At 32.1% G+C, this 1,129,727-nt stretch overlaps 5 protein-coding genes across 6 annotated transcripts; 2 read left to right on the top strand and 3 right to left on the bottom strand.

Annotated features, from left to right (window-relative positions):
- Nucleotides 1–23,422: 23,422 nt before the first annotated feature.
- On the bottom strand, nt 23,423–58,705 carry LOC147069960 (cytochrome P450 6j1-like). 2 transcript variants are annotated; one of them, XM_085949622.1, is made up of 12 exons: nt 58,573–58,703; nt 48,889–49,086; nt 42,383–42,613; nt 40,910–41,074; nt 39,952–40,100; nt 38,633–38,757; nt 35,951–36,191; nt 34,817–34,935; nt 33,688–33,790; nt 31,323–31,441; nt 25,257–25,389; nt 23,423–23,808 (listed from the first exon to the last, which is right to left on the bottom strand). In XM_085949622.1, exons 3-12 carry the CDS (start codon nt 42,568–42,570, stop codon nt 23,642–23,644), a joined length of 1,509 nt encoding a protein of 502 aa, XP_085805748.1. In that variant the 5' UTR covers nt 42,571–42,613; nt 48,889–49,086; nt 58,573–58,703; the 3' UTR covers nt 23,423–23,641. The 2 variants fall into 2 exon arrangements, with proteins under 2 accessions (XP_085805748.1, XP_085805747.1); XM_085949621.1 differs by lacking the exon at nt 48,889–49,086 and having other exon boundaries at nt 58,573–58,705.
- A 26,695-nt stretch (nt 58,706–85,400) lies between these two features.
- LOC147069959 (cytochrome P450 6j1-like) lies at nt 85,401–106,567 on the bottom strand. Its single transcript, XM_085949620.1, has 11 exons — nt 106,434–106,567; nt 103,388–103,594; nt 98,763–98,927; nt 96,413–96,561; nt 95,176–95,300; nt 92,973–93,213; nt 92,170–92,288; nt 90,728–90,830; nt 89,525–89,643; nt 87,387–87,519; nt 85,401–86,289 (listed from the first exon to the last, which is right to left on the bottom strand). The coding sequence occupies exons 2-11, from the start codon at nt 103,573–103,575 to the stop codon at nt 86,117–86,119; spliced, it is 1,515 nt and encodes a 504-aa protein (XP_085805746.1). The 5' UTR covers nt 103,576–103,594; nt 106,434–106,567; the 3' UTR covers nt 85,401–86,116.
- A 5,119-nt stretch (nt 106,568–111,686) lies between these two features.
- Nucleotides 111,687–133,365, bottom strand: LOC147069958 (cytochrome P450 6j1-like). The gene is made up of 11 exons (XM_085949623.1): nt 133,273–133,365; nt 127,791–128,003; nt 123,653–123,817; nt 122,916–123,064; nt 121,357–121,481; nt 120,190–120,430; nt 118,899–119,017; nt 116,769–116,871; nt 114,894–115,012; nt 113,972–114,104; nt 111,687–111,996 (listed from the first exon to the last, which is right to left on the bottom strand). The coding sequence occupies exons 2-11, from the start codon at nt 127,976–127,978 to the stop codon at nt 111,833–111,835; spliced, it is 1,506 nt and encodes a 501-aa protein (XP_085805749.1). The 5' UTR covers nt 127,979–128,003; nt 133,273–133,365; the 3' UTR covers nt 111,687–111,832.
- Nucleotides 133,366–216,612: 83,247 nt separating this feature from the next.
- On the top strand, nt 216,613–221,603 carry LOC147069957 (uncharacterized). Its single transcript, XM_085949869.1, has 4 exons — nt 216,613–216,728; nt 216,981–217,116; nt 220,027–220,045; nt 221,575–221,603. Exons 1-4 carry the CDS (start codon nt 216,613–216,615, stop codon nt 221,601–221,603), a joined length of 300 nt encoding a protein of 99 aa, XP_085805995.1.
- A 4,077-nt stretch (nt 221,604–225,680) lies between these two features.
- On the top strand, nt 225,681–1,029,797 carry IRSp53 (Insulin receptor substrate 53 kDa). Its single transcript, XM_085949618.1, has 15 exons — nt 225,681–226,172; nt 523,884–524,118; nt 690,620–690,695; nt 790,771–790,863; nt 946,076–946,137; nt 954,938–955,009; nt 981,211–981,351; nt 982,480–982,545; nt 986,214–986,405; nt 991,247–991,484; nt 992,216–992,531; nt 1,010,611–1,010,878; nt 1,024,696–1,025,150; nt 1,026,651–1,028,384; nt 1,029,666–1,029,797. The coding sequence occupies exons 2-14, from the start codon at nt 524,074–524,076 to the stop codon at nt 1,028,371–1,028,373; spliced, it is 3,747 nt and encodes a 1,248-aa protein (XP_085805744.1). The 5' UTR covers nt 225,681–226,172; nt 523,884–524,073; the 3' UTR covers nt 1,028,374–1,028,384; nt 1,029,666–1,029,797.
- Nucleotides 1,029,798–1,129,727: the final 99,930 nt, after the last annotated feature.

Here is a 1,129,727-nt window from a genome sequence, read left to right as displayed (position 1 = left end):
TGCCAATCTTGCTTACCGCGTCCCTTAATGTAAACGAATAGAAAATATAAAGAAATAATTTTGACAAAATTGTCACATTGTAGGTTTTAACAGCTCAATGACAGTATGCAAAAAGTAATTACTTCAACCAATTTTGTCAAAAATGTTTTATTCAGCATTTATTTTATTTTTGTACCTGCTATTTTGATTTTTGTTATGATAAAACACTAGATAGCCTGAATTAAAGTATGAGAAATTGATCATGCTGTATATAAAATACCTTCAAACTTTTGGAGAATCGCTGTTATGATAATTACACAAATATGTTTGAGATTTCTAAATTAAAATTTTCTTTTATTGTTAACAATGGGCAGATATCATTTGTTTATAATAATAACGTCTTATCAATATGGGTAGCTTTGCTAAACTTTGTACCACAGCTAAAGGGTCATATGGAGCAATATAGATTATTTAGTTTGCGTTATGTAGCAAACACTTCACTTGTTCAACTAAAACACAAATTACAACAGTATTGCGTCTGGTATTTCACAGAAAAATGTTCCTTTCCGCGGTGCTGCGGTTAGGACAAAGTTACCCCCTTTGATATTATCAAAAAATGAATCGTCAGTAATTCACTGTGGTTATAATGTGATAGAATTATTAAAAAAAACACGACTGGTATGAGTGGTTTAAGTTAACATATATATATGAGGTAGGTAAATGATATACTATTGTAAAAAAATGTCAAATGTGAGAAAAAACTGTGCGCTGAGGTATTTAGCCTTTTGTAAACTAATCAACTACTATTAGCATTATAACTAGTCTTGTGTATTTTTATTAATTATATATTACGATGATTGTAAATGTATATTTACATTATAATATTATGTTAATGAGCTTTTTTCTATTGAATTGCTAATTTTATAATCTTCCTTTAAGTCCAAAAAATTGTCTAAGAGTGTTAACATCCCGATTGTGTCTTTAATGAGTTTTGGGCTTTAGAACACTGCACTTTAATGTTTCCACGTAACAGTATAGCTTTACAGATTTTAAATGAATTTATGAGTGTGCGTTTAATATTTTATATTTAGTAACAGTAATTTTGTACAAATTCATTATTATATATTTTTATTTATAGATAGATGAAAAATCTAGATAAAAAAAAACTTCAAATAGATATGGGTTAGCCGTGTAATAAAAGTATTGCTTTTGATATAGGGCACAGTAATGTTATTGATATTAAAATGTAATGGCCAAAAATAAAACAAAGATAATTTTAATGAATCCGGGTTAAATTCCATTACTTACACATTGACAAAGGTTAAGAAAGTCGAGAATCTTATATTTAATTTGTTTCTGTCTATTTTATTTCAATATTATTGTTAATTTTAACGCCTTTGAGACATATATAACTTTTCTGCATTTTTGTTGTCACTTAGCGAGTTTTACAATCTGTCACTGTTTGAGTTTTGTCAGATGTAACTTAGTAAGTTTTTCTGTTAATGGCAAATTGATATAAGTACATATAACTATGATTTTTTAACCGATAATGACTTTTCCCAGCTGTCTGTATAATATATTATATAAAATTAATATTAAAATATTTCGCACGTTCTAAGTCTGATGAAAATGAACTAGGTATATAGATTCTATTATATTATAAAATAAATCTTGACCATATAAAAGAAAATCATTGAAATGTAGTACATAATAAAACCTATATTAGATTTAAATCTCTCATGTGCCCTAAACTTATGATATCTATTAATTCTGTGTTTTACTTCAGTAAAGAATGATTATTTTTGAATTTCATCCAAATATATAATTAAATATTGAATAATTTGTTTTTAAAATGTGTATATATGTATGTTTATTCAACATTATTTCGTGTAAAATTCATTTTATGTTCGTTTAAGATGTCATTAAAAATAATAAAAATGTGATACATAATGAGTTTAGTGGATGAAAATGATTATTATTTACTAAACCCATTATGTCTATAATAATGCTTAAATTACCTATTGATAAGAATTATGTAAGAATATAATCATTAAAATAAAATAATTATATATATTATGTACAAAAACTGAAAATGTGTTTTATTTTTTGGCAATACCTGTATATTTATTTTTTAACGTTACATAATATATATTATGTAACATTCTCTCTTAATTCCTCTTTTCCCACACCCTAAACAGCGGTTCAAGCAATAAGGTTTGTAATTTTTCACTGTGCTCATGGTGATGCCCTTACAAACGAAAATTGTAAAAAGTCCATACTTATTCATTTTGAGCACAGCGATATAAAATCACAGTATCTGAAAACTGCTGGAATACTAATCAACCGACATTTCATTGACTGTATACTGCCTAATACCAATAGGCCGACTAATGAATAGCCTCGGGTCACCTTACGAACTGTCAGAAATTATCTAACAAACCTATGCAAATTTACCTAAAAGCGTAATATCGTATATGGTTAATTAATGAGTAAGTTCATAGTTGCTAGTTAAAATAGGTGTTCACAACATAATATAATATATTTTTTTAAACATTACGAATCATGATCGAATTATGAATTTTATTTTAGGTATGGTCCCGGTATTGAAGCAACTTGATTTGATATACATAAAAAGGATTTCAAGTTATACACATTTATATTTTTTATAAAAATCGATGTTTTTTAAAATAAATATAAAACATTAAAACTATGAATTAGTCAAAAATCTAAACCGTAAAAAATTGAAAACTTGAACTAAACTAATAATAAATATGACCACAAATATAATGTAATAATAATGTTAGAGGTTACATAAATATGTAACAAATTCACATTTTTTTTTACAATTGTAAGTTTATCTTTGACACGGAAAAAAATCTTTTTGATGTTTACAGATACATATTTATTAATTAATACAGTTGAAATTGTAAATTATCAAAAAAAAAATCTCAAATTGCAAGCTTCGTATTTTTCCGCTAGGTTCTATGTTGGCATAATATAGGATCCCCTTAACAATAAAAGACTATTTATTTGAGAAACTAACGCTTATTCAATCCAATGCCAATTGTTAGATAATATGACTGTCTCCCATCTATTAATCAATTTATTTATCCCATCCCTATAAAAAAAAAAAATCGGATTTTAGGGCATAAAACTTATCAAGGGACGTTTTGACCTGCTCTGTTCAACAAATTTTTTTACTAATAATAAAATTGTGCAGAGATAGGAATAGGTAAGTAAATGGTGGTGCCAAGTCCGGGGAGTATGGGAGATGCTGTAAAGTTTCCTATTTCAGGTCAATTAATTTTCTTTGGATGATTGATTCAGCATGTGGTATGGCATGCAAAATAACGCCTTTTCTGTTTTATCCGTAACTTGTGTTGTGTTCAAGCCGATACTGTGACAGCTGCAGATACAGTAATCAGTATGGACGTCAAATAATTAGTTCGCGAGCCAATAAATAATTATTTTGCATCTAGAATTGGTTACAGTATCCGGAACGGTTATCAATCATATTAATTATAAATACTTTATTTTATATACAACGTTTTTAAATTTTCTGTTGAATCATATAAACTTGACTTAAAAAAATGTACTTGATAGAAATAATACTGAAATTTCATATTGATTACCATAGTAACGCACGTATAATAATTGCTAGGACCCCAGAACTAGCAACCAATAATAGTGAATTGGATTACGGATTTCTTCCGAAATAACTTTTCATACAAAACAGAATTAACTGAAAATTAATTCAATTATACTTAAAGATGGCTAAAAGTATTAAAAGAATGCATTGGCATCGTGTTCTGATATATTCTAAAAGTTTCAAATGTCTAGCTAGTCGGGAAGTTAGTTAAAAATCGATTGCAAGATTAGTACTGGATAAACAACCACCGGACAAATAAGAATATAACCTAATTTGTTAAAACGTAAATAGGAATCATATTATCCAATATCATTTTTTTGTCATCATACATTCTCGAAAATATGCAGTGACGTCCCGTGGGGGTAGGCAGATTGAGCTTCGCTTGGGGGCGGCAGTTACTCGAAGGGCGGCAAATCGAGGAGAATCATTTGGTATATAGTAATAGCTACCTAAACTGGGTACCTACTTAATAACGAAAATATCTTTCCTATAAAAAATCAGCCCACTAGTTGGAAACAAAATGTATCTATTAATTAACACAAAAGGTTTAACAGGACTATAATTTTTTGTCTGGTTCGCGATGTCTAGTTTACGTCCGTTGCTCTTTGACGTCCTTGGTGACCAGAAACGACACAAGCACGGATGATAAAAAATATTGTATACAAAATGGGCGGCATGATTGCGCTGCTCAGTGGCGGCATTTTGTCTAGTGACGTCACTGTTTCTTTCTTCTTTCGACCATTTCCGATCCTAATACTATCATATTATGGGCCTCCACAGAGTGGAAGTTTGTATTAACAGATTTTTATTTTTACGAGAAATGGATGTCAGCCACTTGCTCAACCTATTAGGTCCAGACTCTGACTCATACATAAATTGAAAAACAATATGTGTACCTACTTGCCAGACCCAGGATTCGAACCTGGGACCCTCGACACGAGAGGCCAGCGCTTAAGCCACGCGGCCATCGTGGGTGTCACTTTATAATATTGTAAATGATTCTAATATTATTCAACTCGTATCATTCAACTGTTCAAACTTAAGGGGGGACATGCTCGTCGTAGGTCAACGTTTAAGGAGTGTCCAGGATCATGGTTTGAAAATACAATAAAAACTCAATTTTGACCTACGACGAGCATGTGGGCCGTTAACTCAGCTCTGCTCACCGAGTTGTTTCTCACATTCATGTAAGTACCGAAATATGACTATATTCTAAAACATTAGAGCGAGAGGTTTAAAAGAATACTATTTTATGTAACAAAAATACTTTATGCAGTCATCAAATGTTTAAAATAAATATAAAGGATAATAAGGCTTCAAAATTATATAAATAGATTATCTAGAACGTTTAAGGAGTGTCCAGGATCATGGTTTGAAAATACAATAAAAACTCAATTTTGACCTACGACGAGCATGTGGGCCGTTAACTCAGCTCTGCTCACCGAGTTGTTTCACTGCGGAACGAACTATTCTGAGTTCTTTCCCTTTTATTTACGACATGTAACTGTAAATTGAGACATGGTGAATAAACATCTTTGAAGATTAACATCCATCGAGTCTTATTACTGACATACACCTTCCACTGGATCACGTGAATTATCGGGGCCCGTTGGTAAGGATTTCGTTGCCGAAAACATAACAATGGCAAGAACTTATCCATCAACCTCATATTTGGCAGTCGCGCGCTTTTATTTCTTTTTTATTCGCTGTTTCTTTTGAGAAACCTATAATGGTAAGTAAATTTTGGAATATCGAATAATGAAAAAAAGGGCATAGTTAATTATCTCGAAAAATAAATCGACAAGCCCACTTTTTGAATTAGAGTTGCTTTTTTTGCTTTGCAAAATGCCGCCCGATTTTTTTATACAGTATTTTTAACATCCTTTCATGACTCCAATATCTAAGTAATGTGTTGTATGGATACATTACTAGCAAAATATATACCACTGAATCTAATTTAAACGCCATTTCTATTTCAATAGACAATATTGCGATATCAGATGCATTTAAAAATACACCTGACAACTTTCAAAAGTCGCCAGTAACTAGCAAAAATATATTTAGATAAATTAATTAGGTACTTAAACATGTAACTACCTATAATTCAAATATAATTCATAAATCTGCAGGTGTCATTGCTGGTCATCAAGGACGTGACGTCCAAGGAAAACGGAAGTAAACTAGACATCGCGAACCCAACAAAATATTACAGTCATGTTAAACCTTTTATGTTAATTAATACTTTGGACGCGGAAGACGCACCCGGCGCGTAATGACCAGGCGACCGATCGATGTAATTAACGTGCATTTTAAAGGTGCTAATTTAAAAATCATTATCTACTCAGCAGCGAATGAGTTAATACATTTTATATCCAACCGGTGAGCTGAATTTTTTTAATGGAAAGATATTTCCGTTATTACTAAGTTTAGGTACCTACCTATTTATATATATATTTAATGATTCTCCTCAATTTGGCGCCCTTCAAGTAACTGCCGCCCGCATGCGATGCTCAATCTGCCTACCCCCATGGGACGTCATTGTTTATCCCCCTCAATAATATTATAATACGATGGAAAAATGCAGCACGTGAAGACTGGGCTAACGCTTGAGTTTATAATGCCAACAAAATATGGCACACGGCATTGCCCATCTTTTTCCAGATCACGCGCCCTTGTCAAATTGCCGAACGACGTGCGGGCCTTGCCGGTGCGGGTGCCATCTTGTTAGCAGTAGGAGAGTGTATAAATAATGTAAGAAAAAAGAAATATCGCAAAAAGTGCACCTGAATATCAAGTGGATAAGACGTGTAATAGTAGCCATCAACTACGTCACACTAACTAGGGATTGGAATACCGAATGAAAATACTAATACCGGTATTTCGGTATTTCCAATTGAATACCGGTATTAAAACCGGTATATTATAATTAAATATGAAATAATAAAGCCTAAATCGTCCTCCTCCTTCTCGTGTAGTTATCTACTTGTTCTCGGTTGGTACATAATTAATATCTCCTGTTTATTAAGACATAATGTACTACGTTAATCTCTTGTTTGCTATTAAAGCATTTTTTTATGTAATAATAAATTATTATCCAACCGTTAATTTGTATAATAATCCATCTTTTATAAGAGATGGGTAACAACTTCTTTACTGAAAGGATACGACACGAGCTGGTGAGATGAACCGGAAATAAGGAAAACTTTTTTTTATAAGAAAGCTCCTGTCGGTTACTGATTCAGGCCTGGAAAAGCTTTTAAACATTTTAATGGCGTGTGGACGAGGAAAAATAAATTATTATATTTTAAGTTATCGCGTTATTACGATAAATAAATAATTAGTTCTAGATATCACGATTTTATTTCGAATATATTATAAATTATAATATAACATCCATGGATCATTTTTATTCATTTGCATGCATTGTTATTATGTCAAATTAAATGAGTTTCGTGTACTGTAGACACGTTGAAGCTCAATTATTAAATGCGTCCATTTTGCAATGATAAACATTAAATGTTTGAGCAAATTAAAAAGAAACTTAATTAATTAAACCGTTGTCAGCTATTTTTTTTGTGTTGCTGTAAACACATAATATGGTCAACAGGTCGTTTTACTTAAGTATGTACTTGGTCCATGTCCTTTCATTACTTGGAGCAGGGTTTCCCAAACTTTTTCTGCAATGGAACACTTTGCAAACCCGGAACACTTAGTTGATTTTGTAGGTTATTTATTAGCGCAGCTAACCATTATGCCAATTTTTACAACTGTCGTTAAACTGACAAGACTTGTCAACCACATTTATCAAATGTTAGTATGCTTGAAGTGAAATAGCGCCGCAGGCGACATTTTTTTACGTTTAGTGCATGTTTGTGATGTGTGTTTATCTCACTTGGCTGGTCGATCTCTCGAGCCGGGCCCCCCGCAAGCCCAGGCCCCCAGGCTAGAGGCCTGTCAGCCCTCCTCCCTTGTGGGAGCCATGACCTATCTAGATAGTTGACGTCATAAACATCAGTGGAGATTGATCATCACTCGCCTTTCAATATGAAGTAGTTTCTTTAATTATTTTAGTTTTACTTATTTTACTTCTACTTAATAGAAGATCTTTAAATGTGTTGCAGTCAATGACATTAATATGGACGAAGCATCTGGAAAAAATAATGACACTCACTTTTTTGTCGGGTCTGCCGACTGGTTCGGTTCAAACGGGTTCGCTCAAATGAAATGAAACACTGTTCTAACGCTATTACAATAAAGGTGATATTGCTATAAATTTCCGTTGCGTGATATCGCATAATGGAAATTGCGTGACGTCTACTTATACACGTGCGAATATCGCTTGAGCGAATTCACTTGCTAGCTACTGTATTGAATGCGTTGTCCATTAATAATGTCATTGGTTGCAGTGTATAAAACCTTTCCAAATGATCGCGGAACACCTATTCAGGTTCGGCGGAACATAGTTTGGGAAACCCTGACTTGGAGCATATTATGGACATCACACAACGCCTACAAGAATCTGCAACGTTTGCATTAATTGTGGGTTCTTTTCCAAAACTGGCTATATCCATTTTTTCACTTTTTCAGGAATTACGATTTTATGAAATATGGATAATAAAGTATAAAATATTTAAATCAATTAATGAACACAAATAGTCACCTGTCATTGCTGACTGATTCCAATACTGAATACAGGCCGTCCCCAACTTCCGTATGTTCTACTTGAATACAAGTCGCTGTTTCTTAAAATTTAGATTTTTGTTGATACTGCAATATAACTGTGCGCTTCCATGCAGTTGCTACTCTCTCTTCTGCTTCCCACCACCTTCTCAAATTCGAAAGATTAAGGAATAAGGGTGGTAGGTACTGATATTCAACTCACTGTTTCTAAAGTTTATAACAGTCGGAAGCCAACAGCGGTGGAGTGAGGTTGTACAACTTCGCTTGCGTATTCGGGACGCTACTCGCCTGGTTACTCGCGAACGGTTATAAATACGGGATACAACAAAAATAATATTGTTTGTAAATGAATTTGACAATAAACTCAACATGTGTGGTCCCATGTGATTTTGACAATCAGTGCCAGTGCTTGAGAAAAAGTGAAAAATATTTATTGTTGCACGGATAGTGCACTTTGTGCGGGGAGTGCGTCAAACGCGGTGAAGCGAGGGGTTGTCCACACTGTTTTTTGTTCACACTGTTGCGCGAATTCCAAGACCGCGTGAACGGCAAAAGCAATAAAATGGAAAACACCACGATGGAAGTGAATGAAACCAAAAAAACGAAGAAGAAAAGAAACGATGATGAAGAGGAAGTGGTTGGAGAAAAAGAAGAAGAATGGCAAACGGTGACCTCTGGAAAAAAACCCAGAAGAGACTCTGGGGTCACTCCAAAGGGAAACCAAAACATCGTCATGATAGCGACGGGAAGTAAAATTCCATTAAAATTGAAAATAGCGCAGATGCTGCATAAGGCAGGAGTAAAAGTACAGAAAATTTACAATAAAAATTTAAAGACGTACATCCAAGTAGAAGACGAAAAAGAAGCAGATAAAGTGAAACAAGCTGGAGAACTCAAAGATCTCGGTTTTGTGACCAAAGAGAATGACTCCTGCTCTTATGGAGTAATAAGAAAAGTCGATATTGATATGGACCTCCAAGAACTGCAAATGGAAATCAAAAGTGATGCAAAAGTAATCAACCTTAAGAGGTTGACAAGAAAAGGTGATACAGGAGAGCTGACAAAGACCTCGTCAGTCAGTATTAAATTTGGGGAGAAAATATTGCCGAGAACAATTTACATATATGGAGTCTCTTTTGCTGTAGAACCGTATGTATTCAGGGTTATGCAATGCTACAAATGCTGGCGATATGGGCATATCGCGAACAATTGCGGACGTACAGTAGAAACGTGCCCTAAGTGTGGTGAAAACCACAAAACCTGCGAAAAAAATGAGGAAATTACGTGCATCAATTGCAAAGGTAACCACGCGGCAAACAGCCAAAAATGCCCAAAGTGGCAAGAGGAAAAGAATTGCAAAGAAGCAATGAAAAAAATGAACATACCTTTCAAGGAAGCAAAAAAAAATATGTTAAATAATAGCTATGCTGACATATTAAAACAAAAAAAAATCGTAGGAAGAGATGAAAGCGAAACAATTCAAAAAACTAAGGAAAACAAAAAGAAAGAAGAAGCGGTGGTAGAAGCTTCAGGCTCAACAATAATATCTACAGGTAGTAGCGTAAAGCCTACAAAAAATAAGAAAAATTCAAAGGGGAAGACAGAGGTTAACGCGATGGGAGAAATTATGAAAGTCTTGCTGAAAGGGGGAGACTGGCAGCAGATCATTAAACAACTAATAATTAAAGCAGTGGACTGGGTATGCAAACAATTCAAAGAAGGACACTTAAAGGAAATTCTAGGGGAGGTTCTGGAGCAAAATGGATAATAAAAAACAAATTAGGATTTTACAATGGAATGCCAGAAGTATGAAGCAAAAAAAGGATGATATAGAACTCTACTTAATAAGACAAAAAATTTCAATAGCATTAATCTCAGAGACTTGGCTGAGGTCTGAATTAGACTATCTGAAATTCAATGATTACACGATGTATCGAAAATACAGAAGGGATGGATACGGAGGAGAGCGATTCTGGTGCATAAAACACTGGCGTCTAAAGAAGAAAGAAAGAAAGACGGAAGAGCTAGACAAAATAATTATAAAGCCATTTAACAGAATAGGAGTGAGGACCTGATCGAAGGATCCCCTTCTAGAAGAGAAGAGGCGATATGACAGCGAGTCGCAGTCAAAGCCTCGGTAAAATCACAAAAAAAAAAAAAAAAAGTTTATAAAGAAAATATCTGATTGCTAATACGCCGCTTTATTATCTCTGTAGGTCTTTATTATTTTTATTATCTTTATTGTCTCAGGAAATAAAAACTAGAATTATTGTGACCGCAAGGAGTGCATTTCTCAAAATGAGACACCTCCTTAGCCATTTTCCGACCATATCCGATCTTAATAAGGTTTGTATTAACAGATTTTGTTTTTACGAGAAATGGATGTCAGCTACTTGCTCAACCTATTAGGTCCGTACTCTGACTTATACACATATTGAAAAACAATATGTGTACTTTACAAACCCAGGATTCGAACCTGGGACCCACGACGCTATAGACCGTGGGTGTTAGCGGGTCCTTAGCATTCGAGACCTTAACCTAGGTCTGAGACTGCGTATGGTACGTTGTTATGTACCTTCAATTCTTTTATATGGTATGGAAGTATGGACACTAAATCAAAAGATGTCACGGAGAGTTGGAAGCTTTCGAGATGTGGCTGTATAGACGCATCCTAAAAATACCTTGGACTAACCGTGTGACAAATATTGAGTTCTCAATCGAATGGAAAAGGACCGAGAACTTCTGCGTAGTATCAACACCAGGAAACTACAGTACCTCGGCCATAATATTATTATGGGAGGAAAAAAGTGCAGCATTCCCCAATTATTGGTAATGGAAAGATCAATGGTAAGCGTAGCAGAGGACGATTAATTTCGTGGCTTAGGAACCTCTGTGATTGGTATGAGTGCAGAATCCACTGAACTGTTCCGGGTAGCAGATAACCAAACTAAGATCGCCTTGATGGTGGCCTACCTCCGCTAGGTGATGGCACAATAGAAGATTTTTATTATACCCATTAATAAATAAATATTTTGAAGTACACTGTTTTACATTGTTCTAATTTCGTATGTGGTGTTCGATGTGTGGTTTATGGTGTTGAAGATGATGATGAAGAAGTCGAAGATGTATGCAGAAGCGAGTTTTATTTGCAGCCTAACGGTCGGTACGATAGTATAAATACAATGACAGTACATTATTATGTACTGAGATAGTTACGAGCCAGGTATTTAGATTCGAGTGACATTTTGATAAATCTTCTTCTTCTTCTTCCACGGCGCTACATCCTGGGGTGGGATTTGGCCTCCTCCACAACCGCTCTCCACTCACTCCGGTCTCTCGCCACACTTCTCCAGTTACCGGGTCTTCCTATATGAAGCCAGTCCACCTGGTCCTTCCACGTCCTTCTTGGACGGCCTCTGGGTCTCTTCCGTTGGGGTAGCCACTTCGTCATGATCCTTGGCGCTCTAACTTCAGGCATTCTCTCCACATGTCCCGCCCATCGTAGTCTTTGGGACTTACAGTATCTTATGATTGTTTGCTGTTCAATTTGCTCTTCCAACTCGTGGTTCATTTTTATTCTGTAGTTCCCATTTTCCATCGTGGGTCCAAAGATTTTGCGGAGTATTTTGCGCTCGAAGACAGCTAATTTGTTTTCCTCGTTTTGAGTTAAGCACCAAGTCTCACAGCCATAAGTGACCACTGGCCTTATAATTCTTTTATAAATTAGAAGTTTACTTCTTCGGCCTAGAATTTTCGACCCCACCAGTCGCTTGCAGGCATGCCAGCATTTATTCCCGGAGATAAGGCGGATTTTTTATCTCCTCTGCTGTCTTATTTTGGGTATTTAGGCTGGATCCGAGATACGTGAACTAGTCCACCCCTTCATATGCATGCTGTCCTATGTCTATATTCTGCAGCGGTACCTGATCGCGTGTGCTGACCATATACTTAGTTTTTGACTGGTTTATTTGCAGCCCAGCGTTTTCTGCTTTTATTTTCATAGTGCCACCATGGTCGATCATCCTCTGTTTGGATCTGCTTGTAATTACTATGTGATAAATCAGTATTCGTAATTTATACAGGCAAAAGAAATACCTAAACATTATATTCCAGTACATAATTATATTGAACGAGTCAGCGGTTTAAATACGAGTAGCTGTGAATTTTATTTATTATTACAGTCATAATATACTATGATACTATGAGAATGGATATTAGACTAATTTTCCATTGCGATACCGTATTTAATATCGCCAATCAATTTGCTGATACAGGTAAACAGTTGTTTACCGATATATGAGACCCTGGGAATTTATTATTGCGGTCGAATAATTTGATACATTAAAAATAGATATTTGATCAATAATATACTGACAGCTACACGTATATATTCAACATTCAAACACTTTTTCAGGAACCAATTACATACGAAAGTCAAATGCCGCCTATATTATCCTTGTTGGCATAGATACCCCTTTATGAATACTTCGCAGAAATTAATATCAAGGTACGGACTAAACAAAAACATAATTTCGCGAATTTAGTTATTATTTTGAGTATAAAGTCGACCGCAACAACAAACAAGTTGGCTACCCCTGTTATAAACGACCACAAAAGCTTTTAAAACGTTTCAAAAAATAATTAGTTTAATAATAAAAGACGGCCGATAATTAATCATAATAATATCTCAACAGAGCCTCAAGTCTTTTCGGTCACCTAATGATATTCAAAACACCTTTTAGAACGTTTTAAAAGTAATTAGGACGCGTAAAAGTTTCATAATGAGAACTTTTTAAAGGAAGATTATATTGAAAAGAAATTTGAAAACCGTTTCAATTTCTTTCATGATGTTAATTTCGTGTTTATAATTGCGTTTATGTTAATAATTAGCATTATTTGTGAATGTTAGAACGGTTGACTCTTGATGTTTTGGTCGCGGATTCGAATCCCGGATTAAATTTAAATTCATGATAATTGAATACGTGTATTAAATTAAGGCTCTAGTACCAAAAAAAAGTATTGCCTGTGGTTACAAAATACTAAGTCATTGCAGTAAAATTGCATGAAGCAGATCTTTTGAAAAATATGGTTTCACAGTGTGAAGCAATCTCGGCAGCTTCCATAATTTTAGGAATTAAAAACTCACGAGTGTCAACACACCGTCGTCAGTCATTTTATATTGAATGCCGTTGACCACTGCAGTGATACTTACACCATTATAAATAAAACACGCCAACGGACTTACAACGTCGCCAGATTTAAATATTTTGACTTGCTTGAGGCACTTAGACCATACTTGACATTATTGGCGTTGGTATGTAGAACATTTTTCTATAAAAATATCAGTTTTTTTTTTTTTTTGGTACTTAGTGCTCGTATTCAATATGTTTATTTTCCAGTCGTCATATATTATATATAATATATTATGGTTCATCAAGAGCGTGGCTCCTGTGGGTTAAGTGATTAGACTGATTAGGTAACATCACGGAACAGATTAATAAATACAATTCCGATTGGCGATATCCCAATACACTAAATTTTGACGAAGGGTTTTCAGGGCCATACGAAAATTAACCACACATTATATAGTGCAATAGTGTGTGTTATAGACTAATATTGCATGAGCGTCAGTGCATAAAACGAGAACAGTAAAGTTGTCAGAACGAACGCGAACGCGTATTCTTGACACGTGTTTAAGTTTATCCCATATTTTTCCACACTCGAGATCGGTTGCCTGTTTCTCCACACCCGTTAGGTATTTCATTTCCCATTATTTCTGAGTTCCCTGGGTAACATCATAGTACATTATTAAAAATTCTGCACAGTGTGAAGTTCGTGGAACGTAAATATTGGGCAAATTTAATTATGATAATCGATGGGTATTGTGGCTGTTTGGGTAGAACGCATTTACGCCCCAAAAAGTCTCACCTTGGCCAGCCCTTTCTTAAAGCCAACCAGATTTTGGTATCATGGAATGCTGCTATGTAGCATAGTGTATACCTATCAGTGGCGAAGGGTGGATGTAGGCTGTTAAGATCCGCCATAAATGTGCACACTAAACTGTGTCAGGTATACGTGTTTGTTTTAATTGAAATAAGACTATAATTTACAGGTGATGTTGGTTAGTTTTTTTAAATTCAATTAAACCCTGCGAAAACCAAACCATATTAGCTAATATTAAAAAAATACACGTCTATTTATAAAATATCTAAAATTATGCAATTAAATCATACATAACTTTGGATATTATTTTTATAGATAGAATAATATTATCTTAACAAAAATAAACCGCCAATAGGTATATTGTGTAATGTGTATTTTCAATCCAACGAAAACAAATAAGTATGAATGAAAAACTGTGCGCAATTTTTTCGTATCGCCCATAGTATTAGGGTTTGGTTTAGGTAGGGTTTAATTGATTTTTAAAAATTAACCAATACCATACTGTAAATTATTCTATTCTTAGTTCAATAAAAACAAATACGTATGACTAACAAAGTTTAATGTTCATTATTTATGGTGGATCTGAACAGTCTACCTCCACTCTTCGCTACTGATACCTATACTACAAAAGTGTAAAGCTACGGATGCTGACGTGACCTGGAAACATAGAAACAGCCTGGCTATAGCGACAGGGATTCTTGAATGCATCATGTCGTGACCATTTGCTCTCAATAAGTACACCGAGACGTGGACGTGGAGTCATGAAAACCTTCCCCGAAGGAGATTCAGCCGCCAATCGGAAACTATTGCGTGAGTTGGTGCCTTGGCGTTTGCAGTGTGAACAGTAGAATGCTTTGAGTCGTGGAGGCCCGACGCACTGATTGAAAACTTGCGGTGTCTTATTGCGGACGTGAAAGACATAGTTTTGTCCGTATTGTTTCAGCTTTTTTTGAACTAAAAAATATTTATAATATTAATAATACTATCGACCGAAGGTAACGAAAGGCGAAAACCGGGTCGCAAAAAACGACTTAAATGGAATAGTACAGAGCTTGAATCCATTAGAATTTTAAAAATATTTAATAATGAGAACATCTGCTGTTTCAATCGACAAGTTGCATGCTTCCCGGCGTTATGTGATTTTTTTTCTTTTTACTATCACCACATGATTATAATATATTATAATATAATGACAATTTAAATGATCTTTAAGATATAACTGTGTCAATGATTAAATGGAAATATTCAAATTAATAAAAGTAAATAATGGATACCGGTAATAATATGCAAAACCTTTGGTCAATTGCTGGTCTGGCTTTTACGTGGTAAAATCTGTCACTGTCACCCGATTCCTGTGACCCAGATCTCAATAATTGTAATATCATTTATTAAATATTCATTTTTCACGTACAATCAGTCAGTGCCTATTATATATAATATAATTTCGTAGTGTTATAAGATAGCGGACCCGCAATTTTATAACATTACGAATTAATATTATTTCATAATCATTTCAACATATTATTCCATAGTGCGCCGGTCAATAAATAGCGGGTCAGAATCGATTGGATATGTCACTCGGTTACAAGTTTCCGTTAAAGACACATCGCACCGAAGTACCGTTATATTTATTGTATTGCATCGATTGTACCCTTGTAGTTGTTTGAAACAGTAAATAAATTCTCGCCTCCTCCATCATCACAAACAACTTACTACTACCGTCTTTTATCTACAATACCTATCCTCCCCCGAATCAGAATACTATAAATCTTCATTAAAATGGTTTTGAAACATTTTTTTTAAAGTTATACTTCTTTTGGCGCGTTTGGGAAAACAGATCAGAGTGTATTTTTGGCGTGTGACGAAGTTTCGCGCGCCGATGTAACACATATGGCGTGTGACGGAAGTTGCGTGTGCCGATGCAACACATAATTTATTATTATGATTATATTCATTTCGGTCTCAAGGGTACATGCGCCTGCATTATATTGGAGTGTATATTTATTTTTCATTGTAAAGATTGTGTATCATGATTTGAGGCTATATTTATGTAAGTATTATTTATGAGTAAAATTATATATCAATAAATAAATAAATGAATTTTGTGAATGTTGAGTTGGTAAATAATTCAAAAAATATATTAAAATTTGATTTTTTATTAATTCATCATGGGCACTTCTGAATTGATTATAACCGCTGTATGGCAAAGATGAGTTTTGGTCCAATACAATAATTAAATTACAATAATTATCATGTTCACAGATGAATCGCGTACGTTTTCATCAACCTAATCCACTGTAATATTAATAGACTCAGGTAACGGCTTATTTTGTTTTGTTACGCCAAAGACGTATAACTTCTAACGCGCGTACATAAGTACACACACCGATTTTTTTTTATACAAACAACAAAAAAAAAACGTTGTTTGAAAACCTTCTGTACCACTGGTTAAATACTTACGTTCTTCTGACTTTTAAAGAAATCATGATTAATTCACGAGATAAAAAAAATACTTATACAATATCACAATGCCAAATTTGGGGGGAATTTCTCATAACATAACGCTATTGTCGCTAGTGTCGTTGCAATGTCGGGGAAATATCCGCATTGTCAACTGGCAATAAATCAAGTATCATGCAGCAGTAATATGCAAACCCCACCAACCCATCTCATCCACCCCCAAGCAATAAGAATGCACTTAATCGGAAAATTATTCTTCTCGGAGGGGTGGAATTTTTCCGCGCGAATTCAATTTTTCCGTTCAGGCTTGAAGTTTGCCATTATGATAGACTCGCGAAAGGGAACTTTTTAAATGTTATGAGATGGGACTGATACCTACCTACTAAAATGTCATTTAGTTTCAGGAATATCAGGGTCTTACAGTTAAATATAGTTAGGTATTTTTCAATTTGATATAATATGCTTATTAAACATACATAATTTTGAAAGCACTGCTGAGAAAATATGTTATAACCAGTGACGTCCCGTGGGGGTGGGCAGATTGGGCGTCGCTTGGGGGCGGCCGTTATTCAAAGGGCGGCAAATCGAGGAGAATCATTAGGTATATGTAGAAATAGCTACCCAAACTTAGTAACGGAAATATTTTTCATTAAAAAATCAGCCCACTGGTTGGAAACAAAATAATAAGTAAGTATTTATATTAATTAACATAAAAGATTTAATACGACTGTAATTTTTTTGTCGGGTTCGCGATGTTTAGTTTACTTCCATTGTCCTTGGAGGTCAATGACACGTGTAGATTTTCGAATTATATTTGATTTATAGATAGGTACATATTACTTACCTAATTTAAAATTTACCCAAAAATATTTTTGCACGTCACTCTCGGGTTTTGGAAGTTATCAGGTGTATTTTAAATGCTTCTGAAACCGTGGACTCGCAATACCGTCTATTAAAGCAGAGATGGCATTTAAATAAATTAGATTTAGTGGCAATTATATTTTGTTAGTAATGTATTCATACAACACATTTCTTAAATATCGGAGTTATGAAAGGATGATAAAAAATACTGTATAAAAAATGGGGCGGCATTTTGGCCCTGCTTAGGGGCATTTTGTCTAGGGACGTCACTGATTATAACCAATAGAAAAAATCTTTTTGAAAAAAGTATGACACCCCGCAGGATCGAACCTGCATCTCTCGGGTATCGCACCCACGCACATATACCACTATGCTAATAGTTTAACAAATTTTAACTAATGGCTTTTAATACTCTCTGAAGCGTTTTCTAATTGAGCGAACGGCTTCTGTATTTTAAATCAAAGTACGTACATATTACTTTAATTTCCTAACCGACGTCACGGATCACACCAAGATTTTTTGTTGTAACTTACTTGAACTTGCTAATAATACGACTCGATTAAATTATAATTATAATATTAAATTATGGACTAAATTACAAAACATACATAACTTGAAAACACCTCAGAACCCACTGGAAAAAATCATATTTGAAAAAAAATACAATGCTCGACGGGATTTGACCCCGTGTGCATTAACCAATTATGCTACAAGCCTCAAATCTAATTGCGACAATTTAAACTAGTAGGTCCTACATAAAATGCTTATCAAATTGCGTTATTATTGACTATCGGTTTCTGTGTATTAAATCAAGGAATATTAATTACCTTAATTATTAACCGACAACGGCTCTCCCCAAATATTTTAGTTATAACGTCTACTTGAACGTGCTGATAATTTTTAATTAACTATGTTTTTTATTCAATGAATAATTCACAGGATTTAAGAATGTAACATTCTAATTATTGAACATACATAATTTTGAAAACATTTCTGAGAAACTATATTTATTATACCCAATGGTTGAATAAAAAAATAGTTAATAATTATGCTTATTAATTGAATTGTCGTCAATGTGATAGACATCTGTTATAATATTGTACATTATATATTAGCAAGGACAACTGTCGAATTAACATAAACAGTGTTTAATTGAGAAATATCACATCCCGTTTTCAGAACTGTATGACATACTCAGTGGAAACAATTTAAAAATAGTATGTTGTGACTTATTATTTATTTAGATATACATAATATGTACATAATAATTTCTGCGTACATATATTTAAGTACAAACTACTTATTAAAGTACATAATGGTCAAGTATTGTTTGCCTTTTAGTCCTTTTCTTTATAAAATCATAGTTCAACATGCAATAGAATCATTCACTGCTTTTGAAAGTCTCGCAAATCATCCTAGAGCAGTGTTTCCCAACATGGGCGTACGCCCCACCGGGGGGCAATTTGAATATTATGGGGGGCAATGTGCAAATCATTAATATTCGGTACATTTTTTTGTTGTTAAAAAGAACATTTTCGATAATATTTTTTTGATATTGCAACCATGACTTTCCGAAAAAAATACTGTTGCCATTCCCATAATAATAATATTTAGTTGAATGCGGATTTAGCGCTGTAATTGATTTGTTACTGAAAAAAAAAGAAATCGTTTTGACATCATAAACTGTGGAGATTTAAGATTAAAATTGACCAAATTAGTACCTCATATAAAAGCTCTTTGCAGCTCACAACTATCGCAATAATTTTCTTCCTAGTTGTAGATAAAATATATATTATTTACTTAAAAATAGTATTGCCTATGTGCATTCTTTATTTGAAGCATTTCAATTTTTTTCAGAATTTGTTAGTTAACTATGAAATTTTTGAAGCGTTGGTGTGGGGCATGGCACAAATAAGGTTGGGAAACACTGCTAGAGTCTTGAGACTCGAAGCCAGTTAATTCATTCTCGATCATATTTAAATATTTAGCCAATCAAATTGCTTCGGTTGTTCATATTCTTGCTGTTCTTCTTCCAAAAATTGTCTTCTTTTCTCAGGTCCACGAGTTCTAACAAAATAATATTATATTAAAACACAAGTGCAGAGAAACAAAGTGCAGCCAAATAAATAACACCTAACCAGCCATTTTTTTTTTTAATTGCACAAGTCGAGGACTTACTTTACTTTGAAAATGCACATGTAAATAAAATACTAAATAATTCAGTTACTATGGAGACAGTAAAGCGGAAAGCTCAGCAGGTTTCATAATATGTAATATATTTTCAGTGTTGTCATATAAAACGAAACGAAGACAATCTACACTTCCACGTTGGCCCGTTCACATAAATAATCACTCTTATTCACCCCTTGTGTCTACCCTCGCCATACCAACAAATTGAAAATTATTTTTCCAGAGCAATCGAGGAGCAATTTTCTATTCTAGTAATGTTTCTGATAGTCTGATGGAAAAATATTTAGGAACCTTTTTTGTTTACATAATTCCGTCTTTCATGTGTGAAAAAATATGGGATTACCTTAAACACGTGTTAAAGATTTTTATATTATTTTCAATAGTTGTCAGCCAGTCAATATTTGCGGACAGACAGCTCGCTTTGTGTTTCTTGGTTTTATAGCTGACTAGATAATTACTTTTTAATTACCACATTTAAATAGCATGCTAATTATATCGAATGGCCACCTAATCGTTACGCGCTGGGCGCGTCTTTAGCGTCCAATGTATTAATATTATAATACTTTAATACTTCAAAACTGCGAATACGCCTTGTAGGGTAAGCCATTTCCCATTCATTTTGTGTCCCCTGGTAAATCCCACTAAGCGAGGTTGTCGAAAAAAAAAACATATTTTATAATCATCATCATCAGCCGGGGTTGATTCACTGTTAGATGAAGGCCTTCCCCGGCGTTCCCCACTCTTCTCAGTCCCTAGTTCTTTGATACCACGTACATCCACCGAACTATATGTACTCGTCTATCCAGCCGGTTTTAGGGTGTTTCTTGGTACCACTGTATGACGGCATTTACCCAGCGGTTGTCTACTCGCCGAGCGTTATGTCCAGCCCATTGCTATTTAATATGCTTAGCAAACTCTATCACACCAAAAAGTCATATTTTCTTACACCGTTGTTCCATAGACGGTAAAAAAGTCGCACGTAGTTAAATACTTAAATTTAAATATTTTGTTTGCTTGACACTACATATTTTATAGTTTTTAAGCTTTTTAATTGACATAAAAACTAAGTGCTTTCGGTGGTTTTCAAATTTTCTTTTGCACCCCTCCCCGGAAAAAAGGCTGTCGACCTCTGGACTGTCGAGAATTCGTTTCCTGGTAGTGTCTAGGCTAGATTCACTGCATTTTGCGGAAACAGCAGCTTATAAAATGTATCCAATTAGAAAAGTTCCTCTTTACTACCGTCGTATTCATGCACAAAATAAAATGAGAAAATTCGTCAACCTCCCTGATTGGCCTGTAAATATTTTAGCAAATAGCTTTGAAGGTAAATATTATGTGATATTTGCATTATAAATAATAAAGAAATTCATTACAGGAAAGGTCAAAAATTATTCCCCCGGCGGAGCTACACATTCGTTATAAATTCTGACTAAATATGACGGGGCTTATTAATTAATTAACTGGCAATACTAATTTGTAGTTATACTTAACCCTTGTAATGCATTTATAAGGGAAAACAGGTTTCTGACGAATGGAAAATTTCATGTTTAGATTACACATATAGTCAGTCGTGTATTTTGTTTGTACAATCCTAGATCAAGGTAATTTTGTTAACGAATCGCTGTTTATTTAAACATTTCCTGTATAATAAATAGCGATCGAGGTGACTTTTTTTAAAAGCAAATCGTCGCTAATTTTCTACAAACACGTATATCAAAAAACACAACTTTTCAGGAGACGCAAATAACAACTTTATTATCTCAGTTTTTAATTCAGAAATAAATTTTCTTCTATGTAATATCCATTTAGTATAGTTACACATAATTTAATGAAAAAATGTTATAGTTCTTCAATCTATCGCACTATACTTTCGACCGATCAGTCATATTGTCGGAGATAAAAGAATGCGTTGCAACTTTACCGTGAATCATTCCACAATATTACTACAGTAAACACGTTTCTTGACTTACGAGAAAGAGCTTCGCTATAATTATCTGTCGGAGTTCAGTATTCTGTATACTTACAAACACGTAACTCAAGATACGAGTTTATAATATTTATAAAAGTATTTTATTGTGATACGAGTTTTTTCTCATTGCTTAAATCTATTATGTTGTAAAGTATGTTTTGAGATACGTGTTAGTGGAATATGTGCGTATTCAAATTCTCAATTCATTACATCAAACAACTCAAAACTGACAAAAATTGAGATACGTGTTTGTAGAAAATTAACGACGAAATGACGCAATCGTTTTATCAAAAAATTTGAAGAGTGGACTTCGAAAAATTTCAAATCCGTTTTACAATTTATTGCATTACATATACTTACTGAAATATTAAAAATAGATTGTATTTTTTCAAATATTGCCCAAAGCATAACAAAATCTCTGCAACTAACACAAAATCTTTAACATTGCTATTCAGATAGATACATACGTACCTGTATACAAAAAATAAACCACCGATTATTATGTGTCATCATTGCAGTGGCGAATGGTGGAGGTAGGCTGTTAAGATCCGACATAAACATTGCTCACTAAACTTTGTCAGTCAAACGTATTTGTGTTCATTGTTCACCTATTAATTAATATTTAATTACCACATTTAAATATCATGTTAATTATATCTAATGGCCAACTAATCCAAACGCGCCAGTCGTGGTGTCAGCACTAAATGAGTTAATCAAACAAACTTTTTAAAAATAACATTCTTTTATTTATTTTTTATTGTTCCTGTGAAAAGTCATTTTTCCTAACTTATAATACACAAATATACTGTTTGTATAATATAATATCAATATATTTAATAAATATAGTCTATAGTCTACTGCAAGAATAGTATTCATTATTATAAATAAAAAACTTAATATTTATCTAAGGTCTAATATACGATATCGTAATATAGGTACCAACCGACATTTCTAAACGGACCACATAAGCTTAATATACATTTTTTACAATTTTTTCCCCACTATGTTTGTTTAAAGAGGAACGTAATATGGGCCTCCACATGGTTGAGGTTGTATTAACAGATTTTTTTTCTTGTTTTTTAGGGCTTTAAATGGATCAGAGTGGACCGGATAAGGATGAGAGAAAGATGGATATCTTCTATAAATCTACCCGCTGCATGTACATAGCGGGAGGTGCGAGACGCGGCGATGCTCCGATGGATTTGTCGCTACCTTGTGCTTGCCACCGTGTCCGGAAACGTTTACGTATGCAGTTAGCCGTATCACACTTCACCGTGAAATGTTGTATCGTAAATATATGGCCGTATATTAAAGACCGTCCAACCTCTTTTGGTCGTATAGTAATATAAAATTCATGTCCAAATAAAACACGGTTCTTGTCAGTTTACACTTTACAGGAAGCCAGCAGCAAACAATTTTTGAAAATAGCCAATATACTGGATTATTTGTTAGGTTAGGTTATGTTTTTATTCTTTAATTCCTGAATTTTGCCAAAATCAGCCATGAAAACTGAATTAATGTTCATATTGAATTTAATAAAATTGGTGGCCGTATAGTATGCAGTCATCTCTTTCCGATAGAAAGCTCACGGCGAACTGTGCCACGGTGAAAATGTTTTACGTACAATTTACATGTAACCGCTTGCCACATGCTTCAATGTTAGGGCATGGTAGGATGAAGTAAATAAGTAGTAAAATCACACCAAAGTTTTTAATACCAGAGATGATGATGATTTTGAAACTAAAACACAGTGAAAACACATGCTGCTTTGTAAAAAAAAATCACAGTATATCTACACTTTTTCTAGGAGAAAAGCAGTGTTGGGATTATTAATGATGTAGTCATAATTTAATATCTATCAGAAAATTACTTTTAAACATTATAATCCTATTGGGTTGATAACAATACATTCATTTCAATGATTTCAATTTCAGGAATATTCCTCCCTTCAATAAAAATGTAAAAGACTTGGTTTCGATGGGTAAGTCTCTCTTCATTCCTGGAGCCAGCTCCACGGAGAAGTTATTGATCACGTGCACTATTCCCATCTTCACCTGCAGGTGTCCAAATCGCAAGCCTGAAAGAAAATATTATACAAATTTAAATATTACATTTGCTGCAATGGTCAGCCCATCAGCGTTAAAAAAAATGCATAACATCTAAGCATTACAAAAATATCTTTTGGTCTCATCTTATATTGAAGATTGGCGACCAAATTGCAGTGTACTTTCCTATCCTTGGTCATTCATATCAGATCCCTAATTTCTTGGATATTGAGCCACTCACGAAGGTTGTATAGCCAAGATAATCTCCTTCAATCGACGAATTTTCGTCGCTTGATAATGTGTAGCTATCATCGGCGAAGGACGGAGGTAGGTTGTTAAGATCCAACATAAAATAGTGCACACTAAACTTTGTCAGTCATACATGTGTATTTTATTGAACTAAGAATATAAAGTGCAGATGGTGCTGGTTAGCTTTTAAAAATCAATTAAACTATTACTTTAAAATATAGTGCCAAGTACATAATATTATGTAATTTAAAGTTTGCATTAGGCCCACATGCATAGAAGTCGACTTTACGTTAAATCAAAATAATCACGAAAGGCTACGCTGACAAAATGCAGAGATTATAATAAAATTAGCAAAGTACTCGTAATACTGCATTCCGCGGGTAAAATAGTTGTCGATTTTTAAATTTAGATTGCCGGATAAATAAAAAAATATTTTTTAATTGACATACATTCGTAAACATATGGAAAATGCTCAATATAAATAGATTTATGGTAAATTATTAAGAATGCATAATTTAACGATTGCTTAATTGAATAAACGGTACACATCGCGGATACAGTATAATAATTATCTACAGTATCTTCTCATTTATATATTTTTTATTGTCATGGCGATGAAATTCATATATTAATAGGATGGCGTCTGTTTACATTGTTCATTAAACATTAAACGCTATATGCAAGTTATTTACTGCTTAGTAATTAATAGTATTCTATGCATATATAAGTATTACTGTATTGCGTGGTATGGAAGTTATTATATAAAAAATAATTGCAAGATAAAAAGAACTTTTTATATACAACGTTTTTAAATTTTCTGTTTAATTAAACTTGTACTTGATATAAAGTAAATAAAAAACAAACAAACAAACAAAATATAGAATACTGAAATGTCGTTTTGACATTTCATTTTGATTTCCATAGTAACGCACGTATATATAAATAATTTAGTTGCTAGGACCACCCCCTTAGTAACCAATAATTGTCTTTTACTTTTTACGGATTTTTCTGAAATACTTTTCCATACAAAACAGAATTTAATTCTGCTTAAAGATGGCTAAAAGTATTAAAAGAATGCATTGGCATCGTGTTCTGATATATTCTAAAAGTTTCAAATGTCTAGCTAGTCGGGTAGTTAGTTAAAAATTGATTGGAAGATTTGTACTGGACAAACAACCACCGGAAAAACAAGAATACGAGCTAATAAAAACGTTGTAGATTACAATCGTACCAACGCAAATCCGTTTTCCTTCACCGAATGGAATGTACGCCATCTTTGGTATATTGTGCACGTTTTCAGGGCTGAATCTTTCTGGGTCATACCGATCTGGATCTGGAAAGTAGGCTGGATCACGTTGCAAGCCCTGAAAACAAAATGAAGCGTTAAAAACTGCATTTATTGAATGAATAAAATTTTTATTACTATACGAACAACATCTAAGAATACTGTTTTCAGAAATTGTGCCTATAATAAAGTACTTAATAGCGCCTGTACACATGGATGGAATTACTGTCGACAATTTATTGTACACGTAAAAGTGCCGACTGTCTCTCCAATCTCATTCTTCAAGAGTAAGCGAGACGCGAGGTTGTCATTTTATACTACTATCCGACAGATCGTATTGAAATTCGGCTCATTGAAATGTTCAAAATGAGTAGTTCGTTTTTTTACCGGCATGTTCGCCCCTATCGCTCTACTGCGCAGACGCAGATCGAAAATAATTTTATTGTCGCATTGGAAATTTGGAGCCTTCCAATCTTGTTTGATTTAAAGCGCTTTGACACGGTCCAAGTACGATCCAAGTACACTTGGACCGAGTGCCATCCAAGTGACAGCTTCATACCAATTATTTCTATCCAAGCTACTTGGACCGCGTCCTACTCATCCAAGTCAGCTTGGATAGGAATAATTAGTATGAAGCTGTCACTTGGATGGCACTCGGTCCAAGTGTACTTGGATCGTACTTGGACCGTGTCAACGCGGCTTTATTATGCACGCAATCTTGCCAACTGCAGGACGATACATGTTTCCCCATACATTTTCTTACTATGCACAATACATCCGTGCACGTGTAAACGGGGTATTATACATTTAAAATGACTTGACCGTTGGCTCTTTGGCCATTTGGCTCGGCCGCCCGCTTGCGACGCACTCATTGGGTATACGGATAGCGCCTCTGTGTGATTCAATTGTAATTTATCAATGTATGAATAATATCTACTATTTTAATTTTGATTTATGAATTGATTTATACAGTTACCTGGATTTTGTATATTTAAAGTATTAAAATAAAACACTGAACGTAAGAGTTGGATTATACAACACGTAAATCATTCAAGATGTTATCCAAATCGAATTTTGCGTTTTCCAAAGTTCAACCACTATACAAAGATAATATTTCGAGTATTTTTTTTTTTGATAAACAATACTTATATTGTTATATTAGTTAAACTATTACAATATAGCGCGTGGCGACTAGGGATTGCAATACCGAATTAATATATAAATACCGGTATTTCGGAATTTCTTATTGAATACCGGTATCAATACCAGTATTCGTCAAAACATATTATAGAAAAAAAAATAAGTACCTATCAATGAATAGAACTAGTATTATCTATTTGAAATACTATTTTATAGCAACCAAAAGTACCTACCTACATTTACTATATTGACTTTGTATAGATCATACTGGCATACATACATCGCTGCGAGACGTGGACCCTAGACACGAGAGATGTCCAAAAGCTAAGAGTCGCACAGCGAGGCATAGAGAGGTGTATGTTGTGCATCACGCGAAAGGACCGTAAGAGAAACGAATGGGTTAGGAAGCAGACAGGAGTACGCGATGTAATAGACGTTGCCAAACAGCTGAAATGGAGATGGGCAGGGCACATTGCTCGCCGAAAGGACGGCCGCTGGACAACTGCCGTCATCCAGTGGTACCCAAGGGGCACAAAACGGCCACAGGGTCGCCCTAAAAACCGCTGGATTGACGAACTGGTAAAGTTCGGCGGAAATACGTGGCAGCGAACGACACAGGATCGAGAGAGTTGGAAGAAGCTTGGGGAGGCCTTCATCCAGCAGTGGATTGACCCCGGGTGATGATGATGATGATAGATCATACTATATTAGAAATGCTAATTTTTTACAAATACAATAAGTTTGGGTGCAGGAAAATCTCTCTCAAATTCAACGTTTGTTGGATGTACTATCAATTTTGGATCAATAGTAAGTTAGAGAAAAATTGGAAATATTTACTACGAATATTTTCTTTTTCGAAATGTCAATTCATCGCGGCAAGTAAGTATATATTTTAAGGAATTTTATTTAAATATTATTTAACTTTTGTTGGTTTCAGTCAGTGTATTTGGATTTGTCCGCGTAAAACTTAGTACAATAATTAATAGTAGTAAGTACCTAATGAAAAAAATAACATTAAATTCATTTTTGAAAAACATAAACGTGCAATCTTAATAGCGAAAATACCGGTTTTTTGGATTTTTGAAACCGGTATTACGGTATTGAAAAATAATTTAATACCGGTTTTGAAATACCGGTATTGCAATCACTAGTGGCGACAAATAATAATATTAGATATGCAAGTTGCATATATTATTATATAGACCAAAAGTTAAATTTAATTTCAATTTCATTATTTTTAACATATTGTGTACATTACAAATTATAAGTTTAAGACGTTCACAACATGACATTTAGAAACAAAGAAATATAAAATACGAGGGTGGGTCAATAAGTCCTTAGAAAAGCCGACAGGTGGCGCGACTAGTACTGCAAGCGGTTTGTTTTCATGCAGCGGCACTACCGATTCAGTATGCTGCGAAGTTTCAATCAGATTGGTCGGGTTGTTGTGTGTTTCTCGTACATTTAAAAAAAAAATTGCTTGTGGAAAATGGAAAAATGGAAAATGGAGAAAATTGAGTTTAGAGTTGTTATTAAACATTTTAATATAAAAGGGTTAACATCAAAGGAAATAAAAAATGAGTTGGATTTAGTTCACGGCATATCTGCTCCTTCACTTGCAACTATTTATAACTGGTTAAATGAATTTAAACGTGGTCGTACATCAACAAAGGATGAACCACGCTCAGGACGTCCTGTAGAGGTGACTACACCAGAAATGATCAATAAAATCCACGATATGGTGTTAAGTGACCGAAGATTAAAGTTAAGTGAGATAATTGAGGTTACAGGGATCTCAAAAGGTAGCGTCATTTCTATTTTACATGACAAATTGGGCATGAAAAATATTTCTGCAAGATGGGTGCCGCGTTTGCTCACAGTCGACAATAAACGCAATAGGGTGGTGGCCTCTAAAGCCCTGTTGTCGCTCATGCAACGCAATCCGGATGAATTTTTTCGTCGCTTTGTGACTGTAGATGAAACATGGATACACCACTATACTCCCGAGACGAAAGAACAGTCAAAGCAGTGGATTGCGAAGGCAAACCATGTCCAAAGAAGGCGAAAACCGTAAAATCAGCTGGTAAGGTTATGGCTACTGTATTCTGGGATGCACGTGAAATTATTTTCGTTGACTATTTGGAAAAAGGAAAAACAATAACAGGGGATTATTATGCATCTTTATTGGACCAGCTAAAAAACGAAATTGAAGAAAAACGGCCTCATTTAAACAGGAAAAAAATCCTCTTTCATCAGGACAATGCCCGTGTTCACACATGTTTACGATCAATGGCTAAAATTGAAGAATTAAAGTTCGAATTGGTCGACCACCCACCGTATTCGCCAGATTTAGCCCCCAGTGACTTTTTCCTTTTCCCAAACTTAAAAAAATGGCTAAGTGGACAACGTTTTTTTTCAAATGAAGAAGTCATCGATCGGACAAATGCTTATTTTGAGGACCTTCCGAAAACTTATTTTTCTGACGGTTTAAAAAAAATTGAGAAACGTCTAACCAAGTGTATTGAGCTCCAAGGAAATTATGTTGAGAAATAAAAAAAAAATACAAAAATAAAACCTGTTTTAATGCTTTTTTCTAAGGAATTATTGACCCACCCTCGTAGTATGACATAAAAAAGAGATAGATCAGTATAGAGATAGATAGTATGTTATTAAACAGTAGAAATGTATAAATACAAAAAATATAAATTAGATAGGTACAAGGAAGTACACCGGATGAGTTAAGCAGACCCTATTTTAAGAATTTATGAAACAACGTCCACCTATACTCATCCTCACGTAGGTGGAATATATCAACACCCGAAGCAATTTCGTTGAACATAGTTATCGCCCTCCCAATTGGTATTACCAGTGGCAGGTTGGTTCTGCATCTTGGGAGAATAAACAATTGATGGTCTCTATTATTTCTAAGATAGTTATCAGGGACACGAGGGAAAGTTAATTCATATTATACGTCAGCTTGTTGAAAGTCATTAGTCCATAGCATAATGTTCATTTAGATCATTAAGTGACGTCCCGAAGGGTAAACAGATTATGCTTGGGGTGACATAAATGACGGAAAGAGAATAATATGACCTTGGTCAAAATGTAATTGTAAGATATTTTTGGCCCGCGGCGCTAACGTAGTGTACCTGCTTTCAGCTTCATTAAATAGGCAAGTAATTAAAAAAATATATCGCGTTTGTCAATTCAAGAGAATACAGAAGACATAATAAAATGCACTAGGTATGTATGTAATGAAATTACATACAATTCGACACTAATAAAAGAGGTCAGCATTTCAATTCTCGACTTCGCTTGGAGACGTCACTTAATTTGTCCAACATTTAACATTTCTACCCAATACAACTTTGTTTTAATTACAAACAATTAAAAAAATATATGGTTTGGATTATGTATATCTCGAAATATTTTTTATTGTAAACACTTAAGTAGGTAATATTTTTTTAACTTTTAAAATTAAGGTTTATTTTGAAGTTTTAAAATTTATTTAACTGCCATTTTTTTTCTGGAAAAAGTATAATATACTATCGTTACCTCAATACTACAACTAGATAACGTGATTGAAATGTTTTTGAGAAAGCTATTGAATATTATGATTCTACATTTCGTTCTCTACAAAATGATAAAACTAGGTAAGTCAGAAGTTAATGGGAACTGTATTAATTTTATGTTTGAAGATATTAGATAAATTTAAACCATTAATGCATTAGAATCATTAGATAAATAAAAAATATATCTGCAATATTTTTTCATACAATTGAACATTATTTAATTGTTCCCAATTAAACAAGTACAATTTTCAATTTTTATTTGAAATAATAAAGTTTAAATTAAAGAATAACCAAATCAGAGTTATCTAGTTGCAGTATTGAGGTGACGATATGCAATAAACCCACCCTAGTCTTTGATAACGATCAATACCAGTTGTGTTCGTTTCTGATCAGTTTAGTTCTAATGGATTTAAATTCAAATTCCATCAAGTACCTTCGGTCGATAGTATTAATAAATCTTTCAATTCAATCTCATTTTCAATTCAGTTCAATCAGAATCAGATGAGAAAAATATTAAACTGTTCCTGGTCGTTATTAACCCACTGGTATATAAAATAATGATTTTTGATCAATCTACTTTCATCGGCTTTCACTTAAAAGTCGCCCAATTAATATTCTTTACGCATAGCGTTTAGATAAAATAACTTTGGTTTGTGCCGTTTATACTAGACTATGTGCATCATGGCCCCCATATCCGGAAGCTCCAGGCCAGGATTTTTGGATGCCCCCCCTACCTATCGCTAAGGTGAAGGGCAGTGTGATTTTTTACATTAGTGTTCCCCAAATGATATTCCGCGGAGTCCCAAGGTTCTTTGAGGTCAAATTAAGGGTTGTGTATTTATAGCGATTTTTGTATTTTTAAATTTGATTTATTGAGTTGTCGCCACTCAGCATCATATTATGAAGCACTAATCGCCACCCTATTTATGGTGGTCAAGTAACATGCGACCCTTTGACATACCTATTGGATAAACGGCCATTTTTATGGTGAGGAAACACATTAAAAATAATTATAAAATAAAATTCTACACATGAATTATCATTTAACTATATCAATCTTCATATCAAATCAAATTGCATCGCACATCATGTAAATATTTTTTAAATTATAATAGCGCCGCAGGCGACTTTTTTTATTATTACAGCAAATTTGTGGTGTATATATACCTCACTTAACTAGCCACGCCGGGCACCCAGGCTAGTGCCCTGTCAGCCCCCCCCGTTGTGGGGGCCATGATGTGCATAAAAGAATACATGGAACGCTAACGGAATACAATAATATAATAATGTAAAAAATTACCAATAAAGGAATGTATACATTAGTTCCTTTCTCAATTACAATATCTGTTCCAGGCAATTTGTAGTTTTGATTACATCTCCTGTCTAAAAATGGCAGCGCTGGATATTTGCGAATAGTTTCTGGAAAAAAAAGATTGCAAATACATGGGTAAATGAACAGTATAAGTCGAAAAGTACCTACTGTTGATTTTTGAGGATTCAAATGGATGTAAGGATTGCAGAAACCGTGCATGCCATTGGAAAAGACTAATGCTTGAAATATCATTGGTGAAGAAGACACTGTATTTAGATATTATTATATAATACTATGTAGGGGATCGTCACTGTATATCGGTGATTCCAAACCAGGTGTCGCGGGCACCGTTGCCAATTTAGCGCGTTTCTTGCCATATTTAGCATTTTTCAATAGGCATCTAGCTTTCAAAAAATGCCTCTGGTTTGTGGCGTTTTTACTAGCGTTTTTTGATGCCTCAAACCGATTTAAATATGTTAAAAAAACGCTAGATATTTAGTTTATTTGTTTTCATACGCATAACATTTCTGACTATCAGATACTTAATGCAGGTAGGTCGGTACCTATTTTAGTGAGATATAAAGCACGATGAAACAATTTCATGCATTACATATTTAAGGCTATACTTCAGTTGAGGCATGGTCTAAAAAGATCGTGACTAGGCGATGCGTGGATTGTGCAAATGACGCGAGCCGAACGAAATATAATTTGTCATAAAAATTCAACATGCGTCCTTTTAATGTTATGTTTATTATTATATTCGTAATAATAATAATAATACATTCATTGACATGTTTTCTTTTTCAAGTACATGCGGAACGTTTTTTAGTCATCTTTACACGATTTAAGAATATATTCCTCCGACGCCATCACAAAACAAATTGACGTGCTCACACCTCACTGTCAGTCTCCGATTGTCGACGACTGCGAAATTTCGTTCCACATACTGTTGAAAATTATTTTCCGTTTCACTTATGTACGCTCTTAATGTTTTTGTATATTATTCCAAATTTCTGTGTAAGTATATAAAATAATAATTTAACAATTATTCATCTAAAAGGTATGTCTGTCTTACAAGAAAGAAGCTCTCGTCTTCAAACATAAAACCAAACTTGAATGCCGTTGACACAATATAGGTAGGTATATGTTGTTAATTTTGTGGTTTTTACACGTATCAGCATTTTTTCGATTTTTGCATTTTTTTCGATACGCGAAATCAAAGGTATTAGCTTCGTTCTTAGCAGAATAAGTAACTAGATAGTCTAACGAAACTAGCGTTTTTCATGCCAAAAAGCTTGTCTTCATACCCCGCCTGGCATGTTTTTGTCAACTACAGTTGACAGTACTGGTCGAGGGGAAGGGGACCAAACCAGGATGTAACGACGTTTTTCCGACTTATACGCGGCGTAAATATGAACTCTGCCATTCTTGGTGATGTTGGCTTGTGTGTCTCTGATAATTACCTTAGGAATTGAGGGCATCCGTTGTTTCTTCTCCAATATGCAGAACTAACCTGCCATTAGTGATGCCAATTGGGAGGGCAATAGTCATGTTTAATAAAATCGCTTCGGATATTGATATATTCCATCTACGTGAGAATGAGCATAGGTGGACGTTGTTTTATAAATTCTTAAAATAGTCTGTCTGTGTCTAAGTGTCTGCTTAACACATCCGGTGTACTTTCTTGTACTTATCTAATTAATATTTTTGTATTCACACTTTTTAACTGATTAATAACTTAATACTGATCAATGCTTTTTTTTACAACGTTTTTCATAGCTCGTATACTTATTTGTCCGGTGGTTCTTTGTCCGGTACAAATCTTGCGATCGATTTTTAACTAACTTCCCGACTAGCTTGACATTTGAAACTTTTAGAATATATCAGAACACGATGCCAATGCATTTTTTTAATACTTTTAGCCATCTTTAAATAGAATTGAATTCATTTTCAGTTAATTCTGTTTTGTATGAAAAGTTATTTCGACACCATTATTGGTTGATAGAGGTCTGGGGTCCTAACAACTAAATTATTGATATATACGTGCGTTACTAAGGAAATCAATATGACGTCATGTCAAGGAATCATTTTTTTGATCGTTTAAGCTAGTCAAGTCAAGTTTATATGGTTCAACAGAAAATTTAAAAACGTTGTAAGTATATAAAAAGTTCTTTTTATCTTGTAATTATTATGTAATACTGTTTTAATAATATTTCTTTGTTTCTAAATGTCATGTTGTGAACGTCGTAAATAAATAATTTGTAATGTTCACTTTATGTAAAAATAAATAAAATTTGAAAAATTTGAAAATTTGCCAATAATATTAATAATTATAATAATTGTTGTTTATTACCTGAAAATATCATATCAAGATATTTCATATCGTTGATGGCGTCATACGTAATTTTTCCATCATGTTTTTGTAATGTTTCTGTAATATCCTTACGAAGACGAGTCTGTAAACAAACATAAAAAACAGCAATAATAATTCATTGGTTAATAATGTACATAAGTATTTGTATTTGTTATAATATATATATTTTTATAACTTATTCTAAACTTAGAATAAATTGAATGATGTAATAAATTGTTACTTTTGCAACAAGCTGAATAAATTTGCATTTTGAAAATAAGTAATAATAAAATAAATTGTTATCGGATAAATTAAGAAATTTAATTTGCTAAGGTAAAAGGGCGTAAGCGCCGCAGTACGTGAAACATGAGTTCGTGTAACATTTAATCAAATGACGAGTTCTTCGTTGAACATTTCACCGTGGAGTATATTTGTACGTAAAAATATTATTTATACAGTACTTTTTGGTTTATTCATTCAGCAGATATTACATTGCAGTTTGATTGCAAATATAACAAATATTACATATATTTTCTATTGTTAATAAACAGAAAACAATCAGTAACGCTTTTGTAGCACCGCTGCAGGGTGAGTAAGGGTTGGTCACGGCGGCAGATCCCTTGAGGCTGTACCACAAGGGTACAAAGTTTTAATATATAAACCTCTATAATGCTATAATACATTATTATGATTATTGGCATTACGTCGCTGTAGGATTGGTTTGTCGAACAGACCAAATGTCAAATGTTCAGGAGACGAAAAACAAATTTGATTATCCCATATTTAAATACATGAAGGTACTTAAATTATCGTTTTTACAGCATATGAATGCTGTATTTATTGCAAATCAATTCAAAGAAAAGGATGGTTCTGGTCCATTTAGCTACAAAAAATCATTCTGCATTAAAAGGTCAATTTCGACAAAAACGGATGTTCGACAAACCAATCCTATAGCGACGATTAGGCAATAAATTATAACTGGAAGGAAACTTATTTGGACAGACGTGCATAGAGGCAGATGCTGGAAGACGCCAAGAGCCACGGTTGTAGCTTCAGGAAGAAGAAACATATTATCATATTTTATGATAGTTGGTTAAAATATCTTATTATGACAGTAACGATTCGGTACCTGCAATTCCTGATTTTTCGCCAACTCATACATCGTAAGACTGAGAGATGTTGAAGATGTCTCGAAACCAGCAACCATAAACACGTAGCAGTGGGCTACAAAGTCATCTCCATCCAGAACTAAAATCCAATAAAATGTAAACAGGTAAATATTATATTAATTTTTATAATTATTATGTCAATCAAATTATTATTTTTCTTTTGGTTTTCTTTGTTTAACTGTCAACACTTCCTCTCACCAATGTTCCACGCGTGCATACTTTGATAAATAAATTTATTGTTTTCAACCTCCACCCAGAAATTTTGTAGAAAGTAGTAAGCCATATTGATTCGGATCAGATAATAATATTGTGTTGTGAATTCATAGTAAGACTGTATGATTACGTTGAAATCGTCAAAGATACGCAAGATGAAACATGGGATTGGGAATTTCTTTACAAGGCCTGAAAAAAACTAACTATTAATGTGAATGAGAAAATATTTGTCACGCGTGTAATCTCCGCAATATGCGTGATAGTAAGATAAAAGACATGATTAAAGGAGTTAGGTTTTAAGACGTGAAGCCGGTAAATTTTAGTTTGACGGTTGCTTTTAAAGAAAACACTACAAGTATGTATAGGTAAATCATTCTACAGTGGCACCATAGGCGATTCGCGCGTGTATTGAATTGCTTGTGACAATGCCTGTTTCAATGCTAGCAAACAATACCACTACAACTGCAAGCCGCATTTGCCGTACCCATGGTGCCACTGTAAAACGATTTACCTATACGTATTTCTGAAATATATAGTTTTTGCATGAAATATAAAGTTATTGGTCGATATGTTTAGTTAATTTAGTAGAAAAGATTGTTAACTGTATTGTGTTTAAATTTGGTAGCGATACTGAAAAGCAAGATGACAGTATGACGTTTCATAGGTAAGTTAATAACACTATTGAGGTTCTTCTGTGGGTTGTACGTAAAAAAAACGGCCGCATATAGTCGGACAATACCCTTTCTCTTTAGTATTATTTCTCTGAGGTTACATATATGTCAAAAGACATGGACAGCATGCACCATTTAGTTATAATTATGGATAGAAATACTTAATCTACATAATTATTCATTTTAATAATTTATCCATTAGATACTTACCAAACTTCTTATCGGTGTCCTCGTCTAGCCCTCCATTCTTCCTGATCTCCATAGCCAGGTCGATGTAGTCGTGTCGGATCAACCCTGACTTCTCTCGCGCGTGCACCGTCGCCCAGATGATTTTCCTGATCATGTCATAGCTGCTCTCCGATGCATACTTCAAAGCTATCACTTTGACCACTTCTGGGGCAAAGAACAGAAGGATGTTTTTCAGAGCTGTCTTCTTGCTTATGTCAAAAGCCTGGAATTGAGAAAATTATATAAATTGGTTATTTATCTAGTGTAGCCAACATTTTCCTGAAGTGAGTAGTCAACATGATGAAGACTTCCTTGCATTACCAAAAAACTGGTCATGCCCTCACCGAAGCTCACAAGCGCCACGTTCCAGAAGAATCCTGATTTATTCATGTTAATTCATGTCCGTTGGAGAGATCCATGGTAACCAAAAAAATGTGTACACTTTGACAATCATACTTACGGGACTAGTAGTCGGATTTTGTTGTATCTTCAGTATTGTATTGACAGCATAATATTAATAAGTAACTACCAGTGACGTCCTGTGAGGGTAGGGAGGGTATGCGTTGCATAAGGTGGCACATTATAAAAGGTGGCGGATGAAGGAACAAATACAAATATTACAACTTTTGAGAGTAGTGGCGGTTTTTCATGAAGCATACGATGCGGTCGCGTAATGTATCGAAATTTTGGTTTAAAAATTGATCGATGCATAAAAATACTAACTATTGTTGTATTGTAATACCAATTGTAATAGATTTTATAATAGTGGTTTATTGCACTGGCAATATTCTCACAAGAGTATCTCTAAACCTGACACGCCACAGACCTCCACGTATCTTAAACCACCACTGTTTGAGAGTATGTTCGTGGAAATGCTCTAACTTTCAGTAAATGTTGTGAATGGCAATTTAAAAATTGTTGGTGTATTTGTCTGTTTAAGATAACCGAAAATAAATAATAAAATATGTACTTAAATTGGTAGGTACCTAAAAAAATTGCTGACAATTTGAAACTAAAAATGACAGGGGTGGAATACTAAGTCTGCTTAAGGGCGGCACTTTGCCTAGAGACGTCACTGGTAACTACTTAACTAGACTGCGGCTTCTATATCGAGACATACACGTCTCCGCGGTCGTTTCTGGAAGTAAAACTGTTGCAATACCGCATGCTAAAGGCGCGTGGCCTAATACTGTAATCGCATACAGCGCCATGACGTAATCTCAATATAATATATTGCCTCCACTGGAGGGGATGGTTAGTTCACAGTTTTAACGTGTGAACTAGAAGCTCTTGTTTGACAGTAGAAAGCGCACTGTACAATATGTATTTTTTAACGCGAGTAGGTTTTCATTAAATAATGAATTTATAATTTATAATACGACCGATCAAAGAGCAACACATCCATGGACCCAATTTAGTAAAAGTTATCCAATACATTTTGTGTCTACCAGGAAAGTCCGCAGCAGTTTTGGAGCGTGTTTGCTCGATCATTTGAATATTTTACATTTGAACGGATCACTACTGTACTTGCGCTACTATACTGCAAATTGAACTTCTGCATTACGTGCAACTTTTTAAAGAGAAACTTAAAAAAATTCATTACAGCGAGAAATACGACTGGCACAATAAAAAAATAAAAAATTTTAATCTCTGCTGCAGCAGACCTTCTGCATTCTTCTTTTGTACATACCTACTTTTAATAATAAAACAATTTTTGGTGGTTAAATTTGTTTCTTTGTCCTATCTCCCATTCCTGTCCTGATTTAGAGTTTCTAATTATGACAAACCTATAATTGGTAACATATTTATTTAAGTATTCATATTTCATTTTATTCAAATATATAAACAATGATTTTAAATGTGACCTTCGAAGCTTGTAACGATGTCTTTTTTCCCGGTTTTTTTCTGGTTTTCGCGGTATCCAGCCTTCAATTAATAGAGAAACGTCGAATAGTAAATATTTTTGATGGTGCCCTCTTAAAAAGGAGATTTGATCGAATGTCGAATAACACATAACTGTTTGAATACTTCGATATCCAGCCAGGGCGATACACAATTTTATTGTTGTTTTTATTTAATAAAACGCAATTTTTTTGTAGTACTTATTCCACTTTTAATCAATAGATTAGGACCGGCTTCGTCCGCCTCAGAGGGACATTTTCAACTGAATACATTTTTTTAAAACGATATAGGTACATAAATAATTATCCGCCCAATAATACCTTCCCAATAACAGATTAATTTAAAACTAATGAGGTTGGACATTAATATTTCATACTACGTCAGGGGCATTAAACAAATTATTTTAAATATTAACAAACCACAAAATATGAAACAATCTACACTTACAATAACATTAATATCAACAAATAATTTTGATTAGTCAAAATTTACTTAAAAAATGTATTCAGTTGAAAATGTCCCTCTGAGGCGGACGAAACCGGCCCTAATCTATTGATTAAAAGTATAATAAGTACTACAAACAAATTGCAATTTATTAAATAAAAATAACAATACAATGCAGTTCCACCATGAATTGACAGTTAACAAACTAAAAGACAATTTTACTTAGTGTTGGTACATTTAAGAAACGGTTCTTAAACTTTTAAAATAATATTAAACCTTCAAAAATATAAAATATCGATTAAAAAAATGCTTGCTTACTGCTTTGTTTATATGGACAATATCTGAATCTTCGGTTAAAGCCTTTGCGTCTAGTCCAAAGGCACAAGATGCTATTGAATTGGATGTCAGTTTGACCATCTCTGTCTTCATTTCGATGGGATCACCTGCAAACAATGACATGATAAATTTTAAGGATCTTATTTTTAAAGTTTAAGGTAATTACTATTTATTATTTTGACACTCATATTGATTTCCATAGTAACGCACGTATATATTAATAATTTAGTTGCTAGGACCCCAGACCTAGCAACCAATAATAGTGGATTGGATTACGGATTTCTTCCGAATTAACTTTTCATACAAAACAGAATTAACTGAAAATGAATTAAATTCTACTTAAAGATGGCTAAAAGAATTTAAAAAAATGCATTGGCATCGTGTTCTGATATATTCTAAAAGTTTCAAAGCTAGTCGGGAAGTTAGTTATAAATCGATTGCAAAATTTGTACTGGACAAACAACCACCGGACAATTAAGAATAGGAGTTAATAAAAACGTTGTAATAAAATAGTCAGTAAGTAAGTACTCATGTTTAAATTTAAAAAGAGAATATATAGACTATAAAAATTATTTATCCGATTTACTCAAATAACATATTATGAACAAATTTACCATTTTATATGATGAATTTAATTAAAAACGTTAATATTTTAATATTAATATTAATACTAGGAACTTGGTGGAATTTGAATTTAAATTTTAATGGATTTAACTTTTGTACTATTCCATTTGAGTCGATTTTTGCGACCCGGGTTTCGCCTTTTGGCATCTTCAGGCACTATGTACGTACACTCACCAAGAGGCAAATATACACTGACAACGAATACAATTAACTCTAACTTATATAGGAAATCAATATAATAAAGTAGGTAAAAACTTTATTACGTACTTTTAAGTCAAAGATCGCAATATTTTTTTTTTACAAACAAATTATGAATAGTTGAAGTGTTTGTAAAAAACCTCCTACCTAATCAATAATAATACACTCGATAAGCATATTTAAACCGTCAAAACCTAATAGTAGATCATTAGTAATTTAAACATTTAAAAAACATCGATACTCATATAGCTGTAAAGCGTAGAGGTTGGTTATTTATTATGAAATAAAAATGATAGATTTTTACGATTGTCTTGTTTATTTATATGACAAAAAATATCCAAATTTGAAATAATACAAATTTAAAAACACGATTATGCATGGAGTGTAGTAAAATGAAACGCAGCTCTAAGAGACTTTAACACCCACGTATTTTATGTTAAATCGAATGGAGGTTTTGTACATAATATATTATAAATTACCACTGTTTGCCAATATTTTGAGATTTTCAATGCTCATTTTGCAGCAATCGTTGACGATGTCTGCCATTTTCTTAATCCTGAATCCGGAAAATGTCGGATTTAGCTTGGTGCGGTAGTGCCACCATCCGGGATTTTTTAAACCAAACAACCTGAAATGAATACCGAGTAGAAATAAAGTAACAAATCAATTATCATTATTAAGGCGAATGCTCGAGCTTAAGTCTAGAATTTTTAAGTGATATTTTAAAAAAATGTTATTTTAATTTCTGTCTGAAATATTTTATTCATCAGAGATAGAATTTCTAAGTAAACCAGGAAACGTAATAGGTGTAGGTATAAAGAGTTTATTATTATTACTATAAGGTAGTTAGTTACTAGTAGGTAAGTGTAAAAATATATCATCACCATTTCATTTATTCAAATTTCAACAGACATTTTTAATATTTAGATTTTATGATAAGAGTTTTAAAATTTTAACGTTTTATAATTATTGAATGAAAATCGAAAAAATATTTATTTTTAAAATATAAAAATATACCAATCTATCTTTTCAAAAAAATCATATCCATTAGACGTTTTATATTCCAAAAAAGTACTCAAAAACCGCCGATATTTTTATATTTACTGTAGTTTCCATTAAGTGCCTCATTACCTCATTATGATCAGAAGATTAAGGCTAATTTGCACTCGTACAAGTGTTTTCATTTAAGTTACCGGACAAGAACCGAAAAAGTTGTGTGAAAACAGTTTCCAATAATTCGGTAAGTATACATGTGTATACTTAAATAAATAGTAAGTATTATTATTTTATTTAAATAGTGGTAACTATTTAATATTAAGAACAAGTTAAAAATGACCACTGGGAAGTAATAAAAAACTTAACGGTAAGTATAAAAATCAGTGTCAGTATAATTTATATGAAAATGTTTAAGTATATCAATTCTATGTGACTACTCACCCTTTTGCGGCCAGAGGATCCTTATCTATATTTGGGGCAAACACCCTGTCTGTAAAATTGTTGAAGTCCTTTATTAGTACGCTCTTGATGAGGTCTAAGTCTCTTATCAGTATTGAGGGTTTGTCAAATGAGTAAAAACCCACATACGGCTGATCTGGATTGTCCCTACATTACAAAAAAGATCTAAGTATGTAATATGGTTAGGTTAGATAATGATGTAAATATTACACTTTCGTGTCATGGTCGATGCCATAAAATGACAGCTTTAGATGGTCATTTTACAGCTATAGTTACATTCTAGTTACAGTTAGACTCTTATGCTGTTCATCTATCTATCACAAATGCCTGCAATCTCATTTTGGATCGTTCCCTGGAGTCGTTGTCAAAATATTTTAATTCATATTTTTCACGGACATCAAAACTTTCACCGATCTTCGACTGAGTCATTTGTTGACACTGTTTGTTAACCGGGTCTCACATACAAACTCGTCTCGACTCTAACGTGTTGAATTTGTCGATGTGATTTTAATAGCATTTACAAAGCTCATGTAACTAAATGTACCGCCGCACACCGCATGATTGCAACTTTTTAGTTTGAAAATAAACAGCTGGTTTCACATGAAACAAATTTCATCTCAAAATATCGCACTTTGTCATTAATTTTGCCTTGCCGTGTGACGTCACTATGAATGTCGCAGGTGGCGCCCAGTTTTGATTTATGACTATATCTCAGTCGGACGATTTTTAATGTGCGACTGGGCTAAGATATCGTCTCAATGGCAATGAGCCGGACATGTCGTTCGGGAAACTTTATCGCAAAAAAATCAAAATCTACTTAGTGTAACATGGCAAGGAAATGTGCATGTTGGGCATACCGCGGAAAGATCACGTAAGAAATTAATGGATAAGGAGGCTGAAAAAAGAACATGGTGTCACAGAGGTTGCCAATCTGATGAGATGGCAATGAGCAGGATAACTGGACAACCGCTGACAAACTGCTGTTATACAGTGGTAACGAACGGGTACTAGGTGACCACATGATCGATCTAAAACCATCTGGATCAATGAACAAGTTCGGCAGAAATTCATGAAAATTAAGAACTAGGGACCATGAATGGTGGAAGAAGTTATGAGGGGCTTATTCAGTAGTGGATCAAGCCCACTTGATGATAATGACGATGCTCATGACATAATAATTCAAAGCGAGGACACAATGCAATAAATAAATAAAATGTGATTTTCTCAAAGCCTGGATATTTCTCTAATTGTTTTCACTGCTACTACAATATACTACTGCCATTGGGATTCATGGCATGTAATTGTGTTAAAAATTAAAATTAAATGAAAGAAAGAGAGTTTTATCATCTTGTGGAGTATTGATATTGGAGAAATCTTGGTTTTGATATAAATCGTAAGGAATATAATGATAAGCTAATTCAAGGTTGTTACGACGAGAATAAAAAGACAACATACTTGTACATATTTGCGAGGTACTGCCCGATAGAATTCTTCATGGTGACAGCATTGTACAAATTACCAAAGAATACTCTCGGCTTGATGAAGTAGACACCTTTCTTCTCCCAATAGTTGAAGTTCCTCGTCAGGTAGAGGTAAACAGACAGCAAGGCCGATGCCAGCAGAATTACAAACTCAACAATCATTTTCACTGCGGTCAAGTATGTATTATCTCAGCGCAATGGGTACCTGAAAAAAAATATAAACACTCACTTAGGAATTACTCTAGTAGAAAAAAATGCTCACTGAACCAATAGATGCGATTATGACTATATAAAAAATATTTACTGAGGTGTGATTATGATCACACCACAAATTAATTGAAACTGATTAGGTTACTGATAATGTCGCGAGGAAAAAACCGGTATTGGTATGTTTTATAAATTAATGTTGTCGAAAAGTTACGACAAATAAAAATATTTAAGAAACATACATTTATCATTTAAAATATAAATAATAAAAATAAAAATATCGACAGTAGAAAAGCAAAAGGAATTAACCCGCAGTTTTTTCAAAATAGGTTTATTTGATAATAACGTTGTACACTACTAAATACGGTAATCGGAAAAAAACAGAATATGATATAACAGCACACGAATAAACAGAACATGAAGAAACGGAACAGTGACAAAACAGAATAGCCAGTGAAAAAATAAATCATTCATTTTTGTCGGATCTATTTATTAAATAAATTCTTATAAAACTTCAGTTTACAAAAAATATTTAATTTAATATATATAATCACTGCATGTTGGACACTTGATGTGAAAACCTCAATTTATCCACTCGATTTTAATAATCATGCACAACTCCACAGAATCAATTATTAAACTCATTATTTCGTTGCACCTAGTTACCCAAATATTTTAAATATATTTGATTAATTAAGACGAGACCTAGCTTGCCAGCAACACCGAGTTGAGTCCCGTTTAATTGAGGCTTTCCATCGATAACGAATGCAGAAATTATATTTGATTTTTTACGGCGTATTGAAAACCTGTGATATTAAAAATCTATATCTATATTTACATAATATAGAGATACGACAATTTCAATAGTAGTTATTGTTATATTTTTCCTGAATTGTCATAGTTGTGTCGCTAGATTTCAAAATCAGCCAAGTCCATAATAGATGAATAGGAGAAATACAGCTTTTTGTTTTCTCAAATACACAGTCACAAGGGTGAAAGTTTATATTATTTCGAGTATGGAATTTTTAAAATTAATAAATTCCACATTTTGATAATGCAGAAATGTTAGAAAGCAGTATTTCTTCAACAATTCACAAACAAGTTAAAAATACCTAAAGGTGGACTTGGCTGATTTTGAAATGTAGCGACACAGTTCTGTTTATCGGTGTCCAGTTTTGTCACCGTTCTGTTTCTTCATGTTCTGTTTATTCATGGAACCACTACAACACGTTGTGTCCAAATGGTTATTTTGAATTATTATTTAAATTTAGCTTGTATTTCATAAAAAAAACAAGTAAAGTTGGAAAAAAAAGACTTCACCATCATTTTTATGGGTTTTTATTTAATTATCTCAATAATTAATATCAGATTAGGAAAATGACACACTACATTATTAATCATCGTGCACTTCAAGTTTATGTCTATTTCATATTTTGATATTTCGTCGCCGTAGATGTCAAGGGAGCTAAGCCACAAATTTGGCGAAAATGAGTAAAGTACAAAAAAGCATTTTAAAATCATCAAAGATGCAGTGGTCAATGGATTTAAGCCACAAAACTGTTTTGACTACAGGTTTTGTACATTTCAATATTCAGTGGTCAAGAGATATAACACACATAACTTCTAAGATACTATTTTTTTTAGTTATTTGTACAAAATAATAAAAAGATAACACCACAAAATATATTCTATGTTGAAAGTTTCACCGTTATATCTTTAAAAACAAAAAAGTTCTATAAAAAAATGTTACTTTTCTTTGTCACACAAAATCTTTGAGTGCCTGTTTCTCAACAATATGATTTTGTGGACTGGCTCCCTTGACATCTACGGCGACGATTTGAGAATTTCATCTCGTTTCATCTTTTGAGAATGGCCTCTGCAATAAGGCCGAAACGCCGAGGAGAGAAAGAAGAAGAACATGCGGCGAGAATCTGAAAATCTTTGACCAAAAATCATAAAAACGAATGTTTTTGTGCCTCATGTAAAAAATATTTGTGTGGGTTAAGTCCTTTTGCCTTTTAACAGTCGATATTATGTAGGTATAAATATCAGTGTTTCTGAAAACGATAGTTTGTGATGAAAATTTTCACAAAGATTTTTTCTAGTAGGTATACATATATCTGAGATGTTTTCAATTTTTTTTTGTTCAATAAAGAATGATACATTTTCAAATCGCGTGAATTATTCGTTGAATAAAAAAATACTTTACAAATAATTGATAATCTCAGTTAAAAGCAAACATGTTGAATAGTACCTTCTTTTATAGAGATTGAGTTTAATAATGTATGGAAGTGAAGAAAAAAAGGACCCTTGGTCTACAAATTATGGTACAAACTATAGAGAGTTAGACATATTTGTGGTTGATGTGGCTAAGAAAAATGGAACTTATTACTAATTTAAACTTACTTCAGTGATTGTGATAGGAAAACCATAGAAGGTTTACATGCCGCTTTAACTTCTCATGATGAATTGATGTAATATTTTCGAGAAGTTCTATCTTATAACTTTGAAACCTTTTGATATATCGAGATAAACCTTAAAAAAATCGATACCAGCAATTCTATAATCTAGTTTAAGTTGTTTATACCTACGTGACAACAAAGAAATATGGAACAAAGGATAATGAAACGAGCTAAATGAGTCCTTCATTTAGCAGTCGATAAAACCTGGTTGATGATCATGATAATAAATAATAGTTTTATAGTCGACATGTTTCATTTAGGGATTCCAATACCGAATGAAAATCCTATTGAAAACCAATAAATATATAAATCTATTTAAAATATTAATATTATAGCACGTGCCATTGGTTGTATCCAATGACGTTGAAGGGCAACGGAAGTAAACCAGACATCGCGTAACCCGACAAAATATAGTAATGTTAAACCTTTTACGTTAATTAATACATTTTGTTTCCACTTTCAATACCGAATATATCGGTATTATCTGATTTTTAAAACCGATTTTTCGGTATCGAAAAATAGCATGGCATTACAATCCTAGTTTCAATGCGTCAGCGTATAAATTTTTTTCTTATTACGAATTCAACCACACTAAAAACTTTGCAGAATCGCGTTATAATATAAGGCCCGTTTCAGACGGGACACCGGTTTCGCGCTGTCAACGCGTGTAACGCGTGCCCGGTACACTTTTCCGTCGGCCGCTACATTCTTAAGCCGCCGATACACTTGTTTTTATTACCGCAGCCAGTTTTATGTTCTAATTTATAACACGAAATTATGCGTTGAATCATTAGCTCTGGGGCGTTCAAAACATAATACAAAGGCCCCTTTATTCGAATACAAAGGCCTCCTATATTATATACGAGCGCAACACCGGTGTCCCGTCTTAAACGGGCCTAATATAAAGTTCATAAGACTCTTTTTGTAGTGCAAACCGTTTGACAAGCGCCGGATTATTAGATTACATTCACACTTGACACTGTTGGATTTTTTAACGCTAAATATTTGCCGATTAGCTCTGACTTGATATATTAATTGAAGTGGCACTGATTGATTAATTATTTTGTCATCTAGTATAATATTATGTTGGGTAAATAAAGACCACTTTTTCATGATAAGTTCCTTGGTAACTAGGGCCCTGGTGTATAGAATTTCGGCGTTATGTAACTAACGACGAAAGCTATACATACCTATATGAAAATTTCTTGCTCGCTTAGGTTATAATAAATTATCCTAAATGTCAATGCGAAAGCGTCATGAAGATATAAATCACGCTGTTTGGCAATGTCAGCTTTATGATGGTCAAAGACTAAAGCTCCTTGAAAATGTAAGAAGTCAAAATAATCAATTATCACAATCACTGCTGACCTGCTAATTAATATTTAATTCTTCTTTCTTTTTTCCTTAGACCATGTCCGATCCTAATAGGATCATATGGGCCTCCACAGAGTAGAGATTTGTATTAACAGATTTTGTTTTTTACGAGAAATGGATGTCAGCCACTTGCTCAACCTATTAGGTCCATCACACAAAAAAACAATATGTGTACTTGCCAAACCCAGGATTCGAACTTGGGACCCACGGCGTCATAGTCAAATGCTTAAGCCACGCGGTCACCGTGGGCGCTAATTACCACATTTAAATATCATGTTAATTATATCTAATGGTCAGGTAATGCAAACGCGCTAGTCACGTTGTCAGCACTAAATGAGTTATAACTAATCTTGAGAAGTTTATAGCTCAGCCAAACATCAAATGTATTCCAAAGTTTCTGAAACAATGTAACCTACAAGTATAATTAATAATACCATACGTTTGAAGCTAACGTGTACCTAATATTATATAGGTACCTACCAGTGAGGAAGGGTGGAGGTAGGCTATTAAGATTTGACATAAACAGTGCACACTAAACTTTGTCAGTCACACGTATTTGTACTAAGAATACAATTTGAAGATGGTGATGGTTAGTTTTTTAAATTAAATTAAACCTTGCTTAAACTATACCATACTGGTTTAGGTATGCTATGGGCGATCTGACAAAAATAGTGGACACTTTTTCAGTCATACTTATTTGTTTTCGTTGAATTAAGAATACATATTAATATTATTACAGATGTTGTTGGTTAGATGTTTTTTAAATTCATTGATTCATGCCTAAACCAAACCATAATCAATAAAAAATACTCTTATATCTATAAAATATCAAAAGTTAAATTTATGGTTTAATGGCATAGTTTTAGATATTTTATTGATAAACGAATAATTTTGACTATTATCTACTATGGCATGGTTTAGCAGTCTTAAAAACTAACAAACACTATATTCACATTGTAGTCTTAGTTGAATGAAAACAAATATGTTTGACTGATACATCGTACTAGATTTTTGGGTTTCCACCGTGTGTCCTTCTTCCTTCTTTACTCGACGTTTCGGGCTCGTTGCAGAGGCCATTATCAAGAGATGATATGATAATAGCCTCTGCAACGAGCCCGAAACGTCGAGTAAAGAATGAAGAAGGACACACGGTGGAAACCCAAAAATCTACTACGATAAAAAACAACCGTGAAAGCCTCAAACATTATATTTGACTGACAAAGTTTAGTGTGCACTATTTATGTCGGATCTTAACTCTTAGGGCAAAACATGTAATTTTACCACGTTTTTATTAGCTCGTATTCTTGTTTGTCCGGTACAGATTTTTTCTTGTGCAGTACAATTTACATACACAATAACAAAATACCGACTAGCTAGACATATGAAACTTTTAGAATATATCAGAACACGACGACAATGCATTAATACTTTCGGCCATCTTTAAGCAGAATTCAATTAATTTTCAGTTAATTATGTTTTGTATGTTTCGGAAAAAAATCGTTAAAAGTAATATTTACTACTCATTATTATTGGTGGCTAAGTGGGTCCTAGCAACTAAATTATTAATATAATATACGTGCGTTACTATGGAAATCAATATGAAATGTAAAAATGAGATTTCTTTATTCTATAATATTTATTCAGTATTTCTATCAAGTACAATAAAAAGTTTTTATTAATAAGTACATAGAATTGTCAAGTTTATATCATTCAACAGAAAAATTTAAAAACGTGGTATATAAAAAGTTCTTTTTATCTTGTAATTATTTATGTTTATAAACATTTTATCACCAATGTTGTATGGAAATGGTGTATACAATTTCATTATTATTTTCATAGTAACCAAAATGTATAATTTAAATATTTTCGCTTGACCTATTCTTCTTCAAACACTAATGCGGTGAACACATTACGATCACATCACGTGCTGGCACGGTAAGCTCACGCATAGGGAAAAAAGTGTCATTTTTCTTGGTATCTAAAATATTATCAGACTGATGCTCCCATCCCGTAGCACATTGAACCAAAAATGAATATTGTAAGGCAGAAAAATCTGCCTAAATGACCAGAACAATAATGAGGTATGAATACTATTTCTTTGTTTTTAAATGCCGTGTTGTGAACATATTAAATTCATTATTTGTAAAGTTTACTGTATGTATGTGTCGTCTATTCTACTCGTGTAATTTATTTTATCTACCATTTATGAGCACCGATCCTACGAATTTGAGTTTGAGATGGGCGACATTGCCGTTACAAATCGATTCAACGCGTCTATTGTACGTGATATATCACTGTTGTTTTTGTCACCTAATCAGTAGAATAATTTTGTTTGAGAATGGATTTTTTTATCAAAATGACGAAAAATTAACTGGCTGTAATAGGACGGGAATGATTCGGATACTGGGGGGTTATACAAAGGATGTCAGGCACTGACCTTTAATAACGATGAGGCTGGCTCCGTGGTCTGGTTCTCACTCACTAGCACTACCACTCTCACGCGATAACTGTTTATTGAGTCACCCTGTTTTCGGCGATTGACGGTCAAAACCAGTGCAATGACGTCTTAATGTTTTACAGGTAATAGGTGTTTACATTCACAAGGTTGAAGAATGACTGCCTGTTAATGGTAGGCCTGGCAAAGATAATGGTGTTAAGTGGGTAAGACATTTATATATTATGACGGCCACCATAATTGGCCCAACAATTAACTAAGGCAATTGTGTCGGCTAAAAGTTAGAATTTTATAACAATGGGATAGCAAGTGACAATATATGGAAATGTAATAGATATAATGTTGCTAGTATAAAATAAAACTATTAATCCCTATTGACACTTTTTGTACCATACAATTAAATGCCAATTTTCCTCGTCTGGTAGTACAGTTCCAATTTAGTAACACCATCACTGTAGCAATAGATAATAGCATACAATAGGTCAATTCACATTTATCTGTCGTATATTGTGAGCTGATCCAAATAAGATCGATGTCGCATGCCCCTGTCGCGTGTAGTTCAAAAGTGTTGCTGTCAACAACAATTGGTATTATTTATTTATTTTTTAGATATGTAAATTATTTAATATTTATTATTGAACATTAGCTGAACATAAATACACAAAATAAAAACATTCAGAGGTTGGTAGGTAATCAAATATTAATGAGCTGCCTATACATAGCATACCTATCATAGAGCAGATGTCAGTAACCATATTGCCACGAAAGGCACAACACGTTTTTTTTATTATGCTGAATTTTAGAAGTTTAGACTAGTAGTACATTATCTCAATAATCGTACTAGGTAACTATTTTAAAATAAATACTACATTTTGATTACCTGAATTGGGTTCAATTGGGAAATACGAGAGAATTTTTTATTTTATTTGGAAAACAATTTATGTTGCAAATTAAGTAAGACATTATCTATTTTATTCAGAGCGTTGGAGCGGAGCTTGGAGCAGGAGTACGGAGCAGTGGAACAATGGGTTTTTACCCGGAGCTAGAATGGTGCCGGAGCACCGAAAATTTGTAGTGCTCCGGATATTTTTTTTTTATTATTACATTTTCGTCCTAAAATCCAATGAAAATATTATTATAATTGATACTTGCAACACTGCCGAGTGATAAATAACCTCATTTTTTGACAGAAGAGGCAGATAATGACAAATGATTTGCTGTCGAAAATTTTTGTTTAATATAATTTATTAATAATGAAAATGACGAATAATAAACTTTATTTAGAAACTATTTTTTTTTAATTTTTAATATTTGTAGAGGTACATATTATAATACCTATTAAAACTTTGCTGACCCTGGAGTGAAACTGGAGCAAGTACTATTAGATCCCGGAGTGGAGCTGGAGCGGAGCAACTCAAAAAAGGGTCCGCTCTAACCATCTGATTTTATTTATTATTTCGCGGTTCGATTCGTTATTCTTTTAGATTTAATTTGACATATTACAACGTTTTTATTAGCACGTATTCTTGTTTGTCCGGTGGGTCAAAATGGAGCTTTTATTCTATTTTCAAAGCATGATCCTGGACATTCATTAAACGTTGTAGATAATCTATTTATATAATTTTGAAGCCTTATTATCCGTTATATTTATTTGATGACTGCATAAAGTATTTTTATTACATAAAATAGTATTCTTTTAAACCTCTTGCTCTAATGTTTTAGAATATAGTCATATTTCAGTACAATGTGCAGTGGTGTTAAGATTTTTTACGTTTATTAATTTTTAAACGCATTTATAAAATCATCAGTATAATTTATGTCGACATTTTAAAAGTGAAATATTTACGATAAAAAATTATATTGATAATCTCTGTGATCCCAAATTTGACAAGAATTAGGCATTTTATTATTCAAAAAATGCGCAAGATTAACACATTTGAAGATAATTCTAAAGAAACTAATTATAAGCTATGTCTTTGACCATTCAAGTGTAATAAACATCCTACGAATAATGATTGCTTTATAATAATTATTGACCTAAGAATAAGGTAGTGTTTTTTTGAAATACGCCATTTCTTTTGGCATTCCCCAGTGGTTAAGCTACAACATACGGCCGTAGCCATAAATTGACAAACTAAAACTGAAGTAGGGAGTAAGATTATGATAACGCGCATGTTTGAACATGTACCTACCGTTTAAAAAAAAAGATTTTTTTTCGGTTATTTCGGTTGTAAAATTTAGTAAACATCGAAACAAGGACCTGCACTGCCCCATAAAAACGCCCTGTGTCACTGGGATAAATACAGATTATTAGTCAATACGTAGGTTGAGGACTACATTTCTGCCACATTGCAGTTCCCTATTTCAGAGGTTTACCACGCCCATTACTTTTTGTTAAGCTTGACTTGACTAAATATGCCTTCAATTATCAGTAATAATAATATTATGTAAATATGTATCAATCATTTCGCAACCGCATAAGGAAGAGGAAATAATATAATTCACAGTTCATTGATACCTCAGATTAATATTTCGCAATTAATTATTTATTTCTTTTTATACAAAATAAACATTTGGCGTATCAAGTTACTTGCTTATTCACAAGATGGACAATTTGCACTGCTGAATTTATGAAAAGTCGTAGTGGTTATAATATTTAGTTACAGACAGGGCTTGCCCCAGTGAAAGGTGACCTGGACAATCAACAAGGGCCCAAATTTTGAAACATAGTTTTTTACATTCCACTGCGTTGAACACAGCGATTTTTATATTATTTTTATTCTTGTTTTCGTTCGTTATTTATTATTTTTGTTTTAGTCTAAATAATAATAATTACAAGATAAAAATAACTTTTTATATACCATGTTTTCAAATTTTCTGTTGAATCATATAAACTTGACAATTCTATGTAATAATAAATACTTTTTTTTTGTACTGATAGAAATACTGTATAAATATAGAATACTGAAATGTCATTTCGATATTTCATATTGATTTCCATAGTGACGCACGTATATATTAATAATTTAGTTGCTAAGACTGGACACACAAGAAAAAAATTGTACTGGACAAACAAGAATACGGGATAATAAAAACGTGGTAAAAATTAAGCAAAATTTTTTTTTCTACAAGTAACAGTCACATACTGTACCCTGTTACGCTCCAGCATCGGAGCATAGGGAGAGCATAACATCGCGTCATTTCTTTAGATATTTTTTAAAACCTGTTCGCGGTGACCGCCAGAAGTTCGACAGCAGGGAGCACAGAATTAATGGGAACTGAAATATCTAACGGATATGGAGTAATAGGCAACCGATATTGAGTGTGGAAAATATGGGATAAATAAAACACGTCCTTCGTTCTGACAACTGCTCTTGGTTTATGCACTGACACACATTCTATATTGGTGTATTTGGAGGTTGCAACATACACTATTGCATGTCTATAATGTGTGTTTCATTTTCGTAGGACACTCACACATTCAAAACCCTGCTTCAAAATGTAGTGTATTGGGGTATAGCCTGTATGAATTTTATTTATTAATCTGTTCTGTGTTCGATAGCCAAGTCAAGAATAAATGTGTCGGGTTAGGTCGGTTAGGATAAAGCAGTCACAAAAGGTTAATTAAAGAGGTTCCTTAGTTAACTTTAAAATAAACAAAACAAATCACCGATACGTAAGCAACGAAAAAAGTTTATGTATTTATTGGTCTTAAACGTAATAACAATATTATTTTTTCCCCTTTTATTCTAGTAGATTTAAAATTAACGGCCCACATGCTCAGCGTAGGTCAAAATGGAGCTTTTATTGTATATTCAGAGCATAACCCTGGACATTCCTTAAACGTTTTAGATAATCTATATAATTTTGAAGCCTTATTATCCTTTATATTTATTTTAAACATTTGATGACTGCATAAAGTATTTTTATTACATAAAATAGTATTCTTTTAAACCTCTCGCTCTAATGTTTTAGAATATAGTCATATTTCAGTACATCCATGTGCAGTGGTGTTAAGATTTTTTAGATTTATTAATTTTTAAATGTTTTTACAAAACCATCAGTAAAATTAATGTTTATAATCTTTGTGATCCCAAATTTGACAAGAATTAGGCATTTTCTTATTCAAAAAATTGGCACGATTAACACATTTGAAGATAATTCTAAAGATACTGATTATAAGCTATGTCTTTGACCATTCAAATGTGATAAACATCCTGCGAATAGTGATTGCTTTATAATAATTATTGACCTAAGAATAAGGTAGTATTTTTTTAAAATACGCACATTTCTATTGGCATTTCCCAGTGGTTAAGCTAAAACATACGGCCGTAGCCATAAATTGACAAACGATAAATGAAGTAGGGAGTAAGATCATGGTAACGCGCGTGTTTGAAAATGTACCGTTTTTAAAAAAATATATTTTTTTCGGTTAGGTGCATGTTCAAACACGCTTCCTTAATGTACAGTTTGTAGTGCTTTTAATTAGAGTTTTTTTTAAATGCGGCCTTTCAACATGGAAATGTTTCTCACCCACAAACTAACCTAAAACTCTTCAGGACTGGGCGAGAGGTAATTGTAAACGGACCCCCAATTATTAGAATGGTTGATTAGAAATATTATTAACCTAGGGCGCCAAATTGCCTATGGCCAGCCCTGTATAGACATCATATTTTTATGATGCTATAAATAAACTATACTTAATCAAGAATAATTAATCGTAATTCGGAATTAATAGACGACAATTATTCATCTCACGCAATGTAACTTTATGTTATGTTATGATGTATCTTTTTTGCATACATAACTATATGAAGCTCAATTATTTAACCTTCAAATTTATTTACTGGGCACATAATCCATAGAACAATACCGGCATTTTTGTTTCATCAATTTATTCTAATTAGTCAGTGACAGTTAACAGTGATTTCATATTTATTTGACATAATTAGCATAATATGTATTTGAATTGAAAACAAAAAAAAAATAAAAATATTTTTTTTTTAAACTGAATGATAAGTATGTTGACTGTTGTAGATAATATTATTTTTTGAGAACATCTTTGATAAGATATTTTTGTCTGATGTTATTAACATTTTTACTTATCTATGGTAAGATGAGATAGTAATTTATTGTTATATTAAATAATGATGATCAACTATTAAAAAAAATCACTAAACAAAATATTATTTATTTTTTTGTGATGTAAATGGTGAATGATTTTAATTTGGGTGTGATCTAATCGCACATCGCGTTAATTAAAATTCACACCGATAAAAAATATTCAGACATTTAGAAAACAGTTGTCACATAAACTAAATAATACCAAACAAAAGTAAGTAAGTAAATTAAGTACCACATTTTAAAAATATAAGTAAACTAAGTTTTAACAACTAGTCACATACAAAAATGAGGAAATTCACAAAGCCTAATGATATTTCAGAGCTGTCAAATTAAGTATGATATTAATGTAAAAATTGTCGTTATAATACCCCATATCAATAAAATAGAATATAACAGAATATGGATAGATAGGAATATATTTTTGCGGTAAACGGTAAAAATTCTATAACCACGGAAATATCTATTAAAACATGCTTTATTAGAATTATTAAAATATTGTGATTATGCAATGTTGATTTAATATTAGAAAAAGACATCATAATGACATAATATACAACTGTCCTACAATATATACAGATTATATACACTTCGCTCCCAAATATATCTCAAATTCTTTATTTTTAAAATTTTTATTTATTACAACGTTTTTCTTAGCTCGTATTATTATTTGTCCGGTACAAATCTTGCAATCGATTTTTTACTAACTTCCCGACTAGCTAGACATTTGAAACTTTTAGAATATATCAAAACACGATGCCAATGCATTTTTTTAAAAAACTTTTTGACATCTTTAAGTAGAATTGATTTCATTTTCAGTTAATTCTGTTTTGTATCAAAAATTATTTCGGAAGAAATCCGTAAAAAGTAAAACTATTATTGGTTGCTAAGTGAGTCCTAGCAACTAAATTATTATTATTAATATATAGTGCGTTACTATGGAAATCATTATGACATTTCAGTATTATTTCTGTCAAGTACAAATTTTTTTGATCGTTTAAACTAGTTAAGTCAAGTTTCTATGATTCAACAGTAAATTTAAAAACGTTGTATATAAAAAGTTCTTTTTATCTTGCAATTATTTTCTAATAACTTTTGATTGTGAGCGTAGTTAACTTTTTAAAATTCGGTACACGTATTCAACGATACAAGACATCAACAATTACATACTTAATTACATTTTTTGTTTATTGTTGAAGATTTCAAACAAAATAGTCTCTCAGGAGAGGAGTTATGATTGATTGGAGTCAAGACATCACATGTATAGGTATATCATTCGACAGTGGAACCATATGCGATTCGCGAGTGTATTGAATTGCTTGCGACAATGCCTGTTTCAATGCTAGCAAACAATACCACTACAACTGCAAGCCGCCTTTGCCGTATCCATGGTGCCACTGTAAAACGATGAGTGTATTTCAGGTAGCCATTCAATATCCCATTGACTATTTATTATTTGATTACATGAGTCCCTGGACTATTGCGTATGCTGTGAACATTTTATAATTTGAAAAGTGTACCGTGACACGGTTGGGAAGTACTGTACTAGACTATAATGTTTTGTTGTTGCAGTATTTTAATTTATTATCTCTAAAATTAAGAACACGTATGAGGCTTAATTCATTCAAAACACAACTCATTGTATAAATATGTTAATATGTATATAAACAACTCTAACTAGGCGACACCGTATAAATTAGAGTATTATTTAATATGAATATATATATATATATAACAATATATTTATATAGGTATATTCAAATTTATTAATTTATCCCATTGGCAAAAATCTGTAATAATTGTTAATTGCTAAAAGTACATTAAAATTAAATTTAACATTTTCAAAATTTTAAATTTAATGTGAAAAATAAATGCATATTATTTCACTTAGAATATTATATAATTATGTAGATCCAAGTCCAGTGTGTCCAAACTAAAGAGGAATTGTCGAGGCCATATGTCTAGAGTTGGGTATTTCCCGAGAAAATCTCAATCTCGAGATTCGGGATTTTCCGAAATGATGAAATTTTGAATTCTCGAGATTCGGGATTTCCAGAAAATAATTCTCGAGAATTCTCGAAATAGCGGGAAATTTAAAAAAAAACCTTTACAAATCTTAAAATCAGTGTAAAAACAGACAAATTCTAATAAAATATATATTTTTTTTATTTATGTAAGAAGACAAACAAAATAGAAGTTGGAAAACAAAACTAATTCAAAACATTACTTCTTAAAATAGAATTTTAAAAAACTCAGACTGTCAATCGCATACGTTTTTGAGATACTGATGTTGCAAAAATTGCGCTCATTTTGAGTCGACGTTGGCTTAATTATGTTAAATGACCCGATCAGTCTTTGAACGTTTTGTGTTTTCTGTCTTTTACTTTCCATATAGAAAATCGTTTTTCAATTAATATTTGATAATAAAGAAATCCCGAATCCCGAGAAAAGATTCTCGAGAACCGGAATTTCCCGAAGTGCTAAAAATTTCAATTCTCGAGATTCGGGATGGAAAATCTCTAAAATTTCTCGGGAATTCCCGTCGGGAAATTCCCGAAACCCAACTCTACATGTGTCTACAAGATTATTTCTGTTTTTATAGTTGAAAATAGTAGCTAACATAGTAATATTAAAAAGTCATAAACATCGTTTCATTTCATTCATATATTTTATATGATTTTGATTTAATTTTTTATGTTATTTTATCATCGTCAAGTTTGTAGGACTTGACCATTAATTGTCCAGGACTACAAGCGGCACCCGGGTCATAATTTGAACACGTCTGATGTAGATATAAAAAAAAAATTGTTTTATATTCTTATAACAATTAATTACTTGCTTATTATAAAAACAACTTAAAATTATGAATTTATACCTAAGTATAATATGAAAAGAATATTGCACAAAAAATTTTTTTTTGAGAATTATTCGTTGTGAGGTAAACTTATCCTAATAAAATTGAAAGAATTTTTTATCGTTTACAAAAAGGTACTCTGTATGCAACAGAGAGAATCAATTAAACCGGTTAAATCTTGTAACCATTTAAGGCAGAGTTTAACGTCTTTTTAAATAGAGATGAAGCAATGCAAGCCCAAGAATAAATCAAAATAAACGGATAAAAAACAGTCGTATTCCTTAATAACAACAGCTGCAATTCATAATCGGAAATATAAAACCTCCAAATAATTTGGAAAAAGAAAGTGGTAAACAGTGACAGGGATTGTTTGTTTTAATAAAAACAATACTCTCATAATGGCAGAATGCTTCCAGTGCGGTAATAGCACATCGAGAATCTAATTAAAGTATCGAGGAATTAGTGTATTTTCCAAGAGATTGAAGGGTAATTATAATAGGGATAGGGTGCAGTAACCTACTGTAACCGCATGTCCCGAAATTTGTACGTATGCAGTTCGCCGTATCATACTTCACCGTGAAATTTTTTAATTACACCGGTTTTATTAAAAACCGTCCAACCTCTTTGGGTCAATTAGTACTTAGGTAAAATTCATGTAAAAATAAAACACGGTTCTTGTTGGTTTACGGGAAGCCAGTTTTGAAACAAATTTTGAAAATAGCCGATATACTGGATTATTTGTTAGGTTAGGTTAGGTTACGTTAAGTTAAATTAGGTTAGGTTAGGTTTTCATTCTTAAATTCATGAATTTTGCGAAAAATGAAATTCAGGAAAAAATAGAAACGTTATGGACGAGGAAGAATGTCACCGCTTGAAAAATGAGCGAGCTCGACAATGGCGTTCTCGGTAAAGTCAGAAGACTCTACAAAGACTCCGCCAAGCCGATGCAGCAGCTCACAGACTCATAAACACCAGAATAAAGACAGTAAGACAGAACCTACACGTAAACCTGTGAGCTGGAGACAGGGAGAAGATATTTGAGAATGTTGACAGGTGGTACTGCCACCCGGTAATATTTGCTAGTTTTATATTATAAATAAAAGAAAACAGTTCTTCCAATGTGATTAATGGTTTGTTACTTTATAATAAATTCCTTACATTCACAGATATTAATATGTATCAGTGGCGAAGGGTGAATGTAGGCTGCTAAGATCCGCCGTAAAACTTATTTGTTTTCATTGAAATAAAACAACAATTTACAGATGGTGTTAGTTAGTTTGTAAAATTCATTTATATTAAACCATAATAGATAAAAGTCAAAAAATACTCGTCTATCTATAAAATATCTAAAATAATGCAATTAAATCATACATAACTTTGGATATTTTATAGGTAGAATAATATTTTGTCATATCGCCTAAAATGTACGAAAACTTTTGTTTGGTTTAGGCAGGGTTAAATTTTTAAAAACTAACCGACACTATTTGTAAATAAGTTGTAGTCTTAGTTCAATAAAAACAAATACGTATGACTAACAAAGTTTATTGTGCACTGTTTATGGCGGATCTTAACAGTCTACCTCCACCTTTCGATACTGTTATGTATGCATTATTGTATGTGCTATAATTGGATAGTTTTTGGAAAAAAATGTGTAGGCAATGAATAATAAATAAACGAAAACACTGACTCACCAGCTAAAAAATATCTAACGAAGATGTTTTCCGATTCTTGTCAACAAACAATTCAATAGCACACTGTGTGGTGTACCTATTCTTTATAAATACACAATATTATTTTTATAAAAAACACTAAAATTTAAATATAATTATTATTATTTATTGATGGTAAGTTATTATGCAACTGATTATTTTATTATATAACTTTACTATAAGAAAACACGTCAGTCGAGAATGAGTATTTCAAAGCAACTAGCAGATACAACTCAGTGTACTATCGCAACACTACACACGTCAGTGCTGACAAACGTGCCGTTAGTGCGTGTACCAAAATTTTCCAAATATTATTTTTCGACTGTCTGAAGTGCAGAGCAGTTTTTCATGGGGAAAAAAATGAAAATACAAAACTTTTAAGCATTCTATAATTGTAATAAATACAATTGAACATACAGAAGCTCGACGGGATTCGAACTCGTATAACCACTGGTATCCGCCGATCAGGTCCTCACTCCAATTATGTTTGAAGAACTACTTCCGTCAAACCCACCGCCAGGACACCTTTCAATTCGTCGACATTCATGATCTTATTCGTATTCTTCATGATAACCCATCGCAGGACGGGTGTGATGTTTCATGATGCTGTGTATAGTGCGATTAACTTATTTGATGGCACCCTAAAGGTTTATTTATTTTTTTATTAACTATATCAGGGATGGCGAACCTCTTTACGTACGCGTGCCAAAATTTCCCAAATAATATTTTTCGACTGTGACGTACCTACCGAGCAATTTTTTTTATGGCGAATTTTTTTTTAGTTTTCTAAAAAAATAGTTTTTAAGAGTTCTATTAAAAAGGTTTCAAAATTACAATTGAGTTATTAATATTTTATCTTTTACCGTATTTCTAGCCGAAAGCATATCTTTTATTCTTTGAATATTTTTTTCCTTGTTTTCAAATTACTTAGAGATCGGTGGAAGCATTTAAACCACTCTTCTTTCATATTATATTCTCCATCACTTTTTCACGGTTTTCCATTTTTAGCGATTATGTTTGAGGTAAAATAACAAGCAGTTATTATATTTGAGTGACTGCCGATAATTAATTTCATAAGGTTTGTTGATTGAATATTTTTATTTTTAATTCCCCAATCCTAAGGACCGACCTATGCAGTAGTATTTTAACATTAAACGTAGTGTATATTCTTTAAAATGATTTGCCTGCAATTTTTTATACAATGCGATTTGTCATTATTTTATGCATGTATTTCGTCGTTTCCGTTTCCGCATCGATTGGTACATAAACATAATATGAAAAACCGAAGAAAATACGCATGGATATGTTGTCAATATTTTTTAATAGTATATATAAGTACAAGTACTTAAGAATAATTATTATATTTATTTGTAATACTTTTATATAAAAATAAACATTTTCAAATATGTATAAAATAGTAATATTTCTTTTCTCTTCAAAGTGAAACATTCGCGTGCCATATAAAATCATCTCGCGTGCCATAGGTTCGCCATTCCTGAACTATATCATGTGTGTGGGCGTGTTAAATAGGTTAAATTTGTAATTATATTTATCATTTTACTTTAATATCTACATAAGCACATACTATCTTGTTATATCGATTGTTATTTGTAATTAAGTCATTTTTATAATTTGTATTTATTATGTATTATGGCGCATTGGCCAATCGCCGTAATGCCAGAATACTCTTTTCTAAATAAATAAATAAATAAATATCCGCAATTCGCAGCTGTACTTTGTGTCATTCATATTTAGGCCATTGTACTGCTATATATACAATGTCCTCCAAAACATGACATTCATCGCAGAGCTGCGAATTGCTTCTACTCATGAGGACATCAAATCTTTTACGCATTATGTGATCTATTATTAACCTCAGTATCAACTTAAGCTCATTCCTCGTCAAATAAGACTCTACAAACTAGGGCACCTCTCGTGGTGATGGTAGAATAGACTTCTCCATTTCCCATTTTCTGATGATGCATATGGTGAAAATCTATCCACATACTCTGGCCCATTTTCTTCATAGCCTTATTTCCTTCTTAATAACATCATATTATTATAAGTAGCTTGTTACATAGTGTGTAATATGACAAAGTAGGTAGGTATGCATATTTAATAATTAATAGCTAAATCCTACCACCTAGAAAGTAGTCGAGTAGTAGCTTATATCTCTTCAAAGGAGCAATTGAGTTGTTAGGATTCTATCTTTCATCGTGTTTCTAGCCGAAGGCATAATTTTTATTCTTTGAATTTTTTTCCTTGTTTTAAAAATTTTCAAAGAGATCGTGGGATAATAATATTATATTCGATATCACTGAAGGGTTTTCCAATTTTAGTGATTATTTTTGAGACTTAATAACAAGCAGCTGTTATATTTGAATGACTGTCGTTTCGTTTCTAGTGATAAGTGTGGTATTTAGTTTTCAAATGTGATCTCTATCTGAACTTAATAATTCTTTGGCAAGTTCATCTGGTTATTTAGTCGAGCGAGTCGTCTTATATTGTTAATCTATTTTCGTGTACCGTTTAAGTATTCTCTATTATTGTTGATTAATCTCTGTGAACTCTGAATAAATACTAAAACTGGAAGTGTTTCTTTTTTATAATTAAAACATCTTATAACTGGCGTCCAGCGTGGCTCCAAAGTATTGTTGTTATGAATAAAAGCATCCTATACTCATGATTTGATTTTAATTGTGTCGTTATGCTAAAATTCAGTCAATGCCGTATTTACCATATAGCTAAAAAGGCTAAAGTTCCAAGCTCCCTAGTTGGTAGGGGGGCGAAAGAGCTACCCTCGCGCGTTAGGAATTTGCAGGATTTAAAAGCTTGATAAAAATATGTAGGTAACTGTAAAAACTACCTCCGGAAGAAATGTTTACTATGGACAAATTTGTATTTCAGAAGCCATCGTAGGGTTCGGACTAGGGATTCCAATCCCGGGATCCCGAGCTATTTTCGATACCTATGAATCCCGGGATTGATAAACATAATCCCGAAACTCACGGGATTGATTTTTTTATCAATTTTTATGGAAAATAAAATAAAACCGAAAATATAACAGGAAACATACTTTTAATACCAAATAACTACATTAGAAATAAACTGAGTTTGAATGAAATTTGATTTATACCCATGTGTAAGTTGCCGATTCATTTTATTTTTTCACATAAATTAATAAAAATGAGAAAGTTTGGAAAAAACAATGCCTTGCACTTTTAACAAAGTAATTCCACCATGATCTCATACGTTTTACGGCAGTTTCATATTTGGCTGACTAATTAGATTCATAAAGCGGAAAGGCCATAAGTACACCATGATTATTTGCTTTATTATTTTAAATGTCGCTAATCCATTCATTAAGTCTTTACTATCAGAAAATTTACTCCATAAAACTTATGTATTTCCAAGATTGAATGCAGATATACAATATTAACAATAAATGTCTTAAATAGTATAAATTTTACTAGATTTATTTTTGACCGATTTTATCAATGTTATTTGTAAATATAAATTTTTTATATTAACAATGGAAAAAAATGCCAATCCCGGGATTGTCAAATTGTAATCCCGAAATCCCGGAATCAGAATTTTGCCTCGGGATTGGATTCCCTAGTAATCAGTATGGACGCCAAATAATTATATATTTTGTATGAATCAGCCTAAATACTCTCAATATTCGTGGTTGAAATTAATGCAATATCATTCAGCATAAGGGAAAAGGACTATTTATTATTACTAGACAACACAAGCATGACACTTCTGAAGTTCGAGTGAGTTCACAAGTTTTCGGTCAGTTATGAAAACGGTTAGCCGTATTACACGTAGTAGATTGTTAAAATTACTTTCAATATAAATTATTAGGTACATTAGGTACTTACAATATAAATCGCGCGGTACTATGAAATCTCATCTATTTCACTGTTCTGTTCTGAAAATAATTATCATCGCTGTCATCCGACTCCACGCCAATGTTTATTACCAAGTTTTCCATAATGTGTGTCTATTCCTAAATTGCCCTATAACAGGGATGGCGAACCTATGTCACGTGTGCCACCAGTACGCGAGATGATTTTGCATGGCACGCGAATGTTTCATTTTGAAGAGAAAAGAAACATTACTATTAAATGTCATATGTATTTAAAAATATTTTTTTTTATAAAAAAGTTTTATAAATAAATTCATATATACTTACTTAAGTATGTACTTGCTTATATAATATAATATTAAAAACTAATGAGGACATGGCCATGCGTATTTCCGTCGATTTTTCATAATATGTTTAGGTACCAATCGATGCGCAAACGGGAACGATGAAATTCATAATGACAAATCGCATTGTATAAAATATTGCAGGGAAATCATTACGTTTAATGTAATCATACGATTGCATAGGTCGGTCCTTAGGACCTGGGAATTAAACATAAAAATATACAATCAACAAACCTTATGAAATTGATTATCGGCAGTCATTCAAATATAATAACTGCTTGTTATTTTACCTCCAACATAATTTCTAAAATGGAAAACCACTCAGTGATGGAGAATATTTTGTTCTTTTTTCTTTGGGCCATGTCCGATCCTGATAGGATCATATGGGCCTCCATAGAGTGGAGGTTTGTATTAACAGATTTTATTTTTACGAGAAATGGATGTCAGCCACTTGCTCAACCTATTAGGTCCATACTCTGACTCATACGCAAATTGAAAAACAATATTTGTACTTGCCAGACCCAGGATTCGAACCTGGGACCCTCGACTCTATAGGCCGGCGTTTAAGCCACCCGGCCATCGTGGGTAGGGGATGGAGAATATACCTAATATGAAAGAAGAGTGGTTTAAATGCTTACACGAGTTACACTTTGAGTAATTTGAAAACAAGGAAAAAAATATTCAATGAAAAAAAGATATGCCTTCGGCTAGAAATACGATGAAAGATAAAATATCAATAACTCAATTGTAATTTTTAAACCTTTTTCATAGAATTATTAAGTATTTTTTTATAAAACTTTAAAAAAATCGCCATAAAAAAACTGCTTGGCACGTCGGAGAGTTGAAAAATATTTTTTTGGGAAATTTTGGCACGCGTACGTAAAAAGGTTCGCCATCCCTGCCCTATAAGAATCTTCGATTGTTATATCGTGCTCACAGCATTTTTTTCTATTAGTGTAATTAAGGAATAACCGATCAAAATTTTTATTTCACGTCATATTCGCATTATTCTCTGAATGGTGCTAATAGGTTCGCCTGTTGTTTCGTTTGCTGATTTAACAATAATATATTTCAAATTGTACTGTTTTCTATCACTTTTAAATATTCAATTACATTAAAAACAATAATATCTCGTGCATTCGTTGTAAAACTGTAAAAAATATGGGGGCTTACAGGGCTCTAGCCTGGGGGCCCGGGCTCAGGAAGGGCCCGGCGTGGCATCACAAATTCTCTCTAATAGTAAAAAAATATTTAAAAGCCATTTTTCTTCAATTATTTCACCTATTTAAAATTATGTGATTGTACGATACAATTTTAATTGTTTATCGATACTCGACAACTCCATAATTCAAATGGATGTATGTATTAAAATATACAAAAAAACACTAAATTTACACATTCATTTTATCGCGAACAGTGTAGGTACACCATTTGGAAAACGCTACTGTAGAGCATCACACTGCCTTTATCTTAAGCGATAGGTAGGGGGGGGGCACCAAAAATCCTAGCCTGGGGGCCCGCTTCAGGATGTGGGGGCCATGATTGTATCGAGTAAAACAGAATTTTCACACATAAACGCAGCGTTTACACTCACAGACGCAGCATTTACACACCTACTCTATGCGCACAAAAGTAAGGGTGCTTCTGCGCAGGTCCGTGCTTAAGTCATTTAACTATATTTTTTTAATGAGTTGTTTTTCTGGGGTCCCAAAATGTATTAGCCCTGGTCTCCTTCAAGTGTAAATACAGGTATATCTGTGATCATTGACCTCGAATGCAAGGAACTGTGAGAAAGATTTTCGAAAGCGAATCGATCAATTGACGTCAATTGTATCATGTCCTGATTGACGAAGGCCCAAGTGTAATTTCATACTTGACGTTGTACATATTATATAATATAATGTGCAACATGCAGTGGCGATGACTCTCTGTTAAAAAGAGGTAAGTAAACGAAAAGAATAATAATACATTGACACTTATATAAAAAAACATTGTTATAATATATGGCATTGCTATGTATATTATACGAGTACATAGCAATGCCACATAACCAAAACCGACTTAAGGCATTGTATTGGCCAGGGAACTCAGAAATAATGGGAACTGAAATACACAACGGGTAAGGCGATAGCAGGTAACCGAGTCGAGTAAGGATCAAGCCGGGTTAAACTTACACACGTGTCTAGAATACGTTTAATGTCGAATGCTAAAAATTGCTCTCGGTTTATGCATTTACGCTCCTTTAATGTTGGTGTATTACACACCCTATTGCACGTGCATAATGCGTGCTTCATTTTCGTAGGACACTCACACATTCAAAAGCCTGCTTCATCATGCGGCGTATTGAATATAGCCTATTGGTATTCTATTTATTATCTGTTCTGTGGTATTGGCATAGGGAATGGTTTGATTAACATAATATAAACATTAAAACAATATCTTCCACAAACGTAATGAATAGCTCAATGCATGGCCCCCACAAAGGGGGGGCTGGCAGGGCTCTAGCCTGGGGGCCCGGGCTCAGGAGGCCCGGCGTGGCGAGTCGACCAGATAAGTGATATAAATACACATAACAAATTCTCTCTAATAGTAAAAAAAGTCACCTGCGGCGCTATTGTTCTTCAATACTATTATTATTTAAAATTATGTGGTTGTACGATTTAATTTTTAATTGTGTATCGATACTTGACAACTCCATAATTCAAATGGATGTATTAAAATATACAAAAAACACTAAATATGAACGTTAATTTTATCGCGTACACCATTTGGAAAACGCTACTGTAGAGCGTCACACTGTCATCTTTAGCGATAGGTAGGGGGGCCCGCCAAAAATCCTAGCCTGGGGCCCGCTTCAGGATGTGGGGGCCATGGCTCAATGTTACATAAGACATTTTTTAAAAAACGATATTATCACCGGTTTTTTATATGAAGGAATAGTTTGACTTTGACATCTGATGAATAACAGGAATGTACGTTTATAAATAACACTGATAGGTGATACATTTGATTTGCGATTTTTTTATAATTCAAATCGAAATGAGAAAGAGTTTATTATGTGGTTTTGCAAATCAATATGGTGGAAAATCTGGAATCTGATTTTGACAGCAGCTGGGACCACTCGTTTGTGAAATTTGCTTGTGCAAAAAGATATTATGCTCAGGCTTTGTATCTTAATATGGCGCTACATATAACGCATTACATTGTAAGACAACAATTACCGGTCATTAATGCAATCAATTCTTCTATAATAAATCTAAATTGATAGTATGTAAGCTCCTACACCAGCCATTCACCAATACAATAAATATTTCTCCATATTCGTGCAATTAAATTGGTGTCATAATATAAAATGCACTCAACTAAAAATACTATTTTATAGCTGACAAGCAGAATCGTAACTTTATTATATTGTTTATAAAACAGTAGTATTTTGTTTAGTATCTTCATTTTAGATCTATTACGATTGGATAGTTAATCACTATGGTTTAAATTCTGTTGTTTATAGGTCAGTAGGACACGTGTCAAAATATTTGAATATTTTTTTATTTAAATATTGTTTTTCTTCCATTCTATTATTAATATTATTATTTATTCAAGGGCATTTTCTAATATACTAGTTAGCTAATGTTGGCCATTATTAGACATTCGAGTTGCTTAGAGTCATAACTCACATATTCCTAATATCGAGTTTTGAGATAATCACAAAAAAACCATAAGAGCTCGATTTACATTATTTTATACTTATTATATACTCATAAGGCTGCAGACAAACAACACACTATTTGAAATAGTACTCCCTGATTGTTTAGAAAGGCCTTGATGACAGAACTCCATTATTCATTGAAAAATGTGAGTTATGACACCAACAGTCGATTTTGTTTAAAATGATTTTTGGTAGCCAAATATTTTTATTTACAACGTTTTTATTAGGTCGTATTCTTATTTGTCCGATGGTTGTTTATCCGGTACAAATATTGCAATCGATTTTGAACTAACTTCCCGACTAGCTAGACATTTGAAACTTTTATAATATATCAGAACACGATGCTAATGCATTTTTTTAATACTTTTAGCCATATTTAAGTAGAATTGAATTCATTTTCAGTTAATTCTGTTTTGTATGAAAAATTATTTCGGAAGAAATCCGTAATCCAATCCACTATTATTGTTTTTTTTTTTCATTTCCTTTATTTTGTTAACTGTCAATTCATGGTGGAACTGCATTGTATTGTTGTTTTTATTTAATAAAACGCAATTTTTTATAGTACTTATTCCACTTTTAATTAATATATTAGGACCGGTTTCGTCCGCTTCAGTGGGACATTTTCGACTGAATACATTTTTTTTTAAAACAATATTTATCAAACAAAATTCAAAGCGATAGAAATAATATAACAATAGGTACATAATAATTATCCGTCCAATAATACCTTCCCAATAACAGACTAATTTAAAACTAATGAGGTTGGACATTAATATTTCATACTACGTCAGGGGCATTAAACAAGTTATTTAAAATATTAACAAACCACAAAATATGAAACAATCTACACTTACAATAACATTAATATCAACAAATAATTATAATTAGTCAAAATTAACAATATTTTTTTTTTTTTTTATAAAAAAATAAAATAAAATTATCAATTGAAGTGAGATGGAATAAAAAACAAATACAACCAAAATATGAGTCAGAATTCAATAAAAATAATAAATAATGTACAATATATAAAGTTATGTTATGACAATCCCAAATATTAAATAGGGTACAATAATGGAGAAGACACAAAATATAATTGATCATTTAACAAATTAGAATTGGGCAAAAATTTATACCTATTAATTTCTAGGATTTCCTGTTTATCCAATTTTATAGATTTCTCATTCAAATGCAGGATTTTAAAATTTTTACTGATATTAAAAGAGTGATTATTTAAACTTAAATGATTTCCAAAAGCTGAAGATTCATTACCATTTTTGGCACAGGCTAAATGTTCTTTGATCCTAGTATTAAAGGATCGTCCCGTTTGTCCAACATATTTGGCATCACAAGAGTCACAACTTAATAGATAAATTCCACTTCCACACTCTTCCTAGGAAACATAATTTAACCCAGTGTTTATTAACACTGGCTTCATCTATCACTAAGCCAGAAGTCACATTTAATAAAGCTATTTTTTTAGATTTGTTGGCCAGAATGCGATCAATCAAACGTGAGTCATAACCGTTATTAAAAGCGATTTGTTTAATCGTCAGCAAGCAAAACTATTTTCGGACATAGGAACCATTAATAAACGATGTATAAAAGCATGGAAAACTGATAATTTATGTGAGATATGGTGTCTAGAAGAGTTATTAATAATGTTATCACTGAAGGTATCCTTTCTAAAAATGCTAAATGTATGTTTGTTATTTGTAATATTGATTGTTAAATCCAAGAAGTTAATTGTACTGTTCCCTAGTTCCATTGTGAATTGAATTGACTTATTAATACTATTTATGTCTTTTAAAAAAATATCTAATTGTCTTTCCGTGCCTGACCACAAAGCTAAGATATCATCAACATATCTATACCAGTAAATGATATTTCTAAATGAATTTAAATTGCTTATCTTAGATTCGACTATATCCATGAAGAAATCTGCCAAAATAGGAGATAAGGGACTACCCATTGCCAAGCCATTAATTTGTCGATATATGCTTCCATTGAATTTAAAGTAATTCTGATCTATGCAACATTCAATCACAGACTTTATATCTTTAGTCAACAATGGATTAAGATTCTTCATATCTATAAAGTCCAAGATTGCTGATTTCAAATCCACTATTGGGACACTTGTGAATAAACTCACGACATCAAATGACACGAGTTTCGCATTCACAGGTACCACAACATTTTTGATTTTATCAACTAAATCTAAAGAATTCTTTATTGTAAATTTTGGTATAAAATCTAATTTATGTTTGAATAAATTATTACCCAATTTAGCTAATTTGTATGAAGGCGCAGAATTAAAGGAAACGACTGGTCTCAGTGGTAAATTTACTTTATGGATTTTTGGTAAACCATACAATCTAGGACACTGCGGATTCATTTATTTTGTTTATATGCTCTTTTCAACCTTTCAGTTGGTAGGCATGCATTACAATCATTTATTAATGATTTTACTGTTTCTGCACTAACCATAGTGGGATCACGTTTCAAGACAACAAATGATGAGCCCGACAAAAGATCTTCCATTTTTTCCACATAAGTACTCTTATTCATAATCACTGTGGCGTTGCCTTTATCTGCTTTTGAAATCACTAAATTACAAGATTTAATTTTATTTTTAATCGATTTTACAGCACTAATTTCTGGATGATTATAATTATTATTGTTATTTAATTCCTTCTTTAAAACAGTAGAACACAAGTATCGCGTCGCCATGTCCGACTTTAAAGAGATGTCAACATCAATGGCCAAGTTTTCTAAATCTTTATTGGTTACCTGAAGATTAGGACAATATTTAAGACCTTTATCCAATAAAGTCTTTTCATCTTCATTAAAATCCACAGTTGTTGTGTTCACCAATCGTTCAGAAAATTTTATTTTTTCCTCAATTATATTAACATTCACCTTTAACGTAGTTTTTACATTCACCAATCGGTCAATTTTACTCTTTTGAGCTATAAAGGTTTTATGTACTACATTTTTAATATGTGATCTAATTTTAAAATCCAGGGTATCAAATTCGATTGGATGTAATCGGCTAGTCAATAAATTATGAATAAAGAACACATATTTCAAGAAAAATAGATAAAAAACTTTTCAATGTAACATTTTACAACATACAAAATTTGAATTCAATACTGGTGAATACTAAAGATAGATTAGATAAACTTAACCAAAGTGGAATTTATCTATTAAGTTGTGACTCTTGTGATGCCAAATATGTTGGACAAACGGGACGATCCTTTAATACTAGGATCAAAGAACATTTAGCCTGTGCCAAAAATGGTAATGAATCTTCAGCTTTTGGAAATCATTTAAGTTTAAATAATCACTCTTTTAATATCAGTAAAAATTTTAAAATCCTGCATTTGAATGAGAAATCTATAAAATTGGATAAACAGGAAATCATAGAAATTAATAGGTATAAATTTTTGCCCAATTCTAATTTGTTAAATGATCAATTATATTTTGTGTCTTCTCCATTATTGTACCCTATTTAATATTTGGGATTATCATAACATAACTTTATATATTGTACATTATTTATTATTTTTATTGAATTCTGACTCATATTTTGGTTGTATTTGTTTTTTATTCCATCTCACTTCAATTGATAATTTAATTTAATTTTTTTATAAAAAAAAAAAAAAATATTGTTAATTTTGACTAATTATAATTATTTGTTGATATTAATGTTATTGTAAGTGTAGATTGTTTCATATTTTGTGGTTTGTTAATATTTTAAATAATTTGTTTAATGCCCCTGACGTAGTATGAAATATTAATGTCCAACCTCATTAGTTTTAAATTAGTCTGTTATTGGGAAGGTATTATTGGACGGATAATTATTATGTACCTATTGTTATATTATTTCTATCGATTTGAATTTTGTTTGATAAATATTGTTTTAAAAAAAATGTATTCAGTCGAAAATGTCCCACTGAAGCGGACGAAACCGGTCCTAATATATTAATTAAAAGTGGAATAAGTACTATAAAAAATTGCGTTTTATTAAATAAAAACAACAATACCACTATTATTGGTTGTTGAGTGGGTGGTCCTAGCAACTAAATTATTAATATATACGTGCGTTACTATGGAAATCAATATGGAATGTCAAAATGACATTTCGGTGTTATTTCTATCAAGTACAATTTTTTTTGATCGTTTAAGCTAGTCAAGTCAAGTTTATATGATTCAACAGAAAATTTAAAAACGTTGTATATGAAAAGTTATTTTTATCTTGTAATTATTCTTTACATAGATTAATGCTTTTAAAATCACTTACATTTAACTCAAAAATGACAAAATTGGCTCTAGGCGACTCATTTCTAGTAGACGTATAACATTCATGTTCAAGCGATTACAACTTTATGAGAGATACGCTTCCCAATTAATCAGTCGTACACCATCTTCTATGCACATGCATCATGAACGATTATATCATGGCTAAAGAGTTACAGACCTACAAACTTATCTGAAGAATGGGATGGGGGAGCCACTGTCGAAAACTACCAAATCAAGACTCGAAACTGGGCAGAATCTGACATTCGAATGACGTTTTCAGAATGGCGTCCATATGGTAGTTCGTAGTTCCATTTTTGACCGTTCTTTAGATAAGTGTTTGTAGGACAGTAGTGCTACGTTATCTTCCAGCGGACATGATTCGTGAACGTTTTTAAATGGACGCGTTCGAAGAGAAAAATGTAGTCATTCTTCGTGTCTCGAATGACTCAATCAATCAGAAAGGGACGTGAAATGTAATTGACGCGAATGCCTTACGTTCGTATTTATGTAACTCATTTTTCATGTTAACTTTGCAGGTAGAACTGGATTAAAACTTTATAATATGCCCTTTGGGGACAAGTACTGTCAATTGCCTCAGAAACGATTTAAAAGAATTAAAGGAAATTAAAAAAAAAATCGGTGTTCGATTATTTTATGAATTGTAAGTATTTAAAAAAATAGTATTGTGAAATCCCTATGGACATACATATAATATATTATACATTATACGACTTCTTCTCGTGCGCAGAAATAGAAATATTATCATCAACGTTCCCTCTAATTTTTCTATTGTGTGTGCGGATCATCAATACATCTGAGCAGTGGCATAACTAGGGTTGGTATCACCCGGTGCGGTAAATTTACACCCCCCACCCTCAAAAATACCCCCACACTATTTGGCACGAACACTTTCTCCGTTTAAAAATATTGTAAGAACTGTGATGTTTTCATAATAAGGACTACTATGAGATTGTACTGATAATGTTTCTTGCAATTTGAAACATGTCAAAGACTAAGAAATGTAGAAGACCCGGTACATAGGTTGTCGTTGATAAACACTAAAATAGGTATATATCTTCTTTTCGTATACGTAATGAGTCGAAGAATTGTGCATGTAATGGTTACGTGCATTCGAGCATAACTAAAATCTGGCAATGGAAGCTTTCTTTTACAATATTTTTGTGTGAGGACTGTGCGGGGGCTGAAAACATATGTGCGGACACATTTTGGTAGGCACGCGCACACCTTACAGGGAACATTGATTATCATGGCCTCCCATTGATATACTTCTGGATGAATCATATGCTTCTTAAAATGACGCCCGATTTTCAGCGACTCGGCCAATGTTAAAACTTACTGTTTATTATGAATAAGCCCGATCTAGCTTGCATCTTACTCTAACTAATAGTCAGCGCATGACGACTTGCTCTGTCTGCTTTGGGTTGCAGCACCCTTAGGTTCACTATTCCAAGAACGCAAATTTAGTTTTACAGCCACGGCAATACGGGTGAAATTCGGGAATCCATGTCAACGGTCTTAACGCATTATACCTACAAGGAAATATTATAAGACGATATTCGTAATATCTTTTGTGGTACATTTTTAAAATGACACTTGTATGGGAACTCCTCATCTAGTAGTATATAAATGTGGCCTCCACATCCTGAAGCGGGCCCCCACGCCAATATATTTGCCCCCCCCTACCTATCGCTAAGGTTAAGGGCAGTTACCCTAAGATTCCGCGAGATAAAATTAGGGTTATTTCGTCTATTTTTAGCTATAAGTACTTTGTATTTTTAAATAAATCTAGAACCAAGTAGATAATAATAATAATAAGATAAAGAACCAAATAGAATCAAGTAATATGCGACCCTTCGCCATTTGGATAAAAAGCCCATTTTCATTAGTCAGGAATAACACTAAAAATAATCATAAAACAAAAATTTACACCTAAATTGTCATTTAATTATATTACACTTATTTTCATTGCACAGTCACATTTTTTTTGAATGTTACTATTCTTTAAGTATAATAGCACCATAGGCGATTTTTTTAAAAGTATTACAGCAAATTTGTGTTGTGTGTTTATCTCACTTAACTGGTCGAATCACTACGCCGGGCCCTCTTTAAGCCCGGGCCCCCAAGCTAGGCCATGTATATTATTATGGTTGCTATCTCCGATTGCGTTTAGATGGCGCATGTTTCATTGGTTTGTCTCGCTTGGTGCCCCGCCGATGATTCCTTGATTCTTGTTAAAACTATTCGAAAATGTTTGTGGACGTATTAAATAGGTTAAATTTATAATTGTATATATTATCATATTTCTTTAATATTTACACATGCTGTCTTTCCCACTTTCTTTATATATTAGTTGTTATTTGTAATTGAGATATTTTTATATATTTGTATTTATTATGTATTATGGCGCATTGGCCAATAGCTGTAATGCCGTAATACTCTTTTTATAAATAAATAAATAATTTATTACTTATTTATTGCATACCGTTTCGTTTCAGCATTATAATCACAAAGAAAGCCTCTGAATATCACTACGTCTCACTATGTAAGAACAGCAGCGTGTAGATCGCTTTTGTAGTACCACTGCAGGGTAAGAGTGAGCCACCAATGGAATCAGCTGTGCCATACGGATACAGATGACATACTCTTTAACGGCATTGAGAACACATTGTGAAGTGTCTATAAGCGATTCCACATGTAAGTATCAGGGCATGGTCTTGAATGGTTATATCGCGGTCGTATCGGTGTATAATTCGGCGAAGACATTGATGATCAAAGCTCAAAAGTTGAATTCTTGGGCCTTGATAAAATGTCACGTCTCACAGTAATACAAGGCAGGTGCATAAGTAACACGCATACGTTGAAAAAAAATATGTTCAAAATAAGTCGTAGATAAAAATTCCATTCGGCTTGACAGCTTTTCCGCAGTTTATGAAACGGTATCATGATTTCGGCCAATTTTTCTCCGTACGTAAGTGTTGTAAATTAAATGTAAGCCACTAAAGCGGGGGTGCCCAACTTTTTATTTTCTCCGCACTCTAGAGCAGTGCTCCGCAACCTTTTCTCACCCATGGCACACCAAAGGTATTCCCAAAATTCCGCGGCACACCACATGTAAAACAATTTAAATATCAAAATATGGACCCCACATGCTGAAGCGGGCCCCCTACCTATCGCTAAGGTTAAAGACAGTGTGATAATCTAAAGTAGGTAGTGTTTTTCAATTAGTGTTCGAGGTAAAATCAAAGGTATTCATTGTGTGTTTAGCTATTTTTGTATTTATTAATACAAATATTTCCCAATCGGATATTTAAAAATATTAATACCGGTGCAGTAATATAGACTTTTTTTTAACCATAAGAGAAAAATTGTTATTTGAGTTTATCTCACTTATCTGGTTGGCCCCCCAGACTAGAGCTCTGACGAAAGAGAAACCCGAAGTTCTTATCACTCGTCAAGTATGACTGCATATCATTTTTAATTATAGCTTGAGTTGAAAAAAGTTGCTCACATGGGTATATGTCGTATAAAATGGGAGCTGAACTGCGATAGCCTTGTCCGAAATCTGAGGATCCGAAGCACACCTAGCATCGTCTCGCGGCACACCGGTTGCGGAGCACTGCTCTAGAGAATGGTTGATAAATATTTGCACACCATATAGAAGTAATATCACATAAATTTATTTGCATATTGAACCACATAACCATGACATAATGTATAGTACCTAGGGATTGCAATACCGAATAAAAATACCAATGCCGGTATTTCGGTATTTCCTATTGAATACCGGTATTTGTGAAATATATGAAAAAATAGAAGTATCTATCCATAAATATAGATATAAAAATCTCTTTAAAATATGAATATTTTATATCTAAACATGTATCTACATAATAATATATTATGTAAACCTATACAAATGGTAAAATACGGTAGAGATACTAATGTTAAAAAATACCTAGTAGTTGAACTATTGGTACTTTCTTCTTCGAATGATCTTTCAATAAATTTATATAATGATGTATAAGCTCCTCTCTAGTTGATAAACATAAAAAAATAGTCACATGCAATTATAGTCTATAATTATTATTCCATCATTCAATATTCGCCACTAGAGCTGAGGTTACTAATGATTTTAAAAACGAACGACGTAACCAGACAAAAAATTACAGTCCTCTTAACATGTTCATGTTAATTAGTACATTTTGTTTTCACTCAATACCGAATATAACGATATTGTCTTTTTTTTAAAACCGGTATTCCGGTATCGAAAAATACTGGAATACCGGTTTTAAAATACCGGTATTGCAATCCCTACTAGTACCGTGAGTAAATAAATTGAAATAGCAAAATTAGCGGTTCTTGTCGGTTTAAGGCAGGGGTCGGCAAACTTTTGGACCAATGGAGCCAAAAATGAGTGGCACAATGGTTAAAAAAAATTCGAAAGCCATCCATACCGACATATATTTTTAAAAATATGATTTATTTAAATGAATTAATTAAATTTTATAATTGTTGATTTATTAAATGAAGAAGATTTTCCGAATAAAACTAATGTAAATATATGTTTTTATTGATGAAATATCAAACGGAGAAAAATTTTATTTGTCGACTTTTGCAATGGGCGGATTTAAAACAACAACAATTATACCTTTTTGCATCAACCATCACGGAGGAAAAATTATTTTCGCGATAATGTAATTATATATAATATAATAAGTATATATCCACGGTGGCTGCGCGGCTTAAGCGTTGGACTATCAGGTTCGAATCCTGGATCTGGCAAGTACACATATTGTTTTTCAATATGTGTGTGAGTCAGGGTATGGACCTAATAGGTTGAGCAAGTGGCTGACATCCATTTCTCGTAAAAAAACAAAAATCTGTTAATACAAACTTCTACTCTGCAGAGGCCCATATGATCCTATTAGGATCGGAAATGGTCGGAAAAAAATATATAAATCAATGATAAAAAATAAAAATTTTGATTTTTTGCAAAAGTTTTTGTATGGGAATGTGAATTGGGAAAGAGCCGCACGCCAATACCCAAAGAGCCGCACGTGGCTCGCGAGCCGCGGTTTCCGACACCTGGTTTAAGGGAAGCCAACGGCAAACAAATTTTGTAAATAGCCGATATACTGCATTAATTGTAAGGTTAGGTTAGGTTAGTTTTCTTTCTTGAATTCATGAATTTTTCCAAAATCGCCTATGAAAATTAGGTCCCCCCTGGCTTCCCGTAAACCAACTTGTACCAAATAAGCTTTTATGACTAAATATAAAATGAAAAAAAAAGTATATTATAAACAGTAAAACAATCCAAGTTGTTAACATAACATTCAATGAATGTTCTTTGCCTGTAGAATCAGGGGATTTGTCATCAAAAGAAAACTGAATTCTAGAAAGGATATTATACGGTGCAGAGAGCTCAATTTGTCGTCTGAAAATAGAGAATAATACTTCCTATTAGCACAGGACGAACCAGTCAATCATCCAGAGACTGAAGATAAAGGAACGGCTCTCGACGATATGTCTGAGAAGAATTCTGCAGTTTTTTGGACATATTGTCAGGCGCGGACCAGACAACCTGGAGAGACTGGTAGTTTTGGGTAAAGTCTTGGTCGCTCAAAGGATGGCGAAATTTAAATGTGGTCACGATCCTCAGCCATGAGTGCACGACCAAGAAGAGAGACTTCCTACAACTCCTCGTACCCTAGGTTGGGAACCTTTGCACTACAGCTAGTGTCCTCCCGTTTCTTTAGTGATAACAAGCCTCCCAAAATAATAAAATAATACATGCCATGTCATTTTACATGAGGTACCTACCTATTTAATTATTTCACAAACAAAATAATTAAATTGGTACCATTTTATAACATGTACTTACAACTTTATTCATAACAATGTTATTACTAGCATGACTTGTATTTTACACGTATTCTTAGATCCATAGTGATGCAAATCACGATTTCTCTATTCATAGTTTGCGTGTAGTTTTTTTTAAATGTGTCTAATCAAAATATATGTGTTTTTTTAACCGGACAGTTTGACACGTGAGTACAGTTTGATTAAAATGATATAAAATAACAGGTTTTAAAAATACATATCTCTTACGGTTACGATGAACATTTTCCCTTGAATAGTGTATCAAAATATACGCACAATTTATAAAATCGGAATAGGATAATTTGGCGCCGCTGACTTGACAATGATATCTTGATGATTACCATCTCGGCGCCGGAATAGATTAATTATTCATTGTGTGAAAGAATATATTATACGTTATGATTTAACACAGTAGGTAGTCAATATTCATGTCGAATATAGAGTTCCTCCTCATATTTAATAGGAAATAATTACAAGATAAAAAGAACTTTGTATATACAACGTTTTTAAAATTTTCTTTTCAACCATATAAACTTGACTTGGCTAGCTTAAACGATCAAAAAAATTTGTACTTGATAGAAACAATACTGAAATGTCATTTTGACATGTCATATTGATTTCCATAGTAACGCACGTATATATTAATAATTTAGTTGTTAGGACCATCAGATTAGCAACCAATAATTGTGTCGAAATAACTTTTCATACAAAACAGAATTAACTGAAAATGAATTCAATTCTACTTAACGATGGCTAAAAGTATTAAAAAAATACATTGGCATCTTGTTATGATATATTCTAAAAGTTTCAAATGTCTAGCTAGTCGGAAAGTTAGTTAAAAATCGATTGCAAGATTTGTACCGGACAAATAAGAATACGAGTTAAGTTGCAAAACATAAAATATTTAGTTTTTAGTGGTACATTAGTTTTATTGTCTAAACTGTTATTTATCATGTTTGCTCCAGAATCTAGACTCTTGACGAATGATTCTCAAGCTATTATTTGGCAGAACCTTTTAAAGACTTTTAAAAATCACAGTGAACCCCTCCGATAGATATATAAATCGGTCGGTACTACTAGGTAGTGATATATTATCGAGGCAAAGTAACCTTTTAAAATAGTTTCAAAATTCCGTCGATTAATATTTTTTAAGTCTCCACATGTTATGGAAATTTGTTACTTTAATTATATTTTATTGTCTCTGTGTAGCCACCATAAACTGGCGAATGGAAAAATTGTACTTTAAATGTTGTATTATTCTCATTCCTTCCTTAATTTGCTGCGTGAGATGTGCTGCCTCTAAACAATGCATGACGTGTCTACCTGCAAAATTCTCAACGAAACCCTCGTTGGTGTTTAGAAAATCCAACATTAAGTCTCAAATTGTGAAATAATTTAGTTTTTATACGCACTTATTTTGATATTCATTTGGTTAATATTATTATGATTTCACAGTCGAATATAAACTCTAGAAATATTGCAGAATATAAATTTATAGAAAATCCGTATTTTGCAAGTTGTGAAATATATTTCAACAAACTTCTGTAGGCCGTTATATGTATTATAATATTATACAAACCTAACATACAACCACTGAGAAACGACTTTAATTTTTATTATCTGTCATCAAGAAAAGCCCAAAGTTAGTGTGTTGAGTTCCGACGAGTGTATACGATTCTATCCACGCGCCACTAACATATAAATCACTTACATTAAATCTCCGGTAAAATTATGGTAAATATATTAGATTGATTTTGAAACTTAGCTATCAATACCTACATTTTTTGCGCCCTTTGGAAACAAGACAGAACCAGCGTTTGACGTCCAACAAAAATGAGATAGTCAAAAATTCCTAGAATAAATTTCATGGTTGTGTGTAAATATTGCTTTAAAGATTCACATTGATTACCTGTATAGAGCGAGGCTGCCCAGTTTCGGAAAGGCGAGCCATAGTTACCAGGCCATGCTATCCTACGCAGGGATCAATAAAATTAATAGGTATGTTCTAAAAACACATCCATACTCGGACCTGATTTGTGTTGCCGTGGACACTCAGGCTCTCCGCAATACTTATTGTACACTAACTTGTACATGCAGTAATTATTGTACTTTTATAAAAATTTGTTCGCCAGACTTGAAATATATCACATCTAAGTAACAAACAGACGCCGGCTCATGGCCTTGTTTTTAACCTTATCGTTGGACTATAAAGCCGTGGGTCCCAGGTTCGAATCCTGGGTCTGGCAAGTACACATATTGTTTTTCAATTTGTGTGTCAGGGTATGGACCTAATAGGTTGAGCAAGTGGCTGACATCCATTTCTCGTAAAAAACAAAATCTGTCAATACAAACCTCCACTCTGTGGAGGCCCATATGATCCTATCAGGATCGGACATGGTCAAAAAAAAAAAAAAACTTATGTTTTATTATTTATTTTGAAGATTAAAATTATCATGTCACTTAGAATTTTAAGAAAAGATTGCTTACTTCTGACATATAAGTGAATATATGGTTGCATATAAATTATATAAAATCATACCTTTAATTTATTAACATATCTGACCTGTGTTTTCAAAAAGGTCACAGTAGTAAAATAACATTGAATGATTTCATCAGTACCTACCTCATAGGTATCAGCGATTATAAAGTTTTGATTTTTTGAATTTAGCAAATCGTAGACAGTTATTGCTGGTCTGTGATTTTATTTGAAGCTTTGTGAAGTGACAGATATATATAAATGGCATGCGATGATTTTTAGTTGTAGGGATGCCGTTGAAAAGATATCATATTATATATTATATAGTTACCTGATAGTTACTAAACATTATATATTATTTAGTCCTGGATAGGGAATCCAATCCCGAGCCAAAATTCTGATCCCGGGATTTCGGGATTACAATTTGACAATCCCGGGATCCCGGGACTGGTCCCGGGATTAGCATTTTTTTCCATTGTTAATATAAAATTCTTATATTTACAAATAACATTGATAAAATCGGTCAAAAATAAATCTAGTATAATTTATACTATTTAAGACATTTATTGTTAATATTGTATACGTTCAATCTTGGAAATACACAAGTTTAATGGAGTAAATAATATTGTAATATAAATAATAATGTGAATTTAATATGAGATTGCTGTTTCTGATAGTAAAGACATAATGAATGGATTAGCGAGATTTCAAATAGTAAAGCAAATAATCATGGCGTACTTATGGCCTTTCCGCATCATAAATCTAATTAGTCAGCCAAATATGAAACTGCCGTAAAACGTATGATATCATGGTAGAATAATTACTTTGTTAAAAGTGCGAAGCATTGTTTTTTCCCAACCTTTCTCATTTTTAATAATTCATGTGAAAAAATAAAATGAATCGGCAACCTACACATGGGTACAAATCAAACTTCATTCAAACTCAGTTTATTTCTAATGTAGTTATTTTTTATTAAAAGTATTTTTTCTGTTTAATTTTATTTTCCATAAAAATTGATAAAAAAATCAATCCCGAAATCCCGGGATTATGTTTATCAATCCCGGGATTCATAGGTATCGAAAATAGCTCGGGATCCCGGGATTGGAATCCCTAGTCCTGGATGCATATAATGTAGGAGATAAGTTAAATATAAATTCGACAGTAAGTTGTTATACTCTCAATTCGTGACGTCACATCGCGTATCATCATAGCTATTGTGACAATGTCTTAAATTTTGATTTCCCAAAAAAAAATGACAAGAACGGTAAAATTATGGAAACGGAAATTATAAATAATTAATATATGGCTTGGAATCTTCAAGCTCAGATTACATTGGCAGATTCTCAGGCCGATCGTCTGCCAATCCCCCCGATCGTGAAAAGTCACTTTCGATTCGTTCTCTGGAGTCGTGACCAAATTGGAACAATTCCTATTTTTGGACACGATTCAAACGACAATAGAAGTGTCGAAGACTAGGTACCGAGAATGTACTACGAAAAAATCGGATTAACCTCAATTAACCTCTTGCGTTTTATATAATATTACAAAATTGACGTTTACATAATAAAGGCTGCGTGACTTTATTCATTATTTTAACATATAATTATAATACAAAACAATACCAATAATCTAGTAAATACAATCAGCAACTCGTTACTTGTCTAAATGTCATCTCAAATAATAATTTCTATTAGCATTTAGTGCTCGGCCGTAGTGGATTGGCGGGCGCGGCGCGGCGGCGTCTTGCGAAACTCAAACGTATAACCGTGTGTATTATGCCCCAAAAAAGACACTGTCTACGAACATTTCACACACGGTTATACGTATGAGTTTCGCAAGACGCCGCCGCGCCGCGCCCGCCAAACCACTACGGCTGAGCACTTAAAGTAACAATATAATATAAGGGAAGACCAGCTGGCCAATAAATATTTTTTGGTTGACTTATATTTGTTAGCACTAGTAATATTGATAGTATAATATTATGAACCAATCAAATCAAGCGTCAACATGATGGTTATCTACATGTAAATTGTACGTAAAACATTTCACCGTAGCACCGTTCGCCGTGAGCTTTCTATCGGAAAGAGATGGCCGTATACTATACGGTCTCAAATTTTATCAGATTTAATGTGAACATTATTTCAATTTCAATAGCTGATTTTGGCAAAATTCATGAATTAAAGAATAACAATCTAACCTAACCTAACCTAACCTGACAGATAATCCAATATTTTTAGGCTATTTTCAAAATTTCTTTGGTGCTGGCTTCCTGTAAGGTGTAAACCGACAAGAACCGTGTTTTACTTAGACATGAATTTTATGTCAGTACTATACGACCCAAAGAGGTTGGACTGTCTTTAATAATATCCGGCCATATATTTCCGATACAACATTTCACAGTGAAGTTGTAATACGGCGAACTGTACACGTACAAGTTTCCGGATACGCAACATGATATAGTGAAGATCGCTGTAATCGTGGTTGACCTTTAATATGTTTTGGCATAAAAATGATCATTTTTTTCATAAATAAAAGGAGTAATATTCGATGTTATACGTCGTTTAACTATTAAGCGATTTTCAAAATCTCAATTGTTTTTTGTAGAGGCGAAATTATTGATATAACACGGTGTATTAAGATTACATCGGAATTTACCAAGGTTATTTGTATCCAATTATTGAAGATAAATATTATGTCTAAATGAAAATTTATGTAAGTACCTATACTTATTTTATTATACATGTCATTAACGACATGCAATTCTAACGATTTTATGAATGTGTTTATCAATTTCAATAATAAAAAAATAATTTTATGATGAAACTCTTAAAACAACATACCGTCGCTAATTTTCTACAAACGTGTATCTCAATTTTTGTCAGTTTCGAGTTGCTTGATGTAATGAATTCAGAATTTGAATACGCACATATTCCACTCACAGGTATCTCAAAACATACTTTATAACATAATAGATAATAAGCAAATACATAAAACTCGTATCACAATAAAAAACTTAATTTTATAAACTCGTATCTTGAGTTACGTGTTTGTAAGTATACAGAATCCTGAACTCCGACAGATGATTATACTGAAGCTCTTTCTCTTAATTCAAGATACATGTTTGCTGCAGTAATATTCACAGTAAAGTTGCAACGCATTCTCGTATCTTCCACAATATGACAGATCGGTCGAAAGTATAGTGTGATAAATTGAAGAAATATAACATTTTTTTATGAAAATATATTTACCTATACTAAATGGATATTTCATAGAAGAAAATTTATTTCTAAATTAAAAACTGAGAGAATCAAGTTGTTATTTGCCTCTCCTGAAAAGTTGTGTTTTTTGAGATACGTGTTTGTAGAAAATTAGCGATACGTGGAAGTCAATATTATTATTTAAAAAACAGAAGTAAAATGTTGATAAATTTAATAAATCTTGCTAATATAATATTATTGATATGTCTGTCACAAAATAATTAATTGACCTTATGACACTAATTAATAAATTGTAGTATTTATTTTATTAATCATTTCATCGTGATTACGTATATACTTCAAATACATAATACATGATTAAAATTTGAATATCTACAATGCAGTTATTGATTTTATCACTTGAATTATGCGTGAACTGTACCGCGACCGTGTAATTTATTAATAAAATAGTTTCAACACCTTCTGATAGATGGCGGTAGGTCACTTATTGTAATATTAATTTGAATGCCGTATCGGGATTGTAAATAATTGGTACTACCTATCATAGATATAATAATTGCTAATTTAACTTATTTTATGATGTAAACTGTAATTTTCATGGTGGAAATTGCATTGTTTTATTCATTTAAATAAAATGCAGTTTTATCGTAATAATTCCACTTTTATTAAATATTAACTGGACCGGTTTCGTCCGCTCAAAGGGACATTTCGACAGCTCAATCTGGAAACCGGTTCCATTTTGGAAAATTAAATTGTTCAGGAAGGAGAAAAAACTTAATGAGTTAACTATCGAGCGGAATTAAACAATTCAAAAAATACACTTTGGATTTTTTTTACAAATAAGCTGCACGATGAATTAATACACTATTGTAGCTTACCTTTCGTATATAAAGAGCGGAGTTGTTTCATTTAGAATATAGGAAGTTTGGTACCTGCAGTTGGCTGTTTTGTGTGATTAACGATATCGCATTTATTTTTTTATAGGTTAAGGAGTTTGAAATTTTGTGTGAGTATAGAAAACTTGCTTATAACAAAATGTTTTGTTATTTGTTAAATTGTTAAAAAAATAAATGAAGAAATCTATCATAAGGAAAATATCATAAAAAAGTAATACATCAAACAATTTCCCTTTGCAGGTTTGCCCTGTGACCTAGCGTTGATGTTTTATTTAAGTATAGGTATTTCAATATTTCCTAATTTTAAATCATTTGAGGGTAGTTGGCGGCCCAGACTTGATTTTTTTGCGGACCATAAACTTGGGAATACTGCCAAAAGTTGACAAGTCTCGAAATCATGTTATAGAGTAATTGTAATTTTCAGTTTGACCTGCCCTCTAAAATTAGGTATAATGGTTATTATTTATTTGTGCGTATTTGTGTGTATATCGGATGACCTAGATTTTTTTTTCTAGCATACATGTTACTTATAATATGTAGACACATAATCTGTTAACTCTAAATACCGAAATTATTATCGACTTACCAACTTTTGGCAGCATCCCCACGAAATGATGGATCATGTTACTTAACATGCGACCTGTACGTTGAATTATTTCAATAATATTTTTTATGAGTTCATAAGACGTTCTCTTTATGAGGTTATATAATATTTAGAATACGCCAATTATTAATGTTCTGAATCTTGACCAATATGTTTGCCATGCACGTTGAGAGGTTAAGGGCGCATGATACGCCTACCGACGTCATCAGTTAGTTTCAGGGTCACTGGTTTGCGGAACCTTGAGGTTCCTGTGCTCCACAAAATTATACGTTTGTGGGAAGAAGTCCTGAAACAACGTCTATCAGCTCTTATCATTCGTGCTGTAGGCTGGGTCCAATAATCAAAATTGTAGCGGAAAGCGGAAATGTTTCTACATGTAATCATCATCATCAGCCTGAATCTATCCACCGCTGGATGAAGGCCTCTCCATGCTGATTCCACTTATCTCGGTCATGTGCGTTGCGTTGCCACGTACTTCTGCAGAACTTTATCATTTCATCGATCCAGCGGCCTCTAGGTCTACCTTGCGGACGTTTTGTACCTCTTGGATTTTTGGATACCACTGGATGACTAAATTTGTCGAACGATTGTCCCTTCTTCGAGCTATGTGTCCAGCTCAACTTAGAGTAGCACACCGTGGTATGGAGACGGCATGCTGGGCATAACGCAAAATGACAAAAAGAGGAATGAGTGGATAAGGGAACAGACAAGGGTTTGCGATGTATTAGAGTTTGTTAAAAACCTTAAATGGAAATGCGTAGGACACATAGCCACATATAATATAAAACTAAAATTCAAGATGACTTTATGTTAAATAAAAATTAATAAACTGAAGCAAAATATTCACATGATCTCATATAAAAGATGGTCAATAAATTATACATAATTAAGGGCCCCCATGCTCAGCGTAGGTCAAAATTGAGCTTTTATGGTATTTTCAGAGCATAACCCTGGACATTTATACGTTGTAGATAATCTATCTATATAATTTTGAAGCCTTATTATCCTTTATATTTATTTTAAACATTTGATGACTGCATAAAGTATTTTTATTACATAAAATAGTATTCTTTTAAACCTCTCGATCTAATGTTTTAGAATATAGTCATATTTCAGTACATCAAGTACAAAAATGCTTTATGCAGTCATCAAATATTTAAAATAATTATAGATCCTAATAAGGCTTCAAAATTATATAAATAGATTATCTACAACGTTTAAGGAATGTCCAGGGTTATGCTCTGAAAATACCATAAAAGCTCCATTTTGACCTACGTTGAGCATGTGGGCCGTTAACAATTATAAATATATTTGTACAAGTTAATCAAAGTAAAAAAAAATGTTATTGTAATAGGTATTATAAAGCGTTAGAATGTAAAATTTCTTAACTCTGTTTTCTAATTTATAATGAATGTAGTTAAAAAATGAATTTTATTATAAATGTAGCTCTTTGGTTACCTTTGTAGTGACAGCAGATAATAATTAAGTAAGATTTCAATATTGGTTTAAGTGTATTTAAAAACTGAAATTACCACATGGTCACCATATTTATTGTATCTAAATACAAAAAAAATGCATTATACATTGAACGTCAGGAATATCCTTTAACATAGCGTCGCTGTAGGATTGGTTTGTTGAATAGACCAAATGTCAAATGGTCAAGAGATGAAAAACAAATTTCATTATCCTATATTGAAATATATGGAGGTATTTAAATTGTTATTTTTACAGCATATGAATGCTGTATTCATTACAAAGTAATTTAAAGAAAAGGATGGTTCTGGTCCATTTAGATACAAAAAATCATTCTGCATTAAAAGGACGACTTCAACAAAAACGGATATTCGACAAACCAATCTACAGCGAAGATAGTAAGTTATAACAATTTTAAAGTTATACCTACAAAAAATGGCTTGGTTGGATTTTTTTACTTATATAAATTTACATTTTAATGGAGGGCCAGATATATTTATGGATGCGTTGTTCATCGTCCACTCTTTATTGACGTATATAAAAGAAGGTTCTCGGGTGGATTGGAATGGCATCTATTGGTATTTTTAAAATTCTTGTCTGTCCGAACAACGGGATTTTTTTTTGACTAATCTACCAAATATCCCATATGCCCTGACGATGGACTGTTGTGATGGTAACATTACATTGCAATAGAGGTGGTTATTGCAATACAGATTTGATGTCTTTAAAGCATTCAGTCTATTGACATTGTAATTCCTTAGCAATGACATAGATTCCTCCTTTCATAGAGACTGTGAAAGATTTTGGTTCAATTGCAGCATTTCTGTCCATACCTGGAGCCAGCACGAATGTGAAGTTTTTAAGAAGGTGGACAAGGGCCATTCTGGTCTGCAACTGACCAAACCGAACTCCTGAAATTTGAAAGTTAGATTTAAATATTTGATGGAGATGCCTTGAAATATCAAGAATCGTTATACGCTATTTGTTTGTTTAACAGATATCGAAAAATGTAAGCAAATGTGGTATTTACGTGTAAGAGCATGTGCATAGGACTAGCGACAAGATACGTTCTGTCAGTCACGACTTAAGACTATTCACAGCAAACAACAACCGAATAGATGTGGTTACCTTGCATGCATATTAATCAATATTCATAATATCGTTTAAATGTGTAAATACGTTACCAACAACATTGATATTTACTTTTGTAAACACACGGAACCTCAGCACGATATATGAATTTCTGGCCATTTCAATAAAAGATAAACGTATTTAGTATACCTTATTTTAAGTAAATAAACTATATTATACATAATGCTCAGATAGATTTAGTTACCCACTGATAAAGCAACGATTAAATTATTTAAAGACTATATCAACTACATATAAATTAACTATAAATGCATAGTTTCACCATTGTATAACAAATAAAAAATATCCAGGGGTCGAAATAGACCGGAACGCACCGGAGCGCCGTTCCGGTTCGAGAAATCTGTAAAGTTATCGCTCCGTCTCGTGTACAAAATAATTTGACCGTCTGAGCTAGATATGCCATATAACAAAAAAGTCTAGCACATTTATGTTTATAAAATACACATAAAATTTGATAACCATGTTAATTTTCGAGCGCTCCGGTTCGTAATCTTTTCCATTTCGAGCGCTGAACATATCCTAATAATTATCGGGAAATCGAAATTTAAAAAATAGGCAAGAAATCTGACTTCGTATGCGATGTTGTGTCAGTACAGATTTTCGCAGTTGTCATTATTTATTTTGATCTATGAAAATTGTATTGATGTTATTTCAATTTAACGTGACTCACCATTCCATGCATAGCAAACATAGTTATTGATAATAGAATGTTATGCATAACACGGTTATAGATACCTAGATATACAAGCTTATAGCTTAGCTAAATTATGCCTTCTTTCACAAATTTTAGTTTATTAGTCGTGCTTGACTTGCCCGTTCTGTGTACGCTTACCATAGACATAGCTCTTAAACTTACCAATACAAGCCCTTTTTCCTTCACCAAAAGGTAAATACGCCATCTTTGGAAAATTGTTTATGTGTTCCTGGGTATATCTGTCAGGGTTGAAGCGGTGAGGGTCTTCGAAGTAGTTCGGATCGTAGTGGAGCCCCTAACGAAGAAGTGATATTTTTTTAATCTAACAAAATACTTATTAGGTGATTGAGTTGGTACTGTATAAAAAATCTATTATATTCATTTGAAAAGCTATTGTCGAACAAAAACTTTTTGTCCACATGTTAGAGCTGTGAACTAACAATCCCATCCAGCGCAGCTAATCCCACTTCCGTTTTAAAATAAGGAAGGCCCCTAAATTTATCATTTTATTTTACGATCCCGTCGTGTACGGATCTATCAATTTACGTAATTTTAAGCTTTTTATAATAAAATATGTCCAAAACGATCAGGAGTGATGTTAGAATTATTATTAGTAAACTTTTGGTTTACTGCAAAGAAGAAAAAGAGTCCCAACTAAAAGGAGAGCCGATACATTATTTAAATACGCCTCTAACACGTGTTGCTGCTATTACAAGTACGTCACTGAGAAGTCTTCTATATGTGACTATACCGACTTCCTGTTGTCGCCGATTTATTGTTGTCGGACAGTAGTGGTATTTGAACTGTGTAAAATGCGGCACCCCGGGAAAACGAAATCTACTTGATTTTCCCCCTATAAATCCAGATAATCTTAATAGATTGCGATGATTATGAATGAATTACACTGATATATTGTATTGTTGCATCTTTTTGTAATTTCCAATGTTCCAATGCGTATAATGCTTATGAAATGAAGAGCATTTTTCACATATTTGAAACTGTTTAAAAATACTTTCAGGACAATAACATGGAGCAGTTTACAAGTTTTCATAATCTGATATAGAGATTCGAATTGCAGTGATGCTCTGTCTAGCTGGAAGGCAATACGATTCTTAGGGTTGGCATATTAAAGAAGGAATTCGAAAACTACAACTTTTTAGAGAAGATTCTCGTGTAATCGACAAATCGTAAATTGTAGGATTGGTTTGTCGAATAGACCAAATGTCAAATGTTCAGGAGACGAAAAACAAATTTCATTATCCTATATTGAAATACATGGAGGTATTTAAATTGATATTTTTACAGCATATGAATGCTGTATTCATTACAAAGTAATTTAAAGAAAAGGATGGTTCTGATCCATTTAGATACAAAAAAATATTTTGCATTAAAAGGTCGATTTTGACAAAAAGGGATATTCGACAAACCAATCCTACAGCGACGAAATGTGAGACAAAAAATATAACGGGGCGATTTCAAGATTTGAGAAACTACCTGAAGAGCACTAATTTACCCGCCCAACTAAATAGTATTTTTCAGGACGCAGTAAAAAACTGTGAGACTAAAAAGTTTGACATCCAATGATCTAACTGACTAAAGTTAAATTTATACAATAGCACTTGTACGAACAAACAATAGCCGACACCGTCATGCCGATCCACACATGGTAGAAAAACATTAGTCAGCACCAGGGAACTCAGAAATAATGGGAACTGAAATACATAACGGGCAAGGCGAAGCAGGTAACCGACTCGAGTAAGGAAGAATCCGGGTTAAACTTACACACGTGTTAAGAATACGTTTTACGTCGAATACTAAAAACTGCTCTTGGTTTATGCATTTACGCTCATTTAATGTTGGTGTATTACACACACTATTGCACGTGCATAATGCGTGCTTCATTTTCGTAGGACACTCACACATTCAAAACCCTGCATCAAGATGCGGCGTATTGAATATAGCTATCGGTATTCTATTTATTATCTGTTCTGTGGTCAGCACCTTACCGAACCGGTAATGCAAAGTAAAGAAAGGAAAATCTCATAATGACTGCAGCTTGAAAATTACCCATGTAGCAGCCTGCTTAGTATAACACATATATTAAATTTTGATGAACATTCAAAACTAATTATTAAAAGCTACTACATAACAACAATATAAAATATATTTAATTGATTTCTCTCTGATATTATATTATTTTATTAATCTTTGTTTCGCTAAATCAAAACTATTACCCTAATCTGGTCCACGAACAATGACAGAATTATTTATACTCATATGAACTAAGGAATATTACCTACCATCAATGGTATATATACTTTGGTTCCCTTTTCCAGTGTAACATTTGTACCAGGTATCTTATACTTTTTCGTGCAAATTCTGTCCAAGAACGGAAGAGATGGGTATTTTCTCATCGTTTCTAAAAATTAAAAAAATCTATTAAAGGTTTATACATAAATACCGTATCTTATAAATATGTTCTAACTTTTTTTGGGGTAGTGTAGGCAGGGAATGGGACAACTGGACGCCAGGACAATTGGACGCCGCACTGTCGTAGACACGTAAACAGAACGTAGACGATGAATTTTAATCAGTTTCACTTCTACTATTTAGTAGTTTTAATTTATTTTACTCTTAACATAATATTTTTTTTATTGCAGATTGAGAATTACCATGCCCAAGGCTTTATATAAAAATAAAAACTCTTTTTTCGTTTGAACTTAAACATATGCACAATTAAATCATCATTTACGTGTGCATTTTTAAACTCTCACCAACTAATCATAATATAATAATAATTTAAATATAAATAATAATATTATATAAGTATATATAAGTACCTAACGTCTATTTATTTTCGAATTGCGTGGCGTCCAGTTGACCCGACGTCAAATCGTCCTAGACCCGGGTAGGCATATACAATGGATCAAATAATGGAGGGAAAGCTCTTTTATGTAGATGAAATATCTTAATCTAGTGACAATTCTAGATTTATCGAGAATCTTATTGATCATTTATCGACAAATGAAAATTCTCGAAATTTCGGAAAATTAATTTCTCTAGTTTCGAGAATGGTCTTTTCAAATTATTTTCTCGATCATAATCTCTATTTATACCAGCCTTACCAGCCTAACCAGTGCTCACATATGCAAAATATTATGCACCCTTTCTAAATTGTAAAGGCCATATAAGAACTTGGAATAGAGCAACGTGGAATAGAGAATTGATTAATTAACTTAGAAAGCCTACGGAATAAAATTAATGGTAATGAAGTAGATGAGAGTACGCGTTGTGATTAGAGATCATCAGGTTGATGAAATGGCAATGGGCCGGTCGCTCGGCGAAATGAAGTTATACCCAAGGGGCGGCATTCAAATTCGTTAGATGGATGAACTCCCCAGGTCGGCTGTTGACAGCAGAGAACTAGGGTTGAATAATATAATAATATGTGAGAAAAATATATACCTACAGGTGTATGTATAAGATGAAAAGAATATTTTTACCAGACAGTATTCTGTCGACGTATTTCATTTCATTAAGACTGTCGTACGAAATTTGACCATTGAATTTTTCCAGGACCTCGTCGATCTCTTTACGAGCACGATCCTAGGAAAAATCATATTACCATGAATACTCTTTATATTATTATTATTAGTGGCGAGGGGTGGGGGTAGACTATAAAGATCAGACTTAAATAGTGCACACAAAACTATGTCAGTCATACGTATTAATTTTCATTGAACTGAGAATATAAATTGTAGATGGTGCTGATTAGTTTTTAAAAATAGTTACAAGATAAAAATAACTTTTTATATATCAGGTTTTTAAATTTTCTGTTGAATCATATAAATTTGACAATTCTATGTATTAATAAAAACTTTTTATTATACTTGATAGAAATACTGAATAAATATTATAGAATACAGAAATGTCATTTTGACATTTCATATTGATTTCCATAGTAACGCACGTATATATTAATAATTTAGTTGCTAGGACCCACTTAGCAACAAATAATAGTGAGTAGTCAATATTACCTTTAACGATTTTTTTCCGAAACATACAAAACAGAATTAACTGAAAATGAATTCAATTCTGCTTAAAGATGGCCAAAAGTATTAAAAGAATGCATTGTCGTCATGTTCTGATATATTCTAAAAGTTTCAAATGTCTAACTAGTCGGGAAGTTAGTTAAAAATCTTGGACAAACAAGAAAAAATTTGTACTGCACAAGAAAACATGTGTACCGGACAAACAAGAATACGAGCTATAAAAACGTGGTAAAATAAATCAAACCCTGCGAAAGCCAAAACATAATAGTTTAGGTACGATATGGATATGGGCGATCTGCCAAAATATTGCTTACTTTTTCAGTATTCATACTTATTTGTTTTTGGTGAGTTAAAAATACATATTATCACAGACGGTGGGGGTCTTTCTTAAAATTCATTAAGACCTGCCTAAGTCTCACCATTATTAATCAACAATATGTATTTATATATATTTAATGGCATAATTTTAGAAATTTTATATATAAACAAATATCTTTTGACTATTATCTACCATGGCTTGGATTAGGCAGGGTTTAATTCAATTTCAAAAACTAACAATTACTAGGAATCTATACATTCTAGTCTTAGTTCAATTAAAACAAATACGTATTACTGACAAAGTTTAGTGTGCACTATTTATATCAGACGTCAACAGCCTACCTCCACCCTTCGCCACTGATTATTATTATAGAATCAAGGATAAAAGTTTAAAAAACCCTAAAATACCGCATCTGCAAATATTTTTAACGACTTCAAAAACATAACAAAAAACATTAAACAATTAGTTTCAATTTAGTCGACGAAATATAAAGATTTAAAAAACAACTATATTTTTACATTTCATGACTAATGTACAGTTTTAAGTGAGATATACAGTAAGAAAAATTTTCTACCTGAACATCTGTATGCCTTGCTAACTCATATATTGTGAAACTCATAACAGTGGAAGACGTTTCGTACCCAGCAATCATAAATAGGTAGCAATGTGCAATGAAATCATCTCCATCTAGAACTGTGAACAAAGGTTACTATTAAAATGGCAAAATATAATACTATATATAATTATGTAACTTATTTCTAGTTTATTTAATTTATATAATCTGAATTATTGTACATTTTTTACGAACCTGCGATCCCAATAACATCACACTCAGAGCTCCCTTAATATAAAATATTTAACATTCTGAATAATAATATATGCAAGTAGTAATTTAAAATAATCAAATCGAGCACAATTTATAAAAAAAACTAATGACTTATTTTAAAATTTTCTGGCAGGCAAATTTTTTTACTATAAAACAAACATGCCCCGTGGTAGGCGCCCCCTTTGGCGGTAGGCAACATAATATATATGTATTTCATAATATATCTCACTGTAAGATTTAGTTTATGTGCTTGAATAAAATGTATTTTTTTTAAAAAATGTTTCACATCCCAACACCTCCACTTGCCGTGTCCTTGATTATAATAATTATATCAAGATATAATAACAATGAGCTTTTTTAAAGATATTTGAAGGCTATCGTTTCTATTATTTTAGCGTCCTGTCATGCAGATATTCATTTGGTCTTCGAGGATGCCTACATTTGTTTTTTTTTTATGTATTATAATATTATATAGTATACGGTACGGTAAAATGGTGTGGATATTAGGGTATTAAATATTTTAATTATTATATCATAGCAACGATTATTACCTAACTTTTCTTCGGAATCTCCTTCAAGTCCACCTTTTTTTCTGATCTCCATCGCCAAGTCTAAGAAATCATTTCTGTTAATCCCAGTTTTCTCTCTCATATTGACTGCACCCCAGATAATTTTCCTCGTCATCTCGTAGCTGTCTTTAGATGCAAAACTGATGCGGAGGATTTTCGCCAATGCTGGTCTGAAGAAAAGTATTATCTTCTTCAACGACAGCCATGCCTCCACGTGGAAAGCCTGCGATGAAACAAGTCAGTGGGGTAAGATATCATAGTAATATGTATGTAGTATTACACCCACGGTGGCCGCGCGTCTTAAGTGTTGGACTATCATGCTGTGGGTCCCAGGTTCGAATCCTGGGTCTGGCAAGTACACATGTTGTTTTTTCAATTTGTGTGAGTCAGGGTATGGACCTAATAATTTGAGCAAGTGGCTGACATCCATTTCTCGTAAAAACAAAATCTGTTAATACAAACCTCTACTCTGTGGAGGCCCATATGATCCTATTAGGATCGGACATGGTCGGGGGGGGGGGGGGGGGAATATGTAGTATTTGGGTTAATTAAAATCTGACTAATTTTCTTGCCCTGTCCTACTCTATTGTGAGCAAACAGTAATCATTCATTCATCAATTATTGACGTCTTGGTATTTGGGCTAAGAGTTGTGAAAAATAAAATGACCACCTGTCCCTATCCAGTGTGGCCGCTTTCCAATTCGGTACACCAAAATACGGCAGTCACTGGCAGCTCCATCCAACCAGCGAATCTTTGGCCTGCCTCTTCTTCTAAGCCCTTATTGGATTGCTAGACATCACTCTCTTTGCCGGTTCATTGTCATTCATACGGTGCACATGACCTAGCCAACGCAGTCTCCCAATCTTAATTAATTGAACTGCGCTGCAATATTCGTACAACCCGTAGAGCTCAGCATTATATCTTCTCCTCCAATTGGTGCCGTCTCTGATCGGTCCATATATACGGCGGAGAATTTTTATTTCAAAAATGTTCAGGGATCGTTCATTTCGCAGAGTTAATGTCCAGATTTCCGATGCGTAGGTGAGCACTGGCTTTACAAGTGTCTTGTATATATTATGTATAGTATATTTATATTGATATTTGTACCTACAATGAATTATTGGTGTCTTTTTACCTAGTACAATTCATAACAGATCATAATAATAATAATAATAATATGTTGAATTCTTTTTTTCAAAAAAACACCCCCTGTGTAGACTAATATTATTGAATGTCTCATAGTTCATGCCATTATACACTTCTATACTTTTACCTACTATTATATTATTATTCATTGATAGAATCGATAAGGCGATACTTCAGTGAAACGGCAAATAATTTTCAACTATAGGCGCGACAAAATTTTGGACTCGCTGGCACTCGCTGCCAATCGGAGACCGAACGTCGGGGTATGAATACGTCAATTTGTTTCGTGATGGCGACGGGGGTATTAATTCTTAAATCGTGTAAAAATGACTAAAAATGTTACCCATTTAGGTACTTTAAAAAGAAAACATGTCAATGAATATATTATTATTGTTACTAATAGAACATACGTTAAAGTGCCCACCACCACCCGTCATATATGCACAGCCGTGGATATGCATGGCCGCTTTCTATGACGCTTTAAACGTGTCTGAAAGAAGTGATTTTAAGTGCCCATTCCGTCCCGAGACGGAGCCGCACGGGACTGATGCTGCAACCATGCACCGTAGTGCTTAAAGAAGAAAGTTAAGAAAGATTTTTTTTTGTTTTTTGGACTGGCTCTGCTGTCCGCTGACGTTAAGCGCTTTGTGTACCCGCATACTGAGTGTCACGAATTGAAATGGATGAGTCTACAGAAGAGTCGGGACTATCCCGCTCCCCATACGACGCTGCAAATTTCTCAAATGCCGCAAAGTTGGCCTCGGTTGCTATCAGATCTCCATGACCAATTGGGCCCGTGTGAGGACGGACCCTGGCAAAAAGCTCCGCTCGTTCGAGTTCCATAAGCGGGAAATCCCAGAAGATGTGTTCAACATCTTGGTGGTCATGCCCGCAGGTACAACCCGGCCCATCTACTATCAAGCCAAACTCGTGGAGTCTGGCGGCGAAGTTGCCATGGCCGGTGAGTTATTATTAACTATTAATGGCCGGTGATTATTGATTAGTGATTGTTAATTATAATGTTTTCTATCTACTTACAGCAATATTTATGTCCAAGATGTCGGATTCTGCGCTAAGGGATTGGGCATCCAAACCGAACGCGCAGGTGGAGATTGAATTTGTCATACATCTTGCCATCTCATCCTTCATTTCAATTGGTCTGCCTGCAATATGTAATTAGGTATTGCAATGCCGAATGAAAATACCAGTACCAGTATTTTCTATTGGACACTGGTATTAACGGAATGGGACAACTGGACGCCAGGACAATTGGACGCCGCACTGTCGTAGACACGTATACAGAACGTAGACAAGAAAGTTTAATCAGTTTCTATCTACTACTTAGTAGTTTTAATTCATTTTACTCTTAACATAATATTTTTTTTATTGCGGATTGAGAATTACCATGCCGAAGGCTTTATATAAAATAAAAAACTCTTTTTTCGTTGGAACTTATGCACGATTAAATCATTATTTACGTGTGCGTATTAGAAGTTAGTTAAAAATCGATTGCAAGGTTTGTACCGGACAAAGAACCACCGGACAAATAAGAATACGAGCTAAGAAAAACGTTGTAAAATATATTATAAAAAGTAAAACAATCCAAATTGTTAACATAACATTCAATGGATGTTCTTTGCATGTTGAATCAGGGGATTTGTCATCTACGTCTACCTCTAGTTTTTCTTAGGCCGTATTCTTATTTGTCCGGTACAAATCTTGCAATCAATTTTTAACTAACTTACCGACTAGCTAGACATTTGAAACTTTTAGAATATATCAGAACACGATGCCAATGCATTTTTTAAATACTTTTAGGCATCTTTAAGTAGAATTGAATTCATTTTCAGTTAATTCTGTTTTGTATGAAAAGTTATTTCAACACGATTATTGGTTGCTAGGGGTCTGGGATCCTAGCAACTAAATTATTAATATATACATGCGTACTATGGAAATCAATATGATATGTCAAGTACATTTTTTTTGATCGTTTAAGCTAGTCAAGTCAAGTTTATATGATTCAACAGAAAATTTAAAAACTTTGTATATAAATAGTTTTTTTTTATCTTGTTATTATTTTTTAATACACTGCAGTATTGCACGATTTTATACAAATTGTCACAGAACAATCAAAGCTTGAAAAAATCAAATATATAATTATTGTTAATTGAGCTCGAAAACTCCAGTATAAGAAACTAGTGCATTGAGCATTGGGCATTGAGCCACGCGATGGCCAACATGCTAATGATATAAATGTTGAAATTAAAAAAAATACCAGCTTTAGCAAATTTTCTCATGTTTTCCACAGTCATCTTACAGCATTGGTCGACAAGGGCGGACATTTTCTTAACGCGGGCTCCCGTGAAAGTTGTCGTCAACTTACTGCGAAATATCCCCCATTTTGGATTCTTTAAACCAAATAAACTGAAACGAATAATGCATTTTTGAACATCCATAATTTTGAAGACACTTCTGAAAAAATGTATTATAACCAATAGAAAAGATCTTTTTGAAAAAAGTAAGACACCCCGCAGGAATCGAACCGGCATCTCTTGGGTTTCGTGCCCGTGCACATTGACCACGATGCTTTTCAAGCGCTGTCTTTTTCATTATATAATATTATAATATTAGGTCGTATACAGTGATACCAAATACAACCCCTCGCGAAGAGACGTCGCCGATCCCATATCAGGAACCTTACATAAAACAACGCCTGCCGTTCCGTAAAATAATCAGCCCTGCAAATGTTCGCAACCTCTGTAAATACTAAATAATACTATAACTAAAATAACATTTCACAAACGATCTTGCTAGAGGCAAATTTCGAAGACCGACGGTCACAAATGAAATTACCCGAAACCGAAGGTATTTATTCGTCTTTCTATCCTTCGGCCTAAGCAAATTTTCTTTTGAATTTTTTTTTCAATTTCAAATTCAGATTTCTAAAAAGTTGAAATATCTACCCCTCTCCCCGCACCTTACGAGGGGGTAGACATCTTGAAAATAATTCAGCAGTACGAAGTCGCCCGCGAAGATAGGAGATGCATCTCCAGCGCTCCTCTGTCCTTGCGGGCAGTCGCCTAGTAAAAAGCAAACTCCACCCGTCTCGATATTATAAAAGTGTACCTCCGTAGTGTTCTCGTGTTAAAAATTAATCGATCGAAAGTTCTTCTTCTTCTTCTTTCACCCTGTCACGTCCCAACATTGGGGCATAGGGCAAGCACAAGTTGGCGCCACTTCCCTCGGTCCATCGCCAACTCCTGTGCCTCCCGCCATGTCAGACCTGCAGCACGTAGGTCGCTTTTGTAGCATCGCTGCAGGGTGAGGGAGGGCCGGCCACGGCGACGGAACCCTTGAGGCTGTGCCACAAGGGTACGAAGTGCCGCACTCTTTGGCGGCATCCGGAATACATGTCCCAGCCACGTGAATCGTCTCTTCGTGATAACTTCAATCACCGAAGGCTGTTGTGTCTGCTCACGAACTCGGATATTTGTAACGCGGTCGTACCAATGTACCCCTAAGATTCTGCGGAGACATCGATTCTCAAAGCTCAAAAGCCGTGACTCTTGAAGCTTAGTAAGATGCCATGTCTCACAGCCATACAGGAGCACAGGTAGCACGCACGCGTTAAACAAACGACATTTGGTCCTCACAGAGTACAGCCTTGACCTCCATGCGACTCCAAGTTGGTTGAACGCAGAGCCCGCCACACCCATGCGGATTCCAAGCTCACTAGAAATACCACCATCATCGGCAACCGTGGCACCCAAGTACTTGAATCTGGACACCAGCTCGACGGGCAGACCAGAAACCCGCAGAGGAGTGTCGGCGTCGATGCAAGCAGCACTGCACATGGATTTGGTCTTAGAGGCATTCAGATGAAGACCCACACGCATCAAGTTCGCGGCTAGCCTGTTCACGGTCACCTCCAACCTCTCGATCGAAAGTTAGCCAACCTTAATAAAAGTGAATACCTACCGTGAGATCAACCCCTAAAATAACGTCAGTGTCGTGCCTAATCTAAGATCCCTTTAAATGAAACCAATGTAATGAGACCAATGGTTGTCCATACCCAATTGTAATAAAATAGAGTTCTGCGCGGAATTATAAAATAAACTTCTGTGTTATACTAATTGTGCCCGTTATAATGTCCCTCACTCCCCAAACATCAAAAATGCCCGAAAGAAGAACTCCACAATACACACGTGAGTTCTTAAAATTAACAGTCACTTAAACACAATACAATATTGATAGAAAATCAAACAAAATAAAAAAGTATACATAGTTACAATGTGAAACCGATAGTTATAATGGCTAGGTGTCAGAGCTTGCCGAAGGTTGAAGAAAACCCTAACGACATAAATGACATTCTAAAATAAAATTTCGGCAAATGTTTGAGGTGATAAAGAATACCTAAGCTGCAGGCACATCTTTAGTATTTACCAACGCTGAACTTTTTGAGCAATTTTAGATAGGTAGTTGATATTATTTTGAGTGCAAAAAGAAACAGATATGTCGCCAGGGTGTTAGATGGAATTGCAATAAATCTCTCCATTATGCTTATAGATTAAATCCGCTGTATGTAATAGTATATTAAAATCTATAATATTATTGTGTGTTCATACCTTTTTGCAGGTAGCGGGTCCATGATAGGGTCTGGTGCAAATCCTCTGTCTTCAAAATGGTTGAAATCTTTTACCAGAATGTGTTTGATGAGTTCTGTATCTCTGACAAGTAAACATGGTTGATCGAAGCCAAAGAACCCAATGAAAGGTTCACCCTTGTGATCGCTAAAACATTTGAAAGTATGTAAGAAATAATATGATGTTTATTATATTTTAAATAAAATGGCATTGCATTTTTTTTTACTAATATCATTATTATTAACAATTATTTAAAAAAAAAATAGTTCTGATAATTCAGAAATAACATTTTATGATAGAAACTTAAGGTAAATGAGACAAAATCGATGGGCTTCGAGTCACCCTTTTGCATAGCAAACATCGAACGACTAAAACAAAATAATATTAATCTTTTAATAAACCTATGTTTGTATTATAATTAATATTATTTTTAGGGATTCCCCTAAATTTCGTTTAGTTAGGTAGGTATAGGGATTGCAATACCGGTATTCCATTATTAATCGATATCGATACACCGGTTTCAAAAATCAAGAATTATTTTCGGTATTAAGAATTTATTATCGAAGAAGCATACAGTTTTTCGAAAATGAATCTATATGTTATTTTTTCATTACTTACTACTATATTGTATATTAAATTTAGTGAATAAGTTGTATTCTGCCAAAAATTTTATATATGACTGAAACCAACAAAAGTGAAATAATATTAAAACAAAATCGCTCAAATGTACAGAACTGTCGTTATGAATTAAAACATTTAGAAATAAAAAAATATTTGTGGCAAATATTTAAAATTATTCTATAACTATTGATCCAGCGTTGATCGTCGGTACATCCAACAAAAACGTTGAATTTGAGAGAGATTATCCTGTACCCAGACTTAAAGTATTAGTACAAATTAGCAGTTCTAAAATAAGTATTATGATCTATACATAATATTACATATAAAGGTCAACATAATAAATGTAGGTAGGTACTTTAAGATGCTATAAAATAGTATTTTAAATAGATTTCAATAGTTATATTTATTGATCGGTACTTCTTTTTTTATAATATGCTTTGATGAATATCGGTATTCAATAAGAAATACCGGTATTAATATATTCATCTGGTATTGCAATTTCTATGTAGGAAGTTCATGTCAAACCACATATCAATACTTTACATCGAAATATTGAAGAAATAAACTCGATAATCGTGAAGTGATCAAAATTGTAATATCAGCACATTAAGATTTACACGAAACCAAACTTTGTACCATATCAGTCGTAGCGGTTCTAATTATGCACAAAACTCTTTTATTCGGCGCTCTTCTTTAAATTATACCTATGTATTTCTCCACCGTTGACCCTTTTAATAATTCACCTGTTTCACTTAAACATGCTATCTCAAAAATTTTGTATAAATAGATATATAATGTATTTACTTATACATATATATATATATATTCTTTTATTTTTTATGTTACTTTTTTATTTTTCTCTTTTATCTTTTGCATATCATTTAATTATTCATTATTCTTCCTCAATTTCCTCAACTTTGAACTTACTTCGGTCCACATCTAAGCACGATACCAAATAAATGTATCAATGATGTCATGGAAAATGTGAAACAAATTATTATTTACAACTTTACTGCTTCATAAGGTGGATAAAGGTAAACCAGATAGAGGATATAGGAACCGTGGTAGATCACTGTCATTTGCATGGCCCCCACAAGGGTGGGGCTGACAGGGCTCTAGTCTAGGGGCCCGGGCTCAGGACGGGCCCGGCGTGACGAGTCGACCGATAAGTGAGGTAAACACAGACCACAAATTTGCTCTTATAGTAAAAAAAGTCATTTCAGTTTAATAATTATTAATTAATAATTAAAATATTTGATTGTACGGTGCAATTTTTAACTGTGTGGCGATACTCGACAACTCCATAATTAAAATGGATGTACATATTAAAAATACAAAAAATCGCTAAAAATACACCTTAATTTTACCGCGTACACCATGGAAATCGCTACTGTAGCGCGTCACAATGCCTTTACCCTTAGCGATGGGTAGGGGGCCCGCTTCGGGATGTGGGGGCCATGGTCATTTGTTATACTGGATAAGAAGATTTAATAATTTTTATAAGGCAATGTATGACCTAACATCACGTGACTTGGGATCAATCAAAAATGGCCGACAATGAAGTTTCTGCAGTATATTATATTATCGTCCTGGATATGCTGCACAAAAAACATCGGCCTCACTTGGCCGACACTGGTGTCGGGTCATATTGCCCAGCAACCGGGTAATAGTTTTATCATTTTTTCTGGCAATAATGCCGGTAATCTATCTGCAATTTTTGATGCTTGTTTACGGTCCCTTTAAAAAAACACAGGTTATAAAATCTATAAACATGCATTGATGAGATTGGCGTTTTGCATTTAGTAGATTATTACTTATTATTATGGCTATTAAATTTACGATAAATCTTTTACGTATTTGTTGTAAAGTATGAATATATAAACCTCCAATGACCATTAATACATTATTTGCATTTTATGATCTACATAAAATCACAATTATTATCATAAATAGAATATTAATTATTGATCGCTAAGATAATATACATTTATCAAATAATGAAGGTAAAGGTTTTATTGAGAATTTATTGTGACAAGTGATATTTTATTACATGAATATATCGTAGTAGTTTGGTCACCAGGCCATAAACACGTAGCATGACCTAGTAATGTCGGAGAACTAAGATTTTTTTATTGATTTTCATTGCATTCATGGCATTCTTATGCAAATACTGCAATCTTGGTAAAAATACGATCAAAAATATTATCCGGTACTATTACTTTCAATAATTCGTCAAACGATTACTTTCCAACTATCTTTCTACAAGGCATGCTCACTTTTCACTCTCATGAATCTCGTAAGTCACTTATGACCTTGAGACATTTTCTCCTGCTATCCTAAGGGACGGTTTGCAATCTTTTCGTCCTGAAGAATTAAAATTTATATGCGCCTGTCAATTACCTATGTAGACCTATTCTGGGTCAAAACTAGTTCCTCGAGTCAAGCCTATCAGGTACCATTAGCAAGGGCTCCGTTCTCAAATGAAGAACGCCCCTAAATTTAACACTTAATTTTACGCTCCCGTGGTTCACGGATCTATTAATTTACGTAATTTGAAGCTTTTTATAACAAAAATATGTATAAAATTATCAGGAGTAATATTAGAATTATTATTAGTAAACTTTTGGTTTAATGCAAAGAAGAATAGAAGTAGAATCTAAAAAGAGACCCGACATATTATGTCGAAGAGGCCGTGCTTGCCGCCATGACAGGTAGGTATGTCACTGAAAAGTTTTCTATATGCGACTACAGCGACTTCCTTTTATCGCCGATTTCTTGATGTTGGACTATTATATTATAATGTTATTAAAAAAAATAAAATAAAGGTAAAATGAATTCATATAGGTATTAAGTAAATAATATTAAAATTGTTATAATCACGGACATGTATGTGGGTACCAATATATGACTTTATTCTCAATTTAAAAGGAATGCGTTTACCTTTTATACTTTATAGTAATATTATTTATAAGAATATTATGCTGAATATAAATTCTAATATTATATTCAGGCCGCGGCATGGAATACTAATTAATTTACACCGTTGTGCTGGTTATCTCTCATTCTGCAAATGCAATATGGTAAACTACTTGTAGAAAACGATGATTATCTCCTATTGTGTCATGACATAAGCAGGTGAAAATCTTTATTTATTACGAACAGGTTACTATATTGCATTCAAAGTTACGCAATAACTAGCACTACAAGCGTGACAAGCTACGAGTATTTAGTGCCAGGGCCTTAGACAGATCATAGAAAAACAGAATGGTGAAAATAAAACATAAATTATATTATAATTAACTATTTCTTTTATTCAACGAATAATTCACAAGATTTAAGAATGTACCATCCTAATTATTGAACATACATAATTTTGAAAAACACTTTCTGAGAAAATATATTATAACCAATAAAAAAAATCTATTATGAAAATGTAAGCCACCCCGGCAGGGAATTAAACCCTGCATCTCCCGGGTTTACGCCCCATCCGTGCATTACCTCTATGCTACGCGGTGACATACTAATTGCAGCAGATTTTATCTATTGGCCACTTTTAATACCCACTCATCAGCGCTCTTCTAAATCAAGCTACTTTGGGCAATCGATTTTTGTTTTATTAAATCAAAGTAGATACCTATTACTGCAATTACTAACCAACGTCGTGGATTTCTCCAATATTTTTTTATGATGTAACTTACTTGAACTTGCTAATAAGTTATAATTAACTATTTCTTTTATTCAACGAATAATTCACAAGATTTGAGATGCGCGTTTAAATGGCAATGGCGCGTTTAAATGAACTGGGTGAGTTATATATTAAATTGTATTCATCATCACAATACTATTGCAGTACCTAGCGCCAAATGCTTGAAGTTTCAGATCATTATCCTATTACAACGTTGCTTATCTTCAGTGTTCGAACGGGGAGCGGCTTGGTTAATATAATTTTGCGGGCTTATATATTTATATAAATAACAATTACTTACTTGTACATGTTGGCAAAGTGTTCACATGGAGAAATCTTCATAAGAACAAGGTCACTAAGATTGCCGAAGAGAAATGTCGGTTTGATATACTTGATACCTTTATTTTTCCAGTAGTTGTAATTTCTTGAGAGGTAAAAGTATACAGACAGCGTAACTCCAAAAATCAGTAATAGTAGTTCCACGATCATGATGATAAGAGAATAGTTTCTGAGGAAATATCAATACAATAATTATTAATACATGCGAAGGGAATGGGACGACTGGCCTCCGGACAATTTCACGCCGCACTGTCGTAGACACGCGTAGACGAGGTATTTTAATCAGTTTCCATCGACTACTTGTAGTTTGAATTCATTTTACTCTTAACACAATGTATTCTTTATCGCGGATTGAGAATTACCATGCCTAAGGCTTTATATAAAATAAAAAAAACTCTTTTTTCGTTGGAACTTAAACATATGCACGATTAAATCATTGTTTATGTCTGCATATTTACATTCTCGCCAACTATTAAATCATAATATAATCATTGAAATATAAAAATTAATATTAAATATTTTTTTTAAAGTACCTATAAGTACCTAACGTCTATTTATTTTCGAATTCCGTGGCGTCCAGTTGTCTGGTGCCAAATCGTCCTAGACCCCATTTGAAGGCTTGGTGTAAGGCAGAAAGCCTACGGAAGATGGAGTGGCGAGGAGTAGAATTTGTGATGATTTTACGAGGAAATTCTCAACGTACACAGATACCAAACGCTCATCGCACTGTTCATGTAAAGATATTATCAAATATTTGTCTTTAGATATCTAAGAAAGTAGTTCAACGGAATATTTGTTTTACATTTCCATCTGAAAACCATGGAAAATCGATTATTGAAAATTTCAGATTCACATAACTAAGAAGACCGTCTGCCTCTGAATCCATTGGTCATGGGTTTGAATTCCTCCTCTAACAAAATCACAATAATGTTATTTGGTGTAATGTATGTTAACTTCACAGTAATTACGTAATGGGCTTGGCAAATAGGTAATAAACATTTATTATATAAAGTCTATTACGAGTACATTATAGTAACTTCCACTCTGTCGCGGCCCATATTCTCTACATAGGAGAGAATATAGTACCTATGTATATATTTTGTATTTTTCAAGTTAATTTAATTTATTATTTCAGTTTATAATGTCTTCAGAATCTCACACTTTTTATCGTAAGAATTTATCAAATTATCGGGATTTTCATTGATGATTTATGGAGAAATGAGAATCTCGAAATTTCTAAAAATAATTTCTAGAGAAACGGTAATAGATTTCTATCATTGTTTCTCGAGAAATATTGATCACAACTTTTATGTGTACCTATACATTTTTTGATTAATCGTTTGTTGGGTCGCCAAATCAACAAAGTAAAATTACTTTCATCTAGGCTGATAAAAGGTAAGAAATCTTATATTATAATGATCTTGTTAACAAAGATGTACTCAACGAGAAGCCATATCATTTTGAATTATTGTTATTTATAATGTAAAATATTGTAAGCCATTTAAATATCTATTTAACTACTTTTCTTAGCAGGCAAGCTTTTGTTTACTGTTTGATTTGAATTTATTTATGTTAAATATGATTAGTTATTGAATAGCATACATATATTATAGAAATAGCTTAAATAACTCAGAAACATATATATTAGAAAAAATCTCGAAAAGAAGACTCTAATCTGTATATGAATACAGATTAGAGTTAGACGGTTTCCGGCCAATGTAATTTACGAGTTTAGTTTCCTAGATCCTACTAATTACGACGAAAATAACTGATAGCCATGTAACTGAAGCGCTTCTTATATTTTTTAAATATTAGCGACTCGCTGTTGTGGTTCGAATGGTAAAAATAATTATCTTGTTTTTGAGACAGCGTCAGGAGCTCTTCAAAATTTACACTTACTAATAAATTATTTAATATAATGTAGGTAGGTACTATTTTCTATTTAATGAATAAATCACAAGATATAAAAATATAATATTAAAATAAAAAATATATAATAATATAGCAATTCAAACTGTATGTTTTTGCCACATCAAAGAATTTAAAAAAAGTTATCTGTATTAGTTTCTCTATAGTTGAAACTGAAGTTTACAGAACATTATGAGTATTTACTCAAAAAAAGACATCAAAACTGTATCTATATTTATTAAAGGCAGTATAAATAGGTAGGTATTCAAATATATGAATTATGAATTGGGTATATAATACAATTCACAAAACATAATATTTACATTAAGGGGGTACATGCTCAGCGTTGGTCAAGATGGAGCTTTTGTTATATTTTCAAAGCATGTAGATAATAAACGTTGTAGATAATCTATTTATATAATTTTGAAGCCTTACTGTCCTTTATATTTATTTTAAACATTTGATGACTGTATAAAGTATTTTTATTACATAAAATAGTATTCTTTTAAACCTCTCACTCTAATGTTTTGGAATAATTTTATTATAGTAATATTTCAGTACATAAATGTGCAGTGGTGTTAAGATTAAGAAGAGTTTGCAGATGGTGCTAGTTTGTTTATAAATTCAATGAATCCCTGCCTAAACCAAACCATAATAGTTTAGGATACTATAGGCGATTCTTCAAAAATAGTGCACACTTTTTGTGTTATACTTATTGGTTTTCATTGAATTAAGAATACATATTGCAGATGGTGTCGGTTAGTTTTTTTAAATTTCATTAAGCACTGCCCACAGACACCATGATTGGTAAAAAATATTCTTAAATCTATAAAATATCTAAAATTATATATAGATTAATGGAACAATTTCAGATATTTTATAGATAAACGAATATTTTTTTACTGTTATCTACAATGATTTAGATTTAGCAGAGTTTAATTGAATTAAAAAACTAACAAACACTATCTACGCATTGTAGTCTTAAATACGTTTAATTGATAAAGTTTAGTGTGCAATATTTATTTTGTATCGTAACAGCCTATCTTCACCCCTACAAATAATTCGTTGTTAACTAAATATCTAAATTATTATCGACTTACCATCTAACAGCAACCCCTCGATAAATACTTAAGAACCACTTTCACTTAAAATGTATTTTTCAAAGTTAACCCTTTTTTTAAATTACGATAATATTTCTGTCTTTATTTGATCACGTGCTTCTTGGACGACTGACAAGTTTGCACTTACCATCGTAGATAAACTATCTGATCCTATTGGTACTAACGTCCATATAAAATAATACACATACCTGCAATTAATTTCCTAATGTCATATAATTTACTAAAAAAATACATTCAGCACAGTTTATAACAATTTAATATGTACATATTAAACGTGTTATTATAAATAAATACTTGGTACTACGTATTATAATATTTTCAAGATGATTAAACGTATAACTGGCAATCAAACTTATGCCATACAATGTATATTATATGTTATTGTATATTATTGTAAAACGTTAGTTGGTCATAAGTTGCGATCCGTTTTTAAACATATAACATATTTAAGTTAAGAGTTTTTTTTTTCAAATAATTTGAAAACCTTTGGTTGGGCCAAATATGGTGGCCATCATCCCTTATTTCCCCACCAACCTCACATCCTTAATTATTATTAACACAAGACAAGGCAACGAGCAATTATGGGTCATGAGACGACCGTGATTGCGAATAACATACAGCCACTCTAAGACAGCCGAGCGCGTAGGCTTGTTAGAGTTATCGCACTCTATCTGATACGATGCGAACGATGCCGTGTTAACTACATAGTGATTCATACAAAACGTATCTGTTCAACCTTCGTTTCACTAAATCTGTTACGGTTTGAGTGAACGTCGCGTCTATATCAACCATCCTGAACTTATCCTCATAATTCATCAACCTCATATATCCGTACGTTTACCGAACCGGCCCCAGCGCGCGCCAACCCTCTCAACATAAAGGTCAGTATCTGGCATCCTGTGTAAACACCCCCCTTAGATACGTAATCCACCAACCAGCAACACCTTCAAATTAAATTCCACTGCTGAAAGCGACACCAACCTCCTTTAAAATATATAATTTTATTCATTAAAAACCACAGAAAGGTACCTATTCGAAAAAATCCTAGAAAAAGAGTTCGAACGACTGCCAGTCAAACACATATCTTTTACTCTTCAAGTAATTGTTCTTACCCTTTGAGCTATCAATCCTCCTATGATACAACCAATAATATTTATTCAATAATCAGTAATTATTATTTTTACCATGTATTGGTTAATAAATTAAGCTTGGTAGGTAGATCGCCACTAATTTCTTACAAAGTCGATCGCAAAAACAAACAAGTTGACCACTCATGATGTTTAGCAAAACATGAAAGTCAATTATGCCAGCGTTTTCCAACATTTTTCACATCACGGCACAGTATTTAAAATATAAAATTTTTGTTGCACATTGTACAATAATACGTCTTACTCTACACATTTTTTCTCTAGTATACCTACACCCAAAATCAAACATGAGACTTATTTAAGTCTTTTTTCCCTTTTTTCCATTCGAATCCTAGCTTGCGGTTCACCAGTTGAGAATCTCTGATTTACGTAACATAGCACTTTTACACATATTATTTTTTAAAATGAATAATACTCAAGATTCAAGAATGTAGCATTCTTTATTAAATATCTATATTTATATAACAACATATATATACGTTTTAATTAAATATTTTTTTATTCAACGAATAATTCACAAGATTTAAGAATGTAACATTCTAATTATTGAACATACATAATTTTGAAAACACTTCTGAGTATATTAAAACCACTAGAAAAAAATCTTTTTGAAAAAAGTAAGATACTCCGCAGGTATTGAACCTGCATCTCTCGGGTATCGCGCCCACCCACATTAGTCCACTATGCTGAAGAGGGCAAACTTAATTACGACAAGTTTTAACCAATAGTAGCTCAATTTGGAAAGCACGTCAGTGAGTATTAAAGGGCCAATAGTTAAAATGTGTTGTACTTAAGTATGACTCCGTTAGCATAGTGGGCTATGTGCGTGTGCGGGATACCCTAGAGATACAGGCTCGATTCCTGCGGGGTCTCTTACCTTTTTCAAAAAGATTTTTTCTATTGGTTTTAATATATTTTCTCAGAAGTGTTTTCAAAATTATGTATTTATACAATTATTATTCGTAACAGCGGGAACGCAACGGTTGTAGACTTACGTCTGATTCGGTGTACATATTTTCCTGGTACATTACGATAAAATCGGTATATTTCACATTTAATTAAAAAATTTTCATCAAATTTGATATTACAATCAATTTTTTCCTTTTAAATATATTTACACTGGATCATGACTTACGGATCATTCTGTATGCGATCAAGGTCAACTTTTAACATCACCGATGACATAACACAATAATTAAAAAATGACATGAAATCGCAAAAAAATAATAAGACGTGGGATCTCGAGTGTGGAAAAATATGGGATAAATAATATGTAAGTTTTCAACATTGATGACTTACGTGATTTACTGTTTACTTTGTGATATTTCTCCCAAAATTTTACTTGGTTTGGAAGTTTAATATTAATAATGCGGCCCTCGTATTCCTTTCATCCGGGGGCTCCAGGTTAGACCTCGGTGAGGGCACAATATACTCGTAGTTATATGATTTTCTCAAAGCCTGAATATTTGTGATTTATTACCAACTACACTACTGTTATTGGCGCCTTATGGCCTATTGTAGTATTAATACAAAGAATATATAGAATTTGAATTTAATTTGTACTTGATAGATTTAAGTTAAGTATTTTTCCATTTTTTTGCGTCCCGGGTTTCGCTTTTCGGCATGTACAGACACTTGCACTCTTATCGATGGTAAAAGTACAACTGACGAATAATAATATAGTAGCTTACCTATATAATATAGTATATTTTTTGTTTGTTGTACGTTATAACCATTTATTTATTTCTTTAATTGTGTTATCTGTCAATCCATAGTGAAAATGCATTGTATTCAGAAAATTCATTGTTGAAAATGTCCCTCAGAGGTGGACGAAACCGGTACTTAGAATTATTTAATTAATCAGTGTTTCTCAAACTATCGACATCTGTGTAAGTACCCCTTCTATAATTTTCGTAACACTGAGTACCCTCGTCAAAAAGAATGTAAATACTTTAATAACAATCAAAATAGATTTATTTTTTCCATTTTTAGTACATACATAAACAAACTAATAATAAACGAAAAATAAAATTCATTCATAAGTAATAAAATATAGATAAAATAAATACAAGTAATATTATAAATAACATTCATTAATAGAATAATAAAATTGTTTATGTTGAGACAGATCATCATAATTTTCGTTCCCCGATTGTTAATTTTAATCTGAGATGCGGTTCCACATCCAAAAGCTTGTTCTTTTTTTTCTCTTAATGTCTACAAATGATGAAAAAGCAATTTTACATAGATACGAAGTTGGAAAAGGCAAGATGTATTTCAGGACTTTGTCTGTTAACTCTGGATACACAAGATGCATTATTTGCAACCAGTTTATGTTCACTCCTTTCCAAGTCGGTTAGAGTCATAACTCACATATTCCAAAAATCAAGTTTTGAGATAATCGCAAAAAACCACCAGAGCACGGTTTTTTGTTATTAGAAGACAAGTTTTGAACTCCATTGAATATAGATGAGTGAGTGAGTCGATTTAAATTATTTAAAAAAATATATATACAATATTTCTAACGGTGCAGATATACAGCATACTATGAGAAATAGGGCTCCCTGATTGGTTAGAAAGGCTTTGGTGACAAAACTCACATTATTCTTTGAAATATGTGACTTATGACACCAACAATCTAACTTTGTGAACGATTTTTCTTTAAGTATATATTAATGCCTTTATGTATTCTCATTGCTTAGTTACATACCTAATTTGATATCATTAATTCTTGTTTAGTGTTATTTTTTTTGCTTACACCCGTTTAGATAATATCAGTTTAAGACAAAAGGAACATTCTCTAAAAGACAAAAGAACACGTTTATATAGGCACTAAACCAATTTACTTACTTAATATGTTTTTTTAATCAAAATAATTTTTACTTTTCAATATTCTGAATTAACGTTATTCCTATATTTACATTTTTGTAAAATCTGGGTTTCACTGTAATATTATTTCTCTTAACGGCCCACGTGCTCGTCGTAGGTCAAAATTGAGTTTTTATTGTATTTTAAAACCATGATCCTGGACACTCCTCAAACGTTGTAGATAATATATTTATATAATTTTGAAGCTTTATTATCCTTTATATTTATTTTAAATATTTGATGACTGCATAAAGTATTTTTGTTTCATAAAATAGTATTCTTTTAAACCTCTCGCTCTAATGTTTTAGAATATAGTCATATTTCGGTACATAACTGTGCAGTGGTGTTAAGATTTTTTACGTTTATTAATTTTTAAACGCATTTATAAAACCATTAGTATAATTTATTACGAGATAATTTTTGTAAAATATTCACGATAAAAAATTATATTGATAATCTCTGTGATCCCAAATTTGACAAGAATTAGGCATTTTATTATTCAAAAAATCGGCAAAATTAACACATTTGAAGATGATTCTAAAGATACTTATTATAAGCTATGTATTTGACCATTCAAGTGTGATAAACATCTTATGAATAATGATTGCTTTATAATAATTATTGACCTAAGAATAAGGTAGTGTTTTTTTGAAATACGCCATTTCTTTTGTCATTCCCCAGTGGTTAAGCTACAACATACGGCCGTAGTCATAAATTGACAAACTATAATTGAAGTAGGGAGTACGCCACGCAAACGCTCATTCATTCTACTGCTCGATTTCAACAACTACAAGATTGCGAAATCTCAAAAAAATGTATGGACTAGCGCTGAGGTCCTCGTCGAATTAATACACACCAGTTGAAACATAGCCATACTCGCTACAATTAGTCTTAATCGATTGGCTTGGAAATTCAAGCTCCCCCAGTTATTCATGATGTAAATTAACAATAAGTATACAAAACTCTCTATATATTATGTCGAACGGCAGCGCAAATTTCAACATACGCTCGCTAGGTTTGACAGCTCAGTTTTTTTGACGTAAAATTTCGCGGGAATACGTTTAGTGTAGCCACCAATCTAAGAAATAAATATCTAGTTTTCGATCAACCTATATTTTTAATATTAATTAAAATTAATATAAAGGACCAATGCGATTGAATCGTTGCGTGTAATTGCAAATAGTGTTAAAACGTTGGCCACGATGGTTGTTGGATCGGGTTGGGTCTGCGCGTTTGCCAATGTAATTAAGCCTTTACGGTAGAAAGTTATAAAATAACTCATTTTGATTCATAAATCACTTCAGGATTATTCAAAATTAATACTTATATAATAAAAAGATTTAAATTAAATAACTAAAATAATTAGAGTGGTTTCAGCGTAATGTGAATACCACTGTTCATTGTAATTGTGAATGAAGTAGGACTTATTTTAATATTTCTATTCATTTCTGGTGACAGTTCAAATGAAAAATTGTTGACTAGGTGTGCAATTCCCATGCGCGTTTGCAATTGTCCGAAACGGAGACCTGAAACAAAACGATATAATAATATGTACATACTCAAATTGTATTTAAATATAGGCACGCACAGAAAGTTACATAATATTATATTGTGTAGTAACAAATAATTACGAGATAAAAAGAACTTTTTATATACCACGTTTTTAAATTTTCTGTTAGACTGTATGACAATCGGGCACATATATGCTAAGAGCGATTTAGTGTATATGATCATATCTATGCCATTCCGACATATTATACATATTATACATACTTCATTCACATTTTTCGGCATTTATATGACCGATCGTCATAGTCTATTTGAGCCATTAATAAATACTTTTTTTTTGTACTTGATAGAAATACTGAATAAATATAGAATACTGAAATGTCAAAATGACATTTCATATTTATTTCCATAGTAACGCGCGTATATATTAATAATTTAGTTGCTAGGACCCCCTTAGCAACCAACAATAATAAATTTCCATACAAAACAGAATTAACCGAAAATGAATTCAATTCTGCTTAAAAATGGCTAAAAGTATTAAAAGAATGCATTGTCGTCGTGTTCATATATTCTAAAAGTTTCAAATGTCTAGCTAGTCGGAAAGTTAGTTAAAAATCTTCAATCGTCCAATACAAATCTTGGACAAACAAGAAAAAAATTGTACTGGACAAACAAGAATACGAGCTAATAAAAACGTGGTAAAATAGGACTGAAGTTGGTCGACCTACTTATATAATATGAGATCATCGACACAACGTCGATGGCCTTCTGGCGTTCGTTAAGCAACAGTTTACAACCTCATACATATAATACTTTCGATAAATTACTGTAAATATTCCAATATTGAATTGAAGCACCTATAATAGATTAATACGATTTAAAATGACTTTAACCTAGAAAAAGTTCTATCACGTAAAGAGTAACTTTAAATAATAATAAAAGTTACTTGTGTTGTGATTAATAATTTGGAAATCAATTATTAATACGAGTAAATCCCTAGCTAATATTATTTGTCTTTTAATCTTTAACCATTTATTTCCGAAACAAATAGTTTTTGTGTTCATTTTTACGTGACATTATTGTTTTATAATAACCTGTTTTTCTTTACCATGTCTGATTCTAATTATATTAATATTATGCAGTGACATCCCTAGACAAAATGCCGCCCCTAGGCAGCGCCAAAACGCCACCCCATTTTTTAATAAGTGCAGTATTTTTTATCATCCTTCCATGACTCCAATATCTGAGAAATGTGCTGTATGGATACATTACTAACAAAATATATACTTACCATTAAATCTAATTTAAATGCCATCTCTACTTTTCAATAGACAATATTGTAAGTCCACGGTTTTCAGATACATTTAAATATACACCTGACAACTTTCAAAACTCTCGAGTGCCTGGCAAAAATATTTTGATAAATTAATTAAGTAAGTATGTACCTATCTATAATTCAAATATAATTCTCAAATCTGCACGTGACATTGCTGGTCATCAAGGATGTGACGGCTAAAGATAACGGAAGTAAACTAGACTCTAATATGTTAATTAATACATTATTTCCAACCAGTTTTTAATGGAGACATATTTCCGTGATTACTAAGTTTAGGTTTAGGTTTAGCCACCCCTAAGCGACGCTCAATCTGCCTACCCCCACGGAACGTCACTGATATTATGGGTCTCCAAAGAGTGAAGGTTTGTATTAACATATTTGTGTTTTTAGAACTATACTGGCGAACCTGACGAAAAAAAAACGAACAACACCGCGCAAAATATTTTTGACGTTTACAATTTTCACAACCGGTAAAATAGCACCATACAATGACAATATGGCGTCTCGCTCACACTTGAAGTATGAGATTGGCGAGACAGTCAGTACTTTTAAGTGTTAACAGTTTTACACGATTGGTGCCAGTAAATCCATGCACGTCTACAGGTGCTATAAGCAACTTAAACTTAAAATTAGAAAAATAAATTTGTGTAACATACCAATGCACACTCGTTTTCCTTCTCCAAATGGAAGATAAGCCATTTTGGGAAAACTTGAAATATTTTCAGGACTGAATCTGTCCGGATCGAAAACATCTGGATTTTCAAAATAATTTGGATCATTGTGTAATCCCTGTAAAGTCAATAATAAGATTTATTATATAATATGTTACACCGAATGTGTGAAATTGCGTATTACATGAAATCGGCAAAATTTTGCCTAATTCATGAAAAATGCAAGCCCGTTGACTTATTCATGAATTAGGCAAATTATCTGTCGAATGCGTCGTTGTAGTTATTGATTGTTATATTTTTATTTATAATCAATGACATTTGACACATTTGGTTAGTTTGATAAGTTGCAAAAAGCACCACCGGAGCGCCACCATCTATTTTGACCAATGCATGAGCATTTGACACATTTGGTTTAGTTGCAAAAACACCACCGGAGCGCCACTATCTAATTTGCCCAATCCATGAACTAGGCAGAAAAATTACTGCCAAATTCACGCACTCGGCAGATATTTTGCCTAATTCATGAATAAGGCAACGGGCTTGCATTTTTCATGAAATATGCAAAATTTTGCCGATTTCACGTAATACGCAATTTCACACATTCGGCGTAACATATACATATATAAGTACTCTAGCTTGCCAGGAATAGCATGTTTATATATCGCTGAAAACAACGCTGCGATGGCAACATTGGTCATGCGCCCGAACATCAAACAACGCGCATCGCCATCTTGAATCACTTCTTTCAATATAGGTAGGTAAGGTAGGTACGTCACTATAATATTATGCAATTCTTATGTCCAGCCGTCATTTTGAATGTGTTTCGATTCAAATTAAATAAAACTTTTTGTTTCAAGCTACCGATAAGGTATAATATAATTTGATTTCGATGTATTATATTTCTCACCATTAATGGTATGTAAATCATAGTTCCTTTATCAATGGTAACGTCGGTTCCAGGGACTTTATAACCTTGCGTGCATATACGATCCAGAAATGGCAATGAAGGATATTTTCGCATTGTTTCTAAAAGGAAGAAAAAACATTATTTAATTTCTATAAATAATTTATATGCGTTTATTTTGAATAAAGTTATATATTATGTTGCTAGTGAGTATTGTAATCTGGAAGAGAACTTTAAATCCCAGGATTTGATAAGATTTAGTAACGTTTGGCATATTTTTTACTGTCTGTTATATTAACATAGTATAAATTTATATGAAAAACAAACAAACACGGAATTTCGCTTTCAGGCACTACTGTTTTTTTTTTTTTTTTTAGAAAGTATGACTTTTTTATGTTTTTGGTTTAAATTATCGCACCCCCAGACCTACACTGACGTAAGTCTTAATTTTTCTGTTTTGAGTTATGAATGCAGTTCAATTACATTTATTTTTCTCCATCTCAGGAGAACACTGGCCTATCTCTAAAAAAATATTTAACGAGATATACCCCTAACTCCAGTGTTATTTTAAATAAAATGAGTCAAATATCGAGAAGAACACTCCAGTAACTCTGATACTCTGAAATGATTGCCAATAGAAAGATATATTTTTTTTCCAATTCTACAAAAAAATGGTCATTGTAAAACCATTAGACATTAAATTAAGTACCATAAACATGGTTCAAAAAGTTTGTTTCGGCTCTCCTGGAAAATGGCTGATTTGACTTACGTCAGTGTAGGGGAGTGCGCTATATATAATTTTATCCTCGCGAATCCTCTGAAATAAACATCGAATAGCAGTTTCTTAATTGGTAATTTAGCAGATACCAATAAGTTTAATTATAATGTAATTTTATAATCTCATAAAAGTTATTCTCGATTATGGTAAGTATTTACGAGTATATTAGATAAAAATGTATCTATTTATAAAGTATGTAAGTAACCATTTTCTTTGAATCATACACTAATTCACAAAAACTTATATTTTTTTCTATATACTACACTTTCGAAAGGTATCAAAAAATCTAGTGGGATCCCAGGATTGAAAATATTTTTTATAACCCTTTTAAGACATTGAATAGATTTAATAAAACATATATCAAGCTTTGGTATACATTATTTTACTGTATACACGAATTCTCTGTTCTCAATCTAAATTGTATATTTGTCTTAATTTATCTGTTTACCAGAATATCTGTACAGCACATACACACACAACACCTATAGTCATGCCCCCCCCCCCATAAGAGGGGGCTGACAGGGCTCTAGCCTAGGGCCTGGCGTGACGGGTCGATTACATATGTGAGATAAAAACACACATCACAAATTTGCTCTAATATGCAGTAAAAAAAAGTCGCCTGTGGTGCTATTTCATGCGGGGATTAGTAACATTTAAAAAATGAGGTTATACCTAAGATGCATTTTTTTATTGTTTTGTGTTAATACTCTACAACCTCAACTACAAACTGAATGCCCCATTAATTTTACCTCCAACACAATTTTGAAAACGCTTTTGTTGTGCGTCACACATGCCATTAAACATATCGATAGGTAGGGGGGCCTGTTTTAGGATGTGGGGGCCACGCCTATAATAGTATTGTATTGGATTGCATAATAATAATAATGATGGCGTAATCGGGCCCGCGTGGTAGCTCTCTTATTCGATTGTTACTCAGGATGTAACTCACGTAAAATACACCGGCTTTATCAAAATAGATAGATACCTCCAAATCTGTTTATAGTATTATTGTTAGCAAGAATGTTGACAGGTAGCACTGATATCTGATATTTGTTTCTAGTAGATAATACTTACCATTATTGTGAATCATCTTTACTTACCAGAAAGTACCATATTAAGATATTTCATATCATTGATACTGTCATAGAAAATTTCACCATCATGTTGAGCCATACTTTCTCGGACACTTTCCCTTAATCGGTTCTATAATAAAAAAAGTATACTTATTAATTATCTGATGTTGAGTGTGAGTTTCAAAATTTGAATATTAAAATATAGCAGTAATTATTATTGTTTAACATCGATATCAAACTACCAATGTCCGACATGAACGATTAAAGTAATATTAAATATCCGTTATGTCCAAGTCTCACAAACTGACTCACCTGCGCGGCGTCACAGTGATAAAAATGTATTTTTTGTAAAACATCTTTTACGCCCTTTTAGTTTTATCACATCTATTGAATGCGTAACTCCAAAACTATATTCAAAAAGTCCTAAATTAAGATTAAAAAGTTCTGCGTCGAAATGATAAAAACATTTTTTTTTACCAAAATGTATTTTACGCCCTTTTCGATTATCAATATCGATTGCACGCATGACTTTACTGAAAAACGATATAATATTAAAAAAGTCGTAATATACACTATTTTTAGCCAAAACGTCTTTTATTCTTTTTTTGGATACTTAAGCTCGTGCAATTCATATCTCAAAAACGAACTGTATTATATAATAATATGGTTCCATGACAAAACAGAATAGTAACAAAACAGAACAACGATATATTATATTATAACTATGACCTTTAAGGAAAAATATAAATTTAATATTGAAATTGTCTTATCTCTATTATGTTGATAGATTTTTAATAGCACAGATTTTCAATACGCCATAATTTTTGCATTCCTAATCGCTAGAAAGCCTCAAATAAACGGAACTTTGCCGGCAAGATATCCTTATATCTAATCTTAATCAATATAATATGTTCAACCTAACCTAACCTAACCTAGCCTAACCTAACTTATAGATTCTACAAAAATTAATGTTTCATTTTTCCAATGACTGTTCTGTTTTGTCATTTTGTGATTAACATCTTTTTGCGGTTCGTGGTTTAAGAGTGTCCTCGAATATTTCCTTAATTTTTAAAAATTTATTCAAGTAATCCATTCGGTTGTATGTCATGACATATTTAATTTCTTCAATTGCAAACCGCCAACTGTTCATTTAATAAAAAAAAAAACTGAACGGATTTTCAAGAAGTACTATTCACGCGGAAACATACTCATATTAGGAAATGGCGATGAGATACAATATGCTTTTTGTCGTATTATATACCGTAGTGACCGATGACTGTGGGTTTTCACTATTATAACATGTATCGTAAAGTTCATTTTGAATTAATCCGGTTTGCAACTAATGCATAGATATTTAAGAAAAATCAAAACCCGAATATCTCCGATTAAAAAAAAATCTGAAGCACATAGAAAATCATCTCGAATAAGTCATGTTTAGTATTAAAAAAATATAGGAAATTTGCAACTCTCTTTTGCGCACACAAGCGGGACAGTGACGTCACGTGGCTAGTCGAATCTAATAAAAATAATTACAAGATAAAAAGAACCTTTCAAATACAATGTTTTTAAATTTTCTGTTGAATTATTATGCTCAATATGCTCAAACTTGTACTTGATATAAAGTGAATATAAAACAAACAAATATAGAATACTGAAATGTATAACCATGCCCTTAGCAACCAATAAGAGTCTTTTACTTTTTACGGATTTTTCTAAAATAACTTTCCATACAAAACAGAATTAACTGAACATGAATTCAATTTTTCTTAAAGATGGCTAAAAGTATTAAAATAATGCATTGGCATTACATTCTGATATATTCTAAAAGTTTCAAAAGTCGGGAAGTTAGTTAAAAATCGATTGCAAGATTTGTACTGGACAAACAACCACCGGACAAACAAGAATACGAGCTAATAAAAACGTTGTAATAGCATTTATACATGCGTTGATGCAACATATTGTTATTCAATCTGCGGCTCATGTCGAGTTACATTTGTTACATGCGATAAGCAGTTGTTTTTTCTACCAAAAATGTCACACCGAGACTGAGTTATATGTTTTGTGAATGACCACAAAATCACTTCGAGAAATTTGATATGTTGCAGTCGAGACGAGTTTCTATGTGCGACAGGGCTAACGTATTTTTGACGTAATTACCTGAATATCAAGATTCTTTGCCAATTCGTAAATGCATAAACTCATCGTCGTAGATGATGTTTCGTATCCCGCTGTCAAAAAGACGAAGCAGTGGGCAACAAAGTCATCTCCTTCAAGTGCTGCACAATGAGATTACAAAGTTATGTTTTTATGTTATAATAATAATAAGAGAAATTTAATATTATAAAATGTGGATTATTTCATTAGATTGCGCACATCATGAGACACAACAAGTAGAACTCGTATAACATAGTCCTGGATTGTTGGATATGTTCGGAGATCGGAAATCTTCGGGATTTACCACAGAACAGATGAGGCGTCTAATTCCAAAAAGCGATAAGTCCACATTTCGTCAAAATCGAGAAAAAAATACGCACGTATTCTTTGTATAATTTTACACAACATGTATTGATCTATAAATTCCAAAACGCGACATAACCCTTCAAAAAAAAGTATTTTGTTTCGATTTATTACAAAAAGTGCCAAGTCCTGAAATATGTGCCTTAGGCAGAGTAAATTAAAAAGAGAAGTACAAACAGCGCTACGTCCAATTTTATTTTTCCTGTATTTATTACATTTAAGAGTTTATCGGCTGAAACAAATTGCCATTTGGTTCTAATTTTGACATATAATACAACTTAAAAAATAATCTCACGTTAAAATAAATAATTGAAGCTTGAAACATAAAAACGTTATTTCCCGAAAATATTGAATTGCGGACTTGTCGCTTTTTGTAATTAGACGCCTCAGATAATAAATATAATTCCTATAGACAATATTCAATACATTACATTTTGATGCAGGGATTCGAATGTGTGAGTGTCCTACGAAAATGAAACACGCATTATGCATGTGCAATAGTGTGTGTCATACACAAATATTAAATGAGCATCAATGCATAAACGGAGAGCAGTTGTCAGTATTCGACGTATGCCGTATTCTTGACAGGTGTTTAAGTTTATCCCGGATTATTCCTTACTCGAGATCGGTTACCTGGGTAAGGAGACCCTTTAGGTATTTCAGGTCTCATTATTTCTGATATGGACAAGAGGGGTGATACTGTAATGACTTTTAGTTTAATGGTTTGATTGAATAATAATGAAAGTAGCTTTGTTACTCTGGGTTTCCATAGATTTAATGTAAGTAGGTAGCTATTAATAAATTCTTGTTGACTGATTTTATTATAATTGATACGTTAAATTACTTGATTATCTCATTTTCATTCACAAGCAAATCTCATCATGAATGAGGTGACGAAAAAACAAATGAAAAAATAAGAATAATTGTTTACCGATTCTATTCTCAACATCCCCGTCCAAACCTCCCTTCTTTCTTATCTCCATAGCGAGATCAAGAAAATCTTGTCGATTAACACCGGTTTCCTCCCTCAACTTAACAGTATCCCAGATGACTTTCCTCATGATTTCATAGCTTTCTTTTGGCGCGTAGCTCATAGAGAACATCTTCACAATATTTGGCGCAAAAAACATGAGTAGTTTTTGAATTGCCACGGCTCTGGATACTTTGAATGTCTGTAAATATGAAAATAAATATATAAATACATTTCATTTAAAAACATACATTTTAGTATGAATCTATGCAATTTGATTTTAACAGTCAGTTAGTTCCGAGTGATTAGACGACTCTAGCGGCTTATCGCGTGAATCATTTGTCCATATTTGCAATATTGATAATTATGTCAACTTATAGTATCTTTATTTCTCACGGTTACCATCTACCCATTGATACGGAAAGCAATGAAAGTAAATGAAATGTCAATAAAAATGTGGATTTAAAATATTATTATTTATATTTATGATAAATTAGGTTAAAAATAATATAATTGTTAAAAAAGTTCATTATCGTACATCGCAAATATACAAAATGATTTCAAACTGACATTAGTATATTTCGCATACTATTTTCCAAGTCAGGTCCATCAGTCCAAATGGCCGTATTGTATCGGGATTGTTTACCAAAAAGGGCGTAAGTGAAAGTTTGCAACTTTCCAAGAAATCAATTTATTTGAAAAAAAAATATTCGTTTTGACCAAAGATGTTGAATCTTCTTACAAATGGAACCGTCTGTGGTTTCTCTGTAAAAATCACTTATCATTTTGACGTAAATGCAATTTTTGTATAGGGGAAAGAAACCCTAAACTGCACAATACTGGAAGTTTGTAAGAACAATTAGTGCAGTATTCACAGGTGTAGTGTATTTTTTGACTCTATCTCTATTATTCATGACGGCTTTGTTAAACATTCTCGATTTTTCATAAACATCTTTCACTAACTACTCTAAACTCTAACTAAAAATGGTTATGACTTCGTTACGGAACAACTATTTTTTTAAGACGTTGTTTTCGTACAAAATTTCTTTTACGCCCTTTTGTCTTAGCAATCGTGTTAGTTATTAATATATTATGATATTATGTTGTATTGTCCGGAAGATTACTTACGGCATTATTGACATCGTTCATGTTAGATTCTGCAGTAAGCGCCTTACCTTCAAGTCCAAAAGCGCAAGCTGATATCGCATTTGTTGTCAATTTACCCATCTCTATTTTCATTTCGACCGACTTACCTAAAGAATAAATTAATAAAATTAGGTTTGGGTAAGAAAAGTGAATTCGATTTTTAAATTTTCCGGCCAGAAAATTAAAATTTAAGCTTAAAAGTTGACATCGTTCAAAATGAATATTAAGAGCTTTTGTTATTTATTTTTGTTCTTCCTCCGAAAATAATTTTAACCGAGAAATTTAAGAAATCCCGTTTTTCTTAAAAAAAAATCATTTAGTTTTTTAATCCCAGTTGCAGTCGGTAGCTTAGCTTTATGACGATATCTCGATTTCCCGTGAATCTCATTGACGATTTCTTGAGAAATGAGGATTGTGGAAATTTAGGAAAATTAATTTCTCGGTAGTCGAGATTGGGGTTTTCTGATTATTATTCGAGGATTCTCGAGACGAAATTTCTCGATCATAAGTAAGTACCTACTACTTAATACAATATTATAATTATTATTGTGTTTTAATAAATCATCACGATAACAGTGACATCTATACCTAATTTAGCTGTTACCAATCGTAATTTTTGTAATGGAATTAAAATATTTTACGTAAATTGATAGCGCTATCTACCCAGCAACTACCGCAGCAGTAAATTAAATAATTATATTATCAAGATCTATGACATTACGACTTCCATCTCGTATATTATATTATGAAGTAGTCGTACCTACGATAAATTAAATTATACTATTTTCAAAGCTATTGTTTGAGCATAATATTATGGTATAGGGTGTATGTACATATTTATTTATTTATTATGTTAATATTATTAATCGTAAGTATGAGTGTTGTGATCGAGAATTCTCGAGAAATAATCAGAGCAGGCCAGACCAATCATGAGAAAATAGTTTTCCGAAATTTCGAGAATTCTCGTTTCTCGAGAAATCATTTTGTTGGCTAAGTTGTTGTGGCACAAAATTGTTACTAGGCTAAGTTGCCTAAGAAAATCTTATATTTCGGTTGTATTGGCCGAAAAAACTAAAAAAAGCTCTCGTTTTTGATAGTGAACAGAATTTTCAAAATATCAACGTCAAAAAAACATTGACCGAAGGAGCTATAAAAATGCTCTCGACATTCCAAGTAAAAACAATATTGGCGGAAAAAGCTAAAAAAGGGTACTTATTTGACTTTCATTGTGAACGGGATTTGATAAATTGTTCGAGAATCTCGAAATCAAAAAACCAATTTATAATTAATTCTCGAAAAATATTGTTGATTTAGAGAATTATTGAATTTCGAGAAATCAAATTGTTGAGAAATCGCAGGCTTCAAATATGAGTGTTTAAATTTTCAGTATTATTTTCAATAACCAATTCATCGATTACGTCCTTCTAATAAGCACTCTGCCACTGATAAACCATATGAGTGGACCTTATCAAGGCTGCGTGACTTAAGTGTAAGGTGGACTTATTATTAAAAATATGTTGTATTGAGTCCTGTTAACTTACCATCAATGGCCATAGTCCTTATATGTTCCATGGTCATCTGGCAACACTCGTTTACATATGTCGACATGTTCTTTATTCGGAGACTCGTGAAACTTGGATTGAATTTACTCCGAAGGATGCCCCATCGGGGATTTTGCATAGCAAATAACCTGTAAACACAATAAATTAAAAAATATTCATTCTATCTACCTATGATAGTCAACTATTTATTTTATTCAACAAATAACTCACAAGGTTTGAGAATGTAACATTCTATATATCGAACATACATAATTTGAAAACATCTCACTAGAAAAAATCTTTTTTAGAAAAAAAAAAAATACGACACCCTACTGAACTTCAACCTGTAACCGCTGGATGCAGGGTCAAAAAGCTCGGCAACAACAGGTCAACAAAATATACTATTATTGAAGTAAAATTGTAAAAAATATTCCATTGAAAGAAATATTTACTATGCACAAAAAATGTGTAGGTATATTCATCAGAAGACAACGTAGTATACAGACCACAGAACATTGAAGTTAATGGCCTCACTGAACTGCACCGCAACCGTGACCGCACCACACCTGGTTTTAATCAGTATCATGGTACCGTATGTTTGTTTGTGAAGCATTTTTTTTTAAATCTGGGAATATCTCAGGAGATATTCCCAAAAGAAAAAGGGAGAGAAGAGCACGTAGAGGAAAAATTAAGAATTTTTATAAATTTAAAAAACAATGGTATTTTTCTTAATTTACCCTTTTGCCATTAATGGGTCGTTCTCCTCGTCGAGACCAAACGCTCTGTCCTGAAAGTGGTTGAAGTCTCTGATCAATACATTCTTGATGAGTTCTGTGTCCCTCAAGAGTAAAGCTGGTTTGTCGAATGCAAAGAAACCGACGTAGGGCACATTTAGGAACTTCCTGGAAGTATTATTTAAAAAATTAGTCATTAGTATATAACATATCGTGTGAGTTACCATGGTTATATAATGCGATGACAACCTTGCCAGAGGTCGAAAGCAAAAGGGACTCTCAGTCACGCACATCTTGAGATATGGACATAAAAATAATGATACAATTTTGAAGGGATTTTAGGTATAGATAGTATAATATTATATAAAATGAGCATACTGAGCTACTTTGAGCATTTTTTGTCATCTGCCCATCTATTTATACACAAGTTTTTCATATTTATATATTGAGGTATTATAATTGTTACAATAAGTTAGCCGTCTAAAATGTTAAAACTGTCTATCTCGCACTAAAAGTTAACACAGCCAAGAGAGGTGCTGTTAAAACATAGTACTTTTTGCAAGTTCAGACGGTTAACTTATTGTAACAATTAACTGCCTTAATACATAAATATGATAAACTACCCTCGACAGCCCCTGATAGCCGCCGATAGCAGCCTTGTGTATTGAATAGATGCGCAGGTCTAATATGAACATTTCCGAGACTGACTGTTGTGCATTTAAGGAGAGTAGCCCTCTCTCTTCTTATCTAATCGATTTTAATTTGAACTAATTAAAAAATGAGATTATGAAATATGGGATATATTATTTGGGAGCTTATTCTAAATTATCTGTAGACTTTGTAGTATATGAGCAGCATGCACAATCTAAGATTTCGTTCCTAAGGATAAGTCGCCGAAAAGCATGACTTAACTATAAACAATCCTGAGTATAGAGTTAAGGAATCTTTAACCATAGACTACTTTTGTTATGAACACGCCCCCTTCTGTATTACCATTTACCACTGACAGCTACTGTCAAAATAAATTCGCATGTCTATAACACAGTCCATACATTCAAATTCATTTAACAATGTATCTCAATATGGATATTGATAGTGTTAATTCGTTTGGCATGTACTTGCAGAATATTATTTTACTTTTATACGCCAACCCGCAGAAATACAAAATGCCAGGTGAAGAATGACACTTGACGCTAGTGTTACCATGTTAAAAAAATATCTTGCGGTGCCTGTGGAATCACGTATAATGACTTATAACGGAAACATAAGAATATTATAATTAAATTTTAATATGTATTTATAGTTATTGCATTTATAAAATAAAGTTGTCATATTTTTGTCATCGTTTAACAATTATAAAATAATTTACCTAATTTACCTAACGAGAATTTTTAAATATGGTATTATTTTCAATAGAAATGATCTTAACTAAGGACAATGTTTCTGCATAGTGTTTTCTGCTAAGGAAGTTTTAGTTATGACAAATGTTTCTGCATTCCGCTCTATGACTGTAATAGATTTTCTGATAGAAAGAAATCAACGTTTATTTTTATGTTCATATAAAATGTATGTTTAATAACATAAAAAGTGTTATTGTAAACATCCTAATTTTAAATTAAGTATATTGGTAGTGAAATATATATTTACCAAAATTTCCATTCGACTTTGTAATTGATGCATAATTAGAAATTAAATCGTTAAATGTTACTATCTGTACTGTCAAAGATGTGAGTTAAAGTCCGATTTAGTATTTTCCGAAGTTTTTTTTTCTAAATTGTGTTAAATAAAGAAATTTGCATTCTTAATTCTGTGTAAATATATAAAAATATATTTATCTTACATTACCACATAAAATTAGCTTGAAATAGTTGGTATATTAATAATAATAAATTAATTTATATCATTGAATGTTTTATAATATATAAAAGGTAGGGATATTTTTATCAGTTTTATAGAAAGAGCAAGCGATGAACCGTGATTGATTAAAATTCCATAGGTACGACTTGTTTTTTAATATTACGAACATAATATTATTATTAATTTTAAATATAATTATATACAATAAAAACGTAAATAGTATTGTCTTTTGTCGTTTAAACCTACTCGGATCGTAAATGTTATACTGATTAATACACCATTGTTAAAAACAAATCATAACTAACTCGTTGACGTATTCTTGAGTTAAAGTTTGTAATAGTTCGAAATATTTCTTTGTTCATTACAACGTTTTTATTAGCTCGTATTCTTGTTTATCCGGTGGTTGTTTGTCCAGTACAAATCTTGCAATCAATTTTTAACTAACTTCCCGACTAGCTAGACATTTGAAACTTTTAGAATATATCAGAACACGATGCCAGTGCATTCTTTTAATACTTTTTGCCATATTTAAGCAGAATTAAATTAATTTTCAGTTAATTCTGTTTTGTATGGAAAGTTATTTCAGAAAAATCCGTAAAAAGTAAAAGACTGGTTGCTAAACGGGTGGTCCTAGCGACTAAATATATACATGCGTTACTATGGAAATCAAAATGAAATTTCAGTATTCTATGTTTGTTTGTTTTTTATTTACTTCATACCAAGTACAAGTTTGAGCTTATCGAGCATAATAATTCAAGAGAAAATTTAAAAACATTGTATATATTTTTTTAATCTTGTAACTATTTTACTATAAGTTCAGTTTTTGTGGTTCATATTATTTTGTATTTAAACTAAAACCTTCACACAAGATAACAAACAAAAAGTTTCTAAAATAAAAATATTTGATTATTAAATCAATAATAAACACTGATTTTGTTAACTCATTAGGGCGTAATAACAAAATTGAAAAACGACATTAGTTTCTTAGTTTCACATATAGCTATATTTTCTCAGTCGCCTTCAAGTTGGAACTTCGTCACGGAATATCTCCTGCTGATGGAACTTTTGGGACGTACTATTATGAATAATTTAACGCCGCACGTAATTGATATGCAAATGTCTTTTTCGCTCTTTTGGCTTAGCAACGTCGTAAATTTTGAGTTTCTTCCAGACATCTTTAAAATGAAAACTTTAATTATTATTATACCCCGTTTACACGTACATGGATTTACTATTAATTGATGGTGCGTATTATCGCGGCCATAACAAGAAAATGCACGTGTAAACATGTATTATCATGCAAGTTGCATGCATGAATCAAAAAAGTTCAGGAGCTTATGAATTTTCGCGCGAGAAATGAGATTTGCTCTATATCTGCGCCTGCGCAGTAGAAAGATAGTGGCAAACCTGCCGGTAAAAAAACGAACCACACTCCGCCCCGTTTTGAGGTTACAAATATATACTATAATTTCGAAATAATATTTGGATGTTTGTATGTAACGTCGCTTTTTCTTTATGCAAATCCACACGCGCAGTCGGATTTCGACAACATTTGGACAGTGGACGGAGGCCGATGAGCCGGAGTGCGTGGTGGGTGTCTCGAATTTCAGATTTAACCCGTTGCATACCGGGGACAGTTTTACGGTTTTTGAAACGCGGAATTTAATGCTGCAACCCCCAATTGAAAATGTCGCTGTTCGTGTACATTTAAAAAATATGGGTGTTTATTTTAGCTCGATCGGAGGTCAAATGGCAAAGTTAGATGCAAATAATTGTGTTATTAGAATTGCTAATTTTGTTGCTAATGATTTTGACAAAATTTGGAGAGTAGACGGAGACCGACGAGCCGAAGTGCATGGTCGGGGTCTCGAATTTCTATTATATTTTTTACTTTTTTAAAGTCAATCCTTTGCACTTTACGTATTAAATTTAGAATTTTTATTTAAAAAAATTAAACCATTACAATCCTGGGCAGCGCCGGGTGATACTGCTAGTAGTACTATAAAATGACAACACGCGTCTCGCTTACTCTTGAAGAATGAGATTGGCGAGACAATCAGCACTTTTACGTGTACACAGTTATTACCGAGATAGTTTAAAATACACACTATTGCTGCAAGTAAATTCTTGCACGTGTACAAGTGTTCATCTAGGTACTTTAAATATGTAACCGTCTTAATGAGGATCGTTTCTTGCTCACTGTCAGTGACCTCGTGAGATTCTAACAGTTTTATTCGATTAATCAATATAGGATAAAACATTATAGATTTAGATTATGTATTACTTGTACATGTCTCCCAAGTGTTCTCCAATGGAAGTCTTCATCATCACAACCTCGTACAGGTTACCGAATAAGACTATCGGCTTGTCATAAGGAACTCCCTTATTTTTCCAATATCCAAAATTCCTGGTCATGTATAAGTAAATAGACACAAGGGCACTTACGAATACTATTAGAAACTCGACAAACATTTTTCAGAGTGATTTCTTCGGATATCTGCAAATGTAAACGGTATCTAGTTATTAATTATGTACTTTATTAAGCCAAGGTCCTGTGCTACTGTAGTTCTACTAGGGACATTTTAGCGATGGAATAAAGAGTATGAAATTTAATAGAATTTTCTGATAATTTAGATTAAAAAATATTTTATCTAAAACACTAAAAAATGTATGCTAATTAAATTTAAAAAAAAAACTACTGTAAAATGTGAATTCATTATTGGTTTTTATACTATTACTAGCTGACCCGGCAAACGTTGTTCTGCCATATAAATTATTTCTAGTGAATATTTTGGTTGTTAAATAAAAAATAACGAATGTATCGTAAGTGTTTGGAGATGGGATCTATGACAGAAAGAGAAATGGAGCGCTGTAGACGATGACCGCCGATAAAAACAAAAAAACATCAACCATTCATTTTCTCAATTCAAAATGAGTAATGATGTTCATAATGAATGAATTACCTGTGACAGGATCTCGTTGTTTACTGTTTATGCAATATCCGTCTTGTCCCTTCCAGAAAATTAGCGGATATTGGAGAGCGTCGTATGAACGGTGTGTGTCAGCGATGAACTCCAGATTATTGTTTCTTCTTCGAATCACGATTTCTCGCGTCGATGTGCGGTCGCCAACCATGATTCCAGCAATGTCGCATTGAATCGACGTACGTGCTCTCCAGCTGGTGTTTTATCAGGATTGATGACAATAGCGTGATTGTCACTTTGCAATTCGTGCATGTGTGCTTTGAAGAATTTCAATAATTCATTGTGCACATTCAACAGGGCGTCCAGTTCGCCGACGATGCGCCTGGCATTAGGCGAATTGAGGCTATTGTAGCCGCAACGTGCATCCACATGATTGATGTCCTCACCGCCGCGCCCATGAAGAAGATTTGTAAAAATGTATGTGGTTCGTTTGGCATTGGCAGCAATGAGCCTACTTTGTGGTATACTTGGCCTTTGATTTTGAACGTAGAATGGAATTGTTGACCATTTGCCGCAGTATTGTGAACTATTTCTGTTGCTCCGGACGAAGTCATTTGGAAGCATGAATTGAATGTGCGAATGGACTTCAGGAACAGGTTTGAATCTGGAACCGTGCCGATGAGCAAGCCGTTCAATGGTTCTGGTGGTATCTCAATTTCTGGTAGTTGCACTTTTCCTGATGCGCAACACATCCCGGCTGACTCATGTTTGAATTTGAGCGCATGACAATGGGGACATTCTTTGTCCATAGCACCAATCAGCACTTTCGGATGAGCGGAATATTCAATATCTGGCTCGTACTCGAATGCGAGACGAAGGAACGAAGCGGATGTAAATGTTCGATGTACTTGTTGGCGTTGTCGGTCATTTGCTCTGCGTGTGTTAACTACGAACCGGCGCGCTTGGCTCCGTTCCAATTGTCGTTGTTGATTTCGTTCAGCTCGTGCCTCTTGTAATTGAGATGCACGCAATTGCGACATGCTTACACGCACGTTTTTGTTATCTTGTTGGATTTGTTCGTCTGTTCTTTCTGCTCTACTATTTCGCATGTTTGTTGCTTTATTCGTTCGATGGCCCAAATGGCCCCCCTTGCGTCTTGCTAGCATTGTGTACTGTAATACACGCACATAAAAATAGATAAATTAAAATAAATCGTACAAAATTTTGCACGCACTGCGTTGTGATATGCCGAATGAAATGTCAAAATGACGCGACGCTTCTCTTGAATTCTTCTCGCACGTAGCGCCATCTGTCATTCAACAACATAAATAATTTCGTTCTGTTTGAAATACGAACGACGGTTAAATTTGTTCATACAAAAATAATAAAATCGCGATTAAAAAATGGGAGGGTGGGGGTAGGAGGGTGAAAATTTGGGGTTATAGGTATTTTTTATGCCAAATAATAAAAAAAAATACAAAAAAAAAATTGTCAAAAAAATAAAAGAAAATTTTCTGGATAGAGATACCCTTATCACCTAGCGGCATGAAATATACTTGTTGACCTATTCTCATACCTAACAAATATACATAAAAAAATTCATAAAAATCGGTCGATCCATTTCGGAGGAGTTCAACCACAAACATCGTGACACGAGATTTTTATATATATAGAGATAACATATTTTTCTTTAAGTAGTTCTTAAGTAGTTAATTAGATCTTTAGAATGTATTAAAAAGATTTCTAAATAACTCTTAGTTTGACTGTGTTTTGATTTAAATAAAAAAATGATTTTTCTAAAAATATTAAAAATGTATATAGGTTGAAATCTATTTTATTTATATCGAATCGAGTTTGGTACTCTTACAGCACTACATATTATTATGATTTACTCTTGTATGATGTCAATGTTTGATATAGTATAGCAATTATTCTAATATTCTAACAGGCATCTTTTTCTATAGAAAATTCTATTCCTTCTTCCAATTCTTTTCCTATATTGTGTTGTTCACCCTGCTGCCATATGGATAATGAATAAACCTAACCAATAAACACCATGGCCGCGCTGCTTAAGCGTCGGCCTATAACGTCGTGGGTCCCAGATTTGAGTCCTGGGTGTGGCAAGTACACATATTGTTTTTCATTTTGTTTATGAGTCAGAGTATGGACCTAATAGGCTGAGCAAGTGTCTGACATCCATTAACCTCCACTCTGTGGACGCCCATATGATCTTATTAGTATCGGACATGGTCGAAAAAAAATAAACATGAATCAACTCTTCATGATTGTGTCCACGAGGGGGGGGGGGGGGGGGGGAGAAATTTCAGGTATTATTAAAATGAATGTAATATTACTTCTTATTCCTCTTTGCCAGGACCGGAACCTCATGACTTAGGATCGTGATCCTGATGAGGCTAGTCTAAGATACAAAACAAACGGACATTCGATTCCAATAGTTATGACCGTGAGGTCAGGTGTTTATACCTAGGCTCAAAGTTAAAGAGTCTGGGTATGAAGAATGTACCCGGGGAAGTGCAGGGTGTCCGCGGTAGAAGCAACAAGAAGCTATAAGTTGTCGGCGGGGTACCTCAATGTGGAAATAAAAATTAATAATTTAATAATTATTATGGATATTTTTTCGAAATGGATCCCCAAACCGTTTTCTGTGTGCCTAGTCATGTCCATTACTAAAGACAGACTGTGTATGATTATAAATTTGGTACGATTTTCAACTACGTAATGTCAAAATTATACGATCAGTAAAGTCAAAATATAACCAATTCTATAATATCGTGTATTATATTTTAAATAACCGTACCTATGTTTGTGTCAGTGGCGAAGGGTGACTTTTTGAAAGAGGTAAGCTGTAGGAGTAACCATGCTTGTCAGATATATTTACGGGAAATAAGAAGATAACCCAATAGGACTACTGATGAATAGGAACGCTAAATCGATGAATTTTGAAAAGCTTAATTGGTTTGTTATAATAAATTTATAAAAATATGTAATTGGTTTGAATTACTTATCTATTTTCCTAAACATTTATAAACGTAACATACGCTCAAAACCTATCATCTTTGAAAATATCCGTTTTGTGTATATATTATGTTCACAATTTATAATTTAACCCGTAAAACTAGACATTTTAAAATACTTCTATATTTAAAACACAGACTTGTGTACAATATCAGATATATAAATTATCTAATGCGTGAACTAATAGATAAATATATTAGTTAGAAATTATTTTTAAATTATCTTCTTATTAATTGTTTTGAATAAATGTGCTCTAGCGATGTAAGCGCTAACTAAACAACTTGCACATTTGTTTGCGGGACACCAGACATCTTGAAATTATGAGAAAAAACTTCATATTGAAAAACCCGACGATTCACGCCAAAATAATCCTATACAATATGTGAAGCGAATATTTTTTTTTAAACTTTCGAGAGATACCATAGATGGTGCTTATTGAAATATGGAAAAAGATCGTAAAATTATGAAAATTATACGATAGATGTCTTTGGGCATATTGAATATATTATTATTTGTGATTATATAAATACGTTAATATGAAAATAAAAATTATTTTTCTTAAGAAGGTAGACTTTAAATAATCGCCTAGTATGGAGTCTTCGCCATTGGTTTGTGTACATGAATCATTTCGCGACTAAAACATTTCATCCAATAATTATTGCTGTGCATATTGCGTTTATCAGGAGCGAAAGGTGGAGTTAGAGATGAGTAGATTTGACATAAATATTGCACACTAAACTTTGTCAGTCGTACATCTGTTTTCATTGAACCAACACTAAATAGGTAGTGTTGATTTGGTTTTAAAATATTCAATTATACCCTGCATAAACCGAGCCATAATAGCTAACAGTCAAACATATTCGTCTATCTATTATGGTTATCCAATAAATATGACTGAAAAAGTGTGCACTATTTTTGTTGGATTGTCCATAGCATACCTATACTGCAATGGATTGTTTTAGGCAATATTTAATTGATGTTGAAAAACTAACCAGCCCCTCTGTAGCTTGTATTCTTATTTAAATGAATAAAATATGTAAGTATGACTGGTAAATTTTAGTGTGCACTACACAGAACAGATTAATAAATATAATTCTGATAGGATAACCCAATAGTTACATGTAAGTTGTACGTATGCAGTTCATCGTGGGACACTTATTCGTGCGCCGCAGTACGTGAATCATGAGTTCGTATATCATTTTATCAAATGACGAGTTCTTCGTTGAACATTTCACCGTGGAATACATTTGTACGTATCTTACAAAATGCGGTGATAGTTTGGAAATAGTACTGTTCCAATTAGATTAAGTCTAACCTAACCTAACATAACCTACTAAAGACATCTCATAATATTCGCCGCATGTTGTAGCATACGTACAAATATACTCCACGGTGAACACGTCGTGTTTAAGTTTATCCCATAATCTTCCACACTCGAGATCGGTTGCCTGTTTCTCCACACCCGTTAAGTATTTAAGTTACTATAATTTCTGAGTTCCCTGGTGCACTATTTATGACGGATCTTAACAGCCTACCTCCACCCTTCGCCACTGGCATTTATGGATGAAAGATAAAATAATTAATTTTGGATGAATATTGTTAGTAAAACATTTAAATTAATTAATTATTAAGAGAAAATTTGACAATTATAAATTTATTAAAAATAAATGTTAATTGAAATTATCCGATAACCTTCTGAGAAGAAGATCGTGTCTAATGTACTTAATATTTTTCTTGTCTAGATTTTTTTTGAAACAAATAATATTCATTTCATAATATTATGGGAATAAACTAGTAGGTACTCACGATCTGTAGCATCGGTAATATTAACTCTATTAATAATGAGGCAGATGGAATTTGTATATACGTCTGTCTGCTAACAACAATAAATTGATCTATATTAACCGTTTGTCCACTAAGGCCACGAAATTGAAACTGCCGATGTCACTAAGGATGTCAAAAAAGTATCTATATTTTGAAGTATAAACTTCGATATTATATCATCGATATTTTTTTGCAATACAATACTTTCTTTACATACAATACCGGATATCGCTGGATTTTTCTATTGATAACATAAGTGCTGTTTTTATTTCTAATATCACTCCCGTTACTCTAATGCAGTGGCGAAAGGTAGAGGTAGGCTGTTTCGATTCGTCATAAATAGTGCACCACTACACTTTGTCAGGCAAACGTATTTGTTTTCGTTGAACTATGACTACAATGTGTAGACAGTGTTTGTTAGTTTTTAATATTCAATTAAACCCTGCCTAATCCAAACTATAGTAGATAATAGTGAAAGAATATTCGTTTAGATATTATCTATAAAATATCTAAAACTGTGCCATTAAACCGTTCATCATTTTAGATATTTCATAGATAGAAGTGTGCAATATTTTGTCGAATCGCCCATAGCATATCTAAATACTATGGTTTGGTTTAGGCAGGAGTTAATTTATTGTATTTAAAAAACTAACATCCACCATCTGGAAATTGTATCTTTAGTTCAAGTGTGACTGACAGAGCTTAGTCTGCACTATTTATGTCGAACCGTAACAGCCTACCTCCACCCTTCACCACTGCTGTAATGTCCTTAGGTTACCCAGCCTAATGAAATGAAAATATTTTAGATAATAATATTATGCACTTCGTCATCTTCATATTTCAGCTATTCCTAGAATCTTCAATATAACATTTAATTAAAATATTATTATTTTCAAAATAATTGATAGATTTCTGTCAGATTTTATATATTCGTCATAAATTATAAATGCACATTGAAAACCGAGCATCGCATTCCATTACGAACAAAAAAGATATATCTAAAAGTAAATGCGACAAAGAGAGGGGTGCCGGACGAAATCCCGAAGGCCGAAATCCCGAAAAATAAAAAAATACGAACAGTAATGATTGCGCAATCTTAACACTTATCTTGAATTACGCAAATTTTACAAGAGAGACAAAAACCCATTTTCCACAAAAAACTGTTTTTTTGTTTCTGTCAAGTGTCAAGATTGCGCAATTATTTATTACTGTTTGTATTTTTTTTATTTTTCGGGATTTCAGTCTTCGGGATTCCGGCCATTCGGGATTTCGGCCATTCGGGATTTCAGCGTTCGGGATTTCGGTATTCGGGATTTCGGCCTTCAGGATTTCGGCTTTCAGGATTTAGGCTTACGGGATTTCGGCCTTCGGGATTTCGACCCAAACCCCAAAGAGAGACATACTCAATTGTGAGAAAGACATATTATGAACGTAAGAGCTGAGATCAAGATAGTATTATGACTTGTAGGCTGTAATAATGTAATTATAGAAATACTGTATGATTATAATTAAGTTTTGATGCCTTTTTGTACATTTTATTGATAAAACAAATCGCAAATAATAATGATGAAACCTTATTAGACTTATTAATGTTGCCAACATAATATCTGTACCTCAGAGGCAGACGGATGCAACTCCATTTTTGGGGAAAATGATTTTTTTTAAGAATCGACAGGCTAAAGGCTTTATTTATTAGAGGGAGAGAGATGAAAGTCCTAGTCCAAGATATGCATAGAATAAAGATGCAAGTGCCATACCTACCTTAGAGGCAGAAGGATGCAAATCCAATAATCCACTAAGATAAAATTCTCTCAAACCGTCTGCAATATGTACTACGCGAGAACCAGCTACGAGAACGAGCTTTAGAAGAGGATACAGCACTATAGACCATATCCAAGTCATCAGAAAAATCAGAGCGGTAACAAGAATACAAGCTGCCACTATCCATGGGTTTTATAGACTATGAGAAAGGGCTCGATTCCATAAAGAAATTTTCAATACTCGATGCACTCAGAAATCAAGGAATCCCCGGGCGCTATATAAATATTTTCAATAATATATACAGTAGCGCAACAACATCTCCATAAACCATTGCGCATTTCTTATCAGAAAAGGAGTCCGACAAGGTGATACAATCTCACCTAAACTATCTACAGCTACACTTGAAGACTTATTTAGAGAACTTGACTGGAATGACGCGGGCCCCCATAAATGGAGAATACGTGAGTGATCTGCGCTTTCCCGATGACAATAAATAGTAGTTTGCAAGACTCAGAAGACTTCCAAAGCAGAATGCAGGAACTCGCTGGAGTAAGCAACAAAGTAGGCTTGAAAATAAATGTGTCAAAGAATAAAGTCATGTTCAACTGCTTTGCGGGCCAAAAAGAGATCCTCATCAATGGCATTCAGCTCGAACAGGTGAAAAACTACATCTATCTGGCACAACAAATGTCTATAAATGGATGTATATTTGATGAAATTGTTCGCTGAGTAAAGCTAGGCTGGAGTGCTTTTGGCCGCCTGAATAATTTCTTCAAAAATGACCTCCCACTGTGCCTAAAGTGCAAAGTGTTCAACCAGTGTGTACTTTCCGTAATCACATGCGTGTGAAACATGGACCCTAAGCAAAAGAGAGTTCCAGAAACTTATAGTAGCATAACGTGGAATGGAAAGGTGCATGCTGGGCATAACGCAAACGGACAAAAAGAAGAATGAGTGGATATGGGAACAGACAAGGATTAATGATGTGATAGAGTTTGCTAAAAACCTCAAATGGAAATGGGCTGGACACATAGGTCGAAGAAAGAACAATCGTTAGAAGTGGAAGACGTTAGAAGACGAGAGAAGTGGAATCAACTTGGAGATTGGCGAGGCCTTCATCCAGCAGTGAATAGATTCAGGCTGGTGATGATGATGAATACATAATAAAATTTAAAAAAAAAATGTGTTTTGGTTTGTTATATTTATACCTATAAATTTTTTTAACTTATAAATTGTTTTATTGTGGCTAGGTAAATAAGATACAAATCCACATTTAACAAAACTTTAGAGGCAGAAGGATGCAAATCCACACTACGTTTTTTATTTTATTTTTTTTAGATATAAAATTGTATTATATTTACTCCTTTCTTACATATTCCAGAAGTACTTTAATTGAATTAGAATAAAAAAAATAATGATCATTATATGTATATTTTCTTAGAAGTTATGAATATTCGTTTAAAATAAAAATTGTTTTTTGGCTCTCATGAACAATTAGGTATTTGGCATTTGCATCCGTCTGCCTCTGAGGTACAGATATTATGCTTTTACCTTTTAGCTACTGTAATATTGCCAATCTCATACGGTAACCCAAGGTCACGTGACCGGGACGGACAGAATTTATTAGCATCGTAAAGTGAATCAACCTTTCAATATCGCGACTTTTTCAATCGTTTGCATTTTTTTTTCAAAAAAAAAAAAACTCCCACGGACGAAGTTCATTTGACACCGATACTTGTAGGCAAGCGTCTGAAATTTTATTCGATACTAGTATCAATATTTTCATTCTTTACAGTACCAGTGACGATTATTAATTTTTCCATATCACATCCCTGAATGTCACTGTGATGTTTTTAATCAATATAATATGGAATAGTAATAGATAGGTGTTTTAGAACATTTATGCTAAAATAATAAATATATCATATAACTTTTATTAAGACGATACATCGGAGAAACGGCATATAATTTTCAACTATAGGCGCGACGAAATCTTGGACTCGCTGGCATTCGGAGAGTGAACGTCGAGGCGTAAATACGTCAATTTGTTTCGTGATGGCGACGGGAGTATTAATTCTTAAATCGTGTAAAGATGACTAAAAACGTTACCCATTTACTTGAAAAAGAAAACATGTCAATGAATACATTATTATTGTTACTAATAGAACATACGTTAAAGTGCCCACCACCACCCGTTATATATGCACAACCGTGGATATGTACGGCCGCTTTCTATGACGCTTTAAACGTGTCTGAAAGAAGTGATTTTAAGTGCTCATTCCGTCCCGAGACGGAGCCGCACGGGACTGATGCTGCAACCATGCACCGTAGTGCTTAAAGAAGAAAGTTAAGAAAGAAAATTTTTGGTACTAATAGAACATACGTTAAAGTGCCCACCACCACCCGTCATATATGCATAACCGTGGATATGCACGGCCGCTTTCTATGACGCTTTAAACGTGTCTGAAAGAAGTGATTTTAAGTGCTCATTCCGTCCCGAGACGGAGCCGCACGGGACTGATGCTGCAACCATGCACCGTAGTGCTGAAAGAAGAAAGTTAAGAAAGAAAATGTTTGTTTTTGGACTGGCTCTGCTGTCCGCTGACGTTAAGCGCTTTGTGTACCCGCATACTGAGTGTCACGAATTGAAATGGATGAGTCTACAGAAGAGTCGGGACTATCCCGCTCCCCATACGACGCTGCAAATTTCTCAAATGCCGCAAAGTTGGCCTCGGTTGCTACCAGATCTCCATGACCAATTGGGCCTAGAACAATAAACAGAACATTAAATGGACGCATGTTGGATTTATATGACAAATTATATTTCGTTCGGCATGCGTTATTTGCACCCAGGACCCGCAATCCGCGCATCGCCTAGCCACGATCTTTTTAGACCGTGCCTCAACTGAGGTATAGCCTTAAGACATGTGGATGATATTATAGGGATTGCAATCTAGGTTAGAATTATTCTCGATCCCAGGATTGGTGAAAAAAATATTTAAATATTATTATAATTTTCATGTTTGGACATATTATTTTAATTGTTTATAATTTTGTAAAAAATGCTGATTCCGTGATTTAATGCCACTACGTTAAAGACATTTTCTGAATTTTCATCAAGAAAACGTCGTACCTATCGTAAAATTTGTATGTATACAATTGGCCGTATCACAGTTCACCTCGAGATGTTGTATCAGAAATAGATGGCCGTATAGCATTGTGATAAATTCATGTCTCAAAAAACATAATATAAATTGTGATTTTGATACAAGGGAAACAATAGAAACTAGGCAGTTAAGTAAATTAGAAATAGAATAATATCGTAATTTATTATATTTATATAAAATTCTGTTAGGTGTTCGTCAGTATCAAGTCGTACCTACTTATCAAATATCTGATAATAATGACGAAATGAATGATGAGCATAATTATGAGATATTTCATACAAAGTCAAATTATGTTCTAATTGAATCTAATAAAATGTGAAAATTACTCTCTGCAATGATTCGCAAACAACGTGTATTTTTTGGATCTCAATGCTAGACGGCCACCGCTTTCCAGTAAGACGGCTCACGATGAACTGTGTGATGGCGAGATATAATACTTACAATAATTTGTATTGATTTTTATTTTAAATATTATTTCGATAATCTGCTTATACAGTTCTGTCGCTACCATAAAAAAGGTTGAGATCCTCTATATTAAACCATAATTATTGGCAGCCAACCAGCGACTCGCTTTATCAATCTACAATGGATGCATGTACGATAAAAAATATTATTCAAATTTTTGACGTTCTTTGTATTTTAATCGAAACATTTCATTTTTTGATACTTTTAGCCGTTAGGTACTGAGCTGAAAACCTTAAATTCTTTCACTATTTTCCAAGATGGCAGCCGAGGCACGGCATGCACGAGTGTTTTTTTGTATTTTATTGCTAGGTTTTAGTTAGCTCCATCCGTATTATAAAAGCCTCTCTGTTATCGGAATTATTTCCGGGTAAAATCACAGCATTAAATATTTAACATAAAAATAACTATTGCCATCTATTGTTAATTGTGGTAGATATAATCATAGAACAGTAATCTTCTTTATTTTTTTTTAACGATAAATTTAATAGATGCTGCTAAATATAATTTATTATATACATCGACATATTCGAATGAATAACAATCAATGAAAAATATAATATGAACAAAGTTTCATGCAGTACACGCATAGATGGCAGGTATATTATGAATTAATAATAAAAAAATTATAATAATTTGTGAACACAGAATGCATTGTTGCTTATTGTATTCAATTTGAGTGTGTTATTATTTCACTAACGAAGCTCCAAATCACTGTGGTACTGTTACAAATAAGGTGAATTGACAGTATGTCAATTTGATTTTTTAATGGCGCTATGGCAGGGCTCGAAATGGATCGGAACGCACCGGAGCGCCGTTCCGGCTCGTGAAATTTGTAAAATTATCGCTTTGTCTCGTGGAAAAAATATGTTGACCGTCTGAGCTAGATAGGCCATAGAATAGAAAATCTGACACTTATTTTTATAAAATACACATACGATTTGATGACTATGTAAATATCGTCAGAAAATTTGTCGAGCGCTCCGGTTCGTAAACTTTTCCATTTCGAGCGCTGCGCTATGGCAAATGGATTGAAATTTATAATGTATGGGCAGACATAGGTACTAACTCGTATATTTTATGTTGGGTTCGGAAGAATAATAAATTGTTATTTTATTTTAAGCTGTATATAATAAGAATTAAATTTATTTTATTTATTTTACACATTGTGGAAATTACAAATTAAAAATTTAAGACGTTCACAACATGACATGAAATATTATTATAAAGAAGAAAGAAAAATAGTATGTCGCCATGTATTTATTAACCATATAAACACTTTTTAGAGTAAATAGTAGGTATTCAACACAGGGCTCGAAATGGACCGGAACGCACCGGAGCGCCGTTCCTGTCCGTGAAATCGGTAAAATTATCGCTCCGTCTAGTGGAATAAATAATTTTACCGACTGAGCTGGATAGGCCATATAATCAAAAATCTAACACACTTATTTTTATGAAAAAAAAACACATACACTTTGATAACTTTACTGTCGAGCGCTCCGGTTCGTAAATTTTTCCATTTCGACCGCTGATTCAACAAATAAGTATGGTAAGGCAAAATTTTTATTTCTAATCTGATAGAATGTAAATCTGATAGATAGGTACATAATATTATTTACTATGAAATGCCGAATATTAATTAGGTACTTTACTTGTATGAATAGTAAATTTATTTTAATTGGACCCCTTGGGAGCTGGGTGTATTGTCAAAAACGAGTGCCTCATCCAGAGATACTGTATTGTCTCTAATAAATGGACCGAAGATACTTAGTTTTTCCGATATTGGCTATTGTAAGTACTTTTAACAATAATTGTATTACACATTTAAATAATATTCTAAATTTGAAATAATAGAAAAGTCGACTGAATTAAATATTGGAGCTATTTGATTTCATTTAAGTAAAATAAAACATTTGTATTTTAACTTTTGTGTTATAACTACCTATCTTTATATTCTTATCAAGTATTAATAAGTATGCATAATGAATGGCTGGCAATGTATTTGATAAAGATTTGCTTTATCGCACCATTGTTATTATCAATATAAGCATCTGAAATGCAATGCATCTTTATCGTTCATTGTTTCAAACTTCATTCTAACGGATATTATTTTATAAGTACCCATTCACTTTCCTTATCAAACTAAATAATATATTATGCGAAATGTTTGTTTTATATAGAATTGAAATAGCTTTTCAGTTCAGTTTTAATTCAACCTTAAAGAAAGACGCATCGACTGCATTTATTCACTGCATCAAATTAGACTGTTAACAAATTGTTGTCTAAAACTTAATCTACTATACAACAGAAAGTGAGTAAGTATAGATAATAATAATTAAAAGATAAAAAGAACTTTTTATATACCACGTTTTTAAATTTTCTGTTGAATCATATAAACTTGACAATTCTATGTATTAATAATTTAGGATAAATAAGGCAACAACAATCAACAAATCATTTTTTTGGTATTTTGCAACAAACAAATATAGAATACTGAAATGTCATCTTGATTTCCATAGTAAAGCATATCAACATCATGATCAGAGGCGCGACAACCCGGTGTGGGTCCTGGCCTCCTCCAACAGCTCCCTCCACCTGTCCCTATCCAGTGTGGCCGCTTTCCAATTCGGTACCCCCAGAATAAGGCAGTCACTGGTAGCTCCATCCAACCAGCGAATCTTTGGCCTGCCTCTTCTTCTACGCCCTATTGGATTGCTGGACATCACTCTCTTTGCCGGTTCATTGTCATATAGTAACGCATGTATATATTAATAATTTTGTTGCTAGGACCACCCCCTTAGCAACCAATAATAGTGGATTGGATTACGGATTTCTTCCGAAATAAATTTTCATACAAAACAGGATTAACTGAAAATGAATTCAATTCTACTTAAAGATGGCTAAAAGTATTAAAAATGAATTGGCATCGTGTTCTGATATATTCTAAAAGTTTCAAATGTCTAGCTAGTTGGGAAGTTAGTTAAAAATCGATTGCAAATTTTGTACTGGACAAAGAACCACTGGACAAATAAGAATACGAGCTAAGAAAAATGTTGTAAAAATACCTCACTCTGCCCGAGTATTATACAAAATACCGTATCAATCATTTGGTTCATAACACAATACAATCCAAAACAATAATATACAGAATAATCATACATGCTTTGCAGCAATAATAATAAAATACTTGTCAGTAAAAAAAAAATTGTTGCATAGTAATAATATTATCTTCCACAAAAGGGATAGTAAGCTAGGAGGGTAGTTTTCCAATAGAACTCATCCGTTACACGTTTTAGTGCAGCGGTAAACCGCCATGTCATAAACAATGACATGTAAGGGTGAGTCGTATGTCACAACCCTGCGGTCAGCTGCAATAAAATTGTGGTATATTTAGAGCAATGGTCTCTAAAGTTGGGGGCGCAATTTTGTAAAAAATAATTAAAATGATTTATTGTTCGTGAAACTTTTCTGTACCCTTCAGAGTATTCCAACCCTTCAAAAGTAGAGGTTGTAGAATTGTTTGATGAACTCAATGTAATTTATTTTTTGATTTTTCTTTGATTTCAGTGAATTTGACGATATTTATAATATGTTTTGCACCAAATAAAGTTAGCCCACGATGGCCGTGAGATCGTGACTAGGCGATGCTCGGATTGTGCAAATGACGCGTGCCTAACAAAATATAATTTGTCATATAAATCCAACATGCGTCCATTTAATGTTCTTCTATTGTTCTATTAGTACCAATAATAATATATTCATTGACATGTTTTCTTTTTCAAGCAAATGGGTAACGTTTTTTAGTCATCTTTACACGATTTAAGAATTAATACCCCCGTCGCCATCACGAAACAAATTGACATGTTCACAGCTCGACGTTCGCTCTCCGATTGCCAGCAAGTCCAAAATTTTGTCGCGCCTATAGTTGAAAATTATTTGCCGTTTCACTGAAGTACCGTCCTAAGGTGAAGTCTTTACTAAGCCTTTACCTACTACCAGAAGCACCTAGCGGAGAAATATGAAGCTTTAAATTTGAGACATTTTTTTGATAATTTATAATTTCAACTGATTTAATTAATATGTATCTGAAAGCATTAAAAAGATTTTTTATTTTTATTTTAAGTCAAAGATAAACTTACAATTTAAGAAAAATATTATAAAATGTGAATTTTGTTTACGTCCCCATCTTATTATAACATATATTTTATGGCCATATTTATTATTAAAATTTAGTTTATTAAGTTTTCTAAGCATCGTCTAAGAGATTTTTGACTAATTTATAGTTTTAATATTTTTTATAATAATTTAAAAAAACATAGATTTCTATAAAAATATAAATTTGAATAGTTTGAAATTCTTTTCATTTATATCAAATATTATTAAGGTATGGTCACAATATTGAAGCGAGATTTGATATAAATAAAAAGAATTTCAAGTTATACACATTTATATTGTTTTCTCTTAGACGATGCTTAGAAAACTTAATTAACTAAATTTTAATAATAGTACAGCTCGTAAACCGATCCATTATTATATAAGGAAATTTAACCAGGATTATGGTGTATGGGAGGGAAGCAATGTTCCCTCTAAGGTGTGCGGGTGTGCGCGCGCACACATACCAACATGTGTCCGCACACACGTTTTCATCCCCCGCACAGTCCTCACATAAACATATTATAAAGGAAAGTTTCCTTTGCCAGATTTTAGTTTTGCTCGAATGCACGAAACCATCACATGCACAAACCTATACATACCACATAACACATGCACCTTAAAAATATAAGTTTTAATGAAAAATTGTATGTGTGTGTTTGTAGAGAGGAGACGGGTGGAAATTTACCATACCGGATGACGACCCGTCACTGATGGGTGACGCCAACCCTAGTTACGCCACTGCTCAGATGCGTTGATGATACGCACACACAATATAAAAATTAGAGGGAACGTTGATGGGAAGGTGTATTGGGCATAAAATGGAATGATCACAAAATGAACTATCCACTGAATCCACAAGTGTATGCGATATGATAGAGGTTGCCAAGTTTAGCGAATGTTCAGGTAAATTAGTAACTGAGAAGATTGGAACGAATTAAGGGTGGTCTTAAAGTCAGCAGTTTATCGACCCTGGCCGATGATGATGATGATGATTATGAAATATAAAAAAAATAATATACTTAAATTATTTAATGCTATAAAAAGACTAAAATATTCACAATTATGTAGATGTTAATCGATTTAAAAAACCGTTATGGCAATTAATTAACTAAAAATTGATGTAAAATAAAACTGTCCCCACGCATTGAGTGCAGTATAACCGGAAAATGCTTCGCTTCTTTGGCCAAGTTCAAAGTAGAAATTGACATTCATCAGATGTTTCCTGGCTAACGTAAATGTACCGTAGATTTTGAACGCAACACGAGCAAAATACCGCTTCAATGCCAACTAATATCTGTAGCCGACGGAGTCGATTAGTCTAATAATGTAACATTTATTTTCTATACAACTAAGCGATTTTATATTAATTATACAACATGGTATCATGTAATAAATTACCATCATAGGTACAGCGAAATATATAATTGGGCAACAAATACAATGATAGAATTTGGTTAAATTGGGTACAGTTTTATTATTACCACGTTTTACTTAGCTCGTATTCTTGTTTGTCCGGTGGTTGTTTATCCAGTACAAATCTTTCAATCGATTTTTAACTAACATCCCGACTAGCTAGACATTTGAAACTTTTAGATAATACGATGCCAATGCATTTTTTTAATACTTTTAGCCATCTTTAAGTAGAATTGAATTCATTTTCAGTTAATTCGGTTTTGTATGAACAGTTATTTTGGAAGAAATCCGTAATCCAATCCACTATTATTGGTTACTAAGGGATGATCCTAGCAACTAAATTATTAATATATACGTGCGTTACTATGGAAATCAAAATGACATTTCAGTATTCTATATTTGTTTGTTTGTTTATTGCAAAATACCAAAAAAATGATTTGTTGACAATTGCCTTATTTGTCCTTAATTATGAATACATAGAATTGTCAAGTTTATATGATTCAACAGAAAAGTTAAAAACGTGGTATATATTTTTTTTTTAATCTTGTAATTATTGTAATATGTTCAGAATTTAAAGACAGCTGATATCGCTATTTATAGTTTAATGTAGTACATGTACAACTAGAATAGTACATGTATATACAATTAAATGTGAAAATTATCATACAAATATTTGATCGAGAAGAGATTAAAATAAGTGTGTGATCTACAACTTTTTAATAAAAATAAAATCCAGCGACCCTCATTCGATAAATTTTGTTTATGATCAGGTAGGTCAATTTTCAGTGTGCTTATTGTGAAGAGATCCGTCAGGTGGTCGCCAATGTTAGTTATTTAACTAATCCAGTATCAAGAATATACCCACGAATAAGAAGTATATTTCAAAGTTGTGATGGAAGATCCTGGTTTTGAATGAGATTAACTTGGGTCTAGATTTGACTAAAAACTAAAATATGGAGAACTCCTGAAGCCGCATAGGAAAAATTTTAGTACCATCACAAAGGTGGTCAATATTAAACAAAATTTAATAAACTCATTGGACGCAGTTAATTGGTAATTTCGTCGTGATTAGATCTGGTGCAGGTGGGTAAATTGTTGAAGTACATTGGCCGGTCTATGGACGCAGGTTCGAGTTTCGTCCGGCACCTATATTTTTGAGATGTTACGTAGGTAAATCGTAGAAAAGACAACCTTATCCTTCGCCACGACGTCGAATATTTACTAAATAATAGTAGGTACCATAAAATGCGTGTTAAATCTACTCCGTTATATAAATAATTACAAGATAAAAAGAACTTTTTTCTGTTGAATCATATAAACTTGACTTGACTAGCTTAAACGATCAAAAAAAAATGTACTTGATAGTAATAATACTGAAATGTCATATTGATTTCCATAGTATCGCACGTATATATTATTATTTATAATTTAGTTGCTAGGACCCACTTAGCAACCAATAATAGTTTTAATTTTTACGGATTTCTTCCGAAATAACTTTTCATACAAAACAGAATTAACTGAAAATGAAATCAATTCTACTTAAGGATGGCTACAAGTATTAAAAAAATACTTTGGCATCGTGTTCTGATATATTTTAAAAGTTTAAAATGTCTAGCTAGTCGGGAAGTTAGTTAAAAATTGATTGCAAGATTTGTACCGTACAAACAACCACCGGACAAATAAGAATACGAGCTAAGAAAAACGTTGTAAAATAGCTAAAATCTGTAACGTTTTCTGTCTCGCTCAAAAATTGTTTTCGTCTAGAGACCCCCACGTTGTTAAAAAAGGCAATATTTTTTTTTATTCTAAAACTTTCACTCAAGGTCAGTTTTCAGATAGAAATTATTATTTTTTAAGATAATGGAAGTTACATATTTCAGTAGTTAGTACGTATTACGGTTTTGCGCAAGTAGGGAAGGGATGATATGTGGCTCTGGCGAGGTACACTCGTAAAATATATAACTTTGACGTTGCTTAAACAGAATTAAATACTATGTATAGAACATCTACATTTTGATTTAAATGAATCTGTAGGTAAGATTGTTATTATCACAAAAACTTTAAATGGTATTTTGAGTCTTAACTCACTATTACTAGACAACTTTGTATGTCTACAATTTTTCTGACAAACGGCAAATTTAGACTGTAACCGGCCGAGTAGCCAAAACCACCAGCAACCTAAATGGTAATAAGGCACTGGAAATTACCATCAGTTTATTGCGGTGTTTGTATCAACTAGAAATGTACAAGAGTTTTATAGTAAACGGGGAAATGCGGACGGACGTTAGTGCAACGGGCATAAAAGCAATCTCCCAAGTTTCAGAGTAGGTACGTACCAAACTTTGCAAGTTTATAAGGGTTAATAAACAATAGCCATATAATAAGATGCAGTACTACATCATATTCTAAAGTGATAAACACAAATGTAGGGCATCAGACAGACGGTCATTGGACTATGTAGCTACGCCGGATATCACACACAAGAGTAGAGAATCCAATCCCGAGCCAAAATTCTGATCCCGGGATTTCGGGATTACAATTTGACAATCCTGTGATTGGCATTTTTTCCATAGTGAATATAAAATTTTTATATTTACAAATAATCGGTCAAAAACAAGTCTAGTATAATTTATACTATTTAAGACATTTATTGTTAATATTGTGTACGTACAATCTTGGAAATACATAAGTTTAATCGAGTAAATATTATTGTAATATAAGTAATAATGTGAATTTAATATGAGATTGCTGTTTCTGATAGTAAAGACCTAATTAATGGGTTAGCGAGATTTAAAATAGTAAAGCAAATGGCGGTGTATGTCCTTTCCGCTTCATAAATCTAATTAGTCAGCCAAATATGAAACTGCCGTAAAACGTATGAGATCATGGTGGAATTACATTGTTAAAAGTGCAAAGCATTGTTTTTTTCCAATCTTTCTCATTTTTATTAATTTATGTGAAAAAATAAAATGAATCGGCAACTTACACATGGGTATAAATCAAACTTCATTCACACTCAGTTTATTTCTAATGTTGTTATTTTGTTATTAAAAGTATTTTTTCTGTTATATTTTCGTTTTTACTTTATTTTCCATAAAAATTGATAAAAAAATCAATCCCGAAAGTTTCGGGATTATGTTTACCAATCCCGGGATTCATAGGTATCGAAAATAGCTCGGGATCCCGGGATTGGAGTTCCTACACAAGACGTCAATAAACTAATTAAAATTATATCACAAACAATGTATGAAAAGAGACACGCACCTGGTGCAATTAGTCTATTATTTTTAATTCTTTGTAACGCGTATATCTTGTCCGCTGTATATGTACTCGCATTTTCGTTGAATAAACTTTACTGTTTTAACTTTTGTGAAAGCTTATTGTTTCCCGATCATCTTCTTGCCATTTAGTCTAAATACATCCTTGGAGGTAAATCACCTGACAATTATTACCTTCAAGACGACGGTATTAAAACGTAACAGCTTTGAATACTACTTAGGAGTTGCGTAGACGTCCAGTCTTTGGTAAGGAGATGAAGGAAGGATAACACCATCAAACCACATCAGGTTCCTGCCAAACCAAGCTACCTGTTTCCTTTGCCTTCCTCCCTGAGGGACATAACGGCACGATGACATTAGCGCACACCAACAAAAGCTAGTAGTTTAGCAGGACAACAGTAAAATTACATTATTATGTAGGTTGGTTAACCAGTGGCTAAGGGTGTAGGTAGGGTGTTAAGATCAGATATTTGGGGATGATGATGACGTGGAGAAGATAAAGATTATTGTTGTTTGGGTGTTGTGAAAGGAGAGTTTATTTAACGTTACAAGAATAAATAAATACGATAGTAAAGATGACAGCGTGAGGTTAATAATCGCGGGTACGGATGTACCGGTAAGATTGATTATATTAATGAACTGAGACTGTACTCCAGTGGAATGACAGTTGACTATATTAGACTGGGATCAGTGACGATAGTAGTGCGTCGCGTGACGGACTCGATGAGTGAGTAAAGATTTATGGATTGTCATTTTTATTTATACTAATGTAGTCCATATTACAAGAGACTTTACTAATAGACCCTACTGCGCATCTATTCTATACACATCACTGCTATCGGCCGCTATCGGCAGCTATCGAGGGTAGTTTTAATTTTTTTGTATCGAAGTGTTAGCACTTTAACCCACAGTGGCCGCGCGGCTTAAGCATTGGACTATCACGCCGTGGGTCTCAGGTTCGAATCCTGGATCTGCTGAGTACACATATTATTTTTCAATTTTTGTGTGAGTCAGGGTATGGACATATGGACCTAATAGGTTGAGCAAGTGGCTCACATCCATTTCTCGTAAAAAACAAAATCTGTTAATACAAACTTCTACTCTGTGGAGGTCCATATGATCCTATTAGGATCGGACATGGTCGAAGAAGAAGATATTACAACTAGCTTATTGTAATTGTTACAATAAGTGCTATGTTTTAATAGCACCTCTCTTGTTTGTGTTAAATTTTAGAGCGAGATAGACAGTGTTGATTGTTTAGATGGCTAACTTATTTTCATTATTACAATAAGTGCTAATACTTCGATATAAAACATGAAAAACTACCCCCGAAAGCCGCCGATAGCAGTCTTGTGTATAGAATAGATGCGCTGATTTAGTTATGATTGAGAAAATGCTGATAATAATTTTCGCTCTATTGTTTTGTTTTGACAACAAAACATACATATTACAGTGTGTCACCTATGTACTGCTGAGCGGTATGATTGCTACAGATATAAATAGTGCACATCAAACTCTGTCAGTTTTACGTACCTATTTGTTTTCACAGTTCAAGTAATCACAATTCTTAGATTGGCTGTGGAAGATGGCAATTTTGAAGTTATTATGAGGTTGATGTGAAAAGAGCTATTTTAAAAAGTACATTACAGTAACGCATAAAAAGCTGAATTATTGACTCGCTGAAAAACGATCTGTAATGGTGGCTGGGGAGGTGAAGTGATATTGAAAATTCACCGCACAAAATAATATTAAATCCAATTTGAAATGTAGACTAATCGACTGTGAAACTCGGCAAGTGGCAAGATTTTATGGCCGTTTAAAGTGTTCATCTTACGTAGTAAAGAAAATGCATTTTTTTTTCATTTCACGTGAATTGATTTTAAGTGGGTACTAAAAAGATTTTCGAAGAAAGAAAAATGCATTTTTATATGATAATAAAAAATAATGTAAAAATATACAGTTATAACAAACTATAAAGAGTCTAATGAGATTTCTGTGTTTATTACACTTGTTTAAATTACAATAATTAAAGTTTATAGTAATATAATCTTCTCCTTCGGTTGTATTTACACCGGCCGTGGTTAGAAAAATCAGCAGGTCACTGTGGAGGGGAATTCACGTCCAGGAGTTTACCATCCAGTGCTCCAAGTCCTCGTAGTCCAGTGCATAAGGCATTGGGTTCTGATGCAGGAGCCCTGTGTCCGATTTAATTTTCTTACCTACCTGCTATCTTCTGTCTTTCCCTTATATGTTTTGTTTTATTTAGGAATGAAATTGATCTCAATGCAATACGGCAGTGATGCATAATCCGCAGTCCCCAAAATCGTTATCCGAGGCGTCTAATTACAAAAAGCGACAGGTCCACAATTCGATATTTGCGGGAAACAACGTTTTTATGTTTGAAGCTTCAATTATTAATTGTTTTCACGTGAGATTATTTTTCCGTTGTATTATATATCGAAATAAGAACCAAATGGCAATTTGTTTCAGCCGATAAACTCTTAAATGTAATAAATATAGGCAAAATAAAATTGGACGTAGCGCTACTTGTACCTCACTTTTTAATCTATTCCGCATAAGGCACATATTTCCGTGGCACTGTTATGAGTTTACCGGATGCTACAGCATGGGAGACGCCATTTCCTATATTAAACGTTCCCTTATTGGTTGTCTTAAAGACGTGCGAAATCAACCATGATTTAAATAATATGAAAAACGGACTAGGCGGTTTTTGTAATAAATCGAGACTTCACATATATTTTTTCGTAGGGTTTTGTCGCGTTTTGGAATTTATAGATCAATACATATTGTGTAAAATTATACAAAAGAATACGTGCGTATTTTTTTCTCGATTTTGACCAAATGTGGACTTATCGCTTTTTGGAATTAGACGCCTCATCTGATCTGAATGTTATATTAATCTGTTATGTTACTATTAACACAATCACTGCTGACCTTTTAATGACCACATTTAAATAACACGTTAATTATATCTAATGACCAATTACTCCAAATGCGCCAGTCGCGGTGTTGAGCACTAAATGAGTTAAAATAAAATTAATTAAAATGTATGTCTAGTGTAACATATCATTATTTTTTTCAAAACTTGCACCCACCGCGACTATTCTGTCAAATAGGTTGCGCACCACTGCTATACGGCCATCGGTTTCCGATACAACAGCTCACGGTGAACTACGATACGGCTAACTGCATTCCTACACACTATTTTTCTGGACACGTATTTTGACAGTAAAGTTGTCACTTACGTTTTGCAATTCTGCCACTATTTACTAGGTCAAAGTAAATTTACTTTGGCCTAATGCTTCGACCCTAACTGGTTAGCTAGCTTAATTAAAAGGTGACAACTCTTGCATCTGACCCTATGTCATGAAAAATTGGTTTTTATACTTAGCATTACATACTTTACGGATTTCTTCCCCCAGTCGGATGTCTATGTACTTTTGGTTTCCGAAATTCCAGGTGTCAATTTTTATGAATAGACTAAAATTGTGAATTATCTCTGTAATACTTTAGATACACAATAAAATTATTGTTACTTCATCCAGTTTTCTGCAAAATCATAAATACGACACACTATTCTGTCATGTACAGATATAGGTACAAAAGCTTAAGAGAACTTATGAAATATTTCCACAAATACTAAACTTACATGCAATAAAATAATTATCAAGAGAATAATTAATTATTAGATAGAGTATAATATTATAGTGTATATTTATACAAAAGAAAAAATGTTAAAATGCCTTAATAATTACGTTTCGTTCATTATTCATTTCCACTAATGATACAGATCACCGAATAACTGCATTTGAAATGTTGCCTTGCAGCAAGTTTGATAATAATATTCTAATGTCCGATGTGTGTAACACTGTAGTATCTGAAAAAATAATATTTGACCCAAAACTGAGTTTTTTTAGAATAACTATTGACGAATTTATTGCACTGTTTCATCATATAATTAAATAAGATATGCCGAATGGGTGTGTTCACATTTTTATTGCCTATATGTTTGGATATAATTAAATTTTCACAATTTTTATTGAATATATTATACAGAGCACAATATAATTTGTAAAATACTATAACGGTTTGATAATTAAATATAATATGTAATATTAATATAATATTTTACTGATTATCATTAATAGATTTATTTATTGAATGAGTTTATGTGGCATAATATCATACATGTCATCATCAGCTGGGATCCATCAACTTCTGGATGAAGGCTTTTGCTAGCTCTTTTCACATTTCTAGGTCCTTAGTTCTGGACTATTTCAAGTGGTGGATTTAGGGACTTGGTGCACTGACTGATTTTGAGCCCCTCGCACGATAAAAAATAAGATATAAACCATAAATTAGACAGTACCTTATACGAATATATGAATGTATCAATTATCTTTTTCAGTTATAGGCCTCTTTGATATTAATTGTAGGGATTTTGTTATGCTTTGGTTAATATGCAATACCTATGAACTCTTTTACTTAGAAATATGCATACTTTTCGTATTTCGTCATAATTTATTAGTTGACTGGTTTTGACTGTTTCAAGTTTATTTTAAAATTTTTGTTAATAATATAATATTAATTGTTTTAAATTTTGTGTGGAATTGGTTGCATCATATACGTCAAAAAAACCTGCTAAATGTCACGGATGTACATCCACCGAACTTTATGAATATAGTTTTAGAGTCCTATGGATGGATCAAAGTGTCACACGGGTTTTCCACTGGCACAGGTTCCAGATTCCGTTTGATGCCAAGAAGGGGAGAATAGTAAAGGTATGCTGAAGATATGGCTGCCTATCGACGCCCAAATCATCCAGGTCACAATCCTTCAGTCAAGAGTTTCCGACGAAAAAAAAACAATGATGCTATCAGACAATAATGTGTACCTCTTTGTAACATAACAGAAGACAGTGTGCATGAATCGCAATATTACTCATATGTATGAGGGTGAGAAGTGGGATCTACAATCATTTATGGGGCTGGCACCATGACCTGTCACGTGTACTATCGCCTCAAGTAGTCGAATTAAAGAAGAAACTGCGTCTATCATATTATAGCCTTTGAAGTACCAAGTTATGGACGTGAAGAGTGGAAGCAACGACCACTTCCAGGACTTGTATCAATACTTTTTGCGTATACTATTGTCGAAGGTGGACGAATCTAAAAGCAAGCTCAATACTCCACTACCCTTATCACACAGTTTTAAATGTTTCTTACCTACGTTCTGGTTGTACTTAAAATTCCATCGGGATAATTTGCTTTGTGATCTATCAAGGTAAATGGCATTGGTACTCGTAATTTAACCGTAACAGATATCCGGCGCGAGCCAAATTTTTATTATTGACGTACTTGTAAATACGTACAACTTATTAAATTTCTGGTCAGGAGATCTATGCCTTCAATGGATCCCATCGCACATGGGCATTGAGGGCAATGAAAGGGCAGATGATCTGGCAAAGGAAGCTGGCCATTCAGGGGTACCATGTCAGTGGATACCAGAAAACCTGGACTGGAATGAGGCTATAAAGAAAATGGGCCAAAGTATGTGGATAGATTTTCACCATAGGGCATCATTAGAAAAGGGGAAATGGAGTAAGTCTATTCTACCATCACCATGAGAGGTTTGTAGAGTCTTCTTTGACGAGGAATGAGCTTAAGTTAATACTGAGGCTAAGAACAGGGCATACCATGGGCAAAAGATTTGATGTCCTCATGGGAAGAAGCGAATCGCAGCTCTGCGATGAATGTCATGTTTTAGAGGACATTGTACATATAGCACTACAATGCCCTAAATATGAACTTCACAGAGTACAGCTGCGAATTGCGGATATCTATGAGAATGTCGACGAATTGAAGAGTGTCCTGGCGGTGGGTAAGACGGAAGAGCTAGGCAAAATTGTAAAGTTATTTAACAGAATAAGAGTGAGGACCTGATCGACGGATCCCCTTCTAGAAGGGAAGAGGCGATATGACATCGAGTCGCAGTCAAAGCCTCGGTAAAATCACAAAAAAAAAATTCTGGTCTACCTTTTTTTAAAATTATGTTTTTTGTATAATAAATAATAATCCAACAATACTAAGCCTCGTGTATATTCAGTATTGAATAAAAATATCATTACTCATAATTATTATGTATGTATACTAAATTAATTCAAAATATATTTGATGCGCATATTTCAAATTGTATATTTATTCAAACATCGTGAAGCACACAAAACTAAACTGACACAAATAAGAAGATAAATAATTATGAGCGAGCATAGAAAATAGAACCAGTTTGTAGATAGACCATACGCAGGTGACCAGCTATGCAGAGCTAGCAGCATTTTTGCGATCCTGAAGGACGTACTCTGACTCCCGCGTGACCTTTTGCTGGGATTAGAAAGGTGACTTGAGTCACGGTACTAGTGATCTACAGTTGAGAAGCATTTGATTCTAATGAACACATTGTATTGTTATTATAGTTATATTACAAGCGTTTTACAGTAGGACTTTGATAGCGTTATTGGCTTTAGGTTTTATTAAATATATAATATGAAATTCGTGATATCGGGTATTTAAATGTTAAGGGTCTTTGCGCGTTTTCTAATGCATCCACCACGAATGAAATGTATCACATCGAGATTATATTTAGTTGTTATTACCTGATACTCGCATATAGGTAGAGTGTATGTTTTATAACTTTGCACTTTTTATTACACTGATACGCCTCTTTGCTTGATTACCTCGCATAAAATTGGGAATGGGACGATTTGACACCGCGAACTGGCCTCCGCCGATTGGCCTCCGGTAATTGGCCGCCGGTACAATCGGACGCCGGCCCAATTGGACGCCGACCCAATTCGACGCCGACCCAATTGGCCTCCGGGAGGATTGGACGCCGCATAGTTGAATTAAATGCGCAAAGGAATAGACGTACGTTACGATTTGTTGGAGTAAGTAAGCAAGTCAGTTTATTATGCTTCTATCTTCTCAGTAGTTGTACCTTATACATTTCGCGCTTGACACATTTTTAATATAGATTGAAAATAATTATTATGCCTTAATATGATGTTTATTAAAAGAAAATAAGTCTTCCCTCGCTAAAACTTAAAGATGTGCATAATCAATTAATTTATTGTCTATACACGGGTACTTATTTATATTTACAACAAATATTAAATATAATGTTAGATGTTAGAATGAAAATTACATTATATTTCAGCGTTTTATCGACTTAATATTATAATAAAGCTTAAACATGTATATTATTATGCATAAATGCGTATTTTAAGATAGTATGAAATTAAAAACAAAATATTAAGTAAGTTATCTGCTAAGTATAAATGTTTCAGTAGTTTGATTGATAAACTACTTAGGTACTGGGTGCTGGACGAAATCCCGAAGGCCGAAATCCCGAATGCTGAAATCCCGAATGGCCTAAATCCCGAAAAATAAAAAAATACAAACATCAATAATTGCGCAATTTTTGCAAGAGAGACAAAAACCCATTTTTTGTGGAAATATAAAAAAAATGTAAAATACACACATCAATAATTGCGCAATCGTGCGCGCAATTTTTGTAAGAGAGACAAATCCCATTTTTGCGGAAAATGGGTTTTCCGATTGCGCAATTTTTTTTCAGGAGAGACCATTTTATAGAACGAATGGATTTTGTGTCTCTTGCAAAAATTGCGCAATTCACGATTGTGCAATTATTGGTGTTTGTATTATTTTTATTTTTCGGGATTTCGGCCATTCGGGATTTCAGCATTCGGGATTTCGGCCTTCGGGATTTTGTCCCAGTACCTTCCCATGTCTTCAAAAGTGACCTTCCACTGTGCCTAAAGCGCAAAGTGTTCAACCAGTGTGTGCTTCCCGTGATGACATATGCGTGTGAAACATGGACCCTAAGTAAAAGAGAGATCCAGAAACTTAGAGTAGCACAACGTGGTATGGAGAGGTGCATGCTGGGCATAACGCGAAAGGACAAAAAGAGGAATGAGTGGATAAGGAAGCAGACAAGGGTTTGCGATGTAATAGAGTTTATTAAAAGCCTTAAATGGAGATGGGCTGGACACATAGCTCGAAGAAGAGACAATCGTTGGACAAATCTAGTCATCCAGTGGTATCCAAGAAGTACAAAACGTCCACAAGGTAGACCTAGAGGCCGCTGGATCGATGAAATGATAAAGTTCTGCGGAAGTACGTGGCAACGCAATGCACAGGACCGAGAGAAGTGGAAGCAACTTGAAGAGGCCTTCATCCAGCAGTGGATAGATTCAGGCTGATGATGATGATGATGATGATGATGACCTTCCCAGTACCTAAGTAGTTTATCAATCAAACTACTGAAACATTTATACTTAGCAGATAACTTACTTAATATTTTGTTTTTAATTTCATACTATCTTAAAATACGCATGTATGCATAATAATATACATGTTTATGCTTTATTATAATATTAAGTCGATAAAACGCTGAAATATAATGTAATTTTCATTCCAACATCTAACATTATATTTAATATTTGTTGTAAATATAAATAAGTACCCGTGTATAGACAATAAATTAAGTGATTATGCACATCTTTAAGTTTTAGCGAGGGAAGACTTATTTTCTTTTAATAAACATCATAAGGCATAATAATTATTCTCAATCTATATTAAAAATGTGTCAAGTGCGAAATGTATAAGGTACAACTACTGAGAAGATAGAAGCATATTAAACTGACTTGCTTACTTACTCCAACAAATCGTAACGTACGTCTATTCCTTTGCGCATTTAATTCAACTGTGTGGCGTCCAATCCTCCCGGAGGCCAATTGGGTCGGCATCGAATTGGGTCGGCGTCCAATTGGGCCGGCGTCCGATTGTACCGGCGGCCAATTACCGGAGGCCAATCGGCGGAGGCCAGTTCGCGGTGCCAAATCGTCCTAGACCCCATAAAATTAGATCAAATGATATTCACTTGTATCACCTATATCTAGTAATATTTCTAGCAAATTTGTAATAAATAGATAAACTGGAGTGCAAAGTTATAAAGCATATACTCTACATTCGAATAAAATGCAAGACTAATACATAATAAATAATAAGTAGATACTCTCTTACAATTATTTAAATAAAAAAATCACATAACATTGCAAATAGCCGTACCACCAAAGTAAGAAATCAGACAAACTGCAATACAGGAAAGGTTCTGCATTTCTTTTTTTATTTACTGTTTCGTTAGGTAAACTGAACAGCGTGGCGCTGGCGACACAAATAATAATTATACGATACGATAACTACTTGTGGGTATGACAAGTCACAGTGACTCACAAGTGTTTATAACTATGTCAGCGTTGCCAGATATTTATTTTACCAAATCGGGATTTTTATGATGTAAAATTAAAAAAATCAAGATTTTGGAGCAAAATATACATTAGTAGTACACTATTTATAATGTTTATTTCTATAATATCAGTCATAAATGACACAACTTTCTTTGACCATGTTCGATCTAATAAGATCATATATACGAGAAATGGATGTCAGCCACTTGCTCGACCTATTAGGTCTATACTCTGACTCATACATAAATTGAAAAACAATATGTGTACTTGCCAAACCCTGGATTCGAACCTAGGACCCACAACGCTCTAGGCCGACGCTTAAACCGCGCGGCCATCGTGACTGTCAACAATATTTTTACTTGATACTCGCTTATTTATATTTCACTGAAAATTTTCCTTCCTGAAGAGTTTCTTTCTGCTGCTTAATATATTGGTAAAATTCAGCACATGAGTATATTATCATGTTGAATTGAACAAGTAATTCTGATTTTATCAATTCAATAGAACATCTGTTTCCTGCATCTGACCATTTAAATTCATCGGAGAGTATTTTTGTTGAATATTCGTGAAGTTAGCTGTCCCGCGCAGGACAATCTGTTTTTACTTAAAAAGCGGGATGTCTGGCAATGCTGAGCTATGTGTTCTCATTGGTAGTAATTCATACTAAAATCGTTATATTAGGTAAGTATTGTTTTATAAAGTTCATACGATTTTCTCAATTATATATAATCCAAACAACAATATTTTTGCATAATTTAATTTCAAATAGATATTATAATAATATATGATTTGAAATTTCTTTTTTTTTCTTGCATGTAAGGAATAAAATTCTTAGTTCCTGTGTTGTTTTCTAGATTTATTATCGTAAACAAACAAAAACTGCATCGTGCTAACTGAACCGTGAATTCTTCGCAAACATGTATCATCGTACGTAAAAGGTTAAATTCATTGACATATCATCACGGAAAGGTTAACAACTCTTGTAAAAAAGGAAACAAATCGAGTTATCGCTAAATGTCAAAAATATGAGCGAAATTTCGTTTCATAAAATTGCATAAATAATTCATTAATAATTGTATAATAAAATACATATGAAAACGCATAAATTAATAAAATTAGTAACAACACGACGATTCTGACACATTTTGTTTGAAATAACTTGATAAATTTCATATAATTAGATAATGTAAAATGAATCGTTAAACGAATACCAAAAAAACTATATTAATTAGCTATTTTTTTAATTCAACGAATAATTCACAAGATTTAAGAATGTAACGTTCTTTTTATTTAACATGCATAATTTTTTAAACACTTGAGATGAGAAAATATATAAGTACCTTCTTTGATTGAAAATACAAAAGGCGATTGCCAATAGTAGCTCTATTTGGAAAGCGCTTCAGAGAGAATTGTAAGAGTAAAATTTGTCGCAATTAGATATGATACCCATAGCATTGTGGTCGAGGTGCGTGGGCGCGAATCCCGAGAGACGTAGGTTCGATTCCTGCTGGGTGTCGTATTTTTTTCAAAAAAGATTTTTTCTATTGGTAATATTTTTTTTTAGAAGTGTTTTCAAAATTATGTATGTTCAATATCAATACTATATTATATTACAACGTTTTTATTAGCTCGTATTCTTGTTTGTCCGGTGGTTCTTTGTCCAGCACAGATCTTGCAATTGATTTTTAACTAACTTCCCGACTAGCTAGACATTTGAAACTTTTAGAATATAACAGAACACGATGCCAATGTATTCTTTTAATACTTTTAGCCATCTTTAAGCGGAATTGAATTCATTTTCAGTTAATTCTGTTTTGTATGGAAAGTTATTTCAGAAAAATCCGTAAAAAGTAAAAGACTGTTATTGGTTGGAAAGGGGGTGGTCCTAGCAACTAAACTATTAATATATACGTGCTTTACTATGGAAATTAAAATGAAATGTCAAAATGACATTTCCGTTTTCTATATTTTTTGTTTGTTTGTTTTTTATTTACTTCATATCGAATACAAGTTTGAGCATATTGAGCATAATAATTCAACAGAAAATTTAAAAACGTTGTATATAAAAAGTTCTTTTTATCTTGTAATTATTTTTATAATAGGTTGCTGTTATTTATAGACAATTTATTTCAATGTCCGATTGCAAAACCGTCCTCTAAGAATCCCTACCTCTCACCCCTTTTCTTTCTCCAACCCATCTCCCCCAGGAGTGGTCCAAGGACAAAGGGTGTATTGCTAAAAATAATAATTTATACACTTTGTAGATATATAAATCGATTGAATACATCACTGAGTCTTCGTGATCTGAACGTATTGAGGATAAATTATTATTCTTCGTATAGATGTGTTTTTTTAGTTTTCTGTCATTCGGAGAGTTTTATTTACAACTGCTTAGTTATATATATTTTTCTCGTTTTCCGTTAGACTACAACTGGTTTCACACCCATGCAGATCTTTTGGTTATAAATACAGTCACGTTGTATTCCCAGAAGTTTGTTGAAATCAATAGATACTGTCACGGTAATTATTATTATTTGTATTATGTAGAGACTAATAGAGACACTAAACACAAACGTAAATTTTGTTATGAACAGCGGACCATTTGAATGTGTGACACATTGAAAATATTTTGGAACATATTGTGTCAATGAGAAATGGGACCCGTCTCAGGAATTGAGATCGCAAGGAGGGCCTTTCTCAAAATGAGATGTCTCTTTAGCAATCAAGACCTTAACCAAGGTCTGTGACTAGGGATTCCAATCCCGGGATCCCGAATCCCGGGATCCCGGGATCCCGAGCTATTTTCGATACCTATGAATCCCGGGATTGATAAACATAATCCCGGGATTTCGGGGTTGATTTTTTTTATCAATTTGTATGGAAAATAAAATAAAAGCGAAAATATAACGGAAATAATACTTTTAATAAAAAATAACTACATTAGAAATAAACTGAGTTTGAATGAAGTTTGATTTATACCCATGTGTAGGTAGCCGATTCATTTTATTTTTTCACATAAATTATTAAAAATGAGAAAGATTGGAAAAAACAATGCTTCGCACTTTTAACAAAGTAATTCCACCATGATATCATACGTTTTATGGCAATTTCATATTTGGCTGACTAATTAGATTTATGAAGCGGAAAGGCCATGATTATTTGCTTTACTATTTTAAATCTCGCTAATCCATTCATTATGTCTTTACTATCAGAAACAGCAATCTCATATTAAATTCACATTATTATTTATATTACAATATTATTTACTCCATTAAACTTGTGTATTTCCAAGATTGAACGTATACAATATTAACAATAAATTTCTTAAATAGAATGAATTATACTAGATTTATTTTTGGTCGATTTTATCAGTGTTATTTGTAAATATAAATTTTTTATATAAACAATGGAAAAAAATGCCAATCCCGGGACCAGTCCCGGGATCCCGGGATTGTCAAATTGTAATCCCGAAATCCCGGGATCAGAATTTTGGCTCGGGATTGGATTCCCTATCTGTGACTGCGTATGGTACATTGTTATGTCCTTTTAATTTTTTTCTATTGTATGGAAGTATAGAAATGGTATGCCAAGAGATCTGACGGAGAGTTGATGCTATCGAGATGTGGCTGTCAGCTACCCTTTGTGGGGCCCATGATCAAAGATTCTACTAATTATAATGTTATTTTGTTTTTTATAGTTTTTTGCATAATATGACGTTCATGTATATTTTTATTAATAAAAAATATTATAACATATTTCTAATTACCTGGGGGGACATGCTCGTCGTAGGTCAAAATTGAGTTTTTTTTGTATTTTCAAACCATGATCCTGGACATTCCTTAAACGTTGTAGATAATCTATTTATATAATTTTGAAGCCTTATTATCCTTTATATTTATTTTAAATATTTGATGACTGCATAAAGTATTTTTATTACATAAAATAGTATTCTTTTAAACCTCTCGCTCTAATGTTTTAGAATATAGTCATATTTCGGTACATGAATGTGCAGTGGCGTTAAGATTTTTAACATTTATTAATTTTTAAACGCATTTATAAAACCATTAGTATAATTAATGACGAGATAATTTTAGATAATAAGGCTTCAAAATTATATACATAGATTATCTACAACGTTTAAAGAATGTCCAGGATCATGGTTTGAAATTACAAAAAAAACTCAATTTTGACCTACGACGAGCATGTTCCCCCTTAACAATATTTTAAATATAACTAACATTAAAATTTATTCGTTAAATATATAATAAGTATATAGTACCTACCTATTATCTGTCTAAATCGTCTAAGATTGATTGAAAGTGCCCGCCAACCTTTTTTGGCTATAAATTTGCTCCTGATGAAAATAAGGTTAACCGGTTTTATGCCTTTAGCGAGTTATCTCGCTCTATGAAGCCGTGATCGACATGCCGTACATACAAATTTCGCGAATTATCTCGTCCAAATTTAAACTAAAATTACTAGCCACTGTTGATTGATTTGCATAATCTAAAAAAATAAACACACAGTGACATCTGTTTGAATGATTATGAAATACTAAGCCACAAATTATCGGTATTACAGCGATTGTAGTAAGTCCTTCGCTCTACATTCAACGTTTGTCGTTAATAAAAATCTGCGGCCTATCAGATAGTGCCATAGTAATATCGTGAGGCATAGAAAAGATTAAGAACCCCTGATTTGAACTATTAATTAACACTTATCGGTTTTTGGAAATATACCTTGATTATGAATTTTGCATTTTAAAATTACCCCTCTCCCCGGACTGCACGGTCTTGTAGTTCTGCCACTGCATCTAGTTTTTTGTTTATGGCAATACCAAAAATTAAAACTCTGGTAATATTTAATTACTCACCTATATTAATATAACATTATAACCCAATCTATAATCGACATTCCATGTGTGATCGTAAATCACTGCAAGAAAAAAATGTTAAATTTTTTAAACCGATTAAAAAATTGTTGCGTAAATTGATAAAACAGCAATAAATTATGTGGCTTATGTACAGTAAAATTTATTGTTTTGTACAAATAAATAAAATTATACTATAGATAAATCAGAGAGCAACGTGTTTATCCGATGGTTGGTAGGTATATTGTTTATGGTCTGAACTCTGAATTAAGCCGTGTGTCACCGTATAAGTATTATTATCACTACTTTCGCGTGTAATAAAAATAATGCACCGTCAATTTATGACAGGTGTATTAAAATGATTTTAGTGCCATGCAACTATTTAAATAAATACAATTTATTGAAAATGTTACGTCAAAGATGTTTTCCACTTCTTGTAAAACAATAAAATTATAATGGAAAACGACTGGTTTTAATCACAGCCTATCATCCTGTTCCATAAAAAGCTACCATAAGAGGAATTTAACCGAGATTTAGCAAGACTGAAATACCGTTTTTTATTTAAAAAAAAAATGGATTAATCTTTACCAACCATAAGTAGTTCGTACACTTGTTCAACTTAATGTATTACCAAATGACCAGGGGCGGCATCGTTATTATGTCAAAAATACACAAAAATCTTTGTCATAGTACACTTAATCACATGATTAAATGAACTATATAATTTATTGTATCCATCTAAGCAATTTTATAGAGGTAAGTATTAATTTTTATTATACAAAAAATAACGCAATGATTGTAAATTATGTAATATAAAATATTGATGATTACGCGGAATTAAAATAATTCATTATATTAAATACGGTCTATTTCACGGTGACTTCATCTTCTTCTTCCACCCTGTCACGTCCCAACATTGGGGTATAGGGCAAGCACAAGTTGGCGCCACTTCCCTCGATCCATCGCCAACTCTTGCGCCTCCCGCCATGTCAGACCTGCAGCACGTAGCTCTTGTAGCACCGCTGCAGGGTGAGGGAGGGCCGGCAACGGCGACGGAACCCTTGAGGCTGTGCCACAAGGGTACGAAGTGCCGCACTCTTTGGCGGCATCCGGAATACGTGTCCCAGCCACGTAAAGCGTCTCTTCGTGATAACTTCAATCACCGAAGGCTGTTGTGTCTGCTCACGAACTCGGGTGTTTGTAACGCGGTCGTACCAATGTACCCCTAAGATTCGGCGGAGACATCGAAGACTTGAAGCTTAGTAAGATGCCATGTCTCACAGCCATACAGGAGCACAGGTAGTACGCACGCGTTAAACAAACGACATTTGGTCCTCACAGAATACAGCTTTGACTTCCATGTGACTCCAAGTTGGTTGAACGCAGAGCCCACCACACCCATGCGGATTCAAAGCTGTGACACACGGTGACACAGAATATGTACAAATTAAGAAAGCTATGGCGTGTATTTTTCGCTGACCGGGGTCACTCAGTCCCAGCCCGTCACCACGTTACAAATCTCATTCTCCAAAGGATGTGAATGTATTTGCGTTAGTATACGCATATTGGGGAGCGAATCAAATAACCCCTAGGTGAGTAAAAACGCTAGCTGTATATTGTCTTTGTTCAATACTGATAATGGTAAGTCTATAATAATTATTATTATTAATTAAGTTAAAATTTTTAGCACGTTTTTTAGATGACGTCATTAAGTAACAACTCAGATAATCATATTATTTATTCTGAAAAATTACTTATTTCCTTATTTTTTTTAAATTTTTTTTTTTGTGATTTTACCGAGGCTTTGACTGAGACTCGCTGTCATAACGCCTCTTCTCTTCTAGAAGGGGATCCGTCGATCAGGTCCTCACTCCTATTGTGTTAAATAACTTTACAATTTTGCATAGCTCTTCCAGCTTACCCACCGCCAGGACACCTTTTAATTCGTCGACATTCTCATAGATATCCGCAATTCGCAGCTGTACTCTGTGAAGTTCATATTTAGGGCATTGTAGTGCTATATGTACAATGTCCTCTAAAACACGACATTCATCGCAGAGCTGCGATTTGCTTCTTCCCATGAGGACATCAAATCTTTTGCCCATAGTGTGCCCTGTTCTTAGCCTCAGTATTAACTTAAGCTCATTCCTCGTCAAAGAAGACTCCACAAACCAGGGCACCTCTCATGGTGATGGTAGAATAGACTTACTCCATTTCCCCTTTTCTAATGATGCCCTATGGTGAAAATCTATCCACATACTTTGGCCCATTTTCTTTATAGCCTTATTTCCTTATTAATAACATCATATTATTATAAGTAGCTTGTTACATAGTGTGTAATATGACAAAGTAGGTAGGTATGCATATTTAATAATTAATGGCTAAATCCTACCATCTGGAAAGTAGTCGAGCCGCCACTGCAAATGACAATACAAACATTACAGCACATTCCATTAATTATTTATTTCAGAATTACGATTCCTACATATTTTTTTAGAATATCAATATATTTTGTATCAGGCGATTCGCCTCTTGAGAACACCTGTGTAGTAGAGTGTAGAAGATCTTTCTGCAAGTCGTCCAAACGGCAGTCGGCTTTTTACAAATAGCGCAAGTTGGTATAAGAAAATAAAGTTTATATCTAATAAAAAGTTTCTAAAAGTTATGTTTCCTCAATTTAAGAGATAACATACGATCAACTGACATACTTCGCTTAAATTCACTGACCACTTGCACTCAATAACTTGCATTACTAAAAAAAACATATATACCTACTCATAAATCGTTTTCATCATCATAATCAACTCGAATAGGGGTCGACAAGATATAATATAATTATATATTGGTTGTACGGTTAATTTAAAATTAATGTTGATTGATACCTACATTATAATATATTATTTGGCTTGATTTATCTGTCTATCACCATGCATAATCTATATCTCTCTGACTCACGTCAATTAGTATGCGAAGAGTTTGCGTCTTTGTTTCGCGATCGTATTAATAGAACATCTGCGTTGCATCATTCTCATCCTTTGTCACATATATGCATTTTGCTTGCAAACTTCTAAACCAATACCGATGAAATTCACGTAAAATACACCAGCTGTATCGAAATATCACGATACAGCTGGTGTATTTGACATGATAATTACAGTACCAATCTATATCGGTGTGCCCGAAATGGCTGAGTGGTAACATGTTCTGTTGGTAAGTCGAGGGTCTCTGGTTCGAATCTCAGGCTTGAAAAAAATCTTATGTTATTTTTCAATGTTTGGACCCAGAGTATGGAACCTAATAGATCGAGAAAGTGGCTGATATCCATTTTTTTCTACTGTTCGTGAAGCGGCCGAGATCCACACCGGATTGTAGAACCAATGAAAAAAATGGTAGGTATTCAAATTGACGCAATATTAAATTAAGCTATACATATTGTTACTCTAGATAAATTTGCGTGTGATATAAAAAATAGTATCACTGTTGGCTAAATAGTACTATGTAGCGCATCGACAAGAATGTTGACAGGTGATACTGCCAGCTGGTATTTTATTATACATACGAGACGAGAAGTCACACGATGCAGTTTAAAATTTATTTTACCATATTTTTTACTTCTGCGTATACCTACCTAGTATAATAAATTGGGGCTTTGACATTTCGTTGTCTTAGTTACATAAATGTTCAACATACTTCATAGATGACTTCGTTCCCGTGCCAATAAAATAACAGCAATTGTATTAATATAGCCATCATATAGTCAATTAGAAAAAACAGTCTTAGGCTGAATCCATACTAAAATAAGAAACAAAAATTAGTTGCTATTAACATGAATAATATTGATATTGTAAACTACCACGTAACTCAATATATTTTTTTATAAATATCACACAGATGTAGGTACCAGTGAGGCCTGGAATCCGATAGCACACAGCATTAATGAACACACCAAGAAGTAGAACATCATTAGAGGACTGATTATGGTATTCACATCTTTAGTATAACTGGAATCAAAATCGGGAAAATCGATCTAAATATTATTAACATGTATATGTTTTACCGCTCGCCATCATATTGGCATTAAAATAAAATTCTGTGCACAACATTCAAATGTAACGCAGAATGTTATTAACCGAGCGGCTGAAGGTTCTCGTCCGATCACCGAAGTTAAGCAACGTTGCGCGCGGATAGTACTTGGATGGGTTACCGGTTTTGTTATATGCAATATATCTGGTTAGTATAAATGGCATTAAAACCTGGTGTGGACTCTGACAAACTCAACAATCGTTATCTCTCCTTCTTTGCATTGGGCCAAAAATTGGACATGCCAAAAGTCAGGAGGCCCTTTTCGACTCCATCCAGCAGTAGTGATCTCTCGGTAAGTCCTCGTTACGCACTTCACCGATACACGATGCATGGTTCATTCATTCTACATGTTCCTCCCACCGGAGTATTCCAAATGAAGTTGTACCTACCTAATGTTATTTATTTTCAGATGATTTGATCAATTTCGATTGATGACTTTGACCATTGGCACTCTTTTTACTGGGTATTTGCCCAATTAAAAAAATAATTTGATTCAACGAAATCGGCAATGTCTGTGAACTAAGCCAATGGATTGATTAATCATTAATTTGAAATTTCTATAAATATTAATGGTCTTCGTGACTAAAAAGTTAATTTTTTTGTAAACTTTTCTGGGCTAAACTGTTATCTGAAGCAATTAATTAGCTATTGGTTTATAATATTATGCGAATGAATATGTCGAAATTAGCAATTATTTACGTATTCATACATGGGTGTTAAGAGTATGAAAATGGATATGGTATGAAAGAGTGGTTCAGACTAGAGGTTGTGATTTCTAAATTTTTTAGCTTCTTAAAATACGAGAATTCTTGAATCCAATAAAAATTTATTTTCTCGAGAATTCAAGATTGGTTTATACAGTTTGCAAACCCGTTTGAGAAACCTTTTCAGGGTTTATTCAGGAATTACTTCTAGAAATTCCGTTCCGGTCCAAAGACGGGGGGATATTTTAGGTTCTTTTATACCATTTTTTTTACCGGCGAATTTTAAAACCAGCTTTTTTTCGTTTCAACTTTTATTTATTATTTTTGACCAGTAACAAATCCTCGAATTTTTAAGATCATCATTGAAAATTTCTCGAGAAATGAGAATTGTCGAATATCAGAAAATTATTTTTTCATCTTTTCTGATTATTTCTCGAGAATTCTCAAGATTATTTTTTACTTCCTAATAATTCATATTAAATTTTATTGTTTGTCAACTATTTGAAGACTGTTCGTCAACATTGTAAAAACTTAACTTGAAACAATCTGAAATAATGCTTATTAGAAAAATCTTGAAACCAATATGGTGCCGGGCGGGACTCGAATCCGCATCCATCGAGTTTGCAAAACATTATTATATGGAAAATATAACTGAAGTATATAAATTTAAATCTCTACTATATGGATTTGAATTAAGTTTATTTAAATAGTATAACTCGAATTATATATCAGATCCAGATGAAGAAGACCATACATCATCAATGATTTTGAATACTTTGTCTATCGACGGAAGTCATTGCAGTAAATGTAATCAAATCACTCAATAATTAGTGTTTCTTTTTTAATGTTTTCTCTAGTGTTTAAAATTTTTACGTCTATGTATATTATTTTAATTTGTGTATTAATTAATGTCATTGTAAGGTGTACGCGTAGAAAAAAAATATGTTTCAATGAATTAATTAATTAATAAAAAATATTCAGTTTAACATTAAATATCCCCATCTTCAATATTATTCACACAGCATCCATCATGCGTTTTAAAACAAACAAACAAACACATTGGAGAACATACACACACATGCGAAGCTGTCTCACGTTCAGGATACGAAAATTCGTGACTTAAGTGACCATGGAGTAACCTCGATTCATTATTGTTTAGTAACAGAAGTATGGACTTATTTATTCTTTCGTTTACAAATCAATAATACTATTACTACATGATACAAATTCCTATTGACGGCAGGTAGTCGCAACGCAATTAGGCTACACTGATAAACGTAGCGATACTTTTTAAACTGACAAGAACATTTTGGGTCCCCATTCGCCAGAGTTGTAATAAGGTGAAACGGTAGTCACGCATTTTTATTGTGGCAACATTAAAATTGAGTCAAGATATGTATTTTGTAGATATTTTCCATAGTATCAAAAATAATCATTTTAATAACTATTTTTTTTATTTTTTAAGATTAAAATTTAAAAATGTAACTTTCTAATTATTGAATATTCATCATTTAATTAAAAGCGCTTCAAAGAGTATAAAGTGCCATAAAATTTATCCAATAATTAAGGATGGCGCCTTTAACATAGTGGTCTATATGCGTGGGCGCGAAACCCGAGAGATGCAGATTCGATTCCTGCGGGGTGTCTTACTTTTTGAAAAAAGATTGTTTCTATTGGTTATAATATATTTTCTCATTTTCAAAATTATATATATTCAATAATCATTTTAGTTTTCAATTAATTCCCAAAAAACCCAAACAACAGTAATTCGTTACGTTGATTCACAATAACAATACTTAGTCGAGAGGTTTGTATATTTTGGTGGCTATTTTCTACAGGTGATACAATATGCATACTGTTTTTTTCTTTACCACTACGGTGACTACTCGTAATTTCTTTAAGAAGAAAGTCTTTTATTTTATTACAGGAATTCTTTAGATTTAATTGACCCAAATTTGTATTTAATTTTAAAATCTGTACTGATGTACTTACTGCATTTTTTGAACACTTTAATAATCAAAGATTGATCTACTCTAATTAAATGTTTGAGATGTTCACGGTTGTATGTCATCGTAATTGATTTTTGGATTTTCACCACGTGTACTTCTTACTTCTTTCCTTGACGTTTTGGTCTCGTTGCAGAAACCATTATCAAAAATCAATTACTATCTAATGAACAGTTTCGAATATAGTTCTAAAGAGAATATTGTCAATTGACTGCTTTAAACGCAGGTACAAGTTTTAAGATTATACTTTTTTATCGAAAGTTGGCGACTTGCACTACACGAATAAAGCCACTTACGGAGGTTGTATAGCTAAGTCCTTCTACCCACGCTTCTGGTGCCCTCTATCTTCCTCTGCATTATGAGAATAAATTATACTTCTCATTATGGAAAATATGGCCGAAGTATGCAGCTTTTCTGCGATTGATAGTAGCTATAAGTTATCTTGTCTTAAAACCTCAAAATTAACATTATGATCAGCTCAGGATATCTTCAGAGTACACCGATACAGCCACACCTCGAAAAATTCCAGTCTTCTTATTGTTCGTTTATTTAATGTCTAACTTTTGGCTTCGTAGACCAGTACGAGTTTGATGGAGTACCTGATCGCCCACCATAGATTACCCAGGTCTGTCTCTCGATTGCAGAAGAGATATTTAATTTTTCCAGAAGTGACTCTTGCCATCTCAATCCTAAATCGTTACTGTAATTGAACGTATTGATACATACACAACTATATATATTATTAACTTCAAGATATGCTCGCCTTCCATTCTCTTGAAGCTCGTAGGTCACTTTTCTGCTCTTAAAGCATTTTTCCCTGTTCTCACGTGGTATACATTTCAATCCCGATATTCTGGAAAATTTGAATTTTTATGCACCCGTCTATTACATGCATGATCGGAGCCATGACCTATTTTGGGTGAAAGCTGTTCCCTCATATTAGGCTCACCAGGCTGGTCAATACACTCCCTAGAGATGTAGACATTTTTAGCGTTGCGTTATGTATTCTGTATTTAAAATTCTTTATTGTTTAGTTTGTATTTTTTTTTTTAATTATTGTTGTTTTTTTATTTTCTTTCTTTTCTATAAAATTATTTTTTGCTTTGATTTTTTTCTCTACCTTGTTTTTACTCTAGTTGATTCACTTGTACTTTTTATTCTAAATGTCATGTTGTGAACGTTTTGAATTAATATTTTTTTATGTGCTCAATGTGTCTTTTTTTTAAATAAATAAAAATATATATTTCAGATACGGTCCTGCTTACATAATAACGTATGCTACCAAAATACTACGTTATTTGAATGATCTATTATGTCTATGGAAACTAAAGTATGCTGTTGTAGGAACATGATAGAATCGAATTCTTTTCTGACAGGTAATGGAACGAAAATCGCTGCCAGGTGAGATAATTATTGTTGCCAGACTAAAAATATCACTGTGTTATGTAAAAAATGTATTTGAAAATACGTATATTTATTTCTTATTTCATAAGCAATTATTAAAATAAACAGCATGGTATTTTATATTTTCTACGCTGTTTCCTAACGATAGCAGAGTGTTTTTGAAGATCTACTTAATTCGATTTCTTTATATAGTTTTAGATTGTTTCTGCTCTAGACGGATGAATCGATTCTGTCATAATAGTATGATAGATAATTTTACGGGAATAGGTTTTAAATCACGGAAAAAGAGCACATATTATGCACTAGGCCGAAAGACAATAATTAGACATTAAACAAAATACAGCACGAATCACTTAGAACTGGGATTCAAATCGTTCAATAAGACTGGTATTATACTTTGACAATAATAATATCTTTTATGAAGAAGATTTTATGTAATCTATATTATTATATATACAATTCATAATTTTATTAAATTTGATTGATTTCGTTTTTGTAAAAAAATTGTTTGTTCAAATTACCTTTCCTGCCAAATTCCATTTTTGAATTTTCACGACAGATCAAGATAAAGTTTTAATATTTTGGATTCGATTTTTATTATTAAAACGTTTTTCTTAGCTCGTATTCTTATTTGTCCGGTACAAATCTTGCAATCGATTTTTAACTAACTTCCCGACTAGCAAGACATTTGAAACTTTTAGAATATATCAGTATGCGATGCCAATGCATTTTTTTAATAATTTTAGCCATCTTTAAGTAGAATTGAATTCTGTTTTGTATGAAGAGTTATTTCGGAAGAAATCCGTAATCCAATCCACTATTATTGGTTGCTAGGGGTCTGGGGTCCTAGCAACTAAATTGTTAATATATACGTGCGTTACTATGGAAATCAATATGAATGTAAAAATGACATTTCAGTATTATTTCTATCAAATACAATTTTTACAAGTCAAGTTTATATGATTCAACAGAAAATTTAAAAACGTTGTAAGTATATAAAAAGTTCTTTTTATCTTGTAATTATTTGACATTCTTTTATTTGACTTAGCTGTCAGAATTATTTTTATTTTTACTGTTATATGTCTAATTATATCAGTAGCGAAGGGTGGAGGTGGGCTGTTAAGATTCGCCATACATAGTGCACACTAAGCTTTGTCAGTAATTCGTATTCGTTTTCGTTCATTTTTAAAATTCAACTGAACCCTGCGAAACGAAGCCATGTTTCACACGCATACGTGAACGTTGGTAGCATACATTGGTTGAACACTTTACGCTTCAAACACAATGAGAGGTTATCTTTGAAGATACTGTTCAGGTGCCCAAACACACGTCATACTCTATTGGTATTAAGTGTTTGAAGAAATTTACAAAATTGAGTGGCTCGACAAAAATGTACAAAAATTAACGATTTTACTAAAATTTACAGCTGAAATTGGTTTATAAATCACATAGACAATGAAACATTTAAATATAACGTTTTTGAAAACATCTCATGCATTTAATACGCGTAAGATGCCCGTAGCTTAATTGCAACAGCATACTGTCGCGAATTCAGCAGATACAGGTTCAAGTTCCGTCGGGTGTGGTATTTTTTCTTCTTCTACAAAATGATTTTTTCTAGTGCGTACATGCACGAGATATTTTCAAATTGTGTATATTTAGTATATAGAATGTTACATTCTCAAATCTTGTGTCTTATTCGTTGAATAAATAGAAATAGTTTATTAAAAATATAACGTTGTCTGCCAGATGTTCTTTTTAGTAATATTATTTTTTTACCTAACAAAATAGTACTGCTTCACATTTTTTTACTACTATATCTTCAAAATCACGTACCTGGCCAAACTAAATTAGTTGCATATTATTTTCTGCATACCACTTACATACTACTTACTCACTTACTTTAGTAATAACGTTTAAGTATATTATATTCCTTGACATTATTGTTATAGAAAGTTTGGTGTAGATTGTACCTGAAGTATATTATATTTAACCAAAATATGTACTTAGTTTTATTATTCTAGACAAAATAATTCCACAGACACGCGATTCTGTGATCAGATTCACTTTCTGGTTTTTGGAAACATCGTACAAACATGGAAAACGTAATGACTGATCTTGCAAAAGACCTTGCATGTATGTTTTATATATTAACACCGTGAGAGCATGTTTTGTATATTATAATGTCGTTATTTTAGGGCAACCTCAATTATTTAGTGCAGAGATTCTCAAATTTTTCGCCTCAAACATCGCATGATATTAGTATTATTTACAGGTATAAACTCTATAATAGGACTCACGATTGTACTCGATCAAAACCAAATGCCGCCTATTCGACGCTTGCATTCTGACGGTGCTGTTTTACGGTAGCGAATCATGGCACATTACGAAGGCTCAGAGCAACCGTATACTGAGCTTCGAAAACAGATATTTGCGACGAATACTGGGTGTGCGGTGGTAAGACTTTCGGAGCAACGAGGAGATAATAATATAATGCACCAAGCAGCCTCTCATTACGCTGAAAGTGAAGAGGCGACGTTGTACCTGGCTCGGCCACGTGCTGCGGATGCCAGAAGAGAACGTCAACTTGGCTTGCCTGTTGTTCAAGCCGACCGGATTCCGGCGTCCTGGGAGGCCGCTAAATACAATCTACAGAGTGTATACGGCTGAGCTACGGGATGCTGGTTTGACCTGCAACGAAGCAAGGGCGAGCGACAGGGATTCTTGGAGGCGCCGCGTGGTGTCCATATGCTTCAGTTAAGGGGTGGATATGGCCAAAAGAAAAGAAGAAAAAAGAAATAAACAAACCACGTTAATGGGACGTTCGATTGTTTAAGTATGAAAAAAGGAATACATACTCAGGGAGGAGCTGAGAGGGAAAGCGAAGAAATATGCTTGCACTAGCACAACACTAGCAATGTCGTTTGTTTAACGCGTGCGTGCTACCTGTGCTCCTGTATGGCTGTGAGATATGGCATCTTACTAAGCTTCAAGAGTCTCGGCTTTTGAGCTTTGAGAATCGATGTCTCCGCAGAATCTTAGGGGTACATTGGTACGACTGCGTTACAAACACCCGAGTTCGTGAGCAGACACAAAAGCTTTCGGTGATTGAAGTTATCACGAAGAGACGAATTACGTGGCTGGGACATGTATTCCGGATGCCGCCAAAGAGTGCGGCACTTCGTACCCTTGTGGCACAGCCTCAAAGGTTCCGTCGCCGTGGCCGGCCCTCCCTCACCCTGCAGCGATGCTACAAAAGCGACCTACGTGCTGCAGGTCTGACATGGCGGGAGGCACAGGAGTTGGCGATGGACCGAGGGAAGTGGCGCCAACTTGTGCTTGCCCTATGCCCCAATGTTTGGACGTGACAGGGTGAAAGAAGAAGAAAGAAGCATTTGGAGTCTACACCACGAGAGATGGTATTTTGCAAAGAGAGTTCGCTATCCACATTTGAATGGTTGGAGCAACATTTAACTCAATGCGACGTGTCGGAGACTCACGACTTTATTTGGTTAAAAACACATGATGTTTATTCGACAACGCATATTTTCCAATCAGGAGGAGATGCTCAGGTCGGTCCAACCAGCCGTTGGGCCCACTAAGGCCCAAGTTGGTTGCTACGAAGGCCAATTATCTTGCATTTAAAAAAATTGCGGCGTCTTACTGCGGGCGTGAAGATCTCTTCACATAATCTTTGCTGTCCGTATGATTAGACATACGATTGTTATATATACCTTAAATTCATTTGAATACGTGTATTAAATAAGGCTCTAAGTACCAAAAAGTAGTATTGCCTGTAGTTACAAAATACCGAGTCATTGCAGTAAAATTTCATGAAGCAGACTTTTTGAAAAATGTAGTTTTACAGTGTGAAGCAATCACGGCAGTTTCTATAATTTTAGGTATTAATAACTCGCAAGTGTCAACACACCGTCGTCAGCTATTTTATATTGAATGCCATTGACCACTGCAGTGCTATTTACACCATTATAAATAAAACACGCCAACGGACTTACAACGTCGACAGGTTTAATTATTTTGCTGTATTTTTTTGACATCAATACACATATTCATTTTATTTTTCGTAATTTCCATGTGGTTTTCTCTCCCTGGTACCTTGCATTAGAGTAAATTCTTTAAACTCAGTCAGAGCTCACTTTGAGCGTAGTAACCTCAGTCTTGGGTATTTTCTTCCAGGGTATTCTTAGGCAAAATTGAAATATAGCTTCACATCGCCGCAGTGTGGTGCGGGGCGGATTTTTGTTTGGAGGGATTAACTTTAATGTTTATTCGACGCTTGTGTTTTAAGGTAGCGAATCATGGCACCCTACAAAGGTTCAGAATAACCGTATAGGTACTAAGCTTCTAGAATAGATATTTTCGACGAATACTGGGTGTGCGGTGTTATGAATTTGGGAGTAACGAGGAGATAAGAGAGCCTGTCATAACGCTGAGAGCGAAGAGGTCACATTGGACCTGGCTCGATTATTTGCTGCGGACGCCTGAAGAGAATTACAACCTAGCTTGCCTATTATTCAAGCCAACTAGATTCAGGCATCTTGAAACGCTGCTAAATACTATCTACTTCTACAGAGTGTATACTATAGAGGTATTAAATAAAAAGAGGGGCAAGCAATTGGCTTTCTCATACAACTGAATGAAGCAGGCCAACAAAAGCCGACAACTTACGAGAAATAGTGACGAGATAAAAAAAATGCAGGGCATCACGAAGGATTTACTTTGGTCATTATAACGTACCCATATAATATAAAGTTAACGTGGAAAATTTGCCACAAATTGATTACCAGCCTGCCTCACCATACTTTTTCACCATACTTGCCGGCTTCACCATACTTTCATATAACATAACATTAATATCAACAAATAATTATGATTGGTCAAAATTTACAATAAAAATTATAAAAAATAATAAAATAAACAATATTATCAATTGAAATGAGATCGAATTTATTTATTGAGTTGTGACTCTTGTGATGCCAAATATGTTGGACAAACGGGACGTTCTTTTAATACTAGGATCAAAAAACATTTAGCCTGTGCCAAAAATGGTAATGAATCTTCATCTTTTGGAAATCATTTAAGTTTAAATAATCACTCTTTTAATATCAGTAAAAATTTAAAAATCCGTTTAAAAAATAGAGATAATAATATAATTTCAATGTAATAGACTGCTCTTTTCTAATCGGAAACATTGCACACGTTCTAAATCGACTATTAAATTAAATTTTGTCAATTCTGTTTGACTTTTGCATGTCATAATTTAGGACAAACTTAGAAAGATTTAATTCCGTTTCCGATGACACACCACTGTGAGGCAGGGTATTCGGTGGAGCTGTAAAAGAACCACTTAGTTTAATTAATATTTTAAAAACTTATAATCCCATTAATAATTACCTTTTGCCCATGGTACGAGCACACTGTGAAGTTGTGTGTGCTCACATGACGTGATACCAATATGTTTTTGCCTTTAAAATTCACCGATTTTAAGATACACTTCGATTTCAAAGACATTAGAATTAGGCTTCAGCGTCGGCTTATAGCGTCGTGTATCTCAAGTTTGAATCCTGGGGGTGGCAAGTAAACATTTTGTTTTTCAATTTGTGTATGAACCAGAGTATGGATCTAATAGGTTGAGCAAGTGGCTGACATCCATTTCTCGTAAACACAAAAATACAAACCTTAACTCTGTGGAGGCCTATATTATGATCCTATTAGGATCGGACATGGTCAGAAGAAAGAATATATTGAACATACATAATTTGAAAATATCTCATGCATATACCTACCTATTATAATATAATATATATATATATATATTTTATATAAGAGATTTTTTCTAGTGGGTATATGCATCTATGAGAGATCCAGAAACTGGAATACCAGAGTAGCATAGCGTGGTATGGAGAGATGCATTCTGGGCATAACACGAAAGGACAAAAGGCATAATGAACAGATACAGGGTTTGCGATGTAATAGAGTTCGCTAATAACCTCAAATGGAAATGGGCTGGACACATAGCTTGACGAAAGGACAATATCTGTAACTCTGTGGATGGGCCTTGGACATGGTCGAAAAAAAAGATATTTTTTAGGATGGTATGAACAAATCTTGACACAGTAAAGAGCTTAGAAAAAAAAAGTTTGAATATCACTGATTTAGTTAATGTTTTCAGATAACTTCCTTCGACTTAAGTTCAAATTGCCTTTTAGTGTGTCGGTAATACTTATTCACACCAGTCTGGAGTGATAAGGCTTTACTAGATTCTGGTCACACGTGTTGTCGATTCCAAACTCTCTTCTGCTAGGTTAAAAGCATTCATATATGGCTGCAAAACTCTCACCAATTTATTTGTCCATAATGTTATATTGTTATAATTTCGTTTACACGTATTTTATATTGAGAATCAAGTGATTATATCTTGTATTAATTTGTCTACGTAGAACTTAAAAAGCAGTCTCTAATATCACTTAGAATTATTTCATCCTTGAAAACATTATAAACTATTCAACATAATGTATAGGTACAATATAGGAATAATTGGTTGCGCTTTTGTGGACTGTAATTTTGAAGGATGCTTGTTAGTCTGCTTGATAGTTTTGGAGTGTCACTCTCACTGTTACACTTGGGTTAATATGGATGATGATGACGTTTGTATGAATGATCAAACACCCTGTGCCCGTAACACGGCTTGAATAGATGTTCTGATTTACTGAGCTCGTACGGAGTCTCGTATTGAGTTCTTGCTTAAACGACGGCCACACTGTAGCAAGTTGACTATTTCGTTGTCTACTAATTCTTTTTTCTTTCGACCATGTCCGATCCTAATAGGATCATATGGGCCTCCACAGGGTGGAGGTTTGTATTAACAGATTTTTTTATTTTTACGAGAAATGGATGTCAGCCACTTGCTCAACCTATTAGGTCCATACTCCGACTCATACACAGATTGAAAAACAATATGTGTACTTGCCAGACCCAGGATTCGAACCTGGGACCCTCGACTCTATAGGCCGGCATTTAAGCCACGCGGCCATCGTGGCTTAAATGCCGTCATTAAATCACGGTCTTCTTATGACGTACCTGGATGACAATAATAATTAGGATGGTAGGTGTGACATATTTTTGCGGGTTTAAGTAAGGGTTGGGATCATAATCGGCTCAACTAGGAATATTAAGCTCCATAAGTAGTATTTTTATTAACAAGGGGTCCGACAAGGTGACACTATCATACCCAAATTATTCATAGTTAGTCTGGAAGATTAAATCAGGTGATTTGACTGGAAGAAAAAGGGAATTACTATTAACAGCGAATACCTCAGTCATATTATTGTCTGTGCGTTTAAAAGGATGTGAAGACATGTCGGATTGTAAACAGAAGAATGAAAAGGGTTTACTAAAGTCACAAACAATCAATATATTGAGATAACTACATAATTAAAGGCTTCCATCTGTTTCATCTAAAGGGAAAACAAAGTGGTTGGGCTGATTAGGATCCCAATTCTATCATTAAGCCCGCAAAAATATGTCACACATACTCTATACTTTATTATTATTGTGATACAGGTTCTTAACAATCACGGATAATCAGCAGACCATGATTTAATGACAGTCAGTTATTCGTAGACAGCGACAGCGTCAAATTGCTACAGTGTTTTAAGCAAGAACTCTGAGCTCAGTAAATCAGAACATATATTCAAGCCGTGATACCGATACAGTGTGTCTGATCATTCATACAAACATCATCATCCACACTCCAAAACTATTAACCTACTAGTGCGTGAGTGCATGCGCCGGGACCAGTTCTAACGCGCGCCAGCCCTCTCAACATCGAAGGTCAGTGCCTGGCATCCTGTGCAAATCGCCCCCCTCCGAGATCCGTAATCTACAAGCATCTTTTAAAATTACAGTCCACAAAAGCTCAACCACAAAGACATTAGTATATCTTTTTACACATTCATTACGGAAATCATTTGAGTCGTGACGTGTTTCAACATTTAATTTAAAAAATAATTATTGTTTAATGACTGTAGGTATGTATTTAATTTTAAGATCATTTCTATGAATTAATTTTGAAGCCATATACCTCTGATATAATTGATTATTAATAAATGGAAAGCATGACGAAACGCCTACTGTTTTGACGGATATTAAAAATATTTTAAGTGATTGGTTATGTGGGCCGGAAGTATTGAATTAAATACAAAAAAAAACAAGTCTTAGCGCTTTGCTAACAGGAATATCGTGATTAAAATCAAATTAGCTTATGATACGATTAATATTATGTGTTTTTTTTTTTAAATCTTTTTTGAATCCAGCGTTGAAACCTTATTGTTACTGGAAATTTAAACCTTCTGCTTGATTAATGATACTGCATAAATGAACTAAATGGAGAACATTGCAATGTTTTCGCTCCAAACTAAATGGTATTTTTCTTCGTTCTTATTTACTTCCCAAGTTAAGCTTATATACACCACGTCGTGTTTCCATGAATCTCTTTTGCTGTCCAATCCATTCAATATTATAAGAAATCTAGTTTGATAATATTATGTCACTTTAATAAATGCATGAAACGTAGTTTTATCAATCGCTGTCACTTTTTAGGTTGCGCCTCCATTGTTTACGATATGTTAGTAAACCGATATGCTATGACTGATGTCGAATAAACAACAGTGTTATATAAAAGAATTTTAACGCTTGATAGAAACAGTCTTCAATGCATTCTGTATAAAGAATTTTGAAGGCAGTGTTCGATTTTCGAATCTTACAATAATTAATTGTACGTGTGGTTGCATTGGTAACAGGTTCACTATTTTTCTTCTTCTATTGCCAGACCTGAAAACAAAATGGCGACTAGCGTCTGTTTACATAACCTGCTAACGCATTTCTTGGTTTCGTGATTATTCATTATAAAAAAACAATGATTAATATATTATCATAGCTTTTGATTGCCTACGTAAAACCGAAGAGAGTATCAAATTCTTTCCTCAAGTATTTATAGCTAAATTTTATATTGAAAGATCTGTTTTGATACGGCAATATGTCACATACATGAAATGTCAGATTAAAATCGTCGAAAGCTTATTTTGGCAATGTATTCACATAATATAAACATTTGTTTAACATTGTTTAATTGTTTAATTCAAAGGATTTAAACTAGAGTCTCGTATTAGGAATTTTGAAGGCAGTTCGATTTTCGAATCAGACGGTTATAATATGTTTGATTATATTAGTAATAAATTCACTATTTTCTCCTTCTATTGGCAGCTTCAAAGACTAAATGGCGGCCTGCGTTTTAGTTTGATGTCTCATGCTTTGTTTACATAACCTACGTACGAATTTATCAGTAATTTACGTGATTATTCATCTTTAATTTATTGATATTGGCTGCCTATATAAAATTGACGACAAAGTATCTAATAAAACGCAATTTTTTTGTAGTACTTATTCCACTTTTAATCAATAGATTAGGACCGGTTTCGTCCGCCACAGAGGAACATCTTCAACTGAGTTTCAGTTTCAGTTTCAGTTGAAAATGTCCCTCTGTGGCGGACGAAACCGGTCCTAATCTATTGATTAAAAGTGGAATAAGTACTACAAAAAAAATGCGTTTTAATAAATTAAAACAACAATACAATGCAGTTCCACCATGAATTGACAGTTAACAAAATAAAAGAAATTAAAGACAAAGTATCTTTTCACATGTATTTATGGCTAAATTTAATATTAAAACGTCTGCTTTATACGCCAATATAGCACATGCATGAAGTGTTAAATTAAAACCAAATTTAATTATATATTATCGAATCATAGGAATTTACCTATTCAAAGCTTATTAAATTTTGGCAATGTCTTCAAGAATTATAATCATGTATAATCAAATATAACCGATAATGAATGCGAGTTGCGTTTACGTGATAAACTTAAATGCACACAGACGTAAGTATTGAAAATAATCTAAAACACTTGCTTAAGTTTATCGATACTCATACCTTTTTACAACCACACCTAAAGGGTAATGTACTTACCAATTTGATGCAGGTAATTATTTAATAATCGTATGTCAGACAAAAAATAAACTTAATTCCGCTCAAACTTGTCTATAATATAAACATGAAAGATGTCATTTATCTACCGGTTCTATAATAATAATTGAAATAATGAAACAAGTATTTTAATTTATACTAATCCATGTTATTTTAAATATACGCTTTAATGTCTAAAAGTGATGCCCTACGGATGCAGTGATAAGATACGCAAGTAATACGTAAACTGGATTCTGGAATGCAATTTATTCATTAAGGGCCACACCTTAAACTTGCTCAAGTAAACTCAGGTATTTATTTTATATACTTGCAATAATTTATTCAATAACGTTGAAAGTATGCGATATTATTGGAATAATACTATTATGGGGTTATTGCTATGATTTTATAGAAAATTTATTCAACATTTTGCCAATAGGTTTTAAAACACTTTTAGCTGTTTTTGTAAAATAGAAAAAATATGTAATATATCTTAAGTCTAATTTATTGATCGATGGTTTAGTGCAGGGGTAGTCAACCTTTTTCTACCTATTACCTACTTTTGTGTCTCTGTTGGTAGTAAAAATTTCTAACCGCCAACCGGTCCCACAGTAATGGTGATTTATAAAGTAGGGAAGTAACTTTATTTTATAATTAAAAATAGCTGCCAAATAAAAGGTGTCATTTTTTACTGGTTTTAACAACTGTTGACACAGATTGGTCTAATTATTACTTTACAAAAGTTGTATGACACTATCATAAATATAATGCTACAAAACGAGCAAAAGATGTACCCTTTGACAGCCACCGAACTTATGTGTGCAAAAGTAACCTAATAAAATCGTCATTATTGTCCTGGAAAAGCTGTCGAAACATTCTATCACTATTGAATTGGATTTGATATTGTTTACGGCTCGAATTAGTATAGTTAATGATAAATGAAGACTTCTGCTTCGATGATTCAACATAATGAAAATGTTTTTAAAACCCCTGCCGCCCACCATATAAGCTGACACGCCAACTAGTAGGCGGTAGGGACCATGTTGACTACCCCTGGTTTAGTGCAAAGATATTGTTTGTCTAGTTTTGTACATTTTGAGAAAATCGGATTTTAAGATGTGCATGAGAAATGGACGTATTATTAGGTATAAGGTAAATCATTCTACAGTGGCACCATAGGCGATTCGCGCGTGTATTAAATTGCTTGCGACAATGCCTGTTTCAATGCTAGCAAACAATACCACTACAACTGCAAGCCGCATTTACCGTACCCATGGTGCCACTGTAAAACGATTTGCCTATATGTATTTGAAAGGTACACTATCTTATCAATTCATTCAATTTCAACCAAAACTGGATAATTTTTTTTCCGACCATGTCCGATCCTAATAGGGTGGAGGTTTTGTATTAACAGATTTTGTTTTTACGAGAAATGGATGTCAGCCACTTGCTCAACCTATTAGGACCATACCCTGACTCACACACAAATTAAAAACAATATGTGTACTTGCCAGACCCAGGATTAGAACCTGGGACCCACGGCGTGATAGTCCAACGCTTAAGCCGCGCGGCCACCGTGGGTGTAAACAATTAGGACAATTTGGACATTAAGGCAACATTATATTTTGTATCTATTCATACATTGAAACCCGAAATTCCTAAAACAATAATGTCCAAACAACATTAATGAGTTCAAAAAATTAATTTGATTTTCTCGAAAGTGTTCTTTTTGGAGATAATATAGCATGGTTCACTTTTAGAGCGTGATAGACAGTTTTGACTGTTTACACGGCTAATTTATTCTAACAATTATAATGCCTCAACACAAAAATATAATAAACTACCCTCGATAAGCGCCGATAGTAGTCTTGTGTATAGAATATACCGGAAAAAAACAAGAAAAAAATAGACATAGTGAAAGACACAGTCTACTAACGTACTATGTGTTAATCAATAAAAAGTAGATGCAATAGTTGGCCGCTCAGCCATCGATGTTTGAAAATACTCAGTGCAATAATATTAGCTATTCAAACTCTTTAGAGTTTAATAGTTTGCAAAGTGTTCGTTATAATGCGATAGAAAAATGAAGGTACACATTGACTATGTTGTACTTAGGCAAACTTGTTTTTTTAATTAGATAGGTGTCATGAGGCTCGATTAACACATTACTTTTAATATCATGGAATGCCCTACATTCTAGATAGTACTTGTGAGAAATTAATATAATCTTGTAAATACGCTTGTCTGTGGTACGTATCTAAGGCCCGTTTCAGACGGGACACCGGTGTCGCGCTCGTATATAATAAGGAGGTTTTTGAATTCGAATAAAAGGGCCTTTTTATTATGTTTATGAACGCCCTAGAGCTAATGAGTCAACGCGTGTCCGGTACACTTTTCCGTCGGCCGCTACATTCTCAAGCCGCCGATACACTTGTTTTTATTACCGCAACCATTTTTATGTTCTAATTTATAACGCGAAATTATGCGTTGACTCATTAGCTCTGGGGCGTTTATAAACATAATACAAATGCCCGTTTATTCGAATACAATGGCCTCCTATATTATATCGAGCGCGATACCGGTGTCCCATCTGAAACGAGCCTAAGCGATGGTGCCCACAGAACGCGTCGGGCGCGCGAAGTCCGCGTATGCAGTGTTTATTCATAACCATAATCACACGTCTCTCGCCGCGCATTACCCTTCACCTATGTAGTAAGCGGCCCAAGCAGCACAAAATAAATATTATTACAGCGCCTCTCATAACAAAGCAATAAAAATATTATATTATTTCGGGGCTTGTAATTAAAATTTACGACGACATTATTCAACCAGCGATAAACTGAACACGCAATAAAATAAAACAATGACTTCTCTGTAATTAAATAATTGCTTTCCGCCCGTCGATCAACGATGCCTCGCGCAGCGTGTTTTTGCTCGCTGTGTTCAATGAATGGACTCCATTGTATTTTCTTTCATTCGTATCGCCGAGAAGCGGTGATTCGCGAAAAAACGATGATTCATGCGTGGCATGGCGTATTTGATTACGTTGTATTTTCAATGATTTATGCGCCACTTGTAGAAATTTTGCGCGAGTGCGGCGCCCGACGCGTTCTGTGGGCACCATCGCTAAGACATGTACATATTTTTCCTCCTGATATTGGACAAATAGCGTTATATTAAATATTGACATAAACATAAAAGATAATTCTAAATATAATATTCAGTACAATTTAACAGTATAATAATAAAATGATTATATGATTATGATTAAAATAATATGGAAATTACAATATTTTTATACACGTTTTATTTATTCCCAATGACAAGCTAGATATCCACAATAGGTAGAATACCTTCCCCAACTTCCTTGCGGCATCCAGCGTACACAAGTAAGTAGCTGCATACCTTCTTCGAATTTCAAAACTAATCTGCTGTACATACTTTAACATCTTCTTCTTTTTTATTTTGCCATATCCGCCCCTTAACTGGAGCATATGGACACCACGCGGCGCCTCCAAGAATCCCTGTCACTCGCCAGTCTTTTTGCTTCGTTCCAGGTCAAAAAAACATCCCGTAGCTCCGCCGTATACACTAAATGTAGATTGTATTTAGCGGCCTTCCAGGACGCCGGAATCCGGTCGGCTTGAAGAACAGGCAAGCCAGGTTGAAGTTCTCTTTTGGCATCCGCAGCAAGTGGCCGAGGCAGGTCCAACGTCGCTTCTTCACTTTCAGCGTGATGAGAGGCTGCTTGGTGCGTTCTCTTATCTCCTCGTTGCTCCTAAAGTCATACCACCGCACACTCAGTATTCGTCGCAAACATCTGTTTTCAAAGCTCAGTATACGGTTGCTCTGAGCCTTCGTAACGTGCCATGATTCGCCACCGTAAAGCAGCACCGTCAGAATGCAAGCGTCGAATAGGCGGCATTTGGTTTTGACCGAGTACAATCGTGAGTCCCAGACATTCCGCATCGAGTTGAATGTTGCTCCAGCCACATCTATCAACATAAAATATAACTAACGATATCAGACGATAATTAAGTACTCGCCACTCATACTTATTATATTGTATTATATATTATAATGATTAGTCTATAGCAAACTTTTCAATCAAGCAGTTCACTAATATACTCTTAATTGAATAATCATTCCTCACATACCGTATCGGTCCACAATAGACATTAAACTATCAAAATAATAAAGCCATACTTTCATAAAATATTAATATATATATATATATATATACATTTAAATGAAACAATAAATAACCATTCAAACAGTAAATTTTGTGTATATTAATCAAATGTATCCATATAAAATCAAATTTAGTAGTTGGACAACATACCAAATAAAAATACCAAAGAACTACAAATGTTGACCCCAAAGGAAATTATGAAGAAATGTATAGGTACACAACACACCTGAACCGCGTTACTTTGAATCATTGACAAAGGGAACTAGACGAAAATAAGTAATTCGTCATTATTTAGACTCAAATGCGAAGATCATTGTACTATTACCAGTATTTATAGTCAATAGTGGTACATATTTTAAAATAATTAATATTTTGCATTATTTATTAATAATTTGGTGAATTATCGATCATTAATGATGATAAATGTCATGATAATTGAAAATTAAGACGTGAGTATTTAAAGTAACTGTGAAATTGTCCACGGTTTGAATATTAAAAAAAATGTTTAAATACTTTTTTACCAAGTTTGATCATAAGAATATTGAAGGATGGAAATATATATTGAAGGCCACCATAGAGTGGAGATTGTATTACAGACATGTTATTTTTTAAAATGTGTCTTTGGAATTAGTTTATGTTAGATCTAAAAGGATGAGAAAGTGACTTAACTTCCATTTGGCGTAAAAACTAAATCACATACATTTGGGATATAATACTTATTATCCGAAAGAATGTAAGCCATTCTAAAAACGCTTGTTTTTTTTATTAATTCAATCAAATTGTTGCCAGTGGCAATCAAGGTCATTATGATAGCACCTTGAAGCAAGTTAATTGGGCGTATTCAGATGAGTGTTCATATGAGATATAGTCCTAATAGGTTCATGCACACAATTAAGCTGGATCGAGTCCACAATAGATTTCTTAGATTTCTCTACTTAAGAACATACGGGTTCTTTCCTTATGATAATGACAATAAAATGAATTTCCCGACTCGTTTTCTTCTGGGTATGCTATCAATGCAATCCCTGTCTACCCGAAGAGTGATTGTTCTTTTAAAGCATTTCTTTTTACTTCTTCGTGGGTTCATTTACAATCCGCATATACTGGCAAATATTAATTTTCATGTTCCCACCAATATCACTCGCAGCTCCACGGTCTTCAAGATACCTCGTCGCAGGACAGATGTTATGTTTCATGATGCTGTGTATCGTGCAATTAGCTTATTTGATGGCACCATAAAGGTTGATTTGTTTTTTATTAATTATATAATGTTTGTAGACGTTTTAAATAGGATAAATTTATAATTGTATATATTATCATATTTCTTTAATATTTACACATGCCGTCTTTTCCACTTTCTTGTCATATTAGTTGTTATTTGTAATTAAGATATTTTTATATATTTGTATGTATTATGTATTATGGCGCATTGGCCAAAAGCTGTAATGCCGTAATACTCTTTTTTATAAATAAATAAATAAATAAAATAAATAAATAAATAAATTATGTTTTGTCTGGTTTCCGTGACCAGTTTTCTTCGAAAAACAATTTTTCCGGCTAGAACCAAACTCAAGATGTTTTTTCAGGTCGATTAAAGTAGGAATATCTTTAGTAATGGGGTTTTAGAGATAAGATCACAACTAACGTTTAGGTTAAGGGTTCTCGACGGCTGGAAAAGTGGCTTTGAACCCGTGACCCATGGCTTTGTATTCGGGCGCACGCAAAGAAAAACAGTTAGGGGGGTCTGTTTTGAAAAAATATTTATTTTTCAATCATTTTTAAGGTGGCAGGGGAGGGTGGCATTATAAAAATCTAGCAAGCGTCACTGACATCCCCTATTTGCCCCGCTTGTTCACGGTTTTTTGTTTCTTCAACCGCGGAATACCGCACTTTTCCGAGTATATTCCTTATACATAAACACTCTCCTCTTTGAGTAAGGTCATAAACACCCGGACTGCATGTATAACACGGGTGTGCGAGTTGACGCAATAACTTGTAAGGAAGAATAAGAAGACATAATATTCCATTTATTTTAATAATTTGTATTTTCTCTGTTCCTGAGGGTGGTCCGAACTTGAAACCTCCCATCTTGTGTGCGCGCCTGTTCGTAATTATATAAAAAACGACTTCTCTACCAAACTACATAAATATGATAAACTACCCTCGATAGCCGCCGATAGCAGCCTTGTGTATGGAATAGATGCGCAGTATCAAATTAATAAAAGTGTTATTTATGTCCACAAACAAAACAATTCAGTTACCGGTAGAAACGAGAAAAAGATAATAGACAAAGTGAAAGAGAGAGCCTATTGACGTACTATGTGCTAATCTGAATAAAAAAGTGGATGCAATATTTGGCCGCTCAGCCATCGATGTTTGAAAATACTTAGTGCAATAATAGCAAAACGAAAATTTAATCACTATACAAATTGATAATGATAAACTCTTTCACAACATATGAGTGAATGACTTCATATCGGTTTCTCTCTAAGTAAACAGCCACAATACTAAAATTATTACCTACCTATACGGTTCAAATGCCCCATATAAAAACGACCATAAAAAGCGTTGTCTTTCATTATAAACTGCCACCAGACATTTTTCCAGCTTGGCAACTTTCGTTCTTCATTGCTACCAACTGTCAACGGGTAGAAAAAAATACTTAATTTGAAAATCGAATGGACAATCATCGTGGTGTCTGTGGGGTATTTTACACATCATGAGCGCCACGTGATATACAAGTTTATAATAGGTATTAATTAAAGGAACTTTGTTATTCAAATACCGATATATTATGCTTATCAAATTAGTACTATAGATTTTTAAAACGTCATAGCAGCCATTTTTTCTGATTCCCACCAAGATTGAAATTTGTGTTCAGTATTATTAAAAAAATAATCATGGAAATATACATAGCTGTATAGAGTATAACAATTGTTGAAATATATTACAACTATAATTAATCTATTCAAGATAGTTTCGGGCATTACGTGAAATTTATGGTCAAAATAATCGACCTACAGAGCTTACTTACTATTCGTAATTTAATTGAAAAATTAGAATCAAATGTTAATATTATTAGTAATGTTAAAATTGCAAGCAGTCAAAAACGCAAACGCATTGCTGAAAATATCGACGTTATGAATCAATGTGTGGATGAAAATCTAAAATAATCGATTCCTAATATAATATTATAAATCTAGAGAAAATATTATCGAAATTCAACAATTAAAAATAAGCATCAGCTATGCAATTTAAATCGAAATACAATTATATACCTACTTGTCTAGTATTTACAAATAACTCTTCAGCATTGTTATAGTGATCTGCGCATCTATTTTATACACAAGACTGCTACCGAGGATAGTTTTTCACATGTTTGTATCGAATGTTACAATAAGTTAACCGTCTAAACAGTCAAAACTGTCTATCTCGCTCTAAAATTAACCGCAGTCAAAAGAGGTACTGTTAAAACATAGCACTTATCGTAACAATAAGGGCGAATACTTCGATACAAACCTACCCTAGATAGCTGCCGAAGCGGCCGAAGCAGTATTGTGTATAGAATAGATGCGCAGATAAACATAATGATAGACAGACGGCGCTATTCTTTCCGTAGAATCACAATAATAACCAAAGACAATAATTAATGTTAAATAACTGTCTCTATTATCAATGTTTCAAAGTAATATTATAGATAACCAAAAATCGATTTCATTATTTTGTTCTCGGAATCAACTTCTCATGAACTTTTATAACCTATTAATGTTTTCTTCGTAAATAAACCAAAGTAGTAACTCGGTATTTGGGATTCAAAAAATAAAAGTTGCTGGCTTAGACTATAGATACACCTAGACGCCACATATTGCATTGCTAAATGAAACTGCGTGCCGTGCGTTTGGTTTGTTGGCGAGAAAACACATTCGTATACAAATGTTCGAGACAATAGACCATTTCGCTAGTACTCGCCCAAAGTGCTCGCACTAGACGCTCAGAATTAAAATATATTTTTCTATTTTTTTACGTTATACCTATAGTATTTTTAAGCGGTCAAAATGCAACCATTAGGTAAAAATATTCATAATTTAAGTTACTTTAAAGAAACACGGTCACTTGATATTAAAATATATAATAATACACAAATAAATTATCACGAACATGTATCAACTTACCTATGAAACGTAATACCATCTTCTTGCTTATCAGTACGGCTACCACATTTTAATACAGCACACAGAACCATATTTTCTACTTAATTAACTAAAAATATTTACCACTGAATTTATATTTAACACAAAAAAATTTAGCAATGCGCTCGCAGATTATCGACACTTCGTTAAGCAATAAACTAAGATTTGGCAGCTACACCGACAACAAAATCTTCTCCACATCTGTAAACCTTTTATCTTACTCTTACGCGTCTCGCAGAGATTATAAGGGTGCCGAATACTTTCTCACTCGCACATATGCATCGTTTTTGTTCAGGCCTTGGTTGCTGGACCCCAGAGTTCCACAAAACCCTTAATAATATATGGAACATTTTAAAAGAATTATTTAATTGTAAAACTATAAATTCGCAGTGATATATCTGCGCTCAAATGCAGACACCCGGCCTTTAATAACGTTACAGTTTCGCTCTAAGCTTCGAATAATATGTCCGGCAAACAAGTCGGCCTTTCACTTGCTCGAATGCTTGGGGCGATCACTCGTTTTTTACCGTCCATTACGATAGCCATGTACCTACTACAAAGATCATTGGTATTGTTATCATTTTCTTTCGAGTCATATTGCTAAAACATTTTGACAGCTAGGTACCAGTCTGGCAGTCCGGTATGTTATATTCGTGAAAAGAGTGAAGACATGATTGATATCATCGGCCAGTGGCGATGACCCGGCACTAAACGATTATATATCGTTAACGTTGACTTAAAAAATACTTGCATGTTAATTATTAATTCTTCAGAATGAAAATGAGGAATAGCGCTAAAATAATAATCAAATAATTTGGACTACACCTGGAGGGAACTGCGTGAACTTTTTGTGTTCCAAAATTTGATTCTAGAATGAATTTAGTATGGTTGAATTTAAAATTGAGTTAAAGATTTGAGACTGAAGAAATTCATGTGTGTTTGGGTCAAGAACTTGGACCTAATAAATTGAACAAGTGGCTAATATACATGTGGCGGTCGACAACCTCAGGCCTTGTGAGCGTAATTGCGATAACGCGATAATAAGCGAATTAAACACGTATCGGATAATCGCCTCATCTACGGTCAGCACATTTTGCAGGTGTGACTTACTTTGATGAAGGTCGATAATCCCAGGCCTGGTTAGCAAAACGCTGCGAAGTTGCAACTTCCTCCAGTACAACATCTTCAAAACATTCATCCCTTTTCTCTCGTATTCATGTTTCCATATTATAATGGAATACGGAGGTCATTAGCGATTGTACTAGGGTGTTTACTCATAATATATTACCATTACAAAATGTTGTAAAGACATATCAGTCGTCGGCAAATCTATCGTTTTGGGGTAAAAGTATTTAAGTCAGTTTGGTTTCAGCTGTGATAATCAGTTTTGAAATAAATCACAGTTTTCAAAATACTCTTGCTTAGAAGTTAATTGTTGTATCTTTTTTATTAATTTCTTTTACATTATTTCTGTATAATTAAGTTTTTGATTATATGTTATATTCAATGTTTAGAATAAGTAATTTTAGTTAACTAAAAATTATTTTTACAATTTAAACTACATATTTCTACAAATTAAAATATCCATTTATTTTGCTTCATGTGTGACAAAATCTATGATACACAAAAAAGTACGATTTTATTATTCATTACACACAATGGCATTACAATCTTAATTTCCTAAAAAAAGAACTTTTACCATGCAACCAAAATAATATTACTATGCGGACATTTCCCCGAACTTAAGTTATAATACGAGTATTCAGCATTATAGAAATTTATATAAGTATTATATTATATTATAAACGGCAATTTTAATCACAACTTAATTTCACGCAAACCTTTTGCAGTTTATTTAGTGGCAGTGCTCGAAATGGGAAATCTTACAAAACGGAGCGTTCAATATTTTTTTCCGAAACCATGTTTTTATTTAAGAATTAAAAAATTGAAGTGAAGTGATCAAATGTTAACATACCTAGCTATAGATGAACAAGGACATACAAAAAGCCTTTCACGTTTAAGTGTTCAATCGAAGTAGAAGGATAATCTTGAATTTAATATTAAATTCAGTCGGTAGACAATAATTTAATCTGTAAGTTGTAATTCTTCTATTCCAAATTCTGTCTTGCAGAATTCCATTCTCTATCTCTATACGCCAATGTATAACTAAATAGATAATGATGTATCTACAAATTTTGCATGTCATCATTTTTTTTTGTAATTAATCGATAGTCTTTTTCAGATAAAAATCGAATTATTACAGAGTTACAGAAGAATTACGTAATATTGGCATGTATCGTGAGTGTAGCATTAAAGTTATTTCGTAAAAGCGCATAAGAAAGTTCTGTTGATCGAAATTTGCATTCTAATTTTGCATGACCAATTTAAGCAATAAAAATGATTTTATATATTCCCCGTCAGAATTCTTATTTTATATTTGATACAATTTAATAATACGTATATTGGATAATTTCGTGAAAAATATTAATGTGGTTAACTCCGCTACCGTCAAATTTTAAATTATTTTTTATCATTCATATAGATATTTATTTCAATAAAAAAAAAAACATTTCAAATTTAATAACATTGAAATCGTCTAAAAAATAATATTTGAAATCATTTATGAAAAAAAAACTTAAGGAGGACGAAGCAGTAAGTTGCTACCGTGGATCATCAGAGTAACTTCTTTCACATTTTACGGTTTTGCACGTACGGAAAAAAATTGAACGGTAATTCGAATCGGCAACAAGTTTACGCTCTTTTCTCACTATACGGTTTATGCACGTTTTTTTTTTCACTTGCTCAGTTTATGGTTGAGTGTTGTGTTGTTTGTACGATTTAAAACCGTCTAATATAAAAGCGTGCATTAGGTCACGCACATCACTGAGTCATCAGTGACCATTCGGCCGCCGTGTATACAGTGGAAATAGACGGATGCTATACAGCGCCGTTTTGGTTTTTAACCGTCGTCGTGTAACATGAAAACGGCCATGCTCTCCGTCACGCCACACCACGGTATGGTGACAAATTTAGTCTATCGTTTGTCATAACGCAGAATTTTCACTATCTCTATAAATTCATTTATGGATAGTGCCAACTCTAACTTATTAGTATTTTGAATTATTATTCATTGTAATTCCAATTAATTTTAACATTTTCTACGTGCGTGTACGTTAAAATTACTTGCAATATTGCATCCATAGATAATATTTTGAACAGAACCCAACCAAGAGATCACAGATAATAGACGTAACCACGATATATAGTTATTTGTTACGAGATATATTCGAAAATGTGTAGTTATGCTGAAAATAATAAAAAACGCTCATTGAGTCATGCAGTTGCCGATGTAGCGTGGTACGCGTGAGGTGACCTTACTGTGGATTTGGCGATTTTTCTAACTGACAATGTTCTTTTAAAGGTTACAAATATGCTATGGGATGGGAGCGTCTCCCCGTAACATTTTAAATAACAAGAAAAACGTCTTTACACACTTATCCCCATAGCGGTAGTTTACTGTGACAGCACGTAACAGCATATAACGTGATGATAATGTATTTGACGCATAAATTTGCAGGGAGCAAAAGCTTGACAAAATTAGGTGACTGCTCTAAATTGAAATCAATTTAAAAATGCCACCAGAGGAAAGGATTACTATACAAAATTTTGTATATTATACTTACTATAAAATTAATAAAGATAAAAAAAGATTTTTAGTGTAACATATTCGCACTGCTGAGGGAATGCGCCCTGCACTTGAGGGCATTTCGCTTGCTAGGACCAGCATTGAATCTATTTATTGTTGTATAGGTTGGCTTAGTGCGACTAAAATCTTTAGATTCGATTATCTCAACTAAGATTTTTTTAGATGCAAAATAATATTATAATATACACTTTAGAGCAGCGATTTACAAACTGGAAGGCGCGGAGTGTTGCAAACGGAGGTGCGAAAAGTTTAACACAAATGTAGCCACAGGTTTGCAGTTTGCAAATGCATAGTTTATAAAGAATCTGGAGGCCCGGGCATAACAGACATCACAAATTTACTCTAATAGTTAAAAAAAGACTTTCAGAGAGTTTCAAGACTAATAAATATTTGAAATATGTGGTTGTGCTTTGCAATTTGATGTGATACCTATGATGATTTTTATATGTACTTAAATGATAATTTAGGAAACACTACTTTAGAGTACCACACTGCCCTTAACCTCAGCGATAGGTAGGTGGGCCCGCCAAAGATCCCGGCCTGGGGCCCCACTTCAGGATGTGGTGCCCATGATAGAATCCATTTGTCAATGAATGATGATGAATTTGGATTGACCACTATTGAAAAGGAAAAAAAATGGTAGAATTATCATGCGATAATTCATTGAAACAAAAATCTTAGTTCAATTTTCATTGAATCGAAGTAAAGGATAATATCTTTGCCAAGAAAAGCAATGCAAGTTGTAAGTAAAGTACTGCTACCATTTGTAACATCATATTTATGCGAAACGGGATTTTCTGCATTAGCTACAATGAAATCCAAATATCGGGCCCGTTTAGTAGAAAAAGAGCACTTTGTGCTAATGAATGGACAAGCTCTTCCATCGCATGAAAAACAAATTAATTATTTAAAAATGGATATAGTAAAAGTAGTAAAATCCTGTTTATTTTTATAATTAAGTTTTTTTCATTGTTGTATTAAGTAGTACATTTTTGGCTATTTAAAAAGGTGTCTGTTTTATTTCATGAAATAAAGGGTGGGGAGGCGCCAAGATTAGATTTTTTTAAAAGGGAGGCGTAGTAATATAAAGCTTGGAAACCACTGCTACAGTGTGATTCTAGCACGGCGATATATTGTAATAATTTATTTAATGTCTGATCCTAGAAATACGACGCAATAACAAGTATACACACTCAATATCTTGTATTCGAAAATAATAATATAAGATAAAAGCAAAGATAATCCTGGCGGGATGTCATAAAACTCATAAAACAGATGAAATCTTTTACACAAAAATAATTTAAAATCTCTCTCTCGTGTCTAAGCAAACAGGTTATTTAACATTCCGGGCGTGCGAGCCCGTTTGACATAGGAAAAGAAATGACGCTTTATATCGTCAGTATCTTTTCTATGGGGGCATCTTCGGATTATTCAGAAAAATTGGAAAATTATTCAAATTTTATGCAGGAATGCGGAGGAGTGCTTATACAACGGGAACTCGATGACAAGGTTACGTAAAATTTTACACGCCTTCAATTATTGTTATTAGGTAAAAGTAGCGGTTATTTGGAACGGGATTTATTGAAAATGTATTTAGATACTGAACATACATACCTTGAAAACACCTCAGAAAAAAATACGACGCCTGACGTGATTTGAGCCCTTATATCCACTGGTATCGTGCCAATATGCCTTAACCAATTAAGCTACATATAACTAAATATTTGGCAAGAGCTAGGGATCGGTTTGTAATTAAGACAGTTATTAATATTCCTTGATTTACAACACAAAAACCAATCGTCAATAATAACGCGATTTGACAGCATATTTCATATTGGAGCATGGCCCCCACAAAGGGGGGCTGACAGGGCTCTAGCCTAGGGGCCGGGGCTCAGGAAGGGCCCGGCGTGGCGAGTCGACCAGATAAGTGATATAAATACACATCACAAATTCTCTGTAATGATATATTTGTACAATACAATTTTTATTTGTGTATCGATACTCGATAACTCCATAATTCAAATGGATGTATTTAAATATTAAAAAAAAAACACTAAAAATATACACATTAATTGTATTGCGTACATCATTTGGAAAACGTTACTGTGGAGCGTTACACTGTCTTTATCCTTAGCGATAGGTAGGGGGGCCCGCCAAAGATCCTAGCCTGGGGGCCCGCTTCAGGATGTGGGGGCCATGTATAGGACCTACTAGTTTAATTTATCGGTTTTAAGTAGGAGGCCTGTTAGTAGCTTAATTGGTTAAAGAATATTGGCGCGATGCCAGTGGATATACGGGTTGAAATCCCGCCAGGCGTCGTATTTTTTTCATGTACTTAGGTGTTTTCAAGTTATGTATGTTCAATGTATGGAATGTTACATTCTCAAATCTTGTGAATTATTCATTGGGTATGTAGATACGTTAGCAAAAGTCAGTATACGAAGTTCAAGTCAGTATAGATGAAAATCCATTCTGATAATTTGTTAAATTCGTTACAATGTAAGTTATAGTAATGGTTCCAATACACGTTTCATAGCACGTCCAGTGTTTCTCATATTATTTTAGTCACAGAACCCTTATATTATAATGTTCAACAGCATAATAAAACTTTCTGATGCATACATCTAACTAACAATGAACAACGTGTATAATAGGTAAAAATAGAATGACAGACATCAAAACTTTGACCAACGTGACAATGTTACTTCCTGTCATCAATATTACTGACATTTGAGCCTTATGAATATGTGAATTGCCCGCGGAGTCAAATCTAATCCATACCATTATAAATGTGCCCGCAAACAAAGTACACACTCAATGGTTTGTAAACTTTTGAAACTACACAAATGCACATGCAAATAACTATTTCGAAACTCAACATATGACTACATTTCCAAATATTGCTGTCAAATTAAATAAGGTATATTTATATACAATCAACATGGTAAAAATTTTCGCGCTTTAATTAAAGTAACATTGCACGAGGCCGCGCGTCGCTACTTCCGATGGAGAACAAAAAAAAATACCACAAACATGGTCACACTTGATTGTTTGTTAGCACATTTACACATTGTTTCTATCCGCAGTGGAATATATATAGGTATATGTATAGGTATATTATATAAAACGACTGTTATTTGTTTATACAATGTTTATTTTGTTTACTGACATGCTATGTATATCGATCAGGACTATTGTCTGACAATAAGACATCGGCGATAACAGGAAGTCGCTGTAGTCGCATGTAGAAGATTTCTTAGTGACGTACCTGTCATGGCATGCTTGAGGCGTGTTTAAATAACATATCGACATTCTTTTTAGTGGCGACTTCTTTTCGCGATAAATCAAAAGTTTACTAATAATAATTCTAACATTACTCCTGATCGTTTTAGACATATTTTTAATATAAAAAGCTTCACATTATGTAAATTGATAGATCCGTATACCCTGGGAGCGTAAATTGAAATGATAAGTTTGGGGGCGTTCCTCATTTGAAATTGTGATTAGCTGCACTGGAGGAGATTGTTAGTTCACATTTTTAACAGGTGAACAAGAAGTTCTTGTTCGACCGTAGTATTCAGTTATGTATTATAAATGTTGAGAACTGCTTTGTTTTTTTAAAAAAAGAATATTACTCGCACGTGATTTTTGAATCGTTCGAATTATAATTCCCTCCAAAGTATCCCTGATAATGTCTTCAAAATCATTTTAGTGGTAGCATTAAAAAACACGTGATTATGAGAATATACTCTACACGTTTTGCTACAATATATTATTGAAAAGTGTTTCGCATATTTCTAGCTAAATATGTACAAAGAAAACGATTCGTCGCCGTATAAAAAAATTTTAAATTTTAAACCTAAAAATAATATGATTTTATCTTCAGACTTATCAATAACACAACACAGTCAGGGTATAATAATACAGTGAAAAAAAATAATTACAAGATAAAAAAAAAACTTTTTAAATACAACGTTTTTAAATTATCTGTTGAATCATATAAACTTGACTTAACTAGCTTAAACGATCAAAAAAATTTGTACTTGATAGAAATAATATGAAATGTCACATTGATTTCCATAGTAACGCACGTATATATTAATAATTTAGTTGCTAGGACCCCAAAACCCTCCCTAGCAACAAATAATGGTGTCGAAATAACTTTTCATACAAAACAAAATTAACTGAAAGTGAATTCAATTCTACTTAAAGATGGCTAAAAGTATTAAAAGAATGCATTGGCATCGTGTTCTGATGTATTCTAAAAGTTTCAAATGTCTAGCTAGTCGGAAAGTTAGTTAAAAATCGATTGCAAGATTTGTACTGGATAAACAAGCTCCGGACAAACAAGAATACGAGCTAAGAAAAACGTGGTAAAAATAAGAGTCTACTTGACGAGTATAAGCAAAAAACGACTCAAATGGAAAAGTATAAAACTTTAATCCATTAGATATTAGAATTTGAATAATATTTTAATAAATTAAAAAAAAAAATTAATCTAAATTCAATCTTAAATGAGGAAAATTTAAATATGCGAAGTGATTTGCTTTAACATCGCAAAAATGCACTTTGATTTGCCATCACGACAGACCAGTTAGTTTTACACCCGAGGCCCACTGTACTGCCCTTCAAAGGAAGAAGGCAGTAACTGACTACATCATATGGAGTAAACACTGATTTTAAAGTGAACAGAATATAATATAATTTCAAAATTACCTGACGAATGGCATTAATAACTCAATTTCACAAATTTTTCTAGTTACAGCACTTTAGCAGTTACTGCCTTCTTCATTAGAAGGGCAGTATAGTCAGAGCGTCACACGAAGATATACATTTTGATGGTAGTATTAGAATTCTATTTTACCACGTTTTTCTTAGCTCGTATTCTTGTTTGTCCGGTGGTTGTTTATCCAGTACAAATCTTGCAATCAATTTTTAAGTAGCTTCCCGACTAGCTAGACACTTTAAACTTATAGAATATATCAGAAGACGATGCCAATGCATTCTTTTAATACTTTTAGCCATCTTTAAGTAGAATTGAATTTATTTTCAGTTAATTCTGTTTTGCATGAAAAGTTATTTCGGAAGAAATCCGTAATCCAATCCACTATTGTTGGTTGCCGAGAGGGTGGTCCTAGCAACTAAATTATTAATATATACGTGCGTTACTATCGAAATCAAAATGACATTTCAGTTTTCTATATTTGTTTGTTTGTTGCAAAATAGCAAAAAAATGATTTGTTGACAATTGCCTTATTTGTCCTAAATTATTAATACATAGAATTGTCAAGTTTACATGATTCAACAGAAAATTTTAAAACGTGGTATATAAAAAGTTCTTTTTATCTTGTAATTATTATTGTTTAATTTGTATTTTAATTTTTTTTTTGATATAATTATTTTAATTATTTTTTTCTCTACTAATTTGATTTCCCTGTACTTTTTATTCTAAATGTCATTTTGTGAATGTCTTTGTTATATACTCAATGTGTCTTTTTTAAATAAATAAATAAATACTTCGAATGCAATTATGGGAAACTGTTTGTAAATAAAAAGATGATTTTTCCACATTGAAATAAATGCTAAATAACGATTTGAACGAATTGAAAATCTGAATTTATTGCAAACAGGGTAACATGAGCTTTAAAAAATCAGTAATTAGTACTATAATCATAATTCGAAATTCAGTGCCACGGCTTGAACATAGTCAGCCTTGAAGCTATTCTCTTTATACTGTAGCCCGCACGTCGAATAGTCTTTCAAATTGAGACACCTTATATTGCTGGGCCATGTACACATTATGTACGAGACTCGCATGACAAAGTAACTGACATTAACGGACTGGAAGATACTTAATTATCTGGTCGATCTTGTACAAGATAGAGGGATACCGTCGAGTTTGATGGCTTTTGATAGACCTGGATGAAGACAGATGATGAAGGAGGCCAAGACCCGTATATAGTTGTAACGTCAAAAAACGGTAAACAAATCAAATAAATAAATCGCCATAATAGTGATTTTTACTTGTAAATATGTGAATATGTTAAAAAATGATTTTAGAAGCATGTGTACAGTGTATGCATTTCTACACAAAATTAAGGCTATACCTCAGTTGAGGCATGGTCTAAAAAGATCGTGGCTAGGCGATGCGCGGATTGCGGGTGCAAATGACGCATGCCGAACAAAATATAATTTGTCATTTGTCAACATGCGTCCATGTAATGTTATGTTTATTGTTCTATTAGTAACAATAATAATATATTCATTGACATCTTTTCTTTTTCAAGTAAATGGGTAACGTTTTTAATCATCTTTACACGATTTAAGAATTAATACCCTCGTCGCCATCACGAAACAAATTGACGTATTCACACCTCGACGTTCGCTCTCCGAATGCCGCGAGTCCAAAATTTCGACGCGCCTATAGTTGAAAATTATTTGCCGTTTCACTGAAGTATCGTTTTAAACATAGTCATAGATAAATTAAAATCAATAGATTGCGCTTCTTTCAAAATATTACTTTTATGGGAACATATTCATGGGCTGGACTGCACTCGCCTCAGTACAAACTGGAGTAGGTATCTGGGCCGCATTGAGATTATAGGCGGCCTTTACGAGGGCTGTAATGGGGGATACGTGATTTTGTTGCCAAAATACAACGGTAACGGGCCATCGAATTCGATATTTGCTATTCCAAGAAGTGCGGGCCTAACCGTGTTGCGTGGCGAATCGTTTCATTTTCATGAAATTTTAATGCCGGGGGAGACTTATGTTTTTGCGGAGAGCCTTTAGAAAAATGTACATTTATTTAAATATATATTAAACTGTTGCTTTAGATACAAATGTATTTTTTATTTATTGCAATTACATAAAAAAAATCGAGAACGTCATTAAATATTATTACATGATAATGTTATCTTTTTTTGTATATTTGTCTATCTGTAACGCAGCGCACATAGCACACACACACCACACATACACACACACTTTCGTTTGTATAACGTGACCTATGCATACATAGTGTATGCAGCACAATACCGTGTCCGGAAACTTGTACGTATGCAGTTCGCCGTATCACACTTCACCGTGAAATGTTGTATCGGAAATATATGGCCGTATATTAAAGACAGTCCAACCTCTTTGGTTCATAACATAACGTTCAAGTCTAAATAAAACATGGTTCTTGTCAGTTTACACTTTACAGGAAGCCAGCAGCAAACAAATTTTTGAAAATAACCGATGGATTAAATGTTAGGTTAGGTTAGGTTTTCATTCTTGAATTCATGAATTTTGAATATAATATTGAATCTAATTAAATTGGAGATTTGGAGAATTGAAGAAAACCAAGCCATAATAGATAATAGTAAAAAAAATATTTGTCTCTCTATAAAATATTTATACCTAGGTTAGGTTTTCATTCTTGAATTCATGAATTTTGAATATAATATTGAATCTAATTAAATTGGAGATTTGGAGAATTGAAGAAAACCAAGCCATAATAGATAATAGTAAAAAAAATATTTGTCTCTCTATAAAATATTTATACCTAGGTATATCATTTAGATAATTTAGAAATACAATAATATTTTTTATGTACGAGTATTATGGTTTGGTTTGGGGTAATATGAATTTTAAAAAACTAACCAAAATCATTTGTAATTTATACCTACTCTCAATTCAATGAAAACAATTAGGTATGAACGAGTAATAAAGTGTACACTGCTTATGTCAGATCTCCACAGCATACCTTCACTATGACGGGTTGGTTTAGGTAAGGCGTAATATTTTTTTGAAACTAACCAACGCCATTTGCAATTTGTATTATTATATTAGTTCAATACGCACCCACAGAAATAGCGAAAGAAGAAGAAATTGATACTTTTTATACGAACGTAAACAAAGTTATTAACCAAGCACATTAAACTGTTATACTGATGGGCGACCTAAATGCAAGAATAGGCCAACCCAGACAAGACGAATAGTTAGCTACGGAATCAAACGGGTATGGAGAAAGAAACCAGAGAGGCCAGTGATTAACACTTTGAAGGAGGCCTTCACCCGAAGAGGGGTTCTTACAAACCAAACAAACTAATCACATATCATTGTTCAATTTATAAACATTATCTAATAGTACCTATTATATACAAAAATAAAAAATCTTAATATATATATATATATATGTATTATACAAAAATATAACAAATAATAATAACTAATATTATATAAACTAGAAAAGAAGTAGATAATACAACCATAGATAGATATATATTCATAGGTTATATATATTCATTAGATATAGCCATTTAACTGTCATTTGCTTTTGTTTGTAAGAAATAAAAAGGCTTTTCTATTTTATTAACTAGTTCAATTAAAACAAATAAATAAGACTGACAAAGTTTAGTGTGCAATATTGATATCGGATCTTAACAGCCTACCTTCGCCACTGCTTTTACTTGAGAGGAGCTACTTTTCTTAAACGGCTACTATATACGGCCCATCGTTCCTTTAAACTGGTTGCTTTCCTACCACCCAAAAGAGATTTCTTGATATAAAAAGAGCATTCAACTCATTTTTGACGGATTAAGTAATTATTAACTTATTAGTTATTAGTAAGTTTTAATCAAGAGCAATTTTACGACTTTTATAATGTAAACCAAACAGTTTTCAGCATATTTTCGATATCTTGATAATAACTGGTTTCATACCTTACCTGCAGGTGTCCGCTTGAGCAAGTTCTGAAATACAGCTCAGTTATTACACTCATTAAGCTTAGTGATATGATCAATTTAATAAAAACAGAAACGCTGTGGTTTATTGGTGAACGTAAATCACTTTTTTAATAAACACGATATAGTGAATATCTATTCGAAATTACATAATCTTTAGGAGATTACTAAATTCTACGGTGGCGAAGACTCTATGGTGAATGATTATTATTTGTTGTTTATCATGATTTATTTCTTCGTATGACTTTTAGAGCAACGAATATATATGAAGGTGGATCATTGAAGTTATACGCTCTCCACCGAAACCCGCCCCGCACCACACTCGGTCTCAATCGAGCGTATCGCGGGATCCTACAATTGCTGATGTGAAGCATCTGAAACAGTTGGACTGGGAGTGTCCTGGGAGAAGATGCCCAAGACTTAGGTTGCTACGCTCAAAGTGAGTTTAGTGAGTTTATTTTAATGCAAAGTGCCAGGAAGAGACAAGCACATGGAAATTACGAAAAGAAAATGAAGTTGCGTTGTGTATACAGCAAACAAAGCGAAGCTAATCATACGGACGGTGGACCATTCAATTTATTTATCAATGAGCTTGAAAAGACAGTTCCAACCTGACCTGCCATTTTTTCAAGCTAATCGGATTGTCATTCTAAAACGCTGCTAAATACTATTAAAAACAAGGCATAGTCACAAAACGAACCATATGTGCGAGTAAGAAAGCATTCGAGTAATTCGGCTGAATTAAATATTTTTTACACGTCGCCGGTAAATATTGATTTAGATGACTCACAGGCATTTAAAAATTGCGAGCACGTGTTGCTGAAATTTATTGTTTTTATGCTAAATAAGTGGTAATTGTTTTTAGTTAATTTAGGAGAAAAGATGGTTAACAATGTTGTGTTTAAATTTTGTAGCCGTTCTGAGAAGCAACATGATGGAATGACGTTTCATAGTTAAGTTAATAATAATAAAGTTGCAGTTCTACTGTAAAGAAACATGGCTTTATTTTACTAAACAATACCCACTCTCTTTAATATACTGTGAGATACAAAACGTGTAGGTATATACAGAGCTACTGAATGGGGAAAACGAAGGAAGACTGGCGTTTATTACAAAATTAGACAAATTAATATAAAATTATATACATATGTCATGAACCGTTGATTAGCAATACATAGAACGTAATAATATATTTATTAAATTTCATGATTGATTTTACTGAGCATGAAAAATCATTTGTTTTATTTTTCGATTAACATAGTGACATCATATTACTATATTTTATGCATCCTATTGTATTCATCATTGTCATCAGCCAGGATCGATTCACTGTTAGTTGAACCACTCTCCAAGCATTTTACACTTTTTTCAGACCCCAGTTATTCGCTTGCACGCACATGCATCAAACCTGGTGAGTACTTTGATAAAGCTAATTTAACGTTTAACTTCCCACTGGTACTTTTGTATGGCGGTCTTTGCCCGGCACTTGTCCACTTGCCAAGTGAGACATCCGGCTAATTGTCATTTCATCAACTTGGCGACTTCGCGTATTCTTGTGGTAATGGCGATTGGAGGGTCAATAACTCTGTTTAACCAGATCGCTTCGAATATTGAAATTTTCCACCTGTGTGAGAATGAGTATAGGTGGACGTTTTTTTATAAATTCTAAAATAGGAGTACTCCCATATACATATTTATTTTATATTACTGCTTATATTTATTTCATATACCTAGTGAATGTCTTGAATTTGAAATTTGTGAAGTTCACTATAAATATGTAAATAAATATAATATTCTGCCATTGTTTTGTGGTCTTTTTGCGTAATGCCGAACCTGAATCTTTCCATTCCAGGGTACGTTAGTTGTTTTTGAATTTCTCTCTCATACTAAGAGATCATAATACCTATTCTGTAACATGCGTACGTGCAGAGGCGGCTCTACCTTAAGGGGTCATAAAGACCATCCCCACATCGTTATGTCAAAAATACACGTTCGATATTTGTATCACGGTCACAATATACCTACTTAATTAGTTGATTAAATGAACTATTTAATTTATTTTATCATACTGGGAAGCGAATCGAATGACCCCATGGTGAGTAAAAACGCTCGCTGCATGCGTTGTTCAAAATTGAAAAATGGTAAGTCTATAATAATTGTTAATAAGTAGATATTACATAATAAAGTTAATATTTTTAAGCACGCTTTTTAGATGTAATTAAGTGTCGACTAAGGTAATCATATTATTTATTCTGAAAAATTACTCATTTCCTCAATAATAACATCATTTTTATTATAAGTATCTTGGTATTTAATGTATAATATGAGAAAGTAGGTACATGGGTAGCAGGTACATAATTAATGACTAAACCCCACCACCTAGAAAGTCGTCGAACCGCCACTGCATACGTGAATACTGGTAATAACTGGGAACACAAAATGGATTGGAACTAGCCTACTTTATTGAGTGTGGCATAACAGGCTACGGATCTCGAGTGTGGAAACATATGGGATAAGCTTAATCACACGTTAAAAAATATGGTATTTTCAATAGTTACATCTGTATTATAATAAATTGCATAAAATTTGTTACGTAAGTGTAACGCACACTTGGGTTTAGCGGGTTTAGCCTGACGCAGACCGCCATAAAGTAATTTGGCTCAAAACTTTGGATCATGATGATGGCTTTTACATTTATATCTTAGTAATATATCTTATGACTAACACACATTCATTAAAGTGGTAGGTCACCTTTGAAGCTATTTATTTGGATAGGTACCTACCTGCTATACTATAAAGTTTATTTTATACATATATAAATAATAATTATTCATTTATGTCGAAAAAAGTTTGTTTACTCTAATAAACGTAGACATTTATCCACGGGATCATTATCCGATTGAATGTGGTGATATTTATACATCACACTTTAAAAAATCCAGTTTTTTATATCGATTCAGTAAGGGGCATAAGGTCGCAAAGAAATATTCCGATAAAGGCTAGTTAGCAGAACCAGAATATTGAAATATCCACTTTACGCAAAAGAAGTAAGTATTAGAATGTTATTTTCATAGACATACAAATAGAAGACTTTATCAACGAATTTCTTGAAAATATTTTAATTGCAATGTAGTAAAATTGGACGTCAGGGAAAGATACTATTAAAAAGTGATCTTTCACGATCTTTGATACAATAAGAGTTTGTAACCAATTTCCTTTTCCGTTACTGGAATAAAATATAAGTCTTGTCTGCCCAGTAATACTATTCTGAGTCTTTCAGCGCATCTATTCTATACACAAGGCTGCTATCGGTGGCTATCGAGAGTTGTTAATCATATTTATATATTGAGGTAATATAATTGTTACAATAAGTTATACGTCTAAACTGTCAAAATTGTCTATCTCGCTCAAAAAGTTAATACAGCCAAGGTAGGTGTTGTTAAAATATAGCACGTTTTGACAGTTCAGACGGTTAACTAATTATAACAATTAACCACTTCAATACATACAAATGATAAAATACTCTCGATAGCCACTGATAGTCACCAATAGTAGCCTTGAGTATTGAATAGATATGAAGGTATGTAATAGCCACCATAATAGCTTATTTGTTGCCACCGTCCAACCATTGATGTTTGGACTTGTCAGGCGAACTACGACTGTTTGCCCTGATATCTATAGTATATCTCAGTTCATAAGCACTGTTAATTTATTGAAATATGGACTGTCCATCTGATGTAATTACTCTATAATATAATATATATTATATTATAATCCTTTCGTTGTGACATATTTTTGTTAATTTACATAAACGAAAAAATATCCACAACGTCACATGGTGTTTCAAATCGACTTAAGTCCAAATACAAAGAAAATTTTTCGTCGACTAAGTAAATTATCATTTTTATTCCTTTTGACAGCATCTAGATTCAATTCACCCAACTCATTGGGATACGCGATTACAGCAATATGCATGATTGAATCCGCACCCACGTTTTAACTAACAGATACTCTATCCCTGATAGAAGATATTAGTATTTGGCCACGTGTTTTTTCGACTTACACGTGGTGTAAATGAGAATTCTGCCATACTTGGCGGTATTGAATTGTGTGTACTTGATAAATCGGAAGCATTAGTTGTTTGTTCTCCCAATGAGCGGAACTAACTTGTCATTGGTTATGCCAATTGGGAGAGCAATAACTCTGTTCAACCAAATCGATTCGGATGTTGATATATTCCACCTACATGAGGATGGGTATATAGGTGGGCATTGTTTTTAAAATTCTTAAAGTAAGGTCCACTTAACGTATTCGGTTTGCTTACATGCTTTATAATTTTTGTACCTTTTACTTTACTTTGCATACTGTTTTTTGATACTGCATATACGAGTATATATTTCTTCTTTACACTGTTTAATACTATTTCTTTGTTTTTAAATGTCTTGTTGTGAACGACTTCGATTTATAATTTGTAATGTTGACCGTATGGAAAAATAATTAAATTTTAATTTGAAATTTGTTCTACCATGAGAACCCAGTATTTACAGCGACGTCCCGTGGGAGTAGGCAGATTGAGCGTCACTTGGGGAAGGAAGTTGTATGGAAATAGCTTTGTTTATATGTTGTATAATAATAGCATAGTAAAAATGGTGTGAAAATAATAAATCTGTGTATTGCTAAATGGTACAAACCAAATGTGTCAGAAGTATCAATTAATTAAGACCTCAGACTGGTGATTTGGGCAAGTGTCTAACATAATTACCTTATTTATTCGAATCTAAATTTAATTTGGTATGTTTTAGTGGTATATAATATTTTGTTAGTAATGTCTCTATACAACACATTTATTAGATATAAAAGGATGTTAAAACATACTGTATAAAAAATGGGACGGCATTTCGGTGCTGTCTAGGGGCGGCATTTTGTCTAGGGACGTCACTGAGTATTTACGATCAACCAATCATCGATTTACATAGTCAACGTATCTTAGTTTTTCTTCAATATAACAATCAACATATTGATTAACTCTGATACAAGGGTTTAAATAATATGAACTTATTTTATATTCCGATTGGTTATTTGTTGAAAAGTAGATTTTTTAATGTTTGACGTCTAAGTGTACGTATCTATGAATATTTACGTTTTGAAACAAGTGTATTATATTACCAATCTATTCACTTCGAAAAAAGAATATTTCGAATATTTGACGTCACACATTCCAATATATTTTTAGATACCAATTATTTCGTTATTACTTCTCATAAAACTACGATTTAGGAATGTTTTCAAACAGGTGAGCCTTTAATTTTAATATGATATTAATATATGGCTCGTGATTGGGGGTTGCGTTCAATCAACTCAGGGTCAAGTCGCTGAGATACTGTTCATTACTTTTGACTTATTAGAGATTCAAATCTAAATTCAAAAAAAAATGTATTTTTTTTTATCATGTCCGATCCTAAGGAGATCATATGGAGCTCCACAGGGTGGAGGTTTGTATTAACAAATTTTTGTTTTTCACGAGAAATTTATGTAAGCCACTTGCTCAACCTGTGAGATTTATACTCCAACATACATTGAAATATATAATGTGTTTTCTAGAACCAGGATTTGAACCTGAGACCCACAATATTATAAGCCGACGCGTTAGCCGTTTGGCCTTAGTAGCGTAATCAATTTATTATTATTGATAAAAGTAATAATATAGATAAATGAATTTTAAAGCCGAATAACTCTTAACTCATCAAACTTACACACCAGAGACTAATCTTTGACGAACGGTTATGTCGTGATATATTTTATAAACGATATTTTACATAATACATATTTGTGTGTTACGGGTTCGATATCCTGTGAGGACAGCATTTAATATGTTTATGTGATTTTCTCAAAGTTTTGGTGTTTGCAAATGTTTCACTTCTATTATTAAAATACACTACTGTCTTTTTTCTTCTTCTTTGTTTTGTTAACTGTCAATTCATGGTGGAACTGCATTGTATTGTTGTTTAATTTAATAAAAAGCATTTTTTTGTAGTACTTATTCCACTTTTAATCAATAAATTAGGACCGGTTTCGTCCGCCTCAGAGGGACATTTTCAATTTATTTTGTTTCATATTTTATTAATTTTATTTCATATTTTGTGTTTTGTTAATATTTAAAAATAATTTGTTTAGTGCCCCTGATGTAGTATGAATTATTAATGTCCAACCTCATTAATTTTAAATTAATTTGTTATTGGGAAGGTATTATTGGACGAATAATTTGTGTACCTATTGTTATATTATTTCTGTCGCTTTGGATTTTGTTTGATAAACATTGTTTTTAAAAAAATGTATTCAGTTGAAAATGTCCCTCTGAGGCGGACGAAACTGGTCCCAATTTATTGATTAAAAGTGGGATAAGTACTACACAAAAAATGCGTTTTATTAAATTAAACAACACTACACTACTGTCATTGGGTCTCTAAGCCTGTTGTAGTGTTAAAAAGAATATATATGTATAATATATACTATTATAATTATTTTAGAATATATAAACCACATAACTGAGTTCCTTGATATAAACTTTCACAGTCTATAAGATTTTCTAAAATATTCTTCATAAAAGCTATTTGTCAAGGATCTTTGGTGGTCTAATACTCGTAGGTACTCAGTGGCGGCTCGACGACTTTCTAGGTGGTGGGGTTTAGCGATTAATTTATTAAATATACATACTTTCTCATATTATACATTATGTACCAAGCTATTTACAATAATATAATTTTACTAATGCATTCATATCGTTTTTTATAACGAGATTTTTGTACCGCGGCGACGGGATGGGACCGAGTGACCCCATCCCGTTCATCGAAAAATAAACGCCATTGGTTTCTTAATTTGTGCATAGGTGTCACCGTGAAATAGGGCGTATTTAATTTAATTAATTATTATAATACCGCGTAATCATTATTATGTTATTATATAATTTACAATCATCGCTTTTTTATTTGTATAATGTCTAATAATAAATATAGGTATATTACGGCAATGATAAAAATATCGGACGTGTATTTTTGACATGTTGACGATGTGGGGATGGTCCCTACGAACCCTTAAGGTAGAGCCGCCCCTGTAGGTACTGATCTAAGCCAAGCGGTTTCCGCTAAATAACTTCTACAGAGTGTACATAATAGATCGACAGGATGCGCCGTGTGGTGTGTGGTGTCCATATGCTCCACCAAAAATTTAGACGTGTACTAAGAAGAATGAAGAATGATCTTAATAAATTTGATTCATGTATTATTATTGCAACAGGACTGCTCTAAATTTTAGTTGTGCGTCATTGTATTTGATAAAATACGTTTTAAAATGAAGGATTTTAAGTAATTTACTTATTTTCATTTTAAAAATTCTATATATTTAAATGATAATATATATACCGTCATTCGGTATTGAATAAATAAAAAAATAATCTACAATATCAGTGCAGACTAACATTAAAATATCCGAGTGAAGTTTAATAGTACGAAATAGTTGTCAAAACGATTTCAATAGGTACTGAATTTGGAACAAGCAATGCAAATTTGGTTCAATTGGTTAAATCCAATATAATTGTTTCTACTTTTTTCAGATCGCTCTAATATAGGTAGGTACCTAGTAAAATACAATGCAAAAGTTGTATGTCAAAAAAATGGTTATCATTATCAATGGCCGAACAAAATGGCTACTTGAACTAAACCACAAGCGTTCAAAATATTTTTATAATAATTGAGCTAAAGCAAAAAATGAATTGAGATGGAATCGATATTTGAATATGGAACACTTTTTTCTCGGGGAACATGAATGATGGTTCCATTTTTGAAAAACGAAAACAAAACATAGTTAAACAAAGGAAAGTTGAGATTATCCAAAAACTTTTAAATTATAACTACTTATATTCATATAAAAACTTTTTTTATATAAAACTTGATGGTGATTCTACAGAAAAAATAATATTATATACGTTGGCGCATATTTGGCGGCCTCTTTTAATATTTTATATATAATGTGTATTTGGCAAACTGTTTGCATTTTTTTGTGATAGTTCTTCTAAATATCCCATAATATAATCAATTCTAATTTACTTCAACCTGTCACGCCCCAGTATTGGAGAATAAGGCACGCACAAGTTAGCACCACTTCCCTCGGTCCATCGCAAACTCTCGAGTCATGCCAGATCTGCAGTACGTAGATCGCTTTTGTAGCACCACTGCAAGATGAGAGAGGGACGGCCACGGGCTGGGTATAATAATGGTGTATTATATAAAATACTTGTTTGACAATTTTATTGGTAAATGAATACAAGGCGATTTTCATCTCAATTTGCATTGTTTATTTAAAATCTACTTATTAACAGTTTCTTCAATTGTACATGATTGTCAGCATATTCAAGTTTTAGAGATGGTCTTGAAAATGTTTGCACATTTAGTAATATAAAGAATTCAATGTTTGAATGCATCTTAAATTTAGTTGAACATTGGCTATACTTTATTAAAATTTGCAGCTTATTTGATCAATACCATTAATAACTTTTTTCGAGCTTCACTTTTATTTATATACTCGTAGGTTACTTCTTCGATATAAGATTTTTTAAATATATTTACTTGTCCAGTAAAAATGTTGCAAGTAATAGATCGAATTAAGACTTTATTATAGCGCAAACTAATATTTTGTATGTTCATAACTCCACCCCAGTGGTAAAGGGTGGAGGTAGGTTGTTAAGTTCCAAGATAAATGCTGCATACTAAACATTGTCAGTAAAATGTATTTGTGTTTATTGAACTAATACTACAGCGTGAAGATAGTATTTAAAATTCAATTAAACCTTGCCTAATCCAAGCCATGGCCAAAAATATTCGTTTATCTATAACATATCTAAACTTATGCCATTAAACCATACATAAGTTAAGATATTTTAGAGATAGAAGAATATTTTTTATCTATTATGGTTTCGTTAGGCTGAGCTTAATGAATTTAAAAAAAACTAACCAACCAACTAAACACCATTTGTAATAATATGTATTCTTAATTCAACGAAAACAAATAAGTATCACTAAAAAAGTGTGCACTATATTTGTCAGATCGCCCATTATAGCATATCTAAACTATTAGAACTTGGTTTAGGCAGGGCTTAATTGAATTTTAAAAACTAACCCGCACCATCTGCAAATTGTGTTCTTAGTTCAATGAAAACAAATAATTAGTATGACTGACAAAGTTTAGTATGTATAATTTATGTTGAATCTTAACAGCTTACCTCCACCCTTCGTTACTGTAGTCACCCTCACCAGAAGGTGACAGCCTGAATGTACGTATTTATTAGTGAGAGACATATTGATATGAATAATTGTGATTATGTACTAATTCTCTTAATATAACATTTTTTCACAGTCATAGCTCATTTTCATTTAACCAAACAACACTATTGTATATTCTTACCGCAGAATAGTGAGGGCTACAAAACATAATAATTATTATTATGGAATTCAAACAAAAGAACCGCGTTACTATTGTGGTTATCGTGGCCTACTGATCCTGTGATATACATTTTTTTTATTCAAATTTCCAAAATGTCTTCTTATGAGCATTAGAAGATGTTTGTCTAATATTACACTCGGTATATATTACTTTGCCCCTGATACGTGATTTAAAAAAAATGTACATAGATTCACCAAATATAATATTGACTAATACCTTTACATTTTCATACCAAGTAAAAACTACATTTTAAACCATATCTAACGAATTTCCTATTCAAAATTCCTTGAAATTCTTTCTACTCATTTATAATTTGGAATTTTATCAGCTATCCTGTTTTCACATTATACCGGTCTTTTTTATATCCACCAAATAGTATTGAAATTAAGTTAATGCAATATTACTTTTTAAATGTGGTGAATACTTAGTAATAAATAAATAACTATTTATATTTAATTTAATAAAAGTAATAAAACTGTGACTTTGGACATTCTTTCATTCACCATTAATCTTATTATTAATATCAAATCCAAAGACTAAGATAAGTACTTCAACATGACTGAGGTAAGTCGCTCAGAGTAATAATATAAAGAGAATGGGTATTGTTCGCCAAAATGAAGCCGTGTTTTTAGCGTATAACGCAAAGTAGAACCTCAATTTTATTAAGTATTATTATCAACTATGAAATGTTACACCATCATGTTGGTTCTCAGTACGGCTAAAAATGTAATCATAACATAGTTAACCATATTTTTTACTAGACTAACTAAAAATAATTACCACTAACTTTATATTTAACAAAAAAACTATAAATTTTAATTGTAACGTGCTCACAGTTTTAAATTACTGTAGTACCTAATCCAAATCAATATTTAGGTATCGGTGACGTATACAAAAAATATTTTTTTCAAACGTAGAAGTTTAAGTAAGCTTTCTCATTCGCACTTATGGTTCGTTTTTGTTCAGGCCTTGGTAACTCGCTTAATTTTTACATTACGTTTATGGGTATAAGTCTGTTTACTGGAAGCCAGGCGGGAACAGCGGCAATTTTCATAGCCGATTTCAGCAAAATTTATAAATTCAAGAATGATAACTTAACCTAACCTAACCCATAATCCAGTTTATCGGCAATTTTCAAATTTTTTTTGCCGCTGTCTTCCACCAAACAAACAAGAACCAATTTATGCACATGTATATTTTATGAGGCATAGCATAAATCTTTCATTAAATACATGAAAAAATGTACATATTATATGTGAGTAATTTGCTAATTTAAAAAATATTGTTCATGGCTATTGACGTTTTTTCTCGATAGATCGCCTGCAACACTTTGAAAACCACTAGTTTTGTAAGCGGAGAAATGAAAATGGCACGATCGTTATGAAATAAATTATGTGCAATGAATGCCTTTAAACTTTTACTGACGAGAAGAAATAAACAGAATCATATTATATACACGAGTAAAACATATAATATTTCTCAATATAATATTCATAAAGTTATTAGATGTAACATGTCAGTAATATTAAACCGTGTCATGTAGTATAAGCAAACGTTTTAGAGATTTACGTTTTGATTATATTAAAATGTTTTGGAATTTAGATCATCATAAGCGATGTCAGCCAATGTAATTTTGAAGGCATTCGTGAGAAAGTCCACAGGAACTGGCATGACGAGGTATTAACTTGGCATTGGTCATCACATACTGCTAGTCGTACTGGCCATGTATTAACGAATTAGTGAAATATTTGCTTTTTATTATCTCGGAAAATAAATCGATGGCATATATTTTGTACAATATATCCAGAAACCGTTCAAAAAAATCGATAGACAATAACGAAATAGATAGGTTAGATGCGTAATAGGTGTAGTATTAGCCCATCATGTGCATCATAGACAGATCGATAACTGAAAGGTTAAAGCACTCATTCGGAAAGTGAAAGACGTGAGTTTGAGTCCCATATGGTCAAATTTTTTTTCTAGAATTTTTTTATGTAATATGTTTCTGAAGTTTGGAAAATTGTGTTTTTTAAAACTATTCTAATAATAGAATACTGAAATGTCATTTTGATTTCCATAGTAACGCACATATATATTAATAATTTAGTTGCAAGGACCACCCCCTTAGCAACCAATACTAGTGGGTTGGATTACGGATTTCTTCCGAAATAACTTTTCATACAAAACAGAATTAACTGAAAATGAATTCAATTCTACTTAAAGATGGCTAAAAGTATTAAAAGAATGCATTGGCATCGTGTTCTGATATATTATAAAAGTTTCAAATGTCTAGCTAGTCGGGAAGTTAGTAAAAAATCGATTGCAAGATTTGTACTGGATAAATAACCACCGGACAAACAAGAATACGAGCCAAGAAAAACGTGGTAAAATACATTTATACTGTACTTGCTTATAATCAAACGCATGACAAAATGTGACATGAAGTTAATGTTTTGTATCTGAACTTAGGTATTGGATAACTACGAACGCATATGACAGTTGGTAGTTAAAAAACATAGTTAATTAATATGACATTATAAACAAATTATTTTAATGCTTATATTAACTGCCCACTACTGAAAATACATAATCTATCAGTCTTTTAATGTCACATCAGTTTCAAAACGTCTGCTAGATGAAATTTGTCAAAAAAACTCGATTTTTAATATTAAATTTTCGTGATACATCAAAAAATGTGGCACAATAGTTTAAAACTAATTTGTTACTGTGCAAAATCTCATATCGTCAATTTTTTTCAAGTAGCAATGACTTCATTTCGACAGCTTGGCGGTTTTTTTTTTTGTTGTTTTTTTAAATAAAAATATTTTGACAATGCAATTTATCTTCGTTTCAACTCTTTCTTTTACCAAAATGGTGTTGAATAAAAAATAATTGGAATTTAGTCTTGCTATCAAGCTAGTTTTATTTCTTATACAGTGGTTTAATAGACACAAACTATATAAATTCATCAATTTTATATGAAAGCTCATAGAACGTGTGTGCCAATTTATTTTTAACGTAGTAATAAGCCATTCACGAATGTACGAAATAATAATATATAAATTCAGCGTAATTAATAGTAAATTTATGGCGGCAACTATAACTGAGGAACGTGTTCATCTAAATCTAAAATAACAGAACAAATTCTAATGGATTTAAGTTTTGTAGTATTCCATTTGAGTCGTTTTTTTGCATTGGTTTATTTGTGGATTTGTTATATTCATATTAAATAATATTATAAAAAAGTAGAATATAATTGAATATTAATTGTATAACTTATAACTAATTTAAACACTGATATCATAGATATAATATCTCATTAGTTAACTCCATTAATTCCCAATACGTTACCATTGTTCCCAGAATGGAAGATTTTACACCTTTTGAGTATAGTAGTTTTATTGTTTATAATTACTAATGATCTATTATTAGGTTTTGACGATTTATTATACGCTTATCGAGTGTATTATAATTAATAAGTTGGGGAGTTTTCTACAAACACTTCAACTATTCATTGTTTGTTATATTTTTTTTATTGTGATCCTTGACTTAATAGGTATGTGATAAAGTTTTTACCTTCTTTATCGTATTGATTTGTTATATAAGTTAGAGTTAATAGTATTCGTTGTCAGTGTGTATTTGCTTTTTGGTGAGTGTACACAGTGCTTGAAGATGCCGAAAGGCGAAACCGGGGTCGCAAAAAACGACTCAAATGGAATAGTACAAAACTTAAATGCATTATAATTTAAATTAAAATTTCATCAAGTACCTTCGGTCGATAGTATTCATATGTGAATGACGTTGGAATAATTAGATTAGATTTGGTGTTCACACAATAGATAAATTTATTGACTAGCTTGAATAGTTCCATAGTCTTTTATATATTATTTAGAATGGTTCGTCAATGAACAAGCAAGAATAATGAATAATTAGTGATTGATAGATCGATTTAATTCATGTTTTACGTCGTAGGAAATACGTCCAAATTCTAAAAGGTGCAACTTTAGGCAGAGAAAAATAATATTATGTTGGTCATAGGTACTCTTTCTTTCATGTCCGATCCTAATAATATCATACCTGTTATATAATATCATACCTGTTAAACTTCCACTCTGTGGAAGTTTGTATTAACAGATTTTTGTTTTTACAAGAAATGGATGTTAGCTAGTTGCTCAACCTATTAGATCCATACTTTGACTCAATCACAAATTGAAAAACAGTATGTGTACTTGCCAGACCCAGGATTTGAACTTGGCACCCACGATGTTATAGGTCGACGCTTGAGCCGCTCGCCATCGTGAGCTCAAGTGTAAAAATAATTTGTTATTGATGTAGATATGACAAAAAACTCAGCAAATGAATTGGAGAGTTTATTGAACACAGATAATTCTGAAAACCATCATGAGAAGATATAGCCAATAGAAAAAATCTTTTTACGAAAAAAGTAAGACACCCGACTGAAATCGAACCAGCATGAGTGTTTTCAAAATTATGTATGTTCAATAATTAGAATGGTACATTCTTAAATCTTGTGAACTATTCATTGAATAAAAGAAATGGAGAGTTTATGTATGTATAACTACGTTTGTCATTGAGAACCGTTCTGGGCGAAATTATTGAAAGAAATGTTTTGGTAATCGAATTAATTGTTTGTGTATAAAAATAGAGATTTCACGGAGTTATGTGTATAAAATGGCTGCCGACCTAAGTGGCAAGTTTAGGTAGATAAAAAAATGTCTTTATTATAAATGAAGGCTTAAAAAACGAGAACGCTATGGGTAGTTTCATATCATATTATAATTACTCAGTATAGGTAACTCATTTTTCTCACATAATTAAATTTTAAATGTTATATTCTATCTATCAAATTCAAATTTATAGATTTTCATTTCGATTTTACCTTAACCTTACCCAACTTTACCGATTAAAAATTCAAAAAGTTTGCAATAAATGACATGTAAAAACACAGAAATAGGTATAATCACTACATAATATTATTAAAACAACAGTTTAAAAATAAAGCGTAAATGCAACAGTTATAAAGTACACGACATGTCATATACGTTACAAGCGGCTGTTCGTGAGACATATTTATTTAAAAATTGCGATTATACCAAACTCAAAAAGGATCTCTCCGCAATATCTTGGGAAACTATTATGTTACCAAACATGAATATGGAATATGCCTCGGCTTGTTTCTATGCTAAACTTTGGGAGTTAATTGATACTAACGTACCGAAAAAATGCATAACTCCAATTCATCGTTATCCTCCCTGGTTTTCCAAACCCCTAATAAAAGTTATAAATGAAAAACTAAAGTATCATAAGAAATGGAAAAAGTACAGTAGGCCCCATAGATTATGATACATTTGTCATTTTAAAAAAAAGGCAAAAACGACTTGCTAAAAAATGTTATAAAGACTTCATCTTACGGGCAGAAAAATCCATTAAGCGAAACTCAAAATGTTTTTGGTCATTCGTTAAATCCAAATCCAATGGGTCCAATATTCCCGGTGAAATGCTCCTCGATGAAAAAATTGTTTCAGATGGCAAATCTATATGTAATTTATTCAATGACTATTTTAAATCTGTATTTATTCCGTCATCCTTACAAACACCTGTTTTGCAAGATGTTAGCACTATGGTAATTAATTCAATAATATTCACTCCGTCATCAGTTCTTTCATACATTAAAAACATAGACATAAATAAAGGCGCCGGTTCTGATTGTATTCCTCCCATTTTGATTGCTTCTTGTGGAGAAGAATTGGCCTCCCCATTATCAATTTTATTTAACTTTTCTGTTAAAAGCGGATGTTTCCTGATGTATGGAAAAAAGCATTAATTACTCCAATATTTAAAAGTGGGGACAAAAGCGTCATTACTAATTACAGGCCGATATCCAAACTTCCTATTTTCGGAAAATTGTTAGAAAAGATCATTTCCGACCATATTTTTGCAGCTCTGCGTAACTTCATCACACCAAATCAACATGGTTTTTTTAGGAGACGCTCCGTAGAAACTAACCTACTCGAATTCACTGATTTCATACTTAATTCTATGGGCAGTAAAACACAAGTGGACGCTATATATACAGACTTTTCTAAAGCTTTCGACAAAATCAATCACTGCTTCTTACTTAAAAAACCTTGGGCCCTGGGGATTCACGGGGATTTATTCCGTTGGATTTCTTCATACATCTCAAATCGGTCGCAAGCTGTTGCAATTAAAGGATTCGTCTCCAGTTTTATACACATTCCATCTGGAGTACCACAGGGGTCCCACCTTGGTCCCTTATTATTCATCTTATATATTAATGATATGAGCACCTGTTTTCTTAACTCACAATTTTCCATCTATGCAGATGACACAAAAATATATAAAAATATCTCTTCAGTCGATGATTGTATTGAGTTACAATCTGACTTAGATAGACTGTATAGATACTGTCAACGGAATCACATTTATCTAAACGTCAACAAATGCTCGTCAATAACATTCTCCAGAAGTATGAACCCCATCAACACAGAATACAAACTAGGAGTCGAACCCTTGAAACGCAGCTCAAAAATACGTGACCTGGGCGTTATAATGGATAATAAAATGAATTTTAACGCTCATATCAATGAAACCATAAATAAAGCTTTAAAATTACTAGGTTTTATCCTTGGTATCTCTAAACCATTCAGATCGCCTGATGTTCTGAAGGTTCTTTACTTCTCTTATGTTAGATCCTTATTAGAGTATGCCTCCGTCGTGTGGAATCCACAGTACGTTACTTATATAAATAGGCTCGAAGCGGTGCAAAAGCGATTTCGCAAGCACGTTAATTTTAAAACATACTGTTATGATTTATCTAATTCTACTTCAACCGCTGCAACTTTTATGGTACCATCTTTGGAAAGTCGACGTTCTATATCTGATCAGTATTTTCTTTTTAAAATTATCAATGGTTTTGTTGACTCGCCAAACCTACTCGAAAGGGTAGGTTTACATTGTCCATTAAGATTTACACGAAACCAAACTTTGTACCATATCAGTCGTAGCGGTTCTAATTATGCACAAAACTCCTTTATTCGGCGCTCTTGTTTAAATTATAATATGTATTTCTCCACCGTTGATCCTTTTAATAATTCACCTGTTTCATTTAAACATGCTATCTCAAAAATTTTGTATAAATAGATATATAATGTATTTACTTATACATATATATATATTCTTTTATTTTTTATGTTACTTTTTTATTTTTCTTTTTTATTTTTCTTTTTTATCTTTTGTATATCATTTAATTATTCATTATTCTTCCTCATTTTTTCTCATTTTTCTCATGTAATCTTCTTATGTAATTTCTTTATATTTATGTTATTTTACTCTCTATCTTGTTAGGATTAACTATATTATAATGTATATATGGAAACTTTGCTGGTTGCAATTAACTTTTTAATATTATATTTTAAATTTCTGTAATCAATATGTAACTGTTTGTTTTCCTAAATAAAATAAAATAAAAAATAAAAAAAAATATGGATGCCGTATGAGCGATAAGACCGTCTAACTAAACTTATCATCATGTAGGTGGAATATATCAATATCGAAAGTGATTTGTTCGAATACAGTTATTGCCCGCACAATTGATATTACCAATGGAAGGTTAGTTATACACAGGGAACTCAGAAATAATGGGAACTGAAATACACAACGGGTAAGGCGATAGCAGGTAACCGACTCGAGTAAGGAAGAATCCGGGTTAAACTTACACACGTGTCTAGAATACGTTTTACCTCGAATACTGAAAACTGCTCTCGGTTTATGCATTTACGCTCATTTAATGTTGGTGTATTACACACACTATTGCACGTGCATAATGCGTGCTTTATTTTCGTAGGACACTCACACATTCAACAGCCTGCTTCACCATGCGGCGTACTGAATATAGCCTGTCGGTATTCTATTTATTATCTGTTCTGTGGTTCTACACTTTAGGTCAGTGTTTCCCAAAGTGTGGTACGCGTACCCCCTGGGGTACGGGAAGAGTTTGATGGGATTAAGCGTTTCACCGGGAGTTGGTAATAGAGAAATGGACTCGTTTTTCCCTTTTCATGAGTTTATAACAAGTTCGGCTTGTAAAAGTGATACTGATACTCTGAAATGTAAACACAGCATTTAGAGAATTTACAAGTGGGCCTGAAAAACTATTTTCCTGATATGAACAAAAATATTGAATGGATAAGATATCCATTCAACATTAATACAACATCCATGTTAGAAGGTTTATCGCATGCGGAAGAAGAGCAATTGTTGGAATTAGCTTCAGACGGATTCTTGAAAAATAAATATAAAGAGTGTACTTTAACATCATCCTGGTTGCAAATGCAACATGTGTATCCAGTTTTAACAGAGAAAGTCCTGAAATACATCGTGCCTTTTCCAACTTCATATCTATGTGAAGTTACTTTTTCAGCATTTGTAGACATTAAGTAAAAAAGGAAGAGGCTTTTGGATGTGGAAATCTTAGATTAAAATTAACAACCAGGGAACCAAATTATGATGATCTGTCATCTCAACATAAACAATTTCATTCTTATAATTGATTATAACGAATGTTATCTGTAAAATAACTTTTATTTATTGTATTTATATTTTAATAAAAATGAATTTTATTTTTCGTTAATATTATTTTGCTTATGTACCTACTTACTAAAAAAGGAAAAAATAAATATATTTTGATTGTTTATTAAAGAATACTTATAATTTTTTTTTTGATGAGATGTACTCAGTGTTACGAAAATTATAGAAGAGGTACACAGATGTCGAAAGTTTGGGTCCTAGTAGGACGTCAAAAAATAGTATTTATTACTGACGTTCCTGATTGTTAACACAGTTACCTATCAGCGACAAACAGGTTAGCCTTACCAATAATGGCAGGTCACCTTTCTAAGAATGATTTCGAAAGTGTGGTAATCACCCATTTTCATAAAAATATTAATTAAAGTCTGACTCAATAATTTTATATTGTTCATGGGCATTACTAATTTCTCTCATTGTAATTGCTCAATTTGCCTACCCCAACGGGACGTCACTGCACACAATACCTAGGGGGAGATGATATTATTATCATATTCGTATTGTATGTTAAATTATATTGAATGGATATATATATATGTCACATAGTTCTAACATACGTTGAAGTATATTTTGCAGAACGCACGTATTACTGTATTTTTCTAACGACATTTTTATTTCTGGAAAGATATTCTTCAAAAATATACAAAATTCTACGGAAAACGTCTTCAATCAATTTTGAAAATTGAATTTGGAATGCGAATGTGAGAAACAAAAATGTTTTTTTCTTCTTTCCTTTCGTTGCTTATTTTTGTCTTGTCTTGGATAAAATGGAAAGCATACTTATGCGTTTTCCCAAATTGAAAAATACTTATGAAAAAAAAACGCCATGCGATAAGGGATCGATAGGTATATTATGTATAGATTAGATACCCACCTATATTATATTCGCTATTGGATTATTCGCTATTAGACTCTTTTGTTTATTTTGAGATAGGTACCTACCCAAGTTTTTTGAGTAGGTATAAGACATTTTTTTGAAGAGAAAATACTTCACAATATAATCTAACAATTACCTGAAAATTGTAGGTATTACATTTCGCCGTAGCATATTTCACTGTTAGCTGTCTTATCGGAAAGAGATGGCCGTATAACATTAAGATAAATAATTACAAGGAAAATTTTAAAATTTTCTGTTGAATCATATAAACTTGACTTGACTAGCTTGAACGATAAAAAAAATGTACTTGATAGAAATAATAATGAAATGTCATTTTAACATATCATATTGATTTCCATAGTAACGCACTTATATATTAATAATTTAGTTGCTAGGACCCCAGACCCCTAACAACCAATAATGGTGTCGAAATAACTTTTCATACAATAGAGAATTAACTGAAAATGAATTCAATTCTAATTAAAGATGGCTAAAAGTATTAAAAAATGCATTGGAATCATGTTCTGGTATGTTCTAAAAGTTTCAAATGTCTAGCTAGGAAGTTAGTTAAAAATCGATTGCAAGATTTGTACCGGACAAAGAACCACCGGACAAATAAGAATGCGAGCTAAGAAAAACGTTGTAAAAATACACATTGTTTATGGAGTGTTGACAGTAATGATGCAGTTTTATTAGATTCAATAAACACATTTTGCCATTATTATCAGGTGTTTGCTAGGTAAATTATAAAATATGATTTCAATGTATTTCTAATTTATTTATCTATATATTTTCTTGTCTTTCCCTTATGTATATTTTAAGTTTTTTTTTATTTAGACATGAATTTAATCTCAATATTATACCACGTACAACAATCTGTTTCTCATCTCACGGTAATACGGCCAACTGTATACGTACAAATTTTTAGGTACCTACGTAAGTTTTCATCTTTCATCTCATAGTCTGAATGGTACAGTTTGCATTATAATAAGAAAGAATACTTTAAACGTTTGATTACTTTTAGTATCTATAGCTGAATAAATAAAATTGGTAGACATGAAACATATTATTCTGTAAGTAGGCGCATTGAGCTTTGATTTGTTATCAATGTTATCATCCTGGAGCCAGTAATTCTAAAAAATGTTCACACAATCTAGATTCTAACGCTTTACATTGTTTTATTATTGCTTTTTTGAGTTTTGGACTTAAATGAATTGTAAATCGGTAATTAATTAAACTGCCGTTTACGTGATAGAATTCTATTATAATGGTTTTAAAATAAAGTAATTTTTGTTAATTATTCTACTTTTTTATGATTTTACCGAGGCTTTGACTGCGACTCGCTGTCATATCGCCTTTTTTCATCTAGAGGAGGACCCGTCGATCAAGTCTTTACTCCAATTCTGTTAAAGACCTTTACAATTTTGTCAAGCTCTTCCGTCTTGCCCGCCGCCAGGGCACCTTTTAATTCGTCGACATTTTCAAAGATATCTGCAATTCGCAGCTGTACTTTGTGTCGTTCATATCTAGGGCATTATACTGCTGCATGTACAATATCCTCCAAAACATCATATTCATCGCAAAGCTGTGAATCGCTTCTTATTGTATTGTGTGTCCTGTTCTTAGCTTCAGTATCAACTTAAGCTCATTTCTCTTCAAAGGAGACTCTACAAAACAGGGCAACAAACGTGAGGATGGTAGAAATGACTAATTATTATTCCACTTTAAATGAGTAATTCACATTGACGGCGGCTTTGGACTATAAATTCAAATTCGGAATGGTCGAATATTACGTGTGACTTTACTTTAAAAAATGGTGGTTCTAAAAGCTCTGGTTTAAGTTTACCTTAGTAGACAGTGACGTCCCGTGGGGGTAGGCTGATTGAGCGTTGCTTGGGGGCGGCAAATCAAAGAGAATCTTTTGGTATATCGCTCATGAGAAAGCAATACCTCGTATGCCACATGACACTTTTTGTGGATGAGATGAAAAAATATGTATATTCTCTGTGATTCCATCAAATTTATTACGTATTTTTCGTATTCAACTATTATTCTTAATAGTGATTTACAAAAAATTAAGAATTTTTACGCCTTGATAGTAGCTAGAAAGAGTTTTTTTCATCTCGTGTTTTGTGGCATACGACGTATTGTTTTCTCATGAGCGAAAACGAAAATATCTTTCATTCAAAAAAATCAGCTCACTGGTTGGAAACAACATGCATTAATTAACACAAAACGTTTAACAGGGCTGTATTGGTTCGTGATGTCTAGTTTACTACCGTTTCCCTTCGACGTCCTTGGTGACCAGAAACGAAACGAACACGGATGATAAAAAATATTTTATACAATAATGGGGCGGCATTTTGTCTAGGAACGTCACTGTTAGTAGATTATGTACTTATTATATTAAATGGATTATTCAACAATAATAAGGCTTCAGTGTACGTTATTTAAGCGCATCTTAGTTGTATTACAGGTCTCACATATGTACTCTATCATTAAAACCTTGTGTAGGAATCGTAACAACTGACTATTACGATGTCAATTACGTAAATGGCTGGCTATGAAAGAAAGATTACATAGGTCAAGCTCATAAATAGCGCAAGTTGCTGGTAATAAATACATACGGCCATTATTTTCAGTATATATGTAGGTAAGTTTCGAAATATTAACAATAAAGATAATAAAAAAACAGCATTCCTTTCACTACTTGTGCAAGATTGGGTAGAGTCGAAGAAAAGTACTCACCGGCGTTGTTATGTTGGTCAGGTAGCTTTATCTGCCCAATTATCACTTTTGTATGACTGCGTTCATAATGATACTGGATGCATGTGCCGCATACAATCTTTGGCTGAAATGGTGCGTGTAATGCCGGTAACTATCAAAGATCTTTGATAAATATCTTTTATAAAACATAGTGTATAAAATATGTCTTTTATAAAAAGAAATACTACGACATTACATTTTATATCAGTTTAGCCTGTTGTAACTAAATAGTTTTTAATTTATTAAAACCATCGACTGAAGATACTTGAATTTTAATTATAATGTATTTACGTTTTGTATGGGTAAATCGTTTTACAGTGGCACCATGGGTATGGCAAATGCGGATTGCAGTTGTAGTGGTATTGTTTGCTAGCATTGAAACAGGCATTGTCGCAAGCAATTCAATACACGCGCGAATCGCTTATGGTGCCACTGAGTCATTTTTTGCGACCCGGGTTTCGCCTTTCGGCATCTTCAGTTACTATGTGCAAAATATAGTATCTCATTAGTTAACTTCATTAAATTTCTAGTATTAATTAACAATTTTAGACCTGTTGAATGTAGTATTTATTGATTATTATTTCATTATCTATTATTAGGGTTTGACGATGTATATGCGTATTGATTGTATTATTAGGTGTTTTTTACAAACAATTCAACTATTCATAATTTGTTGACTTACTTACATAATAGGTGGGTGATAAAGTTTTTACCTACTTTATTGTATAAATTTATTATGTGACTTGGAATTAATACTTTGGACGCGGAAGACGCACACGGTGCGTAATGACCAGGCGGCCGATCGATGTAATTAACGTGCATTTTAAAGGGGGCAATTAAAATCTCATTATCTATTCAGCAGCGAAAGCGTTAATTGTATTTGTTGTCAGTGTGTATTTACCTTTTGGTTAGTGCACATAGTGCCTGAAGATGCCAAAAGGCAAAATCCGGGTCGCAAAAAAACGACTCAAATGGGATTTGAAATTTAAATAGTTTTTTTACAGTGCTATAATTTCCAAATTTAGTAAATCTATAAAAATCAACGATTTTACTTTGATGAAAGATAGATTTGTACCCTTCAAAACGTGCTACTAATAATTATATTAAAAATACGTAATTATAATCGTCAATCTAATATATTTTTAAAAGTATGAAAAGAAACAAAGTAACTCTGGATATACTGTTGTTTTCACAGCTCATTATAAAAATACGAAACGGAAGAAATTAACCAAAAAATAAATTAATAAAATAAAACACACTAGTTCCACTTATTACAACGTTTTTATTAGGTCGTATTCTTATTTGTCCGGTGGATGCTTGTCCGGTACAAATCTTGCAATCGATTTTTAACTAACTTCCCGACTAGCTAGACATTTGAAACTTTTAGAATATATCAGAACACGATGCCAATGCATTTTAGCCATTATTAAGTAGAATTGAATTCATTTTCAGTTAATTCTGTTTGTATGAAAAGTTATTTCGGAAGAAATCCGCAATCCAATCCACTATTATTGGTTGCTAGGTCCTAACAACTACATTATTAATATATACGTGCGTTACTATGGAAATCAATATGAGTGTCAAAATGACATTTCAGTATTATTTCTATCAAATACAATTTTTTTGATCGTTTAAACTAGTCAAGTCAAGTTTATATGATTCAACAGGAAATTTAAAAACGTTGTATATAAAAAGCTCTTTTTATCTTGTTTTATTTTAATATTAGTCAGGACCGGTTTCGTTCGCTTCAAAGGCTCACTGTCTACTTGTAAAGAATATACATAGGTACATGGTGTGTTTTATTTTATGAATACAATGTAGTCCCACTATAAATTGACAGTAGTAAACACCATTAAGGAAAAAGCAGAATTATTATTTGTAAGATAAATACGAAAAATATGAAACACTCGCCATCTTTTAAGGTTATACCTCAGTTGAGGCATGGTCTAAAAAGATCGTGACTAGGCGATGCGTGGATTGTGCAAATGACGCGAGCGGAACGAAATTTAATTTGTCATAAAAATTCAACATGCGTGCATTTAATGTTCTGTTTATTGTTCTATTAGTAACAATAATAACATATTCATTGAAATGTTTTCTTTTTCAAATAAATGGGTAACGTTTTTTAGTCATCTTTACACGATTTAAGAATTAATACCCCCGTCGCCATCACGAAACAAATTGACTTGTTCACAGGTCGACTTTCGCTCTCCGATTGCCAGCGATTCCAAATTTTCGTCGCACCTATAGTTGAAAATTATTTGCTGTTTCACTGAAGTATGCTCTTAAAAACAAAACACTAGAAATATAAATATACAAGCCAACATATTATATATTCATCGTACATTTTACTTTAATCTTATAAATTAATATGTAAACAGTGCAATTTTATACCCTCTCATGTTTTACAAAAGAATAATCTTAAAAGAAATGCTGTAAAACATTTTAGAAAATAACTTTGAAAGTCCAAATACTGAATAAATTATTTGAGATAATAATTACTTATTTCAATTAAGAAAGTATACGTTGAATTAAGTAAGTTAAACGGTGAATATATGCGTAATTGAAGATCTAGGGATCGGGAAGAGTGGAAGGAGCTAGGGGAGGCATTCATCCAGCAGTGGATCGCCTCCGGCTGATGATGACGATACATAAGCTTTAAGAATGTAGCATTATTTATTGAAAATAGAAAACATGAAAATATGTGTTGAAATAACAAGACGTCTAATAAGTAGATATGTATATATGTTTTAGAGACTTTCCCAAGTTAAGAGGAAATTACTAAAATTGTATCGCTTAGAAATATTTTTTTTTCAAATTTAAATTTGTTTTATGATAAGGATTTATTTACGCTCAACCGATATGCATGCGAAATACCATCGATTTGTAAGTAGGGGGCGTCGTAATTGGAAAACTTTTATACGGAAGGGCATTAAAAAGGCATCGTTAGGCTTCGAGGTTTACTTAGATAAGGCAAACTTATCATCGCATAAGAGGCAGGTTGATACACCTTAACCGATATAAAGGTAAAATTAGCCACTTCGTAAGTAAACTTTGTGCAATGGTGGTCGTGTTTTAGAAAGTTGGCCCGCACTGCCTTGCTAGCCGGGATTTCGAAGTCAGTCTACGCCCAGCGTCGCTTGCAGACGGACGTGCGTCACGAGAAGCTGCAAAAGCGCAACGTAAATATTTTCCGCGCCGCCTTACGAACTTCCGAAACTTTCCGATATACACTTCCGTATTAGCCGGAAGCTTCCGGTAAAAATAAAGCCTTACAGAAAAAGCTTTTGAAAGTGTTTTGTGTGTAGAGCTCAACGAGAAATTTGTCGTCAACAATAAATCAAAACAAGTCCGTGTTTGCTATACAGTAAAATAATAAAAAAAAAACATCGCTAATGTCATTATAACTACAGTGAAAAAAATATATCTACGTCTTTGTATTATATTAAACTATAATACAGTCATTATAAATTGTGTATTGTTTATGTTGTATTAGTGTTAATAAAAAATTGATTACTATTATTATATTATTAGTGTTTTAATAGTGGTCTTACATTTGAACTGGAAAACTTAATAGTTGGATTCGTATTTGGATACCTTCATTTGAATGTAAGTATTTTTATATTATTACATGTTTGATTTTCTATCACGTAAGTCTCTAATAAGTTCTTTAAGAAACTCTATGTATATGTACCAACGCCCTTTTTTATCAATAGTACCTACATAATATTGACGTTTTAATTTATAATCAATCAGAAATATCTTTTTATTATTAAAAAGTAAATATAAAATATTTATAAGTTTAATTATAAGGAAGTAAGTATTTAAATTTAGAATATAGACTATATCGATAATTCAGTTTCAAAGTATTACAAGTCAAAAATTTGCAGTTTTGAGTTAAGTATGAGAAAATGCTTTAAATACTAGTGATAATCTGTGATTATTTTAAAATGACAGTGGTTATTATTCTCGGTAATTTAAACCTCTAAAAGCTCATATTATTAATATTAGAAAAACATAAAATTATGTTTATAATAATATAACAATTAATATATTTTTTTAGATAATCCTAGAATTTCATTAAAATATACAAAAATTAGGTATACAGTAGAAGATTAAACGTACCCACAATCTTGTTTCCTAATTATCTCAAAACTATGCTTTTTGAGTTGTTACAATAATTTAAAACTGAGGTATCGATATCTTAAGCTGTTTGAGAAGATGGATTTTCAAATGGTACCTACTCAATAAATTAATTTTTAGCTGTTTGATGCCTTTAATAGGTAATTAGTTAGATACTTTTACAACCACAAAAATAATAGATTGCAGAAAAAAATCGTCAAATAATTAAATAAATTCTGTTTTTTTATTCATAAATATTTTGTTTTATTTTTGGATTAATTTAACTTGAAATAAGCTTTATAGGCAGGATTTGTTTTATTTTTTTAATCAACGTATCTGTAAGAAGTCAAAATTAACTTCGGTATACAAAGTTAGAAAAAGTGTTTTAAACTTAACAAAATTAATTCTTAAGTAAATTCTTAATGTTAACCGAAATAACCAAAAAAAAAATGATACCAATAAAGTGACATAATTCAAAAATTAATTAGTAGGTAATCATTATAGTTTAATTATATTGTTATTATAGCAAATACAATTTCTAATTGAATCATTCTCATGGTATTAAAATTGTATTTATATAATGAAACCTAATGTACTCAAATGCCTACTTCTTACATATATAAGTATTAGGCTTTATTCAATTATGTAAAACAAATAGATTTATTTAACAATACAGAAGCCATAATTGCTATTAGCTACTTAGTAAGACGTCTCCGTTATATCTCATCGAGCAGATTGATAATCAAATTTGTATGTTTAATGTTAAAATAATTAATCGAATCCTCCATTACTTAATGGCGTTGATACATTATTATTATTTAATTTTAAATTAAGACAGTATGAAGTTTACGTATAGAATTGCATGAACATGTAATTAAAACAAGAAAGCACAAAGATAATTCCAAATTCAAACGTAAGTATAAAACTTTTTAATCGAAAACTCTTTTGGTTCTGCAGTATGAAAGATAATTGTATTTAGATCTTTATTATAATAATATTGCTAAATACTCTTAGTAAAATTAATATTATGAACGTAGATATGATATTAGCAAATAAGAAAGTATAGAAATATTCAATTATGTATTATATTATTTAATATAATGAAATAATAATAAAAAAATGCTTCTTAATTTGATTGCTGGCTCATTAATTCTATACACCGTTGCATTTTATTGTATTGAAATGCTTTCTTGTTAAAATTATATAGCAAATAGGTATATTAATAATAGAACAACAGTGGATACATAATTATATAATTATCAGCCTGTTTAATTCCACTGCTGCACATTTATTTTATACACAAGACTGCTGTAGGCAGCTATTGAGGGTAGTGTTTTATTTTTTGTATTATTAATAGCACTTATTGTAACAATTACAATAAGTTACTTGTAATTGTTACAATAAGTGTTATGTTTCAAAATCACCTCCATTGGCTGTGTTAAATTTTAGAGTGAGATAGACAGTTTTGACTGTTTAGACGGCCGATAGCGGTCTATAATAGTAGTCTTGTGTGAGCATGGATGAGCTGGATTGCAATGCCTTCTCAATCACCACAAAAGAAATTTTCAAACTGTCTCAACACTTTTGGATTCCTATGTAATGCCACCTAACTTAAATATTGTGACAATACAACTTACATTGGAGTGAGTTTTCGGACGTCTTATATCCTTCAGCGCACCTATTCTGTACGCAAGAGTGCTATCGGCGGCTATCGAGGGTTGTTTATCATATTTATGTAATGGAGCAGTTAATTGTTACAATAAGTTAACAATATGAACTGTCAAAAAGTGCTATGTTTGAATAGCATCTCTCTGTGTTAACTTTTAGAGCGGGATAAACAGTTTTGACAGTTTAGTTTAGACGGCTAACTTATTGTAACAATTATAATGCCTAAATACATACATTTGATAAACTACTCTCAATAGCCACCGATAGCAGCCTTGTGTATGGAATATATGCGAACGTACCACTAAAAACCCGCATTCATTCATGAGTCGGTTCATCTACATTAATTAAAGTTTATGGCAAACTAAATCATATCGAATTATCTCGTTTGATTTCTTATTAATTTGATTATTTTTCTGTGTTCATGCGTGATGCCCAACATACACCTTCCATGCCAAAGCAACAAAGACAATAATTAAATATTTCAAAGACAAAAGAGCAATAACAGCCACCAAGTATATTTAAAAATAACTATCTTGAAGACAAAAATCATGACAAAATACTCGGTTAATCTGAAGATAATAATTGTAGTAATTAATCCTGTCCAATCAGTTTGCAATAAAATCTATCTTGTGTGTATGTATGTGACACATAGTCTCCTAATAAAAATATTACAAAATAACAACACTATTTTAGTTACATTTTAAAACCAATCTAATGTATTGATTAGGAAGTTTTTTATGTTTAGGAATGTTAATTAGGTAGGTACTATAAAATGAATTACTTCGAAAAAAGAGAATTTGAATATTTAGGTCATGCGGTGGGAAGTAGGCAATATGACATCATACAGGTCGTAGTGTGGAGGAACATTCGAGGAAATACAAGAACCGGAAGACTTTATAAGAAGTATCTTATGGCTAAGTATTTTTTGTATTCAATTCATTTATTTTTTTAACATATTGTGGACATTACAAATTATAAGTTTAAGACGTTCACAACATGACATTTAGAAACAAAGATATATAAATATAACAGTATTACATAAAAAAAGAGATATATCAGTAGATGAATTAGATAGGTACAAGGAAGTACACCGGATGAGCTAAGCAGACCCTATTTTAAGATTTTATAAAACAACATCCACCTAAACTCATTCTCACGTAGGTGGAATATATCAACACCCGAAGCAATTTCGTTGAACATAGTTATCACTCTCCCAATTGGCATTACCAGTGGCAGGTTGGTTCTGCACCTTGGGAGAATAAACAACTGGTGGTCTCTATTTCTAAGATAGTTATCAGGGACACACAGGTCAACACTGCCCAGAATGGCAGAGTTCTCATTTATACCTTGTATAAGTCGAAAAAAATACGTAGCTAAATAAAGATTTCTTCTAAATTGCAGACTGCAGTATGTAAGCATGCCTAAGAGAAAGTCAGTTGGATAAAGCCACGGATAGTATCCATACAACCTCAAGTAAAGGAGTCTCAAGAATTTCTTCTGTACCCTCTCCACCATAAGGCCACACTTCAACTGGTGCGGTGCCCAAACAATAGACCCACTCTCAAGTCTGCTTCGAACTAAAGAATTAAATAAAAGTTTTAATACCGTAACATCGGAAAAGACCCGGGAAGTACGCATGACGAAGCCCAACATTTTAAGCGCTTTGTTACAAATGGTAACTATATGGCTAATAAATGTCAGTTTACTCTCAAATGTAATGCTAAGATCCCTTACAGATGATATTCGTGACAGAACTCTGCCATGCATCGATATAAGTTCTACACGATTGTGATTCAGAAACTCTCTTTAAGATAGCCATAGACAGAGTGAAATTATGCTTTTTTTATACATATAATAATGAAGAAACAAAAGAATTTGTTCAAAATTTATTTAAAAAAAAAACAATATAAGATCAATATTAGAATTAGAATTTAAACCCCTTTATGTACATACATTCTTTCAGTTTATAGTATTATTAAATTGTATAAATCGTTTATTGCTATGAATATCGATTGCGTTAACCGTTTACAGAATTGGACCGGTTTATGTAATTTTATTGCAGATTAAGATAAGAGTTTCAAAACTGAAGCAATTAATTGGATTTAATGTCTTAACCTTTCTTAAATATGTAAACAATCGGCGTAATCACGCTAAATCAAAGATTTCTAAAGAAAATACGAATATTATATTTTGCTTTAAACAGATTTTTGTATTTACACATTTAGATAAGTCGAATTGTCAACAAATGAAAAAATGTGTAAAATTTAATATTAATCGTGGATTAAGTTAAAGAAAACACAAGTGAGAAAGTAGTGCTTATTCCATATTATTATTTCTAAAGCGTTAGGACCAGTTTCATCTGCTCTAATCCGACATTATTAACTAGATACCTGCTAGGCTACTGTCAAGGGGTGTTTAACAATATTTTTAAAACTTTTTTTATTATTACCCTTCAGATTATCTACGCCGTTTTTTTGAATACATATCAGTGGCAAAGAGTGGAAGTAGGCTATTAAAATTCGACAAAAATTGTACACAATAAACTTTGTCAGTTATACGTATTTGTTTTCATTGAACTAAGACTACCAATAATTATTGTAGATATAGTTAGTTAGTTTTTTAGAGGATCAAGTAACTGATATTTCTGATTTTCAAGGTAACTGAGGTTGGTAGTATCGTACATATTTTTCCACGGTTATTACCTGTTAGAAAGACAATGAAAAAACTTTTTTCTAAAATTATATTCATAACAAGGCCGATTTTAGAAAATAAAAATGCAAATATTAAAATTGTATTTCTGCTATAAAAAAATAGTTTGACTATGGAACGTGATTTAACATAATATTATCTGAAAAGATTTTTCAAAGACAATTTCTCAAAGACTACCGATGAATAACAATGATACCTATTATAAAAACCATATTTTGGAATGAAAATTATTTCTGTAAAATTATATATAAAACTGTCTATATAATGAAATATAATTAATAAGTATATTATAATTATTATTACGCCAAAATTTATTTTTGCAATTTCTCCAAAATTACAAGTCGATTAAAAACTCTATTGAATAATTTACCGTACATATTTGACAACAACCTGTTAAATTTGATGAAAATTTAAAAAAAAATTGCGTATGTTGACAAAATAATAATTTGAAAAAGTTAACCACGGATATCTGACGTTCCAAATATGGTTTTATTCTCAACTTTAACACGACAATATTTACAACGATGCTCTTTTATGGTATTAATATATTTTGTATGGTCAATAAATGTTATTTTTACCACGTTTTTATTAGCTCGTATTTTTGTTTGTACCAGTACAATTTTTTTCTTGTTTGTCCAAGATTTGTATTTGACGATTGAAGATTTTTAACTAACTTCCCGATAAGCTAGCTGCTAGACATTTGAAACTTTTAGAATATATCAGAACACGACGACAATGAATTCTTTTAATACTTTTAGCCATCTTTAAGTAGGATTGAATTCACTTTCAGTTAATTCAGTTTTGTATGAAAAGTTATTTCGACACCATTATTGGTTGCTAGGGGTCTGAGATCCTAGCAACTAAATTATTAATACATACGTGCGTTACTATGGAAATCAATATGAAATGTCAAAATGACATTTCAGTATTCTATATTTATTCCGTATTTCTATCAAGTACAAAAAAAGTATTTGTTAATACATAGAATTGTCAAGTTTATAATATGATTATAAATTTAAAAACGTGGTATATTAAAAGTTCTTTTTATATTGTAATTATTTAATATAAGTTATCAAGATGTCATATAAATTTATTTTTCCTACAAATCTCACGAAGATACCCCAAATTCTTTATTTTCAACTTTCAGCACTCAAGCCCTTAAGTTAAAATATTACTAGTAGAGTGATTACACTGATTATACAACTGTTTACTAAATAACATTTCCATATTAGGAAGCAGAGTAAGGTATTGTTCAATTAATACTGTGGAAACTATGACAATAATATTATAGTTTGCGTATATGGTTACTGTTATTTCAAGAAACAACGTTTTTCCGAGATATACGAAACGATACTTGTGTGCGTATAATATATTATAAAGACATTTAATTAACGCTTCGTTTAAGTGGGCGAAAGATAGTGTTACTTATAAACAGCACTGTGAACAATCTCATAACGAGATCTCCAAAAGCAATTACCAGAACATCTGAAAATAAAACACCGAACCAAGTATAGTGAATATTTAAATACAACCATCCCATTTTGTCGTAGGCATAGCGTTTTATTGTTATTCTGACTAATCATACAAACGAAATAATGTACTTATTGAAAAATTAATAATATTTACACAACTGTTTTCATTAATTATTACTTTCTTACGTATTTAAACTGTAAAATATGGCAATGTTGATACAATGAGTAATTATTTGTTACTGATAATATTTATTCAATAAATTTGCTTACTCTTGATACAATGCAAGCTGTTATGATAGGTAATATAAATACAAATTTTTGGGTAATATAGTATAATATATAATTTTTGAATATCACCAGAAAACATGCTGACCAAGTGAAACTTTAAACCTCACATTTTTTTACTGTTTTGGCGATGCCTCTTCCAATTATTGAGCTACCGATAAAAGTATATTATAATAATGAAAAATAATTACAAGATAAAAAGAACTTTTTATATACAACGTTTTTAAATTTTCTGTTGAATTATTATGCTCAATATGCTCAAACTTGTACTTCATAATTATGAAGTACATAAAAAACAAACAAACATAGAATACTGAAATGTCATTTTGATTTCCATAGTAACGCACGTATATATTAATAATTTAGTTGCTAGGACCACCCCCTCTTTTCAATAGCGATAGTCTTTTACGAATTTTTCTGAAATAACTTTCCATACAAAACAGAATTAATTGAAAATGAATTCAATTCTGCTTAAAGATAGCTAAAAGTATTAAAAGAGCTAATAAAAACGTTGTAAATAAATCGATTGTAATACATTGACAAAATTTTGATGAAGTCTACATGTATGAAAAAACTTTTCATTGCCGGTTTAATTGAAAAGAACTTCACACTTATTCCACTATGGAATTTAACTATAATTTAATATTCGTTCAATTAGTTAAGTACTTACATAATTATACGTGCAGATATTGTCAATATAGTACGTTTAGAATACCATAATTCTTAAACCTGCGTATTTTATTACTGCATCCGTAGGCATCACATTTAGACAAGCGATTATTTAAAAATAATATTAATAAAAATTAAAACGCTTGTACATTGTGTAATTCAATTATTATTAATTATACAACTGGAAGATAAATTACATCATTCATGTTTATATCATAAACAAGTTTAATTGGAAGTATATTTTTTGTCGTACACGGGTTTTTTAAATAATTATCTGCATCAAAATTAGCAAGCGCGTTACCCTTTGGGTGTGGTTGTAATAAGGAACGAGTGTGGAAAAAATTTAGAACGTGTTAAAGAATATTAAGTTATTTTCAATATTAACGTAAGTGTGCATTAAAGTTTGTCACGCAACGCGTATTCATTATCGGTTATATTTGAAGATATACATGATTATAATTCTTGCAGACATTGACAAAATCATCTAATAATAGTTAAATTCTTATGATTGTATAATGTATTATACAATTTGGTTTTAATTTTACATAGAAAGCATGTTACTTTTGCCGCATCAAAATACCTGTGGTAAGATATTTCGTCATCAATGTTATATTGGCAGCCAAAATCAATACATTAACACGTTGATCGCCATGGGGGTCACCGGTGACCGGCATTGGATTACGTTCAGGGGGCCATGGGGGTCACCGGTGACCGGCAAAGAAGACCTGCCTTAGAGTTGTTCTACAGCGCCGGCGGGCACGCTCGCAGTGCATTTTTCGATACGCGGTGACCGGCATGGCCCTTCTGTATATTACTGCCACTTGGCCTGAAAATATGTCTTCCCAGTCACAAAATATAGGCTCACTAATGTAAAGAATGTACATAATGAAAAAAAAGTTTTCCTTTTAAATTTTAAATGTGTTTTTATTGATATAAAAATAAAAATTAAATAGATTATAAAAATGTAAGTTATAAAAAATATGTAAATAATAAAAAAATAGAATAACAAAAATGATTATAAGGTATGTATACGTATATTTCCAGTTTATGTGTATCCAGGTATGATACTACCCAATTTGAAAACTTTTATTCCGTATTTGTGCCTTTTGTGTTTATTATACTATCTAAATCTAAATATAATTCGACCGCGAAATGGCACCATGCTCTCGTCAACACATATGGACAGGTGACCGGCGAAATGGCCGGCACGGCGCAATAGAATAAATTAACTTGTTGGCGCCGCGACGGACACATGTGGCCGGCACATCATAAAAACCAATATTTACGTAGAAAAATCATCAAAATGAAAAAAAAAACATTATATTCTTTCATAACCTATCAAATAATACCTTAAAAACAAATAATCATTTTTTAACTATTTTATGTAAAACTAGTTGGCGATCAATGTGTTAATCAATATTTTTAAGATGAATAATCACTTAAAACACTGAAAAATGTGGAAGTAGGTTATGTAATCAAATCAAAAGATTTAAAACAAGAATTCGAGATGCCATTTAATTTTTGGAGCTGCCAATTGAAGAAGAAAATAAAGAACACTTATAATTGTACGATTTGAAAATCGAACTGCCTTTAAAATTCTTAATATGACTAGAGTCTACATACTTTGAATTATACTATTAGACAATGTCCATTAAATAACACTTAGAGTGATTTGGTTCAACACAGTCAGTGACGTCCCGTGGGGGTGGGCAGATTGAGCGTCGCTTGGGGGCGGCAGTTACCCAAAGGGCGGGAAATCAAGGAATATCATTAGGTATATATATATATAGAAATAGCTATCTTAACTTGGTAATAACGGAAATATCTTTCCATTAAAAAAATCAACTCACTGGTTGGAAACGTTTTAACAGGACTTTTTTTTTTTTTGTCGGGTTCGTGATGCCTAGTTTACTTCCGTTGTCATTGGATGTCACGTTCTTTGTAAACAGCAATGACATGTGCATACCTAATTTAAATTGTAAGTTTCCAAATATGTCATTCGCGAGTTTTGGAAGTTGTCAGGTGTATTTTTAAATGTACATACCTATCTGAAACCGTAGACTCCGCAATATTGTCTATTAAAGCAGAGATGCCACTTAAATTCGATTTAGTGGTATATTTCTTGTTAGTAATGTATCCATATAACACATTTCTTAGATATTGGATTCATGAAAGGATGATAAAAAGTACTGGACATATTTAAAAAAAAATGTGGCGGCATTTTGGCGCTGCCTGGGGGCGGCATTTTGTCTAGGGACGTCACTGAACACAGTAATTGTCGTCCTATTCGGCACTGGCAAAGGGAGGAGGTAGGCTGTTAAGAACGGACATAAATAGTTCACATTCAACTTTGTCCGTCATATATATTTGTTTTAATTGAACTAAAACTATAATAATATACAGATAGCATTGATTTGTTTTTAAAATTAATTAAAACCTGCGTAGACCAAGCTATTATTAGATAATACCTAGTCATAAAATACTCGTTTATCTATAAAATATCTTAAACTATGCAATTAATTCATACATCATGTTGGATATTATATAGATTTAATAATATTTTTATCTATTACGGTTTGGTTTAGGCAGAGTTTAATGAATTTAAAAAATGAACCGAAATATATTATGTGTATGTATTTTTAATCCAATGAAAACAAATAAGTATGAATGAAAAAGTGTGCACAATTTTGTCGTATTGCCCTAAGTATACGAAAACTATTATGGTTTGGTGAAGGCAGAGTTTAATTGATTTTTAAAAACTAACCACCATCATTTGTTAATTGTAGTCTAAGTTCAATAAAAACAAATACGTGTGGCTGACAAAATTTAGTGTGCACTATTTATATCGGATCTTAACAGCTTACCTCCACCCTTCGCTACTGATTATTCGGAATCACACAATGACAGGTTACTTCTGAATTTTGGGAAAACATAACTGATGCTTCTAATTTTTAGATATTATATACTTACGCATAAACACTAGCAAACATAGCCGAGTTATCATTTACATCATAAAGTATGTACCTAAGTAGTTTAAATAATATTGGAAATCCTTACTTATTGTCATATTGAATTTAGTTATATGGTTATCATAATACAGTGGCGAAAGGTGAAGGTAGGCTGTTAAGATCCGCCATAAATAGTGCACACTTAGCTTTGTCAGTCATACCCATTTGTCTTAATTGAAATAAGACTATAATTTACAGATGGCGTTGGTTAACTTTTACAATTGAATTAAACCCTGCGAAACCAAGTCAAAATAAATAATTGTTAAAAAATACTCGTCTATCTATAAAATATTTAAAATTATACAATGAAATCATACATATATTTGGATATTTATAGATAAAATACTGTTTTAATCTATTATAGTTTGATTGAGGCAGGGCTTAATGATTTTTTAAAAATGAACCAACAATATAATATTGTGTAATATGTATTCTTAATCCAACGAAACCAAAATATAAGTATAAATGAAAAAGTGTGCACAATTTTTCGTAACGACCAAAGTATACCAAAACTAATATGGTTTGGTTAGGCAGGGTTTAATTGATTTTTGAAAACTAACCAATACCATGTGTAAATTGTAGTTTTAGTTCAATAAAAACAACTACGTATGACTAACAAAATTCAATGTGCACTATTTATCTCGGATTTTAACAGATTACCTCCACCCTTCGCTACTGAGTATTCGGAATCACATAATGACAGGTTATTTCTGCATTTTGGGAAAACTTAACTGATGCTTCTAATTTTTAGATATTATATACGCATAAACACTAGCAAACACAGTCGAGTTATCATTTACATCATAAAGTGTATACCTAAGTAGTTTAAATAATATTGGAAATCCTTACTTATTGTCTTATTGAATTTAGCAGTGGCGAAGGCTCCATACTAGGCGATTATTTAAAGCCTACCTTCTAAGAAAAATATATCTTCAAGTATTTGATTTATATTAAAATAGGTAAATAAAAAATATGTATGCAAAATATAAAACAATTAAGTCATCTATCGTCAGAATTAAGAATACCGTTTAATTTAGTTGAGTTTTTAATAAAAAAATAACTGGCCACAAGCGCCATCTATTTTCAACTGAATTAGCTTCGGATTCCGATCGACAGAATCCAAACTACATTTTGTATCGCTATGACGTCACATAACATCAAGCATGTCTGTAAATTTGAACCGAATCCATAAGCGCTACAGAATACGCTTACTGTAGGCCCTACACTCTTTAGGAATATGTTTATTGTCGATGTCTGTCGCTTTAAGCATATACAACTGTGTACGATGATTTAAAAAAATAATTTCTATTGGATTCAATGAGATATAATTAAAAATTGATTTTAAAAATAAAAAAATAATTGTATCTTGTGATGTGTGTCATTGTGTTGTGTACATATTCATCAGTAGTAATATCGGATTATCTCCTTATTACCCGTAAGTATATCTGACAAGTATATTTTTTTTCTCATATCTCCACAGCCTCCCTCTTTCCAAAAGTCACCCTTCGCCACTGGAATTTAGTTATATGGTTATCATAATATGATTAATTATTACAAGTTATCTAGCTAGATAATAGTATATCTAATAATATAATATTGTATTGATTCCACGTTTGGCACTTGCGGTATTTCCTCTAGTATTATTTGGCTTCGCTTCGGTGTATTCCCCTCTCAAGAATCAGATTGTGAGCAACTTTACTCACGATTTCAATTCGATTTCATATTATTATGAGAGAGCCACTCCTTCTAGCGTAGACAATGCAAATAATAAAAAAGATAGTAGGTATCGATTGGAATTTGTATCCGTGGATAGTGTCTAATTAAATGCATGATCGGAATGTTTAATCGTTTGAAACATTCGCAAGAAGTTTTTATAATGGAATTAGAGGTGTTGATAGTCTATAAGACATAATAATAAACACAATTTGAAAATCACCAAACTATGCGAAAAAAATGATTTAACTGTGGTATTCGTAGCATTGACGTACGTTCAACAAAAACTGTGTATAACATAATAATATCAATGATTTCATAGTAACGATTTTAAATTATAATAATCTATTTTTATTCAATTACTAATTCACAAAAAATTAGAATGTATCATTTTTATTAAACATAAATAAAATATGGTAGGTACCAGATAGGACTCGAACCTATATCCATCTGATATTGGCCAATGTGCTTTACCAATTCATTGTGCCCTACTTAATTACGATGATACTAACTTATACTCATTCAACTGAAGCACTCTACAAATTTTGTTAATATTGGTGGCTAGTTTTTGTGGTTTAAATTAAAGTACTAATAATAGATACCCAGGATCTCTCCAAATTTTAGTTTTAACGTACTTGAACTTGCTAATAAGTTTAATATTTACCAGGCTATTAGTTTCAAATTTAGTTATTGTTGACTGTTCCAAAGACGGGTGTATAGCTTTAAACAGCTATCAACATAAATGCCTTAATGAAAGAAAAATTATTAAATAAGTAATTTTGTTTTAAAACCATTATAATTTAGCACGTTTTATCATGATTGAAAAACATTTATTATATTCGAACTTTTCTAATATTAACTTAATTGTGTTAAATAAAATCGCTTTAGATATTTATATATTCCACTGATGTGAGAGTGAGTTTAGGTAGACGTTTTTTATGAAATTTTAAGATACGGTTTACTTGGTTTACTAGGTGTGCTTTTTATATTTTTTTTTTACTCCTATCACCTACCCTGTATTTTTATTTATATATTGTTAACACTTAATAAATTTTAATTTGAAGTTTCGAATAATACTACAATAGCTCTGAAATCGCATTCAATTAATGATGTAAATACAAATTATTTATTATTTTTGAATAAAAAAAGTTACAAAATAGTGCGTAAAGTCAATAACGTAAAGAAGTATGCAGCTATCATAAAGCATATTACACACACCACCACGTTATCGTTTCATTCGCATCACACGCCAGACGATGCGCAACTTTCTCGATGAGCCGTTATGAGTAGAAGTGTGGAGAAAAAAATGAATTATCACAAGGCAGTTAGTTATCTTTGGCGGATTATCAGCTCAGTCAGTGAGAGTGAAATTGGCGGGCGTGCGTTCACCTCCATGAGAACTGGAACAATTCAAAGTAATTTACAAGCAGAGTAAATAAATAAAATAAACTATTTCCTATTAGTAATACAATATAAATGCGATATTAGTATTTTATCAGGTGATGTAATTAATTAGACGAAAATCTCATTTTTACGTTATATTAAATTTATATAAGCGTAAGTCCGTGTAAATTAAGATTATTCAATCAAAAACTTAGGAAAATAAATACAGTAGCTTTTATAATATGTAATTTTTTACTATAATATAAGTGTATATTTTGTTTTATAAAAGCAGTGCACCCACGATGGCCTATAATAGCGTTGGCCTATAGCTTCGTGGGTCCCAGGTTCGAATCTTGGCTCTGGCAAGTGCATATATTGTTTTTCAATTTGTGTTTGAGTCAGAGTATGGACCTAATAGGTTGAGCAAGTGGCCAACATCCATTTCTCGTAAAACAAAATCTGTTTTGTTAATACAAAATTCCACTCTGTGGAGGCCCATATGATCTTATTAAGATTGGAAGTCGGAAAAAAGCAATGCAAGCCTAATTCTAAAATAGGTTGTTTAATGAATCCAAGAGGACAAAAAGTACAATGAGTTTTCCGTGAAAAAAATGGGCGTTACCACATGAAAATTGACATACTTTAATATTTTGAAATCTCATAACTAAAATTTTACTTTAAAACTTTAAAATTTTTTGTGCGTTCCTAAGAAAATTATAATATGGGTCTCCACAGGGTGGATAGTGTAATAACAGATTTCTGTTTTTGCGAGAAATGGATGTGAGCGATTTGCTCAATCTATTAGGTCCATACTCTGGGTCTAAAAACACACACCGAAAAACAATATGTGAATTATTTTCCACATACTCAAACCTGGGACCCACAACTTACAGGATAGGCCGATACGTATCCCGCTCGGAAGTCGTAAATATATTATAATATAATATTATTATAAAGGTTTATTCCATACAGGCTGGTTATGCTATACTTTGATTACTAATTTATAACAAATAATATGTATATGTATAAAATCGACTGCATATCGGGTTATTACGGAAATAATCAAAAAACCTTGTTCTATGATAATGACGTTTGAAATTTTTTTCACAAATTTAAATAAAAAATTTAGAAAACCTTGATTACGTGCATTTAATATTGCTCAATGAAATACTGTGCAATAAGGAATCAAGTTAGATTTTTCCGTTATACATGAATAATAATTATTATAAGTCTCAGAAAGGCTTATCTGATTTTATAATAATATAATACTCTTGAATTGTATGACCTGTTTTTTTTTAAAGAATTATGAAAAAAACTTTCTACATCGAAAGACATCATTAACTTTGAAATTTTTCGTTGTTTCCCTATAAAATTATGATATTGAAATGCAGTCACTTAGTGGTAAACAAGATACATGAAATTTTCATGCAAAAAATACGTAACATAGTAGTTAAGAGTTTTACAATAAATTTAATGTTTTATTCAAAAAAATAGAATATGAACGATTTCCGGTTGAAAAAACTTCCGTTGTTATGGAAATCTTACGTTATAAAAATTGTAAGGAAGTATAATATTTTAATATATCATCTGCCAATCAAACTGTGTAGGTATTAATATTCTTTTTAAAAAAACCGCCCATTGATTTCCTTTTAATAAATTGGGAATCTTTTAAAAATATTGTAAACGGATGTGATAAACGATATCCGCGAAAAAATATCATTTTTCAGGTTTGATTGATTTCTAAAGATACGCCCGCACAACGCGCAATATATCATGATTATGGTAAGTAAACAATATTTTGACACCACATAAGGAAAGGTTATAAAATATTCTAAAGAAAAAAATGGGGAGTAAATCACTCTAGTAACGTACCTAAACTATCAATCAATTTATAAAATATATAACCAGTATAATATTGTTATGGATTTAAAAAAAATGTGTATTGTTAATCCAGTAATAAGTATTTTAGATATATACCTAATTATGTACCATTCAGAATAATCATAAGACCGTATTCTTCAGATGGCTTTATGGCCGGAAACAACTAACAGAATAACTAACTCAAATATCGTAAAATTAACAAGAAAGTTTCCATTGAACACCATTATAATCACGAAAACGTCAAATCATTTGATACAGTATATTAAAATACACAATATTACTATCCAATGACGATCATTGGGTCTATTCTATACACAAGACGGCTATCGACGGCTAAAGTGATAAATTTAATATTATCATTTTATCATATTTATGTCTTAAGGTATTATAATTGTTCAGGGCTTGAAATGGACCGAAACGCACCGTAGCGCCGTTCCGGTTCACAAAATTTCCAAAATTATCATTGAAAAAATAATTTGACCATCTGAGTTAGATATAGTCCATGTAAAAAAAAAATCTAACACTTATTTTTATAAATTATACATAACATTAGATAGGAATGTAATTTTTTTCGGAAAAAAGTATTTAGAGTTGCGGTTCGTAAAATTTTCCAATTCAAGCGCTGTAATTTTATTGTTACAATAACATAGCCGTATAAACTGTCAAAACTGTATATCTCGCTCTAAAAGTTAATACAGCCAAGAAAGGGGGTGTTAAAACATAGCACTTTTTATTAGCTAGACAGTTAACTTATTGTAATAATTTACCTCTTCAATACACAAATAATATAAACTATCGTCGATAGCCGTTTTGTGTATCAAATACGTTTGCATGCGTGGTTATCAATTCAAAAAAACTTATTTGAAAATTGTGGAACTGCACCCACGTCCATCACAATCCGGGCTAACTGTGTTATCAAATTAGCTACTAGGGCACTCCCCAATATTGGTCACCACCATTTTTAATATTTATAAATCAAGATAATAATATGAACAAGACTAATATTGATTTATAGACGGCATCAGAATCTCTTAAAAATTTTGTGTTGTTGTATTTGAGCTTGCTAAAATTTTTTATTAATTATTCAAGAGAGATTGAAGAATCTGGAATAGGTTTAAAAAAAATACTAATAACGTTATTAATATAAATATTTTTAGTAATCTGTAACCAATATTTTAAAACTCAACCATAGTAGATCAAATGGTTAACTTCGTATCGGGGATTCCGAGTTTGATTCTTGGTGAAATCACAATACATTAAAATTATATGATTCTCTAAAAGTCTAAAACCTGCTGCTACTACTACAACACAATTTAATTTTGTAATTAGACCTCGAAGCCTCATCTAGTGTTCAAATAGATTTTTTTAAATATTAATTAAATAAATCAATTAACATCTTTTTAATTTATATACAGTTAATGACATCATTAAATACCTTAATTATTTTATAAGAGTTTTATACTTAAGAGTAATATTTCAATCAATGCGGACGCACTTTTGTTTATCAATGATACAGCATAACTCGCCTCAACTTTCTCGAGAGGCTATTTTTTATGCCGAATAAAAAATACCAAGGTTATTATTAATGCCAATATTGTGAGAGTGAGGCTTATCATACTTTTTATTCTGCGAGCAGTAATAATAAATATCAAATAAAAGCATGATAATTCATAATAACCGACCAATGGGATAGTGCCCAATGCTTTATTGTGCTTAGACGAAATGCTTTGTTGTTCACTGCTGGTCAGTTAGATACGTTGTATTTTCTCAAGGCCTTTTGATACTTGATGTAAATTCTGAACGGTTTTTGATAATAGTGCATGATAAGCCAATTCATTATCTTAAACATGCTGTCGTCATATTGGAGTACTCCATTTTGTTATTTCCATAAAAGGTATTTTCTGATATATTATTATGTTTATATTATGTAAACATTCCAAATTCAAAACGTATTGCTCATTTTATATAAGTACTATTTAAAAAAAGAAACAAATGAATGTCGCTTTTTATGTCACAAAATTAAGAAAAAATAAACGAACATTCAATCTAATGTCACTTCCATACAAACTACCTTTATAATATGATAATTTATTCGCTAATGGTAGAAACGGTAATTTTTTAAATGTATTCATTTTTTATTTATTGACAGTTACTACGAATTTAAAAACCGATCAGACGAATTTTGGTGCCGTGAGAATTTTTAAAATACATTTTCTGTCTATGATAATATTTATTACGTATTTAATAAGATTGCATCTGGAGAGGGTAAGGTAGACAAACTACTTTAAAGAAATTCAAATGCCACGTAGCAGTATAATATGCAATTAATCGAAGTGATTGGGCCTACCTGCAAGAATGTAATGGTATTATTGGTTCATCAGAATAATTTGGTATATTGTCTCTGTTGACTTACGATACCTACCTACATTTATATTCAGTTTCTTGGACAGTATATACCTTAGAATTGCTATCTAACAAAAATATGTTTGAGGTGGGCAAGCTAAAAGCAGTACTATTCAATTATCTTTTTCTTCCACGGCGCTAAATCCCGAGGTGGGATTTGGCCTCCTCCACAACCGCTCTCCACTCACTCCGGTCTCTCGCCACACTTCTTCAGTTACCGGGTCTTCCTATATGAAGCCAGTCCACTTCTACGGCGTCAGCCCATCTCCTTCTTGGACGGCCTCTGGGTCTCTTCCGTTGGGGTAGCCACTTCGTCATGATCCTTGGCGTTATAACTTCAGGCATTCTCTCCACATGTCCCGCCCATCGTAGTCTTTGGGACTTACAGTATCTTATGATTGTTTGCTGTTTAATCAGCTCTTCCAACTCGTGGTTCATTTTTATTCTGTAGTTCCCATTTTCCAACGTGGGTCCAAAGATTTTGCGGAGTATTTTGCGCTCAAAGACAGCTAATTTGTTTTCCTCGTTTTGAGTTAAGCACCAAGTCTCACAGCCATAAGTGACCACTGGCCTTATAATTGTTTTATAAATTAGAAGTTACTATTCAATTATACCATTTTTATTTTTAATCACCAAATAACAAATCTGATACCACACCACATTATTTCTTCTCATAGGAAGTTGTTCCGGGTAGCCAGTATTATATTAATTGTATAAAAATATATATTATTGTATATTTTGTATCACTTGATAATAAATTGCACATTGAAGTGGACGAAGTCGGTTCTGATTATTATTAAAATATGTGAAACATTACGACATATTTTGTTTTATTTTAATTCATACTCGTATGTTCTAAAATGATAATTTAAATTGTGTTTCATTCAACTGTCTGCAGAATTTAATATGATTTATATTATTATCATTCCTCTTGAGGGTTTCATATATCCTAAAAATTTCTTGGGCTGAAAGCGTGATAAATGTTATTGTTTTCAAATGAATGGAAAAGGACCGAGAATTTTTGCATATAATCAAAACCAGAAAACTACAGTACGTCGTTAACATTATCGGAGAACAAAGGTACCTACAGACTCTCCAACTCGTTATTCTCCAAATTTCAACGGTAAACGCAGCAGAGGACGTTGCCGAATTTTTTGATTTGAGCATCTCCGTGATTGGTACGAGTGTAGCTCTAAAAGTGGCGAGGGGTGGAAGTAGGCTGTTAAGATTCGACATACAAACTGCACACTAAACATTGTCACTTACTTACAATACGTCACAATACTTATTTTTTGTTTTCATTGAACTAAGAATATAATTTGCAGATAGCGTTGGTTGGTTTTTTAAATTCAATTAAACGTTGTCTCAACCAAATAATAATAGTTTATCCGACAAAAATAGTTAACACTTCTTCGGTCATACTTATTTGTTATCGTTGAATTAAGAATACATATTACAAATGGTGTTGGTTAGTTTTTTAAATTCATTAAAATTGCTTAAACCAAACAACAATCGTTAAATAAATATTTATCTATCAATAAAATATCTAAAATTATGTATGGTTTAATAGCATAATTTTAGATGTTTTATAGATGAACTAATAGAATTTTAAAAAACTATCAAAAACCATCTTGAAACTATCAATGAAAACAAATACGTTATTTAAATAAATTAATACATAAAGCCTTATTTTTATTGTGTCGTCATTATGAGTGTTATTAAATACATGAAATAAAATAGACACTAAGTGCCCGAAAATCGAAAAAAAGTGAGTATGCAGAAATTTTCTATGTGCCGTCGCTAATATCATAAATACATGTCTTAGTGCCAAAAATATATATTAGGGCTTTTATTGATATTCAAAGATGGGTTTGTGTGTAAGAGGCAACGTAATTATTTTTAAAATAGGCACTGAGTGCTGTTTAGTAATTAGTTAATATGTGTCATGATACTTATAGGCACTAAGTACCGTTTGCTTAACATTTGTATCCTGAGACTTAGTTCTTCATTTTCGATCTAAAGCTTGGCACTTTGTCCTTTTTTTATTTAAAAAAAAAAAATATTAGTATTGCGACATAGTGCTTTTCTAAAATAATATCGTTCTTAAAACGTGTTTATCTTGTAATGTTTAATTATAAATTATATTTTTTTTCTTCTTAGGATATTAAAATTGTATGTTAAATCTATTGAGAATCTTATAAAATGGTGCTTTTATATTATAAAAAAAAAGAATTATTCATTAAAACTCTTATATCTCAGATTCAGTTTTTTGGTGCTTAGTGCGTATTTTATTTCGTGTATAAAATTTAAGACTGAAAAGGATAACATATAAAAATAGATCATCATTTATAATATTCTATAGTTCTATGTCAGAGCGCTGCTTGCGATGACACTGTTATATTGTCATCCTCTCTATTTGTCTATTATTGTGTAGGTATTATTAATTGACATCAAAGATATACGAACTTGTACATAAAAAATAAACCACATATATTATATTATGTGATCACTCATCACTGTTAGCTTCAATAATAATTAGATATGGAATAAATACATGTTTATTTTTACTATATTACATTGGTAGTTGGAATTTCTGATTTTTTTATAATGGGGTGGATCAAAATCAGTCAGTATATTTCTATAGTAAGTAAGTCTCTAAAACCCGCCACTGAAAATAGTAGTCTGTTTTCAAAGTGTCATGTTAGTAACAAATTTAATAATATATAGGTACTACAAATATTCAAACGATACGGTAAAAGTACGTAGATATTTCTAAATTCAAACGCTTCCTCATTGCATTATAAATTTGATTCTAGTCAATATTGAAAGAGATAGACATATACGTAAGTAAGACGAGAGATGGAGAAAGAACGATAGAAACTTTACGAAATAAATCCCATTGTTGATAAAGCTAAGCAAAAAAGGTTGTCTTCACTTCTGGCATTTTTGCATTTTTTTTTGTCTTGTCGTTAAGAATAAAAAGTATTCATCTCGTTTCCCCTTTGGCACTTTTCATGTTACTATCTCTTTTTAATAGCTATTAAAATAGGAATTTTCTTATTTTTATTCGGGCGTAGAGTGCTCGTCGGCGTGTCGCGTAAATTTCTTTTATGGCAAGTGTATTTGCAGATTTTTTACTATTGAATGAGCAATAGAAATAAATAATATAACCATAGAGTAAGAAATACGACTAGATAGAGGGTATCGTAATACGTACATGATACATAGTAGACAGTGTTTCCCAAAGTACGCGTACCCCTTGGGGTACGAGAAGAGTTTGGTGGGGGTACGCGCTGTACTAGATTTTAGCTGCGACTGGTGCAACAAGCATTAATACGACATCAATACAACCAGTGACGTCCCTAGATAAAATGCCGCCCCTAGCCAGCGCCAAAATGCCGCCTATTTTTTTTAACAGTATTTTTATCATCCTTGCATGAGTCCAATATCTAAAAAATGTCTTGTATGAATACATTACCAACAAAATATCAGAATAACTATTCGCAAATCTGCACGTGTCGTTTCTGGTCACCAAGGAAGTGGAAAGGCAACGGAAGTAAACTAGATATCGCAGACCCGATAAAACCGGTGAGCTGATTTTTTAAACTTTAAATTTAGGTACCTAGCTATTTCTATATATTCCAAATGACTCCTCGATTTGCCGCCCTTCGTTTAACTGCCGCCCCCAAGCCACGCTCAATATGCCTACCCCCACGGGACGTCACTGAATACAACATCCATGATAGAAGGTTTATCGCATGCGGAAGAAGAGCAATTGTTGGAATTAGCTTCAGACGGATTCTTGAAAATATATAAGGAGTGTAATTTAACATCATTCTGGTTACAGATGCAGCATGTGTATCCAGTTTTAACAGGAAAAGTCCTGAAAGACATCTTGCCTTTTCTAACTTCATATCTATGTGAAGTTGCTTTTTCAGAAATTGAAAAAAAAATGAACAGGCTTTTAGATGTAGAACCGCAACAAAGATTAAAATTAACAACCAGGGAACCAAATTATGATGATCTGTCTATCATAAATAATTTCATCCTTCTCATTAATTATAATGACTGTTATTTATAATATAACTTTTATGTATTTTATTATGAATGAATTTTATTTTTCGTTTATAACTATTTTGTTAATATACTAAAAAATGAAAAAAATAAATATATTTTGATTGTTATTAAAGTAAATGCATTTTTTTTGACGAGGGGTACTCAGTGTTACGAAAATTATTATAGAAGGGGTACAAAGATGTCGAAATTTGGGAAACACTGAGATAGAGGGTATTGCAATACGTATATGATACATAGTAGAGTATCAATTGTTGGGATGAAACTATTTATCATGTGCCCTCTGTAACACAGAGGGATGAAGAAACTTCACCCCTTACTATTTTAGTCTCAAATCTAAATTCACTGCCTACTGCAATTTATGTGTTGCTATCTTAAGAAGGTAAGTAGTGGTTAGAAAATATTTACAATTATTATGATTTATACCGAAAGCAATTATTTTGCAACCTTCACGTAACTTACCGTCAAAAGTAAGTTGTATTATTCTGTAGGCTTTCGGAAAATTCTTTTCCCTAGTAGAATAATTCGCTCTGTTAAATAATAATTATTCCGATGCGTTATCATGTACGTTGGTTACATATTGTAAATTGTACTTAAACTGTTCACTGTATCACAGTTCACCATGAGCGGTTGTACCATAAACAGACAGCCATATCATTAAGAGCGCGTTGTTTTTAAATACTAAAAAAATTATAGATTTTTAATTTCTTTTTTGATTTCTACATCTAATATTTTGTACTATTAAAGTGCATATTGTCATCAATTACTTAGGTGTACAAAATATTTTGTTAAGGGTTTTGAAAAATACGTACAACTTGCATCACTGTGTATTCTGTGCATCTGAGGTTGCAATACCGAATGAAAATGCCAATATCGGTATTTCGGAATTTCCGATTGAATACCGGTATTCGTGAAAAATATGAAAAAAAGTATCTACCAATAAATATATGCATATAAAAATTTCTTTAAAATATTTATATTTTAAAGCTGACATGCCTAAATAGGTACATATTTTATATGTAAACTTTTAAAAGTACGAGTAGGTAAAGGTAAAATATGTATGAGATGCTGATGTTTACGAATACCTAAAACTATTGGAACTTTCATTGTGGTTATATAAACGAACAGTCCGGGATTTTAAATATATCTACTTAAAAACACACCTGAACTTCTAAAATCCGCAAGCGACTGGCGAAAATATTTGGATAAATTTAAAATTACGGAAAGTAGGCACCTACTTTCCTTTATTGCAAACGTATTTTGCAAATCTTCAACGGAAGTAAACCAGACATCACGTAACCCGACAAAAAAATATAGTCTAGTTAAAATTTTAATGTTAATTAATAGATACATTTTGTTTTCACTTTTAATACCGAATAAATCGGCATTGTCTGATTTTTAATACCGGTATTTCAGTATTGCAATCCATAGGTAAAATGCTCCACAAACAACGTGATCTTAATGCTATTCGGTTATCTGTTTCCGGTACAACGGCTCACACCGAACTGTAATCCGACAAACTGCATGCGTACACGATGTATGGTACTGCTGTATGTGTAAGGTATAGCCACTTTTATAACATCATGTAAGTGTAATCGATCGGTTATTTTTTACGTAAAGATAACCTTAAAATAAATAGGCGTACTATGTTATCACCGATTTCATCACAGAAATGTGTGTTGAGTTTTTGCCTACGTACGAAGGTATAGCCGATTCGATCAAAAAGCAGAAAAGAAAAGTGTCGGCCCACTCATCCGTGGGGACTTTATCAAGCGAAAACAGTTTTTTCTCATTCTGCGCTTTTTTCATCACAAATTCGTCCCGTCACGCGTCATTTGTCACTTGTAGTGCCGCGGCTAGTGCCGGGGCGCAGCGGCAACAGATTCCGGCTTCAATTCGATTTGGACGTGTCCGAATGGCCGACGCTGGGGGCGAAAAAAATAATATCCGAAGGGCGGCAATCTGGACGCTAATGGAAAAACGATAAACAATTCAAGTGTTGAAATATTGCGTTATCGCTAAGGAAAAAGATGACGAAATGTTGGAATTCTCTTTAACGTCATCAGCTGACGAAATTGCATCATGTAGGTGTGTAAGTAGGGATTGCAATACCGATATTATTTTATTTATCGATAACGAAATACCGATTTTAAAAATAAAAAATACCGGTATTTTTGGTATTAAATAAACATACACGTAAATATATGTTTTTCAAAAATTAATTAAAATTGTATACGTTTTATGGTGCCAAGACTCAAATACATTGACTGAAATCAATAAAAATTAAATAAAAATAAAACAAAATCTCTCAAATATACTTATAGAGTTATCGCGATGAATTAATGTATTTCGTAAAAGAAAAAATTCATGGCAAATATTTCCAATTACCTATTCTATAATTATTAATTCAACGTTTATAGCACATCCAACAGAAGTTGGATTGAGAGTTTTTTCTGTACTCAGAGTTAAAAAAAAAATCTCAGTTCTAAAATATTATGATTTCTGGATATTTACAAGTTGCTATAAAATATTGTTTTAAATAGATTTTAATAGTTATATTTATTGAAAAGTACTTCTTTGTTTATATATGTTTTGACGAATACCGGTATTAATACCGGTATTCAATAAGAAATACCGAAATACCGGTATTTATATATTCATTCGGTATTGCAATCCTTATGTGTAAGTATATATAAAGAGAAAACGTCTACACGAACATATTATATCATTGGCGAAAGGTGGAAGAAGGCTGTTAAGATTCAACATAAATAGTTAAATCTAAACTTTGTCAGTCATACTTATTTGTTTTCATTGAACTAAGAATACAATTTGCAGATGGTGCTAATCAGTTTGTCAAATTCAATTAATCCCTGCCTAAACCAAACCATAATGGCTAAGATATACTATGGGCGATCTGACACAATTAGTGCACACTTTTTCAGACATGTTTTCGTTGAATTAAGAATACATATCACGGATGGTGTTGATTAGTTTTTTTTAATTCAAAGCCCCTATAACAAACTATAATAGATAAAAATATTCTTCTGTCTATAAAATTATGTATGGTTTAATGGCCAGGTCGCACATCCAAGTTTGTATCGACTGCAACATTATTAATATTTAAATTTACTAAATTTGTTATTATTTAATAATAGTACTGTGAAAATTATAATGTTTTGATTATCTTAACACTGAATTTAATATTTTATTTAGAATTATTGTTTTTTATGATTATGTACATATTAAAGATGTTTGAATTCAATATTTTTTAATATAACGCTACCTGTCTAATACCCGGCAAAACATAATTACATAAATGTCTTGTGGTGCAGACTGGCGTGTGTATTTAAAACTTCATATATATTTCTTACAAGTATTGATAACGTAGGTAGGGCATTCCTTAATATTAAAAGTAATGTGTTTATTGAGCTAAGTTTAACTAAGAAAATAAGTTTGTAGTAAGTATAAAATATTCAATGAGTATTATTATTTTTCTATTGCATTGTCACAAACACTTCGCAACCTATCTACTCTAAGCCCGGTCGTACAGATGCTGCTTATTTGTTTCGATTAGCCGCATGACGTCGCTGTCCTGGCATGGTCACGTCATGCGTCAGTATGCGCGGAAGAGAGTTGCAATATTTTCGATGTTTTGATTTATGACCTAGTCCCAGTCGAGACGATTTTGTATGTGCGACCGGGCTTGGAATAATATGCCCATTTTTATTAGCCATTTTTTTAAAATTACAATAGTTAAAATTAAACTTACTAGCATTTATTTGAATAATTGTATTAATCGATTTTTATAAGATGTCTAGGTGTGCATAACCTGCTTATGAAAATTATAGATAATCACTTATCACTTCATTATGTATGTATGGAATTACACATATGACGTAATGTGTACACGTATTATAATATATTGATATATGTCATCATCATCATCATCAGGGGCGCGACAACCGTGTGGGTTTTGGCCTCCTCCAACAGCTCCCTCCACCTGTCCCTATCCAGTGTGGCCGCTTTCCAATTCGGTATCCCCAGAATACGGCAGTCACTGGCAGCTCCATCCAACCATCGAATCTTTGGCCTGCCTCTTCTTCTACGCCCTGTTGGACTGCTGGACATCACTCTCTTTGTCGGTTCATTGTCATTCATACGGTGCATATGACCTAGCCAACGCAGTCTCCCAATCTTAATTAATTGAACTGCGTTGCAATCTTCGTACAGCCCGTAGAACTCAGCATTATATCTTCTCCTCCAATTGGTGCCGTCTCTGATCGGTCCATATATACGGCGGAGAATTTTTCTTTCAAAAATGTTCAGATTTCCGATGCGTAGGTGAGCACTGGCTTTACAAGTGTCTTGTATATATTATGTTTAATATATATATATATATTGATATATGTACCTACAATGAATTATTGTTGTCTTTTTAGCTAGTACAATTCATAACAGATCATAATAATAATAATATTTTGAAGTCTTTTTTCAAAAAACCACCCCCTGTGTCATGGCCCCCACAAGGGAGGGGTGACAGGGCTCAAGAGAGGCCCGGCGTGACGGGTCGATCAGATATGTGAGATATTATTTTGTGTTGATACTCGACAACTTCATAATTCAAGTACCTACTTAGATGTATTAAAATAACAAAAAAATCGCTAAAAATACACTGAAGGTCCCTTACTTTTACCCAATTTATTTACTTACACAATTTTGAAAACGCTTTTGCGTCACGCATGCCATTATACATAGGTAGGGGGGCCCGCCAAATATCTTGGCCAGGGGGCCCGCTTTAGGATGTGGGGGCCATGCCCTGTGTAGACTAATATTATTGACTATGTCTCATAGTTCATGCCATTATACACTTCTATACATTATCGAATCGTTAAAATATTGCCAATACACTTCAGTCAGAGATATAACTTACGATAAACGGTACTTAGAAGTCGCACAGATAGTTTTTTGTCTTTGGAAAAAGTCGTAAAACCTTTTTGTGTTGACACAATAAGTAACAGAAGATCTTATTGAAAATGTCGGCCAAGGAAAAAGTGGACACACAGGCGAGACAAATTCCTGCACTAGACAGTATCAGACACTACAGTACCGTTTCTAATTCGCAGCGTCAATATAACTGGAAAATATCAACGTTTAATACTCGCTTAGCGGTAAATCGACAATATAACAATGGTTATTATTTATTAATAACCTGATATTAATATGATAATATAATATTAGAGATAATAAGAATCATTTCAATATTTGGTTATATTAGATGATTTTGTATATAATGCGGTAAATAATTCACAAGAGAATGTAACATTATTTTTATTGACCATAATTAATTAGAAAACACAACAGACTCGATCTCACATCCATCGGATTCTGACCAATGTGCTTTATCAATAAAGTCTTTTAAAATATTTTTTTTATAGTTAATATTGCCCAGTATTTTTTTTTTTCTATTATTGTTTTTAAATTTAATTCCTTAGCGGAAATATAAATAAAACTCTATCTTGATATCATTTTACAACGTTTTTTTAGCTCGTATTCTTATTTGTCCGGTGGTTCTTTGTCCAGTACAAATCTTGCAATCGATTTTTAACTAACTTCCCGACTAGCTCGATATTTGAAACTTTTAGAATATATCAGAACACGATGCCAATCCATTTTTTAATACTTTTAGCCATCTTTAAGAAGTAGAATTGAATTCATTTTCATTTAATTCTGTTTTGTATGAAAAGTTATTTCGACACCATTATTGGTTGCTAGGGGAGGGGTTTGGGTCCTAGCAACTAAATTATTAATATATTTGTGCGTTACTATGGAAATCAATATGAATGTCAAAATGACATTTCAGTATGATTTCAATCAAGTACAAATTTTTTTGATCGTTTAAGCTAGTCAAAGTCAAGTTTATATGATTCAATAGAAAATTTAAAAACGTTGTACTTATATAGAAAGTTCTTTTTATCTTGTAATTATTTTGTAATAAATTGTTTCCCAGTAATATTAAGGTTTTGTAGACTGAGAAAAGATTATAATCCTATGGTGTCAGCAGTGGCGAAGGGTGGAGGTAGGCTGTAAAGATCCCACATAAATAGTGCATTTAATTATTGTCAGTCAAACGTATTTGTTTTCATTGAATTAAGACTACAATACCTATGTAGATAGTGTTTTTTAGTTTTTAAAATTCATTAAAATCTGCTTAATTGAAACCATAGTAGATAGTAGTAAAAAAAATATCGTAAAATATCTAAAACTATACTATTAAACCATACACAATTTTATTTTAGATACCTACTTGATAGATAGAATAATATTAATTTTTGTCGATAATGGTTTAGTTAGGGATGGCCTAACGACTTTTAAAAAACTTACCAACACCATCTGTAATAGAATGAATTAAGTAAGTATATACTTACTTAATTGAACGGAAACAAAATACGTTTGCCTGTAAAAGTGTGCACTATTTTGGTCGGATCACCCATAATATATCTTGGACTATTATGGTTTGTTTTAGGTAGGGGTATTAATTAAATTTTAAGAACTAACCATCACCAAATTCTTTTTTATTCATCTTCAAATTGTATTTTTAAATAAATGAAAACAAATAAGTATAACTAAGAAAGTTTAGTATGCACTATTTATGTTGAATCTTAACAGCCTACCTCCACCCCTCGCCACTGAGTGTCAAATTATTAGAATATTATGTTGAATGTGCCATAAATTCCCATTTCAATTACCAAAGTTTTCGAGGGTTTTTAGTGCCGTATGAGGTCTGGTATATTATCTATCCTGAAGGTAAATGATACTTTTTGTATTGTGTATTTATTATTATAATATCATCATCATCAGCCGGGGTCAATCCACTGCTGGATGAAGGCCTCCCCAAGCTTTCTCCAACTCTCTCGGTCTTGTGTCGTTCGCTGCCACGTATTTCCGCCGAACTTTATTATTATAATATAATACAATCAATTGACAGTCTTTAATAATGGATTCAAAAAACATTATAATTTTACTTACAATAATAATTAACGTAGAAAAAAAACACGAATAAAAGTATTTTTTACGGTGTAAATTAGCTCTGAATAAATTATTGAATTGTCTGTCACACACATTAAATCCGAAAATGAATTTAAAATGCAGTTTTAATTCCGTAATACCTTATAGAATGTTGATTTTTTTTTTATCAAATATTAAAATTTCCATAATATGGGAGCGTGCCAAAATGCTCTCACCAGGCTTTTCGGTCAAAAACGAAGCTCTATGAATAATTATTTAATATTGAAGTGTAAAGAAAACTGAAGTGAAAATGTATAGGAATATAGCTGATAATATTATGATTATATAATAATATATTGTATTCATCACCAAAATCTTTGCTGCATGAAAGTCTCCCTAAGTTTCGTTAATCGATTCGTCAGAAGATTTAAAAAGGAGCTTCGAAACAATTATTAACTATCATACAGTTATTAAATTATACAACGATCTTAAAAAAGATGCGCAATTCTTAATTTCTTTTCGATCATTTCGATTCTAATTATCCTTATTCTGATAATCCACAGAGTGGAGGTTTGTATTAACAGATTTTGTTTTTACGAGAAATGGATGTTAGCCACTTGCTCAACCTATTATGTCCAAACCCTGACTCACACACAAATTGAAAAACAATATGTGTACTTGCCAGACCCAGGATTCTAACCTGGGACCCACGGCACGGTAGTCCAACGCTTAAGCCGCGCGGCCACCGTGGGCGTTTTTTCACAATTTATAATTAAACATTACAAGATAAACATGTTTGAAGAACAATAATATTTCAGAAAAGCACTACGTCGCAATACTATCAATTAAAAAAAAAGTCAAAGTGCCAAGCTTTAGATCGAAAATGAAGAACTAAGTCTCAGGACACAAATGTTAACCAAACGGCACTTAGTGCCTATAAGTCTCATGATGACACATATTAATTAATTACTAAACAGCACTCAATGCCTATTTAAAAAATAATCACGTTGCCTCTTACACACAAAGCCATCTTTGAATATCCATAAAAGCTATAGTATATATTTTTTGGCACTTAGACATGTATTTATGATATTAGCGACGGCACATAGAAAATTTCTGCATACTCACGTTCGTTTCTCGGGCACGTAGTGCCTATTTTATTTCGTGTATTTAATAACACTCATAATGACGACACAATAAAAATAAGGCTTTATGTATTAATTTATTTAAATAACGTATTTGTTTTCATTGAACTAAGACTACAATGTGTAGATAGTGTTTGATAGTTTTTAAAATTCTATTAGTTCATCTATAAAATATCTAAAATTATGCTATTAAACCATACATGATTTTAGATATTTTATTGATAGATAAATATATTTTTAACGATTGTTGTTTGGTTTAAGCAGTTTTTAATGAATTTAAAAAACTAACCAACACCATCTGTAATATGTATTCTTAATTCAACGATAACAAATAAGTATGACTGAAGAAGTGTAAGTTATTTTTGTCGGATCGTCCATAGCATACCTAAACTATTATTATTTGGTTGAGACGTTTAATTGAATTTAAAAAAACCAACCAACGCTATCTGCAAATTATATTCTTAGTTCAATGAAAACAAATAAGTATTGTGACGTATTGTAAGTAAGTGACAATGTTTATTGTGCAGTCTTTATGTCGAATCTTAACAGCCTACCTCCACCCCTCGCCACTCTTGGAGCTACACTCGTACCAATCACGGAGATCATCAATCAAATTGATAAACAATATGTGTACTCGCCAGACCGAGGATTTGAAACCTTATAGCAAAATTATAAACTGACGCATAGACCGCTTAGCCATCGTGGGTTCACAAATTATGTATCAAATATTTCCCAAACAAATAGTACTTATACAAAAAAAAAAAATAAACCACTAATATGAATGGATATTATTACTGTCATATTCGATAATAAATATGTTTAGTTGACGTGACTCTAGAAAAGAGATGTGTTGATATATATATATATTTTTTAATTTTTATCATAGGGAGGGGGGGACTCAACATCATTCATAGCCTCGAGCTTCCAACTCCATAAACCCGCTAAAATTGTTAATAAATAATTTTGGCCGTTGAATCTTCCGCTGAAAGTTAAAAAATAAATTAAATTATGATACCCTACACAAAGCATACTGAATAGGTTTTTGGAGTATCCACTCAACGAATTGCATTTCGTACTCAAAAACCGAAAACGAAAATGGCGGTTTTGTTGCGTGCGTTTCTTTTAAAAATCGAATTAAAAAACGTCCATTACTGCGGTTTAATAAGTGGGGCGTGAGATAAATAAAGAAACCGAACACTTTGATAAATAATTTTCTATCAATTATTATTTTATGTGACAATAGAAAATGGACGATAAAATAAGTAAATACACGGTATTTGTTTTAAACAAAGTATACAATGATTAATCATTCACGACTTGCATCTGCGCCCAATCTATGTCACTGCGATCCATGTTGCACACAACTTTCAGAATTATCTAACTAATTTGTCTTTTCATATCACTGGTTCATGGACATCACTGAGAGCTTCGCCATTCTAGCGAACTCACTCAGTGTACATTTTATATTTTTCATGCTGTAAACATTTTAATTGAATAAGTTGTTTACTATGTTTTTATTTATAAACATACCATCAACAATAACGGACCATACTTCAAACGGTACACGAAAACAGATTATCAAGATAAGATGACTCGCTTGACCTAATAACCAGATGAACTTGCCAAAGAATTATTTCAGTTAAGGTTGGTATCACATTTGACAACTAGAAACCACACTTATCACTAGAAACTAGTCACGATAGTGTTAGGTGCTTAGTTTTTAAATAAAGGACCTGTATCATCAAAAGAGTCAGAGATAATCAGACTAAGCTGACTGCCTGTAAGACTGCGAGAGATAAAGATTACGGAGTAAACATAGTAATCTGTCTACATAGCGCTTACGGCATCCAGTCAATGAGCCGCAACATCTATGGGTCTCTTTTCGAAGTCACGCCGCTACAGTTGTAATATTTTATAAAATCAATTTGTTTTTTTTAATGAACAACGTTGTATTTTATTTATAGCAATGGAATAAACTACAGTACCTCGGCCACATTATGAGAGGACAAAAATACAGCATTACCCAACTTGTCATTCAAAGAAAGATCAATGGTAAGCGTAGCAGAGGACGGCGCCGCATTTCGTGGCTTAAGAACCTCCGTGATTGGTACGAGTGCAGCTCCACTGAACTGTTCCGGGTAGCAGACGAAAAATCCAAGATCGTCTTGATGGTGCCTGACCTCCGCTAGGGGATGGCACAGTAAGAAGAAGAATGAAATAAATGGTCTTTTGGTGACCAGATAGGACGCCCAACAACTGATAGGGCCCCAACTTGAGCAGTTTTTCTTTTACACTGCACATTTTTGGATATTCCCAGAGGATGTGGTTTGCATCCTATAAATCTTTGGCACATATATATGAATGTAGGTCCAGCAACAACACCAAGCTCATATACTTTGCTAGTGTCGCCACTACGGTCAGTTAAGAATTGACTGGTATTATGATGGTCGGGAGTTAAATCATTTTTAATTGTGTGTCCCGGATTTTTGTGTCCAAAATTGGGAGCTAACCTTACATTGGCACTGCTAATTGGGAAGGCTATAACTGTGTTCTTTCGTGTATTTTTACGATATACCTACGTAGTTACTATTCTTATTATGTTGGTTTTATTTTAATATAGTTACTTTATACCTACCATCTTGAATTTGTCATTTTAAATATTAAATACGCCCTAGATAGCCAAGCGGATAATATGTCGGCCTGTAATATTGTATGTCCCGGGTTTGAATCATGGATTTGGCAAAAAAAACACATGTTGTTTGGACATAATAGGTTGAGAAAAATGGTTAACATCAATATCTTCTAAAAAATATGAATACAACCTCCACTCTGTGGAGGTTCCTATGATCTTCTTAGGGTCGGACATGGTTTAAAAAATGGACTATACGTAAAATAAATCAATTATAACTTATTCTTTCTTCTTCGATGGCGCCACAGCTCAAGTCGAGCCCTGGCCTCCTCCGCTGCCATCATCCAGCCGGAACGGTCCTCCGCACGTCTTTTCCAGTTCATGATTTTTAGCAGCTGGTTGGCATCTTTTGTAATGTTGTTACCCCATCGTGTGCGTGGCTTTTCCACTGGCCTTTTCCCCCCTGGATTTCCCTAGAGGATCTTCTTCGATATCCGTGACTCAGGCATGCGCTGGACATGGCCTGCCCAGTTCAGCCTCTGGAGTTTTATAAAGGTGGAGAGTTTTGAATATTGGTATAAGCGGTACAGTTCCGTGCTGTACCTAATTCTCCACTCCCTACCATCATTCATGGGTCCGTATTATAACTTATAAAATATATAATTTAAAAAATATTGATGTGACACGAATCGGTCGGATTTCGGTGTTATGAAATTTCTTTTATATTGGCAATTATCTTTTGTCATATTCTGAATAAAAATTTTAAATTTAAATTCACACTTTTGGGTTATCTGTTTATTTCCTGACATAATTGTGATATATATTGCGTATTCACAGAATCCACTGAGTTATCACACCAATCAATATAAATTAAGACGTGATATTTGATGATGTAGTGGCATATTATTAAGACGCGATATCTAACTGCATCAACAACAAAACACTCGGTGGCTAGAAAGTAACGTAACTTTCTAATCTGTTTTTCGATCGCAGTGAATTTATATCGAATACAAAAAGCGACTTTGTGGTTTGATTATATATTTTGTAAATCGAAATATCTCAAAGGCTGCCTCGTTAACAAATAATACATTTCCAATATGTAAATCGATAGACTTGCGCAACAAAGCCGATCAGTCTACTTGCTCAGTTTAATTATTGAGAAATAAAAGACATTTTTAAAGCCTTTATTTGTTCCGGGTTGAATGAAACATAGAATTCATTTGTTTATTTTGTCTTATTATTTTGTTGCTTACGGAACCGTAGCTTCTTTGATAAATTTAATATTATTTGCTCTCAGCGTACGTCAAAATGAAGATTTTATGCTATGTACCGTTTTTAAAAAAATATATGTTTTTTGGTTTGGTACATGTTCAAACACACGCGTTACATGATCTTACTCCCTACTTCATTTATCGTTTGTCAATTTATATGTTACGGCTGTATGTTGTAGCTTAACCACTGGGGAATGCCAATAGAAATGGCGTATTTCAAAAAAAAATACTACCTTATTCTTAGATCAATAATTATAAAGCAAACATTATTCATAGAATGTTTATCACATTTGAATGTTCTAAAACATAGCTTAAAATAGTATCTTTAGAATTATTTTCAAATGTGTAAATCTTGCCCATTTTTTGAATAATAAAATGCCTAATTCTTGTCAAATTTGGGATCACAGAAATAATCGATATAATTTTTTATCGTAAATATTTCATTATAATTATGTCGACATAAATTTTACTAATGGTTTTATAAATGCTTTTAAAAATTAATAAATAAAAAAATCTTAACACCACTTCACATGTACTGAAATGTGACTATACTCTAAAACATTAGATCGAGAGGTTTAAAATAATACTATTTTATGTAATAAAAATAGTTTATGCAGTCATCAAATGTTTAAAATAAATATAAAGGATAATAAGGCTTTAAAATTATATACATAATTATATTATCTACAACGTTTAAGGAATGTCCAGGGTTATGCTCTGAAAATAGCATAAAATCTTCATTTTGACGTACGCTGAGCATGTGGGCCGTTAATTCATTTTGTTTACAAACGTATTGCATAATAAACAATCGGTGTGTGTGCGTTGGCGTAACAAAACAAAAGCAAAACTAGCCCTTAATTACCTTGTTAAATTACACACTCAAGTAAATGGACCGCTTATTGGAACGCTGTTGGTTTATTTCTATACACTTTAACTTATATTACTAAATTATATACCTAATAATTATTTATCGTTGTTTTTAGTTTTAAAGTAACAACTGTCACTATGACGTTTAATAGTTTGTTTACGTAAGGAATTGCAAATGACCGATAATAATAAATTCGCTGCCTAGGCAACAAAACAATTCTAAACTATAATATTATACTGTATAATCATCACGATTGGAGTATCATAGTGAGGCGTAATGATAGTGCGTTCGGCTGATAACCGAACAATCGGTGGTTCGAATCCAATCAAGTGCGTTCATTTTTGTGTGAAAAAATAAATTATGTGTTACATGTCACACGCCAAAAATACACTCTGATATGATTTTCCAAACGCGCATATAGAAATATAGCTTCAAAAAATTCTCCTAAAATTTTGAACTACCAGTCTAACTTTGACCCATTTAATTTTTATGTTTTTCGATTTAAAACTGTATCACAAGTATCGTATTATTTTATAACTTTGATGTAACAATCAAAATAGATAAAGTGAGCTAAAGTTAGACTGTTAAATAAACTTTTTTGTGATTTTTTTATCGAAATAAGTATATTAAAATATAACGGTCAGTGGTATAAAAAGCTTGTTTTCTCTTCTTTACATTTTGACCATGATCGATCCAAATATAATTATATGAGTTTCCACATAGTGAAGTTTTGTATTGATTGAATGTTGGTCTGAAGTCTTAAAATAATGTTATGGAGTAATAATTGCATATCTTCCTCTAAAATCTTGTATAATGGTATTTTTTATGTACTTTATGTACATATTCTATATATCTGATGACCTTCTATTATTTTTCTAGCATACATATTTATATATAGACACATGATCCGTTGATAACTCTAAATACCTACCTTAATTATCGATTTACCAACTTTTGGCAACAAGAAGTTGAGGTACATAAAACAAAGTTTTTTTATTGCAGTGCTTCATGTCAATAGAAGGTGTTAGTTCGAATGAATTCTTGGTATGAAAGAATGACAAGAATAGTAATTGTATGTTTAAGGTTTTAAAAAATCAGCATATTATACCACTATTGCATATATTTGAATTAAATCTTTAAATTAAATAATTGAATACTATTAAATCATACATAAAGCAAGTCATAACTAAGATGACAATAATATTATGTACAGGTAAAATACAATTAAAATTTGGTTACCAACAAGCTTGTTTTAATATAATTATTATAAGTATGTAATTAATTGAGTTAGTTAAGTTGTTAACCTGTAGAATTTAATATTATTTATATTTTAATTTCTTATAAGTATGTAACACTTTTGTAATAGTTTTTTCTGCAGATTTATGCAGCAGGCAACACCGTTTGCGTTGCCGAAGATTTCGTTAAATATTCATGCGCTTAAATGGGGTGCAACCACCATCGCCACCCCCACCGCGGCGCTGGGTGCGAGATGTATTCAAATTGAGTCAAGTCCAACGCGGTCGGACTTGCGGCCTTTCTGACTTTTCCACCAGCTTAGCGGTTCAAAGATAATTCCATGCAAATTGTAAAATTCTCCCTACCACGTAATATTATCGGCTCTTCGATTTTGCGTTTTTTACGCCATGTCGTCGATATTTTCGCGGGGAATTTTAAAAGACCCTTCAAATAACGAATGTTGTAGATATTTAAATGAATTTGGAAGAATTTTTATTTAAAAAAAATGTTATTCTGCCCTCGTAACCGTAAGTGCGGTAGCATATGCGCATACAATATAAATTGACTTGTTGATATTTTAAGTAGATATATTATATTCTCTATAAGCAATATTTCCGTATATATATATAATATGCTAATAAAAACAATTTCTACTTTATACTAAATACTAAAGGAGGCTTTCATCCAACAATGATTTTTTTTTCTTATTTTGTTGCAAATTAAATTAGGTCCACTTTTGTTTTTGTGTTTCATATCAGTTAAAATTACTATACTTTTCTGCCATTGAATAGTTCATTAACTACCAAATCCAGCTCAACTCACTATTTTATGTTCTCGTTAAATAGTAAGTTATTTTCTGTGTGGGTAATATCCAACAACCAATATTGATACATTACTTAAACAGCACACCTTCTTAATAAGTTTATAGTTAAGTCATTTTAGAGTAAAATTTTATGGAGATAACTCATTTTGTTTAATCAGTGATCAAGTATCTTGAAAGACTCAGTTTAAATGCAAAGTGGCCATTTTGTGTAAATATACAAAAATGTTTTAAAGACGATAGAGTAATATTTTATTCATTTTGAAAATTTAAATTGAATGCATTAAGAACAAAAAAGATTTACATCTTTAATTATATATAAAATCAGGCGATTTTTTTTACATTGCCTGTCTATAAAAAGCTCTCCATATCTCAAAGCAGTTCATTATAAAAAGCTCAACGAAGAAAAAATACTAATTACCAGAGCTAATGAAAGAAAAAAAACCTGCAACCAAAGTAACTAAGTAAGTACGTACAGCGTTGGTTTAGTTTGTACATTTTTAAACGCTCTTGAAAATTAAGATTCTTAATTAAGTAAATATTAAACTAGTACTTATGATACAAGTTATAATGTTGTACACTAAATCAGTAATTATACTAATAAAAGATATACTATTTAAAGATACCTAGATAGAGTGTTTTTGTATGTACGAGAATTAAGTAGTCCTTTATAAAATTATAAAGCTTTCTTTATATTGTTTTGAAAAACAAACAATTGAAAAATAGAGATATTGAATGAATCAGACATCAGTAATTATCAGGAAATGTAACATAATATTTGAAATACGATGGTTATTGATTCAAATCCCATTCGTGTAATATTAACTTCAGTTATGTACGAAAAATTATGCACATATATTAAATACACTCATAAATCTTGGATACTATTAAAGATTTAATTAAACAAATAGTTTCAAGGATCAGAGATATTAATTGAAGTGAGTTGTATGAATTAATAAATCAAGTCAGATATATTTTTTCTTTAATTTGTACGTCCTTGATAACATCAGTTGTGTTTTTTTCCAAAGCGTAAAATTAACCTATCATAGTTATCTTAAATAAAATAAATGAATTTTTTTAAAAATGACTACATTTATAATATAATGATGTATATTATATTATTATAATTAATTATCGCAGGGTCATAAGTAATTCCTACGTTATCAAATTTATTAGGATTAGAAACTGTTCTTAACATCGTTATCCGATTGGCAGTTTTTGTTTTCCTCTCCGTAGATAATTGTGGTATCTCGCAATAACTCTATCTAAGTGCGCCCTCGAGTATTCTTTATGGGTGAAATATCTTCCTCGAAGCGGTATCAAGTCGAGTTATGTCTTTTCTCACAGGGCGATATAAGATATATCCTTGTCCGGCGCGAATTTATTTAGCAGTTTCGAATAAACATGTCGGTTGCACAACGGACAGAAAATCATAAAAATGATTTATTTGTATTTCTTTATTTGCGATGTGAAACGTCTTGAATTGGCGTTAAAATCACCTGTCGCGTCAGAAAAAATGTCATTGAGAGACGCTTCAAATAGTTGATTTGTAGTTATATAATATATAATAATTTACGACAAGCTACAAATATTATTTGTATTACAATATATCTAAAAATAATGAGTATTTTCTACTTTATAGATGTTAACTGTGCATTATTGGGGGAAATACGTGATATTCATTTTCTTCTACGGCGACAAATTGAGAACATTTTTACTTTATTGATCACTGTCTAGAGCAGTTTGGCAAAGGTGGTTTGGCGGCTTGGCGGCTCTCGTGGTGTAGGTGCGTAAAGCGCTGGCCTTCCATCTACCATCCGAGAGCTCCGGGCTTGATCCCGGTGAGGTCAAAATATATATTTTTTTCCGACCTTGTCCGATCCTAATAGGATCATATGGGCATCCACAGAGTAGAGGTTTGTATTAACAGATTTTGTTTTTTACGAGAAATGGATGTCAGCCACTTGCTCAACCTATTAGGTATATACCCTGACTCACACACAAATTGAAAAATAATATGTGTACTTGCCAGAACCAGGATTCGAATCTAAGACCCACGGCGTGATAGTCCAACGCTTAAACCGCGCGGCCACCGTGGGTGTCTTAAAATATATTTACATAATCTTAAATGTAAATTTCTCAAGCCTGGGAGTTTTGCCACTGTAATCATTGAGCTTCACAGCCTATTTTGGTGCTTAACAAAGAACACTGATGGCTAAAATTATTAAACATGCTTTGTCTACTGATTCTCCGAATGCTGGTTGTCCAAATTCGAAAGAAAATTTATTTGTCAAAGTAACCGAATCCAAAATATTCAAACAATTTTACTTTTCTGAAAATTATGTACCTAATTGCAATAATAAAACTAAATAAATAATAATAACAGACGAACAATACGTCGCACAGAATGTAGACTACCGAACGTGAAATGAAAATAATTGGCGCGCGTAAGTAACCGAGGCGGGCTGTCGTCTATAGTTATTAAACGTATATTTTTCGAAACGCCTTTACGTCGGAGATCATGAGTAAAACATGTTCCATGTTAATAAATAAATAAAAAATAAATTAAAAACCCTTTTTGATCTATTATGAAGATTTATAAGCTTCGGAATACGGTGACTTCCCTGTCATAATAATATTATATGCTTTATCGTTGATCCTTTCTTTGGATGATGGGATTATCTTATCATAATATATCTGACGTAAATGTAGTTGTCTAGTTTGAATATTATTAAATTGAGCTTTTCCTTTCATTTGAGGATGTAAATATTAGTCACCCTGTTGGTCCAAGAAGTTTGTTTATATCCACACTCCCAAATCAAGAAATACCATGTACAAGAAATACATTTTTAAACATCACTCAGGTAGATTTGGTCAACATTTAGATTTCATAAAAATATAATATAGATCACTAGTGAATCATTTTTCCGGCTTACTGTCTTAGTAAAAAGATTTTATATTTGGCTATGATGGGAAATCCTTTGTAAATGGTAGGACATGAGTTAGTTCAATGGTGCGATCAACCTAGAACAGTTTGACACCATGAATAGCAAACACTTGGCATTTAGATTTCTCATTTGATTATAAACATTCCAAGTATGCAGCTTCTTCAGAAATACAACTTAGAATGCATATAAATTCAAACTAGGGATTCCAATCCCGGGATCCGGAACTATTTTAGATACCTATGAGTCCCGGGATTGGTAAACATAATCCCGAAACTTGGATTGATTTTTTTATCAATTTTTATCGAAAATAAAATAAAAACGAAAAATAACAGAAAAAATACTTTTAATAACATACAACTATATTAGAAATAAACTGAGTTGGAATGAAGTTTGATTTATTACCCATGTGTTACCAATTCATTTTATTTTTTTACATAAATTAATAAAAATGAGAAAGATTCGAAAAAAACAATTTTTCGCACTTTCGTGACATAAATTTGAGAAATAAAATAAATAAAACAAGAAACATTTAGTTAGACGTTTCTACCAGAAAATGCTATTCTGGAGACCCACTAATCACAGGGGGAATCACCGGATAATAAATAATATTTTTTTGCTGCCTTAGGCAATCGTAACAACATCAGAAAAAACTAAAAAAAGTAACACTTTATGTTAGCTTGTATTTATTGTCAACATAATATGTTATTTTTTATTTTAATTGAACTTGTATTTGTTATCTTTTCATAAATAAATAGAACTGTGTTACTCTCACATTATTATTTACATTACAATATCATTTACTCCATTACATATATGCAGTGACGTCCCGTGGGGGTGGGCAGATTGAGCGTCGCTTGGGGGCGGCAGTTACACGAAGGGCGGCAAATCGAGGAGAATCATTGGGTATATAGAAATAACTGTACCTAAGCTTAGTTAAAACGGAAAATTTCCATTAAACATTCAACTCACTGGTTGGACAATTACAATAAAAGTTTTAATATGACTATAATTTTTGTCGAGTTCGCGATGTCTAGTTTACTTCTGTTGTCCTTGGACGTCACGTCCTTAGTGAACAGCAATGACACGTGTAGATTTGCGAATTATATTTGAATTAGGTGTAGGTAGGTACTAAGTACCTACATACTTACTTAATTTTGTGTAAAATGTTTGCTAGTCCCTCGCTAGTTTTGGAAGTTGTTTTTAAATGTATCTGAAACCGTGGACTCTCAATATAGTCGATTGAAGCAGAAATTGCATTAAAATTAAATTTAGTGGTATATATCTACTTGTTAGTAATGTATCTATACAACACATTTCTTAGATATTGAAGTCATGAAAGGATGATAAAAATATTCTGTAAAAAATGTGGCGGCATTTTGGCGCTGCCTAGGGGCGGCATTTTGTCTAGGGACGTCACTGCATCTATGTATTTCCAAGATTTAACATGCACAATATTAACAATAAATGTCTTAAATAGTATAAATTATTTATTTATTAATTTTTGATCGATTTTATCAGTGTTTTTTGTATATATAAAAATTTAATATTAACTATCGAAAAAATGCGAATCCCGAAATTGTAATCCCAAAATCCCGGGATCAAAAATTTGGCTCGGGATTGGATTCCCTAATTCAAACTACTAAGTATATAGTTGGAGTCTGCGCCCTCAATTTTTTCTCTGGTTAAGTTGAGAATTATTTATAATATTGTGCCTATGTGTTGGGGTCTTTTGTTTTATTTCTATGTTGTTTCTGTTATTCTGTGGCCATAAGAGTGAATGTATGAAACAAACGAATGCAAAATATGGATATAATATATTTTAATTGACCGACATTTACAAGAATTAGTTGGTAGCTGTTTGCTCAAGCCATTGGTTCCATGCCCTGGATTAGGTGAATAATTGGTTTTATTTATCTCTGTAATCTATCTATACGTCTCTCGATGAAATAAATAATTGAGGCTAGCCTGTAAAAATTATTCATTCTACAATGTGAAATGATTAATAATTAAAATGCATTAAAATTATTGCTACCTTATAATAGCGAAATGATTTTGATTAAATATAGTCACGATTTTGAAACACGTTTGTTTCATTCACATGTTGTATTATGTGGTTGAGGATAGGTAAATAAAGTTATGGTAAATCAGAGTTCCTCAAACTCTGAATTGGTACAGTCCTGACCGATTTGAGTTGGAACTTTCGTATAAATATTTAATAATGTATATTTATATTATACGCCTTCAAAAAACTATATTTTACCGGTTTTATAAAAGCAATTGCATGTTTTATAATATGTTATCATTCATATATATTTTAAAAATACATTTTGCTAAAGATATTATTGGTTTATTTAATGCTATTGCCAATACATTGTGTATAACTAGTACCGATACATACAGTATCATATGAAGGCTTGTTAAAACATTGAGTAAACGTTTATGCCACATGTAGGTTTATTGCACCGACTATCGCCTATACGAGAGGCCTGTGTGGATCACTGAGAGAAAAAATGCAATGGCTATACGTTATAGTGGGCGTCCTTATTATTTCTCTACTCTCATTGAAAAATCTCTTCAGATTTTTTATTTCAAAACAGAGCTAGACATTAGTAATTAGCATTAGCAAATAGTTCTTATAGTTAAGCAGCATTGTCGTACGATATTGATTGTATCAGTGGCCTCTTAAACTTTACAGCGTGCCATTGGTTTTGGTGTAAGGACAGCTGCTAACATTACTGGAATAAAACAAAATAACCACATATAACGGGATTGTCTTGATATCACATATTCATATGTAGGATTAGAACGGTGCATTGTTGAAAAACATTGGAAAACAACTTGATCAAAAAAATCCTGTTTTAATAATTAACTGCAAATATCTGATGATGAATAATCACCGGAGAAGGCGCCTAAAAAAGGATAAGATGGGAAAATAAATTAGTAGGTACATAAATTATAATGCATCGGTGAGGGAAACTAATTAATCCGTTTCATTCTATAAGTTTTATACTTAAGCGTAGACAAGTCGTTTATTTTTGTAGAATTGATAATGGTGTTAGGTACAACCGAAATAGCTATCGACTTAAAACATTCTGTAGTATGATTTATATTATAATTTTGTAAAATGGATTACTATAATGTATAATTAATATGATATATCTGTTTCTTAAAGTTTGTATTAGCATTCAAAGCAGTTTGAAGAACCATCAATTTCAGACATTGATGAAGAATGTCTAAGCCAATTAATTTCATTTCGGGTTAGTGCGTTGCGGTACCTTCTATGTACATCAACTACATCGCTGATACGGATGCTCCAGTACCTAATTTTCAAATGTTTTCTGTATATTTGTATGCCTACAGCTGTAGTTTTTACACTAAGAATATGTTATTTCATATTTAAAAATCATGTGTCTTTGAGGGGTCCGTCGCACCCGCGGTCTAACCCACCGATTGACAAACGCTGCGTCAGATGATTAAGACAAGACAACAATCATGCTGTTTTAATGGTCGTTATATGAAATGATTTTGTTTTAAAATAAGGCTTTTAAAAACCAAAAAACTGATTCGTGATTTGAGAAATGAGACTTTTACGCTTGGTTAACGAAGATTACTATCAGTTGTATTATTTTTATCAGACTTAGCGGTGTTTTGACCCTAATTTTTAAACGAAATTGTGTGGTTATTACCGTGAAAGAATTGGTGTGTATTTAACAAATAAGTAACTATTCAAGACATAGAGTGAACATACAATCTTATTCAATAATCGTGTTTTCGGTATGTAATAATTGTTTCTGCAAAACCTACTATGTACACATTAAAGTGGTTTAAATCGCTGGGTAAGTTATTTTTATCTTCGTTAGTTATCGTCTTTATCAGTCATCAAAATATTATATATTATATTAAATAAAATCACCTGCCATCACGTCGTTGAGTTGTTAAAACCACTTATGTCACAATTTTGTCAAAATATATATTTTAAATATTTATTGTATACTTACTTTATATATTAGACACTATAGTTTAGTATAAATTTCAACATTCTATAATATTATACCACAAACAATAAAACATACATTATTGCAGAAACCTTAGATGTAACATTTCTCATTTCGACCACACTGTAATAACTCCAAATACGTAGTCACTCGAAATTATTAAAAGTTATCGCTTATGATGAGGGAGCAAAGGTAACACTAGATATTATTTAGATACATCAAAGTATTCCTTTAATTTCAAAAGAATAAAATTACACCTTCATTTTTGTATTTGCAAAGCTGTTTTTTTTTCTTGTTTTCATATAGATTTTAAGAACAATATAATTATACACCAAATGTGGTGGCAGTATGTACTACATATCAACATTCTAATACATCTTCTCCTTATTGTCTTCCTCTCTCTCATACATTTACGTGTATTGTCTTCGCTATGGTGTTTCAGACTAAATAGACTCAATTATTTGTCTGTGAGATGCTGCATCAGCCTGGCAAAGTCTTTGTAGTATCCTGAAATTGTCGAGCCCGCCACCACTGAACTCGTTAATTTGTCAAGCGGAGACTTTTTCCTCGTTTCTATGTTTTGGTTGATTGTGTATATTGCCTGAGCTTACAATAGGTTACAGCATCATTTTTTTTTAAATTATTATTATTTGTTTCTTTATTAAACACCACAACAGGCCGTGAAGCCCAATAATAGTGGTATAACTCCCAGGCTTGAGGAATTTACATATTAGATTATGTAAATATATTTTGACCTCACTGGGAATCGAACCCAGAACTCCGTGATGGAAGGCCGGCGCCTTGCGCACTGCACCACGAGAGCCCGCCAAATATCCTATTATAATAATTAGCGTTAACACACTAATTTATCGATATTCTATTACTGCACTGTAAGCATTCTGTTAAAATATTAGGAGAGTATTATTTATGGTGTTTTCTTTCATTACCCGATTAAAATAAAGGATTTTTTAAATTTTTCAAATTCAGAATTTGTGTTTATACATATATGCTTAATACGTTTTCTCCCTGTTTTGTTTTCTTTCACACATTTTTATACGTTTTCTCTCAAGCGTTACAAATAATTCGAGACAAATATACTTAATATATAAAGTAATACTAATCATAATTAACTTCGTTAATAGAAAATTTTAAATTATAAAATTACACAGTTAACTTTAGTTAAACGATCAATACTTATTTTTTTCACTTTTAACATAAAATTATCATACTTACATACACGAGAATTATTATAAAACCATATTTTGTTATTGATTGATAAAAAAATGAAGTCGGCTGATAGGTGCCACTGTTTTTACAAACTAATATCCGATTTCAACTTAATTATTTTACTACCTAAAAGAGCTTTATTTTTGACAATCGAAAAACTAACGATTTGTATAAAAAAAAATGAAAGACCGAAATTCTTCACAAATATTTATCAAAAATAAATTGTTGTTTAATTTAATAAAACGCATTTTTTTGTAGTACTTATTCCACTTTTAATCAATAAATTAGGACCGGTTTTGTCGGCCTCAGAGGGACATTTTCATTTTCCCTCCTAGGCGGACGAAACCGGTCCTAATTTATTGATTAAAAGTAGAATAAGTACTATAAAAAATGCGTTTTATTAAATTAAACAACAATACAATGCAGTTCCACCATGAATTGACAGTTAACAAAATAAAAGAAATTCAAAAATAAATAGTATAGGAAATAAATTTTACAACTAGGTAATAGGTACCTTCAGTTATCAATTGATTTTCACAATTATTGACGGTTTTTGCGTAGGTATCCATTCAATTAATAAAATAATAATAAATAACAACACTTTTTACGAAACGACGTATTACATTATATTACACGAATTGTTGTCATGTCAAGGAAGTGATATATTGATAAATTGTATTCTTTGTACATTCAACACTGTATCAGTAAAATCAGGTCACGATGCGGTATTCAGTTAACGACCTCTATGCCTTTTCAGCTCCAGTACAAATGACACCTGAGATTTACTTTCGAATCTCATCGATTGTAAAGGGAATTGTCCGTAAATGAAGTCGATTGTGCTACCTGAATTTTGTATTGTAAAAAATATACCTTACAATTTGCCAGACTTATTGCTTTGAGCCGTTTTCATTGGCCATACTACTAATAATAAAATATCATTTATCAAAACGGAGTTATTTAACAGATTTTTTTAACTAATTAAAATCAAAACCTTCTGCTCCTTCTGTAGTATATTTATTATATATTATATCGCACACTGAGACCTATAGGGTCATAACTGCAAATAACATGATCTTGAGTAATTTGAGTTTGAATGTTAAATAATTAACTACAATTTAATTAATTGCAGTAGACTGCTAAAAAATACGGCGGTCTAGCACAATAAATATTGTACCAAAGATGACATATTTTTTAGGCAAAAAGGCCGTAAAATAACCACAGACACAATTGTGTAGGAGGCCACTGCTTCTAAGTGGCAGTTAATGCCATATAGCATTAAAAATAGATTTTTTTCTCTATCGAACTGCATTCATAAGTAATTTTTTTTTTTTGCAGTTATGACCCTATAGACCTTAGTGTGCGATATATTTTATCCGACCATGTCCGATCGTAATAAGATCATTTATGCGCCTCCACAGAGTGAAGGTTTGCATTAACATATTTTGTTTTTACGAGAAATGGATGTCAGCCACTTGCTCAACTTATTAGGTCCATACTCTGGCTCATACACAAATTGAAAAAAAATATGTGTAATTGTCAGACCCAGCACATCCATTATATACACAAAACTGTTTTAGGCCGCTACGATAACTATCTAGGTTAGGTTCTTATCGAAGTAATAACACTTATTGTTCTTAAGTTAGCCATCTAAACTAAACAGGCAAAATTGTCTATATCACTCTAAAATTTAGCATATCCAAGAGAGGTGCTGTTAAAACATAGCACTTATTGTAACATTTACAACTAACTTATTGTAATAGTTACAATAAGTGCTAATACTTCGATAAAAACCTACCCTAAAAAGCTGTCGTAGCGGCCGAAAGCAGTATTGTGTATAGAATAGATGCGCACGCTTCGAACCTGGGCGCACTACGTTATTGGCCGAGCTTAAGCCGCGCGGCCATCGTGGGACTGTCGAAATGGCTGTAATATAACATAATGATGAATTATTGTGTAAAAAACCGTTATTGGGTTTGCACCAATCCAATAAATTTTTAATTTTAAAGCATACTAAGTTTCTGAATATTAACTACACTTGATATAGTTCATTGTTATGTTCTCTCAATTCTTCTCTAACGTATGAAAGTATGGACGCTAATCTAAGAAATGTCACGGAGAGTTCCTCCTCTACCCTCAAATTTCCATGGACGAACCGGATCACAAATGTTGTAAATCGAATGGGAAAGGACCGAGAAGTTCTATATAGTGTCAAAACCAGAAAACTTCAGTACCTCGAGCACAATATTATGAGAGGACCAAAGTACTACATTAAGAATAAGAAGAAGGACATTTATTGGGAAACGAAACGAGTTGTTGTAAAGAATATAATCTTAAAACTGCAAAATCTGTTGGAAACGGAACTGGAACCAAATTCTGAAAGAAGAAGATAAGTTTTTTTAATGGGTATATATCGGAGGTATTTTCAATTTGTTCATTAAAGAATGTGACATTCTCAAAACTTTATTTGTTGTTAAAAAATTATTCGTTGAATAAAAAAATAGTTTATTAAAATACAATCAAGCGCAATTAAATTATATCCAAAATTTGGAAATATTCTGACACCTGTTAGTAATAATTAATTAATGTATGTACCGAATCACAAAAGCCGATTACCAAAATAAACGCAATTTGTTAAACGCTTGAAGAAGTTGTTAATTTCGTCGTATTTAGATAGGATCACGTGACGTCTTCAAAATTAAAAAAATTTTTTTTTTGAAGTTTCAGTGTTTTCAAATTACCTATGTAAGGAACTAAACCCCATTCAATTTTTTCACTGAAACCGAACATTGGCAAAATGGTGGGTATAACCGTGTCCTAAAACTTGTACGTATGCAGTTCAGCGTATCACACATCCCCGTGAAATGTTGTATCGGAAATATATGGCCGTATATTAAAGTCCAAATAACTTCTTTGGGTCGTATGGCACTGACATAAAACTCATGTCTAAATAAAACACGGTTCTCGTCGGCTTACACTTTACAGGAAGCTGGCAGCAAACAAATTTTGAAAATAGCCGATATTCTGGATTATTTGTTAGGTTAGGTTATGTTAGGTTGTCATTCCTGAATTCATGAGTTTTCCCAAAATCAGCTATGAAAAATGAATTAATGTTTATATTGAATCGAATAAAATTGGAGACCGTATAGTAACTGTCCCACGGTGAAATGTGTTACGTACAATTTACACGTAACCGGGTATAACAGCTCTGCATTTCATACATTAGCAAATATAATTGAAGTAAAACGATCAAATGCTTTGTATAATTCTAAAATTACATAGTAAAAAAAATCTAATTACATATTGAATAACAAAAAAATCACTGTTTAAAACGAAATGATTTGACAACATGTAATTAAAATGTCCGTTTCTCCAAATAAAATGATATACTTGCGAATAACGCTATGATTAAACGGATAAAAGAAATGTGTTAAAGGCAGAACAGACTATAAACGATTATTCTTTTAGAATACGTAGCTCGGAATCCATCATAATATTATCTGAACAACATTTTTCGAATATAATTCAATTGTTTCCGGTCACGTTCTTATTATTAAGAAAACGATTTCAAGATTAAAAGCGTGACGACAGAAAACGAAAACAAAATTTTATATTGTTGGAAAATTAAAAAAAATGTCTACGATTTGATATCTCAATGGTTTTTGATTGCAAAACCGAAATTTGTTCAGTAAAATGCCGTATATAGTGAGAAAAAAGCAATGAAGAGTTTGTCGTTATTATGTTAATATAATTCGTTATTATGCTGTTCGAGCTTTATAATTTTATCTATAAAAAGCATTATACACAAAGATTTTGGACTATCGATGTTGTAATATAGTGATAGAGTTTGCTAAGCAGATGATTATTATATGCAATTGGCTAGATATATCATATTGACTGGACAACCGCTGGACAAATACCGTCATACAGTGGTTTCCAAGGAGGACTAAAAATCCACAGGGACTCCCTAAAACCGGCTAGATAGACTAATTAATTAAATTCAGTGAATGTAGGTACGTGGCAGCATAGAACTAGGGACCAAGAAGAGTGGTGGAAACTCGGGGAGGCCTTCATTCAGCAGTGGATCGACCCATTATTACACATCAAATCTGCACTATATTATAATTAATAATTGAGTGAATCTGAAATTATAGTTCAATAGTCTAGTTCTAGTAGAATATTGTGAAGTTATCTTCAAATGAACCTGCAATTTTAAGTCACTTGTAGCTAACTTAATCAGTAAACCAAGGTTCTTATATTTGCTTAAATTTTATAAAACTAGACTTCATCCATATTTATATATGGATGAAGGATATAACATAATATATTATCGTGTATCTATATAGTTTTATATCTTTTGAGGAAATCGATAGTTTGTATCGAAATTAGGAGTCCTTTTTAGGGTCATTGCAATATATTTAGGCTCCAGACAAGAAGATTTCTACAATATATTTGTTTTCTGTTAATTTTAGGTAGACTAAGATCTTTATTTTTACTATAATAATAAATTTAACGTGATAATAAAATAATCATAAACATGATTCTTGATTGCACATGACGTGACAAAGTCCAAAAGTCAATGACAAATGGAATTAGTCAAACAAGTTTGATAATTTTATGTATAAATTGTTAACCATTTATGATTAGGAGACTATCTTGACGTTTTTTTAATAGTACAGTTTTGTTAAATTTGGTTTATGGTTTTAAAAATAGCTATATATCTGAGTTTAAGGAAACGTTGCTTAGTTTATAAAATCACGTGAAACTTTGTTATTTTTTATTAATCACATGACAAAAATTCACAAAAAAGTATAAAAAAAACTGTAAAGCCACAGTAATTAAGCACGTATCTAAATAAAATTTTGGTGATGTAAAAACGCTTCAAGATTCTGTACAACCGTTACTTAAAATTAATAAAAATGCAAATGACACAAACCTGTTTCTTTAAAAATGTTGACATTTCGTGACTTTTATCAAGAATAAACTCCAGCATTGGCCGAAGAAAATTATGAAATTTATATAAACACTCCTTCAAACTCCAATAAGTTACTAATTTATTTGATAAATATGATAATACTGTGACGGTATTACAGAGTCAATGGCTTTAAGCCTACATAATCGTGTATCACATAATACAAGAACATTTAAATATCTGAAGACGAAAAGATGACTCAATAGTGAAGTTGGTTGACCTTTGTGAAGGTATGTGTATTTTATAATATAAATACATATTTTATAGTTTGATTTAAAAGCGTAAATATTTAACGTTAATGTTATATTGCAAAAATACCGTTAAGTATATTTTCCTAGAGCAAAATACATGATTTTATTCAAGCGGATGTTAGCTGTTGCCAAGGAACTCTACAGACTTGAAACAAATTAAGTGTTGCATTTTTGTTTATCTAAAAACTTATCCAGCGTGTGTATTTATTTATAAACTACCGATCAAATCCAGCTCAATTTGTAAGTAAAATAGTATTAAACCAGACGTTGATTACAAAGCCGGTTATATTCACCAGCCGTCATTATGTGCATTAAGCATGGATTATTTATTAGAAGATGGAATAAGGAACCGGAGCGTAGGTTGACTCCAATGAATAACTCAGAATTTGTGTGCGTGAAAGAAATGAACCCTGGTTTTATTATCTCCTTCCAAATAAATATTACTTTAATTATTACAGATAAGTTTACAGATTATAATTTAGCTGAGTGAAATCGCGAGTATGCGTTCTGATGGATTACGAGATCCGATCGGGCGAAGCGTACGATAACCTTAAGGTTCAACCTTTGATGACTGAAAGACGATGTTGCTTTCTTCCACTGAGTGTTTTATAGTGATTCAATACAATAGAAAATGTTGCGATCAACTACTTGAATATTTTTCATAATCATGCTTATGAGGTTTATTGTGCAATGCATGATTGTTTCGTACATTATAAACAATTGATTTTAGTGTGAACAATTATGCAGTTTTTAATAATTGAGCAAGATTGATTTTATACTAATAACTTTTGTACATATCATAGCAAACTTACGTAGTATTATTTCTTTATTTGCGATATTATTGATTCATTAAATTATTATATTATTTTGCTACATTAGCTTTCTGTTGAAATTTGATTGATTCACATAAATCGCTTGTTTTGCAATTTTAACAATATTATGTTGCAAGATACATTGTAATTATAAATTAATGGTTTTCTGCCAAGTCATGCTGGACGATAGGGTATTGACCCTACAATTTTATTAATTTAAAGGAATAATTCACGTATGTCTAGATAATTTAACGTTGCAAAAATACTTTTTAAGCCTTTTCCAGTTCACTCGAAACCTCGAGGCGCACCGTACCGACTTGCTTAGCTATTATTATTCTCAATTGAAAAACTTCAAAATTCAATCATCAGTATACCAAAGAATTTTCTCTGATCTTAAACTCCCAAATAACCACATAGATTGCCCCGAATTAAATGAATTTAATCATCTTTAGAGTACAAATTTTCACTAACATTTTTACATTGGGTACTACACACTCAAACAGATAAAATTAATCTCAAGTAGGTACTGTATAGTGGCTAGAACAGACTGCATAATAAGTATAATATACGAATGATCATAGTGATCAAACGGACCATTTTGTTATCTTGCTTCTTTTAAAACTAGGCTTCTTTGATTGTTAGTAATTGATCATCACGATTACTTTTTCAGCGATTCTTACATTACTCCATCCGCACTTAATAAACCTTCCACACCACATCTGCCCTACACTACATCCAGTCTTAATCGGGCGTAATACGAAATCCTACGTTTGAATGTATCAGTAAATATCAGGAGCAGTTATCCAAAAATAAAGTCGCCATGTACGCTATCCATGTAGAGCCAAAATTTAAAATATTGTAATAAGTAACGTTAATACAAAACTGGCAAATAAGGTAAGTATATCTTTACGCTGCCAAAATAATGCCACGTTTTTTTTGAGAATCCAACAAAATTTACATTTGTGGTGACCAGGTCGGACAGTCTGATGGATTTAATAGTTAGTTGGATCGACTTGAGCAGGTTTTCTCTTTCGGTACACATTTTAAGACATTCCCAGAGAGTGTAGTTTGTATTCTGTAATTCTCTGCTACAAGGATATGTTGAACAGCTAACACGGCCACAGTTATATATAGAGCTTGCCAGAAAGCCTACCATGTCCAGTCAAAAATTAATGGGTGTAATTTTAATTAATACCTCTATGGGTGAATGCTTAATGAGCCAAAGCCGTCATTTTCATTTGTCATTTATGTAATATGGTGAAGAAATATAATATGTGTGCTTGCCTTTGGTGGAGGCATCCCATTTTTCTACCAAGTTCTCATTGGGCGAATTCAATGGGTTTTTTTCAAAGATTTTTTCAAGTATGTATATAATTATCTGAGGTATTTTAAAATTGTTTATGTATGTTCAATAAATTGTGAATTATTCGTTGAATAAAAAAATAGTTTATTAAATCGTATGAAGTTTATACATTTATTTTGATAATAATTGTGGAGTATAATAAAATTTACATATGTTTTCCGATTGATGGCGTGGGTGATTATTATTCTCTTTCATTACTCCATTTACTATTTATTATTTACTACCCACTTTGTGATAGCTTGTAAGAATGACTTATAAACAAATTAAGAAAGATGATCTTTAGAGCTATTTCCGCATTGCGAATACTCAATAAAATATAAAGGTCCAATAATGATCGAATACTGTTTCAGTAAAATATAGTACACATTTCAGAAACATAAAATCGGAGAAAAAACAAACACATAACACTTTTTTTCGGTACAGTTCGGTTATGAGGAATACAGCGGAAAACACATTTTGAAAATACCAGATATACTGGATTATTTGTTAGTTTAGGTTAGGTTAGGTTGGGTTAGGTAAGGTTAGGTTAGATTTGGTTAGGTTAACCTCATAACCGAACTGTATATTTTTTCTTATAAAATCCTTTGGAACCTATCTACCGCGTAAATTGAGGGATGTCTGTACATAAATTTATTTGTATGTTTCTTAGCCCATAGCTTACGGGCCGCACAAAATTGTGTTTTTGCTAATTACTTTTCAAATGCAAATTAACACGTTAATTACAAAATTAATTAAAAGGGCCCGTAAGCATTGTGTTAAATACGGCCTTATTTGATTTAAGATAAATGAATGTGGCCTTCCGATAGGAAAAGGTTTGTAACCCCTGGTTTAAACTGTTTAAAGAATTTACGTGTTGCCAAGCAGTTTATCGGTCACGCTGAATATGTAAATACGTATTAACATCATACTATAAAGATCCTCATTTAAACACTCAGACCCACCGTCCATCTGGTCTATTATAAAGTAATTTGATCTTTTAGCAAGAGCTATTTATTCTCGATAAATTCACCACTTAATTCACTCCATTCATTGAGTAATAACAATTTAATAACGTTTAAATTTAATTTAATTTTCACCACAAAATGGTAATACGGTTTCACATATTATGCTACACAAAGTGAAATTTATACTTTATAAGATGAATACTTATTCGCGATAATAATATAATATTACACACTGTTCAACTTGATTGTATAAAGAGTGAAACAAAATTAGTTATATTATAATGATATCAATTCCCCATGTGATTACAAAGCATAAAAAACCAATTACTTACGTAAATTTCGTCAGTACGTGCTAAAAGTGAATAGTGTTATTCATATTACCATAAATTTGTCGGTGTTTAGCCCGCTTTAATATGATAATGAAACTCAGAAAGTCAAGGCTTCTAAAAATTTAAATTCAGTAAGCACTTACTTATAAATGGAATAACCAGTTTTTTATGCCAATAAATACACGTTAAATGTAGAAAAAAAAGTAACACTATATTTCTTAGTTTGTTTTTATCATAATACAGCTAAGTATTATAAAGTTTTTTTTCTTGTTTAAATTACTGTATAAAAATAACGGTGTTTTATTTATCAGGCATAATATTTGGTAATTTATTGAAAAAGGCCAAACACAAAGTGACACTTAATTTGTAGCAATATAATTTTATTCAAACCGATGTCGATCTTCATTTCCACATAAAGACTTTTCTTAAAAGTTACAAGAAGAAGAAGAAGAAGATAACATATAAATTTCCCCGAGTCAGAGTATGAGTAGTAACATAGTCGAGGGGTAGAGGTAGGCTGTTAAATTCGACATAAATAGTGCATACTAAACTTTCTCAGTCATACTTATATATTTTCATTGAACTAATAATATCATTTGCAGATGTTGCTGGTCAGTTTTTAAAATTCAATTAAACCCTGCTTCAACCAAACCATAACAGCTTAGGTATGCGATGGGCGATACTTGATACTTATTATTGTTAATTAAAAATACACACTACTGATGGTGTTGGTGAGTTATTTTTTTAATTCATTGAGCCCTACCTAACGAAACCATAATCGATAAAAAATATTCTTCTATCTATAAAATATCTAAAATTATGTATAGTTTAATGCCATAATTTTAGAAATTTTTAAATAAATGTTTTTTTTACTATTATCTACTATGGCTTGAATAAGCAGGGTTTAATTGAATTTTAAAAACTAACAAACACTATTTACACATTGTAGTCTTAGTTTAATGAGAACAGATACGTTTGACTGAGAGAGTTTATTGTGCACTGTTTATGACGGATGTTTACATCCACCCTCCACTCTTCGCGTTGGTGTATTATATTATATAAATAGAATAGTAAGATAATAGAAAACAGTGACAACTATATTACGGAAATGGTAACAAGTTGTCAATAGTAGGTACCTATCTACTTCTTAAAAATCTATGGAATCCAGTAGCACTGTGCAGCGTATAATAACATATACTATATGCAAATGACTGAGATAAAGTTGGACATTGTCTATTTGTCAGTGATTTTCAGGTTAATTCAAATAATCTCGAACAAAATGGTCACGCTTACCACTTAAGGCCGAAATGCTTAGACTAATTTCAATCACTAATTACTAATTAGTCGTTGGGTGATTAGCGATTGATATTTAGAGTATGCACTCACAATTTGTGTACAGAGATAGGTATTACGCGCACGCGACGAATAGCTTGTAAATCTGACAGCTACCATGTTTAAACAGTAAAAATGTTTAAAATATAGAAAAAGAAGGATTGTAGGTATAATGTATCTACAATGTGTCAATTTATTATATTAAACACTGATAAAGCAATAATTAAGTTATTATCAAGTACGTTATAACTAAAATTTGGAGAGATCCTGACACCCGTTTTTTTTCCTAGATGCCTTTATGGGTACCTCGTATTTATTATCAAGGTTTCACACGCTAACTACTCTACTTAATGCTAAGTCAAAGGGAATTTGCGCCGAGTGAAAGAATTGCCTTATTGAAAACAATTCATCTTCCCTCATCGGGTATTGCTAATTAGGATTCGTCCAGGATATATGTGTCGCTACATTTCAAAATCAGCCAAGTCCACCTCTAGGTATTTTTGACTTTTTTTATGAATTGCTGAAGAACTACTGCTTTCTAACATTTCTGCATTATCAAAATGTGGAATTTATTAATTTTAAATATTCTATACTCAAAATAATATAAACTTTCACCCTTTGTGTATTTGAGAAAACAAAAAGCTGTTTTTCTCCTATTCATCTATTATGAACATGGCTGATTTTGAAATCTAGCGACACATATGAAACCACCTTACAAAAACCCTGGAAAATTCTTTATAGTGCAAGGTGGCGGTGGTAATTCTGATGAATATTTTGTCGTACCTATTCATTGGAAAATGAGCACTGAGATTTATAGCCGCATTTTTATTTGTAGTTTTCCCATGAAAAAATAAATGTCACATAGGACTAACTTCTGAATATACGATGCTGCAGAATTAAAGTTTAGTATACATATATGACTGGAATCACTGGATCTGAAAGGCATGAATCATTGTTATTTGTCACCATTTATTATTTTGATTCTTTTTATTATATCAATGCAGAAATTAAAAAACGCATCGTTTCCCATGGTTTCCGGTAGGTCTCAGATATCCGCGTCTGCCTTCTGTAATAGAAAGTTCTGGTTGTGCCGTACCTTGCTGAAAAATTGACAATCAAGGAGTAGATGTAGGACGTTGACACGGCCCCAAAATGTAGGCCCTCAGCCGGCATTTTTCCTTAATAAATTAGTGACGTCACAACTTTTCGACCCGATCGTGAATGTCGATTTTACTTGAAAAATACGTGCCCAATCTCTAAACAAAGCTATAGTTATTGTGTATTGAGTCCCGTAGTACAGTCTGAGTGACATATAGCCCCTCAGAATGAACTACGGATGAATTTTTTTCAAGGGGACCAAATGGTCTTATAAGGTGGAATGTAAGTAATTGAAATGTATAGGATTAAGGTTAAAAATAGATAATAAATTGTAAACGACTTATGAGATATCATTTGCTAAACATTGTAAATAAATGTCCATTTCTATTTAATCTGATTTTGAATTATATAAAAATAAATTTTATTTTTCTAAATTAAGTCGCGATGTTTTCGCCGCGGCCAAAGTCAAATGCCTTAAATAAATAAATTATGATATCAAATATTGTCGTAATTAAAATCTAATGATTACGTTTTGTAAGTACTGATTACGCACACTTAATTTAAATAATAAATTAATATTTCGAATCATAATAAAAAGGGTACCAATTTAAGTACCTACTTTTGTAAAAGTTAAATGAAGGAATTTCGAAAATGGAAATTCTGATAATGTAAGTCTAAGGACTCGGTTGCTCTCTTAATTTACGAATAAAAATTATTCTTTAGATCTGTCAATTAACCTCGACAGATCAATATTAAATTACCCAAAATAGGTAATTTTCAAACTCAATAAATGAAGACTTGTCATAGAAATTTTGATGAAACTAATGTTATACCTTTAAGTTGAAGTGTTCTATAAATATAATTGAATAAATTTTAATCGCAACCCTTTCCGGCTATCCGTAATTAGCCCGCAAAAGTTCTGCATAAAAGAAACGAACAACTGCGATTTCCGTCAGTCTTATTATATCTACGCTCTTGGACGGTGATTTTAATGACTCCCGCCTCTGTTGCGTATTATTTTTAGCGAAAATATTTTCATTTTTCCTTTCCGTTAGCTCGATAAACGAACTAACAGATATTTGGACAATTTGTGTCAAAAGCCCTATAAGGACTTTCGCGATTGTTATTAAACTTGTACCGCCTATAGGTATTAATTAATTATATATTTTTATTCTATTGAATGATCATAATTTTCCGGAAAAGCCGGGAAATAAACAGCTTTTCTATGATTGGTATAGCTCCTTAAAGTTTACGATCGGCGACTCTTAGTTATAAGTGTGTAATCGTACATTAATTAAACATAAAATAATTATAATTGATTAACTTTATTTAATAATTAATTTAAATAAGAGTATAAAATAATTATGTAATTATTCGAAATTAAACTAAAGTGTATAATTGTCGATTATAATTAATTAAGAAAAGAAATTAAATTTGTTATCGAGAATAATTTAATAAATAATTTGAATTGAATTACCAAAAGGAGTTTTCATTTTCATTTTGAAAAACAACCAATGAAACATTTCGTGAAAAACATCTAATACTAAGGGAAGTGACAGATAGTCAGCTGTCTTTGACGTTTACGTAAATATTTACGAAAATAAGTTCGATCTGAAAGACAATCGGATAATTAATGATCTAGGTGCTAACCTATCACTAGGTAGTGGTCCTAAATAATATAAAGTTAAATAATAATGATCAAGTGTATTCCAAAAGTGTCAATCGAGAACTTTAGTTGATCACCCTCTCCCCGAATAGTATCGAGCTAGCCAAACAAAGGTTCTTAATCGGTCCGAGGGCAGGACCGGTTGTAGATAAAGTACCTTTGAGACTATTCCCGGACCGGGGTGAACGTCAACTTGGCGCCCGCAACGCGGGACTTTTCGACGTTATATGGAGTCGAACGAACCCGCAGAAATATTGGAATTGTCCCAGTATACAAAAGAGTGAGTAACATGAAATATGAACAGTGAAAACTTATTATCAAGTCTTGAACCGACATCGGAATATATGCGCGATAATATTAAATCAAAATATTATCGAAAATGAAATATATAGTAATTACTAAGTAAATATAGTTTTACTTTTATGGAAATAAAGTAAAGAAATAGTGTCTAGGTATGATACCTGACGATACTAGATAAGAAAAATTAATAAAAATTATACTTAGTAAATTACTAAGTAAATTTTATTTTAATATTTTTAAGAAAAAAATATAGAAATAGTATCTAGACATGATACCGGGAGGTATGGAATGAGAAAAATTGAAAAAACACTTATATAGTTTTTACAAAGTTTTTTTTATTTTCGCTTTTTATGGAAAAAAGTCATTAGTTGGATGTCTAGAATAGATATTAATATGATTGGGGCGGTTCGGAACCCCGAAAAGTGGATTTAAAGTAATAAAACTGAAAATGATGATTCACCATTTCAGAATTTTTTAAATTAAGAATATTTTACGAAAATTTTTGGAATTGAAAAATTTGTGAATTTTTTTTAAATTTTCGAAATTTAAGTTTTGAACTATATACCTGGAGGTATCTATAGTCGATAACAAGAAAAAAATTTTCGAAAATAAAATTTTTTATGACTTTTGAAAATTTTTCTTTAATGTTGGTTATGATTACCGCGACATCGTATACTGCAAGATACTCGTAAGCTGGTCTATAAACATGTTCACTTTGCGCGGCGAAGATCGGACGGTCTTTCACTAATATAGAGATTAAAACTGTTAAATCACTTAGCTGGATGATATGTTCAAACGACGATTGCAGCCGAACGGTTTGAGGTAGAAGATCCAAACAAAAGCCAATCGGAGGCTGGAATTTTTTTATGAATTTACGGTCGAGTGTTCGCTACTTTCAACTTCGAGGAACGGAGGAATTCGAAGAAATAATGCCGAACCCCATTCCTGGTCCTAGTGTTGAAGAGGACTTCGTATTGGAAGAAGGTTTGCAAAACGCGCAAGTTTTCTCAGAGGATAGCCCTCGCACAGACGAAAGTGCCATACATATAAGACGCCCGACGGTGACCCCGGATAAAAAGATGGACGTACATTGCAGTTTCAAACCTGAACTCTTCGCTACATATGATGGAAACTTAAGGCAACGTGCCGATGTTTTTCTGAAACACTGTCAGGATTACTTTGAAGCGGTTAATTACCCACGAGAAAATTGGACAGAAAGAGCTTTAAAACAATTGACAGGTGAAGCCAAAGCCTGGGGAAGGAATATTAGTCCTTCGGACAGCTGGAAATCATTTAGTCTAGCTTTGACAGCATACTTCGAATCGTCCACTCGGAGACGTTGTCAAAGGATAGATTTGCAGGAGAGGCCACAGAGACAAGATGAAGAGGCGTACTACTTCTTAGTACAAAAAGCTGAATTGGCGGAAATTCTTTTACCAGGAATGCAGTCAGAGACGTTGGCTGCTACTTTCTTCGATTTGTTGACGGAGAGAGATCAATTTCGGATTGATCAGGGAACGTGGCGTACGTTGCCCGAACTCTTGAAGAAAGCATCGATGTTACATCCCTTGAAACAAACCCAACCTCCAGTAATGACGTCTTGGGGTGATCATGGAAAAGCATACGATAATAATTATAGGAATAACGACAGAAGAGTCGTTGAACCGAATAGGTGGCAAGGAAGGCCACGTGTGGAACAAAGGCCTGAAGAACGTTTTGAAAGGATACAAAATGTTGTGCAAGAGAGACCTCAATATGGGGGTAATAATAGGACGCAAAATGTTGCCCAAGGGAGACCTCAATATGGGGGTAATAATATGAACCAACGTGGTGGTTCGGTTAATGGAGCTAGAGGTGGACGTGGAGGTATGCAGCCGGGAGGCGCCCGACAATTCAGTGACAATCGTAAATGTCACTATTGTTCAGGACCACATGACAACAGAGATTGTCCAAACCAACAGCGCCCTCAACGGAATGGTAATCCCCGAACGTGAGGATGGTCAGCGGCCCCGGTGTCTCGTCGACGACTCTTTAATGGCAAACGCCGGCTTACCGCCGGTAAGAAGACTAGTGTGAAATCAGCGGACTCTCTTCAAGCGACTACTGGTGCTACTAGTGCTTCGATGCGGACTCCCTTTTGGCGCCGTTCAAAATTAGTTTTAAGTGATGTGAACGCTCTTCCGGCGAGAAATTTTAGTGATAATAATAAAGTTAAAATGAACACTCTTCCAGTGAAGACATTTAATACTAATGTTTATTTTAAAGCCGAAGCTGGCATTGATAAGTCTGCTATTAATAGTGTTGTCGCTCTTGAGAAGAGCATTGATGACGTAAGACCGGTAGAATATTGTAATGAAAATGTGGTAGAAACTACCAATGATTCGGTAGAAATACCGAATGTAAATATTAATAATGGGATATTGATTAATGCACCATCTGTGCAAAGTAAAGTAACTTCTAATTGTGGTAAGGTGAAAGGGGAAGAATTGCGAGGTATAAAATTTGCTTTGAAAATTGCCTCTTGTAATAAGAAAGTTGTTCATTCTAAAGGTAAAAATAAAACAAATCCCTTACACCATACGACATCTCAAATTAAACAACCGGCAGCCGAATTAGCCACAAAACAAGTTTTATTAGGGATAAGTTCCCAATTGAATTATTTAATATGTATGTTAACAAAACCAAAGTTAAAGGTTTATAAAAATAAACTTCGAAAGGTAGTTACCTGTGCCTTCGGTAGTTCCAGTTGTGTGGATGCCGCCCTTGCAGAGCCGAGAACTTCATTAAAGGTAGGTGCCAGTAATATCACTGAATCTAGTGACAGACATTGTGCATCCACTAACCATTTAATTAATCCTTATGCTCTTGCTAATTTGAATATGAATACTAACTCCATTAATAAATTTAATGTTGATTTAAATAAAGCTAATAATAGTATTGGCGTATGTAAACGGGAAGTAAAGCCCGCGTCGAATTTGAACTTCAATGGTTTTCTGAAGTGTTTAAATTCAAGGATAGTGACAGGCCCTGAAGAGGTCGGGCCAAAAAGCGGTCCTGAAGATTATAATGTTGATAACTTTAATAAACGTGAACAGGAAATGGATCCTGAATTGGAATTTGAACCTGAAGGTTCTATTGGGCGTTTGGCCCCAAAAGGAAGGAGCAAGGTTGCGTTTAAGTTAAATAAAAGTAATGTTAAAACTATCGGTCGACTTAATCCAAGGAAGGTTAAAGAAGATCTGTTGCTATGTCAAGTGGAATATAACTACCTGAAGAAATTGAGTAAGGATAAGCCGGATACTATTAAGTGTGTTAGACGTAAATTGTGTAATCTTAGTGTTATTCTAAAAAATATTAATAGTAATAAATATAGATTGCTTAATAATAAATATAACTTTAAGTATAGGTTATTGGGCGCGACTTCGGTTGCTCATAACTTACTACCCTCTTATGCAGGGAAAGGCGGTGTGAAAACCGGCTTAAAAACAGAAATAAATGATTCTACGGATTTTTCTTGGCTTGTAAATATTTTAGATCCTAGGGACAGGTGTGGTCGGGGACGGAATTTTTCGGCGTGCCAAAAGGCCCTACCATCCGTAACGGCTGCAGACCGTCCAAATAGTGTACCTAGAGATACGTCGGTAATCGTAGGTAGTACGTTGGATGCGCCGGGCGACGAGAAATTGCCAACTACTGCGATTACGCGTAATAATAATAAGTTAATTCGTAAGAAATTAGATAATAAGCTTGATATAAATAGTGATAAGTGTGAATTATATAATAGTGTTAAAGGTGTGAAATATGATAGTGGTAAGTGTAAATTAAATGATAATCTTACATCATGTAAATTAAATAGCGACCTCGGAATACCGGGTTCCTTTACACCCAAAAATATTCCTCTCGCTTTTGCTTATGGAGCACAAGAGGGAGGTACCTCGGAAAGGATGCCGAGGTACCTTCTTACTATACCCCTTCGTATCCAAGGGATCGAAGGAGAATATGAAGCCGTTGTTGATACTGGCGCGACTCATACCCTGGTTCGTGGCGGTCTGGTCCCCTCGTCGTCTGAGTCGTACGGCGAGGCGGTGACTTTGATTACTGCCGGTGGTGGGTCACTGTATACTAGCGGGGCTATTACTGTGAGAGGCTTTCTTCGAGATAGCCCTGTGGCGATACAAGTCTACGTCGCCAGAGATCTCCATATAGATTTACTTTTGGGGCTGGACTGGCTGGAAGTACAAGAGACTGTTGTAGACTTGAAGCGTCGTTGTTTACATTATGGAAGTGGGTTAAGACAAACCTTGTATTGTAAAACATTGCAAGCACCGTTACCTTGTGGGCCGGTGAAATTGGCTGAATTGGCTCCTGGGATTCCAGAACCGGCACGGAGAGCCTTAACGAAAGTTATGGAAGACTTTCGCGATCGTTTTGCTGAAACCGGGCCACCATGCCGAACTACCGAATTCCGTATCTTTTTAAAGAACGAGAGCCCATTCCGACTTGGGCCATATCGGCAGTCGGAACAGAAACGCAAGCAGATACAAGAAGATATTGAACAAATGATGGCCGATGGCATAATTGAGCCTAGCTCAAGCCCTTACTCATCGCCTGTTGTTTTGGTCCCTAAGAAGGATGGGACGTCAAGATTTTGTGTTGATTATCGAAAACTCAACACGTTGACTATGGATGAGGTGACTACGTTGCCCTTGATCCTGGAAACTTTGAAGGATTTGGGGACGGCTAAGATCTTCAGTTCATTGGATCTTAAAAATGGATACTGGCAAGTGGGGTTGCATCCAAGCACCAAACCACTTACTGCATTTACGACCGCTGATGGTGGATGTTACCAGTTCCGTGTTTTGCCTTTTGGATTGAAGGGAGCAGTCGGGTCTTTTCAAAGACTGATGTCGCAAGAAGTACTTATCGGCCTCGTTAATAAAATATGTCTCGTTTATCTCGATGACATCATTATTTATAGTGATACGTGGGAAGAACACGCCGAACACTTAAGGATCGTGTTCGAAAGGCTTCAAAGCCATGAACTACGTGTCTCGCCTAAGAAATGTCAAATTGGAAGACAAGAAGTAGACTATTTGGGGCATCATATTACTGCGGCTGGGAATGAGCCGCAGATACACCATTTGGCCGAAGTGGAGTCGGCAGCGCCGCCGCGAACGCGAAGAGAGGTGCGTGCTTTTCTTGGCCTGTGTAACTGGCTGAGGGAGTACGTCCCTCGCTTTGCTGAAATGGCGGTGCCCCTGACTCAACTACTCCGGACCACGGTGTGCTTCCAATGGAGCAACGAAGCCGAAGATGCCTTTTGCCGAATAAAGAATGCCCTGTCGCAACCTTTGAGATTGGCACGGCCGGATTTTAATAGGTCCTTTTGTCTCCAAACTGATGCGAGCGGGCATGGTATAGCCGCTGTTTTGTTTCAGCCCAAAGAAGACGGTGGTCGTGATATTATTTCATATGCTAGTAAGCGCATTAACGAAGTCGAGGCGCGCTATCATATAAACGAGTTAGAAACAATGGCTGCGGTTTGGGGGATCACAAAATATCGAGGATATTTGGAGGATAAGAAATTTAAGTTAATAACTGATAATCGAGCCTTGACGTGGCTAAATACCGCAAAGAACCAGAAGGGGAAATTGGCGAGGTGGGCAATGCTTCTGTCGGAATTTGACTTTGACATAGAGCATTGTGCCGGTAAGGAGAATTACCTCGCTGACCATCTCTCCCGATTCCCTCAGAATCCTGCTGGTGTAACTCTTCATCAAGAAGTGGAGTGTGCTCGTATGGCCGCCCCTACGAGACGAACCGAAGCGGTAGTTATGCTTTCGGAGATGGTTAATATTCGTGAAGAGGTGATCAAAGGACAGAGAGAGGATCCTTGGTCCATTCAATTAATAGCCCAGCTCGATTCTCCCGCTAACACGAGGAGGAACCTCGTCGGTTTAGCCGTACGGGATGGGATGTTGGTACAGGTTAGCCCAGGGGTAGCTCCTCGACTAATCGTACCAACGAAATTAAAGGAAAATGTAATACAAGTCTATCACGATCAATGTGGACATCCTGGTGCTAAGGAAACGGACCATTCGATACGAGGATCGTATCATTGGCGGAGGAGACGTCGGGATGTTGAGAAGTATGTGCGTGCATGTAAGATTTGCGCGACACGTAAGAGGGGAGCACCTCAGACACAGGCTCCGCAGACTTCACATATTGAAGCCGTAAGGCCCTGGGAAATACTTACATTAGATCTGATGGGTCCTTCCTTACCCCTTTACTAAGAAACGTAATAAATTTTTACTTGTTATGGCTGATATGTTTTCGCGCTGGGTCGAGGCTTTCCCCATGCGTTATGCAAATGTATCGGCGATTTTGCCACTTATTGAGGAACAGATACTTAAAAGGTACGGATATCCCCGGGTGATCCTTACCGATAATGGTACGCAGTTTGATCACCCAGATTGGATAGCAGCTTTAGAAGCTTGGGGTATTAAACATTGGACGACGGCTATTTACCACCCTCGTGCCAACCCCACTGAGCGCCGTAATCAAGAAATTAAGAAAGGCCTCCGTATTCGTCTAGAGAGTGACGCTCATGACCGATGGGATGTTCATTTGAGCGACATTCTGTACGACTTACGATGTAGAAGAAACGCCGCGTCGGGTTTCTCTCCCGCCGAAGTCCTATGGGGATTCCCCATTTGTCGGCCGGGATATTTTAATAATCCCTTGCGATCAGAAAAAGACGATGAAGTCGTAAGGGATCGTGAAGAAATGAATGCTGCAGTGATAGCTAATCAAAAGGCGTATTTTAGGAAGATGGGCACCAATTCAGGTGTTGAGCCATTAACCTATGAAATAGGGTGTAAGGTGTATACGAAGGAACACCCTAAAAAGAGACCCTGTGCATGTGCTGGATTAGATGCCCGATGGTCGGGGCCTCATACGGTCATTATGAAGGTGGGTAAGACCCAATATTACATTGATCGTCGTGGAAGGCCATATAAATTCCACGTCGACCAGATTTGACGATACGTCCCAACTACGGACGAAGAAAGAATTATAGATGAAGAGGGGAGGGACGACTCTGCAGACGTTTCTGCGCCGTCCGCGACAACCCTCAACGGTACAAATGAAAATCGTGAGTTAACTGAAGCACCGGAAACTAGAAAATAGAACTAGAATTTCGGAACCACCGACGTCAACCGTGATAGTGGAGACGTACCTTTGAAACACGGTGATGACCGTGACCCAGGGCCGTCAAGGCGCCCAATTAAAGTCGCGAAAGCTCGGAGGAGGCGCCGTGTGCCCGTAAAAAGGCGGAAGCAAAGGAAGCTTCCAATTAGTCAGAATATAAACGAAGGAAACGGTGAAAATATGGTTAAAATAGGACCAATGACCCTTAGAGAGAGGCAAGATGCGTTGGACGCAGTTTTACGAAACGCCCCCATCAAGACGAGGCCCCCTCAGAGGAGATATCTACGTGCAGGTCGGACGGGAAGGAGACGCATGGGTCGGTCTCTTCCTCCGGAGCTTGCGGAATAAAGAAAGTGTTGCTAAATGACGGCATGGGAAAGTACGTTTACTTCCACGCTAAGTCCTCATTAGTATTCGGAGCTGCGAAATGAAGAAAGTGTTGCTAAATGATGGCTTGGGGAAGCGTTTGCTTCCACGCTAAGTCCACATTAGTATTCGGAGCTGCGGAATGAAGAAAGTGTTGCTAAGTGATGGCATGGGGGAGTACGTTTACTTCCACGCTAAGTCCTCATTAGTATTCGGAGCTGCGTATAAGGATAAAAAGGAAGAGGATGAAGAAATGAATACTACGTTAATAATTTGTCATAAAGATCGTGGAGCGTGGGGAAGAGGACCCCTCTGGTCTTCTTATCCTACGTAAACGCTCACGAAGGGGAGGTTTAACAGTCTTCGCGTTAAGCTCTGTTGTTCTTAAATATTAAATTGGAAAATAATTAAGTTTACTAAGCGAAAGTTTTATTAGTTATTGATGGTTTATGGGGCAGTTACCCCTTTAAAATGTTAGGATACTATGATTGTTCCTTAGCAAGGAGAGTGCAGCTTACAACGAAGAGGCCGGTTGTACTTCCTCTCTGATGACGAAGACAGCTTCGCGTTATGCAGCTTTCCATTTTGAAGAAATGAAATATATAAAATCAAATTTTGTTTTGTATCAAAATTTTATTACTTTCTTTTAAGACTCGATGCTGGGTCGACTATGAATAAATGTAAATAAAGCGATCTATGTACATCCACCCATTTGTAGTGTGTACTTTATTATAGAAATTTATACTAACTGCTTTTAACGGCTTTATATATAGTGAAGTTTAGAGGTGGGACGGACGTTATCGAGATCGGACACTCACAGTTGTGACTCTTTGAAGTAGGGACGTTTGACACGGCCCCAAAATGTAGGCCCTCAGCCGGCATTTTTCCTTAATAAATTAGTGACGTCACAACTTTTCGATCCGATCGTGAATGTCGATTTTACTTGAAAAATACGTGCCCAATCTCTAAACAAAGCTATAGTTATTGTGTATTGAGTCCCGTAGTACAGTCTGAGTGACATATAGCCCCTCAGAATGAACTACGGATGAATTTTTTTCAAGGGGACCAAATGGTCTTATAAGGTGGAATGTAAGTAATTGAAATGTATAGGATTAAGGTTAAAAATAGATAATAAATTGTAAACGACTTATGAGATATCATTTGCTAAACATTGTACATAAATGTCCATTTCTATTTAATCTGATTTTGAATTATATAAAAATAAATTTTATTTTTCTAAATTAAGTCGCGATGTTTTCGCCGCGGCCAAAGTCAAATGCCTTAAATAAATAAATTATGATATCAAATATTGTCGTAATTAAAATCTAATGATTACGTTTTGTAAGTACTAATTACGCACACTTAATTTAAATAATAAATTAATATTTCGAATCATAATAAAAAGGGTAACAATTTAAGTACCTACTTTTGTAAAAGTTAAATGAAGGAATTTCGAAAATGGAAATTCTGATAATGTAAGTCTAAGGACTCGGTTGCTCTCTTAATTTACGAATAAAAATTATTCTTTAGATCTGTCAATTAACCTCGACAGATCAATATTAAATTACCCAAAATAGGTAATTTTCAAACTCAATAAATGAAGACTTGTCATAGAAATTTTGATTGAAACTAATGTTATACCTTTAAGTTGAAGTGTTCTATAAATATAATTGAATAAATTTTAATCGCAACCCTTTCCGGCTATCCGTAATTAGCCCGCAAAAGTTCTGCATAAAAGAAACGAACAACTGCGATTTCCGTCAGTCTTATTATATCTACGCTCTTGGACGGTGATTTTAATGACTCCCGCCTCTGTTGCGTATTATTTTTAGCGAAAATATTTTCATTTTTCCTTTCCGTTAGCTCGATAAACGAACTAACAGATATTTGGACAATTTGTGTCAAAAGCCCTATAAGGACTTTCGCGATTGTTATTAAACTTGTACCGCCTATAGGTATTAATTAATTATATATTTTTATTCTATTGAATGATCATAATTTTTCGGAAAAGCCGGGAAATAAACAGCTTTTCTATGATTGGTCCGAAACTTTGGCCATTAGCTCTGTGGAGGAGGTAGAACGATCTCCTATTGGTCCATATTTCGAATGACGTCAAAATCTCGGGTTTTTCCCGCTGTGAGTCTATATAACGGTCTGCATTTTATGTACCGTCAGTCGTCGGTTTTTCAGTATTCCCGGAAGGTTGTGCCCGGAGGCGATCCGAATTCGCTTAGTTTTGGATATTTCTCCGATATTCATTCGGGAGATATTTCGGTCGCGTCGTAGTCTGACGTCACGGCGGATGACGTGTGTGATTCGAGTTGTCAATCGATAACGTAATAATACTGCGTCGTATTATCGTTAGCGAGGTTATCTCCGCGATATATTTTTTTTGAAAGAGCATAGCTCCTTAAAGTTTACGATCGGCGACTCTTAGTTATAAGTGTGTAATCGTACATTAATTAAACATAAAATAATTATAATTGATTAACTTTATTTAATAATTAATTTAAATAAGAGTATAAAATAATTATGTAATTATTCGAAATTAAACTAAAGTGTATAATTGTCGATTATAATTAATTAAGAAAAGAAATTAAATTTGTTATCGAGAATAATTTAATAAATAATTTGAATTGAATTACCAAAAGGAGTTTTCATTTTCATTTTGAAAAACAACCAATGAAACATTTCGTGAAAAACATCTAATACTAAGGGAAGTGACAGATAGTCAGCTGTCTTTGACGTTTACGTAAATATTTACGAAAATAAGTTCGATCTGAAAGACAATCGGATAATTAATGATCTAGGTGCTAACCTATCACTAGGTAGTGGTCCTAAATAATATAAAGTTAAATAATAATGATCAAGTGTATTCCAAAAGTGTCAATCGAGAACTTTAGTTGATCACCCTCTCCCCGAATAGCATCGAGCTAGCCAAACAAAGGTTCTTAATCGGTCCGAGGGCAGGACCGGTTGTAGATAAAGTACCTTTGAGACTATTCCCGGACCGGGGTGAACGTCAACGTCCTGGTCGCTTTCATCGTGGTATGATCCAGCGGCCTCCAAGTCTACCTTGCGGACATTGTGTACCTTATGTACCACTGGACGACTAGATTTGTCCAGCAATTATCTTTTCTTCGAGCTATGTTTCCAGCCCATTTATATTTGAGGTTTTTAACGAACTCGATTACATCGCAAACTATTATTTATAAAAAAATCAATTTGTATTTAGCAGCTTTCAAACTTTTACTATTGTATGTGAATGAAAAAAATGGTTAATAATTATCGAGATAATTGAAATAAAAAAAATAGTAGGACTTTAAATTTAGGAATGCAATGTTGCCACGTTAATTAAGCTTTTCGTAGACGTTATTCTATTTTGATATAAGTATGGATTGTGACATTACTTAGAACTAACATATTAACTCCACATTCTATGAATCTCACTCTAAAGCTGTATAATTTTTATTAACTTAGTAAAAACTTAACTCAGCAACAAAATAATCTTTACCTGTTAGCAACGTTATGTATGTAGTCATATATTATTCGTACCTATAATAATATACCATTAAATAGTGAAATTGTAAAGCCACTCTCACTAAACATTTTGTTATATAAGTTATTACCGCCTATATTATTGTAATATAACGTAACAAAGAAAAGGTAATAGACCAGGGAAATGCAAATTAAATTGTATCTGCGCTAAGAGTTGTGTTGCCAGTGTGAGAGATATTTAATTCATTCTATTACACCAAGTAAAAAATATCTTATTTACATATTATCAAGACGAATACATAGATAGGTGTGATATAATTAAATATAAATAATTTTTATGTATGCATACGTTTAATTTGAACGTAGTTAAACACGAATATATTTTATATGTGCATTAGAGGTAGGTAGATACGTATTTTTTGTCAGAGAACTTTTTGATCAGATTTTTATTTTATGCAACCTGTGGTGGGTATGGCTCATGTTTTTTGTATTAATTAATAAATATATCAGGTATTAATGTGAGATTTTATATTAAATAAAATCAATCATTTCCGACTGACAACCATTTATTATTTCCATTCATTGTTGCGACATTGTTCTATTCTCAGAAACTGTGCTGATTTTAAATCATTAATAAATAATTTCAAATTTCGAATCTTAATTCCAGAACGATAAAGATTTGTATGTATTAGTGTGGTAGAAAGAACATCTGCTTCAAAATCTATAAGTCATTATTGTAATCTGGATAGATCCAATCGTTTGAAATAATATACAGTCGAACTTGGTTATTACGATCACGGAAATAACGAGATCTGGGGTGTAATAAGGAAACATTTGTTGACATTTTAGATTATGATTTTTTCCATACATTTATTCACTTTTAGAACGAGCTACTTCTCGGGTAAACCGAAACTGTTAATGTATCAATCGTTTAAAAACAACATTTTTGACTCTAAGCAATAAAATCCGACAGGTGAACTAGAAGGATGCCGCCGGGATCGGATTACGTTTATGACACTAGTTAAGTTTCTAAGTAGGTACGTAATTGATGTTTTTGCTGACAACAATGAAAAAGTATCCACGCACATGGTTGAAATTGCGTGTAAAAAATCTAAGATATTTGAAGTCAGTAGGTACCTACCAGCGCCGGCAGCTCAGCGCTTCATTACAATAAACAATTTCATTTGTAGTTTATGAATGCCTTGGTTTTTTCGGGGATTTTTACGAAGGTTTTCAGATTTTTTAATATTATATACTTAAATAGAATGTGGCGCATAAATGTTATATAACGAGTAATGCTTATAACGAGAAAATTTAGTCGGTCCCATCTTCCTCGTAATAACCAAGTTCGACTGTACTTCTAGTCAAACCAAATGAATATCAGTTGCCAAATTTGAGCAGGATATAGCTAAGGTACCAGATAATCTATCGGTACATGACCTTCAGGGTCTTATAGTAATAAGTAGGACATTTCCGAAAGTCTAATGTAAGATCAGAAATTTCCACCAACACGCAGACTACACATATTTAACTATTCCAGAAAAAAATGTCAAAGCTATGAAAGTTGTAGAGGGACGAGTGGAATGCATTAACCTTGATCGATATCTTTCAAATATATTATTAATGAATATGTAGAGGTTTTGTATACAGCTCTACAACTCTCATGTTGTTGTCTATGGTCGTTGATAGACCATAGACAAAAACGCAACACGTAAATGTAAACAGTATAAGTTCCTTTATCTATAATATTAAAAGGGTTCTGCGCATATATTCTATACATAAGGTGGCTATAGGCTCCTATAGAGTATAGAGGGTAGTTTGTCATATTTCTGTATTGAGGCGGTTAATTTTTACAATAAGTTAACCATCTGAACAGCCAAAAAGTGCTATGTTTAACAGCACCAGCTCTCTTGGGTGTGTTAACTTTCAAAGCGAGGCAGTTTAGACAGCTCAATTATTGTAACATTAATTGTAATACCTCAATACATAAATATGATAAACTAACCTCGATAACCGTCTATAGCCACCTCGTACATAGAATAGATGCGCTGATTGATGTTAAAAAAAGAATACTTTATAATGAAAAAAAATACCTTTAGTTTACAAAATAGACAAATTGAGTTATTATTTGACGAGTTTGGAAGGTTTTTGTGTAAAAATTGGGCTTTTCTTAAAATAAAGTTTACTTATAACAAACTGAACTAAACTTTTTCACATAATTATATACAACATTATTTTGGATCTGTGTTTAAATTTAATTGGGAAACGCTATAATAAGGGCACTGTGAATAAAACTGTTTGAAAAGCTGTAGGTCGTTATCATTGCTGTATATTTCATTACACTTATCCTATAGCATTTCTTGTCGTGTTATATTATATAGGTGTGTCGAGTGGTATTCTTTTGTAACTGATATTACGCATACAAAATAGATACAATCACAATAAAGTTATATAAAATGTACGCGAGAAGGCTACGGTCCAATGGAAAACAAACAGGCGACAATTGAATGTCTCACTCAGAAAGAATTTGTTTATTTCTCTTTTATTTGACATTCTTTTATTCTCCTTAATGTCTAGTTTATGTGTCGTAACAGTGGCATGTCGCCAATACTCCACGTTTTATACGCAGCCATGAAAAATTGATTGTATTGCCTTAGTGAACGAAGGAAACTACTTACATTAGTGTTGCTGTATACTTGAACGAAATATTACCTAATACAGTGAGTTTAAAACTTTTTTCTCTCACTTTTGGCACCCTTCACATCGACCAGTGGTGAGGTAAACTGTTAAGAATCGATATAAATAGTGCACACTAAACTTTGACAGTCATACTTATTTGTTTTCTTACTAACTTTAAAGAAGAGTATCAAGTCATCAGCGAACAACAAAAACATACCATTTTTAATTACCAATGCTGTCATTAATTATAAAAAAAATGTGAACAGCAATGGCCTCAAGTTTAAGCCCTGAGACACACCTGGAAATGTGTCAAATAACTGTGACCGATAGAAGCCTTACCATACGTATTGTTGGTGATCATTAAAATAACTCCCGAATAACCTGAGAAATCGATCAGACAATTAAATTAGTTGGAGTTTTTCCATCAGAATATCGTGATCGATACTTTTGAGAAATCATTGTAAGAACAGTCAACATGACTGCCTCTCTATATAGTGCTGACGACACATACTCAGTAAATACCATCAGGTTTGTTTCTCTTGTGCGCTTTCATTATAATTGACTCAATTCTTGAAGAAATCATGCTGTGCATGATCATCTCAAGAACATTTTCTGGTGCAGAGAGAACAGCTACCGGCCTATAATTTTCCACTGATGACTCCGTATCATTCTTATGAATTGGAGTAACCTTCAACATCTTCCATAGTTTCGAAAACATACCCATTTTCATTATCAGGTTAACTACATATGAAAGTGGGCTTTTTGACAGTCAATACAGTCCTTTAAAAATAATGTTGGGACATTATCCGGTCAAATAGAGCGAGTATTCTTAAGTTTTTTTTAAACCAAAACACGTCAATCTCATCAATTGGAAAGATGTTAACGGAATGGGCACCGCATGATCGTTTTCTTGACGTTGAGGCGTCAAACTTGATGCAAGTATTGAGTGACATACCTAAAAAAAATGCCCCAGCCCATACTATTTTCTCGAAGTCTCTCCATTGCCCGTAACGTAGAATATATTATACTGTGATGTTGAAGTCCAAGCCTGCAATTTTCCAGGATCTTCTTTGGTTGTTGTGTGTCTTGAGACAATGCCTGTTTAATGGAGTCAATTTCCACTTCCCATCTCTTATACGTTCAAAGATATTCAGTTGTCTCTGATTTCAACCATTGATTTTTATTTCACGCTTTTCATAATAACCAGCAATAGTACCAAGGTTTGTATATAAAATAATTGATTTTACAAACCCATTATTATATAATTAAAAATGCGAATAGTATAACGAAATGATACAATAATACATCAGTTAAGGTTAAAGAAATGTTACCCAATTTGCAATAATTGAATTTTAACTCAATTCAACTAGCGGGAAGAATTGAATTTGGTAGAAAAGTGCTCATAGAATAAAATTCTTAATAAAAGCATAAAAAACAACCGATATAACCGATTTTAATTGCAAGTATATAATACTATTATTCAATTTTAATTTATAATATGTATTGTATCATTTAAAGAACATCAGATAAATGAAATATGAAAACTTAGCAAAAGCATTTTAGCTACATTTCAATTGATCATTAAAATTAAATAAAATATTCTTTTATAATGTTAACCGGATGACCTTTGTAATAGAGTAATAAACAATGCATTATTTTTTTCTTAAATTCTAGGTGAGTTAATAACACGTAACATTATCCAAAGCGAATTCAAGACAATGGACAGTTCACACTGTGAAATCGACCAATTAATGCCATGTAATAAATAAGTACGGCAATTCATGAATAGATTCATCTTTTTGTAGATGTTACTTTGTTATTTTCTTAAACAACGTTTTAAGCAACAATTTAATTTGTATTATACATGTATTATAATGTTATAATTTATATTCTATGACTAGAATACCACGGCTAGTATACAATTAATACTACAGACTTTTCAAATTACTTTACTTATACTTGTACTTAAAAATACTACCCGATTGGCGGTATTTTTGCGTATAACAAACCGGTTAACCGCTTTAATTGGTCAAATTTAAAAAAATATATTTGTACTATTATGCTTAGTTATTCATATTATTCAAATTTGGCAACTGATATCCATTTGATTTGAGTATATATGTATTTCTAATGAAATGATCCGTCCAGATTACAGTAGAGTATCAAATTGACCTCAAGAAAAAGACTACGTGGTTAACGGTTTTTTCAGAACAATTAACCGGTTAACCGGTTTAAACCGTTTTTTAAAACTATAACTATTAATACTTCCAACTATTAATTATGTAGGTATCTTCATAATAATTAATGCTACCGATATCATTTTTCTAGGAAAGTTAACTAGGTAGGTATTCATTTTGTATGCAGTGAATAAATACACTGATAATAACATAAATTTAATTATTTAACTAGTAATTATGTAATTTCTGGATCTTATTTTATTGTGATGTAAATATTCTGCGATGCGCTATTTTAGACACTTTAAATAATTTTGTTTATTTTGTTGTGTAATTATCGTTGTCCCGTACCTAAGTTTAGAGTTTAATCTGTTAACCGAGGCGAAATACCCGGTTTTCAGTTATTTTAGACACATGAGGTTACCTGGTTTCGACCATTTACGACTTTAAACTATTTTGGAAATTGAGAGTCAGTTGTTTGGTCCCGAGGGTCTTATTGCAAGTAGGAGTGAAATAATTTCGATGAATAAAATCGCTTTAGATTTCAATATATTCCACTTGCGTGAGATGAATTCAGTTATGAGTTTTTATAAGTAACTTCTATTTAGCTCACTTTATGTGCTTCCTTGCATTTATCTATAGATTTTTTGATATTTTGTAAAACCGTTTTAAAGAGAAAAGATTAAAAACATCGTGTGATGTAGGTACCTTAATTTAATGTATTAAAATTTATTTTATATAAACAATTGGGCTACGCAGATGATTTGGTGGTGCTCGGAGAATCTGAAGAAGAAGTCAGAGATATTTTCACTCCTCTGGAGGACACAGCGAAAAGGTTGAATCTACGAGTAAATGTGGGAAAGACCAAGTATTTGAAAATGACAAGAGGCATTGAACCCTCTGGAAACATTGGAATAAGAAACTCCTCGTTCGAGAGAACCTCTCTCTTCAAGTACTTGGGCTCCAACATTACCTCTAAAAATGAAATGTCCCTAGAGCTCTCTGACCGACTGAGAAGTGGAAATGCAGCGTACTTCGCGCTGAGTCGTCTGTTCAGGTCCAAAATGCTGTCCATCAAAACGAAATTCCGGGTGTATAACGTGGTCATCAAGCCAATCGTCATGTATGGATGTGAAACGTGGGGTTTAACAGAAAAACAAGAAAAGGCGCTCCAAGTGTTTGAAAACAGAATCCTCCGGAGAATACTTGGACCCGTCAATGAGAACCACCGGTGGCGCATCCGCACAAACGCTGAGCTCTTCGACCGATACCAACCTAGAATCACTAATATTCTGAGGTCAAGAAGGCTCAGATGGGCGGGCCACGTTGTACGATCTGAACGATCTAGAACTCTATATAGGATTTACAAAGGCACACCAGCTGGCACTCGACCTCTTGGCCGCCCTCGACGGAGATGGGCGGACAACATTCAAAGGGATGCGGAAAGGCTGGGGATAGTCAACTGGGAAGAGAGAGCGCTGGACAGAGATGCCTGGAAAAACGTTGTGCAGTCGGCCATGGACCTGAACGGCCCCTAGCGCCAGTTTAATAATAATAATAATAAACAAATGCTACAAATAGATAGTTATTTTATAGAGATCATTGGATTGTTATCGGTTAGAATGTATTTTTTTAATCAGATGTATTTTTTATATATAATATGCAATTGTTATTTTATTTTGAATTAGGAACTATATAATAATAATACGTTTTAATATTATTTTAATTATACATTGCCATTCCACCAATAATTGGCAGCGAACGAACAAAAAAGTAACTTACATATTTCATTATTATTTGTTGGCATCGAATACAATTTTTCAATTCATCTCTATCCGCAGCTACGTACTTAGATCTTATCGCTAATCTCCTGTTTAATAAAATGTATTGTCATCCATATCGGCTATAAGCTATATACAATACAATAGCCACGATATAAAATATTTTTTAAATCATAAGACATAGATGATGTCAACATTTTTACAAACATGGTCGCAGGAGAAATTTGCATATTATTATATCTTCAAGTTTGATACTGAGTATATTTTATTTCACTGTCAAGGCGATACTCCGCCTATTCTATATTTCCGGACCATATGGTTTGTTATACAGGATTATTAAATTATTACTATTGATTTTTAAAACGTCATAGTAACCATTTTTTTCTGATTTCTAACAAAACTGAAATTCGTGTTCAGTATTGTTTGGCAAATTACCATGAAAAGATACACAGTTGTACAGCATATACAAATAATTGTTAAAATTTATTACAAAAATAATGAATTTATTCGAACTACTTTTCGGGTATTACCTACGTGAAATTTATGTAAAACCTAATCAGCAGAATTTCGACGCATAAAATGGTTATTCAGTTTAAGTTCTTGTGTAAACTGTATTTTTTACGCCTTTAAATGCAAATATTTATGATGAATGCGGTGCCATAAGAAAGTGCAAGTTCTTGAGAATGACGTGCAATTGATAGTTCTGGATTTTCATTCACGGAGTACGCTACAGAATCATGATTACTGATTTTTTCGTGAATTAGGTTTAGGTATTTTAATCTGGACGATATGTGGTTTTGACAAGATGGCGCAACATACCATACATTTCATAATACAATCAACCTATTGAGAGTTGAATTAATAATACATATTTATTATTTGATAAACCTATATAAAGTATTCTAATAATAGATAATGTAATTTAAAAATATACTTTATTATTCTTGAAGGTTGTAGGCTACAGCCTTATGGTAAAAATATACTAAAAACCTCCGTCATTGGCACAAATGGAGTTCTACCAAACTAACCCAGGTAGAAAACAATAATGTAAAAATCAAAACTAATAATATTGTAGGTAAATAGTGCTTTTTGCAAAAAACATATATTTATATCAGCTAGAACAGTGGTTCTTATATGCGGCCACCAGAAGATTTTGATGCGGCCACCAATATCACTTTCAGTATTTAATTTAATTAACTGAAGTTATACGTTGACCAAGAATCAAGTCAATTCAAAAAATTGGCAACAATTGCTTTATTAATATTGTCGATTTTTCGTACTACTGTATAGTGTGAAAGATCATTCAGTGTAATACACTTCATAAAAAACAAACATCGAAGCCAGTTGAGAGATGTAAACTTAGAAGCAGCCATGCGGCTCGCATTGGAAAAAAGGAGTACATGTTGAGGAATTTCCATTTGCATTATTTTTAAATAAATAGATACGTACTAAAATGTTAAATGTCTTTAATTAAATGGACTTGTCTATAAATAAATTGTACCATTTTTTTTAGTAAATAAAAACATTAATTTTCTCAATCACAACAACAGTGAAATTTGGTGCGTCCACCAGACGTTTCCATAGAATTGTCAATGTCAATTATTGTGCGGCCACAGTTAAATTTCACGTGAAAACCACTAGTTAATATAGGCTCGACTTCAAATATGTTGAAAAATCCTGTTTTGTCGAGACGGAGCCTAAATGAATGAAATTTAAGAAATTAATGGTAACACTACTGCTATGACATTAATTATTCGCCAATTTACATAGCGTGTAAATAATAGAAAATCCTTTGCAATAGGTACGTTGAAAAATAATACAAAATTTGTGTAAAACCGTTTATAATATTGCACTCGAGTAAGTTAGTAGGTACTTGATCATAATGGACGTAAAGGAATTGTCACAATTAAGTGAGTAAGAAAATCGGAGTGGCAATTGAGCGATCTTAATATTTATGAATTTTACCAACTTGACAATGCTTTATGAATTTGCAAAATAATTTGAAATTTCATAACAGAAATAACGTATAAGACTCCTTCTATAGTCCAAATTCTTTAACATACACAATTCTGAAAACACTCATGAGAAAATATAGCCAATTCGTAAGACACCCGGCAGGAATCGAACCTGCGTCTCTTGTGTATCGCGCCCTGTGCATTACCACTATGCTGCGACTGCCATGCTTAATTGCGACAAATTTTAACTATTTTAATTATTTTCTATTGGCTATATTTTCTCAAGAATGTTTTTAGAATTATGTAATATGTTCAATAATTAGAATGGTACATTCTACATATACATGTACATTCAAAAGAAATAGTTAATTACAAATTCTTTGTTCGAGCCCAAATGCAATTGCTAATTTAAGATATTTCAGTAGTCTAGATTCAATTTCAAAAACGCATTTGACGAATGTTTAACTCTGCTAAATAAACTTGGAATGTCAACATAATTTATCATTATTTATCCACTTTCGAGAATACACGATGAAAATAAATTCTCACGTGAAGATTGGATTTCATCCTCACTTACTCTCACTGTGCAGGCCGTTGCTAAGCGACCGTCTCTTAGTAGGAAACAAACAAAACGAAACGTATAAACAGGAAACAATAACACGGTCGCATCCGGGACTCGATGAAGAGCGTACCGAGGCGTGCGATGGTGGGCGGACGCCATGGGCCGTAGGCGATACCCACGCAGCCATTCATCTTGGCGCACTGGGTCACTTATCTACTCGCTTGGCAGAGGGAACGACAACATGATACTCTTCAATAATATGGCGAGCGAGAGGATGTTGTCGCTTAGTCAGGTCGATTGATTTTCTTTAGCTTTCTTTATTATGGAAAATACCATTCAAAATCATTCGCGGCCCTTACTAATAAAAACACGCACATAAATATTAAAAAACAAAATAAAAAAAAATCAATGGTTCAGGTGGGATTCGAGACCGAGGTAGTCCAGCGCGTCTAGTACCCCGAGTTTGATCTTCGGTGAGGTCACAAATCGTCCGCTGAATGCAGTACAATTCTAACTTACAATTGAAATTTTTGAGAGTTTTTTGAAACAACTTACTGAAATTATTTATTATCTTTATGGACGCATCATATTTTAGTAAGATTATTGATGAAAAAAATGATACATACACTTGTTTATATAAAAATACTAAATAACTGAAGTAGGCTGTGTCAAAGATCTCTTCTGAAAAACATTTCAAATGTGAGTTCTGCATTAAGCTGACGAAATTATTTATATGTGATTTTATTGAAGGCTGGGTGTTTGTTTCAATTACTAAATAGGTTTCACTAAATTACAGTCATTTGGGCCTCATTGTATGTTGTAGTTTTAAAAACAATGTATATTTACTTGATATTGATATAATATAGTAGTACCTATAGTAGCGTGACGTGGTATGGAAATGTGTATGTTGCGCATAACGCGTAAAGATTACAAAATAAACCAATGGATAAGAAAGAAGACAAGAGTATGCGATATGATAGAGGTCGCTAAGCAGATGAAATGGCAATGTGCTGGACATATTTCTCGGCGATTAGGCAACCGCTGGACAAAATGTCGTCATAGAGTGGTATCCAAGAAGCACTAAACGCCCACAAGAACACCCTACAATCCGATGGATAGACGAGTTCATAAAGTTTGGTGGATGTACGTGGCAGCAAAGAACTTAGGACCGAGAAGAGTGGAGAGCGCTACGGGAGGCCTTCATCCAGGAGTGGATTGACCCCGGCTGATGATCATTATGATTTATTGTGAATGATTCATACTAATTAATATTAATACCTAAAACGCTTTCTGGAATGCTTCCAATTTCGCTAAGGCAAGGCTACAAGCTTTGTGATTCGGTACCTGAAAGCGACATTATCTTAATTTAAAAAATAACACTTAGCAAACGCAGCTTAAGAATTTTCATGCCCTTAATGGTAATGTAATTACGGTTGTATTTCCTTTTAAAATTTTGGATTTCTGTTATGATAAGACTGACATTTTAACTTGGACCTGACAGAAATGATAATTTAAATATAAAATCTGTACTTAACTCATTTTTGGCAAAATTGAATTTTTACACTAGCTCTGAGGGTAAGTACATTATTTCATCAGATTTCTAGTTTTTCTACCATTGTCTTTACTCTCATTCATAACCATTTTTAAAAATTCTATAATGTCAGTCAATGTACACTTGAATGCGCGGTGACCTCAGTTATAGGCAACTGCTCCCGAGACATTACTACCCCTAAACTACCGTAAACTTACCACGCCATCTCTTTTCATCTCGTGATATGCCTGATTAATGCTGGGTGTAGTTTGGTGTGGATTGGATGATGTGCTTTATTATGTTGGTCAATAAAACTTCAGTAAAAGCAGTCCGTGATAAATTTTGGGCAGTTGCGCTGGAGATATTCCTAACTACTGCAAATGCCTCCGATAACCTCCGACGATTCTATTATTATACTATGGAATAAGTCCGGTTATACAATAGTAATATTGTTCTGCAGTGGCAAGGGGTGGAGGTAGGCTGTTAAGTTTCGACATAAATAGTGCACGTTAAACCTTATCAGTCATACGCATTTGTTTTCATTGATATAAGACTAAAATTTGCAGATGGTGCTGGTTAGTTTTGAAAATTCGGTTAAACCCTGCCAAACCAAACCATAATAAGTTAGGTATGCTATGGGCGATCTGACAAAAATAGTGCAAACTTTTCAGTCATACTTATTTGTTTTGTTAAATTAAGAATACATAATTATTACATAATATGGTTTTGGCTAGTTAAATTCATAAAGTCATGCCTAAACTTAACCACAATAGATAAAAAATATATTCTATCTATAAACTAGGTATCTAAATAAAAAGGCATAATATTATATATTTTATAGGTAGATAAACGAATATTTTTTGACTATATTGTCTACTGTGGGTTAGGATTAAGCAGGGTTTAATTAAATTTTAAAAACTGACATACACTATTCAAGTATCATTTAGGTGAATGTATTTCAATTGCTCTGAAATAATATGCTTACAATGCTTGAAAACAGTTAATGTTGTTTCTTTTAGAACTGCGGAACTAGGGCAAAAATATAACAAATACGCCATGATAATATACTTCTCTAGGTAGGTACTGTATTGCGAACACTAGCTATTTGACATGAAAAAATGGTATACTTACACATTTCCTAAAAGACAAACAAAATCGCAGCTATCATTTGTCGTCCTTGGAAAAAAATCTCTGAAGCAAAAAGATTAGATCGATTTTTTGCCCTGCCCATGAAAAATCGTCGGTGAATTAGATTGTATTTCTTCTATGGGTATCTGCTGTGAAATATATTATCGGGGATCAAGGTCTGGAAATATTTTTTTGTAGCAGCGGTTTGTTTTGACGCATTTGACGCAATAAATTCGTCAGAAGATTTAAATGAGGACCTCAAACTAGTTCAAACATATCGTAAATATAAAATACCTACTCGCTTATCATAAATTGAGTGTAACATATTAGATGTCATTGCAAAATCGCTACAACTAACATCAAATAGGTCTATAACATAAACACTCAAACAGATACGTTGTATACGAAAAAATAAGCCATTTGTATCATTATGTATGATCTTTAATAATAATTACTTAGGTATAGTTACAGGATTTGATTCTAGGAAAGTGATGGATTTATATTTTTACTAGATGGAATTTATAGTTTTTATTTAACTTGTATCGTGGGGGGCTCAAAAATCAGTCAGTGCCTCGGGCCTCTACGTCTCTAAATGCACAACTAGGGAATTAAATCCCGAGCCAAAATTCTGATCCCGGGATTTCGGGATTACAATTTGTCAATGCTGGGATCCCGGGACTGATCCCGGGATTGGCATTTTTTCCATTGTTAATATAAAATTTTTATATTTACAAATAACATTGATAAAATCGGTCAAAAATAAATCTAGTAAAATTTATACTATTTAAGACATTTATTGTTAATATTGTATATCTACGTTCAATCTTGGAAATATATAAGTTTAATGGAGTAAAGTTTCTGATAGTAAAGACTTAATGAATGGATTAGCGAGATTTAAAATAGTAAAGCAAATAATCATAGTGTACTTATGGCCTTTCCGCTTCATAAATCTAATTAGCCAGCCAAATATGAAACTGTCGAAAGACGTATGAGATCATGGTGGAATTACTTTGTTAAAAGTGCGAAGCATTGTTTTTTCCCAATCTTTCCCATTTTTATTAATTTATGTGAAAAAATAAAATGAATCGGCAACTTACACATGGGTATAAATCAAACTTCATTCAAACTCAGTTTATTTCTAATGTAGTTATTTGTTATTAAAAATATTTTTTCTGTTATATTTTCGTTTTTATTTTATTTTCCATAAAAATTGATAAAAATATCAATCCCGAAAGTTTCGGGATTATGTTTATCAATCCCGGGATTCATAGGTATCGAAAACAGCTCGGGATCCTGGGATTGGAATCCCTATGCACTACTATATTATTTATGGAAGGGTTAAAAAATAATCTTCTCTTATTTCAATTGTTTTTATATAGCAATTTTAAAATATTATGTAGTCGCGATATAAAAAATGCTAGATTTAACGCCGCATACCAGATGTAATTTTTGCAAACTAGAGTACTTCTAGCAAAGGGTGCTAGATATAGCAATAAAAAGATGATAGTACGAAATTTTTTCGACGGATGGTTGGATATTTTAAAAACTCAAATGAAAAAAAAAACTAGGTACTTTACAAAATGAAGGACTGCTAATATCAACAGTAATTATGCTTCACCAACTACATCGGTAAATGTCGATTCACTGTAGGATGAAATCATCCATACTTACTCTTCATCAAAACAGTCTTCGCGCATAGACCTCGCTGTACCTACCCCTTGGATCAGTAGGTAGTGACACCCCTTTTTATGACGGGAACGTTTGGACGACTTCAGTCCGCTCTGGCTAGCAAAACTGATTCACCATACATGTTGAATATTATACTATGCACCATGGATGCACAGAATTTACTCTTTAATGTGTTTTTTTAAATTCATTATCTGCCTTCCAGTCACTGGATCAACCCGACTTTTTTAAATATAACAACCAAATAAATATATCTATAGATATACTTACAGTCTTTAACGCTACAATATGTTACGAAACCTAATGGCAGTGGTGTAGTGAAAAACACATAAACTTTGAGAAAATCATATCAATATATTGTGACCTGACCCCACTTAGAATGGAACTCGAAGCCCCCGGATGAAAGGTCAGCGCCAGATGCACTAGGGCCGCGCTAATTTCGATCAAAAAGTACACCTCTTCTTTACACGTGTACTATAAAGATATAAATAATATAGTGCACTACATTGTACCAGCGCACGACGTTGTGAGTCTCAAAGAGTACCAACCTCCATGTCGAGTCAGTTAGACCCGTTACAAAACTATTTTCCAGAACACTCGTTATATAAACAAAATATTACATACTTACTTATTTTTATAATTAATACTGAGGCTCAATACATCGGTTATGCATAATGTTCACCCTGAAGCAATCTCCACCAACAAAATCATTTCATTCATCCACCACAGTCGTCCGTAGCCATTGAGGTGGCTTCTTAATAAATGCCTTAGTATTACAGCAATTTTTGAATCACTGAACGACAAATTCCATCACATTTCGTATTCTCGTCTGTATTTTGTTCGTTAGATTTATCTTATGGTCTTTCTGAGTTATATCATAAATACACATTTAAACGCCACGTTATATTGTTATTTAGAATATTTTGAATCGCATGTATATGTGAGCATTGGTAGCACACAAAACGAAAGTATAAAAGTTTTACAAACTTTTTACCACAATCTTGATATATTATATACGCCTCTATAATAATATTTTAAGGAAACTCTTTATACTGCTTTACGCTTATGTGTATGTATGAACTGTGTACTAGGGAATCCAATCCCGAGCCAAGATTTTGATCCCGGGATTGGCATTTTTTTCGATGGTCAATGTTAAATGAGGCGTCTATTTAAAAAAAGCGATGTGTGGAAATATATGTGAAGTCTCAATTCTTTACAAAAAGCGCCAAGTCCGTGTTTCATATTATTTAAAGCTTGGTTGATTTCGCGCTTCAATGTTGAAAAGGGCGTCTCCCATGCTGTAGCATCTGGTAAACTCTTGAGAGTACCACGGAAATATGTGCCTTATGCGGAATAAATAAAAAAGTGAGGTACAAATAGCGCTACGTCTAATTTTATTTTGCCTATATTTATTACATTTAAGAGTTTATCGGCTGAAAAAAATTGCCATTTAGTTCTAATTCCGAGATTAAATACAACGGAAAAATAATCTCACGTTAAAACAAATAATTGAAGCTTGAAACATAAAAACGTTGTTTCCCGAAAATATTGAATTGTGGACTTGTCGCTTTTTGTAATTAGACGCATCAAATGTTTATAATATAATATAAAAATCTGTCAAAAATGTAAAGTATAAATTATACTATTTATGATATTTATTGCTAATATTGTATTTATTCAATCTTAGAAATATATAGGTTTAATGGAGTAAATAATATTGTAATATAAATAATAATGTGAGTGTTAATGTAACAGTTTTATTTCTTTACAGGGGGTCCTCTTTATCCGAGGGTAATATGCAGGTTCCGGACAAATACCTCATGAAACGAATCACCTGAAAACGGGGACCAAAATTACTTAGTAAATGGGTTTTAATTGGGACACCTTTAGAAAAGAAAAATACACGTGAGCAAGACAGAAATAGCGTAGGAGTACGGGATTGAAAGTGTCGGTTGACGACTGTGCGCTATTGTTTTGTATTTGTATGTGTTTTTATAGTTTTCCTGCAAATTCGTAACTGCGGGAACTCGCATAATGAATATTCGGATAACGAGGCCCCCTTTATTTAAGACAAGAAAACAAATACAAAATATACAAGTTCAATTAAAATAAAAAATAACATATTATTGTCTAGACAATAAATACAATACGTATAATAAAATTCTCAAACATTCCGAGATTCTAACAATTGATTTTCATTCGTGGATATGTTTGTATAAAATTCAATGACAAAATTAAAACATACATTCATAAAAAGTATACCAGAACGCCAGTGGCGTCCTGGTTAAAATAAACGGATTTATTATTTTTCTGATGTTGTTACGATCGCGTATGGTAGCAAACAAATGTTATTGTTTATATGATTCCGCCTGTCACATGTGCAGGTACATACACGTCACTAGAGTGCGAAAAGTTTAAGTTAATATGCGGTAGCTTGAAGAACTAGAGTCCCCTCCTCTCGAGTTTCAGTATTCATTCCCCTCACCTTGAAATCATTTGACGTTTCTTATAAGTGCGTGGTATCAGTCATTTAGGCGTGTTAATAATGGCAAAAGTTTTGAAAAATGACAGCAAGAAGATTATAAGTCATCTTATCTCCTACTATGAAGATGAAAAATGAAAAAATAAGCTCATTTGGCCCTTCAACAACGTTATTGAAAGAGTTGTCGCGATGACAGGTACAAAACACACTTGATATTTTAATGTTGCCATATAAAATTAACCTTAGTTATTGGGACAAAATGTATATCATTGTATTTTGCGAAAATATATACATATTTAAGGAAGTGGGAAATAATATCTTCCAATCGTGGCAATACTCTCACAATACTTCGAAATCGAAAACAATACGAGCGCCGCCGCCAAGCCTCACGTTAAACTTTTAGGTCTCTAACATAATGATTTCGTACACCTATCAATTGATTGTGATTGATAAAAAAATTCAGAAGTATGTTTACTAATCCCGGGTTTCGAGATCCCGGGATCGGATTCCCTACTGCGTAATTGAGTAGGCTACTTATTTAAATCATATTTCATTGTTTTACTAAATCCGGTTAAAAGATTTTAAAATTCTGATGCGCGTATCGATAATAATATTTGCACATAGATAATAAATGAATCATTCTTCTGAGTTATTTATTGTTTCTTTTGTTCTACTTCTGTGGTAATTTACAATGCTTTCTAAGTCACGATTGAGATTCAATAAGTCAAATATAATTGTCTCCTTATAAGACTAGTTTCTTTGTATGGTGAATGAACGAGTCGAAAAATGAGAACCGGAACTTTCGACGAATAGTTCCATCATCAATCAGTCAGTGGTGTGTATACCTACGCAAACTGAAGTCGTTCGAGATTAATAAGTAATAACACAATGATGATGCAGTTAATCGAGATTGATTAGTTCAATTGAGTATTAAGCACTTATATGTTACTGTTCATAATAATTATTGTGTACGATTTCTGTATAATATAACAGCGCATTAGCCTATCGCAATTAAGCTATTTTTGTAAATAAATATATACATAATGTGACATATTTTAAATTTGAATTTGATAACTTAAATACTGTCAGATGGGTCACGAGCCTAGTCATAAATGATCTGACGAAGTACACAAAAATATGACACGCAGGGCAACATATTAAAATGCTGTTTATTTCTCATTAAATAAATAAATAATGTGATATCAGATGCGTTTACGTGTGTGTTTTGTTTCATCTTACCCTTTTAATACGTCTTCTCCATCTCTCGCTCTCTCTTACACAATAATATAAATATATTATTTCCACTGATGAGTTAGATAGAATATAATCAAGAGTCAAGACAATATAATTCGTGGGGTTGCTTCCAAAGTGAGTGAGTCGATAATTTAGATATATAGAGTTAACAACGGATTATGTGTCTAGAGCTTCCTATACATATTATGTGTCGCTACATTTCAAAATCAGCCAAGTCCACCTTAAGGTATTTTTGACTTTTTTTGTGAATTGCTGAAGAACTACTGCTTACTAACATTTCTGCATTATCAAAATGTGGAATTTATTAAATTTAAACATTCTATACTCGAAATAATATAAACTTTCACCCTTGTGACTGTGTATTTGAGAAAACAAAAAGCTGTTTTTCTCATATTCATATATTATGGACTTGGCTGATTTTGAAATCATACGACACATAAATAACATGCACATAAGCGATGGTGCCCATAGAACGCGTCGAGCGGGTGAAGTCGGCGTATTACGTGTTTATTCATAACCATAATCACACGTCTCTCGCCGCGCATTACCCTTCACCTATGTAATAAGCAGCCCAAGCAGCACAAAACAATTATTTTTACAGCGTCTCTCATAACAAAGCAATAAAAATATTATATTATTTCGGGGCTTGTAATAAATATTTACGACGACATTATACATTCACGGAACAAAGAGTTCCCTGTTATTAAATAATTGCTTTTCGCCCGTCGATCGACGACGCCTCGAGCAGCGTAATTTTGGTAGCCGTGTTCAATGAATGGACTTCTTTGTATTTTCATTAAATTGTATCGCCGAGAAGCGAAAAACGGTGACTCATGCGGCAAGCGGGGCGCAAGGCATCGTCAAGTCCAATGGGCGCTGGCGTATTTGATTACGTTGTATTTTTGATGATTTACGCGCCACTTGTAGAAATTTTGCGCGAGCGCCGCACTCGCTGCGTCAATGGGCTTTATGCCTAAAGCACAAAGAAATTAGTATAATACTTACCTGGTTTTAGAGGGTATGTCAAACTACGAATTGCACTTACTACATAACATAATTTCCGAGACTTAATACATAGTATATTTTAATTAAAAAAATACTCTTGATTTTTTTGATGCCGTCTTCTGTTTAGAGTGTTTAGACGTTGGTGACCAAATTGCAGTACATTTAACTTTCTAGGACCAGTCGTATCATTTCACAAACGCAATTTACGGAGGTTGAGTTAAGAAAATCAATTTGCACCAACGCATCTTGTGCCCCGCTCCAACTTACCATGCATTACGGATTGGAGGAAAATGTATTTAATATTTTTGAAACCAATCATATCTTTGTAGTCATACGTTTCCTTGACTGTTTGCTCGTTTTAAAACATCGCCGTTATTGGGGAGATAAGCCTAGGAAATTAGTACAGGCCTCATAGTACGTCGATATAGAAAGATTCCAGTGTTTTGTTGATTCGCTTAATTGCTATATACCTACCAGTGGGGTGGAGGTAGGCTGTTAAGATTCAACATAAATAGTGCACACTAAAATAACACTCACGGTGGCCGCGCGGCTTAAGCGTTGGACTATCACGCCGTGGGTCTCAGTTTCGAATCCTGGGTCTGGCATATATTGTTTTTCAATTTGTGTATGAGCCAGGGTATGGACCTAATAGGTTGAGCAAGTGGCTGACATCCATTTCTCGTAAAAAACAAAATCTGTTAATACAAACCTCTACTCTGTGGAGGCCCATTTGATCCTATTAGGATCGGATATGGTCGGAAAAAATGTATCAGCCATTCTTATTTATTTTCGTTTAATTAATAATAGATATTATTATTTATAAATGGCATTGGTTAGTTTTTATAAATCCATTAAACCTGCCTGGCCAACTCATAATCGATAAAAAATATTTTTCTATCGATAACATATTTAAAATTATGTATGGTTTAATGGCATAATTTAATATATTTTAGAGAAAAACGAATATTTTGTCGATTATTATCTACTATGACTTGAATTAGGCAGGGTTTAATTGAATGTTAGAAATTAACAAACCCTATCTACGCATTTAAATGAAAACAAATACGTTCGATTGACAGAATTTAGTATCTACTATTTATTTTTGATCTTAATAGCTTATCTCTACCCTTCGCCACTGCTATAATATACTATATTAATGTTAAATAATTAACGTAGAGTACTTTTAATAGTAAGTACTTCCCCAAAAGAAGAATGAAACAAAACTTTGAAAAGTAATTTGGATAGAGCTTTTAAAGTTCCCTAGCTCATTTGCTTAATCGTGCAATGTGCTTAGTTAACTTAGTAATGCTTCATAAACTTAACACTCTAATAATAATATTATTATTAGCATTAAACTTAACCAAATTAATTAATTCAATTTACATGTCACACTATACGAGAGCTTTCTTGAGTTTTACTTAAGTTCAAGTAGTGTTTGCATAATAATATAATAAACTCTACCATCTGGGATAGTCTTACAAAGAGAAGATGATGGATATTAAGTATTTCTGGTTATTCAGAGAACTTTTAATTTAAATATTTTTTTTTGCATTTCGACTCGCATTTTCTCTTTTCTTCATCAACGTTACTGTCTTGTTGCTTAAGTAATTCTGAAGAGATTGTACTCGTATTTTAAAATGTATGTGCGCGAACGCTGCTAAACAGTGTGTAGTAATTACTTGTCAGCAAATATTACTCAGGTTAAAAGGTGATAGCTATACTATGTCTAAATTGAGAGCAGAGATGTCACACCGGACATTGGATTTTACTGAAAGAGCCGGAAGCCATGACGTTTTTGAAAGTAACCTGACGTTATTATTAGTATTGCTGGCGTTTTGAATGGATTTTCTAATGCGTTGGAAGGAGAAGAAATTAAAAATAACTAAGAATGTCTAATTAAAGCAATATTATGTATATCGTTTGCAGTGGAAACTACAGATTTTATTGATGGTAGTTATTATACTGTGTTATTGATATTTTGGAATGCGCTTCAGTGAGAATTGCAAGCTATTAGTTAAAATTTGTCGTAATTCAGTATGACTCATTTAGCATAGTGGTCTATGTGCATGGGTGCTATACCTGAGAGATGCAGGTTCGATTCCTGTGGGGTGTCTTACATTTTTCAAAAAGATTTTTTCTATTGGTTATAAGTTATAACATTTATCTTCTCATAATTGTTTTCAAAAGTATGTAGGTACCTATGTTTTATAGATATATTATGTTTGGATATTGGGATGTCCTATGTAGGTATCTGATTATTTTTTTATTTTAGATTATTCAGATTTTTAATTTAAAGGCAGATATATATAATACACAAGTCTAAGCTTTTGGAAACTACCTTAATTATCAATTTTAATACCCATATAAAAATATTCATTTTATAAAAATATATTTTGGATATATAGAGGAGGTCTGGTAAAGTTTTTTTTAGCATGCGCGCCCAATTTTACAACGTTTTTATTAGGTCGTTTTCTTATTTGTCCGGTGGTTATTTATCCAGTACAAATCTTGAAATCGATTTTTAACTAAGTTCCCGACTAGCTAGACATTTGAAATTTATAGAATATATCAGAACACAATGCCAATGCATTCTTTTAATACTTTTAGCCATCTTTAAGTAGAATTGAATTCATTTTCAGTTAATTCTGTTTTGTATGAAAAGTTATTTCGGAAGAAATCCGTAATCCAATCCACTATTATTGGTTGCAAAGTGGGTGGTCCTAGCGACTAAATTATTAATATATACGTGCGTTACTATGGAAACCAAAATGACATTTCAGTATTCTATATTTGTTTGTTTGTTTTTTATTTACTTCATATCAAGTACAAGTTTGGGCATATTGAGCATAATAATTCAACAGAAAATTTGAAAACGTTGTAAATAAAAAGTTCCTTTTATCTTGTAATTTTTATACATATGCATGTATTTGTATTTAATTAAATTTAATTGTAAATATATATTTTTAATACTACAGCAGATAATGAAGCCCAATGACAGGTAGTGTAATTAGTAATATAAGTAAAACGATCACAAACAACCAGATTTTGAAAGAGTCTAACCTGGAACTTCCGAATGAAAGGACTACGTGGGCCGGCTAGTTTAAGAAAAGGACGAAACAACAGGCAAGCGGATGGTCGAACGCATCGTTTGGTAGTTCACGTGGGGGGTAGGAAAATATTAATTAAACAAAAAACTGTACTAAAATCATAGGATGTATTTTACATATATTTTAGCAGACGATTAAACAACAGATGAAATTTAATAATACAAAAAAATTCTCACATAATTAACACTTAACTATAAAAGACAAAAGTATTACCTAGTACCTACTTAGTTAATTACATCATCCGGTTAATCAACGCCTGTATAATTTTCCTACAGTTATTTAAAATTATACTTGCCATCCGCTAAAATAAAATTTCGGATAATTGGTACTTGATAAGTAGTCTAACGCATTTTAACCGCTGTAAACATATAATGGATCGCATACATAGTAATAAGGATTGCAATACCGAATGAATATGTCGATACCGGTATTTCGGTATTTCTTATTGAATATCGGTATTCGTCAAAACCTATTAATGAATATAACTATTCTAATCTATTTAAAACACTATTTTATGGCAAGCTAAAGTACCTACCCACATTTATTGTGTTGATCTTTATAAATATGTATTGATCATAATATTTTCGATCTGCTAATTTTTACAAATACCGGTAAATACGGGTACAGAAAAATTTCTCTTAAATTCAATGTTTGTTGGATGTACATACTACCAAGGTTGGAACAATAGTAAGTTATACATTAATTAAGGCGTCTAATTCCAGAAAGCGATAAGTCCACATTTGGTCAAAATCGAGAAAAAAATACGCACGTATTCTTTGTACAATTTTACACAATATGTATTGATCTATAAATTCCAAAACGCGACATAACCCTACAACCGAAAAAATAATCTCACGGTAAAACAAATAATTGAAGCTTGAAACATAAAAACGTAGTTTCCCGAAAATATTGAATTGTGGACTTGTCGATTTTTGTAATTGGACGCCTCAATTGGAAATGTTTGCCACGAATATTTTATTTTTCGAATTATGTTAGGTAATTCATCGCGACAATTCCATAAGTATATTTGAGGGATTTTGTTTTAATGTTTTTAAACTTTTGTTAGTATAAAAATCAATATGTTTGTGTTTTGGCAGCATAAAATTTATAGAATAAATTAAATATACCTACAATATAGTAGTAAGTAATGAACAATTAACATTAAATTCATTTTCGAAATACATAAACATAAATGTTTTCATAATACCGAAAATACCGGTATTTTGGATTTTTGAAACCGGTATTTCGGTATCGATAAATAATTTAATACTGGTTTTGAAATACCGGTATTGCAATCCCTATATAATATAGTAACTATACTAGAACCATAATATTATCTTTACTATGATTTTATGCGGCGGCGTGGGGGAGGTCCGTAGTTACCCAGACCGTTATACGTTTTTAGCCAAGATATAGGTAATGGAAAGGCAATACGCATCAAACAAAACACAATAACGACTAATTGAATTCACTAAGTAGAAGCTTATGAGTTATATGACGATGATTTTCTAGGTTATGCGCATAATATTACAGCGGTATCCTTCAAGTCTTTACACACTGCGTCGGGATATTTAACACGTGCCTCCCGGAAAATCATTACGCGAACATTAGTACTTTATCAGCAAAATATTCAATAAATATTTCCCCGATAATAAATCACAGAAAATACGTTCTCTAAAAATTACTATACGATAATCAACAGCCTGTATAATTCGCATCCTGATAATCAAGAGTTACCCTTATCATAGTGAGGCTTCACGACGGTGTTCAAAAAACTTTCCAAACTCCAAGATCCATGCCTGAGTAATTAAGGAGGCCTCGCCTTAAATGGGATTCAATTAAGCCCGTGCCTGAGTTGTAACCAAGTTCTCTGTCTTACAGCCAAGTTTCAGCTTTACCTGGCTACTGCAAGAACTTGGAAAGTTTTAACTGTGAGGCAAGGTGTGGATTATGAGCAGTTTTAACTGCCGTGTTAAGTAGAGTTAATAGTTGTTCATGTTTTTTTAGTATCTCAGCAAAAACTATGTTTAAGCCTTTCGATTAATTATATTAGATGCATACACTTACACGATGAGAGAATCCGTAATATTATATTTTCTTTCATTTATTTTCAACATGGGCGACGAACATTTTTTTTAACTGAGGATACTTTTTTTAAATACTGCATTGGGGCATAGCTCAAGAGTAAGTTCGCGCTACTTCTCTCAGTCAAGTCACAATGTGGTGCTACAACAATACCTATAAGCAGCATAATATATATATTTTTTAAATTATACATAGTTACCAATAATAACAACTTTGGCGGTCTCGTTGAAAAAGGACGAGATCGCTTAAAGAGGTGACCAGGAGTTGAGATGAAAGTCAGATTTTAAGTTGCTTTGGTGAATGGAGTTTTTACATATATTATCTAATGCGGGCACGACCATCAAGACGCTGAACACGTCCTCTGAGTCTGCCCGTTGATGGGATCCGATCGAGCGGAGCTGTTTGCCATGATCCGTCCACACACGGGCCCGATTGGCCACGCCGACTTGATATCAACCAAGGCCAACTTTGAGACATTCGAAAAATTTGCTGCGTTATATGGAGGACGGAATAATTCCGATCCCTCCTTAGATTCATCACTTTCAACTCCTGACTCCTCTGTTTTGGCAGAGTTTCAGTACACGGGTACAGAGGATACTTCATGTCATTAAAGATAAATGACGGCAGAGCAAGTCAAGATTCTTTTTGTTTTCTAAAACTCTTTCTTTAACCACTAAGGTGCATAGTTGTACATCAGTCCCGTGCAGCATCGCTTCGGGACAAGGAAGTGTGGCAATAAAATCTTTTCATACTGACACGTTTATAGCATCATGGATGGTGGCCGTGCACAAACTGCGGCTACATATACATGGCGGGTGGAGGTGGGGAACTCAAATCATTGTCTATTTATTTATTACTACATAATATATTAATAAAGTAAATAGCATTTGATCTAATTTTATAAAAAATAATCAGGCAAAGAGGCGTATCATTTTAGTAAAGAGCACAAAAAAGTGCAATGTTATAAAACGTATACTCTACAAGAGTTATGTTACTGGTCCGAGGCTCGGTATAAATGATGCTGTCGTCCCGGAAACGGTGAAAGAATGCTTTAGGACGAGATGTGACGAGAAGGGGTGCTGGCATGAGGCTCGGCGGAAGAGATACTGTGCGGTGCGATACGGAAACTGAGATCTGTCTAACACTAAGATTGATACTAAGGCTAACTCATATAAGAACATGAATATTTGGAAAATTGCGAGAGTCGTTGTTGATGAATTTGCAATTGGGAACTCTGCTGGCCTCTGCATTATTGCAACATCGAACATTTTGATGACCAAGCCCCATCAAAGAATATCACACATGTAGAATATGCTTACTGTTGGTGCGACGATTATGCGATAGTTAAATTACTTGTGAATTCTTACATTGTCGAAATATGCTGACAAGACCCGAGGTTGTTGCCCGCTACAACATATCAAATAATAAATATCATTTAAGGATATAATTTATTTATTTATTAATTATGTAGTGTTTACGATATGTTAGTAAGATAGTATACTATTATTTTAGTGTAGTGTTACTATTTTGGACAAATTGATATTGACGTCATATTCTGAGATCAGATTTTTTTTATTGATTTTCAAAATAATTTTGTCTGAATGGTTTATGATTTGTGTATGGAGTGTATGGAGTATGGAGTGTATGACTTATGGAGAATATTGTATTAAAACATATAAAACACAATAACTCATTTTTATACAATATCATGAACTGGATGCTTTCTGCATAACTACATTCAACTCATAGTAAATACATCGACGTCACAGAGAAGGGTTTATTTAATATATTAATAAAATGCCTCCGTACACGATCTTCATATGCAACACTGGATCGACGTTCTTGGAAGGTTTAATATATGGTTGTGCGGCAGACGAGGCAAGTTTAGGATGTGAGAGCCGGCTTATTGCAAGAACGCCCGCGAATTGTCTCATGAATCATAAAATTATTTATTGAAGAATATTAACTAATTTTATTTAGAATTATTAATTTGTTACATAGTGAATATAAAAACAATGTATAATAATTACGTCATTAAAAAGAGTCAGATAGATTATACATTGCCTAATAAGTTACAACAATACAAAACTAAACATCGCGTATCGAGTCTATTTTATATCATAAATAATATTTGAAATAATTTAAAATAGTTTAAATTGCGATTAGCCTTGGGATAAAAAAAGCTAAATTTTAATATCAAATTTTATGGCTCGAGATTATTTATTACTCCACATTTCAAAGTGCTCAAAAGCGAGAGTAATTCTCGATCAATCAACAGTGACCGACCCAACTTTCTCATCAATAATAAAACTTTTATCTTATTCAAAGTTATTTATTAATTATTTATCAACTTTAAGATTAACAAACACTAATTGTGTTAAAATGGAGTAGGTGCTGGAAAACTTGTAGTAAAATTAATCATAACAACTTTCGGGTGTCAGAACAAATGTTGAAACTTAAATTAAATAAAATTATCGATGGATGTTTTCACAAATTATTTCATTAAAATTTTGTGGTAAGTATACCTATCTTCATATAGAAATGTATATTTTGATAAAATGAATTTTCCGACTAGTTTTCTTCTCGATATACTATCAATGCAATCCTTGTCCACCCGAAGAGTGATTGCTCTTTTAAAGCATTTCTTCGTGGGTTTATTTACAATCCGTATGTACTGGAAAATATTAACCAATATCACTCGTAACTCTACGGTCTTCATGGTACCCCGTCGCAGGACAGATGTGAAGTTTCATGATGCTGGGTATCGTGCGATTAACTTATTTGATGGCACCATAAAGATTGATTTATTTTTTATTAACTATACCATGTTTGCGGACGTGTTAAATGGGTTAAATTTGTAATTGTATTTATCATTTTACTTTAATATCTACATAAGCACACACTTTCTTGTTATATTGGTTGTTATTTGTAATTAAGTCATTTTTATAATTTGTATTTCTTATGATATTATGGCGCATTGGCCAATCGCTGTAATGCCATAATACTCTTTTCTAAATAAACGAATAAATATTTCATATTTTTTCATTAATTAAATAATAATCTTAATATTAATATTGTCGACCGAAGGTACTTGGTGGAGTTCGAATTAAAATTTCAATGGATTTAAGTTTTGTACTATTCCTTTTAAGTCGTTTTTTGTGACCCGGCTTTCGCCTTTCGGCATCTTCACGCACTGTGTACACTCACCAAAAGGGAAACACACACTGACAACGAATATTATCAACTCTAACTTCTATAACAAATCAATACAGAATTGATTAAAGGTAATCATGGTGTACAGGTGTTCACAGATGAGTACATAATATAAAGGGCTTTGATCTCATTATCTTATCTGACCATTGAAAGATTTCCGTCTGCATTGATAATAAAAAAAAACCACATTTTAATAAGGATATGATATTGTACTATTTTCAACACATAAATGTTTATCTGTAACTTTTCTAACAGGTATTTTTTCTTTTGTTTTCAGGTGAGTTTCCTGCTAAGTAAAATTATAATATTCATCCACCTAGGCAACGACTGATTTTAAGCTGACGTAAGTATGAAAGAAATAATAATATATACTGCATACATACTATTTAAATTATCGATATTAATTTTCTGAGACTTTCATACTTGCATTCTGTTTTTGGACAGTTAACATGTGTAGGTATATCCTTTTTTAAATTTCGTTTTCAGGCTTGTTGCAAAAGCCATTATCAAAAGATACTCCGGTAAAGTGTAATGTTAGAGCCAGTGGAGATGTAACCACTTCTAGCTGCGATAGCTGAAGCCACTGGTATTCTAGTTAAGCTTGTGTAGTCCACGTGTGACCGCTGGCGTCATACCGACTGCAAACATGTTACATTAGCATGAGGTCAGGTGGTTTTGACAACAAATTAGACGTAGGCCTCAGACGCAAGCCAATGCAATCTTTTTATATCATCCATTAAAATAATGAAAAAATTTACTCAATATTAAGGCGAAATAGTAAGTGCAGCTATTTGAGACTATATAGGGGAGGCCCCTTGCCAGCGCTCGAAATGGAAAATTTTACGATGCTGAGCGCTCGATGATTTTACGAAAATATTAACCTAGTTATCTAAATTTATGAGTATTTTATAAAAATAAGTGTAAGGTTTTTTTGTTTTATGGCCGATCTCGCTCAGATGGTCAAAATATTTTCCTACGAGATTTTATTAATCGGAACGGCGCTCCGGTGCGCTCCGGTTCATTTTGAGCCCTGCCCCTTGCCCAGGAATGTCAATGTCTCTTTGTACCCTGTAGTACTATTGTAAAAAACGGAATTAGTAAAAAATACATTATAACATCACATTATCATTGATATCATGAGTCTGGATGAATCTATTGTTGAATGAAGACTTCTTCAAGCCAATTCCATTCCTCTCGATTCTGGGAATTACGTTTCTACCCTACGTAATTCGGCAGTATTTAACTATCTTGATTTTTAAGCAGCCTGTGGGTAGACCTGTAAAACTTTTTGTGACTCTTGGGCACAATATGACTACGTTAAGATGTTTTAATATAATATATTGTGTCCTACGCATGGAACTTAAACTCACATACCTACACATATTTATTTTGTTTTCTAATCCAATTTCAATTTTCAATTTTACATATAGTAATAGAAGTTGAAGTTTCTGCTTATAGATAAAGTCAAAATAAAGTTTTTGTATTAGTAAGAACATAAATAGTTCAATCTCTATTTTGTCTACCAATTCTATTGGTCATATTTTAACCCGTACCTTAGTGCATCAGTAATCCTTGTATAGGTAGACTCTTTCCATGAGTTTTCCCAATTGTAAATGATGTTCCTAAAATATTTAGATTTAAATTAATGGCTTACATTAAAGTACTTCCAAAGCGCATGCCTCCAAAACAGTGGGTTTTAATTTCAAATTCAATGGTTAGTACAAACCAATTCTCGTGTTATGTTTTTTACAATATTCAGTTCTATTTTAAGCGAGTCGCATGGGGCCTGTCTGGTCATCATCGTTTCTGACACAACAACTCTCCAAAAACCCTGGACGATCCAGTGTTTTTTTACTATCCTACTCTGATAAAGCATCCTCCTTCATGGTACAGTACAGTTATCTCACTTTCGGTCATCTATGTCTCTTCAGAGGATACCTACGCCTTGATAGTAACTCTTTTAGAATTTTCTGTATTTTCATAATATGCCACTTTTTATTTAGGCCCTCGGAGTGTATAGCATTATGATCCAGTTGCTAATGACGGACGCAGAAGGCTTTTACTTGACACTTTTGATAGAAAAAATCTGATGAAAATAATATGTATTGGTGAAGTTGATCCATTGATTTATTTCGTTGATTTATGTTGCGTTAGTGTAGAAGACCGATAAAAAACAAATGACTTCACAGCTTCAAAAATATGAATGGCACCAGAAAAGCCCGTCTAGTAATTAATACCTTCAAAACTATTATAATTATATGCTTGATAGAACGACAGTACTGTTATAGACTTCATATAATTAATTAATTATTAGATAGTTAACTTTTTCATCGAACACTTGTGCAATTAAAAAAGACTTTAAGTCTATTACCTATATCAAAGTAGGTCTACCAAATATGTAACAAATTATAATTATTGTAATAATAAAGACATTAATGAAAAAAATGCTTTGAATATGTTCATAAATACCATGTATTTTTATCTTATAAATTACAACTGTAGTTGAAAGTGTCAAAAAGCACCAACGTATCATTATGCACTTAAACTGTAATAAGTTTTTATGATACACCTGGCACCAATTAATCCATTATTTATTTAAATTTAGGCCAAGGCCTGAAACACGTACCGAAAAATGATAGATAAAGTACCCACTCTGATAGTAATCGTGAAAATTATTCACGGCTGTGTATCGAGATCACCGGACTATAATCGATATCCGGAGTCAATCAATCTAGTTTATGGCCATAAATAAGACACTGTTCAAATCTCTTCGGCACCCAGAATGAACAAAGCCGTAAATCACTTTTCGACCGCTTTGCAGGAGAGTGAACATAATTGTTGAAAACATTTCAAAGATCGAGTGATAGTAAAATATTATAAGGTATTTTTTTATCGATTGATCTTGCGTTTACATTATAGAAATTCGTTATGATGCTATGAAATAAATTCTTATGGATTTATGTGTACTAATCCATTGTAGTCATTTTATGCCACCCGGGATTTGCCTTTCGCATATTCATCAACGGTAAATAAACACTGATAACGCAAACAGCTAATTCTTTTAAATTAAATTATTGAACATACATAATTTTGAAAAACACTTTCTGAGTAAATATATTATAACCAATAGAAATTTTTTTTTGAAAAAAGTAAGCCACCCCGGCAGGGAATCGAACCCTGCATTTCCTGTTACATCAAAAAAAATATTGGAGAAATCCACGACGTCGGTTAGTAATTGAAGTAATAGGTATCTACTTTGATCTTATAAAACAAAAACCGATTGCCAAAGTAGCTTGATTTAGAAGAACGCTGATGAGTGGGTATTAAAAAGGCCAATAGTTAAAATTTGTCGCAATTAGTACGTCGCCTTGTAGCATAGAGGTAAATGCAACGGACGGGGCGTAAACCCAGGAGATGCAGGGTTCGATTCCCTGCCGGGGTGGCTTCCTTTTTTAAAAAAGATTTTTTCTATTGGTTATAATATATTTTATCAGAAAGTGTTTTTCAAAAGTATGTATGTTCAATAATCAGAATGGTACATTCTTAAATCTTATGAATTATTCGTTGAATAAAAGAAATAGTTAATTATAAATTAAATAAATATATTTTTTTTAAATACACAGCAAACCCACATGCCCAATTACGTACAGTAAATATTTTATATCAGTTTCATACACACCATATTAAAGTCTGGCTTTTGAATATACATATTATAGATCATACAATATAGCAATGGGCTATTAGGAAAGGTAAGCTGATCATTCAGGATATGTATAGGCTCTGCAACTGTGCTCTATTTGTGCGAATTTGATAAAAAATTTTACCTACTTTATTACCTACATTAATTTATTATATAAGTTAGAATTAACTATATTTGTTGCCAGTATGTAATTACCATTGGTGAGTGCGCATGTGCATGAAGATGCCAAAAGGCGAAACCCTCGTCGCAAAAAATGACTCAAATGGAATAGTACAAAACTTAAATCCATAGGAGTGGTGAGATCACAATGCAAGTATTGCATGAGTTTTTCTACAATTAAAATAATTTATATTTCAAATTACCACTCATATATAAAAATTTAACGCATATACTTACAGAGAAATCCGTACGGCTAACGATTAAACTTTGTAATATCTCTTAAATTGGCATCATACTATAGATACCTATAATATCACACATGCGTTTCATAGTTTAAGGATCTAAATAATATCAGTCTCAAATCGTAGGCATTTGACAAGTAAATTTTGTTATAATATTTTAAGCTTACAAAATACATTTAAATAATAACAAGATAAAAAGAACTTTTTATATACAACGTTTTTAAATTTTCTGTTGAATCATATAAACTTGACTTGACTAGCTTAAACGATCAAAAAAATTTGTACTTGATAGAAATAATACTGAAATGTCATTTTGACATATCGTGTTGATTTTTATAGTAACGCACGTATATATTAATAATTTAGTTGCTAGAACCCCAGACTCCTAGCAAACAATAATAGTGGATTGGATAACGAATTTCTTCCGAAATAACTTTTCATACAAAACAGAATTAACTGAAAATGAATTTAATTCTACTTAAAGATGGGTAAAAGTATTAAAAGAATGCATTGGTATTGTATTCTGATATATTCTAAAAGTTTCAAATGTCTAGCTAGTCGGGAAGTTAGTAAAAAATCGATTGCAAGATTTGTACTGGATAAACAACCACCGGACAAAAAAGAACGACCTAATAAAAACGTTGTAAAAATATGATTCATAATAATGCCGAATTTAATAATATTGATAATAATATAAGTATTTAAAAATATTTTCAAAATAATTGTTTTTTGTGGATGTAAAACCGTAACTTAAAGCATACAAAAAGTGAGTTACCGTTTTACCCATTGTGGTTTGTCGTATTATGTATGGGCTATAAAAAAATGTAGCCCGGCTCCCACTTGTTTGCAAATTATTATGATTATTAATTTTAATGCGTTGGTGGTCACGTTAGTTATAATCTGTCAGTTATACTGCTATTGATACTATAATAAGTGGCCATTTTAGGCATAACAGAAAGATTCAGGTCGTCGTTTTGGTACCTGTTTATAATGGGAAGATCGGTGTAATAATTTACCGTGTCTGGTTTGTATTTAGAGTATCAGAGTAGAGTATGCAGAGAAGGTCCAGGATTCAGATTCTAGTAAGCAAAATTAAACATATTGGATCAGCGGTGGCGAACCTATGGCACGCATGCCATCTTTGGTACTCAATGAAATCAATTGTATAATGTATTATTATCATGGCCCCCACATTCTGAAGCGGGCCCCTAGGCTATTATGTTTGGCGGCCCCCCTACCTATCGCTAAGGGTGAGAGTCGCGCTGCAGAGACGTTTTCCAAATGGTGTACGCGGTATAATTAAGGTGTATTTGTAGCTTTAATGTAGGTACATCCAGTTGAATTACCTATGGAGTTGTCGAGTATCGGCACTCAGTTGAAAATGGTATCGTGTTTAGAACTAAATATTTTTAATTATCAATATCACTGAAGTAAAATAGCGCCGCAGGCGACTTTTTTTTACCATTTGAGAAAATTTGTAATCTGTGTTTATCTCACTTATCTGGTCGACTCACCACGCCGGGCCCTTCCTGAGCCCGGGCCCTTAGGCTAGAGCCCTGTCAGCCCCCCCCTTGTGGGGACCATGATTATTATACAGTGTATAACTATGTTTTTTTAGAAAAATGACGGTGTTTAGTTTACATTACACCTGTAATAATTGACGCCGTAATTATAATAATGCTAAATATATTATCTGGTTTGAATAGTTTTTGGCGGTTTTAATTTTATTTTTAAATAATAATACTTATGATAATTATTTATAATTGAGTTATTTGTGTATACCAGGTAAAACCGGAAGCTATTCGGTGTATAAATATGGATGCCTTGCTAGTTCCTGTGGCCTCATATAGACCGAATGAAAATACTAATGCCGGTATTTTGGCATTTGCTATTGAATACTGGAATTCGTGAAATATATGAAAAAAAACAGAAGTATCCACTTGCCAATAAATATATTATAATATATTTAAAAATCTCTTTAAAATATTAATATTTTATAGCACGTACCATTGTTGGTTTTCAATGGCGTTGAAGGGCAACGGACGTCAACCAGACATCGCAAACAAGACAGACAAAAATACCATATTAAACCTTTTACGTTAATTTTATTACAGTTTTCCCACTTATATCTGATTTTTAAAACCGGTATTTTGGTATCGAAAAATACTAGGATACCGGTTTTGAAATACCGGTATTGCAATCTCTAATCATGACTAGTTCCTTGATTTCGTTTTCTAGTGTTTTACTTATTTATTTTTTTACTATCTCCATAATTAAATTATAAATATTCCCATTTCATTAGCTCGGTAACACCTTGTTGACAATAACTCACAATGAAAAAAAATATTACAATAAAAGAAAAATACTTGATTTTGGGTTACTCTGTAAATGTTCTAACGCGAGGACCATTAATATTATACGTATACACAGAGTCACTAATAAAATTATGCAGATGATTATTATGAAAATTAAATAACATTATAGCTAATAGTAAAACATCCATTATTTTTAGTACGTCCTTTTAACAAAATGAAATCATTTAGGGTAGAAGTTATGTAATACTATAATTCCATTAAGCATCATTTGTTCATATTTAAAAAAATTCCAGTGCATCTAAAAACTCTAAAAGCCTTTTTTGGTTGTAGTAAAAAATTAGTAATGAATGCAAAACATTCCATCTACCTAACTGTAGATAAATATACAATGGACACAGTATCTGACCGACATACGTTTTTACGTTCAACGGCTCGACAATTATTTTAGTTTTAAAAGTAAATCAATTATTTTAACTAGCAAGACGTCAGCTCTAGCGATAGGTAAGTATAATGATTTGTTATTAAGTCTATGATATTTGAACTGTTTAGTTGACAGTTTCTTTGGGCTATAAATCCATCATCAAAACGAGAAGATCAGCGATAAATATATAACAAACTAATACACATAATAATAAAATTGGCGTCAGTTATGAAAGTCCATGTACGAGTAGGTATGTAGTTTCGGTACTGTTCGGTTATCAGGAATACAGCAGAAAACACATTTTGAAAATAGCCGATAAACTGGATTATTTGTTAGGTTAACCCAACCTGACCTAACCTAACCCAAACTAACAAATAATCCAGTATATCGGCTATTTTCAAAATGTGTTTTCCGCTGTATTCCTGATAACCGAACAGTACCGTAGTTTCTACTAAAGTAATTGTTACTCGGAAGTTACTCTGCAATGGATACAAACAATCCCCAAAGTTTGGACCATTAGGTCGTACTTCAACTGATGCGGGGGCCAGATAATCGACTCACTGTTAAGCCGACTTTGAACTAAGAAATAGCACTGTAATTATGTTTAAAAATCGGCATATTTAGTAACTATCGGATTTAAATGTATGTGAGCTCAAGTCTCACTTAGTACATTTTTTCTACAATTTTTCATAATTATGTGAACGTAGTTTGTTCCGAATCACATAATTTATGTAATTTCAAGAATAATTCATATTATTGGCAGTTATCATTGATATACTGCTGGATGAATCATATGCTTCTTAAAATGACGCCCGATTTTCAGCGAGTTGGCCTTTGTTAAAACTTACTGAGTATGCCCGGTCTAGCTTGCATCTTACTCTAACTAATAGTCAGCGCATGACGACTTGCTCTGTCTGTTTTGCGTTGCAGCAACCCTTAGGTTCACTATTCCAAGAACGCAAATTTAGTTTTACAGCCAGGGCAATACGGGTGAAATTCGGGAATCCATGTTAACGGTCTTAACGCATTATACCTACAGGGAAATATTATAAGACGATATTCGTTATATCTTTTATGGTACATTTTTAAAATGAACCACTCATGGAACTAAATGGAACTGCTCATCCAGTAGTATATCAATGGCAGTTATATATTTTTATTATTTAATCATCATCAGCATCATCATTTACGGCAACTAAAACCTTTGGCGGGTCTTATCCTCCTTCAAAAACTTCTCCCATCCTGGATGATCTAGCGCCGACACTCTCCAGTGACGTAGTCCAGCCATCTCAATTTCGGCCATCCAGGTCTTCTTTTACCATTGGGGGTTGCGCACATAGTTCACCTCGTATATCCTCCGGCATTCTATGCACGTGGCCGATCCGGCGCAGTCTATACATTTTCATATGCCACGTGATCTTTTTGCCATCATAAAGTGTGTACAGCTCCTCATTATATCTTGACCAACAACAATTTCTTGAACAGACCCAAAGATTCTTCTCAAAGCTCTCCTCCTCTCAAAGATATCCATATTTTCTCATCCTGTTTGCCGAGTGCCCAGCATTCTGATCCATATGTTATTACCAGGCGCAGGAGAGTTTTTAGAGTTTCATTATTATTAATACAACGTTTTAACTAGCCTCTGTCATTTTTAAGTATTTACTTTTGTAGTTCGTGAGTGCAGATCATGTTATTGTCATGATAAAAAAAAAATATAAGAGTATGGGAATAAACAATCCGTGTCAGCATATTGATCGGCCATGTTAAATATCCATTTTCCGTAGTGTCCAACTATGGCATACTCAGTAAATAGCTGACTGCAATGATAATTTCCGCGATATCCATTTTTCCATATAGTCAGCTATATCCGATGACGCAAACTCCATATAGTAGCTGACTCAATTATAATAATTATTTCCTAAATATTTCTTTTCAAGATATTATTTTGATTGTGAGTACGTCAATAAATAGCGGATCATAATTTATTGGACATGTCACTCGAATATAAGTTTCCGGTCTGTTAGTATCCTAGTCTCTGTATCGCTCCGCACAACATCTCATTCTACCGAGATTCGGACCTCGGAACAGTATCATAAGTATTGTAACATAACTATTGTAATACACTCTTGTACCAACTGTTTAGGCTGCAAATAAAACTCGCACCTCCATCCATCGGGGCAACCACCAAATCTGGTCTTCCTCATCCATAACACTCCCACAAGAGTATAAAATACCTAATCCCAAATTATTCGTGTTCAATAAGCCGCATTTTATGTTTATACCTACGCTTATAACGTGCCTCGCCATAAGTTTTCATGATAACTTTTTATAAAATATCGTTCTTTTTCGGTTTTTTATTCACATATATTGATGTTCTTGTCCATTAAACATGCCAAATGGGGTCTGAATTACCCCGTGTTAATGGGATTTGAGGGGTTATATTATGCCATTGGAAGTTGCGTCTAGAGATTTTATTAACCCGAGCTTTTTAAAAATGTATCACTTTTATGATATTCATATGACATGATCGATTCTATATTTTTTTTATGGAATGTGCATACTTTTTGCCGCAGTGAAGTAGTGGAACCAATGCCAGATTCTTCATCTGTGGGTCACGGGCTCAAATCCGTAATAAAGTGAACAACTATCTTTAACCGTTAAGAGCACACTTCAGTGAAACGGCAAATAATTTTCAGCAAATAGGTGGGACGTAATTTTTACATGCGTTGCCAGTCGGAGAGCCACCTGTTCGCACATCAATTTGTTTTGTGATGGCGTCGGAGGAATTAATTCTTAAATCGTGTAAAGATGACTAAAAAAGTTAGGTATTTACTCGAAAACCAAACAATATGTCAAAGAATATATTATTATTTCAATAACAATAAACATAAAATTAAACGGGCGCATGTTGAATATTTATGACAAATTATGTTTTGTTCGTCACGCGTCGTTTGCACAATCTGTGCGTTGATCGTTTTAGACCATGCCTCAGTTGAAGTATAGACTTAACATAACTTACCACCTGTAAACGTTCTTATACTCTGATCCGATTTTAAGTGAATACAATAATTTACCCTTATATATTGACATTTCTAAGGCATGTACAATTAATGTAATAATTATTATCGAGAAATTATAACATAAAAAATGAAAATAATAATTATATCTCGATACTTTTGCAGCTGTCATCAAAGTGTCTTTCAATATTTTAGATAGATACTACGAGTATCATAATATAAGAACTTCTCGCCATGTAAATGCATCAAAATCTACACATTTTGACACTGTATGTATTATTTATCACACGTCATAATTAGTGTGCGTTTACAATTAAAACTCTGTACTAAAGTAACCATTGAATTATGTGAAGATTTTTATATATTATATTATTTTAGAATTATTTAATTTACATTGTACAGTAGTGTGGCAATTAAAAAATATTTTTGTAATTATCGGAGAATCAAAATTAATAAAAATAATACAATAATAATTCTACCTCGACACTTTTACAGCTATCATTATATTTTTATCTATGCATGTCATTTTGATGTAATGATAACTCGTCAGTCTATGCATCTGGCTTAGTGGTATACGGGTAAAAAACAAAATATGTTATATATTATAATAATATGTTGTAGGTGCTTATGGGAATTGCTGTCGTTATACACTTTGAATTATGGTCATATGGTACAATTTTTGAAAAGTATGTAAAATAAAATAGAATAATCCGCACCTACATTCCGAATCGTGAACACAAATCTTATGATCAATTCAAGGGATATGAATGTATTATGGCGTAAATTTTCTCATATAACAGTTGAAAGAACACTGTTCAGGAGCTTTCATCGGCTCTTAGTGGGCTTTGTAAACATTTTCATGGAAAATGCCGAACAGTTTTGAAACCTTTTTGGAATACTTACAGCCTTATTTCGGCGGAAATCGGCTAAGCTTAAAAGCTAACGCACAGATTCTGTTGTCAGGTTTTAGCGGGAACACACGTTTCATATTTCGAAATATATATTTATCTAATTTTACATCGGACGGAAGACACGAATAATGGTAACACTCACTTTGATATCTTTGCAAAGTAACTAAAAACCTATTGGATAAACGTGTAAAGTATTTTTTTCCTTATGTGCTATTGTGTATCTATAGAAGATTTTATCTCAATAACCTGCTTGATTTAAAAATTGAAAACTCACACAAATTTGGGACAAGCAAAGTTCGACAAAATACCAATAGATATCTTCATAATCACGTGGAATGGTAATTTGCCTGCATACCTGGAGAATCTTTTATATGAGTCGACGTTAATATTGCTTCAATAATACTGTCTGCCTGCAACTAAACTCTGTACTTAAATAGAGATAATAATTTAATACTAACACGACTTTTAGATGGTGTTAGGCGTTTGTTATTTTTTAATGACGTTTTATACTTTTATTTGTTCTTTTTCAACATATTTAAAATGACATTTAATAATGCTAAATTCTTTGCATTGAAGATACATAATTTTGAAATAGATAAGAAAGGGTCTAGGACGATTCGGCGCCGGGACAGCTGGGCGCCAATTGAATGAAATTCGAAAATAAATAGACGTTCGTGAATTATAGGTACCTTAAAAATGTATTTAATACTACACATAATTATACTATTTAATACTTGGTGAGAATTTAAGTATGCAAACGTAAATAATGATTTAATATTCCAACAAGAAGAGAGTTCTTTTATTTGTATATGAAGCGTCAGGCATAATAATTCTCAATCCGCAACAAGAGCAAAATCAATCAAGTAAACTACTAAGTAGTAGATAATGTGTCGCTACATTTCAAAATCAGTCAAGTCCACCTTTAGGTATTTTTGACTTGTTTGTAAATTGCTGAAGAACTAATGCTTTCTAACATTTCTGCATTATCAAAATGTGGAATTTATTAATTTTAAATATTCTATACTCGAAATAATATAAACTTTCACCCTTGTGACTGTGTATTTGAGAAAACAAAAAGCTGTTTTTCTCCTATTCATCTATTATGGACTTGGCTGATTTTGAAATCTAGCGTCACAATATACTTATTAATACATAGGACGCTAAAGTCGCGCCAAGCGCATAACAATTAAGTGGCCATTCGATATAATTAACATGCTATTTAAATGTGTTTATTAAAACAGTCAATGTGTTAAGCTTCTTCGTATACTTTCTATATCAAATCGTAACGAACTTATATTTATTACATTAATGAACGTTTTTTCATTCGACAGTGCGACACCTACTTGTCCTGGTGTCCAGTTGTCCCAGTGCCATCAGAAAATAAACATATTTAAAAAAATCTAGAAAAAAATTTAAATTTAATACTGAGTATGTACCTATTTTATAGGTACTTCTCCGGCTGGATGATTCGTTATGGTGATCGGGAGTCCTTCATCTCGGGTCTAGGACGATTTAGCACCGGGACAACTGGACGCCACGGAATTCGAAAATAAATAGACGTTAGGTACTTATAGGTACTTAAAAAATATTTAATATTATTATTTATATTTAAATGATTATATTATGATTTAATAGTTGGTGAGAATGTAAATATGCAGACGTAAAAATAGTGATTTAATCGTGCATATGTTTAAGTTCCAACGAAAAAAGAGTTTTTTATTTTATTTAAAACCTTAGGCATGGTAATTCTCAATCCGCAATAAAGAATACATTATGTTAAGAGTAAAATGAATTAAAACTACTAAGTAGTAGATAGAAACTGATTAAAATACCTCATCTATGTGCTGTATACGTGTCTACGACAGTGCGGCGTCCAATTGTCCGGAGTCCAGTCGTCCCATTCCCTTCATTTCGGAGTTATTTTAGAGGGGGGTGTTTGCAGATACTTGGAACCCATAGCTATTTTTCAGTAAATAGTAAGAAAATACGGAACTTGTAATGTGATATCTCTACGCAGAGTTGGGCTTATTATTAGTGACATAGTAAAATTAGGGGTGCACTTACTAAGGGTGAATAATTCAATATCTTAATAAATTTGACAAATCATTACTAAGACTATACATTATCTAGGTAGAGACGGTTTGGTTAAGTGTCTCACTGACCAACACTTCGGGTCATTGATATTGATGGGACACAATATAACACTTGTTATAGACGTATTCATTTTCTTCTTTGATGGCGCTACAGCTCAAGTCGAGCCCTGGCCTCCTCCACCGCCGTCCTCCAGCCGGAACGGTCCTCCGCACGTCTTTTCCAGTTCATGATTTTTAGCAACTGTTTGGCATCTTTTGTAATGTTGTCACCCCATCGTGTGCGTGGCTTTCCTTCTGGCTTTCCTCCCCTGGGTTTCCTTCAAATATCTTCTTCGGTATCCGTGACTCAGGCATGCGCTGGACATGGCCTGCCCAGTTTAGTCTCTGGAGTTTTATGAAGGTGGAGAGTTTTGAATCTTGGTATAAGCGGTGTAGTTCCGTGTTGTACCTAATTCTCCACTCCCCACCATCATTCATGGGTCCGTATATCCGCCTCAGGATTTTTCTTTCAAAGCAGTCCACCATTTCAGCTGCTTTCATATTTAGTGTCCACGACTCGCACCCGTATGCAACGACTGTGCGTATGACGGTTTTATAGAGCCCGGTCTTTCTCTTTCGAGTTTTTCTGTGGAAATTTCAGGATTTGAATATGAGCAGCAATGAGAAGTACGATTTATTTGCAGCAGACGTATTAATTGTTTAGATTATTATTAAGCGTACGTTTTTTAACTTTGCTGCGAAATAAACGTGAGGGTAATATTGTATGGTGGGGAAACGCAGGTGAACACCCCTAGTTATACCTACAGGCCAGGTGTTTATAGCTAGATTAAAAATGTCGAGTGTCTGGGTATGATGAATATGTGCGGTATTCCGCGGTCAAAGTTGTAGGCGGGGTAAACGATGAGGATTTTATTAACACCGCCTTAAAAATCAATAAAAAAATATTATGAATAATTTTTCAATGTGTGCGAATGATGAGACCCATGAATTTATACGTAGGTACATTGGCACTTGGCCATCATACCAATAATCGCTCTGTCTATTACTAATGAAAATTAATCTTAACGATTTCATTAACCAAGGGTATTATTTAAAAAAAAAATAACTAGAATTTAAACTTTGTGATGTAGTAATATTTTATTTTCTTCCAGCTTAGTGCAACCATTTTGTTTGCCCGCACGAAAGTTACTGTCGAGTGTAATCGTCACACATGCGTTTGTATTAAGCCCGAGTCAGATTTGCGTTAAAGTCTAGCTCCTGCAAAATCTCTTCACTGTCAATACTACCACAGGCTTTTTTGTGGCGACATAAAATTTATTTACAACCCGATATTAATGGATTCATAAAAATTTATGCGTAGAAACAAGATGTCAATCCTTTTACGCAAAGAAGTAAGCTCACGTTTTTCCCTTTTATGCGACTAGTCAACCGTTTTGGTAATGTAGTCGTACACTTTGCGATACAGGTTTTGGAATAGCAACTCATGAATGAATAAGAAATAAACTACTCTTTGACTTTGGATGAATACGGTAAGAATTGAGGGAGAGAAGGAATGGAATGTTTTTAGTGAGGGAAGATTGTTTCAGAATATAAGCAAAACTGATATATTTACAGAGTAAAAATTACTTTTTCTTCTTTGGCTTTGTCCGCCCCTTAGCTGGAGCATATTATGAACACCACACGGAGCGTCCAAGATTCTCTGTCGCTTGCCAGTCTTCTTGTGTCGTTTCAAGTCATACCAGCATTACGTAGCTCTACCGTATATATTCTAAAGATAGTATTTAGCGAATTTATTGGTCGCTGGAATCCTGTTGGCTTGATGAACTGGTGAGCCAGGTCCAACGTCGACTCTTCACTCTCAGCGTGAAGAGGGGCTACATGGTTCGTTCTCTTATCTCTTCGTTACTCCTGAAGTCATACAACCCCACACTCAGTATTCGTCTTAATTTATCTTACACTATTTCAGATATTTTTATTGAAAGGTTTTTCGGGCTACACATCCATATTTTTAAAGAGTTTCCTATGTAACTAATTATTAAATAAAATAGTGGGTATATTATGTATAATCAATCTACTGCGTTCATTGTACATATCAGTGGCATTGTTTCACTCACTTCCATTACATAATATCTATTTTTTAAATCTTTTATTACTGATATACGTCATAGCTCAAATACTACTAGAAAAATATTTATTGAATATGAATAACTTATCGACTGAATATTTAGTATTGTTTGTAGTTTGATAATATTAATTAATATCTTAAAACTTAAATAGTTCCGAAGAAAAGGTAATAATGAAAATGATGTTTCATTCGATGTCCCATTATAGTCATCTTTCTTCTTCTTATTGTGCCATCCCCTAGCGGAGGTCGGCCACCATCAAGGCGATCTTATCTATGTCGTCTGCTACCTGGAACAGTTCAGTGGAGCTGCACTCGTACCAATCACGGAGGTTCTTAAGCCACGAAATGCGGCGGCGTCCTCTGCTACGCTTCCCATTGATCTTTCCTTGAATGACAAGTTGGGGAATGCTGTATTTTTGTCCTCTCATAATGTGGCCGAGTTACTGTAGTTTCCTGGTTTTGATACTACGTAGAACTTCTTGGTCCTTCCCCATTCAATTGAGAACTTCAACATTTGTCACCCGGTCAGTCCAAGGAATTTTGAGGATGCGCCTATACAGCCACATCTTGCAAGCTTCAAGTCTCCGTGACATCTCTTGGTTTAGCGTCCATACTTCCATACCATAGAAAAGAATTGAGAGAACATAAAAACGTACCATACGCAGTCTCAGACCTAAGTTAAGATCTCGATTGCTAAGGAGGCGTCTCATTTTGAGAAAGGCGCTCTTGCGATCTCAATTCTAGTTTTTATTTCCTGAGACTGGGTCCATTTCTCATTGACCCATGTACCTAAATATTTATAATGGGTCACACGTTCCATTGGTTCGCTGTTAATGACAAAACTTGTGTTGGTGTCTGGTGTCGCTATTTTTGATGCTAGTAATAGTCTAGTAATAGTCATCTTTAATATTATTATTATTAACGTTGATACGTCTCGAAATCATTGTTATGAAATATTTAATTGTAATTTTGACATGCCCTCTAAAATCAAACATATTTCTTTGTGATTTATGTGTACTTATGTTGTTTATATTGGATGACGTTTAATTTCTTTCTAGCATAGATATTTATTTTATATACATATACCTAATCCTTTGTTAATACCTAAATTAGTTATCGATTTACCAGTTTTTGGCAGCAACATCAAGATAGTATACTCATGAGTATAGTGTTTAGTGTTTTACTGGCACAAGCTTAACAGATCGTTCAAATATGGTTACTTTATTAGTATGAAAAAGTAAACGTTTTCGTAAAACACCGAACAAACTCGGTGAACGTAACGGGTTACTTGGTAACTGCACTAAAATCTCGAAATAACCGACTTAACTGCCATCGGTGAAATGATATTCCAGTCATTCTGTGTCATGCCGATTGCCTATGGATTCTGTTTATTGGCCATAAACAACAAAAGTTATCGCAAAGTTGTGGAGTCCATCATTTTTATTGCAGGGCTAATGTATTCATTTACATACAGTTAAGATGCAAAAGTTGATATTTGACTTTTTGATTGTATCTCTTAATAGCCACTATATTAAGTCCTAGCCAGGCTATGGTGGAAACAGATTGGGGACACGCAACGTCACAAGACGCCATTAAACATCAGCTAGTAATCGTATAACAATACAAAAATCGGTATTGTTATGGCAAACGGTTACAACTAGGGATTCCAATCCCGGCATCCCAAACTATTTTAGATACCTATGAATCCCGAGAATGGTAAACATAATCCCCAAACTTTCGGGATTGAGTCAATATATAAAACTGTTTTAATTTCACATTATTATTTATACATATTACAATATTATTTACTCCATTAAACCTATGTATTTCCAAGATTGGACGTACACAATATTAACAAAAAAAATTCTTAACTAGTATAAATAATACTAAATTTATTTTTGACTGATCTTTTCAACGTTATTTGTATTTATTGAAATTTTATATTAATTATTGAAAAAAATGCCAATCCCGGGACCAGTCCCGGGATCCACGGATCGTTAAATCGTAATCCCGAAATCTCGGGATCAAGATTTTGGCTCGGGATTGGATTCACTAGTTATAACATAACTGATGTTTACACAATTTTACAGGAGAGCAAAAACAAAGTTTTGAAATCAGTCTGACAAGAATTAGTTTATAAGATATTTTGAAGTATTTTATATCAAAATAAGCGAAATTAGCATTTCAACACAAACCTCAAATCATTTACTAAAAAAATATAGTTTTATATAATATTGTTGTATATTTTTGCCGTATCAATTTTTTTCACATTTGGTCAGATGCAGATATCTTTTAACGTTACTTTGTGACTAATTAAGTTGCAGCTGTAATATTTTTTCCACACCAAAGAATGTACAATTATGGAAGAAAACTTTAAAAGAGAAAAATGCAGTTATAAAGTTATAACCGTCTGCCATCACAGTACCGAATTATGAAAATAAAAATAACGTAAAATTAGTGAACAAATAAATATATTTGATGAATTTTCTCTCAATTTTAAAGTCTTCTAAAGGTATGATCGATTTAATACTAGATGAATCGCAGTTTGAGAGACAATACATGGATATTATATATTTTAATAATATTCATTCGTATAATTAAAGATGACACTGACAACTGACGCATGGGATGATGTATTGACTAGAAACACTTTGTCAATAGTATGTTTCTTTTCTATCATAATACACAATAGAAAACGTGAGATATAATATTATGATTAGGGAATCCAATCCCGAGTCAAAATTCTGATCCCGGGATTTCGGGATTACAATTTGACAACCCCGGGATCCCAGGACTGGTCCCGGGGTTGTATTTTTTAATTAGTTGGAATTTTTTTCCATTGTCAATATAAAATTTTTACATTTACAAATAACATTGATAAAATCAGTCAAAAATAAATCTAGTATAATTTATACTATTTAAGATATTTATTGTTAATATTGTATACGTTAAATCTTGGAAATACATAAGTTTAATGGAGTAAATAGTATTGTAATATAAATAATAATGTGAATTTAATATGAGATTGCTGTTTCTGATAGTAGAGACTTAATGAATGGGTTAGCGAGATTTAAAATAGTAAAGCAAATCATGGTGTACTTACTACTTATGACCTTTCCGCTTCATAAATCTAGTTAGTCAGCCAAATACGAAACTGCCGTAAAACGTATGAGATCATGGTGAAATTACTTTGTTAATAGTGCGAAGCATTGTTTTTTTCAATCTTTCTCATTTTTATTAATTTATGTGAAAAAATAAAATGAATCGGCAACTTACACATGGGTATAAATCAAACTTCGTTCATACTTAGTTTATTTCTGATGTAGTTATTTGTTATGAAAAGTATTTTTTCTGTTATATTTTTTGGTTTTATTTTATTTTCCATAAAAATTAATAAAAAAATCAATCCCGAAAGTTTCGAGATTGTGTTTATCAATCCCGGGATTGATAGGTATTGAAAATAGCTCGGGATCCCGGGATCCCGGGATTCGGGATTGGAATCCATAATTATGATGTCACTCCATACGTGTGAAGTCTTTAGAGTCATATCAAATAGTAGATATACATATAATCACCATAATGATAATGCGTCGGTGAGATTGATTTTAGGTTCCACCCGCCATGTACGTACAGCTGTTGATATGCAGGGCCACCTTTCATGATGCCTAAAACGTGTTTGAAAGAAAAGATTTTACATTCTCACTATGCTATCCCGATATGAAGCAGCACGGGACTGATGTTACATTCATGCACGGTGACGCTTGAAGAGAGAATTTAGAGAGAAAAAGAAAACAGTTGGACTGGCTCAGCTAGTCTCTGTGACATTAAGTGTCATCTGTATCCGCATACTAGATATCAAGATTTGAATTCGATAATGACTACGGAGGAGTTGAGTTACCGCATTTTCATCCGCCATGTATATGCAGGCGAGGTTTGTGCACAGCCGTCTTACATGACGCTATAAACGTGTCAGAATGAAAAGATTTTAGTGCCACACCTCCTTGTCTCGAAACGATACTGCACTGGACTGATGTAGCAACCATGTACCTTAGTGCTTAAAGAAAGAGTTTAAGAAAATAAAAATAATCTTGACTTGCTCTGCCGTCATTTATCTTTAATGTCATGAAGTGTCCTCTGTAGCCATGTACTTAAATTCTGCCAAAACAGAGGAGTTAGGAGTTTGAAAGTGATGAATCTAAAGAGGGATCGGTATTATTCCGTCCTCCATGTGACGCAGCAAATTTTTCAAATACCTCAAAGTTGGCCTTGGTTGATATCAAGTTGGCGTGGCCAATCGCGCCCGCGTGTGGACGGATCCTGGCGAACAGCTCCGCTCCGTCAGATCCCACAACGGGCAGTCCCAGAGGATGTTTTTAATGTTTTGATGGCCTGAGGAATACGTCTGGAAAAAATAAGAAAGTTTGTAACCCCTTGGAGGACGCCATCTCGACTGCCATTGCATTATTATGATCAGGATAATTGTTTGAACTAAAAATGTTATAAACTTCATAAATTTTAAATGTCCCACCATTTGCATAATTATAGTACACAAAACTACACAGAGAGGTATCTGATCGGGAAACTGATCGTTTGTGGTCCTCAGCTAGTGACAGCTACATAATCGAACAGTTTTTCAGTTAGTTGACATTGATCACGCTCTGAAATACTTATTGTTAAAAATGTAAACGCGTAATAAGAAGAATGATTAGGTATTTATGATATTTAAAAAAAACATTAGATTCAATATTTTTATTCAGTGCACATATTAAGATTTATATAGATTTCATTTAAAGTATTTCATTTACTGTACTTTTGGCCGATTTTTAGGCATTCTCACTGGATACACATATTTTTTTTTTTACATTCAAACCACTTTTCGCGTTGAGTATAATTTAAAATTTGTTTTACTAGGTTTTTTGTATTGTTAACCCTTGCGTAAGAAATACAGTTTTGTAGTGTTTTATTCACTAATAGCATTTGAGATAGTCTAGTTCTGTGGGTACGATAATATGTTTTTTTTTTTTTTTACATAAAAACGTAAAAAAATGGTTAAGATTCTGTGTAGGAGGATCTAAAACGGTTTCATGGATTATTTCTTTTCATAAAATGTTTTTATAGGAATCGTTATATTTATTTCGATGTGTCTAATATCGTTAACGATCAAACCCACTGAACACTGTGTCTTATAAAGAAAATTCTTTTTGCGTAGGTACCTATTATTTTTTTAACACACTGTTTTTTTGTTGTGAATGTCTAAAATTTGTAATATTCTCGCTTGTAAATGAGTAAATACATGAATGAATTGAAAACTTGAATATGCATATTAAATAAAAACGATTGCTGAAACTATTTGCTTAAGTTTATTCTGTATTGTAGATTCATCTGTAGTAAACGTTACACTTTTATCACATTTTTTGCATTAATGTTACAAGATTAACACAAGTATTATATACAATGAACTATCATTATTTGAAATATTCAGATGCAATTACAAAAATCGCAAACAACAATTTATGTCAATTACTTTTTTTATTCAACGAATAATTCACACGATTTAAGAATGTAACATTCTAATTATTGAACATACATAACTTTGAAAACACTTCTGAGAAAATACATTATAACCAATAGAAAAAATCTTTTTGAAAGAATTAAGACGCCCCGCAGGAATCCAACCTGCATCTCTCGGGTTTCGCGCCCACGCATATAGACCACTATGTAATATGTTCAATAATAAGAATGTTACATTCTTAAATCTTGTGAATTATTCGTTGAATAAAAAAAGTAATTAATTAAAAAAATATTAGCAAGTTCAAGGAAGCTACTCACGACAATATCTTGGAGACTTTCGACACCTGTGTACCCCTTCTGTAATTTTCATAACACTGAGTACCCCTCGTCAAAAAAATGCATGTATAAAATTCATTCATAATAAAATATAAATAGAATTATAAATAACATTCATTATAATCAATGAGAAGAATGAAATTTTTTTGTCTTGAGACAGATCATCTGGTTGATAATTTTAATCTGAGATGCGGTTCCACATCCAAAAGCCTGTTCCTTTATTTGGACTTAACGTCTACAAATGCTTAAAAAGTAACTTCACATAGATATGAAGTTGGAAAAGGCAAGCAAGGCAAATGCTCTACGAGAACGTAATGTAAAAGGTTTTACGTCAAAAAATATAAGTTTAATTGACAATATAATTAGTAAAAGTATGATGATAAAAAATGCACTAAAGTAGAAAGCAAAATTACATCAATTTTTTGTATTATTTTTAAGTATGTACTTAATTGCAGAACTTCAAACGAAATTCGTGTTTTTTTTTTATTCTCACATAAATAATTAGTAATAATTTGATATAAAATAAGTTCAATCGTGCGGAACCATCATGCTTAAGCACCTATGTATGGATCGCGACTGTTTTAGAAGGAATCAAGTGGACTGATATGTATAGAAGTGAACGAATATGACCATTAAAAATGTGACCCATAAACGTAGACGAGCGGTTAAATTGACGCTTCTCGTGACCGGAGCGACGCTCGGTGGCTGACAGGTTATTGAGTACTAGATAAAACCAAAAAAGGTAAATTTAATGCCTCTGACTGCGGCTTTTACTGGCTATCAACTTTTGCAATGGACACTAGACTTATAATAAAGACTTATATGCCACATAAAAAGTTGTGGATTGTTTGATGTTATGGATTGAGCTTAGTAGAGGTTTACTGTATTGGACCAAAAAGCCCTGCAGCTTCAAGGGAATTCAAAGTACCGCAAAAATATCAAATGCAATAAACACGGTTTGTTTGTTTTCATAACGTGTTATCTTATCTTATCTTATTGAAGTTTATTTAATAGAAGATTTTAGAGCCAAATCTTGATGATATAAAAGAGATAGTCGACGGCAAAAAGAAACCTTAACCTGTCGTTGGTTGTGTTTTATTTATTTCATTGGCGATTTTTTTCGTAAAAATAATGGGTTTTTTGGAAATGCATCGTAGTATTTGGTAAATCTAAAAAGTACAGAGTTGGTAGCTAATTAAAAAGCGTTATATAAAACGATGTAAATACCTATAAACAATATAAGTATCCGGAAATTAAGTTTGCACCACAATGGCCACGTGGATTAAGCGTCGGCCTATAGCGTCGTAGGTCCAGATGCATTTGCGAGACCCAGGATTCGAGCCTGGGACCTTCGACGTTGTAGGCCGACGCTTAAGCCGCGCGGCATCGTAGGCATATATTGTATACCTAACTAATATTCATTGAATAAAATTAATAAAATATATACTTCTATTATAATTTAAACTAACAATATAAAAAAAACTATTAAAAATGAGCATTCGTTAAACTGTTTCCATTTGCCATATGGTAATTTTTATAACCATTTTTATCATTCAAATGTAGTTTAATTGTAGTAAAGATTGTTAAACTATGATGACAAAACCGAAGCTCGATTAGATATAAATTTAAAAAAATCAAGTAAATCACATTTATATATTATAATAGTATAAAACTACATATAAATCTTCGAGAGAATTTACATTTTAATGATCCAATTAATCATGAAAACATAAGTATTAATTAGTAAACATCATTCAAGAAATGCTCATTTTACAAAGGTTTTGTTATTTTTATATCATGTTTCAATTTAAACATGGTCTTAAAAAGTTTAGATACATCAGACGAAGAAAGGCAATGCCACTTCAAATTATGCCACGTGCACATATTCCTATTATACTATGCCATTGTATAATATGTGTAAACTGTATGCACGATACTAGCAATGCACGAAACACAATATTGTTTTAAAATAACATAAGAACATTGTGTTACGAGTATAATGCAAATTGTGATGGTTATATGCGCATATTATCTTCATTATCAATACAATTAATTACGTATATTAAAGGTTTGAATTAATGTGGCACTATAAAAATAAACATTTAATAAAACTTTAACGGCATTAATGTAATCTAAAATTAAGATCATTGCCGTTTCCCGGATATGGGTCACATATAAGACTGGGCAATTTAAAATAATTTCACTGCCCAAGAATGTCTCTAAGCACCTACTTGTAACAGCTTCTTCTCATCTCATTAGAATTAGAAAGTTTCTAAGTAAAACTGGGAGATAGTAAAGTCAGACCTTTGTAGTTCATTGCTACGTTTATTTTGCCTCTTTGGTTCAAATGCAAATTTTATACTCGTGCAGACATTTATTTGCAAATGATATTCATTTTCTTCTATCTGCTATGCTATGTAAAATATAAATCTCAGAGGTCGACCACATCTTTTCAGATATAAATTATAACATAACCAATCATCACTATTTTCAATTGTGTAGTCAAAAGTAACATACTATTGACAAAGTGTTTCTAGTCAACACGCGATCCCACGCGTCAGTTGTCTGTCTTTAATTAATATAGTCATCAATAGAATTTATAAAACATAATAATATTATTAATAGTACAGAGGAAAAAGGCATGATGTCACTACATTTGCGAAATGGTAATCTTGTAACACTATAGAGTAAAATAACTTCGAGTCGTATATTTCAGTTTAAAATTTTGACACAGGCTAAACAGGGTAGTTATCATCGACTCTCACATACCAGTTACTGAACCCTACTTTAAGAGATTATAACGTCGTTATCATTCTTATTAAGATAACGTACCATTATTTTGCATGTACTTCATAATGGTACTTATATAAATAAAAATAATTCACAAAAAACCAGGGGTCAAAATCGACCGGAGCGAATCGGAGCGGCCGTTCCGGTTCACGAAATCCCCAAAAGTCTCACGCAAAAAATAATTTGATCATCTGAGATAGATAAACCATATAACAAAAAATCTAACACACTTGTTTTTATAAAATATACATTGAGTTAGATAACTATGTTAATATTTTCGGGAAATTACTGAGCGCTCTGGTTCGTAAATTTTTCATTTCGAGTGTTGCAAAAAACTTTTACTATTTTTATGTCCCTTATCTTGTGATAATAAACAGTGCAAATTTGGGAGTAAGTCTGATTTTTTTTTATCTTTTCAAAAGTAAAAGAATTTCTTTGGCTTTATGACTTACAAAGTTTAGTGTGCACTATTTATGTCGAATCTTAATCATCATCATCATCATCATCATCAGCCTGTATCTATCCACTGCTGGATAAAGGCCTCTTCAAGCTGCTTCCACTTCTTTCGGCCCAATGCGTTGCGTTGCCACGTACTTCCGCAGAATTTTATCATTTCATCGTCTGTTATAGATAGCTAATGTTTTTTTTATTCAATATTTTTTCAAAGACGAGGTATTTAATTTAGGAGTTAAATGTAACAGTCGATTACTATTAATTCAGTTGCTTGCCGATACCTGCTATTTACGTATGGAACAACTCTGTATTGTGCTGTACTGAAGTGCTTCAGATAATATTCTAGTAGCAGCTATGAAATGTTTCTTTTGTGTGATCATTTTTTTCTATTTATACATGAACATTTTTATAAAGTCTATTTGGCGATATATTACTCATGTAATGATAAATTACATGTCCAGTATTGTAATACTGACATTCGTTCTATTGTCCTATTAACCTTGATCTATTTGAATGTACTATGTTACGGTAGCTTAGTATCAAAGTTTTCAGATTATAATTTAAAAGTAAGATGTAATATTAAACAATATCTATATTCGCTATATGTGGCGTTACTTTTAAGTATTGCATAGAAAGAATTGGTTTGACTTTTTTAGGGTTACCAAAAATTCTTCTTAATTCAAAATCAAGAGCTTTAAAGCTCTCTCCAGACAAGAAAGTATCGTTCCTTAATAATCAGGAGCATTTTCGTTTTTTCTTCCAAGTTCCAGAGTGAGCCTATTGATAATGAGAATTGGCTAAGATACCTATTTTCAATAAATTTCCTAGTTTCCTACAATGGTTGACGCAATGCTATTATAATTTAAACATGAATTGTCTTTTTAATTACTCAGACTTAAGTATAAAAAATGTGGGTTTTAGACATTAGGTCATTTTATACTACTTCCCTGCAACATATTCTCTTCGTCAAAATCATCAAATTCTAATATCAGACCCCCTTCCCAAACTAGGGCGTGACGTTAGGTATATTATAAACGACCCGTAACATATTCCATTATTTATAATCACAATGCAACAAGTACTCAATGTTATATCTAGAAGTAGTTAATTCATATTGAAAGAATGGAATGCCCAGTACCTACCCATTTTATCTACGTATATAATAATGTTATATACAAAAAAACTGCTTATTTACCGATTTTAATTGGCAACCTGATTATTATTATTTATAGTTAGAAAGAACTGTTTACTAAAGTTAGCTCACCTTTTGTAAATTGTTCTGTGGTGCAAAAATACAATCTGAGTCACAATGCTGATAGACCGCAAGGAAGAAATTTAGCTCTAAGAATAAATTAAAATGCTTTAACGTTTTAAGTTAAATTGCTTTTCATTATTTTATAAAACAATGTTATAAGAGAATTGTGAATATTCTTAAAGTTTCTTTACCCGCCATACAATATGGGGTTTCCTCCAGAAAATAGCTTCATTCTCTTATATTTATTGTAACATACATTAACTAATTTTCCCTAAAGATGCAATCTTTTATATCAAGTACCTCTACATTAAACGATTTATCTAGACATACGATGATATTATGTATGAGGCGATTGCTCTCAGAACCAAACAGGCATATATGCATTTGCAAGCCTGAATAGTACCTATATTCAAAAGTGTCTTCCTGTTATGTCTTAAACGTAAAGTGCTCAACCAATGTGTACTACTAATACATATAATTGTGAAAAATGGATTTTTACTGTAAGAGATAAATGTTAGATAAATGCTGCCATACAGTTGTACTTGAGGGGTATTAAACGTCTACCGGGATGCCCTAAGCCCCCCCTGGACAGTCAACGAATCAAAAAATAACTATGGTCTGAAAAGAGTAGAGGTAGCATGGATAGGCCTTCATCCAGCAGTAGATTGATCCAGGCTGATAATGATATTACTACTACAACAACAATTTTTATTATGCTCCCTCTTCACATTGGGCCAAACATGTCGAATGTAAGTTTTCACCATTGCGTAGAGAGCGATATTCGCCCATAGCTGGCAAATGTTCGCCATACTTTGACATATTGTCATGGGATCAAAAAGCGTCAATATTCGCCTTGATTGGCCCACTGTAAAGAGGCAGAAATTAATAGGGCAAACTATTTGACACCGGTTCTGGATTATTTCTGGAGGGCGCTCTAAACATAATAGGTATGCATACTGTTTTTTATGTCTCTTTCATAAAGACAGTCTCAAGCTACATATAAATTATTATTTTCTGTAATTAAAAACAGTAAAGTTGGTAAGTGAATAAAATATATTAATAAAGAAATTAATATGGAATATAGAAAAAAAATACACTCACTTTTTTGTCGGGTCTGCCGCATGGCATAATCTGTTCTAACGCCATTTATAATAAAGGTGATATTGCTATGAATTCCCGATGCTTTTTGTCAGGTCTTACTAATGGTTTGGTTCGAAAAGGTTCGCTCAAATAAACATTGACACTAGAAACACTGTTCTAACGCCATTACAATAAAGGTGATATTGCATAATGGAAATTGCGTTACGTCTACCTATACATGTGCGAATTTACTTGCTAGCTACTGTACTGAGTGCGTTGTCCATTAATAATGTCATTGATTAATCAGCACTGAAAAAAATGAGAAGAATTACGGTATAAACGGGCACGTGAATTTTTCTATAAAACAAATAAAAAGTCAATACGTACGGAATACCATAGCAAAAATTAAACCGTAAATTTGATTTTTGTTTTCCCATTTTTTAACAAGCGATATTGCGGCAGCTGTTTTTCAGGGAGAACAAAAAAATGTGTAGCCAACTAACTCGTAGGAATCGATTTTTGATATCCGACAACCGTTTGCAGTTTTTTTTTTGTACAAATTACATGCCTCGCTTCTTTACATTGCGGACGAAATTAATCAACTTAAAAGGCGTCTCTCAATCCATTTGAATTATCTCGGCCGATTTTGAATAAAATTGGAATTGAAATTGAAACTAAAATAGTAATTTGATATGTAGGTAGGTAATTATAATCGAAATTTTAATTAAGATTACAATTAAAGTTGAATAAATTCCTTTGTTTTAATTAAATTTCAAACAAGGAAGACATAGGTATTTTAGAAAATATTGACTTGGCACAAAAGAGTATCCGCAGAATTGTTTTCTATCTAATTACTTATTAAGTAAATCTTAACAATTCAGTATAGCATTGATTAGAGATATCTTATACAACTTGTATAATTAAATAGATCTAGAATACACGAGTTAGTATTTGCTGCCGAAAGTTGGTAAATCGATAATTTAGATATTTAGAGTTAACACCGAATTATGTGTAGATATATATATGCTAGATAAAGTCATTCGATATAATATACAACATGCACATAAAACACAAAGAATTTAGCATTATGCCAGATTTTAGAGGGCATGTCAATCTCCTTGTATAATGATAATATATGCATGGATAGTTCTTAATCTCTTGGACGAAGTAAATATTAGTGCGCTTGTTGGCCATTTTGAACGCAGATATTAGTAGAATACATAGATAATGCTTGTCGCTTTTAGCAATTGACTGTAATTTGAAGATTATGCTGGATTGGTGGATAACGGATTAACGGGGGGCGAGGGGTTTACACAGGATGCCAGACACTGACCTTTATGTTGAGAGGTCTGGCGCGCACTGGGGCCGGTTCGGTGTTCACGCACTCATGGACTGGTAAACGGACGGTACACTTTTGATGGGTGATATATTATAAGGTTAATGAACGATTATGATAAGTTCAGGGTGTATGATATAGATGCAACGTTCACTCAAACCGCAACAGATTTAGTGCAACGAAGGTCGCACAGATACGTTTTGTATGAGTCACGCTGTAGTTAGCGACGGTAAAGCTATAACAAGCTTGCCCACGTCAGCTTTCTGGATGTCACTTGAGCTAACTGAATGTTATTAAATCAAGGTCGCCTGATGACCCGTAATTCCTCGTAGCATATTTGGCCCAACCAATATATTATAAAGAATGAGATACGGCGTCCGACGATTTTGATGTTTACATTAGAAAAATGGCTAATTTGTGGCGTTTGCGCATGCGTAACTGCAACACGAAGGACGAGCGATATGCGCTACGATTTGTGTGAAATTTGTTGCTAGCGACAAAAGCTGTTTTTTTTTCAAATTAAAATGTGGCATTCCAGCAGTGTGGAGGTCCATTAAGTAACGTGTGTTTTGTGAATAACAACAAAATCATATCGACACATTCGACGTGTTGCAGTCGAGACGAGCTTAGATATGTGAGCCGGCTTATTTGCCGCACATATTGTGCCACATTTAGACCAGGCGAGCGAAGTGGTGGAAACCCAAAAATCCAGTACGATAAAAAACAACCGTGAAAGCCTCAAACATTATATTCACTCGCTTGTTCTAAATGCGACTTTAGACGCGCAGAAAAATTCACGAGCTAGCGCGTCTTGTCTAATCGTTGAATTACATTATTTTACCGTGAAATCATGGATACCTAATCATGTAAAATGAATCTAAAAAAAGGTGATAAAAAACACTCCCACAGCTTTAGAAACACATAATATCAGTCGAAAATGTAAAAAAATATCATTACTTTCTATAGCGCTTGAGGCGTGGCGTACAAAAATGTCTATATTATAATTTATAACAAAATTATTTAAATACTTTCAATTCACAAATCAGAACGGAAATAAAGAATATTATTATCTTCGACAGAATCGGATGTAGTTAATTTAACGTCTTATTAATCGTTTTGTATGTTAAATTGTTAAACGGAACCGATACATCGTATCATAATATACAACAATCGCAAATCATTTTCGACTAATCTAATTTTCTATTTAATGAAATTACAAAGCTGTTTTTATTATAGAACCTATTATTCACCACGTAGGCGCTATTTGGCACAACCTGTCTACCGAAATATTAATGACAGACGATGAGTAAATATATTTTAAACTGGCTATAGCTTTGCGACTTTGTTTGCATGAAGTATGGACAGAATGAAAAAAAAATAGTGATTCGATTGTGCATGTGTGTGTGGTTTTTTTTTTTTTTTTTTAATAAAAAAGTTATATTATGACAGTTGGATATAAAGTAATCTAAACCTTCAATCTGTACTCCTCCGGCGGGTCTCGTAGTGCAGTGCGTAAGGCATTGGCTTTCCATCCGGGAGCTCTGGGTTTGTTCCCAGTGAGGACACAATAATATATTTATGTGATTTCCTAAAAGCCTGGGTGTTTGTGATTGTTCAAATTTACTAGCAACCACCTTATACGAAAAAACAAGGACATGGCTATTAATAATTAAAAAACAAAATATGTACCCCACCTCACCATTCCACCGCTACTATTTTATATTAACAAAAAAAAAAAAAAAAAAAAAAACGAATAAAAAAATGAACAACTTTTCAAAACTAAATAACAGCAAAGTCAGAAAATTATTGAGAAAGCATTTTTATTTAATTTATCGTGAGTATCTATCTAATCAAGAATTGAGAATTTGAACTAATGAAATATTCAAATTAAATTATCTCGAAAAGTATGTCGACTATGTTTTTTTGGAAACTGACCGTGAGAAATCTAACTGTTAAGGTTTCAGATTTATAGGACTATTAACAATAATAACGTTATTAATAAACCATTTCTTTTATTCAACAAATAATTCACAAGATTTTGAGAATGTTATATCTCAAATATTGAATTTACATAACTTGAAAACACCTCAGATATATTATACCCACTAGAAAAAATCATGTTTGAAAAAAAAATCCGTCGAGCATCGTATTTTTTTTTAATATATTTATTTCTAGTGGGTATATATCTGAGGTGTATTCAAGTTATGTATGTTCAATAACATTATTATTTTGAAGGTAAATTCTACCTATAATAGTCGAGCGGCTAACGTGTCGGCTATATTGTCGTGGGTCCCTAGTTCGAATCACAGGTTTGTCGCAAAAAAACATCTTATTATGCTGTTTTTCAACGTATGAGTTCATGAACCTAATAGGTTGAGCACATGGCTAACAACTACCTATTTCTTGTACAACATACGGTATGATTTTATGATGATTGGACATGGTTTAAAAATGAAAGATTGTAAAGGGATTCTAAGAAGGGAAGGTACTGAAAGAAAATGAAACTAAACCATCAATGTTTTATAAATCACCAACATTGATATATAAATATTTATACCAAATCTATGATTTAATATATTTTATAATTCTAGTAACACTGCAATATATCAAAATATGTAGAATTTACGTATTATTTAAGTAAATACAGTTATTTGCAGATTTTATATTATTTTTTTTTGTTTCCTGTATCTAAAATCTAAATTTTGTAACATCAGAGGTTTTAATAGCCCAAACGATGATATTCCATTTTTATATCCTTTAAAACGATTTAGCGCATACAATTAATATCAAAAACGCATTAACGACCAAACGAAAGTATCTGATCGAACCTACAATATAGCGAAGACAAAAAACTACTTATCTGTGATCAGCAATCAGTGTGATCTTCAGTCACTTTGTCGGGTAAAATGCTTTGGCAAAAAACTGCAAAAATCAATTAACCGTAGCAGTCGCTTAGATTTTACGGACTTCGTAATGAATAAGAGTACCTAAGTAGCAAAAAGCGTTAATGTTCAATTCTTTGTAAGAAGTGGGAAATCAGTGTTCTATCGTGATATCCTACATTCGGATGTAGGATATCACGATATAACACAGACTATTATAATTAACTTTAGTTAATTAAGGTGCAAATTAAAACAGTTTATTTAATTATGTTAAAGAAAACAAATAGTTATACTGATTATAAATATGTATAAAAGTAAATTAAAGAAAAAATATTGCAACCAATAAAGTTTATATTGATAGAAAATGATAGTAACTATAATAAAAGTATATACAATAATTACAAGATAAAAAGAACTTTTTATATACGTTTTTAAATTTTCTGTTGAATTATATAAACTTAACCTGACTAGCTTAAACGATCAAAAAAATTGTACTTGATAGAAGTAATACTGGAATGTCATTTTGACATGTCATATTGATTTCCATAGTAACGTACGTATATATTAATAATTTAGTTGCTAGGACCCCAGACCCCCTAGCAACCAATAATAGTGGATTGGATTACGGATTTCTTCCGTAATAACTTTTCATACAAATCAGAATTAACTGAAAATGAATTCAATTCTACTTAAAGATGGCTAAAAGTATAAAAAAAATGCATTGGCATCGTGTTCTGAAATTTTCTAAAAGTTTTAAATGTCTTGGTAGTTGGGAAGTTAGTTAAAAATCGATTGCAAGATTTGTACCGGACAAACAACCACCGGATAAATAAGAATACGACTTAATAAAAATGTTGTAAAATAGCGATACCTAACATAAAGTGAAAGATATCAGAAAATAATATTAATATTATTTCATATTATATTATAATATAGATGTGTTATTATCAATGACATTATTAGTTATTCTTGACATTAATAAATATACCAAATAATGAAGATCGGAACAGAGAAGAGAAAACTATAATAAAAAAGAGAAAATACACATTTTTGAATTGCGATTAGGGTAGATTATACACATCCATGTTGGAAATGGCGCGTTTGAAAGAAGTATTACTAGCCGCTAGCGGTTTTCGCGGTATAGTGCGTAATGTATGGCACTGGCTTTTCATCCGGGAGCTCCGGGTTTGATCCCGGCAAGGACACAACTATTTATGTGATTTTCTCAAACCTTGGGTATTTGTGATTTTTTCATTTCTATTATTTAATACACTACTCTTATTGGGCCTCCAGGCCTGTTGTAGTGTTAAAAAGATTATATACTATATAAATATAAAAAAATAGTATTTAATATCAATACCTGACGTCATTTTTCGTATTACGCACTTTTTTGACGGTTTCTCAAAATAATAGAGAACATTAATTTTACGAATAAAATAATAATGAACATAAAGTATGCGCAAAATTTTTATTGAAATGTTTAAAAGACATTCTGACCCGTTTGGATGACTCCATTACTAATTAACTATGGAAATAAAACCTTTACATAATATGCGAGACATTTTTTTGGCTGTGTTAAAAATGATGATTTCATTAGGTATTAATTTTATATGGGGATTTAAGGCAATTTCTTTAAATTTACAAGGAGCATGCTCCTAAATATTATATACACTACCATACAGTTCTAAGTAATTAACGTAAATTTTTAGACAATAAATTATTTCGTATATCTTTGTACGGGCTTTCCACCTCTAATATATAAATATTTAATGATGCAAATCTTATAAGTAAGCTGTCTAAATTGTGAAGATAAATAATTTAATTAAAATGATGTACCAATTAATTACAATAACAATTTCAATTAAAATTGAATTAAGCATTCGTAATTTCTTATTTCAAGTAAATAAATGTATATTCAAATATTTTTTTTTTTACATTTTTACTATCTTGTTAGACTATATTATAATATATTTTCTTTTCGATAGTTGCAACACTTGCTTTAATATAATATTATGTATAATTAATGTAAGTAACTAACTGTCTATTTTGCTTAATAAAATAATAAAAAATATGATGTATTTCTAAGTTATATCAAATAAATAATATTATTTAAATCTATCCAATACTTTTGAATTCTCATGGCACTAAATTTAACAAACACAGTTCTAAAAAATATTAGCAAAAAGCAGTGTATTATAATACTATTGACAATTATATCATAGTAAGTCAATATTTTTACAGTACAAAACAGCTGTTCACAGAACTCTGGTTTACGATGCAGTCGAACGGAATTTATCAAGATAAACTCACTACCTATAGACGTACAATCATGTGCATATATATATAAATGTACACGGTAAACAGGTTATGTTGACTTACTCTCTCCTCTTCCGCCATTGAAGTTTATCTATACAGCCATATTATAATAATATACATGTACCTGTACCTACTCGTATCTGTGTGTGCACATCCAAATTGATACAATCACATATCATTAAAAGAGGTAGTTTGATCCATACAATCTTAAAAAGTATACTACAAATTTATAACTTTTTTCAAAAGTTGATCAAATTTGAATATTTTTTTACTAAACGTAGATAGGTACATACAATAAGAAATTCTTCATAACTTTTACGTAATATATAGATACTTACGTTCTAATGGATTTAAGTTTTGTACTATTCCATTTAAGTCGTTTTTTAATTACACCTATTGATTGTATTATTAGTGATAGGTGTTTTTTACAAACACTTCAACTATTCATAATTTGTTGGTTATATTTTTATTGTGATCCTTGACTTAATAGGTAGGTGATAAAGTTTTTACTTACTTTATTGTATTAATTTGTTATATCAGTTAGAATTAATTGAATTCGTTGTTAGTGTGTGTTTACCTTTTAGTGAGTGCATAAAGTGCCTGAAGATACCGAAAGGCGACACTCGGGTTGCAGAAAACGACTAAAATATAATACAAAATCTAAATTAAAATTCCATCGGTCGATAGTATTAATATTACCTCTCATTGTTTATAACTGTGTGCTACTAGTGCTCACGTATGCGTGTGTATTATGAAACCTTAATTTAAAAGAAATGCAAAAATTACGAGTAACGTAGCGTGGTATGGAAAGGTGCATGTTGGGCATAATGTGTAAAGACTACAAAATACACCAATGAATAATAAAAATAGTAGATAAGAGTACGCGATATGATAGAGGTAACACGAATGCCGTCATACAGTGCTAAAAGGCACTAAATTCCGCTGGATAGGCGAACGCATAAAGTTCGGTAGATATACAAAGCAGCGAATAACTATGGCCCAAGAAGAGTTAAGGGAGGGCTTTAGCCATCAGTGAATTGACTCCGGCTAATGATGATGAAGATGATAATGTGTTATTTCACAGTTTTAATTGTTTTAGCCTGCGCGCCCATTAACACCGCCTGTGGTTGCGTTTTTTCAATTCATTTAATTCAATTCAATTCATTTATTTTTTTAACATATTGTGGACATTACAAATTATAAGTTTAAGACGTTCACAACATGACATTTAGAAACAAAGATATATAAATATGACAGTATTACATAAAAAAAGAGATATATCAGTAGATGAATTAGATGGGTACAAGGAAGTACACCGGATGAGTTAAGCAGACCCTATTTTAAGAATTTATAAAACAACATCCACCTAAACTCATTCTCACGTAGGTGGAATACATCAACACCCGAAGCAATTTCGTTGAACATAGTTATCACTCTCCCAATTGGCATTACCAGTGGCAGGTTGGTTCTGCACCTTGGGAGAATAAACAACTGATGGTCTCTATTTTTAAGATAGTTATCTGGGACACACATGTCAACACTGCCCAGAATGGCAGAATTCTCATTTATACCTTGTATAAGTCGAAAAAAATACGTAGCTAAATAAAGATTTCTTCTAAATTGCAGACTACAGTATGTAAGCATGCCTAAGAGAAAGTCAGTTGGATAAAGCCACGGATAGTATCCATACAACCTCAAGTAAAGGAGTTTTTATTTATGTATGGCTCATACAAACCATGCATACGCTTTCCGCGCCGACTGGATTCTGGATTTAGTCAGAGTGTTGGAGCGAAGCTCGAAGCAGGAGCATGGAGCACTGGAGCAATGGGATTTTACCCGGAGCAGAAACGAAGCCGGAGCACCGAAAATTTGTAGTGCTCCACCGCTCCGGATGTTTTTTTTATTATTAAATTTTGCAACACTGGAATTATTTGAAATATGGCAACACTGCCGAGTGATAAATAACCTCATTTTTTTGACAGAACAGGCAAATAATAAGAGACGATTTGCTGTAACAGAATTAATAATGAAAATGACGATTATTTTAAAACTACTTATTTTTTAACTTGTATATATATAATACTTTTTACCCGGAGCGGAGCCGGAGCAAGTATTAGGTCTTGGAGCGGAGCAACTCAAAAAGGGTCCGCTCCAACGCTCTGGATTTAGTATAATGAAGTCAATTATTAGACTAAGTCTCAACGGCCAGACGTTATAGTAGGCACACGCGATTACTATCATGTTGAACACGTCTTGTACCTACTTGTAATAATTGGTAATATTAATAATTATATAAAATAAAATAAAAAAATCAATTTATTTAGACTCACCTTTCGCGTTGACAATCATTCCTGCCCCTCTTTCGACCAACAGCGTGCGAGGAATGTGGACGTAGGAAAGTAGATTTTTTTTAATTTGACGGCAACGTAAAAAGCTTGGATAGGTGTCGGTTGTTTTTTTAACCGATACGTCTAGCTAGGCTTTATTTGTATTATCACTACTACGTCTTCAGGCTCGATAAAATGCATACTCATTATAAAAAAAATCATACAGGTAAATGTTGTTTGAACATCGGAGTTCGTAATGGCTTATCGTTAAAGTATTGCAGAGAAGTTAAATTCTATTCTTTATTCAATTAATTTAAAAACCTTTAACTAACGATATTTTTTTAATAACAAACGAAAATAACTATTTTAAAATTTAACTGTTGATATATCAAAACATAAAAATATAATGAAATAATATTTTTGGTCTACAGAATTGTAAGTTATTTACATAAAACAAACAACAACATTAATTCTATGTTAATAAAAATATGATTTAAAACCCTTAGAACAGTACTGCGTCCAGAAGAAATTTCTTCGATGTCTTTATTTTAAGACATTTAAATATTTTGATTATTTTCCGAATGCGTTTCTACAAGGCATGCTTACTCTTTACTCCCTTGAATCTCGTAGGTCACTTCTGCTTTTGAAACATTTTTGCCTGTTATCGCGAGGGATGGTTTCTAAATCTGATGTGCAAAAGAATTTGAATTCACATGCGCCTGTCAATTACTAACGTGGTCGCAGCCATGATTTATTCTGGATCGGAACCATTTCCTCGTGTCAAGCCTATCAAGCACCATCAGTGACGTGTGAAAAACTAGTCAATGCGCTCCCCAAAAACGGAAACATGTTCAGTGACATGATATGTATGTATTCGAAATTTTATTTTTCTGTATAAAATTGTACTTATGTTTTTTTTTATTATTATATATTATATTCTCTTCTTCTCTCTTGGGAGGGTAATATTTGTTATTTCATATTGTGAACGTCTTGAATTTAGATTTATTATCTCTAAGAGGTATTTTGATATTTTGGAAGTGTTTGAAATGGTATAATTAATTTAGAATGCAATTGCGTTTATTTGCTTACTAGTATAAACGTTTTTGAAAGAAGTTACGTTATTCAATTTTAATGTGTAAACTAATGGATGGATACAGTGAGTCGGGACATGACGGTGCATAATATAAAGACAGCACAATAAGTGATTCAATGTGGCAGTACTGTGACGTACCTAAGTCTGAAGTGTCGTTTGATGCACTATCCGTATCGAGTGGCTGGGTAACCCCATTCATACAGTGTTATCAGTAAAGTATTAAAGTATATTCCCGACTCGCTACAGTATCATAGTTTAAAAAAAAAATATCTCGTATTTGTATTGAAATTATCGTATATTTTACATCATGCGATAACGTAATACTTAATAAATTCAAGTTGTATGGGCCAACTGCGGTCGAGTGGCAATACGTCTACTTGTAAAGGTATCTGATTCAAACGTCTAGAAAATCACACACTTACTGATTTTTATTGTATGTTTGGAATATGAGCATGAACCTAATAGTTTGTATAAAAGGCCATTAAAAGATCTCTTAGGGAGGTGGCAAATAACCACCCGAATTGTAGAGCCGGTTAAAAATATATATAATTAACTATTTTTTTTATTCAATGAATAATTCACAAGATTTAAGAATGTACCATTCTGATTATTGAACATACATACTTTTGAAAAACACTTTCTGAGAAAATATATTATAACCAATAGAAAAAATCTTTTTGAAAAATGTAAGCCACCCCGGCAGGGAATCGAACCCTGCATCTCCTGGGTTTACGCCCCGTCCGTTGCATTTACCTCTATGCTATAAGGCGACGTACTAATTGCGACACAATTTAACTATTGGCTTTTTTAATACCTACTCATCAGCGTTCTTCTAAATCAAGCTACTTTGGCAATCGGTTTTTGTTTTATTAAATCAAAGTAGATACCTATTACTTCAATTACTATAATAAAAAAACAAAAACCGATTGCCAAAGTAGCTTGATTTAAAAGAACGCTGATGAGTAGGTATTAAAAAGGCCAATAGTTAAAATTTGTCGCAATTAGTACGTCGCCTTGTAGCATAGAGGTAAATGCAACGGACGGGGCGTAAACCCAGGAGATGCAGGGTTCGATTTCCTGCCGGGGTGGCTTACTTTTTTCAAAAAGATTTTTTCTATTGGTTATAATATATTTTCTCAGAAAGTGTTTTTCAAAATTATGTCGGTTCAAAAATATATATATTGTACAATGTGAAAGTTGAATACCCCATATGATTAAATACGTTTGTAGTAACAAGTAACGGCCAGTCAAGTTGTCAAGTAGTTGCATTAGGTATATTTTATATCTCTAGTAAGATCATGGGCGCATTCATTAGTGCGTGTAGGAAGACATTGCTTGTGATATTAATTTAACTTCTCGGTATTTTTGTCGTATCTTGAATGGTAATGCAGCCTTAAAATTAATTGTTTTACCGTTTTTTTTTAATTGCATAGTGTCACTATAAATTGTACAATAATGGTCACAGCTACTAATAGGGAATATAATATATTATACAATTTTCGTTTCCATCGAATCAAATTAAATTCTAATTGTTAAAAATTTTGTAAGGTATAATTAAAACTTGATTTTAAATTACGGTGTGTATCTTGATAGCATTAAAAAAAGGATGGTGACTAAAATTATATTACCCAATAATAAACTCACGATGGTAAAGCTGTTAAGCGTCGGTTTATAATGTCGTGGACCCCGGTTCTGGCTAATTCACATATTGCTATTTTTTAAAGTGTATTTTGACCCAGAATAAAAGAAATTAAGACGATACATCAGTAAAACAGTAAATAATTTTCAACTATCAACAACTCGCTGGCATTCGGAGAGAGAACGTAGAGCTGGGAACACGTCAATTTGTTTCGTGACGGCGACGGAGGTATTAATTCTTAAATCGTGTAAAGATGACTAAAAATGTTACCCAATTACTTGAAATAGAAAACATTTCAATGAATATATTATAATTGTTACTAATATAACAATAAACAGAACATTAAATGGACGCATGTTGGATTTATATGACAAATTATATTTCGTTCCGCATGAGTCATTTGCACCTGCGACCCGTAATCCGCGCATCGTCTAGCCACTATCTTTTTAGACCGTGCCTCAACTGAGGTATAGCCTTGAGCAAGTAGTGGCTAACATCAATTTATGGTGAAAAAAAAAATCTGTAAATACAACCTCTAGTCTGAGGAAGACTATGATTGAACATGGTTAAATAAATACTGGAGAATTAAAATTTGAATCAAATATAATATGTACTCATAGGAATAGGAATTATGTAAAATACTGTCATGCTAAGTTAAAAGATAGTGTTTTTGGTTTAAGTGAAATGTTAACCCAAGTTTTAAACTACCTTTTCTCTTATATTATGTAAAATATTGTATATTATAAATATATACTATCTATTTAGAGATTATGTCAAAACAATTTAATAATTTTACGTAATATAAGAGAAAAAGTAGTTTAAACTTTTGATCCCATTTCACACAAAACCAAAAACACTGTATTTTACTTAGCAAGTCAGAATAGGCAGATAAAAATAATACATATTTTTTTAAGACTTAAACCAATTGAATTTTAGCACACTTTTTTTTATCATAAAATAATCGGTATGAACCTTTTTATCTCAATATAAAAAAAGTATTCTTTATAACACTTTTTTCTGATCCTTTTATATTTAAAAATATATACGTAAGTATATTAATAATGGAAAAAAAGTAATAAAATAAAAGACTTTATATTACCAAAATACTAGTTACTGTACCCAGTTATTTTCTTCAAAGAATTAGGTACGTACCTTTAGAAAATAAATCACGTGAAAGAAAATAATTATTTATACTGACTTGACCCATTATAATCAAAATATTAATAATATGTTTGCTTCGGAATCTTGAATAATTATTTTTCCTTTATAAGGAATATTATTATTATCATACAAAAACTTCCAACGATCAATCATTAAAAAATGTTTTCTACAAAACACTCACATCTTTTCATTTTCCTTTGAATAGAAAAAATATCAAATAATCAATCAAATGTCCAACTTGTATTTCAAATTGCAGGTCAGGGTTATTTTTATTATTAATTTTTCTGTATAAAAAATATGGGTTTAGAAGTAATTTATTGCTTAATGCATATCGTTGCTATTTGATTAATAATATGTTTAGCAAGTAATATATTTTAATTGGCATTTTATTTTGAGAATAAGTATCTAAGTGCTAATTATAATAGTATAAAAAATATTCCAAATGCCCGTAACTACTCTCTATAGGAGCAAATATCGTGTGGTCAGTGGTGGTGTGAGATCTGCAATTTTGCAGTGAACAATAAAATTAGTAAAATGGACATTAAAAATTTTGGTTTTAATATTTTACATAAATGTAAAATAATATTATATAATTTTTAAAAAATGTTTTGTTAATAAGTAAATAACATTTAGCTTGCCCACTTCACAAGCCATTTTATTAGTTGGTAATTCATAATTTATATTTTAAATCATAAGTAGGCAGAGAAAATACATTTTAAAAGTTTTGAAGAATAATTGTTGTTAATTAACCAAATAATAACATCACAATTTTTAAGTGGTTTGTTTAGCTTGCCTACTCTTCACGCAATTTTGTTAGATAAGTAATAATTCTTAGATCTAAGCTCAGATAAAAACTGATTGAAAATTTGTCATAAATAGACAGAGAAAATATATTTTGAAAATTTTCAGCCTACCCAAATTATTCCGATATATTTAAAATTCGTAGCAATCAGTAAATAAAAATAAATAAAGAATGTTACATTCTTTAATGTGAATTATTCGTTGAGTAAAAAAATGGTATACTAAATAAAAATACGTTTTAAAAATGATACTTTTTGACATTTGAGAATAAATTGTCATATAAATTTAGTTTGTATGCAAGTGAAAGTAAAATGGGTGTTTGTTTGTTTTTTTCAGTCTTGTATAAAATAAGTGAATATCAAAATAATGCGTTTTGAATTTGGAATGGTTACATACATATAAGCATATCATAAATATCTGATAACACCCGTTATGATTTAAACATATTATATATTACCAAGTACAAGTAAGTACAGTTATGTAGATCGGTGAGGGTTATTTTAATAATAAACAAATTATTACCAACTGCAATTTGTATTATCAGTTCGACGACAACAAAAAATAAGTTTATACATAATTTGAAAATACTAGATAATAGAAATATATAACCACCAGAAAAAAATCTATGATGCACAACGGGATACGGACCTGTACTCTCGGGATTCGTGCCCATGTGGTCTACCAAATAAGCTTTGTATGTCCTATCTAATTGCAACAAAATAGATTAGTAGTTTTTAAATTTCGTTAATTTTTCGTTGAATGAATAAAGTAGTTTATTAAATAGGTATGACTGACAAAGTTTAGTGGGCACTATTTATGTCAGATCTCCACAAGTTACATTCAACTTTCGCCACTCTGGTGCTCATGTATGCGTGTAAAACATGTTACGCTGTAAGAGAAATCCAAAAATTACGAGTATTGCAACGTGGTATGAAAATATGCATGTTGGACATAACGTGGAAAGATGAAAATAAACCAATGGATAACGAGACAGATCACATGATATGAAAATAGGCTGGGTATTTTGCTCGACGAGTGGACAACAGCTGGACAAATTTAATGTTATCATACAGTGGTGTGATAAAGTGAAATAAAAGAAGAATTTTAGACCAATCAAATGAGCTAGAAAAGACGATTATCCAGCAGTGAATAGACTCTAGGTGAAGATGATTGGTGATAATAATCTCACTCCTCTCGTATGTATGCCACATCACCGTCATCTAAGAGGTAGAGAGCATCAGTTGTTTATTTTACCAAGGTGCAGAACCAACCTGCCACTGGTAATGCCAATTGGGAGGGCGATAACTTACTATGTTCAATCAAATTGCTTCGAGTGTTGATATATTTCACTTGCGTAAGTTGAGTTTAGGTGGACGCTATTTTATAAATTCTTAAAATAGCGTCTCCTTAGCAAACTCGGTGTACTTCTTTGAATTTTTATAGATGTATTTTCATTGCTTTAGTATGTTTTCTTTTTATATTTTCATTTTTATCGCTTTTACCGACGGTGGCCGCGCGGCTTAAGCGTTGGACTATCACACCATGAGTCCCAGGTTCAAATCCTGGGTCTAGCAAGTACACATATTGTTTTTCAATTTGTGTGTGAGTCAAGGTATGGACCTATTAGGTTGAGCAAGTGGCTGACATCCATTTCTCGTAAAAAACAAAATTTGTTAATACAAACCTCTACTCTGTGGAGGCCCATATGATCCTATTAGGATCGGACATGGTCGGAAATCGCTTTTATTACTTTTTTTCTTCTTTATAATAATGTTTCATGTCATGTTGTGAACGCCTTAACCTTATAATTTGTAATTTCCACAGTATATTAATAAAATAATTGAATTAAAATTGAATTGAAATCTTCATTTATGGCACTACGACTCTTGGACTCCTTCAAAAACATTCACCATCCTGGACGATCCAGCGCCGATACTCTCCAATTGTTGTCCCTAATGTATGCCACAGGGAACACAAAATTAATCTGTCCTGTGGTATGCCACTGTCTTTGGTACCTACCTACGTCAATATTCAAAACTCACTAACATAACGTGCAGCTAGAGTATTTCCCGAGAAAATCTCAATCTCGAAATTCGGGATTTCCATAAAAGAGTTCTCGAGAATTCTCGAGATATCGGGAGATTTAAAAAAACCTGTAAAAATCCTAAAATCAGTGTAAAAATAGACAAATTCCAAAACAATATGTTTTTTTCATTTATGCAAGAAGACAGATAAATGGAAGTAGGAAAACAAAAATAATTCAAAACATTACTTATTAAAATAGAATTTCAAAAAACACAGACTGTCAATCGTTTCGTCTGACAATCGCGCACGCTTTTGAGACACACAATTTCTCGATGTTGAATAATTTTGCTCACTTTGAGTCGACGTTGACTTAATTGTGTTAAATACCGCGATCAGTTTTCGAACGTTCTGTATTTTCTGTCCACATTTTTCATATTGAAAAATCGTTTTTTCAATTAATATTTGATAATAAAGAAATCCCGAATCTCGAAAAAAGAATCTCGAGATCCGGGATTTCCCGAAATGTTAAAAATTTCTCGCGAATTCCCATCGGAAAATTCCTGAAACCCAACTCAACGTGCAGCTCGCTTCACTTTACTTTGTACTTATAGTTGTAATCTTTAAACATTTCGGTACATAGGTAAGCCAAATTATATTTATTTTAAGACGGTTGAGATACAAGATGTATATTAATAATTAAGATGCGTGACTAATGCGATCATCCTGTCTTTCGATGAGAGTGGCACGGATAAAAAATAAACTCGTGAACGTTATTTTTCAAGGTCCGTGCCAAAGAAATTATCCGTGTTTTTTTTAAACAGCCTCATTACAAAGAATGCGAAGGTCGCTTCTTATGAACACACTGTGAGAGCTAAAACTATGCTTGATTGATGGTTATACCGAATTTTTAAAAGGATTTTTTTCACAACATAATGAAAAGATTGTTTTTTTTCGAATATTTTCATATCCCGTACAAAAACATGACAGTTGGAAAATTTTCTTTTCAATATTATAATAATATTATTATTTTGTTCGGGTTTTTTTTTATAAATATTATGACTAAACAATAAAATATTCTGTACTTAAGGGCGAATATGCTCAACGTAGGTCAAAATGTAGCTTTTATTGCATTTTAAAAGCATGATCCTGGACATTCCTTAAACGTTGTAGATAATCTATTTATATGATTTTGAAGCCTTATTATTTTTTATATTTATTTTAAACATTTGATGACTGCATAAAGTATTTTTATTACATAAAATAGTATTCTTTTAAACCTCTCGCTCTAATGTTTTAGAATATAGCCATATTTCAGTACATACATGTGCAGTGGTGTTAAGATTTTTTACATTTATTAATTTTTAAACGCATTTATAAAACCAGTACTATAATTTATATCGACATTATTATAGTGAAATATTTACAATAAAAAATTATATTGATAATCTCTGTGATCCCAAATTTGACAAGAATTAGGCATTTTATTATTAAAAAAATGGGAAAGATCAACACATTTGAAGATAATTCTAAAGATACTTATTATAAGCCATGTCTTTGACCATTCAAGTGTGATAAACACCCTATGAATAATGATTGCTTTATAATAATTATTGATCTAAGAATAAGGTAGGATTTTTTTTAAATACGCCATTTCTTTTGGCATTCCCCAGTGGTTAAGCTACAACATACGGCCGTAGCCATAAATTGACAAACTATAATTAAAGTAGGGAGTAAAATGATGTTAACGTGCGTGTTTAAACATATACCTAACCGAAAAAAAAAATTTCGCTTCAAAATTATATAAATAGATTATCTACAACGTTTAAGGAATGTCCAGGATCATACTTTGAAAATGCAATAAAAGCTCTATTTTGACCTACGCTGAGCATGTACCCCCATTAAAAAACGAGGATTAGGTTCTGTACTCCTTTGTAATAAAATTGTGTTTTTGAAAACATCTCTGTCTTAATTGAAGTTTTTTTTAATAAACCATTTCTTTTATTCAACTAATAATTCACAAGCTTTTGAGAATGTGACATTCCATAATATATTGAACATACATAACATGAAAAAACCTCGATGGAATTTGAATCGGTCTAACCACTGGTATTGCGCCAACCGTGCATTAACTAATTATGCTACGAGTCTCCTATACGACAATAGTAAATAATAGCGCAATTGGATAAGCATTTCATGTATGACCAACTAGTTTAAATTGACTTTCCACCCCTCTTGATTCTTTGCTTCTCTCAGGGGAGTATAAAAGCTGCCCCCAGTCTGCTTCCTCACTTTGCCGCTCTAGCGCGCCAAAGCTCTTTGTCTGCCTATTCTGGAGGCTACCGTACAAAAATATGGAGAGTACTTATATTTGCACCAGCAGCATTTTCGTGGCAATTTAAATTAATTTATTCTTCCATATGATGATAAGACATGTCATCGTATCGTATGTCCGCCTTTTATCTCTGCTTCACATCTGTTTTTTCCATTAATGATTGATTCCAGATTATATAGCTTCGTCCACTGTTTCTAAGTGTTGGCGTATACTTGCTGCTGGTAGAAGGTTAACTCGTTCGATAACCATTAATTTAGTATTATTCCTATTGCTAATGATACCATATTTGCGACTGTCATCCTCTACCCGGTGTAGCAGTTCCGTGAGTTCTCTTTCATCAGCAGCGATTAGCGTGGTATCTTCTGCGAATCTTAAGTTGTTTATTTTCTGGCCACCAATTGTTATTCTGTCTTGCCAATGATCGAAGGGTCTCTGCATCATATGATCTGCTTATTTATTAGATAACTGGAGAGATAAACCATATCCTTGACGGATTACCTCATTATAATAATATATTTGAAAATCTCAGAAACATTACCATCAGAAAAAATCGGCTTCCGGTTAATATGCTTTATCAATTTAGCCACATGCGCCCAATTCCAGGTAAAACCGTGCTATCATAACTGCATTATTGCAATTCTCTAATGCATATAATAATTCTTGTAAACTGTACGATGTGTGTCCCGGTCTTTAAAATATTAATCATTAAGTTCTTGTTTATTGGACTCGCCACCCCGTGGATATAACATTTTGGTTGAAGTAAAATATATGCTATAACAATACATTTATATAATCTTTGTTTCCAATATGAGTAGGTTGTAGGTATCATGCATAAATAAGTCCTTTTAAAAGTGTACACCATTGTTTCCTAAACGTCGGTATACAGAAACTTTCGGACGGTCCGCAAATAGTGTCCAAAATTTTAAAACGCATATGCACAAAGTTGCAAGCAAATTTCTCATTGAAATAAGTAATCTTTTCATGGAAAACGTCAATAAATATTAAATTAATACTATCGACCGAAGGTAATTGATGGAATTTAAATACGAAATTGATTGTTGAGAATAATGAAAATTAATCGAATTATTTTTTGATATAATATTCAGATATAAAATTCTCGTAACAATATTATTATCGTTCAAGTTTTCGACTAGGTACCAACATATTCATGTGATAAGACAGTAAAAAAAAAATAAAGCACCAACACTGAATGGCTGTCAATGCAGCGCTTTGTCCTTCTGTAAAAACACTGAAACCGTGTTGAACAAGCAATATTATCATGAATTCTCATGATAATACTTTGGTGTGACATGATTATCAGACTATAATTTATTTATGTAAAGTCTTGTATATCCGTTATAATATAAGATTTAAAAAACTAATAAACAAAATAAATAATACAACGTTATTAATTGTTTTTTTTCTGTGTTAACGGTCCCCGAAATATTTATTTTATATTTACCGGTCCATAAGTGCAAAAATGTTGGGGAACACTGTTGTGGAGTGTGGACTACAATAGAATATATGCAGCTAGTGGTTTCAATTGGATACTCACTTTGTTGGGCAAAGTCTGGGCGTACTTTTGCGAATGAAATCTACGAGCAAGGTTTGGTTTGAAACTACAATCAAATTGTCAAAGCTGTGGCAATAAAGGAAAATTGTGAATGTAGGAGCTATGTTTTATTTCTAAAACGACTACTGAATTGAGCAAAATTTGCTTTTGCTCGCGTCTTTTTTAATGACATGTTTTAACCGCTTTGTTCATCTTCATATATATATAGATATCCTACTTAGATATTTAACAAAAGTGTATTTTCCGTTTGTTCCGTTATAACTGAAAATCTACCAGAATAAAATTATTGAAATGTGCTCAAGTTATAAACTACATTATTGTCATAAATTTAGTAAATTAATGATAAATGAACGTTTTGTGTGAAAGCACCAGACTGACTCACATTTGATTTTTTTAGAAGGGAGTCCTTTGAAACAACTTTCTATAGTTATTTATTATATATATTAAAAAAATATACACATTATAATTAAGTAGAACTATCAATGAATAAAATTATGTATAAATTTGTTTATATTAATTATAAATGGCTTAAGTAGGCTGTTTCAAAAAACACTTCTGTAAAATACTTCAAAATGTGAGATAGAATAGTTTTGCATTCAGTCCTGATCCAGACTTCCCCCTGATTAGCGACGAGCAAAACATTGAGAGTGTCGACAGCTTTAAATACCTGAAGGTACACATCATAAGAAGTGGCGCTTTGCAAATAGAATTTTTTATAATAATGAGAATAGCTGGAGCAATATTCAACTCAATGTGGAATATCTGGGACTCAAGACTACATTCGGTTAAAACCAAATAAAGCCAATTCGACGCTAGCGTTCTGACTGTGCTATTATACGGTAGTGAGACATGGCACATACTAATCGTATACTTAGCTTTGCTAATAGATGTTTGAGAAGATAAGAAAGCGTACCAAGCAACCTTTCACCAGGGTAACAATGAAGAGGCAACGTTGGGTCTGGTCGACCATATGTTTTGAATTCCTGAAAGGTATCTCAACCTGGCTTACATATTCTCAAGCCAACCGGATTCAGGCATCCTGACAGGCCGCTAAATACTATCCTATAGATTATATACAGTGAAGTTAGGGGATACTGGTATGGCCTAGGCCAGTGGTCGGCAAACTCATTAGTCAACAGAGCCAAATATCAACAGTTCAACAATTGAGATTTCTTTTGAGAGCCAAATTTCTTAAACTGAAATTATATACCTATGTAGGTACCTACACTGTTTATTAACTTAATAAACTTTTGTTAAAGATTTAAGTCTTATTTAAACTATATGTAGGTACACTGAATAAAACTTGATATCATACTTGATAATGATCTTATTTATTGATAAAAATTAAATTGTAAGTAATTAATTAGTAAGGTATCCATAAAATTAAATCATGAGAATGACTGACAAACACTCAATGTAAATAATAGCCTTGCATCTCCTTGGAAAGTCTGTGTAAGTCAGGTTTGTATGTTGATGTTTGAAATTTTAAGTCTCATTGATGATTCCAGGTTCTCGTCAATAAACTTCTCAATTTGCTGTTGATTTCCTCTCTTAAAAATCTCTTTATTAACCACAAAACATGCAATATTAACATTGTTAGAAGATTGTATTCTGTAATTAAATACAGAACTTGATTCTTGACTCTTCCAAAGTTTCTGAACTGCTTTCTTCCTTGCATCACCGACAGGATATTTAGTGCTAAATGACGCGTGTTTAGTTGTAAAGTTCCCCTCCAAATTTGACTTCTTGTTACGCGCCAATTTTTACCGACAAATAATACAGGTCGGTAGACCACTTAAGTATTGAATAAACGCGAAAGTCTCGGTCCATTCAACTTTAAATTCACGGTTTTAGTCATCCGTTTTCTTCATTTTGTAGCCATGTAAAATAGGGCAGAGGACATTTGTGTCAGAGCCGCACTCAAGGGGCCAAAGAGCCACATGTGGCTCGCGAGCTGCGGTTTGCCGACCACTGGCATAGGCCATTGATCGCCAAGCAGTTGCTCGCGTAGGATATTTTATCATTTATAAATCTGCCTCTCAAATTTTATTATTGGACTCCGAAATGAAAAACTATCCTGCTGTATCGTTGAAAATTTTCAAAAAGATGGCCCTTCATCAGATATGGAATTGATAGCATTTCAGTGTGATTTGTCGCTTAAGTTGCCTCAACTGTAGAATTTGTATGACCTTTCGTCCCAATAACAGAAAACTACGAGTATCCAACTTTAGTTCGAATTGCGCTCAAAATGAAGGCATTGTTTTGTTCTACCTACTTATGTGAATCAACGTTTTCCACTATGAAGGTGGTTAAAAGTAAATACAGAAACAGACTCACAGATGTACATCTTGATAATTGCATTTGGATTGGAGTGACAAGGTATTCACCAAAAATTGAAAAAATGAAGAGGAAAGTGAATGCCATTCTTTTTACGAATTAATTTATTTTTACTCACACTTATTTCAAGATATTTTACAACGTTCTTCTTAGCTCGTATTCTTATTTGTATTTTATACAAATCTTGCAATCGGTCTTTAACTAACTTTCCGACTAGCTAGACATTTGATACTTTTAGAATATATCAGAACACGATGCCAATGCATTTTTTAAATGCCATAGCCTTTTAGCCATCTTTAAGTAGAATTGAATTCATTTTTAGTCAATTCTGTCTTGTATGAAAAGTTATTTTGACACTATTATTGGTCCTAGCAACTAAATTATTAATATATACGTGCGTTACTATGGACATCAATATGACATTTCAGTATTATTCGTATCAAGTACAATTTTTTTTTGATCGTTTAAGCTAATTAAGGATAGTTTATATTATGATTCAACAGAAAATTTAAAAACATTGTATATAAAAAGTTCTTTTTATCTTGTAATTATTCAATTATTATTAAGTTTATAAAAGAATAATTAAGGTACGTATTTTATGTTTTATTATAAGTTCGATGTCCTAATTTATTTTAAGTAATATAATAATATTATGTATGGTACGAAAAAGAACGATGATAAAAAATATAAAGGAGGAATATGACTGTATAAGTAGCTTGTCAGACAATTTCGGAAAGTAACTCACATCCTTATTGAGTTTGGAGACCACTGGCCTAGTAGACGGTGAGCCACAGGAATTATTGGAGGTGCCGTTATAGTATAGTATTTATGCTCCAACTAAAAGGCGGAGATGGTTAAAGAACAAATACATAATACATTTATCTGTATGTGCAGGAAATAGTTGACCAGTTATGATAGACGTAAATAATATATTAATATTATTAATAAACTTGTAAAATAGAGTAGATATCTACTAATAATATTAATCGATCCATTTTCCTAAGTTTTCCAGGCCACTATCAATGGCTGAACAATTTTACTACCTGCGGCTAAAGGACTTCATCCCTTATTTAGAAAAGACTAGCGGTAGGTAGTGGTTTTCCGGCATTATTGGTTTAGCAGAATTTAATTCAGTATCTAGTGTTTTCAAAAGTTTAGTTTACTGAGACGGTTTCGTTGAATTGGCAAGTTAAATATAGCAACTTTAATGATTTCAGACACAATTGTAAGGTATTTTCAAGTATTCATAAATTAAAGACGTTGTATAAAAGTTTATATATAATATAGACAAAGCCTAAATAATTGATAAAAAGTTGACAAAAACTCATCATGAACAATGATTAGATTAGCTATACTTTCACTAGTACTTTTTTTTTTTTTTTGTGATTTTACCGAGGCTTTGACTGCGACTCGCTGTCATATCGCCTCTTCTCTTCAGGTCCTCACTCCTATTCTGTTAAATAACTTTACAATTTTGCCTAGCTCTTCCGTCTTACCCACCGCCAGGACACCCTTCAATTCGTCGACATTCTCATAGATATCTGCAATCTGCATCTGCAACTAGTACTTACTAGTAATTTTCATTTTTTCTAGAAAACTTTAAACTGTTACCGCTGGAATAATTGACCAAAAAACATTTTCACATAATTTTAATTCAGTCAATCGTTCAATTTTACAACGTTTTTCTTAGGTCGTACTCTTATTTGTCCGGTAGTTGTTTGTCCGATACAAATATTGCTATTGATTTTTAACTAACTTCCCGACTAGCTAGACATTTGAAACTTTTAGAATATATCAGAACACGATGCCAATACATTTTTTTAATAGTTCTAGCCATCTTTATGTATAATTAAATTCATTTCCAGTTAATTCTGTTTTGTATGAAACGTTAATATGAGTCAAGTTTATATGATTCAACAGAAAATTTAAAAACGTTGTATATAAAAAGTTCTTTTTATCTTGTAATTATTAATACATTATATTATGGGTTATTGGCATGCTATATAGTTACAACATGTATGTGCTATTAACAATCAGATACGGAATATTAAATATTTTGTTTTTTTAGCTTCCTGCACAATTTGTAAAAAGTCACTTACAGGAGATGAACAGTTCGTATGCCATCCATATCTCAAAAATTGTCAAATAGAATTAAAAGTTAACTCATAGTAGAAGAGAGACATTACTAAAGGATATACATGAAGTAGTTTATATCCGGGAAAAGTGAATTAGATAAAAATAACGTTTATTAAGAAAAAAAAATGATTAAAAATTCAACGTAGTAACGTACTAACATACGACTAACTACATGTAGAGTTTTTGTAATGTAAATTTCCTGATTTTACGTCATTTTAAATCCAAATATATTTGCTCAGTCATTTCCGAAAGCTTCCTATATTTGCACGTTAAGTTACATTGCACGATTAAACACACGTACACTTTGAAGCTCACACTTGTTCAACAGTGACTAGAGTCGCTTGTCACGCATTTCCGTCCCGGTGCGGTTTTCGGGTCCGACTGCGGGATCTCTGTAAGGATTAGCGGTTTTAAAAGGGTCGTAAGTCGCAGTGTTATGATTTGCCCTTGCGGTGCTTACGTAACTAATTAGATGTTTGTTTAGTTCCACTAACAAAGGTTTGGGAATATTTATCTACGGTGCCGGAAACCGGCGAAGGTACGTCTTCGACTAATATCCGGAATGGACACTATTTGTCAAATAGTACTGAAATAAATTCAAATTTGGAATGGTTAACCCGTTCAAATATGGAACTAGCTGTGAGTATTTGATATATCATTGGTTTTCAGCAAATAATTATAGCATTGTTTCTACACATGTTGTATTATATTTAAAGGGTACCAAAACACGACACAGAAAATTGCATGTTGGGCATAATGCGTAAATCAAAAGATAAACCAATATAATGGCGCCGAAAAATTAATAATGATAGAGAGAGAGATCATTTAATAAATTAATTATATTTTCGTCATTATCAATATTTTATTGTATAAATTTATAAATAATTAATATTCATAGAGAAACATAAATAAATTAATAAGATGCCTGGTACCCTATGGTACAAATTATTGTATGTAACCTGCTGTTGGTAGTGCATTTAATGATACCTACATAAAAATGAAATATTATTATAATACCTACCTATATCATTCTAATAAAATATATATATTTTTTTAAAAAAAATATAGTTATTTAAATTTAGCTTGCCCATTGCTCATGAATAAAATACTACATTTTATTTTTTTGAAAATCTTTTGTTATCCAAAATAACTAGATAATATTATATTGTATTTAAAAAAAGGAATATTGGACTATTACATTACCATGTACGATTCTAAAAGGATCTTATGAGCATCCTCTGACTGTAGAATCAATAGTTTTTTTTACGTATTAGCCACTTGCTCAACCTATTTGGTCCATACTATGGGTTCAAACATACATTGAAAAACAACATGTGAATTTGTTAGACCCAAGCCGAGGCATTGTAGGGCATAGCGTTGCCGCTTGGTCAACATAGGCAAATCGGAATATAACGTGACACAACTTATGTTACATTATATGAAAATATGTGTCCAAATAACTTCTGATTTTAATATTATCATCATTATCAGCTGGGATTGATCCACTGCTGGTCAATGGGAGGTCAGGTTTAAAGATACTATTTAGGTTCCCAAATCCCACGCCGGTTTGGCTTTGCCAGCAATCTGAAGGTCCTCTGTGTTCTTTGTAAAGACAACAATGTCGTCTGTAAAACGCAGGTGACTGAGGTATTTGCGGTTAATAGCGATACCACTGTTCTCCCAGTTAACTCGCTTGAATAGATCTTTCAGTATACCAGTGAATAATTTGGGTAATATAGAGTCGCCTTGTTGGACACCCTTGCTAATAGGAAATGTGCAAGACGGCTTATGAAGCGTTACACTGGCTGTTACTCCACTGTATAATATTATGTTATTCAGTGTGTTTATATAGCGCTTAGAGATTCCTTGGTTATACAAGGCGTCTATAATCAAGGATTATTTGATATAATCAAACATTTTAAATGTATTTGTAAATACGAGTATGATACTCGTACCATATAATTATATAAATAAAAGAGAAAGGGTCATTTTATCTTTTGTGTTGATTAACTATGATGTTAATACTGAATAAGACCTTTATAAACTAATAATATCTTTATAAAAGTTTATATAAAACACGTCATATTATAATATACCTAATGTTGTAAAGTGAAATGAAAGCTTTAAAACATGAATACCAACTTTAAAAGAAAAACAAAAACGAACTCATTAAAAAAGAAAGAGGATAAAAACAAGTTATCTGCTTTTAATAACGTTATGTAAATAAATGATTTATGAAGAGAGGAAAATTTTTAATTACGTATTCTGTTGTATTAAAAGATATAATTTCCCTGGAGATTTGAATGGGAGGGGAGTCCGTAAACTAGCTTGCATTTTTCAGATCACTTCACACAGAGTGGGGTAACTGAAAGCATCTCATTAAAAAATATATTGGCATTCATTACGGTTATTGTAGTGTTGTGCCTCAGATAGTATGTTAATCCATACAACTATGTTAACATACATGTCGATATCTTCTAATAAATAAATGTCATCAATAGATATGTCGAACAAACTCTTCTTGTATAAAGTTTAAACATAATATGAATGTGAAGCAAAAATAGAACTACGGCGATCTTTATTTTCTTTTTACATAGCTTAAATTAAATAAATTAGAGCTTATATGGATACATACCCTTTCAAAGATAGCTCTGGTTGTAAGAGGAAGCGTGATTATTTTTAAAATAGGCGTTTGCTATTAAAATGGCTGAGAACGGTGGTGTAGCGTCGACGTTATAAAACTGTGTATACTCACCAAAAGGCAAATAAACACTGACCACGAACACTATTAACTCTAACTTATATAACTAATATAACTAATCAATACAATAAAGTAGGTAAAAACTCCATGTCAGATGCTGTAAGGCGAAACCCGGGTCGCCAAAAACGACTGCAATGGAATTGTACAGAACTTAAATCCATTAGAATTTAAATTCAAATTCCATCAAGTAGGTACCATAGGTCGATAGTATTAATATTATAAAAAAATAATTACAATATATACCACGTTTTTAAATTTTATGTTGAATCATATAAACTTGACAGTTCTATGTATTAATAATTTAGGACAAATAACGCAATTGTCATTTTGATTTCCATAGTAACGCACGTATATATTAATAATTTATTTGCTAGGACCACCCCCTTAGCAACACATAATAGTGGATTGGATTACGGATTTCTTCCGAAATAACTTTTCATACAAAATAGAATTAACTGAAAATGAATTCAATTCTACTTCAAGATGGCTAAAAGTATTAAAAGAATGCATTGGAATCGTGTTCTGATATATTCTAAAAGTTTCAAATTTCTACCTAGTCGGGAAGTTAGTTAAAAATCGATTGCAAGATTTGTACTGGATAAACAACCACCGGACAAACAAGAATACAAGCTAAGAAAAACGTTGTAATAAGTATTGTACGCGGAAGAAAAGCTTATTTTTTAATCAAAATGAGCTAGTAAATAAACAAAATAAGTTTCCTGGGCTATATTGTCACTTACTATTTTGTGCGACAATTAACTGAAAGGGGGCCGACCGCAAATCTAGGCAGCGTCAACGCGAAATCCTTGGGACTAAATGTAATTTAACGTATGCGAGGTCCGACTGATACACCCAACAGATAACCCTGCATGCTCTGAGAGATAACATTATGTAAGTTCGTAATAATGTTATACCGAAACGTCACTCTGTAGTGTGTGATGGGTGGAGTCTGATAACATCATTCGCACGTAATTTCTTAGGGAAGGTAGATACCTTTTTCGAAGTAACAAAAGGTAAACTTGGCAACAGACAGACGTCAAGATGTAGCTGATATGTATTGGAAGTCAAATTGAGGAGTTTTTTTTTTTTTTAGAAGTTTAACTGTGGTATTACACACCAAAGCCAGGTACACATATATATTTTTTTCCAAATATCAAATGGCGAATGGACATAACGGCTTTAACACCAGTCAATTTTTGACTGGACATGGTAGCTTTGCTGGCAGACTCTTTGAGCTTGGTCTTGTTACTCGTTCAACATGTCCACGTAGCGGAGAAATACAGGATGCAAACCACATCCTCTGAGAATGTTCTGAAATGTGTACGGAAAGGGAGGAGCTGCTCAAATCGGTTCACCCAGCTGTTGGGTCCATCGGACCGCCCAACCTGGTCGCCACAAAGGATTGCATTTAGAAAGTTTGCGGCATCATATTGATAGATCTTTTCACTTAGAATGTTCGGCAGTTTTATATTAGCTTTAATTTGTTACTTACTACAATTTTTTAATATTGCCTTTACGTGCTCATCTCTCCCATGAGTACCTTAACTTAAAGTCATGTGAATTCAGTCAAAGTACATTTGAGTGCATCGCGACCTTAGTCTTGGGTAACTGCTCCTGAGATATTCCCAGTCATAAAACAAATGATGCTTCACATCAAACATAGGGTCCCGTGATACGCCCGATTAAGACCGGGTGTGGTGCGGGGCAGCTGTGATTTGGTCGGGACTTAAACTTAAATATTTTGTTAATAATTCATTAATTTTATCGGTACTGTTTGGTTATCAGGAATACAGCGGAAAACACATTTTGAAAATAGCCGATATACTGGATTATTTGTTAGTTTGGGTTAGTTTCGGTTAGGTTAGGTTGGGTTAGATTAGGTTTGGTTTGGGTAGGTTAACCTAACAAATAATCCAGTTTATCGGCTATTTTCAAAATGTGTTTTCCGCTGTATTCCTGATAACCGAACAGTACCATTTTATCTATCTAGAAATGACATTTTTGTATTAATTTTGACAAAATAATACGAATGATAAATAATGATCACTCTTTATCGCAGAATGCGGACAGTACTAAGTATATATTGCACTTGTTGGCAAAATTTGGATTCTGGACCCTCCATTAGTCAGATATGCTAGGTAAGAGCGGTGTGTGGTTAACTTAAAATTGGATTAGTTTTGCGGGGGCCATGTTTAAGTTACTCTATTTTGTCTCTCCCTTACAATTTACGACTGACACTCGCAACACTTTGGAATTATCGGTGGAGATTTGGTTCGCTCGCTTTGATTGGTACCGTCTATTAATTGACGGTGTCTTGATACGAAGTTCCATTGAACAATGAAGTACCTACTATTAAATTATTAATGAATTAGTATGTAAAACGTAAAATTACTACACAAATGTCTGCCAGAATTATTCCATTAAAAAAAATCTTTCTTAATAAATAGATAAATACATAATGGAAGTAGTGGAAAAATTAAATCGAGGTGATAGTAATATGATTATAATAAGGATCAAATTCCAAACTTTTGGCAACCGAGGTATTTTACAATGTTTTTATTAGGTCGTATTCTTATTTGTCTGGTGGTTGTTTGTCCGGTACAAATCTTGCAATCGATTTTTAACTAACTTCCCGACTAGCTAGATATTTGAAACTTTTAGAATATATAACACGATGCCAATGCATTTTTTTAATCTTTTAGCCATTTTTAAGTAGAATTAAATTCCACTATTATTGGTTGCGGGTCTTAACAACTAAATTATGAATATATACGTGCGATACTATGGAAATCAATATGAGTGCCAAAATGACATTTCAGTATTATTTATATCAAATACATTTTTTTGATCGTTTAAGCTAGTCAAGTCAAGTTTATATGATTCAACAGAAAATTTAAAAACGTTGTATATAAAAAGTTATTTTTATCTTGTAATTAAATATTGATATAATTATGTGAACAGTATATCAGTAGCGAAGGGTGGGGGTAGGCTGAAGATCCGACATAAATAGTGTATACTAAAGTTTGTCAGTAAAACGTTTATTGAACTGTTTGTTAGTTTTTAAAAATCAATTAAACCCTGCCTATCCAAACCATACTAGATAATAGTCAAAAAATATTCGTTTATCTATAAAAAATATCTAAACTTATGCCATGTCTGTTAAGACATTTTAAGTCCCGCTTACTATCTCGTCGAACTAAAAGCACTCTTTACAAAACACTTGTAAAGCCAGTGCTCACCTACGCATCGGAAACCTGGACATTAACTCTGCGAAATGAACGAGCCCTGAACATCTTTGAAAGAAAAATTCTCCGCCGTATATATGGACCGATCAGGGATGGCACCAATTGGAGGAGAAGATATAATGCTGAGCTCTACGGACTGTACGAAGATTGCAGCGCAGTTCAATCAATTAAGATTGGGAGACTGCGATGGCTAGGTCATGTGCACCGTATGAATAACAATGAACCGGCAAAGAGAATGATGTCCAGCAATCCAATAGGACGTAGAAGAAGAGGGAGGCCAAAGATTCGCTGGTTAGATGGAGCTGCCAGTGACTGCCGTATTCTGGGGGTACCAAATTGGAAAGCGGCCACACTGGATAGGGACAGGTGGAGGGAGCTGTTGGAGGAGGCCAGGACCCACACCGGGTTGTCGCGCCCCTGATGATGATGATGATGCCATAAAACCATACATCATTTTAGATATTTTATAGATAGAAGAATATTTTTTATCGAAAAAAAAACTAACCAATACCATCTGTAAAAATATGTATTCTTAATTCAACGAAAACAAATAAGTATAAATAAAAAAGTGTGTACTATTTTTGTTGGATCGCCCATAGTACCTATACTTAAATTTATTATGATATGGTTTAGGCAGGGTTTAATGAAAGTTTAAAAACTTACCAGTACCATTTGCAAAATAATTGTATTCTTACTTTAACGAAAACAAATAAGTATAACTGACAAAATTTTGTGTGCACTATTATTTATGTCGAATCTTAACAGCCTACCTCCACCCCTCGCCACTTCAGTATATATTTATATAATCATACGGCGATAGTAAGAAATAAATAAGTTAAACATCGTGCTTGAATATTGTTATGTTAGATTTGATATGAATGTGAAGAATTTCAAGTTATACACATTTTTATTTTTTTAGAAAAATGTATGTTTTTAAAATAAATATAAAAAATCTTAAAACTATGACTTTATTTCTGCACGTTAGAGAAATATTAAAAAATCAAATTTTAATTGTAAACATCGCCACAATATAATAATAAAATTGTAAGGTTATTTCTGACTATTATGCATTTGACTACATTTTTATTATTACGTGTCTAAGAAAATATTCTAATTACAGTGTAAAGTGTGACATGCGAATTTTTGTGAATGATTACGAAAATAAGAGATGTTACAATACCCCCCCCCATAATTATTACACACGTACACGAACTCTTTAATATGCCAATATGTATTTAAAATTTAAGATATATATATTTGTATCACCAACGCATTTGATTGTCGAGTTAAGTACTTACCTAAGCATTTATTTATTATTGCTAGTTGAAATGGGTTTTTGTTCTTACCGCTCGTTTGATTTATTGTTTAAATTTTATGGATTTTATCAAACCAAGTAGGTTACAAAGGAGTTGCATTCTCAACGTAACTATTGCAGTTATATCAAATAGGTATTGTAATTAATACTATTTTATTATAATCGATGATGACCTAAAAACCTACAAAGTTATTGAATGATAATTATAGAAACAATGTAAGTTCTCTTGTAAAATAATACTAATTAATTATTTTTTGGCATAATAATATTATTATATTATATTATATCCTTATATTATAAGGATTAACACCAAAAAATCAGTTATCAGCGAAAACTTAAATACAATGAAGAGTCTACCGATTAAGTTAGGTATATTCCATTAAGTGTACGTTACAGTAGGTTAATTCATTTAAAATTATACTAAGATGTGATAACACGTATGAATGATTTTTGCCATTGTATTTTTTATTATTGAATGGAATGATATACAACCGAACGGGGGATACGTTCCAAAGACTACCGTGCCAAACAAAACCGTGTAAAAAAGATAAGGTGCCCATACAAAAATGGTAGATAGGTTCCATTACTTTAAAATCAACTCAAAATACGAAATTCTTAAACTCAAAAATAAATGGAGTTTATTTATTATTTATACATAAAAATAGGTTGTTTTCGATTTAAATTAAATTTAGCATAGAGAAATATATTCATTCAGTCTCGTTACTTGACAATAAACGTGCCCGTTTACTGCTGGTTTTCTCTGGCGAAAAATCACTCTCGTCGCTGGAAATATTTAATGACGCTGACGCTGAAGCACGCAGCGCGTCTCTCGTATCGAACCCGAAGTGACTGACTAGTGTCGCCATGTATGTACGTATGTATATATAGTTGGCATCAGGTGACAACATATATGCGTGCACCAGTGGCGTGCGGTCCATTGCAACGCATTTTTTTGATAAATATGTACATACATACGTATTTTTATTCTTTTTAGATTTTTTTAAACCGTTTTAAAGCAAAAAAATCGGTGTAAATAAAAGATAATAAAAAATAATCGGTACTTTTTTTAAGCCGTGTTATTTCGAAAGCGTGCAAAAAAAAGTTGCACTTGCTTTGCAGCACTAAAATTGCAGTCATCAAATTTAAGCAAAAGTTTTTCTTGATGTACCGCCCCTCGAGAAAAGAACAATGCGCGTCAATAGGTTAATAATCACGTATATATAAGTAATAGCGCTGTGTCACATCGCCGTAGCGCCCCTGCCAACCCTTCACGATCGACAAGCGCATTTCATTTAGAACGTGCGTCGACTTTTTATTGTCGTCAATTGCCTTATTTTTCGCGAAACTGTTTCGTCGCGTTCGCTCTCAATATTCGCATCTCCAAGCGAGTGCTTTTCCACTGTCATTTGGGGTTCATTGACGCTGATGGCTTTTCGAACATGCAGATTTTCGTCATTTAGGATTATTGACCGTGTTCTGAAATTTAAAATTATGCCACGAATAATATGCTTTGCGGACATACCTACTTCATTACTATAATATTACAGTAGCAAAATAGTGGCTAAAATAACTGCTTTTATATACTAATATGGGATATGTCGCTATTTGATCGTGCTAGCGAGCATCCAATTCAAAGGGTATCTTCCCCAGGCTTGTTTTTAAGGCCAATGAGTGTATTGTAATCTCTAAGTGAAAAATGAATTCAATAATCATGTACAATTATACAAAAATTTATTTGCCAAATGTATAAATTAGTATGAAAATATATGTGCTTTGTCGGATCCGATCATAAAATAAAGTAGCAATAATCAATTACATACCACTTCACTCAGTGGGGAAGGATGGAGGTAGGCTGTTAAGATCCGTCATAAATAGTGCACATTAAACTTTGTCAGTCATAAGTATTTGTTTTTATTGAACTGAGACTACAATTTATATATTATGGTATTGGTTAGTTTTTAAAAATCAATTAAAGCATTCCTAAACCAAATCATAATAGTTTTGGTATATTTTGGGCGATACGAAAAAATTGTGAATATTTTTCATTCATACTTATTTGTTTACGTTGGATTAAGAGTACATACTATTATTACACATATTATTGTTGGTTCATTTTTTTTAATTCATTTAGCCTTGCCTGAATCAAACTATAATGGATAAAATATATTATTCTATAAATAAATCATTTAAAGTTATGTATGATTTAATTGCATAATTTTAGATATTTTATAGATATACGAGTATTTTTTTATCGTTAGAATATATTATGGCTTGGTTTTGCAGGGCTTAATTGAATTTTATAAACTAACCAACACCATCTGTGTATTGTAGTATTATTTCTATGAAAACAAATACTTACGTATGTCTGACAAATTTTAGTATGCACTATTTAAAGCGAGCCTACCTCCACACTTTGCCACTGCTATATTATGAACATACATACAGTGCTCGAAATGGAAAATTTCACGAACAGGAACGCTGTATAATTTTCCGAAACTAAGTACTTATGCTAATCCTTTCTTTACGTACGTACGTACTTTTGATATAAAAATGCAACAATAAACTTTAAACTTCTTACGTGGATCTATATTGGGCAGGTTGGTAAGGATTGTCAGCGCCGCAGGCGAAATAATCTTGTTTTAACAAAGTATACCGTCAAAAATTGTATTATTCTTTATTTTTACTTTATCTACCACTATAACCAGTGCATGATACCTCTACCACCACTCGTCACTGATTATAACTTACTGTCTCATTTGGGATAGATAAGTTTGTAATTAATTAGTCATAACAAACAACATATCCACATAAGTACCTTATAGATTCAAATTAAAAAAATATTTACGTACTTATAGAAAATTTTACAAATTCCATTTAAATACGAGCACAGAATATCAAACATCAAGAAATAGTATTAAAATAGTGTTTAAAAAATAAAGAAATAGTATTAGAAAAAACAGTAAGTGCCTACCTATACCAAGAATTTATAAAATAGCGTTCACATAAACTCGTTCTCACGCAGGTGGAATATACGATTATCCGAAGCGATTTGGTTGAACATAGTTATTTCCTGCCCAATTATCATTAGCAATTATTGCACCTTGGCAGAACAAACAACTTAGATTATCAAGAAAGTTATAAAATAATATACTTATAATAAAATCAATACTAAGTACCAATAATGGCAGAGTTCTCATTTGTACTGGGTAGATATAAGTTGGAAAAAGTACGTAGCCTAAATACCTAGCTCTCTTTTTAACTTTCAGAATGCAGTATGTAAGCATACGTCTTGAGAAATCAATCGGATAAAACCATGGATAGTATCCACTATCCACACAGCTTTAAAGGATTCTCAAAGATTTATTTTGAACCTTCTCCACTATAAGGGGCATAAGGCCGTACCTACATCTAATAAAAGTTTCAAGTCATCCAAACAACGTAAACATAGCATTATTTGTAATTAAATTACCAATGGTGTGTCATTTTCATTTATATAAGATAAAACATGACGGAAGGTGAAACTCAGGTTGCTAAGCGCGATTCTTATAGAATAATATAAAATTTTCATTAATTAGTACCTACTATATTCAACATTATAAGGACTAATATTGTATTGTATGCATGTTATGTTACAATGGTGATGCTTTGGTTACAATTATTGTAATATACATCTACCACCGTATTTATTTAATAATCTATGACTAACACCACCTAAGATAATTAGATGTCCGCACTGGACACATAGGTACCTAATTTGTTAGTACCTACTTATTCTAAACGATTCAATCTATGTTGTTTGTCCTTCCCTACTCACATTATTATTGCCATGGAAATGATAATAGGTACCTACATACAATACAGATATTATGATAGTCGTACATTTTTATTAAAGGATATTCCTATATTTTTTTTAAACAAATTTACAAACAAAAATTAAGTAAAAGTTCTCTCCACACTACCTATGTATTATTTCTATTATTTTTAAAGTCACAAGCTACAATGCATGTAATAATAATTGTAATACAATAGGAACGTCCCAAATAAATAAACTCTGCAGAAGGCTATTCAATATTTTCTGCCCAAACCATCAATGGCCCAAACACATTTTTGTAGAAAAAATCATTCATTATTCATTGTGAAAATTGGGGTTTACGACTTATCATAAATATTTTTTTAACACAAGTCAAGTTGTTGAGATGATAATAATTATTGAATCACAGAACAGATGTTGCCACTGTATTGTCCACCGGAAAGAATTCCTAATGTTTTAGCAGATTTACACGAAGTACCTACTACGTAATTAAGCCTTCATTATTTTTATAAATATCCACAAAATTATCAAATTGTGCGTGTGGCCAGAATTATCTTAAATCAGTTTGGATACCAGCGACAATAGTATATGTAATAATATAATTATGTAAAAAAGGCGAATTTGTATCCCACAGGAAAGTACTTATTAAAAACGATAATTGTAAGGGTGATTATCCACTTAGTGTTACGAAGAAAAAGCGAATTTAACATAATAGACTTTTTAAAATATTATATTATAAAGCCTATTATAAGGAAAGTATTCATCCACAGGTAATTAATAAATAAATGTCAAAGGTTAAAAATTCTCCTCCTGTAATAGTATTTTGGTTAATTCGCCATTTTTACAATACACCGACGATATAAAGGTATTCGTATCGCCTGCTGAGAATTTTAACTAACTTTTAAGAGAAAAAATTGTTATTAAAAAATATGTTCAACACAAAGTTAAAATTAAAACACAAAACTTACCAGAAGCAACAAAATTCACTTACAAAAAAGTATACTCATCATGACCTATGGCAAATAAATGAATGAATGTAGTAGTTATATCACAAGATTTATTGTACTATAGTCGCAATTCAACAATAATGTAAATTACAAAACAAATGTAAACATCGTAAAAAGAGGGGTTTACGACACGTCATAAGCTTTTTTTAACAAAAGTTAATTGTTGAGATGAATACCATCTGTTGCCACTTAAATGGTTATTGGAGTGAATTCCTAATGTAATGTAATGTGGTTTTAGCAGATTTACACGAATTACCTACTACTTTATTATACCTTCATTATTTTTATAAATAACCACTCAATATCATTTTTTAAATGATCAAATTGTGTAGGTATGTGGCCAGCGTTACGTTACCTGCGACAAAATATTTTTCAATAGTTTCGGTTAACACGTTTCGCCTGATGACATTTTTGACCAACTTTTAGAACAATTTTTTATTAAAAAATCAAGTTAAACACACAGTTAAAATTAAAACACAAAACTTACTAGAATGTAGCAAAAAAACACCAAACTAATAATATAAACAATTTTGTTTAGAAACGTATTTATATCTTAAATAATACAAAATATTTTAAAAGGCAACTAATAGGAATATTATAGCGGATTGCACGAGTCAAATTATCAAACTTTTTTGTACTAATTTAACCATCGAAAACACAATTCATTCACCCGAAAATAAATGGCGAAGTAATAATTTTTGTCACTCCGAATAAAATAATATAATAAATTAGTAGGTAAGTAAATTAACAATGCGTAAGTCAAAGGCAAGATTGTATTGAGATTTGAAATGTTTCATCCTTTAGAAATTATTAAACAATGTATACTTTATTTTTTAAGAGTTTTCAAATAGTGTCAGCAAGGCACATTTTTTTGGGTAATAAAGTAATTTACGCTTGCAGCTGGTTGTTTCTTGTTATTTAGACAATGCATTTAGGCATGGACATATCGACACAAAATAAGAAGGTTGAAAGAAATTTAGGGATGTCATAATTTTTATTTTTAACCCTTGCACGCCCGGCATAACATAACTTCGTTAATTTTTAATTTTGAGAAAAACTTTAAAAGATACATTCATATATAATTATCTCAATCTAACGAACCGCAACGCAATTTTAAATGAATCCACGAGCCGGAACGGTATATTTTGGAATTCCACGAACCACAACGGCGCTCCGGTGCGTTCCTGTCCATTCCGAGCGCTGCATACATACAAGTATTTAAAAGGATTATAGAAGTTTTTAGTCATGTTATTAACACTGTAATTTATAAATTGGCAATATTCACACATGTTTGTACATTAAAAAAAATACCTACTATTACTATTCTGTGATGTCTCCGACGTTTTTGGCACGTATTTTACTTGCTAAGATGTATATTGTAGTGGTCTATTTGAGTATCATAAATATAAATTACACACAAAACTGCATATAGATATTGCTGTTTTTGACAAGTCCGTGTTTTGAAATTTTGACCCGAGCGTATCAAAAGCGGCAATGTTCATAATATGACACTGTATATGAAATTTATATTATGATAATTTGAGTTTTTATTGTACTAGTAGAAACATAAGCTATGCAGATAGAGATACAGTAGATACACGAAGTAAAACATATTATCAAACTGGGCAGATGATAAAAATTAAAAATAACATGTACTTACAATTATTATTAAAATCAGAGTATGAATTGTTGTAGATATGCGTAAAATTAATAATAAATTTGCCAGTAGCGGATCTACTTTACTCAGGATGATTTCTAATGGATGATTAATAATTGTCAATTTTTCTAATAAATGTATTTTTTTCTTTTCAGGTAAGTGTTCTGTAAACTTCATATTACTTTAAGGACTCTGAAAGTAAGTTTTTTGATCTACTAAGAAGACTAACAATGGATTTATCATCTGACGACTATATTATAGTTTCCCGATTAATCCATATTTTGTCTTTAAAAACTCTGGGAAGATATTTTTTTCGAATAATCAATTTGGTCCAAATAGACTTCAATATTGGGACCATACATAGATAAAATTTGATATACATAAAAAGGATTTCAAGTTATACACATTTATATTTGTTATAAAAATCGATGTTTTTTAAAATAGATATAAAAATATTAATACTATGAATTAGTAAAAAATCTCTTAAGTAATGCTTAGAAAACTTAATAAACTAATTTTTTATAATAAATATGACCATAAAATATATAATAGGGTGCGGTCCGATTCAACAAATTCACATTTTTCTTTGACTATTCAATTCATTTTTGACTTAAAATAAAAATTATTTTTCTTTTTAATATATTAAATATATTTAACATATTTATTCATTAATACAGTTGAAATTGTAAATTATCAAAAAAATGTCTCAAATTGCAAGCTTCGTATTTTTCCGCTAGGTGCCTATTTAAAAAAGCTCAGTAAAGACTAAGAATTCATTTATAATTTGTAGGTACATAATAGTGTATGTTAGTTTCTCAAAACGATTTGGATACACAAAAATGCTTTGATGTTTGGCTGAGCTATTATTGACCTATTACATTTTCAAGGAACTTTTGTTTTTGACCACCATAAAGCAAACATCGACAAATAACTGTATTTAACAATTGAGCCGTTGCCCGGAATAATGTTGTATCCAACAAAATTGTCAATGTTGAGTTATTGATGGAATAATGTTGGGTATGTTTTTATGCATCGTTTAAGGTAAGTAGTATGGCAAAGAAAAAATATTTAGGCTTGTGGCAGCATTTTAAAGTTATTGGTTTGTGGAAGAACGTTGTATATGCTATTGTCAAAATGGCGTCGCCGTCCGTCAATATCACGGAGCGTGGTATAATTCACTTGAATAAAGGAAGAAAACGGACATCTAATGTTTTAAACTGGACAAATATCAAAGCTAGGAAGCTGAAGGATGTAGGAAAAGAGTATTTATCCAGAAAAATATTATTAAGCCTGCAATTTACCCGTCAAAACAGTTTTGTGGAATAATGTTGTATACCATTTGACAGTTCTGTTGATCTCATGAATAAAATTATTACGTTCGATATATTAATAATATGTCGAACGTTAATCGATTGTATTCAATTGATTTATTCATATTGTTATTGGAAATGTTGTTTGATAATAATGCTGGCATTGTAGTGCTCTATATATTGTGACTTAATCTAATACCGTTTCAATTTTTTTTAATCGTTCCTAGTTCTATTTTGCAAGGTCGCGTTTGTGCCAAAATTTTTTTTTATCCGGGATGTGTTCTCGATTTTAATATCAAGACAACTATTCAATCATCATTCAGGTTACTGAATCACAATGGATAAAGTCATCATCTCGTCTCATGTATTGAGAGTCGAATGTCGGACGCTATGTTCAGAAAGCAGACGAAGATAATTCTAAGCACAAAGACCTCAATGACATGTGTGAATTCATGTTAGATGAGCATGCTGCCTTTTTTAAGACACTATTGAGTGAAGCAGAATGAATAAAATACATTTTGCGGAATAATGTTGTATGTGAAATTTTCATATACAACATTTTTCCACTAATTTACTATATTTTTTTGTAATAACTCCAAATTTAATTGCCTTTCTTCACCACTTTACATTTAAAACTCTTAATAATTGTATGTTTATTGTATTTAAAATATAAAATGTAACAAAACATAGCTGGTTTAATTTTTTCCATTTTTCTCAAAACAAGAATATTGTTGGATACAACGTTATTCCGGGCAAGGGCTCAATTGTGTCTATATAAGACTAAAAATTATATAAAAACTCTAGATAATATTTGATAGTATTAAGTGTAGTCTTAAAAATACACTAAGATAAATTCAATAACTTAATAAGAAGGTGTGAGAAAACTTTAATAGGAGGATTTAAAGTTGAAAGTTACATCACTATGTCAGTTAGCAAACTTATTTGCACTTCAAAGGCTTAATATGTTACTACTATACAGTCATAATAAAACAAATAACATATTTTTTGTCAAAAAGAATTTGTTGAAAAGTGATTTGTTTTCTATAGTATAACAATGCATATTTTGTAGTCATAGTGGCTGAGTTAGCGGAGATTTTGCGAGTGGGTAAAAATTAACTGCATATTGTGTTTTCAATGTGTCTGATATATATGGGAATCCTCAATCATGCATTGGATATAGACCCCGGCTGATGATTGTGATATTCTATAGAAAATACAGATAGAAAAACGACATAAGTGTAATGTCAAAAAGTTTCAAATTCTAATGGATTCAAGCTCTGTACTATTCCATTTAAGTCGTTGTTTGCGACCCGGGTTTCGCTTTTCTACATCTTCAGGCGTCGTGTATACTCACCAAATGTAAACACACACTGACAACGAACACTCTCAACTCTAGCTTATATAATAAATCACTACAATAAAGTAGGTAAAAACTCCATTACCTACCTATCAAGTCAAATGTCACATAAAATACATTAAACGAATTATGAATAGTTGAAGTGTCAGTAAAAAAGCTAATTAGTAAAAATCCTATCTTATTTATAACAATACACTCGATAGCATATTATAATAAATCGTCAAACCCTTATAATAGATCATTATTCTTTATAAACAATAAAAATACTACCCTCAAGAGGTGTACATCGTCAATTCTAAGAAAAATAATTAATGGAGTTAACTAATGAGATATTAGTCTTTAATAATAGTCTTACATGGTACCTACCTTTTTATATTACAGTATTAGTATTACTATCAAAAAGTTTCACTACAAATCTTACTAATTCAAAGACATTGATTCGATTCGATTTAAATACTTTATAATTAATTCGGAATATTCAACACATTTTTTTGTTTTTTAAGACTCATGTATCTTTTATTTCCGTATAAGTACTTAAAGAGATACTCCAAGAAATAAAAAAGCCAAGATCCTTCATAATAATTTAGATATGTTTATTTTCCTAACGATTATAAATTTCCTAAAATTTTGCCACTCATATTTCACCTTTTGCTGCCGGTGTACCGTGGAAACTTTTAACCGAGTTGAATAATTCACACATATATATAAATATATATATATTTAACAAGTATGCCTCTTTCCTAATTTTCTCTAAGAGAAATGGAGTTGGTGAAATAATAATTTAATATTTATGTATGGAAAACTTTTGACACCTTTGTTGTAAAATAAATATAAGTTTGATGTTTAACAGTTTATATGTTACGTTGGCGCGTAGAATAATATGTAGAAATCAACATACGTTCACGTAAATTATATTTTATGGAAGAACTCAGAGTTACATAATCGATAATTACCGATTACACTTACAGTTACATTACTACAAAATAAATTATATATATCCATTTAAAGACATTAGATTGAAATTTGAATTGATGCATACTGATTAATCAGCCCGTGTCCGAAAACTTTTACGTATGCAGTTCGCCGTATTACACTTCACCGTGAAATATTGTATCGGAAATATATGGCCGTATATTAAAGACCGTTCAACCTCTTTGAGTCGTATAATACTGACATAAAATTCATGTGTAAATAAAACACGGTTTCACATACGCTTTCAAATACGAATTTCGTATTCTCTATTAAATTGATTAATCCATGATATTTTTAAAAGCTTCAATAAAAAATCTTTTTTGAAAAAAGTAAGACACCCGGCAGGAATCGAACCTGCGTATCTTGGGTATCGCACCCTGTGCCATGCTTAATTGCGACACATATTAACTATTGGCCTTTTAATACCTGCTTATACTAAGTGATCTCCAAATTGAGTTATGATTTTTCTATTGGCTATATTTTCTCATGAGTTTATTTCAGATGTATTTATATATGTTCAATAATTAGAATGGTGCATTCTTAAAATCTTGTAAATTATTCGTTGAATAAAAGAAATAGTTAATTAAAATTAATTGTCTCGTTTATATTTAGATTATTTAGGGTTGATTGACTTTGCAACTAGTACCCTAATCCCTCGTTAACACATGTAATTTTTTGTGTTGAAACAAAAATTGATAGAAACGTTCACACATAATGTATGTTTGAGTTGAAACAATAGTCGTAATCGAGTTGGTATCGAGTGAATTTGTTAGTTTATTAACATGATCAAAACGCCATTTTTAATTAAGAAACTAAAACAAAACTCTGAGACATAAATAATGTTGCGTAGGTCTGTTGACAATATGTAGAACACAGTTAAATTGACTAAAACTAGAAAGGACGCCAACTTCATTCAATGCAACATACAAGTTGATCAACTTTGTTGAAATGTGGTTACTGATTATCAATTAAGTTTCAATTGTTATACAAATATACAAAAGGTACACGTCTATAAAAAACATCTGAATGTTTTTATAATATCTGTAATTTTGACTATTGTGCTATGGAGCCTATGTATATTTACGAAATAAAAATAAATCAGTGCAGCAGGACGGAAGTAATTTATTCAGCATATAATGCATCTATCCCTTCCGTAATAGTAAGAGAAACGCGAAATAAATAAATGTTCACGGTAATGCCCTTCATGGGTATTTATAGCTGACACTTTCGATTATGGTGTTTGCAGTGAAATGCACGCCCGGCAGAGTGTGCGCTAGGTGAAATGTGCGCGCCCCGGGAGCAAGGACCGGAGCTTATTGCGACGCATTTTCCGCCCCTATCCAAGCCGTGAATTTATTGTTTCCCTTAAATCTCGCACTTAGCGTACATAAATACATTGCGATCGTTTGAATTTTGTGAAAAGTCATAGGGTATTATTATTGCCCTGCTATCATTTGCAACCGCGATGGACGTACCTGACAGTCCCGAAATTTTATTTGAGTATTGTGACCGAATACCTGTATGTACGATGAACGAGTGGTAAAGTTTCTGCTGGGTGGAGGAAGGATGTGAAGATACGCCATAAATAGTGCATATTAAACTTAGTCATACGTATTTATTTTTATTGAACTAAGACTATAATTTACAGATGGTATTGGTTACTTTTAAAAAAAAATAATTAAACCTTGCCTAAACCAAATCATAATAATATTGGTATATTTTGGGCGATACGACAAACTTGTGCACACTTTTTCATCCATACTTATTTGTTTTCGTTGGATTAAGAATACATATTACACATATTGTTTGTTCATTTATTTAAATTCATTAAGCCAAACTATAATAGATAAAAATATATTATTCTATGCATAAAATATTCAGAGTTATATATGATTTAATTGCATAATTTTAAATATTTTATAGATAGACGACTTTTTTTGACTATTATCTATTATGGTTTTATTTTCGCAGGGTACCTACATTTGAATTTTTTAAATTAACCAACATCATCTGTAAATTGTAGTATTATTTCAATGTAAACAAATACGTTTGACTGACAAAGTTTAGTGTGCACTATTTATGGCGGATCTTATCAGCCTACCTCGACCCTTTGCCACTAACATGAGGTCACCTCAGAAGTAGAGATTTCGAAGAGTGAGTTTGTTTTAAAAGACAATAAAATAGTACAATATTCAAAGACAAGATATTAGCCTATTTTTTTAAATTGCTAAAATGGCAGCCATGTCAAAATCTCTTATGAATATTACATTCTCACCATTTAATATTTAATATATCGTGAACTGCATAGGACTTACTCCTGGAAAGTATGGCGTCGGATTCTTAATATATAAAAACTCAAGAGAACAAGATAGAAAACTTCATAGGTACAACAGATAGAGTAGCACTATTGAATTTAAAAATACAAAGAAACGAATTATCTCTCATACAAGTATACGCACCCACAGAAATAGCGAAAGAAGAAGAAATGATACTTTTTATACAAATGTAAACAAAGCTATTAACCAAGCACACAAAACTTTTATAATAATGGGCGGCAAAAATAGGCCAAACAGACAAGACGAATACGTAGCTACGAAATCAAACGCGTGTGGAGAAAGAAACCAGAGAGGCCAGAGATTAACACTTTAGAGGAGGCCTTCACCCGAAGAGGGGTTCTTACAAACCAAACAAACTAATTACCAACCATTGTTCAATTTATAAACATTATCTAATAGTATTATATACAAAAAAATCTTAATATACCTATATATGTATTATACAAAAAATATAAAAAAAAATAATAATTAATATTATCATCATCATCAGCCTGAATCTATCCACTGCTGGATGAAGGCCTCTTCAAGTTGCTTCCACTTCTCTCGGTCCTGTGCATTGCGTTGCCACGTACTTCCGCAGAACTTTATCATTTCATCGATCCAGCGGCCTCTAGGTCTACCTTGTGGACGTTTTGTACTTCTTGGATACCACTGGATGACTAGATTTGTCCAACGATTGTCTCTTCTTCGAGCTATGTGTCCAGCCCATCTCCATTTAAGGCTTTTAATAAACTCTATTACATCGCAAACCCTTGTCTGCTTCCTTATCCACTCATTCCTCTTTTTGTCCTTTCGCGTTATGCCCAGCATGCACCTCTCCATACCACGTTGTGCTACTCTAAGTTTCTGGATCTCTCTTTTACTTAGGGTCCATGTTTCACACGCATATGTCATCACGGGAAGCACACACTGGTTGAACACTTTGCGCTTTAGGCACAGTGGAAGGTCACTTTTGAAGACATTATTCAGGCGGCCAAAAGCACTCCAGCCTAGCTTTACTCTGCGAACAATTTCATCAAATATACATCCATCTATAGATACTTGTTGTCCCAGATAGATGTAGCTTTTCACCTGTTCGAGCTGAGTGCCATTGATGAGGATCTCTTTTTGGCCTGCAAAGCAGTTGAACATGACTTTCGTCTTTGTTACATTTATTTTCAAACCTACTTTGTTGCTTACTTCAGCGAGTTCCTGCATTCTGCTTTGGAGGTCTTCTGAGTCTTGCGAGAAAATTACTATGTCATCGGCAAAGCGCAGATGACTCAGGTATTCTCCATTTATGGGGATCCCTTTGTCATTCCAGTCAAGTTGCCTGAATAAGTCTTCAAGGGTAGCTGTAAATAGTTTAGGTGAGATTGTATCACCTTGTCGGACTCCTTTGCTGATAGGAAATCTGCGCGATGGTTTATGGAGATTTACAGATGCTGTTGCGCTACTGTATATATTATTGAAAATATTTATATAGCGTCCAGGGATTCCTTGTTTTCTGAGTGCGTCGAGTATTGAACATTTCTTTATCGAATCAAACGCCTTCTCATAGTCTATAAAACCCATGCATAGTGGCAGTTTGTATTCCTGGTACCGCTCTATGATTTCTCTGACGACTTGGATATGGTCCATAGTGCTGTATCCTCCTCTAAATCCGGCTTGTTCTCTCGGTTGGTTCTCGTCTAGTACATTTTGCAGACGGTTTGAGAGAATTTTTGTGAACGTCTTGTAGAGAATAGGGAGTAGACTTATTGGACGATAATTTGCTAGGTCTTCTCTGTCACCTTTTTTGTGAAGAATGACAATGCTGGCATTTTTCCATACCTCTGGGACATCCTCTTTGCATATGCAGGCTGTGAACAATTGTGCAAGTACTTCATTTGCATCCTTTCCTGCTTTTTTGAGGATATCTATCGTTAAACCGTCTTCCCCGGGGGCTTTCCCACTTTTCATGTAATTTAAAGCATGGGTTACTTCCCAGGATGTAATTTCGGGAGTATGGTCTTCCGAATTTCCATTTCTCTGAAGATCTAAGTCTATAGTCGTATTGTCAGTGTCATCACTGTAGAGATCGCTGTAGAACTCTTCAACTCGGCTTAACAAGTGTTCCCAATTTCTGACGATAGAACCATCTTTTGCTTTTAGTGCTGTGATTTGACGTTTTCCTATCGACAAGCATTGCTTGTTTTTGTTTAAACTTCTGCCTGCTTTCACAATTGCTTGTATGAGGTTTACATTGAATTTACGAAGGTCTTCTCTAATCTTCCTTTGGAGGGTTTTGCAAAGTGATGAAAACTCCATATCGTTTTGCGCCTGTCTATCGCTCTTGGTTTTCCTTCTCTGCTCCATAAGATTCAATGTTGCCTTCGAAAGCTTGGTGGAAGGTGTAACTTCTGAGCTTTTTACGCCTGTTTTTTCTGCACATTGTAGAATAATATTCGTTATATCCTCCGCGTTGGATAGGGAAACGGTTTCGTTCTCATCTAAGAAAGCCGATAGTGCATTTTTGAGTTCATTTTGGAATTCAGTATTGTTCTGCAGGTATACGTGAGCATTTGACTTCTTCTGCAGTTTGGATCTTTCTGATTTGACGTTCAATCTTATCTTACATCTCACCATCCGGTGATCACTGCCGGTGTTAAACTGATTGATCACCTTACAGTTTAAAAATGTATATTTTCTGTCAGTGAGGATGTAATCGATTTCGCTGGTCCTTCCTGTCGGGCTTCTCCACGTCCATTTACGTGTAAGTTTATGTTGAAAAAAGGAATTCATGATGTGAAGATTGTTGGTTTCAGCAAACTCCACAAGCATGTCCCCTCTACCATCCCTTGAGCCATGTCCGAAATGTCCGACCGCTACGTCATCTCTTTGGTATGATCCAATACGTGCATTGAAATCTCCCATTATGATGTTGAAGTGGCATTTACTTTTATTTTTCAAGGATGTTATTTCCTCGTAAAACTCTTCCACTTTTTCATCAGGATAGCTCTGTGTCGGAGCATATACTTGCAAAATCTGAATGCGGTACCTAGCATTGATTTTAAGTATCACGCTTGCGACCCTGTCAGAAATGCAGTTGAACTCGACTATGCGGTCCCTCCAGGCTTTGTTGACAACAAATCCAACACCGCTCGTGCGTCCTTCATCGGTTCCTTTGGAGTACAGCACATGTCCGCTTTGTAAAGTAATAATACTCTCACCTTTACGCCTTACTTCGCTGAGTCCGACAACATCCCAGTGGATATTCCGGAGCTCTTCTTGAAACTCTACAAGTTTGGCATCGCTGGACAATGTTCTTGCGTTATATGTAGCAATGGTCATCTGTTGGCAGCCTTTTCCGGGTCTCCGGGGATTTTTAGCACCCTCTGCCTTCCTTCGCTGATCGCTGCCGTGATCAGTATCAGGTTGGCCTCCGGAGAATGAGGGCCGGGTTCTAGAAGTTTTTGTTTTCATATGAAGGTTTTGGACATAACACACCACGCTGTCCAGACGGGTTGGTGTGTGGTTTTTCTGTCTGGGTGATCCTTCCCGTAGCCAAAGGTCTCTCGTTTTAAGGCGCCAGAGTTTCGCCTTGCACCCTTCTCTATTGGCTACAGATATTATGTTGCGTTATACAGCACATTATCTGCATTGCCCGGGGGACGCCACGCGGAGGCTAGAGATAGGATTTGCTGACTTTCTTGGACAGTGGCGTCTCAACATTTTTTAGAAGTATACCTATTGGCATCGGTATACATCATTGAGGCCATAGTCAGCCTATATAAACTAGAAAATAAGTAGATAATACAACCATACATAGATATATATACATAATATATATATTCATACGTTATATATTTATTCATTAGATATAGCATTTAACTGTCATTTACTTTTGTTTGTTAGAAATAAAAAGGCTTTTTATATTGTATTATATCGTGAACTACTCAATATAATATAAATAATAAAATCTCTACAATAGTCAGACTATTTATTCTATTTTTCACCCTTCCCTTCATACAAGCAGCAAAATCATTTTTACATTCGCAAAAATGAGATTCGCTAACATTTAACTTGTTGGCCTGCCATTTTACGTAAAAACTTTGGTTCGTTCGTTACTTGAACTCCAGCGTTTTTTTAATGGCTTTACATTCTAATGTGGATTTTTCTGAAGAGATTTTTTCAGTTTTTATATGATGAATATATGTTAGCAAATTGCTTAACCTAGTAAATCCATACTCTAGATCAAAACACGCAGTGAAAAATAATATTGTGTAATTTTGTCAGATCCGGGATTCAAACTCGAAATCCACGACTTTATAAGAGGACCCTTTACCACTTATCCATCACAAGTGATATACACACAGATAGGTGCTAATGCGGTGACGTGCGGTCAATTGCTCCGAATATGGAATTGGAATATAATTCCAAAATAACGAATTTTTTGTTCGGACTTTAAGATTGCTTCAATATGATACCTTCCCCACCAGATTCTCTATTTTTAACAGTAGTCAACACTGGTGCAATAAGTAAAAATGCCCTCATCTATGACGATGGCGTATTTAAAATATTTTTTATCGTATTTATTTAAATAATTTTTTTTTTCTACCATGTCCGATCCTAATATGATCATATGGGCCTCCACAGAGTACAGGTTTGTATTAACAGATATTATTTTTTACGATAAATGGATGTCAGCCACTTGCTCAACCTATTAGGTCAATACCCTGACTCACACAGAAATTTAAAAACAATATGTGTACTTACCAGACCCAAGATTCGAACCTGGGACCCACGGCGTTATTGTCCAACGCTTAAGCCGCGCGGCCACCGTGGGCATAAATATATACCTATATATTATTTTTAACACTACAATAGACCATTAGCGGTCCAATGACAGCAGTATAGAGAAATAGTAGTGTAATTACTATTAGTAATAGAAGTGAAACAATCAAGTTTGAGAAAATCACATAAATATTGTGACCTAAACGGGAAAAAAACCCGGCGTCCCCGGATAAAAAGCCAGCGCCTTACCCACTCGACTACGAGGAACGAAGACAATATGTATGTAACTAGGGGCGGCAGGTTATATGAAAGTATGGTGAAGCAGGCAAGTATGGTGAGGCAGGCTGGTAATCAATTTGCGGCAAAATTTCCACGTTAACATTGTATTATATGGGTACGTTATAATGACCAAAGTAAATCCTTCGTGATGCCCCGCATTTTTTTTATCGTGTAGCTATTTCTCGTAAGTTGTCGGCTATTGTTGGCCTGCTTCATTCAGTTGTATGAGAAAGCCGATTCCTTGGTCCTCTCCTATTTAATACCTCTATGGTATGTACCTATCAATTCAGCAAAAATATAACAGAAATCTTTTAATTCTTTGCTTTAGGCGATATTAATTTAAAGTAGATTTTTGAAAATGTATTTCAATTTTTCAAACGTCATGTGAATTTGTTTTTGTAAATAATCTTTCGATATAATAAAAAATGCAGAAATGTTTTATAAATTGTTTATAATATCAAATGGTTACGATTATGTCAACAATATTTCTCTCAAAAGGCTTGGTTAATAATGATTATTACAAGCTATGCGTCATCTATCGACATATCAATGAAAAGGCCGTCAAAAATACGGTTCAATTTTTTCAGTACAAGACAGTTTATCACAGGGGTGTGTTTATGAGTGAAATGTCAAAATACTAAAGCGTTTGACAAGACACGAGTGCTGAGAAAATCGTGAAAAACATTATATTAACACGATATTGGAAAACATAATATATTAACATTATATTATATTAACTAATATTAATAGGATACAGGAAAATTGTTAAAATCAAAAAAAATCGAGTTGTCAATTATAATAATACTAATCATAATAATATAAAAATCACTTATAATGAAACAAATCAAATGCAATCGAATAAAAACCAAATATATCTTAAAAAACGTGTTAAAAAATATGGCAGTACCAAAAAAATCAACAAAATCTTTTTTATTATTTATCTGTCTGTAACACAGCACGGTGGCCGCGCGGCTTAAGCATTAGACTGTCATGCCGTGGGTCTCAGGTTCGAATCCTGGGTCTGGCAAGTACACATATTGTTTTTCAATTTGTGTGTGAATCAGGGTATGGACCTAATAGGTTGAGCAAGTGGCTGACATCCATTTCTCGTAAAAAACAAAATCTGTTAATAAAAACCTCGACCCTGTGGAGGCCACAAGGTTCGATATAAATATAGTAATAAAAATTAGTTGGAAGCCTTATATAAATAAACAGAATATATTAAAAATTTACATGTTTCATAATTATTACATTCCATCACTGCATGTCCATTATAATATAAAAGTACTACAGTAAAGTTGAAGTACGAGGGTAAATCTTAGAATTCATCATAACTTCGTGCAAGTAAAATATCTGGAGGAAATAAAATGCCGGAAAGAGGTTTTTATTCATCGGCGCATTGGATTTGGATGACGAAGGTAGTTGTATATTATAAGGGTAAAAATATTTTTTAAATGCTATAAACAAAAAGTATATATATTATAGTAAAACATAATTTGAAAACACCTCATATGTATTATATAAGTATTTTTTTCAAGAGTCTGGTACATTTTACCCCATTACAATAAACTAAATAGATTATCGTTTTTCTTTGTGATACTTACCACAGAGAAAGTAAATGTTTAAACAAGTGAAATACCAATTCTTATACTTTCACCCTGTCACGACCCAGCGTTGGGGCATAGGGGAAGCACAAGTTCGCGCCACTTCTCTCGATCCATAGCCAACTCTTGCGCCTCCCGCCATTCCAGACCTGCAGCTCGTAGATCGCCTATATAACACCGCTGCAGGGTAAGGGAGGGCCGGTCACGATGACGGAAATCGTATCTAATAAAAATATTGTAAATTTATAATATTATCCATCTAATACTTCTATAAAAAAAATATTTTAACGTATTTTATCAATTATTAAAAAAAGCTTATTATCTAAAAATTTGGCTTCTGTTAGAATTATTATGTAGTTAAATTTGTCTAGATATTTAATGTTGTTCAGAATAAATATTAATATATATTTTCAATAAAATTTGTGTTTATTATTGATTATAATATTAATATGTTGTTATCAAAAATCATGGAACAAGTATGGATGTTGATTTATTCCATCGTTCAAAAGCTACGATCAACTTTCAAAAGCTCTACGTTTTACAGCGATGTGACTGCAAAACAAGTGCATGACGTTTTGTTATTCAGATCGCCTCCCCGCGAGTTGTGCATAATAATTTTGCATTCACACCGTAAGAGGATAGCGTACACAAAACACGTTCTGGGAAAATCGCATCAATATAACATATGACTCGCTTTAATCTAAAAAACATGTCTAGTATAATATATATATAAAATATATTTTTATTTTTAGATAAAAATATTTATGTAGGTATATCATTTATGTATGTTTAAAGGTTACATTTATTATGCGACCTTTCGATTTTTTGGCAGAATATTTTGCGTCTACTTTTTGTCAGACTGGGTGTAAGCGAACACAATATAAGACGGCTCCAGAAAAAAACGTGATGACTCGAGATATCATATTTTGTATTTAGGAAGCTTATTAAAATATAATCTTTTTATATCACCATAATATTTATACAAATATCATGGATTAGCTATTAATAAAAAAAAATGTATTAGAAATATATTTTCAAATTATGTATTGTAGAAACGGTGATGACAGTTTTAACAGTAATACGGTTCATGACTAAAGGTGTAATAGAAGCACAGAGCAGATTAATAAGATACTTATGTTTATTGTGATAGTCAGATGCCATGGACCAAGGCTATGTAGTCGGATTTGGTTTATTAATTTATGACGACCAGACCATAAAACTCAAGACATATAAGTTTTTTCAAATTTTACCAATATCGAATGTTTTGTTTACGTGACAAATTTCATCGCATATTATGATACATATTAGAATAACATATTTTTAATACGTTTTTAAGGTTATCCCATATTTCGCAATACTCAAAAATTGAATTTTCTTCCAGCTCCACCCATAAGGCTACAAATTTTCCTTATTTTTGTGTTCTTCCAATGATTTTCAGTTCTGAAAGCGAGTGTTGACAAAAAAGAATCACAAAAAAGCAATGTGTTTTGATTTAGTTTGTGATACATTATTACTTAGACAGGCATTTCAAGGACATTGTTAAGTATGTTTGGTGTTCTAAAAGCTTTTGTCGGTAAAAAGCTTACAATAAAAATGTGATATTGGAGTGAGTATGATAGCGAATAAAGACTTTTATATGCAAAAATATTGAAATTGTAACTACGAAATTCTTTGAGGAATAAAAATATGGAGCATAAATAATGAATTAACGTGTTAGACATTCTTTGATTTTTCATTGCATTACATGCCCCAATTTGACAGAACCTTTTTTCCCGCCTAGTTCATATTTCACCCAAAAGAGAGGGAATAGGATCAAATGGCGCCGACTCGCTGTCTCGCTCTCTCTCGTTTACTATGCAAATACCCAAAATAAATAATCTTCAAAAAAAGAATATCATCATTTTCAATTTCGCTTTTGCTATGTTGGAATTGCCGCCATTTTTTGTTTACCCCGAAGAGTCCTGCGCGGGCCCGCTTTTCCGCAATTTTTATTTCTGTTTTTATTGTTTGATGAAAGCGATACGGGGAGGAGTTTTTGTTTGTTCTAATCAAAATGCGAAATTAAATACACGCGAAATGAGCGAGGCTCTTACGGGAAGTAAATTATTTTCATCCTCTGCAATTCATTATCTTACATACATATGTCGTTATTATTTTAATACATTATAGGAAAGCACGTATTGAAAATGTTCAAATATAATAATTTTGTAAATTTTTGACTTCTGCAAGTTTGTAATTTGTTACCTTACATTATAAATTCCGATGAAACTCCCAATTTAATGAAATTGATACTTTTGGACAAAATATATTTATTTTAATTGTATTCTAAGAAACCGTTGAATATATTTAAATTAACTGTATTTATTTTAATAATTCTGTTCACAAATTTATCAGTAATACTATGCCAACAGTATTAATTATTATATATAAACTACACTGTTTGAGTAAAAAAAGTAATTTTTGATAATACGAAATCCAAATATTTAGAAATAATGTCCATTTTAGTTACATAAAACATTGATTATTTCTTTTCATTTATTACTGAAAAATGTTATAACTATTAACATAAAAATATTCTGGAAGTATAATATAATATAGTGTGCAATGAATTTTCCTTATACAAAAATATTTTATGTGATACATTATTAAAAATAAAATCACATTATTGTAACTATTGAGTATTGAACTAACAATAAAAAAAAAGTTATTTATTTAAGAAAACAAAACATCGAGGACATAAAAAAGTTAAATTCAAGACGTTAACAACATGAGATTTACATTAAAACAAATATTACCCTCACGAGAGAGAAGAAGAGAATATATTATAATAATAATAATATTAAAAAAAAAAAACATAAGTACAATTTTATACAGAAAAATACAAAATATATAGCACGTCACTGAACATGTCTACGTCTTTGGGGAGCGCATTGACTAATCTTGGACACCTCGATAATGGTGCTTGATAGGCTTGACACTAGGAAACGATTCCGATACAGAATACATCATGGCTGCGACCACGTAGGTAATTGACAGGCGCATGTAAATTCAAATTCGTTGGGACACAATGATTGGAAACCATCCCTCTCGATAATAGGCAAAAATGTTTCAAGAGCAGAAGAGACCTACGAGATTTAAGAGAGTGAAAAGTAAGCATGCCTTGTAGAAAGGGTTATATAATATTATTAGATGTTTTTATCTAATAAAAAAATCATCGGTTCTGCTTAACAATGAAAATGTGTTTTATTGATTTTACTACACTTCATTTTAAGTTATGATAATTAATTATACTATACCTAAAATATATAGATATATATATATTATATCATCAACTTTAACATAAGAAAAATGAATTATTTCAAATATAAATACGAAAATGTAAGACTTTTCTGCAGCATTTGATTCTTAAGCTAAGCTTTTAAAAGGATATTTGTAAAGCATTTAATTTCTTCAAAGTGCAATAAATTACATAATGCAGGCTCCTTCAGCAGACAAAGAAATACAGGGATCATCAAAATACTATTTATATCATTAATTTACTTAATAATAATTGTTAAGAAAAATCTTTAAAATCATGTAACCTTAGATTAATATACTTATTATTTTACCTGTGTTATGTTTACATTGTGATATTATGTATCATTCTTTAATAATTCAAACTATACATCTCCTTGATAATGTATGTGATTATTTATATTTGCACTATAAGGAGGCAACAATATTAATAAATTGGTACCACATTACATTATATTACGTTTTATGATATGTAGGTACTAACTATGGTCAATTTTTTGAAAAAGTTTTGATTACACAGTAAAGTAAAATATGTTTTTGAAAATATATTGTTAGAATCTTTTGTTTATGATGATAAAATGATTTAATATATTACATTAACGTTGATAACTCTGATAATAAAATTCGCAAAACACGTAATATTAAATATTATTTATGTACCTACAGCGGAAATCGCAAGATGGTTGAGGAAGGTATTTTACTTATTAGGAAATACCGAGCATGTCATTAAAAACATTGGAAAATATAATATATCGTGTATAATTTTTATTTTATTTTCTTTTTTTGAATTGTATTAATAAAAATATTATGTTTTTCTTAATACACTACATCTTATATTTATACTGCCCTTCCAATAAAGAAGACAGTAACTCGCAAAATTTGTGAAATTGAGTTATTTATGCCATCCGTTCGGTAATTTTGAAAGCTATATATTCTGTTCACTTTATAATCAGTATTATCACTAAAATACCATTAAAATCCTTAGTGAAAAAATGGCCATCTGCTAAAATAATACAAATTTCTTAGCAATTACCCAGTTATTGCACCTATTTATTGTAATTACTGCTTGTTTATTATTACTTTATTTGTATTTTAACATCCTACTAATAAAAATTATCACCGTTTTTTATTAATTCATAGTACTAAAGTTTTAAAAAAAACATATTATGTCATTTATCTCGAAAGTGTGTGAGAATCAGTTACTGCCTTCTTCCTTAGAAGGGCAGTATAAATGTCGTTGTATATTTATATAGCAGGTTGTTTTATTAAATATCACATAACAATTCAAGTAGAAGGTACCTATTGCACATATTTTAATAATAATGAAGTCGTCAACTCAGAAGAACGTAGTCAATATACCTATTTACTTTTCTATAGTGGGTAGCAGAAAAACTATTAAATTAAATAATCGATATATTAATTTTAGAATCTACAGCGGCGGATAATAGTATTGCTTTATTAATAAATTGAAGACAAAATACCTAATTCATGAAAAAACGAAATAGTGAGATTTTCATAAAAAAAAAAAAATTATTTCATTGATTTTTTTTTCTTGGCATAAAAAAATAATATAATTAGCATAATTTTCATCATTCGAGTTTAGATGTTTTATTATTGTTATTAAATTTATTAATTACACTTTTTGTGTGAGAAAACTCATACAAATTCCCTATCACGCAGTTAGGGCCATACTATCACAGAGTTAGTTCATATAACGAAGTAAGCGCAATATTTACGACCATTTTCATATCTCAATAATACTTTTGCTAAAGACATTTAACATTCCATTGTTATCTGTTTCAATAAAGAATATCCTTAACATCAAGATTGTTATCAAAGATGTAAAAAAAAGTACATTATTTCTATTGAAAACCCTATAAAAGCTTAGTATCACGGAATAAGCTCAGTTTACCCTAGATGTGTTACCTTTTACTTAAATACTAAGACATGGAATAAGGAAATTTAATTATATAACAATTTCTGTTTGACATCTCTGAAAATAACTTGGAAAAGTGGACTTGGCGTTTGTATCTAAATAAATATCTTATTATCTGGTGCATTTTGTTGAGTAAATACACTCGACGTTATTTTAATTATTGTAGAATGATATTACAGCTTTGGTCGTATCTTCAGTGTAATGTGAAATCTTCTCCCGGATGAAAGTTTGTTTTGTGCAGAAAATACTAAATCAACAACTGCAAGTTAATTTATGCAGATAGTATTCATTTATAAGACAAGATTGTGTGTTCGGATTGCGGATGTTTTGTTTATATTAACTATATCTATTTATTCAGAAATGCTGCCATTTATTATGAATAGATGATGAATTTTAAATTATAAATACATAAAAATAATATTTAAAAATAGATAAATCGTACATATTATGATTAAAATCTAACAAAAAATAATTTCACACAATATGTCTTCTTCTTATTGTGCCATCCCCTAGCGGAGGCCGGCTACCATCAAGGCGATCTTATCTTTGTCGTCTGCTACCCGGAACAATTTAGTGGAGCTGCACTCGTACCAATCACGGAGGTTCTTAAGCCACGAAATGCGACACCGTCCTCTGCTACGCTTCCCATTGAATGACAAGTTGGGGAATGGTGTATTTTTGTCCTCTCATAATGTGGCCGAGATACTGTAGTTTCCTGGTTTTGATACTACGTAGAACTTCTCGGTCCTTCCTGATTCGATTGAGAACTTCAACATTTGTCACCCAGTCAGTCCAAGGAATTTTGAGGGTGCGTCTATACAGCCACATCTCGAAAGCTTCAAGTCTCCGTGACATCTCTTGGTTTAGCGTCCAATATGTACTGATCTAATATCTTCCACTAAACTTATTGACACTAAAGCGTCAATGACATTGAGCTACTTGTTGGCGAATTTACAATCTACCTAAAAAGTTGCCCAGTATCATCATCGAACAAGCTAACAAGCATATTGTAAACAATCTACCGAGAAAAGTTGAAAACCGGTCAAATTTACAGGCTGCACGCCGGCGTGTGGGCCTATTGCGTCTACGCAGTAGAGCCTAGTAGCGACCTCCCGGTGAAAAAACGAACTACGTTCTGTCTAAATAGTTGCTGGCCTGTTGGTTTCTCAGCGAATGGAAAGTTTTGTGTGTTATCATCATAATCGCAGTAGCTGAATCGCCCGCTTTTAAATTCGCCAACAAACAGCTTGTAAAGTAGCTCAATGTCATTGACGCATAAAAGACGGTATGACAGAGAGAGTGCATCTTGCGTTTTTACCGTAGTAAAAAGCTTGGTTTTGAGTTTTGTTTTCGATTTTCGATTTTTATTCAACGAATATACACCAGTTGTTAAAATAGTTTCACTACAAAAAAAGATTATTTTATGACGTTATATTATAAATAAATTTATTATGTTTGTTAAAAAGAATTGGAAGTATACAGCGTGAAGATAATTAACATTTCGTTGTTACGGCACGATGTATGTTAAAATTTGAGCCCACATAATATATTATGTGTTTGATATATGTGGATGTATTATGCATAGTTTCCCTGACTGATGTCTTGGAGTTTATTACTATACGCAGGAAACTTCAAATTAATTTCGAAGTTTGGCAGAGTTACTGATGTAAGGTAGTGTCGTTGACGTCTCAATAAACACCGAACAGCGAAAAGTACAAGTAGCGTGGTGTTGAGCGAACTCGAAACCACAGTAACTTGCGTGATTATCGCGCGTTAATTCAATTTTGGTCGTGACCCCTGGCAGTGGTGTCACTTTGGATGTATTCATTCGATATTCAATATGTCATGACAGAGTTATCCTATAGTACCTGTGTATTGGTATATGAGTTGCCTAGAGTAATAAGTCACATTTTTTAGTTTGATATTGCCAAATGAATCTAAATGCATTAATGTATTAAAAAAATAGTTAGATATCAAAAATTACTTTTAATTATGTAAACAACATTTTGTTTGGTAAATTATATTCTGCCCCTAAGGTTTTTCGTATGATCAAACGCTATATTGAATCTTTATTACTATGTGAAACTGTCTATAACAGGTGTCATTTATTTATGAATCTTTAGGGACGAAGGTGTAGAGATGAAAGTCTGATTGAATGAGGGGAGAGTTTATTTACTGACAAATAAATAAATACAATGGTAAAATGACAGGCCAAAGTTATGATTAGACAGACTATGTTAAAGGGCGGAGATTAGTGAACGGACTGAGATAACCCATCAACTAAGACGCTATTTTATATACATGAATATTCGGTAAATTGTTAGAGTCATTGTTGATAGTTTCCAATTGGGAAATTTGCTGACCACCGCATCATTGCAACTTCGAGACATTTCGATGACAAAGTTTATAGTCGACCTTTATTATGGTATGTCACACCTGTAGAACATGCTGATAGTAGATGCAGCAATTGTGCTATAGTCAAATGACTCGCTGATTCTTACGTTATCGTAATTACGCTGACAAGGCCCGAGGTTGTTGCCCGCTACAAATCTATAAAGAAATTAAGTTTATCAAATAATAATCTGTTTCTAAGAAGACGGCCAAATCCCTTTAAAATTAAAAAAATACTAAAATTCTATGATTCTCTTTATGTATGATTTATTTTATTCAAAAATTTCATTTGTAATACCGTTTTTTACCGCCTGACAGTTATTTGTTATTCTTTTTATCGTTGATTAAAAAAATAATATATTTTATACGTCAGTGATCTAACTCCATCTAAATTATGCTAAACTATCATTAACTAACTCCTTGGAATGAAGTAAATACAGGGTGATGTTGACAAACTGTAATTGCATCGCTCGACAATTCGACAAACAATCGTTCAAAGTGTGTGCGATCTCATCTGCTGATCTGACTCTAATACATTTCACTAAACTCAAAGAATTCTCTAATTCTCGAATAATTGACTTTACTGGATGTTGAGCTTGATCAATTTCGTATTGGTTATTGAGTTACCACTAACAAGTTTTAATAAAATCAGATTTGGATATATTATTAATAATAATTTTGTACATTGCAGATTTGTTAAGTCAAAATTTTTAGAACATGACAATATTTAAATTTAAAAAAAAGAACGGTTAAAATTAGGAATATTTTTTTTTTAAAACAAAAAATACAGAAAATTATGGGTAATTGTGTATCTACTGCTATAAGGTAGGGTTTTTTACAAACACTTCAACTTTTAATATTTTTTTATATAGGTACTTAATTTTTGACGATCATTTATTTTGTACTGTTTATATATTCATATTTTACAACTTTTTTATTAGCTCGCATTCTTGTTTGTCCGGTGGTTATTTGTCCAGTACAAATCTTGAAATCGATTTTTAACTAACTTCCCGACTAGCTAGACATTTGAAACTTTTAGAATATATCAGAACATGATGCCAATGCATTCTTTTAATACCATCTTTAAGCAAAATTGAATTCATTTTCAGTTAATTCTGTTTTGTATGGAAAGTTATTTCAGAAAAATCCGTAAAAAGTAAAAGACTATTATTGATTGCTAAGGGGTGGTCCTAGCAACTAAATTATTAATATTATATACGTGTGTTACTATAGAAATCAAAATGAAATGTCAAAATGACATTTCAGTATTCTATATTTTTGTTTGTTTGTTTTTTATTTACTTCATATCATGTACAAGTTTGAGCATATTGAGCATAATAATTCAACAGAAAACGTTTAAAAAGTTCTTTTATCTTATGTTATCTTGTAATTATTATTTATGTCTTATCTAGTAAATGCATTTTTTTTAATATTATGCAATGTCACTATTTAAATATAGATGTTTTTGATATGGTTTAAATACTATAAATAAAATGAACCAATTTTTAAAAATAAAATGAAGGATAATGAAGGTTTTTAAAAGCTGTGCACAATTATTATTATTATTTCAAAATTGGTTGCCTCCATAATCCGCCATTGTTAAATAATAGTAAAAATCCATCCAGCAAATTAATTTTGGACTGCAATTACATTTGCAAACAATTAGATAAAGTGAAAAGCAAATATTTTTAATAATAAAAAAAAATCACATTTAAAGTTATTCGTAGAATATAAAAAAAAAATGGCGGCTGATATACCTATTATAATATGACTTTGCAATCAACCCCTGGCTTAATTCTATTTAACTAACAAACTGGGTTGGATTTGATATTTTATGAATTTATACGATGGAAAAGTCGATATATATTTAAAAAAAAACATTATAAATGGGGTTACTGATTTGAAAGTAAAAGCGTCATATTATAATATTATATTGACGAATCAAATTGATTCAAATAGTAACATTAATATTTATGAATGAAAATAATTACCATTCTAATGTTTCTCTATAGGCATACATAAAACAACTACAAAATCGTCAAACAAACAGCATTTATCGTAATATTATATTGGTCAAACAAAAAATAAATCGATGCAATGACATGATCAGCAGTAATTTTATGTGATAGACGATGTTATTAAAAAATAAAACGTACACAATGCTATATGTAACATAGACTAAAACTACTATAAACCAGCCGAGGTGCCAAATAGGGCAATCCTATGCTGATTGCTGTATATTTTGTAGAAGTTTTCATTACTAACTTACATCATCTAGATATGCGGAACATTCATTCGATAATGTATTAATTTGAATAAATCTAATCAAATCATCCCCCGTTTCCACATGCATTGATTTACTGCTGATAGTACGTATTATCAAGGCCATAACAAAAAATACGCGTGTAATCATGTATTATCGTGGAAATTGCAAGATCGCATGCAAGGAAAAAAAAGTTCAGAAACTTAGACTGTGCGATATCTGCGCTTGCGCAGTAAAACGACAGTGGCAAACCTGTCGGTAAAAAATAAACTACACCGCGCAGATATCATTCTGAGGTTAACCGATTTTCACGATCTGTCAAGACAGATTCAGACAATGACAACATCGCGTTTCGCTTATTCTTGAAGATTGGCAAGGCAGTCAGCACGTTTACGTATAATCAGTAAAGTTATTATCGCGATAGTTTAAAATACACACTATTGGTGTAAGTAAATTCATGCAAGTGTACTACAAATGCTCTTATATTATGTTTATTTTAGAAAATATGTTACGTTTAGATAATAGCTTATCGTAAACCTTATCGTATTAATTCATCACTGTTTTTGAGTTAGCTATTTAATATGATTCTACATTTCCTTTTCTACAAAATAATATAACTAGGTTAGTCAGACGTTAATGGGAACTGTATTAATTTTGTGTTCGAAAATACATAAATAATGCATTAAATAAATAAATAAAATATTATATTTACAATATTTTTTCATACAATTGAACATTATTTAATTGTTTCCAATTAAACGAGAACAATTTTCCATTTTTATTCTAAATAATAATTATAACCTAGATTTATGTTAATCAAGTAAAGTTTAAATTTCATTTTCCCACCAATGACCAAAGTTATCTAGTTGTAGTATTGTGGTGACGAATTATATTTGTTTTTTACAACAATAAATATGCCCAACCTAGTGGTACTTGAAATAATATATAACTTTGTGTATATTATATTAGAAGGTTTTAATTACATACATAATGTTATGACTAGAGATGGGAAAACTGGTAGATTTTGAAGACTAAGTATACTTACTACCAGTATAAAAAAATACTTAGTATATAAACTTGTTCCAAAATACTTACTAGTGTTTGGAATACTATATAGAGCGTTTGGCGTGCGTATGCGACAAAAGTTTCATACTCAACTGAAACTAAAACCTAAATGAAACTAAACTCCATATTAGTATTTGAAATACGTATCGGCTCAGAGAACTCAAACTGTGTATCGGTTTCAATAGAATCGCTAAAAATACGCTGAGCTTCCCTTAATAAAATTTTAAACACATTTAAATTTATGAGTTGTTTTTTCGGTTAGGTTACAATATTCTTGTTAACAAAAATAAATAACAGCGATTTAAAAAAAAATTAAACATGTTTTGAGCGGTCATTATAACAAGCCTAAGCCTGTGCGTCATCTCACCACTGTGCTGCGACACAAAATTGATGACCTATTATTCATACATTCGAACGCAATAGACTAATAAATTAAAATATACCTATATTCAAGAGCTATCTCGTTCGTGCGCATTTAATGTCAATAGTGTTGAAAGTCTACCAACTGGCGAGTGTACAGAACAGCGACTTGCGATGATATCATCACAAATTTTTTGGAATAAGTTTATTGGGACACACATACTGAGTAAGGGTAGTTTCACCCGAAACTTGAGTACACAAACTGGTGACAGTATTTCCAACTCACCTCTAGTTATGACTTATTTAATATTTTGTAGTCTTAAAGTCGCATGTCATGCAACAATACTGGAAATAATTACTGTAATAAAAATACTTATCTTTATTTATTAAAAATGCAAATAAAATTTTCACATCTATTCATTATACTGGGAGGGAAATTTAATGGTTTTGTTAATCGCTTGTTTTGCGTGGCAGTATTTTACGTAAGTGTCCTGTTAAACTGGCGTCCGAGCGCCCTGAAAAGAATTAAAACATCAACATAGAAATACAGCGAAGCATTCCATAAATTTCCATATTGATGTCCATCCAAGTCAAATGCTAAGTGCCTCCACATTGTAACGGTATTAAAATGCTTCTATCATTCTGGTTCGCTCACAGTGGTTTATCAAATAAAGTTAAAATACGTCCAACTCTGCCTTGTTTAGGTATATACCAGTAGCGAAGGGTGGAGGTAGGGTAAAGTTACGATCTGACATAAATAGTGCACACTAAACTCAGTCATACGTATTTGTTTTCATTGAACTAAGAATACAAATTGCAAATTGTGCTGGTTAGTTTTTAAAATGCAATAATTAAACCCTACGTAAATCAAGCCAATATTGTTGTCAAATATCCACAGCGTACTTGCAATATGATGGTTTGGTTTACGCATGATTTTATTAAATTTAAAAAACTAGCTAACACTATCTGATAATGTTTCTTCTTCTTCTTTTTCTTCTTCTTTGCCCATATCCGCCCCTTAACTGGAGCATATGGACACCACGCGGCGCCTCCAAGAATCCCTGTCGCTCGCCAGTCTTCTTGCTTCGTTCCAGGTCAAACCAGCATCCCGTAGCTCCGCCGTATACACTCTGTAGATTGTATTTAGCGGCCTTCCAGGACGCCGGAATCCGGTCGGCTTGAAGAACAGGCAAGCCAGGTTAAAGTTCTCTTCTGGCATCCGCAGCACGTGGCCGAGCCAGGTCCAACGTCGCCTCTTCACTTTCAGCGTGATGAGAGGCTGCTTGGTACGTTCTCTTATCTCCTCGTTGCTCCTAAAGTCATACCACCGCACACCCAGTATTCGTCGCAAACATCTGTTTTCGAAGCTCAGTATACGGTTGCTCTGAGCCTTCGTAAGGTGCCATGATTCGCTACCGTAAAGCAGCACCGTCAGAATGCAAGCGTCGAATAGGCGGCATTTGGTTTTGACCGAGTACAATCGTGAGTCCCAGACATTTCGCATCGAGTTGAATGTTGCTTCAGCCATTCCCATTCGGATAGCGAGCTCTTTCTGCAAAATGCCATCTCCCGTGATGTGTACCCCCAGGTACTTGAAGCTGTCGACGCTCTCGATGCTCTGTCCATCGCTAATCAGAGGGAAATCTGGATCAGGACAGGTGCTATTGCACAAGACGTTGGTTTTCTTCACGTTGATTTTCAAACCAACGCGAGAGGAGTTGGTATGCAACCTGTCGATTGTCTCTTGAATGCCCTCGATTGAGTTGTCGAATAGGACAGCATCATCGGCGTATTCCAGGTCGCATAGCTTCACCGTGGGGGTAACAGGTATGCCTCGGTCGGGTGGTATTGACTTCCGTAGTATGAAGTCAAAGAGAATGATAAAGAGAAACGGTGCAAGGACACAACCCTGTCTGACTCCGGTCGTGACCCCGAACCATTCCGTGACAGTGTCTCCAATTCTGACACAGCATTCGCTATTCTCGTGCAGGCTTTTGATTATGGCAATGATCTTGGGAGGGATCCCGTATGCTCCCAGTATCATCCAGAGGGAGGGGCGGTGCGGACTGTCGAAAGCCTTCTCATAATCCACAAAACAGCAGGCCATCGGACTGTTCAACTCATGGCTCTGCTGGAGAAGACATCGAAGGTTGTGGATTTGGTCTGCACACGCTCGACCAGGTAGAAACCCGGCTTGGTTTTTCCTGAGGACGTGCATTATTGGGTCCCTTATTCTCATCAAAATGATGTTTGCCAAAATCTTTCCCGGAACACTGAGTAGCGTAATGCCTCGGTAATTTTCGCAGCTTAGAGGGTCACCTTTTTTAAGAAGTGTGATGATTTCACCGTTCACCCAGTCCCTTGGGCAGCGCTCTTCTTCCCACACCTTTGTCATCAGATGAAACATAGGGTGCAGGATTGCGCTCAAGCTGTACTTGAGGAATTCAGGATGAATCCCGTCTCCCCCCGGTGCCTTTCCGTTCTTGAGCCTTTTCACAGCCGATTTTATCTCGGTGTGCGTGGGCGGGCAATCGGAAATGTCGGTCGCTCGGGGAATGTCCAAAAGTAAAGCTTCCGCAGATATGTCAAAGGGATCCAAGGGGGGTGGGCGGTTCAGCACTCCGCAGAAATGATTCTTCCAAATCTTCTTGACGCATTCTGCGTCAGACTCTATTGCTCCACTGGGACCACGAATGGCTCCGGGAGTCGGTGGTCGCCTGCCGCAGACTTCACGGGTGATTCGGAAGAGTTTCCTGGTGTCATTTCTGCTTGCTGCCTCCTCTGCCGCTTCAATTTGCCGGTTCATAAAATTGCGCTTGTCCAACCGCACGGATCGTTTGACTACCCTGTCTTGGGTCTGGTAGTCAGTCCGGCGGTCCTCGGTTCGGTCGGGGTCTCTCTCCTCGTCTCTCAGGGCTTTCAGCCTGGCTCGTTCACCAATTTCAACCCACGTTTCGTCAGACATCCACTTTGGCTGCTCACTCCTTCTGGTACCAAGGACGGTACGAGCCGACGACACAATCGCACTCTTTATGAGGCTCCAGTCCGCCTCAATGAGGTCGGATTCAGATTTTTGCCGCTCGTAGATACGATCTACACTATCTCGTACAGCAGTTTCGAAGTCGGTCCGAATTCTTCAGCGTCGGAGCTTCTCAACGTCAATTCGTTCGCACTTTGGAGGCCTCGCCTGGCGACTGAGTTTTACTCGGATGTTTCCAATAAGTAACTCATGATCGCTATGGATATCGGCGCCTCTGTAAGTACGCACGTCGAGAAGTTCCTTTCGGTGCTTCAAGCTGTATAAGAAGTGGTCAATCTGCGTCCTCGTGCGTCCATCAGGAGACGTCCACGTATATTTGTGAATGTCTTTGTGGGGAAAAACAGTGCCTCCGATTGCAAGCTCGTTCAGAGTGGCGAATTCTACGAGCCGCTCACCATTATCGTTGGGGTCACCGAGGCCGTGTCGTCCCATCACCGTGGAGCCAAGCACCGGGTCTGCTCCTACTCTCGCATTATAATCCCCCATTACAATCACGCGGTCTCTTCGGGGGATGGCGGAGACTGCCGCGTGGAGAGAATCGTAAAAAGCATCCTTTGTCTGCGCGTCGGCATCCTCAGTGGGGGCGTAGCACTGAAAAACGGTCAAGGAGCTACCAGGCGTCTTGAAGGAGGCACGTATCAGTCTCTACGAGATTGGTTCCCATTTCACGAGGCAACGGGCCGCTCTCTTTGACATCAACACTGCCACTCCCTGGCGATGGTATTGCTCCTGACCTGAGTAGACAATAGAGTAACCCTCAATCAACTTTCTCCCGGCTCCTTTCCAGCGCACTTCGCTCAGCCCTAGGATGTCCACACCATAGGTGTGCATGATGCGTGTGGCGTGCAGGTCCTTTCCGGGGGTACGCAGGGTGCGAACATTATAATATGTCCCAATGCGCATACTCGAGTTGTTAGAGAGGATTACTCTACCTGTTTCATTGTCCATTTCCATGCAAGGTCGTCGTTTTACAGAGCCGGTTGTCGTCCGAGGCTGCTGTGTAGGTGTTTTGTTAATCTGTTTCGTTTAAGGAGGCAAGGTGATTAGCCCAGCGCTCCCGAGGCCTGAGCCACGAGGGCCCTGAAGGTCGGCTCGACCAGGTTTTTCTGTCGGGGATTTCCTTCCCTTAGCCAGAAGGCCAGTTTTATGGCGCCGGTCACTCGCCCTTCGCCCCCTGCTGTTAGCTACAGCGTACGCTGCATTGCCCGGAGGTCGCCACGGGGAGGCCAGCGGATGGGACTTGCTGGCAGTTTGGCATTTCCCAACTTTTGCTATGAACACATCTACTGGCGTCAATGTGTCCACTTGGGGCCGACCAGCCGTTGACCTCTAATGTTTACGCTTAAGTTAAATGAAAATAAATACTTAGGTATAATTGACAAAGTTAAGCGTGCTTTATGCCGGATTATAACAGCCTAGCTTCACCTTACGTCACTGAGTAACATGTCATTAAGGCTATACCTCAGTTGAGGCATGGTCTAAAAAGATAGTGGTTAGGCGATGCGCGGATTGCGGGTCGCGGGTGCAAATGACGCATGCCGAACGAAATATAATTTGTCATATAAATCCATCATGCGTCCATTTAATGTTCTCTTTATTGTTCTATTAGTGACAATAATAATATATTCATTCACATGTTTTCTTTTTCAAGTAAATGGGTAACGTTTTTAGTCATCTTTACACAATTTAAGAATTAATACACCCGTCGCCATCACAAAACAAAATGACGTATTCACACCTCGACGTTCGCTCTCCGAATGCCAGCGAGTCCAAAATTTCGTCGCGCCTATAGTTGAAAATTATTTGCCGTTTCACTGATGTATCGTCTTAACGATTATCCAATATTTGAAAGAGGCTGAGAGAGGAGTTTTGTGTAAACAACATAATTACAAAATTGATCTTCAAAAACCCCACGAAATACTAAACAACAAAACAACACAAGAAAACTACACAAAATACTCGCCATTATTTTTTATAAGAAGTAACTAGAGGAGAATAATGGTAGTTACTCAATACAAACTCCTTCTACAATTTCAATGAAAAAACAAAACCACCTTATACGAAAAACCAAATGTATTATGGTAAATAAGACGAATTATTTAGCAAGACGTCTTCTTAAGGTGACGCATCAGTGAAACGCCAAATAATTTTTAACTGTACGCGCGACGAAATTTTGGACTCGCTGCCATTCACTGAGAGAATGTTGACCCGGGAACACGTCACTTTGCTGCGTGATGGCGACGGGTCAATTAATTCTAAAATCGTGTAAAGATGACTAAAAACGTTACCCATTTACTTTAAAAAGAAAACATGTCAATGAATATATTATTATTGTTACTAATAGAACAATAAACAGAACATAAAATGGACGTATGTTGGATTTATATGACAATTAATATTTCGTTTGACAGGCGTCATTTTCACCCGCCACCCGCAATCCGCGCATCGCCTAGCGACGATCTTTTTAGACCGTGCCTCAACTAATGCATGGCCTTAACTGGCAGAACACACAACTGATTATATAGTTGCGTGTAAAGTATTGGGTTATTCAGTATTCGGCATCCTTTGCCCATTGATCGAAAACCTCCCTTAGCTGAGAGTACTTACAGTTCGACAATTGCCGCTGTGTTATCGCCACCGGTTTTATGCAAATATCGGGCCTCAAATTAACCCGAAAGGGCCGGATGATAAACGGCGCCGCGGCTTAAATTAAGGGTGTTTCTGCACCCCGTTAACATGCGCCCTTCTTAACCCTAACGCGGAGTAATTTTCACGATTCGACTGGGGTCGGGCCTCCACCACCGCTGTCGATTAATGGACTTAGTTTGCGGCTTTTTTATGGTTAGCGTTAAAAAAATAAGGCTCAGTTAAAGGATTAGCTGCGGTTGGATTAACATAGGAGAGGGGACTTCGGAGACCTGTCGTATCTTGTATGATACGTAAAGCCTTTTTTGATGGTGATAAATTATTTATAGGTATAATATACCTAATTTAAGCTTGCAAAATCAACATAAAGTTATATGTCTTTAAATGGGGCAATTTTGGAGCTTTTTGTACCAAGTGGGTAAATAATTTAGCAAACACAACTTACTTTCAATTCTGTGGTTGCAAATGTGTCAAAGTTTTAAATAATTATAAAAATACTATAATAATATGTTACCTGACCTGATTCAATTTTAACATTGAAGTATATTGCTTCACGAAACCATACCTATCCCACAGAATATCCTATAAATTAATCATGTATATCACGGGACCCTACGACTGAAAGCATTAGTATTTTTATGACTGCGAATATCTCAGGAGCATTAAATTAAGACTTAAATGTGCTTTGACTGAATTGAAATGACTTTAAGTTAAAAGTCCCTGTCACACAGCCTGCCATAGGAGTGAATGATAGCGATTATGTGAATCTTAATTCTTTAAACTAAAGCGTAGTTTCTTCTTACCATCTTGTAGAGTAGGCTTTTTGGGAGTATTGTAGTTAAGAGACGAGACCGCTCTATTTGGGCATGACCAGGAAGTGTAGATGGAGAGTCGTCAGCAGGAGAGATGAGAAGTCGAGATTTGGTGGTTGTTGCTCCGATGGATGCAGGAGCGAGTTTTATTTGCAGCGTAAACAATTGGTATAAGAGTATGTTACAAGAACGTTACATTACAATACTTATGCTATTCAATTGGGTATATTTTTTCATGAATGTTTTCAGAATTATGTATGTTCAATACTAATGATATTGTCCTGAGGTCCAAACTCGGTGGAATAGGAGCGACTTACACGAAGCTTACTGATCAGATGGAGATTATGATTGATACTAATAGGTATTTAGACTAAGCAACTAATCAACTGTGATCTGCTAATTATATGCATGAATATTCGGTAAATTGCAAGTCATTGCTGATGAAGTTTGGAATTGAAAAATTTGCTGGCCTCTGCATTATTGCACTTCGATGTCACGCGTGTAGAATATGCTGACTGTAGATGAAACTATTGTGTGATAGTTAAAAAAAATGCTAATTCTTACACTGTCGAAATAATGCTGACAAGGCCCGAAGTCATTGACCACTACAGGCTTTTTGAGAATAGTATGATGATGGATCCAATGATTGCTCAAAATAACACCAAGAGTTAAAATTTTCACAGAAAAAGGAAAATTCAGTATTTATTTGTTATGGTGTAAAACAATTAGTGTTGATGTTAAATTTGTAACGCTTAAGTGTCCTTGGTAAAATAAAACAAGTCTTTAGAATGATAATGGAATAGTGTTATAGATCACTGCCAGTTTTTATACTGGATAGTGAACCACAGTTTACGTCTGGAAGTTGAAAATTCCTGGCACAGAGGAAAGGAAGATGCATGGTTAAGATGCCACTGTGGTGAATACACTTGCCGCACCTCTCCTGAATAAATCAGTTGAATCGTCGGGCTCAGCAACTCTCTTGACCGAGGCTAACAAAGCCAAAAAATACGACTGTCTATCACCAAATAATATCGTTTGTTTCCCGGGTTACGATGCTTTTGGACCTTGGGGACTCCCCGTTTTGAGAACAGTGGAAAGAATAAACGACTTCCCAAAATTTGACAAAAATGTATGTTACTATTCATTTTACGAGGGCAGAGTATGTTCAATTTCTTTAGCTAGAGCTTTTTTCAACATACGAAAAAAGTAAGTAAATTATATAGCAATCCTTTAAACCATTTCTTTTATTCAACGAATAATTATTCACAAGATTATAAGAATGTATCATGCCATATTATATTGAAAAAACATAACTTGAAAACACCTCAGATATATATATATAATATATATATATATATATACCCACAAGAAAAAATCATATTTGAAAATATACGATGCTCGACGGGATTTGAACCCATATAGCTACTGGTATCGCGCCAACTATGTATTAACCAATTATACAAAGAGTCTCCTATCTAATTGCGACAATTTAGACTTGTAGGTCATCCATAAAATGCTTATCAAATTGCGTTATTATTGACTATCGGTTTTTGTGCATTAAATCAAGGTATATTATTATTATTATTTGACCATATCCGATCCAAATAAGATCATATGGGCCTGACACTGCTGACAGGGCTCTAGCCTAGGAGCCCGGGCTCAGGGGAACTCGGCGTGGCGGGTCGACTACATAATTGAGATAAACAGACATCTTAAATATACTCTAATAGTAAAAATGTCGCCTGCGGCGCTATTTTACTTTGAAGTTGTTACTATTTAAAAATATATGGTTATGCGATGCAAATTTTGTTTAATGTATGTTAATAGTTGACAACTACACTGAATTTTTATTGACCTCGAACACCATTTAGAAAACGCCACTGAAGAACGTCAGATGCATTTAATCTTAACCGCCAAAGATCCTGGCCAGAGGGCCCGCTTCAGAGTGTGGGGCCATGCTCCACAAGGTGGAAGTTTGTATTAACAAATTTTGTTTTTACGAGAAATGGATGAAAGCCACTTGCTCAACCTATTAGGTCCACACCCTCAAACACAAATTATTGAAAAACAATATGTGTATTTATCAGACTCAGGATTCGAGACTGGGTCTGGCAAAGCTATAGGCCAACGCTTAAGCCACACGGCCATGTGGGAATTATTAATTACCTTAATTTTTATCTGACGCTCGGATCTCGCCAATTAATATTTTAGTTATAACGTCTACTTGAACTTGCTAACAATTTTTAATAAACCATTTATTTTATTCAACGAATATTTCACAAAATTTTGAGAATGTAACATTCCATATTATATTGAACATACATAACTTGAAAACACATCAGATATAATATACCGTCGAGCATCGTATCTTTTTCATATATGATTTTTTCTTGTGAGTATATTTCTTGTAGTAGTCGTTGTAACTGATAGAAACTGCCACAAGTCTTTTTGTTGCGTAATAATAATTATTAATATTATACATTTTTTTTTATTATTTGTTCTTGAAATATTTATTATTGCAGTGATTGATTGTGCCTGGGTGGTAATTTTAAAAGATCAAAGGTTCATTGCCTTTCTCAAGAACGAGTTCTTACTATCTCCGTGGAAACTGTATTCCTACTTAAGAACATTGAATAATTTACAACGTCTCAAGAGGACTCGATTTTTTTTTAAATCTGCCATATTTTAAAGAATTATTATTTTACGGAGAGGTCGAAATTTAATATGCAAAGGACATTAAAGTATTTTTTCCAGAAAGGTTTCTTAGCTTAGTGCTTTTTACGGCGTTAGAAAAATGTGCGTTAAAAGAATGATTCTCTCTTCGCATTAAAAATACTAAAAAAAATCATATACTATTATAGGTACATTACAATAAAGTTACTTATTAGAGTATGGGTTTAGCTTCCTTTAATAACATTTAATTATAAAATAATAATATTAATTTTAGAAAACAGCTTGAAAAAGTATTTAAGTATAGGTTTATTTTATAGACCAGTTTTTACCACGTTTTTCTTAGCTCGTATTCTTGTTTATCCGGTAGTTGTTTATCCAATACAAATCTTGCAAACAATTTTTAACTAACTTCCCGACTAGCTAGACATTTGAAACTTTTAGAATATATCAGAACACGATGCCAATGCATTCTTTTAATACTTTTAGCCATATTTAAGTAGAATTGAATTCATTTTCAGTTAATTCTGTGTTGTATGAAAAGTTATTTCGGAAGAAATCCGTAATCTAATCCACTATTATTGGTTGCTAAGCGGGTGGTACTAACAACTAAATTATTGATATATACGTGCGTTACTATGGAAATCAAAATGACATTTCAGTATTCTATATTTATTTTGTTTGTTTGTTACAAAATAGCAAAAAAAATGATTTGTTGACAATTGTTTATTTGTCCTAAATTATTAATACATACAATTGTCACGTTTATATTATGATTCAACAGAACATTTAAAAATGTGGGATATAAAAAGTTCTTTTTATCTTATAATTATTATTATTCTGAAATCAGTACAGCTATAAGTTATGTACCGCGCAGCTTAAGCATAGGCCTATAGCATCGTGGGGCTTAGGTTCGAATCGCTGGTACACGTCATATTGTTTTGATAAACTATCAAAGATTTATATGGGTAATTTATCTCTGTATTGTATTTTTTTATATATAACAAAAAAAATGATGCTCTATTTTTTATAAACTGATATATTTTGTTTCTTAGAATAAATTATCAACAATCATACAATCCACCGACGTGTTAATAATTACATTACATAAAAATGCGCCTAGAATATTAAAGAATGCATTTCTGGTTTCGAAACAAAACAGATATTAAGCTCAAGTTCTTTTGTACACGAGCATGTAAATAGCATATTATTTCTACGCAAATAGCACGCAACGCCCAACGTCAACGAACGGATAATCTTCGACGGGGTGAAAAGTCATAAAGCGACCTCGGAAGTAGTTTTCCACGCCAATCTCGCCTCTAACTGCTTATCAGAACCCGGCCGAAACAGCTTTACATCTCAAAGATACCAGAAATAGGCAAATATGGATTCTGTTATTCAATGTAAACTAACAACAGCTGCTGTCGTGCACATACGTAAATAAGCTATATTTTACAATGTATAGTATTATATTCTACACAACATTACTATGTTACATTATATTTAGTTTATACGACAACCTCCTTCGAAGCCAGTGATTATTAACATTTATTATTTGGAAGAACAATTATTAAACAATTACGTCTATTAAAAACTCGACATATAAAACCATTTCTATATCAATATTCTTAATAACTTAACCTTAAACATTATTCCTGGCACTATTATGCCAATACTATTCTACTATTTATTATTACAAAATAGTTTGACAACGAACTCGCGGAATCAGTTATCTAAGCGAACGAAACAGGTCCTCACAATAATTAATTATGTGGATTTTGTAATTATTATTTACTACAGCATATAAGTGGTTGAAGGGTGAATACCTATTATCACTCCTTTAGGTATTGCTAGAATATACTTGGGCAGTACTAGGCTGATTAGACAGGACACATAATACAAATCAATAAAGGTTTTAAGCCAGTATGAATCATTTTAGTATTGATCACTGCCGATATTAGCAAATTATATGCCTTTTAATATTATATTATTATGCGATAAAACGATTTAAATGTTTGTTTGAGCATTATTTGAAGTTTTATCGTAAGCGGGTTGAATAATTTTAACCATTTGGTTATATTGCGAGGTTTTTTTATAAAATAAAATTTTAAATGTATCATTTAGTTAGAGTTAGACTGATATTGACTGATTTTATAGGAAGTGAGAAAATGTCCAAGAAAAGGAAAAATTGTTTGTATATAATATAATATACTATATAGGTATTTAAGTAATATCGAATTGCTAAGATTTAAGGCTACACCTCAGTTGAGGTATGGTCTAAAAAGGTCGTGGCTAGGCGATGCGCGGATGTGCAAATGACACGTGCCGAACGAAATATAATTTATCATATAAATCCAACATGCGTCCATTTATTGTTCTGTCTATTTTTCTATTAGTAACAATAATAATATATTCATCGACATGTTTTCTTTTTCAACTAAATGGGTAACGTTTTTAAGTCATTTTTACATGATTTAAGAATTAATACCCCCGTCGCCATCACGTAAGAAATTGAATAGTTCACAGCTCGACTTTCGCTCTCCGATTGCCAGCGAGTCCAAAATTTCGTCGCACCTATAGTTGAAAATTATTTTCCGTTAAGTGTCTAAGTAACAATTTGCATTTTTACAGGAGATCAAGAAGAACTTCATTGGTTTTATAATATATTGTTCATCGTCTACCTTCCAAAGAATAATTCTAATATCATCACGAAATATGTCCTACTGGCACAATTTTTAGACGGTGTAGATAAAATTCTAAATCAAAATAATCTAAATTCAAAAGGAGTCTTACATTTTTTTGTCATAGCATACTCGATAATAAAATAAAATTTCTTACTGTCAAAAGTTTTCAATCGACACACTTTAAATGCAAATTATTAAATATTTCATTGAAGCGATAAACAACTGCGACATAATATAATTTTGAAAAAACGGTTATTAATGAAGGTTACGGTATTAGTGCAAATAAAATATTTTATTGGCATTCATTTTATGTGCAGTAATTTAATATTATCAGTGGTTGCACAACTATTATTAATAATAATAATTGTGGGCGGTGACCTCCGGAAGCTTGCATCATGAGAGTGACTGGTGACGTCACGCGACGAGTAACGGTGACACTTTGAATTATTATGACAGAGCGTAACTCTTGGCGTATCAAACGAGTCTGAGTAAATGCAGAAACGTGGTTTAATCCAGCGCTTCTGCAATATTTCAAACATCAATGGGTTAAAGATCCATAGATATTCTATATTCAAAAGACTTTTTATGTGAAAAATTGTAGATATATTAATATGTTGTCAAAAACCTTTTTTTAGATAGAACCTTAACCTAATAGGAAAATGAAGTAACATAAGTACTCCTGCGCATCTAGTCTAGATACACAAGACTGCTTTCGGCCGCTACAACAGCTAACTAGGGTAAGAAAGTATCGAAGTATTATCGCTTATTGTAACAATTACAATTTATAGCCGTCTGAACAGTCAAAACTGTCTATCTGGCTCTAAAATTTATCACAGCCAAGAGAGGTGCTGTTGAAACATAGCACTTATTGTAACAATTACAACTAACTTATTGTAATTGTTACAATAAGTGCTAATATTTGATACTTTCCTTCCCTAGACAGCGGCCGAAAGCAGTTTTGTGTATAGAACAGATGTGCTGGTTTACTAATAAGGTAAGCAACAAATGACTTTGCATTTCAAGTGGGTAGATTTGAAAACAATTTTAAACTTATATTATGAAATTCATTTACCAAATAGATAATCCGTTACAATGAGCAGATTATTAGTCAATAATACTACTCTTTCTTCTTTGGCCATGTCTGCCCTTTAGGACACTACACGACGCAGACGTCGCTCGCCCAGCTTCTTGGGCTAATCTTAGTCATACCAGCATTCCATAACTGCGCCGTATACAATCTATAGATAGTATTTAGCAGTCTTCCAGGACGCCGGAATCCAGTTGGATTGAAAAACAGGCAAGTTAGGTTGGAGTCCTCTTCTGGAATCCGTAGCATAATAATTATTTATAATAAAATATAATTAACTTACCACTATTACCACTATATGGAAGGATCGGGGAATTTCGATTGCCACAAAAATGATGCTTGTGCAAACATTAGCGTTCTCGATTTTCCAAACGGAGTCGAGTCGTGGACCCTGAAGGCAAGAGAACGGAAGGCAATTGATGCCCTTGAGATGTGGTGTTGGCGCAGAATGCTTCGCATTTCTTGGACGGAGCACAGGACGAACCAGTCAATCATCCAGAGACTGAAGGTAAAGGAACGGCTCTCGACGATATGTCTGAGAAGAATTCTGCAGTTTTTTGGACATATTGTCAGGCGCGGAACGGACATCCTGGAGAGACTGGAAGTTTTGGGTAGCCTCCAGGGAAGGCAAAGCAGAGGAAAAGCGTCTGCGTGATGGAGCGACCAAGTGAAAAAGCTGACTGGGGGCACCATCCATTCTGCCCTGAGAGAAGCGGAAGATCGAGAAGGATGGAAAGTCTTGGTCGCTCAAATGATGGCGAAATTTAAATGTGGTCACAATCCTCAGCTATGAGTGCACGACCAAGAAGAAGAGATAATTAATATTATCCCAAACCACTAACGGCGCTAGTTTATAGCTCTACTGCCAGATTTTTAGTGTAAAAATACACAGTAAACAAAACAGTAAACAGAATTTCGTTAGATATCTTTAACCTTTTATGCTAAACGTATCTACTGTAGTGTTTTGAGATTTTATATTTAAAAAAATATTGACAACCGCCAGTTAAAATGAGTGCAAACATCTCGGAAAATTAGCGACGTGGAAAATTGGGGCGCTTCTCTTGCACTGCTATTTTGAGTACAGCGTATTTACGACTGCAAGACGTCTCGGTTATTTTGACGACAGTTATTTGACCCGATCAATTGAATAAACACAACACTGATTTTATAATAATATACATTAAGTGGTAACAAATATTCAACACTGTGGTATTATTATCAAACGAATTTTACGGTGTTTTACAATGTAGTTATTTAGTATTAACTTACTGATTTCTATGAAAAATAACAGTACATAGAACATCTACCAGATTTTTGGGATTTCGGGATTACAATTTAACAATCTCGGGATCCCGGGACTGGTCCCGGGATTGGCATTTTTTTTACATTGTTAATATAAAATTTTTATATTTACAAATAGCATTGATAAAATCGGTCAAAAATAAATCTAGTATAATTTATAGATACTATTTAAGACATTTATTGTTAATATTATATACGTTCAATCTTGGAAATACATAAGTTTAATGGAGTAAATAATATTGTATTATAAATATTAATGTGAATTTAATATGATATTGCTGTTTCTGATTGTAAAGACTTAATGAATGGGCCAGCGAGATTTAAAATAGTAAAGCAAATCATGGTGTACGTATGACCTTTCCGCTTCATAAATCTAATTAGTCAGCCAAATATGAAACTGCCGTAAAACGATTAGAAATCATGGTGGAATTACTTTATTAATAGTGCGGAGCATTCTTTTTTCCCAATATTTCTCATTTTTATTAATTTATGTGAAAAAATAAAATGAATCGGCAACTTGCATATGGGTATAAATCAAACTTCATTCAAACTCAGTGTAATTCTAATGTAGTTATTTGTTATTAAAAGTATTTTTTATGTTATTTATTTTTGTTTTTATTTTATTTTCCATAAACATTGATAAAAAAAGTCAATCCCGAAAGTTTCGGGATTATGTTTATCAATCCCGGGATTTATAGGTACCGAAAATTGCTCGGGATCCCAGGATTGGAATCTCTAGTTGCGGGAGTGTTAATGTAATTTATATTACCATTTTATAAAATTGAATTCGACAAGTTAAATTAATGCTATAGCAATTGATAATATTATACATATAACTCACATTGTTTCTCTTGTCGATAACCGTGTTATGGTAAAAGTGTATTAAATAACATGCAATGTTATTATAGCCACCTCGAACCCGCCCTCGATTTCAAACATCCCTGAAAACCACCCATCGCCGCATATCACACGCGGATATGTAAATTTGACATCACTTTGTGCAAACACGCCTCGTCTCTTCAATATACGGTTGTACTGTAACCGTATCTCTGTGAAATCTCTATTGTTTTACAGCCTTCAAAGTATTTGGCACGGGCTTGTGGGTGTTAATAATAATATAAAAGATTGGTTGTGGATACACAATTATTATAGTTACCCAATGCACTGTAAAAAATATAGCGGCTTGATTTCGTAGAAGCAATGTCATGAATTTTTTTAACATGTCTTTATTATTTTAATTTTTTTCACCTTGAATGCAATAAAGTACAATGTAGTACGTAAGTTATATTGAAAAATTTACAGTTACTGTTTCAAAAGACATTTTAAATAATATTAGTATAATGACGAAGATTTTTCAATAATATAAGTTTTATTATAGAGTGAATTATTACCACGTTTTTCTTAGTAGTAATATTGATAATTCTAGGAATTGCCGAAATATTAAGATGACAAAGTGCATATTAACTGAAATATTTGTAGGTAGTTTACTGAACCGCAGTGGCGAAGGGTAAGAGATATGCTGTTAAGATCCGCCATAAATAGTGCACACTAAACTTTGCCAGTCACACGTATGTTAGGTAGTATATTTCATTGAAATAAGACTAACATTAACTGATTGTGTTATTTTCAATTTTACAACGTTTTTATAAGGTCGCATTCTTGTTTGAACGGTGGTGTTTGTCTTAATCTTGCAATCGATTTTTAACTAACTTTCCGACTAGCTAGACATTTGAAACTTTTAGAATATATCAGAACACGATGTCAATGCATTTTTTTGATACTTTTAGCCATCTTTAACTAGAATTGAATTCATTTGCAGTTAATTCTGTTTTATATGAAAAGTTATTTCGGAAGAAATCCGTAATCCAATCCACTAATATTGGTTGCTAATGGAGTGGTCCTAGCAACTAAATTATTAATATATACGTGCGTTATTATGTAAATCAGAATGACATTTCAGTATTCTATATTTGTTTGTTTGTTGCAAAATAGCAAAAAAATGATTTGTTGACAATTGCCTTATTTGTCCTAAAATATTAATACATAGAATTGTCAAGTTTATATGATTCAACAGACAATTTAAAAACATGGTATGTAAAAAGTTATTTTTATCTTGTAAGTATTTTTAAAATTATCACTTATTGTGTAGCTATTTTCCAGAAACGTAGGTATACTGTAGAATAACATAATTCTATAAAAAGTATACCGAATCTATGGTACACTTTTTTACACACATTTTACTTTCCTGTGAGTTCTTTAACTTTTAAGTTATTGATCGATCTATGATTCATACGAATTATTTCTAATAACTACATTTTATCTAAGGTCCTTCAAATTCCGCCAATTGAAAGACGATGTTTTTTATAATGACATTGCTAATTTAACTGTTATCAACATCCACCGCTGTCTAAGATTATTGTTTACATTATTGTACTTATTATAAAATATTGAATGCACGCAACATTGAAAAATGTTATATTTGTTATAAGAAACTTGGCTAGCGCCGGGTTAACTTTAAAAATTAATTGTAACTATAATAAATAAGACTGATATACTTAAACTTTCTAACATCTAGATCTTTTGGTTTTTTTTTTTAATAAACTATGATTTGATATAGCATTCGTTACTTATTGAAAATACATAATTTGAAACATCTCAGAAATACACCTGAGAGTTTGCATTCTAGAAGAGAGTAAGTAACTTTAGCAAATTGGCGAATAAAGTATATTATCCTTGTTTACAGTGTATTCTTTTGATGTATTTGGTTTAGTGTGTGTTGGTATCAATAATTAGTATTTGTGGATTTGTATGTCAATAAAATATTAATACATTAGTTCAGGGTTTCTATGGCAGTATCTGACAGGCCGCAGATTTTTAACAACGCATGATAGATGTAGAGAAAATCTCTTACTACATCCGATGTACTACTAATAATTTGTGGCTTAGTATTTTATAATTATTCATACAGATGACACTGTGTTTATTTTTTTTAGATAATGCAAATCAATCGACAATGGCTAGTAATTTGAGTTTAAAGTCGGGCGAGATAACTCGCTCAAATTTGTATGTGCAGCCTGTCGATCATGGCGCCATAAAGCGAGATAAAGGCTGAAGGCATAGAACCAGTTAATAAGTTTTTCATTTACGTGCTATTTTTTTACTGAAGGTATATTGCTAAAAAAAATAAATACAATGAAGACATTGTATACAAAACCTAAAGATTAAGGTTACCTCATAAATTCATCCCTTGTAAGAACAGCGGTATCTATGCAAACGATTATAAAAATCAATGAATATGGCATGACAAAAAATTACTCTATTTATATACATTAAAAAATATAACAAAACAATTATTGTTATCTTAGCAAATTATTTCAATTATGATTTTGGAATCCTCCACAATATCACATAAAATTTAAACGTGAAAATTGAGATAACGTTGAATTAACTCGTAACTAAATGATTTGAATTCAAAATGATAGTATACATTTAAATTCAGAACGTACCTGCTAAGTACTAAATTTAGTAATATAATTTCAAATAAACCGTGTGTAAATAGTGATAAGGTTAAGAACGTTGCTGAGGTAGGTAAATGAGCTTTAAGCATACAAAATTTAGAACTTAAACTTTTTTGAGCTTTTAAAGATTTCTCATAGCGCTGCTACAATATCTTTTATCAAATGGGTCTACAATTTGGCGTAGCGCAAAAGCTTCCCTCTGCGCTGCCTCTACGCTTCGTCAAATTTTCACCCGAATTATGGAATCCACAAATTCGTTATGCCAAAAGTTAGATCCGCCGTTTGCCAAAAATACTGAATAAATACATAATAATTTTGCTGTGCCCGTGTTTGCGTGACTTTACTATGCTCTCTCTGCCTGGAGTACCTACCTAATTGATTGTTAAATTTTAAAAGTAAACGGAGATTTTTGCTTAAAATAATATCGAATATTTTAAATAAATGTTCAATCGATTGAAATGATTTCTGAGTAAATATTTGCCCTCGTTTAAATAAAACTGTTTTTTAATGAAGTAGGTCCTTACCTCAATATATTACATCACTTTTTTTATATAGTAGGTACATAATGTATATATTTAATATATTTGATCTTCTTCTTCACATTATCAGATTTCGTTACTTACTACATATATATTTTAACCCCTGTATAAATTACGTCACATTTTATATAAATACTCCCCACTAGGGATTCTAGTCCCGGGATCCTGAACTATTTTCGATACCTATGAATCCCGGGATTGGTAAAAATAATCCTGAAACTTTCGGAATTGATTTTTTTTATAAATTTTAATGGAAAATAAAATAAAAACGAAAATATAACATAAAAAATACTTTTAATAACATATAAATACATTAGAAATAAATTATCTTTTCATAAATAAATAAAACTGTTTTACTTTCACATTATTATTTATATAACAATATTATTTACTCCAATAAACCTACGTATTTCCTAGATTGAATTTCTTTTCTTCTTTCGAACATGTCCGATCCTAAAAGGATCATATTATGGATCTCCACAGAGTAGAGGTTTGTAGTGACAGATTTTGTTTTTTACGAGAAATTGATGTCAGCCACTTGTACTATAACGCCGTGGATCCCAGGTTCGAATCCTGGGTCTGGCAAGTACACATAGATTGACCTTACATAATATTAACAATAAATGTCTTAAATAGTATAAATTATACTAAATTTATTTTTGACCGATTTTATCAACGTTGTTTGTGTATATAAAATTTTTATATTAACTATTGAAAAATAGCCAATCCCGGGATCGTCAAATTGTAATCCCGAAATCCCGGGATCAACGTTTTGGCTCGGGATTGGATTCCCTACTCCCCACCGTAATGCCTTTGACATATCATCAAAATCATTTCCAACGTTAGGAATTCATGTCATATACAGGTGACCCCTAGGTACATCAAAAATATGTAAGTATATAAAAAACCCAAAGCGCTGATGACGTAACGTACAATAATATTGAAAATTCAGTTTTTCATTTTTATGTCCGTCATTGTTGAGGCTTCTGACTTCTAGTTATACCACCCTAGCGATCTGTGTATTTTTACGTATATATAGCTATTGATAGACCCCGAACACCTTTGTCTTGTAGCTGTTTACTCAGTAATTAAGGGTTGTAGTTGGTCAAGTTCTAAGTTTATTTTTTTTTATATGAGGATACACGATTGATTGATAGACAGAACTGTTTTATTTGGTAATCTATGTAAATTTAATATTTAATAGTTTTACGTCATTTTCGGACAAATATTATAATATGCAAGAAACGATTAATTAAATGAGAGGCTAATTTTAAACTGCTTGATTGAAAGGTGTGATATCGACTGACTACTATGATGTATGCGTAACGAGTACTTACTTATCGTTTGAGCTCATTAGTTATACTTTTTGTTGATATATGGTTGCTATAGAATTGGTTGAGCCACCGTGTTTACTTTGTCTTTAAAGATTACAAGATTTTACTTTGCTTTATAGCTATGGCATATTTTAGAAACAATCGTCATCTTAATATTTAGGAAAAGGCTTCAATACCACCTCTCAAAATTGCCGATGTAACGTACATTTTTATTTTATGACTAAGAACGAACGCCATTAACTAAGATGGACAAAACTGCAATCTTGACCAGGCGAAATTTGGTGAATTTTGATATGGCACTACGTATACAATCATGCTGTTGCAATTATTGTAATACAGATTAATTCATTGAGTTATACAGGGTATAATAATTATTTCTAAACCAGCCGAAACTAGAATAATATTAATATAATAATATATTATATTACAATGTTCAGTTGCATTTCAGTAGTAGCCTGAGTATCACTAGACGATTATAATATGAACTCTGACACCGTTCATAAAATCCTTTCAAAATACCCTCGCGCCATACAGAAATATTTTTTTACGCGTCGCATTCAGTAATAGGTATTACATAATTACAGCCATTCTATTCGAAGGAGAATCAAATACTTATAATAATATTTAAAAAATTGTTATTCAAAATAATTCATGCAATTGTATGACGGCAGGGTGTTACCATTATTATTGACCCTGCCAGTTAAACCCATCGTCAGTTCCATTTTAGCTATCACTGGACGATTAAAATAATTTATTAAGTCTAAGCGATAGCGCTCATAGAACGCGTTGAGCGGGCGAAGTCGGCGAATGCAGTGTTTATTCATAACCATAATCACACGTCTCTTCCCGCGCATTACCCTTCAAAGCAGCACAAAACAATTATTTTTAAAGCGGCTCTCATAACAAAGCAATAAAAATATTATATTATTTCGGGGCTTGTAATAAATATTTACGACGACATTATTCAACCAGCGATAAACTTGACACGCAGTAAAATTAAACAATGATTCTCTGTTATTAAATAATTGCTTTTCGCCCGTCGATCGACGAGGCCTCGAGCGGCGTAATTTTGGTAGCCGTGTTCAATGAATGGATTCCATTGTATTTTCTTTCATTCGTATCGCCGAGAAGCGGTGATTCGCGAAAAAACGATGATTCATGCGGCGGGCGCGTATAATGCGTCGTGAAATCCAGTGGGCGCTGGCGTATTTGATTACGTTGTATTTTCGTTGATTTACGCGCCACTTGTAGAAATTTTGCGCAAACGCCGCACTCGCTGCGTCAATGGGCTTTATGCCTAACACCGCTTATAAAATCCTTTCGAGATACCATCGCACTGTACAACAATATTTTTTTTGCACATTACATTCACTATTACTGCATTATTACAACCATTCTATTATTCGATGACGAGTCAGATACCTATCTATAATAACAATAAAATAAAATTGATACTTTTGTCTTCTTTTTTATGGTTTTTTTTCAAAATTGAGTAAAGGTTCTATTTGTCCCTTAGGGCCTATTCTAGCACGTACGGTAAAAATAAAATTTCTCCCTGAAAACGCATGTTATTGCAATAGTAATAACGAATGCATACGATATACTTCACCATTGAGAATTCAGGTGCTGTAATTGCTACCCTCATGGCTAGTGTAAAAGCTCTGTAAAAAAATAAAATGACGAAGGTGTTAGGAATGTATTTAAGAATATAAGTGCATAATCAACTGTTTAATCTGCAAATCGGCCATCTCCATTTGGGAAAATTGATCAGAAAGGAGAAAAAACTTAAGAGCATACCTCAGTGAAACGGCAAATAATTTTCAACTATAGGTGCGGCGAAATTTTGGACTCTCTGGCAATCGGAGAGCGAAAGTTGAGCTGTGAACACGTCAATTTGTTTCGTGATGGCGTCGGGGGTATTAATTCTTAAATCGGGTAAAGATGACTAAAAAATGTTACCCATTTACTCAAAAAAGAAAACATATTAATGAATATATTATTATTGTTACTAATAGAAAAATAAGCAGAACATTAAATGGACGCATGTTTAATTTTTATGACAAATTATAATTCGTTCGGCACGCGTTATTTACACAATCCGCGCATCGCCTAGTCACGCTCTTTTTAAACCGTGCTTCAGCTGAGGTATAGCCTTAATAATTTAACTGTCTAGCGCAGTTTAGCAATTCCAAAAATACTTTTTTTGACAAATAATCTGCATTATGAATAAAATTAATATACTATTTTAGCTTTTCTTTTATATATGTATAAAATTTATATAAAGAGCGGAGTTGTTCCATTATTTTTAATTCCCTATCCAATTCCTAACGCATTTATTTATAGGTTTAGGAATTTGAAATTTTGTGTGAACATAGCTTATTATTATGCTTTAAGTATATCAAAATGCCAGCAAAATCTCATTTTTGTTCAAGTGCAGTTAGCTAGTTTGCAGATTAAGCTGTCAATATGGTAAACATCATTTTGTATACATATTTGTAGGTGTAAAATGTAGCAATTTTACATTATTTATTATTAATATTATATATAACCTATATTTGACAACAGAAACTAACATTTTCTTAGCAATTCATAATATAGAGAAATGACTAACTCGTTAATTTATTCTCACATAATAATATTGTGTTGTGGAAAAAAGTAGATCACGCAAGAGAATATTTTCACTCTCAAAAATGGATACTTATAAATATTTTGGACCGCACCTTATTTTTATGAGCTGGCACAGCAACACTTTCTTCTTTGTTTTGAAAATGCCGGGATATTTCTCAACAAGTTTTAAAATAAAACATTTGTTTAAAAACAAACTTAACATACATAAGTTTTATTTACTCGGAATCAAAATAACTTATTCAATATTGTGACAGTACGATATTAATTACACAAAATTGTTAAGGAAACTGATTTGTTATTTATTATTAATGTTTTCCCAAATCAAAAGTGTCGGTTTGCTAACAGGAATATAATTATTTCCATTTGTAAATTATAATAACTAATTTAAATATAACTTTATTTTATCTCTATATACAGATTTTGGCTTTATATACAACCCATGGCTGATTTCTCTTCAGAAAGTCACCACCCCGCCACCGTTTTCAATTGTTTTTGGTCATTTAGAAATCTTTTATGTCGCTTGGTTGTCCAGGTATTTTTTTCCTCAAAGGAAACAGCCTACATAACTCACATTTCCTCTGTTTTATATACGTAGCCATTTCGGCGCCGTTTTTACATATTTATATGACATTTTCTCAGTTCGTCACCGTAATGTATAATGTAGCTCAACATAATAATAATAATGTTTTCTTCAACAACTTTTTTATATTATTCTATTAAAATATAAAGGTATAGTATGCGGTATCAAGGTAAAACAAGCTTTTATCCTCGTCCATTGTATTACTCATGATTGTATATTATGTTACGCTGAGTGTGCAAAATTGACTATTACATGAAATGGGCAAATTTTTGCCTAAATCATGAATAATGCAAGCCCGTTGCCTTATTCATGAATAAGACAAAATATCCGGCGAGTGCGTGATTTCGGCAGTAATTTTTCTGCCTAGTTCATGCATTGGACAAATTAGATAGTAGCGCTACGGTGGTATTTTTTGCAACTAATCTAAATGTGTCAAATGCTCATGCATTGGTCTAAATGTACGTATATTATCTATGGTCAAAATAGATGGTCGCGCTTCGGTGGTGTTTTTTGCAACTAATCAAACTTACCAAATGTGTCAAATGTCATTGATTATAATATAAAAATATACCAATCAATAACTAGGTACAATGACGTTCATATCCATTTACTATGCGCAAAAAAAAACTAGAACTATATGATAACGAAAGAATTTTATTGAAAGGTATTTTCGCGATTTGATTCGTGCTTGGGTATCAATCGTGCAATGGTCGATTGTATGTTTGTGATAGTTTGTTGACGCTTGTTAGCTAACCTCAAAATGGACATTCAGTTGAATAATTTAATTCAGAATTACAAAATCTAACCTAACCTTACCTAACCTAACATAATAATATTATATTATGTCCAATTATAACTAATAAAACCATCCGTAATAAATTTACTTTTTCTTCTGTCATGTTGACAGTTAAGAATTCCATACCCTGGCGAATTCATGTACTCAGCAGAAAATTTACCTAATTCATGAATAAGGCAACAGGCTTGACTATTACATGAATTAGCCAAAATTTTGCCCATTTCATGTAATAGTCAATTTCGCACATTCGGCGTAACATATACATAATAACGAAGAAATCATGACCGTCCATCATCGAGAGAAGAAAAAATAAATAAAAAGAAAAAATCGGGGTTATACAATGGTTTTTCTTTTGATTTGACGGAGTAAACACTGCAAAATAAGAAAATTAATATCTTTACAAATAGAGAGGAAACTAAATGGCCTCTATTTTGTTTTTTTCTACTTTAAGAAAAACATATCTAGTTGGGAGGCTTTAAAAGCAATATTGCCCGTGGTCTCGAAACTTCGGTAGGGATAGCTGGATCGTAATTATTAAGATCTTTGATCAACTGGTTGAGAAACAGTTTCAAGATGTGGTCGAGAATAGTTTCCACGTTCAAGTCAATATGTCAACTTTAGGAATCTCCTCTCAAAAATATCAATTTTTCTCTTATTCTCACTCATTTATTAACTAGATATCTTAACTAATATCTACACTGATTTAAACCAAGTAATACTGATAGTTTTTTCTTTTAACGGAGTGTGAGTAAATGAGTATTAATTAGTCAAACAATAATAATTAATGAATATTACACAAACTTTGAGAAACCTATGTTTTTTGTCCATTGTACGTATGACAATGCAGGTCACAGGTGTTTCCAAAACTGCTAGTGAGTTTTTTTCAGCCGTTTATCATTTTTATTCTCGGTAAGTGTGATCTTAGACGGATGGAGTGAACCACGCCCTCGCATTACAGATTGCTTATTCAATTTCTAAAATTAATAGCGCTATACATCTTTACGATTTTCTACATATTTGAAAATTCGGCCATGAGAATTGGGTGTGGTGAATATAATGGAATTTTTAGAGGCACAAATTTAATAGAATAATAAATTTCATCTTAAATATGATATTTATTTTTATTAAGCACATTATTTAAAAAAAATAACGTTACTAAATGTATTTTATTAGAAAAGGAAAAAAAAATAAAATGATGCTGTACTAACGTAGTTAATGGCATGAAGTCATATTTTAAAGGTCGAAAATTAAAAACTTGTTATATTAATTAAAATCAAACACAATATCATGTAGTAGGTTGTACTTATTCCATATAGTTTAATAAATCAATTAACGATGTCTCATTGAAGCGGACATAACTAATCATGATTACTAATAAACTAAGTGAAATAAATACTACATAATTGTTATGATTTATTTTATTTAATACGATCACTTTCCACCAAGAATTGATAGTTATCAGTGTTATCACCAATAAAAAAACATAATTTAATTAAGAATATGAGCCAGAATAATTGGTAAACTTTGTATAAAATATATTTATGCCATGAATCAATTAGTGTTATTTAATGATATATAAAATATTTTTATTCCAAGAATTGCATGTGCAACATTCGCGTTGCACAATTAATATATTCGGTAAAACATTATATTGAAGTTTGTAATTGAATTGTAACTTTGAAGCAGTTGCAACAATTTGCGGTCTGAAGCTTACCTACTATGATTTATATATACCTAATATCTTTTACAATAGGCTTCATCATCATTATTTTTTTCAGCTTCACAGCCAGAAGCGACTTTCGGCTTCCTTAAATATCAAACAGATTCACAACTCCACAATCCTACAAATAGTTATAAAAAGGTGATTATCAATATTAATCATAAATTTAGACTCATTTTGTTTAATTTTTAATGGTATCTACTTAAAATTATGCGTTGCGTGGTTCAATTTTGCATAATTATTCGAAGAATTTGAATGAGCCATTTTCAGGTTGAAAATAAGCAACAAAAACATAAACCCTCCAAACTAAGCCACCCGACACCGCACTCGGTCTTAATCAAGCATATTACGAGACCCTACTTTTGGATGTGAGGCATCTGCAGTTTTTTACGACTGAAAATACTCCCGGAGCAGATAACTGAGACTGGGGTCACCACGTACTCAAGTGTGCTTTGACCGAGTTTACAGAGACGTTTTAATGAAAAGTACCGATGGGAGATAGGTGAACACGGTAACCTAACAAAAATAAAAGATTCTAAATAATAAATATTATATAGTACAAAAAACAAAGCTAAAACAATACCGAGATATACATAACATAAAGAGATATTTTAGTACATAATAGACGTCGCTATTTTTTTAACCCAATAAAATTGAACATTGTGGCGAAGGTGACGCATCAGTGAAACGCCAAATAATGTTCAACTGTACGCGCGACGAAAATTTGTACTTGCTTCGCATTCATTGAGAGTACGTGGAGTCGGACGCACGTCACTTTGCTGCGTGATGGCGACGGGCCAATTAATTCTAAAATCGTGTAAAGATGACTAAAAACTTTACCCATTTACTTTAAAAAGCAAACATGTCAATGAATATATTATTATTGATACTAATAGAATAATAAACAGAACATAAAATGGACGTATGTTGGATTTATATGAGAAATAATATTTCGTTTGACAGGCGTCATTTTCACCCGCGACCCGCAATCCGCACATCGCCTAGCAACGATCTTTTTAGACCGTGCCTCAACTAATGCATGGCCTTGCATATCTTCCCTTTCAGAGCACATTCACATAAAAATAATATACAAGTAGTATAAAAAATAAAGCTAAAACTATACGAACATACAAAACTGTGTGAAGAGATCTTCACGTCCGCAATAAGACATCGCAAAATTTTAGTAAATATTATTATAATTGCAAAATTACTAGTAAAAAACAACTTCAATAAATTGTATAGTCAGTCGTAATGGAATGCTGGCTGGGCTTGTATATTGTATGCACCGAACAAAACAACAACTTGAAAATGTCAAAGTGTTAAACATCGCGGCATCGATAGTGAATAAGTTGCGCAATTAACCGCGGCTACCTGACCGGAATACTCACCTGCAAAACTACCTACTATATAAATACTCAGCTGTAGGTATTGTTTGCGATGTCATAATAATATAACGGTGGAAACGCGTATTTCTGCGAGAAAGTGAAATGTATTTCGTAATAATATAATATATCGACAAAATTACTTTTGATATTCAGAATTTTTCTTCATGAATACTCAGTAACCTGTAACTCAATACGTTACAATATATTATTGAAAGCTCCCTTCAATATTGTAGGTTGTGAGCTTTTGATTCAATGTAGATTTTTTCTGTATTATTATATGAATAAAGACGTCAAAAAAATCGGGTATGTGTCATAAATGCCATTAACCTTTTTGGGGATTATACATTATTCCAGTTGTATATGGGAATGTGTGGGTTGGGTCCATATTGAAATATAATATTTTATAGAAAATTTTCCACTTCTATAAGGAACTAAATCAAAGAATGACTATTTTACTAAAAATCAAGAGTTAATTCATAAATTCATTCAATTATTGTCAAACGCACTTATTTTGAAATAAGGTTTTTTTTCGTTTCCGTATTGAATATCGAAATATTAAACGAACATAAAAAATGGTACTTAAAGTAAAAACTAAAAAAAATATACTTAATAGGAAAAATGTATCTAATTATGGAATATACAGAGAAAAAAATCAAAGAAAAATTATGAATTAGTATCAATACATAGGCACATTAATATTATGCTATTTAATTCGTTCGGTTATCATTAAAAACCGCATAGAGTGACATACACATCATTACATCACCATATTGGAGTCTAAGAGGATCATAGTCATCAGGATCATCCCATATTATGGGATCACTTGATCAAACTATTAAGTCCATAGGACCCATAGTATGAGTCCAAACACACATAAGGACTCATCCACGGAAATATAAGCCGAAAAATTATCCCAAGGTCATCGTGGACGTAATTTAAAAGAAACGGAGTAATATTATGCAATGTCAGGTTAGATAACAGATTTTCCGAGGTATATTTCATACTCGGAAGTTTCTATTCTTCATGGATTCAAAATTCTGGACATTAACATTGTAAATCGACAAAATTGAATAACAATAATCCTTCATTGTATCTATGGCGCTCACGGTGGCCGAGTGGCTACGCGTCAGGCTGATAATGTCGTGGGTACCGGGTTCTAATCCCAGGTCTTAAAAAAATTCACATGTTATTTTCCAACATGACGTTTGGACTCAGAATAAGAAACCCAGAGAAATTAATTTCTCTTAAAACAAAAATCTTTTACAAACATGTCAGGCGGCCCAGATCCACGTTAATTGATTGCAGAGCCAATAATCAAATCTGAAGCCAATAAATCAGATATGCAGTTTAGTCAAACAATACGTCATGTAGAGTAAAGGCATTTAATAGTATAATTCAATGTATGCTTAAGCTAATTTTATACGAAGTATAAAAGGGTGTTTTGTTTATCAATATTGGTTATGATAATTCCTATCTTTTGTTATATTATGCATAGCAACAGAGAATAGATCATCATGTTATAGCCAATAAAGTGTATAAGTATAACAATCCTAGTACGTGTTTTAATTCAGGAATGCTCATTGGTATTCCGCATCAGTTGTATATATAAAAAAAAAACAAAAGTTGATCATTCGCATAACAAGTGGAATGATCGCGGCCTTCATTCAGAAGAATGGCCATAAAAAATCGATCGCCTTATTTCATTGTTGCGGCCAGTCATTAAAGAATTTCGAACACCATTAATGGGCACATAAAAATATTATATTATTAATGTGTTTAAAAAATAAACTCGAGGTGTAATTTTGACCCAAATGATGGACATACGAAATAAAGGTCAATCAACAAAACATGATTAATTAAAAATAACAAATGAAATAAGTAGTGCATAAAAATGTCTTGCCACCAAGAATAATAAAATTGACTCTTAAATATTTTGTGGTGCATGTCGTGTACTATCACGTGACGTCACAATAAGCTGCCACTACGAGAAAAAAGTGTGTCGTTTTTCTTGGTGCTTAAAATGTTATCAGACTGATGCTCTCATCCTGGAGCACATTTTGAATCTTTAAGCGAATATTATAAGAATTTGGCAAAATCTGCCAAAATCACCGGAACAAAAATGAGGTCACCTCCCGTTGTACCGCACTGCATAGACACCTGCATGACTCATCAATGAACGTTTTTATCTTTGTCTATCTTGTAGGTATATACACATTTTCGACTCATGTCAAAATTGCGTGTTTTTTTTGTTTTTTTGCCGTTGGAAGAATGTTGTCTATTATCTATGGTCTGCGGGTTGGGTTCTTTTCAAAATATTTTTGAATTTACAGAGACTCGTTACTAGGTTACTCCATCATTGAATTTACAGTGGTCGTGTTCGTTCAAAATATTCTGCAAAATGACGAAAATTTGTCACCGTGACAGCGTGACAGTACCCGACGTGCATCTCAATATAATCACAACTTTATTTCCATTTTTTTAAATATGATAACTAATGTTGTTATATAAAATAATGATTGGCTGTGATTTGAAATATTTTTTTTTATATTTTCGCAAGTCAACATTTAAATTAATTATTATTCGTAACTTCCACAAGATGACATTTACTGAGTATTGATTTTCTTCACTGTTAGATTACTGATAAAATCGTTAGATGAAACTAGTTTGGGTCTATAATAAATGCACTATAGGTAGACTTCACATGATGTTATGTATGTATTTTGTATTTATATATTGTTTAAAACTTCCGTAGTTATTAATGTGTCACTGAATTTCAAAATCAGCCAAGTCCACCTTTAGGTATTTTTAACTTTTTTGTGAATTGTTGAAGAACTACACTGCTCTCTAAAATTTTTGCATTATCGAAATGTGGAACATATTAATTTTAAATATTCTATAATCGAAATAATATAAACTTTTACCCTTGTGACTGTGTACTTGAGAAAACAAAAAGCTGTTTTTTTCCTATTCATCCATTATAGACTTGGCTGATTTTGAAATATAGCGATACTTGTTAATGGACTTATAGGGTTTTCGCGATGTTAGTTTGATATTAGATGTAGTTTATTGATGACTGAAAGAAAATTATCCACACAATTTAAAATTCTAAAATTCATTCATTCAAGGGTGGACGAGCGGGGTAACGTTTCAGTTTATGAAACCGTGGGTCTCGGGTTTCAATCCCGTGTCTGGAAAATTGACATATTGTATTTTTTTTATTAGGACCAAATATTTGAGCAAGCGGCTTAAAGCTTGTTTTTATAAAAAAAATATATTTGTCGAGTTGGACCAGATGCCACATCGGATTGCAAAACAAATTTAAAACGAATTCTTCGTTAAGAACAAAATTCATTGAAGAATGCCACATTATTACATATATTCAGTATTGAATAAAAAAAAATAAACCATTGAACATACATACTTTGAAAACATCTCAAGCATAATATACCCAAAATTTTTAATGATTATAATATAGAGCATTACATTCTGAAATCTTGTGAATTTTTCGTTGAATAAAAGAAATAGTTTATTAAAAATAACCATAACCTGTTAAAAATATTTTATAGTTATGTATGCTATCGTCTAAAACAGCTGTCAACGTAAATTACTCAGTTAAAGTAGAACCAAATTAGGAAAAAAAAACTTTGTTTAAAAGCTATTACAATAGTGTAGCACGTAAATGCCAGTTCAATTATTACATGTCATAAGTGTACTGTATAAACAATTTGATTAAAAGTCATAAAATCTAAAATATTATACAAAAAAAAAAGAAAATTCATAAGATCACGGTAATTTCAAATCGAAATGATTATTGTAAAGCCAGCGTTGCATTATTATTATCCACCTGTTCATTATTTCCGGATGATGATAACATGGTGTGAACCTACTCATATTATTTTATACATTATAATAAAAAAAACAACATATAACTACGTCTTTAAAAAGCGTATCAAACTTTTCTTAAGAATAACAGCTGTTATTTATAAATTATAACAAGGAATGAATAACAAAACCTTGGCCTTCGACGATGAAAAAATAAGACGTATTGTATTGAAATAGTTATACGGAATGGTTCTAACGAAATCATTTTAATTTAGAGGAACACCTTAGACTATAGATACATCTAGACGCCACACGTTGCATTGCTAAATGAAGCCGCGTGCCTTGCGTTTGGTTTGTGGGCGAGCGAACACATTCGTCTACAAATGTTCGAGACCATAGACCATTTCGCTAGTGCTCGCCCAAAGTGCTCGCACTAGACGCTCAGAATTAAAATATATTTTTCTATTTTTTTACGTTATATAGTATTTTTCAGCGGTCAAAGTGCGACCATTAGGTAAAGATATCCACAATTTAAATTATTTTAAAAAAACACTAGGTCACTGATATTAAAATATATAATAAAATACAAATAAATTATCACGAACATGTATCAACTTACCTATGAAACGTAATACCATCTTCTTGCTTATCAGTAGGACTACCACATTTTAAGACAACACACAGAACCATCTTTTCTACTTAATTAACTAAAAAATTTTACCATTGACTTTATGTTTAACACAAAAAATATCAATTTTAGCAACTCGAGCTTGCAAGTTATCGACGCTATGTGAAGCGTTTCGCCCCGATTTGATGGCGATACTATTGGAAACAAGCCGAAAGATATGTAGACCTTTTATCTTACTCTAGCGCGTGTTACAGAGATTGTAAGGGTGCCGAATACTTTCTCACTCGCACTCATGCATCGTTTTTGTTCAGGCCTTGGGGAACACTGTGCATAATGGCATACTCACGGAAAATAAGATATTATAGAAATCTCATTTAATAATAAAAAATACGGCGTCATAAAAATGTATACGTATATTTTTTTTAATATCTAAAAATAAAAATAAAACTAGACTATATTTTGGGGTGAACGAATCACGAGACCACAACAGTGCAATGCGTAATACTTTGGCTTTTCATAGGGGGATTCAGAGAAGATTCCAAAGGCCACAATATATAATGATGATTCTTTCTCTAGCGTGTGTTTCTGTGATTGTTTTATTATTATAACACTACTGTAATTAGGCAGACGTAAGAGATTTTATCAGTCTTATAGTTGTATTATTTGTCCTTGCTTAGCTATGTGATGTGGTCTGATTAAAAATTCAGTCATGTGTGCTAATGTGCCACTCATCTCTCATTTTTAATCATTATGTCTCAGTTATGTACCCAATATTTGAATAAATTTCACAAAATAAAATTCACGTAAGGCTTGCTTATCATCGAAAATGATAAAATGGTTTCTTATGTCTTAGAATGGCTTGCCAAATTAAAAAAATAATCAAAATATCAACAAATACCGAGCTTGGAAATCTAAAGATGAGGAAGTATGCCTTTATTGTAAACTTATCTGGTAATGTTTGTGAATTATTGTTGTTTTTATTTAATAAACGCATTTTTTTTTGTAGTACTTATTCCACTTTTAATCAAGAGATTAGGACCGGTTTCGTCCGCCTCAGAGAGATATTTTCAACTGAGTTAAAAATGTCCCTCTGAGGCGGACGAAACCGGTCCTAATCTCTTGATTTAAAGTGGAATAAGTACTACAAAAAATTGCGTTTTATTAAATAAAAACAATAATACAATGCAGTTCCACCATGAATTGACAGTTAACAAAATAAAAGTTTGTGAATTCGTTGACGGTTCTGTTATGGTTGCGAGCTTAATATGCCTTCTGTTACCCTATATTTTTATACTATATTATTATGTTTTTTGTGTTTTTGTTACGATTTGTACCAATCATGTCGCTGATTTTTTGTTGTGTTTTATTAGAAAAACTAAGTATTTATTAAATGATTGAATTATAAAATGCAATACTCATTTACGTTGCACATAGAAATCAGTTACAGTTACTCGATAAAATAATATTATCAGAATTAAATAAAGGTATACAACGTTGTAGTGGATTATACTCTGGCATTAAAATCGTATGTCATGTAAGAAAATAGTAGATCGTAAATAAAAGCAAGGACACGATTAATTATTGCCATCAGAATGGCAGATTTATGTAAGTTTATTACATAATATTGCCATAAAACGTAAATGGATACACACGAAAGTCTTTGAAAATTCATATTTTTCGTTTAATTTAATAACAGAATTTTGTAATAAGTATAGAATTGTGTTTATCCAAAATATTTGAAACTGTTTATTTTACTCTAAAATATATTTTTATATTGAGGCTGTCTTCAATTATTTAGTCTCTGAAACCGTGGGTACTGGGAATGAATCTCATATCTACCAAAAATGTACATGCTCTTTTCAATGTGTGAAAGTAAAGCGCGAAATGTATTGAGGTGCATGTCGCGTACTATCACATGACGTCATAGTAAGCTGCCGTCTAAGGGTGTCATGTCGTTTTCTTTGTGTTTCAAATGTTATCAGACTGATGCTCCTATCCCGTAGAACATTTTGAGCCTTTAAATGAACATTGTCAGATTGAAAAATCTGCCGAAATCACCAGAACAATAATGAGGTCACCTCACGTTGTACTGCACTGTATTGGCACTTGCATGACTCAATGAACGTTTTTTTTATCATTTTCTACATGCCTACACATTTTCGAATCATGTGAAAATCGCATCTTGTTTGTTTTTAGCAGTGGCACTATGTATTTTCTATAAGAATATTATCAATTACCTATGGTATGGTCTACGGGTTAGGTTATATTCAAAATATTATTGAATTTATAGAGACACGTCGCTAGGTTACTCCATAATTGAATTTACAGAGATCGTGTTCGTTTAAAAATATCTGCAAAATGACGAAACTATAGACAAAATTCGTCGCCGTACAAGCGTGATGGTACGCGGCGTGTATCTCAATATAATCACAACTTTATAGGAGTCAAAATAAGATTGAATTTTGGATAATTTTCTATGGGAACTTATACGTTTCTATGTGAAAATTACTAATCCAAAAAATTGCGTTCGTGTCGTCAATTTTCTTCTTTGTGTATATAATATGCATTATGATAAATTGGGTATATTTTACTCATTTTTCAATACCTTATCGCCCATTTCCGTTCGCAAACATATTTGTTTGTTTACAAACCATGCATGCACCTTACAATAAAATATACACCGTTTTTAGTATCATGTAGAAAGTTCAAACATGTAGGTCAAAAAATGTAGGCAACATTTCCCCGAAGATACAACATTTAAAAATCATCAATGACACGATATTTTTTAACTAATTGAAAGCTTAAGATATAGAAAAATAGTATTGTACAAACAACATTTGAAAAGTATACATATACAAAATACATATACAAAAAGATTTAAAGGAAATTTAGCTTTCTTCGTGTCGAATGTTTTCTTTTCATATTCTGTCTTTTATATTTTTGTCAACGAGAGCTGGTAACACATAAGGATGCATGTAGTATCCTTCTATTCTATGTCACCGTTCTGTCGGTAAGGGTTGCAATACAAAAAGAAAATACTAATAAAGGTATTCATGAAATATATGGAAAAACGGAAGAGTCTACCAATAAATGTAATAATATATACGTATATATTTTATAAATCTCTTTAAAATATTATTATTTTATAGTACGTACTATTGCTGATTTCCAAATGCATTGAAGGGTAATAGAAGTAAACCAGACATCGCGTAACCCGACAAAAATATAGTTATGTTAAACCTTTTAGGTTAATTAATACATTTTGTTTCCACTTTCAATACCGAATATATCGGTGTTATCTGATTTTTAAAACCGGTATTTAGGTATCGAAAAATACTAAGATAGCGGTATTGCAATCCCTAGCTGTCGGTGACACAGTTTTCAATATAAGTGTGATCGTATATATTATATACTATTTAAAAATATATATTATAAATAAAGTTTTAGTTCAGTAAACATCCAAATAACATATTATTGTGGCATATAACACAAATATGATGTAGTGTTTACTTTACTGATATTTATCAAATGATGTGTGGAAATTTTACATCACAAACCACCTAATCTATCAATACAAAAATAAGTCAGGTTTTTATTGGATTATTTAACAAAAATATATTGAAATGTAGCAACACAAAATGAATTATATTATTATTAGTTACTGTATGAAAATTGGTTTTATTCTGTTCAATTTTTAAATTTTTTTATTTATTCACATAAAATACTATTTTTTACGGGTCTAGGATGATTCGGCACCGGGACAACTTGGCGCCACGCAATCGAATAAAACTCAAAAATAAATAGACGTTCGTGAGTTATAGGTACTTTTAAAATATATATTTAATATTATTATTTATATTAAAATTATTTTATTATTAGTTAATCCTTGGCGAGAATTTAAATAAAAATATTAGATGATTCTCAATCCGTAATAAAAAATCATTATGTTAAGAGCAAAATGAATTAATACTACTAAGTAGTAGATAGAAACTGATTAAAATTCCTCGTCTAATTTCTGTATAAAATCGTAACAAACGTCTATTTATTTCATTCGACAGTGCGGCGCCCAATAATTGTCCTGCATCCAGTTGTCTCATTCCCCTTTTTATAAAGTTTTTATTAGCTCGTATTCTTGTTTGTCCGATGGTTGTTTGTCCAGTACAAATCTTGCAATCGATTTTTAACTAACTTCACGACTAGCTAGACATTTGAAACTTTTAGAATATATCAAAACACGATGCCAATGCATTCTTTTAATACTTTTAGCCATCTTTAAGCAGAATTGAATTCATTTTCAGTTAATTCTGTTTTGTATGGAAAGTTATTTCAGAAAAATCCGTAAAAATCAAAAGACTATTATTGGTTGCTAAGCGGGTGGTCCTAGCAACTAAATTATTAATATATACGTGCGTTATTATGGAAATCAAAATGACATTTCAGTATTCTATATTTGTTTGTTTGTTTGTTTTTTATTTACTTCATATCAAGTAGGTACAAGTTTGAGTATATTGAGCATAATAATTCAACAGAAAATTTAAAAACGTTCTATATAAAAAGTACTTTTTATTTTGTAATTTTACTTATGTGGGTTTACACCCCAGCCATAGAAGACGCAAAGAAATTTTCTTTTATTTACGCTAATTTTCAATATGTGAATATTGAAACAAAAAACTATCGATGTTCATTTTTTTAAATTCATTTCTATTTCTAAACATAATAATATTGCCATAAATATTACAATACACTAAAGTAATAATATATTATATTGATACCAATAATTTTAATACTTAATTCTTAATTAGGTTATTATTGTTTCTAACCACGTATCCGAACAAAAGCATTATTTTTTTTTATAAACTCAAATCAGACTTCTACCATTATTCTATGACTCAATGTATTGTTGAAATATATTACACTATCAAAAAAAAACTAATGATAACACGTATTGCAAAAAAGCAAACTTTCAAATATCTTAAGGCTTGTCATAGTATGGCAAATCAGAACTAGTATTCAAACAATCCTTTATCCTTGATATAAGTATTGCTAGCCTGCTGTGGATTGGATGCATTATTTCAAATCAATATTGCGCATTGGTAATATTAATTGAAACAATTTTATTGCTTCAGTCAATTGGCAACTCGTGTTTTACTTAAGAATTTTTTGACAAAACGTGATCTTTGTTACAGTTTTTCTCGTACTATTTTATTTAAAAAAAATGTTAACATAACACTGTTAACTACTAGTTAATTTCATCGCAATTAGATAGTAGGTACGCACATAACTTAGTTTGTAGAGTATGGTTCGAATCCATCTGGGTGTTTTATTTATTTGTATTGTATTTACACATTTATACTATAGAATCTCTCTTTTATTATGTACCTAATATTGTTTTAACAATATTTCGTTGTTTCTAAATGTCATGTTGTGAACGTCTTAAACTTATAATTTTAATGTCCACAATATGTAAAATAAATGAATTAAATTGAATTGAATTGAATTTAAAGAAAAGTGTTTTAAAATTGTGTATATAACACTGTTAGTAAATTCAAACTTTCGCTTCTAGTCGAAGCATATGAGCCTCCTCAGAGTGATGGTAATATTGAATGTTTTTACGAGGAATCTGCGGTCCGTCCATTGGATAAAATACACAATGAATGAACTCACAACCCACGGCTTTATACACGGCCAGTCTTTACTTAAGTACACCTTACTACCATTTGTATGATAAATTTATAGTAGGTATTAACTATCATCTTGAATACATTAAAGATTTTCTTTTGTTTACAATGCCTGCACTCTGAAGGTAGTTAAATATTCCGGACCGCCCCCATGATTATGTAAAAAAAATCATCATAATGTTGCGGTTTTAGTGCCTCTTGATTACTACAATATGACTATATTTGTCTATTGGTTATCCAAAAAGCAAACAATTGTCAGTCATCAGCTAAGAGCCCTATGCACAATCGTCTGTCATAATTACAACAAAATTACAACAAAACACTATCCAGAAAGCCTTTCATAGTTATGATCGAGTTGTCTATGGTTCACCAAATCTGCAATAGCTTCGTTCTGTTTTTCTATTGAAAATATTACCATATATAAAAATTCTCTTTTTCATAATTTAGGTAAATTATTTTGTAATTGTTAAACGATGACAAAAATATGAAAAATATACAAAATAAATTCAATAACTATAAATACACAATTAATATTTAATAAAAATGATTAAATGTCTCCGCAATTAGTGAATAATATAAGTTATTTTTTGACCATGTTTTTCCCGATACGGTTACACTTGCCGTTGAAATGTCAGATTTTGTCATTTACAATTATTACAAATATATGCCATGATGTGAATAATTATATAGAGTGATTAAAACTAATATTACCATGTTGGTGTGTAGGTAACTAAGTACTTATATATTTCAACTACCTATATATTGGTTTAATATTACATAAATATCTAAATCTGAATAAGAAAAGTTAATTCATAATTCATTGATACTGACATTTCAATTCGATAATCGGTTTTACTAAATTAAGACATAAACAGAATCAAGAAAGTAAAGGAAAATATTTCGTATTAAATGTCACGGATATTTAATAGTTGTTCAATACCCATATTGAGATCAATTGTTAAATGAATTTGAGTGTATTGGCCGTTTTAAAGACACGTCAATTTATTTTGACAGCAGCTGTCAGTGGTAAATGGCAATACGGGAGGAGGACAAGAGGGCGAGTTCATAACAAAAGTAGTCTATGGTTAAGGATTCCTTATTTCTATAATCTATAGTTAACAGATGGATTTCGGCCACTTACAATTTTTACTGTTATTTTATGGTAAGTACGAATTGAGCATCGCGCTCTATGACACCCATATAATTTCAGATAACTACTTTTATCTGCGAATAGATATTAGTTTTATTCCGCGTTTTATTTAATTATGCACCTTACCACCCTCTGTACTAAGGTTAGAATTCAATATAATTGTACATACAAGAGTTAATTTAATACATTTCGCACACACAGCCTAATTATGGTGGTCAATTGGCAAATATAATATATTATATTTAAATTCTGAGATTGGGCTGTCAAATAAAATATAATATGCTTACGCATCTTGAAAAAAAATATAACTAGCAATAAAAATAATTATTCCTAACATTTGTATAAAATTTGAATAAGTAACAGAGTTATGTAATATAATGTGCACAGTGTTATATCAGGCTGCATGGCCTTTGCATTCACATAATTTGAATAGCATTTCAGGGTAGTCCAGTTTTATAAAAAAGTATGATAACATAGCAGAGATAGAGACCTTTAACCAGTGTTTAAATTTAATTGAGATGCATAGTGCTAACATCAATACAAAATTGGCAGGCGTACTAAAAAGATTGCTTGATTGATATCACAATAGATAGGCTACATTATTATAATTATAATAATAAGGGTAAGGGCGTTATATCGAAAGAAAAAATATTGAAACTTTTTATTATTACAAAAAGGTTAAATTTATTTGAAAAACAATCTTAGTGGAATAATAGCGCCTGCATAAATGTGCATGAATTTACTTGCACCAATAGTGTGTATTTTACACGTAAAAAAAAGTGCTGACTGTTTCGTCAATCTCATTCTTTAAGAGTAAGCGAGACGCGATGTTGCCATTTTATGGTACTATTTGACAGTCGTGAAAATCAGTTAACCTGAAAATACTAAAGGCATAACCACTTAAACATTTATGAAAAATAAATCAATACTATTATTATAATATTGTATCACCACTGTCATCTTAAATATAAATTGATTTTAATTAAAGGATGTGATCTACGGTTTTTATTTTATTTTTTCTCAGAATCAATCAGTGCATCAGGCCTCCAGGTCCTTAAACTCGCATTTTTGTGGCCAAGTCTATCGAATGAGATAAAAGTAAACACGAGGAAGCATATCAATTAAATCTCTTCATAGTCAGCGATCGCCAAACACTTCATAGATACAAGCCAGAGATTCGACTTTGAGACTAAAGTAGTGGGCATGAATAAGGAACATTTTTTGGGCTAAGGAAAGAAGACCATTTAAATCCATTGAACCTCTGAAAATATTAATAGAGACAATATTGGCATTATTTAAGAACACCGTCGCTTCATGCTCTTTTAACAAAATCCAATATCCGATCTGGTACTTTTGGTCACAGCTGACATTTACAAAAAAATGTTTTTTTTATTTAATTTTATGTAATTATGTAAAATAAAACACATTTTTTTACCATGTCTAATCCTGATAAGTCCATATGGGCTTCCAGATGGGTATGTATTAACAGATTTTTGTTTTTACGAGAAATGGATGTAAGCCACTTGCTCAACCTATCAGGTCCATACTCTGACTCAAACACAAATTGAAAAATAATATGTATATTTACCAGACCCAGGATTCACACCTGAGACTCACGACGTTATAGATCGACACTTAAGCCGCTCGGCAATCGTGGGCATTAAAATATATTATTTGATAGAAAATTCGAGATGAGCATTTTATATCATATTTGACAAATTACATTACATTTCAATAGGTCACAATCTTGATTTTAACGATATGTACCTATGTATTAACTATTAAGTGGGTAACTATGTTACCATAGCAAAAAGTTATAATAACTACATATACCCGGATATAAGGTGGTGTTGAATTTAATGACTTTGGCAAAATATGGCATTTAAAAACTACAACTGTCATGTGTTGATTGATGAAAGAAAAATTGGATTACTTTGTGGGTAACAAAAAAATGACAGTTACCTTGTATTTAAACCACTTTACTTTAATTAGTAGTCAATCACTACCTGTACTTCCATTGTAATTATTTTCAGACACATGTAAAAATAACATAACGCTACTTATAATGTTTTGTGTAATTAAATGAGTATGTACGATAACTGGTTTTACTGGGCGTAATTATTCAACTTAAAACTATTTTATGTAACATCAATTTATATGTAATTTTGCTTATACATAATATTATGTTATTACGAAAAACATATATTTTAATTGTTGTTTACATGATTTCTTATAATAGTTTTTAAATGAACTATGTTGTTAATTCTGACCGAATTATCTTTTTGTCGCTTTGACGATGTGTTTTACAAACACAAACAGGTGGCAACATAAATAACTTAAATAGCGTAAAAAAAAAAATGTGTGTCTACTTATGTACGCGCGTTTGAAGTAATACTTCCTTGGCGTAACAAAACAAAAACAAAACTTGTGATAACCTAGATTCTTCGACAAGTTTTAATTATCTTATTAAATTACACACTCAAGAAAAAGGGCCACTTATTGGAACGCCGTTGGTTTATTTCTATACACTTTAACTAATATATATTACTAAATTATATAATTATTTCTCATTGTTTTTATTTTTAAAGTAACAACTGTCACTTTGGCGTTTAATCGTTTATTTACGTAAGAAATTGCAAATGGCCGACAATAATAAATTCGTTGCCTAGGCAACGGAACAACTATACTATCAAAATTGCATTTGTATACAGCTGACTGATTTGCAGCTAACTTCATATTGTCGCGCACTTTTGTAACGGTGTGCGCGCACAGCTCTCAATGTCACTCTTTACCAAACGTCCCGAAAGAAGTATAACTTAAATAACAAAAAAAAGCTTCTATCTACATAATTTGAATCAACTTCAAAAAGAGACGTGTTAAAATTTTGTTTTAAAAATATATAATTATTATTTACTAAAAAGGGCAAAACCCGGATTGTGATATAGTATTAGATGACTTCATGTCCCATTCGGTACAAATATCTTTCTTTTTCTTCTTCTTATCATCCAACACAATATTATGATTTTATTATGCTTGCATACACGCGTATCTAGGGGCGTCATGGTATATGAAAGTATGGTGAAGCCGGCAAGTATGGTGAAAAAGTATGGTGAAACAGGTTGGTAATCAATTTGCGGCAAAATTTCCACGTTAACATTATAGTATATGGGTACGTTATAATGACCAAAGTAAATCCTCCGTGATGTCCTGCATTTTTTTTATCGCGTCGCCATTTCTCGTGAGTTATCGGCTGTTGTTGGCATGCTTCATTCAGTTGTATGAGGAAGCCAAATCGTTGCCTATCTGTACTTTTAATACATCTATGTCCAACACCCTAACGGAGGTTTGCCATCAACAGGGCATTCTTTACTTTAACAACTACGTGTAATCGTTCAGCAGAACTACACTCGTACCAAATACGGAAATACTAAAGCCATGAAATACGGCGCCGTCCTCTGCCATTCTTCTGTTGAAATTTATTTGGATAAAAAGTCGGGGAATTATATATTTTAGTTCTCTCATAATGTGGCCGAGGTACTGTAGTTTTCTCATTTTGATAATATGCAGAACTCTTTTCGGTCCTTTCCCATTTGATTGAGAACGTCATAATTTGTCACCCGGTCAGTCCAAGGAATTTTGAGGATGCGTCTATAGACACCCACATCTTGAAACTCTCTACTCTTCGTGACATCTCTTGGTTTATCGCACATACCATAGAAAAGGGTTGGTAGAATATAGCAACGAACCATAATATAATATAATATTAAAAATTTGTTATATACCCTGACCTTTATATATACTCAATTCTCAAATTCAATATTTAGTTTATGATAATTGTTGAGGAATGTGGTATATGACTTTAGGGCTTTGCGTTGATTTTATACATGAGTATTTATATTAATTTTTACATAAGATAATAGTCATTTAATTTGTTATAGGAGAAATTTTGAAACATCTATTACAAGTGATTACTATTATGTTTGACAATACAAAATATAGAAATTTGTATTAAAATAAGTTTTCAAAACACTATTATTATAATTAATATAGGGACAGAGCTGTCAAAAAAGAGGAAAAATTTTTAAACTCAGTATAAACATGTATCAGTGTCGACTTAAAATAATATTTTAATAAAGAATATATTGCATTCTTTTTATTTAAATAATATTAAAAAAATATTAAATAGTAGTTATACGGGAATATACGTCATAATATATAAGTCTGTTATATAATAAAATAATACAAGTAGATACAACTATAATAATTAGTATGCTATTATTTCGAATATGCTGGTGGGTAAGTATGGAAAATAAATAGTTATTATGTCATATTTTTTTATTCAATAATGTCTAGTCTAAATCTGTTACAGTTATGAATAAACGAATAAATAATGAAGACTAATTTTATGTAGTTATTTTCAGAGGCTCATTTTAATACATATTATGTATAATTAAAAACATATCCCAAGGTCGAAAATAATTGTTACTTACTTTTATTTTTAAGATACACATAACCTGTTTTCATTGAATAGGGAAAATAATATTGACTAATTTTTTACAATTATTTTTTTAATGTTTGTAATAAATTTAAATGAGTATTCACTGAGAATTTATAAATACTGTTATGCACTAAAAACAACAATAAAAAATGTGTTTTTTTTCGATTAAAATTTCTTGCTTAGATTATTATTTTAATAACATGTTTATACTGGTTGCCTTTTTATATGTCTAATATCCTTGTTATAGCATATTATTAGATTTATAAATAACCTCACAGCCTATTGATTATATTTAAGTGGATATTTGTAGCTTTTTGGAAACACCTGTTTTGCAAATTGTAGTGATTTTAAATCGTAAAAAACTTGATGGGAATATGTAATAATTATTATACCCGACGTGACAATATATAATTAAATTTTAAGCTTTAAATAATTGCACATTTTTTATCTTTAGTTAACAAACACATTTGTTTATATCATTAATAACAAAATACCAATTTAGTGTCGTATCGTATGAAGTTTGTAAAGACATTGTCATTATTATCTTGGATTAATCCACTATTTGATGAAGGCCTCTAATGCGTGCATTGCATTGCTAAGTAATTGGGTTACCTAGTCATAACTCACATAATTCAAAAATCGATTCTTGAGATAACCGCAAAAAACCACCACAGCACTGTTTTTTGTAATTAGAAGAGAAGTTTTGAACTCCCGTCAATATTAATGAGTGAGATTGCGATTTACATTTTTTTTAAATATACATAATAGTCCTAATGCTACAGTCATATATTAGACTATGAGAAATAGGGCTCCTTGATACATTAGAAAGGCCTTGATGACAGAATTTTAAGTTATGACACCAAAAGTTAACTTTGTCAACGATTTTCAGGTGGTTTAAAGTGACTTTTGATAGCCAACTATTTTTCTTTATATAGATTGATGTCTTTAGAATTACTTGTTATATTTAACTAAAACATTATAAAATTGTGAAATGGAGTTATGACTCTAGGCAACTCAATTATTTCATTGGCACAGTGAGAATTCAAATCTCTTTTGTACCACTTGATTTGACTGGTGATAATCATTATTCTGGCAATGTATCGTATTTATTTTAATTTAAAGTTTATATTAAACATTATTTAATAGTAAAATAATTATACCCATGTCTATTTTTTACTTGTTATTTTGTATTCGCCCCATTTCTACGTAGTTATCAGAAGCAACTAACTTTTTTGAATTTTATTGTTAGTTATTAAAAATATGCGTAGTTTTGGTCTTTCTTCAGTGATTGCCATACTTTATCAATCAATTTTATACTGTCGTACATTAATATCTTTAGTTATAATTTGATACAATCTTCAAAAACTCGATTAAGCGAAAACAAATGAATTATTATTATGCACAACAATGGCGTCACAATTAAGTCAAATTATACGTAAAATTTGAACAGTTCCTTAATTCTTCTAAATATAATTACACTTAAGTATTGTACGCTCTTCAGCCAAGATATTGGCATAGTAGATTTTTTCAATATATTTTTCTATATCAGCCTTTCCTGGCTTGGTTTATTTGAAGGGCTGCAGTTTTTTTTTCATTCAACCTTACTCTGTTAGAACAGTGGTATTATACTCACAAAAATTTGCAGGGTTCACAGTGTTGTAATGAAAATGCGTTGGTGTTGAAAATTGTTTATTAAGTTTTTACTACAACTAGTAATCAACAATAATGTTTTAATATAAAACATGTACAAATCTATTGAAATATAAATAAAATGAATGGGTATAGAGAAGTACATTGAAAATTAAATGTATTGGCAATACAATTGAATTAGTACCTGGTAAAATTTTCATGTTGAAATTATTGAGAGCAATAAAAGTTAATAATATTTCGAGTCAGTACCTGTTAGAGAATTTCATAACCTGTTTACGTCGATGGTATTATTTTCTTCTCATTAAAATAAAGTTACGGTAGAGTCACTGGCAAAGAAATATGCGTTTATAAAAAACACAGCAATATGAAGTAAAATGCACGTGAATTAACTAATATTTGTACAATTTAAAGTATATAGTAATTTCAATATACATAATTTGAAAACACCTCAGATGTGGACCCACTAGAAAAAATCTTTAGGTAAAATATAAGATGCCCAATGGGATACAAACCTAACTCCATTGGATTCTCGCCAATGTATTTTACCAATTGTGCGTCCTATCTAATTACGACGAAATTAACTAGTAGTATATATTTTGTAAAAGGCTCAACAAAATGTGTATTAAAATACTACTCGACAAATTTTGACGATCGCCTTTTGTGGTTTAAATCAAGGTATAATCAAGGTAAATTATAGATAGTACAAAAAACTACGATTCTCTTTTTTCTAGTTTTTTTTAAATTATGTATGCTCAATAAAGAATGTTACATTCTCTATTATTATAAACCATTCGTTGAATAAAAAAATAGTTTATCAAGTAATTGGCACAGTAATAATCATGTTTATCTTTATTTATTTTCTTGCATGGTAGTTTTTATAAAATAAGGTAAATTCATTAACTTTCAGTTGGACGTAAGTCAACCAAACTAAAAAGGTACGAACTATTATTATACTAGACTTCTTAAATTATATCTTGTAACAAGAGTAGCAGATAAAAAAAGATTAAATTTTTTTTTTAACATAAATAACTCATTTATACCATAAAAACATTTGATTTTTAAATAGCAATGGTGATTAGAGGGTTTTGGGCTTTATTTATGAATTACACAAAAATATTTTTTGATCATTATAATAAATTGAATATAATAATTATATTGATTGTTGACAGAAAAACTTAATAATTTTTTGTGTATTAAAATCCGATGTTCGAATTCAAAAATAAATCACGATCATTGATCGTGATCGTTTTTTAAATATAATACGAATGATTTTGAATGAAGGTAAATATTTTCTTTTCGGTGTTTTCTTCTATGGGCGCTCTAAACTTTGTCTTCCCACGCAGCGAGTCGGTTTTTTTGCTCCAATTAAAATGTGCATTAAGATGCAGAAATGTGCAAAGTGCACTATCTGTTAGCCGCATTCCGACTCTTTGTAACGATGTAAACAACTTTGTAAATTATTCAGTGGTAGTATTTTGATAATATATAAAATCTACCTAATGGTTCGTAAACTAGGTGCAGATAATTAATCATTCAGAGTAAAAAATATTATGTTAACACCACCGAAGAAGTGAACACATTCATAATTAATTTTAATCAAATTAAATACGTTAGAAATATTTTTAAATTGCATGCGTATGTTTCTAGGCTAGAGTCTAATGTAGGTTGAAAAAATATTCTTTCTTTATATTTGTCTAAGATTCTTGATTGATATTGAAGAACTATTCTAACTTACATTTAACATTTTTGAGGAGAGAGTTTTTTGAAACAACTTACTGAAATTATTTATTATTTTTATGGATAAATGTATGCATCATATTTTAATAGGATTATTGATAAAAAAATGGCATATATACTTGTATAATATATAAATAATAAATAACTAAAGTAGATTGTTTCAAAAAACTCTTCTGCAAAATATATCAAATTTGAGTTAGAATAGTACTTGAGAAGTCAATACATATCGACATTTCACTGTCTTCGCTTGATTACATTAATCTTTCCCCTCATATGAAATTGACAAATTATTATTTAAGACATTTAAAAAACAAAGAAATGATACTACACCAGTACAAAGAACAAAGAAATATAATATGCAGTAATAAACACAGTATAAAGAGTAAATAGGTACAACAATTATAAAGTAGATACTTGGAAATTCACCGACTGAGCTAAGTGGACCCTATTTTCAAAGCAAATCAAATCAAATTTATTTATTTTACACATTGTGGACATTACAAATTATAAATTCAAAACGTTCACGACATGACATAAAATAAGTGTTAATAATTTTTAAAAATAAAAATACAGAGAATAAGTAAAAAAATAAGAAAATAAATAAAATAAGTAACAAAATAAAAGTAGATGGAAGCACACAGAGTGAACTTTGATAGACCCTATCTTAAAAACTTGTAAAACAACGTCCACCTAAATTCACCCTCACGTAAGTGGAATATATCAATATCCGAAGCGATTTCATTAAACATGATTACTGCCCTACCAATTGGCATTACTAATGGCAGGTTAGTTCTGCACCGTGGGAGAAAAAACAACGGATGCCCTCGATTCCTAATGTAATTATCAGACACACAAGCCAACACCACCAAGAATGGCAGAGTTCACATTTACGCCGCGTATAAGTCTGAAAAAATATGTAGCTAAATAAAGATCCCTTCTAAATTTTAAGCTACAGTATGTAAGCATCCCTAAGAGAAAATCAGTCGGATAGAGCCACGAATAATATCCATACAGCCGAAAGTAAAGGAGTCTTAAAAATTTCTTTTGGACTCTCTCCACCATAAGGCCGTACTTCAACTGATGCGGGGCCCAAACGATAGACCTACTCTCAAGTCTGCTTCTAACTAAGGAGTTATAGAGAATTTTTAGTACCGTAACATCTGAAAAGACCCGGGAAGTACGCAAGACAAAGCCCAACATCTTTAGCGCCTTTTTACAAATGGTATCTATATGACCACTAAACGTCAGTTTACCGTCAAACGTAATTCCAAGATCTCTTACAGATGATATTCGCGAGAGAACTCTGCCATGCATCGAGTACTGGAAAAACAATTCTCGTGAGGCTTTAGTAAACGATAAAACATTGCATCTTTCAATATTGAAGTCCAGTTTGTTACGCCTGCCTCAATCTAATATATTATCTATATCAAGTTGGAGTTGACGACAATCGTCCAAGGTGACAACTTCCATGAAGAGTTTCAAGTCATCAGCAAACAACAAAAACATAGCATTTTTAATTACCAATGCTCTGTCATTTATAAAAATCGTGAACAGCAATGGCACTAAGTTTGAGCCAAGTTAAGAATTTAGCCAACCTATACTCATCATATTATCCAATATCCTGGACGTTCGCCGATTTTCCGAAAATAATATATCTATAATAATAATATATCTATCCATTATAATGGAGTTCTACCACGTAAACGCCAGTTCAATAAAAAATAGTCTCTCTTTACTTAGAAACGCTTTTTCTTCATTTTAACTTTCCTTGTTAAATTCATAGGGTGTTAGACAATATTTCGAATACCAACTTTTCGAAAGCCAAAATACTGAATAAACAAAAAGTATCTTGACAAAATTTGATAGATCATCACTGTAAATATGGTATAAATGGTAACAAACCATAGCTCCGGTTTGGGTAAAGAAATTTATCCTGAGAGTATACAGATTGATGCCCACGACGGCCGAGCGGTAACGTGCCGCTTTTTAATGTCGTGGGACCCAGGTTTGAGTCCCGATTCTGGCAAATTCACGCGATGTTTTTTCAGTGTGTGTCGACCTAATGGTTTGACAAAGTGGCTAACATCCAGTTCTCCTAAAAACAAAAATCTGTTAATATAACATCCACTCTGTGATCAAACATGGTAATGTAATCCTGATTGTTATATTATATATTTTTAAAATATTTGTGTTCAAAGATTTTGATACATTTAGATAAAATAAAAAAAATGATGAAACCAATACCAATATGACGAGTTAGCGAATTATTCATAAAATTATTTCTTTTACTTATTAATATAACACAGTTTTATTTCGGCAGGTATTCAAAGAGTAAATAATTATTAGTAAATTCATAGTCCGATTTTTTGAAGATGGTCATGTGGGATTTTGGTTGTCAGGATCATGAATCAACCCCGATTTCAATATTTTAAATAATATATATTAATCGTATTAATTTACTGTAATAATTGATATAAATATGTTGCTTTTTGTGCTATTACTATATTCAGTGTCTTAATAGAGGTTAGGAAATGGCCACAAGCCAATTCTCATTCTTAATTGAAGTATACCCCTGTCCTCTATATCATTAATTAATTCACATAAGACAATTGTAAATGCTGAGCTCTACAGCCTGTACGAAGATTGCAGCGCAGTTCAATCAATTAAAATTGGGAGACTGCGATGGCTAGGTCATGTGCACCGTATGAATGACAATGAACCGGCAAAGAGAGTGATGTCCAGCAATCCAATAGGACGTAGAAGAAGAGGGAGGCCAAAGATTCGCTGGTTAGATGGAGCTGCCAGTGACTGCCGTATTCTGGGGGTACCAAATTGGAAAGCGGCCACACTGGTTAGGGACAGGTGGAGGGAGCTGTTGGAGGAGGCCAGGACTCACACCGGGTTGTCGCGCCCCTAATGATGATGAAGACAATTATTAAACAATATTATATTACCTCTTACATTAATGACCATTTTGTGTTTATGTCATTGTTAGATTATTATAGTTCCATCAATAGGTATTTTCCTGTTCTTCATCAAATAAATTCGTTGAATTCTTTTTAAGCAGTTTTGATTTTAAGGTTATCATTAAAATTTTACCCCTGCTGTGTTACATACAATCATTGGCCTAGTTGTTCATATACTAAAACAAAAGAATTATCGAATGTTCATTTTAATAATTGGTCACATTGAACATGTTGTTATTATAGTCTAAATATCAAAACGTACGAAGAAACGTTTACATAAAAAATACTAAATAGCAAGGCCAATATAAAATCAATGCGTAGACAAAGAGAACTATAATTGATTATCATTCAATCCACTTTTATTTTTTTTTAGCAGTAATTATTTTGACCTGTCATTTTTATGACACGAAAGAATTTTGAATTTAGAATACGCCTGAAAAAATTTATGGCATATAAAAATATGCGTAGCTATTCAATAATAATATGGGGCATTAAAATATTTTTATTCGTATGGTAATAAAAAAAAACATAAAATTGCACGATTCTAGTACTCTTTCAAACCTTTCCATGAGAGTATTTACACGATTTCTTAGAAAATATTTTTACACACCTAATAAAGTTATCCATTTATATTAAACATAAATTTTTTCACACAATATTATATTATGATATTCAACATTAAATTTATAAAAAAATATATATGAATAACACGATAAAAATAATAAAATATAAAATGAGAGATATTTAATTTTTATAAATACCTACCTACTTACTTAAATAACAACATGAGCAGGTACCTGTGTTAAAATTATTGTACAGATGACTAAAATAATATAATAAAAAAAAAACAATGCAATGTAACGTGGTCGGTTCTAGGACGTTAGAGGTCGTACCTACATTGTATTATTTTAACACATTGAATTCAGTTATATCTTATATTCCAACAATGGTAACATGTTTTAATGTGTTAAAATGATCATGTTAGTTTTAAAAGGATTTCTTATCTTCATCAATGATTTGGTTTTCTTAAAACATATTATAAAATGAGACGTCATACAATATCAGCTATTCATTAACCCACTGATATTTTTGTATTTTATTTCAAATAATATTTATACAAAAATTGTTCTTATAATAAATTTAATTATATACTGTTTGTTACCACCGTAATAATAATATTATAGATGTTGCTTTTAGCAAGACGCACTGGAGGGCAGCATAGACGCTTTCGAATTCGTATATTATAATATTATCTGTGAAGGGATCAGTCGTACATGAACTCCAAAATGTACTTCCATAGGTTTATTTTTTTATGGGTAAGAGGGCGTGTTGTAATATTGAGCCCCTTACAATTAGTTAAGAATAAAATTAATTCTAATTGTTGTTTAATTATTATCTGCTTTCTTCAATGTGTAAGTTAGTACCGATATAAATGTGTTTGGTCCGATCCAACCGTAAAGTATATGGTTTGGCCAATTATGGTCGGCCTCATACCTATATTTAACTCCTATCCCAAATTCTCGTTATTGTCGCAAGTCCAGGCGCAACTCAGTTACGGGTCATCAGTCGACCGTGATTGAAAAACATATAGTTATATCAAGATAACAAGCACGTCTAGGCTTGTTACAGTTTGGCTGTCGTTAACGAGTAATTCAAAGCGCATACAGTCATTGATCAACCGTTCGCTTATAAACACTTATAACCTAAACCATTTTTGACCGTCAATTTACGCACACTGGATGACCAAATAACTAATACCGTGCGAGATTGCTATTGCAACCAGGAATGACAACCAGATCACGGAGCTGCCTCAACAGCATAAAAAGTCAGTTCCTGTCATCCTTAACATAACCTCGCCCCTAGCATCTGAATCATTCCATCATAAATTTACAGTTCACTGGAAAGCGCAGCCAGTATCTGTTATCAACTACCTACCAAGTTACCTACTTACCAACTATTTATTATTATTACAACGTTTTTATTAGGTCGTATTATTATTTGTCCGGTGGTTGTTTGTCCGGTACAAATCTTGCAATCGATTTTTAATTAACTTCCCGACTAGCTAGACATTTGATACTTTTACAATATATCAGAACACGATGCCAATGTATTTTTTAATACTTTAAGCCATCTTTAAGTAGAATTAAATTCATTTTCAGTTAATTCTGTTTTGTGTGAAAAGTTATTTCGGAAGAAATCCGTAATCCAATCCACTATTATTAATTGCTAGGAAATTATTAATATATACGTGCGTTACTATGGAAATCAATATGATTGTCAAAATGACATTTCAGTATTAGTTCTATCAAATACATTTTTTTGATCGTTTAAGCTAGTCAAGTCATGTTTATATGATTCAACAGAAAATTTAAAAACGTTGTATATAAAAAGTTCTTTTTATCTTGTAATTATTATCTCTCGAATCGAAACCACGTCGAGTTTTCTGCCATTCACTGTTAAGTCTCATAAATCCTAGAATGATATTATTAAACTTAAGAAGCAAAACATATCTTAAACGTGACTTACAACTCGTTTTGACAATAGAGTCACCAATGAGTTAACGGAATGTTATGTATAGAGGTGCGCAGAATCGTAATTATTGAGATTGGTAAATCACAGCGCACAGCTGAATTAGCAATCCTTACGAACGATAGGCAATAATTCCATACAGCATTCCAGCAAACTGAGCGTTAAGGTCACACCTAACACGACAATAAATCACAATACCTCCACAAAAAAATCACTTCTCTATTAGGCATGTCAGTTGAGGCGTATAGAAGTGAAACCGTGTAAGCGTGTTTTAAGTCAAACAAACCTGATAACAGAGATAGGGGGTACGTTACTTTTTTTTCTTTTTGTCTTTGACAGAGCACCTGTTTTTCCCGCCACCACCCGAAATGTCTGCACTCCTGTTATGAGGGTGTATTTAGTGGGGTGATTTCAATTGATAGAATTCTGTAGTTACTACGAATTGAAAATAATAATTACAAGATAAAAATAACTTTTTACACACAACTTTTTTTTCATTTTATGTTAAATCATATAAACTTGACTTGACTAGCTTAAACGATCAAAAAAATTTTTACTTGATAGAAATACTAAATAAATATACTGAAATGTCACTTTGATACTTCATATTGATTTCCATAGTAACATATATATTAATATTAATAATTTAGTTGCTAGGACCATCAGCTTAGCATCCAATAATGGTGTCGAAATAACTTTTCATACAAAACAGAATTAACTGAAAATGAATTTAATTCTACTTAAAGATGGCTAAAAGTATTAAAAAAATGCATTGGCATCGTGTTCTGATATATTCGAAAAGTTTCAAATGTATAGCTAGTCGAGAAGTTAATTAAAAATCGATTGCAAGATTTGTACTAGATAAACAACTACCGGACAAACAAGAATACGAGCTAAGAAAAACGTGGTAAAAACTGGTCTATAAAATAAACCTATACTTATATATTTTTTCAAGCTGTTTTCTAAAATTAATATTGTTATTTAATAATTAAATGTAATCAAAGGACGCTAAGCCCATACTCTAATAGGTAACTTTATTGTTATGTACCTATATTATATGTTTTTTTTAGTATTTTTAATGCGAAAAGCGAATCATTCTTTTAACGCATATTTTTCTAACGCCGTAAAAAGTACTAAGCACAAAGAACCACCGGACAAATAAGAATACGAACTTAAGAAAAACGTTGTAATAATAATAAATAAATGAGTATTAACTGTGCACGAATGTTTGACGAAATGTAACAAACAAAGCTGGCGTTCGGAGGTTAAATAACATGAATTGAACTAAAATCCTCTTAATATTAATTCCATCGTAACAAAAAATCATTTATCAGACATACTAATACAGGTATTATTAATCGACCAGTTTCATGAGTCATGAGAGCCAGTTTGATTTTTCTTGAATTTCGCGCCTTTTGGCAAAACGCACTACTATCTTGCGGGTAACATATGAAGTGGTTTCGGGATTATTCGTCTTTCAATCAAGCTGAAAAGCATCTGACTCAAAATGGAGCTTTCTCAGGCTTGTTTTTGGGATAAGGATATGTGTTGTAATCTCAAGCTCTTTTCAATAAGTTAAAAATCAAATTCATAATCGTGTATAATTGCCATATAAATGTGTTTGGTTGAATGAGATATTCATTCAGCCAGAATTCTTCATGAACGATCTGAATTCAGATGAAAATTACACATACATGATCATTGGCCATAATATTATAAAAAAAAATTGTCGGAATATTTATTCAATATTTTCCACGATTTATCGATGCAGCTATATGGCTAATACAACATATTCATATAATTGTGAGTGTAAATGACAACCCTTAAATGAAAAAATCTACAAATTTAATGTATATGTATTTATCAAGCAATATTCTTAACAAAATTTATATACAACATCAACAGAAGAAGGCGTTTATTATTTATATTGTATTTTATAACTGAATTCACTAGTAACAGTTTTGTTCTCAACGGCTCATCGCTAAGTCATTCGACAAGCAAGATGGCTATCATAGCTGTGTTTGTTGTCAAATGGTATTATATTGTGTACTTGAAGTGATTTAAAATAAGTCAACCTGGTCACGGTTTATCTAGAAGTCTGCAGTCTGAATATTAAGAGGTAGACAGAAATTTATCGACAATCAATATATATTCAAGGATGACCTGCTTGACCCTATGTAAAGAGGCATACTGTGAATATATATAATGAATCCGAGATGTAAGGTGATTTAAATGAAAATAAAAACTCTTTTGATAGAGTTAATCAATGGAATTTCATATTTAATATTTTTATCATGCTGTAGCCATATAGCTTAGCTATTATTTATTACCAAATTTAATATATTAATTGTCAATAAATCTAACAGATTTTGGTATTTTAAGGCGAATAGTTCACCTACCAGAGGCGCCTAGTGGAAAAATATAAAGCTTTCAAATTGAGATTTTTTAAGGAATTTATATTTTAAAGTGTTTTAATTAATAAAAATCTAATTATCTAAAAATATTTAAAAAGGGATCCCGTGGTCATTTGTATAGTTAAATTTTTGACCATGTCCGATCTTAATAAGATTATATGGGCCTCCACAGAGAGGAGGTTTGTAAACAGATCTTGTTTTTACGAGAAATAGATGTCAGCCACTTGCTCAACCTATTAGGTCCATACTCTGACTCATTCACATATTGAAAAATAATATGTGTACTTGCTAGACCCATAATTGGAACCTGGGATTCACGACACTATAGGCCGACGCTTAAGCCGCACGGATATCGTTGAAATTTAGTGTATTAAGATTTTTGATAAATTCATAATTTTTAGGTTTAAGGTCTAACTTGAAATCCTTTTATTTATATCAAATCTAATTTTGATATAATCTCAACAGTACAACGCGGCATCGGAAAGTGAATATTGGGTATGAAGCAAAAAGACCACGAAAGAAACCAATGTATAAGAAGGCAGGCAAGAGGACGAGATATGATATAAGTCGTCAAAATAATGAAATAGCGATAGGCTGGAATGAACAATTTTTCTTTTGTATAAATTCCACAAAACTGGTTTAATTGAAACAGTCTCCTTTCAGAAAAATCATAATACATAAGTACATACTTACTGTAGAATACCTACTAATTCGTATTTGGTATTTGGAAAATAGTTTTCATGAATGTATATTTACAATCGAATAGAACGGAAGTATGTGCATTACAATTAATAAGGAAGATATATTCAATTTAATCCAAACTTTCTATGTACCCATTCATTTTATAGGAGTGGTAAGGAAATTTCCTAATTGTAGTAAATGCCTTATTAGTTTGTGACTTAAAAGTTTCCTCAATTCAAGTGATGAAACAAACAAAAATATACATATATATCAATATTTCGTGTATTTTATGGTTGAAAAAAATTGTATCGGAAATATTTCATCGATTAAATTAATTACTATTTTCCCTTGCACGCGAAAACTGAAATCTGAAACGCGCCTCTGGTAGCAACGAATGCCAAGAAACTAAGGAAAGTGGAAGAAACTAAGACAGGCTTTCGTTTAGAAGCGAATTGACCTTAGCTGATTATAAAGTTATGTAGGTATTATAAAGGTGTACAATACCAAATAAAAATGCGATGCATGTTAATAGGTAGTAGGTGGTATCTGTAAAATATTGTGACTCATTATTGATAATAACCATACATTTTATTCAAGTATTCGCTAATGTCAGGATGATTTATTTTGAATTATTGCGATATTGCGGATTTTACTCAATGAACTTAGGCGTAAACAATAATTGCACAACTCAGTCAACTCACAAGAAGCAATCATTGGCTCGCACGTTTTTGTTTCTGATTGCGCAACAAATGATATTTTTAGTTGAGTGTTTCTCTCTTTTATGGCAAACTTGGTTGACGTATAATTTATTATTATATTGTAGAAAACGCGGTGGATATTAATTATTAAATATTGAAAACATGGCAAATTTGATTTTTTCATATTCCCACCTTTTTCTAAAACCGAGAGGTATCAATGTAGTATGTCTTTACGCTGATTTTTAACATTTCACGCTAAAATATTCATAAAAAGTAAGATCATGGTCCTCACATCCTGAAACGGCCCCCCAAGACATGATCTATGGAGCCCCCCTATTTTTCGCTATGGTTAAGGCCAGTATGATTTTCCACAGTTGTGGTTTCCACGGAACTCCAGGGTTAAGAGTATTCCGTCCATTTTAGCGATTTTTGAATAAATCCAGTTGATTAACTGTGTTATCGGCTCTCAGCATAGAAGCACTGACCGCAACCTCTTTTTGTGGTAACCAAGTAACATGCAACCATTCGCCATATTAGATAAAAAGCCATTTTGTAAGTCAGGAACCACACTTAAATTAATTATAAAATAAAGTCCACACGTGAATTATCATTTAATCACATCAAATTACTTTAAACAGCGACATATTTTTTAATGTTAATTATTATGAAGGAAAATAGCGTATGCGACGTTTTTTTTACTATTAGAGGAAATTTATGGTGTGTTTTTTCACTTAACTGGTCGACCCACCACGCTAGGCTCCCTCTAAGCACGGGCCCCCAGGTTATAATATTAACCTAATATTATAACTTGGCGTGAGAGTTTATAATATTATCCTAATATTATGTACAATGCACATACTTCGTTGTCACTTCAAAATGCTCTTACCATCCGGAAATAAACTTGATGAAGTCGTTTGACACTCTGCGTGGCGTGAAGTAACGTTGCGAGTTCGGAAATTTGCATTCTGTTCATTGAGAGATTTTATTACCTGGCCCACCAGCGTCCCACTAACGTCGCACCGGCATTGTGAAATGGCGGGAGACGTGAGTTATCTATCTACCTGCAGGTTGTGATGCAACTATGATGCAATGAATCACAGCATGCAAACGCGCGCAGGAATGCATGCTGAGTTGAAGAGGGATTTAAAATATTAATTTTAGTAATTATGTATTGATAACTAGCTGCAAATACTCGGCGTACGCTACCATCAGGAAACATGTAGTAACGACGCGGAATTAAATTTCAATAAAGAAAACGCAATACTATTTGTATCGTCTATTATACTAGGTATGGCTAACAAATATATTGGATAGCGAATGATTTTCTTATCAATCGCTGCCTTATCGTTGTTTACAAAATCACATTACTATCAGTAGACAACATTACTAAAAGATTCAGAATTTAAATAAATTGAGCATTTTTTAATTTAAATCTATACACAATAAATAAAACAATAGCAGTAATATAGTAAGTAAATTAAATACCTACTACAAAAAACAATATTTATTTTATTGTGGAGAAATATGGATAATATTTACAAAAATAAATCAATTTGAATTTTACATTCGAAAAATTTCATTATATAAATTAAAAACGAGACACAAATATTATAATGCTTATATAAGATGTACATGAAGTATCATATTATTATACCGGTATAAAATTATATTAATGCTTTCTTTAGTCATGTTAAATAATTATGTTCAACACACAAGTAGGCCACCCCAGGTCTGAACTAGTAATGAAATAGATAAATTCACAAATACTGTAGAATATGTGTAGATATTTAGATGAAAAATCACAAACATACCAAGCAGATACTTTTATTTCCAATCCGGTATCACATTTACCACACTAAAAACATTATTATTTTTACAAGGTCCTTCTTGTCATAGTATATACAAGATTAGTTAGTGTAATGCAATACAGATTTAAAAATAATATTAATAGTTGTATCATCGTATCAGCGGTAAAACTGATTTATTGCATTATAACAGTTCCTATATAATCCAGTTTAAAAGGGTGTTATTCATATCAGAAAAAAGCCTTTTTATCAGCATATTAAATATAACAATATATTATTTGAAATTAAATATTTTACTATAAGTTATAGAAAACGCTCTAATAAAATAAAGAATCTGATGGTGTTATGCAAAATTTGGCATTTGACAAGTCTAAACAGAAAATGAGGCTTTCTGCCGGTCTATACCGTTATAACTAAAAAACAAATTAATGTATTAATATTGATAAATCTTGCATAGCTTTTATACTACATTATTTTAATGGGGTTTTATCTTGATATGTAAAGAAAAATACAATTATAAGTAGGTACCTACAGATGATTTAAAAAATATATGAAATGTTACCCGTATCTATCACCTAAATGCAATTAATAATATATGTAAAATAAAAATAGGTGTATGACTTCAATTAAAATCAATGTATTTTTATTTATTATTTATAATATACGTTTAATTTTTATTTCACTAATAGGTAAAATACCACACAACGCAATTAATCTTTTGTTGATTCATTTTCATGTAAATAATTATTTTCGTATAATATTATTGGTATTAATTGAAGTTGTTTGTTTTTAAGTCGATATCTTCTATTTTTTTGTTATTTTTCTTGATTTGATTCTGTTCATCATAATATTATGTGTTTTCATAAAATATCAAATCCGTCTTCGTTTTGATAATGAAATCGAATTAAGCTTAAGATGATTGCAAAGTTATCCAAATTCATCGACCATCATTTTGTATATTAAACATGTTTTTTTTATTAATTGTAATGACGCTAAAAAAAGCAGTTTATATTTTTCTTTTTATAATTATTTACTAATATGTTTGAATAAACAAAATATTCTATTTGCAGTCCTAAATGTGCTTGACTATTTAGTGCGATTATTTCAAAATGGTAGAATAAGAAATTTACCAAGTTTGAAACTAACAACCTCAATTATTTAATAATTATAAATATATATTTTTTAAAAATGTTTTTATTGAACCAAAAGATAATAAATAAACGGGTATTTATTTATTACGATAAAATAAAACATAAAATAATTACGTACAGTATTTTTTCAACATACGATTTCATACAATGAATAAATAATAACACGTTTAAATGTCATGTTATTTTAATTAAACTCGTAACATCTCATCATATAAATCTGCGAAGAAATGTGAGTCAATGTTAACAACTTTCGGAGATTCATTTTTAATATGTTTTTGTATGTCAAATAACGCCTCAAGACCGCATTGTATCGCCGAAAATAAATCACTAATTATATGTTAAATCGTTACATGCTATTAATTAATTATGAATCGATTTTATCAGACAAATCCAGCCGTCGCCTATTTGGATACCATTAAATATTTAAATGTCATTACATGTGACAAATAAATAAATATGTAATTCGTATTAATGATTATTGATTATCAATTATAAATTATTTTCTTTTAAGATTTGTTTGCTGAATGGTTTTTTATATTATTAAAAATGATATACTTACTATTAAAATCAGAGCTGTAAAAACCCATACTTTTTAAAGGTTCGGTTCCGGGTTTAATTACAATTGAAAAAAATGAAAGAGATTTTGTGGTACGGTTTCATCAAATTATAAATAAGAACTCCGGTGCCGTGTATTATAGACCCCAGTTTATAGATACATCAGTCTACGCATTTTGTATAATATTATGGATATCTTATTTAATTGTAAAATTAGAAAAAGTAGGTGAAATTACTATTTTTAAATAGTTTTAGAGTATCCGCTTTATACCTTTGCACTTTTTACTACACTGATACGCCTCTTTTTCTGATTGCCTCGTATATAATTCGATCAAATGATATTCACTTGTATTAATATATATATAATATTGTAAGAAGTTATAAATAAATAAATAGATACTATTATGTAAAAATATATTATGTCATTTTAATCCTAGAGTTGGAGTGCAAATTTATCAAGTGGCAACTCTACCTGGCGAAGCATATGAAAACATAATTATATAAATTGAATAAACTATTCTTTTATTCAACGAATAGGACACAAGATTTGAGAATGTAACATTCTATACTTACTGAATACCTATACATAATTTGAAAATATCTCATGCATATACAATAACTACAAGTTAAAATCATCGTAGTTCAATAAGATGCCCGTAGCTTAATTTGAAAAGCATACTGGCGCGAATTCAGCAGTTACAGGTTCAAGTCCCGTCGGGTGTCGTATTTATTTTTTAAAACATGATTTTTTCTAGTGTCTATATGCAGAGATTTTTTCAAATTATGTATATCTATAGATTGAATTGGCTTTAACATGGTAGATCTCAATTACAATGATTTTGACATTAGTTGGAAATTACTATTTACCCGTAGAATCCTATATTATTTGTTTTGAAAAAAAAACTGGATCCAGTATCAGTAAACGACGACCAAAAATAAAATAAAGATAGTGAAGACAATAGAAGGTTCGGAACTCCGATACTTTGAAATATTTCCGGTTCCGGTTTTCAAAATTAAGAATAAAGAGTTCCGGTACAGGTTAAAATATATTTAAGCGTTTCTTATGTTTCTAGGATACGGTTCTGATTCCATTTCTAGCTATTCTATAATATATTATATAACATAATATGCACATATTAACTGAAATGCAGTAAGTACTACATCCAACTATGGCGAGGATATTGAATAAACAAGAAAAAAATATCAAGAGTAAAAGAGGAGAAATAAATATAATATAGAGCCTACCTAAAATAAAATACAATAAGTACTTATTAATTAGGTACTACTAATAATATTTTATATTAGAAAAAAATACCAGATGGTATCAAGGATACTATCAACATTATTATCAAAAAATGTTCGATGCACAGACAAAGAGAAAAATAGTATGTATACATTGTGTATGCCACAGAACAAATAATAAATATAATACCGATAGGCTATATTCAATACGCCGCATATTGATGCAGGGTTTTGAATGTGTGAGTGTCCTACGAAAATGAAGCACGCATTATGCAGTGCAATAGTGTGTGTAATACACCAACATTAAATGAGCGTAAATGCATAAACCGAGAGCAGTTTTCAGTATTCGACGTAAAACGTATTCTTGACACGTGTGTAAGTTTAACCCGGATTCTTCCTTACTCGAGACGGTTACCTGATACCGCCTTAGCCGTTATGTATTTCAGATCCCATTATTTCTGAGTTCCCTGGTGTATGCTATGCAGTGTTGCGCTGCGTTACAGACAGATAAATCAAGAAAAATATAAAATAAGTAATAATACATTAAATAAATTAATGGTTTTTTGAGTTATTAGTTGCAAAGCTAAAGTTTACCGTGTATTTGGCTGTTAACTTTGCATAAATCATATTTTTATAATGTTATATTTTTGTGCCCACTGTATTTCGTGTTCATGACCATATTAAATTACTTTGAAGTATAGAAAGAGTAGAAAAATATATTGAATTGAAAATTGAGTAATGATCGTGGGCGGGTACCAGGGTACGAGTAATATTATTATTATGGTAGGATGATGTGTCAATATCATTTTTTTTTCAATACAATGTCAAAATAAAATATTTCCTTTGCATATTGCACGAGTCATTTATTGCGACACCTAGCAGGTGCGACGGTAAATACTTTTGTGCGCGATGACAATGGCACTTTTTTTATAAACGTTTCGACAATGCGAAACGGTTTGCAATAAAAATATAATATAATACGCAGAAGCCCACATATTAATATAATATTATGCTCACCAATTTTAGTGAACGACAAATTATTGTCAAGTTAAAAATAAAATATCGACTGCTCAATCTGCAAACCAACTAACTGCACTTTTGACCAAAAATACGATTTTTATGGCGTTTTTGTTATAAAGCATGTTGTTTATGTTCACACAAAATTTCAAACTCTTAAATCTATAAATAAATGCGTTATTATTCTTTACACAAAACTACTGCATGTGCCAAATTTCCAATATCATAAATGGAACAACTCCGCTCTTCATTATATATAAAAGGGAAGCTAAAATAGTGTATTTAGCTACCAAATTTGTAAAAAAATAATTTGCAAGTATATTTTTTGAATTTTTAAATTCCGCTCTATGGTAAAATTATTAAGTTTTTTCACCTTCCTGAACAATTTTAACAAAAACCGTCGATGTATATTTTGTACCTTTGGACATAAACTTAGTTAATGTACTCGTACCTTTAACTGTTCAACTGAAATGAATTCTATCATGATTTATAAATTATAGTTTATTTCTATATATAAACTTCTCATGATTATACCATGAAATATTTACTGATATCAATTAATTAATAAACTAGAATCTACAATACAAATACTCATTAATTAATTTTCTTCTCGACCGTTTCATCGTTTCAGCGATCTTCTGTATGGTTTCCTAATTTTCTCAGATTGGAGTTTAAGTTACTTTCAGTAAATTAATTTCCTGATAGCTACCAATAAACTATTGACTTTATTTTGAGTCTCTGGATGATTGATTTGTTCATTATGTGTTCTGTCTAAGTATTGTAGCATTTGGCGGCAATATCATATAATTTTAAAGAAAGAATGTAATCGAATTTCGTTAATAATTTCAATAAGTATACTAAATGACGTGTCATTGCATTATTGGTAATCTCTTATTCTTTAAATTAATTCTGCTTCACATCCACCTTTTCAACTATGGTATATTCAAAATATAAAACCTCGTCCACTAATTTAACATCTCATGTATAATTATGTTCTTACTGTGGCTTTGCCATTAATTTTTGTATATGCCTAATATCTTCTTTTTCTCTTTTTCAGAAGGGGTAAGCATCTGAGAAAATATATATTCCTTATATATCAGTCAACTAAAAATAGTGGCAGAAATTCATGAATGTAAGTGAAACGTTAATGGAATCATCTAATTTTCATAACTATTTTAAAATGAATTAAGTTCTAAGTATTAAAATATAATTACCTAGAATATTTGTAAAATTTTGCCAGAAATTAAATTATAATACTTCTGTAAAATGGCCTTTAATTTTTTAAACGTAATAACATTGAAATAATATACTTCTCTGCTGAACAGCTGTTAATTTTAACAACACTACGCCATTTTAAAATTCAAATCATTTATCATTGTTCTATCATGCTAAATTATTTTATTAGAGCGATATTAAGATGAATAATGTATACATGCTAAATTGTATTATGTAGACCGTTTTAGAATAATACGTATCTATTTTTGACAGCATTCGTTTTCATTTATTTTTACTGGAGTAAAAAATATGAATAAATAATAAATATATCTTATAGTTAATAGAAAATACATTCTTAACTACACAATTAAAGTAAAGTTTTTTTAGTAGGTATTTTAATTATTAATCTACCAACTCGAAAATTTTCCTAATGATTATGCTAGTTCTTTAAAGTGGTATATTCAAAACCCGTCAATAAATGACTACAGTCTACTAATTACACTACAATAATTAAATTATTTTTTAATATCTAACTAACTGCAAAATCATCTTATAATAATATGTTCGTTAAATTTAAAAAAAACGTAGATTTAAACAATTCATTTACAAAATGACATTTTAAAATAAATAAAACAATTTATATATATTTGTATGAGATTATATAATATGTTTGTATGAGATTGTATGGATGAGGATTTAGGTATGTATATGTGTGTATTAAATACATATATATATATATTATATTAAGGGAGTTTATATGTATATTTAAAAAAAAAATATTGTTATAAAAGTAGGTACCATGTAAGAGTATTATTAAAGACTAATAATCTCATTAGTTAACTCCATTAATTATTTTCTTTGAATTGACGATTTAAACCTCTTGAGTGTAGTATTTTTATTGTTTACAAACAATAATGACCTATTATTAGGTTTGACGATTTATTATAATAATATGCTATCCAGTGTATTGTTATTAATAAGATAGGGTTTTTACTAATTAGGTTTTTACTGACAATTCAACTATTCATAATTTGTTTGTTGTATTTTTTCTCTTTTTTTTTGTAACCTCTGACTAGATAGGTAGGTAATGGAGTTTTTACCTACTCTATTGTATTGCTTTACTATATAAGGTAGAGTTAAGAGTTTTCGTTGTCAGTATGTGTTTGCCTTTGGTGGGTGTACACGACGCCTGAAGATGCCGAAAGGCGAAACCCGGGTCGCGAGAAACGACTTAAATGGAATAGTACAGAGCTTGAATCCATTAGAATTTAAAACATGCTTTATCTTAAATTATGCTTCAGATACATTATTATTACGTTACTTGCTGCCACGTTCTGTCACAGTATATATAGGCGACTCAAATACTTTTTTTTTCTTTATGATTTTTTTTAAATTTATGAATTAAAAAAAAGTTTTTTCATTCAAGAGCCAGTCACCATGTATATTGTGGTAGTTTTCATAGTAAGTTTCATCGTAGGCTGTGTTTCTGATCTTACAAACATGCCAGAATTGGTTGGATTGCGGAAACCGTACAATTATTCCTCCCACCTGCCCACATAAATTTACAACTTAACAAGTGGTATTCATTGTATGGAAGTGAAAACATGGTATATTTTAATATTTCTACAAGCTAAATAGCACGCCCATTTGTCATATTTTTGAATTGAGTATCGTAAAAAATTAATATTCAGATGTATTTTTAACCGCCATGTTTTACTTAATAAACGTTATCGCATTCCGGAGCAGGCTTAGGAAATATCATTAATCAATAATTATCACAAATTAGAAAAAAAAAGTAGGTATATACCGGGTATTCGATTAAGAATATTGCAAAGCTCACATATGTTTTAAAATACATGTGAGACTATTTTATATTCAATATAAATACTGAATATCGTGTCCGTGAGACCTTGTATCGGAAACCATTGATATATAGTCGTATATAATTGAAATCAAATTCACGTTAAAATAAAATACTTAAAAAACGTTATAACCGAAAAATAAGGTACAGATAAAAGAAAACATGGAGTAAATTAGAACTACAATCAAATCGAGTATTAAGTCGTACCTATAAAATATAATATGATAATAATGACAGCATTATTATCAGATATCTTATACTAATCAATATAAAATATATGTTTTTATTGAATGTAATAAAAATAAATTGTAACTGTGTGTAAGTGTGGTTACGTATGCATGCAATGCTTCTTGAACGACGCGTATTTTATGATCTCAATACAGCTATTTCTTTCTGGTACGACAACTCACTGTGTATTGTAATACGTAAAATTTAAATGTTGCCACTAAATATTCACCAAGATTTATCCTTATTTTTATTGAAAAGGCGATGGTACTTAGGAAAATAATCAAACAAGTGAATAACATTGTGTTTGAATCCCTCTCGGTTCAATTTTGTTCACCATCAGTTTGCTAATAATTGATCTGTTATAAGTTATGTATTTACAAGCAAAATTTCGATATTTTAATAAAAATATATATTTTTTAACACTACAATAGACCATACGGTCCAATAATAGTATTGAATTTGGTAATAGAAGACTAATAATAGGCTTTATATTATCATGAATTGACTCCGAAACTTTTCTAACTCAATAATCAGTTAGTATGAAAATTATTCATTAGCATACTTATAAAAATAGTTTTTACTAGTTAAAGCTCTAGATCGTAATTGCTATTATAATAATAATAATATAATATATTATTATCTTATGAGATATACTTATCTAAAAATGGTAAATTGTCCCTCCTTCTATCATTCCAGTCTAGTAACATAAAGCGAGAAAAAGGTTACGACACCACCGTATCTATTCTATACACAAGGCGGCTTTATGCGACTATTGATGGTAGTTTATCATATTTATGTATTGAAGCAGTTAATTGTTACAACAAGTTAACCGTTTAAACTGTTATAACTGTCTATCTCGGTCTAAATGGTAACACAGGCAAGAGAAGTGCTGTTAAAACATAGCACTTTTTGACAGTTCAGACGCTTAACTTATTGTATTAATTAACCGCATAAATACATAAATATGGTAAACTACCATCGATAGCCGCATATTGCCGCTTTTTGTATATATTAGATGCGCACCTCGGTTACCGTCCTCATTTCTCTACACTATGAGTTAGAATAAAACATATTCTTCATAACATATGGCCGAAGATCGCAGTTTTTCTACCTTTGATTTTAAACCCACAGATATTTTTTTGTTAAGTAATTAAATATACAACTCAGAACGTTTAGTTATAAGTACCTATATACCTGAATAATTGGTTACCGTACGGGTATCATACGTATATAATAAAAAAAGTAAAGTATTCGGTTATAAATAAAGACATGTCCATGTTATTTGGATTAGATACAGTTGAGAGATTAATCGAGTCTGTTTGAAGTATTTGCACAGTAAATAATAAAGATTATTCGATAAAATGTGATTAATGACTTTATATGGCACGAAGAATAAATAAATAAAAGTTGTATATCATTAAACAGCGTTTTTCATCGATTGGGCATGACAATAATTGCTTTACGATTGAACAAAAAGTTATATCCATGACAAGACAATAGTAGCCAGTATTAAATTAATTATTTCTTGTTTGTGTTTAAAAACATCCTGATAAAGAAAGAACGGCTTACATTAGACAACATATTGATTATGTCTTCCGAATCGGTGAGACAATTATAGTGACAAATTACTAGACTAGTAAAAACTTTTATGGAATGAGATTCTACTTACATCTCAACAACCCTAGGCCATGTCAGCAAATACTCCGTGATAACAACAACGCGCTAATCAAAAAATTGCCCAATTATCGCGTATTTACGGCTAGCTTATCCTGAAAGTGTAACATACGTTGATGAGGGTTGACAACCTCAAGCCATGTCAGAGAAATACTGCGAGGTGACAGCAATTACATCAGTGTTGCAAATATTCATCGCAAGTCACAGTTGATAGGATATGGCACTCTACAAACACGTCTCGGACGATTGTACTTATTATTGAAACGCCTCGGACTGAGCAAACCTCATTGCGTGTAACTTTGGACAATTAACTTCACACCTGTCATTGTATTCATTTATCAGTAAAAAAACGCTCTCCTCACTTCACTCGAGTAATCTCCAACAAGTCTCTTTCCTCTCTCAACTCCTTCACCCTCAAAAATCTAAAAACTTCATACAAAATAGTTTTAAAGTTTATCCAAGTAATAATAATAATGCTATTTGTTACACTTGAGAAATGTTTAAGCGATTTAAAAATCTCTTTAAATGGTTAGTTAGCCTTTATTTATTGTCTAATTCCTTGTCGTTATCACCTTGACTTATAGCGGTATAATAACTTTGGAATAGATAATGATAATTTCTGAATCAGCTTTCTCCAATACTTTAAACTTTTGTGATGGGTATTATATTCCAGATATGACGTAAGCATTTTATTCAGGTCATTTTCAGTAGACTTTGCCAGTGTCATATCTTGTAAATGCCGAGAATTTTCTTTTCCACTGCTCGAAATGTCCAGAACCCTATACATACTCGAAATAAATCAAAAACACTGGGGTTTACACCAACTATATTGTTTTATTTTTTTCAGATATTAGGTACGATCTCTCTAACTAATGGTGTAAAGTGGTTCATAGTGGATTTAGCCAGTACCGCTCTACATTATGTTTATTTATCGTAAAATTGATCTGCTGCATTTTACTTTATATAAAAAAATTAAAAAGTATCATAATTAACTATTTCTTTTATTCAACGAATAATTCACAAGATTTAAGAATATATCATTCTAATTATTGAACAAATATAATTTTTGAAAAACACTTTCTGGGAGAGTATATTATAACCAATAGATAAAATATTTTGTGAAAGCCACCTCGACGGGGAATTGAACCCTGTATCTTCCGGGCTTACGCCCCATCCGTCGCATTTACCGATATGCTACGCAGTGACATACTAATTGCGACAAATTTTAATACCAACTCATCAGCGGTAGACATCACCTACTCATCATCATCATCAGAGGTAAATGCGACGGATGAGGCGTAAGCCCGGGAGATACAGGGTTCGATTCCCCGTCGGGGTGGCTTACTTTTAAAAAAAAAAAAAATATCTGTTGGTTATAATATAATCTCTCAGAAAGTTATTACATTATATATGTAAAAAGTATCAATTATTCAATATTTTTTTTGTGTATCAAGATTCTGAATCTTGGACTTTGTATTAGTCTCAATTTTATGTCATCCTTTTCACTCATCAATAATATTTTAAAGATCTCATGTAAACTTTTTATTAAATTATATTAAGACGTAACTTGTCATAACGTGCGGGTCTATACCCTCCGACGGTAAAAGAAACCTCTTTTAAAGTGAGGTTCTGAGATAACATAATAACATTTTTAATGTTCCCGGAAGTTACCTCGATTTTAGACTCGTTTTTCCAGTCGCAGTATTAAACAGCTTGCATTCCGGATATCAATCTGATCAAAAATAATACAAACCTTGACTGTTACGCGTGACGCAATTAAATCGAGCTCTGTTTTAAATTTACGTGAATTAAAGCAGTAATGGTTACCAGTTTTTTTTATCTATCGATTGTGATAATTTATTCATAAAAATAAACAAACAATTCAATTAGGTATTACAGTAATACTATAAATTTTATTTGTTATTTTTTATAATTAAAAAATAATAAATCAAAATTGTTTACTTAAAATAATATTATGTTCCATGGTATAATGAAATATGTATTTTAGTTCATTTTATAAACATAAAATATGGATCCACTAATATTTCAAATTCAAATTAAAATTTATTTATTTTACATATTATAATGAACACAACAAATTATAAATTTGTTATGTTCATGACATGACATAAAATAAGTGTTAACAACATAGCAATATGTGTAGTAGATAGAAACTTATTATTCCTCGTCTAATTTCTATATCAAATCGTAATGAATGTCTATTAATTTCACTAATGAATATTATTTCATTCGATTGTGCGGAGCCCATTTGTCCTGGCGTCCAGTTATCCCAGTGCCGATTTTTTATGATGCATTATATCTAAAAATCAGTTTAATATTGAAATAATTTATTTAGAATGTGGGTGATTACAACGATGAAGTAGTATTCTGTTCTGTGATTTTAGCTGACTGGATTTTTTATTGATGAGCTTTTTACTGATGGCATAATTATTTGTACCACATTTCAAAATAATTAGCATTTATTTCAGATAGGACATTTTATTTGAAAACACTGATGTTACACTATTATATTAAAATATAATAATTACAAGATAAAAATAACTTTTTATATACAACGTTTTAAAATTTTCTGTTGAATCATATAAACTTGCTAGCTTAAACGATCAAAAAAATTTGTACTTGATAGACATAATACTGAAATGTCATTTTGATTTCCATAGTAACGCACGTATATGTTAATAATTTAGTTGCTAGGACCATCCGCTTAGCAACCAATAATGACATCGAAATAACTTTTCATACAAAACAGAATTAACTGAAAATTAATTCAATTCTACTTAAAGATGGCTACAAGTATTAAAAAAATGCATTGGCATCTTGTTTTGATATATTCTAAAAGTTTCAAATGTCTAGCTAGTCGGGAAGTTAGTTAAAAATCGATTGCAAGATTAGTACCGAACAAATAAGTATACGAGCTATGAAAAACGTTCTAAAAATGTTTTGATAAATCAATAAAAATATCAATCGAAACTTTACATTCATGAATTTTATTTCTTTATTAAAATAATTATTCTATTCAATAAAATTGCCAAATATTTACGCCTTACGGCATAGTTGTTACTAAGCAATCACAGAAGAATGTAAATTTACTATTGAGTAAAAGTGTTTCGACATTCTATCGAAGTGAGGTTTTGATTACTGAGTAATTGATACAAAAGGTGTGTCGCTTTGAATATCTAAACAAAGCACCTGCTCATCTGTATAAAAAAATCTTTGAAGGACTCAATTCTATTGAATATATTATTATATATTCATAATTAAATTTACTGCCTATCTATTTACAGAACAAAGTCTCAATTTTAGTCATTATTTTAACGAAACTAATGTTTGTATTAAAAACAATAGCAATTCAAATTTAGATACTATATATATATATATATATATATATTATTATGTATGTGTGTTATGGAACTACAAGGTACGGAGTTGAAGGTACACGGATTATTGGGGGCACCATATCTCCTCTTAATGATATGATATTATATATTTTCTGTATTAAATTGTACTTAAGTATGTTTTGATAATATTTAATTTTTTAGTAATTATTATTATTGTTTTCTATATTTTCTTCTTCTCTCCTGTGAGGGTAATATTTGTTATAATGTAAATCTCATATTATGTACGTCTTGAATTAAGATTTGTTATGTCCATAATGTCTTGTTTTCTTAAATAAATAAATATTATGGGTAAAGAAGATATTTTGTATTTAAAAACCTCGGAAATATGAAAAAAATATTACTAATCCAGCCAATATATTATCCAGGACGTGTCAAGCGGGGGTGTTAGGGGTGCAAAATACGCGGGCGGCAGGATTTAAGGGGGCGGCAAAGTTAGAAAAAATATAAGTATGTTGTTTAATTAAATAAAATGAAGCTTAATGATGAAAAAATTGATACATTGTTATCGATTTAAGACGTTTTAAACTGGAATTCCGAAAGGTATGGTATTTTATCGGTAAAATAAGTAAAATTTAGGGGAAATTTAAAAAAAAATATATTTACAGGAGGGCGACAACTTTGGTTTGGCACCCGAGAGGTAGCCACCCTGGTAATCGATGTTTCTGTGGTCTTTAAAGATTTTATTCTGTACATACAATATGAGGGTTTAAATATTCGTTAATAAATGGTTACTACATAATATTTGCCTTATTATACGATGTGTTTTAATCATCTAATCATACGTATAGCGGGCTGATTCAAAAACTCTTACTATCAGTTGAAAATGCAACGACTTGATGATAGATGACTTCCCCATGTAGTCGATCAAGAGTTTTAATAATAATGATTTGGCAATCCCAACTGGATTATTGTGAGCAAATATTGTTCCTAAAACCTTTTTTCTTCATAGTATGGAGAGACAAGAGATAAGTATTTAGTTTTCTTTCTTTATCCGTATAGATATTCAATAATTATTTGTAAATGTTCAGTACTTCTTTCACCACTGTGTTAGAAAACATTTCAAATTATACAGGTGTATTGTTTAACTCTATTTCAATCTTTTATTTTACCCTTTAGAACGATTGTCAAGGGCCGTGAGTTCTTCGTCAATAGTTCTAAATATAACGGGAATAATTTCCATTTAGCCTTGGTACCTTGAACTATGCATACACATAATATGAGTAATTATTACTACTAGGCGTATCTGTACAATATATAAATATATTATTATGATATATTTTTAATCGATTTAATATTTTAAACATATGAATAATGCATAATGAAAAGCAGGAATATATGAATTCGGCATTGATTTTCAAATCAAAACATTCCAAAATTCTTGCAAAAGACTTCCTTGTACAGTGAATGCGAATGATATTATTACATACAACCACACCCTGGCAAGATCTGCCGAGAGAATAAATAAACGCGGTAAGGAATAATAATTCCGAAAGAAAATATCTTTCGAGCTTTTTAAGTAGTTATTTGCATACAAATGTGTACTGGCGGTGTTACAGTTTGTATTGCGTAGTATCAACATTCCCCAAATACAGCATAAGCTACATGAGTTGACGTAAAGTTTATATGATTTGAATTAAGCTTTATGGTATTTTGTTAGTAATATTTATTTAAACTCGGTTTTTTAAACATAATAATTTATCTTTGGGACCATATTATTTGGGTATCGGCAAGACAGGGTTTAATTGAATTAAAAAAAACTAACGAACACTACATATTGTACTATTAGTTCAATGAATACAAATATGTTTAACTATTTTCTTCTTCTTATAAAATGTTGTATGGGTTAATGGCATACTTTTAGATATTTTATTGATAAACGAATACTTTTTTTATGTTTGTCTACTATGGCTTGGATTAAGCAGGGTTTAATTGAATTTTACAACATTTTTATTAGGTCGTATTCTTATTTGTCCGGTACAAATCTTGCAATCGATTTTTAACTAACTTCCTGACTAGCTAGACATCTGAAACTTTTAGAATATATAAGAACACGATGCCAATGCATTTAGCCATCTTTAAGTAGAATTGAATTCATTTTTAGTTAATTCTGTTTTGTATGAAAAGTTATTTCGATGTCATTATTGGTTGCTAGGGGGTCCTAGAAACAAAATTATTAATATATACGTGCGTTACTATGGAAATCGATACGACATGTCAAAATGACATTTCAGTATTATTTATATAAAGTACAATTTTTTTTTGATCATTTAAGCTAGTCAAGTCAAGTTTATATGATTCAAAAGAAAATTTAAAAACGTTGTATATAAAAAGTTCTTTTTATCTTGTAATTATTATATATTTTAACCCGGTATATGTGGAATTTAGAACTATATTATTTAATACGCATTTAACATTTTATATAAGTAAAAAAGCATAATTTATATAATTCAGTACTTAGACATTTTACTGCGGTAAAATAATCACAGTGCTTTTACGAGTTGTGTTATATGATAAATTTCTTGAATGCCAAATTGTATGAATTAAAGTCCACCACCGTTGCATGCGCACAAAATTTATATATCAACATAAATATATACGTCTGGTTTATTTTCAAAATTATGCGATATTATTTGTTTTTTTTCTTATATTTGTGATTCATTAATAATTTGATTTAGTTGGTAAATTTTAGTGTTTGTTTAAATTTGCGATTCACGACATTTTATTTGCTTCTCGTTAGATTCGTAAAACGAATCATTCAAATTACATAAAAGTGAGAAAGTATTATAAAATTTACAAGTGGGTATAGTATTTGAACTGATTTGAACGACAATTTTAAGGTTTTAAAGAATAATATTTACCAGGGAAATCTATTTATTTTTTGAACACATAATTTGAAAAATCTTTCAGAAAGAAAATACGAGACCCAGCAGAATTTGAACCTACGCATTCCGGTATTCACGTCCATATTGTGCACTGACCACTAAGCTAGACGTGTCTCATTTAAGCGCGATAAAGTTAACTTACGATTGTTATAATACACAATCTAAAGCGCTTTCTAAATTGTGTTACTTTTCAGCAATCCGGTTTTGTGTAATTTAAATCAAAGTATTAAATTATATCAATAATTAACCGATGTCAGGATCACTCTAAACTTTAATGTCCTTGTACTTGCTAATAGTTTAATAAATTAATTATGTATTTTATTTTAAAAAATAACTCTGAATATTTAAGAATGTAACAATCTGTGAATAATTATGCGTTCAAAAAAACAGTTTATTGCATTTATTTATGTTTTGTACACAGTCGCGTATACCGTAGAGATTCGACTTTTGAGCTTTGAATATTCGAATAAAATGGAACTTATTCTCATCCTGCTATCCCCTAACGGAAGTTGGCCACCATTTTAGCGATGTTTTCTCTATCATCTGCTACCCAGAACAGTTTGGTAGAGCTACTCTCGATCTTTCCTTGGATAACAAGTTAGGGTATGCTGTAGTTTCGTTTTTGTTAATGTTCTGATACATACTACGCAGAAATTTTCGGGTCTATCCCATTCGCTTGAGAAAGTCATAATTTTGAGGATGCATCTGTGGCTGTCATCGGATTCCCAGATCTCAATTATAATAATATTATTTATTAAATATTCATATTCCACGTACAATCAGTCAGTATCTATATATATTATGGTTTTGTAATGTTATGAGATAGCGGATCTGCAATTTCATAACATTACGAATTAATGTTACTTAGTTCATCATAACTTCAAAATATTGTTTCATAGTGTAAATATGTATAAATAGTGGGTCAGAATCGATTGGACATCTCACTCGATTACAAGTTTCCGTCAATGACACATCGCACCGCACTACCGTTATATTTATTATATTGCATCGATTGTAGTACCATTGTAGTTATTTGAAACAGTAAATAAAATCTCGCCTCCTCCATCATCACGAACAACTACTACCGTATTTTATCTGAAATACCTATTCTCTATCGAACCAAAATACCTACAGTGGTGACCCCGACGTGAACCAGAATACTTACACGTCTATATAGCCAAATATCGAAAACCTTAATTGTGTCGCTAGATTTCAAAATCAGCCAAATCCATAATAAATGAATAGGAGAAAAACAGCTTTTTATATTCTCAAATATACAATCACAAGGATGAAAGTTTATATTATTTCGAGTATAGAATATTTAAAATTAATAAATTCCACATTTTGATAATGCAGACATGTTTGAAAGCAGTAGTTCTTCAGCAATTTACAAAAAAGTCAAAAATAACTTAAGGTGGACTTGGCTGATTTTGAAATGTAGCGACACAATTCCTAGTTACATATCTTGGTATAGCATCAAAACCTCCATACTACAGAACAAGTTTGAGATAATATAATTGCAAACTATAGTGCAGTCACAGATATAGATTGTCTTGATTGCTAAGAAGTCGTTTCAATTTGAGAAAGGCAGCCTTTGGTATCGTATGCTAAGATGGATAACTATTCAAAACAATTATTGTAATTTGTAACTAAAATGTCGTTTACTGTAACCGTCTGTCTTTAATCACACGAAAGAATTTACTACTTTAATATTGAAAAAGAATAAAAAAATAATTAGATTTCATTTGGTGGTAATTAACTCCTACAATGTTGATAGATTAAGTTAATAAAACACAGCAGTCGAATGAGCGAGATTTCTTATAGAGGGTGGGTTTCGTGTACTTATTCGAAAACTTACGAGAATTTACGATCTGGGCAGATTAGCAAAAAGTCGCATGTTTACTTCCGGTCTCTTCTCGACTATCTTAAAAAAATTCTACCCTCGCCAAGTCTATTCTAAATAGTTCATACGGTAATACGTTTCCATTATTTTCATTGCTCCAAAATAACACGGATATCACTCGGAACAATTCCATTAGCAAGGCGATTATTTACAACAATTTTATTGTTAACACACCGTACTGCATCTTGAAGATGTGTTACCTGTGTTGCTCAACGAGATTTTTGATAGCTCGCGGTTAACGCGGTCATGGGCGGCCACCAGTTAACTTTCCGGATTAATTAACTGCATGAACACCTACGATGCATGTCACACTTTTTAATGATTTTTGAGTAAAGTGATATGTTAGAATAGCCCTGTAGGTAAGGAGTTTTGCGACTAGATGCTAGAGATATATTTACCCAGAAGCACGATAATTTTGAAGTAAATATAAATGAACTGCCACACTGATTACTAAAATGTATTAACTTAAATTTAATAACTCATTTATTATTCGTTAAATTCAAGAAAATCTTGTAAATATTCATAAATATTGAGTTGTTCTATTATTTATTAATAATTTACGTTAACTTTGTGTATCAGTGGAATCAAGAAAACATGTCAAATATATTTTTTTGGGTATTTTTAGCCATTTTTATACAAAATGACAAAGGTATTAAGTCTATGATAGAAATGAATGATAAAAGAAAGATACACTAAAAACTGGAGCTAAATATAATACGTTTCGAGATATAGATGGAGAGCCATTATATGTTTTTTAGTATCTCAAACAACTCATACATACCAAAGTGATCATTGTTTTGACGAATTTAAATAAAAATAGATTTATAATTTATAAATCGAATAATTCTTGAAAAAATATATCGTACTCTATATAATTAACATCATTAAATGATAGATACATATAATTATATTATTAAGTAAGTAATTTCTTCTTCTTAGCTACAGCTCAAGCCGAGCCAGTTTTTTCCAGTTCCTGATTTTTAGCAGCTGGTTGGCATTTTTTGTAATGTTATCACCCCATCGTGTGCGTGACTTTGCCACTGGCCTTTCCCCCCTGGGTTTTCTTCGAGGATCTTCTTATCCGTGACTCAGGCATGCGCTGGACATGGCCTGCCTAGTTTAGCCTCTGGAGTTTTATGAAGGTGGAGAGTTTTTAATCTTGGTATAAGCGGTATAGTTGCATGTTGTACCTAATTCTGCACTCCCCATCATCATTCATGGGTCCGTATATCCGCCTCAGGATCATTCTCTCAAAGCAGTTCACCATTTCAGCTGCTTTCATATTTGCGTCCATGACTCGCACCCATATGCAATGACTGTACGTATGACGGTTTTATAGAGCCAGGTCTTAGTTTTTCTGTGTATATTTCTGGATTTGAATATGTGCAGCAATTAATTAAGTAATTTAAACTTAAAAAATCATAATTAGATTAAAAATTGTTTAATTTTTACCATGTCCTGCATCATGTAACAGCGGAGTCAAATTGGTTATGTCATAATTTCACAATGTTAACAATATAATAATTTACATATTAGTTACTAATCTTCCAGTATTATAATATAATGGTATGTAGACTATAAGGTAATTGATATTTTTGTATTATTTATTAAAATCGTTTTATTGTATCGAAAAGTGATACAAATCTCAATGAGTATAATTAAATATTACTTGTACATACAACACAATTATTAATTAAAAGATACCAAATGACCAGAGTTAGTATTCAACCTGTATATGTAATATTATATAAATCGTAGTTACTTTAACCAGAGTTGATATAAAGTGGTTAAATTTATGTATGGCATATCGTAAAGCTACAAGTTAGCCTGCATTCCCGTACGTATTTAAGATTCAGACAACTTTATTTGAGATGCAAAGTGCAAGTTTCGTAAAGAAAGCACTTTCTACATTGAATCAACAAAATATACTTTACATAGTGTGCGTATATATATAACAAACTAACTCATTGCCATATTATTAGATAATGTGCAACATTAACAGCGTTGATTTTCTTTGATGCAGATGACGCAATAGATTCGATGGAATATTACAATTATTTAATATTTATACTTACCAAAATATTAAATATAATATGCGTATTTTTTATAAATTGAGTATAAAATATTACTTAAAGCATATCAAACTCCCTGCAACTAACATCAAAATGATTTATAACATAACCAGAACAGTGACGACATATACATTGCGTTTTTTATATAATTCTGTAGAACGCTATGATTTCGTTTTCAAACTCCAGCAATTGTCACTTTTTGAACCTGTTGATATCTTTTTTACCTGTAATATATTGCATTTAGTAGCTTAAAAAGTCACCGACTAATTTTCTTTTTAAGATACATTATGGTTCGTGTGTAGCATGCAAATGCGATAAGTTGATGAAAACTGGTAATAAAAAAATATTTGACGTATTTTCTAACGCTCGCTTACACCCGCTAAATTTAAAGTCTCCAATGTAGTTAGTTATCCACTCTGTAATATTTGTTTACGTTATAACTAAAATAGTAAAAAATCTAATGGTACAATAAAATTATTACATATATTATAACTCAATTTCCGTATTATAATATATTTGTATCAATATTAAGGGGGGACATGCTCAGCGTAGGTAAAAATGGAGCTTTTATTCTATTTTCAAAGCATGATCCTGGACATTCCTTAAACGTTGTAGATAATCTATATACATAATTTTAAAGCCTTATTATCCTTTATATTTATTTTAAACATTTGATGACTGCATAAAGTATTTTTATTACATAAAATACTATTCTTTTAAACTTCTCGCTCTAATGTTTTAGAATATAGTCATATTTCAGTACATAAATGTGCAGTGGTGTTAAGATTTTTTACATTTATTAATTTTTAAACGCATTTATAAAACCATCATTATAATTTATGTTGACATTATTATAGTGAAATACTTACGATAAAAAATTATATTGATAATCTCTGTGATCCCAAATTTGACAAGAATTAGGCATTTTATTATTCAAAAAATGGGCAAGATTAACACATTTGACGATATTTCTAAAGATACTTATTATAAGCTATGTCTTTGACCATTCGAATGTGATAAACATCTTACGAATAATGATTGCTTTATAATAATTATTGACCTAAGAATAAGGTAGTGTTTTTTTGAAATACGCCATTTTTTTTGGCATTTCCCAGTGGTTAAGCTACAATATACGGCCGTAGCTATAAATTGACAAACTAAAACTGAAGTAAGGAGTAAGAACATGTTAACGCGCGTGTTTGAACATGTAACGTTTAAAAAAAATCGGTTAGGTACATGTTCAAACACGCGCGTTAACATGATCTTACTCTATGCAGTCATCAAATATTTAAAATAAATATAAAGGATAATAAGGCTTCAAAATTATATAAATAGATTATCTACAACGCTTAAGGAATGTCCAGGATCATGCTTTGAAAATAGAATAAAAGATCTATTTTGACCCACGCTGAGCACGTCCGCCCTTAAGTTTACCAATAATTCAGAATGTTTAATGATAAGATTAAATTAACTGATGTAATAAATACTTAAGTGATGTACGTCGAACTCATTTGAATAGGGCAATTCACATGAAAGTGCTGGCGAAATACCTTCACGACTATTGGCGAGCGTCATTAGCCATTCCCGAAGCATTCTCGGCAATCCTGACAATAGATGGACCTTACTGCCCCGCGCAAGGAATTTAAATTCAATGATGATAACGGTGAATCAATACAACATCGACGTATGTAAATCATGGATTGGCACTGAGGGCCCATCTCTAACATGCCAATATGACATGCGAGATATATTTAAAATATATAACGGTATTTTTTTGCATCTACTTAAAGTTATGCTACGGCATTTTGTCAATAAGTCACTGTGTCAAGAATTTATTGTTTTATGATCAATGGAATTTGAATAATACAATTAAGTAATTTTAATAGCTATTATTTTATTAGCCAGGACATCGTATTCCGTACGTTTTACCAAGTTCGTAATAATTTTTATAGTGAAATAAATATTAATAATATAGAGATGATAAACAAATAAAACTTAATAAAATAAATGAAACTTAATACTTTCATACCTACATAATTTTGAAAAACATTTCTGAGAAAATATACAATAACCAATACAGCCTTTCTAAGGAAGAAGGCAGTAACTAACTCTCACACACTTTCGAGATAAATGACATAATGTGGTTTTTTTCCAACCTTAGTACTGTGAATTAATAAAAAACTGTTATAATTTTTATTAGTAGGATGTTAAAATACAAATAAAGTAATAATAAATAATCAGTAACTGCAATAAATAGGTGCAATTACTGGCTTTTTGCTAAGAAATTTGTATTATTTTAGCAGATGTCCATTATTTCACTAAGGATTTTAACGGTATTTTAGTGATAATTCTGATTTTACAGAATATATAGCTTTCAAAATTACCTAACGGATGGCATACATAACTCAATTTTACAAATATTGCGAGTTACTGCCTTCTTCCTTGGAAGGGCAGAATAGATAAAATCTTTTTGAAAAAAGTAAGACATCCGGCAGGATCAAACATGCATCTCTTGGGTTTACGCTCCGTGCGCATTGTCCACTACGCTACTAGGTAACATACTAACTACGACAAATTTTAACTATATGCCCTTAATACAAACCTCGACTCTGTGGAGACCCATATGATCTTATTTGGATCGGACATGGTCGAAAAAAATTTACATTATATTATCATATTCACAGTATAAAATTAATAGACTAATAAATAGAATTCCGATAGGCTATTTTTGACGGTTTTGAATGTGTATGTATCGTACATAAATGAACCACACATTATAGACGTCAAATCGTGTGTGTTGCAACATTTAAATACACCAATATCGAATGAGCGTCAGTGCAAAAGCCGAGAGCAGTTGTCAGAACGAAGGACAAGCGTATTCTTAACACATGTTATAGTATATCCCATATTCTTACTAACTCGAGTTTGGTTTCCTGTTACTCCACACCCGTTAAGTATTTCAGTTTCCTGTTTCCGTATTGTATCAAATAAATGCAGACTCAATTAATGGATACATGATTTACAAGATTTGAAAATAGAACATTCTTTATTTAACCATTTTTCCCAACGTTCAATTGTTAGATTATTCTTATTTTAAATATTGATAAGAAATAAAAAAAAAACACAAGACTGCCAATATACATTGTAAAACCATTTTAACACAGATTGCAAAACCGATATGTCAGTGTGTGCAAAATTGATATTTAGATTGGCTGCAAAGTATTGTCGAACTATTGGCGAAAAAAATAATTTACATAAACTATGTCATTGTGTTCTAGAATAACTTTTTTTCCTTTTGACATTTACAGTGATATATTGTTTTATTGTATACGACGATACGTTGTCTATTAAAACGGTATCTATATAATGTTGCTGTATTGATTTCTATACAAAAAATACCGTCGTTTTTTATTAAATATTTTTATGATTGAACACCGATTGATACTTTGATAATAACTAGAACTGATAGATAAGGTGAATCAAATGCAATCAGCCTAGTAGGTATTATATCTGAGGATTTTTCAAATTATATTCAATAAGGAATGTTGCATTGTCAAACCTTGTGAATTATTCGTTGAATAATAAAAATAGTTTATTAAATAAGAAATTATCAAGAGAGTTGACGAAAAACAAAAACACTTCTTTCAATTTATAAAATTAACATCAATCACTTAATAGTGAAAATAGCCCAATAGACGCTTTTAATATAATATTATATAACGTATAATGTATAACTGAACATTTTTACCTGACTCGAGATGGTTTATAGATTAACTTGTGACTCTTTTCAAGACGAAAACACTAAAGTAACTTTAAATGTCAACTAAGAATAAAATAAAGCTAATTTAATATTATATTTCTAAGCTAATTAGCTTCAGTAGAGTCCCTTTTAAAAAAAAACTAACATTAGATTAGTGTTAACTTGAGTATTATATTGACATATGGCTCTGAAACATTTTTTTTTATATTTTAGTAAAAAAGGTTAAAAACACACAGGTTAAAGTAATCCCAGTTTACCGTATCTAAAAAAATCTAAGAACTAAGTAATTTTTTATGTGTATATTTCAATGTGTAAGTGATAAAAAAAGAAGCCTTTTTTCATTTAATTTACTCCAGTGCAAGTACGTTAAAATACAGAAATATAAAAATATTATTTCTATATTTACGTATAATAACATCTGATCGCGGTTGATTTCGTCAAGTAAAACCATTAATCTATTTTTAAGAAAAAGGCACAATGCACAAACATTTGCAGGGTTTTGAAGATTTTATTTAAATTTTTAGTATAGGCATTTGAACGCCGAAATTTCGCAGATCACCGGTTGAGAAACGCTGGATAGTGGAGAGATGTGCAACAGCAGCATGTGTGCAGAAATATTAACTATTAACGTTAAATTAAATATACAGCAGACTATTGAAATTATGTTGTTAAACGCCGTTATAAATTGTTATTCTGGGGCCCCCAATTTGTTTTAGCCCCGTTAAGTGTAAATCCGCCTTTCTAAGCATTTAGCTTTATCATGTTACTTTGACCTTTTTATTGTCTTATATACGCCAGAATTATTGTTGTATAATTAATAATATAAAAAAGTTGCATATTTAATGATGCATTTAATTTAGCATTTTTTGTTATAGTAAATAAATTACCAAATTAATGTGGTATGTATAACTTTCATTATATAAAAATCTCCATTTGCAAAGAAGAACCTCTGTTTATATACCTGAGATACAAAAGTTAAATTTGTATAATATGAAGTTACCAATAGCAAAGACTCCATATTAGGCGATTATTGAAAGCCTACCATCTTAACAAAAAAAACTTGTATATTGACATATTTATATAGTCACTTGATAATTTCATATTCTATGAAAATAATTTAATTTTCCAACGATAGATGACGTATAAATATAGGAATGGATTACAAAATAATCTGCAAAAGTTAAAAAAAATATAGGTATCTACCACAGCGCGATATCTGTCTTGACGTAAATAAATTTCGGATTATTTGTGAAGGAATTTTGATATTTTTCGTATGAACTTACGTTATGTAACCTCAGTCAGTCTATCGAATTGTATGACATATGGTAGGCTCCTACCGCAGAGCCTAAAAATAATTAATAATTAAATAATTAAAAAAAATAATTCTATAGCGTTTAATTGCATATTAACAAATTTAGATTATTTTTAAAAATAACAATAAATTTATTTAATGATTTAAAAAAAACGTAATTTAAACTCATCGTTCAATTTCATTGAATAAGTGTGTCGTTGTTATTAGTGTGTACCTATTCATTAGTAGTAATATCATTATTATCTTCCATTTTCTCGTAAGTATATCTGACAACTGTGCTCTTTTTCTTAGATCACCACAGTCTACCTCTTTCCAAAAGTCACCCTTCGCCACTGAAAGTCACTTCAATATAATATAATGAAATAATATTCTTCGTAAGATATTATTATTAACACGTAGTTTTCGGTAAAAGAACAAACTATGTTGCATGAAAGTCCTTCGAGAAAAGATTGATTGTAAGTTGCACTCCCACAGCTGTTGTCGCGTCACGTAAAATATCGATTAAGGCAGTAACGGGTGTTTAGCGAACGGGTAGGCGCTTGCATACTTCCAATAACGTGACGAAAAAGTATTAAAAAGCTCCCAAAAGAACAGAAAGCTTAAGAAGAATTGAACTTATATTTAATGGATATAAAACGAAGGCATGCAATATTAATTACAGGGCTGATGTTTTATTTTTGAAATTTATTCGATTCAAGTTATTAGTATCGATTCGTTGATATAATAAATCGGCTTATATTAAACAATTATTGAACCTGTATTAAACAACAAAATGTAGAGAAGAACAAGAAAATATAATTTATAATGATTGATCAGTAGTTTATTAATTTTTCTTATAATATATTTTAGGAAAATCTCTGTAATAACCATTTTCTTTTTAGCTGAATTGACTGTCAATATGTATAAAATATAAAGCGAAAACTGTTCATCCACTTAATTTCCCCGTAAATAAAAGACAGTAAAAGTATATTTAAGGATTAGCGATATCTCAAAATAGAAAAATATCCGAATAGAAAATATAGAAAATGGAAAAAGAATATATTTTATTCTTATAAATGTATAAGTTAAAGAATAAATAAAAAATACAGGCATAAGTATCAATAATATATAAATAAAATTCATATTATAGGAAACAACGTAGAAGAAACAAAAGAATAACAAAGAAAGAAAATATATACATTTGAATTGCGATCAAGGACGATTATACAGTATGTTAGAAATGGCGCGTTTAAATGACATTAGAGTATGGCCAGCAGAAAAACCTTCCTGCAAACATCTCTATCTCTAGCTATTTTGTCTCACTAATTGATCACACTCAGGCTCTTTGTATCCATCTTGATGTTTTCTGACCATCTCCTACTAGGAGTCGTGTGCCTAAAACTAATGGGGTTTCTTCATAAACTTAATGAAGTGTAGTAGATCCACCGCATCTAAGAGCGTGGGGTGGTCAAGTCCTCATGACGTTAACTATATAGGGTATAAACTGTTCAAAAAGATTAGAGCCCATTTGTTCGAATGCGTTACGTTTGATTTTCTTTGGACAATTTCACTTTTGAATACTTTGAAAGTTTTATATTGTTTCTTCGTTAGACTCCAAGATTCAAACACATAAAGAACTAAATAACTTACTATTGGTTTCTTGGTCACACTGTATACTTGGAATTTACCCTAAAGTTGGCCTATGGGAAATTTTAAAAAGATTATTTCGATTTGATTTTCTCACTTTTCAAATACAATCTATTATATAATGTCCAAATAGATTGACTAAAGAATCGATTTTAATATATAAAATATATATAAATAATCGTAACTATGAAGTATTTTTGTCAGTTTTCACCGTTTTCACCATCCGGGAGCTGCGGATTTGATCCCCGTGAGGTTAGAATACATATTAATTGTATATAATTTTATGAAAACTTTGTTGTTTATGTGATTGTATCACTTATACTACTGCAGTACTATTTCACTTTACTACTTTGACTGGATCGCATGGTCTATTGCAGTGTTGAAAAAAATAATATGTATATGTTAAGACAACAGTTGGATGACCCTCACCCCACTCTACCATTTTACTACGTCTTCCTGGCTACTTTACACATTCGTAATGAATTGTTGCAAGTGTAAGATTTTTGAGACGTTTTAATCTAAATTTTGGAACTTTTTGAGATATTGATATGAAACTTTAATGAATTGGTCATATTGGATTGCATAAAACGGCTCTCGTGGTGCAATGCGTAAGACGCTTGCCTTAAATCCTGGAGCTTCCGGTTCGATTCCCGGTGAGGACATAACGTCAGCTGGATGCAGAACTATTCTAACTCACATTTGAAATATTTCAGAAGGAAGTTCCTTAAAATAACTTACTTCAGTATTTTGTTATGTTTATAGATAAATGTACAAATCATATTTTAGTAAGACTATTTATAAAAATAATGATGCATACATTTATCTATATAAATAATAAATAACTTAAATATGATGATTCAAATAAGGTTTCTGTAAAATATTTCAAATGTAAGTTAGAGTAGTTATGCATTCGGCTGACGACAATATATTTATCTATTTTTCTCAAAGCCTGGATACTTGCGACTGTTATGAAAATTACTATTAAATCATCTTGTATGAAAAAGGAAGTTAATGGTTAAATAAACACGTATTGAATACGCCGTGCAAGTTAAAACAATATTAGTTTTACACAAAAAGACAGAGAGGTATAAACATATTAAAAAAAAAAACTATATGTATTTCTTTAGTATCATGGAAATAGAAATCGCTACCAAAAAAGCATATAATTGCATACAGACATTTTGGATACATGGATACTATCCGTGGCTTTATCAAACTAACTTTTTCTTAGGTTTGCCTACATACTGCATTCTGCAATTTTAAAGATATCTTTATATGGCTACGTATTTTTTTCGACTTATACAAGGTATAAATGAGAACTCTGCCATTCTGGAAAGTGTTGACATGTGTGTACCTGATAACTAACTTAGAAATAGGGAACATCAGTTGTTTATTCTCCCAAGGTGCAGAGCCAACCTGCCACTGGTAATGCCAATTGGGAGGGCGATAAGTATGTTCAACCAAATTGCTTCGGGCGTTGATATATTCCACTTGCGTGAGGTGAACGCTATTTTATAAAATATTAATAAAGGATCTCCTTAGCAAACTCGGTGTACTTCTTTGAACTAATATATATGTATAATTGTATTTTCACTGCTTATTTATATTATTTATATTACGTTCTCTTTTTATGTTTTCATTTTTATCCCTTTTATTACTTTTCTTTTTCTTTCTTCTTTATAATAATGTTTCATGTCATGTTGTGAACATTTTAAACTTATAATTTGTAATGTCCACAATATGTTAAAAAATAAATAAATGTGGTACAAGTCAGTTATGGGGAAGCCAGGCGGGAAACGCGCTAATTGTCATAGCCGATTTTGGGCAAAATTCATGAATTCAAGAATTAAAACCTCACCTAACTTAAGCTGACCTAAACTAACCCAACCTAACAAATAATCCAGTATATCGGCTATTTTCTAAATGTGTTTCCCGCTGGCTTCCCCATAACCGACTTATACCATAAATTGAATTGAAATTGAATTGAATTATTGGTATACATTAATCATGGATATTGCCACCAAGTTGGCGATAATAAGTATATTGAAAAGATTAAAAATCATCTCCGCATATTTTTTCTTAAGCGGTACTCACACTGCTGTTAGAGAAGAATAGCTATTTTGGATGGGTATTTTATTCTGAAATATTGCAATAAATCAGATTCCTTTCCACGCACAAAGAGAAGACGATACAAAACATTGAATAGCCAAAAAGCGTTCGCTCTTCTTCGACACTTTGCACGGGTACCTGATATATTAGAAAACGACAGCATTCTGAAGCAAGTAAGTAACTGCCTAATAAAGTTGCTTCACGAAGTGTGAAGTAACAAATGCCTTGTGCCACGCCCAAACACTCGCCCTGTCTCATTCGTATTACTTTTCATAAATTTTCTCCAGCCCACGAATAAAGCCTCTTAATATTAATTAATTGCAGGCTTACTACCGGCAAATTTCATCAGATAAACGTTCTGTTTGTTGCTTTGATAAATCTGCTACAGAACAATAATTTGTCTGTGTTATTAAATAAATGCCTTTGCAGTTCATGATGCCATAAAGATACAATCCTCTAATTAAATTAAATTAGGAAATGGTTATTAATTGTTATGATATAGTATGAATAAATGAGAATTGTAATTCGCTTATGTCTAGTTTAGAAACAGTTGTGTAATCAAATGGATAAATTTCATGATTAATGAATTTGAATTTACAATCATTTATTATAAACATAACACTAAGATGTGTATGCGGTAGTGCATACACAATGAAACTGGAATAAATATAAAAACGTTTTTAAATCATCTCTCGTTCACCAAAACGTTTTAAAAATCAATCTTTCGTAAACCAGCGAATTATTCCCCACCTTATTTTTTAACAAGACTTTCCATCCTCTCGATTCTTTGCTTCTATTAGCGCAGAGTGAAGGCCGCCCCCAGTAAGCTCATTTACTTGGTGGTTCCAACACGCAAACGCTCTTTCTCTGCTTCGCCTTCCCTGGAGGCTACTCAAAACCATTAGTCTCAATATCAATATATCAACAAAAAAAAAACACCTAGAGTCAATATTCATCCCACATTTTACTATACACTTTTCAATATATATATTCATTAAAAAATATCTATATTAGTCCAACAACAGACCACGAGGTCTAATGACAGTAGTATAGTAAAACAGTCATATTAATTAGTAGTAGAAGTGAAATATAAATTTGAGAAAATCAACTCACTCGCTACTGACTAGATAATGATTATTTAATGACCACCTTTAAAATGCACGTTAATTACATCGATCGGATGCCTTGTCATTACGCGCCGGGTGCGTCTTCAGCGTTCAAAGTATTAATAATATATTGTGATCTCACCGGGATCGAATCCGGAGTCCCCTGATGAAAAGACCAGTACCTTACGCACTGGACTACGAGGGCCAATATAAAAACAATTTCGGGTAGGTACTATTAATTGTCCGGTGGCTCAACTGTCCAAAACTATCAATCATCATAATAGTTATCGTGGTTTTGTTCTCTTGTCTCTTTTAAATTAATAGCTGGAAAATCTATTATTTTTTATATTTTTTTTATATATTATATTTTATTTTTCATTCTCTTATGTTATTTTTTGTAATAATTTTAAATATTCTTCTTCACTGTACGCGATTTGTTTATAACTGTATTTACTGCATCAAAGTAAAGAAGGTGACATCAGAAAAGTGTCAATACTTCATAATAGACAAAACAATTTTTGTAGAAAATAAGTATTGGAATATCGTGATTTAAAATTGGAACATCCGGTATAGGTAATATAATATTTTTGAATATTTTATTTACATAATATTGTTATATTGTAATAATTGAAAGGTTTATTTGGTAGTTAATAATATTAGATTTGGGCCATTCAATAATGTAGGACAACGTAATGTCGAAAAATACCTAAGTATGTTACAAATTATTGCAGAATTAATTTATTAAAAAGGTTATAAAAGACTGCAAAAGATTTTGGCATTATTAAATCATAAGAAAAATGTTCTTTTATTAAATAAAACGTGATATAAGTACGCATCGAGCGGCATCTGGGTTCGACAATACGAGATCACCCTTTTTATTAATTGACGTCTTCGCAAATCCTTTCGCGATGACAAAGTGTAGTCATAATCTCCCGAGTGTTCTCCACTTATTCCGTCAGATAATTTATGTTACTTCATTTTCTCCCATTCTTCATCTTCCTCTTCGCGATATCGTTGAAGATTTGCGGAGAGGAAATCTTGACAAATTGGAATGAGATAATCATTTTATCTTGTATAGCGGAAAAGCGATATTAATTAGTAAGACTTTAAACCATTTTAAATAATTATTAAAGCAAAGAAACTAATCGGAAATATTTATGGTGTTTAGGATTCGGTGTAAGCGATTTGAATTTTATTTATATTTTATACAGTATGTATTTGTATAATTCATGCATTGAATGCAGCTTGAGTATTAACTTATTAATAGTACTTTATGGAACCTTGGATATTTAGCCATGGATGATGGATGATGAAGCCGTGATTTGGTGGTTGCGCCAATGGATGTTGGAGCGAGTTTTATTTGCAGCGTAAACAGTCAGTACAAGAGTATGTTACAGTAGTTATGTTACGAAACTGATACGGTTCCGAGGTCCGAATCTCGGTATGATGAGATGTTGTGCGGAGCGATATAGAGAGTGGGATTCTAACAGGCCGGGAACTTATATTCGAGTGACATCTCCGATGAATTATTATTCGCTATTTATATAATCAAAATAATATTATTTTTATTGAAATAATCGAGTCTGCTATTATCTGGCGTTTGCGTCAATAGATGACTGATCTGAGCGATATGCGGAATTTATTATTGCGGTCAGCTCTTTACCGACTTTGCTATGATTTGACAGTACGGAAAATTGATATTAAATTTGAATTCTATTGCGCTCTATATTTCTATTCCGGGAAGTGAAGTGGTATGTAATAATATTGATTATTGGTATTTCATTTATGATTAGATTCGACAAAGATAATTTATATTATAATTATACACGATGATGGAATTGATTTTTCACTTATTAAAAACGTTAAATTAAACACACTCCCTTGCCTTATAAACAAGCTTGGAGAAGATACCCTTTGAATCGGATGTTCGCTCGCACAATCAATTAGCGACATATCTCATATTATGGTATGTAATAATATTGATTGTTGGTATTTCATTTATGATCGGATTCGACAAAGAAAATAAATATTATAATTATACACGATGATGGAATTGATTTTACAATTATTAAAAATGTTAAATTAAACACACTACCTTGCCTTAAAAACAAGATTGGAGAAGACACCTTTTGAATCGGATGTTCGCTAGCACAAACAAATAGCGACATATCCCATATTAGAATATAAAAGAGGTTATATTAGCCGCTATCACAGGAATGCTGCGCACCTTGCTAAAATGTGCGAATTTCAAACGAAAAATAAAACTCGCTCTGATTTGATTAATTAATCACGCTAATTTGACCTTGCATGGAAATGGACAATGAAACAGGTAGAGTAATCCTCTCTAACAACTCGAGTATGCGCATTGGGACATATAATGTTCGCACCCTGCGTACCCCCGGAAAGGACCTGCACGCCACACGCATCATGCACACCTATGGTGTGGACATCCTAGGGCTGAGCGAAGTGCGCTGGAAAGGAGCCGGGAGAAAGTTGATCGAGGGTTACTCTATTGTCTACTCAGGTCAGGAGCAATACCATCGCCAGGGAGTGGCAGTGTTGATGTCAAAGAGAGCGGCCCGTTGCCTCGTGAAATGGGAACCAATCTCGGAGAGACTGATACGTGCCTCCTTCAAGACGCCTGGTAGCTCATTGACCGTCTTTCAGTGCTACGCCCCCACTGAGGATGCCGACGCGCAGACAAAGGATGCTTTTTACGATTCTCTCCACGCGGCAGTCTCCGCCATCCCCCGTAGAGACCGCGTGATTGTAATGGGGGATTATAATGCGAGAGTAGGAGCAGACCCGGTGCTTGGCCCCACGGTGATGGGACGACACGGCCTCGGTGACCCCAACGATAATGGTGAGCGGCTCGTAGAATTCGCCACTCTGAACGAGCTTGCAATCGGAGGCACTGTTTTTCCCCACAAAGACATTCACAAATATACGTGGACGTCTCCTGATGGACGCACGAGGACGCAGATTGACCACTTCTTATACAGCTTGAAGCACCGAAAGGAACTTCTCGACGTGCGTACTTACAGAGGCGCCGATATCCATAGCGATCATGAGTTACTTATTGGAAACATCCGAGTAAAACTCAGTCGCCAGGCGAGGCCTCCAAAGTGCGAACGAATTGACGTTGAGAAGCTCCGACGCTGAAGAATTCGGACCGACTTCGAAACTGCTGTACGAGATAGTGTAGATTGTATCTACGAGCGGCACAAATCTGAATCCGACCTCATTGAGGCGGACTGGAGCCTCATAAAGAGTGCGATTGTGTCGTCGGCTCGTACCGTCCTTGGTACCAGAAGGAGTGAGCAGCCAAAGTGGATGTCTGACGAAACGTGGGTTGAAATTGGTGAACGAGCCAGGCTGAAAGCCCTGAGAGACGAGGAGAGAGACCCCGACCGAACCGAGGACCGCCGGACTGACTACCAGACCCAAGACAGGGTAGTCAAACGATCCGTGCGGTTGGACAAGCGCAATTTTATGAACCGGCAAATTGAAGCGGCAGAGGAGGCAGCAAGCAGAAATGACACCAGGAAACTCTTCCGAATCACCCGTGAAGTCTGCGGCAGGCGACCACCGACTCCCGGAGCCATTCGTGGTCCCAGTGGAGCAATAGAGTCTGACGCAGAATGCGTCAAGAAGATTTGGAAGAATCATTTCTGCGGAGTGCTGAACCGCCCACCCCCCTTGGATCCCTTTGACATATCTGCGGAAGCTTTACTTTTGGACATTTCCCGAGCGACCGACATTTCCGATTGCCCGCCCACGCACACCGAGATAAAATCGGCTGTGAAAAGGCTCAAGAACGGAAAGGCACCGGGGGGAGACGGGATTCATCCTGAATTCCTCAAGTACAGCTTGAGCGCAATCCTGCACCCTATGTTTCATCTGATGACAAAGGTGTGGGAAGAAGAGCGCTGCCCAAGGGACTGGGTGAACGGTGAAATCATCACACTTCTTAAAAAAGGTGACCCTCTAAGCTGCGACAATTACCGAGGCATTACGCTACTCAGTGTTCCGGGAAAGATTTTGGCAAACATCATTTTGATGAGAATAAGGGACCCAATAATGCACGTCCTCAGGAAAAACCAAGCCGGGTTTCTACCTGGTCGAGCGTGTGCAGACCAAATCCACAACCTTCGATGTCTTCTCCAGCAGAGCCATGAGTTGAACAGTCCGATAGCCTGCTGTTTTGTGGATTATGAGAAGGCTTTCGACAGTCCGCACCGCCCCTCCCTCTGGATGATACTGGGAGCATACGGGATCCCTCCCAAGATCATTGCCATAATCAAAAGCCTGCACGAGAATAGCGAATGCTGTGTCAGAATTGGAGACACTGTCACGGAATGGTTCGGGGTCACGACCGGAGTCAGACAGGGTTGTGTCCTTGCACCGTTTCTCTTTATCATTCTCTTTGACTTCATACTACGGAAGTCAATACCACCCGACCGAGGCATACCTGTTACCCCCACGGTGAAGCTATGCGACCTGGAATACGCCGATGATGCTGTCCTATTCGACAACTCAATCGAGGGCATTCAAGAGACAATCGACAGGTTGCATAACAACTCCTCTCGCGTTGGTTTGAAAATCAACGCGAAGAAAACCAACGTCTTGTGCAATAGCACCTGTCCTGATCCAGATTTCCCTCTGATTAGCGATGGACAGAGCATCGAGAGCGTCGACAGCTTCAAGTACCTGGGGGTACACATCACGGGAGATGGCATTTTGCAGAAAGAGCTCGCTATCCGAATGGGAATGGCTGGAGCAACATTCAACTCGATGCGAAATGTCTGGGACTCACGATTGTACTCGGTCAAAACCAAATGCCGCCTATTCGACGCTTGCATTCTGACGGTGCTGCTTTACGGTAGCGAATCATGGCACCTTACGAAGGCTCAGAGCAACCGTATACTGAGCTTCGAAAATAGATGTTTGCGACGAATACTGGGTGTGCGGTGGTATGACTTTAGGAGCAACGAGGAGATAAGAGAACGTACCAAGCAGCCTCTCATCACGCTGAAAGTGAAGAGGCGACGTTGGACCTGGCTCGGCCACGTGCTGCGGATGCCAGAAGAGAACTTTAACCTGGCTTGCCTGTTCTTCAAGCCGACCGGATTCCGGCGTCCTGGAAGGCCGCTAAATACAATCTACAGAGTGTATACGGCGGAGCTACGGGATGCTGGTTTGACCTGGAACGAAGCAAGAAGACTGGCGAGCGACAGGGATTCTTGGAGGCGCCGCGTGGTGTCCATATGCTCCAGTTAAGGGGCGGATATGGGCAAAGAAGAAGAATAATGATACAAGTCTTGGCTGTCTACTATTACAATGGTAGCAGTACATACATACGATTGATTTACTTTTAAACGGAGAATTTCTTATCCATATATTTAATAAATATTTTGTAATTATATATCTGTAGTGTTCGATGTGTGGGTTATGGTGTTGAGGATGATGATGAAGAAGTCGAAGATGTATGCAGGAGTGACTTTTATTTGCAGCGTAACGGTCGGTACGATAGTATAATGATAGTACATATTACGTACTGAGATAGTTACGAGCCAGGTACTTAGATTCGAGTGACATTTCGATAAATCATTATTCGTAATTTATATAGTCGAAAGTAATACCTAAACATTATATTCCAGTACATAATTATATTAAACGAGTCAGCGGTTTAAATACGAGTAGCTGTGAATTTTATTTATTATTACAGTCATAATATAATATGATACTATGGGAATGGATATTAGACTAATTTTCCATTGCGATAACGTATTTAATATCGCTAATCAATCTGCTGACACAAGTAAACATTAAGGTTGTTTACCGGTATATGAGTCCCTGTGAATTTATTATTGCAGTCGAATAATTTGATACATAAAAAATAGATATTTGATCAATAATAATTATACTGACAGCTACATATCATTCATATTTTAGATTTTGAATGAGTTGGCATTGACCCATTCAAGCAAATAGATCAGTCTTGATTATTATTTAAAAAATGTTGGAAAAGTTCTATTTAATGTGTTTTTTTTGTAATTATTAAACGGTTTGAAATTATTTCTAATCTTATTGCACTAAAGTCAATGCAATATGTTTAAGTAGAATGGAATGCAGTGATTATATCATACCCTAATTTTAATCAAACTGCAGCAAAAATACAATGCCCTAAATAAAATCAAAAAATACATTGCCTCGCTTTTATTTTAATATACAAAATTCCGACGGAGGCAAGATGACGTTGATAAAAAAATATAATATCATACGCATTTGAGAACTGTCAATCAAAAAACGGAAGCAATTTCAGGAAACCCCCCAAGAAGTATAGCGAATGAAAAAAGTTCTGGATATATAGCCTGCGTGATATCGAGTGCTTTATGAAAAATATTATAATATACATGCATAGAACAGAACAGAAGAGAATAGAAAATAATAAACATGTAGTAAACTATTTTTTATTCACCGAATAATATTCATATTATCGGTACATAGTTGTAAGATTTGTGAGTAGATAACTGTGCAGGGTCACCAAGTTCAAGCATGGGAGATACCTTCTTCTGGAGTAGGGATTGCAATACCGGTATTCCAGTATTTATTTATACCGAAATACCGGTTTTAAAAATCCAAAATACCGAAATTTTTGGTATTAAGAAAGTAGACTAGTTTACGTTTTTAAACTGAATTTAATGTCATTTCTTCATTATTTTGTATTGTTTTGCCTAATAAATTGAGTATAGTAAGTTATGTGCTGCTAAAATGCAAATATATTGACTGAATCGAGGTGAAATAATAATAAAACAAATATATTTATAAAATTGTTGCGATGAATTAACATAATATTATTTCGAAATAGAAAATATCCATTACAAGATGTTCCATCATATTGTACAAGCGTTGAATTTAATAAGCTTTTTCTGCAGCCAGACTTATTTCCACTTGAACTAGCCTTTTGGAGAGCCTTAGTTAAAATTGTCTATATATTTAAATTAAATATGAAAAAACCATCAGTTCCACAATATTATCATTAACACATATTTTAAATGTCAACATAATAAAATATGTAGGTAGGTAGGTTTTTGCTACAAAATAATGTTTTAAATAAATTTTAATAGCTATAATTATGTGCCTACTGATAAATACTTCTGATTGTTTTTATATAGGTATTTATCATTTTGAGTGATATATTTAGCAAATTGGCGATCTCTTTCGTTTTGCATAATATTTTATGACTCTTTGCTTATGTGAAGCGCTTGGTTTCAAATCCCCCTAAAACAGTTTTTAATTGTATATAAATATATGTATTTAGATAGATTTTTATCTTACCAAACTATATGATAGCCAAAGATTGAACTTTAAAAAATGCCAAACACCATCAGAACGTATGATCAAAAATTAGGGTAAATTTCAAAACCTGCTAAAATAGTTGGGTGTGCTTTTCAAATGCCCCTAAAATAAGAATAAGCCAAAATACACTTTATAATATACGAATTGAATAATAAATACATAAAATTAACAGATTTAATAGATATGAGTTTTTCTCATTTTTCTCAAAACTACCTTAAATCATTTTAGGGAGGTTTGAAACTAGGCGCTTCATGTGAAAATTTGCAGACAACGTTACGTTACTTTTAATATTTTGATATTTACTGGAAGTATTCGTTTGTCATTATTGATAAATAGTGAATTGTATTCTTAATATTCCCAAGCCTTAAATTCGTATTTAAACTTATTATTATTAACATAGTTTTCATGAGTTGCGCGTTTTTTATTGTTACGAATTAGTTTCTGACCGCTACTAAAGAGGCGATCAAAAGCTACTTATCTTATTGTACAAGTATATAATTGATATAACTCAATTCATCTTAGCGTACAGGCCAACCAATCCACTCTCGTACGATGGGTATCTAACAAGTTATGGAAAAGCCATTTTCCTCCCTCATGCATATTCAATTTTCCCTGACGAAGCAGCCTTTCCGGTTAAGTTTATTTTCCACCCATTCCACCAACCGTTTGTTATCTATCTCATATTGGGAGTAGTTTTTTGCCTTCTCCATTTATGTTTTATACAACAATACACTGTGTTATCTCACAAAGAGATTTGTTTTGTATCGGGTAATTTTTAAGTTATTTTGACACGTCTTACTGTTTTCTTCTAGAATAATTTTGTTTCTCGCAAATAACAAAATAATATCATAAAGCTACATTTTTTAAGGGTAAAAGAATCTTTTGAAATCTTGAAATATAATGGAATCTGTACATTATTTTTGTAAATAGTAGAATGTGCTTTCGTTGTATTTATTCACTTATATATTATTATAATTAAATATTTAGACATAAATGAATTACGATGCCTATTATTACATTTATAAACAAATCAGCTAATATATAAGAGTATCTTGGTGTTTTTATGAGACTTATTTTATTTAAAAGACAAGAATATGTGGTTTTAATTGTTACCAACTATCTGATAGCTTTTGCAGTTTGTGGATACATGGCATTTATTTGTTATAAAAAATAAGATAATATTAACAGTGCTTGCAAGAATTTACTTTAGTAATTAAATATGTTTTCAGTTTATATTAATGTTAATTTTTTTTAAATTATAATATATAAACAATTATTGATAGATCGAGTCGGGATCTAAACTGTAACAATTCATATAGTAGAAATAGTGATTCAACATTCTGGTTCCATGGAACACATATATGCACCATTGTTCTATAAGTGCGTGGTCGGGATTGTCATCGTAGTAACGTTGTTAGTAAAATTAAAAACAATATAATCCCGACTCGCTATATATCTATTAAGCAAGATTATTTTTTATGAAGTATAAAGGCGATATAATCCGGTAAAAAAAACAGTTAAAAATGGTCAAATAAGAGAAAAATATCAATAATGATTATTTTGTCTTAACGTATTATAAAAAAATAATATAAACCGATCAATATTCTGATTGACCTGCATTCAACAAAAATAAATTATGACAAATATCACAGTCATTATGCTATATATCCTGAATCTATCCACTGCTGGATGAAGGCCTCTCCAAACTGATTCCACATCTCTCGGTTCTGTGCGTTGCGTTGCCACGTACTTCCGCAGAATTTAATCATTTCATCAATCCAGCGGCCTCTAGGTCTACTGTGCGGACGTTTTGTACTTCTTGGATACCACTGGGTGACTAAATTTGACCAACGATTATCCTTGTAGCTATGTGTCCAGTCCATTTCCATTTAAAGGTTTTTAGCAAACTCTATTACATCGCAAACCCTTATCTGTTCCCTTATCCACTTATTCCTCTTTGTGTTCTTTTACGTTATGCCCAGCAGGCACCTCTCCATGCCACGTAAAATAGTCCCAACATATATTATAATTATAAACATTTTTTTTTTATTTAACGAATGAATCATAATATGATTATGTAACATTCTTTTATTGGATGGACATATATAATTTAAAGATTTCTCTGAGAAATACATAATCACAGAAAAAAATCTTTTTATATACGTCACCCAATAGTTCGAACCTTAGTTTCACGAGATCCGTACCCGTGTGGGTTAACCACTAAGTGACTAAGCTATACATGTTGTATCTAAGTAACGCAATTTAGAAAGCGCTTCAGGATTATGACCGACATAGATAATAGATAAAATAGTATGATAATTACAACTAATATATTATTTATAGCGATCAGGTATATAATACTTTATAACTTATATGAAAAATAAAAAAGGAAAAATACAAATAAAATATTATTATTATAAAGAATGTGTTACAAATAGTAAAACGAAAAACTTTGGTCCTGTTCCGAAAATCCGCCGCGAACATACGGTATTTTTAAGCGTGAGTATAAATTATATTTTAGCAACTTTCTGAAGAACAAAGTTTGGCGTAAACAAAATCTGACTTGCATTTGAAGCTGCGTATGGCGGAAGCAACCAACCCACATGAAATGCAAAATAAGATATATATTATATTTACTAAAAAGAAAACAGCTCATGATTAAATTTAATCAAATCTTGGGCATTGCCTATTTTACCACATTTTTCTTAGCTCGTATTCTTGTTTGTCTGGTGGTTGTTTATCCAGTACAAATCTTGCAATCAATTTTTAACTAACTTCCCGACTAGCTAGACATTTGAAACTTTTAGAATATATCAGAACACGATTTTTAAGTAGAATTGAATTCATTTTCAGTTAATTCTGTTTTGTAATCCAATCCACTATTATTGGTTGCTAAGGGGGTGGTCCTATCAACTAAATTATTAATATATACGTGCGTTACTATGGAAATCAAAATGACATTTCAGTATTCTATATTTGTTTGTTTGTTGCAAAATAGCAAAAAAATGATTAGTTGACAATTGCTTTATTTGTCCTAAATTATTAATACATAGAATTGGCAAGTTTATATGATTCAACAGAAAATTTGAAAACGTGGTATATAAAAAGTTCTTTTTATCTTGTAATTATTTAATCTTCCATTCAATGCATTAAATCCAAAACTATGTTTGAAAAATCCACACTGTGTTTTTTGAGACGCAATATTTGAACCATTTTCTAAAAAAACTGACAGTATGTCATTCGCGACATTGCCAAGACATTCCATTTGGAAAAAGAGGGAGACTATTGGGTAACCTACCTCCACACTGGAACTCCTGAAAATAGTAATATATAACCGGTCAATATTTACTTATTTTTAAAAATATGTATCCTTCGAGATCCTTACAAAAATACCGTGTAGCCTAATATATTATATATCATGAAACGATAATTTGATTACTATACAAAGTATTCGGTTGACGGTTCTACTTCTCTCATCACGTGCCATCTTCACAAATCCTTCAAAAAACCTTTCATAATATTTTAATTTCAAAGATGTTCGGTGCTTATTCCACGAAGCGTCTATATTATAAGTACAAATATTTCACTTTTAAAACAACCATAATTATATGAATAAAGGTTAACTTATAATGTGTCCAATAATTAAACTTGTTTCTGTCGGATATCAGTTTTTATTTGGATAAGTAGGTATAGTGCAACGTGATACATAACATTTTAAGCAGATTTTAGCTATGGATAACAACAGATTAAATATCAATATTCATTAACCGAAAGTAGATAATATAGTAGGTTTAAACCTGCCTTCCCGGAATTGGTCAGATTAGGCTAGTAAAAGCTGGTCTTTAACTTACTAGTGTTGACATTTTGTGTGTCCCGGTTTGGCATTCAACGATCGTTTCATTGAACTTATTTTAAATTTACTGCGAGATACGAATTAGATACCTATCATATTTTTCTTCGTCATTCTGTCGATTACAGTATTATTGATGAAGGATTTAGGCATGTATTGCATTATTTGGTATCACTACATAGATGACAATTTAAAAAATGTACTTTTCTTAATAATTAATTAATTAAGTACATAGTTTGTTGAAAACTTGTTAACAAAACTGTGAATATAATAAGGGATTTTTTTACGAAATTGTGGGATGGTGTCTTTGTTTATATAATAGCTCCATTTAGAGACACGATTCGCCATAAAAATATACGAATGTTTTTTTCCTACGCTACCAGCAATAAAAGATGCTTTTCGGCTTACGACGACTTTTTTGAGATTTGCGAAACACGTTGGGAAAAAATAGTAAAATTATCAGGACGTAAAAAAAGAAAATATTCTCAACTGGATCTCGGAACGCAGTGATCCATCGACGGGAAAATTCGGCTGTAAGCATTTTACTCCAACGAGTATGTTTTCCGCTGAAAAAAAATATTATTTATTGCTGACTAGCACTGCCAATATTTGCGTAAGTATTAAATTTGTATCGATCTCTTTACTTTGAAATCTTATAATAAAACAATAGTTTTGAACTTTGTAAAAATAATCTTTACATAATCGTACTGTGGTTGTAAATAGTTATATTAGTTGAATGGAACATTATTTTTTAGGAGAGTAAAAATAAATGTTTGAAATGGGTTAGGCAAGAAATTTTAAATGAAACTTTAGATTACTGTAATATGTCTTAAATTAAAATAAGGAAATTCTCTTGGTGTCGCAATCTCCATAAGTAGGCCAGTATCCAAAGTGTTGGGAATCTCATACGACTGACCGAGGATAAGAAGGTGTACTACAAGTTGGTTGCCAATTATATTGTTGCCAATATATTAGACAGTATGTACCTAACAAAATAATATACCCAAATTCAATGAAAATACTGAAATCATATTATATAGACTGGTGGCGCTTTTATGAAGTGGACTGTAATTTGAAAATGATGGAGGTGGTGGGTTACGGATCTAGGAGGGGAGGTTTATACATAATGCCAGACACTGACCTTTATTTTAAGAGGGCTGATGCGCGCTGGAGCCGCTTCGGTGTTCACGCACTCACGCACTGGTAAACAGACGGTACACTTTTGAAGGATTATATAATAATGAGGTTGATGAATGGTGATGACAAGTTCAGGATGGATGATAGACGCGACGTTCGCTCAAATCGTATCAGATTTAGCGCAACGAACGTCAAACATATGTGTTTTGAGTCACTCGGTAGTTAACGACGGCTGAGTTATCATAAGCCCGCAACACGACCACTTTCTTGATGTCACTCGAGCAAACTTTTGAAGCAGTCTGTTTAATTAAATTAATCAATAAACTGTGGTTTAGTGGTAACAGGCCTATACGCACCAGTTGTCTTGAATTAACTAAACTTAACTTTCACCACGGTCAATCATGACCCGTGACTGGTGGTCTTGTGACAATAATTGGGGATTTGTGGTTGGTGGAAAGAAAGAATGAATGCGAATATAAATGGCCCAACCATAGACATCTATATACGGAATGGAGAAATATATCGATTCGATATATTTTCAAATCAATAAGATAGACGATAGTAAGTTGTATCCAGGTTCGAGCCTCTCTAGCATCTCATCTCACAAGTCCATCGCTGCTATCAAACTACTTTACTTACTTGTGATCAAATTGTATTACTTAGGGTCAGCGTTGCGACAGACGATTAACCAACCAACCGGCCGTTTATGGTATATTGCATCGCGTCGTCGCCAGCCGTCGCTGTGGGTGGTAGCTGGTAGCGTTTAACCTGTGCCCGTAGCTTACCTTACTATTCCACTGTTGCTATATAGTATCGGGGGGATGTTCTAATATAAAATCTTACCCCCGATATTACGTATTATATTCTGATGGTTGTGTCGTATGAGTGTGACAAGTGATGGATAATATTAACGGAAACACAAATTGGTATATTTCTGTTTTATAGTATGGCAATAAATAATTGTTCGTACTATAAGGCACTATGAAAAACAGTATATTAATTCTAGTTTGAGTGTAAAGGTTTAAATTATACTTTATAATTTAGATATTAAAAAGATACGTGGATGAGCGGCGCGTATCGACTACATTTTAGGAAAGCTCAATGACGTCTGTGTCATTTCCGTTGCCTTATTATCTATGATCTATAAATAAATTTCCATAGACAATAACATGTCAGTTGAAGGGTTATAAAAAACCTCTACAATAAAGGTTTATTTTACAGTTTCACATCAAATATTCAAATAATCACTTTTTTCATAATATTATGTTCAACCATATAGGCCAGTAGCGAAGGTGTGGAGATTGTTAAGATCCACCATAAATAATGCACACAAAACTTTGATAATCACGCGTATTTTTTTTATTAAACTAAGACTACAATAATTCACAGATGGTGTCGGCTAGTTTTTAAAAATCAATTAAACCAGGCCTAAACCAAACAATAATAATTATGGTATACTTTGGGCATTACGACAAAATTGTGCACAATTTTTCATTCATACTTATTTGTTTTCGTTGGATTAAAAATTCATATAACACATATTGTTGGTTCATTTTTTTTAAATTCATTACGTCCTGCCTAAACCAAACTATAATAGATAAAAAATATTATTCTATCTAGTAAATATTCAAAGTTATGTATGATTTAATTGCATAATTTAGAGTATTTTTTGACTATTGTATATTATTATGGCATGGTTTTTGCAATGTTTAATTGAGCTTTAAAAACTAACCAACATCATCTGTAAATTGTAGTGTTATTTCAATTAAAACAAATATGTATGATTGCCAAAGTTTAATGTTGACTATTTATGGCGGATCTTAACAGTCTATCTCAACTCCTCGCCACTTATATAGGCTCACTGAATTATATTAAAATTCAATAGTAATAATATAACAGAGATAACGTTTCATCATATTGTTATGGCATAGTTATTAAAACCCTTTGGCTGCTACGAAGTTGTGCAAAATCCGGTTGAGGATTGCTACCAATAATTGTCGATAAATTAAAGTATTATATTATTTTTAGACACCTTACCACTCTAAATGATTCTGCGAAATTGGAATATTATGAAAACATGTTTCGTAATTAATTTATCGTTTTGAATAGATAACACGGCAAGTAATTGACATATATCTTTCTCGTTCTATCATACGGGCGATCGCGAGAGCAAGCGAAATGCATGATCCGCACACAGAGTTTTGATTTTTATCTGTTATTGGAAACAATCGGTTATTCCACACGAGGGATAATACAAAATAGTGGAATTAGGAAACTACCCGGCTGAAATTTTTTTTTTTGCATGGTGGCCTCGTTAAAAGATCGCGAACAATATGCGTGATTTGTGAAAAAGGTCTTCATGGTGTTTGTTTATTGGAACATTTAAAATATGTGTTGCAAATGATTTTATTTCATTATTTTTTTTATAAATGAATCTGTTTTTATATAGCACAAATCCACACTACTTTAAACACTGAGTTGAGTAAAAGTCTTTCCCACTATTTCAAATGCATAAAATAAAATAAAACATTGTCCTTCCACCAAGAATTTGACTGTAAACAAATTTTTATATGGTAAACTGAAATTTGTATTTGGAATTGTTTTTATTGTAAAAAGGGTGATGCCATGAAAAAAAATACAATAGTTATAAGTTCTAAACCTACCCAGTCACAAAACATATATGAATCGGGTTATATTACACAACAACAAAACTAAATAGATAAAACAATGTTTCGTACCACTGGTGCAGTAGTATGTTCCCAAATTAACTTAACATTTCAGGCATCAAAAGCAAAACGACGATCGTTGTTAGTATTTCTGACCAATATCAAAAACAACGATATATCGTTGCGTAGCATTCTAAGGGTTAAATTAATTTCATTATAATAATATTATCCTAACATAATAGTATACGTTTTACAGGTGAACGCAGCGCCTAATCAGCTATGTATACTTCATTATTAGAAAGGAAATGATTTACAGGATTACATGTAATAATGCGTAACACAAACACTTGTATATTTTTTGTGCGCGGATACGGATACTTATTTTACTCATTATCTTGCAGAAAACGGTAAATAAATTCTTAAGTCTATAATATGTTATGATGTTATGAAATCTCCGATAGAATTCATATGAAGTAATTAACTTAACGCCTAATTTTGCACTAAAAAAATACTAATATTCTGGGTGAATACTCGAATTCTAGCACAATTTAATTTAAAATTAGTATAGAATCAATTTCGTTTAACTTAGTAAACTGAGTTTTTTTATTTTACTAGTTATAGATACATTTAATATTTGATGGGCGCGCTATTTTGTTTATCTATTTTACCACTTTTTATTAGCTCGTATTCTTGTTTGTCCGGTACAGTTTTTTTCTTGTTTGTCCAAGATTTTTAACTAACTTCCCGACTAGGTAGACATTTGAAACTTTTAGAATATATCAGAACACGACGACAATGCATTCTTTTAATACTTTTGGCCATCTTTAAGCAGAACTGAATTCATTTTCAGTTACTTCTGTTTTGTATGTTTCGGAAAAAATCGTTAAAAGTAATATTTACTACTCACTATTATTGGTTGCTAAGTGGGTCTCAGCAACTAAATTATTAATATATACGTGCGTTACTATGGAAATCAATATGAAATGTCAAAATGACATTTTTGTATTCTATAATATTTATTCAGTATTTCTATCAAGTACAATAAAAAGTTTTTATCAATACATATACTTGTCAAGTTTATATGATTCAACAGAAAATTTAAAAACATGGTACCTGTATAAAAAGTTCTTTTTATCTTGTAATTATTTAAATGTATTTTGTTTCTTTTGACATGCCGAATCATGTTTGACATATTATTATAAAACAACGAATTCTTCAAAGTCTATTGGACATAGTTATGCAGAAAGTAGTCAGTCCATAAAAAATAAAAAAAATGAGATTTGATATAGATCAGATGCGAGAAGATTTTCTCTACATTCTGCTAAAAATAGCCAAGCCGCGAAAAAAATATTCTTGAAATAAAATACTATTTACAATTTGACATTTTACATTATTTTTACATACATTTTTAATAATCATTTTGTTACTAAAGTGCCATTATCTCAGCTCGAAATTATTGTGGACTAGCTACATTCTGCATAACTACGTTCAATTATCTCAAAAAGTAAATCAACGATGGTCATTTTTTTCATGACGAGTCCGTCGCTCGACGCACCACTCTTACATTGAATCCGGTCACTCGACATAGTCAACCGTCATTACACTCGAGTCCAGTCTCTCAGTTCATTAACATAATCAATCTCTCGATCAAATCTATCTCACCAGTACCTACATTGGTACCTGCAATTATAACCTCACGCTGTCAAATTTATAATTGTATTTATTAATTGTAACGATACATATACTCTCTCTTCACAACACGACTTTATCTCCTACACCTCATTCATCCCCAAAGTTTTATCAATTGTTTCTATATACATAGGTATCATGTAGATCAGGGGAGGGCAAACTGCGGCCCGCGGGCCGCATGTGGCCCGCCGGGTATTTTTTTGCGGCCCCCGATCATTAATTGTACTTCTAATTACGAATACCTTTTTTATAATTCTTTAAAAAATATTGACAATAGATTAAAATTTGAAGAATTTGTTGTTTCGTAAATGTATTATCTCAGTACCTACGTCTTCCTTGCGTCTCGTCTTACACTATGTAACCACTATTTTCTACGTTGAACATCGTGACACATCTAAATACTTTTAACTCCGCGTTGCAAGGAAAAAAAAATATATGCCCATGATATGGTAAAAAGTTTGAATGGATTTCAATTAAAACACAAGTTATTCCTTCGAAAAATATCGAATAACAACATGGACCACTTTCCTGAAGTTGCTGAATATACCAGAATATAAATTTGAAGAGTATTGTAAAATTATTAAAGCTCTGAATGACGATTTTTCACAAAGATTTGGTAACTTCCGAAACATTGAGACAAGTTTAGCAATAGTACGCGATTCATTTTCAATAGATATTGATAGTGTACCGACAGAGATACAATTTGAGATTATTGATCTGCAGTGTGACACTGATTTAATTCGACCAACTTAAAGATTATGCAAAAAAAACCTATATCTATACTACCTAACAAACATTTTCGGTCATGAATCACAACAAAATTCTTTATTCTCAAAATAGTGTATATCTAAAATGGTATTTTCTTGCGGCCCGCCGCTTATTTCGAATTCTTGAATTTGGCCCTCCATCCAAAAAGTTTGCCCCCCCCTGATGTAGATGAAACTATTGTATCGAAGAGTGAAACATTTTTAATATCAATTATATTGTATAGTATTTAATATATTTTTTTTTATTATATTATTATTATTAATTATTGAACATACTCAATTTGGAAAGCGCTTCATAGAGTTTTATGAGCCATTTGCTTAAATTTGTCGCAATTAAGTATGGCACCTATAGCATAGTGATCTATGTGCATGGGCGCGAAACCCAAGAGATGCAGGTTCGATCTAGTTGGGTGTTTTACTTTTTTTTAAAAAGATTTTTTCTATTGGTTATAGTATATTTTCTCAAGAGTGTTTTCAAAATTATGTATGTTATTTAATATACTTAGTAAGTTAAAATATAGAGCAATCTTAATTACAGCCACCGTCTTTCAATGCAACAACGCATAGACTATTTTACAACGTTTTTCTTAGCTCGTATTCTTATTTGTCCGGTGGTTCTTTGTCCGGTACAAATCTTGCTATCGATTTTTAACTAACTTCCCGACTAGCTAGACATTTGAGACTTTTAGAATATATCAGAACACGATGCCAATGCATTTTTTAAATACTTTTAGCCATCTTTAAGTAGAATTGGATTCATTTTCAGTTAATTCTGTTTTGTATGAAAAGTTATTTCGACACCATTATTGGTTGCTAGGGGTCTAGGGTCCTAGCAACTAAATTATTAATATATACGTGTGTTACTGTGAAAATCAATATGACATTTCAGTATTATTTCTATCAAGTACAAATTTTTTGATCGTTTAAGCTAGTCAAGTCAACTTTATATGATTCAGCAAAAAATTTAAAAACGTTGTATATAAAAAGTTCTTTTTATCTTGTAATTATTTTTTCATTAGTCAATGTTTCTTAAAAACCACACGTGCATACCAAAGATTAAATAATTACCAGTTTTCTGACACTTATCATAGTCAAATATGGATATAATATAGTATTTGGTCGAATTAGTTATCATTTTAGTATTGGAGATTAATCGAATAAAAGAATTGTTTGCAGTTTTTTATTAATTCCATCATCATATGAATCTTTTGTAAATAACTTGCTTTATATAGCTAAGTACCTAAATTTTCCCCATTAAGTGTGCAGCATGAAACAAATTAAACCAATAATGGTGGGAAAATGCAAATTCTCTTTCTAGGCCTACGCGAGGAGATTTTACTGAATGTCTCTGGCTCACGATAAAAATAATATACGCCATCCACACCGAGTGGTAGTTTTGCGAAGCCGTATATTTTATTATTGCGCCAAGAAAAACGCATTCTATATTTCAAAAAGCGCGGGAAAACAACCGTTTCATATAAGTAGCAAATAGAAAATAGGCCGAACTAAAGACGTGAACGAGAATCTGTTTATTTATAGGACTGAGCCTTGTAGAAAACGAAGACACTATGCAGACATCTCGCGATATAAAAATAAAAGTTGCCCATTATAATAATAGTCGACTGAAAAAAAGAAATCTGTCAAAAATCATTAGCAAACCGCATCAAGTTAGTTCCATGTAGTTCAGTTAAACAAAATGTAGTACATTTTTTTTCCGACCATGTCCGATCCTGATAGGATCATATGGGCCTCCGCAGAGTGGAGGTTTGTATTGACAGATTTTGTTTTTTACAAGAAATGGATGTCTGCCACTTGCTCAACCTATTAGGTCCATTTCCTGATACACACAAATTGAAAAACAATATGTGTACTTGTCAGACCCAGGATTCGAACCTGGGACCCACGGCTTTATAAATAGTCCAACGCTTATGCCGCGCGGCCACCGTGGGCGTGAACAATTATTATTTTCATTGAACACAATTTAAGAGTATGTAGGTACTTACGTAAAATAGCGTCTGTCAATAATAAACGTAATATATAATATATGTAATATATATATATAAACTATTTATGTACTCAATGAAAAATTCACAAGAATGTAACTTCAATAAATTATTAGCAAGTGCAAGTACAGTGGACCCTAATCAGTGACATCCCGTAGGGTTAGGCAGGACATGCGTTGCGAGATAAGGAATACACATATAACAACTTTTGAGAATAGTGACGGTTTTCCACAAAGCCGACGACGCTGGCGCATTAGTAGAAATCATCAACATTTCAGTTTAAAAATTAGTCGAAGTGTAATAGTGTTGAAAACGTAACTATTATTGTATTATAATACGTATTTTAATTTCGGTTAACGCTTTCGCTGCTGAATAGATAATGAGATTTTAATTGCCCCCTTTAAAATGCACGTTAATTACATCGATCGGCCGCCAGATCATTACGCACCGTGTGCGTCTTCCGCGTCCAAAGTATTAAGTTGCCATAAACGTCGACATACCTATCTAAAATTACCACTGTTGGAGAGTAGGATTCATGGAGATGCTTTGATTTTCAGTAGATTGTATGTACCAATGTCAATTTAAAGTTTTTTGGCGTTTGTCTGTAAAAGATGGCCGAAAATTAGTAAGTAAGTACCTAAAGAATTTGCAGATAATTTGAAACTACAATGAAAGATGAAGGCATTTTATGTCTGTTTAAGGCCGGCACTTTATGTAGGGATGTCACTGACCATAATTATAAAAATTTACAAAACAGTATGTAATATTTCAATAATAATCATTGATAGATCACCTATTTTGGGCCATATTAAGCATGAGGATTAGTGCCATTATAACTTGTTTGACACTTCACAGAATAAACTTTTCTTTATGTGCCATTCCTTATCTGAGAACGGCCACCAATAGATAGATTAGAAAAAATCCGATAGAGCTAGATTTAGACTGCTTTGACGTGAAATTTAATATTGTATCATTCTCTGCCACTTATATAATATGATATTTCCTTGAATTCTAGGTTCAAATCCTGGGATTGGCAAGTTCACATATTTATTTATTTAAAAAAAGACACGTTGAACACATAACAAATTATTAATTCAAGACGTTCACAACATGACATTAAGAATAAAAATTACAAGTAAATCAACTAGAGAAAAAAAAATGTTTTCAATTTGTGTCATAGTATGGACCTAATAGGTTGAGCAAGTGGCTGAAAATCATTTCTCGTAAAAACTAATTCTGTTAATACAAATCTCCACTCTGTGGAGGCCCATATTATGATCTTATTAGATCAGATAATTGTATGTATCACTTAATATTATATAATATCTACAAAAAAAATATAATACAATTTATTATCATGACGTGAATTTCGAAATAAATCTCATTTTAATGCACTCTAATGCACTTCCGTCTTGATAAAACGCAGAAAATGCAATATGTCATTTTCTTCTATCGATAGCTTCGGCTATAGGTAAGTGAAGTGCAATGCGTTTTGCAGTGCATTTTTCAAGAATATTAAATTACATGCAGTGTGTCTCATACTTATTTTTATCTGAAAATTGAAGTAGATAGAATATTAATACTATCAACCAAGGTTACTTGATGGATTTTGAATTTAAATTATAATTTATCCACGTTTTGTACTATTGTATTTGAGTTGTTTTTTGCGACCAGGGTTTCGCCATTCGTCAATAACACACTGATAAATGTGTCACTGTCACTGTTTTATTTATCATCGATGAGTGTGCATGGTGCCTGAAGATGTCGAAACGGGAAACCCGTGACGCAAAAAAAAAAAACAACTCAAACGGAATGGTACAAAGCTTAAATCCATTAGAATGCAGAATATACATCAACTACTATGTGTTTTTTTTATTATCAGAATATAGGTAAGTATTGTCCAACAACAAGATCTCAAGTATCTCGATAACAAAAAGTCACTGTAGTCGCATATAAAACGACTTCTCAGTATCGTACCTATCATGGCAGCAACGCATGTTTAAATAATGTATTGGGTTATCTTTTTAGATGCGACTCCTTTCCTTCATCGCAATAAACTAATAAAGTTTACTATTAATAATTCTATTATCACTCCTGATCGCTTTAGACATATTTTTACTATTAAAAAGCATCACATTACGTAAATTGATAAATCCATAAACCAAGGAAGCTTAAAATGAAATGATAATTTTGGGGGTGTTTCTCATTAATTGAAAACGGAAGTGCGATTAACTGCACAGGAGGGGTTTGTTAGTTCACAGCATTAACAGATGAACAAGAAGTTCTTGTTTGATAATATTTCCTTCGGTGGTAACGTAGTTGCTATTTTTTAAGCAATTTTAATTTGTCTTTAGTCCAGGGAAGATCAGATGGATTGAAAGGCGTATGTGGGAACGTACGTACGGGAAAATGTATTAATACATAGTACGAGTATCAAAATGATGCTTGTCCGCGTGGAATTTATTTATGAAAAAATCGAATAATCAGTAGGCATCACTATAGAAAGAAAGTTTAGGTATTTTTTGACGTCCCTAAGCTCATGACTGTACCAATTCATTGTATAAAAGTTTGTCAGCACACGATCTCCTCTGTAAATGACTATAATTATTTTCCGCTTAGGGATGAAAATCATAATTTATCTAGTTTTTTTTTTCTTTTCTTCCGTCAATGTTCATTTGACGCCAAGGATCGAGCGTTCAATACCTAACGTTTTTATACAAACCTTATATAGAATAATGTAATGAAGAAAATTACAATGGAAAATGATTAATAACTCATTCACTGCTGACTATATAATGAGATTTTTACAATTAATTAGTTTTTTTAGATTAATTACATCGATCGGCCGCCTGGTCATTACGCGCATGTGCGTCTTCAGCGTCCAAAGTATTAATTCATAAAATCAAAAAAAAGTCGTCGTCAATTACCTATGTGTTAGTTACTAATATTATTATAAGTCAAATATATATCCATGCAACTATGTTTCATCAATCACCACGCAAACTTAATACCTGTCATCCCCAAACAATTGGTCGCCTAGAGGCTAGAAGTACTCCCTTCGCAATTTTGTATTTTGTAATACTTCTCCCGAACAAAACCGTGATAAATGTGCATTTCATAGCGTCTGCATTGGTTTTTGATACTGTGCAAAATATTATAATATATTCTGCTGACGACTCTCTTTATATAAAAGATGAAATGCATCCAACCAAATGCAAAGTTGCACAAAATGATATCTTATTTTTCTCTCAAGATGGTTTTTGGATAACAATATGAAATATAGTTTATTGTGATTTATTCAATATTATCAGTCAATGTAGTCATGTAGCGTGACTACAAGATGAAAAATGGACAAAAATAATTACTTAATGGAACGGCCCAAAAGGGAAACGCTATAGAGGAAGACCCCATGCGAGATGGCAAGACGACATCATAAAGACAGCGGGCACAAATTGGCTACAAATAGCCAAAAACAGAGTCCAGTGGGACTCTTTGGAGGAGGCTTTCACCCGAAGAGGGGTTCCTACAAACCAAAAAAACTAATTACAGATCACTGTTTAATTTATAAACATTATCTAATAGTATTATATACAAAATAAAAGAAATCTTAATATATATATGTATTACCTATACAAAAATATAAAAAATAATAATAATTAATATTATATAAACTAGAAAATAAGTAGATAATACAATCATCGATAGATATATTCATAGCTTATATATTCATTAGATATAGTCAATTCACTGTCATTTACTTTTGTTTGTAAGAAATAAAAAGGATTTTTTATTTATTTATTATCAGTCAATTCAGTGGCGAGGGGTCGAGGTAGGCTGTTAATATTCGACATAAATTGTGCACACTTAACTTTGTCAGTTAAACGTATTTGTTTTCATTTAATACAGCAATGTGTATATCGTGTTTGTTAGTTCTCTGCTTAATCCAAGTCATAGTAGATAATAGTCAAAAAATATTTTATAGCTAGAAGAATTTTAACGATTATGTTTCGGTGTAAATAGGACTTAATGAACTTTTAATTACTAACCAACACCAACTGTATTATTAATTCAACGAAAACATATAAGCAGTATGACTTAAAAAATGTGCACTATTTGTGTCGAATCTAAACAAGCTACCTCCACCCTTTGCCACTGCCAAGCATATACAACATGTCGATTGTAGGAAGTTAAGGTAATTACACCATAATATTATGGTCATAAAAATTAATAGAATATAAAAAAAACCATGTAACTACATTCAGTAATAAAATAAGGTTTCATTGAGATTGGAAGTATTAACCTTGAGGAAGCTAGAGTGACCCAACAATAATCGATAAAAAATATTCTTCTATATAAAATATCTATAATTATATATGGTTTAATAGCATAATTTTAGAATTTTTATAGATAAACGAATATTTTTTTACTATTGTCTACTATGGCTTGGATTTGGCACTGTTCGATAATTGAATTTTAAAAACTAACAAACACCATCTACTCATTGTAGTCTTGGTTCAATGACAACAAATACATTTGACTGACAAATTTTAGTGTGCACTACTTATGTCGGATCTTAACAAGATACTTCTACCCTTCGCCACAGGTATCATAATATGTTTTCTTTCACGACCCTATTAAAATAAACAATTCCTTCAATTTTTCAAATTTAAAATTTGCGTTTATACGTGCATGTTTAATACGTCTTTTCCCTCTTTCGCTTTCTCTTAATCATTTTCATAAGTTTTCTTATATCGTAATAGATAATTCAGAATAAGTATATAAGGTCATAATAAAACAATAAGCAGAATTTCAAGTGAGTTTTTCACCATTTTTTACAACGTTTTTATTAGCTCGTATTCTTATTTGTCCGGTGGTTGTTTATCCAGTACAAATCTTGCAATCGATTTTGAACTAAATTCCCGACTAGCTAGACATTTAAAACTTTTAGAATATATCAGAACACGATGCCAATGCATTCTTTTAATACTTTTAGCCATCTTTAAGTAGAATTGAATTCATTTTCAGTTAATTCTGTTTTGTATGAAAAGTTAATTCGGAAGAAATCCGTAATCCAATCCACTATTATTGGTTGCTAAGTATTATATAAGGTATTCTATATTTGTTTGTTTTTTATTTATTTCATATCAAGTACAAGTTCGAGCATACTGAGCATAATAATTCAACAGAAAATTTAAAAACGTTGTATATAAAAAGTTATTTTTATCTTGTAATTATTTAAATTGAGACTGACAGTTTCTGGGTCCATTTACGTCTTGTGTTTTTTAAGTAGTCATGAAAATGAATAACTACGAGCCAAGGAGCCTGGCCATCGTTAAAAATCAATAACTCAATGAGTCGTGTTCAATAACCTAATAACTTTTTAAGCTTTCACACATTTGCATACCGGAAAAATATTACTTTTAAAACGACACAGTAAGTGTGGCGCGTACGAGATATGATAAATATCTTCTGTTTCGCGAAGAATAAATAACTCTCTAGGCTATTTGTTATAGCGTTTTGTCATGGCTGTCATATTTGTAAACTCTGGTAGAGCACTGCTTCTTTAACTTTTTGTCTCCCCCAGTTGGAAAGATCAAAATGAGTGACATGTTATTTGTCAGAGAAACTATTCACAGTGTTGCACAATAAATTGCCGACATGGAAAGTTTTGACAACCATAAAACTGAGAAAAATATACTGTGGTATTTTAAGAATTTCTAAAAATGTTTTTAAGGCATAACCAAAAGAAAATAGTTATGGTTAAACACTTATTAATAATACTATTAATCACCTGTATTGTTTTAACTGTCAGCTATATTAAAAAAGAAAGTGTACTAAATAAAATGCGATTATTAAATATATAAAACTAGCATTATTCATTGAGTTATCTTATGTTACCCTTTTTACATTTGTCGTTGATATGTTGAAAGCTTCAATGTGACTGAATTAAAATTTTAGGTAGGTTAGTAGAAATTATAGTAAAGAATAGGGTAAGTATTATAAAAGTGGTGAAATTTTTTTCAATCGTATTATAGTAGAAAAACCAAACCCTGATACGCCAATGAAATTCTTGAGAGGGATACAATTTTAACAAATAATTAATCGTCGCAAAGCTGATCACTATAATCTGGTATTTACAAATAAAAAAATAATCAAATTAAGAATCGAGCATTAATACTATGATAACTGTATGTTTAAATTAAAAAAAAACGTTGGCATAAAAATATTAATTCTAAAATTTAGATAGGTACCTACGTACTTGATAAATAATATTTCGATTTTTTTACAAATTTATATTGATCTTTGCGTATTTAGATGTAATAAAATACGATAAAATAAAAACGAGTTGGAGTCCCACTCGATCCAACTTTTTTTCCTAGATTTTTTCTAATGTTTCTGAAATTTTCAAAATTGTGTGTTTTTCTATAATAAACAGTCTAATATTCTTAAAGCTTATTTATATTCAGTATTGAATAACAAAATAAAATGTTATTCATTCAAGAATTCCGATAATTAAATTTGTGTTACGTCATGATTGTGTTACTAATGTTATTAATCTTAATTTATTAGAAAGTAACATACATCAGATTAAAACGTAAATGTTAGTAATAATTTGTATGAATCATAAATACGGTTCGACAGTTTAGAGGTGAAAGCACTCACCAGGAAAGTGAAAGACGTGAATTCGATTCCCAATATTATTACAGTTTATTTTCTAATATGTATATTGCTTATCTTTTTCTATGTAGAATAAAAAAATAATACTTAACTCTAATAGAATAGATACATCATTATTAGTTAAAAACAAAAGAATGTAGGTTAGCTTCATGGTTTACATTATCACATTACCAAGTAGTTACGTAAATAATCCAACCAAGGATACATAGTTTAGTTATTATTATTATACGTAAAGAAAAAACGTTTACTTTAGAGTAAAATTTAATAAAAATAATCAGAATGCTGTTTTGCAAATTTTGTTATGCAAGTTCCTTTGTTTCATTAAAAATACGGATTCAGATAGATGTCTACCAAATTCATTATTTATTTATGAAAATATCATATATCTATAATTAATTATCAGCTACCTATCGTAAAAGTTTGAAATTCGCAGTATTAGTTGGCAGGTATGCAAGTGTCGAATTTCAAATAATATAAACATGCAGTAGGTCAGTCGTGTTAATGTGACAAAAGGTATTTTCTATGAAAAATTACATGACCGTTGTATATAATAATATACATAACTAGCTAATGAGTCTTTACAAATTGAATTTCGTGCTTTCAAAAATTATGTTTTGAACATGCCAAGGTGCTTTGAATATTAATTATATGCATATCGATGAGTTTTATTTAATAATACAATATAATGTCGGTATATAATGAACTAAAATTATTTTGACATATATGATTGACTGGATAATATAATTTATTTCATTTATACTTACAAATATCGATAATTATGTATGTATTTTCTTTGACTATTAACTATTTGTGTATATAATCTTAAGTGATCGGGAAAACTATAACTAATTATTTGTAAAAAGCAATATTCTACACTGTGACATCCCGTGGAGATAGTCTGGCCACGCGTTGCTTAAATTCATTATTTATTATTAAAACTTTTGTAAGCACTGGTAGTTTTCTATGAAGCAGATGATGCGGTCAATTCGTTAGAAAGTATCAACATCTTAGTTTTAAAAAAAACATAAGGAAGCCTCCAAACATGTCAGTGCCAAAAACGTCCATGTACACCGCTGTTTGAGAGTAGTTTTCGTATAAATTCTCTAATACTCAGTCGATTATATATTGTACGTATTTTTCTTAGAATTATATTGCTACAATTGAGACTAAAAATGAAAAGGGATGTCTTTCTAAGTTTGTCTAAGGGCGGTATTTTGGTTAGAGACGTGACTAATTCCACAAAATTATTTTGGGTGTTATATTTATTATATTCCTAATAAATGTTTTACGTTTACCTCACCATTATACCACTGCTATCTAACCAATTTGCTTAATGGTGATTCATTGTTACATATTATGTGTTATCTTAATTTTCAGAACCTTTTAAAAATTTGTACCAATAATGTAGTCTATAAAGCTATGGAATTCTCATTAATATCGTACAAAGTGATTTTAGAGTCACACCTGAACAAACTGATATGATGAAGAAAAAATAAAAAATCTATATTAAGTCTTTAGGTATTATGGAAATAGTAAAAACGCTGATCAAAATGCAAATATTTCTAAATTAATTCAGTTATATTATTATAGATGAAATTCTTGTTTACCAATCAATAGCAAAACTAATATATTTTTTTTCTTTCTTCCAGATGACTTTCGACAACCGTGTGATGTGTTTATTCTGTAGTAATCAATACAAATGTTAAAAGCCGTAAGCCCATGAGGCAAGTGTAAAGTTGATTTCTTGAAATTTGTTATTGCAAGCTTTCGAAAGCTCTTGCCTAATCGGCGATATAAAAAATCGTGATCAGTGAACCAGAGGCCGCCAAAATTGACGAAATGGAGACCGAAGAGCTCACGAAGCTCGTAGATGGCATCTATAAGGTAACTTACTATATTATATGTTAACTATTTGCACTATATATATTATATGTTAACTACAGGTTAATATACATCTATCCGCAAACAAATATAATAATGTATAAAAACTGTTTACAAATATTTGTACAAACAACATTTTTCTATTGTTACCCGGAATACCACTCTGCAGTGTAATATTGCATACCAACAATACATACATTACGACTTAATCTCTTTTTCATCAAAACTAATATTACATTTATTTTCACATTGAGATTAAACATGAATTAACTGTATTTAAATTTAAACCAACCAACGTGATCACTGGCTAACTTTGAATTCCTAATGGATACAATAATAAATAAACGTAATTTGAAAACACCACAGCGCATTTATTCCATACACAAGATTGCTTTCGGCCGCTATCAGCAGTTATCGAGGGTAATTTATCATATTGTTGTATTGAGGTATTATAATAATTATTGTGACAATAAGTTAGCCGTCTAAACAGTCAAAACTATCTATCTCACTTTAAAAGTTAGCACAGCCAAGAGAAGTGCTGTTAAAACATAGGACTTATTGTAACAATTACAACTAACTTATTGTAAAAATATGAAAAACCACCCTTGATAGCCGCCGATAGTGGCCGATAGAAGTCTTGTGTATAGAATAGATGCGCTAGCCCATTTTTCTATATGTTATTGCGTAATATCTCTGTAAATCAAAAATTAATGTGTATGGTGTGAGTGTCGAATAAAGTATGATTATATTGACTAATTACTGCTTGATGTCATAACGTATTTTTGTATGTACTTAATTTATCTTTATCGGCACCAAGATTTAGATAGTCTAGGTAACAGTCGCCCAGATGGTGTCGTCAAATCTTCCCAATTTTTGATATTATATGTAACGCTCTTTTCACATTACACGGTTTTCACCGTACGGTAAAAAATCGAACGGCGACATTCTTTTATTGGCGCGAAGAAAAGCATGGCCCTTTTCATATTACACAGCGACGGTTAAAAACCGAAACGGCGCCGTATAGTTGCCGTCCATTTTCATTGTATTCACGTCACCCGGACGGTCACCGGTCACTGGTGTACGTGACCTAATGCACGCTTTTACAATATCCGGTTTTAAATCGTACGGTCAGCACAACAATCAACCACAAACTGAGGTTTGGAATTTCACTGCTCGATTTTTTCCGTACGGTTAAAACCGTATAGTGTGAAATAAGGTACTGTTTGAAGTCATAACGTTAGTACATTTTTCATGTTCTTCATTTGAGTCGCCTAGAGTCATAACTCACATTTTGCAATTTTGTAATTTTTGGGTTAAATATACCAAGTGATGCTAAAGGCATTAATCTATATAAAAAAATAGTTGGCGATTAAGTCACTTTAAACTATGTGAAAATCGTTGACAAATTTGACTGTTCGTGTCATAACTCATATTTTTATAATGAATTATGTGAGTTCTGTCATCAAAGCTTTCCTAACTATTTAGGACGCCCTATTTCTCATAGTGTGTTTGCAGCCTTAAGAGTATTGTATACTTTAAAAAAAATAATGTAAATCGACTTTTCTTATAATTACAAAAAACACTGCTCTTGTGGTTTTTTGTGATTATCTCAAAACTCGATTTTTGGAATATGTGAGTTATGACTCTAGCCAACCCATTTATCTTTATTGGCACAAATATGTCAATAGTCTAGGTAGAAGTCACCCAAATGGTGCCATCAATTTTTTTTCTTCCTCTCTGTGTAAAATCATTTCTAGTTAAATACTGATATTTCTGACAAATCAAACAACAAAAAAATATATTTTTATGTATGAATAGTAGATAATAATGAAGTTTCTTGTTACATTCAGTCGAGTTAGTATGAACGAGTGACTTCTAGGAATGCTTTAATAACAATTGTGACGAAAAATAACACTTTCGTTTGTATAAAGTCTAGGAAATTAAGCCCAGAGCCCATTGTCTCTCCGGGCGGCAGACAATATGATTGCTTGTAAAAAGGTGTGAACACGGAACGGTGAACAACGTCTCAACTCGAATTATTATTTTAATGTAACTTTCCGTTGTCAAAACTGTTTACATAACAGAATAACTCGAGTTGACAGTAAGCTGACATATTGGGCTCAATGAATTGTCATGTAGTAGAATAATAAACGCCCTCTTATCAATTTATAGCAGACAGGTTACTTCGAGAGATTATATCAGCGATTTCTAAACTTTTTCAGAGAGGCGCCGCATTTTAAAATATTTATTTATTTATTTAGAAAATGAGTATTATGGCATTACAGCGATTGGCCAAAGCGCCATAATACATAATAAATACTGTCATTTTCCTCCATTTTCGAAAGTAAAAACACTCTGTCCCTTTGGTTCGTTGTATAGATTTTCGTCTGGATTTAGGACTTGGAGGTGAACAAATAACACACCGGAATCGTTTTGGAAACGGCAAGGTATATTTACGTTAAAATATTCTAAATGGTTACATTTTTATACAAATTATTTTCAATTTAATGTTGCCGGTCAGATATTTAACATTATTTAATTATTTTCGCAATCAGCACTTACTATTTGTTGGATTTGATACCAACTCGGGCCTCTCCAGATACACAGAGACATCCCCAAATGGGGACCATTCGGGGGTGTAACAATACAAATTATAAAAATGACTTAATTACAAAATAAAAAACAACCAATATGAAAAGAAAGTAGAATAGATATTTAAGGAAACTGAAAAATAATACAGTTATAAATTTAACCCATTTAATACGTCCACAAATATGATCAACCTTTCTGTTACTATCAAATAAGTTATTCGCACGTTATACAGCATTAGGGAATCCAATCCCAAGCCAAAATTCTGATCCCGGGATTTCGGGATTACAATTTGACAATCCCGGGATCCCTGGACTGGTTCCGGGATTGGCAATTTTTTCCATTGTTAATATAACATTTTTATATTTACAAATAACATTGATGAAATCGGTCAAAAATAAATCTAGTATAATTTATGCTATTTAAGACATTAATTGTTAATATTGTATACATTCAATCTTGGAAATACATAAGTTTAACAGAGTAAATAATATTGTAATATAAATAATAATGTGAATTTAATATGAGATTGCTGTTTCTGATAGTAAAGACTTAATGAATGGGTTAGGGAAATTTAAAATAGTAAAGCAAATCATGGTGTAGGTACTTGTGGCCTTTCTGCTTCATACATCTAATTAGTCAGCCAAACATGAAACTGTCGTAAAACGTATGAGATCATGGTGGAATTACTTTGTTAATAGTGCGTAGCATTATTTTTTTCCAACCTTTCTCTTTTTTATTAAGTTGTGAATAAAATGTGAAAAAAAATTGAATCGGCAACTTACAGATGGGTATAAATCAAACTTGATTCAAACTCAGTTTATTTGTAATAGTTATTTGTTAATAAAAGTTTTTTTTACTGTTTTATTTTCGTTTATATTTTATTTTCCATGAAAATTGATAAAAAAATCAATCCCGAATGTTTCGGGATTATGTTTACCAATCCCGAGATTCATATGTATCGAAAATAGTTCGGGATCCCGGGATTGGAATCCCTATACAGCATCATGAAGTATCACATCTGTCCTGCGACTGGGTATGATGAAACCAGAGTTACGAGTGATATTGTTGGGAACAAGAAAATTAATATTTGCCAGTATATATTGTAAATGAACCCTCGAAGAAGAACAAAAAAATGATTAAAAAGAGCAATCACTCTTTGGGTGGACAGGGATTGCATTCATAGCATACCCAGAAGAAAACGAGACGGAAAATTCATTTTATTAAAATAAACATTTTCAATCAGCGAATAGAGTCAGTCAAAAAAGATACATTGAAAATATAAATTTCGATGTGTGTTGTTATATTAGCAGATATCAATAACACATATCGGTCGAAAATGAAAAAAAAAAGCATTTGTAATTATATCCAAATAAAAGGTTTGACCACTATTTACATAAACAGGTTCATACTGGTAAAGGTGAGATGTAACAGTTTGTCTTTTTGCTATTTTTGAGCATCGTAACACCCAATAACATCTTATAATTAATATACCTTGCCAATTCTTATCTTCCCTTCACACTTTAGCAAACACTGGATTAAGTTATCACGCTATTTATGTACTACGGTATTTATTTTGCAAACACTTCAAATTTTCGATACTATATGTTATACTTGCTTTTTTACTGATATTTCCACGTTCATTATTATTGCCTATATTAATGAATTATATTGAAGAGAGTATTCATTGTCAGTATGCATTTGCCATTAGTGAGTGTGCATAGTGCTCGAAGATGCTGAAGGTTAAAGCCGAATCGCAAAAAATGACTCAAACGGAAAAGTACAAAACTTGAATAAATTAGAATTTATTATTATAGAATTTTTTTTTTAAAAAAAAAAAAAAATTATAGAAATAATATTAAAATCATTAAAAAAAAAAATCACTGAGGTTAGAACATTTTCACAAAACCCACTCGTAAATATTGATAGTTTTTAAGTAGGTAGGTACGTGCAGATTTGAGGCAATGACAAGTTTAAAAGTCCTACTATTTTTTTTTAAACTAAGACCTCTGTACTTTCTAACGAATCACCCGCTCCATGGCCTACTTACGTAAGTTATAATGATCGTATTTGTTACTTCATTTGCCGCCTTTAAGCAACATGATTTTCCTACCCCCATAAAACGTCACTAGTTTTATTAATATAAATTATTGCTATAAACAGAGATCTACTATTACTAGTTTATTTATAATTATCCAAAACACTTAGTTCAAAAGATGACATTTTATTATTATTCATTTTTTTCAAGTTTATTATCTGATGGAAAGATATTGTATAAGAAATAATACAAACTTAAATAAGTGCCTATGTTGATTTATTGGTAGTATTTATGTTTTTGTGTTTTTTACTAATTATTTAAACTTTTCACCTAATGTTATTTCTTGCTCTTCTCTCAAATGAACGAAACCGGTGTTTATGTGAAAATTAAAAATTATGATTAACATAATATTATTATAATATAAGTGTTTGATAATTTTATTATAAATTAAACATATTATGTAATTGTGGATGATATCTTATATATTGTAATAATCCTAGATCAACCCTGGCTGAGTATGATACGTATATATCATTATAATAAAATATTTTTAAATTAGAATTTTTTATGTTATTTTGAAATAAATTCAATAAAGTAACAATGAAATACCTACTGTGTTGAAAATAAAAGCTTGTATTTTATTAGTTTTAGAGTCAGAATTTTTAATAGTAAAGTTGCAAATATTGATATACAGTAGAAAAAAATGAATTTAAATCATTGCAATGGATACCACATACGAAACATAAAAGAGTTATATTTATAATCGAATGGTCAATATGTATATGTTGAAATCAATTACGGAAACTGCAACTCATTATTAAGTATCTATCTAAAAACCATACTGTGCAATTTCTACTTACGTGGTTTCAAGTGAGATAGATCGATATCGATAGTAATGTGAATAACCTCAAATGAGATAATAATCAACACATGAATTGAAAGTCGCAGACGTGTGTTGTGAAATACTTTGCTTATAGTATACTTTACAGGTAATGTAATAATAAGTACGTGTAGTCACATTGAAAATGCAATCAATTATACACCTTCAGCGTGCCAATATAATTACCACGTCTTGCAATTTATATTTTAAAGTCATGCATATTCTATGTAATATTATTTTAAAACGTTCGTACAGTTAAATAAATTTTGTAATAGTTGTAAGTCAATATTATATATAACTCTACTTATTCATTCTCAGAATTAAATCTAAGGGTAAAATTGGGTCTTCTTGAGCTCCTAGTTATTGCCACTTTTCTCTAGTTTACTGACTTTTCCATTATGCTCCAACCCTCTTCCATACAGTCAAACTACCCTTTACGCGGATTGTCTCCAGGTCGCTTTCACAGAAGTATCCATAATATAGTCAGAATTTTAAGATTTCTGTTGTTTGGTATTCTTACAATATGACTTATAAATCTACCAATGGTTTTATCTGTACAGCTAGTCGTTTACAATTTTTCTGAAGTAACATTTTCGAGTGCAAATTCAAAGATTAAAAGTAAAATTTTCCTTTTAAAGACTGTTAATTTTTACCACGTTTTTGGTAGTTCGTATTCTTGTTTGTCCCTATTTGACATTGAAACTAAATGTAGTTACCTTATCATTGTCGAAATATGATTAAGTACATACTTTGAAACCCGCCACTTTACAACAAACGCGAAATCCGCCAGTCAACTGTGGCGTAGTATTTTCTTCCCAGCCGTTTTTTTTTTATATAAATATAAAACACAGGATATGATAATCGCTAGTGGCAAAATACTGTATTAGAGTAGAGCAAAAATATAACCCTGATTCACGCATAATATAATTTTGGGAACAAAAACGAATAGCCGGTTTCCTAAAAATGTTATCTCATAAAAGTCAACGGCGTTAACGAAAAAAAAAACATGAAAAATTCACAGCAGCTCTGCTTTAACCGAAGAAAAACAAAATAACAACGTAATGGCGAAAGGCAATAAGGTTAAATTTTCAAAAAAAAAAAATGTAGCTTAATTATTCGCGATAGCTCTTTCGTTTCGGGCCGGGAGATATTTCCATTTCTCTTCACCCGATCCTATTATGTATGCAAAGAGTACCAAAAGTATGATAAAATTTGCGTAATTGTTCCGCTTTCTGCTTTCTTTGGTATGCTCGTGTTACATAACGCGAATGCTTGCGCGGAGACTTACGTCGCTATTCACTAGCGATGAGCTATACGTTTCGCTTTAAATTAGCTAATAGACAAACCAGTAGAATTCTATACGATATATTTTCCATTTCATTTAATATCCAGTTCGAAATTCAAATGTGCATTGGTTATTTTGGACGAAGGTGCAGTCAAATACAATAATATTATACGCAAAGATTTTAAGCTTACGCATCAGAGCCTATCGTTTTGCATGCATTGCGATAGACATGCTGAGGTCACGTGACATAAAGTCAATACAAAAAACACATCAGCATTTTCGGCGAACAATCCTATGAATACGTTGAAAACTGACGACACGCTGTGGTATTTGTAAGTATTTATAATAGATTCCTACATATTAGATAGATGTCGTTGGCAAATTAAATTATTTTTATCGAATATAATTAGTGATTATTTATATACGTCAATATGCAATAAATTTTTTTCTTAACACAATGCTTACGGGCCCTTTTAATTATTTTTTTAATTAACGTGGTAATTTGCATTTGAAAAGTAATTAGCAAAAACACAATTTTGTGCGGCCCGTAAGCTATGGGTTGAGAGCATACTTCAGTGAAACGGCAAATAGTTTTCAACACTAGGTGGGACGTAATTTCTTTTGCGTTGTCAGTCGGAGAGCGATAGTCGATCTGTGAGCACGTCAATTTGTTTTGTGATGGCGTCGGAAAAATTAATTCTTAAATTGTGTAAAGATGACTAAAAAACGTTACGTATGTACTCGAAAAACAAAACATGTCAAAGAATATAATATTATTATTACTTAAATAACAATAAACATAACATTAAATGGACGCATGTTGAATTTTTATGACTAAATATATTTTGTTCGTCACGCGTCGTTTGCACAATCTGCGCGTCGCGTAGTCACGATCGTTTTAGAGACCATGCCTCAGCTGAAGTATAGCCTTAAGAAAGTAGGCTTTAAATTATCGCCTAGTATGTAGTCTTTGCCACTGTGGTATAGATATCACCTATCCAAAATAGCTTTCATATTAAGCAAATAAAAATACAATTCATAGTAGCACAGCAGTCTTGATCTAAATTTATAAGTAGATATATAAAGTTATTTCATTCACATCGAAGGTAAATTAGAGAAGCTGTCAATTTAATTTTACATGCCGTCAGTTTATAATTATGACACCTTAAAATACAACGCTGTTGATAGGAAATTATTAAAATATAGAGAAATATAAACGTGATAGTTGGTCATGATATAATAGCTTTTATTTTAAGCAAATTAAAATACAATTCATAGAATTAATTCCATGTTTATGAAACGTTGACATACGTTATTCCACATCAAAGTTTGATTTGAAAGCATTGAGTGCTATATTGTAACTAGGGAGTCCAGTCCTGAGCCATAATTCTGATCCCGGGATTTCGGCATTATAATTCGACAATCCCGAGATCCCGAGACTGGTTCCGGGATTGTCATTTTTTCCATTGTTAATATAAAATTTTTATATTTACAAATAACATTGATAAAATCGGTAAAAAATAAATCTAGTATAATTTATACTATTTAAGACATTTATTGTTAGTATTGTATACGTTCAATTCAATGGAGTAAATAATTTTGTAATATAAATAATAATGTGAATTCAATATGATATTGCTGTTTCTGATAGTAAAGACTTAATGAATGGGTTAGCGAGATTTAAAATAGTAAAGCAAATCGTGGTGTACTTATGGCCTTTCCGCTTCATAAATCTAATTAGTCAGCCAAATATGAAACTGCCGTAAAACGTATGAGATCATGGTGAAATTACATTTTTAATAGTGTTAAGCATTGTTTTTTTCCAATCTTTCTCATTTTTATTAATTTATGTGAAAAAATAAAATGAATTGGCAACTTACACATGGGTATAAATCAAACTTCATTCAAACTGAGTTTATTTCTAATATAGTTATTTGTTATTAAAAAGTATTTTTTCTGTTGTATTTTCGTTTTTATTTCATTTTCCATAAAAATATGTTTATCAATCCCGGGATTCATAGGTATCGAAAATAGCTCGGGATCCCGGGATTGGAATCCCTAATTGTAACCAGTCTGAATATTGAGATTGAAAATTGGAGAAGCTGTCATTTTTATTTCCCTTTCCATCGGATTATAATTAGGACACTTTAAAATACAACTCTGTTGATAGGGAATTATTAAAATATAGAAAAATACCAACGTGTAACTTGGTTTGAGTTACATAAATCACACTCGACGAAGTGCACTAGGCTTCATATTATTTTGACTGTCGGCAGCAAGCGCTTGCACACGGAACATCGCTGATTAAATCTCAAATGTACGTAATTTAGGCGGCGACTTCATTTACAGCACCAAATTAAAATTCTGCCATAATTTGTTTGGCACATTAAACACAATTAATCTACAATAAACGATGCTATCTATTCGCGATTATTTTTTGCCAATGACATTTTAGAACATACATGATTTGAAAACATCTCATACATATACCCACTAGAAAATAATTACAAGAAAAAAAGAACATTTTTTTTTGATTTTTTGTTATTGATTGGTATATTTTTATATAATCAATGACATTTCACACATTTTGTTAGTTTGATTAGTTGCAAAAAACACCACCGGAGCGCGACCATCTATTTTGACCAATGCATGAGCATTTGACACATTTGGTTTAGTTGCAAAAAATACCACCATAGCGCTACTATCTAATTTTCCCAATGCATGAACTAGACAGAAAAATTACTGCCGAATTCACGCACTCGGCAGATATTTTGCCTAATTCATTAATAAGGTAACGGGCTTGCATTTTTCATACATTCGGCGTAACATATACACAAATTTAGTATATTTCTACAGTACATAATTATATAATTTATTCGTTGGTATAAAACATAATGAATCAATATGTTAGCACTACAAATCGATCTTGGATGATTCCGGGAAATGCCTCCACTCAATTCCGTCGCAACCAACTTCCATCGCTTAAGCTTCATGAATGAAGTATCTCGTTTTATAGTCAAACAAGCGCAGTCTATGTTTTTCAACCATCATTTTCTCATAATGGTCTATTGAATTCATTGGTGCTTTGACATCTTTCATCTTTGACAATTATCTACCCAACGAAGTCACTCGAAATTCACATATGAGATGACAGGCGATCAGTATATTCCTTTCAACTATTCACAGAATTCATTTAAAATTATCTATTCTATAATAATAAAATCGTGTATCAACCATTTGCTCAGTTATATATGAATAACTACTGAACGTGAACAATATTGATACAACTTGCACAGCTTATAATAATAATAGTGGGGTTGCTGCCAAAAGATGGTCGATTATTTAGGTAATTAGAGAATTAAACAGATAATGCGTATATATATATATATAAGTATGTCTAAGGGCAGTTAGTGAATCAAACCGTCCACAAATTACCGGAGTTACCTGATCATTTCGACTTATTGGCTCATTTGTCACTTACTTGATCATTGTCAGGTATAGATTTATATGCAGTTGTGACCAGCTCGACGAGCTGGTACCGTAGGTACCTATAACTCAATTTGATAAGGTAAGTGATAATTTCGAAGGCAGTAAATAGGCTCCTATATACTTTTTTATCCCTGAATATAGAACGTGACTTCGTTGATTATTTCCGTTCATTATTAATCGCCTTTAGCTGATCGGAGAGTGCGACGTTGCCACTGCAATGAAGAGCTGATAGGAAGGTGAGACGGAGCGGGAACGGTGCGTGAAATTTTATAATTTCAATGATATGCGAAAATATCCTTTGCGTAAACTGCATAAGAAATATTTTTTACTGTAGGTACAGGTGCTGGAGACGGGTCCATTGTTTACATTTGAATGAAGTGACACCATTATCAAGACTATTCAGATAGGCCGTTTGCCTTTGCTTAAATACTATACGTATAGATGAAGACAGAATACATTTTCTTATTCGTTGAAACAATATTATGACCCTGTATACTTATTATTAATTGTAATATTATAAATACTTTGAAAACCCTAAGTGGGTTTTTAATGGATATCAAAATACTTTTAGTATTTTTATACTTTTTTGTTTAGTATTTGGACTAGAAGTCATTTCAAGCAACGTTTCGATTCTGAATTGTTGTCTTTCACGATATTGAGAGTATCCACCGCTCCGGAACTTGCCGCAAGTATACTATAATATATTATTTTATAGTAATTAAACGTAAAATAACACATATGAATCAAATAAAATTGACTTAGCACGCCGCGTTCGAACACGCGATCTCCGGATTCGTAGACGAGAATCTTAACCGTTCGTCCATGGAGGTCGTCAAATGATTTGAATAGCAAAAAAAGTAAGTAATAATTGTATAGATTACATTTTAGTAGATATGTGCTTAACTATAAGCATACTATTAAAGTTGAAATAAATGGCACGACCTACCAGATGTTTTATATTTTGCTTGCTTGTATTGATCCAATATGAATACATAAATACACTCAATAAATAAACATCTTTGAATTAACCATTTCTTTTATTCAATGAATAATTCACAAGATTTTGAGAATGTAACATTCCATATATTGAACATACATAACTTGAAAACACCTCAGATATATACCCACTAGAAAAAATCATATTTGAAAACAAATACGAAACTCGACGAGATTTGAACCCGTATAACCATTGGTTAATGCATTTAATGCAACTTGGCGCGACATGGAAATTTCGAAAATTATTTCCGACGAAAATAATTACATATATGTAATCAAAATAATACCAATCACTTTACTTACACACACGCATCACTAAAAAGGTATTTTGTTTTTCACTTGAAAAAACAAAAATTTTACAGTTCGTGCACTATTGAAAAATGATGTGAAAAATGTTTTGTTTTGGTACCTGTAAATTTGACTGTATTTAGGGTTTTTAAGAAATTTTGGCTCTCATGTTTTTTCAAATATTGCATATTGGTTAAAATAACAAAAAATATAACTATTGATAAATAATATTATAATCTCTTGTTTTTTAATGATTTGGGTTCTGTAGGTAGATACATAAGCTAGATAACATTAAGATCTTCGTTGTTTTTTAGGTTTGCATTTATCAACAAAATAATAGTACAAAACAGGCATAATCTTCACTGTCTGGAAAGCCCACGAAAATACTCTTGGTATTCCTCTGGTATGTATTTAGCGTTGTCACTAAATCACGATATTTTAATTTAGAAATATGATTTCTTTGGATTCTTAATTATTATAGGTATATCTGGAACAATAACAGGAATTCTTTCTATATTTCGTCGTTAACAAACTACCATAAAATCATTTTCTTCAAATGATGTTTATATAAAAAGAGTCTCTCAAAATCATCTCTTCAAACGTGAAACCACGCCATATTGTATATGGGAACTATTTTACCACACAATGTTTTTTTGTAATATAAATTAAATGGTGCATTGGGTTATCATATTTAGATGCGAATGATTTAAAACCTGAAACGTCATTGATACAATGAATTTCCGCATTCTTTGACAAAATTACACCAGTCATTGAATGTGAAAATTCTCATCGTAGACAGTTTTTTTTTTGCTTTATTATGCTTTGGCCATGGTCCCCACATCCCGAACCGGGGGCCCATGCCAAGATGTTTGGCGTGCCCCTTTACCTATCACTGATGTTAAGGGCAGTATGATGTTCTACAGTAGTATTCCCCATATTATCCCCAAATGATATTCCGTAGAATCCCTGGGTTTGGCGAGGTAAAATGAATGGTATTCTGTGTATTTTTTGTAATTTTCAAATAAATCCACTTGAATTATTGACGTCTACACAAACGAGTTTATAAATAATAAAGTCTATAAATAATATTCGGTCAAGCGTGCGGACGTAATAATAAATTATTGTTACAAAGTTGTTTACATTTAAGTGTATCTGACTACAGGGGCGCTTATTAAAATCAAAAAATACAACGTTTTCAGCAATGGATCACCAAAAAGAAACCCAACAAACAATGTCGTATGCATCAGTTGCTCAAAAAATGCAATTTCCGAAGAAGCTATCGATGGCATCTCTATACGAGAATACACACTATCGATCGGGAATAAGGTAGGTCCATGTCATATAAGATATGTATCTAGGATTTCCCAGGGAAGAATATGTATATACTTGAGTAGTGAAGAACAAGCAGATAAATTAACAGTAAATCAAGAAACAGTTAAAATTGGAAACCACATACTAGAAATCAGGCCGCTGATCACCAACTCAAAGAGGATAATAATATCAAACGTGTGTCCTATAATCCCACACAGCGTTCTGGAATCAAAACTCAATGAATTAAAGATAAAAACTACATCACGTATCACAAGCATCAGAGCTGGCATTAACGAACCGGGCTATGCACATATTTTAAGTTTCCGGAGACAGGATTATGTAAACCCAGAAGACACAATAAAACTGCCAGAGTCAATGCAAATAAATTTTGATAATACCTTGTACTGGATTTACTTCTCCACCGAAAAATTGACATGCTTTATATGCAAAGAAGAGGGCCATCTGGCCAAATATTGTAAAACAACTGGAAATAATGAACCTCACACTGTACAATTGCCTGACTCTCTCAATGTACCAAAGGTGTTAACCTCTCTTTCGTTAGAGAGAGAAAATACACTCCAGGAGGATGAACTTGCCGCAGATATAGAGTCGGACAACTCTATTATCAACAAGGATACGCCAATCGGTTCAAAAAGGCCGTTGACCAGTCCAACTGATATCAGCAGTGTAGAATTTGAATTTGAAGATACAGTGAAAAGGAATGCAATCACACGTATTCCTGCACTCCAACAGACACCAAAAAAATCGAAAAAAGTATCCACTGAGGATACAAATGAACTTTTGTTACCTGCCAAGGAACATGTTGAAAGTAATCGTCATAGATTTCCCATCGATTATGAAACATTACTCAGTTTCCTTGTGAAAACACATGGAAATCCCAATACCGAAATGATTGCTAATGAATTTACTACTGATATAGAAGCTCTTAATAACATGCTACCAGAAATCTATAGTCATTTAAAAGAACGTAGCATTAAAATTCGCATAACAAGGATCAAGAAAAGACTCAGTAATCCACAATTAAAAGTTTCCAGTGGAGATATTAGTTCGTTGGAAGGACAAGAGGAACAATAACATAATGCATAATTCCAGCAACAAAGTTAACCAATTTATTCAATCTGATATACGTATTGTTTTCTGGAATACAAGAAGCATTCTTAATAGACTAGAGGAGCTTAGAGTGATGCTAGATGAAATTGATATTTTTATAGGCGTGGAAACATGGTTAAACGACACTATTTCTCACATAGTTATTAGCTTCCCAGGTTTTATGGTGCTTCGGCGAGACAGGACGTACGCCAGAGGAGGAGAAAATCTTGGGAAAGAAAAAGGAACACACTACTATCAAAACTTTTATAGTAGATCTCCTAAAACTTGGTTTAGTAAACATTGTAAAATAAAGCGAGATGTAATAGTGACAATAGCTAGAAACAGGACAGGGCATTACAGTCTCAACGAATCATTGTACAAAATTAAAGTGGTAGATACTGTAGATAGCCCTCAGCGTCAGTGTGGACATCCCACTCAAGATCTTAACCACATTATCTGGCAATGTGATGCCTATGACCTGGAGAGAGAAGTGTTATTGAATAAGTTGGGAAAATGCAGGTTATACCCTCCTTTTACGATTAATTCGTTCCTGGCAAAACCAAATATTTCAGTTATGAAAATTGTACATGAATTTCTCCAAAAATGTAACGTAAATGTCTAGTGTATAATGTAACAAAAATGTAATTCTGTATCATTAATAATGTACCCACGGTGGCCGCGCGGCATAAGCGTTGGACTATCACGCTGTGGGTCTCAGGTTCGAATCCTGGGTCTGGCAAGTACACATATTGTTTTTCAGTTTGTGTGTGAGTCAGGGTATGGACCTAATAGGTTGAGCAAGTGGCTGACATCCATTTCTCGTAAAAAAACAAAATCTGTTAATACAAAACCTCTACTCTGTGGAGGCCCATATGATCCTATTAGGATCGGACATGGTCAAAAAAAAAAAAAAATAATGTAACTATTTATTCCTGTCGTTAAAAAAATGTATGTATACTTTTGTAAACCATTGTAAAGCAGAATAGCCTTCCATTCAGAGAAGAGCTCAATTGCTTCCAAATAAAGAAAAAAAAAAAAAAACTTTTATTCATGATTTTATCAAGATACCGACTAAACAGATATTTTTCTTATCGATAGTCAAATTTCATTTTTCAAAGCAACAAACTCATTCCAAAATAATATATCAACTTGATTTTTTTTGTAATTGTCAAAATACTTATAATGTTAGTACACAAATTTTAATTTTATTTATTTTTCTAATATTATTATCTTGTAATTTACATTCAAATATAAAATGGTCTTAAAAACTCTCATCATAACAATACAACAGCTGTAAACATTAGTTGAACTAAGCTAGCTCTCAGTTCTGTGTATTCTGAATTCAAGATAATTTGGCAACGTTGCATGAACGAACAAGTGTGTTGATCAAAATGATCAATGTAGAGACATTAAAAATAGATGATATTTTTTTGGGTATAAAGATAATATTTATAGTTAAGTGATAGCTGACCATGTTTTAAATATAACGAAAAAGACAGCAAGTTGCTACCTCATCCATGTCATTATATATGACATGTGAAATAGTGATCGACGAAGGTCGTCTATTCACACATGAGCCGCTAAATGTGGTCGGATATAAATATATATATATATATAATATAGATGCTAGAAAATCAAGTTAATCAGATATATGGAACATGTGCATAAAGCTCCCACGATGGCCGGGCGGCTAAAGCGTCGGCCTATAACGTTCTGGGTCCCAGGTTCGAATCCTAGGTCTGGCATGTACACATATTGTTTTTTTAATTCCTGTATGAGTCAGAGTATGGACATAATAGGTTGAGCAAGTGGCTGACATCCATTTCTCGTAAAAACAAAATCTGTTAATACAAACCTCCACTCTGTGGAGGTCCATATGGTCCTATTAAGATCGAACATGGTCGAAATACGATCGATTATACCTGACTTTAGAGAGTTTTTTACATGTCAAACTTTAAATTGCATAATTTGATACTTACCTACTTTTTGCAGTAACCATACGAATATGGACTACATCGTTGTTACCAACTAAAATCGTAGACTCTAAACTCTCGATATCTCTAAGGTAATTAATGACTTTGCATTAATACGAAGCGCTTAGAAATCGAACAATTAATAAAACGAATCAATATATTTCTTCATTGCATAATAAATATGTACCTATATGATCAGAGATATTTTGGAATGTATGTGAACAGACGTAGGTATACTCCGTATCAGCTGAAAGGATACAGTAACGAATGTTGAAGATAAAAACGACCAAGGAAATAATCATAGAAATATAAACTAGTAAGTTGGCATACTCGTTATATCGTGTAATATCAAGAGATTTCCTGTAACTGAAGTTTTGATAGAAAAGAAACATCCTGGGTTAGAACCCTCAAAGACTGGTTTGATTTCATCACTTAGTTCTGATTTAAAGTAGTGATAGACAGAGAAAAAAAATGCCGAAATCATCGCCAACGTCCAATGATGGATATAGTACAGAAAGAAAAAGAACAATTCGTATTATTGTTTCTATCATTTCACACGTCGGTACGAACTCGTGCGCGATGATATTTATTAATAAATATATTAAAAAATGTTATGATTTTCATTGTTCATTTACAAATTTAAAATAAATACTATAATTTTATTATGACTGCATTATAAAATATTGCTATTAGCTTCACTTTCAAAACCACGATAAATAATAGGCGGCAATAAAATATAAATAACTTTGTTTGAAAACCATAATAAAAGTAACTGTCAAAATATAAATCTTATATATTAATAAAAGTACTAAATTTCTACAGTTATTTCATTATAGAAATCGCTATATAATAAAAATAATTATTGATCGATATTATGACAGAGTGAAAATAAAAGTGAAATCAATTCAAATATTATTACAAGCTGACCATTATGTTTAAAAAAATACATTAATCATAATCGCATGAAACAGTATTGCTTAGTCACTAATAATCAATTATTATTGAGAATGTAAATGATATAAAATTGATAAAATTAATTATATTTAATTAAAATTTCTTAACTAATTATGTAATTAAATTTCAAATACTTACATTTTTCAGTTGCGCAAACTATTTCTTGAATTTGCTATAAAGAATTTACCAGTTATCTTAAAATGTGTTCGGAATTATTTTTTTCTAAAATACATTAACTGATTTATATTATAACGTTGAAGTATTATTTGCTATACATATTACTAAACCAATAGCTTCAATTTACAATACTATAAGAGTATCATTTCGTCACCTGAATACTACAACTAGATAACTCTGGTTGTAAAAATGAAATTTAAACTTTACTTAATTATCATAAATCTAGGCTAAAATTATTATTTAAAATAAAAATGGAAAATTGTGCTTGTCTAATTGGGAAAAATTAAATAATATTCAATTTTATGGAAAATATTGTAAATATATTATTTTATATATTTAATAAATTTATGGCTTCGATGTTATCTAATATTTTTAAACACAAAATAAATATAGTTCCCATTAACTTATCACTTACATAGTTTTACGATTTTGTAGAGAAATCAATGTAGAACCATATTCAAAAGCTAACTAAAAACAGTGAAAATCAAGTTATCTAGTTGTAGTATTGAGGTGACGATTTGATTAGTGATGTTAACTTTGAAATAACTTTACATATTTGTACACATTAACATCTAAATTAACCATTTTACGGGGATTAGGTCGAAACCAGCTTATGGAAGTTTTATAACTTGGAGTTAGCTGTAATTTAGTAATATTATTATTAATTTCTATCGTAAGTTTCTGTATGTATAAACCATCAGTCAATTCTTAACTGGCCACGGTTGATTCGATGCTAAAATTTTTGAGATTGGACACACCCAACCAATATATTCATGTGGGGGAGAACTACAGTATGCAAACTATAATTATACTCTAGGAATGTCCGAGAATGTGGTCCGAAAGGGAAGAGATGCCTAAGTCGGTCCAACCAGTGTTTTTGCCAAAAAGGCCAATTTTGTTGCGTTTATAAAAATGCGGCGTATATTGCGGACGTGAAGATCTCTTCACGTAGTTTTGCATGTCTATATTTTTTTTTATTTATACTATATATTTATTAATTAGAATATTTTATTGTTGTTAGCTCACCGTGATCCTCTCTCCCATCGGCATTTTTCATTAGAAAGTCTCTGTAAACTCAAAGTCAAAGTAGTGCGTGGTGACGTCAGTCTTGGGTATCCACTCCTGAGAAATTCCCAGTCGTAAAAAACTACTGACGCTCACGCTCAATTAAGGTCGAGTGTGGTGCGGGTCGGGTTGGTTTGCTGGTTGTTGGTTTGGTTTGGAAGCCAACTACAGGTATGAAACCATGCTATCTTATATTGTGGGGTTGGTAATAGCTTAATAGTTATCGGTGGCCTCCCACAGGAGATGATCGACCATTAACGTTTGCTGAATTACATTATTGTATTATTCTTTAATAAAAACCGTTCTCCGTCTATCGGTTATTTAGTGAATGTCCCCCAGCTTTAAGACTTATTTCATAGAAAGAATATCGGCCAATCATAATTGTCTATTTAGTTGAATTATTTAATTAATATTTTCATATAAATCAGTTATTTGGCCCAATATTTTGACATAATTAGATTCTGTCTTATGGGCCTCATAAACCGTGAACAAAGTACAGTAATTCGGCTAATTGGGTCGCGCATATGATTTCCGCCGGTGCCTCCTTTTCCTCATTAATAACAACGTTTTGTCGTGCACAGTGGTGCAAGTCGAAACACACCTGCGTGCAACAGCTCATCTATACAGGTATTTTATAATAGCGATTATATAATTACGAGAAATTGATTGCACGCGATCATTTATACTAAATTATCTTCATGAAGAATACTTCGTGAAGTGCATCTTCTTAGTCGTGATATGTCAGACACTCAATTTACTTTCATTCTAAGATGAAAGTTGTAATGTATTTCCAACTTATCTACTGATTTATTATACATGTACCTATTTAGTATTGTTATAACTTTTATATATTTAAAAGAAAACTAAAATAAACATAACATATTAATATTTTTTGATAACAATGTAGGTATGTAGGTACCTAATATTCTGTTCACGAAGAATACACGTAGTATTTTATATTTCTTGTACCAATGGTTTATTTCTTTATGTCATCATCATCCATGGTTGGTCAATTTCTGAATGTTGGCCTCCTCAAGATCCACTCTTCTCGGTCCCTAGTTCTTCGCTACCACGTACATTACCTAGCTTTATGAGTTTGTCTATTTCGCTAGTTTTGGAGCGTTCATGTTTGGGTTGGTTAGTGCTTTTTGGGTACCATTATATGACGACATTTACTTGTCTAGCGCTTGTCCACTCGCCGAGCGACATATCCAGCCTACTTCCATTTAATCTTCTCAGCGACATCAGCTATCACATCGCGTAATCTTGTCTGCTTCCTTACCTGTTGGTTTATTTTGTAGTCTTTCCGCGTTATGCCCGAAATTCCATGCCACGTTACGTTAATCAAATTGTATCTCTATTATATTAATAGTGCGTGTTTCACACAAATACCTGAGCACTGGTAAAATAGATTGGCTGAACACTTTACGCTTAATACACAATCGGAGGTCACCTTTCAAGATAATATTCCGGCGCCTTAATGCATTCCATCCTAGTTTGGTTCTGCGAGCAATCACGTCATGCATACCGTCAATTATTGACATGTATTGTCCAAGATAAACATAGTTGTTGACTTGCTCGATTTGAGTGTCATTGATGAGCATCGTTTTTGGTTCAGCAAATTAGTTTATCATTACTTTTGTATTCACGACATTTAACTTTAAATTTACTTTGCGGCTCGCATACGAAATTGTTATCTTTATATACGACTGAACAAGATACAGACAATCCTTATATAGTTTACAAAATAAAATCTTTAGTAATTTATCTTCTTATTCTTATTGTGCCATCCCCTAGCGGAGGTCGGCCACCATCAAGGCGATCTTAGTATTGTCATCTGCTACCCAGAACAGTTCAGTGGAACTGCATTCGTACCAATCACGGAGGTTTTAAGCCACAAAATGTGGCGCTGTCCTCTGCCATGCTTAATATTGATCTTTACTTGAACAAAAAGTTGGAGAATGCTGTTCATTATTATCCTCTCATAATGTGGCCGAGATACTGTAGTTTCCTGGTTTTGATACTAAGCAGAAATTTTCGGCCCTTTACCATTCGATTGAGAACTTCAACATTTGTCACCCAGTCAGTCCAAGGAATTTTGAGGATGCGTATATACAGCCACATCTCAAAAGCTTTAAGTCTCCGTGACTATCCATAATTTATCATTATTTCGTAGTTATATTTTACCACTAACTAGACAATGATTTGATAAATAAATGGTTATGGAAAAAGTGCTCTACTGTGAAATTGATATTTTTACATGTAAATGGTTTTACTTAAACATAAGAGATTTATTGTTACAATGTTTCTGTATAATTTTGTACATACATAAAAACTTTTTATAGCTTTTACTTTTAATACATTAATTCCTGTACATTGAAAATTTATGCAATTATCTGGGTGTGCCTCATCCCCTAGCGATTTAGGGTTTTTATTGCCCTAAGAATAAAACAGGAATGTGACAGTTCTAAGATTGATATCAGATGCTTCCGATTTTCCTTTGGCCTCTTTCAGATTTATGATAAGAGTTGAGATCTTCATTCCAAGGCGAAAGCATGGGATGGGGCGGTATGCTTTCAAAGGCAAAATTCAGAGCGAGTGGAGACAAAAGAAATTTTTTTGAACGCAAAACCATATTTTGCCAGTCATACTAGAGATATTTTGGGTTATGAGGTTAAGTATTAGTGAATAATGTATAGTTTATAAAGATGTTATTTATATGCGTCATAAAAATGTAATAAAATCATGAACAATTACTATACCAATGACGTTGTTGTAGTCATATTAAAAATATATAGGTATTACGTACCTAAAATATATTTTGATAAAGATTTCAAAAACATAACGAAGAAATATTCGTTAGCAGAATTGTTTTGAAAAGAAAATGGCAGCCAATTTTCACGTTTTGCTTTTTATAAATACTACACAGACGATGAGTACCCAAATTCAGTAGTGTAATGCTGGGTCTACACTGGCAACATGTCGCGCGATAACCTCGTTAAAATTTACGATAATTATCATAATTGCTTAAGAATTTTTACGATAATTATCATACTTATCGAAAAATTTAACGAGGTTGTCGCGCGACATATTGCCAGTAATGACCCGGTATAATACATCACAGAAACGCATATATTGCATATACGGCATATAATACATTCTATCTCAGGTACCAAAAACATATAAATTTTTCCAATATACACACACAAATTCATTTTATAGAAAATATCATGTGATGCCAGATTTATGATTTTCCTTTATAGTACAGTACCATTATATTTTGACGAGTTCATTTATCCACACAAAAAATGTGATTATTTGTGGACATTACAGTGACTATGATCCGCACACACAATATATAAATTAGACATAAAGTTGATTGTGACCTCAATAGGTGTGGAACCCCCTCCGGCTGAGAAGAACTACAAGGGTCGCCATTTATTTTAGTTTCCTAGTAACTTATCTAAAATTATTTCTGATTATATTATGTAATTTTTGTTAGTTTACGTTGCTATGGAAATATTGACAATATTTCCAATAAGTCCATGAAATACAATTCATATTAGGAATAACTCTGTTCTAACAAATCGTTTCGGATGTTGATATCTTCCACTAACGTCAGGATCAGTATAGTTGGGCACTGTTTTATAATTTTTATATTTACTCTTTATACTGCATCTACTGTGCGCCTTCTATATATTGACATCTACGTCATGGGACTGTATGCGATGACAGTATTATTATTTTAATATTATAAATGAAACAGTTGTCACAGAGCGCTCTTAAAATGTAGTCGACCCGAGCAGCTCACCGTTCCCTTTCAATATCAGAATCCATAATTTTGAAAACACTTAATGAGAAAATGTATTATAACCTTATAACCAATACAAAACATCTTTTTGAAAAAAGTAAAAAACCGATAGCCAATCATAGCTCAATTTAGAAAGTACGTCAGAGAGTATTATAAGAGCCAATAGGTAAAATTTGTCATAATTAGTAGGGCAGCTTTAGCATAGTGGGCTATGCGTGCCGGGCGTGATACCCGAGAGATGCAGATGTGATTCCTGCGTGGTATATTGCTTTTTTCAAAACGATTTTTTTATTGGTTTATACTTAATACATTTTCTCGGAAGTGTTTTAAAAATCATGTATAAATGTTCAATACTCAGAATATTACATTTCTAAATCTTGTGAATTAGTTCAAATTGAATTATAGATAGCAACACAGGCTTTATATCCATATTTTCAAAATAATTGTATTGATTTAAATGCATCTTTGACATAGTATAACATAATATTACCCATAATATTGGAATTCATGTTATTTTATAGCTTGTTTTTCCACCGCTTCGCATGTCAAGCATTCGGTTTCATAATAACGATACCTATAAAAAGGTCAACAAACCCGGCATGTCTTTTTGGCGATTTCCCCTAGGGTTAAACGCATACAATTCCCAATAAATACACTGAGGAATCCGTTAAATGTTTTCCTTAAATGGGAAAGTGGCCATGAATTATTTATTATTTACTCAGTAGATCAGCAATTGACGGACGAATATGTTTTTCTTTCAAATTTTCCGCATTTTATTGACAATGCCATAATATGAACATGTGCATTGGACTTATTTTTTTTCGTTTACCTAAGCACTTTAATATACCTACATAATATTATTATTATTTTCATGTCAGAATAGAAAAATATCCGATCGAATAATATTATTTTGCAAGCGTATCTATCAAGAAATCGAGCATGCTTATTTGAATTTGGAATACAATATAATAAATAGAGTTGCTAATCGTAAAGGTCGTAAGTGACATTTTGCGCGAAAACTAGTTTATCGTTTGGATAGATTTTTTTTAAATATCTTCTTCAGCGTCCCAAAAGTGCATCAGCAACAGTTATTCAGTGACGAAGTTACAGCTAGTTTTTGAAATTGCTTTTGTATAAATTTTCAAATGTTATCTTTTGTTATTTTTTTAAAATAAAAATATTATAGTTTTATTTTTATTCTTGTTTAATAAAAGTTGGGGAATTAATTGCTCGAGATAAAAATTCGTGGTAAGTTAAGATTTCGCATTAAAATCAAATTTTGTTTCATACGATTTTAATTTTAATTAACGATTTTAATTAATTATCGCTAAATAATATTATTTAACTTTCTATTGGAGATGTTAATTGACTGGTCAATATTTTGCAATATATAGTCAACGATAATTATATATTTTAATAATACAGTGCGCTTGTGGTATCAAAACTGGCAAAACGTCTTATTCTGAAACAATCTGTCGTGTATTCGAATTCCGTCTCTGGTAAACTCACAAATGATTTTCAAAAAATATTTTAAAGAGTTTAGTTATAATTAAGTACCTAAATAAGTAATGATTTACAAGTATTCCTCATAATAATATCTCTTAAAACATTTTTAAAGTGTTTTGTAAATAAACAATTTAAATGGGCCAATAATAGATACTAGTAATTTCAAATTCAACGCTATCTTCGATACAATCCATTATTACCAGTCTTGTGTGTATCTTTATAATATTAAAATCACTTTCTCTCAGTAATAACGGCGTATGTCCGGCGTTGGGCGTACTTGAAAACGATAAGTACACTCGCAGTTAAAGGCTGTATGTCCGCACGAACTTGCTTAGCGTTACGACCAGTGAATGCACTTAATGATCTATCTACCACTTTCGTGCGGAATAACAATTAGTTGTTTCTAAATTGTTGGTCTCCGTCTCATAAGTATTATAAGATGCAGGTTAAAACTTTCATTGAGGCTCCATAGATAAAATTTAGCATACTAACATTATATTGATTAGTCAATGCATTATTATAACAAAAAATGGTAACACTATAAAGTACTAGGTGTATTTGTTTTCACTGAACTAAGACTTCAGTATGTAAATACCTAGTGTTTGTTAATTTTTAAAATTCAATTAAGCCCTGGCTAATCAAGTAAAGTATTAAACTATATATAATTTTACATATTTTATGGATGGAAGAATATTTTTTATCGATTATAATTTGGTTTAAGCAGGGCTTAATAGATTAAAAAAATTCACCTACACCATCTGTAACATGTATTCTTAATTCAACGAAAACTAAAAAATATGACTGAAAAAGTGTTCATAATTTTTATCGGATCGCCCATAGTATACATAACTACTATGGTTTGGTTTAGGCAGGGTTTAATTTAATTTGAAAAACTAACCAGTACCATCTGCAAAATGTGTTTTTAGTTCAATTAAAATAATTAATATCGAACGTTAACAGCCTACCTCCACCCTTCGCGACTATCTAATACCAATCTGTCAACTACTTAAAAAATTTGCTCTGACTGTAAAACTTATCTACCACAATAAAAATGTTCTACCGTGGAAACGTGTTTTACTACTAACATTTTCATAAGGTTACTTTTGTTGTAGATAAACTTTTTGAAATCTATTATCATTCGATATAGCTTATACAGCATATTATTGGTCACCGATATTAGGATCACAGGGGCCTAACTACAAAAATGCATGTCTTGAGTTAGCCCCGTGTTCAATAATACCGTAATCATATTTATTGGTGACACAAAGCTCTATGTTGTAGATATATCCATTTACAAGATATAGTTGAGTAAACTGTGCTATATTTAATGAATTTAATAGTAGCAAAATCTTAACTTGCTTTTATCTCAAAACGGTGTTATTGTAGATAGGCCCCTGTGATCCAAAACCCTCGGTGCCTAATAGAAATTAGCTATACTAGTAACACAGTTAGGAGTATCTGTCATAATGATATTTATCATATTAAAATAAAAGATCATTAATAATTCGACTAAGTGCCACTTAATTTTGACTAATATAAATTGTCGCATTAGTATATTATATAATATGTTTCGTTGACTTATAGTATATCAAAACGTATTAATAATAAATTGATTCATTTTATTATCTTCGTGCGAATTGTTACGGCAGTCACAGTTACAATGGGCATTTCGATGCTTAATTAATGAGGAAGAATGTATTGAAGTCGAGAGAAGAGAAATGCAGCTGCCCTAAAGAGAGAAATTGTCTGTTCTATTAGATGTAAACGTAAGATATTGATCCTACATTATTGTACTTCCGTTATTCTTGTATTTATTCATTCAGATGATTCTATTAAGAACGTTGTTAGTTATGTATAAGATATTTTATTTATTCGAACATATTATATTAGTAGTTCGGCTTCGTACAAATTTATTTTTGCCTAATTCTAATTTTTTAAATGATTAATTATTCGATTTTGCGTCATCTCCGTTATTGTATCCTATAATTGAAGACACAAATGGATGAAGGAGTTATGTTACAAAATTAAAGTTTTGAGTAAATTGAGGTCAACGTTTTTTGATGTATTTTTTTCAGGTGAGGATAATTTAACTAGTGATTATTCAAGTAGTAACTAAGGATCACACAATTTTATTAACGTCAGAAATAGTTTGCTAAAATCATCAAATTTGTAATTTATTCACTTATACCTTCATCCACTAAAAAAAATAACAAAATAAAACTAAACTAAAAAAAATAAAGTAACATTGTCCCTTCATCCCTTGCCGTAATGCCAGACCAATGATCATTTTAAGATGTTTGATACATTCATATGAAAGATGGGTACATAACACCTTCATCCACGCAATAAAAAAACTTTGTCATAAAATGTAACATAACACCTTCATCCACTTGCGTCTTCAATAATTAATATAATGTTTGGGATTGTCTTATTAATTTAACATAATACCCCGTTTACACATGCTTGGATGTACTGTTGACATTACGTATTATCGCGACCATTACAAGAAAATGTATGGGTAGACATTATTATCCTGGAGTTGCAAGCTTGCATGCATGCATCAAAAACGTTTGGAAGCTTTTGAATTTTCATGCGACAGTATAACGATAGTGGCGAACATGCCGGCAAAAAACGAACTATATTCATTTTGAGGTTAACCGATTTTCACTACCTGTCAAATAGTACCATAAAATGACAACATCGCGTCTCGCTAACTCTTGAATAATGAGGTTGGAGAGACAATCAGCACTTTTACGTATAAACAGTTATTGTCACGATAGTTTAAAATACGCACTATTGCCGGCAGTAAATCCATGCACGTGTACAGGCGCTATAACTTTATATATTATAGGTACATTTTTTTTTTTTTTTATTTTTTTTTTTTTTGAATCATATTTTCGTTTAGGTATAGGTATTTGTATTTATATTAATTGTTTGTCTATCAAGTGGTAATATTATTGTTTATTTTTTATTGTAAATTTTATAAATGAATTATTAATCAAATTTACCTATTGTGTTTTTAAATATATTGATTAATCTAATTAATATGTATATGTGTTTGGTGGTATATTGAAATGTTATTGTAAGTGCTTATTGCTTCATATTTTTGTTTTATGTTAATACTTTATAATATTATGTTTAGTGTCCTTAAGACGATACATCAGTGAAACGACAAATAATTTTCAACTATAGGCGTGACGAAATTTTTGATTCGCTGGCATTCGGAGAGCGAACGTCGAGGTGTGAATACGTCAATTTCAATTTGTTTCGTGATGTTGACGAGGGTATTAATTCTTAAATTATGTAAAGATGACTAAAAACGTTACCATTTACTTGAAAAAGAAAACATGTCAATGAATATATTATTATTGTCACTAATATAACAATTAACAGAACATTAAATGGACGCATGTTGACCCGCGACCCGCAATCCGCGCATCGCCTAGCCACGATCTTTTAAGTATGAAATATTAATATCCAATTTCATTTATTTAAATTTAATTGTCATTGACAAAGTATTATTGGACGGATAATTCAATGTGTTGGTAGATTATTTGTGTCGCCTTTTGAATTTATTATCATTACGTCAGAAAATTTAAAAATGGATTTCAAAACATATCAAACTAGTCGTTCAATTATTAAATTATACCAAAATCTTTAATGTCCCATTCGTTATTAATAATGAATCCATGAAAAAGCTTTCGAAGAAAAGATGTCAATCAGAATAAATATTTCGAAATATAATACTAATTGATGATATTATACAAACCATCTCTACAATATAATAATATTATATTTATTGGTGGTTATTTGTAATCTTGGTCACGGAGTCTTGACCTAGTGTGGTTTATGCTTTATTGCATGTGATTACTATGCACGAACTTACATACGTACAGTCCACGTGACCTCTTCACTTTACTTTGAACTCTGAAAAGAGAAATCTTGAAATGATATAAATATGACTGTACTTGTCCACAGGCAAAGTTCAGAAACTTATGAATTTTCTGTCAAGTGACTGCTTTATAAATTTCATGTAAAATGCATGCCATATAAACCTTAGTTATGTAAAATTACGTAGTTACGTAGAAGTAAATAAAATTATATTGTTCGAAAACAAACGAACTTTAAATGTGAGATTCACAGGACCAAAAAAACATAATATATTTCCATCTTTTTTCCCGCATGTTTATTAAAGTAATTTATTTATTTATATATTAGAAAAGTGTATTAAGTTATTGACCAATGTATCATAATTGATAATATAATAAAAAAAAATATAAATATTACTTATTTAATTATAAATAATTAAGAAATAAAAAAATACTTATTTTTCAATATAGCAACCGATATAAAACACAAAAAAGAAGAGACAGTTTTATTAAGTATTAAAATAAAAATAATAAAAGTTATCCACATTTCACTTATTTAAAATATCCACAAATATTATATTATAGTTATGAAAAAATAAAATGCTCTCAAATAAGGTAATAGGTAAAAATGTAAAATGTATGTGCATTTAGTCGTAATGACCGCTTATGTAGAAGCCATATCACTTAATTCTATTCTTAGGTACTGTTCGGTTAAAGCGGATACAGCGGAAAACGCATTTTGAAAATAGCCGATAAACTGGATTATTTGTTAGTTTGGGTTAGGTTAGGTTAGGTTTGGTTAGGTTAACCTAACAAATAATCCAGTTTATCGGCTATTTTCAAAATGCGTTTTCCGCTGTATCCGCTTTAACCGAACAGTACCTATTCTTATTAATTGCGCTGCAGGAGTGAGATAAGGAGAATATGTAATTCTGTATAAGGCGTAGTTTCTAGTAATCGTCGCGCAGAAGACTCTTTGCATATTAAGAAAATAGTTTGACGGTGTGTTAACGAGCTCCTTAACTCATTTAGTGCTGACAACGCGACTGGCGCGTTTGCATTACCTGGCCACTAGATATAATAAACATGATATTTAAATGTTGTGGTAATTAAATATTAATTAACAGGTCAGCAGTGATTGCTAAAACACCATTTTTACGACGAATGGAAAATTGAATGTTTCAACGTGATGGTGACAGACAAGAGTGTTATCAGCCAAACATGATACGTTTATTTAAGATAAAAAATAACTGTGGGAGAGTATGAAAAATCACTTTCAGTTTTGATAGTAGATAGTAGACCACAGCCTACTTGAAGTTGTATAATATGTCTGGTTTAGGGAAGTAAAAATTTCCAAAATCGGTGTAATGATTTTTAGATTAACAAAAACTGTTTAAAAACTAGTTTTCTTCTTATATATCTACGCTTAGGCACAGTGGAACCTCCCACTGTGCCTAAAGCGCAAAGTGTTCAACCGGTGTGTGCTTCCCGTAATCACATATGCGTGTGAAATATGGACCCTAAGTAAAAGAGATAAACTTAGAGTTGCATAATGTGGTATGAAGTGGTGCATGCTGGGAATAACGCGATAGGAAAAAAAGAAGAAGAATGAGTGGATAAGAAAACAGACAAGGGTTTGCGATGTAATAAAGTTCGTTAAAAACTTAAAATAGAAATGGGCTGGACACATAAATCGAATAAGGGACAATCGTTGGTCAAATTTAGTCATCCAGTGGTATCCAAGAGGTACAAAACGTCCGCAAGGTAGACCTAGAGGCCGCTGGATCGAAGAAACGATAAAGTTCTGCAGAAGCACGTGGCAACGCAATGCATAGGACTGAGAGAAGTGAAATCAGCTTGGAGAGGCCTACATCTAGCAGTTGATAGATTTAGGCTGATGATGATGATTATCTACGTTTTAGTTAAAGAATATAGACACTAAGTGGTGTCTTGTGTTAAAACGGTTGTCAATTGCTAGATATCCATTTTTCCACACATTCAACATATTCAATGACGTAAACTCCATATAGAGTAGCTGACTCAATAAAATTATAATAACTATTTCCTAAATATTCTTTTCAAGATATTATTTTGATTGTGAGTCTGTGAATAAATAGCGCATCATAATTCAGTGGAGATGTCACTTGAATATAAGTTCCCGGTCTGTTACTATCTCAGTCTCTGTATCGCTCCACACAACATCTCATTCTACCGAGGCTCGGACCTCGGAACAGAAGTGTTGTAGCATAAATATTATAACATACTATTGTATCGACGTTTACGCTGAAAATAAAACTTGCTCCTCCATCCATCGGAGCAACCACCAAATTTCAACTTCTTCATAGTTCATCATTCTCCACACCATGATACCTATAATAATGTTTCATCTTCTGTATGTCCTTTAAAGATAAAAATATTACATTCATTATTATTATAATATATGAATTTACGAAGAATTGTGATTATAATTCACATATTATTATAGTATTATAATATGTGAATTGTACGGAGTTTTATTTAATAATAATATACTCGTATCTTCAAACATATGCTTCGGTTTCTCTCATTCATGTCGCTTGCCATTTGGCTGCATTGCTTTGCGGTTCACGGAGGTTTTGATTTGCTATTTTGAGAGTACAGCATTTTCTGGAGTGAGTTCTCAAAACAAAACGCTCCATACATTTAACGCTGCACTTTTCACGAGAGGAAATGCATGGAGTCTTTTGATGCATTTCCAGTGGACGCTTTTGAGACGGCAATGTTAATGTCGCCTTACATTAAGAAATATTTCATATACAACTACTATGCTTTATAATACGTTCATTGGTATTATAAATAACATCATCTACACAAAATATTAAGTGCAATAAATCATTTATAATTATGTGATATTTTGCGAATATAAAATATCTAATGAATGAAACAAGATAAATTGTATGAAAGAATGATACCTTTCTGTAAATACAAGCTAAATATTTTTTTCAATTTTCAGTTAAATTATTAAAAAGTTAGAGAGTTTTTTAAAAGCCTTGTCAAACGAACATCAAAAGTTTGCATTGAAATATTAAAGAAATAAAAGCAGTCGCGCTTTTAACAGTGGACTGTATAATTTGATGAAGATGGTTGGTGGATTACGGATCTAGGAGGGGGGGGGGGGGGTTAACCAGGATGCCAGATACTGATCTCCCGGTTTCACTTGTGTTTATGAATGATGATGAAGATTTGTATGATTGATGAGGGCCGGTATCACGGCTTGCCCGGAATTGAGAAGTATCGCTGGGACAATGGTCACACTATATCAAGCTGACCCGACCGTGGTCCACGAACAACTTCTCCCGTAATTGCTGATTGCCTGGTCTAGTCTTCTTCTTCTTCCACCCTGTCACGTCTCAACATTGGGGCATAGGGCAAACACAATTTGGCGCCACTTCCCTCGGTCCATCGCCAACTCCTGCGCCTCCTGCCATATCAGACCTGCAGCACGAAGGTCGCTTTTGTAGCAACGCTGCAGGGTGAGGGAAGGCCGGCCATGGCGACGGAACCCTTGAGGCTGTGCCACAAGGGTACGAAGTGCCGCACTCTTTGGCGGCATCCGGAATACGTGTCCCAGCCACGTGGTCTAGTAGCAATACTAAATAATGATTTGATGTAGGTGGGGAAATAAGAAATGACGGCCCAACCAAGCATTAATGGTATATTTTGATAGTATTTTTAACTATTTATTATCGCATCAACGACTTGGGTTGGTAGACTGCTAGATGAATACCTCCCCCAGCTCATCTTAATACTCGTACTATCTTTATAATGATATTTAAATATCGAGCTTTTTTATTTATTCAGATATTTTATCGTTGATATGTCCTTAGTATAAAATATTTTATCTTTTGCAAAAATGATAGCATAATTATATGTGGTATCATGTATGTCTGTACATATGTTTTTCGTTCGTTTGATCGAAAGATTTACAGTAAATATAAAATAGAAAAAAAACTTCCACTAAAGCACACCAATCTATCAATATGATGGTGTATTAGCCTATTAAATTACGATTGTCTGCTTTATTTCAACTAGTGGCTTCAAACACCTCCGGGAGTAACTTTCATATACTTTGACTATCAGTGTATTATTTGAATTTCCTCTAGTGCGATTCCAACCCGTGAACCATGAAACAAGATACAAACGTTATGGCTTTTGTTTTACGGTATTCGTAAATGTGATATAATAGTACATATTCCCTTTAACTAAATATTATTAATATAATAAAGACGACTTCTGAATAGAATATAATTATGGTGTATTTTGAATAATTTATTCTGCACGATGTTTGATTCAATTTCTGCTAATAAGAAGCATTCAAGAATAATAATTGGAAACACCGCGGCTTCTAAATGATGAAGTATCAGGTTTTACACGAATTTAAAATTTATTAATGACATTTATAATTTATCGGGAATTGTTCCCGGAACAAAATAATAACTAAACACCAAAATCCTCCCCTAGTCGGCTGCAAATAGGGGTGCGATTCAAAAAATAAAAATAAAGTTGTACATTATCGAAGCAGTTACTTAGTAACTCATGTATTGAGGGTTATCGAAGATGCCGATATGGATAGATGGTAAAAAAACCATTTTTTTTCGGTTCGGTACATGTTCAAACACGCGCGTTTACATGATCTTACACCCTATTTCAGTTACAGTTTGTCAGTCTGTCAATTTACGGCTATAGCCGTATGTTGTAGCTTAACCATTGGGAAATGCCAATAGAAATGGCGTATTTAAAAAAATACTACCTTATTCATCGGTCAATAATTATTATAATAATATCACATTTCAATGGTCAAAGATCGATCAAGCTTATAATCAGTATCTTTAGAATTATCTTCAAATGTGGTAATCTTGCCCATTCTTTGAATAATTAAATGCCTAATCGTCAAATTTGGGAAATCACAGAAATTATAAATATAATTGTTTATCGTAAATATTTCACTATAATCATGTCAACATAAATTTTACTCAATGTTTTATAAATGCGTTTAAAAATTAATAAACCTAAAAAATTTTAACACCACTGCACATGTATGTACTGAAATATGACTATATTCTAAAACATTAGATCGATAGGTTTAAAAGAATACTATTTTATGTAATAAATATACTTTATTATATATAAAATATAAAAAGTTATATAAATAGATTATCTACAACGTTTAAGGAATGTTCAGGCTAATGCTTTGAAAATACCATAAAACCTCCATTTTGATCATCGTTGGGCATGTGGACCTTAAATACAATAAATACTGTATTAAAATGTTTAGTATGAACTTTAAACATGTATCGATATTTCAATACCGAAAATCGAATTGCCGAAAGCACCCCTGTCGGTAAAATGGTGGAGGGCGCGGGGGTCTGGGAATACGAATGGCGTAATTAAATTTGTGGGTAATAAACTTTGCAAAAGGGGGAGCCGCATGGGTGACCATTTTTCGCATTACTTTATATTACGACTGTATTTACAACTATAAAAATTCAAAATTGTTCGCGTCCCCTGTTCAAAATGAAAAGGGACACCATAAACGTCGTCGCCGATTTTTATGTTGTGTTTCTGTTATCTCGTTGAAACCCTCAAATATTATAGCAAAAAAAGAACCTGGTAAATATATTATATGTGTAATGCATATATTACGTCTATATTATAATCATTCTTCATCTGCACTATTGCCCTATGTGTGTTTTGTTGGTTTCAGAAAACGTACCCATATCTCTCTCTCTTTATCGCAAAGTCCACAGGAAGTAGCGAGCCGATGGCGTAAGTATCAATATTTCAAGTGATGCGACCACCAAACCAAAATATTATAATGTGAATTAATTAATATTGCAGAGCTGATTAACTGTAATGAGGAGAGAAAGGCGAACGGGTCGCTTAGTTTGCGTCGCTAGAAGTTTGGTTTAGGCAGTAGCGTTGCGTGCGCCACAGATTAGTTATCTTTTTGTGATAATATCGATCTGAAAATTTTACCAATCGATTTTTTGTTGTTGTAAATGTTGCATTAAAAAAATTCGCTAAGTATAGTCAATGTTTTTTTATTTAAAATCGATTACGTTTGCTTTAAAGAAAGGAACATTTTTAATTTAAATAATTTTACTAGTCATATTTTTTGAGCCATTATGATAATCTTCTTCGGCCATTCTGCCTCTTAGATGGAGTATATGGACATTAAATGGTGTTTTCAAGAATCACTGTCGCTTGACAGTCTACTTGTGTAATTCCAGGTCATACCAATATCCCGTAGCTCCGCCGTATATATTCTATAGATAGTATTTAACGCCCTTTCAGTACGCTGGAATTTCAGTGTGATAAGAGACTACTTGGTCCTTTCTCTTATCCTGTCATAAATTCTCGAGTTATACCACCGGATACCTACCCAGTAGATTGCAAACATCTGTTCTCATAGCTCAGTATATGATTGCTCTGAGGTATTGTAAGTTTCCATGATTCTCTACCGTAAAGCAGTACCGTCAGAATCCAAGCGTCAAATAGGCTGCATTATAATAAATATAATATGATAATACTTGTATCTTCTTATTGTGCCATCCCCTAGCAGAAGTCGGCCACCATCAAGGCGATATTAGCTTTGTCATCTGCTACCCGGAACTGTTCAGTAGAGCTGCACTCGTACCAATCACAGAGGTTCTTACGCCATGAAATGCGGCGTCGTCCTCTGCTACGCTTACCATTGATCTTTCCTTGAATCAAAAGTTGAGGAATGCTGTACTTTTGTCCTCTCATAACGTCGCCAAGGTACTGTATTTTCCTGGTTTTGATACTACGCAGAACTTCTCGGTCATTTCCCATTCGATTGAAAATATTTGTCACCCGGTCAGTCTAAGGAATTTTGAGGATGCGTCTATACAGCCACATCTCGAAAGATTCAACTCTCTGTGACATCTCGTAATACTTGTATGTTTTATTTTAAAAAAATCAGTATGTGTACTTATATACGCGCGTTAGAAGTTATACTTATTTGGCGTAACAAAACAAAAACTAATTTTTATAACCTAGATTCTTCGACTAGCTCTTAATTATTATACTGTTAAATTACACACTCAAAAAGGGGCCGCTTATTGGAGCGTCGTTGGTTCATTTCTAGACACTTTAACTTATATTACTAATTTATATAATTATTTCTCGTTGTTTTTTTTAATAACTGTCAATCTGACGTTTAATCGTTTGTTTACGTAAGGAATTGCAAATGGGCGATAATAATAAATGTTCCGTTCCCTAGGCAACGGAACAATTCTACTATCAAACTTGCGTTTGTATACAGTTGACTGATTCGCAGTTAACTTCATACTGTCGCGTACTTTCGCAACGGTGTGCGCGCGCAGCTCTCAATTTCACTCTTTACCAAACGCTTCAAAAGAAGTATAACTTCAAAAAATAAAGGAGTAAATTATTAATGAAAACTTAAGAGCAATACAAAACCTCTTGTGGTTGTTTTTAATCAATCAAAATAAAAGCGAGCGCTCTTAGCTTCTAGCGCAAATATTGGTCTTCCCCTTTCAAAGTTACAAACTTCATCCTAGCTTTTACTTTACCAATATATTGCTTTGTTAATTTGGAGAGATGTTTACGAAATATTATACTAAAGCTGCTGGCAACCCGTCTTACGAAGGAAATCACTACAAGTGTTTACTCAGACAATAATATGTAATACCATACTGCGCGCATTAGAAACTCGGAAGTAAGATTATTGTTTGTATAATTATTATGGGAGTGTTTTGGTTTATAATATTATATTAAGTGAAATAATATTTTTAGTAAAAATATGATTTTTATCTAATCTAATGTCGGTATAGTAACGACAAGAAATAAATAAAATAAAAAAAAGCCTTTTTATTTATTAATATATTTTTAAATATTTAAATATTTTTAAATATGTTTTATATATTTTATTATTATTATGGTAACGATATTAAAGCTTAATTTATAAATAAAAAGGATTTCAGGATGCACACACTTCTTTTTTATCGAAAAAATCGAAATTTATTGAAGTAATTATCTTTTTCTTGGTCGTGCACTCATGGCTGAGGATCGTGACCACATTTAAATTTCGCCATCTTTTGAGTGACCAAGACTTTCCATCCTTCACGATCTTCCGCTTCAGCCCTTTCACTTGGTCGCTCCATCGCGCAGACGCTCTTCCTCTGCTTCGCCTTCCCTGGAGGCTACCCAAAACTACCAGTCTCTCCAGGTTGTCCGGTCCGCGCTTGACAATATGTCCAAAAAACTGCAGAATTCTTCTCATACATATCGTAATTAGTAAGTAATTATAAATACATTAAAATATGGATTATTAAAAAATATGTAAGTTGTATGAAAAATACTTAGCAGCTTAGATGTTGGCATAATATAACGTCGTGGGCTCAAATCCTGGGTCTGGTAAATACACATATTGTTTTTAAATTTGTATTTGAGTCAGAGTATGGAACTAATTGGTTGAGCAAGTGACTAACATGCATTTATTAGATTATTTATATTTCATTTCAGCGACTCACTGGATGAAGGTCTCATCTAGTTTCTTCAACTCTTCTCTGTTCCTAGGTATTTGCTGCCATATACATCTACCAAACTTTATGAGTTTGTATATTTAACGGGTTTTATGGCATAAATTGGATACTACTATATGATGGTATTTGTCCAGCAGTTGTACATTTGCCGAGCTACATTAAAGAACAATTTAATCATACTTGCTTTTTATTATTTAATTTAGTAATTGTTAAATAAAATTTACAGTCGACTTAAAAATTTTTTTTTTACAAAATACTTTCACTAAACTAGTTCATAGTTTAACCGAAAAAGCGCACCCAAAACTACAATTCATTTTAAACTGTTGCAGAAGCGCCTAGTTTTAAGTTGTGACCTTTGTTTTCCCACCACCACTCGTCATTTGTATGTATAGCCGTGGATATGCAGGGCCGCCTTCCACGATGCTATAATCATGTCTGAAAGAAGTAATTTTAGGTGCTGATTCCGTTCCAAAACGGAGCCGCACGGGACTGATGCTACAACCATACACCATAATGCTTAAAAAAGAAAGTTAAGAAAGGAAGAAAATTTTTTTTTGGACTGGCTTTGCTGTCCGCTGACATTAAGCGCCCTATGTTTCCGCATACTGAGTGTTACGATTTAAAATGGATGAGTCTACAGAGAAGTCGGGATTACCCCGCTCCCCATACGACGCTGCAATATGGTGGCCAAAGATTGAACTATAAAAAACGCTAAAAACCGTCAATATCTACGTATGATCAAAAATTAGGGTAAATTTCAAAACCCGCCAAAACTGGTTGGGTGTGCTTTTCAAATACCCCTAAAATGGAAAGCCAAAATACTCTTTAGAATGTAACGAATTAAGAAATAAATGCACAAAGTTTACAGATTTAATAGATATGGGTTTTCTCATTTTTCTCAGAACTACATATTATAATCGCTTTCGTTAATGTTAGCTTGGTATGAAGTCCCCTAGAAAAGGATTAAAATAGGGTACCTTTATTATCGATTTGTGTTTGTATTATTAAATGTTAATCTTTTTTTTTCTTTTTCTTTCAGGTAAAACAAAATCTACTGAATATATTTTATAATAAGAAGACTTGGGTAAGTAAGCACATTTCATTAAATATCATATATGTATGTTACTTAAGTGTAAAAGTTAAAAAATAAAGAATTTGAAATATTTCTATTTTGAATGTCATTATTTATTTATTTATTTATTTAAGAATACAAAACATTGTGGACATAACAAATCTAAATTCAAGACGTACACAACATGAGATTTACATTATAAGTCAAACATTACCCTCACAAGAGAGAAGAGAATATAGAAAAATAAATATATATATATAATAACAATAATAATAACAAAAAAAAAATAATAATCAAAACATACTTAAGTACAATTTAATACAGAAAAATATAATTTTTGAGAACGAAAAATATACAATTTTATACAGAAAAATACAGTTTCAAAAATAAAATGCAAAGTACATCATTGAAAAATAAATGTCTATGTCTTTAGGGAGCGCATTTACTAGTCTTGCACCCCTCGCTAATGGTGCCTGATAGGCTTGACACGAGGAAACGGTTCCAATCCAGAATAAATCATGACTGCGACCACGTAGGTAATTGACAGGCGCATGGAAATTCAAATTCATTAGGACACCAGGATTGGAAACCATCCCTCGCGATAACAGGCAAAAGTGTTTCAACAGCAGAAGAGACCGACGAGATTCAAGAGAGTGAAAAGTAAGCATGCCTTGTAGAAAGGCATTATAAAGTAAAGAAATTATGATTCCTTGTTACAAGTTTTCTAGAAAGTCATTATATTTTACACTTTTTTTATATTTTTATAAATTAATATATTTTTAAGTCAGTATTATATTTAAACAGTCATTACCAAATTCACTTGTAATTTAAACCAACAAACTCAAAACAAATCGACAAATATAAACTTTATGTTTAAATGCATGAAAATAATATTTATTTCAAATCGTAATTGTTAATGTCTGATAACTAAGTATGTGCTATTTATATCAACTTAGATAATTTGATGTAAATTCAAATGTTATATGGTTACTAACTTATTTTACTTGTAAACCACCGAGCTTTAGGAAACACACATTCACGGTGGTTAAACTTTCAATAAGCTCTCATCTGATTTCAAGGCTTTTGCATGAGATAATAATATAACATAGCTTTAAACTACTTAGTAAGTTGTGGATTATTTGGGATACTGATTAATATAGTTATTATTACGATAACTACAGTTAATAGTTAATTGTATTCAGTAACATACGAGTATCCAAATCTCCTTATAAGCAAAAGATTTAAAAGATTTTTAAGTTATTTTAATTTTAATAGTCAGAAGCCATAAATAGTAAGATTTATTTTGAAAGTATATTTTATATTAACGAAAAGGCGTAGATGACAATTTAAAAAAGTAGGAATGAAATTAAATGCCTGAATGCATAGTCATATTTTAAATGCCTGCGTGGCCTCAAGCAACGCTGGAATACACCACCGGAAGTGTCAGAAGGCGACTTAGTGGGATTAAAAAAACAAATAAAATGATTACTATTATTAAAAAGTCATAATGAGGCTAGTTTACTGTCAATATCTGTTCATTTGGACAATTAATAGGTATATATTATAACATATCTCGAAAACCTCTAATTTTTTCTCTAGTCTTAATAGACCAGTATGCGAATAATATAGCACCTGCACCGCGATTTCCTAACTATCGACTCGTGTGGCACCAGACGACATGACGTAATTGTGACGTCAGCCAATACACGCTCGAGGCATGTCGCCCAGCGCACAGTGCTCACCGTAGATATTATTACGATGAAACACCTATATGTGTATGGTGACAATGAATAGCGCCGCTGTTTGAGTAGCGTTATTTTCTCGAATGCTATTATCACTCCGGTAGTACGTCACAATGATGTCATATGACGTCATGTCGACCAGGCAGCTGGTACTCGCAAGTTCTAACATAGGGCCCCTGATCGCCGTACTGTGCTCGGTTACATATAAATTTTACATAAAACATTTCATCGTGGCACAGTTTACCGTGAGTTTTCTTATCGGAATGAGATGACCGTATACTATACTGTCTCTAATTTTATTAGATTCAATATGAACATTAATTCAGTTTACATAGCTGAGTTTGGCAAAATTCATGAATTCAAGAATGACAACCTAACCTAATGTCACCGACAGGTTTTTCCGCCCCTGTGGGGGGCGCTCCCATAAGGAGTAGTGCCACCCAGCCGCTCGGTCTGACCCTGGTAGTCAATGCGCCACCGATGAAATGATGATGACCCTTGGCAAAGCTGAACAAAATATTTCATATGTTAAGTCCCGCAGTTTGCTCTGACAGGCCCCACGGCTTCTCAGAGTGAACTGTGGATGGTTAAGTCGGTCGCCACTGACCATGTAAATATAGGTAATAGGTAAGATAGTATAAGGTTGAATTTTGTTTGTCGAATATAATATGGTAAAGGGGTAATTAAATTAAATATGATTTGTTGGTAATGTTTATGTATAGTGTAAATTGTAATATAAGATTCATATATAATGTAAAGGATTAAACGGTAATAAAGGGGGACTTATGGATGGGCGTTGAGGGTATGTAATATAAAATAGTTAAGATGTACGTAGTGATAAGGGCATATAGATCGATGTCGCTACGCGTCGCACGTACACGGCACAGTAATTGTTAACATATGCTCATAGGCCTGTTGCGAAGGCTCCCATTTGCACGTATGTGCAATCACAAAGCATAGCAACACCTAGGCAATCATCGATCCGATTATAATCACGATCCCGCGCAATTAATTTACATATCAATTCCGTTCATTAATATCCGCGGTCATTCCGCGCGCGGCGTTTCCGAATCGGTATTCTGGCAGCTTTCCTGCTCTCACATACGGCGGCGTCTCTGTCGTATGTGTAGAAACCGATTTCGAGATACAAATTTGCTCGCTTTGCAGTGACAGAGCCCCTCTTATCCAAATGTAAAAAGCTATACACCAATAATAATAGAGCCCCTCTCGGAGAGGGTATGACGGCATCACGCTCACGCGCGACGGGAGAATCGGATCAATGATTTTGGTCGATCAAGGAGACCACGTACTGGAATAAAGTGCGGGAAATCTTTGATCGGCTAGGTATGGGTATGTACTAAGCAATTATTACTGCCTATATGTTTGGTTGACGGAATGACATCCGTCAACTAGTCGTAAGTATGTGCCCGTGGCGACACCGAGCTATATTAGTTATTAATGTGAGAAAGATTGCGCGACCAATACGTTTATATTTTAGAATCAAGTAACTTCCCCGCGTAATATGGTTTTATATTAAGCTTTTATTTTGTAGTTAAATTACCAATCTACCGAGTTCATATTCTTAGACCAACGTCAAGTAGGTATTCAGGCCGTCGGGGCGCCTCAAAGTTGAGCCCCCCAACGGTAGTTGGCCGAAGGACTGGTATGCGCTGTCGAAGGCCTGGTGCCGCAAATATGCCCAGTTAACCACTGGCATATGACGCCTTATCATCCAGGCTAACTTTGTAGTACTCTTGTTTTTGGGTGAGAGGTACCTTCGCGCCGCTAGGGCCCGTAAAGCCGGCCGCCGCGGGAACGCCCCTCCCTCAGCCATGAGGAGCGCCACCACGCGGGGGGTGTGCTGTATCGATGGGTAATTCAACCACAAATCCGTCGATGCCTCGCACGCCTTCGTAGGTGCGTTTTTCGTGGGGCTGGCCCAGAAACACTGCGGTACTGCTACACCAATTACACGCTCTCGGTACTCCTAGGTACTCGAAGGACGTACGTGACGAGTGAGCGACGCCGCCCGCCGGCGAGCGTCGACTCGCGCCCATAATTTTTCTTAGTCGGCCCTTACGTAGATGTCGCGGGTAATTAGTCATTGTACAATTTCCGCCACTCTCGTAAGGAAACCGTTAATTAATTTTGTCACCCGAAAAACGTTGAGCTAAGGGATGAAATCGGCCAGATTTGCATATAAACCCACTATTTTTAAATTCAAGATCAGTCTTCGCTCACATTCACGACCCTGAACCTGCGAAGGTCAGCGGCGGAATTTTGTTCACACTTTTCATATACAAGTCGCCAGGACTTGTGAGGAGGTACTCGCCCAGGTCCCGATACCTACTGGCAGGTACCTACCTCCATACCTACTGTCACTTTGACAGATAGTGGTGAAGTGTCAACCAGCGACTTAGTCGTTTTATTCGCGAGTTTTATCGTTCATTACCGGACCCGGTCCCCAACCTTTTGCCGCGGTGCCCCGTGTTCGCGCAATCTCGATTACAGATAAAGATAAATTAATTCTTAAATAATTAAATAATAAATGTGCTAGTTTATACAATTAATATTATATAATAAATAAGACTTCTTTTTTTTAATAATTTTTGTGGTTTCGGACTTATATAATTTGAACTTTGAACCTTTGGTGATCGTGAGACCTAATAAAATTGTTTAATATAGTGTAAAGTTCTTTTACTGGACTAGACATAGTGCCTACCTGTTCTTCCTACAATTTGAATGTACCTCCACTCCAGGCCCGGAGCTAGCCGAGGATTCGGAGGCCTACACTAACCTAATCTAACCTAACAAATAATCTAGTATATTGGCTATTTTCAATTTTTTTTGCTGTTGGCTTCCTGTAAAGAGTAAACCGACAAGAATCGTATTTTATTTAGACATGAATTTTATGTCAGTACTATACGACCCAAGAAGGTTGGGCGGTCGTTAATATATGGCCATATATTTCCGATACAATATTTCACGGTAAAGTGTGATACGACGAACTGCATACGTACAAGTTTCCAGACACGACTATGATCTATGCACTCATATGTATTGAAATGTTGGTAGGGTTACTTCCGAAAAATTGTGTCATCAGATCTACACAGTTTTTGTTTAAATGATAAAAGATTGATTCGTAAGTTCTAGATTATACTACGAGTATCAAAGAAGAACGTCCTAGATTTACTTAGGTTCCATTTTCCCTCCATAATTTTAATATATTTTAGCGTACTTATATGAAGTCAGCAAATGTTGTATTTATTTCAACAACACCATTATAATATGCACTAACATTATATAGAAGCAACGTCGTGCAAAAATCGCATTAAAACTTCGACGTACCTTAACAATGTATGAACATTTGCATACGATATAAAATATAAATATCTAGTTTCTTCAATTGGGTAAAAGGTAAAACTGTTAGTTGAACAAGTAGTTTGTACAGGGCAGCATTTGTAGTGTCGGATAATTGAAATGCCGGATATAATTCGTTTTATTCCGGTCTGATGCTTCCAGACGCCCAGTGTTCAGTGCCGCTTCTCCTAATCAGGGACAACAAATCGAGGTCTTTTTATTATTAAATAAATAACAAATGTTATAATAACATAATGGTTTGCGTTTATATAGTTAATTTTATTTAGGTACTATGACCCATTGAAAGAGTGTAAAGCTTCATTTTTAAATAAATCGTCACCTTACTATTAAGACCTCTTAAGTCCGATATTATGGAAAAATGAAGTTTATCCGACAAAATTTAAACAAAAAAACATTTTAAATCATATCAAAACTTCGGTTCTCTAGACTAGTATGCCGTCCATCTATCGACAAATTTTAAAAACTCGAAGGTCTCGTGGTTTCAAACATATTATTAAAACCTTGTATTTTACAACCAGTATCAGCAGATTCATCGATTAGAGAGGTGTTAAAAATAGTTTTATTACGTTTTTTCCTTCCCTCAACATTCTTCTCAAACAGGCTTACATTGTATTTTCTTTGAAGAAAAGAAAGAAAATGTTTTGTCACAATCACACTGCTTGATAAAAACCTTACCAATCTGGTAAAATTTCTTTCAGTCATTTGCGTGTTTCCAAGTACTTCTGCAAGATTTCGCAGAACTTAACCATTCTTTACAACTTGGCTTACGCCAAGGTCTCTGCTATTATATTTTCTTAACTACCCTTTATTTCCATTGCTTACAAGTGTTTGTTCCATCATCCAATCATTCTGTATTTTGTCTTTACGTCAATATGCACCATTCCCAAATTTTATTGAAATATGTAGTAATAATTTGTTTGGCATTTTAATTACATTAAATTATATAAATAATAAATAGCTAAACCCCACAACCTTAAATTTTTAGAGCCGTTACTGCATGTTATAATACTCTAAGTTACTGTTTTTTTTTTTTATTGTACTTACTTTACTTTTTCACATAATACGTGATTATAAATTAAAAAAAAACTACTAACAAATATTTTTATTATTTTAAACTCTTTAAATTGACAATTAGCAGAGGATTTCATTAAATTGATTAAATTTCACTATTTATAGCACATCTTAACAGCTTACCTCCACCCTTCTCTACTAATACCTCATCATTACTCCAAATAAATACTATATAATCTTTTAATAGATGTTCGTAGTACTTTTTCATTGTTTCTTCAGACGATCGGTGTGAGGATCCGTCAATGAAATTAGAGCTTTAGAGCGGAATGCAGAAACATTTGTCATAACTAAAATTTCCTTAGCAGAAAACACTATGCAGAAACACTGTCCTTAGTTAAGATCATTTTTATTGAAAATAATACCATATTTAAAAATTCTCGTTAGGTAAATTAGGTAAATTATTTTATAATTGTTAAACGATGACAAAAATATGACAACTGCATTTTATAAATGCAATAACTATAAATACATATTAATATTTAATTATAATACTTACTTTAATTATAATCCGTTATAAGTCATTATACGTGATTCCACAGGCACCACAAGATTTTTTTTTAACATGATAACACTAGCATCAAGTGTCATTCTTCATCTGGTATTTTGTATTTCTGCGGGCTGGCGTATAAAAATAAAATAATATTCTGCAAGTACATGCCAAACGAATTAACACTATCAATATCCATATTGAGATACATTGTTAAATGAATTTGAGTGTATGGACTGTGTTAGAGACATGCGAATTTATTTTGACAGCAGCTGTCAGTGGTAAATGGTAATACAGAAGGGGGCGTGTTCATAACAAAAGTAGTCTATGGTTAAGGATTCCTTAACTCTATACTCAGGATTGTCTATAGTTAAGTCATGCTTTTCGGCGACTTATCCTTAGGAACGAAATCTTAGATTGTGCATTCCGCTCTTACTTTGCACTCAGATTTAGACAGAGATAAATAAGGTTTTTTCTGGATTGCTATTGTGATTTTCTATTGGTTGACAACCGCTGAGTGAGTGCAGTTCCGGTTCCGCATACAACTTGCGTGCAGTTCGCCGGGGCTTCGTATTATAATTATCAAATGTACGTTTATTTTCAAGTACGCTCCAACCAAGCCACTAGAAAATATATTTTTATTTCCCGTGGCATACGCGGAAACGGAATGACGCCACTGAATCACCGAGGCGGTGCACATTTTTCAGCGGGCGAAATAATAAATATCGAATAGGTATACTAATGAAAAAAACCAACGAATTCGTTTTGTCGAGTAGGCAGGCTGTGCTGATGTTATGTTTTGAATATGTGTACAAAATATTAGCCGTATTTTTTCAGTTTATCAGTCAGACGCCAAATATAGCAGTGAAGTAGTATTGAAACAGTAGTTAAAATGTTGAAAAAAAAAACGTTAAAAATGTTGGGCTTTGTCTTGCGTACTTCCCGGGTCTTTTCGGATGTTACGGTACTAAAAATTCTCAATAACTTCTTAGTTAGAAGCAGACTTGAGAGTGGATCTATTGTTTGGGCTCTGCATCAGTTGAAGTATGGCCTTCTGGTGGAGAGGGTCCAGAAGATATTTTTGAGACTCCTTTACTTTCGGCTGTATGGATATTATCCGTGACTCTATCCGACTGACTTTCTCTTAGGTATGCATACATCCACGGTGGCCGCGCGGTTTAAGCGTTGGACTATCACGCCGTGGGTTTCTGGATCAAATCCTGGGTCTGGCAAGTACACATATTGTTTTTAAATTTGTGTGTGAGTCAGAGTATGGACCTAGTAGGTTGAGCAAGTGGCTGACATCCATTTCTCGTAAAAAACAAAATTTGTTAATATAAACCTCTACTCTGTGGATCCTATTAGGATCGGATATGGTCGAAAAAAATGCATACAACTGTAGCTTAAAGTTTTGAAGGGATCTTTTTTCAGGTATATATATTTTTCCGACATATACGCGGCGTAAATGGAAACTCTGCCATTCTTGGTGGTATTGGCTTGCGTGTCTCTGATAATTATCTTTGGAATTGAGGGCATCCGTTGTTTTTTCTTCCAAGGTGGAGAACTAACCTGCAATTAGTAATGCCAATTGGGAGGCAAATATACAACCTGCATGAAGATGAGTATAGGTGGGCATTGTTTCATAAATTCTTAAAATAGGGCCTGCTTAGCTCTCTCGGTGTATATATAATTAATGTTTTTTTTATATTTACACTTTTCTACTGTAAAATGCTTATTTTTTAATATATAATACCGTTTTGTTAATATTTCTTTTCTTCTATGTCATGTTATGAACGTTTTAAATTAATAATTTGTAATGCACACTATAATTATGTAAAAATAAATAAAATTTGAAAATTACTAACAGTGAAACAATTACCGAAACACTCAAGCTTTAATATGATTAAATGAATGTATTAAGTCCTTACTGGGAATCAAATATAGAACACTCAGATGTGAAGCCATCGGGTAATTTTTAATTGAATTATTTTAATTGAAAATACAAAAAAAAACTCAAAAACATAAACATTAGATAGAATCTTAGAAAAGGTTGAGTCGTGTTAGATTCGAACTCACATATTTTAGTCTCTGTGTGAATGTTCTCAATCTTTAAGCCATCACATTTAAGACATAACACATTTAACATATTTAAGACACAACACGTACCAAGCTATCCAAAGTATCGCATATACCATTGATAAAAGGGAAACCTACTCTGCCATCAATCAATTAATATTACTAATAATATTATGCATACTTTGTCGTTCAAATTACGTTTCATCATCATCATCATCATCATCATCATCATCATCATCATCATCATCATCGTCATCATCATCATCATCATCATCATCATCATCATCATCATCATCATCATCAGCCTGAATCTATCCACTGCTTCAAGCTGCTTCCACTTCTCTCGATCCTGTCCATTGCGTTGCCACGTAATTCCGCAGAACTTTATCATTTCATCAATCCAGCGGACTCTAGGTCTTTGTTTGTACTTCTTGGATACCACTGCATGACTAGATTTGTCCAACGATTGTCTCTTTTTCGAGCTATGTGTCCAGCCCATCTCCATTTAAGGCTTTTAATGAACTCTATTACATCGCAAACCCTTGTCTGCTTCCTTATCCACTCATTCCTCTTTTTGTCCTTTCGCGTTATGCCCAGCATGCACCTCTCCATACCACGTCTCCATAACTCTAAGTTTCTGGATCTCTCTTTTACTTATGGTCCATGTTTCACACGCATATTATGTGATCACGGGAAGCACACACTGGTTGCACTTTAACACTTTGCGCTTTAGGCACAGTGAAAGGTTACTTTTGAAGACATTATTCAGGCGGCCAAAAGCACTCCAGCCTAGCTTTTCTCTGCGAACAATTTCATCAAATGAATACGTGTATTAATTAAGGCGCTAAGTACCAAAAAAATTAAAACTGACATTTTTATAGAAAAATGTTCTACATACCAACGCCAATAACTTCAACTATAGTCTAAGTGCATCAAGCAAGTCAAAAAAATACAGCAAAATAATTAAACCTGTCGACGTTGTAAGTCCGTTGGCGTGTTTTATTTATAATGGTGTAAGTAGCACTGTAGTGGTCAATGGCATTCAATATAAAATAGCTGACGATGGTGTGTTGACACTTGCGAGTTCTTAATACCTAAAATTATAGAAGCTGCCGTGATTGATTCACACTGTAAAACTACATTTTTCAAAAGGTCTGCTTCATGAAATTTTACTGCACTGACTCGGTATTTTGTAACTTCAGGCAATACTACTTTTTGGTACTTAGAGCCTTATTTAATACACGTATTCAAATATAAATTCATCTATAGACACTATCTTGTTGTTTCAGATAGATGTAGCTTTTCACCTGTTCGGGTTGAGTGCCATTGACGAGGATCTCTTTTTGGCCCGCTAAGCAGTTGAACATGATTTTCGTCTTTGTTACTCTTTCTCAAGATTCGAGGTTCACCTTTTCTGATTATTTCTCGAGAATTTTGAAGAAGAAGTTTCTCAATCAATTTATTGTAGTCTATGTGGGTCCGGGTTAAATTTCCGGTGACGTTACAGAAATTTATGAGAATTTCTTGAAACTTGTATTTATTTGACTGTTTCAATTGTAATACAGCAATTTACTCTATTTTACTACTACAGTACATAAATACTGTCATTGAATCGCATGGCTCGTTATAGTATTAAGAAAATAATGATAAATATCACAACCTATACTGAATATAATATATCTTTCGGGTACAACATTTAGTTTTATAGTAGCTGGTATTAATATTGACACTACATTGTATTTAACAAAAATAGTATTTATACTGTAGATGTAGTTTATATATAAGTTGTAATATGGTAGTAAGAGCAAACTATTGTTAAACTTCGTGAACTTTGTGAAGTTGTAGTAATATTTGGAGTTTGCCAAAGATATGAGAGACAGCCTCGTTTGATTGTTGTTGTGTTGAGCCATCGGAACTAACTATACCTCTGTTGGTACGTTGCATGGAATTTCATTCGCTGGGATGCACAAAATATCACGAGTGAACGTGCGTAAACTGTCGGGACAATTTTTAATACCAACGCAGAATAACGCGCACGTACAATATTGTATTATTAGGCATGACTGCTGCAGAAAATAAAGGCTATTTGTAACGTATTCCGCGACGATATTATTGAAGTTTACAATTTTCATTGTATCATTGTGAAGAAAAAGTAAAGTTACATACATGATGAGATAGATGCTTAGGATTGAACTAATACAAATCATATATAATTTTGAAAAACACTTTCTGAGAGAATATATTATAACCAATAGAAAAAATCTTTTTTGAAAAAAAGTAAGCCAACCTGACGGGGGAATCGAACTCCGTATCTCCCAGGTGTACGCCCTGATCCGTGCATTACCACTATGCTACGAGGTGACATAATAATTGCGACAAATTTTAACTATTGGTCAATTTTAATACATACTCATCAGTGATCTTCCAAATCAAGCTAATTTGGCAATTAGTATGTCACCTCGTAGCATAGTGGTAATGCACGGATCAGGGCGTAAACTTGGGAGATACGGAGTTCGATTCCCCGTCGGGTTGGCTTACTTTTTTTTTTTTACCAAAAAAGATTTTTTCTATTGGTTATAATATATTCTCTCAGAAAGTGTTTTTCAAAATTATATAATATGTTCAATAATCATAATGATATATTCTTAAATCTTGTGAATTATTCGTTGAATAAAAGAAATAGTTAATTATAATACAAATCACATTATGTGACGAATCCTTTATATTAATATTTCAAGATACAATATTGATTTATCTTTATACTTATATTTTATTAATATGCTTTTTTTCATCACTTTGCTATGTTTAGACAAGAGTGCAGATTAACAAGATAAAAAATCGAAACTCAGTCACAATAGAGCCAGATTTTGAATCCAGTTTGGCTTATGGCTTAAAAACAGTTACACCATAGCTTTGGCTTACGGTAGATGGTCAGGCAATAAAATGCAAGAAATACAAAGCCGTAGCATAAGTTTCATAAAATATTAGCGATATATTCTTTAACACGTTTGATCCTAAATTTCTCCACTTCTTCTTACAGACACAGTCGGAAGGTAACCCATTACCCTCGTTTCTGTGTTCCGTGATTTAAGCCAAGCCCCGAGCGTGAATCAATTGGAAACGGGATCACTTTTAGTATACAATTTGAACTGACTAGCAAACTTGATGTGATTTTTAAAATTTGGCTTAGATTTCTTGGTACAAATTATTTCGTGGTATTTCTGTATACAAAACATTCCATCTGTTTATTTAGCTTTAACTGAGGTTTATAAATCTGGGGAGTGCTATGAATGAATTAACTTGCCAAAGTTTGTATGTACTGTCAAGCCACAAGCGAGATATCTCGCCACTTGATTGTCAACACCACGTATATTTTACAACGTTTTTCTTAGCTCGTATTCTTATTTTGTTACGGTGGCTAATCTTGCAATCGATTTTTAACTAACTTCCCGACTAGCTAGACATTCGAGACTTTTAGGATATGTCAGAACACGATGCCAATGTATTTTTTTAATACTTTTAGCTATCTTTAAGTAGAATTGAATTCATTTTCAGTTAATTCTATTTTGTATGAAAAGTTATTTCGACACCATTATTGGTTGCTAAGGGTTTGGGGTCCTAGCAACTAATTATTAATATATACTTGCGTTACTATGGAAATCAATATGACATGTCAAGATGACATTTCAGTATTATTTCTATCAAGTACAAATTTTTTTGATCGTTTAAACTAGTCAAGTCAAGTTTATATGATTCAACAGAAAATTTAAAAACGTTGTACCTATATAAAAAGTTCTTTTTATCTTGTAATTATTCTGCTTATTTATGTATATTTTTAAGACAATGATAATATTATTACAAATACTGATTCAATTAATAATATGTACCATTTTAGACTGAGATATTATTCGCCGAAAAATTTGATAAAAATACTTTTTTCATTTGTATTTTAAAGTTATTTATTCCAAAAATAGCTTGCTTACAGATATCCACGTATAAAATTTGCTTGGTAGTAAAGGTTAATCTTAATATCGTCACCTCATTACAACAACTAGATAACTTTGATTTGATCATTGTTGGGAAAATCAAATTTAATTGATTCACATAATAATTATTATTTAAAATTAAAATAGAAAATTGCGCTTGTCTAATTGGGAACAATTTAATAATGTTCAATTGTATGAAAACATATTGTAGACATATTATTTAATTTATTTAACGCATTTATGTTTTTAAAGTTATCTTATTATGTTCAAACACAAAATTAATACAGTTCCCATTATTTTCTGACTTACCTAGTTTTATCATTTTATAGAGAAGGAAAATAAATGTAGAATCATATTCAATAGCTATCTCAAAAACAGTGAAAATCAAGTAATCTAGTTGTAGTATTGAGGAGACGATATCGTCTCTGTTCTAGCAGAACACACTAACTGGAGAATACTAGTTTTGAGTAATTTGACTTTGAAGCTTTTAAAATCTTTGATATGGTCCGTCATGTGAGTTTATTAAGTAATCGTAAAAAGGATGACTTTAAAATAAAGTCTGTTTATTTATTAAGAAGGTTTCCAGACGGTAAAGTTTGAAATAAGGAACATTTTGGTATAACTAACTCAATATGTATTTTTTTCGAATTAGTGTCTTCTGCCAGAACAGTGACGATATGTAATGGTGTAAAATAAAATTATGTCGACGAGATATCGTATATATTATAACAAAATACTCTTTCAAAAATTTGTTGTTTGTAGGGAATCCAATCCCGAGCCAAAATTCTGATCCCGGGATTTTGGGATTACAATTTGACAATCCCGGGATCCCGGGACCGGAGACATTTATTGTTAACGTTGTATACGTTTAATCTTGGAAATACATAAGTTTAATGGGGTAAATAATATTGTAATATAAATAATAATGTGAATTTAATATGAGATAACTGTTTCTGATAGTAAAGACTTCATGAATGGGTTAGCGAGATTTAAAATAGTAAAGCAAATCATGGTGTACTTATGGCCTTTCCGCTTTATAAATCTAATTACTCAGCCAAATATGAAACTGCCGTAAAACGTATGAGATCATGGTGAATTTATTTATTAATCCAATCTTTCTCATTTTTATTAATTCATGTAAAAAAATAAAATGAATCGGCAACTTACACATGAGTATAAATCAAACTTCATTCAAACTCAGTTTATTTTTAATGTAGTTATTTGTTATTAAAAGTATGTTTTCTGTTATATTTTCCATAAAAATTGATAAAAAAATAAATCCCGAAAGTTTCAGGATTATGTTTATCAATCCCGGGATTCATAGATATCGAAAATAGCTCGGGATCCCGGGATTGGAATCCTTAGTCGTGAGTCTGTTAATTTTTAGCGTTCAAATAATATTTAAAGCGTCGAATATAATATATCGTTATTCTATTGCAGATTCACATAACACATGGAAAAGTCGATATATTTCAGTACATAAAACACACCCGGCACACTGTTAATAGTTTTATTAAATTTTATAACGGCCCGCGTTAATAAATCGGAACGATGTCGTTAATTCGGATTCTGCGTTAAAAATTCATCCGTGTGATCCGATAATGGGCCATGCCCAGCGAGCTTACTGAAGTAGACGGAAAACGTTTGTATTATATTATTTGACAATTATTATTTTAGTATTTATGTTCAACACCGTATAATGTGAAAGGAGCGTTAGACTAAGTATATTGGGTAAATTGTTACAAGCTTTTTAATTTTTTTGAAATAACTGAAATTTTGAAAAAACTGGACTTCAATATTGAAAAATGCAATATTTTATCATTTACCAGAGCCTCGCGAGTATTATTTTTCCAATATTTGATGCATGGCAGAGTTCTTTCGCGAATACCATCTGTAAGGGATTTTGGCATTACGTTTGACAGTAAGCTGTCATTTAGTGGTCATATAGCTATAATTTGTAAAAAGGCGCTACAAATGTTGGACTTCGTCTTGCGTACTTCCCGGGTCTTTTCGGATGTTACTGTATTAAAAATTCTTTATACCTAATTCCTTAGTGAGAAGCCGGCTTGAGAGTGGATCGATTGTTTTGGCCCCGCATCAGTTGAAATATGACCTTATGGTGGAGCGAGTTCAAAAGAAATTTTTGAGACTCCTTTATTCGAGGTTATATGGATACTATCCGTGGCTTTATCCAACTGACTTTCTCTTAGGTATGCTTACATACTGTAGTTTAAGTGCTAGAAGATATTATCAACATTTGGCTACGTATTTTTTTCGACTTATACGTGGTGTGAATGAGAACTCTGCCATTCTTGGTAGTAATGACATGTGTGTCCCTGATAACTATCTTTGAAATCGGGAACATCAATTGTTTGTTCTCCCGAGGAGCAAAACTAACCTGCCATTGGTGATGCCAATTGGGAGGGTAATAACTCTGTTCAACCAAATCGCTTCGGATATTGATATATTCCATCTACATGAGGACGAGTATAGGTGGACGTTGTTTTATAAATTCTTAAAATAGGGTCTGTTTAACTCATCTGGTGTTCTTCCTTGTACCTATAAAGTTTATATATATTTTTTTTGTATTTAAGTACATATTTCTACTGTAGAATTACTGTAGAGTTAATACTGATCTATCTCTTTTTTTATGTACGAGTACCTAATACTGTTTTAATAATATTTCTTTGTTTCTTAATGTCAGGTTGTGAAAGTCTTAAACTTATAATTTGTAATGTCCACAATATGTAAAATAAATAAATTGAAATTAAAATTGAAATAAATTGGTTAACTAGTTGAATTCTGTGAAAATAGATATCGGTATTTTTTTCTGGAAATATAAAAAATCTATAATATTAAAATTTATATAGATGCATAACTGACGAAAAAGAAATAAAATTTGGCTCTTTAAAAATTACATTAAATCAATCGTGATAAAAAATAGTAGATACTGCGATATTTTTATTTAAATCCTTTCCCGATATACAAATCAATGAAAAGAATAATTATATTGATCAGTCCAACACAATGTATTTAAAATATAATCTGTTGAGTTTTAAAAATCGTTTTTATGATTTGTATACTATGTTATATATGTAGTGACTATTATTGCACAATTACAATTTTAATATATTATTATTATCAGTCAGGCATCTTTCGCAATAGAGATTTCAAATTAAAAAATAATAATAGTAGCTTGAAGTGGTGTCAAATTAAATTTCAAAGAAAATACCCGTTGATAGAATATTATACAAATTGAAACGATCATGCCTGATGATGTCATTAGTAACAGGTAAAAATAATCAACTCAAGTCTACCTGCGCAATACGTCAGTGATGTAATAATATGAATTTTTGTTTCACTTATTTCTATACGACCTTGTGTATTATTTATTATGAAGAGGTTTATATTTGATAGACACGATTCCCACGACTTTTGTTCTTATTGTTTTAACGAAAACGTGTTGTTTGTTACTTTCAATAGAATGCAATGACTTTTAAGCGAAATTATATAATATTAAATTTATTAATGATTCTCATTTTTAAACGGTTGATTGTAATTAATGATTTTGTGGTATTTGGGTCATCATTATTATTAACCGGGGTTAATCCATTACAGGATAAAGGCCTTACCTTATTATACATTAATTTACTTCAATTAGGTACTAGTTATTCGCTGGAAAAGCCTGTGGAAAAATAAAACATTATTTTTTGTCATATCTATTTATTAACTAAACTTATAAAACTTAAGATTATAAAAGAAATATATATATAAATATTTAACATATATAGTAACTCGGCGTAAAAAACTTAATTATTTATCTGCCTGATTTTGATATTCATACACAACTTCAAAGAATTATTAAACTCGTTATTTAGTTTTACCTAGTCAGTCAAGCATTTTGAACATATTGGATTGATTAAGATGAGATATACCTAGCTTGCCGGCAACAACGAATTGAGTCTCATTTAATTGAGGCTTTCCAAAGATTAGGAATGCAGAAATTATATAATTTGTTTTTACGGCGTATTTGAAAACTTGTGTTATTAAAAATTTATACAACATAATATTTATAGAGATACGACAATTTCAATATGAAATGTGATATTTTTCCTTAAATTTCATAGTTCTGTTTATCGGTATTCTGTTTTGTAAACGTTCAGTTTATTCATGAAACCGCCAAATATCGAGGTTTAGTGTGGGTCTTGTGGTCGTTTAAAACCTTTTAAATATAACTATTTAACATATGACCATTTTATCAGCTTGGTATCACATAGTGTAATCATGTCAGAGTTATGCCCAACACACATTTCCAAGCCAACACCATTTGATATCTGCAAAACATTTGTTTATTATAAGATGATTTAGATCTATACATATAATGCGCGTTAATTTGAGAACTTTTATTGATTACTACAGTTATTGATGGAATTTTAAAACACCTCACATGCATAGTTATTTAAACATGTAGGAATGAAAAGTACTCAAGACGGTAACTTGATTGATACAACACTCGTCCGTCAAGCGATAAAACAATGTGTGTTAGAAATAAATTTGTACGTATGCTGTTTGCCGTATCAAACTTCACTGTGAATTAATGTTGTATCGGAAATATATTATGGTCGTATAATAAAGATCGTCCAACCTCTTTGGGGTGACAAAAAATTCATGTTTAAATAAACACGGTTTTTGTTGGTTTACAGAAAGCCAGCAGCAAACATTTTTTTTAAAATAGCCGATATACTGGATTATTTATTAGGTTAGGTTAGGTTTTCATTCTTGAATTCACGATTTTTGCCAAAGCAGTTATTAAATTTGTATTAATGTTCATATTGAATATAATAAAATTGGAGACCGTATAGTAGTCGGTCATCTCTTTCCGATAAGAAAGCTCACGGCGAACTGTGCCACGGTGAAATGTTTTACATACAATTTACATGTAACCATATATGAGAGGATAATATAACACAGTTTTATTGGTTTTATAATATATTAATTTAAAATTTTAACCAGTAAGATACCAATATAATTTAGTAGGTATACGATTTTTATTTTTGTATAAAGTTATGTCTATAAAAACAAATCAATTAACTAACGTATATTTAGATTAGATATTTTCAAAAATAAAATTAGTACATAGGTATGTAATTACGTCAAGCATTGTGTATAAATTTAACTAAGTAGTTTTATGCTAAGTATCCAGTTCAAATGGCATGATAGTATTCATTTGAATAGGTACAATAAGTGTCGTCTCATTGTCTAAAGACTTTCCCTCATTAGATAAAACAAAACAACTGGGTTCCTTGCTTACTTCACTATTCTCTGCAAACATGGTTAATCCATTTGCTTAACTCAAATCACTGTGTTGTTCTTGCTAAACATTTCTTAGTTTAATTCGATGCCAAGTCACTTAGCGACAGTTTTGTAACTGAAAACAATGCCTCTGATAACTCAGTATTACTTGAGACCATTACTTAAACTTTTACCGATAGATTACGGTTTTTTTTACAAGCTATTGTCACAATACCTGTTTTCGTCATTTTAGTAAGCATTTCTTAGACCGATTAAAGTAATCGTAAATTTTACACTATTGAGTTTGTTGGTACACAATCAGAAGACGTTAAAGCGGTAGTTATTGATATTTTGAAATTGGTATCACCTGAAGTTATCTTTTTGCAACTAGCTTTGATTTAACTTCGGATATTATTTCATATTACAAACAGAATCGATCGCCAAATAGTAGCTCAATTTGGGAAGCGCTTCAGTGAGTATTAGAGAGCTCGCACATCAGAACTCGCCACATGCATCTTATGATGAATTCGTCGATGTGACGTTATCGTAAACCAAGAAACAAACGTTATCAAATGGAGCTTCGCAGATTGGCAGATGAAACTGCGACGCTTGAAAAAAATATGCCGCCGTCGCATGCGTCGAGTTGCGTTTGCTAGAGCCTGCATGTCGATAATGACCAATATCGACTCCGCGCATGCGCACAGCCGCACAATCGGCCATTTCTCTCCAGACTGTCGCCGCGTTCGGTGCAGCGGCAATGCGGTGAATGTCGATGTCGCTAGGCAGATGTGCGAGGTTGTATCATGCAACACCGGCCGCCTGCTCTCGGAAGTTTTGATTTATGGCGATCAGGCACACGAGGCGAGTTGTGATGTGCGAGCTGGCTTAAAAGGCCAATAGTTAAAATTGGTCGTAATTAAGTGTGACTCCTTTAGCATAGTGGACTATGTGCGTGGGCGTGATACCAGAGAGATGCAGATTCGATTCCTGCAGGGTGTCTTACTTTTTTCTAAAAGATTTTTATTGGTTATAAGTGGCAGAAGTGTTTTCAAAAGTATGTAGGTATGTTCTACAAATAGAAAATTTAGTTCTGGTTATAATAATTGCAGACCTTTGATTATTATTTATGAGCAATAGTATTTAATCAGGAATAATTTTAGATATTATATTATAATACCTAAGTAACTAGGATTTTTTAATAACAATATTGTGATCCTCGTAGTTACTTTCACACCGGATGTCTTGGGTTTGACTCCCAGTGAAGTCACAAGCATAATTTTCCTCTAATTTTAATATTGTGTGTGCGGATCATAAATTAACGGGAACCACCGTAAACGTTGTCATGTGCACGTTTGTTTGCTTAGATAAATGAACTCGTCAAAATACAACACAGCTATGGAAAGAAATATTAAATCGCATAACTATATAATAAATTATATTGGTTGAAATCAGAGGGCTCCGAGTTGACGTCCGCCTGGTACCATATATTTATTTCAAGACATTCAGTCGCTGATAGTAAATTACTAGGTGCGTAATATCATTGTATTAGTCCACAATAATATGTCGTGGGTTAGTGTCAAAAGTTGTTAAGTCGAAATTTTAGGTATTTTGAGTAGTTAATTATAGATTATGAGTATTTATGTAAATATTCGTCTGAAAAAAAAATGCACCTGATCCGACTATGGGAAGGTACTTTTCAATATGTGGTCATGGAAAAGTTTGTAAGTTGAAACTTATTAATATATCTGGTTTAATTGTTTAACCATTAATGAATAGATATACATGAAAGGTTTGTAAGACTAAATGCGGTATTCTTAAATGAAATTTAGTGTCAAAATATAGCATTATGGTTCAAAAAATGTTATGACAAAAGTTTGTAACTATACTTAGTTACTATATTACAAAGAGTATTTATCCAATAAAATTTTTTCAATGCATTTTGCCTTCTTTGGAAAACATTAATTACTAATTCCCTTATAGTGGATAAATTAAATCATTATAACATTGGTGATGTAACTTTTACCGAAATAAATATATGATAAATTGACAAAGGTACTGTAGCTCTTGACATTTGATGATTGTCATCCTATATTCTAACAGGAATGCATAGTAAATTATTAAAATACGTAAATTCCTATTTGTCAAAGATTGATAAGTATGGCTGTTTCTTAAAAATAACCGTTTGTTTATTATTATTAGATAATGATGAAATAATATAATACTATACTCTAATCTAATCTATCAAAAAACTTAAATTCAATTAGGTTTAAGTCAATCGTTAAAATAGCCATAATTCCATAACATGTTTTTGAGACTTACAAACTTTTGGCAGTAAGCCTACAATATTATGTTACCTATTTATTAAAGTGAATATTCGTGTGTTTGTATCATGTATTTTACATAATATTAAAGAATCTTTCGGATTTTTACATGTGAATAATAATTTTAACCCGTATATATATTTATGAAATTTTAATTAGGCAATTAAGTATATCCGCATAATCTTTTTATTTATGGGAAGGAGTGAGTATTAGTATAAGTTTCTATAATATACAAAAAAACTGCTGAATTATTTAATGTAAATTTAAATCTGAAGATAAGATCTTACAGCAAAAGTTTGAGAAGAATATTTTAATACTCGATCTATTATAATTAAGATAAATTTAAGTCGAAAAGTTATTCTTGGAGATCCAGAGTGCGACTTTTGATACTGGGTTCGCGGATAATATTAAAATTTTTCGTTTTGAATATTAAAAAAAATCTTCGCAGGAATATCTCGCAAGAGATCGCAAAGGCTGCTTCTTTGAAAGTAATTACGCTTTATGTGCAGTTGCAGAGGTCGAAATGCTTTTTTACCGCTGGCAACTAGTAAAGAAGAAGAAAACCATGAAATTGCATCCGCTATGCCAGCGGTCGACGACATTTTAAAATTACTTCTTCATAATATAAATTCACGAGAATTTCACTGAATGAGATTCAATTATAAATTTACGCGTAATAAACTGTAGGTATACGCAGGTATACGCAGGTATACATACAATATTTATGCATCCTAGGAAGATCAATTAAATTGTCACTATTGTCCGATATCCATCTTTGTGCTATTGTGTTCTAATATTGGCATTTTCAAACATTATAGGATGGTTTTATTTATTTATAACATAGAAACACTTTGGTCCTACATTGGACGCCAGTTATAGTATGTTATAGTATTTACAAAATAGAAACACTTCCGGTTTTAGTATTTATTCCGAGTTCACAGAGATTAACCAACAATAACAGATAATAATTTAAACGGTACACGAAAACAAATTAAGATAAGATGACTCGCTCAACCAAATAACCGAATAAACTTGCCAACAGATTAATTCAGTTTAGGTATATATCATATTTGACAACTAGAAACTACACTTATCACTAGAAACGAATCTTGATGGTGAAATGTGCTTAGTTTCAAGAGTTAGTAAGATAGTTAAGATAGACTTAAATCCTAATCCGGCCACATAGAGCTTGCGGCGTCCAGTCAATGGGCCGCGCTATCTATGGGTCTGTCTTCGAAGTAACGCCGGTACAACATATAATATTACTTTATTATAAGTTTTAATGAGTATTCATGTCTGGCAATTTGTACAAAGAATAATAATTCACCAAAACCATCTAACCGATTCAATAATGATACAAAGCTATTCAAACCGAATTCAATTTCATCGATTATCACTATTTTACAAAGCGGTAATTTGTACGATATTACAAATAAGAAGCATTTATTAGAATACATAAGATATTCAATTAAGATTAAAATTATATAACATGGTGAATACTTAAGTATCTATTAGTTATTCTGAAAGCTTCCGGTAATTATAATATGTGAATATGATTTTATTTATTTAATGTTACATACATATTAAAGTTTTATTCATTCAGCGTTCCTTCAATTATATTACTAACTAGCGATCGCTCACAAATTATTCTACGCGATATACGGATAAATTAAACAGATATGCACAGTGAAGAAATTAACTGATTCATAGTATTAATCGCTCGATTTCTAGGCAGGCGTTTATTAAACCGCGTCTCACCTCATGTTAAGGCAAACGCGTTATTTTTGGGAAGGTTTTTTTTTAATTATCAAGAATTGATATTAAATTCTACTTACATGGCACCAGCAATGTAGTCTTCTTATAATTTAATTTATTATTAAAATTAAACATAATCGTATATAAAGTAACCGTTATATCCTGTGAGGATGAAATGTCTGTTGTACAATGCATGTGTGCTACTTATACTCCTGTAAATTGATGCCACGTAGGTATAGGCAGGTCATGCGTTGATTAGAGGCTGAACATTATGAAGGGTAGCAAATGAAGGAATGCATACAATCATTACATCTTTTGAAAGCAATAACGGTCTACCATGAAACTGGCAATATGATCGCTTCATTATAAAATATGACATCTTTATTTTAAAAAAATCATAAGGGTGTTTATACACTTAAACAATTTATAATCGGTTTACAATACCTAAAGCTACACTTGTAAGGTTTCATTCTAAATAAATTTAAATAAAAATACCAGTGCCAGCCGCCGATTTCTGTCAGAAGTATTTGCAATTATTACACACTTCTGTTACTTAGCAACCAACAAGAAAACCACAAAAACGATAACGGATATTTCTGATGGCATGCGCATTTCGCTTCGAGTCCACTTTTCTTGGCCGGTTACCCAACAGATTCGAGATCTCACTACTTCCTGATTCTTTCGCATATTATTATTATATCAGACTCAAAGAACGAGAATTCAATATCTTTTTACATTATGCAGTTCAGTTTGAAGAGATGAATATTTTTTCCGATTCATTTTATTAAATCTGTACCTCAAATACAGTTTATTCGAAGTCTATTTTTTCCAAAAATGACTTGTTATAATTATGTAAATACCTCAATAATTATCGTATCTTTCAACACCAATATTATTGACCCTTTTAATCATGGCCCCCACAAGGGGGGGGGTTGACAGGGCTCTAGCCTGGGGGACCGGCGTGGCGAGTCGACCAGATAAGTGAGATAAACACACACCACAAATTTGCTTTAATAGCAAAAAAGTCGCATGCGGCGCTATTCTCCTTCGATAATGTTATTATTGAAAGTTATGTGGTTGTACGATGCAATTTTAATTGTGTATCAATGCTCGACAACTCCATTATTCAAATGGATGTATTAAAATATACAAAAAAACACTGAATATAGGTACACATTAATTTTACACTTAAGACTTATCCTAGACTAAGACATCTTAGACTAAGACTTATCCAAACTAATTATATTCTTCTCATTGCTGTGTTTTGCTTAGTCAAGTTGTTGTCTATTCAGTGGGCTCTAATCTCCTCTTATATAATTTTATACTTTTAAGATATCAGTGTTTTACTAATAATAATATGGTACTTATAACTTATTTAAAATCATGTGATTTAACACCGATTACAACTGATTTCGTTCACCTACTGTGGAATCGTTAGATACAATTCAATGATGTTGTATTAATAATATTAAATTTGGAGCAATTAAATAACATTCATGTAATCATTACCATGAGTAAACATTACAAATTATAATTTCAATACTTACCCCAAGTAATTATAAATTCTAGGTCCCAACGAGTTGAGCGAATAGTTAACGACCTTCTTCTTCTTCTTAACATTTTTTGGTGTCCCACAGGGGTTAAACTTAGGGCCATTATTGTTCACAATTTTTATTAATGATACCTATAGCAATGGTTATTAAAAATGGTATGTTTCTATTGTTCGCTGATGACATAAAACTGTTCATGAAGGTTGTCATCTTGGACGATTGTCGTCTACTCTAACTTGATATAATATATACTATATTCGATTTGGGCAGGCCTAACCAAGTGAGCTTTAATATTTTATCATTTTCTAGAGCCTTGCGAGTATTGTTTTATCAATATTCGATGCATGGCAGAGTTCATTCGTGAATACCATCTGTAAGAGATCTTGACATTTTGTTTCATAATAAGCTGATATTTAATGATCATAATATGGTTGTCATATGTAAAAAGGCACTACAATAATGTTGGGCTTCGTCTTGCGTACTTCCTAAGTCTTTTCGGATGTTACGGTATTTATTTATAAGAAAACAAAACATTGTCGACATAACAAAATCTAAATTCAAGACGTGTACAACATGAGATTTATATTATAACAAATATTATCCCTCGAAATAGAGAAGAAGAGAATATATAAAATAATAAAAAAACATACCTAAGTACAATTTTATAAAGAAAAATAAAATTTCGAATACAAAATACATAGCATGTCACTAAAAATGTCTACGTCTTTGGAAAACGCATTGCTTAGTCTTCTACCTCTCGCTAATGGTGCTGATGGACTTGAGACGAGGAAACAGTTCCGATCCAGAGTAAATCATGACTGCGACCAAGTAGGTACTTGAAAGGCAAATTCAAATTTGTTAGGACACCAGGATTGGAAACTATCCCTCGCGATAACAGGCAAAAGTGTTTCAAGAGCAGAAGAGACTTACGAAATTCAAGGAAGTAAAAATTAAGCATGCCTTGTAGAAAGGCAGTCGGAAAATAATCATTTATTTTGACGAATTATCGAAAGGAAAATATAAAATATTAATGGGTATGAAAAATTCGAAGATTCGAAAGATCTGGGTGATGTACAAATATAAAATTTATTATAAAAAAATAAATAAATAAAATCGATGTCATTCTCAAGAAAAAGATGAATGAGTTTTATTCATTCAATACAATATTTATTTCAGTAACTTTTACAGTAATTACTATATTATACACTCTAATATCGCGTTAATATAAATCGCTTAAAACGGTAGTCTACGATTGGTTACAAAGCGTATCGATTACAACTTGGCATTTTTAACTCAAATACCGATGTAATTAATATTTGTTAACATTTAAGTGACATTTTTCTTTAAAATATAATTGAAGCATGATAATTGGTTTACAGTTGGTCAATTTATTCGATTATATTACATAACTTTATAATATTATTTAGTTACCAATAAAATGAACATTTTATCAGGTATTTTAGTATTTTTAATAGTATAATAATTAACTGTTTATTTAAAGAAATATCTAACAGATTAAAAGAAATTTTACATTTTATCATCATGTTTGATCCTAAGCCGGCTCGCACAATAAAACTCATCTCGTATACAATGTGTCAAATACGTCGATGTGACGTTATCGTTATTCACAAAATACACATTGCCAAATAGAGCTCCGCAGATTGGTCGAATGCAATTTTTTAGTTTGAAAAAAAAAACATCGAAGACGCAAGAATGCATACGCACATCTACAAATTGGTCATTCCTATACCGTTAATATATACGTTTCGAGAGGCTACGCGCGACTGGTCCTATGTAGTTGTGCGTGGTCTCCATAATATGCAACATCGTAGCGACGTTTCTAGAAGGTTCGATTTATGGCTGTGCGGCAGATGAGACGTGATTAGATGTCTTTTTCGTCGTGTCGGGTCTTCAATAGCTACGATATGTCACTCCACAATTGGCGAAGGCAACATCATTTTCCTCAGCTTATGAAGCCTTTCATGAAAAAAGGTGCTCCATGCTTTGCATTTCATCGCACTCACAGGTTTGGTTATCGAAGAACCCCCACGTCACCAAGTTATCGCGAGTGCGTCCTACTATGGTTCTCAGTCTGTTTAGGGCTTTCCATGTACGGTATCCGAGACTGGCTCGGGGTGGGAGATGCTCTGTTGGCTTTACCCAATCTTCGAGACCCCCAGAGGGTAGGTTCACCTCCCATGCGGATAGTCTATCTTCTTCGGGTGGGACGATCAGAGGTATGGTTGTCGCCATAAAGCTTCTTCTGGATTTTAGCCTTGGTTTGCACATTTGATAGTAGAAGGGCTGAGACCTTGAGTGTATGTGGTTGAGCTCCCCACGTATTGCCGCTAAGCTTTCTCAGGATGCTGTTCCTTGCCTCTGTCTTCATTTCGGTTTAGATGTGAGAGCTGGCTTAGAAGATATTAGGTCTCAACAATGAGGAGGTTGTGTTCACGGATTTTTGGTTTACGTGTTTACGAGAAAGAGATGTTAGCCATTTCCCCAATCAATTAGATCTAATCTCTACATTTAAAAAAAATGTATGAATTTTGTCATTAATTTAAAACTCATAATGTAAATAAATGTCATGTCTATTACCTTTCCTTTGATATATAAGTATGCTACTATATTATATTATTATTATATCTCTATTATAATATAACCAAAAATATCGTTGATACCGTTATTAGTTACTTCGCAAATATTACATAATGTAAGTCTGCGTATAATCTATTGCTCTGTTCTGTCGGAAAGGAAGAATTCATATGAAATTTATTGTTCAAATAGACACCGAGCCTTTTCATATAATAATAATTTCTCATACAATTTAATAACTGTTATCAAATCACTACAGCAAGAGGGAAGCATTATTTTCCTAGAATCTTTGCTTTATGAAGCTATTTCTATCCTAACAATGCTATACCAGACGAATTGAATTCATGTAAAAGTATTTGTTAATTTTCTTATTAGTATTATTAAAGTACAATTTACTAAGAAATCTGTTTTTAATACTATTTATGTAACAAAATTAACCAATTCATTTAACATTCTCCCAAATTATACTGTTATTTATAATTAATTAATTAACAATTAATATTCTCTGGAATTAATTGAATGACACGTGGGGTCATAGCCCCCAAAAGGGGAGTGCTGACAAGGCTGTAGCCTGGGGGCCCGGGATCTGGGGGGTTCCGTCGTGGCGGGTTGACCTAAGAAGTTAGATAAACACACATATCAAATTTTCTCTAATGGTAAAAAAGTCACCTGCAGCGCTATTTTACTTTGGGAATATTAAAATTTCAAAATATGTGGTTGTGTGATGCAAATTTTGATTATTGTGTGTCGACATTCGAAAACATCATGATTCAAGTGGATTTATTCAAAAATACAAAAAAAAATCGCCTAAAATTACACTGAATACTTTACCTATACTTATACCTTAATTTTACGTGGAACACCATTTGAAAAACGCTTCTGTAGTGTCACACTGCCTTTAATCTTGGCGATATGTAGGCGGGAGCGCCAAAGATTCTGGCCTGGAGGCCCATTTCAGGATGTGGGGGTCATGCGTAGGGTTACTGCCAAAAGTAGGTAAGTCGATAATCTAGGTATTGAGAGTAAACCGCAGATTATGTGTCTATGTATGTACAAAAATCAAGGTCGTCCGATATAATATAGAACATGCACATTAAGCACAAAGAAATTAGCAGTATGCCTGATTTTAGAGGGAATGTCAAACTTCAAACTGCAATTACTCCATGGCATGATTTTGAGACTTACCAACTTTTGGCAGTAACCCCACGTGACATACTATAATTATAAATCAACATTTTATTAAAACATCCATTATTATTTGAAAATTAATGTGAAATATTATGAAATAATTGAAGATTTAAAATAATATACAATGTTGTATTGTTACTTTTTTTTTACCAGCGCTCCCTTTAAGCATCGAAAGTTTAAGCCGGGTCTCACATACAAACTAGTCTCGACTAGAATTTGTCGATGTAGTTTTGTTGGTATTCACGAAATTAGGATTATGCCTGATTTTAGAGGGAATGTCAAACTTCAAACTGCAATTACTCCATAGCATGATTTTGAGACTTACAAACTTTTGGCAGGAATCCCATGTGACATACTATAATTCTAAATCAACATTTATTAAAACATCAATTATTTTAAGAATAATGTGAAATATTATGAAATGACTGAAAATTTAAAATAATATACAATGTTGTGTTGTTACTTTTTTTTGCCAGCGTTCCTTTTAAGCCTCGAAAGTTTAAGCCGGATCTCACATACAAACTAGTCTCGACTAGAATTTGTCGATGTAGTTTTGTTGGTATTCACAAAACACAATATGTAAGTAACTAAATTTACCACCACACACAGAACGATTGAAACTTTTTAGCTTAAAAAAACACTGACTCAGTGTGTGTTTGCCTTTTGGTGAGTATACACAGTGCCTGAAGATGCCAAAAGGCGAAACCCGGGTTGCAAAAAACGACTCAAATGGAATAAGAATTAATTTTAAGATAAAAATATGGTCACAAATTAGTACGTAGGTAGTGTTTATAAAGATTGGATTTTGATATATACCATTTATAATATATAATAATATATTGTACCAATTGATTGCTATTTTTGGAATATTGTTTTTTTCTAACGACCATTGCGCATTTTGGGAATATAAAAGTACACCATAAACATCAGATCTGAAATAAATGTACCTACAGATCATTTATTATAAATATAGATATACTTTAATAATAATGTGCGTATACCGTATTATTCATTTCCCAGATGTCCATCGTCCAGTCGTTCAGTTGTTCTGTTGTTTACGCAGCAGCGCCGAATCGTTCTAGAGCCTGAAGAGATTATTACAGATTTGAATTTAATTAATAAAGATTCATGCGAATTGTTGGAAGACATATTATTGCTAAACTCCCTTTTGCCCGAAGGGTTTTAATGTTGATTAGTATTTTCTGTGTACACTATAGATATATCATACTATTAATTACTTCCTCGTTCTGTAAAAGCGAAAGGATTTTTGTCAGAAAGTTGTTAAATGATATCTTGTTTTCGTTTAGGCACATCGAACTTGTATGACTTATTTTAGGACTTCAGAATATTTATATAATTTTATTGTATCAGGTATTATTATTTTATTTTAATATTTATCTTTGAAATTATATAAATCGAAATATTTAAATCATATAATTTTGAGGGAATAAAATCGATAAATGGGAATAAGCCCCACGATGGCCGCGCGGTTTAAGCGTCGGCTTATAGTGTCGTGGGACCCAGGTTTGAATCCTAGATCTGGCAAATACACATATTGTTTTTCAATTTATGTATCAGAGCATGGAACTTATTATAGGTTAAGCAAGTGGCTATTATCCATTTCTCGTTAAAACAAAATCTGTTAATACAAACTTCCACCCTGTGGTGGCCCATATTATGATCTTATTAGGATCGGAAAAAATGGAGTGTCATAATAGCTCCACTCAAAGTCGCTACTTTATTAAATCAGCCAAAGTCTTGCATCCTTTCCCGTTGTAGAAAAATGTGCCTATGACAGCGACTTTAATTGGCCCAACCATTGTGGTGACCAGGTCAGACAGTCCAACGGGCCCAACAGTTGGTTGAACCGACTTGAGCAGCTCTTCCCTTTCCGTACACATTTTAGAACATTCCCAGAGGATGTGGTTTGCATCCTGTATTTCTCCGCCACATGGACATGTTGAGCGGGTAACAAGACCAAGCTCAAAGAGCCTGACAGTGAAGCCACTATGTCAAGTCAAGAATTGACTGGTGTAATGATATGGAGTCAAAGCAGTTATCTCCATTCGCCATTTGATTTTTGGAAAAAAAAATATACGTGTGCCAGGACAATTTTATTGCATTTAGAAAAGTAAAAATCTCTTCACTTATGATGTTCGGCAGTTTTGTATTAGCTTTAATTTTTTACTTACTACAATTGTTAATATTATCTCTACGTGTTCATCTCTCTCATAGGTACTTTAACTTAAAGTCATGTAAATTCAGTCAAAGCACATTATTTGAGTGCATGGCGACCTTAGTCTTGGGTGACTGCTCCTGAGAAATTCCCAGTCATAAAAATAAAAATGATGCTTCACATCAAACGTAAGGTTCTGTGATACACCCGATTAAGGCCGGGTGTGGTGCGGGGCGGATGTGCTTTGGTGGGGCTATTAACTTCAATGGCCCAATCATTATAATTATGGGTACAGTTTGGTTATCAGGAATACAGCGGAAAACACATTTTGAAAATACCCGATATACTGGATTATTTGTTAGTTTAGGTTAGGTTAGGTTAGGTTAGGTTAGGTTAGGTTTGGTTAGGTTAACCTAACAAATAATCCAGTTTATCGGCTATTTTCAAAATGTGTTTTCCTCTGTATTCCTGATAACCGAACAGTACCTAATTATGTTATCTGTAGAAACTTCTTTGCTTACAATACTTTTGATTTTATCATTTTTTGTTTGTATTTCTAACACTTTAACTGTTTGTTGGCATAAATACAAAATATACCTCTAAATATTGTATATACTACGATATGGGGTATTGTATATAATAGTACACCATGGTATATACTTATACTATGAATATACCTTTACTGTACGTCATAATAATTGCGTTTACCGGATCGGTGGTAGGTTAGGATGAAACAATTTATTGGGCTATTGAACCTGATTGCAAAACGCCCCGCTGCTAAATCAACCATGCAACTTGAGTATCCTATTCATAACGATGAATACAAATTTTGCCAACCAACAATGACTAGCTGATCGATTGAGTATACCACATATTATTGAATCTGTAGTAAGTATGCACTATAATATTTATGTTTACTATTGTTGTTTTTATTTAATAAAACGCAATTTTTTTATAGTACTTATTCCACTTTAATTAATATATTAGGACCGGTTTCGTCTGCCTCAGTGGGACATTTTCAACTTTTCAACATTTAATTAAAGTGGAATAAGTACTATAAAAAAATTGCGTTTTATTAAATAAAAACAACAATACAATGCAGTTACACCATGAATTGACAGTTAACAAAATAAAAGAAATTTATGTTTACTTTAATTATCAAAAATTTATGAATTGAATTGAACTAAACACAATATATAAAAAGAATTTGTAAGTGCTAGCGGAGAGAAATAATGACAAATTATTTATATTATATTCATTTGAGATTGTAACTAGGACATTACAAATTACTATTACTCGTAACTATTATGATTTAATTAACTATTTTTTTTATTCAACGAAAAATTCACAAGATTTAAAAATGTAACATTCTAATTATTGAACATACATAATTTTGAAAACACTTCTGAAAATATATCATAACCAATAGAAAAAATCTTTTTGAAAAAAGTAAGACACCCCACAGGAATCGAACCTGTATCTCATTTACCATTGTGGTCAATGTGCGTGGCCGCGATTCCCGAGAGATGCAGGTTCGACTTTTTCTATTGGTTGTAATATATTTTTTCAGAAGCTTTTTCAAAATTAATTATACTTTTAAGATTAAAAAATCTCAGAACAATACACTTTAACAAGGCAATTATTGTAATAATAATAATTATAAAATATTAGTATTTTTATTACATAAAATAGTATTCTTTTAAGCCTCTCGCTTTAATGTTTTAGGATATAGTCATATTTCAGTACGTCCATGTGAAGTGGTGTTAAGATTTTTTATATTTATTAATTTTTAAAAGCATTTATAAAACCATTAGTAAAATTTATGTCGACATTATTATAGTGACATATTTACAATAAAAAAATATATTGATAATCTCTGTGATCCCAAATTTGACAAGAATTAGGCATTTTATTATTCAAAAAATGGACAAGATTTACACATTTAATGATACTTTTAAAGATACTGATCATAAGCTATATCTTTGACCATTCAAATATGATAAACAATCTACGAATAATGTTTGCTTTATAATAATTATTGACCTAAGAATAAGGTAGTATTTCTTTGAAATACACCATTTCTATTGGCATTTCCCAGTGGCTAAACTACAACATACGGCCGTAGCCATAAATTGACAAACGATAAATGAAGTAGGGAGTAAGATTATGGTAACGCGCGTATTTCAATTAGTGTTTCAATTAATTAATATGTATGTTATCATTAAGATTGAATATGATATTAATCCAAAAGCTCTCTCGGAGTATAGAGACACTAGTTGGCTGATTTATAATACATAATATGGTTAAATATTGTATTTGCTAATATATTATTATTTAATATTACTTATATAGAATTATTGGGAATATATTGATGACAAAGCTTTTCTATTCACTTGTAATAGTAGTCTGCAAGCGTGGAGTAGCCCTTATCATCTGTGCCTTTGTTAGAAATAGGTCGGAGAGATTGCTAAGATTTTCTAGGTAAACAATAATTAATCCAATATTGCCGTTGTAGCTACTAATAATTCATTACAGAATATTGTAATTCCATAATAATACGTACCTATCTAGTATCTACATTATTAAATTACCAATCTAAAAAAATATATTTTTTTTAATTTCTCGAAATACCGATAGTTATAAAAAGTTAAATTATCGATATTTCGGTAATAAAATTTAGCTATATTCATTCATACATTGATATTCTGTTAGCAGTTTTATAACGTTATTTTAATATGAATTAAATTAAATACAATAATATTATGTTGTCTTTATTATTATATTTTATCGAATTCGTCTGCTTCAATGATACATTGTCAACTAATATAAATAGTACACATATTTACACTTACTTACTACTTACTTCAGACTGTCACACTCCAGCATTGAGGTATAGGGTAAGTACAAGGTAGCGCCACTTCCCTTGATCTATTGCTAAATATTGTGCCTCCTGCTATGAGATACCTGGAGTGCGTAGATTGCTTTTGTAGCACCGCTACAGGGTGAGGATCGGTCGACACTTTAAAGTTGTGTCAAAAGAGTATATAGTGTTGCACTCTCTGAACATAAATGTCTGAGCCATGCGAAGCTTCTCTTCATGATTACATCAATAAACAAGGGTTGCCGTGTTCGTTGACGAGCTCTAGTATTTTGTAACGCGGTCGTACCAATGTAGGTATCTCTAAGATTCGGCAGAAATATCGATTCTTGAAGTCCAAAAGCCGAGACCTTTGAAACTCAGTAAGATGTTACATCTCTTAGACATAGAGGAACACGGGTAGTACGTACACCTCATGTACTAACAAATTTAAAAAAATATATTGAATTTAATACCTAAATATCCGAAAAAGTAAATAAACTTCTAAGAAATTATCAATGAGGTCAGTCAATTAGTGTAATCGTATTCAGGTACATAAACCGAATGGAAATATATGAATATTTTAATAATGCAAGTTATTAAGAGTTCAATTAATCATCAAAAAATAGAATGCAATTAATTCATAATAAAAAAACTACGTTTCAATGAAAACCCACTTAATAATTATTTAAATATTTTGATTAACAAATTTGATAGTAATACTATATGTAACCGTATTGTGTTAAATTTCAATTACCTACATAGTAATGTAATGGCTTTGCACGAAAAAAAAACAAATGCTCACCATTTAAGTTATACCTAGTAAGATTTTACTTTTTTTGAACTCAGAATACAATTTTATTATTCTCCATTAAAACTTGAATCTGTAGCTTGTTCTCGGTTTTGTTAATAAACTACGTATAATTATAATACTGATATTGCATATTCCCAAGACTGTCACTAGATACTTTCAATATCATTAATTAATACACTGTCACTCAAAATAAGTGAAAACTTGGCGGCAATATTTAAAAAAAAATGTCGCTGTTTTTCCATATAATATCACACATTAACTACAATCATGGAATTCGTAATATACGTTATGTATATTATTATTTAAGATGTTGATTAAAAATTTCACCATAGAGTAACCACAACATAGCTTACTTTCGTGTTGTATTTAAAACACAGTGCTTAAAACCTATCCCACTAGAATCGACCGCAGTGTGGCAATTTCCACTGATTGGAAAATGGTTTAGTTCACCTAAGAAGTACGATGATGTAGATTCTACTTACAGGGCCGGTACTTCATATAATGGAGTATCTGTAACGTACATTTGTGTTGATAAATTAACAGATAATATTATTTCAATTAGAAATTTCCAATAAACATAATGACATTGAAATAAAAACAAGTTTTGAATTGTTATTCAAACTCTTTCTTGTAAAAGTGTGAAGAATTTATACAAATCAAGCGCTGTGAAGATTCTTTAGATATCATCATGACTCCCACATCCTGAAGCGGGACCCCAGACCACAATATTTGGCGGCCCACCCAACCTATCGCCAAGGTTAAGGGCAGTGTATTATTCTACAGTTAAGTAATGTTCCCCAAATGGTATTTCGTGGAACTCCAGAGTTCCTTGTAAAAAAAAAAGGTATTTCGATTATTTTCAAATAAATTCACTTGAATTGCTATCACTCGGCATCATATTATGAAGCATTTGATCGCGAATCCATTCTGTGATAGCCAAATAACATGCGATCTTTCTTCATATTGGATAAATAGTCATTTCTATTAGTTAGGAAACACATCAAAAATAATTATAAAATAAAATGTTAGTCGTTAAATAGCGGCGCAGGCGCCTTTTTTCCTATAAAAACAAATTTGTGGTGTGCGTTTATTTCATTTAACTGGTCGACCTACCACGTCGGACTCTCCTAGCCACGAGCCCCCGGGCTGGAGCCCTGTCAGCCCCTCCTTGTGGGAGCCATGCATATTACAAGTGTGGACCATATCCATAATTAAGCTTTATAACAGACTGAAAAGTTCTCCAAGCATCTCTATAAAGAGGTTTCTTTCTATAGATGATATCACTAAACCTCTTCGCAACCATCTTGACCTATTTCAAAATAATGTCAGCTGTATTATAACATTCGAAACAAAATGCATTTGGGATCAACGCCATCAGACTAAATATTGCATTCGAATTAAATCGAACAATATTCTTCCCTGATACTTTTTGATTTACTCTCAAAGTATCCAGTACACAGAAATATGGAGGAGGTAGTTGGACATGACAAAATAAAGTTATTTTAAATATACAACATTCGAAACCAACTTCATTTGACAGACTAGCGGCATTCGAATCGAACAATTCTTAGCATATCATACTACCTTACTGCCTTGATACTTTATTTTTCGGCTTTTTGTCAGTAATCGCCAAAATTCCCTATACTGAGAAGTTTTGTGTAAATAAGTCAAACTTAACTAATGATTAACTTTAAAGAATTTATTAAGTGTTAACTTAGAACGTTAATATTTTCATCTCATATGCGACTGTAATAATAGGTCTATCATTTAGTGCCAGCCCTTGCAGGATTTCTACATACATACATTTGTTACTACTCGTAGTAAACTATCAACCAAGCTGATATTTAATTGGTCTCGCGGTAGACCCTGCTCTAATGGGCAGGTACGCTCAACTCAGCATGTGCGTGGGCAGGACTGGTTTCCTCTGGCATGCGGTAATTGACAGTCAGCTGTTTTGCAATTGAAGCTTCGGATGTGCCAGTGGAGGACCTACATAGGGGTCTTTGTTTCATTAAACTATTCATCAAATTGAAAGTTTATTTCTATAGCTATTTATGGTCCTTAACTTAAATAATAAGATTATTTTTATTGCAGATATGCATTATTAGTAACATCTATCTACATAAAGTAGAACTTACGATCGTAGTTGGTATCAAACCTTTCAATCAAATAGTTCACAAATAATGTATCAATTGAACAATCGATGCTCGCATAATGCGTTTGTCCACAATAGGCATGAAACTACCAAACATAATAAGGCTATACTATCATGCAAAACTAAAATATACATGAAACAATAAACAACCATAAAAATAGTTCTGTAAATAAATAAATAAATTAATTAATTAATAATTAATTAAAATAATAAATTAATCAAATATGTATCGATATAAAAAAAATAACTAAACTTAGTAGTTGGATATCATACCAAATTAAAATTAAATTAAAACAACGAACAACTACAAACAGAATACTTACAATGTTATGCTGCATTGGTTTTAAGGTTTCGTTTGCATAATGTTATAGGGTTACAATAATTATTGTAGTCTTTTGTGATAAATTCAAAATGTATATTATTCATAAAAAGAGTTTGAAATTATCATTTCTATATTATAGTACGATATTTTTTTTTTAAATTTTTCAAATGAAACAATATCGAAACCACCATTACACTTAAGGGATGTTCATATCTGGTACCACACCCTAAGAAGGGTTGCGGTCTAATTACTGTAATTAATAAAGTAGTTAATTTGTGACGAATTGGTAAGAGGTTATATTATGCAATGTGATATCACAAAAACGTCAAAATAAAAACTTTTTTATTCTGAGACCAAAATATTTCTTGATAAAATTTTACTGAATTCGATAATTTTCAATGAATTTATTTTTTAGGCGATTTTATGTTGATGAAGTGGAAAGAGGTAAGTTAAACACTATACTTAGTATGACGTGAATTGTATATATTATGTCTCTTTTCCATAATTTGACGAAAGACCACATATTATATATTATGTAATATTAATTTAGTAGGTAATTTAATGATTCTTATGATTAATAAATAATTTTATAGAATAAGTACTACATAATATTGTGCTATATTATAAATAATTACAAGATAAAAAGAACTTTTTATATTCCACGTTTTTAAATTTTCTGTTTAATCATATAAACTTGACAATTCTGTATTAATAAACACTTTTTATTGTACTTGATAGAAATTCTGAATAAATATTATAGAATACAGAAATATCATTTTGACATTTCATATTGATTTCCATGGTAACGCACGTATATATTAATAATTTAGTTGCTAGGACCCACTTAGCAACTAATAATAGTGAGTAGTAAATATTACTTTTAACGAATTTTTTCCGAAACATACAAAACAGAATTAACTGAAAATGAATTTAATTCTGCTTAAAGATGGCCAAAAGTATTAAAAGAATGCATTGTCGTCGTATTCTGATATATTCTAAAAGTTTCAAATGTCTAGCTAGTCGGAAAGTTAGTTAAAAAATTTGGACAAACAAGAAAAAATTTGTACTGCATAAGACAAAATCTGTACTGGACAAACAAGAATACGAGCTAATAAAAACGTGGTAAAATACTATATCTTTCCACCATGAAATTACATATATCTATATTTTATGCTACCTATGTGTAAATCTGTTTTTTTTTTCATAAAGAGATTTCGAAACTTCAATTAGGTATTACAAAAGGAATAGAACTCATAATCTGACTATCAATTGAAAGAGCTTACAAAATTGCATACCTATCTCAAAATGACTATCACAAATTGACCAAAGGCGACAGATATTTACATAATATATAATATATATGATACGAGTATACATTTGCCGTTTGACTGACAGTCAAACGGTCGGTCTAAAGATAAATGTCTCAAAGACAAAAGTGATGAGAAACTGTTTTTCGGACCCTGCAATTATCTGTATTTCTGGCACCCAACTCGAGCAAGTCAGCAGCTACATCTATCTCAGACAGCAGGTGTCCATAGACGGAAGCATGCACGATGAAATTGCTCGAAGAACAAAGCTGGGATGGAGTGCTTTCGGATGTCTGAAAAGTATCTTCAAGAGTGACCTACCATTATGTCTTAAGCGTAGGGTGTTCAACCAATGTGTGCTACCCGTGCTCACGTATGGCTGCGAGACGTGGACCCTCAACACGAGAGATGTCCAAAAGTTAAGAGTCACACAGCGAGGCATGGAGAGGTGCATGTTGGGCATCACGCGAAAGGACCGTAAGAGAAACGAATGGGTTAGGAAGCAGACAAGAGTACGCGATGTAATAGACGTTCCCAAACAGCTGAAATGGAGATGGGCGGGGCACATTGCTCGCCGAAAGGACGGCCGCTGGACAAATGCCGTCATCCAATGGTACCCAAGGGGTACGAAACGGCCACAGGGTCGCCCTAAAAGCCGCTGGATTGACGAACTGGTAAAGTTCGGCGGAAATACGTGGCAGCGAACGACACAGGACCGAGAGAGTTGGAGAAATCTTGGGGAGGCCTTCATCCAGCAGTGGATTGACCCCGGCTGATGATGACGATACATTTGCCACCATTTATCATTAAAGGTGAAAAGTTTTTCGTATAATATATTCATATAAAGAAATGTGAATAAAAAGTCTGGTGTTGCCAGACATGAGCGTTGAATTTCACACTCTTTACAGTTGAGTAAATCTCAAGTAGGAGTGTTGCCGACTACATAATATATTAAAATTGAGTGGATGTAAGGGAGTACTCGTTTCTATGGCAAAGGGATCTCTTACTGCATGCATCGTCATGCATGGAAAAATAACGTGAATTTATTTTAAAATGCAATGAGATAGATGTTAGACTAAAATATACGTTTACAATAAATTTTTCTGTTATAAATTGCGACGACATTAATTATTTATTTTTACCTTCTTTTACAATGATAATTTTGTTATTGCTACCAATTCAATCATAATGGAGAATTGCCATTGAGATTTGCATCACTATATAACTCCACGAGATTTTAGGCGGCCCTCGTGGTGCAGTGCGTAAGTGCCTTCCACTCGAGAGTTCCTGGGTTCGATTCCCGGTCAGGACACACAATATTTATGTGTTTTTCTCAAAGCCTGGGTGTTTGTGATTGTTCAAAAATTACTAACAACAACTTTGTACGAAAAAGCAAGGATATGGTTATTAATAATTCTAAAAAAAAAACTCCACGAGATTATCACTAGTTATAGTAAAAAAAAATCATTTGGTTATTACTAAAATTACAATACCGGGTATTTTTAAAGGCTTTTAATTTAGTAGGTCTCGGGACTGGAAAATTCACATTTTGTTTGGATGTGTGCTTAGATTTAGTTAGAGTATAGACCTAATATGTTGAACAAGTGACTATCATCCATTTCTTTTAAGAACAAAAATCTGTTTATATGACCTCCATCCTGTAGAAGCATGGTATTATTAGTATTGGACATTATATAAAACTACTTGTACTTACTACATACATAAGTTCATAACAAAATATGTATTATATTATAATTATGTACAAGAAATCCTATGTTATAATATTTTAAACATACATCAATTGTTCACACCTCAAAATAATATAACACCGGAGACGACAGTTCAATCGCATGACTTTTAGTGAATTTCATCGTAATTAGATAGGGCGTAAATGGTTAAATTACTAAAGTATATTGACCGAATCCAATGAATACAATATTATTATATTTGACCGAAATCCTGTCCGGCGCCATTTTTTTCTAATTTGTAAGTTTTATAGTTATTTCCAAATTATGTATTACTATTGCACGACTTGTGAGTTTAAAAAATACTGAATTAACTATATAATAATTATTTTCTTCTTCTTTTTTCAGGTATGGAACAATCATTGAAACAACGTGTCACCGTATGCAACACACGAGATAAGTATTTTAACATAACTATATATTGTTTGCATTGACATAATGTGTAGCTATCAATACTCAGTCTTTCGAATTCATTGTATATTACATTAAGTATATTTTTAACTATATGTACGTTAAATAAAGATTGTTAGATTTCCAAATCACGTTAATTATTTAAGTATTAAAAAAAAATAGTTATCTAATCTAACAAATTAATAAACTTCGTAATTTTTATGATTCATATGATTATGAAAATTGGATATGTATAGCATTTTTGTTATTTAGAAAGGTAAAAGAATTTTTACAATATATTGTATTTTTTGTAAGATAATGCCCATTGTAATGAAGAATATGATTGCAAATTATATGGTTTTATTCATTAAGAAGAAGACGTTTCTTATTATACGGAAGAGATTATATCTTTTGTAAAGAATTATTTAATATATTTTAGTTAATATAATATCATATTTTATTCAGAAATTTATCATTGTCGTACATTAATTGAAATAACTTAGTAAACATATATTGTTATTATGTTGGTACTTGTCGTCTTCTATCAAACGTTGGTGACAGGCTTGCAGTACGTCTCCTTAACCCAGATCAGTAGTTTTCAGAACCCCAATGCTTTAAACATAGTTATGTCTCCTTTTACCTACGCTTCTGTTATTGTATTATTTTTTATGCATTACGAATGCTTCTAGACTCTAAAGTAAATCATGCTTCTCATTGCCGAAATTATGGTTGTACAATGCAGTGTTTCTGCACTTGATAGTAGCTTTAAGTTTTCCTAATAATTCCTCTTAAAACAGTTAACATAAATCTCGAAAATGCATAATTTTGAAAACACTTCTGAGAAAATACATTATAACCAATAGAAAAAAATCTTTTTGAAAAAAGTAAGAGACCCGTAGGAATTGAACCAGCATCTCTCAGGTATCGCGCCCACGCACATAGACTACTATGTTAAAGGAGTCATACATAATTGCGCACATTTTAACTAATGGCTTTTAATACTCTCTGAAGCGTTTTCCAAATTGAGTAACTATTGACGATCGGCTTTTGTATTTTAAATCAGACACAGGTTCGATTCCCGCGTGGCGTCTTATTTTTTTGAAAAAGGTTATAATAATATATTTTCTCAGTGTTTTCGAAATTATGTATGTTCAATAATTAGAATGTTGCATTCTTAAATCTTGTGAATTATTCATTGAATAAAAAAATATATACCTATTGTTGGATGAATAGGTACCTCATCTAACTGATCACACTCATCTTTGTCATATGCATGCATTTCCTTGTAATTCTGGAAAAAAAACTATCTCGTTAATTTAATGACATGCAGATTTTCTTTTTTGATGTTTTCTACCAATAAAGAACGACTGGATGACTCGATTTATCGTTTTCATTTCTTTTTCATTGTCAGTTATGCGCAGCATGCATTCTATGTTTTTGAGCTTGTATTTTTTTGAAGATCCTAGTTTCGAATGGATATGTAATTACGGGGAGAACAAACATATTGGTTGACGACTTTGGTACTAGGTACAAAGGATGGTAAGTTTTAAATATATTTTTTACGTAACCAAAAACAGCCGGTTCAGCTTTGGTATGTAAATAATTTCATCAAACGTACATCCATATACACCTAAAAGTAAAACATTTTGAAATAAATTCATGTTGATATACATCTAGTTGTTCATCACTTTCCTTCAGTATCACCATTTCTAGTTGTATGTTATTTTAATTTGTTGTGATATCAGCGTTCGAAATATAAAATATTATGAACCGAAGCGCTCGATAAGTTTTTGAAAATATTAACATATTTATCTAAGTGTGATTGATTTTATTTTATATGGCTAAGCTAGTTCAAACTGTCAAATTATTTTTCCAGCGATAATCACTGGAACTCCGCTTCGGTATCCTCCGTTCCATTTCAAGCCCTATAAATAATGTCCAATTACTACCTATGTTTAATTTTATATGGATACATATTTGATTAATAAACACAAAACTGTTTTAATGGTTGTTTATTGTTTCATACGTATTTTAATACAATATTATAGTATGGCTTTATGTTGATAGTTTATTGTATATTTAGTACAAACACATGTGAGGAACGATTATCCAATTGAGAGATTATTAGTGAACTGCTTGATTAACAGGTTTGATATCGACTAATCATTACATCTAATACAATGCAATATGATAAGTTCGAGTGAATAATACTTACCGTCTGAGGTTGTTAGTTATATTTTATGTTGATAGATGTCACTATACAACGGCGACATTTTTATTTAAATTTAAAATAGTTTAATGAGTTTTAGATTATATGTTATGTAGAGTTAAATATATATTATTCTATTGGTATATACTTATAAATACGTGGAAAATTATTACTTTAAAATAAAATATCAATTCATCCATTATTAAGCGCATTTTGATTGTTTTAAAAAAAGTCTTTGCTAAAAGTGCGATTAAATAAGCATTATAAGCTTGACTAATTTCGTTTGACTTTTTTGCTAAATCTACAAGAAACAATACTTATATAATGTATCTATTGTGCGTTGTTGAAGGTCATGACATAAATGCGTTCATAATTATTTACATTATATAGATACGTGTAATTAATTATAATTGTGGTTTCTTTTATACCTCTATTATACGTTTTTGAAGTTATAAAATAAATGATGATTATATAATAATATATAATAAACGATCTAGCTTTATTTTTAAAGTATGTAACATTAACTTACTAATGGATACTGCTTTAGACGCAAAACCTGAACGTTGAATGTTCAGGACATTACAGTAATTACGTTAGAAAAAAAAGTTAAATGTGTATATTATGAATCATCTTTTCGTCATATATGGTTATCTGATGACGGCGATGAGTTCAGGAATTTTCTTCCTGTACATCTTGCTCTAAATAGGGACGTGTCCGAAAATTTTGTACGTATGCAGTTCGCCGTATCACACTTAACCTTGAAATGTTGTATCGGAAATATATGATCGTATATTAAAAACAGTTCAACCTATTTGGGTCGTATAGGTATATATAAAATTCATGTCTAAATAAAACATGGTTCTTGTCGGTTTACAGGAAGCCAGTGGCAAAATTTTTTTGAAAATAGTCGATATACTAGATTATTTGTTAGGTTAAGTTAGGTTAGGTTAGGTTTTTATTCTTGAATTCATAAATTTTAGAAAAATCGGCCATGAAGACTGGCGCGGTTCCCGCCTGGCTTCCTGTAAGCCAACTTGTACCTAAAACACTAAATACGTAATAAAAACAACTAAAATACAAGAGAAAGAGAGTATAAAATAGGTATGTAATTAAATTAGAAATACAGAAAAACGTATTTTTTTCTCATCTCTTCCCGATAAGAAAGCTCATAGCAAACTGTGCTAGGGTGAAATGTAATATGTACAATTTACATATAATAAATAGGGATGGAGGGTTGAGCTAAAACCATAATCTCATGTTATTGAACCAGGACATTCTTCTTCTACTAGAGCCTTTGCTTATTGGGGATCTTCTATGTAATGACAAGATGTATAAGATTCATAAGTTGACATCTCTCGGGATGCCGCATGATGTGGCCAAAGTATTCCAAATTTCTTGTTGTTGTTTTTTTTTTTTTTTTTGTAACTTCGCATTTCCCGGCTGATACTGAGTCATTCCAAATTTAAATAAAATCTTAATATATGATGAAAAATAATTAATATGATTTTAACATGCTAATGATTTAATGAAAATGAGTCTTAGGCAGGGTCTGACAATCTGTTTTACCTGAAGGCATACTGGGAAACAGGAATTTGTTTCATGGCACACCAAATAAAAATTCCTTAAAAAATATACCTACATACCTGCTTTATTAGTATGAATAAAAAGATTTTGGTGTAAGTAACAAAACAATAATATTGTTTTATTAAAATTATGCATTATGGATAATAATTTCATTAGTGAGAGTGCTATAATTGATTTTATAGGAAAAATCGTGTCATTATATTTCTCTCATTTAGATAAAAAAAAACGTGCTGTGATTATCAAACCAGCAACAGAGATTGGCTGTTGTTAGTAGTGGCTAAATAAAGGATATCAGCTCCAAACCGAAATGGAAAATACTTACCATTCTAGCTTAGAAAATGAGGCTTTGTACACAGGATTTATTTTTTCCACCATCATGTCTTGCAAAAGCGTTACTGACCCACTCGTATATTTAATAATCAAATGATGGAAAATACATACAAAAACATGCAGTGAAATTTTCTACTGTCTTTTGTAATACTTCTATCATATTTTTTGCGGCACACTTGGAATCTCTCGCAGAACATAGTTTGGCAGTCACTCTAGAGTATAAATTTATTTAATTAATTAAATAAATTTACATTATATGTTTTATTCTAATTATTTTGGTGTTGGTACTCGTATATCTTATTTCAACATAAATGTGTTTGCAGAAATATGTGCAGTTTTATGTCTTCAAACATTGCAGCCATTTACTTCCTAATCACCTTATATGGAGTTAATGCTATTTTTTTAAGAGGGCAGTTGCTATTTTATAATATGATGGTATTTCTTAGGAACATATTGTTTACTTCTATAAATAAGTTTTATCTTTTTTATCCGCACAGGAAAATGATCATTACATTACATTATCATGAGCACGAATATTCTGCGGCAAAGTATAAACAGTATACACCCACCTCATAGAATACTTTCAGAGCGCAAGACTATGTCATTATTTGCAAGATGAGCAATTTTATAGAATTTTCTTCGAAATTTAGACACGTCATTAACCCCTAGGAGTATTTTATTTTAGGAGTTCCGCGTGGTTATGTTCAATTTACGTGTATCTTAAATAATAATATTCTCCCTGGAGAAATTTTAAAGGAAGGAAAAATATAACGAAGAAGTTGTGTTATTTACGGTTTTAAGGTTTATAATGCTATATAGCATTTTCTTGTTACTAATTTAATTCTGTATATTCGTAGCTGCGTGGAATTTTAAATGAATGTTTACATAATTAATTGCAGATTAATTTTAAGATAGCATTAATAATATTATTGCTTACAAAATAATTGGGCATCTTTGAAAACACTTCTGAGAAAATATATTATAACTAATTTTTTCTAGTGTGTAAATGCATGAGATGTTTTCCAAGTTATGTATGTTCAACACTTAGAATGTTAGATTCTTAAATCTTGTGAATTAGGTATTCACTGAATAAAAAAATAGTTACTTAATTAAAAATTATTAGCAAGTTCAAGTAAAATCTTGAAGTGATCCATCATGTCGGTTGGTAATTAAAGTAATGCCTACTTTGATTTAAAATATAAACCTTGATTCCCTCTTTCGAACACACCAGAGCATCAAAAATCACAGATTCTAGGGACGGTAATACAATTAGAATTACGTGCGTGGTCGCATCCATGACCTGTTTTGGGTGAAAACTGTTTCCTCATATCAGGCACCTATAGCGAGGGCTGTGTGGCTGGTCAATATACTCCCTTGTATCTTATGTATTTTGTTTTTAAAATTATTCTATTTTATTGTTCAATTGGTATTTTTCTTGATTTTTTAGTTTGTTTTTTATCAATTAATTAGATTTACTTATACTTTTTAATCTAAATGTCATACTGTGAACGTCTTGAATTAACTGATAGTTATATTTGGATTTAGGACACGAACCCAACGGAGTTCAGTGAATAGCTATTTAGAACAACTACTAATTCTCTTATTTTTTTTTAAGTTAACTGTAAGCCAATTTATTTTAACCTCTTTCAACAAGAGTGGAAATTCAAGAACGGTAAATATACATAGACTTAAATGGTAAGGTTTCAATACATTAAGACTTTGATTAAGAATACACACATATTATGTATTTTGTCAAAAATGGTAATATGGACCCACAACTTATTACACATTACGAGTAGCTCAACATCATGGATAATCGAATATAGTATATTATAAAACACGAGTGAAATATACGAACATGTAATATTATTATCATGAAATTATGTTGTACAAAATTCATGAAAGACTACGGAAAAACGAAGATTTTATTGTAAAAATGCGTGTGATTCTTCTATAACATAGTTGAACAATAGAAATGAAGCACGCAAGTACAATTATTATTGAATACTCAATATAAAGTAAGTAGGAACTATAACAGTACTAAATACATTTTTAAATAAAACTTGAAATGAATTAGAAAATTATATTTAATTATTGGCACAATTCTACTTATTAGAAAAAAACATGTATGTAGAAAAAATAGTAGTGCTAAGTGAAATTATAAGTCACATGTTGCAATGGATTCAACGCATAAATTTAGTTGTCTTTTATTAGCCTGATGCCATCTTATCATGTTAGTAAAATAATTAATTTGATTCATTACACAGGTTGATTGTCTTTCCATTAAAGGGGGGACGTGCGCCGCGTAGGTCAAAATGGAGATTTTATGCTATTTTCAAAGCATGGTCCTGGACATTCCTTAAACCTCATACCGTTTAAAAGAAGAAATTCAGATGGGTGCATGTTCAAACACGCGCGTTACCATGATCTTACTCCCTACTTCATTTATCATTTGTCAATTTATGTGCTACGGCCATATGTTGTAGCTTAACTACTGGGGTATGCCAATAAAAATGACATTTTTCAAAAAAATACTACCTTATTTTTAGGTCAATAACTATTATAAAGCAATCATTATTCGTAGGATGTTTATCAGATTTTAATGGTCAAAGACATAGCTTATAATAAGTATCTTTAGAATTATCTTAAAATGTGTAAATTTTGCCCATTTTTTGAATAATAAAATGCCTAATTCTTGTCAAATTTGGGATCACAAAGATTATTAATTTAATTTTTTATCGTAAATATTTCACTACAATAATGTCGACATAAATTTTACTAATGGCTTTATAAATGCTTTTAAAAATTAATAAATATAAAAAATGTTAACACCACTGCACATGGATGTACTGAAATATGACTATATTCTAAAACATTAGAGCGAAAGGTTTAAAGGAATACTATTTTATGTAGTTAAAATACTTTATGCAGTCATCAACTGTTTAAAATAAATAATAAGGATAATAGATTATCTACAACGTTTAAGGAATGTGCAGGGTTATGCTCTGAAAATACCATAAAAGCTCCATTTTGACCTACGCTGAGCATGTGGGCCGTTAACATCTTTGTTAACGTTGTTGTTGTACAACTATGTATAGCACAATTCATTCCACTTGTAATAGTATCAAAGCATGATTTTACGAATACACGTTACATGAGAATAAATTATAAAAATAAGTTCGGAATAGTTACTCGTATTATAATAAGCATTATTATATACAAACTTATACGCAAAACACCATTCATTCATTATTATATTATACAATACACATGGGTAAGTCGATTATCTGTAATCGTTCCCATTTTTCATTTTATGTACGTGATCGCTCAGTGGCGCACCCAGGATTTATTATTGGGGGGGGCCGAAGGAGGAGAATGGACATTAGTCCCATAGGCTCTTTTCCTTCTTCATATTAATATTTTTACATAATTTCACAATACACGGCGATAAATTTGTACAGTTTCTCCTAGTTTTTATTAAATTGGAGGCATAGTGGCGGTAACCGTTGAGCGTGTCATCAGCGACTGGCGGATTGGAAGTGAACAGCGACCATGCTGGACATGTGTACCTAGTATGCTTAAACATTACTTAAATAATATCGGCTGTGCGACCCGCTTGGTCTAGAGCAGTGTTTCCCAAACTGTGGTACGCATACACCCTGGGGTACGGGAAGAGTTTGGTGGGGGTACGCGCTGCACCGGGTTATGGCTACGCCTGGTGCAACAAGCATTAATACATGGATGTTGCTAGAAGGTTTATCGCATGCGGAAGAAAAGCAATTGTTGGAATTATTAGCTTCAGACGGATTCTTGCAAAATAAATATAAGGAGTGTACTTAAACATCATTAAGGTTGCAAATGCAACATGTGTATCCAGTTTTAACAGAGAAATTCCTGAAATACATTGCATTTTTCAACTTCATATCTATGTGAAGTTGCTTTTTCAGCATTTGTAGACATTAGGTCAAAAAAAGGAACAGCCTTTGGGTGTGGAACCGCATCTCAGATTAAAATTAATAACCAGGGAACCAAATTATGATGATCTGTCATTTCAACAAAAATAATTTCATCCTTCTCATGGTTTATAATGAATGTTATTTTTTATAATATAACTTTTATTTATATTTCTGTACCTCAGAGGCAGACGGATGCAAGTGCCAAATACCCAATTGTTCAGGAAAGCCAGAAAACAAACAAAAACAATTTTTATTTTAAACGAATACTCATAACTCCCAAGAAAATATACATAGATTGATCATTATTTTTTAAATTCGAATTCAATTAAAGTACTTCTGGAATATGTAAGAAAGGAAGAAATATAATACAATTGTATATCTAAAAAATAAAATAAAAAACGTAGTATGGATTTGCATCCTTCTGCCTCTAAAGATATTTTGTTAATGTGGACTTGTGGCTTATTTATCTAGCCAAAATAAAACAATTTGTAAGTTAGAAAAACTTATAGGTATAAATATAACAAAGCAAAAAACATTTTTTTTTTAAATTTTATTATGTCATCATCATCAGCCTGAATCTATTCACTGCTGGATGAAGGCCTCGCGACTCTCCAAGCTGATTCTACTTCTCTCGGTCGTGTGCATTGCGTTGCCATGTACTTCCGCAGAACTTTATCATTTCATCAATCCAGCGGCCTCTGGGTCTACCTTGCGGACGTTTTGTACTTCTTGAATACCACTGGATGACTAGATTTGTCTAACGATTGTCTCTTCTTCGAGCTATGTGTCTAGCCCATCTCCATTTAAAGCTTTTAATAAACTCTATTACATCGCAAACCCTTGTCTACTTCCTTATCCACTCATTCCTCTTTTTGTCCTTTCGCGTTATGCCCAGGATGCACCTCTCCATACCACGTTGTGCTACTCGTATGTTTCTGGATCTCTCTTTGATCTCGTTTTCTGTGATCACGGGAAGCACACAGTGGTTGAAAACTTTGCGCTTTAGGCACAGTGGAAGGTCACTTTTGAAAACATTATTCAGGCGCCCAAAAACACTCCAGCCTAGCTTTACTCTGCGAACAATTTCATCAAATATACATCCATCTATAGACACTTGTCCCAGATTGATGTAGTTTTTCACCTGTTAGAGCTGAATGGCATTGATTAGGATCTCTTTTTGACCCGCAAAGCAGTTGAACATGACTTTCTTCTTTGATACATTTATTTTCAAGCCTACTTTGTTGCTTACTTCAGCGAGTTCCTGCATTCTGCTTTGGAGGTTTTCTGAGTCTTGCAAACTACTATGTATTGTCATCGGCAAAGCGCAGATGACTCACGTATTCTCCATTTATGGGGACCCTTGCCATTCCAGTCAAGTTGCCTTAAAAGTCTTCAAGGGTAGCTGTAAATAGTTTAGGTGAGATTGTATCACCTTGTCGGACTCCTTTGCTGATGGTTTATGGAGAAAATATTTATATATCACCCGGGGACTCCTTGATTTATGAGTGCATCGAGTATTGAAAATTTCTTTATAGAATCGAACGCTTTCTCATAGTCTATAGAACCCATGGATAGCGCAGCTTGTATTCCTGTTACCGCTCTGATTTCTCTGATGACTTGGATATGGTCCATAGTTCTGTATCGTCTTCTAAAGCCGGCTTCTTCTCCCGGCTGGTTCTCGTTTAGTACATATTGCAGATTATTGGATTTGCATTTTTCTGCTTCTAATGTAGGTATGGCATTTGCATCTTTATGCTATTCTTTATATCTTTTTTATTATAGCAACTAGGACTTTCATCTCTCTGCCTCTAATAAATAAAGCCTTTATGCTGACGATTCTTAAAAAAACTCATTTTCCCCAAAAACGGAGTTGCATCCGTCTGCCTCTGAGGTACAGATTTTATTATGAATGAATTTTATTTTTCGTTTATTATTATTTTGTTCATGTACTACAAAAGGAATATATTTTGATTGTTATTAAAGTACTTATATGCATTTGATGAGGAGTACTCAGTGTTACGAAAATTATAGAAGGGGTACACAGATGTCGAAAGTTTGGGGAACACTGGTCTAGAGAGCTACAATATGTATGGCGAATTCCACCGAAAAAAATGATCTTTTGATTTACACCACCACCGTAGTGGGTGTAGTCGTTCTTTTCGCCGAATGTTAATCGCAGATTTTTGGTTTTTTAATATTGAGGTTTCAACATATTAATTGAAAATGGACAAAAAAGTATTACTGCTTTTAAATTATACACAACCTACTCAATACAACACAGCCTAATATCTCGTTTATCGGTCTTTTGTCTATTGCACTCGGTGTACCTACACCATGGCCCCCACATCCTGAAACGGGCCCTCAGGCTAGGGCATTGGTCGGCAAACTGCGGCTCCTTGGCCCCTTGAGTGCGGCTCTGCCACAGATGCTCTCTGCCATATTTGACATGGCTAAAAAGAAGAAGCAAAGAAAATGGAAGAGGATAACCGCAAATGTAATGTTGAATAGACCGAGACTTCGCGTTTATTCAAAACTTAAATGGCTTACCGACCTTTATTTATGTGTTGGGAAAAATTAGCGCATTCAAATTTAGAGAGATACTACAACTAAAAACTCGTAATTTTGCAATAAATATTCTGTCGATGATGCAAGGAAGAAAGCAGCTGAGAAAAAGAGTCAAGAAAAATAAAGTTCTGAATTTAATTAGGTACTGAATAAAATCTTTCAACAATGTTAATATTGCAAGTTTTGTGGTTAGTAAAAAGATTTCCAAGAGAGGAAATCAAGAGTAAATTGAGAAATCGATTTACTGATGAGAACCTGGAATCGTGCTTAAAATTAAATCAACAACATACGAACCTGACTTACACAATTTTTACAAGGAGATGCAAGGCCATTATTCACATTGAGTTTGTCAGTCATTGTCATGGTTCAATTTTATGGATACCTGACTTACAATTTAATTTTTATTAATAAATAAGATCATTATTACGTATGATATTCAGTTTTATTCAGTGTACCTACCTATAATTTAATTAGGACTTAAAACTTTAACTAAAGTTCATTAAGTAAATTAGCAGTGTACCTACTTACTACCTACGCATATAAGAAATTTGGCTCTCAAAAGAAATCTCAATCGTTGTACTGTTGATATTTGGCTCTATTGACTAATGAGTTAGCCGACCACTGGGCTAGGGTATTTTACGGGCCCCCTATCCACCGCTTAGCTTAAAGACAGTGTGAAATACTACATTAACGTTTTTCAAATTGTGTTTTAGTTAAAATTGAGGGTACTTATACAGTGAATTATTGGCAATTTTCAATACATCTACTTTAATAATGGAGCTGTCGAGTATCGACACATAATAATCTGAAAATATATTGGACAATTATATAATTTAAAATGTTCATAGTCATGAAGTGTAATAGCGCCGCAGACGACTTTTTTTACTATTAAAGATAATTTATGGTGTGTGTTTATCTCACTTATCTGGTCAACCCGACACGCCGGCCCCCCACAGCCCGGGCCCCCAGGCTAGAGCCCTGTCAACCCTCCCAAACAATCACCTATACCTCTCCAGAATTCGGGTGGACACCGATAATTTCATTAGGGAACGGGTTTCTAAAAAAACCTGACATCAGTGTTTCGAAATTTTTGTGTTAGAAATTAAAATCTAAGAAATTTTAATAAAAAGGGTGCTGGAGAATTACAAATTATTTTTTGCCGTGTTGTTTGTCTAAGCCCAAGGTATAGTTTATTGACTTTCGATTTCAATGGGTAAAATCATTCTGATGATTTGCATATTTTGGGGGGGGGCAAGGCCCCCTGGCCCCCCCCCTGGGTGCGCTACTGTGATCGCTAATAAACCTAATTCGTAAAGATACAACGATCCAAACACCAACAGAGATTTAATGGATTTAGTAGGTAATTGAAAATATTGACTCCAAAAATAAACGCAAAATGCTGACAGCTCAGACATTATAAATTTTCTTCCACTGTTAATATCAGGTCTGCGAAAGGATTGATGAGTATATTTGATATTTAAGTGAAGGTAAATATTTAGACGCACATGGTAGGCTATGCGTCAGACATAGAAACTTTTGCGCAGAACGCGAAACGGCGTACAGTTTGGCAGACACTGCAGTAGAAAACAGTATTTTGTATTAATTACGTAACCTGTATTATAAATAATATATTATGGCATCGACTGAAAGTATAAATAAACACAGTTTCGTTATACATGCCACGTAAAAACGATTTTTCTCAATTTAAATTATTAGCAAGTGACTGATAAAACACCCCGTGCAAGTTATATAATAGTTAAATACGTAAAAATAAGTAACATAACATATTGTAGAAAAGTTATCAAATTTAACATGTTGTTATCCCAACAACAAAATTATGTAAATCATCTCGTCACTAAGTTCTGAAACAACATATTATTTTGTAAAGATACCTTACTCACCAACTTTGTAGTTAAGTTACCTTACTTTCACCCCTTTTTCGTTGTTTTCTCGGTGTAGTCTAGTTGTTTTGAACTGTTTTTTAAAATGCTGCTATGAACTAGTGAAAAATGAATGGCCAACTTTGTCAGTACATTTTACTTTGTTGGTTCTATTGTCATGTTCTGAGTTACTTTGAGCTTAGCATTCGACCCATTATACAATGGATGTTTATTTAGCCAGCGCGGTTTTCTTTAATGCCTGTAAAATTTAACTTAATATGACTTTTCAGTGTGCTTAAGTTAATATTTAACATTTTATAAAGAAAAAAACACTTTTAACTCATCATTATACCAATTATTTAGTAGCGATAATAGTAACTCTTTTATTTATTTATTATAAACCATATAATATTATTTGCTTTCAATAATAATTATGAGCATACATAATGTAATATGTGGCATATTTTAAATTATGTGATAAATTCATAATGTTTAATGTAATAAAAACACAGTACCAACAATTGGCCAAAGTATCCATACCAGAGAACTCAGAAATAATGGGAATTTCAATTATTTCAATTTATTTATTTATTTTACATACTGTGGACATTACAAATTATAAGTTTAAGACGTTCACAACATGACATTTAGAAACAAAAACATATTATTAAAACAGTTTTATGTACAGTATAAATGTGTAAATACAAAAAATATTAAGTATATAGGTACAAGGAAGTACACCGGATGAGTTAAGCAGACCCTATTTTAAGAATTTAAAAAACAACGTCCACCTAAATTAACCCTCACGTAAGTGGAATATATCAATATCCGAAGCGATTTCATTAAACATGGTTATTGCCCTCCCAATTGGCATTACTAATGGCAGGTTAGTTCTGCACCGTGGGAGAACAAACAACGGATGCCCTCGATTCCTAAGGTAATTATCAGAGACACACAAGCCAACACCACCAAGAATGGCAGAGTTCACATTTACGCCGCGTATAAGTCTGAAAAAATATGTAGCTAAATAAAGATCCCTTCTAAATTTTAAGCTACAGTATGTAAGCATCCCTAAGAGAAAATCAGTCGGATAGAGCCACGGATAATATCCAAGGGAACTGAAATACATAACGGGTAAGGCGATAGCAGGTAACCAATTCGAGGAAGGAAAAATCCGGGTTAAACTTACACACGTGTCAAGAATAAGTTATAGGTCTAATACTGACAACTGCTCTCGGTTTATGCATTTACACTCATTTAATGTTGGTGTATTACACACACTATTGCACGTGCGTGCTTCATTTACGTAGGACACTCACACATTCAAAACCCTGCTTCACTATTGAATATAGCCTATCGGTATTCTATTTATTATCTTTTTCTGTGATCCAAACACTAAAAATGGTACTATTGTATCTACTGCAGCTATTATCTCATTTTAAAGTTAATTCCCACCTGTATCAAAAAACGACATGTCAATTAATTTATTAAACCAGATTACAGTAATTAAATTGTGACATATTGCCGGAAAGGTATAAATAAGTATGGTGTCGGATAGAGAACATGATTTGAAAAATGACATGATGTAAATGTTAATTAATTTCTATAAGAATATACTCGGATATATTTTGGGAGTAGATACATCAAACTGAAATTGTTAACCAATCAACAATAGTATTATTCAATAGATTGAAGGGTGATTATAATGAGAATATGTTGTTGAAACCTATTGCAACTTTACGAAACAAACAAATCAATCAAAAAAATAAAAAATCGATGCGTGTACTTATGTACGCGCGTTAAAAGTTATACTTCTTTGGCACAACAAAACAAAAACAAAACTTGTGATAACCTAGATTCTTCGACTAGCCCTTAATTATCTTGATATTCCTCGTTGTTTTTATTTTTAAAGTAACAACTGTCACTCTGACGTTTAATCGTTTGTTTACGTAAGAATTTGCAAATGGCCGACAATAATAAATTCGTTGCCTAGGCAACGGAACAATTATTATACTATCAAACTTGCGTTTGTATACAGCTGACTGATTCGCAGCTATTTTTATACTATCGTGACGGTGTGAACGCGCAGCTCTCAATTTCACTCTCGCCAAAAAAGAAGTATATCTTCAAAAATATTATGGATGAAGGAGAACTAGCAGAAAAGCGTTGCTGCTTGATAAATGAACGAGTTTAGGATGGCGTGCTCAGCATAGTCAAAATACTCTACAAAGTCTCCGCTAAGCTGATGCAGTAGCTCACAGACAAATAATTGAGTATGAAACACGAGAATAAAGACAGTATGCTAAATCATAATCACAAGTAACGTATGAGAAAGAGGAAAACAGGGAGAATAATATTATGTATGATAATTTTGACAGGTGGTATTGCCCCCATGTAATATTTGATAGTTGTAATAATTTTTTTCTGATCCTTCACCATTTAAAAAGTTTAAATTAAATAATATAACAATACATAAAACTGTTATAACTAATAATGTATTGTTAAAAATATCACTATTTTATCATAATAGCAATTAAATTTATTAAAACTCTAATAATGCACAGTTTATTTACGCCTGAAAGAAATCAAACAAATTCAAGTATCCCAGACATCTTTTGACCACGCTACAAGTATGCATTTCGTCGCAGGCAGCGTGGAAAGGAAACCAAAAGTTCACTGGTTTTCTCGATCGCAATCCTGAAAGACTTTAAAAGAACCGGCTGAGCTTTAAGCTTGTGGAAAGTAGCCACTTCTCTCCAGGACTTTTTGAAAATGGACTTTATACATATTACAGAATCATTGGATGCAGGCTTTGTGAGGAGGGTTTGTTATTTTGAAAACTTTCTCATTGAAAATTTTTCTTCCAGTTTGTCGTAGATTTTGTTTACACTTGGGTGGTTTTTGTTAAATCTTTTGACGTTTTCTGTTTGTGTATTAGTATTATTGCACCATTCAATGAAGAAATCTTCTAGATGCAATACTTCCTACATATATATATTTATTATATCTTTAAAATTCATTAATATTCTCTGTTATATAAAGGCAAAAAAAACGGTTTTCTAACATAAATACGTATCTACTTGTCTTACAAATTTAATAACAGTTGTATGCACCATAAACGTGTACCTTTTCTTTTAATTGATTAATCTACTACTGATGTATTGAAGGGTTTGGATTTCAAAGTAGTGAATTATATGGTAATGTGTAGTTTATTAACAAAACCTCAAACAGGACGTTCAGACCGATTTTGAAATAAGGAAAAAGTTCTTCGTGGAATAATAATACTCATAGAACTGTAGTTGTTCATTATATCTATTGTATTTTAATTTTGTATTACGTCCAACTACTAAGTTTAGTTTTCTTTATATAGATACCAGTGGTGAGTGGTGGAGGAACGCTGTTAAGATCCGACTTAAATAGTGCACACTCAACTTTGTCAGTAATAATTATTTGTTTTCATTGAACTAATAATATCATTTGCAAATGGTGCTGTTTAGTTTTTAAAATTCAATTAAACTCTGCCTCAAGCAAACCATCATAGTTTAGGTATGCTTTGGGCAATCCGATAAAAATAGTGCACGCTTTTTCAATCATACTATACCTTGTATATTAATTACCAAACCATAATCGATAAAAAATATTCTTCCATCTACAAAATATTTAAAATTATGTATGGTATAATTTTAAATATTTTATAGATAAATGAATATTTTTTAACTGTTATCCACTATGACTTAGCTTAGACGGGGTTTTATTGAATAATTATTAACAAACAGTATCTGCACACTGTAGCCTTAGTTCAATGAAAACAAAATACATTTGAGTGACAAAGTTTAGTATGCATTATTTATGTTGAATCTTAATAGCCTACCTCCACACTTCGCTACTGATGGATACATATTATTGATTAATAAACACATGTTTTTATAGTTTTTTATTGTTTCATGTATATTATTACATATTATAGTATTGCTTTATTATGTTGGTAGTTTTATGTATATTGCGGAAAAACACGGTATGCGAGGAGCGATTATTCAGTAGAGAGATTATATTTGTGAACCGCGTGATTGAAAGGTATGATATCGGCTGTAAGAGTTATTTATGTTTTATGTCAATATATTATGTTACTGTAGAACAGTTGGAAATAAGGAATAATTTATTATTATGGACGTACATTAAACTGTAACAGTTGTATACCCCAAACAATAATGCAATTACAGTGCTTTAAAAAAATTTGTAGCAAGGTCAGAGTATTTTGGATGTATACGGAGTTTTTTTTCGAAATGTGAGTACTTTCGGGAATCCATTTATTATCGTATGATAACATTATTTTGAGTGGGACCTTGCGAATAAAATAAAACGAGTCATCAACACCCGCTGCTAATGCGCTCATGCTATTTAATTTTATCCGAAGCGCCAGATGCACTTTATGTCAAGCTTCCTCATAGCCGAAAATTGACAAGAGGTGATCGTTTGAATTTATTTCAATTAAATGTAGTATAATCATAAATTAATTACATGCGTTTACTGTTTGAGTGGATATCAAGATGTGTGTAAAATAGAGTGGGGATTTGTAGTATGCTGGTAGCGGGATATAAAGTAAATTAAAATTTAAGATGCATTTTTAGTTTTCTGAATGGTCGTGATGACGTGTCAACCAAAATACAAATTTCACACAAGGTATGGTTGTGTTAATTTCTTGAAATTTGTTGATTTAAAATTAAAAGACGTTAACCCTCCTCCTCTTTCAATATTATTATCATTATTGCCGTAATAAAAATCGATTTGATATAAATAAAAAACGTTGAAGTAAATTTTCAAGAATATCGATGCTTTTTAAATTTAAAAAATACAGGAAAAGTACGAATTATTAAAAAAAAATCTTGCATTTAGGTACAGTTGAGAGAACTTAGAATTTTTGGTTTATTTTTTGTTCCTATTTAAAAAAATATTATCTTTTTGATAATTTTATGTAAGTTTTAATTAATTTGCATATTTTGTATTCCATCGCTAAATATCCCCACTTTTGTAACAACAGTTTTATTAAATTTACACTTTTTTTTTAATTATAACCAATCTTCACAACAACCTACCAATGCCTATTAGAGGTATTCAAAATATGTATTTAAGTCTCGACATAATAATGTTATGTACCTATATAACTGTCAAAGGCACACTGTAAAAACTATGTTGTTTAAATTGGCTCTGAAATACGTTATATATTATAATATTATAGGTCGTTTATTACGATGATTTCTAAATAAATTTAATATATCGTCAGTAGGTAGCTATCTGTAATATATCAGTAATACAATGTCTGTATAATCTTAAAACAAATAGTATACGTAATATCTTTTAAATATATAAAAAATATACGCATGCTATTAAAACTTACGCCATGAAGATATAATATATACACTTGAAAAAATGATTTTTTATATTGATCATAATGTCATACGGCTTTGGCTTTCTGTTCAGTATTCTACTGAAGGTATATTATTTGTCTTTCGTCATAAAGTTCATGTAATATGATGATAAAAATAAATAAGAGAAAATGCCGTGTTCACTTCACGTTAGAATAGTATATCTTTCGAGAAAATTACGTATAAAAATTGTGCTTCCTTGTGCAGAACCGCTAAACGAGCTTGTCAACCAAGCGTTAAGTTAAAATGCCATTGCAAACGAGTGTCTACTTCTTTACTGTAGGTTACAAGATACAAAACTGACTAATGCTTCATAAGTTTTAAGTAAAATTGCTCAACTGTCTCATTCAATATTTAAAATCAATATTGCAATATATTATATTCTAGGGGCAAAAATATTATATAACATATTACTATATTTATTTTTATCGATGGTTTTTTCCACCGAGGAATTATTAAAAATCAAAAATATTAAATTAGAAAACCAATAAATATACCGATATAAAATAATTATATGTTAACTAAATTAACTTATATTGAGGTGCTAATGATTGAAATAATATAAGTGCACCGGTGACCAAGTTAATTAGATAGACTCCAAAGTTAAAACATATGGTTGTAAATTCTACAAAACTTTTTTCAACATTCTGCTCGTTCACTGCTGACCAGTTAATGACCCTATTTAATTATAACTTTGCTACGCGCCAGGTGCGATGTGCGCAATGATGTTCATTTTTTATTTATTCTTTATAACTATTCCATAATATTAAAATAATGATAATTCTTAGGTTAGGTTAGGTTACGACCGCGTCACAAACACTTGAGTTCGTAAGCGAGCATGGCATTCCTCGGTGATCATGAATAAACGCTTCATGGGGTTGGAACGGTTACATGTAAATGTATGTAAAACATTTCACCGTGGCACAGTTCGCCGTGAGCTTTATATCAGAAAGAGACGACCGTATACTATACGGTCTCCAATTTTATTAGATTAAATATGAATATTAATACAATTTTCATAGCTGATTTTGGCAAAATTCACGAATTCAAGAATGAAAACCTAACCTAACCTAACAAATAATTCAGTATATCGACTTTTTTCAAAATTTGTTTGCTGCTGGCTAGCTGTAAAGTGTAAACCGACAAAAACCATGTTTGGGTTAAAAAAAGTCGGTAAGTCGATAATTTAGGTAGTTAAAGTTAACTACAGATTATGTGTTTATATAAATATATATGCAAGAATACAAATTAAAAGCGATCAGATATAGAGAACATGCATGCAAAGCACAAAGAAATTAGCATTATGCCTGATTTTATAGGGCATGTCAAACTTACAAATTGCAATTACTCCATAACATGAATTCGAGACTTACCACCTTTTGGCAGTGTTAATAAAGCACTATAATTTTGCTATAATCACTGTAAACTATGATTTTATTTATTTATTCCAATTAATAAATATATTTATTTGGGAGAATTTGTATTTGCCGTGCTACGAAACGAATTCTTACCTTCAGTGTGCTGTCAGGTAAAAAAGTTTGACAGACAGTGTTCTAGAGCAGTGGTCGGCAAACTCATTAGTCAACAGAGCCAAATATCAACAGTTTAACAATTGGGATTTCTTTTGAGAGCCAAATTTCTTAAAATGAAATTATATACCTATGTAGGTACCTACACTGTTTATTAACTTAATAAACTTTAGTTAAAGATTTAGGTCTGATTTAAACTATAGGTACACTGAATAAAACTTGATATTATACTTAATAATGATCTTATTTATTGAAAAAAATTAAATTGTAAGTAAGGTATCCATAAAATTAAATCATGGCAATGACTGGCAAATACTCAATGTGAATGCATCTCCTTGGAAAGTTTTGATAAATCAGGTTTGTATGTTGATGATTTTAATTTTAAGTCTTATTGATGATTCCAAGTGTTCATCAATAAGACGACTTCTCAGTTTACTCTTGATTTCCTCTCTAAGAAATCTCTTTACTAACCACAAAACATCCAATGTTAACATTGTTGGAAGATTGTATTCAGTAATTTAATACAGAACTTGATTTTTCTTGATTCTTCTAAAGTTCCTCAACTGTTTTCTTCCTTTATCACTGACAGGATATTTAGTGCTAAATGACGCATATTTAGTTGTAAAGTGTCCCTCTAAATTTGACTTCTTGTCATGCGCCAATTTTACCGATAAATAATAAAGGTTGGTAGACGACTTAAGTTTTAAATAAACGCAAAAAGTCTTGGTTCATTCAACTTAAAATTCATGGATTTCGTCATTCGTTTTTCTTTCCTTCTTCTTTGTAGCCAAGTAAAATAGGACAGAGGGCATCTGTGGCAGAGCCGCACTCAAAGGGCCAAAGAGCCGCATGCCGCTCGCGAGCCGCGGTTTGCCGACCACTGTTCTAGAGCAATCTAAATGCTCAGTAATGACAGTGGCGACGTGGGAAAATGCTTTTGTGTTATAAGTAAACATAATTAGAATCTCAATATATTTTTCTTAAGTTAATAATGGAAAATAAATTTTAAAAAAAAAACACGTGAAAACAAAAATAGATAGTACTGTAGTTACTTACATGTTTTATTAGTCAAGGCTGAATACATTATTATATTTTATTTAAATCGTTAGAAAAAATATCTCTTGTATTATACAGTAGATATTTTAATTAATTAATTAATTTATGTATTATTCATTTATCTATTGTTTAATTATTTCCTCTAACTTTTTGGCGGTGTTCAATGAATTTTATGTAAAATTCACACGCTTAGTTGTTAAAATACCAGGAAATAAATATAAAAAACTTTAAATACATTCGGATGAAGGTAAGTGAATGTTAAAAATTACAAATTAATCACTATTAATTAGTCATATCATAACTTTTATTTGTAATATTTGTGTTTGCTTATGCATTAAACCAGGCTCTCAATGTATTGTTTTTTATTCAAAATAAATTCAAAGAATTACAGGATAAAAATAAATTTTTATATACAACGTTTTTAAATTTTCTGTTGAATCATATAAACTTGACTTGACTAGCTCAAACGATCAAAAAAATTTGTACTTGATAGAAATACTGAATAATGAATTGTCATTTCATATTGATTTCCAAAGTAACACTCGTATATATTATTTAATAATTTAGTTGCTAGGGCCCCCTAGCAACCAATAATGGTATCGAAATAACTTTTTATACAAAACAGAATTAACTAAAAATGAATTCAATTCTACTTAAAGGTGGCTAAAAGTAAACTAAAATAAATTAAATAAAAAAAATGCATTGGCATCGTGTTCTGATATATTCTAAAAGTTTCAAATGTCTAGCTAGTCGGGAAGTTAGTTAAAAATCGATTGCAAGATTTGTACCGGACAAACAACCACCGGACAAATAAGAATACGACCTAATAAAAATGTTGTAAAATGGAATGCTTACAATATGACGTTATTACTAGTAATATTATATCTGATTTGAGAAACAATCATATGTAATTCGTGATGAATTGAATCGAATTTTTGTTTAAACGTTTTTAATAGCTCGCATTCTTATTTGTCTGGTGGTGGTTTATCCAGTACAAATCTTGCAATCGATTTTTAACTAACTTCCCGACTAGCTAGACATTTGAAACTTTTAGAATATATTATCAGAACATGATGCCAATGCATTCTTTTAATACTTTTTGCCATCTTTAAGTATAATTGAATTCATTTTCAGTTAATTCTGTTTTGCATAAAAAGTTATTTCGATACCATTATTGGTTGCTAGGGGGTCCTAGCAACTAAATTATTAATATATACGTGCGCTACTATGGAAATTAATATGAAATGACATTTCATTATTCAGTATTTCTATCAAATACAATTTTTTTTTGATCGTTTAAGCTAGTCAAGTCAAGTCAAGTCTATATGATTCAACAGAATATTTAAAAACGTTGTATATAAAAAGTTCTTTTTATCTTGTAACTATTTTGTTTGTTTCCATTTAATACCACAAAAGATCAAGAGGTGCAAGTAGATTAATGAAGGTGGTGAAACGATCACAAAACACTAAAACAATGCACAGCAATAATATTAAATTCAACTGTTACAAAATACATTGTGTTATATCATGGCAAATACACAACGCAAAATGTGTCTCTAAAATTACCAGTCAATAATTGTTATAATGGTATATACAATGTTATAATGTTATATAATGTTAAATAAGATAAAAGTAAAATCTATATTAATGCACTTGTTGTCAAAATAATAATTTAAAAAACCCGTTAACTATAAAGGCTTTTAATAAATGATGAATTTTACAATAATACTGTTTTATAGTGATAATATATTTGATGTGGTCATTAACAATTTAATTTTTATAATATGAAAAATCAGAATAGACAAGCACCATAATGACATAATTATACGGTACTATTACTAAGTCAACAGACTATTCAGGCCAAGCTCGCAAAGATACCGCAAATTATATATTTTTTTTATTTTAACACAGTACCTTGGTTCTTAACCTTTAAAATGCACGTTAATTATATCGATCGGCCGCCTGGTCATTACGCACATGTGCGTCTTCAGCGTCCAAAGTATTAAACACAAATACAAACACATTTCTTTCAGATTACAATTTTATTTGTTAAATTTAGATAATGTTCTTATAATCTTTCACTATCTAATTCAGTGATATTATGTTTTAAGTTACCGATTCGTCTATGAGTTACGCGAAATTTTCTTAACAATTAAGTTACCAGAGGTGTTTTAAACTCCACCAAAGGAAATTCAGCGTAATTATACTACTTACATGCTTACAGATTACGTAGGTTAACACAATGTATTAATGACGTTCATGCACTTGTCAATGATATACACAAAATTTAAGAATGCAAGATTCTTATTTATGAAACTATATAGCGTTATCTCGGGTACAACATTTTGTTTTATGGTAAGTATTAGGTATTATAATATTGACACAGAACGAAAATAGTTTTTTTTTTAAATAATGAAAATACACTCATGATTTAACAATGTTAGATTTTTACAAAGTCTTTATTAGCTCGTATTCTTGTTTGTCTGGTGGTTGTTTGTCCAGTAAAAATCTTGCAATCGATTTTTAACTAACTTCCCGACTAGATAGACATTTGAAACTTTTAGAATATATCAGAACACGATGTCAATACACTATTTTAATACTTTTAGCCATCTTTAAGCAGAATTGAATTCATTTTCAGTTAATTCTGTTTTGTATGGAAAGTTATTTCAAAAAAATCCGTAAAAAGTAGAAGACTATTATTCGTTGCTAAGGGGGTGGTCCTAACAACCAAAGTATTAATATATACGTGCGTTACTATAGAAATCAAAACGAAATATTTTGTTTTGTTTTGTTTTGTTTTTTATTTACTTCATAATATCAAGTAAAAGTTTGAGCATATTGAGCATAATAATTCAACAGAAAATTTAAAGACGTTGTTTAAAAAAAGATCTTTTTATCTTGTAACTATTAAATAATAAAGTATATTAAATAGTAGGTATTTGAATTGATAATGTAACTAATGATACTTTTATACACTATGTATATGTATTTTATTAGAATCGATCTTTGATTTGAGAATACGGAATATAAACACAATGTAAGTGTATTGGTTTCTTATTTACGAAATATATTAATATGTACTATGTTGATAATGATATAACCATAACCAATAATACACACTTATACTATGTAGTTTATCATTACCAATCTCTGATATATTATAAAACGAGAACAAAGTAATATACGTTACGTGAATAGATACTTAAAACAACTCGACTTGTCCTATTTACCACCAGTATTCTGAAGACATTTGCGAGAATTTATGCAAATATCTCTACACTGAATAGTGAGCGATTAACAGTACAAACGTGGGTAACAATAGATGAGTATATAAACGTAGCTAATAAAATTATGCATCGCAAATATAAATGATGCATTGTTTGTATATGAAAGGAGATGATCCACATTTGGTATGCGTGTTTGTTTACTCTATGATGTTTTATAGCGTACTTACTTTATACTACGAGTATCATGCTCGGTTACATGGAAATTATTGTGCGTATTACATTTTACCGTAGCACAGTTTGCCGTGAGATTTCTTATTGGAAATAAATGACCGTATACTATACTCATATATGATTTTGGCGAAATTCATGCTAACCTAAGAAGTAATCCAGTATATCGGCTATTTTCAAAATTTGTTTGCCGCTGGCTTCCTGTAAGATGTAAACCAACAAGAGGCGTGTTTTATTTAGACATTAATTTTATCTCAGTAGGTACTATACGACCCTAAGAGGTTGGACGGTCTTTAACTCATTTAGTCCTAACAATGCGACTGGCGCGTTTGCATTAGCTTACCATTAGATACAATTAACATGGTAATTAATTAGATACATTATTTCACGGTGAAGTGTGATACGGCAAACTGCATACGTTAAAATTTCTGGACACGATCAATCTCTATTCTCAGAGTATAAGAAAAGTATATTGGGCTATTTTTCTTGGTCTAATTACTCTAATTATTTATCCTTCAGTTGTGCGTAGATCTTACCCCGATTCATTCACATTAAATGAATATTAAACACTTTTTAATGGGTTCATATGGGACATTCTACATGTGCAGGTAAAACGCCAAGCGTTACCTGTGACTGTCCACGCCGTCATTTGTTTATAATTATTATCCTGTCTACATGAATATTTTACCGACCGCAGAAGGGAGCATTCAGAAAACGGGCAGCGGACGGAACGCGTCGGGAGGCGTTAGCAAGTGGTTTTATCGTTTCGACAGTCAAGTATAGTTTGAAAAATTTAGAGGCGGTCGGTAGGCAGTAACACGTGGTGTTTCACCTGCTAGTGAATAATGGGCCTAACATGACATAAAGAAAATTATTAATGATATAACAATACAATATAAATACTGTATAGTACGAGTATATAAGTGCCTAATTGCACTGTGGTAAAGATATGGTGGTCCAAGATACATGTAGTATCAAGTACGCGGGTTCATAACCATTCATTGTAAAAAGAATATTAACATAAATATATCTTCCTGCTCAGAGGTAAAAAGGATTTATAGTGATGGCGACCATCTGTCGTTTATTTAAGAGGACAGTCCCTTATGTCTTGAACATGGTGTCCTTAAGATTTATTTTATAATAAAAATCGCTAATAAATTTAAATTATAAATAACAATACTTAATAATAATAAATGATAAAAAAATATATAAAACGGATTCTAAATGAGTAGATAAGTTTTGAAGAAGAAAATTTATTCTGACAGATAAACAGGGCGGCTGAGAAGAAGAGAAAAACCTCTCAATCTGGACAGAAAAAGAAGAAAAATTTCAAAAAAATCCTAAACGTCCCCTATTTTATGCTTCAACTTGTGTTGAACACACATATCACCACTGCAAGATTATACAAATTTAGGCAATAATGGCTGCCATTTATGTTATTTAAATTGACTTAAAATATTTCTTACTTGATTTATAGATGATGTCTGGAAAGCTAAAAAAGAATGCACAGTTTTAAGTATTGTAATTAAATAAAAAATATTTAAATTCATACTTGATTAGTATATTTATTATTTGCATACTAGGAATTATATTATCAATTGTATGTTTAGGCAGATAATCCGTTTAATGAATAAGAAAAAGATAAAAGCGTAAAAGAAAAATGGTCTCTCCATAAAAGTGGACGAAAGAAATTTTATTCTTCGTTTACACAAGCCTCGTATGCAGTATTTTATAATAAAAAAGCCTCTTAATCCAAATAGAGCCTCGATTTATATACGCCATCTGTATCCAAATGTGAACAGACAGTCGAGAAATCTTTCTTTGGAGGGAAGAATTAAAGGTTCGCTATAGAATTACTCCCCCAGGATATGAGCTGTCTAGTTTAGAAAAATTCATTCCTTTTAGGGACAAATTTTATCAGGAAATGAAAAAACGCGTAGACTCGGGCAGGAAATGAAAAAAGAACAGCTTACGGGGTATTTTATATGTTTTGTCTTCATTAACGATAGTAAAATTAAATGTACATTGAATTGAATTTTGACTGTACACAATTTAATTACGTAAATAGGTCCAAGATAAATAGTACATTTTATTTAAAAGAAAGCTTTCTCGTCATGCAAAAAAACAGAATTTTCAGAAACTTTCTCACATCGCAAATAAATAATAAATAAAACAAAATAATGAACTATTTATTTTATTCAACGAATAATTAACAAGATTTGAGAATATTTATATTGAATATACATAATTTGAAAATACTTCTTACCTACAAGAAAAGAAAACGACGCCCGACGGGACTTGAACCTGTAACTGAATTCGTGCCAATGTGCTTTTAATTATGTATATTCAATATAATAAAGAAAATTATAGCGCCTATCCACGTGCATGGATTTACTGGCACCAATAGTGTGTATTTTAAGTGTGTAAACGAGATGCGATGTGGTCACTGTATGGAGCTATTATATATACCTATGTACAGGTTGTGAAAATTGGTAAACGTCAAAAATGTTTTGTGCGGTGTAGTTAGTTTTTTTCCTGCTGGTTCGCGACTACAGTTCTACTACGCAGGCAGAGAATTCAGGCGTGAAAATTCAGAAGCTTTAAACTTTTTGATCCATGCATGCAATCTTGCAACTTGCACGATAGTACGTGTTTACACTTGCATTTTTTTGTTACGGCCGCGATAATATGTATTGTCAGCAGTAAATCCATGCACGTGTAAATTTGGTATTACATTCTTAAATTTTGTGAATCATTTGTTAAATAAAAGAAACAGATTATTTAAAAAAAATAGCAGGGCCAAGTACGTCTGGTTGTCTGGGCCTAGCAAACAACCTTTGACTGCTCGGTCTGGTATACAGGATCCCCTTATAAGTTGGGCACTGTCCATTCTTGCTACATAACCAGTCCATCGGAGTCTGACAAGTTTAACGAATGTGAATATAAATTCTTATTGGAAGAGGTTGTAGAAATTCAGTTTATGCTCTATATACGCCATTCTTCTTCATTTGGTTCATATATCCTACGTATTATTCAGGGCTGGTCCTAGCAAGTGCGAGGTGTTTAACCTTAATATATTATAACTATAATAACTATATTATTATAACTGCACATTCACGGTGGTAATGAGTTCATTTTGATTTACCATAGCCATACCATTATATTATTACTAGCTGACCCGGCAAACGTTGTTCTGCCATATAAATTATTTCTAGTGAATATGTTGGTTGTTAAATAAAAAAATAACGAATGTATCGTAAGTGTGTGGGGATGGGATCTATGAAAGAAAGGGGAATAGAGCGCTGTAGACGATGACCGCCGATAAAAACAAAAAAACATCAACCATTCATTTTCTCAATTCAAAATGAGTAATGATGTTCATAATGAATGAATTACCTGTGACAGGATCTCGTTGTTTAATGTTTATGCAATATCCGTCTTGTCCCTTCCAGAAAATTAGCGGATATTGGAGAGCATCGTATGAACGGTGTGTGTCAGCGATGAACTCTAGATTATTGTTTCTTCTTCGAATCACGATTTCTCGCGTCGATGTGCGGTCGCCAACCATGATTCCAGCAATGTCGTCAACAACAGGCACATTGAATCGACGCACGTGCTCTCCAGCTGGTGTTCTATCAGTATTGATGATAATAGCGTGATTGTCACTTTGCAATTCGTGCATGTGTACTTTGAAGAATTTCAATAATTCATTGTGCTCATTCAACAGGGCGTCCAGTTCGCCGACGATTCGCCTCGGATTAGGCGAATTGAGGCTATTGTAGCCGCAACGTGCATCCATATGATTGATGTCCTCACCGCCCATGAAGTAGATTTGTAAAAAATTATGTGGTTCGTTTGGCATTGGCAGCAATGAGCCTACTTTGTGGTATACTTGGCCTTTGATTTTGAACGTAGAATGGAATTGGTGACCATTTGCCACAGTATTGTGAACTATTTCTGTTGCTCCGAACGAAGTCATTTGGAAGCATGAATTGAATGTGCGAATGGACTTCAGGAACAGGTTTGAATCTGGAACCGTGCCGATGAGCGAGCCGTTCAATGGTTCTGGTGGTATCTCAATTTCTGGTAGTTGCACTTTTCCTGATGCGAAACACATCCCGGCTGACTCATGTTTGAATTTGAGCGCATGACAATGGGGACATTCTTTGTCCATAGCACCAATCAGCACTTTAGGATGAGCGGAATATTCAATATCTGGCTCGTACTCGAATGCAAGACGAAGGAACGAAGCGGATGTAAATGTTCGATGTACTTGTTGGCGTTGTCGGTTATTTGCTATGCGTGTGTTAACTACGAACCGGCGCACTTGGCTCCGTTCCAATTGTCGTTGTTGATTTCGTTCAGCTCGTACCTCTTGTGATTGAGATGCACGCAATTGCGACATGCTTACACGCACATTTTTGTTATCTTGTTGGATTTGTTTGTCTGTTCTTTCTGCTCTACTATTTCGCATGTTTGTTGCTTTATTCGTTCGAAGGCCCAAATGGCCCCCCTTGCGTCTTGCTGGCATTGTGGCTTTGATACACGCACATAAAAATAGATAAATTAAAATAAATCGTACAAAATTTTGCACGCACTGCGTTGTAATATGCCGAATGAAATGTCAAAATGACGCGACGCTTCTCTTGAATTCTTCTCGGACGTAGCGCCATCTGTCATTCAACAACATAAATAATTTCGTTCTGTTTGAAATACGAACGACGGTTAAATTTGTTCATACAAAAATAATAAAATCGCGATTAAAAAATGTGAGGTTGAGTGTAGGAGGGTGAAAATTTGGGGTTATAGGTATTTTTTATGCCAAATAATAAAAAAAATACAAAAAAAAATTGTCAAAAAAATAAAAGAAATTTTTTTTTGGATAGAGATACCCTAATCACCTAGCGGTATGAAATATACTTGTTGACCTATTCTCATACCTAACAAATATACATAAAATAATTTATAAAAATCGGTCGAGCCATTTCGGAGGAGTTCGACCACAAACATCGTGACACGAGATTTTTATATATATAGAGATTATCATGGCTGAGGACATCTTAGCAGTAACCTACGGAACTACAGATCCGCCACATTTTAAGGTATAATTACAGCGTCACAAATTTTTAATAAAAAAATAATTGTTTATGAATAGAAACATGTCAGTCTCAGTTTTTCTCGATAATTATATTATGACTCTACTGTGTACCTCAATATTTCATTTATTTTATTGAAATTAAAAATCATCATTTTTATTGCGACTCACTTAGAGCCTGAAGACCGATTTGGCCTAATCGATCCAATCGCCTTAGGACTGGGTCTGCTAGCACTTTCCTCTCGAGTCTTGATTATATCAAAAGACGCTCATCGGACTCAGTAAGAGTCTAAGAGCCAGGCCACACCGGGCGACTCTGGTCTCGAGACCAGTCGCGCGACTGTGGTCACTCGGGCGACTTGCAGGCGACCAAAGAGGCAGCCATTAAAAATAATAATAATGAATGTACACGCAAGTTATGCAAAAAATACGTCTCTCCGCGGCGTGGCTGCCCGCGACTGATCGCCCAGTGTGGCAGCGCTCAAACATAGCTATATGTTTTCATACATCGCTACCGATCGCCCGACCAGAGAGACCGGGAGACCAGACCGAGCACAAGAACGAGATTTTACTGATCGCCCGACTTTATTGCTTGCGCGACTACTGGGCGACCAGATGTGGCATGATCCATATAAGTGCATACATCGGTCTGGTCTCGGCGATTGGTCTCGAGATCAGAGTCGCCCGGTGTAGCCCGGCTCTTACACTCCAACCCGTAGGTCAGTATTGCTCGGATCAGCATCTTGTGCATCTGAATATTTGTACAAAGCTCTGTGATACACCGACTTTAAATAACCTCAAATGCAAAAAAAAAAACAATAAAACAAATCATTATGTCCAGATCGCCAACAAGCAACATACTTACATCCACATAAAACGGCCTAACCCCGAATTTCAGTATCTCCGGCCCCGTCTTAAGCCTCGGACTGCCTAATTTGGCTGGAATTTGAATTGGAATGGGGCCCGGGAAGCGCATTTCGGATTCCGCCAGAGTAAAGCGATGCGTGAGACATTATGGGAATTACGGAGGAGCCTATGGCAAGGGATAATCAAGCGGGGAACTGTAGTTTTTTTCAACGCGTGTATTTTTTCATTGACTGTGACTAATATCGGTTCAATCCTAAACTCTCGAAATTAATATGTCGATTCGACTATCAAGCCGGTTATTTTATCTTTTTGATATTAGATCACCTAATTTATTTCATATTTTTTATGTGACGAAATTTCATTTCTTTATATAGTCTTGTTATATTTTTTAAGAGACCTATAAGAAAAACTCGTATTCATACTTATATTTTTTTCTCACTAGAACTGTTTTGTTTTTCTCGGCATAGTTCAGTTGTTCTTCTTTAAATACAATCACCTCTTACCATAGGCTAGTAATCATTAAAGAGATTGTATGCTCTTATGAAACCAAGATTAAGGCATGATATTCACCTTTTACCTGGGATCTTGTTTTCCAGAAGTGTTTCCATGTATAATTATATATTTTAAGGAGTGGTAGGTACTTGTAATTTCTGTCTAATAAGAAATAAAAAACGGTTTATATTGTTTAGTTCATAGCTACATCTCTTTAAAGTTCAATTTCTCTTCAATTTACTCGACAAAGCATGTATGTCACGTCAGGCCATGGACGAGTTAACTCGTGCGTTTTTGTAATATGTAATATGTTTCTGAATAAACTGCTTGTGTATATTTTCTAAACAATGTTATTTATCATAATAGTATGAAAATATTCACGATAAACTCAAGAAACATGTTGATTTTGTAAGTTTTCACAAATATTTATAGTTCTGTTCGTATTTCATATTTTAGGGGTTTATTTTATTCCAAATATAGCTGGCCTATGTGTCCACCTACTAAAAATTGGCTGGCAGTGACAAGGTTAATATATCATGCTTATATTCTTGGACGTGTATACCTACACTGATTAATAAATGACTTTCATTACGTGTTATTATTATGTTAACTATATTATGTTTTTGAACATGTTAAATAGGTAAAATTTATTTATCATTTTACTTATCTATATAAACACATACTTTCTCTTCTACTTTCTTGTGGTATCGGTTTTTATTTGTAATTAAGTCATTTTTATAATTTGTATTTATTATGTATTATGACGCATTGGCCAATCGCTGTAATTCCATTATACTCTTTTTCTAAAAATAAATAAATAACGTGACCAAATTGTACCAGTCTACAATTAATAGTAGTGTGTGATATGTAATAAGTCTAGCTGCATTATCATTTTATAACGTTTTTATTAGGTCGTATTCTTGTTTGTCCGGTAATTGTTTATCCAGTGCAAATCTTGCAATCGATTTTTAATTAACTTCCCGACTAGCTGAACATTTGAAATTTTTAGAATATATATCAGAACACGATGCCAATGCATTCTTTTAATACTTTTATGCATCTTTAAGTATAATTGAATTCATTTTCAGTTATTTCTGTTTCGTATGAAAAGTTATTTCGGAAGAAATCCGTAAAAAGTTAAATACTATTATTGGTTGCTAGGGGTCTGGGGTCCTAGCAACTAAAGTATTAATATATACGTGCGTTACTATAGAAATCAATATAAAATGTCAAAATGACATTGCAGTATTCTATATTTATTTAGTACATTTTTTTTTGATCCGCAGAAGCCGCAGAGTTATATCAAAAAGATAAACAAGAATTCCAGTCAATAGTAAAGCATTATTTAGAAATCTACGCTAAAAGATGAAAGGATGCTTCTCACATATCTTTATTTATTTATTTATTTATAAAAAAGAGTATTACGGCATTACAGCTTTTGGCCAATGCGCCATAATACATAATACATACAAATATATAAAAATATCTTAATTACAAATAACAACTAATATGACAAGAAAGTGGAAAAGACAGCATGTGTAAATATTAAAGAAATATGATAATATATACAATTATAAATTTATCCTATTTAAAACGTCTACAAACATTACATAATTAATAAAAAACAAATCAACCTTTATGGTGCCATCAAATAAGCTAATTGCACGATACACAGCATCATGAAACATAACATCTGTCCTGCGACGAGGTATCTTGAAGACCGTGGAGCTGCGAGTGATATTGGTGGGAACATGAAAATTAATATTCGCCAGTATATGCGGATTGTAAATGAACCCACGAAGAAGTAAAAAGAAATGCTTTAAAAGAACAATCACTCTTCGGGTAGACAGGGATTGCATTGATAGCATACCCAGAAGAAAACGAGTCGGGAAATTCATTTTATTGTCATTATCATAAGGAAAGAACCCGTATGTTCTTAAGTAGAGAAATCTAAGAAATCTATTGTGGACTCGATCCAGCTTAATTGTGTGCATGAACCTATTAGGACTCCAAATAATGCTGGCATATTCAAGAATACTCAACACAAATGATACGTATAATGTACGTAGCACTCGGACGTTTTCGAATGATTTTGAAACCCTCATAACAAAACCAAGCATTTTGCTAGATCTAGTACTGATGTTAAGAATATGCTGATTGAAAGTGAACTTTGTATCATACAATACTCCCAAATCTTTTATCTCCGTTACCCTACTCAATATTATACCAGACAATGTGTATGGGAACAATAAGGTGTGCCTTGAACGATTGAATGAAATAATATTACATTTGGAGGTAGCGAATTCAAGTTTATTTAAGATAGACCATTGCGAGATAGCATCTAGGTCAGACTGCAACATCGCACAGCATAATGGGGTTTCAATAGTTCGAAAAAGTTTAAGTTCATCTGCGAATAGCAAACAAGAAGAATTGGTTATAACTTTGACAATATCATCAAAAAATATTAAAAACAAAATTGGGCCAAGATTTGAACCTTGAGGAACACCAGAGTTTGTTCTAAAAATCCGCGATTCATTCCCATGGTAATCAACAAATTGACGGCGATTTTTCAAATAAGAAGCAAAAAAACATATCATACTATATGACGCGCCAAATGTACAAAGCTTTTGTAATAAAATATCGTGATCAACACGATCAAATGCCTTGGAAATATCTGTGTACACAGAATCAACTTGAATTGACTTATCCATAGAATTTGAAATAAAATTATTATACACTATAAGATTTGTTACTGTGGACCGCCTAAGTCGAAAACCATGCTGCGAATCGGAGAGGCGAGAGTCTATTTGACGGTTGATGTTTATATGTAATATCGATTCAAATAATTTACATGGAGCCGAAAGAACTGCTATTGGCCTATAGTTAGAGATCTCTGATCTAGATCCCTTTTTATGAAGCGGCCTTAGGCGGGTTATTTTCCATGCATCAGGAAAAGTGCTGGATGCTATGATTAAATTAAATATATGTTTAAGCGGAAAGGATATATGTTCGTAACAGCCCTTAACCACATAAGGTGGCAAGCCATCTGGACCAAATGAACTTTTGGGAGACAAATTTGAAAACCCATATTCCATATCTTTCTCGTCAAAAGCTGAGATTTGAATATCTTGCGTTGCAGACGAAGGACCAGCAGAATCGGGGTCAAGTAGCGGTTCTATTGAGCTATAAAGTGATTCAAAATGCTTAGCAAATGCATCAGATATAACATGGTTCTCTATAGGATCATTATTCAACGTCATCATGGCATTGTCTTTTGTAGTACTACTGGAACTAAGCGAATGAATATATTTCCAAAAACAATTAGGATCTGAGACAATATTTCGACCAATCGACGTTAGATATGATTTGTGAGCCGAAGAGATGTCACATTTCAATGAGTTTCTAAGACAGGAAAATTTACTATAATCTGCAGTCCGTCTATGTTTTTTCCACAGTGCATGATAATATGCCTTTGACCTTAGATTATAAATAATTTCTGGCGTAAACCACTTAGGATATGAGTACTTCGGTAGATGAACGAGCCGGCGAGGGAAACAGGAGTCCAGACTATTATAAAATTTATTATAAAAAAACTGTACTAAAACTGTTTAAGGTAGCTAGATAATTAAATTAGTTCTTTTATCTTGTAATTATTTTATTTCTTCCACGATATTTTAATTCTACTTTCATGACAGTGGCAAAGCGTGCTAAATAAAATAGTGCCTGGTCACATTTTTTAAGCATTCTAATCGTATGATATTAACGACTAACCTTACGTAATAGGTACTTGTATAAACTAAATTATAAACTGCCTACTTAATATTACATAAATAGATAAAAAGAAAATTTGTGTGACTTTGGAGACTCGGATAATATATTTTTACGTGGCCCTTATCTTTCAAAGTTTCGAGACACCTACAATCTAGTGGTAAAGCACTCTCAGATAATTCGGTTCTTTTATAATGCCCACTTGCTAAATTGAGAAAACGCCTCCGGGCCCAGCGAGACTTGGATAGTTTAAAGGCCTGGCATATTTTCCGTCTAAGCTTCCACCAAAAGTTTTTTTCCTAATTTAAGTGACTTAAGCTTAAATAATACGCTTTCAAAAAAAATTTAACATTTAACAAGAAATATAATAAAAGGTATTGTTGTATTATAAAAAGCTTTTATTGCTGCTTTAATACTGAAACGAAAGTACACATTATATTTTATCCATTTGTGCTTTGACCATTAGAGAGTGTTTAATTCAAAAAAGTTTTTATATCATGGAACATTCATACTTTGATAATATTATATAATATTTTGAAAATGAACTGTTTTCAAAAAAAAATACAATTTAATTAAAATTAACAGTACAGTATCAACGATTTTTCGTAAGTGATTTCGAAATATTTATACTTTTAACTTTCTTTTGATGATTTCCTTGATTCTCAAATACAAACTATAGTAATTATAATGTTTTTGTCTTACTTTCTGAGCGTTCTGTTGTAAGTTATAACTAAAAAAAATACTATAGTGATACTTTCTTCATCTTCTTCTTCGGCCATATTCGCCCCTTAGTTGAAGCATATGGTCACCATGTAAAACCTTTAATAATCCCTATCGCTCGCCAGTCTTCTCGCATCGTTCCAAGTCATAGAAGCATCCTATAGGTCTGCCGTATATACTATGTATATAGTATTTAGCGGGCTTCCAGAATGCTGTCTCCGTTTGTCTTGAAGGAAAGGCAAGCCAGGTTGAAGTTATTTTCTGGCACATGCAGCACATGGCCGAGCCAGATTCAACATTGTCTCTTCACTCTCACCATGATGAGAGGCTGCTTGGTGCGTTCCCTTATCTTCTCGTTACTCCTAAAGTCATACTACCGCACATCCAGTATCCGTCGCAAATAACTGTTTTCTAAGCTTAGTATACGATTGCTCTGAGCCTTCGTAAGTTGCCATGATTCACTATCGTAAAGCAGCACCGTCAAAATGCAAGCGTCGATTAGGCGGCACCTGGTTTTGACCGAGTATAATAGTGAGTCTCCCACACACTCCGCATCGAGTTGAATGTTGCTCCAGCTATTTCCATTCGGATAGCGAGCTCTCTCTGCAAAATGCCATCTCCTGCAATGTGTACCCCCAGGAATTTGAAGCTATCGACGCTCTCGATGTTTTGCCCGTTGTTAACTAATTCAGCTCATAGAATTCATGATACTTTTAGGGGTTATAAAAAAATACATTTTTGTTACCAATTATTTAGAAGAGTTTTGTTTTAATATAATGAAAGACTCAACAGTTACAAGATGAAACTCATTGAAAATAATACATTTTGTAATAATTTGTCAAGGATACTAAAAGAGTGGTCTGATAGAAGCAGAGGAGTGAGCCTACATCCAACCGTTGTTGATCGCGCGGGATATAGTCTAGTGCAATTCTGACATTATATAGGTACACAGCACTAATTCAATATTCCTATAAATTAGCCGGGACTAAGCAATTAAGTGCATGGCGCATGAGAGAGATGCTATGTGGGTGTTGTGATTATACGATCGCGCAACAAAGATGCGAATATGCGTCAGAGAGAGCCAGCTTATTGCTGTACTCTGTGTGCACTGCGTTACAGATGAATTAAATCAAGACACATCTTTAACGTACCTAATATTCAACAATAAACATTAATGATTTATAGTAAATTAAAGCTATATCTCAGTTGAGGCATGGTCTAAAAATATCATGGCTAGGCGATGCGCGGTTTGTGCAAATGACGCGTGCCGAACGAAAAATAATATGTCATATAAATCCAACATGCGTCCATTTAATGTTCTGTTTGTAACAATAATAATATATTCATTGGCATGTTTTCTTTTTCAAGTAAATGGATAACGTTTTTTTAGTCATCTTTACACGATTTAAGAAATAATACCCCCGTCGCTATCACGAAACAAACTGACTTGTTCACAACTCGACGTTCGCTCTCCGATTGCCAGTGAGTCAAAAATTTCGTCGCAACCTATAGTTGAAAATTATTTGTCGTTTCACTGAAGTACCATCTTAATAATTAAACACTTCTATATTTCTATCGATTAAAAAAAAAGGTTAATTAAAAGTTCGATTAGTTTTAGCTTGATATTGAAAATTTGCAAATATCAATTAGCGATATAATGTATTAATACGAGAATTTTTTTCCTAGAACGATTAACACAGCAAAGAGCGGTGGAAATTATTTTTAATCGGAAAATTGATGTTAGTTTGGTGGAAAATGTGCGAATTTTGTGCAGTGTGAAAAATTAAAAATTCCCCCGGCCGTTCAGCGGTGGCCAAAATTATGGCTGACAATTACAGCTGCGGGCTTTTAATTCAGGCGCACCTGTCGCGGAAACAATGGAGCGAGAAAATTTCACCATTGCTAAAATAATAATAATATAGTTTTAATTATTCCACGCGTTCGTAAATCGATAGTTCGACAGCAATGCCTTTATTCGTATTGTACCTCCTGTTGAATATTTGTATTAAAATTTATAAATCGTGGGGTTGCTGCCAAAATTTATTAAGTCAAAATTTTAGGTATTTTGAGTTAATCATCAATAATTATGTGTATTAAGATAAATGTATATGTCAAAAATATGTAAAACTACTAAAAAATAAACTAAGTATGTAAAAAAAATTGTATCTGACCCGACAACGGAAAGATACTACATACTTTATCAAGTAGTGATATTATTGATTAAAGTTTATAACAGCTGCTTTTTTAATATGTGGTCAGGGAAAAGTTTTTAATTCGACACTTACTAATAATATCTGTAAGTTTAACTGTTGAACCGTTAACGAATATCTGTACAGCAAAAGTTTTGAAAGATCAATATTGATGGTACCTATTCTCATAATATGAAATTTATTATCAAAATATAGCATTCAGATTAAAAAAATATTGTGCCATATTCTTTTTTCTTTTGACCATGTCCGATCCTAATAGGATCATATGGGCCTCCACAGAGTGGAGGTTTGTATTAACAGATTTTATTTTTACGAGAAATGGATGTCAGCGACTTGCTCAACCTATTAGAACCATACTCTGACTCATGCACAAATTGAAAAACAATATGTGAACTTGCCAGACCCAGGATGCGAAGCTGGGACCCTCGACACTATAGACCAGCGCTTAATCCATGCGGCCATCGTGGGTGCCATTTATACATAATATTATATAATTATTATAAAGGGGTTTTATGTAATAAATGCTACTTTTCAATGGATTTTTCCATTTTTGGAAGACATTAATTTTATATTACAAAGTTGTTTTTATGTAATAGATGTTATTTTTCAATGTATTTTCCCGTCTTTGAAAGACATAAATTTTATTAAGTATTAGTTCCATTATAGTGGATAAATTAAATCATTATAATATATGGGTGATCTAACTTTTACTGAAATATACGAGACCACAACGAAATGACATTCGAAGATTTTCATCCTTGATTCCAATAAAAATATACAATTAAAACTAGTCTGCCTGAAATTGGTATGTAAATATGACCGTTTTCTAATAAATAACCTTTTGTATATAATTCTTAGATAATGTGGACTATTTAGCATTATTATACTAAAAGAAGAGAATATAATCCAACATATTAAAAAACTTCAATTCAATTAGGTTTAGCCTAAGGCTGATATTATAGAAGATGTCAAACTTTAAAATGGTTATAACTCCATAAATCACTTGCAGGTTTGCAACATTGAGACAGTTAAAAAAAGAAAAAAAAACATCCTATACTATAATACTGCTGTTGGATTAAGGGAAGCATCACATTTATTTACTAATCGACTTTGGTATGATTTATGATAAATAAGATATAAATGTATATTGATTAGTAACACTCTCTAGATAATTTTGACCAATAATACTGTAAAAAAACCGAGAGAATCCATTAGAATTCGATGAGTCGGCACTACGGAAGTCCTTGTGGTCCGGTCTGTAAGTTCTCACACGAGGGCTCCGGGTTCGATTACCGGTGATGTCATAATATTATATTTATGTGGTTTTCTCAAACCTCGGCGCTAATGTAATTGTTTTGCTTCTACCACGTCTACACACGTCTGTCATTGGTAAAATTAGGTAGATTTAAGACTTATTTTATTTTTCCTTTCACATAAACAATTTCAAAATTATCCCTACGGATAATTGCGTTTTAACAATTTTAGTGTAAGCTTCTGCATTTTTTTAACATTCTTTAGATAATAAGGTCCTAGATGTCTTTAACCTTTGCTTTTCACGATTAATATCATCAGTAGGCCTATTCTAACATATCACTTAACATCAAAAAAAAGCTAATTGTGATACATATATCACATTTATCACTTAACGTATTCTGGCGGTTGATTATGTAAAAAAGTTAACCTTCTGAACTGTAAAAATGTGATATTTTTTAACAGCCCCTCTATTGGCAGACAGAGTACATCAATTACACATATTGAGAATTGAGACGCAAGATCCGACTGTTTTGCTGTAATCGTGACGTGTATAGATGGCGTTGGTTCGGCTTTATCTGTTTGTGTTCGGTCTGATACGCTTGGGCTCGCCAGCACGAACATATCTGAATTTGACCGACATGTCTACCAACCCAAATTTTTGTCGTATTTAGAATTAGAGATAGCCGCCGCTAACCGCTTAGTGTAAATAATACTTTCCGTGCTAATTTGGAAAAATGAAAATAACGGAAACATGCTAAAGTGATAACCCTTAAGAACAGACTTCCCAGATATGTAAATAAAGTATTTTAATTACATACATAATATCGTGGGGCTGCTGCCAAAAGTTGGCACGTCGATAATTTAGGTATTTAAAATAAACACCGAATTCTGTGTCTAAATATAAATAATTACAAGATAAAAAGAACTTTTTATATAAAACGTTTTTAAATTTTCTGTTGAATCATATAAACTTGACTTGACTAGCTTAAACGATCAAAAATATTTGAATTTGATAGAAATAATACTGAAATGTCATTTTGACACTCATATTGATTTCCATAGTAACGCACGTATATATTAATAATTTAGTTGCTAGGACCCCAGACCCCTAGCAACCAATAATAGTGGATTGGATTACGGATTTCTTCCGAAATAACTTTTCATACAAAACTGAATTAACTGAAAATGAATTGAATTCTACTTAAAGATAACTATAAAAAATGCATTGGCATCGTGTTCTGGTATATTCTAAAAGTTTCAAATGTCTAGCTAGTCGGCAAGTTAGTTAAAAATCGATTGCAAGATTTGTACCGGACAAATAAGAATACGACCTAATAAAAACGTTGTAATATGTATGATAGAAAAAAACTAGATCATTCGATATAGTATATTACACGCACAATATGTCAAATATCAAATTGAAATTACTACATAACATATTTTCGAGACTTACCAACTTTTGGCAGTAACCCCACTATATTAAAAAGTTTTTAAAGTAGTCTCGTAAGAATTGTATCGTTAACAATATAAGTGATTAATATAATATACTCAAACTAGTTAGCTGTAACTGATCCCATTAGAATAGAGTAGAGTGAGCAAAGACTATGTATTTCATAATAAGATCACGTTATCGCACTGCCATCTCAAATCCTCACTTAGCGCACACTTCTCGGAGCAGTGATTTATTTTATTTTCCGACGTCGAAAAAAAGAAATAAATACCTCAGCCGTGAATGAGGAAACGACTAGATAAAATCAAGATTCAATTAAGAAGCTGTCTTATTGTTGCGAAAGATATCTGAAAGAATCACCAGACAGCTATAATCTATACGTATACACACTTGAATCCTCCTCAGAATCTTTTTAGTAAGTGGGGTATTGTTTGTAGTTTTCTATAAGTAGTTTAAGTACTATAGTAGTATAAGTACTCAGTGGTGCAGTCAAGTCTAATGTTAATAATTATATTACAATATTATTAATAATTTTAACTGATATAATATATCAACGACATAATGTATACAGGTACTCATATATGTTACGCCGAATGTGCGAAATTGACTATTACATGAAATGGGCAAAATTTTGCCTAAATCATGAAAAATGTAAGCCCTTTGCCTTATTCATGAATCAGGCAAAATATATGCCGAGTGCGTGAATTCGGCAGTAATTTTTCTACCTAGTTCATGCATTAGGCAAATTAGATAGTAGCGCTACAATGGTGGTTTTTGCAACTAAACCAAATGTGTCAAATGCTCATGCATTGGTAAAAATAGATGTCGCGTTCCTTTGGTGTTTTTTGCAACCAATCAATAACTACAATGACGTTTATATCCATTTACTATGCCCAAAAAAAATCTAGAACTATAATATGATAACGGAAGAATTTTATTAAAAGGTATTTTCGCGATTTGATTCATGCTAGGGTATCAATTGTGCAATGGTTGAATGTTTGTTTGTGATAGTATGATTTGATAGTTTGTTGACACTTGTTAGCTAACCTCAAAATGGACATTCAGTTGAATTCAGAATTACAAAACCTAACCTAACCTAACCTAATAATAATAATAATATTATATTATGTCCAATTATAACTAATAAAACCATCCGTAGTCAATTTCGCACATTCGGCGTAATATATACATAAATATAGTCCGCAAATAAGAAATCGGTGATAATAGGAAGTAGCTGATCTCCCTTGAATATTAATGAGTCGATTTACATTTTTTTTAAATATATATAATGCTCCTACGGCTGCAGAAACAGCACACTATGGGAAATAGAGCTCCCAGATTGGATAGGAAGGCCTTGATGACAGAACTTACATTATTAATTGAAAAAATATGAGTTATGGCACCAACAGTCAACTATCTCAATGATTTTCACATGGTTTAAAGGGATATTTGATAGATAACTATTTTTCTTTATATAATTATATATTATAGCCTTTAGAATTACTTGGTATATTTAACTAAAAAATGACAAAATTGCAAAGTTTGAGTTATGACTCTAGGCGACTCATAAGACTTCTCAGTGACGTACAAAATAATGTTATTTAAAGTAATGTATTGTCATCTCCCTCCATTTTCGAAAGTGACAAGCTCGCTGTCACTCGTTGTGGCTTTTTTGTCTGGATTCAGGATTTGGAGGTGGACAAATAACAACCGGAATTGTGGTGATCGAACCGGTGATCAGAAACGGCGAGGCTTACGTTAATATATTCTAAATGGTTACATTTTTAATAATTTGTTTTACGGAGGACAAAATGTGCGTGTTCACTGTTTGGCTGTTTGCAGCGTATTACCCGCCATGTTGTGTTTCGCTTTCAACGAGAGCGTTGTCGAAAAACGGCGACGTTGCAAATATTTTTCAACGGTCGTAAACTACGGCATTGCCGGCTCTATTATTATTTATTTTCGTAATCAGCCCTTACTATTTGTTGGATTTGATACCGACTCGGGCCTCTCCAGATACACAGACATCCCCAAATGGGGACTATTCGGGGGTGTAACATTATCGACTCTCTTTTTAGATGTGACTCCTTTTCGTTTTTACATTAATCCAACAGTTTAATAATAATAATTCTAGCATCACTCCTGATCGTTTAAGACATATTTTTTTTATAAAAAGCTTCAAATTACGTAAATTGATAGATCCGTATACCACGGGAGCGTAAAATGAAATGATACATTTAAGGGGATTAGCAGTACTGAAGGGGACTATTAATTCACAGTAATTTTAACACGTGGACAAGAAGTTCTTGTTCGAAAATAGTATATAGACTGGAAACCCTTACTAATACTGCCTTATATGCTAATACGCTGTCCGCTCGGCTAAGAAAATTAAAATAAAATCGGTCAAATTACCGAAGATATGGGATTCCTTCGCTTACCGTTTAGACCGCAACAAAATAATAGAAAAATTGGGCTGCTTACAAACCAGTAACGATCTAATATACGTAATAGCTGGTTTTAATGACAGGAATAGCTTTTCCCTTTCGGTAAACCTATTATTAAGAGATGCTGTGGTGATGTGATTGACATTCCGTGATTCATGGCCACATAGGCATTCAGCCTGATCTATTATAAGCCGGCTTGCACATCGTAGACGTGTCGAATACGTCGATGTCACGTCATCGTTATTCACAGAATGCACGTTGCCAAATAGAGATCCGCACGTTGGTAGAATGTGACACTTTAGTTTGAAAAAAATCATCTTTCTTTTTTAAAATCATGGGCTGCGAGTCGAAGCCGCCAAAATGCACACGCACATCTACAAATTGGTAATTCCTATACCGCATTCCAATATATCACCGATTCGAGAAGTTACGCGCGACTATCGCTAGGTGCCTATGTGCGCGGTCTTCATATGCAACATCGGAGCGACGTTTCTAGAAGGTTTGATTTATGTCTGTGCGGCAGACGAGGCGAGCTTAGATATGAGAGCGGGCTTAGGGTAAACTGGATGATAACGTGGTAAAAGCCTGGACCAGAAAAAAAATTACATCTCTACATGAAGCGCTGGCAAGTGTAAATTATTTCTAAATTCTCACAGAATTGGTTGTAAATTTCTATTACATAGAATGAAAATTATGTCACAAACCATTTAATTAAATATAAATAAGTATGTAACTTCTTATACAAAAACATGTTAATAACTTATGTAACTGCAATAAAGTTCAAGGTATTCAAGACATGTCTATTCCATAATAATTGAAGGTCCTGTTAAATTTACGATTCATATTGATTGTTAGAATATTATTATTAAATGTGCTGAATTAATATTTGCACTGAATTAATTCAGTTCATTTCGCGAAAATAAATAATCGTTTCTTATTTTAGCAGACGAATCAAATGGTTAATTAAAAACGCTGAGAGAATCAAAAATTATGAGGATTCGAAGCTAAGCGAGGATTTATTCGAAGTCTTACTTGCGCCTTGGAGATAGGCATTTGAGATTACATCTCTGCTTTGGTATTGCCTTTTATAAAATTTGGCGAAAGTCAATAGATTTAAACTTATCATTTTACTTGAATGAAATGAAATCATTTATCAATGAAAATACTATAAATTATACCACTAAATAAGTAAAATATTAAAATAATATACTTACTAGGTACTTACATTATTATTTGTATTGCAATACTAAGATTGGAGTGGGTTAGAATCATAGATAGCCCCCACATCCTGAAGCGGGCCCATAGGCCAAGATGCTTGGCGGCCCCCCTACCTATCGTTAAGGGTAGTGTGATGTTCTACAGTAGTGTTCCCCAACTGGTAATCCCAGTGACGTCCGTAGCCAAAATGACGCCCCATTTTTATACACTATTTTTTATCATCATTTCATGACTCAAATATCTAAAAAATGTGTTGTATGGATACATTACCAACAATATATATATACACCACTGAAAACAAAATTAAATCGTGGACGAGAAGCGGTAGGTGGGACGCTCTGAAAGGGCGGGGTGGATCTTCAGTTTCGACAGCCAACGCAATTTCCGTGCGTACTGGTTAATAAATCAGACTATAATTATTGTTCGTAAATCTGCACGTGTCGTTGCTGGTTACCAAGGACGTTGAAAGGCAACGGATGTAAACTAGACATCGCGAACACGACAAAATTGATACATTTTGTTTTCCAACCAGTGATTTTTTTTTTAAATTAAAGACATTTTCGTTATAACTAAATTTAGGTAGGTAAGTAGCTATGTCTAAATATACCGAATGATTCTCCTCGATTTGCCGCCCTTCGAGTAACTGCCACCCCCATGCGATGCTCAATCTGCCTACCCCCACGGGACGTCACTGGGTATTCCGTGGAACCCCCAAGGTTCCACGAGGTAAAATTAGGGTTGTTTCGTCTATTTTTAGCGATGTATTATTGTTATTGATGAGTTGTCGGCACTTGGCATCATAAGAAGCGATAGGGGTTTTTTACAAACACTTTAACTATTCATAATTTTTTAGTTATATTTTTATTGTAATCCTTGACTTATAGGTGATAAAGTTTTTACCTACTCTATTGTATGAATTTATCATATCTATTATAGGTTAGAATTAATTGTATTCATTGTCAGTGTGTATTTACCTTTTGGTGATTGCACATATTGCATGAAGATGCCGAAAGGCGAAACCCGGGTCGCAAAAAATGATTCAAATGAAATATTACAAAACTTAAATCTATTATAATTTAAATTCAAATTGCATTAAGTGCCTTCAATCAATATTATTAGATTTTTTAATAATTAAATAATTGAGTGATTCACAAGCTTAGTGGACCAAGTCCGTTCTGGTTATTTTTGAGTAAGCTAGGTTCAAACATACTATTTGAGTATTTCTAATTGTGTAAAGGGTATGATTGCAATTCTGAAGTGTTATTTTGAGTAAATTTAAGTTATTATGTAAGAGAAATCACACCCTTACAGAATAAGAAATACTCAAAAATTAAATTTGAATCTAGTTTACTCTAAAATAACCAGAATGGACTTGGTTCACTATGCTTGAAGTTGAACTACTCAATTATTATTTTATATCACCTCATTTCTCCATCCAGTATTGACAGTAAACAAAATAATATGACATTCAACACTAGCCAAAGTCAGTAAATGCCTTGTCAGTTGATAAGTACAGAGCGAAAATGTTAATTTAGTTATAAGAGCGAGCTTTCCATAGTCAGTGCATCAGTTTTCCGTTTTCTTTTATTCTCCCCACTGAAAAGGGTTCCCCCAATCTATTCCTATTGCGTGGAGTAGACGTAGAAACGAGGACAGATGGCGCCAGTGCGTCCCGACTTGCTCCAACCGGTGCGATGTCTTTTCCTGCAACTCTTATCCGACGTTATATATTATAATATAATATACCACATCTAGGGTTGACCAATACGTCATGATAATATACTTTAAGATACTTAGAATACAATTATTATTGTATGAACGTAAACATTTTATTTATGAGTTTATAAACTGCTCATGAACTTTAATATTAACATTATTTTTTAGTTTTACATTAGTGACATCTAGTGATGGAATTATGAAACACCTAATTAAATCATACAGCTAACTTACAAAAATACTGGTTAACGTGTTCCAATTCGTCAATACAATATAATATTATTATCTAAAAACATTATAAATGAATATATTATGTAGGCATGTATAAACGTGTATTTTTTTTAAATAACAAGTTTGAAAACACGCGACATGAATATTGAACATGTAATCACTGGATTTGTGCCAATCTGCTTTAACCAATTAAGCTACGGGCATCCTACTTAATTACGACACAATTCAACTAGTACTTCTTACGTGAAATGCTTACGACTTGCTTGACTATCGGTTTTTGTGTTTAAAATTAAGATATTAATTGACTTAATTACTAAAAAACACCCGAATCTCTCCAAATTTTTAGAGAAACGTACTTGCACTGCTAATAATATATATATATATATATATATATATATATATATATATATATATATATATATATATATATAATATTTTTTTTAGTTTTTAAGCCTGTGATGGCTGAGGGGGTAGTGTGTCTGCTTATATAATCGTGGTCCATAGCTTAGAATCCCGGGTCTAGTAATATAAATATATTTGACCTAATTAATATATTGGAGTGGCTAAACATCGTTTTTTTAGTAAAAAAAACTGTTAAGAACCCTCTTCATGACAATTATAGACTTGAGATGAGATATAGTACCTACCAACAATTATTATTAAAAAAAATTGCATTCCTTGAACAAATTCATTAACTTTATTTTTATTTTTCCATACAGAATCAACACAAGATATTATAAGCATAAATTAGAAGAATAAAAAACTTAATTTTAAAAAACTTTAGAAGCATTTCTATTATAAAAAATTGACCCAGACTCGCATCAGTTTGATAAGTTCTCTTGAAGATTTCAAAGAATTTTTCTTTATAGGATGATAATGCGTTTAACTTGATTATTATCTTGTATATTATATCTAACTAAGCTTACGTATTGTCATGGTTCCAAATTATTTTTTATCGTTAATCTCGTTTTTCATTTGAATAATTATATCTTTATTTTTCTGTAAAATACTAATCTAACTACTTTTTTAGTTACCCAATAAAGTAAGTTATTCTTGTTAAATTTTCTTTTATTCAGCAGTTGCTAATTGTTAATTCATTTCTCAGTAATAATTTATAACATAGAAAATATAATAGGTATAATTAAGTGTATATTGCACAAAGCTCGCCCCTACAGGACAAGCTCGGCATTTCCCGTCTTTAGTTTCAGCGAGAGTTTCCCCTCATTTCACCTCCTGTTTTCCGGCCAGTAAGACTTTTATATTATTTTCACATCGCGCGCGGGCGCAAACAGTGCACCCTTTTACTAAGGGAGGATTCCTAAAGCTAGAAAACATTCACAAACATCTTACGCTCGTTCAATATCTCCTTATTACCTTATTGCTTCATGCTTAGAACTTTGTTGCGGAAATTGCCACGCCAAAATAATGTAAACAGTCATAATGTACTGGTTGTTTGGTTTTTATCACGTTATTTCGCTTTATAGTCGGATGTTATAACACATTGCAACTCTATAGTTTATATATGAAAAAAGTAATGCATTTTGTAGATATAGAGACAATAGAACTATTGATGAATGACTGATTGACTTATCAAAAAAGTTTTAAGTAACTTAAATCGTTATATTTTACAATTCTAAAAATTCAGAAAATCTTCATTAATTTTTTGTGACATTTACTAATTCAGCGGTATAAATTCTACAAAATGATTTTTTCTAGTGTGTATATGCATGAGATGTTTTTAAATTATGTATATTCATTATATAAAAAAAATATATTCTGAAATATTGTGTCTTATTCGTTGAATAAAACAAATAGTTTATTAAAATTATCAAGTACCATATAAAAACTAAATAATAATGGAGTGATCCGTGACGTCGGTTAGTAATTAAGGAATAAATAGTTACCTACGTTAATTTAATAAAACCGATAGCCAACATTATAACGCAATTCGATAAGCATTTCATGTAACAAGTACTAGTTAAAATTGTCGTGATTCAATACGATTCCTTTAGCTTAATTGGAAAAGCATATTGGCGCGAATCCAGCAGATACAGGTTCCAGTCCCGTCGGGTGTCGGGTGTCGGGTGTATTTTTTTCTACAAAATGATTTTATCTAGTGTGTACATGCATGACATTTTTTCAAATTATGTATATACAGTATACATTTATATAAATATTATCAATCGAGGAAAACTTTGGGAGTAAGAATTTGTATTTAAATCCATTTTAGAATGGTAGGTATTAATTCATATGAATATATTCACAAATTTTTGGTATACATTGTGTATTATTTGACTTTACTTATTCTATTATTATTCTATCAACAGATTACATACAATCTTGGCCTCTTCCATTTTAAGCTATCCTCTGTAATAATGTTATACTGAATGAATTCATAATATATATTATGTTAACTGTTAATACTTTATAGAAAAACATGGTACATATTCGAAATGACATCATTTTAATGTATGAGTAATATTAATTCACCATTTGAAATACCTGAATTTGTACGAGGTTGCTTCATTGTATATTTATATTACTTAACAAAACAATAATATAAATTAAATTCTTCAGTATTAAAATATCTGTATCTAGGTATATAGCAGTGGCGAAGACTCCATACTAGGCGATTATTTAAAGCCTACCTTCTTAAGAAAAATAATTTTTATTTTCATGTTGACGTATTTATATAATCACAAATATTAATATATTCAATATGTCCAAAGACATCTATCGTATAATTGTCATACTTTTACGATCTTTTCCCATATTTCAATAAGCACCATCTATGGCATCTTTAGAAAGTGTAAAAAAAATAGAACACACCGCGTTTCGCTTCACATATTGTGTAGGATTATTTTCGCGTGAATCGACGGGTTTTTCAATATGAAGTTTTTTTCACATTACTTCAAAATGTCTGGCGTCCCGCATACAAATATACAAGCTGTTTCGTTAGCGCTTACATCGCGAGAGCACATTTATTCAAAATAATTAATAGGAAGATAATTTAAAAAATAATTTCTATGGGATTCAATCACATAAATATGTATTGATTGTTGTTAAAAATATAAAATAATTTATCTCGTGATTTTTATTTATTTATTAGTTCACTCATTAGACAATTTAGATATCTGATATTGTACCTACCTAAGTCTGTGTTTTAAATATAGAAGTATTTTAAAATGTCTAGTTTTAAGGGTTAAATTATAAATTGTTATGGAATATAATATATATACAACAACGGATATTTTCATAGATGATAGGTAATATATTTTGAGCGTATGTTACGTTTATAAATGTTTAGGAAAATACATAAATAATTCAAACTAATTGCTTATTTTTATGAACTAATTATAACAAACCAATTAAGCTTTTGAAATTTCTTCGTTTTAGCGTACCTATTCATAAGTAGTAATAGTGGGTTATCTTCTTATTTCCCGCAAATATATCTGACAAGCATGATTACTCTCACAGCCTACCTCTTTCAAAAAGTCACCCTTCGCCACTGGTATATAGCATGTCAAAATGACAGCCAAGTCAAACAAAAGAAATTATAATCGAATCCAAAATAATATGCAAGCTTTATTTGTCGTTAAAAATTAAAATTTGGAATTGGCAAAATGGTAATTTAAAAAACCTTTGAATTTTTCAATGTAGTTGTCAGTTGGCGCCAAGTAGGAAAAGAAAATCATACAAATATATTATTTTGACTTTTATATAAATAGATTTATAGCATTTTATGAGCTGTCCCTTTTTCAAATTAAGCATTTTTTCTATCGCTACCCTATTGCAAGTGTAAATGTTGGTACCTAATAATACTTAATAAAGCTCACCATGTAAGCGAAAAATTAATATTTCTTATATTATAACGTGCTGTTTAAACATTTTAAGAATTACAATCCTCCGATTCTTGTTAGAAATAAAATGAATAATACAATTACAGTTAACATACACTTACGCAAATTACTTAGGTTAATATTTAATTTTGATTCTAAATTATTTCATAGGAAATACATTACAACGTTTATTGTTCCGAGTAATATGTACATAATAGATATATATTATATAGTTATGTTTCCGGATAAATGGTGATTGAATACAGTGTTTATTATTAAACTGTTGTCAATTTTGATTTTCCGTTAATCGGTTTTACACACATGTCACATTCAGGTTTTTAATCAATGCCAAACAAAGGGTCCTTTTAGTAAAGTTTTGAATGGTGTAGCAATCAAAAACAACACAATTCAAGTATAAAATCAATAACGAACTATGCATCTTTTACAAAAAAGTTGTCACCCCGTAATGACAATCAACTATTTACTTAGGTATATAATATTGTAATTCCAGCTCTTTTTGTTAAATCTCAGAAATATCCGATACGTAATTTTACTGAGCTTTTAATTTAGATCAATTTATCAATATAGCTTTTTATTTGAAAAAAACGGGAATTTATTTTAAAACTTCTGCAAATTCCGCATCATTGAAATAATTTAATCATTTCATCACATACGATGAATCGTTTTTACATTTTTTTAAACTTAAAAATCTTGTAGTAGGTACACAATAATTTAAATTAAAAAATGTCTATATATGTTTTTAGTTTGAAACTAATAATCGAATGATGCTTACTTTTCACTCTCTTGAATCTCATAGGTCTGCTCTTGAAACACTTTTGCCTGTTATCGCGATAGTTTCCAATCCTGGTCTTGAATAAATTTTAATTTATATGCGCCTGCCAATTACTTACGCCAGAGTTGGCGAACCTTTTTGCATACGCGTGCCAACATTTCCCAAAAAATATTTTTCGACTGTCTATTTTCGTTCGCGTGCCGTGCAAATTCATCTCGCGTGCCATAGGTTCGCCACCTCTGACTTACGTGGTCACAGTCATGATTTATTCTGGATCAAAACCGTTTCCTCGTGTCAAGCCTTTCAGGCACCATAAGCGGGGGGTGCAAGACTAGTTAATGCGCTCCCCAAAGACGTAGGCATTTTCGGTGACGCACTATGTATTTTGTATTCTAAATTGTATTTTTCTGTATAAAACTGGACTTAAGTACTATGTTTTTTTTTATTATTATTATTATTTTATATATTCTTTTCTTCTCTCTTGTGGGGGTAATATTATTTTGATATAATGTAAATCTCATGTTGTGCACGTCTTGAATTTAGATTTGTTATGTTCACAATGTTTTTTTTTTTTAATTAATAAATAAATAATTATAAGAACCAGTCTATTTTTTATCCTGTATATTATCTGTATACTTTATACTTTCATGTCATATATGGTCAAAAAAGTGGACAATGGCTAGTTTTATATACCTAATGTATAAAATGCGTGTGAATTTCAGCCCTTTAATGGTATTAAGACCCAAACTAAAACGTTTCCAATGCGACGTTTTAAAATCTGCTTTCCTGACAGAGGAGGTATGATATATTTTTTGTTTATGATCGACGCTTAGAAAACATAGCTGGATAGAGAGGAAGGCTGTAAAACAAAATAGTCTCGTAGAACGGAAATGAAGAAAGAAAAATATTAAATTGTCGGTTATATGGCGAATATCCGGTCCTTAAATCTGTTCAATCATATTTTATGCATCAGAAGGGGATCGTAGCAGTACAATGAAAATATTATACATAGTTATGACTACCGTAGAGCAGAGTTTGCGTATAAATGGCCTACGTTATATATAGTATTATTTATCCAATTTCATATGGTATTGTCATTTATTGTGGATATTTTGAAATAATATTTAAATTGAATACATAGAAGAAATTGTATTAGATTTTTTTGTAGTTACCACGTGTTTTATTTTTCTTTTTTTGACGTTTCAGGCTGGTTGTAGATGTTATTGATAAGACAGTGATAATGTATTGAAGTATACTGTATGGAATCCAAAACGCTGAGAAAAAAGGAGGAAAATTACACGGTGATAACCCACATATTCAACACGATTACAAATAACCACTAAAGTTTCAAACACTATAATATGAAAGTATATAAAATAATTTGCATTTTAGATAAGCTTACGAGGTTCATTTTAACCAGCACTCAAAATGAAATATTTTACAAACCGCATCGCTCAATAATTTTTCAAAAATATTAACATGTTTTTCTAATTTTAGAAGTAACTTATTAAGTAAATAATAACAAAATGTCATCAGGCAATCATTTTCTAATGCACCATCATTCATATTATAAAATATTAAAATATCTCTCTACTTAATTACATCAAACACTATTTTTTATATTCAAACGAATAATTCACAAGATCTAAGAATATATCATTCTGATTATTGAACACATATAATTTAGAAAAACACTTTCTGAGAGAGTATAATATTATAACCAATAGAAAAAATCTTTTCGAAGAGCACTTATGAGTAGGTATTAAAAATGACCAATAGTTAAAATTTGTCGCAATTAGTATGTCACGCCGTAGCATATTGGATAAATGCAACGTTTGGGGCGTTTACCCGTGGACATGCAGGGTTCAATTCCCGGCCAGGGTAGGGTGGCTTACTTTTTTCAAAAAAGATTTTTTCTATTGGTTACAATATACTCTCTCAGAAAGTGTTTTTCTAAATTATATATGTACACTAAACACATTTAAAAATCGTGACTTGTTATTATTACAATTTCATGAATTAGTAAAGTTGCCATTTCAAAACTTTGCACTCCGTCTCTTGGATAAAAATGATGTACTTACTAGGTATTATTCTAAAAATATTTTTTACATATTATATTATCTATTCATTTATTTATTACTACATATTATATTGATGAATGAATGAAGGATGAATATAATTTGATGTAATTGTATGCGAGGTAGTCAGGCAAAGAGTGTAGTAAAAGTGTAAAAAAGTGCAAAATTATAAAGCGTATACCATAGGAAAGCTCGTAAAAGGTGTTACCTAGTTAATAAAGAACTAGTGGAACACAACTTTTTCGTATTGAGCGATGCAATGCACCACGTCGATTCTGGACCCTGCCTAATGCACACTCAGAAAAGGGCACGCGTTTGCCATAAAGATAGTCCGTGATGCTTAGACATAAAGAATATATGGCGAGGGACAGTGTTCATATCCCCTAGAATCCAGATTATATATTATGTGTAAAGTTAGATTTGTAAGAGATGAGAACGTTAGAATAATATTTAATGCTTTTTCTTGCTGGAACGATTTTCATCATATTATTTTGAATTCAGTATATTTATTTACAAAAATAGTTTTAGGATAACAACACAGTTTCAGTTATAAATAAAATGACATACACAAACTTATAACAATACATTATGTATTATGGCGCATTGGCCAAAAGCTGTAATGCCGTAATACTCTTTTTTATAAATAAATAAATATATTATTACATAGATTAACCCATTCGCTAAGAACCTTTTAATTAATATTTAATTACCACATTTAAAAAAACATGCTAATTATATCTAATGGCCACCTGATGGGCAACGCACCGGTTGCGTTGGACGCAGAATACACTAAATCTACTTATATAATATAAACAAAATATAATTGTAATAATTGTAATTAGTAACTCATTAATAGTCAGATCAAACTATTAATGAGTTACTAATTACAATCTTATGAATGACATTTTTTACAAAATATATTGTTTGAGAAAACAAATAATAATGGTTAAATGCATTAGTTTTTAAAATAAACGTAGTGTTTTAAGCATTGTCATAAAAGTAAATAATACTCCATTTCTTATTTAACAATTTAACTTTTTTTGCAGATATTTCAATATATTCCATCATTAAAAGAAATGAAACACGATTATCTGTAAAAATCTTATTTAAAAATAAAAACACTGTGTTGATATCGGTGACTCATTAAATAGCTAAAAAAAATTTAAAAAATATATTTATCTTATTTTTTTTTTAAAAAAATAATTGATTTAATAATATGCAATATAGTATTTTGAACTCCATCCATTTTTTACGCACGTCTTGTTATTTTTAAACATACACAATAATTATAATAACAACTTGGATTGAGAAAATAGAAAATCGCAAACTGATTACGCGTCATTAATAATTGTCATGTCATCGGAAATCAAATATGGAACCCTAACTATGAAATGCCAATATTTTATACATTTACTATGAGAGTCACTTAATTTTTTACCATGCAAAGTCATAGTAATACCTTTTGCAGTTCTTCTATAAACCCATTACTAGCATTTGTGTAGGTAACATTTGTGTTGCAGAATTTTAAGGGCAAAATAAACTTCTTAAATCTGTTAAGTTGAAGAGAATGTCTTTGTTAGTCGGGTAGGCTCAAAATTGAAGGTTCGGTTATCTTGCAAAAGCTTTTATAAGTAATAATTCGAATCGGTGTTGATGGAAACTTTAAGCTTTCATTAATAATAATTGTTATTTAGATAATTCTCAAGAAATTATATAAAATTTAATTAAACTCATAGTAATTATTATAAAATAATTTTTGTATTGTTTTCTGCCTTCAAATAATAGTTAACTAATACTTCATTCAAGAGAGAACATTTACATTGTTTAAACTATCTGAACTACTGTTAAAAATACATTAAATCGCTTATACAAAACTAAGCTTTCTTCTATTTTTCATTAATTAATAGGTATTAAAACTTTTTACAGTATTATAACAATAACAAAAAGATTAATAAGAGTTTTCAAAGGGCTTATGATAATATTACAGAGACCAAGTGTTTATATAATTAGTTGATTAATAGTATTCAATTTATGAAAATTTAAGTATTTCTACTGTTATACAGTTTTCTTAGGCTACAATAAAATCATATAAATAAACTTTATCTACATACAATATAGAAATATAATTAGTTTTTTCAATCTGTATAATAAGAATTTTTCAACAAAAAACAACATACAAATTTCCAGACGCTGGATTTGAATATGGAAACCATAGAATTATCAGCCAATAACATAGTGCATAATACTTATTTGAAAAAAAATATTAAAGTGCAAAAATTTATTAAACTACCTACTTGCGTTGATCTCGAAATCGGTGAAAGAATTTTTAAAAGAATGTTTTAAAAAAATCAATTTTATTATCCATATCGTTTCTAAGTAAATAATATTAAAAATAATTACAAGATAAAAAGAACTTTTTAAATACAACGTTTTTAAATTTTCTGTTGAATCATATAAACTTGACAATTCTATGTATTAATGAAAACTTTTTATTGTACTGATAGAAATTCTGAATAAATATAGAATACTGAAATGTCATTTTGATTTCCATAGTAACGCACGTATGTATTAATAATTTAGTTGCTAGGACCACCCACTTAGCAACCAATAATAGTCTTCTACTTTTTACGGATTTTTCTGAAATAACTTTCCATACAAAACAGAATTAACTGTAAATGAATTCAATTCTGCTTAAAGATGGCTAAAAGTATTAAATGAATGCATTGGCATCGTGTTCTGATCTAAAAGTTTCAAATGTCTAGCAAGTCGGGAAGTTAGTTAAAAATCTTCAATCATCCAATACAAATCATGGACAAACAAGATAAAATTTATACTGGACACACAAGAAAAAATCTGTAAGGGAAAAACAAGTATACGAGCTAAAAAAAACTTGGTAATTATCCATACTAACTTATTTAATAGCTGTTGTTTTTACAGTTGTTTTATGAATATGTTAAAATACCGATTCGAAATTTGAAACTTATTTGGATAAATTTAAATGTTTATTTTTCATCGTATTTTTTTTGGTGTTGTATAAATATCTTTTTTTGCATTCTTAACAGAAAGAAATTTCTTTTTTCGTGGCAATAAATTCTCGATTCGCGTCTACCTCAATTATTTTATGAGACCAAAATATCCTTCCGTTCGCTTTATATCCCATCCAATTACTCTCAATTGTGTTTTGTTGTTACGTTGTTTATTTATTTTTTTAAATATTTTTTTCTTTGTGAAGACAGAATTGAATCAAATTATGTGGTATTTTTCTTCGTGTTTTTAAATAAATTGCAATTAATAATAATTATAATCATTATTTTTTCAGTAAAACATATAATATGAAAGTTTATTAGACCACATAATAATAATTAATATACTTACAATACATAAATGAAGACATATTATCTTGTTTTAATGACGTGTTTAAGTTTTGTATTTTTTACGATGCCATTGTTTTTTCCATGACGATTTTACACCTCTTGGATGTAGTATTTACTATTTATTATTATTTAATGATCTCATTATTAGGATTTTGACGAATAGGCGTATAGCCTATATAATGATTTATTAGTGATAGGAGTTTTTTTACAAATACTTCAACTATTCATAATTTGTTTGTTATATTTATATTATGATCCTTGATTTATGCTTTTAGAGGTAGGTGATAAAGTTTTAATCTACTTATTGTATTAATTTATTATATAAGTTACAATTAATTGTATTCATTGTTAGTGTGCATTTACCCTTTGGTGAGTGCATATAGTACCCGAATATGTCGAAAGGCGAACTCCGGATCGCAAAAAACGACTCATATGGAAGAAAACAAAACTTAAATCCATTAGAATTTAAATTTAAATTCAAATTCAAATTCCATCAAGTACCCTCCGTTGATAATATTAATATATAAACATGATATTATAGTAAGTCAGTTTTGATACTGGATAGTAGATAAAACCCACTTCAAGTTATATATGCCCGATTGAATTGATATCACTTAGTAAGCCCTCAATATTATATGTATTGTGGGTTACTCCAAAAGTTGGTAAGTCTCGAAAACATGTTATGAAGTAATTGCATTTTGAGGTTTTGCATGCCTTCTAAAATCAGGCATAATGCTGATTTATTTGTGTTTTATGTGGATGTTCTATATATCGAATGACGTTGATTTGTTATCTACCATACATATTTATACTATATGTATACCTACATACTCTATTTAATTACCTACTTTAAAAACCTAAATTGGACATAGTTATGCAGAAAGTAGTCAGTCCACAAAAAATAAAAAAAAATAGATATGATATAGATCAGATGCGAGAAGGTTTTCTCTACGTTCTTGAAATAAAATACTATTTACAATTTTACATTTTGCATTTTACATACATTTTTGATCATCATGTTATTGCTAAAGTGCCATTATCTCAGCTCGACATTATTGTGGACTGGCTACATTCTGCATAACTACATTCAATTATCGACTTACCAGCTAATTTAAATATAATTCATTATAAAATATTTTCACTTTTCATTCCAATTAAATCGTATTACCTATAATTTATGTATGTTATTATGTTGGAGATAATGAGAATAAGACAAACAGTCAATGATAACAAGCTTTCAAATACTTGTTATTTTAGAAAGTCAAACTATTCACAGTTAACTTCATTTATGTGCTTAGTAGTTTATCTATAATCTATAATATAAAATTAGTTTTTTTTATCTCTTTTGTAGAATTGTAATTTTGTCACATCGTAGGTTTTAACAGCTCAACAATAATATTCATATATGATTTTGATAATTAATAAAACAGGTAGTAAAAAAAATAAATATAATCATAATATAACTCAACGCCATAAGATAATGTTGTTAGAAGTAAATATCATTGCTTAGGCATTATTTTCTACCTAACACGGCCCACTGAGTATTCAATATTGTGTTTCGTTGGGATTTCGTATGTTATTATTATTTTTTGTATACTTTCGTAAAAAAATATATACATAGATATATTATTATGTCAAAAAAAAATACGAAAGACACGGATAATAATATCAATCATTATGTTTCTAGGAATATATATTTTTTTGGTATCAATAATAAAAAAAAACATGTTTTTCTGATTTGTCAATCCATTTAAAGCAACAAAATATTTGATACAGCTCTTCCACGAAGCTTTGTTGAGAGAGTGCTTATGCTTTAAGGGAAAATAATGAGCTTTTTTCAAGACATTCCTTCTTTAATGATATTCCGTTATTATAAAAGCATTTATATACTTGTTATTTTTTTAAAAAGAATAACTGACTTAACTTTTTAAATTTAAATAAAAGACAGAGTCTAAAAAGTGTTATCAACCCAAGGAATAATTCTTTTAAGAGTTTCATTAAGATAATTACAGTTTTTGTGCGCAAATTTTTCCGCTATTATGTGCTTCTCGGCAGCATTAATTTCAAATTACGGCAAAGATTTCAGCAAAGTTTATACGACACCCTGAGTGCCATTAATAACGTCGGAAGGGTAAAGAAATAATTCAATTTCGTTCAACTTTCTTTCCTGCAGACGACTGTGAATGAGTTGTCAATACTGAGTGAAAACTAGTTGTAGATTTATTTTAGTTGTAAGCTTTTATGTTCAAGTGATGAAGGATTAGATGGGGGTTATGGTATCCTTTTTCTCCAGAGCACACCTGATTGTAATAAACTAGACAATAGTTATAAAGGCTCCTATCGTGTGTTTCTGAGATATTGATATGAGTGAACTCCTGCAGGCTTTGGATGAGACCGTTAAAAACAATACACCAAGTAAGTCAGTTTCTGACCGGCAAGGTGACCTTGCAGCTAAGCTATACGGTTTTCATATATTATACATCAAGTTATCCTATAAATGTATTTTTGTCGTATGTTGTTTTCAATAAAATTAACAATGTATTCCTGTGTAAGTAAATACATCGCCGTATCAACCCACCGCATTGCTAATAAATACACCTATAAACTATTGGACTATAACGCCGTGGGTCCCAGATTTGAATCCTGGGTCTGGAAAGTACATATTTGTCTCTGTTCTGGCAGAACACACTAACTGGAGAATACAAGTTTTGAGTAATTTGACTTTGAAGTTGTTAAAATGTTTGAAATAATGGTCTATCATGTGAGTTTATTAAGTAATCGTAAAAAGGGTGACTTTAAAATAAAGACTTTATTTATTAAGAAGGTTTCCAGACGGTAAAGTTTGAAATAAGGAACATTTTGGTACTAACTCAATATGTCATTTTTTCGAATTAGTGTTTTCTGCCAGAACAGTGACGATTGTTTTTCAGTTTGTGTGTGAGTCAGGGTATGGACCTAATAGATTGAGCAAGTGGCTGACATCCAGTTCTCGTAAAAACAAAATCTGTTACAAACCTCTACCCTGTGGAAGCCCATATGATCCTATTATGATCAGACCAGATGATGAGCAATTACGGGTCACAAGATGACCGTGATTGCAAATAACGTTCAGTTAGCTCAAAACAACGAAAGGGTGAGTGTTGCAGCACCGCGTTTACTACCGAGTGACTCAAAACATTTCTGTTCGACCTTCGTTGCACTAAGTCTGTAACGGTTTGAGTGAACGTCGCGTCCATCAATCATTCAACCTCATATATCATCCATCAAAGTGTATCGTCCGTTTACCAGTGCGTGAGTGCGTGAACACCGAACCGGTCCCAGCATGCGTCAGCCCTTTTTCATAAAGGCCAGTGTCTGGCATCCTGTGTAAACCCCCCCCTCAAGATCCATAATTCTCCAATCCACCATCACTTTCAAATTACAGTCCACTACTAAAAGCGCCACCAGCATCATATTATATTAATAAATTTGTGAATTTAACCGTTTTTCTTTTACCCTACGGTAATGATACTAGTAAGTAATAATTTAAAATATTCAATAACGGATCGACGCCAAAGATACTGAAGAAAACTGCCAGTTTTTGAAGCTAAAACACGACGGAGAAAGGAATAGTTATGCAAAGTTGTTTTCACATCATAACATAGACAGCTTTTCACTATTTTCTCAGACTTATTTATGAAAAACCCTCTGCCGTATTTTCAATATAATCATATTATAACTTTTGTATATTTCCAAAGACTTTTACGATATTTTCCAAAGTGCAGCTACTGGCGCGAGTCAAATGTGAGAAAACTTTCGTCGACAGTGTCCTTATGAAAGGCGGTTTCTTCTTAAATATATTATAATATTGACTTTGAAAATTGCGATGCATTCGAAATTTCCTGTGACTTGAAAAGTAATATTATAAAACTATTACTTTTTTGGAAAACTAATATTATGATGTTCTTTTCGTAGAGTTTAAAATTTGCTAAGAATAAATTGCTTTTTGCTGATTTAAGTATGGGTAAACTATTTGTAGCTATAAAAAATTCATTATCTAACGAAAGACCAACCGTTAACCCAGCAGAAGATCGCGTTAAATATTGTGACTTAAGGATCTCTTTGAATGGTACTATTAATCGAACTGTTTCTGGTAACATGATATAGAAAATGTTACCTTAATAGTGGCTGATCTTCGGCAAGGACACAATAAGAAGAAGATGGGAAAAAATGTCTTCTCTGAGGCAGCATTCATTGTAAACAAAATATATATATACAACAGTATGTATTAACGTTTTAATTAAGTAAATTATTATCGACGATTTTATGTAATTGTTCATTTAAATAGTGAAAGTAATTTTCATTAAAAAAACAATGATAATTATTTATGAAAATATTATTCGACAGCAATAATTGATTTAACATACTTGATAAAGTTGCCACTTCATAACTTTGCACTCCGGCTCTGGGATGAAAATGATGTAATTATTGAAGCCTCTCCTCCATAATGATCTACGTTATATTTGGGTATTTTAAGATAATTAAATAAAACTATTTTGTTGAGAAAAAAATATTTATAATTAAAACGCCTCTTCCAATTTTCCATGTGAATTTTTCTCTGTGAAGGTTTTTTGCATCCGCAAGTTAACAAAAACTTTCGTGTCATCCTCCATTTTGACACATGCGTAGGTCATAACTGTAGGGAAGCCAACATAACGGATCAAAAGCAAATGACTTAAACTATACTAAACAAAAAAAATATGCCAAAACAGAAGCAATGTTACATTTAGTTCAAAACTGCCAAAATGTAACATAGATCATTATTGAGGGGGAGGCTTCAATTATATTCTAAAAATATATATTTTTACAATATATTATCTGTTTATTTATTTATTACTATATATTATTATATTAGTGTAGTTAGTAAAAAGTGCAAATAAAATGCAGTTATAAAGCGTATACTCTACCTTGATTTGACTAAGTATAATAACTATTATCTTGCTTGGTATGATTGAATCCATTATCTGTACATAAAACATAAAATGCTGGTTTAATGTTGTCGTGTATCGTACTGATATATCAATTATTACAATTTGAATTTTTACGTGATTTATTGAATATAAAAAAGGAATTTTTTAAACCGTAGTTAAATAATCTCAGAGCAATAGTTTGAATCTACTGCATATGAATTTACAATGCAAAATATCATGAGCAAAATTAATCATTAGTCTAAGTACCAAAGTAACCTTTTTTTCATTTTTGCTTTCATACAGAAAAGCTCCATCAACATCGAAAAAGGTTTTTCTTCGAGAAGATCTTAGATGTTAATACATTGTTAGAGGATTTTTTTTGAATATTCACAAAAACTAAAATTGTGTTAGTCTTACCTTCCAAAGGTCCCAACAAAAAGTTTCCAGGCTGTCAACAGGAGACAACTTGGTGAATAATGACTCTGTGATTTATATTGTTTCTACAGCGGATAGACTTTTCAAACTGTAGTTGGGTATTGTAAATTTCCTTACCAAGATTAAGCTATGACAACTTAATTTAAATTAAGATTTTTTTTTATCTTTTCAATGAAATCTACGGTAATGAATATATATACTAGTGGGAAAGGGTAGGGGTAGGCTATTGATATCTGATTTAAATAATAGTGCACACTAAAAATTGTCAGTCATACTCTTATTAATTTTTTTTATTGAACTAAGAATACAATTTGCAGGCTGGTTAATTTTACCACGTTTTTACTACCTCGTATTATTGTTGGTCGGGTACAGATTTTTTCTTGTGAAGTACAAATTTTTTCTTGTTTGTCCAAGATTTTTAACTAACTTCCCGACTAGTTAGACATTTGAAACTTTTAGAATATATCACAACAATACGAAACTACATTCTTTTAATACTTTTAGCCATCTTTAAGCAGAATTGAATTCATTTTCAGTTAATTCTGTTTTGTATGTTTCGGAAAAAAATCGTTAAAAGTAATATTTACTACTCACTATTATTGGTTGCTTAGTGGGTCCAAGCAACTAAATTATTAATATTTACGTGCTTTACTATGGAAATCAATATGAAATGTCAAAATGAAATTTCTGTATTTTATAATATTTATTCAGTATTTCTATCAAGTACAATAAAAAGTTTTTATTAGTACATAGAATTGTCAAGTTTATATATATTTATTAAACAGAAAATTTAAAAACGTGGTATATTATAAAAAGTTCTTTTTATCTTGTAATTATTTAGAATTCAATTAAGCCCTGTCTTCACAAACCATAGTAGTTTAGGTATGCAATGGGCGATTCGGCAAAAATTGTGCACACTTTTACAATGATACTTCTTTGTTTTTGTTGAAATTAGAATATATATTATTACAGACGGTGCTGGTTAGTTTTTTTAATTCATTAAATCCAGCCTATGTCAAACCATTAATCGATAAAAAATATTCTTCTATCTATAAAATATTTGTTGACTATTATCTACTATGGCTTGGATTAGGCAGAGTTTAATTTTATTGTAAGAACTAACCAGCACCATTTTCAATGTATATAGTTAGTTCAATGAAAACAAAATAAATAAGTAAGACTGTTAAAGTTTAGTATGCACCGTGGCCCCCACAAGGGGTGGGCTGACAGGACTCTAGCCTGGGGGTCCGGACTTAGAAGGGGCCCGGCTAGGCGGATCGATCACTTAAGCGAGATTAACACATACTACAAATTTGCGCTAATAGTAAAAAGTCGCCTGCGGCACTATTTCACGAATGGAATTTTATTTTATAATTATTTTTAGTGTGTTTCCTGGCTAATAAAACGTCTATTTATCCAATACAGCGAAAGGCCGCATGTTACTTGGCTGTCAAAAAGAGGGTTGCGATCATTGCTTCATAATATGATACCGTGCCGACAATTCAAATTGATTTATTTAAAAATGCCAGAACCCTGCAGTTCCTCAGAATACCATTTGGGGATCATTATTGTAGCAGATTACACGGCTCTTAACGTTAGCGATAGGTGAGGGCCCCATCAAACATCTTGGCCTGGGGGCCCGCTGCAGGATATGGGGGCCATGGTGTGCACTATTTATGTCCGATCTTAACAGCCTACATTCACTTATTTGCTGCTGATGTTTATACACATAGATAATAATATGTTTATTATGAAAAACGGTATAATCAGTAAAAATATTAAAAATCTACCAAATCTTCAAATTTAGATAACAAATTACCTTCTAATCTATAACCGTGAGCTATGCGTTGTTATTTCATTTCAATAGAATGGACGGGTAAATGATAATGAATTCATTTATGGTTTAGATCTCATCAAATAATATAGAACCACAGTATTACCTATCGACTTCAGAATAGTTCAAGTAGTCGGAAGAGCCAAATCTTTGTGATAGAAAGGCGTCTGTTGGTTTTTTTTTTTAATTGGACTTTGCATATCTCGAAACATCCTGTATTTCATCAAATTGTATTTCTTTGATATCGATAATTCTAATTACTATTTTAGGAAACTTGATTGAAAATATAATGCACATTGCCATTTGTAAATACTAATACTATAATGATATTACAGTGCAACATGTACAATTAAGTAATATTCAGTGCGATGAAAGCAATGTTGTATTGGTAGTCTGCATATGCGACTGCTAATGATTAGGCACGAAGTTTAAATCAGTAAGCCACCTAAATATTTTCGTTTATTAAAAAACTTCACAGGTAAATATTTGCAATGCGATGTGCACCAATGGTTTATTGGTAGTGTATGTAATCAAGAATCAAATCCGCATGTTTCTTATTTTTTATTTTGTTTGTGGGAACAAAAAATGTTACAGCACAGTGTAACGATTTTCGATGTAGGTTCTGCCAATAAACGTATTCAATATTAAAACTTTCTTGTCTGAGTCAAATTATTATTTACTGTTGGAAAATACGAACAATAATTATACAAGAAGTACAAGTTTTCAACTCGACAGTGTAATATATATTGTTGATCATCTCAGTAGTTAATAAATAATATCGTAACTCATATTTTTCAGGTTTCCCTTTGTTCTTGTTTATTACTCGACAATATTTCCCGCATCGTTTCTTATGAGTAGAGAGAATCGCGAAGGAAACTTACTGTAGATACCAGTGGCGAAGAGTGCCTCTGTTTGAGAGGAGTGCACGGTTATCTACCAAAAAGCACACTTACTTTGTGATTATATTATGCTGCACGTCTCGTACTATCATGTGATGTCACAATAAGCTACCGCTATGGGAAAAAGTATTTAATGTCGTTTTCTTTGGCTTTTTCTTCTTAAAATGTTATCAGACTGATGCTCCCTTCCCGTAGCACATTTTGAGCCTTTAAACGAACAATGTCAGTTAGTACAATCTGCCGAAATTACCAGAACAACAATGAGATCACCTCACATTGTACCGCACTGCATGGACACCTGCATGACTTAATGAACGTTTTTTTATCATTTTCTACATGCCTACACATTTTATAGTCATGTCAAAATCACGTGTTTTTTGTTTTTAACGATTGGCAGTATGTATTTTCTATAATAATGTTGTATATTATCTATATTCTATTGTCTGCAGATTGGGTTCTGTTCAAAATATTATCTACGAATGTAATATCGCAAGTAATTTTAACGTACGCACAGGTAGAAACTGCTAAAATTAATCGAAATTAGCATGAATAATGAATAATAATTCTAAATACTAATAGAAAAGAGTTGGCACTTTTCATCATAGAATTTACAAAGATAGTGATCGTTCAAAATATTCTGCAAAATGACGAAACCGTAGACTAAATTTGTTGCCGTGATAGCATGACAGTACGCAACGCGCATCTCAATATAATCACAACGCCTTATTGAACAGTCGTACTCACGGGATTGTAAACTGAACTTTGTTTAAACTTCAATATTAAAATAAACAACGCTTTAATCAATATTGTATTAGTTATATGATGTGAAGAGGCATTAAATGACTACACGGGTGCTTTAAAACCCGCTGTATTTACAAACTTACTAAGTTTACCAAGATATCGAGTAACAAGGGACTGAGAGGGATGGACGATAAGGGAGGCATTTATCCTCCAGTAGATTGACTTCAACTGATATTATTGATATATTACAACATTATATGTGGCTTGATTTATTTGTCTGTAACGTTGTGGAAAAAATCACAACACACACACACTCTCTCTCTCTGTCATCACTCATTAAACTCATTTTAACAATGACTTAAACTACCCATAAGACATTTACCATCTTATTTATATTACATTAAAAATAGTCACGCCTCAGTTTCAACTCAAACGTTTACATCAGAAGAACAAGACCGTTAACTATTTTTTTCATGCAATTATCTGTTAGCGAATAAATTTTTATCTGGGTGTTTAGTTTTCACATGTACAGCAGATGTTTTCTTTATGACGTCACTGCCATCTTCCATAAAATTTTAACTCATCAATATGCTTAAAATAATCTAAATTATATTGATTTTAAATACCGATTTGTATGTTTTCCATCACTAAACAACATAATGATGTCGTTATAGCCAACTTTAGGTAGTTTTGACTTTTTTATGAATTGTTGAAGAACTACTGCTTTCTAACATTTCTGAATTATCGAAATGTGGAACTTATTAATTTTAAATATTCTATAATCGAAATAATATAAACTTTCATCCTTGTGACTATGTACTTGAGAAAACAAAAAGCTATTTTTCTCTTATTCCTTCGTTATGGACTTCGCTGATTTTGAAATCTAGTGACACATATAATATGTATTATGGAAGTGTAATTACAGAACCAAAATCAAGAAATTTATTTAAAAAAAATATAATAGGTTATGTACCGTATTTGATTCTAATAGTCTCAAATAGTGGTTTAATAATGAATCTTTGTCATTAGTAGACACTGCATTTCTTGTTATGTTATATGGAGTAAAGTTTCAGAACGCGAACGTTCATTCATTTGTTGGGGGAACATATCGCAGTATTTTGTGTTATGAGATTGTTTGCGGACGTGCCGTAGCTCATAATGTTGCTGGTAATAATCTGGTGAAATAATATACCAAATCAGCGGTCACCAATTTTTTTGAGTGGATGATCACATTACTACAATAAAAAAGCTACGTGGGCAAGATCTAAAAAAAACATACATTCATTATTAACTTACACTTTAAAAAGGTTAGCTAAAGTCTGTAAGGTTTTTAGTTGTGCCAATTTTTCGCCTACTTCCTGTACACTTAAAGTCTTGAAATTTACTTTTTATACAGAATATGCTCATATGAAGACAAAATCATTGTTATCCTCCCTAGCCCACTCCACTCATCTGGTTCCTAGTTCTTTGCTGCCACGTATATTCACCGATCTTTCATCTATCCAGCGGGTTTTTGATCAATTCAATAAATTATTAATATTTCTATTATGCGTATTATGAATTTATGATGATGCTGAATCGATGTACACCATTTTAACACATATTATAAAGATGCACCAACAATACTGATGTTTGCAAAATTAATATGACATATCAACTGCTTAATCTACAAACCGGCTAACTCCATTTGGGAAAATTGTTCAGGAAGGAGAAAAAACTTAATAATTTAACTATCAACCGGAATTTTACAATAATTCAAAAAATACACTTTTTTTTACAAATAAGCTGGACTATGAATTAATACAAAAGTACTATTTTTGCGTTTCTTTTATATATATAAAGAAGATTTATAAAAAGAGCGGATTTGTTCCATTTACGATATTATTGGAAATTTGGTACCTGCAGTTGGCTGTTTTATGTGAAGAACGACAACGCATTTATTTATAGGTTTATGAGTTTTGCATAGAAAATAATATATTTGCCAATATAATGCCATCAAAATCTTATTTTTGGTCAAAATTGCAGTTAGCTGGTTTGCGGATTAAGCAGTCGATATACTAGTCAGAAATGGTTGGGTCAGGGATGAATCATTAAATTAACGATTTCTCAATATAGAAGTGGATCACCATAGTCCACGGGTACAGCAGAAAATGTGCAGATATTAAGATAAACATTCTCAAATATATCAAACTCATAAATGTCATTCGTATCGAAAAGATAAAACAAAGATGGCGGCTATAAACAAGTCATCTGTGGAACACGTGTGAGAGCACATGGTCGATAACTGTAGAGGTGGAACGCAATACTGAGTAGTCATCATCCGGGCTTTCCCCACTCTTCTCGGTCCCTAGTTTTATTGTATGACGGCATTTTTCCAGCAATTGTCTATTATGTAATATGCAACGTGTACTCTTGTGTACTTCCTGATCCATAGACGGATATAATATATTTTATTAAAATTTGGGGGCGGTCCTATAAGTTTCTATAAAACTTTCTTAAAAAACTAACTTTTTACTTTATCGATATTATGTAGCCTTCAATAATAGATTACTTGTGGACGAATTTAAAAAAAAAAAATATACATCTCGATCTACTTTTTAAGATAATGGCACTTAAACATTTCATTGTAGGTATTGTGTGAATCTATTAACAAGAGGGTTGTGGCTCTGACGTGGGGTTGTTGCTAGGGGATAGTAGGCGGCCAAGGGTGACATTTTATAATTTATGGTTTGTATTTTTTAGTGGACGGCTTTAAAATCAAAAGGAGAAGTACGTTATATTCCCTGTGGCGTTTTGTTTCGTTTTTGTGCTAATATTTATATATATATATATCGACTTTCAAAAGGCAAAATGACTTAACCTACACAGATTAAATTTTACATGAGGGATAAAAAACATTTTTGTTATTATTTTCGGTCAAAGTCAGAATATAAAATAGATATAAACTTCAAGTACCTACATGCTTATTAATAGTTTAGTGTGTTATTTTCCCAATCTAATATTAATTAATAAGGTTATTAGAGAAAAGTCAATTAAAATGATGGTTAGGTTTTTTTCCCACTTCACTTCCTTTATTTTTAAAAATTATAAGCTAAAATTAGAAAATAATTCAGCATTTGCAGCTTATATCCTGTGTTTAGTCCTGTACAATGTTTATTATCCAATAAAACCAAATTTGAAAAAAAACTGAGAGTTAAATCCTTTTGCCGTTCTACACTCGATATAATATAAGTATATTTAAATATTATTATTATCCGCACAAAATAATATGATATCCATTTATTTTTTCCGTTACATTTATCGTAGACAACTACAAGGACACAGTTTATGGATGCAGATAAACATTTTTCTTAATAAATAATCTGTACGTTAAGTCTGCTGTGAGAATGTTAAATCAAGCAGAAAATACAATGTTCATAAAAACGAAACAATATCAGATCTTCACTAAATAATAATAAGAACAGAGGCAACATAGTAACAAATGATCGTAATAAAAGGCAAAACACAGAAACCTAATCAAATTATCTCTTGGGGATTTCATACGACTTTGTAAAGAAACTATCTGGCTCTGGCGAAATAAAAGTTACTATTCAGTTGTGTTCTACTAACTCAATACACTTCGTATCGTAAGTTGTATTGCGTAGAAGGGACATTTAATTGGGAAGACGTAGTCTTCGATTGTTTTACAAATTGATTAAGTATATTATTATTTATTGAGTGCATCTTTTATTAGTTTTTCGTAATTATATTTAGGAACACAATAAAATATTCTTAACTTATAACTCTACTTAGTTTTGTAATGTTCAAATTTAAAATGTATTTATTTATAACTTTTTTTTTTACTACGTCCGATCCTAATAAGATCACACATATGGGCCTCCACAAGGTGAAGGTTTGTATTAACAGATTTTTGTTGAACCTACGAGAAATGGATGTCAGCCACTTGGTCAACCGATAAGATCTACACTCTGACTCAAAGACAAATTCAAAAATAATATGTGTCCTTGCCAGTCCCAGGATTCGACCCTGGGTCCCACGACGTTATAGGCTGACGCTAAAGCCGCTAGGTACAAAATAATACACACGACAAGTCTTCACATTATCTTGTTTTCTTTTATGCGTTACATACAGACAAATAAGCTTATTAAATAAGAGATTTTTAATTTACAAGGGAGTTGATTCACTTATCTGGATAATGACCTATTCCATGCCCTTCTATTTTTCTCGGTACCCAGTAATCCGTTACCATTTTTCACCCCTTGTATCTGATAAGTTTGTAAATTGGATTATAAGACGGGTAAATTGTCGTTTACCTACTAGGTATTAGATACGATTGTTTGACTTCATTTATTTTACAGTTGTCCATTAGTCAAGCTCGTATCATCGTATTATTAGCATAGTTATCTCTATCTTATCCTTGTTTATTTTTATTAGCCTGCTTGCGTTACATGTAACATGCACCTTTTTGTTGCGTTACTTATAGTTTTTTTTGATATTAAGATTTCATGTTTAATACATAAATACTAGTAACTGGACACTATTGTCATTAGGCAAGAGTATCCTTTATCGGGAGTTAATTAATAAACAATGGGCATGGCAATCAAGCATTTTACTTAAAAGCACGTGTATTTATGTTTAAATAATTATAAGATAAAAAGAACTTTTTATAATATATAACGTTTTTCAATATTTTCTGTTGAATCATATAAACTTGACTTGACTAGCTTAAACGATCAAAAAAATTGTATTTGATAGAAATAATACTGAAATGTCATTTTGACACTCATATTGATTTGCATAGTAACGCACATATATATTAATAATTTCCTAGTAATTAATAATAGTGGATTGGATTACGGATTTCTTCCGAAATAACTTTTCATACAAAACAGAATTAACTGAAAATGAATTTAATTCTACTTAAAGAAGGTTAAAAATATTTAAAAATTCCTTGGCATCGTGTTCTGATATATTCTAAGAGTTTCAAATGTTTATCTAGTCGGGAAGTTAGTAAAGAATCGATTGCAAGATTTGTACCGGACAAACAACCACCGGACAAATAAGAATACGACCTAATAAAAACGTTGTTATAAAATAGCAGATATTTTCTTAATAATATTATGTAGGCGCACACTTTTAAAGATTATTTTCGACCTTGAAGTTAAAAGCAAAATATTTAAAAACAAACGCTGAATACTACAAGAATTCGAAATTCAAACAACGTAAGTAAAAACCAAAGCTCTCTGTTTCAAAGAAGAAAAAATCTTGAATTTAACATTAAAAAAACTCGTTTATTGCGAAATTCAGAAGTATATTTCGTTGTAAGGCATTTTTATATCATAGCATTTGAACAAAAGTAATTCTTTTTTATATTTCCACTGAGTGTTGATTTTCAAACGTCCAAAACAGCTTTTTGAAAATTTTAATGAAATAAATAAGTCGCGCTAATTAAAAGAAAAAACGTTTGATAAAAATAAATATTTTATTTATCCACTCATAATGCTATTCAGTTGTTAGCTCTCTTATTATTAGAATTACCGAGACACGTCATTATAACAGAGTTATTTTCTGTTAATTATATTGATTTTATTAATATTGGTATCTCTGAGTCTATATTATGTAGGGGTATGTACGGCGTTTCAGAAGTACTACAAACTGATAATTTTTTATCGCATACTGCAAGGAATATTGACTATTTTTTTTATTCAACGAATAATTTACAGGATTCAAGAATGTAACATTATTATTACAACGTTTTCTCAGGTCGTATTCTTATTTTTCCGTTGTTTGTCCGGTACAAATCTTGCAATCGATTTTTAACTAACTTCCTGACTAGCTAGACATATTTGAAACTTTTAGAATATATCAGAACACGATGCCATTGCATTATTTTAATACTTTTAGCCATCTTTAAGTAGAATTGAATTAATTTTTAGTTAATTCTGTTTTGTATGAAAATTTATTTCGATACCATTAATGAATAATATATACGTGCGTTATTATGGAAATTAATATGAAATGACAGGCGGCTCTCGTGGTGCAGTGGGTAAGGCGCTGGCTTTCCACCCGAGAGTTCTGGGTTCGATTCCCGGTCGTGACAAAAACATTTATGTGTTTTTCTCAAAGCCTGGGTGTTTGTAATTGGTCAAAATTACTAACAACCACCTTGTACGAAAAAACAAGGACATGGTTATTAATAATTCTGAAAAAAAAATATATGAAATGACATTCCATTATTCAGTATTTCTATCAAGTACAGATTTTTTTGATCGTTTAAGCCAGTCAAGTCAAATTTATATGATTCAACAGAAAATTTTAAAAAGTTGTATATAAAAAGTTCTTTTTATCTTGTAATTATTTTTATTTAACACACACGATTTGATAACACTTCTGAGAAAATATGTAACCAATAAAAAAAATTTGGAAAACATATGACACCCGCTGCAGAGAGTGTCGTAATAGCCATTAGTTAGAATTTGTCGCAATTAGAGAGGAGGTATATAGCATTGTGGTCGATGTGCGTGAGCGCAAATTTCGAGAGACCCAGGATCGATTCCTGCTGGGTATTTTTTTTCAAAAGATATTTTTTCTATTGGTTATAGGTAATATATTATAATATATATTAAGAGTGTTTTAAAATTATGTATGTTCTTTAAAATATATATTAATGATTTATAAACTGTTAGATACATGACACATGTCGCTCGCTATGATTTTGGTTTAAGTCGGATACATGAATATAGGGGTGTGTGGTATCTTTACCGGCCTTGGCGCACCTCTGCAGCATACGTTAATGCAGATTTCCTCGGTATGACTTACGAGTAGTACTTCGTTTTGTAATTTGAAAGCCATTTTCGAAGCTAAGTTTGAACAATCTGTATGCTTTCGGTATTGACATACATTGTCCATGTCCAAGGCATGACAACTTTACATTTCAGAGCGGTGGATCTCACTACAGTCATAATAATATATTCTAAGGATAGTGCTGGTTCTGACTTTTTCGGAGGGCTTCTAAAAATAATTACAAGATAAATAGAGCTTTTAATATACAACGTTTTTAAATTTTCTGTTGAATCATATAAACTTGACTTGACTAGCTAAACGATCAAAAAAATTGTACTTGATAGAAATAATACTGAAATGTCATTTTGACATTCATATTGATTTCCATAGTAACGCACGTATATATTAATAATTTAGTTGCTAGGACCCCAGACCCCTTGCAACCAATAATGGTGTCGAAATAACTTTTCATACAAAACAGAATTAACTGAAAATGAATTCAATTCTACTTAAAGATGGTTACAAGTATTAAATGCATTGGCGCCGTGTTCTGGTATATTCTAAAAGTTTCAAATGACTAGCTAGTCGGGAAGTTAGTTAAAAATTGATTGTAAGATTTGTACTTGTTAAACAACCACCGGACAAATAAGAATACGACCTAATAAAAACGTTGTAATAAAATCAATACTTTCACAAGAGAATATTATGATACTAGTGTTTCCTAGATTTTTGCAAATTAATTTTAAACAATTTCATTAATACCATCTATATTTTAAACGTATTCAAAAAAATAATAGTAATATTTTTAACGTTTCTATGGAAAAGGATAATTTAGATAGAAAGTAACCGTTAAAGCGTTATTATTGACCCGGTTTGAAAAATATTATTACAGTGAAAAGGGACAGAATAACATTGAATTACATAAAATCACTATAATTATAATATAATATATTTGTGTGTATACGAAGACACACTTTAAAACCAAGTTGGGGTTGTATGTTGGCATCGAATTCGCGATGCAAAGGGGAGCTGTGAATGAAACACCGACAGACCCATCCGCACGTTTTGCGTTTCCCTTAATTTAAGTTAATGCAACAAAACGCGCAATAAAAAGCTCTCCTTAGGAGCTTTCGGGTTGACATATTTGATTTAGGGTGCAGCGACAACTCAGATCTGTCACGCGATTATTGTCTCGGATTCAATTTACAAGGGAAAATCTGCATAAGTAAGGGTATTGTGTATATACTTAACGTAATAATATCGCAATAAATTTATAGTGTCGTGCAAGAGAACAATAAAAGCTTTGTCAGTTCTCAATAGGGTTTCAGAATTACTCTCTGATATTTGTCATGTTGCCCGAAATTGTAGCGTTTTACATCTCACCATCATTATTCACCGGCCAGGCTTTTATAATACATTTTGGACAGTGTTTTCAATACGTTTCTGATACTGATTCTCTAAGAAATTTTATATTGAGTTTACATTCATAAATTATTCATAAATGCAACCCAGTTTCTTAATAAAATAGCATTAAGCCAGATTACAAAGTTGCTTATATTCATCAACTTCCATTTTTATTTAATTTATTTTTAATAATAAGTAAAATATAATTGATATATGACATACTTTAACTATCGGTCAATTTTAACTATTGGTCATTTTAATCGATTTTTGTTTATTTAATCAACGTAGGTAACTATTTACTATTACTTTTGATTACTAACCGACGTCGTGGAATTTAGTATGTCACACCGTAGCATATTGGATAAATGCGACGATTGGGGCGTTTACCCGTGGAGATGCAGGGTTCGATTCCCGACCGGGTGGCTTACTTTTTTCAAAAAAGATTTTTTCGATTGGTTATAATATACTCTCTCAGAAAGTGTTTTTCTAAATTATATAATGTTCAATAATCAGAATGATATATTCTTAAATCTTGTGAATTATTCGTTTGAATAAAAGAAATAGTTAATTATAAATTATTAGCAAGTGCAAGTAGTTACTTCTAAAAAATATTGGAGAAATTCCACGACGTCGGTTAGTAATCAAAAGTAATAGTAAATAGTTACCTACTTTGATTTAATAAACAAAAATCGATTGCCAAAGTAGCTTGATTTCGAAGAGCGCCGATGAGTAGGTATTAAAATGACCAATACTTAAAATTTGTCGCTATTAGTATGTCACACCGTAGCATATTGGATAAATGCGACGATTGGGGCGTTTACCCGTGGAGATGCAGGGTTAGATTCCCGGCCGGGTGGCTTACTTTTTTCAAAAAAGATTTTTTCTATTGGTTATAATATACTCTCTCAGAAAGTGTTTTTCTAAATTATTTAATGTTCAATAAGTGAAATAGTTTTCTTATTTTCACAAAAAAAACTATAAGTTTAGTCAAATGAAGCCACGGTCTATGCAATCTTTGCTTTCCTCAATTCATTCATTAGCAACAGCTTTCTATCACCCCATGTCTATATTGTATCTGTTTCTTTGCTGATAGTTGTTTTTAGTCCAATTTTATAGATTATTCAATTCGTCATTGCGCTCAACTTTATAATAAAATAATATGCAGGCCTATGTAGTTGCTATATTGATATAATATGTATTTAATTGGTTTACACAATATCTCTAAATCAATTAAAACATACAGAAAGAAAAATTAATATATAAAAAATAACATTTAAATAGGAACATAGTAAATGAAGTGTGCATTTTTTTAAAATTCCGATCAAGTCCACGTTTTCAAAATTTGTAGTAAACAATGTTTATGTCGTCAGAACATTAATGATTGATATAATCATTAGTATATTTTTTTCGTTTTTTATTTTCAATAATAAGAATATTATACACAGGTTTTTTTTATTCGATTAACCGTTTATTGCTATGAATATAATCAATATAAAATTATACTCTTAGTCAATAGGTTTTGAGGATTTTTTTTATCCTTTTGGGAGGTTTCACAAAGTTATAGACCACTGTATATTGTCTGAAGTTACATAATTTATTATACTATCATTTAGAACAACTACGTATATGTTGTTGGATTTAGACCATATTTTTAAATTAAGACGTCTCACATTAAATTAATATTATCGTCATTAGCACAAATAATATTTCACATCACAAGTCATTATTTAAATCCATAAAGATATTATAACTATGTAATAATGTTATTAAATAACATAAAGGGTAGTTGTTTATTAGGCCACGTAATGGTTGAAGATAATACTATTCGTTTGTGTTTCATTTGATCGTGAATAAAATATTATTTGTTATTCTACATACATACTAATGAAATAATTATTTTGTATTTATTTACGTTTATAATTTAAATTGTATTATGTTTTCTTAAGAATGTACTTAAATAAATTTCTACAATGTAGATTGTTTTGTGTAAATATTCAATTTGAGTAACACTAATATTGTGAACATTACTTTTGTGAAAGATGGCAGTATCATGTCATATCAATGTGGTGTATTCATAATAATTGATTTAAATCAAAACAATATGTTCGAAATTGAATTTTTGAATTTGTTATATAATTACATTATTATTTTGTAATATTGAATTTTACCTAATTATAATATTAAATAATAATATTTTTGTGTGAAAGGAAAGAGGAAAAGGCCGCGGAATGGTAAAATGTTTTCATCTCAGTTTTGGTTTTGCACACAAAATATGTATTATTTCATACTGGTTGCGCTTTTTAGTGGACTGCAATAAACGGGATGATTTGAATGCTGGGGGGCGGGCATTATACAATACTTCTAGACATTCACCTTTACTAGTAATATGGTGGGTGCGCTGGGTTGGATCTTGGTTCACGCACTCACTCAATGGTACTACCACTCTCGCGCGATACTATTTATTGAGTCACCCTGTGAGCAACGATTGGCGGTCAAAACCAGTGGAAGTAATGACGTCTTATTGTTTTACAGGTTTCATCGTAGGTTTGATAAGGATAATGGTGTTGGGTGGGTACAGCATTTATGTTGTACTAGGACCGCCATAATTAGCCCAACCAGATACTTGATAAAAACTGTGATATGTATTTTTTTCTATAAACCACTATCACACTAATAGTTTAATTTAATTTGATTATTTAATTATGTATGTATGACAAAATACCTTGTTTAATAATGTAACATATACTTTCAGTCTATGATATTTCGTATGTATCAATTATAATGTGTCTTTGAAACATATACTCATACCTCTTGATAAAACTTGGAAATATAAACACGCCTATGATGTCTAAACAATAGACTTCGTCAACAAAATTTCCTAGCATGGCACATTGTCAAATTCGGTATCATATTATTTACCTATGTGGCCATACTTTGTCTTTGAAAATTTCACCTTATAGTACTACCATCGAGAGCTTAGTCACAAATAAAACGTTTATTCAACACCATATTAGATATTATTATAAAATGTTTAAAGTAAATTTTTGAACGAAAGACGTTTTTAAATTCATTAAAATAGAACATATTGAATATTATGCCATCATTTGCCACTTCTTAAGGGGGGACATGCTCAGCGTAGGTCAAAATGGAGCTATTGTTTTATTTTCAAAGCACGATCCTGGACATATCTTAAACGTTGTAGATAATCTATTTATATAATTTGAAGCCTTATTATCCTTTATATTTATTTTAAACATTTGATGACTGCATAAAATATTTTATTACATAAAATAGTATTCTTTTAAACCTCTCGCTCTAATGTTTTAGAATATAGTCATATTTCAGTACATGAATGTGCAGTGGTGTTAATTTTTTTTAGTTTTATTAATTTTTAAACGCATTTACAAAACCATTAGTAAAATTTATATCGACATTATTATAGTGACATATTTACAATAAAAAATTATATTGATAATCTCTGTGATCCCAAATTTGACAAGAATTAGGCATTTTATTATTCAAAAAATGGACAATATTTACACATTTAATGATACTTTTAAAGATACTGATCATAAGCTATATTTTTACATTTATTAATTTTTAAACGCATTTATAAAACCATTAGTATAATTTATGACGAGATAATTTTAGTAAAATATTTACGATAAAAAATTATATTGATAATCTCGGTGATCCCAAATTTGACAAGAATTAGGCATTTTATTATTCAAAAAATCGGCAAGAGCAATACATTTATCGTAACGATGTTAATACAACTTTTACATAATAAATGCCAATATAATCCTCTTATACTAAAAAATGGTTAGTTAATATAACGTTATTAAATTTATATTTATATTTTTTCTCTATTTACTTTGACAATACGGCTTAATATTTATTTTGGGTAAACCCGATATTATAATCTCATGAAAACTACTCCATACTAATCAGTTGATACCTCATTGGTTGCATACTGTTTACGTCATATACGTCGACCAATGACTAGCTTTGATTGGTTTATTTACAGTCGGAAAATGTGTATGCATCAAATTTACGCGAATTTAGCCAGATGCATATTCTAAAATATGGTAAATCGATTGATATTTTTAATACAAAACTTTTGTTTTACCATGTCTATTGAAGTATTTCAATCTTTTTGTGTTTACCAGGGTGTCTTATAATATGATTTGAATTATGATGGTGGGGTGCCTGTGAAACTTTGACTAGTAGTACTTTACCATCTTGTTATTCAAATATCTCATCCAAACAGTGTTGTGTTTACCCTAAGAGCAAAACGGAAGAGGGACTTTTTTCTTTTCTAATATATTGAATACCGACATTCCTAGACGAAGTTCAAAAGCGGTTCACTAGCGTAAAGATTCCACGGGTAGGTTTTGTCGGGAATGCTACGCGGAAATTCCGAATATCTGCCGGCAGTGGAGATATACCTTTGCACATTTTTGGCACCCTCCTTACTGCGGTACCTTATTAATGATTTTACTTTTCAAGAGGAATTTTTATACATTGAAAACTTTTTCAATTATTCATATTAAATTACATTACACCACCATATTTTATTCTAAGATGATCATATGAGGGTTCTGGTATCAAAATTGGCAGTTTTCATTTCATTTTACAACGTTTTTATTAGCTCGTATTCTTGTTTTCCCAGTACAAATCTTGCAATCGATTTTTAACTAACTTCCCGACTAGTTAGACATTTGAAACTTTTAGAATATATCAGAACACAATGCCGATGCATTCTTTTAATACTTTTAGCCATCTTTAAGCAGAATTGAATTTATTTTCAGTTAATTCTGTTTTGTATGGAATGTTATTTCAGAAAAATCCGTAAAAAGTAAAAGAATATTATTAGTTGCTAAGGGGATGGTGCTAGCAACTAAATTACTAATATATACGTGCGTTACTATGGAAATCAAAATGAAATGTCAAAATGACATTTCAGTATTCTATATTTGTTTGTTTTTTATTTACTTCATATCAAGTACAAGTTTGAGTATATTGAGCATAATAATTCAACAGAAAATTTAAAAACGTTGTATATAAAAAGATATTTTTATCTTGTAATTATTTAAATATCAGCAAGACAGCCTATTTCTTTTTTGTACGTAAACTTTCTAAAAAAACATATTAATAAAATGTTATATTCAAGTATTAATTATTAATCGACAAACTTTTTTATAAATACTTTGTTCAGAAATTATACCTAGTTACAATTTTATTTTCATATTATAGATTTTAATTTTTACGAGAAATAGATATTAGTCATTAAATGGGTTGAACAAATTTTGTTGATTTGGCAAGATTTGGCATTCGAATCTAAATTCACGATGTTATAAGCTGACATTTTGCCGCTCGGTCATTGTGAGCACTTTATATGTTATTTAATTAAAGTAAATAATTATTTTTTACAGTCAGTGACATCAAAATTTAAAAAAAAACTCAATGTTAAATCTTTGATAAGAGATAATAATATGAAGTGGAAAATGTGCTAAGTAACACAGTGATATACAACATTGACGGCAATAGCAACCATAAACAGTATCTTTTTTAAAATCTGTATTTAGACAGTAATGCTCTAGTTTTAGTTAATTTGGTATCGGATATTTGATAGGTACGATGGGCATCTACTTCTTGTTAACCTACTTTTAATTCATTGAGTATTTTATATAAATATTTATGATACGACTGTATTTCTAATTTATTAACCTACGTGTTTTCTTCTGTCTAATTTTTTATTACGTATTTTTGACTGCTTTATTCATTTTATTTAATAATATATGGCCATCGGTTTTCATTAGCTCAAACAGCTCACGGTGATACGGCCAATTGCATACGTACAGTTTACAAGGGCATGGTTGAAAGTAGAGATGTTTGGGTTTATGTGAGGTAGACAAAGAGAGTGATGTATGAAGTATGAAGACTGGCAGTAGCTGACAGAGATGGCGGGTTTAATTGGCAGATTGTCAGGTATAGTTTAAATAGATACATACAGACAATATTACACAATATAAGATAGCCCAAGGCTGAGTGACAGTTACACAATTGAGATACAATGAAGAGTGAGATAGCCTAGCCTTCAACGCCATTATACGAAGTGAGATTTGTTCCATCGTGATAGCCTTTTTTATTGAAACCATCACGATGAAATATGCTAACACTAAGTATCTCAGGCTTCATTGAGGAAATACATTTTTAATTACATTAAGAGGTGAAAAAGTGCTTACTAAGTAGTAATTCGATTGTGTGAAAAATGCGTGGGTGTCGTGTCATATAGATTGACAACCACTGTTATAGTGTACGGTGTAGACTGCAAAAAGACACGAGACTGTTATGTATGAATACATGATTCCAGCTCTCATATTCCGTCCTCACTTGACACAGGTATAAACTATTAAAATATAACATGTAGTTTGGGTATAGAATACTGTTGATGAAGATATTAAGCTCCTAGCTTAGACGTGTCTGGGGACGAGCTTTTAGAATAGAATAGATACTATTATATTAGTTTATTACATATAGTTACTTCAGTATAATTAATTTTATCCAAGAATAGGAGTTTCGGCAGCGTCTAGTACCTGAGGATAGGGGCGTCGCATTCTTATATGCAATGTATTCGTCGCATATTGGCGACTGAAGGAAAGAGCGTCATATGCCGACACGTGAATTTTTCAATCTACTACGGTCACTCCAAGCTTAGATTGTATTTTAAGTGATTCATTCGTCATCAATAATATCAGATTAAATCTGACATTATTAACGATAAAATACAAATTGAAATGCTCGTTGAAGTAATATTCCAATGAAAAAACAATATCATGTCCCTAAAATATGAATAATTATTAAAAATAGACTTATCAGTTATATGATATAATGAACAACCGATAAAATACTATAGATATATTGAAGATTTTTACTGTTGACTCTTCGAAATCGCAAGCTTTTGACAGAAATGGCCTAAGCCACTAATCATAGCCACGAATGGCATTCATTAAACAATGGCCACACGGCCAACGATGCGTGAGCCAGTGTACCACGTTGTTATAGTAAATGCGCAAACAGTATTACATTGGCATCTCGTGATAAGTGGAATGTTGACTTGGGCTATTTTACCATTTATGAAATGATTACTGGAGAATCTCAGAAAGCGAAAAATGTGGGTTGGGCTTCTTGTCTTTTGAGCCCTTCATTGAAAAGTAAGTATACTCACAATTCATACAGTAAGAATCTTATTTATATTATAAATATTCAGTATATAAAAAAAAATTTGTATTTACAATGATTTTAATAACACATACAATAAATACAGTCTGGCATAATCTAGGGAATTCGACACTACCTGACCGATTCATAACAGTCAGGTCTACTTAGATAATATTGGCATTTGACACGTAAAAGCATTAAATTTTGCCCACAGTTGCCATATTATTACATTGAAAACGACTACGTTGCAGATTGAAAGGAAAACATTTTTTTAACTTCTATCGTCTGTTCTCTAAAAATACATTTAGTGTTAATGTTAAAAAAATATGCTTTGTAAATTTTAGGTTTAATCCTTATATCATCGGATTGTATGATGATTGTTTTTCAATGTGTACATCAGCTGTGTACAATAATTATTATTGTATGTACCGATAATAATATGTTTAATCATTTTAAAAATCAGTTTACAAAATCTTCTTAAATTATATATATACATTTCCACAACTAATTTTGAATTATGTGTTTGATAATAATAGTGTCGCTAAATCTTTGATTTTACTGTTATTGAGATTTTATTATAAATAATAATAATATAAAACTACTGCACTGGAATTTAACATATTCGCTTTTACTCTCTAAATAAACTGCATAACATTTTAACGTTATAGGTACTATAATCTTAGATCAGATATTTTTACAGTCTCAGAAAGCTAAACCCATATTTTACGTTGTTATTTAAACATAAAAATATGCTCTTTGAACTAATGCATGCAGGGAAAAGCTTCCCGTCCGAACGAGGTTTTTGTTTTATGATTTTACATTCAACTTCAACTGCATAAGAGAATGATAATATTCACTATTGGATGCATTTTGTTGAATATCAAAATGTAGGGGCGGTCCGGGCAAAGCGATGAACGATTTTCGTTGAGATATCATTGATCCCATGAGCGAGGTTTAAATTAAGATTGTGAGTAACAAATGAGTATATGTGACAGGGTACGCATAGAACTTGTAAAACTTATTTTAAATATGTGTTTAAATAATATATTAACCTCCTTCTTGATTGAGTTTTTCATTGTTCTATCTTATCGTATACATAAATATCATCTTAATTAAAATTAAATTATTGAGAAACCTATTAAAAATAAACATTAACATTTATTTTATTATTTCAGATCAAATGTTCAAATGTGTTTTACGATCATGATTACTTTTGTAATATACATTATAGCGATGAGATTGGATTGCAATATGAAGGTATTAGTTTATTTTAAAAACAATAAACAAAATATACTGCGTTTAATACATTTACCGACGAATACCTTCCATCAAACGTATTTTAGAAAAAAAAATATAATAAAAACACAATATAAAAGAATCTGTTATATTATAATATAAAAATAATAAAAAACATTATAATATAATATAAATGGATAATATTAAGAACAAGGTTAATCATTATTTGTTTAAATAAAGAAGGGAGTTTTATGGGTACCTGTTCGAATGGTTTTAAAACTAAGTGTTTTTCTTACCTAACTACAATTTTATTAATGTTAACGGTTGTTTCGGACCATAAACCTACCTTTGGTATGGCTTTAGCTTCAGTTACTGAAGCTGAAGATTCGGAAAACTTCTTCAAAAATATATGTTAACATTTGCTTCTCTTCTCGTTTACTACCATGGCGTAATATTCTATTCCTCATCAAATTTTCAACGTGTTTCACTCACTTCTAAAAAAAAGACAATACATGGTCGACAAGTGATCTCAGATAGAGAAAAATACACTCGCTTTAACGGCTTTTAGGTTTCCACAACACATGGCAAAAGATGAATTAAAAAAAATGGTTTTTTTAATGGAATTAAATTTTAAATATTATAACTTATAATGATATGCCTTACCAAAATAATACTTATTATTATGTTGGTAACAGAATATATAAATTTTATTCATTACAGCTTATTTATATGATTGAATATAAAGATAATAATTACAAGATAAAAAGAACTTTTTATATACCACGTTTTTAAATTTTATGTTCAATCATATAAACTTGACAATTATATGTATTAATAATTTACGACAAATAAGGCAATTGGCAACAAATCATTTTTTTGCTATTTTGAAACAAACAAACAAATATAGAATACTGAAATGTCATTTTGATTTCCATAGTTACGCACGTATATATTAATAATTTAGTTGCTAGGACCACCTCCTTAGCAACCAATAATAGTCTTTTACTTTTTACGGACTGAAATAACTTTCCATACAAAATAGAATTAACTGAAAATGAAATCAATTCTGCTTAAATATGGCTAAAAGTTTTAATATAATGTATTGGCATCGTGTTATGGTATATTCTAAAAGTTCCAAATGTCTAGTTAGTCGGGAAGTTAGTTAAAAATTGATTGCAAGATTTGTAAAGGATAAACAACCACCGGAAAAACAAGAATACGAGCTAAGAAAAACGTGGTAAAATGAAAGTGACTCATAATTATAATGTTTCATATTATACTTTTGTACTAACTTCGTTTAACGTATTCACTTTGTCCTGAATATCATACGAACGATGGACGTATATATAAATATGTATTTTTCTTCGTTTGTTGAATCTCTGTTTTTATTTCATTACACCAGTGTACTCGCTTCAGAGCCGAGGGGTGAATCCAATTTTTGTGTTATGTACATTCGCGAAATTGGCCTGATGAGAAAATCGTATCGAAGGAAATTCGCGTTATTATTTTTATCGGAAGAATATATTTACTTGTAATTTTACTTCCTTGTAAACAGAAGATAATTATTATTTGACGTCAATGCGTTATTTTTGCGACAAACGCGATGGTGCGCGGTAATTAAATATTTTTTGCGATTTTTTACAAAATAGACATGTAATAATAATACATTTTTATTTATATTAAAATTATAAGCGCAACAGAGTAAAGAATTTATATTATTTATTACTTTTATATACAACGTTTTTAAATTTTCTGTTGAATCATTATGGTCAATGTGCTCAAACTTGTAATTGATATGAAGTAAATAAAAAACAAACAAACAAACTAACAAATATAGAATACTGAAATGTCATTTTGATTTCCATAGTAACACGTGTATATATTAATAATTTAGTAGCTAGGACCACACACCCCTAGAAACCAATAATAGTGGATTGGATTACGGATTTCTTCCGAAATAACTTTTCATACAAAACAGAATTAACTGAAAATGAATTGAATTCTACTTAAAGATGGCTAAACATATTAAAAGAATACATTGTAATCGTGTTCTGATATATTCTAAAAGTTTCAAATGTCTAGCTAGTCGGGAAGTTAGTTAAAAATCAATTGCAAGATTTGTATTGGATAAACAACCACCGGACAAATAAGAATACGAGCTAATAAAAACGTTTTAAAGAATTTAGTCAGAATTTTATTAGTATCTAATATGTACGTAGGAGGTATTGTATAACTACTATATTAATTAATGGCGAGGAGTGGATGTAGGCTGTTAAGATTGGACATAAATAGTGCACATTAAACTTTTTCAGCCATACTTATTTGTTTTCTTTGAACTAAGAATACAATTTTTAGATTGTGCTGGTTAGTTTTTAAAATTCAATTAAACCTTGCCTAAACTAATAAACTATGTATAATAGTTTACGTATATTATGGGCGATCCGATAAAATAGTGCACACTTTTTCAGTCATATTTTTTTTGTTTTCGTTGCATTAAAAATACATGTTACGAATGGTGTTGGTTAATTTTTTTTATTCATTAAGCCCCGCCTAAACCAAATCATAATCGATAAACAATATTCTTCTATCTATAAAATATCAAAAATTATGTACTATTTAATGACATAATTTTAGATATTTTATGGATAAACGAATATTTAAAAAAAATGTTATCTACTATGGCTTAGATCAGACAGGGCTTAATAATTAAATTTTAACTAACAAACACTATATACACATTGTAGTTTAAGTTCAATGAAAACAAATACATTTGACTGACAATGTTTAGTATGCATAATTTATATCGGATATTAACAGGCTACCTTCACCCTTTGCCACTGATATTAATACTAACAAATATTTTCCATTTGTGACAAACAGTTAAGTTAATTGAGAAAGGAATTATAGTGTAGACTTTTGATTGAATTGGTTCATCTCAGTTAAATCATATCCATGTAATGTTTAGAATTTATGAATTTATTGTTATGTGTACACAGAAAGTACATAAACAATTTTGTAAAACTGTCTATTGCCAATCGATTAAAATAACCCTCAGGATAAACTTCGTTTGATGTGTAATGTAATAATAAATAATTATGGAATAGGTACAGAAATATATTATTACTAAATACTTTGAAGTGAGGCGTCTAATTCCAAAAAGCGATAAGTCCGCATTTGGTCAAAATCAATGGTATAATTTTACACAATATGTATTGATCTATAAATTCCAAAACGCGACAAAACCCTACGAAAAAAAATATTTTTAGTCTCGATTTATTACAAAAAGCGCCAAGTCCGTGTTTCAGATTATTTAAAGCATGGTTGATTTCGCGCGTGTTTAAGTCAACCAATAAGGGAACGTTAAATATTGGAAATGGCGTCTCCCATGCATCTGGTAAACTCATGACAGTGCCACGGAAATATGTGCCTTATGCCGAATAAATTAAAAAGTGAGGTACAAGTAACGCTACGTCCAATTTTATTTTGCCTATATTTATTACATTTAAGAGTTAATCGGCTGAAACAAATAGCCATTTGGTTCTAATTTTGACATAGAATACAACGAAAAAAATAATTTCACGTTTACACAAATAATTGTAGCTTGAAACGTAAAAACGTTTTTTACCGCAAATATCGAATTGTGTAGGTACCTATCGCCTTTTGTATTTAGACGCCTCAAGTGTGTTCTTTCTAATAACATGTCGGTTACATTAACGATGTAAAAAAATTGTAGTCGGGAAGTTACTGCTTTGTAAGTTATATAATTATTATATTTACGATCGTGTCATTAATTTAGGGTAGTAATATACAATAGCCACAGATATTGAAGATCTCGGAAGGCAAATCTTGGAATACTAAACCTAAATTATATGAAGTGGCACACTCTCATTAATCAAAATTTAAGTTATAAGAAGACGTGTATACAACATGTCATGTTTTTTTATTATACTTTATTAGTAATGTAATGATTTTTTTTAATTATTCCCGAACTGAAGCACCATTTTTAGTTTGTCAACGGAACGGAGCTGCGCTCCGGTGCATTGGATCCATTTCGAGCGCTTATAATAGTTATTTATTCTCATAGTGAAATCATTTAATTTTATCATGAATATAATACGCCAATGCATGTCTTGTCGTAAGTTGAAATTAGACAGTGCTAATGACGTGATTGTCATTGTACTTATTTATGTCTCGTTTTGTGTTAAAAAAACGGCAAATCTCACGTTAATCTGGCATAGTTATTGTACAAATTATCAAATCAAATCAAATTTATTTTACATATAATGAACTTAACAAATTATAAATTCAAAGCGTTTACGACATGACATAAAATAAAAGTGGAATATATCAATATCCGAAGTGGCTTCATTAAACATGGTTATTGCCCTCCCAATTGATATTAATAATGGCAGGTTAGTTCTGCACCTTGGGAGAATAAACAACGGATGCCTTCGATTCCTGAGGTAATTATCAGAGACACACAAGCCAACACCACCAAGAATGGCAGAGCTTACACTTACGCCGCGCATAAATCTGAAAAAAATATGTAGCTAAATAAAGATCCCTTACAAATCTTAAGCTACAGTATGTAAGCATACCTAAGAGAAAGTCAGTCGGATAGAGCCACGGATAATATCCATACAGCTGAAAGTAAAGGAGTCTCAAAAATTAATTTTGGACTCTCTCCACCATAAGGCCGTACTTCAACTGATGCGGGGCCCAAACGATAGACCCACTCTTATCAGTTGACAATATCCCTATTATTATCTACGTATTACTTAAAATACATTTACACACTTAAAAAAAATATATCGTTATGAAACGTAATAGTGTTTCAAATTATTCATGACGTGACAACATTACAAAGCTTTTTTAAATAAACACCGCAGTCAGTGTGTAAGTAAACTTTTATGAAATCTTGTTGACGGTGAGATGGAATCTCGAACGAAACGGGGAGACGGTGGGGAGACATGTATTATTCCCTATTGGGAATACAAGAACACTGATGCCTCAACATTTCTGTACAAAACAATTTAAATAATTTCGTACCAACAAAATTCATGGAATGTTTAAGTATTTTGTTATCTCGTTGAATTAACATTATAAATTTTCATGAAAATTTTATAAAAAATATAAAAATAACCACTTTATTATTGTGGAAGTCATATTTTACTTTCCCAACTTATTCAATTGATAAACAACATAGTTATATTACAATACAATACAACATATTAGCAAGTGCAAGTAGTTACATCTAAAAAAAAATATATTGGAGAAATTCCACGACGTCGGTTAGTAATCAAAGTAATAAGTTACCTACTTTGATTTAAGAAACAAAAATCGGTTGCCAAAGTAGCTTGATTTGGAAGAGCGCTGATGAGTAGGTATTAAAAGTGACCAATAGTTAAAATTTGTCGCAATTAGTATGTCACACCGTAGCATATAGGTTAAATGCGACGGAATGGGGCGTAAACCCGTGGAGATGCAGGGTTCGATTCCCGGCCGGGCTGGCTTACTTTTTTCAAAAAAGATATTTTCTATTGGTTATATAATACTCTCTCAGAAAGTGTTTTTCTAAATTATATATGTTCAACATAGTTGTATATGTTAACTCAACACCTTCATATATTATATTATATTATTATTGTAACTCCAAGAATTTCGGTTTCCTTTCAATTAACGAAAGAGTAATAGTCGTTATGTCATTTTAAGGTTGTGATGTTTTAGATAATAACAGGTAATTTATTTAAATACAGTAAGTTGTTACAACACGGTTTTTTTTTTCTGACCAAGACCGGTCCTAATGGGATCATATGGGCCTCCACAGAGTAGAGGTTTGTATTAACAGATTTTGTTTTTACGAGAAATGGATGTCAGCCACTTGCTCAACCTATTAGGTCCATACCCTGACTCACACACAAATTGAAAAACAATATGTGTACTTGTCCGACCCAGGATTCGAACCTGGGACCCACGGCGCGATAGTCCAACGCTTAAGCCACGCGGCCACCGTGGGTGTTACAGCACTGTTGAACCGGGCTGTTATAATTAGCCCAAAATTAGTAATTAACGATGTTTTATCTTATTAAAATACTTTATTGGATTCATTTAACGTATTATAATTTATATGTATAATCAGGTATTTAACATAACATAACTTATCAGAATGGTGTCTGAAACAACAGTCCTACTATATTGGGTACATGCGCAATATAGTTTGGATACTGAATAGAGATTTATTGTACTTGAGATATATTCCCATCGACAAGAATTAGAAGAGAGTCCCTTTATCAGCAGATGTTACACAAGAGCATCATAAACTATCGATTTTATGATGTGAACCTTAAAATTCATAATTTATACACCATTTTTAATATTATGGAAAAAAAGCTAGTAATTAAGGTTAACCAATAAATCTTTATCTAGTCGAATCAGTGTTTAGTCTAAACGGTATCCCTTATTTCTTTATAATATTTAACAATATAATATTTAATACTTTGGGAATTCGGTCAGTCATAGATTTACTTATTGATTAATGTTTTGCATCTAATAATATTTTATAACACAGTATTCCAACAACCATATTAATGTTAACTATGACTAAAATATTGCAAATACTTAATTACCAAAGGGTATTTCTAGCTTACAAAACGGTAAACTAGCAAGGATTACCTTTTTAGATTTTTCATGATTTATCCATACCCTGTCCATGATGAGCGTCTGCCAACTATTCTCAGTCAGCTAATGGACCAAGGACTCTTGGGAATCCTAAGCACTGTTTAATTAGCAGTGCAAATCGTAACTTAAAAAAAAATATTTAATAGCTCCAAACATGCTTAGATCAAATTCTTTCTTTCAAAATTTAAGATCCGGATTGATATCAAATTCAAAATTATTTTGTACCCATATTATTATTATTACCCATATTAGAAACCTACTTGATGGTTTCTAATAAATGCCAACTAGGTTTAGGATTTTTATACTATATTATAAATTTAAAAATTTTGAAGAAAGCAGATATTCCCCCTGTGAAGACCATATTTTTTAAAAACTTTTTATTACATAATTTCATGGTTTTGTATTGACAATAATTGTGTAATTTTTTGATACATTTTATTCTTTGTTATTATTTGAAAAAACATATAATATGTGAAATATATGGTTTATAATCACTAGAAAAAACTTTTTGAAAAAATGACACCCATCATGATTTGCATGCGCCCATATGCACTGACCACTATGATATCCGTGTCCTATCTAATAACGATTAAGTTAACTACTGGTTTCTACAATATTATTCTCTCAAGCGCTTTCTAAATTGTGTTACTTATTGACAATCGGTTTTTGTATTTTAAATCAAAGTATTGAATTATCTTAATTGTTAACCGTTGTAAGGTTCACTCCAAACTAGCACTTGCTAATAATGTACTAAAACATATAATATTCAATGAATAATTCAAAAGAATTAAGAATTTAGCATTTTTTTATTGGATATAATAATTTGAAAATATTTCTAAGAATTTGTGGTTATATATTTTTCAGAGGTGTTTCCAAATTATGTATATTCAACAAAAGAATGTTGAGTACAGTCATGCTTAAATATTATCATGTTTGGATACTAAGTTAAAATATCTCGTTATGTATAAATTTTAAAGCGAATAAAAATTAATAGTTAAATGACGAGATATATTATAATATATATTTCAAAATATATTGAGCAAGTACGTTATGATTTTTTTGAGTTCCCCGCCATCTTGGACATCTTTGGTTAGCAGACATGAATTATTCATCCACTGAAGAGATATATGCACCCCGAAAGATCCGCACCCCATTGAGGGAAACTTATTGTACAGATATTGCAGCGGGTGAGTGAGATGTAGGGCGGAGGGGTCGCAAGTCAAGCAGCCGACCAAGCCCGGTGTCCTTTAATATCGCCCTTATCAGCTGTTCTATCAATCATCCATTGATTTTGTTTCGGAATTATGTGTTTCGTAGTGTGTATGAACTTTATACGGATCTGTAATAATTGTACTTGCATTCTTATATCATTGTGCTTTAAGCATTTTTGCTATTGGGTATAGTTGTGCACACAAAATTATATTACAACAGTAATTACGCAGTACATAACGAGATGCGTAAAAAAATATTGTTGTACGCCTCGGCAGTGTCTCGAAAGGATTTGACAAGCGACATAATCATCCAGCAGTAGCGAAGGGTGGAGGTTGGCTGTTAAGATCCGCCATTAATAATGCACGTTACATTTTGTTAGTCATACGTATTTGTTTTTATTAAACTAAGATTTACAATTTACAGATAGTGTTGGTTAGTTTTTAAAAGTCAATTAAACCCTACCTAAACCATACCATAATAGTTTTGGTATATTTTGCGCAATACTAAAAAAATTTGTACACTTTTCGTTGATACTAATTTTTTTTCGTTGGATTAAGAATTTATATATTACACATATTGTTGGTTAATTTAAAAAAAATCATTAAGCCCTCTCTAAATAAAATTATAATAAATCTATTAGAATTTAATTTCAAATTTCATCATGTATCATCAATCGAAAATATTAATATTAATATTACAAACTATAAAAGATAAAAAATATTATTATATTATAAAATATTCGAAGTTATGTATGATTTAATTGCATACTTTTAGATATTTATAGACAGACAAATAATATTTTTTGACTATTATCTATTATGGCTTAGTTTACGTAGGGTTTAATTGAATTTTCAAAGTAACCAACACCATTTGTAAATTATAGTCTTATTTCAATGAAATCAAATACGTATGACTAACAACGTTTAATGTGCACTCTTAATGCGGATCTTAACAGCCTACTTTCACGGCTGTCATCCAGTTATACTCAAGTAGTCACCAAAATACAACTGAATATAATATCTTCCGGTTTCGGCAGGGAAGTAAAAATGCCTGCATATTCCTACCAAACAAGTGATTGAATGTACGCATCCGGATATTTCTATATTTAGAATCTTTTTGTTTCAAAGCTTACCATATTGTATAAATCCTTAAGTACGTTTTTTTATAAAGCTTTTAGTAGGTATAGAGCTTAGGCCGGTACGTTGATTGTATTTTTTAAAGCTGCGAAAATACACTTTGAGTGACAAAATAAAAAATGCGTCAAGCCTAACAAAGCCAGTTAGACAAAACGAATTCCTTTGAATAAGTCTCGAAACGTTTTAAAATAATTGCCGTCCGCTGAATGAATGCTGAAGTAACCATTTTCTTTCTGTTTTTCAGAACATCTTGGACAAATTCAACCCTGGCGCTAGACAGATGATCACGGCCGGGAAAGCCTATTTGAAGGCTCTTCATGGTAAGTTTTTGTAAACGTTTTTTTACTCACTTAATGCGGTTGGTTGATACTATGTTTTTGAGAGCGTGTATTGTACTTGAACGCTTGATTTTTTAATTGCGATAATAATTATAATATTATTAATGTTAAAAGCTTAAATGTAATTTTACTTTTAATACAATAATTATTGATTGATATATTGATATATTTGGGCATCCTTTGGAAACAAGCCAGAACTAGAATATTAATTGTAAGCTAAAAGAATTGTAATAAAACTTATTTGTATTCAAACGAGGCAGTTCAATTCCAAGAAGGATATAATAATACGTTACAAAAACAAATTATCACTTAGATTCAACTTTTTACGGCTGAGACATTTAAATATTAACTCTCAACTTGTCGATATCTAATCGATTTCATTTCAACTATAGCATTATGTAATCTTACACGAGACACTCATTGACTCTCAAACACAAATTGAAAAAAAAATGTGTATTTTTGCCAAAGCCAGGATTCAAACCTGGGAACTATGACACTATAGGCTGACGCTTAAGCCACGCGGCCATCGTAGAGCTTAGATTTTAAAGGCAAATTATTAATTAAAGATGACATTTTCCAGATTTTCAGGAAACATTTGTATATTCATCGTCTTTTTGAAGGTGTTTTAGCTCCATAAAACCGATATTAATTATACATTAATTTTCTTTGGTTATTTTATAATAAAATATATATATTTGTGGTAGGTATATTTAATATAATAATTTTAACCAACTAAAATTCTACATTCGAGGATAGAAAAGAATACCTAAGCATCTGTGGCGATGATATTGTATTTTGTTATCGATTGATTAATTGTTACTTATCGTTTATAATCTAGGTTGTACGTAAATGAGCAGTGGTTATGATTGATTTTTTTTTAAATTTATATTCCATCTTTTTACATTTAAAATATAACTTTATAATTATTAAATAATATAAGATTCTTTGAAAAAATACCCTGAAAATTTTCTCACTGTGGTATTATATTATAGAGTTTTCATAGATATTTTTAATACAAAATATTGTTAGGAACAGCAATGGTGTCGGAATTTAGATTTTAAATTGAAATATAATTACACTGTCTTAGTAGAGAATTATATAAATTTAACCTGTAACGGTACACTAAGCCGGTTTCTTTCTCCCCTTTTGCATTTCAGCTGGCATCCCTCAATTTCACAAGGTAATCATTCGTGTAATGCAAAAAAGTCGGTTCGTTTCCGAGCTCTCTGAAATAACATCGACGCCTTCCATTTGGAAGCTTTCAAAGATACATTCTGCGAGGATCTAGTCAATTTGCCGGCATGTCAATGTGTGTGATCAATTGGCAGATAATTGCTAGCTTAAGGATAAAATACACCTACAGCTAAATTTAACGTATTGCAGCATTTTCTACAGAAGTATTTTTTGTAGAAATTGTAAGAAATAAAAAAACACAAAAATTTCCTGCTAAAATAATATTACTGCATTTGAATCGATGAAGATTGAAAATTGTTCATTGCACTGTAGAGAAGTTTTCATGTGCATAAATCGTAGCGATAGCAATAGTTCATCGGCGTTTGTAGTCCAATGCATAAGGTGCTGGTATTTTATCCAGGGGTTTGTTTGCTGGTGAGGGCACTATATACTTATGTGATAATTTTACTTTTACTATTACATTATTATTTCACTACAATTTTGTCATTGAGTATATTTGCATATTGCAGTGCTAAAAAAAAAAAAAATAATTGCCACATAAGCGTGAAATTCGTTAGTTTTGACAAAAAGTATGACGTAGTTCGAGCAATGCCAAGAGAGGAAAAACGATGCAACAGGCTCCATGTAATAGCAGTCGGAAATAATAACGATAGAAAATGTTAATTTACTGCGAACAGCTTACCTTGTTTATTCCATTGTCAATTCCATGCCCGACTTGGCCTTGATTCCGCTATAGAAGTAATAACATTTTTTTATCCGCAGCAACAATATATTTATCATCATCATCATCATCATCATCATCAGCCTGAATCTATCCACTGCTGGATGAAGGCCTCTTCAAGCTACTTCCACTTCTCTCGGTTTTGTGCATTATGTTACTTGCGTACTTCCTCACAACTTTATCATTTCATCGATCCAGCGGCCTCTAGGTCCACCTTGTGGACGTTTTGTACTTCTTGGATACCACTGGATGACTAGATTTGTCCAACGATTGTCTCTTCTTTGAGCTATATGTCCAGCCCATCTCCATTTAAGACTTTTAATAAACTATATTACATCGCAAACTCTTGTTTGCTTCCTTACACACTCATTCCTCTTTTTGTCCTTTCGCGTTATGCCCAGCATGCACCTCACCATACCACGTTGTGCTACTCTAAGTTTCTGGATCACTCTTTTACTTAGGGTTCATGTTGCACACGCATATGTGATCACGGGAAGCACACACTGGTTGAACATTTTGCGCTTTAGGCACAGTGGAAGGTCACTTTTGAAGACACTATTCAGGTGGCCAAAAGCACTCCAGCCTTGCTTTACTCTGCGAACAATTTCATCAAATATACATCCATCTATAGACACTTGTTGTCTCAGATCCATTGATGAGGATCACTTTTTGGCCCGCAAAGCAGTTGAACATGACGTGAAGTAAGCAACAAAGTAGGTTTGAAAATAAATGTAACAATATAGTTATATTGTCACTAAAATAAATAAGAGATACAATCAATGACATTGGACGAATCATCTGGAAAAGAAAATGACACTCACTTTATTGTCGGGTCTGCCGAATGGCATAATCTGTTCTAACGCCTTTACAATAAAGGTGATATTGCTATAAATTCCTGATGCTTTTTGTTGGGTCTGCCGAATGGTTCGGTTTGAACGGGTTTGCTCAAATGAACATTGACATTAGAAACACTGCTCTAACGCCATTACAATAAAGGTCATATTGCTATAAATTCCCGATGCGTGATATCGCATAATGGAAATCGCGTGACGTCTACCTATACATGCGAATGCGCGAATTTACTTGCTAGCTACTGTATTGAGTGCGTCGTCCATTAATAATGTCAATGGATACAATAATTAAATTTATCATTTTATAAATAAATAAATCTAATATATGTTGTTCCACTGTAATACTCGTACCATATTCTATAATTACATTATAATATTTTTTTACAACATTCCAACAACTTGTCAATCTTACACAATTTAGATAAAAATGTTTACTTACAATATTATAGTAAATCGATGATCTAATTTGATATAAGTCGTTTGTTTAATGTGCCATCTATCACTTGACATAATTCATCTTGTTATTGTTAAATATTTTTATATTTTGTATAAATCCATGAAAGTATTTATCGCTTTTCGATCATCTTCTTGGCATCCGTTTTATATAGTATTGATATTCTTAAAGGTGAATCACCTGACAAATAACCTTCAAAATGACGGTATATAAACAAGCATACTATTCAGGAGCCGCATAGAAATCTAGTCTTCGTTAAATCAACAGAAGAATGAGAACACCATCATACCGCCTCAAGTTTCTTTCATCATTAGCCACGTGATTATTTTGCCTTCTTTCCCGAGGGATTTAACAGAACGATATAAAATTATCTAAGTAACAAAAAATGATATCACCAAAAATGTTAAATTATCTGACTGTATTCTAATGAAAAATGATGATTGGAATTATAAATAAAGCGATATAAATGAAGTGAAAATTTCCCTAACCGTTTTATTCTTCTAAAACAAACACGATTCCAATAGAAAATGCACAATTTATCAAACGAAGCGACAAGACAAAAAAATAAATAGCGCTTTCCTCTATAAATAACAGTCACGCACTCTGTTGTACTGGAGTTTACGGCATTTTACTACACAGTCACGGTGAAAGAAATGATAGAGCTTTCTTATGAATTGTATTAAAAATAACAGAAAATTCAACAAAAGTTAAACTTATTCACGCTAAAAAAAATACTTTGGACTACCTTAGTAATTCGAGCATCATTTTTTATATTAAAATGAGTATTGTTACATTTTTTTTTGCATATTTAACGAAAATTTATTATTAACTATAAAAGTATTTTTATTTAGTCATATTGTACCTACATTTTTTATATACCTACTATTAAATCTTCAAATTAATATCATTTCATAATATTATTTATTTTTCCAGATTTATTATCTCAATGTACCTACCCAAATTATTAAAGCTAAGGCATTCGATATAATATTATTATTATCTACCTCAATATAAAGGCGGTTGGTACTCGTAGTCCACTAGTTGGCGATGGACCGAGGGAAGTGGCGCCAACTTGTCCTTGCCCTATGCACCAATGTTGGGACGTGACAGGGTGGAAGAAGAAGATTAAATGTTTAGTATTATAGATATTTTTATTTGGTCATGATCTTGTTATAGTTTCTGATGTGGAATTTGTGCATTAATTTCGTGGTGTAATATTGATAATATTATGATTTACGCAGTTTTGTGGAAACCCTAACGATTATAATGCTTTTGGCGAGCCAAAACAAAGATATATCTGTGAAGAGCGAAAAGCATGCCAGCTACGATCAAGTCAGAAATTAAATTTGCGGACAAGAGCGTCACCCGCATATTTATAAGTAATCACGCTCGCATATTAATTCCGCTCTGTGTGTGTTTCCGTTTCCTCTCTCGCATTTCCCGCCACTTTTCTTTTTCATTAAGCCTAGCGTGAAAAATGAGATTCGTTTTATACAGTTGTTGGCGGTGGAAAGCCGTTCTATTTTTACCCACTGATACGAGTAGTAAATAAGGAAAGCCTTAATAATAAAAACAACCATGATTTGAATTTTATTTTGAATTTGGAACTGTGATTTTAAACATAATATAATTAGCTGAAGTAAATAAATATATTTTGAGAAAAATAAATCTATGTTAAATATATATGCAAGAAGAGAGGTAGGAGCTTGTTGGAGGAGGCTAAGACCCATAATGGCTGTATTAAGCCACTGACGATGTTGAAGTATGATTTATTTAAACCTATTACAAAATAAATATTTAATATAGATATAGTTTTAGTATATATTTAAAAATCAACTGGTATATGCTTAAATATTTTAATGTAGTTATACTAATTAAGTATTGTTTTTTTTTTACTACAATAAATATTATTTGTTTAATTAAATAAAATACGATTTTATAGTACTTATTCCACTTTATTAATTAAATTTTGGACCGGTTTTGTTCTCCTCGAAGGGACATTATCAATGTTGAAATAAATATGACATAATAATGTCCCTTTGAGGATGACGAAACCGGTTCAAAATTTAATTATTAATGTGGAATAAGTAGTATAAAATTGTGTTTTATTTAATTGAACAAATAATTAATCAAATAATGCAATGCAGTTCCACCATGAATTGATAGTTAACACTATAAAAGAAAACAATAATAATTATTATTAATGTCGCTAGAAACAAATCCAACAAAATCATAATATTATAATTATAGTATTTTAGATAGTTTTTAGTTTTCTTTTTATAATGTGATTAATTTATATTTTGAAAGTACAAATAAAATCTAAGCTAGACGAATAATTTCGTTTATAAATTAGCTTGATGTCATATTTATTAGTGTATCGCAGAGTATTGTATTCAAAGTCTACTACTTAGATATAGAGTAGAAAATTGGAATTAATGATATTATTATATTTATTTTATATAACTAAAATATTAATAAATAGAGAAGTGTATATTAAAAAAATTGCTTTCTTTCGGTCAATTAATATATTTATTATGTTAAAAAGATTTTTGTCATCTTCAGTAAATCAGTAAAGTGGTATTTTTTCAGCCGCAAAAAAATATTTAAATAAAATATTGTTGAACATATTTAGAGCGATCAATGCTTTAAATATTATGTTTAACAATATTTAAAAAAAAATAACTATCTTCTTTTAAGGTTAAAATAATAATAAGATTGTCAGTGAAAATAAATAATATTTAATAATCTTATAATTGACCAATAATAAATGTTTCCTTACCAATTTATTAATAATTATTATTTTTAAATAAAAACGTATAATACAATAAAGATTAAGTATTTTGAATTCAAAAGCATTTTCTGAAAAGTTATGTCTTATTAAAATATTTTTTGATACACAAAAGCTTGTATTTTTTCCAATACAGGGACAAAAACGCACGTTTTATGAAATGAAGTCTAGTCAGTTGTTCTCGGAAAATAAACACTCAGTTTTCTTTTCGCAAAGAATTCTCAAAACAAAAGAATGCCAAGGTGGTTTTTTTGACGCGAAAGGGTGCGTTCACCTCAAGTGTTCATTTTATTCCTCTAAGGGTAGTAGAGCCTTCATAGGGGTTGAACTCCATTGGCGTTATTACAGTGGCGTCCCCTTGTTGTTTTGTTATCTTTTTTCAACCTCACTTGCCTCCGGAAAATCTCCCGTTTTTTAAAACAATTCGTATACCTACCCATTTCCCATTTCCCATTTACCACTACAAGCTTTTACTGAGAGAGTCTAATAACATGGCAATATGCAACTGGGAAAACATAAACAACGTATTTTTCATTTTATTTTTAGTGTACGCATATGCAAATAGTCTGTCTATATTATATTAGTGGATATATATATATATATATTATATATAAATGAAATTAATGTACAACGATTCCGTTGGCCAGGTAATGTTTCAAATATCAAATATTTTTAACTGCCCGTCAGGCTATTTTTATAAAATAATAGAAGTAATCAAGTGAGTAAAGACACATAGACTGTGGTGGTTATATAGTGTAATAGTTAAAAAGACAAGACATTCCCTGAGTTTAAGACAGTAGGGCTTGCGATAGATAAATTAGAATATAGACGTTTTCTGGAAGTAGCCAATACCTACATTGATTAAATTTGTAATAATGATATGAATATTATACTTTTTTATATATTATCAGGTAGTTCAGGTGGTTCTGTTGTTGATTTCTATATAATTAATCAATTCAATTCCAAAACACGATCCAACGTGTTTGCGCAAATTGTGACTAAATCCTCACCTAAATCTTTCCCATATATTATGTATATTATACAAAGTAGGTATTTCATTTAATTTAGTGCCAATATGGCCGTAAAACTAATCAAAATCTATTGTTAAACATCAAATGAAAAAAAAATCAAATCAATAAAACAGTGCGCTCCAAGACGAATAACGTTGTGACATAACCGTGGCATGACTTGAAAGCCAATAATGTGAAACATTCTGCTCACCATCAACTTAAGGTTAGTGCCTGGAGTCTCCAAGTCCACCCTACCCATCTAAACAAACACGATAAATTACAGTCCACTTTAATTATTCAATTCCAATGCGGCATTTTGAATTTTCTAGATAAACTTGGTATTACTAAACAAAAAAATTAAGACGTGAGTATTAATAAAAATAATAAAATAAGCATTATTTATTGCTTCTCTTTTTTATCAATGTTTGCTTTAAATTTGAATTATCACATCCTTTATTCGTATTTTATTTGAATTTAGAGAATTTATAAATTTATCATAATCTATTTTGCACATTATGAATTATCATTAATCGAAGCATTAAATATATTTATTTAACGCAAACGTAGATTTTGGTTCACTTTTTGATAAAGCGTATAAAAATAACCAAAAAAATCTGTAAGTAATACAATTTTATATAGGGTAAATATTTCATCATCATCATCAGGGGCGCGACAAGCCGGTATAGGTCCTGGCCTCCTCCAACAGCTCCCTCCAACAGCTCCCTCCACCTGTCCCTATCCAGTGTGGCCGCTTTCCAATTCGACACCCCCAGAATACGGCAGTCACTGGCAGCTCCATCCAACCAGCGAATCTTTGGCTTGCCTCGTCTTCTACGCCCTATTGGATTGCTTGACATCACTTTCTTTGCCGTTTCATTGTCATTCATACTGTGCACTTGACCTAGCCATCGCAGTCTCCCAACCTTAATTGATTAAACTGCGCTGCAATCTTCGTACAGCCCGTAGAGCTCAGCATTATATCTTCTCCTCCAATTGGTGCCGTCCCTGATCGATCCATATATACGGCGGAGAATTTTTCTTTCAAAGATGTTCAGGGCTCGTTCATTTCGCAGAGTTAATGTCCAGGTTTCCGACGCGGAGGTGAGCTCTGGCTTTACAAGTGTCTTGTAAAGAGTGCTTTTAGTTCGGTGAGATAGTATGCGGGACTTAAAATGTCTTAACAGGCCAAATTTTACCAACGCTAACATTATGATTTCTACCCATATAACATTCTAAATTTAATTGCATTTGATCCATCAAACAATACACATCAATCAAAATCAGTTCTGTGTAATTAATTAATTTTGACTCCACATGTTAAAACTTGAATGTAGTCCATAAAACAACTACAAAATGACGACTCACATAAAATGGATGCTACATTAATATTATAATCATATGGCTTAGGATTATTTTAAAATAGACGACAGGATTTATGATCTGGCGATACTTTTATGTACGAGTATGATAAATAGTAAAAAAACGAAATTTATTAAAAATAATATTAAAATTATATTTAAACAAGAAGTCACAAAAAATATCAAATATTATGAATGTAATTGTTACGAAGTATAAAAGCGAGTCGACCATATTATGTAATTAAGATGGCGCTAATTGGTATTTTTTTAAATTTGCTCTCCCCAAATAGCTGGACTTTTGAATATAATAACCATGCAACTGATTTTGGTCAAGTCTTACAAACGTAATGGTACGTTACTTTATTTGCATTGATAATAATTATTCATTATATTAGCGATTAAATCCAGTATATCAGGTACTGGCGTTGGATCCTAGAGCTTTGAGTTGGATTCTCGGTGATGTCACAATATACATTATTTATATAAATAAACTATGTCTTTTATTCAACGAAATTCAGAGAATGTAACATTCTATAATATACTAATTATTTGAAAACATCTCATGCATATACATACTAAAAAAAATCGTTTTGTAGAAAACAATACGACACCCGACGCGACTTGAACCTGTATCCGCTGGATTTGCGACAGTATGCTTTTCCAATTAAGCTTCGTGCATCTTACTGAACTACGACGATTTTAACTACTAGTTGTTACATGAAATGCTAATCGAATACTTGCGCGAATACAGCAGATAGAAGTTCATGTCCCGTCGGGTGTCATATTTTTATCTACAAAATGATTTTTTCTGGTGTGTCTAAAATTTTCATGAAATGTTTTCAAATGATGTACATTTATATGATTTTCTTAAAACCAGGGGGTTTATGTGACTATTTTACTTCTCCTACTGCAATACTCTGTTTTACTACACTACTGTCATTGAGCCGTATTGCCTATTGCAGTAGTCGGCAAACCGCGGCTCGCGAGCCACATGCGGCTCTTTGGTCCCTTGAGTGCGGCTCTACCACAAATGCCCTCTGCATATACATAACGGGAGCGGAGGTGAGAATTTTACACACCATGCCCTATTTGACATGGCTACAAAGAAGAAGCAAAGGAAAATGGATGAGGAAAACCGTGGATTTAAAGTTGAATGGACCGAGACTTTCGCGTTTATTCAAAACTTAGAAATGACCTACCGACCTGTATTATTTGTCGGAAAAAAATAGCGCATAACATGAAGTCAAATTTGGCATTAAATATCCTGTCGATGATTCAAGGAAGAGAGCAGTTGAGAAACTTTAGAAGAGTCAAGAAAAATCAAGTTCTGTATTTAATTACTAAACACAATCTTCCAACAATGTTAATATTCCATGTTTTGTGGTTAGTAAAGAGATTTATAACATAGAAAATCAAGAGCTCAAATCATTGAGAAGTCGTTTTATTGATGAGAACCTGGAATCAGGTTTAAAATTAAAAACATCAACATACAACTCTGACTATTGATACCTAACTTATAATTTAATTTTTATCAATAAATAAGATCATTATTAAGTATGATATCAAGTTTTATTCAGTGTACCTATAGTTTAATTAAGACTTAAATCTTTAATTAAAGTTTATAAGTTAATAAACAGTGTACCTACATATTATAATATAATTTCAGTTTAAGATATTTGGCTCTCAAAAGAAATCTCGATCGTTGTACTGTTGATATTTGGCTCTTTTGACTAATGAGTTTGCCGACCACTGGCCTATTGTAATGTTATAAAAATTATAATGATTTATAATTATATAGACATTATTGAGCAAGCGTTATTAAAGTATTTTTGTTGTTGTGTAGTTTTGATTTAATACACAGAAAGCGATAGTTAATAATAACGCGATTTGATAAGCATTTCATGTATGACCTACTAGCTTAAATTGTTGTTATTCGATTAGAGGCTCTAGCATAATTGGTTAATGCACAGTTGGCGCGATACCAGTGGTTATACGGGTTCAAAGCCGTCGAGCATCGTATTTTTTGGTGTTTTTATGAGGTGTTTTCAATTTTTATGTAATCTATCTTCAGCATATGGAATGTTACATTCTCAAAATCTTGTGAATTATTCGTTGAATAAAAGAAATGGTTTATTTAAGGTACCTATATTTATTGATTATTTACAATAATTCATTGTTGGCCACTTGTTTAACTCAGTCAGTCTTTGTTTGGATGTAATACATAGTGTATCAATCAGTCGTATATTTGAGTAATTTACGGGACTCAAACCTATGATCTAAGTAATTTGCGAACAGTTAACAAATTCACTGTGGAATTTTAGATTTCTCAGATAAAAAATGCCTTTAAATGAAACAAAAAGTAATGTTCGTTCTTTGCAGCGCATTTATTTGTCTGGAATTTAATTCGTTGCTTACCGCATTTTCCATACATAATTGAATTTTATTTGCGAAACAAAGAAATGTATGCATGCATTAATTGCCGGGAACGAGGGTGAGTTTTATAGGGGAAGTCCGTACGATCTCTGTTGGTACCATGTATGTTATCTTATAAAATATAATGGGATACGGCTGGAAAGTGTCACGCTTTTTTAGCGTAAACAGTAAAGGATGGTACTGATAATTCAAAAAAATATATAAAACGTGCTTATACATAGATAATTCAGAAAAAGTGTGTCACTGATTTTTTTGTATATAGTCAAAAAGTATTTCATAAAATTTATTAGCAATGTATTTGTGTTCAGTTAAAGTATAAAACATAACATACGTATGTAATTAACTATTTCTTTTATTCAACGAATAATTCACAAGATTTAAGAATGTTTCATTCTAATTATTGAACAAACATAATTTTGAGTTAAAGTTCAAGTAAGTTACATCATAAAAAATATTGGAGAAATCCACGACATCGGTTAGTAATCGAAGTAATACGTATCTACTTTCAGAAGATACAAGAAACAAAAATCGATTGCAAAAGTAGTTTGATTTGGAAGAGCGCTGATGAGTGGGTATTAAAAGTGACCAATAATTAAAATTTGTCGCAATTAGTATGTCACTGCGTAGCATAGAGGTAATGCGCGGATGGGGCGTAAACCCGGGAGATGCAGGGTTCGATTCGCTGCCGGGGTGGCTTACTTTTTTCAAAAAAAAAATTCTATTGGTTATAATAAATATTCTCTCAGAAAGTGTTTTTCAAAATTATGTATGTTCAATACGTATGTAATTTTTATCAACATCATATTTAAAAAAAACTCAAGTGATTAATTTTTGAAAAATCATTCTGAAATAGCTATAACGGAAACTTGTACGTATGCAGTTCGCCGTATCACACTTCACCGTGAAATGTTGTATCGGAAATATATGGCCGTATATTAATGACCGGCCAACCTCGTTTGATCGTATAGTACTGACATAAAATGCATGTCTAAATAAAATACGGATCTTATCGGTTTACACTTTACAGGAAGCCAGCAGCAAAAATATTTTGAAAATAGCCGATATACTGGATTATTTTTTAGGTTAGGTTAGGTTTTCATTTTTGAATTTTGCCAAAATCAGCTATGAAATTTAACTTAGGTAATGTTAATATTGAATCTCATAAAATTAAAAACCGTATAGTATACGGTGATCTCTTCCAGATAAGAAAGCTCACCGCAAACTGTGCCATGGTGAAATATTTTACGTTCAATTTATATGTAACCAAATGATATTATAGTTAGACACAATTTAATATTATTATCATAGAAATTAAATATTTTCAATTATATCAATTATGTAAAGTCCTCATAGTATATCCGTCCATTTAAAAACCGTATCAGGATATTAAAAATCAACCCACGCAAAGTGCGAGTATTCTTTTACAACATTTCATTCTACTTCTCAGTATGATCATTTACAAAAAAAATATTCCTATATACTTACGAGACAAGTATTCTTTTTTATATTTTTCGAAATTTAATATTGTATGTTTTTACGATAGAATAAATTTGTAATTAATTTACAGTTTCCCGAAGAACTAAATAATTGTATTATATTCATGTGTATCATTATTAACATAGTCATATTATATTATTGTTCTATAAGACGTTATTTAATTGATTGTTGTAATGTTATGACGTATGGTACTTTCACGGTGAACAACATAAAACTTGTAATTGATAATATATTTTGTAGTGTAGGTATGTCAGTTTTTCTGGTAAATTGAGTTATGTATAATTTAGACTTATTTTAGTGAGATTTACAATATATAAAAATATGGTATGTCTAAGTTTTATAGGTTGGGATAAATAAGCTGCGTCAATATGTGATATGTCCATTGTTTGAATTTCTTTCGAAGTTTAAAATTGCTCTCCTGAACAACTTTGAAAAATGGTCATAACGTGTTTTGTCATCTTACTACAGATATTTTATTTTTAAGGTAGAATCTAACCAAATACATTTATTTTTGATACCCACTGTTATAAACATTATTGAATTGATTTTAACTTTTTGAAAGAGGCATGATGGTACAACACACTCTCTAGCTCCAAATAAAACTCTGGAAAAATTATATCTTGTATGATGGTTGCTAATACGGTCGACAAACAACTGATTACTCCAAGTAGAAAATGCGAAAACGACTTTCGACTACATTTGCTTTATCTTTTTCACTGAAGTGAAAGACAAACAAAAATCTAACTGGCTCTGCTTTGGTCGATTAATCACGATTACAACAATACATCGATCCACATGTCTTACAAATGCACCATCATGTTATTATTGTATACAAAATACGTGGCAATTTTACAATAATTATTTTTAAATCAAAATGTTGTTGTGAATAAAATATAATATGATTAATATCGATAGATGAGGTTTTTTATAATAAGTATTGAGAAATTCAGATATTCCAAAAATCGAGTTTTGAGATAATCACAGAAAACTACAAGAACACGGTTTTTTGTAATTAGAAGAAAAGTATTGAACTCCCTTGAATATTTAAAAAAAAAATATATTTTACTAAGCCTGCAAACACACCACACTGAAATTGAGCTCCCTGATTAGTTAGAAAGGCCTCGATGACAGCACCCACAATATTCATTTAAAAATGTGAATTATGACACCAACAGTGAATTTATCAACGATTTTCAAATGGTTTAGTGATTTTTGATAGCCAACTATTTTTATTTATATATATAATTAATTTTAAAATCACTTGGTATATTTCTTCTTCTTCTTTCTTTCACCCTGTCACGTCCCAACATTGGGGCATAGGGCAAGCACAAGTTGGCGCCACTTCCCTCGGTCCATCGCCAACTCCTATGCCTCCCGCCATGTCAGACCTGCAGCACGTAGGTCGCTTTTGTAGCATCGCTGCAGGGTGAAGGAGGGCCGGCCACGGCGACGGAACCCTTGAGGCTGTGCCACAAGGGTACGAAGTGCCGCACTCTTTGGCGGCATCCGGAATACATGTCCCAGCCACGTGAATCGTCTCTTCGTGATAACACCAATCACCGAAGGCTGTTGTGTCTGCTCACGAACTCGGATGTTTGTAACGCGGTCGTACCAATGTACCCCTAAGATTCTGCGGAGACATCGATTCTCAAAGCTCAAAAGCCGAGACTCTTGAAGCTTAGTAAGATGCCATGTCTCACAGCCATACAGGAGCACAGGTAGCACGCACGCGTTAAACAAACGACATTTGGTCCTCACAGAATACAGCCTTGACCTCCATGCGACTCCAAGTTGGTTGAACGAAGAGCCCGCCACACCCATGCGGATTCCAAGCTCACTAGAAATACCACCATCATCGGCAACCGTGGCACCCAAGTACCTGAATCTGGACACCAGCTCGACGGGCAGACCAGAAACCCGCAGAGGAGTGTCGGCGTCGATGCAAGCAGCACTGCACATGGATTTGGTCTTAGCATATTTAGTCTTAGTGTCTTGGTATATTTAGGAACTCAAAAATGAAAAAATTGCAAAATGTGTGTTATAACTCTAGGGCCTAGGCGGTTCATATTTATTTTTCAAAGAAAGTGCTGCTAGATAATATGTTTTTATAATTTTTCTGGTATTTCAAGTAAATTGAATACGTGTATTAATTAAAGCGCTAAGTACCAAAAACAAAAAACTGTCATTTTTATAGAAAAGTGTTCTACATACTAACGCCAATAACTTCAACTATGATCTAAGTGCCTCAAGCTAGTCAAAAAAACACAGCAAAATATTTAAACCTGTCGACGTTGTAAGTCCATTCACTTATTTTATTTATAATGGTGTAAATAACACTACAGTGGTCAACCTCATTCAATATAAAATGGCCGACGATGGTGTGTTGACACTTCTTAATACCTAAAATTATAGAAGCTGCCGTGATTGCTTCACACTGTAAAACCACATTTTTCAAAAGGTTTGCTTCATGAAATTTTACTGCAATGACTCGGTATTTTGCAACTACAGGCAATAATACTTTTTGGTACTTAGAGCCTTAATTAATACATGTATTCAATTGTCCATTGAAGTTAGGCCTTCTTTCAAAAGTTTATATTATATTCAAGACTGTAAAAACGAAGAATATTTGCTTTGTAATGTATATTTAAAGATGGTACTGTTAAAATATTATAGGATGGTTAATGTTGTATTTAAAAAGCAGTATAAAGTAACATTTTAACGATTTGAATCAAATTAATTGCGTGAATCAAGGGTACGTAAAAGTTTAATTATGAAAGTTTAATTATTTAACAAGAAAATACTGTAAATTGAAGTAGGCAGTTACTGTAAGTATTCGAAGGCAGTGATTATGATTAATAATCACTCATCAGTATTAATTGATCACTATTATAATGGCAGACTTGATACTATGAATTGATTAAGTAGGAATAAATATCCACTGGGTTCTATTTTTAAAAATATTTTCAAATTTAGAATCTTAATATGGCACTAATTGTTATCAACACAATAGTGCATTTTCAAGGCATTGCATTGAAATGATGTTGTTTTTTTGGAATAACTTCACCTATAAATGTTATGACAGGTTGATTTTGTGGAAAATTTTTATTTCACTCGTTACATTTTGTCTGACTAAAATAGTACCCTTGAATTCCGAAAGACGGTATTCAAGCAGAGTTTAATGTGATGTTTTTTTATTCTTTTACAGCCGTCTTACCTTCAATGTTCATGTTTGGGATTGTCTTATTAATTTAACTTAAATTCATAGATTATGCCTTATTTATTATTTTATTTTATTTATTTTTATTTACTTTTGACATTTGTCAGAATTAATACTGCTTCTATTGCACGTTTGTTCATCAAGTGGTAATAATGTATTTTTATATTGTATATTTTATAAACGAATTATTAATCGAATGTTTTGTGTTATTAAATATTAATTGATCGTAAATATTTGTTTGTTGATATTATATTATTAAAATGTGTTATTGCAATTATTTCGTGCTTTATGTTTTTGTTTTGTGTTAATAATTTAGAATATTTTGTTTATTGTTCTTAATGACATACTATGGAATATTAATACTTATCCAATTTCATTCATTTTAATTTAATTGTTATTGATATAATGTTATTTGATGGATAATTCAATGTATTGGTTAATTATGTGTGTCACCTTTTGAATTTGTTTTAATAAATGCCTGTTGAATAAAGATTATTTAGTTAAAAATGTCCTTTTGAGCCGGACAAAACTGGTCCAGATATAAAAGTGGAAAAAGCACTATAAATTTTACGTTTTATTTAATTAAAATAAAATAATACAATTTAACCAATATTGATGCGTTATCATTCACCACTTCATTTAGCTTGCAATATAATACTCATACCTCCCTACCATTCATTGAACGGTAACCCAAAATCGAAAGATTACACTACCTACATAGGCTCTTATTCGTCCAGTAAAGAGAACTAACTAACAATAATTCTGTTATACTGTTAAATTTTTACAGTCATATTAAAATAAATACGTTTTTTGCTTATCGTGGTATCTCTTTCATATGATATTATTAAAATAATCAAGGTATTGTTTCCGCTTAAGTGGGATCCACTGCGTCGAATATCTGGAAAGAGAAGAGGGACAGTGCACAATAGAAGTAAGCAGTTAGCCATGACATGATTGTACTTTATGACTCGTTTGTTATTGTTTTTGATAAAGGTCGTAAAATGTTATGCAAAGGAGGCTGTGCGGGATTTCTTCTGCCCTTCGTAAGTTCCCCTAGAGCTTTCCGTGAAAGCTCTTTCACACTTTGCGAGCTACCGTTGCCGAAAATATTGCACTTTATATATTATATTGTATACTTTTTTCCAATAAATAGTATAATAATGAGATCTTCTTCCATCCTTCATTGCATTACTGAAGATAGTTATTGCTGATTACTGAGGCGTTTCTAATAGTTTCTTAATCATTTTTAATTGTCACTTCATTTGAAAGGCGCATGCCTCTACGATGCAACTGTAATACAAATAATCTCCTCTCTTCACATTCTTTGAACACTTGATGAGATATATTAATATATATGTAAAAAATACACAATCTCATCAGTAACAAATTTTACAAAAAATATTTTTTGACATAAAATTGTGTAGTATATTCCTTAATTGATCGTAATATTATAATAATTCATGATAATGGTTTTCAAACAAACTTATTTTTTAATTTATTAATTGATTCAGTATTTTCTTGGTACAATTATATTTTACAAATAATTATAAAATTTATATTCAATTCTACAAGGTATTTTTTTATGTCTAAGTTTAATATCTGTAGAATTTAATATAATTTATATTATCATTTTGTAGAGTTATTTCTGTTAATTCTACCTTAATTGAGTCATTTACGTTGATGACTTCGGAACGGTCGACTATACCGACTTTAATAATATAATTCATAGTTTAGAAAAAGCGACATATATACTCGTACCTTGTATGTAATAAATACGATGTTTTAAGTGCATTACCTTGTAGTAATTAAATTAAATTCTACACTATGGCGTAGATCATATCATGACATTCATTAATATGTTTTTATTTAATTGTCAGTCAGGTTTAATAGTTTCTAATGCAAAATTTTGGTCTCGATGATTTTTGTACTTAACTTGCATCTATATAATTATTGTAATTTCAATATTTTAGTACCTTGATTATAATATTATATATAACTAATTACATAAACACAAATAAAATTAACTACACTATCGCGGAATCGCGGGATTATTGCCAAAAGTTCGTAAGTCTCAAAATCGTGTTATGGAGTAATTACAATTTAAAAGTTTGATATGCCCTCTAAGGCCTTATTTACATGGCACGTTTTGACTAGCGCGTTTTGATTCGCGCGCATTCCAGGTACATGTGATCACATTGAGCCATCCACAAGCACTCGCACCATGACGACTGACTCGGTCAAGGTACAGGTGACCTCTTTGAGGTGTCAATAGTCACTCGTGGCGAATGGCGGCGAAAAACGTGCCATGTAGACAAGGTACAATCGGGCATAATGATAATTTATCTGTGATTCGTGGTGCATATTCTATATATCGGATGACCTTGAATTTTTAATTTTTTCATAGAATTTTCTTGTATATATCTTTATTATATACACATGATTCGTTGTTATTTCTAAATACCTAAATTCTTGACTCATAATAATAATATTATGTGTCAGTTGTAAGTTTATCATTGGTGAAAGGCAAATCTCTGGTTGCAATGAACGATTAAAATTTAAAAATTTACAACATAAATCAATTAAAGTTATATTATTTCATTTAATAAAGATATATCTGTTATAATATAATATAAAATAATACAACATTTTGTTTACTGGATGGGCGTTTTGATGTGTTGATCATTTGAGATGAAAGTACTTACCATTGTCTACCTTCCAAGTTTCCTTAGAACAAGCAAGCGAGGCGTGTAAAGACGGGGGGAGTTACGAGTATTTTTGTGATATAAGTGCCGTTTTTATGAGATGCATCTTAGAAGTTTTCAGATGGAAAACAATGTTATAACAGAATAAATTGTAATAAAGATTATAATTTTTCTTTTTGATGTTCAGAATTCTGAAACAGACTATTTCAATATTCTGAAATAGGATATTTTACTATAAGAAAAACCCCACGATATAGGTTTTAAGCAAAAAATTATCGGTAGGTACATATTTTTACAATTTATTATAGTGTTATCACGGAACAGATTAATTGTCATGATCCCTGATTATTGTTAATAGTATTTACTTAATCTACATATGGGAAGTATATTTTTGTTGCATTAATAAAATTGTTATTTTAAAATAAGTGCAAAAAACTAATATTAACAGTCATGTCAGTACGAACAGTTACGAATGTTATGAAAAGTTGAAAACTAATTTTGATCCAAAGAAAGAAATTGATAATACAATCAATAATTCCACCAATTTATGAATATTGGGGGAGGATAAGGTGTTTCCAGTTTTTCTTCAAAGGACACAGTATTAATATGGATTGATCTACCCTACGGGGTGTAGTAGGTATATCAAGGCACAGATCTCGAGTATAGAAAAATATGGGTGATTTTAAACATGTGTTAAACAATTTCTATGTCTATGTCTGTCTCGTAATATACATTAAAGTTTTATACATATGAATAACATGCATTCAATATTTGAGGACAGTCGACGCACTTTGTGTACCTGTTTTGTTTTATGGCATAAAATAAAAAAAAATCTGGTTGAAAACTGCAAAGTACCTCACCTGCGCATCTATTCGATACACAAGACTGCTTTTGGCCAATACGACAGCTATCTAGGGTAGGTTTTATCAAATTATTAGCGGCCGAAAGCAGTCTTGTGTATAGAATATGTGCGTTGGTTAGGTAAGTCAATTTCCACTAATTTTGTATCCCTGGAAATAGCTATTATAAACATACAAAGTTATTGTAGAATTTGTAGTTTTGGCAATAAAGCCTATTGGGAGTTACTTCATTGTGAGTGACAAAAAGCATTATGATAGGATTTATGTAAGAAAAGCTAATATTATGAATCATAAAAATAATTAAATTAATCCTCCATAATTATTTTGTAATAGAATAAATCATTTTAGTTAATTCTATAAATTATAGTATAGTAATAATTTGTTTATGTAATAGGCAGATCCATAGCTTAAAGGATAAGAGCGCTCACTCGGATAGTGGATGATGTGAGTTTGAATCCCACTCGGCCGATCTTTTTCTATGAGTTTTTTTAATAAGAGTATTTGTAAGCTTATTACAAATCATTTATTTTAAAACTTTACAAATCATAGTCTTCTGGATATATGTGTACATAATATTTATTGAATATAATAAAAGATTCTATTTACTGGAAAGAATTCTACATGTATATAATATTATGGTTAGGAATAAAGTTAACCTTGTCACAAACTATTCTAAAAACCAAGAAGTTGGACAGATATTGTCACATAATTTAAATAAAACGTCCTCTCTTAGGGCCACAATAAAAACTATTTCGAAAATAATTCCCCATGTTCCCGGCCAAATGTTTATATTATCTACGAAAACTTTTAAACTAAAACTAAATTCTAATAGTAAAAAGAACCGTCGGGTGTAATAGTGGGCCCTAACGGCCTTCGGGTCCCTAACGAGCGCGCATAAAGGGACCCTTCTCAAAATAAAGGTCCCGTCTTCCTTAGAACGGTTGGCTACTGTTCGAAATCGTTCAGACGTAAGGCAACTCAGTCTTTAAACTAAGGCCCTGTAAACGGTATTATTCCGGATATAGCATCTGGCAAGATCATTTAGACATTCATAATTATATAACAGAGTAATAATAATGTTATTGAATATAGAATACTAAATATCACTCGACTCGTGAGCTTACACAAAATATCGTTAGAGTCTATCTAAACACCTAATATAATTTAATTTTGGTTGAAGAATAAATTTGATTTTTTTAAATTGAATATATTAAAATTTCTATCGGAATACGAGGAATAATAAGGGATAATTAAAATGAATCTGTTAAAAACAATGGTGTTATTATAAGTAATAATTTTGATGAAAGTTATTTTGAGTGCACGCCTATCTTATTTTACCCAAATAAATATTATGTACGCCCACGATGGCCGCGCGGCATTCATAAGCGTTGGACTATCATGCCGTGGGTCCCAGGTTCGAATCCTGGGCTTAGCATATACACATATTGTTTTTCAATATGTGTGTGGGTCAGGGTATGGACCTAATGGGTTGAGCAAGTGGCTGACATCCATTTCTCGTAAAAACAAAATCTGTTAATACAAACCTCTATTCTGTGGAGGCCCATATGATCCTATTGGGGTCGGACATGGTCAAAGAAATTTTAATTTTACTATGACAAAGTAGCATTTTATTTAAATGGCATTTACTATTTAAATATTTAAAAAAAAATCATTGTAATAATATGTTCAAATTTATTTATAACAATAAAAACTCTCTACTTTACTGTATGTAGGGCTTTCTTTCGAATTATTATTGTTTCTTCTTATAAGATAACAACAAACACCCAGGCTTTGAGAAAAACACATAAATATTGTGTTATAACCAGGAATCGAATGTAGGCAGCAATAACGAATGAAAATATCAATACCCATGTATTTACTAAACATATGTTTTATAAAAATTGAATGATTCGATATGCGCTGCATAGTATGTGAAAGTTCAATATTATTTAAAAAAAAATCTATGATGTACAGCATATGAGAAGAATAAGGTCACGCCATTTCTCTCGGTACAGCGCTACGTGCTACGCCTCTTTCAATAATTGTTACATTATAATATCGTTCTCGTACAATCGTTACATAATGACGAAGGGTCAGCTATGACCGTTTATATCAGAAGAGCACATAATGTTGCATTCTGTAGCAAAAACTGATGCGTTTTCTCATTCACTTTAGTATTTGTGACATATGTAGTTGTATCGGTATACTTATTCAATACTAAGGAACATCAATTATCAAAAGTTAAAACAAAAAACTCGTGGACAGGAGCATAGTTTGATATAAATACTGTGTGAAAAAATATACCTAATAACGAGTTAAAATTGTAGAGTATTATTAATTATATTATGTATATAATATACACTTCATTTCAAAACAATATTATTAGATAATATGATTTTTACAAATTACATCACTGAAATTAAAATCGATAGAATTTATTATATTTTTTAATTATGTTTTTAAAGTAAATGAAATTTAATTACGATACTTTGTTATGGTAAAATTAATATAAGAGGGGAAAATAAGACAAGCGTACACTCAAAATAACTATCATCTAAATTACTTATATTAACACCATAGATTTATTTTAATTACCCCATATTCCCCCGTGTTCCATGCCAAAGGAAAATATTACCCCTGTTTGGGCACAAGTGTGGACTAGATGAATTTATTAATTTGAGCGATATTTTTGGAAAATTTTGTAAATAAAGTCAGTCAGTATTACAAAACTAATTTAAATATTTCACCTCATTTCTAACTAATAATAAAATAAAACTACCCTTTTCAAAAAATATGGTCCAAAAAAAGTTTTCTCTTTTTCATTGGCTCAAGTTTTTAATATTATTATATTTGGATTCCATATTCAAATATTTGTTGAAATTGAGTATTAATTTGTGTGGCTGAAAAACAAATATTCTTTAATTTTTATCGCCTTAATGTACTCAGTCATATATAATACGTTTGTTCAAGTTGAATAATAATGGGGAAGTATGGTCTATAACGTTGTGGGTCCCTGTGTCAAATCTTGGGTGTGGCAAGTACATATATTGTTTTTCATAAGGACCTAATAGGTTGAGGAATTGGCTAACATATATTACCCGTAAAAACAAAAATCTGTTAATGCAAACCTCCACTTTGTGGAGGTCCATATGATCCTATTAGGATCGGACATGGTCTTATGTATATTTGTATATATATGGTAGATAACAACCAGTTTTGATACTGAATAGTAGAGCAAAACCTACTTGAATTTAAATATACTTGCTTTATATTATTTTGTATAGGGAATACTATATATAGCAGGTTTCAAAAGCGCATTTTCCAAATTAACAAGTTAAAAGCACATATTTCTGACGTTACGGATAACGTATTTTTTTATAAAATCAATGCTTTATTACTAAAACTCATTAAGAGTTGTAGATTGTAGATTTAATGAAAAAATGAATTCTTGATAAAAATGAATGCAGTGCTTTAAGCTTACTCGAAGCTTCAAGCTCACAGTCTCTGGATGTGACTATAGTATTGTTCATCCCTGCAATTATCGTTAATGGCAAGCGATATTATACGCGTGGCGTGTAATCTTCATTATAATTCTGCTTGTAGCGTCTGGCAATCAAATAGTTTAATATCGCATCAACACCTGCAGATGTCGTATCGTTTCAGAGGCGGAACCCTTATCAAGAATGCCTAATCAGAGGACGTGACAATTTGTATATAAGTAATGCGATAACCAGGCCAGTCATCACTAATGCATCTGCTCGAAATTAAACTACTAAATTTATATTTTGTACAACGTACAAAAAAATTGTTAAAAAATATTATATTTTCCTGATGACTCCCAAAGCCGAGTTTACTCGTCAAAGCTTTTATGTCTGGTCAGGATACGGACGAATTAACTTGTGCGTTCTTGTAAACGTCATAACCTCTGAATAAACTGTTTGTGTATATTTTATTACAATATTTATCATTTTAGTGTGAAAATATTCACGATAAACTCGAGAAACATGTTGATTGGGTAAGTTTTCGCTAATATTTATCATTTTGTTCCAATTTCATAATAAATGCAAAATATAAAAATGATTTAATTACATACAAATAACAAACAATATAACAATAAAGTAGATGAAAAAGTAAAATGACAAGTACAATTATAAATTTAACCTATTTAACACATCCACGTATATTAATATAAAATAAGTTTAAAAAAATCAATCTTTATGGTGCCATCAAACAGATTAATCGCACGATTAACAGCATCATGAAACATCACATCCATTTTGCGACGTATAATAAGCATAACTATACAAAATATTGAATCTTTTAACGGATTAAAGAATATTTTTAGATACCTTTAATTAAATGAAATATTTAAAATTTCAATTAATCTATAAATTATCTCAAAATGAAAGCTTCGAATTTCCTGCTAGGTGTCTCTGGTAAACTGAGCATTAAACAATATTGAAAATGTATTTTTTTATAATATTACATTTCAATACAAGCGACGTCACTGACTGTCGAATTCCAGTGCGTACTGAACAAAAAATATTGAGGGGAGTAAGGTGAGAGTTGGAGGGGAGAGGGGGGGCTTAATCTTATTTACGGTAATGACCGGCACAGCCGCTATGCTATCTTTTCTTTTCATACAAAGGAGGGTGGAAAAGAAGGCTGTATGCTGATTGCCTATCGAAGAACCTCGGGCTAAGCCATCATCCACATGTGCAAAATATTTTGAATATTCGAAAATATAAATAAAAATAGTTCCCAATATAGATTATGTATACGTAGATTTTGTAGATTATTTTTTTAATATACTATCAGTGTCAAATGTCGTCTATTGTCGTTATCGTCTAATTGATACATATTATACTATTCCATAGGAATCAGCTTTAAAGATCCAAATTACACCATAATAATAAAAAATGATGATAGCATTAGTCAGGTTAAATTCGTCGATAAAAGATTTTTAAGACCAATTATATATAATACAATTAAAATTTAATTTTATATTACCTTCAGTCGAGCGTCTATATCACAATCGTGTGGAATATTTTTAGATATATAATATTATCTGTAGCGGTCAATGATGTCGGATCTTGTCAGCATTATTTCAACAACATAAGATTTAGTAAGTCATTTAACTATCAAACAATCGTCGAATATACAGTCAGCATATTACACACGTGTGACATTCTTCGATGGCAACGGTCGAAGTTGCAATAGTGCAGAGGCCAGCAAATTTCCCAATTGCAAATTTCATCAACAATAACTCGCAATTTACTGAATATTTATGTATATAAATAGCGGGTCTATAGTGGATGGAATATTATTAGTATTAATCATAAGCACAGCTCGATCAGTTATATACATATCACAGCATCTCTTCCACCGAGCCTCGGACCGCTAACGTAACTATTGTACCAACCTGCCGGTAATAAGCTTTTGCTCCTCCATTCATCGAAGTAACCTCTAATCTGACTCTCATCTCAACTCCTGGTCACCTCATACAGCGGTTTCGTCACTTTCCAACGAGAACGAGCCAAATATCTTTATATAACATTTTTCGTTACGCCAAATTCTATTTTTGAAATATTACGACTTCTGCTGTTTACTCTATAACAAGGTTTTCAAAAGAAATGAAAATCTATCGTGGTTTACGTTTGTGAAGTGTGGGCAAGCTAAAATTTATAAATTAGACAATAATTCATGGTACGTCATTATACTGATATTATACTTTTACCGTATATTCCGTACCGTTTTCTCACGTATATGTAGCATATCGTTTATATTTTATGATTGCTATATATTTACTTACAAATACACTACATTAATTAATTAACTAACTGATGTACCTATTAATTAATTTGTTTCGTAAATATCATATTATTTAATGCTATCTCTCAATATTTGAAAATATTTTCTTGATAAATAAATGAAACTGGTTAGGATGATTAAAAACATAAAAAATGTACAGAGATTTATTAAAACCAAAAATACATAATTTTTAAGTGTAAATGTACTTATTAGAAAAAATCTATAGAAGTGTCCGAACTATCTACAACTCATGCAATCAATGTGTAATAACTACGCTATCCAAGGTATATCATTTTTCTATTATATAATATTATGTATCAAATGTTTTGGAAAATAAACTACTTTTACAACGTTTTTATTATCTCATATTCTTGTTTGTCCGGTGGTTGTTAGTCCAGTGCAAATCTTGCAGTCGATTTTAGCTAACTTCCCGACTTAACTTCTAGACATTTAAAACTTTTAGAATATGTCAGAACACGATGCCAATGCATTCTTTTAATACTTATAGCCATCTTTAAGTAGAATTGAATTCATTTTCAGTTAATTCTGTTTTGTATGAAAAGTTATTTTGGAAGAAATCCGTAATCCAATCCACTATTTTTGGTTTCTAAGGGGGTGGTCCTAGCAACTAAATTATTAATATAAACGTGCGTTACTGTGGAAATCAAAATGACATTTCAGTATTCTATATTTTTTTTATTTACTTCATATAAAGTACAAGTTTGAGCATATTAAGCATAATAATTCAACAGAAAATTTAAAAACGTTGTATATAAAAAGTTTTTTTTATCTTGTGATTATTTATTAATAATAGTCTAACATTCTAAAATCGCATGTATTTTCAATAATGAATAATAAAGTTAATATAGTAATCAATACATAGGTATTGTTACTTCATTTCCTGTGTCAATTATTAATTATTCAACGATGTATTGATATTTTTCAATAATTTACTTATTGGCATTTATTTATTGAAACCTATATTACATTTTGATACTAACTGTTTGACATTTCAATGAGTTATTACTTTATATTATATTCTATATGTATCTTTCAACATTGTATATTTTAAAAAACTGGAAATAAGTAGGTAGGTACCGAATAAAAAAATAATCATTTTGTTAATATGACCATATTCGACATAAGGTGATCTTCTTAGAAAGTTAATACATAATATTGATATAATCAACCATTACTAGGAATATAGATGAGTAAATATATTGATTGAAATACGCAATATGTCTCTTCCCTTAATGAGAAAATCGTGTACACAAATTAATCAGGGTCTCAATTACACCTCAGTAAGTATTCATTTAGGTTCTAGTAAGTCTCTCAACCTTAAAGGAAGTCTTAATCAGATATATCTATGCTACATTACGTCTTACAACGTATTGGAATATACACCGACATCTATGAAACACATTATTACTGGTAATTTAAAAAAAAAATATATTTAACAAATAAATTATTAAAATTCTAATGGATTCAAGCTCTGTACTACTCCATTTAAGTCGTTTTTTGCGACCCGGGTTTCGCCTTTCGGCATCTTCAGGCGTCGTGTACACTCACTAAAGGTAAACACACACTGACAACGAAAACTCTTAACTCTACCTTATATAGTAAATCAATACAATAAAGTAGGCAAAAACTCCATTACCTACCTATCTAGTCAGAGGTCACAAAAATACAATAAACAAATTATGAATAGTTGAAGTGTCAGTAAAAAACCTAATTAGTAAAAACCCTATCTTATTAATAACAATACACTCGATAGCATATTATTATAATAAATCGTCAAAAACCTAATAATAGATAATTATTCTTTATAAACAATAAAAATACTACACTCAAGAGGTGTAAATCGTCAATTCTAAGAAAAATAATTAATGGAGTTAACTAATGAGATATAATACTCTTACATGGTACCTACTTTTATAATCGGGTCGCAAAAAACGACGTAAATGGAATAGTATAGAGCTTGAATCCATTAGAATTTAAATTAAAATTCCATCAAGTACCTTCGGTCGATAGTATTAATAAATAATTATTATATTCGTTGTCAGTATGTATTTACCATTGGCCAGTGCGCATAGTGCATGTGATGCCAAAAGGCGAAACCCGGATGGCAAAATAAGACTCAAATGGAATTGAGTGTGTCTATTGTCTAAGCCCCGCATCAGTTGGAGTCCGGCTTTATGGTGGAGAGGGTCCAGAAGAAATTTTTGAGACTCTTTTTTGGATATTATCCGTGGCTCTATCCGACTGACTTTCTCTCAGGTATGTTTATATACTGCAGCTTAAATTTTGGAAGGGATCTTTATTTACTTATATATATTTTCCGACTCATACGCGAAGTAAATTGAAACACTGCCATTCTTGGTAGTATTTCATGTTTGTCTCTAATAATTATCTTAGAAATTGGGGGCATCCGTTGTTTGTTCTCCCAAGGTGAAGAACTAACGTGCCAATTGGGAGAACAATAACTATGTTTAATGAAATTGCTTAGGATATTGTTATATTCCACTTAAGTGAGGTGAATTTAGTTGGACGTTGTTTTATAAGTTTTACATCGTCTACGGATCTACCAACCTAGTTCACTCTGTGTACTTTCATGTACTTTTATTTCTATTATTGTAATATTTACTCATATTACCTTGTATTTTTTGTATTTGAAAATTGTTAACACTTACTTTATGTCAAGTCGTGAACGCTTTGAATTTATAATTTTTCATGTTCATTATATTATGTAACATAAATAAATAAGATGTATTTAAATCAATTAGAATTTAATATGAAGTGTGACATAAGTTGAGAAGAGCGTGCCTAAAAATAGTTTAACAATACTGTATACCTACTACGATTCAGTATATTAGTATGTACCTATTCATATTCATTAAGTCATACAATGTAACAGAGTAATTTTTATATTATTTTTCCACAATACAGTGGTATCAGGGCTCGAAATGGACCAGAACGCACCGGACCGCCGTTCCGATTAATAAAATCTCGTAGGAAAAAAATTTTACCGTCTGAGCAAGATCAGTCATATAACAAAAAAACCTAACACTTATTTCTATAGAATACTCATAAATTTAGATAACTATGTTAATATTTTCGTAAAATCATCGAGCGCTCCGGTTCGTAAAATTTTCCATTTTGAGCGCCATCCAAGTGGTATTCAAAGTGTCCGTGATAGCCAGCCGATTGGCTTCGTGTAATGCGTCTGGCAAATTTACAATGTTGTTATTCAACGTGTGTCTGGATCCAGAGTATGAAACTAATAGGTTGAGAAAGTGGCTAATGTCCATTTTTCGTAAACAACAAAAAACTGTCAATACAACCTCAAATCTGTGTAGGCACATATGATTATTGATTTATATTAATACGCAAAAACTGTTTGTACTTATTCCACTTTTTTATTTAATAAATTTGGACCGATTTTGCCTGCCTCAAAGAGACATTGTATTATCGTCTTAGGATTGCACGTGGTTTAAAAAAAATCCTCTTTATGCATAGGTAGATGTAGCTACTTGCACTCGCTAATAATTTATAATTGAAAAATATTGGAGAAATTCCACGACGTCGGTTAGTAATCAAAAGTAATAGTAATATACCTACTAGGATTTAAGAAACAAAAATCGATTGCCAAAGTAGCTGATTTGGAAGGAACGCTGATGGGTAGGTATAGAAATTGACCAATAGTTAAAAATTTGTTCGCTATTAGTATGTCACGCCGTAGCATAATAGCTTAATGCGACGGATGAGGCGTATACTCGGGAGATACAGGGTTCGAATCCCCGTCGGGGTGACTTACTTTTTTCAAAAAAGATTTTTTCTATTGGTTATTATATACTCTATCAGAAAGTGTTTTTTTTCAAAATAATATATGTTATATAATTATATACTATATTATTATGCATTAGTTCGGTTGTTTTGAGTTATCGTATACATTTTGTTTGTATAGATTATACCAGCTGTTAGTACAAAATGCATGAATAATGTAGGTATAACTTCTCCGTTTAAATTTGCAGTTAGGATTCGCTTACTTATGTTTGTTTAGCGATGAAAGGAAGCCGCCTAACAAATTTACTACCATGTTGCAGTAGACGGTTAAGTCTCAGGTACGAAATCTGGTAGGTGGAAAATTCCAAACCTTGTGAAAACTATTTAGAGTTCGCATGAGTTAGAACCCCCCAGTTTTTGCACCACTCTATAATGTCGGTAGTTAGGACGGTGAAACTGCAAAATACCTTGTGAAAGTGCAAACAGACCTCGTTTAAACAAAAATATTTCATTAATAACTCTGCAAACACAACACAGGGAGAGCGAAATTTGTATTCAACGCCTGAATATAATATAAACACAATATTTCACATAACATTATTTTGTAAAAACTTTCTAGCGTTATTAGGCAATATTCAACATTGCTTTTATTCCTGATTAGTACCTACTAATTATTAATACTGTTAATAATTTAACAAAGACGTAAGTCATGTTCAACTGGTTTGCGGGCCAAAAAGAGATCCTCATCAATGGCACTCATCTCAAACAGGTGAAAACTACATCTATCTGGTACAACAAGTGTCTATAGATGGATGTATATTTGAGTAAAGCTAGGCTGGAGTGCTTTTGGCCGCCTGAATAATGTCTTCAAAAGTGACCTTCCACTGTGCCTAAAGCGCAAAGTGGTCAACCAGTGTGTGCTTCCGTGATCACATATGCGTGTGAAACATGGACCCTAAGTAAAAGAGAGATCCAGTAGCATAACATGGTATGGAGAGGTGCATGCTGGGCATAATGCAAAAGGACAAAAAGAGGAATGAGTGAATAGGGAAGCAGACAAGGGTTTGCGATGTAATAGAGTTTATTAAAAGCCTTAAATGGAGATGGGCTGGACACATAGCTCAAAGAAGAGACAATCGTTGGAAAAATCTAGTCATCCAGTGGTATCCAAGAGGTACAAAACGTCCGCAAGGTAGACCTAGAGGCCGCTGGATCGATGAAATGATAAAGTTCTGCGGAAGTATAACGCAATGCACAGGACCGAGAGAAGTGGAAGTAGCTAGAAGAGGCCTTCATCCAGCAGTGGATAGATTCAGGCTGATGATGAATAATACTGTGTTTTATTTTAACTCATATTCAATAGTATTTACTATGTTATGTGATTTGTTTTAAATTTAATAGAGTAACTACTGATTAACCTTGTCTTACCTGTTTAGTTTCCGTTCCATCACATAGCGTGACCGTACCTACTAGTCTCAGTATTGTAAAATCAGTCGAGGTCAATTTCGAATGAAGGCCTCCTATAGCTCCTTCCACTTTTCTCAGTACCTAATTCTTCGTACGTTTACCGAATCTTATGCGTTCGTCTAGCTAGCGGTTGTCCCATCACTATTACATCTGCTAGATGAGATCTATAACATCATGACGTACTCTCATTTGTTTGTGGTTATTTCGTGTTACATCCAACGTGCACCTTTCCATGCCACGCTGCATTACTCATCACTTTTGGATAAATCTTACATTACGGGTTAATTTTTAAGGTTTTCGGTAACATAGTGTGTATATTATTGTAAAAAATCATCATTAATTTGTTATTTGCGTACTTGATGATTCTTGGAATAGCTAAATTTGGAACGAATGAAGTGAATATAAACTAAAATGTAATATAATATCTAGGAGTTGCTACCAAAAGTTGGTAAGTCCATAATTTAGGTATTTACAGTTAACAACGGATTATGTGTATTTATAATAATGTATGCTAGAAAGAGGTCATCCGATATAATATTATAGAACATGCAAACAAAGAAAATAGCATTATGCCTGATTTTAAAGGGCATGCCAAACATTCAAATTGTAATTACTCCATATTATGATTTCAAGATTTAACTAGTTAAACAAAACTTTAACAAACTAAACAACATAACGGGGAATGCTAAATTTACTTGTTTTGTTCTACGAGTTTGGGTCAGTGACATTTATTTTTTTGTATGAAATTATATTGTGCCATAAATTTTCAAATAGTGGATATCGTGGTATGGTATAAAATTTATTGAATTTATTGAAAAGCGATTTGATTTGATATAGTTTGGCTATATAAGGGTGATATATTATCATGTTTATCGCCTAATACAAATAAACTTTGTAGATTTATTTAAATGGCCGATGTAAAGTTTTTACTGTTCTTTGGTACATAAAATTTCTACTGTGCGCATATAAAAAGTTATAGCCGTAAATACTTCCTTAAACATTGCGCATTAATTATGATTGATGTATTTCCCTCTACTAACCATCGAAAATGGTTACATTTATTTTTATTTAGAAACTATAAAATATAATCAATATTTCTCGATCTAATACATTATATTAAAAAATAATTTTTATCTTTTAATTAAATATTAACTGAATGATCACAAAAATTAAATTTCTTAGATAATGTTATTGAAATGTATTAAAATAATAACATATTGAATTATGTTCATATTGTATAATAGCATAATATATATTACTAAGCGCAATGATACTCAACCTTTTTTTTCTTGGGGCCAAATACATATATTTTTAAAATAACGCGGGCCGCATCACTACTGGTGTGACGAAAAAAATCATGAATCCCCCCCTTTTTTACAAAACATTTTTGAGATTTAAAAATTATGCGTGTTTTTTAAATTAATCATGTGCAATAGCAACACTATTCTGCCCTTCTAAAGAAGAAGGCGTAACTGACTCGCACACACTTTCGAGATAAATGACATAATGTGTTTTTTTCAAACTTTAATACTGTGAATTAATAAAAAACGGTGATAATTTTTATTACTAGGATGTTAAAATACAAATAAAGTAATAATAAACAAGCAGTAACTGCAATAAATAGTTGCAATTACTGGCTTTTTGCTAAGAAATTTGTATTATTTTAGCAGATGTCCATTTTTTCACTAAGGATTTCAACGGTATTTTAGTGATAATTCTGATTTTAAAGTGAACAGAATATATAGCTTTCAAAATTACCTAAAGGATGGCATTCATAACTTAATTTCACAAATTATGCGAGTTACTGACTTCTTCCTTGGAAGGGCAGTATTATAGCAGATCTAATGTAGACCATAATGACAATCCTCTTCGGGTGTCACTATCAGTGCGTCAAAGTCGAAACGAATCTCAAGATATACGAAATTTCTGATAATACATGTGTTTCGGGCCGCACATAAAAGCTTAAAGGGCCGCAGGTTGAGTATCGCTGACTTAGCGGATGAAATGGAAATTTCGCTCGACGAGTGGACAACCGCTGGACAAATGCCATCATACGGTGGTTTGCAAAAGGCACTAAATTTCCATAGAGACACCGTAAAATACGCTGGATAGACGAACTCATAAAGATTGGTGGATGTATGTGGCAACAAAACACTAGGAACCGAGAAAAGTGGAGGGAGCTAGAAGAGGCCTTCATCTAGCAGTGAATTGACCCATGCTGATGATGATGATAATACTACCTATTTACAACGGGATGAAAACAGTCCTAATCAATAATGTGGAATAATAAGTAATTGTCCAATATTTTTATAAACATACAGATACTTATATAATAGCGACGTATTACTGGGTTTTATTGTTAAATTTTCAACGTAAAATTTTGCTATAGATAGTAATTTTTTATTTAGGTACTTTTATAAGCTGGCGCTACAGACCATTCAGGTACATGGACAACTGTAAAATTTGCATCCAGGATCTATATCCATAGTTCAATCCATCCAAAAGGTCCAGTTTGCGTCCGATTTGACGTTGCGCGGTCTAAGGCCAAGTGGTTACTCAGGGGTTCCTTCAAAAATTTTATATAGAGCTTAAGATACACCGCATTTAAGCTTTCGATACATTTTACAACGTTTTAATTAGCTCGTATTCTTGTTTCTTCGGTGGTTGTTTGTCCGTACAAATCTTGCAATCGATTTTTAACTAACTTTCCGAATAGCTAGACATTTAAAACTTTTAGAATATACCAGAACACGATGCCAATGCATTCATTTAATACTTTTAGCCATATTTATGCGGAATTGAATTCATTTTCAGTTAATTCTGTTTTGTATGGAAAGTTATTTCAGAAAAATCCGTAAAAAGTAAAAGACAATGATTGGTTGCTAAGGGGGTGGTCCTAGCAAGTAAATTATTAATATATACGTGCGTTACTATGGAAGTCAAAATGAAATGTCAAAATGACATTTCAGTATTATATATTTGTTTGTTTGTTTGTTTTTTTATTTACTTCATATCAAGTACAAGTTTGAGCATATTGAGCATAATAATTCAACAGAAAATTTAAAAACGTTGTAAATAAAAAGTTCTTTTTATCTTGTAATTATTTTTATTGATTTATTTATTACATTAAAATTTTTGAATACCTAATAAAAACAGAAATATTTGAATTTATATGCTATTTAGCTATTGCCATTATGGTTAGAAAATAGACATTATCAATACTTAATTAAAATACACATAAATTTCGCACGCATCGGTGTGCAGCACTGTGTTCGAGTAAAAGCTCATCTAGGTAGGCATCGGGGTAAAGATTAGACACGTGCTAGGCGACGCCGGAGCTATGTTTATTGTATTTCCGGTGGAAAGTTGTGGAAAGCGGACACATTTCTAGAGCTTTAACGGCCTCATTACTCTAGCCTACTATCGTTAGTGCGTCTATGGAAAATGCAAATGGGATGGCCTGCCTGTTTGTTTTGTTGGGGTCCGTGAATGCGCTTTGAATGGAAAGTGAAAATAATCTAATACAAAAGCAAAGTATTATATTCTGGAAGTACCTAATTCTATTAATTATTAATGCAATTATTTTTTTTTATTAAGGCGATATTTCAGTGAAACGGAAAATAATTTCCAACTATAGGCGCGACGAAATTTTGGACTCGCTGGCAGTCTGAGAGCGAACGTCGAGGTATGAATACGTCAATTTGTTTCGTGATGGTGACGGGGGTATTAATTCTTAAATCGTGTAAAGATGTCTTAAAACTTTACCCATTTGCTTTAAAAAGAAAACATGTCAATGAATATGTTATTATTGTTACTAATAGAATATACGTTAAAGTTCCCACCACCTCCCGTCATATATGCACAGCCATGGATATGCACGGCCGCTTTCCATGACGCTTTAAACATGTCTGAAAGAAGTGATTTTCCGTGATTTTAGTGAGCCGCACGGGCAACCATGCACCGTAGTGCTTAAAGAATAAAGTTAAGAAAGAATTGAAAAAAAAAACTAATAGAACAATAAACAGAATATTAAGTGGACGCATGTTGGATTTATATGATAAATTATATTTCGTTCGGCATGCGTCATTTGCACCCGTGACCCGCAATCCGCGCATCGCCTAGCCACGATCTTTTTAGACCATGCCTCAACTGAGATATAGCCATAATATAAGAAAACATTCCTTGACTTATATTGCATTATTTTTATGCAAATGAAATTAATCAAGAGAAAGTAGCGCCATCTATTTTTCCAGTGGGTAAGTAACTCTTATAGTTCAATATAGTTTATCATTTTTCAAATTCGTGGTGCTACTGCCATTGGTAAGTCTCGAAATCATGTTATGTTCTAAAATCAGGTATAATGCTAATTTCTTCGTGGTGTATGTGCATATTCACCTTGAATTTTGTTTTCTAGCATTTTTCTTCTTTTGACTATGTCCGATCATAATCATCATCATGTAGGATCATATTATTATCACCCTCATCAGAGTTTTGTGTTAAGAGATTTTTGTTTTACGAGATGTGTATGTTAGCACTTGTCTAATAACACAATCACTGCTGACCTGTTAATTAATTTTTAATAACCACATTTAAATATCATGTTTTTTATATTTAATGGCCAAGTAACGCAAACGCGCCCATCGTGGTGTCAGCACTAGATGAGTTAACACTTTTTGGCAGTAACACCACAATATACCTATGGCAAATTATTTCTCCGTGAGAATAGTTTATATTAAAACATATTCACTGCTGACCTGCTAATTAATATTTAATTACCACATTTAAATATCATGTTAATTATATCTAATGGTCAACTAATTAAAACGCGCTAGGCGCTTTGTCAGCACTAAATGAGTTAATATTATGACCATTATTGAAAAACTATTTTCGACATAATGATGGTAATATAAGATATTCCCTCGATGACTAAAATGTTTATGAAAATCGTTTTTAATATGGATGAATTTTTAATAATGTACACCTAAAAACAAAGCTAAAAATAGATTATTAAATGAATTGTGACTTACTTATTTAAATTTTAAATAAGTAAGTCACAATTCATCCGTATTACCAATTAATTTGCAGTAAAAATTATACTACTTACTACCTTAATATTTATTAACCAGTTTGCCAAAGCCTCACAGAGAGATTTGAATGCCTAACATATTTTTATATATAATATGCTAGGTATTAAATATATGTAATTGCAACGGTACTTACGTAAGTAATTAGTAATGATGAAGACCTCAAAAGCAGGCAGTCATTGATTTTATTTGCAGTTTACAATATTACCTATTAATTAGCATCAATTCAACCATATTAAAATTGATCTGAAATTATTACTGTCAAAAATATTCTAATATGAATCCGTCGTTCTTTTCTGTTTATATTATAATTAGGTAACTTACTATTTTAATAAATATATAATGTATTATATTTATAAACTATAATATAGTACCTATAGTCATTTGTGACGCAACGGGATGGGGTGGGCCCTGGCATCCTCGAATTGTCGGCGCAATTTCGATGTACATTTGCTACCCTTCTCAATTCGAAATTCCGATCGCATGAGCATCCTTGCTTATGCCATCTGACCACTGTCTTTATATACTTCTTCGACTAGACGGTTTTGTATTAAAAACATTCCTGGATGGTCAATTTATTTACTTACATTCATTGAATTTCACATAACCAACTCACCTTCTTTGGGACAATAATTTAATGTTTAGTTTTATTATTATATTAACAAATATAAAATAAACATAATATTATATTTAAGATTTTTTTGCTAATTATTTTAATCAACGCGTTTCTTATTCAGCATATTCCTCTTTATGTTTAACAAAAAACAGTTCGCCATGGACCTGTTTGACTTTGATGTGATCCTTATTCTAGGCACTGTTAACATCTGCGAATACGTTGAAAATTTAGCCACGTTACTTGCTCGGCTCGATTGATGCTCGCAAGTGTGTACGAGTAATATAAAATAACAACACGACATTATATTTATAATTTAAACACTGGGATTTCATGCTTAATCTTTCTACAGATTACAGATTTTTTTTATCAACTAACAACACTCACTTTTGGTAAAAAAATACAGTAATAAAAGTTATTCACTAAATGGTAAAACAAAATGCCAAAGTAAATCAATAGGTCAGTAATAAAAAAGGACCTTTTTATGTCGTTGTTTTGACCATCCTCTCTGATTTCATTTATTTCGATTACTGCAAAGTTCAGACCGTTTCTGGCTACATTAAAACTTTTCGTTTGGACCCTGTCAATATTTGCATGTAGGAATAAAAGCGTAAAAACCATCCCCTTTTTAATTAAAGTAGGTACTTTAAATAATATTTCACGTTCAACCTTTTTCGCTGCAGATTTGCCGTAATCCTTTTTAAGCCACGTTGAATGCTTTGTTCCTTATAACTTTATAGGTATTTTTTGCCCTCTAATTGAACAGTGCTTAAAATGAATACAGCCTATTATTTTTAGAAATACAGAGCAGTATTATAATAAAATTGATTGGAAATTGAATTGCTACTATCCTTATATTTTTTAATTATAATGAATAACAAATTAGAACTTTAATTTAATTAAGAAAATATGTTTTTATAATATTACATAAAAGTGAAATAATAATTTATTAAACATAATATAATACTTATGTTTATTAAAACATCGATTTAATATACGTTAATTTATTGCTTAATTTTTGCCTAAGGGTTGGTATAATAATACTAATAATATGGGTAAATATTATTTATTTAAATGGTATTATTAATCGAATAGGCATATTTTTCGTTTCTCTAAATAATTAATAGATTCAGTTATATTCTGAAATATCGATTTATGTCTATGCCAGATGTAATTATAATCTTATGTACGAAAATAACAATCTTATTTGAATTCCAAATTTAAACTTATTAAATTAGGCTTATAATGTCGTGGTTTGAATTCTGGGTCTGGAAAATACACATATTGTTTTTCAATTTCTGTTTGGAGTCAGAGTATGGAGCTAATAGATTAAGCAAGTGGCTAACATCCTTTTCTCATAAAAACAAATCTGTTTATGCTCCATATGATCCTTTAAGGATCTAACATGGTGAAGTAATAGTGACGTTCATATTTAATATAATTTACATTTTCAAATTATTTAAAAATATGAATACAAAATATTATAAAATTAAATGATATATATTGTGTAGGTATTTAAAATATATTCTACCCTTAATGCCATATGTTGCCGTATCATATTATATTTTAACGTTGACGATTGTATTGTTGTGGTATATTTACCTATCTTGGGCTATTCTATTTCACCGAAACCTTGAAAATAGAGCTACTTAAAGAAGTTGCATAACCAAGAGAATTTCCTTCCCTTAAGCGTCTGACTTTCCCTATCTTTTCCAGACTTTCAACATAAGTAAATCATACTTCTCATTGCAAAAAACATAATTGAAGTATGTATTCTTTCTGGCTTTTGTAGTAACTATACTATTATAAAGAAGGGAAAATTGAGCGTAGTTATACGCAAAGCAGCCAATCCACACAAACCTCAAACAGAGATAGAAGCACTTTTATGTAAAGTGTGTTTCTTTAAATCCACAAAGCCTCTGTATAATGTCTATACATTTTGAATGATAGATATTATATATATATATATGATTTTTTGTAACTTATAAAGAGATAAAAACATAAAATCTATGAAATTTTAGTATTTTAGCAGTCCAGGCTGTTTTGTGCAAAACGGGTTTTTTAGAATGTTCATTCTTGAATGCAGCCAACTCTTATTTTTGCATCTAATTTCTTAAAAAAAATCTTCTAAGCTAATCAAGTATTATGGGAATGACAAAGTTTTGAAAATAATTCGAAAAACTTGTAAATTATACATTAATATTTAGCTGCCTGGCTCCAATTTTTACATGAAAAATCAATATATTATATTATATATTATAATAAAATAAAAAAACATATAATATAATTGAGAAAATAATGTTTATTAATTGAATATAGAAAAACACACCTTACAGTCAGGATTTTAATAATTAGGTAAGTACATAACATTATCATGTGGCTGCTTTTTGCAGATCCAATATGGCATATTTTAAGAACGCATTTATATGACACTTTTGTATGACAGCAGCTTGGTTGCTTTATGCACATCGAAAATGTCATATTATGCAATTTGCAAAATCTTTAAAACGCATTTATATGAGATTTTTGTATGACAGCAGCTTGGCTGATTTGTGCAGAATGTAAAACAAACGTGTGAGATTATGGAAATCACAATAACTCATTTTTTTCAAAATTGTGGCCTCGCTGCTTTGTGTATAACTACAATCAATTAATACCTGCGAAAAAAATAAAATATAAAGGACGTAATATTTTCATGCACCACGTCTACGGAAAATGGTTAAAGATGGCGTCCATTGATGCGTAACGTCACGCGTCACGCTTGGACAGATATTAGACATATCTCTCACGTCATAGCGTCGCGACGCTGCCGGCGAGTAGGAGAGCGTCCGAACGAAAGTACGATATTTACGGGCATAGACGGTGTTAAACGTACTTCCGTTATTGTATTAAATTTAACCTTTAGTTTCTGAAATAAAAACTATTGTTATTTTGTGTGAGTTAACAATGTACGTTATAAGTTTCAAAACACGGTGTAAACATTGATTGTTAGATATAACTGGGCTAGGTTAAATATATGATTAAATAAACGTGAAATGAACGGCCACGCGGCTTCGGCTTAAAGCATCGTGGGTCCCAATTTCAAATCCTAGGTCTGGCAAGTAGACATATTGTTATTCAATTTGTGTTTGAGTCAGAGTATGGACCTATAAGTTGAGCAAATGGCTGACATCCATTTCTCGTAAAAACAAAATCTGTTAATACAAACTTCCACTCTGTGTAGGTCCATATGATCCTATTAGGATCGGACATGGTTGAAGAAGAATATTTATATGCATATAAGTTAATAAAAATTGAGAACGATTGCCGAAGAAATATGAACAAAAGTTAAATCTTTTGTTTTTCTCAATTATTGCTTTCATGTAACAACATAATTTGGTACAATTACACTTGCTGTATAGTAAATGTTAATTAAATAGTTTTGCAGGTGTTTCAAAAAAAAAAAAAATATTATGACTTTTTTATTCAGCGTTAACTTATAGTTTTTAATAGATTTATTACTTGGTATTCACCACACATAAAGCTTGTTTTACGACAGGTGTTCTATTCATATGGTAAGCTTTATCAAAAATTTTGCACATCATTACATTTAGTGAATAATAAGTGATAAAATCATTTTATAAACTGCAGTTTATAGATGTTTATTATTTTTTTTATTAATTGACATATAATAATATATTATAATAGTATAATAAATTTTCTCATATTTCTTGTCATAAATCTTTCTTCCTTTGTCGTGATCCTCGTGATTCGTGATCACTCCAGAATAAAAATAAATTACGGTACTGTAGATCAGCATTTTTTAATTTTTATTATCCTCTATAAGCCTTGTCAGATATACTATCGCTTTTCCTGTTAATTTATTCATTATCAATCCTTAACTGAAAATGAGGAGTTTCTTTAGGATTCTGTAGGTCATATAAACTGACTTTTTTTTTTACAAATAAAGGTTTCGTCCAACCCAATAGCTTCTGCTATGAATGAAAAATACATATTACACTTTGCTTACCAGTCTCCGAAACTCACTCGTTTCATTGGGCAACATAATAATATATCTACCACTCTTATAATAAATACAAGTTGTATTTTTATAAAATTTATCTGCTACTTAATAACAATATATTATAAAGCTTACTTATAAAATTATACAACTATCATGTTTAAATTTAGCATCGACTTTTTTAAACATAACATTTAAAAATGTAAAATACTGGAAAAATAAATAAGAAGGCTTGTACTTAATTTTAAGCTATTTAAAATGTCATTAATTTAAGCGACGCTCAATTAGGGTTTACAATACCGGTATCTTAGTATTTTACGATACCGAAAAACCGGTTTTAAAAAGCAGACAATACTGATAATATATTCGGTATTGAAAATGGAAACAAACCGTATTAAGTAACATAAAATATTTAATAGGATTGTACATTTTTGTCTGATTACACGATGTCTGGTTTAATTTCGTCGCCCTTCTACGTCTTTGTTGACAAGTAATGACACGTCATGTAGATTTGCGATATATATTATTGAAGGTACTTCCCTAAATTTAAATGTATCCAAATGTTTTCGGCAGTCGCTTGCGGGTTTTAGACGTTGTGATGTGTGTTTATAGATGTAGGTATCAGATGTTTATATAAAATTATATATTTTGGAATATACTTCTGTTTTTCTGATATAATTCACGAATACCGATATTCAAATTGGAAATACCGATATTTTGGTATTGGTATTTTGATTTGGTATTGCAATTCCCACGCTCAACTGATAAAATGAATTAAAAATCTTTCTAAAAACCTTCTTCGTCCCTATTAGAAGTAGGTTTTTACTATAATAAAAAGATCGGTTACTATTTCAATTCATTTTTATGAATGCTTGTGTGGGACAAATACATCTTCTATTCCGTGGAATCTTAGGAATTGAAAATTGAATTCTTCAGAACAATGCAGTTCACCTTTTAGCCAAGTGTGTGAGTAAGCAAAAGGTAGAATGCGTGACACGTGGGCAGCCGTTAGCACGTCCACAAGATGATAAAATACACGTGGCCCAAGAAACTACAACCTCCATCTCGTTCTCTCGCTTTCTCTCCCTTCTAAAGTATTTTGCCCTGTTGACGTGATCTAAAGTTAATGCTCTAACTGTTTTACGTGAGACAGAATTTGGCCAATTAGATTAGCGAAGAATTAATTTAATGGTGCATCTGCTTAATATTGAAACTTTTAGTATAATCACTTTGGCTTATGAAGTTTTCTTTTGAAGAAGTGTAATAATTTAAAATGAATTAGGTAGGCACTCTATATCTAAATTATCATAGTAGTTTCATTTAAATATCCAGATATTTTTATAGTTTTTTCACTATTTTTTTTATTTGATAACACTTTGTCCAGTTACGTGTCTTAATTTCTATCATACTGTGTTATTCCACTGCTGGATGAAGGTATCATTATACTACTTCCACTTCTCTCGATCCCAAATTGTTTGATGTCACTTACATCGACTGAACTTTTTGAGTTTGTTGGTCTACTATGTTTTAAATTGGTTGTTTAGTGGCCCTTGGGAAACAGTGAATGACAGAATTTTAGAGCGGTTGAATATAATATAGGTTGAAATAAATAAATTCTGAAAACACGAATCATATTAAAGAATTTTGTAATACAATTAACTATAACCCATATTTTGAAGGCCAGTTTGAATAATATTAAATATAAGTAATATGCATACACAATATACAATACTTCAGTTATCTCCAAGTGACGGTTCAAAATAATAGGCGAACAAAGATAGCAGTCATTAGTTATGCTTCTAACATGTAACTTAATACTTTGATACAGTGTGATCAAGCTTCTGTTTTGGATGAGATTACAATTATTAATGTTTATTATACATCTTATAAAGATTTATTAATATAATTGTGATTTTTAGGTTTTTGGCGGTCTCGTAGGAACAAAACCGCTGTAGGAGGTGAACCAGGAGTTGAGATGAAACTCGAGATTAGAGATTGCCCCATGGAGGAGCGAGGGTTTAATGCTGACAAATAAATAAGTACAATAGTAAAATAACAGAGCAAAGTTATGATACTGTTCCCAAGTCCAAGGCTCGGTGGAATAGATACTGTGCGAATTGACTAAGCGATTAAGATTGATACTAAGAATAATTCATCAACATATACTTATGACCCGCTGTTTATATACATGAATATTTGGTAAATTGTAAGAATTATTAATTAAGTTTTCAATTGGAAATTCTGCTAGTCTCTGCATTAATGCAACTTCAAGTGTTTCCATTGAAGAATATCACAAGTGTAGAATATGCTAACTGTGGATGCGACGCTTATTCGATAGTTAAATGACTTGATAATTCTTAGGTTGTTGAAATAATGCTGACATACCCCGAGGTCATTGACCGCTACAGGGTATTTTGAATACAATACATTCACGTCATGTCAAGCTTATGCTATATGTATTAATTTATAATATAATATATAAGTGTCCTTAAATACAAATACAAAATAGACATAACCTTGAAGTACATTATAATTACAGTGGTCAATGACTTCGTGCATTCTCAGCATTATTAAGATAGTGTAAGAATTCGCAAATCATTTAAACTTTCGCACAATAGTCGCATCTACAGTCAGTATATTTTACACGCGTGACATCGAAGTCGAATAATGCAGAGGCCAGTAGATTTCTCAATTACAAACTTCATCAACTCACAATTTGCTGAATATTCATGTATATAATTAGCAGGTCATAGTTTATTAGTGGCTCAGTCTAAATACCTATTAGTATCAATCATAATTTCCATCTCATCAGTAAGCTTGGTATAAGTCGCTCCTGTTCCAAGAGTTTGGACCTCGGGACAAAAGGCATCATAAGTATTGTAACATAACGCTCTTGTAACATACTCTTATACCAACTGCTTACGCCGCAAATAAAACTCGCTCCTGTATAATACATTGGAGCAACTACCACCAAATCTCGACTTCTCATCTCTCCTCCTGACGACTCTCCATCAACACCTCCTGGTCGTTCCCAAAACACATGGGTCTCGTCCCCTCAACCACGAGACTCGGCAAAATGATTAATATTTTTTTTATCCCTAATCTGATATTAAAGAAAAACCAACATAACTGATGGTTAGGTAACTTTTCCTACTTCACTTCCATCTTTTTTTTAATGGTCAGCTAAATTTATATAATAATTCAGCATTTGCAGCTTATATCCTTTGTATATAGTTGTGCACAACGTTATTATCCAATAAAACTTATTTTTAAAAAATGAGGGTTACGTCCTTTTTTCTTTATACGGTCGATAAGTAGGTACCTAAAATATATTTTTAATTCAAATTTAGAATTGACTGTAAATAAAAATGTAATACGAAATTAACACTTATTTTGAATTTTGGAGCCTGATTTCAATTTCAGTAGAAAATCATACAATTTTCAAGAGTGTCCGCAATATAGGCACCAATCACTAGATAGCTATGTTTACATCTTATACAAATTTTTATCGTAGTCGTGATAAAAAACATTTAAGTTTTTGACAGATACCTAACAATTTGTTTTTAAAAAAACATACGAATTTACTCATGCCGAAAAACAAAAAAAACATGAGTGAATCTTATTCAATAACAGACCTGACGTATTTTACCCCTATCCGTCAAAGTGAACTCTCTCCAAGCGTGACGTATGATGTAATTCCGGGGACGTTTTGATATTTCCGGAAGTAATTGGATGCTGGTGGGGATTTTTTCCCTCCGATGACCGGAAGTGTACCCATTGAAGCCGTTGCAGCCCCCGAAGCCGGAAGCCACCCTTCAGACATTATATTTCTGCCCCTCTTTTCCTATTAAAACATGGGATTACAAAGGAGATCATAAATTAAAGTCGAGTAAATATTTACTCAAATTATTATAATTATTCGTGGAATAAATTTATTGTTTGATCGTATGAAATACTTTGTTAATGCTGCTTGATTTTTACTTCTAACTTACTGATTAATTTATCTTTATTTGATTTATACTTACGGTTATTTAATATTCTAGTCAGTACATAGGTACATAATTTGAAAATACCTGAGATATACCTACTGCAATACATCAGTTTATAATGCCGTGGATCCCAGGTTCGAATCCTGGGACAAATACACATATTGTTATTCAATTTGTGTTTGGAGTCAGACTATGGCCCTAGTAGATTGAGCAAGTGGCTTACACCCATTTCTCGTAAAAACAAAAATCTCTTAATACAAATCTCCACTCTTTGGAAGCCCATATATATGATTTTATTATGATCGGACATAGCCAAAATAAAAAATATTTTTGAAGTTATACTTCTTTTGGTGCGTTTGGGAAAACAGATCAGAGTGTATTTTTGACGTGTGACGAAGTTGCGCGCGCCGATGTGACACATAATTTATTATTATGATTATATTCATTTCGGTCCCATGGGTACATGCGCATGCGCATAGTGTCATTTAGTTAGTCGTTCAATACAACCAAGTGAAGAGCACGTGTTGTAAACATAACCAATATTGTGTCATAATAAATATATATGTTTATAAACAAATTTTGGAGACTAACATGCCACACTGTTAATTTATATTCATACAACTTTATTTATATTGGAGTGTATATTTATTTTTCATTGTAAAGATTGTGTATCAAGATTTGAGACTATATTTATGTAAGGATTATGTAAGGAGTAAAATTACATATTAATTTTTGAATCGATTGTATTTGTAACCACTGTACGATAAAGATGAGTTTTGGTCCAATACAATAATAAAATTACAATTATCATGTGCTATATGAGACACAGATGAATCGCGTACGTTGTCATCAACCTAATCCACTGTAATATTAATAGACTCAGGTAACGGCTTATTTTGTTTTGTTACGCCAAAGAAGTATAACTTCAAACGCGCGTAGGTACATAAGTACACGCACCGATTTTTTTTTATTAAGATCTTAGCAAATATGAAATTTTTTCAAGGGATACGCCTTTAATTAACACACTTCTTACATTCGTTCATTCCTACTATTTTTTTCTATATTTAAATAAAATTCGATATTTATTTTTGATAAGAAGTATTGCATAGTTATTTTATATCCACTGAATATAATTCCATAACTGTATTTTGACAATGCAATAGTTCAGTTTGATTCACCAACTCGACTGGTTTGTCGCGTAAACGTCACCTGCTCATATTTATATAATCATAAGTACTTTTTTATATTAGTTTTTGATACTGCAAATATTGGTAATCCTATGAAAAAAGTCGTAGTAATAGCAGTCCTGAGTAAAACTATTTCAATTTTACTAATATACTGTCATATTGAATTGTAGAGATGCAGTTGGAATAAAAATTGACACATAAAGACAAATAAATTCTCCGAATTGCGATAAAAGTCCATTGCCACAGCCAGGAACACAAAAAGCTGTAATATTATGTGCATATATTGGCAATTATTCCGTCTACTCACTACAATAGCCATTTTCGAAATGGCCGGGTGACGTGGTCTACGGCAAACTTTAGTTGCTACGCACCGTAGCGGCTCACAATGTCTACGGACAGGCGTAGTTTTTAGTTAGTACGAAATTGTTTTTACTATGAAGAAGTTTTTGTTTTCAAACTAAGTAAAGGGGTATTATTAATTGTACGCGTATGGTAAGTGAATACTTTGGAGAATAATCTAGTGACATGGAATTATGAAAATGAACCTACTAATAAAGTTATTGAAGTTAATGTTATAATCAGATTAAAATTCACACCGATTAGTTAATTATTATTATAATATGAATATCGAACTTGCAACAATATAAGGGAGGGCTCTGGCATAGAAGCATGTTCTTAGAACTTAATTAATTAATTATACTTCTAATCAGTTTATTTCTTCATTATACTCAAAAAAAAATTTCCCCTGCCGCATAATATCATTTGGATGAATTATTTGTGGTTGGTCAATTTTGCAGTGGAAAATAGTGAGGTATGCTTTTAGGATCCGAAATAAATAGTGCATACTAAATCCTATCAGTAAACCGCTTTTGTTTTTATTGAACTAAGATTACAATGTGTAAACAGTGTTTATTAGTTTTTTTAAATCAATTAAACCTTAAGCCATAGCAGATAAAAGTCAAAGTTTATCTATAAAATATTTAAAATTATGCCAATAAAGGATTAAACCATACATTACTTCAGATATTTTATAGATAAAAGAATGTTTTTTGTCTGAATAAATTTAAAAAAAAAAACGTACATCTGTAATATATATTCAATTCAACGAAAACAAATTAAAAATATGACTGGAAAAGTTTGCACTATTTTTGTCGGATCGCCCATAGTATACTTAAACTATTATAGTTAAGTTTAACGAGGGTTTAATTGAATTTTAAAAACTATCCAGCACCATCTGCAAATTGTATTCTTAGTTCAATGAAAACAAATATGTATATCTGCCAAAGTTTAGTGTGCTCTATTTATGTCGAACGTCAATAGACTAATTTCAGCCTTCGCCACTGCTATACAATAATATATCCCTGAAGGTTAATCACCAGACAATTTACCTTCAAATCAACGGTATATAAACAATATAGTATAACTGACAATATTTAATGTGCACTTTTGCCTCTCGTTACAGAAAAAAATATTTTACAATATATCTACAAAAATATATATTATAATATCACTATTCCTTGATAATTTACATATAATATCGGATAAGTTACGGTTTATTGATTTGTATTATTAATATTACAGTTTAACCTAGTCTACCTAAAGTAAACTAACCTAAACTATATTTTTATCTCTATTATATTACTACATTTTTGTTACCATCAAGTAGTTTACTGGCGTAGCTTTATTCTGATTTGGATGTATGTAAAAAGAAAAGCCTACATGATAAGGGTAGCTGGAGTTATCATGCATGGTAAAGCATAACAAGTAAATCTCTGTATCACGTAGATAATGAAGTTAATTTTTCTCCTAGTTAAGCTTTATATAACTGTACATGAGAATAATACAGAGTGTTATTCAATTACTAAATTAGGTACCAACAATCCGGTAAATATTTATTAATATATTTAATTAATCTCCATAGTTAGTCAGTTTATAAGGTAATAATACGGTAACAAAGAGGTAGACTAACTGTTCATAAAGATCCGTGGATTGCAAATTCGATCCTGCGGCTGGATAATTAAAATTATATTTATTGTTATTTTTGATCGGTTTTTGAATCCGTGGAAAAAGTTATTGAATTTAATCGAAATTTGTAATCGTAGAAAATATCCAATCCGTAGAGGCATACTTACATGCTTCATTAAAAAGCGCAATTCTTTCTTCATTCTTTTTTACTTAATGATAAATACTGTCAAATATAACACAATTAAAAGTATCTAACGAATTTAACAGAATATACAAAAATATATTATAATATACTTAAGAACGTGTTTACTACGTAATCCGTCATCCAATGGTACCCAAGGGGTACGAAACAGCCACAGGGTCGCCCTAAAAGCTGCTGGATTGACGAACTGGTAAAGTTCGGCGGAAATACGTGGCAGCGAACGACACAGGACCGAGAGAGTTGGAGAAATCTTGGGGAGGCCTTCATCCGGCAGTGGATTGACCCCAGCTGATGATGATGACAACAAATATATTTTAATACTAGAAAATTAAATTACACAGAATACGTTGTCTGTTTACCTAATATTTTTTTAATCTACTATTCTTGTGGAATTTAATACGATTACCAGTATTATAATTATTATTTATAACATTTAAAAATAATCACATTCCTATTAAGTATGTTTTAATCGTGCAATTATATTATGTGATTATTTTATTATACATACATTTTTTTTAAATATTATCTTTAATTTGAATTTTAGAACATGTTTATAAAATTGAACATAGATACATAATATACGTTATAAAAGACCACAAAAAAAGGTTTATATTTGAAAAATATTTATACTGAACGGGATTTGACTTCATAACTATCACATTGCGAGTACTGAAATAAATTGTGCATTATATTCAATAAATGCAGCTACAATTTTGTGTATTGTTTATTTCAATAAAAAAGATTTATTAAAAATATTACCATAAATACGTAGATAATAATATATTAGTAGCATAATACTTTTAATAATTTCATACAGGATTTGATTACAAACAGATATTGCATGGCCTCCATAACAGTAGGTTATTTTAATCGCCATTTTAAAAAAAATCAATCAGTAAAATAGTCAAACAGTTGATAACCTGAGTAAAAAGTTGTTTTTAGGTAGTAGCTTATTTTAAAACTTATTAGAAGTCACTGAACTTCTTATCCAAGTAAGCATAATATCAAAATTGAGCCATGTCTCAGTCTTGTATCGAAAGATTTAAGCTACTGACACATGACAGTCGATTTGTCTGTACAGAGCTTTAGACCGATTCTATTCAGAGCTTTTGCTTTCCTTGTAGAGTATATCTATCATTCACAAGGAAGGTATAAGATTACATTGAATCCTTTTGTCGATATGATAGGATTTTCTTGCGGTGGAAATGCGTTTGCCTATTTTTTTTATCTATCTATAGAACGTGTTTTTTTATTTCAAAGTTCATACGTATTTTTGAATACACAACTACAAATATAAAATAATATGTTGAAAAAATGCGAATTTAAATACATTTTTGGATACTTTAATTTAATATGACGTAAATAATATCAATGTTTTATCCAACTCGATAAGACCTTTAAAGATACTTAAATTATTTTGTTGAGTTAAGTGTGCATTTGTATATTCAATACACGGGTTACTGTAGTCTATTTAAATGAAATACATTAAAACTCAAATAAATTGAAATATAGAATTTTAAATTCAGAAACAAACTTTTACTTACTTTATACACTGGATGCAAAGCTATATAGGTAATAGACAATTATTAATTAGGATAATAATTTACTTATAAAATTTTTATTTTGTTAACTGTCAATTCATGGTGGAACTGCATTGTATTGTTGTTTTTATTTAATAAATCGAAATTTTTTTGTAGTACTTATTCCAATTTTAATCAATAGATTAGGACCGGTTTCGTCCGCCTCAGAGGGACATTTTTAACTGAATAAATTTTTTAAAGCCAATATTTATCAAATAAAATCCAAAGTGATAGAAATAATATAACAATATTATTTCTGTCGATTATCATATTATACTTATTGATATACGATAATGTTATATTATTTCTGTCGCTTTGGATTTTGTTTGATAAATATTATTTTTAAAAAATGTATTCAGTTGAAAATGTCCCTCTGAGGTGGACGAAACCGGTCCTAATCTATTGATTAAAATTGGAATAAGTACTACACAAAAATTGCGTTTTATTAAATAAAAACAACAGCTTTTTAAGTGGACTTATTTTGACGGAAGATGAAGAGGTCGTGTCTAGGGGTGAGAGTGATGGAATAGAGTACCAGATACTCACCTTTGTGATGATGTATGATGGTTCCGTGGTTTGGTTTCAACTTTCGCTCGTGCGGCATTGTTGTTTTGGGTCACCCGGTTTGTACACTCCCGCACTCTGTGACACAGTTTTATGGATTATATATGAGGGTGTAAGAATGATGATGATAGATTCTGAATGAGATTATATCTCTTGAGTCAATCACTTAAGCGACGGAAAGCTATTAGAAGCCCGCACACGCCCGCTGTCGAGATGCAACTCAATGTTCTTTGTAACACGACCCGTAATTGCTTATTGGTAACAATAACACTAGGGATTAGGAGGTGGGTGAGGAGATAAGGAGTGGAATGGGAACATAAATGGTCCAACCACTAAATTAAAATATAATAAAATTACCAACGACAAATATTTAAAGTATTATTTCAATGTGGCTTAGTTGTTAAAACATTCTAATCTGACACCATAACAAAAATACAATATTTTTTTCAACGACTCTATGATCCAGAAATAGGACCAAATAAGTAAGGGAATATCTCATAACGATTTCCCCACTAAATATAGTAATTTGCTTTTTATTTATTGTTAATTAAGTAATATACCTATTAAAAATAAAGTAATCAAAGTTAATTTGTCTGGCGGTTATGAAAGCTTTTATATAAACATGGCTGTAAGTTTATGTGCCCGTTAAAAGTATTAACTATTTAAATAAATTCATTAAGGTCATATTAAAAGTTTACCAATATTCAAACCATCGGAGCAAAGTTTTATTCATATTGAAAGGTAATTTTATTCTCAGAAAAGTAATTACAAAGTTTACGCGGGCTGCATTGTAAGCAGAAGATTCAACTGAGGCAAAGGGGCACTTTTATGTCCTTTTTTAGAGATTGTAAGTTATTACATCTTTGTTATTTTAGCAAGGAAAGTTTTTTACACTATAAAATTACAATAACCATATCTTGAGATTAAAAAATGTATATTTATTTAGTTGACTCGCTGTTTTCTATATAAAATAAATTAAATTATGATATAGTTTATATAAAAACTCTTATCGAGTGTATTATTACTAATAAGATATGCGTAAGGCGGCTCTTGTGGTGCAGTGGCCAGGGCACTGGCCTTCCGCCCGAGAATTCTGGGTTCGATCCCGGTGAGGACACAATATTTATGTGTTTTTCTCAAAGCCTGGGTGTTTGTGATTGTCCAAAATTACTAACAACCACCTTGTACGAAAAAACAAGGACATGGTTATTATTAATTCAAAAAAAAAAGTAAGATAGGGGTTTTTTTACTAACACTTAAACTATTCATAATTTGTTTGTTATTTTGTATTGTGACCCTTGACTTGATAGGTAGGTAATGGTGTTTTTACCTACTTTATTGTATTATTATTTATATAAATTAGAGTTAATAGTATTCGTGGTCAGTGTTTATTTGCCTTTTGGTGAGTGTATACGGTGCCTAAAGATTCCGAAAGGCAAAATCCGGGTCGCCAAAACGGCTCAAATGGAACAGTACAAAATTTAAATCTATTAGAATTTGAATTCAAATTCCAAGTACCATCAGTCTATAGTATTAATAAAATATTTAAATTAAATTATATTGATAATTGCAATAATTAATTCGATGAGTTATGACACTCTTACCGTTTTTAGCCTTATAAAAAGTGTATTTTTAGAATTGTTTTTTTTTTGTTTTAAATTCGATAACAATAATATATATTTAAACTCATGGATATCCATATCGCATAAACAAACTATTTGCACTCGGATTCACTTAGACTATTTTATAGCTTAACTGGCAAAAGTTTCAAGTAGTTATTATGGCATTTGATAGTTTATCCAACTTATCAAATTTGAATGTATCACAATAATATGAATTTAATATACTTTATGTCGTATAAATAACAAGTGTGCAATATTCGCATAAACTTCAATTTATGCATTTATTGCAACCGACAATACAGGTTATAATTTTGTAACATCTAGGTATCTATTTACTTGTTTTCTGCTTATTCTCTTTAAAACACCAGAAAAGCATAGTACCTAGGACACAAAAGTACAGTATTCCCTAACTTTTCATCAAGGGTTGATTTTCATCAATGATAGGCGTTGCAGAGGACGATGCCGCATTTTGTGGCTTAAGAACATCCGTGATTATTAGGAGTACAGCTCCTCTAAACTGTTCCGGCTTCAGGTGATAAGTAGGGCTCGGATTTAAATGCTAGTGCATGTTTTGTTAGGGTGTATGCACAGCTATGGGAGTTGCACAGAAATCCGTTTCAAAAGACGCAGAATCCAAAATTTATTGTGCATATAAATGCATATTTGAGACATTAGTGCATATTTCATTAATAAATGCATATTTTAGGTCTATTGCATTTATAATTTTATCGAAACATGACTAAATCAGGTAGATGCACTTGCATTTTTAATGGCATCCCCGAGCATTTCATTAATTTATCGGAAAAAGTGAAGTCAACTCGGGCACCTTTATTTAAATTTTGCGCTATCACCTCTGTGGACGTTGAGAGATCATTTTACGCATATAAACAAAATACTGACAAGATATGAGGAAAATTTAATGCCAGAGAATATTGAAAAAAATATTGTAACTTATTTTTAAGACAAAAAAACAGCAAATAGTATTTAGGAATAGTTAAGTGTGTCGTTTTTGTTTTTTTAAATTGTGTTTAGTTTCCATAGTTTACATTTACATTTTAAATTTTTTGTTCAATTATTTGTACCTACTTGTAAACAAACTATTTTGAAAATTGTAATTAATTAACTTTATATTGATTATTTGTTTTTTTTTTGTTATTGTATTATATTGCTTAGGATTATTCATTTGCTATTCGATTTTTTATCGGTAATATTGGGTCAAGTGGGTATTTACAATATTTTTCCATAAAAATGTCGATTTTTAACTGCATTTTTCTTTGGTTTTAGTGCATATTTCAATGATTTTAAGTGCATATGTGCATGCATATAATCATGTTTTATGTTGCATATACATCTGCTCCCTAGTGATAAGACGAATATCGCCACAATGGTGGCCAACGTCCGCTAGGGGATGGCGCGATAAGATAAATAAAATGGTTATATTATATTTCAATATGTTTTAAAATAACGTAATTTTTTAATATTATATTTTTTTTATTTTCAGGTAAGCCAAATAAACAGTCACATGTTCTTTTCATTTGAATTTTGGTGTATTTGGTAAGTATTAAAACCACTAATATTTTTTGTACATCGTTATATTAGTATATAACTACAAATAATGTTGAATGTCTAGTATCAGCATCGGCGCCCACTAGCACGTCCGCCCGCTGCGTTTTGACTCCACAAAACGGGTAACAGATGAGCAAAGCTAACCTTTGCTAGAGGATGGTAAAATAAGAAGAAGAATATGACATTATAATAATTTTAATTTAATATACTTAAACCGAGAGCCAACATTATAACGCAATTCAATTAGCATTTCATATAACAACTACTAGTTAAAATCGTCGTAGTTAAAAAGCATACTGGCGCGAATCCAGCAGATACAGGTTCAAGTCTCGTATCGTATTTTTTCTACAAAATGATTTTTTCTTGTGTGTATATTATGCATACTATGTTTTCAAATTATGTATATTCAATATATAGAATTTTACATTCTCATATCTTGTGTCTTATTCATTGAATAAAAAAAAATAGTTTATTAAATTATTAGCAAGTCTAAGTACATTATAAATACTAAATTATGGAGTGATACGCGTCGTCGGTTATAGTAGTTAAGGAATTAATTGATACCTACTTAATTTAATGTAACGCAATTCGATAAGCATTTCATGTGACAACTTCTAGTTAAAATCGTCGTAATTAACTAATATGCTCGTAGCTTAATTGAAAAAGCATACTGGCGCGAATCCAGTAGATGCAGGTAAAAGTTTAGTGAGGTGAGTTTTTTCTAGTGTGTATATTATGCATAAAATGCTTTAAAATGTTGTATATTCAATAAGTACAATACCTATTATAAGGAGTCTGTCTGACCGAGGTTTCAAAGCAATGCCCTCCACTCTGCATCAAACGTCTGAGAGTTAAGGGTTGTTTAAGGGAGGGAGAAACACTATAGTCATGGCGAGACGTTTATTGAGACTTGCGTAGGCGAATCAAAATATCATAGATCGTAAAAATAAAATTTATTTTTATACAACCTGCAAAAATATAAGACCGAGTCAGCGAATTTTACTGTCACTCTTCTTAATAAGAATTTTACAATAATATGATATTAAATTTATGATTAAAATTGATTTATTAGACTTACAAGATATCATTTATTAAAAATTCATGAAAGAAAACAAGCACAAATTTTCTTGAAATTTACTACAAAAACTATAAAAACCTTGCCTAATGTGCAGAAATATGAGGATACTAATAATTGTCTATAAAAAACTCCTAATACTAGTTCTTTCGTACAGTTCAAATACTACTGATAATAAGAAATAATTATAATATACTCGTATTATGCAGGTTATCTTTGAGATACTTATTTCACGGAACAAAAAATTAAGTAATATTAATACTATCGACCGAAGATACTTAATGGAATTTGAAATTAAATTCGAATGGATTTAAGTTTTATACTATTCCATTTGAGTAATTTTTCGCGACCCGGGTTTCACCTTTCGACATCTTCAGGTACTGTGTACACTCACCAAAAGGCAAATATACACTGAAAACGAATACTAGTAACTCTAACTTATATAACAAATTAATACAATAAGGTAGGTAAAACTTTATCACCTATTTATTAAGTCACAATAAAAAATATAACAAACAAATTTTGAATAGTTGAAGTGTTTGTAAGAAACCCCCTACCTTATTAATAATAATACACTCGATAAACGTATTATAAATCATTAAAACCTAATAATAGATCATCAGTAATTATAAAAAATAAAAAAAACTACACTCAAGACGTGTACTTGACGTGCAAAGAGGTACTTCCAGAACGTAGATAATATATAAATGTTCGTCATCTTTGGCGTCTATGGATTCCTTAGCGTGCGTTTCCAATACCGGATCTCAAAAGCTTTCGCTACATACTATTAATCGAAAGTTCAGAAGTATACTTTTCCCTTACATTTTGACTATTTTTCGTTTTTTTAAATCAAACTCAGACCCGTACCGCCAACACACATTCATCAGATACGTGCTAGAAACTTCTCACATAAATTTCTATCGGGGCCCATCCCCGGCCGGCTGAAACAACACATCGGGAAATTCCCGGGACTTTTCAAACTATGCTAATCATATTTTAAATAATATGGAAATATTTGGACCCCGTTCGGAGACTGGCAACACCTGCGCTTTAACCTATTCTGCTGACGTCGCGTATATGTATATACGTACACAGCAAACATCTTTTTATATCAAAACATGCAATCATCATCAGTTGCACTGCGAGTAGATACAACCATCTACCGGTAATAACCACACACTATGGACAACATTTTATATACTGTGCATACTGTATGACCAGGAAACTAAGAAATAATAGGAACTGATCCATTTCCAGTAAACAACTCAGCTAGACCAGCAAGTCGATTAGGCGCAATTAGAGACGGTGTATTATTACATCATATCACAGCGCATTATACCATTACGGTGTATTAGCTGAAAAATTATTTTTCATAGTATTTTCTTACAACTGTAATAACAAATAATATTTCATTTCGCCACTCAATTTAAAACGCTGACTCTATATTTAGTTTATTATGATTATGTAACAGAATTAAATGTTAATGTACTACCTTTTATTGTATAAATAACGAAGAACAATTTATCTCAATGTCACTCAAATCAGAGTACTAAGCTAGTAACTATCATGTATAATATACTATTGTACCGATACGCTGCTAATAAATCTCACCCTGCTACATCGTAGACTTCGTCATTATCATCCTCAACCCACACATTGAATACCACAGTAGTGACCCAACATTATATTATTGATTAACCCCAATTTATCCACCCTATCCAGTTATGTTACTTACACATATATATAAACCCTTTTACATGAACTAAGCGTCACCAATATTACTAACTTATTATTTCAAATGTATACTATTGTAAATGATTCTAATATAATTCAACTTGGACCATTCAATTTGTTCAAAATTAACTAAGCTCTGCTCACAGAGTTGTTTCAATGCAAATCGAACTCTCCTGATTTTTTCCCCTTTTATTTACAAGGTGTAACTGTACTTTGAAACCATGAAGAATAATTATAACTGAAGATTAACATCATTCTATCGAGTCTTATTATAACTGACATAGACTTTCTACTGGACCTCGTGAAGGATCGGGGCTCGTTGGTAAAGATTTCCGTTACCGAAAAAATAACAAATGTTTTGAATTTATAATTTTGTGAAGTTCACTGGGTATATGTCAAAATAAATTTGAATTTTGATTATTATGGCATTTTTAATAAAACCCACATTCACAATACCGTGGCAGTCAGAACTATTATTCTAATGCATTATATGATGTAAATTGCACAAGTGGCGGTGCACTCCCACAACATGTTACATGCACACAATTCTATCCCGGGAAACTCGGCGTACACGTTTGAAACAATCTGTCTGCTGGAGACTTTATTACCAGAAATTGCGCAGCGAGGTGATACATGCTTTGCAAACACGCTGTAGGGTGAAGTTTTCACGATACATAGTGAATGTACTATTGCACCATACTTTGTATTGGAATCTGAATTTTCCTTGACAACACAGAATAGGGATCGCAACACCGGTATTACAGTATTTACCGATAACGAAATACCGGTTATAAATATTTTAAATACCGGTATTATGAAAGTAGACTTTTAAGAAAATCAATGAAATGTTATTTCTTCACTAATTTCTAATTTATTGGATATTACAAAAGATGTATGCTACCAAGAAGCCAATAATGTTATACTTAGTGCAAAAGGTACTCTGCAAATTTAATTTAAAAAAAATGACGAGGGGTGGACTAACATTCGTCACAGATGTCCTACACTCTTGCGCCATTGTATATCAGTACTGGATACCGATATGAATTCCGGTATTCAATATGAAATACCGGTATTAATATTTGTAATCTCTATCTGATACAGTATTGTATGTAATGTTTAACATATGCAATATACTAATTTTAATAGTATATTAATGAAAATAATATAATAACGTAAGTAAGTCAAAATTATATTTCAACTATTTTTATATTTTATAAATATTTACAAAATTTTGTAAATAAAATAAAAAATAAAAAATAAACTATTACCAAGTACAAGTATGTTAAAAATAAATTTTGGAGAGATCCTGCGTCGGTTAGGAATATATATATATATATATGAATATTATGATTGCTACTTTGATTTAAAATACAAAAGACAAATGCCAATCTTAAGGGCGGACGTGCTCAGCGTGGGTCAAAATGAAGCTTTTTTCTATTTTCAAAGCATGATCATGATGAGTAAAATGATGTTAACGCGCGTGTTTGAACATGTACCTAACCGATTTTTTTTAAACGGTACATGCTCACGCGTAAAATGACGTAACACGCGCGTTACATCATTTTACTCCCTACTTCAGTTATAGTTTGACAATTTATGGCTACGGCCGTATGTTGTAGCCTAACCACTGGGGAATGCCAAAAGAAATGGCGTATTTCAAAAAACACTACCTTATTCTTAGGTCAATAATTATTATAAAGCAATCATTATTCGTAGGATGTTTTTCTTACATTATTACACTTGAATGGTCAATGACATAGCTTATAATGAGTATCTTTAGAATTATCTTCAAGTGTGTTAATCTTGCCAATTTTTTGGATAATAAAATGCCTAATTCTTGTCAAATTTGGGATCACAGAGATTATCAATATAATTTTTTATCGTAAATATTTCACTATAATAATGTCGACATTAATTATACTAAAAGTTTTATAAATGTGTTTAAAAATTAATAAATGTAAAAAATCTTAACACCACTGCACATGTATGTACTTAAATATGACTATATTCTAAAACATTAGAGCGAGAGGTTTAAAAGAATACTATTTTATGTAATAAAAATACTTTATGCAGTAATCAAATGTTTAAAATAAATATAAAGAATAATAAGGTTTCAAAATTCTATTAAAGATTTTATAGAATCTATGACTTGATTACGTGGCGAATTGCAGGTTGCTGATCATATCCTCTGGAAGCATCTTCGTAATATATCAGTTGGCAGGGAAGAGCTTTTCAAGTCGGTCCGATTCTCAGTTAGACCGGTTGGTTATTGCAACTATTGGAATCTACGACGGAAAATTTCTGAGCTTTGAAAATATCTTTTCACATCGAGAATTGTCCCTAATATTCTATATCAAAATAAGAATAAAGGAAACTCTACAGCTTTGATTTCATAGTTTCATATATTTTTTTTCTTCTTATTCTTCCACCCTGTCACGTCCCAACATTGGGGCATAAGGCAAGCACAAGTTTGCGCCATTTCTCTCGGTCCATCGCCAACTCTTGCGCCTCCCGCCATGTCAGACCTCCAGCACGTAGGTCGCTCTTCTAGCACCGCTGCAGGGTGAGGGAGGGCCGGCCACGGCTGTGCCACAAGGGTACGAAGTGCCGCACTCTTTGGCGGCATCCGGAATACGTGTCCCAGCCACGTAAAGCGTCTCTTCGTGATAACCTCACCGAAGGCTGCGACCGAGTGTCTGCTCATGAACTCGGATATTTGTAACGCGGTCGTACCAATGCACCCCTAAGATTCGGCGGAGACATCGATTTTCAAAGCTCAAAAGCCGAGACTCTTGAAGCTTAGTAAGATGCCATGTCTCACAGTCATACCGGAGAACAGGTAGCACGCACGCGTTAAACAAGTTAAACAAGCAACATTTGGTCCTCACACAATACAGCCTTTATCTCCATGCGACTCCAAGCTAGTTGAATGCAGACCCCGCCATACATATGCGGATTCCAAGCTCACTAGAAATACTACCATCGTCGGCAACCGTGGCACCCAAATATTTGAATCTGGACACCAACTCTCTGATGCCTTCAACGTTTCATAATATATTATATAATATTAATGTAACACAATTTTGTTACATAGTAAACGTAATTTAACTATTATTATAAGCTTAATTCATTTAATTCAGTATATGATTTTATACATTAATTAGCATGCATAAAAAAATTCGATGATTGAAATTTATTCATTTCAAAAATTATTTCCGTGGACTATCTGAATTCAATTTGATAGAGTCAAAAGGTTTTCACGAATGAATGAATATGTCATTACGTACCAATAATAAATCCAATCAAATTTACATTGTAGATACACAGTTAGTTTGTAATTAGTTTTCGCCATTTTTAAAAGTAAATACATCGTCCTGAAAATACTGCATCGTTACTCATTAAAACCTAATTGTAGCACACATTAATAATAAATTTATATAATACATTTTGTATGCCTTTATAAATTATTGACATGTCAATCAAACTTATTGTTTCTGTTTTAATATACCTACATAATTTGGAACAGAAATATATATTATAAATTGATTTAAGTTAGATTCACAATTAAAGCTAACATGTTTTCAAAGTATTTTTAAAACTATATAGATATGTTTCTGGAGTAATCAAAATCATATCATACCTACCATACCAATTGCTAATTCCACATTATTAAATCTTGTGTACCTATCATAAATCAATAAAATAATTTTATTAAAAAAAACGAATAATAAAGATGGAAATATGAATTTGGCAGTAGCGAAGGGTGGATGCGGGCTGTGAAGATCCGACATAAATAGTGCACATTAAAAATTATCAATAAAATTTCTTTATGTTAATTGTAGTAATAATAAAAAATGTAGGGGCAATTGATTAGTTTTTTTTAATTGAATTAAGCCCTACCTAAACCAAACCATGATAGTATAGATAGGCTCTGGAGATCTGATAAAAATAATGCACGCTTTTTCAGTCATACTTGTTTGTTTTTTTTTTTTTTAACTAAAAAAACAAATTACGGATTGTTTTTAAAATTCAATAAAATCTTGCCCTAAATCAAATCATAACAGATAAAAAATATTCTCTAAAAAATCTAAAATAAATTATCAATGGTTTAATGTCAAAATTTTGGATAACTTATGGATAGGAAAATATTTTTTATCCAATATAAATATTACAGGTTGCTTTAGGCACGATTTAATTGGATTTTAAAAACTAACCAATACCATCTGCGACTTGTACTGTTAGTTAAATAAAAATAAATACATATATGACTGACAAAGTTTAGTGTGCACTATTTATGTTTGATCTCCAAAGCCTACCTCCACCCTTCACTACTTGTATATGGCTACCTAGACATTTCCTACACTAATTTATATATATAATACTAGCTGACCCGGCAAACGTTGTTCTGCCATATAAATTATTTATAGTAAATATTTTGGTTGTTAAATAAAAAATAACGAATGTATCGTTAGTGTGTGGGGATGGGATCTATGACAGAAAGAGGAATAGAGCGCTGCATACGATGACCGCCGATAAAAACAAAAAAACATCAACCATTCATTTTCTCAATTCAAAATGACTAATGATGTTCATAATGAATGAATTACCTGTGACAGGATCTTGTTGTTTAATGTTTATGCAATATCCGTCTTGTCCCTTCCAAAAAATTAGCGGATATTGGAGAGCGTCGTATAAATGGTGTGTGTCAGCGATGAACTCCAGATTATTGTTTCTTCTTCGAATCACGATTTCTCGCGTCGATGTGCGGTCGCCAACCATGATTCCAGCAATGTCGACAACAACAAGTGCATTGAATCGACGCACGTGCTCTCCAGCTGGTGTTTTATCAGGATTAATGACAATAGCGTGATTGTCACTTTGCAATTCGTGCATGTGTGCTTTGAAGAATTTCAATAATTCATTGTGCTCATTCAACAGGGCGTCCAGTTCGCCGACGATGCGCCTGGAAATAGGCAAATTGAGGCCATTGTAGCCGCAACGTGCATCTACATGATTGATGTCCTCACCGCCCATGAAGTAGATTTGTAAAAATTTATGTGGTTCGTTTGGCATTGGCAGCAATGAGCCTACTTTGTGGTTTACTTGGCCTTTGATTTTGAACGTAGAATGGAATTGTTGTACATTTTCCGCAGTTTTGTGAACTATTTCTGTTGCTCCGAACGAAGTCATTTGGAAGCATGAATTGAATGTGCGAATGGACTTCAGGAACAGGTTTGAATCTGGAACCGTGCCGATGAGCAAGCCGTTCAATGGTTCTGGTGGTATCTCAATTCCTGGTAGTTGCACTTTTCCTGATGCGCAACACATCCCGGCTGACTCATGTTTGAATTTGAGCGCATGGGGACAATAGGGACATTCTTTGTCCATAGCACCAATCAACACTTTCGGATGAGCGGAATATTCAATATCTGGCTCGTACTCGAATGCGAGACGAAGGAACGAAGCGGATGTAAATGTTCGATGTACTTGTTGGCGTTGTCGGTCATTTGCTCTGCGTGTGTTAACTATAAACCGGCGCGCTTGGCTCCGTTCCAATTGTCGTTGTTGATTTCGTTCAGCTCGTGCCTCTTATGATTGAAATGCACGCAATTGCGACATGCTTACACGCACGTTTTTGTTCTCTTGTTGGATTTGTTCGTCTGTTCTTTCTACTCTACTATTTCGCATGTTTGTTGCTTTATTCGTTCGACGGCCTAAATGGCCCCCCTTGCGTCTTGCTGGCATTGTGCACTGTAATACACGCACATAAAAATAGATAAATCAAAATAAATCGTACAAAATTTTGCACGCACTGCATTGTGATATGCCGAATGAAATGTCAAAATGACGCGACGCTTCTTTTGAATTCTTCTCGGACCTAGCCCCATCTGTCATTCAACAACATAAATAATTTCGTTCTGTTTGAAATACAAACGACGGCTAAATTTGTTCATACAAAAATAATAAAATCACGATTAAAAAATGGGAGGGTGGGGGTAGGAAAATTAAAATTTGGGGTTATAGGTATTTTTTTATGCCAAATAATAAAAAAAATACAAAAAAAAAATTGTCAAAAAAATAAAAGAAAATTTTTCTGGATAGAGATATCCTAATCACTTAGCGGTATGAAATATACTTGTTGACTTATTCTCGTACCTCACAAATATACTTATAAAAATTCATAAAAATCGGTCGAGCCATTTCGGAGGAGTTCGACCACAAACATCGTGACACGAGATTTTTATATATATAGAGATTTATATTTGTCATTTTTTGTTCATTAATTGAGTTATCGATTATTATTTTGGAATTTAAATAAAATACAAAAATATATTGTACCTACTTATTCCCCTTAATTTAATAGCACACCATCTGATATTATGTTATTTAAGCAGAAAAAAACAATCTAATTATTATTAAATGTTGTGGAGTAGTACAGCTGCATTTTGTATTTTATTTAAATTAATACAATTTCTATCGTCAGAGAATTGACAGTAATACCATTATATGAATCTTTATTGTTCTGTGTAAATTCCCATAACTTTTATGTGAAAAGAATAAATGGGTTTTAGTTTCATCAAGTAGATCAAGTAGAGTTTAGATCCATCATGTAGCAACGCTAGGAAGAATGAGAAAAAAGAAAATAAATTAGTAAGTATCAAAATCAAATAAGTCGATATCAAACCGTTCAGTCAAGCAGTTTACAAAAAAATATCTCAATTGAATAAATCACTCTACGCATGATGTGTTTGTCCGCAATATACATAAAACTACCAAAATAATAATGCCATACTATAGCCGTCATCAAGCAATAAAACAATCCTTAACTAACTATATTACAGTGTTAAGATATTAACACTATTGTCAGATAAATTTCATTGACGATAATACCAGCATTAAAAAGTATACAATTCACATATAACTGTATACCGACAGAATGTTATAAGACAAACATTTTAGTAGTCTATGTCTTAATTATCATATAATTGTGTTATCAACAATACAATGTCTTTACTATAATAACATTACGTGTTTAAAGCCTAATATTATAATAACCTTTAAATTTATCTGTAAGTATAATACTTACAATAAACAAATGGTTTATAACGTATTTATATGTATCAGAATTCGTGATACACTTGACACGGATCGTAAATTTTATGACGGACATCAAAAGCTCGTATTGCTAACATAACCGTATTGAAGCTTTCGTTTGACGGAGAGGTGTTACCGTACATTTTATGAAACGGAGATATCGAGACGCAGTAAGCTTTTTAGCTTCGTAAACTGGCAGACCTTTATATCAATTTTGGTCATGTTTTATTTTTCTTCTTTAAATGCTCTACGAAGGTTGGCAATCAGTAAACGATCGTCGTATCTGTGATCGCTGACCAGAACAATATTATTATGCTCTTATAAGAATATGTATATTATATTCTTCAAGCTATTGAATTTTTAACAAAACCTCTTCTTTAAGAAGTTTGGTTTAAATACATCGTATATATTATTGTATTTCACCATGTATAACATTTATAAAATGCAGCATTTCTATATATCATTTACATAATATATTATCATATTATCTGGACATAATCTAAAATTTAATAGGAAGATTATTATACTAAACCTCAATTTAATATAAATGAAAAGGTTAATTCATGTGTTTATTTTCTAGATAATCCATGTTAATAAATAATCAATGAAATAAATAAATACAATTTTGAATTATTCAAAACTTGAATGAAAAATTTAATTGTGATATTCAAGACAATTATTTTAATAACAATTTTTAATAACAAAGTTTTACTTTGAATTAATTTTTGTTTTATATTTTTAGATTGGTATTACCTACCTACGTACTTGTTTCCAAAAATATTTTTAAATGTATCAACTTACATTTTTCATATTAAATCACTAGATGGCTTTGATAAATCTTATTATTTTCGTGCTAACAAAAGTTGACCAGCATTATTTTAATCTCTATTCTATCCCTGGTCGTCCATCCATCGTCGGCCCTCTATGGTAGATTCTTCAGACGAGAAAAATGCGTCATCTCGATGATAATCGCCCTCTATCATATTTTACTGAAATTGATAGTTAATTATTTATATGAGTAAACATTAAAAATTATAGGTTGAAGATGTACAAAATAATCGTGTTTAAAGTTAATCATAAAAAAATGCAGCCAACGAATGTAAACGATTTTGCAATCAAACTCTGGTTTAATTCTAATGAACTAATAAACGGAGTTGTATTAAATATTTTATAAATATACATAGAAAAATACTTACAAAATCATATAGAAGAAAAATATACAAACACAGGTTAAATTGAGGTTACTGACTTTGAAAATGATAGCATCTTATATCGTTATTCGATTTTTTTTAAATACAGCTATTTTCTTCTTAATTGCCATCACCAACTGCTTCAATTATTATTGGTATTACATTCACAGTCTACAAGTACAATATATTTTATTATGTGTGTTATAACTAGAAAATTTAAATTTAAGTAAGTAATAGTAATTATATTTTATTATGTGTGTTATAACTAGAAAATTGAAATTTAAGTAAGTAATAGTAATTATATTTTTCAGCGTGTCAATAATTAAATTTTAATTAGATGAACATCTTTATTATAAGCTAAATCGTTTTTTCTTGCCTTCTCTTGCATTTACTGTTTCCACGTATGTCGCGTACCTTGCCAAGAATACCGTTGGCATTTTATTGTTATGTCCCGGTGACGTCATCCGCAGAGTTCACCCCCACGCGCAATAAAAAGGGGACGGCACTGCGACCCCTTTGAAGGTGACACTTTTTAGTACTTAGTTTCCTTTCTGCGAAATTTTATGATGCGCTTCTTAAGTACCGTTAGGACTGTGTTTGCAGCCTAAACTACCGAAATTTTAAACCGTTAATGTCGCCAGGCCTCATTTGTTATCATTTAATTTAATAAAGTAATAGTACTTCTTTGGTTTCCTTTATCTAAAGCTATGTACTCACTGTAAAGACAAACTTGAGCGGAACTTAAGTTTATTTTATACAATGTATGTACCTATCTATATTGTCCCCATAAGCAAAAACACAGCTAATGGGAAAAAGTCAATTTTGAGAAAAGAGAGGTTATCATGTTTTTCATTGCTGCTTCATTAAAAAATAATCAATTTTAATAAATGTTTCGGTTTATAATAGATTATTTAAAAATTGATATTTTGATTACATAAAAATGGCAAAATTACAAAAATATTGATTATAAAACTTCACTATTGTCTTTTTATTTATGATTTTGAATGGCATAATGTCAGTTTCATAAGGAAAAAAACAGTAAATATGTTCTTTTGCTTATAATTTAAATTGTAATGGATATTATTGAAAAATTAAATACTTATTTTTTAATGTAATGGTATTTTATTTATTAAATTATATTGGAATGACAATATATATTTTAAAATATACAAAAATTCGTCAGTTTTGGTGGGAAGACTCCCAAAACGTCATCTTATTTGTAGGCAATACTCTTCCTTATTTTTGAATTATGCATTTCTTATTTTCCTTTGTTACTCCACATGGTGCAACGTACACTTGAGGTTTTGGTATATTAAGGAGAGAAGTTTTAGTCAAAAACCTCATATCGTGCTACGCAGAAGCGATATCAAACGAAGTTTTGTATTTTAAATGTATTGCCTCTGACGGCTTTGACAATCATCATGTCCTTCCTGTAGGGTCTACACTAGTGGTTTTCACGTGTGGCCGTGGTGGCCGCATGCGGCCACACATGATAATATTTCAAAAATGTATTTTTAAATTTATGAAATTGGTTGATTACACATGACTTGTCTTAAATTTCTTTCCACGCTCAAAAATGATCCATAAACTGCTGATCTGTTAATTAATATTTAATTACCACATTTAAATATCATGTTAATTATATCTTATGGACAGTCGCGCCAAACGCGCTTGTCGCAGTGTCAGCACTAAATAAGTTAATATTGTAAATTTTTCCTACTACTGTATACTGTGAAAGATTATTCAGTGAAATGCACTTCATAAAAAACAAATATCGAAGCCAGTTGACAAATTTAAACTTAGAAGCAGCCATGCGGCTCGCATTGGAAAAAAGGAATATTGAGGAATTTCCTTTTGCATTATTTTTAAATATCAAATGTTCAGAGACATAAGTACAAATATCATTAATTTAATAAGACTAGTTAGTTAGAAATGTGTTTTATGATAGATTAAGATTAAAATTAATAAATCTCATTTAGTGCTAACAACGGGCTGGAGTGTTTTCAGTAGTTGGCCATTAGATATAATTAACATGATATTTAAATGTGTTAATTAAAAAGTGATAAACTGGTCATTAACATTTTATTTACCATTATAATTTCATTGGATTTTGCAGCATTTTGATCAAGTTTATCCAATTGCATACTCTCCAAAAAAAGGTTGAGAATCTTTTTTTCACGATTCATAGTCCAATTTCGAACTTAATCACCTTTGAGTCTTAAAATATCATTAAAAATGTAGGGCGATATGAAGTTAGTGAATGATTAATTTGAGGTTATCTCATTATTACCAGTTACATGCGGTATTACGTTTATGTAAAAATTCTAGAATCATAAACAAGAAAACAGTAGGCCAGCGTTTTTAAGCAAAAAACACAGCAAATCGATAGATGTGCTGTGTTTTTGCTTATGAATCATTATTTACTGTTTTGTTGCATCGAAAAGCCTAACATTTTTGCAAAAGTAATGAACACATTATGATGATTTCTATATGAAAAAAAATGATTTTCAGTTTATTTTGTTATGCAATTATGTTCAGAATTTTATCTAGTATGTCACCTCATACTTACTTTAATTTTTCATTTTTTCCCATTAGCTGTGTTTTTGCTTATGGGGGCAGTATATATCATGATGTTACCAACACAGTATCACCAAAGCACGTGCAGTTATGGTATATATGTCCGGTTATTTATTTTAAATTAAAATTTCGCGCGGTTTGATCGCTGACTGAAAAGTAAACCAAGACATAGTGTTTAATGTGACTACTTCATCTGTAAGAAGTATTTAACAGAAAAATACAATTTTTTTTACATTTTTTTAAATTTTAACTTTAAAGTATTAATAAACACGTATTATGACAAGTAATTAATAAACACGTATGTAAAAATATTAAAAAATATATATTATAACCACAGATTAAATGAATGTGATAAAATGTGAATTTGTATGGACTCGGAGGATCATTCATCTTATGGTTATGTTTATTGACCACCAAAAATATTTTTGAACAATTTGTACTATTAATGTATGCTGTATCGTACGTAGGTATGTAACAATCAATCGTTTTAGAGATGGTTTTTATGTAATATAGTAAATACTCTGTGACACAACATATTATCGTCACTGTTCTGGCAGAAGACACTTATTCGAAAAAATGACATATTGAGTTAGTTATACCAAAATGTTCCTTATCTCAAACATTACCGTCTGGAAACCTTCTTAATAAATAAACAGTCCTTATTTTAAAGTCATCCTTTTAACGATTACTTAATAAACTCTCATGATAGACCATTTCAAACATTTTTACAACTTCAAAGTCAAATTACTCAAAACTAGTATTCTCCAGTTAGTGTGTTCTGCCAGAACAGAGACGATATATTATATTTTTAATATCATGATTTGTCAATAAGTAAATGCCTAATCATTTAAAAATATTCGCGAGGTACTTATTGTTTTGTCCCTAAATATTATACTCACATATAGGAGAATCATGAGTAATTTACATTATCAGCGTGATTAATGTAATAACAGAATACTCACATTTGTTTAAGTACATCATTGTATTGAAACAAGTAAACGGTACAAGTTTGTTTAACAGCGGCAATATTCATAGCCGATTTCGGCAAAATTTATGAATTCATGAATGATAACCTAACCTCACCTAACTTAACCTAACCTTACCTAACCAAATTTAACTTAACCTAACAAATAATCCAGTATATTGGCTATTTTCAAAATTTGTCTGCCGCTGGCTACCACTAAATAGACAAGAACAAAGTAATCATTTTTTACAATATTTTTCTTAGCTCGTATTATGATTTGTCCGGTATACATCTTGCAAACGGTTTTTAACTAACTTCCCGACTAGCTAGACATTTGAAACTTTTAGAATATATCAGAACACAATGCCAATGCAACTTTTTAATACTTTTAGCCATCTGTAAGTAGAATTGAATTCATTTTCAGTTAATTCTGTTTTGTATGAAAAGTTATTTCGACACCATTATTGGTTGCTGGTCTGGGGTCCTAGCAACTACGTGCATACTATGGAAATCAATATGAAATATCAAGTACAATTTTTTTTGATCGTTTAAGCTAGTCAAGTCAAGTTTATAATATAAACATGACTTGACTAGCTTAAACGAACCATATTATGGTTCAACAGAATTTGAAAACGTTGCATATAAAAAGTTCTTTTTATCTTGTAATTATTTTGATTCTGATTGGGATATTTTTTTGATAAATTAATATCGATGTAAAATCATTTAAATTATTCATAAATTTAATATAATAAACCTGAAGTCCAAAGGTTGAAAATAAATTACTGTAGAAATATACGTATCTTGTCTGCTTTTTCTCGAATAAAAATTATTGAAGAAAACCATGCTATTTCTGGCTGCCGTATACAAGGAATTTTAGGTAAGGAAAACAACATAAATAGTATCATTGAATTTGGCGGGCCAGGCCAAAAGGCCGTACTTCACATGCCGATTGAGGTTTCTCCGAAAAAGTAAGCAGAATGGATGGGACAAAACACGCGTAAAATAAACCCTATAAAAACTTTATACCTCTGAAAGGACTCCTAATAAAACTGACGCGAAAAAGGGTTTCAAGGAATTTGACCTATGGGGTCAATCTCTTGATACTTGGAGAAATGTTAGCTTTGTGACTTGAGTTAATTATGAAATTAGGAGTCTTTTAAAAACAATTTAAGCTCGCTACTGAGTAGGTAATAAATTTTAAACGGGTCATAAAATAATATTGAACAATGGCCATTATAAAGGTTTATTCACTGTTGAATATAATAACATATGTTGAACACTGTTTGAAATATGTAAAATCACTGACTTATATAATATTTTATTTTACAAAACTTACCCACTGACTGATTGAGTAAAACTAAAATCAATATTGAAATGCTTGTTGTATTTGACATCTTAATGCGGTAAATAATAGTGTGAAATTAGTAACTAATTTATAGCTAATTTATATTGAGAATGTTACATTATATACATTAAACATACACAATTTGAACATCTAGTCTATATACCGACAAAAAATGTTTAAATAATTACAAGATAAAAAGAACTCTTTATACACCACGTTTTTAAATTTTCCGTTGAATCATATAAACTTGACAATTCTATGTATTAATAAATATAGAATACAGAAATGTCATTTTGACATTTCATATTGATTTCCATAGTAACGTTTGTATATATTAATAATTTAGTTGCTAGGACCCACTTAGCAACCGATAATAGTGAGTAGTAAATATTACTTTTAACAAATTTTTTTGCGAAACATACAAAACAGAATTAACTGAAAATTAATTCAATTCTGCTTAAAGATGGCCAAAAGTAATAGAAAAAATGCATTCCTTTCGTGTTATGATATATTCTAAAAGTTTCACATGTCTAGCTAGTCGGGAAGTTAGTTAAAAATCTTGGACAAACAAGAAAAAATCTGTATGGGACAAACAAGAATACGAGCTAATAAAAACATGGTAAAATACGACACCCGATGGGGCATGGATTTGTAACCGCCGGATTTGCGCACGTGTGCTTTTATAATTAAACTACGGGCATCCTACTTTATACGATGATTTTTACCTAGTAGTACTTTTATAAAATGCTTATCAAATTGTGTTATAATGTTGGCTATCGGTTTTTATATATTAAATTAAGGTAGTGATCAATCAAATTTATTAATTACTAACCGATTTGTTTAATTCTTAGTTGTATTTTTTTACAATAATAATTACTTTCATATATTTACGCTGTTTGTATAGGAGAAGAGTTTCTTTGCTACCTATTGTATAGTGCATTATTTGGGAAAATGCAAACTTGGCGTAAAATAGTCAATTCACCCACCTTTCGATCCCCTTTAAAATGCAGTTTACATGAACGATTTGTTTTTCGCAGTCGCTTTGTACAAAGAAAAAAGAAACTGCGACTTAATCGACTTTTCGACTTCGCTAACTTTTAATCACTTCCTCCCGCTGAAAAGGCGCCGCGGTCCAAAGTTATTCTCACTGAATGATGATTTTCTGGCGTTCCTCGTGCAAAGAGTTCCTCCGAAAAGATTTATAAGTATTCGGTACTGGGTTAATAGAGATGGGGTTAGAAACAGAAAAGTGCTTTCAAAGTTTGTGGGTGAGTTATGTTTCGAGATATTCTTGAATTTCACTTTGTATTCATAAGAATTACATTATAAAAATAACATTAATAATTATATTATACGTTTTGAATTACAACAGTTTTAAATTTATTTCAGTTTTTTGTTAATTATTAGTAATAACAGTTGTATAAGCAAACGGAGGATATAACGAATATTATTCTACAATGTGCAGAAAAAACAGGCGTAAAAAGCTCAGAAGTTACACCTTCCACCAAGCTTTCGAAGGCAACATTGAATCTTATGGAGCAGAGAAGGAAAACCAAGAGCGATAGACAGGCGCAAAACGATATGGAGTTTTCATCACTTTGCAAAACCCTCCGAAGGAAGATTAGAGAAGACCTTCGTAAAATCAATGTAAACCTCATACAAGCAATTGTGAAAGCAGGCAGAAGTTTAAACAAAAACAAGCAATGCTTGTCGATAGGAAAACGTCAAATCACAGCACTAAAAGCAAAAGATGGTTCTATCGTCAGAAATTGGGAACACTTGTTAAGCCGAGTTGAAGAGTTCTACAGCGATCTCTACAGTGATGACACTGACAATACGACTATAGACTTAGATCTTCAGAGAAATGGAAATTCGGAAGACCATACTCCCGAAATTACATCCTGGGAAGTAACCCATGCTTTAAATTACATGAAAAGTGGGAAAGCCCCCGGGGAAGACGGTTTAACGATAGATATCCTCAAAAAAGCAGGAAAGGATGCAAATGAAGTACTTGCACAATTGTTCACAGCCTGCATATGCAAAGAGGATGTCCCAGAGGTATGGAAAAATGCCAGCATTGTCATTCTTCACAAAAAAGGTGACAGAGAAGACCTAGCAAATTATCGTCCAATAAGTCTACTCCCTATTCTCTACAAGACGTTCACAAAAATTCTCTCAAACCGTCTGCAAAATGTACTAGACGAGAACCAACCGAGAGAACAAGCCGGATTTAGAGGAGGATACAGCACTATGGACCATATCCAAGTCGTCAGAGAAATCATAGAGCGGTACCAGGAATACAAACTGCCACTATGCATGGGTTTTATAGATTATGAGAAGGCGTTTGATTCGATAAAGAAATGTTCAATACTCGACGCACTCAGAAAACAAGGAATCCCTGGACGCTATATAAATATTTTCAATAATATATACAGTAGCGCAACAGCATCTGTAAATCTCCATAAACCATCGCGCAGATTTCCTATCAGCAAAGGAGTCCGACAAGGTGATACAATCTCACCTAAACTATTTACAGCTACCCTTGAAGACTTATTCAGGCAACTTGACTGGAATGACAAAGGGATCCCCATAAATGGAGAATACCTGAGTCATCTGCGCTTTGCCGATGACATAGTAATTTTCTCGCAAGACTCAGAAGACCTCCAAAGCAGAATGCAGGAACTCGCTGAAGTAAGCAACAAAGTAGGTTTGAAAATAAATGTAACAAAGACGAAAGTCATGTTCAACTGCTTTGCAGGCCAAAAAGAGATCCTCATCAATGGCACTCAGCTCGAACAGGTGAAAAGCTACATCTATCTGGGACAACAAGTATCTATAGATGGATGTATATTTGATGAAATTGTTCGCAGAGTAAAGCTAGGCTGGAGTGCTTTTGGCCGCCTGAATAATGTCTTCAAAAGTGACCTTCCACTGTGCCTAAAGCGCAAAGTGTTCAACCAGTGTGTGCTTCCCGTGATGACATATGCGTGTGAAACATGGACCCTAAGTAAAAGAGAGATCCAGAAACTTAGAGTAGCACAACGTGGTATGGAGAGGTGCATGCTGGGCATAACGCGAAAGGACAAAAAGAGGAATGAGTGGATAAGGAAGCAGACAAGGGTTTGCGATGTAATAGAGTTTATTAAAAGCCTTAAATGGAGATGGGCTGGACACATAGCTCGAAGAAGAGACAATCGTTGGACAAATCTAGTCATCCAGTGGTATCCAAGAAGTACAAAACGTCCACAAGGTAGACCTAGAGGCAGCTGGATCGATGAAATGATAAAGTTCTGCGGAAGTACGTGGCAACGCAATGCACAGGACCGAGAGAAGTGGAAGCAACTTGAAGAGGCCTTCATCCAGCAGTGGATAGATTCAGGCTGATGATGATGATGATGAAGCAACTGCAACATTGAAAAGTGAAAAACTTTGACTCAAGATCATAACTTTAAATGTCAGTTCAATAATTAACATAAATAATACATTCTGATTACAATATGTTTGTGAATATTTTAGGATATATACTTGTTTCGCAAAAATACGTAATAAATAAAAAATATAAAAATGATTTATTTACAAACAACAACCAATTTAAAAAGAAAGTAGAAGAGAAAGTATGTTTTTATGTAAATATTAAATTTATTATAATGTTTGATACTTTCACGGTTGTTTTTTTTATCGTAATAGATTTTTGGGTTTCCACCGCGTGTACTTCATTCTATCGTCGACGTTTTGGGCTCATTGCAGAGGCCATTATCAAGAGATTACGAAACGTCGAGGAAAGAATGAAGTACACGCGGTGGAAACCCAAAAATCTTTTATTATAAAATGATAAAAACAATTATAAATGTATCGTATTTAACACATACACGAATATTATACTTATAGTTAAAAAAATAAATCAACCATTATGATGCCATCAAATGGGTTGATCGCACATTACACGGCAACATAGAACATCACATACATCCTGTGATGGGATATCATGAAGACCGCAGAGTTACGAGTGATATTGGTGGGAATATGAAAATTAATATTTGACAATATAGGCGGATTGTAAATGAATGATATTATATTGAATTTTCATTTTATTAATAAGTATTTGATTTATATTAATATGCAATGTAGGCAAAATAATCATTGACTATTTTCTATAACTTGGTCACAAATTGTAAATTTACGTTTTTAATAATTATAATTTTCAGCTAGAGGTTTATATCTAGAACTAGGTAATCTAGATACTAGACTGAGCTAAACTTTATTTTTGAAGGACAGACAGATTTTTAATTATATAGTTGAAAACGTCGCTCCATTTTTGCCTTATATATTATGACAAAGTTGCTGCCCGCTATTACTAGTGAGGGTCGCCTAGACGGTGCTGTGTGCGACATCCAAACAAGTGAGTGAGAAATTATTTGAATGCTCTCAAACTTAGAAAAGGCTTAGAAACGTCGATATTAAAAAAATCCTGTACGCAATGGTTTCATACACACGTCATTATATTGTCAGGAAAACATCTAATCTCTAAGCTACAAACCCCTACAGCTTTTGCTTGGGGTTTGTTCGAATTCAGATTCAATACCCTTATAGTTTTTGTTATAATTTGTATATTTCTAAAGCTTTGTAGAGTTGTAGTAATCTATAATTATTGTATTATTATCTTTATGCTGCGACAATAATGAGTAAATGTGAACAGTTTAAAATTTACTGAATTGCTTCCCCTTCGGGTGAGAAATGCATTATCCCGTATAGTAAATGGGCGAAGTTTTTTTGTTACCCGGTCCGTGAAACTGTCGCATTTTATTTTCTCGCATTGTTTCCCCGAGTATTTTATAAGATGTTTAATTAAACTTGAAAAGTATTTATCTTATTTTAATCTACGCACTCTGTGTGAAACTTATTTGGGTTTTGTTTGCCACAGTGAGGAATACATTTTAAATTTAACAAAAATATTTATTTTTACCTACAGCGAACAGTGAGCGTAAAGGAAATTAGTTCGCCAAAAGTTTTCCTGTAAATTATTACATAATGAAAAAATAGTCAGATATAAATGGCATAAAATCCCTTATAGTGAGATCTTATTAAATTGGAATAATTATTAATTAGTTATATGTTGTTGTTGATTAGTGATATAATAGTTAGATCGCACATTGAAACTCATATCGTTACAATTTTTCGGTGTGATATTGTTGTTGTTCACAAAACCCATGTATCACCATGCACATAGACATATATTAAAAATTTTAATCCAATATCATAAAATTCTTCTTCTTTTCTCACTATATGTTTTTATAAATCTGAAGCCGGTATGAGAGTGAGTGTATTGCTTGAGTCCTACTTCAGTTGAAGTACAACATTATGATGGAGAGGCTTCAAAAAAAGAGACTCCTTTACTTTTGATGCTGTATGGATACAATTCGTTTATTTATCGGCCTGACTTTTTCTAAAGTATACTCAGTGGCGGCTCGACGACTCTCCAGGAGGTTGAGTTTAGACATTAATTATATAATATTATATTTAACTACCTATTTGTCCGCGTTATACATTACGTACCAAGCTACTTATAACACTATGATTTTATTAATACGGAAATGAGTAATTTTTTGGAACAAATAATATAATTATCTGAGTCGTTACATCATCACATCTAAAAGGCGTGCTTAAAAATAATAACTTAATTAATAATAATAATTAGTATAGACTTACCATAATCAGTTTTGAACAACGACATACAGCGAGCATTTTTACTTAACTAGGGTTTATTTGATTTGCTCCCCTGTATGCGTATACTAACGCTAATGCATCCACACCATTTGTAAAACGAGATTTGTACCTCGGCGACGGGTTGGGACTGAGTGACACCGGTTAGTGAAAACTAAACGACATAACTTTCTTAATTTGTATATAGGTGTCACCGTGAAATAGTGATGATGATTAAGTTATTACATAATTTACAATCATTCCTTTATTTTATTTGTATATAAAAATAAATATCTCTATAAAATTTCGACGGATTTAGATGGATAAAATAAATAAAATAGTTCATTAAATCAAGTAATTGGGTAGGTATATCATAACAATGATAAAAATATCAATGATAATATAATATACTAATATTTTTGATATGATAACGATGTGGGGATGGTCCCTAGGAGCCCTTAATGTAGAGCCGCCCCTGGGTATATTTTCATTTTTTTTTTAATATTCTATCCTAAGATATACATAAGGGACTCAAAGTGGAAGTTGTATGTTTTAACATGTTTTTGTTTTTATGAGAAATGGATGTAAGCCATGATGAGGTCCATACTCCGGGTCCAAAAATAACATGTAAATTTTACAGACCTCCGATTCAAACTCGGAACCCATGACATTATAAGTCTGACGTGTAACCAAACGGCCATCGTGGGCCGATGAAGCGGGTTCATACTGTAGTCTGAACTCTAAGATATTTCTTTATTTTTGGCCATGTATTTTTCCGACTTTCACGCGATGTAAATGAGAACACTGCCATTCTTAATAGTATATGCCTGTTTGTCCTTGATAACTATTTTCATCAATCAGGATCATATCAATTATTTATTTTTCACAAAGTGCAGAATCAACCTGCTATTGGTAATGCCAATTGGAAGGGCAGTAACTGTATACACCCAAAAACGCTTTGGGTTTTGTTTTATTTCACTTGCGTAAGATTAGGTTAGGTAGACATTATTTAATAAATTTCTAATAAAGGATCGACTTAGCTCATTCGTTTTATGTACTTCCATGAACTTTTTTAATGATGTTCTTGTTTAAATCATAGTTTCTTAACCAGTGGTCCACGAAGACTTTTGGGTGGGCCGCAAAAATTTTCTGCAGTTCAAAAACAGTTACCTAGAAACCCAACGTTTGTAGTGGGGTTGTATTATATTTCGACATTTGTTTCAAAAATAGTGTAAATATAAATATTTATTATTTTATTCCAATGTTGATGGTCTGAAAAACATTTTTTGATTTTTTTTGTGGTCCGCGGATGTAAAAGTCTTTATATAAATATTAATATTATAAATTTTTTTATTCCTACTATGTATTGTTGTGAACGTCTTGAATTTATAAATTATTTTAATAAAATAGAAATATACCTATATTATGAGGACATAGCCTTAATACTACTCTGTAATATCGTATTTAGGGATTGCAATCCCGGGATCCCGGGATCCCGAGCTATTTTCGATACCTATGAATCGGGATTCATAGGTGTCGAAAATATTGATAAACATAATCCCGGAATTTCGGGATTGAATTTTATATCGATTTTTATGGAAAATAAAAAAAAAGCGAAAATATTGAAAAAATACTTTTAATAAAAAATAAATTAGAAATAAACTGAGTTTGAATGATGTTTGATTTATAGTCATGTGTAGGTTGCCGATTCATTTTCTTTTTTCACATAAATTATTAAAAATGAGAAAGATTGGAAAAAAACAATGCTTCGCACTTTTAACAAAGTAATTCCACCTTGATATCATACGTTTTACGGCAGTTTCATATTTGGCTGACTAATTAGATTTATGAGGCGGAAAGACCATAAGTACCCCATGATTATTTGCTTTACTATTTTAAATCTCGCTAATCCATTCATTATGACTTTACTATCAGAAACAGCAATCTCATATTAAATTCACATTATTATTTATATTACAATATTATTTACTCTATTAAACTTGTGTATAAACTAGATTGAACGCATACAATATTAACAATAAAATATGTCCAAGATTTATTTTTGACCTATTTTATCAATGTTATTTGAAAATATAAAAATTTTATATTAACAATGGAAAAAAATGCCAATCCCGGGACCAGTCCCGGGATCCCGGGATTGTCAAATTGTAATCCCGAAATCTCGGGATCAGAATTTTGGCTCGGGATTGGATTCCCTAATCGTATTGTATTTTATGTGATTCTGGCTTCATTTTACAAGTTAGCATTGCTTATACAACTGGCGCCGAATTCACATTAGCAATAGGTCAGCAATGTAGGTTGCATCGTAATAGGCTTCAGCATTATCCTATCTGGCGATGAACGATTCAAGTCATATATAGAGCAACTCAAGGATATTGGAGTACGTTTGCTGGTATGTAATCAATTCTTACTATATAACGTAATAATACATCATACATTACTTAAGTAGGGATAAATTAATTAGATGATATCATTAATTTTTTCACTGATTATAACTACAACATGACATTGTGTAACTACTACTAACTACCAGAAGCGAAGCGTGGAGGTAGGCTCTTAAGATCCGCCATAAATAGTGCAAATTAAACTTTGTTAGTCATAGTACGTATTTGTTTTTATTAAACCAAGACTACAATTCTATTTAGAGATTGTGTTGTTTAAAAATCAATAAAACTCTGCCTAAACTAAGCCATTCCTAAAAGTTTTGTTATATTTAGAGCAACACGACAAAATTGTGAACACCTTTTCATTCATATTTATTTGTTTTCGTTGGATTAAGAATACATATTACACATATTATTGGTTCATATTTTTTAAAATTCAATAAACCCTGCCTTAACCAAACTATTATAGATAAAACATATTATTCTATCTATAAAATATCCAAAGTTATGTATGATTTAATTGCATAATTTTAGATATTCTATAGATAGATGAGTATTTTTTGACTATTATCTATTACGGTAAACTAACCAACACCATTTATAAATAATTGTAGTCTTATTTTAATGAAAACAAATGCGTATGATTGACAAAGTTTTGTATGTACTATTTTTTGTGGATCTTAACAGCCTACCTCCATCCTTCGCCGCTGCTAAAAACGTAGTGTTGCCAACAGTTGTTGACAAAAACATGCCAGACGGGTTACAAAAACAAGCTATATGGCAGGAAAAAACGTTAGATTTAGTGAAAATAAAATTTCAATACCTTTTTTACTTATCGAAAAAAAAGATAAAAAAAAATTCCACACAATTTCCCAGAAACTCATTTCAAAATTGACAAAAAGTAATTAATTATTCTAACAATTTTCGATAAGTTTTATTTTTTTAATACTAGAGGGTGGAATCCCCGATAATGGTCAATCCGATGCCACATACCTAAGCACATATTAAATTATAAAATTTGATACCATTATATCACTATAACGCCAAGAATGCTCCTATTGTTCCATTGTGTTGTTTTATTTCTCATGTGGCGACTGACCTTCATTAAATATCTCAATTAAGAAATTAAATATCGAGTTTATTTTCATCATAAATTTAAAGCTGTTGAAGGCATCAAAAAACGCTAATATGAGCTAGATGTATTTTTGCAAGCTAGGTTTTGATCGAAAAATGCTAGATCTGGCAAGAAAAATGATAATTTGGCAACGCTGCACATACTACGTAGAGACGCAGTTTTGAATTTTTGATAGAAACCAGCTCCTCCGTCAGCCATCTTAAAATAATTATATTATCAATATCCTGGCTTTTAAAATACTCAAAATCATACTGTTGGTTTTTATTTGAATAAACTTATAATTATAATCATACTTGCTGGTTAAAGTCGTAATATACGTGTTATTATTTCATTAATATAATATGTGGTGCCCAGATATTTGTTATCTAGTTGTCTTGGCAACCACTTCAGGATATTTTTTATTTTTTTTGTATTAATATTGTTAAAGACTAAATTGTGCTAATTGTCAATTCGTGGTGGATCTGCATTATATTATTGATTAATTTAATAACACGCAAATTGTTTAGTACTTATTTCACTTCTAATATTTATTAATCAGGACTGGTTTCGTTCGCCTCAGAGGGACATTTTTAACAGATTAATATTTATAAAACAAGTATTTACCAAAACAGATTCAAAAAAGCGACACAAATAGTATACCAATGCAAAGCAATATCCGTCCAATAGTACTTTGTAACTATTTACACAATTTATTAAATAATACAAGTGGAATAAATAGATACTAAAAAAATTCGTTTTATAAAATTAATCAATAATTGTTAAAGACATTACATATTTTACAACGTTTTTATTAGGTCGTATTCTTATTTGTCCGGTACAAATCTTGCAAACGATTTTTAACTAACTTCCCGACTAGCTAGACATTTAAAACTTTTGGAATATATCACAACACGATGCCAATACTTTTAGCCATTTTTAAGTACAATTAAATTCATTTTCAGTTAATTCTGTTTTGTATGAAAAGTTATTTCGGAAAAAATCCGTAAACCAATTCACTATTATTGGTTGCTAGGGTCCTAACAACTAAATTATTAATATATACGTGCGTCACTATGGAAATCAATATGAGTGTCAAAATGACATTTCAGTATTATTTCTATCAAATATTTTTTTTTTGATCGTTTAAGCTAGTCAAGTCAAGTTTATATGATTTAACAGAAAATTTAAAAATGTATATATTAAAAATTCTTTTTATCTTGTAATTATTTCAAATACAATCAAGCAGTTTTTGTTTCGAAGTTTTATTTTAAATATTATTTAACAAAAACTGCATGCCTCGTAAATGATAAATAAGACTGTCTCTGATAAATTGTTTTACACAAAAAATATATTTAAAAATATTATAACATTGGTATTTTTACACAGCATAATTGATTTTCAGAATTGTTGCAACATTAAAAGCCTTAAAATGCTATCAATCTTTTACACGTTTCAGTTTGTATCTAATATTGCATAATCCGTCATTCTGTCCGCGTAGAATGATTTTTATAATAAAATTTAACATTAGCCAGACGCAGGTGTGGCATTATTTTAGCCAAACCTCATAAGTCTCTTAGACGAGGCCTGATATTTTATTTATATATTTTTTATGTTACGCATGATGTATGATTTCATTAATATTAAAAGTCAAAATTGGCATAAGGCAGTGTTTTATTGCGTATACAAGTATCTCGTAGATGTGTTTTATTACCGAAATATAATAAATAAACATACATTCCTATTGTCCTAGTAACATTGCCAGTCTACCAATATTCACTTTTTTTAAAGTCGTATTCAGTAATAAATAAATAAATTTAAAGAACAAATAATTTAGACTACATCACTATCGCGTGTAAAAACTTTGGTAGAATAGTTTTTAAAATTAATAACACTCATTCTTACATGATACTGTGTATTCAAAATCGTTTTGTATTTACAATACAATATTAGTAGGTACTCGTTATATTTACATAATTCTGAAATGTTTGCGTCCACGATGGTCGAACGGCTTATGCATCGGCTTATAATTTCGTGGTTCCTTGGCTCGAGTCCTGGGTCTGAAAAATATACAATATAATATTTTTCAATTTGTATTCGAGCTAAAGCATGGACATACTAGGTTGAGCAAGTGGCTAACATCCATTAAATCATAAATAACAAAATCTGTTAATAAAAATCACGACTATGTGGAGCATATACTCATATTATTATGATCTTATTAGGATCAAAGATGGTTGGTCAAAATAGGAAATAAATTGTGTTTATAACCCAAAAGAGCTGTCAAATGTATAACTAAATATCTTCGTTTTAGAACCATTATGCAATTATTATTATCTAGTTAAAAGTGTAGGATTTATAAGCATTAATTACTTTTGATGTTGGCTTATTACATTACTTTTATTAGAGCTTTAAATCAGTTAATCAAAAAATTGAGAGTAAATAACCAATACGATGAGATTAATTCAATTGGCTTGCAATATCTAAATTATGTCCTTAATTTTGTAGATAAAACACATAATATCATAAAATCTATTATATTCAATTATTTGTTTAAGTATTTATAAACATATCGGTAAGAAATTATACTGAACATAATTGAACTACCTAATACGTAGGAAAATGTTTCATAAGAAAAAATACTAACATTATAATACTAGTTGAATATACTTCCGTTCTTCAATAAAGAAAATTATAAAACTCACGTTAAATTAAAAATAATACAATGCTTGCTTCAATTAATATGATATCAAATATAGCATGATTATCATTTTAAATAAAAACTTATATTATAATACTTCGTATGTATGTCAAAAATAAAATACTTGAAATAACTTTAATAAAGCTGTGAATAAAAAATCATTTTTGGCAGATTTATTATATATACATAACTTGAAAATACTTCAGATTTTTATTTGGACACCACTATGTTCATTTAATAATTTAGAATATTTGATGTCATATTATTTATTGAACATACATAATTTAAAAACACCTTAACATAATAAATATTATGCTTACTAGAAAAAATCTTTGAAAAAAATATGATGCCCGCCAGGATACGAACAATCATCTACTGGATTTGCGACAATCTGTTTTACCAATACATTGAGCGACGAGGGTCGTATTTAATTACAAAATAAATTAATTAGTAGTATTTACATATTAAAACGCTTGATAGAATGCTTTAATTTTGGCAATAGAGTTTTGTGGTATAAACCAAGATACTAACAATAGATACCTTAATTACTAGCTGACATCAGGATCTCTCAATTTGTTTGTTTTAACGTACTGGCACTTGCGTACAATTTAATAAACTATATGTTTTATTCAACGAATAATTCTTAATAAATTTAGGTATAACATTTCTTATTGAACACAAATAATACAATGCCCAGCGGGGCGAATAAAAAAATAGTTTATTAAGTTTATCAAACGTCAGTCTCGTCAAATGAATGCCGAATTAATAAAAATATATTTTTAATAATAAACTTGGTTTCTCATTTTGATATTATACTATGATAGTATTAGGAAAATAATCAAAAGTTTCATAACATTTTTTCAGAGCTTACCATTAATCGCAAAGTAATGAAAATGTTTCAGGCCTTTTCAGACGAACAAAATGCTAGACTGCCAAACAAAATATATTTTAGCAGTTTTTGCTTTGCCCTTTGCGGAAATCTAGATTTATTGTATTTTTGTGGATTATGCCACATCATTATTAAAAGAAATTCTTTTAATATGTCGACACTATCATAATACTCGATTATAACTTTTCACAAGAACAATAAGACTCTTCATAGTTCATAATATACATGATAAAACTGAAGATTGCTAAAATTAAGTGGAAAATCGGTGGACTTCTTCTGGCGTACTCATCTGAATGACGCATTTTCTCACACTTTCTCACGACCATCAAGATGCTGAACACGTCCTTTGGGACTGTCCGCTAATGGGATTTGACCAAGCTGAGCTGTTTACCAAGGTCCATCTATATATGGGCCCAATTGACCACGGCGACTTTATATCAACTAAGGCCACCTTTGAGGCATTTGAAAAGGTCGTTGCGTCGTATGGAGGAGGAAATAATTCCAAACACTCCTCAGATTCATCACCTTTAATTCCTTTTTTTTTGGCAGAGTTTCAGTATACGAGTACTACAGAGGAAAATTCATGTCACTAAATATAAACGACGGCAGAGCAAGACAAGATTTTTTTTTTAATTTCTAAACTCTTTTTTTAAGTACCAGCGTGCATGGTTGCTACATCAGTCCCGTGCAACTTTGCTTCTGGACAAGGAAGTGTGGCACTAAAATCTTTTTATTTGGACACGTTTATAGTATCATGGTAGGCTATACAATTGTACCTTACTATTGTACATATATGCAGGTGGAGATGGGGTAACACAAATCATTAACATCGCAATTTTTACCATGTCCGATCCTATGAAGATAATCATATTATGGGCCTCCATAGAATGGAGGTTTTGTTAACAGGTTTTTGTTTTAACGAGAAATGAATCTTAGCGATTTTATCAACCATTGATTTTTTACCAGATCCGGGATTCCAATCCGGGATCCACGATATTATAGGCCCACATGTTACATACTCAGTCATCGTGGATGTTGAATCATAACTTACATTAAAATATATTATAATTCATAATATTAAAAATATCGAACCGTATTCATGTTTTGAATATTATGATGCATTTAAAACCAAACATTTTTTATTTATATACCGATTTAATAATAATACAATAATATGAAGTAAACTCATTTATAAAAAAGTTCTCCTAGATCAACTATAATATAGTAATTTATAGTAAGTGGAAAATATGGGTTCTGCATTCTCTAGTTTCACCGTTCAGTAGATAACATTTTGTCATTCCATTTTGAACGTGCTGTTATAGACTTTTTGAATCACCATTAGTTATTACAGATATTTATTTGTGTCTAATTTTAGCTGTTTTTTCGTAGATATTGCACTATTTTATTTGACTATCACTCGGCTTCAGTTGTTGCTACTCAGAATTATACTGCGATATATTTAACTAGAGTAAGGATTTATTATTTTGCCGTTGGAGAGATAGATAAAACTTAAGGTCTCGTGAAGCTTTTTTTTACTAAGTAACTATTGCATCATTTACGACAAAATTATATTTACAAGAAAGATTAGGCAAAGAAAACAATGCTAATGTTCGAACGCATCTGTCTTAATCCGGCTGCCTTCCAAAAATAGCGTAGCTAATAAATCATGATTTCATAATATAATATAGCAATCGACTAAATATTATATGTAACGGACACTATAATACATAAAATAAAATAATCGATTTAGTTTTTTTTAGATTATTTTGTCATAAAGATTTGTAGTGTTCGATATGTGGGTTATGGTGTTGATGATGATGATGAAGAAGTCGAAGGTGTATGCAGGAGCGAGTTTTATTTGCAGCGTAACGGTCGGTACGATAGTATAAATACAATGACAGTACATATTATCTACTGAGATAGTTACGAGCCAGGTACTTAGATTCGAGTGACTATTTGATAAATCATTATTAGTAAATTATACAGTCGAAAGTATTACCTAAACATTATATTCCAGTACATAATTATATTGAACGAGTCAGCGATTTAAATACGAGTAGCTGTGAATTTTAATTAATATTACAGTCATAATATAATATGATACTATGGGAAAGGATTATTAGACTAATTTTCCATTGCGATACCGTATTTCATATCGACAATCAATCTGCTGATCCATCTAAACAGCAAACTTGTTTACCTTTATATGAGTCGCTGAGAAATTATTTTTGCGGTCAAATAATTTGATACATTAAAAATAGATATTTGTTCAATAATATACTGATAGCTACAGATTAATAAATTAATTATTACTGTTTTATGTTGACAGCCGTTTCGGGCTATAAAACCATTCTTAGTAGAATCCAAGTAACGCTTAAGGAAAGTAGTGTTATTAAATTCTAATAATATTTTTTTTCAATAAATCAATTAGCAACCAGTCTAGTGATAAATGAAAACCTCTTCAAGAGGGTTCAAATTCTTTTTTTATGTGCAATACGTTGCTTCTTTCGCCACATGAATCAACTATTTCTTCAATCCAGTGACATATTTTGGACTCTTTTTAGAATGGTTTTTGGGTACATCTGGATAACTAGATTAGTCGAATAAAAATAAATGAAAAGTAATTATTTAAAATGAATACGTTAAACAATAAAAACTATTTTGGTACATAATAATATTATGTTTAAGTACCTGAATTAAAGTTTCGAACGTATCAATAGATTAACTATTAAAAAAAGATATATTTGTCATTGAAAAATGCATTAATGAGATTTACTTATATGAAAACCAGCATATATTGTATAGGTAGATTGACACAGTCTTCATGTTCGAAGTTTGAATTTTAGCTTTAGTTATAGTTAGATTAGGTGTATAGCCCAAAATAGATATAAACCATTAATTTCAAAGATTTATAATATTATGTATTTTTTTATACTTCGTTCGATCTTAAGATGATCATATTATGAACCTCCATAGAGTATTAATTGACAAAGCATTTACTTGGTAGAATTCCATTTTAAAAGAAATGAAAATATAATAAATAACTATTAAATTCTACAGGTTTTTTTTTAAGATTTGTCGATACTAATAGACTAATAAGTCTTGATAATGGTGTTACAACCGAAATAGCTATCGACAAACCTTTTAAAAAACCTGTATAATTTAATATTATTATATTTTCATTTCTTTTCTCCATAGAGTAGATGATGTATTTACAGATTTTCGTTTTTTTTACGAGAAATGGATGTAAGCCAGTTGCTCAATCTATTGGGTCCATACTCAGGGGGTCCAAACAAAAAAAATACATATGAATTTTTGTTACACCTGGGATTTTATCCTGGGGCCTTCTACATTATAAGCCGACGCGGTAATCGCTCGGCCATTGTAGGAAAATTATTTATAAGGCCATAATAATAACAGACGATAACAGTATTTATTTATAAATATGTAAACGATTAAATTAAGTTTCCAATTTCAAAAATATATTTCCAGTTAATATTTTTATTTCGTCAATGTTTTTTTTTGTTTTTCATGAAGTTATCATAACAAAATGGAATAATATTATACGAACACTTGTAAAGTTTCCCACAGTTGTGATTAATATCCTTGAAATTGAACAGAAATGATATGCACCCTTTGTAGGCTCTGCCTTCAGTAAGATTGAAGATTTTCTTCGGAAAAGGGTGGCGCGAGCTTCGGTAGGGGATGGAATCAAAAGCGTAACGCTGAACAAATAAGTTTTTGAATAGCATTAAAGTTGAAAGCTCTGTTCAAAAGCTGCAGATCCGGTCTGTACCGCATAATTATTCAACTTTTGATGGATTTGAAGTGTAGAATCAAAGACGTTTATTCTATAAGGCGGTGAATTAAACCAATACTTTGTAATTAAGAACATTTTATTTGCTTAATGTTGGGTAGATTTTACAACACTAAAGTCACATCAGAGCCTCTATATTACAATTGGTTAGGTACACCATTTTATCCCATGTCTGAGAATATAACTAAAGTTTTTGTATACTGAGTGTTCATTTTTGTCCTTATTCTTTTGATGTTTCATACTCATTTGATAGTAAAACACTTAGAGCAACGTTTGAATTCATACCACTGATAGTACGTCATTTTATCACGTTATCTCTAGATAATGAATGATGTATCCAGAGGATGACAGAAAAAAACAAGGGTCTAAGTTAGAAATATAATTATGTCGTACTATATATGTCGCACTCAGCTCGAACGGGTGAAAAGCTACATCTATCTGGGACAACAATTGTCTTTAGATGGATGTATATTTGATAAAATTGTTCGCAGAGTAAAGCTACGCTGGAGTGCTTTTGGCTACCTGAATACTGTCTTCAAAAGTGACCTTCCACTGTGCCTAAAGCGCAAAGTGTTCAATCAGTGTGTGCTTCCCGTGATCACATATGCGTGTGAAACATGGGCCCTAAGTAAAAGAGAGATCCAGAAACTTAGAGTAGCACAACGTGGTATGGAGAGGTGCATGCTGGACATAACGCGAAAGGACAAAAAGAGGAATGAGTGGATAAGGAAGCGGGCAAGGGTTTGCGATGTAATAGAGTTTATTAAAAGCCTTAAATAAAGATGGGCTGGACATATAGCTCAAAGAAGAGACAATCGTTGGACAAACCTAGTCATCCAGTGGTATCCAAGAAGTACAAAACGTCCGCAAGGTAGACCTAAAGGCGCTGGATCGATGAAATGATAAAGTTCTGCGGAAGTACGTGGCAATGCAATGCACAGGACCGAGAGAAGTGGAAGCAGCTTGAGGAGGCCTTCATCCAGCAGTGGATAGATTGAGGCTGATGATGATGATGATATAGTTAATATAGTTTCTCTCTTAAATTATGAAAAAAAACTATAACTACATCGAATATAAGTATAAAAAGAAATTTGAATGATTCAAAACTAGGTAAGTAAGTAGTTATACTATCATAATTATGAGATAATTGATACAAATTAATGTTATATTACTCTCTACAAAAGTTAAATGTGTACCAACGTATAAATTACCTCTCAGTGAAATTCTTCACCAATAATATGTCATCCGGTTGCTATGCAACTCTGACATCTGTTATTTGAATAAATTTAATGCTTATGACTATAAACTATATAAACATCTAATATTATATTCGTTATGGAAACTCTTCTGCTAGAATATTCGTTCGTCTGCTACGATGTTGTTTAAATGTCATTCAGTTGGAAATGTGACGTCAGTTGATCACCTTTTTAGATATAATATAGCTTAGATCAGCGATGCTCAACCTGCGGCCCTTTAAGCTTTTATGTGCGGCCCGAAACACATTTATTATCAGGAATTTCGTATATCTTGAGATTCGTTTCGACTTTGACGCACATATAGTGATACCCGAAGAGGATCGTCATTATGATCCACATCAGATTTGGTATAAGAGTGTTGCTATTGCACACGATTAATTTAAAAAACACTCATAATTTTTAAAATCTCAAAAATGTTTTGTAAAAAAAGGGGGGTTTCATGATTTTTTTCGTCACACCAGTAGTAATGCGGCCTGCGTTACTTTACAAATGTATGTATTTGGCCCGAAGAAAAAAAAGGTTGAGTATCATTGGTTTAGATTAACATGTTGTCAAATAAAGCTCTATCAGAAGAATAAAATTTACTAACATGGGGCCTTAAATAGAGAACAATGATTGAACAGTATAATATGAGAAAACACAGTATTTCTGGATTAAATTTGGTAAAGGAGCTTGCAGGATAAAATACCGAGGGTGGACTATTTTTTTGGGGTGCTCCAAAATACATTTGGCTGTATTTTTGAAGATGTATAAATGCATATTACTTACATTGACCATTTTGTTTTTTACATAAATAAATACATAATATCGTCGGTGTTTTGTAAAAAGGGCGAATCAACCATTTTGGCGAAATCGAGATTTTAATGAAAATACAATATTGTACCCCACTAGCGTTGTTGTGTAAAAACGGCGAGTTTTTATCTCTACAGGAAAGTACTTAAAAATGATAATCGACTAAAATTAAATTAATTAAAATAACGAAATAAAAAGTAAATGTGACATATTAGGCCTTTGAAAATATTATATAATAATACCTATTATAATGACAGTATTCTTTCTAAGCTTTAAAGTTAAAACCCTCCTCCTGTAAAGTAGCATTTTGGTTAATTCGCCCTTTTTACAAAACACCGACGATATATCATGCTACTATGCTTATTTAATTGATGACTAACAACTTTATAAGTTGGCTTATTACCTTAATGGAAGTATAAATGAGGTTGATAAAAACATAGGTAAATATTTAAAAAAAAGTTGTACAGAATGGCAATCGAACTGACATCTTTCACTTTCCGTATAAGGAGTTTCTTCTTCAAACCTCTAAGTTATTGTATTGCCTTTTAAGGCAATAATTAGGCAATCCGTTTTGTGATCAATTAGGGTAAATGATATCACAAACTTAACCGTAACAGACCAGACGTTCGGCGCTAGCCAAATTTTGTTATTACTGTTCTTGTATTTATATGTGATACTGATTTATTTTATTACTCAATACTGAATATACATACGATTGTTTATTATTAAATTACAGTTACTATGCATTGACTATTGGATATTGAATATTATGATAAAATAACAACATTGAATGATTTATTATTTTAATAGCTTTAAAAAAATCATGTTTATAATTATTGTATATAATTTCTTTTATTTTGTTAATTGTCAATTCATGGTGGAACTGCATTGTATTGTTGTTTTTATTTAATAAAACGCAATTTTTTTGTAGTACTTATTCCACTTTTATACAATAGATAAGGACCGGTTTCGTCCGCCTCAGAGGGACATTTTCAACTGAAAACTCAACTTTCTCTCTGAGGTGGACGAAACCGGTCCTAATCTATTGTATAAAAGTGGAATAAGTACTACAAAAAAAAGTTGGGTTTTATTAAATAAAAACAACAATATTGTACATAAACATTGATTTAAAATAAAATATTGATTACAGTAGCTTTTTCCAATTTGAAACAGCACAAAAATTTGCAAGAACTACATTATTATATCACTGTTACTGGAGAAGACCCATCAGTTTAAGTAAACACTTGTTTTAATATGTATTATAATTTGTTTGAACTTATTGTTACAAAAAAACCTAATAAATAAATTATTTGTACACTTTAAAACTATACATTTTATTATAAATTAATTATTTGGAAAAAAAAGTGACGTTATAAGAGAGTGGATCGTGAATAATGCAATGTTTTAGCTTAGAAACTTGTTACTTTTCATAAAAAAATAACACTGAAAATTTCAAAATTTCCAATACCCTTTTACGGTAGCACTATAAGATTACAAGCCCGGAGAGCTGCAACTGACATTCTGTATGGGAAACTTTTTTAACTATGCAAAACACATTTTGTTTTCCACAATACTGGGGACGGAAATACTTTTCAATATTTTTCAGCAAACTTGGAAAATTGTTTTACCTATAAATACTGCATAGGATTATATTCTTATTGAATTTTCAATACATTTATATTTTACGTTTATAAACGATTTGTATTATTATGCAGTAGTCTAATAGTGTAGGATTTTTAAACACCGTCTAACGAATGGAATTAAATTTATATTATGTAAAACATTATTTGAATTTAAGCGAAATAATTATTATATACTGACCTATTTTTTGCTTGTAGCAATACAGGTTTTACTGGAAGGAACACAACAATTAATAATGAGAAGTGAGTTACCTTTATGGGTGTTGCTATGGGAATGTGCAATTATCGGGTGGGGAGAAAAATAGTATAAACTTAAACACTTGTTAAAGACGGTTATTTTACAACGTTTTTCTTAGCTCGTATGCTTATTTGTCCGGTGGTTCTTTGTCCGGTATTAATCTTGCAATCGATTTTTAACTAACTTTCCAACAAGCTAGACATTTGAAACTTTCAGAACACGATGCCAATGCATTTTTTTAATACTTTTAGCCATCTTTAAGTAGAATTGATTTAATTTTCAGTTAATTCTGTTTTGTATGAAAAGTTATTTTGGAAGAAATCCGGAAGGAATTTCGGAAGGTTGCTAAGTGGGTCCTAGCAACTAAATTATTAATATTAATATATACGTGCGTTACTATGGAAATCAATATAACATTTCAGTATTATTTCTATCAAGTAAAATTTTTTTTGATCGTTTAAGCTAGTCAAGTCAAGTTTATATGATTCAACAGAAAATTTAAAAACGTTGTGTATAAAAAGTTCTTTTCATCTTGTAATTATTTTTATGTTTATATTTCTATCATAATATGCATTAAAGTTTGTCACAAAAACAAAACGTGCATTATATATTGGTAATCTTGTCTGACCGTCATAAACGAACATTTAATTCCAATATCAATATGTACTTGAGTCGCTTAGAGTGATTGTCATTTTTGAGTTTAATAACATACCAAGTGATTCTACAGGCATTAATCTACCTATATAAAAAAATATATTTTGCTACCATAAGTCACTTTAAAATATGTAAAACTCGTTGACAAAGTTAACTGTCGGTGTCATAACTCAATAACATTTTTCAATGAATAACTTGAGTTTTGTCATCAAGGCCTTTCTTACCAATCAGTAAGCTCTATTTCTCATAGTGTGCTATGTCCGGAGTCTTACTAGTATTTTAATACATATTTAAACAAAAAATAATGTGAATCGACTTACTAACTCATTTATATTCAAGGGAGTTCAATACTTTTCTTCTAATTAAAAAAAACAGTCCTCTGGTAGTTTTTTGGGATTATCTTAAAACGCTATATGCTTAATTATGCTAAACGATTTTGATGGTTAACCAATGATTTTCCTGATGGTAGCTGACCTCTGATAGGACAAAAATGAGTTGATTTTGACTTGTATTTGGATCAGAAAAATAGTTCGTGTGAAATTATTTATTTATCAGTTCAGCTAGACTCTTAGTATACGTTATCTGACTTTAAACTGACGCTTTGGGAGAGACAACTCGAGCAGTATCTATACTTATGTGACATTTATCTTCCGAGTACCCGATCTGACACGACGTGTGACATGAGACTGCACTGGAAACTTTAAATTGGAGATTTGTCTCTGTGCGTTCATTTCTTTTGCGTACGAAAATGTACAACCCGTTTCTTAAGGCTGTCCAATAGTTATATAATTATGGTTACATATTGTGAATTGTACGTAAAACATTTCACCGTCGCACAGTTTGCCGTGAGCTTTCTTATCAGACAGAATGACCGTATACTATACGGTCTCCAATTTTATTAGATTCATGATTCATTCATTCATTCAATTCATGAATTCAAGAATGAGCACCTAACCTAACCTAACAAATAATCTAGTATATCGGCTATTTTCAAAATTTGTTTGCTGCTAGCTTCCTGTAAAGCGTAAACCGACAAGAACCGTATTTTATTTAGACATGAATTTTATGTCAGTACTATATGACCCAAAGAGGTCGGACGGTCTTTAATATACGGATATAATATATTTCCGATACAACATTTCATGGTGAAGTGTAATACGGCGAACTGCATACCTACTAGTTTTCGGACACGCGTAATAATCAGTGACCGACACAAATGTATAAATGAAAGAATTTTGACTGATGCTTCAATTTGGAATTCTAGATTTTCGATGTATTAAATTTAAACTAACCATGCTTTTAATTCATTTTTAAGCTAAGACAACTATTAATTGTAAAAAAATATTTATTCAACGTAAACATGCAGTTTTTAGTAATGTTTTTAAAATTAAGTAATAGTTTTTGATCAAATGAACAACAAAATAATTTGGTACAAAAATGAGTGCTGTTTTTACATTGTCAGACTTATTTAGACCGCATAAATATGCCATAATTTTTGCTAAGGAGAAAATCTTGCGGTAATATTTCAATGAATGTCTCAGTGATTAAAATGTAATTAGTTGCATTTACAATTGAGTAAAACAATATCATTATCTCTATATTTTTTCAATATTGAAACGCGAACTTTTGATGTTCTGTTTGACATTGCATTAAAAAAAACCTAAGAAAATTTGACAACTAAACTGAAAATTACAAAAATATTAAGCTTACTATCCGTCTTAAGATTTTGTTGGTGTCTCGAAATCTTATGATTTATTTGCAATTTACATATTATTTTAATGGAATATATACCTAAATGAATAAAAAAAATATATATAGATGGCTTAAGTAATAAATATAAATATTAAAATTAATTGATAAATTTACAATAATCATAATAATAACATAATTAAATATTAAAAAAAGTTTATTTATCACCAGTAAAATAGATAGATAGCCTCGTGGTTTAAGCGGCGGTCTATAGTGTTGAGAGTCCTAGGTTTGAATCCTGGGTCTGGCAAGTACACATATTGTTTTTCATATTGTGTATGAGTCAGAGTATGGACCTAATAGGTTGAGCAAGTGGCAGACATCCATTTCTCGTAAAAATAAAATCTGTTAATACAAACCTCCACTCTGTGAGGGCCCATATGATCCTATTAGGATCGGACATGGTCGAAAAAGAAGAAAATTAAGAATAATTATCTCAATAAATAAAATTAACAATATTTTAAAGTGTAGCTCAGTTTATTAAACATTATTGAAATACTCGTAATATATTGCGTTTCTTAGTAGGAACGTTTATTTGTTTATTGTAACCGAGGAAATTGTAGACAGTCAAAAAGTTTCACCTTAGAATACTGCATGTTTATTAGTTTTTAAATTGAAGGAAGGAAGGAAGGCGTCTTTTCTTGTTTTTCAATTCAATTTCCAAGGCTTAAATGTCATGATTCGACATGTTTCCTTGGCAAAAATCCAATATGAAAATTAACCCTCCCGCTCGTATGATTTAGGTTGTATATAAAAGCAGGTCGTAATTTGAAAGAATTAATTTTCAAATCTATTCAATTATTTACTATTTCAATTCTAAATTTCGAATCATGTTGATTATTTGAAACTATCTCTGAAAACGATTTTTTGGGTAGGTATAGAAGTATCAAATACGTCAAAAAAACATTAGTTAATAATTGTATCTTTCTATAGAACGAATATTATAATATTAATGATTTTGTCATTCAGATTGGTGACTGCGTCCAAAATTTGAACTTCTAAACATATTCCAGGATATGTCATTTGCGACGTTACATAATTATAAATATTCTTTTTTTCTGTTTGACATTGTTTTCCCTCCCAAAGTACGAATGAATCTTTAAATTATATAATTATACCTACAGACATTTTTTAGAAATTAGTGTATATATTTTTTAGATACGAAACCGTAATCGGTATCTACTGCGTTTTTTAGAATTACTAATAAGTACTAATGCCTTTTTTATTTTATCATGTTTATTTACCTCCTCGATATTCATACGCGCCAGATACATTGAAAATCGAATCAAAATAATTTAGAAAATGATCTTTTTGTAATTCATTTTTTTAAGTATTCAAACGCTAGTGCATCTGCAATCTGTTTGGTATGTTAACGATAATTTATCAGTAAACGTCATGATGTTTGAAAAAAAAACATGATAAATTTACGTATGGATTATTACAACCTTACAGCCCATCTGTAGGTAAATTGTTTGCGACAATTATTACATTATATTACGGATGACTTTATATTGAAAAATATAGAAATATTTTTATTATTTATTAAGGTAAACCCTAAATAAATGGCTATTAATAAGTTTCTGTTACTGATATCTAGACCCAGAGTTATATTATAATTATAAAACCATTTTAGTCACTTGGCAAAATAAAAATATTACGCTGCACAACGCCCACTAAAGTGCAGCATTACGTAACAAGTAGTATAGCAAAGTAGCCTCATTCAGCCCCCGTTTGGCTTAGGGGCACAGGCCTACCACCCCTCGGTGGGGTTGAAAGGGTGCAAATTCTTGGCAGGCCAGCCAAATAGCTGTGAAGCCCGTCCAACGTTAACTGCGAAACAAGCAAGCCGGAGATAACCAGAGTGTGTTGGTGTTACTATACATACAAAATAAGCTAATATTATCTTTAGTGTTGCGTTGTAGTATTATATTAGTATTCGTAAATGATATAAAGTGAGTAGCCAGTAGTAAATATAAAACTCTTTATCGCAAATATATCATCACTCTAGTTCTATGTCATAATGTTGACGCAATATTTAGTAGTTTTGACTGAATTTAGACCCAAACATTATGTAACTTTATCAGATAATTTGCCTGTCTGACTTGCATGGCCTTCGTAAATGTCAAACTCGTGATACTTATTCCTAATTTAGCCTATCCATCTGGAGAGAAGCATTTTTTACACGTTCTTAACTTTGTCCTGATCAAAAAGTGCAAGTTTTTCCAGTTATCTGCAGGATATATGACCAAAAATTTAAGAATCTCTTTTGAATCTGCACTTGAATGAGTATAGAATCGTTGATATGTTTGGTCATCCACGAGTTTTTCAACATCTGCATCCAGCACTATATTATAAAAGAATCTAGTCTCTGCCTTTATTTTGCCTCTACCCTCCCCTCCGTCTCAGAAGCATATTATATAGAAATTACTAGATGCATTTTAGTAATTTTGTTAATATTTTAAATCTTCAAAATAGTGATTTTAGTTTATTTTTTGAGGCATCTAAATGTAGGTAATATACTTTTCCTAGGTCTAAAAATAACATATCCAGTTGCTTGTTCCTGATACATTCCCAGATCTTATACCGTTAGCTCTAGCACACATTGAAAATCGACTGGTTTGAGAATATTCATAAATCAAAAGATGCAATTGCCTTCCATGTACACATGCAAGACCGTACAAGAACAGCATAAATAATAAAAAAATCAACATCTTTACGTGCACACGGTGCGTCATTTTGAAATTATACCTACGCCCTGCCCCATGTTAATTGAAATTTGTTGCTTGCAATACCAGCTGGTTTTTTCAAACTGAAATACTGCGGAGGTATATAAGGTTACATATGTTTTGTGAATACCAATAAAATCACATCGACATATCCGACGTATTGCAGTCGAGACGAGGTCAGATGTGCGACCCGGCTAAACCTGTCATCGAATAGTCTCCCCAGTATACGTGCGATTTATACGAGGTAACATACATAATGGGTCAACAAGGTACTGTGAGTATAATCTCATAACTCGTCATCATCATCAGGGGCGCGACAACCTGGTGTGGGTCCTGGCCTCCTCCAACAGCTCCCTTCACCTGTCCCTATCCAGTGTTGCCGCTTTCCAATTCGGTACCCCCAGAATACGGCATTCACTGGCAGTTCCATCCAACCAGCGAATCTTTGGCCTGCTTCTTCTTCTACGACCTATTGGATTGCTGGACATCACTCTCTTTTCCGGTTCATTGACATTCATACGGTGCACATGACCTAGCCATCGCAGTCTCCCAATCTTAATTGATTGAACTGCGTTGCAATCTTCGTACAGCTCGTAGAGCTCAGCATTATATCTTCTCCTCCAATTGGTGCCATCCCTGATCGGTTCATATATACGGCGGAGAATTTTTCTTTCAAATAATCTTATAACTCGTGAATGAAAATATTATTGACTCTTTATAATAGCTATTGCCCTCATATGAACTGAATATGGAAGATAATACGATATTTGTTCTAGTAACCTAGTTCGGTTGTAGGAGCGACAGCTTGTAGAGTTGCGAATATGGAACGACATGGCAATAGCTGTTACAGCTAGCTGGCGAGAATTAGCCAAACTATTTACGAGCAAATTATGCCACCGCACTAGTTAAACAAACACTGAGTATACGTACCAATTATGCTTTTATTTCACTCTAATAGCATCATAATACGTAATAATCATGAATTATAAATAATGATAACAATGTTTGTTTTGGATATTTGGGGATGATGAGACGGAGAAGAGAAGGTCGTTGTTGCTTGGATGTTGTGAGGAGAGAGTTTATTTATCATTACAAAAATATATAAATACAATAATAAAGATGATAGAGTGAAGCTTATTTATTTAAGAGAATAAAACATCGTGGATACAAAAAAATTGATTCGAGACGTTCAAAACATGAGATTTACAATAAAATAAATATTACCCTAACAAGAGAAAAGATAATATAAATAATAAGTACAATTTTATACAGAAAAATAAAATGTTAAAAACAAAAAACATACAATTTTATTCTAGTGTTCCATTTAAATCGTTTTTCACGACCCGGGTTTCACCTTTCGGCATCTTCAGGCGTCGTGTACACTCACCAAAGGTAAACACACACTGACAACGAACACTCTTAACTCTACCTTATATAGCAAATCAATACAATAAAGTAGGTAAAATCTCCATTACCCACCTATCTAGTTAGAGGTCACAAAAAATATAATAAACAAATTATGAATCTTTGGTGAGTGTACACGGCGCCTGAAGATGCTGAAAGGCGAAACCCGGGTCGCAAAAAACGACTTAAATAGAATAGTACAGAGCTTGAATCTATTAGAATTTAAATTCAAATTCCATCAAGTACCTTCGGTCGATAGTATTAATATACAATTTTATACAGAGAAATAAAATTTAGAAAACAAAATACATAGTGTCACTGAAAATATCTATGTCTTTGGGGACCGCATTGACTAGTCTTGCACCCCTTGCTAATGGTACTTGATAGGCTTGACACGGGGAAACGGTTTCTACTCATAATAGGTCATGGCTGCGACCACATAGGTAATTGACAGGCGCATGTAAATTCAAATTCTTTAGGACACTAGGATTGGAAACCATCCCTCGCAATAACAGGCTAAAAAGTCCGGCTTTACTATTTTTATAGTTTTATGTCTATTGCGGAGAAACACAGTATGCGAGGAACTTATATTTAATTGGAAGATTATTTGCGATTTACTTGATTGAAAGGTTTGATATCAACTACTCATTATAATCTAATAATATAATAAATTTCAGTTTATGTCAACTGTTTTTGTGGTGAGTACTTCAATACTCGTATAAAATTAATCACTATGGACGTATACGAAAAACAAAATATTATACGTAGATACTGACGCCACTCCATATAAGCTCACTCATATGGTTTTTATTAACGTTTACAGTTGAGACCACATTCGACACACTAAACTAATTTCAATATCTAGTCAAAATATTACGCTTTCTTATCTGTTGACTCAAGATTTATAGATCATAGCCACTCATCCCTATTTCGGATAAATAGCCAATTTTCCTAGAAATTGACTGTTTAATTTACAAACCGGTTAACTCCACTTAGGAAAAATATTCAGGAAGGAGAAAGAACATAATAATTTAACAATCGAGCGGAATTTAATAATAAAATTCCAAAAATACACATTGGATTTTTTTTTTTAAAAATAAGCTGCAACAATGAAATTAATATACTATTTTTAACTTCCCCATTATTATATAAAGAAACATTATATCAAGAGCGGAAGTGTTCCATTTACGATATTAGAATTTGGCACCTGCAGTTGGCTGTTTTGTTTGAAGAATGATAACGCATTTATTTCAAAAATAAATATTTTTTTAAAAAACGGTACATGTTCAAACACGCGCATTACCATGATCTTACTCCCTTCTACATTTATCGTTTGTCAATTTATGGCTACGACAATATGTTGTAGCTTAACCATTGGAAAATGCCAATAGAAATGGCGTATTTCAAAAAAATACTACCTTATACTTAGGTCAATAATTATTATAAAACAATCAATATTCCTAAGATGTTTATCACATTTGAATGGTCAAAAATATAGCTTTTAATCAGTATCTTTTGAATTATCTACAAATGTGTTTGTTAATCGTGCCCATTTTTTGAATAATACAATGCCTAATTCTTGTCAAATTTGGGATCACAAAGATAATAAAATATAATTTTGTATCGTAAATATGTCACTATATTGTAATGTTAACATTAATTTTACTAATGGTTTTGTAAATGCGTTTAAAAATTAATAAAACTAAAAAAAATTAACAGCACTGCACATGGATGTACTGAAATTTGACGATATTCTCAAACATTAGAGCGAGAGGTTTAAAAGAATACTATTTTATGTAATAAAAATACTTTATGCAGTCATTGAAATAAATATAAAGAATAATAACGCTTCAAGATTATATAAATAGATTATCTACAACGTTTAAGGAATGTCCAGGGTTATGCTTTGAATATACGATAAAAGCTCCATTTGACGTACGCTGAGCATGTGGGCTCTTAAGTGTATTAAATTTCATTTGAAAAATTGATTCCGAATTAGTATTTGAATTTTTCCCGAACGGTAAAATTATAGTATTAGTATTTTTTTTTTATAAAAAAAGACCCATAGTTTCCCACAAATATGTGTATTGTGATGTGGTGTAGACTTTCAAATCTGTTCTTTAATATTTTATTAACTTGGTCTGTTTTTTGTCGTTGTGTAGAGATTCTCCTTTGCTAAGATTTATAACGGCTGAATAGTACAGGTGCGATATTCATATTTGCGTGTGACACGGTACTGTTTTTTTGGAAGAGAAAAAGAACACAGCCATGTGTGAAAAAGATCCTTTTGAATATTTCCCTTTCCACCTTCTGTTCGGCGGTCCATTGTAAAGGAAAGCTTTGTATTATAATGTATGATATACTGTTGTGCAGAAAATGATTCACAGAATACTCTTTTTAATCTCTGAACATTTTATTTTTTATCTTGTATGAATTTTTAGATAAGAGCAAAAATTCCTTTGATAACGGTTATTATCATTTTTATGGATATTTTTTAAATTAAAATACTGTGATAATATTTTGTAAATATCGTAAATGCAATTCGTGCGAATTATTTTGCCTTTTGCCACCGTCGGACTATTTATGTATCTAGCTATGTATAAAATAGTATTCTTTTAAACTTCTCGATCTAATGTATTAGAATATAGTCATATTATAGTCATATGTCAGTGGTGTTAAGATTTTTTTAGATATATTCATTATTAAACGCATTTATAAAACCATTAGTAAAATTGTTGACTATTTAAATTCAAACACGCGCGTTAACATGATCTTACTCCCTACTTCATTTATCGTTTGTCAATTTATGGCCACGACCGTATTTTGTAGCTTAACCACTGGGAAATGCCAATAGAAATGGCGTATTTCAAAAAATACAACCTTATTCTTAGGTCAATAATTATTATAAAACAATCATTATTCGTAATATGTTTTATCACATTTGAATTGTCAACGACATAGTTTATAATCAGTATCTTTAGAATTACCTTCACATGTGGTAATCGTGCCTATTTTTTGAAAAATAAATGCCTAATTCTTGTCAAATTTGGGATCACAGAGATTATACATATATTTTTTTATCGTAAATTTTATCGTAAAGTAATCAATTTTACTAATAGGTTTATAAATGCGTTTAAAAATTAATAAACCTAAATAATCTTTAAGACTATATTCTAAAACATTAGATTGAGAGGTTTAAAAGAATACTATTTGATGTAATAATAATACTTTATGCAGTCTTCAAATGTTTAAAATAAATATAATGGATAATAAGGCTTCAAAATTAGATAAATAGATTATCTACAACATTTAAAAAATGTCCAAAAATGGCCTATGCCTGAAAATACTATAAAATCTCCATTTTGACTTATTATTATTATTATAATACGAGTATGTACATATTATAATATAATTAATAAATTGTAACATTATATTATTATTAAGTGTGTATTCGATATTTGTTATATTCTAATTGTTCACTGTATCAATTATTGATACATTATTATTATCTCTTCTTTAAAACTAGGTCGCTCAAAAGTATCGTATTACCAAAATTATACATTGTATGTGAAACCTTTGTACAGCAACCTTATTTTATTACGAGAACATATTGTTGTGTTCACGTAATTTGTAGTTGTATTGCTTTTATGAACATAGTGTGAAGGTCTTTTGTGAGCATGTTCATAGATTGTATCTGGAAAATTTGTAAGCAATTCGATGTGCATGATTGGACACATTAATTAAGGCGTTTTATTTTTTTGTATCGAATTTTAATAGTTAAAAATAAACTGTGTTAAATTATTTGGTTCACTGATTATACTTAATAATAATAAAAAAAATGTTAATTATTAATTGATACATGTTTCTTTTAGTAATAAATAAAAAAAATATTATCTTCTTCTTTGGCCATATTCACTCCTTAGCTAGAGTATATGTACACTACTCCACAGATCGTATTTAGCAGCCTTTCAGGACATCGGAATCCGATTTGATCGAAGAACTGGCAAGCCATGTTGAGGTTTCCTTCTGGCATCCGCAGCAAATGGTCGAGCCAGGTTAAATATTACCTCTCACTATGTATTAGCGTGATGAGAGGCTACTTTGTGCGTTCTCTTATCTCTTCGTCACTCCTAAAGCCATATCACAGCACACCCAGTATCTATCGTAAACATCTGTTCTCGAAGCTCAGTATAATATCGTCACTGTATAGGCCAATTGTTGTAACCCTCACTTTTAACCGAAGTCAATTTTTTTTTGTAAATATCATGCTTCAAAAAGCACAATTGATTATCAGACATATTTAAAAAAAAAACACAATATTTTAAGATATTAATAATGGAATTCGGCCTGTGATGCTCAAATTTTTGTTTAATTCATTGTTGCATCTAATACGCCACACTAAATCCATCTAATTTGGGCTGTATACAATTTATATATTACGAATAGTTTGTTAAAAGTTATACTTTCTTTATTACAGGTGCGGCTGCTGCGTCTCGTCTATACGTCGAAGCCATAACAAAGCTTGGCAGGCAAGCTCAGCAAGGGACATGGGGTGGTTCTGCAGATATAGGTAAGTCAAATTTTAATTAACTATGTATATAATAATTATTAAGTTCATCTTTATAAACTATTTTTGACTACTTAAAACAGTACAGGTATGACATTGCACGCGATCGCCTTACATCGAGTGCTCGAACTTATATAATAAATGTCTCGATTGCAGAAAACATCTTGAACTCATGATTTGGCCTCCATTCTACCTGTAGATGGAAACTGAAATACTTATTTCACATTTTCTACCCCAATTACAGCCATGGTCCCCACATCCTGAAGCGGGCCCCCAGGTCAAAATTTTTGGCGGGCCCCCTACCTATCGCTAAGGTTAAGGGCAGTGTGAAATACTACAGTAGTGTTCCCCAACTGGTATTCCGTGGAACCCTAAGATTCCGCGAGGTAAAATTATGGGTATTTCGTCTATTTTTAGCGATACTTGGTATTTTTACATAATTCTAGAATTATTGAGCTGTCGGCACTTGGCATCATATTATTATGAAGCACTGATCACGATCCCTTTTTGTTGTAGTCAAGTAACTTGCAAACCTTCATCATATTGGAAAAATAGTCATTGTTATTAGTCAGGAAATAAACTAATACACAAATACACAAAATAAATTTTTACACTTAAATTGTCATTTAATTATATCAATCATAGTAATATTACACTTAACTGCATCGCACAGTCATTTTAAATAGTACTATTCTTTAAGTAAAATAGTACCGCAGGCGACTTTTTTTCAATATTACAGCAAATCATGCACAGTAAAATGTGGTCAATACAGGAAAATATGGTGTATGGTTATCTTACTTAACTGGTCAAATCACCCTTTAAGCCCGGGCCCCCAGGCTAGAGTCCTGTCAGCCCCCCCCCTTTTTGGGGGCCATGATTACAGCCTTACCTTCAATAACTACCATATTAAAGATAGTGGCAACTGTATTACGAAATTATTCATGGTGACACACTTTAATCACCATTAGCCATGATTGATATTTCATTATTAACGTTTTAATTTGATCTTGACCTTCTCTCAAATAAATAAAATATATTTTTAACGAGATATACCTATATACCTAGTTTCTATCTGCTATTATTAGGTCTACGCTCTGGATCCAAGTACATTAAAAATCGTATATTACGAGTTTATCAGACAATGCATTCAAATCTATCAATCATGTCTTCATTGCGGATAATCAAATCGACGAGTCGCAAAATACTCTCTGGATATTTTGCATAATCCGCTTTAGACATTTTTAAAACTCCTCTTATAATAAATTACATGACAAATCCTGGCAAATTAAGATACCTATGTGTCATCACAAATATATTATGTGAGTAAATAAGTATGAAAAAAAATTACCTTAATATAATTATAATATATTTGTTTATATAAACGCATGGAAAAAAATAAACGAAAATGTGTAATAGAGAGCGAGACAGAAATAAGGCGTATTAAAAAATAAACACGTATAAATGCAAATGATAAATTTGAAAAATCGTTAGAATCGTCTACTTTAATTGGGTCGTGAAAGAAAACAAAACGAGACTCTAATAATAATAGTTTGATAGATACTTAACAGTGCGGTAATATCAAATCAAGTGATTAATGTAATGTATAGACAATAGTATTAGTGTGTTATCCAAGAGATTTAAAGGAAATTATAATAGGAACCGTAATCGGCTGTAAAATAATTCAACATACACAACCAATCAGAAAATTACGTATTTCAGTGATGGCGTACTTGAGAAAGTCATGAGACTCTAGACCACTAGGCTGATGCAGCAGCTTATGTACACAGAGTTCAGTACACGTATAATAAAGTTGATGGGTGGTATTGTGACTTGCTAAAATAGTTGGTATATAATATGTTTATATTAACATAGGAGATATTAAGTGAAACATTCTTTCTGTAAGTAGAAAATGTCTCCATAGCAGATTTTGTGACTCGAAGACACATCATATAACGATATATTATATAAAAGGTTTTTTTCAAATATTTGGTTAGGTGACATTTAGTTTGGAGTGTCTTCATTATGATTCTATTTAAAAATATATATATATAATATAATTATTATTGTAATATATGAGATTTTTAAATGCGACAATACTGATTAAGCTGCTTTTGTAAGCAAAATATATTGTTCAAATGCGATCCTATTATATCTAATTAGCGATTCCCCTGTTTAAATATTAATATACGAGTCTCGCTTTTTTAAAATCCCGGGCGAAAATTTTTGTTAAGCCGATGAATATATTATGGGGTGGCATTAAATGCAGATTTATCCGCGAAATATGCAATAACTTATCATATTATATCTATGATAAGCAAACATTATTATTTTAAAACATATTTCGTTTTGAAATTTGAATAAATTTGTGTATGGACTATTTTGATTTGAATTTATAATAAGCGGCGGCGCTTTATAGTGGACTGTAATTTTGGATGTGGGTGCTGAAGGAGGGTGGTTTAAACGGGAGTCGATCCAGGCACTAAGCTCGATGTTGTTAGGCTGGCTGTCTGAAACAAGTCCCAGGTTCATGCACTCATGTCCTAGTAGTCTCACTCTCACGGTTACTAAGGTTTTGGGGTTAATGATGTTACTTGAAAGGATACTCGTTTGATGAGTCACGAGTCATGAGAGCCGGTATCACGGCTTACCAGGTGTTTAGTTCACGGAGTTCGTAATGGTATCAATCACGGGCGACTGATGACTCGTTAAATAGTTAGAAATGTATGAATGTTTGAAAATAGAGCCTTATTATAATGAATAATATAAATTAACTATTTCTTTTATTCAGCGAATAATTCACAAGATTTAAGAATGTACTATTCTAATTATTGAACATACATAATTTTGAAAAACACTTCTGAGAAAATATATTATAACGAATAGAAAAAATCTTTTTTGAAAAAAGTAAGACACCCAGCAGGAATCGAACCTGGATCTCCTGTGTTTACGCCCTAATCCGCGCATTATCCACTATGCTACGAGGTGACATACTAATGACGACAAACTTTTAAAAGGCCAATATTATACTACATACAAAATTATGTAGGTATGTTGAATAATATAAAGTTGAGTTTTCAAGCACTTTCCTAATTTTGTATGGGCATCGTAGTTTATGACTTAATTTTAATTTTCACATTCTGCATCCATTCTATAATACCTTTCAATGACCATAGCTTTCGTCAAATTTTAATCATACTAGCTACTCAACACTTCTTCTTATAGGAGCATATTACGTGATGTAGTATGGAAGTTTATTTGGTAAAGTAGAGTAAAAAATAAAATCTGTGTAATAAAATTTCAAATTTTGTTTAAATTTTAGATAAAAGTGGAATATTTTTTTCATAAATACTCGTAACTAGTCTCTTAGTATAAATAATAGTATAAAAGTAGTATAAATTTGACAATCTACTAATAAATTAACTTGTCTACCACAAATGCGTAATGTATTTTTTTGTCATTGGCTCCATAATCCGATGTGCATAATATTGACACATGTTTAGCTCATTAAACCAATTGCAGAATCGGGCCCTATTTTACAACGTTTTTCTTAGCTCGTTTTCTTATTTGTTCGGTGGCTCTTTATCCGGTACAAATCTTGCAATCGATTTTTAACTAACTTGCCGACTAGCTAGACATTTGAAACTTTTAATTTATCAGAACATGATGCCAATGCATTTTTTAATACTTTTAGCCATATTTAGGTAGAATTGAATTCATTTTCACTTAATTCTGTTTTATATGAAAAGTTATTTCGATACCATTATTGGTTGCAAGGGGTCCGGGGTCCTAGCAACTAAATTATTAATATATACGTGCGTTACTATGGAAATCAATATGACATGTCAAAATGACATTTCAGTATTATTTCTACCAAGTAAATTTTTTTTTGATCGTTTAATTCATTCGCTGCCGACTATATAATGAGATTTTAATTTGCACCTTTAAAATGCACGTTAATTACATCGATCGGTCGCCTGATCATTACGCGCATGTGCGTCTTCAGCGTCCAAAGTATTAAGCTACTCAAGTCAAGTTTAAATGATTCAACAGAAAATTTAAAACGTTGTATATGAAAAGTTCTTTTTATCTAGTAATTATTTTTTACTATATTTAAATATATACTTGAAAATATTCCTAATGATTTTAAATACAATTTTATTGTAAACGATAATTAAAGCACGTCTAAAAATTAGACTGAGTTACAGACATATTCATAAAGTTTCCAAGGGGCGTCAAACAAAACAGCCAACGACTGGTACGCTGTAAGCTAGCCTACTGAAAATAATTTACCATTGTCACATTAACGTAGGCAACTTTTGCGGAGGGCATGTGCTTTCGCAGCTTTAGACGTGCTTTTTCTCCTGGCGCTGTGATTATCCGGTTTGAAAAGAGATCGAAAACTAGTATGGCTTAGCAATTATTTTTCTAATAATATAATGTCTTAAAACTAAATCATCCTTAAAAAGTACTAAAATAATAACATATAAAGACAATACTTACATTTTATTAACAGGTATTACTATAGCTACTTAAAATTTAATGAACTTAAGTAAACTGGAAATTAAGTTGAATAAATATGCGAATATAACTATTTCTACTTAATGTAAGTATTTAATGAAATCTTTTTTCCCCAAATAATACTTTGGTTGAACTTTTTAAGTGGACTGTAATTATTTTAAGGAAATATGAGGATCTAGAGATGGGGGCGATGGAACAGAATGCCAGACACTGACCTTTGTGATGATGTATGATGGCTCCGTGGTCTGGTTTCAACTTTCGCTCGCGCAGTATTGTTGTTTTGGATCACCCGGTTCGTACACCTACGCATTTTGTGGATTATATGTGAGGGTGTATGAATGATGATGATAGATTCTGAATGAGTCTGTATTTATAGAGTCAATCACTTAAGCGACGGAAAGCCATTAGAAACCCGCTCACGCCCGCTATCGAGATGCAACTGAATGTTCTTTGTAACACCGTCTCTCGTTATTGCTTATTGATTGTCTGGTGATAATAACATTGGGGATTAGGAGGTGGGTGAGGAGATAAGGAGTGGAATGGGAACATAAATGGCCAAACCATACTTTTTTATTGTTCCATCAAAAAATATTACAATTTTTAATGGCTAAAAGAGAGTCAAGCAAAATAACTAAACGTTTTTTATGACTTCATTGTAGCCAAAGATGCCAAAAGATGAAACTTGGGTCTCAAATAAATGTCTCAAAATAATTTAATAGTAAAAATTAATATATATATTTGCTAGATAAAATGCTTATTCTTCTTACCGTGTCATCCCCTAGCGGACTTCGCCCACCATCAAGGCGATCTTAGTTTCATCGTCTGTCACCCGGAACAGTTCAGTGGAACTGCACTCGTACCAACCACGGAAGTTCTTTTTCCATGAAATGGACATAATATGTAAATATTTTTTAAACAAATTAATCGCATATATTATGCTTAAATGAGTATGTTAGTATGTTGTTATGTTGAAACTTTCTTTAAATATACCTATATCACATTCAATCTTCATTACATATATTAATAATTATTAGTGTATGGTATTTATTTTATGCGCCGGCTAGATGGCAGCGACTTGCCTACACGGTATAGTTGATGCGAAAAATACGGAACACTTAACAGCGCTTTTCAGTTTTCGCATAGATACAGTTTTCCAGTCCATACACACGGGCTTCCCGATATAAACCGGTCTGCGCAGGTAAGCTTGTGGTAAAGCATGAGCGTCTAGCCGGCGCTTTAAATTATAAATATTATACAATTAATAACAGTAAGTAGCTAATTAAAATTATTAAACAATACGTAGCATATAATAATAAAACAAAAATCTATTTAGTCAAAGATCACCTGCCACGGGTTAACGACTGCTAAATCGAAAAGCTGCGTCATGTACATACTCATTAATGACGTCGCTTCCATGGAAACGTTCGTCCCACCATAGAGACGTGAGAAATTTCCCTGCTACAGTCCAACAACCATGTTTCTAAACAATTACATATTGTATCTCAATACTGTATTTCAACTTACCGATTACAGTCGCTAGACTTTTCACCGTCCATTATGGTGTCAACGCAGACTGCCCCGTTGCTAAGTGGCTGATTTCTATTTTAATTTAATAAAGGAAATTTAATTTCTATGGATTTTATTTTTGTATAAGGGAGCGTGGTGAAGAACGGAATACCAATTGTAAGGCATTTCAGGGGGTGATTTTAATTTCAAATGCATTTTATGAGTATAATTATTAGTGTACAAAAAGTTTTAAAAAATATATTAAATTATTATAATATAGAGACACGTTTACTAGACACATCAAAAAAATTACAGACATCTGTGAATCAATATATTTTTCAGAAAACTCATAAAACTTGTCCATATATTTATATAAATGAATATATTAGAGATCAGCAGTGACGTTTCGTAGGCAGGTCATGCATTGCATAGGTGCGGAATATCATGAAGAGCAGCGTATAAGCAAACGAATATAAATATTACAACATTTTAGAGCATACGATACTGTCACATCATTTGAAAGTATTGATATTTTTACAACGTTTTTATTAGCTCGTATTCTTATTTGTCTGGTGGTCGTTTATCCAGTACAAATCTTGCAATCAATTTTTAACTAACTTCCCGACTAGCTAGACATTTGAAACTCTTAGAATATATCAGAACACAATGCCAATGCATTCTTTTAATACTTTAAGTAGAATCTTTAAGTACATCTTTAAGTAGAATTTAATTCATTTTCAGTTAATTCTGTTTTGTATGAAAAGTTATTGCGGAAGAAATCCGTAATCCAATCCACTATTATTGGTTGCTAAGAGGGTGGTCCTAGCAACTTAATTATTAATATATACGTGCGTTACTATTGAAGTCAAAATGACATTTCAGTATTCTATATTTGTTTGTTTTTTATTTACTTCATATCAAGTACAAGTTTGAGCATATTGAGCATAATAATTCGACAGAAAATTGAAAAACTTTGTATATAAAAAGTTCTTTTTATCTTGTAATTATTTTATTATGGCTTCCACCAATAATTTGCAGTTTATGAATAGAAATTCAGATATAATATATAAAATCGATTCTTAACTTCAATAAAAATTTACCGTATAATATATAGTTGACTATAATCTGTTAAATTTGATGTAATTTGAAGATATTATGCGTTTGTTGACAAAATAATAATTTCAAAGGTGCTATAATTACGAAAATCATTCTGATGTACTAAATATGACTTTATTCACAATTTTAACACGACGACGTGTACAACAATACAATTTTAAGTGGTCGTTAAAATGTTGATTTCTAAGATGAGAAAATGTAAGTTATCATAATGACATACACGTTTTTCATACAAAGTCTACATAATTTTATATACGCTAAGCTCACAAATATACACAAAATTCTTTATTTTCGTCATTTGCTGTCATTGAAAATTATAGAAAGGGGTTATGAATACATACCAAATATATAAATAAAACTGTACCCGTGTCTTGGCTCCACCAAGTTATTACATTTTATTGCTATGTTCATATTTCTATCCCTTTAAAAAAAATATTTTAGCAAAATATCAGAAAACGCGGTTTAAAAAAAACACTGTCAAAATAATTTCGTCTCAAAACAAAATATCAATTTCAAGTAGTGAGTAGTGATATCATAAAATCCGTTGTGTAAATAAAACTCATGTGTCGTATTCAAGTAGGCAGTTTCTTAGTCGCTAAAAATCAACCACTCGTATTTTATTCGGTAGGTTGTGTGTGTGCGTATTTGAAACGTTAGACGCCACTGGATTTTCTATTTCCACGGCGCGACGCTCCGTTGTTATGAAAGGTCGACGCTCTTTTAATGTGTCACAGGAAACGTCATACATAACAACAGGTCCGCCGGATATGACGCGTGTTGATACCTACATATTTTTAGTTGTGCCCTTATATCTATCTTTTAAAAGTGTCATTAGGTAATACCTGCATTCATTTACCGTCTTGCAATAATTAATACTTACATTTGTATTAAATATTACACTAGCTTAGTATAAATGCATACCATATAATTATTATCTTATTACTTTTATTAAATTAAAAACTAAAAAACTTTTTAATAAAATATATTATAGAAATGTGAGAAAAATACTTATAGGTACATAAACAGAGTGTCCTTTGTAAATAATTACGTATGAAGGTAAATACTAGCGGTATCCCGTGGCGTAAAATACTAAATTATAAAGAAGACGGATTTGCAATTTCAATACAACTCTGTACAAGATTCATTTAAGACAATATATTTATTGGAATTTTAGATGTCTCACACTGTCATATATTTTTCCTGTATATCGTTAATAAAAATTATACGTATTTCATATCAAATTTATAATTATATAATGGCTTTATTTTATTTGTAACATGGAAATACTTTGAGCCCAAGTTGGTCGCCAGTTAAAGTACTTATATTATAGTATTTATAAAATAAAAACACTTTCGGTTTAGTATTTTTTCAGAGTTCATAGAGATTAATCAACAACAACAAGATTAACAAGATAAGATGACTCGCTTGACCAAATAACCAGATGAATTTGCCAAAGTTCAGGTGGGTATCACATTTGACAACTAGATACTACACTTATCACTAGAATTTTTTTTCGATAGTGTAAGGTGCTGAGTTTCAAAATATAGAACCTGTATGAGCAAAAAGGTCAGAGCTAATCAGATTAAACTGACTGGCTGTAAGACTGTGAGAGATATCAATATATAAAAGAGTTAAATCCTAATCCGTAGTACATATTTGCACTATGTTAATAATTATTTGCACTATGTTTAGTATCCTAAACATAGTGCTTGCGGCTTGATTTTTCTTTTAATGTTTCAATAAATATAAGTTTTAATTTTCCTAAATATTTACGTTTTGTGATTCGGATTTCTAAAAAGCTTAGCTGATTTTATTTTTGGCCTAAATGTGGACTTTAATGAGTATCACTTATGTAAGATGTTATTTTGTATTAATTGGGACTTATCTTTGATTATTCATAATATGCGGATATTTGGATATTTAGTGTTTCATGGTAGACGTTTTAGTAAATGATTAAAAAAACACCATACTATTTAATAGTATTTTACTCTCAACTGAATACAACATATACGACAATTTTAAACGTAGTAAGTTATCATAAAATATATTACAACTATTTTTCTCATATGGAACAAAAGTATTACTTTCACAAGCTTTGTGAAATACTTGTCAAATAATTTCCAATACAGAGTTTACTAAAGGGCAAGGATAAAGTCTAACATTTTCTTATCCTTGGAGAGAGAAAAATGTCTCGAAATATAATATTTGTAATCGTATAAGAGGCTTTTCACACACGCGCTCGTGGATATTTTCTTTATGGAGAGCCAACGTGACCGCGTACAGCAAACTGTACCATATATATTATGGTGTGATATATATATATATATATCATATTATTATATATTACATCACATAACCTACAAAAGGCGTAGGATGCAAAATGGTAGAATATAAATAAATGGACGGTTAGTTTACCAAACAAATATTAATATTTGCCAAGACGAATGAAGCTAAGCATACATGTTTTTGTGGCAAGCTGTATTTATTTACTCACAGAAAACTGTGTTTTATCTTTATCAGTAAGTTGTAAAAACAGCTACAGTAAATAATAACTTCCGGTTGAATGGGTCTTCAAAAATATAGCAAGACAATTTTAGAATATTAAAACATCTATTCCCTTGGTAGTTATATAATAAAAAGTTTATTTATTTACGATTTAAACTATTTTAATTGTCATATAATAAAATTCTTACTTACCTACTGAAATAAATTAAATTAGTATGAAATCATTTTATTCTATTTAATTTAAGTTTTTTACTATTCCATTTGAGTCGTTTTTTGCGAACCGGGTTTCGCTTTTCCATACTCAGGCACTATATGCAATCAACAAAAGGTAAATACACACTAACAACGAATACAGTTAATTATAACTTATATAATAAATTAATATAATACAGTAGGTAAAGCTTTATCACCTACCTACCTAATAAGCCAAGGATCACAATAAAAAAATATACCTAATAAACAAATTATGAAAGTATTTTTAAAAAACCCTATCACTAATAATACAATCAATAGGCGGATAATCCTCAAAATCTTAATAATAGATCATTAGATAACAATCAATAATTTACACTACATTCTAGTATTACATTACTGGGATACGTTACAATACTGGGAAAATAATAGCAAGGTATTTGGAATCTAATGAGATATATCAATAATATCAGTATTTAAAAAGCTATATTAGTTAAGTAATATAAATGTTGATTTCTATCGGTATACCGCGCATCATAACGTATCCATGTCAAATATTCATCACCTCAACATATTCAATTTTGTCTTTCCATCTTATATGAATTATGTGACGATTCACATTTTTCTAAAGCTTCCGGTTTTCTATGAAAGTGTTCACACTTCCACTCCATTGAATATGATGAAATACACATAGAATCTTACCATCATCATGTTGAGTAACGAGTTTAGAATAACACCATTAGAAGTATTTTTTTGACCATGTCCGATCCCAATAAGATCATTATATGGGCCTCTACAAAGTAGAGATTTGTATTAACAGATTTTGTTTTTACGAGTAATGAATGTTGGCCACTTGCTCAACCTATTAGGTCCATAGTCTGAATCGTATAAAAATTGAAAAACAATATGTGTACTTGCCAGATCAGGAATTTGAACCTGGTACTCATGGCGTTATAGGCCGACGCTTAAGCCGCGCGGCCACGGTGGGTTTATTTAATACTATGTGATAAATGTTTAAAAATTTCGATAAATTACTAAACTGTTAAGCGAAAATTAATTGCTTAATAATATAAATATTTTTTTAATCAAAAAAATAACCTTTCTTCCTTTTAGAAAACTAGAAAAGACAAACTAAGCGATCGGGTAAGAAAAAAAATATGTAAAACCAATCAATTAATAATTTATCCTTATTGTATCATTGACATCATATTTTATCTGGATCTTTATTTTAACATTACTTTACTGAATATTGTAGTAACTATTTTGATTTGCACTTCATAATATCCAGTTTAAATTTAAATTAAACTCAATAATTGTTTACCTGCATCTTAATATCAGTGAAAATTCTGTCACAATGTTGATTTCATCGGTCCGATATGTAGACGTTCTTGTTATTCTATTTCACAATTTATGCTGCAAATGAGTCGTTCATCTCTTCAAGTCACATGACATGGATTAGGTAGATAATAAGTTGTAAAAAAATAATACAATATTTTAAGGGAAGAAATATTTACTGCGCCTTTGATCCATGGCATGACAAGAAAGGTTCAAACTGCTTTAGCGAATAAATCAAGAAAAACCCATCACCATGGGTGCCAATCAACGCTCCGTGTTTCACAGTATGCAGTGAACTTGCAATTTTATTATTATTTTTAACTCATTTTTTTTTTGCCACGACAAGATTAAAACTTATTATAGAATCACAGGGGCCTATCTACAATAACACAATTTTGAGATAAACCCACATAAAATTTTTGCTACTATTAATTAATTATTCATTAAATAAAGTACATTGTATTTATTAAAAAAACAAATTATTAATTCAAAACGTTCACAACATGACATTTATAATAAAAAGTACAGGTAAATCAAATTAGTAACTAGAGAAAAAAACAAATCAAAAAATAATTTTATAGCAAAAGAAATAAAATAAAAAAACAACAACAATTCAAGAAAAATACAAATTAAACACTAAAATAGAATTATAAAAACAAAATACATGTAATGTATCACTAAAATTGTCCAGATCTCTGGGGAGTGCATTGACCAACTCCAATTCCTCGTTATTGGTGCATGGTGAGCCGGACATGAGGAAACAGTTTTCACCCAAAATATGTCATATTTACATATTATAATTGATGGGTGCATAAAAATTAAAAATTTACAGAATATCAGGATTGAAAACTATCCCACGCGAAAGCAGAAAATATGCTTTAAGAGCAGAAGTGACCTACGAGCTATAAGAGAATTAAAAGTAAGCATGCCTTGAAAAAAGCTGGTCGGATAATACTCGTTTGAGAAACTGTCAAAAGGAAAATAATATGTATATACATTAAAATAAAGATATTGAAGCAATTTCTTCTGAACACGCTCTAAAATAAGCTTATAGAAAACCTAACAAGGACTCTTTATCCTGTAAATGGTATACAATAAGAGCTTTATTTTAACAATAAATATTATTACTATCAAAACTGGGGCTAACTCAAAATATGCATTTTTGTAGTAAGCCCCCTGTGATCCTAAAACACCGACGTGTCCATATTTAACAGCATTCTAGGGTTTTCACCGTGTCTCCTTCTTTACTCGACGTTTCGGGCTCGTTGCAGAGGCCATTATCAATAGATATGTTTTATGATGAAATGTAGTGTAGGTATGTGAATGTAAACGTTGCTCTTAGAATGTCAAAAGGAATCCGATTATCTAAGAGCAAACGTTGCTCAGAGTAATCTGTCAATCATTACGACCGGGGATACCGGCTCGAATATTAGATTTTGCTGATAGTGCTGGAAGCCATGACGTTTTTAACCGTAATCCATCATCCCTATTAATATTATCAGGGTTTATGTGGATTACCTACACTACCTACACTACATTTCATCATAAAACATATCTCTTGATAATGGCCTCTGCAACGAGCCCGAAACGTCGAGTAAAGAAGGAAGAAGGAGACACGGTGAAAACCCAAGAATATACTACGATAAAAAACAACCGTGAAAGCCTCAAACATTATGTAATTACTCTAGTTTGTATTAATTTTTGTATATTAAATATATTTTTATATAAAATTAGATAATAGATTTAATATGCAATTTAGTAATTAATAGAAAAGAGAAATATGAGTAGCGTGTACAAAATTTGATGGTATTATTATAATGTACATTTCCGACATGTTTTGATATGAGGGATGTAAATAAAAGTGATTGATTAAGTAATTAAACATACAGTTTAATATAAAATATATTATGCCGTGAGTTTTTTATAACATACATACGGTGGCCGCGCGGCATAAGCGTTGGACTACAAAGCCGTGGGTCCCAGGTTCGAATCCTGGGTCTGGCAAGTACAAAAAAATTGTTTTTCAATTTGTGTGTGTCAGGGTATGGACCTAATAGGTTGAGCAAGTGGCTGACATCCATTTCTCGTAAAAAACAAAATCTGTCAATACAAACCTCCACTCTGTAGAGGCCCATATGATCCTATCAGGATCGGACATGGTCGAAAAAAAAAAAAAAAAAAAAAAAAAAAATATATTAAAATATTGAACTGTGGTTACGTAGTTACGAAATATTTGTTTTAATATCAGTATTTTGCCTTCGCCAACAGGTGCTATTTTGGTCTCCAAAAGCTAGTAAAGAAGAAAGCACCCTTAATTAAAATTAAAAAAATATATATTTAAATCTCCTGTACCCAGTATTAACATAATATTATGAATCATGATGCTGGGCACTCAGCTAACAGAAAACAGGATGAGAGAAATATGAATATATTTGAGAAGAGAGCTTTGAGATGAATCTTTGGAGCTGTTTAGTAAAGTGACATTTGGAGGTCAAGGTATAATAGCTATACATACTTTATGGGGGCAAAAAGATCACGTGGCATATGAAAATGCAGATACTGCGCTAGATCAGCCACGTGCATAGAATGCCGGAGGATATACCGGTGAGGCGGGCTAAGACTTGGAAATTGAGATGGCTGGACTGCGCCACATGCGATTTAAATAAATTCAAATTAAATTTGTATAATTTTATTCTTCATTCTGTATAAATTATCTTTGTCTTTATTTATTTTGCAGAAGACGTGGGTTATTTCAAATACTTATAATAATATAGCTTCTAAAGATGGACAGCTAATTCAAAAGAAAGCGGGAACTAAATGCACTTTAAATAATATATGGGGTTCGATTAGGATATTGAAAGATTTTGGACGCCCAAATAGATGAAAGAGTCCATTGTCACGCAAGCTTGATATTGGAGACAGAGCCTTCTCATTTTACTGCGCTGGTCTCACAACACACGTGAAAGGTAGCAACCTTTCTCATTTTCTGGTACTGTGAATTTTGATCACTTCGAATAAAGTCCTCCCTTATTGTTGTAAGCTTTCCAGTAAGCCATTAATCAACCATTAATTATGGTAGTTTGGTTCACTACAAGTGAGGCTTTTCATGGGTACATTATCATATATGTCACTTAGCTGGCCCTCAAGGCACCATAGACCTATCGATTTTGATAAGCCTGACGATCTCTGGCATATTTAAAGAGGAGCAGAATAATATTGTTCCTGTTAATAAAGTTGTTAATAAAGTTCCTAAAAAAAAAAATTTTTTTCGACCATGTCCGATACTAATAAGATGATATGGGCCTCCACAGAGTGGAGGTTTGTATTAACAGATTTTTTTACGAGAAATGAATGTCAGCCACTTGCTCAACCTATTAGGTCCATACTCTGACTCATACACAAATTTAAAAACAATTTATGTGTTTTTCCCAGACCCAGGATTCGAACTTGGGACCCACGATGCTATATGCCGACGTTTATGTCGCGCAGCCATCGTGGGTAAAAAAAATAGGTTCTTTTTACCCAAACTCAATTATAAACGAAACAGTTATCCAAGAATAAACTCAAAAGAAAACGTAATAGATATTTCCATCATCGTAAAATTAATTCGCATCCATAGAAAGTGTTTATCTTTTTAAAAAAATCCCAAAATATCGTGTATCTTCTGAAATATATTGTGTACCTTTAGCCTTTGAAACGTATGTGTGTACATTCAAATCCCTACTGGTGGCATATTGAGGCGTTTACCCCCGGGCGACCTACGCAGCTTGACTTCAGACACGCTTTTTTTAACGCTCGGCGCCTCCGCTGCCTCCGATATCCATTTGCCGCCCCAAAGATGAAACGTCAGGCACAGGGTTTATGGGAAAAAGCTTAAAAAAGATAACGGAAACCTCGCAAACTCGACGATTTTTCAAAAAAGGAAGTATACATTACATATTCGTTTGTTTACATTAATGATAAATTAAGTTGCATGTAATAACGAATAGTAAACCTATTCAAATACAAATTCAAATATATTTATTTATAACATACAGTAATCTAAATAAACTATAAATTTAACATGTTCATAACATGATAATTTATTATGTATACAAAAAATAGATAAGTAGACATAATACAATAAAATTTAAATAAAAAAAAGGCCAACCTGAACTCATCCTCGTGTAAATGGAGTAAACTGTAGTGGAGAAGGGTGGAGGTAGGCTGTTAAGATCCGCCATACAGAGTGCACATTAAACCTTGTCAGTCATACGTATTTGTTTTCATTGAACTAAGACTGCAATAATTTACAGATGCTGTATTTTAGTTTTTAAAATTCAATTAAACCCTGCAAAACCAAACCGTAATTGATAAAAGTAAAAAAGTACTCGTCTATCTATAGAATATCTAAAATTATGCGATTAAATAAAACATAATTTTGGATTTTTTAAAGATAGAATAGTTCTTTTTATCTATTATAATTTGGCTTAATCAGGACTAATCAAGGTACAAATAACCAACAACATGTGTAATAAATAATAATAATATGTATTCCTAATTCAAAGAAAGCAAAATACTTAAGTATGAATGAAAAAGTGTACACAATTTTGGCGGATCACCCATAATATGTATACGTGTATTAATTAAGGCGCTAAGTACCAAAGTAATAAAAACTGACATTTTTATAGAAAAATGTTATACATACCAACGCCAATAACTTCAACTATAGTCTTAGTGCCTCAAGCAAGTCAAAAAAATACAGCAAAATAATTAAACCTGTCGACGTTGTAAGTCCGTTGGCGTGTTTTATTTATAATGGTGTAAGTAGCACTGCAGTGGTCAACGGCATTCAATATAAAATAGCTGACGATGGTGTGTTGACACTTGCGAGTTCTTAATACCTAAAATTATAGAAGCTACCGTGATTGCTTCACACTGTAAAACTACATTTTTCAAAAGGTCTGCTTCATGAAATTTTACTGCAATGACTCGGTATTTTGTAACTACAGGCAATACTACTTTTTGGTACTTAGAGCCTTATTTAATACACGTATTCATATACCAAAATTATTACGGTTTAGTTAAACAGGGTTTAATTGAATTTTAAAAACTAAACAGCGTCATATGCAAATAATTGTATTCTTAGTTCAATGAAAACAAATAAGTATGACTGACATTGTAGTGTGCACTATTTATGTTGAATCTTAATAGCCTACCTTCACCCTTTGCCACTGAGTAAAGCAATATGTTGAATACAATTATTGCCCTCCCAATTGTTATTATTCTTGTTATTTTGAACCAATACGACAATGCTAACATGGTACACGGCGCGGTGATTTTAGTGTGGCAATGTTAGTACCCACCTATTTATTTTCGAAGTCACTGCATTCTAAGAATTAATGGACATGCTCTAAGTAGGTATATCGTTCTGTCCAGACCGGCGTTAAAAAAGCGTTACGAATGATAATTTATATTCCGGGATAATTAACTCTTGGAATAATAATTCAACATAGCATTTATTAATTTATCACTTTTTTAATTATTTTTGAGTTAAGTTGCCTTGCAGCTCCTATCGCGCTATCTAAAAAGGTTTTGTAGATTTTATTCGGCATATTATGAATAGAGAGATCTTATAAAATAAATGTAAATATATATTTCATTTAATACATTACCAGGAAGTAAGAGTTGAAACCCTTAAAGAGGTTTTCACAATTTTATATTATTACAATATACGCTACAAAATCTATCATAATATTACAACAGAGCATCTATCAATGCCGCCTTGACGCCGATACTCCGTCGGGTCAAATTTCATTTAACCCTCTCTGACGCCCCAAAAGTATCGAAGCCTATTTCACTTTCTTTCTTATCAGCCATCCCTGAAAGCGACGTTTCCATCTAGCCGGGCGGTAGGAAAATCTGAGGTTCTCCGGCCGAGGAAATCGTATATCATTGGGAAAATGCTCCTTGCAAGATTTATCGCCGTGACTCTGCAAATTATGGAATGGATTAAGTCCAAAGCTTGGTTTAATATGATACTTTTGCTCTGGGGTGGATACTATAATCCGAGGCGTCGAATTAAGATTTTTAAAATGATAACGAAAATATAATAACATCTACAGAGGAATTCCAAATGATGTATATTTTATAACAAATTCTATAATATTAAATCTTCTATATATGTTTGACTAAATAAAAGATTGTTTAATCAAAAAACTATAAGCAAGTAATTACATTGATTCAAAATTACGAAAATATGCTTGTCCATATACGGAAATTGAGATAAGACCTCGAATGAATAGTTAGTTGATATAAATTTTGACACGATTAGTATTCTACATATTTCCTAATTATTGGTAAAGCACATTGGTCGAAATCCAATGTGGTTCGGTCAATTAACATCACCCTATTCTCAATATTTCCCTCCTACCTATAATTTAAATTATTGTCGCAAGTAAGTTATTTGTTGACCATGGCTGTGTCAACTTTCTACAGTGCAACCGTCGTCCAAACAATATTCGATTCAAGTCTCCGTACGAAGCCAGTCAATTAAACCACCTATCAGGCCATATTACCGGAACAGGGTATCTCATCATTCATACAAACAGCTTTTAATCACCTGCATACCAGTGCGTGAGTGCATGACCCGAGATCTGCTGCAGACATAAAGTCAAACAATATCAAGATTAGTACCTGGATCAACTCTCGTTTAAACCGCCCTCCTCCAGTATCCACAATTATCCCAAATTACAGTCCGCTATAAAAAGCGCCGGTACGACTGATAAAGTTTTAGTCCTGATCAGTACCTGCATATATTTTTTCTTTTAATATTTTATCTTATTTGTATATTTCCGGGATATCCTAAATTATAATGTCATGGACAATAAAGAAATAAACTTGGCGCAGAAAATTACAATAATAATAATATTATGACTGTGGTCAGTTAAAAATAAGTTATAAAAAAACTTACAATATTTTTAATAGGAGTACTTGTATGTAATGAGCTAGTGTCATTAGGCAAAGGAAACATTAATCTAATGACCAATTTCCTGAGTTAAAATATATTTTAAACTATTTTAATATCGAGTATTGTATATTTATGTATGTAAGTTTTATAGAAATTCATGTTTATTGATTTATAGACGGAATCTCTCAAAATTTCATTTTAAATGTGTATACTTGCACTATTGATAATATGTTATTATATTATGGACAAAGTGTAAGAAAAATAAATTGGCCTGCTATGAAGTTTAGTCTGTCTAAAATCTACACCCACGATGTCCGCGCGGCTTAAGCGTTGGCCTATTGCGTCGTGGGTCCCAGGTTCAAATCCTTGGTTTGACAAGTACACATATTGTTTTTCAATTTGTATATAAGTCAGAGTATGCACCTAATAGGTTGAGCAAGTGGCTGACATCCATTTCTCGGCCCATATGGTCCTATTGGGATTGAACATGGTCGGAAAAAAATTAAAATCAATAAGGACCAATTTACAAATTGCGATGATTTGTATAAGTTAATTTTATTCTTACTGAATATTTTGATAAATACCTACATAATATTGTATTTATTTAAGACTGACCTCAATATGGCTAGGGACGTCATATCGAAAGAAAAACTATCGATACCTGTCCATCTATTCTATACACAAGGCTGTTATTGGCAGCTAACCACAACTTTACTATCGAAGGTAGTGTATCATATTTATGTATTTAAGAATTATAATAAATTGTTAGGTACGAGTACAATAAGTTATCCGTCTAAACTAAACTGTCAAAAATATCTATCTCGCTTTAAAAGTTAACACAGCCAAGAGAGGTTCTGTTAAAACATAGCACTTTTTGACAGTTTAGACTGTTAACTTAATGTCACAATTAACAGCCTCAATACATAAATATGATAAACTATCATCAATAGCTGCCTAAAGCCGATAGCAGTCTTGTGTATAAAATAGATGCACTGGCATTGGTATTATATCGAAAGAAAGTATCGATACTTTTTTGACGTCCCTAAATATGGGTGATTTTTACAGATAATTTGTCAGATATCTATAAGTAACTGTTTCTGCAAGATGAACCTATCCATTTTTCCGTTTAGATATTCTATGAAATTGTGTATAATGTGTGTAACTTTCTTCATTGGTTTTCACTTACTAATTCATTTTTTGATTCAATAATTTTTTTGAATGAATAAATTCAATTCAAGAGCTTAGATTGTAATTTTCTTCACTGTCATTAATTTACCTATATGGATTTCTAAAATATTATTTTAATTTTCCCATACATCTACGTCACAGCTGCACCCCGTTACAATGCGACTGAGGGTTGATATTTACTCTGTCCGCATTTGGGTATTATTAATTACCCTGTACATAATGAGTAAACAGTTTTGGTGTGTTAACATAGAAATACGGCAATGCAACCCGAGAGAAATTGAATGCAGGAACTGGTTAGGTCGGTTAGAGGTTTATGAAATCAAGGAGGCGTTAACAAAATTAATTATTTATGGGATACATACAACATATAAACGGGTGCCGGACGAAATCCCGAAGGCCGAAATCCCGAATGCTGAAATCCCGAAAAATAAAAAAAATACAAACAGTAATAATTGATCAATCCTAGCACTTATCTCGAATTGCGCAAATATTACAAGAGGACAAATACCATTTTTTGTAGATCAAATGGGTTTTTGCCTCTCTTGTAAAATTTGCGCAATTCAAGATAAGTGTTGAGATTGCGCAATTATTCCTGTTTTAATTTTTTTTATTTTTCGGGAATTCGGATTTCGGGATTCCGTTCATTCGGGATTTCGGCCATTCGGGATTTCAGCGTTCGGGATTTCGGAATTCCCCCATTCGGCAAACCCCATATAAACTTATTATATAACATATTATATTATTACCGACACAATAATGCATTGTCAGGGAATCTAGGCGATGATCTGTGTTCAAAAAACTTGAGCGAAACAGGTCGTTTAACATTTTGGTAGAGCGAGGTTCAAAAAAATACCAATAGACATCAACGCAAGCACAGACGATCTACCAAAGAACGCTATTTCGAAAGTTTGCGTAATAGTATCAACTTCTCGTAACTAAAATATAATTAACATTTTTTTCAATATAATAATTACACTATTAATTGAGGAAGTAGCTAGAGCAAGGTTTCATAAGCCAAACGTGTTTTGAGATTCAAAGGCTTAAAGTTTTCAATTTTTCAAGCAATATGACATTGACACGTCAACAAAAGAATATTCTATCAACGTAACGAATCAAAATAGCCCAATGAAAATTTGTCCAACCATAGACAAGACTAGTGAATCCAATCTCGAGCCAAAATCTTGATCCCGGGATTGGCATTTTTTTCAATAGTTAATATAAAATTTATATATATATACAAATAATGTTTATAAAATCGGTCAAAAATAAATTTTGTATAATTTATACTATTTAAGACATTTATTGTTAATATTATGTAGTTCAATCTTGGAAATACATAGATTTAATGGAGTAAATAATATTGTAATATGTATAAATAATATTGTGAAAGTAAAACAGTTTTATTTATTTATGAAAAGATAACAAATACACGTTCAATTAAAATAAAAAAATGACAAATACATTAAAAACATGGTGGAATCACTTTGTTATAAGTGCGAAGTATTGTTTTTTCCAATCTTTCTCATTTTTATTAATTTATGTGTAAAAATAAAATGAATTGGTAACACATGGGTAATAAATCAAACTTAATTCAAACTCAGTTTATTTCTAATATATTTGTATGTTATTAAAAGTATTTTTTCTGTTATATTTTCGTTTATATTTTATTTTCCATAAAAATTGATAAAAAAACTCAATCCCGAAAGTTTCGGGATTATGTTTACCAATCCCGGGATTTATAGGTATCGAAAATAGTTCGGGATCCCGGGGTTGGAGTCCTTAGACAAGACCATGAGGAATCAATTAATCTAATTCGGCATTCTTCATAAAAAAGGCCTATAGTACCTACTATAGGCCTTTGTTCGAGCTACTTCCTCAATAATTATACTTTGGAGAATTTGATGCTATATTTTGTTTATTTATTTTTAAAAAAAAGACACATTGAGCACATAGAAAATTATTAATTCAGGACATTCACAACATGACATTAAGAATAAAAAGTACAAGTAAATCAATCAAACCTTGGATTAAGCGTCGGCCTATAGCGTCGTGGGTCCCAGGTTCGAATCCTGGGTCTAGCAAGTACACATATTGTTTTTCAATTTGTGTATGAGTCAGAGTATGGACTTAATAGGTTGAGCAAGTGGCTGACATCCATTTCTCGTAAAAACAAAAATCTGTTAATACTAACATCCACTCTGTGGAGGCCCATATGATCATTTTAGGATCGGACATGGTCGAAAGAAGAAGAAGATAAATCAATCAGCCTATTTCAAATTAAGGTATAATATTACATTGCATCACCATGGTTGATCGTAATAAGATCATAATAATATGGGCTTCCATGAGCGAAGGTCTACTACTTTATAAGCCGACACTTTGCCGCTCAGTCATTAATTGTTATATACTAAATTAAATTTGTGTTATGATTTTTAATATAATATAATAACTAATGTAAAATATTTGTGTAAAGTGTGTCAGTGTATTTTTATCATTAGTGAGTGCGCATAATGCCGGAATATGCGCACCCGGGCAAAACCCGGGTCGCAAAAACGACTCAAATGGAAGAGTACAAAATTGAAATCCATTAGAATATAAACTTATGTATCAAAGTTTTATACAAAAGTGCGCAATTTCTTCAATTATTCCAGCTATGTCGATGGGCTCTAGTTAGTGAATTTAAATGAATTTGAGTGTTTTTTAATGTAAACATTTTTAAACAGGTAATAGGAATTTCATACATCTTAAATTTACAAAATAATAAATGCAAAAGATACATAATTCCTTTTAAGTATGATTTCGAGCAGCCTTTTACCGTCGCAAGTTAAATCAAAAGCCCAATTAATGGAGCTTGCAAGTTTCTCTAATATTATATAATTTATAGCGGATTCGATTTATTTAGGGGAGAGTACTTACCCCCTCCAAATCGAGTGCTTCTGTTATTAGATTAATGTTATTTTGCTTTCCAATGCACTTCCCCTTATTTTAGGGTGACCAATAAAAAATCTTATATTTGAAACAAAATAATAGCGATGGTTGCACCATTTTTATGTTGATATTAATCATAAACATAATATGTGTTTATGGCGTAAAGCCGACGGTTATAATGTGTAATAAAACGGAATTAATAAGCGCTTCATAAAATATTGTAAAAACCACTAGTCAACTTTGTTTCAATTAGATCGGACATTTATAGGTTAGTCGTTAGCGCACATGAGCGCGATTGCCGGAGGACGTATGTTCGAATCTTGATGGGTGTCGTATTTTTTTCAAAACGATTTTTCTAGTAGTTATATGTTTTAATTCACAAGATTTAAGAATGTAACATTCTAATTATTGAACATACATAATTTTGAATACACTTCTGAGAAAATAATACTTATATTATTATAACCGATATAAAAAATCTTTTTCTGCAGGAATCGAACCTGCATCTGTCGGGTATCACGCCCATGCACATATACCACTATGCTAAAGGCGGCATACTTAATTGCTACAAATTTTAACTAATGGCCTTTAATACTCTCTGAAGCGCTTTCCAAATTGAGCTATTTGAATTAATGAAATTTGTCGCAATTAAGTATGACGCCTTTAGTATAATGGTCTATGTACATGGGCGCGATACCCAATAGATGCAGGTTCGACTCTCGAGGGGTGGGGTGTTTTACTTTTTTCAAAATGATTTTTTCTATTAGTTAACATATTATTATTATTTTCTCAGATTTTTTTTCAAAATTATGTATGTGATGTAGGTAGGTATTATTATTTTTGGTTACCCTATTCCTACAAATACATTTATAATGGTACATTTACACATACAGTGTAAGCCGTATGCATGAATAGACTGTAAGTAAGTTATACGGCGTCAGCTCAAAATCGTACTTACTTAAAACGGTTTCGCTTTTCTAATGTTTCCCTATTACATTGAAAATAACGCGGAATCCGTTCAAGTGCTATAAACTGCTAACGTAACATGTTTCCCGTATATTGAATACTCGCTGTAGAAAAGGCCTTACTTGGAATAGCATTTAGTGTCATCTGTATGTAAATATATTTTAAAAGAACCTTGATATTATAAATAAGGACCATATGCATAGAATTTTAACGTTGCGCTAAATTGATATATTATCAAAGTGGAATGACAGGTATGAAAAGCTTATTTAAAAAGGCAACATTACTTTCCGTTATCAAATCACGTTATCATTTTTCGACTTAATAAATATTACAACATTTTTAAAATTTTAATTGATTAAAGTTTTCTATTAATTTGGAGTCCTTTTTGCGACCCGTATTTTACCTTTTGGCTTCTTCAGGTGCTGTGCGAACTCAACAATCAAATGGTAAATGCATTTTGCATACTGATATCAAATACAGTTAATTTTCGTTAATACAATTAATAACTAACTAATACAATAAAAATTAAATAAATAAAACACGATGTCATATCAATATTAGAAGTGATTTCATTAACCACAGTTATTGCATTACCAATGGCATGTTAGATCTACACCTTGTGAGAAGAAACAACAGATACTCCGTTTTTCTAAGATAGTTATCATGGACACACAAGCTAGTAATGTCAAGTTTTACAAAGTTTCTATGTACACTGTGTATATTATGTCGGAATTATAATAATTATGTAGCTAAATAATATATATTTCTTTAAATATTTTAACAACAGTATGTATGCATATCTAAGAGAAAATTAGTCAAGTAGAGCTTCGAATAAAATTTATACAATCTTAAGTTAGTAATGGTGTTTCAAACATTTCTTATGAACTCATTCCCCATATGACTGTAATTTAACTGATACTGGGTCCAAACATTAGACGCATTCTCAAGTTTGCTTTGAACTAAGTAATAATAAATAAAATTTAATATTTTGATATCAGTACGTAAGACGAAGTCTAACATATTTAGCTGCTTGTTGCAAATGGTAACCATATGACTACTACTTATGTGTACCTGATAGCTATGTTAGAAATCGGGAGTATCAGTTGTTTGTTGTCCCGAGGAGCAGAACTAACCTGCCATTGGTGATGCCAATTGGGAGGGCAATAACTATGTTCAACCAAATCGCTTCGGATGTTGATATATTCCACCTGCGTGAATATGAGTATAAAGATGGATGTTGTTTTATAAATTCTTAAAAAAGGATACACTTAGCTCATTCGGTGTGCTTCCATGCTTTATAATTTATAATTTTTCTACCTTTACTTTTACTCATACTGTTTTTGTGATACTACATATATTTATTTCTTCTTTACACTGTATCTTTATTTTTAAATATCATGTTGTGAACGTCTGAAATTTATAATTTGTAATGTTCATGGTATGTAAAAAAAAAAAAAAAAATACATTTGTATTTGAATGATAAAGTGTAAACATACATAATTTTAAAAATACTTCTGATAAAATGTATTATAACCAATAGAAAAAATCTTTTTGAAAAAAGTAAGACACCCCACAGGAATCGAACCTGCATCTCTCGGGTATCGCGTCCACCTCGCATAGACCACTATGATAAAGCTGTCATACTAACTACGATACATTTTAACTATTATAATACTTTCTGAAGCGCTTCATTAATTTGAGCTATGATTGGCTATCGACTTTTGTATTTTAAATCAAAGTAGGTATTACTTTAACTATAACAAGCCGACGTCACAGATTACTCCAAGATATTTTTGTGTTGTAATTTACTTGAACTTGCTAATAATTTGAATAACTATTTTTTTATTCAACGAATAATAAAATAACGATATACGAATAAAGTGTAAGTTATCAAACGTAATGCCAAGATCTCTTACGGGTGATATTCACAATACAAAGTGATTGTACTTAATGACTTCACTTTATGAAATAGCAGCAGGCGCTGCTACAATTTAATGTTCATAGCACGAGCAGCTTTGAAAGTGATACAAAATCTCAAAAGTTAACTGTCGCCCTTGTGCGAAACTTTCTACGCGGCCGATGAAATCTCCAAAAAGCTCAAAAATACACTTCCAGATTAATATTTTCCCTTGTCTTTGGAAGCGACGCGACATGCTGTGGCAGAAATCTGATACCACTTTATATTTAGACAGCGGAAAAGAATTTTCTCGTAGTTTTCTTTCGCTTTTCTGAATCGCTGCGCACTAAGTTGGTCTCCGGTTACATTTTCCTTAGGCCGGTATTAGACTATGGAAGATCTTTTATGAATAAAATCTTTGACAGTAAAATTGTCTTTCAAGAAAGATCATTTGTTTTTTAAAGTTAATAACACGATGTTACCTTCTATAAAAGATTTATCTATAGTAAAAAGTGTTTTACCGTGTTACTAAATATTCAGTAAATTAAAACTGAAAAAAATAAATTATTGGCCTTAAAATGTTCAATTTTTAGAACCTCATAAGTATCTTGTAAAACATCATAAAAATGTGACCTTTAATTTTTTCAATTTTCAATTTATTTATTTATTTATTTTACATATTGTGGACATTACAAATTATAAGTTTAAGACGTTCACAACATGACATTTAGAAACAAAGAAATATTATTAAAATAGTTTTATGTACAGTATAAATGTGTAAATACAAAAAATATTAAGTATATAGGTACAAGGAAGTACACCGGATGAGTTAAGCAGACCCTATTTTAAGAATTTAAAAAACAACGTCCACCTAAATTCACTCTCACGTAAGTGGAATATATCAATATCCAAAGCGATTTCATTAAACATGGTTATTGCCCTCCCAATTGGCATAACTAATGGCAGGTTAGTTCTGCACCGTGGGAGAACAAGCAACGGATGCCCTCGATTCCTAAGGTAATTATCAGAGACACACAAGCCAACACCACCAAGAATGGCAGAGTTCACATTTACGCCGCGTATAAGTCTGAAAAAATATATAGCTAAATAAAGATCCCTTCTAATCTGATATTATCAGTAGATCTACTGAAATTTCAATTATCATAGAGACACTGGTGGTGACACTGTTGTGATGGCTCGTTTCTAAGTGGAAGACGGCAATAAATTAACAAAAAAAGTTAGAATGATTGTAGAATACGATAATAATAATCACCACCATCATAAAACTATAAATAAAAGCCGCGGAACATTTATACGAATAAGTTAAAAGACATTCGTTGTAATTTTTTTTAAATTAACTTTTGTAAAATATTTTATGTAGCGTAATATTATGCCATCATTGTCATAAATGGGGACCTTTCTTTGCCCATTGCATCAGAGTCAATTATATAAGTGTGATACCTACGATGGCCGTGTGGCTTAAGCGTTGGCCTATAGCGTCGTGGGTCCCAGGTTCGAATCTTAAGAATGACAAGTATATAATATTATTTTTCAATTTATGTAAGAGTCAGAGTATGGACCTAATAGGTTGAGCAAGTGGCTGACAACGTAAAAACAAAATCTGTTAATACAAACCTCCGCTCTATGGAGGCCCACAATATGATCCTTAGGATCGGACATGGTCGATAAAAAATATTATGCCTTCTCGTGTTTTATAAAATAATGCTTTTAAAATAAATACCATAATTAGTATTATATTTAAATAAAAACATATTTTTATAAAATATCTTTATTAGTCTAATACCGGCCTTAGAAATAAGAAGTAGATATAGGGTGTGATACTAGGAGTCTCTTATCCAATGGATCCTTTAAGCAGTGGTGTGTTTGGTTATTTGAATAGTAGTATTAAATACTCATAGTACTAAGGAAATTGCTGAATATTATTATTATGTAGAATGGAATAATTCCTATTCCTCCTTTGATTCATCACTTTCAACTCATGACTCCTCTGTTTCTGCAGAGATTCAGTACACGAGTATAACGGAGGACACTTTCTTCATGTCATTAAAGATAAATGACCGCAGAGCAAGTAAAAATTCTTTTTTTATTTTATAAACTCTTTATTTAAACACCCAAGATGCATGGTTGCTACATCAGTCCCGTGCAGCTTCGTTTCGAGACAAGGAAGTGTGGCACTAAAAATGTTTTATTCTGACACGTTTATAATGTCATGGAAGGCGGTCGGGCACAAATCACGGCGGCATATCCATGACGGTACAAGTTATATGATTAGAATAAGTTAATTTTGATCAAATCTCTATCTAATAAAATAGTATCTAGTTCATTTTCCGTTTGACACGTTGAGGGTTAAAAACTACACTATTGATGAAACTAGTACAGCTAATTGGAAAAATTATTGTCAACAATGAATTATGTAGATTGTTGAAAAAAAGTTCCTAAGTTACAAGATAAAAGTTATCGAAAACATCGCACTAAATGGAGTGTGGAAATATGACCGGTAGACCGGTGAGGTGGGGTGTGGGCAGAAAAGCGCGCGCCTATATTAAAACGTTGTATAATACTGCAATCACAACCGTTTATTAAGAGTAGGTAACGTCGGCAAATAACAGTTGTGGAATGGTGAGGAGAGAGGCGCACGCCTATATTCACACCTTATCGATTAACTATACTCGTAACGACTCTTACGGAGTAATTAAAGTTGTCATACAGTATCAGTAGTGGTGAGATGAGGTGCAGGTAAAAAGCGAGTGCTTTGATTTGGGTGTTGTATAGTATTATCTCATTGATTTGAAGTATATTTTTGTAAGTGAATTCGTAAATTTTAATATAAAGTGTACTTATTAAGAGGGGATCAATCGACTCGTTTATTTTCACCCTACGTGTATTATAAATCATGCTTTATGGTTAATTTGATATATTCAACTAATTTTTAAAATGAATTTGACATATGTATTATATTTTTTTCCTTTTGTAGACATGAATATTGGGGTAGAAAACTGACAATGTTCAGTATTGATCAGTATTCAAATTCTATTATCATCTAAAGAATGGCAAGTTATTTATCAAACCCTCCTAAAAATGCACCGCATAAATTTTAATATATTATTACAAAGGGAACATCGCTTCATATAAAATGAGAAAAATACATCTTATACAAGAATAATATAACCACATGCAAGTAAATATTACAATATTATCATTAATTTTAGCTAATTTGTATCAATATGATAACCAATTTTTTTTATAATCTTCCGTCTTCTTATGAGGTTATGTTTCATAGCAAAATCATTGATGCACATGTCAGATCTATTTTTTACAACGATATGATAATGATTATCTGAAAAACTAAGTAATTGATTCACGTAACTGGAAGAAAATACGTCCAACAATTGATAAATATATATAGGTATTTATGTTAATTTGATTCAATCACTACGAAATTTAAATATATAATCCGTAAAACATACCAAAAATTCTAGCTTTTACTTAATTTTTGACATTTGTTATTGTTATATTTTATTAGGTTTAGGTTCAAGTTAGTCCTGAGATGGTTTGGTGTTGTAATGTTATGGTTTTCCAATCCTTTTATAATGCATGGAAGTATGGATGGACTGTAATTCAAACTTTAAGATATGTTTTAAAAAATGCCTACACTAATACGGTTATAAAATTGTTGATATTATAAAATAAGTGGGAAAGGGCTGAGATATTCTACAGTGTCAAAATCAAGAAAGCTCGTCCACTTTCTGAGAATGAAAAAGTTTGCCATTATCTAACTTTATATTAAAAGTGAGATCAACAAGTAACTAAGCCAAGAACGGCGCTGTATTTCATGATTTAATAACCTCCGTGATTACTATGAGTGAATTTCTATAGAATATTATTATATGAACCAGACAATAACGCAAATATTGCCTTGAATTTGGTCGACTTTCGATAGGGGACAGCACTATAAAAATATATTCTAATTTACTTAGGTACTTACTTTTCAGCACAAAAAATATATTTCATCTTAGTTTTTTTTAAGTTATATATTTATTAAAACTGATGCAGTAGTTGATAGTAAGTCTTAAAAAGTTATATAATATGCATATTTATAAAACTTAAATTGTATCATAGTAAATAAATATTACTTCCGGAGTATAGAAACCAAGCCGGAAATATTCCGAAAGAATCTCTGTACCAGGTAGAATAGCCTACCTATATTATCAGTGGGCTCAAATTGGATTGAGCCAGAGGCGGCGAAGTTGGATGCACTAACGAGTCGCCAACGGCTTGTCTAAATCGCGGGGCCCTACTGTGAATATAGTATTTTCATTGACGTAGAAGCAGTAAGGTTTTTGGTATTTATTTTCAACCATACAACATTAAACCTACATTGAATGTAGGAACATAGATTAAAATGACAGTGTTATATTTCCACAGTTATATTGTGGTAACGGTGTTTATTTAAATAGTGGATAAGTCAATATTTGAGAGATCTATCTTGACCAATTCACAGATGGATGACAGTTTTATCAAAAGTATTCCATTTTTAAACTTCCCCTCCAGTAAAACGATTGTCTTTTATTCGAGCTGTCTCCCGTCAATTTCCGTTTAAACTGACTGCCGCACTTCATTAATTACATCTGATACAATTAATTGCTGGTTTTCTATTACGTTATAAATCATATTTCATACATCAGCTTATAACATAATGCAATATCAGTGGCGAAGACTCCACACTAGGCAATTCTTCAAAGCCTACCTTCGTAAGAAAAGTATTTTTTAATTGCCTATTAATGTATTTAAATAATAACATGATTATTTTATATATTACAAAAAGCACCTGTTGTTTTTTCAAATATATTATAAAAAGGTTAATACATGATATTTTTTGTTCAGTAAAATATTTTAAATGAAAAAAATTCAATTTCAAGTACGAACCTGTAAATAACGATGTCTTAGGAGTTATTTTTAGTTGTCTACCACGACTATCTTCCTTCAAAAGGCACTATTTGCCACTGTGTACACTTAAAAATAAATTAACAATTTTGAATGAATCCTGCAATACGCACAGGTTTTCTGCGTAGTTGTAATTTAAAAAATATATTTTGTTGAGGATAACAGATAAACATAATAATTGAAATAGGACTCATAGTATTCATATTATGTAGTATATTTTATTGTGGTTATTCCTGAAATAATGAGGAAGATTTTGCAAAGTGTGAATAAGATTTATTGAAAGATTTTAGAAAACATTCCGGTCATTTGAATAAATTCATTATTTTTAATTGTAGAAATAATAACTTTACATACAACTTAAAACAATTCTCTTGGCAGTAGAAAACGACGATAAGGTACTAACTTTATAGAGAGACCTTCGAAAATATTTTTCTATTATTTCACATGAAATATGTTGCTAAAATTAGAAATTCTTGTATAAAATTGGTTATAATTATAATAATTTATGGAACTTCATAGAAGGGACATCTACATATTGTAAAGTGTTATTGAAAAGATCGGTAAAATATAACATAAAAAATAATATAGAATATGCAATGTATTTTCACACCTCTTTTATCCTTTCACAAAAATATCAAAAAATGTTTGTTTGAAGGCGTATACCCGAAATAAACTTTATATATTTACAATTTATTCCAAGAAGTAACATACAAAAGTTTTGTTTTAATTTTACCGAGGCTTTGAATGCTACCTGCTGTCATATCGTTTCAAAAAAATATTTTTATATTTTATTCTTAATTGCATTGCGGTAAAGTTCTTGAACGAATCAGTTCAACTCCTTTTGACCCTCCCTTGACGTGGCGAATTTAGAAGCTTTTATGGTAACTGCAAATTGAGATTAAAGTGATGTTCGCAATTGTCTAGTGAACATTTATTAAAAAAAATATTATTATACAAATTTTAAGTAGTCCTTTATAAATAAAGAATTCTTTACACATTGGATTATCAGTGTAATAATACGTATATCTGTATGGTAAATTATTTACCTACACGTATCTGCCTGAAACACTTTTTTAAATGGGATCTTAAATATTAATTCAACATTGATTCGAATTATTAATTGCTAGATTGTTAGACGTGCGCTTCATTGACAGCGTAGGATCACTTATTGTTATAAATTGTTGACAAACAATTTGTTAGATTTGTATGCAAAAATGCGTTAAGTATTTACTTTTTTTATTTTAATCAAGATTAAAGTCTTTTAAACGTTTAATTACATAACCTTGATTTTAACCAAATAAGTGTACTGACAAACAAACACTTAAAATTAAATTATCAGTATAGATTGTTTTTTTATAATTATGTATATGTTTTTATTTGATTTGACGTTAATATATTTTTTATTTATTTTGTCATAATTATCATACATATGTATTGGATTTGTATACAGACAACTTTAGTCAGTAAGTAAGTCAAATCACTAAATAATAATATACCGTTACACTATAAAAATATGCAATTAGTTGCATTTCTTGTAGGCAAACTAAAGAATGACAAAAAATGCATCTACAACACTATTAATCGTCAGAGCACAGCAATATTTTTTACAACGTTTTTATTAGCTCGTATTCTTATTTGTCCAGTGGTTGTTTATCCAGTACAAATTTTGAAATCAATTTTTAGCCAACTTCCCGACTAGTTAGACATTTTAAACTTTTAGAATATATCAGAACACGATGCCAATGCATTCTTTTAATACTTTAAGCCATCTTTAAGTAGAATTGAATTCAATTAATTCAGTTAATTCTTTTTTATATGAAAAGTTATTTCTGAAGAAATCCGTTATCCAATCTACTATTATTGGTTACTAAGTGGGTGGTCTTAGCAACAAAATTATTAATATATACGTGCGTTACTATGGAAATCAAAATGACATTTTCATATTCTATATTTTGTTTGTTTTTTATTTACTTCATATCAAGTACAAGTTTGAGCGTATTGAGCATAATAATTGAACAGAAAATTTAAAAACGTTGTATATAAAAGTCCTTTTTATCTTGTAATTATTTTAAATATAACCGAAATATATATTATAATTTTTACATTTAAAAACTTCTTCTTTTGAACTCTTCTAAATGAATAAAATTATGTGAATATTTTCTCAGTAATTTCAATGCTACTTCTCTGTATTGTAGTGCAAGACTAGTGAAGTAGTCTAGAAGTAACTATTGACCTTATTGTATAAACGAGCGGCGATCGCAAATTGGATTTGCACCAGGCCCGCATCGGTCCGACCAGGTTTTATCTCACCTTGTCTAGTTCCGGCTCAGGTAAAATATATTATCTACATGATTAGTCTAAATCTACATATCAATCACTTGCATCGGTCGATGCATATTAACAATCATTTTCTTACAATCGATAATTTACTTATTTTTTTTTGGTTAACTCAATATTTTACATAATAATACTATAGTTAAGTTGGTACTGCTCGGTTATCAAGAATACAGCGGAAAACACATTTTGAAAATACCCGATATACTGGATTATTTGTTAGTTTGGGTTAGTTTAGGTTAAGTTTGGTTAGGTTAACCTAACAAATAATCCAGTTTATCGGCTATTTTTAAAATGTGTTTTCCGCTGTATTCCTGATAACTGAACAGTACCGTTTAGTTTTATAAAGTCAATAATAGATGTCATTACAAATTAATTTAAAGAAATATAAGCCTGTGTTTAACAAATGATGTCCTATAGGACTCTGTTTATAATGTCTTTGTGCATACCAGTTTAAAAGTATTTATTTGTAAGTAGTCAAATATTATTACAGTGGCAGAAAAATTGTACGTATGCAGTTGGTTGTATTACAATTCACAGTAAGCTATTGTATCGGAAGATGTAACAAAATTAAACACTTACTTAAAAACACGTAATACAAACCACCGGAATACAAGGTAAAAGCAAAAGATAATAGCAAGGTGGGTAAGTAAATTAGGAACACAATTATATCGTATTTATTTGTATAAAATTCTGAATGATTAAAAAATCTGACCTAATAATAATGACAGCGTTATTATCAGATATTTGATACCAACCAATATCAAATTAATTTTCTCAATAAATCTGATAAAATTGGAATATAACTATCTTCAATAAATCATCAACTATGGGTTTTTTATAACAATGCTATATGGTTACCCCTTTGCGATACGATAGCTCACAGTGAATCGTAATTTGGCGAAATGTAATAAATTATACATGTTACCAAAATATATTATAACCAAAATCCTACCATTACAAAACCTTAATGTAGGATATAACTGGATAATCTTAGTGTTATATTTGTAGCTGCAGAATAATAAGCGATCGAATATCTATTGTTTATAAAAATATCAAATTACTTTGCAGTAATATATTCCCAGCGAATCCATTTCCAGTAAATAATTCAGCTAGACGATTGGCGAAATTAGAGATGATGTATTATTACATCATATCATAGCACATTATACTATTACGGTGTATTAGCTGAATAATCATTTTTCATAGTATTTTCTTACAACTGTAATAACAAGTAATATTTCATTTCGCTACTCAATTTAAAACGCTGACTCTATATTTAGTTTAATATGATTATGTAACAGAATTTAATGTTAATGTACTACCTTTTATTGTATAAATAATAAAGAACAATTTATCTCCATGTCACTCGAATTCAAGTACTTAGCTCGTAACTATCATGTATGATATACTATTGTACCGATACGCTGCTAATAAATCTCACCCTGCTACATCGTAGACTTCGTTATCATCATCCTCAACCTACACATCGAACACCACACTAGAGTGACCCAACATATTTATAGTTATATTATTCATAAAATTTCTTTATAAACAGGGTTATTTTTTATGGAGATAACATTATTTGATTACTGTTTAATTAATTGTCTGTCATAGGATAATAATTAATAGGATAAAAATGTTTTTCACAGATTCAGTGTATACAGGTTGAAAAAATATAAGTTAGAGTAATTAACTAAACAATCGTTGATAATAAAAATAAATGTATTAAACCTTCACAACAAGTTACCAAAACCTACGGAAAATTATAGAAACAATCTGGTTTAGCCAATTATGATCGCTTTTATCCCTATATTACCTCTTACCTCAAATCCCCAGTTATTGTCACAAGTCCAGGTACAATTCAGTTACGGGTCATCGGTCGACCGTGATTGTAAAACATTTACCTCAAGACAATGGGGCAAATAATTCGATTATACAGACTGATTCAAAAAGTTAGTGCATACCACGAGCGTGTCCAGTGCAACCGTCGTGGAAATCATAATTCTAGACGAGTCTCCGTGAAAACTCCGTGAATCAAACTTTGTGTCCGTGTTACTGGCACATGGTGTCTCCTCGTTTATCATATCGTTCATCAAAAGTGCATCGTGCGAGTGCGAGGGCATGCCTCAGGGACCAGCTTTAGCCAGACCGCAGAACATCATAAAACGTCAATGCCTGGCATCATACGTGTAACCGCCACCCCCAGTATCCATTTCCACTATCACATTCATCAAACCAATTAATTGCAGTTCACTATGAAAAGCGCAACCACAACCGAATCTAAAAAAAGCTTCAATTTATTTATAAGATTACTTATGCAATAATATAATAACACCAATTTTCTTAGTATGAATTATTTTGAAAAACGACGCTGAAAAAATATTTAAAAGGTTGTTTTTCATTTAAAAATCATAATATTCGTGTTGTCATGTTTGCTTTAATGAGATTTCTCAGCAAAAAAAAATATAAAAAAACGGAGAATCCATTAAAAGGTAGCCTACTGGTGCAATATGCCCCGACAGGTGTCTACGGGAAAATTTCATTAATTACAATCTTTCTTTTTTCGCTTTGCAAAATTATTATTTTTAGAAAAGAATTCTTAGAAAGTTATGCATTAGAATGAAAGTGTGCCCCCTTATTTTATGGGATCCGGAAGTTATTGCCTTTGCTCACAAAGAGTTTATTAAAATACACAAAGTTATAAAAGGTTTGTATCCATCCCTCTCATAACAACTTTTTCATGGGAAAACTTTTCTTTTAAGCCATCAGTCAATTTCGCGCTGAGCTTTACGTTTAGTAAAGAGAGAAAAAAATGTTTGTAGAAAAAATGATTTAATGAATTTAGGCCTTTGATGGATGGATAGTAAATGACTATAATGGTTTTTGTTCGCAAAGGAAATTCACATGTTTGTGAATTTTCCGTGGTTTCTTTGATCCCACGTGCTAATATAAAGTTAATTTTATCTTTCTTCACAAGACCCATTAATAATAGTTTGAGTTGAAATTTGCTAATGTAAGAAATAAATGAATACGCACATGACTTTAAAGTCTAATGAAATAATATTCATTTTCCTCTCGTACCGTTCCCGATTTAACTGAATTTAATATAATACATCAGATAAATTATGGGAATTATTAAAGAGAAAATTGATTTTCTCTTTCACACAAAATGCAACGCTTGCGGCAGAAGAAAGGCTATCGATTCCTTTAATTTAATCACTTGACTTTAGACGTCGTGGCTGGATCTCTTTACTGAAAAAATACTTTGACGGTTGCCTTCTGACGGCATCCATTTAAATTCAGTTAAATATGTAGCTTATTTAAAAAAAAAATGAATCAATTGTTTAAACTTAATAACTAAGGAGAGTCAGCTAAGTACGTATATATCTTACAGTGTTTGTAAAAATTAACTTGCGCACGAAAAAGTCTCATTTATTGAAAATACTACGTTTCTTCTTTCTGCAATAATTGTAATTAGATTATATATAATATATTATCTTGTAATAAATGCTTGTCAAATTATAGTGTTTTCTTTACCATCAGCATTATTTCACTATATATAAGTACATTTAGAGGACAACACTTGGCAAACATAAATTATTCATATAGTAAAACACATCTACAACAAACAATCTTATATTTCTACTGCTATCCATTTATATATATATGTAAATATTTAATTGTTAGTTAAATCTATATGACGGAAAAATTTTATGGCCTGATATCGAGAGTCAATTTAATCTTTGATTTACCACGTACATTTTTCAATCTATTGCAACCTTTTTTTATTTCTATAACTAATTTTTCTCTGCCGGCAGCATAGTTATAAGAAAATGTTAGTGTGGTTAGTATGATACAGTTTACTTAATTGAATTAACCGCTTAAGCTGTGAATGCAGATTCAAAATCTCACTCAGTACAAAATTATTTCTAATGTTTCTGGGGTATTCCAAATTATACTGACCAAGAAATTGTAAAAAAATCAAACCAGGATTAGTAAACCGAGATATTTACCTACCTTCTTATTTTAAAATAATTTATTTATAATATACTATATTTTGTATACGTGTACAAGTAATGTAATAGTGTACATTATGCTAATGGGATTAGTATAATGACCGATTACACGGGATCATTAGGAATTATTGTCTTTGGCTGACAGTCGTAAACAGTGGCGCCAACACGTATTCAATCATTGTCTAACTGGGGCATTATATATATATATATATATATGTACCTACTTAATAACGTTATATCTTGATGTATCTTCCTACATTCATAATATCGAAGTGTGAAATCAATCATATTTATATAATATGTGTGTTTAGCTTATCCAAAAAGAATTCGATGAAATACTTTATCCTAGCGCATTTCAACTGCTGTATCATTAAAAAAGTAATACAATCAAATTTCCTGAAAATATAAACATTATGCAATTTGGGATTTTATCTAATTGAATCGTTTATTGCAACCCTGATTTTGTCTTTCAACATTTTCAGACACTAAACACGTTGCAGACTCACCAAGTAAAACAATACCGTGTTATTTATTACGTGGTGAAACATAAGATGTCAAAATCTTAAATCAATTGGAATTTAAATTCAAATTCCATTAAAAAATTCTCAGTCGAATGTATTAATTACCGGAATATTACCAGGACGGTCAGATAATATATTGAATTAGATTGTTCAACACTTTAGGTTTTTATTATGCCAGGGTAACTTTAACATAAAAATCTGTAGGTACGTAATAGAATGTGATTTTTAATAATATTTAATAATTAGTATTAAGAGCTACTTTACACATACATGCGCATTTATATTATTTACTTTGTTATACCATTTTATTAATCAAAATCGGAGAAAAATGCGCCGCAGGCGAAATGACTGACATAGAGAACTGAGTCGAGAGAGAGTTTGTGCACTATATTAGAGTTACTGAAGATCATCTTTCCCAATATAAGGCTAACAGTGATTAATTATCAAATTGCTAATCTATGATAATCAGAATTGTTACTATCAATTTTATATAGTATAATGTGGTGTTACCATCATAATAATAAATTTGGTAAAATGTGTGAACCGATGCATTATTAAAATCGTGATTAAGTATTAATAAAAACAGAGCTAGTTTGATTGTTTTTTGAAATTCGCGCCGCGAACAAACTGCACAGCCACAGTGAAATTGAATAACATAGGATTTTTGAATTCGTATGCTTTGAGAAGAGATGACAGCTCAGTTTTCCTTTGACATTGCCAACACGAATAAGATTTCATTAAAAATGTACCTAACTGTTTTTTAGCCATGATGCCCAATGAAAGTATTGTAGTGTAATAGTAGTGAAAGCTTTAAGAAAATAACGGAAATGTATTATGTCCTCAACGGGTCGATTCCGGAGTCCACGGATGAAAGATCAGCGCTTTACGCTCTAATCTACCAGGGTCTGTCTTCTTGTTGTCAAATTCTGTCATGAGCCATCGGTAGCCTTCGCTAACGCTGATGTAGTGTAATGAACATTATATTATGTTCTTTAAATATGTTCTGGGACTATTTCAGAAACAACCTCCCATCATGACCATGGTTAGAAATATCGGCGTGCACTAGAGTGTGATTAATAATTCTAAAAAATATTCGTAATTTATACAAAAATATGACATTAAAAATAAATAAAATGACAGTTTGTACATAAACTATATTTAAAAAATAATAATGTACGTGCGTGTATATAAAAAATCATATAAGAATTTCGTGTCACGTGTTGTGTGTTATTTTCGAATCCCATGCGCTGTCAAGTGACGTCAAAAAAATATGGCGGTGGAGCTTTTAAAAAAAAAATCGTGGGATTTCCCCTGTTTCCGTTCGGGTTGATGGGAATAAAAGTTTGAGGAGGGGAGACAGGGGGTCGTGTAATAGAAATGCCATGCACCGCCGTAAAAGTTTTCGACTCTATGAGCTGAAAAAAAAGTGATTAGAAACCATGTTTGTCCGGTAATATAAGAAATTTTAATTTTGTTTTTGAATTAAAACTTATGCCATGGTAGCATAAAATTTGTTGACGTGAAAGAATGTTAGACAACATTTCATCAAAAAATATCAATGAAGCAAACAAACTTGAAAAAAATAAAATAAAACATTTTGAAAATAGAACATTTTACAAGTGGAGTGATATTTTCTGTCAGAATTGTTTATAAAACAAATGCTTACATCTCTATATATATAAAAATCTCGTGTCACGATGTTTGTGGTCGAACTCCTCCGAAATGGCTCAAGCGATTTTTATGATTTTTTTTATGTATCTTTGTTAGGTATGAGAATAGGTCAACAAGTATATTTCATACCGCTAGGTGATTAGGGTATCTCTATCCAGAAAAATTTTCTTTTATTTTTTTGACAATTTTTTTTTGTATTTTTTTTATTAATTGGCAAAAAAAAATATCTATAACCCAAAATTTTCACCTACCTACCCCCACCCTCCCATTTTATAATCGCGATTTTATTATTTTTGTATGAACAAATTTAACCGTCGTTCTTATTTCAAACAGAACGAAATTATTTATGTTATTGAATGACAGATGGCGCTACATCTGAGAAGAAATCAAGAGAAGCGTCGCGTCATTTTGACATTTCATTCGGCATATCACAACGCAGTGCGTGCAAAATTTTGTACGATTTATTTTAATCTATCTATTTTTATGTGCGTGTATTACAGTGCACAATGCCAGCAAGACGCAAGGGGGGCCATTTGGGCCGTCGAACGAATAAAGCAACAAACATACGAAATAGTAGAGCAGAAAGAACAGACGAACAAATCTATGTCGCAATTGAGTGCATCTCAATCACAAGAGGCACGAGCTGAACGAAATCAACAATGACAATTGGAACAGAGCCAAGCGCGCCGGTTCGTAGCTAACACACGCAGAGCAAATGACCGACAACGCCAACAAGTACATCGAACATTTACATCCGCTTCGTTCCTTCGTCTCGCATTCGAGTACGAGCCAGATATTGAATATTCCGCTCAACCGAAAGTGCTGATTGTTGCTATGGACAAAGAATGTCCCCATTGTCATGCGCTCAAATTCAAATATGAGTCAGCCGGGATGTGTTGCGCATCAGGAAAAGTGCAACTACCAGAAATTGAGATAACACCAGAACCATTGAACGGCTTGCTCATCGGCACGGTTCCAGATTCAAACCTGTTCCTGAAGTCCATTCGCACATTCAATTCATGCTTCAAAATGACTTCGTCCGGAGCAACAGAAATAGTTCACAATACTGCGGCAAATGATCAACAATTCCATTCTACGTTCAAAATCAACGCGGCGGTGAGGACATCAATCATGTGGATGCACGTTGCGGCTACATAGCCTCAATTCGCCTAATGCCAGGCGCATTGTCGGCGAACTGGACGTCCTGTTAAATGAGCACAATGAATTATTGAAATTCTTCAAAGCACACATACACGAATTGCAAAGTGACAATCACGCTATTGTCATCAATCCTGATAAAACTCCAGCTGGAGAGCACGTACGTCGATTCAATGCGACTATTGTTGACGACATTGCTGAAATCATGGTTGGCAACCGCACATCGACGCGAGAAATCGTGATTCGAAGAAGAAACAATAATCTGGAGTTCATCGCTGACACACACCGTTCATACGACGCTCTCCAATATCCGCAAATTTTCTGGAAGGGACAAGACGGATATTGCATAAACATTAAACAACGAGATCCTGTCACAGGTAATTCATTCTTTATGAACATCATTACTCATTTTGAATTGAGAAAATGAATGGTTGATGTTTTTTTGTTTTTATCGGCGGTCATCGTCTACAGCGCTCTATTCCTCTTTCTGTCATAGATCCCATCCCCACACACTTACGATAGATTCGTTATTTTTTTTATTTAACAACCAAAATATTCACTAGAAATAATTTATATGGCAGAACAACGTTTGCCGGGTCAGCTAGTATATTATATTATTCTATGTGAAAAGAATACATTTTTTGATCCTAGAAAGCAACAAATCGGCCTTTAAGGGGGGACATGCTCGTCGAAGGTCAAAATTGAGTTTTTATTGTATTTTCAAACAATGATCCTGGACACTCCTTAAACGTTGTAGATAATCTATTTATATAATTTTGAAGCTTTATTATCTTTTATAGTTATTTTAAACATTTGATGACTGCATAAAGTATTTTTGTTACATAAAATAGTATTCTTTTAAACCTCTCGCTCTAATGTTTTAGAATATAGTCATATTTCGGTACATAACTGTGCAGTGGTGTTAAGATTTTTTACATTTATTAATTTTTAATCGCATTTATAAAACCATTAGTATAATTTATTACGAGATAATTTTTGTAAAATATTCACAATATAAAATTACATTGATAATCTCTATGATCCCAAATTTGACAAGAATTAGGCATTTTATTATTCAAAAAATCGACAAGATTAACACATTTGAAGATGATTCTAAAGATACTTATTATAAGCTATGTCTTTGACCATTCAAGTGTGATAAACATCTTATGAATAATAATTGCTTTATAATAATTATTGACCTAAGAATAAGGTAGTGTTTTTTTGAAATACGCCATTTCTTTTGTCATTCCCCAGTGGTTCAGCTAAAACATACGGCCGTAGCCATAAATTGACAAACTAAAATTGAAGTAGGGAGTAAAATGATATTGACGCGCGTGTTTGAACATGTACCGTTTAAAAAAAAATTAAAAAAATTAAGTTAGGTACATGTTCAAACACGCGCGTTAACATAATTTTACTCCCTACTTCAATTATAGTTTGTCAATTTATGGCTACGGCCGTATGTTGTAGCTTAACTACTGGGGAATGACAAAAGAAATGGCGTATTTCAAAAAAACACTACCTTATTCTTAGGTCAATAATTATTATAAAGCAATCATTATTCATTAGATGTTTATCAAACTTGAATGGTCAAAGACATAGCTTATAAAAAGTATCTTTAGAATCATCTTTAAATGTGTTAATCTTGCCGATTTTTTGAATAATAAAGTGCCTAATTCTTGTCAAATTTGGGATCACAGAGATTATCAATATAATTTTTTATCGTGAATATTTTACAAAAATTATCTCGTAATAAATTATACTAATGGTTTTATAAATGCGTTTAAAAATTAATAAACGTAAAAAATCTTAACACCACTGCACAGTTATGTACCGAAATATGACTATATTCTGAAACATTAGAGCGAGAGGTTTAAAAGAATACTATTTTATGTAATAAAAATACTTTATGCATTCATCAAATGTTTAAAATATTTATAAAGGATAATAATGCTTCAAAATGATATAAATAGATTATCTACAACGTTTAAGGAGTGTCCAGGATCATGGTTTGAAAATACAATAAAAACTCAATTTCGACCTACGACGAGCACGTGGGCCGTTAATATATTTCTTAAATTAATTAGACTAACTATCGGTAACTCAAAGTTGTGATTTTCTTCGTAGTATAAACAAAATTCAAATGGATAAATTATTGTGCTCTAATGGTCATTGCTATACCTTTTTTATTTTTAGCGTGTGCCACATTTATGTATTTTTTATATGGATTGAAATTTTATCTTGGATATATCTGGATCAGGCAGTGAATTGAGTTAAGTTAAATCCAGCCGGGTGTACGTGTTATAAATAAATATAAATATATCATAAGAAAAGATGACATTATTAATGTAAGTACTTAATTCATTCACAGTAGAATTATTCATAATTTGATATTATTTATCTTTTAAATACATACATAATCCATTATTATGATGAAATTGAATCTAATAGGTTGAGAAAGTGGCTAACATTTTATATTTCTTGTAGAAACAAAACTAAGATTTTGGGCAATTTCCTACAGCTTCACTTGTGTCAAGCCTCGTTTATGGACCATTCTGAAAACACGTGATATTACTCATATAGACAAAAATGTGTGGCGTTACTGCATGGTGTCGTAGATTTGCGACATTAGGAAATCTTAGATTTCAGTATGAAAAATAAAAAAAAGTAAAGGATAACAATTATAAAAAACTAATTTACATACCTTATTTAATGTGTAAATATCGTTATTCAATCCATTTTAATCTCCTGTATATTATTGTTTTTGATTTAAAAACGCGGATTTGTGTGTACCTACGTACGAAATCCTCAACTTTACTGTCAAAGCAGAAAATATGCTTTATTTCTTGAAATGTCAAAATAAAGTGGGCAAAAAAGGATGTTTACGGTAAAACAGTTTTCTCGGCATCAAAATATGGTATTATTTGATAATTTACACAGATGGCATTGGCTATAATGAATCAAAATACATAATTTGAAACAGTATGCAGTGAAGAGTTTTGAGAAACCTTTTCGCGGGGCAGCCAAGATCTATATTAGACTGTAGATCAAATTAAAAATATAATCTAAAAACAAAACAAAACATTTATAATTATTAGCTCCCAAAATACTGAATCATATTGTATAGTTCTACTTTTGACTCTATTCAACATAATGCAGTGCAATTAAATAAGCTGACGTAGATATGTTATGAAGTAGTAGAGAACTTGGCTAAATGCGTACCTGCCTGAACTAAACTAGCATTTCATTCACCACGCATATTGTCGCTTGACATTTCAATGCGTGGTTCATATGTCACCAGTTTGTAATCACCGAACCGTTACCCCTCCCACTCCATCACGAGTTAGAGTGCATCTGAAGGCTATAGTAGACTGTAGGTGGAATGAGATAGGGGAAAGGGGCTAAATATGAGATGATCTGGAGACTTCTGGCTTAACGCTGGTCATGTAAACTTAGATAAACTTGTGCTTTGATCTGGAAATAGTTTTTGTACGGCTTTTTTTAATAGGATACCAAGTAATATCATATATTACCAAGTAAAGCTTAAAGCTGACCTTCAATGCAAATTAGTGTACATTTTATACTGATATTTCATATTGTAGCATCATAGTCGATTTAGTAACATTTTCGAACTTCCAATTGGGATATGTATATAGCGTTTTTTGGCATTTTTTATCTCCGTTTGACGTTAGGCATTGTTTTGATCTAAAATTTACAGTTCTTAAAAAATTTGGTCCGTATTTAAAAAAAACTGAAGTCCACGTTATTATATTATTATCGTTGATAAATACAATGATTAATTGAATGTATTGGTTTCAAAATCGGTTACCTAGATTTTTAAATATTTTTCATGATTCCAGGTCTCTATGCATTTCTTCACCATGTGAAAATATGTTGAACCTTCTTCCAAATGGTAGTTTGCTATAGAAATTACTGAATTTGACGTAATATACATAATATAACAGTACATTATGAAATAGCATGATTGAGAATTTTTAAGGTTTTTTAAAATGAAATTTGGAGGTCTCAGAGATTCTTTTTTTTTCATTTTCATACTTTTAGACTACATCATTAAACAATTTTTTTTCAATACCTTTGATCGTATATTTATTATTCACAAATTTAACTAATAAATTTTATCAGTAAGATAGTATTTAACCGGAAGTTGGTTGCAAAATCGGTTATAATCAACGGTCGCCATTTTTTAGTTGATAAACTTCGAACATAATATGTATTGACTGTTATGTCGTTTTATTTAGCAATTAGCTGTCCCTAAGTAATGTGTTGGGAAAAAATAAAATATTTGCAGTCCTAAATTTTGAAATGCGGTTTTTACGATTATCTTAATATTATGACGGATTATGAAACTAATCGACTCTGAAACCAATAACATCGACTAAAGTTAACCATAATATTATTATTTTATAACTATTCCGCCAATAATGCGGAATATGTTTTATAATATTATTATTATTGTGTAGTATTTCTTTAACACTAAGTAAACTGGAAAATAATATATTTTTAAAATCCTTTTGAGATGTTAAGTTGCACCCGGAAAACACGAGGTTAACAAACCCCAAGAAAAACCACAAAATTTACAGTGTTTCCTTTTTCTAAATTTAAAAGTGTTTTAAATCTATCGCTTGACACTTAAATCACCTAATCGATAAAATCGTTCCACCGAAGCTTTCGATCAATTCAGAGCTTTCACACTGGCAATCTCTTGAGCTGAGCTAAAATCTATTAGTTGTCACTACACGCTAAGGCTGCCGAGGAAAGGAGGAGGTGTTTTGTTAACAGCCTCCTAAGTGACGGAATGACATATCAATCGGGCTTATGGGGAGGTATTAAATAAGGTTACCATAACCCTATATATATAAATGAAACTAAGTATATTAATTCGTTTTAGATATTGTTTTTAATTTATTTTATTGTTTTGGTTCTAGCTTGAGTTAAAATTTAAATAGTTTATAATTTATAAATATATATGGAATTTAAAGATCTGTTATCTGTGAGGTGATAAAATATGATAGTAGGAAACTGATTATATTTTAACCTTTTCTGTTTCTCACGATATTACTATTGCAGTATCTGACAGGCCGCAGATTTTTAACGACACACGTTGAATGTAGAGCAAAGCTCTTACTAAAATTGCTGTAATATTGATAATTTGTGACTTAGTATTTAATAAATATTTAAACAGATGTCATTGTGTGTTTAATTTTTTAGATTATGCAAATCAATCTACAGTGGCTAGTAATTTGAGTTTAAAGTCCGACGAGATAACTCACGAAATTTGTATGAGCGGCGTTATAGAGCGAGAAACGGTTTTTATGATGATACTATTATTATAAGAAACCAAAGACAAAATTTTTTATCGGTTAGCCATGGAATTGTAAAGAAATGAATAATAAGTAAAATTGAATAAGTAATGGTAAGTACATCGTTTCTCGTTTCAACATTTTTAATATTTTTTAGAACAAGACAAAAACAGAACCATCTGTTACTATTCGCGCTTATATTTTCTTAATTTAGTAATTATCTCTAATCAATTATGTATTTTCATTATAGTTTTATTATATTATTTTCTATGCCTTTTATGTGATGCATCATAAAGAGAATAAATAGTAAATAATTATAAAAATTCCACAGGGTCGCTCCTAAACTCGCTGGAATGACGAGATCATAAAGCTTGGTGGATGTATGTGGCAGCAAAGAACTAGGGATCGATAAAAGTGAAAAGAGCTATGTGAAGTCTTCATCTAACAGTGGATCGATCCCGGCTGATGACGATGATGACGAATTAGAAAAGCGAATGACCAAATAACCATCAATAACATAGTGTAAAATGTTTGTCGAAAAAAAAAAAAATGGATGATGAATATAATACACTTTGCAATCAACTTCCGGTTTCATCCTTTTTTATATTTTATATATATTTTTCATACATTAAAACCTGTAAAAGTTTATCCTGTATTTTTACAAACTCAATAATTATAATTTCTTACAGCCACACTCATAAGGTAGGTAGTGACATGACCCGGCTCACAACTAGCTCAATAATGCTACCGGGCCGTCACTGAGGAGACTAGTGATGAACTAGGAGAGGTGGATCTCCTTTGTAGTATCACAACTTTTGAATTCCCAAATAAAACTCTCAGCTGGTGTGGTGCCGAATTTATTCGGGTTCTAGAGTTCACGGTTTCACAATAAAGTTAACTGTCATTGTTCCCGTAATTAAATCTCATTAAAGTATCAGTAAACTATTTATTTGTTCACTATAGGATCTCTGTGAAATCTTTCACAAGTTTCCAAAAAGTCACACCTAACTCGGAGAATGTATACGCAAATATTCTTTGAATATTTTTATTTCACGAAATATTTTCCCGTAAGAAAATATAAATTATTCTTTAGTCACATAGTATTGGGTTTATAAAAGAATAGAATTTATTTTATTGTTGTTTATAAAGTTTATTTATGTTCACAGTATGTTTACAAATATTTATTTGTGTTTACAAACTTGTTTACAAAAGGTTTGCTTAATGTTTACAAATTTATTTACTAAAATTTGTTTTTATGTTTACAAATTTATTTACTAAAATTTGTTTCTTAATTATATTTACTTAATAAAGTTTCAAAAATTTATTTTATAATCCCGAAAAGATTTGTAAAATTTATTATTACAAACTGAGTTTATTAATTTGTTTTTATAAAACAAATCCGATTACGTAATTTATCTCGATTACGTCACCTCGTATGATGAGTAATGAAAAATAGAATTACTCCGCGAGCGCGTCACTATCGACAGATACGTGGTATTCGAGCTACGTTTTAGCGGCCGACGTCACTACCGACAGATACGTGTTATTCGCGCTACGTTTTGCCCGCCGAAGGGGACTTACTGGTACGTATGAATCGCGAATGTACTGAGAACCATGTCTCACAACTTAGCAGTAAGGACTGCTGCTTGTTGGAGATCGCTGGTGAAGAGTGTAGAAACTAATGAATTTTACGGAAAAAGGATGTCACCTTTTATACCCTCTGGATAGAGGTTTAACAGGAAACAGTCCGTAAGGGATAGCAGATGTATATCTTTCTCTCACGGGATAAATTTACGTATATCTCCCGTTCCTGGCGACTTTCTAATAGAGATATCTTCTAATTAAATCGGGTTAAATTTACTCTACTTTATTTCCGCAAAATTAAGACTTAATAGGGGTGTTTTAAGCACCCTCTAGAACATGTCCTTTAAATACGCAGTTACGGTGACGTAAGCAAAATAGTTGATTTTATATGATTTTTCGTGTTCGAACGAAGGGGAAAGTTTCTAGCTTTCCAACGAGGTATCGGAATAGGTATTCGGGTACTAAATAAGGGAATGGCAGTCTTTAAATTTAAAATGTCAAAACGAAAGGTTGACACCCACGTACCAGTCCTTTCCACCACTCTTGGCCTTTTTAGGCCAATAGAATTTTACTAAGTTTTAATAAAACTATTTATTCCCGCAGAAAACGTTTCATTCGATATTTACCTTCCGGACGAATATTATTACGTAGAAACTCTATAATATTATACTTAACATTTCACCTTAAATATATAAATGCTTAATCCTAACAAGATGTTAATTACAAGCGACTACAAATTTATTTAGTCTTTAATAGTGGCTTTTCCATAGTAATCTAAACGTAACCTTGAATCTATTTTTGTCTTGCGACTTGACTCAGCTGGTCGGTACTTTTGACTGAAATAGATCTGCCTTAAAGTTCAAGGTTATGTGATAATTCGTATTTTTAGTTGTGTTTTTTGTTTCTTTTATTACTTAGGAGGCGATTGAGTTTTATTACTGTTTATGGGTAGAAACCCATCTATACCAGAATCTCAAATTTTTCCAATTGTTACTTTTACAATATTCATTATAGTCAGTGAGTTATAGTATTAACAAAATCTACAATTATAATTACGCGTCTATAAATATAGGTACGCGTTTACAGTATTTTTATAACGGTAGTTAACTTCTATCTTGTATTGATAAAATTAGTATTAAAATTCTTTATTTACAATTATACAGTATATAAATTTATAAATATTCAATTTTCTTTTCCGATTTTCATACACTTCCATTATTGCTATAAAAGTTATTGAAGCATGTACTTGCTAAATTTTACGTAAACAATCTCTCCCATAACTTATTTTCTAAGTTTAATGGAGATTTCCCGGAAATTATTTCCAAATTAGATCGCGCCCAATCTACGCGACGTGTCATTTCGAGGCCTGTGGTCACAGCGTTCCAATTACACTTGAGCAGTCTCGATTCTCCGAGGCGAAATTTTTTACGTAAAATTTTTATTACATTTACAAAGAAAAGGTTAACAACATACATTTTACTTCCTATTACTAAACGATTACGCTACTGGTTACCTGTTCATGGTCTCTTTCGACCATTTCTTCCCTGCTTCTTCCATACTTTAGAACCATGGGACTTATATATCCTGTCTGAACCGTGTCGTGAGGTTGTCGCAAGGCTATTGAGAAGTAGAATTGACTACAAGGCTAGATTTGTATAGTTATGTCGTTAAACCATACTCTGCCACAAACACTAACTGAAGGTCGGCGTTTCTGCTCGTGTCAGTAGGTAACTCATTTCCTTAATTTTTTTGTTGCTTGATACATTGATACGATTAAAAAAATACTCACAGAATCAAAATCATAAAAAATAAAAAATCATCAACAATAATAATTGACACACTTAAAATCGTCATTGTCACATTCGATACAGAAAAATAATGGTCACTACATTGTATAGGTAGCGCTAAGACTTGTGAGTTCACACCAAGGGAGGTGATGAAATTGAATGATCGCTTTGAGGTTATTTGAGGTTTTAAAGTAACTTTTAATATTCAATACCATAAATCTTTTATAGATGTCCCCAGGTTACAGCCGATGAGTCAGGCGTATCTCGATTATTCTTATGATTCATGTAGATCAAGTGATTTATTTGTTGACGCAAAATTGATTATTTTGTCTATGAATCTTTTTTCACTCTTTTATGTACAGGAATTATCTGGGCTAAAGTGAAGAGATCTCAATATGAACCAATAAGCCAAGAGAACTTAGGTGTGCAATATTAATTCAGAAAGACTGAATACATCGGCTATATTGTCTGTGGTGAAAAACATATTTTAATCCGGCTCATAATGGAGGAGAAGATAAAGGGCAGCAAATTCGTAGGCAGAATAAAATTTTCTTAGATAAACAAGCATACAAAATTGATTCAATTTGGCACACTTATTTTGGCAAGCGGTCAAAAAAATATATAAGGAATCATTTCGATACAAATACGTTCAAAAATTGAAATATCTCTTTGCTTCTTATTTACGCTTTATAAAATATAATATAATATTAAATTCATAACAATATTTATGCAAACTTTCAATGTTAAAACCATCAAATGCATACTTTGTACTACGTTAAGTACAAACTTTAATTTCGATTTTACCATCAATTATTTAACCGATTCGATTTATACAATCAATTTACCCACGATGGCCGCGCGGCTTAAGCGTTGGCCTATAGCGTCGTGGGTCCCAGGTTCAAATCCTAGGTCTGGCATGTACACATATCGTTTTTCAATTTGTGTATGAGTCAGAGTATGGACCTAATAGATTGCGTAAGTAGCTGACATCCATTTCTCTCAAAAACAAAATCTGTTAATACAAAACCTCCACTCCGGGAGGCCCATATGGTTCCATTAGACGAAAGAAAAAAAAAGTTTGAATTATTATTTCATGTTTGACGATATATGTTATTGTAAGTTGTGGTTGTTGGATATAATTTTTACAAATTAGATAATGTATAATAATAGTATGTACCTCCGGATTTTGAGTTATTTTCTCTATATCTCGTACTCGTATATTTATTCATTATTTATGATAATATGATTGTTAAATATAATTTCAACATAATAAAATGTTGAATACAGTATTTTTATAGTGCAAAATGTTTTTGGATGAATAAATAAAGAAAAAACTAGGTAAATAATATTTTTTTAAATATTTTAAATAGTTATCCGTTGTACTCGTATGAGCAAGTATACATTTTTTATTATAAAGAAGAGAAATATGCTTTTAAGGGTTATATAACATTTACTATTAGATACTATTTCCAATAGTTATTAATTAAGCATCCAGTAATCGGTACTGTTTATTAAGTAATGTATTCTTTTATATTTTTTATAATAATATTAGATACGAAAAGTTTGTGACAATAGCAAATTGTTATCAAAATTCAATCAAATTAAACAGCCAGTCACCAATTGATGGTACAGGCTTTATTAATAGGGCCATTAGCCGATAGACTAACGAACCCGCTACTAGCTGGGAATGTAAAACCCATCGCATAAAATCTGATCCTTATTATGGCCATGGGGTTGTTTATCGCATCCCCCTCCCCTGATCTAACCCCCTCCCGGTGATAAATAGGTGCCATCGGATTGAGAGATAACACGGTTTAAAGATAGCGCCACGGGTTTATGACCATGTATATTTTTGGAGAGCTTAGGCCTCGGCCCTGGATAATATTTATTTTTTTCAACAATTAAGTTTAATTATTGTTAATTAAATGAATTTATAAATGTATCACTTGATACTATCAACCAGCTATTGGGCCCATTGGGTTTGGGTCGAAATCCCAAAGACCGAAATCCCGAATGGCCGATATCCCGAAAGCCTAAATCCCGAAAGCCGAAATCCCGAACGCTGAAATCCCGAATGGTCGAAATCCCGAAAGCCTAAATCGCGAAAGCCAAAATCCCAAAGGCCAAAATCCCGAATGCTGACATCCTGAATGGCCGAAATCCTGAATGGCCGGAATCCCGGAGGTTGATTTTTTGTCTCTCTTGTAAAATTTGCGCAATTTAAGATAAGTGTTATGATTGCGCAATTATCACGGTTTGTATTTTTTTATTTTTTGGGATTTCGGCCTTCGGGATTCCGGCCACTCGGGATATCGGCCATTCGAGATTTTGGCCTTCTGAATTTCGGTTTTCGAGATTTAGGCTTTTAGGATTTCGGCCATTCGGGATATCAGCATTTGGAATTTCGGCTTTCGGGGTTTTGTCCGGCACCCGGGCTCATTAGACCGTCCGAGCTGATCGCCACCAAGGTAAATTTTGTTACATTCAGAAAATTTCATACTGCCAACATGAAGATCTCTTCACTTAGATTGTTTGGCAGTTTAATATTTACTTTTCGTTAATTATTACAATTTTGCTTATACGTACTCTACTCACCCGTGGGAGTATATGAGTACTTTATTTAAAGTCATGCATATTTAGCAAAAATACATTTGAGTACATAATGACTTTAGTCTTGGATAACTGGTTCTGAGACATTCCCAGTTATTAAAAAAAGATGCTTTATACCAAATGTAGAATGCTATGATACGCCCGATTAAGACCGGGTATTGTGTGGGGCGGTTGTATTATATTGAGTCCATTAACTTCAATTATAAACAAATTAGATGCACTTTTAATATAATAAATGAATAAATAGTTCAAAATTAAAAAAAAATAATATACTTACTCAAATATTAATGGCAATTATACATTATTTACAACATTTTCAACCCTTATATTAGATTCAATATGATTAATTCAATTTTCATCGCTGATTTTGGTAAAATTCACGAATTCAAGAATGAAAACCTAACCTAACTTAACCTAACAAATAATTTAGTATATCGGTTATTTTCAAAATTTGTTTGCTGCTGGCTTCCTGTAAAGTGTAAACCGACAATAACCATGTTTTATTTAGACATGAATTTGATGTTTGTAATATACGACCCGAGGAGGTTGGACGGTCTTTAATATACGGCCATATATTTCCGATACAACATTTCACTGCATACGTACAAGTTTCCGGATACTTTGTAATATAACTAGAAGGACTTTTCTCATTAATAATGGTTTATTGTATGAAAAAACTTAATCAACCCTGCAATTTTATACCCACACATGTGACCTTTTTGAATAAATTGCCTTCAAAAAGTTTAATATTCATATTTCCGTTAACACGTTGATAAAATAAATAGCCAGCCTTCAAATAATTAATTAAATTATAATTTTCGTAATACGTCCGTCCGCCGTTATAATTTAACCCGTTATCGAACCGTCGCGGCTCGATAGAGGCCTATTATGATTTCTGCTCCGGCGGCCCTGGGGGATCAAGAGAGGGTCGAAGAGGATTAGCCGGGGTCGCTAACCGCTAATGAAATTCACAGATGATTGCAAAATCGGAGCCTGCTAATACGATCGCATGACAGAATGATAAAGACAGGTATTTTATATAGCATACGCAACTACTATAGTAAGAGTTGGTTCGCTGATTCTCTGTACTCGATCTTATCCCACTAAACTCATTCCTTTAGTCTAGGGGTAGCCAACCTTCTCCCTACCGCCCTCTAGTGGGCGTTCCAGCTTTCATGGTGGGCGGTAGGGGTTTTAAAAATATTTTCATCGAAAGAGGAAACCTTCGTTTGTTCCTCACAAAAACTGAGCCAGATATCCAATATTTAGTTTTGCCTCAGCCTCAGGGATCACATTAATAATTTATTTAATTAAATGTAATTTCATCAGACTTCGTGCTTCTATGTATGTAAAGTATAAATAAAAAGATAGATTTAACTACAGTAAATTGTTTTATAAAGATTTATTCTGGCAAACTTAGCGAAAGTCTGACATAAAGTATTATTTTTGGTAAGTAATTATTATTATAAAGGAAAGCTATTTTTCTACTTTATAAATCACCATTACTGTGGAATCCGTGGGTGGTTAGAAAATTTTACTATTCACAGAGATACGAAAGTGGGTGGTAGGTATGAAAAGGTTGACTGCTCCTGACTTAGTCGCTCCAGCGCGCTTTTGATCTGATCCACCTTTCCTGAAGTCTACTCAGAACTACCATTCTCTCCAAGTTGTTCGGTCCACGCCGAAGAATAAAATAGTTTTCTAAGGACATTAAAATTAAAATAATCCAAACCACGGTTATATTATTTTTAATAGAAAACAGGCCTTAGTTTGTTAAAATATTTTTGCCAGAAGTTTTGTTAAAATATTAATTTAATCATTCTATTGAGATTATGAATTGTATAAAATCGCAAATAAAAACTTATTATTAAAAATACTTATTATCTAGATGTGGGAATACATAAATTATTTTTTTTTCGATGAATTTACATAAAAAGTCCCACAAATAAAGGAATATACGAGGAATTAGGTACTATCAATATTTATCATTGTATTGAATAAGGAATTATTTAAAAATCAGACCGTATTTACAGTCTATAGAAAAGAGTTTTATTATCGGACTTTTGAAGTTGATTTACTCAACTCGGTTACGTTATTTTCATTCATTTATATTCTTTCTATACTAGCCATGCGTCACAATTATAGTAGTTTAGTAGTAGTAAAAATAGTACTGTGGTATTAGCATCAATACAATCAAATAATTGCACAGGCTACGAAAAAATCACATACCTACATAGCAGTTGGAAAGGGTGCAGGTAGGCTGTTAAGATCAGCCATAAATAGTGCACACTTAACTCTGTCAGTCATACGTATTTGTTTTCATTGAAATAAGACAACAATTTACAGACGGTGTTGGTTAGATTTTAAAATTCAATTAAACTCTGCGAAAACAATGCGTAATAAATAACACTCATCTATCTTTAAAATATCTAAAATTATGCAATTAAAATCTACAAAGCTTTGGATACTTTATAGATAGAATAATATTTTATGTCTATTATAGTTTGGTTTAGGTAGTGCTTAATAAATTTTAAAAAAATGAGCTAACAATATGTGTACTAGGTATTCTAAATCTAACGAAAACAAATAAGTATGAATGAAAAAGTGTGCACAATTTTGTCGTATCGCCCAATATATATTAAAACTATTATGGTTTGGTTAGGCAGGGAAAATGGGAACTACAGAATAAAAATGAACCACGAGTTGGAAGAGCTGATTGAACAGCAAACAATCATAAGATACTGTAAGTCCCAAAGACTACGATGGGCGGGACATGTGGAGAGAATGCCTGAAGTTAGAGCGCCAAGGATCATGACAAAGTAGCTACCCCAACGGAAGAGACCCAGAGGCCGTCCAAGAAGGAGATGGGCTGACGCCGTAGAAGTGGACTGGCTTCATATAAGAAGATCCGGTAACTGGAGAAGTGTGGCGAGAGACCGGAGTGAGTGGAGAGCGGTTGTAGAGGACGCCAAATCCCACCCCGGGATGTAGCGCCGTGGAAGAAGAAGGCAGGGCTTAACTGAATTTTAAAAATTAAACCAATACCATCTGTAAATTTTAGTCTTAGTTCAATAAAAACAAATACGTATGACTAACAAAATTTAATGTGCACTATTTATTGGTGATCTCTACGGCCTACCTCCACCCTTCGCTACTACTATATAGACGTATTGTGATCTGACCGGTAATCGAGTTTGTACTTGAAAAGATGTTGCCTTACGCAATCTACTACAATGATGTATATTTTAGGTCTGGAATTTTGCATATTTTATTCGATTCACCGGTATCTGGAATATATTCTTAATTTATTGACATAACGCCTCGAATATGTTTTTTAATAGCAAGATTTTATTTTAAAGATAAAAGTAACGCTATAAAACAAAATGATTTGCCGATAAATAATAGAAAATCAGACAAGCCACGTTTACGTGTTCCGGAATGCCTGCAACTATTTGATAAGGAAATTTTTCACCCCCCAGTCATTTGTTCTGTCTTTGAGGGTAAAGAAAATGGTGTTGGAATTTTCACGAGGGGCGAATTTCATTTTCTATTCAACCGCAAGCAAAGTATTCGAATAATTCATTTAACAATGTCTATGAATATTTATTTCATCGCTCCGCCGACGGGTGACGTGACTTCTTAATGCCCTGTTGAATCGAAAAGTTACGATTACTTGACATTCATCTTTTTTATTGTGATATCTAAAGAAGTGTTTGTATATACTACACTGCCGTACTGAGCACAGAGGCCGTAACTGACGTATTGAGGTATTTTTATGTTTTCATGGATTTGGATTCTGCTGAGGTTTTGTATAAGATCGGTAAATAAATCCAAGCCGTAACTGCCTTAGTTACAATGAAATCAAAGATTTTCATAGTCGTGTCTACGGAGTTTCAGAAAAAACACAATATAATATAATAAGCGATTCGGTTGTAACTATCATTTACTAAAGGATATTAGCCGTATCTGATATAGATATGGCTAATATCCCTTAGTTTTTCGGACTTACGCCCGAACAAGCCTAGTATCGCTGTAGTTACGGCCATAATGCTTTAGTAATAATACTGTTGATCGTTATTCCGTGACTGCAGCAGCCGTATTCGCCTTGACAGATCCAGTGTAAACTTATTAATTTTCTCACTGTGTTTTTAAAAATAATTGAATACATAATGCAATAACAGCGTACGTGCAAAAAGTCGATTCTGAGATAATCGCCTTCAAATATTTTACATATGCATTCAATGTATTTGGAATTTGAGAAAATCATTATTTTTTTAAAACATTGTTGGTTATTTATTTTAGTTCTATAAAATAGACGAACGACAGGGATTCTTGGAGGCACCACGTGGTATCCATATGCTCCAGTTAAGGGGCGGATATGGCAAAAGAAGAAGAAGAATTAAATCAATAAATTACGATCATTGATAAAAAATATACATTCTATGATAATTATTCATTCTTTTTCCCTACTTACCCAATATTTACGTGGAATTTACAAAGAATAATTATTAGGTTTTTGAAATAAAGGAATTTCAATAAAATCCAAGAGACTGAATAACCTACGAATTATACTCCGATGACACATAAGAGATATCAAGTAATCCAGAAAGCAGAGCTTAATTACTATAATATAGTAATAATAAAATAAAGAAATGTAGTCCTCGATATAGTATTAAAACCAGATCAATGATCGACCGAAATCGCTTATCATAAAATAACACATGTGTTTATCTAAAATCTCCCATCGACAATAATGGAACGTGTGTGGGATAAATAACAAGATGGATTGCAACGATAAGACCGAGGCATATCAACGTTAACTAAAATCTACTTTGTATAAAGCTATATTTTTTTCCATGTCTTTATGCAGTGGAACCACTAACTGTTAAATCAAAGTAACAAAAAACAATACTCACAAATTCCTGTATTTTCAGGCATAACAACAAATGTATCATTAAAAGGTTAAGATTTAAATAAAAAGTCTAAGTTATTTGAAGATACATATCTTGAAAACACCAAATATAAATACCCACTAGAAAAAATCACATTTAAAAAAAATACGACAGCTTGATTTATAAAACAAAAACCGATAGTCAATTCAATAAAAATTTCATGTAGGACCTACTAGTTTAAAAGAAGAAGGCCTGTAGCTTAATTGGTTCAAGCATATTGGCGCGATACAAGTGGATATACGGGTTCAAATACCGTCAGGCGTCGTGAAACTTGTGAATTATTTGTTGAATAAAATAAATGGTTTATTCTAAATCATTTATTGGAGACAAACTTTAAAGTTTTTTGGCTGTATGACTCTGAAGCATGAGAGTTTTTGAAAGTTAGAAAAATGAAGACAACCTTTTTGCGTATGCTCCATCTACAGAGGGCGTCTATAAGATTATTATTTTATTTGAGTAGCTGTATGATATCAACCTTGGCGATTCGTAACGGAAGCCATTTGTATGATTTAACAGGTTTTTGCCATGTACTATTATGTCATGCCAGCGCTCCATTGGCGAGCCAAAAGTCTGAGAACAATAAATCGTCCGATTTGTCTATGCTCTGCTACTGATCGAGAATCTGAAAAAGTCGAGCTGTCAAAAGTCAAAAGTTGCGTTTATCGTAATGTCTTCCGATAATCCTATAATTTTGTGTTTTTTATATGTAGACTTGCATAAAATAATATAGCAGTGAAAACAACACAAGTTTTACGTTTTCTTTTATGAATTTCATAAATACAAATAAAAATTAACAATTTAATCAATGAAAATGATTAAAATAATTACAGATTTTTTTTCCGGTCCGAATGATTGCGTAAATGTCAAATCGACTTTGCATAGTGATCAACGGACAAAGTCTGGCAACTCGGAGAGTAAAATATCAAACATGTTTGAAATCCAAAGAGCCTGGTCTGCGGATTAAAAAATCCGCAGATCTGGGGTGCTCCACGCAAAAAAAAGGCCGAAGATTGTAAATCGTCTGACTTGCGTGCCAATGGAGCGCCGGCTTTAGAAACGTAAAGGCTAGATTGACTAAACTCAATCTAGCCAAATGGATGAGAGATTAAAGCAATACTTTATTGATACTATTAAAAAATAATTGAGATTTTGTATATTGGGTCAAAAATTTATTACAGGGCTTTATCTTTGTCGCCAGTTTGGTTATCACCCAATTATATACTGGGTAATAAATTTCGCCTAGCTTGGCGATCGAGCAGTTTAAACTGTAATTATGCTGCCATTTGCAAACTTGCTTCAATTTGGCGCCTTGTTACTATTGCTGATTCGGACTAGTCGAGACAATTACGATTTAGTGGAATATAACTGACAAACTCTTTTCTGTAATAAAACACACCAACGGACGAAAACTATTACGAGTATGTAACTTCTTCTATATCTACCTATTTTACAACGTTTTTATTAGCTCGTATTCTTATTTGTCCGGTGGTTGTTTATGCAGTACAAATCTTGCAATCGATTTTTAACTAACTTCCCGACTAGCTAGACATTTGAAACTTTTAGAATATATCAGAACACGATGCATTTTTCTAATACTTTTAGCCATCTTTAAGTAGAATTTAATTCATTTTCAGTTAATTCTGTTTTGTATGGAAAGTTATTTCAGAAAAATCCGTAAAAAGTAAAAGACTATTATTGGTTGCTAAGGTGGTGGTCCTAGCAACTAAATTATTAATATATACGTGCGTTAGTATGTAATGACATTTGAGTATTCTATATTTGTTTGTTTTTTATTTACTTCATATCAAGTACAAGTTTGAGCATATCGAGCATAATAATTTAACAGAAAATTTAAAAACGTATATAAACAGTTCTTTTTGTCTTGTAATTATTTAATTCGAGTTACAAGTTTAAGTGTCCATTATAATGTCAACAAAAATCATCTTTCAAATAATTAATAACAAATATATAATAATTAATAACTTATTACGTCACTGGAACGTCTTTTATATTAAAAATAATTTATAGTCTTTGATTATTTATTCAATTGGTAATTGTGCTGTAGAAGTGGACACGAGCTTTTATAATATTTTTTTACGAAAACAGTTTATTCCATGTAGATAATTATAATAAATACCTTTTTCAATATCTACAATAATCGTTAATTGAAAATTTGAAATTTTCATACATTTTGATACACCATTATCGCAAATTAAGATTATATGAGGTAATATTAGGTTGGGGTAGGTTTCATTAGGTTAAGTTATGTTAGGTTAGGTTAGGTTTGGTTTGGTTTGGTCTAAAAATAAAGTTGTAAAATCTCATGTCCACTTCTGCAGCACTTTTTTAGTACTTTTCTACTTTTAATAAATAAATCTGAACCGGTTTTGTCCGCCTCAGAGAGACATTTTCCACAAAAAAATCTTTACAGAACAGGCATCAATCAAAACAAATTCAAAAGGCGACAAATAATCTTACAATACGTTGTATTATTTTAGATAGATTTGTTTAGTGTCATTAATGGTTTAACACCCACGGTGGCCGCTAGGCTTAAGCATTGGACTATCACGCCGTGGGTCTTACGATCGAATCTTGCGTTTGGCAAGTACACATATTGTTTTTCAATTTGTGTGTGAGTCAGGGTATGGACCTAATAGGTTGAGCAAGTGGGTGACATCCATTTCTAGTAAAAAAAAAAATGTTAATACAAACCTCTACTCTGTGGAGGCCCATATGATCCTATTACGATCGGACATGGTCAAGAAAAAAATGATTTAGTGTGAAACATTAACATTCATTTTAATTCAATTGTTATTGACAAAGTATTATTCTACGTATAATGCAATGTATTGGTAGATTATTTGTGTCACCTTTTGAATTTGTTATGAATATATGCCTGATTTTTATAGATTATTCAGTTGAAATGTCCCTTTAAGATGAACGAAATTGGTCCAGATTTATTTATTAAAAGTAGAAAAATCAGGTACTAATAATTGCGTTTTATTAAATTAAATCAAATCAATAATTACACCAAGAAATTGACAATTGACACAATAAAAGAAATTATAGTCTTTGACTTCGTTCGCATATAATACGTAAATAAAAAATATACAAGATAGGTATACACATTGAAAAATATGATGCTTGTACCAAAATTAACGGTATTAATATTTTTGAACGCTGTCGTCTCCCTAAAAGCGAGCAAACGGAAGGCAAACGATGCTTAATGCCTCGATAGTTCTTATACAAACCACAAGAAAAATAAATCAATCATCCAGAGACTCAAAATAAAGGAACAATTCTTGACTATATAATATTATATTATGAGAGATCAACTTATTCATTTCACGCTATGAGACACAATATATTGAATCTTAGACTCATGACTTCAAAAGCGTACACACGTCCATCTCAAAAGTAAAATTATGGAAACATTAATGAATTATAAAAAACAGATTATCATTTTTAACTCAAAGTATACAAGGAATACCTGAAATATGTACAATAAAACTTATGGTAAGACTAACACTGTGTATTTTAAGATAATTTATTGTTAGATGCAGTAAAAGGTACAAAATAGAAGAAGAGATCTTCTGCAGTGTCATGCTCTGAATTGTAATTTTAAAATCAATCTAAAAAGCAATCAAAATGTGTGTGAAATAGCTATTACTTCACTTAATAATTAAGTTAAACCAGTGCTTCTAAAATGTGTTTTAAACTTTGATAATATAAAATAACTTGGATAATTTAGATACAAGATATGATTCTAGGAAAGAGGTGGGTACATTGATATTTTTACTATGCAGGTAGGTTGGTAGTTTAAATTTATGGTATTTATTTTATTGTATTGTAGGGAGTTCATAATTAGCCAGTACCACGGACCTCCATCTCCCTAATATGTTGCACGTTGATATATAAGTAGGTATGGAAAGAAAAATGTTTGATTATCATCACATTTTAACTTGTGTGACTAAGTGTGTGATTTATTAGTTTTGATTTATTCGAGTTTGTGTTTCAATCCAAATATTATAGAATTTTATAAAATAAGACAGAACAGAATAAAATTCTCATATATATAAATATGATTCATAAAGTATAATAATTACAAGATGAAAAGAACTTTTTATATACAACGTTTTTTTAATTTTCTGTTGAATCATGTAAACTTGACTTCATCAAAAAAAATTGTATTTGATAGGAATAATACTGAAATGTCATTTTGACACTTATATTGATTTTCATAGTAACGCACGTATATATTAATAATTTAGTTGTTAGGACCCTAGCAACCAATAATAGTGGAATGGATTACGGATTTCTTCCGAAATAACTTTTCATACAAAACATAATTAACTGAAAATGAATTTAATTCTACTTAAAAATGGCTAAAAGTATTAAAAAAATATATTAGCCTTGTGTTTTCATATATTCTAAAAGTTTCAAATGTCTAGCTGGTCGGAAAGTTAGTTAAAAATCGATTGCAAGATTTGTACCGGACAAATAGGAATACGACCTAATAAAAACGTTGTAAAAATACCAACTGTGATAGACCAAAACTGTATACGTTAATATTTATAATTAGAACATTATTTTTATTTAATATTTCTATCAACCAATAATTAGAAACAAAGCAATGATAAATCTATTAACATTTGAAGGCTCTAGAAACAAAAAAATGTCAGTATCAATTTTTGAAAAATGTTCACATGTCAATAAAAATGTTTTACATTATCAGTAATACAAAAAACATTTAAAAATACTTTTTTTCAGAAATTTAAGAAGGGTATGACATGTTTAATAACTTGTACAACATTTTACGAAAATAAAAATCCCTCATTTCAATGCTGACATTAAAAACTGGTACTCTTTATATTTTACTCAGCAATTAAAAATAATCGTTTGCACGATTTTGATTTTTACTATTTTTTTAATGTCTTTTACTCACTTAGCCAAACCCCATTCGCAAGCCACGACTTTGGGAAGTGCTGCATTGATAGTAAAGCTCTTCGTAATAAGCTTTCCCATTACGTTATATAATTTATATGAGACTAGTAACTAGATTACGAGGTTTCAGAGAATCGACGTTTTAAGTGGCTCCTTGCCTTATTTGCAGTAGCTATCCGAAAATAAATGAACTGAGCGATTACTCTAAGGAATTTAATAATTTTTATGGGAAGTTAATAGTGAAAGAGGATCTAGAAAAGAACCTCCTGTTTTTTTATTTATTTATATCGTTTCAAAATAATGATATTTTCGTAGTATTTCAAATTAAGGAATTGTTTTATATTATAGATATTTTTTTTAGTAATCTAGTATCAAAATACTAGAGTGGTGTAGCTAAACTATGCCACAGGTATATTTGACCAAATTAATTGAAATTATTATAATACCACAGGGATTATGAAAGTTTGTAGAAAAGGCCAGTATCCGCCAAGGGCTATTGGTTCAAAAACTATGATATTAAAAATCATAATAAATATAATATACTGTTGTAATAAAGAGTTTAATACTTATCTTTGTGTATTAAAATAGGTACTTCATTATGATCGCAGAAACCTTTTAAATAGTTATCCTTGTTTGTTTATTGGTTATGTTTGAATCAGCTAAAGCAATTATTTTGAGTACAATTTACTTATACCTATATAGACACATATACTAAAAAACACATTATATCAAGATATAAATATAGAAATAGTGTCAGTGAAATGTTAAATGTAGTCCCGACTCGCAATAATAAAATAAAATTAGTTAAAATGGAGCCAACTAAGTTATATCGACATTCTTTTTTCGCATACTTACCATCCCATGAAGCACACAGTCTAGTTCAAATAGACATTAAAAATATTTGTCATTTTTTATTCACACGCAGTATTTCAAACGCACTCACGGTTTCGGAGACTGGTGTTTCACCATTATCTCACTATGGAGTAATAACAATAGCGAAAAAGGGTAAATAATTATAAGTATTATATATAATATATTAAATAAATTTAATTTTCTAGCATTGACTACCATTAAAGGATGTATATAATAATATATGCATACGACTACCTTTTGTATCTTATTTGATGATTATTTAAAATCAATTTAGGTCATTGAGAAAATAAGAATGATAAAAGTCACTATAATATGTTTCGGTAATAATGTAGTAAGTTGTAAAAGTATTGTCAAAGGGTTGCCAAAGGTAACATAACTATGTTCAATAAAGAAAATTAAGGGCGTGAGCCTCAGTACTGAGGATATTAGCAACGATGAAACTACTAGTAAAAGATTAATTGAAAATTTAACATTTGGATTATCATGGATGCTCCATTGTGAGTTAGAAGCGTGTAGGTTTAACACCGTCTTCATTTCAACGAAGGTATTATAAACTTCAACGACTATATTTCATAAGTTGTCATAAAATGAGGTTAAATTTCATACAGGCCACTGAGTGTCCATTAGTTAAACGTTAAACCACTATTTTAATCACGGGGAGATTTCGATTAAATCCAGCGGTTTGAAAGCTTGGCGGCCTATTAATAACTGGCAGCGCAATTCATATGAAGCTTAAAGCTCCATTCCAGCGTTTCATCATATGGCGTGTAAAGTTTTATACTAGAGTGAATTTATACGTTCCTTGTGAATCCGTTTCAAAACCTCAATACTAGATGAATCTCATATGTTTTTTATTGTTCTTGAATAGAATTAATGATACAATAATTTTGTTTAATTGAATATTTTAGACAATGAACCTAAAATGTATGACGTATCTACTAGTAACCCTAGTTACATACTTGTAAGAACTTAAAATTTCAAGTTTTAACTTAATGTTGCCATTCAACATAGAAATATCTATTTTAACAATACATTAAAATATAAGCCGAGATAATATCTTCAATGTATAATTTAATCCAATAACTATTTCTCTGATTAATTAATTATATTTTGTGATTCATTACTAAATCCGCAAATGTCGAAATTTAGAGACGTTTTGCAACTTTACGTTATTTATCAATTTGAACTAAGAGTTTTATTAGCTTCAGCATATATTTTTTGCCGGTTAAATTACTTGTTTTTATCTTAAGTATAACACTAATGTAGATGATATTATCAGTATCTGATATGTCGTAAGCTCTTTGCAAATAACCTCGTTTATATGTACATACACAATTTTGTTTAATATGATACAATTGTTTTGTTGACATTTAATTATTATTTCTACTAACCTATCGTCTCGTGATAGTCATGGTAAACGCTACATTTTAAATAATCATGTCCAGTATTCGTCAGTAGATACCATTATTTTTATTAACATGATTAAATAATGTTTACATACTTTTAAAAGGCTATTTTTATTTTAATTACATAATATTTATTAACGATAATGAATTTACCCGCAAACCTCTGCATAATGCATATTATGAAACCAGTCTATGATTTATGTTAAGTAGACATATAGTGTTACTTTAACATGGTATACAGTATACTTCTGAGCGGATATTAAGTTGTGTATGCATTGCGATTATATAATACAGTCCACTTCCGGCGGAAACAGTCTATTCATAAACGTCGGCGTCGGTGTGAAGATAGCAACCGACGTCCAAGTTTGGCATCCCGGGCGTCGGCTGAATGTGACCACTTAGCTCGGGGGCTGTACGAAAGTACTATACTTACCGTAGCGTTTACGTGGTAGATTATGATATGATGGACACTGAGAAAGTTTTCTCGTGTTATATGCAGGAGAATACACCATGTATCTAAATAAATACTAGCTGAATATCTACTATATAGTGTAAAGACTGTAAAGTAACAATTATTTACAAAAATACTTAACTTCATTAATGTATTAATATATATATATATGTAAACATAATAATAATAATTATAGTGTTCTCATAATAATACAATAAATCTTATAAAGACTAGTGTAGTGGCACGATTATCTACCTTAAAAAATCGTACCGCAGTATTTAGAAGCCGTGCATCAAGGAAGGGTTTCTCGCCAAAATTGCACACTCTGCCTCTTAACCACATGCATACTTGTGTATTGTAAAAAAGTATATATACCAGCGCAGATGCAAACCAATTTATATAATAATAAAACTAAACGCATAATCCACGCATGATGTATTCGAGGTAAAACTACATAAATAATAATAATATATTAAAAATGTTCGATCCAAGGAATATTATCATAAGAGCCTCTACAGAGTGATCAAAACATTTTTTTTAATTGAATAGGATTTCAACCCATTGCTCAACCTATTAGGTCCATACTTTGACTTCAAACACACATTCGAAAATATTATATGAATTTTCCAGACCCGGGATTCGAACACGGGATCTACGGCATTATAAGCCGATGCTACCGTTAGAAAAACTATTTACTTAAATATTTTTATAAATTTTGGTTCTGGTCGGTTTACAGGAAGCCTACAGCAAACAAATTTCGTAAATAGCCGATATATTGGATTATTTGTTATGTTAGGTTAGGTTATATTTGGACTAAATCGATCATAAAAATTAGCGCGTGTCAACCGCGGTGTAAACCGACTTGTATGTAAATTTTCTTATATTTGTGCTATATATTATTAAAATCGTGTTTTTCTTTATTTTCAGGTAAGGAAATCAAATAGTCACCCACACATAAAAATACTACTTAATGCTGTAAGTTTTTTTAGTATTTATGTATCAATCTAACTTTGTGTTAAATAATATATTTAATTCTTTAGTGTAGGTCTTATATGTACTTCATATATTATAATATATCTGTATAAAATAACTACAGTTTATTTTGTGTTATACTATCGGTAGGTATATAGAATTAATAAATTCGCATAAATATACACGAGAGATCCACACATTTTTCAGATCTTAACACCATTTATTTATTAAACTGACCAGAGCTGGCGCTAGGATCATTAAAGGTGAAAAACTCAATCCAGATAGGCACATAAATCCTCGCAGTCACAGGTCCGGTCACGTTCCGACCGTTTTCTTCTCCCCGACTTTGGATTTACTACCCGACCCAAAGTGCTAGAGATAATGACTTTCAGTCCATCGCGGCTGATGGAGACTGACCATCCGTAGAAGGGATTGTCGATGTGCGGGATTGGAGACCGAGGATGGATGATCAGACTCGAATGGGCCAATTCTTTCGGGTGTAAGGGAGGGTTTTGTTGATTGCGGGAAGTATTTTTACTGTAGTAAATTTATAGTAGAAAATTTTAAAGAAAAACTGCTAAATATTTTATAACGTTGTATGATACAATAAATAATAAATTTATTAGAATATTCATGGTGCAAATATTTTTTATAGTAGGCATAATTAAAAATTTTAAATTATTAAATAATTCATTACATATTTTTGTAGGTACCTAAAGAAATTCGTAATTTATACTTCTAGTGAATACAATAAAATAAAACCATTTGAATAACACGTTATCCACATAATATAAGAGAATATCAACATAACGATGAGAACATTTATATTGTATTTATTTCATATTATTTTTCTGATTTTTTGCTTGATGGAATTTAAATTTTATTTGATTGCATTAGAAACATTTTTTGCGACGATTTTTTCGCCTTTCGGCATCGTCAGGCACTATGCGCACTCACCAATGAAAATTTACACTGACACAGAATACAGTTAATTCTCATTGATATAACAAATTCATATAATAATGAACGTAATAATTGAAAATGCCGTAGTAGGTATATTATATACTCACTATTTATATATTCAGCAAGCGCAATTACATGCAATTACTCAAACAATGGAACGAGGTAAAGTGTTAGGAGTACTACAGAACATATAGATAGGCTATACCCCAATACACTACATTTTGAAGCAGGGTTTTGAATGTATGAGTGTCCCATGAAAATGAAATACACATAATAATATATATTGCAACCTTAAAATATACCAATATTGAATGAGCGTCAGTGCATAAACCGAAAGCAGTAAGTTTTCAGAACGAAGGACAAGCTTAGAATGACGTATTCTTGACACATCGCACTCGCAATCACATTCGAGATTGGTTGCCTTTTACTCCACACCTTTTAGGTATTCTACTTCCCATTAACTCTGTTTTTCCTATTATGTAACAATATAAAATCAATTTTCATCTTATTGTAATATTATATAAATTAAAAACGCAGACGACCTTAATAAGATATATGTTTGACTGGTTTATGAGGCTGTAAAACCTGAATACATTTTCAAAATAATTAAACACGTCCACCCAAATACAATATAATTCATTTTATATTACTATGTAAGTGATTTAAACGTTTAAACAAAGCGTAAATTAATACAAGGTATTAAAACAAAATTTTCGTAATATTTTGACCGCTCTACTGGTGGGGAATAATTAAAAACAAAATATTCATGAGTACCCGAAACACCTGCGTATTTTCTTTGCAAAAACAATAATAATTCCCTGTAAAGTATGCACAAGTTTAGTTAACTTGGGAAAATTTCACCAAGGCTTTAGTATTGAAGGTTTCTCGCACCTTTTGTAAAATAATACTATGCTAAATACAAGGATAAACATTTTGTTTGTCTACCATGAACTACGTCCTTGCGATGTATTATTATTTTCAAGTTTTACCACAGTAGTTGGAAGTTATTAAACATTTACACAGGGATCTTTGAGTAAACTTTTTCAAATAAATGTTATTTATGGTCATAATTATTATATACATAAGTAATTAATCTTACAAGACTTTATTTCATTGTTTTCCTTTTTACCCATATCCCCATGGACAATGCCTCTGTCAGTCGTAAGTCTTCTTGCATCATTTTAGGTCATGTCAGCATTTTGCAACTCCGACGTAGATAGTATTTAGCGGCCTTTCAGGACGCCTGAATCCGGTTGGCTTGGGGTAAAGGCAAGGCAGTTTGAAATTATCTTCAGACAATCAAAGCAGGTGGTTGAGCTAGGTTCATCGTCACCTATTTTGTTAAGCGTAATAAGAGGCTGTGCACCTAGTATCCGTAGCAAACATCCGTTCTTGAAGCTCAGTAAACGGTGGCTCTGCGCCTCCTTAACGCCGCATTTAGACCAAGCGAGCAAATGTTTGTTCTTCCCCCACTCTAGCGAAATTAAACGCTTTTTGTTGAGCGAGCATAAGAATATCGCTGGAGTGGGAGATGTACAAAAATTCCCTCGCTTGGTCTAAATGCCGCTTAAGGTGCCGTAATGCAGCATCATCAGAACGGTAGCATTGAATATGAGGCATTTGGTTTTAATCGAGTACATTTATTTTATGAGTTTTCCAACACTCCATGTGAGTTATGACGTTTCCTATAAGTTTTGTATTTAATTGTCTTAAAACTCACGGGTTCCTTCTGCTCTTCAAAGCAATTTTCCCTGCGTTTACGCAGTATGGTTTCTAATCCTGATATTTATGAAAATTTGAATTTATATGAACCCATTAAATACATCTTTTGTATGGAAACGGTTTTCTCGTATCAGAATTATCAAGCATCATTAATATATATATATATATATATATTTTTTAAGTATAACGGGAAAATAAAATATACCTACAGACAGCTAAAAAAACTATTTTGTGCTTAGAATACTGTCAAAAAACTAATAAAAATGCAAATATTTCTAAATTCCAGACAAGCAATTTAATTTTTTTAATTTAGATATGAATTTAAGTATGTTTTAGACTCAATATACACCTGAATGAATAATGTAGCATTTTTTAATCAAAATACATAGCTTGAAAATGCCTGGATTTGGAGAAAAGGAAAATCTTGGATTACATTTTTTGCACTTAGTGGTATTCCAATGTATTTTTTTCATAATAATCATATAATGTACCAATTTATTTTGCATTTTCATTCAATTTAATATCGTTATAGTTGCTACTGATTTAATTAAAATCTTTCGACGGTTAAATTGTAGTCGCTTTATGATGTAATTGTATCTACATATTGATGTGGTGGGTATTCAGTAAGCTAAATTCGTATACTTGGTATAGTGATTTAGTAGCATTTGTTTTAAACAAACTAAGTTAGACCAAACATGTGCGTATCTCTATCAGTTTGGTTTATTTATTCAACAAAAACTTACGCAATGCTCAAAATCAACACTAGCCAATTAGAGTGTGTACGTGGTATCAAAGCAAGTTAAGGAGATGTCTAATAATTAGACTGACATTGTACAACATCCGCAAACTAAAACCGTAAGCCACTGTTGGTCAGTGTTTGTAGAATTGTTCGGGCAGTACGTCTCAGCTACAACATACTAGAAGACAGGGCTTGGATTGTATGTGCATTGTGTTCATAATATATATTCTAAATTTTCATCACAATAATATGGATATCCTAAGTATCTGTATAAATAATTTTATATCCAAAATGCCGTATCATGCATTTTTGGAATTATAATCAAATCAAATCAAATTTATTTTACATATAATGAACATAACAAATTACAAATTCAAAGCGTTCACGACATGACATAGAATGAGTTTAGTGTTAACAATTTTTAAAACAAAAATACAGAGAAATGTGAATTAATAATACAATAAGTAATAAAATACGAAATAAAATAAAGCAACAAAAATAAAAGTAGATGGAAGCACACAGAGTGAACTTTGATAGACCCTATCTTAAAAACCTATAACACAACGTCCACCTAAATTCACCTCACGTAAGTGGAATATATCAATATCCGAAGCGATTTCATTTAACATGGTTATTGCCCTCCGAATTGGCATCACTAATGGCTGGTTAGTTCTGCACCTTGGAAGAACAAACAACGAATGCCCTCGATTCCTAATGTAATTATCAGAGATACACAACCCAACATCACCAAGAATGGCAGAGTTCACATTTACGCCGCGTATAAGTCGGAAAAAATATGTAGCTAAATAAAGATCCCTTCTAAATTGTAAGCTACAGTATGTAAACATACCTAAGAGAAAGTCAGTCGGATAGAGCCACGGATAATATCCATGCACCCGAAAGTAAAGGAGTCTCAAAAATTTCTTTTGGACTCTCTCCACTCTCCTCTCTCCGTATAATATACGGTCTCCAATTTTATTAGATTCAATATGAACATTAATTCAATTTTCATAGCTGATATTGGCAAAATTCATGAATTCAAGAATGAAAACCTAACTTAACCTATAAAATCCAGTATATCGGCTATTTTCATTTTTTTTTCTGCTGGCTTCCTGTAAAGTGTAAGCCGACAAAAACCGTGTTTTATTTAGAGATGAATTTTATATCAGTACTATACGACTCAAAGAGGTTAGACGGTCTTAACTTTATGGTCATAGGTCTATTTCCGATACAACATTTCACGGTGAAGTGTGATACGGCGAACTGCATATGTACAAGTTTCCGGACACGTGATTTATCATTATCATGAGGGACTAAAGCCTTTGACGGATCTTGGATACTCTGCTGATTCCTCTGTTTCGGCAGAGTTTCAGTACACGGGTACAGAGGACACTTCATGTCATTAAAGATAAATGACGGCAGAGCAAGTCAAGATTTTTTTTATTTTCTAAAACCCCTTCTTTAAGCACTAAGGTGCATGGTTGCTACATCAGTCCCACGCAGCATCGCTTCGGGACAAGGAAGTTTGACACTAAAATCTTTTCATTCTGACACGTTTATAGTGTCATGGAAGGCGGCCGTGCACAAGCCGCGGCTGCATATACATGGCGGGTAGAGATGGGGAAACTCAAATTTTAGTTGCTTTGACTGAGCATTCTTGAATTACCTTTAGTGCAGTCCAGCCATTTCTCTTGTCCACGGGGGTTGAATAAAATAGCCGCCTTGATGATAAGCATCCCTTTGAAATAATATACACGTGGCGATCCAGCGCAGTCTAAGTGTTTTCATATTGTGCTACATGATCTTTTTGCCCCCATAATGTGAGTACAGCTCCCTATTGTAGCTTGGCTTCCAAATGATGCTATTTGGAGGTCAGTGTAGATGTAGAGGTTTTATCAAACTCTACAAACTGTCACACTATAATCTATACTCATGTCTAGAGCATAGACAATAGTAAAAACGGATACGCCCGAATTCGACAGTTCGCTGGTAACTCTTTTCCGGTAGACCGGGTTACGAGGGCGCTCCTCTCCGCTAAAATATCAAGTTAAAAGGTTTCATGTGGCACCTTATAGCTTCAATGTATTTCGATACAAATTTAATATAAAGTGTAATTAAACTAATAATCTGCGACGAAATACAAGTTTTACCAAAACGCCAACAAGTGTATCATTAATTTTTACCGATTTCCATATGTCACACATACGCGCAAATGGAACCTTCTGTTTAAATAATAACTGATGTATCCGTAACACGTAGCATAGGAACATCATTTATAGACCTCTATATTATATGTAATTCCAGATAAGTATGAGGTAAAATACTGAATATTCACTGATGTACGTATTTTACTAAGTACTTAGTACTAGTACTAAGTACTTGTACAAATTTAATAAAATCACTGAAAATGCAGGAATTTTGTAAAAATTTTTAATCGGTTGCTGAGTTAACAGTACTTTTACAACGTTTTTTAGGTCGTATTCTTGTTTGTCCGTTGATTGTTTGTCCAGTACAAATCTTGAAATCGATTGTTAACTAACTTCCAGACTAGCTAGACGTTTAAAACTTTTAGAATATGTCAGAACACGATACCAATGCATGCTTTTAATACTTTTAGCCATCTTTAAGCAGAATTGAATTATTTTTCAGTTAATTCTATTTTTTATGGAAAGTTATTTCGGAAAAAACAAAATGAAATGTCAAAATGACATTACAGTATTCCATATTTGTTTGTTTTTTATTTACTTCATATCAAGTACAAGTTTGAGCATATTGAGCATAATAATTCAACAGAAAATTTAAAAATTTTGTACCTATATAAAAAGTTCTTTTTATCTTGTAATTATTTCAAAGCTATGATTTCCTAGTATAAATACTACACATAAACTAGCAAATATTTTAGTGAATTTTGTTTGATAATTTTACACAAATACAAGCTAAAATAGTTTTTATTTTTTAACTGGCATTACATATAATATATTATATTCTATTTATATTTGGGACAGCCGAATAATTATTTCACCGTTTAGATTATTTTTTAAGCTGACCCTATTTTGTAATAACCGCATTCCAATTTTAATTATTTCACCCTATAGATGTATTATTAAACTGACCCCGATTCGTAATAACGTCATTCCATTGTTTGTTTTTTTATTTTACTTTCAATATATTATGCAACATTATAAATATTTATTTATTCGTAGTGTATCTGCTGATTTATCATTGATAAAATACACGGATATACTATTATAATGTAAGTATTTAGTGATATCGTAGCATTTGTCACACAGAATTGTTGATCGGTGATGTCAAAATTCACACGTTATTTTTCGGATGGACCCCAGCAAGTGCCTGGTATCCATCTTTCGTAAAACATGTATTACAACCTTCACTTTGTGAAACGTCATAAATGATACACTTTGGATCAAAAATCGTGCTAATTGCAATCTAATGTAGTCTCTATGACATAAAATATATCAGTTACATTAGTATCATATTTACTAATTAGTATCAATTTTTTTCAGTGAACTCACGGGAAAATAAAATGTTTGATAGCTGGCCCACCGAAGTTTGTGGTGAAATTTGCAAAACTGAGCCAAATAATGATGCTTACAGTTGAGGTTGAAGGTGTATAGTCTTCTTCTTCGTCGAAAGATAACCTCTTGTTAATTGGAGGCTCATCGTCCTTTGATTCTGCCGCATGCGCCGTTTTTTACAATAAATTTTACAATAAATAGGTATTAATAGTCCAGATGAGGACATTTTTGCATATTGCATCAGTGTTAACTTCCATCAAAATAAATTTCACTCCAAAGAGTAGTCAAGTATAAATGGCAATAATTTCGATGCATTATGTCACTCCAAATAATTATATATGTAGCATCGAGTTAACCGTTACTTTAAAAAAAAACATTAGTTGAAATATAATATTTATCTTAAGCAGAAGGGGTTATGAAAATCAAACCAATCTTATGCAAAGTAAAATACTTACAAAACCAGCGGATAAAAACGGTTGTAAAACTTCCGTAACAGTTTTAAATATCTTGCCAAAAATCAACATCATGAATTGAAAATAAAACATTATAGAGATTAATATCAAGTAGATTTTAAATTTCTTGGAAAGTAAAAAAAAAACTTGAAGTGTTCCACAGCGTGAGATTTTCCAATTCCACCGCTGACCCGAAGGCTTTCACGGAGTTACCCTTAAAGGGTAAACTTTGGATAAACTATCCCCATGGGCTTCCCATCACTCCTTTGAGGTCGTAAAATTTAAAAGGCGTAGCATTTCAGGACAGGGTGACTACAAATATATTCTACCTTCGTTAATCTGGAAGGTAGTGACCGAATGGTTTTTACTTTTGGGTCTAGTTACCTCTTACTAGGACTGTAGGGAATAATTTGTCGTCTGTATACGAAGGGATGAATCACGTTTATTGGTTGGATAAAATTTGTTTTATTGTCGATACCTTGTATTCAAATGATTGTCGAGGTAAATTTATTGTTGGCACAGGTATGTCAGTAGATAATTTATACTAGAATTTATGTACAATTTTTAGATGAAAAAAATCTATGACTAATGCTTTTATGAGTTACATTTATTATATTAAAAATGTCAATAATAATAGAAATTATAAATAAACAAATTTAGTTAAAACAAAGCGCCATCTAGGATCATGTTAGTATGTAATTTCATAACCACGATTCAATTTTTTAATGGCGAAGTTTGAAATTTTTTATACAATCTTTATAAGAATTAAATGAATCAGAAACGGATGCTTGAAGAATAAAAACAATCAACTGGGCAGTGAAATATGCTTGTTGGAAATACTGTTCGGTTTAATTTGTTCTGTTATTATTATATTTTTTCTATTATGTCGTACCTATATCAAAATAATATAAACATCATTTGAAAATATATAACTAGAAAAAATCTTTTTTTTAAATACGACACGCCACATGTGCACTGACCGCTAAGACCTTGTTCACATGGCGCGTTTTGACTCGCACACATTCCAGGTACATGTGATCTCATCGAGCCGTCCACAAGCACTCGCGCCGTGATGACTGTCGCGCGCGGTCAAATTACAAGTGATCTCATTGAGGTGTCCACGTGCACTCGCTAGGAGACACGCACCATGTGGATAAAGCCTAAGCTTTGTGTATCATATCTAAAACTTGTGACAACATTAACTAGCGGTTTTTACAATAATTCTAACTAAAGAGCTTTCTTAAGGTTGATTTATTTTGTATTAACTATATCATGTTTGTTGACGTGTTAAATAGGTTAAATTTATAATTGTATTTATCATTTTACCTTAATATCCACATCTATATAAGCACATACTTTCTTGTTATTTTTAATTAAGTCATTTTTATAATTTGTATTTATTGTGTATTATAGCGCATTGGCCAATCGATGTAATGCCATAATACTCTTTTCTAAATAAATAAAAAATAATTACGTAATAGTTTGGCAGTACGCTTTTGTATTTCAATTCAAAGTATTAATAATTTACCTGAATTAAAAACCGGCATCAGGGTTTCTCTGAATTAAATTACCACTGGGTGTCATAAAGGAAAACGAACGTTTTTTTCTAGTGGTTTATATATTTCCCGAATGTGTTTTGTTAGAATGAAAGAATATTACATTCTTAAATCTTGTGAATTATTCGTTGATTTTGAATTTAAATAAAATAATTACAAGATAAAAAGACCTTTTTACATACCACGTTTTTAAAACTTGACAATTCTATGTATTAATATATACTTTTTTTGTACTTGGTAGAAATACTGAATAAATATAGAATACTGAAATGTCATTTTGATATTTCATATTGATTTCCATAGTAACGCACGTATATAATAATAATTTAATTGCTAGGACCCTCTTAGCAACCAATAATAATGTTTTACTTTTAACGATTTTTTTCCGAATCATAAAAAACAGAATTAACTGAAAATGAATTCAATTCTGCTTGAAGATGGCCAAAAGTATTAAAAGAAAGCATTGTCGTCGTGTTCTGATATATTCTAAAAGTTTCAAATGTCTAGCTAGTCGGGAAGTTAGTTAAAAATCTTCAATCGTCCAATACAAATCTTGGACAAAGAAGAAAAAATCTGTACCGGACAAACAAGAATACGAAATAATAAAAACGTGGTAAAATAGTTTGGTAAGTATACCATTCTTTTGGCAATGCTGCAATATGAGGAAAGATCGACCATGACGCTGGAATCCTCAAGGCTGTGCTACAAAGGTATGGATCTTTTCCATATCAGGTGGCATCGGACTGAAAAGCTACTTATAACTAGATGCAGGATTGACACATTTGCAACATTCAAAGAACTGTACTAGGAGCTATCTTCGAATCACTAGTTCAATCCATTTAAAAAAAATATATTATTCAAAGCTAAACGAATAAAAAATATTTCAAGTGTCTCTAAAGTCGAACAAAATGCCTAAACTCGCCACGATTTGGCGTCAAAATGGTTTCGCGTAGTATTTTTCACGTTTTTTTCCTTCGCTCTCCATAGCCCGGAGGAGGATTGTGGAGGAAAAAATTCCCAAGTTAAGTACCCGGCGAGAGAAAAACTAATTTCGGCGAATACGGGGAGATAAAAAATAAATGCGGATTTATTTGGCGGTTACCTCCGAGTTATTTTGGCGGGAAGAAATTTTCTTTTCAGGCATTTAAACCAACTTCCATTTACGTTTAAAGTATTATAGGTAGGTACTTGCCTCGTTGACGAGATATTATTATATAACCCGTGTTCTTATTATCAATATTCAGTTGAACATACATCATTTTTAAAACACTTCTGAGAAAATGTATAACCAATAATAGGAAAAAAAATTTGAATAAAATACGACACCCAGCATGAATCGAACATCCATCTCTCGGGTTTTACGCCCATGCACATAGACCACTATGTTATACTACCCTTCCAAGGAACAAGGTAGTAACTCGAAAAACTTGTGAAATTGAGTTATGAATGCCATCCGTTAGGTAATTTTGAAAGCTATATATTTTGTTCACTTTAAAATCAGTATTATTACTAAAATACCGGTAAAATCCTTAGTGAAAAACTAGACATCTTCTAAAATAATACAATTTTTTTTAGCAAAAAGGCAATTTTTGCACCTATTCATTACAGTTACTGCTTGTTTATTATTACTTTGTTTGTATTTTAATATCCTACTAAAAAAAAATATCACCGTTTTTTATTAATTCACAGTACTAAAGTTTGAAAAAAACACATTATGTCATTTATCTCGAAAGTATGTGAGAGTCAGTTACTGCCTTCTTCCTTAGAAAGGCAGTATAGGTACTATACTGGATTGCGACAAATTTTAACTAATGACTCTTAATGCTATCTGAAGCGCTTTCCAAATTGAGTTACTATTGGTGATCGGCTTTTGTATTTTTAAACCAAAGTAGGTATTACCTTAATTACTAACCGACGTCACGGATCACTCCAAGATTTTTTGTTATAACTTACTTGAACTTGCTAATAATTATTGAATTAACTATTTTTGAACTAACTTTGATTAGCACAATTCACAAGGAAGAACTTCTATGACGTTTTTTTGCTCTCCTATTAAATTGTTCAGTTCTTATGTATTATGTTTTTTTTGTAATCCAATCTTCATTTTTACCGAACCACAAGATTAAATCCGTAACTTCATTAACGGTTACTCTAACAACTTACATGACCATCACGGTATATATGTGTTTGTTAATAAATACTTTTTAAACGAATAACAAATTCTCAGTTTAAGATGAATTCTAAAATTATAATGGTAAAGGAAAGGTGCATGTTGGGCATGGCCCCCAAAAAGGGGGGGCTGACAGGGCTCTAGCCTGAGGGCCCGGGCTCAGGAAGGGCCGGGTGTGGCGAATCGACCAGATAAGTGATTTAAACACACATCACAAATTCTCTCTATAGTAAAAACGCGCTATTCAACTTCAATAGCATTATTTTTTAAAATTACTTATGTGGTTGCACGATACAATTTTTAATTGTGTATCGATACTCAAAAACTCTATAATTTAAATAGATGAATTCAAATATACAAAAAACACTAAATATTATAAACATTAGTTTTACCGCGTACACCATTTGGAAAACGCTACTGTAGAGCGTTACACTGCTTTTATCTTTAGCGATAGGCCCGTCAAAGATCCTAGCCTGGGGGCCCGCTTCAGGATGTGGGGCCCATGATGTTGGGCATAACGCAGAAAGACGACAAAATAAACTGATGGATAATAATGCAAACTAGAAAGAGTACGCGATGTGATGGTAGTCATCAAGCAAATTAAATGGCAATGTTCGAACACTCACTGAGCTCGCTCACTGAGTTAACATTTGCAATATACCAAATGACTATATAGGTGCCCTAAAACCCCTTGGATAGACGAACTTTAAGGTTCCGTAAATTTACATGACAGCATAAAACTAAAGATTAAAAAGAGTGAAAAGAGTTAGGGAAGGTTGTTTTTTTATCATTAGTTGATAATAAAGAAATTCTCTACCTTTATAGTATTGATAATGGTTTGAACACTGAAATACCTATGGGTATAAAATTAATATAATTTGTAATATTATTATTATTGCATCATGCTTTTTTCGATCAGAAATGACTTCCAATATGCAAAAAGTATGCCGTCACAAAAGAAAATTATCAATACTCCATCCAATAAATTTCTATTGTGTAATCGCTTTATTGTTCTATTTTCGGACACAAACAAAAAGTTTTGTTTGCATTGTAAATTTCAATACAGTAATCTGTCAATAATGTTCAATTCGAATATGAAATAATATAATTCATAATGGAAACTCGATTTTCATTTTCGAATGACATTTAACATCAATTCAGAGTAGTCCCTAAAGCAAAATGACATGGCATTGTCCCGTTTCAACTATTGATAGAAATTCCCCATAGTAATCAATTTATTTGACTTTCAAAGTTTTTGTGAAACAAATATGGAGTTTGACAGCATTTAATTCGTAGTGACAGAAATAAACAATTGTCAAATTATGCATCAAAAAAAGATTTTCATGTTGATGTAAATTATTCAATTTACAATTAATGAAACTGGTAATGAGTAATGATCAATTTTAAATTATGTAGATATGTCAGAAACATACATATTAAAATTAACTAATAGTCGTATAACTAAAGCGTTTTACAATAATTGAGGATATTAGTATGAAAGTCGGTAACCTGGAGTTTACTTGATATTATTTATCTTTATTCTGATTCTGTATATAAGAAGATACCCACTTTTATCATAAATGTATATTCAGAAAATAGTAAACCAGAAATTAAAATGAATTAAATTAAATTTATTTAAATTAAAACGAAAGTATGTAATATATATCAGCCGCCATTTTTTTGACGACAAAAATTTTGATAATTTTAATCACATTTTGACCGACCTTTATTAAAATTATTTAACATTTATTAAAAATATACTATTCCATTTGAGTCGTTTTTAAGACCCGGGTTTCACCCTTCGGCATCTTCAGGCACTATTACTCTTATTACTAGAATTCTGCCATTCTGGGCAGTGTTGACCTGTGTGTCCCTGATAAAAATCTTAGAAATAGAGAGCATCAGTTTTTTATTCTCCCAAGGTGCAGAACCAACCTGCCACTGGTAATGCCAATTGGGAGGGCGATAACTATGTTCAACGAAATTGATTCGGGTGTTGATATATTTCAACTACGTGAGGATGAGTATAGGTAGACGATGTTTTATAAATTCTTTAAATACGGTCTGCTTAACTCATCCGGTGTACTTCCTTGTGCCTATTTAATTTATTTTTTTTACATTTCTACTGTTTAATAACTTAATACTGATATATACTCTTTTTTATGTAATACTGTTTTATATTTCTTAGTTTCTAAATGTCATGTTGTGAACTTCTTAAACTTATAATTTCTAATGTCCACAATATTTTAAAAATAAATAAAATTGAATTGAACTATGTGCACTCACCAAAAGGTACACACTGACAACAAATACAATTAATTTTAACTTACATAATAAATCAGTACAATAAAGTTGATAAAAACTTTAATACCCACCTGTCAACTAATTTATTTAAACCAATTTATTAAAAAAAAAAACTAAAATTTCACAATCATCTGGGACAACAATTTAGTGTCGATGAAATTGTTTGTAGGCCAAAGCTAGGTGGTGATTCTTTGAACAATATAATATATAATTCCTGCAATCATAATAATACGCGTGCAAACCATGGACGCAGAGCAGACAAGAAATCCAGATACAAGTAGAGAGCCGCAAAATGAGTTATATGCTGGGCACAACGTTATCGTCAGCGTACAAATAAAACAATATTGTTTATGGGAATAAATAAGGGATGCGACATATTAATTAAACAATACAGTATGATCTATGCTGGACACTTAACTCAAATAAGAGACAATTATTGACATATTATCTAGTATCAAGTGGTGTCCAAGAGGTAGATACTCAACGTCCGAAAGGAAAACATAAAGATCGCTGAATCGATAAAATAGCGCTTTCGAAAGCATTATAGCTCATGACCGAACATAATAAGATCATTAGGGCCTCTACAGATGGAGATGTGTATTAAAAGATTTGGTACTGTTCGGTTATACGGAATACAGCGGAAAACAAATTTTAAAAATAGCCGATAAACTGGATTATTTGATAGGTTAACCTAACCAAACCTAACCTAGCCTAACCTAACCTAACCCAACCTAACCTTACCTAAGCTAACCCAATCTAACAAATAATCCAGTATATCGGGTATTTTCAAAATGTGTTTTCCGCTGTATTCCGTATAACCGAACAGTAGGTATCAAAGATTTTTATTTTTACGAGAAATGGGCTTTAGCCACTTGCTCTAACCTAACTTAATAGGTCCATACTACTCTGACTCCAAACACAAGTTGAAAAATAATATGTGTATTTGCCAGACTCAGGATTTAAACCTCGAACTTACGACGTTATAAGCCGAGGTGTAAGCCGCTCAGCTATCGTGGGCGTGGGGGCTATACGATAGGGAAATTCTCTTTCACTACAAGCTCTTGTATACAGCTGTGTAGCGGAATAATCGGCAGTCAATATTTTACTGATTGACTAATAGTCCGACAATTAAGAGACAGGTGTATAAATTTTAAAATATTTTATTTATAAAATAAGTATTCTCAGTAATTATAACTATATTATCTGATATCCATTTCTTTTCTTTGTCGCACAGAAGAAGATTCGCTTAAAATGTTTTCATTATTTTTTCAATTCATAAAAATTTTAAGTCCGATCGTAACTCGAGAAGCTTTCAGAAGCTGGCTATAAAAGCTCAAAGCTTATGAGATGCATAAAAGCGGACCAAGAAGGAAGTTCAATTACCAATGTTTACGACCACCCTATTCTATTATTATTTAGAATTTTACAAACGGAATGAATGTTAGGGGTACATTATATTCGGTGAAGTCACTTTCCGAAAGTATTTCCATTATTTTCAATATTCTTTGTTAAAGACGGGCCCCTACATAGTATATATTATATTATCATATTAATTAGTTCTACAATCCGGTGTGGATCTTGGCTGCCTCAGGAAGAGGTTTGGTAACATTATTATTTACGAAAAATTGGATGGTAGCCACTTGCTCAACCTATTAGGTCCATTCTTTGACTCAAAAGACAAATTGGAAAATAATATAATATGTATTTTTCAAACCCTGGGTTTGAACCTGGGATCCACGATATTATAAGTCGACATTTAAGCCGTTCGGCAGTCATGGACCTGTTAACATAATAAGTATTATTCAACATAAATTATTTAGTAATTAACACTAAGATATTATATAACTACATAAGAATTGGTAATGCTATTTATAGCATGTTCTAAGGAAACACTGAATAAAACCTAATTACATAATATCATGATTCTGAGAGTTCCCTAAAGAATATAATGTCGATAGATGAGTATTTATAATGTAACATTATAAAAAAGGGAAGATCATTCATGCTTCCTATCTACCACATATTGTAAGCAAAGCTCGTTAGGGAATTGATAATCTATGTTATCTAAGGATAATTATATTGATAGCTATTGCCTTTCTCTCTTAATCATAAAAATAATGATTTTTTTATTATGTCTACTCTAAAGAATATTATATTATATAATACGAAATTATTTTCACAGTTTTTACGAGAACTATTTCTCAGGCTAGTCGTTAAGTAAACTGTTTTTAAAGGTCACATAAAAATCATTGCAACAATCTTTTCTAACATAAAGATTGCAAATATTTAAAAAAAAAAATACATGTTTTTCAAACTTTCATAACATGCTGGAAGTTTTTACAGCATACTTTTTACGGTTACTGGTAGTTAGCCATCCGTAATCGCACAAAAATATCATACACTGGATTGGAATCTTTTACAAAATGTTTTAAAAGCTCAACAGGAAACCATACTTATGCGCATAAGATACGCGCCTATATTTAAGCGGCCGATATCGGCAAATAAGATTGCGTCGCCTACAGTTTCCATACATAATAATATGTCATATTATAGCAGATAGTAAATCTACGGAAAAAGGCAGTGGATCAGAACGAAGTTAAATTAGCAACCCTAGAAGGTGTTTATTGCCAAGTTACTCGTAATACGAATGGTTATGCATGGCGGTCTTAGAGACGGACGCGAATATAAAATCGGGGGCACAAGAGTAAATATAGTAATATATATATATATATTTCCAGTAACATATTTATCAAATAATTCATTTAAAAATATAATAGCAAATACTTTTATAATATAATTAACTACTTTATTAAAAAATGTTCTGTCAATTACTAAATGAAAATATTTTATTTAAAACCCATTAGCCACTGTAAGATATGCATACGTTTTTACATATTACCAACACGTTTACAAAATAAAATCATTTGAAAAAAACGTTCAAAAACAGTGACAGGAATTCATTAATTACTTTTACTGAAAAATCTGCCTTTTTCACATACAGTACCTACTTTCATACTATACTGTTTGAATCTGTATATTATATTATTAGCAATGTGTTATGATAATATGATATACCTACATTCGACAATCGTATAAGTATTATATTTATTTGACACCGACAATAACCAATAGAATTGCTCATCAATGACAATGAGCCATTAACGATGTATTTATTAATGTTTTTAATTTGAAAATTGTATTAATCATGAGTTGTCTTATTTTTCAATTGAAATCAGCCACAACAGGCCACGCAGACCATTGACAATTGTGTAGTTATTTTTTTTAATATAATATATTTTATGATCATTTATTTAAACTAACCGCCACAATATATACTATAATAGTATGTATAATAATATAATGCAATGACAATACGGAATTTTTAACGTTTCTATCTGTCTCTCATTGACTTAAAATAATGTTTTTAAAATTAGAACTACGCTAAAGACCCGTGCGCATTTTAGGTTTAAAAATGAGGACAACGTAAAATTATGTTAGAACTACCAAATAGGTATTACTAGATGAAAGTTCCAACTATCAATTTCCATACGTTTTCACGCTGTTTCCCTCTCTCTTATGCATTTACGTGTAAGTTCTGTCTTACTGTCTTCTTACGAGTTTTATTATTATTTTATATTTTTTATCATGTCCAATTCTAAGAAGATCATATTTTATTGAGTGAAGGTTGTAGTATCAACAGATTTTATTAAATACCCCTAAATCCCTTTGATCAAAATAATATCTTGAAAATATTATTTAGAAAATAATTATTGTAATTGAGTCAGCTACTATAAATGAGCGTAGTTATGCACAAAGCAGCCAAGCCACAATTTTGAAAAAAATGAGTTATTGTGATTTCCATAATCTCACACGTTTGTTTTACGTTCTGCACAAATCAGCCAAGCTGCTGTCATACAAACATCTCATATAAATGCGTTTTAAAGATTTTGCAAATCGCAGAATATGACATTTTCGATTTGCATAAAGCAACCAAGCTGCTGTCATACAAAAATGTCATATAAATGCGTTCTAAAAATATGCAATATTCGTTCTGCAAAAGGCAGCCAAATGATAATAATTTGTACTTACGTACATTTTTAAAATCGTGACTGTAAGGTATGTTTTTCTACATTCAATTAATAAACATTATTTTCTCAATTACATTATATGTTTTTCATTTTATTATATATAATATAATATACAGATTTTTCATATAAAAAATAGTGCCAGGCAGCTAAATATTGATGTATAATTTACAAGTTTTTCGAATTATTTTCAGAATTTTGAAATTCCTATAATAATTAAGTAACTTAGAAGGCTATTTTTAAAGAAAATAATCAAAAATAAAGACTTTTCTTACAAAAATAACAGATGGCTGCATTCTGCAGAATGCACATTCTAAAAAAAACTATTTTACTCAAAACACCTGGACTGCTAAAACACCAAAATTACATAGATTATATGCTTTTATCTCTTCAAAAGTTATACAAAATCATATATATATATAATATCTATCATTCAAAAAGTATACACAGTATACAGAGGCTTTGCTGATTTAAAGAAACACAATTTACATAAAAGTGCTTCTATCTCTGTTTGAGGTTTGTGTGGCTCGGCTGCTTTGTGCATAACTACGCTCAAATGGAGTTTGCGTCATTGGATATGGCTGACTACGTGGAAAAATGGATATCGCGGAAACAATCTGCAGTAAGCTATTTACTGAGTTTACAATAATTGGACACGCCGGGAAATGGATATTATTAGAGAATTTGTAAATTCTGTAATATATTTAATATCGCCGATCAATATGCTGACACAGATTGAGTTGTTTATCACCTTATAAGTATATTATAATATAGATTATTATTTGTATAATAATTATTTTCTATGCACAATATCACGTGACATCGTACAATTTGTTACAGTCCAATCACCTCATTCTCAAAACTCTTTTTCGACTTTTAAAAATTCGTGGATTTGGTATACATATCTGAATAATAATACGCGTGCTCTGTGCGAAAATTTTGCTTACCTTTTTGTGTGCGGAATCCAAGTTTTCCGGGTTCGGTGTGCATTTCCCTTCTCTAGCTGGCGGCTGAGAACGACATTGTAAGGGGTTGGCAGTCATCGATTTATTACGGCATTATACCGTAGCCGAGTGCAATATGGTAGAGATTCCAGGACTGTTATAGTAATAATTATATTATTAATAAATTATTATTCAACAAATGCTTCAAAAGATTTGAGAATGTAACATTATTTTATTGAACACAAAGTTGTTGTATACTAATAACAAGTTTTGTTATTAACAGCTGGTGGCGCTTTTAGCAGTGGACTGTCTTTTGAAATTGATGGTGGATGGATGGATTACGGATCTAGGGAGGGGGGGTTTATACAGAATGCCATACACTGACCTTTATGTTGTGAGGGCGTGCGCCTGCTGCCAGCCGCTTCGGTGTTCACGCACTTTTGGTGGATAATTCGCACCATGAGTACTTTAGTGTATATAGTCAAAAATTATCATTTTGTAGTTAAAAATGCAGTTTTGTTCAGAATTTTTTGCTTTATTTATTGCTTTAACGTAGTTACTCAAACAAAATGTAAAATGCGTTGCAATTGAGTTATTTCACTAAAGTATTTTGAAAATATTTTAAGAAATTGACTGCTCTACTATATTATTAAGATAACTATGTTAATGCATTAATGTAATGTATATATTGGTGCATTAGTGTATTATTTTATATTATTATATATCATACGAAGTTATTAAACTTACCGCAATATTACAGATATAAATGATTTGTAACTTCAAACGTTGACATCTCAAAACTATACTTTTGAAGTTCATACACTAAAGTACTAATGTTTCGATATATACGGTTGATGAATGATGATGAAAAATTCAGAATGTATGATAGATGCAACGTTCGCTCAAACCGTATCAGATTTAGCGGAACAAAAGTCAAATATATGCGTTTTGAATCACTCAGTAGTGAACGACGACTAAGCTATAATAACAAGCCTACACGCGACCGCTTTCTTGATGTCATTCGAGCTAATTGAATGTTATTCAATCACGATCGCCTTTTGACTCGTAATTAATCGTCGTCTGGTCTTGTGACAATAATAAATAAGGATGTATAATGTTGATATATAGGTGAGGAAATAAGGGGTGATGGCCACCATATTTGGCTCAACCAACAGCATGCCAGTTGAAAGTGTAAACCATTATAAATATTTACGAATATGAGTCAATGAGAAACGGGCTAACCTCAGGAAATAAAAACTACAATTGAGATCGCATGGAGTGCTTTCATCTAATTGAGACGCCTCCTTGGGAATCGAGATTATAACCTATGTATCTATCATTATTGTGTTTTTTAAATTCTTTTCTATATTATTGAAGTATTGATGCTAAACCAAGAGATGTCATGGAGAGTTGAATCTTTTGAGATGTGACTGTATAAATGCATTCCCAAAATTCCTTGGAGTGATTGGGTGACAAAGTTGAGCTTACAATCGAATGGGAAAGGACCGAGAAGTTCTGCGTAGTATCAAAACCAGAAAACTACAGTACCTTGACCACATTATAACAGGACAAAAGTACAACATTCCCTAACTTGTTACCCAAGGGAAGATCAACGTAACAGACGACGACATCGCATTTCGTGATTAAAGAACCTCCGTGATTCGTACATAATATAAAGCTCCATTAAACTGTTCCGGGTAGCAGATTATTAAACTAAGATCGCTTATATTTCTATGTATTTTAACATAACGTAAGTAATTTATTAATACTGGTTTATTGATCTCATTTTTTTTTATTTCCAGGTAAGACAATCAAACAGTCACATATTTATTTCTACTGAATTTTGGTGTATTTGGTAAGTATTAAATATAACTTTAATATTTTTTGTACATTGTTATATCAGTATGTATCTATAAATAATATTGAAAGTCCAGTATTAGTGTCGGCACCCACTAGCAAGTCTGCCTGCTGCGTTTTAACTCTACAAACCTCCGTATAAAACTCCTGTCCGTTTGGCTGTACGGAGCATAGATGTAAGTATTGATAGAAGCATTCATAATAATTGGCCCAATTTCTATGGCGTTGGTAATCCGATACGACTTGCCTAAAGTAGGAAGACGTTTTGTAATTTGGTTGCCAACCTTCATTAATTAATAGACGGCACTAGACAATGTAGAAGAGTTTTGTGTATAAGTAATAACAGCTTAATTTCAATAAAAACTTCACGTTCAAACTACTTAATTCATGTCCATAAAATAATTATAAATATCTACACAGATAATACTATCTATCCACTAATCTATCAATATAGGTTAGGTTAGGTTAAGTTAGGTTAGGTTAGATTACGGGGCGCACAAAATTGTGTTTTTGCTAATTGATTTTCGAATACAAATAAAACGTTAATTACAAAATTAATTATAAGGGCCCGTAAGCATTAAATTAATATTTTCTTTGTACTCTTTTATTAGTGCCATTCTGTTTAGGTCGCGAAACATGGATTGAACTTCCAGGCTTAGTACAATGCCAGGAACTCTATATCATTGGGAACATTTTTATATTCGGCAGGAAAAGACAGCGGTCTCTGGCAACACATAATGGCATTATTTTGCGTTCCCGTTTGACTTCTTAATACAAATAAACTTTTCAGTATGAATCTTTGTTATTTTTCCGACTTACTCAGCAGTTACATTTATTATGTATTTATTTGTGAAGTCAACACGAGTTTTTACATACGAGAAATATAATAATATGTAATATTAGAGTAAGTATAATACCTATTATACACTTAGCATGACATTATATCACCATCCTAAGATCGTCATATTATGGGACTCTACAGAGTGGAACTTGTATTAACAGATTTTCGTTTTTACGAGACATAGTTTAATTAATATCATTGCACTTAAGAAAAGGCAGGTAAAACTAATTAATGTAATATCTTAATTATTTTTTTCATGAGCAAAAGATCTCATTTAAATTATCAATCTAAAGCTAATGTTTTATGTAATAAACGATTACACGTAAATTGTATTACATTTTGCCATAGCGCAGTTTACCGTGAGTTGTGTTACCGAAAAATGATGACCGCATGGCAATGAGGTCAAAAAGTAACGCGTTATTTGTGGAGTATTATTTGTTGTAGGCAGTAATATTCCAATTATAATATATTCAATAATAATATTAATTTGATATTGACTGGTCTTAATAACACTGTCATTATTAGCACCATTTTTATAGCACTACAACCCTTGGTTGATAAAGGCCTTTGCATTTATTGTTGTTTAAGGTTGTTATTTAAGGTTGATAAAGACAACTAAGATGCTTTGACCGATCATTCTTAAATCTCATGTGGCGCACTCTAACCTTCTCAATTTCGGTCGTCCAGGTCTTCCCTTGCTCTAGAGTGTTGTGTACATAGCCCGCCTTGCTGGTACATGTTCCTGCATTCTATGTCCGTGGTCAATCCACCGCAATCCACCGCAGTCTCTGTATTTTCATGTGCCACGTGATCTTTTCGAGTATGTACAAACACTTAGTTACACAATATATTCTTATGTCTTTCCCTTGAATTCTGATGGTTTTTATTTCAAGTACTTTTAAGTGTTTTATTTGGACATGAATCTGGTTTTAATACTACGTCATTCAACATACGTATAAATAATTATCGACAACGAGATCAATAATACGAATTTTGAAATACCGGGTGTAAAAAAATTGTCAAGGAAATAATTAATTATTTATGTGTATTATAACGTAAAAATAACTATAAATATATGTTTAAAAATCGTATTTTTATACTTTAATAAAGTATTTTTGTTTTTTCTCTAAAGAACGATTCCTTTTAAAGTATTCGAAGTTCAAAAATAGTCAGATTTACGTTGTCTACGCCAATTCTTTCACAAAAAAAACTTTACAAAAACAATATATCATCAACAAGTAGAGCATTGGTGGAGAAAAACACAAAACAAATATCTGAAGAATTCATCCCTTGCGTACGTTTTTGAGGCCGTGACGCATCGCTAAGGGACGTGGCACAGTGCGTATATTTTTTCTTCGAAAGCTCAAAAGCTATCATCCCCTGGATTGGTCCCTAAAGCTTTGCCTATAACTTTTCGTGGACAGAGAATCCGTTACTACTTCATCGTTTTGTCGTTAGGCGTCGAACTTTTTTCGTTTCGAAGCTTCGGTCAGTAGGTAATATATTTTTTTGCGGCGGATAAGAACTTATCGTGATCAATGATTTTTTTGTTCAAAGTAAAAAGTTGATAATGTCAAAGTTACCTACGCATATCTATTTTTTCTTTTTATTTTGTAATTTGTTTCACTCTTATCTTATTTTATTCTCATAAAAAAATCATTATTTGTATTTGATAATCTGGTACTGTTCGGTTACCAGGAATACAGCGGAAAACACATTTTGAAAATACCCGATATACTGGATAATTTGTTAGTTTGGGTTAGTTTAGGTTAGGTTAGGTTGGGTTAGGTTAGGTTTGGTTAGGTTAACCTAACAAATAATCCATTTTATCGGTTATTTTCAAAATGTGTGTTCCGCTGTATTCCTGATAACCGAACAGTACCGATAATCTTAAAGGAATCCTATATAACCATATTAAATGTTGCTACAATTAATACTGATATAAATGATATAACTAATAAACCATTAAAAATTATGTGATATAATTAACACGATGTTCTAGAGTCAAAAAAAAGTTTCCTTGTTTATCATTTAACATTGACGATATTTAAATGAATAATTGACAACGCCTCATAATAAATTCCTTACTTTTGAACCCGGTCGTTCCTTTTTAACTGAGGATTGTGACCACCTTAAAATTCTGACATCTTTTGAGCCAACATCTTTCCAGCCTTCTTGATAGTCTGCTACGCCGAAAAATATGTCCTTAAACTGCTGAATTCTTCTCAAACATATTGTTGATAATCATTCCTTTATCTGTTGTCTTGATCGTTGACTAGAAGAATAAATTTGTATTTAATTATTACCCATATTTTCAATAAATAATTTATAAAACTATTTATTTTATTCAAAACTAAACAAGCTTTGATAAGCATTTCAATATGTAGAAAGTACTGAATAATTTTGTCGTAATTAGATAAACCAAACTAGCGCAAATCAAGTAGATATAGGAAGAAGTCTCGTCGGGTAGTGTATTGTTAACAAAGCTTTTTTTAGTAGGTACGGTGGGTCAATAATTCCTTAGAAAAAAGCATTAAAACAGTTTTTATTTTTGTATTTTTTTTATTTCTCAACATAATCTCCTTGGAGCTCAATACACTTGGTTAGACGTTTCTCATTTTTTTTAAACCGTCAGAAAAATAAGTTTTCGGAAGGTCCTCAAAATAAGCATTTGTCCGATCGATGACTTCTTCATTTGAAAAAAAAACGTTGTCCACTTAGCCATTTTTTTAAGTTTGGGAAAAGGAAAAAGTCACTGGGGGCTAAATCTGGCGAATACGGTGGGTGGTCGACCAATTCGAACTTCAATTCTTCAATTTTAGCCATTGATCGTAAACATGTGTGAACACGGGCATTGTCCTGATGAAAGAGGATTTTTTTCCTGTTTAAATGAGGCCGTTTTTCTTCAATTTCGTTTTTTAGCTGGTCCAATAAAGATGCATAATAATCCCCTGTTATTGTTTTTCCTTTTTCCAAATAGTCAACGAAAATAATTCCACGTGCATCCCAAAATACAGTAGCCATAACCTTACCAGCTGATTTTACGGTTTTCGCCTTCTTTGGACATGGTTCGCCTTTCGCAATCCACTGCTTTGACTGTTCTTTCGTCTCGGGAGTATAGTGGTGTATCCATGTTTCATCTACAGTCACAAAGCGACGAAAAAATTCATCCGGATTGCGTTGCATGAGCGACAACAAGGCTTTAGAGGCCACCACCCTATTGCGTTTATTGTCGACTGTGAGCAAACGCGGCACCCATCTTGCAGAAACTTTTTTTATGCCCAATTTGTCATGTAAAATAGAAATGACGCTACCTTTTGAGATCCTTGTAACCTCAATTATCTCACTCAACTTTAATCTTCGGTCACTTAACACCATATCGTGGATTTTATTGATCATTTCTGGTGTAGTCACCTCTACAGGACGTCCTGAGCGTGGTTCATCCTTTGTTGATGTACGACCACGTTTAAATTCATTTAACCAGTTATAAATAGTTGCAAGTGAAGGAGCAGATGTGCCGTGAACTAAATTCAACTCATTTTTTATTTCCTTTGCTGTTAACCCTTTTATATTAAAATGTTTAATAACAGCTCTAAACTCAATTTTCTCCATTTTTGTAAACAAGCAAATTTTTTTTTTAAATGTACGAAAATAAAAAACAACAACCCGACCAATCTGATTGAAACTTCGCAGCATACTGAATCGGTAGTGCCGCTGCATGAAAAAAAAACCGCTTACAGTACTAGTCGCGCCACCTGTCGGCTTTTCTAAGGACTTATTGACCCACCCTCGTATATAATATCTGAGGTGTTTTTAAATTATATATGTTAAAATAACGTTGTCTTTAAATTTGTTATTATAAACAGCCGTTAGATTGTTCATTTTGTATCCACTAGACGGGTACGATATACCAAGCTTCTATTGGCGGCTATCGAGAGTCTATATTATAATATTTATGTATTGAGGCGGTTAATTGTTACAATTACTTAACCGTCTGAACTGTCAAAATGGGCTATGTTTTAACAGCATGTCTCTTGTTTGTGTTAATTTTTAGACCAACATAGACAGTTTTGACAGTTTAGACGGCTAACTTATTGAAACAATTATAAAACCCGCTGATAGCAGCCTTATTTGTAGGATAGACGCGCTGATTGACTTTTTAAAGTACTTTTTGCAAAAAAAATCCTAGCATTAAACTGTATGTGAATTAATTGACATCGCTGATAAAAGAATGCCCCCGAAGCAATGTTTTGTAATAAAAAAACTACGTGAAAAACGAAATTGTAACCAATTTATTTGAAAGCACATTACTTTTATAGCTTTTTCATGGCAGTCATGATTTATTAAAATCATGATGCGCGCCTCTACGACCTTTGCATACAATATGAAGAAAAGTTTTCCGAACAGATGGGGTCTTCTTAAAGCTTGCGGAATATTGTGTCACTTTGTTGGCAACATTGATCAAAAAGTGATTACGCAAAGATCCTTTCCCTCAATTTGATATCATAAACCGATCAAATTATAATAAAGAAACTTTCTTAAGTGTGCAAACAAATACGTGCCAGATTACCCAACAAATCAAAATTTAAAAGCTCATAATTATTCAATTAATATCTGGAACAGAATATCGAGATAATATTATTATTAAATATGTTAGGTTACATTAAAAAAATATAGAAATAATGTTTTACATTCCACGGCAGAGCTTTCAGAGCTTTCTATATATTTTTAGTAAAATTAGTTGTTATAGATTATCTCCCGCAATAACATGACCGGCTTAACCATAAGGCTAAAAAAGCTATAGCTTTTGGCTCTCAACTAAGTAGGGGCTCCGTGATTGGATAAATATATTTTGAAAATATTTTCAAAAATTCTGCGAGTAAAAAAAAATACAAAAGAATGTATCTACTTTTTATGAAACACATTATTAGTATTGAATGTTTAATATACACGAGTTTGTTTCTCAGAAGCCACCATCATCTATAGACGTTATGATATGCGAAAATCATCAAGTATGGATGCATCAGCCAAAATATTTTTTGTTGAATGACGTGCAACATCATACAGCAAAAAATATTTTTTTAAATTCGTTTTGAAAGTTGTTTTATAGGGACCCCAATAGATGTTAGATCAGGCCCCCTTCAAGCGTTTATCTGGCTACGGTGACGTCGATAGTCTTGGGCTGTGGGTTTCAATCACATGTCTGATATACCTATTCAAATTCAATTTTATATGTCAATGTTAATTTGGAACTAAAGCATGAGCTAAATAGGTTACATACAATTATTTTCAAAAAAAAAAATGTTAAGAAGATCCAAAGAACTGGAGATTTTAAAATATGCATTTTTCCACAAGTTAAACACATGATTTTGATATGATATTTTATGTATGTATATTTATTTACTTATATAATATCTACAGGCAAGTGTAATAATTATTATATAGTTCTTATATTAAAAAAAAAACTTCAGATATATTATACATACATGTGAAAGAAAAAAATTGACAATAATTACAAGATAAAGAGAACTTTTTATATACAACGTTTTTAAATTCTGTTAAATCATATAAACTTGACTTGACTAGCTTAAACGATCAAAAAAAATGTACCTGACATCTCATATTTAAAAGTTTAAAATGTCTAGCTAGTCGGGAAGTTAGTTAAAAATCGATTGCAAGATTTTTACCGGACAAAGAACCACCGGACAAATAAGAATACGAGCTAAGAAAAACGTTGTAATAAAAACGTTGTAATAATAAAATACGACGCCCGATGGAATCGAACCCGTATCCACTGAAATCGCGTTAATATTTTTTACCAATTGACTTATATAATTACGATGAAATTAAATAGTAAGTACCTAGTAAGGGTGTCGTATTTTTTCAAATATATTTTCTAGTGGGAACATATTCGAGATATTTTGAAACTATATATTATTATGTACAATATAAAGAATATTACTTGTGTAACAACGGCTGTCCACATACATGGCGGGTAGAAATAGGGAATCTAAAATCAAAAATCATTATTCTTGAATCTTATGTATTATTATGTTGTATATAAAACTTCATCAATGGCACTCAGCTCGAACAGGTGAAAAGCTACATCTATCTGAGACAACAAGTGTCTATAGATGGATGTATATTTGATGAATCGCAGAGTAAAGCTAGGCTGGAGTACTTTTGGCCGCCTGAATAATGTCTTCAAAGGTGACTTTCCACTGTGCCTAAAGCGCAAAGTATTCGACCAGTGTGTGCTTCCCGTGATCACATATGCGTGTGAAACATGGACCCTAAGTAAAAGAGCGATCCAGAAACTTAGAGTAGCATAACGTGGTATGGAGAGGTGCATGCTGGGCATAACGCGAAAAGTCAAAAAGAGGAATGAGTGGATAAGGAAGCAGACAGGGGTTTGCGATGTCATAGAGTTTATTAAAAGCCGTAAATGGAGATGGGCTGGACACATAGCTCGAAGAAGAGACAATCGTTGGACAAATCTAGTCATCCAGTGGTATCCAAGAAGTACAAAACGTCCGCAAGGTAAACCTGGAGGCCGCTGAATCGATGAAATGATAAAGTTCTGCGGAAGTACGTGGCAACGCAATGCACAGGACCGAGAGAAGTGGAAGCAGCTCGAAGAGGCCTTCATCCAGCAGTGAAAAGATTCAGGCTGATGATGATGATGATATAAAAATTGTTCATCATATAGGTACATGAATTACTAGTTTATTTTTTGATTAAATATCATAAAATTAGTTATATTCAGCTTCTGTTAGTTGGGCACTAATGTGTCAGTACTGTCTACATTTACTGAGATGTATGATAATTATTCTGTAGTAAAAGCATACTGAGTATAATTATTGCAATGTAGATATCTTATATATATTTTACATTTTCCAAAAATAAACACCTGAAATACGTACGGGTCCTTTGATCAGTTCGAATTAAAAAAAAACATTATTTTGATAGATACAAACAAAATATTTTATATACAACATTTATAAATTTTCTGTTGAATCATATAAACTTGACTTGACTAGCTTAAACGATCAAAAAAATTTGTACATAGTAACGCACGTATATATTAATATTAATAATTAAGTTGCTAAGACCCACGTAGCAACCAATATTATTTAAATTTTTACGGATTTCTTCCAAAATAATTTTTCATACAAAATATAATTAACTGAAAATGAATTCAATTCTAGATAAAGATGGCTAAACGTATTAAAAAACGCATTAGCATCGTGATCTAATATATATTTTAAAAGTTTAAAATATCTAGCTAGTCGGGAAGTTAGTTAAAAATAGATTGCAAAATTTGTAGCGGACAAACAACCACCGGACAAATAAAAATACGACCTAAGGAAAACGTTGTAATAATAATATTAATAATAATAAATAAAATTACCCATACTGTCATTTGCATTACGCACAAAAAATAGTTATTTATTAACTAAATTATATGACTGTGAAGAAACAAGAAACAAATAAACAAGCCACATTGAAGGCGCCATTAAGGTGTCCATATGAAACTGAGGAGTGGATATGGGGTCATAGAAGAAGATGATAATAAATCATAGTGGTTAATTACCAATTATTATTTAAATAATTGAGGTCTAACAGTCGAAAGTCCATAATCTAATATTTTCAGGAAACAACGTTTTTTATGTTTCAAGCTTCAATTATTTGTTTTAACGTGAGATTATTTTTTCGTTGTATTCTATGTCGAAATTTGAACCAAATGGCAATTTGTTTCAGCCGATAAACTCTTAAATGTAATAAATATAGGCAAATTAAAATTGGACGTAGCACTACTTGTACCTCACTTTTTAATTTATTCTGCATAAAACACAGATTTCCGTGGCACTGTCATGAGTCTACCAGATGCTACAGCATGGGAGACGCCCTTTTCAACGTTGAACGTTCCCTTATTGGTTCTCGATTTTGACCAAATGTTGACTTATCGCTTTTTGGAATTATACGCCTCAATTGTACTTTTAGATATTATTTAAGATTTTTATAGGGTAAAAAAAAAATATGTTAGGATTTGGTACCAACTTTATAGAGGGACTTAATGCAATCTTAATTTACACGAAGCGTATTATTAGTAAAGTACGGATGTTGAATACTTAGTAAGAATTTAGATATCTTTTTGACCCATCATTGAACGATTTTTTCATATAGTATTTGTAAAATACCGCATGCGTTAGTATAATAATACGGACCTAAAAAAATAAAATCGGGTTTAACAGGTATTTCGCCATGATTTCTATAACTTAGCCTGAAAGCTTTTTTTACGGTAGCTAAAGCACTATTTTCATTCTGTTTTTTTATTGCTCGCGACCGTGGTTAACACATCTATAAAATGAGCGCTACATTTTTAAGGGTAGGTGCTTCACTTTAATATTATGTGTGAGCGGGTAGCTATATTGTATGTTTTCTAGTTTTTTTTTTCCGTCCCACATAAAAGAAAGGGTTCGCTCTTCTGAAACGTGCTTTGAAAGCTCACTCGATATTATCTGCGACATGCTTTTGTGTAGTTTAACAAGCGTTATAATCCGGGATCGATTTCGCACGATGTGAATGAATATAATATAATGAATAGAATATATAACATATCATTCATAACGTTAATATCGTAACACATCGCGCACAAAAAATATGAGCGAACGACAAATATTTACACATCGAATAACGATCAAATCTAACGTAGTGTATTGTTGGCCTAATATTATTAATCTATCTATATATTATAATATGAAAGTCAAAATATATTTGTTTTATTTGGTTTTCCTATGTGGCCTCAACTGCAATCTACATAATATAAAAAATAAAAAGTTTGTTTGTTCAAATTACATTTCCTGCTGATTCCAATTAAAAATTTTCACGACAGATGAAGTTTGAATATTTTGAATTAGATTTTAATTCAGAGCTAGAAATGGAACGGAGCGTACAGGCGCGCCGTTCCAGTTCGTGAAATCTGTAAAATTATCGTTTTGTCTCGTGGAAAAATATTTTGACCATCTGAGCTAGTATAATAATTATAATAGAAAATCTAATACACTTATTTTTATAAAATACATACAAAATTTAATAATTAAATTTAATAACTATATTTAATATCTTCAGAAAATGGTCGGGCGCTCCGGTTCGTAAACTTTTCCATTTCGAGCGCTGTTCTAATTTCTTTAAGGCGAATTCTTTGCCTCAATTTACGATCAAATGTGACTTCAACGCCATCTAAAGGCATCTACAGGCATCTACCATGAATTTCTAAAAATGTGTTACTAAAAACTTTCGTCGATCGCAACCAGATGGCAATAAAATATAAAATAAAATATTGTGTGTCGCCACATATTAAAAATCATAAGCTTGATAAAAATGCATTTAAATTTATTATATATTTACTTACCCATGTAAAAATATTTACAATTAATATTTTCCCCATAAAATATTTACAATTCTAACATATCTATTTGATTTGATTTAAAGTGTTTATGATTTTTACATTTTGTTTACCGTAGTTTTTTTTACAGTGGCAATACAAGGGTATCCTGTCCAGTCAATGAACCAGATTTTTTTACGTTGTCAATACGAATTAATAAAAATATTTTTCTACAGTAAAATTCATTTATAGTAGTAAATGAACATTTAAGTACAAATGTTTATAAGATTGAGTTTAATCTTGTACAATTGACAATTACATCGAATTTCTACTAGAGGTGGAATAAAAGAATGATATGAAATGAATAGCAAAACAAATGCCATTCGAATTATTATTAAACAAAATAAGGAATATACAGTTGTACTTGGTTATTACTAGGAAGGTTGGACCGGCTGAATGTGCTCGTTATAAGCGGTACTCGTTATATCAGAGAATAGGTATTTTTATTGTCGGCGAAAACAACAATTAGACACTTAACTAGTGTCATAAACGTAATCTGTCCCCGGCGGCATCCTGTCCGATCGGATTTTATTGCTTAGGGTCGAAATGTCTTTAAACGATCAACACATTACCAGTATTTTAGCTCGGTATATCCGATAAGTATCTCGTTATAACAGTGAATAAAAATGTACGAAGAAAATCATATACCAAATGTCAACGACTGTTTCCTCATTACATCCGAGATCTCGCTATGTCCGAGATTGTAATAACCGAGTTCGACTGTAGTTATAATTATGACAATGTCGATATTATATAGACATCCCAATTCATTTCGTTTCAACCATGTCCGATCCTAATGGGTTCATATGGGCCTCCACAGAGTGGACGGTTTGTATTAACTAACTAACTATATCTGAGATAAGAATAAAGTAAGACACGCAACGAATTGAATAAAAAAGAAGTTGGAGGTAAGAAAAAACGTAAATAAACATGCGAACAAATCTTGATAAGCAAACCCAAGGACAAAATCAGTGACAAATTAAAAAAAAATTGTAAAACGTAAGAAAAAAATTTAGAATTTGAAGTAAGTGCACCACTGATTACATAATATTCTAAGAAAAAGACAGAACGTTATTTCTTTGAAAAAATCTAATGTCGATTTTAAAGAACAGTGCAAGATAAAATAAAAGATAGTTTTATTTATTTTACCTATAAATGTGTAAGTGAAATGGATTTGGAGATATAAAAAGAAACCTTATTGGCCCAGTGGTTTCTAGGTGTGGACTTTTGTAATTCCCTGAAGATCTCGAATAAATAATTAAAAATTATCAACACCTATACCATATTCCTAGGTATCTACTATGATTGAAAAGTAGATCTGAATTTTTTGTATTTATGATTGCTTCATAAAAAAACAATATTTACGACTTTATGATGTAGCAGATAAATGAGCAACTAAATAGTGATCCAAATATTATGAAAAGTTCAACTATCAAAGCATCACGGCATAAAATTAGTAATACCACGGTTATACACAATTTATTGTACCTACCTATTGTTATAATTTTTTTAGTTCATTTAATCGTTTTTAATTTAATTTATTTTCAAATTCACCTCTTATGTGTTCATTCACTGAATTGTTTACCCTATATTTTATGGAGACTAATAATAACTTCTATTTTCTACATACTAAATTATCAACCTCCACTTTTTGACAGGACGGCATACAGTTATATAGGCACGTAGATAATAATTTTAAGGCCGTAGACAGGAATGAACGTTTGATGGCCCAAATATAGTACAATAGTATGTATGTAATTAAAATTAGGGTACAAGTCGGTTATCCTGGATACAGCGGCAAAGACATTTTGAAAATAGCCTATATACTGGATTATTTGTTAGGATTACCTAATCTAACTTAAACTAACCCAAACTAACAAATAATCCAGTATATCGGCTATTTTCAAAATGTGTTTGCCGCTGTATCCAGGATAAACATATAGAACAAAAGTTAGTGAAGTGGAAGTTTGTCGAGGCTGTTTTGATCGGGTTAATTTGTCTTTGAATAATATTGTGACTAGAAATTTTAACAATTCTTATTATTTTTAACATTGTATATTGTTCATAATTTTCGCGACTACCACGTGAATAGACGATTTTTTTTTTACTTATAACATTTTAAACACTTAACATAAATATGGATAAATTGTACAGTTACTAGACAAAGATTAAATTTGATGTGTGTCAGAAGTATCTTAGGCATTTTCGCACGTATGCTTTCTTTATATTATTATGAAACTATATTTATTTTAAAATCGCTTTATAAAAGGTAGGTACGTCAAAACAGTAATAAATATCTGAAATAATTACACAACACTATTTCAGAAAGTGGAGGTTGATATATGTAGTCCATTGACATATGCTCCAATATCGCAAACAAAAATTATTGACAGCAGAATTAACACAGTTTTTGTCTTCGTACCTGGCGAACCTTTATTTTCAATGTATGTGTGTGTGTATGTATTTTTTAATCTATGCAAGTACTGTTTTAAAAATAGTTCGATTTATTTCCGCGTTAGCAGCATATGTCGATAAAGTCTTGTCAAATATTCATTTTATTTACAATCGATTCGTTAATATACAAAAATACAAGATTAAATTTTAATAACTAGCCTAAAAATTATTAAATAATATTTTTAATAGAAACGCTAATCGTTTTTTGCGATAAATTAAGTCTGAACTGAGATGTTTCGATTTTAATTGCATGCTTTCTAACCTCTAAATCGATGTTTTTTAAATTTGAAAAAAAAGATATAAGGATATAATAAATTCCAATTAACGTTTAGCGTTTCCCTAGGTAATAGATTTACGTACATTTTTATCGTAATTTTGATAATAAATCTTATGTCATTCATTCTTACCACCCGATAGAAATGTACCGAATTTGACACGTATTTTTGGTATATAGAACTCCACGATACATCTTAATTTTTTATTTTATTTTTCTCATTACTTTTGAATATATATTTACCGATTAATAAACTTTTCTAGCTATTTTTCGATAACAACTTTACCTAGAGACATCACCTTAATTTGACTTGGCCGTCAGAGTTATTGTCACTTTTACATATTGTATACCTAGATACAGATATTTTAATATTACATAATGTAAATTATTTTGTTAAGTGAGATAAATATCGATCGATATAACGATGCGAGCACATTCCAATTTTAAAATTTCACCATAGATTAAACTGACAACATTTGAATATTTTAGATTCGATTTTATTTTGGTGTTCTTTTGTTTAACTTCTGCTATTGTAAAAAATATTTTCATTTTTATAATATACTGTATAACTACATACAATTATTTATTATTTGATATTGAAAAATGTAATTATTATTGTTAAGTAAGATAAATATGTATCGATCAACAAAGTGACCCTATGTGAATCAGAGTACTTGAACAAGTATTAAGTAATTGACTGTTAAAAATAAAACATTGGCATATATTATTGTAATTAGAAGTAGGTATATTAAAAACAAATTGGAAACTTTGAGAGCGTCACTTTTTTATTTATTGTATACTTCCACTTCTTCGAGGTCTTCGATTTGAATTGAGCGTATTATTAAGTAAATTGACAGTAAAAAGAATATCTAAAATCGTTTTTAGTAAAAGTAATTGTTTATATTATTATGTTGTTCTATAAAGAATATAATTTACATAAATTAATGAAAAAATTATAACATATTTGGCATACTAATATGATGTTTATTTATGTTATAATGTTTATTTGTTTATTTTCTATAAAAAATAGAAATTTTTGTCTTAAGCTCATCTTTATTTCATAAGAAATATGAATTCAAACTGGCCTTATGAACAAAACAGAACGAAAATAAAAAACAGAAAAGTTATGTTTGTGTATGCCCACATTGGGAAAGTGATTGCCATTATTATACGTAGAATCACATATCGATGTCATTTAATATTATATTTATATCTTTAATTAAAATTCAGGTATTTTTTACTCAACATATTAAAAAACTAATTTCAATACTATAGTAACTAAATTATTCACCGAACGTATTTCATTTTCCGATCGATTTAAATTAAGATTCACTCCGAATATTGTTTAATTATTTATTACTGGCGAATATATTTTGTAATTTTAAATGAAAGTTTTACTTTTGTTTAAAATAGTTACTAAAAATTACTAGAGAAGGTACATTTAATAGAGTTTATGGTAAAAATACATTTACTAGATCTCAAAGTTAGAGTTTACTAGAAATAGTATTTGTACATTTTGGTGTGATTATTAATATAATAGGTATACATTGCCTAACAAGTGAACCACAATATCCGTAATACGATGGATGCAAGTTCGAATCCTTCTAGGTACAACTATTTTTCAAACACAGTTTTTTTAATAGGCATTTTTATGAAGTATGGAATACCAAATATCAGGTATTAACAGTTAAATTTGATTATTAATCGACATCCTATCAATAAACCTATTATGGTTCCTACCTATTTGAAACCGTTATTTTCTTCCTATTCAATTACGTACTATATGTTTATCTCGGCTTATCAGTAACGCATGAGAGGAAACATAATATGTAAACGTGTAGGAGAGAGCGAGGCAGGAAGAAGACGAATTAAGAAGGAAAAGATGAAAAAAACGAAAGACGTAAATGCAAGTTTTAAATTTAAAAAAATAAACCGACACGAAAATATAGGAATCATTTAATTTAATCGGGTCGTGAAAGAAAACAATGTATATGTTACTCTCATAATAGTTTGGCAGTTGATTTTAAAGTCTAAATGTAATTTTAATCAAAATAATTTATGTTGTTGAGCTAAGCGACATTCAAGAATGTTGACAGGTGACACTGCTAGCTTTTAATTTTAAATCTTTCCAACGCCTGAGATTTTTCTATTACCGGGTAAATATTTACCTTGTAATAATGTTTTAACGATCTTTTAATGAAGGTATTACTTCCGTATATAAATAACATTCATGAGTGTAATTAAGCCGGGGTCGTAAAATATAATTTTAATAGAAGGTACAAAACCTTAAATCAATTAAAATTTACTGTACCACTACTTAATTGTGAACTACTGTTTTAAACATTAATATAAATAAAAACAACGCATGCACGATTAATTATATACTATCACCTTACACACTTAGGGTATAGAGTACATTTATCTTCTAAACAAATGTATATAAATCACAGTTTCCAAGTTTGTTGGAAACTGTTTTAGCAACATTGTTAATATACATTTAATTAAGGTACACTTCCTAATCTTGCGAGGTATAATTTATACAGTTAATGTTGTATTAAAGTTTGAATAGAATCTAGGTTACCTTATAATGCAACGTGTTGTATACAAAATCTTTGCATGCATGGGACCCTAATTTTCATAACAAAAGGTAACCGAGTATTTCCATGGCGTCTTACAATAACCACGCTCCCGGACTTTTGGATATAATAAGGCTTTACTTCATGAATAAACACCTACTAGGTATTACTCTATAATAGATCCCTTCACAATCATTATTTATTGTCAACTTAATAATCACAAATTAAAATAAAACTCAAAAGCTCCGAAAGCTTTCTATCAACGCTAGTTAGTTCATATTCTTAATTTATAAATAATTAATCTATACATCGTCACCACAGATAGAGCAATTATTCGTACAATATAGAGGTATCTCAATAGTGTTTTAAGTGAATTACTTATTTACCATCTGTTCAATTCGCATTCAATAAGTAGGGTGATAAACAAGAAAATGATGAACGAAAAAGCAAATAAAATGAAAAGCTTCATTTTCTGAGTCAAATTCATTTCACGCCACAAAAATTCACTAAATTATTAATTTAATAATCATAATAATATGTGCTCTTGCATAGGTGTGGATCGTGGGATGTTGACTAACCCCAAAGTATTGAGAGTTTTAAGAATCGACGTCTCCGCTGAATCTAAGGACTACACTAATACGACTGGGTTACAAATACTCGAGTTTGTAAGCGTGGTGCGTTACTCTTAAATAGGTGGTTATAATGCCAGAGAAGACGATACTCTGTACCCTTGTGACACAGCGACAATAATTAACCCGCTCTGTTTTTTTACGCGCTGCAGGTCTCATATGGTGGGACGCATGACACATGGGTTACCCTATTCCACGATGCTATATTTCCTAACATTATTCAGTAATAATAATTGTAAGTATATGTTTTCTCTTCTTCATTATCTTCCCCATAATAACACTTTGGAATAACGTAGAGTCTTAAATTAGCCATTTATATCAATTTTTGTTCAGTATGTATTTAATAGAATATTTATTTAGTGTTGTACGAAGCCATGTTTGCCCACAAAAGTAACTTTTCATATTTATTATTGTATACAGACTTATATAAAAAATAATTAAGTACACCCATTCCTACATTAAATTTTATTACCTCCGTAGGTAATATTTGTTTTAACCAGTACATTGGAATGTGCAAAAAATTAATTAATAATCAACGTAGTATAAATGTTTTGCGTATGACGTTTTCACGTTGGTTTTTTATTACCTAAATTTTACCGATAACTAACATTTTTTTACACCAAAAAATGGGTGAAAATTATAGCATGGTTTTTAAATATCATTTCATGCACACATCGACTAATTGAAAATATTACAGCATACATATGAAGAGTTGTCCGATATATTGGAGCATTTGTGCCAGTTATTCAAAAAATATTTTACAGCCCTACATATATATTTCAATATATTGAAAACAAATTCCAGCGTGACTGAACACAACAATAATTAGTGAAGAGAATAATATTATGAAATGTGAAATATTTACTGACAGGTTCAAATAAAATAAATAAAAAAACGTCTTTTTAGCGGTTACTGATATTTAAAATGAGAAATAAAAAAATCGTTGAGTAGTGTTTTCCTGCTTCATTATTTATTATATCAGACATTTAAATGAATGTAAATTCTCACCAGATGCCCTAAAATAATAAGGTTGCATTCCATTCAAAAGTCCGCATTTATTGTCTACGGTTGTGCGTTTCTGACGAAGATTCCTCGGGACACATCCCTTCCACCCATTTTCCATCCCTTATGGAACCTTATAACTTACGTGACAAGAACAAAACTCGAGATAAAGCATGCTTCTCTCTCACACCTTCACATAAAGTACTTCTTACCTCCCCTACTTCTGATCAGTGTCGCACTTCAATAATCGTCTTTCAATTCAGTGTTCATTTAGACAGTGGAATTGGTGATAATTTAATTAATTACATATTAAATAATGACTACACGTGTTGGCTTATATAGAGGAGCCGTTGCATTAATAGATTTTATTATCACGAGAAACGAGTGTTAACCACTTTTTTAATCTATAAAAGTCTATTCTCTGGGTCCAAACATATTGGAAACCCCATGTGAATTTTCCAGCCCCGGAATTTGAACTCGGATTCACGTTATTAAAACCGACACGTTGCCGCTCAAATATCTTATTTTTCGGATGAATATCTTGATCTCAAAGTCTTTTACCATTCATAAGTGTCTTCCGAAGTTTTAATGGTAATTGATATATATCTATATATATATATATAAATATATATATTTTCATACAATTCATGGCATGATCACCTCAATGAATTTGGGTTAAACTCATTAAGGCGTATTATGGCTTGGTTTTCCCAGAGTTTAATTGAATTTTAAAAACTAGCCAACACCATCTGTAAACTGTAGTCTTAGTTCAGTGTAAACAAATACGTATAACTGACAAAGCTTAGTCTGTACTATCTATGGTGGATCTATCCTACCTCCACCCATCGCCACTGCAGGATAGTCTAATTATTTTTCATACATTTAGATTATTGCGTTATAGAACGTTTTATTTATTTAATGGGGAAGATCACATTAGATTGAAAAAATGTAAAAACTATTTCTCATAGTGTCTTTTAAGACATGTAATTACCACCATGAAGGGGTGTGTCCATATGCTTTACTTAGGAGCAAAAATGTATTTTATTTTAAAATTCGTAAGTACTTAATATACTAATGAATAAATTCCAACATGCTAAATTTATTATTTAACAAATTATTTGGGTGGGGAAATTTAATTTATAATATTATTTAAATAATAAATATTATTTATATCATGTACGCAAATAAGAAAGGTAGCAGGTACTTACTTATTGTACCTAATTGTGTCGTAAAAAGGTCATAATTGTCTGTATTTGACTTTAAGTATTTTATATTTCACTAAGAAGTTTAGTGATCAAAGAACAAACACTATTATAAACACTATAAACATAAACACATTATTGAAATTTAATTTTTATTAAGTAAGTAATAATAGTTACTAATGATATAAAAGAAGAAGAAAGATTACTGTAATTTTATATATAATTATTATTATAAAATATATAAACTTCATTCATTTTTAATTCCTTGTATTAAACGTGACATGAATTTCATTTACCTACCTAAATGCAATAATAATACAATTATTACTGAATCATGAGAGTATGTGATATTTTGTGTAAAAAAAAAAAAACTAAGTATCTGTATTATGCATGATATCAAGGTTATCCTGGATCTGCACCTCCTTCATGATTACATGATTAGGGCGACGGTCCATAAAATTCACAGGTTGTTTCTCCAGCAGTATATCTCAGAAGCATCCAAATTGAATGATTTTTACAACGTTTTTATTAGCTCGTATTCTTGTTTGTCCGGTACAAATCTTGCAATCGATTTTTAACTAACTTCCCGACTAGTTAGACATTTGAAACTTTTAGAATATATCAGAACACGATGCCAATCCATTCTTTTAATACTTTTAGCCATATGTAAGTAGAATTAAATTCATTTTCAGTTAATTCTGTTTTGTATGGAAAGTTATTTCAGAAAAATCCGTAAAAAGTAAAAGACTATTATTGGTTGCTAAGGCGGTAGTCCTAGCAACTAAATTATTAATATATACGTGCGTTACTATGGAAATCAAAATGAAATGTCAAAATGACATTTCAGTATTCCATATTTGTTTGTTTTTTATTTACTTCATATCAAGTATAAGTTTGAGCATATTAAGCATAATAATTCAACAGAAAATTTAAAAACATTATTTGATATTAACTATTATATCTTACAAAAAAATAGTATGTAAAATATATCATTTGATTAAAACTTTATTGACAAGTCAAACAATCACGACTGTTATAAGTCAAATTTTTCGTACCCCTATGCTTAAGGCAATGGTTTCTCACAACACCGGTTTCGGGTTTATTTCCCAGTGAGGATATAAGATATATTATATGTGATATTTTGTAATTATTTTACTACTATTATTAGGTATCAACGAGGTCTTTTATACTGCTAAAAAATGGCAGCTTTAATATTAAAATTTAAAAAAATCATTAGTCAGGAGTATAGTATTACTTACGCCAAAAAGTATATAGAGCAGTAACCTCCATAATTCTTGAGGATTTTTTTTATTACAAAGTAAGCCACTGAGGAAAACGAGTGCTGAATGATGGCTCATTTATTTTATCTCTCTTTTTATTTACGCTCTCCGGGAGCACTTCGACGGGGAGAGAGACAGAGAGACAGAGAGATGGAGAGGAACACGTAAGATATACTGAGCTCATATCAAAACAATCTTCATCTACACTATTAGCTGGGAGAAGACGATTGTGCAATGTATACTGTGCAAGTTGTGTACACAGACACCCAAATGTTATATCATAGTGTATATTAATAATGGTAAAATGACAATGATGTACACTTCTCAAAATATACAATTTATTATGTTAAGAGTAATATTATTCTACGTTGTAAACCACAGGTCGTGAACTATTTCAGGAATTATCCGACCAATTTTATTGATCCCAGACTACAAAATCTTATATACAAATCAATATTTGTTTGTTTGTTTGTTCGTATTGTATGCGCTGCCATACCGTTCATCAGATTGCAATAAAACTTTGTCAACTTATTTCTTGCACTTGCGCAAAAGTTATAGGCTATATATTATATATAAAAATGAATGTCTGTCTGTCTATCTGTCTATCTGTCCCGTATGCGTTCCTACACCATTCATCCGATTGCGATGAAAGTTTGGTCAGTTGTTGTGCGCACGCCCACAAAGGTTTCTAAATTAGTACAATGATCTTCTTCTATTCGTATGTGTTCCTATACCATTCATCCGATTGCGATGAAATTTTTGTCAGTTGTTGTGCGCACACCTGCGAAGATTTCTATATTAGTATTATATAAAATATAAAGTTTGTTGTTTGTTTGTTCCACCTAGTTTTAATATGTTTACTACATATTAAAACTATTAATAATTACGTGTGCATATTTTGGATTCGATTTTAATTTAGTATTCTTTTGTTTGACCTTTACTCCTATTAGAATTATTTTCATATTGCCATATTGGATTATACAGATATTTTAATATTAAAAAGATAAATAATTATTAATATTTTTTAAATATTTAATATAAATGTATCCACGAAGCGACCCTGTGTGAAGCCGGGTACTTCAGCTTGTATTAAATAAAAATAAGTCCATCAAATGAAGAATAAATTTCTGTCTAGGTTTTATCTAAAGGTACTAAATAATACTTAAAAACTCACACATCCTGTATGATAAAAATGTAACAATAAAAGATTCAAGAACTGAAGCATTATATTGAAAACACGTCGAGTTCAGGTTTTAGAAATAATGCGCTGTTTCACTTAGATATTAAGCTGCTAGCCCATGGCGAACCACTTGTCGCAGCCATCCCATCCACCGTATTGCCCTCATATTGGTTGTAGGAGAAATACTGTGGATTGTGTGTTGCTCGGTGTGCGACGTGTGGTTCACCATGGGCGGGCAGCCTTAGAAGTTTTTCAATGTCAGCGTAATCTAAATGCTGTCTTCGAAGAATTATTTTATGGTTTTGATATATTATATTATATTATGTACGTACACTTTGAAATCAATACTTTGCATCAAGATGACTATCAAATTTAATATTGATATACTTCATTCTGCCCTGAGAGAAGCGGAAAATCGACATGGATGGAAAGTCTTGGTCGCTCAAAGGATGGCAAAATTAAAACGATCCTCAGCCATGAGTGTACGACCAAGAAGAAGAGATACTTGATCGAAGTTATATTAATTCCCTTTAAAATATGAATTATTTCTAGTTGCTTTAATAAAACTATTGACTGATTGTTTTGTTTTAAAAACTTATTATTAACTAATATTTAAGATATTAATACTATCAACTGTAGGTACTTGATGGAATTTGAATTTAAATTCTAATGGATTCAAGCTCTGTGCTATTCCATTTAAGTCGTTTTTTGCGACCGGGTTTCGCTTTTCGGCATCTTCAGGCGTCGTGTACACTCACCAAAGGTAAACACACACTGACAGTGTTATATAAATAGATTATCTACAACGTTTAAGGAATGTCCAGGGTTATGCTCTGAAAATACCATAAAAGCTCCATTTTTACCTACGCTGAGCATGTGGGCCCTTAAAGGCTTTAGATAAAATAACATTCTACGAGAATCATATTACTATAATTTTTTTCAAGTAAACCCTGTACTAAGACACCAAGAAGCGAGTTGTTTAGAGGAGTCGTCTTAAAAGACAAAATATAAACGGAGACATATAATGTGAAATGACGATGGCAATCTAAAAAGTCATTATGATTTATGCTTCTAATTTACTTTTTTCCCTACCATCACTTGCTTTTTACAACGGAGATTCATAGTGGCATGCGAGACTTTTTACCTGATAAAATATTTTTTCGTTTTTTTTTTTGCGCCGAGATCTCATAAAGCAAGGAACGTATATATATATTATTTGATTTAAGGTCTCGTATTATGTTATAAGATAAGAAAATTAATACGGTTTCTTTTTGATTAACCGTGCCCATGGTTGTATTATATTTTCTACGAAATGTGTTCATATTTTTCATTGAAGTTGTTTCGCTATATTCACGATATCTTGTATATAGCTCATACTTTTACGGTAGATTCTAGACAAGATAAAAGGCACGATTAGAATGTTCTATTTTATCAAAAGCATATTATCTTTAAGTATATAATATAATATAACCTACCAAAATAAAGCCAGTCTTAAAATAAGGTTTTTGATTATATTTGGGACATTTTTTAATCTAATAAAATATACACTATTCAACTGTATTTTGTTTTAGTTATAGACATCTCCCCAATTTTTTATACTAATAATTTATACAACAGCCTTTTTAACCAGAACATTATTTAGCTTTTGACATATTTAAACTATATAGTAAACAAGCAATAATGTTTTTTAAAACGTTTTATTTACCTACCTAATAAATTGACTTATATTTGAATTAATTATCGTATTAATTAAATTAATTGGTACTGTTCGGTTATCAGGAATACAGCGGAAAATACATTTTGAAAATAACCGATAAACTGGATTATTTGTTAGGTTAACCTAACCAAACCTAACCTTACCTAACCTAACCCAACCTAACTTAACCTAAACTAATCCAAACTAACACATAATCCAGTATATCGGGTATTTTCAAAATGTGTTTTCCGCTGTATTCCTGATAACCGAACAGTACCAATTAATTCGTACACCCACGATGGCCGCGTGGCTTAAGCGCCGGTCTATAGTGTCGAGGGTTCCAGGTCCGAATCCTGGGTCTGGCAAGTACATATTTTATATTGTTTTTCAATTTGTGTATGAGTCAGAGTATGGACCTAATAGGTTGAGCAAGTAGCTGACATCCATTTCTCGTAAAAATAAAATCTGTTAATACAAACCTCCACGCTGTGGAGGCCCATATGATTCTATTAGGATCGGACATGATCGAAAGAAAAGAAGAATAAATTAAAAATACATAATTTATAAATAACAGAATTACAGAAAGATATCAGGTACCTACTGAATGTTTTCTTATTTTTTTTCTCAATAAATTCAAATATAATATGATATCATAGTTGCCACTGATAAAATTTTGTGATAAAATACATACCTAATGCAATATTAATTGCTAAAAGTATACTTTTCAGTAATATTTATATCAAATATTAATCAAATGGTATCTGGATTAACTGGCGACTGGCGATAGACAGGGGTTCTTAAAAGCTCTGTATAGTATATAATAAAATATGCAACAATTCAGTAGCGGATATGACCAAAGGCGGTCCTTGTAGCCCATTGCATAAGGCGCTCTTTTTACATCCGGATCTCCAAATTCGATCCCGATGAGATCAGAATATTGATGTGATTTTCTCAAAGCCTAGGTGGTGTTTGTGATTATTTCACTTCTATTACTAATTAGACTACTGTTGCACTACATTATGGCATCTCATAGCCTGTTATAGTGTTTAAAAGATGTATGTATAGTCCTTAATTAATATACGTACCTACTGGTCCGTTATCCAAAAGCTATTATCTGAGAGCCAGTGCCTCAAATGTTGAAAATGAACACTTTCACTTAGACGTAATTTAAGATTTTTCAGCCATTTGGTGTGTTTCACCCATCTTAGATATTATTGTCGTAATAACGTAGGCATTAATTTTGAATATAAATTTTTGTTAAGAATACCTATAGTAAGATAATAATTCATCAATTATTGCACGTAGATGACCAAAAGCAATATATTAGCCAATTTTCTTAAGATGAATAATCACGTAAAAAACCAAAGCAAGAGACTTCAAATTAGAACGCAAGTTTCCATTTGGTTTTCGGCGCTGCCAATAGGAAAAGGAAAATAATAAACTTTTTACCAATACAACTATTTATACGTACAAATGTTCGATTCGAAAATCGAACTGTCTTCAAAATTTCTAATATGAAATGGGTCTAAAGCCCTTTCTATCTAGAGTCCAAATTCTTGACTGTATAAACTTATTTCAGTTGCTGTTTTTTACCAGAGATTGTTGTTTTTATGAGAAGTTCCAATTCTGTTTATAATTCCTTTTCAGTTGTCTCTATAATCTGCACTCATAAATGAGCCTATCTGATTCTTGATTTAATCAGTTCAACGCGCAGAAGTTCTCCCTTTATTACGCTCTCAATCATTACCAATCTCTCCAAGTTATCGACTTCTCTTCTGAGTCATATAGCCAGGCGTGACCTTTACAAAATACAAGTACTTAAATTGAAGAAAAAGTTTCAGAATTGCGAAATAAACTGGCAAAAAATGCGTCTAATATTCTGTTCACTTAACAATGGCGCGTTAAAGAGTTAGCGCTCCCTGTATGCGGGAAAGCAAATTCTCACTTTTTATTACGTAGTTATGTATGAAAATATCAAACTTGAATGCTTGTTAAATTTTAAACAATTGTTTAGAATACTTAGATTTATCAATACCGAATAATTATTGTAGTAATATTTCTTACTTATTATAATAATTTGTGACGCGATATTGAAGTCATATCTATTACTACCATGCTATTTTCTCCCAATTAAAAATGTATGTACTCGTAGTACATAAATATTTAGTAGATGACCTGAACACGCTAAATAAAATAATATACGTTAGAACGAATCTCAAAATCAAAGTGTATATTGATTCATTGTCTTTATTTTTGAGAAAAAACTGTGATTTGTGTCTAATTCCAAAAAGCGATAAGTCCACATTTGGTCAAAATCGAGAAAAAAAATACGCACGTATTCTTTGTATAATTTTACACATTATGTATTGATCTATAAATTCCAGAACGTGACAAAACCCTACGAAAAAAAATATTTTAACTCTCGATTTATTACAAAAAGTGCCAAGTCCGTGTTTCATATTATTTAAAAAGCTTGGTTGATTTCGTGCGTGTTTAAGTCAGCCAATAAGGGAACGTTCAATGTTGGAAATGGCGTCTCCCATGCTGTATCATCTGGTAAACTCATGACAGTGCCACAGAAATATGTGTCTTATGCGAAATAAATTAAAAAGTGAGGTTCAAGTAGCGCTACGTCCAATTTTATTTTGCCTATATTTATTACATTTAAGAGTTTATCGGCTGAAACAAATTGCTATTTGATTCTAATTTCGACATAGAATACAACGGAAAAAATAAACTCACGTTAAAACAAATACATTGAAGCTTGAAACATAAAAATATTGTTTCCCGCAAATATTTAATTGTGGACTTGTCGCCTTTTGTAATTAGACGCCTCATTCACCTAGTAAATATTTTTGGATAATTGCAATCACTTTTGTTGTTATAAAATAATTATGTGTGTGACACGTAACAGGAGATAACTTTAATCACTACTTTAAGTAATTAAGAGCCGTTGATTTAACTCGTTCTTTTTATATAACCATCATGCATTATGGTATTTATTTAAATTTTTTACCATAACTCAAAAACATCATAATATTATGGTAGGGGTTGTTTTAACAGATTTTTGTTTTTACTAGAAAGGGATGTTAGCGACATGCTCAATCTATTAAGTCCATATTTATGGTACAAATACACATTGAAAAATAATATGGACATTTTTGACAGACCCGGGATTCTAACCCGGAACCCATGATATTATAAGCCAGATGTGTAATCGCCATTAAGGCTATACCTCAGTTGAGGCATGGTCTAAAAAGATCGTGGTTAGGCGATGCGCGGATTGTGCAAATGACGCGTACCGAACGAAATAAAATTTGTCATATAAATCCAACATGCATCCATTTAATGTTTTGTTTATTGTTCCATTAGTAACAATTATAATATATTCATTGACATATTGTTTTCTTTTTCAAGTAAATGGGTGAGGTTTTTTGGTCATATTTACACGATTTAAGAATTAACACCCCCGTCGCCATCATGAAACAAATTTACGTGTTCACAGCTCGACGTTCGCTCTCCGATTGCCAGCGAGTCCAAAATTTCGTCGCACCTATAGTTGAAAATTATTTGCCGTTTCACTGAAGTACCGTCTTAATACTAAAAGATCGTCGTTGTTTTGTAAAAAGGGCGAATTAACCAAAATTCTACTTTACAGGAGGAGGATTTTTAACTTTTAACATTTATTTGTTTTTTACCTGTAGATAATATAAATAATATCTAACAAGTTTATAATAAAGCTTAGAAAGAATACTGTCATTATAATAGGTTTTATTATATAATATTTTAAAAGGCCTAATATGTCACATTTGCTTTTTATTTCGTAATTTTAATTAATTTAATTTTAGTCGATTATCGTTTTTAAGTATTTTCCTGTGGAGATAAAAATTCGCCGTTTTTATACAACAAAGCTAGTGGAGTACATATTGTATTTTCACTAAAATCTCGATTTCGCCAAAATGGTTGATTCGCCCTTTTTACAAAACACCGACGATTATGTTTGATCCTAGCTTACTCAAAAATATCCAGAATGAACTTAGTTTACCATGGCTGTGAACCACTCAAATTAAAGTCCACTGCTAAACACTAGTTTTCGATACTTATGTGAGCTCCGGCTCAATGCTTGTTGATCATCTTTCTCGAATTATTATCATTCCTTAGAATACTTCTCTGACAACTTCGCCGTGTGCGCGGCAATTTCGTGTGTAGCTACATGTCCGCCCTATTTGTCTACATTATTAGAGTTTTTATCACCAGCCTAGAGAAGTACGTGCTATCCCGTCGCCGCCTACCGAGACGAACACATTCCGCCTACTAAAATGAGTTGCGGAATACTATCTGCAAACTAAACGGGATGTACGCACTACTACTATCATAAAGCTTCAAGCCGCCAAATATATATGAATTTATTTGACAGTTATTAGTCAACTGAAGAAATAATATCATTCTTTTATTCCCTACTATATAGCGAAAAATAATAAAAACACTAAAAAATATAAATGCATACATAATATTATGTTTTTCAGTAGTGAAAGGTGGAGGTAGGCTATTAAGATCCGACATAAATAGTTGACACTAAACTTTGTCAGTCAAACTTATTTGTTTTTAATTGACTATTTTTTTATTCAACGAATAATTCACAAGATTTAAAAATGTAATATTCTAAGTATTGATCATATACATAATTTTGAAAACACTTCTGAGAAAATGTATTAAAACTAATAGAAAAAATCTTTTTGAAAAAAGTAAGAATCCAAATCAAGGAATCAAACCTGCATCTCTCGGGTAGCGCCCATGAACATATACCACTACGCAAAATTCGTCATACTTAATTGCGACAAATTTTAACTAATGGCTTTTAATATTCTCTGAAGCGCTTTCCAAATTAAGGTACTATTGGCGATCGGCTTTTGTATTTAAAATCAAAGTAGGTATTACTTTAATTACTAACCGACGTCACGGATCACTCTAAGATTTTTTGTTGTAATTTACTTGAACTTGCTTATAATTATGTTTGTTCAATTATAATTAGAATGGTACATTCTTAAATCTTGTAAATTATTTGTTGAATAAAAAAAATAGTTAATTGTAAATACATATTATTATTGAACTTTATATTATTTAGAAAAAAACTTTCTGAGAGAGTATATCATCACCAATAGAAAAATTTTTTTTGAAAAAAGTAAGCCACCCGGCCGGGAATCGAACCCTGCATCTCCACGGGTAAACGCCCCAATCATCGCATTTATCCAATATGCTACGGTGTGACATACTAATAGTGACAAATTTTAACTATTGGTCATTTTAATACCTAGTCATCAGCGCTAATGAGTAGGTATTAAAATGACCAATAGTTAAAATTTGTCGCAATTAGTATGTCACACCGTAGCATATTGGATAAATGCAACGATTGGGGCGTTTACCCGTGGAGATGCAGGGTTCGATTCCCGGCCGGGTGGCTTACGTTTTTTAAAAATAGATTTTTTCTATTGGTGATAATATACTCTCTCAGAGAGTGTTTTTCTAAATTATATAATGTTCAATAATCAGAATGATATATTCTTAAATCTTGTGAATTATTCGTTTGAATAAAAGAAATAGTTAATTATAACATATTATTATGTTTTTCAGTGGCGAAGCGTAGAGGTAGGCTTTTAAGATCCAACATAAATATAGTACACACTAAACTTTGTCAATCAAACTTATTTGTTTTTATTGACCAAAGAGTATAATGTGTTGATAGTGTTTGTTAGTTTTTTTTTTTAATTGAATTAAACCCTACATAATCTAAGACATAGTAGATTAATAATCAAAAATATTTATTCATCTATAAAATATCTACAATTTTGCCATTAAACCATTCATATTTTTTTATACTTATAGATAGAAGAATATTTTTTATCAACTATGATTTGACTTAATGAAGAAAGCTAGAAGGCTGTACCTAGCTAGTAGGATGTAGGTATCAATAGACGGAATATTTTGATAATAATATTATATAGAAGTTATTTTATAATTATGATTATTGCGCTGTATTTTTTACACATTTATTAAAAATATATTCTCTCCGTAAAGTAATTTGTCATTGTGAATATCGACAAATGTTTTCAAAAGCTCCCAAAATAGCGCGCTGAAAAAATATGCAAAGCTCAACAATCAACCTGGATGTACTACCATAAAAAGCTGTCAAACATGAATATTTCCACCGTTCACTTTCTTATCGTATATTTTTCGATTGACAATTTCTCGTGTGACTGCTCCTGTGGTCCCTTTTATTCTCTTACTTGTGGAAAAACATAAAAACGTCACATCTTCGAACAAAAAGGCTCGAACGCTTAACGGGGTTGCAAATTTATATCTCTGTTATTTTATTTACTGTCATAACATTGTTAGAATTTTTGTGACCTCCACGCATGATCATTTTTATTTTGATGTCGGAACTACTACTACTATACTAATGGCATATTGAGTATACATAACTTGAAAATACCTCAGATTCGTCGTTGTTTTGTAAAAAGGGCGAATTAACCAAAATGTTATTTTATAGGAGGATTTTTAACTTTTGACATTTATTTATTAATTACCTGTGGATGATTATAAATATCTAACAAGTTTATAATAAAGCTTAGAAAGAATACTGTCATTATAATAGGCAGTATTATATAATATTTTAAAAGGCCTAATATGTCACATTCGCTTTTTATTCGTAATACTAAATGGATATTCGCCCTTAAGATTTTCGTTTTTAAGTACTTTCCTGTGGAGATACAAATTAGCCGTTTTTCACAACAAAACTAGTGAGGTACACATTGTATTTTCATTAAAATCTCGATTTAGCCAAAATGGTTCATTCGCCTTTTTTATAAAATTCCGAAGATATACCCACTAAAAATAAATATATTTAAAAAATAAATAGGAAACTCGATGAAATTTGGACCCGTATAACCATTGGTGTCGCGCCAATCTGTGCATTAACCAAATTTAATACAAGTCTCCTATCTAATGACGGCAGTTTAAACTAGTAGGTCATAGATAAAATGCTTATCAAATTGCGTTATTATTGACAATCGATTTTTGTGTATTAATTCAAGGAATATCAATTACCCCACTAACCTACGCCCGGCTCTCGCCAAATATTTTTTGTTATAACGTCTACTTGGACTTGAACATTTTCAAAATCTTGTGAATTATTCATTTGAATAAAAGAAATGGTTTACTAATGGCATAATTATGTTTTGTTGGGGTCAAAATTAAATAATCGTCTTCTCATCTATTTTCACCATATTATCTGTCCAGTGACGTCCCTAGACAAAATGGCGCCCTTGGGCAGCTCCATAATGTCGCCCAGTTTTTTTATACAATATTTTCTATCATCCATGCTCAAGTCGTTTATGGTCACCAAAGACATCGAAGGACATCGGAAGTAAGCTAGACATCGCGAACCCGACAAAAAATTACAGTCCTGTTAAAACTTGTATGATAATTAATACATTTTGTTTCCAACCAGTAAGCTCAATTTTTTAAAGGAAAAATATTTTCTTTATTAAGTACTCAGTTTCGGTAGCTATTTATATATATACCAAATGATTCCCCTTGATTTGCCACCCTTCGAGTAACCCAAGCGACGGTCAACCTGCCTACCCCCACGGGACGTCACTGTATCTGTCCCTTAGTTAGAGCATAATATTATGTATTGTTGTTTTTATTTAATAAAACGCATTTTTTTTGTAGTACTTATTCCACTTTTAATCAATAGATTAGGACCGGTTTCATCCGCCTCAGAGGGACATTTTCAACAAATATTATGTATACTAAGAATCTTCAGTCTTCTTATATATTCCTAAGTCATGCCAGCATTTCGAAGTTTCATCGCAAATACTCTTTGGATGTGGGGGGGGGGGGGTATGTTAGGCCTTCTTGGATACCAGAATCCAGTTGGCTTGAAGAACAGGGAAGCTTAGTCGAAATTCTTTTGAAGTATCCATAGTGCATAACCGAGGCAAGTCCAATGTTGCTTAGTTAGTGTGATGAGGGGTTGTTTATTTCGCTCTTTTAAGCCTATCCACCGCAAACATCTGTTCTCAAAGCTTAGTATACGGTTGCTCTGAGCTATCCTACAGTGCTATAAATCGCTACCGTAAAGCGCCACCGTCAGAATGCAAGCATCGATTAGTTATCATTTGATTTTAACCGAGTATAATTATTATGAGTCCCAGACATTTTCAACAAGCTCTATTTTCAAAGTTCCGTCTCCCGTGATTTGCACCTCCAGGTATGTAAATAAAGCTCGATTTTTTGCCCGTTTAAAAAAGTAATCATGCACGTATTCTTTATTAATTGTGTTCGTCATTTAAGTATTTTGCTGTTGTTTTTGTAAGTAAACTTCCAGATATCTTCAAAATGATTTTCTTGCTGTGAAAGCTGATTATTACTAAACAAACTACCCTATTGCTAAATTCGTGTTTTACTTAAAATAGTAAAGTAAACATATCCGTTTCCCTTTTCAGAAAACTTCGCACTTTCGGGCGTGTTGCATGATCTCCTGTATTAATATCCATTATCCCTAATTAACTTTAGGGCCCAAAAAGCTTGTCCTAAGCAGATACTTAATACCTTCTGAAGCTAGAGAAATGAGCTTTCAACGCTGGCCGTTTCATTAGCGTCCTTGTCGTTTTCATTATAAAAAGCTTACCCAGATGTCAAGCACTTACAAATTAGAATTGTATATAACCTATACATTCTTTTTTCTATAAATACAATATTTCTATAAATACTAGTCTGTTAATGGGCGTGACTTTCTTCGTAAAATATAAGTTAGTATTGATAAATTACCAATGTTTAAAGATGCTTTTCGCTATTCGATTTTCTTTAGCAACCACCGTCTTCTATTTGGGTGAAAATGAATCTCTCATTCACCAAGACAATATATTTACCTGAAAGAGTGTAAAGACATAACCTGTTGTAAAGAAAAAAAGTGTTGGTACACCAAGTCATTATCATCACCATTAGCCATGGTAGATCCACTGCTGGATGAAGGCCATCCCTATATCTCTTCACTTGTATTGGTTACTAGTTTTTAGCTGCCATGTATAATCATCCATCGAAGTTTATGAGTTCGTCTACCCAGCGGGTTTTAAAGCCTCCCTGTGGTCATTTACTGCCCCTTGGATATCAGTGCATGATGTCATTTGTACAGACATGTCCAGCTCACTGCTATCTGATCTGCTTAGAAACTTCTATTACATCGCGAACTTTTTTATCTGTTTCTTTATCCATTGGTTTTTTTATAGTCTTTCCACGTTACGCCGAATATGCACATTTCTATGTCACGTGATCGATCGTAACCAATGAATAAAGAATCAGATAAAATTATGCGATGTAATAGAGGTTCTACTTAATATTGTGTTATATTTTATATAATACAATTCATTTCCACCAAGTATGTATTTATATTAAAATAAGGATTCATATTTTATATGTATACGTGACTACTGTTAAAACACATTGGTTGAACTCTTTACGTTCAAGACACAACAGGAGGCCACTTTTGATGATACTATTTAAGCGCCCAAATGAACACTTTCTTAGTTTATCTCGTTATGGACCCTTACTACATAATATCATAGCTGCAATATATAGAAACCAGTGGCAAAAACTCCATACTAGGCGATTATTTAAAGTCTACCTTCTTAAGATTTTTTTTTAAATTGCATTTTGACATATTATTTATATAATCATTTGATTATTTTGTATTCTATAAAAATAATTACATTTGCCAACTATCGTATAATATGTTATATATATATATATTACAAAGAGATACAGATTACATAGCAATCTGTTAAAGGTTTAACAAAAATATGCCACAACGCGCCATCTGTCTTTAACGTATTTATCGGATGATTCGTTGAACAATGATGATGTTTTTTTCTGTATCGACTTTACGTCATGTGACCTCAGTCTGTCTATTGTATTGTATGCAATATCGTAGGCTCCAAACGCCAAGCTCTAAGCTTTGCGCATAATTTCTACGGCATATAATTACATATAAATATAATAATATAGATTGTTTTTAAAACTGATTTTTGATGTGTATTTAGAAAAACACGTAATTTTAACTGATCGCTTAATTTTATGTCGTCATCACTGACAGATATTTCATCCAATTGGTGCGTCGTTATTATTAATGTTTACCCTTTCATTGGTAGTAATATCGTATTATGTTCTATATCTGTCAAGTGTGTTCTTTTCTCAGATCTCCACAGACTACCTCTTTCCAAAAGTCACCCTACGCCACTAGTAGAAACATATAGTTTGGACGTATGAGTAATGATATGAAGTACCTCGGTATTATCATAAGCATATTATTTATAAATAACTATTTTACCTCTTATAACGACTATATTATTGTAATTTACTACATCGTATATTACTGTTTTTAAAGCATTAACCTTCCAAGTGAAATAAATTCAGCAGACTGACGTTAAGGCTTATGTATGTAGTCTAAAAAAACTTTTCATTTTAAGAGAACCATTTCAACTTTGCGCATTAAGGAGGAGAATTTTTAGTGACGTAAACACGGAACATAAATACTAAAAGTATAAATCTGTTGACTGAGTAAGCTTTCCGCAAAACTATTTATGTTTTGGTTATCTAAAACTAAGCGAAACACTCGCACATTCATTTAGAATGTATGCATAATCCTACACACACAAATTCTCGAAACACATACAGATAGTGTGGATAAAGTTTTAAATTACGTTTCCTGTAATTCAACAAAACTCTGTACAACTTTCAAAGAAATAAACTATTTTTTTCTGTCCAACGAAGAATTCAGAAGATTTAAGAATGTAACATAGTTTATTGAGTATATTATATAATTTAAGAATACTCCAAAAATATACATATCCTCCCATGATTAGGCGGCTCTTGTGGTGCAGTGCGTAAAGCTTTGGCATTCCATCCGGGAGCTTCGGTGAGGACACAATATATTAATGTGATTTTCTCAAAGCCGGGGTGTTTGTGATTGTTCAAAATTACTAACAAACACCTTGTACGGAAAATCAAGGACATTGTTATTAATATTTAAAAACAACAAAAAAAAAACACCCATGATTTCCGCTCATTTATGCTCTACCAACTAAGCTATGTACGTCCTATCTAATTGCGATGAAATTAACTAGTAGTATTTAATATTCTCATTTAAGCGCTTTCTAAATAATTGCTGTAATTTTTTAATAATTTTTAATAATAACTAACGGGGGTCAGGATCTCTCCAAATTTTAGTTATAAGTTACTTGCACGTATTATTAATTTAACAAACTATTAATTATTTTTATTGAACAAATAATTTAGAAGATTTTACATACTTTATTGAACATACATAATTTGAAAACACCTCAGAGAAATATCTATATACCCAGTCTTTTTGAAAAAAATACGACGCCCAGCGAGATTTAAACCCGCTTTTCTGAAATTCGCCCCTATATTATGTCCTGCGAATTAATCTATGTGCGTCTTATCTGATTGCGACGAAATTGTTTTTAAATTATTTATGTCCAAAAAATCAGAAAATCTGCAACGCTTTTCCAAGTTATTTTTGGCTACCTCAATTTTCGCCTTCTTACCGTACTTGAAATTCGATAGACATTTCTAAGATAATATTATTATCTTAGAAATCGGGAATATTTTTGTTGTTTGTTATTTGAAATTGCAGAAATAACCTATAATTATTAATGCCAATTGGGAGGGTAGGAAGCGTGTTCTATAAAATTTCTTCGAATATTGACATATTCCACTCATTAGACTCATTAGAGAGTGAATTTAGGTGGTTTCTGTTTTATAAGTTATTAAAATTATGCTCTACGTAGAGGTCTGTTACCGAGAGTTGAGGCGATCACAAATATAAAAGATTGGGTGTATTGGTGTATTTTTGAAGAAAACAGTATTCTTTTATAGGCTGTTCCTTTTTTATTTAGTTAGATTTTTTTTCCTAAATCAAAAAAAAGAATCTCTTTTTTTAAAAGTTGATTTAAAAATTTTAAACATCCTGTTTGTAAACAATGCGTCTGTCTGAGTATTCTGGTTGCCTCAACTTTCGGTAACAGACTTATAGAATAAAATCTGTATACTTTCAGCCTATCTTTAATTGATTTTAATATAACACTTTCTCTATTTTTGATGTCGTTCTGAATGCTTTAAATTTATAATTTGTCATGTTCACAATTAATATATAAAATAAATAAATTTGAATTGAAATTTTATAAATAATTTTACATAATTCACTAAGCGTAATCAAATAAAAATTTATGTGCCTCTGATAAATTGTAATCTCCACACGATATCATTGGAAAGGAAACTAAGCCCATCAATATTTACTGCTTCCGAAAGCAATAAAAACACATCTCGACTCTTGTCAAACTTATCAGTTGACGTATTTTGATAAAAGACGTTTCGAATCAGTCATCAGTCGGGGATCTCCCGAAAGTCAGTTCACTTTTACGGTGAAAGTTTAAACCGACGACGTCAACTACGCGTGTTCTTTATTGTCGCTCGACGTAAATTTCGTTTTCATAGACTTTTATTATTAAACATTTCGCTTTGAAAAGTTTCGCCGGCAGATCCGCCCTGAGAGCTTCCGGTATAGGTAAATGCTTCACTGTGAAAATTTTAATTATATGTTTTCGTAATAGGATTATTTTGAAAATTATTTAAAGACAAACATTAATTTAAGTACAGATTTTCTGTTATTTATATACAAAATAATTTAATTAATATTTTAGAAAAATCTATCATTATAATTTTATTTTTTTTTGCTCACGACTAACACATGTTATATATTGTAAATGGCTTATTATTTTTAAATCATGCGTTCTGTAATATAGTTACGATACGCAGGTATAAGGAAGTTTAAATTTTAAATAATCTTGACGTTGTGTACTATAATATAGGTTTCATCGCCAATACATCATATTAGTGGATATAGCACCCGAAGAAGAAGATGCATTAATATTAAGATTAAAATATTAAAAAAAAATAATAATATTAATATAAATGAAATGGAGAAGATTTGAAACAGTTTATATTATATGAAATATTCAATCACCCACGGTGGGCGTTGGACTATCACGCCGTGGGTCTCAAGTTCCAATCCTGGGTCTGGCAAGTACACATATTGTTTTTCAATTTGTTTGTGAGTCAGGGTATGGACCTAATAGGTTAAGCAAGTGGCTGATATCCATTTCTCGTAAAAAACAAAAATCTGTTAATACAAACCTCTACTCTGTGAAGGCCCATATATTATGATCCTATTAGGATTGGACATGGTCGAAAAAAAAATATTCAGTAATGGAAATTACTTGAATATGAATTCATATGTTATGATTATCTCAGATTTTGCATTAAAATATATATTATTACATAAATATTTTAAATGTAATTATATTATTATTCATGAATATTTGGGAATCTTACATTCTATATAGATATTATAAAAATGCTAGAAATAATCTTTACCCGAGTGAGACTCAAACATATCTCCATTTTCTTATAATATCATTGCAAAATATATATTTACGGAATTCAAGGAATACGTGTTGTAGATAGCTGATTTTAAATGCATTAGAATCATTAGACAAAATTAGTTTATTTTCTTAATGATAATTTTATTGGTGAATCTGTCCTGTTAAAAAATATTTATTACTATTTTGTTTTGAAAATAGTACGAATACATCTATTAAATCCATAATAAATACTAAGTTCACGCTATAAGATAAATATATTTTCTTTTACGCTTTTGCAAAATAATGTTTTAGTACACCTTGATTTAGGTATAATAGGTACTTTAGAATCCCGAATTCTGGTCATAATATACGTATATTTAAAAATAGATGCTAATTAAATGCTTTGAACGTGAAAAATGGTACTTACTTTTCTCAGGTAGGCAAGTCAAAATTCTCCTCAAATGCATCGTTAAGTTTCCTAACTAAATTCATGTCATCATAATTAATTATCATCATCGCCAGAGAGCGATCTACTGCTGGCTGACGGCATCTTCTAGCTCCTTCTACTCTTTCCAGTCTCTAGTTTGCTGCCACGTACATCTACAGACACTTATAAGTTCGTCTATCTAGCAGATTTAAAGCGTCCCTTTGCTTGTTTATTGTGCCTTGGGTACCGCTGTATGATGGCATATATACAGCCGTTTCCCACTTGCCGAATGCCATATCTAACCCATTACGATTTCATTTGCTTAGTCTTTATTACATCGCTTACGTTAAATTTATCTGCTGCCATAATCATTAGTTTATTTTGTGGATTTTTTACGTTATGCCCAACATGCACCTATCTATACCACGTTGAGCTACTCGTAATTTTTGGATTTCTCTTAAAATTCAATTCAATTTCAATTTATTTTTTAAACGTATCCGGAAATTTGTACGTAAACAGTTCACCGCATGACACTTATTTGTGCGCCACAGTACGTGAAACATTAGTTCGTGTAACATTTAATCAAATGACGAGTCCTTTATTGAACATTTCACCGTAGAGTATATTAATTCTACGTATGCTACAACATGTGGCGCTAGTTTGCTGTTCCAATTAGATTCAATACGAATTTTATGAGATGTCTTTACTAGGTTAGGTTAAGTTAGAGTTAATCTAATTGGCACAGTACTATTTGCAAACTATCGCCGCATTTTGTAAGATACGTTATTCTATGGTGAAATGTTCAACGAAGAACTCGCCATTTGATAAAATGTTATACGAACTCATGTTTCACGTACTGCGGCGCACGAATAAGTGTTCCACGATGAACTGCATACGTACAACTTACATGTAACTATTTTTTAACATATTATGGACATTATAAATTATAAGTTTAAGACGTTCACAACATGACATGAAACATTATTATAAAGAAAAAAGTAATAAAAACGATAAAAATGAAAATATAAAAATAAAACATAATAAATAAACTTACGAAAGCAATAAAAATACAATTATACATCTATAGAAGTTCCAATAAGTACACCGAGTTAGCTAGGGAGACCCTATTTTAAGAATTTAAGAAAATAGCGTCCACCTAAACCATGTAAGTGGAATATATCAACACCCGAAGCAATTTGGTTGAACATAGTTATCGCACTCCCAATTGGCATTACCAGTGGTAGGTTGGTTCTGCACCTTGAGAAAATAAACAATTGATACTCTTAATATCTAACATAGTTATCAGTTAATACCATGAAACAGTACATATTTATAATTTATATTATAATATTGACCTGTAAGTAGTATACATACTTATGAATGCTTATAGATAGAGAATAGTAACACTTTTAATAAGATATTAACATCAAATACAATTTGCGAAACGGGATTTAATTATGAGGTTTAATATACGAAACGATTTCCATAATCCAGGTGCTCTAGGCACGTAATTAGTTCAGTACACAATTTAAACGTCGAGCATAAAATATAATCAGGGGGTCGATATTTTTCCCGAGCGAGACTGCGAGATAATCCACTCCTCTCCACGTGTTAACAAGCGCGAGCCTAAATTATTCGGAATATTTTATCATATTTTATCAACGTGCAAGTACTTTTAGATGACAAAAGTACCCTTAACTTTAAAGAGGGTACTTTTCGAAACGATGATTTGTAAAATTAGCCAGTATCTTCTTGTAGTGAACTTTTACGAACACTGAAAACACAACTAATAATAATATATAGTATAATACTATTTTTTTAAGCGATCAATATTTTTTTAAGTTAAATCTTTACAACAGTATTTAATCCTTAATTGCATGATGAAAATCCTCGGCGCCAATTTGACACAGTTTGTCCTTGGTAAAAATATTAGATATATCTTATAATCTTACAAATTCAATTTACCTGTATATTTTTAAAAAATATTAAAATCAATCATATACTTAATATAAAAGTTGTAGCAATTTTAGTAAACTCTCATTAAATTTACAACAAAATTCAATCTGACCGTTTTTCCACTTTTTTCTCCTTTTCTGTCTGTGTCCAATATGTTAATGGAGGAACGAAATAATATTCTAATCGATCACATATGTCATTTGTTTAATATTGTTATAAATTTACAGTGACACCTGTGAATAAAAACTTTAACTTTTTTATCGTGACACTTTTATCTAGTGCAGAGGACCGTAAGTTTTTAAATAAAATTTTATTCACATAACAAATACAATGAATATAAAAAATTGAGTGTTATTTTTTATTAAATTTATTGTGGTTTATTTCAGGCGTCTACCTACTAAACAACTACGGTAAAATTATAACGGCAATATTGAGAAATGTACTATAAACTGATATTTTTCTTCCTAATCCGTATTCGCTCATTATATTATGGAGTAGGTACATGAACACCACAATAAATCTCTAAGAAACTGACTTCTGTCAGTATTCCCGTTTCCACCAAGGTCATGCCAATAATCTGTGAACACACCATCGTTGCCAACTGAATAATTTTCTTACCAGATTTAGTTTTTTTTATATGCAGCAAGCATAATAAAAATACGATACGTTAATTAACGTTAAATTAATCGTTTTTTCATCCTGAAATTAATTTTAATTTTTATTAACAAAGCTTGAATGTTACAATAGATATTAAAAATACGCTGACCCTTTTCAGTAATTACTTTTTTAGTTGCATGAAGTTATTTATTGAGGATGCAAAAAAAATATTTATTTATTATGTTTTTGATGATTCACTAAAACATTAAAAGCATTTTCTTAATCATACTACTTTTATAAACGATTCGAACTAATTTTTATTGTTTTTTCATTGACGTTATTGATGTTTTATAGGTGTTATATATAAGAGATATTCTCTAAAAATTGATTTTCACAGAAAATACTTTAATATAATATTTTTAATAGCTTAAAAGTTTCTGCCTATTAAGAAGAAACCCACCCTTGTACTGCATCAGATGATGAATTAACATAGTAATTAGCAGGCTCTATAAATTGAGTGACGTATATACGCCAAAAACAATGTAGTACCTATCCCCGTTCTACCCTTACCAATCTCACACCACCCTTCTCTAAAAGTTCTTGCAACCATTCAAAGTATATCCAACTTTGCATTTTGCATTAGGGATGGAAACAAACGAGGCGTGGACATACTTACTTCCCTTTGTTTATATTTGAATTTAATCTTGAATATTGTTGACAAGATGATTTCACTTAGTCATTTTGAATATTTCTCTGATTTTCACGATTAAATAAAACATCTCTAATGATCAACTTAATATTACTTAAATTGCTTTATTACATTTATAAAATAACGCAATAGATTAGCATTTATTTGTTTAGATCACTTAGACCAGTGTTTCTTAAAGTTGACAATAACGCTTCCTAGGGGGCGCTACAGCGATCCAGGGGGCATTAGTAACATCGAAAATTAATAGAAGGTATTAATAAGAAGGCGATAGAAGTGAAGAGAATGTGGAAGAATTCGTTTTAAAATTATTCGTACGTCTTTTATGTGTTGTGTAACATACAGTTAATTTTATGTCGATGATAAAAATATTATACTTAAGTCTCTTTGGTTTTGGTATTTTATTGGTTTAACCCATTTTTTACCTAGTAGAACTATTATATTTTTAATATTCGATGTCATCGCAATTTTTTGGTTTCTATTCGCATCTGTGCAATGACAGTAAATATATTATAATATATATTTGGAATATCTTTGATAGCAAAGCCAGAATAATTTGTTCTTTGTTTGAAAATAGTATATGATATTGATATTCCCCGTCATTTATCAGCGTTATAACTAATATTTTCACATATGGCAATAATATAAAAGATTATTCTTTCGAATGTCGCAATGTTCAAATTTATAATTAAGCCATATTTAGTACGAAACCATAATATATATTACGTAAACAATATTCTTCTCTATACTTAGTTTGGCATTAATCATACATAATTTTACATATTTTATAGATAGATATAGATAGAAGAAAATCTTTTTTCGTTTGATTTAGGCAGGGTTTGATTGATTTTTAAAAACACAGCAATACCATATATAATTTGTATTTCTTAGTTCAATGAAAACAAATTATTAGTATGACTGACATAGTATAGTGAGCATTATTTATGTTGAATCTCGACATCTTACCTCTACCCTTCGTCAATGATACAGAGATAGAAAAAATAATATATTCTTTTAACACTTCAACAAGCCATGTGGCCTAATAAGAGTAATGTTGTAGTGATTTTATAGAGTAATTAATAATTTAAGTGTAACAATCACAAACACACAGACTTTAAAAAAATTACGACTTTACTGGGAATCGGACCCCGAAGCCTTGAATGTAACTCCAGCACCGTACGGACTGGGCTACTTTATTTTATATAGTTAATTAAAGTTATATTTTATTAATAATATTCAGTAAAAAAAAATAATCAAAACTTTCCATTGACGTTCGTAACTGAATCGTAATGTTGAACATTAATTAAAAAGCATTGGACTATGAAAATGCCATTAATCTCTATCATTTTCCTACGTTATGTTTGCAATTCTCATACCGTATTTTCCTTCAAGAAATGCACCATTTTTGTAGGTATTTTCTCGAGACAACCCGCTGAGATCTGATTTATTATCCACTTATCGTATTACAAATATCGTGATTATATAAATTGTTAGGGCTATCATTTATTAAGACCATATAAATCAATTCCGTATGGGTACCGACCTAATGTTATTAGTAGATAATAACATTTCCTATTATAATACCTACCGATAAAATTCGATAGGTATTGCTACTAAATAGTTTAGACCAGTGTTTACCTTTCCCATAACATGCATGTACCCTCCAGAACCGATTTAGTATACTTTTGATAATTAAATACTTTTTTAATAATTAAACTTCGTACCGTTTAGGTGATGGAAGACAGTTATAATAGATTTTTTGGTACATTTCGGTTATGAGGAATATAGCGGAAAACACATTTCGAAAATATCCGATATACTGACATATTTGTTAGGTTAACCAAACCTAACCTAACCTAACCCAACCTAACTTAACCTTAACTAACAAATAATCCAGTATATCGGGTATTTTCAAAATGTGTTTTCCGCTGTATTCCTCATAACCGAACTGTACCGATTTTTTTGTCTTAACATTTTTTTGTTAATTCCACGATCGTTGCATTGTTTATGTTTATAGCCTCTTTATGTTATAAACCCATCTTAAAAACACACAAATATACATCACCCTCGTCTCTTGTAGTGCAGTGCGTAAGGCACCAGCCTTTCATCCGGGAGCTCATGGTTTGATTCCCGGTGAAGACACAATATATTTATATGATTTTCTGAAGCCTTGTGTATTTGTGAATATTCCAATTAGTAGTGTTAAAAATAATATATATTTATATATATACCATACTCGAATCCTGAGATGATCGTATGGGCTTCCACGAGTGAAAGTTGTATGTTTTTTTTTACGAGAAATAGCGAAATTATAAACTCCAAACGAATAATAATATGTGTGTTTGACAGACCCGGGATTCAAACCTAGGACCTACGATATTGTAATCCAACACGGTACCACTCGGCCATCGTGGGTGGAAATAGTGTCTTGATGACATTTGATTAAATTTCCAAAGCATTTTTAATAAACATGAATTCTTAGTTGTAGAAAACCAGAATGTAAAGATTTTTTGAGCATAATATAACACTTGCAAAATATCGTATGACCCTCTTACGAGAATGTCTTCAGATGATTTTTCTACAATTATGACGGCCTATAGCGTCGTGGGTCGAAGGTTCGAATCCATAGTCTGGCAAATACACATATTGTTGAGTCAGAGTATGGACCTAATATGTTGAGAAAGTGGCTAACATCCATCTCATAAAAACAAAAATTTGTTGATACAAACCTCCTCTCTGTCAAGTCCCATATTATTTTATTAGAATCGGACCTGATTAAAAAAATCTAGCTGCAAAATCCGCTATAGAAATTTTGCAAAACCCGACCTGGGCATCAGTAAAACCACTCTATAATATGATTATATGATTGGTATAATAATAATTAAGACATTTATCACTAACACATCACAAAACAATTTCGTGGGGTTTGTCAAATTAGAATTGTTAATAAACAAAATACCAGCCGTCTCAAAATGCATCCCTTACCTTACTAAGGACTAGTCTGCTGTACATACCTCAGTAAAGGACCGACCAACCCTCTTTCGTAAAATACCCACGTCTGCCTTCACTATGATGATAGTTGGCGAATAGTCTACGTCACGAGAATTAGGCTAGTTATCTAACATTAGTATTCTTTCAGATTTAATTTGTTTTTATTAAAGTTTTAAATATTATCACCGCCGTACCTATAACACATTGATATGTGACATTATCACGCAGTAACGTTTTCATAATAATAAATGTTAACTATTTTTTTTTATTCAAATGAATAATTTACGAGATTTAAGAATATAACAATCTTTTTATTGGACATACATAATTTTAACGTAAATTGGAAAACTCTTCAGAGAGTATTGTAAGACCCATTAGTTAAAATTCGACATATTCCTATAGCATAGTGGTCAAAGCGCGAATCCCGAAAGACGCAGGTTCGAATAATACCGTATGTCGTATTTTTTTTTCAAAAAAGATTTTTCCTACTGGTTGTGTATTTCTCAGAAGTGTTTTCACATTATGTATGTTCAACAATAAGTGTGTTTAACTCAATATTACACTACCTATATATATATTATTATATTAAAGACAACATTATTATTTAATGGTACAATATTTTTTGTCACACCGGATATTCCAATAAAATATTTTTTACTTAATTCCGAACGAATTAAACAAATGAATGTAACATTCTCTGTTACATTCGTAATACGAACTGGCGTAGAGTGGCTACGCCAAATTTTATTAACTCATACGTACTGACGTTGAGTGGGAAAGCTAAATTGTTTTTAGTTATTTATAAATTAGATATATTATTCTACTTGTATTTATAATATAATACTGTAATTACAATTGTTTACGTTGATACTAATTGGTCCCGAGACAGTTTTATCAGGCAGATTGTTAAAGTAATGTATTATAATTTTATAAAACTGCCAATGCAGTCTGAGATAGACCATGTTTGCCTCCAATACTTTCTCTACTTTCTACTCTGGATTACCAATTGGATACACCGACAGTCAGGAGGTCATTTTCTATTCCATTCAACCACCAGAATCATGGCCTCTCGACGTGTGATCATTCCTTTGGCTTTGTCATCGTTATACACTTCAATTACCATTATTCCCATCAATTCTTGCTGTCAAAGTATGCTGTCCAGCGGAGTTTTAGAATTTGTAAAATGAGTTCATCACACAAATATTATTTTAAAAAATCGGTGTGTATACTTATGTACGCGCGTTAGCTTTCGCGTAACAAAACAAAAACAAAACTTGTGATAACCTAGATTCTTCGACTGGGTCTTAATTATCTTGTTAAATTACACACTCAAAAAAATACCGCTTATTGGAACGCCGTTGGTTTATTTCTACACACTTTAACTTATAAGTAAGTAACTTGTAAGTAACAACTGCCACTATGACGTTTAATAGTTTGTCTACGTAAGGAATTGAAAATGGCCGACAATAATAAATTCGCTGCCTAGGCAACGGAACAATTCTTAACTATAGTATTATACTGTATAATCGTCACTATTGGAGTATCATACTGTAGCGTAATGGTAGTGCGTTCGGCTGATAACCAAACAATCAGTGGTTCGAATCCAATCGAGTGCGTTTATTTTTGTGTGAAAAAATAAATTATGTGTTACATGTCACACGCCAAAAATACACTCTGATCTGATGTTCCAAACGCGCCTAAAGAGGTATAACTTCAAAAATACTTAATGACACATATATTGCTATTCTCATTTAGAGTAAGGCACTGCTTGCTAGCTTATTCATTATTTATATAATTTTCTATAATACAATTTTCGTTTTTTCACTTCTCTTAAATTTTCAATTTTATAACGTTTTTCTTAGCTCGTATTATTATTTGTCCGGTACAAATCTTGCAATCGATTTTTAACTAACTTTCCGACTAGCTAGACATTTGAAACTTTTAGAATACATCAGAACACGATGCCAATGCATTCTTTTAATACTTTTAGCCATCTTTAAGTAGAATTGAATTCATTTACAGTTAATTCTGTTTTTTATGAAAAGTTATTTCGACACCATTATCGGTTGCTAGTCTGGGGTCCTAGCAACTAAATTATTAATATATACGTGCGTTACTATGGAAATCAATATGACATGTCAAAATGACATTTCAGTATTATTTCTATAAAGTACAAATTTTTTTGATCGTTTAAGCTAGTCAAGTCAAGCTTATATTATGATTCAACAGAAAATTTAAAAACGTTGTATATAAATAGTTCTTTTTATCGTGTAATTATTTATTTATTATCTCATGTATTTTAATGTTAGTATTTTTCTTCTACTTTAAAATGTTTATGCCATTGCGTATATATGTGTTAAACGTGATACATCTCACTGACGTAAGTGTATTTTATACTGTATTCATAACTCACCTTTCAAAAAGTAGTTATCATGACGAGTTAAGCATTTCATTAGCACTTGCTAACCGGGCACCGCGTTTGAATAATAGTCGCACGTCGTGATATAACGACAGTGAATATATTTTACTAACAAATTCTCAAGACACTGTCCAGATGGTTTTATTACTGGAAACTAATTTAGGTAACACGTATTTATAATTAAAGAAAATAAAATAATATTAAAATATATGATATATTAAATAATATACTTATAGGTAGAGTTGGGTATTTCCCGAGAAAATCTCAATCTTGAGATTCGGGATTTCCCGAAATGATAAAATTTTGAATTCTCGAAATTCGGTATTTCCAGAAAAGAATTCTCGAGAAATCGGGCAATTTCAAAAAAACCTGTAAAATCCTAAAGTCAATGTAAAAACAGACATATTCTAAAAAAATATGATTTTTTTTATTTGTGTAAGAAGACAAACAAAATAGAAGTAGGAAAGCAAAAATAACTTAAAACATTACTTATTAAAATAGAATTTCAAAAAACACAGAATGCTGCATCTGACAATCGCGTACGTTTTTGAGACACAAAATTCCCTGATGTTGCAAAAAATGCACTCATTTTGAGTCGACGTTTTCTTAGTTGTGTTAAATGCCCCAATAAGTCCTTGAATTTTGTGTTTTTTGTCCACTTTTTCCATGTAGAAAATCGTTTTTTTTTTCAATTAATATTTGATAATAAAGAAATCCCGAATCCCGAGAAAAGATTCTCGAGATCCGGGATTTCCCGAAATGTTCAAAAATTCAATTCTCGAGATTCGGGATGGAAAATCTCGATAATTTCTCGAGAATTTCCGTCGGGAAATTCCTGAAACCCAACTCTACTTATAGGTAGTTGATATACCTAACGATGTACAGTAGTCATGTGAAACGAGTCACTTAAATTCGAACATTAGTCTTCGCGTCAATTAAATTGTGACTTCAATTTGAATAAATTAAAATGCTCGATACTATGAATCGTCTGAATCGTTTCTATCTTCAGAGCGTTCATGAAAGACGTTGGCTGAAAACAAACGTAGTTTTTAACCATGACATCTAAATCAGCCATGATGCATAAATGTTTAAAGATGTTGAAGATTGATTCACTTATTTCAAGTCATTCATATATGAACGATGCATGTTGTTGGTTATTTTTTTTAATTCATTAATACCTGCCTAAACCAAAATATAATAGATAAAAATATTATTCTATCTATAAAACATCGAAGGTTACGTAGGATTTAATTGCGTAATTTTAGATATTTTATAGATAGACGGGTATTTTTTTTACTATTATTTATTACGGCTTGGTTTTTGCAGAGTTCAATTGAATTTTAAAAACTAACTGTAAAACCATCTGTAAATAATTGTAGTATTATTTCAATGGAAAAAAATACGCATGACTGACAAAGTTTAATGTGCACTATTTATGGCAGCTAACAGCCTATCTTCGCTACTGATATAATACTCGTATATAGATAGATAAGACTGTCTTAAAAACTAGCAGTTTTTCTTATTTTTCTTTCTTATATCCTCTGGATATCAAACAATTATCAGATGCCTCTATATCTTTTCGAGATTTTGATTATAAGGATTGTAAGAATAACAAATCTGATATTTAGCTGATAATAGTGTTATGTTTTCAGCAACAGAAATCCTTACCAACGGTCCCCGATCCTTCACGTGGTCCAGTGGAAGGTTTATGTCAGTAATAAGACTCGTTAGATATTAATCTTTAGTGGTATGTATTCGTTATGATCTCAAAGCACAGTTACATGTTGTAAATAAAACGGAAAGAACTCAGAAGAGTTTGATCCGCAGTGTAACAAACTCGGTGAGCAGAGCTGAGTTAATTTTGAACAAGTTGAATGATATTAGAATCATTTACAAGACTATAAATATGAAATGGTAAGAAAGTAAATTATTGAAGCTTAGTTCATATACAAGGGTTTATATGTGTATAGTAACACAGCTAGATAGGGTTGATCAATAATATAATATTGAGTAGGTATATTATTGCAATAGTCGAAATAACACCGATCGAATATAATACTTAACAATGGTATATAATTAGTAACTTAGGGTGTCGATGAATTAAACAAAAGACAATTTATTGTCATTGTAGAGATATCATAGAGAGGGTAGTTATGGATACATAACAAAAGTTAAATATTTAATTACATTTTGTGGGTTGAATTTTATGATTAGATTAATATGGTTCGTTAATTTACGTAATTACCAATTATAATATATTAGACTTTCAGAGCAATACTTGAAAACAAGACAATTAGTAAGTAAGTACTCTTGGCCAATGTTAAATGTTCATAGTAATTGCGTTGATGGTGTGATGTTTAATGTTTGAAGCATGAACAAAAGGCCAGTAAGCTTCTGTGCCCCTAGTAATTTGTTTTGTTAGCCTGCAATAATTCTGGCTTCACAAACTGACTGTTCTAACCTAACTAGAAATTATTTATAGTCACATCATAGACAAAACCTTCACATTTAATATTACTGACAGTCAGTGACGTCGCGTGGGGGTAGGCAGATTGAGCGTCGCTTGGGGGCGGCAGTTACCCAAAGGGCGGCAAATCGACGAGAATCATTATTCATATATAACAATAGCTAACATAACCTAACTTAGTAAAACTTAACGGAAATATATTTCCATTACAAAATTCTGCTCACTGGTTGTAAACAAAATGTATAAATTATTACTACAAAAATCTTAAAAGGACTTTACTTTCTTTTGTCGGGTTCGCGTTCCTTCCGTTGTCATTGGACGTCAGGTCCTTAGTGAACAGCAATGACACGTGTAGATTTTCAAATAACATTTGAATTGTAGGTAGGTACCTACATACTTATATTACTCGTTTTAGAAGTTGTCAGGCGTATTTTTAAATCTACCTATCTGAAATCATCGATTCGCAATATTGTCTATTGAAGCAGAAATGGCATTTATATTAGATTAATTAGTGGTATTGTTAGTAATGTATCCATACAACACATTTCTTAGATATTGGAGTCATGAAAGGATGATAAAAAGTACTGTAAGTATAAAAAAATGTGGTGGCATTTTGGCACCACTGCCTAGGGGCGTCACTGCTGACAGTACTACATCAGTAATGCTGACAGTATTTGTGAACATGGTAACTATGTTTTAATGACTATACACGATCAGTATTACAGTTATTATCTACTTATATGTGTCGAAGTCATGGTGCGGTGGATGAAGTGGAGATTTGGTGGTTGCTCCGATGGATGGAGGAGCGAGTTTTATTTACAGCGTAAACGGTCGATGCAAGAGTATGTTGCAGTAGTTATGTTACAATACTTATGATACTGTTCCGAGGTCCGAGTCTCGGTAAAATGAGATGTTGTGCGGAGCGATACAGAGACTAAGATACTAACAGACCGGTAACTTATATTCGAGTGACATGTCCAATGAATTATTATGATCCGCTATTTATTGACGTACCTACTCATAATCAAAATAATATCTTGAAAATAATATTTATAAAAAAAATATTGTAATTGAGTCAGCTACTCTATATGGAGTTTACGTCGTGAGGTATGGCTGACTATTTGGAAAAACGGATATTGCGGAAATTAAAATTGCAGTAATCTATTTACTGAGTTTGCCATAATTGGACACTACTTAATATCGCCGATCGATATGCTGACACGGATTCAGTTGTTTATATCTATGTATGTGTGAACAATTTATTTTTAAAATATTTTTACGAAATTAAACTTGTAACACTATAATAATCATATGGATGCTTCCAATGCTACTCATCTAATTTCCGTTGAGTTTTAATAAAAATTGTACTGTATGTACAATTCATCGGGAAGCAGTAAATCAGAAAAGAGTTGACATAAACTGACGTGTCCATCCGAAAGTGATGTAAAACTAAATAACATTTAATTATTATGTAGTGATTAAAGGATTAAACCTCAAAAGCAATCACAGACTTACACTCATTAATTTTTGTGTTGTTGTTTTAATCCTGGTTCGTTATGGCGTAGGTATTTGTCCTACCTATGATAATATTATGTTTGTAACATATTTATACAAAAATTCAGTGTGGAACGCTTCGTTTCTCACATGTTCCTGTACAAATGGCCAATGCCTGTCGCTGGTTAGCGTTGCTCATTAGGTTCGATTAATGCCCCGCACTGAGTGCTCCGGCCTCTCATCCCAGCGGCTCCGGGCACTTTGTTTGCTTGTCGGGCTTCCCCGGCCGCCTGACGTGACGTCTTCTCCGGCAGCCACGGCGGAAGGGCCCCGTTTTGAGGATAGGAGTGATGGAAACGGTGGGCATGACTATTATTTCAACACCCCCTTTTAACACTCGCTGTACACTCAATATTGTTTGTGATATCATGAAATATGTTAAAGATGTAATGTTTAGTTGTCATAAAAATACTGATGCTTCACAATATTAAATTTAGGGTCCCATAATATCACCAATTAACGCATTCGCTGCTAACTATATAATGAGAATTTAATTGCCCCCTTTAAAATGCACGTTAATTACATCGATCGGCCGCCTGGCAATTACGCGCATGCGCGTCTTCAGCGTCCAAAGTATTAATACAGAATGTAGTTTAATTTAGCCGTTTATGTCAATTTACATCTGTAATTTGAGATCCACCGCTTTGGTATATGAAAATTAGAGTGAACTGTTTCCTAATCTGTTATAAATATCAAGACAACTTTACTGTGACCCCACATCTTCTGACACATTTATTACCAATACAAAATATTATCAGATCCTCCTGCCAATATTCTCATACTTCTTCTCCCTGTCTTATGGGTATCTTCTGTCTTACTGCCTTTCTTCTTGTGTCTCAGACTTAATTATTAATCTGTGACCTGCTGCGCAACCTGACGGAGTCTTTGAAGAGTCTCCTGATTTTTCTGAGCACACCATCGCTGTACGGTTCTTCTTCATCCATAATGTTTTTATTTTTTTATGTATTGTGTATGTTGCCTAAGGTTACAGTAGGGTACAGCACCCTGTTCCTTTTATAATTACCATTAAATCTCTCGGATAACACACTACTTTCTCGATACTCTAATTACTCGATATGCTTTTATCATACTGTGATCATTTAAGTCAAATTATTATGAGAATATCATTTATTTTCTTTCACGGCCCGATTAAAATAAACGATTCATCTATTTTTTTTTCAAATTTGGAATTTGCGTTCATACGTGTATGTTTAATACTTCTTCTCCTTTGTCTTTCTCTATCTTATAATTTTTCATATGTTACAGATAATAATTATAAGGTAAAAATATGTTTTTGTCCTGAATGACGTCATAATGAATCCGGCGTTTAATGTGTAAATGTGAGGTTACGAGATGAATAAGCGAGCCTGAGATTTATACTCGCTGCGGTGTGATTTGTATGCCACCATACGCGTGATAGTACTCCTTGATACATTAATGACGTTAGTGGTGAGCAACGGACATTATTCGCATACACATGTACCTACGTACATATATTAAAATTAAGATTGATAAAGTGGGACTAACTCCCGTATATTCCACATCGTTAATTTTATCCAATTAACACGATTTGATCGTTTTTCGCTGTTAAAAATGTGTATGCTATTTTTAACTCAATTTTAGTACCTACATTTTTATATATTAAAAGTATATTATAAAGAGAAATGGTTAAAATAATAAAACATAACATATTTTTTAAATAAAAAAATATATTGGTAGGTATATCGCCCGCGATGGCCGACCAGTAACGTGTCATCTTATAAAGTTGTGGACCTCGCGTTCGAATTCCGGGTCTGGAAAATTCGCTTCTTGTTTTGTTCAATGTTTATTATTATGAACCTAGAGTATAGATCCAATAAGTTAAGCAATTGGTAATCATCCATATTCGGTAAAAACAAAAGTTTGCTAAGAAAATTGATTCGTGAGGTAGCCAAGACCCACATCGGATTGTATAGAGCCAATGAAAAAATGGTATGCAGATCTATTTATTGTAGCAACAATTTTAATTTTGTGCATAACCAATATCGGAGTAATGATCAATTGAAAACTAGGTAACGTTTAGTATGCCATTTGTATTGCCTGGCAGAGAAGTATGACGAATTTTCTGTTGTGAAAAAAATATCACCGTTACGTGTTCTGACTTGTGTCGTATATTTTAGGACTCTCAGAATTAGTTTAAATTTAATTGCTAATTATTTCGTTATATTTCTATATATAAATGCTCCATCTGTTTATTTACCTTAATCTGAGTGCATAACCAATATAGCAATAGTCATTCAAGAATGTATGTCTTACCAATGTATATATAATAGCTATTCATAATTTATTTAAATCACAGGCATCTCAAACTACAGGTCCCGGGTTCGATTCCCGGTCAAGTCATAATACACAAATCTTATTTACGCCTTTATATTTCTGTGATTGCTTCAGTAATATTTTTGGATCGCAGTTGGACCGATAAGTTAAAGTTAACTGAAAAGATTTTTTATGTTTTGAAATTTAATTAAACTATTGCCGTTGTTGGAACGAAAACAAGATATGTTTTTAATTTAGCTGTCTTTTCTGGTTCATTCTTAATTCTTACCTACATACTATAAATAACAAGGGACGTTTTTTGTATGCAAGGGATAAATTTATCTCAAAAAAACTGTCCGATTTCGGTTTTTGGCAAAACTTCTGTCTACATAAAACACGAAAGTATAAAAAAACCTTGATTTACGGCGAAACTTCCTAGAAATATTTTTCGGTAATAAATGGATCAAGTTTTTTGTTATTTTTTTATCTCTAGTGTGTCATCCGCTCTAAGTGGCGGAGAGAAAAGTTTAGCTAATTAAATTAGAAAGACAACTTTTGCAGCACCCTGTACGAACAGTGCGACAGGTGAGACAAAAGTTTGCCGCGTCTTCATTAAGCGAGGTCAGGTGTGATGGAAAGATTCGCGCCCGAAATTTATAAATTAAATTAATTTAATGCGGCGAATGAAAGATTCTTTCAAAGTTGATGTACCACATTAAAATTTAAATTGATGACAATTTTGCTTCTATTCGATTATTTAATATCCGGCTAAGTTTTAATTTCCTGGATAAAGTATTTCAAATTATTTTTTAGCTGATTTTTATAATAATTATAGTATTATGGCGGCGCTTTTCAGTGGACTGTAATATGACGAAATGATTCGGGTGCTGGGGTGGAGGGGAGCAAGGATGCCAGACACTGACCTTTAATGTTTATGAGACTAGCTCCATGATATAGTTCTCGCTCACTCGCACTACCACTCTAGCGAGTTTACTGGTTATTGAGTCACCCTGTGCGCGGCAATTGTCGGTTAAATGCGGTGCACGTAAATGACGTCTGAATTATTTACAGGTTATAGGTGTTTATTGTATTAGGGCCACCATAATTGGCCCAACTAGTATAAATAAGTAGTATAAATAATTTTATTGTTTTCTAAAATTCAATTAAGTATTATTATAATCAATAAATTATATTATTACTATTTCAAATAGTACAAAAAAGGTACATATATCAGTTTAAAAGAAACTGTTTTTAAGTACCTACCTTAATAAAAAAAATTCTACACAGAAAAAGTCTAACTAAATGAAAATACAGCTGAATTGAACTATTAAGACTAAAGAATAATTTAACTGTAAACCATTGTATAATGTTCTATACCAGTATCCCTCAATCTATTTACATTTGCGGACCGGTGAAAACAAGATAAATATTTCGCAGACCGCTAACACATAATAAAAACTAATATTTATAAAGTATTTTGTTTATTAGTCTTTAAATTTTGCATTCATTATCATTGATATGCATAATATAACAGTCTGATTGTGAATATCAATAATAGTGATATCAAAAACTGAGCTAATGTATGTATTATATCAGAAGGGCATTAGAATTTGTATATTTAATTTTTTGAATGACGATTTGTATGGAATTTTAGAATAATTTGGACAACATTATTTGCGGACCAGCTGTTGGAAAACACTGTTCTATATGGTTTTTGCCTGCATTATTAAATTTGTCCAAAATCACTACCATTTAAGCAAAATTTTAGATTCACCTAGTCGATTAAATTAAAAATTATTACAATAAGTATGTACAGTAATTGCCAAGGTTGATATTGATATTTTCATTCGTTAATTTTTAAATAGTTTTGATCATGGAACGTGTTCGACCTGTACCTAGGTACCATAGTGAAGACATTCATAGTACATATACATATAATGCAAAATGTAGCTACAACTGTCTATCATGACCTTTATTGTGTGGGTTAAACATGTCAATAATTTGTCAATTATTGTATCATATTATTATTATGATACCACTCATTATAAATAATAAAAAATTCAAATTTAAAAATAGAAATAGAACAAAATGACAATGTCATAATATTATTAGTCTTTGACAAATATTTAGGTATGTTATTTCTTTTTTGTGATTTTACCGAGGCTTTGCCTGCGACTCGCTGTCATATCGCCTCTTCTCTTCTAGAAGGGGATCCGTCGATCAGGTCCTCACTCCTATTCGGTATGTTATTGATAGTGTGATTTACATTACTTTAAATTATTTTTTATTTATTATTATTTATTAATTATTATTAATTAATTTAATTTATTTAGATTTAGCATAGTAATTAACTGGGTATTTTGACGGTTAAAACTTATTGTACCTACGCTATTATTGTGTGAATAGTTTTGAATACATATCCCTGTTTAATATAACTAAAATAATATGCAATATTTAAAAAGTTGTAAAATGAATTTAAATAATAAAAACGTCCGAAAAGTACGTAGTGAAAACTGTGTGTTCAACTAAAGCAAATAATCATGCAGGTATATATAAATCGAAGTGAAAATGTCACATAATTTTATTAACAATGGTGGAGGTTACACATGAATTTCTTGTCAAATTATATAATCGATACCTAACAAAATTTTCTTATTATAAGGCAGTAGGTTGACACTATTTAATGATGTGTCTTTTGCAATCGGCAAGCTTATAGATATAAATGGCGACAAAATAAAATAGAGTTTTTTTTTGAAATAGGCAATATTTAAACCATTTCTCGTTGAGCATCGAGACTTTTTAGACTGAAGAAAATTCAATTACCTACATAAATACGGCCTTAGAAACATTACGAGAAAATTCTTGTCATTCGCGAAATTGCTATAGATTAGTTACAATCTATCAAATGAGAGAATCTGTTCATTTGTGAAAAGAAAACAGCTAGGGAGGTTTTTATTTAAAATATTGCATACATTAAGCACTGACATCTCGCCCTTGGAAAACCCTTTAGTCTCGATCCCATTTTACAAATTGGAGTATCGTTGAAAAATCTCCCATACTTTTGAAGTAAAAGACCACTCTAAAAAAATGTTCTGAAATCATTATTATCGTTACTTCGGCCTGGATCAATCTACTTTTGCATGAAGATCTCTCCAAACGTCTCATATTACATTATCACAGTGAAAAAGTTGCAATAGGAATAAAAACCAATATCTAATAGATATAGACTGAAAAAGTGGGATAAGATAAAGTATAGAGCAAGGATTAATAAAATAACTCTTAATATCAAGGCGAGCGATTGCGCTGTCACGTGGATCAGTGAAACCTAAATCTAAATAATATATAAAAAAATGGATAATTAAGTAAAATGTGAAAGATGCTGAATTTAAGAATATTATATTAATGATCTGCGCGCCAAGTATGTTCTAAATATGTACATAATGAAATACTATAAATTTAAAGAAAACACTGTAATCAGAGTTAATAATTGTTTATTAAAAGCCAAAACACACATTAATTTAATTAAAATAAAACGAAAAATAGAGACATGGAATTTACTGACAATTTAGACTCGTGATCAATGTTGGCAAAGACAAAGAAATTATTAGAACATTATGATATACAAATGTGGATACTCATCTGATTGTCATTCGATATAAGTACACTAATTCTATGATATAAAAAGTTTAAATGAACACCGACCGAATGGCAACCGTCAATGTTAACTGTTTTAAGGAGAGATCAGTCAAAGTACCAAAACAAGACTGAGATAAAACAGTTCGTATCCTGATGAGAGTTTTACTATTGGTATGTTTTTCATTCCACTTTTGAATGTGATGCATTTCTGGAATACAATCAATTTTTGTCGTTATCTTTAGGATACCGTTCATGAGTTTAATTTATGAGGTATTTGCTTCATATCCATGTTTGTTGGGTGTCTACATCGTGCGTGTAATTGAGTTACCTGGAGTCAAAACTCACATTTTGAAATTCTGTCATTTTTGAGTTAAATATACCAAGTAAATTCTAAAGGCATTAATCTATATAAAGAAAAATAGTTGACTATCAAAAATCACTTTAAACCATGTAAAAATCGTTGACAAAGTTGACTGTTGGTGTCATAACTCACATTTTTCAATGAATAGCGTAAGTTCTGTCATCAAGGCCTTTCTAACCAATCAGGGAGTTATATTTCTTATAGTGTGCCGTGTGTCTGCAGCCTAGGAGTATTATATATATTTAAAAAAAAAGTGTAAATCAACTCACTCTTTCACTTATACTCAAAGAAGTTCAATATTTTTCTTCTAATTACAAAAAACAATGCTCTGTTGGTTCTTTGTGATTACCTTAAAACTCGATTTTTGGAATATGTGAGTTATAACTGTAGGCAACTCAATTATTTCTCTTAACGTTAGCCGCTATTTCTCATGTGAAGCAATACCAAACTGACTCCATTCCACTCAGTCATATCTATTGGATTATCATGTATTTATGCAGAACTTAGCTATCTCGTCAAACCAGCGGCTTACGTATGTCAAAGTTTGTACAACCTCGCATGTACTACCAACTTTACCAGAAAATCCATTGCATGTCTTTTTATTGAGGTATATGCTCCTGCTATATTCATACTGGCTTTTGCATATATACTGTTCGTTATCGTTCTATCGTTCTGATATCGTTTGTAACCTTATGCAATTATTGCTGGTATAACGAGGAAAGATCATAAAAGAAACTAATGGAGGGAGAAATGGGTGCGCCAAGTTATAAAGGTCGCCAAGCAGATGAATTTAAATGGACTGCACATGTCGCTAGGCGTGTGAACAACCGCTGGAGGCTGGACAAAATCCATCATACAGTGTTACAGTGCTCTAGGGCACTTCAATACACACTTTAAAAAACAATCTCATAATAACTTAATATTGTACATTCGTAACACGGAAGCACTTCAGAAACATACCAATTAGAAAAATCTTCAAAAATATATGGTGCCAATTTATGGTACTTTACCAATTTACTTACCTGCACCCTAAATAAGTATGACAAAAATAACTAATACGTATGCGATTGATGCGCTTCTCAAATGTCGTTAATATTGGCAACTGGTTGGCTGTTGTGGTTTGAATCAAGGTATGCATAATAACGGGTAGTTATTTTGATTCCTAACCAGTGTCAGGATGATAACATTATTTATTGGATATCGTCACCTAAATACTACAACTACTTTTTAGTGTTTTTGAGATAACTATTGAATATGATTCTACACTTCCTTCTCTACAAAATGATAAAACTAGATAACGTCAGAAGTTATTGGGAACTGTATTAATTTTGTGTTTGAAAATATTAGATAACTTTAAAACCATAAATGCATTAGATCAAGAAAATAACACATCTACAATATTTTTTCATACTATTAAACATTAGACATTTAATTGTTCCCAATTAGACAAGCACAATTTTCCATTTTTATTTTATATAATAATTATAGCCTAGATATTCATGTTAATCAAGTACTAAAAGTTTAAATTTCTCAACAATGACAAAATTTGTTTAAAAGTTATCAAGTTGTAGTATTGAGGTGACGATATAATATGTAATACGTTGTACGAAAAAGCCCCAGAATTATACATTTCAGAAAAAAACGTTGAAATAAAAAATAATATGATGCCGGGTAAAAAATAACTCGCATTCATTGCGACTTCGGACTGTGTTTATAAAAATATTGTATATTTCTAAAGAATTTATGAATTATATTAAATAAAAAATTCAACAATATTAAATCTTCTACATTATTCGTTGAATATAAAAACAGTTTATTAACTTCATATCAAGTTAATTATATTTTTATTACTGCAGAGTATGTTAAAGATAGCAAAAGAACTTTTATAAACAATATGAATATGCTACTTCAAGTTAAAAGTATTGATCAAATTTTATTACGTTTTTCCTACCAAAACCTATACAATGTCAAACACAAGGCCGCGGCATCGGAAGGCATAAGCTTCACTTAAAAGCTTATTTAAAATTCCTTCTGCATCCCCGTTTTTCACCCGGGAGCTTAAATTTCATAATGTTTCATTATATCGTCCACCCAAGTATCTACGCACTTTGGCATATTTATTTCTGACTCCAAGGCGGAGCTTTTTTGATATTCAAAAACTCACCCGCAGCGCATGATTTCATTTGAAAATCGAATCAAATTATTAGCTTCGGTTACATTACACAGGAAGCAGTATGTGTGCAGTATTACAGTTTTGATTCGAAAAAAGGTCATTAAATACATCAACATAAATATACTGAAATATGATGGTTAACTATATATTTCATTATAGGGAAAATAATATAATTTATTTGATTGATGGGTTTTAAGGGCTGGAGTGCTGTATTAAATAGCTTACTCTACATAACTTGCAGAGTTTGTAGATTTTTGAAAGGGAAAGAATGGACCTTTAGATAATAATATGTTATACAACTGTCAAAATACATAAATAATTTATTTTGAAATATAATAAAAGTAATAAAAACATATCCTACGTTTTTGTGCAGTTGTATATACAATATGCCGATTGTTGCCTTGACTATTTATACTAATTTTTTCTCCTGTAGCTGTAGTATAATAGCGATCAAATATCCATTGTTTAATGTATCAAATTATTCTGCAATAATATACCTATTCCAAGCGAATCAATTTATAGCAAACAACTTTTAGCTAGATCAGCAAGTTGATTGGCGATATTAGATACGGTATATTATTACATCATATCACAGCACATTATATCATTACGGTGTATTAGCCGAATAATCATTTTTCATGGTATCAAATTTTCTTACGACTGTAATAATAAATAATATTTCACAAGCTACTCGATTTAAAACGCTGACTCTATAATTAGTCCAATATGATTATGTACCAGAATTTAATGTTAATGTATTACTTTTTATTGTATAAATAACGAAGAATAATTTATCTAAATGTCACTCGAATCCACGTACCTAGCTCGTAACTATCTCAGTAGATTATATGTACTATCATTGTATAATATACTATTGTACCGATACGCTGCTAATAAATCTCACCCTGCTACATCGTAGACTTCATTATCATCATCCTCAACCCACACATCGAATACCACAGTAGTGACCCAACACTCCCTTTATTTGTAAAGCAAGGAATTCATTTTTGCTAGTTAACATTAATATCGTTCTCGAGTACTTCCTCTATTGAACAAAATGGCATTTAAATCTCAAAAATGAAAAAATGCAATGAGCCTAGTTTTGCGGAAATACGGAACGCAAAATTTTCTCCAAAATAAAGAATCAATCACAAATGCCATTGAATAATTTACCGAATATAAATTTGATGAAAATTGGAGATATAATGTGTGTGTTGACAAATTATTAATTTGAAAAAGTGCTATAACCACATGGCGTGAATCTCAAGTTTGTATTAATATATTGTATTTCGTCAATAATTTAATGTTAATTTATATGATCAGAAAAGACAAGGTACTCGTATTATAATGACATATTTTTTACCTACAGATTATCTAGGCTAAGCTCGCAAAGATTTATTTCTTCCCAATTATTTCTTCATTTTCGAACATCACACAGCACTTTGGCCCTTAATATAAAAAAATATTTTTTAAATAGCTAATACACAATATTAAGAATTCGGCATTTTTTACACACTTTTACATAATTTTGAACATTTTCAGAAACATACTTTCCGTATACTTAGTAATTATATTAGTAAAGATCACCATCTGAAATGCAATGCGTTAAAATAAATTTTATTTATTTGGCGCCTATGAAAAAATAATTCACCGAACATGTTTTTTTTTGTTCACTTGACTTTTTGGCTACCATTATAATTTATCGGATTTAAAAAAAAAAGAACTTAATTGGTATTTAGCACCATAAAAAAATTTAAAACCGAAAACAATCAAACTTGACGGTAATTATGTAAAAAATGAAATTATTGTAATCATTGTCTTAGTATTTTAAAGGATTTCAATAATTTTATTTTAAAAGATAATTTTTGAAGCTGTTTTTATTCCTCATACCAAAATTCATTTATATAATTATTAAAAATGGATCACTAGTATTGTTTTGTTTCAATATAACTGTCTATTGTGTTCTTTTTGCTCTAAAAAATAATATTTGAAAATTGTGTCCGTTTTAATATTCCATTTAAGTATACGAAAATTTCAATTATGATACTCGAACAGGCTTTTTAAGTATGCGTCATTATCAAGTGTATTTTGCATCTTATCTCGTCTTCAATTTGTATTTTCATCTTGTGAACATTACCGGTTAATTGTAAGAGGAAAGATAAAATTAAGAAGCAAGGATCCAATAAAAGCAAGAAGTATCCCTTATAGAATAAGGGATACTCTAGCGTGAGTACAAGAATTTTTGTTTTTTATTTTAAAATTGCAATGCAAAAATTACTTAAAAGAGTAACATTTTATATTGTTTTATTAAAATGGTTAGCATAGTATACAATCCAATAAATTATCACAAAAGTAATTCAAACGTAACATATTCAATTCAAAACTTTTGTATTTATTAGTTACCTTTAAAAAAATGGTCAAAAATGAATTATTATAATCGTTATGTAAAATCTTTGTAAAGAGAATGATAATATTTACCAAAATAATTGTCAAATTTTTCATTTCGCATTTAATGAATATAATTTTTTTTTTTTAGTTTTTATAATAATATAAAAATGGAAAATGTGAATAAAATGAAAAATCATCTGGCCCAATCATTGCTATAATAATTCTATAGTCTATGATAAAACGACAATTTTATTAAAACACTTCATTTAGTTACTGGGATAATACGATTTATATAAATAATTACAGGATAAAAATAACTTTTTATATACAACGTTTTTAAATTTTCTGTTGAATTATTATGCTCAATATGCTCAAACTTGTACTTGATAATATGAAGTTAATAAAAAACAAACAAACAAACAAATATAGAATACTGAAATTTCATTTTGAGATTTCATTTTAATTTCCATAGTAACCACGTATATATTAATAATTTAGTTGCTAGGACCACCTCATTAGCAACCAATAATAGTCTTACTTTTTACGGATTTTTCTGAAATAACTTACCATACAAAACAGAATTAACTGAAAATGAATTCAATTCTGCTTAAAGATGGCTATTGGCATTGTGTTCTGATATATTATTAAAGTTTCAAATGTCTAGCTAGTCGGGAAGTTAGCTAAAAATTGATTGAAAGATTTGTACTGGACAAACAACCACCGGAAAAACAAGAATACGAGCTAATAAAAACGTTGTATAATATAAAAATATTTATCATTAGGAATAAAATTTACCATGCCTGAAAGCACTTGCAAGTACGCATAACATTATGTTCAGACAACTTTCATCTTCTAATAAAATTTCAGTTAATTTCACAATTTTTAATTACAAAGAACAACGTTCACTTTAATTCCTAGTGCAAACGTATTGTTAATTTTTATATTCATTTTGTTGAAAACACTATATTCTTACCATACATAAAATGTTATTATGTGTATAATTCAAATGTTTTTAATAATAAAAATACATTTTATAGTATTTTCGAATTACTATAATATTTAAAAATCACCGTATGTTTTAATGTTATTAATGCACAAATTAATATGTAATTTTATTAGTTGTAAAGTATATAGTTTTTTTTTATAATAATATATAATATTATAATATATTATTATATTATTGAATCAATGATATTTATTCAACTTTATAATTAAAATTAATTGTTTTAGAAGTAGGTAGGTACATTATTTTTTAACTGAATAATGAACATGATTTTTTTTATTTTGTTACTGTTAGCTCTTAGTGGAAACCTCGGTATTTTGTATAAAGTGTATTTTTTGTACTATTTAAAAAAAAATATTTACTCCAAGAAGAGATTTGTCTCTAACGTTTCATCGATAGGTAATGAAAAGTTTATCAGCACAATTATTAAAAAAAAAACACCGATTGGATATACATTGAAATATAACTTTATCGATAAAAAGACACGCGCCTTGATGGTAACCGTTGTTTATCTAATTGATTTAAAAAAGTCAAATCGATTCAGTATATCATAGCTTCATTCTATATTATGTGTTTTATTTTTTCTGCTCCTGAGATATTCCTAGTCGTAAATAAATGATGCTCTATATCGAAACGTAGAGTTCCGTGGCACGCTTGATTAATTTCTTTTTATTTTGTTAACTGTCAATAATTCATGGTGGAACTGCATTGTATTGTTGTTTTAATTTAACACGACGCAATTTTGTTTGTAGTACTTATTCCACTTTTAATCAATAGATTAGGACCGGTTTCGTCCGCCTCAGAGGGACATTTTTAACTGATGAAATAGTGCAATACGCTTGATTAAGACCGGGTGTGGTGCGGGGTGGCTGTTGTTACGCCGTAAAAACGACAGTTTACTTTTTTTAATGTAGAGACGTCAACAAAAATAAATATTTTCTTTCTAATTTGTATATATTTTGAACAAAGTATTCTCACATGTTTTATAACATACAGTTATAAAAAAGAAATAAGACATTTTATTGACTTGCTTTTATTGATTTTATGAGAACGAAAACTACTATTTTTGTCGACAGAGCCCTCTTTTAACTATACAAATGACGATGTATAAATTAGCTAAGTAGATTTGCTTAATTTTGCATAACTTTTCTGAATAATTGATAATATACCAGGGATAGTTCCTTGTCTTATTTGCACTCCATTACCAACGCTAAATAAAACAGTTCACAAATAAAACAAAATAATCAACGGAACACAATTGAAATGGGCCAAACGTTTTCGCCACATAACTAAAGTTATCTCGACAACGGAGTTTTTGTTTTTACTCATTGATACAATTCAATGGAACGCTTGGGACGATCTCCTTTTATCTGATTTCCCGTAAAATTCAACACTAGCCGGGAGACTATAGAGGTATTTTACACCGCTCAGTGTAAAGCATTTATAAGAAAACAAACAACTTTTCATTATTTAATTTATTATTTTAACAAATTTATTAAATATTATATTATTAATAATAATATATTTAAAACAACATAGGTAATATTTTCAAATAGTGTGCAATGTTTGCAATCATAATATAATACTACATTCTGTGTCCAAAATATTAAACCTCAGTAAATAGGATAAAGCACAACGTTGTATGAAGATTTGCTTTCTGACAATAAACAGAATAAATAAATACGAGAAAACAATCTATAAATTTATATATTTTAACTTAGGTGACGTATTATAAATAGATGGCCGTATAGTAGCGAAATCGTGTTCATATCTAAATAAAACACATACAAATACGTAATCAAAACAACTAGAATATAAGGGAAAGAAGAAAATAGGAGGGTAAGTAAATTAGAAATACAATCATATCGTATATCATCATCACTGCTGGATAAAGGCCTCCCCAAACTTCTTTCAACTCTCTCGGTCTTGTGTCGTTCGCTGCCACGTATTTCCGCCGAATTTTACCAGTTCGTCAATCCAGCGGCTTTTAAGACGACCCTGTGGCCGTTTCGTGCCCCTTGGGTACCACTGGATGACGGCATTTGTCCAGCGGCCGTCCTTTCGGTGAGTAATGTGCCCCGCCCATCTCTATTCTAGCTGTTTAGCAACGTCTATTACATCGCGTACTCCTGTCTGCTTCCTAACCCATTCGTTTCTCTTACGGTCCTTTCGCGTGATGCCCAACATACACCTCTCCATGCCTCGCTGTGCAACTCTTAGCCTTTGGACATCTCTCGTGTTGAGGGTCCACGTCTTGCAGCCATACGTGAGAACTGGCAACACACATTGGTTAAACACCCTACGCTTAAGACATAATAGTAGGTCATTCTTGAAGATACTATTTTGACGTCAGAAAACACTCCATCCCAGCTTTGTTCTGCGAGCAATTTCATTGTGTATGCTTCCGTCTTTGGACACCTGCTATCCAAGATAGACGTAGCTGCTGACTTGGTCGAGTTGGGTGCTATTAATACAGATAATCGCAGGGTCCGAAAAACAGTTCCTCATCACTTTTGTCTTTGAGACGTTTATCTTTAGGCCGACCGTTTGACTGACATCCGCGAGTTCTTGCATTCTACCTTGGAGGTCTTTCAGCTTATGTGAGAGCTTGTGGGTCTTGTGATAGAAATATTTCTGGTAGGTTATTATCAGATAATACTTAAATAATGTTCTTATTAGATCTATATGCAATGTTCCACGAACAACGCGTATTTTTTTATTCTTAATACTTTACGGAAATCTCTTTCTGGTAAGACAGTAAAGTTAACGGTAAACTGTGTTACGGTGAAATGTAACACATACAATTTACATTGCATTGTTGGTCGTTTTTTTTTTTATTTATTTTGCTTTTGAATCTATTTCATAATAAATCTTATGTCATTATACGTAAAAGTCTTGGGTGCAGTGTTTCCAACCAAAAAATAAGGTTCATAATAAAAAAAATGTAGGCTAACTAATATTTAAAAATATTTCTTTATAAATAATAATATTCTTTTGACGAAAAGAAAAATAAAATAATTCATACACCTAAAAAATAAATTATATATGTGCGGGTTTTGGTAAGCACTTAATAGTATTAATATGTTAATTTTATTATATTAAAATACTTATTTAATTCAACGAAACTACTAGTTAAATTTGACGTAATTAAATAGGATACACGTAGCTTAATTGGTGAAGCACATTTATGCAAATCCAGTTATTACAAGTTCACGTCCCATCAGGTGTAGTATTTAAAAAAAATGTTTTTTTTTTATAAGACATTTTAAGCTGTTTCTGTGTGAAAAGCGATATATTATCTAAAATGACATACATCAGAATACTATGCAATGTTGATTACGCTATTTGGGTGCTCAAAAAACTTGCAAGACCAATGAAAGTACTTCCTACAAACGTAAATATCTTCATTAATATAGCATGTGTTTGTTTATAGTGAAGTCATTATTATATATTTATGTTTTTAATCTAAATGTTATGTTGTGAACACTTTAAATCAATAATTATTTAAAAAGCCTTATAAATATATTAGTATATTGACTGCCAATACAATTCGATATATTTATGCATATGTGGTACGGCCATAGATTAAAATCGAGATCACCAGAGGCGAATCTTAGCGACAGAGAGCCCTCGTCCCAAAACTTTTAAAAGGTTAGCATGTTAATTCCCGGGCGGTAAGTTAGCGGGGCGCTAACAAACCGGCAGCCAAAAATGCGCCTTCAGCATTCGAGTCACGCGGGGCTCTTATCTCTTTGTGTGTGTTTTAGGGGGCGGTATCTTTTTTATTTGGATCTTGAGAAGAGACGCCTTCATAAATTAGTAGGGTTTCCCATTAAAGACTCTCTCTCCTCTTCTGCCGGCTATAACTACATTTTCTGATAAAGAAAAAGTATAAAAAAATATCGAACATCATTTCGAATTATTTATTACGAAAACAAAGCCTTCGCGAGAGAAAAACTTCAAATAGAAACAGAATTTTTCATGTTATAAAAATAAATATCAAATATTAATAAAACGAAAGTACTTAGATAATATCTTCATAATTGATATGAGTAATATGTAAGTATAAAAAATATTACTCGTTTGAAACTGATATTCAAGCACTTTTATAAAAAGCATAACATTTGAATATTTCGAACAATCTTACTAATAATAATACATAATAATATAATTATTTATAAACAGATGTTTGGTTTTTTTATTACAACGTTTTTATTAGCTCGTATTCTTGTTTGTCCGGTGGTTGTTTGTCCAGCACAAAATCTTCCAATCGATTTTTAACTGACTTCCCGACTAGCTAGACATTTGAAACTTTTAGAATATAATATCAGAACACGACGACAATGCATTCTTTTAATACTTTTAGCCATTTTTAAGCAGAATTGAATTCATTTTAAGTTAATTCTGTTTTGTATGTAAAGTTATTATTGTTGGTTGCTAAAGGGGTGCTAGCAACTAATTTATTAATATATACGTACAATACTATGAATGGAAATCAATATGAAATGTCAAAATGACATTTCAGTATTCTATATTTATTCAGTATTTCTATCAAGAACAAAAAAAAAGTATTTATTAATACATAGAATTGTCAAGTTTATATGATTCAAGAGAAAATTTAAAAACGTGGTATATAAAAAGTTCTTTTTATCTTGTAATTTTTTATACTATTTTTAACATTATATTCTTGATACTTTGTCATATCCTTTGACTCTTTACTAATGATTACGTTTATTTAAATCATGCTTTATCAACAATCCTGAATGATCTAGTCATGGCCACACATCTTGAAGTGGGCCAAGATCTTCGGTATGTCTCCCTATTTTTTTGCTAAGATTAAGGGTAGCGAATAACATCCGCCATTGATCAGCGATGTGAAATTCAGGATATCAAAACATTTTTACTAATTTACTGCATTTTTTAAATAAATTCACTGGTATATTTGAGTTATGAGTACTTTGCATTATATAATGCACTGATTTCCAACGTCTATCGTGATGCGAGCTCTTTTTTAGTGGCCTTCCAATTAGTTATGATTTATTTAATAAATTCTCCATAACTTGCGTTATAGAAATATTAATATTCAATTTGCAGCGTACCTAAATATGATTATATTCATATTTTATGAGAATTTAGGTAAAGTTATATGATTTATCTTTGAATATAGAATTTCTTAGAATTTTATTTAATTATTGTTTATATCTTCAATAAATAGTTCTCCCAAGGTGCAAAACTAACCTGTAGTTGCTAATGCCAATTGGGCGTTCAATAATTACACAACAACCAAATCGCTTCGAAAATTGATATATTCCTGGATAAGATGACTTTCATTTGATGTTATTTTATAAATAATTAGAATAGGGTCTACTTAGATTATTCGGCATACTTCATAATTTCTGTATGTACCTATTCTTTTACTAATATTGCTTATTTTTGTTTTCTAACACTGTGTTAATATTTTTTCTTCGTTTTTCATGGCATGTTGTGGGCGTCTTGAATTTTTAATTTGTAAAGATCACTGTAATAAAATAAATAAATTGGAATGGGCATTTGTGACTTCTTGTTTACTATTTGTTTTCACACAACTTTGAAACAGTTTTATATATTTTTTTAATTATTTCTATACAGATATAATTAAATAATTATGTAGGTCTATATTATATATTTTTACCAGTTTTATTTTATAATTTAGCAGCAAAAACATCTTAATTACCTATAACTGCTACATGTTCGTATTTGTAAATTTTGACATTAACCCAGCCAATAAATTTCACCATAACCAATAAAATTTTACCAATTCGATAGACAGTTCTTTGGTTTTCAGTGTTATTTTTTTTAACAAAATAAACCTTTTTTTATATCATGACACTAAATATTTCAAAACTTTTTATAACTTTGCTTTTTTTCACTTAAAACTTCTAAGTTATATCCGGCCAAGTAACTGCAATCTGATTGTAAAACTCAATGTAACAGAACGTAGGCTCTGCGCTCGGCAGCGATCTAACAAACTTTTGCCGGAAGTCGATATATAAAATGCCTCTTCTGGCCGTGAGACGCGCAGGCCGCAAAGCCTCCGATCGTCATTTTGGAAAAGCGCAAAGGGAAAACGAAAGCTCGGAGCTTTATCGCGTCTATTCTACTCAGCACTGATAAGGTAAACGTTCGAAATGGAAAGCTTTTTGCGACTTGATGAACGTCGAACGGTAGGAGGGAGGTAACATTCGCGGAAAAGCTTGGAAAATTTACAGTGGATACCAAAAGAAGATTTTCTCAGACTTGTTCTTAATTCATTGAACTCTTTAATATCTGATATTATAGAATTTTGAGTATTTTAGTGATTTAATTATAAATATAACCATAGAATATATAAAAATATTATTATACGCCATCAATGTATTTATTGTCATCATCATCATTCTCAATCATCCAATGTTGGATGGAGGCACTTGTTGGCTGTCTCAATTTTTCTGAGACCTTATTCATTCATTGCTCCATTCATACTTCTGCCAAATTTCATTATCTTTCGACCTGACATATACTCAGTAACCCTTCAGGTCTTATAATATCTGTATACTTATTGATGGATGATGAAATTCCAACCATCCATAGATAATCTGTTGTATAATGTGAATTTTAATACAAGTATGTAGGTACCTGTCCATTACTAACATATTATGTGGTAGCACTTGCGATATTAAAACTGTATTTTTACGATAAATTTATTGCACATGAAGGCACACAAGGCTACGAGACTGATCAATGCACTCTTTGAAAATATGGAGATTTTTGTGCCTACGTGCAATATATTTTAGTTTTCAAATTATATTAAATTGTCTATTTTGAAAAATAAAACATAGTCTTTGCTTTTTAAAACATATTATACCTACTTAGTTTATTTATACGTCTATTTATATTGTTGATTTTGAGTGTTTTGCTTAATTATTTACTTAGGCGATCGATTTTTGTATTCTAAATTAAAGTATTTATTACTTTAATTACTAACCGAGGTCACGGATCACTCCAATATATTCTGTTTTAACTTACTTGAACTTGTTTATAATTTTATTTTAATTAACTAGGTATTTCTTTTATTCAACGAATAATTGACAAGCTTCTAAGAATGTACAATTCTAATTATTGAACATACATAATTTTGAAATATAGCCAATAGAATACAAAAACCGATCGCCTACCGTAACTCAATTAAGAGAGTGCTTATGAGCAGGTATTAAAAAGGCCAATAGTTAAAATTTGTCGAAGGTAAGCATGGCAGTCGTAGCATAGTAATATTACACAGGTCGCGATACCCAAGAGACGTAGGTTTGATTCCTTCCGGGTGTCTTACTTTTTTCAAAAAAGATTTTTTCTATTGGCTATATTTTCTCATGAGTGTTTCAAAATTATATATGAATATTATTTTCTTCATTGCATTCATTATCAATTCATTATAATTTATTGCAATCAATATCAATTCATTGAAATTCATTGCATTCATTATTAATGAATATTAATTTATTTAAACATGACTTTCAAAATATGGACAAAACTAAATATTATTTATTTAGGAAATTGTGTTGTTGATTCACTGACGTTAGAAAGCTTTTCTTAGCTTCTTTTCGTACTTTTGATACAACGTGTTTGTTTTTGTATTTACATTGTTTAAATGAAACCTTAATTGTATAATATAATATAAGTAAAAATCATCGTTTCTATATATTTGTTCATCGGCTGAATAATATGTTAATATTTTTCCACTGAAGCCTTTATAATATGAGATATTTTAATTAGATTTTTTTTTAAATTAGGACTTCGGCAACCTTTTGACATTTTTCTTAATTGCGCCAAACGCCTGATTGCTGTGTCAAAGAAATGTATAAATCCTTTGGAAGGACCAAATTAGGGGTGAAAATTTTAGCTCAAAGTATTCATCACTTAAATCAAATGTTATATTAAATTTAGCAGGTTGGCATTTTAATTACAGAAGCGATATAAAAAATAAACACTTCAGCAGTGTTATTTTTTTTTACATTATTCGTACTTTTTCACAAGACCATTTTGTCCTAATGGATATTATTATTACAACCCAATGTTAATAGCATTTCCGTTGAACCATATCTACCACTTAAAATATTAATTTGATTATATTATTAATTTAGTATGAAGTCTATTAATTTGGTCGATTCAAATTGGTTCAGTTTTTTGCTCGTCAAATATCAATGATAGAAGTATAGAAGCATTGATGTTCTTAATTTTAAAATTATGGTAGCCATATATTAGGTGATGAAGTTTAAGTCATTTACGTAGGTTTTGAGAATTAATCTCAAGGAAACTTAAGTTAATTGCTTAGAGATTAAATTATCTGCCACAGTTATAAAAATATATGATGTTATTATGTTTGAATACCATTTTTCTTACAAATTATGTTTTTTTTTTAAATAGAAATACATTTTATTTTTGATAAAATATAAACATAATATATGTTCATTTAATACTACAACTGGCCATAAGGCCAAGTGACAGTAGTTTAGTTATTAATATAAGTAAAACAATCGCAAACACCCAGGCTTTAAGAAAGTCATATAAATAATATACTGTAACCTCACCGGGAAACAAACCAGAAGCACCCAAATGAAAGGCCAGCACATAATGCACTAAACTTGGACTATGAGGACTGGTCTCAAACAGACCTATCTTACATAATATAGAATACTATGTCATGGTATGCTTAATATAATACATAATAATATATTAAGTATTTATTTTTTGAACTTACATAATTTCAAAATCAAAAAAATCTGTAGAGTGAGTATATTATAACTGAAGTATTTTCAAATTATGTATGCTCAATAAAAATATGCTTTCTTTTTAAATATTGTGAATTATTTGTTGAATAAAAAAATTGTGTTGTACCTATTTTATCTTTGAGTTAAAATCGTTTTATTTTTTTATACTTAAAAATCCGGTGACTGTAATTTATATACATTTCTACGGAATTTTGAAGAGAATACTTATTTCATTTTCTTATCACAGTTTGAAATTTGTCCAAAATATTAAATTTATTACATCAAATTATATTATAAATTAAAGAAGTTTTGTAATAAATATTTTCAAATGTCATTTTTAACCATTGAAGTAACCATACATTTTTTCTTCTTTCAGGAACCGCCTTGATGAAGGTTGTGGAAGTATACAGAGAAATCCAAGAGCAGCAAATGAACATCGTAAGTAATATTTATGCTTACTAGAATATTGACGAATTCATGGCAATCACATAAAATAATTTATAAATAACTATTTAGTAAAACTTTACCTTGTCAGTCTAATTCGTAGATATTTTGCTCTTTATTTCTTTTACCTGCCCCGGTATCCTTGATAAACCTTAGTGAAGAGTGTATCCAAAGTATCCGTTATGTGACCCAGGCTAGTCATGCGTTACCGGAATGTTTTCTCATAATATCCTTCTTCAAGCATTTTCCGCCTATCGAGAATTCAGCACCATCTAATAAGGAAATAGAAAACATCAATCATATCTATATTTTGTTTAAAATATTATCAAGATCTCTCTGTGCAGATTTCATAAAAGTCTAATTCAATTAAACTACAATTACTTGCAAGGCTTTTTTACAAACTATACGTTTACCAATTAATGTAGGCGTTCTCAGTCGAATGGGAAATGACCGATTAGTCATATGTGTCGCTAGATTTCAAAATCAGCCAAGTCCATAATAGATGAATAGGAGAAAAACAGCATTTTGTTCTCAAATACACAGTCACAAGGTTGAAAGTTTATATTATTTCGATTATAGAATATTTAAAATTAATAAATTCTACATTTTGATAATGCAGAAATGTTATAAAGCAGTAGTTCTTCAGAAATACACAAAAAAGTCAAAAATACCTAAAGGTGAACTTGGCTGATTTTGAAATGTAGCGACACATATTATGTAGAACCAAAAACCAGAAAACTATGACCCATGTTATAAAGAAACAAAAGTACAGCATTCCTCTTCGAGCCTCTGTGATTTGTATGAGTGCAGTTTCCTTGGTTCTGTTCTTGGTAGCATATGATAGAAAAAGATCGCCCATATAGTGGTCGACCTCCGTTAGGGGATGGCACGATAAGAAGATGAAGCCACCTTTACCACTTTCATTTTATTACCCTACATCATCATCTTCGATCCTTGAAGATCTTCTGAGCCTCAGGCTATATTAATAGATTTTTATTTTTACAAAAATTGGTGTTAGCCGTTTTCTCAACATATTAGGTCCATACCAAATAGTTGGCCATTAATTCGGGAGATCCGGATTCGATTCCTGGTGAGGTCACAATATTTATGTGATTTTCTTAATGGCTGAGTATTTCTGATTATTTCAATTCAATTACTAATTATACTACTGTTTCACTACACTTCTGACTTTGACCATCATGACTTATTATAGTAAGTATTATAAAAAAATAATATAATATAATATGTTTAATAAAATACATTCATCAAATGGATTACATAGTTAAGAGCATACTTCAGTGAAACGGCAAATAATTTTCAACAATAGGTGCGACGAAATTTTGGACTCGCTGGCAATCGGAGAGTGGAAGTCGAGCTGTGAACATGTCAATTTGTTTCGTGATGGTGACGGGGGTATTAATTCTTAAATCGTGTAAAGATGACTAAAAAACGTTACCCATTTACTTGAAAAAGAAAACATGTCAATGAATATATTATTATTGTTACTAATAGAACAATAAACAGAACATTAAATGGACGCATGTTGGATTTATATGATAAATTATATTTCGTTCGGTACGCGTCATTTGTACAATCCACGCATCGCCTAGCCACGATCTTTTTAGACCATGCCTCAACTGAGGTATATATTTACATATTCTAGAGTCCAAACACATATTGAAAAATCAATATTTGAATAAGTCAGACCGGTGTTTTGGACCCACGATATTGTAAGCCGATATATTATCGCTCGGCCATGATAGGGTTTATATTATGTTTAATTATAAAAAAGATATTTTAAATGTTTTTGTAATTTGTATACAGTAGGTACGCCACGTTTGTTTTGCTATTATGAGTTTTGGTAGTTCAAGCCGAGTTGGTTCGAGTATTAATTAGCGTTAATCAATATTGAATATAATTATCATCTACCTGCTCATGTAAATTGAATGCATCCATTTCCACTTTGATAACCTTTTGTTATCTCCTCTTGCTAATTGGATTAAATTTTTGTTATGCAATTGGATTGCAGAGCTGAGTAATTCGTTCAACTCTCAAGTGCAGTAGCAGCTGCATGAGATAATAATTGAAATGTATAATTTGAATTGCGATTGGATTGGAATATTGAAGTTCCTGCAAGTATACCTACATGTTTAACCTACCTCACAAATAACAGAGCATAAAAGTATGAAACGAAAATGCAAAGAAATCATATTTTAAAAAGTTCGAGACTACCGTATATTAAGTATTCTCAATATTAATCTTATAAAAGGACAAATTCCTGGAAGTTCTTGGACAGAGCACAAGATGAATCAGTCAATCATCCAGAGACTTTAGATAAAGGAATGGCTCTCAACAATATCTCTGAGATGCATTCTGTAGTTTCTTGGATATATTGTTCGTTGCAGACTAGGTGACCTGGAGAGACTGGTGGTTTTAGATAGCCTCCGAGTAAGGCAAAGCAAATGAAGAGGATCAACGCACTTTAGTGACCAAGTGAATAGGCTGACTAGTAGCCTTCACTCTGTCCTGAGAAAAACAGAAGATTAAGAAGGGTGGAGAGTGTTAGTTGCTTAAAAGATGACAGAATTTAAATTTCGTCCTGAGCCTCAGCCATGAGGGAATTACGTTCAAGAAGAGAATATGAGTAACGCACCATAAATTAGAAATATGGTATACTTACAGTATTAACATAAACATTGTTTATGAAAAGACCAAATGCTTCCTTGAGGTATCTCTAGCATGTAGCTAGCCCACTTCTAATATTCATTTTCGCTATATGTGATCACAAATACTAGTCTTATCAGAAAGAAAGTTTATACAGGATGACTTAATTACAGTGTGGTCGCGATTTTTAGCCATGAAGAAATAATCAAGGAAATAATATTACAAAATATGAATCAGAATGAGGATGTTAAGATGTCATGACTGTGTTTTCATTCCTCTAAGTCGATAAAACTTAAACCTTTCGAAATGTGGGTATACAGACACATGCTCTATATAAGCAAGAATTACAACTTTATAAAATGTGGTTAGGTATGTTCAATCAATAAAATTGAAACCAGAAAGTTGGGATAATAGAAATATCAACCTCAACATTTTATCATCCTAGCTCATGGATCTCAGATACTGGTTTGAGGTCAGCATTATATAAAATATAGTACAGAATAATTATAAGATAAAAAGAACTTTTTATACCGAACTTTTTTAAATTTTCTGTTGAATTATTATGCTCAATATGCTAAAACTTGTACTTGATATGAAGTAAATAAAAAACAAAGAATACTGAAATGTCATTTTGATATTTAATTTTGATTTCCATAGTAACGCACGTATATATTAATAATTTAGTTACAAAACCACCCCCTTAGCAACCAATAATAGTCTTTTACTTTTTACGGATTTTTCTGAAATAACTTTTTATAAAAAAACAGAAATAACTGAAAAATAATTCAATTCTGCTTAAAGATGGCTAAACGTATTAAAAGAATGCATTGGCATCGTGTTCTGATATATTCTAAGAGTTTCAAATGTCTACCTAGTCCGAAAGTAAGTTAAGTTAGTACAAGAATTGTACTGGACAAACAACCACCAGACAAACAAGAGTACGAGCTTATAAAAACGTTGTAAAATAGCCAACGTCCGGTGCGGAATAATATGGTAGAGAAAGAAGAAGAATATTATAATAATATTGCCATCTTATTTCATATCAGAATTTAGAGTACAGTGTAATAACTAAAGAAAATCTTGCGACTATTTTTCTATATTATTTACAATTTATATTTTTGTATATTATGAAAATATTTTTCATGTACTTAGTATATGTACCTACTTAGTATATTAGATTATTTTGTAAATTCTTAAATTATGATTTTCAAAAATTTCCATTTAGTTTATTCTGCGAAATTTTAATGATCCAACCTCTTCAGTTTACTAATGAAATTACTTCAAAATAGAAAGGTTAACTCTAAACGTTCGCGTGAAAGGAGTGGATAATTTTTTCAATCTACTTCGCAGCATGTTTCGATTTAACTATGGAAATTGAAACTCCACAGGGATATGGTGTGGAAAAACACTTTTCCTGGTATAGATTTTTATATTATTATTTAATAGATTTTTCTTAAAAAATAAAGGTATAACATTTTTTATCAAAAGAGTCCGATAGGAAGATGTAAAAAATTAAACCTGATTATAAGAAGCCATAAATTGAGTACCTTGGTATCAAAGTGGGACATAAGTCCTTTACAAAATTTTACAGGAGACTCACAAACATGTGTGAAGTGTCCGTTTTTCATATAAAATACCAACTTTATACTCAAAAATCTCTATGAAAACTACCGTTTTTGATACTTTTGGTGTATTTTTTTAAAAGAGCATCACTTGCACTACCATAACCAATTAAAACATGAATTTAGTGGGAGGTGGCGTTTGTCCCACTTTGATACCAAGGTACTCAATTGGTAATTTACAATACCTTATCAATAATATTATGTAAGAACATAATATTTATGGTTAAAGTGAAAATATTCATTTTTCAAAAATGAATTAGAATAGAATAGCCATTGAATACATTCAAGCACGGGGGCTGACAGGACTCTAGCCTATGATCCCGGGCTCAGAAAGAGCCCGGGGAGGCGAGTCAACCAGATAAGTAAGATGAACTCACATCACAAATTTGCTTTAACAGTAAAAAGAAGTCACCTGCGGCGCTATTGCCCATCAATACTATTTTTATTTAAAATTATGTGGTTGTATGATAGATTTTTAATTGTGTATTAATACTCGACAACATCATAATTCAAATGGACGTATTAAAATATACACTTTAATTTTACCGCGTACATCATTTTGAAAATGATAGTGAAGAGCATCACATTGCCTTTATCCTTAACGATAGGTAGGGAGGCCCACCAAAGAAACTAGCCTGGGGGCCCGCTTCAGGATGTGGGGGCCATGCATTCAAGTGTGGGAGTCCGCTTTAGCAGTGGATAGGTGTTGAAGATGAAAGACGGTGGAGTTATTCATGATGATGGAGGAGAGAGAATTTATTTACTGTTCAGTAATTACACGGGTACAAAGGGCACATACAATCGGTACAATAAAATAATGACAATGAGGTGAGATGTGTTTTTACCGGGAAGTTATGTTAGAGTGGACATTCTCAACCAAATTGTCATCCGCTATCTATCAACGTAGGTACTCATAATCAAAGTAATATCTTGAAAATAATATTTAGGAAATAACTATTATAATTGCGTCAGCTATTTTATATCGAATTTGCGATAATTGGATATTGGCTGACTATACGGGAAAACGGATATTAAGGAAATCATAATTGCGGTCAGCGTTGTCAGCTATTTAATCTCTCTGACCTATATTATGCTGAAATCGATTTGGTTGTTGATTCCGATACGCCATGCATGAATAAATAAATACTTGTGTATTAGAATATAATTATTAAAACATCTTTAAGTTGCATTTTTATTATTACTGTATGTAAATTTATATTATATGACGTAAATTCTTAAGAGCTTTATGCTGGCATCTATAATTTAGGAATATCACAATATTAAATAACAGAAAAAGATTGCTTCAAGTCTCCCTATGAAGTGTGTATCTAATCGAATTATTATTTTTTACGACTGGCAAGAAAAATGTCTTGTTTATATAAATATATTATTTCCACAGATTATAATTATTAATGAAGCTATCCTTATAGTCAGAATCCAATTGCAAAGAAAATGTTTTTTGCCGCGAAATAAAAATGTTTCTGGAACTAATAGACCATTTATTTCTTTAATTGACTTTTATCAGTAATTTAGCAGCTTGGCTTACTTTACATTTGAAGATATTTTTCAAAAATAATTATTGGTCGTTCATTTGTAGGTTTCCGATATGCAAATGGGCACAGGATTTTTAAGTGTCATTCTTTCAGTGCGGGGAGATAATAATTAGGAATAATACGTAGTATATTTTTTAGTAGCATTTTTCACTTGTTCGTTTTTTCTGTTATATCTGGATATGTCCATTTATCATATTTTAATTTGTATCTGTTCCCAGTATCACATACACACACTTAGTTCTAAGATTAGATAGATCTAAGATTCTTTTAAACTCCATTAAAGCACACGTATGTGCGTAGCAACCTCAGTCTTAGGTAACTACCTTTGACACATACCCACTCATAAAAAAATCTGATGCATCCGATCAGAATGTAATATAGTGTCCTGTGATACGCCGATCTGTATTAATTTATTGATCAATTTTTAGTTGTTTGGTATTTTAATTTGGTTTGATGCCCAATTACTAAGTTAATTTTATACGGATACATTTTTCATTAATAAATACATTACTGCTTTAATTGTATATTATTGATTCATAATATCTATTTTATTATTACATGATAGTATCGCTTTTATTTTGATAGTTTAATGTCTATTTTTTTTATATTTTTTAGAATTATTAATAACCATGTCTTTGCTTTTTCGTACAAGGTAGTTGTTAGTAATTTTGGACAATCACAAATACCCAGGCTTTGAGAAAAACACATTAATGTTTTTGTCATGACCGGGAATCGAACCCAGAACTCTCATATGGAAGGCCAGCGCCTTACACACTGCACCACGAGAGCCGCCAGTTTAATGTCTATTGCGGACAAACACAGTATCCGAGAAACGATTATTCAACTAAGAGATTATTTTTGAACTGCTTGATTTAATGGTTTGATATCAACTAATCATTATATCTAATATAATGTTATATGATAATTTTAAGGGACGAGTACTTAATTATTGTCAGAGATCATTTATTCTATTTTATGTTGATAGATGTTACTATAAATTAATATCAAGTATAGTGCAAGGCGGTTCTGGCTTTGAGGAGCCATTAACTTAAATATAATAATATTATTATACCCATTCTTAGCAGATCAAAATATATTATTTAAAATCGTATATTATAAATTTAATATGGGATTATAAAAAGTGATGTTTAGTCGCTATATAATAAAACGTCTTCTAATAAGTCTAAGTAATCCAATTATTTTTTTAATTGATTTTTACGTTTGCTGTGTGTAATCGAATATCAGCAATTTAGCGGCTGGCTTACTTTTCACATTGAATCCTTTTCTGTTAAAGTAAATTTTTCAAACCGATGACAAAGACAATCTTGATTAAATAAAGGCGCCAAACTGAACGAATCATTTTATTCGTGAATCGATACTTCCTTTTGTTTAAACAGATTTTTAGTTTTTAATTAAATCAAATGGAAAAAAAAGGTATCGAATTGTAGGCTGTCATATTCATGATTTTCTTTTAACCAATCAGTGGAAAAATCCTCAGTTCTTTTTTCAAATATGCAAGATTAATACTTATAAGCATTACATCAGTTTATATTATTATATCTCTATATTATCATTAAGGGTTAGCTATCGTGCTCTAACTATATAATATTTAAATTAAATCAAATACAAAATGACACCATCAAATAATTTGGTAGAAAATTATAAAAAAAACAATTTTATAATAAATTCTTACATTTTCTGTGTAATATTATTATCAAAATAAAGCCTTATACATATGGCGCGATTGGACTCGCGCGTAAAAACTTGCGCGCATTCCAAGTACCTACATGAGACACGCGTCATCAAGCGTGATATTTATTGAATATAGCCTTAATAAAATGCATTTAAGACGGAAACATCTGAAACCATATCTTCTTTTTTTTATACTATATAAGACCAATTGCAGTAGCATAAAGTAGAAAAATGAAAATATGTATTATGACCTTATCGGGAAATGACTTAGGAATTCTCTGTATAATAAGAAGCCACTACCGTACTTAATGGACTACAAAAAATTTCATAAGCTCATGAGATCTTCAATAACATAACTTTGACATAGTTAGATTAAGAGTGTCACTTTTGATTGAATGTGGAACATCGAATATAGGAACAATTTTATAATAGTACCTCTACAAAACCAAACACACAGACAATTTTATATCAAATATGGATAATACACATTTACTTGCCTACATAATAATATTAACTTAATGTTATTTACGATTTTGTGCCCTCAAAGTTGTAGCAAATACTGAGTAATTTTGCAAATTATTTTTTTTAAATACATGAAATTTCTTTGCCAATTGATGTACTTGTTATCATCATTTAAAGTCAGTTAATATAAGATAATAAAATTATATATTAAATTGATTAATGAGTATAAAACTTAGCCATTCTTTGTTTTTTTAAGTATAAAAAGTCGCCAGAGTGGGTTGTGTAACCGACGACTCAATTCTGATAATATGTATATTATAATTCCATAGTCAACTGAAATAATTTAAATTAAAGCGATTGTCCATCACTACACACTATCAACGTAAGGCTAACGTTGTTATATAGTACCTATATGGTACCTTGTACCTCAATGAGTATCAGAAACTAAGGGTATATTCTATTTGATTTTGAAAATGTAGTACAGCACCACTGCTTCAGATTATTCATAATTATAATATAATGATTTTTTTGAACATTTATTATAAACTATTTTTTACTAATATTGATGCACTTTAAAAACACTCTGTAGATATAAAATTACATGACTATTATATTATTTTGATATATTAAAATGGTTAAATTATTTAGGTAATCGGCACGTTATTATTGATTGTTTGTATTTGATTATATTATAACTGTTGTTTTTAATAATTTAGTTTTTAAAGCATACGATAGATAACACCCCCTATATTTATTTAAGTAAGAAAATATATTTTAAATATGTTTTTTGTTTATTTACAGTTGAAGGCATTCTACGTCGATCTGCTTGTTCCATTGGAAACGAACCTCGAAAAAGACACCAAAGTCGTCCAAGTAAGTATAATAAAATACTGTTAAACCTCAAAGCAATACCACTAAAGATTCAGGGCATTATCCGGCTATATAAAGTCGTTTTCTTTTCATATAACGCATAGTAGAACCTCAATTGTATTGTTATTAGCTTATCTATATTATATATCGACTGCCTCATGTAATAACACACCAATTCGAAATAGTGTGTTTTATGTTTTTTGAGCTATTGTTGCATAGAAAAAAATACCACACCAGCCAATTTTTTTTTGGATTTTTTTCTCGAAAAACACCCAAAATACTGTTTAAAATAATACTCGTAAGTAGAGTTATGATTATATAACATTTTTTGTAAAATATTAAATTACATGGAATAATAATCCACTTGTAGTTGGTGTGTTATTACTCGGAAAAAATATACATGCTCCCTACACAAATCATTTTAGTGTATCATTTAACTATGATTTCACCATGGAATATGACACTAATTCAACTTTCACCTTCAAATCTCGCCTTTATCAACATATAACAATACTGTATTGAAAAATCATTATCCTTTGTAATGAATCGCACCTACTTTCATTATCACAAATTGCTTTTGTGACAGTAAAATTGTATTATTTTTGTTATTGTGTACAAATTACTAAGTTTAATATTATTATTAATACTATTGGCCTATGGTAGGTACTATTGGAATTTGAATTTAAATTCTAATGGATTTAAGTTATGAACTATTCCATTTAATTAATATGTCGCCAACTAGATCTCGGCGAATATTACAACAAGCTCAAGAGACTAATAAAATAAAGGATGGAAACAATAAAAAAATAAATCTCCTATTTCAGACAACACATTTTTAGGTTATAATTATAAATGATTCAACCTTAAATATTCTGTCTGTACTATTGGCTCCTACAGGATTTTCAATGTTTATAATATTCTGTGTTTCGTAATATAAACTATAACGTCTTCCTATCATTAGTAAGCATCGTATAAATGCATATTTGCACCATTAGTTTCCAATTTACAACCTACAATAATTATTCTTCTTGTATTGATTCCATGACGACTTGTGATAAGTAAATAAGGTAATATTTGCCTATTTTTGCACATGTGTTGACCTTTTTACTATACTTTTATGATAAATATGGTAGTAAAAAAAGTCTAAAAGGTTTATTGCATGTTTGGGTGAAAATTGGATAGTCCAGGTTGATTTTATCCCCATCTGAAGACTCCGAATAGTCCTAGTGATCCTGGATTGTCGGGTTTTAGTTGTTCTTCCAGTGTGCCATTATGACGCAAAAATTTGGAGGAGATTTGGGAATGATTGATGATTTGATCGAAGAAATTACGAAATCTCCAGCAGATCTTACACATAATGAAATATATCGCTCTATTTTAGAGCATAATAAATAACAGTATACTTCTGTCAGTACTTTGCCACCTTGAAACATAAATGCACTTGTAGACATCACGTCATCAGACATGACGTTGTACCTACTTAGTGCATAATATGTACAAAGTATTTTCACTATAAATTGACACACTTGAATCGAGAAAAAGAAGAGAGCTGTAATTTAGGACTTGTGTAAAAGGAAGAAAGCCAAAAAAGCATTCAATTCAGGTGAATAATATGTGAATGTATATAAGAATATTTGAATACCATGGAAGCACTATGTAAAAATTCTTGCCAATTCAAATATGTGCCCAAAAAATGAGTGAATCCGAACGTCAAGTTAGTTTTGATTCATTTTGTATTATTAGCAATCATGAGAAACAATGGGATTACATCTTACGATATGACAAGTCAGTGCAAAAGAAAACCCAAAAACTACCAGCTTCTTTAAGACGTTTAAAAGCACTTATTTATGGTTTGTCATGCAATAACGAAATAATAAAAGTATGTAAAACTATGTTTTTACAAACACTTTCAATTTCAAATATGTGGGTGGTGAGTGCTTTTAAAAAAATGAAGTGTCAGAATTGCTATTGTATAGTCAAGGCAGGTACAACAACCGTTCTCATGCACTCAAGGAAGCAAAAAAAATAGTATAATTGAACATGTTAATAATATATTTCATAAGAAAAGAATCCCACTATGTTAGAAAAAATAGCCAAAAAGAATATTAAGACGAGAATTTGAATATGGTGAAAATGTTTCCCCAATATAGCATATGATTTGGATCAAAATAATATCAATTTCCAATTGCTACTGAACGCCAATATAAAGGCATATTTTTCTCGTATTTCTTCGTCTGAACAGGAACGGAAACAATAATTGAGTAAATTAAATATTTAATAAAAAATAAAGTGATTATCAGCAACATTTATTATTTACAGAACGTTCGAGAGAGATGAAACAGGGTGATATAAATCGTGCAAAAGAAAATCACATTACAACTGTTACAGCATGTTTTGATTTACAAAAGTTTTTACTGTGTCACAAAGTGAAGTATGAGTCTTTCATTATAAGAGAAAATAATATGCCATCTATAATCTCACTGTTCATGATAGGATGGCTATTAATTGTTACCTTTGGCATCTACAAACAGCTAAGTGAGGTGCGATAGAAATAAGTAGCTGCATAGAAGTATATAAGTCTTATAAGTACTATTTTTACATATTTTAAATCTAATTTTAAGAATACAGTTGTATATTATATGATAGTTTTCCTATACTTAATTTAAAAAAAGTTTAATTTACATAACGTTTATAATGCTGCAACGTAATTTACGTAAAATATATAGGTAATAAACTATCCTATCATTTCTTAATTTATACTACCAATCATTATCAATGTTGAGTGGAATATTCATTAAGTAACTTTGCAATTATTTTACTATAATATTATGTTCTGTAAAACAATTTCTTCAAACTGACTGAATGGTTAAAATACAGTTTATTGCGATAAAATATTGTTTAATTAAAAAATCTCTTCATATTCCATCAGAATATCTAAACATATTTTTGGTTTAATCAAATCTCATCGAGAGAGAAAACACTAAGAGCACAAATTATGTCATTCGTAAAAGTCAAAACAAAAATCTCTCTAAGTCGAAATATTTAAGATTATCTTTCAGAATTAGCATGAAAAAAAACACCATCTCAAGTTACGTGGTACTTTTTTTATGAAAAAAAAAATAATTACGTGGAAAAACACACCAAGTATAGATATATACACCCTCTAAAAATATATAAACGGGAAAAATCACACCAAATCTAGATGTAATATTTTAGTTGTCAAACTTAACGTGGAAAAACACATTTAGGGTATTATTTCCCTAATTATTGTCTTGCAAAAGTTGATTGTATGCTTAAATGATACTCTATTTAAAGATATAAATTATAATTTAAATAATATTTGCACATAATAAACGGCTTTTGCTACACATTTTTTTGAATGGTTTTTTTGCTCTCCTGAAAAGTTGATAATTTAGAGTTAGTGTGTTATTCCATGAGGTAGTCGATCGTTATCAAAACAGTTACCAAATTTCAACAGAATACAAAAAAAATAACAATATTTTATTCCAAATTTAATAAAAACATTGAGCAGTAGCTTTATATTGCATACGAAACCTTAAGCACATATGTCAAACCAATATTTACCGGCTTTACTTCAAGTTTCACTAAGTCGATTATCCATAACAATATGTATTCTATCTGACTTTAACGCATAGTGTCGAGGTTATTCGCTTGTCTATTGATTTCTCACTCGCACTTATGGTTAATTTTTGTTCAAGCCTTGTTGGGTTAAACTTAAACAACTTGGTATGTAATGTATTTAACAATAGCATGACGTATATCATACGTCATGGGCAGTTAATACACACACAAATTGAAGTGCACTTACCTTGTGTCATTGTTTATAAGAGTCTCTGAATCTCAGGACTCAGATAATATATCGGATATTATGGGAAAATAATATTAAAATCTAATATGTACTACGTATGTCTTGGCTCTCTGTCTGCAAGACTTTAAAAAGCTTAATACAGTGTCTAGTCAAACTGCAAAAAATAAGAATACGAATTTTGTATTGAAAATGCTAAGTTTATATTCTCCTCCGGATAGAAGTAGTACATACCCAAACAGTTTGGCTACTTCAATAAAAATGATATATTGTATTTTTTAGATAATAATAAGAGTCGTATTTTTTTCTTATACATTGGGGTAAATGATTGATAAATTATATAAATGTCTATCAATCTCTTAAAAATATTACTTAGGGGTGAAGTGTCGATTGTTTTATGTATGTTAACTGTATTTTTAGTGAAGATCAATTTACATTCCCTTTACGACGCTAACAAATTCCGGTGAAGTCACCTTGGGTTACCGGGTTACCGTAATTGACAATTTTACAGTAGGTAAAAAGAAAATACTTATTTTAGCAACATAAATACATCTAATAAGGTTTCATTTTATTATTATTTACTATTTATTAATACGACTTTCAGATCTATTTCTCACAATTAAAAATGTTTCTCTTTGTTGCATATAATTTCAGATCTATGTCTTTTGTTTACTTACCCTTTACTGCATAGTGTCGCAAATTTGCGACATTTCAAACTATTTTGATATAGCCAATGTCATCTGTGTAAATTATCAAATAATATCCTTTTTCGATGCCTAGAAAACTGTTTTACCATAAACATCCTACTTTACCGATTTTGTTTGGACATTTCAAGAAATAAAGCATTTCTGCATTATAGTCTCTGCATTTCTGCTTTGACAGTTGACGAATTCGTATGTACGAGAAAATCCGCATTTGTAAATAAATAAAAAAAAATATACAGAAGATAGAAATTGTTTGAATAAAAATATCTACACATCAAAATAAATAAGGTGTGTACATTAGTTTTTTATAATTATTTTCATTTGGTTTTGTATTTTGTCATACTAAAATGAAAGATTTCCAAATGTCGTAAATCTGCAACACCACGCAGTAACATACAAAATTTAATGAAATTTTCGAAAAATATTTTTTTTATTATTTTTCCTTCAACAAGAAAAAATAAAATTTTTCAAAAAAAAAAAATCACGCAGTAAAGGGTTAATAGATGCGACGCTCTGTTTGTAATGTGTATTTAAAGCCTATAATAGGTATATGGAATCTGATGGATATATATCTATTAATTATGTATTTATTGAATAATCCCATCGATTTTGAAATTAATAATATTTTAATTGGATGTAATATTGATGATTCAACGAATAACCGAAATGTGAAGATGAAAACGTGCATAGTAACTAGAGGTGAGTTGGAAATACTGTCACCAGTTTGTGTACTCAAGTATCGGATGAAACTACCCATTCTCAGTACGTATGGCCCAATAAACTTGTTCCAAAAAATTTGTGATGATATCTGCTGGCTAGTTGGTACACTTTCAATACTATTGACATTAAATGCGAGCGAGCGAGGTTATACTTGAATATAATTATATTTTAATGTATTAGTCTATGCATGCGAATGACATCATCTTATGTATGAACAAATAGTTCATAATTTTTTTGTAGCAGCATATTATTCCCTCAGAAATGTGGTGAGGTGACCTAAGGTGATGCAGTTTACAATAAAAAACAATCATTTTTATTCATTTTATGTTCACAAAAATATTATAACATAACATAAAAACAACAACTCATAAATTTTAAATGTGTTTAAAATTTTATAATAAATGGGACATTTCGAAAACCACAGCTCAGTGTATTTTTAGCGATTCTATTGAAGCCGATATTTCAAGTACTAATATGGAGTTAAGTTTTAGTTCCAGTTTAGTATGAGACTTATGTCGCTTACTTATATACGCACGCCAACCGCTCTATATAGTATTCCAAATACTAGTAAGTATTTTGGAAAAAGTTTTTATTTTTTTATACTGGTAGTAAGTATACTTAGTCTTCAAAATCGACCAGTTTTCCCACCTCTAATAGTAACTGAAATATTTGCAGTTTAATTGGCTGGGTAACCTCATGTAACATTACAGTAACGGGAGTGTAAATAAGTATAAAAAATGGATTAGACTTATACTTACCTTTTTTACCTTACCCACAATCATAATAAATGTAGCTTATAAAACAACCAAAGTCTGAGTTATCAGCAGATGAAATTAAAAACTATTTGAATATAATATTTTACGGAATGTGTACCAAATTATATTATTTTTTCACCGTGAAAACTTTAGAATTTAGTTTAGACTATTTATACAAGTAAAAATCTAGTTAAATCAAATTATTTTCAAGGTGAAGCAGTAATAGAGTGTCGTTCTCTAAAATCACGGTAACGATTTCAAATTCTGTATTTTAAAAAATAACATGCGGTAGTTGCGAGATAGAGATAGAGGAACAATTATTATTTAACCATTAACTTGGACAAATTTTGATTTGTTTTAGTACGCATGTATTATACAGGGCAAATTTAATTATTGTTACGGATACTATTTCCAACTGCTCTTATATAATGAAGCCTATTTTCATCGTCCTATCTTACTCGGTATCGTTCCAACTACGCCATACTTCACACTCTTGTGGTATGATTATAATAACTTTACAATTAAACGTGAAAATATATTGAATGAATTTTATAATTTACCTCCAAAAATCAATTTAATAACGTGATAACATAACATACTTTCCAATATAATATGGATGATAATGGTACTTTACCTGTAATATGGCTTTGAAAACGTGATAAAATTTTAGCGAAAAAACTTGGTGATAATACTGAGATTTTAACGGAACGAATTGTTTTTATCTCGATGTGCAAATCTAACATAGCGTTCGACGAAATCAGATAAAACCTCGAAGACTGCCAGTGTGTTTTTCCTTCGGAAAACTCATTTTGTATGCAGATTTTATTTTCATGTCGTAACATAGGACGCGATGTTTATCGAGAGTGGTGAAGAAACAAAATGATTTTCTCGAAAAGAGGATTTCTAAGGTACTCTTATAAACCACTAGATGTTTACGTACTAATAATACAATTTGTGAGTCTGGATTGTGTCAATTCTCATTCTCATCTCAATGGAAGTTGGATATTATTATCATCATTAAGAAAACTGAAAGTTAATTTGACTGTTAAGATGCAGGAAAAATCTCTTGCCCCTTATATTTACAACAGACTCTACCAATATATCTGAAATTAAGGTGAAGCCTTTTTTAAAGAGGCTCCTAGCGGAAAAATACGAAGCTTGCAATTTGAGATATTTTTTTAATAATTTACAATTTCAACTGTATTAATTAATAAATATGTATCTGAAAACATTAAAAAGAAAAATATTTTTTATTTTTAGTGAAAGATAAACCTACAATTTAAGAAAATGTTATAAAATGTGAATTTAGTGCAATATTATTTTATAGTCATATTTATTATTAAATTTAATTTATTAAGTTTTCTATTTTTTGTAATTGATATTTTTGAATAATTCATAGTTTTAATATTTTTTATATTCATTTTAAAAAACATCGATTTTTATACAAATATAAATGTATATAACTTGAAATCTTAGACTATAGATACATCTAGACGCCACCCGTTGCATTGCTAAATGAAGCCGCGTGCCTTACGTTTGGTTTGTGAGCGAGCGAACGCATTCGTCTACAAATGTTCGAGACCATAGACCATTTTGCTAGTGCTCGCCCAAAGTGCTCGCACTAGACGCTCAGAATTAAAATATAATTTTCTTTTTTTTTTACGTTATATAGTATTTTAAGCGGTCAAAATGCAACCATTAGATAAAGATATCCATAATTTAAGTTATGTTAAATAAACACTAGGTCACTGATACTAAAATATATAATAAAATACAAATAAATTATCACGAACATGTATCAACTTACTTATGAAACGTAATACCATCTTCTTGCTTATCAGTACGGCTACCACATTTTAAGACAACACACAGAACCACTTAATTAACTTAATTAACCAAAAATATTTACCACTGACTTTATGTTTAACACAAAAAATATCAATTTTAGCAACACGAGCTCGCAAGTTATCGACGCTATGTGAAGCGTTTCGCCCTGATTTGATGGCGATACTTTTGGAAACTGGCTTGTAGCTAGTAGACCTTTTATCTTACTCTAGCGCGTGTCGCAGAGATTGTAAGGGTGCCGAATACTTTCTCACTCGCACTCATGCATCGTTTTTGTTCAGGCCTTGCTTGAAATCCTTTTTATTTATATTAAAATATTAAAAATATTAAAAAATGCTCCGTAAAAGCTTAACCTTAAGCAATGTATTTTATACCAGTAGAAAAATACAATATTTAACGATTGGTTACCAAAGTCACCTAGTTAACCTAACCTAAAATCACCTAACCCAGCCTGTGTTCTGCTTTGTATATTTGTATGCGAGAGGTAAACTATTGTATATCCAAAATTGGTGAATACGAGTTATTCCGATGTTTAAATATTTTTTTTGTTTCCTTTATATTATGTCTCTTTATATATATTATATACATGCAGTAACTCATAATATTTTTATCAACAAATAAAAGCACTAATATTGGTACATTAAATGCATTCAATAAAACTAAAAAATATTTTAAAACTAGAGAAAACACAAAACAAATAATATACGTACATCAACCAATATTATTTCCTACAAAATTTACACATTTTATTGTTCATGCTTTAAATCCTAATGTACCATAAAGTTTTAACTGTTGACATTATATTATTTTACGTTTTTATATTTATTGATTTATTCATGTATTTATTTATTTATTAAAAAAAACATTTAGAGTATGTACCTACATAACAAATTATTAATTCAAGACGTTCACAATATGATATTTAGAATAAAAATAACTGATAAACCAAGCCAAAGAAAATATCTAATAGGAAAAAAAAACAAATTAAACAGTGAAGTAAAATTTTTAGAACAATATACTTATATTATTTTTTATTAAAGTTTTCTTACGTACATAAAGTTTGCATTTTGCAGAGGCCATATTGTAAGTGACGATTTTGCACTTGGCAGTCGCATTATGAGAGCTTTTGTGACCTTTTTATGCATTTTAAGCACAAAAGCGCTGACCATACAAAACTTTACAGAACGTAATATGCTTGAAAAGTTAAACGTTTGCCAATTTACTACGGAACATGTGAAAGTTAGCCGTCAGATGCATTTCATCTCACAAAAGGTTTTATTTTAATTAAGTTTTTGATAATTTCATATTGTATAAACTGTGTTTTAACATAGTTTTAATTCGTTGAAATGTTTGTTTCATTTTGTTTAAGTATATGACATATAGAAGAAAATGCATTGTATTTTATGATATGATGATTTATGATATATAGAAATACAATGTATTTTCTTCTATATACTTGCAAAATCAGTTATCTTAACTATTTAATTTTGTATGTACGAGATATTTTTTCAGTACACTACAATATTATATTATTATTATAATATTATTATATTGTATTAAATAAGTTGTCAAAAACTGGTGGCCCAGATGTGTATTTATTGCATTATTATTTATTAATTATAGTACATAGGTATACTAAAACCGATAGCCGGGTCTAGGACGATTTGGCGTCGGGACAACTGGATGCCACGCAATTCAAAATTAAATAGACGTTAGGTACTTATACGTACTTCAATAAAAATATTTATTAATATTATTTATATTTAAATTATTATATTATGATTTAAAAGTTGGTGAGTATTTAAATATGCATGCGTAAATAATGATTTAATCGTGCATATGTTTAAGTTCCAACGAAAAAAGAGTTTTTTATTTTATATGAAGCATTAGGGATGGTAATTCTCAATCCGCAATAAAAAAATATTATGCTAAGAGTAAAATGAATTAAAACACTAAGTAGTAGGTAGAAACTGATTAAAATTCCTCGTCTACGTTCTGTATACGTGTCTACGACAGTGCAGCGTCCAATTGTCCTGGCGTCCAGTCGTCCCATTCCCCCGATAGCCACCATTATAACGTAAGTCAATAAGAATTTTATCTAACAACTACTAGTTAAAATCGTTGTAATTAACTAGTAGCTTAATTGGAAAAGCATGCTGGTGCGAATCCAGCAGATACAGGTTCAAGTCCCGTCAAGTGTCGTATTTTTTTCTCTACAAAATGATTTTTTCTAGTGTGTATATGCATGAGATGTTTCAAATTATGTATATATTATTATTATGTACTAATAAAATGTTTGACACCTAGATTTAAAATGAAAATGTTTGTTTGGTGTTTCGGCAAAGTGGAGGTAGACTGAAATTATTATATTAAAGTATATACGATTGGTATAGTGTGGGTAGAGTTGGGTTTCGGGAATTCTCGAGAAATTTTCGAGATTTTCCATCCCGAATCTCGAGAATTGAAATTTTTAACATTTCAGGAAATCCCGGACCTATAGAATCTTTTCTTGGGATTTGGGATTTCTTTATTATCAAATATTAATTGAAAAAGCGATTTTATAAGTGGACAGAAAACACAAAACGTTCAAAGACTGATCGGGGGGCATCACAATTAAACCAACGTCGACTTAAAATGATTGCAATTCTTGTAGCATCAGGGAATTTTGGATCTCAAAAGCGTACGCGATTGTCAGATGCAGCGATTAACAGTCTGTGTTTTTTGAAATTCCATTTTAATAAGTAATGTTTTGAATTATTTTTGTTTTCCTACTTCTATTTTTAAATTTCCCGATATCTCGAGAATTCGTTTTTGGAAATCCCGAATCTCGAGAATTCAAAATTTCATTATTTCGGGAAATTCCGAATCTCTAGATTGAGATTTTCTCGGGAAATACCCAACTCTAACTATCGGTAACTAATAACAGACATGTACGGAAAATAATTCACTAATATTCCACGAAATTCAATACAATAAAACCCGATAAATTTATTCCCAGAAAGGCAACGCTATGAGTATGTTACACAATGAGTCGTTCCACGAAACGTTTAAATAAAATCACCCGACGGTTTCCATTGTGTTGGAAATAAAAGGAGAAAATCTGGACTTCTATGTTGTACGTTGTAGATTACTGTAGGCTCGATTGAGCGCTCGTTTTCCGGTGTTGTAGCAAGCACACTACATATTGTATATTCTAAACAATGAGGAATACGCCAATCGGTATAATTATTATATTTAAATTAAAACTTAGTACATACCTTTTTAATAAATAACCTATGTTTATTTAAATAAACGAAGGAATTCTTTTTGTTCATAATATTCAATACCTATATGAAAATAAATGGCAAAAAAAAACAAATATAAGTTCCATATTAAAATAGATATGCTATGCATTGTCCTGTCATGTATAATATACGTAAAATTATAAGAGATGTGTAGCTATCAGTATATTAGCGATCAAATATCTATTTTTAATGTATCAAATTATTCGACCGCAATAATACATTGCCAGCGAATCATATTCCAGTAAACAATTTTTATCTGTATCAGCAGATTGGATGGCAATATGAAATACGCTATCGCAATGGAAAATTAGTCGAATATCCATTCCCATAGTATCATATTATATTATGACTGTAATAATAAATAACATTCACAAGATACTCGAATTTAAACCGCTGACTCGTTCAAGATAATTATGTACTAGAATATAATGTTTATGTATTACTATAAATTACGAAGAATTATTTATCAAAATGTCACTCGAATATATGTTGCCAGTCTGTTACCATCGCAGCCTCTATATCGCTTCGCCCAACATCTGATTGTACCGAGGTGCGGACCTCGGATCCGTACCTATCATAAGTTTAGTATTGTAACATGAACCGCTGTAACATACTATTGTACCAACCATTACGCTGCAAATAAAACTCGCTTCTGCATACATCTTCGACTTCTTCATCACCATCCTCAACACCCAAAGATGTAAATTGACGAAAAAATACGAAACTTCAATTTAACTTAACAGATTAACCGATTGATTTCGTTATAATATAAGTAAAATACAGGTGTATATACATTTAATTGTAAGTGTACAATAATGAATATCTCGTTGTAAATAATATCACCGTCATAGATTTATAATACTTACAAATATAACAATTCGTCAGAATAAAAAATCATTTAGTTTTTAGTAATCAATTAATTTATATTATGGGATATACATAATACTCAGCATAAACATTCAATATTAAAATAGTTAGTTAAAAACATATATATAAATTATAATATATTCATATGGTAGAAGTTGTTTGTCAAAGACACAAGAAACTATATTACACAAAGTTGCCTCGTACAAGTGGTCGAAACCGGTGGATATTAAAAATTTTCGATTATTTTTTTAGCTGTATTTATGTTGATTTCACATATTATAAATTTATTAAGAAAACATAAATTGAATATTGAAGATAAAAATCTTGATAAATTTACTGTTTCAATGCTTGACTGATATTTCTTATTATATTATATTTATGTAATAAGACTTTCGAAGTATCTATATTGTGTATGAAAGAATGGTTCAATCTGAAAACTTGTGATTAATTATACATTTGAAGAAAACAATAGTTTAATATAAGCTAACTTGCTGTTATACTAATATCAGTGTTTTTGTGATATTTTTAAGTGTCGCGAGAAAATAAATCTTTTTATGTGCTATGAAAAATGAAATAATTCTACATTTAAGTATGTACGTAAACTACTATGAGTACATATGATAGACATAATATATAGATCTATAGCTTAGATGCCAAAGCACTCACCCGGAAAGTGATAGAGAGTCACACTCGGTTAAACTATTTTCTTGAAGTTTTTCCAATTTGTATGTTTATGAGGTCTTTCAAAATAATGTTTTCTTTTCTACGATGAGTTTATCGTATCATTTACATTGAACGCATAGTATAAAATTCCTTTAGATGGAAATTATTTGAAATTCATTCCGTAATCAGTAGAAGTATTCAACCATTATTTTTGATGATCGTGCGGTTAAAGTGATATTTTTCTTGAAAACAAGAAATAGAGCAACGCTTTGGAGTCAATACAAACATCACAATGCCATCTAACCTCTTGTGTAAAGCACCCTTATGTTTAAAAGAAAAATATTTTTTTTTTGCATAAAAGGAATTTTGGGACAAAGCCAATGTTTACGACCTTCGCCGCATCCTGTCGCTCAAACTGTTGCCGTGAATGGTGCCCACGGGAAATCCCCATTTCCCCTCTCGCATCAAGTCGGACACAAATATTTGCCCGCCACAAATACGAATTGTCACTTTTCTTCTTTTTGATCGATTTATTTACCCGCCCCCTACGTTTTCCGATTCGCGCTTTGAACTCTTGACGCCAGATGTCAGCGCTCGATTTATTATGTGAATGTCGGGCGAGCAATGAAATCCGACCTTAATTGAGTGACAAGTCAATAATGAATGACTATGATTTAAAACATTACATTACATATTATATTTGTCTTAAATTATCTGTAATCCATGAGAGAAAACATAAGAAATGTATAAAATAGAATGAGACATTAAACATTTACACATAAACGCAAATTCTAAATTTGAAAATTTTAGGAATTGATTATTTTAATCGGGTCTTGAAAGAAAACAAATGACATCCTCATAATAGTTTGACAGATAGTTAAATATGGTTAAATAGCAGGTTCGATGACATTGAGATACTTTACATTATTTCGGGAGTGAATAAATCGAAGTGAAAGTGTTTACGTTTAGAAAATAAGTTAGTGTATTGTCCTAGAGATCTAAGAGTAAAAATATAATAGTAATAGTCCTACTATAGCCTGTTGTAAGCATATGCAACATGCACATTCAATAAAAAAAAATATAAACATGAATAAGGAAGAACCATCAGATAAGAGTTGCCGCTTGGAAAATGAACAAGATCAGCGATGGCGCGCTAGGTAAAGTCAGAAGACTTTACAAAGACCAGTCCCAAGAACTAGCTCATATACAAATAATTAAGTCAGATACACCAGGTCAAAAACAGAACATTATACATGCACGAACATATATGAGAATATTGAAAGTCATTAGTAAGGCCACCTGGTAATATTTCTTCTTCATCTTTCTTTTTACCATGTCCGATACTAATAGAAGCTCTAACTCCTATTTTGGCGTTAGTTCAATCTTCTGCATTAGTATGGGCCTTCACAGAGTAGATGCTAATAAACATATATTAACAGATTTTGTTTTTTTTACGATAAATAGATCCTCTGATTCCAACACACAAATTGAAAAACAATATTGTGTATTTTACAGACCCAGGATTCAAACCCATAACATTATAAACTGTTGCATTAGCCGCTCGATATTAAATAATAGTTAGCGTAAAAAGAAACTATATTCAATTATTAAATTAGCTGTCGACTATTTGCAAAATTATTATTGTTTTATTCAATACTGAATATTATATACAAGATTTAAGAATGTTAAATTCTTTGTTATTGAAGATGTAGGCGGGTACATAAATTCAATAATCTTCATATTAAAAAAACCGCGCTTTGAAGAATTCCGAGAAAAAAGTCTGATCGAGTGGGACCCAAGACCACATCTTTCACGGCCTGGGGTAAGTGCCCTAATTCATTAGAATTTCGATACATCTCAAATTCAATTCAATTCTGAATATCTACAAGGTTTTAAAAATGTACGATTCATATTCAAATATATACACATTAAATATATACATTTTTTTGAGTTTTGAAAACAGTATTTGTAATACATTATTATTTACAAACTGATTCGTAAACAAATTAATACACGCAGTTACACGCAGAAATCCTTAATCCAATCCGCTATTATTGGTTGCTAAGTGGGTGGTCCTAGCAACTAAATTATTAATATATACGTGCGTTACTATAGAGATCAAAATGACATTTCAGTATTCTATATTTGTTTGCTTGTTGCAAAATATTTTGCAAATTATTTGTCCTAAATTATTAATACATGGAATTCTCAAGTTTATATGATTCAACAGAAAATTTAAAAACGTGGTATATAAAAAGTTATTTTTATCTTGTAATTATTTGGTAGCTTATTTCGTGATAACTACACTATATTGTAAAGGTAAATTTTGAAGAATCAATAATATCAATAATTTAAAAACGCCCCATACTCATAGCACACGGTTAGCAATTAATGCATCACACTATTTTCATCCTTTTTACCATATCCTTGTTCAACATTTTAAAACTTTTTTGTCCAAACTTTTACCAAATCTTGCAATCGATTTTTAACTAATTTCCCGATTGGCTAGACATTTGAAACATTTAAAATATATCAGAACACGATGCCAATACATTTTTTTAATACTTTTAGCCATCGTTAAGTAGAATTGAATTCATTTTCAGTTAATTCTGTTTTGTATGAAAAGTTATTTCGACACCATTATTGGTTGCAAGGGGTCTGGGGTCCTAGCAACTAAATTATTAATATATACGTGCGTTACTATGGAAATCAAAATAACATTTTATTTTATTATTTCAATCAAGTACAATTTTTTTTTGATCGTTTAAGCTAGTCAAAGTCAAGTTTATATGATTCAATAGAAAATTTAAAAACATTGTACATAAAAAGTTTTTTTTATCTTGTAATTATTTATACCAGACTTTTTTGTATTTTTACTCCTAGGTATATTATAAACAAAAAAAAATAACAATATTCTACGACAGTCTAAATTTCTAAAATGCATCCGAAGAAATATTCCCATGATGTAAATAGTTTGTATAAATTTCAATAACTAGTATTATGATGTGCCAAACCACTAAATAATTTCATAAAAAACTTAACAGCTTCTTTCTTCGGTATTTTTACGTACACTTTCGTTATTTTTTATGACGTGGGTCTCAAATTTGAACATATTTTAATGTCTAAATACTCTAAACGATAATTCTAAAAAGGTATTTGGTTGGTTTTCATGGAAACGTATCAATCCTTCCAAATAATATTTATTTGATATATTTCTTAGACGTAGTATAATATATAAAAAAAATTAGTAAAAGGTATGACAATAATATTATCGTGACTATGTTTGTAAAATAAATTATAAAACGGCATACTAATATTTTTAAGCCACATCTTTTAACAATAATTTAAATAATATTATGAAGATAAATATATACATATATACATATAAATATAAACGCCAACGGTGGCCGCGCGGCTTAAGCCCTGGACTATAACACCGTGGGTCCCAGGTTCGAATCCTGGGTCTGGCAAGTACACATATTGTTTTTCTATTTGTGTGTGAGTCAGGGTATGCACATAATAGGTTGAGCAAGTCTGTTAATAAAAACCTCTACTCTGTGGAGGCCCATATGATCCTATTAGGATCGGAAATGGTCGAAAAAAAAAATATATATACTGAACAAATATAATAGGTTTGCTTACTAAATCTAAACTAAAAGCTTTGTAATTATTACTTTCATGCTAGGCCAACTATATTAATAGTAATGATTTCTTTTTTAAGTGTTTGTACAGAGTTTTTTTTATAATAGTTTTGAAATTTTAGGTATATACCGTAAAACTTTTGATAATAACCAAATATACCTACGTGTAATCTTGTCACAAAAGGGAGTAATGTGGCCTTGGCAGATTTGATGTGATCATTTAGGAACGGAGAAATTAGTATTCATATATTTCGAATATTAATATTTAATAATAAAATAAGTACCTATATAAAACATGATTACCTATTTATTTTATTAAATATTTAGATGCAATCATTTGATTTTTCGTTCAACATGGCCATAAAAAACTCTGAATTATAATAATTTATTTATAACTATACAAATCTTGAAAAAAATGTTTAGTTTCTATTCAGAGACATAAATTATATTATATTATATAATTTACATTATTTATAATTTATTGTATTTATTAGCCATGCAAAAAAGTGTCACGAAACCTTTTTTACGTTTTGTTGAAGTTTCCACTGGATCAGTATAGTTAATTAATGTGTTCAACATTAATAAATTTATTATACATACTAAGTAAACATTCACAACACAAACAAGTTTAATATATTATTACAACATAATATTATTATCTTCAGTTAGTTATTAACTATATATGTAAATCATAATATTACTCACATTAGCAAGTTTCAACTAGTTTACACAAAATGTACAACCGTACACAATAAATAATAATTATTATTTACATTTAGATACTATGTGTATATTAGAAAGTTATACATTTCTACTGGACAATAATTCGGAGTAATTAGTTAGTGTAAGCGGGTTTACAACCATGCTTATAATCTACACTTTCGCTCAAATGTGTCAGAGCAAAGCGAAGTAAGCTATGTCGCACATTTAAATCCATCTCAACTGCAACATGTTGAATAGGTTGATGCGATTATGTTGGTATTTACTTGTAATTTAATGTACCTCCGAACACAGCTCTAATGCGACATTTTAGTTTGAAATAAACAGCTAAAAATTTCACCCGTCGTGGGGCACAAGTTAAATACAAGAATGTCGCATTTCATCATTCATTTTGGTTAGCAGCGTGACGTCACAGTTTTGGCATGGTCTCGCCTAGACGCACGGAAGAACGTTTTAAAGTTGCATCCAGTACCTGATTACTGATTTAATATTTAGTTTTACCATATAATATAACGCTGGGTTCCCCCAGGAGGAGATGGACGGGCATTATCTAGAGGGACTCTCAGAGACTTAGTGTGAACAAATGGAGAAGAAAAGGTTAACATAGAGGTTCCTGAAGGCTTTAAACCTGAACGATGTATTGTGCCAGCTAGTATAATAATTATAGTGGATAGCAAGATATTATAAGCTTCGCGAAAACAAGCCATTTTTTTTTCAAATATTTAATCCATTTAGAGAATAGATGACAACTTATCGAGGGAAATCTGCAATGCTCAGAGTGTAACACAAATTAATAATGAAGAAAACAATATATTAATATGATTCTTTATGAAGGTAGATATTATGTATGTTTATTTGAATATTAAGTACTACACTAAAGCCTAATTCAGAACAATATGATATTATAATAATACGCACGCAAATGAATTTTACAATAGTCCGTCAACTTTTTCCTTTACATAAATGTATGTGAAGTACATATTATCTGAAATTGACCCACACCTGCAAAAAACTCCATCAAATTAAACAAAACAGAAATTGAAAACTATTTAATCAAAATATACATAAATAATTACAAGACAAAAAGAACCTTTTATATACAATGTTATTAAATTTTCGTTGAATCATATAAACTTGACTTGACTAGCTTAAACGATCAAAAAAAAATTGTACTTGATAGAAATAATACTGAAATGTCATTTTGATATGTCATATTGATTTCCATAGTAACGCACGTATATATTAATAATTTAGTTGCTATGACTCCAGACCCCTAGCAACCAATAATGGTGCCGAAATAACTTTTTATACAAAACAGAATTAACTGAAAATGAATTCAATTCTACTTAAAGATGGCTAAAAATATTTAAAAATTGCATTGGCATCGTGTTAAGATATATTCTAAAAGTATCAAATGTCCAGCTAGTCGGGAAGTTAGTTAAAAATTGATTGCAAGATTTGTACTGGACAAAGAACCACCGGACAATTAATAATAATACGAGTTAAGAAAAACGTTGTATAAATGTATTATATACCTACTCTTAGTATGAAGCACGATCGATATTGTAGTATATAATATACCTATTAGATATATTACATTACCTCCACAATATATTATTATTTGGTATCTATTCTCAGCTGGTCCCTGTCTACAATAAATGATAGCCGAAGCAGCCATGTATCACGAATGTGCCATTCGTACCAATTTGCCGCCCAATAAATTTTAATAATGCACGTGAACGCCGGCCTGTCTTATCGTGTAGGATTGCCTTCGAAGATTTTTGCACAAAGACTTTAGCAGTGTGTAACGTGCTTCACGTGGAATCGAATGGTTAATATTTAAATACAAGATGTCTGGATTATACGTGAACATTCAGAATATATTACACATATTGGAAGATTTTTTTTAATATGTAATTTCGAAATAGACGAAACCTATCCCGAGTTATTTTAATGATAGATTTTTTGTGCCTAAAATATTATGAAAAACCGAACGAAAAATAGTCACATCCTCGCTAGATAAGTTAAATAGGAAAATGAATATCCGTATAGTAAAATAAAGAGCATCAGTTGTTTATTCTCCCAAGGTGCAGAACCAACCTGCCACAGGCAATGCCAATTGGGAGGGCGAGAACTATGTTCAACGAAATCGCTTCTTGTGTTGATATATTCCACTTACGTGAGGATGAGTATAGGTGGACGTTGTTTTATAAATTCTTAAAATAAGATCTGTTTAACTCATCCGGTGTACTTCCTTGTACTTTTCCAATTTATATTTTTTTGTATTCACATTTCTACTGCTTAATAACTTACTATCTATCTCTATACTGATCTATCTCTTTTTTATGTAATACTGTTTTATATTTCTTTGTTTCTAAATGTCATATTGTGAACGTCTTAAACTTATAAGTTTTAATGTCCACGATATGTTATAAATAAATAAATTGAATTAAATTAAATTGAATCGCGTGAAAACAGTTACATAATCTTGAACGGCTTACGTCATGCGTATGCTAGGCTAAAGCACTAATCAAATTGAGGTGCATATCGTGGTGCATATTGCCTACTGCCACGCTGTCGTGTCGGTATCGATGGTGTCGATGCAGTGCAGTTCAACGCGAGGTGATCTCATTGTTGTTTCAGTGATTTCGGCAGATTTTTCCAACTGGTAATGTTCATGTAAAGGTTCAAAATGTGCTACGCGATGGGCCCATCAGTCTGATAATAATTTAAACAGCAGGAAAAACGACATTACACACTTTTTCCCGTAGTGGCAGCTTACTGTGACGTTACGTGCATGTCACGGGGCTTGTCGCCTACTGTCACGCTGTCGCGGCGAAAATTTAGTTAATGGTTTCGTCATTTTGCAGAATATTTTGAACGTGCACCATCTCGTTAATTCACTGAAGAATGACACTAATGAAGAGTGCCTGCTATAAATGTATCAGTAATTTGAATTATTATTAATTATTCATGCTAATTTCAATTAATTGTACAGTTTTTACGTGTGCGTACGTTAAAATACATGCGGCATGCCATTTATAGATAATAGAGCTCAACCCGCAGACCATAAATAATAGACAACATTCTCATAGAAAATACATAGTGCCAACCGCTAAAAACAAAAAAAACCTGATTCTGACATGACATTCGAAAAGTGCAGCTATGTGGAATATGATAAAAACGTTCAAAACGTTATGCAGGTGCCGATGCAGTGCAGTTCAACGTGAAGTGCCGTCATTGTTGTTTTAGTGATTACGGCAGATTTTGCCAACTGATAATGTTCGTTTAAAGGTTAGAAATGTCCTACGGGATAAAAGCATCAGTTTGATCATATTTTAAACACCACGAACAACGACATTGATGATGTATCTATAGTCTAAGTTACACACTTTTTTCCCGTTGCGGCAGTCCGTGACAGTAGGCGACAGCACCGTGACATGCACCTCAGTTTGGGTCACGCTTAAGGCACTTTTTAACGTTGTCACTACATATTATATATACGGTGTCTATACTTTTCTGTTATGCCGTGTTGTTGTGACAGGAGTATTATAAAAATTGATTCTGAATTTGAATTATTGAAAATGAATCATATTTTTTTTTATATTAAAACTTATCAAATTTCAATAATACTAAACTTACTAAAATGGCCGCGATTGCCGTTTCGGCTTGTAATGTCATAGGTTTCGGGTTTGAATCCCGGGTCTCGAAAATTCACACATTGATTTTCAACAGTGACGACCCTAGACAAAATGCCGACCCTAGGCAGCGCTAAAATGCCGTCCCATTATTATACAGTATTTTTTATCATACTTTCATGACTAACATATCTAAGAAATGTTTTGTATAGATACATTACTAACAAAATATAGGTATTCCACTAAATCTAACTTAAATGCCATCTCTGCTTCAATGGAGAATATTGCGAGTCCACGGTTTCAGATACATTTATAAATACACCTGACAACTTCCAAAACTCGCGTGTGACTGGCAAAAATATGTGGATGAATTTTAAATTAGGTAAGTATGTACCTACTTATAATTAAAAATTCTGCACGTGTCATTGCTGGTCATCATTGACGTAACCTACAAGGACAACGAAAGTAAACTAGACATCACGAACCCGAAAAAAATACAGTCATGTTAAGCCTTGCATGTTTATTAATACCTACATTTTGTTTCCAAGCAGTGAGCTGTTTTTTTTAAATGTTCCGTTATTAGGTAGCTATTTCTAGATATATCTACATAAGTACCTATTAATTGATTCTCCTCGATTTGCCGCCCTTCGAGTAACTGCCGCCCCCAAGCGACGCTCAATCTGCCTACCCTCACGGGACGTCACTGATTTTCAATTTGTGTTTAGACCACAACAATATAATGTCTAAAGGCGTTCTTTTAGTCGAATTAATTGAACAATTTTACATAATATCTAGCTAAAAAATATTATAGAATTTTAATAGCAAATGCTTTAAAACAATGAATATAGTATAATTATTATTATCATTGGCACAAATTTGAATTTATCTTGTTCAAATAACAGGGGAGCTTCTCCTATTTCGGATTACAGATACTCCGAATTCATGGAGTAGTTTCTATGTAAACCGACCATTTGTATTCGTGTTTATTATTGTGCCCGTAAACCCAGCGTGATAGCCGTAGATAGCCGCCACTGCCATCTGTATTGATTTCATCTGACGTGATTTGTCGACTTACTCTCGGATACAATATAAGATGAGGCCAGTGGCGTACGGCACGATAATTAATGCATAATTTAATTGAAAAAAACTGCTAATATTCAAAATTTTCTCACATCACATGATTGCTGCTTGATCGGCAGAAAGACAGGATTAATACAGTGGGTCGTAGATTCATTGATTCATTTTTTTTATTTGACTTTGCTTTTTTATACCGAAAATGATACCAAAGTAATGACAATTATGTATTTTAATTATATATGATATTATGTATAATTAAAATCTTATATTTTTTATATTCAAATAAATGGATCTGTGCATCTATTATATACACAAGACTGCTTTTGGCCGCTATATAGGGTAGAAAAGTATCCAAGTATTAGCACTTATTGTAACAATTACAATAAGGTAGTTGTAATTGTTACAATATGTGCTATGTTTTAACAGCACCTCTCTTGGCTGTGATAAATTTTAGAGCCAGATAGACAGTTTTGACAGCTTAGACCGCTAACTTATTTTAATTGTTACAATAAGTGCTAATATTTCGATACTGTCCTACCCTGGTAGCAACAAAAAACAGTCTTGTATATAGAATAGCTGATGCGCAGGACTGTGTTCTTCCACTTAAAAGATATCGGCATGCGGCGCGTTGATTCCCACCCAGCAACAATAGCTTTTTCAAAATATCGAATTATTTAAGCTAGTATAGATGATTTTCTCTCCACCACCCGCCACATCTGCACTCCCATATACAGGTATAATGTCGTGACGTAACGAATGTTATGCGCCCTTCAATATTGTGGGTACTGAGAGTGTCACATGAGCAACTTGCTAGGTTAAGTTAGTTAGCGTGTACTATAGTGTGCGTGATTCCTATTCAGATACAATATAATACTACTGTCAGTCTTCGATGAGAAAAGACCTTGCCGTAAAATGCCGTAAACTTTTTGAAAACTGAGAGTTATTAATACACATAGGTTATTAAAAAATCGTAAGAACATATCTTAATATTTTTGTTAAGCATTGCCTATTGTAAAATAAAAGGTAAACGACTTCCTAACACTTACTTTAATTTTTACAACAATGTGAGTTCAAGTTAATCTTTTTAAAAGCGTAGTACTCATAGAAGTCACTATGTCATCCAGATTCATTGGCACGCGGTATTTTTTTCTTCTTCTTCGGCCATGTCCGCCCTTTAGCTGGAGCATATAGACACCACACGGCGCCTCCAAGAATCCCTGTCGCTAGCCAGTCTTCTTGCGTCGTTCCAGGTCATATCAGCATCTTGTAGCTCCACCGTATTTATATACTCGATATATTGCGACCATTCACCCATCTATTTAATCACGATACTTCTTAAATTCATACTATTACTTATACCCTGACGTGCTTCACTGTCGGAATATACGGCAAACAGAAGATCATGCCACTAATCTCGGTCTAGTGCCACGGTCTGGTCTTCTTTTTATTTTAATATATTTCCAGCGTGTAGATCACTTTTGTACCAACACTACAGGATTAAGCAGGGTTGGTGATATTTCCACACAAGAAACGGACTGCCATTATCACGTTTCTTACCAATGAATCTGGTGCATCTTGTCACAAACTCGAGTGTTAATAATAATGTCTTCTTAGTGCACACCTAAATATTCGGTTAGGTTACTCATAATCATCGGGTTACTGCCAAAGGTCGGTATGTTGATAATTTAGGTATTTAGAGTTAACAACGGATTTGGAGACCAAAGTAGCATCTGTTGGCGAGTGCAATCCAGCATTTTATTTTGTTGATTTATAACAACAATATGTATAATAAAATATTACTCAGTACTCAATAAATAGATTGTTTACACAAATAATTTTTTCCACGAAATATCATTTTGATTGTAAAACGTTGTATTTTCTATAACACAGCACAGTTAAAATCGTATACATAATATTCAAAATTGAATAAAAAATGATTATTTGCAAGTACCAGGACGTCAATACTAAAATTTGTCACACCTGCCAGCTATTATAGTTAACTTAGCAACAGTGGCGAAGAGTAGAGGTACGCTGTGGAGATCCAACAAAAATAGTACACACTTTGTTAGCCATAACTAATATATATTATATTTTTAGATGTTCAAATGATATAATATGTCATTAGTTATTTTTATTCTCAAAATTAAATACAGAGAAAACTGTGTTACATAACGCTACTGTTTTTGAGGTGAAGCTTCTTAAATTATTGTACGCTCGAGATTTGTAGGTTTCCGAATTTGTTAGGTCAGTTTTTGCCGAAAAATGTTTTTTGAAAATTGCAAATTTATTGCGGTTTGCCAGTAAATGTATGTTTATGCCACTATTCAAATAAGAAATAGCAAAAAATGTCGATTCGTTCTACATTTTATAGTGAGACGAATATTTTTTTTTTGTAAAAATACTCTGCAATGTTAAGCACTTCACCAATATCACGTAAAATATTGAGGGAAATATGAGAGATATGGTCCATATAACTACCAAAAACTCTGCCAGACCCAGGATTCGAACCTGAGACCCACGACTCTATAGGCCGACACTTAAGGGGGAGAGGAATGCCAGCAGAGAACCTAGCGGAAAAATTCGAATTTGAAATCCTTTTTATTTATATCAAATCGAGCTTCAATATTGGGACCATACCTAAAATAAAATTTGATGTAACTAAAAAGGATTTCAAGTTATACACATTTATATTTTTATTAAAATCGATCTTTTTTAAAATAAATATAACAAATATTAAAACCATGAATTAGTCAAAAATCTAAACGACGAAAAATTGTAAACTTAATAAACTAAATTTAAATAATAAATATGACCATATAATGTAATAATAAGATGTGACCCTGCAACGAATTCACATTTTATTACATTTTTTCACAATTGTAAGTTTATCTTTAAATTTAAAAAAAAAATAATAATCTTTTTAATGTTTAATCTCAAATTCCAAGCTTCGTATTTTTCCGCTAGGTTCTCTGCTGGCATGCCTCTCCCCCTTAAGCCGCGCGATTTATAGACGATGATATTATTATTATATAAGTTTATTTAGGCATTTACGCCCACGATCCCGAGTTCGAATCATGGGTCTGGCAAAATTTACATGTTTTTAATGCGTTTTTGGAGTCGGTGTAAAGACCTATTTAATTGAGCAAGTGGCTTACATCAATTTAATTCAGAATAAGCAAAATGATTATTTGGTGAATGTCAATCACTGTTAAAAACCTTGTATCTCTCATAATACTTTACACAAATTTATATTCGCTCTTTGAAAACAATAGTGGGATATGTCAAAAATACTAGTTTCGATATAATTCAGCAATATTTAATGAACTATAATAATGTTTATTTTATTAATTGAGTTAGCATTTACTTGGTAGAATTCCATTTTACAAGAAATGAAAATATAATTAATATTAAATTCTACAGAAGGTTTGTCGATAGCTATTTCGGTTGTAACACCATTATCAAGACTATTCAGATAGGCCATTTACCTTTGCTTAAATACTATACGTGTATAGATAGAGACAGAATACATTTTATTATTCGTTCCAGCAATATTATGAATTTGTACACTTATTATTAATTGTAATATTATTAATACTTTGAAAACTTCAACCTTCGTTACAACCGAAATAGCTATCGACAAACCTTTTAAAAACCTGTAGAATTTAATATTAATTAATGTTTATTTTGTTTTTTTTCTGCGGTTTATAATAATTAATAGTTGCTAATGGAGAGATTTTTGTATAACATTATTAACAGTGGGTTATTTTAGTAACCCACTATTGCTTTAAATTTGCAGGACATTTTTAATAAATGCAAAATTAGTATTTTATCTTTTAAATTGGGTATTAAGTACATTTTATTGAAACATATATAATTTAGATAAACACTTTCTGAGAGAGTATATTATAACCAATAGAAAAAATCTTTTTTGAAAAAAGTAAGCCACCCCGGCCGGGAATTGAACCCTGCATCTCCATGAGTTTACGCCCTATCCACACTACGGCGTGACATACTAATTGCGACAAATTTTAACTATTGGTCAATTTTAATACCTACTCATCAGCGCTCTTCCAAATCAAGCTACTTTAGCAATCAATTTTTGTTTCTTAAATCAAAGTAGGTAACTATTTACTATTACTTCGATTACTAACCGACGGCGACGTCGTGGAATTTCTCCAATATTTTTTAGATGTAACTGCTTGCACTTGCTAATAATTTGACAGCTGTCTATTGGCATACTTATCTCAAAATAGATTTTTTTTTCACTTTATCTCACTGTTGTTTTCAGGTAGCGATGTGCGGAAGTTGAAAACATTTGTGCGGACATTTTTAACAAATATGCGTGCGCACGAAGTCTCTGATTTATAAGAGCATACTAGATTACTTACATATTTTAACTATGTTATGTTACATTACTATGTACCTAACCATTTATTAATATTATTTCTTCTTTCTTTTTTTCAGTCGGAACAGAAGCGTTTTTTGCAGCAACACAAACTGCGATCAGAAAGTTACAGCAAAGCCGCAGCAGCGATGAAGAGGCAGAGGAAGAAGAATACAAAGAGTACCAAAACAAGCGGGATGGCTATGGATAAGGAATTGAAGGTGATTACATATTTATTCTATTTTACTGTGATAGTGTTTATTATGTTAACTTTATTATATAAATATGAAAATGGGATTTACATAACAATGATGAACCATGAGAATCATCGTCATTAAGGGGGTACATGCTCAGCGTACGTCAAAATGGAGCTTTTATGCTATTTTCAAAGCATGATCCTGGACATACCTTAAACGCTGTGGATAATCTATTTACATAATTTTGAAGCCTTATTATCTTTTATATTTAATTTACACATTTGATGACTGCATAAAGTATTTTTATTACATAAAAAAGTATTCTTTTAAACCTCTCGCTCTAATTTTTTATAATATAATCATATTTCAGTACGTCCATGTGAAGTGGTGTTAAGATTTTTCATATTCATTAATTTTGAAAAGCATTTATGAAACCATTAGTAAAATTTATATTGACATTATTACAGTGAAATATTTACAATAAAAAATTATATTGATAATCTCTTTGATCCCAAATTTGACAAGAATTAGGCATTTTATTATTCAAAAAATGGGCAAGATTTACACATTTAAAGATAATTTTAAAGATACTTATTATAACCTATGTCTTTGACCATTCAAATCTACAACGTTTAAGGAATGTCCAGGATCATGCTTTGAAAATAGCACAAAAGCTCCATTTTGTGGGCCGTTAAGTTTTTGTAGATTTTATGAATTTGAAAGAATCTGGTGATAACTAAAAGATTATCAGATGGTAGGATATGATTATGATCTGAAAGTACCATAGCAAAAGCGACAGACAGGCAAACTGTGAAAGAGCAAGACTGAAATGTAAGAGTACTCGACAAAAAACTTTCACCTGACTATAAGTATTACTTCATTATTAGTACCTAAATACATTATATTAGCTTGTCTACTTACTGCTGCAAGTCGTAACGTACCTGTAAATTTTTCGCTCAATAAATTCATCCTTGCAGTACCCAGATGCCCGTCGTCCAGTTGTCCTGGCGTCTAGTCGGTAGCGCCGCATCGTCGTAAATCCCTGTCACTACTACTTTTACTAGTACCGTTTCACTACCTACACCACTATACTTAAATATACAGACACACCAATTATTTATTATTATATTGCATCTTTTATTCTAATTGCAGAACATGCAGATTCTTGAAGAGGAAAAAACGAAACTCGATGCATTCTGTGAACAGAGCCTGAAAAATGTGAGTCAAATACTTATTACCTTATTATATTTGAATTATCTCTAGCACATAAGAGAAATCGTATGAAAATGTATAAAATATAGCGAGACAAAGCAGAGAGAAAAGTCCTACAAAGACTCAGCCAAGCTGATGCAGCAGCTCACAAATACATAATTGAGTCTGAAACACCAAAAAAAAGACATGATAAGAATGTTAACGTAATAATTATGGCACTTCCATATGTTAATATTTGCTAGTTAATTTATTATAATACACCTTCCGGTTAACTAAGATTTTTGTAACAAAATATACTATAATATGATAATAGACGCCTAATAATTACAAACAGTACAAAAATAGATCTACAAATTTTATTCAATAATGCACTTACACTATAAAAACAAAGATAAGTCAAATTAATTACAATCCACTTGTATTGGTAATTTTTATGTTTCTTTAAAATTACACGGTTCAAGACAAACATAAGCTTATACAATAATGATAACAAAGAGAACACGTTCTTTGGTATAAAATAAGTTTAATATCTCACTGGAGAGGTATTTATTGCCGGTTATCATGCTAGATGGGAAATTTAATTACCCGGACATGGAAGTTTATTGTCTTGAAGAGGCAATTGTTTATGTCGTTTGCTCATAAAGCAAATAAAACTTGCGATTTTTCTTACAAAAACGGATCGTTAAACTCCGCTTCTCTTTTAATTTAGTTTATTCCAACGTTCCGGTGGTAAACTGCCGCATTTCAAAATAATTAATAGCGACCTACTGAAAAATAAAAAATTAACTTTGCTTTTCATAAAATGAAATAAAACAACACAATCCGATAGGAAGAATCTATTGTATTTTATTATTTTTTTACGTAATTATATAAATTTCTTGTAAGAGAGCTACGGCAACGCCTTAAACTTTAAAATCTTTTCATACATTGGTAGTAATTTTATAATTAACTTATTTTCATAGATATAATTTTGGACAAACTTAGTGGGTATAATTTTGGTGGTCTACCATAATATTATTAAGTGTACCTATATTTTAAAATTTATTTTCTAATGTTTATTTAAATTAATTACTTTAATATTCAATTGATAATATAGCAGTCTCCGCTAAACTTACGATTTTTTTGAAATAGCTTTAAAAGCGGTATAAAGAAATTTTTTGGATGATTGTGGCTCGAATCCACATTTATCGCATTCCATGCTAGGCAATTAAGCCACCGATCTAAATAAATATTCTGGCCGAAATGGCAATCATTTTTTTTTAATATCAAATCAATGTAAGAAATCAACATCACTAGATTTGATTAATAGATAGCGTCAGATTTTTATCAAATTTTATTTTCAATGTTATAATTGTTTTTACTTAAATTATTTTTTATTTACTTTATTTAATGTGAGAAACTACCGTATTATTTTTGATGTACCTACACGTACATCTTTCTATATTCAATTTCAAAATCAAAAACATTTTCTGTATGCAATTCAGTTTATGGCAAATTAAGCAACATGGTGGAGATGGCGCGTTTATTTATTGTGAAATAGTTAATACAGAAATGGATAAAAAAGAGGTCTGGTTGCGTTTACCAATGGATTTCACTTATGGTAAAGTGTAAAAAATCTAATTCTTGAAACGTAATGTTAAAAAATATTCTAGATCGTAAAAAAAATTTTCGTGCTGAAAAGTTTTGACATCATTCCTTTTAAATAGCCATTTAAAGCTTTGAAATATCGCTGCGGCGCAAGGATCCCAACTAAGTTGGCCAATTTATGCCAGTAAAGCGCCACCCCCGAGGTAAGAAGGTCATAAAATTACGCCACTCCGCCATCAGGAGTAATGTTGCAACGAATTACTCCCTTCTTGCCGAGTTTTTAAAAATATTTTTGCAAACTTTTGTGTCCATTTTGCGGCCGCCCCTATCCTGCGCGCCGGATTTTTACAACGCAAGACTTAAAAATTCTTGCGTTAATGCTAATACAACGCAGAGTAAAAAATAGTTTTAAAAGACGAATATCATTTTATGACTAGTTTTTAGTTATGGTGAAAGTAAATGTATGTTTTACGGTTGTTTTTTTTTCTGCCGCTAAAAGCCTTTATAGTCATTAATCTATTCATAATCGCTATAAATACTTCAATTTTAGACGCTTGGTGTCACTATTCCTTTATTTTGTACGAGATCAACCTAGTCGTCTTTTATTTGACTTTGGACTTCATAGCCATGTACGATTTTGACGAATTATAATAATATGATGTATAGCATCGTATAATTCGTATTTGTCATTGATTCATATGAAGATATCACGGAGTCCCGACAAAACCACCCAAACCAAAACTGTTCGAACATTACCGCCACAGACATTGCCGCCAAAACAATTTAGAAATGAGACAATTTTTATTTTTACACAATATTATATTGTAGATAGACAAATAAAAAAACGAATAAACGTATAAAAAAAATATAAATTATTTCAAATTAAATTTCAATATTGTGTGCTGATCTGTTTAAATATTCTTAATTAGAAATACTACTATATTAAAAAGGCATTAACTAAGTGTTAAAAGTTGATGATTTTAAGTTATTACTCTACTAACAGCTGCAACGGATTAAATCTCAAAAACGCAATTCGAAAAATCAAAAAAGCACTTGTTTTATATATTTTTGTATTTTTTGCGGGCGGTTTTGTCTAAGCGGATTTGTCCGGGCGGCGTTTGGCGGCAATGTCTGGGTGGTTTTGTCGCAGCATGCCTAACTCAAATAATTCCCAGCAGTCATGCTACAAGATGTATTTTAATTGTAATACCTTGAAAGTACCATTTAAAATACTGTATCGATACTAGCGCAATTTAAAAAGAAGCATCCCTCATCTATGACGATGATTTATTGATATTTTAAATATTTACATTTATATAATATAATATTATGTTTATTGTCAAACTTCAAGTGACTTCATTTCAGTTTCAAATCATCATAGTAATATATGTATACTAAATTCCAAGCTAATCTCATTACTTTTGGTCCTGTGATTCATGTAGCTACGTCCACATACATATTAGTTAATATATGTCTAATACCATCATCATTAGCCCGATCTACTGCTGGATGGTCTCTAATTCATCAATGCCAAGCAAATCCACAAAACTTTATGACTTTGTCTATCCAGCGTGTTTTAGGGCATTTCTGTAGGCGTTTAGTTCCACCTTGGGTACCACTATATGACAGTATTATTATCCAGTGACCGAGCAACATATTGAGCCCAATTCTATGTCATCCACTTAGCCACCTCTATCACATCGCGTACTCTCGTAAGCTTCCTTGTTCATTGGTTTATTTTGTGGTATTTTCGTGTAATGTCTAACATGCACATTTCCATGCCACATTGCGCTACTCGTAATTTTTGGATTCCTTTTACATTAAGAGTCCATGTTTTACAGGCATACGGGAGCATTATTACATGGCTCATATTTTGTTAACGTTTAACGATTAAGACACGGTGGGAGATCACTTTTTAAGATACAATTAAAACACCCAATTGCACGTTTGGTTTTGCGAGGAATCTTGTCATATGGATGTATAAATATTTAAATATGTAAGGTATATTAAATTAGGGCTTTTATTATTTATTGATTGGCCATTGGCCATTTAATAGTATATTATATTATTTTTTTGTTTAATTTTAGGCAATGACCCAAGAACGCCGTCGCTATGGTTTTGTGTTGGAGCGCCAATGCTCCCTGGCAAGACACTGGTTGGCTTATCACGCGGCTGGTGCAGCAGCCTACAGAGCTGCCTTGGACGACTGGCAAGAGGCAGCAAGGTCCAGGGAAGGTCTTCCACCGGCTGTAGATGCCATGTTCATCAGCAAAATGAGGGTAAGACAGAATTAAAACCCTTTATAAACATTAACACAAAATAATTATTTTAACTTATGCTGTGACAACTTACTATTTTAATTACCTCATCTCATCAATTCTAGATGAAAAGAGATAACTTCTCTCATCATATGACTTTCACAAATTTATTGAATACTAAACTATTGTCATTTGTGGAAATTCTTGGCCCAACTTAAGGTCGGAAAGACGTAAGTAGATCGTTAGTTTTAACGGACAAGATAATAATATATAGATTATTTCATCATGAGCAATGTGTGCAGTGCACATATACTATGACGTTTGTCAAATATATATTTTTATAATTTTAAATAATGCACAGTAAATATTGATTTAAAAACCGTATATTGTAATAACTTAATAATAATTCTATATAATTAATGGCACTATAAATAATAATAAGAAAACGAATTAAAACGAATGTTGTTTTAGGTCTGATTAAGATAAATTTTATTATATTTTGTTGGTTTAGTTAAGCTTTGTGTTAGATAAATTCAGGTCAGGATTTATTTGATTACAATATTTGGGTAAGGTACATTGAATTAGATTTTAGTGGATCAAGCCAGAGAGGTTAGTTTGCAATAATTAAAAGGGAAAATTTTACTGAAGCAATGTGTTATTTTCTTGTTAAATATGTATAAATAAATTATTTACATAACTACTACGTCATATTCTGTTAAAGGGTCAGATAATAGGGTAATAAGGATTTCAAGTTATACACATTTATATTTTTATAATAATCGATGTTTTTTAAAATAAATATAAAAAATATTAAGACAATGAATTAGTCAAAAATCTACACGGTAAAACATTGAAAACTTAATAAACTAAATTTTAAAAATATATATAACTATAAAATCTAATGAAATAATAACGTAACTAGTGACATAAATTCACATTTTTTTACAATTGTAAGTTTATCTTTGACTTAAAGTTTTTTTTTAATGTTTTCAGATACATATTTATTAATTAACACAGTTGAAATTGTAAATTATCAAAAAAAAATCTCATATTGCAAGTTTCGTATTTTTTCGCTAGGTGCCTCTGCTGGTATAAAGCAATATTTTCACTGTTATCATAATCATCGTTCAAAAACTGCAAACATTTCAACCCAAATTTAAAGTTAGCTACTCAAATTCCGTAAATAAAATATTTTTCAAGACAATCCAGATTAGTGCTGACTTTCTCCAGCAACTTTCTCCACTTGTCTTTATTCACAATGGTTACTCAGTTAGTTACCTTAAATTTAATATACGGCAATATTATTAATAGCTCTATTCAGCCTACGATTTTTTTTAACCTGCATACTATTTAATGCACTGAAGTATATTAATTGCTCTATGGAAAAGTAAGCCGCACTAAAAATATTGTTATTGAGAGACTAATTAATAAATTCTCTCTAGTTGAGTATGTAATTTATATATTATTTTCTACAACAAAAATGTCAATTTTTCAACACTGATGTATCCGCTAAATTCAATAATGTTAAAAAATTGTTTTCAATCACAAAACAATCCTGTAATCAGTGACAAATAAAACAAAATTTCCATTATTAATTTTATTGATAATGCATAACAATATACATATTTAACACATTTACGCTACCGGATAAACGCCCCAGGGTGATATGTCATCATTACAACGCGTTGACAAGTAATTTTGACGTGTTTTTGGCAAACCGGTATAAATAGCATAAATAATAATATTATAAATGTGAAGGTGTATGATATATACATCAATACATGATAATATTATTTTGTATGTGTATTTTAATGAGTTTGACCATAGCAGTTCATGGTTCACTAATGAATTTGCGATACAGTAAATATAAATCTTTTGTCTGATGTTTAAAGTAACTAGAATTTTCATTAATATTGTTAGTTTGTATCGATGTTTAGAATAATTCAACGAATAATTCACAAAATTTAAGAATGTTACATTATTTTTATTAAACATAAGTACATAATTTGAAAAAACTTCTGAGAAATGTGATATAACGAATAGAAAATGTCTTTTTTTTTAAAATACGACACACATCAGGATTCGAACCTGCGTCTCTCGGAAATCGCGCCCACGTGCACTGACCACTGTGCTATATATATCTTATCTAATTGCAATGAATTTTAACAAATAAATTTTACAATACTCTCTGAAGTGCTTTTTTTCTATTATTATTACGGTTTCTATTCCCGACTTTGCTTACATCGAGCCTATTGCATCGCTTTCTTTCACTCAGCGACGCTCTGACTATGACTTATTTTCAGTCAATACTATCACGTTTTACTCCAACGTAGTATGTCATTAATCAGTTTATTTGGTGCAATGAGTATTTTGGAATGTAACATTTTGAAAACACGTCATATACATGGGTGCCGGACGAAATCCCGAAGGCCGAAATCCCGAATGCTGAAATCCCGAATGGCCGAAATCCAGAAAGCCTAAATCCCGAAAGCCAAAATCCCAAAAGCCGAAATCCCGAATGCCGAAGTCCCGAATGGCCAGAATCCCAAAGACCGAAATCCTGAAAAATAAAAAAAATACAAACAGTAATAATTGCGCAATCCCGTTTTTTTTACAAAGAATGGTTTTTTTCTCTCTTGTAAAATTTGTGCATTTCAAGATAAGTGTTAAGATTGCACAATTATTAGGTACTGTTTGTATTTTTTTTTATTCTTCGGGATTTCGGCCTTCGGGATTCTGGCCATTCGGGATTTCAGCGTTCGGGATTTCAGTATTCGGGATTTCGACTCAAACCCCATATACATACCTAATAACTGTGTATCAGAGAAGATTCTAAATTGCGTATTTTATAATCATTGTCACTATAAAAATTATGATATTTCTCGTCAAATGGAAAATGGTTGTTAGCTACTGTACTGATTTTAATGCACTTTTATTTTCGATTTCACAACGAGCGTCGGGTATTAATTATTATTTAACATATCTGTATTACATTTTCACATCAGTAGCTTCGCGTGAATGCATTATGTTTGTATTTCAAAACCACCGAAGATAAATCAAACATATTATTTGATTTACAAACAAAATAGTAATATATTAAATTCAATCATATTATTGAAAAATATACAAATTAAATATATAACCACTAATCAGTTTATTAATTATCGTGATACGTGATTTATAGTGAGTGTCTAGAGTGATTGTGTTTATTGTGAAGAAGTTTTTAAGTTTTGTGATTTGAAAGTTAACAGAAAAAATGGCTCGACGACTTAAATACAGAAAAGCTTTTTTTAATATGCATGAAGAGATTCCTGAAAACTACACAGTTAAAGTTAATACATATTAAAATAAATATTAATGTTTTAAACATATTTTACCCAAAATTGAATGAATAAGTATATAGTGATACTCCCTCTTTAACGCACACATTCATAAAAGAATATAGTATGCTTAGAGGGTTACTCATTTTAACTTTAGAGGGAGGCTTTTATAAACTGTATAAAACATATTATAGTAATTGCATCACCAATAAAATACTCAGATATATGCACATATTTTAAGGCCGGCACGGCCGTTTTCTCAGTCGATATAACATAGGTATACAATTATTCATAGAATGAGAAAGTAATATTTATGTATTTTGTTTGCAAGGGAAGTGTTTATATTTTGAACGGTAATGTATTTGTAATTAGGATTCCAACTGACGTCATTGTTCATCATGTTATAATACTTATACGCTTATAGCGCCTGTACATATGCGTGGTTTTACTGGCACCAATAGTGTGTAATTTAAACTATCGCGATAATAACTGTTTACACACAAAAATTCGGACTGTCTCGCCAATCTCATTCTTAAAGCTATTTGCTATGCTATGAAAATTGGTGAACGTCAAAATGCTCTACATGTATTTGGTGTAGTTCGTATTTTTTTCCGGCAGGTTTGCCACTATCGTTCTAATGCACAGGCGCAGATGTCGCAGAAGTTTCAACTATCGCTTGAAAATTCAGAAGCCGCTGAACTTTTCTGATACATGCATGCAATCTTGCAACTTGCACAATAATTCGTGTTTATACGTGCATTTTTAGCATGTAAACAGTAAATCCATACAGTGTAAATGGGTTATTATATTATAATATTCAGTAAGTACTTCACTTTATTAAATCACATATAAACCTACCGAGGCAACGAAATATCAATATCTGTTTCACACGACAATGTTTGATCAATAGGTATACTCAAGTTCTATCGTGGTAGTATACGATTTATTACTGTTGAATCATACTTGATTCAATATTTAATCGGAATAATTATACACGGTTCTGGCATAATTAATATAAATATATCAGAGTAGAATTCTAGGTAGCAAAGATTTTGTATTAGTAGATACTAATAATCTCAAAAATCAAATTGTAAATTACATTTTTTTTATAGAAAAATTACATATTATTTCATTTTTTAACATGCCAGATATCCCCCAATAGGTTGAATATCTCCTTCTACCCCCTTTTTGTATATCGTGTAACCAAGCCTGTGCCAGCAGATTGATTCACTTTTCGATATTTAATAATATTGTAGGTACACGCAGTGATACAAATTCTATTATTTCCATCAATTAGCCGTAAATAAAGTATTTTTTACTTCCGTGTTAGGTTGGGTTAGATCAGGTTAGATGTATTAAGATTTATTAGGTATTGTGCATAACTATAGGATAATTATGATACCATATCTAATTAAATAAATGTAACAATATGATAATATTGTTAATAATAATAATAATACACTTATAAAATTTCACTCAGTGTATTAATTATCATATTGAAAACAATATTATAATTGACCGTATTTTATTTTCCATTTCCAGCAAGTGTCATTCTGGGCCGACGAAGATGTGTACGCAAGTCCTGGCCGAGGCGGTGCCGCATCAGCCGACGAGCTGGAAAGGATGTCGGTCAGCTCCCAGCTGCGTAAGACTCGCAGCATGGACGCTTCCTGCCTGGACGTCCGTTCTTTGGACAGAGCTGCAAGTCCCGTTGCGCATCCACTATCAAGGGCTAAGTCTGATTTTGACCTAGCCGTCAGCACGCATTCACTCGAAGACGGTAAGGATATAAGGTTTTAAAATCGAATTTATCAATGTCAAATACGATTGAAAGTAGAACTTCAGCTCTATTATATAGCATCAGTGACGTCCCGTGAGGGTAGGCTGATTGAGCGTCGCTTGGGAGCGGCAGTTACTCGAAGGGCGGCAAATTGAGGAGAATCATTTCGTATATATAGAAATATCTCATATCTTTCCATTACAAATTCAGCTCACTGATTAGAAACAAAATGTATTAATTCATATAAAGGGTTTCTTTAATCTGTTTGTCGAGTTTGCGATGTATAGTTCACTTCCGTTGCCATTCGACGTTCTTGATGACCAGAAAAGACACATGCACGAATGATAAAAAATATTGTATATAAAAATGGGGCGGTCTTTTGGCGCTGTCCAGGGGCGGAATTTTGTCTTGGGACATCACTGTATAGCATTGTAATACTAATAAATCACTAAACTGAATTACTATTTTTATTCCTAAGCAAGGACATCATAGGGTAGTAAGTAATTTTGCGACATGAGAAATTTTTAAGAAAAATTTAAGAAAAATATCTAAATTATTATAAATTTAACATAGAGTTGGTTTGGAATAATCATATTATAACGAATTTTCCGTTTAAATTTAAATACAAAAATATCTTCAAAACCAACATTAAATTTATTTATTTTGTTAGTTATAAAGAATAATATAACATAAAAATACTTTGGTAACTTATATTCATTTAATTTCAACAGAATCACTGATCGCCGTGACACCATCACGCCGCCCAAGATCCATGGCCCTTCCACCAGGCCCCCGCGAGGCTGCACCAACACCGAGGGCTTCCACCGCCTCCATGGCTCCCTCTACCACTCGTGACGCTCCTCTTGCCAGGGCGTTGTATGCTTATCTCTCATCAGGAGATAACCAGCTCAGTTTCTTGGAAGGAGACGTTCTGGCACTGCTTGGAGAGAGAACCAAGGGTTGGCAGTATGGAGAGAACTTGAGAACGCAGCTGACGGGATGGTTCCCACTGGCTTATACGGAAGTTATCATTGAAGATATTATGGGGTGAGTACATTTAATTTAATATTAACAACTTATTAATCTTTTTTACATACTGTGACATTGATATTATAATATGTAGGTATGCCATTAATAAAAAAATTAAAAATATTAATAATTATTATAAATAGACAGGATATAATACCTCGATAAACAAATATTTGGTACGAAAGATCTAGTCATCCAGTGGTACCTAAGAGGTAAAATGTCCAAATGGAAGATCTAGAGGCCGTTGGATTGGCGTCATAGTTTTGTGAAATTTCCTGAAAAAAGAACACACATAACTGATATAAATATAATTATTTATGAGAGAAATATAATTTTTCAATAGTTTCTCAACCTTTAGTTGAAATGGAGTACATATGGGATCAAAATTCACAATATATCGTCAAGTATCAGGGCAGCATGATAATAATATACTAATGAGAAAGTATATGATAGGTAGTGAATTTTACAACTATGAAATAAATAAAGACTTTTTTTATATAAAACGTTCGAAACAGTTGAAATCATTTTTTTCTGTCAGATCAATTAACTGGTTATAACACTAATTCAATACCCATATGTATTTATAAATTTTTTCGTGTGATCAAATAATAGTTTATTTTGCCCAGCATCTAGACATATGTCATGTATATTTATCCCATTCCCAAAACAATTCAAGTAGGTACTATAACAATCATGCCAAATTTAAATCAAAATAATCAACGTAGATTATATTATATAAAACATCATAAGCAATTCTACTGAAAGGCACGATCGCGTAGACAGTATTATCATATCGCATTTTTGGCATCGCACGAACAGCCACGCTGTATTTGTCGCAGCCCCTGTGGGACAAATCCCATCTAGCCAACGGCCCGTTGTGATGTTATCTGAATTATTGCCCCTCTACGCCGGCTAACTCCACCCGGCGTAGACCCATCGTCAATAAGGTTCCCGTTACCGGTTTTATCAGTGTTCAGCTGACCACCACTAAAATTAAATAACCGGTTATTATTTCATTGCATATCTGGTAAGAGGTACTACATTTATTAATCAAATAAACATATGTATTTCTTCTTTATATTAAAACTACTAAATGTATTTCAATGTTATGACAGTTATTTTATTAGTCACGTAAGTGAGATAGCCCACAAGAAGCATCGTGCCATACTACCCCTGCTAGAATAATTGAAGTAGTGATATTTTATGTCTAAAAATAGAACGATGGCATATTTTTATATATTTCTACCTGAAAATCCACTACATATATCGTCACCTCAATACTACAACTAGATAACTCTGCTTTGGTCATTGTTGGGAAAATTAAATTTAAACTTTACTTGATTAACATAAACGTAGGCTATTATAATTATTATTTAAATAAAATTGTGGTTGTCTAATTGGGAAGGATTAAATAATGTACAATTGTATGAAAAATATTTTAAAACACGAAATGAATACAGCTCCCCCATTAACTTCTGACTTACCTAGTTTCAACATTTTGTGGAGAAGGAAAAGTAGAATCATATTCAATAGCTATCTCAAAAAAAAATCAAGTTATCTAGTTGTAATATTGAGGTGATGATAATATTTAATTTTTATTATATTTAAAAAAATATATATATAAATTATATATAAAAATTATTTTTTATAATTTATAGTGATTAGTGAAACACTGAGATTAATAAAAATAATATCATATAAAATGGGCAAGTGGGCTGAGTGGCGTTGCCTCCTATTAAAGTCTATGCAGCAAATAAACTACACGACTAGTGAGGCAGTCTACTATAAATAGATTTTGCAATATCAAGAATACACGTATTTTTTTAGTGGTCGTACCGCTCGATAAATTGGACATTTCATGTGGTAGCTCCAAACATTTCTAAATATAAATAAATTAGATTAAGTAACAAAATTATTTTTTCTTGGTAATAATTATTATTAATTTGAATATTTGGAATACATCCATTTTATTTTGGTAATTAATTTTATAATTTAATATTTTAATAAAAAGCGATATTGTTTGTATACCATGCAATGATAAATTAAAATTCAAAATCTTATATAAATAAACCATGTTTGATGGACGATATATATGAACGATAATAAATTAAACTCACAACATAACCGAATTTATATTATATATGACCGATTTTACCAAAACTGTGTTTGACCGGTTAATCTTCAAGCCATATCCGTAGAGCGCTGATTCTCGCTCTACGCACAGAAGCGCTACGCAGAGGCGTTTTATTATAGAGACCGCCACTTGGATTGTCTTTGGTATTTTGATTTATTTGAGAGGATAGCGCCATGATAAATGTGCGATTATTTTGCAACGGGTGGGATTTTTATGGGCTTGACGTTTGTATTAAATCGATTTTGCGAACTTCCAATCCTCCTCGTTCGTCATCTTATTTTAAGGACATATTTTATTTTTTTCAATAAAACTTCATTAATTTTATGTAAATAGTGCATTTTTATTTACTCTAATATATAAAAAATATAAACACATCTGCAAGTTTTTCTACTGGGTAAAATTTTCACAATTTTTTCGTTCACGTTCACAGTAAAGTTGGCTAGAGTTATAACTCACAAATTCCAAAAATCGAGTTTTGAGATAATCGCTTAAAACCATCAAAACACTTTTTTTGTAGTTAAAAGAAAAGTAATGAACTCCCTTGAATATTAATGAGGGAGTGGGTTAATTTACATTTTTTTAGATATATATATAATAGTAGGTACTCATAAAACTGCAGACACGAAACATACTGTGAGAAATATAGCTCCCTGATTGGTTAGAAAGGCCTTGGTGACAGAACTCATATTATTCATTGAAAAAATGTGAGTTATGACTCTAACAGTCAACTTTATCAATGATTTTCACATGATTATATGTTATTAGATGATAAGTGACTTTTGATACCCAACTATTTTTCTTTATGTAGATTAATGTCTTTAGAATCACTTGGTACATTTAACTGAAAAATGACAAAATTGCAAAATGTGAGTTATGACTCTAGGCGACTCAAGTATTCAAAAATTATAACTACAATAAAACAAAATCAGTATGTTATATTATGAAAAAAAAAATTTAAAAAAAATTAGTCTTGATCGGAGATATTGATAATGTCAAAAGAAAAATATTCAAAAGGTATTGAATGCTTGATACTTAACAATTAATAGAGAAGTTGTCAACGTGAAAAGGGTCTATCATTTTTTATCTATCTTGTGGGGACACGAAACTGGACAAACTGTTTGTTGTCTTGATTTTACCGTTGATATTATATTAGTTATAATATCTATCAAATTAGGTACTGTAGATATGAGTGAGTGAAAATAGCTGTAAGAACGCATTTTCATATCAGTTGAAAATATCCTACTAAGTGCACGATGCCAGCAAAGACATTTATTAAATTTTTAAGAATACGTATTTTTACTATTTTCAATTTTTTTACATGTATCAATCTCAAATATTTATAACGTTGACTGACTTATTATAAAATAATTTAACTAAAAGGATCGCTCATTGTTTTTCAAAGTGTTTTTAAATATTTATTTAACGAATATAGCTTGACAACGGTATAAATAATAATATGTATAAGTAGGTCTGATAAATACATTAACAGCGATCATCAGTTAGAGTGAATGATGAATGTTTGCATTAACCACACATAAATCAGATTAATCGGATTAGCGTTGAACTCGACTGAACCATTTGCAAAACATTAATTATATGCGATACAATTTAAACGGTTCCCTGCTGTAATTAAATGTTGTACAATATGAACGAATGAACAATTTGCTGATAGCTATGTAATAATATTAAACTGTTGTGGTTTTACAGAGAATATTTTGAATTTACATCTAACATTGTAAAATATAATATTATGTTCATGGCGAATTTGTATTTGATTACAATGAGAAACAGCCAACTGACATAGGAGTATACACAAAAACTGAACGTAATAATATAATAAAATTTAATAAGTACGATTTATGCAAGCGAATGAAACAAACTCAATTGGCTAATTGTATAGTTTATAATTAATAATAAACTAGGGAAAAAAACTGCAATGTAAATCATACAAAACTAACAAACGAACACAATACTTATTTCAATATATTTTATTTACCTGATGGTCCTGGTATTAATTTCTTGATCTGGTCACATAAATCTGAATTGAATTTAAAAAAATATATACACATGCCTTAATTAAAGAATAATTAATTTTATTGTACATACTGACACGAGCAGAAACGCCGACCTTCAGTTAGTGTTTGTGGCAGAGTATGGTTTAACGACATTACTATACAAATCTAGCCTTGTAGTCAATTCTACTTCTCAATAGCCTTGCGACAACCTCACGACACGGTTCAGACAGGATATATAAGTCCCATGGTTCTAAACTATGGAAGAAGCAGGGAAGAAATGGTCGAAAGAGACCATGCACAGGTAACCAGTAGCGTAATCGTTTAGTAATAGGAAGTAAAATGTATGTTGTTAACCTTTTCTTTGTGAATGTAATAAAAATTTTACGTAAATTTTCGCCTCATAAAATCGAGACTGCTAAAGTGTAATCGGAGCGCTGTGACCACAGGCCTCGAGATGACACGTCGCGTAGATTAGCGCGATGTATTTTTTGAAAATAATTTCCGGGAAATCTCCATTAAACTTAGAAAATAAGTTATGGAAGAGATTGTTTACGTAAAATTTAGCAAGTACATGCTTCAATAACTTTTATAGCAATAATGGAAGTGTATGAAAATTGGAAAAGAAAATTGAATATTTATGAATTTATATATTGTATAATTGTGAATAAAGAATTTTTATACTAATTTTATCAATACAAGATAGAAGCTAACTACCGTTATAAAAATACTGTAAACGCGTATCTATGTTTATAGACGCGTAATTATAATTATAGATTTTGTTAATGCTATAACTTGCTGACTGTAATGAATATTGTAAAAGTAGCCATTGGGAAAACTTAAGATTCTGGTATAGATGGGTTTCTACCCATAAACAATAATAAATCTTAATCACATCCTAAGTAATAAAAGAATCAAATATTACAACTAAAATTACGAATTCTCACGCAACCTTGAACTTTAAAGAAAATCTATTTCTGGCAAAAGCACGGCCCAGCTGTGCTAGCTCGCGAGGTAAAAATAGATTCAAGGTTACATTCAAATTACTACGTAAAAGTCATCATACAAGGTTAAATCAGTTAGTAACTACTTATGTATAACATCTTGTTAGGATTAAGCATTTATATATTTAAGTTGAAATGTTAAGTATAATATTATAGTATTTTCTCGTAATAATATTCGCCCCAAAAGGTAAATATCGAATGAGAAAGTTTCTGCGGCTCCAAACAGTTTTATTAAAACTTAGTAAAATTCTATTGGCCTAAAAAGGCCAAGAGTGGTGGAAAGGACTAGTACGTGGGTGTCAACCTTTCATTTTGACATTTTAAATTTAAAGACTGCCATTCCCTTATTTAGTACCCGAATACTTATTCCGATACCTCGTTGGAAAGCTAGAAACTTTCCCCTTCGTTTGAACACGAAAAATCATATAAAATCAACTATTTTGCTTACGTCATCCCAACTGCGCATTTAAGGGACATGTTCTAGAGGGTGCTTAAAACACCCCTATTAAGTCTTAATTTTGCGAAAATAAAGTAGAGTAAATTTAACCCGACTAAATTAGAAGATATCTCTATTAGAAAGTTGCCAGGAACGGGAGATATACGTAAATTCATCCCGTGAGAGAAAGATATACATCTGCTATCCCTTACGGACTGTTTCCTGTTAAACCTCTATCCGAAGGGTATAAAAGGCGACCACTTTTCCCGTAAAATCATTAGTTTCTACACTCTTCACCAGCGATCTTCAGCAAGCAGCAGTCCTCACTGCTAAGTTGGGAGACATGGTTCTCAGTAAATTCGCGATACATACGTACCAGTAAGTCCCCTCCGGCGGGCAAAACGTAGCGCAAATATCTCGTATCTGTCGGTAGTGACGTCGGCCGCTAAAACGCAGCGCGAATAGCACGTATCTGCCGGTAGTGACGTACACGCGGAGTAATTTTATTTTTCATTACTCATCATACGAGGTGACGTAATCGGGATAAATTACGCGATCGGATTTGTTTTATAAAAACAAATCAATAAACTCAGTCTGTAATAATAAATTTTACAAATCTTTTCGGGATTATAAAATAAATTTTTGAAACTTTATTAAGTAAACATAATTATAAAACAAGTTTTAGTAAATAAATTTGTAAACATAAAAACAAATTTTAGTGAATAAATTTGTAACATTAAGTAAACCTTTTGTAAACAAGTTTGTGAACACGAATAAATATTTGTAAACCTGCTGTGAACATAAATAAACTTTATAAACAACAACAAATAAATTCTATTCTTTTTTATAAACCCAATACTGTGTGACCAAAGAATAATTTATATTTTCTTTCTTATGGGAAAATATTTCTTGAATTAAAAAAATATCCAAAGAATATCGGCGTATACATTCTCTGAATTAGGTGTGACTTTTTGGGAACTCGTGAAAGATTTCACAGAGATCCTATAGTGAACAAATAAATAGTTTGCTGATACTTTAATGAGATTTAATTACGGGAACAATGACAGTTAACCTTATTGTGTGACCGTGAACTCTAGTATCTGAATAAATTCAGCACCACACCAGCTGAGAGTTTTATTCGGGAATTCAAAAGTTGTGATACTACAAAGGAGATCCACCTCTCCTAGTTCATCACTAGTCTCCTCAGTGACGGCCCGGTAGCATTATTGAGCTAGCCGTGAGCCGGGTCATGTCATTATGGCGCCCAAATGCGTGCGGCATCTTCAGGTTGCGAAAACCTGAACGATCCTACAACTAAGATCTACTAAAAGATTTTAAAAACAATATATTGTGAAGTGTATCAATCAATTGTGGTTACCTGAGAGGTTTTAAGAACCTTATACCGGAGCTACAAGAGCGATCTACCTCAACTTTATAAATGTGAGTACAATGAAATAAAGTGTAACTCGCATTAACGAGGAACCAGTGATGAATACTTTTGAAAAATATAATTTGGAGAAGAATATATACGTAAAGGCAACTATATATAGAATACTTTTCTTGATATACTTGGAAAAGGAAAGAATAAATAAAATAAATACTTTTGGTAATTTATTAGAGTCAGATACCGACATTAAGCAAAAGTATGTCGATGAGACTATCCAAAGGATCTCTCTGACCCTTTTAAACCATAAAGAAAGTATAAAAATAAATTGTGTTACTCACCGTAACAGAAATAATAGAATTAAGAATAAAATGCACAATAAAAATTTTGTGTGAATTTTTAAGCTTTTTTCTAAATTAAAGTTGAGTACCATACAAGTATAGGTACAAGAACCCAGACAAAGAAAAAAATTTTTGAAAAAAATAAATTTATACTACTTTGTACATTAAAATCTCGATAATTATCATAATTACCGTGACGTCATGGGTATAGGTACATGAAGGCCTGTACCTATTACAATATAAGATTTTAAACGGAGAAGATTGGACGCTTGTAACGGGAGTTACAAGCCTTCAGGGTTATCAGCGACAAGCAGCGCATGCCCTCCAAAAACTTTAAACGTCGATTGCGGACGAACGGGTGGTCGTAGGAAGCTGAAAATTGGCGTAATCGATAGCTGAATTTTTATATGAATTTACGGTCGAAGGTCCGCTTCTTCCAACTCCAGGGGACGGAGGAATTCGAAGAAATTATGCCGAACCCTGTTCCGGGTCCGAGTGTAGAAGAAGACTTTATATTGGAAGAAGGCTTGCAAAACGCGCAAGTATTCCCCGAAGAGGATTCATTTTTGCAAGTAAGCACGTCGGCTCCCAAACAAAAAATGGCACCACCAGAACCAGCCGTATGTACCCCGTGCCATGTTAAGCCGGAACTCCATTCCACCTATGAGGGTAGCCCAAAGCAGAGCGTTGAGCTTTTTCTCCGACGCTGCAAAGAATATTGCGAAGCTGTGAAGTACCCAGCTGAGAATTGGACAGAGTTGGCTATACGTCAGCTCAGAGGAGAGGCCAAGACTTGGGCCAAAAATATTGACACATCGGACAGTTGGCGGTCGTTTAGTAACGACCTGAAAGAGCACTTCGAATCGCCTTCAAGACGTCGTGCTCAACGAACGGAGCTCGAACATAAAGAGCAAGGACCTCAAGAGGGAGCTTATGGTTTCCTCCTGAAGAAGATGGAATTAGCCGAGGTACTCCTTCCGGAGATGAAGTCGGAAACCCTGGCTTCAACCTTTTATGACCTACTCACTGTGAGCGATCAGATAAGGGTTAATCAAGAGAAATGGAAGACGATGGACGAGCTGCTTGAAGTAGCTCATACACTTCGTCCATTAAAGTCGGCATTGGCTTCCGTGCCGTCTCCAGCAAATGCCGTCAAGGCGAACAATGAAAAGAGGCCCGCTCAGCAGAGAACTTGGCGCGAAAAGCCGCGCTCAGCACAAGAGCCCGGTACTCGATCTGATGAAGCCCTAGAGGTTACCGATAAAAGGCCTCCACGGCAATCAGACCAGCAAAACGATTCAGAAAGACCTGCGTACCGCCCACGTCCTCGCATTGAAGAGCGAGGCGGTGCCAGACAAAGGCGCTGTCAACATTGTCCTGGCTTCCATGAAAACAAGGATTGCCCAGACAGGCAAGTAGCTCAGCAGACCAGAAAGGAGCCATGAAGACGGCTCGCGGACCGGGTTGATCGTCGATGGCTTCAAGACGACGAACACTGGCGGACCGCCGAAGAGAAGACTCAAGAAGGTGACACGAACGTTCCTCGAACGCCGTTCAGCCGAGTTCTAGCTAGTGACATAGACGCTCTTCTGGCGAATAGGGTTAACTGTGAAAGTGAACTGAAGGACACCCTTCCGGTGAAATCATTTAACCCTAAGGTTCACTGTGAGGTCGAAGCTGGCCCCAGTAACCAAGTTAATCTTTGTACAGGTCCTCTTGTAAAGGATAATAGCGTAAGACCGGAGAAACATCGCAAACGTGATATTAAGAATTCTGCTAGTAAAATAGTAGAAAATTTTAATCCTTTTACCGGCGGCGAAATAGAATATAAAAAGTTTTTAGATAAATTAGAATTAGGGAGTTATGAAATAAATGTTGGCGGCAAGGAAGAAGGTTATCAAGATAAGCAGTTAAAGACAGCTAGCAGTGGATGCGGCGAAGGTGTAAGCAGTGGCGCTCTTGGTGTGCTGAGAACATCGGCAAACGTAAGTAACTGTAGCTTCGTCGATACTGACGACAGATCTCTTGTAACAAATAATTTAACGAATTATTGTGCTTCCGCTAACCATTTGTGTAAAAATATTAATAGTACTAATTATACTAAAGCCGAAGCTGGCAGTTTACTTGATATTAATAGCGATGTATGTAGTTTAGATAGTCGATCGTCGTTGCAATCGAGCAACAAAACTTTAGGAAGGGACTTACCTTTTAAATTAGCGAACAGACCCCACGAGGCTGACGTTAAGAATATTATTAGGAAAAGTCGAACTAATCGTCGACTACAAAACATTAATACCTTCGGTAAATTAAGGCGAAATAAACTTAATGAAGAAGAGCTCATAGCATTAGATGACTATAATCGTTATCTTAAACAAAAATCAAGTAAATGTAAGTCCTTTAGTATTAAGAATGTTAAAAATAAGTTATATAGGCTTAATAAGATTAATTTTGATAGTGTTAAGTTTGAACTAAGAAATATGAACTTAATGTACATAGATAAAGCTAGATATAGTGACGAAAGAGTTGTTGTGTATGATCATCGTCTCAAAGGCGGTGATATACTCAATAACGGAGAACAAGAGTTATGGGACTCAGCTACGGCTGCCCATAACCAACAAAGCAAAATTTCTACGGATTTTCTCGGTTCTGTAAATATTTTAGATCCTAGGGACAGGTGTAGTCGGGGACAGAATTTTGCGGCGTGTCAAAAGACACTACCATCTATAACGACTGCAGACCGTCCAAATAGCGTAGTCAGAAGTACGTGGACAATTGTAGGTAGTACGTTGGATGCGCCGGGTGAAGAGAAATTGCCAACTACTGCAATTGCACGTAATAAAAATAGTTTACCTCATAAAGATTTAAATATTAAACTTGATAAAAATGTTAATGATAAGAGTGCTTTAAATACTAGTGATAAGTTTGAAATATTTAATAGTGATAAGTGTAATATATTTGAAATTAATAGCGGGTCGAACGCCGCCGTGTTGAATGGTATGCCCTCTGCGGGAGTATACAGTGCATGGGGTAGGGGCGCACCGAAATTGATCGGAGGTCACCTCCTCACACTGCCCTTCCGAATCTTCGGAATAGAAACAGACTATGAGGCTGTCATCGATACAGGTGCGACGCACTCCTTGGTGCGTAGTGACCTACTTCGCCCTCCAATTGAGCCGTGCGGGAGGCCTCTGACTTTGACCACGGCCGGGGGTGGATCACTGTGCACTGAAGGCGTCGTCAATGTGAAGGGTTTTCTTCGGGACACACCGATAGAAATACCGGCTTATGTTTCGAAAGACCTTCATATAGACCTATTAATAGGTCTGGATTGGCTAGAAAAGCAAGAAGCAGTCGTCGATATGAAGCGTCGCTGTTTACATTACGGCGACGGCATAAGGCAGACATTGTACTGTAAAACAACGCGGGAACCACTGCCATGTGGTCCTGTAAAATTAGCAGAGCTTGCGCCCGGAATTCCAGAATCGGCACGGATCGCGTTGACTGAAGTCATGGAAGACTTTAGAGACCGTTTTGCTGAAACTGGACCTCCGTGCCGCACAACTGAGTTTCGCATCTTCTTGAATAAGGAGACTCCATTCCGTCTGGGCCCTTATCGCCAGTCGGAACAGAAACGAAGACAGATTCAGGAAGATGTCGAACAAATGATGGTCGATGGAATAATCGAGCCGAGTTCGAGTCCCTACTCCTCACCCATCGTTTTGGTGCCGAAGAAAGATGGGACCTCGAGGTTCTGCGTCGATTATCGAAAGCTTAATACTTTGACAGTGGATGAAGCAACTACCTTACCTCTGATCTTGGAAACATTGAAAGATCTGGGAACGGCAAAGATCTTTAGTTCATTGGACCTTAAAAATGGATACTGGCAGGTGAAATTACACCCTAGCACTAAACCCTTAACTGCGTTTACGACTGCTGATGGTGGTTGTTACCAGTTTCGCGTGTTGCCGTTCGGTTTGAAGGGCGCGGTGGGGTCGTTTCAAAGACTCATGTCTCAAGAGGTTCTCATTGGACTAGTCAACAAGATTTGCCTCGTCTACCTCGATGATATAATCATTTATAGCGATACGTGGGAAGAACACGCACAGCACTTGCGAATCGTGTTTGAGAGGCTGCAGTATCATGAACTTCGCGTCGCGCCAAAAAAATGCCAGATAGGGAGACAAGAAGTAGACTATCTGGGACATCATATTACGGCCACGGGAAATGAACCGCAGACTCATCATCTAGCAGAAGTAGAAGCTGCGGCGGTGCCAAAGACTCGAAGGGAGGTGCGTGCCTTCCTCGGCCTTTGCAATTGGCTGAGGGAGTATGTAACTCGTTTCGCTGAGATGGCGGCGCCATTGACGAGATTACTCCGAACCACTGTACGATTTCAGTGGAACGATGAAGCTGAGGACGCCTTTCGTAAAATAAAGCGTGCCCTATCACAGCCTTTGAGATTAGCCCGACCCGACTTTACTAGATCCTTTTGCCTTCAAACGGATGCTAGCGGACATGGCATTGCGGCCGTTTTATTCCAGCCAAAGGAAGACGGTGGTCGTGATGTCGTTTCCTTTGCAAGCAAGCGCGTTAATGAGGTGGAAGCTCGTTATCATATTAATGAATTAGAAACGATGGCTGCCGTCTGGGGAATCACTAAGTACCGTGGTTACCTGGAGGACAGAAAGTTTAAATTAATAACTGACAACCAAGCCTTAACGTGGTTAAATACTGCGAAGAATCAGAAGGGGAAGTTGGCCAGATGGGCAATGCTGTTATCGGAGTTCGATTTCGAGACAGAACATTGCCCGGGAAAGGAGAATCACCTCGCTGATCATCTGTCAAGATTCCCCCAGAACCCTGCGGGTGCAACTTTAAGCCCAGAAGTAGAGTGTGCTCGTATGGCAGCTCCGACGAGACGACCGGAAGTAGCAGTACTGTTACTAGAGGCAGTAAACATTCGGGAAGAAATAATTACGAAGCAAAGGACGGATCCACAGTTTATTGAACTGATGGCATCTCTCGATTCTCCCGCTCATGTGAGGAGAAGGCCTACCGGACTGACTGTACGCGACGGGATTTTAGTACACGTTGACAGCGAATTAAACCCTCGATTAGTAGTACCGGAAAATTTAAGAAGAACAGTAATAGAAATATATCACGATCAGTGTGGACATCCGGGTGCCACTGAAACTGACCGATCGATAAGAGAATGGTATTTTTGGAATAAGCGACGATGCGATGTCCAGAAATATGTGCGTGCCTGTAAGATCTGCGCGACACGCAAGCGAGGAGCGTTGCAGCCTCCTGCCCCGCAGACCTCGCATATCGAGGCTGTGAGACCTTGGGAGATACTCACGCTAGATCTAATGGGTCCGTATCCCGTTACGAAGAAGCGTAACAAATACGTACTTGTCATGTCCGATATGTTCTCGCGATGGGTGGAAGCATTTGCCATGCGTTCTGCAATGGTTACCGCGATTTTACCGCTTGTGGAAGAACAGATCCTCAAAAGGTACGGTTACCCTCGAGCGATCCTTACGGATAACGGTACGCAATTCGATCATCCGAAATGGCTAGCAGCGATGGAGTCGTGGGGGATTAAACACTGGACGACGGGTATTTATCACCCTCGGGCAAATCCTACCGAACGCCGGAATCAGGAGATCAAGAAAGGACTCCGTGTTCGTCTGGAGAGCGATTCTCACGACGAATGGGACATACACTTGAACGATATTATGTACGACCTACGTTGCAGGAAGAACGCCGCGTCTGGCTTCTCTCCTGCGGAAGTGTTGTGGGGATATCCTATTTGCCGACCCGGGCATTTTAATAATCCCCTACGGCCAGAGAGCGACGATCGAGTTAGGCTTGATCGCGACGAAATGAATATAGCGGTTTCGGCCCATCAGAAAGAGTATTTCCGAAAAATGGGTACCAACTCTGGCGCTGAGCCGCTGGCCTATGAAGTGGGGTGTAAAGTTTATACTAAAGAACACCCGAAGAAGAGGCCCGGAGCCTGCGCCGGCCTCGACGCCCGGTGGTCAGGGCCTCATACCATAATCATGAAAGTGGGAAAGACCCAATATTTTGTTAATCGTCGCGGAAGACCTTATAAATTCCACGTCGATCAGATTAGACCTTACATTCCGTCAGCCCCGGCTGAAGGGAATGTAACTAGTGAAAGCGCGGACGACCCAGTGGAACCGCCTGCACCGCTTTCCGAAGCTACCAACGACAGAGACGAGGGAGTGCACGCCCTGTCAGAACGTCGTATGGATGCGCAGGAATGTGCGCGGGAAGAACTACTGGCGAGTTCAGGAACGGATTCCGAACTTAGCGATGGAGAAGCTGAAGTGGAAAGAATTGTTGACTCGGCAATATCTAATGAAGAGAGGATCCTTGGCGAGAGGCTGGATGCGTTGGACGCAGTCTTACAAGACGCCCCCATCAAGATAGCGCCCCCCAAGAGAGAATTTAGGAGGATGGGACGATTGGGAGGGCGGCGCCCTGCGCGGACCGACTTCCCGACGCCCGGGAGCAAAGATCAAGGTACTACCTTTGGCGAGTGGCGGGATGCGTTGGACGCAGTCTTACGAGACGCCCCCATCCGGGATGCGCCCCCCAAACGTCAGTATCAGCGTGTAGGCCGATCAGGTAAGCGTCGCTCAAAGCGATCGCTACCGCCATCGCCTGTAAGCTAAGTCTCTAGTTAGAGCGACCAATAAGTCTCTAACTAAAGCAAACAACAAGTCTTCGAGAGGAGCGATAAAGAAATAAGTCTATTATCGAAGCAAACAACAAGTCTTCGAGAGGAGCGATAAAGAAATAAGTCTATTATCGAAGCAAACCACAAGTCTTCGAGAGGAGCGATAAAGAAATAAGTCTATTATCGGAGCAAACCACAAGTCTTCGAGAGGAGCGATAAAGAAATAAGTCTATTATCGAAGCAAACAACAAGTCTTCGAGAGGAGCGATAAAGAAATAAGTCTATTATCGAAGCAAACAACAAGTCTTCGAGAGGAGCGATAAAGAAATAAGTCTATTATCGAAGCAAACAACAAGTCTTCGAGAGGAGCGATAAAGAAATAAGTCTATTATCGAAGCAAACAAGTCTTTTCTCGAAGCGAAAAAGAAATAAGTCTTCGGGGAGAGCGAAACGAAGAAAGTGTTGCTAATTAGGGCATGGGGAAGTCTTTGACTTCCACGCTAAGCCCCTAATAGTATTCGGAGCTGCGAAATGAAGACGTGTTGCTAATCTAGGCGTGGGGAAGTTCGTAACTTTCACGCTAAGTCCTTATTAGTATTCGGAGCTGCGAAATGAAGAGAGCGTTGCTAATTTAGGCGTGGGGAAGTTCGTAACTTTCACGCTAAGTCCTTATTGGTATTCGGAGCTGCGAGAAATAAGTCTCTTGATTGGGATTGATTTCAAATTCTGTAGAATGTAATATATAGCTAGGAGTATTGAGCGTTAGATTAAATAGGTTTAAATGACCCTATGTAATTTAATATTAAAGGTATTGTCAGGGGAGTCTCCCTGGCATATCATGGTACTATGCCGTATTTTCTAGTAAGCGGGAACGTGATTCGCGACGGGAAGTCGAAATCTACTTCTGTCCATGGGTCGTAAAGGGAGCGTCTCCGTGAGCCCTCTTCCTTGCGGTTGTCCCTCGGCAGGAAAAGCAGTAGTCGTCCCATACAGCACTCACCGTCCTCAAAAATAAAATTTTTAACTTCAGAATTATTACAATGTATAATTTTCTTTTATTAATTAGAATTTTAAGACCCGAATCTGGGCGAATATTAATTACAAAAAGTAAAAGAAAAACTTTGTGTGCATGCGCAGATTTTGTGTATTTTATTTTGAATATGCTTTACTGTTGCTTTATCGCTTTGCATTTTTACGGTGTCCTGAGGTGTTGCAATGGTGAATTGAGACTAGACATATACAGTTATGTCTTTATTAAGGGTGGGCATTTGACACGAGCAGAAACGCCGACCTTCAGTTAGTGTTTGTGGCAGAGTATGGTTTAACGACATAACTATACAAATCTAGCCTTGTAGTCAATTCTACTTCTCAATAGCCTTGCGACAACCTCACGACACGGTTCAGACAGGATATATAAGTCCCATGGTTCTAAACTATGGAAGAAGCAGGGAAGAAATGGTCGAAAGAGACCATGCACAGGTAACCAGTAGCGTAATCGTTTAGTAATAGGAAGTAAAATGTATGTTGTTAACCTTTTCTTTGTGAATGTAATAAAAATTTTACGTAAATTTTCGCCTCATAAAATCGAGACTGCTAAAGTGTAATCGGAGCGCTGTGACCACAGGCCTCGAGATGACACGTCGCGTAGATTAGCGCGATGTATTTTTTGAAAATAATTTCCGGGAAATCTCCATTAAACTTAGAAAATAAGTTATGGAAGAGATTGTTTACGTAAAATTTAGCAAGTACATGCTTCAATAACTTTTATAGCAATAATGGAAGTGTATGAAAATTGGAAAAGAAAATTGAATATTTATGAATTTATATATTGTATAATTGTGAATAAAGAATTTTTATACTAATTTTATCAATACAAGATAGAAGCTAACTACCGTTATAAAAATACTGTAAACGCGTATCTATGTTTATAGACGCGTAATTATAATTATAGATTTTGTTAATGCTATAACTTGCTGACTGTAATGAATATTGTAAAAGTAGCCATTGGGAAAACTTAAGATTCTGGTATAGATGGGTTTCTACCCATAAACAATAATAAATCTTAATCACATCCTAAGTAATAAAAGAATCAAATATTACAACTAAAATTACGAATTCTCACGCAACCTTGAACTTTAAAGAAAATCTATTTCTGGCAAAAGCACGGCCCAGCTGTGCTAGCTCGCGAGGTAAAAATAGATTCAAGGTTACATTCAAATTACTACGTAAAAGTCATCATACAAGGTTAAATCAGTTAGTAACTACTTATGTATAACATCTTGTTAGGATTAAGCATTTATATATTTAAGTTGAAATGTTAAGTATAATATTATAGTATTTTCTCGTAATAATATTCGCCCCAAAAGGTAAATATCGAATGAGAAAGTTTCTGCGGCTCCAAACAGTTTTATTAAAACTTAGTAAAATTCTATTGGCCTAAAAAGGCCAAGAGTGGTGGAAAGGACTAGTACGTGGGTGTCAACCTTTCATTTTGACATTTTAAATTTAAAGACTGCCATTCCCTTATTTAGTACCCGAATACTTATTCCGATACCTCGTTGGAAAGCTAGAAACTTTCCCCTTCGTTTGAACACGAAAAATCATATAAAATCAACTATTTTGCTTACGTCATCCCAACTGCGCATTTAAGGGACATGTTCTAGAGGGTGCTTAAAACACCCCTATTAAGTCTTAATTTTGCGAAAATAAAGTAGAGTAAATTTAACCCGACTAAATTAGAAGATATCTCTATTAGAAAGTTGCCAGGAACGGGAGATATACGTAAATTCATCCCGTGAGAGAAAGATATACATCTGCTATCCCTTACGGACTGTTTCCTGTTAAACCTCTATCCGAAGGGTATAAAAGGCGACCACTTTTCCCGTAAAATCATTAGTTTCTACACTCTTCACCAGCGATCTTCAGCAAGCAGCAGTCCTCACTGCTAAGTTGGGAGACATGGTTCTCAGTAAATTCGCGATACATACGTACCAGTAAGTCCCCTCCGGCGGGCAAAACGTAGCGCAAATATCTCGTATCTGTCGGTAGTGACGTCGGCCGCTAAAACGCAGCGCGAATAGCACGTATCTGCCGGTAGTGACGTACACGCGGAGTAATTTTATTTTTCATTACTCATCATACGAGGTGACGTAATCGGGATAAATTACGCGATCGGATTTGTTTTATAAAAACAAATCAATAAACTCAGTCTGTAATAATAAATTTTACAAATCTTTTCGGGATTATAAAATAAATTTTTGAAACTTTATTAAGTAAACATAATTATAAAACAAGTTTTAGTAAATAAATTTGTAAACATAAAAACAAATTTTAGTGAATAAATTTGTAACATTAAGTAAACCTTTTGTAAACAAGTTTGTGAACACGAATAAATATTTGTAAACCTGCTGTGAACATAAATAAACTTTATAAACAACAACAAATAAATTCTATTCTTTTTTATAAACCCAATACTGTGTGACCAAAGAATAATTTATATTTTCTTTCTTATGGGAAAATATTTCTTGAATTAAAAAAATATCCAAAGAATATCGGCGTATACATTCTCTGAATTAGGTGTGACTTTTTGGGAACTCGTGAAAGATTTCACAGAGATCCTATAGTGAACAAATAAATAGTTTGCTGATACTTTAATGAGATTTAATTACGGGAACAATGACAGTTAACCTTATTGTGTGACCGTGAACTCTAGTACCTGAATAAATTCAGCACCACACCAGCTGAGAGTTTTATTCGGGAATTCAAAAGTTGTGATACTACAAAGGAGATCCACCTCTCCTAGTTCATCACTAGTCTCCTCAGTGACGGCCCGGTAGCATTATTGAGCTAGCCGTGAGCCGGGTCATGTCAATACCTTAACTCGAATATATGGTGTTTTTTCTTTCTCTAAAATCTTGTGTATACCCAAAGACTAATTACATTAGTATCTAGTGAATCAAAGACAGTTCTCAGTACGTTGTAAAACCGAATACCTAACTTATCTACTTACTAATATGTTTAAATTTATTTTATAATAATTATTGTTAAAACTTAACATTTTATTTCTATTTTTACCAGGTCACCCAACCGCTGGGGCTGCCTGCAAGTGCCAGCGACTGGAGGAGTTTCTCCAGCGTCTCCAACCCCTGGGTCCCCTGCATCGTCGGCCCGCTCCGGTACTATTATCGCACCAGCCTCTTCCATTTCCAACGGCAACGGCGCACAACCGCCGACCTCCGCCCCCTCACAAGCCGCTCCCGCACCGAGGCCCCCGCACCACTTGCACCACGATCTGGCGCCAAGGATGTTTGGTGACACGCTGCTAGCGAATAGGAACTCCAAGCAGGTAGACCCCTGAGCTAGTTATTCGCTTTAATCACCATAGCATATTATGCTTTTGTTATATCCATAATATTTATTTTAATGTAAGCTTTTTCTACACCAAAATAACTTAATAGTATATAAAGACGTAGTTGCACAAAAACGCACTGACCCCATAAAAAAATTCAGTTAATTTTTTAATATACTTACGGAATAGTAAAATTCATAGATTTTGTAAAATAGCCTACTAATGCCCTTTTATGTAAATCAAAACATTTATCGGATGCTATATAAAAATATAACAAAACCTCTTCGTGAAGAGCTAAGATCCACGATCGATTGTAAAAACAATTAAAATAAATATCATACAATTACTAAAAAGTAGGTATTTTAAGATAAAATTAAATTTAAATTGTAGGGTACTTTTTGATTAATTTTAAAAATGTTACTACGAATTCTTGGTACATTTAGTGAAATGAATATCTTGTTGGTGCCTACTCATTTTACACTATTTTAACTATGTCCCATTGCCTTACCACTTTTTTATAAGTGCCTTCAGGTATTCGTAAATTGTCACGTCGTTTTTATCTTTTCGTAAGGGAAAATAACGTTTGAATTGTTATAATTTGTTATCGCGATTAGTGTGACACCACATTCATCCGACTTTTCTTGCCGAAAAATCTGTTAATTAAGTTTTTCGGAAAAACAAAAATTTCGAACAAAATCTTCAAGTTATACGTCATAAGCTTTTTTATCTTCGAAAATGTACTTACGGTATTCAAAATAGAGGACATATCTAACTATTTTTTTCAGAATTAATAAATCTAAATAACACCATGTTCAAATAATTTTCTGCGATATTTAATAAAGCATTGAAGTTGAATGGTTTTCAATATATTTTATAAAACATTTATAAATAACGACCAAGTAAAAAGCTTAATCTCTCGAAAAGATAAATCTAGAGTGCAATATAATTTTCTCGTTATAGAGATGTGAAAATTTTCCGAGTAAATCGTTTAATTTCGACCGCATTGAAAATCAAACACAACTGTTTGGCTTCAACTCAATTCTAAAAGCTCAATCAGTGATTGCTGACGACTTAGCGAGAGCTTTCAAAGGGGAACCATCTCCCCCAAGGCTTTGGGTTTCGCGCTGGCAAAGCTTAAGGCAGGGATGAACAAGGTATCGCCACTCTGAGGTTTAGCCTGAGTGGAAGCTAGTTATCCTGTGAAATTGGAGGAAATCTGTTTAGAGCTTCATCGCGCCTGAAAAATGCACTAGACATTTTCTTTATCTTGATTTTTTTGAAGAATATATTTTTTTGCTTTGTTACTTTTTGAAGCATATGAAATTACTAAAAACCATTATATTTCTGTACATATATTTATTAATAAGTACATTAAACAATAGATACAACGAAAAAAGAGTATTGTTATTTGGAATAATTTATTTCGTTTTGTAATAATCTAGGATATTACTTCGATAGCCTAATTGTCGCTCTAACGCAAACTATTTTAAAATTAAAAATATTTTTGTACCTATCTAAAAAAAATGTTAGAATTGTTATTATGTAAATGTTGTATAGGCAGAGTATCTATCAAAAAAGAAGGATACATAATACCTTCCTCTTATCGTTGGATCGTTCAAAAGAATCTTTGAAGATTGACATTTATAACTGGAAAGTTTAAGAATAATAATTATTGTTTTATGCATTATTCTTGTTGCTGCAAAATTCAAAATAACCTGCTACCTGTTTTTTTTTTAATTTAAAGGTTCATTTATATACATTTTGAGTTTGATAAGCACTAAATTATATCGTTATAAATGTTTTTTTAATTATGATTATATTTTTAATGAACGTAATATTATTAGTTAAATAATTATTATTTGATGATAATTAATATGTTATTATAACATTATAATTTGATTGGTTTGTTGTACTTATGACGTTATTATATTTACTTTGGGATTTAAAAATAGTGAGCCCTTAACAGCCGGTGTTTGCAATTGATTTAGCGTTGATTCATCTGTCAGGTTTTGAAATGCGGATGCAGCTGAATTTTTTTTACAGAACAACATAATACTGTATGAAAGGAATTAAATGAGCTCATTCAATCGATATTAATTTTGTTAATTGAATTAATACGTAATATAATACTATATACGTAATACTTGTAATACAATTAAAAACTACTAATAACATAATCAATGTATATTACATTGTTAAATTAATAAAGAGGAAACAAACATTTAATCAAAATGTAATTGTTTTGAAAAAAGATAAATATTAAACATATTTCCTATATCTAACTAAATATTTTTTCGAGTTTTAGATTAGTTGTTTTATAACTATTTGTATTAGATACGAATGGTGCCCCCAGTCAGCTCTTTCACTTAGGCACTCCAGACACTCTTCCTCTGGTTTGCCTATCCTGGAGGCCACTCAAAACCACCAGTCTCTTCAGGTTGTCCGGTCCACACTGGACAATATGTCCAAAAAAACTGCAGAATGCGACTCAGACATATTGTCGAAAGCCTTTCCTTTATCTGCAGATGATTGACTGGTTCGTCCTGTGTTCTGTCCAATAAATACACAGCATTAGGCGCCAACACTATATCTCAAAAGCATCAATTGCTGAGAGAAGCGGAAGATCGAGAAGGATAGAAAGTCTTGATCGCTCAAAGAATGGCAAAATTAAAAAGTTGTCACGATTTTCAGCCACGAGTTTACAACCAAGAAGAAGAGTATTAGATATGTAAAATAGAATGATTACTAAAAGTCATCGTCAAAATATTGAAGAAATATATGCAATAATACCTATTGTAATTTTATTTATGTTCTATATATCAAAATAATATTAAACTCTTTGTTTATGTACCAATTTTGTTATTTGATTCTCTTATAAATTTTCCGATATAATTTAAATTATTATTTAAGTTTTTTCGGACTATTTTCATGATTAATATTCCTCCACATGAGTTTTATTTAATACGCCACTCATGCTACGTTTAGCTAAACGATTAGGCGTTAAATGCGCGTCCCATTTTACAACGTTTTTCTTAGCTCGTATTTTTATTTGTCCGGTGGTTCTTTGTCCGGTACAAATCTTGCAATCGATTTTTAACTTAACTTTCCGACTAGCTAGACATTTGAAACTTTTAAAATATATCAGAACACGATGCCAATGCATTTTTTTATGCATACTTTTAGCCATCTTTAAGCAGAATTGAATTCATTTTCAGTTAATTGTTTTGTATCAAAAGTTATTTCGACACCATTATTGGTTGTTAGGGGTCTGGGTTCCTAGCAACTAAATTATTAGTATAGTACATGCGTTACTCTGGAAAATGACATGTTAAAATGACAGTTCAGTATTATTTCTATCAAGCACAATTTTTTTTGATCGTTTAAGCTAGTCAAGTCAATTTTATATGATTCAACAGAAAATTTAAAAACGTTGTAAGTATATAAAAAGTTCTTTTTATCTTTTAATTATTTATTAGTTTAATTGTAATAATTAGTATTAAACACTGCAAAACCATAACTAACAGACAAGCTTGATTAGAGTAAAAAAACGAGTCAATTTAAAATGTATTATAGCACATAATATTATGATAACCATATTATGAAATAGCGATTAGTTTGAATTTGGTATATACATACTATTTAATCACAATATTATTATTGGTATTTTTATATTGATACCTGTATTATTTATTGCTACTGAATAGGCCTTAACATTTCATAATACTAAATATAAATGTTGAACTATTTAATTTGAAATATATCCGTAGCCGCACAGTGCTCCTGTTAGTTACACCATCACCGCAAGTTATTTCCACTTCTGAGCCCTCGATATGAAGCACACGTAGACGGGACGTCATAGACCGTTAGTCGTCATGAGCAGAAAGACGTATGTGACTATATTATTATGACGTTCGTGTTTGATCTCCGGCCTTCCTGCACTACCGCCTGTGCCTCTAGACGCCGCCTGGAAGATTTAATTACAAACTGCGATCAGTGATGATTGAGTTAAGTGCAAGCGACTCGAATCAGGCACTTACAACCTTTTGCTCGGGCTTGCTTGATTTCTATACATAGTGCTTTAGTACTTTTCAAACTTTAAATATCTAATAATAATTGTGCAATAAACAATAAAAATATACTATTAATACTATCGACCGAAGGTAATGGAATTTGAATTTAAATTCTAATGGATTTAAGTTTTGTATTATTCCATTCGAGACATTTTTTGTGACCCGGGTTTCGCCTTTCGGCATCTTCAGGCGCTATATACACTCACCAAAAGGAAATAAACATTAACAACGAATACTATTAACTCTAACTTATATAACCAATCAATACAATAAAGTAGGTAAAAACTCCATTACCTACCTATCAAGTCAAGGGTGACAATAAAAATAATATAACAAACAAATTATGAATAATTGAAGTGTTTGTAAAAAACCGCATATCTTATCAATATTCATACACTCGATAAGCATATAATAAATCGTCAAAACCTAAAAATAGATCATTAGTTATTATAAACAATAAAAATACTACACGCAAGAGGTGTAAAATCAACTATTATGGGAACAGTGGTAACGTATTTACTTATATACTTTATTATATTGATTGATAAGTTAGAGTTAATAGTATTCGTTTCAGTATTTATTTGCTTTTTGGTGAATATACACAGTGCCTGAAGATGCCGAAAGGCAAAACCCGGTTCGCTAAAAACGACTCAATTGGAAAAATACTTTTTGGAATTAACTTAATTAAATTATTTTTTAATTATTAGCTTGAAATTTACAGATTTGTTACGATAATTTACCAATAGATGTCACGGTATTTTATACAAAACAATATGATACATTTTTTTAACATGTCCGATCTTAATACTTTGGACGCGGAAGACGCACACGGTGCGTAATGACCAGGCGGCCGATCGATGTAATTAACGTGCATTTTAAAGGGGGCAATTAAAATCTCATTATCTATTCAGCAGCGAAAGCGTTAAGAATATCATAATAATATGGGCCTCCACAAAGTAAAGGTATGTATCAACAAATTTTTGTTTTTACGAGAAATGAATATTAGTCACTTGCTCAACCTATTGGGTCCATACTCTTACTCAAACAAAAATTGAAAAACAATAATATATGTATTTGCCAGACCCAGGATTTGAACCTGGGACCCACTACGTTATAGGGCGATGCTTAAGCCGCTCGACCATCGTGGGCATGGGTGATATATTTACGTATGGAATATTACAATTTTTGAACGCAAGAGCATTCTGTGGTAAATATACAATGTAGCGCATCTATATACTATACCTAAGGATTTTATTATAGTACCATTATGCTTTTTATGGTAGTTGGTATCGACCATACGAAATGTTGGCAAAAGATTTCTTCATATTGGTTTTAAACATTGGCATTTATTATAAAGTGTGTTTTTTTTAGAGGTATAGAACTTTAAGCTGGCAGCACTTTTTTAATTGGCGGCCATTTTGTCAGCTGTTAAGTGATTTATGTTTAGTTTAGTTTAACATTTCAACATAAATAGACTGACGCCTGAACAATGCTTCCAAATTGTGAAAATTTATTTTAAAACAAGATTGTCGTTGATCCCGATTTTCATAAGCGAATTTTGTTTAGCGATGAAGCTCAATTTTGATTGAATGGATACGTCAATAAACAAAATTGCCGTATTTGGAGTGATGATAATCCTCAAGTGTATGTTGAGACACTGTTACATCCAGAAAAATTGACTGTTTGGTGTGCTTTATGGGCTGGTGGAATAATTGGTCCGTACTTCTTTAAAAACGATGCTGGCCAGAACGTTACAGTCAATGGTGACCGCTATAGAGCCATGATTACTGACTTTTTCGTTCATCAATTGAACAACCATGATGTGCAGGAGCTGTGGTTTTAACAAGACGGCGCAACATGTCACACAGCTCGTGCCACAATTGATTTATTGAAGGAAACGTTTGGTAAATAGTTGTGTAAAAGATAGAAAAAATAAAATAACAGCCTGCTCACTACGTACAAATTTTTGACGTTTAATAATATGTCAAAGTCAAATGGAGAGTTACTAGCGCCTCTAGCGGCAAAGCGTGTATAGTTAAATTGCATACTGTACTCGACACCACCGGTCGACTTTTAATATACTTCGTTGTAGTAGGTTTGCGCTTAGGTTGTGCAACCGGTAATACTGCTTCATTCAAGAATTGACCTTCAGAAGTCATATTTAAATTATAATGCCAGAAGAGCATCTTTCGAATAAAGTAAATTTCATGTCAATATAAAAAGTCATCTTTGTTTTATTCCATTTCAAAGTTCTATACCTCTAAAAAAAACACCCTTAAAAGTTTTTGATATTGTTTACGTGTTACAGAGTTAATGTGTAGCGATTATTTATTTTTCAAGACAATAATATTGGTTTCATAAATTGACTACCTATGCAAAACGTTGGCATAAGGTTTTATCCATATTAACATTGATCTCAAATGTTGGCGTTAACTAGCTATATCTACTAAGCAGTGTAATTTAAACACATTTCTGCAACTCTAGAGAATCCCCACTGAAATTGGCTTTTGCTAACAGCATCCTTATACGCCAAATGCAACTGGAAAATCTACTATACGTTATTTTACTTGCATCTAACTAAGTACATAATCTAATAACTATTATTATTAGTTGGGGTTTGACAACTCAATTCGCTTGGCGTTGTAATTATGATGTCATATCACTAATCGTCAAAGAGACGTAGGGTACTTTCGCTTTTAATGAACTTGATTGTGTAGTCATCATCACACAATTTATGTAATATTGTATTAGAGAGACATGCTTTATAACAGTAGGTAATTTAAATATAATGTGAATGGAAATCAGGTTGATATTATAGACCAATTATTATATTCATGGTTGATTTTCTGTTGTCATCATTGAAAACATGCAAAATACTGTGGTCATATTGATACCCTAGTCCTATAGGGAAACAACTCAAAATACCCCTTTCTTGCCGTGGCTTTGAAAAAATTGAATTTATATCTATATAATATATCTTTAATAGTTTTAATTGTCAATTATTGGTATGAAAATATTATTTAATTAAAATAAAACCTATGTAGTAGGTACGTATTCCAAATAGTTTTATATTTTTTTTGTTATTAATCATTTTATTGTTTCTTTAATAATGAAAATTAATTGAATTCAAATAAAGTATGATTGATTAAATGGTTCATAACTTACATTATTAAACTACTACTTACGCATCGGCTTTTAATATCGTGGGTCCCTGGTTCGAATCCTAGGTATGGTAAATAAATATTAGGTATATTATTTTTCAATATGTGTTTGAAGTCAGAGTATGTAGGCTACGTAATAGGTTGAGCAAGTGGCTAACATCCATTTCTCGTAAAAACAAAAAAAAGACCTCTATTTTGTGGAGGCCTATATTAATATGATCATATTATTCGGTTCGGACATGGTCAAAGAATATTCATTTACTGCCGTTTAAGTACCTAAATACCATTACACTAATATTAATAAAAGGCTAAATCAGTGTTGACAATGTCTCATTGAATAGGACAAAACCGGTACCGGTTATTATTATGTGATTTGAAATAGCTACTAAATAATATTGTCTTCCATTTTAATTAATACTGGAATCATGTAACCAGGCAAATCAATAATAATTATTTACTTATACGTTTCGTGGATTTTAATCAATTTAAAATGAAATATAATAGTAGTTAAAAAATATCGTAGGGTTACTGCTAAAAGTTGGTAAGTCTCGAAATCATGTTATAAATTGCAATTTTAAGGTTTGACATGCCCACTAAAATCGGGCATAATGCTAATTTCTTTGTGCTTAATATTTTCTATAATAATATATTGGATGACCTTAGTTTTTTCTATCATACATATTTTTATATTATAGATAGATAATTCCTTGCTAACTCTAAATACCTAAATTATTGACTTACCAACTTTTGGCAGCATGCCCATGAATAGGGATACCAATCCCGGGATTGATAAACATAATCCCGGGATTACGGGATTGATTTTTTTATCAATTTTTATGGAAAATAAAATAAAAGCGAAAATATAACAGAAAAAATACTTTTAATAAAAAATAACTACATTAGAAATAAAATGAGTTTCAATGAAGTTTGATTTATACCCATGTGTAGGTTGCCGATTCATTTTATTTTTTCACATAAATTATTAAAAATGAGAAAGATTGGAAAAAAATAATGCTGTGCACTTTTAACAAAGTAATTCCGCCATGATATCATACGTTTTACGGCAGTATTCATATATATCATATTTGGCTGACTAATTAGATTTATGAAGCGGAAAGGCCATAAGTACGCCATGATTATTTACTTTACTATTTTAAATCTCGCTAATCCATTCATTATGTCTTTACTATCAGGAACAGCAATCTCATATTAAATTCACATTATTATTTATATTACAATATTATTTACTCCATTAAACTTATGTATTTCCAAGATTGAGCATATACAATATTAACAATAAATGTCTTAAATTGTATAAATTATACTAGATTTATTTTTGACCGATTTTATCAATGTTATTTGTAGGCGGCTCTCGTGGTGCAGTTGGTAAGGCGCTCGCCTTCCACCCGAGAGTTCCTGGGTTCGATTCCCGGTCATGACAAAAACATTTATGTGTTTTTCTCAAAGCCTGGGTGTTTGTGATTGTTCAAAATTACTAACAACCACCTTGTACGAAAAAGCAAGGACATGGTTATTAATAATTCTAAAAAAAAAAAAAAAAAATGTTATTTGTAAATATAAAAATTTTATATTAACAATGGAAAAAAATGCCAATCCCGGGATTGTCAAATTGTAATCCCGAAATCCGGGATTGGATTCCCTACCCATGAATATTCATTAAAGTGACTGTCTTCATATACTAAAAATTTTAAAATTATTTATTAAGCACATTGAAAAAAATGGCACTCTGTTTATGTACTAGATTGGCATTCATTGTAAAAATATTATATTTGATCAATTCCAAGTATTATTTATCATAGTAGAGTTATCGTATGTAACTATAATATGAAAGTTATGTAGAAAGATAGTATAGAGGTAAAATTCGTTAGCAGTCTCAAATGCTGTTTAACCAGACGACCACAGTTTGATTTATCTCTCTTGAAATTGATTGCTGACTGAGTCAAAATTATTCAGTCTAACAATTTATCATACAGCTATATTATACCTCATTCATTATATGATATTTTTCAGTGATAATTAATAATACTTGATTACTTACGTACTATATAATATTATTACTTATATCTATTCTGAATTTAAAAGAAAATATCTAATAACTAAATTAAAACTATTTTTTTAAATGCATTAAGTATATTTCTGTGAGGGAAATTTATTAAACAACATCTCAATGATTGAAATAGTTATTAATCAAATATAAGTTTTAACTCTTTAATGAATGCATTAATATACCAGTTTTCAATTATTGCACCTTTATTTGTATTGATTATTAATTATTGAAAAGCATAAATATCCATTTTCCGGAAATAATGTAAAATTTCTTATTTCACAATACCAGGGGAGGGCAAACTGGCCCGCCATCATTAATAGTACTTCTGATTACGAATAACTTTTTTTATAATTTTTTAAAAAATATTGGCAACATATAAAAATTTGAAGAATTTGTTTTTTTATCTCAGTACGTCTTGCGTCTCGTCTCACACTATGTACCCACTATTTTCTATGTTGAACATCGTGACACATTTAAATACTTTTAACTCTGCGTTGCAAGGAAAAAAAATATATGCCCACGATATGGTGAAGAGTTTCAATGAAAACTCAAGTTGTTCTTTCGACAAATATCGAATAACAACGTGGACCACTTTCCATCTTTGAAGTTGCTGAATATACCAGAATATAAATTTGAAGAATATGGTAAAATTATTAAAGCTCTGAATGACGATTTTTTACAAAGATTTGGTGACTTCCGAAAAATTGAGACTGTTTAGTAACAGTACGCGATCCATTTTCAATAGATATTGATAGTGTACTGACAGAGCTACAACTTGAGATTATTGGTCTGCAGTGTGACACTGATTTAAGAGAATTGCATCGTCGTGAAGATATCTCCAAATTTTACAGTGCCCTTAATTCAGACAAATTCGACCAACTTAAAGATTATGCAAGAAAAATGTTCGTTGTTTTTGGATCAACCTATATATGTGAACAAACATTTTCGATCATGAACCTCAATAAAAATTCTTTACGATCAAATATCTCCGATGCCCATTTACAAGCAGTTTTGAAAATATCAACCACAAAATTAACACCTGAATTTGAAAAAATGTACAACACTTTCATTCTTCTCATTGATTTTTTTGTAATGTTTATTTTTCGTGATAATATATAGTGTATATCTAAAAATGGTATTTTACTTGCGGCCCGCCGCTCATTTTGAATTCTTGAAATTGGCCCTCCAGCCAAAAAGTTTGCCCGCCCCTGCACAAAACCTTCATTAAAATTACCAAATAGCCTAGCAATAAAAACTGCTAAAAAAATTACGTTCATTAATTCCATTTTAAAACGTTTTTCATAGGTCGTATTCTTATTTGTCCGGTACAAATCTTGCAATCGATTTTTCGATTGATCGAAGAAATCCGTAATCCAATCCACTATTATTGGTTGCTAGGGTCCTAACAACTAAATATTAATATATACGTGCGTTACTATGGAAATTAATATGACATGTCAAAATGACATTTCAGTATTATTTCTATCAAATACAATTTTTTGATCGTTTAAGCTAGTCAAGTCCAGTTTATATGATTCAACAGAAAATTTAAAAACGTTGTATATAAAAAGTTCTTTTTATCTTGTAATTTATTTTTACATAATTATTAATATTAAATAAATATTCTCAATTACTATGTAGTATTCATAGTCCAATAAAAAATGAAATATTGATAGTTTTACTGTTTCAAATTTTAAAAAGTTTCAAATTAAGAAAAACATTTGTTTTTCTGTAAATATTTGTTATGGGTAGCGGCTATCTTATATTTATTATTATTTAGTATGGCAATAATGTATTTTTGCGTAATCATTCGTCGCATAGAATGTTTGAAAATATTCCACTTGTGGCGATATTCTGACAAAAATTCCTATACAATATATTTTGTCTTGATTTATCTATCCTATATCTGTTTGTAATGCATTAAAATATATATTATGTAAGAGCGAAGCAGGGAGAAGACTTATTAAAAGGGGTAATGCGAGAGAAAATATATGCGTAAACGCAAATACAGAGATCGTTTATTTTAATCGGGCCATGAAAGAAAACAAATGATACTCGTAGTTTGTCAGATGTTTACAGTGTAGCATATCGCCGAACTAAAAATGTTGCCTGGAATTTTTCTGGTTAAATTGTAATCTTTTATAAAGCAAATTTTATTATTTATTTAGTTATTATATGCCAGAGGTAAATTGTATCTAATTGTACGTCTCTCACCTTCGTCATTAGATGTCTCTAATACTATAAATTTTCTTCGGTATCGATTTTTATTTAAAAGACAATTACAGAACAATATTAAACATAATTATTTTCATTTTACAACGTTTTTCTTGGGTCGTATTCTTATTTGTCCGGTGGTTCTTTGTCCGGTACAAATCTTGCAATCGATTTTTTATTAACTTTCTGACTAGCTTGACATTTGAAACTTTTAGAATATACACGATGCCAATGCATTTTTATGCATACTTTTGGCCATCTTTATGTAGAATTGAATTCATTTTCAGTTAATTCTGTTTTGTATGAAAAGTTATTTTGACACCATTATTGGTTGCTAGGGGTCTGGGGTCCTAGCAACTAAATTATTAATATATACGTGCGTTACTATGGAAATCAATATGACATGTCAAGTACAAAATTTTTTGATCGTTTATACTAGTCAAGTCAAGTTTATATGGTTCAACAGTTCTTTTTATCTTGTAGTTATTATTATATAGCTAGGATGGACTTTATCTTACAACATAGAATTTGGTCATAGTGGCTTAAAACATAGGTATTACAATAAATCCGTCCTAAATAAAGTGTTAATTTTATTTATGGCGTCCTATAACTTCATGCACGTAATGAAAATTAAGATATTTTGATTTTTGACTGTCGAGTCTTGACCATTATATTATTATTAATCTGACAATTTACGAGGGTAAGTTTACGATATAAACCAGTCCACGAGTGGCCACTGGGGATGTCTTATGATAATATTTACGACACTATTAAATTATTGTTATTGCACATCCCTTATAATAAATTATTTTACGGTCAAAATGGTAATAATTAGAGAGTAACCTCGCCATGAAGAAATTTCAACACAATGATTTAATGAGATATAAATTTGCCGTAAAAACATAGAAAATACCGAAAGTGCTTTAGTTGCATTTTCTTAAGTCACTTCAAATGAAATCCCTCAGTTTTTTTAATGTGATTAGAGTATGTTGCAAACGCGTGTCCGGAAATTTGTATTTATCCAGTTAGCCGTATTAGAGTTCGATGTGTCGAAGGTAATGGCCGTTTAGTATTGATATCAAATTCATCTAAAAATAAAATACCTAAAAATATGCAATAAAAACCACCGGAACAGACAGACACAAGATAATTATTAAGTAGGTAAAGAAATTAGTAATAAAATTGTTTTGTATATATTTCTATAAAAGTTTGATGGAAGTATCAAGTCATACCTGTAAAATATTATTTTGATAATGATGACACCAACAGATATTTGATTTGAGTATGCGAATGTAGGTTGTAATTTTAAAAAATCAGGTATAACTTCACTTATACTTATTTCGATATAACAAAATATTGAATTAATCATTAAGATTTTTTCAAAGCCCAGATCTAATTCTACCTAAGTAAATGGTAAAATATATATATTTTAAGGTCGTCCGTATGTTATGATGTTATAGCCTTAGGGATACGGGGTCCGATTTAATGTGTGCTGTCAAAGGGGATAAGGGGGTTGTAAAAAATGGGATCTAACAAAACCGACAGAATACAATAAAATTGAAAATAAAATATTTCGCGAGAAATTATGCTGAAATCCATTATTTTTAACGATTTTATTTTTTAACGCTTGAGTTGGTTCAAATATAATATTACGTAATTAAAACAGGGCGGTAAAATATTTTATAACGAAATTTGATGATCGGGGGGAGCTTAAAAATACTGAGAATCCTTTGATGCCATTTATCGACGATCCGTTATGCAATAATTTTATTTCCTGTAATATTCTTCTTCGACCATGTCCGATCCTATTAAGATCATATGGGCCTCCACATAGTGGTGGTTTGTATAAACAGATTTTGTTTTTACGACAAATGGATGTTAGCCACTTGCTCAACCTATTAGGTCCATACACTGACTCATACACAAATTTAAAAACAATATGTGTACTTGCCACATCCAGGATTCGAATATGGGACCCACGACTTTAGAGGCCGACGCTTAAGTCGCGCGGCCATCGTGGGATGTGACATATATTAATAGTACTTGTATATATCTTCATCCCCACAGTTTTTATAAAACTAATAGTTATATACGCGCTAGTTTTACTGCCCGCTTCCCTTTTTTACCCACGTACTTCTTTGAAGCCTTCGGTCCGGATTTAAATCCCATGAATGGCACATTTACATGTAGTTTGAATACATTTACGTACTCTTTTATCTTTCGTTTGTTTGTTCACTACAAATAATTATTACTCATGTTGTGTTCAGAGAATTTAAAAAGTCACTTTTGCTTCCGTTACAGATTCGACGTGTTACGGCTTCCACTTCCGCTAAGCAGGGCGGAACCCATGGCCCCCCGCCCGCCGCCCCTGCCCCAGTCCCAGCGCCAACTGTCCCGTCGAACCCCACTCAAAAGAAGATGGCCCAGTCTCAGAGCGCCACATTCCAGACGTCCACTCCCACCACCCAAACGAGAGCTGCCACCATGAAGAACTCAACATCTGGGGGCGGTTTCCCGTCAGAAGCCAGCAGGAATGCTGGATATGGACCACAAACGCTACCGGCGAGAGTCCAGGCATCCGCCAATGCTGGATCATCAGTGACGGCCCCTAAGGCTATTCCAAAAGGAGTAGCTCCTGTTGGAAATGTCTCCTTGCATAGTTCTAATGACAGTGGATTCTCTAATGAGCCTCCACCTCAGCCTGAAGTTGACTATTCTGACGAAGAGAACGTACCACGTAACAGGATTCCGATCAGGTAATAAAACAAATATATATGTTGCAAGCTATAATATATATATTTTTTAATTAGCTTCTGCATTTTTATTTAGTTTTAGTGATCCTTTGGTATGTACTCCAGTACTTTATTTTTCTTTTAACGTTTCAAATGTTTATTGTACTTATTGCAACCAGCACCATTATAAATTATCTTGATTTAAAAATACATATTTAACTCATTTAGCGCTGACAACGCGACTGGCACGTGGCCATTAGATACTATTAGCATAGTAATTAAATGTGGTAATTAACTAATAATTAACTGGTCAGCAGTGAATGTGCTAACTCTTATACCTAAAAGAAAAAAATAGAAAAAAAATATAGAAATTCTAACAATTAACTCATATCTTTCACTTTCTGGACGAGTGCTCTTGTCCTTGAGCTATCGATCCGTACATTATTTATGTAAAGTATTAATAATTACTACGCCCTATGGGGTACTACAAATTCCGCCAAATATAAAGCGACCAGGTTTGTAATCAATAAAGCTAAGTGTTATTACTAACTTAATAATTATAAGTGGTGTCCGATGTTAACGAAATTTGAATTATGTCAGATAGCATTGCTATTAGTAATGATTCGTCGTAGCGGTTCTAATTATGCACAAAACTCTTTTATTCGGCACTCTTGTTTAAATTATAATATGTATTTCTCCACCGTTGATCCTTTTAATAATTCACCTGTTTCATTTAAACGCGCTATCCCCAAAATTTTGTATAAATAGATATATATATATATATATTTTTTTTTTTACTTTTTTTGTATATAATTTAATTATTCATTATTCTTCCTCATTTTTCTCATGTAATTTCTTTATATTTATGTTATTCTTACTCTCTATCTTGTTAGGCTTAACTATATTATAATGTATACATGGAAACTTTGCTGGTTGCAATAACTTTTCATTATTGTATTTTAAATTTTTGTAATCAATATGTAACTGTATGTTTCCATAATAAATAAAATAAAAAAAAATTAAAAAAAAAATAGATCGATCTATAGATCAAAGATAAGAGTACCTACTTACCAGAAAGTGAAAGATGTGAGTTCAAATCCCATTCGGACTAACTTTTTTTGGACTTAAATATCTATGAGTTTTTTTTCAAAATTTTGTATTTTCAATAATAAGTAATTCAAGATTTTTTAATCTTATAGCATCTTGACGAAATTTATTACTATTACTACTGACTATTTTATGAAGTGATAAATATATGACGATACCAAACTAAAATGTAGGTATCTATATCAATTTGTTTTCATGTGAAGTTGCAAAAGTAAACATTACACTATTCCTAGAAAATTAAAAAATATTTCTCGTACATAGGCAGTAGTTTTTAATACGTTAATGTATGTAATGTGTGGTAATTTGCATACCTAGTTAAGTATATTTTTTTAAGTAAAGTATGTAGCAATGCATGGCGTTTTGGTATATTTTGCTATTTTTTTTTTATCCTTTTTTGTTTAATTTGCTTTTTAATAGAACCAGCCACCGTAGATACGAGTCTCAGATGAATGGAAACAGCCACAGTCTCCAACGCGATCATGTCAGGTCACACACAGAAAATGGAGTAAATAATTATGGAAATAATAATACCACTGAAAGGAATGATCGCAGCTCTTACTTGACAGATGACCAGCAATTATTGTTGAGATCAATGCTGGAGCAAGACAGGCAGGAAGGTCACAAGGTTAAGAGAACTAAGTCGTTCTGGAAATTTGGACGTACGGCCAACGATGACATTCTAGAAGGTATGGCTCTCTGGAAACATAGAGATCTTGTTGATATTGTACCAGAATATAAAAGAAAAATCCACGAACTCGATATGAATAATATACCTATTGAATACAGGCCACAGAGAACCCATCAAATGATCGAAAACAATGATAATACACTGAAACACAACATGTCTAAAATGAGTATTGATGATAACAAAACAATGGATAGATTTGAGAAACATAGAATGCAAAAATCTAAAAGTACCAGTTCTATAAATCAAACGGAAATTAACAAAATGGAGAAGAAACCGATGAGCGCCATTTCAAGTCATATTGAAGTAACCAAGATTAAGCCAGTCAAACAAACCATTCAGCAACGTATTGAAGATGATTATAATTCAAGAAATGATCGCCAGTCCAATAACTCTGACCTGACTAATACTAGTACAATAAAGACTAACTTCGAGAACAGTTTTTATGACGACGAAAATGGAGAAGGTTTGGTGGTAAAAACCGTGAAGCGTAAAGAAATTCTGCAGCAGTATGACAACGAGTCAATTAGTGGAAGTGATACAGAACAACATTCGATCGCTTCAAGTACGGATCCTTATGATTGCATTATTGTAGATGACCATATGACGCTTAGAAAACAAAGAGAAATGGAAAGTAGAAGAATCCAAGCTCAACAGCAAGCACAACACCTAGCTCACGCTGCATTTAATAATAGTTCAAAACCAACTAGAGGAGAAAACCAAGACAGAAAAGAAAGACAAGAACGACAAGACAGGCAAGAAAAATCTAGAGAGAAGCCAATGTACCCCTCAGAAGTGAGTGACAGTGACAATAATGGTCCAATTAAGCCTCATTTAAGAGCGACTCTTTCTTCAGAAAGGCAAAAACAGGTAATCAAACATCAACATCCTCAGCATCCCCAACCTGAGCAACCGCAGCAGAGGATGAGTACTTTTAAAACTTTCAAGGACAGTGAAAGTGATCTGAAAATGTACTCTGACTCTAACGAAAATACTCTGAAATATTCAGATCATGCCAGAAAGGATGAGAAGTATTACCAGAATCACGAAACTGATTCCAAGAAGGCCGCAAAGAGTAAGAAGTACTACGCTGACCAGAACGGGGAACACCTTAAACGCCATTACATTGAGCAACAGACGCATATCAGTAACGGAAGACATGGAAACGGAACTGCAAATTATTATTCAGAACAATCAGATGATCACAAATACAGTGCGGAAAGTGTCGAAAAGCCGCAACTATTGCCGCGTACGAAACTCCTGAAAGTTAACAGCGTCGGTCCTACAATGCAAACCGTGATGAAGTTTGAACAGGAGATCGGGCTGATGGAGTACAGGTCACCGCCGCGGGAAAGGTCCAAGGGACAGGACCCGGGGGATTTCGCGGGGCTTCCGGGCCACACTTACGGGCCCTGGTTTGACCTGTGGGGACGGGACCAGAGTGTGCGAAAGTGAGCGCTAACCAGGTATGTTATTGCCGCCATTATTTTTACGAGAGCTCTGGATTTATTTTTCCATTTATTTTTATTTTTTTCAAACACCCGCCATTCGTTTTTTTTAATGTACGTTTTTTCTAGTTTAATGTCGTTTTAGGGTTGCTTGTTTTGTTAAAATATAGTGCATGTAAAAATATATTAGGAAAAACTTTAAGAGATTTATTGAAGAATACAATGTTTTATAATATAGATACAGTGTTAGTAGTATGGATAAAAAACCTCTGTATAGGTACTTGATAAAAAAAAATTTTAACATTTAAAATTAAAGGGTCAATTCTTTGAAAGAAAAATATCATTTTATTATTTATTTTTAAATATTTTATATCATAAAAAAAATTATACGTGGGTTTATTTCCTAAGTGTATAAGATATTAAAACACACCCATGCCATGGGTCCCATGTTCGAATCCTGGGTCTGACAAATACACATATTGTTTTTCAATTTGTGTCTGAGTCAGAGTTTGGACATAATAGGATGAACAAGTGGCTAACATCCATTTCTCGTAAAAACAAAATCTGTCAATACAAACCTCCACTCTGTGGATGCCCATATTATGATATTATTAGGATCGGTCATGATCTAAACAAAAAAGATATTTTATTATTAACCTAATCTTTATCTATTTTTAATAAAAATATATACTTGTGAATGTCTACTTATTACTATTATACTAGTTGGTCCATAATTCAGTAATATTTTTAAAAATCAATATACTGAAAATATTATAATATAATGAATGACGATTTTATAATATTCAGTACAACAGTTAAGGCGATATATATACCTACCAGAGGCACTTAGCGGAAAAATATTTTAAGTCAAAGAAAATTTAATAAACCGATTTTTAATAATAAATACGACCATAAAATAATATGTAGTAATAAGATGGGATCCTTTAACAAATTCACATTTTTTTACAATTATTGTATGTTAATCTTTGACTTAAAATAAAAAATATTTTTCTTTTGAATGTTTTCAGATACATATTTGTTAATTAATAAAATTTAAATTGTAAATTATCAAAAAAATGTCTTAAATTGTAAGCTTCGCATTTTTCCGCTAGGCGCCTCTGCTAGGAAGCCTTAAGAAGTGAATCTTTTTTTGGTATACCCTTTTTTTTAATACTACTCATATTGTTACAATTTATTCATCAATAATTGAAGGTATCAAAATACGTGTTTTTAAATTTTATTTTTTTATCTACCTACCTTGCATGTCATTTTGTATTTATATTATTCTGTCATTTTCAGAGTTAACCAGTTTGCCACCATCAAACTACGAAAAACGATGACAAACGACAGATCAGCGCCCACATTGGAGTAAAATATTTAAGTACATAAATTAAAAATCATATATTATAATCAATCCCATATTAATAATAATATAATAAAAAAAAATTAAAAAGAAATATTAAGTCTATATTAGAAATTAATATACCATTTCTGTATTATACTTTATTCGGTGAAGGTTTCCAACTAATTGTAATAAAAGTGTAATTAAAAAAATAAAATTAATAATATATATCAGTTCATGAAAAAAAAACATATACCTAATTCACTGGCGATGTTCATTTTTGTACATTTTTACAAAATGTCTTTCGATTTGTACCAGATAATATAATAATTATAATTATATTATTGTGTAAGTACATATTATTATTAATATATTATTATAAAATACATATTATTATATTATCACTAAATGAAAAATGTTTATCTGTAAATAATATAGTTGTTGATTTAAAAAAAAAAGAATCGAAATAATATTGGTGTATAAAGTAATTATTATTATGATAATATTTGAGTTGCCACATTGAAATTAAAAATAAAATAATGATAAATATTGGGTATCATCAAATATTGATGTATACATTCTTAGCTTTCTCTTTTTGCAACTGTAAAAAACGGCACTAGTACTATGACACAAGTTGATTTGAAACACTTATTGATAAAATGTTGAGTATTAAATTATTTGTAATTTTTTGAAGATTTAATATTTGTTATTATTAATTTTAAATAGTTTCATATACTTTCTTGTTTATATAAATATAAAACAGCCATTTTTTCTTTTTTTTATTTACTATGATTGTTAATGGTTTTAATATTATTACATTCATTTATTTTTAAGTGTTAAAAATAGATTTCATTAATTCGTTGTCAATTTTGAAAATTGCATTATATAATGTAATAGCTCTTGTACACGTGCATGGATTTACTAGCGCCAATAGGGTGTAAATTAAACTATTGCGATAATAACTGTAAATACGCAAAAGTGCTGACTGTCTCGCCAATATCTTTCTTCAAGCGTAATTGAGACGCCTAGTTGTCATTCTATGGTGCTTTTTGACAGGTCAAACGTCAAAATGTTTTGCGCGATATAGTCCGTATTTTTTCCGGCAGGTTTGCAACTATTGTTCTAATGTGCAAACGCATACGTCATGAAAGTTGCAACTATCGCCTGAAAATTCAGCAGCCGCTTAACTTTTTCGGTCCATGCATGCAGTCTTGCAACATGTCCGATAATTTATTTATTATACGTGTTCACATTTGTATTTTATCGTTATGGTTGCGACAATACGTATTGCCGCCAGTAAATTCGAGCAAATGGATTATAAATCATGAACTATCCAAAAAAATACTGTTACAAAATATTTGATGGATTTAAATAAAATTGAAAAAGGATCTACAACTTATTTTGATTTTCGTACTGTGTGTTAATGGTTTATTCATATTAATTTTAATACTCTTATCATAGTTTTAAATTATATCTTTACAATTTTCTTGAGCATGTCATAATATTGTATTGCTAATTTTAAAATATTGGCCGGTGTTGGTGCAATTCGATTAATTCTTTGGAAACTATACCTAACTACTTTTCAATTCTCTTATTAATATTATGTACATATATTTCAGTTATGGTTTGTTTTAAACGAAATCTATAATCACAACACAACAGAGATTATTAAAAGATGTGTTTATTTTATACTAACATAAAATTAATAATATATAAAAGGTTTCTAACATTAATAGGTGCCCGTTTAAAATTCAAATATTGTTATTTTTAAGTAAAATATGGTTTTATCTAATACTTTTAAGTTATATTGTAAATATTTTATATAAAATAAATTCAAATCTGATTTATTGAAACATTGTTATCATATTTTTTTTTGTAGTTCTCGTGTTATTTTTTGTTTTAATTTCTCGGACATTTAAAACAGTTACAAATTAAATACCCAAAATCAAATATAATTTAACTTTTTTTTGTATAAATCTTTGCTCAATTATTTACTTTATACAAAAACAAAGAGGGAATTTCAATTTTTACCTTGTATCCATTCCCATATAAGTACTATAAACTATTGAAACAGGAGAGTTTTTGTATAGTATTAATATATAGTTTGGAAATGTTAACCGTCCATTTTTATTATATACATACACATTCCTTTTTTAATTGTTAATTTTTAATCTACTTTTACGAAGATGTTTTATTTAATGTAATATTCTTTATTTTACCATTAAAGTTACGTAATTTTAAACGATGTTTTATTCTAATACCCTCAATAATATCAATAAATATATTATGCACACTTTTGATATTTGTTTCTTCTAACGTGACATATTTAAGTGTGGTTTTAATCGACCCACTAATACAAAAAAATAGGTGCTTTTTCATGATAAGAAATATATACAACTGACAACAATTTCTGAGAATCATTATTACTTCAATGACAGTAAAGTTTAGTCTTAAGTACATACTACACCGGATGGTGAGATGTAAGATAAGATTGAACGTCAAATCAGAAAGATCCAAACTGCAGAAGAAGTCAAATGCTCGCGTATACCTGCAGAACAATACTGAATTCCAAAATGAACTCAAAAATGCACTATCGGCTTTCTTAGATGAGAACGAAACCGTTTCCCTATCCAACGCGGAGGATATAACGAATATTATTCTACAATGTGCAGAAAAAACAGGCGTAAAAAGCTCAGAAGTTACACCTTCCACCAAGCTTTCGAAGGCAACATTGAATCTTATGGAGCAGAGAAGGAAAACCAAGAGCGATAGACAGGCGCAAAACGATATGGAGTTTTCATCACTTTGCAAAACCCTCCGAAGGAAGATTAGAGAAGACCTTCGTAAATTCAATGTAAACCTCATACAAGCAATTGTGAAAGCAGGCAGAAGTTTAAACAAAAACAAGCAATGCTTGTCGATAGGAAAACGTCAAATCACAGCACTAAAAGCAAAAGATGGTTCTATCGTCAGAAATTGGGAACACTTGTTAAGCCGAGTTGAAGAGTTCTACAGCGATCTCTACAGTGATGACACTGACAATACGACTATAGACTTAGATCTTCAGAGAAATGGAAATTCGGAAGACCATACTCCCGAAATTACATCCTGGGAAGTAACCCATGCTTTAAATTACATGAAAAGTGGGAAAGCCCCCGGGGAAGACGGTTTAACGATAGATATCCTCAAAAAAGCAGGAAAGGATGCAAATGAAGTACTTGCACAATTGTTCACAGCCTGCATATGCAAAGAGGATGTCCCAGAGGTATGGAAAAATGCCAGCATTGTCATTCTTCACAAAAAAGGTGACAGAGAAGACCTAGCAAATTATCGTCCAATAAGTCTACTCCCTATTCTCTACAAGACGTTCACAAAAATTCTCTCAAACCGTCTGCAAAATGTACTAGACGAGAACCAACCGAGAGAACAAGCCGGATTTAGAGGAGGATACAGCACTATGGACCATATCCAAGTCGTCAGAGAAATCATAGAGCGGTACCAGGAATACAAACTGCCACTATGCATGGGTTTTATAGACTATGAGAAGGCGTTTGATTCGATAAAGAAATGTTCAATACTCGACGCACTCAGAAAACAAGGAATCCCTGGACTCTATATAAATATTTTCAATAATATATACAGTAGCGCAACAGCATCTGTAAATCTCCATAAACCATCGCGCAGATTTCCTATCAGCAAAGGAGTCCGACAAGGTGATACAATCTCACCTAAACTATTTACAGCTACCCTTGAAGACTTATTCAGGCAACTTGACTGGAATGACAAAGGGATCCCCATAAATGGAGAATACCTGAGTCATCTGCGCTTTGCCGATGACATAGTAATTTTCTCGCAAGACTCAGAAGACCTCCAAAGCAGAATGCAGGAACTCGCTGAAGTAAGCAACAAAGTAGGTTTGAAAATAAATGTAACAAAGACGAAAGTCATGTTCAACTGCTTTGCAGGCCAAAAAGAGATCCTCATCAATGGCACTCAGCTCGAACAGGTGAAAAGCTACATCTATCTGGGACAACAAGTATCTATAGATGGATGTATATTTGATGAAATTGTTCGCAGAGTAAAGCTAGGCTGGAGTGCTTTTGGCCGCCTGAATAATGTCTTCAAAAGTGACCTTCCACTGTGCCTAAAGCGCAAAGTGTTCAACCAGTGTGGGCTTCCCGTGATGACATATGCGTGTGAAACATGGACCCTAAGTAAAAGAGAGATCCAGAAACTTAGAGTAGCACAACGTGGTATGGAGAGGTGCATGCTGGGCATAACGCGAAAGGACAAAAAGAGGAATGAGTGGATAAGGAAGCAGACAAGGGTTTGCGATGTAATAGAGTTTATTAAAAGCCTTAAATGGAGATGGGCTGGACACATAGCTCGAAGAAGAGACAATCGTTGGACAAATCTAGTCATCCAGTGGTATCCAAGAAGTACAAAACGTCCACAAGGTAGACCTAGAGGCCGCTGGATCGATGAAATGATAAAGTTCTGCGGAAGTACGTGGCAACGCAATGCACAGGACCGAGAGAAGTGGAAGCAACTTGAAGAGGCCTTCATCCAGCAGTGGATAGATTCAGGCTGATGATGATGATGATGATGACATACAAAATGTATTTACAACAATTTTCTTTAAATTGTTATAATAGCCCCTCTTTCATTGGGCCATGCATCACGAATATTATCGCTCTTTGATGAGTGTAGAAATACCGACACTGCATCGAAGTACGGCCAACATTTTTTGGTCATGGCCCACACAACGCATATGTCGCTCCTACACAATGGTAACCTCATACATTCGACATGCTTAGCCTATGGCGAATTCAGAGCATCTATTTTTTTCATATATTTTAAATTAAGTAATAATCAAATTGATGTAGGTACATGTGAAAGAACGCGGTTCGGAAATTATTCTAAATTACACATTCATTTGTTTTATTTATCTGTTAATTATAAAAGAATATTAATTGCCTGGGGAAAACTAAAATATTGTAGTCACTCGATGGTCATTCGATTACAGTAGGTATGTTATCTTAAATAGGCGTCAAGTGTATTGATTTATTTATCATTAGTATAAATTATTGATATTTTCAAAGCCTTTATGAGTATTATATTATGTGACACATGTTTATTATAATATTTATCTTGGTCTCATGAACTATGCCTGTTTACGTCTGTACTATGCTTTTATCCATCGTTCACCCCTTTCAATAAGTAGATTCAACCAAATAATAATATTATTGGTATATTATAATCTATAATTATGTATCTTTCATATATGGAAACATTCGCATATCAAAACAGATGGAAACACTAAATACTTAGAAAGAGTAACACAACCTAACAAGCAATTTCAACGTTTAATTGAAATCCAGATAATTAAACCCCGCGCAAACGAATAAATTTCCAGTGAGTACATTTTACAGGGTTGTAGCAAGACAAGGGAATCTGAAAAACCTATAATACCCACGTAACATATTCCTATTGTATTTACCTGTTACCTTAATCTTGTTCTTTGTAATTTATTACATTAAGGGTCCATATTTTACATGCCTACGTGAGCGCTCATAACACACATTGGTTAAACCTACTTTTGAATAAACCTTTTTTATAATGCATGCTGAGCATACCACTAATAGATAAAGAGGCATATAAAAGCTAAGTAATACGATGGAGGTCGCCATCATCATCAGGGGCGCGACAACCCGGCGTAGGTCTTCGCCTCCTCCAACAGCTCTCTCCACCTGTCTCTATCCAGTGTGGCCGCTTTCCAATTCGGTACCCCCAGAATACGGCAGTCACTGGCAAATCCATCCAAACAGCGAATCTTTGGCCTGCCTCTTCTTCTACGCCCTATTGGATTGCTGGACATCACTCTCTTTGCCGGTTTATTGTCATTCATACGGTGCACATGACCTAGCCATAGCAGTCTCCCAATCTTAATTGATTGAACTGCGCTGCAATCTTTGTACAGCCCGTAGAGCTCAGCATTATATCTTCTCCTACAATTGGTGCCGTCCTTGATAGGTCCATATATACGGCGGAGAATTTTTCTTTCAAAAATGTTCAGAGCTCGTTCATTTAATGTCCAGATTTCCGATGCGTAGGTGAGCACTGGCTTTATAAGTATCTTGTAAAGAGTGCTTTTAGTTCGGCGAGATAGTATGCGGGACTTAAAATGTCTTAACAGGCCAAAGTAGCATTTATATGGAGGTCGCCAAGCTGTTGCAAAAATGAAAATGGATCGAATAAGTCGCTCGCCGAGTGAATATTATGTTTATGGTGGTAAAAACTATTCGTAATGTAATACTGAAGGAGCATTAAAGAAAATTAAGCAACGACACTACCGCTCTAAAAATGGTTGGATTAACGATATCATCAAATTCGGTGTATATACATGGCAACGAAGAAAGACAGAATGAGAATAGTGAAAGGGCTAGGGAGTAGGGATTGCAATACCGGTATTTCAAAACCGGTATTCACTTATTTATCGGTACCGAAATACCGGTTTTAAAAATCCAAAATACCGGTATTTTCGGTACTAAGAAATCATACATGTTTTTCTGAAATGAACTTAAAGTTATTTTTCTTATTACTTACTGCAATACATATTGTATATTAAATTTATTATATGAGATTAATGCTGCCAAAATACAAATATATTGACTAAAACTAACAAATGTTAAATTATATAAAACAAAATCCCTCAATAATTTTATTGTCGCGATGCATTAATATATTTCGAAAAAAAAAATAATCGTGGCAAATATTTCCACATATTCTATAACTGTTGATCCAGCATTGATAGTACATCCAACAAACGTTGAATTTGATGACTAAAAGTATTTGTAAAAATTAGCAGGTGTAAAATATTATAATCAACCTATATTATGTACAAAGGTCGACATAATAAATGAAGGTCGGTATTCTAGGTTTCTATAAAATAGTGTTTTAATGTACTAGTTATATTTATTGATATGTACCTACTTGTTTTTTTCTACAATGTCTATTGACGAATACTGGTATTCAATAAGAAATACCGAAATACCGGTATTGATTTATTCATTCGGTATTGCAATCCCTACTAGGGAGGTCTTAATCTAGTAATCGACACTGCTGCCACCTGATGATGACGATGATGCTGATATTAGCTCGACCAATCGGCTATTGCAACCTGGCTTATATGAAGGGAAAATATTTAGTTTTTTGTTAATAATATATGGTATCTTACGGTAAGTCTTTTCTAATATAGGTCGATTTAATTTATTAATTGGTATTAATTAATAGTAAAAAATATATGACAGATAGATTATTCATATTGTGTAGTAGAAATGCTTATTTTTATTAAGTGAATAAAATATTGCTAAGGATACTTATTAAATTAGTTGCATTTTTTTGTATTTCAGATGCATTTATAGTTTTAAATACTGACTTATTTTGTTAGTACCTAAGTTTTTCATACATAATATCAATAGAATAATATTGTCGTAATAGTATAATATATTATGATTTCATCGTGAGGTTCAAAATGAATATTTGTGTTTGGAGTGTGTATACGTCATGCCCCCCACATCTTGAAGCGGCCCCCAGGCCAGAATCTTTTGTGCTCTCCCTACCTATCGCTCAGGTTAAATACAGTGTGACACTCAACAGTAGTGTTTTCCAAATAGTGTTCGAGGTAAAATCAAGGGAATTCGGTGTATTTGTTAATACATCTATCTAGTTGTATTATGGAATTGCCGAATATACACACACCAATACAAAACAATCAAAAATTGCATTGCACAACCTCATGTTTAAAAACTGACGAAAAATAGCGCCGCAGTCGACTTTTTCCTACTTTTACAGCAAATTTTGAACGTGCAGTGAACTTATTTATCTTGTCGAACCGCCACGCCGGGCACTCAGGCTAGAGCCCTGTCACCCCCGTCCCTTTTGGGAGACATGTTTTCGTCCATATGATGCCGAGGTGCCCGGTTTTTGTCATCCAAGAAATCAACATTTTAATCAATATCATATTTTTATATCGACACGTGTATTATCATATTTTTAATTTTATTATGATATAACATCTATAGACAAAAATTTATTGGGTAAACTTTCTATGTATTTCAATTTCCAATGTATATTTCGTGGGAATGCTGCCAAAAATTGGTAAGTCGATAATTTAGGTATTTAGAGTTAACAACGGATTATGTATCTATGTAAAAATATGTATGCTAGAAAAAAAATCAAGATCGTCCCGATATAAATGAAACATGCACATAAAGCACAAATAAATGAGCATTATAAATACCCGAGGGCATGTCAAATTTAAAATTACAATTACTAGATAATATATAATTTAGAGAATTACTAACTTTTAGCAACCCACGAAATAATCGTTTAATATATTTTTTTATCTAAATGTTTCATTTTTTAAATTTATTTTTCATCTTGAAGTTTTCAATATAATTTTTCATCGAAGATGCGGTAATCCTACATTTTTTTTAAAAGGGTGTGTTGATTTTGTCAAAGGCCCACTTGCATATATATATAATCTTACAATGGAGACAGGTATCTTTCCGGAATTATGGAAGATGTCGAAGGTGACTCCAATTCATAAGAGTGGTACAGAGTCGTCAGTAGAAAACTACAGGCCGGTAGCTGTTCTCTCTGCACCAGCAAAAGTTCTGGAGATGATCATGCACAGCATGATTTCTCCAAAAATTGAGTCATTTATAATGAATGAACAGCATGGATTTAGAGCAGGCCGATCAACGGAAACCAACCTGATGGTATTCACTGATTATGTGTCGTCAGTACTAGATAGAGGCAGCCAGGTTGACTGTTCTTACAATGATTTCTCGAAGGCATTTGACAGAGTCGATCACGATATTCTAATGGAAAAACTCCAACTTATTGGATTGTCGGATCGATTTTTAAAGCTATTCGGGAGTTATTTTAGGAACCGTCAACAATACGTTTCGTACGGCCTTTATCAGTCACAGACCTTTTACACATTTTCTGGTGTCCCCCAGGGCTCAAACTTAGGGCCATTGCTGTTCACGATTTTTATAAATGACATAGCATTGGTAATTAAAAGTGCTATGTTTTTGTTGTTTGCTGACGACTTGAAACTCTTCATGGAAGTTGTCACCTTGGACGATTGTCGTCAACTTTAACTTGATATAGATAATATATTAGATTGGGGCAGGCGTAACAAACTGGACTTCAATATTGATAAATGCAATGTTTTATCGTTTACTAAAGCCTCACGAGTACTGTTTTTCCAGTACTCGATGCATGGCAGAGTTCTCTCGCGAATAGCATCTGTAAGAGATCTTGGAATTACATTTGACGGTAAACTGACGTTTAGTGGTCATATAGATACCATTTGTAAAAAGGCGCTAAAGATGTTGGGCTTTGTCTTGCGTACTTCCCGGGTCTTTTCGGATGTTACGGTATTAAAAATTCTCTATAACTCCTTAGTTAGAAGCAGACTTGAGAGTGGGTCTATCGTTTGGGCCCCGCATCAGTTGAAGTACGGCCTTATGGTGGAGAGAGTCCAAAAGAAATTTTTACGACTCCTTTACTTTCGGTTGTATGGATATTATCCGTGGCTCTATCCGACTGATTTTCTCTTAGGGATGCTTACATACTGTAGCTTAAAATTTAGAAGGGATCTTTATTTAGCTACATATTTTTTCAGACTTATACGCGGCGTAAATGTGAACTCTGCCATTCTTGGTGGTATTGGCTTGTGTGTCTCTGATAATTACCTTAGGAATCGAGGGCATGCGTTGTTTGTTCTCCCACGGTGCAGAACTAACCTGCCATTAGTAATGCCAATTGGGAGGGCAGTAACCATGCTTAATGAAATCGCTTCGGATATTGATATATTCCACTTACGTGAGGGTGAATTTAGGTGGACGTTGTTTTATAAGTTTTTAAGATAGGGTTTATCAAAGTTCACTCTGTGTGCTTCCATCTACTTTTATTTTGTTACTTATTTAATTTATTTTCTTATTTTATTACTTTTTCTCTGTATTTTTATTTTTTTTTAATTATTAACACTTATTTTATGTCATGTCGTGAACGCTTTGAATTTATAATTTGTTATGTTCATTATATGTAAAATAAATAAATTTGATTTGATTTGATTTGATTTGATTTGATTTGAATAATTGAAAATACTAATTTGAATGCAAACATAAAATAATATTGTTTATTATCAATATTCTCTATTAAATATAAATTGTTTTTTTTATTATTTTTTTAATATTATTAGAATCCTTTGAAAACATATACCATTTTAGGTGAAACTTGTATAAATTACAACATGGTGTATTGTATGTTTCATTATTTTGTTCAATCGAAACGCAAATAATTAAACCTCGCGCAAATGAATAAATTTATAAGCAGTAAATCGTACAGGGCCGCAGCGAGACATACGGTTATTATTCAATTTGGGGCAAGTTAATAAACCAGACACGGGTGAACTTTAAATAGCGCCCTCTGGATATTAAACACCACACTCTTTGTTCCGGGGCTGATTTAGTGCACCGAACCCCACCCCTTGCGGCTCGGCGCAGACGATTCGGGATAATCATTTAATAATGTAAAAATGAAAAACTACCCCGCGCACACTGCCGGGCGAGAGGAAGTACTCGAGAAAAGTGTAGTTCATGAAAGGCAAATGTTTAAATTTATTTGTTCTCGGCTATATGGGCAAAGGGTTATGTATTGAGGCCCTAGAAGATTTTTTTATATGAAACAATGGTCGTGTATTAACATCTTAGTGTGTTCTTCCATTCTAACGTATATATGTGAAACTTGGACCGTCGTTTCATACTCCCTTGCATTTTTTTTTATTATTTGCCATATTAAAACGTAGAAATTAATATTCTTATAAAGCCCACAGGAGACGGCATGGTGAAGTGTAAAATTCGCGACGAGTTCACTAGGCATTCGCAAAGTGCATACAATATTAAAATCTTAATTTATTATATCAGAAAGTAGATCAACGGCATATTTTAACATGTATAAGTTTTACCGCTCGCCGTGATATTAAATTTGTGTGCACAAATGGGATTGTAACGGAAAAATGTTACCATTACTATGTTATTACAATTTTTCACATCATCGCGACAAGCATGGTGGTTGAGCAGTTTAAGGCTGCAATTTTGAATTGAAGTTCTGTTTGATGTGGGTTCGAATCCAACTTCAGACAAATATTTGTATATATTATTTTATTACTAATATGTATTTCTTAAATTATAAATTTATGTTTTAACGTTAGTAAGACAAATATACGTTAATAAGTGAATATTAGACTTAACAAATTGACGATAAAAATATTCTTCTATTTATAAAATATCTAAAATTGTGTATGGTTTAATGGCATAATTTTAAATATTTAATAAATAAATGTTTTTTTTTTACTATTATCTAATATTACTTGGATTTAGGGTTTAATCTAATTTTAAAAAGTAACAAACACTATCTAGATCAGCGGTTGGTAACCTTTTGAGAGAGTGGGTAAACATAATATATATGTTCCAATGTACTTCCGTATAGCGGAGGTACTCAGCATCAGGCTACTGATGTTTTAGTGACGAACCGAGGCACCCTTGTAATTTATCCTGTTCTCGAAAAAAAGTTTTAATATTTCTATCTGAAAATTGATTGGTAAAGATTTCAGATCGGTATAGGTAACCAAAAATTAAATACGACGATAAAATGGACTGCCAGTATTACGAACCTTTTGTAGTATGCTCTGCAGAAGGTATAAGTTTTGCGTTGTATTATGGTTGAGTGGTCACACCACTCGCAAAACTAATACATTTGTTTTGTTTTTCAAAGAGTCTGTGGCATTAGCAAATCCATGAAAGCATGACGTTTAATCTCAGAATATACTTCGATGATGTAATGTACAGATATATGGGGGGTATAATCACAAAATCACGAATACTTGTACCATATTAATGGGACATAATATTGTATTCTAGATATTACCAAAGGGTGCAAAAATCCGTCGCCATCGTAGAATACCCTTTCCTGTTCTGCAGTAATGCCACAACATTGATATACGTGCTGACCAATATAACAAGAGATACGGGACGTAATGCTAGTTGAAAAAAAGTGTCGCACCCCTGACCTATACTCTGAGATTGTATCGTAACAGAGTGAGAAAAGTGAGTATGAATTTGTAATTTTAATTAAAAAAATAATTGACGTTCTCTTATTCAATATGAATTTTTGTACTAACGTTATCGTACATCGTATCAACGATGGTGACACGTGTGCTACGTCTGGCACGCAATTGAATTTTAAAACAATATAAAACTACCCAGCAATGCAAACTTAGTGTTATTATTGACTGATTTAACATTTTTAAGTAGGCCACTAAGCTTGAAAAATGTGTTGAACGAATGTATCGTCACTGTTCTGGCAGAAGACACTAATTCGAAAAAATGACATATTGAGTTAGTTATACCAAAATGTTTCTTATTTCAAACTTTACCGTCTGGAAACCTTCTTAATAAATAAACAGTCTTTATTTTAAAGTCGTCCTTCTTACGATTACTTAATAAACTCACATTATAGACCATTTCAAACATTTTAACAACTTCAAAGTCAAATTACTCAAAACTATTATTCTCCAGTTAGTATGTTCTGCCAGAACAGAGATGGTATTTCATATTAATTTCAGGTTTAAAATATATTGTAAGACAAAATACGAAGCTCACGCTGATTCAGATTCTTGCTACATATATAGTTTTTTTTTCATATTAGATACAATAAATTATAAAACCTTATCATAGATAACAAGAGTAATGAATGTTTAAATTAATCAGTAAACAATTTGATCACAGTCCATTCAATTCTCATTCGCATGACGACAGGATGTACGCGACAGTATTGATATAAAAACCCCATAAAATGTCCTTACAATTCGCCCATGAATTTAAAAATGAGCATAAATTTAATCGGTCATACAGTTGCAATAAAACAAGTATTTTAATTTTCGATTATTGGCAATTAAAAGGAAAAAGAAACGTCTATTTCCCGATGTGGTCGCACGTGACTTCATAAAATATGTCTTAGTGATTCCCAAACGTTTTTTTTTCCGGAGCATTGAAGCGAAAAAGTTTAGCCTTTTTACTATTTCACTATGTAGCTATTTTTTTACTCATCACCAATATACATTTAAAATTGAATAATAATATCACAGCAAAGCCTCATATATTTTAGTATTAACTGTCTATGATTGTTACTGAAAATATAACATATCGATGATCTAACATTGACACATCGTATCTGATATTCAATATTTTCGATAGGAGAAATTAAAATTATATAAAAAAATTAGGTTATCAAATTAAATAAAAACAAAAATAAAGTTACCTTGCAAATAAACTAAATTATATTTTCACTTGGTGTTATTTTAATTTAATTTCATGTTGTATAACATTTTAACTCTCCCCTGCCAAAAATATGGAATTTCAGATACAAGGTCTCAATGTGAAATGTGAAACCAGTCGCTATGACCCAAGGTTTTGATGCCAGGTTTGATTTATCATTATTATTATTAATGCCGGTAAGGTCATAAAACGAAAGAAATACAAAGCGTACCGAGTATCTCCAAATATAGCCAATATTAAATTTTGTTTCAATAAGCCCTTAGTTTATGTGACAAAATTGAATGAATATTATAATACAAACTATGGTGTTTAGGTTTATCCCATAGTTGTTCATACTTTAAATTTAAATAATGTTACACACTCACCCAAAAGGCTACTCACTTCCCATTTCTCTTGTATGGAAATATATAATTTAAAAAAAACCTTCGTAACAGATTATCCATTCAAAACCACGTCTTGCACTGTACCTATGTGTTAGTGCTATTATCCATTAAGCTATCAATCAATTAACCGTTATACCTTATTTCAGCGCTCGAAATGGAAAACTTTACTAACCGGAGTGCTCCGTAAGTTTACAAAATGTTAACATAGTTATCAAATTTTATTTGTAATTTGTAAAAAAAAATATTACGTGGCATATCTAGCTCAGACGGTAAAATATTTTATTCCACGAGACGGAGCAATAATTTAGTGGATTGTATGAACCGGAACAGCGCTCCGGTCTGTTTCGAACCCTGTCTTATTAATATAAGTATATGGGAGGGCAATAACCATGTTTAATGAAATCGCTTCGGATATTGATATATTCCACTTACGTGAGGGTGAATTTAGGTGGACATTGTTTTATAATTTTTAAGATAGGGTCTATCAAAGTTCACACTGTATGCTTCCATCTACTTTTATTATGTTATTTTTGTTATTTATTATATTACTTTACTTATTTTATTTCTTATTTTATTACTTATTGTATTATTAACTCACACTTCTCTGTATTTTTATTTTTAAAAATTATTAACACTTATTTTATGTCATATCGTGAACGCTTTGAATTTATAATTTGTTATGTTCATTATATGTAAAATAAATAAATTTGATTTGATGTACATTAAATTTATAATACTGATTTTATTTATTATTTTAAAATATAATCGTATAATATATTGATCAAATGAAAAGTCATTCGTATATTATATTAGAAAAAAATCACTTTGTATTCAGCAATGTTGGTTTTATAAAACATTTTTTTCATTCTTTCATTGAGTGCCACAGCTTTCGAATATTGTCACGTTGGCAGTTGTCGCTTTTCCAATTAAGCCATCGCACCCTATGTCCTGTCTCCGCGCCCTGCGAACTGCAAGTAAAGGGTGACGATTCAATTTCGCTTTACACCTCCAAGGTGTGGTATTGCAGCCAACGTGCCAAGTCACTTAACGTGTTAATTGTATTTTTTCCTTCTTTATATAATACCATTCTAAAGGCAAAAGCAATTCTAAAATGGTACAAGTCTGTTACACACATTAATACAATTACGTTACAAAATTCTTACCGGACTTATTTAAAAGCTCTACATTTTTTTCAAATGTCTAATAATTATTGCATTATGCTTGAGTTGTTGTGTTAAATATTATATTATATAAGTTTAAATTTCCCAAAAAATAAGTCTTTAATGCAAAGGGGTCTACTGTGCGGTTCCAATTATTCTAAAATGTTTTAAAGTCGTTGGTAGGTAAAAGAAATAAATGACAATACCTATGTTTTTGAAAATATTCTGGCTATTTGAATGACTTTTTATTGTCAGCAGTACGAGAATGTTGATTGAATTGGGTGACAACCAATGATCCGTGTAAGGTGTGCGAACACCTACGAAAATATGTTCGCACACATGTTTTTATCCCCGCACAGTCCTCACACAAAAATATTGTAAAAGAAAGTTTCCTTTGTCAGATTTACTCGAATTCGCGAAACCATAATATGCACAATTCTTCGACTCATTTCTCGGATGGCGAAGGTCAAGTGCGACTAACGCGAGCATGCAGGTGAAGTTTTACGTTGAGCGGGATCACTATATCCGTCGCGTTCGATTCAAACATTTTCCGATTTATTAAACTTTCCACATAGTGATCCAGATCAATTTGATTGTATTTCAGTTTTGTCGTTGTTAGTGTTATTATTATATACAATCAGTGAAATTAATAAATACCCTAAAAATATAAGGTATAATACAAAATTATATGTGTTTGTTTGTAGGGGGGAGGGGTGTAAATTTACCACACCGGGTGATGGCACGACTGCTCGTATGCGTTGATAATCCGCACACACAATCGAAAAATTAGAGGGAACGTTGGTGACAATTTTAATTACTGGTGGACTTTTTCTATTGTTTTAAATGAAATATGTTCCTCAATTGTAGAAGGCAACATAAAACTCATAATCATTAACAAGAATTAATATAATCTTTATGTACATCCTGGATGAGTTTTTTTGCCAAAAAAGAAGTTTTGAACCTAACAGTTTTAGAAACAGACTAACAGACACTAATTTTATTGTTCAACCTCTTGGAACATAGAATTAATGGAAACTAAAATATCTGACGTGGAGTAATAGGCAACCGATGTCAAGTGTGAAATAATATGGGATAAACTTAAACACGTGTCAAGAATACGTCATTCTAAGCTTGCTATCGTTTTGACAATCGGTTTATGTACTGACGCTCATTCAATATTGGTGTGTTTGAATGTTGCAACGCACACAATTGCACGTCAATAATGTGCATTTCATTTTCGTAGGACACTCACACATTCAAAATCCTGCTTCAAAATGTAGTGTATTGGGATATAGCCTGTCTGAATTCTATTTAGTAACCTGTTCTATGTTGAATCTATTAGGTCCGTGCTCTGGGTCTAACACACATAGTGAGAAATAACATGGGACTTTTACCAGACCCGGGATTCAAGCTCGAGACCCTTCACTTACTAAGCGGAAACGTTATTACTAAACCATCGTATAGTACAGTATAATATGATAAACGACAATGATAATCATCAATAATAATTATTAAATTTGAGTAACCATGATCTTATTCACGCGATATCCTATATATGAGGTGGATCACCATCAAGACGATATTTTCTTTATCATTTATTACATGTACGAAAAAGTTTGCTGGAGCTGCACCTTTACCAATAACTGAGGTTCAAATATGACGTCGTCCTCAACCACGTTTACCGTTCGACACTTTAATCTGCAATCTGGCTAACCCCATTTGGGAAAATTGTTCAGGAAGGAGAAAACACTTAATAATTTAGCTATCTAGCGGAGTTTAACAATTCCAAAAATACACATAGAGAATTATTTTTTTTACAAATAAACTGGACAATGAAATAATACACTATATTAGCTTCCTTTTTATATATCATCATCATCATCAGCCGGGGTCAATCCACTGCTGGATGAAGGCCTCCCCAAGCTTCTACCAACTCTCTCGGTCCTAAGTCGTTTGCTGCCACGTATTTCCGCCGAACTTTACCAGTTTAGGGCGACCATGTGACCGTTTCGTGCCCCTTGGGTACCACTGGATGACGGCATTTGTCAAGCGGCCGTCCTTTCGGCGAGCAATGTGCCCCGCCCATCTCCATTTCAGCTGTTTGGCAACGTCTATTACATCGCGTACTCCTGTCTGCTTCCTAACCCATTCGTTTCTCTTACGGTCTTTTCGCGTGATGCCCAACATACACCTCTCCATGCCTCGCTGTGCGACTCTTAGCCTTTGGACATCTCTCGTGTTGAAGGTCCACGTCTCGCAGCCATATGTGAGCACTTTTATATATAAAGAAAGTTTATCTAAAAAGCGGAGTTGTTCCATTTACGATATTTGAAATTTGGCACCTGCAGGTTTGTGTGAAGAACAATAGCGCATTTATTTATAGGTGTCGGAGTTTGAAATTTTGTGTGAGCACAGAAAACATGCTTTCTAACAAAATGCCATCAAAATTTTATCTTCGTTGAAAAGTGGAGTTAGCTGGTTTGCAAATTAAGTAGTCGCGTTGTTCTTTTTACATGTTTTTATACGAATGTACAAAACCGAATAAAATACATAGGTAATAAAAAATATTGTATACGTAGTGTTATTTTTTGTATTTTTTAGAATCATAGGTGTCATTAATAATATTTAATTTAATGCAAATAACACCTATAATGCGTCAGCGAAAATATTTTTTTTATTATCCCACGCACCGAAATAAATAAAGAAAAATAATATGATCTTTTTTTGTAAACGGGAACAGTAGGTCAATCTCTCATTCGATTTTATTTGTGACCCAACCTACTAAACACTGATAAAAATACGAAATTCAAATGATTTTTAAGGTTTTTTGGCACAAAAATGTGAAAGTAAACAATTTTGATGTAAAAATCGAAAACGAAACGTGACACATTTTTTAATGTCCTTGAACCACAAATATATTGAAAACAACGATAATTATTATAAACTTTAACATATGATCAGAAACGTAGACTTATTTTTATAAACTTAGAAACCAATCAACAAGAATTGTTGTCAAATAATAATTTACATCAGGTATGTACCTACTACTTAAATTTGTTTTTAATTAATACTGTATATACACCAGATTTCTCGCGGATGTCAGTCAAATGGTCGGCCTAAAGATAAACGTCTCAAAGACAAAAGTGATGAGGAACTGTTTTTCGGACCCTGCGATTATCTGTATTAAATTAATGGCACCCAACTCGAGCAAGTCAGCAGCTACGTCTATCTCAGATAGCAGGTGCCCATAAACCAGGGGGGGGCACACTTTTTGGATGGAGGGCCAAATTCAAGAATTCAAAATGAACGGCGGGCCGCAAGTAAAATACCAGTTTTAGATATAACTACACTATTTATTATCACGAAAAATAAACATTACAAAAAAAAATTGAGAAGAATGAAACTGTAGTACATTTTTTTAAAATTCAGGTGTTAATTTTGTACTTGATATTCTCAAAACTGCTTGTAAATGGGCATCGGAGATATTTGATCGTAAAGAATTTTTATTGAGGTTCATGATCGAAAATGTTTGTTCACATATATAGGTTGATCCAAAAATAACGAACATTTTTCTTACATAATCTTTAAGTTGGTCGAATTTGTCTGAATTAAGGGCATTGTAAAATTTGGAGATTTCTTCACGACGATGCAATTCTCTTAAATGAGTGTCACACTGCAGATCAATAATCTCAAGTTGTAGCTCTGTCGGCACACTATCAATATCTATTGAAATCGATGTTCAACGTAGAAAATAATGGCTACATAGTGTGAGACGAGATGCAAAGAAGACGTACTGAGATAATACATTTACGAAACAACAAATTCTTCAAATTTTAATCTATTGTCAATATTTTTTTAAAAATTATAAAAAAAGTTATTCTTAATCAGAAGTACAATTAATGATGGTGGGCCGCAAAAAAATACCCGGCGGGCCACATGCGGCCCGCGGGCAGCAGTTTCCCCCCCTGCCATAAACGGAAGCATGTATGATGAAATTGCTCGAAGAACAACGTTGGGATGGAGTGCTATCGGACGTCTGAATAGTATTTTCAAAAGTGACCTACCATTAGGTCTTAAGCGTAGGGTGTTCAACCAATGTGTGCTACCCATGCTCACGTATGGCTGCGAGACGTGGACTCTCAACACGAGAGATGTCCAAAGGCTAAGAGTCGCACAGCGAGGCATGGAGATGTGTATGTTGGGCATCACGCGAAAGGACCGTAAGAGAAACGAATGGGTTAGGAAGCAGACAGGAGTACGCGATGTAATAGACGTTGCCAAACAGCTGAAATGGAGATGGGCGGGGCACATTGCTCGCCGAAAGAACGGCCGCTTGACAAATGCCGTCATCCAGTGGTACCCAAGGGGTACGAAACGGTCACATGGTCGCCCTAAACTGGTAAAGTTTGGCGAAAATACGTGGCAGCAAACGACTTAGGACCGAGAGAGTTGGAAGAAGCTTGGGGAGACCTTCATCCAGCAGTGGATTGACCCCGGCTGATGATGATGATGATACACCAGATTTAACGATTTAAACTAATTATTATTTATATTGAAAAATAATAACTTCTGAAATATACTTATTCAAAAAAAAAAACATAGGAAAATCGTTGTACAGGATGGGGTAGGAATTAAAATCTTTCACTGTCCGGGTAAGTGCTCTCATTCATTACGTCAGTCGTCAACATCCAATTTGTGGTGGCACTTCCTAAACTCTGACGAATGACGTTTATATTTTGTATTACTCTTATAAAAAAATCGGTGTGTGTACTTATGTACGCGCGTTGGAAGTAATACTTCTTTGGCATAACAAAACAAAATAAACCGTTACCTGAGTCTATTAATATTACAGTGAATTAGGTTGATGAAAACGTATGCGATTCATTTGTGTCTCATATAGCACATGATAATTGTAATTTAATTATTGTATTGAACCAAAACTCATCTTTTCCATACAGCGGTTATAATCGATTCAGAAGTGCCCATGATGAATTAAAATTATTTACGAACTCAACATTCACAATTTTTTTTTATTTATTGATATATAATTTTTCTAATAAATAATACTTACATAAATATAGCCTCAAATATTGATACACAACCTTTACGATGAAAAATAAATATACACTCCAATATAAATAAAGTTTTATGAATATAAATTAACAGTGTAGAATGTAGTCTTCTGAAATTTGTTTATAAACATATATATTTATTAAGACACAATATTGGTTATGTTTACAATACGTGCTATTTACTTGGTTGTATTGAACGACTAATTAAATGATACTATGCGCATCCGCATGTACCCTTGAGACTGAAATGAATATAATCATAATAATAAATTATGTGTTACATCGGCGCGCGCAACTTCGTCACACGCCAAAAATACACTCTGATCAGTTTTTCCAAATGCGCCAAAAGAAGTATAACTTCAAAAATAGTTTTTTACATTGTACAATTACAGTCAAATATAGTCAAAGAGTCAATTAATATTGTTTTCTTTTTATAGGTATTATTACTACATAGTTTGATTTTAGTGGCACGCGGAGTGTCCTATACTACACAAAAATAATTATATGGCACCTCACTGTATGTAGGTTACCGATCGCTTCTTTAAACTATTCATTTTTATGATGCAGGAAAATTATTATTAATATCCATAATATCTAAGGTGCTTTTAGTTTTATTGCCATAATAATGCCACAATACATTGGAAAACAAGTGTTACAATCAAGGCCTGAACAAAAACGAGCGCCTTTATAATCTCTGCGACACGCGCTAGAGTAAGATAAAAGGTTTAGAGATGTGTGAGATGATTTGCTGTGGTGACGCCGCCAAATCTTAGTCTGTTACATAGCTAAGCGTCGATAACCTGCGAGCGCATGTTGCTAAAATTGATATTTTTTGTGTTAAACATAAAGTCAGTGGTAAATATTTTTAGTTAATTAAGTAGAAAAGATGGTTTTGTGTGTTGTATTAAAATGTGGTAGCCGTGCTAATAAGCAAGAAGATGGTATTACGTTTCATAGGTAAGTTTATACATGTTCGTGATAATTTATTTGTATATTATTATATATTTTAATATCAGTGACCTAGTGTTTCTTTAAAATAACTTAAATTATGGATATCTTTATCTAATGGTTGCATTTTGACCGCTTAAAAATACTATATAACGTAAAAAAATAGAAAATTATATTTTAATTCTGAGCATCTAGTGCGAGCACTTTGGCGAGCACTAGCGAAATGGTCTATGGTCTCAAACATTTGTATACGAATGCGTTCGCTCGCCCACAAACCAAACGCACGGCATGCAGCTTCATTTAGCAATGCAATGGGTGGCGTCTAGATGTATCTATAGTCTACGGTTACTATGATTTATACAGTACCCATAACGTGTCATGTTCACGGCCATAATATTATTATATAAGTACAATTTACCGGACACAATGGGATGTACCTAATGCTGGTAATAATATAGACAATTAAATTACTTAGAGAAACTACAAAAACTATTATACTGAAATTTAATAAAATTATTCATGTATTTATCTTCAAACTTAATTCGATTGAATTATCACAATTGCCTTTTAGTTTTCTAAGGATCTAAAAGGCTTTTCAGCTCTATGATAATGAATGAAATAAATGGTCTACAGTTAGTATACCAAATTACAGAGTATTCTTGTGGTACAATTAAACCATGCTCTCTCTACTATTTTTATGTGTACATCTTTCTAGCAACGTTCTAGTTTATAGTTTGGGTACAAGAATATTATTTATAGAGGGTCAAGCATAATATTTTGATACACTTGAAATAATATTATGGATACTGAGTAGGGAGAAGTATACAAAATGGTATTGACGATTTTTTAGTGGTGTTTGCTTCTTAAAGTTTGTAATAAAAATACAATACTTACTGCAGTACCGAGTGAATAGACTATAACATCGCAAAACAATAATTTAATAGTCTAGAATCAAAACTAACATTTTGCAATTTTGTAGTTTTTGAATTAAATAAATATCACAATACATGAATCTTAAAAAACTTGATTGATATTAAAAATCACTCAATACTATTATAAAATCGTATCCAACGTGCCTTTCTAACTAATCATTGGTCATTATTTAAAATACTGTTATAGCAGATTATTTTACTTTTTAAGAATGGGACGTTATAATAAATTATTATAAAGACTCTGGAATTAAACACAGCAGTGTCCATTCTCCTAAAATGTTGACAAGTCAATAAAAAATATGTTTCTTTCTTAAACTTGTGAATAGGGAATGGGACAACTGCACGCCAGGACAAGTGGACGCCGCACTATCATAGACACGTAAACAGAACGTAGACGATGAATTTTAATCAGTTTCTATCTACTATTTAGTAGTTTTAATTCATTTTACTCTTAACATAATGTTTTTTGGTACTGTTCGGTTATCAGGAATACAGCGGAAAACACATTTTGAAAATAGCCGATAAACTAGATTATTTGCTAGGTTAACCTAACCTAACCTAACCCAACCTAACCTTACCTAAACTAACCTAAACTAACAAACAATCCAGTATATCGGGTATTTTCAAAATGTGTTTTCCGCTGTATTCCTGATAACCGAACAGTACCGTTTTTTTTTATTGCAGATTGAGAATAACCATGCATAAGGCTTTATAGAAAAATAAAAAACCCTTTTTTCGTTGGAACTTAAACATTATGCACGATTAAATCATAATATAATAATTTAAATATAAATAATAATATTATTTTTTTTAAAAGTACGTATAAGTACCTAACGTCTATTTATTTTCGAATTGCGTGGCGTCCAATTGTCCTGGCGCCAAATCGTCCTAGACCCATATTATTCCTTTATCAAAACAACACTATAAACAAAATAATGTCAAATATTGATATCTGTATGATATGATCATACTAACAAAATCATCATTCTGATTAATGACCCTGTCGGGCATTGAACCTGAGACCTTTTAAACGCTAGCTTCTCCGATTCTTTACCGGTCTAGCCATAGTAACCAGTTCAGTATATTATTATTATTAGTATACAGAATGAAAAATACAAGTTTTATTCTGTCACACTAACCGTGCCATACTTAAACTAAAACGGGGAAAATCATTAAATATATCCAAATTTGGTCAATCGAAACGTCATCGGTAAGGAATCAGAGAGAAAGTATTTTATTCATATCCTAGACTTGACATTCATAACTAATTCTAATAAGAATATATTTTAATATGGTATTAATAATAATAAAATTATATTAGCTATGTAATTAAGTCTAATGCTTTGAAATAAATAAAGGATTTTCATCCACAAGACGAGAAAAAACATTAAACATCACAAGCATCTCAATATAATTATATTGTAAATTTTATGTTACATATAATATATTAATATAATGTAGATATAATTAATTAATTCACATTTATATGCTAAAAAACAATTCACAATAATAACCAAAATCTCAAAATTCGTTCATCAAATTTATTAAATGTAACATGAAAATGCATAACATATTACCACTGCTACTAAGTATTGTTAAATGGGTCTAGTTTGATAACTTCGATTTGATTCAATCGAATGTAGTTTTTAATATTTAATCACGAAAAATCTATCACATACACATAAATTATCATGCCACATCACGCTAACCGTTAAATGTGTAATAATGTAAAAATATACTTTATTAAAAATACAATGAAAATACCATGAAAGTGGAAAATCAAGTGATTTGATTTCAAAAAAAGGTGCCATGGTTGCTGATGATGGTGGTATTTCCAGTGATGCTGTGGGACATGGCATCTTACTAAACTTCAAAGGTCTCGGCTTTTGAGCTTCGAGAATCGATGTCTCTGCCGAAAACACTCGAATTCAAGCCCTCGGTGATTGAGGTAATTACGAAGACACGCTTAACATGGCTGAAAAATGTTTTCCGGATGCCGCCAGATAATGCGACACTTCGTACCCTTGTGGTACATCCTCAAGGGCTCCGTTGCCGTTGCAGGCCTTCCCTTACTCAGCAGCAGCGCTAGTCTGGCATGGCGGTAGGCGCGAGAGTTAAGCCTCGATTACATTGAGCTTCTTTACGAGCTGTTTATTGGCGAATTTACAATCTGCCTGTAAAGTCGCCCAGTGTAATCATCGAATAAGCTAATAAACACTCTACCGAGAAACGCCCGCTTTTAAATTCGCCAATAAACAGCTCGTAAAGAAGCTCAATGTAATTGAGGCTTTATCGATTGACCAAGTGAAGTGGCGCGAACTTGTGCTTACCTACGCCCCAATACTGGGGCGTAACAAGGTAAAAGAAGAAGAATAAAAATATACATTAAGCTATTGATATAATAACTGCCATTCTTTTGAATACTTTTTAATAATCCCGCTATTTGAGATTACATGATTAAATGGCATTCATCTTTGTATTTAACGCGCGCGCCCATTATAACGTTTAGCCATCAAGACTCTTTTATACTAAATGTAGGAGACAAACAGTATGTATGCACGGGGTTTAATTAATACGATTACATGTTACATATATAAAAATGCAACCACAGACAACTAAAATAGTAATAAAAATTTATACTTACTAACATGACCTACAGCTGATGTATCAGTTATGATTAGGTACATTTAACTTGCTAATACTATATATTTTAATTACTGAATAATTAAAAAGTTTAATAATGTAAATTTTCTTTTTCTTTAAATACATAATATTTTGAATAACAAACATATTAGAAAAAAATCTAAAAACAGTTTAAAAGAGTGACATTTGAACTCGCACCTTCACATCACATTCAGATTAAATAATCTTATTCTTTAAGCTACTGACAGGTATGTTTCTCTTTTGAATAATAAATTACTTTTAACTCATTTCTAATAGATAACTATCACAACAGTACTTATACAGTTTTAAGTGAATAACATTAATAAGAAAATTATGAATACTAGGCGAGGCTACCTCAACATTTTCTATAACAACATAAAACACTATGTTATATTTTACTGACCATAAAAGGCGTACATTCTGCGAAATTTTCTTTCCCTAACACAATATAACGCACACCACACTCATAATTCACGGAGTTTATTAGTCGGAATGGAGCCTCACATTTGACGTTTACTGTCCGAGCAACATAAAGAAGCCTCCTTTGTACCACTTTAAAATAAAGAAGTACGTAGGCGGGTATTTCAATTCAATATAAAATAGACAGGCACATTATTATTTTAACTTTGATTATCATCGGACATCAATTCGTTGAGAGGAGACACGAAAGAAATACAAATAAATAATTACAAGATAATAAGAACTTTTTAAATACAACGTTTTTAAATTTTCTGTTGAATTATTATGTTCAATATGCTCAAACTTGTATTTGATATGAAGTAAATAGAAAACAAACAAACAAATATAAAAAACTAAAATGTCATTTTGACATTTCATTTTGATTTCCATAGTAACACACTTATATATTAATAATTTAGTTGCTAGGACCACCCCTTTAGCAACCAATAATAGTAGTGTTTTACTTTTTACGGATTTTTATGAAATAACTTTCCATACAAAACAGAATTAACTGAAAATGAATTCACTTCTGCTAAAAGATGGCTAAAAGCAGGGCTTTTTTTTCCATTTAACGCGGTGGAACGGCGTTCCGGCACCTTTTTTCACGGTTTTATTTCAAAATCAATTAAACGAAAAAATATTTGCGCTTAAGTAATTACAATAATAATTCGTTAAAATGATAAAATAAGGTACAGGTGGAAGCCATTTTGAATGTTGACGTGTTAGTGTTAGTGAAGTAACCGTATAGTTTAAATAGCAAACATGCGTATGTAACTAGCTTCATACGTATGCTGCGTATTATGATTTTGACAGTTTGACGTTTATCGCATGGCAGCATCTGCGTATATTGTTATTTACGTTTGTTTAGTCAGTTTGTGTTACGATTACGTGTTGTGCAACTATTTTATATATTATTTAGTGCAACCCCAAGTTTAAATATGAAAAAAAATTCCTGTTACTTCTCAACCACCGGCAGCGGCGCCGATTCCGCAAATAAAAAGCTCAAAACAGAAACGATGACAGAAGATATGGAAATATCGGTACATGTAGATGTTCCTGAATCATCTCTAGCTGATCTCGGGGATCAAGGTCGAACTCAAAACGATTGGCCAGACTGCTGGTCATTAGATCAAAAAAACGATTTTTGCTCAAAAAACGAATGGTTGAACGTACACAAAATGAAACTTGGCTGCACAATTTGCAGAAACGTTGGAACTCTTGGAACTGAAACGACAATGGGAATGAAAATATCCAAAGAATGGGCCAATAATGAAATCACGTATTCTGGGAAAGAGAGGAAGCTACAATTGGGGTCACTTCGAAAAAAAATTTTCGATCACAGAGGATCTATTGCACACAAAGCAGCGTTAAAAATCATTTCTGAAGCCAAAAAAAAGCAGATTGAAAATACTTTTTTAAAATCGTTATCTCGCGAAAAAGTAATAACAGCAAACATTTTTCGAACTGCATATAAAGTAGCTAAGGAAAATCAATCATTCAATATGTTTGAAAGTGAAATTAATCTCCAAGAACTAAATGGGATCGAAATGGGTCATATTCTCCATTCCACTAACGCATGTGTTAACATTGTAAATCATATATGTGATGAAATGAGAAAAAATGTTTTCAAAGAAATTGTTCAATCGAAAAATATAATTTCTTTGATAATTGATGAGTCTACCACCATAAGCCAAAAAACCACCCTCATTGTGTATGTTCGATGCTGTGTCGAAAGTGTTGGAATGAATTCACCAATTAATTTGTTTTTGGATTTGATTGAACTTAAAGACGTAACGGCAAAAGGAATATTTGAATCATTACTCCAATCTCTTGATTTATATGGGATGACAGAAGAATATTTAAAAAAATATTTAGTTTCGGTTGCATGCGACGGCGCTGCTGTGATGTTAGGTTCTAAAAATGGAGTGAAAAAATTGCTGACAGAAAAATTTCCTTCAATTATAGTTTGGCATTGTACTAATCACAGATTAGAATTATCAGTAAGTGATGTTGTAAAAAAAATTTCAGGGATCAATAGATTCAAATCATTTATTGATAAACTTTATGTTTTATACCACGCGTCGCCGAAAAATAATAGAGAGTTGCATTTATGTGCAGAATCACTAGGCGTTGAGGTACTGAAAATCGGAAGAGTTTTAAGTACCCGATGGGTGGCATCTAGTTTTCGTTCAGTTTCGGCTGTGTGGAATAATTATGAATCCCTTGTGCGTCATTTTGAAGAAGCGATGAATGACCCTACAAGAGATAAAAATGACAAGTGTACTTACAGTGGCTTAAAGAACAAAATAACATCAACAGCATTTTTATTGGATCTAGCATTGATGTGCGACGCTCTCCAAGAATTGTCGGAACTTAGTTTGGACCTACAAAATCGCAATGTGAACCTTTACATTGCAAATCGAAAAATAAATGAACTCGTTCAAGTTTTTGAAGAAAGAAAACAGAATTTTGGACCCTATTATAAATGTGCTGCAGCTGCTATAAGCAATCTGCATTTTCGTGGAGTTTTACTTCACGAAAAAGTTTCTAAAAATGATCCTCCTATTGATCCGAAAATATTTTATTCCACGTTGAAAACGTCAATTGAAAAAAGGCTGCTAGATAATAAAGATGTTGAGTTTGCACTTTGGGCTCGCGTACTTGACCAAAAATATTGGCCTGAAGACATTGATAATCGGTTGACATTTGGAGAGATGGAAATTAGAAACATTTCGATCAGGCTACAACTAGATGAACGAGAAATGATTCGTGGATTTCGCGAATACATTCTCGAAAAGACATATTCTGAAAAACTCTTGCGTTTGGTATATGCTCTGAATTCTATTCCCATTTCTTCAAGTGAATGTGAACGGGGGTTTTCGCAAATGAATCTTATTATTACCCCAACAAGAGCTTCGTTAAACACTAAAACAGTTTCGGCACTCTTGTTCATCAAACTCGTGGGACCACCCTTGACACTTTTCGATCCTTCAAAATATGTTGATAGGTGGTTACTTAAAGGAAGACATTCGGCCTTAGACTCTAACACTAAGAAAAGGAATCGAGATGATGTATCAGACGAGAATTGGAAAAAACTTTGGAAATCACTCTAAACTTTTATTCAAGTTCATAAATAAATACATTACATATGTATTTACAATTATATTTTAAAGTTAGTCTTATTTAGTCTTATTTGTACAATATATTTCAAATATAATGTATGTATTTTATTGTTTCTGTAGCTTTGTTTTGACTAAAATAAAAAATTATCGTAAAAATCAACCTTTTTTTGTTCGCTTCGTGGCATAGCTCCTTTAAATTTCATTTAAGTGACATTTGAATATAATTTTATTTAGTAAAAAGCTTGACATGAAGTGAGTTCCGGCACCTTTTTTTTTAAAAAAAAAGCCCTGGCTAAAAGTATTAAAAGAATGCTTTGGCATAGTGTTCTGATATATTCTAAAAGTTTCAAATGTCTAGCTAGTCGGGAAGTTAGTTAAAAATCTATTGCAAGATTTGTGCCGGATAAAGAACCACGGGACAAAGAACCACCGGACAAATAAAAACACGAGCTAAGAAAAACGTTGTAAAAAGTACAATAATTTTGCAATAGAAGCAAATTTGGCGAACCAAGAAAAAAAGGGATAAAACAAGCCTTTGACTTTGGTTTAAAATTAAATTTATTGAATTCGACGGTAAGCATTTTTGGTCAGAAGTACTTAATTAAAAAAGGCCTCGGAATTTTGAAAATTCTCCGTTTCTTTTGATGAAAAACAAAAATCCTATACATTTTCATCAGGTGACTAGGCGTACTATATTTTTTGAGGAAATACTATAATTTCTTAGACAGCGTACTATAATTCGTTGACAAAAAGATGGCAACATTGATACCTATATAGTTGAGACTGCGAATCAGCGTGTATGGTGAACTAATTTGTTAATTAATTAATTTAACTATACTATCTATCATCCCGACTTACTTAGTAATGTGGAAAATTGCATCAGTGTTCTGATGACTTAAAGTGCGCGGAAATGTCTATTATTAGCAAGATTTGTACCGGACAAACAACCACCGGACAAACAAGAATACGAGCTAATAAAAACGTCATTTTATCATAATATAAAAAAACATCTAATGACCAAATCAATATTTGTATATTTTAAACAAAATATATTATATTTCCGTGAATGTTAGGTAGACAATAAGTTTACGAGTTTTCGTTTAGTTATCAAGCATTCAGAAATTTATTAAATGGCAATATGTAAAACAAAATATCAAACATACATAATTTGAAAACACACCTTTTAGAAAAAAAACCTTTAAAAATACGACGCTGGACAGTACTCGAACTTTTATCCACCGTATTCCATCAAAATGTTCTTTACTATATCGTAGTGTTTACTACCAAAAATTATTAAGTCGATAGTTTAGGTATTTAGAGTTAACAACGGATTATGTGTCTATAACTATATAAATATGTAGTTATGTTAGAAAGTTATGCAAGGTCACCTGATATTATAGAACATGCACATAAAGCACAAAGATATTAGCATTTTGCCTGATTTTAGAGGGCAAGTCAAACTTTAAATTGCAATTACTCCATAACATGATTTCGAGACTTACCATCTTTTAGCAGTTACCCTACGAATGAGCTATCTGTGTACTACCTGATTAGTTAAACAATTAAAGCGATTTTGTATGTATATAATAACTTAGGTAATAATACAAAATAAAGATAGATGAAAATTTTTAAGTTTTTTAATATCATCTTTTAACTTTTTTTATTTAGTTACGAAGTCTCAAGTTAGGCTTATTCAGATGTCCATATTTATAAGTATAATATCAATGTATATAAAAATAAAATATATACATACTGTTCATAATAGGCAGGTACATATTATAATAATATTACATGTTAGCTTCAACCGTGACGTGGTAATGTAAGCTCGCAAGTTATATTCTCTCAGAAACATTTAAATAAGTATAAAAAACGCTTCGATGTTTGGCTGAGCTATAAACATCTCAATAATTTAGTGGTAATTGACAGTTATTATGACTTCTTTATCTTTTAACTTCAAATCTTGCTAAATGGACATCTAAAAACATCGGAGATACCTTAGAGTCTGTATTGACTGGATTGAGCCACTCATTATTTGGTTAATAATTATTATAATAAATAAAAACATCTACATAGTAATATGTAGCAATTGATAACATGCAGCTATATATCAAATGGTTTGTCATATTATTATTATTATTGCTTAATTCTGGTTTTTGAAATTGTCGAATTTCCTGCGTCGTCATTTGTTATGTCTGGCGTTAGGGGAAGTTGAAAAGCAATAAGCCATTCATCAGTTACCATCCCTTACAATGAGGGGTAGAATTACTTACTTTTACATGTAATTTACGAGGAACCGTATTTTGAAGCGTTTTGTATGATTCCTTGAGACGGAGGTATGTAATATAAGAAGTCTGGCGAGATTACGTGTATTATTATGAGGAGCAATTCTCATTTAAAAATATTAAAAAATTTATATATTATTCTGTCAGTGTCTATCTGTGATTTCTAAGTATTTACCTTAACATCAACGTTTAGACCGTTTCTACAATACTTAATTTATAACCAAATTCCATTATAACCTGATATCTGTAGTGAAACAATTTAAGCTTGAATTTGCGTAGATTGCGATGTACTCTACTGCACACGAATTATACGAGTTCGGGTGGATACGCCAGCACGAACATGCTCGAATTTGACCTAGGTTTGCAGATAAGAGACGTATTTCACACTATATGTCTACCAACCTAAATTTTCGCCGTATTACGAATATTGTAGAGATCCAACCGTTGTGTGTCATTGATTTAAAGAAAAAAAATATTAAATTGCATCAGACAGATTTTTTTGCGCGCTGTTAAATCTCGCAGGTTATCGCTAGTCACAGATTATATTAACTCACAAAATATATACGATTAAAGCTAAATTATATCAACAGACTTTTTATAAGTATTGGTTGTTTCTAACTCATTGGTTCCAGGCGGCTCTTGTGGTGCAGTGCGTAAGGCCTTCCACCCGAGAGTTTTGTGTTCGATTCCCGGTGAGGACACAATATTTATGTGTGTTTCTCAAAGCCTGGGTGTTTGTGATCGTTCAAAATTACTAACAACAACCTTTTGCGAAAAAGCAAGGACATGGTTATTAATAATTCCAAAAAACAAACTCATTGGTTCCAAGCTAATTTTTTATTTTTTTTTTATTTTATTTATTAAGGAAACAAACAGATTAATTACAAAAAATTAAAATATAAAAATTAAAAGTTATCGCAACCAGCAAAGTTTCCATGTATACATTATAATATAGTTAAGCCTAACAAGATAGAGAGTAAGAATAACATAAATATAAAGTAATTACATAAGAAAATTACATGAGAAAAATGAGGAAGAATAATGAATAATTAAATTATATACAAAAAAAAGTAATTTAAAAAAAAATATATATATATCTATTTATACAAAATTTTGAAGATAGCGCGTTTAAATGAAATAGGTAAATTATTGAATGGATCAACGGTGGAGAAATACATATTATAATTTAAACAAGAGCACCGAATAAAAGAGTTTTGTGCATAAATAGAACCACTACGACTGATAATTATGATACAAAGTTTGGTTTCGCGTAAATCTTGATGGACAATGTAAACCCACCCTTTCGAGCAGGTTTTGCGAGTCAACAAAACCATTGATAATTTTAAATATAAAATATAGATCAAATAAAGAATGTCGACTTTCCAAAGATGGTAACATAAAAGTTGCAGTGGTCGAAATAGAATTAGATAAATATTTCCAATACTCGTTTTTCAGTGCCTGAATTGAGCCCGCAGCTACGTTTTTCGTGACTAATCTAAATCTAAATACTAAATCACTAATTTTTCATTAAAAATGTGTTACTGTGTCATGTGCTTTTCATAATATCATTAGAATATGCTTTATTATAATTATTATGTTGTTTCCATAAATTCATTATGAAAATCGTGCTTGTAAAAACAGAATTCAAGTAATTCGTTTAGAAAATAATTATTTTACACTTCTGTATGAAATTATAACATAATTTTAGGGTACAGATCACGTTCTGTGTGTCTTGTTTTCGAATAAATCTACACGAATGCAAAGTTATATAACAATATATTCATTAACGTATACTCTGATACGGCACTATATTATATAAAATCTCAATTTTTACACGAACACGTTAGCAAAATAATTCAAAGCATGAATTTATTATTCAATATGCATACTATTACAATATAAATATAGTTTATTTTTGAAACACATTATATATCGTCTCTGTTCTGGCAGAACACACTAACTGGAGAATAATAGTTTTGAGTAGTTTGACTTTGAAATTTTGTAGAAAAAGTTTTAAATGATGGTCCTTAGGTAGACCTTAGGTCTATCATATGAGTTTATTAAGTAATCGTAAAAAGAATGACTTTAAAATAAAGACTGTTTATTTATTAAGAAGGTTTCCAGACGGTAAAGTTTGAAATAAGGAACATTGTGGTACTAACTCAATATGTCATTTTTTCGAATAAGTGTCTTCTGCCAGAACAGTGACGATGTTATAATATCGTCGCCCCAAAAGCAAAAGGGCACATGTGCAATTTTGACGGTTTTGAGTTATGAATGCAGACTTCTTCGTAATTTTTTTCTACATTATGGGCAAAACGGTATTTGTGAAGCAAAACCCATGAATTCACAATTGAGCAAAGAAAATAAAGGTTACTTGTATTTTATAAACTGATCTTCTTTTAATGTATTGGAAAAAGGTAACATATATACGATTTTAGGAACTATGTGCAATGTTTACAAAAATAATATAGGAAAAAGGTAACAAGTATAATTATTTAAAAGTGAGTAAGGGCCTTTGTACAAAAAAAATAATGTGAAAAATTTAAAAACATGTTGGCAGCGGACAAAGAGGCACAAATAAATATTTTAGAAGATCACAATAAGCGTAAAGTGGACGCTCGCAAATCAAAAGATGAAGATAAAGCTATTCATAAATGCATATAGGAAAAAGGTAACATGTGACTTAAAACCTCTTAAAAATCAAAAATTGACAAATTATAAAAAAAAATGAAAATTGCATTTCAATCTTGAGTAATTAGGTCATATGTGTTCCAAATTTCATTTAAAAATATTAAGTAATAACCTCTCCACGATTTTTTTTTACTCCAAAAACACTTAATATGCGTTTTTCTCGAAACTCAATTTATGCACAAGTGCCTTTTTGCTTTTGGGGTGACGATATAATATATAGGATTAATAATGATAGATTTTAATTAAGTAAGTAGGTAAAAGAAAACATAATTTTGAAAAACCTTAGAACCATACCTATGTACATAATTATTGGTAATTCCAATTGGGCGGATGATAACTATTTACTGTTTTCAACGAAATCGCTTCGGATATTGCTGTATCCTACTTATTCAAATTTATTTATTTAACATTATATAATAACCATGACAAATTATAAATTCAAATCGTTCACAATATGACATAAAATAAGTGTTAATAATTATTTTTTAATAAGTGATATGAGTGATATGAGTAAATAATACAATAATAAAATAAGAAAAATAAAAGCACATGGAAGCACACAGTGAACTATGTTGATAGATCCTATCTTAAAACTTATAAAACAACGTCCACCTAAATTTACCTTCACGTAAGTGGAATATATTAATATCTGAAGCGATTTGATTAAATATAGTTATCGCCCTAATAATTGGCATTACTAATGGTAGGTTAGTTCTGCACGTTGGCAGAACAAAAAACGGATGCCCCCGATTTCTAAGATTATCAGAGACACACAAGCTAATACTACCAAGAATGGTAGAGTTACATGGAAACTCCGCGTATTAGTCTGAAAATATGTATGTTAATAAAGATAGATCTCTTCTAAACTTTAAGCTTCAGTATGTAAGCCAGATAACAACAAGAGAAAGTCAGTCGGATAAAGCCACGGATAATATTCATAAAGCCGAAAGTAAAGGAGTCTCTGGACCCTCTCCACCATAAGGCCGTACGTCAACTGTTACAGGGCCTAGAAAATAGACCCATTCTCAAGTCTGCTTCTAACTAAGGAGTTATAGAGAGTTTTTAATACCGTAACATTCGAAAACACCCGGGAATTACGCAAGTCAAAGCCCAAAATTCTTGGCGCCTTTTTTCAAATGGTATCCATATTATAAACATAAAACGTCACTTTACTGTCAAACGTAGCAGAACAAAAGAAGAAGAAATACGTAATGCTGGCAAGGCTATATAACCCAAGTAAAACAAAGCTAACCGACAATTTTCAAATACTGAATGCATAACTTTAGTGCATATTTTTATAAAACTGACGAAACTATTGAAAATGACAATTGCTTTAAAACATATTTAAGTCTATCTCATATTTTTCCATCACGGATCCGTAGCCTGTTATAAATACTACACCAAATAATGTTAGTTCCCGTTAATTTTGTGTTCTCTGCTTTATTAAATATAAAATCAAACTAATCTGTGTTAAATACAAGCATAGTTTTAATATCAGATGTCCAGTTTTTTTTTTGTTTTTCAGATGTTTGGGTAAATTAATAATTTAATGAATAAAACAATAATTCACTTAATAATATTATCTAGAAGAAAAATATTTGTAGACCCCTGCACAATTAAGCGTACCTAATAAAATAAATTGGGAGACCAATGTATCAACACAATCCCTAAAATAATTGTTTTGCCTATCTATCCAAACCAAACATTTCCTGGCTAGACAGACTGTAATGGGAGTCTGCAATGAATGATTATACTGATATAGCTGACATTTTTTTTATTACAATAACACTTAAATTAATTAAAATAACATACATACAAAATATTAATCATTGTTATATGGTATATAGGTACATAACACTTCTGAGAAATATATAACCACTAGAAAAGATCTTTTTGAAAAAATATAACACCCAGCAGGATTCGAACCTGCGCTTCTCGGGATTCACGCACATGTTACTGACCACTATGATATGCGTGTCGGGCCCGGTGGCAAAGGGTGGAGGTAGACTGACTGCTTAGATCCGACATAATATATAGTACACACTAAACTTTGTCAGTCAAACGTATTAGTAGTAATAGTGTTTGTAAGTTTTTTTTTAAATTCAATTGCACCATGCATAATCCAAACAATAGTAGATAATATTCCTTAAATATTCGTTTATCTATAAAATATCTAAAATTATGCCACTAAGCCATATTTTTAATTATTTTATAGAAAGAAGAATATTTTTAATCGATTATGGTTTGGTTTAGACAAGGTTCAATGAATTTAAAAAAAAAACTAACCAACACCATCTGTAATAATATTATGTATTCTTAATTCAACGAACACAAATAAATATCACTGTAAAAGTGTGCACTATTTTTATCGGATCACCCATAGCATAGGTATACTATTATGGTTTGGTTAAGGCAGGATTTAATTGAATTTTAAAAACTAACCAGCACCACCTGCAAACTGTATTTTTTGTTTAATGAAAATAAATACGTTTGACTGACAAAGTTTAGTGTAGACTATTTCGAATCTCAACAGCCTACCCTCACCCCCCGCCACTAAATCGTGTCCCACCTAATTGCAACAAATTTGACTAAAAGTTTTTACAGTACTCTCTGAAGTGTTTTCTAAATTGCGTAACTTATTGTATTTTAAATCAAAGTATTGAATTACTAATCGGTGCCAGGATCACTCAAAATTTTTGTTATGACGTACTTGCACATGTTAATAATTTAATGAACTATTTTTTTATTCAACTAATAGTGTTCATAAGAATTAAGAATCTTTCCCTTTTAAATCTTATAAATTATTGGTTGACTAAAAAAATACTTTAATATGTTATAATTAATGTAATAAAATTTCTCTAAAAGTCTTTATGTAATTCAGTGATGTTTTATGACATTTCTGAGATTTCGCTAAATTAATCAGCTTTCTTTCATATATAACGTTACGTGATTTTATTTTAATTGAACCTTTCTTATTTAAAACTAAATTATACATAAAATATATTCAGATAATTAATTGTATTATTAGTGCATTTTAATTTCGGATTTGAATAAGTATTAAAAATATATTATGCGTATAAAATTTCTGATGTTATACAATACCTATATTCTGTGATGTAAAATGGCAGTCAGGATTCTCGACAGGATATTCATTCCGATAAGCTTCTAAACTTTCTTATACTACACGATGTTAAAGTCACCAAACCGCTTAAAGTCACCAAACCGTCAATCAAAATACATATTTTTGAAAATTATGGAAATGAATGAATATTTTAATAAATCGCGATCAAAGAAAGCTGTTTTAATAGTGACATACTGGTGAAAGTGTGGTAGGATTGTCCACAGAATATTTAAAACTTTTTTTTTCATTTAACCTAAAACACTTTTTAAATCGTGTGGTTTTTTAAAAATCTGTCTTTATCGAAGAATGCATCCAGACTATCTACATATTAATAAACTATAGCTGGTAAGATGGATAGAACAAATTGTTAATTACAAACACATGCATAATTGAAATTATCCTCGCTGAACTCCCAGGTATGGTGTTGGAACTACTTGGCATTCAGAACCGTTGTAAATCCACTGAGTAAGGGAACATTTGGCGGGCCTAAGGTTTGATTATTGGATTGTATAAAAACACTCCAATCATTTAGGCAAATGATTTGAATGGAAGTTCGTATTATTTTTTTATGTACATATGTACCTATTTAATAATATATAAATACTTATACTTAAAAATATACATATATTTAAACGGCCGATGGTGGTGCTAGAGAAGAGGGTAAAATACGACTAAAAGAGGTGTGACAATTTGTAATTAAAATACCTATGAATATCATTTATTTTTAAAACATTTTCTGTCCTAAGAAGATCTTATTGGTCCCATGGAGTGGAGGTTTTTGTTTTTACGAGAAATGGATGTTATTCACTTGTTCAATCTATTAAGTAGATAATCTTTCTTGGTCCTAATACAATACATTTTTTGTGGCATGGGCTGATATGTCATCATTATTTCAGCAAGGGGTTTTTTTAAATCTCAACTTACTCCATGGATTAGAATCAACAATTTTAATCTTGTAGATGTACTGTTGGTCAAGTCAATATAGGTCGCACAATATGGCTCAATGCAGTGCTATAGTTTCGCAGAGAGTGCAATATAGGAATATTACATTCTCAAATCTTGTGAACTATTCCTATATATAAAAATATAGTAAGTATTATAAATCTTACCTATGAGCTTTTTTTAAGTGGGTACTTTTTAAAATAAGAACAAATCAGCTGTATTATAAAACTTTTTAAATAAATCGTGTAAATTAAATTAACAAATGGAAAATATTTTATATAATACTAGCGAGGCTCCACTCTCTGACTGTCCGCCAGAGCTTTCTACTTCGCTATATGGATTATCTCAAAACATATTACACAAACGACATACACTTTTTTTTCTAGGTGGAAACTGTTTATAAAGAATCGATTAGTGAAAGGTTGAATGTCAATAACAAAAAAGTTAGTTATTTTAAAGGATTTTTTATAGAAATCACACGTTTATAGAACTGGACAGTTCCCAAATAATAAACTGTGTTATCACAGTATTAACACTTTGTTTACCACATTTATTTGAATTCTCTAGATCAGTGGTCTTCAAACTCGATAAGGATGTGAACTAATTTCAGAAATTGAAATTGTCTGGTGAGCTACTTATACATATTCTTTCTTTATATTTTTTTAATCATCGTCCTTTATCGTACAATACATAATAATATTATTATATTGCTTAAAATAAATAAGGACATCGAACTTCAAATAAAACGTAAAATGCGTACATACTTTAATTATTTATTTATAAACTAAATACTTAATAATTGAAAAATACCTTGAAATAAGTATGAATAAAAGTAAAAATAATAAGTGAAAAGAATGGCATTCACTTTCTTCCACATTTTTTTTTCAATTTTCAGTGAGTACCTTGTCACTCCCATTTGAATGCAATTGTCAAGATGTACATTTTATGTGAGTCTGTTTCTATAATAACTTTTAACCACCTTCATAGTGGAAAACGTTGATTCACATAAGTAGGTAGAATAAAACAATGCCTTCATTTTGAGCGCAATTGTAACTAAAATTCGATTATTTTCTGTTGGAACGAAATGCCATACAAAGTATACAGTTGAGGCAACACTCTTAAGTGATAAATCACATTGAAATTCTTTCAATTCCATTTCTGATGAAGGGCCATCGAAAATTTTCGACAATACAACTGTACAGTTTTTCATTTCGGAGTCCAATAATAAAATTTGAGAGGCAAATTTATAAATGCATATCATTTTTTTGTGATTTTATCGAGGCTTTGACTGCGACTCGCTGTCATATCGCCTCTAGAAGGGGATCCATCGATCATGTCCTCACTCCTATTCTGTTAAATAACTTTACAATTTTGCCTAGCTCTTCCATCTTACCCATCGCCAGGACACCCTTCAATTCGTCGGCATTCTCATAGATATCCGCAATTCGCAGCTGTACTCTGTGAAGTTAATATTTAGGACATTGTAGTGCTATATGTACAATGTCCTCTAAAACATGACATTCATCGCAGAGTTGCGATTCGCTTCTTGCCATGAGGACATCAAATCTTTTGCCCAGTGTGTGCCCTGTTCTTAGCCTCAGTATTAACTTAAGCTCATTCCTCGTCAAATGAGACTCTACAAACCAGGGTACCTCTCGTGGTGATGGTAGAATAGACAAAAATACATATGATAAAATATCTAGCTAGCTATAAATATGTAGCTTGTGAGAGACCATTTGGCGATCACTGCTCTAGATATACATAAGTGAAAATTGAACTTAAAAATGTGACAGAAATAGTTACGGATTTATAAGTAAATTCTGGAAAATCATGGCAAGGGAAAATAGAATTTCAGGCTGCACTCTTGGAAAATTGCAATAAATTCAATAAGCCAGACGTATCTATTGAAGCGGTCTCGAATAAATTTGCAAATGAATGATGGAGGAAGGTACTCAGACTAGTGGAGATACGGCGGGAAATACAAAAGGCTTTAGTGTTCTTTTCCCGGCCTGGGAATACCCTTTCCCATAAAGTTTCACAACGAGTGCACTGGTATAGACGAGATTTGATCGGGGGATAGACTTTACGGGGTAAGTTTGGATTTAGACTAAGTACGTCAATACATTGGTGAAAAAAGTTACAGTATGTACATGTACGTGTACAGTATGCGGTCTCCCCTTAAAGTAGTGTGTTGGAAAAGATAGTGAAAATAAGTATATAATAACTAGAAACATTTGTTATTTTTAATAAGATTAGTAACAGAGAATAAAATGATAACAATTTTATTCTCTGTTGTACATTGTTATACTTTTTTAATTAATTACTTTTGTATTCAAGGAATAATTCACAAGATTTAAGAATGTAACATTCTAATTATTGAACATACATAATCTTCAGGAATCGAACCTGCATCTTTCTTGCAAACTCTCTGCAACTCTTGTGAATTATTCGTTGAATAAAAAAAGTAGCTAATTAAAAATTATTAACAAGTTCAACGAAGCTACAACATAAAACATCTTGGAGTGATCCGTGACGTCGGTTAGTAATTAAAGCAATACCTACTTTGATTTAAAATACGAAAGCCGATAGCCAATAGTAGCTCAATTTAGAAAACGCTTCAGAGAGTATTATAAGAGCCATTAGTTAAAATTTGTCGTAATTAATATAGTACCTTTAGCATAGTGGTATATGTGCGTGGGCGAGAAACCCGAGAGATGCAGGTTCGATTCCTGCGGGGTGTCTTACTTTTTTCAAAAAGATGTTTTCTACTGGTTATACTTAATATATTTTCTCAGAAGTGTTTTCAAAAATTATGAATGTTATAATTTTTGATTGTAATTATTGTTCTATTATTTAATAGAATAAAATAGATCTATCAAAATCAATGAAGTGTGTAAATTTCTTTGACATCCTCTCAAACGATAAAATGATGGCTTAGGATGCTTGATAACCATTTATAATGCTAATTTACTGCCTCATCCGAAGACCTCCTACCATTAAAAAAATGGAGACGAGCTAACCACTTTCCAATAAATACGCGCCGTTCATGATAACCAACACAAATGATTCCAAGTCAAGTAACAGAAAGGACTTGTTTATGACAAGAAAGAACATAAGCCTGTGTTAATCGATATTATTATAAATGTAAGAAAAATACTACGTTATTTCAAAGTGTTTTCATATACATATTTTTTAGTGAATACAGTGACAAAAGTGTTTTTATATAGTGAAAAAAATTGCATCGCGGATAAGAATCGTCGTGTTGTTTGTTTCTATTAATAATTGTGTGTTGGATAATATAGAAAATTTGCCTGGTATTTTGAACGAAAGATGAATAACTATTTTTCGTTAAAAATATTTTGATACCTTAATGTTGAAATCATTGCTGGATTATAGAGTTAATGAAAGCATAAAATAATTATTATAACAATCTTATTATGAGTGGAATTCTTAATATATATTTAACAAGAAAAGGTTGTTAATCGTTTGTTCAATCTATCAGGCCCAAACAATAATGCATGTAATTATAGTTTGTCAGATAATTTGTGTATATATCTTTATTGAATGTGATTTATTTTGAATGTTATAAATGACTTTATTATGTTTTATTTCAGATATGAATAGTTAAAATGGACCGAAGAATACTCTTTTTTACATTAACCGTATTAATATGTCTTCCTCAGGTAATTATTATTGTCTAATTAATCATATATACACAAATAGGTTTGATTTTATTAAATTTTGTTTAGGTATATACAAAAAACACCATTATTATTCAGTAAAACTTATAGGTACGACGTTTTCCATCAATTTTGGACGTGAACACTTAGTTATTCTTTTGATTATAATATTAAACTCATTTTAATTTATTATTTAATAATTAAAACTTTAATTCGTTCATATACTTAGAAATATATAAAAAACTAATTAACTACCTACATGCTTGTTTCGAAAGATAAATGTATACAAGTAAAACTGGAAAAGGTTACTAAATCTAAATCATTTCGGATTAATTTGTATAAGATAAAACTTACTATTTACTAACAAAATATTGTATAGATCTGTTGTACTGACATCTCCCCTTCTCCGATACTTTTCCAAAAGCACATTTTACAATATTTTGATGGTTAAGTACAGAAAATTTTACATTTCCAAATAAAAAAGTGATGTATATATTCCATACCATCGATGTTATGTCAAGCCATCTAATTGTGTTTTAGAAAAAGTTATTCTGTGATGAAGTGACAACTATTTTGTGTGATTAGTGAAAAATATAATATTATGTATAACGAAACCAATATAATTTGAAATTATCGCTTACGCTCTTTATCTTAGCAAATTTGAATACAATCTTACGTTAATAATTATTTTCATTACAGGTTACTCCACTATTTTTTGATCAAATAAGTGACCTCTTAAATATTGGAGGAGTAAGCGAAGAGGTATGAAACAATGTTTTTTTTAAATTACGAAATGTCATTAATTATTAAAATACAACACAAAATGCACATACTAAAATGTATTAGTGACTTAGCCCCGTTTTGTTTGCTTAAAAACAATTGCCAGCAATTTTGTCGAATAAGTGAGTTAAGGCTATTCACTGTATGAGGTTAGTTAGTAGTAAAGTAGTAAATACGTTTTTATTCACAATTAATATATCAAGGTTACAGGGCATATTATTTTGATGTATATAAAAGGACATAACATCAATAAAAAAATGAGAAAATTACCCGGTAAATATTTATTTTATTATAGATTCTCAAACTATTTTATCAGCGGAATCTTTGAAACATTTTGTAAAATCTAAGATCATCCATAACTGTTTGGTTATTAAGGATTACATCAGATGGTGTATTTACAACATTTATGTAAAAAGTCAAACTGTCATCTCTTAATATGTTTAGACTCAAATTTTCCGTAATTTAATTGGTAAATTGCTACATTTTATTATTTTTGTGTAGATATCTAAAACAGAAACATGCACAGAAAATCTTTAAAGTTCTGATATTATATTCATCGATAATAAATTGTAATCCAGTATGTTAGCGCCGCAGGCAAACATTATTGTATTATTCACGAAATCTAATATGATAAGGTTATATTATTCTATTTTTTCTTGAATTGTCTGTCTCTTATTATAAGTTCCCCAATAACACAACGAATGACCTGTTAAGCGTCACGAGATTTCAATATTAAAGAATACAGATTGTCTAAAAAATGAGCAGGCCACTTACTAAGCTAAACATAAAAAATACTTAATTTTCAAAAATAATCCATTTTTTATCGTGTTTCTAAAAAGTTGTCAAGTCGTTATTTCGCAATTTTTTTTTATTCGCACGAAACTCTTGACTTGGCTCATGGAATGGTAGTTGGAAGACATAGTAATAAATAATAATTATATTGAATAAAAAAAAGGAACAAATAATAAATATATACATAATATTAAACATAATTTGATAACATCTCATGCATAAATACTTCGCGTGTCGTATTTATTTACTTGAGATGTTATAAAATTATGTATATTATCTTGTGAATTATGGGTTGTATAAAAAAAGTAGTTTATTATGTTGTACATGTATATAATATAACACTGGGTAATTCCCAACCCTTAAATAAACCAATCTGTGTTGTTATTTTATAATACATATTTTAATTTCAGGAAAGAAATGCATATGAAATACTCCAAAATGAAGAAGAAGCACAATTACTGGCTGCAAGAGCTTATGGCCAACCGCTTGGCCCGATAGTTTCAAGAGCACAATTAGGCCTAGGATATCCGGGAGGCTTTGTTGGACCTTTAGGGCCCGTTGGACCGATTGGTCCCATTGGCCCGATAGGTCCTATTGGCCCGATCGGTGGTATTGGTCCACTTGGCCTAGCAGGGCAAGGAAGATATCTTGAGTACGATGAAGGCGCTCTAGCTGATGGCGAGGAAGTTGAAGATAAAGGATTTTTTGGAGGAATTAGAGAGACTATAGGCAATTTTATTGGGTTAGGCAGAGGGGAAGAAGAAGAAGAACTCGTATTGCCACCTGTAGGACTCAATATGGTAAATATTAAATCATTACTATAAATCTTGAATTATAACAATATATAGATTATAAGGTGCACCCTTATTTTCAAATACTATTAATGAAATAATAAAAAAGCATCTATATCATCATGTGAGTCTGTAACCTCTTAAGATTCAGTTTAAAATTAAAATATAATTAATATTACGACTCAGGGTCGTTGATTTTTTGCATTTTCTATTAAATACCGTAATAAAAAAACAGCGATTATAAGACGCGCTTCAAATGCAATTTAAAAAACGCGTCTTATAACAGATCGCAAGTATCTCATTAACACAAAATTATATTGCCAGATATAAATACTTAGAGTCAAGAAAAGAACAGATATGCTGAAACTAAAATTGAGTTATGCATGCTAATTTTTAAAAGGTAAATAATAAGATACGCCAGAACAGAATCTATAGGATAGTCCGCATTCTTAATATATCTTCAAAAACAATACATAATAGTATTATACTTTTTCACTATTTTTTATACCTCAATTCACGTTTTGACTATTTTTAAGATAACAAAAATATTTTCTTTCTGGCCAACAGGAGTCACCCATTACTATTATTATGGTGCTCTGAGATTATAATATATGTTACTATATTTCATTTTAATATAGTTAAACAATTGATTACAACATTCTAAATCATGCCTTAGTATCTTAAAAAAAGATCATTAGTAAATGAGTCAAATAGGAAGGTTCGTATGTGAACGGCGATGAAAACATCAATCCAAAATTGGTATTACTAAACTTATTATTAAACTATATTCAACCCAGAATTAATCACCAATGTCAACACATAACTATATCTCATATAACTCAGTTGTTATAGTTAGGTATCTATTTTTTGTTCAAATTTGAAATATGGAAATTGCTTAATTACCACAGCAATGTATTGGCGTGATATAATATGCCCGTGATATATGAGTCAAATAACCTTAAATCATTCAAGTGTTAACCTGAGATGCATAGAATCTTAAAAATCCCTATTTTATCGGACGAAAGTAAACAATACCTATACATGCGTTTAAGAAAATGCGCACAAAGCGCCACTAAAACTAATAACGCAATAATATATCAGTATTTTTAACCAAATAGTTTTTAATATCATTAAGTGCAGATTTCCTTATTGCAATATAAACAAAAATAAAACGTGTATAAGCAGATCCAGATATCTTTGGGTAGGATTATTTTATTATTGAAATGCGATATCCATTATTAAGCCACTAACATAAATTTGGTACAAACACTATTATTAATGATAATTTTATTATATTTCACAGGAGCATCACTTCCACACGTATGATGTCTTACCGCCACCATTAAGATTTCCTCTAGCTTTTCCACCTCGACCATTGCCATTGCCACTGCCAATTCGATCATTCCCACCAAGACCACTACCACCCCCTCCCCCACCCCCACTACCACCACCACCACCACCACCGCCGCCACCAATACACGTACCGTCATTCCCACCACCCGGGGTAAGAAGTTATACAATTTTATAAATATTACCGTAGAAGTGCCAAACAGTGTACCACTTTTAACAATTATTAGCAAATAACTTTTTTGTATATCTAAATAAATTAAAAATTCTCAACTCTTTCAAATTTAGACTATATAAGATATGTTTATAATTATATAAGTATTTTTTATTATTTTTCAAATAGTAGTATCTACATAGATTAGCACTGATTTGCCCAACAATGTACCACCTACTAATTTTCCCATTTTATGCATAATTCTGCACCTGGCTCATAGTTGAACCTTCCTAAAATGATAGTGAAGTATTGGGCTCTTTGACAGTATACAATTTTTTTTTAGTTAGCATGGCTACCGTTTATTAAAGAAATGCAAAATGATGTAGGTATAGGTAGCACAATCTGAGTTGAGGCGACCAGAATACTCACACAGACGCATTGTTTACAAACGGGATGTTTCAAATTTTTAAATCGACTTTTAAAAAGGAGATTCTTTATTTTGATTTAGGAAAAAAAATCGAACTAATCAATAAAGGAACAGCCTGTAAAAGAATACTGTATTCTTCAGAAATTCACCAATACACACAATCTTTCGTATCTGTGATCGCCTCAACTTTCATTGTGCGACCCATACATACGTCAACAATTAAAATTTTATATTTTATTCTATTGCATTGTACCTTCTGTTGAAATTTTTATATTTCATAAAGGAAATCATACATTAAACTCATTTTTTTGCTTTGATCTAAATATGAACCAAGTGATTCCGTAAAAAAATCAGCGCCTTTGAGTCTCCCGCTTAGGAGCTTTTGAAGAAAGCTTTTGAACTTACGAAAATTCATTCCTAACCCTATGCTCAAATAAGTAGGCTTAATGATCTGTATCAAAACACATATTGAATACATAACATAAGATTCTGGACTCACAATCCACGCTATTGGAATCAGGCATTTTGCCACTAGGACAAAACGGGCGACGAAAGGCAGTGCAGAAGTATTTTTGTTATTAGTTTAATAGTATTTATTAATACCATGGAAAGGATTCTAGGATATATGCCCTTTTAACTTCCGATTATCTCACACCAGATAGAGAGAGACTCGAACCGAGATTTCAATGTGAGAGTGATGTAGGTATTCACTTAATAAAACAGAAATTACCACGCGATCACTATATTTTTATTCAGGTAAAGATTTTATATTGATACAAAATGGTGGAATTGGGATTAGGTCTCAAAGTCCCCGATAACACGTTACTAACGTGTTCTTAGAATAAGTTTAATACGTCATGCCTGGTCAGGCGTTGGATCAATAAGGGTAATGCTCATAAATTAAGATTTGCCGCCATCTTGGTTTTTCTACCAAAACGGAACTATTATCATCAATCAATTTCATTATAAGATACAACATTTGTTCATATTGTTGTTATCATAGTAATACATTGATCATTAAGGCATACCAATTAATTATTATGTTATATTATACACGACACATTTTACCCCCATTCTACACTCAGCGAATATTATCGCATGATATAAAATCGTTCGGCCAATTGTATATGAACACGTTGGCGAACAATGGTCGCGCGATAATATTCGCTGTGTGTGAAACAGGCGTTACAGTTTTTGCGATACGTTGACTGTAGCTAAAACTACGTTCGCATTAAGTACCTCTTTGGATTGTACTTTCTCATTTCAGAGGCACTCAACTATTTAATATGTCAACGAAATAACAATCTCTGCCACCTAAAATAAAGCATTTATTATGTTAATCGTATTGATTATATTAATGTATTCTTTCAGTTCCCAGTGCACCAAGGACCCAGCCCATACTTTAGATCTGCCGGGGAAGGCTTACAATATGGGGGAGGAATCCAAAGACCCTTACCACCACCGCAAGAAGAATTTCCGTACCCAGCCCCAACATATGCAAAATACTATTAAACTGTGATTCACCTACGACTCTATTAAAGAACTCGAAAACGAATATTAATTAATTACACTGTGTATTATAAGAGAGTGTACTTAATAACATGTAAACCAATAATTATTGGCTTTAAGTTAGATATTTATTTATTATAGTTACTATTAATAAAAAAAATGATAGACTGAATAATATATATGTGTATTTTATTTTTGACGGTTAATATTATTATATTTATACTGTTTGCAAAATCAATTATCTCCTCTTTCCACATTTATTTTGAGATATTTACAAAAACCATCTGTCTATAGCAAAATCCAAACATCGTTTCAAAATGAACATTGCATACAAACTGATGAACGTTTATTAAAGGGGCTTACAAACATGGCATGTCAATGCATTATTGTTTTCTGTCACAAATTGACAAAATTGTTTACGTTCATAAGATGTTATTGATTTGGATCAGCATGGTTATTCTAACATATCACTTAACATCCAAAAAGAGCTAATTGTGATAAATATATGTCATTTATCGCTTTACGTATTAAATGTCTGAACTGCCAAAAAGTGCTATCTTTTTACAGACCCTCTCTTGGCTGTGTTTACTTGTAGAGTGAGACAAAGTACGTCAATTATACGATATATCGAGAATGAATATGATGATGTCACGGCCGCCGTCTTAATTTATAGTTCCCGCAAGATGTCAACTATCGAGTGGCTAGTAGCAGCTAGTAGTAACGAAATATTTGTTTTACTGCAATTATTACATTTTGTGCTGCGATCGCAATGACATGACTGATAAAATTGTAGATTAAATTGATATGTATGACGTGTCAATACAAAATTATTGAGTTCGGTGAATCCGCTTGGGTTCGGGTGTACTAATTATTTACCAACTATTGGAGATAGCCGCTGATAACTGCTTTGTGTATGGAATGCCTTTCGTGTTAATTATGACCAATGAAAATAACGGAAATGTGATAACTGTTAAGAATAGACCCTCAGAGTTAATAAATTACAAAATATGTATAACACTCACTAAGGGATCGGGTCACAGAAAAGTACAAACTACTTAGCAAAATGTAAAAGAGTAAAGCTACGATGTCAACTTTACTGATTCTCTTGTTTTCATGTTAGTATGGGGAAAGCATTTTACTCAGCCAGTAATAAAACTGACAAGGTTCCAGCGCTTAACTGGACCTAAAAGCAACTCGGGTACGTGACTATCCTTCTGTCTCGTGAAAAAACTAAAAAATGGATTCTGGTTCTTTCTAAATAAATTCATTTATTTTAAAACACACTCAAAAAATCTTTAAAGTGTGAGAATAATATATTGTATGATTTTATCACTGAACTAACTAATTAAGCAATCGTAATTAATATTACAATATTGTAAAAGTACAAAACAATGACGCTCCATGGATTTAGGAAGATCGAACACTGCTCATGGCTGACAGATGAAGATGAAAAGAGAATAGATATAATATATTTAGGTGAATGGAATATTACTTCTCATACTTCTGCATTAGGGACACATGACTGAGGAAACTAACATGGATGATTTGCCTGTCGTATAGCCTTCTCAATGGGTTGACCCCTTTCCTCTTGGCATTCTACAACACTCAAGACCTGTCGTCGCTGTAGGATTAGTTTCCCGAATAAACCAAATGTTCAGGAGACGAAAAACAAATTTCATAATCCTATATTTAAATACATGGAGATATTTAAATTGTTATTTTTACAGCATATGAATGATGTATTCGTTACCAATTAGATACAAAAAAACATTCTGCATTAAGAGGTCGATTTCGACAAAAACGGATATTCGGGAAACCAATCCTATAGCGACGCTGTGTCAATGGATCTCATTAAGTTGTGCAAACCGAAGCATCCAATGTTAAGTTTACTTTGGTATTCTTATGAAACATGTCTAGAAAGCGCGGACGACACAAACTGACACTGATGATCCTAATAATTACGACCATTAGGCCATGCGTAATCGATATCCACTTCTGGGTGCGGAAAGTCGCTATAATTCGTAGGTGTAGTTTCAAGCCAGGTGTTCATCGCAGATTGATATACTAAAAAATGGAGTGTCTGGACATGAGGAATGGATCCGGAAAAATGCAAGGGTTAAGGGTTGAAGCCATGAACTGGTAATTTTATCCACGGACCCACCTGCTGTTTTAAAAAATCAATACAATATCTACTATAAAAGTCTCTTCTTGTTGACAAACTGAAACTTATATTATAAATAAACTGAAATTAATAATTGTTGAAAGATATTTTTTTTACAAAATCTTATTTTAGTATAAAATTATTTATTTTTTATTTTTATAATACCTCTATCAGCGGTTCAGCGAAGTTCTTTTCACTGCAGTATACTGACATCTGTCGAAAAATTGTATATTCTATATTAGAAAACAGTCTATAATAATGATGATTGTGTAATTTGTTTTTCATACAATTTTAGAGATGGCAGTGTTTATTTTGATAATAAATTTATTAATTATTACAATCAAATTGTGTAAAATCTTAAAACAATATAAAATAGATGGCAGTATCTACTAATGCACGCAAAAATTAGTTTTCTTTTTACAATCATAAATCAAATTTGTATCTAATTTAATTCCAATTAGTATATTATTAGTATGACTATTTTATTATTATCTCATCACCTTCAATATTATGTTTTTACCTATTTAATAATAAAAAATATATTTTTTATAGCCTTATAACGCTTTTTAAATTTGCACTGACAGTTCTGTTTATAATAGACGTCATGTAGATTTCATATGTTTTTTTTTCTGTGAGATTCCATGTCAAATAAATTACATTTTAATGGAGAGGGCACTGCTACTACTTGGTACTTCCATGCAATATTAATACGAAATAATATGTAGGTACTTATTTAAAACAGTTTACTGATCATGTGAGTACTACATACCTACAATACGTAACTATCTAAAAACGTTATACCTAAATGGTAACAAAATGGATGTCGGCAGGTAAAAACCGTTAACAATTATTTTCTTTTATAAGTACTTACCTATTATATTAAAATATCGATTATTATTTAAAATAAAACGGTGTAAGTGGGTAGGTATAACTTGAATTTTTTTGTGTTCATATCAAACCAATTTTGGTATTGCGACCATACTGTGTTGGATATAAGTATATACGATTTAATATAGAGACCACGGCCACCATCTTGGATTCGCCTAGCCACTGCCCAAATCCTGTCTTACCGAATATAATTATTATTTTCAGAAGACAACTTCATTTATATTTTTTTTCGACCATGTCCGATCCTAATCCACAGAGTTAAGCACAATTATGGGCCTCCACAGAGTGGACTGAGTGGTCACAGGAGGTCTGTAATAAAAGAGTGTTTTTACGAGAAATCGATATCCATAAGACTGACCATAAGACCTGACTCAAGTACAAATAATTGAAAAATAATATTTATGTATTTTCCAGACCCAGAATTCGAACCTGGGACCCTTGACACTATAAGCCGACGCCTAAGCCGCTCGGCCATTGTGGGCGTACCTATAATTACGTAATCTAAAAATGAATTAGTAAGTATAATAATTAATATTGTTGTAACAAAACTTGTATTATTACTTACTTAGGTAGGTACTTACTTACTTATGCTAGTGCTACAGACCATTCAGGTCCATGGGCGACTGCACAACCGTCATCCATGAATCTCTATTCCAAGCTCCCTCTTTCTCTAGTCGGTCTCTGCGTCCCTTTGACGATATTCGAAAATCTCCCCCAAAGGCGACCCATGGGACGAATGCTTACTTACGTTAATTCATAAACTTTATGGACTTCTCTAGATCCATAGCATCTAAAGACGGGTACTCATTAGCGAGCCTAATAAATAATTATTTTTCATCTAGAGTTGGATACTTACAGGATCTGGAACGGTTACAGTTACGGCTCGCTAATGAGTACCCGGCTTAAGAATGTGATCGACCCATCTGTCATAGTGCCCTCAAGATATGCGCCACCTTTGGTTTTATTTCACCTGTCCAAGTATTCGTCGATTTTTTTTTTATATGGAGTTGAAGTGAGAAGTTAAATATTATATTATATATCTAGGTATTTAATTTGATATGCTTCTAAAACATTTATAAAGTATAAGGCTATTTTACAACGTTTTTCTTAGCTCGTATTCTTATTTGTCCGGTACAAATCTTGCAATCGATTTTTAACTAACTTCCCGAGTAGCTAGACATTTGAAACTTTTAGAATATATCAGAACACGATGCCAATGCATTTTTTAATACTTTTAGCCATCTTTAGGTAGAATTGAATTCATTTTCAGTTAATTCTGTTTTGTATGAAAAGTTATTTCGACACCATTATTGGTTGCTAAGCGGATTGTCCTAAACTAAATTATTAATATATACGTGCGTTACTATGGAAATCAAATCAATGTGACATTTCAGTATTCTATGATCGTTTAAGCTAGTCAAGTCAAGTTTATATGATTCAACAGAAAATTTAAAAACATTGTATATAAAAAGTTCTTTTTATCTTGTAGTTATTTTTAACATTTGTCATTATAAAAAGAAAATATATGTAAGTAGAATAAGGCTTGTCTACCCTAAATCTACTAAAGTTAATATATGCAAATGCACGTTGATTATTTTTAATGAAATTCTCAAGATTGAATAGCTAATTTTAATTACACTTTATTTAAGAACCACTCGAAAGTTCCAAAGTCAACAAAAAGCACTTTCGCAGGATTACAATAACGTAGATAATGCCTTAATAACACAATTTCATGTCCTTTGCATAATGTAATACATTGGTTAAATCTAGGGTTACCATTTTAAGTTTTTTCCTGAAATAGTTTCGAGATTTTTTCATTGTTTATACAGCATGAAGAAATTGTCCGGAGACGGATAATGAAGTAGGTCACCAGTGACGTCCCGTGGGGGTAGGCAGATTGAGCGTCGCTTGGGGACGGCAGTTACACAAAGGGCGGCAAATCGAGGAGAATCACTAGGTATATATAGAAATAGCTATTTTAACTTTCAATTAAAAACATCAGCTCACCGGTTGGAAACAACATGTATTAATTAGGCGCTAACAGGTATTTTTTGTCGGTTTCGCGATGTCTAGTTTACTTCCATTGTCCTTGGATGTCACGTTCTTGGTGAACAGCAATGACACGTGCATACCTAATTTACAATTTATCCAAATATGTTTGCCAGTCACTCGAGAGTTTTGGAAGTTGTCAATTGTATTTTTTAAATATACCTATCTGAAACCGTAGACTCGCAATAATGTCGATTGAAGCAGAGATGGCATTTAATTTTTATTAAGTGGTAAATATAATATATATATTGTTAGTGTTGAGAGATAGCCTTCTAATAGAATAATATAACAATATAATTAAATAACATAATAATTAATAATATAAGAATAAAGAAGTACGTGTTTACATCTAGCGCTCGCTGTGCGATGCTGCTAGATACCGATTATTGTTTGTAAGAGGGAGACAGATTCTTCTTCCCACTCTTACGCCGCACCTGTGTGTGCGGCGTGATACTAGTTAGTTCTCATCGGTTATTTGTAACGAGCGCATATAAAATGTGATCTTTCTGTATAATAATATTCATGCAGTTTAACATAAATAAAGTTAATCGTATATTAAAACTACGTTGCTTATTTACGATCCTCAAAACAATCCACTATTCCCAACAGTTAGTAATGTATCCATACAACACATTTCTTAGGTATTGGGGTCATGAAAGTATGATATAAAGTACTGTATAAAAAAAATGTGGCAGCATTTTGGCCCTGTCTAGGGGTGGCATTTTGTCTAGAGACGTCACTGTAGGTCACTAATATTCAAAAGAAGATGGCTTTAAAAGATGTTGTGAAAATTTTTGAGCAAGGACAATGATGAGAAGAAGCTCGATTCGCTACTATCAAACATTGTCGTATTTCAGCAAATTCCTCATAATACATGGTGATATTTTTGGTCCCAGGTATAATACCTAGGTAAAACTAATCACTTTTGAAGATGCTCGAGTTGAAGAAGACAGATTGGTCCTGTATCTTCCTATCTCGCGGCTGCATCAGTAAGTACGTACTTTCTTTTTGGTTTTTGTTCTCATATTGACACCTCATAGCGTTTCCTTCCGAAAATAAATAAATAATTGTACATGGACTAGATACAAGGTTTAAAATCTACCGAAGAGTTTCTGAAAGATATAATATACTTATGTACATGGTATTGTAATGTAGCGATGGTAACCCGTTAGAATCCCTTTATTTCATTGTAGAGAATGCTGAAAGTTGAAACCACGCTCAAGAGAGAAATGAGGCACATGTTACCTGTATTAATCGCAGCGAATAATTATTTCACATACATGATATTTTTAATTAAATGACTTCCTTTATCGAATATTGTTGCTAAATCCAAGAATCTTTTGGACACTTTTTCAGTCATACCTACTTATTTATTTTCGTTGCATTAAGAATACATAAATAAATTTTATATTATATAATTATTATCGATGGTGTAAATTTATATATTTATATTATTTAAATTCATTAAGCTCTATCTAACGAAACAATAATCGATAAAAATATTCTTCTATTTATAAAATATCTAAAAATTATGTATGGTTTAATGGCATAATTTTAGATATTTCATAGATAAAAGAATATTCTCTTACTAGTATCTTGGATTAGGCAGGGTTTAATTATTTATTTTTAGAAAGTGACAAAAACTATCTACAGATTGTAGTCTTAGTTCAATGAAAACAAATACGCTTGAATAACAAAGTTTTGTATGCACTATTTATGTCGAATCTTAACAACCTACCTCCACCCTTCGCCACTGATCTATTCTATATTGTACTACAGTGTATTGACCCTATATCCTGGATGAATAGGTTTTTATTTTTACTGGTCATACCGGTCAATAAAAATCGTGTTTTGAAATAACCGGGGAATGATTGAATTGTACCGGTATTACGAATTGTACCCCTGAAAGTGTAGGTACATCATACAAACTCTAGATTATTTAGTTAGGAGAATGGTAAGAGAGTGACCACGTTAGGGGCTTTATTGTAAAAACCTCATAAAATATGCCAAACTTCACACTGAATTAATATAATTTGGCTCTTTGACTCCTTACCATCGATAACATACGTATATATATATATATAGATTCGTAAGTTCCATACAAGGAGATGCCCCCTATAATCGGCACCATCTATTGACGTGACTAGAAGTTTTGACTATGACAGAACCATAGATCCGAACCCAAAAAAGTATTGAATACTTTTAATAATACTTAAAATAATTTAAAACAATTTCGTTTATATAATTATAGATTTTATAATTATATAAACGAAATTGTGACAACAATGAATAAAAGTCGATATTTCAATTCAGATAGGTACATTTTATTGCAATGATAATCATATTGACAAATTATGAATAATAACATAAATTTATGAGGAAATAATTATGTAATACTAATAATAATAACGCACTCCCACCATGGAAATTATTTGTCAGCACTTCCTGTCAGATTGATGACTTCATTAATTATTTCATTTTGTATTTCATTATAAATTTTCATCGCTTGCTGTTATTCTCACAGTCAAAACCTCAACGATCGACAATATATTGATGTAGATTCTGAAACAATAATTTTAAAATGTACTTAAATATAAATTGACAATGGTCGCCATTTACACTTTTGTAAGAATGCGCAAATATAATATAGATATTTTATATAGGTATGTACGTAATTTACTCAAACATAATCTTCTTTATATACCTAGGTATCTATTTTTTATGTTTGCGTTGGTAGATTTGCAAACGTGAAAATTACAATAGGTAGGTACTATCATTATTTCGATGCGACGACTGCAAAGAAATTTCAGGGGGCATACAAGCGTATAATACCTATAAACTAATATAATAAAAGTAGACTTACCCATTTACTTATTTTATCAGCCATCGGATTGCAAAACCTTTTTATCAATAATATAATATAATAATTTAACCATATTATGGTTTAAAAACGCAGAACAGCAATATTATTCTGACACTTGACATTATGTCAACTCGAAAAATATTGGACGACTGCTTTTGTTTAAAAATATCATGTAGAAATGACATGAAATTTGAAAAGACTGATCAAAAGCTCGAATGTTGATTGGCTGGACCATGGGTGAGCTCTGATTGATCATTGAAATGGCCTTGTATCATGCGACTCCGTGTGTGACCGTGCTACCATCTATTCTGAAAACTGAGTATTAGGTGGTCACGTCCGCTGTATGGAACTTTCATCCCCCTGCTCTTTACTCACTAGAGAGAATGCTATTTTAGTCGTATAATTATAGTTACAGAAAAAACTCAATTTTATTAGCATATCTCGTGTTGGATATAGAAATCTAGATCCTTCTAATCTTCGATCTCCCTAAGGGCTTATTTACTCGACTGTAATCGGACTGGTTTATGATTGAAGTCACCAACTGGTAATAATAACTGTTGTTTCACACGTCATGGTCCGTCGCTTTAGTGATTGAAGTCACAAACTGTATTAATTACATACATTTTAATACATCTCGATGTGTAATTATTTCAAATTTTATTTTTTAAAAAATACATAAGTATGTATAATAATTGTGGTGGATTTAGTGGTCAAATTTATGTTTTTTTTTTTTACTATTTCGTAACAATATTTTATATTTAAATTTAATAGTTTTAGGTATATTTAAAAAATGTTCGAGTATATATAACATCATTGGAGTGTAGTATATTTTAATATTTTTTTATGGGTGTTTTTCAGTTAGTAACTGTGGCCTAGAGATTATCACATACGTCCTAGTAACGAATCACGGACGGGTTTCGTTCCCAGTCGCGCCGTGAGTAAACTTCTATTGAAATCAGGGAACACAAAAACAAAGAAAGCGGGTTACATTCTGGGCGTGGCTGTAATAAGGTACAATTTTCGAGTTTGAAGATATTTAATATATTGAAATAAACTTAAACATGTGTTAATAAATATGTAGTTTTCAGTATTTGCGTCTGTATCATTATCAATTAAAGCTTTTCATGCAAAAAAATAATAGTATATAGGGACATTCAGCGGGCTTTTTATTTATTGCGTTTTATTACCTTACAAGCGTCAGGCGCCCTTTAATGTTGTGCTGAGAGTCCCAGGAGCAACTTATCAAGACGTTGGTTGGCATACACCAGAGTATGCTTGGTTCCTATTTTGGTATAATACATTACAGTTAATCCTCAATGAGAAAAAACCTTCTTGCTCGCCGTAAAAGGTCGCACACTTCTTAAACTGAGAAATTTTCCTTAGTGGATAACAAGTCGTAATGGCCGATCGGTCCGACTGAGGATCGAACCGACTTGAGAAGCTCTTCTCTTTCAACTGACAAATGGAGATTCTCCCAGAGGGTGTAAGTGGCATTCCGCAATTCATCACATAAGCAAATCGGAGATTCTATTAGAACTTAGAAATCCAATAGATTAGAACCAATCTAGTTATCTCCATGTGCCACTTTATATTTTTTTTTAAAAAAATGCGTTTGTGTGTTCCTGAACGTGCATACTAGATAATTTTATTGTTTTTGCATCATACAGAATTTATTACATTCTATTTTTTATACATTGTTATATTTCGGCCCCATTGCCTAAAATGGAAATGCTGTGATTTTTTCCTGGATAAAATATAAATGTAGAAAATTTATAAACCTTAGTTGTAAAAAAATGTATTTCAAATATTTAATAAATGAGCTTATTCCATACGAAATTATATCGGAATTTTCATGATTTTCACTAAAACCTCACACATATTTTCATGTGCTATGGAATGGCCTTTATTAAAAATTAAAATATCCAACTACACGACGTGATAAAAATACATTTTTTTAAAACAGAAACGTGCTTTGGTCAACAAACAGAATTCCATAAAATCTGTTTTTCCGATTAAACTGGCGTAATGAGAAATCTTTTTAGTGATTTAATTGCATATAATAATATTTTGACGCGTGTAGTATAAACATATGAAGTATATAATATTATGTTTATATTAATATTTATCCTTCCATGCGGCTCTTATTGATATTATAAATACGTAGATAATTTGTAGGCATTTCTACGGATATGATTAACAAAATTCGTTGAAACAGTAATACGAATAATTTTCTTCGAGATCATATTAGTAATACAGTCGAACTTGGTTATTACGAGGAAGATGGGACCGACTGAATTTGATCGTTATAAGCATTACTCGTGATTAGGGAATCCAATCCCAAGCATTTATATTTACAAATAACATTGATAAAATCGGCCAAAAATTAAATCTAGCATAATTTATACTATTTAACACATTTATTCTCAATATTGTGTATGTACGTTCAATCTTGGAAATAGATAAGTTTAATGGAGTAAATAATATTGTAATATAAATAATAATGTGAATTTAATATGAGATTGCTGTTTCTGATAGTAAAGACTTAATGAATGAGTTAGCGAGATTTAAAATAGTAAAGCAAATAATCATGGTGTACTTATGGCCTTTCCGCTTCATAAATCTAATTAATCAGCCAAATATGAAACTGCCGTAAAACATATGAGATCATGTTAGAATTACTTTGTTAAAAGTGCGAAGCATTGTTTTTTCCCAATTTTTCTCGTTTTTATTAATTTATGTGAAAAAATAAAATGAATCGGCAACTCACACATGAGTATAAATCAAATTTCATTCAAACTCAGTTAATTTATAATGTAGTTATTTGTTATTAAAAGTATTTTTCTGTTATATTTTCGTATTTATTTTATTTTCCATAAAAATTGATAAAAAAAACCCCGAATGTTTCGGGATTATGTTTATCAATCGCGGGATACATAGGTATCGAACATAGCTCGAGATCCCGGGATTGGAATCCCTACTCGTGATATCGTTATATAACATTTTTCGCGCCACGTTCTATTTAAGCATAAAACATAAAAAATCTGAAAACCATCGTAAAAATCCCCGAAACAAGCATGGCATTCATAAACTACAAAAGAAGTTGTTTATTGTGCTGAGTACTGAGCCGCCGGCGCTGGTGGGTACCTGCTGAATTTACAAAGCTTGGATTTTTTACACGCAATTTCAACCATATGCGTGGATACTTTTTCAATGTTGTCGGTGAAAACACCAATTAGATACATATACACTTAACTAGTGTCATAAACGTAATCCGATCCCGGTGGCATCGGTCTAGTTAACTGCCCGGTCGGATTTTATCGCTTAGGGTCGAAAATGTTGTTTTCAAACGATCGACACATTAACAGTTTTGCTCGGAATACCCGAGAAGTAGCTTATTATAAAACTGAATAAATGTACGGAGAAAATCATAAACTAAAATGTCAACGATTTTGTCAAAGTTTCATCATTACATACGAGATCTCACTATTTCCGTGATCGTAATAACCAAGCTCGACTGTATACTAACGAAATCAGTCGAATGGTATTGATGTTCTGTTATTTCCAATTAATTCCGATATACACATTATTTGCTATCATTTCAATACTATATTCTGGCTGCGCTTTTATGGACTGTATGAAAGGGGTTGAGGATTTGGGTGTTGGTGAGGGACAGCGGAAGCAGAGGTGTGTCCAGGCGCTGACCTTTGATGTTAAGCTGGTCCGGAGTGCTGGCTCTTGGGGCTTTTTTCTGACTCACGGGTATTGCACGAACACTCTTATTGCTGATTGTTATGTAGGTATTATAGCAGTCTCTCGCACATGAATCAACCAAAATTTTCTTTATATGGATGATGACATTTAGTGGGTAATGAATTTATGGTGATGCACGGTAGTCTTTAAGCAACACGGTTGAACCGTTGCTTGTAAGTCACCCTGTATGGAGTTCGTAATCAGACTCGCGAATTGAATTACGGCGTTCACGTCGGCCAAACTGTAACAAGTCTTGGCGCGATCTTGGTCTTGATGACTCCGTAATTGAGTAGAGCGCCTGGACTTGCGACAATAATATGGATTTGAGGTAGTAGGGAATTATCGAAATAACCATAATTATTGACCCAACCAATATTCCCTGTATCTGCTGGATTCGCGCCAGTGTGCTTTTCCAATTAAACTACGCGCATCCTACTTAATTATAACGATTTTAACTAGTAATTGTTACATGAAATGCTTATGAAATTGCGTTATAATGTTGGCTATCGGTTTTAGTATATTAGATTAAGGTAGGTATCAATTAATTCCATAAGTACTAACCGACGTCGCGGATAACTTCATTATTTAGTTTTTATTTACGTACTTAGACATGCTAATAATTATTAATTAATAAACTATTTCTTCAACTAATAAGAGACAAGATTTGAGAATGTAATATTCTATAATATATGAATTTATTTATTTAGAAAAAAAGAGTATTACAGCATTACAGCGATTGGCCAATGCGCCATAATACAAAATAAATACAAATAATATAATATTGAACATGCATACTGTTACATTCTCACTTCTTGTGTCTTATTCCTTAAATAAAAGAAATAGTTTATTAATTATAATGTTGGTATGTTTCAGATGTTTTTCGATTGATATACTTTTAATAAAAAATATTACAATATTTCTTGAATCTTGTGTAGGTAATTACATTTGTATTTAGTTCAGTCTTGAATGGAAATTTAAAAAAAAAATAAGAATATTTACCTTGCGTGTATTTTGAGATGATTTTGAATTAATACATGAATTTATATTAATCATTCTCAAAATAAAAGGCATTTATTTCAGTGAGATTGATTATAATATTACATAGTAGATTTATCAAAATATTACTTTGGAACCTCCTGCAAATCTTAACGTAGGGTTGCGATTAATCAATCATACAACGATATATTAAATATTTTGATTAACGAGTTGCGATCAGAACTGGAATCAATACAAGTTTTTGTTTCAATATATTATTTCAACCGACGTGGTAAAACCGACCACAACATGGCAGCGCCTACACAGAGTTCCAAGCACCCAGGAGATCGAACAGGGGCCAGCAATTGATCGGGGCAATATTTCAACACCGTCTGCGGGGAAATTGAATGTATATGTAACTGTCGGCCCGGCCATTATCGGCGTATGAAAGGAATAAGAAGGCTATTTGCAACGGGGGAGACTCTACGCTCGACGCCATCTACGCCCGGTGCCCTCTACACCGAAATATAAAATCAGACGAATTCTCGTAGCTTGAATGCTGTCCCCTGCAGAAATGATTGTAAGTATTCCATTATACTATAGTTCGTCTATGATAATCTTTTTTTCTTTTCGTATGGGGTGGAGTATACAATGAAGATACACCTCTCGATATTCTATTTGTTATTACATCCTGATGCCATGTATGTATCAGGGTTCGTACGAACTATTAATACTTTTAGTCAATAACACAAAAAATGACACCAATTTTAACAATATTTGAGATAACACCTAAGACATAATATAGTTAATTTCAGCGTATTTAGATTTGGTACAAGTAAATTTAATGTTTATTGTTAAAAATAATAAATTATGAGAAATAATTTGAGTTTTATTTATTTTCGATTTAACAAAAATTAGCTATTATTTTAATGTTCCGGGCATAGTTTAATCAAAATAGTAAACGAGAACTGACGCCGCATAGTGCCTTCGCATTACCAATATAATATATTAATATGTATCTCGTTTAATGCCTTGAATGTATCATGTAAATATTGATTTTATTCTAATGTGTTCCGGTAATCAGTCAGTCTCGACTTTTATCGTATTAACATTGTGTCTGATTGTAATAATTTTAATCAAATAATTTCGTACATTATTCTTTACTAAATTATAATTCATGGGTCGATGCCAAAATTTCGTAAGTCAATAATTTAGGTATTTAAAGTTAACAATGGGTTTTGTGTCTATATATAAATATGTGTACTAGAAAAAAATCAAGGTCATCCGATATATAAAACATGCACTAAAGCACAAAGGAATTAGCATTGTGCTTAATTTTAGATGGTATGCCAGACTTCAAATCGCAATTACTCCATAACATGATTTTGCGACTTACCGACTTTTGACAGTAGCCCTACGATTATATACTATGATAATAGTTGTTAGGTATTTTTTTAGAAAATGACAAAGGAGAATAATAGCACATTCGGCATAACTTGGAGATCTATTATATCCAATGGAAAGATCATTTAACAAGAATAGAGAGTACTCAACCATCGAGGTGAATAAAATTCTGGATACCAGATCGGACAGTCGGAGATTGATTGGCAGGCCCAGACTCCGGTGGTTAGACGGTATTAATATAATATATGCCGATACCTAGATGAAACTAGCCCAGGATAAGATTGAAAGAGGCTAGCTACCACCCTGGGCTGTTGGGCCACTTATGATAATCATTACTTCACTCCATAATTATTGCTACTGAGTCAATAATTATTTTTGTATTCTCTGACATTTTGGTATTTTTATAAGATTAGTATTTTGAATAATTGTGTGGCTGTCAGTAAATTATTGATCATTATATCTATTTTCAATGTATCAAATTATTCGACCGCAATAATAAATTTCCAGCGACTCATATTCCAGTAAATAACTTATTACCTGTATCAGCAGATTAATTGGCAATATGAAATACGGTATCGCAAAGGAAAATTAGTTTAAAATCTATTCCCATAGTATCATATTATATTATGACTGTAATAATAAATAAAATTCACATGTACTCGTATTTAAACCGCTGACTCGTTCAATATAATTATGTACTAGAATATAATGTTTAGGTATTACTTTTGACTGTATAAATAACGAATAATGATTTATCAAAATGTCACTCGAATCTAAGTACATGGCTCGTAACTATCTCAGTAGATAATATGTAGTGGCATTGTATTTACACTATTGTACCGATCGTTACGCTGCAAATAAATCTCGCTCCTGCTTACATCTTCGACTTCTTCATCATCATCATCATCCTCATCACCATAACCCACACATCGAACACAACAATTGAATGAGTTTTTGCTTTTTTAATGTGTATGTATTAAATTTGATTCCAGAATATTGATCCAACTGTCTGACGAATAGCTAACAAGCGTATTTCGTAAACAAATAATGTATTACGAAACCTCTACAGTAGACGGTCAAAATTCCTCTCGAATTGTAAGGGTAAAATAAAATATGTACATACCTTTGAGGATATACTGGTGGTGTCTAGACACGCGAGACAAGCATTCCTTAAGATATTGTATTATTTGCATGTTGTTTCGAAAGTTGTGGAGCATTTACAGGTGGCGTCAAGGTTGATATTAAAACACTGAGTTAGGTACTCGGTTTAAAATACATAAAGCCTAATTATGCAGGCTTATTACTAACCATTAGTACTCACTAGTCGTGCTAGAGTTGACAAGTAAAAGTATATTAGTAGCACCGTACAAAATACATAAAAGATGCATACTCCTGCTTATTCCAGAGTATTATAATGTCACTAAACAATAGTTGGACAAGAGTTGGGTGGTTTACACGTTGAATCAGGTTGCGAGGGCGGGTAGAGTTGGGTAAGTGCTAACGATTAGTAAATAGGATGACTATCTATTTACTCGTTTTTTTCATTTTTCTTCTTCTTTGGCCATATCCGCCCCTTAACTGGAGCATATGGACACCACGCGGCGCCTCCAAGAATCCCTGTCGCTCGTCAGTCTTCTTGCTTCGTTCCAGGTCAAACCTGCATCTCGTAACTCCGCCGTATACACTGTGTAGATTGTATTTGGCGGCCTTCCAGGACACCGGAATCCGGTCGGCTTGAAGAACAGGCAAGCCAGGTTGAATTTTTACTAATGAATATTAGTATTCGGCCTGTTTACACATGTCGGTATCAGCGCGAACACTAATGATTAGTACTAAGTTTATATAAACAGTAGTGAAGTGTTAAATATAATAATATTAGGTGGCCGTTTTTCCACCTCTTCCCATCTTTTCATAAAGCAATTTTTCAATATTTTGATGGTTGAATACTGAAATATTCATATGAAAACGATTATATGCTGCGTACTTCTCCACTGGATTGACAAGCCTCCGACCCATGTCCAAACCTTATCTGCACCAGATGCCTGACTCGCAACGTCTTGTGATCATAATGAATACTTGATCGAAGTTAAGTAGATAATGTTTTTTTTCATGATCGCTGCAAAATTGTAAGCAATAATTTTGTCCGAAGTTAAAAATAACAATGTCATAATGTTCTGTATTCACGCCATTTGAAAGTATTGTGTATAACATAATACTATTAATGAGAACTGCTTGATTTTTTATATTTCTTTATTTAACTACATATTTTTTCAGACTTATACGCGGCGTAAATGTGAACTCTGCCATTCTTGGTGGTGTTGGCTTGTGTGTCTCTGATAATTACCTTAGGAATCGAGGGCATCCGTTGTTTGTTCTCCCACGGTGCAGAACTAACCTGCCATTAGTAATGCCAATTGGGAGGGCAATCACCATGTTTCATGAAATCGCTTCGGATATTGATATATTTCACTTACGTGAAAGTGAATTTAGGTGGACGTTGTTTTATACGTTTTTAAGTTGGGGTCTATCAAAGTTCACTCTGTGTGCGTCCGTCTACTTTTATTTTGTTATTTTATTTTATTTCTTTTCTTTGCTTTTTTTTATTTATTTTGTTACTTATTGTATTATCAACTCACGCTTTTCTGTATTTTTATTTTTAAAAATTATTAACACTTGTAGCGCGGGACCTCTCACTCGCACAGAATACTTTCTCACTCGCACCGCGGCCGTCGCCTATAGTCAACGCGGGCGTCCCCCACCACAGCGCGTTCCCACTACACACCGGTCTTATCAGCTGGACGGCGAGGAGAGGGTCGCCTGGTTGGGAATATAAGGCGCTACGCGGCCTTGAACAAATCAGTTAACCTTGGGCCAGCTTGGCCTAGACTCAGCATACTAGTCTTGCTTGGTTTGAAAATGGTATACACGGCTTCCCGTAACCCTATCAAACCACAGTGAGCTATTCTTGCTAAACCCTGTTCAACACAGTAGTCTTGCTTGCACTGAAAATGGTATACACGGCTTCCCGTAACCCTATCAGTGTACAGTGAGCTATTGTGGTGAGCCAGGTACGAGCTCAGGTTTCGCCATAGTTTCGCCTTCAACAACACAACGAACCCCTTATAATATTTATTAAGAAAGTACCTACTTTTACCCCTTATACACTTATTATATGTCATGGCGTGAACGCTTTGAATTTTTAATTTGGTATGTTCATTATATGTAAAATAAATAAATTTGATTTGATTTGAATAAACATCTCTCCGGTCCAATTACACCAATGACACGTTTGTACAATTACTATTGGGTTGAATTTGGTATGGTCGATAACTGTGAAAGTTAATTATTAGATGTACGGACACACTGACGCTTAGTGTTTATACTGAGAAAGATAAAGGAGGGCGCTCGCGCTAACAGTGACATACATCATCAACACCATTCAGGTCAAGGATTACTACTATAAAATGTATGAAAATATTTTCAATGATCAGATGTAATCACATCTATTTTCATGCACAGGTCCAATCAAATAACCCGACACCCAACAGACGTCATTTAAAAAATATACCAATGACTATTATTATAACCCTGAGTAATGACGTTACCTCAGTATTGCGATTGGTTATTTTTTTTCTATTGTCATGATGGTAACATTCGCCATGTCTGAATTCTTTAAGTATTTTTTCATAACAAACTTACACTCCAATCTCGTAAATTAGACTCTCACAGAGCTTTCGAGGATCGATGTTTACTTTGCGATAATTTGTCTGCAATGCACGAGCTTTTATGCCCGACTTTAAATTGATGCCAGAATTTCTACAGTACAAACTCGAGTCTTTGCAGAGTCAAAGGATATATTGGTCCCGTTCAATGCGAATGGAAAGCAAAATCAATTAGGTACGTTAGGTAATTTTAATTTATTACGCCAAATTCATCATATAATAATATGTTTTCCTGTAAGTGAATTAAGTTTAATTAATTTTCCATTCAATGAGTAGTGTGGCATATCTTCAATAGCTTTTCCATGTTAGGAGATATGGAAATTCAAAATGATTTTCCAAGTTTCATCGTAATAGTTATGGTTGTAAATTAACGTAAGTACCGATACAAGCATATCTTGAAAACACCTACATCTAACTAGTTTTCAGTATTTGAAAGATAATTTATCGGCGGCGCTTTTTAGTCAACTGTAGGAGGAAGGGGTTTACATATTTGGATGTGGGGGGGGGGTTTATACAGGGATTCTAGACACTAAACTTTAATGTTGATAAGGTGGGCACGTTGGGCTAGCTCCGTATTCCTACACTCCCTACTAGTACTATCACTCTCACGGATACACTTTACTTTACGATCGACGCTTAAAAATAATACCGGTAATGACGTCTCAACGGGTAACAGGTAAACAGGTGCTTATTTCATTAATTATGAACAATGACTGAATTATTAATAGTGTACCTGGCGCACAAACGATAAAAGAGGAGGTAGGTAAGGAATTTGTGTTGAATTAGGGCTGCTGGTGGTGCTTTTAGCAGTAGACTATAAATTTGAAGGTGTTGGTGGATTATGGATCTTGGGAAGGGGATTTACACGAGAATAACAGGCACTGAACTTTGATTTTGGGAGGGCAGGTACGCACTGGAACTGGTTCGGTATTCACGCACTCACGCACTGGTAAACTGACGATACACTTGATGATTTATTATGAGGTTGATGAATGGTAAGGATGAGCGACGTTTACTCAAACCGTAACAGATTACGTGCAACAAAGGTCGAACAGATACGATTTGTATGAGTCACGCTATAGGTAACGACGGTAAAGTATAACAACTTGCCCACGTCCGCTTTTTGGATATCACTTGTTTTATCATCTGGTCTTGTGACCTTGTGTGTGATTAAGCGGATTTGAGTAGGCGGGGACTAAGGATGACTGTGACTACAATTTAGCCCAACTAACTGCCATAATTTCCACAAATATGTATTAATAATAACTGCTTCTATTAAAACAAAAATAGAAAAACCGATACATAAGAAAATTATAACACGATGTAGTAGTTTTTAATGAATGTTCATTAACTTTCGTAACACGTATACATAGTTTTGAATACCACACATTTTAAATCGGTTGTAATATTTAGTCATTTGAGTAAAAAATAATTTAATTATGTTTAAAATTATTAGTAAAATAAGTATTAGTTAAACCTAAAATTTTAAGAAATGTTGACTTTATGTAGGAATCAAAGTAAAGTATATTGATTATTTTCAAAAAGTTTTTTCTACATCGTTGATAATCACACTTATATAATTTTAGATATTATAAAATTGAAATTCTCGCTGGTATTTTGTTCAAGATTTACTTAAATTATACAAACTATTTAGCACAATTTTCTTTAAAATTGTATAATATTGATTTTTAATTAGTTAGTATGTATCTATTCCTTAGATATAAGTTTATATTATTATTATAAGTTCCGTAAGTGTGACTGATAATGGTACCTGCCTATGCAATATGACCAACATAGCATACCTGTTTCCAAAACTTCTTCACCGCCATCGGTATGTAGTTAATTATGTCTCTGAGAGTACACATTTTATACATCGTCGGCTTAACTCGCAAACTGTTATTTACAAGCTCCATGTTGGCAGGACAAAGAGAATAATTCATATCAAAACTTTTTTGAGATACCTATGGTTAAAATTGTTAAGTCTGGAATGAAAATCAATAAATAATTACAAGATAAAAAGAACTTTTTATATACCACGTTTTTAATGTTTCTGTTCAATCATATAAACTTGATAATTCTATGTATTAATAAATACTTTTTTTTTGTACTTGATAGAAATACTGAATAAATATTATAGAATACTGAAATGTCATTTTGCCATTTCATATTGATTTCCATAGTAACGCACGTATATATTAATAATTTAGTTGCTAGGACCCACTTAGCAACCAATAATAGTGAGCAGTAAATATTACTTTTAACAAATTTTTCCGAAACATACAAAACAGAATTAACTGAAAATGAATTCAATTCTGCTTAAAGATGGCCAAAAGTATTAAAAGAATGCATTGTCGTCGTGTTCTGATATATTCTAAAAGTTTTAAATGTCTAGCTAGTCGGGAAGGTAGTTAAAAATCTTCAATCGTCCAATGCAAATCTTGGACAAACAAGAAAAATTTGTACCGGACACATAAAGAATACGAGCTAATAAAAACGTGCTAATATTGTTATTTACATAACATAATAATAATATGTGAAATTCATTGAAAAAAATACGTAACACCAAATTGATTCTGTTTTTTGCTCTCCTGAATATTTTACTAAAATATAGATTAAGTAGTTTGCAGACGACATGGATAAATTACAAGATTCCGAAAACAAAACATTGGCATCATATAATTTAAAATGTTAAAAACGTAATGGCTATTATGTTCTATTATGGATTATGTAAAGATTTTTTTTCAAGTGGAAATAATAGTTTGATAATATATTTCGTAAGCACGTCAATTTTAAAGCTTTCCGTTATGATTTATCTAATTCTATTTCGACCACTGCAACTTTTATGGTACCATCTTTGGAAAGTCGACGTTCTATATCTGATCAATATTGTCTTTTTAAAATTATCAATGGTTTTGTTGACTCGCCAAACCTACTCGAAAGGGTGGCTTTCCATTGTCCATCAAGATTTACGCGAAACCAAACTTTGTACCATATCAGTCGTAGCGGTTCTAATTATGCACAAAACTCTTTTATTCGGCGCTCTTGTTTAAATTATAATACGTATTTCTCCACCGTTGATCCTTTTAACAATTCACCTGCTTCGTTTAAACGCGCTATCTCTTTATTTATACAAAATCTTGTATAAATAGATATGCATACTTTATATATATATTTTTGTATATAATTTAATTATTCATTATTCTTCCTCATTTTTCTCATGTAATTTTCTTAAATAATTTCTAAATATTTATGTTATTCTTACTCTTTATCTTGTTAGGCTTACCTATATTGTAATGTATACATGGAAACTTTTCTGGTTGCAATAACTTTTCATTATTATATTTAAAAATTTTGTAATCAATATGTAACTGTTTGTTTCCTTAATAAATAAAATAAATAATCATTAAATTATTAGACTCAGTTAAAGTTGGTTTTTCTTTTTAAAATGTTATAAATTATTTTAAAGTATCTATCTGTATTATGAAATCTTATCACATTCGTATCATTATTTTTTACGCTATATCAAAAATACTCAGTCCCGATCATTAATATCGAAGCTTTCACTTTCTATAGATAAAAAACTGAATCAAACGAAACGGAACTGCTTGATAAGTATGGATTGTGAATTAAAGAAACGTGAGCAATGTTAAAGAATATTTCTGGGTATTATATTTTTAATTTTTTAATTTTAGACATTACACTTATAAATAATAAGTAGGTAACCAGTTTATAAGGTGCCTTTTTAAAGAGGCACCTAAAGGAAAAATACGAATCTTGCAATTTGAGATTTTTTTATTATAATTTACAAATTCAACTATATTAATTAATAAATATGTATCTGAAAACATTAAAAAGAAAAATATTTTTTATTTAAAGTGAAAGATAAACTTACAATTATTGTCAAAATGCAATAAAATGTGAATTTGTCAAATCGGACCGCATCTTGATATTACATATATTTTATGGTCATATTTATTAATAAAATTTATTTTATTAAGTTTTCTAAGCATCGCCTAAGAGATTTTTGTATAATTCATAGTTGTTATATTTTTTATATCTATATCGATTTTTATAAAAAATATAAATGTGTATAACTTGAAATCCTTTTTATTTATATCAAATCAAGCTTCAATATTGGGACTATACATAAATAAAATTTGATATAAATATAAAGGATTTTAACAAGATTTAAAAAAATAGAGATTAGTAAAAAACTGATTATAAAATAGTTTACTGCAAGCATAACAAAATTATTGCAACTAACATCAAAGAGGGCTGTAATATAACCATTTAAACAGCAAACATATACGTACGTATACCATTTCTTTTATTCAACGAATAATTATTCACAAGATTTTAAAATGTAACATTCTATATATTGAACACACATACACTTCAGTAATAACCAACTTCGACCCAACGGTATTTGAATCCGGGAATCGTATTTTTTTCTAGTAGGTATCTGAGGTGTTTTCAAGTTATGTATGTTAAATATAATATGGTATGGTACATTCTCAAATTTTATGAAATATTCGTTAACAATTTTAAAAGATGACTCCACGTTGACATAATTGGCCTTAAAGTGCCTGTTTCTGAAGCCGTGCGTACGGGTTTGACTCCCGCATCTGACAAATTATGCATTTTTAAAATGTTTGTTAAATCCAGAGTAATAATGCTTTATGGACTAAACGAATGACGGATAATCACTCAATGTAAAAAAATGTATTTTAACTAAATAAAAAAATATAATATGATGAGACCACTCAACCGCACACCTAAAGAGGATGGTCAGAGGAGTTGTCACGATAAACAAATAGTGAACACCTGATATTTGGCAGCGTTGTCTTTGTTTATTCGGTCACTTGACGTAATAAAAGATAAAACATAATTTGAGCTGAATAGTTGATTAGGTACGTCAAATTATTCATTGCTGCATGCAAAAGTTAGAACTAAAATATAGAGGAAGAGATGCCCGAATGTAAGAAAAAGAAAATTAGTCTCTTCTATAATATTAAACACACAAAGGCAGCTAGCGCGGTTAAATAACCAAGATGGAACGTTATGACAGAGAGAGAAAGCGTGTCACCAGGTCATAAAATTTCTCCATTTAAACTTGCTAAAGCCAAAATTGTAATGTCTTCAATAGTAGTAATACATAATATAGTCTAAAATCGATTGGTTCGAAATCTATGACAATCAGATAGATGTAGGTATTGTGACCTCATCGGAAAATGAACCTAGAGTTGCCGATTTATACACCAGTGCTTTTTTCAGGGTTCTTTATTTACCATTGTCATAAGAGAGATTTTGCGACATTTTGTAGAGTTGATATTTTATAACGGTGTCAAAAATATAATTTAGCACTCACGTCTTGTAAGTGGTCGGGAAAAAATGTCTATTGTTGTAAAAGTCAATAAATCCGCGATATGATTTATCGCTTTCCATATGATATGTTAAATTTGATAAAGCGAAAGGGAATAAATGGCATTCCGAAAGGTTTGATAACCGATACAAAACCCTACATATCAATCGGACATGGTATTAAGGGCGATTTGAAGACGTCTGAAGAATATTCACATTAACATATTATTTATGACCAACACTATAAATTTAAACCCTATGTTTTACCTAATTTAGTTAATAATTGTGAGTAACAAAACAGTAAAAAAAATAACTTTCAATGCCGGGGAGATAGAGTTGAGCCGACTATAGTCGCTGTTGTCCTAATATTTTTCTCCTACCTATAATTCAAAGTATTGTTGCAAGTCCAGGTGCAACTCAGATGCGAGTCATCAGTCGACCATTATCAATAAACAAACTTCAGTTACATCAAGATAATGCGTACAGAGTGATTCAAAAAGTTAAATGCAGACGAAAGGCGTGTACAGTATAAACGTCGTATAAAAATAATTAAATTCGAGTCTGCCTGCAAACTCAGTAAATCAAACCTCCTGTCAAGCCGTGTTACCGGCACACGGTGTCTCCTCATTTATCATATAAATCCAATAATAAAATTGTACTTACTAGGATGTGAGGCCATGCACCAGGGACCAGCTTTCAACTAGACAGCTGAGCATCAAAAAGGTGAGTGCCTGGACTAACCCCCGTCTAACCGCCCCCCTTCCCCAGCATCCATATACACCATCACAACCATACAAAAATTACAGTAAACTAAAAAGCGCCGCGAACTACAGTTTATTGAAAAACATCGGAAATATATCTATCCAGGTGAGCGCTCTTACTGGTTAAGCTAACGATCCGTTTTGACCCATTGTGATATATTATTACTTTTATTTCCACAGTCATGAAATTCAAATCGATCAACGTGGTATAATACAGTGTTCACTTCCATGCGACTGCAAGTTAACTGAATGCAGCCCTGCCATACCCGTTGCGACCAAGTTCGCTATAATGCTTGTCATTTAAGTTCTGACAGTAATTGACGCCTCAGCTAAATCTTAGGAGTACACTGGCACGAGCGTATTATAAACACCTAACCTGACACGTCAATCCTTGGTTATTCGTGTAATCGAGAAGGGGTGCTTTACGTTACTCGAAAATGTGTTCCAAAGAGTGCAACACTCCGTATTCTCACGGTTTCAGTTACCATGGTAAACCTTCCCTCACTTACAAGAGTGATCTACACGATGTAAGTCTCACGTGCTGGTTAAAAATGAGCCGAGGTATAAGACGTCTACCCGACTGCGAGTTGCGTGTCTCTTCGATGTATTCATATCAAAAAATATGAAACATAATATGATTTTCTGTGTTTTTTCGTTGTGGTAAGTTGTCCCAGTCGACTGGAATTCATTTTTTTATAGAGATATCCATCATCTGAACTCACTGTATATATGGTGTCGCTTTTTGCAAGTGGACTGTAATTTTAAGCATGATGTGGATTCCGGATCTTTGGGGCGATTTAACAGAATGCCAGACACTGACCTCTATGATAGCTCCGTGGTCAGGTTGCACGGTATTGTTTATCGGGTTACCCGGTGCGCGGCACTTGACAATACACTGTTGATGGATGATATAATATGGGATGAATGAATGATGATGAGTTGTATGATTGATGAGGATAGGTATGTCTGTGAGATTGAATGAATCAATGGACTGTGTCTTAGCAATAACACAGGCCAACACCATGGCCCCCACAAAAGGGGGGCTGACAGGGCTCTAGCCTGGGGACCCGGGCTCTGGGGGGGGCGCATGGCGTGTCTAACTGTAAGTAGATTTATTGAAAAATGCATAAAATCGCTAAAAATACACTGAATACCCTTAATTTTAACTGGAACACCATTTGAAAAACGTTTCTGTAGAGCGTCACACTGCTTTTAACCCTAGCGATAGGCAGGGAGGCCCACAAAGATCCTGACCCCTGGGGGCCCGCTTCAAGATGTGGGGGACATGGCCAACACATACCAGTGTCTTGAACTTTTCAAGTAGTAACGACGAAATCACTCGGTAGTTAACGACGGCTAGACTTTTAACAGGCCCGCAACATGACCGTTTTCTTGATGTCCCTCGCGCTGACCACACACGACGTCTGTCTTGAAGTAACTAAATTTTATTTGCATCACGGTCTATCATGACCCGTGACTACCGGTCACTCGGTCTTGTGACAATAATACTGGAAACTGAGGAAGGTGAGAATTAAGGATCAATGGAAATATAAATGGCCCAACCTAAATATAAAGACTGCAACATCGAATCGATATCTAGTTCAATGTTTGGATCGTGTATAAACGCTTAAATAGGAAGTAAGCGAGTAATAATAACAAGTCAATTTCAAGCCTAACATGCAAGCCATTTTCTACTGGTAACGAAAGTGAGAGACGGCCTTGTATTTTCAGGCATTTCTTTTATTATTATTAATGATTGTAATGATAAGCCACGAAAAATCACACAAAGCTTATTTTCCAGTTTTCACAAAAGGCAACGGGGGGTAAAGAAGCAAAGATAACATCGCGGCCAATTCTGCCAAGTTTTTTTTTTGTTATATTATTTTTCTTGTATTAACATGAGAGTATTGTTGGTTTTTATTACTGATGCGTGGTATGTAAATCAACGAAATGCCCTTTGTTGTGATATCATTTTTATGCGCGTGTTTCTTCGAGCAATACTTTGCCAAAAAAATATCTTTTACATTAAATTTACGCGACTGGGTTTTCTATGAGGCCGTACACTGAGTGGAAAATTATGTTTGTAAATATTTTATCAAATAATATTGCGCCATGTTTAAAACATTAGGTATTGCAAATTTCATATTTTATTAACTCTAGTATGTATTCTTCTTTTTCATCAAGATAACTACCGTGACCCTGATGATCTGACCACCATGCAGCAGTTTTTCTTCTGTTTAACAGTCTACGCCAAAATAATTATATTAATCGAAAAAAAGGTACTTTGGCGATCTGGATGTAAAGGAATGAGACTGCTGTAGAAAGGTGACCAAAGAATTGATGTGAGAAGTCGGATTTGGTGTAAGTTTATTCCGATGAATGAAAGAGCGAGTTTTTATTGCGGAGTAAACAGTCGGTACAAAAGTATATTACAATTTATTAGTTATGTTACAAGAGTTATGATACTGTTATGAGTTAAGAATTATGAGGTCTAAGGATCAGTAGCTGAGATGCTGTGCAGAACCATACAGAGTCTGAGATACTGAGAGTCTGGGAAGAATTTATGATAGAGTGGCATTTCCAATCAATTGTGATCCGCTATTTATCAACTTACTCACAATCAAAATAATATCTTGAAAAGATTTTTTAGGAAATAACTATTATAATTGAGTCAGTTATTTTATATCGAGTTTGCAATAGTTGGATATTGGCTGACTATTATATGGTTATTAATTTAATTAATAACTATATTATAGAAAACAAATATTAGGGAAATTATAAATGCAGTCAGCTATTTTATTAAGTCTGCAATAATTTGACACTATACGGGAAATGGATATTAAGGAAATCATGATTGCGGTCAACTCTGTTCACTATTTAATCTCGCCGATTTATATGCTTACACGGCTTGGGTTGTTGATTCCCATAGTACTATGAAATTCTTGTTCGTCAGCACCTTATGATTGAAGAATGGTTTGGTGATCTCAATGCTTTATCCACGACATAATAAAATCCACTCCTCACAACATTCAGCAGCACTCGTAAATATCTTGATTTGATCCATCCACCTGAGAGGTGTTTTCCTGATTCTTTCCAACTTTCCATTTGAAAAACACCACAAGCTTTTAAAAATATTTTCTCTATGGTGGCTATATTGGTCGAAAAATTGCAGATAACGATAGGTACCAAAAAAATGTTGTGGAATTGGCTATGCTTTGCTAGTTTGGCCATTCATGAAACTACTAGATTTTAAATGTGTATTGTTTATTTTTATTGTCGAGACATACTCGTATATTACGAGGCGGTATATATTATAAATTTTCATATTGAGAATACAGGAGTTTTTACTAGACTTTTTAGTGACTTAGGCATGTTTTGAATCTAGTAATCTAGGTAATATTAAAAGATGTTACATACACGATGTTATAACTATTTGTATTACAGTAGTGCAGTGTCGTGGTGCAGAGCGTAAGGTGATGGCCTTCCACCCAAGAATTCTGGGTTTGATTCTCGGTGAGGACACAATATTCATCTGTTTTTTTCAAAGCCTGGGTGTTTGTGTTTCTTCAAAATTACTAACAACCACATGGTTATTAATATTAGGCACAAAAAAAATGGTGACCCACAATGTGTTTTTTTTTTACTTTTTATTAGTACATATCCTACCCCTTACGACTAAAATACACGGCACTGCAGTATAAGTGCATCGATAGATTTCGTAAATGATTCCAAATATATCCGATTATAATCTCAAATTGGATATTTTAATGTTTAATGTGACATACAATTTTACAAAATAATATTTATTAGGTCAGGTCACCACTAAGACGAGGTAATACAGTTTAACTAATATAGTGACACACCCCCGAGATGTTCGTCTTCTACTGATGTCCAACCTGGAACATTAATTGAAAGGCCTAAACCTGATTCAATAGTCACTTGGATAAATGAACAGTACAATTGTAAAAAAAGAAATACCTATGCGATTGATAGAAACGATACGCTAGTGAACAAGCTTGTCTTTTAATTTGAAGTTAATTACTGTGTTATCCATCCCGATCGTATGGAAATATTTTAATTAAACTATTTATTTTGTTTTACTTAATTTTAATACCATTCACTGACAACTGAGTTAGCTAAAGTGTCACTGTGTATTAATAGATGGACTAGTAAATATAGATAGTTGTTTCCATCTAAACTACAATATACCTAACGTCATTTGGTGCAATAAATACGCTGCGTGGATCAGGGAGGAAGCATTATTAAGTGGTGCAGAAACATAGCGAGCCGTAGCTTGCTATAAATGGCACTAATGTATTGTGAATAATGCATACTAGGAAAGTGCAGACCGACATACATTATCTTCTCGGTATCTATTTGCTTATGTGCGCCTAATACCTTTGACTACTAGTAAGTGATGTTACCGTGATTTACATAGATACAATGACACTGTGTAACAATCATCCATATAATACTATGTACCTACACTAGGTTTCTTTTTGAAGTTATACTTCTTTTGGCGCGTTTGGGAAATCAGATCAGAGTGTATTTTTGGCGTGTGACATGTAACACCTAATTTAATTTTTTCACACGAAAAAAAACGCACTCGATTGGATTCAAACCACCGATTGTTCGGTTATCAGCCGAACACATTACCTTTGCGTCACATTATGATACTGCAATCGTGACGATTATACAGTATAATATTATAGTTTAAAATTGTTTCGTTGCCTAGGCAGCGAATTTATTATTGTCGGCCATTTGCAATTCCTTACGTAAACAAACTATTAAACGTCAAAGTGACAGTTGGTACTTTAAAAATAAAAACAACGAGAAACCATTATATAATTTAGTAATATAAGTTAAAGTGTATGGAAATAAACCAACGGCGTTCCAATAAGCGGTCCTTTTTCTTGACTGTGTAATTTAACAAGATAATTAAGAGCTAGTCAAAGAATCTAATTTATCACAAGTTTTGTTTTTGTTTTGTTATGCCAAAGAAGTATAATTATTTCTAACGCGCGTACATAAGTACACACACAGATTTTTTATGTTCAAGTTTTAAAATTAATAAAATTTTATGCATACCTATGGAAAGGAATCGTTCATAGTAATGTTAAACCTTGAGATTAATTAAAATAATTTATGGCAGTATCACAGAGTATGTCCTGTCTTTGGATTATAGTTTTTCCATCTCCTTGAAGTCTTGGTACCCACCTGAAAGATGATGTTGCCTTACGCCTCATGCATTTTTGTTGCTCTCCGACTTGGTGCACATTTTTTGTGGCATGTACACCAATACATTAACAAAATACCAGTTGTTGATTGTGGTTACATGTAAATTGTATGGGTAGACTAAACGTTAAAGAAGGAAACGGAAAAATACTCACACATATAACAAATAATTAACAAAAACAATGCTACAAGATCTTTATTAATGTCCACCATGATTCGTTGATCCGGCCATGAAGACTACAATCTTTAATAATGAGACAACTGTCATTCTTTTTTATCAATCAATTGTTAATAAAAATTGGCAGCTTAATTATTATTTAGATGAAATTATATTAGATTTTCTCTGATATTATCGAAACCTAAATCACAATAATCACTTTAACTTTGATAGAATAAAAATAATGTAGATTAAATTTTGTTTAAATCGCGTCGCCGAGGCGTCATATTGAATATTTCACCAGCAGGTCAAAAAAAGCTTTAGCGCGATGCACAAAGCTCAAATGTCGCCCGGGCCAAGTGACAAGTGACGGCCATACAATTTTGATGTTTCGCTCTTACAGCGCGGGGAGCTTTTTGAAAAGCCCGGCGTCTGAATATTTCAAAATGGGAACGATTGTTAGTCGTGAAACAGCACTTACCGAAATTGGGTACTGGGAGCTTTCAAACAGATTGAACTTTCTATTCTACAAAGATATATTATATCGCATGTAAAGAGAAATAATGACATTAGTTCGGATTCGGTGAATGTGAGAATTGTTCCTGTACCTTGTATGTTTGACTACATTTTTATACATCTTTTATTTTTTTGATTTACATTCATGAGGATAACAACAATGAGACATTAGAAAATCTTATTATAACACTTGCCTACATAACATAAATGGATAAAAAATATCAAATAGTTACCTACCAGTCAGTTATTTACAATGTCTATACTTACACAATAATTTCAAACAAGTGCGCCGAGATAGGGAGAAAATAATATTTTAAACACACATGTATAAATTAAAAAAAAGAGGAATCGTTTGTTTTAATTGGGTCGTAAAAAAAATTAAATTATATTCTCATAATAATTTAACATGTGCTTACAGTGCAGTAATAGCATATCCAGTGATTCAAGTAATTAGTGTGATATTCAAGAGATTTAAGGGTAATAGGGATAAGATGCTGTAACCCACAGCAATATACATAATTAATCAAAAATATAAATGTAGCAATCATACCACTCAGCATTCAATGAGTGACACATTTTAATAATGTATATTGTGTTGTCAAAACAAAACAATAGAGCGATATTGAAAGTCATCATTTCCTCAATCATAACTAGATCAATAGGGTCTGTTTTGATTGATTAATTGCGACAATATCTATTATACTATATGCACTGCATATCACTAATGACAACGACACACTAATTCACTGAAACTTTAAAAACTCACTGCCGACATAAAATTGAGCGATGATTTTAAATTAAGTACGTATTTTTCAAAACATTTATACACATCAATTTTTTTTAAAACAATTTAAGTATATTATTATTAATATGCGATTAAACGACAAAGAAATATTTTATAAATTATCTAATTATTAATTATTTTGGACAAAAATATTATGCGCGGAGGTTTTAGGCTCTGCGATAGGAGCCTGCCATTTTTATACAAATCGATAGACTGATTGAGGTTACGTGACATAAAGTCCATACGAAAATAATTACAAGATAAAAAGAACTTTTTACATACCTACCACGTTTTAAAATTTTCTGTTGAATCATATAAACTTGACAATTCTGTGTATTAATAAATATAGAATACTGAAATGTCATTTTGACGTTTCATATTGATTTCCATAGTAACGCACGTATATATTAATAATTTAGTTGGGAGGACCCACTAAGCAACTAATAATAGTGAGTAGTAAATATTACTTTTAATGAAATTTTCCCGAAACATACAAAACAGAATTAACTGAAATGAATTCAATTCTGCTTAAAGATGGCCAAAAGTATTGAAAGAATGCATTGCCATCGTGTTCTGATATAATATGTTCTAAAAGTTTCAAATAATGTCTAGCTAGTCGGGAAGATAGTTAAAAATCTTGGACAAACAATAAAAATTCTGTACGGGATAAACAAGAATACGAGCTAATAAAAACATGGTTAAAATATCACAATTCTATCACACACAATCCAACATATTTAACGTCAAGACAGATGGCGCGCTGTGGTATATATTTTTAAAACTTTGCAGACGGTTTTGTAATCTGTATAATACAATCCTATTAATCATAATATCATACATGCATTAAATACGATATAATCAAGTGATTATATTATAAATAAACAATTGAACAATATTATTAGATACCAGATAGCCTTGAAATAATCACCTAGTATGAAGTCTTCGCCACTAGCATACCTATAAAGTTTCAACTTATTTACGTTTAAAGTTTATATTCTAATGACTTTTCAATAAATATTATAATTAAGATAATGATATTTTTTTGTAATTAATAATAACCATGTCCATCTTTTTTCGTACAAGGCGGTTGTTAGTAATTTCGAACAATCACAAACACCTAGGCTTTTAGAAAATCACATAAATATATTGTGTCCTCAACGGGAATCGAAACCAGAGCTCTCAGCGCCTTACGCACTGCACCACGAGAGCCGCCAAGTTAATGATATTACTATAGTAGTATAGTTATTACCTAAATATATTAATACTAAGAATTGTGAAAAAGCTTTTAAATAAAAATGGCATCTTAAGTAATAAACCACTGGAACGCCAACAATCTTTTTTAACATTCATGTGAAATCGCAACAGGAAATATATTTTATGATACCTACTAGTTTTGGTTAAACATCCAAACGGGAAAATCAACATTTTGTTGGATCAACGTTAAAAAATGTTAAAAATTATGTGTTGAGTTTCAATTACTAGCTAACTGTTTTAATAAGTCGTAGTTAGAAAAATAGTAATGAGTGACAATTATTATTACTGATCAATAAACTTTATAAAAGATAAATATATATATATATAATATTATTATATAAAACATACATAATTTTGGAAACACTTCTAAGAAAATATATATTGTAACCAATAGAAAAAAAATCGAACCTGCATCTCTTGGTTTTCGCTTCCGTGCACATTGGCCACAATGCTAAAGGCGCCGTTCTTAACTAATAATGGCTCTTATAATACTCTCTGAAGCGATTTTTAAGAAATGTGGGTTCGATTCCCGCGGGGTGTCTTACTGTTTTCAAAAAAGATTTTTTCTATTGGTTACAATACATTTTCTCAGAAGTGTTTTCAAAATTATGTATATAAAAAATAAATGCTCAAACTATTGATATTTTTGCAGCAGGATTAGTACCCCATCTAATCCCTACGTATATCATTGGTAGTTGTTAATTATAATGCAGAGCCCAATAGTAACTATTGGTACACTATAACTTGAGGTACCTACCAGTGACGTCCAGTGGGGGTAGGCAGATTGAGCGTCGCATGGGCAAGGGGGGGGGGAGCAGTTACTCGGAGGGCGGCAAATCGAGAGAATTATTTGGTATACATAAATAGACATAGCTACTTAAATTTAATAACAAGGAAAATATCTTTCCATTAAAAAATCATTGGTTACAAACAAAATGTATTACTACTTAATTAACATAAAATTTTAACAGGACTGTAATTTTTATTGTGTTCGCGATATCTAGTTTACTTCTGTTGTTCTTTGGCATCCTTGGTAACCAGAAATGACACGTGCAGATTTACGGATAATTACAGTCTGATTTATTAACCAGTGTGCACGGAAATTGCGTTGGCCGTCGAAACTTAAGATGCACCCCTCTCTTACAGAGCCTCCCATCTTCCGCTCCTCATTAACGATTTAATTTTATTTTCAATGGTAAATATTTTGTTAGTAGGTATTTTATCCATACAACACATTTCTTAGATATTGGAATCATGAAAGGATGAAAAAAATACCGTATAAAAAAGGGCGGCATTTTGTCTCGAGACGTCACTGGTACCTATTCTACGAGATGGAGGGGTAGGTAATAGATAATGACTTCGGAATGTACTCCAATTACGGTAGAATCTGACCAAACACATTTATGTTGATACTTAAGACTAAAAACATCTATGTGGACACACAATAATTATTATGGAATTGATTTTTAACTTATATAAAGTGACTCGAGATTAGGACACGCTGCCTTTCCCGAAAAATAAACCTGGGGAAGATACATTTTTAATCAGATGTTTTTTTGAATGGTCAGTGACAACTTTACTACAGTCTTCTGATTAGGCATATACATTTGGAATCGGTTTTATCAGCTACTCTTGTAGAAGTGCAGTTCGCCATGTTGAAATGTGCGAATTTTAAACAAAAATCAAACTGACTGCTTTGGTCAATTGATCACAATCGTATTAATACACCAGTGTGTAACACTATGTAGTAACTAATAATAATATAACATTTAAGTAATTTCATTTGTGCACTTTTAGTTTGGCAATATTAAAATATGTATGCCCGCGCGTCAGAAATTTATACGAGCAATAAACACGAGAGCAAAGAGATCTCTGAAGAAGCGCTGTCTCGTGAGAAAGTTGTTCGGAAGAAAATGTTGCTTGTGGAGGAGCGCCGCGGCGTCGGCGACGCCTTATTCTATAAACAAGGAGAGGAGGATATTGTAGCTTTATTACATTTCATCGACTTGTATATGGAATGTAGGTTGCATTCCCGCTTTTACTGCAGTGACCAGATGTTCAATTGTGTTAATGTACGACGTACACCAGACTGACACGATTTTCTAAATTCTTTAAGAAAACTATTATAGTCAATATGATGGCAAACCTATGGCATGCGAATGTTTTATTTTGAAGAGAGTAAAAATACTTGTAATAATAATAATTTAAAAAATATTTTTTTACAACTTACAAAAGTTTACGTAATACACCAAAAGGGGCGTGAAGAAACGTGTAACTAAGATAGTTTACTACATTGCTACGTATGCTTAAACACAAGTGATGGGAAATATAATAAGGGTGATTAAAATGCTTCCACATTTCTCTGAAAATGTAGAAAACAAGGGAAAAAATATTCAAAGAATAAATGATATATCTTCGGTTAGAAACACAATGAAAGATAGCCTCTCGCGAATTCAACTGAAATTTTAAGAATACAATTCTTAAAAACTATTTTTTTATTTTGTCCTTCCTGAAAAATTGCTGGGCACAGTCGAAAAATAATATTTGAAAATTTTTGGAACGAGTACGTCAAAAGGTTCTCCAACCCAGCTGTACGTATATACTCTATAGTCTATAGCAGCAAAGGCGAACGCAAAAGCAAAGCTGAATGTCATTATAATTGAAAAAATGTAATTGGCATGGTTATAAAATTATAACAATAGTATATTACTTATTATTTATTAGTCAATGACAAAAGGTGCCAGTTGAACGCAGGTTTTCTGTGGTAGGTAACTGACAGAAAGTCTTAGGATGGTCATAATATTCACAGGATTTAAGATTAAAATTTTGTTCATCTTAGTATTTTCCTGACCAAAAAATATTATATTTTACCTTTTTATAACAGATATTTGTGTCGCTAGATTTCAAAATCAGCCAAGTCCATAATGGATGAATAGCAGAAAAACAGCTTTTAGTTTTCTCAAATACATAGTCACAAGGGTGAAAGATTATATTATTTCGATTATAGAATATTTAAAATTAATAAGTTGCACATTCCGATAATGCAGAAATGTTAGAAAACAGTACTTCTTCATCAATTCACAAAAAAGTAAAAAATACCTAAAGGTGGATTTGGCTGATTGAAATCTAGCGACACATTTCTTAAAAGAAAGACAACGGGTACATTAATATATAATATGAAAAGTAATGCCCAAACGCGATTTGTAATCGGGCTAGAAATTTTACTATAGCATCGTGGGTCCCAGGTTCGAATCCTGGGTCTGGTAAGTTGTACATATTGTTTTTCAATTTCCGTATGAGTCAAAGTATGGACTTAATAGTTTGATCAAGTGGCTGACTTCCATTTCTCGTAAAAACAAAATCTATTAATACAAACCCATTAATCCAAAATGTGGAGGCCCATTATGATTTTATTAGGATCAGATATGGTCGAAAAAAAAGATTTTTTTTCTACTGTCTCGGCAGTTCAGCGCTTTGTCGAAGGGACCGTTTTGCATCGAATCCAGCGCGAAAAAAATATTGAATATATATACAAAAATAAATCACTTTTAAACATACATCTCTCATATATAATATAACATCAGGTTTTGACATTGTGTGTGTGTTTTTTACAATACGTGTGTAATCGTTTGTTTAAATGTACCAAATTAGTTGAAGCCTTTATTAGACAGTATTCAGATCAGTTTTTGTAGAATATAAAATAATAAAGTTATCATTTAAATACGTTACTAAGTAATTAAAAATTATTTTATTTCACTGTTTTTTATTTTAAATTTACATAAATGTATGTTTAATAAGTACAGTCCCCATAAAATATATTAAAAATGAACATTTTAACATGCAACGTCCGTTTATAATCAAAAGGTTTAATCTTTTAAAAATACATACGGTTAGGTACTGCTGAAACACAATAATAATAATATTATTATATTCGTTCATTCTAGCCCGTAATCAGAGTCATAATCGAACACAGTACACTGACCCTTAAATACCGGAATAACAAGAAACGCCACAACTGAGAAGTTAAAAAAAAACTATAGTTCACTATTCAAATGAGTTATGTTCATAAAATGATCGCTGGAACGCGATTATCGATTACTTATTTCCGATGCTCTAATCTTTAGGATTAAATCTGTTCAAGCCTGATAATTACGGTCAAATTGTCCAGTAGTAGAAGCAAAACGATCATATAAACATCCAGGCATTGGAAAACCATATACCTATTATCTATTATGACCTATTCGGCAATCGAGCCCGGAGCGCTCAGGTGAGATCCCAATGCCGCATGCATTAAACCACGAGGTCCGTTACATAGCGATATTATAATTTCTTTTGAAAAAACACACATAGCTAAAAAATTGAGTTGCCTAGAGTCATAACTCACATTTTGCAAGTTTGTCATTTTATAATTAAATATAAGTACCAAATAATTTTAAAGTCATTAATCGTTATAAAAAAAAATAGTAGCTATCAAAAGTCACTTTACCCAAGTGAAATTCGTTGACAATGTTTACTTTTGGTGTCATAACTCACATGTTTCAATGAATGAGTTCTGTCATCAAGATCTTACTAACCAATCAGGGAGCTCTATTTTCCATAGTATGCTGTGTGTCTTATAATATGTATCTACTTTAAAAAAAATGTAAATCGACTCATTAATATTCAAGGGAATATTTTTCTTCTATTTTCAAAAAACAGTGCTCTGGTGTTTTTTTTTTGTGATTATCTCAAAACTCGATTTTTTTGGAATATGTGAGTTATGCCTCTAGGCAACTCATTTATTTTTAGCTATGTGTATTTTTTCAAAAGTTATAAGAGATTCTAATAAAATACTTTTTTGGATATCAGTACTGAGCGGTAAAGACGTGGTTCTACATTAAAAATAAACTTAAAAATAAATAAAATTCCACCTGGATAATAATAATAAGATTGCTTTTATTTTTGCGCTACCTTATTTCCACCTTCATAATATTATATTATGCAAGTAGTGGTATTATAGAAGCGCTTGTTTGTTTAACTAAATTAAATCCTTTTTTAATATTATCTTTATTAATCTTACTATTATAATGCCATACACAACATTGCAGACTTTTGCATGAAGTAACCTGTCGCCCACAGCCAATTTCTGGTAACCCCATGCAGCATGCTTCATGCCATAATGCATTTTGTAAGACGTCCACAAACACGAGCTGAAAAGCAGTTACAGACCTGACGTCAGAGAACAATTCAGAACGAATGTGGAATACAAAGTGTTTTGTATATTTTAAATGGTAATGCAGCGGGAGTTTTTTGAAATAACAAGCATTTGTAGACGCTACTATTTCGCTAGAAGAAAAAGGACTATTTACTAAATAAGTTTAATATACTGATTTATTTTGTTTTATATTGTGTATAAGTATACTTTTGTATATATATATATTTATTAATATATCTATCTAATATATAAAAATTAATATTTGTGTGTTTGTGTGTTTGTTTGTTCGTATTTAATGCGCAGCCATACCGTTCATCCGATTGCGATAAAACTTTGTAAACTTATTGCTTGCACTTGCGAGAAGAGTGTAGGCTATACTAATATATAAAAATGAATGTCTGTCTGTCTGTGTGTCTGTCCCGTATGCGTTCCTATACTATTCATCCGATTGCAATGACATTTTGGTAAGTGGTTGTATGCACACCCATGAAGGTTTCTGAATTAGAAAAATTATCATCTTCTTCTTCTTCATCATTCTATTTTCTTTTATTCGTATGGTTCCTATACCATTCATCCGATTGCAATGAAATTTTGGTAAGTGGTTGTATGTACGCCCATGAAGGTTTTTGAATTAGAAAAATCATCATCTTCTTCTTCATTCTATTTTCTTTTATTCGTATGGTTCCTATACCGTTCATCCGATTGCGATGAAACCTTCGTCAGTTGTTGTGTTAACACCCGCAAAGGTTTCTGAAACAGTACAACCATCTTCTTCTCCTTCTTCATTTTATCTTCTTTTATTCGTATGGTCCCTATACCATTCATCCGATTGCAATAAAACCTTCGTCAGTTGTTGTGTTAACACCCGCAAAGGTTTCTGAAATAGTACAACCATCTTCTTCTTCTTCTTCATTTTATCTTCTTTTATTCGTATGGTCCCTATACCATTCATCCGATTGCAATAAAACCTTCGTCAGTTGTTGTGGTAACACCCGCAATGGTTTTTGAATTAGTACAACCATCTTCTTCTTCTTCTTTTTCTTCTATTATATATTCTTCTATTTGTATGCGTTCCTATTCCATTCATCCGATTGCAATAAAATTTTCGTCAATAATTGTGCCAATACCCGCGAAGGTTTCTGAATTAGTACAACCATCTTCTCCTTCTTCTTCTTCTTCTTCATTCTATCTTCTTTTATTCGTATGGTCCCTATACCATTAAACCGATTGCGATGAAACCTTCGTCAGTTATTGTGGTAACACCCGCAATGGTTTTTGAATTAGTAAAACTATCATCTTCTTCTTCTATTAGAATGCGTACCTACACCATTCATCCGATTGCAATGAAACTTTGGTGAGTTGTTGTGCGCATGCCCACGAAGATTTCTGAATTAGAAAATCATCTTCTTCTTCTATTCTTATGCGTTCCTATACCATTCATCCGATTGCAATGACATTTTGATCAAGTGTTGTGCCCTTGCCCGCAAAGGTTTCTGAATTAGTAAAATTATCTTTTTCTTCTTCTATTTGTATGCGTTCTTATGCCATTCATCCGATTGTGATGAAATTTTGACCAGTTGTTGTACGCACGCCCGCAAAGGTTTTTGAATTAGTACAACCATCTTCTTCTTCTTCTATTTGTATGCGTTCCTATACCATTAATCCGATTGCAATGAAACTTTGGTGAGTTGTCATGCGCATGCCAACGAAGATTTATGAATTAGAAAATCATCTTCTTCTACTATTCGTATGCGTTCCTATACCATTCATCCGATTGCGATGAAACTTTTGTCAGTTGTTGTGCGCACACCTGCGAAGGTTTTTAAATTATTATTATATAAAATACAAAGTTTGTTGTTTGTTTGTTCCATCTAATTTTGATTTTTTTTTTACTACATATTAATAACATTAATAACGTTTTCATATTTTGGATTCGATTTTAATTTAGTGTTCTTATGTTTGACCTTTACTCCTATTAGAATTATTTTCATATTGCCATATTGTATTACACAGATATTTTAATAATAAAAAAATAATTACCTCTTATTATTTTTCAAATATCTAAGATAAATATAACCACGAAGCGACCCTGTGCGAAGCCGGGTACTTCAGCTAGTAATATATATTATAAATAAATATCTATAATATAAAAGATAATATTTGTTTGTTCGTTTTTTATGCGCTGCCATACCGTTCATCAGATTGCAATAAAACTTTGTCAACGTATTGCTTGCACTTACGCAAAGAGTATAGGCTATATCTTATATATAAAAATGAATGTCTGTCTGTCTGTTTGTCTGTCTGTCTGTCTGTCTGTCTGTCCCGTACGCGTTCCTATACCATTCATCCGATTGCGATGAAATTTTGGTATGTGGTTGAATGCACACCCGCAAAGGTTTATGAATTAGAAAAATCATCACCTTCTTCTTCATTCTATTTTATTTTATTCGTATGGTTCCTATACTATTCATCCGATTGAGACAAAACTTTTGTTAGTTGTTGTACGCATACCCGCAAAGGTTTTTGTATTAGAAAAACCATATTCTTTTTCTTTTTCTTCATTATATCTTTTTTTATTCGTATGGTTCCTATACCATTCATCCGATTGCGATGAAACCTTTTTCAGTTGTTGTGGTAACACCCACAAAGGTTTCTGAATTAGTACAACCATCTTCTTCTTCTTCTTCTATTCTATCTTCTTCTATTCTTATGCGTTCCTATACCATTCATCCGATTGCAATGAAATTTTGATCAAGTGTTGTACACACGCCCGCAAAGGTTTCTGAATTGATACAACTATTTTCTTCTTCTTTTTATTCTGTTCTATCTTCTTCTATTCGTATGCGTCCTTACACCATTAATCCAATAGCGATGAAATTTTTACCAGTTATTGTGCGCACGCCCGCAAAGGTTTCTGATTTAGTAAAACCATCTTCTTCTTCTTCTATTCGTATGCGTTCCTATAGGTACCATTAATCCAATTGCGATGAAACTTTTGTCAGTTGTTGTGCGCACACCTGCAAAGGTTTCTAAATTAGTATTATATAAAATAAAAAGATTGTTGTTTGTTTGTTCCATCCAATTAAAAAATTTTTTTACTACATATTTTTTCATATTTTGGATTCGATTTTAATTTAGTGTTCTGTTGTTTGACCTTTACTCCTATTAGAATTATTTTCATATTGCCATATTGTATTAAACAGATATTTTAATATTAAAAAAATAATAACCTCTTATTATTTTTTAAATATCTAAGATAAATATAACCATGAAGCGACCCTATGCGAAGCCGGATACTTCAGCTAGTATATTATAAATATATAATATATTTATTATATATACCAGTGGCGAAGGGTGGAGGTAGGCTATTAAGATCCGCCATAAATGGTGCATACTAAACTTACTGTATTTGTTTTCATAGAAATAAGAATACAATTTACAGATAGTGTTGGTTAGTTTTTAAATTAAATTAAACCATGCGAAAACCAAGCCATAATAGATAATAGTCAAAAAATACTCGTATATCTATAAAATATCTAAAATTATGCAATTCAATCATACATAACTTTGAATATTTTATAGATAGAATAATATTTTTTATCTATTATAGTATAGTTTAAGCAGGGCTTAATGAACTAAAAAATGAACCAACAATATGTGTAATAATATTATGTATTCTTAATCCAACGAAAACAAATAAGTATGAATGAAAAAGTATGCACAATTTTGTCTTATCGCCCAAAATAGATCAAAACTATTATGGTTTGGCTTAGGCTGGGTTTAATTTATTTTTAAAAACTAACCACCAACTGTAACTTGGAGTCTTAGTTCAATAAATTTTATTTTACTGAAAATAATATTAAAAAAATGTTGAAGACGAGGTTGAGGATCGCAATTAAAAAATATTATAATTTATAGTGTACTTTGAGTGATCTTGTAACTGGGAATTAGCCTTAACAGCCCACATGCTCCCGTTTAAAAAAAAAATTGGTTAGGTACATGTTCAAACACGCGCGTTAACATGATCTTAGTCCCTACTTCATTTATCGTTTGTCAATGTATGGCTACGGTCGTATGTTAGCTTAGTCACTGGGATGCCAATAGAAATGGCGTATTTCAAAAAAATACTACCTTATTCTAGGTCAATAATTATTATAAAGCAAACATTATTCATAGAATGTTTATCACATTTGAATGGTCAAAGACATAGCTTACAATTAGAATCATTAAAAGTATCTTTAAATGTGTAAATATTGCCCATTTTTGGAATAATAAAATGCCTAATTCTGGTCAAATTTGGGATCACAGAGATTATCAATATAATTTTTTATTGTAAATATTTCACTATAATAATGTCGACATAAATTTTAATAATAATTTTATAAATGCTTTTAAAAATTAATAAATATCAAAAATCTTAACACCACTTCACATGGACGTACTGAAATATGACTATATTCTAAAACATTAGCGCGAGAGGTTTAAAAGAATACTATTTTATGTAATAAAAATACTTTATGCAGTCATCAAATGTTTAAAATAAATATAAAGGATAATAAGGCTTCAAAATTATGTAAATAGATTATCTACAACTTTTAAGGAATGTCCAGGATCATGCTTTAAAAATAGCATAAACGCTCCATTTTGACGTACGCTGAGCATGTCCCCCCTTATAATTTTGTTATAGTTATTTAATGTTTTTGTCAAAATTTGATTAGCAGTAAGATTGTAACATTCCTGAACGCTTTCCATTAAGCCATCTTTGAGAAAATGTCACACAGACGATGGTCAGTGACCGAATTCTAGTTGAGAGAATGAATGGCAACTATGAGTGAAAAGGGATGATGATTACATCAGTCGTCACTTGCCGCTCACCTGAGTTCGTACAGATGAGAAATCACTCGGCTCCTGTGATTTGCAAGCCTATCCTTATATTCATAATTATTGTCAGATACAGTTTTACCATTTTTTTTAATTTAAGTTGTTCTTCCATCACGCTCCTCAATTGTCATTTTATAAATTATAAACCCGTCAACGAAACAAACTGACACTCTGGTATGATGTTACATGCAAAATTACTTCGCGTTTGTAAAATGCGAATTAGACCCCCAATATTCATGTAGGTAAGCCTGATTAAGATTACGTGAGTCAGAGCCTGCCCCAATCACTCATTCTCATGCACCATATTCTACGTGATGCGTTATGATTGACTCATGACATCATTGCTAAAAAGCTACGATTCCATAGTCAGAGTGAGAAGTTTCCTATAAAAAAAAGTCACCAGTTTTATGCAGATGCAGTTTCATGGCTTTCATAAGCAAGTTTCGATGATTCATGACTCGGTGACATGATTGTTTCTTCGAGGATAGTGAGACATTATTAACGATGAACATTATCTCGAAAATTGTCACTGCCGAGTGACTCGATTCCCATGGCTATACACTCTATAGAGTGAAAATGTTTCGTATTGAACTGTGTTAAATTTTATCAAGATAAATCGTTTTCGGGAGAACTAGGTATATATACGATGTGTAATATTAGGTTTGTTATTTTAAATGAATAACTTTGTAAACTAACCAAATTGTGCAGCAAAACTAACTGCATAAACGTAAATGTGAACATGTTATTAGCGAATTCATTTATAAAATAAATTACTCCATTTGTTCGATTCGACAACGAACTCGTTAGCATGTACCATCTACCGTCAAAAGCAGAAAGGTAGTTAACTAAGCAATGTGTAAACCAAAAGCTGCATAACCATTTTCAATACAATCGTAGCCCATTCATAACATAAGGGTGATCGCAGAGATATTGAGAAATACAATTTAATTTGATGACTATATTATATTATTATGTACTTATATATGTAAATACCACATTCTTGGTGAATGGAACGTTGTTATACTCATAGTGTCGTTGTTTGTAGAGCGCCCATCTCGAAAGCCATTGTGTGTTTTCGATATTTCATCACGCCCAGAATTTTGTTGCCAAATTGTACCTAACGCAATCCAACCACAGCCTCTCCCTTGAACAAAATTATAGGCAGCCATACAATAATTGATAGAATTTTATCTAGACTGGGCATCTAATTATATTATGTTTTTAGAAGTGCTGGATTTAAAAAAATCTAATACGTTGTTGGAAGTCCATAAGACGAGATACTGTTGTCGCCTCGCAATTTGAGCTTATATTATTCTTATCAAATGTTAATAAGCAGTACAATGAATGTCTTGCAATGCATTTGATAACGATTTGATTTATTGCTTATTGTTTCAAACTTCCTTCCAACGATATTATTGTCTGAGAATTCCATACATAATATGAATGTTTACAATTTTTTTATTAAGTTTAAATCCAACATTAGAGAAAGACGCATTGACTACATTCGCTGTAACAAGTTATGTAAAATGTAATTTGCTTTATATATTATATTATAAAATAAAAATAAATAAAAAAGCCTTTTTATTTCTTACAAACAAAAGTAAATGACAGTTAAATGACTATATCTAATGAATATATATATAACATATGAATATATCTATTATGTATATATATCTATATATGGTTGTAATATCTACTTATTTTCTAGTTAATATAATATTAATTATTATTATTTTTTTTATATTTTTTTGTAGAATACATACTTATATATATATAAAGTTTTTTTTATTTTTGTATATAATACTATTAGATAATGTTTATAAATTGAAAAATGGTATGTAATTAGTTTGTTTGGTTTGTAAGAACCCCTCTTCGGGTGAAAGCCTCCTCCAAAGTGTTGTCTCATCTCAAATCGTCAAATCTCTGGCCTCTCTGGTTGCTTTCTCCATACCCGTTGATGATCATGACCCGTTATTTTGTATCTAAGTATTCGTCTTGTCTGGGTAGGCCTGTTTTTGCATTTAAGTCGCCCATTAATTAGCTTAAAATGAAATCAGTTTAAATATAAAAGGTGTTTTTATGAAAATGATCCCGCCGTTCCATAACAATACCCAAAAGCACAACATTTTTGACAAATTGATCTTTATACACGCTACTATTTATTAAATATAAAAATTGTCAACTGCCTCGCTAAATCTTGCAGCTAGTTTAGTGTCCTAACCACATAGTGGTGGATTTTTATATAATTGAGAACTAAATAATCAGATTCGCATTAATTTGGGGTGCCTGATTACTTTCTATATTATAACACAGTTAGGATGACGTCATGTTTTTTTTTCCTTTAGGACAGACGCACTAATGTTTGACATGAAGAAGCGTATCTACATTAAAATTTTTGTAGTAAATAATATACCTACGTTTTGTTTTATTAATGAAGCAAGAGCCCAGTAGACTGGACAAATAAATGACAAATAAACTAATAACTGTAGATCATGTGAAGGTTATTGAAAAATAAATTAATTCTGGGAATGGCAGGTAGGTATTAACATAGTAATTCAATTTAATTTTAGAAAATGTTATACTAAATAAATTACAACGTACTTACTTTATATGAAACTCAGTTACCATCATCCAGCCTGAATCTATCTAGTGCAGGATGAAGGCCTCTCCAAGCTAATTCCACTTCTCTCAGTCCTGTGCGTTGCATTGCCAAGCACTTCCGCAGAACTTAACAATTTCATCGATCCAGCGGCCTAGGTCTACCTTACGAACGTTTGTACCTCTTGGGTGCCACTGGATGACTAGATTTGTCCAGCGATTGGCAAAAGTGCCAGAGTGAAACTGAGTAGGTACTTGGTTAAAAGGATCTTTTAGTAGAATTAATGTCAAATTACTTCAATCATTAAGACATTAATTATTCGGTATCATAGTATAATACCGAAATTCATACAGATACAACAAAATTATGATAAAAATAACGTGCATAATATTTAATTTGTGTTTTGACTAAGAAGCTATTATTTCAGTGGGCACGTCAAGAAAAATAAAAAGCTTTATTACATTATACAGCTTAAAGCTCAGCATAATATTAAATAAACTTCATGCAGGCGTTGATTAATACGGTAATACTTCAGGAACGCTGCCATGTCGTGTCAAGCTGTATTATGAATATTATAAGCTGAATAATATAATAATACATGAGTTTACCATAATATTATACAGGTTGACTGGTACTTAGTAAAATTAATTATTTCTGAAAATATTAAAAAAATATTAAGGTCGAATATAGTAATGTAAGTTTAAAAATAATTACAAGATAAAAAGAACTTTTTATAAAATACTTACAACGTTTTTAAATTTTCTGTTGAATCATATAAATTTTACTGGACTAGCTTAAACGATCAAAAAAAAAATTGTACTTGATAGAAATAATACTGAAATGTCATTTTGACATGTCATATTGATTTCCATAGTAACGCAAGTATATATTAATAATTTAGTTGTTAGGACCCCAGACCCCTAGCAACCAATAATGGTGTCGAAATAACTTTTCATACAAAACAGAATTAACTGAAAATGAATTCAATTCTACTTAAAGATGGCTAAACGTATTAAAAAAATGCATTGGCGTCGTGTTCTGATATATTCTAAAAGTTTCAAATGTCTAGCTAGTCGGGAAGTTTGTTAAAAATCGATTGGAAGATTTGTACAGGACAAATAAGAATACGATCTAAGAACAACGTTGTAATGTAATAAGTACGTCTTTATAATGCATTATCATTTCTTCTACATTTTAATGATTATTATAATATTTATTTTGTATCATAATATATAATGCCATGATTACTATAAAACTGCGCTCGAAATGGAAAAATTTACGAATCGGACCGCTCAATATTTTTTCCGAAATTTTTAAGTTACTTATCAATTTTATGTATACTTTGAAATAACAAACTTTATGTTACACATATTATATCGTACATTTATAGTACTGCCGAAAACGATTTATCTTGATAAAATTTAACACAGTTCAATACGAAACATTTTGACTCTATAGCCGAGTTACTCAGAAAATCGTTCAATTAGAGGTAATGATCCTTTCTCACTATTTCGTTCATTTGAATTAGTTGGAAACATTTATGCACGTGAGTCTATTTTGTAATCTTCATCATTCATAATGTCTCACTATTCTCTAAGAAATAATCATGTCAGCATTCCTGAATCATAACTAGATCAGTAGATTTTTTTTTTTTTTTTAGAATTATTAATAACCATGTCCTTGCTTTTTCGTACAATGTGGTTGTTAGTAATTTTGAACAATCACAAACACCGAGGCTTTGAGAAAAACACGTAAATGTTTTTGTCATGACCGGGAATCGAACCCAGAACTCTCGGGTGGAAGGCCAGCGCCTTACCCACTGCACCACAAGAGCCGCCAGATCAGTAGGGTTTATTATAGGTTGTTAGTTGCAAAAACTGCATTTATATAATAGTAAAGACAATCCCGAAATCCTCACTATCGTCACGAGTCCGTCACTCGACGCACCACTCTCACATTGAGTCCGATCACTCGACATAGTCAACCGTCATTCCACTTGAGTCAAGTCTCTCACTTTATTAGAATAATATTAATGTCATCAGTACATCCGACCCGCGATTATAACAACACGCTGTTATCTTTGTTATTGTATTTATTTATTCTTGTAACGATAATAAACTATCCCCTCTAAACGTCCAAAGAACAACGCCTTTATCTTCACACACCTCATCATCTCTAAATCTCCTAATGAATGTAATAATTTCCAAGTAAAATAATATTGACATTTAACCAGTCACCCTGTATAGCATAACGTCTTATAATCAGTTGCATTTTTTTATTTGCATGTTTTCGTTGCTTTAATCAGATAAAATATTATACCAACTAAGCGGTTATGAAATGAATTTCATTTTAAGTGAACAGTTTATGAGATTTTTTAGTAGTTCAAACACCTTAAAACAGTACCTTTAAGCAAGCAAGCAAGTAAGAACATAAAATTGCCTATAGCTATTGCTATAGTATAAATTACTTTCAGGCACTAGCGATCGTGTATACTTTAATGTAGCACAGTGATTCCCAACTAACCGTATCAGCGATCCCCGAGAATCTTAAAATTATTGTAAAAACTACAACTTCAAACCTTTTTGCCTTTTGATAATGTAGGTAGTAACAAAACCAGTGGTGCACCGAGGGGAGGGGGCAAGGGGCCCTGGCACCCCCCAAATATGAAAATTATCAGAATGATTTTAAACATTGAAATTGAAAGCCAATAAACTATACCTTGGGCATAGACAAATAACACGGCAAAAAAATGATGTGTAATTCTCCAGCAGCCTTTATAGAAAAATTTCTTAGATTTTAATTTCTAACACAAAAATTTCGAATCACTAATGTCAGGTTTTTTAGAAACCCAATCCCTAATGGAACTGTCAAAAAATTTTCGGTGTCCACCCGAATTCCGGAATGGTGTAGGTCATGGCTGGGGAGGGCTGGCAGGGCTCTAGCCTGGGGGCCCAGGCTGTGGGGGCCCGGGGTGTCCGGTTGACCAGATAAGTGAGATAAACACGTATCATAAATTAGCTTTAATAGTAAAAAAAGTCGTCTGCGGTGCTATTATACTTCATGGCCATGAACATTTTCATATATATAATTGTGCAATATAAGCATTGGGTTATTTATTTAAAAAATACACATTGAGCACAAACAATATAACAATTTAAATTCAACACAGTAAAGAAAGCAAAAAAAAAAGAATAAACCAAAAAATAAAATTTAAAAAAACAACAGTTTATAGAAAACCTCATAATGGCCCCCCAGATAATGGACACATATTCTACCGACACATAGAGTGTACGTAAAACATTTCGATTCTTGGATGACTTGGCTTGTCTTATACCGAATCCTAGAAGCTTACTCGCACGCAAAGCCGTATAAAGTGATGTGTGAGTGAATGGATAATCGTGAGTCAAACAATATGCCAAGATCTTTGATCTCCAATTGACGCTTTAAGAAGCTGTTTGATTATAGTATAGAATATAATACTGTTTATGTATGTTTTACATATTATATATATTTTAGATTTTTATTATTCAACGAATTATTCATATGATTTGAGAGTGTACCATTTATTTTTGAGCATGCATAATTCTGAAATACTTCTGAAACATACCTATTAGAAAAAGCGAGATTTGAATCCGCATCTATCGGTTTTTGGCTGCATTAATTTACTTCTGCACCCTACTTAATTACGACGAAGTCATGCAACTAAAGTGACCAAAAAATGGCGGTTACCAATATTAACGCATTTTGAGAAACGCTTTAATTGCATAACAATTATTAGTTACTAGACAATTTAGTAAGATACTGAGGGATTATTTTGAACTCATTAGCTATATGGGAGATTTATAAATTAAATTAAATTAAATAATCATTATGTTAGTGAATTAAAAGTGTTCAAAAGAATATTTGCAAAATTTTATTTAATTACTAAATATTTAAAAATAATTGAACACGTATTTTCCATATTAAACTATACTACAAAGGTTTTGAGACAACGCTTTTCATATCTAGGAGCTATTTTGAGCTATACACCCATTTTCAGAGCAATTTGTCGCAAACTTTACGGCCGGAAACAGTTGTAAAGATCACAGACTCAAAATTGTAGATTTAACGGAAACTTTGTTTCAAACCATTATAATGAACCGATTAATATCGCAAAAATGCCAGTTTAATTACATAATAGGTTTGAATTTATTATTCATGAATCATCAGAATCTCGTCAACATTTTTTTTTCTCAAAAAATAACGATTTTTGAAAAAACTTGGTTTTTGGGGTCGGTCGCACTACTAACTGACCGTTGAAAACACCTGGTCTTGATACAATCCAAGCTTTTTCGAAAATATACATATATATATAATGAAAATCTGGTTGTTCTACAAACTTCAATGAAATATTTTTATTTTATTTTAGTGTTATAAATATTTATTTTACTTAGTTAATGTAAACCGGAATCAAAATTCTATTCATAGTGGTTTATTCCAATACATGAAAAATAGTTTGAAGTATAAAAAATCGTATACTCTCAAGCGTGGGTACTTCTCACGATATAGCGTATAAAAATGCTAATCTAATTACGCTGTTTTCCGCTAGGGGTGATCCAAATTGCTATATGGCAGTAAAACAACTTCTTGCCATGCATAAAAAATAAATTCCCCAACTTTTTCACGAGGACTTAAAGACAAATCGAAACGTCTTCTGGAGACTAGTGATCGCTTATAATTTTCCGCTTCATTTGGCAATACATTAACAGCTTAGGGAAAACTTCTCTCTCGTTGCTGGAGAGCAGTAAAGAAAAACATTAAATGAAATTTCTTCCAATTCCGAATGAGTACGATTGATGATCCAAGACGCTGAGAGTAATGTGGAAATTGCTTTTTAAATTTGTTTTTCTTTTTAAATCAGTTTCAGAGTTAAGTATTAGCGTTCGTGAATAATGTATGTAACTTTAAGAATATTGATCGTTAGTATAATAGACTAACTAAACAAAATAAGTTGTTTCATTTTTTTTCAAGTTGTAGTATGATTTCAAAGTAAATATTGTACGTATCCCCTGGAAAAATGTCTAGTAAAACGTTCGTTTATTTTGTTTAGGTACGTAATTTAAAAATATTTTTATCAAACATTCACTATCATAATTGAAGTTTCAAACCCCCCTAAAACGGTTTTTGAAAAATTTTCGGTTAGATATAATATATTTTGATGGATATTTTTGTTACTTATATGATGGTCAAAGATTGAACTTTAAAAGATGCCAAAAACCGTCAATACTTATGATCAAAAATTAGGGTTAATTTCAAAATCTGCTAAAATAGTTGGATGTACTTTTCAAATACCCTTGATACCAAAATACTCTTTGGAATGTATGAATTAAATAATAAATACAAAAGTTCACAGATTGAACAGATAATAAGTTTTTCCATTTTTCTCAAAACTACCTAAAATCGTTTTAGGGGGTTTTAAAACTAGACGCTTCAATATCCTAAAACGTTCACCTGACATAAGAGTACATAATAATAAGAATACAAACATAAGTTTCATGGCAAATAAACAATAAACATGTTAATTTTTTTATAAAAATTTCAGGTCAATTGCAAAATGGAAAGTATAATAAAATGTTACAACTAAATGGAGATATAATTATTAGAGATGATACGGGCCTCATAGTTCAGTTCGTAAAGCGTTGGCCTTTCATACGGGGGCTCCTGATTCGATTTCTGGTGAGGTCACAATATATTTATGTGATTTTCTTAAATCCTGGGTGTTTGTGATAGTTTCACTTAAATCACTACACGACTGTTTCACTACACTGCTGTCATTAGGCCTCGTGTCGTATTGGAATGCTTAATAAGAACTAGGGATAACAATACCAGTTTTCAAAAATCATATTCGCGGTATTCATTAATACTGAAATATCGGTTTTAAAAATCCAATTCATCCAGTCATTTTCTTTCACTTTATCAACATTTTACTGGTACATGGGTCGATTACAAGGTCGTATGATTTTCCACATTTTTTTTTATCTCTGTTAACACGATGAAGATTAGTAAAATTTTAAAGTAACGCTTCGATAATATTAATATAAATATAAAAAAAAGCCTTTTTATTTCTTACAAACAAAAGTAAATGACAGTTAAATGACGATATCTATTGAATGTATTATATAAACTATGAATATATCTATTATGTGTTAATATCTATCTATGGTTGTATATCTACTTATTTTCTAATTTATATAATATTAATTATTATAATTTTTTTATATTTTTTGTATAATACGTAAATAAATAAAATAAAAATGCCTTTTTATTTTTTACAGATAAAAAAAAGTAAATGACATATATATATATATATATATTATTTCTGTATATAACACTATTAGATAATGTTTATAAATTGAACAATGGTATGTAATTAGTTTGTTTAGTTTCCAAGAACCCCTCTTCGGGTGAAGGCCTCCTCCAAAGTGTTAATCTCTGGCCTCTCTGGTTTCTTTCTCCATACCCGTTTGATTTCGTAGCTAAGTATTCGTCTTGTCTGGGTTGGTATATTTTCGCCTATTATTATAAAAGTTTTATGTGCTTGGTTAATAGCTTTGTTTACATTTGTATATAAAGTATCATTTTCTTCTTCTTTCGCTATTTTTGTGGGTGCGTATACTTGTATGAGAGATAATTCGTTTCATTGTATTTTTAAATTCAATAGTGCTACTCTATCTGTTATACCTATGAAGTTTTCTATGTTGTTCTCTTGAGTTTTTATGTATTAAGAATCCGACGCCATACTTTCCAGGTGTAAGTCCTATGTAACATAGAATATGATTGTCATATTCCTCTATCTTTGTTCCTTGACGTCTCACGCTTCGATATCAATGTAATAATAACTAGATATTAATTTATGTCGATAACTATTTCAATTATCACACCAATAATATATTTTGTATACTGATGTGACATCCGAAACATCTAACGACGTTAATTTAGTAGAGTTTTGTTTCCATGTCTCAAAAGCTTTCGAAGTTACAAGATAACAGTTCATCAAATAATTTATCACGAATTTTCGGTAGAGGAATTTTATTAATAAAACTGTATCTAAATTTTAATGAACTGAATCAACCGAAAAAGCTCATGACTTTTGATTTTATCAGATAATAAATGGTCGTCAGCACTGAGAAAAAAAAATTGGTCGCCATGAAAGAATTTTGTTGATGATTATCAGTATTAATACCGGTATTCAATAATATGAAATACTAAAATACCGGCATTCATGTTTTAATTCGGTATTACCATTAATATACAGGTATAATGTACGTGTATTATAAATACTTTAATACATTCTAAAAATATAAACGCTTAAGTTGTTCTGGAAACTCTCTAATAATAATATACCTAGCGTGCAATATGTTATCGGCTTATTAAATTATCTTGGAAACATTTTATAAAACAACAGTTTAAAGCGCGTATGTGCAAAACTTTGCCGGCATAAAGTAGGCAATATTTAAAAAGCCTTAAAAGAAAGCATCGGTTATATTCTTTAAGAAGTAAAAACTTACAAGCTCATGTGTTGGAAATGTCTATGAAATAAACTACTTACGTGAAAGCTTCTAAGAGCTTTCTTGAAACTGTACAGTTAATACATTTGTAATTTGACACTTGACATTTTTAACTTTTTCATCGACCACGAGTGCAAAAGCTATATAAAAATTACCTCTAGATATTTTATAACATGGGTAACAAAATCTTATATTATGTTGTTATAATATGGTATGCGACAATATACCTTAAATATTATTTAAAAATGTATATCTATAGTTGAAATTGTATTATTAATTCGTAAAACTATGTGATTATGATTTTTGCAGTGGACTGTAATTTGAAGATGGTGGTAGATTACAGATCTAGGGGTGGGTTAAACAGCATGCCAGGCACTGACCTTTGATGTTGAGAGAACTGGAGGGCGCTAGAGCTGGTTTGGTGGTCACGCACTCACACACTCACGCACTGGTTAATGGACGGTCCGGAAAGCCACTATCATGATTTTAATTAGGTTTTGGAATAAATAATGATGACAAGTTCAGGATCGATGATAGACTCGACATTCAATCAAACGAATCAAATTTAGCGCAACGAAGGTCGAACAGATGCGTTTTGGATGAATCACTATGACTTTATGAGTTAGCAACGGCTTCGCTTTAACAAGCCTAGGCGCGTCCGGTGTCTTGAAGTAACTGCATTACATCACGGTCGACTGATGACTCGTGGCTGGTAGTCGCCCAGTTTTGCTATAATAATAAATAAGGATTTGAGGTTGGTGGGAAAATACTGAATGATTGGCCCAACCACAATATTATCAAGTATATAGTATTCAATCTGACATTAGTGATATTATATATTATTGAATATAATATTATGGACAAATATTAAGCACAATTCGAAGAAATTTTCTTTCCAAAAGTGAATAATTTAAGTTTACTTAGCCTTTTAGAAGACAATAAATTAAAATGATTGAAGAGGACGAAACTGATCCTGATTATTAATAAATATTGTAGAATAAGTACTACATAATTACGTTTTATTTTATATAATACAACTTTTTCCAGTTTCCACCAATAATTGAGAGTTAAGTAAAAAAAATTTAGGTAATATAATATATAAATTTTAAGGTAAAGTAAAAACCCTGGTTTTTATCTAATTATATTATAATAATTTCATAAAAATATACCTATTAAATGAACTTTAAATAAAAAAAACCGATTAAATATGCTTGATCGAGATACAAATTTTATTATTTTTTGAAGTT

Source organism: Rhyacophila brunnea, unplaced genomic scaffold, assembly GCF_057557595.1.
Source record: "Rhyacophila brunnea isolate RB1 unplaced genomic scaffold, BYU_Rbru_1.0 scaffold_22, whole genome shotgun sequence".
NCBI lineage: Eukaryota > Metazoa > Arthropoda > Insecta > Trichoptera > Rhyacophilidae > Rhyacophila > Rhyacophila brunnea.
The sequence above is the reverse complement of the archived record's forward strand: the minus strand, read 5'-3'. Positions and strand labels throughout refer to the sequence as shown.

Excerpts from the sequence above, each read along its gene's own strand:
- LOC147069957 (XM_085949869.1), top strand. The coding sequence starts at position 216,613 with ATGAGCACCTGTTTTCTTAACTCACAATTTTCCATCTATGCAGATGAC. Across the intron at positions 216,729-216,980 it reads CAATCTGACTTAGATAGACT|ATCGCCTGATGTTCTGAAGG; the intron begins GTATAGATACTG and ends TAAACCATTCAG.
- LOC147069958 (XM_085949623.1), bottom strand. The coding sequence starts at position 127,978 with ATGTTTGTCGAGTTTCTAATAGTATTCGTAAGTGCCCTTGTGTCTATT. Across the intron at positions 120,431-121,356 it reads TGAACGATGTCAATAATGCC|ACATTCAAAGTATCCAGAGC; the intron begins GTAAGTAATCTT and ends TCATATTTACAG. Across the intron at positions 116,872-118,898 it reads CAAAGAATCTTGATATTCAG|AACCGATTAAGGGAAAGTGT; the intron begins GTAATTACGTCA and ends TTTTTATTATAG.
- LOC147069960 (XM_085949621.1), bottom strand. The coding sequence starts at position 42,570 with ATGATTGTTGAGTTTGTAATTCTGCTGGCATCGGCCTTGCTGTCTGTT. Across the intron at positions 31,442-33,687 it reads TCTTGATATGATATTTTCAG|AAACTATTCGCAAATATCCA; the intron begins GTAATAAACAAC and ends TTTTTTTTCCAG. Across the intron at positions 25,390-31,322 it reads ATGTATACATTCCTTTATTG|GGCTTGCAACGTGATCCAGC; the intron begins GTAATTTTTTAC and ends TTTTGTTTTCAG.
- LOC147069959 (XM_085949620.1), bottom strand. The coding sequence starts at position 103,575 with ATGATCGTGGAACTACTATTACTGATTTTTGGAGTTACGCTGTCTGTA. Across the intron at positions 98,928-103,387 it reads CACTTTGCCAACATGTACAA|CGATCACAAGGGTGAACCTT; the intron begins GTAAGTAATTGT and ends CAAATGTTTTAG. Across the intron at positions 89,644-90,727 it reads CGTCGACAGAATACTGTCTG|AAACGATGAGAAAATACCCA; the intron begins GTAAAAATATTC and ends TTTAATTTTTAG.
- IRSp53 (XM_085949618.1), top strand. The coding sequence starts at position 524,074 with ATGGAGACCGAAGAGCTCACGAAGCTCGTAGATGGCATCTATAAG. Across the intron at positions 955,010-981,210 it reads AAGACACCAAAGTCGTCCAA|TCGGAACAGAAGCGTTTTTT; the intron begins GTAAGTATAATA and ends TCTTTTTTTCAG. Across the intron at positions 986,406-991,246 it reads TGTTCATCAGCAAAATGAGG|CAAGTGTCATTCTGGGCCGA; the intron begins GTAAGACAGAAT and ends TTCCATTTCCAG.